The 932,089-nt window shown below is 41.3% G+C and overlaps 1 protein-coding gene, 1 long non-coding RNA gene, 1 other non-coding gene and 4 pseudogenes across 14 annotated transcripts; 3 read left to right on the top strand and 4 right to left on the bottom strand.

Annotated features, from left to right (window-relative positions):
* Positions 1-33,908: 33,908 nt before the first annotated feature.
* On the bottom strand, positions 33,909-34,027 carry LOC118606134. Its single transcript, XR_004952306.1, has one exon. It is a non-coding gene; the product is annotated as a 5S ribosomal RNA (ribosomal RNA).
* A 36,649-nt stretch (positions 34,028-70,676) lies between these two features.
* On the bottom strand, positions 70,677-70,795 carry LOC118606144 (annotated as a pseudogene).
* Positions 70,796-257,711: 186,916 nt separating this feature from the next.
* LOC118606332 lies at positions 257,712-257,830 on the top strand (annotated as a pseudogene).
* A 31,179-nt stretch (positions 257,831-289,009) lies between these two features.
* Positions 289,010-567,471, top strand: LOC107521894. 2 transcript variants are annotated; one of them, XR_001599670.2, is made up of 9 exons: positions 289,010-289,074; positions 310,904-311,010; positions 312,113-312,221; positions 383,756-383,841; positions 387,113-387,247; positions 496,148-496,256; positions 562,503-563,319; positions 564,429-564,617; positions 566,207-567,471. It is a non-coding gene; the product is annotated as an uncharacterized LOC107521894 (long non-coding RNA). The 2 variants fall into 2 exon arrangements; XR_004951909.1 differs by having other exon boundaries at positions 564,429-567,471.
* LOC118606039 lies at positions 526,085-526,203 on the bottom strand (annotated as a pseudogene).
* Positions 558,812-927,874, bottom strand: EBF1 (EBF transcription factor 1). 11 transcript variants are annotated; one of them, XM_016167041.2, is made up of 16 exons: positions 926,977-927,874; positions 924,741-924,897; positions 924,113-924,176; positions 923,431-923,486; positions 913,060-913,133; positions 903,283-903,351; positions 696,173-696,254; positions 680,233-680,374; positions 655,685-655,818; positions 636,958-637,084; positions 591,839-591,927; positions 576,060-576,125; positions 574,913-575,090; positions 574,083-574,262; positions 570,148-570,342; positions 558,812-562,039 (listed from the first exon to the last, which is right to left on the bottom strand). In XM_016167041.2, the coding sequence occupies exons 1-16, from the start codon at positions 927,108-927,110 to the stop codon at positions 562,008-562,010; spliced, it is 1,779 nt and encodes a 592-aa protein (XP_016022527.1). In that variant the 5' UTR covers positions 927,111-927,874; the 3' UTR covers positions 558,812-562,007. The 11 variants fall into 11 exon arrangements, with proteins under 11 accessions (XP_016022527.1, XP_016022528.1, XP_016022529.1 ...); XM_016167042.2 differs by having other exon boundaries at positions 655,685-655,815; XM_016167043.2 differs by having other exon boundaries at positions 680,257-680,374.
* Positions 623,429-623,547, top strand: LOC118605961 (annotated as a pseudogene).
* Positions 927,875-932,089: the final 4,215 nt, after the last annotated feature.

Here is a 932,089-nt window from a genome sequence, read left to right as displayed (position 1 = left end):
AGGTGAAATTTCACTTGAATAAATATATTATTGTAGATAAAAGGTATTTTGAAAGTTCTGAACTAAGTCAAAGGAATAAATGTCTAAGTGAGGAATTTTGGCATCAGAAGCATCATATTGGGTATTTGAGGCCTGAGAATGTTTTAGATCTTATTAGGGCTGAAAAAATATAAAATAAACCAGCTCCAGTGCTACCGACGGCCCCTAGTGATGTGTGCAATGTGCAACACACGTTTAGTGTGTTAGGCATTGTTAATATCGTATGATCTAACCATCTTGTTTTAAGTGTGGGAAACTGGGGCTCATTCATTTGTTTGTTCATTCATCAAATTTTTCCTGAGCCTTTATGCTCTGAGGAGGCACTATTTCACATGCTGGATAAACAGCAGAACAAAGTCCTTGAGTTTGCCGTGCTTTGTTGTGGGGTGCTGGAAAAGAAATCTTAATAAATTGACATAAGTTGAGAGCATGTTAAATGAAATGAAGGAGTTAAACAGGGTGATGTGTTAGTGCTGCTAGGTGGAGCACTACTTTAGATGGGGTGCTAACTTTTAATGTGAGGCCTCCTTCACAGGAGCCCGGTACGCAGAGATCTAGGACAAGGACTTGGCAAGCATAGGAACCCCCCAATGCAGAGGCTCTGAGATGGGAAGGAGCTTGGCATGATCGAGTTGAAGAAAGGCAGTCAGTGCGGCTGACCTTAGTGAGCAGGCAGAGGGCGGTGGAAGGTGTGTCTAGTGAGGCAGGAGGGAGCAGAGTCAAGAATCCAGGCTTTCTGGTTGATTCTGTACTGGGACATTCCATACCTCCCTTGGGGCTGTGTTCAGCTGAACAGGTGCGGCTGCACAGTACAGTGCTTTAAAAACCGCTTTCCTCACCCTGTCTGCTCCTGCTCTGAAGTCGAGCCTGTCCCTTAGGAAGCCACTGCTGAAGGCAACATGGTCCCTTGCCGCAGCCTGGGTTTTGTTTCTGACAGCTGCAGCCTCTGTGTTCTCAGGGACCAGTAGCCTACGTTGCTGGTTTGGGCCAGGGTTGAAGAGCCAGCTCCTAAACGCTGCCCGCTTTGCGCTCCGCCCTGACCTCTGGTGGACTTGTCTTGTTAAGACAAAGAAGACCACACTGGAATCTGGAAGCCTTTGCTTCCCATCCCCACCTGCCCATATTTGGTTTGGAGTGTGCACTGTAGTATGAAGGCTTCCAGGACCTACTGTAGATAGGCAAAATTTCAGACACTGCCATGGGCTGGCAGGATGGCTTTTGACCGTCTAACATATCTTACATGATACAAAGACTATTCTTTAGAGTTTGGATGGCATCAATTCTGCCCATCCTCCAGGTAAAACGGGTGGGCATAGGATCCAGCCTGACCAATGGAAGCACTCCATTTCTTTGGCTTCAGGGATTGGTTTGTTCAGAAAGAGCACATGACCCAAACTGGGCAACTCAGGTCGTCTCTAAGAGTTGGTGCAAAGACTTTGGGGGGAGAGGGCATCCCTCTTTTTCCTGGACCTGGAATTTTATATGTCCTTGTGTACTTGGATTGCTTGCTAGTAGCCATTTCTTTGGCCACATGGAGGGAGGCTGCCTGGGAATCACATCAACCCTGACGAGGGAGGTGAGGTCTAGGAATTCAGAAGGAGTTATCATTTAAGCTCTTGTTTCTGGGTGTTCCTAGAATGAGACAATAAATGCCTTTTTTTTCTCTTAACCTTGTTTCAGTCGGAGTTCTGTCACTTGCAGCTGGACATCTCTTAATTAATATGACAATCAATGCTAGCCATTGTTGTTAGTAGTAGGTAAAAGTGACTTTGAAGTAAATATGCTGTGGTATTTTCATTTATGACACCACATTTGTAATTATATATGGTGATCAGTGTACCTGCTTTAAAATGTTAGCCTCTCATTCCGTAAGCAGGGATTATATGTATTTTGCTCATCACTCTAGCTCACTGATTGGTTGAGAGTAAGTCCTCAATAAATATTTGTGAAATGAATAAGTAGTCTGCGGCAATGTTTACTGGCGTGGGGTTAAAATGTAATTGCCATTATCTAATACTATTGTAGTTCTCTAGGAGAATGCCCTTATTCTTAAGTGAGTCATGCTGAAGAAGTGTTTAGGGGCAAAGTGGGTCAATGCCTGCAACTTCATTAGCCCAGCAAAAAAAATAAATAAGTATATCTGTGTATGTTAGAGAAAGCAAACATGGCAAAATGGTCATCATTATTGAAATTAAATGGCAGCTACAGAGGTGTTCATACACTTTTTTTTTTTCAACTTTCGTATGTGGTCAAAATGATCAAAATTAAAGTAAGAAAAGAAAAATAAAATTGCCATAGCCTAGGGGGAAACTCATATTTCTTCTGCCTTTAAAAAACTTCCAATTCCCAAATTATAGGACAAATACACCAGAGACAGACTATTTGCATTACAAAAGAATTTTTTATTTTCTAGGAAAAAAATCCCCTCGGGTCTTTTTCAAATAATGGCAATTAAAATGATCCAATAAAGGCACAGAGTTCATCTGTAGGGGAACTGGAATTAGCCCTGGAAAGCAAAGTTTTCCCTCCCTTCCTCCCTTTCTTCCTTCTTCCTTCTCTCTTTTTAAAAAATTTTACTAGAATAAAAATGTTCTTTTTGTTTCTTCACATCATAAAGTCATTGTAAAAAAAAACTTGTAGACAATAAGGAAAGGTGTAAAGGAGGCAGTAAAAATTATCCATGTTTTACTAAAAATAATAGTAAAAATAGTGTAAGGCATCATTCTGAGCACTTTATATAAGTACCTTTAAGCTTCAGTAATAACCCTCGGAGGTGGTTCCTACTCTCATTCCTATTTTGTAGACGGAGAGGTTGAGTTGCAAAGGGGTTAAGTAAGTTTCCCCATGTCAAGTCCCAGGTCCACTTAAGAGGGGAGTTCAGATTTGAAACTGAGGTACCCCGACTCTAAATCATATGCTCTTCACCGCTGTCTGACGAGGCTCTGATGAGAAAGGCGCTCTGGACCCTTTCGTAATCACCTGTCACACGTTTGTTTGCACACTTGCTCACACACATGCATGCATATGTGTGCAGACACCATAGTCACATGCATGCTCAGAGATGTGCACATACATGCCACAATCACATGGACGAGCACAGACACATTTTAGAAAACTATCATTTTATTCTTGGTGCTCTACGACTTGCTTTTAACATATATATTTAAGAGTAGGCAGAAGAGTGTACTACTGAACCCCGTGTACTCATCACCCAGGTTCAACAGTGACCAACTCATGGCCAATCTTGTTTCATATCTACTTCAACTACTTTCCCCTCCTGATAGATTTAAAAAAAATTTTTTACTTTGAAAACATTTCAAACTTATAGGAGAATTGCTAGTATAGAGAATACCTAAATACCTTTTAACTAAATTCACTTATATTTAACATTTTGTTACATTTGCTTTATCATTCTCTCTCTTATTCTTTCTGTACATGTGTATATATGTACGTATATTTATAAAATTATTAATTTTTTGGATTATCTGATAGTAGACTGTATGGCTTAGGCCTTTTTACTTTTTCATAGTTAAATGCTTCATTTCCTAAGAACAAAGATATTCTCTTACAAAGTCACAGTACAGTTATTACATTCAGGAAAATTAATACATAAAATGCTTTTATCTATAATTTGTATTCTGTTTTGTCAGGTGCCCCAAGAATGTCTTTATTTTTATTTTTTTATTTATTTTTTTGCCTCTAGTCTAAGATCTAGTGCAGGATCACACATAGCATTTAGTTGTCATGGTGTCCTGTAATCTGGATTGTCCTTTAGCCTTCCTTTGCCTTTCATGACAGGAACATTTTGAAAGACTGAAGCCATTTATTTTATAGAATGTCCCTCAGTTTGGGTTTATCTGATGTTGCTGTGTCTGTCTCAGTGTTAGCACATCTGGGGCCACACGATCACCATTGGTCGTGCTAATTTTTATCACTCGGTTAAGGTGTTATCATTTTTTCATTTATGATCTACTTAAAAAATTTAGCCACATATATTACTTTTATATATAAAGCAAGAAAAGATAGACCTACAGCATTATTTTTCATGGTGGTGGCATCATCACCACCGTTACAATCATCATTGTCGTCGTCATCATCGTCGTCATCATTAGAGGCTTGTTATGTCAGATGCTGTGCTAAATGCTTTACCTGCTTAAATTTTCACAACTGCCCTGTGAATAAGAGGAAAGTGGGCTGAGAGAGATAACTTGCCAAAGGCTGAGTGGAGCATCAAACCTGGCTGGCTGACCCCTGTGCTCTTAATCATATACCATTGCTTTTTATCCAGTTCTCTAACTTTGTGTGTTTTATTTCTCATTCTTAACTTTTTATAAACGATACTGCCATGGATAGCTCAGAATAAACATTTTTATGAGTCCTCAAAATCTCAGCCCTTAGAACCCGGGACTCTATTTCTTCCTGAAATATTTACGAGGCAGATGTTCTTATTAAATAAACATTAGGAAAATATACTCGGCAACAAGTCTTCCTATAAAGTCATGCTGGCTGAGAGTTGGAGGGGAGTCTTCTGATTGACAAGAATCTTCTCTAACTGTGACCTCGTAGCAGATGTGGTTACAATAGTAGGAATACCTGAACACCTGGGCACTGGGCCATGCCTTTTTCCTTTGTGATTTCCTTAATCTTTACAATAACCCTGTGAGGTAGGTGCTAGCCCTCTGTGTTCAGATGAGAGCAGACATCCTGTGGTATCCCTGACAGGTGGACACAGCCTCTGCTTACATAGGCTCATGAGTGGGTAGCTCTTGTTTTGAGAAGCAGACCGGACTCTTGGATTGCCTTAATTGCTTAGTTACTTCTGTAAATAAGAATTCACTTAAAATCACGTAGAATTCACTACAGAATTCATTAGATCTCTTTTCACACAATAGAGCCAGTACTGTTTAAATAACAGTGAACATAATCTGCCATTGTTTTGAGCACTTACGAGGGGCCGGCCTTTGTTTTTAGTGCTGTTCTCATAGGTATTGCCTCATTTATGCACAGTAACCCTGTGAGAGGGGGTGCACTGTTTCCTCCATTTTGTTCGTGAGATGACTGAGGCTTGTAGCTATTAAGTAGTGAGGCCAAGACAATCCCATCTCATCTGCATGTACTTACTTGGTGGCTTTAGAACTTTACCTCTAGATAGATGCCTGAGGGCAGGAGAGTAAAGCTGGTCAGTGGGGTCATCATAGAAAATGTCAATTTAGAAAGAAAACGGCTGACCTAAACTCTTCTTGGTTTTCAGTTTCATTATAGTATATATGTGCATTTGAACAAGGAAAATTTAATTGGAAGTCTAGCAGACATTAATTATCATATCAACAAATATATCTATTAATATCCAAAGGCTTACTGTTAAAGTCTAATGGTGGACACTTTGTTATGTGCAAATTTACCTTCGAATCTGTTCTACATGCTCCTCTGTTATGAATTGAATTGTGTGCCCCAAAAAGATATGTCGAAGTCTGTGAATGTGACCTTACTTAGAAATAGGATCTCTGCAGATGTAATCCAGTTAAGATGAAGTTCTTAAGGAGGACCCTAATCCAAAGTGATTGGTGTCCTTATAAAAAAAAAAAAGGGTAGTGCCATATGAAGACAAAGACAAGAGGAAAATGCCATCCCACAACAGTGGCAAGTCCAGTGATGGCGCTGCGGGCCGAGGAACACCAAGGATTGACATTACTACTGGACACTAGAAGACGCAAGGAAGGATTCTGTCCGAAGCCTCAGAGAGAGCATGGTGCTGCTGACACCTTGGCTTCACACATCTGCCTCCAGAACTGTGGGGAAATGCATTTTTGTTGCTTTAAGCTCTCTATTTATGGTACTTAGTTATGGCAGCTGTAGGAAATGCATACACCCCCTGTTCACTTCTACCGGTTGATAAATTATCCTAAAGGTCGGAAGCCCATTTAGTTGCATAGACGCTTTCGTTCGCTCTGAGATTTTCACACTTCAGTATGTATAAACAAAAGTAAGTGTGTGTGTGTGTGTGTGTGAGTGTGTGTGTGTGTGTGTGTGTGTGTGTAGTCTATAGGTGGTTTAGAGGATTTTTGTGGATAATTTTAACTGTCTATAATTTTCTTCTTATTGTGTTTCTCTTTGCTTTCTCTCCCCTGGGCAAAATCCTTCCAGTTTTTCTTGGATTATTTTCTTAGACTCTTTGCCAACCAAATGTGTCTCTTTGAATATATTACAGTGGATCAGTGTCCCTGACCAGTGTCTCTCTTAAAATGTATTCAGTACAGTGATTATGGCGAGACTCTTACCTTTCTTTCCTTAGACAGTGATGCTGTAGATCAATGAAATCTGGTTTTTTGCTTTTTTCTTTTAAAAAGCACCCACACAGCAGTTATTTAGTTTAAACCCTACACAATTTTTTTAAAGCATGACTCCTAAATTATATTTACCTCATTCTATATCTTTTAAAAAACACCTAGATATAGAATGTCACATTGCTCATATTAAATTTTATTTTGTGCAACTAATAGATAAATAAGTCTTGGGGAACTCATACACAGTACAGTCATTATAGACCTCGAAACTCTATTGTATAATTAAACTTGCTAAGAAACTAGATCTTAATTCATCTCTAACACTAGAAGAAATGCTAAGTATGTGATACAATAGAGGTGTTAGCTAATGCTGTAATGTCAGTCACATTGCAATATAAATGTATCAGATCGATATGTTGTACCTCTTACACTTATAAAATGTTGTATGCCACATATATCTAAATATAAAAAAGTCTAAGAATTTTTATTTTTTCTCTCAATTCCTCTCCCCCCCCCCTCCCCACCCCCCCCACTTCCCTTCTCCAGCTTGTTGAAATAGTCTAGGTCCTGTGAGAACAATCTCTCCATTATGGCTATCCCCTCCAGATTCAATGAGTAAGGTCACCTTTAAGAAATAGTCACTAATCTTGACTTTCTTCCTTTAGGTTTGTGCCATGTTTTTGCATTTAGTTTCGGCTGTGTGCTCCCACTTTCATCTCTTTGTGTGGCTCTTGCAGGAGTTTTGAGAGTTGTTAAATACCTCGCTTTTTTTAGATGCTGCCTTCTCTTTCTTTCTCTGGAGGAGAGTCTATGAATTTTTAAAATTAGAATGTTAATAAGACAAACTTACTACCTTTGGATCGTAGCAATCATTTAAGAAAAACAATGTAATAATAATATATTTATGTGGAGGGAGCTGGTAATAAAATTTACTAATAATTATTGGCTTTCCTTCTGTGTGCTAGGCATTCTCATTTAAGAAAAATAATTTGAGGTGAAAGTCAAATACCATAAAACTAACCTTTTTAAAGCGAGCAACTCAGTGGCATTAAGTTCATTTATAATGTTGTTCAACTGCCACCTCTGTCCAGTTCCAAAACATTTTCGTCACTGCGAAGTAAAACCCCTTACCCATCAAGCATTTTCTCCCTCTCTCCTTTCTCCTCAGCCCCAGGCAACCAGCAGTCTGCATTCTGTCTCTATGGCTTTGTCTATTTTGGATATTTCATGTAAATCAAATCATACAATAAGTGACTTTTTCTATATACATCTGTGTGTTTGCACTGGGATGTGATGAAAATGTATTTCTTCTATTGTGGGTTGGGGTTAAAAAAGTTCGAGAAACACTTCTCTGAGCTACTCACAGGTTCATTTTTTATCCCTGTGTTTCAACTTTTATGCACCTAAGCAATTCTTGCTAGTTTCTGTGTTCTTAAATATGGAGAAATTTCTCTCATCCTCCAAATTCACAAATCACAAATTCCCTGAAGTTCGTTTTCGGCCCCCTCACAGCCATCACTGACTGAACCTACATGCTTTTTTTTTTTTTCCCTCCCCACAAAATTTGATTGGTGAGTGCCAGATTTGGTGCTTCACGCTTTCAAAGTTCTGTTCACAATCTGTAAATATGTAGTCTTTTTTGGTTATTAAATGACCAGAGAGAGAGAGAGAGAGAGAGAGAGAGAGAGAGATATCCCATTCAACACAAATGGATCATTTGTGCTCATCTGTTATTTACTGGCACCCACGTCAGAGGGGCTTCTGGAGGAGACATAGGAGAAGACACCTTCCTTGCTGGTGGGGTGCTGGTCCCCAGGCAACCTCCGGGAAGGGTCTCTGTGGATGTACAGAGGATAATTTCACATGGTAAATGTTGGGTTTTCTTCACGCCAGTAGTTATTCACAGCAGTTCCCTGGGGGCCCTTTCAAAAGGCAGTTTGAAAATTTGTTTCTTAAAAAACAGATTTTTATTAATAATGAGAACATATTAAAAATGCCAAATTGTTGGTGGGAACGCCCCAAAGCTGCCTTTTATAGTGAATCATAACTTAAATCTACAAAACGGGATTAGGATTTTAAATGTTTATGTATTTAAATGCAAGAATTCAGTCTTTTATTGAAACATGAAAAAAAGTCATGCTGAAATTTCAAGTAATCATTGAGTAAATGCTGTTGAAACACCCATCGTGTATGAAATACTGTACCAAATATTGAGGAGAAAAAGAAAAAATGTATGATAACGAGAAGCTCCTTCGAGAAGCTATTGAACAGAAAAATTGTGTTTGTAGGATACACTTGAAGTTCATCAAGATTTTATATGTACATAATGGTGGCAAATTAAAACCCTAATTTCTGTTAAAAAGGGAATAGTTTAATACTTTATGGGAGAATTATATAATGTGATAGTAGAAAGCCATCAAAAAGGAAGAGGTAGATCTTCAAGAAGACTATGAGAAACAGAAAAAACACTTTATTGTGAACAAAACATACTTGGGAAGAATCTATTTTATTTCCAGCTCCTAGAATAGTCCCTGGCACATAGTGAGTATTTGGTGTTTGGTATGAATGAATGAATGAATGTATGATAATATAATAGCACTTTAATAAAAATAAATATGGCGGTATCCACATACACACATACATACATACATACATATACATACATATACACACACACACATCAAACTGTGGAGAGCGTTTACCACTTCTGGGCACAAGGTAGGATTATACTTTTGTTCCCTTTGTGGTTGGGGTGGGTCATATGACTCTTTCTCTGGATGTGACATGTGTAACTTCCAGACTAAGCATTTAGTTACTGGTGTGACACCCTTGAGAACTCTCTCTCTCTCTGCATGACAAATGGCAGTATTCAAGATGGCTGCTACTCCGTCATCAGGGGTCCCTGAGGGACCACATTGAGCAGAGCTCTGCTGCCCTGTGATGTACATGTAACGAGCATGAAATACACCTTTGTTGTTTTCAGCCACTGAGATTTTGGGGTTATTCGTTATCGTGGCACAACTTAGCCTACCCCGACTGACACAATATTTATACCACATATCACTGTGATGTTCACTCTTTCCTCTTGCAAGAGCTCTCATATTTGCTGCCCCCTTTTATCTCTTTCCTAGTTTTTATGTTGTAGAAGGTATGAGAAAATTTATCTGTCTGCCCACACCACCACTGTAGCCATCTATAGTCTGCTGCTCTAATGCTATGGTGGTATGCAGAATATTACACAACTGTAGTCTTTCAGGATTCCAGGCTTAAGATGGAGTGTAGGTATTTTCTACTCCCAAATTCCTAGACTTATCAGGTATGTGTATGTGTGTGTGTGTGGGTGTGTGTATCATTCCCTCATTTTTGGACTATAATGCGAAGGGCCGGATGCAGGACTCTTTCCTAGAGATGAGAAACCGAGGCTTATAAAACCTAATGCCTCCCCCAAGTCATACACCAATAAGTGACAGAATTGGAAGTAAAACCTGTTCAGAAGTGTCTGCATCTCTGTATCCCTTCTAACTCTTCTCCCTGCCTATCCCTGCCTAGTGTTCAGAGAAGTTTCCACCTGCCCCCCCCCACCCTAATTGTGTCCATAAAAAGATAGCCAAGCAATTTTTTTCCTGCAAAATACTTGTTGAAGTTAGGACTCTTGCTTTTGGAAACTTAAAAGTGACCTTCCTCTCTCTTTGTGTTTCCTCTGTGTCTGCCTTTACTCTACAGAATGGAGGAAGGCCAAGGTCTTGTTTAAACAGAAGAAGGGTCATGAAAGGGAAACATTACCTTTTGACAAAGAGAAACAAAAGTAAAACAAAACAGTTCCCTAATTAAGTCTTCAACATTTTATCTCTCCATAGAAGAACAAATAGGAGGCGTTGTCCTGCTAGGTCAGGTCTTGGCTCTCCTCCTCCCTCCCTGGTTGCTCCTCAGTGTCTTGGTGGTTCTCCCCCTTCTCCTTACCTTCTCCTCACCTGGCTTGCTGCAGGCTCAGCTTTTGCCCTTCTTGTCAATCTCTCTTCCTCATTTAGGAGCGCTTGTCCCATCTCATGGCTTTAAACACCTCCAAATGCCATCGATGCTCAAATTTATATCTCTCGCTCAGTATCCCGTCTTTGAACTCCTGTATCTGGAATTCTCACTTCACTAATGGACATCTGAAACCCAACATGTTTGAAACGAACTCTTGATCTTCCTCCCACAGACCTGCTCCACTCACCCCTTCCTCAGACTTCCAGTTGTTCAGGCCACAAATCTTGGCATCATCCTTGATTTTTTCTTTATCTCATACTCCACATTCAAAGCATTGGCAAATTTTGTTATCTTCAAAACATATCCAAGCCCAGCTGATATTTTATGACTTGGATGAATGTTTTATTTATTATCCAAGTCAGAAAACTTTGGGAATTAAAAGGGATATTATTTATCTATTCACTCTGGACAACGTTTATGACCTAGAGCTGTCCTATGCAATTTTGATACATGATTATTGTACTTATAGGTAACTTAGATTTTTTTAAATATAGGAATAGGTTCAAATAGTTTCTTATCTTTATTTTCAATGTTCCATGAAAAGTAATATGATTTGTTTTTGTTTTTACAACCCCTCCCCCCCAAAAAAAAACATATCCAGAACCTGACAGCCTATCATTGCCTCTGCTGCTACCACCTTAGTCTAAACTTCTGTCATTTCTGATCTGCATTACTGCAGAAACCTACCACCTGGTCCCCGTGCTTCCATTGTTGCTTAGTCCAGTCCAGCAGTCTATTCTCAGAAAGCAGCCAGAGTCATCCTTTTAACACACATAAGTTATATCATGCCACTTCTCTGCTCAGAAACCGCCAGTGACTTTCCGTGTAACTCAGAGTAAAATCTTCAGTTTTCACAACAGTTTAGAAGGCCTTACTTAGTTCATGCCCCTATTTACCTTGTCGACTTTATTTTTCTCTACTCGTTTGCTTGATCATTCCGTTCCAGACATATGAACTTCCTCCCTTTTCCTTAACATGCCAGTCATGCTGGGATGCTCCCTTCTCAGAAATCTGCATGTCTCACTCCTCCCTTTCCTACAAGTCTTCGCCCAAATGACACCTACCTTGACTCTTCCGCGTAAATTTGCAAACCCTTCCCCCTAGCCCTCATTGTTCCTGTCTGTTCTTCCATTTTTCATAGCAATTTTTACCATCTAACCTATCATATGATGTATTATTATGTTTATTGTTTACTGTCTGTCTCCCCTGAGTAAAATATGAGCTCCTTTAAAGCAGGTGATTTTGTCTGTTTTGTTCAATGATATATCTATAACACTTAATTAGGACCCTGCTTAGCACATAGCAGATGGACAATAACTATTGTAGAATGAATAAATGAATCAAATTTATACTGACTTCTCATTCTTCTCTGATTATTATTATTTAAAATACTTTTGGTTGGCAGGGGGAGAGGTAGGTTCAAAATGGGGATTTTCCTGGGGATTCAAATAAAACAGTGGGCAAAGGAGATACATTTGAACTCTTCCAGGTGTCCTCAAATCAGACTGTGCTTACTCTCTGCATCCACAGGAAAGGAAGAGGGTTCTGCTTGTGCATGATGGAGAGAAAAGGAACTCTCTTACCTGTGCTTTGTTGCACTACTGTGGTTCTCTGCTCTTTGGACACTCATGGGTCTATGACACTAACTAGAATATAGGAAGGGGTGCTATTTAAAATATTTAACAGCTGGTGCCATAGGCATTGACCAATCAGGTCTGCTGCCAGCTGTTAATAACTGGTGTGGTTCTATTGGTACATATCACTGAGCCTCAGCCTTGAATTTAAGAGTAGAGAGTAACTACTCTGCTCACTGTCTTATTGATTTTTTTTTTTTTTTTTTGCAAGGCGCGGAGAGGGTTTGTTAACAAAGGCACCATCTCTGAGCACCACACATTGGTCCTTAAAGGAACAAGAAGATCCACTGACATTACATGAGCTTTTGAGGTACTTCCTCATCTTGAAAAAAAATCAATTTTAAGTTTCATTTTTAGTATCTATGGAAATTTTAAGAGATATGGATTCAATAGACCAGATTTAAAAGCAATAGAGCTTAAGACATTATGTAAAAGGACACAGTAGCCAATAAAACACAAATCTTTATGTCACATTGCAACTTGCAAGTATTTCCACTGTAAGACATAGTACAAGCAGAAAGGGATGTTAAAAATAACTTGTCAAAATCAACACACTCTCCAGTTGACTCTGTCTCAAAATCCATGGGCAAGAGATACTATATTAAAAAAAAAAAAAAAAGGAAAACTTTACTTCCTTTCTTAACCTTCTCTGCTAGGTTTATTCTAGCCAAACTGTAAGAACCGGCCCTCCATTCCTAGGAGGCTTCTGTTTTCTCATTCCCCAATGAGCTAGAGCAGGTGTCTCAGACTTCAGCGTGCATGCCTATCACCTGCATATTTGCTAAAATGCACCATCTGATTTAGTAGGTCTAGATAAAGCCTGAAATTCTGCATTCCTATCAAGCTCTCAGGCGATGCCTTGCTGCTTTCTGCTCTGCGGACCACACTTTGAGTAGCAAGGAGACGATTCTGGTTAAAATCTCTGTCTTGGGGCTTTCTCTTCTCATTTTTCTAGAAGCCAGGCTTGAATGGGGGCGGCTCTCACTGGGGGCAGTCACACCCACTGCATCAAACTTTGATATAATTCTTTATTGTCTTTTCTTTCTCATTTTATATGACTTATGCTTTTGGTTCTTCTCCTCAGTTGCTCTTCTGGCTGCCATAATCTGGGTCTGCGCCACTGAAAAAAGGTGCCACACGTACTGCATATTGATAATGGAATCTTCCATTGTAATGCAATTAGCAGTGGACATATCTGGTTTTACTTCGGGGCAGCAGCAGGGAAGGAGCTATTTAAATCCATGAAAAAGTATCAACAGTGGAAACTATAATTAATACAGAATTGTTTTGGTGAATAAAATTTCACTGTGTGTGGCACGTGTGTGTGTGTGTGTGTGTGTGTGTGTGTGTGTGTGTGTTAACCCAGACAATGACAACTATAACAATTGTTCCTAGTGTTGATTTCCTGGCTGTCGCCCAGGCTGATTTCTGTCTGCCAGTGAAGTGGATATGTTAGGAGGAGTAATGAGAATCATACTCCTTAAAGATCCATTTTTCTATAGTGTTGAGAAAGGCCTTAGAAGTCTAAGCAGGGGTAGTAGCTAAACACAGTAGCTAGGGAACTTGAGTTGATCGTCAAAATGCCCATTAGTGCAAGAGGTGGAACTTATCTTAATAGAAGTTACTGTAAATGGATATAGGAGTCGTGGGGGTAATTGACTAACCAAGGCTTAAGCGTGTTTGTGGAAAGGAGAAGCCACAAAACAGTATGCCTTCCCCCATTATCCCTAAACAGAAATGAGTGGCAATCTCTGACAATCCATCTTGGACCAAGAGTAGAGCTCATTAGGATGTCAAATTGCATGGAAACTGTAACAAGGATGCTAATGCTTGTTGAATCTGGCAGACCGTGTCTTTTATATGAGTGGGTTATTTTCCAAGAAATCATATTTTACTTATCTGGACCCTTCTGTAGTTGATCCGTCTTGGCAATGGGGAGAAGCTGTCTTCTAGAGCACCTTGGAGAACGCTCTGCTGTTCTTTCTACAGCCGAATTTGGAATGTGATTTGTCTTGGTGGCCTGGAATTTTAAAATGTAAGCAATAGTGCCACCCAATGGTGTCTCGGCAGCCTTCGGAGAGAGAAGGATTTGGAATTTACTTTTAGGAAATCAACTTCTTGAAACTCTATGCTCTGATGTGGCTCCCAGGCCTCACAGCTTGTGTCTGTCCCTCAGTGGAGAGACAGGTTCACTGATTCTTGTCATCATTAGGAAAAGTGACCTTGGTTGAGTTCTGTAGTTTTGCTGAGCCAGAGCAACATCTCTCCTGAAAATGGAGAAATTTTACCTACTACGTTTCCCCAGCTATGAGGATTAGGCATATTCATTTTTGGAAAGTAGGTATCTGATTTTGAATACGAAATGTTGATTTAATATTGCCTCATCAAAACACTGTATTTTGAAGACCCAGGCCTTTCCCCCCACCATTAAAAAAAATCCCATCTCCAAACCGATAACCCTGCTTTAAGCAGCAGGCTCCAGGCATTAGGCCCTGTACACCTTGAGTTCTTTAAATATTTATAGGGAGACCCAGCTGTGGCAGACCTCCTGTGGAAAGCTGGTGCTCATGCTGTCCCCTATGGTTTTTGGTGAATCTCCAGCTCCAGGACACATTAACCAGAATGGACCTTTGACTGAAAGTTTCATGGGGAAACAGAGAAGATGATTCGCATCACAGATCACACCGTAGAGAATTAAGTCTCGCATCCCTGTTCTGTCTTCTGCCGGCGACCTCATCGTCCCCCCTCCTACTCCAAACATCTTCCGAGGACTCCTTTATTATCCAGGCTATTTAGTTTGTGTCCCCAATTTAGAGACCCACCGTCAGCAAAATCAGCCCCTGAAACTCGCCCCAGAGTGGTCATCAAGCACCTCTTCTAATTTATTTATTTATCCAATAAAGTAATTTGGGGGCGGGTGAGTTCTCCTGCTGAGTAAAGAAGATTTTTCTCATGTTGTTACATAAGATGTACCCTGCCAAACTCCAGAAATGGCAGTGAACCATTAAGAGGTTCATATATGTGTGAAAATACACAAGTAGTTAATTTCGTAGTCCAATAGCAGATGTCATTCTGTTCGTTGCTGCTTATCCTGTTACCTTCCGGTCCTTCCTTCAGAAGAGCACTTCAGTGCTCCACGTGGAAGTTTTGTGTCCACTTTACCCTTCTTCATCCTCTTGGCAACCCCTTCCTGTGCCCCAGCCTTACTCTTCCTGGAAGCACTCTTTGAGATTCTTTCCTTGTTTAGGATTTCTTCACCCTCCCTGTTTGCTGTTGCACTTGAGAGGTGTTAATCAATGAGAGTGATGTCATGTGTGAGGGCTGCAGGGCTATTTGTGTTTAAATGGAGACTCTTGCATTTGCACAGTCTGAATCCAAAGAAATGACTATTTCTTGAGAAATATTTCAGTCTTGGGGGGCAAGTCGAAGAGGCCAGCATTTGGCTGTATATACACCATCACTGCACATGGATGCCCTCGCTCTTGGGTGATGGGCTAGATGCCCTTCTTGAGATGGGCAGGTGAGTGACAGTGCAGTGTGAACTGAAACAACACATTTGACATTACAAAATAATCCCGTATTTGATGTCTTGTACAACTGCTCCACAACACAGGTTACAGATGCCACATCTCTTGGACTGCCTTGTTCACTGTTTTATCCCTAGCGTTTTTTCAACCATTTTATTAAGGTATGATCAACATACAAAAAGCTGTGCATATGTAATGTATACAACGTGGTGAGTTTGGAAATAAACATATAGCTATGAAACCATCACCACAATCAGTGCCATAAAAATATCCAGATTTGTCACTGGTGAAGATGAGTTCTATACAATCCCAGGAGGCTGGTTCACCTGAACGGGCCACAGAGGGTCTCCAAGGAGGACATCCCACTTCTTCAGGGCCAGGGTGAGTGGGTGCACAGAGCTCTGGCTCCCAAAACTGCAGATCTGAGCCCCTGCCTGTGTTCGTGGGCAGAGCCATGTCCTAGGGCACAGCATCCCCTGGGGGCCTAGAGCAGACCCAGAATGCCTGACCCTTTCTGGAAATCACACTTCCAGGAAAGGCTGTCTTAGGGCCTCCAGGGATCACTGTCAACTCCTGCTAACATTGTGTGACATGGCTGGAAAATTCTCTTGCTAAATAGTGGTGGTGGGGTAGTGTCAATTATATCATATTAGGCACCATATGAATCCCTTCATATACATTTAAAAAATTCATCTTCACAATAATCTCATGACATAGCTATTCTCATTACCCCCATTAGAGAGATGAAGAAGTTTAAGCACAAAGAAGCTAAGTTACATGGTAGGGTGGTACACTTTCATCGGGTGACATAAGGCTGCATGCTTTAGTCAGGCTGCATGCTTTCACAGTGTGCCTGCTCAAACACTCCATAATTGTTGTCACAGCAACCTTACAAGGTAAGTGGGTAGTATTGGTTTCATTGAACAGGTCAGGACATGGAGGTTTAGACACCTTCAGATGATCTTGAATCACTCTGTACAACAGAGCTCTGCTTTTAGACAACACAGAAGAGTCCTGTGGTGGATTTACACTCTAATGGTGAGGAATCCAGAGGCTCTGGTCCCCAGGAGTCCTGGCCCTGAGGTGTGTCCCCCGTGTTTATTCCTTTTTCTTACAGTGAGGGAGTTGATGCAGACCTCCCATGTGAGACCCCATCTGTTCCTTGCCTCAGAAGTACCATCATGTGGAAATGATCTTGACATAAACTGCTACAAAAACAAAAACAAAACCAAAAGTCCACTCAACCCTCCTGGAGTTTGATATGACTATATCAGCATTTAAATCCCCCTTAGAGAAAAGGCTGTAAAAATATTCCAGGCCCTCCCATTCTGCAGTCAAAATCGAATTCTTTCTCCTATGTCTATAATTTGAGGTTGGTTTAAAACTGAGCCAAGTCTTTTAGGGCACCATGAGATGCTTGCTTTCTTCTAAAGGGAAGGGATGTTTAGAAGAAAAGTCTCGAAGCGCTTTGCTTTCTGAAGGACCAGGGAGATAGCCTTAAACAGCAAAAGTGTGCGGTGCTTTTCCGCCTGTAAAAATAATGTCCCTTTTTGGAAAGCATTAGAAATAAAATTCCACCACCAGTTCTGAGCCAGCAATGCTGATATGCGCCAAGGGAATCAGACCCCTTTTAGGAAGCTCTTGGTCTCTCCCATAAGTCTCCCCAAAAGGCTGTAAAGGATAATGTATAAAGAGTTGTGCTCAGTGCTTGGCACATAGTATGCATTCAATAAGTAGTAGCTAGTATTATTATTATTGCTGCTATAATAACTACTGTTATTATTAGTGGTGGTAGTCTCTGGCCTGGCACCCAGTCCTAGCTGCAGATCTTTACGATGGGGAAGAAATGGAATTTAGTGACTTATAATGCATATAACGTGTTTAGTATAGTCTCTGGCACAAAGTAAACATTTAATAAATTTAAGCAGATTAGAAAGTGTGAACATATTAGGGTAGATTAGGCTGCTGCAATAGAGACCAAAAAAATGGTGCAAAAGAAAAACTTATTTCTCATGCATGTTACAGCATCAGTTGAGTGTTCTAAGTGTTAAAGATGAAAACTTTGAGACAGTTTAGCTATAAACATGTATCAAAGTTTTATTATGATCATGCACGTAAGGGAAATGGACCGTAGAAGACCACTTCCTAAATTCACTTTTGGCAGGGACATTTGACAGGAAAAGAGTACAGTTCATCATCGTTAGACGAGACACAGAAAGAAAAGAAGGTCTGGTTAAAGGTCACTAGACCCTTGATTGACAGTTGGCAACTGAATGTGTGGGTAATTGGGCATGTGGGTAATTGGTTTCCTAGAGCAAACTTTAATCCCATTAAAGTTCACAGAAAATTGCTTAAGCATTTTATCAGGAATGCTGACTTCTCAGAAAGAGGTTGTGAAAGCAAAATCATTCTCCCCGACCAGATCTGGCATAGTCTCTCTTATGTGTGGGACTGTGGGCCACTCTGCCACCTCCAGTCATTCAGGCGCCCTGGTTGATGGCAGCTTTGCTATTTTCAGAACATGGCTGATCAGTGCCCTCAGCATTTTACTATATAATATCATTGTCTTCAGCCAGTGAGAAGGAGAAAAGGAACAAAGATTTATTTTTAAGAAATCTCGCTTAAGCAAATGAGCCAGAGGGTGGACACAGAACTACTGCTCACACATCGAGAGCTTACTTAGATGGCCACCATGCTGCAGAGAGGGCTGAAAAATACAGCCCCTGATTGGGCATTCAGGTCCCGGCTGCAGATCTTTTACTATGGGGAAGAAATGAGTTTGGGGACAGCACTGGTCTCTGCCACAGTGAGGGTGTGCCCGCTTTCCTGATATTACTACCCCCTGGAGCAGGATTTGGCAAATTATAGCCCACAGGCCAAGTTCCACCCATCGCTGTCTTTACAAAGAAAGTGTTATTGGAACACAGCCATACTTATTTATTTATTTGACATCTATGGCTAATTTCACACTACAGTGACAAGAGTTGAAGTAGTTGAGACAGAGACCACATGGCCCGGAACTACACTATTTACTGTTTGGACCTTTATAGAAAAAGTTTGCTAAACTTTGTTCTAGAGAGACGTCTGAACTGCCCACAGAGTGGAATTGCTGGGTCAAGGGTTATGTGCATTTAAAAATTTTAGTAGTTATTTCTGTTTATACTTGCACTAGCAATGTGTGAGATTGTCTTCTCCCCAGTATCCTCACCAACACAGGGTGACATCAAACTTTTCCATGTGGCTGGTTTGATAGGCGAAAATGGTATTTCACTATAGTTTTAATTGTACTTATCTTAGTAGTACTAAGATTTAGTATTAGGTATTAGGCCTAATCAAATATATATTTGTTTTTTTGTCCCTGATTCCTGGCACAAAGCTCCTAAAACCAGTGGAATTTCCTGAGTGATAGAAATGTCTTTTAATATTAATAACAAATCCTGTCAATCACACCTGAGTTTATGTTAATGAGCTGACTTTTGGAAAGCTCCTAAGGATGGGGCTGATTGCCAGGGGAATTAACTAAGATTTGAGTATTGGAACTTTCAGTCTCTCCACCTCCTTGGAGTGGAGAGGGCCTGGAATTTGAATCAGTTAATCATGCCTGCATAATAAAGCCTCAACAAAAACCCAGAATGGGGCTTGAGGAGCTTCTGGGTTGGCCAACACATGGAGGTGTGTGCTGGGAGAGATAGCATGGAAACTTGACACCCCTTTTCCTATGCCCTGCCCTATGCATCTCTTCTCTTTGGCTGATCTTGAGTTATATCCTTTTATAATAAAGTCGTAATCTAGTTAGTAAACTGTTTTCCTGAATTCTGTGAGCGGCTCTAGCAAATTAATTGAACCCAAGAAGAGGGTCATGGGAATTTATATATAGCTAGTAGGTCAGAAGGACAGGTGACAACCTGGTCTTGTGATTGGCATCCGAAGTGATGAAGCATCATGTGAAGTCTTGTAGAATTGAGTCCTTAACCTGTGGGATCTGATAACTATCTCCAGGGAGATCGAAATCTTTTATAGCAGAATGAGAATAAAGGGTAAAGGAGAGACTTACAGGTATGTTTTTCCTTTAGATTTATTGTGATTGAAACAAATTATATTTTAAGAGTATTTGTACTTCTTTCTCTATGGACTGTCTACTTGTATCCTTTACATATGTATTGAAAAATATTAGGCTGACAATTTTGCATAATTTTGCGGAACTTTTTATAGACTAGGGAACCGAGTCATTTATGGTATGAATTGCACAAACCTACCCTATTTTTAATGTATTTTTTGACTTTGCTTATGGAGGTTTTTGCTGTGCAAAATTTCTTTATTTTTGTTTAGTCATATTTAGCATTTTTTTTTTCTATGACTTCTGATTTATATATCATACTCAGAAGGCCTTCCCCTCTCTGAGACAAAAATTTATTCCTTTTTTTTCCTAATAATTTTGTGGTTTTCAGTTTTTATATTTAAGCGTTTGGTCCATCTGTAAATTCTTTTGTTTAAAGCTCAGAGGAATGGAGTCAGTTTTTTTTTCTAAATGGCTACTTAATGGGTGAACATCATTTCTTTAATAAAACATCTTTATCATATATTAATTTCCTGCATGTTTTTGGGTCTGTTACTGGAATATTCCATTCACATGTCTATTTATGGGCCAGTATTATGTTGCTTTAATTAATGTAGCTTTATATCATATTTTAATATCTGGCAGGGCTAATTTGCCCTCATCACTTTTTTTTTTTAAATAATATTTTTCTGGCTAGTTTTACTTGTTTGTTTTTCCATATGAAAATAGTTCAAAAATGCTGCTGATAATTTTTATTTGGATTGCATTAAATTTATATATTAACTTGACAGAATTGACGTCTTTATGATGTTGATGTTGAGTTCTTAAGCATGGGCATAGTATACCTTTCCATTTGAAGAACTTGTGTTGTTTTTAAATTATTATTTTTTTGGTTGTTGACTGTATTTTTCTGGCTGTGGAAGATTTCTGAGACTGGACCACTTGATTCATTTCTTAAGCAGTTTTAAAAGATTTTTTTTTTTTTTTTATTCTTGAGACAACCTGCTCCACAAGTTCAGAAGATCTAGGAGCTAACCACTTGGGTGATGATATCCGCAGAGCAAACACACCTTACTGAAGGGAATGATGTGTTTGTGGCTTTCGTCATTGCATCGCCGTCCCTCAGTGTTCTGTGGTGATGGCTTCATCAAATCGGAGCAAGGGAGGAGAACAAAATCTGGAGGAAGCGTTGATTCACGCTCTTTATTTGGAAAATTCTGTGCTACTGAACAGCTCCGTGGGCAGCTGTGGCTCGTCACAGTCTGGGCCTCTTGGAGAAAGTGCAGAACGTGCCTCAGCGCTGTCCCACCTAAGGGCCAGAGTGTCTCGGGTATGTACCAACTCCCATTTGTCATCCTTTGAATGCTGCTTCTGGCGCCATTGCCTCCAGGCACCTGTGGCTTGTCTTCACCATGCACCTACGAGCAGCGAAAGCCCCAGGCAGAGAGCCATCAACGCTTGTCCTTGGAAGTGGTCAGCCCGTGCAGGAGGAGGGGCTCTGATGTAGCTGTCTTAAAGACTTCCATTTCTGCCTCCAGCTGCCCGTTCCGTTAGGAGAGGAGCAGGGCAGTTAATACTTTGGGTTATTTGTACCATCTACCTCCTTTCTTAGGAAATTCTGCCTTCACCCTCACCTGAGTGTGCACATCTGTGTTCTATGCCTTGGAACTCTCTCCTTTCATTCTCATTCTCACCACACTGATTGGACCAGAGTCCAGACTTGTCTCAGCATGAGCATCGTCTGTAGACTTGTCAGTAACCTGTGGCTTGTTATTGGAGTCTGTCCCAATTCAAACAGCAGGGCAGGCCAGAGCCCTCTTTTGGGCATATGGAATTCAGAAATAAAGAACCTGTTACTAGTCAGTGGTAGGCGCTAGAATTAAAATGTTAATGTATGGAGAGAAGAACACGGGATAGCTATGTTCAAGCAAAAATCATGAACGAGCTGGTTGTTGGAGAGAGGAAATGGAGCGCGAAGGGGAGAGTAGATGAGGGGGGAGAGAGAGAATGTGTGTGTGTGTGTCTGTGTAAGAGGCCAAACCCCAAAGATCTCTTGTTTCCTATCTTTTCCGAGTCCTAGTTCAATGTTTCTAGCTTTCTCACGAGGCCTTTCTTTATCCTTATAATAGCCACCTCCATCCTTTACTTCTGTTAGTATGAGCGAGTTACTATTATTTGACCAAAACACATTGGTAGAAAATTGGAGGATGGCCCCCTCCGAGTGACTCATGCTCTTTTCCATTTCTGCTGTCCCTTCTCCTTCTACTGTGTGTGGGGGCAGCCAGTCTGGCGATCCCTTCCCCATGGCTGTTGCCTGCTGCTGTGAAGGCCTCCAAGAAAATAAAATCCAGAGAAAATGCTAGCCATTAAGTGGAATAGGCTTGTCCTTCTCAGAAAAGGCAACGATAACATCACACAGCTTCCTGTATAAGGGTGCTAAATTTTTATTCTGTTAAGAAAAGAGGAAACCTGATTAAATCTTTTATAGTTGTAACCCTGTGCTTTATAAGAGGGTCCTGACAGGAAGGGTAGAGGGAGGAAGTTTTGGTCAATTTCCTGTAATGAAATTGGATGAGATCTTCTCATCTGAGTTTTTACTGACTTAAGTTTCTTTGAGAAACAGCCTCACTTACCATCCACGGAAGCAGCTCAGTTGACCACGTATAAATAGGCAAAAATAAGCCGGGAGGCCTAATTCAATTCATTCATGCTAAACGAATATGACCCACAATTAAGCCACATCAAAAAGACAAGCGGCAGCATCACATATGACAGATATTCAGTACCTTCTATGTTCAGGCTTTGTGGTAGGTGCAGGCAGCACAGAGACACGTTCCTGCCCTTAGAACACAGAGTCCGTGGGAGAACATGGATCCTGAATACTCGTTCACAAGCGCGAGCGTTCCCAAAGGGAAGGGCATGAATGCAGGTCAGCGAAGGCCTCCAGCAAACATTATTATTATTATTTTTTAAAGCTGATACCTGAAGGATGAGCAGGGGCAAGAGCCTCCTAGGAATAAGGACACTGTTTGAGGACGAGGTCAGCCTCCCACCTACTGGGTTTCATTTGATTTCTTTGTGCTGCTGAAACTCCACCTTCAACCCTGCACAGGGATTTCTCAAGAGTAGGCCACTCTTTTTATGGAATAATGGTAGTTTTTGTCACTCGTTCATTCTCTGCAGCAGATGCTGTTGGTGCCTGCTGTGGGGGCCATGTGCAGACAGCTGCGGATGCAGGCCGAGGGTCGCTGCCCTATCTGCAGGGGCTCTCTGGCCACAGGGACTCTGGCGGCACATGGGGCAGGCGGGAGTGGGCAGAGTTAACATCTCTTGGCTGTTTTCTGTTGATGTGGGACAGCAAGTGGAGGATAAACACCCCAGCTTCCTCACCCTTCTGGGGATTCTGGGGGTAAAAAGGGAGGGGAGGGACATTCAGGACCGGAAGCTCCTGCTCCTTGCATTAGAAGGCGTGTGTGTGTGTGTGTGTGTGTGTGTGTGAGAGAGAGAGAGAGAGAGAGAGAGAGAGAGAGAGAGAGAGAGAATGAGAATGAGAGAGAGATTGAGAGAGAGAGAGAGAGAGAGAGATTGAAAGTAAATCTTCGTTAGGAAGCTGTTGAGGGCATCTCTCTAAAGTTGTTCTTCTCCAGAAGGCTTATGTTAAAAAGAAAGAAACAAGGCAGCAAACCATGGGAGACCCCCTGACGTGGATGTCACGGGACCTGGATCAGACCGTTACGGAGTCCCTCACTGTGCGCCTTGGGCAGGAAACTTCCTCTCCCTGGGCCTCAGTTTCCTTACGTATGAGGCAGTGAGGTGGGACTAAGTGGGCAGCATTCTGGGGCACCCTCTGAGTGTGTTTCATTAACTCCGAGGTACACGTCGTCTGATCCCAGGGCTCCCCTAGGGTCTGCCAGGGGCAAGGCGGCAGGGAGAAGGAAAAGCAGGACGAGCTGTCATGCATTCATGAAATAGTTCTCAAAGCCTGCTGGGTGCCACGTACTGTACCAGGCATTGAGGATAGAGGTGAAGAAGGGAGTGTCAGCTGCCCACTCTGATTCAGTCAAAAACTGCTTGAATAAAGAGAGGGCTTGGAGGTTAAAAAAAAAAGCAGAAAACAAGTCTCCACCTCACTTCATTCTCCAGCTGGCACCCGTTGACACATGAATGCAGGTATTTATTTAATTTTTAAAAATTAGATTACCCATTTTGCTCTCTAGCAGGAAACAGAGCATGATGGGAAAAAGACATTCTGAATAGGGATATTTTAATGGGAAACACTTGAGACTGTGGGTGCTGCCCTGCAGAGTGAGGTGGGCCGGGTAATTACAGCAAAGGACTTGGGGCAGCCCAAGGATGTGGGTCCCTGGCTGTGGGCCAGAAGAGGGGTCAGTTCAGAGGTGGAAGAGGGACCCCATCTTCGGCCTTCCTATCTTGGGCTTCCTATTCTTGCCAATGGCTAGTCCTAAAATGATTGGTCAGGTCACAATGCTGTTTTCTATAAACAGGGGACAGAGGTGAGGAGGAGGTGAAAATAAAAATGATTTATTGTCCTAAAGCAACAGATCTGAGCATGGGCCCAGTGCTACTGAAAGGGTCCTTTTCATGATGCGTGGGCAGCTCTCCCCTCTTCCTAAGTCATCAGAGAGGCGAGTGAAATGACTTTTAAACATGGCCCTTGTCAAGTGATGCAAAAGTCCCATGATTTACAACCCCTAAAAGTTTATCTTGCTCTGGGAAAAAAGAAGACCTTGGAACCAAAGCTTCACATTTGGATGCCAATAAAAACATCTTAAAATAACGCCCCCCTCCTCCCTCCTGCTCCATAAATGAGAAACGGAGGGTTTAGCAAGAGGTGGGGGGCTGTGGGTAGGACTATTGCAATCATCAGTGATTGAGCTTCAAGGTCCAAGGACTTTGTTGTGGGCACTGGAACCCTAATGATTTACAATTAACTCCAACAAGAAAAAACAAATGCCATGCACTTTCCTAACAGAGCTACAAAAATAACCACATTCACAGTGTTTGCGAAATTGGAAACAAATGTCCCGAGGAACATAAGAGCTCCATGCTGTCCTACCCTGACTTTGGAGGAAGAAAAATACTGGCCCTCAGTCATGACCACAAATGATGAGCCAATATCGTTTGTCATGGGAAATTCATCTAGGCAAAATCGGATTGCACCATTAGCCGTCGATGACTCTGAGAAATAACCATACTGAAATGCTTCAAATGAAAATCAGCCAAATGCTGGGTCTAACATCCTCTCCCCTCCAAGCCACTGAGTTTTGTTTTTTATAATTACCTCTATATAACATGGAAGAGCTAGAAGGAGGAAAATAAATTAATGCTTACTTGTATCCTTGTTCCTGAAATGACTCAGACCCATATGGTTCTTTTTAAAAAGTGGCTGTGGACAAGGGTAATGATCATGAAAAGTATCGGGGGCTTGGAGGTGGCAGAGAAGGGCATGGGGTCCTTAGTTCACCGTTGAAGGATGTTGGGGTGAGGGCTGGTGATTGGGCTACTGATTTAATACCCTATAATCTTAATTTACAAAAAAAAAAATTTTTTTTTTAAGGTCTATGAATTTTATTTCATGCATAGTCTTAGTTTTTGTGCTGATGAGGAGCATGAAAGGTTTGGGTATGGAAGTTTGCTCAGTTAGGAGAAATTCTCTCTCCGTAGGACCCTTTTGATGCTACTAAACGTCAAAGTCATACAGCAAAAGACTTAGCTCATTATGAGTTGATGATTCTAAAACAAGAATGCACTAAGTCTAGGCGTTATAATAAACACTTTACAGGCATTTTTTTTTTATTCATACCACCCTGTGAAACAGTCTTTCATAGAATCCCCGTTTTATAGATGAGAAAATAAAGCCTCTGAAAATTTCAGTAACTTGCCAAGAAACAGAGCTGGGACACTACTATTTGACTCCAAAGCCCATGTTCTGAACTCTTAGGTGGGGTTCTTTGCGTTTTATCTCTTTAGGTCAGTGTTTTCCAAACTGCAGTCCATCAGCTCTGAGGGGCTGTAGGATAATTTCAGATGACCTTGCTATTAGGTCCATAATGATGAGCCAATATTATTCATCATGGCCATTTCATATGTGAGAGAGATAGAGAACAAAACCCTATCAACTCTCACATCTCTTAATCCTACCTCTGATTCTATGAATTAAACAATGTGCCTCCCCTCAGGGGACCCAGGAGAGTAATATTAGCTGAGTGAGAATTGATGAGTGTACTTTCAAAATGACTAACTTAAAGGTAGCAGCAATAAAATGTGAACTTGAGAATCAACTGTATGGACCTTGTCAGTTTATGTAAACTTCGCACAATGAATATGTAAATTTCCTACATATTTCCATGCTTATATACTTCTAACAGACCTGTATATATGGCCTCCTGGGAAAATGCTGGTTTAAACTTTTCTGCAAAATCACCTACGAAACAGAATGTCCCTTTTCTCTGTCCAAAACATGGGATTAATTGAAAAGATTCTCACTCCTAGTTTTTTGCTTGAGAGAAATTAATTCTTCTTATGGGAAATTTTGTAATGTCCTAAAACTATCTAAACTTCAGGAATTGAACCTTGCATTATAGCCACCTTCTGCCCCTAAGGAATATAATCTGTCCAAGCCATTAATTGTTGTGGACAACCAATAAAAGGATGTTCTTATAGTGCTCAGGATATGAAGCTAAAGCATATTAGTGTATGTGCTCATTTGCTCACATTTAAAAACTAGTTAAACATTTCAAATCTCTTTAGATTTATGCAGGATTATTTATTACAAGGCTCCTGAGCTTTCTAGAGTCAGCAGCCTTCTGGTGATCTTTATCAAGCTATTTTCTTCTATCCTCCTACATGGCTGCTTCTTTGGTCCTCCCTCCCTCCCTCCCTCCCTCCCTCCCTCCTTTCTCTCTCTCTCTCTCTCTCTCTCTCTCTCTCTCTCTCTCCCCCTCCCTCCCTCCCTCCCTCCCTCCCTCCCCCCCCCTCCCCCCCCCCGCCCCCACCAACATTGAGCTTAGCCTTAACAGGGAAATAAAAAGTCAAATGCATCAGAAAAATATCCAGTGGTAAAATTTTCATATGGGAATACAATTTGAAGGCAAAGCTAAAGTTAAGCAGCCAGGTTTTATTTTTTATTTTCTCTGCTAATTAGACTGCATGTTTTAACTCTTAAACATACATAGAGTTGTGAGGGATCATGTGTGTGTGGAGAGAGGCTTAATTCCAGCAGCTCTTGATAGTTGAGTGTTCAGTTTTGCAATGCTTACAATAGATATCATCAACTCATTTTTTGAGTGCCTTCTGCAAAAATGGCAGTATGGGAAGAAGAACCAGAGAAAGTTAAGAGCTGGCCTTAACTTTGATGTTATCTACCCAGCGGTTTCCATATATGCATTTTTTTTTTTTTTTTTTAGGTCAAAAAACAAGTAAGATCTTACCCAGAAGCCTGAGATGTAAAGCAGATAGCCTCAACTTGTAGGTTTGGAGTTTGTGCACATATGGGTGCGTGTATGGAGCAGAGCGTGTGCATGTGGGAGCGCGTGTGCCTCACATCCCTCTGTCTGATGGGGGTAGGTACACAAAACTCTCGAGATTATAGTGTGAAAGTTCCAGATCGTAGACTCCCCTCTCATGTTTTTGAGGGAGAACCCAAGTTCTAGAAAGCTGAACTGAGTTGTTCAAGGTCACACTACTAGGAAGAGATAGAGCAGGCACTTGAACTAGATCTTATGTTTCTCAGCACTCTGCTCTTTTTGTTCACCTTCTAAATTTATTATACATTCTTTTACTTCACACTGTCATGTATATTTTAACAAATAAGTCCACACTTGCCTCCCTATTAATTTCTTAGGAAACTACACATATCCGTTTATTTTTATTTTCTTCCTATTCCAAGGGAGGACTGCAAAGGTATTGTTTGTATACTTAACTATTTCTTTGTCTATCTGTCTGTCTGTGTTTATTTTTTCTAGTTTTACTGAGATATAACTGACATATAACTGCCCTTTTTCTACCATGAAGTACTACTGTTTTATGGAACTCACAGAAATTATCTATATTTGCTAGTGAGAAATCCAAGGAGATATATGTATAAAAATAAAGTTAGTGTATAAATAAGGATAAGGTTGAGTACTTTGTAAAGGCTCATTAAGGCAATCATTAAAAATATGTTAATAGGTGCCGAATTAGGAATATGAGAAATAACTGTGAAAGATTTGTACACTAATGTTGTAAAAACTAAGAAGAAGCATATCTGCATCCACTCAGGTTTCTTCATAAGTGTCTTTAAGATCTCATCACTCTTTAAGGAAACCCAAACTGGAAGTTGTAGACATTGCATTATGAGCGTAGTTTATACAAAAAAAGAAAATGACCAATTTCAAACAACAGACCTATTCTCAATGAATGAGAATGGATGAATGGGTGAACATCCATTTGTCTAGAGTTAAAATAAAATTGTTAACTATGATTTTTTGTAATTATTTATTATTTATTAAAATAATAATTTGTAATTATTAAAAAAGCTGGTCAACTATCAGTCGCAGGCATATTAATATGAGGATTCTTCTTTACCATAACCCTGCTATGTACCCATATTCACTGATACCAATGTAAATTTTCTAGCCATTTGATTTATAATTTTTCTTAAAGTTAATAGCATGTTACCACAAATCCAGAATTTATACTTTTCTACCGAATGTCAGTATATAATATTCTGTATTTATAAAACAAAATAATATTATCCTCTGTAATTCCAATTTAGAGTTACTTTTAATTCATATGTGATAAAAAAGAGTTAATTTTTTTTCCCCTCAGAAAACCTCTATGCAAATGATCTCTGCAGCTTCTCTTCTAGCAAGTATGGTAGTTTTTGCCTTCATAGGACTCACTATTGGAAATCTCATCACCATTCGTTTGGAATTTTGCTTTTTTTTTTTTTTTGTCATGAGGAAACATTCACCATGTGGCTATATGGAGCTTTTTTGGAATTGTCCCGAGTTTCCCACCAAGTAGATACCTGAGGTTTGGGCAGGCTCAAATCTGGTATGATTTGATCAGCTGAGAGGGAGTGATGTAATCAGCGAGGATATATACTCTGGAATTCAAGAAATATGGTTGGCGGGAAGAGTAGCACTACAGAGGTTTATACTCTATCCTGTTTCATCCCTTTGCCTGAGGTGGTAGTAGGGGTCCCAGGTCTTATTCTTTAGGCAGAAGGGATTTACAAGGTGCTAGGCCGGGGAAATCCTTCCCATGATTAAGCTAGATGCAGAGGTGTGAGGATTTTCTTACTACCTCCAACCCAAATCATCCTTGCAGCAAACTAGCCAATACCACAGAGTCAAAGCATTCATCTATAGGCAGGATTTGGTTCCCTTTCTGTTCTCTGTTCTCATCTCTCTCTCTCTCTCCTCTCTCTCTCTCTCTCTCCTCTCTCTCTCTCTCTCCTCTCCTCTCTCTCTCCTCTCTCTCCTCTCTCTCTCTCTCCCTCTCTCTCCCTCTCTCTCCCTCTCTCTCCCTCTCCACCCCCCTCCCTCCGTCCCTCCCTCCCTCCCTCTCTCTCTCTCTCTGAACAATGAGAAGCTTAGCTTCACAGTTTTTCTGAGCTTGGGTGGTCCAATTACCAATCCTTCGCTGAAAGTCCTGCAGCATGCTGGCAACAGCCGAGGTTGAGGTTCCGGCAGTCATGCACATCTCCCAGGCCCTTGAGAACTCGTAGATTTCAGTGCTCACGTCTAAAGCCGCAACACACCCTTTCCCACTTCCTCTGTTGCCCTTGCAAAATGAGAGTGAAGATTCAGTCCAGCAAAATAAATGGATAGGACATGACCTCGGATATTTACTAGGTTCTGGGAAGCTGCCTCCTTCACCCTAACAAGCACCACTTTTTCTTCTGTAGTCTCAGGCCTATCTATTTCCATCATTAAAGATTCAGCACTTCTATGATTCTAAAAAAGCATTTTGTTTTTCTCCAAATATGGAGAGATTATACTTTAACTGGATTACCATCTTCACAGGAGCTACCTCATTTCTTTGATTCTGAGATGCATTTTCTCCCACATTTTAACACTTCCGAAATGTTCAATTAGTATGCTATCTATGTGCTTAATGTGATGTTTCATTTTTATTTCTTGGAAAGTTGTTATTAAATTGGTGATTCATTTTAAAGAGATGACATCATAGAATCAGGAGAATACCACAGCTTCTTTAGCTAATTTCTACTTTTGGCTCTGAATGAGATAGTGTAACCAGAAGATCATGGTGACGGAAGAGGAGGAAATACAAGGAGAGTTGGGGCAGGTTCTAGAAATAGAAGAGAGGGACTGTGCTGGGGAAAATTTTGCTGTCTTTATTTTTGTCTAAGATTATGCTTCTAACTTTTATTCATTTTCTTTTAACTGGGTATTTTCCCCAGCAACTGGAATGGGGAACTTTCGATCTGTTTCATCTTTACTATCAAGAGCCATTTATTAATTGTCTATGATATAAAATTACAGCAATGGAAAGCACAGCCTTTGAACCTCATGCTATGCAGATTATTGGATATTGAGAGGTTTTTGAGACTTCATTGATATGGCAGGGTGGGGGAAAGCCTTCCATCAAATATTATTTTTTTTGGTAATAGCTTTATTATAATTCACATACTATACAATCACCTATTTGAAGTATGTAATTCAATGGATTTTAGTATACTCACAGAGTTGGGCAAACACTGCTGCAATCAATTTTGGAACATTTCATCCTCCCCCAAAGAAATCCCATATTCTTTACCAGTTACCTCTTATCCCACGCATCTCTCCCAACTCTAGAGATGACTATTCCTCTTAAATTTAAAGACCAAAAATACAGGATGGTGCAGGGGCTACACTAGGGCAATGAACTAGGAGTTAGAAGTTTCCAGAAGATTCCAAGTTTTGGCATTGTTTCTTGGAGATGATTTGTTTATTTTTTCGAGCCACATTTTCTTCATCTGTAAAATTGATATGACACCCACATCACAGGTAATTATTTTTAAAGTGGTCATTGCGAGGATTAACTAATATAACATACATAAAAGCACCAGCATAGGGCATGTCACATAGTGGGTTCAGAATGTGATTTTCTTCATTCTTTGATCTATCTTCAGGATGGAGCCCTGAGTTGGATTGCTGAAGGGCAGCTGGTCTCCTTCTTCTCTACACATGAAGTCTGAGTCCTTTCTAGGTGCCAACTCAGTGTTCCCTCTCAGAAACCACCTTTGGGGAATGATTAAAGCCCAATACTGTTGCCGGTGACACCACAGCTCAGTCATTGAACCGATGATATGAAACAGACGGTCCTGTTTCCATTTTCTTGGAAAAGAATATAAAAACCACATCATCCACTTTGTTCAGATAATGGGAAGTCGGCCTAAACTCTCAAAATTTCTACCAGCTTAGTGGTTTCTAGAGGCACACAGAGTCCAAAGAACCGACGTGGTAGCAAGGGTGATGGATGTGGAACAAAAACCATGATCCTCTCCTTGCCCCCACATGAACTGCCGTGCAGTGTAAGGAAAAAGAGATGAGGGTAACTGGACTCCAAAATTCACTCCCATTGGCTTTTGGCTCTAGAAAATCCCTCTGAGCAGTGCCAGGACTCTTCTTTGAAAATCTCAGAGAGGTCTGGTTTGTCTTTGTGGCCCGTCCTTGAGGCGTATGGAGGTGAGGGGTATTTCTGTCCTAATGTGACAGGAATTGAAGTGGAGGGTGGTTTCTGAGGTCTTGGGCCCTGAAGTCTTCCGTGCGGAACATTCGCGATGATCTCTTAGGATTCTAAACCCTCTGCCCCTGCTTCCGCCAGAATCGGGATGCTCTTGAGAGTTTTTGCTCTCCCTGTGTCTCTATTGACTGCTGCTAATACCAACTCCAGGTTATTCAACTGAAAACGATTTAGTTAAAAATAAATTGGTCAACATAACTGTTAGTAAAAGGACAAACAAAAACAAAGTGGATGCTTTTCAGACACTAATTCCAGAGTCTTGATAATTTTGGTCCATAATTAGGACTGCTTTGTACCCTTTATTTATCCTTAAGAATTTTTTGCCATTCGAAGTTTACTTTCTTATTTTTTTCTCTCTATATTTACTATATTTCAACTTTACTTCCAGCCATTTATTCCTATTCTTTGGTGTTCATTGAAGTGGAAAGTGAGAACAATAGGATTTAGTTGAAACACCCCAAATACCCATCAATTCATGGCAAGATGAAATAAACAAACAGGTTTAAACAGTATGTATGGTGTAATCCTAAATTTATAGAGTAACAATAATGTATAGAAAAATATTTGGGCAAAGTATGAATAGTGTTTGCTTTGGTAGGTGGCCTTATTTTGCTTATTTGTGTTTTATCAATCTATTCACCAAAATTTTATTAAGTTAAATGTCAGTTCTCCATGTTGGGAATACAGCAATAAAGAAAGAAGACAAGAAAAATTTACTCTCGTGAAGGTACACACCAGTGGGGCGAGGCAGTAGAGAGAAGACTTATAGAAAATATAGGTTAGCGACAAGTACTACAGAGAAAAATAAAGCCAGGGAAGTGGGATAGAGTGTTGGGCAGGGGTTCCAATTTTAAATAAGATCATCAGGGAGGTCTCACTGTCAAGGTAACTTGAGTAAAGACCTAAAGGAAATGAAGGAGTGATCTAAGTGGATATCTGGGGAAAACGCATGCTAGCAGAAGGAATAGCAAATACAAAGGGCCTGCCAGGAGAGCGTGCGTGCATACGCGCGTGTGCATGTGTCGGGGATGGTTAGGCAAGAAGACCAGAGTGACTGGTGCAGAGTCAGCCCTGGGGCAGAGTAGGAGAGGGTGAGTCAAAGAGGCACTGGGAGAGTCAGCTCGTGTGGAGTGTTGCAAACCGTTGTGAAGACGTAGGCTCTTACTCTGAGTGAGATGAAAAGCCACTGCGGGGGTTCTGGGCAGAGCTGTGACCTAGTCTGACTTGTGTTTTAGACGCATCAATGTGATTGCCCTTTAGAGAATCATAGCAGGGACAATGGTGGAAGCAGGAAACCATCGCTGAGGGGCCATGGTGGCTTGGACCAAGGTGATTGAAGTGGAAGTGATGAAAAGTGGTTGAATTATTGACATATTTTGAAATTAGTCTATAGGATTTGCTCGTATGTACACAGGATATGAGGTAAAAGAGAGTAGTCAGGAATGAATCCAAATTTTGTGGTCTGGGGGAGTGGAAAGATGGAACTGCATTAGTTGAGAGGGGTGGTTTGCAGGAAGGTGGAGTTTGGGAGGCAACATCAGGAGCTCAGTTTTGGACGCCTTAAGTTTTATGTACTTATTAGTCATCCAAGATAGTTCTCTAATGAGAATGTGTTGTTTTTGAAATTTGGTAAAAACAGTTAATGACATTTTTAAAGACATTCTATTGTGAGACTAGGTTGTTCTAATGAATCCTTCATCATTGGCCTAAATCACTCAGTTAAGTTTCTGTGGCCAAACTGTTTTTAGTCAAAACATCTGGACCTGGTGTATGCAAGGGGGCAACTCTGAGTAACTACAAAGCACACTTGCTCCTAGGACCACTTTTGTGAGAAGAAACTTGGAAGGAGACTTAGCTTTGTTTTGCTGTCTTGGCTGTCACGGCAGCTGACTCACTTGACTTCCTAGATGCTGTTATAACCACCTAATCTCTTAATCCCATAAACCCTGCCTGAATTCTTGGACCTTTGACCCTCCCATCATCTTCTTTGATTTCGAATACTTACCTGAAGTTTCAAGGCTCCAGAGCCCCTGGACCCTTAGATCTTCCTGTCTCATGATGGTCCCTGCCTAATCACACCTGTTCTGTGACCACCATGCTCTCATAAATCAATTCACACTATTTTTCTTGAACACTTATTTTATGCAAAGCACTGCACTAAGCATTTGTGGGACAGTGAAGAAGTTGTGAGGTGGCACTGGCAATCTAGGAGCCTCCAATGTTGTCCACAATGTAATATATATATATATATATATATATATATATATACACGCATTACATATATGTAAGTGTGTGTAATGAGGTGGTGGTTTATTGATGTTGAAAGGAATGTAGAGCTCTGACTTTTGTAGCAATGACCTTGGTCCTACGAGCTACAGCATTTTACAGAGGCTTTTTTATACTTTTCAATATTTAGCCTTCGTTTTTTCCTGATTATGCAGTGACAGTTGTTGAAGAAAACATGGGAAAACCAGAAAAACATGAAAAAAAAAACCCACTCATTATCTTATCATCTAGAGATAGAATATTACTGTTAATATTTGAGTTTATTTCTTCTCATTCTTTAACAATTTTTTTTTTTAAATGTCTATAGCACCTGGTCTTCCTAGGTGGTCTCCCATCCAAGTACTAACCAGGCCCAACCCTGCTTAGCTTCTGAGATCAGACGAGATTGGGCACATTCAAGGTGGCATGGCCATAGACTAACAAATGTTTTGTTGTTGCTGTTTTCCCACATCATTAATATTTTTTGGAGTAATTTTTTTTTTTTTTAATGGCTGAATGGAACTGGTGTCTCACCATTTATTTCCTGGCCCCCTATTATTGAGTCTTTTCATCTTCCTCCTTGCTTGGGCTGCCTAGGCTTGGTATCGAGGCTGTCCTAGAGTATCTAGGGGAGAGTAGAGTCTCACAAAAATGGCAGTGTGCCCATTTGAAATGCACTTGGGTGAGAGGGTGCAGCCACTTGGGGCATGAATAGCAGCACTTAATTAACGCCCTTCCAAAGCTTGCACACTCGAGAGCATAGTGCACAGCACATCCGAAAAGTCAAAGGGGCCTTTGTTCTATATTTGAAAAGCTGCTTATCCATTTGGGAGACCAGGGAACTTTGAGATGATATGATTTTATACTACATATCTTCTTAACAATAAACATCAGGAATTATATTTGTCAGAGTAGCCATTAAAATAGAACTGACACAAGACCCTTCTTTTAAAAAGTAGAAAATGATCAAAGCAAGATGGAAGAAAGTGGCATAATGGCTCCTCTAATAATCTAGAGTGTTCCCTACTTCAGTGAGGTTCTTCTGGGAGAGTGGGTTTAGGAGCAGAGAAAAGAAATAGAAAAAAAAAAAGAGAAAGACAATATTATATTGTTTTTGAATACAAAAACCGATAATGCTTTCTGAGGCTGGTATGTGAAACTTACTCTTCTCTTTTGGCTCTTTCAGCCACAGATGAATATTTCCTTGCCAATTAAAACATTCTTGAGGTGTTTTCCTTTTGTTCACGTGATATTGGTTGTGATCTGTGCTTGCTATTATTTATAAATTACTTTCTGGCATTGTAGTACATTCTAGGAAAACCAATAAAACCGCAAGTGTGCAGTTAAATCTGTTTTTTTTTTTCTATTTATTTTTGGTTGTCTGGGTTTTAATTTTTTCCCCTGTGGGAAAGACAAGAAAGTAAAAAAGAAATGTTTTCAGGAGTGGATGGATGGTTTATAGAGTATGTTTCTCATCTCCGTTATTCCTTAGGCTTTCCACTGATGTGAATGTGGTCTCCCATTGGCTTAAGGCTGTTCGATCACCTTTCTTGATAGGAACAATGAAGAAATTAATCATGAAGATCTAGGTTAATAGAAAGTAATTGATGGAATGTCTTTTTCATTTGACAAAGAAATGCCAAAGCTGATAATCTTTAAATATACCACAACCCGGAAGCCTAGTAGAGAACTGGTGACACCATTCAAATGGACATATAGTAAAGGATATATTGGGATGACATGAAGTTGACAGTGTGGCTCAGCTCTTTTTAAAGTGTGCTTTCAGCTTTTCCTGAGAAAGACCGTGTCGGGAATTTTGGAGAAAGTGGTTGTGAATGCTATAAAACAGCATCTCCCCAAGTGAGCCCTGCAGAAGTTTTGAGAGCGGGGTGGACATTTGTTATTTTGTGTGTGCCTCGAATTGATTTCTTTCTGCTGGTAGCAACATCCTGATTGGCCATCCTTCTTCTCACTATTGGTCCATGTGGTTTGGTCGTGACCGAGTTTGAGGATGAGCACATAGCCCAAGACTGTCCGATTAGCACATTCCATCTTACCTGACTCAGGAATCAGTGCAGAAATGTGACTAAAGACAGTGCAGTGAGATTCATCCTGGGCCCTTTTCAGAACTGCTGGCAAAGAGAAACCCCTTTTTAATTGGGTTGCTGAAAAGAGGATACAAACTCAGTGCTGATGGTCATCTTTCTACCTTATGAAAAGAGCCTGCTCGATTGAAGCCAACACAAAGAAATGTAGAGCCCAGACGTGGAGGTAGAGCGAGTTACCATGACATTGGCCAAGACCCCGAGTCCTGCCAGGCCGAAAGCCAGCCTATTCCTGGACTTGTATAAATTAATTTTTCTGTTTTTGCCAGTTGGTGTTGGACTTCTCTCACTTGTCACCAGAAGAGTTCTGGCTAATTGAAAAAGTGTTATGTGAAGACTGACCTGTCATCACATATATGTGGGAAACCCTGGGCATGTTAGTTTGGGTTTCCCCAGAAGTAGACCCCACAAACAGGATTTGCGTGCAAGTAGTTTATTTGGAAAATGGGGAGTGAGGAAGTAAGACAGTGAAGGGAAGGCATCTAGTAAATGGTACCTTATCAAATGAGCAACCACTGTGGATGAGTAGAACTTAATCCTACAGGAGACAGTATAAAGCACATGCCTCATGTTTATCCCAACCAAGCAGCAAGGGAGCTGGGATAGTTACACCTCAGCTCCCCTCAGTTATTGGTTGAGGGCTGCTCTTGGGGTGTGTGTGGAATTTGAGGTCTGCTTTGTAAGTGGGCAGAATAGCCTTTTGGAGAGAGAGGGAGATGGAAAGGGAGAGAGGAGAGGGAAGAGGGGAGAGGGAGAGGTAATGACTATGAAGCAGACAAAGAAGTGCAGATACTGACATTTGAAAGTCTCGAAAGTCTGCAGGACTCAAGGGATATGGGCTAAACAAAGCACAGTTATTTTGTTTTTTGTTTTTTGTCTTTGTTTACTTCAGGACGTCTTGGAGTATTTCATATGCTAATATAGATACTAAATATACAAAAGTGAAGTTATGGGATGCCATGTTTCCAAAATTATTTCACCGTATAACCTTTTCTTTGTGGATTGTTTTTGAAACTTGCAGTCTGCAGCATGTGATTTGGGAAACGCTGTCTCAGAATAGCCAAGCTTTAAGGTGTAACCTAAGTATAAAAATTCACAGGACTCAAAAACATGCACCTCAAAAATTTGAAAGAATCAATGAGTAAAACTGTCAAACCTTTGGCCCTCGAACCTCTCAAAGTCATACATTGACATCCTAACCCCCAATGTGATCGTTTTAGGAGGTGGGGACTTTGAGAGGTGACTAGGTCATGGTAGTAGGGTCTTCATGAATGGAATTGGCATCCTTATGAGGAGAGACTTGAGAGGACTTGCCCCTTCCTTTCTCTGTTCTCTGCCATGTGAGGACACGGCCAAAACACAGCCAATCTGTAAGCCAGGAAGCTGGCTCTCACCAGACTTGGGATCTGCCGGCCCCTTAGCTTGGACTTCTCAGGGCTGTGAGAAATATATTTCTGTTGTTTATAAGCCACCAAACCTATGGTATTTTTATTATAGCAGCCCTAACTAAGACAACCAACAAGGGTAATCGTTATATTTTTTAAATTTAGTAGATGACTGCTGTAGATGATTCTGCAGTCTCATCATCATGTGATGATGAGGCAATAAGGCCTCAGGGAGTTTCATTCATATGCTTAAGGCTGTTAACTGGATTGTGCAGAGTCAGGACTAGAGTCTAAACTTGGGTTTTTCTTTTCTCTCTGTGGATCAAGAATTTTAAATTAAACTCAAGGCTATATTGGAACCACATTCTGTTTTATAATTGCCCAAATGTGCCAACAGTCTTCTCAATCCACTTTTCTTTTTATATGAATAATTTCTTTAACAGGTAGCAGAATCCGGGGTTGTTTTTAAGGTCAGTTTGCAAATAAAGGTCTTGGGCATTGGTACTGTTTCCTTGGGGCTGGCTGGCAGGCAGCCTTCATTGTCTCTAGACTGGAAATTTGTTCTGGTTTTAAGATGTCTGTTTCCTCCACTTGCATTTCTAGCTCATGGTCATAAATGCACCAAAGCTCATGGATAGTACTGAGTCCGAGAGACAAGTTAAGTCAAGAACTGTAGTCATGGACCAGTTTGCAGATGATGCCTTGTGCTAGTGAGCATGATTTGAAACAGTAGTTTTAATGTGTACCCATACCTATTATGCAGTTGTAGGCATTCCCTAAGTCTTGGCAAATGTGCATACGTAGTCATATACCTACAAAAAGGCTGAGCGTACTACCTTCTGATTGCTCAGGGTATTTTGCCCAAGTGGATTTTTGTGTCCACGGACATGGACTTGGTTCTCAGACTTTGAGAGGTAATGGGCAAGTATTTTTGCAGAAAATAAAGGACAAAGAGTTATTATTTTTTCTTATCCTTTGTTCCTAGGGTGATAAATGGCAGTAAACAGGATTTTCCTCTGGCACTTTGTGACTATCAGCCTTTTATGCTGTCAACTTCTTTATGTGTTCTCACATACTGATGCTCACTGGAGGTCCATATGGTAAAGGCAATAGTAAAATATCTTCCAATAATCAGTTATATCATTGTCAAGCATGGGCTCTCCTATTTATTTCCTCTCATCCTCCAAGACAAAGGGAAAGACGGGTACAGTTTATTAATTAATGGTGTGGCAAAAATAGTTCCATTTTTATTCAAACAATACTATAGATTCAGAGGCTTATTTTCATTAAATTTTTGGGTGGAAATGCCTGCAATATATTTTTATTGTGATTGATTTACATGCACCATGTGTAAATATCGAACATTTAACCAGCCATCTCTGTCGTTCATTTCTGGGATTTCAAAATTTAGTAGTAGGGTTTAAATCATATTACATACACATACGTAGAGAAACTGTCTTAAACATGTGTCTTTATTGTGTAACTCTGGCTACATATTTGACGTGTCAAATTAGGTACACTGAAATATAACTTCATAGAATAAAATCTCGACACAATGTGATAAGCTCAAAAATGGTTAGTTTTATGCTACTGTATCAGTATTCTAATGGAATGGCTATTACCATTAGAAATATCTTTCAAGTTTTAGTAATCATTCACTGGACCCAGAATTGTGCTCATTGTCCACTGAATACAAAAGTAAAAGGGAGACACGGTCTTTACTTTCTAGAAGTCAAATGGCTAGACATGTACTTGTGATATGTGGAAGATAGTACATACCAAATATTATCAGGTACTAGATTGTGCAATGTGGACTATTAGAGAAATACATATTCTCAAGAAGGAAGAACCATTGTGGGATGAGGAGTTTGGAAAGGACTTCCTGGAGGTGGAGAGGTTCACACCTCTGGGCCTTCAGATTTATTGCCGAGTTTGGTATTCGATTGATGCTTGGAGGTACTCCAGTCCAATTTAGTTCTTGTAGGTGGACGCAATGGAACTGACTCGTACAAATTTTCCTCTATCAAAGGAAGGACTTTAGTAATTTTCCACTGCCCCCCACCCTGCTTCTTCAACATGACTATGTAGACAGCATTTTGTATCATCCATCTTTTCTTTTCATGTTACTTTTGGGTTGACTCTACTAAAGAGTATGAAGACGTTTTAAATTTAATTTTTTGATTTAGTCCATTTCTTGAATTGAAAGTCATTCTACTCGTGTTTTTTGTTTTGTTTTGATTTTTGTTTGTTTGTTTTTAATAGAGTAGTGTGATGTACTAGAGCAATGAGATTGGAGTCAGGAGATCTAGATTTGAGGCCTGGCCCCAGTATTCCCTAGAGATGTTGATCAAGTAACCTAAGTTCTCTTAGCATCAGTTTTCTCATCTCTAAAATAGGAAAATTGGACATACTCTGTCTAACTCTGATGTTGTTTTAAGGATTAAATGAGATAATGCAAGTAAAAATATTTTTATATCCTGTAGTACTTGATACAATATGAGGTATTATTAATGCAGCTCGAAACAAACACACCATTGTCCTCGTCAATTAAATGGAGACAGGCATTGTATCTACTTCATTGGATTATGCTGAGGAGTAAATGGAATAAAACATGTAATGCCTTCTAGAATACTTTGTGGCAAATAGTAAGTACACAATAAATCTAGAGATTAAAGGTTAAATAACTTATAAGATTAAAAAACTCTTTAATCTTAAAGCCAAAAAACAGTATTTTCTTATAACATTTTTATACTCAACATTTGTTGACTAGTAAACACATTTATCACCATTTGTAACTGGTCATGTGGTTCAGCCTGAATGGGGCCAGTTGGGAGTGGGAATCAATTATATTAGAGATTCTCAAAGTGTGGTCCAGGGCCTGGTCTCCTCTATTATTTATGCTGTAATATGACAGCAGTCATACTTTAGTTTCTGGCATAAATTAATAATTTGATATTGAATTAATAATTATCCTTTTGAATATAAACCAGACATCACCTCATTGGTGTCTCACTGAAAGCAGGGAATTTTCCCCCAGGTCCTTTGAGAAGGTTTTCTGAGGATGAAGTGGATGGACTTGGATTGTCAGTGGTGAATGTTTTGATAAAGTGATCCCCAGATCAAAGAGTTTCTGCAATCCTTGGATTAGTCCTCCACTGACTGTGGTTTTCTGTGAAGTGGCCAACCAAAAAGAAATCCTGTGGGTTCACATGAGAGAAAGCTCGTCCTCATACTCATAGTGTAGAGTGGGGTTTCCAGAGGCCTGTGTGTCTTTTACTCATATGTTGTTCTCAGACCTCATGTATTCATGAATATATTTTTTGAGAGTGAAATAGAAATTCCTAAATGGAAAAAAATCAGTTTTTCTGGAAAGGTGAAAAATCCTGGAAGGTATATAATATTTTTCAAACTGAAGATAACTTTTTCATAAGAATCCATCATAACTGAGAGTATTCAACATTTTAGCCTTTATCTCCCCAAGGGTGATATGCTTTTAGTCTGCTAAAGAAAAAAAAAAATCAGTGACACTTATTAAAGATGGTAAGGCTGACTTTATTATACAAGGCAATCACGATAGGTATAGGGACCCCTGCAGTAGCATTTTGTACTGGGGGAGACAGATTGGGCTCCACTCTGAATCCAGCATGGGCAAGTGGGAATTTGTAGCTAAGGAGCAGGGTGGCGGGCAATGAATAGAAAATTACTAAGAGGAAACATTAGAGATAAAGGCGGGTTCTGGAGAAACAGATCTAGCAAGATCCTTGCTGCAGACAGGCCAGGGTGATCAGACATCACCTTGGGGACAGTGGAGAATGAGGAACCTGAACAGATGTCAAGGGTGACCGGATATCACAGGTGAGGTCTCTGGTTAACTGACTTAGCAAGGTTTTTCCTCAAACTAGCTTTTACAAGGAAGTGCCTAGACGGGCCTAAGTACACAGCTTGGTCAAAGTTGGGTCAAGCAAAGAATCTTTGTCAAGCCTAACAAACTAAAATCCACAGAGGAAGCTGTTAGAAAAGATTCCAGTCTGGTCAGATGCAGTCCACTGTAGCTGCGGCTCAGTAATGGGCCTGTGTGGAGTGAGTGCACAGTTATCAGCCCTCTGGGTGTCAAGGGTATAGCAGATACTGCTTACTATACTCTTACTTTGTCACCACACGCACAGCTAAACTACATTTCCCAGCCTCCTCTGCAGTTAGGTGCGCATGTGACTGAGTTCTGGCTATTAGCATGTGGGTTGAAGTATTGTTGCCACTTCCAGGCCTGGCTCCAAGACCTCCTTTTGACTTCATGTTCCTTCTTCTCTGTGCCCCTGGATCAGAGGTGAAGCCCAGGGAACTTGTTCAGCTATGGATTACAGATGGCAAAGCCTCAAATAGAAGGTAACTAGGTTTTTGAATCATTAGTTGGAGGAGAGCTGCTTGAATTACAATGTGAAACAAATCTTTACTGTTTCAAGGCTGAAATTTTGGTGGTGTTTGTTACTGTGGTTGGGCCACCCGTCGAACACCCAGGGGAAGGCAGCCATCGTTAAGCAGAGCATCCTCTTAATGAATGTCTAGACTCAACCGAACAATGCCTTCTAGAACTGACAACAGTCACTAGCTTGTAGAAAATGTCAGGTGAGCACTAGAATCTTCTGGAGCAAGATTGTTAATGTGTGAGTTGTTTTATAGGAGAAGCATTTCGTGTAAACCCACAGGACCTATTTGGATGAATTCAGAAAGTGACCAGCACACAAATAAGGGAGTTCCAATGGCTTGCCAGGTTTGCTTTCAGGAGTATTTCCCCAACTTCCTTCACAAGTTTCCCAGGGTACTTAAAAATCCTAATTATTAGAATCTCTAACCAGAAAGTTAGAATACTATCTCAGGAGGTTCCTGTAAAAATGCATCTAGGTTGCCTGGGAGTGGTGCCACTTTAACCAATTTGTACCCACTAAGAGCATCTAGCGTCTCAGATTCTGAGCAGAGCACCTGATATTAATGGGATGACACATTGGTCAGATGAACTTTTGATGGGGCACAGTGGGTGCAGAGAGATGGAAATGTTTAGAATGAGGGGTGGTTACCCTGAGCAAGAAAGAACCTGTTGGGAGATGACAATTCAGGGACACCTGAGAGCCTGGGAATGGTGCCAAAAGAGGAAGGAAGACTTGTAAAATAGGACGGTGTGGAGTGAGAACAGGTGAGCTTTGCCCCCATCATGAAGTTTGACTTAGTAAAAAAAAAAAAAAAAGTTCAAATACTTTTCATGAGTGATCTATCAGGCTTTATCTCCGAGTAGAGATGGAGATAACCTCTGTTGCTTTCTACTTATTTTGTTTCTCGCAAGAAAGAGTTCTGTTTTATTTGTTTGTTTATTTGTTTATAGATTGGATAAGTAAGGTATATCTTTCTCTTTTCTTGTTGGAGTTCAGAGATATTTAAAATTCTGTTTTGAGGAAGGCCTAGAACTAACTGGTAATATTGGTTGGCTAAGCTAAATCAAAAATGATAAATCAGAAAAAACAATCACATAAAAAGTTTTCCCAAAATAATATCTATGTCATAGCCAAGTATTTCTCCTCACCATTCTCCTCTGCACCTGACTCCTCCAACTCTGGCAGCTTTAGAAATTCAAATCAAGTTCTTCAACTGGGAAACCTCTGCCTCAGCTGAAGATAAAAGAAAGAAGGTGCAAAGAAAAAGTAACAGCTTATTCCCTTAACACAGAACTGCTGATTTCAGGCACTTATGTTGCTTGTGAACCAGTTAGTGATATGTTTTGCAGATTTGATTTTGGTGATAATGTGTGGGTATCTGTCTCCCTTACCTAATTATTGAAACTTTTATTTTTACATTAGCCTCTTCAAGAAACCCATAATCACCTTTTGTTAGATACCTACAGAGTATGAGCTACTTGAAGACAGGCATATTCAACTATTTCATTGTCCTGACACACAGTGCTTATACACGACAGGGTAAATGTTTGTTTACTGAACCAATCAGTTACAAGAGAAGCAAGCAACCGTGTTCACTAAATGCTATATCCCCACAAACAGATTTCTCTGAAAGACAAATCGAATGAAGCTGAGAGTTGAGATTGATTATAACACATTCCTCCCAACTTGATTTTCATTGGGTGTGCCAACTGATTTCCATTAGCTACTTTCTGATTTTTTTGAAGACTTTGGCATAGGTAAGTGTTTATTTTTCTGGCTGATGTATGTATTCCTTTTGTGTTTCTTTCCCCTGTGGAAAAGACCCTCCTAATATTTGGGGTACAAGGAATGACTCAGTTGTATGGAACTCACTTAAATGTTCTCTGCATTTTCAAATCCTGTATCCGCAGCTTCTGTCATGACTCTATCCTCACTTCTTTATCCATGTTTCTTGAGGCAGGCTAGAGGAGTGGATCTGGTCAGATGTTGCCAGCTGTAAGTAAAAAGAAATCCAGTGAAAAGTGGTGTAAACGATCTACATGTTTTTATTACATCAAACAAGTTTGAAGACAGGGCAGTTGCAGAGTTGGTTCATTTAGAGGCTCAATTAAGGGAAATCTCTAGGTAATTTCCATCTTGTTGCTCTCCCATCCTTGGCATATTGGCTCTTGTCCTCCGACTGACATCTTTTTCGTGATTGCAAGAAGGCTGTAGTAGTTCCAGGCATCACCTCCTCATCAGCCATCCTGAGAATGGAAAACTGGGCTTCTGTTGAGCTTCTGCTTTTTTGCACATTTAATTTTAGAAGCAAGAAAACTCTCTACAGATCTCTCCTTAATCTTGTTGGCTTCAACCGGGACACATGCCCACTCTTTTACCAATTACTGGAAGGGAATTGGAATTACCATGACTAGTTTAGATTAATTAAGATTTACCCTTGGGTATAGGGAGGGACCCTGTCTTCTCTGAAGCACAAAATCAGAGTTATGCTTTTAGAGAAGGGGGAAAAGAGCTGTCATAAGAAGTAAAGGAGATATGATTTCAGGCTTTTTAGGAAGGTTTGACTTCAAGAATGGAAGTGGTGATCATTCAGCCAGAGAGTCATCTGGGAAGCTCCCAGTGGGACACCCTCCACCTCACGCCTTATCTCATCATTGCAACTTCTCTCCCTTGGACCCAGTGACGTCGTGCAAACCTGTTGCTTGTGGGATGACTTGTCTCACCAGTGGACGTTAGCTCTCACCCTGAGCTTCAGGATTCCCCAGTGGGAAGTTCTGAGATATTTTTTGATCAGAACTTTACTAAATATTCAAAAAAGAAACAAATATTAAAGTAGCAAATGAAAGAGTCTTGCTATTTTTCTCTCCGCCAGTCCTACTCCTGAGAGGTGCACTGATAAAATCTTACTGTTTATCCTTTTGGATTTTATACCGGCAGGTTTTTAAAAAAATATACAACCAGGACATGTTTAAGGGAACAACTGACATCTTTGTTATTAAAGGTATAGCCTGGATCCTTCTGAGTAATATTTCTCTGTATTCTCTAATACCATACTGTCTATGCAAGCTACTTGGGCCAGGCCTAGACCTTGGCAATGCCCAGAACTGGACCAGAGGTGTCTCTCTTGGACATGGTGTAATGGTTGTTCAACTTCAAAGCACCAGACAATGATGAATTTTTCCAGGACATTGCACCCAGTTTTTTATAAAACATATTAGTGTTGTTATAAATCAATGAACATGGTTCATAATAGTAATAATGCCCTTGAAATCTCTTAATCTTGCCATCGGAGAACAGTATACCAGAGCGTTTGCTGCCCTTGGCTTCACCTTGGGCTATTAACTAACAAATCAGTTATTAGCTGGTGGTAATGACCAATTTCGAGAGATGATTACTTAAATATTGCCCACCTTGAAAAGAGAATTATTATTCAACCGAGAACTGAACCCTTATTTTCGACTCAGTAGAGCTAACGATCTTATCTCACTCCGCAGCCGCCCCCTCCTCCAGCACCCCCCGCTCCGCCCCTCACCCCGTCTGCTCTCCTCCTGGCTCTGAGGTGTGCCGAGATCATATGGTTACATAACTGCTTCCCTCTCGGCCTCAGTGACTTGAGTCCAGGAAAAGTTTCATATTTAATATTTATTCACCAAGCAGCAGTGGATGAAGACAGATGGTAATGAAATCAGTTTTGCTGAAAGTGACCACAATGATAATAGATTCTTTATGATGTCCAGGAATTCTGGACTCTTAGTCTGTGCTTAAATGCATGTTGGCGCCAACTCTGTCGTCTTAAGCTTTAGTATTCTTGTCATCCTCCTGACCTCTCCTTAGACCAGAGTAGGCAGCTGTGCTAAAGGCATCAATCTGTCTTTTTCCTCATATAAATGCTTTAAACACCTATAGCCACAAATGACTCACAAGCAGAGATTTTTTTTTTTTCTGAACAGGAAAAATGAGAAGATAAAATAAAGGAGGCCCTTTAGAGCTGATAGAGCAGCCGGCACTCATGCGCAGGCTGGTTTTGCTTGTGCTGCCCATTGCCTGTAACCCATTCTTCTGAACACCCAGCTGAGTTTGTTGGGGATTTCAGACTCATCCCGACTGGTAGAGAGGGTGGGCCAAGGGACGAGGAGGAAAAGGAGATATGTAAAACGAAGCCTAATTGGCAAAGAATTGGTGCTCCTGTCAAATGTGGAAACTTAGATTGCTGATGGCGCTGGAGACAGCAGTGTCCTGGGTCAGGCAGGGCTTCCTTAAGCCATCTGGCAGCCCTGTTTAGTAATGAGAGGTAAATCATTCTGATGTTCCTTGCTGTTCAACGCATTAATCATGTTGAATTCCTTTGTTATTCTGGGGTCTGGGTCAAGTGTAATTCTATAGGAATTCCATTGTAATCTAGTATTAATTAATCTCTGTTTTACGGTGCCAGAAACCTTTCTCTGGATTTGTTTTCTTGTACATCAGTTATTAGCTTTGTTAGTACCTAACTTTAGTGTGGAACTGTTACTCCCCTCCTTCCTGCTCCTTTTTTTTTTTTCATCTCAGTCTTGGAAATAGTCATTTTTCTTGGGTGGGAACTAGGGCAGCCCACATATTAAGGAGGACTTTGTTATGCTGAAGTGCTTTGAGAAGTGGGAGGGGAGAATGATGAGAGGGCTGGCTGCAGTCTTCTTGAGGAGCCAGTAAAAACCGGATTCATACTCAGCACTGCCACTGATTAGCTGTGTTACTTTTAGCAAGTTAAATAACCTCAGTTTTCTTTAATGTAAATGGCCATTAAAATGGCCCCTACTTTCCTAGAATTGTTGTGAAAATTAAACGGCAACCAGTACTCTCTCCAGTGATGACAAAAGTTGCCCAGGGAGGGGATAACTTTCCTGCCCCGTGGTGGGATTGTCCTCAGACAGTGACACTGCAGGAGTCTTTCTTCCAGGATGTTAGATGTCGGGGTACATCGTTGCGAGTGTCACTTCCAACGTAAAGATTTGGAGGGTTTGCACAGAAACCTCGTGTTACTGGCTCCAGGAAACACCTGCCTGCTTCTCAGCTCTTCCCAGAATATGCCTAAGCAACAACGGAGGGTCAGAGGCTGCGATTCTTGGCTTTTCAGTGGTAAATAATGAATGTTGCACCAGCTGCTGGCAGACTCTGAAACCTTCTGTTTTGAGATGCAGAAGGAGAGAAAAAAAAAATACCCACTATGCATTTATCTGGTCCATCATCTTTAAATAGCTCTCTTCAGATTTCAAAAAAGGTAACTCTATCCTTTTTCCTGGCTGGCTGTCTGCATAGTGCTGCAAAACAGGACAACTTTCCCTAGATTTTGACCTGGTATAAAAAGCAGTATATTTTTACGACCTAGTAACAGTCACATTTCTACACCATAAAATATTAAAGCAGGCATGACAGTGCCTTTAAGATCTTTGAGGCAGGTGCTATCAAAATGTGCCCCTTTATTATTTATTTATTTGGCTCTTTCTCTGTAGTAAAGCTTAAATGCTTTCCAGGCCAAATAATTAAATTTCATTATGGAAAGTGGGGATTGTTGGCAAAATGTGCTCACTCTGGCTATTAGACCCTTGAGTCCCTAGAGGAACTCCATGGAGGGGAATAAAAATCTGGCTTATGTTCACATGTAAGATATGCAATGTGACATATATTGGGCCCATAAGAGTGATGCTACCTAAGAAACTAAATAGGGAGTGGACTGTGGATCCTTCTCTTCTGGCCAGCATCCTCTTAGAGGAGGGGGCTGTACACTATGGCCCTTGGGCCAAACACTGCCTGTTTTTGTACCTCCTATGAGCTGAGAATGGTTTTTACATTTTTAAATAGTTGGGAAAAAACCAAAAGAAGAATGAAAATATTTTGTGGGAAAATTATATTAAATTAAAATCTGATTGTCCTTACAAATTTTTTTTTATTGGTACACAGCCACACCCATTTGTTTACGCATCATCTATGGCTGCTTCCTACAAACTCAGTGGTTGCGACAGAAACCATATGGCTACAAAGCTGAAAATACTATCTGGCCATTTATAGGAAAATTTTGCTGACTCCTGTCCTAGAGGAAGTTGAACTTGGGCTCTGTAAAGGATGGCATTGGGACTAGAGGAGTTCAGATTTCTTTACTGGCATTGGTACATTTGGATATTGACTTTTGATGTGTATGAACTTGATTATTTCCTGAAATGCATGGATAGGCAGGTTAAAGGAAGAGGACAGGGATATCCTAAGGTGGGTTTTGGATCCCATAATTCTCTCCCCAGATATACCTCCCAGGGTTACATGCTAGGTGACATCCTTTTCTCCTCTCACAATGCCTCCTTGTGTCTTCTGCTTCTCACCTTCTCCACTGCTTCCATCCAACTTTATGCCATGACCATCTTCATTGGTCTTTGAGAAAAGCCTTTTGGCTGCTCTGTTCACATATATGTCTAGTAACAGTTCATCCTCCACATAACAGCTATAGTGATCTTTTAAAACTGAAACCAGATCATATAACTTCCCTCAGGTTTTTCATGGTTATATTCTCTACATCATTCAAGCCTTGCTGCAGTGACACTTCCTGGCCCACTGTTTCTAGAGTCGCCTCTACCTCACCCCATCACTATTTGTTTATTACCTCTTTTTATTGCTGTCTTAGCATTTGTTACTGTTTTTTATTATCTGAGTTGGTTTGCTGGATTATGCTTGGTTTCTCCCATCAAAATGGAAGCTTCATGAGAGTAGGTACCTTGACTATCTTATTCATTAGAGTATTTCTAAACTTTCACATGAAAATTCAAGAAAAGTTTAAAAAAATTTTTTTATTTTTCTATTACAGTCGACATACAATATTATATTAGTTTCAATTGTACAATACAGTAGTTAGACATTTATATAATTGTTGAAGTGATCATCCCAGTAAATCCAGTACCTATCTGACACTATACGTAGTTATAACAGTACAATTGACCATGGTGTGCTCTATGTCCCTGTGACTGTTTTGTAACTATCAATTTGTACTTCTTAATCCCCTCTCTGCTTCACTCATTCTCCCAGACCCCTAAACAGCAACCATCAAAATGCTCTCTGTATCTATGAGCTTGTTTCTGTTTTGTTTGTTTGTTTATCCTGTTCTCTAGATTCTACATAAAAGTGAAACCATATGACATTTGTCTTTCTGTCTGACTTACACCACTCAGCACAATACCCTCTATGTCCATCCACGTTGTTGTAGATGGTAAGATTTCATTCTTTTTTATGGCTGTGTAATATTGCATTGTATGTATGTATGTATATATGTATGCATGTGTATATATATGTATGTGTATATATATCACATATATATATATCCATTCATTGTTGGACACCCAGGTTGCCTCCATATCTTGGCTATTGTAAATAATGCTGCAATGAACATATGGATGCACGTGTTTCTTCAAAGTGTTCTGGGTTCCTTTGGCTAAATATACAGAAGTGGGATTACTGAGTCTTTCTTTGTCTCTTGTTATAGCTTTGTTTTAAAGTCTTTTTTGTCTGGTGTAAGTATTCTCGCTCTAGCTTTTTAAATTTTCATTTTCATGAAAAATCTTTTTTATCACTTTACTTTCAATCCATGTGTGCTTTTTGATCTGAAGTCTTTTCTAGGCAGCATATGTAAGGGTTTCGGTTTCTTATCCATTCAGCCACCTTATGTCTTTTGATTGGAGCATTTGATTCATTTACATTTAAAGAAATTGTTGATGATATGTATTGTAGTAATTGCCATTTTGTTATTCATATTTTTATCACTTATTGAAATAGATTTTTCATTTCTTGCTCTCTCTCTTCTTATGGTATCCCTATATGTGAATGTTGATATGCTTGAGGCACCTTAAATTATTCTTTTTTTTTTTTTGGATTATTTTTTATTGTTGCCATAATGATTGGGTGTTTTTTGCTACCTTATCTTCCAAATTGCAGTCCTCTGCTTCATCTAATCTACTGTCGATTGCCTCTAACGTATTCTTCATTTCAGTTATTGTAGTCTTCATTTCTGACTGGTTCTTCTTTGTTTTCCATCTCCATTTTTATGTTTCCCATCTCTTTGCTGAAGTTCTCACTGAGATCATTGAACATCCTTATATCCAGTGTTTTAAACTCTGCATCTGGTAGATTGCTTGTCTCCATTTTGTTTAGATCTTGTTCTGAAGGTTTGTTCTGTTCTTTCATTAGGGACATGTTTCTTTGTCTCCCATTTTGGCTGCCTCCTTGTGTTTGTTTCTATGTATTAGGCAGAGCTACTGTGTTTCCTGTTCTTAGTACAGTGGCCTTATGTAGTAGGTGTCTTGTGGAACCCAGTGGCACACTGTCTTCCCGGTCACCTGAGCTAGGTGTTGAATTGTGTTCCTTGTGTGGGTTGTGTGTGCCCTCCTGTTGTAGGTGAGCCTTGGTTGCTGTTTGCATGTCAATGGGAGGGATTGAACCACAGGCTGATTGGTTGTGAGGACTAGCTATGACTATAGTAGAGGAGCTGTTGTGCATAGGCTAACCTGAGGGAGCAGGATTCGCTTTAGCAGGGCTCTGGTGCCTGCCTAATCTGCCTTTTGGGTGTGTCTTTTGTGTACATTGATGGGCAGTACTCTGGTGTTGTCTGAAACTGGCTGCCAGGTGTGTTGGTTCTGGGGTCTCTTGGGAGAGGTTCCATTGTGGGCCAAGTTTAGCTACTGCCTGTGCCTTTTGTGAGGTCACTTAGTATGAGCCAGAAAGAGATTTGCAGATGGTTGACACTTTTGCTAGGGGCTTGGAGGTGCTTGAGAAAGGCTAAGCTGTGAGCTGAGGCTACTGCTAGTGCTGGGCTTGGGGCTGCTTAGCATGAGGTACAGGAGATGCCAAGGCCAGATGTTGCTTGTTTGGGGTTTGTGAATCTTTGAGAGATTTTTATGGAAGTCTGCAGCATGAGCCAAGACTGGCCATTTGTATGGAAAAACCACTGGAAGCAGCTTTGGTGGGCCTAGAGTGGAGTGGGGCGGAGTCTTAGATAATTACCAGGGTGGGGCGGTAGAAATTCAGATATAGCCTACACCTGTGTCTACATGCTGAGTCGAAGGAGGGCTCAACAAAGGAACAACAGCTCCTGCCAGCAGTTCTGTCCAGGAGAAAGCTGCCCCTTCAGCCTTCACTCTGAAGTGAGACAATTCAGTTCCTCCCTGTATGTTCCTGGCAATTTTCATGCTGCTGTCCCAGTGCTAGAGCTCAGAGTGAGTGATTCCATTGGTGAGTAAGTCCATGCATGGGCCCTTTAACAGGAACACCTGGGACTCCAGCCCCCCTGCATATCATTCAGCCATAATCTCAGCTGGTTCTTGCAGAGGTCATGGGGACCTCTTTTCCTGGGATTGGAACCCTGAGCTTGCAAGACTATTGTGGGGCTGGGACTCCTTCCTCCTCGGTGAGGACCTCCACTGCCAAGATATCCCTCCCAATTTTAATTGCCACACGGGTGTTCATGTTTTTGCCTCTTCTACCAGTCGGGCTCTTTAACAGGAACACCTGGGACTCCAGCCACCCTGCATATCATTCAGCAATAATCTCAGCTGGTTCTTGCAGAGGTCATGGGGACCTCTTTTCCTGGCATTGGAACCCTGAGCTTGCAAGACTATTGTGGGGCCGAGACTCCTTCCTCCTCGGTGAGGACCTCCACTGCCAAGATATCCTTCCCAATTTTAACTGCCACATGGGTGTTCATGTTTTTGCCTCTCCTACCAGTCTCAAGGTGACTCTTTTTGTATATCCTTAGTTATAGGACACTGTTCAGCTTGACTTCAGGCGATTCTTAGTGATGGTTTCTAGTTTAGTCGTTATTTTGATGTGGTCATGAGAGCAGGCAAGCACAATATATACCTACTCCACCATCTTGACTGGAACTCTGAAAAGTTTGTTTCTTGAATAAACAAATAAATAGATCAGTTCTCCTGGCAGAAGCTCTGTGCAGCATTGGCCTCATAGTACATCTGTCTGCTTCCCCAAGGTCATGGTGATTTTCTTAATTTCCTTCATCGCCTCTTGCCCATCATTGTATCATAAAGCAGTTTATTGATCAGGTAACTGTGCTGAGGGTCAGTTTATCAGTTAGTCCTTATTTTGTGCATTAGATCACTTGAAAAATCTTAATTTCTTTCTGGATCTTTTTCATCCTCAGGGTTATTACAGAGGTGGTCAGAAAGTCCAAATATTGATACTAGCTTTATCAATAAGAGCTTGGGCTATAGACATAGGCTGACTTAGCTTAAAGCCTTGATTGCTCTGTGATCTTGAGCCCATAATTCAACCTATCTGTGTCTCAGTTTCCTCATCTCGTAATAACAACACCTACATCAGAGTTTGTTTTAAGGCTCGGATGAGACTGTAAATATAATACAAATGTCTAATATGGTACCTGCCATAAGGCATATACTCAATAAATATTGTCATTGTCACTGCTATTATTAGTTGAGCATCTCCTACTAAATTATTCTTTCATTTATCTAACAAAATTTTTTTTTTAAAGAATTCATTGTATGCTAGAGATCATGCTGGATTCTGAGGATGAACTGGGCAAAACAGACATATCCTTGGCTCTCAAAGAGATAAAAAACAAAAAAATTACTCAAATTTTGGTTGTATAGTGTCTTGCTATGGAATAGTGTCCAGAGCTGTGGGGGATGCAAGGCAGCTTATAATGCATTCTTCTTCCCTTTGTGGCACTGCTGTAGACTGATTACATGTGTCTCCCCACCACCTCCCAAATTTATATGTTGAATTCTAATCCCCAATATGATTATGTTTGGAGATGGGGCTTTGGGACATGATTAAGTCATGAGTGGGATTATTGCCCTTATAAAAAAGACCCCAGAGAGCTCTCTCACCTCTTCTGCCATGTGAGCACACAGAAGACATTGGTCTCTGAATCAGGAAGTGGCCTCGCACTAGACACCAAATCTGCTGGCACCTTAATCTTAGACTTCCAGGCCTCCAGAACTGTGAGAAAAATATTTGTTGTTTAAGCCACCAAATCTTAAAAAATTAAATAATTTTTAAATTTTTAATTGGTATTAAAAAATTTCTTTTAAAGTATAGTTGGCATACAATATTCTGTTAGTTTCAGGTGTATACCATAGCGATTTGACATTTATGTACCTTATGATATGATCACCATAAGTCTATTAACCAACCACCTATTATTGTGCAAAGTTATTATGAGGTTATTGACTATATTCCTTGTGCTGTACACTACATCGTCATAGCTTATTTATTTTATAACTGGAAGTTTGTATCTCTTATTTTATTGCAAATGCTACATCCAATAAAATGTTAATATCTAAAATATATAAGAAACTCCTATAACTCAATATCAAAAGCAAAGAATCAGATTAAAAAATGGGCAGAGGACTTGAATGCCCACTAATCATCAGGGAAATGCAAATCAAAACCACAGTGACATATTACTTCACACCTGTCAAAATGGCTATTATCTAAAATTCAACAAAACAAATGTTGGGAAGGATGTGGAGAAAAGGGAACCCTCATGGACTGTTCATAGGATTGTAAATTGGTGCAGCCACTGTGGAAAACAATAAAAATAGAACTACTATATGACCCAGCAATTCTACTTCTGGGTATTTATTCAAGGAAAACTAAAGTGCTAACTCAGAAAGATATGCTTCAATATGTTCATTGTAGCATTATTACTGTAGCTGAGATATCCATCCATTGATAGATGAATAGATAAAGAATATGTAGAATATATGCAATAGAATATTACTCAGAAAAAAAAAAAGAAAGAATGAAATCTTGCCATTTGTGACAACATGGAGGGACCTAGAGGGTATTATGCTAAGTGAAATAAGTCAGACAGAGAAAGACAAATGTGGCCTACGGTATTTTTGTCAGAGCAGCCTGAACAGTCCAACACAGGCACTTACAGTTGTTTGGGCAGGACGGGTTAACGCAGATGGGTGGCATCATTGAATAGTACTGACCATAATGTTACACAAGAGAGTGTGTGACCTGGAGTGTGAACATCATGGAGAGAAGTCAGGACCTTAATAGCGTCTTAAAGGCTTGGATAGGTGGAGGAATAGCAAAGGACATTTCCAGAAGCAATAATAATATGAATAGTGCAAGGAAGGTCTCTTAGATCTTGGTACAAGCTAATCTAGTAGAAAAGTGTGAGAAGCACAGTAGAATCTCAGTAAAATTAGCTCTGACTTCAACCCAAAACAACATCATTGCTTCCTCATCATGTTTCTCCCCTATAATGTTGACAGTTTCCCTCATTGATTCACTGAAGCAGTTTTTCTCATAAGTCATACTACTATGTATGGAATTTTATTTTTTGTCTTCAGCATCAGCTTCAAATCACTATCCTAGCAGGTAAAAACATTATTTTAGAGCACTTTTTATATGAAAAGCACTAAATTATTTTTGTGAGAGCTTCTAAATATATATGTTGACCAGTACTGCTATCTCCATTTTATGGATGATGTATCAAAGGTGAAGTGACAGAAAGACAAAGGATCTCACACAGGAAGAGTGTTGTGAGAAGGATGGGAAACAAAGACCACCACAAATCTGGGGTAATGATGAAGACCAGGGCATGGTATTGAGGATGCTAAGGCTTGGCTCATGGCTTTAAAACTTACTAGGAGACTAGGATAAGTTAATTAACCTATCTGAGACTCAGTTATATCATCTGGAAAATGGAGATAAAAATAGCTCATCAAGGTCTACATGGAATTCATATCAAACAGTATTTATAAAGTGCTAGCTGCAGTGCTTGGCACAGGTTAACTGCTCAGTACCTGGTAGCTGTAAACATCATCAGGTTTCTTGGCTGCCTTTTAATAGTCAAGAGTCTTCCTCACTGGTTGTATTTTTATTTTGTCTAATTTTTGAGTGCAAGACTTTTAAAGCTGTGAGATGGACTCAATATTACAGCAAGAAGAACCCTCAGTTTCCCAAACAATAGAGTGTCCTGAGAAAAGATTCTAGATATTTTGCCCTAAAGGAGTCCTGTGGTCAAGTAAACAAACAAGGTTCAACAGTTAAACCGATTTCTTCAAGATGAGACCTTTATTTTGCTAACATGGATTTTCAAGAGGGAACTTTGTATCTGCAGAACCCTTTTCCAGGATTGCCTGTTAATAACTCCTTGTAATAGGCATTGAGAAGTCCTAATCTGCTCAGTCCACCAATCTGTTGAGGTGAAGTGAGAGAAAGTGGCTTGTCCAAAGTCACAGTGAGTTCACAGGAAGCCAGGACTAGAACCCCATCGGATCTAGCGCCCTTCCCCCTACTCTTAGTTTTCTTTCCCTTGCTCTTGCTCAGTAGCAGTTTCTGTGGGGGGAGGGGGGTGTGTGTGTGCTATGTGTGGGGATTGCTCCACACCCGTCCACCTCCCTTTCCCACTGCATTCTCTCCTTAAGCTTTCAATGTTCTAGACAACATGTGCCTCATCACAGAGTACCACCTCTTCATTTGGGGCAACACCTCCTGACTTCTTGTCACTTAACTTTCCTGCCATCTACACCCTACCTCCTGGGTCTTGTTCTCTTCTATTGTCAATCTGCCTATTTTGCACTGAACTGAAGGCTGGGAAAGGCTTCAGGTGTGTAGCAGACACTACCACGCTCTACTCAGACCCCCTTGGATCTCTTTCACGTACTTCCTCAGGGTGCTTTTGCCTCTATGACCTGCACCTGTGACTCCCTTTCTTGGGCTAATGGAGTGGCTTTGCCCAAATTCTCAGGTAGAGACACCTGGCCTTTACTTGCACAGGGGCTGCTCTTAGCTATCAACTAACAGACAGGGTTCCATGTGAGATTGGAGTGAGCCTACTCTCCCTGAAAATTTACTAGAAATCAAGCCTTAGCATCTCCCTTTTCCAAGTCCTGTTTTTCTGTTACTGATTTATCTTGGGAGCATTTCTTTCACAAATCCTTTGCCTGTGAATCTTCTCAGGGTTCACTTCTGAGGAATCCCACCTAACATACCGTGTTTCCACATCTTAGAGAGATACATTCATGTTTAATATGAAGGGAGGATACAATGGGAATATTAGCCACTGTGGCAAAGCTAGAGTTTAGTACATTTTTTGAAGGATGGGTGGTGTTGGGGACAAGACAGGAGGATTTTAAAGGGCTTTCAAATTGAGCCAAATAGGTGACTTACATTTTAATGTCTCAAGCTTGTTCTTAGCAAAGGAATGAAAAGAGGAAGCCAGGAGTACCCTATTTGGGCAATGGATGTGAAAAAAATGTAAGCATGTATTTGGTTTTAGGGAGCAGAGCAGTGGTCATAGAGGGAAAAAGGATGATTTTCATTTAGGAAGTGCTCTGTCAAAGTCTGTTCTGGCAGATGTGTTAAGTTCCCCTGTAGCAATCACCAATATGCCACCAATCCTTTTTATCCTGTACATGTTGGCAGCTTATTTAAAATCATCATGACATAGTTTTTTTGTCCTTCACCAGATGGTTCAATTAGTCAAGATTCTAAAAAAGCCAACTGGAACATTCTTTTAGCCCCATTTATTTAAGTCAGGCAGCCCTTCAGAGCTGGGTGGGGATTCTGAGAGCAACAGATTTACTTAGCCCCAAGGTGTCAGGGTTATTACTTTTTGATGGGCTCCTGGAGGGATGGAGGAGGCTGCCAGTGTGGTTTTTGTATTGGACAATGCCAACACCAGAAGAAAATGGAGAGAAGAGCTTCTTTCTGTTGGACTGTTTAGAATGAGCCGCGTGCTAAGGAGCTATGATGGAAAAATCCATTTCCTATTCTCCTGCCATGGCACACTCGAAAGTCAATGCAATCATGCCGATTTTGATTATCTAGTATCTTGTGTTACCCGGATGCCCTTCCTTGAATGATACATGGAATTAGTTCCACATTTCTTCCCTTACAATTAGCATATTAACGTGGCAGATTGATAATGCTGGAAGGATGGTTGTTTGAACGAAACAGGCGGCCTTCTCCTGAGTGCACCAGCTAGCAGCTGCTTTTGTCAGAGTAAACCTCAGCTCATTGACACCAAGTCACAGGATTTAAAATGTGAAAGGTATCATCTAGTTCAACCTTCTCATTTTATCTGGAGGGAAACTAGGGCTTAAATAATTGACATGATCTAATTCAAGGGAAGCTTGTTGGGCCCATAAACCTGAGACTGATTGAATTATATAATTTGCTATTACAATTTCTTATTTTAAAGGAGGCGATTTGTTGTGGTGAGAAAAATGAGAAGAATTCATGCTTTCTAGTCAATAGACTTGGGTGCAAATCTCGATTTCACTACTAGGTATAATTTGGGTGAAATACTCAAACTCCCTGAGTTATAGTTTCTTTACTCTTACAACTGGGATAGAAATAGTTTTTTTGGCAGGGGAATTAAATTGAAAAAAAAAAAAAAAAACAACTCTGTAGGAAGTATTTAGCAGAGTTGGCCTCTAGCAAGGACTACACAAATGTTTTTGTTGCTTTTCTCTCCCCCGCCCCCAAAGATACATAGCTGATTAATGACAAATCTGGTCTCCGGTTCTTCTGACTTCTGTTTGGTATTCCTTCTATCCCACCTTCATTCGTTCTTTGACTCTTATTTAATTTGAACAATTTTCTTCTTATGACTGGGATGGTGAATAGCTTTGTCTGACTATAAACTTTGGAAAATTAGCAACTATAAAATGGAGATTAAAAATCACAGCAAAACAAGACTCATGGAATCATAGAATGGAATGGTTTATTCCAGATACAGAGTGGGAAGAATGGAGGTTAATGGGGAGATCGATATTGATTGGTAAATTAATTAATTCAATAATATTTATTGAGCACCTGCAATGATTGGGTCACCAGAGGTAATTCATAGGTGGATAAAGTAGATGTGGTTCCTGTGTTCATTGTCTCTTGGGATGGAGTCAAGGAGGATTTGGTCTTTAAGTGGTCCCTGACTGACCTTTACTCTCTTTGAACTTGTGAAAGGTACAGCTAAATAGAGGCTAAATAAGAAAACCCTAGTAGACATAGCTTTGGATCAGAATATGGGACTCGGAAGAGATAGTAGAAGCTGAAAATATAGCTTTTGCAAATATTTAAGAAGAAAACTTTGATGAGAGATGGAAAACTGGTTATGAAGGGAAAGAAGGCTATTTTAGGCATATTCTCGACCTTTGAGATTGATGCAAAGAAGACGCGACTGTTTCCAGACCTCATTCTTTTAGCAGCAGGATGGAGTCATGATAGCTTCCATCAGTGAGCCCTGATTTAGCACCAGACATTGAGCTGGGTGCTTTAAATGCATTATCTCACTTAATCTTCACAGAATGGGGTGGCAGGTTTTAATATTCCCATTGTTAAAGAAAAGGGAATTGGGATGCCAGGAGAGGTTGATAAAGTGACCTGAGGTCAGACTCAGAGTGCAGACTGGGGTAGTCCAACTCTTGGAGCTTTAAAGCACCTCCTGGCCCAGCTTTACAGTGGGCACATCTGGCAGGCTCAGCTCTGCAGTTCATGACCCTGCTCACGTTAGCAATTACTGAATATCTCTGTGATTTGCTTTCCTTGTCTGTGAAATGGGTTTGTCCCTGGGTTGTGTTGAGGATCAAATGAGATAATATTAGTGAAAGTGTATGGCTAATCTGCCAGATAGGTCGGGCAAAAAAAGTGTCCTGGGTTTCTTAGGATTTTTCTCATTTTTAGCATTGAAAGTCCTGCATCCTCAGAAATCTCAGTCCTAGGCAAACAGGGACAGTTGGTCACCTCTATGCAAGCCCACTTCAACCTGCAAAATATTTGGGCAAAGTGCCAATAGATTTTGGAGAACAGAAAGCAGCTCAAGGAGGCAAATGAATTTCAGTGACGTTCTAAGCCCTTGTGGTCTGAGAGACTGCAGGGGAAGTCTCCCTGATAAAGCCTGTGAGAAAAGTGGGGGAGTTAGAGCTGACTTTGGGAGGTAGAATGCTTGCCAAGCCACGGTGCTAAATGCTTTGAATATGCAAGCCTCCAGTGCAGAGCCTGTCAAGGGGTGTTCAGTGTCTGGAGCTAACTTACTGATTACAAGGACAGGGTGAGGGGGTCGAGGGGGAGGTTCGGGTGGCAAACTCAGGCATCTTTGACGTCTCCAGATATAACTTACCTCCTTTCCCCTTTTACAGACAAGGATCTTGGTGGTTTTAAATCTGATTTTGCCATTGACTAACTGTATGATATGGGCAAGCTATTTCACCTCTTTGGTCCTTAATTACTGCATCTACATCTGTAAAATGGGAAAGACTATAATCATTCTTAACCTTCTGTGATATGGTTAAGATCGAATTAGAAATTGTGTCTGATGAAGGAAGCACTCAATAATTGTTACTGCTATTGCTACCACTATTCTTATATTATTAATTATTACATTAGGGTAGTGTTATCAGATTTTGCAAATAAAAATATAGGATGTCTGGTTAAATTTGAATTTCAGATAAACAATAAATATTTCTCAGGACATACTTATACTAAAAGTTATACATTATTAATCTGAAATTCAAATTTAACGGGGCATTCTGCATTTTGTCTGGCAGTCTGATATTAGTATGACCATCCACCCTGGTTTTCCCTGGTCCGAGGGCTTTCCCAGACCCAGGAGCTTCAATCTAATATCGGGACAGTCACGTGGGCACAATTGGGCACTCCATTAAGGTAGCAGTCTGGCTGCTTTGTAGAAGTCATATTTGGAACTCAGATATGAGTTTCTTCCCCTAAAAACACACATCCACACGAATGCAATGTTTTGCATACATTTTCAGGAATTTCTTGGGCCCTTTGCAGCCTATCCATGAATTCCTGGTTAAGAATACAACCTCTGAAAAATCACAAGATTCCAAGGTACTTTCTTTGTTCTTCTTTTGTTAAAACTTGTGAACATCTTTTGAGGAGACACAGGAAATGGATGGTGAGGAAGACGTGGCCCTCTAATCACTCCCAAAATGAGTTTTTAGTAGAGAAGTACATTGATTAATAGAATGAAGATGAATGCATATGTCTATCTGGCATAATATGAGGTGGTTTATGTGCTGAAATTCATCTACTTAGCTAAATCAAGCCTTCTAAATCTACTTTGAGGTCACAGTGGTCTATTTGATGGTTCGCCTTGATTGACTAGCAAAAGTACTCTAATCTGATGGGGGGAGCAGGTACACAGTTAATGAAAAAAAAAAAGAGAGAAGGTTCAATCAGGATATCATTAAGAAACACATTGATATGTCTTATTTTAACTCAAGACACATAAAGTATGTGATGATTTACTCATCACATGATGTTTGACCAAGGTCTTTGTTTTCTGGCCAAGTGTCTGCTATTGGAGTTTCTTGCTTTTCTTGCACCAGGCACTCCAAGTGCATCATTTGTGAATTCTAGATTTTATTTCTTAAAATTGGATCATTAACTTAAAAGAAACTTGGGAAATAATTTCAGTACAGAGTCTTTTCAGAGGTTTACTATTATCTTCCATCTTTTATAGTGATCTTTTTTCTCAAAGTTCCAACCCGTAATTTGTAATGTACAGTAATGCACCTTTATCAAATCTATACAAAGCATTAAACCTAATTTTGATAGAAATAAGAGCTGTATTTTTTGTATTTATATTTTGTCTGTTTGCTTATGTTGAATTAAATTACATAAGTAAAATACAGCTGCCCCAAACAAGGTTGGGAATAGTAATGTTTGGGCATCAGTTATGAGTTGTGTGAAGGTCATGGGAAGCTTGGATCTAGTAGGCAGTGAAGTAGAGATCATTTATTGTGGCTTCTAACATAGCTTGCTGGAGGACATGTACTGTCTTTTCTTCAAAATCTTTAGAAAAGTCCTCATTGTTCACTCCTAGCTCTCTGAGAGTAGATTCTTTGGGGGCAACCTGAGGAGGGGTTGAACTTCACACCTGGGTTCCTTCTGGGAAAGTAGAGCTAGATCCCCTGGATGTGGGAATCAGGGAGGAAGGAACAATTGAATTTAAGGAAATTGCATGAAACTTGGGGAAATTTAGGGTTTCCTTAACGCTTTAGAATTGGAATTTTTTGAGGCAATTCTATTTAGATTTTAAGGGCCTGAGAAGTCCCAGATGATATGATAAAGAATAAATGCATTCAAGGAGCTTAGATGTTAATTCAAAAGGAAATTCTGTATCTTTTTATAAATGTTTGTATGTTATAAGAGCACCAGAGATTGGTGATTTTACAAGTGGCATTTTTTGAGGGCCATGAATTATCTCCATGGGCTGATCAACCTGTTAGGCCACATTTGCCTTCTTCTCAGTTTTTGTATTCCTGGAGCTCAGCTGGCTGAAGAGATTGGGGTGGGAGGAAGGAAGTAGAAGGCTTTGTCTACACAGATCAAAGGGATCTTTCCATCTTGGCTTGGTTTGTGAAATGATGCCTCTCAGTAAAGCCCAACTCTTATCATATTTATGGAGCAACTCACAGTTTATGACTGTAATGCTTGCTCTTGGGGTATTAAAATCCTGGTAAAAATGCAGATATGATAGAAGCAAAAATGGAGGAAACCTCTATGCACCCATAATACTTAAGAATAAATTAAAATTTCAGATTAATGAAAAGAGAGCAGAATCTCAAGGGGAGGAAACACTCAGCAGTTTTTGACTAGGGAGTATGTTATCTGAAGATTCGGCATATGTGAGGGTATTTAGAGAACTTTAGCTGACTTTGAGACCGTGGGCATCAAAAAGGCAACGTGATGCACTGAATGTTTAGTTGGGAGGATATATTCTGATAGCCAAAGAAAGAGCATAACAGAGCTGGAAAGAACCCGAGTCTTCTTCCCAGTTTTGTCTGATGGCCCTGGCCCTGACCATTTCATGCCACTGGCTGACCTTGACTCCTTCTTGTTCACTGAAACAGCTGACAACTGGTCTCATGAAATTCCTTTCTCATATGCCTTACATGTATTGGCTTCCATTTTCCTTCAGCCCAGGGAGTTCTGTTCTCCCCAGTTGCCAGTGAGTAATAAATAAGTATTTATATTGGATTTAGCAGAGGCCGAAATCATCATGGGTTGGTCCTCTGTCCTGTATTTTCTTTAATGTGTGTTCCATGGATAAAATCACTGGGCAGATGTTGCTTTAGCTGGTTTGATTATCCAGGTTCCGAATCCCCAGGAGGTCTGGGATGTTTTCCATTAATATCATTATTTTAATAGCTAACCCTTAAGCGAGTTCTTATTATGAATAGATATTGAACTAGACACTTCCTATGCATTTATCTCTTTGAATCTTCCCAGCAAAACTGTGAGATAGGTACTATTATTTTGAGGAAACTGAGGCTACCTAAGGTTAAAGAAAAAGCCGGTAGGTAGCAGAGCCTACCTGTCTGATTTTAAAGCTAGAGTTCTTAAGGACTGTGTGGAAATACTGCCTCCTGAGCAACCAGAGAGGCTGTACTTTCCTCTCAGTTCTCACGAGACCTCAGGACGTGTCTTGTCACCCCATTCTGCAGACTTGCCTGAGCTGAACTCTACTGTTAGCTAAGAAGCTATCCACTGGGCCTTTTCCAGTATGTGAGGAATGCGGTGATTGCTGCTCCATCTCAGGATCACAATGTCCAGGTCAGAGCAATAGAGAGAAACTTCCAAAATCCCAAGACTAATGACACTATAAAACCCAGGCCTCTTCAGGCCAAGGCCACAGCAGCCGCAGGAGCCGTGCAAACACCAAGGGTCATCTGAGAAAACCGACCTAGTTGTATGAAAAAATCCAGAGTGAAACCAAGGGACAAAGAATTTTTTTGGGGGGGCGAGGTGGAGTGGGGTCTGCTTGTGACTTCCTGGAGCACTTGAAAATTGTAGCAGCTCTCAATCTCATGTGCTCAAGAAATATTGTATTTCTAAGTCCTAGGGGCCATGTCTTTCTCGACCATGAGAAGTGCTGAGAGGGTCTATGGAAGAGTCAGGGGGTCAGGGTGGGTGCAGGTCATTGCCATCAGTGCCCCTTGTTTACTGAGATTCTTGTGAACTCAGTCCATGTGGTGCAATTGATTCCTGCCCTGAGGCTTTTGTGCCACAACTGGAACAAGAATCTCATTATCAAAGCAGAGAACTACATAGCCATACCTTGCTGAAGTTTTGCTATTTTTCCAGAATACTACCAGTCGGCTCCTTTCAGCCTCTGCTGCTCACTGGGAGACAGCAGCCCTCTCTCTTCTCCTTCAGCTTTTGGAAATCTCCTTAATCCTTAGAGAATTTATTTCTCTTTTTGCTTTTACCAGAGAGATTCCCTCTAATCTCCAACTCAATTTCCTGTCTTTTCAGGGCTCCTGGCATACACTCTCCTCAGTAGGTTTAGGCCAAGAATTGTAAACTCGAGTGCCTACAGAAGCCAAGTAGGACCTAAATGAGTAGCACAGCTTGGCAGGTGCCTGGCACGTGGTCTGTCTAAAGGCTACTGCTCTGTTCTGGTTTGGTGTCATTGTTCTAGTCCTGCGTTGTTAGCATTTATGACTTTTCAAGGAAAGCTAGAAATCCAGATTATGAGCAATGTCCTTCATGTTAAAGTTTGAAGTTACTCTGCATAGGTCCAAGGAGAATGTCCATTGGCCATCAGGTCACCATTGCCAGTGCAGGCTTCTGAGAACAAAAGCCAGGGAAGAAAGTGTTTTACAGTTAAAACCTTCCCCTGGGCAGGGAAGCACAGGGCTTGGTACCTGATTGGTCATAAGGAAAAGAAGAGATGAAAAGACAGGAAAGAAAAACACATGAATGAATGTCTTAAATAACTGTCCTACTACAAAACATACCCCTTTGACTTGCAATGTCTGCTTTCCTGAAAAGGAAGCTTCTTTAGGTTTTAGGGTTCGCTTTTCTTTAATCAGTTGCTTGGGGAGTAATAAGTTAACTTATTAATCAGTTAACTGCTCATACAAGTGGTCTTGAGCAATTATGAGCTGTGAACATAGGACGAGTTTATAACCATTGGATGCTAAAGTCAACCTTGTGTTTTGCATTGTTAGATTCGAGGTTTAGTGGCATTAATTTGGTTCATTCCTATCTTTTGATGAAAGTTGGCTAATTCTGTTTTTTTAGAAAGCCTTCGCAACTCTGGAGAGACATTTTATAGGGATGCGCCAATGATTTAAAGAATGAGAAGTATAGGAGAATGTATATATAGTCAATTCCTACTTTTCCTATCACTATTAATGTGTGAACTTATATTATGGAGCCCTCTTTCAGTCCAGACTAATTTGGCTGGAAGTGGCAAATACCCAGTTTAAACTGGCTTAAGCAGAGATGGACTCTCTATAGAAGAGTAAAAATATTGTCTCTCTTAAGTGGTGTGCTTTGGAAATACTGGTGATTATTATTTTTATGTATTTTTTTGATTAATACTTTTTATATTATCATATTTATTTTTCCAACAAATCTACAAGAAAGATACTATTTTTCTCTCCATCTACCCATGAAAAACAGGCTCAGAAAACTTAAGCTACTCAGTCAGGGTCATATGTAAGTAAGGGGTAGAGCTGGAATTTGAACCCAGTTTTGCCCTATTCTAAATTCTGTTCTATTCTGGTTTCCTGTCCTTTAATACACCAACTGAGAAGACATAAATTCACTCAGTCTCTGAATTCCTGTTTGTGTGTGGGAGGGTGAGGCAAACCACTGGTAATGTGGAAAAAAACTAAATAACCTCTTGTCTTATTTAATTATCCCCCCCACCCCACTGCCCCCCACAAAGAGCAGTTCTGCAGAGTGCCACCACCAAGGCTTCCCTAACAAATGCATTCTTCAGTGAGACCAGAGCCTTTAGTAAATGCTCTGGCATCCAGCATCTTGATGGCGCCTCACACGTGTTTCATCTCAAAGCCGATTCTTGATGCTGGGATGACATTGGCTGTCAAGCTTCCTTTCTCTCAGTCATGGGCAGACAGCAGGGGATTTCACTGAATAGTTGTGGAGGCCTTATTCGATTCTGGACACTGTTCTAAGTACTTTACAAATATTATCTCATTTAATTTCCTCAGGAACCCCTTGAGATGGATCATCACTTGTGCTCTCATTCTGAATCCAAAATACACAGGCACTTGCAGAGTGCTGTTCTGTGTGGACACTTTTCTAAGTGCCTTAGTTATACTGGGTTATTGTATTTCATCATCACAAACAACCCCATGACGTAGAGACTATTATTATCATCCTTATTTTATAGGTATCAGAAGACCTTCATTTTTTTTTTTTTTTGCTCAAGGTCACACAATTGGTAATTGATAGCTCCGAAATTTGAACCCAAGCAGACTGGCCTCAGAAAGCACACACACATTATCCTATTGCTTAAAAATAGTTAACTCTTTTCTGCCACTGAAACTTGAAGCAAGTACAGTAGCTTTGCCTAACCTGAATGTTGTTGATCCTCACGTTAAACTCATTGACTGAATTTGCTAGAGTACTTAGCTTAATTAGAAAAGTAGGAAGCAATGAAGGGTATTGACCTTGGATTTAGACAGAAATGAGCCATTTATTGAGTGAATGACCTACTTCACTCCTTTGAACCACAGCTTATTCTTAAAAAATTTTTTTTAAAAATTAAAATATTCTACAGCCTGCCTCATAGGCTGTAGTAAGATCCAATGAGAAAGCCATATAAAGACCTTGTATAGTGTCTGGAATGAGGAAAGACTCTAATAAGCGGTAGATGTTTCTATTATTATAGGCAAATATTTTGCTACCACAGGGATTGTCTTAGTGTAGGTACCCTACTAAACATGCCCTATGAACATGATTTTTAGAAAATCTCCTTCATTTTGTGACTAGTCACTTGATTGTGTTATCTGATAAATACATCTCTTTCATTGAACTATAAACTCTGCTAGACTGTAGTCTCCCATAGCCTGTGAACTTCAGGTGTGTGTTTCTGTTGTCCAGTCTTGACATGGCCTTTCTTGGGACCTGGATATGCAGAAGGAATATCTTGTGTCCATCGACTTGAACAAGGTTTGGACATTTTAGAATAGAAAGCATTTACAGGACAGCTCTAGATATAGAGACATTAATTTACAAAACCCAATTGAGGATTAATTCTGTGCCATTTGGGACCAATGTTATCTGATGGGCATTGTTCTATACCAAGTTTGGTTCAAGACTAACTTTATGCAGGTTTGGGTTTAGGTCAGTGTCCTCTGGAGCACATTCTATCTATTTGCACATGACCTTTCTCTTTGTCTGGGACCCTCCACTATAGCATCCTACTCAAAATATTCTCCCCAACAGTGGCTCATCCTCTGGTTTGCTAAAACATCTGTTTAGAAAAAAAGATATTTAAATGTTGACAGTGGTTCTCTGAGGGTGTAAAATGCTTAGCATAGAGCTCGGCAGTTTTTGTGAAAGAGAAAGAATAAAATAAGAGAGAAGAAACTTGAAGAAAGAACTAGACTTTTACATGAAACTGAAAAGAAATCCCCTCCCACTCTTGCCCTCATAAACATGAAACATTTGTTTTATGGCGACATTTTTAGCCCATTCTGAAATGTATTGATTTGTTTCCTATGAGTCATTGTCTGTTTCTTCTATGTTAAAAACACATTAAATATCAATGTGATTATATAAATATATACGTGTGGGTGGATAGGAGGATGAAGGGATTTTTTTTTTTTTAAATTCTAAGAAGGGAAATAGCTTTTTCATAGGTTCCCACCTCATCAATCAACTCATCACATCCTCAGTCAACTTCATTTTCTTCCTCGAAACAAAACTGAACAGTTACTTCTGGTTTTAAAGCTTGAGAAAAAAAGTTTCGGAAAGTTCTGGAGATGGCCAATTTGGGGGGGAAATGTAGACTTTGTAGCTCTAAATCCGGGTCGAAGAGAAGTCCAGCTGCTATTTTCATTTTAGGCAGAAGAGGGCAGACGTTGCCACTCCTGCCTACCCCACATTACCCAAGGAACATTATGTTTATGCAAACAGCCTTTGACATAATAGCTTTGAAACAGCTGAAAATTGAATTGTGCCTTGAGGCCAAACATCTAGACCACCACCTTTGTTATATTCATCTGCCACAGTAAATTGGGTTCACCATTGGCTCCGGGAGCTGCTTTTTCCCCAGATTCTGGCCCCACAGTAACTTTGCATAGGAGAAAGACAAATGCAACTTCCTCACACAAAACATTGGCAGGATTTCATTTCACAAACTCTTATCTGAGGGGCTGGAGATTGCAGTGTGGATTTCTCCAGCCATCTGAGGAAAAGAAAATAAAAGAAAAACTGGAAATCTCAACCAAACCCATCTAATTCTGGCATCACTCTCTGTGTGTTTCCATAGCTTTTTAGGTTCTCCACTTAATCTAATTAGGACTTCACCTCCTGAAATAAATACCTAATAAAGAATGAACCTATTAAAAGACTAAATTTACTACACACCCATTTGTGCAAACCCTCTGTATATTTCCTCGAAGCGCTAATGCCGATGAAATTGAACGTTGTTTGACTGGGTAATGGTCTCCTGCTGTAAGATGGATTATAAAAAATAAACATCAAGGAGGGGGGTGGGGGGGAGGAAGCTGGTTGCTTTATTGAATTCCATCGATGATAATGCCATCACCTGAAAAAGCTGCCTGAAAAGAGTGTAAATGGGAGAGAAGCAGCAGCATCCAGAGTCAATTTGCAACTGAGGAACAGTTCATTTTCTTGGAAGTAATTTGATTCTGTTTGGGGTTCATTGCCCTGGTTTGGGGGTTGACATAAACTAGATTTTTAAAAGAAATCTGTTCGCGGGCATCATGGGTGCCTTTCACAGGAAGGCATTTGGTCATCAATTATGATTCATTCAGTTATCAATAAATATTAACTGAGGGTGTACTGTGTGCTAGGCATTATTTAGAAGCTGAGGTTGTGATAATGAGCAAAAATAGGTGTGTCCTTACTCTCATGAAACTTATAGTCTAGTGGAGGAGGTAGAATTCATTCATTAGCAAATATTTATTAAATACCTGTTTTGGATCAGGACCATAATCATAAACTAACTAACTACAAAATTGTGACACAGATGAGTAATATGAAAGCAAGGTCGTGAGGTTACTGGACCAGGATATGTGCCATTCCTTTGAAGAACAATTATAAGACCGTTCATGTAATATCAAAAGGATTCCTGGGTCAGTATGGCAATTGACCTATTAGAGAGTTTATTAGCTTGTGGGTTCCCTTAATGGGTTCAAATCCAATTATCGAACTTTTCTAGGACTTGGTTTCCTTTTCTTGGTAGATGTCTATAATGTTTTCTGTCCAGTTTGCCTAATAGGGTGGATGTTTGAGTTAAATGAGAGAATATGCATAAAAGTGCTTCGTAGTTGATGACAATAATCAGGATTATTATTGTGGGCAGGTACTTTCCCAGGGCTTACTCACAAGGATCTCGGGTAGGTGAGAGAAAAATAGGTTCATCAACAGTGAACCATTTAAACAGCTTATAGTTAAGTGATAAAGCTCGTGGCACAGATGATATAATATGCTGGATGAGGTTGGGGAGAAGGCAGGTCTTGAAGAATGTCTGGTGGTTAGAAAGAGAAGAGCAGGAGTCCCAGGCTAGTCTATTATTGGGGCTTATGGGGCTGCTGGTGTACATGCTGGCATTTGGAACACATTGGGGGAGAAATGATTGACCTAGGGTATGCAGCTCAAGTTTAGGATGGTGCCACAGGGTTTTTTTTTTTTTTTTTTTTTTTTTTTAATGGACTTATCTGTTAGGAGGACTTCTGACATTTGCTGGATGGTACTTCAGTGGCCTTTTGCAAGCTCCTCCTCTGCGCTTTGGTGCCCACCCTTCTCGTGCTCTGTGCCCTCTTGCTCTCAGTCTCACCTGGCTACACCATACTCTCCACCACTCCAAGCCTTCCTTGCTCCTCTAGGATCCTGCTTTCCAAAGTCATGGCTGGTCGTTATGTCATCAGTGCTAAGACACTGAGGGGAGATCACAGGAACATTTACATTTTCTTCCACTCTCCTGAAAAGACAATGCTTAAAAAACAGGGCTTCTTTAACTGTTACCTGGATTGCCCCTTCTAAAGGAAAAATATTCTCTCAACTCAGGAGAAGACAATGCCCGTTTGGAGAACACTGACTTAAACTTTCAATTGCAAACTGCCACTGCTAAAGAGAAGTTTTGATGTTTTAGTTGCTAAAACTTTTTTTCCCTTTCAAATTGTCATTCAAATGAAAACACACAATTAAAAAATGTTTTTGAAACTCTTAGACCCTTAAAAAAATAGGGCTTTCATTGCCCATTAAATTAAGCACTTAGGGGACTCCTTACACCCCCAGGGTATTAGTTCCTCATTCACTCTCCTCATTTTTTCATTATGTTCAGGCAGCCAGGTGGCATTTCTTCGATGATTAATGATGCCGGGGTCTCTCACTCGTCCCCTTACTATCTCCTTGTGAGAATCCAGGAAGAGCCAGTTCCCTTGAACTCTTGTTCAAATTCTCTGTTGTCAGTTCTAGCCCTATCTCCAAGGCTCCGGTGAAGTCTCAGAGGGTCAGCTTCATCTTACGGTTCAGTGTCAGCGTCTTCAGCTTCATGGAGAAATCTGGCCAGAAGAGGCAGACATTTTGAGAAAACTGAGATTTCTTAGATTTGGGCCTGGATTCTGTAAGCTCAAGATACCATCGCCATCTCTGAGTGATTCTGATCATGCCAGATCATCCTTGCTCATGCCTTTGGTATGTCTACATCTTGGGCAGCAGAAAGGGATAACGAGGCAGAAAAAGGCAAGGGTAAAGTATAAGAAACAAAGGAAGATTTGAGAGATGAAACATGGTAGAAAAGAGAGAAAAGATAGATGTTTTTATTCGATGACATCAAAAAAGACATTGAGCAGTGAGACTAATATATTGAGTGTCTACTATGCCCCAGCTGATTTACAAGTACACCCTGCTGTAACCTAGGAAGGACTCTCCACCCACAAAATCAGCTACACGATAAATCGATTTAAGCCCTGCATCGTGATGGCTGGAGGGAAACCCAACTTCTATCACTATGGGAGTCCGTTTAAACCTTTCCTTCTGCTCCCCCACCCCCACTCAAGGATTTGTCAAGTCCCAGGCTTTTATTAATGCCAGATAGAGGCAGCCCCACTGGTCTACTCAGGTTAGCTCTCACTGCTCCCACAGGACCTTTAGTTGCTGGCTCTTGGAGTTTAGGGCTCTTTTATGAGCCCTGTGTCCTGGGTAGAGGCCCCTTAGAAGCAGTCCCTAACCTTTTTGGCATCAGGGACAGGTACTTCTATGAGAAATCAATGACTGATGATCTGCGGTGGAGCTGAGGTGGTGATGTTAGCACTGGGGAGTGGCTACAAATACAGATGATGCTTCTCTCACAATTCTGCCACTCACTTCCTGCTGTGTGGCCTGGTTCCTAACAGCCCATGTACTGATAACGCCCACTGCTCAGGGATTAGGGACCCCTGGTTTAGCCCACCACATAGCCATCCTCAGGAGCTTAACCTTTGATGCTGTCTTAATTTCACCTCTGTCCCAATTATAGAAAGTTTCTTCTTTCTTCTCCACTCCCTTGTTATCTTCTAAAGCATATGTCTTCCCTCCCCTTTGGGTCTACTGCTAGAATCTCTTCAAAGTGCTGGGTCTTTTACAAAAGATGGAAAGAATCATTGACCTAAGCAGCTTCTGCTTTCTACCCTGAAGAACTCCCTATGGCAGGAATTATTAGGGTCTGAATACCCTTGAGAAAAGAGGGGAGGGAGAAATAAAGCACAATACTAATTAGCATCATAAAATAATTTTCTGCCTGATAATAATACTAAAATTATGCAGATAAAAACCTGACTTTAGGACCTCTTTAGAATGTGATAAGAGGGTTTGAATATTTGTCTGATTTTCTTGTAGCACTTAAAAAATATCTTTTGAATAGGTAGTACTTGCCATGGTTTAGAGTTCAAAAATACAAAGAAGCTATAACTCTAGTGATGTCAGTCTTCCACCCTTATTCCACAACCAGCTAGTTCTCCCCAGAGGCAACTACTGTTACCTGTTTGTTGTACTTTTAGCTAGAAATATTCTGTGCATATATAATCATATATGAATACAGTATGTTATACATTTTTTTTTTTTTTAGGTGAGGCAACCCTTGGTTGACCTCACAGATTGCAGGGACCTTGTCATCTTACAATCCCTTATTATTATTTTTATTTTTTTATGCCTACAGCCCCTGGTCTTCCTTAGTGGTCTCCCATCCAAGTACTAACCAGGCCCAATCCTGCTTAGCTTCCAAGATCATATGTGATTAAGCTTGTTCAGGGTAGCATGGCCATAGACCAGTATGTTATTCTGCACCTTTTTTTGGCCTAATATATATTTTGATTTTATTTACATAATTATACAAAGCTACCTCCTTAATTTTAGTAACTTCATACTATATTCTATTTTATGTACTTACCATAATTTCTTTTACCACCCATCTGTTGATGGACATTCAAAATGTTTCAATCTTTTGCTAATATAAACATTGATACTATAACTATCCTGGTTATTGTACACAGATTTGGGTGAATTTCAGGATGAATATTAGAACTTTAAATATTCAGTTAAAAGATATGCACATTTTAAATTTTGATAAATATCGCCAAATTGACTTTCTCAGAGGTTAAATCCACTTACATTCCTTTCAATAAGGTATTAAAAGTGTGTTTTTCCACCTTCAATACAAGTTACTGTAAGTTTTTTATCTTTGTCAATCTGATAGGTGAAAAATGAAATTTCTTAATGTTCATTTCTCTTATTATGAGAAAATTGAATATATTTAATATGTTTACACATCATTTTAGTTAATTTTCTGTGAAGTTTCTATATTCTTGTCTATTCTTTCTTTAGTAGTTGGATTTTTCTTATTGATTTCTAAGGACTCTTTTCATATTAATGAAATATAGCCGTTGGTCCATGATATGCACTGCAACCTAGTTTTCCTCTTGTTTGTTATTTATCTTTGACTTTTCTAATATTTTCTTTCACGCAGAATTTTGTGGAGTGAAATTCATCTATACTTCATTTTGGCATTTGAATTTTATGTTACATACAGAAGCACTTTCTCCCTTGTAAGAATATAACAGTTCTCCCAGTGTTTTCTTCTAGAGTCTTTATGGTTGCATATTTTGTACTTTAATCTTTGGTTCTTCAAGAATGCCTTTTGGTGTAGGGAGTGATTTAGGAATCGCAAACATCATTTATTTTTCTAAACGATTATTCAGTTTTCCCAATACTATACTAATTTTGCAGTTCTTTAAAGAAAAAAAAATAACTAAGAATTCTTTGGAATGTATGCTGTTTCTGAAGTCGGCTTCCAGAATCTGAGTGGGAAAAGTTGGCGGGTAGCTTGAGTATCCTGGGCACACAAGTAATGAATGACTACCATTGAGAAGTCAGGAAATGAGTCCCAGAGGCAGCGGTGGGGTAGGAGCCTATCTTCATTTCTTAACCCCTTTCATGGACATTTGCAGACTTGAGAAGAAAGGGTTGATTTTAGACTTAACACTCTTGGGGCCCAACCTTGGCAGCAAATGAAAACCTAGTTAGAACTGATAGAAAATGAGACATAATGAGACCATGTTAAACATATACTTTGCTATTATGTATGAAAGCCATTTGGTAATGGCTTTTTTACCCCTCTACCATAAATTATTTTCAAATATTTCTAAGGAAATATTTTTTTTCATAAAAATATCTCAGAGAGGTGATTTTTATCTCTAGAGGCACTCATTCTAAACTGTTTCCTTTTTGTTTTTCCCCATAGAGTGATTTACTGTACTGGCTGCATTTTTTCCATAGTCAACTCTTGTTATACTGAAATTCTTTGTCCTACGTTACAGTCACAAATCATTTATCTTGGTTATTTTGGGGTAAAGATACTTTCCAATAAGATGTAGTAATTCCATCTCGTATTTCTCCCCTAACTGTCCTTGTCTTTCTCTCGGCCTCCGTATCCATGAGACTCTTGGATCATCAATCAGTTTTTGACTGGCCAGTTCATCGAAGCAAGGCTTCATCAAGTGTTTTTGGTTGGGTTGACCAGGCTGTTGGCATTGTGTGGACATAGTAAAAGTACCTCTCAACAGATAGTACTGAAATCTTTAGTGAGAATGCACTGATCATAAAATATTTACATGAAAGTATGTGTGACAAGGGAGCCATCTGAGATACGTAATTATTAGGAATTCTCACTGGGGAAAAGAGCATATTCTTTAGGTCAGGGGTTCTAAACATTAGTGGGTATGAAAAGCCCCCGGAGCAGATTCCTAGAGCCCACCCCTAGAGTTCTTGGCTTTTCTCAGGCAATTCTGATGTCAGGTGCCCACAGACAATCCTTTGAGGTTCTTCACTAAAATGCATTTATCAGGCAGTGTTGGTTTTCAGCAAAGTTGATAAGAGACCAGGCTTGACTTTGGACTTCCTTCCTCACGTTCTCTCTGTGCTCTTCTCTCCTTGGTCTGCGCTCTCCTATCCCACCCCCAACTCCAGTTTCACCCCCACCCCAAGTGCTCTAAGCCACTGCTTGGCAGTTTGTCTTTGGGTCTCAGCTGCTTGCCATGGCCCTTGTTCTTATAAGAGTAGATGATTATTTTCTATCACCCTAGAGCCCTGATAAGAAACAAAGGCTAATTCCAGTGAAGTCCTAATTTCAGGTCAGCTACATCCTTTTTAGAATCCCCAACATGTGTTATCAAATGCCTGCTCTTTGCAAGGTGCTGGGGATGTGAAGGTGAAGCACACAGCCTCTGCCTTCTAGGAGGTCATGGTCGATTTGGAGCTTCTATAAATGCCCAAATAGTAAATATTTTAGGTGTCATGTGCGATACAACTACTAAACTCTGCCATTGTAGTGCAAAAGCAGATATAGACCATACAAATAAGTGTGGTTGTGTTTCAGTATAATTTTATTTACAAAAATAGGTGGTGGATCCCTGGTTTAGAGGGCATGAGCAAGCAATCAATTACCTACATCGTGAAAATGTTGGACTAAAGACCAGGGCCAGGGATAGCAATTGTGCTTTATCTGAAGGGCCCACTCTGATCCGTTGAGAGTGAGTACCTAGAGCACTCGGTCATTCGTTCATTCATTCAGTCATTCACTCAACAAATATTTATTATTTAGTGCCTCTAGATACCAGGTGTAGTTGAGTAAACTACTATTAGTTAGCAGCTTTGTTTTCCATGGGTAGGGAGTTGCAGAATTAGGGCTGTATATGCCGTCAATGAGCTGTCTTAAGGATACACAAATGAATAAAGAATATTCCACATGTTAAGCCTATGTATTGAAGGAACTCACAGTTTTGCACTAATCAGGCAAAGTAGATACTATTATGCCCCTTTTACAGATATTGAAGGGAAATTAAGGAATATACTAAAAAGCGCTCAGCTAGTGAGCTAACAGCATTTTAGCCCATGTCTTCTGCTCATAAATCCAAGACCTTTCTACCGGACCCAAGCTGCTTTTAATAATAATGATTTGTAGTAAAGAGTTCATGGTTTGAACTGTAGTGTAAACCAGAGGTCAGTGACCTCTAAAAAGTGGCTTGCCAAAATTCCAGTTCCTTTCCTTTTGACATGCCTAGACAAGGTCTCAGAGCATTGGAGCAGATCGTGACGATCTTGTTCCCAAGGGGTTTGAGAAACGGGGTTATTGAACTTTTGCCATTTGTGAGTGTGTGTATGTGTGGGCGGGTGTGGGTGTGTGTTTGTGGGTATGTAACTCTATTGAAGCCAGGACCCATATAGTCCAGTCTCAGAGCTCTGTTGCAATTAAACAAACAAACAAAAAACTTAGTTAGAAAAACAAAAATGTCAACCCAAAACAACTTAGGCTTTTTATTTAAATTTCTCAAAGAAATTTAAAGAAAGGGATCCATATGTATGTCTCAAAAGCTTTTTAAAAAATATTCCTTATCTGATCATTTATTTCTCCCATACCTGTGGCTTCTCCTTTTCTACAATTTTATAACATTCCTAGGAAAGCTCCTCCCACATTTCTAGCTTTTGTGCCCTTTTACCATCTACCCTTTCCCACTTCTATCACAAAATCTAAAGAACTAGTCTAACATAACAACCTGCCTCAGAGAGCTCAGGAGTAGAATAAACCAAGTGCTATATACAAATACATACATATACACACAGTATATATATACATACACACAAATACTCACACACCATCATACCATCTATATCTTTAGTGATCTCTATCTCTGTCTCTGCTGAGGAGGACATAACTGAGATTAAAAAGAAAACAGCTAGAGCCCTGATGGTGTCATATTCAAATCATGCATTACTTCTGTATTTCTTCTACCTGTGTAAGCCAGTAAAATTCCTCATCGTTTAAGCTATTTTGAGTCAGATCTGTGTTACTTGCAGCAGAAAAAATTCTAACTATCCAAGGTTTAAGCAAACGTCAGTTTGACCTTTTACCTCTCTTCTCTCCCTATCTTTCTCAATCTCTCTCCCTATTTGTAACTCCCCTGTGATTGTCCCTTTCTTTCTCTCTCTGTAGTATCTTCCTTTCTGGACTTGTTTTCTTCCTATTTTTAGAAGCTGCCTTCATCTGGGAAACAATGTGATATGCAGATTCAATGAATATTTTCATGACCTGACATGAAATGTCTTTCCTCACATATTTCAGTACGGCTGGCTTATTTTTTATTTATTTATTTTTTACCAGGCGAGCCTACAGAGAGCCTTCTTGAGCACCCTATGTAAAGTCGTTCTCCCCCAGGCCATTCGATTCCTTTACTTTGTTTTCATCATACTCACCATTAACAAAATACAGTTCTAATTAATTTATACATCTCTTATCTGTCTCTCTGCCCATCTTCTCCTTTGCACTAGACTCTGAGTTAAGAGATAACTGTCTTGTCTACCCTATCACCTGGAATACAGTATGTGCTCAATAAATATTTGTTGGAAAAATTAATTATACAAACTTAATGTCTTACATTTCTTGGGGCAGTTTGTAGCTTTATGGGTACTAGTACCTTGATTCAAAGGAATTTCTAATAGTGAAATATTAGACACCAGCGTCAGGCCTATTGTGGGAAAGATACTTTTGGTCATGGGACCTTCTTGGTATTGAATCATATACTTTCTTCCTTTAATGAGACAGGTAGATGGGTGAAGGGTCTTGGTGGTGGTATACCATGGACATTACTGTCACATCTCGATAGGTCCTCGGAGGTTTGAGACCACCCACAACTGTATGCAGCTATTTCAGATGTGCACTATCCCTTGGAGGAAGGTCCCCAGCTTTCATCAGGTGCTTCGCGGGGTTCATAACCTTTCAGATTTTAAGAACTCCAGCTTTCCAGAGCTGTTGCGCATGCATCCATGACCTGTTATTAACATCCTGCAGGAGTCAGACCTCCCTAGGTTTTAGAGGGGTGGGGACAGTTCGAGTGGTAGGAGAATGAGTCTTTTTTCCCCCTGTCTTTTTCTGCTTTTGCAAGTCGTTTATCATGTTCTCCTGGTATTTGCATTTCAGTTTTTTCAAATGAGAATCTTTAAGAAATGTTATAATGATATATATTTGCTATTAAATAAAACCTCGTAGTGTTGCCAGTATAAAGTGAAATTCTCCTAATCCCACACTTCAGAAATTACTCCTAATACTTTGGCGTGCATACTTTACAATACTGACTACCAATATTAATAAACTTGTCTTACCATTTTAATAATGGGAAGTAATTAAACTTGGTAAGGGAGAAAATGCCTGTTGAACAACTGAATGAAAGGTTGCTTATTTTTGTGGTTTTTTCCAATTCCAAGTGCAGTCAGAGACGTGGCAACTCCAGCAACAGGTAACGTTAAATGACTACTGACCTTGTGCTAAGCGTTTTACAGACCTAATTTTAAGCTTCATGAGAATCTTGTGATTCTATTATATATTTTTTTTAACTGACCAGGAAATCATTGTACAGAGAAATGAATGAAGTTACTTGATAAGTGGCAGACCCAAGACTTGCTGACAGCAAAGCCCACTCTCAGTTTGTCACTCCAGCTCTGGCAGGGTACCAAATAATACGTGGAGAGTATTTCAGGAGACTACAATAGTGTTTGATCCTCCCTGGGCTCTTTCCTAGTTTAAGGCTATGGAGGGTAGTCCTCTCAACCTCTGTCTTGTCCCCATCCCTTGTCACTTGAACAAGGAATGGATTGGACTCCATGTAAATTATGTTAATCCAGCTTCCTCAAAAAAGCAGTCCAGAAAAACTCAGAAGGGGGTGCGAAATTGCACTGTGCATCACTGAAATTCTCATATCAAATTACTTTTACAATAACTATGTTAATACTTCCCATGGCACAGGAACTGTGTAAGCAGGAGTGGGACCCGCCACTAGTTCTGGGAGAAGGAAGTTAATGAGGTGATGTGGAGGCCAGTGGAAGCTGGGGCTTCTCCTGTGGTTATTAATGATAGTTATGATGAGAACAAATGAAGTATGTTTATTGGATTTTAGCAAAGTCTTAATTACAAATGAACACAATGGAAGACGTCCTCTTTTTAACAGTTATGGGTGTATGAATGGTGATCACTAGATACACTTCTGTTCTGAGTAAATGGAGGCAGCTTCTCCACTTCTGCTCCTGGAAGGCTGGTGAGCGGCCAGTTCCAGGTTATGAACCTTACAAATAAGGGATACTTTTTCAAAATGCCACTCTTATGCAGTTGAAGTCCTGGGGGATTAAGGAGCATGAATCCGAGAGTTTCATAATATGTAGGACCCTTGGAAAGTATCTTATCCAAGATTTTCATTTACAGATAAGTAATTTGAGGCCAGAAGGGAGAAATTATTTGCTTGGGCTCATACATTTGCAAGGTCTAAACGCCAAATTTCCATACCTCCACTGACTAAGTATTTTTCAACTACTCAATGTGACCTCCCAAGGATTTTGACTCTAAATTGCCTTGGGCTAGTGCTTCAGTGGAAAACTATTCCTTGCTTAGAGTGTTCCCTTTCAGATGTTTGGGTCTAGTCTGTCACTGCCTTTGAACTGTTTTATTACTCTGTAAATTACAGATAACAGATAGTAAAGCAAAATAATTCTTGTTTCTTGATATGCAGATGAATTCTGTCCAGTGGAGGGCTCCCCGCCCCCCATCTTTGCCAAAGTTAGTTTCGTGTCCATTTCCACATTCATTTTAACATTCTTTGAAGGAATATAAATTTGTGCTTCTTTTACTTCTTTAAACTGATTATATCATCTCCTTGGTTCCTTCATGTAAGTAATGAGTTAAATAATAAAATCTTTAACATACTGTTTTATACTTGTATGAGTCATGATTTTACTTTTTTTTTTTTTTTTTGGTGAAAGTTACCTGTTAACACTACCATCTTTATGGTTTTGGACGTATCAAAGAGCCATCTTATACTTAATATTTTTCTTGTAATTGATTCACTTTAAAGAAAAAATACTGTATTTTAGAAGGAATTTAGTATCCACGCTGTAAATGGAAATCACTTGCCATAAATAGAAGTATAAAAATAAGTATGAAAATAAAACAATATTACTGAGTTCTAATTAGAAACCGTGGTTTATGGAAGACTCTGAACCCAAGGCCTGCTTTATTTCTGTTATAAATGGATATTAGGGGGAATTAAGGACACACTAGCATCAAAATATGTCTTTGTTTTTGCCCTGGCCTAGTCAGAGGATTGAAAGAAAATGGAAAATGAAATAAACTTTCTTACAATGAGAGTCAGTGTTATTTAGTGCCATATTCACGTCCCATCTAAAATCTTCTCCCGTATCATCTAAAAGCATCTTCACTGCACAGGGAGAGGTATGTGTCTGTATTTTAGGAATCACTGCTTCAGATAATTTTTTTTTCTAATCTTATAGATGGAGACTAAAAATTCCTGAATCATCCACAGTAGCAGATGATAAAAAAGTTGTTTATAGTTAAGAACTAGAATGCAGGTTTTAGTAGCATCCTTTCATCTAAAACCTTAACTAGCAAGAATATATCCATAAAATTGAAAATGGAAAAGGTCTCTGAGTTGCTATGACAAAGTTCAGTTATTTTATTCTGCAGGACTGGTTACTTTTATGCCTTTAATAGATAACAGTAAATGTAAAATAAAGGCAGATTAAAAAGGGGTTCCATTGACATCAAGGGTGACAACTAAAGTCAAAGGGAAGAGTCCTGTAAAAGCAGAGTGGTCTGGACCACCGAGTGTAGAAGCAGACACCACTATACACATCAATTACTCCCTTAGACTCTGCCACTGTTACTACAGTAACTGTCTAGAATTTATACAGCCCTTTTCCCTCTAAGCATATCAAAGTATATACAGTCAGTTCTGGCTTATGTGTGTATGGTTAGCTGAGGCAGATTTTTAATGTCCTGCTGACTTTGTAATGCATGCCAATTTGGTTTTGGGCTATCCCTCTTTGTTCTCATGTTGCGGGTAGGGGTGAAGGCACAGTAAGGCGTTGTAGTAGCAGTTTAGAAATAACGAAGATAAAACAGCGTTTGAAAATGTATACTGAGTGTTCCACAGCAGAATGAAAATGAGTTTCATTTGTATTTTCTGTTCTTTTGCATTGTTTACATACCACGTCCCTTCTCACATTGTGAATAATTGTGAGGAACTGGGAAGAACATGGGATTTAGACTTAGACACATTCAGGTTTAAGCCTAAGTTCCTCTACTTTATAGCTCTGTGCCTTTAGGAAGTTCATTACCTTACCTGCATCTCAGTTTCCTTATCTTTAAGCATAGATGTTATGGACTGAAATTCATAGGTTGAAGCTCTAACCCTTAATATGACTATATTTCAAGATAAGGCCTTTAAGGAGCTAATGAAGATCAAATGAGGTTATAAGGGTGAGAACTTTGTCCTTATAAGAAGAGGAAGAGATATTGGGGTGTGCATGCACCAAGGAAATGCCATGTGAAGATTTTAACACATGTCTCGTAAAATTGCAGAAGGCAGCTATCAAGCAAGAGGAGAGACCTCACCAGAAACCAACCCTGATGGCACCTTGATCCTGAACTTCTGACCTCCAGAACTGTAAGAAAATAACTTCTGTCATTTAACCCACCAAATCTGTTTTATTCTGTCATGAAAGCCTGACTAAACTAATGTAGTAGGTCCTAATACTGCTGCCACAGAGCAGGATGTATACCTCATACATACAGGTATTTAAAAATTGCACTTGCATTACTTACTTTATAGAGTTTTTGTGAGGATGGACACGGGAAGGTGCTATGTACAATTAAGTGGTTTTATTGTTGTAATCAAGACATGACAATTTTGGACATATCGTAAGCATTATTCATTTAACATGTTTAACGTGTTTACATAATATGTAAACTTTCATTCATTAACTTTTATTCTGGGTCATTTATCTTTAACCTTCTCAGCTGAGTCCAAGTGCTTTTAAATGGTTAGGTGGCTGTGTTGCTGGTCAGAGCTACAGCAGTCCCAGAACCATATTCTTTGATTGCCTTCCAGCAGGCAAAAGTTAAAACTGCCTTCTATTGCTCTCCATGACCCAAGGCTGGAAATGACTGGTTGTTAATGAAGCAAACTCATTATTTCTAGGTAGAGAGTTCACCAAGAATAAAAATTAATTACAGAGGGAATTCAGATCCACAAGCCCTTTATAGGATCATGCATTTAAGCTTCAAATTGCTTGATGCTTTTTAATCATGCTTGGCTTTATTTAAAAGATTTCAAAAAATAGAGGTCTTGATCTTTTTTTTTTGTTAAGTTATTCTTAGAAATTTTACATTTTTTTCTATGTAAATAGGATCTTTCTTCAATGTGAAATTTTCCAGTAGATTTTAGCTAGAATATGAAAAAGCTATTAATTTTTGTTTAACTTATATTTTACCCTACACTGAACTTCCTTATTAGTTTCAATAGTTTTTAGTTGTTTTCTTGGATTTTCAAGAAGGTATTATGATTGCAAAAATCCTTTGCTCTTTTCCTTTTTAATATTTATTCAGATTTTTTTTTCTTGTTCTAGTGCATTGGCTAAGACCTCCAGAATAAATCTCAATGATAGCAGTGAGTGATCTCTAGGAACAAGCAAAGATAGTGGTACCTTTGCTTGTTCCTAATTTTAATTGAGGCAGCCTTAGCATTTCACCATCAGATATGTTTGCTGTTAGTGGCTGATACACACTTTAAATATTATATTAAGAAAATTGCCTTTGATTCCGAACTTAATAAGAGTTCATAGTTTGATGTGTTTGTTCCCTTTAGTAGAAGTCACTGTTCTCATTTGTTCAGACGAGGGCCATCTCTTCATTTGCTCACTGGGCTCGTAAATCCAGATCGTGGAGGGAGTAGTTGGGAAGTTTGGATGAATCCTTAGCAAGCACATGCCTCACTGTATAGATTCTTTTGGGTTTTGCCGGCAACAGGAACTTGAACTGAACTGATTAAATGAATCGTTGAAAAAACGAATGCTAATTTGTTTGAACACTCAAAACAAACCCAACTGTTATTTTTTAATTGAGTGACAAGTCAAAGAAAAGGCCCTTTTTCTCTTTTAAAAACTCCCTAGGAAATTAGTTCAAAACACCACCAAAGCTATATGTTTTGGAATGCTGTTGAAATGGAACAAAAAGAGAACTTCGAAATGTCTCTAAACTCAATCTGCTAGGAACAAATGCTTTGCCCATGCAAAGTCTCTTGTAACAGGAGGCATGATTCTTGGGGGTTGGGGTTGGGATGGCTCGATAAATATCGAATATGAATGGATGGACGGTTGGATGGACGGCCCGGAGGACCACAGTGGGAGAACTCTAATCTTGCCTTTGCTATAGCAATGGTTGCCAGCCTCTTTCTTTTTTAATATTCTTCAATTTATGATGTCTATAACTGTAATCATGCTATATGGCTATATGTACTTTTGGGTTACATACCCCTTGTATTTAATTCTGAATGCCAAATGTTGAAGTCAATTGGTCTAACAGATGAAGTGCAACCCTTTCTAAAAATTTCATTTCAAGCTCCACCCACATTCTGGTTTCATTCTCACATCTATTTCCTTGAGGTAAGAACACACTTTGTACTTCCTGCTCCTTGGCCTTTGCCCAAGTTGTTTTACTCTAAAAACCTTTGTGCTTCCTCAGCTATGTAATGCTAGCCATTATTCCAGACCCAGTTTAAGTTTCACCTTCTCCAGAAATTCTTCTTACCTCTGAATTCCCTTCTCTTTGCATTGAGTCTCCTCAGCATTTACCCTCCGATACCTTTGGTAGATAGTATGGGTGCTGTTGAATTTGGTTCTGTCACAGGTTGCTTTCCCTGAGAAGCACACTCTGAGATGGAGTTGTATGGGATAGGATGTTTCCTGGGCAGTGCTCTTTAGACCAACATGTGTGGAAGGTAGAAGAAGGAAGGAGTAGGCAAAGGGAGAAATTGACCTGGCACCTAGGGAAGCTGTGGCTGGTCAGAGTTGTCTGGCATTGACTGAAATGGCTAGGCTTTTACACCCAAACATCCCTCAGTCATTGGATGTGGCTGCCCAGGCAGGGAGTGGCCTTGGTCGAGGCAGCTCTCTGCATTGATGTAATCCCTGGGGCGGTGGATGGCTAAAGCCTCTGCAGAGGGCACTCCCAGCAAGTGGGATGGGTTCCTTCTTGAGAGGCAATCTGTGTCTACCACAAGCTTCTTGAGGCATAGACCACATCTTATGTATCTGTACAGGCCCCTGGAACCTGGCCCTGTGCCTGACACATGATCGGTGCTCAGCACATCAGTAGATGCTAAGTGAATTGCCAGTTGTTTCCAGTCTGGATGCTTACTTCTGACCATACAATGAGTTCTTTGAGGTCAAGAACATTTGCTCCTCCAGAACTTGTTACTAGGTTTTTCACATAATGGGGTGATTAATTTGGCTGCCTCTTAGAGCTAATGCACCTGGTGTGTTTCATAGTTATGCATGCGTCAATTTGGGGTTGGCTGTGCAGTCATGCACTGCTTAACAACTGGGATACAGGCTGAGAAATGCGTTATTAGGTGATTTTGTCATTGTGCAACCACTGTAGAGCGCACTTACACAAACCTAGATGGTTTAGCCTGCTACACACCTACGCCCTATGGTATACCAGTCATGTGTATGTGGTCCAGTCATTTTGTGGCATGTGACTATATATCAAGCACATAGGTCGTGGTGGGTATATGTGTGTTGTGGCTGGTGTGGTAGAGGGAATGGGGGTATGCATGTGAAACAGCTGAACGTTTATGTTGCTGTCGATGGCTGTGTATGCTGAGCTTTGTGAGGCATCTTAGTTGGTGCCTGTCTTGTCATGACTTGGCATATATATGTTGTGATTAGAACTGTACGTGGATCATAGATGCTATGGGTGTTTGTGGTGGTTGAACTTGGACGTGATGGCTGGGGGATGAGGTAGGTGAAGTTGTGTGTGCAGTGTGTGTGCGTGCGTGTGCACATGCTCATGCTTGGGTATGAGCACGTGGTGGCCAGTGCATCCACACTGGCCAGGGCGTGGTGCGTGGTGTTTGTGGTTGGCTGTGGTTGGGAACCCAGACTCAAGGCCGCAGGCCCCTGACCTCTAGCCTTGTGAAGGCCGAGCAGGTTCCATCCCCAGCCCTACCAGTGTGAAGTCCCTCCACTTTCACAGACAGCAGTATCAGCCATAATTAAAGCTAATTATTCCATGGTGCTCTGCATGTGTGTTGGCCTCCGAAGTACCCTGCAATGAGCAGGGAGGCAGCAGGGCTGTTTTTCTTCATAAAAACTTATGAGGAGCGCTGAGCAGATTAACAGCTTTAATGACAAAAATTACCGCTTACAACACTGACTTCAAATCAAAGAACAATATCCGCAGACAGATATTTTCATGGTTTTCATAACAATTCATTATAGGTGGCACCAAGGGATTACATTTTTATTTCCCCTGTGTCATCTTTCTCAGACTCAGGTTCATTTCTCTTAATGAGGCGGTGGAAGATAAAGGGCAGAGACAGAGCCTATATGGCGGCTGCCATGCGAGAGGCATTAGGGTCACAGAGCCATCAGAGCTTGGAGGGGAGGGGCTGAGGAGCGAGAGTGATGGGAGCAAGAGGCTTCCTGCCATAATGAACCAAAATTAAGACATAAATTCTCCTACGTTTGTTCCGACAGCTCCAACTTGGGGATTCAGCTTTTTAATGAGGAATGGATCAGAAGCTAAAATTATTAGCTAATTAATTGTACAGAGGACAAAAACAACAGAAAAAAAGCTCTCAGGAAGAATTGGAAATGGGGAGCTGTCCCGTCAGAAGCAGGGTGGAGGGGAAAGTCCGTGTCTGCACAGCAGCACTGGGGGCGTAAGGGTGGCAGTGCGGCGCTGGTTCCTGTCGCTGGGCCAGCTCGGTTGGGACGGACTGTGGCGGAGAGCCAAGCCAACAGCTTTGCCGGGGGAGCCCTCCCAGCCGCGGCTGCTCGCTGCCGTCCTTTAGGCTCTTCGCAAAGCGGCATTCTGATTACGCCAAGTAGAGCAGAACCAGCTGAAGAGTCCAGCACAGCGTTCCTCGCGGTGTGGCTGCTGAGCTCTGACCGTTGTTGACTCAGTGGCCCTCAGATATAGGTATTGGTAAGAATCACCGGAGAGCCAGGTAGAAAGCAGCTTCCTGAGTCTTACTCACTGGGTCTGGGCTGGGGCCTGGGAGTCTGCATTTAAAACAAGTGTGCCAGGTGGTCGTTCTGCCCACGAAAGGTGAAGAGCCAGCGCTTACGCTCAGAATCAGAAATTCTGTCGCATTTCCTATTCTCAGGTTCCGCATGTGACTTTGGACTGCTTACTTTTCTATTCTGTGTCTTGGTTTCCTTGTCAATGTTCCGAGAACGATAATAACAGTTGAGAAATTACTTTGAGATGAATGCCTCATTTGCTTTCACTGCTTGTAAAACCCAAATTAAATCTCGAAATCCTGGCATACTTTACAATCCATTCGGATCTCTAACAAGTTTTTAAATAAAATAATTAAAATAGAAAAATATATTGCCTGTCATCAGCTTTCCTTTTCAGTTTGTTTTTCACTTTCTTTGTTGCTATTTTTCTTGGTATTGGTAGGGTAAAAAAAAAATTTTTTTTTTTAAATTATTGTGGGACTTCAGAAATAGAGATAACCAAATGATTGAGGCAGGAATATGAGAAAAGGCAGATGGGTCTGTAGTGCATTTAGAGTGCAGCAGACAACATCTGAGTATCTTGATTAAAATTTGTCAGACTATACATCTCCTCCTATCAATTTCAACAGGTCAAGGAACATTAACACTGCAACTATCTGTGAGGGGCTAATGCAGCTGCACGTGATCATCTTTGTATGTTAGGCAATAAAGGAATCCTGCCTCATAGAATTCTGATTGCAGCTTGCGTGCTGGACACTATGCTAGGAATTGGTATTATGGAGATAAATAAAGCGGATTCCTTGAAAATAGGAAACTCGCCATTTAGCGGCAACTAGGTAGAGGAACAGATGATTATAACCTCATGCGGTCGTACATGCTGGGTACCACGGAGGTACCGAGGAAGGGACACGTCACTCTCGGTGGGCGGCAGAGAGGCAGTGCGGAGGGTTGGGAAGCGTCGGAAGGCACTGCAGGGAAATTCTTACCGGCAGGAGTGACACTTGGCACAGTGTCAAATGAGTAAAGACTGTCTATCTCTGAGACATCTGCCATCTCCAGTTTCAACAGTTTTCTCCACTGCAGGTGTCTCCTGACCCCAGGGAAGCCCAGTGACTTAGATACCCTGGGCTTCTTCGGCAGCTCAGCACCACCTAGTCGGGCCCTCCTCAGCACTCCCCTTTGCAGTGAACCACTGCGAAGTGGTTTCCTAGCCACCGGCACTTCACTGTGCCCTGCTCTCATCTCTTGTCTGTCCGACATGAGGCTTTCGAATGTTAACTTTTCTCTTTTTCTTTTGCCTATGACATTAAACGTCCACTAAGACCCATTGCTTCTATCTCCAAAATGTCTTGCAATGCTTTTCTTTCTTCCTTTTGAAAACTTCATCACCTTGCATTAGATCCTCCTCATCTTTCACCTAGATTCTTAATAACAACCTTAATGTAGCCCATATTTCCCCTCTAATTTTTCTGCCGTTTGGTACATTCTTCACGCGTGGTCACTAATAATATTAAGATAGAAATACGAGAAGTTACCCCTTCTCTTACATTTGTTGGATAAATGCAGTTACTTTGTGTGGCCTCAGAAGCCCCACATATTTTGACCAGATTCCACTTTTTCTTGGATCATCTTCTTCAAGGGTCTGGATTTAACCATGCAAAAGGCTTCATTGTTATCTCCATCCAGTCAGCCGTTTGTCATTTGTTGAGCACACGGTACGCTTCCGTGTTTTCCAGCTTGACTGGTATGATTCCCTCTGCCTGGAATGCCTCTCAGAGAAATTTATACGCTAACCCCTTCCTAGAAGACTTAGAAAGAAGATCGGGTAATGATTGGATGATTGAAATAATAAGTAGTATCTTCTCTATCGTGAGTCCGTGTGATAGATGAAGGGAAGTCCATATGGCCTGGCCTAGACCTTGGTCTTAACAACTCAACAATCAAGCAGTGTTTCACTACTTTATTCTTACCACATTCCCCTGTTCCCATGTTCAGATAATATGTTGAGGAATTTCGAATACTTACAGTTGATTTTGTAAAGTATTTGAATCCCTTTTGGGCCTCTTCTGTCGTGCTGTGGGACTTTAATGAATTTTTAAAAATGTAAGTGCTCAACTTCATTTTTCACCGGTTACAAATTACAATGATAAACAATTGAGTGTTTATAGTGTCCCAAGCATAGTTCTAAACTACTTACATGTAACTAACTCATGAAATTCTCACATTAGTTTTTTGAGATAGGATCTATTATTATCATTATTTTAAAGATGAGGATGTTGGAGATACAAAGAGGTGTAATAACTTGTCTAGAAATAGTGGCCGTCTGGCTCCAGAGCCTACACTTATATATAGAACCAGTGATTATGTATGAGTAGATAGAGAACTGTCTTATGAAGGTAAAAAATAGGCATCCAAATTCCATCTGGTTTCAGCCAGTCCTTCGTGATCTCAGTGAGATTCCCAAAAGATGTGTGCCCATAAGAAGGCCAGATAAAAAGATATTGTATAACTGGTTTGGGCTTAGCCTCCTACCTTGATGTAGAATGCTCTGGACCACATGAAAGATAGATATCTCTTTCCCAAAACAGAAGGCCACTGAGGCCTGGAATCCAAGCTGGTCAAGTGGCCTCTTTTGCCCCTTTTTCTGAGCCCTTGAATCTCTTTATATTATCACCCCGTTGGTGAGCAAAGGTCAGTTGTGGGAGGAATAAATCGGACAGCAAAAATAGCAAAAGCAAGCATTAGTCTTTCTGCCTAGATGAGAGCTAATTTAAGCCACCTAGAGATGAGATCATCTGGAGAGCATTTGTATATAGGACAGTGCTTATTCTTTGTATTCTTAAGAAAATTAATATGCACATCATACAAATTAGTAGTTCATAGTTGGGCACGGGGAGCATGGAAGAGGGAATGCATTTAGCATTAGTATGATGGCAAAAGGGAGGGCCAGGGAGGTAGGGAGCAATTGGGGGGATTGTTGTACGAACATTATAGATGTCTAACCCATGTACTGTATATTTGAAACTAATTTAAATAAATAAATTTATTTTAAAAAATATGTACATGGTATCAGTAGACTGTAGAGTAGAGCAATACTGGGTTCATAAGTGGTTTCAAGAAATTATTTTTAAAATTTTATTTATTTTTAAATTTATTGGGTAACATTGATTAATAACATTACACAGATTTCAGATGTACAACTCTGCAAGAAGACATCTACATAGCCTATCGCGTTCTCACTACCTGACGTCTAATCCCCTTTAGTCACTTTGTATTTGACCCCCTTTACCCTCTTCACTCTCCACTACCCGCTCTTCCTCCGATAACCGCCATTCTGTTGTCTGTATCTCTGAGTTTACTTTTTTGTTTGCTTGTATGTTCGTTTTGTTTGTTCATTTGTTGCTTTTTGTTTTCTATCCCACATGTAGATGAAATCACATGTTTTTTTCCTTTTCTGGCTGACTTCCAATAAATTCTTATTAAAATGAATTTAAGATTCTATAAGTAGAGGAACACAGCAAAGACTATATGCATAAAGCTCATGGAAGCCATTAAAATTTTTCTAAAATATTCCAAATATTCATAATTAGGTAGTATGTATATAAATTGTGATTTACTCATATATTGGAATATTTTGCAGTCATTGAAGTGTTTTTCTTTTAATATTTACAAAAAATGTAAAATAACTTTTAATGAGGTAATATTAAGTGAAAAAGCAGCATGCAAGATTATTATACAGTGTGGCCTCAGTTATGTAAAGATAGGCATTAATAGACATTCAGAATAAAGATTTTCTTTATACTTGCTTCTTCAGGATATATTGTTAAATGATAAAGTAAGGAGCAGAATAGAGTCTATAGAATGACTCTTTTACTTTATGTAAAAAAAATTATATATTTCTTGAAGTCCACAAAAGTCTTGTTACTCTAGGGAATAAAACTGGGGGCGGTAGTGGCTAGAGTGGGGAATAATAATTTTTATTATACCTTTTTTATGCTTTGGATTTTTTTTTTTTGCTATGTTCATACGTTTTCTTTGCAATAATAAAAGTTTCTTTTTCATAATGGTTTATACATATAAATGTACCAGTTAGCAATAGTGAGAGTATGAGTTTGGGCAATTAAATTTGTCTTCTTTTATCTTTCTTTTTTTTTTTTTTTTTTTTGAGTTTCTGAAATTCTACAATGACTACATCTTATTTTTATAATTAAAAAATATTAAGCATGATTTAGGAGAAGCTGAAAATCTGGAATGGAGACCAGGGACAGAATTATAAGTAAAGAGTCTGTGCTTTTCTAATGGAGAACTCAAGCAGCCCTTGGGGGTATGCTCAGAGTCAGCCTCCTCAGAGAGGCCTTGCCCTGAACACGGGATGCTAGCCTCTCCTCTCCTATTATTCTCTGCATAGTACCCTTTTTGGCTTCCTTCATCGCATTTTCACCGTTTTTTATTTGTTGTTGTGTTTGACAGCTTAATATTTACGTCTCCTGGGCTGTAGGCTCTGAGGTGGAACCAAGTCTGGTGATTCACTGTCCTCCTACAAACAGACCAGTGCCTGTTGCATAGTAGGTGCTCAACATATATATGTTGAGTTACTAAATGAATGAACGGGCATTCATCTTCTCCATGACCCTTATATCCCAAAACCCAGTGATGAAAGTCTTTGTAGAGAGGAGGAGAAACATCCACAATGGACTTGTGCTTTAGCGTGATGACTGAGCATGGTCCCAACAGGGTAGCAAGAGAGCAAGGATGGGCTGCAGGAGACAAATGGGAGGAAGAGAGGGGCGCCTTATACTTAGAACAGCTGCGTGATGCTGGCAAGTGGGCATTCTCACTGGCATGGTGACAGCTGTCAGCTAGTCAGATTTATGGTGAAAGCTCCCCTTTGGTCACATGGGCCCATACGGACATTGGGAACAAGGGTGGGAAGGTAGACTACTGACTGTTATCTGTAATCCTGGTGAAAGCCAATGTTTCATTTGCGAAGAAGATTATGACATTAGAGGTGATGAAGTGTGAAATGGTAGCAAGGAATTTGGAAAGCTAAATTCTTCTAAGACTTGACTAGGCTGGGAGCTGGCTGTGTGTCTCTGTTGTAGTCATTTCACCTCTCTGATTCTTCACGTCTCATTTATAAAGGAATGGCATTGCTTAATGATCTCTGAGGGTCCTTGGGGCTTACCATTGAATGACTGTGAATAGGGTATTTTTAGGGCTTGGATGGATAAACACTTCAGTATGATTTCCAGCCAGTATCTACAGGGTCCCGACTTAAGGCATGGCACAGATGTGGGATGTGAGTCTGGTCATGGAAAATGTGATGGTAAAAGGTCATTCTAATATATCTTCACAGAAAGAGATATTAGTGGCTTTAACCAATAAGGTAGGTACATGAAATGGATCATGTATGTGCATGGGTAAATTCTGGCCCTGCCATCTACTGTCCAAGTAACCTTGGGCAAGCTTCAAGGTCTCAGTTTTCTATAAAATGAGGATAATAATAATACTTATTACTATAAGGGTTTCTTTAAGGGTCAAATAAGAAGATGCATGAAAAACACCTAGAATGGTGCCTGGTCCATAGAACTGCTCAATAACCACTAGCCTTGATGATTTAACATAATACCAGCTGCAGTTACAGAGTGCAGTGTTGTATGGCTTCTCTATGGCCCTGTTTAAACCCTGTTTAAAGAAGACAGGGTTTTCTTTAAGAGATTACTATCCTGGTAAAGTGCTTCCGATTCTAGAGAAGGGTCCCTACCCAAGGACGTACATGTTATTAATAAAGCCCCCATGTTTACCTTCCCGGTGCTTGATCCTTATTGTCCCCTTTTGGCCCCACAGCAACACTCGTGAAGTCCGTCTTACTCTCCCCTGTGTGGCTGAGGTCCAGCGTGGTCACCTGCCTGAATGATGGGAAGCAAAGTTTCCTGACTGCAGAATTCATGCATTTCACCCCTGGGCTTAATAGCCTTGTGCAACTATTGTTTGTGCTTTCTCTGAGCTCTGTGTTCCTGCAGCCAAAGGCCACTCTTGTCCCTCCTCTTCTGTGGCAGGCTCATGGGTCACAGTGGTGAGAATGGGTATTTTGCATCCCCCGCAGGTTTCCTGGGCCCGTCATCCATTCATTCCAGCATTAGCTGCAAACCGTGTGCAGGGTCTTCAACCCCAAGTCCTTCCTGATGCTTCCAAATGAGAGAAAGTGACCCCGAGTTGAGGCCAGTGTGCATTGTCCACAGAGCATGGGAAAATTATCAGCAGGGACAAAAAAATTTTTTTTTCTTCCTTAAGAACTGTTTTCCTAGAGTTGCATTTTCCAACGCGAAGAGCACATTTTTTGTTAATCTCCTCTCAGTGGCAGAATAGAGGAGAGTGGGAACAGGGCTGTTTTATCTATCCAAAACAATTCATCAAACGAACTCAGGGGATCTGAGATAGTTTCCAACAAATAAAAGTCAACAGTGCTCCCCTTTGTCTTGCGCCACACATGCAAACCATTCCTTTTAAAGGTAACAGAGGTCATCTTGATGCTCAATGGATGTCATCAGGCACTGCATGCTTTCCTTTACCCCTTCCTGTCCCCCAGGGTGACTTGGAGATGTTAGAGACCGCTTGGGAGGGAGAGTGGTGAATAAATGAATGTCAAGGGAAGGCAGAACTTGGTCACCTAGAGAGTTTGGGCCTCTGTGGGGAAGAACAGGCTAGGCCTCTGGGAAAGCGCTGAAGGGCAGAGACACAGCTCCCCTGACAGAACACACCCCACCTTCCATCAAGAACGTGTTAGCTTTCCTTCTGCTTTGAGACAGGAAAGGTAATAATAATTATTTCAGCTAATGTTCTCTGAGCACCTGCAGAGTGCCAGGCATGAGGCAAGTGCCGACAGAGACTATCATATTATCTTCTCAGCTGTCCTGGGAGGCAGGGACCATTATTATTCCCAATTTCTGAATTGGCAACTAGGGCTCAGAGTGGTAAAGTTAGTGGTCTGAGGTCACACAGCTAGCAGGGAGAAGGGGCAGGATTTGGATGTGAGTGATCTGACTCTACTCCCATACTCTGAGGCCCAGGGAAGCTATAACTTGCTCGTAATCTCAAGCTAGTTAGGGGCCAGAACTAGGTTTAGAATCTAAGCCTCTGATTGCTAGTTTTTCTGACCACATCACACTGCCTTATGATTTAAAGTGTCACAGGAATGCAAGGAGCAAAGTCAACACAGCATTCAGTTCATTCAAATCACTGTCCCAAATGAGTGGACAAGCTCAGTGGTCTCTCTTAAACAGTGTCAAAGAACAACAGAGGTGATTTTTTTTTTTTGTTAAACTCTATTAAAATTATTTTTTTCTCAGTATAAAAGTAACATAGACCAGTTGAGGAAAGTTCAGAAAATATAATGAAGTAAAAAGAGAGCCATAATCTTACTACCCAGAGATAATCTAAGCATATTTTAAAAAGCCTAGTTATATCATGATATGTGTGTGTAAGTATATATATTCTTTTATATCCAACTTAAAATTTTAAGTTGACAACTGGTTGATTGCTATTTAGAAGGGCTCTGAGGACTCATACGGATTTTTTGTGTAGTGATGGACTACCAATAATTGCTGTTGGGTCATGGTCGAGGATTGCATCAGGACGAGCATTTATTTGGCTCACTTTTAAGGACTACATCATGGCTGCACTCTATTTTAAGATATTTCAATGACAATTTTATTTCCGGGAACAATCATGTTTGGACAAAGTGACAGCTTGCTCTCATATGTCGATGAGGTTTACCCGATGGCCCAGATTAGAGCCGGGACTTCCCTTATTGCCAACACTGCAAGGTATGAGTCATCTCTTTATAGGTCCGTGGAGGTCCCTATCCCTGGGGACAGAGGGACTGGCTACAGGAGTAGCTGCTGCTTTATAAACTCAGCCCAGGACCCTGCCATCCTGGGGACTGAAGAATGTGTCTTGCAGAATTTGTCAATGCCACCTTGCCCGATCCCTTGTTTTTCTGGATGCTTATTTGTCATCTCGCCTGTAGCCTTCTGCATAGCCATAAGTGGAAGTGAATTGCTGTCTGATATCAGAGCCCTCTGCTACTATTTATGAATCTTACTGAATCACTGAAACACTGATCACTGGAACCTTAGGGCTGGAAAGAATCTTTAGATACATTCTAAAGCCCTTTTCTTATAGAAGAGGCCACCAAGTGTCACAGAGAATGTGACATGGGCAAATTAACGAGCTAGTGAGAGAGCTAGACCTGGGGTCAAGTTCTTATTTGCGTTTAGTTCTTCTCTTTCTTTGTTGATTTGTTTTAAACTCTGTAGCATTGCATTTTTTTTTTTTAACAAGGAGAAAAAGACATTGGTGAATAGATCTAGATAGAGTCTTGCAGAATTGATTTACTTATAGAGAATAGTATTGTTAAGTGATTTGCATTTTACATCTTGATTCTTCTACTTATCTATGTCCACTGTGGCCAGTTTCCAAACTCAAAATTGCATCATGCATTTAGACTAAGATTTACTTCGTTTGTGAATTTACTTTTAATCTTGGTCTTATGAAAATTTAAAAATTAAATCATATTTAGTTATATAATGATAACTAACATTTTTGGGGGTAATTAAAAACATTTTTTATTAAGTATATTGGGGTAACATTGGTTAATACAATTATATAATTTTCAGGTGTACATTATAATTATAATTTGACATCTGTATATTCTTTTGTGTGCTTACCCAAAGTCCAGTTTTCTTCAGCTACCACATATCTGATCTCCTTTACCCAGTTCACCCTCCCCCTTCTCCCCTATATTTGACCCCCTTTTACTGTCTACCTACCCTCTCCTCCTCCACCCTCTACCCTCTGGTAACCACTAGTCCATTATCCATGTCCATGAGTCTCTGTTTGTTTGTCCTTTTCATTTGTTGCTTTTAGGTTTATATCCCACATATAAGTGATATCATTTGATTTTCCACTTTTTCTGTCTGGCTTATTTCACTTAGCATGATTATCTCGAGGTCCATCCATATTGTCGCAAATGATCTAATACTGTTTTTTAAGGTTCTTATATGACTTTTCTCCTTTAATTTTCCCACTATCTGTCAGGTAAGTATTAGGAATATGTTTATTCTACAGATGAGGAAACTAAGGCTTAGAGAAGTTAATAGACTTATCCAGGATCAAAACTTAAAAATGACACTTGTCTTTATGATGCACAAATCTGATCTTATTTACTGTACCATTCTGTTTCCCAGTTTGTGTTTGCCTATATATGAGATATAATTTGGGAATCAACTGATTTACTGAAAAAAAAAAAGAATTATATGAAGTCAGATAAATCTGGGCTGTGAAGTCTTCATCCCCATTTGTCCTGATTTGCTGGCACCTGGTGGCAGGTCCCCCAACGTCAGATTTAACTGTTGAGGAGTCTTGATGCCACTTGGGTCTATTGTAATGAACTGCCCCAGCTCAACGTTTGAGATTTCCGGTGTTCAGAGTCTCTGATCCAAAGCACAGTCAGTCTCCATTTGGTGGGTGATGGGCTTTGGAAGTGGTCGATTTCATGGAGGAAAAAAGGTGAAGGCCGCAGGGAATGGGGCTAATGTGTTTTGAAGTCCTGCTTGCAAGTTTGGACCATGCTCCCCTCGAGGTCCTGGCTCACTCTCATCAGAGGCTTCCTTGTTAACTTCATTATTAACATGCATTCACTTACCCTGAAAAGACAGCAGTTTTATCACATTACTTTTAGGCTGTCTCTGCTCAGGGACTAGATGTCTGGTTGTGTTATCATGAGGCCAGTTTAAAAGAAAAAAGTGCAAAAAGCCAAACACATTCCCTGCCCTCCAAGTCAGGTTCATAGCCCTCTTAGGATTTGTGGATCCTCTGCTCCTCTGGAGCTTGGAGCTGATTCCAGAGCCAGTGGTGCAGTTTTATGGACTGAGTTGACCTCATGATGTCACTCGGTTGTCAGAGAAGGTGGTATGGAGTTAAGAAAGACTATCTCCTAAGAAGCAGGCCCAAGGCACAAGGGGTCAAGGGGCATCCTAAAAGCAGCTGCAGGGGACAGGGGAAAGGAGCCAGGGAGGTGTCCTTAGACAGGATTTCCCTGGTTCTGACAATTGTGAGGAGTTTATTTGGCTTAGGGCTCTGTTCATTATTATCAAGGCAGCTTTTTTTTTTTTTTTTTTTTTTTAAAGGTTTCTTTAAAAACAATACTAAAAACTCCTTCAGACTGATTTCCCCAGGGAGTTTGGAATTCTAGAGAATTATGAAAGAGAAGTTAGTCTTAGCCAGGGGCATGATCAGAAAAGCAATTGCCTGTGGAAAGAGCCCTGGGCGGGGACTTTGAACACCTGAGTTCTCAACCTTGGCTCCCTCGTGTGTTTGGTGGCCATTGGGCAGATCCTTTATCTATTCCCCATGCTTCCAGTTTCCCCCTCTAAATATGGGGTTGGGGTTAGCTAATTCAAGTTCCATGTGGCTTGAAGATACCAAGCATTGATTTCTTTAGATTCTTTATATTGTAATTAAATAGCCCCTTCCAACTCTTGAGACTGCTGGTAAATGCTCCTAGAACATATATATTTATCCAGCCCCTAACTCACTTGGTCATTGTGAGCCGGACTGAAAAGACTGCGGGCGTCACCGGGAACCGCGTGTGTGGATTAGCATCCACACACAGATCCAGAGGCCGACAGGAAGCAGGGTGAGAGTAACACCAAATAACAAGGCAGGCTGGACGTAAATGCGACTCGAAACATTCGTTGGCAATAGGTGGACCTTTTCCAAACACCTTCATCGTCACTCTGCTTTCATCTGTGCATAGTTATTTGTTTATTTAATAAATGGAACCCGACCAAAGATTGTTAAAAACAAAGTTTTGTTTAAAGTATTTTGTAACCCTTGAGAATCATTCCCAAAACAACTAAAAAGCCACACGTGATACAGAGAGGGGAGTGCCTTAGGTGACCGCTGAGCTTAATTTGCAAATCTGTTTAAAGGTCTTCAAGCTGGAAAACCAAATCAAATAAAAGCAAGCCAAAACAAATTAAAACAACAACAACAACAAACAACAACACAACACAAAAGTACTTTCTCTCTGCTTCCCTCCTAAAGCCCTGCTCTGTTTCTCCCCTCTGCGTCCAGATGCTCTTTGAAAGAATAGATGTGAAATGTTGCCTTTCTTTCAGTCTTGCCTTAAGGCCAGGGATCCTTGAAGTCTGCTCCCTGGACTGAGAGGGGCGTCCCAGACACACAAGGCTTTATAGACAGTGCTAGGGATTTGGGACTTATATTCTGGGTGCAATGAGGAGACAAGGAGGGATGGAGTTGGGCCGAGAGCAGGTTGTGCATGTGTTTTAGGAAGATTACTGTGCCAGCAGTGTGGGGAGCAGACTGAGGGCAGGAGATCAGTTAGGCAGCCATGCAGGAGACGGCCGTGCTCCTTCTCAGTACCTTGCCTCACGTCATTCCCTTTCCTGGGATGTTCTCCTTTCTTCCTAGGTCTATCCAAACTCTACCCCTCCATCAAGCAGCTTGAAGTATCCAGCTGTTCAAACTCCTCTTGACTTCTCTCACCCCAGAGTTTTACTGTGTTCACGGGGCCACGTTTTGCCAGCCGTTCCATGGAGTGTAACCCATAGACGCACTGCGCCAGGGCAGCTGAGTGGACCTGAGCATAAAGCTTTTCACTCTGCTTCCTTGTCGTTGTCACTTGCATTGTCTCTTGAAGGACCCTATCAGACCTGATAGATTAATAGTAAAATGCCAATGAAACTGATTCTATTATTCCTCCCAGGGCAATAGCTTTTTAAAAACTTCAAACCTATACAAGGTGGAGAGAACAATGTATCGAGCTTCTGAATACCACCAGCCAACCTCCACAGCAATCAACTCGAGGCAGATCTTTTCTTCTTCTGCACTCCACCCACTTCGTCCTACCTCAGACATTTTACATGTGCATTGCATTACAATAGACAAAATAAATTAATCCAAAAGAATGCATTTTTAAGGGGAGCTGCTGACATTTTACCAGATAGCTAGGGAAAGAACAATTTCCATAGGTGCCCTTTTGAACAGCCGGTAGCATGTAAGGAAATTCAGGTCTTGCATCAAATGTCTGGGATATATAGATCAAGAAACATGAGACACGTAATACTTGTCTCATGTTTCTTGAGAGGGAAAATGTTGCCATAAAGTCTAGCACTGTTTTCTGGCAGGATCTGAAATAGCATGTTCAATAAAGGTCCTTTTTGAGGAGGGTGCCTGCCAGAGGAGAGTTTGCCGAACAGAATGACCTTCCACCCTCACAGATATTTGAGGTCAGGAAATGTGCTGGAGGAGTCAGCTTCCCAGAAAAGCCAGGCACCCCAAAAGCTTAGGGTGGCGCTGGAGCACACAGTGCTTGAAAAGGCAACTTTTTATTTGTTGTTGTTATTGTTGTTGTTGTTTTTTAATCTTTAGGCAACATAATTAAATGATAATAGTACCACGTAGCACAGTTTTATGAAGCAATAATCCAGTTCCCAAAAGGGTGAACTATAAACCCGATGGCCAAGTCATTTATCCCAATGAGGGAGCCTGATCATTGTAAGGGAAAGTAGAGGATTGCCCTGTTTTAATGATTTTGTTACATGAGCTTAAATAGGTTTAAGATACTTGATGTGGATTCTCACCCTGGATAGGTAAGCTGAAGCTTTGAGTGTAGGAGAAAGGTGAAGGTAAGTGGGGGTGGGCTGGGAACTAGGGAATATATTTGGAGAGAGCTCAAGGAGGGTGCGACTTTGCAAAAGAAGCTAGGTGGTAGGAGTCATTTGGCAGGATTGAGTGAATTCAGTAAAGTTATAATTTCAGAAAAATATCGGACCACAATTCCTTACACTTCCTTGCTCAGAAAGCAAGACACATTTGTAAGGAAAATGGAGAAGGGAAAGGAACTGTTCATTTAGGGGCTCCAACCATGTGCCAGCATTTTTATAAATCTTATCTCATTTAATCCTCATCACAACCCTCTATAAGTAAGGATTATCCTCAATATTCTCTAGTTGAGGAAAATGAGACCCAGAGAAGTTGTCCTTTTCTCAGAAACACAGAACTCATGTGTCGAAGCCCAGATTCAAACCCACTCCTTCGACCACAGTGGTTCGTCTCATCAGGAGAGTTACAGGGAAGAGCTTCCACTGAACTCGGACCTGGTACCGGATGGACGCTCTCCAGGGTCCATTTAGCGGTAGTAGTGGTGGTGTTGTTTTCACTTAATGCCTCTTGTTTATAAACTGTTCTTACACTCTGGGTAGTTAAGAAATAATGCTGAACACATTTTTTTTTTTTTTTTTTTTCCCGGTGGGATCTTCGGAGCCAGGAAGGCAGCCTCCTGTTCCTCACAGAGCCCTGAGCTGTCCTCTTCCCTGGTCACTTACTTTTCCTGTGCTAAGCAGTTATTTTAGTCTGCCAGGCATCCGGTAGATTTGCCAAACACATGATATGACGTCAGTAAATATTGTGCCGTATATATACAAATGAATGGAAGCATCATCCACATTTATCTCCACATACTGAGAGCGGTATTCTATTGTCTTGTTATCTCTTTTAGGGACAGGTTCAAATGTTCACACCTCTTTACTCCTCTATCTTACTAAAGTCCATAGTAATTTTCCATCTTCCTAGAACACTTGTTGTCCATACCCTCATGTTACTGAGGACTCATCTACTATAGCTTTTGTTCTTGGTTTGCTGTGGTAGAATCTTCTTTTAGATTAAAGCAACTTAAGGATATGGACTGTGTCATATTATTCTTGTGTCTCCCATAGCACCTACCACAACATTCCATTAGAAGGTGCCCGGCAACTCTTGGCTGAATTGCAGAGTCTAGTGAATATAGGAGGCAGAAAGGATAGTGATCACAAGCATGGGCTTCAGAGGGAAACAAAGCTGTACTAGAAACCTGGCTCTACTACTTGCTAGTCTTGAAAAAGTTATTCTCTCCCTCAGTGTCATCTTCCTCTTCTGTAAAATGTGGACAACATTGGCAGCTGCATATAGGTTGATGTAAAGGTTAAGTGAGGCAGAACACAGCACATTCTAAGCTCATTGCTGGGAAGATGCTTGATGCATCAATAAGTGGCAGAAAAAGAAAAAAAGGAATGTAGGCAGCAAGGGAGTTCACCTCAATTTTTGTATAACAGAAAGAGTGTGGCTAGGTAGGAGAGGGTACAGGGAGTCACTTAACTAGGTTTAGTAGTGATAGCCCCTGGAGGTGTGGATGACTTTCAAAATCCAACCCCTCTTGGAGGTTATGGCCATTGTTATTTACTCTCTTCCATGACTTGGAGACGCTATTAGTCACCTCTGTCTTCTGTCCCTCATTGGGGAGTAACAGGCGAGATCCATACCTGGTGTATTTCTGCTATGTTCAAGTCTCTTAGGAACTATAACTAATTCTTCCTTACAGTGGTTAGGGAATCTCATCTCAGAGCATCCCTCTTTAACCCAAAAACAAGCAAGAAGAGCACAGAGCAGCAGCAGGGGAAGGAAGGTAACCAAGGTTTTGGAGTGCCTCTTATACACCAAGCATTTACGGAGAATGTACTGTTCTGTATGTTGTGAACAAAAAATGGGACAAGCAGGCAATAAAGATATAAGTACTATATTTAATGTGAAGTAGATAAGTTCTACAAAGAGGAAAATAAAATATAGTAAGAGAATAGCAAGTGATAAAAGTACTTGAGGTCATTAAGTTAGGGGGGACCTCTTTGATAAGATGACGTTTGAGGGAGCAAGTTGTGCCAATATCTAGAGGAAAAACATTCCAGTTGGAGATAGCAAACCCATGGCTGTTGTGATCAAGTAACTGCAAGAAGCAAATCTCATTGAGGTGGCATGATTGAGGAAAAGAACGACCAGAGATGGGATGGAGAGAAGTACCCAAGAGCCAGACCATACAGGACCTTGTAGGCAGTGCCGTCCTTACGCCCAGGCCAGAGTATTAGAGGATCCTGCATATCACAGTCTGGGAAAACATAGTTTATTAACCAACACATCGGTCTCTATTTGCTGTGATTGAGCACTCAGTGTTAACACAGGGCAACCCAAACCTTCAACGTCCACTCTCATAACTCCCACTGTTCCGGCCCCTGGGGAGCTCTCCCCACATCTCTGGCCCTGTGTCTGCCAAATGGAAGGTCACTCCAACCCAGTACTGTCAGGGCTTGAGTGAAGCTTGTGCTGCTGCTGACTTTGGAAGCAGACACTGATTTGGGGTATGGGAAGAATTTGAGTAGATAAAGTATTTCGGTAAAAGAAAAGACAAGTGGACTTGATAAATTCTTCCTTTCAGATATCAAAAAATTTTTTGCAGGATGAAGCACTAAATTATTTCCCAGTAGTGTCAGGCATCCATTTTCTGACATCCATATTCCAAAATGTACTTCTGACAGGACTCATGAACACAGGTGCATATGATTGGTGGCTGAGGAATGTTTTGCAATAGTAAAAAATTATATTTCCCTTAAATTTGTCTATATGTTTATTACATATATTCAGTGGTAAACAGAGTGAAGTGTGATATGATACTGAGTCTTTATGTTGACAACTAGATGAAATGTCAAGTTGGGATTACAAATAGTTCCATTTTCATAAAAAATAATAAGATTTAATTGAATTTTTGAAAACTAAATGTATTTCAGCTTTATTTAAATAATTCGATTTAAAATATTGACATCAAATAACTAACCTTTTGCCTTTGAATTTTAGTAGGTAATTTTGAATATTTTAGAATAAAACTTGCATTTTTGCAAACTTGAAACATAATTTTAAGTATTTTGATTTTTATATTTATACTAACATTTTTGATGGAAATTTATTCAAATACTATATAGTTTGAATTAAATTACCTTTTAATACCTTAGACCATTACTTTCAATAGGCTATAAATTATATGAAATTCTTGATGATAATAATATTAATTTTGTTGAAATTAAGGCAAGAAAAATTATGGAATGAATGCATAATAATTTATATTTTATCTACATATTTATTTTATTATTCATCCAAACATTACTAATTCATCAACAAAACACTCAAATATGCATAACAATAATTATGCTGAATAGTCTTTGATATTTCGGCAGCTTTTGAGCATTTGCAAACCATAGATTTATAGTTTTAGTCATTTTAAAAGCCATAGATTTACACATATTTTTCAATTTTGCCATTTCATATATTATTCAAATTGAAAATAAAACATTTTTTTAAACAGTTTGTGATCTTGATTTGAAACTTAAAAAAAATTCAGAAGACGGTAGGTGGACCTTCACTCTAAGTCTTGCCCTGGACCCTGCCCGTGTTCGTAGATGCTAACCTGTAAACTGGGTTTTATTCTGTGCATGACAGACAGTTGTTGGAGAGTTTTGAGCAGGAAAGAGATACGACCTGACTTATGTTCTTAGAATGATTGCTCTGGCAGCCGGTGGAGAGCAGATGAGACTGGGGGCCAAGGGTGCTGGTTAGTAGGCTCTTGCAGTGATCAAGGCAGGTTGGGGGGATTAGAATGGTGAAGGTAGAAATGGTGAGAACTGGTTTGGATCTATTTTTTGAAGATAGAGCCAAGATAATTTGCCTATTAATTGATATAGAATGCAAGAGAGAGAAGACTCCAGATTGACTCCAAGATTTTGACCTGAGCACCTGGCAAGTGATGATGATATTTACTTCATGTCCTTTAGGATTGTTGTGAGAATTATTTAACTGAAATGATGTATGTAAAATACTAGTATAGTGCCTGGTACATAGTAGTTGCTCAATAAATTTTAGCTGTATTTTATTATTATCTTCTCATTTGCTCATCTCCGGAGCCATGTAAGATGCTGATGTTACGATATTTTTTCCAGAAAAGGAAATTGACTAGGAAATTGAGTGACTTGTTCAAGGTCATGCAGCTAACGAATAGGAAAAGCCAGCATAAAACTAGAGCTTGCCCTTCGAGGGGAGCATGCAGACAGCCTTTGAGGGCAGCTAGAGCAGGACAAAAGTTTGTGTTTGGCCAGTGTGGTCTGGGAAACTGGAACTTAAACTTCAGTATCTGCAGATGTGTTTCTGAAAGAGGAGTGGGCAAAAATGCCTCTTCTGGGAGGCAGGGATCAGGATATATGCATCCCTGGAGGAGTGAATTCATGATGAGGCTAGGGTATCAGGAGCCTTTCACCTAGATTCAGCTCGGGTAATTGCTTTGTCCTTGCTTAGCCTGCTAATTTCATGAGTTACAGTCGTTTAACAGCATTTAATAGCAGGAGCACCTAATGTCTATTCATTGTTTCATTCCAGGCACCGTTCTAGGCCCTTTGCCTATAATATTTTCCCTTTAATCCTCACCACAGCCCTGTGAGAGAATAGTATAGTTATCCCTCACTCACAAGTGGAGAACTGAGGCATTCTCTGGGTAAGTAAGTTGTCTAGGGTTACACAGCTGGTAAGTGGTGGAGTCAGCATTCAAAACCTAACACCAGAATTCACCCACTTTTTATAAAATTAAACCAATTCATTTTATAGATACTTCAAACTGAAGCTAAGCACCTTGCCTAAGATCACACAATTGGTTGATGGCAGAACCCAGGACCCTGACCTAGGCCAGCCTCCACCACCACTGTAGGCCAGAAGGAGCTTTTGCTTGCCTGTGGGAGGATTTGGTCCATCTGGGAGTGGACCCCAGACCCGGGTGTAGTGCCTGATGTTGGCTTGCTGGTTTTGAAATTACGGCTTATACCTTTTCAATATTGTTTTATGAACTCCATGAGGGGAACTCGTCACAGTTCTCTGCTTGGTTTCCCTATATAATCATCAGCGGGCTCCTGCAAACAAGTCAGTTCCAAAAGTTCTCCTTTAAACACTAGAATTGCAAGGAATTTTGGATGGAGTTAGGAGTTGCCTCCCCACTTCCTCCTTCTCACTGTAAAACTATAAGAGAATGGGAGTACCAGCATAAAAGAAAAGGAATAAGCCCATTTCGAATTTGCATCTCAAAATTAAGTCCAAAAATGAAAGCCTCACAAGTCCATCTTGACCCTAGGGGCTTAGGAATCCCATTTTGACCGCTTAAAGGACAGGCGAAAGGGCAGAAAGGTGCCTTAGGAAGAGTAGGACTAGACTGGGACAGATAGTGAGGACAAATCTCCAATGGATATGGACTCGAACCTGCATTTACAAACTTACAAATTGCCTGCCTTAGTTTCTTCACATACAGAGTTCTTGCTAGGGTTGATAAGCTCTTTTCTAAATGTAATTTCTAAATAACTGCTTAGTTGTTTAGAAGGAAAATAAACAACACTTGCTTCCCCCATCCCACTCCAGAATACTGTACAGGAGCCCCCCCCCTCCACCTTATCCATGGGGGATACATTCCAAGACCCCCCGTGGATGCCTGAAACTGCGGGTGGTACTGAAGCCTACACATACTATGTTTTCTCCTATACATACATACCCATGATACTGTTTAATTTTTAATTTAGGCACAGTAAGAGATTAACAATAATAATTGATAATAAAATAGAACAATTATAATAATATACTGCAATAAAAGTTATGTGATTATGGTTTCCTTCTCTTAAAATATCTGATAACTGATCTGATAACCAAGGCGGCTGCTAAGTGACTAAGGGGCAGGTCGTGTATACAGGGTGGTTATTCTGGAAAAAGGGATGAGTCACGGGAAGGGCAGGATGGAGCGAGATGGTGTGAAATTCATCACATTAATCAGAACTGGGTACAGTTTAAAACTTATGAAGTGTTTATTTCCAGAATTTTCCATTTAATATTTTTGAACCTCAATTGTTCTGTGGGTATAAAGCTGTGGAAGGTGAAGCCCTGGGTGAGGGCAATTCCTGTAGTTTCTTACTGAGTCCTCTTGCCATTCTTTGCTTTAACAGTGGTGAGGGTCAAGAAGCTAATGTAGGTATAGACGCTTCATCTGTATAAAATATTTTCCATTTGTTTTTGGAATCCAGAATGACAAGTGGGTTTACGAACAAAGGATCTGTGTGTCAGACAAGAGTAATTAGCCCTAAGCAGAGTTTCCAGCAAAATATTCACTCTTGGAGCCTTGCCCTCAATGAGCCAGGTCGAAATGGTGTCATGCTTTGTCTGGGTAAAGGGCAGGCCTTGTCCAATTAGAAATTTAATTTTAAATAAAAATTCTAGAGCTTCAGATTTGTTTTCTAAAGCCGCAGTGGGTGTGATTACATTCTGGGGACATAAGATGGGGCTAAAAACTCTCCAAAGCTGCTGTTCTAGGTGTCTAAATTCACTAGCTAAGATCACAGCGGGGACCACAGACGTCACACCTGGCATCCGGAATGAGCGTTATAAAATTGGCAAGCCTGAAAAGGCATTAGTAAACATTATTAAGAATTCCTTGCAGGCAATTAGACTCCACAATATCTTTGGAGAGGACGTTTTTTTCTTTCTCTTTCTTCCCTTTATTTATTTATTTGTTTTTTTTTTGTTTTTTGTTTTTTTTTTGCATCTTTATTTCTATCTTGCTAATGAGAGAGTAATGAGCCACATACTTGTTACCTAGAAGGAATATCTCTGCAAGGCTCTAGTGAACTTAAAAACAGTATTTACAAACTGATTATTGTTCGCATTCATTATAAATTTTAAATTAGAAGGAATTGTAATAAAGCGAGCCAGGAAACGAGTTGTTCCTCACTCAGGTTTCATGGGCCCTTAAACGGTGAAATGCTGAGATTTCTGCCACTGATGAACTGGCAATGGGAGATGTTCTTGGAGTTCGTAGAGAGTATGTTTCACGGCTGTGGATTTGTTTATTCCCCTTATTTGCTTTACACAGTGTGATTGTCCTTTCGAATTCAAGGTAATGATATCTGGTGTAGGGTCAAAAGGTTTGTTTTCTATTGAAAGCGCAATCGACAATTTGCTCCACTTGCCACTAACTCACGCCACTCCATCCGTTCCTCACCCTCGTTCACTTATTTCTTTCCTGAACCCCCTTTTCCAGAAGAGGGAGAAAATGGGGTTACTGAGACCAGGCTCCTGATCATGGCTGAGACACTTCCCTCCTTGTCTGAAGGGCTTATGCTTCTTACTGACCTGCGGGGACAGAGAGACAAACATGTCAACCCAGGGACTTGACCCTTCTCCGCCATCCATGATCACTTTCCCTGACACATTGGCCTGATTTATATATTTTTATTATGTTTGTTTTGTGGTGGTTTGGCATCGAGTGCTCTTCTTACCTATCTGTGGAAGCCAGACTGGGCTAAGTAATTACTTGCATTATTTCATTTGACACTTGTGACAACTAAGGTTAAAAAAATTGGCGAAACAGGAATTTTAACCTAGTAGGTCAATTTCAAAACACCTGCTCAAGTGTCTGTTGAATTGAAGGAAACACTCTTAAATGTGAATACTGTATGCCATTCCTCTAACATGAGTGGATGTATCAAAATACTTTCCACCACCGTAAGAGTGTACTGATGGGCAGAAGGAGTGCTGAAATGCTCATAGGGGTCAAGAATGGGGGGCATTGGCTTCTAAATGTTGGGTGCCTGTATCCAGAAAGAAGATGAGCCCTATTGACTGAAAACAAACAAAAAGCCCTGGCAATGTGGCTTCTCCTTTAAGTAGAAGATAACTTGCATTTAGTTCCCTTCTTTGAGTTGTACTAAGATATTCTCTTGTTTCATCATCTCTGACAATAGCTGTGTGTCAACTGTATGAATCGGTTATCAGGGAACAGTTATTTCACAGGACCTTGAACCAAGTCTCTAGTTGATGCAGAGTAGGTACAAGGTGTTCTGTGTGTAGTTCCCCACTGTCAATATGCTTGAACAGGGCATCAGGAAACTGTAGGAGGTTATAGGAAACCCCTGGTAAATCTGGAAGAGTTGGAAACCTTCATTCATTTCAGAGAATTAAAATAAATAAGCTCTCGTATTGTGGGGTAGAGCATACTAACTAAGAGCATAAGGCTCTGGAGACACTCATAAGATCTGATTTAAACCTTGACTTGGCCTCTTAGCATGTATGATCTTAGACACATCCTTATCTTCAGTTTGGCCATTTATTGAATGGAGATAATGATGTAATATATCTCACAGAGATGTTGGGAGGATTAAATGAGATAATGTATGTAAGGTGCTTAGCCCGGTGCTAGGAATATAGTAAGTGCTCAAATAGTATTTTTGCTATGATTATGTGGCTGTTTTCTTTGGACACAATAGAAATTTTTTGGTGGTGATGTAAGGATATGATTGAAAAGTTTAGTTCAAGCTTTAAAGGAGTACACATGGGACCAATCTGAAGGGCAATGGGTATCAATGGGAGGGAGGGACACAGGGACAAATGAGAGAGCCATAGGATGCTGGGGGAGAGGATACTTCATAAAGCATTTCTATCAGTAAGGGAACACCTCTCCCCTGGATCTAGCACAGAAATGACCTCGGGTCTCTTTTAAATTTGAGAGGAGATAGCACTGGGAGCACCTAGGCATAGGGTGGATGTATGGGATGAGGCTAGGAGGTGGGATTAGTCTCATTAGGGAGTCTGAATTTCAGCTGAACACATTCAGAAAACGGTAAAGTAATGAGTTAGAAACCAGCAGAAGCAGAAATGAGTGCAATACATACACACGTGCATGCAGTCTCACACTAAAATAAGACACTAATTTGTATGGTTCATGATGGTTTTTAAAATACTTTCATTTTCATTACCATTCTGTGGAGCATGACAAGCCATGAGTCATTAGCTGGGTGAATAGAAACCTGGCAGGCTGAAGAGAAAGCCATGGCTTTTAGGAACTAGGAGATCTGGAACAAAGGGCAAGTATGGATGGCAGAGGACCAGATGTGAAACATCAGCATCAACAGGGTTACCTTTAGTCAAATTATATAGTTTTGCTGAGCCTCAGTTTCCTTATTTGTTAAATGGGAATGATTATGCCGTCCGCCTTACCAGGCTGTCATTAGGATTAGATGAAACAATGGATGCCAAACGCTTAATGCTAAGTCAGTACTTGCGTAGTCGTGAGCTGGTGAGTGATAAGGAATGTCTGGGATGTTTCATGAGGGAAGGAGCCTGGAAACAGGTTCTGAGAACAAAGAAGAGAAAATGGAGAAGTAAGGGGAATAAAAAGAATTGTCCTGCTTGGTATTTGGGAACGAATTTGGGAATTAGTAAAGCCAGGACTTCCTGTCTAGTGTTCTTTCTCCTGTATCGATTGACCTACTGTCTAATTACTGGGCTTAGTAAGAGACCTCCATTCCCCTGTAGACTGTGCCTGGCACATCACACATCCATCTGGCCTTGCTTTGTCTCAGTGAATTCCTAATACAAGACACCATGTTCTTGGTGTGAGATCTCGGGACTCTGCAGAGGATTAAACTGAAACGTCCTGTCCCTCTGGTTCAGAGAGGAAGAGATCTTTCTGCATATTTCTGAAGGAGTTGGCTGTGTTTGTTGGAAATACTGCTGAGTGGCCAAAGCTTTGGCCAGGCCTAGGAATTCTTAGTCTTCTCATGTCTCATGCTTGTCTAGGCTCATAGTCTAATACTAGCACCTCTAATTTTCAGGGGTGAGCATTCTTGAAGCTTGACTGAAGTGTTGAATTTTGGAAATATCATTTTAAGTGAGGGAAACAAGCAGCTTAGTTGTCCAGTTTTGAAAATGAGGTCTGACAGTTGGGGCTTGGTTGGCCTGGTCTTTGCTATCAACTAGAAGATTAAAAAAATATGCAAAAAATGTCTTCCTAATTGTACATTTCTGGGCCCCATCCCATACTCACCAGACTATATCACTCTCTTCAAAAGGGACTAGTTTTCTTTGTGAGGAAAAAGTGAAGCGATCTATCAAGATGCTGAAAACACCAGTCATTCTAGTTAATCAGTTGTGTTTACTGTCTGTAGAGTAGGTGCTAGAGAATGTTATATCTGTGCTCCCAAGTCATCAGATCCTGGCTCAAGGGTCAGGGAAAACACTTGGATCTCTTGGCTTCAAACCACTTTTTTTTTTTTTTTTTTTGTAAAAGGTGAGAGCCAAACTTTATTTGTGTTCAGGAACTTGTGAATACATAGGTAGAAATAAGATTGTTAGCCATCGATTTTTACCTCATTTGCTACGGCCCTATCTTAAAAAATCTCTACTGCGTGGTCACCATTAGGAGGTGTCTGATTTGGGGAATCTCTTCGTTCTGACACACACCTTGCTTTACCACTGACTCTTGGCAACATTAGGCCTCTTGCAGAGAGTAAAGTCTCTTACAATATAAAGTCATCCAGTTCTAGTTTGGTCACCACTCTTGACAGCGCTTGGACCCAGACTCCAGTGTGGCCTTCCCACCTGTTCCTTGGTTTTCCTGCCCCATTTGTGGTTCTCATAAAGACGGCAAGCAATTAGGCTGTTCAGTTGTGGCACATGGTAGTGTAAAATTATGGAATTTAGGATTTTAATGAGTTCAGGTGCCATACAAAAGAACTCCCCCTCCTTCTCCTCCCACCCCTTGTCCATAAAATTATATGACTTTAGAATTGGGGCTTTATGCAGCCTGGGCTAAGCCATTTTATTTCAAGGAAAAAAAATTGACCAGGAAAAAAAAAGAATCAACACAATTATATGCAGATTTGTTCATAAATCAGGCCCTGCGGCAGCTGTGCGGCACATGTTGGCAATCCTGAGCTTGTTGCTGGAACTTGAAAGATAAACATGAACCTGTTTCCACAGAGGAAAATCTGTTCACAGCAAGGAGCTGACCCTGTTCTTTAAACAAGGATGATGGTGTGGCAGCCTGCTGTGCCCTGTTCTGTGTTGCTGCTCGGTGGTGAGGGTCACATAAAGAAGAGACCAAAGAAGAGAAACGATTTCCCCAGGGCAGAAGGAATCTGCAGCAGACCCAAACAGTAGGCAGAACTCGACTCTTCTACCCAGCATTCTAAGGCCCACTTAACTAGGTCACTGGAGCAGGCCAGATTTTTCATATGTGTTTTCAGAGGTAAAAGATCTTTTGACCTACTGCTGAATAATGTAGAAAAAAGTATGCAATTTATGATGAAAGAGTAGTTCTGAGACTTATGTCCTTCTAAATTTACGTGCATGTCCCCAGAGCTCCTGCTAAGCCCAGTGTGTGCCTTAGGTGTGCGGAGAGCGGAAGGACAAACAGAGAGGATCCATCTGTTTTAGGATTCACTGCAAGGCTGATTGCTTTTGCTCTGGTCTAGTGCCAACAGTAATTCATTGCAAGGCCCAGCTGTTTCCAGCCGTTTCCTTGGTTCAGGTATTCCTGGGGGGCGGGGGGTGAAGGTAGTACAGTATATTTCTTAGCTGGCTTTTTGTAGGAATGCGTATCCTACATCAACTTACCTCTGCTTCAAACTGAAGGAGAGGCTCCATAGGTAATGGTGAGGGTTGCTTTGGGACAATATGGCGGAGATTGACACTTAATCTATGGAGTCAGTTCATTAACTGGGACTGACTGCCGGAAGCAGACATGGCTAACCTCCTTTGTCCTGTTAAAAGGAGAGAGTTTCGAAGAGAGTTTTGTTGTCTTTTCTCCCTCCGTTTCCCCCCTAGAACTCTGTCTTGGTGCAGAGTCAATAATAAAGGGTCCTTTAGTGAATCTCAGGCTGAAGACATTGGGTAGCTGTGTGTCTTTCAAGAACATTCTCTCAGCACAGGCCTCTGCACCGGTTAAGTGAAAAGGTCTGTCAGCACCAGGTGATTTCCTTAACCTGGAAACATGCTAATGGTCCCAGAGGCATGACTTTTTGTCTTTTCTGATGACTGCTATTCAATTTGTCACCCCAAGAGTCTAAAAGAAAACTCACATGCTTGAGATACACACATGTGTGTGCATACACGCACACACATACACACTCATACATAAGCGATGCATCATTATTAATAAATGAGTGGAGCTATTTGTTATTTATTATTTAAACCTTCAATACTGGCTGGCCTGAGTGATACATGAAATATAGGCAAGTAATTTATTTATTAGGGAAAATAATGATTTTTTCCCCCACAGCATAACCCCCTCTGACCCAAACAGCAAGAGCTTTATCAAATACAAATACGATGGCTTGTAATTTTAGAGTCTTCCAGAGCATTGTAACTGACAACCTTTTTAACATAAGTACATTGAACGAATAATTTATAGACATATTCTGGGAATATTTTAGGGTATTTTATTACTACTTCTGAAAGCTATGGCATGTTATTGATTTTGGTATATTAATATAACCTAAAAGGGAGGGCACATGCTCAGCTCCTAATCCACATCAGCTTTGATGGCAAACAATATATTTTACTGAAGGGAGCCTTGAACCAAAGCAGCAGAGGTTAACAATTACACATCATAGCCAAAAGTTTAAGATAATGAATTTCACTCATTACAGAATTTTCACTTTGGGGACTGAAACAAATTTTCCCTACTTAGGGTTTTATCCAATTTCTTTACTGCTATTTGTCAGCATGAACTTCCCTTTCCATAAGCCCATTCCTCTCCTGACACTTCCTTGAGATTCACAAAGCCTGCCTTCTGCCACCATTATCCCTTTTCCAAAAACATTTTTAAAGTGGGTTTTGGAGGCTTGTTCAAAAGAGGTTATAATGGCCCTTCTCCTTGTGTTACTTGCTTTTTTCTTTTCTTTTCTTTTTCTTTTTTTTTTTTTAAGGTGGTTTCTGGGTGATTAATGCTTGTTCTTATTTGATATTTTAAAATCACTTGTTCTTATTTGATGTTTTAACATCACTCATCTCTTTGTTACGTGTAGACCCACAGCATGATTACATGGACATTAGTGTCCAAATTCCCGAGCCCAGGAGTTAGGCTTCTCCCTAAATTATCCTCACTATCTTTGGTCTTTGCTACGAACTCAGTGCTCAAGCCAAGCTGGCCTCTTATGGTCTCTGAAACTCACCTCATTCCTGCCTTTGTGCCTTTGATGCCACTGCGCTTCTTCGTGTTTTTTTTTTTTCTTTTTTTTGCTATTCCATCGTTTTGTGCATGAAGATTTTCTTGACCCCTCCAATACGTAATTATCTTCTCTGTCTCTGAACCTCTATGCAACCCAGCAACTGTCTTATGATTTAGCGCTCTGCTGTGAGTAGCCTTGAATGCAGTCCTAGTTTCTCTTTCCCAGAAATCACTTATCCTAGATTAACTAAGAGTAATTTGAGGAAAAGAATCATAGACGTTACGTTTTCATTGTAGCCCCACATCACTTAGGATGTAGCTGAACAGATATTGGCAGCTTAAATGATACTAAATTTAGTACACATCAAATTTAAATTATGTTAAAATCTAAGGAGAATCAAGAATAATTTTCAAAGTACAGCTTCACCCATCTCCCTGTGATGATTCAAAAATTGCAGTATGATCAGAAATTCTATGAAATTCTGTTGGACATAATTATCATTGACAAACCTCATTTACCTTTATTATTTTTAAACGGGGAAAATTCTTATAAATATAATAAATGCTTTTGTTAGAAAGATCTAAAAATTTGGAAAAGCAAAAAAGAAATAAAATAACCTCCCATAATTCCTTCACCCATAGCAAACACCATTAACACCTTGGTATATGCCCTTCCAGACTAATTTGTGTTTCTATGTGTAGGTTTATGTATGTACACACATACTTTTACATATGTTGCTATTACTGCTTTTATTAATTCTTTAAGATAAATTACCAGAAAGAATTTGCTGAGACTAAAGTCTATATATAATGTATAAAGACGTGTGTGTGTGTGTGTGTGTGTGTGTGTAAATACTTTAAAAAAGTATCACACACTATGCTTGCTTTCGTAACCTGTTTTTCCACACGTTAATAATGTGGCTTTAATGACTGCAGCGTAAGTCATCGTACCTTAATTTACTTAACCAGTTAATTATTATTGAACATTTAGGGTTTTCAACTTTTCACTCCTATAAACAGTGCCAAAAATGAGCTTTCTTGTAGGTAAATATTTATGCACATTTTTCATAATTTCCTCAGGATAGATTCCTAGAAGTGGAATTTCCAGGGCAAAAGGGCATGCATATTTTAAGGCACCTTAAAAAAAAAGGCACATTGCCAAATTGCCTTTTAGAAAGGTGGCATTCATTTATAGCACTATAGGTAGTAATTGAGGTGGCTGTTTCCCCATCCCCATCATTCCAAAATTATTCCACTTGAACGTAAAGCACCAAGGTTGGGAAAGTGTAATAGAATTTACAGCGAGGGCAGGGAGCAGCCACCACCAGCGTGCTGCCCTTGCGCTCTCCACCTGCCTGTGTAAAGCCCCCGTTCGCTTCTGATGCCTGAGGAATCCAGTTCCTATTCCTCAGCTGGGCCACTTGTAATCTTTCCTCAGCATGTGGCTTAGCCCCTCGGACCTTATTCCCCCACATCTGTGCACTTTAAGATCCTCCTGTGCCGAGAATCTCACTTGACTAGGCCAGGACACACCTCACACTCTGTAGCTTTGTGCTCATCTACAGAGAAGTATTTGTTATAGCTGTGGATTAGTCATAATTCAAATAACAGTAGCTAGTGCATTTGTCATGAAAGGAAAATAACTATGAATCGGTGAAAACTCTGCGTTATAAAATCTCATTTGCTTATTGTGACATAAATAACATAGTAGCAAATATTTCCCCAGTGCCAAGTAATGTGGCATGTGCTTTCCTTGGATTGTCATTTGTAGGTATGTTATTATTCCCATGTTATAGATGAGGAAGCTGGGATTCAGAAGTAACTTGTTTAAGGACATGACTAGGAAGTGGAAGACTTGGGATTTGAAACGAAGAAATGTAAATACTAATACTCTTAACCACATCATTCCCTGCCGTCTGCCAGAGATACCTCATTGGGTCTCTTGGCAGCATGCTGGGTCCGTGCCAGGAACTCTCCACAGAACGAAGGAGTGTCTGCTGGCTTTAAAAAAGGCAAGGGGTCTGATGTAATTTTGAACTCCAAGACTGAGATGTGTAGATCAGGCTTTAAAATAAAAAATTAAAATGTCTGGCTCTGATGTCAGGTTTGCCTTATTCACGTGGATCAGGGTTTCTCAATTGTAGCACTGTTGGCATTTTGGACCAGAGCATTCCTCGTTGTAGAGGGCTGTCCTGTGCTCCTCCCTGCCTACAGTCGCCACAGCCAGGAGTGTCTCCAGATGTTGTAAATGTTCCCCCCGTGGGGACAGGCCAAATCAGAGAACCACTCCTCTAACTGGAAAGGTAGAGTGAGTGGCCTTCTGTCATTGTTTCTGGCTGTTAGCAGCTGAACCCTTTTCCTATTATTTTGAAATCTACCATGTGAGACATTTCTGGGTGTTAGATGTGGGGTGGAGGGGGGGCAGGGTGCTACTGGCATCGGGTTGAAGCCAAGGATGCTGCTGCACATCCTATAGCGCATAGAAACACCTTTTACAACAAACAAGGCTCTGATTTAAAATGTCATTAGTTCCTTTAGCTTTGTGAGCTACTTTAGTGTCCTCGTGACATGGACATCTTCAGAGTCTGATAACATTCATAAGCCCTATAAGGATTGTCTTGCATCCGGCGATGTTTGTTTAGTCAGGCAATAAATAGTTACTAAGCATCCGTTGTGTTAGTGCCAGGCACTGTGTTAGTCAGGTGCTGGGAGTATAATAGCTTGACAAACTAGGTTCCCACTCTCCTGATGCTTCCAGTCAGGTGTGAGAGGGGGAGCACAGAGTGCAAGGGGCATAGTCTCAGGGCTACCTTACATACTTTGGGGGAGCGTTCAGGTCAGACTCCCCAGAGAAAAAGATGTTTAAACTGAGGTCCGAATGAGGAGTCGGACTAATCCAGGAAAAAGGATGAGGAAATGTCCTTGGCAGAGGGAAGAAATTGTGAGGAGAGGCAGGGAATGGGAAGGAAGGGGGTGTGGGTGGTGAGAGAGAGAAGGAGTGGGGACGCGGGCAGGAGGGAGGGAGAGGAAGTGGAACAGAGGGAGGGAGCAAGAGAGAGATGGCTAAGCAAAGAGCTGAAATCTGTGTGGAGTGGCTGGAGCTGGTTTCAGTACATTCTCTGTAGCTTCAGAACCGGGGAGGGGGTCTCTGAGTTATAATTCTCAAGGAGTACACTTAGGACCCTCAAGCAACTTTCCTTGGGCACCACCAGTCCCCTGCAGTGACAGTGCAACCTGTGAACAATGTCTGGTGCTCAGGGTTGAGAAGGAAGGGAGGAGATTAAAATAGACATTTATTTATTTTTCATTTTGCATCTAGCTTGGTGTGGGCTGACTGCTTTTCAGGATCTGATTATTCCCTCCCCAGGGTCCTGTGGTCAGACACCAGCTGTGAGGATCTGTTACCATGGGTGACATTTTCATCCAATGGGGGACCGTGCTGCTTGTTTGCAGAGTGGCAGATGGAGCAGCTAATCGATACAGTCTGGGAGGTGGGCGTCCCCTCCAGTGGCCCAGCCGCACAATGAGAACTGGGCCCCAGGGGCTTGTGGAACACACGCCAGTGACTGGGCCTTTGATTGGAAAAGACCTCAGCTCACTAGGGGTTCTGGCTGCAAACAATGCCCTGTTCTTTACTAAGGTGGCCTGGGCACTTCCAGGATTTTTACAGGCCCTGCCTCAGGCAAAACTCCTGGGAAAAGCTGCTGCCAAACCCTTCTCGGCTCTGTACGAATGATACCGAGTATTCTGTTCCAGTAAAACTCACAGGCATTTTTTAACATCATGTGTGCAGTCTAGTGAGTGGGGGAAAAGAACAGGGTAATGTCCTGCCCTCAAGGATCTTATGATGTAATTAGAGGCTTTCGGTCTGGCCGTGGAATAGCCAAAACCATCCAGTCATCCATCCAACCTGTTTATTAAAAGGCATGCATTGAGTTGGGTTGGGGCTACGATGTGGCTAAGATGTGGTTAATGATCTCCAGTACCACATTTAACTCTACATGACATTGAACAATGGGAATAATTAGGATTTACTGAGTTCTTTCTCTGCGTCATCTCATTTAACGTTTAAGAGATGGGTATCGGTACATCTCCATTTTGGATAAGGAAAGTGAGGTCTGGAGGAGACCCATGGCTTGTGTGAACCTACAAGTTCACTGCTGTCTCCACCAACGTCTCAAGTGTTTTAGCATTTGGAATTCATATACACAGGTGTATGTGTGTGTACGTATAGGTATATTGTCTTTCGGTAAGATATACCAAGTGCCTAATAACATGTTCATCTTGTTACAAAACAAAATTCAACTGAGTAAGTCATAAAAACCTTATTGCCTTCAGTCAAAGATTCATAAATCAGGTGGCATCCAATGTAGCAGATGCAAGGAGCCCTGAGGAGCTGTACAAGATGAAAAGACTTATAAGCAGAAGGAAGCAGGAACAAGGAAATTATACTAGACAAGAAAGTAGATTGATTACGGCAAGGTAATTTTCCTTTAGGGGATGGCAGGGGTCTGTCAGGCAGATAACCTACGTAGCCTGCTGACTAGGTGATTCCTGACCGACTGGTTTAAGATTTCATTGCTGGGAGAGCCAAAACTATAATTAAGTCAAGTCTTAGTTTAGCATAAGTGACTCTTTTTTTTGTTTCTTGTCTTGTTTTCAACAATAGTTTTGCATTACTTAAGATCAGATGGTGAGCAAAAATTTATTCCTAGATTCCTTAATTCCAAAGGAACAAGAGTCAGGAAAACCTGTGACCTCATACTTGCAAAAGATGTGGGACTAGCTTTCAATTTTCTTATCCTCAAGTAGGAATATTAAGGTCAGCTTTGTGCCTACCTACCTTATGGGGGTTTTACGATAACTAAATGGAGATCATAGAAAGATGTAATCCGTGAACTTAATTCGATCATTATCATCCGGGCTTTATGGAGCCGTGGTGTTTTTCCTAGGCTCTGCTGCTGCTGTCTCAGTCTAGGAGGCTTGCAGAAAAGAAGCTCCCAGACTTGGGAGGGTAGTTTACTAAGTCAACAGGGAGACTGATCTTCCCTCTCCTTGCTCTTGTGAGAAAAACATGAAATAAAACACTTCTTCACTTCGGGTTTCTCCAGTCTTATCTCATGCTCGCTCCCTTCCTCCTTTTCCAAATTGGTAATTTAGTTCTTTTACGCCACTACACATGTAAGCATCACTGTTTTAATTAGGGAGAAGCAAACAGAAGTAAGAAGCTTGGCAGCGCAGCGAGAGAGCCCACCGCTTGCATGCTTTAATTATTCATCGAGGTAAATAACATTAAATATTTCCCCAGCAATCCAGAGCAGGATCTGAAGTAATTACACTGTCAAATTTATCAAAAACTCTCTCATCAAAATAAAAACCTTGATGTCATTTAATAATTTATAATACAAATACACAGAAATTGTAAAATATTATAAATAGAAAACTGCAGGGTAAGTGAACATGAATTAGTTAGGGGTTATGTTCTAGAAAGAGGTTGTCATGAAGCTGTATAAATTTTTAATCAGAAATATTTTTGAGGCCTAATTTAGAGTGTGGAATATGCCAAGAACTTTAGAATACAAAGAACACAACAAAACAACAGCAAATTCTTGCTGCCCGTAGATGCGGAGATTCGTAAACACTGCTTTTAAGCAAAACAAGACTCAAGATGAATTCAGGCATAAGGAAGGAATGTCGTCTTTGAAGCTATGTATGTTCCAGATCACCTGTGATACCTTTCATGTTGTCTACACAGGTAACGAATGGATTAATTAGCCTCCATGTAATGACCCCCAAATAGCAAATGGTAAAAGTCTGGTTCATTTCCACTAAGAGAGAAAGGCTGTCTCAGCCACTGATCCTTGTAAAACAATGTGTGATTCTGGAAACCATATGGTTCCATCCCAGTTTGAAACGGTTTTTGATCTGCTGAGTTTCTGCATGGCAATAGCCTGAGGTGAATAGAAGAAACCAGATTTTTCTTTTCCTCACTTGCTGGGAAGTATTCTCATCATAAGTGTCCAGCCTTGCTTCAGGAAACGTCTCTGGGGACTTGCCCATCCCAGGACAGGTGAAGAGCGGGCAAGGCTTTGTCTCCTGAAAATGAAAGGAGGAGTAGTAGCTTCACCGACTGAGAAGGGAGTTCAGAAATGAAAGGTGGGCTTTCAAAATGGCTAACTAGAACAAAAATGGGGCCGTTTTTAAAAATTTTACTTTATTGTACCATTTCAAGGATCTAAGAGGTTAGCATAGATGGTGACATGGTAATTTTTTTACAAAAAAAAAGAGAGAGAGAGAGATCACTTTTATGCTTAAAGTCTTTCAAAAGCTTCCTCTTCTGCTTAGGTTGAGCGTTTAGACCCTTAGCAAGCGCTGGGGGTCCTGATTCCTGTCAGCCTTTCCCAGTTATTATCTCACCCTGTGCTCCTTGATCTCGTGCTGTGAGGAACAGTTGTTCCCAGCCCCTCCAGCCTCCTTGAACACACATTACTCCTTCTTCTTGGCACTTTCATCTCCCCTTTTCTCCTCTGGTCTTGCAGCTTAGTTGTCCCCTCTCCTAGGAAGCCTTCTGTGATCACCAGATGCTGTTAGGTTGTCCTGTTATAGCTCCCATGGCACCTTGTACCCCTGCTTTACAAACGTGCCATGTTTGTTACACTTAGTGTAAATCACTTGCAGTAATGTACTTACTATTTGTCTTCCATGATAAATAGAACTTCAGGAAAGGCAGAGACCATCTATGTGAGTTATCCTTTTTTTTACCCCCACTAAGAGACCTTTTATGATCTGTAACCCCACCCCACCCCAACATCTATCTCTTTCCTCCAGGGGTTTTGTCTGTGTTGTTCACTGCTATATTCTCAGTTTGTGGAACATGACCTGGCACATGGTATTTGTTGAAGTAATGAATGAAAGTAACTACCTCTAGGCAGGGTAAAAACAGATGAAGAGTTACTATCTTCATGGGAAACCCTTTTAAAAGAGTGTGTGGGGACCTGGGTGAGTGAATGCTGTGTGTGAAGGGGTCGTGAGTGGTGGGGAGCACTGGATGAAGCAGATTAGTCTTCCCCCATTTCCCAGTGTGGGCCATTCAGTCTCTATGAGGTCCCAGTGCCAGTGGCTTCTTCTGAGAAGGGCTTACAGTTGGCGAAGTAACAGTGGGGAGAGGAGGCCTACCGGGGAAATGACTACTCTGTTGCTCTAAATCAGGGATGACAAATGGGCTTCAACACCAATGCCAGTTCCATTTGATTGATAGCGGTTTCTTGGTAGACTGGATTGAAAAACATTCTTAGGCTGTTCCTAGGTCTCATGGAAAAGATTGTTGTGATCAGAGGTGTCTTGAGCTTGGAAGGGGGATGTAGCAGCATTCATATCATACATTTGCATCCTGACCACTAAGCTTGGAGTTAGTTCTGGTCTTTTCCATGGAAATCCAGGCTTATGGATGGACTGATAATACCCCCCATCAGACTATTTGTTTTAAGATTCTAGTGAAAGCTAAAGGTTAAGGTATCCAGGATAGACCTAAGAATCTAGACATTTTGAGGATTTGAATATATCCTTCGGGTTGATTGATTTATTGTTTTCTCCAGGGGATGAAATGGTTTAGCTGTATCGATGGTTTATAGCACAGAGACTCTAATAAAGATCTCTTTTAGTCTCATTTCTTTAGACTGGCCATTCAGACCAGCCCCCTGTTCCTAAGGCAGTCTGTAGAAAATGACCCAAGACAGACAGTTACGTAAAATCGTGGCCTGAAGAAGAGACTCTGACCCTAATGTGATTAGCTCAGCACATTAACCCTGTGAGCTCACTAGCCCATAAAAGCTATCCCTCCCCTTCCCAGCGCTGCCACCAACCCGGTCTGCAGCAGCAACGCTTCCAAGGGTCAGCTCCCATCTACCGATTCTGATTAATGACATTGCTTCTTTTTAGAAAGGGTGTCTTGTCCCCACACTGACATCCTTCACTTTACTGGCATTCCCTCAGCATATCTACTTCCTTACAGCTGCCTCAGCATGTGCCTGATCTAGTTTCTAACACTATTTATGTATTTTTAGTATATTCATTATGTCTCTCTTCTTCCCCTTACTAGATTTAAGCTTGTTGAGGAGAGGAGCCATTATAAATATGTCTAGTATCTTTTTAACTGACTACATGTAAGGATCTCAGCATATATATATATATATATGTATATATTTTTATATATGCTGAGATCCTCACATGTAGTCAGTTAAAAAGATACTAGACACACATAAATATATATATATGTGTGTGTATATATATATTTTTGTCTAAAAAGATCATTGTTTAATACACTGTTGGCTAGATTCAATGGGTCCACTAGTCCAAAAGTTTAATTGATATAATCTTTTTTGGAGGACCATTTGCCAATATCTATCAAATTTTTGAATGTGTATGCTTTTGCCCCCAGAAATTCTACTTCTTAGAATTTATCCTACAGAAATATTTGTGATGGTGAAAATGAGAATAACCTAATTGTCCATCTCAAGAGAAATTATGATATAAATTATGGAAGATAAATTATGTAATTACTAAAATGAAAAGTAATTTGTTATATATTGATATGCAGAAATGTTTACAATAGTATGTATAATTGTGTAAAATGGTTTTTTCTTGCAATAAGCCACAGACATGTATAAATGCATAGATGTATACAGACATGTGAACATACATAGAAAAGGACCAGATGTATACCAAATTATTTGTGATATAACTATGTTGGGTAAGATTAGGAAAGCAAGACATTTAATTTATTTTTTAACCTTTTACCGATGTGGAAATTTTAAAATTCATTCTTTTTTCCCCCCAGCTTTTGAGATATAATTTATATATAACATTGTATAAGTTTCAGAATATGACAATTTAGCACACTTACATATGGCGAAATGATCACCACCATGTAGCATTAGCTAACATCTCCATTCCATCACAAACTGCCATTTCATTTTTGTGATGAGAACATTTAAGATGTACATTCTTAGCAACATTCAACTATATGACATAGTATGCAAAAATATTTTAATAGACATGTAATCATCCTAGGATGAAAAGATATTTTAAGGAAGAATTTATTATAAAAATGTCATGGCAGTTGAGTTTTCTAAAATATCCTAAAGTTTACAGATGGTTCCAGAACAATTCCACAGCCTTTTTAGTTACCCCTAGAGTGCTTAGTTTAGCTATTTCTTAGAAGCATTAAATCCAGATTAAATGTGGTGTTTACTAAAGAAATTGTTCTTTTTCCCTTCCTCATTGAGATCAAGCTAGCTTATGTGACTTGCTCTGGTTAATGAAATGTGAGTGAAAGCGATATGTATAATTTCTGAACAGAAGTTTTAAGAGCAAATTAATGCTTTGCCATGTTCTCTTTTAATCTTTCTCACATAACTAGCAATATTTCTGAAAAAAGTTTCTCCATCAGTCTGGGTCCTTGGAGTAGAACTTCAGCCAACTCTGATGGACATGTTACACAATCAAGAAATAGAACCTTTTTATCATAAACCACTGAGATTTGGAGGTTGTTTCTTACTGCAGCATAACTTAGACTGATACAGCTGCTCACAGACTTCACCAGTCCCTTAAGTAGAGGCCCTCAGTGGCCTGGAAATCATGACATCTGGTTCTAATTCTAACTCTACCACCAACTTGCTGTGTGATTCCGTCAACTAGGATGTTTTAGATTGTAAGACATAGAAAGTACAGCAAAAAGCAGCTTTAACAACAAGGGTATTTACTATTGTGCGTAACGGGAAATCCAGAGTTGCAGCTTTATGACTCTGAGGACTAAGGGCCCGCCACCTTCTGCTTGGCCTTTGTCATGGTCATGCAGTGGCTGTAGCAATGTCAGGTGTCTTATGCACACTTTGTAGTATCCCATGAAGAAGAAGAGGAGTATTTCTTCTTGTGTGTGTGTGTTTTTTCCTTCTTTCTTGTTTTTATTCAAAGAAAGTATTTCTTGGAAATTCCTCAGCAGACTATGCCCAGATTGGTCACTTGTCTTTGCCTAACCAGTCACTGTGAAGGCCAAAGAGACAGTGACGACTGGCTTTGACCAGCCATGACTCTTTCCCTCTGGGGGTGGACCTTGTTTCTGAGCACACGGGTGAATGGCAAGTGATTACCTAAACTAATTGGGGCTTTGTCACCTAAGGTGGAGTTAGTGTTTACTTCAGTCACCTTAAGCAAGTATGTCCCTCCTTGGACTTTAGTTCCTTAGTCCCATCGATAAACTGTGGATTTGGACAAACGGGCTTCTAGTGCAGGGATTATTATCATAGAGTCCTGGACCTTGTCCCCGAAGTTAATGAAGCCTAAACATCCTTCCAGGGTCTTGAGTGGGGAAAAGCCCCAGGGTGCCACTGGCGTAGGTCATCAAAAGTCTTATTTCATCAGCTTTCTGACAGGCAGACACATTATGGGTTCCAGCTCCTATAAAACCTTGCATCTTAGATTTTACATGCCCAGTCTGAATGAGGTCTAGGTGAGGGATATATATGTGCAATTTCGTTAGCTTTTAGTTACATATCAGATTGACTTTAAAAGTGCTTTGAAGACTTATAAAGTGCTTTGTGCTAGGAGATTTTTTTTTTTTCCAATAGCTCCCTCTTCTCCCATGCTCCATGCTCCCAAATCTCTGCATCCCCTCACAATTTGCCTCGATTCAATGTGCTTTATTGGCCAATTTAATTTAAGCCAGTCTCAAAAGCTCTTGAGCCATGAACTTCAAAAATAATTTATCATCATCATCATTAAAAATAATAGAAATGATTTTGGGGAGGGAGCTACAAAGCCAAATGGGTAGACCTTGTGGGATTGAAGCTGAGGTCTTCGCTTTTCCTTTCAAGGTACCAATTCTCTTGTATCCAGGCATTGGCCGCAAACAGCCTGGAAATGAGATGGGCTCATCTGAGGAAAATGCCAGAGCTCTTATTTTATTGGACTAGCTAGACACATATGCAGCCAAGGCCTGCTCAGGCAGTGGAAGGGGGGCTGGGTAGGGACCTGTAAAAAATGGATACAGTTGAAGTCATCCTGTCTCCCTGTCCTTTGGGATACTTTTAGCAACAGCCTCCCCCACCCTACTACATGCCCTGGAAGGCTTTTATGAACTGTTTGTAGTTTTGCCACTTGGTTTTAACTGAGGGCAGGAGTTTTAAGTGGTGTGTATTTCTTGACTGGGTTTGATGAGATCATTTTTCATCTTGAAAATGTGCTGGGATGCTGAAGTCACCTTCCTTTTCCAAATAGACACGCTGCACCCACTCTAGTCCATGTGGAGGATGACTATTGAAGAGAATGACTTCACCACTTTCAAACTACCAGTCCTATTTGTCATTACTAGGGTATAAAACCTACCAGGGCTCCTGGGTTGGGTTTGTATTCCTGGACAGCCTCTTGGAAATGTTGCTTTGGGGCCAGAATAGCCCCAAGAGGTGTCAGTCAAGGACAAATCCAAATCACTTTAAAATGGACATAACCCATCATGTAGTCATTTCAAAATACCTTGACATTGGCAGTGATTGAATCTTGGCTGAGTATCTTTTGGAAGGTAAGACGTCTACCTTAGGCTGAGGTACCCATAACACAAAACCAGAGAGAAAGAGGAAGAGTACACTGTTCATTCTTCAAACCTACTATCGTTAATCAAGCGCATATACAAAGTCACACAAAATGGCTCTATAGTTTGAGTTAAAGGCAATAGCTTTCCAATTACCACTGAGGTCGAGAGATAAAACTTTGTTGGTTACCCCAGAAGGTTCTCTATGTTCCCCATTTAATCGCACCCCTCCCTGTCCCCCAAAGTAAACCACAATCCTGACTTTTACAGTAATCACTTCCTTGCATCCTTTACAATTTTTTCATCTAAGTGAGCATCCTTAGACACTCTAGTTTAGTCTTGCCCATTAAAAAAATTGGAATGTCTTTAATCTGCAAGTTCCTCATACATTCCTTTCTTTTCCTTGCAATTTACCTTATTGAGTTTTCCTGCAATATGGATGTTGCTGATTATATACTCACTGTACAGTTCAATGTGTTTCTTTGTCCTCTGTATTTTCTGCAAGTTGGGAACTGTTATTTAGAGACTCAGTTAGATTCAGGTTCAATCCATTTGGTAGGTAGCATTCTGTTCTTTCACCAAGAGGCACATCACATTTAATTTTTGTTCTTTTTTATTTATTTATTTTTGCTGTTAATATCAGCCAGTGCTCATTGTCTGGATCCATTATTTCACTGGGAATTGCTAAATGGTGATGTCTAATTCTAGCATTTCCTTTTCATGTATTAGCTAGAAAATATATACACAGATGCTTCCCTTCATCTACTCTTTGATGACCCAGTGGCACAGTTCACATAGGAGGTGCTTGAATCTTTCTCTTTATTTACCATAAAGATGATGAATTGGTTCCTGTCATCTGCTGATGGTAACCAGTTAGGTTTTTTTTTTTCTTCTTTGAGTATTATTATAAATTCAAGGACTTGCACATACATTGGGTGGGTTCCTAGACTGCACTTGTAATCTATATCTCTGGTGTTTTTAATGTCCTGAACACCTGGGTCAGAGCTCATGCTTGTGGACTTGGTTATCTTTCTGCCTCCAAATCACCTAGGAACAAAGCAGCCGGACTCCCCAGGCTCCAAGACCAGCCGGAGAAGCTTGATTTTAGTTTTATCTCTCTTTATTTTTGATTCTAGTGCTGGGTTAGGGCTAGAGTGGTGATGAATGTAAAAATTTCTAGCCGAAGGACTTTAAAAATTTATGGTTCAGTTGTTAAGATCTTTGTCATTTGCAGATGGATACCATTAAAGATCCCATTTATCCAGCCTTTTCCCTTCCAATTCCATCAGCCCCACATCCGATTTTGCTATGGCTTGACAGCAGGAAGGGAATGCCTCAGTTATACCAGCACAAATATTATCTTTTTGTGCAAAGGTTAGGTTTTTCACTGGAAATGGATAAATCAGCATTTTATTGTCAAAATTATATTTTATATTCTTTTCCAAGGAAATGTGAGCCCTGGAAGTGCATTCCTTATAACCTTGCTTTCAAATTGGCTCTATCCAGTTTTAGGGTAACCCTATACTAGAATGCTCTATTTTTTTTTTCTTTTGTTTCTTCCAAAGGAGAGACTTACAGTCATTCTAGGTAACTAAAGAGAAGCACAATCTTTTCAAGCTGGGTCCACTCACCCACATGGCCCTGAGAGAGGCCATTGATTCCTCTCATTCTCTCACTCCAACTGGCAATGAGGTACTGCTGTTAGAAACCAGGTACCTTTCCTCCGCAACAGCAGCTGCTAACTAACAAGTACGTCGTTAACTAAAGGTAATGATGGATATAACCAGATTGCTTTGCTGGCCTTTTAAAAAAATCACTCCTCACCCAACTTTTTTTTTTTTTTTTCAGAATGAAAGAGAATGTCGTTTCGATACTCACATGTGTAAATGAACATTTAGAATCTACAGGTGAACTAAAACATTCTCATACTATCTCTCCACAGGTGGAAAAAGCCAAAATTTGCATTTCACTTTCTTGCTCTTGGTTTGCTCTGGACATACTCAGGCCCAAGTTACAAAATCATTCACTTCTGACAATAAATCTAATGCTTTCTGTTATCTATGGGGAATCAGTTTGTAAAATTTCAAAGCCTTATTCTCCTTGACTGGCTTAGTCACTTGGAAAATAAAAATTAATGAAAAATTGCAACAAACTGATTTTCTATAGCCCACTAAGCAAAGTCTAAATTAAATGACTTCGGTTAAAGCTTTGGTGGCAGAGACCTAATTAATGAAAAACACCAGGCTTAAACAATTGGCTATCCATCTTTAAGCATAAGCGAAAGACAAAATCCATATAACATTCCACTGAGGATGAAAAATGAACAATAGCGATGGTCTTAGGTGAAGCTGATTTGACAGGGCACCTTTGAGACTTTTAAAATGTCCCGTTTTTCCTGAGACATAGGGACGCTACACCATTGTCATATATATTTAATCTAAGAAACTGGGCTCCCATGCAGTCTACTTGTTTGTTTCTTGCTTGAGTCCTGGGGCCAGGGCCTCGTGAGTTTGTAGCAATTGGAGTCAGCTTTTGTTCAGCCTTTAAGATAAAATGGGACAAAACCAAAACTATGTTTCAAAACACTAGAATATGTAAAGGAGATTATTGGTGCCATAATTAGAGAACTAGGAGGTCGTTATTCCCAGTCGTCCCTCCACCCTCCCAACCACATGCCTCGCTGCTAGTCCAGGACAAAAGAGATTTGAAAATCAGACAGCTCTGAGTTTATTTTAATGGGCATAGTTGGAGGGTGCTTAGTTGACAAATGAAGAATGTTTGTTCTATCTTGGAACCCCGGATATCAGATAAGCATCAAAAGAAATTAGCCTAGATAACCAAGGAATCTGAGCATCTTGTTATGCAAAGTTGCAGATTATATAAGAAAACACATCTACTTAAATGCATATCCTCCAGTTATTGGAATGTCCAGGTCTCCCTTCAACTCTCATTTCAGAGACTGACAACTAGAGGGAACCGTGTTCTCCAGAGAAAGTAAGTTGTCTATCCATGGAGGTGTTCAAACAGAGATCCAAGGGCCATCTGTCAGGGGTAGAGCAACTAGAATTCATTCACAGCACGTAGATGTTTGAACGAGATAACTAAAGACACTCTTCAGTTCTAAATTATGTGGTAGAATGCAAACATGCACATTTAAAAGGAAATGAACTTCTAAAAACCATAGCAAGCACCCTTCTAGGAAATATTTTCCTAAAAGATTGAGTAACAAAGAACTGCTTTTGGAGACTAACATCATAAGACCTGAAGCAAGTGTGGTCTCAGGAGTCTGCTGGTCATTAAATTAAACTTTAATATTTCTGCGTACCTCCTGTTCCTGCTAGTTTCTCCTATTGCACACTGTGGCCATTGGATAAATCGCCCTCATTTGACCTTCAATGAAAATGCAATAACTATACAAAAGAGATACATACGTGGAAATTTGTATTATTTCGTCCTGATTCCCAGGGAAAAGAGAGACAGGAAAAGCACATATGCATTACATAGCCAAATGTTGATTTTTCTACCTCTTTTAATCCCCTTTGCTTAATTATTCAGAAACATGTCTTTTTAAGACATCCAGTGATCTTTCAGGATGTTGCTCTAACTCATAAATTGCTTTACAGTGGTTCACTGGAACCTGGTTTAAAACTATCCACCTAGGGTATAGGATTTAATAAAACATGCTTTTCTACTTAAGAATATTTAGATGTTGGAAAACCAGAAATTTATTGAGAGTGTTAAGTTAACTGTTAATGAGTACCCCCCAAAAATGATGGCACAAAAAGATGCATAGAGAGTATTAAATGAACCACTATATTTGTGGAACAAGAATCATCTTATCTTATTGTATTACAATTTCTACATCCTGTACTCATGGCAGACATCACTAATTGAGCATAGCACTTTGAATTTGAGCTTAACTTCAGAGCCTTAGCAAAGAACTCTAGGCAGTCCTGTTATTTTACTAATTTCCTCCCATTCTTTTATGAAGTCTTCCTTGCAGGCTTTCATCATCACCACTGACAAAAACAACTCTTATCAAAGTTACCAGTGACTCAGTTTTATATCGCCAAGTCCAAACCTTCCGATTGGTCTTTCTACTTCCACTCTTGTTCCCTGCCCCAATCTGTTTTTCATATAACAGCCAGAATAATTATTTAAAAACATATAACTTATTCTTACCTTCTCTTACTCTGTCCAGCCATTTAGTCTTTCTCACTATCCTGCAAATATGCTAAACACTCCTCCTCAGGGCCTTTGCACTTGCTCTTCCCTTTGCCTGAAATTTTCTTCTCTCGGATATTGACATGCTTCTTTCACTTTATTCAGGTCTGTGCTCAAATGCCCCTCCTCATCAACGAGGCCTACCCTGAAACTATCGAAAACAGCACCTCCTTAATTTTCTAATCTCCTCATTGTGTTTCATTTGTTTTCATAGCTTTTTATCACTACCTGACGTATGATATTTCCTTTTGTTTCTGTTCCTCTCCCCACCACCCTTCTCACTCCTAGGATATGAATTCCATGAGAATTCTGTTTTGTTTACTGTTGTATCTCTGGCACCTAAAATGATTCTGTCTTTGGCCAGATTTCTTGGACTCGGACCCTGCACTAGTGTAGAGCAGACTTCCCAGGGCATGTTCTCCGGAGCGGCACCTGTCAGGGAGTGAGAAAGTGGGACTGGGCACATGTAGATGTCCAGCTCATTGGCCATGGCAGCAGAGTCTGAAGCCTCAGGACTGGGATAGTCCTTGGTTGCCCCGGATTGCGGCATGGGGGCTAGACCCTCGTACTGCAGCCATTAGCAGCCACTGGATGTGGGCTGCTACCAGAGAAGAAGCAAAATCTCAAGCAGGGTAGTTTCCTTTTGCTGAGAACAATTCTCAGAGAAGGGCCAAGCTTGAAGCCTTTGGTAGCCAATATTCCCAGTGACTATGGGAATGAATGTGTCAGCCTTGAAGATGGGGAGTGGGTGGTGTCCATGGCTTCCTCTACAAGTGCTTGACGTGGTTGATGTTCAGAATATTTGCTGAGTGCCTGGTTGTCGAAAGCCTCAATATCATGCTGGCTATGACACTGCTCCTTGGTCTGAGGTGTTCGTCTCTACTATCCATTGTTCTTGACTCTGAGAACTCAGTGCACCCTATGGTCCCTGCTCACTACCAACCACCCACTTGCAAGAGCTTCTCAAAGTCTGGAGATAGAGTGGGGTAATGCAGAAAGCATAGGCATGGTCAGCTGAGGTCTATCCCCAGATGTCAGAGATGGCTCTGCGGCTGATACCAGGCATGAAAGTGGGAGGCATCTCTGCTCTGTGTCCTTGTCAACAAGATCAAGAAGAGAATGTTTCCTAAGAAGGCGACACATTGCTTTTGCGCAAATCTTTTCTAGAGATTCTTAAAAATGGATAAGGAACCATTCAACTTGATACAAAGCAGCTGAAAAGTCTGTGATTTTAAAAATTATATCATACCACAAGTTAATTTTCAGTATCTAAAGTTTCTAAGATTTTTTGCCTCCTGGAATACTCAAAGCAACATAAGCAAAGTTGGTATTTATTTATTAATTCCCTCACTAATTCATTCATTTAGTCAGTCACTCGTTCATTCAATTTTTTATTAAATGTCAAGATGTACTCTAGGTAGGTGGTAATTATACAAAACTAATATTATTAGCTGCTTTTAAAAATACAGTGTTACAGGTACTATGCTAAGTGGTTTACTACATGGGTTATCTCAGTTCATCTTACAACTATTCTATAAAATAGGTATTATGGTACTATTTTTCTTACCTTTTTTTTTTTTTTTTTTTTTGAGTTAGAGTAGTCAGATCACTTGCTCAAGGTCACATAATTAGTAAATTGCAGAGCTTAGATTCCAATTAGGATCCTTGAGTTCGTTAAAGACTCTAGTACATTCTCTCTTCTGACAAAGATTAGTTAGACCTGCTCCCTAACTTCAAGAGGCCTGCGGTCCAGCAGGGAGACGGATAAATTAGTAAACGAGTTGAGCTACTGAGGGAGTCAAGATGTGCACCTAGGTCCAAGCGTCGAGTCCATGTTCCTTCTTTTTTACCTATTTGTATACCTTGAGGCTGGAAGATTGTAATATTTCTAGTGGTTTGTTCGGGCCGCGTAGAGCAGACCATCCAGCAGAAAGTGGCCGAAGCAGCGGCGTTAGTGCACGCAGGGAGGGTTCTGGAGGTGAGTGGTGCCGGTTTGGTCTGGTAGCTGAGTGAGGTCAGGGTTCTGAAGGATAGAGCTCCTCAGACCGTGGTGAATCCTAGAGGGGCAGGAAGAAGACCCCACAGCAGAGCCCCCTGTAGGGCTGGGGAAAGACATGCACAGGAACCGAGGTGGGAGCAGCGCCTGGGCCATCCCCGGAAGTGCTCCATTTAACCTACACAGGGCTTTTTATGGGGCCTCATTGGGCTGGCTCCCTTCAATGGCTGGGAAAAAGCTGAACTTACTCAGGCACAAATAAAAGAAAGAAAGAAATGTGGGAGAGGATAACAAGGATGCCTTCCATCGCCCCGTCTCCAGGTAGCTGTTGTCAGGGGCTGGGAGGGGTGATGCTGCCTGGGTTTGCTCTTTATAATGTTCAGAAAGGTAACACAGATTATCTACTGTTGAGGCACACTGCTTTTAACGGAAGAAGTATTTTTGGATAAAATCTAGGGGGATAAGTAGCACGAAAGCAGCTCCTCGTTTTGAGGGTCTTGATGCAGACGTGAAGCATTCTCCCATTGGTACTGTAATTGAACTGCACCCTGATTCTAGTACTTCCTGGAGGAAGTCGCCCTGTGTTTCTTTTTCCTGGAATAAAGTGCTGCTTACCACTGCGAACATCTTTCACTGGGTTCATGAACGATGTCACGGAACTGAGTAATAAACAGAATGCTGTCAAATATATATCTTCCCATAATAGATCCTATACCTTAAAACGCCTACAGGGAATCACTTTTTAAAGTCTATAACATGCAGTAGTTTTGATACGACTGGTTGAGCCATGCAGAAATGATTAAAAAAAGAGTAATAAATTCAGATTTTACACCAGGCACTGAGCATTAAACCAAAATGAAACTACCGTACTCAAATCTTCTACAGCTTAGAGCTAATTAGACCTACATTTCCGAATAGCACGAGCATCATGCAATGCGGCAATTGTTATAATAACTATATTCTCATTGAATGCCGGGTGGTGATTTACACCCGCGATGCCTGCCAGGGCTAATGGACGTTGCAGGAGGAAATCTCTGGGGCTCAGGAGCAAGACTGGGAGTTTTGCCCCAGGGCATCTCTCCCCGCTGGATTCTTGGTGATGGTGCTGGGTGTTTGCCAGGGCAGAGATGCAGCTCAGGGGATAGTAATGTCCCTGCATTTTAATTACCACTGAAACACAGTGTTACAGATAATGACTGGGTTTGATATAGATTTGAGGAGAAGCAATAGATTGTTGGGAGGATAAATAAAATATGACTGCATCTGGTAAGTTTGTAGTGTGGTGCCTAGCACATAGTAAGCTCTCAATAAGTGGTAGCTCTCTCGCTCGCTCTCTCTCTGTTTTTTTTTTTTTTTTTTTTTTAAATGTTTCATCTATGGGTTGGAATGTTTATCCTAGACTGACTTTTGGCTCTAAAAGGAGGCACTATTTCAACTGATGCCGGGTGGTTAGTGATTTTAATGCCCTGGATTTCCCTAGAAAATTACATAAGCAAGGGTAATCCAGGGTCTCTGTTGATCCTGGCTGAGGTTCCACACGTCTGAGTGTGCTGAGCTCCGACCTGAGAAATACAGGCTTGATTCAGTGGAAAGCGGGTCTGAACTCTCCAGCCTCCAGTCCTTTATAAAGAGAGCCTGTCATGCCAGTGGGAAGAGCTCCAAATTACCTGCAAAGGGGGAGGCCAGAGCACAGAACATACCCAGGTGGAGCCTGAGAGAGGTGAAGCGGGCAGAGAAGAGCAGATTCCTCACAAATGTCACCCAAAGGCATGGTCAGAAGAAGAGTTGGTGTGGCCTGTCTTCCTGGGAAGCCAGGTTGCCGTTTCATGATGACAGTGACAATGGTGATGTTATTAGTATGTTCTGAGTTTTTTTTTCCCCAGTCATAATTTATATATTAAAAGGAAACTCAGATATACTAAATGCTTTTTCTCTTCCTGGAACTGGGCCAAGCCTTCTTCTTGTGTGATCTTTTCTAATCCTCTCAGCGACCCTGCAGTGTGGATATTGTTAGCCCCATTCTTTTTGGACAGGGGAACGGATTTAGAGTGGTTACGTGACTGCCGTTAGGCCACCCAGTTAATAGGTGGACTCGGTTTTGTTTGACTCAAAAAACCATGATCCTACCACTGTCCCCATGTTCCCTGCTGTGAAAGTTGTGGGGTTGTGTTCGCTCATTGTCCCCAGATGCTCTGAGTTTGTAGTTTATGACCTCATGCTTTCTGGCTACCAGTCAGGAATGAATTAATCCTCCTCTCAGCCTTGATGGATCCCCTGCCTCGTGCTCAGCACCACTACTAGTTGTAGTGGGCATAAATGAAAAGTGTGAGACAGGGTCCCTGGATCTAGGCAAGGGCGCGTGTGCAGCAGTAGGCGCGCACTGCAACCCATTGTGCAATTAAAGGCTGATGCGCCTGGGAGCTCGCAGCACCTACTGCTGGCACCCACGCCAGGCACTCTGATTCTTTATGGCACTCTTCCTGCTAGTTCTGGACGTGGTCTCAGTCTCAGAATCCTTCTCAACATAGCACTCTCGGTGGCCACAACCTCTGGATGTAGTCACCCTCTCTCCTGTAAGGGTCGTCCTCACTCAGAGGAACGGAAGTTTGGGGAAATCTGGGTAGGTCAGTGAAGGCTTGACGGGAGGGGTGGGTTGAAGCTCAGCCTTAGAGGACAGGCAGGGGAGGTTTAGGAGTGGGATTGCAAGAAAGGAGGATATTGTGGGTGGAAAGAAGCACATGGCAAATCCCCCGATTTGAGGGCGGGAGAGAGTAGCCTCCTGGGGATGGGGACAAGAGTGATTTTCCCGATGTGGATGCTCTCGGGGCAGAAAGACCGAGATTGAATAGGACTTTTTTTTGGACTAGATTTTGACCTATTTATGAACATCATAGCCTTACTGAGAGATAATAAGATAGTAAGAATATTAACTCCTATTTATTGAGGTTATTGTGCCATTCTTACTACCACTGCATACATGTGGTGTCTTATTTTATTCTCAGAGCAACCTAGAAAGGTAAGTATTAGAATTCCCATTTTATAAAGGAGAGTAACTCAAGCTTAGAGATAATAGGTTATATAGCTAGTTGCATAGCTGGTAGGGAATATTACTGGAATTCAAAAACATCTTAGAGACATTACCAAAAAGTATCTGATACTATGGACTTTATCTTCCCTTGCACATATGCAGAGGCACATGTAGGTATAAACATACAATACACATACTCACATCTCATACATATAGATTCATGCACACATATACAGGTGTAGTTACACATACACACACATATATGCAGATGCCATACACACATATTCATGAACAGTTATACCACGCACATTCATATGTGCACACAAATATGCACCTTATACACGCCATTTGTCTGGGAAGAGTCACTGCTCTTTGATCCCAGGGGTACGTATATGACTGGGAACAGGCCAATCAGTTTTTTCTCCCAGCACTTGAATCTTGAGCAGAGGCACACAGAGACAGACGGAATCTGAGCTCTTGAGAAAACGTCATGAGCAAACGATATCCCAAAGCTGCCTGGTTCTTGTCCTTCTTGTGCTTGGTTAACCAGCTCTTCCTTTTACTCTGCACGCTGCACAGTAGACTTACAATAATCGCTTTTTTATCCCCTTAAGTTAATTTCTGTTGCTTACCACCAAAGAGTCCTAATTGATATAAATCATCTCTTTAGTTTAGCCAGTACTAGTGATGCGGGTCCATTCCAGTGAGAATTGTGGCCAGCGAAATGCTGAAGACAAGGAAGGAACATTTTGTTGCTTTGTTATAACACTGTCCATGGGGTAGGGTCATGATGTAAATAAATGAGACTGATATATGAGGAGCCTTCCACAATTTACAGTAATAAACCATTTACAGATGGGGCCGGACAGAGTGCCCTTATTTCGAATCCATGAATTACGAAGTCACGGTCTGATGTTAATTTTCTTGATTGTAGCTTGCCGTGTGTTTTTCCCCACCCCTTTCTTTCTGGCACTAATATGATGGCTAGGTAATATATTGCTTCTTAACCCTTCAGTCCTTCATCATATATATCCAAAACAGAGCACTCTACATAATGGTAGATACAGGAATACATACATAGTTAAAAACACAGAAATACATTTAGACCTAGAAGGTACATGTAAAATGGTGTAGTCCAAACCTTCATATTCTTATAGAAAAGAAAACAGTCTCAGAACAGTTCAGTGACTTAAGTAGGATCACAGAGCATGGTGGGAAGTCTGACTTTTGTGAATTGTGACCTAGATGTTGTCTCCTAGGTCAGTGATATTTATGGTTCCTGATAAGACTGTTGGAATCTGCTTGGGGAGATGGGGGCATGCAAAGAGGAAGCAATTATCAAACTCAGTCTTGTATCAAATAACCCTCCCCTTTTTCAACTGAGTAGTTTTGCAGGAACAAAATAACCTAAAATACAAAATTAACAATGGTCTCCAGCCTAAGCTGGAAATGTAGTTTGGAAGTCTTTCATACCATCACTAGTTACTTACCTCTTTCATTCCCAAATTGGGATCTTTGAAGGTGTTATTACCCAAGGTGAAGGTAGGATTCATTGTTCCATTTGGTATCCCAAAACTGTAGAGCCCTGCTTCTACTTGTAGGCACAAAGAATCCTAATAGTTGAGAAAAAGAGATAGATGCTGCGTGTTCAGTATCTTTTGGTACATTAATTCTGCCCAGTAGAGAAATGTGAACCAATGGATGTCAGAATCTTGCTATCTCATCAAATAAAGACCCTAGCTCTTACTTACTACCTTAGGCTACCTTGATCTCTGTCTGCAGCATACGATAGAATGGACCATTTCTTCTTCCTTGAAATTCAAATTTTCTTTGACTTCTGTGGCACCACACGTCTTAATTTTTTTTATTTCCAGTCGCTCCTTCTCAGTACATGCTCTGTGGGTTCATCTTCATCTACGTTTCCTTTAAGTGTTGGTGTCCTACAAGGTTTTATCTTTGATATGTCTCTCTTCTTGATTTACGAACTCGGCTTTGTAACAGAGGCCATGTGCCATTTGGCCCATTCCATATTCATTCTTTCCTTCCTTCAGTAAAAGCAAATTGATTTGTTTTGGTGGAACCAACAAAACCTCTGCTCTTCTCAGTGTATGTGATCCTAGTGTGCTGGTAAATGATTAACAATCAGCATTCAGGGGGGAAAAGCCGTGATTTTTAGCATTTCATTGGTGTAAATACTTCTACCATGGTCAGAGCCTATTAATACAACACATATTTATTGAGCACGTAGTATGTGCCAGGAGGTACTATTTTAGAAACTGGAGATCTAAAAGTGAATAGAACCAAACAGTCTCTGTGCTCATGGAATTTATATTCTTGTTGTGAAAATAGATAATAAAAAAACCAGTTAAATGTACATTAATCAACAAGATAATATTAGGTAATACAGTGTTATAAAATAAAGTGAAATCTAGGTGAAATGAGTGACTGAGATTGGAAACTATCTTGGACAGTATGGTCAGGGAGGTCTTCACTAAAAACTGACATTTGAGAAGACACCTGAATAAGGCTTGAGCAGAGACCTGAAACATGTAAGAACTGGGAGAACAGCCTAAACCTGCAGCTGTGGCACCTTTCCTGGATCTTTTTGGAAAGAGATGGTCTTTTTCCATGGAAGTTACTAAACCTGTAGGCTGTCGGCCTGGAGGTGCTGGTGTCCATGTTTCTGCATTTAGGAAGAGAAACAGTAAGGTAAGAGATGGAGACGGACTGATATCTGGTTGTGATGTTTGAACATTTGGAGATTTGAATATTTGGTATCCTTACCCAGCTATACCTAATGCCAGCATATTCTTGCAAATTTTAGACATATGAGCCATAAATACATCTCCATCTCTCTCTCTCTCTCTCTCTCTCTCTCTCCCCCCCCTCCCCCTCTCCCCTTCTCCCCCTCTCTCCCTCTCCCCCTCTCCTCCTCCCTCTCCCTCTCTTTCTCTCTCTCTCTCATTTTGAGTCCAGTTTCTTAATGAATGTCTTAACTGACATACATATCTACTCCCATACAGATACTACTATATGTGAATGACTCCAGTATCTCTTTCTCTAAATTGAGTATGATTCTAAACTCCAGCTACATACTAGGCATCTTCACCTTCAGGTTTTTGCAAACATCACAGATGTAATAGGTATAACTTTCAATTCATCATCTTTCCTCCCTAAACTATTTATGCTCTTTTCTGTTTCTATTCACTGAGCTGAGCCAAAACCCTAGGCGTTGTTCTGTACTACTTCTTCTCCTTCAACCCCCTTAACAAATTAACCATTAATTGCCAAGGAATATGGCTCATAAATGTCTCGGGAATGCACCCTCTTCTCTCCGTTCCCACTACCCAAGTTCAAGTGGTTGTTTCTCACTAGAGTACAAGTCTTTTCCTGTGTCTCTCTGAATCCACTCTTCCTCCTCTTTAGTTTTGTTTCTACTTTGTGTCCAGGGTAAACATTCTCCTTTTTATAGTAAGACATTTATTTATTAGTAGATGTGGCTTTAGACCTTGTATTAACTAGGGTTCTCCAGAGAAACAGAACCACTAGACAGAACCAACAGAAGTTTTATATATATGCACATCTTTGTATATATATATATGTGTGTGTGTGTGTGTGTGTGTGTGTGTGTGTGTGTGTGTGTGTATGTATACATATATATGTACCTATATAGTATATAGAAATAGATTTATTTTAAGGAATTGGCTTATGTGATTGTGAGGGCTGGTGAGTCTGTAATATGTAGGGCAGCCTGGCAGGTCGGCTGCCCAGGCAGCATTTGTGTTATAGTCTTAGAGCAGAACTTCTTATTCAAGAAACCTCCGTCTTTGCTCTTGATGCCTTCAGCTAATAGGATGAGGCCCCCACAAATTATGGAGTATAATCTGCTTTACTAAAAGCCAACTAATTATAAAAGTTAATCACATCCACAAAATGCCTTTATAGAAATGGCCGCCTCCAGACATCGAGATCCTGGATGATTTCAATAGTTCCTTGAGAAGGCAAGTTGAGGCAGCTGAGGCTCCAAGTCATGGTCTAGTGCGCAAGAGAATCATCAGGGTGCTTGCTGTAAAAAATTTTGGTTCCCCGACTTCAAAGGATTCTTATTCCCAAGGCCTAAGGTGGGTATGAAATTGATTTTGTGTATCTTCACCAAGATTAAAAAAAAAAAAATAGAATTGAAAGACTGTAGAAAGTATCAGAGGGCTTCCCCTGTGGTAAAGGTGAAATTTTTGTTTTACTTAAAAGTATGTGCATAGTAGAACTGCGATGTGTTGTAAAATGTATTTCTAACTGTGGGTCATAGTCAAAGTCAAAAAAGTTTGGAAGCCCCTGGTGAGGGATATGGCCAGTATTCACTCTTATGACATGATGTGGCAAGGGATTCTTTCTTCTCTTATTACGTGGACTTTTATGCCATTGACAGCTCCATCCATTTTTCCTTGGAAAATTTCGTCATCTTCTGATCTTGCTGAATCCAGCGGTTACAGAATAATGAAAGGTTAAGGCAGAGAGGGTACAAAACAGGGTACAAAATCCCCATTTTACCAAGCCCCTGTATCCCCCTCCTTCCCACCGGTTCCTTCTCACCCACCCCTGGGGTCCCTCTTTGCAGTTTGTATGCCTTTCGGTTGCCTGTGCTGCAGAGACAGGAGAAGCCTGAAGTCAGATGTAGGGTCAGGCACCCCACAGAGCACATAGCGGTAGCCGAATGTTCTTTAATAACTCTGTTTCCAAGCAGCTCTGGGAACCAAGCTTGAGATTTCCAGTTCTGTTGCTCCTCAGCTTCCTGGCCTGGGGGAAGACCTGACTGATGGCTTTGAATATCCATCAACAAATAATAAATAATAATAATAACCTGCCTGCCGCGGGCTGGTTGGAGCCAGGGAGACTGGGTTTGTCGATGCTTTCTTGCTTCTTAATGTAACCTCAAAGTCAGTTTTAAGCAGAAACCATAGCAACTTTGCGCTGCAGGAATTTCTTTTTGCTGCTGTCCTTAGGTCTGGTTCCCAGGGTCATGACCCATTTGGGTGAAATTGCGAAATGGGTGATGTGTCTGTGGTGACCTGTGTTCTCAGAAATGGCAATTTTTTCTCTCCTCAGATACTCCTTGTCTCACACACTGTGATGTTCTCAAATGTCCCCAAATGTCCCCATTTCCCTCTTTTTCTTCCAGGTTATGGGTTGGAAAAGACCCAGATTAAGTAAGTGAGTTTTGGGGTGTGAGGGACTATCCCCTTAGGCAGACTCTCCTTTCATAATGATTAACATCTTGGGCTTTGGGGTAGGAATTCCTGGGTCTGATTGTGAATTTCTGCTCTTCCTCCGTTGCGTGTGTGTGTGACCCTGAGCATATAACTCAACTCTTCTGAGCTTCAATTGCTCATCCATAAAGCAAGGATAATATTAATAGTAGTAATTATAATAGGTAACATTCATATAGTGTTTGTTATTTTCCAGGCAGTGTTCTAAGTGCTCTACTTGAATTATCTCCTTGGACCTCATGAAGGAGGTAATTTAATTGTCTGGCTTACAGATGGGGGCACTGAGGCAGAGAGCATTTACAGAACATGCCCTGGGCCACACAGCTGCTCAGGACGGGGCCAGGGTTGCTCAGGGGGCTAAGCCTCTACTCCGTGTCTCCCAGATGCTAAGAGCCAGGCTTACTCAAATCCAGGCTGTGGGACAGGGAGATTTCTCTTTAGAACTTTGATGAGCCCTAAGTAAACATTTTCAATTTCAGCTATTCAGGTCCAGGGAGGATGTTAGTGTAGATAATTATCCCTGGTACTTACTCACCTGACCAGCCCTGTACCTGAAAGTCAGGTGTGGACTTTGCCTCTCTCCCTGATGTGGCTGGAGCTTTGCCTCTTTGACAAGAGGGAGCTTGCATTTTAAGAGTCGTTATAGCACTTTGAAAAGCTTACCCTCAATGTCCACAGAGTTTTAAAGTCTGCTCAGCATGACGAATGGGCTCCCAAGCCTTTCTGTGATCTGGGTAATGTTTGGCCTACCCATGGCAATTGTCTTTTAAATTGCAGGTGCTCTTGGTTGGAGAAAACTTTGAGACATCATCTTCTAAGGGTGCCTTCATTTATCAGATGACTTTCATTGTGATTGTGGAGCCAGGCCCCCTGCACTCAGGTGGAGGGGAAGCTGGGATTAGGCACTAACCATCTGAGTTTGCTTTGGGCTGGCTATCGTGGGCTGGTCTAGGCCGTGGAAGACTGCTCTGGGCTCTGGTAGCAGATGATAGTTATTGTTTCTCATGGTTAAAGACTGAGGAGGCCTTGCTATATTTTCTACAAGCTGGGATTGGGCCCAGGGATCCTGCATTTGCTGTTTTCTGCTCTGTCTTCTACCCCATTGCTCACTGCTGAACCTCCCAGAGATGAATAATTTAGCTGGCGTTGGAATAAAAGTCCCAAAACTCTCATCTCACTTCATTTTGGATTTACATTTAGCAGCTAGAGGTAGAAGGGGTCAGGGAGAGTACCTGAGAGAGACTCTAAACCCATGCTTTATGGCCTTCCTTGTGAAGGAAGTCTGCCAGCCCCAGACATGAAATGGCTCGAACCCCAATCATGGGAAGCACATTGTACTTGGGCTCCTGGAAAAGGATTCAGCCACAGTCACTCCTAATCCAATTTAATGATCTCGTTTTGATAGCGTTACGTATTTATTTGCTGGTTGGGAGAAAAACCACCACCTCACAAGGTCTCCTTGCAGGTGCTCGAAAAACAGGGCTACTGGAGGAGCCGCTCCTCCCGGCTCCGGTCCAGGGGCGTAGGGCTTTAATGTGAGAAGGTGGCCCTCAGAGGGGCGGGGAGGTTTGAAGGGGCAGGGACCAGGGACCAGGGACGGGGGTGGCAGCGCTGAAAGCTCTGAACAAGCCAGCTGGGGTGGGAGCGTGGTCATGAGGCAACACTATCTGGTGTGATTGTTTTCATGGCATCACCTCCTATTCCTCAGACCAACAGAATCGCCAAGCTGTAAACGGCACACCTTACAAATCAGGGTTCCCTGACGTGGCTGGAGCGTTCATTACCAGCTGTAAAGGCACGCCAGCAAGAGAGGTTGCTGTTCTGTAGCCCAATTTTCCATCGCAATAACCCAATTAACTGGTGTGTGTGTTTGTTTTACAAAGCTCCAAGCTACAATAAACCATACAGATACGCGGGCTGCAGAAAGCTCTGTAATTAGGACAAGGTGTACAAATTAAACCACTCTTTTTAAACTTCAAACCAGCTAACTTCTGACATACTGTACTGCTGGGGCTTCTGGGACTGAACCCAATTAACATCTTAGTATTTTATAAGCATCGTTTTAATTGCATTTGTATGCAATCTTCTCTCCAAGTGCCTTTCAAGGTGCTAGTCCTTGTTCAGCTTTTATTACTTTGGTGATTTAAATCTTCTCTCTCAGAGGTTCCCGTTAGTAATGACTACTGCTACTTCAAATGTCGGTCCAGCATAAGCCTTGTCTCTCAAAAGAATTGTGCTCTAAAACCGTTACATTTAGCTTTATTATTACATTTTTAATTTTTTTCTCTGTTTGAATATTATGCCTTTAAACATTTTATCAACCTGTCAACTCTTGTAGCGGCTGGAAAAGGGATTCTTTTCGGGAGCTAGGATGATGGTTTCTCCTGCCCCTCCCGTTTTTGCTTACCTTTAGTCCGGAGTCAAGATGTTCTGTACCATTGGATGTCATGGTGATGAGGGGGCATTCGATTGAGTAAATTTGGGTTTTAAAGTGTCCTTGTGGATTTTGGAGCGTCTTTGTCTACATTTTGGTTCTGGGATAAAGTCAAGGCAAGTGAGGCACTTTTCTCCTGTGCAAAATGTAAAGGGGCATCATAAAACAAAACAAAACAAAAAAACCCAAACCTATGCAGGGATCAAGATAAATAATGCTTCAATGCAATATTAAAAAATAAAATCAGCAAAATGTGACTTGTATACTAGCTGCCTGTTTTTGAAAATAAATCTTTTTGGAGCCAAGGCCAGAGCTAGGGTGAGGTGAGTGAGGCAGGGTTGTAGAAGTGCAGACTTGGCTCCTGTTTTTATTTAAAATTAGGATATTTTCATACCATGGGTTATTTGGCATTCATGGCTATCTTTAAGAAATACTGCATTAAAATATTGTTTATTTTGATTCCTGAGTTTTGGGTGCCCCCTGAAATTTGTGCCTGGGTGAGTGTCTCATTTGTCTCCTTCTATCTAGATCCTACTCTAAATAAATCTAAATGCAAGGAAGGCTTTCAAAGGAATTTAAACCTATGAAGCAGTGAAATAGTTCCGAAGGAAAGTTTTCACCCAGTGAATTAAAAATTTAGGGAAAACTCAGCGCTATGTGTGTTTCTTTCTGAGTATGATGTGCAAAGAGTCCTTATTTCGGACTTAGAAGAACCCAAATAAGTGGCGATGTCTGAGTTTATAGGAACAACCAGATAGCAACCTCTTCTCCTTTATAACCCTAGCTCACAAAAGTAAAGTGTTTCCATAATTTTCACTTGGTGCTTCTTATTGCAAGAAGGAGTTAGGAAAAATGAGTACTAATGTTGTGCTCAATTAGGATTTCTGTTATCTGGATAAAAATATACAGTCTCGAGCAAGCAGTGAGCTCCTCCTGGAATATTTTAAACCTTTTTGCTTGATTGAGTGTCTTGTCAAACAAAACTGGCAGCTTCTCTCCCAGAGCTGCCTGAATCTATGCAGATATGATTTCTATCATGCCTTTATTATGTGTAGTCTGTAATAAGGATGAGCACATATAAATCATCTCTGGGTGGCAGTGAGGATGCAATACTCAAAGGAGAAAGACATTTCTGCTTTCAAATGTCTAGTGATTTCAGATATTATATAGCAAGTCTCCCCCGAACTGCACAGTCTTCAATTCTACTCAAGCCCTTCTATGGAAGACTATGACTTTCATATCTTTCTTTGCAAGAATCACTGGTGAAGTAAGAATTGTGTCACTAAAACCAGAGCATGGTACCTTTCGGGCTAGTCTGATATCAAAGTTGCATCTGAAAAGAGGCTCCTTCCTTAATTTGATTCAAGAGGCCGGTCTTGAGAGGTGGTGGGGAGACCTCACATTGTGGTTCTGCTTTGCTTTAAGAGGGCAGAGCCTTAGAGTGAGGAGGCAGCGAATCTCTTTTGATCTGAATCCAGGACAAAGTACACTTTTGATGACATATCAAAGGGTCATTTTTTCCCCCTAAATCAGGATCCGAGTCATAAATATTCCAACTTCCTTTCCATGACACAAAAGATCATTTGGTAGAGAAATAAGCAAAACAAAAGCAAGCAAACAAAAAACAACTGTACCATAAATCCAAAGACCTGGCTACTAATGTTAAAATTTACTGAACACTTATTACGTGCCATGTATTAAGCATCTCTTGTATCATTTTGTTCCATCTCCAGTGGACTGCAGGGATGCAGGTACCATTAGAATGCCCACTGTCCGCACAAACGAGGGGAGGCAGGTTATTTACTGAGTCTGGGGTCATAGGTGACGGGCCAGGACTCAAACCCAGGCATGCTAGTGCCTGGTCCAGCTTCTCTTCCACTCTGTTTTTCACGTGCTGCATGTCTTGGGCCACCTCACCTTGCAGGTCTCAGGAGGGTCAGGACAAGAGGGAAATAGTTGGCTCAGAAGTTGAAGCATGCGGAGGTCAGAGGGTCTCAGGGTCCCACCTCAGTTGCTGTTAAAAGGCAGTCCATCGGCGTTCCTTGGTTGGGTTGCGGGGGGTGGGGTGTGTGTGTGTGTGTGTGTGTGTGTGTGTGTGTGTGTGTGTCTGTCTGTCTGTCTGTCTGTCTGGATTGGGGGCGCAGTGGTGACGGGGAGCGGGGTATGTGCCAGACATTACGAGGTGACAGTTTCCTTTGGGACCTCCAATTCTCTGGTCTGGGGTTTCCTTTCCCTTTCAGTGCCTGCCTTCTTCTCTCCGGAAGCCTTGGATTGGACTGTTGTAGGTCTGCCAGACCAGTGCTCACCCTTTCCCATGGTGCGACACACATAGAAAATGACCAGTGAGAACTTCATATGGGGGCGGGGGGAGGGTCAAGCTGCCCTGTGTCTGCTGTCCAGCTGCCTGAAGGCTGAGGGGACTTGGCATCGTGCACTCCTACAACAGATTTTGGGCAAGTTCTGACCCAGGCCATGAGTGCTGTGAGGCTTGAGGCCATGCATTTCTATGCCCAGCGCAACTGTTGACTGGACACATCGTGAGATCCACTCTGGGGGGCACAGGAGACATGATACAATTCCCACCAAGTCACTAGAGATGTCACCAGTCCACACACACATGCAAGACTGCTTGCATTTTGGGAACATTAGCTCTTGAGAGTGGGAGATCTTTGGGGCAGGGGACTTTCCCCAGCACCTGTCATCCTGCCGAGTGGATTCTTTGCCCTGCGGTGAGATGTGAGAGGTAAGGAGTAGCATGCCGCAGGGAGAGGGAGCAGTGGGATAAGGAAGGAGGCTTGGGGTGAGAGCACAGAACAGAGAGAAGACAAAGGGACAGGAAGAGAGGAGTATTTCATGGCCGGAGTCTTTTTTAACGGGATTGAGGGGGAATGGCTGAACACAAACCCAGGAAGTCTCTGTGACGCGTATCATTTTCTACCTTATCTGCCGGCAGCTCCGGCCAGATAAGGGGTGTCACTGTGATTTCTCACTCTCGGCTGTTGTGGCTATGTAGCTGTCCAACCCCCAGCCTTGAGCATCTGCATATGGGTTTCCCTGGGCTTTCTCAGAAGTCCACATGGTTGGTGCAAGCGTTCAGACCATGAGAATTGAGCTGCTGAGAGCTGAGATTCCGGCTGCTAAGATGCGTAGTTCTCCACAGCTTGGTGGAAAAAGCATTGTCCTGTAAGGGCCCCAAGGTCTCCGTCTTCATCTATAAACTGGAGATGACAATTTCTTCCTAGACTGCCTTCCAGGATTGTCAAAGGTGATGCAGTCTCCATCAAAGTGCTTCGAACACTGTCAAGTCTATTTAGGCATAAGACATTACAATGATTTACAGTGTAACATTATTTCAAATTGGGAAGGGAGGGCTGTGTAGAGGTCAGCTAGTCTACCTCTTCACCTCCATACAAGGCGATTTCCCCTTAAGTGATTCGGTAGTAGAGGTTGTAAATTGTACTCTGAAGCTCTCCGGGGTGGGCACCCCACAGCCTCACTCACCCTTGTAGTTGGGATGTCCTTATTCACACTCAACCTAAAATTTGCCTGCTGCAAGAGGAGCACTTACATTTCTTTACTTCTGATATCTGATACAGATGGAAGAAAGTGAGTCTCAATCATCCGTAGTAGCATGTCCCTTCATGTCTTAAGGACCACTCAGAGTGCATCCCACCGATTTCTCTTCCTTTGAGCAGGAGCCCTGGTCTAAGAGGTCCATTTAACTTGTTTCCCAGTTTCATTTTCTTTTCTTCAATTATTCGCACTGTTCTTTGTAGAAGTTGGGGTTTCAAGCCCTCAACTGCTGTCATGCCTTGGGGCCCTTGAGTAGGGACACATCTAGCCTTCTCTCGGGAGAGAGGACAGGTGGTGGAGTAGTTCCCATGGCCCCACAGTTTGCGATGGGGGATGTGTGGGGCATTTTGGGTGATGTCGTTTCTGACCATTGACCTAAGGGGGTCCTAGTGGCAGTCTGTGGCCAGATGTAGCCTGGTCTTTGGCAGCTAGAAGTATGTGGCAGGTAATCCTTGCTGAGCGTCTTCACTTTTCCGGCTTGATGCAGATAGACTCTGAGGCATGACCCAGATAAGCTAAACTCAGAGTAAGCTGATATCTGTGGATGGAAGACACTTAATATGTGATTCAGTAATTGTTCAAATGACAGCCCAACATTAGCAAAATAATGCTAGGGAAACAGATGGAATTCTTGAGTGCTACTTGTAGCCTTTGACAATCAGTATGACTTGGGCAAGTTATTTGGCCTCAACTTTCTGATCTATTTCACTGGATGACATGCAAAGACTAGAAGAGCTCATACATATGAAAATGTGTACAGTTTAATTGGCAAATTATATGACAGATGATGATGATGATGATAATTTTATTAATGTTGTCATTCATCTCACTGAACAAACCTCTCTATCTCCTTGGACAGAAACAAAAGGAAACATAAAATCTCAGGATTCTAAGTGGCCAAAATAGTTCATGTCAGATTTCCCATTCAGTGCCTGGAACCCCCACCAAGCATGGGCATTGCCTTTCCATGGTGGAGATCTTGGAGCTTGGCAAAGTTTCCTTGTCTGGCTGAAAGTGCCCAGACCAAAGGCGAATGGAGCAATGATTTGCCAACTTGCATTTTGTGTATTATCCTAGGCCGTTCGAAAGTCCATTGTCTTGAAAACTTTCTGAGGCTCCAGAAATGGATCTGACACTGACCCTGCACTCAAGAGTCTTCAGGGTTTAAACATTTTTTTTTCATTCACACTGTGTGCTGCTGTGTGTCAGGCAGTGTGCTGCTTTTCATGATATCATGGTAAACAAGACGGATATTTTCTCTGCTCTTATGGAAGCGACATTCTTAGTGGCTATAGATGGACTTTAGGGCATCTGTGAATTTCCTGAAATTGGATTTGAAATTACATGTATTATGCAGTTTTTTTTTTTTTTCTTGGAGAATGTGTTTGTGTCTTTGATAGGATTTTTCAGAGGGGCTCAGGACTCCTCCAAAAAGGTTAAGAATGATAGTCTGGTGGGAAAGATAAACTACTCACATGAAACAGCAACCACAGGGCAGGAAGTGTCTTGTTGTTGAGAATACTGTGTGGGTATAACAAAAGAGGGAGTTATTCATGTCAGCTGGGCTGTTTGGGGAAGGCTGAGTGGAGAAGGGTGTATTTGACCTGATCCTTAAAAAATGGGAGAGTGCAGTTCAGTGCCTCTTTGTTGCATGACTCCTGGAGAAACCATTCACATCACAGTCCATGTGAATAGGGCCCCTTGGAATTGAGCAGTGCATAACCTGTGCAAACATCTGTGGCGACTCCGACTTGGTTGGGGGGGAGAAGCCATCCTCGCGTTGGTGAGTTATGGGTCTCTTGAGCGAGTTATCCCAACTGCTCCTTTGTCATATGATGCCAACAGAATAGAAAGACCAACGGGAGAAATGCCAAAGAAAAACTCAAAAGTATCAGTTCTTCTGGAGGAACCTCAGTGTGCAAATAGCATCAATTTTCTTATTTTTCCATTTAATTGCTTGAAATCCTCAGATGCCTTATTAAAAGAAGCTCAGATTCTCTCACCACCACTTGAATTATTCCACACTCCAGGGCTTGCTGACTTAGCCCAAAGGGTGGTCTGTCTTTATTGGAAACTGGCTGAGGAGGGAATTGGAGTATGGTTAATCTGCTAGTGATGTGGCTTCTCACTCGCCTGCGGTGTGTCTGGGAGAGCATAGTTCTGCACCGTTCTTGGGTGAGGCTTCAGTTAAAGTCCAGCCATTGTTACACCAGGATCTCAGGCTCTCTTGGCTCATCCTCACTTGCCCAACTGTTTTCCAGGGATGATGTTGTCAACAGCATCATCGATTAAGGGCTGGATTCAAAGTCCTTCCTTTTAGCAGCCTAGAACATTGCTCCTGGTTTCTCCTCTCTGATCCCCACCCCTGGAATGGGGCTTCTTCTTTCTCAAATCCTCAGAAGGCAGAAAGTTTTATTACATCTCTGAATGAAACAATCGAACGCCCTCACATCTTGCTTTTGAAGAAAGTTCCCTTCAGAGATTTATACTGTGACACAGCTGGTGACTTCTTTCACTGAAGAAAAAGAAAGTTAGCCCAAGTGCGGCATCTGGTTGGCGGTCTTCTGATGGCTTTCTGTCTGCAAACAGGCTTTAGAGTTGTGCAAGGTGGTGCAATGGGCAGAGGGTGAGCTTTAGCGTAAGAATTTGGATTTGGATGCTGCATCAGACCTGTGACCTTGGGCAGTTTATTTAACCCTTTCTGAACTTCAGTTTCGTCTTCTCTGAAATTTTTATACATTACCCACCTCAAAGGGTTGTTATGTAGATTAAGTAAGAGGATGCATTTAAAGTTCTTAGCACTGTGCCTGGCATAGAGGTAGTACTCAATAAATTCTATCTAGAAGTAGTAGTAAGAGAAGAGGGACAAAAGGAGGAGGAAAGGGTAAGAAAATCAAACAGGTGGCTAGAATGGAGGTAACTGTAGCAGACAGACTGCCAGCAATGAAGATTACCCTGCTGTATTCCTGTTTTATGCACCAAGAACCATCCCACCATTCTTTCTTTTCCTCAAAAGCAGACGAAATCATCACCAGGGATTTCCCTCAGCTCCAGAAAGTGTGGTGCCATCTTTTCATTGGGAGCTTTTACTTTCCAGGTTTCTCAGTGGATGGGATTTCTTTGACATCGTGAGCTAACCCTCTCTAGCTGCGAGGCCTCAGTTATCCCCGGCCTCCAGGCAGCCCGAATGCATCCCCACATTCTCCCTGCTATCCCTGCCCGGGGAGTCTTAGCCAGCTTCCCACTCAGCTCCTCCCAGCTGGTCCTTCCTGCCTGTGCCTTGGAAGAACTGGTGACTTTGGGCCTACTTTCCCTTAGCCTTGTTCTGCCAAGACTCATTGCAGGAGGCAAGGGATGACCCCAGGAACTTAGCAAAATCAGTCAGGCATGTGTTCCATGCTCTGGTTGCCCTTAATCCAGGCAGTTACCTGGGGCGTGCTCCAATGAAACTTGACATTCGCATATTGAATTCTTCTTGGCATCCACTGGGCAAAGACAGAGTGATGTTCTATGGCTATGATCTCCTCAGCCAGGACAAAGGGACCCAGAATACTCTGTGCCTCTCTAGGGGCTGGCAAGCTGGACTCAGGGAGGACAATGCCTCGCACCCTGAATCCAGTTCTGGGCGTGCCATTGCTTGGTGCATTCATTTCTCAGGCTGTCTAGCAAGACCTCACGATAATTAGAAAGTAGTTCAGCATGTCTAGGCGTGCCATGCCTTTCCCTTATGCATGACTCAACTACCACCTATGAGTTGTGTCACCTTGAACAAGTTACCTCTCTTCCAGTAGGTTTCCTCATCTGTGAAGTGGCAATAGTAATGATTGTTGTGATAAGACAGTGCTTTAAGCCCCTGGCATAGTATCTGGCAGGTAGTAAGTGCTCAGTAAACATTTGTTACGGTTATTATTATTTGCTTGGATTTTTCACAGCTTTCACACACCTCTTAAAATTTCAAGCTGTTGTGGAACCAATTTGTGGGAAAATCAATTCCATTGGACAGTTGAAGAAACCAAGGCACAGAGAAGTAGGGTGACTTGACTGAGGTGACACTGTCAGCCAGGGTGAGGTCGCACTTCCAGAGGCTCTCCCTCCTGGAACCAAGGGAATAAATCCAGGGCTTTTACCATCTCCAGGCACAGCTCATACTCAAGTTTCTGGTCGTAGGCTTTGCTTCTTCTGGCTTGTGTTGGTTCCTTGGTGAGGGCTGGGTGCAATCTTATTCCTTCCTCCAGGTCCTGCTCAGATGCTATCGACTATGTAAAGGAAATTCTCCAGCTCCCCAGGCTGAATTAATTCTTCTTGCCTTATATTTTGGACAAATATCTAATTTGGCACTTGATACTGTAACTGAGTTGTACTTGATTGGGAACTCTGTGAAGTGAAAAACACCGTCTTATGCATCTTTATGTCCCAAGTGGTTCAGAGTACATGATCCCTAAAGATGTTGAATTAATAATAGTAATAATAGCACAGGTAACTGAAACCCCATTTAATCCTTATAACAACCCTATGAGCCAGACACTATTATTCTCCCAATATTTTGGTTGGGAATACCGAGGTTTAGAGGAGCTAAATGCCTTGTCTGAAGTCACACAGCTAGAAAGTGGTAGGGCCGCAATTTGAAACTAGATCTTAGCATCTTCTCCAGACCTGAGCTCTTGACCAGTCTGGGTTCTCTCACACCCATTCACTGGAGCTTTTTCCTCCAGATGATAAATACCTATCCTGAAGGTTCCTGGAAGCTGGTCCAGACCCACCCAAGAGGGAGAAGAAGGAGAAAACTGGGGAGTTGTGAGCCGAGTTGGAAGAGAAGAACATGAACAAAGCTCATTGCTTCTGTATGAAGTTAAGAGGCAAATGCCTCCAGCTCCTCCCACGTGCCTCTTCCTGTGCAGCCCCATGGGTCGGCCATATACGAAGATGTGGCATGTCGGAGAGCCTTTGAGAAATGGACTGTGTTCTCCTGTAGTTGACCTTTCCCAGGACCCAGAAGTCATCCGACCTTTGCGTGCCCCCTTGCCTGCAGTAGCTAAGGGATGACTGCAGCAGATACTCCTTGTCTGTCACTTGCATTGTATAAATGGAAGTTACCAGTGTTCAGGCAGGACTCAGAGTTAGGTCTCACCAGCTGACTCCAAAGGGAAACTTCTACATGGAGAAACACCAGTGATCACTTTAGTCAGACTGGAACTATAGATGTGTATATGATGGATAGCTGGCGCTTCTGGGCGAGGAAGCTCGAAGAAAAGGCCTGCTCTGAAAGCGCTTACAGCAGGTCCCATAACCATGTAAGGGCATCAGGATCATCGTGGCATGTCTCTTAACCCCGCTTTCTAGTTGAGTTTAAGAAAGACACCTGCGCCTGTTGCCCAAGGCTCTCATTGCAAAGACTTAGGATGATGTTAATTTTTCCATTCACCAATCCTGTGCCCGTAGTGATGGCAGATATCACTCATGGATGGTAGTGGGCTCTCTGGAAAGGCCTGGATGCAGCCTCGGAATCCTTTAATGCCTAGCGATTCAAGTGATCATGGAGTTGGCCTTGGACTCCAAGCAGGACTTTTAACTTTTAGCTTAGTTTTCCTCATATGGCTCCTTCTTGTGTCTGTGGGGAGGGGGACTTAGGGAATTGCCTGGGAAATATGGGAGCCTCTGTCTTTATTTCGATGCGACCAGGGGCAACCTGGGGTCTTGGTAAGATCACACTAGATCAAAGATGTGTAGTCAGGGTCTCGTCTTGATCTTGCCTTAAAGGAGCTGAGCGGTCTTAGGCAAGGCACAGTCTCCCTGGATCTGTTTGACTCCTCGGTAAAATAAAGCGCTTGAGAGGACCACGTAGTTGCCACAGACCTTCTTTCAGAAGTGTGGTTTTGGGATGTTTTGGTGTGTTGAGATACACCATGGCGATATATGTTCCTTGCTCCTAGGAGGCAGTGTCTGTATATCCTATATCCCCGAGGGCAGACACGTGACAGTCACACTGTCATGCCCCACTCCCATGCCTGTGGCAGACACTGGCAATGTAGAAACCACATGAACTCTAACTTGGAATCCTTCTCACCATTTTCGGCAGGAGGTCTCTGCAGCCACTACCAATTAATCAAGGGAAATAAAAACTACTTGCCATCTGGTAGGGGCTGAGTTATGTCCCTCCCAAAAACTCTTGTTGAAGTCCCAACCCCCAGTACCTCAGAATGTGACTCCTTTTGGAGATAGGGTCTTTATAGAGATGTTAAGTTAAAATTAGGTCATCAGCGCGGGCCCTGATCCAGCCTGACTGATGTCCTCATAAGAAGAGGAAACCTGGACAGAAACACACTCACAGGGAAGATGACGTGAAGACACAGGGTAAAGACAGTCATCTACGAGCCAAGAAGAGAGGCCTGGGACTCATGGCCTTCAAAAGAAAGTGACCCTGCAGACACCTTAATCTTGGACTGTTAGCCTCCAGAACTAAGGAATTAAATCTATGTTGTTGAAGTTACCCACTCTGTGGTATTTGGTTATGGGGCCCCCAGCAGACTCATATGCCACCCCGTTCCTGCATGGAGTCTGGAGGGAGAGCAGCAAACAAAAATACGATGCAATCAGAAGAGTTAACTTTGCCCCCATTCCCAGTGTAGAAGCCTGGCCTTGAAGACCTGGTAAAGCTGGGTTTACTGTCAGGGAACGAAGAAAGTAGAACCCCGAGAGCTAGTCCCTTAATTCTATGGCCTTGGGTAAGTCCTTGAACTTCTCTAGATCCTGTGTCCTCCTCATCTGCAGAGTGAGACACTTTAGATTGGAGCAGATGTGTTCAAATGTCTAATGTTTCAAAAGCCTTTATTCAAACAAAATCGTAGGCAGAAATTTAATAAGTAAAACCAAGGTAGACACGAAGCTGTTCTGATAGAGGTAGAAGTGGGAGGTCTTGGGTCTGTCTTCTAACCTGCATTCTCTGGACCTTTAGCACAGTTAGAACTACAAGGACCCCATCCGAGGTCAGAGGTTCTGCAAGACTAAGCCCGTTGGACTGTGGACACTTGAGAGAAAGGATCTGTCTCTTAATTAACTTAGCATAGCACCGGGTACACAGGAGGCACTATGTGAATAACTGTGAAAGGAAGGAAGAAGGCAAAAATGATAGAAAAAGGAAAGCACAGCAAACATTGCTACAGACTTCCAGAGGGGGGCTGTGCCATTCAGATATCTTTCGGACGTCCTATTTTGTTTTGCTTTGGAAAAGTCACCTGGAGCTCGTTGGCATCAGAGCCTGTTGGCCTAGAACTTTCTTGCCTTTTCTAGAAACTAAGGCTACAAACTAAAACTAAATCAGGCCCTGGAGAAATAGAGGTGATTGGAAATAGGCTGAAATCTACCAGGAGGGCAAGGGGTTCAATCGCTGTTGCAGACCAGTCAGGGGCTGAATGGCCGGCAGTTATGAAAGGCAGTGGGAGCCCCTGGGCTGGGGCTGAGGCTTTCTTCAGGGCTCTTGGCTAAGGACTTGGCACTTCACCTGCTAGATGGCGCTGTCCTCCAAGGAAAGACGTCAGCTCTGCTCCAACGGGGCCTCCGTAAAGGGAACAGGAACAACTGAAGTTGAAAAGAATTGAGGGGCACGAGGTAGAGGGGTTGGCGGGAGACGGCCTTTTCCCCAGCAGCGACATCTCCTTTCGTGGCGGTTCTGGTTCCCTTTATAGTTCTTATTTTGCAGTGTGGGTGTTTTCATACCCTGCACCTGGAAAGTCACAGGGCCGTTTGTTCTGAATGGAAGTGAATAACAAGTTCAGAGTGTGTGTGTGTGTGTGTATGTGTGTGTGCGCGCGTGTGCGTGTGCGCACACACATGCATGTGTGTATTGGTGGGAGGAAGGAGGACAGGAATGGTCACTGAGGTTCTGCCCCAAGGCCGCAACTTACAGATGACACACCCCGGCCCTGGACTTTGGCCTTGACTTCCAAGAGAGAGGTGGGAAAAAGAGAGTGGCTCCTTTCCTCTTCCTGCGTGCTGAGCTGGACGCCTCAGGCTGCTGGCGGCTTTACTCCGAAGCCTTCCAGCTCAGCTCCAGGCCGCAGGGGCAAACTGCACGTGGGGACCGAGACTCTCCCTCCCTGGGCAATGTTCGTGTTAGACTGACATGCTGGCTCCAGGTCTGCATGTGAAATCGGGGATGCAGCCTGCAACTACTCCCCCTCTATCAGCAGCCAGAAGGAAGGAAAACAAAGATAAGGGGGGGATGGAAACCAGGAGGGGACCTGAGCGGAGGGAGGGGCGGGCTGAGGAAATACAGGAGACAAGGGAACAAAGAACAGAGGTGAAAGGTGAAAGGGGTGGGTGGGGGAAGGCAAGCGGGACACATGGGACCAGGTGTCCAGAAAGAAAGGGAAGGGCCACCGAGAGGAGCACGGTGGAGGAGAGAGGTGGACCAGCGGGGGAAACAGGAAGACAAGCTGGCGTGGAGCTTTCAAGTCTGTGCTAAAGCTGAGACACTTAAAAGGCAGGAGAAGGAGGCTCTGCCAGGCAAACAGGAAAACAGAGGGGGAGGAAGTCTAGTAATTAGGGAAAACCTGACCAAGGGCCCCAAAGGAGGGAAAAACCACTGCGATGGGGAAGTTGCAGAAAAGCCAGGCGAGAGATAGTGGCAAGGAAGCCTGGAAGCAGGGGAGTGGAAACTGGGGAGGCAGAGAGCAGAAGTGGGCTAAGGAAGGGGGGTGAGGGTGCGGGAAGCCAGGAGATGGAACAAGCAAAACACAACACAATGAGGGAAAGAACCATTAAAAGAATGCTTACCTTACAGTCGTAAAAACTGGAATGTGTGTGTTTTGGCCTGGGGCCATTGTCCAGGAAACACAGTGTGGCTTTTAAGCAAAACATGGAGTGGCTGGGTCCACATGTTAGTAGCTGGCCCTGGTCTGCTGCTTTGAAATGCAGCTGCTGTGAGCTGCCCACTTGTTGGCTGGCAGCCTGCTGCTGGGGACATCAGATGGAGCCTGGGGTCCCTACTGAGGGTCATCCCTGCTCAGTTTCTGGTGCTGTCAGTTGAGAAGCACTAGCTTCTCTTTCAGGGCAATCGCTTGCCTTCGTGGGTGACCTGTTCTCTGTCTCTCGAATCAGTGGCCCCTCTGAGGATGCTTCCCGGTGGGACTGGTGTAGAGGCTTTGGGGTTGAGGGGGTAGATAGGGAGAAACATTAAAGGCAATGTAGGATGGAAGTTCAGGGAAGAACCCTGGAGTGTGGTGCCACAATTCAGTTCCTGGTTTTACCATTTTACTGTGTAAACTAACTTATGTTACTTAGTCTCCCTGAACCCCAGCGGCTCATCTGTATGACCGGGCTCATAATCACACCTCTCTGATAGGGTTCCGATGAGGCTTAAATGAGACGATTCATGTGGCTCGCAGAGTGATTAGCTCATATTAATTCTCACTAAATATTAGCTGTTCTTTTTGTATTATTAAATACCAGGTGAGTGAGTGAGAGAGAGAGAGAGAGAGAGAGAGAGAGAGAGAGAGAGAGAGAGTGTGTGTGTGTGTGTGTGTGTGTGTGTGTGTGTGTGGTGTTGGGGGATCATTCTTTGAAAGTGGAGTTAAGTAGCTTAGGTTTGAAGGTATTTTACCAAGGAATGATCTGTGCAAGTCGTTGTTTGGGAAGGTAGACCCAGCAGTGATGAGTGTCCCGCGTTGGGCAGCAGAGGCAATGACCACAGCATACATGAAATAGTGGGTACCTGGACTAGGAGTGATGGTGGCCAAAAAAAAAAAAAAAAACAAACAAAAAAAAACCTTAAAAGATATTTTGAGAGGTACCCCAAACCCAAAGAACTTTATGATCAGATGGCTAGGTGGTGGGAGAGGGACATTTTAAGCATGAGTCCAATATTTGGGAGCATAGGACAGAGGTCAGAGGGAGCTTTCAAGCTAAGAATGATTTTTACATTTTTAAAGGATTGTGAAAAAACAAAAAGAACATGTGACAGGGATTGCATGTGGTCTGCAAAGCCTAAAATACTGTCTGCCTGGCCCTTTACCTCTGGCTTGGTCTAGGGTATCTGAAGATGGTACGCTAGAAATTGGGATGCCTGCAGGGGTTTTGGACGGAGTGCAGTGTCCCCCAGAAAATCAGAGCACTGGGACTAAAGCCGAAGCAAGGTTTGTGTGAGTTGTACTATACCAATGTAAGAGTCATATTCATTCCACACATAGTTTTTGAATGTGGGATCAGGAGGTAGACTGACCTGGTTGAATCCTGGCTCCAAGTTCCTACCTGTGACCTCACCAAATTAGCAACCTTTTTTGTGTCTCAGTTTCTCCACTTGTAAAATGGAGATGATAACTGTACTTAGGATTTTTTTTTTTTTTTTAGAGGATTAAATGCGATGTGACATGGGAAGCATTTAAACAGTGTCTGGTGCACAACACACAATAATATTAGTTTTTATTGTTATTGAGAACCTAGAATCCCAGAGATGGGAATGAATATGGCATGAACATGAAATAAACACCAATAAGAGGGTGAATTATTTTGATAAATAACAGTAAGCATATATCACTTGCTATTATTATCATCAATATTAGCATTGTGTTGCTGTTTTTAGAACTTGGGGTCTTATCTTGGGACCCCAGTGTTCTTATCTGTAAAGCGTGAGGTTTGCTAAGATCCCTTCCAATTCCTTCTTTTTAATTATTTTGTCAATTTCTTCCTTCCTTTTCATTTCTTTCCTCTCTTCCCTCTATACGGCTACAAACACGGTCAATTCCCTTTGACATTTCTGACAGCGGGCCGTCTCTTCCCCATCCTCTTTAAAAATCCTGATCATGTAAGAACAGATTCTCTTTTTCCCTTCATTATTCCCAGTGATCTCTCTCTCGTTTGCAGCCCCTCCCCCTCCAGGCGCTTCCGACAACAGAGTCAGGTCATTTTTCTTGCGGTATCAGCCTAGTGTCAGGCTCCGAAGCATTTGTCCTTGTTTCCCTGAGTGTCGGAAGTTCTCTGTCTTCCCACTAGGACTTTCTGAGAGCATGGAGTGGATCCCAGAATTTCTAATCCTCCCTGCTGCAACTGAGCCTCTTCCCACACTCTGAGAAAAACGATTGGGGAGAAAAAAAAAAAGGAAAGAAAAAAAAAAGGCGGGCGGAGGAGCAAGGCACACAGGCCAGGCCTGCTCTCGGCCGCTTGGGGTTTGTGCTGGCCGACAGGCTGCGCCCTGCTGGTTACTTACCGCTGCCTTGAGAGGCCGGTGGGGGAGAGAGATTAGGGTCATCAAGATAAGGCAGAGAATATTCAAACTAGAAGCAAAAAGGGGCTGTTTTTCCAATAGTAAGTAATCAGGGAACAGGAGGATGTAATTTGTAGATTAGGAAAGTGAACAAAGAACATAAAATTAACTTTATAGCAGAGAGGAGCACAGTCTGTTTGAAGAAATAAACCTCCATAAAGCATTATTGTTGATAAAATCAGACTGTTGATTTAAACTAAATAGGGAATATGACCAAATCAGGGAGAGGAGGGGAGCTCAGCGGAATTTGGGTTGAAACTTCAGCAGGGATAGAAGGCTGGGATGGGCCTGGGAGACCTGAATGGGGCCTCTGTGTGTGTGTGTGTGTGTGTGTGTGCGCGCGCGCGCGCGCGGTGGGGGAAGAGGGGACAGAGAGAGAAAGGGAATGAGAGAATGTGTGAGAAGGATGCCCAAACCACTACCTTCATTTAGGGATTGTGTTTATTTAAGCAATGGCCCTGACTTCCAAGAACTGGGAAACAGCAGACATGCTCTTGCACAGGCACTGCCCCCCACCCCCGCAACACACATATTTAATTCTCAGATACCAACAAACACTCGTCTGAAACACCAGCAGCTCTCCACTTGAACAGCAGCTGACCTGTGTGCCAACTCAAAACAGTCCCAAAGCAACGCCTGTGATGCTGAGGTGATTAGCACAGGGCTTCTGTCCTCTTTTGTCATGGACGTGTTGATCCGATTAGGATGACGCCCCTGTAGCAGCAGGCAGTGAGAAACCCAGGCAGTGCTGCGAGCTGCTTCTGTTTTCCCCACGCCAACCTTTCTTAGCCCCACATTGACTAAGATGGGAGACTTTTGTTGTTTTTGTTGTTTTCGACCTGCTGAGGCAGGACCGTGCCCAAGGACTGAGGTTCAGAGAAGCATCCCTGCTGCAGTGTGCTCAGAAGTCTGCATTTGCCACTCCAGCTCCACCCTCCTGCCTTTCTCATCCTGCTCTGATCCCTGGGAGCTGCATCCTGGGAATCCCTCACCTCCCAGCTTATGGGAGGCACCAGTAGGAGACTTTTTCTTTTTTCCTGGTTTCCTCGGATAGAAAATGCCTGAGCATAAGGGAAGAGAAATCTGTTGGTTCTGGAGGTTCCCATTCTTTTTCATCTCTAATTCTGTTTGTTTATATTAGCTGACATCTCAGCTCCTAGACTCCTATTCATTTATCCTTTCCAATCTGTCTGGTCCTTGAAGATTTCTCCCTGGAGACATTCCTTCAAAAGGAGGGTAGGCCCATGGTTAGCTGGAAGGAGGCAACCAGACAAGCAGACCCTGGACAGTGTGCCACTTGGGCTGGCCTGGCGTTCAGTCCAAGGCCGGGATTTCTTTCAGTTCAGAGCTCTCTGGGGACAGCTGACATTTTTCAGGGACCTTATGTTTTCTCCTTTATGTGGATGTTACCTTCATAACTGAAGGACTGGGCCTCTGATTTTTCATGGTAATTTCTCAAACCTAGATTTTAGGCCAAACAGATCTCTTACCCAACCCAACCCATAGTCCTGCCTACCCCCACACTTGCCATAAGTGATCTTGTACAGAGATTTTTTAAAAAAGTATATAGAGTAAGGACTCTTGAAAATTTAGAATTTAAGTGTGTGACCTACCATAGTTAGGTCCAGGTGTGGACAGAGTTGTGGGTGAAGGGAAGTTTATCAGTAGTTTTTTCCATTCACTCTCATTACCCTCTTTTTTCATTTTAGCATCTCAATTTTCAGATTCTTGACATCAGCAAATGTTCATAGTTTACCAGTGACTTTACCAGGGTCAAATAGACCTCCATGATTCTGACCCCACTGAATGTAAACTAATATATCTATGTGTGCCAGTACCCACTGAATGCTCTCAAACATATGATAATTTGATCTATTCTACTATCTATCCATCCATTCGTTCATCCACCCCCTTAACCAGTCTGTTGAAAATGTTGATTGGGAGCCTTTTATGCACAAAATGATAGGCTTTCTATGATAGATAATACACACACACACACACACACACACACACACACACACACAATGTCATAGTTCCAGACTTAAGAAATATAAGAATCTATTTTCAGACCAAAACAAATAAAGATAGAAAGTTCTCTCACAATACCGGTGCAAGCCAGGGCTTATGTGATAATAGGCATTGTTGAAGTTCAAAGGAAAGAGGAAGCACCATGGGTCAGAGTAATAAAGACTGACTTTAGAGAAGAGATGGGAATAGAGCCAGGCCTTAAAGGATGAGTAGAGTGTATGTGAGTAGAAAGGAAGGGGAAAGCTACCAGAGAAGGCATGGGGGCACAGGGCATGTGACAAGATAGAAGATGGAATTTTAGAAGTAGACCTGTTTGGCTGGAGTGGAGCCTTTGAGAAAATAGCCATGGTAAGACTAGAAAGGCTGGTGGGAATGGTTTCTGGAAAAGAGGCTGGAGTGTGAAGCTGAGGAGCATAAGCATTTCCTACGGATAATAGAGAGACCCTGATGATTTTTCTGGCCAGCGAGAGGCGTCTAGTAGAAGTATGCAGACTAACTTAGTGTAGGGAGTGTTTGCATTATTTATCTACTCACTGACTCATAGATTCATGCACAAGTTTAATGAACTCTACTATGCCCTTAATTCAATGATCATGGCTGGACACTAGTTATTACATCAAACTTCCTTCAGAAATTAAAGGAGTCTTTGCTTCGGGGAGAACTTCTTATTCATCAGGACCAAATAGTCAACCCAGAAATGAAAAATAAAAATAACCATTGCAGTTAACTGATCTTTAAAAAAAGTTTTTTATTGTGAAATTAAACATAGATACAGAAAACCAAACCAAATATGTAGCTAAGTGAATTATTGTACAGTGAATACCTTTATAACTATCACTGAAACCAAGAAATAGAATTGTCATTTATCCCTGTAACCTTCTGAGTGCTTCATCCCCATACAATCCCTCCCTATCTCCAAAAGTAACTACTATTCTGACTTTTATAGTAATCACTTTGCATTTATTTATGACTTTATCACTCAAGTGTGCATTCCTAAACCCTATAGTTTAATCTTGCCCATATATTTTTTAACTCAATATGTCTTTTAGGTCTCTTTTAATTTATGGTTTCCTCCTCCAACTCTTTCTTTTCCCTACAATTTATCTGTTGACATATCTGGGCCATTTAGTTGTCAAGTTTTCTACTGTTGGATTTGGTGACTGCTCACTCATAGTGTGGTTCTATGTGTTCCTCTGTTTTCTATTTCCTACAACTTGGGAACTGGATCAAGAGGCTTGATTTCTTTAGCAAAGTTATAGGTGGTGTTATGTCTCATGTCTGATTTATGCTGTATTTTGATATTAATCAAACCAGATGCTTAATGTCTGTATCTATTACTTCATTGGGACTTTAAAAACAGTAAAATTTTATTTCTATATTTTCTTTTTATTTATCAGCTGGGATACTTTTATAAATAGACACTTCACCTCATTTATTTTGTTATATCTAGTACAGTTCATATAGGATAGGTAGGATAAGGTTTGATTATTTCTATTTATCCAGTTTTCAAGATAACAGTTGGATCATTGTTTCCACAAAAGATGACCAATTGTTATTTTTAAAATATACATCATGAATTCTTGGATTTATATGTATCTGATGAGTTTCAATCTATTGCAAAGAGTAAATCTTTGGCCAGTGGCGAACTCTTCAAGGTGCTTCCTGAGTTCTTTGGAAATGACCCTCGTGATTTTGACAACTTCCTTCTAACTGCACGTCAAGATGTTCCAAACTCGTTATGGATATTTCTTGCCTCAGACTTGGAATTAGCCATTTCTTTAAGAAATCCTGTTTAGTTCAGTGGGATATGTCATTTGAAGATCAAATTCGAGCCCTAGAAATGGTCACTGTTATTGGGTCGACTTTAATTCCTAAGTCCTTTTAAAAAATGGAAATAGCTATAATAAACAAATACCTCATGAGTCCATGCTAATATTTCTAATTCAAGTTCATATTTGCAGGGTATTAACATCTTCTGTATTGCCTCAGTAGCTCTTTTCTTTCACCAGAAAATCCTTGAAGGCACGAGAGATGGTAGTATTAAGATGTCCCATAATTAGCATCGGCTTTTTTCTACTTTACATATATGACATTCACAGAATAATACTTGTATTATCACTGACATTATTGTTACTGAAGGATGATAAAACTTTTTTTTTTGCATATATTGATCACCTCTCCATTTTTTTGTAGTTGTAGTATACTTACATATAGCCATTATATACCGGAGTCTCTACCTTTTAACCCTCACTTGGTCTTTTATCTACAATATATCGAATATTCACTATCAATACCTGTCTGAAACTTGTTCTTTAGAAGACTCTGTAGAAAGGGCTCATGAGAATAATATTCTCTGAGTCTTTGCATGTTATTAGCAGTTTGTGATTTCCTGGATAAAAAATTCTTAGTTCACATTCTCTCTTCTTGAATATCTTAAATACATTACTCTGATTTCTTCTAGCAAAAAGCTTTGCTGTCAAAAGTATCTGAGGATAATTTAATTTGATTTCTCTTATAAGCTTATGCTCCTTTTGCCTAGCTATCCATTTTTTTTTCTTTTTCTTTCAAATGCAATACTTTTTGTAGAATATGTCTTGGTTTGGGGCATTCTGGGTCAATATTCTCAGGGTCATGGTATATTCTTCAAATACATAGTTCAAATTCACTTTTATATTAGGAAACTTTCTTAATTATAGTTTCAGTATTTTCTTTGTTCTCTTGAGGTTCTTCTGCTTTCTTGATCTTTCTTCTTCAGGTTCTCCTATTAGTCATGCATTGGATCCTCTTTGCCTACCTTCCAGTTAAATCTTTTTAATGTAAGTTCCAATTGTGTGGATTTCATGATAATTCATTAGAGTTTTGGGCGAATGCGTGCCTACATTAAAACTGATGTACGATTTGGGGTAATGACTGACAATGTTTTTTTTTGTTTGTTTGTTTTTTTAATATCATTTTCGTTTTATTAGAGGGCACTGAAGACACTAGACTAAAATCCCCAGGAAACAGTGTGCACTTATAGTAAAGTGGTAGGCTGGCAGAAAAGAGACTTTAGTGCCCTAAGACTTTTGCTACCATTCTGGTCATACAATCAGTCTGCAGCTGGTACTGAAGATAAGAATACCCTCCCTTTATGGGATCGGAAAGCCTTTCTTTGCCTTTTCCAAATATTAATGCCTCTTAGGATCAGAAAAACCTCACTTTCATGAAGCATACAGATTTAGGGAGATTTCATTTATTTATTTTACCATAGAACCTAAGGTAATAAGGCCGAGGATGGTGTTAGAGGCTGGAGGAATGATATGGGCAAATGTGTAGAAGCTGGTCTGAGAAAAACATATTTTGTAGCTTAATAGAATCATTTGTAATGGAGAAGGAATAAAATAGTTATCTCCCAACGTCCTATGTTCTGTGTGGTTCCAAGCAAAATCATTCATTATAATAGTGTGAAATTGCTGATACACATGACCTGGACTTTTATTTTTGAAATATTTTAGTTTCCTCTTGCTGCTGTAATGAATTGCCACAGATTTCTTAAAACAACACAAATTTGTTCTCCTGCAATTCTGGAGGTCAGAAGTCCAGTGTAGGTTAAAATTAAGGTGAATTAAAAATCAAGTGTTGGCAGGGTTCCTTCTGAGGCTCTGGGGGCAGAATTTGCTTCCTTACCCTTTTCAGCTTCTCATGATCATCTACATCTCTTTGCTTGTGGCCTTTTCTTTCATCTTCAAATCACATCACTCCAGTCTCTGCCTCCATCATCAATCACATCATGTTCTCTCTGTAGTCAAATCTCCTTCTGCATTTCTCTTATGGACACTTGTGGTTACATATAGGGCCCTTCTGGATAACCCAGGATATTCTCCCTATCCTCTCAAGATTATTCACTTAATCTCACTGCAAAATCCCTTCGGCCATGTAAGGTAAGATTCCCAGTTCCTGGTGCTAGGATGTAGGTATCTTGCAGGCCACTATTTAGCTTATCATATGCTAAGCTTTTTGCACCAAAGAATCCCTAATAACGAAGGGAAGTAAACGCATTTCCAGATTGATGGTAGGGCTGAAGCTCAAAACAGGCTCCTGGAAGCCTGCATTTTCTTTGAAGACTAACATTTTGCCTTAAAAATGTTTTGAATTTTTGGGTTGATTCTACATTTATGCTTGCTTTCTGATAAGAAGAATTATCTCACTACTCTACTCTCCTGCAATGAAGAAAAATTGGTCTGGGAAGATGTGCCATGATTCTGCTAAGACTGTTAGGACTGGAATATTCCCTGGGGGAGAGGTGTCCCAGCAGACTGTGATTATCTCTTGCTCAGAATCCCCATTCATGCCGGAGTCCCATGAGTGAAGCAAGAAGTCTCAGTGGGTCGCGAGGTAAAGACAGCCAGCAGGTCTAGCTCTCTTCAATTAGAAGATGAGTCTCTGGAAATCAAGGACACCATCTCCATCTGGGTGTTAAGTCAGGATGACCCTCGTGGATGCTCATCTGTGGAATGAGTCTCAGAATGGACCTTCCTTCCTCCCTTTCCTGACCCAGGGTTCACTGCTGTGCACAGAATCAGCACCCTGGGCTTGCTTTCTACTAAGGGAGGAATGGAGAGCTTTAGTTTTGGCCTGCAGCTCTTTGCTCTGCAGGCCGCAGGCCGTGCGTAGTTATTATGCATGCTTTCTGAGAATCTCTCCTCCCCCCTTCCTCCAGCCCCTTCTGCTCTGTAACTGCTCAGGGTCCCAGGACAGTTGAAATCTGACCAGCTGGGGTGCTATTTTTAACTTCTCCACGCATCACAGCTGAGGACTTGGCCTTCACACAGGTGCATCCCCAGCCACTTTTTCTTCCTCTCAGAGGATGCAGACAGAAAACCAATGCCTGTGCCTGGAGTGGAGGGGGCAGAGGAGGCGGGAGACCTAGTTGTTGTCTCTCAACCTCCTGGTCCACCCAGCTCTGCTCACTGCAGCCTGCAGCGCAGCAATACGACAGTTCATAAAATGTGACATTCATGTGTGCGGCACACCGCTGTGAGCCTGTTTTATTCTATGATAAAGAATACATCTGTCAGGCCCTATCTGCTTATGTTCAGGCCAGGGAGAGGATTATATTGCCTAGAACTGCTGTCCCCTTCCTTTTTACTTGAGGTGGACTTCTTGTCCCTTCTTCCAGAGCCACCTTAGGAATCTTCTCTCAGGAGAGGAAGGGGTAGGCAGGAATCCACGGCGTATCACCTGATATCAGGAAAAGGATAAATCAACTTCAGATCATTTCTGTCTTTAAGGGACTTGCCCTGAAATATCAGAGAATCTCTGTGACCTATTAAAAAACTAATTACACACACACACCACTATATGGTACAATATATATTACATATTACAATAATACATATATGTGTGTAATACCTGTATATATATTTAAAAAATTTTTTTAACTGACTTTAGTTTTGAAACTTTTCACCAGGCATTTTTGTTTCAGTTAATCACGTTTCTGTTGCAGCCTGGGGACTTTTTAAAACATTTCTAGAACCCCCTATCTAGCTCCCAGAGGCTTAAGCATTATTTGATAATTAGCCTTCACAATTATGTTATACGTTTTGGAGAGAAGAAGTGTGGGCTGAGGGAGGGTGGGAGGAAGAAAGTTGTGTGTGTTACTTAATGTGGGAGGAATGAGGGGTATTATCTGGGGATTGGAGGAATGCTTATGAGAGAGAGAAGTTCACGCCGTTGAAAGTACGCTGGTTGCTAGTAATCTGTGAAACCTTCGCTTAGACACAGGGAAGGGCGGTTGGTGGGGGAACACTGGGAACTTTCTCGCCTTTCCTAATTAAAACGATGCCAAAAAACAGGATCCACGTCGAGGCCAGCTACATGCCATTTAAAGAGAGATACGCTTCATTACATTTTCTCTCCATTTCCCGGAACTCACCATGGGAACAAGAGAGGAAGAATACTTGTTAAGATTTTAGACCGAGTATTTTGGTACCTACGTGACTGTAAGCTTGATAGCACAATGAAGTAACCCTTGCTGAAATGACAGTTTTTCTTTCTTTCTTTCTTTTTTTTTTTTCCTGCCATGTTCATATTCCTTCTGCCTCTCAATGTCTACAGTCTCGCAAAAGCAAAGCACAGTATCCCCGGTTCTTGGAGCCCATCCGTTTGGTTCATGTTCTCTCTGACTCTCTAGAGGAAACCATCACATTTTCATCTCCAAAGACATGCATTTGCTTTGTGTCTTCATTTTATGAACATTATTATTTTATTTCTTTTTTTAAGGGGGGAGTTTTGGTTCTGTTGATGGATTCTGATTTCAACAAAAATGGATATGTGGCTGATTTTTACGGTGAGAGGGAAAACACAAGAGAAGGGACCGCACGCTCTGCTGCGCATGGTGCACGTCTGTGTGCGTTCATTCGCACACGCATGCAGGGGGTCTGAGGGTTCTCACAGTATGTAAAAGTGTGTACCAGGGACCACTTCTTTCTTCATCTTGTTCTTCCAAATTCAAGATGTTATAGGACCATCATACCTAGCCCAAGCTACAGTGGGATTTCAGGCAGTACTAGACAATAGGGAAAGACTTTTTGTTTGCTCGTGATTTATTAATGTTATTATTAGTTTTTGGTAGAGGGTATTGGTGAAAGGAATTACTGAATTTCTCGGTCCTTCTAGCATCACATGGCATATAGAGCTAGTCATGTTAACTGCTTTTTCTCGGGCATGACAGGCAGCTTGTTGGAGAGCAGAGCTTACCAGTTTACCTGGCCTGTAGGGGCCAGGACCGTGATGGAGATGAGGGCAGGAGACAACTGGGAGTGAGGGGATTGTGCAGACAGGGACTAGCTCCCCAGCTCCAGCCACCGCCGCTGGTCAGGAACGTGAGCCCAGTGTTGTCAGACCATTGTTCTCTTCTGGATTATTATGTGAAGTTTCCTGATTTTAAAATATTGATCACTGATTCAAATGAAGGGGGGGGGGAGGCTACGGGCCAAATCAAACACATCAGAGATCTGGATTCCTCTGCCATCGAGGAAAGGGCAGTGAGTGCATCCTGGCCCGCTGACAGGCTGCACGACCTTGCAAAGGTCTGCTTACTCCTGTGCAGAGCCAAGGACGTGGGTAGAGGACCTTCAAAATCTCTTCTTGCTTGAACCCTTCAGGATTTTATGAATCGAGTCCTGTGTTCATACCTTCAAAATCCCTTCCTCTCCTGGTATTTCACGAAGAGCTGGGAAGATGCCCCAAACAAACAAACAAAAGATGAAGCCTTTGTAGATGAGGGTCAGAAGGGCTCAGCCAGGAGATGTTGTCTGCTCATGTGCCCCTACCTGCTTTTGCAGAAAAGACTTCCTGCTCTGGATTCTTCATGAGAACTTTACTCTTTCCCTCCCCGGACACCCATTGTCCTTTTCCAACCCTCTACTTCAAATGTGTTCATTCAGCATAGTTTTAAATGCCTGCCTGAGATCAGGCATATTCTATGCCTTTTGTCATTTTCTCCCTAATATAATTGTTTAAATAAAAGATTGGAGAAAACTTTACTTTCTGAATTGTCAGGATACTAGGGAAGGAAGACTGGTCTGCAGCCTGTGCTCACCTTCAGGGAACTGGGGGTGGGGGGGCTTACACTTCACAGAGGGGCAGACGCAGCGAGTGAATCACCTCATGGGGAGCCCAGGCTTTGGGAGCCACTGAGGGGAGCAGGGTCCACCTACTGGCAGAAGAACATGTGGCAAATGACGCCACCCTTCTTGTCTCAAACTCTTTCAAAAGTTGCCAAAGGCATGAGGCGCTGGTGCCCAGTTGTGGCAGCAGGCTCAGGCGTGCAGCCTGAAGGAAGGCCAGGAGTTTGCAGAAGCCATCGGGCACACCGTGGTTTCTAACAAGCCATTGCATTGGCCAGGCCAATTTCTGAGATGCAGTGAGGTTGCCAGGTAACATCTAGGTATACTCGGGTACATCTGGGCACATCATCTCTTCGAGTAGGCTATGAGTGGTTCGAGAGCAGGATCCTTGTCAAAGCTGTTCCTGTTCAGCTACATGCAGCCAACGCGGTGCCTTTGCACAGAGCAGATGCTCAGTAAATACTTGCAGAATGAGTGAATGAGAAAGCTGTTAATTGCCAGTCCGGGAACACAGAATGCAAGCATTGCATGGATAGACAGACTAGAAATAAACCAGTCTAGAAAACGTTAATTTTTGCCTTCAGCGTTCACTGGGAGGATAATGTATGCTAGGGAAGGAAAGCATTAGTCTCTCCCTTTTGAAAGCCCCGAAAAGATTTGTCTGCAGTGCGGATTTAAATGGGCAGCATACAGGTGTTTTCAGAGCTGCTCCAGCCCTAGAGAAGGCCCCAGGGCAAACCAGAGAAGCCGGTACTTAGAAATGAGAAACACTCCTCAGCTACTCTGCATGCTTCAGTGGGAAAATGCAAATCAACTCATTTCCCCTTTTGAGGACAACTTCAGATAAAGGGGTCCCCAGGCAAAGTAACCCCTTCAGTGTGCCTGGCTGTCTTTCCCCATCGCTGTCTTTTCCAGCGCTACCTGCAGAGCTAGCTGTGGGGATTGGGGAGGGGCTGTACATTGGCTGCACAGGAGATGAGAAAGGAGATGCATAGTAATGGGATCTGGGGGAGGACAGAGAACGGAGGGCCTTTTGTGTGTAGGTACGACTTTGTGGAAGAGGCCTTGAACTAGGACGTAGGATAACCTAGATCTAGTTCTGTCTCTGTGGCCACCAGCTGTGGGTGACCTTGGGCAGAGGTGGGATTCACAGACAGCCAAAGCTCAACTGAATATTGGAAATCATGCCAATTCCACTCTCTCGGTTTTTACTTTTTTTTTTTTTTTTTTTACGTTGGGAAAATGAGATCTGTACGAGGTGTCAATGCGGAATAAGGGGAAGGCGAGGACCAGACTCCAGGCCTCCTGGCTTCGGGAAGAGAGCCCCTTCCGCCATCCCAGGCGTTGTGCTAGGGGACACCTGTATCAGCAGGTGTAGGAGTCCATGTTTTATAATTCAGATGCAAAGGTTGCTTTTCTTTGGGGCTCAATTAAGAGTTTAAAGTCCTGAATATTTCAAAAATTATGTTGACCTCCCTGGACGTCTAACATAGGTAATGAAAAGTAAAAAGAATTCAAAAATGTAATGAAAGTGTAAGGAAGTAGAATAAAGAATTAATTTTTTCCATAATGACTAAATGATGATTTTCAAACAGCAGATTGTATTAAAGTTTTATATTGAGTGTTCCTTTTGTACCAGTATGTCTCAGGCACATGCTTTTCCGCTTATTGGGGAATTCAGTGTATGGTTTTGAGTGTCATCAGGTACTTATTTTTGAGTGAGTGCACACAAGGGTTGTGTGAACACACGTTTTGGCAGTTGTCGTTACTTTTATATTTATGTGGTATTAAGTGCATGTGGTTTTTTTGGGGGGGTGAGGATGTATGCATACAGATGCAGATTTCTCTCTACAGAATGAGGCAATCAAATGATTGCCAAAATTGGCAGTTTCTCATTTGCTAAATGAGATGACATGTAAAAAGAGCCTTTCACATGGCCTGTACTCAATTCACAAAGCTTACTTTTCTCACCGGGTAGAAGGTAAAGCTATTCCAAATTAATCTTGGTCTCAACTTGAAATCGTCTTGGACTTGAATTTTTAGACAAAGCCGTCTGCCATAGGAATCAAAGAATGGGCAGGTCAGTTTCAGTCTGCTACTTTTCAAAATTTGCTGTTTATGGGTAACAGATAAGTAACTTAATTTTCTCTCAATCAGCAAAGAGTTTACTGCAGGTTTTTTCATGCTTATATATTAGATACTTATGTATGTGACATATGTATAACTACATATATTGTATCTACACACACACCCACACGCACACATGCGGCTTCTGTTTTGGCTTGGCTTGGCTTGGCTTGCCAGGAGCTGGACTTAAGATGGTTCCCCCATATCCTGGTGTGAGATCCGTAACCCAGAGTCAGTTTAGTTCCAGGCAAATGCTCCCTGTCTGCCCAGAAGACTTTGGCCTTCATTGGAAAGAAGTTTCTGCATGTCAGTAGAAGACATTCTAGCTGAAGTCTGGAATTATTCCCAGTGATCATACTAAGAGTTGGAGGAATTCACTGTAGAACACCCTACATTTTTCTCCCTCAAGTGATTTTCTCATCTGTCCTTCTAGTCGATTCTCAGAAAAGATCACCATAACACTAAGCTAGTGTTTATTGAGTCTTCAGTGTAGGCCAGTGGTTCTCAGGGGTGACAATTTTGCCTATGGCGTGTACCCTCCCCTTCCTAAAAATATCTGGGAATATCTGGAGACAATTCTGTTTTGCCACACTGGGAAGGGAAGAGTGCTCTTGATACCAGGTGGCTAGAAGCAGAGATTCTGCTAAACAGAGTACAATGCAAACACATCTTCTACCCAACAGATTATCGCTCCAAAATGTCATTCGTGCTGAAGCTGAGCAGCCCTGGCAAATGCCAAGCTCTGTCTCTCTTCATGGTAGTCATGTCTCCATCAATCTTCTCATGGATTCAGTGGGGTAGTAGTATCATCCACCCCCCCACCCCTATCTTAGAGATGAAAGGTGGTAAAGTGGCACATTGAGAAGTGTGACGTGACCAAGGCCACCAAGAACTGCAAGTGAGCCAGACCCGTCTGCTTCCAGACACTCAGCTCGAAGCGTCGCTCTGTGCTGCGGACGTCCTTCCTTCTGTCCACCTAGCGCTCTGGAGAGTGAGCTGTTTCCACCCAGTGTGCTGGCACTCCCCACAGGTAGAGGCGGGCTGTTTCTGCACAGGGGAGACCCCTCTAGGTCTTGTTGTCTGCTCCCACCACCAGGGAGGACTTCCCATGCCTAAAGTAGCCTGTAGTGTAAAATTTGTCCTTGGTTAGCCCTTTCGTTTCCTTCCTTTTCTTCATTTCACCCTTTTGCTTTTTGTGCACCAGAGTAACGTAGTTCTCCTTCTAAATAAGAGTCCCTTTCTTACAGGGCCCTCCCATGGCCCTGTAAGATGCTTGACTGGATGCTTGTCCCGGGGGTGAGGGTGTTGCTTATTGCCGCTGGCAGGAGAAGAGGACATTTCCCTCTGAGACCGGACAGTCCCTGACATGCTCTTATAAATCCTTTTGATGAAATTCTCTGGCTGCTCAGAGGCTAGGAAAACGAACAAATAAATCTGAATTCAGGTTTCAGATTGGGCCAAGATGTCACAGAAAAGCTTTTTCTTCCACAAAAGCCTTCTGAGGAATTCCTTTATCGGGAGAGAAAAGCGTTCCTGGAGATCTCATTAGTTAAATTACTCTCAGATTAACATATTTTATTAATTACCTATTATGAGACTCAAAGCTAAACAGTCATAAAAACAACAAAAAGAAGTAAATATAGTTCCCAGTGACTAATAGATGCCATGAAAGACAACCAGTAAAATCAATTATATGCATTATTATAATGAAAGGTACAGTTAGTGCTTTAAAAAATAATTAGGTTATTGGCTAAGGGGAAACTAGGCCCCCTCCCTTACCCCTGCAGCAAGCCCCCAAGGCTTCACTCAAAGGCTTTTACCATAGAAATCATCGGTTTTATTGGCCAGGCAAATTAGTGACTCCATTAGCTTCGCCAGTGGGGGACCCTGGTTTTCCAAAGTCACCAGGTGCTTTTGATCTGGTTGTGCATTTTCTCGAGTGGAAAAATACACTGTTGGTACAATGCATTAAGATGCACACAAAATATCTGCCAGTCTAAATGTGTGGCGAGGGGAGGGACCGAGGTCAATGAAGTGGAAGCAGAGGTGATGGCTTAGCTGCACGTGTGGCGTGTGCAGTTTGTGTGGCGTGTGTGCTTCTGTGCTGCACGCGTGCGCCTGCCGGTGCACACATACGTGCCACTTAGCGCTGGCCGACACTATTTCCAAACCTCTGTCCTGAGCTCAGCTTGCCCATCTTGCTTTGCATGCACAAAGATCCCACTTAAACCTGTAGCAGAGCTACCTCCTAAGGGCCAGTAAATAATCTATGCAAAGTTTTTTTCTTTTTTTTCTTCTTCTTCTCAATATAAAGAAATGTGCAGTTGTGAGGCTGGTGAAAACTCGCATTAGACAATGTAATGAAGCAGGAATTAGAACAGCGTAGTTCCTCTGGCCATTATAAATGGGGACGGCAGCTACCTGGAGAATGGGAAAACTGATGAGTACAGTCTGTTGGGGAGAGCAGGAGGAAAATTTCCCTCAGGAACACGTTTCAAATTACTTATTTATGAACTGATGAACTGGGAGACCACCTATCGAGACATCGGAGTAAGCAGGCTGCTGCAGACAGCTACAGAGCGCCCGGCTAATTGTGCGGCTGTTTTCTGTTAGAACTCCTGCTCTCCAGCTGGGCTTCGGAGGCAGGAAATTTAGGCTCTGACTAGAAGTTACGCTTTTCCTCTTTCTTGTCCGCATAAATATATACATACATATTTTAATCCACTTGAATCGTTTGGCAAGAGCCTGGGAAAAAGCTGCTGCAGTTGGCCCACGAGGGGCTGGGGCAGAGAGGAGGTTTTGGTGTTGAAAGGTTTGTAAGTCATGCCCCACCGTGTGGGAGGGAGATTGAATTCTGAGCCCCTGTGTCAGCTCTCAATAGGCTATTGGATCAGGCCATGGAGAGCCATGTCTTTCTCCTTCTCTTCTTGGTCAGCATCCTGCTCCCCCTTCTCAACACCTTGATCGCCATGGCGACAGGGTATTGCGTGCTTCCTCAGTGCTGGGCTTTCTGGTTGTTTTACGTGAGCGATCTTCACTTCATCCTCACAAGGACCCAATGAAGGAGGCACCATTGTCATCCTCATTGCATAGGTGAACAAACTGATGGATGAGAGAAGTGGAGTGACATGGCCACAGCCAGGAGTCCAAGTCCATCTGACCTCAGGACTCAGACCCCGATTACCTCCTGGATGATGGGAAATGTTCACAGGAAGGAAATAGCATTTTACACTGGGAATGCTGTGGACTTATTCTCTGTGCCGCAGACAGTATGGTGAGGGGGAAGGAGTCTGACCGGCAACTGGGGTCCGATTAAGGACATAAGTTCCTTAGGGATTTTCATTATCATCTCCAGTTTAGAGATGAGGTAACAGAGACTCAGCAAAGTACAGCAAACTTGTCCTAAGTCATACATGTAAGTTGCAGAGCTAAGATCTAAACCAGATCTAGGCTGTGAGCTTCCCACTAGGTAGGCAGTGAGCTAACTTAGAATTATCCCTTGAAGGTAGGATATAAATCTTATTCATCTTTAAGTCACAATACCTAGGAAAATACCTGTGGTATTTTGGAAATGGACCCTCAATACATATTTGTTGAATTTAATTTTCAATTCCAAATCCAGAAAGCTTCTGGAACTCTTGCAAAGATTCCCATTCCTTGGCCAATATTACAATAATAATAACATATAATATATATTGGTCATCTAACTGTGTGCCCTTTGTCACACCAGTACATGGTCATCTCATTCAATCCTCAGGACCTGATGAAGCAGATATTTTTTATCATCACCATCTCTAGATTACAGTTGAAAGCATTGAAGCTCAGAGAGGGTTAGTCAGTGGTTCTCAAGTGGGAGTGAGTTTGCTCCCCCCAACCCAAGTTGATGATAGACAGTTTGGAGACATTTTTGGTTGTAGCAGCTGGAAGGCAGCTGTTCTACTGGCATCTAGTGGGTAGACGCTGGGGTTGCTGTAAACATCTTGCAGTGCATAGGACATCTTGCCACAACAAAGACTTACCTAGCCCAAAATGACGACAATGAGATAGGTTGTATTGAGTGCTTGCCTGAACTATTAAGTGGTAGAGCCGGGATTCAGATTCCCGTGTCCTACTTCAGGGCCCCTGTGCTCACCATTCAGTGAATGGCTCTTCCTGCCCTTCCCCGCTTGGGTAGCTCGTGTTTTGCTCAGAGGACTCGGTTACATTATGACGTGAGTCAGTGGGTGGTAAGCGACTCAAGGGAATGAACTGCGAGCCTCCAGTGTGAATCTTTATGCCAAGTCTTTATTCTTAGCCCAAGAGTTGAGCCCTGACTATACCTAATAACTAAAAGCTATCTGCACGGCAGTTCTGTCAGGGCCAGATGAAATGGGAGCCCAGGCGACTTGGTGGAAAGACGGCAGGGCTGGGGGATCCCGGATGCCAGACTGACTTCCACTGTTCTCTCTATGTCGCCTCTGGAAAGCCCTGGACACTCTCTGAGCTTCTGTTTCTTTAGCTGTGGGTCAGAGGTTCCATTCTGCCTCTTCCCAGAGCTGTGTACAGAAAACACTTGAGACAATGGCTGCCTAAGAGATTTGAAAAGGTTTAAGGGCTACAGATTGGCTGGAACTCCCCCGTTCGTTACTTCGGGAAACATGTAATAATAACAGGGACAGCTTATACCACTGCTATTGAATATTTATGCTTTGTCAGACATTGCTTTAAGGACTGAAAGAGCTGATCTTATTTTTTTTCTTCAAAACAATTACATGAAGAAGATACTAACTTACAAGGGCCCCATGCTTGATCCAATGCTCTGATGTTACTGTAACTCTGATGTAAGTTCTAAATAGTATTTGAACAAGGATTTCTGTGTTTTTATTTTGCACTGGGCCCTGTAGTTTATGTTGATGGCTACATACCACATTTTGGAACAGTGCCTGGCACATAGTTGGTATAGCAAGTGTCGGTTGCCATGATGCCATGTAGCAACCATTCATAAAACTTTATAACGGTGTAGAGTAATAAGCAATTAAATGTGACTTCCTTGCTGACATGTCAGGAGTCAGTTGGATGTTGGCTAGGTAGGTCATATCTGGCCTTGCTCAAAGGTCTGAGGCTCAGCTGATCATTGTCTAGTGTGCCGAGGGCAACTTGGTTCTGCTCCACATCTCTCTTTCCCAACAAAAGGCTAGCCCATGAATATTCTCATGGTCATAGCAGAGGTACTGGAATGCAAGTGGAAATGCACAAATGCTTTTTCAAGTCTCTGCTTGTTCACATCTGCTAACATCCCACTAATCAAAGCAAGTTGCCTGGCCGAGCCCAGAGTCAAGGAGTGGAACAAGTCATCTTGCCCAAGGTCGGAGGGGTGACGAATTTGGGCCCATTTTGCAATCAGTCTATCACAGTTGACTATCAATAAATATTGAAAAAAGAATTTCAAAGTGCTTAGCACGTGGTAAAGGATCAAAAAATGGTAGTCCACAACCGTATTAATAATTATCCGATAAACTATGGATTAAGTAAAAAGGTTATTACTCCAGGAGAGAGATTTGACTATCTCTGCCTTTTGAACAGTCATGCCTATTTATTGTTGTTATTTTTGTTTCCTTTAAGTTTCCAAAGTATTTTGGGGGAGTCAGCTGGATATACTTTCATTTTTTTTTTTTTTTAAATAGACTAGAATTTCACAGGTGACAAAAGTAACTGATGAAACAATTTCTCCAGAACCAGGGTAACCACAGGACTCTTTGAATTTGTCAAAATGAATCTCATTCTCAGTGAATTTCTCCTGACACCTTTTCATACCCTGGCTCCATTCCTTTATTTTAATCCAGTGGGGCATGGACCGGGGTTTTGAGTGTAATGATTATTTAAACATTCCCTTTGACGATTCCTGGCAGCCCCTAGGATGGAAGCAACTCACCTGAAGCCTGAGTGGGGCCCAGTGCCTCTTGGCAGCCCCATCTGTGTGCTCCCGAGTGCTGGTTCTGGAGCAACAGGCCCCCCAAATTCTGATTTCTTCTAAGGGGATGAAAAGTCTGCTTCTGAGTGAGTGTGTATGTCTCTCTTTGAGCTGCCACCGTTTGCAGCGACAATGATGACAGGTTGGTTTAATGCAGCTCTTGCCAAGATTAAGGGGTTGTCAGACAAGTATCATGGGAGGCTGAGGGATTGCTCTAAAAAGCCATTCTGAATTACTAACTAATAGAGAACTGGCACAGATAGAGGTGGGTTCCCTTGTATTTGAGGAGCTTCGGAAAGGCCCTTAGCTGAGCTGACCTCTCTCCTCACTCTGGGGGCAGATTAGGTGGGCCACTGAGATGCCTCCAACCTAGGGTTATGGGTCCCAGGAGGGCCCAGGATTGGACATCAGAGGCTTCAATCTTGTAAAACAGCATGAGAAAGTATCCCCTCACAAACATATGACTTTTTGTTTTCCCCCCTGAGGACAGAGGACCATTGCTTACATAAGAATCTCAAGGTTTCTAAGCTCTCCTGCTCAGCACACTATCCCCCAAATAGCGAGCCGTCCTGTTCAGCATTCCAAGTAGGGCTCTGTAGTTTATTTTAAGACGTTTTGTCTAGATACTAGAAGTAATAAGCGTTTATTAAAGTATTTTAAAAACTAAGACAATATGAGTCAGCCCGATTTTCAAAAAGCTTGCTCTATGTATAAAATCTAGCTATAGAATTGCTATAAAAGTTGCGATAGCTATTTTTCTCTCATTTATGTATTTCACTAATATATATGTTGAGTATCAACTCTGTGCCAGTGACTGGGCAGTAAGGATTCTGGCTCTTCGAGTGCCTACCTGCATGGAGATTAAAATCTAGGGAGAGAGCTGAATAATTCTGCTACTGCTGGGAATTCTAGCGCAGTATGAGAAGTGCTCTTTGACCATCCACTTATTTTAATTCCATAAATATTTATTGAGCCCCTACTTTGTGCCAGGCCCTGTGCCAGGTCTTGGGGACATCAATGTGTTTTAGACAACCATAGTCTCTTCCTTTATTGGATTCACAGTCAAACAGGGAATACAGACAGGTGACCGAGCCATTACAGCATGTGGTGTCAGATACTAAGGGGATGTACAGGGGCAGTGAGGACACGGGAGTGATACATCCTACTTGGCCCCAGGACTTGGGGACAGTGAGGGCTCACACAGCATTGCAAATGGAGACGGAGAGAACACAGTCACAGACTCTGAATGCAGTTCCTGCTTAGCAGGCACTCAAACATCTTGGATTAGTTGGCTTTTTTCTTGCTTTTCAACAGGCACATGGATTTGCTGAGGGCTGGGAGGTTCACTAGTCCAACTTCTTTACCATGAGTTGAATGTCAGAAGGCTCAGGGTCTAACTTATTTCTATTTTGTACTAGCTGTGTGACCTTGGGTAAGTCACCATACCTCTCTGAGCCTCACCTGTGAAACAGGGTTAATAATATATGCTTTGCCTATGACCAAAGGATAATATGTGTATTCCTGCTCCTCTGCCTATGTGGAGGCTGCTAGCATCTACAAGAAGAGTCTTTGGCTCTTTTCTTCAGGTTCTCTCTCTCTTGACCTCTACTTTATCTCTTCAAATCAGGAATTGCTTTTTCTAGATCCATCCTATAAACTTGCACATGATCTCTATCACCCTCTCTGACATATTTAGATTGGTAAGCTAGTTTTAGTTTCTTAGGATGTTGCCTCTTAGAACATTCACCGCAGATTCGCATTTTATAGTTGACTCCTGGGACTCAGCAGTGGAACTTGGGTCCAGACCTCTGGTCTCCTACCTGTCTGGTAGGGGGATTGGATAGAACAGATAAAAGGAGATGTGGCAAAGATAAATGTTGAACTCACTATGCTATTTCCTCTGTGAGCTGCAGGAGAATTACATTCGCCAGCCTCCCTTGCAGCTACACTGTGGCACGTGACCGAGTATGGCCAACGAAATGTGGACAGAAGAAAGGCCCACTGTTTCCCTGGCTGGGCCTTTACACCCTCATGTGATTCTTCAGCCTTCTCCTTCCCTGTCTTAGGGATCACATGTCCTAGAAAGTGTAGCAACAGTTTAGAGAAGGGCTACCTAAGTCTGGTGGACTATGATGTAAATGAGAAATAAACCTTCATTGTGCTAAGCTTTTAGGGTTTATCTGTTATAGCAGCTTGTATTAATAATTTAATATAGGTGGTAACATGTAAAAGTTCTTTGTAAACTTTGAAGCAACTGACATTTTTATGTTTTAATTATTATTTATATTCTCTCACAGCCAAAAGATGTCAGTAATTGTCCTATTCTCCTAATTGCTCTCATTTTTTACCTCTTTATGTTGCAAATGACAGGGTCTCACTCAAATAAGCTCTAGAGAAAAAGGAGAATTTTGGGGGAGAGGTACACGTAGGGTTTGAGTAGGGGATTCTTCAGGCTTAGTATTCTGAATATTATCATGAGGTCTTGTTGTCTCTCTCCATCTCTGAGCTCCTCCTTCCTTTCTGTTGGCTTCGTCTGCATCCACACTGTCTTAACAGGGCGCTGGCTGCTCTGCGTTTATGTTCTTCCACCTAGGAAGTGGAACAGAAATTTTCACCATTGGTTCTAGAAAATCTTTGGGGAGTACTTTTGCGGCCTGGTTTGTGTCACCCGGCCATCCCTGAAATGGTCAGGCATTACGGGGTTATTTGATCAGGCTTAGATCACGGGCTCAACTTTGGGCACTGGAGATGGTGACAGTTTTCTGCAGCCAACCACATGGTTGGGACAGGTGGAGAAATGCTCCTCAAAGGAAAACTGGTGCGTTAGTATCCAGAAGTGTAATAGATGTCCACCACAGCCGAATTATAATAATTACAGCTAATATTTCATAAGTGCTTGGTGGGTGTTAGAGACAGTGCGAAACACTGTTTATGTTAGTTTCTTTATATCTCTCAACAACCCTAGGAAATTCTGGTATCTATGGAGCAGTAGCAATGGAATTGTTGATCACTTTTCATATTATAAATTTGATGTGAATTAATACATTTTTTAGTGCAAACATGATTGCAGCAGTGACTGTACCCATTGATAATCTAATTTTTCTTGCAGTAAAAGAACAATGGAATTTCAAGGGAAAGAATTGTCTGGCATGGGAATGTTCTTGCTTTAGTGATTTAGGCCATTCGAAGGAACAAGAAATATGGGGCTTACGTTGTATTTATTCGTGGAAAGATATTCATATAACACTGTTCCCGTGTCATCAATACAGCCGTAATTCATGATCCTGACAACAGAGCAATGCATTTTGTGTGGTCTCACCAACGAGGAAACCTGAATTTGGAGCTGAAGCTGCCAAAACAAAAATAAAAACTGTAAATCACAGATATTCAAATTCTCCTTTCTGTTCTGACACACACAACTTTAGCATTTCGGGGCCAAGCAGGCGAAAGGAACCTCTTGTTTCGCACCTCCTAAGTTCCTCCCTCTAGCTGGACTGTCAAATGTTCGGGCGTGCTTTGAAGCTGACCGTGGAGGAGAGAAAGGCGATGGGGAAAGGGTTGCAGCTGGGCCGGTGAGCAAACGCTCTGAGAGACTGGGACAGTTGGAGGGCCATTCAATGCATGCGAGAGAAGAAACACTGTGAGCAGGGCAGCTCTCTCTTATCCACAGGCAAGGAGACATTCTCTCCTTGGTTATGAAGGGCATGTTATCCTTAGGTGTTTGCTATGAATTTACTCTCTGATCTTCTGTTTGGAGAATTGAGTTCAGGACACTTTGATTAATACTGTTCCTATTTTCACTGACAGAGCAGTAGCTTTTATTTGGGCCATGTATTAGGTGCTTTCCCCAGCTCAACTTCAGAATGGCAGCAGAGGGCTAATGCTGGTTGTGACAGAGATGGATAGCTGTCCGCCAGAAATTTGTTGTCCTCTTTCCATAGTGTGCAATTATTACTGGGAGGCAGTTGCTTAGCCAGAGACTACGTTCTCAGCATCCATTGCATGGAGGTGTAGCCACATGTCTAGTTTTCTAATGTGAAAGGGGCCCTTTCTTGGGTTTTCCAAGAAGTCAGGTGACACATCTGCTTTCTCTCTCCCTATTTACTACTTAAACACAGAGGTCTCTGAAGCTCTAGGGTATATCCCAGAGTTATAAGATGCAAGGTGGCTGGGTCCTGAATCAAGACAGGGAGAAAAAAATGCCCTCCAATTAGGAAAGTTCGAGCAAACTTTCAAGAGTATGGCAGCATTTTGGAGAGTCTGAAATCAGAACCCTAAACTCCATTAGACCCTGGATTCTAAGATCTCTTATTAAGCCTTGCCAAGCCTGGAAATATTGCTGATTCTAGACCTGTGCTGGCCAGTATGGTAGCCCCTAGCCATGTCTGTTTACTTAGACTTACATTTAAATTAAGTCAAATAAATAAAATACTAAATTCAGTTTCTTGATTGCACCAGCCACATACCAGCTCAACCTGCGGTGACATACGTGACGGCATACATATGGAATATGTACTTCCATCATTGTAGAAAGTTCTATTGGGCAGTGTTGCTCTAATCAAGTAGGTGAATTAATTTAGAGTGGATGGCAGAGAAGTCTGTGAGTAGTAATAAGACTTTAGCATCTGGACTACAGTTTACTATAGGTATATTTTTCACTTGTCTCTCTTCTTGCTAGAGGCTGTGAGGTCTTTTAAAGCTGAGATTCCCTCATGCATCTTTGTATCCCTAACATCAAATATACGTAGTTGGTATTCATAAATGTTTTTGGAACAAAAAAAGGAGGCTTAGTCATCAGGATAATTTGGGAGAGAATTGCAAAGAGTTGGGAACCAGCATCGCTTAGGTCCTGCCTGTCCATGCATGGTTAGGACTTGTCCTAGGGATGGAGTTAACCAAACAATCTCAGAGCCAGGGAAGGGAGACATAGAGAGATCAGAAACTATACAGGGCTTAATACTATCTGAAATCTTTTTGAGGTCATTAGGTGACTGGCTGGCTAATTTGACCAATTAAATTATTCTAAATAGCTTCCTGGGTAAACTCTCAGGACCTATTTAACTTTGCACATAATAGACACTTGAATGATATGTGTTGAATGACAGCATTTTAATAATAGTGTTTTTATTTGTTTATTTCCTGTCTCACAATACTGCAATTCATCTATGCTTCTGTTTCTTAATGGAATGCAAGCTCCGTGAGGGTAAGGTCTTTGTTTTGCTTATGGCTGCATTTTTAGTACCTAGAATAGTCATAATATGTCATAGCCTAATATGTCATAGCTCAAGAGGTATTTCTGCTTTCAGTGAAGGAAAAACCTTTAATAACTTAACCCAAAAGAACTGAACAAAAGGACATTAAAGATTGTGGTAGGACAGTGGGAGAAATTATTTTGGGGGACAGTAGTAACACTGTCGAGGGCTCTCACATAATCTTCTAAAAGGACCCACTGACTTTGTACAGGCCTAGCTAGGCAGGCCCTCATAAATGATGTGGCTCAATTTGAAATTTAAATCCCCACAGGACTCTAGGTGCATACAAGGCATAATGCTAAATGGTTGATAACTTATGACATTTATTTCCCCACATGAAGAACCACAGGGCAGCATCTCCTGTTAGGAAGGAAACAGATTTGTCAGAAAGGAAACCAGCCGTCATATGCTCTTTGTATTTTTATGATTTATGTATTTATTGGATGCACCCACCACTTAACAACCTCTGGGTGCTTTTATATGTTTCATAGACAAAAGGCAGACACTGCCATCGTGGATTATGAGGTGGAGAGGTACCAACAAAATAACATCCATAAATCCCAAAGCACATCATAAAATCATCAAATGCTGCAGAAGCCATACTTAGGCTCCTCCCCCAAGTAATCAGACCCCGAAATGGAAAATTCTGAAGACTCGAGCTTTGGTCCTGACCCTGGCACTTATTAGATTCCATGGCCTTGAGTAAGTTTCATAATCTCTCTCATCCTCATTTGTTTGTCTCTAAAATGGACATAGTAATAACAATACTTGCCTGGCTTATCTTACAAGGTTCGGGAATCGAATGCTCGTGGCTGTGCTTTATGAATCGCAGAAAATCTCCAGATGTAATAGATTAGGATTTAAAAAAAATTAAATTCCATATCTGTGTGAGTTTGAATTTCCATCGGCTCTCTGTGGTATGAGCCCCTGAATAGTGCTTTGTCATTCCTTTCTATTGGTTTCTTCTCCAGGTGTGACCTCTGATTCCTCCCTCCATGACTTGGGTTATGACCATTTCTCTACTTGGAACTTCTCTTCCAGGTCATTCTTAATTGTTAAGTTTCTTCAAAGGAATTCGAGTTTATCCTTTGACTAAATACTTGAACCATTAGAGATAAAAGACAAAGAATCATGTCGATATCTATAATTTATTAAGTCTTTACTGTAAGTCTGGGAGTATGATTTTATGTATATCAGCTCAGTTCATCCTCATAAAAACCCTACGAAGAAACAGAGGTTTAGAGAAGACAAGTAATTTTACCAAGGTGAAGTAGATAATAACTGGCCAGGTCAGAACTGTAGCATAAAACATAATTTTTTAACCTCTACTTTAAAATGCCTGACTCCATGAAACAAAAATTTCTCTCTCTTGACTCTGATTGAATGAGGTTTGATGTAGTATAGTTTCCCACATACGGGACATGTGTAGTATAAGGAGAAAGTATTAAATTGGGAATTCCAGTTTCTAATTTTGTTTCTACAGAGATAAGGTTATTGTCTTGGAACACATAATTTTATCTCTTTAGCTTTTTCCCAGACTTTCTACCTAGAAAATGCAGGTGAGTGGCAATTGAGGTTGATTAGATAATCTGAGGTTCTCTTTATGTCTAATACTCCTAATTCTCTTAAAAAAACAACAACCAAAAACAAAAAGCATGTACCAATTCCTCTATTATGCTAGAATATTGGCAACATAACTATTTTTTTTTAGGTTTTAGTGAAATTGGATAACGGTTTTAACATCTGAGAGGTCAACTTGTTCTATTACTTTAGACAATTTTAATAGCCTCCAACTGATCTTCTTGCTTCTGCTCTTGCCCTTCACAGTTAATTAACCACAAACATAGCTTCTCCCCTTTACACTAAACATCTCTGAAGAGTTTACTCTGTTGTGTCTACTATTTTCTCCTTTCTCTCTAATCATGTTTTAATCTTCACCACTCCACTGAAACCCTCTTGTCAATGGCACAGTGACCGCCCCCTTGTTAAATTCAAGGACTGGTAATCAGGCCTCATATTGCTCTTCCTGTCAGCAGCATTTGTCAAAGTTGACTCCTCCTCCTTCTCTTCCTTCTTGAAACACTTTCTTCATGCGACTTGCTCTGTGCCACAGTCTCTTGATGTTCCTTCCTTCTTTCTCACCGGCTACCCCTTCTCCTTCTGGTTAGCTGCCTCTGGGGCTTTTCTTCAGCCTTCTTGTCTTTTCTCTTCATCCTCACTCTCTAGGTCATCTGATCCAGTCCCCCGGCTGTAAGTGTCTCTATACAAATGACTCGCAAATGTATATTTCTAACTATAATATCTCTCCTGAGTGCCCAACTTATACAGTTATTCTCTTCATCGATCCATTTGGATGTCCGATAGTCACCTCTAATTTAGCTTTGTCGGAACTGTTGCCATCCCTTCACTCCCAAGAGAAATCCCACGTCTCCCGCAGAGTCTCCCATCTCAGGAACGAGCACACCATCCATTCAGTTGTTTAATCTCCAAACCTAGGAGCCACCCTTGGCTGCTTCTTTCTTCCATTCCCGCACTAATCCAGTTACCAGTCCTGCGGGCTGTACTTTCACTGTTTTTATCCTTCATCAGAGGTAAAAGAGAATATTCTTTTAAGATATCCTTCAATTTTATCATGTCTGCATCAGTAGTTATAGTGATTGGGAAGCAGGCATTAATCCTTAGTGTAAAGAATTTACTATAGGGAATTTTGAGGTGAAATGCCTCCAAACCTTTGGGCAATGCAACACATCCGTATCCTCTACAGATCTAGATGTGATGGTGATGACCAGAGGAGGGGCTGGACATTGTCTGGCCTCGTGGCCACACTCAGGTCGTTGGGCTCGTGTGCAACCACAGTACTTTCCCTGTAGTGGTCTGGGAAGCTGTGAATCATCCACCAGTTCACAGGTTGGATTACAGAAGAACGGGAGTTCATGCGATGCTTTGCCTAATTAGGGAAGGCTTTGTGGGGGAATCAGAATTGGAATTAAACCTTAATGGATGGATTAGAGTCAAATAAAGAGGAAAAAGAAGCGTATTCCAGTGAGAGAGAGGGGTTGTGGGGACAAAATGTGGGGATATTCAAGTTATATTTGGGTAGTCCATGGGTGAAACAGGAAAGCTAAAGTAAAAGGTTTAAACAGGTTATAGGTGGAAAGTTTCACATTATAGATTTCATTTTTAACCTAATATTTATGGACTATATGTTATATCTGCAAGCACTGCAGTACTTAAGTTATTGTAACAGCCCTGTGATATGTATACGAATCTCATTTTGCATAAGAAGTGTGGCTCAGGGAGGTAAAGAGACTTGCCTAAGGTCGTTTAGCAGGGACAGAATTCAGAGTCAAATCCAGCCATCTGGATTCTGGAGGCTCTGCTTGTCACCAACCTACTAAGCTTTTTCAGGATGCAATATTATCCCATTGTGGTGACAATGTAGAGAGAGAGAGAGAGAGAGTAAAGCTCTTTGAATAATGCAGAGGGCACATATTTTTGTCTTGAATATTTCTAAAAAAAGTTAGACTTAGACCATTTTGCAAAGTTTAGTGATCCTCAGTGGACAGGGGGCATTCTGGATTCTGGGATATAGGGCAGGACTCATGGAAAATTGACAGCTAGCTCAAGCTGCCTGACAAACGTGACATACTTGCCTTGAGAGAAGATTTAAATGAGCCAGTTTGTCACCACCTAGCATGAGGTGTCTGTCGGGTGGGGTTTCATATCAAGCCAATTGGAGACAGTACTGGCTTTGTTCATATTCAGTCCACAGCATAGACTTTTGGTTAGGACCAGGGGATGAGAATTGGTTTCTGTCTATACGGGCACCAGAGTAACTCCATGACAGCAGTTGCAGAGTCAGTGCCTGTAGATGCCAGCAGTTAACTGAAGTGTGCCAAGGAAGCCAGATGGAGACTGCTGGGACTGGTTTGAAGAGGTGACTGCTACTCAGCTTCAGCTGATTTTTTCCATGTAGAGAGGTTCAGATGATCTTCAAAAGATTTAAAATCCCAGTGAAATATACTGATTTTTGAATATTTACAATTAATTAAAATGAAAATAACAAAGCATATTTTTGTTGGAGCCAAGGAAAACAGGCCAGTTTGCTACTGCTGACTTTAATCTGCTTCTTCAGTATTGGGAGATATCTGGATTCTCAGAAATGGCTTTGGGATTAGTTTCTACAGGAGACTTTTTAATGGAACTTTGAAGAATGACTTAGAGATCAAGTAGGCTTGCCCTTGGCGACCAGACCTGCCGCATCCAGAGCCTTCTCATTTTTAAAGGCCATCAGTTCTCCTGTTTCCTTCACCCTAACTGAAGTCCTGAGTGTCCTTTCGTATCTGTGGAAGCCTGGGGACTCAGGAATTGATGACCCGCCAGTGTGTTTCAGGAGCACCACACCCGGAATGCATCACCCTTCACACCCTGGAACAGATCAGCCATCAGGGGAAGCTGATTGCTCCCCTAGCCATATCATACTTTGATTTATTTACATTTAAGTGATGAAAGTGTTTTTTTCCCCTTTCTCTCTTTAAATGCATAGCGGGAGGGGCTTGGGGAGTTGTAAAGGGGAGTGCGGACTCCTCAGACATGCTCCTGGTTGCATTCTCAAATGGGCCACTCAATTAAGGGTGATGTTTCATCGACCTGTGTATATGATGGCTCCCTAGCCAGCAGTACTTTCTAAATAGTCCTGAGGCAAGACTTTGGGCTTTGAAAACAGCCCTTCATCACCTTTATGTCTGAAGCTGCATTGGTACAGCCTGGATTGAAACAGTTACTTCCATTAGGGGAGCGGCCATAGTCTCTGGTTGGAATGTCTTGACTTGGCTGGCTTTACTTGCTGAAGGAATAGGTGTTCTGACATTATCTCAGGCTGAGTTAAGGCAGCTTCATTATCTACATGTTGCATCTGACCATTCAGGTACCTGTCTGGATTTCCTATAAGGGCAAAAAAATAAAAACAGGTTCTTGATATCCCTTTCTGGGTCTGCACAGATAGTGTAGATATGTTCAGATAATCAGCATTATTCCAACAGAAGACTATGTCAGTATGCTTCAAATTGGCCTAAGGTTCAAATGTGAAGTGTGCAGTTGCTTTGTTTGATATTTACATTAATAACACAGCTTTCCATAAAGAAATTTCACGCTCTGGGAAGGGGTGAGTATGTGTGTGTGCGCGCGCGCATGTGTGTGTGTGTGCATGCATGTGTGTGTGAGTTATGTTTGTGTTCTCTAGTCTCTAGGTGTAGAAGACGGTGGTGAAATTTTTCCTAGTGACTGGGAGAATGCTCGAGGTAGATATAGGTGACTTTCTACTCTCTCTATAAAACGGGCTTGATCCAAATCTATATGAAGTAATTGATTTGGCTTAGTGATAAAATGTTCTCAGTAGATAATACTCCAACATCCTTATTATGACCGTACCTTTGTTTCTGAATTAGTGGTTGGGTACAATTCATGGCAAATACAAAGTTTAGGAAGCAGCTGCCTATTTTAGGATGTAGAAGACTATTTGGTAGCCCTGTGAGGGCAAGAACTGCAGCAATAAAAGCTAAAGCAAATTGAGTGTGCTATGTACAGATAACTTTCTGACAGTCTTGATGTACTTTACATCTGTGGACTCATTTAACCCTTGCAGCAACCCTACAAGGTGGTTATTGTTAGTATCCCTATTTTGCAGATGAGAAAATTCAGGCCTGGAAAGATTAGTTACTTGCCCGAGGCCATAGATCTAGAAGTAGCAGAGCTTGGACTTGAAATGGGGCAACCTGATTCTAGAGTCTGCTTTTCTACCCTGCCATCATCCATTTCTGGTTCCGCAGTTGAGTCCCCAAGTCTTCCTCAGTGCTTGGCCCCTCGAGATAGGTTGGGTAAATGCTAATGGCTGGATAAAAGCCCTTTAAAAGATATGTTTCCATACAATTGTCAATTTGTATTGTTATTTTCGATGATACTATCACTGCTAGTAATGACAATGTATATAATAATATAATAGTAATATTTTGGGCTCTTTATATGTGCCAGGCACTAAGCTAGCACTTTGCATGCATTATTGAATTTTCTCCCATAACAATTTTATTTGCAAAAGGGAACACTGAGGCACTGACCACATAGAAGTTCTCCTGCTGGAAAACAGTGTCAGAACCCAGAGGTCTGCTCTTACTTACTCCAGAGCTCATTCCTGTGGGACCGTCCGTGGGAAGGCTGGGCAGTGTCAGGGAGGAAAGGTGTGGTGAGCCTGTCCACGCGCCCAGAGGAGCCCAGCCTCCTGCTTGCCGGTCCTTTAACTTCCAACTCACTTCTGAACACATCTCCATTATGTGTGCAGACCCAGAGTATGCAGCTTTGAGTCACAAATCGGATCTGAATTTAGGTCTGGAGGGCCAAAGGGGTCACATTTCAGATCATCTCACCTCCCTGTTACACTGAAACTGACCTTTTTCACTTTCTCTCTGTGTGTTTTTAAACATTTACAGCACATACCATCTGTTTTCAATTTTGTGAAGAGTAATGAAAAAAATCTAATCCAGTTTTTCAAAACACTTAATTTTTTTAAGAAAAAATAGTCTCTTTTCTCATTTTAATACTTCAGTGCTTAACAAATGGTATTTACTTACCAACACATACAATCTTTGCTATTTCCCACTGAGATCTGTTTTTCTCTAGTCCGTTCTAACACTTCCTGTCTTCTTGTGCTAGCTGTTAAAGATTGAGAGGAGTTAAAGATTTAAGCCAAAGCAGGTAATTCCTGAAGAGAAGAAATGTACCTTAAATAATTTCTCTTTGTTAGATCATTTTATTTTCCTTTCATTTGGCTCTTTGTGAAAAACAAAAAAGGGAAAAGTGTGTGACAAATGTCTTTTGGATCCAAAGAGATGACAGGAAACCTCTGAAAGCATAATTAAAAAAAAAATTAATTTCCTAGAACCAGAGCTGGAGCTGGCCTTTTAGCACTGTTGCCCATTAATGCTGCTTTCCCTCCCATTGGGATGCTGAGGCTCGAGTGGCAGTCATTACTGCCAATAGCACGGTTACCCAATGGATTCCTGGAAGGGCTCACTTAAAAGATTCAGCCAGATCCTCTCCAGGGGCTTCCAGTTCCCATCATCCCAGGAATGAAATATTCAGTATCATCTTTCTGCACCTGAGGCTGCCATGGATTAAATTCTTGCCGCCTCCATTACTAGGGCAGCCAAGAGCTCAGGCTGTAGGGGTTGGACGTGAAGTGCTTAATGGCTGCCCTTGGCTGAGAAAGGGAGGGGAAAAGAACAGGCCAGAACCACAGTCACTAGTGGCGAGCACAGGCTGGAGAACAGACCTTCCAGAGATGCTATGGCTCAAGAAGCATCTACTTGAATTCCTCCCCCCGCCCCTGCCACCAGACAGCATATTTTGAAATCACACTGCCTACTTATTATCACCTACAGTCACCCAAACAATACAAACAAACCTGAACAAATGGTGCTGCATAGTAGGTCTCAACCTGGACAAGTTCACACTGGTTCCCCCTTTCCTGTCTGTTCCAGAAATGTGTAGATTTCCCACAAATGTTGTCTTCAGTTTTTTGTTTCTCACTCTGTACATTCTCTTTACATAAATTCCCACCATCTATGAGTTATGGGGGTGAATTCTAAATCAGCTCTTTCGGTATGATTATCTTCTTGGCACATTTGAACTACCTAATAAATGATTATTGACTCGTCGAGTGGCTGAATGAATTTTGCCAAAGTTCTAGACTTCCCTTCAGACTGCACATAGAACATCTCTTTCTGCATGCCTGTGGTTGACTGAGAAATGGCTTCTCCAAATATATCCAAGTTCTAGTCCCTGGAATGTCACTTTAGATGGCAAGAAGTGCTTTGCAGATGTGATTAAGGTTAATGATCCTGAGATGGGGAAATTATCCAGGGTTATCTCGGTGGGACTGATGTAATTACAAGTGTAGTTAGAAGAGGGACACAGGAGGACAGAGGAGAACTACGTGACGACAGGAGCAGAGACTGGAGTGATGTGGCCAGGAGCCAAGAAATGCTAGCAGCTTCTGGAATCCATGAGAATCAAGGAGTGGAGTCTCCCCTGAAGCCTCGAGAGGGAACCAGCCCTGCGAACACCTTGATTTTTATTTCCCTAAGACTCGTTTTGGAGTCCTGATCTCCAGAACTGGAAGAAGTTAAATTTGTGTTATTTAATATCACAAAGTTTGTGGTAATTTGTGACAGCAGCAACAGGAAACTGATGCAGTGTCTTATGACAGCTCTTAACGTATCTGATAAACTCACTACTTCTTTTCCAGATCTTGCCCTTCGACCTCAGCTAATGGCTTGCTCATTCTCACAGTCTCTTGCACTAGGGAAATATGAGTCTCCTTTGCTTTCCATCTGTTCCTTATCCTTTCAGTTAGGACTGTCAGATTCTGTTCATTCTATACCTAAGATGTTTTCAAATGCATTGTTATTTTTATTTGTGGCTGTGGCAATATCCCCAATAAGTAGTACACTTGCCTAGTATATAACAGTTCTCACTAATAACGAATGAGAGTTGTGATTCCTCTTTCTTGATTCCTTTAAAATATTCTCTCCTCGTGTCTAATTGCCATTATGAAATCTCTGAGGGTAGGGGCAGTGTCTTTTCCCAGCTCTCCATATAGGTCTAGAACACACAGTCATGCAAACATGGTGATCAAATAAATGAACTTACTCCTTGTCACCGCTCAGTTATTGAAAAATGTCAGGCAGTGGTGAAGAGCATCAGTTTGGGAGTCAGATGGAATCTGGTTGATGTCCATGCTCCATAGGTATCCAGTTGTGTGATTCTCTCTGGCAAGATACCAACCTTTTCAAACTGCAGCTTTCTCAGCTATAAAATGGGGCTAAGGACAACACCCACCTTTTGAATTGTTCTAGGGAAAGTGCCGGGGTCTGACTCAGGTCCTAAATGGATGATAAGTATGAACTCCCATCATCATTTCTCTGTAGACAGGGGAAGACCCACCGTAAGCCTCTTTGTTAGCCTGTGGCTGGAGTGTAGGTTGTACACGCACGTGTAGGGGAGCAGGGACGTTGGCAGAAGAGGAGGGCAGAGTGGGGATGGGGAAGACAGGGAGGAAGGCATTTTGCATTTGATAATCTAGTACAATTTGGAAACGCTTGCCTCTTATAGTCCTCAGCTGCCTGTGAAATTCATCTGAATCTTGTTCCGTTGGCCTATGGGGTATTTTCAAATACAAATTAGGTTGGCCAGAATTCCTTTTCTGCACCAGCTCTCCTGGGTGCAACTTAGAGGTTATTAAGATGCCTCATAAAAGGAGAGAGTACATTTAATAACATTACCATCAGCTCGATGGAGCTGAGCTTTGTGGGCCCATGGTGCCCCAGAGCCCACAGCCCCCTGCCACTGGTACACTTGCTTAGAAGAGGCCCTATAATTATCCACATTTAAAAAGTGCCATTAAATCCATCGAGGCAGTCATGTCCCATTTGCAGGCCTTTCTGCCCATATTACTTGGGAGACCCAGGACCTGACTTTTTGGGGTAGAAAGAGAAAGGGAATAGATAGAAGTTCCTGGGCTAAATTGATGGCTGGTTAAATTCACAAGATGCCACATCTCCTACGTGCCATCGTCACCCCTGTAGGAGCTTTTCTTCCCTTTATTTTATGTATTTATTTAGCAGACGTTTATTGAATTCTTGCAAAGTTTTAGCGCTATTGCAGCACTTCTCATGCAGGATTTTATTTAATCCTCATGACTCATTAGTGGATTGGTGATTCTCAGTGGTTTTTCCCTTCAGGAGACGTTTGTCAATTTCTGGAGACATTTATTGTTGTCACAACTGGGGTAAGGGGTACTACTGTCGTCTAGTGGATAGAGACCAAGGATGTTGCTCAACACCCTGCAGTCTACAAAGCAGGCCCTCACGGCAGAGAATTATGTCTCGAGTGTCAATAATGCTGAGGTCAGGCAACTCCTTGGTCGGTGCTACTCCTCTAGAGATGCTACTCCCTTGTAGATGCTACTCCTTTCCTCATTTACAAACGAGGAGACTGCGACCCAGGGCAGTTACACGATTGGTGTCACCCAGCTGATAAGTGGTGAAGCCGTCGGAGGCTGTATTCCTAGTGCTCTGCTAGACCGCCTCTCAGTGTCTCCCGCGACGCCCGTCATTGGCCACTGAGCCCCCTCCCTGCCTCTGCACCAGGCCAGCTGCCTGTCCTCACTAAGCCAACTGCAGTTACACTTGTTGGGAGTTATATGACGTTTGCATTGGTGGGAGTTATTTCCTGTAATGAAGACTCTTTTGAGCTCATATAAAATTGTTGCACACTTTGAATGAATCAGTGACCTAAGCAAGAGCGGAGTCTACATTTAGCTTTACTGTGGGCGAAACGTCAATACAAGTCCTCCTTTCCAAGCACCTAATGTCTATGTGAACATTCAGAGATATTTCATTCCAAATAAAGGGGCTCTAGTGGTTCTAAAGGCAGCGATCTGTGGGAGGAGTATTTGGGGGCCTGTGGCAGGAAAGCTGTTGTGTACAGGAAATGATATTAATCTGAATCCAGGCACCCTCCTCCACTCAGCCACTGGGCCTTTGCACAAACCATTTCTTCTGTCAGGGATGCTCTTCCTCTCTTCTCGTGGCTCATCCCTTCTCTTTTTTTGAGGTATCCTTATAAAAATATCCCTCAGGAAGCTTTCCCCGGATCTTGGTTAGGCATTCCTGCTTTTTTAGCACTCCAAATCCTTTAGATCAGCTCTGTCTAAAAGGTATATAATGAATTCCGTATGTGATCTAAAATTTTCTGCTAGCCATGTTTGAAAAATTAAATAAGAGCAAGTGAAATTAATTCTAATAATCTCTTGGCTTAACCTGGTATATATACAATATTAACATTTCAATATATAATCAAAACAAAAATTATAAATGAGATATTTTGCATTATTTTGAAATAAGTCTTTGAAATTCGATGTGTATTTTACACTTATGGCTCAACTCAATTTAGAGGCTGAATTTTCAGTGGTTCAAGTGAAATATTGAAATATAGTCCCACCAAAACAACAAAGTTGCATTTAATAGAAAATTGCTTTACATTGCTTTTGTTTTTAAATTGAAATTAATTAAAATTAAATCTAAAAATTCGTTTCTTCAGTTTCAGAAGCCACATTTTAAATGTCCAATAGCCACATGTTCTAGATTATTACGTTATATTATGTTGAAATTGCCTGTTGATTCATCTTTTCCTCCCACTATTCCTCCCAAGGATTATGTCTTCTTTACTGCATTTGCTAGTGTCTGGCACAGGTTTTGGCACATGGCAGGCCCTCAATGATATCTGTTGAATGGCTTGAGATAATACTTCTAATCCAAGCTTGCCATTGATCTACTTTATAACTTTGATAATCCAGGTTCTTCTCTAAGAAAATGAGCATTCTAGACATTTCTGAAAGTCTCTTCCATGAGATGGTAACAAATGTCACGTGATCAGAGGGATTTGGGTCAGATGCAGGGATCAACGAAAGGAGCAGGCCTCTTTGCTGTGGGACCTCCCTGGGCCTTGAAGGTTTCAGTGCAGTATGACTTGCCAGGAGGATTAGCTTTTTAATTTAATTTCATTTTAATAAATTTCAAATTTTGAACTAAATTGGGTGTCCTATTATGCCAACATAGGCGACCATGGAACTTTTTCTTCTTGGAGCATTTGCAGGATGGGTGCACCCCGGAACACAATCCAAGAATGGTTGGGTTGCTGTCAGATATTTTAGCTGCGGATTCCTCCAGATTGAGCCGGTGTTTAGGGAGATGATCTCAAGGGCCCGTGACAGTGTACACCCATTTTTTGTTTGTTTGTTTTTTATTGAATCTATTCCTTAACAAAAAAGGAGTGGTTGAGGAACAACTCACTCTTTGCCATTAGGTGACTCAGAATCAGTGCTTTACCTTATTCAAGAAAAGATTGCTTCCCCATTGGAAAGCAGAGTTCTTCAAATAATTGGTCATTTTTAGAGGGGTAGTGAAAACAGTCTCCTTCTATTTCTTCCTCCCATCCTACCTAAAAAGGAACATGATGCAAATATGTGAATTGCTCTTTTTCTGAACGACCAATGCAGTGTTGGAAATGGAAAGGCAACACCTGGTCATGGTAGAGATAATTAACTAGCTTAAACTGTATTTTTATCAATATTCAATCACTTTTGAGCTATAAACATGACAATTTCACATAATTCAACCTGCTAGTTGTAATAAATATCTCTATTCTCATACCGGTTATTAGAAATCCAAGCCGGAAATACCTTTCTAGAGAAAAACAGTTTGGAAATATATAGCAAGTTTTTGTTGCTGTTTGTTTGTTGGTGTAAAACACTTTATTTAAATCCTCTCAAGGGTAAATGTTGAGAATTGTGTGAAAAGTAACATATCAAGCCATGTACACATCATGGATTCAAACTGCAGCCCCACAGAATAAATTTTTGTATATCCTGGAGCCAGTATTGAATTACTACCCAGCCCTGTTTTCTTCATGCTGAGAAAACCTAAGTTTTCTATTCCTTTTGTATAGGTCTGATACTCACTCTTAAAAGCGTTTTCAATTTCCCAGCCATGTCCGCCTGTCCAAACCTGAGCCTGACCTTCTTGGAGGATCTTGTTTGGTACATTTTGTCACCTGGCTCCATCCCTGCTAACAGCGTTGCTAGAATTGGGTCACATAATAAGCACTCAGAGTTTTTAACTTGTTTATACTGGCCACGGTCTCCTCATTGTGCAATTTTGTACTCAATGTGCCAAATGCCAGGCCCTGAATCTTGGACCAACAAGCCAGGAGGAGGCCCAGAAAGAGCAGAAAGGACACGTGCTTCGGTGTCCAACAGACCTGCTTTCCTTGCCAGCACTGCACTTGGCCAGTGGCAGATCTCATTGTTTAGTTTTCTTTGCCTTCCAATTACCAGCCTAACGTAAGGGATATTATAAAAGATACAGTGGAACAGCTGGATGAAGAAGTACATAGAGCAGATTCTGAAAGGGTCCCCAGAGCAGGAGCTTGTGACCCCACAGAACCAGACTACACTGCCCTCAAGGCATGTGGGGCATCCACCAACCTGGAGGCTCTTCGAGCAAAGTTTTACATATGGATGTATGTGTTTGACTCTACAATTCCATATTCAGAAATTTATTCTAAGACCATAAAGGCTAAGTACGCAAAGATGCTTGTATAGGGACATTTGTTGCAGGGCTGTTTATAAAAGCAAAAATTGGAAGCCATTTCAACTTCCAACTGGTTGTCATAGTATATCTATATAGTGGAGTATTATGAAGGCATTAAAATGATGATATGTATCTGCATTTATTGGCATAGAATGATGTCTATGGCATATTTTAAAGGAAAAATGGATTATGGATTTCAATTTTAGCATGATCTCATCAAAATAAATATTTATGTGTGAGTACATATGTGTATGTATAGAAATATATCTAAAAGGATTTGCATAAACACATTAATAGAAATTCTATCTGGATCATAAATATAAAAGAAATTAGTTTCCACATGGGAGAAGGCTTAAATTGTCCTTCAGTGTCCAACATGTAATAGAGGTTTCACACTGTAGGAATTTCAAGGCTTTTGACCCAGGTAAGATGGGTGGGTGGGAGATGAAGACAAGTTCGTTTTAACTCTGTGGACTGTTTTTCCCCAATTGACTTTTGACTCACACTCTCCATGAGTTCAATTTAGAGAAGAAAACTCTGAGTTGATTTTATGATCTTGGAAGAAATTTTTGGTTGTCCTACTATATAATAATACTTTATGTGAATAATAATGTCTTACTTTCAACTAGCTTTTTGGCCTCTGCCACACACATTACATCACTTCTGTTTACTGAGTACCAGACAGGTGGTCACGCATGTATCTTTATTTCGATCCTATATCTATGAGGTGGGAATAATTTCCCCCACTTTGCTAATGAGAAAACTGAGCCTCTAGGAGGGCAAGTGGCACCAGATCCAACAGCCAGTGAGGACAAACCTAGGTTTGTGCCCTTTCCATTGTACCGTTTTTATTTCACATTATTTTATCGTAAATCACCCTTCACATCTGATTCCCCAAACATACTGTAGGAGCCCTCCGCCTCTCACATCTCCAGACTTTCCATCCAGGTGTGGAGAGGCACTGTGGATATGAAACACTGCGGGGTCAGACTTCTTGAGACTGGAGCTTACTCCACCACTTAATGGCTATGTAACCTTGGGAAAGTTACATAACTTGTTCACACCTCCATTTTGCTTTCTGTAACATGTGGGTAAAATGATAACCATAGCTACCTACCTGAAAGGCTTTAAGAGGACTTACTGAGACAATGTAGGTAAAGTAGTATAGCCCAGTATGTCTGGTTCCTTATAAGTGGTGGGTAAACGTTAGCCACTGTTGTTAACCTTCTCTTCCTTATGTTATTCGTACGACCACCACATGGGCCAAGTAATGGAGACAGAAGTTATGTACCTTGTACAATGCCACACAGCTGAGAAAAGATGGAGTAGCTTTCTTTAAACCTTTCTGTTCAGCAGAAGGCACGTGTGTTCCAAGGAGCGAGCAGAAGATGCGAAGGGGGCTCAGGGCAGAATGGTGTTTCTCCTGGTGCTACATGCAGTAGGTAGATGGAATGAAACAGCAACTAATCCAGCCCAGCCCCAAACCACAAATGTCAACAGATATTTTATGGCAGGGAAGGTGCCAACGAACATGTCACATGTTCTTTTGAAAATAAATGAAGCCACATAGGGACTCTAAAGTAAAAAAATAAGAACCGGGCAGTTTATAGATCTCCTCTGGCTCCAGTTTATGGTGCTCCAAATGCCACGGCAGGAAGAGGCACCATAGGAGAAGCCCCGCGATGTGACTGAGGGGTCACCGGGCTCTGCTGTTATCTGATTGCATCACACCGGGCCAGTGACACACCGGGCAAGTGATTCAGGGCCTCGGCTGTTGCGTCGTTACTAGTGGGGGAGTAAACTCTGCTCGCGGGTTTGCTAGAAAGATGATTTGGGGGTTGAGGTCTTAGTTTTGTTTCTCTTTCTAAGCCGAAGTTCAAATAAAGTAAATGCAGTGGTTAGTTCCCCTCTAGAAGCCATGCAGGAGGCGCCTCATTGGATCAGAACAGGAAGGCTCCTTGCTGCTGGTTCTAGTTTCCTGATCTTTAATTTTTTTTTTTTCTTATGAGTAGATCCCTTTTTAAAGAGGAAATTTAATGTAGGGCCTTAATATTGAAAATCTAAAAGGAATGCTGCGTTAGTTGAAACAAGAGGGTCACCTTTGTCAACTTTTCCCTCACCCAGGGGCAATCCCCATATGTCTTCCCCAGAACTAAGGGCTCAGGAGAGCTTAATTTGAAAACGGACTCTTAAAGCTTGGTCGGCACAGAATCAGCACTGGTTACAAAGCAGATGCCTGGGCCCCACTCTAAAATGACAGAATCATAATCTAAATTTTGAACAAGATCCCTCAAATTTGAGAATTATTGACCCCTTACAGTGCTTTCATCTTACAGGTGAGGAAGCCGATGGACAGAGTAGGGGGGTTGCTTGTTGATGGTCACACAGCTAGTCAGCGATGGGTCCAGGCCGTCTGCAGGCCCCCGGCCCCAGGAGCTCAACTTACGCAAGCTCCGTAGTTGCAAGCAACCCGTTGGGAGGCTATTTCACGAAATGGAAGAGAAAACACAGTTCCCAGGAGCCAGGGCACTTTTATTAGAATAGGTGACAGGAACTCACAGTTTCTTCAGGCCACTCTGCCAGGACAAGTTGGCTTTCACCATTTTTAGCCCTTGTGTCTCTTTATCAATAGTTAAAATCTCAGGAGGGAAAGTCCGATTGACTCAGCTTGTACAGGGAGGCATGGCTGGGGACCGCAGGGAACCTTGACCAGTAGTTCTAGGAAGAGGTCACTCAGAGCTCATGAGGTGATGATACCAGTGAAAAGGGACCTTAGGAGGCAAAAACAACATCTGCCCAGGCACTCGGCCACCTGTCCGCCAGTGTGCTGTCCCCCTGTGAGGCTCAGTGCTTCACAGAAAAAAATACAATTGAAATGAAAGGGTTAAGGTAAATTCAGTGGCCTATCAGCCAAATGACATTTTAACAACCTTTTTAGCATATCCTGGCTGGGCTGCAGAGACCTTCCCTGCAAAATGCCTTAATCCTTGGCCTCTAAATAGAGAGTTATTTTCAATTTCTCTAGTTCCTAATGTTTTAAATGGAACTACTGTTCCCCTTAGAGCACCCAGTGGCTGGCTGGAGACCTTTATTGATATATATATATAAATTACCTCAATCCCCTCTGCTGCCTACAGATCCAATCATATTGAACTAATGCGCATATAAATAAAAACCTGGAAGTGTGGTTTATGGCAATAAGTAGTGCAACCGAAGTTTATACTGTTCTGCAAAGACACCTTGATACATTGCTGATAATCTTCATAATGTGTTTAAAGAGGCAGTGTGTCAGCTCAGGCCGCAGCACCTGAGGAACCAAATGGGAAATCTGATTCCCGAGCTTCTGATGGACCAAGAGAAGAATCTGTCCTGCCAGGAGGAGGCCCACCCCCAGGCTAGAAGGTGCCCAGTGGCTGGAAATCTTCCCCCCAAATCACCCCCTCTAACAAGATGGGCCGGTCCACAAAAGGTGCAGGGGTTGCATCAGGAGTTCTCCTGTCTTTTTGCAGCCTGTGCTCTGTGGTTCGTCCTGATGGGGGGCCGGCCCCAGAGTAGCTGAGGAATGGGCTTGGAGTGTTCTGTAATGCAGGGGGAAGAGCCTGGATGATGGACCCTCCCTTACCAGCCCTCCTTCAATCTGCTCGGTACACTGAAGTCGGTGTGGTCGTTCCTGAAGGTGAATCTGGTTACAGCTGCTTTACACACTTTTCCATCAACAATGTCCCTTGGCCTGTGAGCCTTCCGGGGAGTGAGCCATGCCCATTGCTCTCGCCTCATCAAGTCCTGTATTCCCTGGACTGCTGGCTCCAGCCACTCTGGCCTTTTTGTCTTTGCTTTGTTTTGAATGTTGTTGTCTCTGCTTGGACGGCACAGTCCTTATAATGTAGGCCCAACCCTCTGCCTGTTGGATTATTATCTTGTCCACATCCCCTATTCCACTCAGACAGAAAGTTCTCCCAGCTGTTCACCTTTCCTCCCCACTACCGCTGAGCCTGAAGTGCACTTCCTGCCACTTCCGAGTCCCACCCACACTCACGGTCTCCTCGTTCATGCACCTTCCCCTGGTCCTTCTCCCAGAAGCCATCTCTCCCGTGTTTCCCTTAGTGAACTTATCACTTTCACCTTACGTCCTATCAACTTATGGTGTGTGCTAATTCCCCTTCTGGTCTGGGGATGCCTGGACAGGTCTGTCTTTGGATTCTCCAAGTTCCTACAGTACCTACCTGCAATAGGGACTCAGTAAGTGTTTGCCGGTTGTAAAAATGAATCAAGTAGGAACATAGAACTGTTGGCCATAGCAGGAGATGTCAGCCCTGGACAAGAGCTCAGAGAAGGGACTTTGGGCAGTGGGAATGAAAAGCACAAAGATGCCCGTGTGCCTGGGGGCCTGGGAAAGAGGGGTGCGGAGTGTGCGGTAGAGGGGGCAGTGAGGAAAGGGTCCTGTTTTTGGACACTTTGCCCAGGGGAAGCCTTGGAGCTGAGTCCAGAGAGGAAATAGGCAAAAAAGGGAACACACATCATTCTTGCTCTGTGCTACAGAAAGCGGCTATGCTTATTCCATTGATTGAGTCCAACGATCCGTTTGGGCTTTGGGTAGACAATGTTAAAATTCGTGTCTATTCTGATTGCTCATCAAGTATTTAAAATTTTGGTATTTTTTAATATGTATCTAATATATTAGTGTTGTTATATGTGTCTGCAATTTGAAAATAGGTACATTTATACTTAGATATTTATATATTGGACTGGAGGACGATTTATTTTTTTTAGCTAATGGAGTGTGCAGTCAAAATAGTTTACCAATTGCTGCTTTAGAGGTTCGGGCCCTGCACTAAGGCAGAGCCAACCAATAATCTTACAGCCTTGAGCTGATGTTAATAATTTCATCTATTATTCAGGAAAAACGTAAGGAGGGTCCTTTGGTTAACCTGTCTGTATGCTGTCTTAGGCTCCCAGCCGAAGTTCAGTGTAATGTGGAAGTAAAGTGCATTAGCCTTGGGATCGCTCAGCCTTCGTTTCCAATTCTGGCCCTGCCACATTCTAGCTCTGCGATCCGGGCCACACGTCAGCCTCTGTGGGTCTCAGTTTCTTCATTTGTAAAGTGGGATTAATATTAGTACCTACTTCAAAAATGCTATAATTCTCATGACGTCATAAAACGCCAGGCACAGAGTTGAGGCTCATACACTATAGCTACCGAAGGACCTTGTCTAGGAACAGCTATCAGCTGGTGACCACTTCCTCATCCCGTGCCCATAGCAGACCTCACTAACTGATCACAGCTTTTTTTCTTCTGGGCTTAGACTAGACCTCAGATTAGGTAGGTCACATAATTTTTTTTTTTTTTTTTTTTCCTGGAGACAGTTGCAATCTCTGAAATGCATTGGCTGTGAGAAGCCGCTAATGTGCAGACACAACCTGTGGACTTCTCAGCAGCAGGAGAGATCCCAGCGAGACCTGAGGAAGAGCTTTTCCTGCTCCGGATCCCAGTGGGATGTTATCAAGCAGGCCTTTGAAAACTTTTCTCTAAGGATTTTTGGGGCTATGGCAACAACAAGGAGGATAATGCCTCACATTTTGAGCAGTGCTTTATAGTTTTCAAAGCACTTTCATGCACATTTTCTAACTTCGTCTTCACAGCAAACCTGCCTGGCAAAGCAGATCAGGCATTAGAATCAGAAAAATAGCAATTTTTTTGAAGGTGAAAAGAACCCTAGAGACTTTGTCCAACCTTATCATTTTGTAGACAAAAAAAATTGATGGCGGAGACAGTGGCTTGTTCCAGGTAACTTACTTGAAGCCCAGACTCTCGTGTTCTACTTCTTGGTATCACCCTCTGAACCTATTAAATGCTTAATGAATAAATAAATGAATAAATGAATGAATGACTCTATGAGTGAATATAGTCTCTTAGTGGCCAAATCAGGACCACAAGAACCTTCTATCTGTGAAGGAGTGGGGGGCATTTTCTTCAAAGCCCTCCTGTAACCAATTAATTGCTGTTGCCTGAATGGTCACCTAGGATTACCAGCAGCTTCCAGGTATGAGACATGTCCCAGCACAGGTTTTGGCTCTGACTAGAAGCTGCAAACTCTTGGGGAGTCCTAAAATGTGTTTGAGTCAGGTATGGAGAAGGAGCATTGTTGGTGATGATTTTGAAATACCAGGCTTCCGATAGCAGAACCTGGGCCCTCCTCTTTGAGGCTCACACCTGTCCTCCCCTATCTATCTCAAGGGGACCCACCCCACCCATCTGGGGTGTTTTCGTAAGTTCCGCTTAGTGAGGAAGGGGGCCCCATACATTGCTGATCTTGTGCGAAAGCCTAATTTGGGCTGGCTCTATGACATCAGAGGCTCACATGGAAGTAATGAGAGTGTGGTTTTCAGTGTTTGGGGAGACTAGAAAAGCAGCATGAATATTTCTTCTTGGGGCTAATGTGAATTCATTTCTCCCTTTCTTCCTTTTGAATGGGATACTTATTCTCCTTGGCACTCTAAGAAAGTACAGAATTTAAAGACCATCAGGAACCAACAAGTGGGTGATGAGGTCAGAAATCTATCTATAAGTGAGGAAATTAAATGATAATTTGTAGACCTGACCAGAGTTAGAATGGGTCACAATTACAGCATTAGGAGCTGTGCAAAGGGGTTCACTACAGGCTGTAGTATAGAACTTGCATCGGATGCAGAAGCACAATATCTGTATTATTTAACAAATCTTATAATAGCACTTATTATATGGCAACTATTCTTAGTTATTAAATATTGATTTATTTAATTCTCATAAGAAGCCCATAAAGTAGGTACTATTATCACCATTTTATATGTAAAGAAATCAAAATACACAGAGCTTAAATAACTAGCCAAAAGTTGAAGTGGGGTTTGAACCCAGGCAGCCCAGTGTCCAGAATCCTAGCCACTATGTTGTTCTGTTTCTCTGGATATAGGGTATTTGAAGGGAGATGATGGGGGCAAAGCGTGGACAACATATAAGGAAAGAGTTGGTGTTGACAGTGGGTACAGTGTGTTCAGAGGAACCAGCTGAGTTGGGGGATAGACATTAACACTAGGAATACTGGCATAGAGACGTGAAAATAGGTAGGTGGGGACAGGGCCTGATTATAGATGTAATGTAGTATAGCATAACATGGCATAATATAAATAACATAATATTATAATCCGATTCTAGATTTGTGGTGGTTTTAGGTTAAGTTCATGAATTCTCTGTATTCCTCTCTTTAAGATGTAGAGTTTGATTGCCCTCCTCTTAAGTATAAACTTGTGTAAAATTAGTGACTCACTCCTAGTTGAAGAAGTTGGCAGGAGTGATGGTGTGTGACTTCCAAGACTCGGTCATAAAGGTATTGTGGCTTCCTCCTCTTTCTCTCTCTTCGGTATCCCTCTGGGAGAAGTCAGCTGCTAGGCTGTGAAGACACTCAAGAAACCCTACGGAGAAACCCACATGGTGAGGAGCTGAGGCCTGCTAACAGCCATGTGAATGAAGCTTCTCAAAAGAGCATCCTCCAGGCTTGGTCAGACTTTCAAGTGACCGTGGCCCTACCTGACAACTTGACTGCAAGCTCGTTTTAACTGCTGAGCTTCTCCTGGCTTCCTGACCCATAGACACTGGAAGACAATACTCATTTACTGTTTTAAGCTGCCAAGTTTGGCAGTCACTTCCTGTATAGCAGTAAATAACCACTACAGCCCTCAGCACTATGTAGAGGAGTATAGATTTTACCTTATAATCCTAGCCGCATGCCTAATAAGAAGTACCTGGTTGACTGAATTCTAGATGATAGGGAGCCACTGGAGGTTTTTGGGCAGGTGAGAGAGAGCTGGGCCCTTGCTTGTCTATTTCCCATAAGAGCCTCAGAGCCTTGCACAGTGCCTGGCACATAGCAGGCACTCAGTGATATTTATTGAATAAATCATTGAATAAATGAGTAGGTGGGTGAGTGAATGAAAAAGTTACAAACGTGGTACCCCAGAACACTTTTTTCTACTTTTCTTTAGAAATAAAAGCTCCCCAGGGTTTCTACAGGTGACGTCCGGGATTAAGTCTCAGTGGTCGCAATCCGTTTTCTCTTTCTGTGACCCTGACTGGGGCCAGCCTGTTCTCGAAGCCCATTACTGTTCTGAAGCTGATTGTAAAACATTCCTTTTCTTCTCACATCACTCATGCCACAAACATTTATTGGGCATCTGTAATACGCTTGGCATCGTGATGGGCCCCAAGGGGAGACGATGAGTGAAGGAAGGTCCTGTGGCGCTTCAGTATTTCTTTCTTTGCTTTTATCTCTAGTCATCTCAGAAGTTTATTTTTGAAATAAAGATTCATTTTCTTAGTGGAATTCTTAAGTGGGGAGCGATGAGATGAATTCGGGCTTTTAGGAACTGCTTTTAGAACTTGTGGATGACTTCCACTGTTTGCTGTTCACCCTTGCTGATATGCCCTATTAATATTCAAAAGCTGTCACTTTATTTTATCTTTGTTCTTTAGTAGACTAGACTGCTGGCTGGGAGAACCTGGGTTGTCTGGTTTAGCCTTGTCACACTGCAGGGTAGGACAGAAAGAGACATGGCCCAAGGTTGTTAGTTTAAAAAATAAAAAATTAGTGGGGAGTTTCTGCATATTTTTTTTTTTTTTGGTATCACAATCTGTTTAATTGACTTCTGTCCCTTTTTCTTGTAAATAAAATTCAGCTTCATTAGGAACAATTCCAGGCAAGGCCAGCCGTCGAGTGGGCAGTGACTAGAGGGCACACGGTCTGGGTTTGAGGCCGCAGGAAAGCTCTAGGGATGATGCTTATGTATCAGGGGTGAGTCCTGATTAACAGCAAGGACTGAGGGGGACACCGTGCCAGAAGGGATTCTGACGTGTACTTGGGCACGGCGGTCAAGAACAGCGTGCTCAGCGAGACACGACTGTCCAATGGCATAGGGATGGGGACAGGCGGCGCATTTTTGGAGCATTTTGTTGAAAGGCTGGGTCTCAGTTCAGTGTTCAGGGTAGGGAACAGGTGAATAGAGAGTAGGAAAGTTTTCATTGCCCATAACTAACTTTTCACCACGTCTTGGTCATCTTCTTTTTCATCATTGCTTTCTTTCTTCCCTTCTCCTACGTCCCTGCTCTTCTCATAATCCACTGTTTCTCTTTTTCTTCTTCTGCCTCCACGTACCTCTCTTTCAGCTGATTTAAAAAGCGGCTTTCCACACCCGCCCTGGCTACATGCATTTGGCATCACCGTGGCTCTCCTCCTTTGATCTAGATGTAGTTCAGAACTCCCTGGTGGTTAGGGTGATGGAGGTCAGTGACTTACAGCCCCTCAGGCTCCATTTCGCCTCTGAATCCTCTGGCATTTGTCATATGCTGGCAGAGGCACTAAAGAGGCCACAGGATTTGCAAGGCCATAGCCCGGGATGTGGCCAAGAAGGATCTCTCTGCACGAGGACGGTGTACACACTGTGACCCTCCGCTTGCCTCTCCCCACTGTGCGCAGACAGGCAGTGCGTGTCCCCAGAGCACTCTCTCTGCTTCTTCCCGACAGAATTAACATTTTAAAAGAAAAAGTCTCTGAAAATATTCACACGGTTGACTCCAAGGGAAGAACTGTGTTTCATTCACATTTGCTTTCCATTTAAGTCAAGGCGGACACACTCAAAGCTGCTTCCTCTAGCAAAGGCAGACTCAACTATTATCATAATGCTTCCTTTTTTCCCCTTCTCCCCATTTAATAAACACATTTTACTCTTAAATATTTAGTTTTCTTTTATTCAATCTTTTCGGTTATTATATTGCTTCAGGAGGGAGGGAGGAGACCGTCTTTTTCTCATCCCAGTTGATACTCATCTGTCTGCCTAAAATTATTATTTTTTCTTTTTCTTTTTTTCTTTTTTTGTCATTTACCACCATTTTGGCTGGTGGGTACAGGGCTTTTATTTTAAACCTCGAAGCACATTGAATGTCTTTAGGCTTGCACGTTAGACAGGAGACTGATAAGATAATGATGATGGAATGTTAAATGCCATCTATGTAAATCAGCTCCATCAATGGGTACAAGATTTAGCTACTTTAGGCCTTTTTTTTTTTTTTTTGACATACATTTTCATTTTTTAAGGAGAATAATATTGGATTGTTATTAACCTACTTTAGAAGAATCTTTGCAATACCGACACATTACTATTTTGCATAAGGCCATATTAAATTTTGGTATGATGTACAACATCATTTTCTCCTTAAATGCTGCTTTTAACCTCCAAGTAGTTTCTTTTGTATTTTTGGTGGATGATTGGTTTCTAATAGCCAGATCCTGATTAGGAAGTAGGAAGGAAGAAATGAAGATCTTTGCATGCTTTCTGCAGTCAGGGGACAGGAACTTATATTTTCTCCACTTATTTAAAGTATGGGAATTGAATTGGTAGATTCTAAGAGTGATTATGTTCTGAGGTGATTAGTGAAACCTCTGGTTCATCTTAGGGTTCTAGGACAAAGCTGTCGAGAGCCAAATTTGCAGTAGGATTGGATTCGGTTAAGGGCATCAGAGCGGTTATGACTCTTGGCTCCAAGTGATAGGATCCAACTCAAACCGGGTTATAAACTAGAACACACAAGGATGCAAGTAGCCTCAAGGGTGGCCTGGGAGCCGGACCTCAAGATGCCATCAGGCTTCTGCCTTCTCTCCTTCATCCCATTCCTCCCTCATCCCTTTCCATCTCTTTCTTCACATCTCTCTCTCCCCAAATCCTTCTCTCTCTCCCCACATTTGCGCTTTCCTCTCTTCCTCATTTCTCTCTCCTCTCCACCTCTCTCTCTGTTTATCCCTCTTTCTCCATAGCTCCCTTTCTCCCCTCATGACTCTCTATCTCATCTTTCTCTCTCTTCCCCATTTTGCTCTGTGCCATCTCTCTCTCCTCAGCTGCATTCTCTCGTCTCTCTCCATCTTCCTGTCACCCCATTTCTACCCACTTCTCTATCTTTCCGTCTCTCAGGCTATGTCTTCCCTTCTCTTTCCTTCCCTCTCCCTCTCTATTATTCCATCTCTCTCCCCTTATTTTTCTGTCCAACCTCTTTCCCATCTTTCTTCCTCTCTTATCTTTCTTCCGACTCATGTTCCCTTTGCCTTATCTCTTTCTCCTTCAAACTTTCCCATCCCTGGACCTCTTTATACGGACTTCGTAGTGGCTTCCTCCACATAGCTGGGGACATGGCACAGGCAGCTCCAGTTTTACATATTTCCAGCGTGGTGACTCCAGAGGAGAAAGAATGGTTTCTCCCCTAGACTCCAATATTACATAAATCACAGAGACGTTTTCCATTAACCTGGTTTGGGTTATATGCCACTTCTTGGGATTAATTCACTTATGCCAGCAAAATAAGAAACTGTCTCACCTACTTGGGTCAAATGCCTATCCCCTGTGGCCAGTGGCGATAGGGGTGGGGACAAGGTCTTAGAACTGGCAGCCCCGTCGCAATCATTTAGATAAGTAGGAAAGAATCCTTCCATTAAAGAAATGGGAGTGTTATTAACAGAAGAAACAGGAAATGGACTCTGGGCAGACGGAAATAGCAGATGCCTCCCACAGCCACCAAGACAGGGGCATGGTAAGAAAGTCCTCCATACCACTGGCTTGTTCTGGGCAGATAGTATGTCCTGGTAAGGGGGTAGAAGGGTATATTTCTTGCTAGTAGATATAGCTGGTGTTTTCTTTTTTTGGTCTTAAGGACCCTTCTAATTGGTTGAAAAGACCCATTTTTTAATCCCTTTATGGCCTTTTCTCCCAGTTACTAATGTCTTTTACCTCCCAGCTTATTGTGAGGGGATGCCCCAGGGGAGCCAAAACAGCCACACATCTGCCACTGTTGGCCTAGGCTGCCTCTCATTCTAGTTCCTTGGGGTTTCTTAATTCCAATAGCAGGCATGGGCTAGGCCCTCTTCATCCATGATTCAACCTGCAATGGGTAGACATATTTCAAAGAAGGAAGGTAAAAAGAGCATAAAACATTCCCAAGAAGGAGGGAATAACATGATTATTTAGTATCGCAATGGGAAATTTGGGTGATCGGGGTGTGAAGGACCATATTCGGTCTCATGGTGCATCAGGAGTTTGCGTTGATTTACAGAGATGAAAATGGGGCCTACAATAAAAGAGGGGAGAGAAGACCAGAAAAGCAAGGCCAGGAGACTGCTGATGCTCCCTTTGCTCTGTTCACACAAGGATGGAAGTGACTGTCCTTCACTCTGTATAAACAAGCCAGGATTTGGGAGCTCGGGTGGGAAGAAATGACGGGCACACCTTTAATTGGGATGGAAAGCATTTGGTTGGATTCGCTTGCTTCCAAATGCCTTAGCTTAAGAGAGCCAATCCCAACGATGAGTCGAGGCCAATTCAGTTTCTCCCTGATAAATAGAGCCAGGCGTGTTGACAATGTGCGTCAACGGAGAAACCAACCTCATGGATCTTTCTCAAGATGTTTATGGAGGAGGTCGTGGGGCAAGAGGAGAAATCGGGCTCAGCGGGTGGTGCTGAGAGCTGTTTCCTCCACCAAGATGTTAATAGCAGGTCCTGGCCACGCCTGTGGCTTGAGCTGCCCATTTTGGATTTGGCTGGCGACTGCTCTGGGCAGGCTTTGTGCCTCTGTCTGTTTGTGTTAGAATGCGACACATGGACCCAGCAGTCAGCCAGGTGCCAACCATGTAATCTGACACCATATGTTCCCGAGTCAGGGGAGAATAGAGGAGTTTTTTTTTTTTTTCTTCAGTTTTGGAAGTAGGTTAATTACATTCGTATAGATTTTCAGCTCTAAGGGTCATAGATGTGAAATTACTCCTGACATATTTAGGTGGTCATCTAGGACCCGAATTATTAAGTGCAAACTTTACCTTACAAGGTGGTACAAAGAGCATATTCTCAGAGTAAGACCATAGATAGCTCAACCATATATTCCCTTAGGAAGACTGTTCCTCATTGGTACTGTTTTTAAAAATGGATTTAAAGAGTCCTTTGGAGGGGAATAGGTGTTTCTCATTTTACCGGCATCTTCCTCTGCCCAGATGTTGGTTTGTTTGTAATATTTAACCAGTTTTCCAGGGGCCAGGGAATATTGATGGATGAGGCCAGCTGTGCCATTTCTCCACGGCTCTTTGTTCTTAAAGTTTAAGTGTAAGAGCCAAACTTCTGACTAACAAATGAAGTCTATTTGATTCAGGGCATTTAACCAATGAAAGCCACTGACGGTCTTTCATGTGGCTGATGTTCGTTGGGAGTTTGACCAGTGCCAAGAAGGTGCTGAGGTGTTTACATGCAATATCTTCTTTAATTCTTGAACATGTTATGTGGCAGAAACTCCAGATGTGTGCCTTACACTCCTCCACCCTGTTGTGCACCTAGGAGGCTGACAGATATGGATATATCTACCACTTCCCTGCCCTCTGGCTTGCTTTTGCGTTTGGCCAGTGAAGATCCCTGAGAAGAAAATTAGAGGGATAGAGGAAGAGAGTGACCTTGAACTAAAACTAGAACTAATTCAGTTCTGAGCTGAACTAGACACTTTGGATATAAACTCAACCTCTTTACTCTGAGTAAGCTGCTAAGCATCTCTGCTCCTCAAATTTTTACCTATGAAATAGAGATGATTCCACCTATATCTTGGGTAGTGATGAGGAGGATTAAATTAGATGATGCATATAAAAATATCTAGCCACATTTCTCCATAATAAAGGTATATTTTTCCATTTCCTTTGCATTTTACAAGTAGTCCAAGGAGGTTATAACTTTGCTACCACAGTCTGTTCCCTAATGCAGCAACTGCCCTTATCCTGCCCGGATCCCCTAGGCCCACCTGAGAGGTCACCTGCACACAGTGCCTTCATTGCAATGCCTACCTTTATCTCTTTGCCTGAGAGAATGTGCTTTGCCCTCAAGAGGAGCCAGCCAGGAATGCCAATGTTTTCATCAATTCTTGTATTTTAAAGTCTTTTTCCTTAATATACAATCTTTCAAATTTCACAAAAATTTGAATTTCGTCAAATGCCTTCTCAGTGTACGAGATTCATGTGATTTTCCCCTTTGATTTATTAGCATGGCGAATTATAGTAATAAGTCTTTTCATGTTGAACTCCCCTTGCATGGTTGGAACATTATTTTAATCCATCATTTGGTTGTACTTGCTAATATTCTATTTATTTTTGTGTTCGTATTTACAAGTGGGATTGAGCTGTAGTTTTAGGGTACAGCCTTTATCAGATTCAGGTATCATTGTTATAGTTGCCGTATAAAAGGAACTAGGAAATTTTCCTTTGTGTTTTATTCTCTGGAACAGACATAATCATTGAGATTATGTCTTCTTCAAAGGTTTAGTTTTTGTGTGAAATCATTTAGGCCCACTGCTTTGTTTGTTTATTGTTTTGTTTTGTGGTAGGTATTTGATAGTATTCTTCTAGGAAATTGGTCAGTTTAAACATTGTCTACTGGAATCAGTTTGGTGAGTTCTATTTTCTTAAAATTATCCATTAATTTAGGTTTTCAAACTTTTGCACAGATTTATACAAAATATTTTCTAATGTTGTTTTCCGTTTGCCTTTTACTATTTCTAGCTCTGTTTGTGTTTTCTCATGTAGTTTTCTCGATTAAGTGAGCTAGTGGTTTGTCTATTTTGTTGATTTCTTAAAAGACAGCTTTTTATTTATCAGTTTTACTTTTTCTTTTTTTCTAAAGCATTAGATTTTGCCATTTATTTATTTCTTTCTGCTTTGTTTTGGTTTATTTTGTTCTTTTTTAAGTTTTGATTTAGTTTAATCTATTTTCTTTCATCTTTAGTACTAATCTCTGCTTTAGTCATGTCCTTTGGATTCTGGTATGTAGTTTCTAAAGGTGATCACTCCGATGTGTTTTCTTTATCACTTATTAAAATTTCAGGTATATTCGAGTCTATTTTTATTTTAGTCCATGTCATTTATATATCTATTTTTTAGGATTAAAAGTTTTAATTTATAGCTTTGTAACACATTTGACATATGATACATGTGATAAGATAAATTACTCCTCATCACATGTTTTTCTTCAGATTTTCCAGGCTGTTTTTACTTGTTTGTGAACAGTTTTTCCAAAAGTGAGTTTATAATCATTTATCAAATTTTAAAATTTAAAATTTTTAAAATTGTAAAAATCGAATTGATTTTTATACATATATTGGGAAGAATGGGTATTTTCATGCTACCAAATCTTCTTATCCAAGAACAAATTATATCTTTTCATTATTTGTTTGTACCTCTCAGTAATTTTATTTTTATATTTTTTATTTTGTCACACTGAATTTTTGTTATATTTATTCCATGTATTAGGCTTTTAATTTTTTTTGCTCATTCGAATGGGACATTTTACCTCTTTATTCTGTAAGTAGTTATTGTTTATAAGAACAGTATTGATTTTATGTATTTCTTTTGTAAGTGGCCACTTTATTATGGTTTTCTTGTTTCTATTTTTTTTCTTTTGTGTTTTCCAATTTTATAATCATATCACATGCAAATAATAATAACTGTGTATCCATTTTCCAGCAGTCGTATCTCTTATTTTGTTGATTTTACATGTACCAGCTAACACTTCAAGAATAATATTAAATAACAAATGTAAAAGAATGCCCCCATGTCATATTGCTGACTTTAATGGGGATGCTTTTAGTGTTTCATTAGTTACCATGATTCTTAATTTGGGGAAATATGTATGTCCTTTTGCAAAAAATGAGGGTTTTTTTTTTAAGTTAGAGATGGATTTGAATTTTTATCAAATGCTTTTGACAGTTTTCTTGGTAATCATATTTTTCTCCTTTGACCTATTTATGTGATGAATTTCATTAATGGGTTTTTAAGATTGAAATACTTTTCAATTCCTGGAATGAATCAATTTGCATATTATACCGTGGATTCTCATTGTTAACACTTTATTTAGGGTTTTTTACCTAATATGTTTAAAGTTAGGTTGGTTTGCATGTTTTTTATCTTTGTAATATTTTTGCATCAAAAATTTAATTCTTAATGGATTTCTAATAGTCTGCCATGTGGATGTGCCCCAAATAGTTTTTTTATATATAATAGTTTCTTGTTCAATAGGCACTCGTGTGCTTCTAATTTTTCAGCTTTGTGAATAAGTCAAACAGTGAATACTCTTGTTAATCCCTCCTCCTCCTTTCTCTCAGCTCTTTTACCACTGTCTAAAAGAACCCTTCCCGAGTCCCTGGTTACACCAGATCCTCCAGATGCATGGAGTCGAATTGTCTTTATTTCACAGCACTTGTTAGGCCTGTAATCTACATCAACTGTGTATTTAGTTGATTGCTGTCCATCTTCTCTAGTGGATGTTAAGTGCCATGAAGTTGGGGACAATGTCTGATATTACACATTTTTCAAGGAGCCAGGCCCATAGTATATGCTCAATAAATATTTTCTGGACACTGATTACCATCTCTCTACATGCATTTACATCTAAGGAGGGTAGGCCTGTTACATAAAAGAAAATTTTAAATTTACTTTTATTATCTGACTGTTGTGCGTTGAGATAACAAACTTGTAGGTTGGAGCTGGGGGTGAACTGGATTGTTTTCATAACAGAGGAGAGAGGAATTTGTCTGGAGCAGGGAGGGTGGAGAAAGGGCAGGTGACATCTGTGAGAGGGAAGCCCAGACTTAGGCCCTGGAGCGTGGTGGTGAGGGGAGTAAGGAGCTTCAAAGCAGAGATTTTTTCATAGGAAATGCTGTGCAATGGGATCCTGCTCCATAACTCCAAAGTCCTCAGCAAAATTATTTGACTTGTAAAGTGCTCAGTCCAAATAGAATTCTTATGAAAATCACTTTTGGAAGCTCTGACCATGTTAGTAATTCAACAGGTACAAGATACCGCTATCAGCTGAGTTTCACCAAGTTTAAATCAAACAGAGGCAAATGTAAAACCCTGCATGTAAATAAATAAATAAATAAATAAATAAATTAATTAGTTGCCCCAGTAGAGGTTTGGGAGAACTGACTTTGATAATTTTCTCTTTGAAAATGTGGACAAATATCTGAGTGCAACGTGAGCCAATTATGTGTGATCAGCATAAAAACTGAAACAGTGACTTTAGTGACTAAGAGGAGCATAGGATCACATTCAAGGTAGATCGCAGTTCTACTTCACCCTATTGGTCAGATTACGTTTAGAGTACCTTTCTAGTTTTTCACTTTAGTCACTGGCAAACTTGATAGCACCCAGCATGCTGTCTGTGAGTGGAGAATTTGGGACGCCATACCCTACAAGTAATATACGAAGGGAGTAGGAGAAATTTAGTATCAGAAAGAGAAGAGTGGAGCCACATGATAGCTGTCCTTAGTCTTGTTGAAGGACTGCTGTGTTGAGGAGGGATAGATCCTGTTCTGTGGGCTGCAGAAGACATATTTGGGACAATGGCAGATGTTACAGGGCAGACCATGTAGACTCAATATGTGGAAAAGCTTTATTATTAAACTGGAACGTGCTTCTGTTGGAAGAGGGAACTTTCTGGCTGTGAAGATTTCAGCAGAGGCTGCATGACCATCTTTAGAAGAGGTTGTAGAGGAGATTTCTGCACTGGGTGGGCTGGACAACATCATTTCTTCAATCTTTTCCAATAGAGTCTATTAAAAAGGTTGGCTGACTCACTGCTTTCACTCTCATTGTTACTGGCTTGGTACCTGCTTTAGCCTTCAGGCAGTAAGCTCTGTGAGGATGAGGACTGTGAACATCTTGTTCACACCGAATTACCAGGGCCTGGAATAGAGCTTTGTGCTCTGTAATTACTCAGTGAAATGAAATGAATGGTTGCCATCCCCCATAGCCAAGGCCAGTGGAGCAGTTTGGTAGCCAATGGAGCAGAATAAATTAATCAAGAGGACTGGGTCAGTTGATTTTGTCTCTCCCTGCATCCTATCCTTATTGAGCCAATAGCAGGCCTGGTCTTATTGCCAACTGTATCTTTTAGGTGTAGACTTTCATTTCTCCATTCATGAACTGGTAGACAAGAAATATTGCGGAGTGCTTAAGACCACAGTTCCTGGGCTCAGACTCCTTTGCATTACTTTCACAGGTTTACTGTGAGGATCGTGTGTGTGTGTGTGTGTGTGTGTGTGTGTGTGTGTGTGTGTGTGTGTAAGCTGTTATAAATTGGTGTAAATTTTTTTTTTTAATTTAAGCTATCGGAAAATGTAGTACACGTAGTAGAGCTTTGGTTTACATGTGTGATGGTGAATTCTCTCCCTATCTATAGGAGCTTATGAAGAACACTTGTAAAATTTTTGTGCATCACCATTTGTACACATACTAGAGAGGAAGAAGGCTGGATTCGAGTCCCAGCTTTGCTGCAAGCCACGATCTTAGGCCGGCCATTCTCCTCTCTGGAATCTCAGTAACACGGGGCTGAAAATATCAGTCTTGACCAGCTTGAGAGTGAAATGAGCTGAAATATGTGGCAGAGTCTTGATAACTGTAGAGAATAAAATGTGTACCTTCAGTTTTGTTATTGTTTATATTGTCGGATCCCCCTCCCTTCACACTTCACAATGGGGACCTGGCTCAGCTGCTAGCGTGCGGGGAGGGCATTTTCCTGTTCTCGCAGATTTAGCTCCTCTTTTTGTCATAACCCTTTGCTGGAGGAGGAGGGGAGAGAATGCCTCCTCTTTGTGTTAAAGCTGATCAGGGTGCTCAGGTGTAAGGTCCCAGGTCAGAAAGAAAAATTGCTATTTTGATTTCCACCCTGCTCTTCCATGCCATTTCTTTCTCAGTCCCTCTTGAAATTTCCCTAGTCCTCCTGTGGTATAAAGTGAGTCAGAATGGCAAATGAAACATGCAGAAGACATAAATTCCAGGCATAAAATATATATCAAATATACATCTATCAATTGGCTTTATGCTATCTGAGCTGCCCCCAGGGTGTCAGTGGATCAGGTGAATGGATTTCTGCCACTGTGGGTAATTCCATAAGGTAATAGGGCGGGCCCTAATGCAGTGGAGAGGCAATATTCTCCCAGTTATATATCATGGTTTAAAAGGGGAATTTGTATATTTTGATTTTGCGAGTCAATGAAGTTGAGTCCCCAGGGCACTCTCGGAGCTCAGGCTTTCTGAGACTGTGGACAGGAACTGGCTCAAAGCCAGGAACACAGCCCCAAGAAAATGAAGCCACCTCGAACCCAGAGGCCTGGTCCAGAAAGGTCAGTCCTATGACCTCTGAGAAAGCTCAGGATGGAGAGAATTACCATATAACTGTTACATGCATACATTTTCTATCTAATTGGCCAAATTAACTGTTATACCAAATGGTGAATTTGTCTAACCAAATGGGAAAAAAAATTCAGGCCATTTGATTGATTGACAGCATCCAACCAGAAAGGCCAATCAAAAGGTTAGCTCTGCTAATTGTAATGCAGTAAGAGAGAGAAGAAAGGTGGGGATGCCGAGAGAAGCACTAGGAATAGCTAATACTTACTGAGAGAACATTTTGTTTTCCAGGTACTGTGCTTAGTACTTTCCATGCACTGACTAATTTAATCCTTTTACAACCTTAGGAGGTAGGAGCTCTGATTATCATGCACACTGTATGGTTGAGGACATTAAGGCGTTGAGAGGTTAAGCACCTTGTCCAGAGACCACCAAGTTAGTGCTACAGCAGGGATTTGAACCCTGTCTTAATCACTGTACCAAAGCTCTTTCCAACTTAGGGAATGGTTTTCTAGGTTCCAGGAAATCTGATGACTTAGGTTCAGAAAAGTTTGATTGAAAACGAGAGTATTAGTAGTGTGCCTAGAAGCAAGTTAGTACTCCTCAATATACTACAGCTCTGCAGAATTAGTGGGAGGTATGAAGGAACCTACTTCGACCTTACTTTAGATAAGATCTGTTAGCGAAATCCATATTTGGACTGGAGCCCAAGCAAAGTTGTTAGAAATCTGATGACTTGGCTAAGATTTATGAGATTCCAAAAGTAGGGCCTGAAGAAGGATACAGGTTTTAATTATTGAAGTAGAACTGTTCTAAACATTTCCTATCACTGGGGAGTTCCAGGTCCATATCCTAATATGCAAGGTGCAGCAGATGAATATCTAATATTCAGCCACTCTCTCCTAATAGAACTCAGTTTTATTCAGGCAGTCACCCCTCCTCCATGCAGCCAATTACCCTCAGACACAGCTGATCTCAGTCCCGCATCCCAGGGGTGGGCCTAATTGGATTTAAGGTAATCCAATTCCTCCAGCCTGTGATTGGTTCAATAGTGGACATATGACCTGATACTGACCAATTGGGATTGAGAGGAAGTTGCAGGGGAAGGGAGAGAGGTTGAAGCATCTGGGTGAATTTTCTTCTATTTTAAGAGAAATCCTCAGAGAGAGAGCTTATCTTCCTTTTTTGTTCCCTCTGGGAGTAGCTGTGTTTGTATGGTGATAACTGTATATATCTAATACTGCATTATAGCTTTCTCAGAGACTCAGCTAAAATTAGCTTGAAGAATACAGGTTTATTTTATAATTGATCACATAATAGTAAGTTCAGAGGTAGGACAGTTCTAGTGTTGATTTATTCTAGTAGCAAGAGATACCTTCCAGCTTTCTGTATTGTGTGTTGGTAGCATTCTATGTAGTGAAAGAAAAGATGGCTATACTAGCTCTAGGAACATTCTCACACAGGAGAGATAAGAGTGTCCAGAAGTAGGAAAAAAGACAAATTCCTGCCTTGTCCCTATATATGAGTGTGAGAAACAATTGTAGAAGAGCCAGAGTTGACCTCTCCTAACATTGCCAAGGATTCGTACATGTGTATTCTTCAAACTATTGTAGGAAGACAAATGGAATGACCATAATTGGCTTAGCTAATTAATATTTACATACAAGAGGAGTTAACATACACTGGTATCTGATACCTGAACAAACCTGGGCTTTTATGAGAAAGGAAGAAGTGGGGGAGTATCGCTGTTAGATGAGTCAGCCACAGCCTGCAACAACTGCAGTCATCAGGCTACCAGTTTGAATGAAGCCAATACCAAAGATGATAGAGTGGACAAATGGAAAAGATCAGGATCCTTGATGACAAAGTGAGCTACTGAATCAAACCAAATAAGATGCCTGCACAACTTCCTGTGGACTTCTTGTCATGTGTCATTCTTTCTCCTATTACAAAATCTACTTGACCGAAGTTTCTGTTATTTACAACTGGGATCACTATCAGACACAAAGTGCTTGATACTTGAATGAATGAATGCATGAATGAATGAGTTAATTTGAGGTTTATGTCCTAAGGATAAAAGTCTTTTATTGAGTATGACTTGAAGATGGGCAATTTTTTAAAAAAGTAAGGATAAGTCAGATTTTGATATATTGAGTCATAGTTAATATGCACCAGAAGACACATAGTGAATCCTTTTGAAAAGATGTTATATTTTATTTGCCTTACAAATTTTTATTTTTAATTGAGGCGTATCTGTGGTCCTTATGGTTGGGAGAAAGTTTTTGTAAATAATCAGGCTTTTTCTGGATGGATACAAAGTAGGCAGATTAGGTAGGTATGCTGGGGAAGTGTTTAGTAAAACATTTATCAAGTATTTGTTGAGTGCTTCCTACATGCCAGGCATTGTGGTTAGCTTCAGGCAGACAACAGTGAACAAGACAGAGATGATCTTGGCTTTCAAGAAGTTTAGAGTCCGATATGACAATTATTTCCTTTGTGTTTTAAGGATGTAGACTGGAAGATCCCCAACAGATCTTAAACCAGTAGTGAATAATTAGCTACTATTTTGTTTTATTAAAAATTATACTAAGTGAATATGTAATACCTGCTGGTTCTATAGCACTTAGGAAGAGTAAGTGTCTAAATAAAATAATGTAAAAATAGTAATATTAATAAATATCATTGATTGAGGGCTTACTGTGTGTCATACACAGTTCTAAATGCGATATACATGTAGCCCTTACTCCTTATAATGACCCTGTGAGGTAGATACTGTTAGTAATTCCATGTTGCAGATGAGACATGAGGCAGAGAGAGGTTTTTTAAATATTTTTTTAAGTTTACACACCTAGTAAGTTGCTTAGCTGGGATTTGAACTCTGCTGGTCTTGTCTTGGAGCTTCTTCTCATGACCACTGCTGTACAGGCATGGTGTTTTATTCCCAATTGTGCAGACTTGGTTCTGAAGCTCAGACAGTGCACATGAGTCACGCTTCTTTATATTTGGAGGTATTTGTACCTGTCTCACAGGGTGTTCTAAGTATTACATGTAAAAATGCATCAACTCTGTACCTGGTATATACGAAGCCTTTAAAAAATAGAAGGCTTTGTTATTATAAATCTAGGTCTTGGTTTTCTGGCCTAATGCTAAGGATTATCACAAATGTGTGAGTTTTTTAAAACCCTAGCATTTCTTTTCCACACTCCTTTTTTTCTAAACCCTCTCAATTGATAGGCGGCCCCTATTTGCTTTGCAAGCGTCGCAGAGGGAAAATATGAAAGGCAATACAGGCTCTTGAGTGGAGGTCAGAAAGGTCATCTTCTCTAGTGGCCTCATTTCACTCTTCTGAGAATGGCCACGGTTAGCTCAAGCAGTCCAGAAGGACTGGACATTGAGTTCTCTATCACTTTTCAAAAGATGGCTTATCACAGAATTTTAAGAGTGGAGGGGACTCAGAGGACATGTAGTTTGATCTCCATTTGAAGCTGTGCCCCCTGATTTGGAATCCCCACCAAGAAACGCTTTCCGAAGTTTAGTTTTGGGCCTGGGGAATATGTAAAGATGTTTATCACTCTTGCAGCACCCAGAGAGGAACAAACCAGGTTGCTTTAAAAAATAATACGTTTTGGCTGAACTCTCACGTGTACACAGAAAAGAACACTAATCATTTAGGTCTGTTTATTATCACAAATGAAACGACAGAAAATAGCTAGATGAATTTTCACAAAGTGAACACACCTGGGTAGCCAGTACCCAGAGAAGAATTCAAACCTCATCAGCACCCCTGAAGCCTCCTTCATGTCTTCTCCCTGTTACTAACCTTTCAGAGGCAATCGTTATCTCAGCTTCTGATGCTATAGATCAGTTTTGCCCAATTTTGGATGTAATATAAGCAAAACCACGTAGTGTGTACTCCTTAGTGTCTGGTTTCATTCTGTCAGTGTAATGTTTGTGAGATTTATCCATGTTTTGTGAGGCTATAGTTTGTTCATACTCACTGCTGTGTAGTTTTTCATTCATGAGCATATCACAATGTATTTATCCATTCTTCTGTTGATGAACAATTGGATGGCTGCCAGTTTGGTCTATTAGCTACAGTGCTACTGTGAACATTCTTTGACATGTCTTTTGGTGAACGTTTGTTCACATTTCTGTTGGGTTTACACCCAGGATTAAAATTGCTAGGCCACATGCATGTTTTGGCTTCAGCTGATGCTGCCAAACAACTTTCCAGAGTGATTTTCTAGTTTAGAAAGATTCAGTTTAACTTTTTAAAAGACAAAACCCAGTGAGAAACATTGGCATCCCCATTGTAAGTGATGCGACATCTGGGCCTAAAGCATTAGCAGCATCCGGTTAATAAATTCATTGGCTCAGTGTGTGTTGATGAAGTACTTGCTATGTGCTCGGTACTGTGCTGGTGGCTCTGAGGCTTTGGGGACGATATAGACTAATGGACAGAGAATCTGAACATAAATTCCTATTGATAACTCTACATTTATAAACTGTGATAAATGCAATGAAGGAAAAGTCCAGGATGCCATAAGCCCAACAGACTAGTGCCTCTCTCACCCACCTTTTCTCCTTTCTAAAGGAAAAAACAAAACAAACAAACAAAAAAACCCAAACTACCTCTAACCGTAATAGACTTAATTGTGAACCAGCTTCTAAGCTGTCAGATTGAAACCTAATTAATCACTGAGGGTGGTATGGAATTGATGAATTGCTTCGGTGCTCTTTTACTAGTATAAATCTTCGATTTAATGATCGCTGCTCTCTGATTCATACCATACCACCCTAGCGATCCATATGTGTGATGAATGACTGATTTTCAGGAACCACCCACTTGGTAATGCTCCCTTACATGTACAGTGTACGTATGGATGGATTAACACACAAGATAGATTTCTGACAAAGAGGCAGAGGGTGAGGTAATATTATGAGTTAGGAGGAGGAGGAGGGCAGAGATGAACAGAATTTGCTAATAGAACTTGGGAGGCAATTTCCAGAAAGGAAAAAATAAAGCATTTAGTGGGAGGACTCTTCTTCTTCATTCACTTTTTACCTGTCTACCTCGGCTTAAGTACTTTGGTTCAGGGCTCTGCTGAAACTTTGACGGAGGCTTCCTACCCACAGCTCCTTCAGAATGAGAAATTCATTGTAGGATCGGAGCTATATATAATTTACTAGCTATGGATTCCCTTGTTTCATTTCAGAGTTCCCATTGCTGAGTGGGGATGAGGGTGAGGAGGAAGACCTCTTTTGCACTTTGTTCATTAAATCCAGAACTGTTGATTGAATACTTGTCATATTCCAAGTCACAAACTAGACATTGGTAAATAAGACAGGTGCAACCACAACCCTCAGGGAACTTTTTATTTAGAAAGATCTGTGGGGCTATTAGGGCCTTCTTTTGGTCCAGGGACACACACATGCTGTGCTTCACTCTGGTGTTGTTGGGTGCCTGGTTTCCAGTTTCAGAGAATTATCTTTAGGACTCTCTCTCTCTCTTTTGCGCACCCATATATTTCGTAATTTAGTTTCCTTGTCTGTGAAACCTTGCTGTCTCAAATTTATTAGAGAAATTGAGATTCATGTAGTGTTAACTGTAAAGCAGTTGAGACCAGTTCTTATGTGAGTTTCCCAGGATCCAGTCTCTTTAATGTCATGCTGTAAATATGAGGCCAACTTGAATAGTGAAGTATTGCATAAATGTAAGGTGCTTTGAGTTCCCAGTCACTGTCATTTGGAAGACACATTCAAAGAAATGTTAAAAGGCTTCATTGTTTTTAATAGCGAGAAGTTCAAAAAAACTTAAAGGTCCATTATTGGAATTATGGTCAAATGTAATGATGTGATTCAAAATGATCCTGTAGACTGCTACTGATATGGAAATAAGTTCATATCATATTAACAAATTTTAAAAAGGTTAAAGAATAACATGTGTAATTATGATCACAGTTATGTAGTAGGTATTCAGTAAATATTTGTTTAATAAACCAATAACTGGAGTTTTGTAGCTGTCCCTACCTCCTTATAAGCACAAAGACATATAGAATGATGCTTCCTAAAATGTTAACAATGGTTATCTTGGGCTAGTGGGATTTCAAGCTTTTTAAAAAAGCATTTTAAAAAAGATGTTCAAAATAGTTTGATTTTTAAAAAATGAGTGACTTTTTTTTATATACCCAGAAAAAAACTAGCTGTTTTCATTTTTTAAAGAACACTGTTCTGTATAAGAATATTTTCCACCTGTTCAAAGGGAGGCTGGAAACCTCTCTTCTCTGGGATTTTATCTGAGTATATGAGAGAATTAGGAAGAGCAACTCCTGGGCAAGCAGCAGAGTCTCTTTGTACCAGGCCTGGAGGGCTGTTTCCGTCAAGGCCCCTGGAGAAATCTTAGCGACTCTGCGCTCCCCTCCCAGGGGCTGGTTTGCTCTCCCACTCCTGAAACTGCGGGATTCTCACATTTATTACTATTGTGGCTTCTCCTTCCCTCTTCCTCATCTCACCCGGGCAGATTTTGTGTTTTATCCGGCACCCAGTAGAGCTCTGCCGAGTCGAGGGCCTGTCTTCTTCACTAATTCTCATCCAATTAATTGATAAAAAATTAATAATTTAATTTTAGTTATGGGAATTAATACACCATTCACTGAGCTCCCTCTTCACCAGCAGTCCCAGAGTCACTTCGTAAAGACAAGCACCTGAAGCAAGAGGAAGGAACATTTTCTATATTTTAAGTGGATTTGGCCACTTGAGCATCTTTGATTGGAGGGCATGCAAAAGAACAGGAGGCACAGAGCAAAAATGGTCCCTCTAGAAATCAGGAGGTTGAAAGGAAATTGGTAGGGAAAAAAATCACGTTTGTTCCCTCTGTGCTTGTGGATATTTTTGGGACTTTTGCCAACCTACTTACTTATTTTAACCCTGAACTCCATTGATTTTGATTCATTTAAAAGTAGGAGCTGTGAATTCAGACAGTCTTCACTAGCTATGGAACCTTTCTTTGGCTTCAATGTTTTCATCTGTAAAATAGATGAATAAGATGACCTACCCTATGGGGTTGTAACAATCTATGAGATAATGCACTTGCAGTACTTAGGCTGCTATCTGATATTTCACAAGGGCTCAAAAAGTTTTAGCTATCATAATGACTGTTATTTCTGCAATTCACTATTACTGATTATTCAAATAGAGGCTGGGCTAAAATGTATCATGCTGAAGGGGATTTTCCTTCATAAGTTAATGTTAGTCTAGGAAGGAAGAATTCTTTGAAAAAATTTGCTGTTTAAAAGGATATAACATGATGGCAATGGTTAAACAATTCAGAACATTTTCAAATCACCTCAGGTGTCTTACAAGCAACTGACGTGGAAATCACATATCATTTTTAGTTAGTCATGCAAGTTCACCCTCTTCTAAATATCCTGTCAACTGCAATTTGAGTTACTATACGTTTTAAAATACTACTTTATTAAATATGTTCTCTAAATCAGATGTTTACTTAAATCAAAGGGAGCTTTATATATTTTGAGCAAATTGGTGGGGTTTCAATGTATAATCATATAGGTAGTTTAGACTGTATTAAAATGATAGGAGGATTTGAATTAAACTGTTTTGAGTATTATTCAAGTAAATTTCATGGTAAGAGGAGCCGTGCAATTACTTGTCTCTTATGTCTCCTTCATTCTATAATAAATTCAAAGAGATTAATAACTGCTCTGCTCAATTATCTTTTTGTCTCTCTCTCACACACACACACCACAGTGATAGCCCGGTGTGTAGTGTAGAGTAGATGCTCAATAAGTGTTGAATGACTGATGCCAGGAGTTTCTGTAAACAGGTATTTTTAGGGCTGCTTAAGGGGAAGATGGCCTTAAAACATGAGCATTTCATGTCAGCCTATTTTTATCTTCCACAAAGATTATAAAATCTTTGGGGTCACTGAGTTTTCTGTGTCTCTTTTGTGTCTTTCCTAACAATGTCTAGAATGGTAGAGATTTGATAACTACTTATCGAATCGGATCAAAATAAGTAGAAGGAGGCAAAAGTAAAATAGGCTGCTATCGATCTTAAACTAGGAAAGCAGTTGCTCTGATTTCAGCCCCTCAGCAGAATTTTTGTGAGCTTTTCCAGCTTTCCAGTGCCTGGGAACAAAAATTGATTGTCCATGGAAAACTGGTCATATCAAGAAAAGAGTCTCATCTCACCAGCTTTTTGCACAAAGAATTATGGCTTATTTAACAGTTTGAATTCTCTAGCTAACTGCTGTATTTTCTCAGCCCCTGCTTTCAGCTGTGGAAGGGCTCTGGATTTTTTCCTGGGTAGTTGCAGGTACCAAGTTCCCCCTCAAATGCAGACAGAGGAGAGCTTTGGGGAAACGGTTTCTATTCTTCCAAATGGTGGTTCCTTTGTGTGTGAAGCATAATGAAGCTACAAGCTCAGCCTCCTTGACCAGGCTGACACTGACTCTGGCACTGGAGGGACACCTCACTTTCCCCCCACCTCGAGTACGTTAGCTTACCTAGGCATCTCAAAGCTTTGTAGCTGGGGAGACTGGATCCGAGGAACTTGTAGGAAAGGACTTGAAGAAGAATTGATGGGAGTGGGGTTGTTGTGCAGCTGATGAGAATGGCTCATCTTTACTGGTTGTAGGAGAGAGACTGCCCAAATCCCACAGTGAAAACCATATTATGTGTGAGAGGGAGAGCCATCTTGCTCATGAACAGTAGCTGTAGATAGACAGACGATGGGAGTGAAGAACCTCAGAAGTCAGACCTCCAGGATATTTTTATCTCTGCACTCCTAGAGAGGAGATAGAGTGGAATATTTAGATGAGAGTGAGGAGGCTACCAAACTGGATACCGCCAGCCGAGTGTATCCAGCCTGCGCAGGACAAAGCTCACCAGCCAGCGTAGCCTTCATGACAGCTGCAAAAGCAATGGCCACATAAACTTTCTCAAGGGGGGGAGAAGGTGGAATGTGAAAGACGCTCTTGCAGTAAGAAAAACATAATAAATCCAAGAGCTACACGTAGCCTGGGGGTTTTTATGACCGTAGCAAGGCATGAAGGAATGACTGAACTTAACTAAAGCTGTTAATTACCTGGGTGAGATCAAAAGCCTGAGTAAGGGAATATATTTATGATGCACCTTACAGGATATGCTTCAACTTCTTACATTTTTTTATTAATTGGTTTGATTAAATAGATTTAAAGAGCCTGGGCAGAGCCTTTTAAATCATATTCCATATTGATCTAATGATATAGTCAATAAATTTACTAACATAGCCCCTTTCCTTTGTACAGTCTGGAGGGAAATGCTTCATTGAATGGTTATAACTCAACTCCAAACCTCACTGCTATTCCCCACAGTGACTCATAGAGAGCAAGAGGATGCTGGGAAAATCTTTTAGGCCATTTGTGGGAGTGCTTGAATAAGTGGTTTAACACCTGTTTACAGACTGCTCGCCACCATCCATCCTACCCCCACCCCCACGCCCTTTGGTGCTTCATGACGGACCTTACTGGAGCTGGCCAGTGTTGGGTGCCTTGCAAATTCTGTGCATAATTTACCAAATTTACTAATGCATGCCACCATCTATTACAGCTCTGACTCAAGGGGCTTCAAGACCCTTGAGACCTTCAATTTTATTCATTTCATCCATTCGGATCTGTAAAAACTGACAAAATGAGGCTCCTAATACAATAAAATGTGTTCAGGTAATTAACAAATGTATAATGAAAATTCCTTAATCTCTCATTAAATCTGGACTGAATCATGGGAAGCTGAAGTGGCTTCTTCATGTCCCACCTCTTAGAGCAAAGGGAACCTAGATGGTGGAAAGCATTTGGGTAAGGGGTATTTTAAGGAATTTTTTTGACACTGACATTGCATGAATTTCTTTCACTGAGTGTGGAATGGAGCAAGATTTTGCCTTTGCCTTACAGTCACTAAAGGTAGTGAAAGGGAGGCCTACAAGCAATATTCTGGGGACATGGTTTCCTTGGGCTTAGGGTGTCAATTCAGCCCAGTGGTGACAAAATTAACTTTGAAAAATTCTTTAATGCATGCATACAGGACAGTGTTTTGTGCCTACAGCTCATTAAGTAATTTTTGTGTACCCTCAAGCATAAGAACCGCTGCTTAAAGGAACGGGAGCAGAGCAGGCATGCAGCTCTGAGGAATTCCAAACATCCTATCTTTAAAATCACTATCAAATTCTCAGTTCTGACTGAGGGATGGGTGGGAATACCCAAAGTGGTCCTGGCAGCCCACAGGCTTCAGTGGGCTCTGTTTTAATCGGAAGCCTCTGTAACCTTAACGCGGTATCATAGGGTTATTTGTGATTGCGAGGCTTAAACCAGGAAATGGAGTCTCCTCTTGGAGGACTGGGCTGGTGGAGTGTGGGTGGACCAAGCTCTGAAGCCTGCGAGCCTACGCGGTAAATTAGGCTTCGATGCAGCACTCCTGTACTTGAGAAAGCATTGGAATCTGAGTATCCAAACCAGAGCAGTTTGTGGATATAAAGTGACTTTAAAAATTAAACACCATAGTGAATTCAAATGTTGAACTCAGAATGAAGGAGAAATCTGTGTAATTGAGGCCTTTCTCCCTCCTTCCTCTCCTCCCACCCCGCCCCCTCACTGTATCTTCAATTATCTGGGTAATTTGGTCCTGAGGGCATAAATTCCTTTATAACTCAAATCCATTATGCAGAGAGGAGTCATCAGGAAATTACTCAGATTGCATCCCAGACGCAGTGCTGAAGGTTTTGGAGCAGATCCGGCCTTCCATTAGCACAGCACCGCTCTCGAGTTTTAGATGTGGGCCTGGAAGTTGGACCTTCACAGCTCTTCCCTTCGTCCCTCTTTGTTTCAGCAGAAGCCGCCTGTTGGGATGCCCCGTACTGGCGCTGGCTGGCAGAGGCTTTCCTCTACCCGATGCCACTGTGGCTGCCAGCTTCCCTTGGCCAGTGTAGACACACTCATTGTAGGTCAGGGAGAGCTACTGCCAGGCGGGGAGGCATATGCTTTCGTCTTGTCTCTCCATTTCCAGGAGCCAGGAACCCAGGCCTTTTAATATCTCTAAACCTCAGGCCTTCTGGTGGAGAGCTGGTTTTCATGTTTGTGCCCTGATGGGGCGGTCTTTGTGTCGTTGATGGCCTGTGAGCCGCCTGCCTTTGGGTTTACAGGCACTCAAACCAAATGCACACATTTGGAAGAGGACGTTTTAGTGTTCTGGCAACCCCTTTAATCTGGCTTTATTCTTTCTGGATTTCTGATTTACCGGGGATACTACATTTGGGTTTGTTGTTTATGTGTGTGCGCGCTTTCCCTCACCTTCTTTTTTTGTCCCCACAAAGTGATGACTTGGAGGAAGGCAGCATGTGGAAAGGTCTTGGATTTTGGCATCAGGCAGACTTGCATTTATTGCTTTTTATCTGTCTCTCCTGACAGCCGTGTACACACCAAGAGAACATGGATTTTGTCTGCCTTATTTTCTGTTATATCTCCAGGGCCTAGCATTGTTGCAGGCACATAGTAGGTGCTTAAAATAAATAATGTAAGTGAGTGAATGAACAGGTTCAAATTCTGATTTCTAGTTAGAAGCCTTGTGACTTCATGTGAGATTTTTAAAACATCTCATTTCTCAGTTTGCCCTCTGCAAAATGATCATAAAGTGTATGAGATCATATAGAGGGTATCTGGCATCATTATATATTTAACACATTCTAGAAGCTCTCTCTCCTTCTATTTGTCAACCACAGAGTGAACTCTTCAAGGACAAAGGCCAAGTCTTATTACTCTCCATATCCCAGGCCCTAGCACTGTCCCTACACACAGTAGGCATTCAATACTATCTGTTGAACAAACGAACGAATGGATGAATGGATGAATTTAATCCTCCACAGGGACGGGAGTGGTGCGAATCAATGAGATGCACTACTGGGGACAGGCCTAGAGAACATACCTTTCTGTCGTGCCTTCCTCTCGCATCTCAGTTTCTATGCGGGGGAAATAGACTGAGAATTCTCCACGGACCATCTGGATCTGTGGCTTGTGGAGACCATTTGAAGTGGAATTTAACATTGGAATTGCTTCTTTTCGGCCAAAAAAGACCATTCATAGGATACGGCCCCAGGTCTTGCGGTGATCCGCTGACCATAATTCTTCATATATTTATAAGATTTTACACTGTTATATAATTTTTTTGCAAATTTGGAATGTTAGGTTATTTGACCCACTCTGTGAGTTAAGTATACTTGTTCCTATTACACCCATTTGGCAGGTAAGAAAATTAAGGCAGAACCTGGGGATTCTTCAAAGACTGACAGTTATTTAGTGACATACAAGTTAGAAACTTCATTTCCTGGCTCCCAATTCTTTACTGGATCATGTAGCTTCTATGATTATTGAGCTGTTGGAGGATACAGGTGACTCCTGTTCACTTTGTCAATCGGCTTATTTGCAAAATCTCCTTGTCTCTTTTTTATTATATGACCTGAAGTCTGTATCTAGCACACCATTTACAAATCGCTCCAAACTTTATTTTTATTTCTGACCTACAGTTTCTTACCTTGTCGTTTAGTTAGTCATGCTTGAGTAGTTTTGAAGGCAACTTTTATATAGTTGAAATTTGGAAAGTGGTGAAGAGTCAGTCTTTCAGGTTTCAGTACTATTTCCCTCAGATGGAACCCAGCTGAGAAATTCCGTTTTACTTTCCACGCTCAGGGTGTGCCTGTTTCAGTCTTCGAAAGGGCCATCGTCATTAATTTTATCTCTCTTTTGCGAAAAAAGAATCTCTTTGCTCCTGTTTCACCATAAATTTTCCAAAAGAGGTTCTCATGCTGGCAATCGGAAGCTTTTTTTTTTTTTTTAACCTTTAACGAAATAACACGGAAACTGACACACAAATCAAATGTGACATATGATTTCTTTACTGTTGACAATTCTTCCTAGTTCTGTCCAAAGCTGTGAAGGATGATAAATTAAGTGCTTTTTCACTTAGTACTGATGATGTTCAATGCAAACCTTTTTAAAAATGAGTTGGAGCATTTTTACGAAGGGGAATTAATGAAATACAGTAACCTACTGAGGAGACAATTACTGGAATGGAGATAATATAGATACCTAAGTGATTCTTCTCTAAAGTTGCTATAGAAATGGGCATTCGGATGCGGGGTGAATTCTCAAACCATAGATTAGCTCAGTACTCCTTGGTTAATTGCCGAAGCATAGACAATTCTATAAACTGAGTTTATATGTTAATTTTTTACTCCTTTGGACTAACAGTTCCTAGATCAAGAATGTGTTTTCATGACTTGAGTGCAAACCCTACCATGGCCTGTGAGGCCCTTCCTGATTTGGTACCCTCTCAGCCTCGTCTGTCTTTTCTCTAAGCTTTGCTCACTATACTCCATCCACACTGGCCTTCTTTCTTCTTCCTCCATCGCATCAAGCTCGTTCCTGTGTAGGATTTGTCTATACTGTTTCTTCTCTCTGGAATGATTCTCCACAGCCCCCCTGCCACGTCCACCCCCAGATCTTCATATAACCCAGTGGTTCTTTAATAGGGGTAAATCTGTCCCCCAGGGGTACATGGCAGTGTCTGAAGACGATTTTGAGTGTTGGGACTTGGAGATGGGCATGCTACTGGCATCTAGTGAGCAGAGGCCAGGAATGCTCCTGAATGTCCTGCCAGCGTACAGGATAATCCCCCATAACAAGGAATTATCCAGCCCAAAATGTCAACAATGATGAGACTGAGAAACTGAGGAACCCAGAGTTACGGCTCTTCTTTTTGCACATTCCAGCATCAGCTCACATACTGCTTTTCCCTCCGACGGGGGCCTTCCCCACCGTCTTCTCTAAAGCAGCCTCACTCTCACCCATTATTTATCTCTCCTCCATAGCTCCAAGCACTGCCCGAAGTGTTCTTGTTTTTCACTTGTATTTACTTGTTTCTTGTTTGCCTTCCATCTCTAAGATGTGAACTACACTGGAGGAAGACCTTGGCCATCCCATGCCACCGCTGTCTTCCCAAAGCCCAGAGTGGTGCCTGGCATTCAGCAAATGCTCAGTGCACATTTCTTAGAAGGAATAAAGGAAGGAAGAAAGGAAAGACAAGAGGGAAGAAAGAAGCGAGGAGAGAGGGAGGGAGGGGAGGAGAGAAGGAGAAAGGACGGACGATGGATAATGAATTAAGACTGAAAAAAACTTATGACCATAAAAAAATACTTTGTTTTATAATGACAGGTGACAAAAATGTCTACTACATAAACCCTGGTTGACCATCACATGAAATTTTATGTTGTCATGAGAATACTACTGGTAATAGTTCCCAGTGAACCACGGGAGTACACGCAGCGAGTGGTTTTCAGTGTGATGCCCGTTCTCGGAAGAAGCTCACTGGGCCACACACACTGGCTTCCAGTCTGAAGGAGTCATGGGCTGCATTAGTTTGTTAATGGGGCAGCTGGAATCTCGGACACGGATTCTGGGATCTAGTCATTAATATGGATATTGATGTTTGCCACTGGGACAATCTGAGAAATTTTTATATAAGTTCTGAGGATCATGGGGCCTTTCTCCATTATTTTCTCAGTTAGGGCTGTTCTTCATTTTCACTGCTTTGTTTTCACTGCTGCTGGTCATTGCTTCCTGACCTCTTTTGCTGATTACATGTTGAGACTGTACTTTTGAGCCTGGCTGTATCATTTATGGGAACCTTTTGGTTCTTTGGCATAATTTGTGGACGGTTCGACCAATCAAATATTTTACTTAAGAGAGAATTATCATAAAAAGTCACCCAGATTTATCAAGTGTGACATAGTCAATGCATGGAAATGCATTTAGTGCAGATACTAAACTGAGCAATAACTGAATTGGTATGTGATGCTTGAGAAGTCGACTCGGGGTAACAAGGGGCTCACACTCAGCAGTGCATTAGAATTGTCCCTGCCGCACAGGTGGGTGAGAGTGCCAGCTGACAGAGAGGTTCCCTGGGTGTGAGGGCAAATACGTTTACCATGGAAAACACATGCTTCATAAAGACGTGACTTTATCGACTTTTCCTCTGGCTTCCTACTGAGCCTTTAAACTCTGGAGCTTTCATCACGCTTCCATCCCCCACTCCCAGTCTCCATCTTTATCCCCTAATTACATGAGCTTAACTTCTCCTGACCTACAGAGAGTCAGGAAAAATTGGCATATAAAGCCCTGTTGTGTTTTGGTCTGACCTATGGGTCCTTTAAACGAAGCCAGGATACAGTGTGGAGGCCTGAGCTGCTAACGTCTGGACCCCCTTAAGAAGTATAAATCTCTCCAAACCCAGGGGGGACTTGAATGTGTTGATTTTCAACCTTCTTGGATTTGTGACACCTTATGGTTTGATTTGCTAACACCTTTTTCCCCCTTTTAAAAGTAACAGGTGTGTCATATGTTTATTAAAAAAATTAAAGTAAATCATTATTTATACTTTTTTTTTTTTATCATTATTTAGCTTTATTTTTGAGGGTGAGGGAAGAGGGAAGTCCTTTGGAGAATTTTAATGGTCATAATAACTGGTTCCTTGGGGCCAGCTCAAGTTTAATCCTCTCTTTATCCGTGACCCCATTACCATGATTTTAGCTAGTTTAACCTCACCTTCTTTGAACTGCCATTTGTACTCTCTTGTATGATACTTGACCATATTACATTCTCTGTTGTTCCCTAATTGCTTCCTGTGTGCTATGTATCTCCAGTGATATCATTCTCTTCGGATCTGACCCAGTTCTAAGCATAGAGTACATGTACAGTAAAAAAAAAGAATCAGTTGAGTACTTGTAGACATTCTTCGTTGAGAGTGGGGTACACAGCTCATGTTTGAGCATAAACTCTCAGTGCTCATTGGGTAACTTCTCAGAACAGAGAGAGAAGCAAATCTTCTCTGTGATTCACTGAGGATGCATGCTGTACAAACCCCTTAGAAAGAGCAGTGATAGCCAAGTCACCAGACACTATAGGTGTCTGTTTTTTGTGTATCTGGTTGGAAGTCAGATCTTGTAAAATGGAATTCAGAGGGTATTGCAGGATGCCCCAGGAACTCTTGGCTAGTATTCCAGGTGCTTGCTTCTACTCTTTGACAATGTAGGAAAGACAACCATGGCCATCTTGGCTGTCTTGGTGTCTCAGCAGCCATCATACATGGCCATGACTTATTGTGCTGTTCCTCTCAGTGAGGTGGGAGGAGGACCCTCTCCCTCTAAGCATCTCATTCCTTGGATGAGGATTCCAAAAAGCATGGCTTTAGTTTTCATACTTCTCTCCCAATATCACAATTCTGTATTCCATTTATTTCTTTAGCTCTTATCTCCAGAGTCTTGAGACAAGTTCCTGTAAATGAGGTTGGATTGAGACATCTATGAGAGACATCCCTTTATGTCACATGCTAAAAGCTTCCTTTACATCTATAATAGGTCAGTGACCTGGGATTTAGTCACTGCCTCCCCAGTCCTCCTTCTTACAGGATGAAATTTCTGTCTGGGTGCTCTTCAAATAAAGGGTTGGTAGTCTACTTGCTCTTACTTGAATCTTGATCTCAATATTCTGGGAACCTACCTATATTAGAAAGCTCACCTTCCTAAGGGAAACTTCCTTACTCTTTATATCTCCCTGCACTGGGCCACAATTAGATTAAGGGTGGCCATCTGACTCAAGGATGAACAGTTGATAACTTTGCCAGTTATATAGCTTAGTGTGAGAAATGAGCTGGCTGGATCTGAATCTCACTTAGGACCTTGAACTCGGAAACTCGGAGAGACCAAGACAGCTAGAAGCAGGGGCTGAAAAATACCCTAGGTTAGAATCATGGCCAACTAGATTACATGCAAGCAGAATTTAGGATGGAGCAAAAACTATGAGTAAATAGTGGATAGATAGGGAGAATGGTACAGTACTACAGAGAGAAGTTAAAATAACATGAGAAAGAGACCATGAGATCTATGTGAAAGCTAGGGAAAGTATTTGGACCCTAGGTTTGATTCTATTTCTACTTGACATTTATGCTTATAATAAACTCCTCTTTTTATGAGCTTGTTTGAGTGAGTTTTGCCCTTGATACCAAAAAGCCTGACCCCAACACTCTCCCAACACTCACGTGGCATAGGATTATTTTCTCATGGGAAGCCCTTTTGCTTCTTAGAAGGGTGCGACTTCCAGTGGCTGACCTTGGTATGCTAGAGTCCTCCGAAGAAATGGGTTAATTGGGTCCCTGTCTCTAAGTATGGTTTAAAACACACAAAACAACATTTTTGTTTGAGTAAGCAATGCCACTTTTTAATTGAGGACAATACTAAGCCTGTTATGAAATTGCTCCAGCCACAATCACAATTCATATCCCTATTGACCACTTTTCCACCTATTGACCTGGGACTCAGCTTGGTGACTCACATTGGCCAATGGAATATGGGCAGAAATGGTAAAGCATCAGTCTGAGATTGGGACTTGAAAGGCATTATAAGTTTCTACATGTTCCCCTTGGGCTTCTGCCAAGAACATGCCCCAGGTAGCTTGCTGGTACCAAAAGAATTGAGAGGCACGTGGAGCAGAGCAGCCCCAGCCAACCCTTAGATCTGAGGCCTGAGCAGAGCTTTGCAGCTGAACTGTAGACCTGTAAGCAGGTTAATCAATGCTTATTGTGGTGTGCTAGTGAGATGTTGCGATTGTTATGTAATCATACCTGATTAACAACATCTGCCGTCTGGAAATTTCTCTTTCTTTTGTCTGTACTTCCTTTTGATTTTACACCTGCTCTTTGGCTGCTACTTCTCACTTTTTTCCCACAAGCCTCCCCTCTTTTACCTGCCCTTTAGCTGTTTGTTGGTATTGTTCAAGCTTCTGGCCAACCTCTCCCCTATTTTTTGACATACATTCTCTTTGCGTGATCTACAGTACTCTTTATAATCTGATGACTCAAATTTTGTCTTTGGTCTAGACTTTTCATCTTCACTTACAGACGCACACACACACACACACACACACACACACACACACACTTGCGCCTATGGGTCATCTTCTCTTAGATGTTTTGTGGGCTCCTTGAAATCAACATGTCTGTAATGGAATCGAACACCCCTTTCCCCCAGTTTCAACTTGCACTTTCTCTTCTATCTCTTCTCGAGTGACTAGCACCATCACTTGCTTAGCTGCCCAAGCCCTTCCGTTTCATACACAGTTAGTCCCAAATTATGTAGTGTTCTGTCCCCTAAATGCCTTTCTAAACTGATCGTTAATCTTGATTCACAGTGTTCGCAGCTGCACCTGTGTTGTCTGTCCTCTCTCACCGGGACCACGGCGACTGTTTCCTCAGCGATCTCGCTGGCTCTAGTGTGGACCCCTCACCATCCATACCCTTGGTCTCTGAAATCCATTCTCCGATTTTACTTTCAGAGTAATCTTTCCAAAAAGCATATATGAGCATGACTAGTGTCTCTAATGGCCTCTTTTCATACCCTTCAGGATGCAGTCTAAACTTTTTAGCAAGACATAGAAATCTCTTTATGAACTGGCTTTCTCTACTTTTTACTATTATCGACAAGACATAGTTCCTGTTCTCAACCTTCAAGAGACTAACAAATACACAGAAAACACTTGGATCATAATTTTTTTTTTTTTTAAAGTAAGCAAGCACAGGGTGCTATGCATGATGGATGGGGAGGCAGTGGAGGCTTCCAGATATCCCAGCCTAAGCCAAGGCCTTAGGGAAGAGGACATGTTAATCAAAAGAGATAAGGAGAGGGAAAGCATGGCCTAGGCAGTAGGAAGTGTTTGGGCCAAGGTTAAGGTCTAAAAGCAAAAAGCACTGAGAAAATCAGGCCAGTGAACCAAAAAAAAAATAGTGCTGCTGAGTACAACTGAGGCTACACTAGACCTTATGAGCTATATTAAAGAATTTGGGCTCTATTAAAGGAGCAACTGACAAGCAAGAATAAAATGTTGATCAAACAAAAAAGCTATGTAATTACTCAGAAGAATATTTGGAGGATTCTTGGAATAGACTTGATTACATCTCAGGTTTATCGTTTTTTTAAGAATTGCAGTAAGATTACTTTAAAATGAATTTTTATTGACTCTCAGAGCACAAAGGTGAAAGAAACCTCCAGAGGTCATTGAGATTTTAGCCATGCCTTTAGGCAGAACCATACATAAATCTTTCCAGACAGATGGGTGTTTTTTGGCAACGGTATTCAGCCACAAAGAAGTAATCGCTGCTTTTGTTGACAGATTTAGAGATGTTTTGCCAAACACTATCTTAAAATACTATGATTAGATGTAATTTTGCAAAAATGAGTCTATAATGGAGGTGATTCACTTACTGTATCAGCTAAGGAGTATCTTCTATTTACGGTTTATTTAATTTACATTTGAATTAATTTATGCAGAGTGCAAGCAGTTACACTGTAATTATCTCTTTGCAGGCATCGGGATACCTGCAACATTATGTTTGGAAAATTGTGAAGTCAGTAGATGTGAACATAGAAAACACCCATTAAGTAATCTCTTTCACCTATTTACCATCAAAGCAAACGTTTCATGACTTTAGATTCCTGAGATGTTTTTCAAATCTGTAGTTCCACATATCCTAACACAAAATATTATTTACCTTCCATTTTCACAATTTAATATCTAAGCTGTCAAAGACCACAATTTTTTGGGGAGGGGGAGGGGGAGGGGGAGGAGTTTGTTTGTTCTGCTAACTCTACTATCATTAGGCAAAGCAGTTATTTAAAAAATATCTTTCAGGAAATCATTGACATTTATCCTATGAACTTCTCAGGGGCAAGAACTGTGTTCTCTTTAATCACTTCTTTCTCTAATTTTTAAGATATTTATTGTGGACTTTAGAAACTGTGGTGGGTAAATTTGAATATTAGTTATGCACTTCAACACACATTTGACTCCACACACTGTAAGCTCCAGGGGTCAGCAAACTGTAGTCCTTAGGCCAGACCTAAGGACCGCCTGTTTTTGTATGGCTTTTAAGCTAAGAGTAGTTTCTACAGTTTCTAGGTGGTAGAAAAACATTTAAAGAGGAATATTGCATGGTGTGGATATTATATGGAGTGCAAATTTCAGTGTCCATCAGTAGTCTTGTTGGAACATAACCGTACTCATCCACTTACACATCGCCTGTGAGGGCTCATGTGCTCTAAGGACATAGTGAGGAGTTGCAAGGAAGACCGTATGGTTCACGGAGCCTAAAATGTTTACATTCTGGCTCTTACCAGAAGGAGTTTGCTGATCTCTGGCCTGTAGTGATTGTGGCAATCTCATTTCCCCAGGGAATGAATGGTTTGAGAATCATAAAACATAAAACCTCATCCTGGGTTTATCGGAAGTCTGCTGAGGGCTTTCTGGGAAAAGTTTCTAGCTCCTCTTAAGGAAACACAGGAAAAGATAATTTATTTCTTACTGTGTCATTGTTGCACCTGAAGGAAGGGCCTGGAGCAGTGGCAGCCCTCTTATGCCCGTGAAGACGCCTACCTAAAAGCAAGGTGCCTCACTGAGATGGCAAAAGGTAGATGGGAAGAGGGTGTTGAATCATTGAATGAGCCCTTGGTCCCATCCTGTCTTTGTACTTTGCGTTGTAGGAGATGACACACTTCTAATGCTACGCCTGTTTGGGTGCCGTTTTCTGTTCCTTGGTGCCAAAGCTTCCTACATAGGTCTCTATAGTATCTCAGCCACTGTGCCAAATGTTGGGAATATGATAACACCAAAAATAAAAACATAGTCCCCATTCTCTGCCAGCTCAGTGTAGAAACTAAGTCTAAGAAAAATGGGATGAGGAATGCTTTAGGCTTGTCTTGGGGAGTTGGGGTGAACTTCACAAAAATGCTAATATTTCTTTGGGATTTGGATGGTGACTTGGACTGCATCAGGCAATTCGTAGGGGGCCACCATTTCCAGGGAAAGAGAAGAATATCTAAACAGGCAGAGGAATGATGAACAGCATGAGGTTTGAGGGTTGCTGCGTGCAGTTTGGTCTGGCTGGAGAGAAAAGGAGAGGTCATTTTCCCCAGCACCGAACCTGGGGGTGCTGTTGCAACCACTGAACCACTACTCACTGCTTCTAGTTTAAACACAACTACTGCAAAAGACTCGGTGTTAACAACAACAGGCATTATTTATTGAGCTCATACTAGATTAGGCACTTTAAAGATACTCTCTCATTCGATTCTCATTGGAATTCTATGGGGAGGGCCCTGTAGCCAGTGGTTCATGTTTTGAAGATAATTTTCCAAGGTGCAGTGAAGCTACATGACTGGTCCAGGGACATTTAATGAATAAGTGTAGAGACGAGAATGAAAACTTGATTTTTCTGATGTAAAGCTGGTGTCCTGACCGTGTGCATAAAGCCTTTGAGGTCCCGTGGGTCAGGGTTCATTCAGGTGTCTTTGCACATTGTACATGCAGTGGATTCAGTGACTCTCATACGTCCTGCACAACCATTATTGTAACTTCAGGAGCTGCAATACAGTTGAATTTCAGAGGAATTTTCAGTCTTTTTAAAAGTACACATTTGGAAATTAACATGGAGATTTTAGATATGCCCTTAGACTTAAAGCTTCAAGTGCTGTTCACTTCTGTGCTAGTGGGCACTCTTGGCCAGTGGGCACTCTTGGCCATGCCGTTTGCACAGAGACTTTTAAATTTTCTAAATGCTGATGTCTATATATTTTAGTATCATGTTGCAATATAAATACACGTTACTCTGCCTAGTTACACTCTGTATGTACATGCCCTAAAGTGCAGATTTCCAATACCCTGCTTTATGAAGCAAAAATTTAAGGTGCAAGGAGAAAGGGGACAATTTCAGAATTCAGAGGCATTGGCAAATAGCTAGATCTAATGAAACGCAGAGCAAAAGCTGCGTTGTCAGGGCGTCAGAGGCAATTAAAAGAAGTGGTTTCAAATGAGTGGGGCGGATGGGAAAGTGAAAAGGAAACGTGAGAGGCTCTGGGGTCAGATGGGAGTAATGTGACAAGGCCAAGCACAGGAAAGGAGGTAGTAGGAAATGAAGGAGGGCGCTTGTGGTTGGAATCTGCAAAGAATGGGGTGAGTCTGCAGATGGAACAGGTTCCAAGTGGGAGTGAGGGCAGGATTCCGTGTCTGTGGAGCCATGAGGCACCTGGGCCAAGGGCTCAGATGGCCTGCATTCCGATCCCAGGTCTGCCACTGTACCACCCAGAGAGGGCACCTGCATCTTTTCAGCCTTTTTCACCTCATATGTAAAATGGGGATAATCATAGCACCTACCTTGTAGGGTTGTTAAGAGGATTAAATGAAATTATCTATGTGAAGTGCTTAGCACTGTGCCAGACACATAGTAAAATGTTCAAAAAAAGAAGTCCCCTGCATTGATATCGTCATATATGGCAGGATGGAGCTAATCAATCTTCCAAACTCCACGCAGAATCTTTCTCATGAGGCAGAAGGCCGATATCTGTCCAGGACATGCATTTAAAAGCCATCTGTTGAATGAACGAATGGCTCTTACCCTGTGAATTGTTATCATTATTATTTTTTTGTTGGACCACTTCTGCAGTTGATTTACCCGTCCTCACGCAAGGGTATACAGTGGTGAGAATTTTAATGCATGAGTGGTTTGGGCAACAGCCTCAAAATGTCTTATTTTTACTACATATTATTATAGCATTACATTCATAGTTAGGGGTCAGCTGCCATTTCCTGAGGTTTATAACATGCCTGTTTTAATTAACATCAAGCTAAATTTTGGCATACAGGTGGTCAGCCCAGATGTGAATGTTATTTTTAAAAGTGCCTTATGGCTGTTAAATCTCTTTCTTTAAAATAGCAAGACATATATGAGTGTGTGTGTGTGTGTGTGTGTGTGTGTGTGTGTAGTGGGGGAGGGAGGTGGAGAGCAGTAAAAATCTGAAATGCCGATGATTTTAGGCCTTCTTTAGACAAGCTTCAATGATGAAAAGATTCCTTCAAAGTTATTAAAATATGCTTACATAGGCCACAAACTAATAAGTTGAATAGGAGCCAGAATAACAATAAAAATTAGGTGGCCACACACTGGATAGATAAAAGAAAATAGATAGAGGGTTGCATGTGCATTCCACAGTTTAGAAAAATAAGCACAGAGCATGAGTAATGTGTCACAAGGATGCAGTTAATAGAGGCAGGAGACGGGCACAGGTTTCTAACTTTTATTTAGAGGTAAACAATGCTCAAATTTTTAGTTTATCTGAATAATATATCCTGGGTATGTGTGTATGAACACATAGCATACACACAAATAACTTCTCTCTCTTTCTCTCATGCATATATGTCACATGTATATACAGCCACATACACATAAACATAGGTTATATGTTATACACTTATGTCAATTTCGGAAAAAAAATTAGTTTACTCTCCTTGAGTCTTATTCTTTCATTTCTAAACAAGGATGCTGAACCCAATAACTCATGCAAGCCATCACTAGTACTCTCTTCTTCCTTATTCCCATATCTAACCTAGTGCCAAGCCCAGGGAATTTTACCTCCTATATATTTATCAAACCTTTCTACTTTTCTTTCTTTACCACCAGGTCATCTAAAGCTACTGCCGTCATGATCTCGGCCACTGACGCAGCTTCCAGCCTGGTCTGGCTGTCTCTACTCTTGCCTGCCTCCAAATCTGCTTTCCACACTACTTCCAGAGTCATCTCTTTGAAAGGGAACCTAAACATATTATGACCGTGGTTAGGGCACTTGGCCTTCCAGTCATTCCTCTTTGGATGAAGACACAACACTTTTCACCGTGACCTTCTGGATTTCTACTCTGTAAACATCCTGGCTTTCTTGTAGTTCCCACAGTCCATACCAACACAGAGCCTTTGCACAGGCTGTCTTTTTTTTTTTTTTTTTTTGCCTATATTGGTCTCCACCTTTCTTTCTATTATTACATAATCAGTTGGATCTAAAATTCCTTAACCTGGAAACAATGTCTCTCTCCACAGTGAAAAGGCATGTGCAAATGCAGATACCTTTGGAGCAGGGAGCACACTGATTGTGTGAAGGTGTGAATGACACATCTTGGTTTTCTTAGAGACAGTGTGTCTTGATGGAGGGGAATCCTAACCATTGTTAAAGATCATGGACTCCATTAAAATTCCAATTATATGTATCTCTCCCTTCTCAGAATCCCATCTGATCTGTGGTATGAGGCGAATGCTATCATTGTTTCTAGGGGTTAGGAAACTGAGGCTAGGTGAATTTAAATGACTGACCTAAAAGGACCTGGTTAGGAACTGGCTGGGCTGGAATTCAAACACGTGTTCTTTTTTAATCTAAAAATTATAGCTCATTTTTGTTATCACTCAGTTACCTACATGTGGAAGAATAAAAAGGCACAAGTATAGGGTTCTAGATGCCAATACTAACAGCTACCAAAGTTCAAGATAGCTTCTCGTGTCTAGCTTTGTAAGCCGATCTGGTATTAAAGAAAAGTAATCCAATAAAATTTGACCCAGTGGCGATGCATCTCCATGAGTCTCCAAAATTTTTTATGTAACTGGAAATTGCTTATTTTCAATGGAACTTCCCAATGGAAGTTCCCCAGTCCTTGGTTGATACCCTGGAAATAGCAGAGTGAGCAAATCCCGCCCACAAAGAGGGTACCCTGGCTCTCTTAACATGTTTATGGCAAACATTCACTGAGCCTGCAAGAATTAAGTGGCAAAATTCATCACAACTAATTTCTATTTGTCATCTATTAAGCTACATTGTTTTGTCCTCAACGTCAGGTTAAATAATGAACCTCTCGCAATGGAGTAAATTAACCTCCACTTTATGTTCCTGTCATTGTCAAATGGAAACATCATATGCACAAATGAAAAAGATTCATTAGTAACACAAATGCACAAGCTCCACTCTAGTAAAAGATAAGAGCGATTGAGACCTTGTCATAATGTGCCATCTCAGAGCCCCTTGTTATTTATGACGCCTGCTGTAATCTTCGGAGATTATTTTCAGCAATGGCAATTAGTCCGCAGTGCATCAGGGCAATTATGGGGCAGAGTCTGCCTCTGACAGGTATGCTGCCCCCGCTTCCAGGGGCCGCGATCCTTGAGAAATGTAATCCCATCAGCATGCTGCCAGGAGTTCATCCGTCATTGGCAGAGTCTGGGGAAGTAAGCTATGCATGGCCAGCTACCTCTCAGTGCTCAGCTGCTTGACGTGAGGAAACCTCCTCGCTCACACTGCTGCCTGATTCAGGAAGGTCACAGCCCGTGCTCATAGATAGGATCCAGCATAATCTGTCATTTCGCCTGATTTCATGCATACCTCATTAGTACAAACATTTCTCAATTGTTCAGATCCTGATTGTCTAAGTGGTGATTTATTTGGGTTTTTTCCTTCTTCTCTTTTCTGTTGCACCTGTTCCTATGGGCCTTTTATTGCATGTTCGCCCTTTCCTTAGGAAGCAGATAAAAAGAAGAATGATAATGTATTCACATACTGATGGGAATGTAAATTTGTATCCTCATTTTGAAAAGCAGGTCAGCAAAGAGGACCAAAGCCTTCAAAGAATGTGAGTACCACATTTTTACCACAAAAATAGGTGTGCCACTTCTGAGAAGTTACCCTAAGGTATCAGGTGTGTATGTGTACGGAGATGTAGCTGCGAGTCATCTTTATGTTAGAATACTTAAGACAGAGGATGAGATTTGTGTGTTTGGCTATTTCTTTTTGCTGAAGTAGAAGATTTCTTGAAGAAATACAATTCTCCTGCTGGTTATATCTTGGCTAACCTTCTCTTTTGGGGTAGTATTCTCTACTCTCTTTGGCCACGAGGGGTGACCCATGTGATCCAGGCCTGGCCAATCACCCTTTCCATGTCTATGACCCCAGCAATAGGTCCAGGTGTGGGGACACAAATTCAAATCACACAGTCAGAATTCTTTGGTGGTTTTGAGAAAAATGAAGGTTAGATAAATGTACTTTCTTTCCATTTCTGTTTGTAGAATTCTAAGGACGTGAGCTGTCAGCTGCCCGTGTGTTTCTGATCCTGTGGAGAAGGCATACTGGCCATTGAAACTGACACCTTGAATAGGGAATTCATAACTAAAATGTGCCCAACATGTCATCTCAGTCTGAGGTGTGTGTAAGGCCTGTGATCTGAATGAGCCACGCTTTCCCTTAATTCCTCTTGAAGTGCAGAATTGGAAGCAGTGACAGTCTCATCTTTCTTGAAAGGGCCTCGGTTTCTCCATATTGTAAAATGAACTCAACAATACCGACTTGTTCCCATTAAGGGGTGAAGCAAGGTTGTGTGAAATGAGAGTTCATCAAATGCTTTGAGATCCTGGACTGAAAAGCACCTGAGGCTCTAAAGTGCAATTAGCACTTTGCTCTTTCTTCTTTGTTTTTCTTTTTGGCATAAAGTTTGAAAAAGTTACTTTAAAATGTTCTATTAAATCGATTTTCAGGATCGTGAATGCCGGAAGATTGACAGCTCTGGGAAGAGCGCCATCTCTCAAGTGCGCATTTTAGGAGCAGCAGCGAGTTGAGATCGCTCCCCCTTCTCCCCCTCCCCGCCCTGCCCCACTGCCTTAGGAGGCCTGTGCTGACATGAGGTGCTGTGCCCAGCACTCAGCACCTGAGGGAGGTGTTTCCGGGGCTCTTTCGGCTCTCATCCCTTTTGCCATTTCCTCCAAGTCACTGTGACTTCATGGCGTGTCCTTGTGAGTGCTAATCGAAGCACCTCTAACTTGCGCCATCTGGCTCGCTGAGGTAACTAGGGAGAATTGGGAAGCAGGTACAGAGCATCCTCAGCTTCTGCTGTCTGACTTAGGGACAGATTGGCTGCACAAATCAGAAATGTAGCCCAGCTGGCAAAAGTAAAGGGGAAAGTGGAATTTTTATTGCAATTGGCCACCACGTGTTTATGCAGGGAGCAGAGTACAGCCGGGCCCCTCTGAAGGCCAGGAACTGAGGGGCCTTCCTGTTTCTCAGAGTCACAGACTCTCTCATTATTCTCCACCTTTCTCTGCTGCTGTACACAGCCTCCCTCAGCCTCTACTCAGCCTCCACCTTTCCCAACCTGTAACGAGGCCGCTCAGACATCTAACTCATTGAGTCTCTGTGTTTCTTGGTTCAGGAAGAGAGAGAGAGAGCGAGAGCGTACATGTAACCGATGGGTCAATGAGGCTGTGGATTGGTTTTCCTCAGGTCAGGTGTCATTCCTAGGCCCATTATCTGTATCCAGAGATGATCACACCTATGTAGAGGAGGGCAGAGGGTACGAGGGTGCTGGTGAGCAGGCAGGAACTGGCGTTACTCATCCATTCTTCAGCTGATGCATTGTTTTGTAATATAGAAACTTGGCTAGATTGACATTCGTATCTCAGGACTTCTTTCCGGTATGTCTCCAGTTAGACGGGGCCACAGAGAGATTCCTTGTGTGTGATTTTGGAGGTTGGAGAAGGAGCAGTAGCCATTCCGTGGCTGACGCTCCTATACCCTGTCTGAAGGCTTACCTCCTTGGTATGCAGCAGCGGCCAGGCAGGTCTGCAGCTGTTCCTGTTTCTTGAGGGCCCTCCTTCAACTTTTCCGACTTTCAGGTGATGCGTGTGTGTTTATCTTTATGATGAAAGGCCCTGGCTTCTGTAAGAAATCCACACCATCAAGGTCCGAAGCAATAAAAAGCGACGTCCTCATGGGCTGCCTCTCATGTGGTGGCTCCCAGCTTGTTCTTGCTCTCCCTCGCTTTACACCAATCTTCCCTTTCCCATCACCTGCCCGGCAGGCTCCAAGATCCAGCATGAGATGTGAAGGTTACAGCCTTATGGAGACTGCTTAACCAGCTGCCACAATTGTGTACAGTCAGATCTCTGTAACGAATCCTATAATATGCACATGCACATAAATATACACATACACATCCCTCCTAGGGTCCGGTTTCTCTGACTGAATCCTCACTAATAGAGTTGATTGTCAGTGCTCTGACCTGGTTGACAGTGAACCTTTCTTTCTGGTCACATGCCCAGTGCTTCTGCCTTTTTGATTTCCAGATCCTGTACTCCTTGGGGAAATTTTTTGTACTTTTAAAAAAATACATTTTTATTACAATATAACTAACATATAGTATTGTCTTAGTTTAGAGTGTGCATTGTAGTTATTCAGCATTTATGTACCTAAAGAAGTGATCACCATGATAAGTCCTTTTGTCTGCTTTATATTATCCTCATCTATCCATGCAATAAATTAATTCACAGTAAGGTGTTAGTTAGGAAGTCATGGAATGATTAAGACCATCTCCTAAATTCTTACCTAGCCCCCTTTCATCTCCTCCCTCATTGCAACCACAATTATCTTTTTCCAATTCCTTGAATATGTCAATATCATTTCATATCTGTCACTTTTTCATGTCCTGTTCCCCTACCTAGAATGCTCTTCCTCTGACTCTTCCCTTATCTGCTTTCATTTTATCTTTAAGTTTCATCCAAAATGGACCTTACTCAAAGAGGTCTTCCCAGATCACTACATATTATGTTGAACTTGTGGATGGGGGACAGTTGTTTGGACTGTGGTGTTAAGGATTCCGAGACTGAATCTAGGCTCGAAAGAAAGGAATGCTGTAATGGATTAGTGATGTCTGCCACTGATATGGGATAGAGCACTCTGGAATCTTCCCTGTGTATTTTCCTTTTTTGGCTTAAAGGATTTTGCATAAACTAAGAACCTAAATTCTGGTCGTGCTGCTGACTTGCTGTATGATTTTCATGCAGTTATGCGACCTCTCTACCTGAACTTCTTCCACAGGTCTCCACAATGATCTCATTGATCACCAACAACATGTGAGTGGTGACGGTGGGGGCAGAGGTGGGTGTCCAGTAGATAAATGTGACTATTCAATGACATTTGAAGTTCTTGAGGAAGCAAGAACGTTTTAATACATTATTTTTAGAAATAATGACCCTTACCTGTATTTCTAAGCAAATATTTATATAAAGAAACTATTAAACTTGGCTTTTAAAAAGCTAAAAGGAAAAAAAAAAAGAGTCCATGTGGAAATGCCTTCCGGCTGCCTCATTCTCTGAGGGCACTAGAAAAACTGCGTCTCTCTCGGATTGTGCAGTTACTAACCAGCCATGTGACCTTTGAGCAAGTTCATTAATCTCTCAGGGCATTGGCTTTCTAATTGGTAGCAGGCATATCACACTTCTATGATGCAGTGTCAGACTTCCTGCAATAAGAACGTTGGCAACACAGAAAGACTCTAGAAAGTGGTGAAATTAAAGGGTAGGAGAGGTTCTCTGGGGAAAACAATGGGTTTGCTGGTTGCCGAGGCGGGACTGCAGTGTAGCTTTAGGGAGAGTGGGAGATCTTCAGATCTCTTTTCCCTGGTGTCTCCATCCTGTTTTGATCTGTGACTTTAAATTAGTGTGTGAATGACAAGACACTACAAAGAAGCATTAGGTGCTTTCGTGGGCAGCCTTCATGTCTCCAGGGAGGGAGAGGGAATAGCCGGGGATCAGCCTTGGTCTGGAGAGACACCGCTACCTGCCAACTGCCCCTTGGGGAGCCCAGCAGCGGGCTGGGGAGTTACATGACTCCAGGCAAGTCTGATCAATAAAGGGCATCCTTACTATAGCAACACAGCAAGGCAGCAGGGCTGCCTGTGGATCACGTGCCCTCTCTCAGACACTGTGGGGTTTGGAGCAGGCAATTAGAAGTTGGGGGCAGCTTCTCTTGGAGGTTGAAGAGCTGACAGATGAGCAAAGAGCTTTCCTGCTCTTCCATCCAGTGTAGTCATGGAAGACTTTTAACCCACTCACCTTTGGTATCAGCCCTTCTTGGATTGTATCAGAAAAATCACAGAAAAGGCTTAGGAGTAGAAGCATGGGGAAGTCCACAAAAGGAAGACATCCTCTTAATAATGACAATAATTACAGCTGATTTTTATATTCTGCGTGCCTCTTTGATGTCCGTCTCCCTTTCTAGACTGTAGTTCCATGAGAACAGAAACAGTAAGTGTTTTCACACACCCCTGTGTCCACAGCATCTTGTGCTCAATATTTACTGAGTTAATGAGTCAACTGTTTATTGTAAGACAAGGCACCGTATGGGGGGTTTAATGTAGACCTTCTTGTTCAACCCTCATGACTATTCTGTACTGTAAGTACTCTTATTCTCCCATCTTACTGACATCGAAAAGAGGCCATCAGTGTTAAGGCAACTTGCCGAAGGTCAGCAGGAAGTGTCTGTGGTATTATAGGAGGCAGCTTGATTTTAGTTCTTCCTCAAGAACTAAAGCAGGGTTTCTTAACCACGACAAGACTGAGACTCGGGGTTGGGTAATTTTCTGTGGTGGGGATAGGAGGCTGCGCACTGTAGGGTGCCCAGCCTCTACCCACTAGAAGTCAATAGCAGACCTCTTCCTCCTCATTTGTGACAATTAAAAATGCTCTCAGGATTGCCAGATGTCCTGTTGAGGGGAGCCACCCATAGTTGAAAGCACTGTGCTTAAGGGAAGCCCCAGCCGAGAGGAGTTCTGAAAGGCAGTTTATCTCACCTGCCCTTCACAGTGTGTATGAACGATGGTGTATACGTCACACTTATTGAAGGTGTTGCAAATGTGAAACTTTAATGGGGTGTTTTGCAAAGTTGTTTCGGAGTATTTATGTGTGTGTGAGCGGGGGCGGGGGGCGCTCCGCCAGGAGTCATGTCATGTGTGGGCCGTGGGCTTGTGGCCCATTGGTTATAAACTGGGAAGTTCAGCCTGGAATCTGGGAAAAGGCAGAGGACCCCAAAGTGTCTGGGAGGTCCCTCCTGGGAATCACGTCGGCTCTGACAGTGAATTGCAATTGCCCTAGAATGATTGTTAAAGACAGCCTAATATATGGAAGGAGAAAAGTCTCTTAGGAGACCTTTAGACTCTAATATGAATGTTCATAGACAAGTCATTCCACTCCTCTGAGTTTGTTTCCTTTTCTGTAAAATCAGGGATTCTGGGAAGATAGGCTTGGATGATGGTCAGTTTTGAGGCACCCAGGCTGATAACTGTTCTCACTGGGAACTATGGGAGTGTGTGTGAAGACAAAATGGATGGGCCAACCCAAGTTTCCCAGGGATGACATCTTTATTTCCATTATTGTCCTTACAATTTGTAACCTTTATTGGGTACTTTCTATGGACCAGACACTGTTCTAAAAGTTTCATATGTATCAACTCAAACCTTATAATTTATCCTGATAACAAACACAGCCATGTAAAAATGAATGGCTAGCAGATCACAAAACTAAATTCCAATGTCTTTCCATTGTCAGCATTATTGGGCATACCTGGTCAAAGTTCTTTTTATCAATGAATTCCAAAAAAAATGTAATTTTTATTCCTATTGGTTGTATATGGAATTTTGGAACTCATGATATTTTTTTATTCCATGTAATATGTGTGGTAGGATAGTTTCCCAATTATTCTTAAAGCAAGTTGGAACCTTCATACTGATGAGAGAAGCAAAATAATTTCATGTGATTCTCCCACAATATGATACATATTGCATAATTTTCCTATTGAGAAGAATGATGTTTTCCAGATGCACTCATATATAAAGCTAATTATGAAATGTCCACCAGGGTGTAATTTAAATTAATCTATTCTGCTTTTTAAAAAATGCATTCATCCCACACCGAGATATTTTATTTATACTTCAGCAAACTCTATAATTTGAATTTTTAACTATCACTCCTAATTCCTCAAAGGAAGGCCATTAGTCTTTGGAACGTCTTTCATTTGCTATAGTAAATCTATTCATTTAAAAATTCTGCTCGGTTCTTGCTATTCTTTGGGTTTGGAGGCCCTATTGTCCCGGTAGGGGTAGTAATTTCCACAGACCTATATTCTAAACTATTCTCTTCTACTAGTTTTCTTAAAGTAAATTTTTACAAACTTTTTAATGTCACATCACTATCAAAACATTTTGACCATGCATCTCTAATGTATGCACAATTATTACATATTATACATGTTCCTCTCTTGCTATATATTAATATTAGTAAATATCCACTTGTTTCCTCTTTATAAAAACCAAAATAAAGATAAATACAAGTTGTAATGTTTCCACATCATTTGACTCATTTTCTACACATCCTATTTGAGGGTCCACTATGACAGAGAAGTTATATGCCCTATTTTTTTTAATTTAATAAATGGAAGATACCATCCATCCTGCTTATCTCTCACAGAGTTATGCATCAGATGAAATAATAGTGATTAGAATAACTGTATCAGTTAGCCACTGCTATGTAACAAACCACCCTAAAACTCAGTTGTTTAAAACATTAATTACTTCTTAGCTCATGATTTCGTAGTTCAGCCGTTTGGATTAGGTTCTTTTGCTGGTCTTAACTAGGATCATTCTTGTGGTGATACATCAGCTGGTAGTTCATGAAGGGCTAGATGATTCACAGTGGCCTCATTTACATATCCTGGGGTTGGTATTGGCTATTGAATGGGTTTCTATGTGGTCTCTCATCTCCAGTAAGGCTAGCTTAAGCTTTTTTGCATGACGGATTATTATCATTATCAGGATGAGAATAGAAGTGGCAAATCTTCTTAAGGCCTACACTTAGAATTGATACGTCACTTCTGCTACATTCTACTGCCGAATGCAAAGAACAAAACCAGTTCAGATTCAAGGAGTGGAGAGAAAGACTCCATCTCTTGATGGGACTTGAAGCGTGCTTGAATCTGGGTTATTTTAATAACTCATCCAAAATAAACTTAAGATACTGGTATCTTGAGATGCTTTAACAGTTTGATTTACTCTCTGGGTTGAAAGGCTTCATTTTTAGGGCTTCACATGAGTTTTCAACTGTGTTTTACTAGAAGTTTTAACTATTACAAATTTTAAGGATGCACAAATACTCATCTAGTGCAACCTTTTCTTTGACAGATGGTACAACTGAGGCTTAGGGACATTTGTCATTATGATTATTTATGCTTCACATATTCCCCAAGGATCTGAAAATACAGATGAAATAGAAGTGAATGCATGGATACAAGTTTAATTTAGTTTAGTTTAGTTTTTGTTTTTTTTTAGGGGAAGATAGAAAAGGAATGATTGAATAAAAAAAATCAATGAATCAGCCTTTTCCTAGGCTAAGGAAAGCTATTGCACTTGGACCTAAATATAGGCTCCAAGCTTTAAAGCAGTTAGGACAAAAGAAGAATGTGTCTGCATACCTTTTATAATGCTTTATTACAATGAAATAAAGCATTATAAGAGACCATTTCTTTTATTTCCTAAATTTGAACTCAGAGAAGACTTTGCCTTGCAGTTGTATATATCAAGAGCATCATGACATGATTGCTGATGTTTTTATGAGATGTTTTACATATAGCTGCTTTTTATGCCAATCTTGCATAGAGAGAATTATGCATAGAGAAAATAAATGAGAGGCTATAAAACTCTTGGGCAGATTTTAAAAATAAAAGAAAGTAAAAGGATTATTGGAATCAAAAGCTTAACAGATGAATCAAATTGCTGATTATATGTTCTTAAAGAGGAAAATTGTAGGTTGGAAAATAGACCTGAAGAAATTATACAAATGCAACACAGAAAAACAAAGAAATGGAAAATGTTAAGAGAAATGGACGACAAAGAGTCCAAACTGTGTCTAAACAGAGTTCCAGAAGAAGTGAATAAGAGAGGAGGTGGCATTTGAGGAGATAATGACTGATAGAGTTTTCTAAAGTTAATGAAAGACATGAATTCTCAGATTAAGAAAGCGTGAACAGGAGAAATAAAACTAAATCTGTAACCAAACACATAATAGCAAAACGTCATACTGTAAAAAAAAAAAAAATCTTAAACTTAAAAGCAAACAGAAGAAACGTTATGCATTTACTCAAAATTTCCACAAGTGAGAGATAATTAAATGACTGACTTTCAATAGCAATAATGGAGCCCAGAATGATATCTTCAAAGATTGAAAGGAAAAATCTATCAACATAGAATTATATATTTAATTAAACTATATTTCAAAAATGGTTGAAAAAAAAAAACTTGCAGACAAGCAAAAACTGAAAGCATTCAAGTTACCAACAATTCCTAACAGAAAAGATGTCCTTCAGAAGGAAGGAAAATAATCTGAGAAAAAAAAGTAGAATGAGATAATACAAGCAATTCTAAAGAAAGCAAGAAAGAAGAGAAAAGGAAACCCACACACATACAAATAAGACAAGTAAAAAGCACAAACTACAATGGTAGAGATAAATCCAAATATAATGTGATAGTTAGAATATAAAACAAGATAAATAGTCTAGTTAAAAGACAAATGTTTTAGGGCTTGATTAAAGAAAACTGCGCTAAAAACAAAGTAAAACCCAGCTATATGTTGTTTAAAAGCTATCTACTTAAAATTATGAGGACATAGAAATGTTTAAAATAAAAAGATAAAAAAAAAGATAAACCATGCAACCAAAAGATTGTACAGCTATGTTAATAAATGACAAAATAGAGTTTAAGGCAAAAACATTACTAAAGATAGAGTTGCCATTTAGATGAAAATGTTTCAACTCATCAAGAAAGATAATATTCTTAAATTTGTATATGACTAATAATATAGCTTCAAATTATATAAAGTAAAAATTGAAAGAATTGAAAGAGAAACTGACAAATATTATAAAGGGAACTTTGCCACAACTTCTCACAAAAACTGACAGATGAAGCTGATAAAATATTGGTAAGAATAGAGAATATTTGAATAACACAATTTAAAACATTGATATAAATATCACAAATGTGATACTATCACATAACAATGAGAAGTTATTCATTTTCAAGGATACATATAACATTTATGAAAATTGACTCTTATCTAGGTCACAAAACAAGTCCCAAAAAATTTAAAAGAAATTAGCATCATATGGATATTGCTTTACATAGACCCCAGTCTCTTACCATAGTAAGAGATAACAAAATGAATCCATTCCTCAAAATATCTTATATATAGAAAGTTAAAAGAGCATAATTGTAAATAACTCCTGTGTCAAAATGTATGTAATACTGGGAATTAGAAAATTCTTGGACATGAACAATAACAAAGACATTACATATTAAAATTTGTAGGAAATAAGAAATATGGTGTTAGAGGTCAATTCAAAGCTATATTTGCTTAAAATAGCAAAGAAGAAAGGCAAAAAATTAGTAAGCAAACATTATTTAAGTTAGAAAAACAGTAACAGAATAAGCATAAAGAAATAAAAGCAAGGAACTGGCAAAGATAATAAAGAAATGAATGTAGAAGGAAGCTTTAAATTTTTTAAAATGCTCGCTGTGATTGTCACTAGGACTGTTCACCAGATATTTCTGCTTATGGGCAAATGAGATAGCGTTTTCCCAGCCCTTGGACTATATGTGGCCATGTCGTTTGCTCTGTCTGATACAAGGTGAATGGAAGGAACACGCCTCATTTCTGGGTGGAAGTTTTGGTTACTACTGCATAATTTACAAAACTCTGACTTTCCCTCTTCTGTGCTAGACAGCAGTGCTCCAGATGGTGGCTTCTTCATTAGCCTGATACTGGGGCAGAGCCCCCAGCCTACCTAAAATGGACAGGTCGTATAAGCAAGCAATGAAGGTCGCTGGTTATGGTTTGGTGGCTGTTTATTATAACAGCATAATCTAGTGCAGTGTTTCTCAACCAGGGTGCGATTTTGCCCCTGAAGGAAACATTTGATAATGTCTCGAGACATTTTGGGTTTTCACAACTTAGTGGGGAGGGGCTACTGAGATGTAGTGTAGAGACCAGAGATGTTACTAAACATTCTACCATGGACAGGACCGTGCTACACAACCAGGAATTATCTAGCACAAAATATCAGTAGTGCCAACATTGGCCCGATCTAGTGTATGTGGTTGGATAGAATAGCATAGGGCATTCTAAAATCATCATTCTTCTCTGTAAGGGTGGCGGAAATGACCTTGACTTGAAGATATCGAGTTATACTAATAAGCAAATGATTATCAAAAGAAGTGAAAGCACACTGATTTTTTTTGGCTTCTACTCCAGTGGACTCTTCACTAAATCTTCCTGACTCTGTTGAATAGATTCAGGCCTATTGTTTTCCTCTTTTCTCCAGTGAGATTTGGTGAAAATCAAGCACAACGATTAGGCTAAGAGTGTTTATGTAGAGTGGAGTCACTACGTATATTGTGATATACATAGGTTACATGCCAGTGGAGGTTTCTCTCTCTCGCTTTCTGGGTAATTCTCTTCACCAGAGTCATAAGGCTACTCTCAGATGCTTAGGGTCTGGATCTGTTTCTCTGTCTCTTTGTCTCTCCTTCTTGCCTTTCTTCTTTTCTGATCCTTCCTCTTATTCAGCTTCAGGGACAAACTCAGGGATCTCTCTGCTCTTTCTTCTTTCATGTGGCAGTTAGGTTTGTAGGTACTGCACTGGCCTCAGCTCAGGCCAGCTTGATGCCAGGCGTTGCAAGCAAATGTGCTTTCTTTTGTAGTCTGTGGATGTCTGTGGGTATCGGTATCTGGGTTTATTCATTTTGGTGCAGGCAGGTGTGATAGATTGATTGTCTAACTAGGCAAAAGCAGTGTTCCATATGGTCCAGTCCAGCCCACTAGAGTTCCCTGCACTGAGGGTTGGAGCCAAAGTCTCTGCTAATAGTATTACTTTTATTTCCATCTGCCATTATTCCTTGAGCATATATGTCCCCCGAGCTCTCACTTGGTAGGATGCCTGTAGTTTGGGGTAGGATTTGGGTATTTTAAGACTCCTGGGCCATAATATTATATAATTGCAGGCCAAATAAACCTCATTTCTAACACTCTCCAACAATTTAATTCTCCAATTTACTAGACTGAGTCATGATTGATCTCAGTAGAGAATTTTTATCCTCTTGCCCAATGCAGTCAATGATGAATTAGTTATCAGCTAACATATTTTGAGTACTTAGTATTTACTAGGCGACAGTATATGCATTTTACGTGAATTATATCATTCAATTCTCAGGAACCCAATTCTGAACAGGTACTGTTATTATCCTTACTTAGCATATGAGAACAGCGGAAAGCAGAGAGTGTAAGAAACTTGCTATTAAGTAGAACAGCTGGCACCGCAACGTGCCACTTGTGGATTCCAGAGACTGAGCTGTGAGCCCCTCTGCCACATGGCTGGTGCAGTGTCTTAGACAGTAATCACCCCGTTTTTCTTTCAGGGTAGAGGGTAGTGGTCTTCCGATGTGTAGTGGGACACGTTGACACAGGAAACACCCACCCTAGGTAGAACGTGGTGCTGCCCCCTCACCTAAGCTTGTCCTGCCTAGGCCCTGGGAACAGCAATCTGAAACACTGGGTCTCAGTATATATCGTCTGCCCTCAGAAATCAAAATGGAAAACTGACCTGTGCAGCTGCAGACATGTCTCTCTTACACTGAACGCAAGGCCTCTGGTAGAACCTTAGGGGATAGCAGATGGAAAAGCAAGTCCGTCGGGTTGATTTGGGAAATCGGTGCAGTAGGCGCCTCAGAAACACAAGCCTAGCGTTTCCTTAATTAGAAAGGTAGTCCTCCAATCAATATTCTTGCTGTTCCTTGCTATGCCCTTCCCCTTGCTTTCCAGCCAGCCACGCTGGGGATTTGCAGCTGATGACAATGCAATCCTCCTGGGGCTGTGCATGGCACAGAAGGGGAGAAGGGAGCATAATTTGTTGGGCTGTTACACGGAGTTGCTAAAGCACAGGTATTGCATTCATCAAAGCCAGCATAGTTCCCCCCAGTTTTATATTCAGGATGCGTGTTCCATGGTTCACTGATGAGCGATGCAACAGATACACTGAGGCGTTGTCTGGAACTACTTAAACATTTTAATTTTTTTTTTCTTTTGCCGCAAGAAGAGAATACCCAAAACTGCAAATAAGGAACCACACTGTCCCCAAAACTGAACTCTGCCCAGGTGTCTGTCTTTTACCTGCTGCTTAGGAATGTGCAGGTATTTGAGAAAGAAGGATGGAACTTCCCTATTACTGTGGGGATCTGAAACTAGTTTGAACTTTGCATGTGTATCTTCCTACCCAGTGAAAGAAACAGGTGAGAAGAAAGTAAATAGCAACAACAACAATTTTTCCTACTATTTATTGAGTACCTATTATTTACTGAGTTAGGCACTAAATGATTAATGCAACCATCCTACAGGTAGGGCTCTAACGTCTGTATCCTATGTCTGAGGAACTGAGGATTAGAGTAGCAGGATGAATTGTCCACAGTCCCATAGGATTTGAATTCTGGTCTCATTCACTCTGGAACTTCTTCTGTGAACCATTGGTTTGAATTTGATTTACTTGTTCACATGAAATTAAGAATTCCCACTCCATATTTAATGAATAAAGACTCTCATAATCCCTGCTGCTGGTATGAAATAAAACTGATTAGTCTTAAGGCATGGGCGAAGCAGGTCTCCTAAGCTGTGTTTATAGGGATAATATAATTATAGCATTTTTCAGGAGTGTTCAAGCTTCCCCAAAATAAATATTGATGAGGAAAGATAAGTTAGGGGCCCCAATTATCCAATTGGATTGGTTTCACTGGCTGGATGCATAACTCTGCAGTTCACTTTTCTTATATAAACACAGCTGTGATGTACCAACACGGCCTTGGCATGCTGCATCCAGAAGTAAGATGGCCGTTCTCAAAGAGAATTCTGGAAACTGCGTTTCCTTGCTACCTTGCCTTAGGACAATGTATTTATTTGACCTAAAATTGAAAAGAAAAACAAAGCTCAGCCAAATAGCCCCTTTACAACCTGAGGAAAAGACCTTGAGTTGTGACCTTAAAAGAGTTATGTCAATAAATTAAAAAAGAGTCCCTTAAAACACTTACTCCTCTGTAAATTCAGCATTTTGCTGTTGTTATTGTTAAAGAACAAATTGGCATAGCATTCCACTTGCTCTCCATATTGGAACAATGAGTAGTCTAATAAAATCTCAGGTCACTTTCCAAAGGGGCATTGTCGAATGCCGAAGACATATACAATTCCTGAAACCTGGTCTTCTTTTGGGAAGTTAGCTAATATCCATCAAAGAGAATGTCTAGAAGCGCTCTGAGGAGAAAGGAAAACAAAGGGAATTAAGTTTGAACAGGGCTGAATTTATACCCCAGCGTCAGGGTTTGACACAGCATGAAACTCATCAGCGCTTCATTGAGGACCTCCTCCATGTAAGGGATGAAAGCATGAGTTCATCAGGTCTCAGGGACTTTATAACCTGAGGTGAATGGCGGCTTACAACTGAGTAGTTTAGTTTAATGCCTTCTTTTAAACATTTTTTACACAATTGTCTCTAAAGAATGTTCTTCCTTGGGCTACTATTAGCACAGGCAAGGGGCAGGAACCACCTACATATGGAATGAAAAATAGATTTCCTTTCTTGTAACAATACTGATCGGCAGAGTCAGTTTTGGGAAGATGATTGAGGCCAAATCTGGGTTTGATTAGGATGTCTGTCATAGGCATAAGAGGCAGGATATTTTATTTTCCTGATGTATGTTGTATGGTTTGAACTGTAGCAAAGGCTGTGTCTGCCCACCCTGCTACCCCAAGTAGCTTCTTCGCTGTTTTACTCCAATACCTGAAACAATCACTTTAAATTTGTACTTGGCCTGCATTATTATTACAAAATAAAATTAAATAGAAGCAGATGCGTGTCAGGTTCTTAGAATATGCCAGGCAGTACTGGCATTTTGCACATATCTTATTTAGTCCTATTTTACAGATGGGAGCAATGAGCCTTATCTCTAGAAATTGAACCAGGGTCTTTCGAGCTCCAAAGTTTGTGTTTCTATGACCCAGTCTTTTGGGGTTTCGAGTGAGGTTTTTCATGCCCTTCTTTGCACCTCTCGAGAAACCAGGGGAATATTGAACAAGAACATGGAGAATGGAAAATGCAAAACATAGTCCCTGACCAACTTTGCCTGTAATACGCTGCCAGCCACAATTCCCCAGGCCACGTAAGCTGGTGGTTCTTCAAAAGGCGTTGGCTCATGTAGTTAAGGGCCTTCTTAGGGGTCCAGTGTAGTTCCTAAGATGAGGAGGTTGTACATTTTGCTTTTATTAGGAAATAACTTGAAATTTCAGAGGACACAAAATGGGGATATATCAATGACAGGGGTGCTTAGATGGGTCCCGGGTACAGGATGCTGCAGTGAAGACAAGTCAATGTGGTCTTTGCAGAGGGGAGCCGCATTCCTTCAGGTCTTTATCAATTGCTTGTTTATCCAACAAAGACTTATTGCGTACTAGCTTTGCCGCAGGCATTGTGTCCGATGCTGGGGATACAGGTTCCCATTCACACGGAGGTTCCGGAAGGGAGAAGACTGAAAATAGATGATGTGCTCACAGAGCTTGCTTAGGATTGCACCGAATCCTGCCGTTTCCGCTTGGAGAGGCTGCTTTCTTCTGGTTTGATATTGCTAATATTACAGCACTCACGTCACCATTCTAATTCTAAACAACATAGATGAGACATGAAAATACGTATGCATCAAATTAAGTAAAGAAAGGTCACATACAGTGTTTTATCTACAGTACGATCATAGCCATGTAAAAATTATATGAGTGTAACAAGATGACCTAACCGAAAATATGTCTGATGATTTTGAAACATTTATGAGTAGAAGCTGAAAAAAAATATATACCATCGTTTAAGAGCTGCAAAGATTTTCTGTCTCGTAAGAAAGTCGGCTTTCTGAACCTTTCTGGGTCAGGCCACTTCTTTGTCTAGGAAAATCACTGAATCGTCTCTGTGTTACCCGAGTGCAAAGCACGTTGCCAGCGGTTATTTGGGAGGTTTGTGAAATCACAGACACACCACTGACTGAGAAGCCAGGTGCTCTGTGTTGTGGCCATGTACATTTCTCGCCTGGGGACAGTCAGGAATCTGACCCGGAATGAGGAGACACTTCTTTTCTCTTTGGGAGACTTGGCTGTAGGACCTGGACCCTAGGGAAGGGAGGCGGGCTTGGCCATGCTTTTGGTTGAGGCCAGGAGGGGATTTCTTCATGAGGGGCCCCCAGAGCAAGCACCTGGGCTTTGTTCTAGGTCTAGAAGCAAGTTTTTCTATGTCGCAGCTTCCTTCTGTTCTTCTCCACCTGTAAATCTACTCTTATTAGAAGTCGGAGTCTGGTCTCAATGCTGCTGTGCAGAATCAAGGGAAAGGCTTTTCCACTCGGGGGTTCGAGACTAAAGAGTGAGCTCGCATCTGCTCTCCCTCTGAAGCCAGTGTTCTGGAGCCCAGACGTGGGTCCCTCGAACTGCAGTAGAGAGGGGCAGGCTGCAGTGAAAGTCACCTCCCTGGCACTTCCCCTTCCCAAATCCCTGCCCACCCCCCTCATTCTTCTAGATGCAGAATGGGAAGGAACTTTGAAAGGGGAGCCCCTAAGATCTAACAGTCCAGCTGGTAAGGCTTGGAGACCTGAGCAGGCAAATCCATTTGTAAACAACAGAAAAGAAGGGGATGGCAAATGGAAAAAAAAAAAAAAGAAAAGAAAAAGGAAAAAAGGAGGAGGAATTCTAGAATTATTTTTATTATTAAATTGCTACAGTTGTAATGTTTTTGCAATAATCAAGAATGCGTAGTGGTACTATTGTGACTTTACAGTCTACAAATGCAGTCTCCGTACAACAAGGGGTTAACATCTGCCATTAATTCGGTCCGCTGATGTCCAGAGTCAAACTGGAGGGTGTCATCTGTAGTGATCTCTTCCACATAAACCTGCTAATTGAATTTTTTTCATGTCCCAGGTGGGAGTTTCTTGTCTTTTAATTTATACCGAGTCCCTCTGTGTAGTGTCTCAGGCCTCAGCAGGGGAGCACGGTAGTTGCTGAGTGCAGCCAGCCTTAAGAGCTAAGATTCTTAATTCTTACTGTGGCTTATAAAGTAATTTTAATCCTATTTATTAATTTATTTTTTTAGAATACTAAAATCATGTCTGTGGTCCTCAAAAGATACCAAAGGTAAACAGTGAAAACTCTTTTCCGTCTTTTCCCACTTTTCATTTCTCCTATTTTTTTTTTTTTTTTTATCCCAGAAGTAGCTGATGCATATATGAGCAAATCCCTGTATCTATGGTGTTCGGCACATTTAAATGCTCCTGTTGACCCTGGCACTCCGCTGAGCAATTGCCATGCTTTTGGTCATTCAGCTCTCACAACGTAGCTCTGGTTAGGGACTCAGGGACAGTCAACCTCCCTACTCTGTAGAGGCAGCACTAAGGCTCAGAGCAGTGCTGCTCTGGCCTGTCGCATGCCAGTTTGGGAGAGCCAGTGGTTACGTGGTTAGGAATTTCGTGATCTCTTGACCGCAGGTTGGTAGCTTTAAATAGGCCACAGTGGGAGCATTTGCACCTGTGGAAACTGGCAAAGGCTACAGATCACATCCATCTATCTACCCAGAGCTGGTTGTTAAATGTTTAGCAGCCCACCGTTTCTCAGAGAGGTTCAGTGACTTGTTCAAGATCACAAACTAAAGGTAGCTGAGTCAGACCTCTGTGATTCCAAGACCCCATGTTCTGAGCCAAAACCACACTGAAAAGTGGGAGAAAAATGAACTTGAACTTCCAGTGCCTATTCTGGTGATTTCCAAACTCTTATACTCTCCAGATCCAGGCTGTGTTATATTCTCTCTCTCTCTCTCTCTCTCTCTCTCTCTCTCTCTCTCTCTCTCTCTCTCTCTCTCTCTCTGTTTCTCTGTCTCTCTCTCTGTCTCTCTCTGTCTCTCTCTCTCTCTGTCTCTGTCTCTGTCTCTCTCTCTCTCTCTCTCTCTCTCTTCCCCCTTCCCCCTTCCCTCCCTCCCTCTCCCCTTCCCAATTCATTTTCATGGCTATTAATAGTTTGTTTTCTTCTCATCATAAACTAACCCATGGTTATTGCAGACAATAAAGAAGTTATTGAAGAAATAAAAAAGAAAATAGTCACTATTCTGAAATAACCGGGTCTTACATTTTGTCACCTTCTACTGACTTTCACCTTTGTGTTTCTGATTGTTTGAACTTGATTCCTATTTGGTGCCTCTGTTTTGCCTTTGGACTTTTTTTCTCTCTGATTTGTTACTTGTTGTTTCTTAGTTCCTTTCACTCTGCCTGTTCACATAAGATTCCCAGCTGTGACATGGGCTGCAATTAACCCCATTTTAAAGCACTCATGTGTAGCATCAGCATATATGGTGAAAAACGATGTAGTCAGCTTTATCCTTGAATCAGGCTCAGTGCAGCAAGAGGCTCACAGTGGGAGAGGCACGAGGGACCCCAAACCAGAGGTGGGGCACTGCCGGCTCGGGCCGTGCGAGTCGCACTCACTGTGACGTGTGTGTCTTTGGAGCGAGTGGAGGGCAAAACCACACACACCATTTACATTTCTATCCCCTTCGCGTTATTTTCTTCCTCCAAGCTCATATATAATAGTTGCATTTATGTAATTTGTATGTGCAAATGACACACTTTCTCAGTGAAACAGAGCAGCCAGCGGAGCTAAAACACGGAGTCTTTGGAAACGTTGAAAATCAGTTGCTCAACATTAGTGCATTGTTAACTTTAGCTGTCACAGCTAACAACATATTCTTAGAATATTAGAGTTTATCTCTAGAATGTGTCTGTAAGACAATATCTGGTTATGTGTGTATTTGTGTGTGTGTGTACACGTGCATGTGTGTCTCACTATACAAATAAAGCCAGAGTAACTAATTCTGCGTCAGGTAAGTAGATTGGGGGTGTTGAAGAGGAGCCATTTTCTTCACAACATTTCAATAACGAGTAAATGGCATAGAAAAATACAGGCTGTCCCGAGAGGCAGAGCCTGTCCTTGGCTCTGGGCTACAAAAGCCCTGTGGGTTCTGAGCACCAGTGATACAAATTGTGCCAATCTGTTAGAGCAGACTGGCTTCCCAGTGGTTTTGTGACTGTCGCCTGCCTCTGCATCTCTTATAATGAAATGGTTCTTGGACAGCTGGGTTATCAGCAAAGAACTATGTAGGAAGTGCCCTGCCCAATTAATCAGATGTCATTCTGACCAGATTTCTTTAGCACATTGCTTCATGGTAAACAGCAGAGTATTAATAAATGAAAATCAAAATGAGACAAAGGAGAAAGGCATCATTTTTATGTATACTTGTCTTTAGGCATATTTTTCTATTTCTGAAACTTGAAAAATAACCATCTGGAAAGAATCACATTATAGACAAGGCATGTCATGACATTTACAGCAAATATTTTTGCTGCGAGGATCAGTATTCTCTCATTGCCCCATCAACTGCCATATAATCAGATACCCATAAAAGTATTCAATAAATAGAGCATTCCTGCAATAAATCAATAGTGCATGAATAATGTTTTAAGTGTTCACATTTTCCTTTGTTTATCCTTTTTTTTTTTTTAACACGCATTTTTGCATCACGAACCTCCTTAAATGTTTGTCTTTGTTTCTTTGCCTCTCAGCCACACAGTCTCTGGCAAATGACATTAAACTGCGCCACTGCAGAGAGATCTCTGGCATAAATAAATGTATCAGGAGGTCAAGAGGTCAAGAGCATAAATGAGGCAAAGATTTCAAAGAAATCACCGACCAAATGATTTATAAATCATGGAAAATTCTGCTCTGGCCATAAAAGAGAAATTAAATTTATACATCATGAGCTTCAGGATGCTTTAGGTTCTGGTGGGTAACTGGGTTAGAAATGGAAGAGCTTATGTCATCCTGTTGTTGGCTTGGAGCCTTGTTATAGCGGCATTTACCCCAGGACTCTAAATCAGGAGGACTGAGATTAAACTCCCCTTCCCTTCTCTTGCATCTCTAGAAACATTTACTTTTACCTCTGACCTGGACTTCCCATCACACCAGGCTCGACTCTAGTGGAATAAGAATCAATTCACTGTTGGGCAGAAATGATAATACCCGTGAGTGAAGACAAGCCTCCCATGTGTTGGTGAAAGGCTGAGAGTCCTACTTTCGTGTATAGGAAAGCAACAAAGAGTTATAGCATCCGCCCTGGCTGGGCGAGGAAGCTGTGAAACTGGGGACTTTTGGAACATGAGAGTCCAACCATCTAGAAGAGAGAGTGAAATGAGCCAGTCTCTGTAAAAGAACAATAATACTTTATGCTGTAATGATCTGTAAAGGGAATCTGTCCAGAACTTTTACAGCTTAAAAATAATCCTTTCTACTTTTGGCCATATTTTCTTCAAAGATGATGTTCAATCATTTCTCTCTTCTGCACCCCACTCCCCCATCTTCTCATTTCTTTTTCTTCTATATTTGGAAAAATGTCAGATTGGAAACTGTGAAGCTTGAAAGTGTCTATTTATTTTAGCTCTATATGAATTCATGAAATGTACACAATGATCTATACATAAAACTCAAGTAATTTCATGGGGAACTTGCCGAAAACACACTCAATTGGGAATGTCACTTCCGAGTTAAACAGATGTGAAGCAGCAAATGACACCATGAACAGCCATCAAAGTTTGGAATTGATTGCTGCTCTTTATGACCTAACCGATGGAGACTTAAAACTTGGGGCTAGTTTTAAAGTTTTCCTGGAAACAAATTTTGCTAATCCTACTCAATGGAAACAATATGCTGGTTCCTAGCCTGAAATACAGATTTGTGGTGATGACAGAGAAAAACAATATACTGTGTCAAGATTCCTTTGCTCTCACAATCCAAGGTAGGTTTCCACAGATCTCTAAGTTAGTTCCTTTCTTCCTCCCTCCCTCTCTCCCTCCCTCTCCCCCTCCATCCCTCCCTCTCTTTCTCCCCCACCTCTCTCCCCACTTCCTTCCCTCTCTCCCCTGCATCCATCCATCCCTTCCCTCCCTCCCTCCCTCTTTTTCCTTTCCCATTTCCTCCTCAAGCTTCTCTGTTTAGCTCTCAGATATTTATAAAAACGAAATCTGTTGGTGGGGGGGGGGGTCAGTAAATTTTTGGTTGTGTGTTTCACTTTTTAAATTTCTTCAGACACTTTTTACTCGAGTATTGGAAAAAGGAAAGATGAAACATTTCTTTCTTTTTTAAAAAATTGAAGTATAACTGAAATACGTTATATTAGTTTTAGGTATATGACATAATGGTTCCATATTTGTATATACTGCAAATTGATCAACACAATAAGTCTAGTTAACATCATCATTATACATAGTTACAGGATTTATTTTTTCTTGTGATGAGAACTTTTAAGATTTATTCCCTCAGCAACTTTCAAATATGTAATACAGTATTATTAACTATGGTTGCCATGCTGTGTATTATATCCCCATGACTTATTTATTTTATGACTGGAAGTTTGTACCTTTTGACTCCCTTCACTTATTTTGCTCTCTCCTACCCCCTACCTCTGGCAACGACCAATCTGTTCTCTGTATCTGGGTACTTGGTTTATTTCTTTCTTCTTTGTCTTCTATTTCTGTTTTGTTTTGTTTTTTAGATTCCACAGACAAGTGAGATTATGTAATATTTGTCTTTCTCTGTCTGACTTATTTCACTTAGCATAATGCCCTCTAGGTCCATCCATGTTCTTGGAAATGGCAGGATTTCATTCTTCTTTATGGCTGCATAATATTCCATTGTATGTGTATGCACACATACATACATATATATATGTGTATATATATACATATATGTATATATACATATATGTATATACACAGACACACATATGTATATATAGTATTTTATCCATTTATCCGTTGATGAACATTTACGTTGTTTTCATATCTTGGCTATTGTAAATAATGCTGCCATGAATGTGGATGGGGGTGCATATATGTTTTTGAGTTAATATTTTTATTTTATTCAGATTAATATTCATAAATGGAATTGCTGCATCATATGGAGGTTCAATTTTTAATTTTTTGAGGAACCTTTGTATTGTTTTTCATAGTGGCTGCACCAATTTACATTCCTACCAACAGTGCACAAGGGTTCCCTTTTCTCTCCATCATTGCTAATACTTGTTATTTCTTGTCTTTTTGATGATAACCATTCTAATAGGTAGAAGGTGAAATCTCATTGTGGTTTTGATTTTTATTTCCCTGATGATTAGTGATGTTGAGGATCTTTTCATTTACCTGTTGGCCATCCGAACGTTTTCTTTGGACAAATGTCTAATCAGATTCTCTGCCTATTTTGTAATTGTATTATTTGTGTTTTATTTTGTCATTAAATTGCACAAATCCTTAAATATGATTTTTAACATTTCCTCCCATTCAGTAGGTTACATTTTCATTTTGTCGATGGTTTCTTTCGCTGTGCAGAGGCTTTTAGTTTGATGGAGTCCCATGCATTTATTTTTGATTCTGTTGCTTTGCTTTTGGTGTCAAGTCCAGAAAATTATTGCCAAAACTGCTGTTGGAGAATTTACTACTTATGTTTCATTCTAGGAATTTTATGGTTTCAGGTTTTACTTTCAAGTCTGCAATACATTTTGAGTTAATTTTTTCCTATGGTATAATAGAGTAGTTTGGTTTCATTTTTTTGCATGTTGCTGTCCAGTTTTCCCAACACCATTTGTTAAAGAGACTGTTCTTTCCCCTATTGTATAAGCTCAGCTCCTTTGTCTTAAATTAATTGATCATAATACATAATTTCATTCCTGAGCTCTCTATTCTTATCCATCGATCTATATGTCTGCTTTTATGTAAGTACCATACTGTTTTGATTACTATAGGTTTGTAATATAGATTTAAATCAGGGAACCCGATGCTTCTAGCTTTGTTCTTTTTCTCAAGATTACTTTAGCTATTCAGAATCTTTTGTGATTCCATATATATTCTAGAATTGTTTGTTCTAGTTCTGTGAAAAACGTCATCGGAACTTTGATAGGGATTGTATGAAATCTGTAGATTGCTTTGGGTAGCATGAACTTTGTAATAATATTAATTTTTCCAATCCATGACCATAAAATATCTTTTCATTTGTTTGTGTCTTCTTCAATTTTTTTTAAATCAATATTCTACAGTTTTCATTTTATACATCTTTTCCCTCCTTGGTTAAATTTAACCTCCTTGGTTAAATTTATTCCCAGGTATTTTTTCTTTTTGCTGTAATGGTAAATGGGATTGTTTTCTTTCTTTCTTTCTTTTTTTCTGATAACACATTTTCTCTTAATTTTATTTTTCTAGTTTTCCTAAACCTATATGTATGTTAAAGAAAATTTAATTCACAGTTTGCTGATGGATTTATACTTAAGTCATCAAAATTAAATTTTGAGTCATCTTGCTCAATAAGTCTCTCCATCCCCCCTTTTTTATAAATGGGAAGTTGGGCCTCTTCTTCCCATTTATTGTGAGTGAGGCCACAAATTCCTGTGTTCAGAATTCAGGCTCCTTAGAATTGTGTGGCATCATTTTCTGTATTCACTTTAGAAGGATACCTATATTCCCTGTTTTGGAACCACTCTAAAGACCCCAAATAGGCCATCTATCTTTAGAATTATTCCTTTCCCCAAAAAAGATTTAGTATAATCAGTTGAATAGTTTAAAAAAATAATCTCACAAAGGCTGTATTTGCTTTTCTCTGCCTTAATGTATTTCACCTTAAACAGAAACAAATCTGAAAATAAAATTGAGATTTTTGTAAAGATCTGGACATGGTAGTGCACTCTTTTTTTAGTGGTTTCCCCCAATGTTCTCATAGCAGTTGGCTTGAATTATGTCTTCATTACTCAATAAAGGACAAAAAAGGAAGCTATTAATGCCCATCTTGACAAAAATGTATAAAGTATATGTTTGGAGAGAACCAACTAAATTTAGTACTAGGCTAATGATTAGTTTATTTGCATTTTCAGGTGAATTAGTAGGAATTTGGAAGGTTCTCTGTTCAGCTGAAGTTGGTCGCCTTTTTAATCTCTTCCTTTTAATCTCTACTCTGGTCTATGACCATGCTACCCTGAACAAGCCTGATCCTGTCTGATCTCGAAAGCTAAGCAGGATCAGGTCGGGTTAGTACTTAGATGAGAGACCACCTAGGAAGACCAGGTGCTGTAGGCATAAAAAAAAATAAAATAAAATAAAAAAATAAGAGAGTGTAGGATGACAAGGTCCTTGCAATCTGTGAGGTCAACCAAGGGTTACATTGCCTAAAAAAAATAAAAAATAAAAAAAATAATCTCCACCATGGCTCCAGTGTTCTCACACACAGCTGATGTCTCAGAATGAGTTTCCATGTAGATAGGTCTGTTGTGCCAAGGAAGAAGGCAGATAATCTTTTCTTTGCTGCCACTAAAAGAGATAGTTGAATTTGTTATAGCTTAAAATTTTAGATGTTGTCGTGGAAGTGAGCAACTTGTATTGCCACATTAGCCTTTTCTGGCCCATTGGCCTTTGATTACATCTCTCGGCTTTTGTAGCACATGACGTTTTGTTTGCACTGCTAAAGTATAATCTCGAACATGCAAATAGAAAGGGGGTGTCTTGTAAACAAAACGTGATGGGTTTATCTATCACTATATGACTGTGAAAAGATATATAACACACACCGGATGATAGGATGACAGTGTGGGGGAGAGTCCAAGTAGAGAGTAACACAGTAATTCAGTAACACTAGTCTGATGGGGGGGAAAAAAAATCTAATCTCTTTTACTCATTTCTTTAATAATACTCTTATTTAAGAGATGTTACATGTTAATTGCTTAAGGTATGTTTTAAGGACTAGAGAAGAATCCTTTACATTTTAGTTCACCATGTACCAAGGGCTGTTAAGAGTTCTTGACGTTTCGCTTTCTCTTTTGTTGTTTAAATATCCATCCCCTCAGATTCTTTGTTCTATCGACAGTGATGTTTAATTTGTAGTGAAAGTGATTAGGAGCATGGTCGCTGCAGTTAGGAGTTCAGATTCTGCCTCAGTTACAAACCAACTGTGATCATATGCAAGCTACTTGACCTCTCTTTGCCTCAGTTCTCTTCTCTGTAAAATGGTAATGACACTATTACCCATCACGTATAGCCATGGTGAGATTTCAGTACATGGAAAGCAGAAGAGTTGTTGGCACAGAGATATCACTTATTAAATGTTAACTGCTGCTGCTATTATTACTGTTGTACCTTAGCAAGTTACTTAGCATACACCTTTTACATAGACAGTTTAAGGGAAACTGGGCTAGCCCATGCTCGCATGATTCCAACCTGGTTATGTGTGAATTATTAAAATTACTAAAATACTCCTGAATTAAGACTCTGATTCCACCCACCCAAAGGCAAACTGTAAGGTCGAACATTCGATTATATGTTGGGTAGTACCTATATAAGCACGATTGTTTTATGGTTAAAAAACATGGAGTGAAAATCTGATACCGAGGGAAGAACATGGATTATGAGTTGGAAGACATGCCACCAAAAACGAGTTTGACTTTGAGCAAATCACGTGTCCTCCTGGAATCTCATCTGCCAAATGGGAATGGGAGGGATGAGATCCACTCTAAATGTTTCCCAGCGTTATTATGGGACTTGATTAGAATGAGCGTGGACACAGGAAGGCACTCTGAAAGGATGAATGTGCCGTTCAGGCAGGAGGTGGTGCGAGTTGAATGACAGAGCAGATTCCTGCCCATCACTCCGGCACTTCCGCCTGTTACGCCTCCAGCTTGAGATGCTGCAGGGTGGCCTGATTGCAAATTCCAGGGCACACATGTGGCCTGTTGACTTCACTGGCACCTGCCGTGCAGAAGGAGCCAGGGTACGTTTTTTGTGTCAGTTCCAAACAGGCAGATAGTCTTGCTTTGGATATAAAGAGACTTTCCCGGGTGAAATAGGACAAACGGATGGACCCCAAACCCTCTAAAAGAGCCTCCAAATGTTCAAAGCATGGTGCTCTTTGATGTCTTAATGATACCTAGTAATTTTGTGACAGTCTCTTCCTTACTCAGAGTTGCAGAGTTCAGCAGCCACCCCCTAGAGCCCTGGCAGAGGCAGTTTCCGAAAATGCCAGAATAGAGAGGAGTTAACGTACAGTGTGGAAGAGCAACGGCCCCAGGAGCCCTCATTCCCAGCCAGGAGACTGTCTCCAACAACACGAGACAGAAAGAGCACAGCTCAGACAAACAAGGAGGACTAGATATCGCGCCTATGCCACCAATCCAGATGCAGAAATAAGAGGAGGGGGCCTGGTTGGGGCCCTAATCCATCACTTCCCTGGCGCAGGCAGGGAAGTCGCAAGCCTGGCACCAGCCGCTGCGCTCCGGGGCAGCCTCCCCGCCTTGGGCGACAGAAGGGCTGCAGGATGAACCGTGACGTCCTGGGCCTGTGCTCCTCAACAGATGGCACTGTAAATCTGAAATATTCCACAGGAGGAAGACAAATGGGAATCAGCCGAGAGGGCTCGGAGCCTGGCATACGGAGCGGAATAAATAGAAGCCCAGCATCCTTACGGAGCCATTTCTTCCCCCTGCTCTTAAATATCACACTTCCATAGTCATCTCCCACTGGAACTCCCAGCAGCTGAAGAGGTTCATAAACACAATTCTCTCTGGGCAGAGGGAAACCGAGAACCAAGGAGGTTACCCCTATGATTCCAGATGGCAGTTAGGTGTGGGGATGTTTCCTTTGAACTTCGAATGATTTCACCCCCCACCCCCCACCTGCCTCCTGCTGGCGATTCTGTGCCCTGACTCATCCCCCTCCCCCACCCCCCGCCGCCCCCATCATTCAGGTACAAATAAGCCCCTTCCCTAATCTTTCCTTCTAACTTCCTCAAACATTTATTAAACTGCGTACTATATACCAAGCTCTATCATCCATCATTCACCAGTCATTTATTCCTCTTTTATTGAGCACCTCCTTCATGCCATAAACTGTGTTAGGGACTGAGGCCACAAAGATGGATGTCATGGTGACAAACCCTCAAGAAGTTCAAGTTCGGTGTCATGGATAGATATTAAACAGGCTTACAAACCAAATATAACGGTTAAAGGGGTCGCTCTGCAGATTGAGAGAGAAGCTCTGTGTATAGTGATAAGATTTGGAGTCTGGTATTATCCTGTCAGCGATTTAATGAACCCATTTATGACAGCTTTCACCTGGGGTGTTTTAGAATCTCTGGTGTGGGACTGACATATAGTTTTAAAAAAAATTAAAATGTTTTTAAAGCCCAATGTAAAAAATAAAGTTCATCTCTTCCCAATTGTGCTGCAGCTTTGCCCGGCTTCTTGAATGCCAGTTGCTTTGTTGTCTCTAGTTCCGCATGCACGCCGATCCAATTCCACTGAACGCTCTGCCCCTTCTGCTTGTCTGGGAGCCTTATTGCAGGCTTTCAGGTGTCAGCATAAGTCACATTTCTCCAGGGAGTCAGGATAGTGTAGCGGTTGAGTGTAGACTCTGGAGCAGGCCTGCCAGGATCATAAATTGAATTTGCTCATTGCTAGCTGTGTGACCTTGGACAACTTCCTTAACTCTTCTGTTCATCAGTTTCCTCACTTAAAAAATGTGAGTTGTCATGATAGCTATTCTCTGGAGTTGTTAGGGGGTTTAAATAAGAAAATATATGTAACGTATTTAGAGCAGTGTTCAATAACTGTTATTTTTATTGTTCCTTGACCATCATATCTAAGTTGGTTTACTCCTGCCCTTCTGTTTTACTCTCTTTTGGTTGCCATTATAGCGTGTACCACACTTATGTAAGACAATTCTGTATTTATTTACTTGTTAATTTTCTATATGCTCCACTAGAGTGGAAGCTACATAAGGCTCTTTTCTTTACCATAGTATCCCCAGCAGCTAGTATAGTACTTGGATATAGTAGATGTTCAATAAATATTTATTGAACAAATGAGCAAGTGAATGAATAAACAGCTAAAAGCTAAACCAAAATATATTTGGATAGTGGGGAGATACAGAAGATACAAGGAGAAAACTTTGTGGTAGATATAAATTAAAAAAAAAGTTGGGGATTGATCTTTGAAGCATAAGCCTTGAAAATCATTCTGTCTTGGTTTACTAATGATGGAGGGTTCTGGGGTCCAGACAGAATTTCACAGATTTTCCCATGTCGTAATGGGCTTTGGAGATAATGTTTCAAAAGGGAAAAAGATAGCTGTATCTTTTTCAGATACAGGTGGGAAGGTTGCCTTGAATCTTCCTAATCAAAATCAAAAGACTTAAGAATTAAATCAAGTTGATAGAACTAACTATTCAATCCGACTTACTTATTAGCAAAAACACCCAACCTACCTCGGATCCCTGTTGCTAAGTTGCCTCAAGAAACAAATTGATTAATGGATTTTCTTTTTCCTAAAGCCCTCTATAGTTAGCAGGTCAAGTGGGTATGATTTCATTAGGGCCACTCTCCTCAGTGATAGCTGTGCGATTTGGTTCTAAACACCCAATTAATAGATTGGCCTAAGCCCCACAGCATTGATAATGTTGGGGGATTTGGGAAGCCTGTGCATTAAAGATAGTTTTTAACTATCTCTAAGGAATTTGGAGTTAGGAAGAGAAGCAGGAAGCTCTGCTGAGAAGCGAACACTTGCCTGTTTCATTTACTGCAGTGAGGCATGGGGGACCAACACACCCCCTTCCACACCATGCTCTCAAAACCCAAAATATATTAAAACCGTTTTGTGAACATCAATAATTTTTTATAAGAACTTCTTAAATGGGGAGTTGGGAACAGGAAAAATACAGTCAGTCATACACTGATGAAGAATTTGAAAATAAAGGAGAGACGGTGAAACCCAAAAGTTGAAATTTGATATGGAAAATTTTAATTTTGATAACTGAAACTTTAAAAAAAAAAAACTTGATCAGGTCTTCAACTGTCTGCCTCATTTTGGCAACAGCAGGACTTTAAGGGGTTATGATGTTAGGGCACTACAACTCAAGATATATATTCATTTCTATACATATATTTCCCTACATCCATGTATCTATCTCTTTACTTATATTTAAGTTTATATCTCTATATGTCTATATCACGTAAAATTGTGGTTCATATTGTGAACCAAATAGTAGGTGTACATAAAATGCACTTATTTTATATATAGCAGTGAAGGAATCGAACCTGGGAAGGCAGCTGGTGAAGGAATTCTAGGAAAGTAAGGGTGGCTGCAGAAACTCAAGGCTCCACAACAAAAGGTACCCAAAGTAGGTGATTCTTGGATGATCCCGGTGAATTTAATTTTATAAGATAAGTATCAGAAATAGTTTCAGAAATTACAGTTTTCCTTTGAGTTTCTAGGTATAGTTGAAAGTCAATAAATGGTAATTGCCAAGGTAACTTTCTTTAAAGGATAGAGTTGGGCACATTTTTTGAAAGCTGAAACAGACCTTAGAAATTCTATTTTTTTCCATTTTAATAAACTTTTAGAATATTTATTCATTTTAGGTATGTAGAGAAGTTGCAAGAGTTGCAGAGTTTCTGTTTAGTCTGCTCTAAGTTTCCCCTGTGTTAACATTATGATAGTGCATTTGTCACAACTAATCAACCAATGTTAATACAAAATCCCCTCATTTTGAAGGTGAGGAACCTGAGCTCCAGAGGGTTACATGGTTTTCCCCCAGCCACGGCAAGAGGAGAGCCAGGAACTGGGTCCAGGTTTCCCTGCCTGTCAGTCAAGGGCTCTTTCTAATAAACTGTACTTCTCCAGCTTGCGATTTCATATTTTTCTATGCTATTTCTGATGAATCAAATCTGTAGCGTAGCCCACTCTCTCACACCCATCCTATAGGGACACCTGAGGCATCTTTGCGTAACTCTTACAGCCCAGAGGAGGATAGTTTGGCAACAGCCCTGCACTTGGATGGCACCTTGTTGTAAATTAACCATCGGGCACCATGTGCCCTCGGAGGCTGAGGTGGGGGTGTAACTGACTGAATCAAGAGCCAGCATGACAAGGGAGGTGCCTCCCACATGCAGGGCGCAGGTGGGATGCACTATTTGATAAGAAACATCTTCTTGACCCTTTGAGATTAAACCGGTTAAAGAAAGGAAGTGTATTTGAGTTCATAGAAATCTGATTTTGTCTCTAGTATTGTGTGTTCTAGGAATAAGGGGGGACTTGGCTGAAAGAATACATTTGAGTCTTCTTTAATGTATCCACTTGCTCTGCTTTTCCCATTCCTAGAAAAAAATTTTCTTCTTTCTCTTCCTTAATTTTTCCTTTTACCAGTGTGGGTTAAGGGAAAAGGATGTGAATAAGAGACAACAACAACAACAAAATTTTAAAAAGATAGTGTGATAGAAGGGCCTATGTTGCGGCCTGGAATCAGAAAAGATTGAGGTTTAATGTTGCCATATACTAACTACGTGATCTTGCGGGAGTTTCTTTGTGATTCAGTTTCCTTATCTGCAAAACAGGAATGATAATCATGGCAGGTGCTCCAATATGTTGCTGTGGGAATTAAATGAGATAATGTGTTTAATAAATAGTATTGCCCCAGGCCTGGGACATTGTCAGGACTTGATAATCATTGGTCGTTATTATTTTCACTAGTACTATAACTGTCTGTATTGTTGTCAAGAGCAGAATAAACATATGAGATTGAATAAACAATTTTTCAATGGCAAACCTATCGATCTTTTGCTGTTAGTTGTCTTCTTTAGAATGCCTACCTTTTCCAAAGTACTTGCTTTTTTCTTTGACTTTTTTTGATGATTATTTGATCATCATCATCATCATATTACAGTTCTCAAACATATACCATGGTTAAGTTACCAGGGTTGAATTGACTAATTTTATTTTCTAGAGTTTTTCTCTTATTTATTCATTTACTTTTTCACAGTCTCTATCTCTACTAACTGAGCTATAGGGATATGGAGTTTTTTAAAAACAGAAATATTTGACTTTCAGGAATTTTTTTGAATCAGTTATTTATTCAACAAGTAATTATTGAGTGCCTACTATGTGCTAGCACTGTCCTAGGCATTTGGGACGTACAAAACAAAGATCCATGCCATGAGTCCTAGTTAAACCTAAGATAGCATAATGGCAACTTATATTGTATGTTAGAAGGTGATAAGGACTATAGAAAAAGAAAAAAAAAAGTAGGGCAGGGTAAGGAGAGTTGGGAACACGTAGGCCAAGTTTCGTTTTGTTTTTAATCACTGCATGCGACCCCCACCCCCCACCCCACCAGAATTCTTTATGCCATAGGCCAGGCCTTAGTATCTGCAGAAAGATAACTAGACACTGAAAAGGGCTGATATTTCGACCACCGTTTCCTGTTCTGTGTTCTCTTGCTTTCCAGTGGATCCTCGCAGCCCAGCTCACGTACATAGCTGAATTCCCAACTGCTACCCATCTCAGCAGACCCAATTTTTTTTTTTTTTTGACAGGTCAGAACCAGGCCCATCCAATTCCTCCCACCCATAACCCAGCCAGAGGCAGATGAAGAGTGACATTCCCAAGCATGAGCAGTTCCTCTCCTCCCCGTGGTTTTCTGGGGTTTTGGGCAAACGAGAGGGAACTCCGTCTGGATGTGAGGCGGAGGCCCCAGTTTTCTAGTCTCTCTTGTAGGAATTCCAGTTTTCATTCCCAGGTGAGCTGCCAGAACTCTCAGGCGCAAGGCAGCATTATCATTAATCTCCCAACCAGGGCTCCCATTAATGTGTCACTGCAACAACCTATTTTCTTATACCGCTGGTTCCCACCCCCCTGATAAACTGGACATGTGTCAAAAAAATCAGAAGCCATCCATATCTTACCTTACATTAGGAAGAGTCATGTAGAAATGTCCCTTCATTACCAGGACACTCATGTCAAAAAGAATCGACTTATTGTCAGCATTTCTAACCTAACAATGTTAATGGAGCCTTTAGACATCCTTTCTCCTCATTTGTTTCTTAGATGCCTATCAAGGAGACAGTTGCAGGAGAGTTTCCAAGCTCTGGGGAGCTCAGTGTATGTGTATTAAATGACAGCACTCTAGGCTGCTTATTATAAAGGGATCCAGGGGTAGGTGGGAGGATTGAGATGATGGGGAGAAGGCGTGCTTTTGGCAGGATGCCAGGGTGGTAAGAGACTCCAAGCAAGACTTCAGGCTCCAAAGCCAGCTATTGTTTGTCCCCTCTCCTAGTCTCCCTTCCAGAATTATCTAGCACCGCATAACAAATATATTTACTGAATGAAGGTAACCTTTAAAACCATTCTCAGCAGTGTTTAAGATATAACCTCTCTCCCTTAATTCATACATGTAGTTCTTTTTTTTTTTTTTTTTTTTCTTTCTTGAGACAGAAGAGGAAATAGAGGAAGAAAGCCTTGGCTGGAGAGTTTTCTGGGGCCTTCAGACAGGGCCTGATGCTGGGACGGAGGGTTTTCAGGCCAGGTCTGCTCTTGGAGGAACCAGCTCCCGGCCAATATGCTGCTGGCCATCCGGTGCTGATCACAGTAATGAGATGACAGGCTGATATTAGTGAATAAAGCAATGAGCCATTTCCCTTGTAGAAGTTATACAAATACTTCGTCCAAACAATATGAAACTATTGGAATTTTTCTAGGAAATACTCATGAGCTTTTATAGTAAATCTCTTTCACGAACGGATAATTCATCCCTCTTTCTTTTAAAATACAATGTTTGTGCTTCTTAGGTCTATAGTCCTAATCAACCCCACTCGTGGACAGTTGAACTCTGTCCACTCATCGTGATTCAGAAAGATATAACTGTCAACTGTGTGCAAAGTCCTTTCATAGCCTTTAGGATTCCCCTCTCACCAGCCCCTGGCAGGTAGAGAGTAGGCTGATGGTCTAGGCTTGGCCAACTAGATGCCCCATCCCGGGCCTTCAGTGGTGAACCGAAACAAAGATGTACGTTCGGAGGGAATTATCCATGCTGGTAGCACCTTGCGGCAGTGGCTGCAACTTTCTATGGCGATGGCACTGGTATCTAGCAGTGGTCGTGCTCTCCCCGGGGTGCTCCTTTTGCCATTGGATTCCTTAGATATGGCTTGTTTTCCAGGCTTTTGAACTTTGGGGCTAATACTTTGTCACCAGACAACCTTTTAAGAGCACCTGTCTGCTTAAGTTAACAAGAATTTGTTTCTGACCGTTAGAGACGCTTTATCTCCTTGAAGTCCATCTTCAGCACTGAGAGTGTGTGATGCCACATACCACTTTTTACATTTTATAAACTTAGGACAAAGTGGAGGCTCAGCAAGGACAATAAGTTGCCCACATTTTCACTAGTGAGTGGCAGAGCTGAGACTTGAAGCAAGCCCATGAGACCTGTGGAGGCTGGGTTCATGTCTTATTTAATGTAACAAATGTAATATGTCCAGGACTTGGCAAAGGACCAGACTCAAGAATATTCGGACTCCACATTCAGCCTATGGTATTATCTTTGTGTGGTGGGAGAGAGACCATGACCTGCTGTATATTCAGCGCTTCTAAGACAGAAACACTGGTTGTTTTTCAGAAGAATAGGCAGGAAAGCCAGAGCGCAGCAGCCACCACACCTACCTTTCTGTTCAAACCGATCCCATTATTCAGTGCTATTAAAGGAGGATGGAGGCAGGGAGAGGCATTCTGGGAAATAGAGACCATAAAGCCGGGAGGGTGGAATGTTATTAGCTTTATTATTTCGTTAGTTAGCTTTTAGCGAACATGCCTAAAATGGTTGCTGTGTACCAGTGCCTGACATACATCTATCTTATTTCATTCTAACAATGGTTGACAATATGACGCAGGTGCTTTTATTGCCCTTATTTTACAGATGAGGAATCTGAGACTGAGGGACAAAGTTCCTTGACCCAGGTTTACAGCTAGTGCATACAGCACCAAGTATGACTGATGTCATGGCCTAACTCTTGACCAATATATTATACCAATGGGGCTTGTTGACATTTGGATCTGGGGTTTGTTGATGATGGTTGACTGCTTTTGAGCACATTTCATTAAAAAGAAAAGTACAGAATTGCTTATGTAATTCCAAGATCCTGGTCTGGAAAGAGTTACCCCCTCCCCCGATATTTTTATTTTTTGTTAGAGAAAGCTGAAATTTGGAAGTCTTGGCAAAGAGAGTGTTAATGTGCTAACATCAAATGAATTCCATGGATTTTCTATTCATTAAGGCCCATTTCCCTGCACATAACTCACCTCAGCTTGGTTATACTACTCCAGGGTACGCTAGTAAAAGCGGGTAAAATGGGGAAGCCAGCCAGAAAGAGGTGTTTTTGGCTGCAAAAATCAACTTACACCTACCACCAAAGAAAAACAGAAAGGCTTTGCCAAACAGTAAATATCAAGTTCATTGCCTAAACCCCAGAAGAAAACGTATTAAGCAATTTATGATACCTTTTTGGGTCTATAGTCACCTGATACTACTTGGCTGTGAATTTTGGGAGTTGCAATTCGGCAATTGGGAGGTGAATCCAAGCAAAAATTCTGGTTATTTCACAGCTTGACTGAAGTAGGGGAGATAGCAAAATGGGAGTCCCTTTGCATTATATAATGAAGTGTATGTTTATCTATTTATTCACTTAATTTACTATGTACCTCCTACATGCTGGGCAGTCTTTTAACATGAGGGATAAAGCAGTCACCTCTCTTACAGAACTTATAGTATGGCTAGGGAAGATGGATAAAATTAAGAAATGAATAAATGAATAGTTTCAGAGAGTAATAAGTGACTCGGAGAAAATAAATCAAGTGCTGTGGTGGAAGGTGTCAGGTAGGGAGAGAGTAATTGAGATCGGATGGTCTGGAAGGTCTCCCTGTAGCCTTAATGTTAAGAAGAAGCCAGCCATTCAAAGGTCTAGAGCAAACGTTCTAGATAGAGGGTCAGCAAGTGCAAAGGGCTCCATGGAAACGGAACTTGGTGCATTGGAGAACCAGAAATAACTATGTGCTGGAGCCTAGTGGGAGAAGGAGGAGAGAGAAGGGTTGGAGTCAGAGGTCAACAGAGCAGATCATGCTCAAGAGTCTGTTTCTTCACTTATGAGCAGTGAGAGGCACTTGAGAGCATTCAGGCGAGAGGGTTGATATGTCTGGTTGACAGTGATTGAGGGCTCCTTGGGCAGTATCAGTAGCAGGTGGTTTGGAGAGGCCTGGAGATAAAAGCAGGGAGGCAGGGTAGAGCGTGGTAGCCAGAAGGTGGGAGTGGCAGTGTTGCTGGACAGGGCGTGTGTGTCCTGAAGTGGTTTTCAAGCCTGGCTGCACATGCAGCTCACGTTTGAAACTTCTTAGAAATATAGTTACCTGGGATCTCTCCTTGAACATTCTGACTCAGCAGGTCAGGGAAAGGCATCTGTTTTTTTGAGAAACAAGGAATGGGATTCTGAAACCTAGCCGGGGGTTAAGAACGACTGCTTCGAAAGTGTTTTCACATTGCCTATTTCTTTTGATTGTCCGGCGGTCTGTGACGTAGCTGTTGTTGCTGCCCTGTTTCATGGGAGAGGGCGGGGAGGCTCGCAGAGGGGACACGGCTGATTTAAGATCACGCAGTGAGCCGACCCCAGAATTCCGTTCTCTATGTGCAAACCCAGTGCGCTTCCTCTTATCTCACCACGTAGTCCTGAAAGTAACCAGCACGTTGGTTATTGTCTTTAAAAATCCAAGATAGGGAAGGGCGATTACCAACCAGTAAGCAACAAGCATAATGGAAATTTGGAGACAAAACGGGATCCCATGGCTGGAGGGTGGAGTGAGGAGGCATTTCTGCATGGTGTTGTTTAGGAAGACGGACCAGCCAGCATAGAATCTGAAGGGGTGATGAAAGTAGGTTTGAGGGGCTACATGCGGGAGAGTTTAGAGGGAGCGCGGTATAGAGATGGCTAGGTGTGGAGACATGAAGATGCGTCCATGAACCAATACTCTAGTGGGTGTCTGTTGTTTTTTGGCTGTTTAGCATCCATTTCAATTTCTTTTTGGAGAGTGAGAAGTGGACATTTCTTCTCTGTTGGTCCTCTACCAAGACGCTTTGAATTGCCTGGGCCCTGTTCATTTTAAGTTTGGATTTGCAACCTTCCTTTTGATCCCGAGATAATTTATGTCTTCTGACAAATCCTCTTTTTGCTGTACGTGTCCAGAATCAGTTTCTGTTGCTTTCAACAAATTACGCCTACTGCTGTTGATATGGTGACCATTTAGAGAAGGAGGACTGGGTGTGCAATTCTCTCTAAGTTGGCAAGCAGGCTAACTCTGCATTCTTCCACCCTGCTCCCCACATCCAACCTCTCTATCCCTCTCCCTGATTTCAGCTCTTGTGAAGATCACTGACTTCTTCTCTGGGATGCATGCCCTCCATTTATTTACAGTGAAATGAGGGTCAGTAAGGAGAGACAGTGTATATTCAACAAGGATCATTTATTTAAAACAGTCTTCATTTAGCAGCCAAAGTGATTTTTTTTTTCATAATGGAAATCTGATCATAGTAATTCAATGCTCAAAACTCTTCAGTGGCTTCCTGTTGGCAATTAGTGTAATGACGAACCCAATAAATGCCTACAAAATCCCAAAAGATATGACTCTTACTAGGATTCAGCCTCATCTTGCCATACCTTTGTTATCTGTACTTTAACCACACATATGTTTTTGTAGTTCCATGTAGATACTATGCTCTAGCTGCCACAGGGCCTTTGCACATTCTTTTTCCTCACTCAAAAGACTCGTTCCTTTCCATTTTGCCTTTTAACTTATTCTTTACACTTCAGAACTCCATCATTTCCCCAGATAAGCCTTGTCTGACCATTCTTACCAGGTTAAATTTCAGCTTTCTCCTCTTTCTCCACCTCTCCGCTCTCCCCCTCCCCACATATCCTCCCCTGCAAGGAATCACACGCACCTCATTTGAAGCACTAGTCACGATGACAATCTCACATTTGTTTTGGCCCCTACTTGTCAGTAAATTCTGTGAAAGCAGGCCCCTGACTGTTTTTCTCATCACTGTGTTACAAGTTCACAGTACAATGCTTAGTGCATAATGATAAAAATGATAATAATAATAACAATAGCAAGAATAGCTACCTTTTCATATTACGAACTATTTTAAACTCACATGTATTAAATCCTTTAGTCTTCTCAACAACCTTATGAAGGAGGTTCCACCATTATTCTCATTTAAATATGGGAAAACAGAGATATAGAGATGCTATAGGACTAGATAAAAGACATAGTTAAAAAGTATTGGAGCCAAGATGAAAGCCTACGCAGAGTTGGCACTGTTAACTACAATGCTGTCTTCCTTCTGTATATAATAGATGTTCAATAAGTGTTTGTTGAATGAAGAAATGAATGAAGCTATGAACAAATTAGCACACGACTCCAGAAATCTGGAATAGAACTCCAGAGGCCTGAGTTCGATTCCAGCTCTGCCTGACACCTCTGTATAATTTCCTCCTTAAAGACTTCCATTCCCTTTGTGTGAACAAGAGGACGTGAGGCAGACAAGAGTTAAGCACAATCTGTGACTTTAAGCTGGCCTGACTTAAAAGACCACATCTGGATTTAGCTCTTGAGCTTTGAAACCTTAAAACAAAAATGACCGAGGTAGAGAGCCTATTCCCTAGATCCTAAGGGAACTCAGGGCCTCTGGGAGATGGAACAATAAAAGGAAAGAACATCTGAATGGAGCCTTCATTGCACTTCCAGACCCAGCAAGGAAAGTCTGATAGCCCTTTCTCTGCCTGTCATTTTGGGTATCACACATGGTAGGATTTAGACAATTATCAACAATCACTTCCTTCTTGAGATATATTCATTATTAGCAGTTGCGAACGCGTGCTGGAGAAACCACAGAGTTAATTTTCCCCTTTCCTAATGTAGTTATACAAAAGTCTCATTGCATTAATACTTTTGCAATTGTGCTGTAACTGAAGCCGCAGAAAACTGCTCACTGGGGATCGTGAGCCTCGCAAACAAGTCTCTCTAAGTCTGCATGGAAAATGCATACGTACTCCTTTGTTGCTAGTTAAGCTTGCTGGGACATTAATGCATGCCTCCTACAGCATTTTGGACCCAGGCCCCAGACCCAGGCCCCTATCCCCACCCCCAAAGCTGCCACCAGGGTCCTGTGTGCCTCCTAAACACTTGGCTGCGGCACTTGGGACATTTTATTGAGGCAGCTTTACTGGAAGGATCCAATTACAGGGTATGGCAAGTTAGATTCAGTGCCCCGGTTAACAATCCTGTGAGAACACTGAGGCTCCTTTGGCCCTTCCTGTGCAAAAGAAATGAACAGACGTAATGGCAAACAGCCCCTGCCATGGCTGCCGCTTCTGGCCGTGGACACTCCAATGGGTTTTTAAAAAAAACCTTTTATATTTTTATTCATGTATAAAAAGCAGTACATCATAGTTGCAGGGGAAAAAAGTGAAACACTAGGAAGTAGAAAGAATGAAAGTAAATCACTCCCCTTCTCCCCTTAAAATCTGCTCGCTTCCCCCAAGGTAAGCACCGTTTTCAGTTTGCCGAATATCCCTCCGGATCTTTCTTTACTGCATTTACAAACAAAATCATATTATTCTTTAAAAATTTCTATCCACATTTTCTATGACTTCATTTTTTTCCTTAACAGTACATCATGAACATTTTCCACGTCAGTGCATACAAGTCTACTTTATTCTTTTTAACGGATGCATTGCAATTTGTGTGCCTCTATTTCAATGTCTCTATTTCAATTCTCTTAACCATTTCTCTTATTGATACATATTTAGATGTTCTTAAAATTAGCTATTACAAGTAATGCTGTAATGAATATCTTTGTAGTCTCTTCGAGTGCGCTGTGCACACATGCAAGCGTTTCTATAGGGTAAATTCCAGAGGGTTATTTAGAGTAGTAAATGAAAATAATTAGTTCTAGAACGTTTAAGTTCAGGTTTTCCCTAGAGTTCAAACAAATCTTCTGAGAGGTTTATTTTTTAAAAAATATAATTAAAAATATAAAATAATGCTACAATTGCATGACAGATCCACATATTTACTTTCATTACTATTCCTTATCCAGCCAATTCAACTGCCAACCCCACAGGTAACCTCTGCTGTTAGTTTCTTAGCTATTCCAAAGCTTTTTATGTACAAAAAAAGCAAATGTGAATGTACTTTCATATTTCTTCCCCCAGTTTTACATAAAAAGCAACGTATTTTATGCACTAATCTGATCTTGTCATTTTCTCTGACCCATACATCAGATAGGTCTTTCCATATAAATACATGAAGAGCTTTTTCATTACTTTAAACAATTTTAATTAATAGACATTTTTAGAACAGTTTTAGGTTTACAGAAAATTTGAGTAGAAACTACCAAGATACAGAGCACCGAGTTTCCATATTCCGCCTTTGTCCTCTCCTACCATTTTCCCTATTAGCATCTTACATTAGTGTAAGTGATACAACTGACGAACAATTATTATGAACAACAGTCCATAGTTCACACTAAGGTTCGCTCTCTGTGTTGTACACTTGTACGAGTTTTGAAAAATTACAGTAATGTCATGTATCCACCCTTATCGTATCGCACAGAATAGTTTAATTGGCCTGAAAATTCCCTCCCCAGCAACTACTCATCTGTCTTCTGTCTGTAGTTTTGTCTTCCCCATAATGTCTTATGGTTGGAATTAAATCACTGTAGATGTTCAGAATGGCCTTTTCAGAATGGCCTCTTTTCTTCACAACATGCATAGAAAATTCCTCCATGTTTTTTTATGGCTTTCGATAGTTTTTTTGTTTGTTTGGTTTGTATGGGTGAATGACTTGTATGGATGCACCACAGTGGGTCTATTCATGCCGTTTTTGAAGGACATCTTTGTTGCTTCCAAGTTTTGGCAACTCTGAATAAAACTATTATAAACACTCATGTGCAAGTTTTTGTGTGGACATAAGTTTCATACCAGGGATTGCAATTGCTGGATCATACGGTAAGATTTGTTTGGATTTGTAAGAAATTGCCAAACTGTCTTTTAAGGTGGCTGTGCTCTTTTGCGTTTCCATCAGCAACGGATGAGAGTTTCTGTTGTTCCATGCCCTTGCTAGCATTTGGTGGTGTCCAAGTTCTGGATTTTAGCCATTCTTACAGATGTGTAGTGGTATCTGGCTGTTGTTTTAATTTTGCAGTTACCAAGTGACATATGATGTGGAGCACCTTTTAATACACTTATTCGCCATCTGTATAACTTCTTCAATTAGGTGTCGCTTTTTATCTTTTGCTTATTTTTAAATTTGGTTGTTGTTTTATTGTTGAATTTTAAGAGTTCTTTGTATATTTTGGATACAACTCCTTTATCAGACGGGTTTTGCAAATATTTTCTCTCAGTCTATAATTGGCCTTTTCATTTTCATTAATGTCTTTTGAAGAAGTTTTTTTTACCTTAATAAAGTCCAACTTATTATTTTTTTCTTTCATGTGTTGTACTTTTGGTTTTATAACTAAAAACTCATCACCAAACCCAAGGTTACCTAAGTTTCTCCTGTGTTTTTACCTAGAAGTTTTATAATTTTGTGTTTTACATTTAGATCTATGATTCATTTTGAGTTAATTTTTGTAAAAAGTATAAGGTTTGTTTCTTTGTATGGGATATTCAGTTGTTTCAACATTATTTGGTGAAAAGAATATCCTTTAATTAGTGAACTGTCTTTGATCCTTTGTCAAAGATCAGTTGACTATACTTGTGTGAGTCCATTTCTAGGCTCTATGTTCTGTTCCATGATCTACTTATATATTCTTTTGCCAATACCACACTGTCTTATTTACTGCAGCTTTATAGTTAAGTCTTAAATTTGGGTAGTGTCATTCCTCTGACTTTGTTCTTCTTCAGTGTTGAGTTGGCTATTGTAGGTCTTGTTCATTTTTACATAAACTTTAGAATCACTTTGTCGCTATCTACAAAGTGACTTACTAGGATTTTATTAAGATTGCATTGCATCTCTAGATCAATTTGGGAAAAATTGACATCTTAATAATCTTGAGTTTTTCTATACATGAACATGGAATATTTCTCCATTTATTTAGATATTTGATTTCATTCATCACAGTTTGAGAATTTTTCTTATATAGATCTTGTACATATTTTGTTATACTTATGCCTAAGTGGTTCACTTTAATGGGATGCTTATGTACATGGTGCTGTATTTTAAATTTTAAATTCCCATTGCTCATTGCTGGTATATGGGGAAGTGATTGACTTCTGTATATTACCTTTATATTCTAAAACCTTGCTATAATCTCTTATTAATTCCAGGGGTTTTTCTGTTGATTTTTGACAACTTTATACATAAACAGTCATGTCATCTATGAACAAAGACAGTTTTATTCTTTCCCAATTTGTATACCTTATTTCTTTTTCTTGTCTTATTGCATTACCTAAGTTTTATTACATCATGATCAGAGATTTTTATCTCTATTTTTATTGAGAGTTTGTGGGGCTTAATAAATGGTTACTTTTTTATGAATATTTATAGGCACTTGAGAACAAAGTGGTTTGTCTAGGTTTAGAACAGTGTTTGATATATATGAATCATATCTGTCTTAATAGTTATGTTATTTAGATTTCTATCAGTATTAATTTTTCTCAGTATATTATTAACAGAACTCTCAAATATTGAATAAGCTAAAGGACTTTTACAATAGCTATTTATATTTTCACCATCTGGGTTTTATAATTACTATTTAATAGACTTGCTTTTTATCACATACCTATCCACCTATCCATCACTCTATCTATTCTTCAATCTCTTATTTTTGATACATTTAACAATAAGTAGTAAACATCAGTACGACCTCTGCTAAATACTTCGGCATGCATATTATTAATCATAGTTCAGTATTTGTTCACAGTTCTTTTTTCTTTTGAGGTAGATTGCATGGAGTGACATCTTACAGATATTGCTCAGTGCCTTTTGCCATTGAATATTGAAGTAGAAAAATCTGAGAGCATTTTTCTCCACCTTATTAGTGATTTAATCATTTTACTGACTCCAGAGGATTTCTTCTTTGTCATTAAAATTCAGGAATTTCCAGATATTATCATTGTTTATCTTCCCATATCAATCTTTCCTGGCACATGGTACCATCTTCTAATGGATAAATTCAAGTTATCTTTTTAAAACCGAAGTTTTCTCAAATCATATTTTCCATTACATGTTCTGGTCCACTGTTTTTGTTTTATTCAGCATGGACTTTAATTACGTCTTTGCTGTATCTTCTTATCCTTTCTTTGATATCTGTCTTTAGACATTAATTCTTTTAAACTCTTCATTCCATTTTATTTTTTGATGTTTCTTATTTGCTGTCTATTATTCTCTTACCGAACACTTTGCAGTGTTTATTCTCTCATTAGTTCATTCAATGTTGGATGGCTTTTTAAATTCAATATTTTGACTTTTTAAAATTTTCTTTGTATTTCTTACTGAGGACTGCCAGCTCACTTTTTATCTTCTCCTTTCTTACCATCCATTACCCAAGATTCTGCATTTCTGCTTTGTAGTATTCTTTTTTAGGAATGATTGCTTCACTGTTATTTTTAAATTCATGATATGATGTCTGATCACTTTTTAAAAAACTCTTTCATGGCAACATTTTTCTAGTGAATGTTCTTTCTTTATCTATTGGTGAATTTTACTGCTCTTCTCCACCTTTTTTCCCATAGTACTTTCACTGTGCTTATTTCATTATTATTATTATTGTTATTATTATCATTATATTTATTATTATTTATTATTATCAGCGCTGTGCTTACTCATTTTTTATTATTCATCATTAAATAATTTTGGATTTTCTGTGGCTAGACATTTGCATGAGGTTCAGTGTGGGAGTGCTGGACAGTCCTCCAAGTCTAGGACTATGTCGTATACATCTCTGGGTCCCTAAGGATCCACAAACAGGCGCAACCCCTGAAATAGCAGTATTAAAGAGGATTAGGCATGAAGCAAAAAAGGAAATGATGTTTCCTCTGAATATATTTATACATTGTAGACTTAATAACTTGTGCTTCTTTTGCTGTTGTTAATAAATGTCTTTAGTTAACATAAAGAATAAGGGGAAAGTTTTATTACTTTAGGTTGCCTGGATCTTTTTGGGTATGTCTAACACTGCTTCTGGTAGGTGTGCAATGATTGTTTGCATAATTGAATTCTTGGACAGAATGGATTGTAATAGAAGAAAGGAGAAAAAGTGTAACTAAAGCTCTTTTCATTTTACCATGCAAATCATCCTCATAATCATGTGAGAGAGGAGTTCTTCTATGCCAAGATCCCATGCCAGGCACTTGTATAAATAATTTAACGAAAAAGACAGAAGTCTGTCTTCCAGCTAAGGACAAAAGATGTGAAATAACACTCGATTGTTTCTGAGCTTCAGAGCTTAAGTTTTTTTTTTTTCTTTTTAAAAAATATTTTGGAATCCCCTTTTATGACCTAGAATCTATTAGAGTGGGCAAAAAGTTTACTCTCGATTTCATAAACTCAGTATTATTTATTGTATGTTTTATAATTAACTATGTATTTATGCTGAAGGACACATCTTGCAAACAAGTTTAGTTTTTGATCAAAAAAAAAATTCAATCAAGGTGAGTAAATTCATGGGATTCTCTTTGCTCTGCTGCTCACTTATTGCTGTTTAGCTCTCATCGTGGCCGTGTGTTTCAGTGCCTGATCTGGAATCTTACTATATGAACTTTTCAGTATAGGGTTAAACTCTATTTTTTTATTCTCTTCTTTAAAATAAAAGAGTCTTTTCTTTGCAGTATATTTTTATTTGCTTTATTCAACACAGCCAGACATCAGATGTGTTTAGCCTTCCCAAGGTTCAAAATCTTACCCAGGGTGCGAAGCAACAGGGTGGTCTCTTGCTCTGTGGATGAGATGATTACTGAAGCTCTCCCATGCTGGCGCCATGAACATCCCCAGTTAGAGCATTTATCGATGCAAAGAATGGGAAGCCATACAGGGAAGGCTACAGCAGTCAAGAATCTCTCTGGTTCAAGGAATCAGAGTGTCAGACATCTCTTTCTTAAGGGAACTGCTCTCTGTGGACCGAGGGAGTGTGCCTTTTTATTCATATGATGGATTTGGGGTTCTGAGATGTGTGCGTATATTTAATTTTATGATAAGACGTGGTCTGATGAGAAAAAAAAAAACCTCTTATTTTATTAAAAGCAACACTTGTTTTACTGGGGAAGGGCAGAAAGTACAGATGGACCATGTGGCTAATTCGGCTAAGTGGCCAAATCAATGCTCAATGGCATATTTGAAAGCAACCAGTTTGAAAGTAGAAACTGACTTGTCCATTTAAAAAAGGGGGTGGCGGCTAGAAAAGACATCTTTGGAAATTAAATCTGCTTAATATGGCTTAAAAGCATTAAAGATAATAAAATAACAATGCCGTTTCCACAGACTGACTCTCTTGCTAAAGCAACACCAAAGCATCATTCAATTTTCCAGATGCATGGGCTAGTTTTCGAAAGATGGATTCATGTTACCCTGTAAAGCTCCCAAACAAATAATGTCTCTTTATTGGAAACAAATGAAGAAAAAAGAGGATCTACAGGGGAGTGGGAGCTACATAATTGTATTAACGTGTAAATTCAGCAGCTCAGTTAGGGATCCGTGAGAGGGCTGGTCGCCCTGGCTTTGGGTGGAGAGAAGCTGCGATCAGAGCTACTGGACAGGGCGGCCTTATGAGTGAGTGAGAAGATGATGGGGAAAATCGCAGAGCCCCAACTCAAGAATTCATCCAGGATTGGGTTTAAATTAGTTTGGCTTCACTCTGGGGACCCAGAAGACCTTGGAGGTTGGAGGTCTGGCAGAGGAGATAGTAACGGGCCTCGGTGAGATAGGAGAATGTGTAGCTCCTAACAGTTCAGGCTCTGCTCTTTGATAGTTGTGTAAGTTTGCACAACCAACCCAATCACTCTGATTTTGTTTTCTTGTTTTTTATTTTATTTTTTGTCTGTAAATGGGGATACAACTAGCATTTATTTCATAAGATATTTGGAGAAATTTAAAAATGCTAACATGTACAAAGCATTTAGAAAATTAAAATAAAAATATGGCTTTGGAGGAGAGCTCTGTGGATACTCTGGACCACCAGAAAGACTAACGAGTGTGTCCTTGGGCAAATTAACCCTGAAACATTGCTAGAGGCAAATATGATAAAACTGAAGCTGTCCTCCTTCAGACCCATCACGAGAAGGCAAGGTTCTTTTGAAAAGACAATAATGCAGGGAAAATAGAAGGCGGTGGAGAAAGAGGAAGACGAAACATGAGATGGATCGACTCCGTAACAAAGCCACAGGCGTGAGTCTGCAGGAGTGAGCAGGGCCCTTGAGGACAGGACACTGTGGACATCGCTCGTTCACAGGGTCGCCAGGGCCGAGACCCCACTCAATGGTATGTAACACACACATTTAGAAAATTGCTGAGCACAGAGTTAGGATACATAAATGTAAGGTGCTATGATATTGCTAAAAAAGTCATCGTCATCATTACCGTCATCATCATCATCATCACCATCATCATCATCCCAAGATTTAAGTTCAATGCACAATTTTCTCATCTTCACTAATTGTTCCTTTAGTCTACTCTTTGGAATACTTCTTCCCACATTTCATTTTCCCTATGTCAAAGAACTTGTATGGAAAACATGCATTTATTCATCTGTCCGTTATTCATCCATCCATTTATCCATCCATCCATTCAACAAACATTTATTCAGAAGCTACTGTGTGCCAAGACTCTATTTGGAGCCAGAGATACACATAATGCTGAAAAAGGCAGATTCTTCCTTTCTAGGCATTTATGACCTGGTAGGAGACATACATGTTAAGCAGACTAATTGAACTAGGTTCTGAGTATTTGAGAGGAGAGTGGGGTTTGGGCAATGGCTTTCTGGAAGAAGTGTCTAAGTTGAGACCTGGGGGACAAGTGGGAATTACTTGGGTGAGGGAGAGTCAGGAATGGATGAGAGCAGGGACAAGTCTTCTTTCTAGGAAGGGAGAAGTGCATCTGCAAAGGCAGTCATGTGGGAAAGAGAGTAGGCGCTGCCTGTCCAGCGTGCTTGTGTGTGGGATGTGAAGAAAGGAATGTCCAAAGGTAGGAGACGGTTGTAGTTAGACATGAAGGGCTTTGTTAAACACTTTCAAGGAGTATTCATTTTACTCTGAGGGCAGCAAGAATAGAAAAAAAAGAAAATCCTAGCATTTCAGTGAAAACACAGGTCTCCAGTTTTTTTCATGCCATTTTCATTTTAGTTATTCCATTTCATCTTCACAATAAGTCTAAGACACAGAGGAGGGCAGGCATTGCTCCCCTCTATAGCTAAGGAAACAGTGTCAGAGTCGTGTCCTCCCAGGTCACTGCCACGTTCCGTTTTATAAGGCAGCCTGATGATAAAAAGCATCTCTTCCCTGACCTCCCAATACAACTCTTTCTTCACATTTAATCGATGGGATGTTGATGCCGAGATATTGTTCAAGGAGAACAATTTACAGAAAAAGACAAGCCCTTTCGAAAGGAAGGTGACCCACGATGGGCCCCTACAGCTCCAAAACGACTCGATTCCATGGAGCTCAACATGCTTTGGCCTGCCTTCTCCATCTGGGAGCTTAGGCTGGGGCTGTTTGTGAAACCCATTGAGGAAACCGTGTGAGGTTAGCTCCATTATTCTCTGAAATCTTCTTCCCTTGGCACAGGAAGCTGTTAAAAATGAGTGGGAATTTGAAAAAGGCCCAAGTGCAGCAGAGCATCGAACACAGATATCAGAGAGGGTCCAAAAGCACAGAGAGCAAGCAATTTTAATCAGAGCTTTGTGGGTCTCAACCGGCCCAGAGGACCATACAAATGTCTATGCATACACACACAATAAGTGAGCAAAACAAACAAACAAACAAACAGATATTTAAAACATGGCTATGCCCAGCTTGGAATTTTCCTAGCCAACAGAATACTCTTCATTTTCCTTCACCATCTTAATTATTTCTTTCTCTTTTGCTTTCTTACCTTTATGAAAAGCCAATGGATTAATGAACAAATCCTGACAACCAGGGAGAATAGGGAATAATTGTTATAGGAGGCAACTTTTTTTTCCCTTTAAATTACAAGATTTTGGTATGAAGGATGCTATACTAGTTACTTGGAAGCAGAGAACAAGGAATTTCCTTTCAGATATAACAGATAACTAGGGTAACCACATAAGCTATTGTTGAGTATTGAAAAAATATTTTTATTTTAAAATGATTTTAGACTTACATAAGAGCTACAAAAATAGTACCTGTAGGCTTTGTACAGTGTACATTTATTCTAACAGCTTATGTAACCAAGTAATTAATTTTGGTACAATACTATTAACCAAACTGTAGGACTTACTTGAATTTCACCAGTTTTTCCACTAATGTCTTTTTTTTTTCTGCCCCAGAATTCTACATTGCATTTAGTTTTATGTTTTCTTAGTCACTTCTAATCAATGACAGCTCCTTTGCCTTCCCTAGACTTTTTTGACCTTGGCACATTTGAAGAGTACTTGCCAATTTTTTTGTAGAATGTTTCACAATTCGAATCTGTCTGATGCTCTCTCTTGATTATATTGAGATTATATATTGAGAAGAATACAATAGAGCTGATGTGCCCTTCTCTGGGTACAGTTTAGGGAGTACATAGTGTCGATATACATTGCCGATGATGTTGACCTTGACACTTGGCTAACATCCATCACCTGGCTGACTGCCTGGACTTTCCACTATAAACTTTTGAAATTATCAAGTATTTTTGAGAAGATACTTTGGAATCATACAGATATTTTGTTTGTACCTAAACTTTTACTCATGAATTTAAACATCCTCCGGTGGACCTTGCCCGTGGCCATTACCGCTGTGAAGTTCTAACAGCGATTTTCTATTTCTCTCATTCCTTTTACATGCATTAGTTGGAATTCTTCTGTAAGGAATTGTTGTCACTTCTCCATTTACTTATTATTTATTCAGCATGGATTTGTGGGCTTTTGCTGTTCTTTGGATTATAATTCTGTGGTATAGCTATCTATTCTATTGCTCAATTGTTTGAATTTTAGGCATTGGCAATATCTCCAGACTGGCCCCTGTGTCATTCCATATGCTCTCACTTTTTTTTTTTTTTTTGGAACAATTCTTTCCTTTCTGGCACCACAAGATACTCCAGGCTCATGGTACATATTTCCCTGCCGAGTCCGAAAGTCACCCAGTTCTCCAAGAAGCCTGGTTCCTTTTAATGGAGAATATAACTAAGAAACCAGTGTCTGAGTGTTAGGTCTGCATTTTGCTACTGAAATTTCAGTGTTTCTAGGTCTTCTTAGTGGACAGAACTAGGAAATGCATGTATGTGTACTAACTCATGCGCACTTACACATTGATATTTATTTATCTACCTACCTACCTACCTACCTACCTACCTACCTACCTATTATGTTTTTGTTTCATCTTGATACCTCCAACTTCAATCAAATACCATAGGGTTCATTCCAGTCTCCCCTTTTCTCATTTTAAACTACTTTCTCTAATAGTAAGAAGCTTGACACCCATTATGTACACAATGTATATAGTTGTTTGTTCAAACTTACACACAAATATAGTAGTTTTAGAATTTCTAATCCACACTCTCATGCTAAAAACATTTACTAGCGAGAGTATAGTATTTGTGTATAGTTCTTTCTGTCTTAAGCCTAATAGTATACTCTCAAAACAGTGTTTTCCAAAGTTACTTAGGCCAGCTGTATTCTTCTCCAATCCCTTCAGTGTGGTTGTGTGATTCATTTGTAATTCAATTAAATTTATTTGCCACAAGCTGTGTTTCTTCTTCCCCACTACATACTGGTTTGTTTGTGTGTTTGTTTGTTTTTGCATTTACATAACATATGAAAGTTTTGAGTTTAAGTTTATAGGAAAACTCCAAACTGTTTCCAAAATGACCTCCTATTTTACATTTCTACCAACAATACATGTGAGGCCTGATCGCTTCACATCATTGTCTGAACTTGATATTGCATTTGTTGCTGCTGTTTTTTCGGTTATTTTAATATTTATGTAGCAATATCTTCCTTTGGTTTTAATTTGCACTTCCTTAATGATTAATGGTGTCGGACATCTTTTAATATGCTTATCTGCCATTTATATATCTCCTTTGTTAAAGTATATGTTTTTATCTATTGCCCACATTTTAAATTCGATTGTTTGTTTTTTATTATTGAGTTTTGAGAGTTCTTTACTGTGATGTATTCTGGGTACAGGTCCTTTTTCAGAAATGTGATTTGCAGACAGGCCTGTGGCTTCTTTTTATTCTCTTAACAGTTTCCTTTACAGAGCAAAAGTTTTTAATTTTAATAAAGCCTAAATTATTTTTCTTTTATGGATTATGCTTTTGTTACTGTATCTAAAGACTTTTGCCTAACCCAAGGTCACACATATATTCTTCTATGTTATTTATAAAAGTTTTATACTTTTACATTTTAGATTTAGGTGCATGATCCATTTTGAGATAATTTTTGTATAAGGTGTGATGTATAGGTTAAAGTTCACTTTTTTCATATGACTATCCAATTATTTAAGCATCATTTGTTGAAAAGACTCCATTTAATTGCCTCTGCATCTTTGTCAAGAATCACTTGACTACATGTGTGGGTGTATTTACAGGTTCTCTATTCTGTTCATTGATCTATATGTCTATTGTGTTACCAGTACTACATGGTCTTGATTTATGGTAGCTTTATGTCTCAAAATGGGTAACGTAAGTCCTTCAGCTTTATTCTTTTTCAAAAATATTTTGCCTGTTCTAGATCATTTGTTTCTTATGTACATTTAAAAACTTTATAATCAGCTAATTGTTTTTTGTTGTAGGTATTTTTTTTTTAAGTCTGCTTGTATTTTGATAGGGGCTGCAATGAATCTATATATCAAATTGGAGAGAATTGATATCAAAACAATATTCTCTTTTTCCAATCAGTTAGCATTTTATAATATTTCTTTTTTAAGTGTTTGGTAAAAATTGCCAGTGTGATAATCTAAGACAAGAATTTTCTTTTCTTCTCTCTTTGGAAGATTGTAAACCGTGCTTTCAATTTATTAAATAAAGAGAGGACTTACTGGTTATCTCTTTTTTCTTAAGTTTTGATTACTTATGTCTTTTAAGAAATTGAAACTTATAGATATGGAGTAGTTTGTGGTGTTCCTTTGTTTAATGTCTGTAGGTTATACTGTGATATATTTTTGTTGTTATTCCTGATATTAATAATTTGTGTTATCTTTTGGTTCATATGGCTAGAGATTTATGAATTTTTGACAATCTTTTTAAAGAACCAGCTTTTAGTTTCATTGACATTTCTTTATTGTTTTTTAATTTCTAATTTTATTTTCCATTTTAAGTTTAGTTTACTCTTCTCTTTTTGGTTTCTCAAGGTGGAGCCTTAGATGAATGATCTGAGTTCTTTTCTTATATAAGTGTTAAATGCTATTAATTGCTGTTAAGAACTGCTTTAGCTGCAGCTTGCAAATTTTGATATGTTTTTTTGTATTTTGACATAGTTCAAACTACTTTATTTATAAGTTTTTTTGAGACTTCCACTCTGTTCCGTAGGTTGTATAGAAGTGTATTGTTTAATTTCCAAAAATTTGGATATTTTTGAGACATCTTTTAATGATTTTTAGCTTAATTCTTTTGTAATGAGAACATATATTGTATGATTTGTGTTCTTTAATTTGCTGAGGTTTCCTTTATGGTTCTGAATATGGTCTATGTTATTGAATATTTCAGGTGCAACTGAAAAGAAAGTGTATTATTCTCCTTTTGGGTGGAGTATTCTATGTAAATGTCAATTAAGTCTAGCTGGTCAATAGTGTTTTTCAGGTCTTATATACCCATACTGATTTTTGTCTACTAGTTTTTCAATTACTGAGAGAGAAATGATGAAGTCTCTAACTGTAGTTTTGAATTTGTCTTTTTTTTTTTTCAGTTCTATCAGTTTTGGCCTCATATACTTTGAAACTCTTCAATTTGATTTGAAGTTAGTGTTATCATCAAGTCTTCTAAGAAAATTGACTTTTTTATCATTATATATGTTCTCATTTTTATTCTTGATAATCTTTCTCATTCTAAATTCTACTTCGTCTGGTATTACTATAGGTACACCACCTTCTTTTCCATAGTGTTTGTAAGGTATATCTTTCTCCACCCTTTACCTTTAACCCATCTATGCCATTATATTTAAAGAGGGTTTCTTGAAGAAAGAATGAGTTAGATGTTACTTTTTTATTTAATGTGGCAATCTATATCTTTTAATTATTGTGTTTAGACTATGTACATTTAATAATGTTATTTATATGACTGGTTTAAAATCTATTGTCTTGCCAGCTTTTCTGTCCTTTCCTTCCATTCTTTTTCCTCCCTACTCTTTTAATGCCTTTTCTGTTTAAGCATATTTTAATGATTTCATTTTATCTCCTCTATTAACTTACTTGTAAAACCTACCCTTAAAATAATGTTATTGAATGCCCTAGGGTTTAAAATATACATCTCTACTCAGAGTCTGGCTTCAAATAATACAGCACTTCCTGTGTAGTGTAAGGAACTTTTAACAATATATTCTCAATATTTTTTTCTCCCATCATTTGTGCTATTACTTTTACATTTGCTGTAAATGTACAATGTATTACTGCTATTTTTGCTTTGGTTAGTTGTCTCTTAGAGCAATTAAAAGTGAAAAAAAAAGTACCCATGAATTCAATTTTACCTTCATTTATTTCACTCCAGCATAATTTCCTTTCATCATTTCTTCCTGTAGGTTTGTTTCAAACTTCTATACTTTTTCTGCCTAAAGAATATATATTTTTTCCTCCAGCTTTATTGAGGTATAATTGACAGCTGAAACTTGTATATATTTATTTGAAATTTAAAAATGTGAGACATCAGCAAGATGGCGGAATAGGAGATTCAAACACTTGTCTCCCCCTTGAAAACAGCTGAAAAAACAGACAACTACAAACTGCCAAAAATATCTCTGGGAGAGTTCTAGATTGCAATGAAGAAGAAGGAAAAACTCCATGGAATGTGAGAACTGAGGATAATGGCATAGAGAAATATAGGAAGCATTTTATCTGCATCACCTGAACCCCCAGTCTTGAGTAGCTCGGTGCCAAGAGGGGTTCCCCCAAAGGGGTTTCATCCCATGCGACAAGGAGATCAGGAGGCCCCCAGAAATCCTCCCCATCTTTATGGACATCTACAATCTTGCTAATGAGGAGCCTTGCAATCTCACTGATGCCAAACTCAGCTGAGGAAGCTGCTCAGAGTTCCTGCCCCTGCACATCTGCCCTAGGACTGAAGTTGTCACTGTGCTGAAATCTGCCTCCAGGGGCCTGCGTTGCTGCTGTGCCCTGCTCTCTGTGATCAGGATATCACAGTGCCTTGCCATCCACTGGACTGGAACTATCACTGTGCTGTGCCCTGCTTCCTGGGTCTTAATTCATAGCTTTGACCCTCTATCATTGGGGCTATGCAGCTGATTGCTCTGTACCCTGTCCCATGGGTCCTGAGTTACAGATATGACCCACTGTCACCAAGACTGGGCTGCTGTTGCTCTGTCCCCCATTTCCATAAATAGCAGGGACTGGCCTCAGCAACATGACCAGTTAATTGTGCTCTCACACAACCCAATTTGGATCTGAGGCCAAAACAGTGCTGCTCTGTGCTGTTGTTCGCCTGTCCTTTAGAATCACAGTGTTTCCAGACTGGAGGAACTCTTAAACACCAAGCATACAATGATTCTCCATTTTCATTCTATCACAATGAAAGGAACAACGATATACACAAGGATATGAGTCTCTCATTGATGTAGGTCAGTCAGTCAGGTTTACTTACCACAAAGGTAATCTGGTTCGTGGGTATGTGTGATTCTTTTCTTTCAGTTCTCTTAACTTTTCCATATCTGTCCAATAGTTTCTATTGCTTAGAATCAAGAAACTGATCTAGAGTCATTTTACCTTATATTTAAAAAATTAACCACTTTTCTATTGTCTGTATCTATGAATTTATTTAGATTGTGTGCTTTATTTATTCATTTGTTTCTTTCTGTTTCATATCCTACACTTGAAATTTATATAATGTTATTAACCAATGTTATTATAGTATATTTAACAAAAATAGAAAAAATAAAAAAGTTAATCACAAATATTGTTCTATATTAGCAGTAACAAGTTACCTATGATGTACCACATAAGTGATTGTGGCCAAGACAATGTATCAAAAAGCAAAGTTGCAAACTTCTGAACTAGTCTAACTCCTCACCTGAGTTTTGAGACCCCTTTCCATTTCTGCCCAGTAGTTATTCATCCTCCGCTTGCATACTTCCAGTGACAGGGGTCTCACTTCTTCCTGAGGGAACCCCAATTACTAATAAGTTTGGTCCAGATAGGGATGAAATCTCTCTAAAGTTTTTCCCTATTGGTTTTATTATATGTTCTTAGCCATGTAGAAAGTAAGTGTGAAGAGGTCATGGCACATGGCAAACCTTTGGCTCTTTTCCTGTGGACTTAGCCAAACCTCCAGTGGTACCGTCGGCCTTGGTCTTGTCTTTCTCTCCTTTTTTTTTTTTTGCCCGATGATTGAGGCTGATTAGCATTTTAGAAGCAGGTAAAAGAGAGCATTTTGGAGCACATCCAACTAAGAGAAGCATTTGGAGCTTGCCCACTGGAGAAAGAACTAAGAGGTGAGGAAAGCACAGAGAAGATGCCCTTTGCCCTCTCTGAACATCAGTGAATACCAGTCTCACCCAAAGGAGCAGTCAAGTCTAAGAAAGGAACTCCATCTCTAAGGAAATGTATCCTGAGCCACAGCACAAGGGCAAACAAAATCATTTTCTGGACACAGCAAGAATTTATAGGTAGAATAATAGAGTGTTCAAGATTCCGGATTTCAGAAAGAGACTGTCTGGGATTGAATCAAAGCTCAAAGCTCTACTACATACTAGTCATTTGATTTGGAACAAATTCTTTAATCTCACTAAGCATTAGCTACTTCATCAATACATTGGAAATAATAATAGCAGTATGTCATAGGGTGATTATGAGAATTAAATGTGAAAAATCATGTGAAGGATCATCAAAGGGCATCATTACTTATATATTTAACACTTTACATTTAAATTTTATAAAAATTACATTGGTTAAATTTCATAGTTAACATAACCCATGTACTTTTCAAAATTAAAAATTAAAAATTTATCCAAAGTAGGAATTAAACTCATTTAAATGCCTTCCCCATTTTCTTTTTGTTCACCTGTTGACTGGTGTTTAGAAGCAAAAGATAGCTTTGCAAAAGACAGCTTCACGAAACTGCCAGTTGTGCCTTTCTCTACACAGAGATTCAGATACACAGGACTCTTCTCTGATGTTACATACACAATCGCCAAAATATTTTGCTTTAACTATTTGGATTAGAAATTCTGCACAGACATAGCCAACATTGTTGTCAGGGGGAAAATATGAAGAGGCCAAAGGGAGGGAAAAAAAATCACAGTCCAGGAGTAAAAGAAGAATAAATGGGAAGAACGATTATATTTTTTCATGAAGAGCATTGAGATCAAGATTTAAGCCAACAATGTTTATTATGATCTGGGCACCAACACAATAGATGTTCCATGACAGTGTCTTTCATATTTTACCTGATAGGCCGAAATGGTGTCTTACGGCTCGATTTAACTGAATTTGAGCATTTTGTCACATAGTAAAAGCCAAACTATTTCTTCTGTTGTGAATTTTTTGTTCATGTTTTCTGCCCATTTTCTATTAGTTGTGTTAGTTTTATTTATAGGTTTTTGTCTTTATTCTTGTTGTGTTGTTTATTAACCTTATTGTTATTGGTTTGTAAAAACTTTTTACATGTCAAGGAAGTGATCCCTTTTACATGAAGACATTTTTTTATTTTTTTATAGTGAAAATCATGACATGACAGTGTCTAAAACATAAATCAGGAGAGCATTAATATGTCTTTAAGTTCTGAAAAATGATTGTGTGTTTACATGTTTATTTTATATTCTCCGCTTTCACTATGGGCATAAAATATCACCAAATTAATACATATTCTGAGTTTAAAAAGCAAAAACAGAAGTTCAATTTTTACTGCTGCTTTTTTTTAAAAAAAAAACATTTCTCATGATGCTGTGTATGTGTGTATCCCTTTTATTCTGATGCTCTTTAAGAGTTTTATTCATATACTTTAGTCTTAAATGCATGTCAACATTGGGTAAGAATTTAGTTAAGAATCTCACCATTTTTTAATTTCTCTGTGTTTCCTTTTAGATATAGCATGGAGCGACAATCATATCTTGCTTAAGGAAGCTCATGGCATACAGTTGTTCCCAAGGTACTGTTTTATGCCTTTGTTTCTCTTATTTTTACAGTAATGTCTAACACTATTTTAAACTTTAAGTGTTCAATAATGCTTGCTATCTAGTTAAATTAACAAGTCAATTGGTACATTATTAATATTCATAATGGTGACAACAGTAGTAGAGTAGTAGTTAGAGTTATTTTTAGCATTTCTTTTTTGGGATATAAGAAAAGAGGAAGATATGATCAGTTTTCTGATCTGTAGAAAAGGAGCACAGATAGAATTTTTCCTGTGAGATTTTTTTTTTTTTTAGTTTCGAATGAATTAATATATCCAAAGCCCTTGGACTCATGCTAGTATATAACAACGTCTTGATAAAAATTAGTTTTTATTATTATCAACCAATATTAAACCCTGATTAAGAAACACCATTGGCATTTCGATTTCTTTCAGCCACTAAGTCATACGAGTGACTAAGTTTGCTCAAGTTCTAGCATCTACCTCTAGGAAATTGCCTTTTCCTAGAGGCAATTTCCTAGAGGTAGATGCTAGAACTTGAACAAAGCCCATGGAAGAAGTTGAGTGTTTGTTTTAGTGTCAAATTTGTCTGTAAAAGGGGTGTCCTTTCTCTATTCCCAATAAAACTCATAGTGCTCAGCAATGCTGAAATCGCCGCCCAAATTTGCTAAATTAAGTCCTTCTCTAGGAAAATTACATGAGCAGAGGGAGGAAAATAATTGCAAGCCATCCCGTATTGTACGCATAGTGAGGGCTTGAATTACAGAGTCTGATCTTGCGCTTGACCAAGAGAGAAGTGCGTTCGTTCTAATGACTCGAGCACATAGGAATTTGGAGACATTCATCGTCAGCAGTACTTCAGGAAGCGTTTCCCCTCCATTGTTGTGGTTCATTATTGGATTATACGATACTCATTTTTTCCATCCCCAGACTTAGCACTTAAAATGCTCCATCCTTTGCAATCAATTGTAATTCTTCAGCTTCATTTAGAAGCAACAATAGTGATGTTCTATGAAATGGAAAAAGAAAAGGTGGGAAAAAATAGAGAAGAGATCTAATTTACCAGAACACATCTTAAAAAGTAGGAAGAAGGTAAACCTGTCCCTGGGAGCTTACAGGCTCCCACACAGGGCCCACTGTGAGTCATAGGGGCTTTGGGTTTTTGGGACCAATTTCTGGAAAGAAAGGGTTTTTTTGTAGTGGGAGTCACAGAGCCTTGGGCATGTTGCAAAAATGGGGTGAGGGAGCTGTTTTCATAAAAGCCACTGAAATAGTACCAAGGGTAAGAAATACTACTACTACTACTTATAATAATGTAGACAAATATAACCCAACTCCCTGGGTTGGGAGCAAGCTTCGGAAGTGTGAAGGTGGTGTAGGACTAAGCACCCGGATTAAAAAAAAAAATCGCTTTTCTCTGTAAAGCCTGGTTTGCCGCACCCACCACTTGGTTCTTGTGTCTGGCCATGAATAGGGGAGAGCACCTGCTCGGGAGTCTGAAGAACCAGGAGCTCACAACCACAGGGCAGCCTCAGTCATCAGCTCTACGAAGGGCTGAGATCGAAGGGTTAAACGGAAGGAGGTCCCTTCTGAGCGAGTTAGGCTCTGGGTAAATGCGTTTTCGTTTTCGTGTGAAGCCCTGGACTTCACACCACAGGATCATTAGCATCATCACTCTCCCAGCTGCTTCCACCTCCCACCGCCCACCCGTTTCCCATGCACTTTTGGATTGTTTTAAAACTAGCCTGAGACACCGACAACGAATAGGATCGTTAGACTTCCTCTTGCATTTTAGGATTTTAGAGTTGGTCGGGCCCTCAGGGATTTTCTGATACGCTTTCCTTATTTTAGGAAAGAGCAGAAAAATCATTTGTACCAGAAAATCAGATGCTGCTGCTGCTACCCGGCCCCTAAACCCTAGGCCCTACCACTTTAGTGCGGTTGGTCTGGCCACCAGCCTGGCCTTGCACCCCAGGTGCCCGGGGACTTCCCCTGGCTCTGAAGCCCCCTCTGTTCACAGGTGTGGCAGGCCAGAAATGCCTGGGGAATTACTACCCTGTTCCCCAGCTACCTTTCGCCTGTGATAGACAGGAATTCATTCATATGTAAGTACCCCACTTTCCTCACCATCAGCCCTCACCTTTCCTGTTAAATAATTCTGAGGGTATGTGCTACGCTGGCTCCCAGAGATCCCAGCAAATTACATTCTACTTGCTCACAGTGGTAGCTTAGAGATATAACAACATAAGTGCAATGATATATTTATAATACTGTAGTCCCCCTGTGCTGACATCCTTCCCTTCCCTGACTCAGTTCCCCTCTCCTCTACCAGGGTTTCCTAGACGCCTTCCAGACATCCGTCATTCACACTCAATCCTAATCTTAGGTTTTGCTTCTGAGGGGAATTCAAAGATCTCTCTTCACCCTGCAAATACTTTTTACTGTGTTTTTCTCTTTTCTTCTTTCTCTCCCCCCCGCCCCCCCCCCCCCCCGCACAGGGTTTCCCAATGATTTGTTTTTTGTAGCCGTGGCCTCTGCCATTTGGTAGATGTGTTGATATTGTCAAGGGTTTTGCGACTTTACTTTCTCAGGCCTAAGCTTAGTCCTAGCGTAGTGAGATGCACTACATGTTTGTGGCAATGAATTGAACTGAATTTGCAAGACTTCTTTGCTGGTTGCTGCGGAGCTGGAAGAAAGTGCCCAGGGCTCCTGACTCCTGTGGTTTCCTCCATGCGGCAGCAGCATCCATCCCTTCTGCGGGGGACTTCTACTGCTTGTGCACCCCCCAGCCCACAGCGTGCACGCCGCCCTGGCCGGTCTCAGTGCCGCGGGCAGGACGAGTCCTCTGATCCACGCAGCCCGTACCGCTGACCGTGGTGATCTGTGCGGGGATCCACTTTGTTCCCTCTCCTTCCTTCCCTCTCCTTCCCTTCCCTCTCCTTCCCTCTCCTTCCCTTCCCTCTCCTCCCCTCCCCTCCCCTCCTTCCTGTCTTTTTTTGTTCTTTCCTTTCTTTCTTGTATTCTTTATTATTAGAGTTACCGTCCTTATAGGAAGGAATATAAGCCTAGAGTTTCCTGGTGAACAGTTGACTCCCAAAAGAAGAGAGCCCGCCCAAAGTGAAATCAGAAGAAGGACAAAGGAAAGCCAGAATTAGTGCTCAGGAGAGAGGAGAGGAGAGGGAGAGGGAGAGGGGCGGGGACAGACAGACAGAGACAGCGCGCCAGAGCCGGGGAGCCTCCTAAAGCCACTTTTATTTCAGTCCCAGAATACAGTTGTGCCTGCGGATCTTTAACTTTTCACTATTTTAATCAATATATTTCCATTTTTGCTTGTCAATTGAGTTAAGTTTCTTAGAGTTGGGTACAAACTTTGGTTAAATTACGCACTCCGACCCAGAGATGCACACACTGTCACCGTCCACGGAGCATCTGCATGCTGACGGGCGATTTGGGGAGTAATATCACAACACCGTGCTTTTAATCTTCTTGGCTTCCTTTTTCTGGAGCCACCATATTCTTTTCTTCGCTTTCAAAAGAGACAAAGAAGCTGGGTTATTTTCCTTTCAATTTCCCCAGTCACACAAAACTCCTTTCTAGTTCATTTTTTTTTTTTTTAAGAGGCCAGCATATCCTGGTTGTTTGTTCTGTATGACGAATGTCCCCATTGCTTATTAACCTCCCAAACACAGGCAGCCCCGCCATTAGAGCTTATGGTCTATATGAGACAACATAAAAACAAGATACATTCTCCACCACGCACATTTCAAATGAAATGTAACGGAAGAGAAATAAATAAAAATGGGAAAAAAATGCCTTAAATGGTTTATGTTGGAAAATGTTATATGGGCAATAATGGTACTTATATGGGCTTTGGGCAGAGACTTTGATAATGAAGGTTAAATGAGGGAATGTTACAAAAAAAAAATGTTCACTGTTCATAAAAATAAATCTCTGGTATGAACCAGAATGAAATAAACAGAGTCGCAGGCGCCGGGAGCATCTGGGGTGACCTCAGCCTCAGGTTGGTAATCGCCAGACTTGCTGGAACCACACACTCTCACCCCAGCAGGGTTCACTTAGCCTCCATCATGGGGCACCGAGCTCCGTGGGCCTCCGGGGTGGCTCCTTGGCTGTCTCAGCGGAAAACAACAAAGGACTTGTCGTTTCCTGAAGTTTTCCTCCTCGTGCCCTGGCAGGGTTTCCAGATACCCTGCCTTTCTGGGTTAAATATCAGTCTCGGGGTTTCAGACACACACGTGCATGGGAATAGCATGGCTGTGGGTAAGTGAAGTGGGTGCAGACGGGGTAGTGGCAAGTTGGAGAAAACACCCCCCGTCTAAAAGGGTCACCACTGTGCGGCTCTCGTTGACAGTGAGGACGCTAGCCTGGTGGAGTCCGATCTTTCCATTTTTCAAGGATGCGCCGGAAATCTGATTTTTTTTTTTTAATTTTAAATGTTGGCAACCAATTTCTGAGATAGATGATAGATAGACAGATAGATAGATATTATAGTGTGCGGAGCGCGGAGGGCAAAAGAATTCGTGTCTATGGTACAGAGTTGGCCTAGTGGCAACCAGTTTACAATTCCTGCTCCGTGAATGCTGAGACTGTAGTTATTGTTTGGTTTCACTGGTCTTTGCTGTGGTGCTGTCAGATTAAGGTCCTCCATAGCACCCAGTCCTGGAGCTAAGAGCTTGTATTAGAAACGGGTGTTCTTTAGCATATACGACGTGCTGGACGTTTTGCTGTGGGCTTTACATGGATTGTTTCATTACATGCTGCATAGATTCCTAAAAGGGAAGCACAAGTGTTAGCCCATTCCATAGAAGGGGAAACTGAGATTCCCAGAAATGAAGTCTTTGGCCCCATTATATAGGATGCCCTTTGTGCACTACCTCACATCTTCTTGGCCTTGCCAGCCAAGGCTACCGCTTCACCTCACATGCCTCTGTCTGGCTTCCTTTGGTAGCATAGGGATGTTGACACATAGTAGGGCACCCTCCACCAGTGGTGGCAGGAGCTCATGGGTAAAACCTTTTGTCCCTGACTGACAGTTCTGACACACGTTCCATAAGACTTCTCCGAAGGTCCTGCATGAAGTCACCAGTCGCCTGCAGCAGTTAACGCCCTTGTATTGGTTTTTCCTCTTCTCCTGTTCACTTTCCTGGCCATCATTTGGGAGATCTCATCCCCCAGTAAACTACCCTACACACGCATCTTCATCTCAGGCCCTGCCATTGGATAGCCCAAGCTGAAACAGTGAGTGGTAGAACTGGAATTCAAACCTGTGTCTGGCTGGTCCTCAAGCGAATGCTCTATCAAACTGGCCGCTAAAAGTCTCTGTGTGGTTTCCTTTACCAGGTTCTTTCCAGTTTGGTCCTGAAATAAAGCTCGAGAGGCAAAAAGTCTCTAAAAGGATTCTTAAACCAGCAAGAAGGGCGGATGGTGGTGTGGGGTAGTTGGTAATCAGATCAAATGGGGAAGGGAAAGAGGGCATGATGTAATTTTAGTTCATAATGCATTTCATTTTTCGGCACCTACTATATGTCTGGCACTGCGCCAGTACTAAGGAAGGCACCTAGAACTCTAGAAATGAAAACTGTAGGGGTAAAGACCAATTTCCAAAGTTTGTCAGTGATTTTAGTCAATCTTAAGTGCCCACAGGGGCCAGGGGAGAATCTTGAACCAGACTGGTTTTTGTTTGCATGTCAAGCACAAATGCATAGTCCTCACTCCTAAACACAATTTAGGTTTCGGTTTTCTTCTATTTTTCTTCCAATAATGACTGTCTAAGTCAGCCATTCTTTTTACCACTTTGGATAAAGATAGAGATATGAAAAATATTTCTTTCCTTTTTTAAAGTTATTTTTATTGGTGATATGATTTACATGTGACCTTGTGTAATAAGGTGTACAAAGTCCTGGTTTGATACATTTATATATTGCAATATGATTACACTAACATTATGGTTTCAGGTGTTACATTTAGTCTTTCAACACTTTTGAGTTAATTTTTGGGAGCAGTGTAAGATAGTGGTCTAGTTTTAGTCTTTTGCTTGTGTATATATTGAAGGGATTGTCCTTGTCCTGCTATATGTCCTCCTTCAATAATTAGTTGACCATTTATGTGTGGGTTTATGTCTGGCCTCTGTATTCCATTCCACTGGTCTATGTGCCTTTGCTATCCTTTCCGGTCTGAAGAAAGCAGCCACTCAAGGGTAATGGCTAATGGCAATTGATCCTGTCTTCCTGTCAGGGAAACGTGATGGAGGCTGGGAACTGGGGAGGCCGGCCCTTCTGTGAGATATGACTCAGCTCTAACTGACTGTCACTGGCCCCGTTGTGCCAGATCTCCTAACTGTTCAAGAGAAGTCAGAAGCGCAGAAATGTCTGTGGAATCTCCAGATTTTAAAATGTTACAATGAATTCAGATTTCTTAAAATCAGTCAGCAAGCCAACCCTGGCAGAGCAATCAGAACATGTCTGCAAGTTGCAATTGACACACAGGTTTGCTTTCTGTGCCATAAGCACAGCTCTCTCTTTTTTTTTTTTTGTCCCAAGTCCTTGAGCCACACCATGTTTTCCCAGGAGAGTTGCAGGACTCGGAGAAGTGGTGCAGTGCATGAGATGCCATTGAACTTTTCCCTTAGGTTTCTCTTCACTTTCTGTCTCTGAGGGAAGTAGGTTAAGACGTGTTTATGAATGTGTGCGTGTGTGTGCATGTTGGTTAAGGGTTCAGAAATAGATCTAATTTAAGAAAAACAAACAACTACGTATGTTGACTTTCTTCAGAAACTATAAAGAGGCCAAAGAAAACAAATTAATTATCCAAATCAGTGCCTTTAGCTGATAGATGGTAGTATTTGAACATGGTAGGAAGAGTTTCACAACAAAAGGATTCTTAAATCAGCGAGAAGGCAATATATGACTTTCATTTTTTTCCTCCGTGAAGAATTATCGTGCCCCTGACCAGATTTCTATTGGCCTTGATGATTCGTTGGCTATTTTAGTAGTTCATTGTCTCAGCCTTTAGTGAGAGCCCCTCCTAAATGGTACTCACTATGTCATAACTGTATAAAATATTCATTAAGATGGTGCTTTTAATGGATTTGTTTGGAATGAGCTCGAGCAGAGGGAGCCACCACTGATTTGTGGAGTGGCGGGGTCGTTTCGGGACTGTGTCTGCTCTAAGTCCTGCCTTATCCAACAAGGCCCTTCGCTTTGCAGGCTCCAGCCTGAGAGGGGGCCCTGAGACCACACCGATAGGGTTTTCTACGGTTAGCAATTCTACTCCATTTGCATGAGTGTGTTCCAGTTTGGTCTTTTCATACTCTCTTCAGTGGTGGTGTGTACAGCTCATCTGGATAACACTGGAATGCGTTTGCCATGTAGAATCAATTGCATAGTGTGTGGTACTCGAGTCCCAGAATTAGACGAATCTGGCTTGGAATTCTGGCTCTGCTCCTTACCAGTTGTGTGACCTTCAGTCAGGCCTGAATAGCTTTGAGCCTCAGATTCTTCATCTTTGAAATTAGAGCCATCCCCATGCAGCAACCTTTTTACTTCAACTTCATTTCTTTCCAATGTCAGTGAGACGCTGTGGGAACTTAACTCTCATTTATATCAGTTAGCCTACGGCAAAACTGGCTTTGTATAGGTCGTTTTGCTTTAAGTCGCAGAACCTATCCACGATGTTAAGTGGGGACTTACTGTATGTTTGAAGATGGAATGGTGATGGTTTGCAAAGTAGCCTTGTGCCAGATGCCATTTCGTTCTTGTCTTAGGCCAACCCTGACAATAGAGCAGACAGAACTGAGAACATTCTTAAACAAATGAATGAATTGTGGACCGGAGAGTATCAGTGAGAAAATCACGTTGCTCTGCAAGTAGTGATGGGACCTAGGAATAGAATTATTTAGATTTCTTTCTCAGTATTAATTCCAAGCCTTTATATATTAGATGAGGACCTTTTCTTCTATCTTTATTTTTAGTAACCAGAGTACATCTGAATCTGAAATCATGCCATCATGACCTCTGTTATTTAATTTCTATCTGTGCATCTCTGTCCAGTGCATTTTCAGTCATAAGCTGTCACCTTTTTATAGACTTCTTTTTTTGGGGGAGGGGGGCGCACGATTCCATTCCCTCCTGATTCTGTATACTGTATCTCTGTTAGGGACTGTAATCCACTTTGGGATGACCTTAGGGAAATTACTTCGCTTTTTGGTATGTCTATTTCTCTATCCTTAAAGTTCAAAAGATGATTAATTTATTAATAAGGGAATAAGACTTCCATATAAATGTATGAAAGACATTCAGTAACAATCAACTTTGCCTTTTGCCCTATGGGGCTGGGTGGGACTAGGGCCTTATTTTCATAATATTCAGACCGACATCACAAACAATTTTTATAAGATTGCTGGAAAGATGAAACAGCCGTTTCTCAAGGCAGGATCCCGTGAAGTGGCAGGTCGGAACAATTACGTGAGAATGGGCCAGAGGCTGCCTCGAATGGGCTCTTCCTTGGCTTCTCGGTCCTGGGACAGAAAAATGATCTCCTCAAGATCCTGGATGAGCAGGGGTTGCCAACAGCCCTACAAAACAAAAATCTATCAAGATTTAATCCCATTGCTTCATCTCCAGGACCCAGCCTCTGGGTGTTCATGAGAACATTTTGCTTTTGTCTCCAGGCCCTAAAGCATGTGCCTGGATGGGAGTCGTGGTCTCTTCAGGGTTTTTGCTTGAGTGGAAGATTGCTTTTTATTCTCCTTTTACTGTCTTTTGAATTAACAAGAAATCAAAGATGACTGTAGTTGGGGGCGGGGCGAATGAGGGCAAATAAGAGAGAGAGAGAGAGAGAGAGAGAGAGAGAGAGAGAGAGAGAGAGAGAGAGAGAGAGAGAGGGAGAGGAGGAGGAGGAGGAGGAGGAGGAGGAGGAGGAGGAGGAGGAGGAGGAGGAGAGGAGCAAGAGCAAGGGAAGAAGGCCGGGGAGCTGGGGAGCAGCGTGAAGACTGTCTTGGAGCCCAGGGAGGCTGTGTTCATCAGGCTGATACTCCCCTTCCAGGACATCGGCAAAATGAAAATGCCTCAACAACCACATTTCAGTCCTTTCATTTCGGTCTCTCAAACCCTTCTCCAGGGAGGGTGCTTTGGAGTGTGAATTCCTCCAAGCTGATTATCTCAGTGTTAGTGCACATGTCACCTCCTACCCACCTTTGGTCCTCTTTCCATTGTAATGACCCTTTTCTGGGCTTTGTGACCAAACTGATGCCAGTGCATGGGTGGCTGCATCTGAACATGTAATTAGAAACAACACAAACACTGCTCTCTCCGTATTAATTAATGGAATTTGATGTTTATTACAGTCTTGTCGAGCAATCACTTTTTTTCAGAAAATTAATTAAACTGTGGGTAGGGATTTAGAAGCTCCTACACGAGGCTGAGGGCTGGTTGGAAGCCTTTGGGACTGGGGAAGAGAACTGAATCTATATCTTAAGCTGTGCATGAGCTTTGTCTAAAACCACAGACCTGGATCCCGCAGACTCAGACTCTAGTGCGAAGAGAATAGAGAGGGAGGTGGGGGAGGAGTCTTGCTGTCTGTTATCCTTAATTGCTCCTCACTTTTGCTATTGGATTATCCCTTCTCACCTCCTCCCACTGTCCCTGCCCTGTGCAGGGAAAATCTACCTCTTTGCCTATGAGATGAAGTATGGAATAAACAGTGGCAGAAGAGCTCCATGAGAAACATCTTGGCGGGGTTTATTGGGATGTGTTTATTTTCTAGGCCAAATAAATTTTCATTCTGTGGATATACTACCTTTTGTTTATCCATTCATCATTTGGTGATTCTACTTTTCGGCTATTTGTATAATGCTGCTGTGAACATTCGTATACATGTTTTTGGTGGATAAGTGTTTTCAGCTTTGTTGGCTGTGTATCTAGGATTGGAATACTATCTCTGTATCTCTGTTTTTCAAAATAACATCCATCAATCAAGGCCAAAGCAGATATGCCCAAGCAGGTATCATCTCTCCCATCTTGGAATCTCTCTAACAATTTGTTTCTATATCTCATAAAGCACTTAACGAATTTCACCTTTTACTGTAGCTATTTGTGTGGTTATTCTGGCAAGACATCTTCTGTTTCTGAATCATAGTACACAGCAAGAGTTTTGCCTATAGCACAGGTTGAGTGGATATTTGTTATTCTGGAAAATAGCAAAAATATATAGTAGAGAAGGAGTAGAACTGGAATTAGATGAACTGTTTCAAGAAGGTAAGTTGTCTCTGACTGCTTTCTTATGAAAATGTGTAATTCCCTTGAAACCTTTATCAGTGTGTGCTAGGTAAGAATGACTAACTCCTCGAATAACTTCCTACCCCTCAAAATTTTTTCCGGAGGAGAAACAACATCAATGACAAAAATATAAAGAAAAAAATGTCTTGGAATCAGGAGAAACACTTTCTGGCAAGATTACTAATCTGTGAAAATCGGCTTGGACCTGCTGCTATGCTGCTGTGTGTCCGTTCTGTGGGGTCGACCTGTGTTTTTATTTGTTTGTTTGTTTTTTGTTGTGTTTTTTCTCCTGCTACACTTGAGCACTGCTGGAAAGAGAAGAGGGCGGTGAGGAGCGAGCTCTCCTCTCTGAGAGTGCCCAGCTGACTATGTTCAGAATTAACATGTAGGACCAAGGAAACCTCTGATTAGGGTGAGGCTAACTCTGAAGCATCTAGTGGATATTTTACCCACCGAATTTTCAAGTTTCAATACTGGGGGATAAAGAGAAACTACTCAATAGCACATGGATATAAAACTTGAGCCTCAGGAGAAACTTTTCTCCACCGCCTCTAGATGTCTTCAGCAGTTCCCCGCGCTCTACAATGGTGCTTCTCAAACGTGAGTGCGGCTCGAGAGCTTGTCAGTACACAGATTACTAGGTTCCTTGAAGACCTTCTGATTCAGTACGTTTCTAACAAATTTCTAGGTAATTCTAATGCTCCTGGTTCAGGGACTATACTGCAAGAGCCCCCGCTCTGAAACCACCATGCCCACCTAGTCCTATTTTATATAATTCCATTTTCCCTGAATGGTGATTTTGTTTAGCTGTAAGGAAGGATAACAATCTGATTAAATGAGTTTCTTTGAAAGCTGATCGTCTTTGCCGATTTTGTATTCACAGTCCCTAGAATAAAGAGCTGTGAATAGTAGGTGCCCATGTTTTTTGAGTGAATGAAGAAAGCTAATCTATATTGAGATATCAATGATCTATAGAAGCTTAATATGTTGCCTTTCTTGGGTATTTAAATTTCTAAAGGTGGATCAAATATGAATTAAGTTCTAAATTATAAGAATATCACCAAAACCACACAACCAAATTTTTTAAATGTCCCTAAGATTTGAGATACTTCACCAGGGAAGATATATGAATAGTAAATAAGCATATGAAAAGATACTCAACATTAGTCATTAGAGAAGTGCATTAAAATCATGATATTACTGCATATATAATAGAATAGCCAAAAAGAAAAAAAAAAAAGACAATATCAAGAGATGACAAAAAAATGTGGAGCAACTGGGACTCCCCTATGTTGCTGGCAGAAATGCAAAAAGCTTACAGGGCTCTGGAAAATAGTTTAGCAGTTTCTCATAAAGCTAAATGTAAACTTACTATATGACTCACCAAGTCTATCGCTAAGTATTTACATAGGTGAAATAAAAATCTGTGTTCACAAAACTCCTGTACACAAAGATTTACAGCAGCTTTATTCATAGTCATCAAAAACTGGAAACAATTCAAATGTCCCTCAACTGGTAAATAGATTAACAGTCCGTGGAACATTTATACAATGGAATATTACTTACCAGTAAAAAAAGAATGGACTACTGTAATTAGGTGTTAAGGGTGAGTGATAACAAAGGGGTAGCATGAAGGAATTTGGGAGGATGGAAGAGCTCTTATCTTGATTGTGGTGGTTGTTATACAACTATATACATTTGTTCACACAATTGTACACTACAAAGAGTGTATTTTTTTGTATGCACATTAAAAGTAATTATTTAAAAAATAATATCACTAAAGATTTTTTTGAAGAGAGATGGGCAACGAAGGCTGAAGTTCCATGTATTATAGCACAGGTGACCTGAATTAGGTGTGGCTCTCTGACCGAGGAATTACGGTAAATGGTATGGTGCCAGCAGTGAGAGCTAGCGGATAATGACTTAACTTTTTAGGACATCGAGGAGAGCTTAGGAGTACCAGGAAGAAAAGTGGACCATTAAAAGGAATATTTTTTTTTAGAATGGAAGTGAAGTCATGGGGAAGCTACTTCAATTATGAATCGTATGAAGAGAAAGGGGCCAACAATGACTTGCTTCTTGTGAAGAAGGTGTGGAAGCAAAAAACATATAATAAGTATGATGAAAAGGCTCCTCCCTGAATGATTATCAGCAGCAGCATTATAGATTCTAAAGAGAATATGCTCAGTGGTCCTCATTAAAAATCCAGCACCCACCTCCTTGTAGAATGCTTTTCCTGTGAAGGAAGCTTTCCAGGGGTTTAGCTAAGGGAACAAGGGAGTCAGAAAGACCTAGACGAAGATCAGCTCTTTTGTTTACAAGCCTAGAGCCCTTACAAAAACTGCTATGCTTTTCTAATCTTCAGATTCTCCATCTGTAAAACAGGGTTGGGAAAATTAAATTGAGATAATGCTTGTATAGCACTGAGCACAATACTTGGCAGATGGGAAGCACTCAATAATTTGTTGTGAGTATTACACTGTTGCCTGATTTCAGGAGCATGCATATGCTTGTTTTTTTTTTTTTCAAGTTTATACTTGTATCTATTATTATTATTATTTTGGTTAGCATCTCATCAGTAGGACATCATCAAGCCTAAGAAACATCATCTTGCTACCTAGAGTATAAAGAGAGAGGGAATTTGAAGAGAGACATCTTACTCCCAGAAATACAGAATCTTTTATACTCAATACAAAGAACCTTCAAAAGCAGGAGCTGTGACTTCCTCGCTCCAGAACTGGTTAACCTGTTGGGATATTTGGTAGATGAATTCTGCACCACGCTCTCTCCTTTACTATCCGCTAGACCAGGAGGCAGCAGCTGCTCTCTATGCTCTTCTTCCAACACAGAAAACCAATTTCCCAGCACCAGGGGAGACCATAAAAAAGGAGAAAAATGCAAATGTCCAACATTGATTAGTTTTGCCAGCTGCTCTTCTTCCTCCAGAATCAATGGATTGGTCACTTTAGCTGCAAAGTCCATTGGACGGAACAAGGGTGTGTGTGTGTGCGTGTGTGTGTGTGTTTGTTTATTAAGAAATGGAGTTAAAGAATAAATAATCCTTTCCAGGTCAAACCTGTCAAAAAAGTTAACAAATGCAAGGAGTATTTAAATAAAGAAAAGAGCGAGAGGTAATAAGCCTCTATTTGACTGTTTCTGAAAAGATGTTCCACTTTGGGAGGGTCTGGTTCTTTTAAACATGGTACTGCAAACTCAAATGCTTTCAGAAGCCAGGCTAGTTACACACGTGTGTGAGGAAGCACCTGGGTGTAAGGCAATAGGGAGTGGTGGTGAGTTTACGTCTTATTTTTTTTCTACTGTTCCGAGACATTTGAGTATAAAAATGTTTCACTTTTTCCTCAGCTCTGCTATAGAGGGGAAAATAGGGACTGTGTGATGGAAAATGACAGCTGACAGTGCCTCAGAGATGTGGAGCAACCTCGGTCATCATCTTGGTCAGGCGGTGGACCGAGGAAGCCTGGGCCACAAGTGAACTGAACAGTGCTCACTCAGCTTCAGTGGCTATTGGGCAAGGATGAGAGCCTGGCATGGCTAAGTGTTTAGTTGTTGAAGAGACAGCCCCACATCTTGATTTTAACGTGACTTCCCTAAATGGTATCAAAATTCTGATAATTTTAATGCCAATGGTTTATTCCATTTTGAAAAATAATGGTGTGGACCAAACACAGCAAGTCTATTTATAAGTTTTAGCCAGTGGCATCAGTTTGGACCTCTGCTTTGGACCTCAGTTTGATGGGTGTGTGGAGGATAGTTCTGCTTTTTGATAGATGATGATCTCTAATAGAAACAACTCGAACTATGTTAGAAATAATCTCTTGTTGATCTTTAAAAGGATTAGGAATTAAAATACTATGAAGTAGGAAGTCATTTATTAAAGCATTATTCTAAAATCAAAAGATGGGAAATAGACCGAATGTCAATTATAGAGGATGGTAACATAAATTATATTACATTCAAATAATACTATGTAGTTATTAAAACTGAGTCAGTACCATAGTACAAATATGGAACCCATGTTAGGATATATCATTATATGAACAAAAAATGCAGAAAATTGAGTATAGCATGCTACTTGTGTGTTTTTGAAAAGGTGATCTGTGTAAAACCTCTGGAAGCATTCGACAGGAGCGGATAGCGGCAGTGGCTCCCTCTGGGAAGGAGAGAGTAACTAGCGAAGAGTGAATGGGCGAGGTCCACGCGTCCTTTTATGCATATTTGATGATAACATTTGAATTTTTTACCACATGCATATATCCCCCCCCCATTCAAAATAAATGTGATAAAAATTAAACTTAAAAAAAAAAAGAATTCATAGGAAATAGTCTCTTCTGTAAAGGTGGTCACAGGGTAGGGCTGGGCTGTCATCACAGTAGAGGTGATGGGCATTTCTGTAAGAGATGTCGTGGCTGCTACGTGCTTCTTCATCTTTCCACCACCTGCTTCTGGGAGACTGTAATACTGGCTTCAATGGGTGGTCACAGATGCAAATGTGAAACACAATGTAGTCACAGAAATGATTAACTCTGCTTATCAAACTAAAGAGGAACTGTTCACAAAGGCCCCAGTGGAGACTGAGGCAGTTCAAGTGCATGGAACTTGCTAGCAGCTAGATTTTCCTGCCACTCACTCCAAGAGGAAGGGAAGGAGGAAGGGGGAAGGGAGGGAGGGGGAGGGAGGGAGCGGAGAGGGAGTGGGAGGAGGGAGGGTGAGCGGGGGGAGGGAGGGCAGGGAGGAGGGAGGGAAGGAAGGAATGAAGGAAGGAAGGAAGGACGGAAGGTGAATCCTTCTTATCCTCAGAAGTCTTCCTTCCTTCCTTCCTTCCTTCCTTCCTTCCTTCCTTCCTTCCATCCATCCATCCATCCATCCATCCATCCATCCATCCATCCATCTATCTATCTATCTATCTATCTATCTATCTATCTATCTATCTATCTAGATTGTCTTCTTTGGGATGTGCTCATATCTTCAGGTATGTTCTTGGTCTACCTGTTGGCTGCCCACTTTCTTGTCTTGGGCATGAGTTCGGCTCATTCGTAAGCATGGCTGGTGTCAGCTTTTGGCTTCCCTACTGATTTCATGTTGCCTGGCACAGACTTGGATTTGCCTGCGGTTGTCTAGGCTCTGTGGCGAACGTGCACCTCTTACGAGCAAAGGAGTGAGATAATGAATAGACGTTCTTTATCTTACTCCCCTCGAACTGCGTATATAGTTAGATACATGTGGATATGGATATCAATGGGTATAAATATGAATAAAGACCTGAATATACACATATATATGAAAGATGTAACAGAATCTGGCAACAGCGACCACCCCTGAGGAGGAAGTGTTAAGCGTTCTTTTTATACTCGATAAGCTGATTGTGGAATCGACAAACTGCATTTCCAATATCATAGGTGCTGTGCTTGCAATGAGGAAAGAAGGAGATATTTAAACTATATCTGTCTGAAGCAAACAGAAGAAAAGTGAAATTTTTAATCAGTTAGGGCGAAGTTAGATATTTTAATAAATGATATTGAGACCTTCGGCTAAACATCTAAAAAAAATTATATCCTTACCTCATCCCTTTCACCAAAATAAGTTTGTGGAGGACAGACTTTCGAGCGCTTCCCGGGTCCCTGCTCCCGGTGTTCGTGCCTCTCTGTAATCCCCTCGAGTGTGGGGAGGATCAGTGACATTCTTCTAACCTTTGGAATTTGACGAAGGTGTTGGGTTCTACGTGGCCGTGTGTGTGTGTGTGTGTGTGTGTGTGTGAGAGAGAGAGAGAGAGAGAGAGAGAGAGAGAGAGAGAGAGAGAGAGAGAGAGAGAGAGATTACATAATAGTGTAAGCCCATTTTGCGAGGATTTCTCACTTTCTCTGGCTTTGATGAAGCAGGATGCCATGAGTCCTATAGCATCAGGAAGTGAATTTGGACAACAATCTGAGGGAGCTTGGGAGTGGATCCTTCCATTTTTGAGCTTCTGATGAGAATACAGTCTGGCCCAGACCTTGATCACAGCCTCTGACACCCTGTACAAAGAACCCTGTTAAACAATGTTTGGCTCCTCATCCACAGAACCTGTGTAATAATAAATATGTGTTATTTTAAGCTGCTAAGTTTGTGGTAATTTATTAAGCAGCAATGGAAAACTAACACAATTCTATATGATCTAATGAATTAATTGTAAAATATATATATATATATATATATATATATATATAAATAAATCACTGAGAGAAAATGTAATGGGATGCTTTTGTAATCTTGAAGTACAAAGATATTTCTAAAGAAGAAATGAATTCCAGAAACCACACATAGACACACATACACACACGCACACAAAGATTAACAAATTTTACTACATAAAGTGTTTTAAATTCCACCTAAAAAAAATACTATACTATAACCAAATTTTCTTAATTGTTCAGTGTCTGCAAATAAACAAAAAGAAGAACCAAAAGAAAACCAAGCCCAGGATATTAACAATAGACACAAAAAAATAAACATAAACGTCTTTAGCATTCAACAAAAGGCCCAGCCATACAATTAAAGAAATACAAGTTATCAAAAATGAGATTTTATTTTTCACTTAGATTCACAAAGAGTAAAAGCTTGATAACGGTGCTATTGCTTGGAATGCAAATTGATGCTGTCTTTTTGGCAATGAAAATCAAATTTTGCAGCATACCTACACTTGCCAATCTTCTTGTATGATGTCTATTCAATAGTTATGTTCACACAAGAATGCAGTGACTTCTGAATGGCAAAAACTAGAAATAACCAAAATCTCATTAATGGAAGATCCGTTAAGTAACCTTAGGGATAGCTTTCTATGAAAAAGAATGTTTTGTCTCTATAAGTCATGATAAGAAATGATTTACCAGCCCTATTAAGGTGACAAAGTCAACATTCATATAATGAATACAGATAATTCGCTTCTGCTTTTTCAAAAAGATATAATAAGTCTGTGTGTGTGTGTGTGCGTGCGTGTGTGTGTGTGTGTGTGTGTGTGTGTGTGTGTACACCTTGGAAAAGAACAGTGTACCTGGATTTGACCGTAGCCTAGGACAGTGCCAACATGGGGATGGAGAGCTAGGCATGCATGCCCTAGTAATCGCATAGTCTAAGAAGCAGTAGCCAAGACAAAGGTTTCAGAAGTGTGCTGTGGTCATAAGAAGGGTGGTCTAGGAGCAGGGAGCCAGCAAGGTGCACAGGAGTAGTCAGATCCTGGAAGTCAGGTGGTCAGGAGTCGGTGTGTACTGTCACTTCATGGCTCTAGCAAGCAGAGACTTCCCCAAAGCGCCTAATTCTGGGGCAGAAGCTGTTGTCTGTGAATGCACACAGCAGATTCTGTTGTGCTAGGCACTGGAGGTGCGGGATTGGAAAGTACAAAAAAGAATAAAAATTGGTCTCTAAAATCTAGTAGAAACAAAGCATTTAAATCAATAAATATTAAATATTAGAATACCACATAATAATATTTTTGTCCCCATTGAATTCGAGCATCATTTAATAGTCTGTTCCCTGGAGTCTAAATTCACTCTCTAGGTCTAGATAGTAATTTTCACCTATGTTGTCTCATTTAATCCTCACAACCAACTTTTAAGGGAGCCTTGTGACTCGCGTTTCACAGGTGGGAGTCAGGGGGCCAGAGGTCTCCTCTTTAAGGCTTTAGAAAGTGGTGTCAGGATCTGAGAGGAAATTTGAGTGTTGGGGGAAACCAGACGCAGAAGATGAAAGGGAGGTTGGATCTAGTGATGGAGACTGATTTTTAAATACTTTGGTCCAAAAGAGAATTCCTCATATTGCCCCAAACATGCTCATTTCCTGTATCTTCCATCTCAACAACCATTTTTTTTTTTTTTTTTAGCATCTCCTATGTGCTCATACCGTGGCTCTAGGAAATGGGGTCAAGTAGGTGAACTAGGTAGACGTGTTTGTCTTCTATTATGGTGCTTTCTAAAAGGAAAATAGAGAATGAGAGAGTAACAAATAAGAGTAACATTCTAAAAAGGAGGAAGAGGTTAAAAGTCACATACACAAGCAATATAATTTTAGGTTTTGGCAAGTTACGAAGAAGAGTAAATAAGGTAAGAGGACAGATTCATGGCAGGAAGAGGGTAGGGAAAGGCTTCTTTCAGTGTGCTTAGATAAAAGCCTCTCTAAAGAGGAGTCGTTTGAGCATAGATTTGCATAAAATAGAATCATGAGAAGACCTGAGATAAAAGAGTACTAAGCAATGGAAAGGGCAAGGGCAAAGGTGGTCAGATGGCCATGAGCTTGCCTTGTTGAAGGAGCAACAGGAACTCCTGCATGGCTAGGGTGAAGTGAGCAGGGGGCAAAGTACAGAGAAATGACGTCCCAGGGGTGGGCAGAGGCCAGGTCACATAGGGCCGTATAGACTTGAAGAGGAGCTTGGCTTTTATCCATTAGGAAGCTATTGGAAAGTTTAAAGCAGAGAAGGGATGGGGTCTGGTGTTTGTTTAGAAAAGGTGGCCCTGCACTAGGAAGGACAGGTGGAAGCAGGGGACTGCTAAACCATTTCAGGTGATAGGTGCTGGGGCTGTGAAGAGGATGGAGGCGGGAGAGGTGAAGACAAGCGGCTAGGTGGAGACAGAATCTATAGAATTGTCAAATGGATTAGATATGCAGGGAAAGATAAGTGATGGGTAAGTGTAAGGTTGACTCAGATTTTTGCCCTGAGCACCTGAGTGGTGCCCGTCATGGAGGCAGAGAAGCACCAAACCATCTTACTCCTCTGCGCAGGCCCCTGCTGATTCCAGGTCACCCGCAGAGCAGTTAGCACGGCCTCTAAGCAACTTCCATAGTCTGGCCCGACCTACCTGTCAGACGCATCTTCAGCCCCTCCGTTCTCTTCCCCGTGTTCTCTAGCAACTCCCTTGCTCTCCTGTACACCATGCTTCTTCTTGACCCTGTGCCTTGCTTATGCTCACTTCTCACTATAGACTCCTCATCTCCTCATTTGTGCCTCACCTCTGATGCCACTTCCTCCAGGAAGCACTTTCTGATTTCCCAAGTTCAGATAAAGCCCTATTTTCTAAGTAAGCCTTTTTGATGCTCTGGGCTCCTCTTGAGGGCAGGAACCGTATGGCATTCATCTTGTGTCTTGTGGGCCTTGCACGGTGCCTGGCATGTAACAGAGAGGTGCAAATCGTGTTCAATGAATGGAGGAGTGAATGTGTGTGGTTCATGCATATGGCCGGGTACTGCCTGTGGTTAAAGGTTAACTGTGAGTACATTAAAAAATGTTTGGATGTGAAAAGATAAAAGCAGGAGTTCACTGGAGACTCTAAGGCATAATGCAATGCTTCTGGATCCTGATATTTTGCATGCTGAGACCATGCCTGGAACCACAAGGGAAGCTAAACGGTCTCTGTGAAGGCTTTGCTAGAGGGGGTTTAGAGACAACCAGGCAAAGGAATCTGCTTATAAAAATGACAGGAGTAAGTGCAGGTGAGGTGTAGCCTGACCCTCCTCTTTGTGCTTCCTTGATGATGCCCTGCCCCGAAAGTCATTCTCCAGCCACCTCCTCATCTCCCTGTCCCTTTACTTTTTGCTTGTAGTCCAGACTGTGTTCTGAGGTACATGATTTACGGCCCTAACACCACCCTCTCCCCTCCGCCTTAAATGCGGCCACACTACCGCTCGCCTAACTCTGACAGAAAAAAATACAGTCCTGTCGCAGTCTTGTGGCAAGCTAGATCTCCCAGCATTAAATCACCATTAAGGGCCTCTGTGAGTTTCATGGCAGCTTTAGGTTTTTTCTCTCTCTCTCTCTCTCCCTCATTTACAACTCAGCTAGAGCTTTCCTGCTATGGGGGTGGAGAGGCTATGCAGACAACCATCCGCTACGCTGTCCTCCATGGGGGCGCCCGCGCCGCCATCAGTCCGCGAATGGACTTGCCCTGTCTAGTGGCTGGCAGAGGTGGGGGATGTGATGTTGACATCCGCATATCCATGTGTGAGATGCTTTCGCATAGGCATCTCATTGGATCCTAACAGGAATCTTGTCAAAAGAATCACTTACTAAAGATAAGGAAACCATTTTGAAGATGAAGGTCACGGGCCTGGAGTAGTTAATGAGACCCTGGGAATGAATGAACACAGGACCTCTGACTTGGAGACTGGAGATCCTAAGAAACTTCAAATATTTGCCAAGTGATTTGTTCTTTCTCAAGTCTTCCCCATGCCTATCAGTCTCCAAAGGTTGATAGACTAGGTTTAAAGCTTGGCTCTGCCATCTACCAGCTTGGTAGCCTTGAAGATGCTGCATATCTACCCCTGTACCAGCTACCTAGTGCCACAAGAATGCTGCTTAACAAGCAACTACAGAACTTCGATGGCATACAAGAATAAATTTTGATTTTTGCTCAAGAGTCCAGAGATTAACTGCTGTGGTTCTGCTGATCAGGGCTGAGCTCACTTATGCATCAGCTGGTGGGGCAGCTGGGAGTTGGCTAGTCATCTACTATGAATCAGCTCTGGCCCACGCATCTCTTAAAATTCAGCAGGCTTGCTCTGGTTTTTCACATGAATAGCACGGTTTTCAGAGAGAGACAATAGAAGCATGCAAGCCCTCTTAAGGCATCGGCTCAGAACCAGCACATGGTCACTTCCATGAAATTATTTCGGCCAAAGCAAGTCACAGGCCATCCTAGATTTAAGGGATGGGAGTCGACTCCATCCTTTAATAAGAGGAGCCACCGAGTCACTTGACAGAGTGTTCATAGCCAGAGACCATTAAGTGGTGCCATTAGTGTAATCGATCTTCTGAAATCCTTGAGCTCTTTTGTTTTTATATTTTAGAAATTGGGGTTAAAATAATGCCCATTGCATGGGGGCACCGTGAGGATAAACTGAGGGAACACATGTAAACAGTTTATTATATGGTGCCTGGTAGCGCATACAACAAGTACTCAGAGTGTTCACTCCTACACTTGTTATTTTGAATTGCCATTTCAGAAAAGGGACCCTTTTCTCTGCTCCAATTAGGCAGGACTTTTTTCAGCCCCCTATTATTTCTCCTTTAAAATGTTTTCTTCCAGAGGATGATGTCAGCACATCAGCTTTCCCCCACAACACTCTTTGTTATGTATTAGAATTTTGTATGAACATTTAATTAGATGAAATTTCAGAGTGACCCAAGTATGAAATGACCAAGAGTCATGGGCAGTGTGGAGAGAAGCTCTGGTATACCCTAGAGGACAGTCAGATGCCAGCCTCCATGACATCCAGCCGCTAGTACAACCTGTCTATGTGCTTCCTAAGTTAGATCATACTGAAACACAACCAGTCCATACTGTTAAATCATTTCCTCTCTTGCATTTCTGTAGACCTTGCTTTCTGTCTAAGTTCTTCTCTTTGACAAGGACCTGAACTTGGTGTTTTGCACTTAGGTATTTCCAGTGTGCTTACTCTGGTGGATTAGCTTATTTCTGTTTCCATTCAGTATTTAAGAGACAATAAATAGTATTTAAGTAATAGCTTTCTTTCCTTCATTTTTTCTTCTTCTTCTTTTAATATAGAACACCTACCATACATGAAGTGTGTCTTAGAAGATGGAGGAGAAGAGCTGGACCCTGCCCTTAAGGAACTTATGATCAGGAAGGGGACCAGGCATGCATTTACACAGGTAACTATGGTACACGGGCAAATGTGCCTGGGGCAAACAAGATTTAGAGAGGACTCCTAGGAGGGAGACCGGGCTTCCATAGAGTTGATAAAGGGAGCACTCATGAAGTCAGTGGCCTTTCTACTTGTCCTAAAGTGTAAGAGATTGCCAATAATGTTTTTTTTTTTTTCCTTCTGTGAAACTACTACAGGTCTTATAGAAAAAAATTAGAAAAATATAAATGAAGGAAGAAAGTGAGAGTCATGTCTCGTGTCAGATTCTGTTTATTATTCAGGGCAGCAGTGTGTCCCCCTAAAAGACTACACTACCCAGCATCCTTTGCAGCAGTTATATTTGCCAGGAAACTAAAGACTTTCAATGAGGTATAAGTGAAAAAGTGGGATTTCTGAGATGGCTCATTAAGAGAGGTGACTTCACTAGGAGTTTGGCCCTTTTCCCCTTACTTACTGTTTTTGACACCTAGAACATGAAGATGATGGCTAAATCTCTGGCAGCAAAGGTAGACCAAAAGTGACTTTGAGCATGCTCATATGCATTAGTCAGAATAGTCTAAATTCTGCTATAATAACGACAATCCCCGAATCTCAGTGGCTTCATATTTCTTAATGTGTAATAGAGTTCAGCAAAGTACCTATGTCAACTAGAGTCATTGTGTCACCCACACCGACGGAGGCTTCCTCTAGACCTGTGCTCTCACAGTAGTAGGTGGAAAGACATACTCTTAAAGCTTCTGCTCGTCGGTGACACAGTCACTTCCCCTCACAGTTCATTTGTCAAAGCAAAACATGCCCTACCAAAATTCAAAAGAGGAGGAAATTGCAGTCTTATCATGTGCTTGAAATGAGAGAACAAAAGAGTATAAGTGAACAGAAATAATGATTTTGTACGACCAAGTGCTAGAATGAGAAGCAAGAGTTAAGAAGATTTCTGAATTCCGAATGATTGTGTGAGTTGCCATCCCAGCCCCAGACTTCCCACCTCCAGACTCTTCCACTTGACAGAATAAACCCTCGTGTTTTTAAGTATTATCATTTGTGGTTTTCTGTCATGTGGAGTCAAATCCAATCCTAACTGGTTTATTCTCCCCTCATTCCCCATTCAGGCATAACCACCAATGTTATTTGATGAATGTACTAGAGAGGAGACGTGAGTCTTTGATTGCAGCTTCTGAGAGGAGCAGCCATAGCGGTTCCTGACCTGTACATTTCCAGGTATGTGTCATTTGATCACACCACCTGCATGTGTGTAATTGGATCAAGGCCAGAGGCACCTGTCTTTGGGCTGAGCGGACTACCGGCCATGAAATACGCAGTGCAAAGGCTTCATATTCGGTGATGGCTAAATGATGGAGTCAGACTCTCTCATTCATGTTTGGAATTTGAGGCACACGGAGGGCAGTAGAAAGAAGCTGAGAGGGCAGCAGAGGCTGAGAGATGCTGCATCACGTGAATGCCTGTCTCTGGGGTATCTGACCGCCTCGCCTGGTGCAATATTGAATTTTTGAAAAGTGATTAGGTGGTTCAGTTTTCTATAACTTCTGGCTGTGTTGGTCCATCCTGAAGACTTTCCTGCTTTTTGTTTCCTCTTCGTGTGGCCTTACAAAAAAAGTCTCTATGATGTGAAAAAATACAGCCTAACCAACACACTATGTGTCCTTATCTTATCTGTCTTCCATATTGTGTCTATACATGATTTTTCAAATGGTACTTATTCTTTCACTTAACAGTATATTATGATCATATTTCTATGCCGTTAAATATTCTTTTAAAGCAACATATGAACTCGTATATAATATTCTATTGCATGACTATATTTAATCAGTCCTCTAATGTTGGAAACTTAGGACATGAACTTTGTTTTTTGTTTGTTTGCTTCTATATATAGCATCAAACTTAACATCTTTGAAATGAAATATTTGTACACATGCATGATATTTTTATAGGTAGGAGTCCGATAGGAGGATATTTGGTAAGAAGGGAGACATCTCACACCAAGGATACAGCATGATATAAGTGCAGAATTGTGAAGTAGAAAAACATAAGGCGTGTCATCAAATAGTCAAAGTGTCGGCTATTGACAGACTTGAATGCCAACCGAAGGCCGTTAATGGGGGCTTTTTTTTTTTTTCTATATGTGGACAGAAAACCTAGATTATTATAGGGTGAATCTCTTTGTCCTCTGCAAGGCTAGTGGGAGTGTTAAAGAGAGGGTCTGCAGAAATTAAATTGACCCATATCACAGAAGTGTGATCTATATATAGTAAAGAAACAAAAAATATCCTTTTGTACTTTGTATTGTGCTTCATTAAAAAATAAAATATTGTGCTTTTAAGGGGACATTATCAGTGTAGGTAGATAGTCTTATTACAGATAGTGACATATAAAAAGAGATAACTATTATGGATTAATACCACTTTATATTTGCGCCCACCTTTTGAAATAGTTTTTTCAAAGTATGTACGCATTGTTTCACTGGATCCCCAAAATAGCATGGCTCAAATGAAAGATAACCTGCTCATTTTACAGATGCAGGAACTGAGGCCAGGTGATTTTAAAAAATAAAATGTCAGAGCTAGCATGTCCGAGCTTGACTTTTCAAGGTTACCTGAGTCCACATGCGCATTTGCTGGTGGTGATGGTGCGGCTCCGCTGAGCTATTACCCACCGCCACACAGCTCTAACGTGGGGGAGGCAGCCCCATGCTCCCTTCTTGATTTCACATTCCGTTTTCTTTCCCTTCACCACGGGGCCATCCAGTCAGTCAGCAGTCTGGAAAAAGGGCTGGGTGGATGGCTGTCAAGGTCAGTAATTTTTCTGATAAAGGAATGGAAATACTCTTGCCTTCGCTTCCTTCCTAAAGGAATTCTTAAAACTTCAGCTTGCACAAGAATCACCCAGGGGCTTGTTAAATGTAGAGGTTGCCTAGGCCTGACCCTCATACTCTGCAGACCTGGAGTTAAAGCCAGATATGCATATTTTTAACAAACTTCTCATGTGATTATGATAAAGACAGTACTCAGAAAACTTTAAGAAACACTGTCTGTCTGATTTCGAGCTGGAAATCTGCTTTGTCTCCTCTTGCAGCATGCCCGCTCTTAGGGAAGTGACTCCAGCCCCGCCGTGTTGTAACTCTTATCAGTTCTATGTGTTTTGCAAATCGCATTTGCTCTTCATTTATGGACAAACCAGGTCAGCACTGCCAGGCCAATAAGAGCTGGATTTTCCCTGGCCTCATGCATCAGTGACATATTTGCCAACACCGGCCCAGTTCCGACATCCTTGCAATCGGCAGTAGTTGATGATGATGCAGGGTACTCGTGACTTGATTTGCAGAGCCGGCGAAGCTTTCAGAGAAGTCAATAAGAAAAATCTCATTTTGATCTGCAGATTGGGCTCATTTGATTTGGAAGTCACTGGTGGCAAAAGAAATATAGGGCCAGGGATGTCTCTTCAAGGCCCTCTCTGGCTATAATCACCCCTCGAAGCAGTTTTCTCCATCTGCCTCCTCCTCCCCACTCTCTCTATAGATTCGATGTTTCAACAATGGATAAAAAAAAAAAAAACAAAAAAACAAACAAACAAAAAAACAGCTATTCTCTGACTTTCTAGATGATTCTTCTATATTTCACTCTGTACAGAGGAGAAAGGGTCAAATCGGCACCACGGACCATTCTCTGCATGGCTCCTAGGAAACCCATGTGGCCCTGTGACTCCTCATACAGCTCTGTGACTGTCAGCTTGAAGCGGTCATAGAGTAAAAGAGAAATACACCATTATGTCTTGAGAGGAAGCTCGTGGTCATGGGTGCTTCACGGGCTCACGGGCATGTCAGAGTGGTTCCCTTTCCTTCTCAAATACCTCTTAACTCTATCGAGATCTATTTATTCTCTCATTATGGCCCTAATGTTTCCTGTAGATTATACAACATCCTTCTTTCTGATTTCCCCGCTTTGCTCCTTTTCCCATCAAATCCATTTTCCAAGCACAGCTTGAGCAATCATCATATCCCACCCCTTGTTACGGCCTTTTGGTGGCTTTGCATTGTCCGAAAGATAAAGTAAATCCGTGGTATCTAATGCAGTAGCCAACAGCCACGTGTGGCTGTTTAGCAGTTGAGAGGTGATGAGTCCAAATAGAGATAAGCTGTAAATGTAACCATCAGATGTCAAAGATTTAGTAGGGAAAAAAAAAAAGGATGTAAAATGCCTTATTAACAATTTTATATTTGTTATATGCTGAAATGATATTTAAACATATTGAGTTAACTAACATATGTTATTAAATTTAACTTCAGCAGTTTCTTTTACTTTTTAAGATGTGACTACTAGAAGAGCTAAAACTACACACGTGGCTCATATCATGTACCTTGGACGGTGCTGGTCTCAATTCTTCAGCGGGGCTTGTCCTCATCTTGCTCCATTCCCTTCTTGCAACCTTTAACTTGACCATTTGAATTTCCTTTAATCTCTCGAATTTATCACTTATCCTTCTGCTTCTGGGATTCTAGTAGGCTATTGCTTCCTTCCACCACTGTTTTTTCACTGATTCTTACTTCTAGTTCAGTACGTCTTCCGGATATCATTTCTTAGATGTCACTAGCTCTAAGACGTCATCCTTGAATCCCTGAGTCTAGCTTTCATGCCCCTCCTGTGGATCCAGTAGAATCTCTGTATTTCTCCTCTGTAATATTTTCCATACTCCTTTGAATTTGCTTAAATTTGTGTATGTATTTTTACCATTCCACTAAATCATAAGCTCTACTAAGACACAGGTTATGCCGTCTTACACAACTTTGACCCCAGAGTAGGGACGCAACAAAGGTTTGCTGAGTAAATCTGAGCATCTTATTTAATAGGCAAAGAAACTCAGGTCCAGAGCAGGGAGACTTGTTATCCAAGGTCAAACAGTGAGCTCATGTCAGAGCACCTCAGGCCAGCGCCATGCCTCAGGGACATGCATTTAAAGAATCTATGACAATGAGGAATTTTTTAAAAAGACAGTGTACAGAGATTGATATGTGTTGGTTGAATTCTGCCCAAAAAAGGTGAAGAAAGAGTTAACTACCTTCTTTGGAAGCAGATGTGGTGCCAGGCCTGGTCCTGGCTGGAACGCTCTGCACCAAAGGAGATTCCTTCCCCAGCAGCTCTGAGTCAGACACTTTACTTCCGGCACTGTCGGCTTGGGAAGAATAGGGGTGTGGGAGGTGACAAGGCCTTGGTGACTGGGGCTATGTAGAGATGGAACAGATATACAGGACAAGCTGAGTCAGGGCTTTGATGTGCTGCAGGGAGATTGTCCACCTGGATTACAAACCAGAGGTCATCTCTTGAGATGCTCGCACAAGCATTCCTCATGTTGACAGGTTTCTGAACAGAACAAAAGAAAAAGAGCGATTTCTAGTCCCGGAGCCTCCAGGGTTTCTCTGTCACCCTCTGCTATGCTTGCACCTGGGAGAAACGTCCTGGTCCTAGCCATACAGATCTTAGTGCATTTTTACAAAGTGTCCTGTTATTACATTTTTTAGGAAAAAGCGATCTGTAGAGAAGTCTATCTGTTCTCTGTAGGATTTTCTACTGTAATTGAGGCTAACTTTTTTTCTAATTATATAAGCTCAATGCAGGAAAGTTAGCAAATACTAACACAAAGAAGGAAAACTTCCCTCATCATTCCATCACCTAAAATAACCTTGCTGTTTATACTTCCTGAACGTCCTTTTAATATTCTTTATGTTTATTCATTTGTATAGTTTTAGGAAGATACTATGAATACCATTTAATAATGTTTTTCCTATTAGAAATGTATCATAAACAATTTCCTAGGTCAATAAGTACTCTATTGTAATATGATTTTTATTACCTACTTAATATTCCAATATATTTGACCTCTCTCAACATTCCTCCATTATTGAACATTTAAACTGTTTTCAATCTTTTGGTATTATAAATCACTCTACAGGAATTCTCTTGTGTACTACATGAATCTGATTTTTCCAAAGAATAAATTCATAAAAGTGGAATTATTTTCTAAAAGATAACACACATTTTAAAGAATTTTGGTATTTATTTTTAATCAGCCCCTAAAAGATTTAGCACAGACTATTTATAAAGTACCCAAGTATTCTCTGCACATAAATCCTTTCAGGTTTGGACGTATCATCTACTATCCCCAAACTTATTTCTCATATGTTGATGATACATCCGAAAGGCAAGGAATTCCAAATGATGTCAAAATGAAATAAATTCTAGACTCCCAATTATTTTGATGCCCATCTCATTATGTCCACTTTCTGCTAGATCTTTAAAAGTGCCATTTCCCAAAATGCTCCATGAGAAAGAGTTCTGTGGTCAGGTAGGTTTGAGCAAGTTGCATCCTCCAGCTCCATGCAGGTCTTGAAAAATCCTGTAGTAAATTTGAGCAGGTTCAAATCTGTTTAAATCAATTTTCTTTCCTAAGGTTATTTGGCAACCAAACTCTTAAAAGAAATCGAAGCCTACAAATGTCCCATGGTATGTGCTTAGAGAACCACCACACAGAGTAAGCTCAAGGCAGTAAATCACAGGGGCTGTGTATGGTTTTCTTTTAAGCCTGTGTTCTTGACCACAGGTGGTATGATCAGATCAGTTTGAGTTTCTGTGTCCATGGCCACATGACAAAGCTGAAGGACTCTCTGATATCAGGCCTTGAGAAGCTTTCCAGGCAGCCGAGACCATTTTCTGATGAGCAAAGATTAGAACACAGGCTTTATCCCCAAAGCTCTTTTCTGTCTCGCTCTGTACCGAAAACAGGTTTCTGTATGACTGCATGATTGCAACTGAAAGGTCCATGTGAGTCTGTCTCGTCTTCGCGTGTAGGAATGCAAAGTCATTATTGTTTATGTTTCATTTCTGCCCCAAACTATTTTAAGACTCAATTAGAGAATACGTTAAAAAGTATACTAGTTAAAATTCTCCCTTAGGCCAAGTTTTCTTAGAACCAAAGAGATAAAAATCAAACAAAACTTTTTGGTGCTCAGTGTGTCTGTGTTTCTCAGATATTACTGTTTTGTATACTACCATTGTATTTTCTTATTGTATTACTTATGTACTATTTTTTTCTTATATTGATCCAGAGTTTTTCTTAAATGTCTCCTTTACTTTGTCTTTATCAGCAACAAAAAGAATCTGCAAAAATACCTATTTGATAGTTTTGTCTTTTTCTAACAAATATTAAAATAAACACATAACCATTAAAATAAAACTGTTTGCCTGTGAAACACCTAAACTTATCTCAGGTCTTGCATTGGCAAACTTTTTCTGCAACATGCCAAATAGTGAGTATTTTAGGGTTTAAGGGCCGTGTGGTATACGTCACAATCGCTCAACTTCATTGTGCAAAAGGAGCCCAGACAACAAGTAAACAAATGGGCATGGCTCTGTACCAATAAAACTTTATTTATAAAGACAGGCAGAGGGCTGGATTTGGCTGATGGGCTGAAGTTAACCAACTTATGTCCTAGATGAAACAAAGAGCGTGTTGACCCTTTCACCTTCTTAAGTGACTACATTGGTTTATTTTAGGCACAATGTAAATGCACTAGCCTAGGCAATTAATTAAACAGCAAAACCTTTTATTTGCATTTTACCTTTTTTTCCTGAGATAGTCCCAATTTCAAGCCATGTCTTGGGATCAGATTCATTACTCTGAATCGCATAAGACTAGTATTAAAATAAAATCAGGAACCAGCCTTTGTAACAAAAGAACGGACATCCTGAGACAGTCTAACCTCAAACCACCTTCTAATGAACTTTACAGGAATGCCCTGCTCAGTGAGTTTAACCTTGAAAAATTGTTCTTCATAGGAGAAAAACCTGTGACCTAACTTACAGACACATTAAATTTTAAGACATTAATTAATAGAAACTCTTATTTGAGAGAAGCAAATTTGCCATTAGTTCTAAACTTCACCAAATCTAGGCTCCTATACATCTTTTGTTTGACTGACTTGGTCCAGGGTTTACCTCAGTAGCCTCAAAATTTACAAGAGGGTTACTTCCTAAACACGATAGAAAGCAAGACTCGCCTCTGCCATGCTTGTGCAGCAGGCCACAAGATCGACCTTTGTAGACAGGAAGAATATATGTAAAGACAATAAGCCCGTGTCCTCTTACAGCTCACCATTTCTTATCCTAGATGTTCACAAATAATAATACATCTGAATGACATTTTTCATATTTACAAAGCTTTCCCAAATACGTGGTTCCATGAAAGTTGCTCAGCCATGCAGGAGTTGAGAATTATTATCCTCACTTTACTGGTGAAGAATCTGAGGTTAATCCGGCAGCTGAACTGCCAGCCACACTGGAGCCATGCTGGCCTGTTCCCACCTGCTGGACTGGCGTCGCCAAGTCTCACAGTGACTTTTCTCCCACTGTGCTCTGCTGCTCTCTTCTCATCTCCATTGTCCTGGGCCATACGCCTAACCCAGCCCATCACCTGCCACGGTGGTGCTAATGGGGACCATTTAAGGGTGCCTGGGTGGGTCCAGGTATGCCCAGCTCCAACACAACGCCACTTAACAACTACCAGTGTCAGCTCCCATTCCTAACTTAACTCGCATCTACTGTGCTACGTCCGGTGTTTTCCTATACATTGTAGCTGTTCTGAGACACAGAGCAACTAACTAAACTAGTATTGGAAGAGTTGCTGATTCAGTTTTCAGTTATGAAGGGTAATGAGAGAATTAGAATGGGAAATTGTAAAGCAGCACACATAGATGAGATTTTTTTTTTTTTTTTTTTTTTTTTTTGCAAATCATCTGAATAGGTTCATCTGGAAGCCATACGTGAGTGTTATAACTGAAAGGCACCTTAAATACCACCCAGTTCAATTCCTATATTTCATGTTTAAGGAAACATGGGAGAAATTTGCCCAAGATAATGATTAATAATGATAAATAATAAGAATGGTTCTCCTTTCTTTAATACTTACCATGTGCTGGGCACTAGTTTAAATGCTATAAATGTTGAAGGCAGATGGATTGTTACCCCAGTTTAGAAACAAAACATCTGAGACGTGGAGAGCACAGTCCGCGTGCCTGAGATCACAGGTGTGTGGGTGGTGGGGCTGAGGCATGAGGTCGGGCTGTCTGACTCCGGAGTTCCCATCGCATCACAGCTCCTCCCAAAGCAAAGCCCAATGTTGTGCTGGGAATGGCTCCATCCTGTGATGAGAAGGGTGCTTCCCTCTGTGATCTTCCTCTTCAGACCCATAGTGCCAGTCCAGCCATGAGAAAAATGTTGTACAAGACCCCACTGCGGCACATTCTACGCGGTGTCTGAGCAGCAGGCAGGCTGCCTGAAAAATGCAGTGCCCAGGACCCACCTCCACAGACACTATCGTCACTGGTCCTGAGTGAGGCCAAGGGCCTGGCATTTTTTAAAGCTCCCACTGATTCATATGTGCAGCCAGGATTGAAATACCACCAGGCACATGTTTTTCCCAGAAATAGAGAGCTGCAGAATGCTCTAGAAGGAAGAAGATGGTAGAATTAGGGCTGGGTGAAGGGTTCTGTCTGGGAGAGGGGCTCTCGCTGCCCTGGGCTGGCAGAGTCTTTTCACTCCAGGAAAGGGACACAGAGGCTGGCATTGAGATTGGAGGCTGCCAATCTCACCTTTCCTAATCGAGAGGCTATTTCAGACTAGCATTTAGGGATCACTTTGGTTCTAATCATCACCACATCCTTTGCTCAGCAGATTGCCACCTTCCCCTGCCTTTTCTCCCTTGAATATTTCGGAAGATTAGTTTAGAGTCTGCCCCACACCTAAGTGGACACTTGTCAGTTATGCACCCAAAGGGTGTGTGAACAACCAGCCTTGTCAGCTAAAAAGGAGGCTGACTTCTTGCATTTAAAATGAACATTGACTGGAAAAGAAGGGAGCAGGGGAAGAAAAAAAATCCAAAGTGAGAAAAATGGCTGACTCAGGTCAACCTCAATGCATATGGTGTGAAATAACATCATTAAGAGAGTTTGGCCAGGGGTTGAAATTATGCAAGAGCCTCTTTCAGCAAAACCCAAGATGTTTGCGAAAGTTGCTCTGGAAAGTTCTGTGTTAAAAGGTTAGGAAGAACTGGGAGGCCACCCAGGAAGGTATATATAATACTTCAGAATTGTCAGAGACTCTCATTACTATGAATGAATGTTACTTTTTCTGAGACTTCAGTGAACTGATAATCCCCAAACTTTTGAGCTTGACAGATCTGAGTTCAAATCCCAGCTCCTCCATATTTACTTACTTTCTCTGAACTGCAGTTTACTGCATCTATGAAATGTGATTAACCATATTGTTTCATGGAGTGGTTAAGAGGATTAAATGAGTTAATTTGGCACACAGAAATCAGTGACTTGGCCCAAAGTGATGTAAATTGGAAGTAACAAATACAGGTTTTAACCCTGGCCTCTAGTTCTGTACATTTCTATTTTACCTGTATCCCCTCCTCCCGGCAAGGAGGCAGAAGGGATGGATAAGCCAGTCATCAAAATGTGTGCTTTGGTTGTTGCTAAGGAAAGGATGCCCAGAAAGGACACTGGGAAGCTTGCTCCTTTCCCCAGTTCTATAGGGAGTATCTCTGGAGGGATCTTGATGTTCTTTAGTGAGAGCAATGGTAGTAAACCTCACACTTATGCAGCTGGAGGAGACCACCAGTGAAAACCAAGATCTTATATGTTATTAGTACTTAATAATTATTCCCATGCTTTCCTCCATATTTTTTTCCTGGTGAAAATTTGGAAATTGTTTTCAGCTCCTGTCTCACCTGCATGTCCCTGAACCTAAGTCTTCTTCTGCCTTAGGGAAGTCCCTTTCCAAATTAGTCTTCCTCAAGTACACCTCTGCCAGCGTGACTTCCTCCGCTTACAGTTTTCCTAAAGGCCATTTCTCTCTACTGGGGACTTCAGTTGATATTCTCATCCTTTTCACCCTTATCTCCCACTCCTGCCATTCCCTCATTCGCTCCTGCAGCCAAACATAACTACTCAGTGTTCCCCGAACACAGTGGCAGTCCCCTCTTGTGTATGTGTATAGAACTCACTCTGCCAGTTGTGCTGTCACCCCCTTCCCGAGTACCTGAAAGCAGCATATCCATAGCAATTAGAAACATAAGTTCTGGATTCAAATCCTGACTCAACCTTTTAAGATATGTGTTCTTGGCAGAGTTATTTAACCTCTCTCAGTGTTCTGAATAAACGGGGGATGATAATGAAACCTAATTCATGGGATTGATGGAATGAGATGATGTAAGGTACCTGCTTTTCAGTGTCTGGCATATAGGGGGCACTCTACAGTGTTAGCTGATATTATTACTGCTGATTTCTTCTTCTTTTACTATTGCCTATTTGAATAGACCCATCATTAAATAACACCTTTCTCAAGAAGGCCTCTTAATAACACTCATGCCCCTGGAGAAGTAATCTTTCCTTTTTTATGTCCCATAATACTTCTTAGATACCTAATGAGCTCTCTGGTCAACCTGCCTTTTGTGTTTTTGTCTTAGCTTTTTCTTTAGATTATAAACTAAGTGATTGTGGGATGTTATGTTAGCAAACTTTGTAGTCACAAAAGCCCTTATCACAGAATAATGACCAAATATTTGTGGAATGTAAATAACTAGAACAAATAATAATAATATATGCCATTGAATCTGCTCATCTGAGACTATAAGCACAGGGCATGAGTTGTAGGAAATGCTCCTCAAATGTTAGCTGCCATTATCATTTATTGTTTAGTGTACTATCTCATGCATCATCTAATTTACTCCTCACAACAGCTCTGTCAGGCAAGCTCTGTTAAGACTCCCAGTTCCCAGTTGAAGGTTAAGGCACAGAGAAGGTGAAATCATTTCCCCAATATTTGTAGCTAGCGAAGGGCAAAGCCAGCATAAGGACCCCCTGGGTCTCACTCTATTCAAAGGCCTTGATCTTCAGCCATGAGTGGAGAGTCTCAGATTTTATGGCCAAGTAGCAGATGAAAAAACTGACACACTGAAAATCGATACTGGGTTGACTAGTCCCATGGGTTATGCATAGAAAAAAGAAGAAGCCCATAGGTGAAAGAAATGTTAAGCTCTTTATCTTATGTCAACCTCAAGTAAAAATCAGTTAGATTTCATCAAACCATTGATCAAAGTGCCAAAAAAAAAATGGTTTAATTTTTTAAAAACACATGTAACTTCTTTTTATCTGCTTGACTAGTCAAGCCAGTAAAAACAGTCCAAGCAGTTTATTTCATGAAAAACACCCACACCCTCACTGCGGTTGTTGGGCCAAGTTGGCCAGCCAAGCAGACAGTTAAAATGGTCAACCAGGTGTAGATAGGGTCTCAGAGGGAAATGCCGAAAGAAGCCATTAGCAACATGCTTTAATGTCTGTGGAGAGCATTTAGAGTGTGTGCTGAGGTATTTGGCCAATGAAGCTATGGCTAAGCAAGCACAAAGCAGGAGGAAGGAGCTTTGGAGCCCGGGCACCTTTTGAGAGAGTCGGGACTGAGCCCCTCCTTCTTTTATCTAAAATTTGAAGCTGTCTGAATCTGTTAGAGTAGCTAAGTGGCCTTGACTGACTCGCTCAGTGGAAGAGAGTCCTTGAGGAGTTTGAAATAAGTCACTCTAAGGGTTGAAATCCATGGATCCAGGACTTTAGCCCCTTGTTACAATGGTGAATGGGATGGCTCTGAGGCAAGGAGAGGGCCTGAGAACAAGACCCAGATTCGGATCTTCTGGGTGCATCCTTGAGCTTTGGGAAGCAGCTTTTTCAGTGAATTAAAACACACACATACAGGAACACAGACGCAGATACAAACTATAATGTGGGCATCCAGGGCAGTTCTGCTGGAACGAACCGGGTGTAGCACTGAAGACCTATTGGCTCTTTAGTAGGGATTCACACTGGCAATGATGGAGCACCTAGAGCCCTATGGTGCAGTTCTTTCTGGAACAATCAGCGACTTGCAGCAGTAAAGGAGTTTTCTAGGTTCAAGAGGGCACATTGGAGTTCTGGCTCCACTGGGCAAGAAAGACCAAACATGGCTTCATCTTAGCATAATTAGGAAATGGAGGGGCTGAGTTCCTGCTAACACAGGCAGGTCATCCCGTTCATGCTGTACCGGGGGAAGAGGGGAGTTGGGATGCTGCCGGGGGTAACGCTATTCACACCCAAGGTCATAAAGCTTGACATCCAGCTACCGGTGACTTTCCCAACTCCATTTGACATAGGTAAGTAGATAGGTAGACGATAGATAGATAGATAGATAGATAGATAGATAGATAGATACTGAAGGTAGAATAAAGGTTTATTTAGGAATGAAGGCAGGCCCGGAGGAAGAAAGCTATTAGAAAAGCTGCACAATTGAGGTTAATACTGAACCCATCTTTAATGAGAGAAATGAAGAAAATAAATTTGGTCAATTAGAAAGTAGTGAAGACCTTGCAAAAATAACTATTGACAAAAGGCCAGAGAGGAATTTCCTGAGTAATTTGAGCATAACACACAGTGTACGAATCAGCAGGTCAGGGAGTGTTGCCTCCTAGGAGATTATAAGAGTTGGGATCATGCCTACTCGATTTTTGGCAGTTATTTTTTTTTTTTTCATTTAGCAAGCAGAATCGTGATCTGAAATGAACCAGAATCCAGGCAAAGAGAGTTGCAAACTTCAAAACCAGGGAGAGGTCACATAATGGTGACTCTTCGGTTCAGCTGTGGCAGGTGCATATCAAGGGGACTGGGCCTAAAGGAAGGGTGTCCTGAAACAAAAACACAAAGAAATTCAAAAGTCAGACCATGGTCTATTAAGGTAAATTTATAATATATTAACCAGATTTATCATCAGATTATTGGAAAATAGCGTAGATCGTTCCAGACGGATAGTTATCAGAGGGGTAGGCTGTGTGCCGCACTCTTTTCAGAGCGAAGGACAAGGGCATCATTTCTTTTTTGTCGTGTATTAGGGAAAAAAGGTAAAGAGCCCAACTCCTATAGAACTGGATTCTGTAAGTTTCACTTCCAAAGCAAAATGTGTTTGGCTGTATGTGTGTGCATGCGCGTGTATGCATGTGTGCGTGTCCATGTGTATGCACTTTTGTAGGGGGATGGGACTTTGAAAGACCCTGGGTAGTCTCTTCCTGACAGATGCAGAATATGGGTAATGAATGCAGGGTGGGTGAGGAATTACAGGTGTGGGTCAAGGACTTAGTGTGATTATGAACCTATGGGAACTCAGGAAAACATTACCCAGATTGTTAAGAAGTAGTACTGTGGGACGTTGAGTTGAAGGAGTTTTAGGAATCCTCTAGTCCTGTGCATCTTCTTAGGCCAGAGATGTCAGCTCTTTTCCTAAAGCTACATGGCACATCCATGTCACAAACTGAACTGACACTGTGTCGGGGGAGAGCGGTCTTCACATGACATCATCCCCCTCCACACCGATGCCAGTTCGCAGCATCTGTTGCGAACTACCAGGCTGAATAACTAACTCTTGAGTTAGAAAGTAAGAGGAAATTCCATTGCAAAAGAAAGCAAACGATTAGTTCTCTGTGTAAAAATAATCCCAATGGCCATCTTTACTGGTGGGCAAATGCCCTACAAGTCAGCATGCTGGGTGAATCTAGAGGGTGATTTAGTTCTTTGTGGAATCATCTGGCCATGGGAAAGGCCTCACTTGGAACTATTTGTTAGGTGATATCACAACAAAGGAAGGACAGGTTTTTCTGACTATATTGGCACTCCCTACTTAAATTTCGGAACTACTTCTAGGTTAAAAAATAATCCTAAACATTGGAGGGATTCCAGACAAACAGCACATAATTAAGGGAATGGAATAGAGAAAATGATTTATAGAAGGCATTAAAGCAACACATTTTTATGGCTTTGTCACAAATAAGGGCACGTCTTTGACATATATCAGAGACTTTAATTGGAATAATGAGTTAATCCAGGGAGAGATGATTTAGGCATGATATCAGAGGACAGGATAACATGATGGGATTGGGAAATTACCTGTTGAAATGATGAAATTGTCATCTTTCAAATGAAAGCCAGTCAGAAATAGAACAATTAGGAAGATGGTGCTTAATAGTAATTTTACATAAAGGGATTTGATTTTTAGCTTTTGACAAACCTATGAGCCCGTAGATTCATGCTTTCCTTGATTCCTTAATTCTTAGAGAAACTTGAACTTATGATGTATCATCAATTTAATAGCAGCTATTATGTGGAGGAGAAGAAAACGACTGCATTAAATGCACAGGTTGATTGCAATCTACATCTCAATTTGAAAAATGCTAAAATGTGAAAAATGTATTTATTTTAGAATTGCAGAACTATAGCAGTTATTTAAGCAATATACATACACAGCTCTGTGGTAGAATATATATTTTCTATGGGTTCAATTTCTGACCATGCGGGGACTAATCATATAGTTTGTGATCGTGGATGTTCTAGTGCATTCGTTTGCTCTGTCTTTGTCGTCTTGTCAAAGAATCTGTTCCCATCTCAGTGATTGGGGAATTGACCAGTTATTCTGTACCAAGGATAAATCTATTTGGGTCAGGGGGAAAAAAGAGAAAGAGATGGTCAGTTACATGGGAGGTCATGTAAAGTTGAGGCCAGCACTGGGCCACAGCATCGGTGCTGTAAGCCTAAATGAGTAAGAGACAGCAAAGCCATCAATAAAATGGAAAGAGGGAGCATGGATTAAGAAAGACAGAGCAGATGTCTAGTGAACATCCGAGAAAATAGATGAGAAAGTAGTAATGTACTCTATTCACTTAGAGCTCCGTCTCCCAAAAGGCTCATGTGTGACTCTAGGAGAAGCGGAAGAAGGAGTTTCCATGCCTCACTTTCTAAGATAGGTTCCTCAGCGTTCACACTGAATTTGGTTTCTTGACTTTGGATGACCTCGAATTTCCCTTCAGTAAAGACACTTTTATCTAAGCGAGTTTGAATGGGGATCTGTTCCTGGCAACTTTGATCCCATTCTCTCTACCCCTGCCCGTTTCGTCAATGCCTCACCGTTATAGCACATGAAGAAGCTTTTCAAAGCAAGCTCGCCATGCTGACACAGGCTGGATTGTGACACGAGCTGTGGTAACCTCCAGAATGAACAGACTCACATGATTTCTGGTGCCTAAATAACTGGCTTCTAAACCATTGTCTCAGTTATCGGTGTGGGTGTGGTGCACACTGGGTTGTCCGTTGTCCAGAAGCCAGGTCCTAACTCGGCATGTGTCTTCTGGGTCTTCTTGCCTTTCGCAGATCCCAGGGAGGCCCATTCTCCTGAACCGCTCAACTGTGAGACTCTTTAGCCAGCCCCATCCCCTCCCCCACCTCCAAACACTCTTATCTGGGACACTGGGACCAACATTTACATTCTTAGAGTTTATAAGTTCTCTCTTCCCAGCAGCCCACTGGTAGTCATTTCGATAACAGGCCACTCTGATTTGAAGAAAACCTCATTTCCTGCTCTGAATTGCAGTGTCTTCTTCTGCAGTAGCTCCCTAAGCAAACGCATGAGCTGTTTGCTCTGCTTTCAACCCTCATGCATTTTTAATGATTTACAAGGAAAAGATTTTTTTCCCCTCCTCTTTTTTTTTTTTTTTTTTAATAATAAATTTAATGACTTAATACACATCGAGTGAAATTGCTGGTTTGTGGTGACGGTTTTATAATTCCAAGTTCAAGGTTTTGGGTTTTTTTTTTTCCTATTTAATTATGCACAATAACTCTCATGGAATATAATGCAATAACAAAAACATGCACCAGTGTTGGCATAAGAGCCTGTTGTTTATTAGTATTGGTTCTGTGCTTTATGTTTGAAATAAAATATTTGGAACTAATGTTGGCCATGTTTCCTCTAAACTAGATAAAGAAAAGAAAAAAAAAAAACTTTCTCCCTGAAAATACCATGCTCCAATCTTTGGCGATAAAAGCCAGCAGCTCTTGAGATAGCAAATTAAATTTTATTTGTAGAAAGCACTGTGCTGTGTTTTGTTGCTTGCTCAGAGTTATTTTTTAATACTAATAATTTAATAAAGAGAAAGACTGATACATTGACCTGTATTCTCCAAGGCATCAGAGTATTTCCCAGGGTTAAAAGGCAGAGCTTGCTGAAAGGTTGTTTGTTTTACATTCTAACCTATTACTTATTTCTCTTGCCTTCTTGCCAGATCTAGCCTTAGCTTTAAGGATCATTTTTGAATTTTGGAAAACAGAAAGTGGCTGAATTCTCAGAATCTGCAAGTCAGACTTTTAAAACTTTGGTGGATAAGGACCAATTTTCCTAAGATCCAATACATTTGAATTTTGTATTAATTAATAGTAAAATTGTTTTTATTCTACAGTTTGAAAACAGCGTAAGAGTTTCTTGGTAGAAAAAGAAGTAGACATCTAATTTTATCAAATGAATTCAGCAAGGAGACTTTTTCAGCATTCCCACATCGTACAAGAACAGCTTCAGTTTCAAAATGAGAGGAATAACCCATAGTCCCTTCTTGATAAACTGAGGCCCAGGGTTCTAGACCAAGGCAAGGGTTCTGAGAGCCTGGGTGTTTTGCAATGGTGGAGCAGGACTAACACGAGGGCTTCAGAGTGTTCAGCTAAGATGGAGCTAAAAACACTGTCTAAACATAAAACGGAAGACAAGCCAAGCAGATATGCTAAATGAAGCATCATTTTGAAGGAGCTGGGTAGGAGAGCCAGAACCCCAAGTATGAGGTGATAGGATAGAAACTGGAAGCCCCAGAAGAAAGCAAGGATGAAGGACAGGGACGTGCCTGGAGACATTGTCTGAGGCCTTGGAAAGACCTAAGGATTCCTTAAAGAGTGCCTGTGGCCTTGCTGTGGAGAGAAATATAACGCAGTAGTAAAAGGTGCAGATTCTGGAGTAATAAGGTCGCGGGTTCGAGTTTCAACTCTACTGCTCAACAGTGATATGTCCTTTGGCAAGTCAATGATACTCACTTTGCAAAAGGCTGTCCTAAAATTTCAACAAGATAATGCTACTGTTAGTTATTGTTAGGGATTAGTCAGACAGGAAAAGCTACTAAGTCATATTCTTTCAATCTTTTATTTTCAACATATAGGGTAGACTTCCCCCAAAGGATAATTTCTTAGGCACTACTTTCTGATTAATTGATTGATTATAGAAGAATAGAGGCAGGTATTTTTCCAACCTGTTTCTATGTTTGTGTTTGTATGTATGTACATATGTATGTAGGTATGTATGTATGTATGCATGCATGCATGTGTGCATTTAAACTCACAAATATCGCTTCCTCACATATAGGTTTTTGGAGGATAGCAATCTGACTTGAATATCTTTTATTTTCCACATACAGTGTAGACTTCCCCTAGACTGTTTTTGCATATGTGATTTTTTTTTAACATTACAGAAGACCCAGAGTCTAATTCTGAAAGGATTCACAGTCATGTGAATGACAGATTTGGGGTATGACTGGGGATTGGAACGGACACAGAGCTCTTTTAATTCTGTCTAACAAAGCCACAGACTAATGTTAAGGAATGTTTGTGTGATCTCTCCAGTGTGGAATCAGTTACCCAAACACAGGAGTCTTTACAGAGATCCAAAATAATCATAAAACCATTATAACCACAAGACCTCTTCGGAGTTATCCCCTCAATAGTGAATGCTGCCTTTTTAAGCCAACTCTTATATTCAGAGAAAGATTGTAATATCTCCAGCCTGGAAGAAATCCCTATTTCTGTGGCTCATTTACTTCGTCTCTGTGGTTCTTGGAAGGAAAGATGGAGTGAAAGCCACCCCAAGGCAGCTGACTGTGAATTCTAGTCTGAAGCAATGTATGGAGAGCTTCAGTAAACTGTGGCTATTTGGCCAGCCTTCATTCCATGGGAAATACTGTCCAGCCATCCTCAAGTCTCAGTAAATTGTTTGCCATGGAATGATGCTTTTTTTTATGGTGCTGGGCATTCTTAGGTCTCTTCAGAGTAGGAAACTGCGCGATCACCGTGCGTGTGCTGTGAAGAGAAATCCGCCTTCAGAGTGTCAGGTGCTTTGAGATGGGCATCAGCGGACATTGTTTTCATCTCCCTATGTATGTGTCTTGTTTACACTGACATTTTCAGCTCAAACACAGTTCTGGGGACATAGAGGGCACTTCATAAATAAATATTACATGGAAAGGAGAATGAACTAAGGTAGGAAAAAGAATGGCATGAAAGGAGGAAATGAAAAACAAGGTGCATCTTATTGGATGTTGGCTGTCTGATGGGGGCGGGGCAAGAATTCTGCTGGTTTGAGTTATAAAGAAGGTTAGAACTGTCACTTCACTGTAAATTCACACACTTGTAATTCTTTACTTAATATTTCTATTCCATACTCGACCGTAACTCCATAAAGCTAGAAACTGTATTTCTTATAAAAATATCAATACCATCACTTTGATCTACATAAAGAGCCTGGCATCTGAACCCATCCTGGGCAAGGCATTTAAGGGGAACCCTGCTCTAAGCCGATCCGAGAATATCTCATGTTTGTATTCCCCACAGGGTCTAGTTGGCACAACGTGGTTGTTTAGTAAATATTTCATGAATAAACAGCTGATTAAAATAATGTGAAAAAGCCTGATACCAACAGATCTTTGTCATGTTCTTAGAAGTCACTAAGAAAAAAACGACTTTGCTGAACACGAAATGGAAGCACCAAGCCTTTTCTCATGTTTAGTTCATTTCCTCCTGCCACCAAGAGTGACGCCAGCATAGAATCCCTAAGACGTGATCGTGAGATTTCAACCCATGTCGCGATAAGGAGAATTTTCCAGAATTCTCAGAACTCCTTTGTAAACATTTCTACACAGGTTACATCATGATCTATTTACTCTTCGTAAAGTAAAACACCATCATGAAAAAGAAAGCCCCACCTTTACCAGCTAATAAGTGTCAGATTTCATATCTCAGCTGCGTGAGTTAAAAAAAAAAAAAAGGAATCATAAAGATCATAGCCTCTTGTGATTTTTGAATCAAAATAGAAATTAAGAAATGAAGGTTTAAAAATCCTTAATGCTTGCTCTTTGGGAAGTCTACTGTTTGTTGAGAGACTGGCATACCTTAGGGGGTGGACAGTTGAGACCAGGCTGCTTTTCAGCGCCCTGCCCTTGTAGTGCTCATTTTTGCGAACTTTCTTGCTCCAGGATTGTGCACATATACTATCTCCCCATTGGCTTCACAGCATGAGACAAGGCAAGGCTGAGGAGATGCCAGGCCATGGTTCCGAGCCCTGTTTTCAGACGAGAACTGGAACACCAGAGATAACACAGTGCTCAGCATTGCCCATCTTCCTCTCGTTGCTTTGAATCCATGGCTTTTGATGGTTGTCTTTAAGCTGCCACAGATATATAGATAGAAATGCCTCTTCTTCAAATCTTCCAGAGAAAGAAAATTCAAAATTCCCCTTGTTACGTATGCCACAGTAGAGTGCTCAGCACTCACAGCCATTTTGAAAAGCATTTTGTTAGTATCTACAGGGTGGCTACCCTGCCTGAAGACATTTTGGTATATCTCATACATGTGATAATTTTGGACTTTTATTATGTGCATTAGTACATATCAAATGGTTTATTGATATGATGATATAGTTCATGATAAAATCATATTATTGTTTCCAGACTTGAAGCCACCATGTATTACAGTCTTAATGTACACACTCTTATAACCCACACTTCCACTTCTCATTTTCTGCTTAGACATGGGCTCAAAGAGGCATAAATAGGGATGTTCATTGCAGTGATGGGGACACTTGTGAAAAAGTTGTTAAAATTCTAAATGTTCAATATTGTAGTTCTGGTTAAGTAAATGCTCTGTATATGGGAATGAGGTAACAAGACTTATTTAATGAGATAATAATGAATAATATAAATGAGATATGAGAATGACTTCGCATATAACAATTATAAACTGTGGACAAAATACAAAAACACTTACCCTAGGGCTCTAGAGAGTGTACAACAGTTGACAGACTTTGGAAAGTAGTCAAAACTTAACGAAAGTTTCTGATTTGTATGTCTTTGCCCTATGTAGGCAGCAGGTTTGGCACAGAGCAGGGTAACTAAAGCTTTAAGGAAAAAAAAAAACCAGAAAAAAAACCGCAGTATCTTTTTGGTCTAAGAGACCAGAGACGCGGCAAATGCCAGTATTAATCTGGAGGGCCATTTTTTACAGTAGGCCACGGGTTTCTGCCTTGGTTTAATAATTTGTGCAAAGATGCAAATTATTTATTATTGATTTTAACCTTTGAAAATTTAATGACTGCATTGGGATCTTTTCCTTAAAAAAAAAAAATAAGCCAGAGCACACACAAATCTGCATGTAATTATGAAAGTGTTACAGATTCTTAAAAGCTGTTCATAATCCCAATTTAAAAAATTAGAAAAGCTCTGCTGTAGGATAGTCCCCTTCACAACTGAGACCAACAAAAAGTTGGTAGATCAAGAAGTAATATCATGGATTAAAATAATCATGTTAAAAAATGTATCGAAGGACAGGGATGTTCCAATAATTCAATTTGAAATAAATGTAAAATCTTGCATTTAAGTCTAATTAATTGCAAATGTACAGAATGACAAAGACATGACTCAGTGGCCTCATAAATAGAAGAAAAGAGTTACGGAATTTTGTTGATAATAAGCTCCATTATGTACTATAAATAATATTATTTGCCTGCCAAAAAAACAAATGTGATCTTCAATTGCTACAACGGAAATTTAAGTTTCTCAGACTGCACTGTGCAATATGGCAGCCTGTAACCACATGTAGCTATTTAAATGAAATTAAGTTTAATTTAAAAAATACCAGAAACCCAGTGCCTCAGTCACAGTAGCCACATTTCAGGTGTTGAGGTCACATGAGCTTAGGTGGCTGCTGTCTTAGTGTTGATAGAGAACGTTTCCATCATCGCATAAAGCTCTGGTGGATAGCACAGCACTAGAGCAAGGATGGCAAGAGTCACGCCACCCTCTGCATCGGTCAGAACACACCTGTAATAGCGGACGCTTGTCTGATGCTCAGAGTGGCTTCCTCCCTTTTCCTGGAAGCAGAGTGCTAAATGTCCGAAGGGAAAACACCCTTTGCCATTCTCAGCCACAGGAATTGGGTGGGATAGTCCCTCTTCTAGCTCCTGGGAGGGGCCCTTATTAGCCCTGCTGGAGCAAACGCTCACCTGGTATAAGAATGGGAGACAGAGAAATGCAGAGATGTTTTGGTAGCATAACTGGGGAGTCCAGGCCTGCTGGACAGTCACCTGAGGATCAGACTAACACTGGATGATAAGGCAGAGAGACAGAAGGGAGTTTAAAATGGTGACATTTTCTGAACTGGATCGAGCTTCATCCGAAGCCCACCCTATTTCTTTTGGATTACATGAACTCATAACCCTCAGTGTGTAAGCCACTTAAGTTGGGTTTCCTACCACTTGGAATACGAAGAGCCCTAAATGATTGCCCTGCTGTATTGAGTTCAGTTGTGAGTGTTCCATTTTGGACAATGATACAGTTTAATGGAATGTTTGCAGAGGAGAAAGACCAGGAGGGTGAAAGAACTTCAAGGAAATATTCTTCTTCTATTCCCATGACCAAATTAAGTCTTCATTCCCAGGCTAGTCCAAGTGGCTGATTTGACCATTTTGACATTTTATAATTTCCCCTGGGAAGAAGGATTTTAAGAGCTTCCAGTCTTCCTTTAAAGTAGTATGGTAGAAGAAACAAGATCATCTGATGAAGTCACTGAGTCCATGGATCTCCTTGTATCACCAGGACAAAAAAATAAGAGAGCAAATCATGTAAAATTACTTTTCTTTTAAATATAAGTGACACTTATACAAGCACGAGACTACATTTTAATAACAGCGCTACTCTAAAATGTGTCATTTTAGTTGTAAAAAGAAACCAGGGATATTATGTTTGTGTCATTTTCCAATCCAGTACATTTTTATAAAATTCTACAGGTTGAATTAATATTTTAAAGCTGTATGTATAATGAAATTTGAAATATTCTTTGAAGATAACTTTCCTGGAAAGCTGATAGAAATGTGTAATTAAGGGCTGCAAAGATTCGTTTTCAGAGGCTGGAGGGAGAAGGTAGAAAGACTTTCTCTTCACTCTCAAAACTGTTTTCAAGCTCCTGTTTTGTGGCTAAATTAACTAAGCTTCCCACTGGCTCCTTGCCACCACCCCTGGGACGAGAAGATACAGGTTCTTCAGAGGTTACAAGCTGTAACACAGAAGTTTACATCTCCTGGTGCGGGAGGGGGTGTACAAATATGGACACTATCAGACAAATAATTACGGTGTGATCCAGCAATTCCATTCTTAGTTATTTACCCAAAACAATTGAAAGCAGGGACTCGACAGGTACACGTACAGCAATATCTATAGCTACATTATTCACAATAGCCCAGATGTGAAAACAACCCAGGTATCCATCAGTGGATGAATGGATAAACACACTGTGTACAATAGAATACTACTCAGCCTTAAAAAGGAAGGAAATTCTGACACATGCTACACATGGTAAACCTTGAAGACATTATGCTCAGTGAAACAAGCTGGACACAAAAGGACATGTATTGGATGATTCTACTTTTATAAGGTACCTGGAATAGGCACATCTATACAGACAGAAAGGTCTTTGATCCATTTTGAGTTGATTTTAGTGTATAGTGACAACAGTCTAATTTCATTATTTTACATATGGCTTTCTAATTTTTCCAGCACTATTTAATGAAGAAACTTTCTTTTCTTCATTGTATGATTTTGGCTCACTTGTTGAAAATTATTCGCCCATATATATGTTGGTTTATTTCTGGGTTCTCAATTCTGTTCCATTGGTCTTTGTGTCTTTCTGCCAATACCATGCTGTTTTGATTATTGTCTCTTTGTAGTATAATTTGAACTCAAGGACTGTGATACCTCTGGCCTTATTCTTTTTTTCTCAAGGTTGCTTTTCCTATTCTGGGCCTTTTATGGTTCCATACAAATCTGGTGATTTTTTTGTTCTAGTTCTTTAAGAAATATGATTGGTATTTGGGGGGGGGGTGGGAATTGCATTAAATCTGTATATTGCTTTGAGTAACATGGCTATTTTAACTATGTTGATTCTTCCAATTTGTGAACACAGAATACCTTTCTTTGTGTTTTCTTCAATTTCTTTGACTAATGTCTTGTAATTTTCAGTGTATAGATCCTTCACATTCTTCGTTTCTTATTCTTTTTTGTTGTAAGTGATGTAGAGACAATAAGGAAAAACATGATGCCGGTTCTGAAGCGGTTCTTGGATGTTGCTTAAGATCTTTCATTGGTCAGGTTTCTATTAATCTCTGTGGCTCTGACCATCCCCCTCTCACCCCCCCCCCCCCCACACACACTAAGATCAATAGCTGTGCTTGGAGATCTTTTCTTTGCTGGGTGATAGATTTATTAACGTATGTGTCTGTCTTTAGGGTTATTTACAAATGTTGTGGTTCCTTGCTTTCTGGTCACATGACTTTCCTGGGCCTCCAGCTTACAGACTCATCCTACAGATCTTGGGGCTTGCCCTCCCCCATAATCATGTGAGTCAATTCTCTATATTAATATCTATCTATATATAATACATATAATTATACACATACATCCTATTGGTTTTCTTTCTCTGGAGAACCCTAATACAGCATGGCATGTAAAGGTGGGCAGTGTATATTTTCAAGCTGTTTCTTTTTAATATGTATTCAAGGCTCTTCCAAACCGGGCCTAGACCCCAGCTTCTCTTCCCAACACAACAATGATTCAGCTTCACTAGACTCCTCAGACATGGGGCTTCCACCCTTCCACCCCTTTGAACATTCTGCCCCCCATGTCTGGATTGCCTTTCTCTTCCTCTGGAATTATCTTTTGTTTTTTTTCTCTTTGTTTGTTTGTTTGTTTGTTTGTTTTTGTAGCCATCACTGATATTTCCAGAATTTTTTCATTATTCTGAATGTAAACTCTGTACCCATTGAACAATAACTTCAGTTTACCCTTCCCTCCAGTCCCTGGTAACTTCTATTATACTTTCTGTCCCTATTAATTTGCCTATTTTAAACACCTCATATAAGTGGGATCATATAACATTTGTCCTTTTGTGTCTGGCTTATGTTACTTATAACGTTTTCAAGGTTTCTCCACTTTGTAGCATGTGTCAGAATTTCATTCCTTTTAATGGTTAAATAATAGTCCATGTGTATATATGTATATATATACACATATATATTTCTTCTATATATACATTATATACATATATACGCCACCTTCTTTTGTCTGTTTTGAATTGAGTCGTTTATTTTGTTATTGTTCTTCAGTTGTAATTCTTTACATATTTTAAATATTAATCTATTATCAGGTATATGATTTGCAGATTTCTCCTATTCTATGGATTGTCTTTCACTGTCTTGATAGTGCCCTTTGATGCACAAACATTTTTAATTTTGGCGAAGCCCAATTTATCTATTTTTGTTTTGTTGTTTGTACTTTTGGTTTCATATCCAAAAAAGCCAAACCCAATGACATAAAGATTTTCCTCTATGCTTTCTTCTAAGAATTTTACAGTTTTAACTCTTTAGGTCTTTGATCTATTTCAAATTAATTTTTGTATATGTTATGAGGTAAGGGTCCAACTTCAGTCTTTTGCATGTGAATATCCAGTTTTCCCAGCACCACTTCATTTGCTGAAAAGACGATATCCTTTCCCCATTTAATGGTCTTAGCACACTCATTCAGAATCCATTGACCGTGTATGTAAGAGTCCATTATTAAAAGTTAAATAAAATTTTACTTTTTTCTGATATCTTAGAAACTATAACAGAGTATAAGGAGGCAAACAAACAAATATTACCGATAGTTTTTCATCCAGATTAACATTGTGGTATACCTCTTTTTTTTTTTCTCTAATTAACAAAATAAAGATAATTATACCTATTTCTCAGGTAGGTGTAAATGGAATACAAAATACAAAAGGTTAAACAGTGTCTGCCTTATATTTATATGTGTGTCTATGTTTTTGTGATCAAATTTAAATTATATATGTTATATATATTTTTTCACTCAGTATCACACTTGGACATTTTTCACATATTTACCTATTCTTGGAAACATGTCATTTTTTAAGATATACCTGAAATATCACCATTTCTGAGAACCTTTCCCAGCTCTTCCCACCCTGCTTCAGTCCAGGTAGAATCTGGGTACACCTCACAATCTTGGTACCCTTGGGCACTTGCACATAGTAGGTGCTTTTAAATGTTTGTTGAACTAAAGAGCTTGTGTTCAGTAAATGGTCGACTTGAACCTATGACATCCCTTCATCCCTTCTTTTGATCCTTTTATATCGCATCATTTCCTCAGGATAGGTCTGGTACCCAGGTGCTGGCTAACCGGCAAGTATTATGGAGACCAGTGTGGCGCACGGGGCCCAGGCTCGATTCCCAAGCCCTCAGTGACTCCAGAACCTGCAAGAGACTCTGCATCAGGATGCTCATTCAGTTCTCTTCTGCTCTGCTGCTCAAAAGATCGAGCACACAGTTCATAGGAAGGAGGAAATGAAATGATAGTCTTTAGACAGATGTTACGTCACTGCTTTCTTGCTTCAGAGAGACTTGTGGTCCGAAGAATAATGCTTTACCTATGGATTAGGTAGCCTGACACCCTCATGGCTTTCCGCAGCAACTCAGGGAGAAGGTGTAGCTAATGTACCCCAGCTCATTCTGATCATGTCAGCTCCCCTTCCCTCTCTCTCCATACCTTACACTAAACTCAGGAGCTGAAAGTGTACTCAGAATACCTAGGCTCTGGCTGCGCCTCTTACTTGCAAAGATTCTGAAAGTCATAAATTTCAGTTCTGTAAACTATGCACGCAGAATGCTCTCTACAAACTCCCCATCTTTTCAGCTTGAGCGAGAAGCCTTCAGCTTTATGCTTAAATGACAAATGGAATGGCACCCACTCCTCTGACAGGCGGTCTGTGGAGGTTTCTCCAGCCTCCTCACCAGAAACAGGTTTCAGGCGGTGGGTAAAGAACACTCTGGCGCTGCCATCTTACCCTTACCCCTTGGCATGGACAGGGCCCTTTGAGGAAAAGCTATTTGGTCAAATTCATAAATACCAGTTAAAGAATGATTTAAGGCTTAGAAAACATATGATTTCATTGTATTTATATAAGGAATTAATGCTAAAATAAAATAAAGGAAGCTAAAACAAATGAAGCTTTAACTCTATGCCAGGAACTAAGCTGAATGTTCTATACACTTTTTGAAAATTGAATCCTCATGACATCATGGTCATTTTACAGTTGAGGAAATGGAGGTTCAGTAGCTCATTGGAGGTTGCACAGATAGTAAATAATTATTTAAAAACTGGTGGTCCAGAATTACCAGAGCCCATGCCCTTCCCTCTTTAATTAAAAAGAAAAGGAAATATATATATTAGAGATGTGTGCTACTTAAATAGTTAGAACTAGTATCTATGTGTGGCCATTGCTGGAAGAATTTTTGTTACAATCTTAGAAAGAAATTTAAATAGTATTGACTGCCCCATGAGGAGTAAACTCTCCATCGTTGGATGGGGGGTGGGGGGCGGGGGGTGCTATTCAAGTAGGGCGGAAGGGTCATTGTTACTCACCTGTGTAGCAGGACCGAGTCCTGCCATGGGTGAGTACTTGGGATAAATGACCTTAACACCCTCTCTCGTTTATAGGATCATAGGTGAAAAGATTCCAGTGAATCCCTTCTACATTTCCCGCCCAGTTTGCTTTCTCTGGACTGTTCCTCCCCACATCCAGAAGGGCACAGGGATGACGTCCTTGAATTCACATTGGTTCAGCTTGACTCTGTCCCTTGCCATACATAGATACTGGGACCGGAGACATTACCAGATCCAAGAGGAGCCAATAAGCTTTCCTTCCTCAGAAATTGGAAATGGGATTAAAAAAAAAAAGAAAAAAGGCAAGTCTGGGCGGGTCTCTTAAACAGAGGCAATTTAAACCGAAGAGCCCTGAGATCGAGGGAGCTGGTGCGCAGAGCGGGAGGAGCCAAGATGGCAGTTGGCAGGGAAATGGTGCTGCGCTCCCGATGGCCTCAGGTACTTGCAATGAAGCCGAAGAGGCTCAGCGAAGAAAGGGACAACCTGGGATCGCCTTCTCAGTGAACACTGGTGAGAGGACAGGTGTCCCCTGCTTTGCTAGGCAGCAGCAGCCTGCGGCTCACAGGCCGGGTGGTCTTCACACTGCGATTCCCCACCTCCGTGTCCTCGCCTTTGCTGCCTGCAAGTCCACAGACACTCAGGAGTGGCCATGTCCGTGTTGGGGAGTTGTATGAGTACAAGGGAGATTTGTAGGACTTTATTTGCTTTAGCTGTGGCTTAGATGGTTTAGTAAAAAGAAGGTACAAGGGAAGGGAAGATTACAACAAAGGAGGAAGCTCAGGAGCCTGTGTTTCAGACCAAACTCAACAATTACATCTTAGAGTTTGGTCCAAGCCTTGCTCTCTTTAGGTGCGGGAGACGTTGTTGTCACTTCTGCAGTTCATAGAGATCCTTGGTTCGAACATGATAATGGCTTTGAGAATGGCTTCAGGGCGAAACTGGTGAAGCCTGTCTTCTGCTTTCCAGTCCAAACCTTGGGGCTCTTAAGCAAACTCTCGCAATGGCCATAGTTAAGCAGGAGAAACGTTACCCCAGAGAGACAAATAATCTTCCCATTCTTAAGGAAGTCTGGACTGTTTTTCTAGCACACATGGACAACTCATAATTATTCTTAAGTAACCCTGAGAATTTTAACATGAATTGAGTTATGTGTTTCTTGTTAAATGGATCAGATTTCAACAAAGCCCGGGAAACATCTTGAAAAATCACATGAATGCAATTTCCAAAGAAAACAATCCAAGAATTACTGCCAAAGAGTTTTATTTCCACTAGGAAGGAAGAGAAGAGTTTCATTTTGCCCCCCACACAGACTGTATGTTCAATTTGCGGTCTGCAATGGAAAATTCTGCTGATTTGGCAGAATTCAGGGGAGGAGAGAAATGAAGGAGACTATTGTTGTTTGAGTGATAAAACCGTCCTTCTTTCTCTAGTATTAATATATTATTAACATTTTCAATTCAATTCCACAAATACTGAGGTTTAATGGTGTATGGGGTACCATGGGAGAGAAGACAATTTCTTGTCCGATGGGCTTTATAAGTTAGACCTACGTTAGGACACTGTCAGCCCACACAGAGTCCTTGTATAAATGAGAAAAGATGCCCTTTTCTAGAAGATATGTTCCGGTGGGACACTAGCGAGCACCAGGGACATTTGTGCAAATTAGGAAAAAGCCACCTCTTCCTCTGGTGGGCACAGTCTTGAGCCAGGGTGCACATCTTGCTTTCATTCTCCTTCCCGTTGACCCAATGCTCTTGTGCTGGACACTACTTGCCTGTCCGACTGCAACATTGCCGCCGACAGGCATGTAAAGGGCTAACCTGAGGATCACCCGTTGTCTAAACCGATGCAGTACAATCATCATTCTTCATCTTTAGTGAGAAGACTCACTTGGGAGCTTGTCAGAAGCACCTAAGACTCATCAAGTGAGTCTTCTCACTAAAGATGAAGAATGATTCAGGATGATCACATTCACGACACACTCCCTGGGAGTTTCTGAAGCCAAGGATCCAAGAACAATAGTTTGAGAAGTGACGATGTAAGGAGTAGATGGTCTGGGTCATCTGGAAAGAGAAGAGATCAAGGCTGGCTCAGGTTATTGGAGAAGACCTACAGAAGATGGAGTATTTTAGTTATGGGATAAACTGTACTTTCTGGAACTTTTGCTTTAGTAGAAAAATGTTTCCATTTCCCAAAATGGATGAGAAAAGCTCAGCTATGCTTATTTGAAATTGTCCAGAAGAGAACAATGACAGCTGAAGAAAATCGTTTCTAAGATAAATCCTTAAAATAAGCTTTGTTTGGGGACTGAAAACTTTGCAGCCTCTAGTGCTAACTTCTGCCTTTGGACAAGAAAAGAAAAAAAAAAATGATAGTCACCTTCCTAGCTGGGACCAGGCAGAGAGCGACAGTGACACCGAGACACCCAGCAGCAGGACATCTCTGCAGCCACCTTTCCCATTGGCTCCCCAGGACACCCCTGCAGGGGCGCCCCTCACTCTGCAAGCACCTCTGAGACTAGCACTGTGTGCCGAGTAATAGGAACCAGCTCCGGCTTCTGGCACTGCTGGGCTTCCTTCGGGGCTGTGGTGTGTATGAGATCGCGGTCTCCATTAGAAAACTTCATGAGAGGTTTGAAGGCCTTCAGCCCAGAGCTTCGTGCTTTCGTAAAGAGCAGTACTCTGTACTAAGAAGCAAAAGGTGATCCAAAGTATTTTCTGGTGCAGGAAGCTTCTCTTGTTTCATTTCCCCCATAGTAACCATTACTGTTTCGTTGGCGTTCTGTTTTGGGAAGAGGAGTCATCTCTCGTTGCTGGGTCAACCAGCTATCTTTATGTTTCGTCTGTGGTGGAGGCAGTAGTTTTCTATGTGGGGACCACACCCGAGAGAGCCCAGAACAAGAAAAGTGGGAAGAGAGAGGTGCAATAGCAACCCCACAGCATAGCCGTATGCTGGGGAATAGCACGTGACAAGCACTGCAGCTATTAATTAGACGATAGAAACATAGCGGGATCGTCACCTCCACCTCCAGAAGCATTAGCTCCTCGGTCATCTGTCCTCTCATGTGCCCTTGCGTCTTCCCTTCTTCCTGGCCAACATCCCTCTTCTCTCTGCTTTCTCGGCCCTTCCCGCCGTGCCCTATGAGACCTCTATTTACGAAAAACAGGCCACCCCGTCTCTTCAACTGGTCACATACACGACCTCAGCCTCCTCTCGTGTCCTCTAACATTCTTGAACTGAAACCTAGATCCCCCAAATCCTAGGTTTGCATATCCATGTCCAAATATCTGTTCCAACTTTCCACTCGCATATCCTAGAGATGTCTAAAACCCAGCATGTCACAAACGGAAATCAACACCTTCCCCACATCTGCTCCTCTACCTATGTTGGCTTCAGTCTAAGCTCTCTCAGTAGATAGTTAGATGGAGCAATACGTATGTAGGTAGGTAGGTAGATAGATCAATAGATTGCTTGATTGATAGATGGATACATGGATGTGTGTATGTATATCATAGTTATATTTTGGATATGGATCGTTTGAATTGAATTGAACTCTTAAGAAAAAGACAAGCTGGCAGTAGGATTTTAAAGCTGTGATATTCTTAGTGTCCCCATCCCTGGTATTAATTTAAGAATATTAAATTCTTATGCCATTAGTCAAGAGAAGGTAGTATCAGTGTATCTCAAAATGTGACCACATGATTTTAACAGAAATGCTCAGAAGTGCCTCAGTCTGAAAAGAGACTGGGAACGCTGGGTCAAACACTGCATTGCTCGACTGTAAGATTTCTCAGGGTCCTTAATATGCTGATTTACACTGTGACTCTGCCAGACAGGGAGTGTGTAACATTTGCAGACTGTTTTTTAAAACTATGGAATCTTCTTTCTACTTCCACCTTTTCTACACACACACACACACACACACACACACACACACGCACACACACGCACATACACGCACTTTTCATAATGACTGTTCTATGGAGTATCCTTTAAGAAACATTTACACTGGCTTATCTGGTTCTCCTAAACAAATAATATCCATCTTCTCCAAAACCCAGTCTTTCATCCCAGTGACTAACGACTTACTTCACGGTCTAAGATGAGCTTTACTGTCTTAGAAACCCACAATCCCCATAGCTTATCAAGAGAATTAAATGAGGAAATTACCTTTCTATGAAGCACATGGAGATGAGAAAGAGCAGCGATGGGCAGGATGGGTTGGAACCACCGTAGCAGGCCAGAGAAGGCTGCCGCGGGCCTGTCACTGCTCGCCCAGCATCCACTTCTCACTTCTCCTTCCTCGAGGAATCTTGACTTCGTTCAGGTGTCACCCTCTCCCCATGAAGCCTAGCACCTCGAAAAAGGTGACCCCCACCTTCAGCTCTGGGTTTGGGCCTAGTCCTACCCTCCTTGTCTGTGAATAGTTCCAGAAAGGGCACACGGTCCAGTCTTGACAATGAGACACGAATGAACGACTGCAAGAGGACTCGTGGTGAATGTTTCTTCTCTCGTAAAAAAGGAAGGTAAGAGGAAATGGCCTCTCGCCTTTCTCTGAGTATCGTGTCTTGGGTAAGGCCTGGAAATGCCAGCTTGACCCTTGGCTGAAGATTAAATTAACACCACGGTGGCAAATCAGACGGGAAGAGCTCGAATCCTTGATGACAACACTGAATTCTGTCTCCCCGAAACTTGCCTTTTCTCTCAACTTCCGAATATTTTTTAAGTTCACCTAAGTTGACGTTTCCATTGCTTAAAATCAGAAGCATTCTGGTTGTGACTAAGGATGAGTTAAGTGTGTGATGCAGTCTCTGATGCAGTTGCCGGTGACTTCTAAAGTCATCTTCTCTCTGTGGCAAGTCAAGACATGCTCTCCTCACAAATCCTGAGCTGAAGCTACGTGGAAATAATATACGGCAATCTGAAAGACGCTGTCTGGGGAAGCCTATCTCCATTAACCATCTGGATGTGGCGAAGACCAGGAGAGAGAAATGGTTTTGGTGAAGATCAAACACTGGGAGCAGGACTGGAGTTGCTCCCTAATTCTGCATCCTATGGGCCGTGTGACCTTAGGCAAAGCACTTAACCTCTCAGAGCTTCAGTTGCAACTGTGAAAAGGGGAGACGAGTTGTATGAATATCATGAAATTTGTTTTAGTGAGGATTACACGATGTAACCCACCACATAGTAACTGTCAGCTTTCAAAGGACTGGTTCTCAGCTGTTTAGGCAGAAGAAAGGTGGTCACTGATCACAGATGTCAGAGGTTATTAAAATAATTTTTAGTTACTTTCCTATTATTAAACTCTAATTTTCATGAAGGTAGGACATAGAACATGTCTTATCCATTTTATATCTTCCACTACATTTAGCACAAAAAAGTTATTCAGCAACCTTTTAAGAAGCAAAATTAAATCCTGGGGCTTCTTCTAAAAAAACCTGTCCATCCTTCATTCTGTGTTGTGGAGATTTCAAACATGGCTGTGAATTCTTTGGCATGTCTCCCATCAAGAGGTGGATTTGTGTTAACTCTTGAATGTGGGTGGGCTTATGACTTGATCATCAGAGTACAGCAGAAACAGTACAATGTGATTTTTGAGACTGAGTCATAAAAAGTCATGTGGCCTCCACTGTGTTCACAGGAACACTCTTAGAACTCTGATCTTCCATGTAAGAAGTCTGGCTACTACCTTGAAGCTGCCATGCTATGAGGAAGCCCAAGGCACATGCTGAGGCCACATGTAGATTCCCTGGACAACATCCTGGCTAAGATAAGCCTTCAAGTCATATCAGCCTAGGCCCCAACATATTAGTGAGGGAGCTTCTGGATAATTCCAGCCCACAGCTATTCTAGTCCCCCTATCTCCCAGCTATTTGAATGATCTCAGCTTGAGGCCCCAGACATTAGGAGGTAGAGATAAGATATCCCCATCATGCCTCATCTGAATTCTTGGCGCACAATATTTGTGAGCATAATCAGATGGTGATTGCTTTATGCCACTCAGTGTTGAGGGAGTTTGTTATGCACCAACAAACAACTGGAACACCCATCATTTTTAGTTTGATTTCATAGCTTAGTAGCTCATGGCCCAGGCTTCTTTTTAAAAATAACAGCAGATATTAATAATTTTGAGAAGAGTTCAGATACTTTTTGACTCCTCCTTTAAAACTTTGATGTAATTGGAGACACCCTGGTTAGAGATGATATTTGATATTTGATTGCATTCAGCTTCCTCCTTCTAGATTCTGAGGAATAAGATTTAGCTCTTAATATACCTGAAAACTTAAAATAAAAAAGATGAATTAACCATTTCGTTGTCTGATTTATCCACTTATCTTATTGGTGTTGAAGGCTGAATTTTATTTACTTTAGCAAAATGAGAATGTTACTTATATAACCAAGCCCAGTATCAGGACAGTGTATAACACATAATAGATGCTCAATAAATAGTTGTTGATGCTTCATATACTTTCATGCATGTTATATAAACACTGTTCTTTAGTTGTATTCATGATGAACATAGATCAAATGAATTTAAATTATTTACTTTAATATAAAATAAATTCTATAATATATCTAAAATTTCATATTCTATGGTTTATTTGAACTGGGTCCTTTGTGACTAATGCTACTAAGTTTTTGAATGTTTTCTTTTCATGTGTAAGTAGAGAGAGGTTGTTGAAATATGCAAATAATTTAATTTGGCACATTATAGTTTTTTACATCTTCCACATAAATGTAATATATATCTTTTGTTCCTCCAACCAATACTATAAGGTAGAAACAGTAGGGTTTTTATTATTGTTGTTATTATTATTAATTATCTCCAAGTTACAAAGAGAAAGGCAAATTTCAGAAAATTCAAGTGATTTTTCTTAATTTTTTTTTGCCAAATAGGTATTGGGCAAAAGATTGGAACACATATTTTTTCTACTTCAATACTCTGAATTTTTGCACTACATGCCATTATTTCATTTTAACTTACAGTAGACAAAGTTAAAATCTGTTAACTTGAAGTGGTTAGTAGTTAAATTTAAAACTTAGGTGTTTTTTTTTCTGGTTTATTCTATAACCAAAGAACCATACTTGGAAGCTGAGGGGTATGTATAAAAGTACCTGGATTTGAAGTCAGAGTTTGAATCTCAGCTGTGTCACATGGATGTGACTTTAATTACAAGTCTCTGTAGAATTTTTTAGGAAAATACAAATAAACAAAATAAATAAGAAAGAACAAATAAGACACTAGAAAAATCTGTATGAATTTGAGACATTACTTACCCATTACTTACCCTTTAGGTAACATAGTTTTCTCATCTGTCAAATGAAGCTGATTATACTTATGACACAGGGTTGGATAAAAATAAATGAATGAATGAATGAATAGATATTTTAAAAATTCTCTCAGTTCAGTTCTATGTTTCCATATATCTAGCTTGGGAGATTTTGATTGTTGAACAAATTTTAAACCAATTCCTTATATAATGAATAGCTAATTAAAGTCACAGTAGTTTTGCTTTTCATTATCCTTGCCCTCCTACATCGTAAGAAATGTTAACAGTGCCAGACTTTTTAGCATCTGGAAATTGTATAAAACTCAATTTCTGAATAAAAATATTCTACCATTTTCTGGTGAATTCATTTCGTTAAATTCCAAAATTCGACTCATCCCTTTGTAAATGATGAAAAAGGGCAAAAATTAATGCAAGGTTCAAAAAATTTGTTTTCTTTTAAAAGTGACCATCCTGTTCCGTAAAATAAGTCCACAAATTAAGTAATGTAGAAATGCTATTTATGACTAACATCCAGTTCTAAGAATGCAACCACTTACGGATTTCTTCATATAAATATCCATCAATAAATATGTATTGAGTACCCATTATGTATTAACCATTATGTTGAGCGATGAGAATTCTCTTTGCAGGATTCCAAAAAAAACACAGAGAAGGTTTTCCTGGGGATTACGTTCCTTGGGCTTTCAGTCCCACTCCTGCAACAGCTGCAGAAGGTTCTCAGAAGCACATTAGCAGTATCTCCAACTACTTTGTCACTGTTGGCAGTAGGCAGACGCTTAGGTGGAGCTGTTCTTTTAGTATATTAAACAATGATCAAAACTTTGCTCATTTTTTCCACCACTGTACGTCATCTAATTTTCCGTAACCATTAGGATACTCTGTGTGTGACAAGTGTGTACAGGATCATATGTAGAACAAAAAGAACATGCACCACACAGAGGAAAACAAATAAAATATACTGGGTTGGGGGCATCATTTATCATACAGCTTTAAAAAATGTATATTCAACCATAAAAGATATTCGCTAATTTAAGATTTTGCAAGGGACATTTTGCCTAAACAAAATATGTTCCTTTTTCTGGTAGCGTCACCCTAATTTTGTTTGGGGAGACCAATGCTTTTCTATCCTCAGTCTATGTGTTTTGAGTTTGCTCCCAAGATCTAGTTGTGAGCATGTGACATAAGCTGCAAATCAGCATATGCCAATCCTCATGCCACGGTTAATGGCTCTGGGGCAGTCATGTGACTCAAGCTAGTCCAATGAGAGCTTCACCCAAGTTGCTGAAAGAGCCTGGAGAGGCACATGGTCTTCTCTTTCGGATTACTAACAAATTATGATGTATCCGTGGGACTTTAGGCTGCCGTCATACTAACAAATGGGAAGATTCATCCAGAGAGTTGAGCCAACACCGAAGGCAGAGCTGAGATGAGGGGAGAAAAATCACACCCCGTGATATCTTAGCCTTTTTCTTGAGACTAAAAATTCCTTAAAATTTGTATTAGCAAACCTGTCACTTTTAGTAACTCCTTCTACCTCTGTAGCTATTTGTAAACTATCCAGTATGTATGTAGTGAACATTTACTTAGCTTTAATAAGCTGCCTTTCAAGCCATTAGAGAAAGATTTAGAGGTTAAAGAATGATGTGGTAGGTAATTTATGTTTGAATCAACCTCCTATTTTATAGACAATGTTAAAAAGTACCTATAAATATTTCTTCTTGGCATCGTCAGTAATCTTTATAGGTTAAGTGCCCAGCTCGTTCTGCATGTTGTTCACTTCGCAATCATCCACCTGAGCAGGCATGGGCTTCCCTCCCATCTACCCCTTTTCTTCTCCTGTTTTCATTATTACTTCTCAGTCTTTCTTCTATAGTACAGAGTAGTGGATCTCTGAGAAGGTCGCTGATATTGATGTATTCCTTACCTTAACTTCCTGCCTTTGCCCCCAGGATCCTGACTCCCACAATAAAACCAGGTGGAAATCCAGGAATATACATTTTTTAGTATAAACCCAGTAATTTTAACCCATCATGAGCTGCTTTTTGTGAAGTACTGGCTTAAGAGACAGAATCCGAGAGGATTATAGCCGGAGGGAGCTTTGCATGTGATGTAGTCTAGTCTTGGTCCCCAACACCTGTTTTGTACTTTTGACAACTGGAATCCAGATCAGGAGGTGAATGCAAATGGTGCCAGCACCAGACCCAAGTCCCTTGACTCTCTCCAAAACCTTTTCTACTGTACTTGTGTGGTCTTCACACTGAAACCTGAAACAGAATGCAGCTATGCTTTCCTCTACAGCCTGAGCTCAAAATTGTTTTTAGAAAAAGGATAAAGGAATAATGTGAAACCTCTTAGCCGGTGTCATGCTATCCTGCTGTGGTCTCTGGCTGGTTATTTTGCATATGGGACAGAGAACATCTGTAATAATATATGCCTACAGTTTTCTGAGGATATACTATGTGCCAAGCCCTTTGTTCATACACGTATTCTCTCTTTTAATAGTCACATCATCCTTAGGAAAGAGGCACCAGCCCTGCCTCTGGGTGTGAAAAGCGAGGTTCAGTAATTTGTCCAAACCACTCAGTCAGGACTCGACTATGATTTTAGTCCTAGAGGGAATGGCAGCCTGCCCTACTTTTCTTTCTTCTTCTCTTTCTTTTTCTTTACCTCTCTCTCTCTCCCTCCCTTTCTCCCTCCCTTTCTCCACCCGTCCTCCATTCCTCTTCCTCCTTCTTATTTCTCTTCTTCCAAGAAAAGACCCTTGACATGAGCCAGTAAACCTGCAGATGTAGGTCATTTGTTATTATATATGAGTGCCTGGCAGTGTGCACTATCCCCACATAGCACTTTCAAATGAGGTCAAAAACTTTGTCTTTGCCAACGTAGAACAACATGTTCTAAAATGTTCAGAAAGTTCCACGGCCTAGGAATTGATGGAGATCATTGAACTTGAATCTCCTGTGGTAAAGGGAAAGTCTGGGATATTCCTGATGAAGAAGAGGAAAAAGAAGATGAAGAAGAAGAAGATGATGATGATAATGATGATGATAGTGATGATTATGATGGTAAACATTAACATTCACTGAGAGCCAGTGATGTCTCAGACATTGTTCTCAGGGTTCTGTATACATTATTCCTTTTACTCCTTACAACAGTCCTAAGATGTAGGAATCATTATTACTTTCATTGCTTTTATAAACCGAGTTAGAAATAGGGTAAGTAAATTGCCACAGTTCTAAGCAGGTAGCAGAGTTGGCAATCAAAATCAAGCAGTCTAGTTCCTGAGCTTGTGCAACATAAAATAACAGCTAAATAATAGAATTGAATGGCTTACCCAAATCAGAATGGGCAAATCCCCAGTTCAGAGTCTTTAGGAATGGCCAGGAAGACCATATTTCATGCTTCTGTTTTATCTCTCCAAGTCCCTAGGACAACATTAGTATGTAGAATAATGACAGTATAGGTTATTAACACATTATAAGAATGTACTCTATATGTTCGACATGTTAAGTCCTTTGAAAACATTGTGTCATGTAGCCCTGTGGTCATCCCACGAATTGGGTACTATTATTAAATTCCACTTACAGATAAGAAATTACATAACATGCCCACTGTCATTGCCCACATGGATAGCCTAGCCCTTGATCAACATACTTCCTGAATTACTCAAGAGAAGTACTTGATCCCTACCTATTCCAGGTCTAAAAGTGTTAGAATACTCCATGAACTTGTGAGACATTACAAGAGCTTGGTTATCCCTTACAGAAATAATTCCAATCTCAGTGTGGCTCTTGGTGGCTGAGAACCTTTCTTGGATGCTGTGCCTAGAGTTTCATCAAGTATTTTTCTATGATAGCAGAGTGGACTGACACAAACTCTAGTGTAACCAACCCATAGTGGAAGCCAGATGGGGTCAGGCCAGGGCTCAATCTCTGAACAGAAGTGATCTTTATATGTCATTGTTCCTGATCATTCCTGATATAACATCCATGGGAAATAACCAGAAGGCTCCCTTTCAGAGAGACTGCATTATAATTTCTCATCAACGAATTACCAAAACATGAATTTTCTAAAATCACTTAGTTTTATATATCTTCCAGGTATAATTTTAATAGCTTTCTTTCCATTAAAGCTTTGTTCTTTTTCCCCACTTAAAGCTTTGTTCTTGTTCCCCACTCTTACTAACAAAGCAGCTCTCTAGCTGATTTCCTGTCTGTGGTTTTGAGTGGAGTTAGAGTATGTGGGTTGGGCCTACAGCCCACAGCGAGCTCTCTCCAGTGCCATCTGCACACCTCATTTGACACTGAATCATGCATTCTTCCGTCTCAATGTGTCTCTCAGATTGCAGATTGTATTGTTATTTAAATTTTTGTGTGTTTAAGTCTTGTCTCCTCAGCTAGCTTGTAAGTTCCCTGAGGTCGGGACTACGGTTTTTTTAATCTTCTTTGCAGCCCCCATAATGCCGTTTGGTCCATTGCCAGTGAAACATGTTGAAGCAACTGGCTCATGTGCTGTCCGAGTTCTCTGTGCCTTGCACATTGTGGCAACTTCATAATCTTCATATATGTGAAGTGCTATCTTTGCTCCAGGGCTGGTGACAGGTCTCCAGGAGTGCTCAGAAATGGCGGATAAGGGTCAGACTGCTTTGGCTTGTACACCAGTTCCACCACTCATTGGCTGTCTGACATCAGCAATTTTTAACATCTCTGTAATTCAGGGTTTTTTTTTTCAATAATATGATACAAATCATCATGCCTACATTCTAAACTTGCCTCAAGGATTAAGTTTATATATATATATATATATATATATATATATATATATATATAATAAACTGCTTGGAAGAGGGCTGTATTTTTGGCAAATAATCAATAGATAGTGGCTATTATGATTATTGTTACTATTATCAATGACCTTTAACCAAAGACCACCAGAAACACACCTATAGTTGAGCAAGTCAGATTTTGTACTCATTGAATGAGAACATGCACCAAGGGGAGCCATGGGGCATCTCCGTAAGGGAGTATTAAGACCTTTAGTAGGGTTTGAGCTTGTGTTAGGTGCTGTCAGAAAGTAGGGATAATCCTATGATTGGGTATCTAAAGAAATCGTATTTAGAAGGAGAGTCTAGATGGAGGTTGAGTATCTAAATAAATCTTATGTAGAATTAAGGAATACCAGAAAATGCTAAGGCTGTAATTGCTTAAGAACCAACAGATAAAAAAAGCCATTGTAAAAAATAAAGTCAAATAGAAGTAAAAACAAACAAACAAACAAAAATCAACAGAAAGACACAAGCTTGGTTATTTTTGTGGTTTGGACAATGTTCATGTTTTTCTGTGTGCAGACATGATTATGGGGTGGTCTTATTTTTGTCTTGACCCAGCGAGGTCACAGAGTGGTCTTCTCTGATGCTGATGCTCTGTGAAATTGTGTGTGTTCAGTGGAAGAACAAGCATCATGGCCCAGCTGACAGCACTAGGCCAGCTCCTGGCTGTCTGCAGTGGTTTGTCTCATTCTCACTATAAATAAAGTAGCAATAAGGGCCTCCACTTACTGAACATTTTACTTACCAGACATTGTGCTTATCAGTTCACCTGTGTTAGCAGGTATGCGTCTTATAGCCATCCTGTAAAGTGACTGTTGTTATTAACAACTTACACATGAGAGGACTGAGGCCCCAAGAGGCTGAGTAAACAGCTAAGGTTACAGAGCTGGGAAGCGATGGAGTTTTATGACCCACAACAACCAACTCTGAAGTCTGTGATAGTCAACCCTATGAGAGCAACAGCTGATTGAGGACTTACATTTGGCCCGACACTTTGCAATTACTCCTTTCTTCATGATCCATCTCTCAAAACCTTGTAACTTAGGAAGAGAGGCAAGGCTAATATATACATCTGTCATATAAGGCAGATTACGATCCAACTCCATTATACATATAGACAAGAGGGAGTGATACATTTATTCGTTCAATATAGATTTATTGAATATCTCTTCCAGTGCGGAGGCACCATGCTAAATGTCAGGTCCAGAGTCTTATGAGTGAAATAAATTAAGTCTCTGGCATGTCACCAATTACCTTTTGTGGGAAAGAGAAACATTAAACAGTGAAGCAAATAAATAGGTAATTATATAATCAAAAAAGGCCTCCGAAGCTAGGGAGCGCAGAGACAGGGACAACACAAGGGTGGGGCAGCCCTACAGCCCTAAGCGGGCACAGAGGGACCTCTGAAGAAGTGACATTTGAGCTGTGACCTAACAGCTGAGAAGGAGACAGCTTTGAGAAGAACCTGGGGAAGAGCATTCCAAGCAGAAGGAATAGAATGTGCAAAGACTCCGTGACTGGAGAAAGTGAGGGAAATCCTAGAAAGGGAAGAGGACCTGGGGTGGCCAGAGCATACAGCGTGAGATGAGATGGGAAGGTAGCCTGGCAGATTATTTAAGGCTTTATAGGTTTAATCAAAGAGTCCAAAATTCTTTCCTCGATGCTGTGGGAAGCCATTGAAGCCTTTTAAGTAGAGGAATGAGTTAATTCCAAGCTAGATCCTAACAAGGACTTGAAGGCACAGCGGTTAGGGGGTGAGGGTTGGGTTGGGTCATGGAGGAAGGGTATTATTAACAAAGGTGGAGAATGATATACCAAAAAAAGCAGATTATATGGGAAAAGACACAGTGGGGGATCCACAGAGGAGGTGTCAAGATAGGTGAGCAATTTCATGCTGCTGGAGAGGAGACTCCATGCTGAGGGTGCGGTAGGAAGGCAATTCTGGAAATTGTTCTTGGAGTCAGACTAGGAGGCTTGAAGTCCAAATTTCTATAGCGAATGGAGTCATAATATTGAGGGACAGAAGATTGACAGATGGAACAGAAGGCTTCTTATTTCTATGGATTGGATTATGAGTATTCATTGGTTCTTGTCAGGTAAAACCCAGTGGTAACAGAGCCAGAAAGGGATTTGCTTTGCTCATAAATGCAAACAAAACAAACACAGCCTTAAAAGTTTACAATATTGAAGAGATTCATTTTTCCATGTTGCTCATGCTTTATATTGCAATTATTGTTTTTAATGAATGGGCTCTCCAAAAGCCTCAGACTTCTAGATTTTGGCTGGCATTAGAAAAGACTGATCAATATTCTGGACAATCATGTGACTTTTCTATTTATACAACAACTTTTGGGGAAAAAAAATGTCTTTGCATAGTCATTTTTGCCATAGTTAGAAGTTCAAATGAACACTGAGACTTCTTGCGCTTTAGTGAGGCTTTGTCCTCTGTTTGGACAAAACACTAGTATGGCTGTGGGCCCAATGTCTGCCCTCGTAATTGGACCATGTGAAACTGTAGGGAGGGAGGAGGTTGCTGGAATGTCATGCTGTAGCTGTGGGCTGTGTTATTGAAATTGGTAGGATTCCTTATAGTTATAACTAACTCACATCGTCTAGCTTAGGAGAAAAAATGGGGGGTATTTCAATAAGAGTAGGCGATATCGCATATAACTTGTGATCTCTACTCTCTACCTTTCATATGGTACCTATATATCAATGCCTTCTAGGAAATCAGCTCTTCCCCATTTCCATCCATGGGCTTCAGTAGATCTGGCTTTCCCTCTGGAGCAGGCTGGCCATGTGACTCAGGTCTGTCAGCTAGAGCGTCACATTCTCCCAGGCCCTGGGTATTGGCTCAGAATATCCAGTTTAAGCCACTGAGAAGTAATATGACTTTTACTGGGAATTCTGCAAAAAGTCTCACTTTTGCCACCGAGAATAAACCTATCAGAATATAGTGCTGGAAGATTCTGGGAGCCATCATAGGAGTGTGAGGGATGAGCCTGCCAGAGAGCTAAAAGGAAGCTCATAAGGAACCGTAGCTGAGCAATGGAAGCAGAAAGCAGTTGCGTTGCCTGAGGCCTGGATCAAGCAATGCCTGAAGCTGGGCTCCCAAATTGTTCACTGATATGAAACAGCAAACTCTCTTGCTTAAGTCAGTTTGAGTCAAATTTTTCAAACCTTACATCTGAGAAATACAAGGAGGTGAAGAGAATCTTAGGAAACCAAAGAACAGGAGTCCCGATGGGGATCAGGAAAAGACTAGCAGCAGAAAGCAGAGACTCCTGCAGATCCCCGAGCAACTTTCTTTTCCTTTCTTTCCTCTCTGCTTCTGCCTGGGTGCCTCGTTATCCTTTTCTCACTGTAGACTGACTTCTTCCCTTCAGCAGTTGCCTTTGCAAGACTTGGTGGCCAGCAGCTCCCAAGCGCACATGTTACACCCTAGTCACTGGAAGAGACCAACAAGAGTCTCGCTCGGTCCCAATTCTAAATCACCTGGAGAGAAGCCCCAGATGACTTGAGTTCGGCTGGGTGGTTTTAGAAGTAAATTCTATTATCCAAGCTTTGTGAGGGGCTTTGGATAGAAAAGGTTCAGCTTCAAAGCAGGTTTATTACCTCCATTCTAATGCCACCCCTCATTTGTAAGAGGTTAGGAACAGGGGGCATGAGAGGCGTGCTCAGCATTGAAAATGATGGTCATGTCCGTTGGTGAAATGTTTTCACCTGGGTAAGGGCCATCTGCTGTCAGTCCTTAGCAACCCTGTTCAAAAGAGATAGGACCAGCTGTCTCAGTTTTCTTGGGACTGAGGGATTTCTTGGAACAAGGGACTCCAGTGCTAAAAGCAGGACAGTCTTGGGCATACCTGGGTAATGACTGATCACCATAGGTTTGCTGGTGGCAGGCTGACCAAAATTGTGGTTTTAGGAGTCCTGCAGACCTCTCCTTGTTCAGACCTCTGACAGTGCCATCCTTTGTTCTGTGTCATAAAATAGCAATTGCTCATTAGCATTTCCTCTAAGTAATGAATACAATGTTGGTAGCTTCATGGACTGGTGGAAAGAAGTCACATTTTTTTTTTTTTTTGGCCAGGGATATGGAACCTAATGGAGAGGTGGTGGCTGCACAGAGTCAGGGCAGAGACAGCATATCATGGTGTGACTTTTGCCTGGCCTCTTTGGTCCCCTACAGGGCACACAGCAGTCGCCGACATCCTGTGGAGGGAGAACTGCTAGAGCAGAGAAGGGCGCTCGGTTCTGGTCCCACTTCTGCCCTTTGGCATTCAGACTTGTATCATCACCACAGAGAATTTCAGGCTCACAGCCTGGTGCTTGGGGTTAGAGTCGGTACCCCTTGTCTGGCTATCAGCATTGCTTGCAGAGCTTTCAAAACCTTTTCAATGCCTCTTCCTTCTCCCCAGATGGATAGGATTTGAGTCTCTGGAGCAGGTATTCAGCCTTTGGCAGTTTTGAAATGTTCCCTAGATGATTCTCAGGGGCAGCCAGGTTACGAGCCTGGTGGAGGGACTGTTTACAAAGGATGGAGTCTCCTGGTTGGCAAACCAAAGTCATCAGCGAGGCTGTGTCCTCTCTTGGAGCTGGGTGGAGGAAGCAAAGCCAGTGTTCAGGTGTCAGACAGCTGTCTCTGAAAGTGTCGCACACTGCACGTCCTAACCCTCTGCCCACCACACAGCGCTTAGGCTCCGTGTTGACCTCTCTTCTTCTTGTCCACAGAGGCTACGTAGGCAGAAAAGTTAGGGCTGTGGTTCACTGACAGCGTTGCATTGCAGCCTCATGACAATGAAGATTTTTCAGCATCCTGGGGTGGCTCAGGTGTCACTGTGTTGTGGTCAGCTGGGCAGAGATCTATGCTTCATCTGGCATGGACTTGGCTGCTGGAGTCCCAGCCTTACCCTGTGGATCGTGGGTCAGTGCCTAGTAAAGGGAACCGTTGTAAACTTGATAAGTACTCCAAAAGTTGTCAAATATAGTCATGTCTTTTTCCAAAAAGAAGCGCTATAGGTGGAGACGAAAGGGACATTAGTGGGGTTACATCCCCCGTGTTTCTCATCAGTCAGACCTCACACCCCCTCCAAACCCTCCACCCACAACCCCATGTCCCGTGCAAAGAGGGACGTGCGCTTGGGAAGCAAAAGGAAGGCACGAAAGAGAAATGTGGCAAAAGCAGTGTGGGGCAAGTGCTGCGGACGCCTGGGGCAGGAGTTGGAACCTGCTTAGAAACAGAGTGTTTGGAGTCCAGTTGCCAAGAGAACAGAGGGTGGGGAAACCTATCCCCTTATCCGGACCAGAACCACGCACTCCACTCCAGCGGGGGGAAAACCCTGACCTTGTTTGAACAGCTGGAGCGAGGAGTTAGCATAGTGCACTTGATCTGTGTGGGTGCAATTAAAGCCCCAGCCTCAGAGAAAGGCCTGCAAAGGGCCTTAGTGCCTGTTGACTCTAATCACTCACTCACCTTACCAAGGAGGAGAGGAGGCCCTGGGAGGGGCAGGGCTGGAGTGTCTCCATGAGTTAGGGGCGGGGCGAGGACTGGCTGCCTGGCCTCTTGACTCTGGCAACGGCGAATGTTCCACTTAGAAACAGCACTTACCAGAAGGAGGAGCCCCGGTGAATTTCCACATCCTCATCCCCTGCCAAGTGGACCCTGCGTCCCCTCTTTTAAGACAGAACATTTTCTTCCCAACTGCCACCTCCCACTCCCAACAGGGTCAACCCTGAGAATGGTTGTGAGATAGTCACTGGACCTCCGGACAGATTTCGTTGTTGAAGAAAACATCACACTCACAGTGAGATTACACCAGGGCTTTCTCCGGTTCCGCCATCCTGCAGTGTGGCTATTTATTATGTCATCATATGGCATTTGGGCTTTTTTTTTTTCTTTCATTCTTTTCTTCCCCCTTTTCTGAAGCAATAAATCACATTATTTCAGACTAGCGAGACATGTCCACATGGATTAGTGACTGTGATAAATTTGACTATGTTTTCAAAGAAAAATGTTTTCATTATTTGGAAATGTACTCCATAAACCCAGTGAGGAGACTCAATTTCTTATGAAAAGTCCTTAAGGTATCTGCTTAAAAGTAACATACATTCAATAAATATTTTTTAGTGCCTGATGTATGTTGCTATGACTGCTGTTAGAATTACAACAATGAAAAAAAGTCCATCTCTGCGCTTGAGAATTTTGCAGTAGAGTGGGGGTAGAATAATTAATTAATTAAGATGATAGTCATCTGTAGGATACCAGTCTCTAAAATGGTTGATAAAATGGATCTTTTTCAACCAGCTTAAACATCTTCCAATCATCTACCTGAGAATTTTTTTAATGCTCTTGATGTCCCCAGCAAACCTTTTCATTATGGAAAGTATGAAGAGCAAGATCAGCTGAACTCCAGTTCAAGGGATTGTAAATTCTGACTCAGTGGAGCAATATTGGATGAGGTTTTCCTTGCACAGAGCAACCCCCTGTGGAGCACATAACCTTTCTTGCACCAAAATAACAAATCCAATGCGTGTGTTTGCTGGTTTGATAAAGGCAGCGTGTCTCGCTGTCCTAACCTCTGCAAAAGACATGAGGGTGGGTCTCCCTTTGGCCCCGTCTCTTGGTCACCTCTAGCCCTGAATTCTCAGCCTCTTCCCAGGCAGTGGGGAGAAGGGGCTCCTGTTATCTCACTTTGCTGATATGCCACGCTAATGGCATGAAGCTCCCTTGGCTGTCCAGAATGGAAGAAACAGAACACCAATTTAAATCATGAAAAAAAAAAAAGTCAGCGAATCTATCATCATTAATCTTGCTGTCAGTTCTAATTTTGGGGACATTACCTCACTCAACACCAGTTGAAAAGAGCTGCCAAAACCGATGATGTCATCATCACTAGCCACGTCTGACCCTGCCTGCTGATTCTCAGAGCTCAGAGCAAGTTAATAAATCCCCTGGCACTTGGACACACAGTAGAGTTTTATTACAATGAAGGTATAACCCGTGATGTTGTTTCAATTAAATGGCCTGAGAAAATACTTTCTTGTGTTTAGCAAAACTGTAAAACATAATTATCCTCATGCAGTTGGACCTGTTTATTGTGCTGACGTGATGATTATATATTCTTTTCTACATTCTTCTCTCTCTCTCTCTCTTTCTCCCCCCCCCCCCGCCCCCGTCTCTCATTCTCTCTCTCATGCACACACAAATAATTTCAGAGAGGAGTAGAAATAAGTCCAAACATAACTCTATTCCACACAAATATCTTTTCTAGGTCACCACCTAGAGACCTGGCTGGTGACTGCACAACTGTATAACTACAGTGAGGCATCCAGGAACCTTTGGTGTGAAAAGCAGTTGAGGAAAGTCTAGGGCTCGGCATTTGAAATCTCAGTCAGAGCAGAACATTGACTCTCTTAAAAAGGGGGTGCACTGGGGAAAACCTGGAGAATGACTGCTGCTTGCTCAAAACCCAGACCTTGTTGTTCTTCAGATATTTATAAATAATTTCCTTTGACACGTTTGCAACTGTTAAAAATATTAGTTTTTGTTGGTTCCTCCCCGTGGCCCATCTGAAGTCCCCTGACCTGACCCTCCTGTGAAGTCACCCTGCTGAACGGGCGCCATCGTGTCAGGGACATTGCCACGGCGTCGGCACACGGGGCCAGAAAGACAGGCGTGGGCGGATCCTAGGCTTTTCAGCTGGAGGAGAGCTGTGGGGCACGCTGAGATGCCTCCTGCCTTCCAACCCAGTTTCCTGTTAGGTGGCATGACAGGTTTAGACGACATCACACTAAGTGCATGACGTCAATGAGCAATGTTTTCAAAAACTCCTTGTGGTGATTAAGCACTGTCTGTATGATAGGATACTAGCTGTGTGTGACTGCATGAATGTACACATGGGCGCACACACCCCCACATGTTGACATTTTTAAGCATAGTGAGAATTGATAAGCATCGGAAACCTGACTCAAGTCCCCCTAAGTCCTTTCTCTCTGAGTTATTCCACACGACCCCTCCTAAACTCTTATTGGCCCCTCCAGCAAGCTCCCCTAAATGGCCCGCATCAATCATGCCCCGTAGCTCAATTGGCGTTGCACAGAGCGCAGATGAAGATGAAGGGAAGACCCCCAATCTCATTTTTCTTGCCCATCTCAAACAAGAACTGATCCTAGGTCTCCAGGGGTGAGCGAACAGTACACAAATTCACTGTCCCTTTTGCTCTCCCAGATGGAGGCCCTTGGAGATTTTTTATTATTATTTTTAATGGTCTAATATAAAGTATATCCATTCACAAGATACATTGCCTGATGTAAGAATACATAACTGCATCCTGTTAACAATTCCTGCTGTTTATGGAATATTGTCTCGACATACTTGTTAAACCTCAATAAATATGTTTTTAATAACCATATGGTATTTAACATGTAATAACTGTCTTATTAGGTCTAAATTAAATTCTTGCTCATGACACTTAATTTAAAGTGTGACCAGTCTTTTCCTGGCTAAGGAGGAATTTGAAATAACTATGTTACGGATACTTCTTTTGAAGAGGAGAGACTGTTTAAAAATCCTGTGTTTTAATGATATGATTAAAACAAAATTGCACTTTAAAAAATTCATACATGGGGGATTCAAGAGAATACAACCTACAGTGGAGTTGTACCAGTACAGGAAATTGGCGAGTTAAAGGGCCACATTCGGAACGCAATTATTTCATGTGTGGTGCACCGAAGTCTCTAAGGCATGTGTGCCAGGAGAACAACTGGGCTTCTCGCTCTCTCTCTCTTTGTTCTTCATGTTCTTTCTCACTGCCCAGCATGAAGGTGGTAGACAAAGCCGATTCTGGACACAATAGTGAAGAACAGAAATTAGGTCGCAATGCACTCACTTCCTTTACAGGTGATTGCTCTACCCTTTTTTATTGTTGTTTTCGTCACTTCACTCATTTTTGTCCCCTGTCTACCCCATTTCCTACCTAGGCGCCTGAAAAAGGCTAATATAGCCTTTCATGCTTCAGTACTTCCCTTGGCACTTTGATAATCCCCCATTGGAGGGAGAGCAGACAGAAAGAGGCTTGCAGAGAGCTGGCTGGGGAGATGCGTGCCTCGGTAGCGTTTTGCATGTTGGAATTTATTCAGGCAGGGAGATAGCCCGATGTGCTTTGGAGAAGTAAGAGGCGGAAGGTGAGTGTAAGTCAGCCTGAGAAGCACCTGCTCTGTGGGGTTAGGTGAAGCATATAGAAGAGAAAGCTCAAGTGAGAGCAGAACAAGAATGAAAGATAGAGACAGAGAGACTGAGCTCAACCAACAGAGGACCCAAAGAAGAGGAAGCTATATCGGGACTGACTCCGCAAAGGCGGTGGCACTTGATGTCGGCCTTTAAAGCCTCGGGATGGGTAGCAGTAAGCCCTGGTGAAAGGGGAGGTCGTTTTAGTCTAGACAGTGGTCCTGCGGTCCCCGACCAGCAGCTTCAGCATCATTTAGGAACTTGTTAGAAATGCACATTCTTGCACATGTGCCCCGTACCTGCGCCCCTGGCCCCAGCCTCACACTGATCTATAGAACCAGAAACTCTGGGAGTGTGACCCAGCATTCTGTGCTCTATAGCTCCTCTAAGTGACTTAGATACAAGCCAAAATGTGGGATCCTCTCTCCAGAACACACTTTCCCAAACTCAGCACTACCAACATTTGGGACTGGATAATTCTTTGTCGTGGGACACTCTTCTGTCTGTTGTAGGATATTTAGCAGCATCCCTGGCCTCTACCCACTAGATGCCAATAGCCCCTCTGCCCCTCCCCAGTTGTGAAAACCAAAAATATCTTTAAACATTGCCAAAATATCCCCAGGGAGCAAAATCTCTCTCCCCTACTGAGAATCACCACTCTAGAAGAAAGACAAGTATATATGAAAAATTATGGTGGTGGGAATCTCAGGGTATATTTCAGAAATAATAAGTACTCCAGCATGAAGAGCATGCTAGGTGTGAGTATAGGAGTGTCAGAAAATAAGCTACAAAGGAAAACTAGAGCCTGAGTTGGGACGCCATTCACTAATGGGTAAATTTGTTTAGACTTATTCACAGAGTACTATGGAGTCACTGAAGGTTAAGATGGAGTGTAATATAACTAAGTCTCTGCTTTGAAATACATTAGGTTAGAGCAATGAGAAATATATTTACATAATGGCTCAGAGCATACACGTATACCTTTATTGAATGTTTAAAAATTTTTATGATACTTATAATAGTCTGATTTTTTTCTATTTTATTCTATTCTGTTCTATTTTGTTTTGTTCTGTTCCTTTTTATTTTTAAAATTCTAGTTTTGACACTAACTGATTTCATAACCCACTATTGGGCATGGCCCACTGCTTGAAAAACACTGAATTAGAAATGAAAGATGTTGGTAATGAGGGAGCATAGAGATCGTGAGAGGGATAGTTCAACTGCCCAGGCTAAGGACACTGGAAACCTAATACTAGGGTGAGAATGGGGCAGAGAGACGAGCTGGCTGGGACCTTTGAGATCCAGAGACTATAAGGAAGAAGTAGAAGTCAGAAAAAAAATGTGGCTTTTATTATTTTTTGTAATTCTTCTTATTTATTTTTTTTCAGTGCTACTAACATAAATAGATGCCGAAATAGTAGAGTTAGGGAGGCTTGTTTTTGTTTCTATTTCTTTACTGATTTTTGGCTGGGGAGGAGGAGATGCTGTTTTGGCTCTGGGCCTGCAGAGCCTGAACTGCTTAGCATGGTGCAGAAAACCACAGGAAAGGTCGGCCATGGCATGGAGGGGGTCAGGGGTGGTGCCGTGGATTTATGAGTCATGCCCATGCGAGGCCTGGTGGGTGAGGTCACTGGAGAAGGGAAAATGCGGTTCCTGAGGCTAATAGCCTCTCCCTGTATATTGATATCTGAGTAATAATATTCATTTCTAGTGTAATAAAGACCCACTCAGCAGATGGTATCACGTCATAAATAAGTCAAAGTAAGCCCAAGATGTGATCCTTGCCCTTTGAGAGGCTATAATTCATTTAGGCCCCCCTGGCTTGAGCTGAACGGCATTTTCGTATTTATTGAGCACCAGCTATCAGCCACATACTATTCTAAGTGCGAAGAGTAAAGCAGTGAACGAAATCAATACCCCTGCCAGCAGGAAGCTTATTCTCTAACAGGGGGATATGGACCATAAAAGGGACCAAATAAAATAAGCAGAGACACACAAATAAATGAAACATATTATGTCAGATGATGGTAAAAATAAAGCAGGGAAGAGAAGGGGGTGCCAGATGGAGGAATTGCAACCTTAAATCAGAGGGGTCCTCTTGAAAAACTGGTGATTGAGTCCCCTGGGAGTCCTTGGTTTCTTAGCATGACTGACATGTCCAGGGATAAAAGCATGATGAGTCTAGTCCTGGTGGTCTCGAGGCAGAGTGTGACGGAAGGCTGTGAGAGGGGAGGGAGCGGGCAGGGGCTGGGGGTCTTACCGGGAGGCTGGCTTCTGGGCTCTCATCTTACTCCTGTTTCGGTGGCAGGGAGGCGGGGGGAGGGCTGTACGTCCTCGCCACCTTGACTCCTGCCTACTTCATCTTCCTGCACTCCCATTTACTAACTCTTCCTGTCCAAAGCGCTTTCCCGTCTTATTTTTTATTTAGAAGTCACACAACTCTCTGAACGTGGGGATCTCAGAACTTGTTCTCATGACGGGAGAGGCGCTGGCCTCGTGTTGTAGGTATGTCTCTGTGTAGCTGACTATGGGTCACTGTTTCTATGGGCTGTTAAGACTTATTACATAAAAATAGGTTTTTATGGTCAACTATATTTGGGAAGTGCTGGACTAAACAAGTTTAACAGGATTTTTGACTGTAGGAGTATACAAAATCTGTAGTGTACTATTGGGCATTGCGAATCTTTGAGAAGGAAATAGAATGTGCATGGATTTTAACCTTATTTGGCCGTGGAAGCCCTCTATTGTGAAAAATCTCACAAGGGACTGTTGTCCCAAGGCACACACTTTGGGAAATAGTCAACTGCTGTGTTGTATGATGATGGGCAAATCACTTAGCCCTTCTGAATCTTACTCTCCTCATCCATAACATGAGAATGTTGGCCTACTGCCCAAAGAATGTCAGCAGTACCACGGAGCTCTGTCCTTGGTCTTGGACTTGTTCATGATTTTATCAGTGACCTTGGTAAAGAGAAGAGAGATTATTATCACATCTGTAGAAGGCACAGTGTTGGAAGGGCGACTAATCGGTCAGATGACAGAATCAAGACTTAAACTTCTCTCAGCATGTTAGAATGATAGACCAACCTGATCTGTGGAAAACTTAATAAGGATGAATATAGTGTCTTGCTCTTAGTTTCAGAAAATTGATTTTTCAAGTGTAAGGTGTGGGAGAGCAGGTTTGACAGCAGTTTATATGGAAAAAAAGACCTGAGCATTTTGATTGACCACAAGCCCGAGATGAGTCATCAGGGTATGTGGCTGCTCTAAAACTGAACACAGCCAGGCCTTATGAACAGAAATTATTCTATTCTGTGGGAACTGCGGGCTCGCTTTGCTGATCGGTTGCCACCTGGAGTACTAACGTCTAATGTTTTCGAGTGTATATCAAAAGCTGGTCATTGTACCATTCATGATGTAGTCCCCACAGTGGACATGCGAGGTGCTATTATAATCATTTCCGCTCTATGGATCAGGACACTGAGGCTCAGAGATCACACCAAAAGTGAGCTGGAGAGCCCGGCTTTGAAAGCAGGTGGACTTGGCTATTTTGGCTTCTTCCAGGATGGCCGGATGGGATTCATAAGATTTGAAGATTTGAGGGAACAACTGATGCTGTTTGAAAGGATAAAGGGGGTGAGGTGAGCAAACCTCCTAACCCACAGCGGTGCTTCTGTTGCAGAGACATCGGTTCTCGCTTTGCTACTTTGTTGGGTGGAACTAGGAATGGCTAGTGGAAGTCCCAGGGAGAAAGATTTCAATTTAATATAAGAAAAGAAATAAAAGACTTTCCAAGGGTTAGATTAATCCAAAATGTTAGGATACTTCATTAAATAGCATATTCTCTCCTCTCCTCCCTCTCTCTCTCTCTCTCTCTCTCTCTCTCTCTCTCTCTCTCTCTCTCTCTCTCTCTCTCTCTCTCTCTCTCTCTCTCTCTCTCTCTCTCCTTCTCAGAGTGTTCAGGTAGAGGCTAAATGATCATGAGTTTCAGTTCTTGGCCAAAGTGCTAAAACACATTAATTGAGCTGGTAACTAATTAATTTAATAACTCAGTCAATCTGCTTGAAAAACTTTGGGATACACAAAGTAGTAGGACATGGTCCCTGCTTTCAAAGAACTTCTTGTCGAGTCGGGGAGGCATGTAAGCAAATTACAGGGGATCCTGAGCTTATGGTGGTTCGACTTGTGAGTTCTGCTTTTGAGACCCTTTTTAGCCTAAATATTGCTCCCTCAGAAAAGAGCCAAAACTTGTATTTTGGGTTTCCCAGTGGCTGCCAAAGACATAGTCTTTTGACAGTTAATGGTAGTTGGGGTCTAAGACAATTCAGGGCACTCTGGTTGAAATGGGAGAGCAAGAGATCATTGAGGAGGAGGAGGAGGAGGAGAGAGCTGAAGAAGACTAGGCATAGGGAGGGCTGCGCCACCAAGAAGCCGTTTGTCCCTGACACGTTCAAGTGCTTTCAGAGGCATCAGCATCTATTGCAATACAGGGCTTTTGACACCAATGACCGTACTCACGAATGCCATGCAGATCATGGTCACCAAGAAGAGCATCTGTGCCTACTCCAAGTTGCATAACCAGAAAAAGGACTATGTTCCATCCAAGCTCATAGGATTCTAGTTTTAAGAAGCCTCATCCAGTCTATCCCATGATGAAACATTCCTCAGAAGAACTTTTAGAATATAGCATTTGTGTTCCGTGTTTTATTTTTACGTGATAGATGCTTTGCAAACACGTTTTTCCAACTCACTCATGTTCTGTGAGGTTTCGGAATTTTTATAGATGCATAGACTTAGAACAAGCTCTACTCTCTGTGGCAGTGAACCAGTCGAGTCCAAAGGTAGAGGTCACCAAGTATAAGGCCACCCTCCTAACTGAAATGTGTATAGGATACAATGATGGCCAAGGAGGGGGTGGTGGAGTGCTTCCAGGGGGCTTGGGAGGCGGTCAGGGAGGTTCGCGATGAGGCGCTGCTTGAATTCCAGTAGGAATTATTCAGGCAGACAAGAGAAAAGAGGAAGAGGAAGTAATGGGATCAGCTCCACAAAGGCCCATAGTAGTGTGGCTGTGAGAAAACCTTCCACTTCTCAAGTCGTTCTGACTAGATTATTCTCCACCAGAACTATTGGACATCTGTTACTTGAGGCATACAGGGTGATTTTAGGTGGATGGCACAAACTCATAGCATCAAATAAGACTGAATCTCATAATAAAAATGTTTCTTTTTTAAAATTCTCTTTTAATCCCCTGATTACATCAAGGAGAAAAAAATCTTAGATCCGTTTTGACAGGCAGACTAACAGCCCTTAAACACAGAGAGAGGAGGTCTCAAATTTTCCTCTGTCTCTGTAGTCTTATCTGCAAAACGAGGGGTGACATGGTGACAATAGGTACTAATTCAGGGAGTTGTGACAATTAACTGAAATATGTAAAGCATTCAGAATCAGGCCTGGTACATAGTAAGATCTCAATAAATATTGCATATTATTATTTTAATTTTTGTTGCTATTGTCAACATTTTTATTGTTCGACAGGAAACATTTACCTGGCTAAAATATAATGCTATGGCTTTGTTTTTATTAAATCCATCTTTACCGTTAACAGTTACCGTCTGTATATTGTAATTGATACTGGTTTCTTTAAAAAAAAAAGATTTATGAAAGTAAAGAATAATAAATAAAAGTGGTACATGGAAAAAGCACAAGTCATGCAGGCAGAATGTGAATGAACACAGTTTGGGAACTATAGACCCAGGTGATCTTAAGGGTCTCTGCAGTTCTAAAAGTCAAAGATTGTGCTGTTGAAGGAGGGAGGCCCAGAGAGGATAGAAATTTTACCCAAGGTCACTGGGCTCATTAGTGGCAGAGCTAGGAGCACATCCAAGACTTCCAGATGCTCAGCCTCACGTTCTTCCCTCTGGGTCTTGCTCGTGGTCCAAAGCCCTGAGCCTTCTCAGCTGAGAGAGCCCTGTCTTGGCTTTGCTCTGGCAGAAGGGGCACCGAGAGGGGTGAAGCCCCACAGAAACCTCTCCCCCACCTCCTTCTGACTGCGGCAGACCCTGACCTATACCCTAAAACCAACAATGGCCTGTCTTCCTCTTCCTGCGTTCCCACTGAGGCCCGACACCATGTCCAACACTGGGAATTTGGGTGGGCCTAGAGTGAGTGCCTTTAGTATTACTGCTATAATTCAAAACATCCAAATTATTATTTTCTCCACAAAATTCAGCCAGGAGAGTGCTGTTAAGTGGAGGGAAAAGTGTTTGTTACGCTAGGCGTTCCAACAAAACGTCCTCCTTTGCCATTAAATCATAGCATTTCTAAATGAAATGATATGTTGCAAACTTTGGCAGTGCCTGAAATTTGGACATTGTGCAGATTTTTTTTTCTCTTTCCCATTTTGTGCTTTTTTTTCTCCATGTGATCCAGATAACTACTATTTTCTGGCTTTACTTCTCTTATTTATCTTTCCTTATGACCCAAGTTGTCCACTTTCCCTAAGGAGCTCAGATAACTTGATTTTCAGCCCATAACTTATCATTTCAATAAATAGTGAGGATGATAAATACAAGCCATGACCCAAATGGGTTGTTTCTTAGTATCCCCCTTTCTCTGGGATTAATCCTGAGGGCTGCATGGAAAGAGATCTGCTCGTTGCCATGACATCCTCAAACAGAAAATTAATGAGGGCATATAGATACGGCAGTTAAATCCACAAAGACCGAAGTCTGTCAATAAAATCGACGAAAAATGGCTTCAACCACCGTGCCCCCTCCACTGTGGGGGGCAGTCTCGTGTTCTCCGCGTGAGCACTCCTACCATCTACCCACTCTAATCACTGCCACGTCCACGAAGCAGCTCTGGGTGGAGCCGGCTGGCTCAGGCGCCAGCTTTTCTCCTATTTCTCCGTTTTCCCTGACGAGGCCGAAACAGCCCAGCAGGGTGGGTCCTGCATCCACTGCGCCACTTTTGGTGCTCAAAGACTGGGATCAGCAGCTGACGAAATCCATGGACAGGCCGGGGTGTGTCTGAGCCCATAGCTGGGCTGCTCTTCTTCTCCAGGACCCCGGGGACATGGACTAGGACTGAGGCCGTAAGTCAGAAAACTCGCCCTGCACTCTGGCTTACGTTCAGGAAAAGCCCCCTGGTGAACTGGGAGGCCGCTTTTGGCTGCTGCTCTGTTCTCTGGCCCCCGAGTCCATCACCTCTCCCCTCCCAAGCTTCTGCGGGCAGTGTCTCGCAGTAGGCTAGGCTGTTTCTCTCTTTGGGCCCCCTCCACTCCCTTTCTTGCTAGCTCTCCTTTCTGAAACAATTATTGAGGCCTGTAACCTAACTTCGGGATGCCCGGACTCAACACTCAGGGCACAGAAATGATAAATAAGAGCAACGCTGTTCTCTGGCTTAGCCTGGAAATGAGAGATTCTCATTAATTGAATGTCTTGGTATTCATTCACCCACTTATTCATTTATTTAACAAACATTTATTAAAAATAGTGTCAAGCACCATTCTAGACATTATCTACAAACAAAACAGACAGGAATCTCCGCTTGCATTAGACCTGACATTCTTAGGATCAGGGCCAGCTTCATAGTTTGCAGGGCCTAGTGCAAAGCCCTTTGTTCGGAAATTGTTAAGGATTCCAAGATGGCAACAATGGAGTATTAAAACATGAGGCCTTCTAAGCATGGGGCCCAGTGCGACTAGCATGGGTTGTACACCCATGAAGCCAGCCTTGGTAGGGATAAGTGGAAAGTTAACGTGTGCACCACAGATGGATGGATAATGCAAAGGATTGAACATGATAAATCTGCTTTCTGCAAAAGGGATATTAGTTGGATTCCTCGGTGACTCGGGGATCACGACAGAATTTTGGGGGGTCTCAGGTTATTATTACATTATCATTTATCATTGTACAATTAAAGTATTGGCTCTGTGAGCTCTGCATAGTAGGATGGTGGCTTACGGAGAGTCAGTTTGCTTGGGGATTCTAAAAGGGATCATAAACCCACAGAAATTAGACTTTTTTAAGATTAAACTGAACAGAGTTACTTCTCATGATTGCTTCCTGCAACCTCCTCAAAGTCCTCTCAATATCCAAACGAAAGTAAGCGTGTGATGTGAATACTGAAATTGTTGCAGCTACAGTTATTCTGGAGAGTCCGGTTTAAAGGGACCCCAGTGGCATGCCAGCACAGCGAATGGGTTCAGGGGTTAATTTCTCAGATGCCCCTCAATGTGGTTTTGAATGCATTGACTTCGGATACTCGCGAAGGGTGACTCCATCATTTCCTGAATTTCAGCCCTCACGCTTGTGCCAGCCGCTTCCTTTACCCCTGTTCAAATGTTTCTCTTCCATCCAAAAGTAATGAAAAGAGAGCCAAGGCTCTGACAGTTAACTTCACTTCTGGAAAAAAAATACCAAGAACATGACTCCCACTTCCAAGCCCAACTAATGAGGAGAGAAACGCCGGTGACTGAGCTGGCGTGCGCGTCGCGGAGTTTTATGAAAATAAAGAAATCGTGTCGTCTTTGGAAATGAAAACCAACTGAGTAATAGCACCGTGTAGGGAAGGTTCTGTTCTCAAGGTGACTGTTTCACAACTTGGACCATTTGGGGACTAAAATGTTTGACAGGCGATGTGGCTCGTCACTGTCAACTAGTCCAGCATTAGAACGATCACTGCATGAGGAGCCAGAATAACTGGTTTTGAGCCTTATCTCTGCCACTATGCCAACTTTCTAGCTCTCTGAGCCTGGGTTTCCTATCTGTAAAATGGGGGTGGCAATAATCCATTACTGAGTGAGGTTCAAATGAGCAATATACGTATGCGAAAGTACTTATAACCTGAAGAGTGCTTTACAGAAGTGTGGATTATTGTTATTATCGTCACCACTGTTGTTATTAGTTTCTCTATTCCAAGGCGAGCTCTTTAGAGGGCAAATACAAGGATGGCGTGAAAGAGACGTTGAGGTGAAGCCCTCTGATCACTCACTTTTGGGGGAAGGAGGTAAAGTACAAGGTTTTGCCTGGCAGTGATGGCCGAGGGCAGCTGAATCCTGTCACAGAGAATTTAAAGGCCCTCCCCTTTTTCATTTCCCTCCATGAACTTCTGCCTGTAGTAATAAAAACCCCTTGTTCGTGCCTGTGTCGTTTCATTGTAGGAGCTTGACTTTTATATGAATCTTTGTTCCTGTGTGGGGCTGCTGACTGTTATTTCTGCCTCATCTTACCAATGAAGAAAAGGAAATGTGTGACATTAAATGATTTGCCCAGGTCACCCAGAAAGTCGGTGATGGAGTCCGTGAAAGAAAGAGTCAGTTCTTACTCTCCTTGCTCCGTGCCAGTCACCAGCGGAAGCCCTGTAGTGTTCAGAATATTCTGATTCAGCCATGGCCGTCCCTCTATGGACATGTGCTTGACCTCCTCCCAGCTCCAATTGACTGCTAGAGCTCCACTTCCTGTACGAACAGCTATGTTATCAGAACATAGGGATTATAAGCGATATTTACTGGCTAGGTCCTGGCAGATGCTGTGAGGGGGTCTGACACATTGGTGGCGCAGGCACAAGCCTGTGGAACAGAAATGGAGAAACCTAGAAAGACCCATTAACACCTGGCTTTGAATCCCAGGGTAGCCACTTACCAGCTGTATGGCTTCGAACAAGTTACGCAGCCTGTCTGAGCCTCCATTCCTTCCCTTTAAAAATGGAGCTTTGAGCATCTACCTCAGGAGGATCATTGTGAGCGTTCGTTGGGGCTGTTTCTGGATGCATAAATGTGGGCATACGTGGAGAATGAGATGGAGAGAAAGAAGGGGCGGGAGAAGGGGACACTGGCACGTGCTTAGCACATGTTAGGAGTGCCAGAAACATCATTTCCATTTTTCTTTCTTCAAATTGGCCTGCAACCAATCCTGACATTCTGGACTATAGGACACTTCTCGAGAGCTGTCAAAGAGCATTATGCTCTTATTCGAGTTAAAACCTACATTGTATTCACAGAGAGTTGTTGGATTGTTTCTTAGTCCCTAGAGGGGATAGTTATTTTATGACTTCTTAGAAAAGATTAGGCCCCACAGCGGGGTAGGCCTCAGGCACTGTGTCCCCAGGCCTCCCTCTGCCGCCCCAACATCACCCTCAGAAGGGCTTCTTGCTATTGCTTGTTTCAGTTTCTGTCTTCCCTGCCAGGCTGTCAGCCTCCTGAGGGCAGGGACGGTGTCTGTCCTGTTCAGCCATCTCACTCACACTGAGCCCACGGCCCACACATTCCAGTGAACCAATAAATGTTGCTAATGACGACCGTATGGAAAGGTGACGGCAGTAAAGTTCATGCGTGCTAGGTTTGGAGTGGGTATTTAAGAAGATAAGTGCATTCCAGGCCCATTTCCATCTTTTTGGTATCGGTGCACACAGGACAACTGGGCTGTCAACACAAGTTCCTCTAAAAAGAAGAACCTTGGTCTGGCAGGACCATGTGTTCACTCATTAATTCAGCAAGGTACATTTGGCATCAGCTGCATGCCAAGGACGGTTCTAGGTGCAGGGGTACATGTAGATGCGAGCTGAAGAAACCTCAGCTCCTTCGTGCTAGGAGATCGCATGCTCGGAGGAGAAATAGACAACAGACAGATAACTGTCCAAGGTGGCAGGTGGTGCTAAGTGCTAGCGGGAAATTGAGCTGGATGAGAGAGCTGGAAAGTGAGAGGGGAGCCGTTGCAGATGGTGGGGGAGAGGGGTATATGCTAAAGGGAAAGCCGAGCAGAGGCCTGAAGCCTCTGGGTACCGCAGGCAGCAGTTTAAGGTAGGAGATCAGCCAGAGTCACTCTGCTGGAGGCTGGAAGGCAGAGGGTCAAGGGGAAGCTGTCAGAGCCAGTATGGTGATTGTAAAGAAAACATGCCTGTCACGACGGCTCAGGGCAGTCCCGGCTCCTCTATCAGGCAAACGCAGGTGGCCATTTCCATCTTCGGGCTAGAGACACAGCCGTGGCTGTGTTTTGTATTTTGGCCATCTTCTCATGAAGTGTTTAACAATGGAAAATGCAAAGCTGCAGCAGTGACTCCCACACTACCTGAAGGCCAGACCCCCATTCGCTGCCCAGGTGGCCGCAGGGTCTGGCCGAGACCCCTTGGCTCTGGGAGAGTCCTGGCCAGCAAAACAGCTCTTGGGAACCAGAGGAGGCAGGTGCCAGCCCCTCGCACCCCTAAATCCCTTACTGATGAATAACAGGAGGGCGAGGGCAGGGAAGAGGAGCGGGCGATGAGAATGCTCACTGCAGCAGCGAGACAGTTAATCTTCCATCTAAAGACATTTCAGGCAGCTTAGAGAGAGGACATATTTCCAATTTCTCCCGAGAGGAGAAAGTGATGGGAAAGTCGCACCTCCCAGTCGGTCCCCAGTTCACAGCAAAGAGCCTGAAAAATCACACACGAGAAGATGCGAAACAGATAAACAGAGCCGAGAGCTCCTCTGAGGAGCTCCGAAGCACAGTGGCAGCTGGAAGACCTTGTTTTCCTCAGGTTTCCAAACTTCCCTCTACGAACTTCACTGTTGGTTTCCGTCTGGTGTGAAGTGATTAATTCTTATAAATGATGCCGGGAGTCAGAGATCCGGGGCTGCTGTTTTCTGTTCTGAAACTAGCAAGAAACAGGTTTTGTCTCTACCTGCTAGTTTTTTTTGAATTTTGTTTTTTGTTTTTTAATCTGATCCTCTCCCCCATAAATATTTATGCTGGCAATTTAAAGTGGCCAAATGATGCTGTTATTTACCTGGGGAGAGTTTACCTTCATTCATTGTTTGTTTTGTTTTGTTTGTTTTATACACTGTGTGCTTTAGCCACAGGACACATTCGTCAGCTGATCTTAAGTGCTGATATTTGCTTACTCCCACTCCCAGAGGTGAGCTGTGCTTGGTAAAAGTTGGGGGAGGGGTTGACCTGGACTAGGGGGTCCACAAGAAGGTCAAGTAGGTTGAATGGCTGCCCAGTTTTGAAATTATCTCACAGTGTCTGGTGAAATATTTATTGATCCAAAATTATTTTTATTTAGTGCCGACATGTGCTGAGTGTCAGGATTACAGAAATGAATAAAAAGTGACCCTCAGTCTTAGGGAGGTCATGGGTCGGAAGAACAGTATGAAAAAAGAAGACCCATAGTAGTGGTGGAAGTGGTAGTTTACCCAGAAGTTTGTCCCTTCCCTCCTCCCTCCCCACCTCCCTCTCCTCCCTCCTCCCTCCTCACCTCCCTCCCTTCCCTCCTTCCTTCCTTCCTTCCTTCCTTCCTTCCTTCCTTCCTTCCTTCCTTCTCTCTCTCTTTCCTTCCTTCCTTCCTTCCTTCCTTCCTTCCTTCCTTCCTTCCTTCCTTCCTTCCTTCTCTCTCTCTCTCTCTCTCTCCTTCCTTCCTTCCTTCCTTCCTTCCTTCCTCCCTCCCTCCCTCCCTCCCTCCCTCCCTTTCCTCCTCGCTCCCTTTCTTCCTCTCCATCTCTCTCTAGTACACATTATTGAGTACTTGACCCCTTAGCAATCGCCAGTTAATAGTCCATAAGACCAAGTTGTCACTCTCATGACACTGACTCTTTAGTATCTATTATCTAGTGTTTTAGTGAGAAATGGTCTTCGTTAGAGGACCAGTGGCTCCCAAAAAGCTGGTCCTTCATTTTTCACAGCTTTAGCCACAATTTCTCTAAGATTCCTAGCAGCTGCTGAGGGCAGGAAACTCAATTCTTCCAATTCTCTTCTACTCCTTGTTTACCCGACACAGAGTAACAGCTCAATAAGTATTGAATGAGTGAGTGAATGAATGAATAAAATATTCAAATTACCACAAAGTGGCTGGGAGACTTGACAATCCACCAGAAAATTGGATCGTCATAGGTGGCCAAACCAGATAACTGAGGCCACAGTTGGAAAATTTACTTTGGGGTTTCAGCTGTTTGCCATAGACATAACTCACTAGAAACGTGTGGCTTTCCTGCCCAGGAAACTTCTAGACCTATCTAGGAATGGCATTAGCTTGAAGTGTTCTGGCAGCTTCCTTCACTGCTCGAAAGCTGGGTGTTAGTAGCAAGAACATTTTACCAGCTCTTACCTGGAATGTCCTGGTTACACCCAGATAGAGCCCACAGATGGCCAACGGGGAGGCCACTGTGCCTCCTGCCCAGGCTGCGCCCCTTCACCACCACTGCCCTGTGGCCACAGCTTTAGGCCTGTGGATTCTGGCTTGTTCTGTGTAGTGCGGCTGGTGTGGCAGAAAATCTGGGAAGAAGATAGAAGTTAAGGGATCAAAGGGCAAATCATGATACCAGTTGTGTGATCTTAAGCCCTATATTAGTTTCCCATTCCTGTTGTGATAAATTACCACACATTTAGTGGCTTACAACATCACGAATGTATCCTCTTACAATTCTGAAGGAAATAAGTACAAAATGGGGGCTCCCGAGGGCCAAAGCAGGGCGTCCAGGGTCGTTTCTTTTCAGAGGCTCCAGGGCAAGTCCGTCTGAGCCTCTCTAAGTGCTGGAGGAGCAGGCCTTTCTTGGCTCCTGGCTCCGTCAATCTCAGTCTTTGTTTCTGTGGTCACACTGCTGTCTCCTCTGCCCAGGTCAAATCTCCCGCTGCCTCCCTCTCAAAAAGATGCTTGTGATTGCATTGGGCCCACCCAAATAATCCAGGATAATTTCTTTATCTAAAAATCCTTAATTTAATCACATCTGGACTGTCATTTTGCTATATAAAGTAACATTCTGAAGTTCCAGGGATTAGAACGTGGCTGTCTTTGCAGGGTCATTCAGCCTACCACGAGCCCTTCGGTCTCAACGAAGCCATATATATGGTATATATAAATATTTACATGACATTCTATATCGCTCTTGTACTATAAAGAGTATTAAAACACAAGTTGCCTGTTGTCATTACTAAGACTCTCCTGAAGGTAGTTGGACTCTACATTTGTCATTTAAAGCAAGTTTATGGTCCTCAAATAGGACTGTTTATTTTAGTGAATTCACTCATCCCCCACCCAGGCCCCAGTAAACTATGAAACAGCAAAACTTGTTTGATTATGACATTTCTTAAGGTACAACTTACATTCAATAAAGTGCACGAATCTTAGCTACTTTTATATATGTTTACCCTTAAGTGATCAGATGCAGATCTAAAAAATTCCCAGCACCTTTATAAAGTTTCCTCATGAGTCCTCCTAGTCGGTCCCCCTGCAAAATCACTCTCCTGTCTGGATGCTTTCATTCAGCATTATGTCCTTGAGATTCCTGGAGACTCCTCTACGTTTTTGCAAGAACCAGACATTCATTATTTTTTCATTGCTGTGTAGTATTTTGTCTGTGAATATGTCACAATTTATTTATCCACTCAGTTATTGGTAGATGTTTGTGTTTAGTTTGGGGCTATCACAAACGGAGCTGTCATGAATATTGTTGTGCATGCCTTTTGGGGGGACATAAGCGATCATTTCCAACAATCAAGGAAGCTCATCATAAAGGAAAAAGATATGGAACTATAAAACTAATTTTGCCATTAAATACAATGTATAAAAAAAAAATAAAAATTCCATCCAGATCCAGACATGGAGTTGTATAAATACAAAACATGAGGACATGTTCTTCTTATTGGAATTCGGGAGGTCAGCTCCAATTCAAAAGAAGGATGCCCGAGACCTTTACAATCAACTTCATGGCCATGGCTTTCTGTCTGGGGAAAGAACCTTGGTTGTGGGTAGGAGCTGCAAGCACGGATCAGGGGCCCGACTCAGACTCTGACATGTCTCCCTCGGAAAGGTGTGTTGGTAGGTGGTAGAAGGCACCTTTCAAACGCGACCGGGTAGGACCATGGCTGAAGCGAAAGGAGGAGGAGTCATTGGCGGCTTAAGGCTATGGAAACGTTGAAACAATCCCTGTCGGTTTATTTTATGGCCATTCCTCAGAGTTTCCATCTCACATTGGATTTTTCTGGGGCAGATTAGGAAGGGGAATCAATTAATGTGAATCTCATGTTACTGCAAACAGTTGGAGGTCTTAATTGGGCCAGAGCGAGCAGGTGGTCTTTCCCCAGCCAGCTATCCTTTCACCTGTCAGTCAAGTGAGGAGAGGGCCTCCACCGCTCATTAGCAACCATTTGTCACCTCGAACAGAGCTTTGAAAGGATTTCTTTGAACTTTGTTTGGGATTGATTTTCTGCATATGCTGAGCCGTTACTGACAAACTGGGCAACTGCTCCTCTGTAACAAATGCATTAAAAGACAGGGCAAGAGGATTTTAATAGCCTCCAAATTATATGGCCTAGAAGAGTGGGATCACCTCACACACCCTTCACTTTCTGGCATTGCATTATAATGAATAACAAGAACGTCATCCTCTGTAAGAGGATGGTCTTGCAACTTTTTAAAAATAACTGTCATGGCTCCAGACTGAAATTGATTCATAACAATGCTTAACTAAGAATGGACTTTGTACTTTCGCTTTGTTTCTTACTTTTCAAGGAACATTCAGGGGATGGACAGTCCTTTGCATTCTTAAAGGCTGCTGTGGTACTGTCCAGATGACCTGAGAGATGCTCTTTTAGCCTCTTGCATTCTGATCCCTCTTAAGGTCAGGAGCTATGGCTGGTTTGCTCAATATGATATCTCAAGTATGCTTCAATGTGCCTGGCACAGAGGAGAGGCTCCATAAATATTGAATTAATCAATTCAACAAGTAACGAATGATCCCTCTTGCCTTGTGGTTTAAAGGTGAAGACACATTGTAACTCGCCACAGCCAAGGAGAGTAGCCAGAGTTCATTAGTCAAATAAATGGTTGGGAGGAACTAGTTTTTATTGATTGATTTGTTTGTTTTATTGAATATAAGAGTAAAGCTTATGTGTTGTGGAAATTTTGGAAAACATTCTTATGAAAGTGTGACACCCCCTCCCACAGAGCAGGGTGGTCTGGCCAGGAGTAACCATCTTCACCGCATTTTGGTCAGATATAGAAAGACACTGAAGAATTCACAGTGCGTGAACTCTTATTTAAATCTTTTGTTCTCATTTTTCCCCTAGAACCAGAAAACATTCAGGCACTATCTCTCTCCCTCTCTTTCTCCCTTGCTCCTTTCCCTTTCTTTTCTCCCTTATTCCCTCTCTCCCCTTCCCTCCTTTCTCCCCTCCCTTCCTCTCTTTCTCTCTTTGTTCTCACTCTTTTCTTTTCTCTCTCTCTCTTCCTCTCTCTCTCTCCCCTTCACTCCCCCTCCTCACCCCCACATCTCCCACTATGGGAGGGTAGCTCCCCTGTGGCTCTGGCTATATTTTATAGATAGACTCTGTCTAAGAAGCTTCAATTTTTTCTCAGAGAGCCAGGGAGGATGAAGGAATGGAGTTCCCCTGCCACACACACATAAATAATTATCATCCCATCTCAAAAAAATTATAAAATTAATTTAAAAATAAACCTCACCATACACACATAACTATTTTACACTTTTTTTTTGCAACTGTACTATAAATTACAGTATTGCATCTCACTCTTTAGCTTAGCCTTTTGAGCATTTCCCCATGTAATTAAATAATATCCCAAAACATGCTTTAGGGGGGCTGCCAATATTTACTCTTATGGAAGCCACATTGTTTTAGACAATTCTCCTATTGTTTGGGCCTTGGGGTTGATGTGTATTTCTCTTCCATTTCATACCACAGGGAAGGCACTGACGCTACAAAGTGGACTTTGTCAGAAGACAGGACGTGCATAATGAGAGGGGTCACTTTCGTTATGGACCCAGGTCTCCACATTGACTATACGCATCCTCCTCTAGCTGGTCTGGCCTCGGGCGGCGGGGGGGGGGGGGTGCGGTCAGAAACTGAGGCTGTAATCAGTGGGAGCCAAGTGTGCGTGCTGCCAACTTGACTCACATTAGGAAGTTCCCAAATCTCCTGGGCTGTATCTTTCTTCAGAACCTGACAGATCCAGGCATAGTGCAAATTAAATAGGATGAGCCAAGCCAAATCTCCCCATCTTTCAAATTTCTGAGCATAGATCTGGAGCAGTAAGGGGACTTTTAACACTGACCTCTGGTAAAAAATGATAACATGCTTGTGTTAATGGACCTGGAAAACCCCCAATTGCTAGAATCAGTGTGTATATGTGTGTGTGGGGTGGGGGGGGCGGCGGGGAGGGTAGTATTTTGCATTCTCATTTTATTAGTTTGGTTCACTCTACCAGATTTTTATACTCTGTTCTTTGGGAATATGGAATGCCTATAAACTCTGAAAATTACACTGAACTTTGGGAATTGATCCAGGCTCTGGTTGCTAAAGAGATTTAAAAAAAAAAGAAGAAGGAAAAAGAAAAATAGGCACTTGTCGTAAGTCAAGCTTCATTTTCATGCTTGACGTGCTTCATATGCACGGCCCCCGAGACCATTTCTGCCTTAGCTTATTCGTGGGGGAGAAAAACCAACGGTCGTCGTGGGGGGCATCCGCCAGGCGCCATGCGTATCCCATTGCCGAGTGATCGCTCGCTGGCCAACTCTGGCTTTCAGTGGGCAGAGCCCTTGGAGAGGCAACCCAGATGCGCGGGGAAAAGCAGACTCATCCACGAGGAGCCTTCGGCGCTGGCTCTCGGCCAGGATCATGTTTCCAGATCACCGGAGAACACAGCACCCTTTGGTGTATTTTCTTCCACTCTGGCTTGCATTATGCCACTCGGTCGGGGAAGGGAGGTACTGAGTCATCTCCCTGGTTTGCTTACAAAGGTGGCCATTCTTGCACTGCATAAAAATAGGAAATAAATGTGAAAAATATGACCCGAACTGGGTCCGTGACATTAATAAGTGACCCGGGTGGGTTGCATGCAGGACAGGTGTGAATGGGACATAGGTGTCTAATCGCTGTCTCTTTGCAGCTGTATCACAATCTCTTGACATAAACATGGGCTAAGCAGAGGTTGAGTTAATTGGAAATGATGACCTGTGTCCGGCCTATGTGCATATTTTGTTGAGGTGCTAAACGTTGGCTAAGCCAGGTACCCTGTGCTGGGGATTCAGCGTTGTTTTTGACACTGACCTATCCTTTTCTACTAATATTAGCTTTTTAATGAGGTCATTCTGGTGTCAATTTTTTATACATAGAAAATTTGTAAATATTTGTTCTTCATCATCTGTACAGATTTCTTTTTGTATATTTTCCTCATATCTTCTTCAATCTCGTGCTTTTTTCTTTTACTTTTTAATTGTTTTTTGAATCAAAAATACCAGAATCAATTTTCATATTGGAATTACACAGCATTCCTTTGTTTTAAGAGCCACGCTATTGGTCAGCTACCTCGAGGGGTGGGACTTACTCGCTTCCCTTCTCTGTGTTAATGTACTTACACTGTTCTCTCGTTCGTGCCAAGTCACCTTTGGAGTCCTGTAGAAACCACAGGATAGTCTCACAATGCAGCCTTTGCAGGTCTCTCACCCAATGAAGACAGCACAAGAAACTCTCTTCTAAAGATTTAGTCTACCACAGTGCAGATCTTCGACTTTGTGCATTGAAGCCAATGTTAAAAGCAACCATTTGAATGACCGTTTATTAGATAGAAAGTACCTATATCAGGCATGCTGGTTATGATTCTAGCCCATCTGTGGTATTAGAGAAACGAGTAGCTCTGTTCCAAACTCCTTGGTGCTCTGGAAATTCCTTCATTCACCTCTTTGTATTCCTCTCCAGTTTCACAATGTGATATCCATTGAAATTAAACTTTAAAAGTCCTGATTCAGTTAGAGATCATGAAAATGTTAAGGAATGGAATTCATAGCTTAGATTTCCCCATCTGTACTTTGTGGATAATATTTAAACACACAACAACAGGCACTGGCAAAACTACAAGTTGAAAATAACTAGGCAAATAAAGTATCAGGGGTTCTGATGAGAGCAAGAATTGAGGAAGTGGGGTGGGCAGCTTCACAAGGCAATTTGGAATGAGAGAGCACAAACTGAGGCAAAATTAATAATGGCTTAAAGTGTTGACTCTTCTAAGACTATTTCTATTTAACACACTGGAAAACCTTCAAGAACCAAAGGATTGACTCTATAACAACAGAATATCAGACCAAACGATGGAAGTGAGGATAATTTTGGGATGGGGTCTCAACACAAAGCTTTTAAGTCACCAAATAAACTGTCCCTGTTAAGAAGCCTCTTTAAACTGCGTTTGGATAGCCAATGCCCCTGGGCTCTACATCTTTGAAAGAAGGCAATTTCTCAGAAAGAGTAATTAGTGCCTTGCTGTAGCACTGCCCCTGGGGCCTATGCTTCGGGACCCCATTATAGCTGAGGCCGCTTTGTCACAAAGTGCTTCAGGTAATTGTCAGAAGTAAATCCTCTTTAGGCATCCCTTTGCCTTCCAGCTGATGATTTTAACCTGGTAAAGTCTGGAAATTTGACAAGAATAAGGTGCAAGGGTCGCTTTGAGCAATGGAAGCTGCACCAGATTTACCTGGAGGCAGGTTAGACCAGAGCTCGCTAGGTGCAGACGCCAGACCAGACTCACAAGGAGGCGGAGGGAGAGACTGAGAGGTCTCATTTTGCGCTGTTGTCCCTGGACGTGTGTGATACCAGTGCCATTGATTAGATATGTCGGAGATGGCTGATGGTAGTGCCAGAAAGCCTGCCAATAGGAAATGAGCAAAAATTCCAGCTAGGCAAACACAGTCTGACCACAGGCTACAAACTTCCCTGACCTGGCTCTTGCCTGCTTTTCCTCCCATATCTCACTACCCTTCCCTCACTCATTAGGCTTCAGCCGTCATGATTTTGAAACAGGCCAAGTTGGGTTCTGTCACAGGACACTTGGACTTAGTATACCAGGTGTCCTATTTTCCATCCATCGTCTTCCATATCACCACCCAGGATGTTGTGCCCCTAATCAGCATACCTAGGTTACCCTATTATTACCCCACTCACATAAATCATCCGGAACCATCTTAGAAATTTCTCTCTTTTTTTCTATCTTGCTTCTAGAATAGAAGTTTCTTTTCAATCAGGGGGGATATTTCTTCTTCTTAGCACTGCCTTCTGAGTGCCTAGAATAGTAGCTGGCATAAAGTAACTTCCGAGTAAACATTTCTTGCATAGATGAATCAACAAGTGGATAAACAGGAGAACCAAGATGGGAACTAAAAGGTAGGTGAAAGATAGAAAGCCTTGGGATATAAGACCGTGATCTAATTACAAAGAATTAAGCAAGAAAACGGCTACAGGGACCAAGGAGAGTGTCATCCTGAGCTTAGCAGTGAATACCGATGGGAAGAAAAGCCACCAACGTAGATGTCCTTAAGTTTCCTCTAACTAGCGATCACTCTTAGATGTACAGCCTAAAGTCTGCCTGAGCCTGTAGCGGGGAGTAAGTCATTTTTAGAGACAGTTGGCTTGAGCTAGGAAGCTAAGTGGACTTTATAAACAAAATCTACAACCAGAATGGCAAATCCTGGGCTGGCGTTGGTTCTGCCACATCCCTCTCTGCACCCACAGCAGACATCATAAACAGGTCACAGACTTTTTACTACTGATCCAGCAGCCATCGGCTACTCCGATGTAAACTCCATGAGGGCAGGACTTCTGTCTGTTTGGGCCACTGTTTTGTTCCCAGCATCTAGAACTGTGCCTTTTACTTGTTAGTTTGTGATGAGTATTTGTTAAGTTAAATATTTGATGAGCGACTCAATAACGTTTTGCACATGAGATATATTTTATTCGCCATCGCTGCGCTAAAGCAAATGATAAAGAATTAAAACTGGATTCAGGGACTTGTTCTCACAAAGGAGCAACAACGAACCTGATAGTCCTGCAAAGTATTTCCATGCTGGGAGCAGGCCCCTGCCTCGGCACCATGTGCAAGTCCAAAGTCTGGTGCTATGTGTAGAGCACTCAGCTAAGGTTCGAGACATGTTCCCTATGCACCAAATCATGCTACTCAGTAAAAAATGCTGTACAGCAGCTTTTTGGATATTTGTCACATGCTGCGAGGACACCAATTCAGCATTTATTTACTGCCTGCTGCATACCTGTGCTATCCTCCTATCAAAGGGCTATAGCTGGGATTGCACATGAGTTTTATATAAAAGACCATGATTTCTTTTTACTTGTTTATTTATGCAACAAGTATTATTTGAAAACCTGCGTGTCAGCCCTTTGCTGGGGATACGCAAATGAACGATAATGTTCAGTTCTCATCCAATCCTAAGACCTTTTCATGGAGATCGCATTTGAATAAGAAAGATGGAAAATTAAATCAAAACATGAATATATAATATAATCTCTGACAATGACAAATTATTTGTTTCAGTAGAGTAGTGGAGACCGGAACTTGATTAGAATGGGTTTAAGAAAGAATGAAAAATATTAGGAAATAAAATAGCAATATGGGACAATTTTTTAAAAAAGGGTTTGTTTTACAGGGAAGCCAAGAAAATTTATTGTAGTTGTTAAAGTATTGGGGTCAAGGATTTTATTAAGGTGAGAGACAGTTTCAGAGCTGATGGCAATGATCCTTTGGATGGTGAAACTTTTCAAAAGAGTGGATAATCAGAGGAACAACACCTTAGAGGAGGCAAGAACGGGTGACCCCACACACCTCTGCCAGCTGACAGCTTTTCTTCTGAGGATGGTGAAGGGCATTCGAGGAATGATACCGCCCTGTCCCGGCAGTGGTAGGATACGCTTCATCTTGTTCCCATCTTTGCTTCTTTGTGTCAGCCTGTTGAGGAAACTGAGGTAGTTCAGTAGCTGGCTTACAACTGAATCTTGGGATGTGAAGAAAGATGAGGAACTATCATCTTCAGGGACATCTCGGTCCAGTAGACTCCTGGAAAAATGCATCCTTGTCCTCATATTAATGAGAGGTTTCTCTTAGAGAGTGACTCATTCATTCAGTGGATTGGTCGAATCATTTTAAATCCAGGTTTTTATTAAACTTACTTTCTTTTACACCCATTCTTGAGTATGATACCTTGAATTCACAAACTCCAATTAAGCATGCTTGGCTAATAACTTCACCACAAAAATATCTCAACCTATTAAAGTTTGAATAAAGCATTCTGCTTTTGACACTCTCTTAAACCTCATAGGATTTGAAAAACTTGAAGTATGCAGAGGGAAATCGGACTAAATGCTCACATATATTTTATTAGAAACATTTCTTTAAAAACATGAAGACAAGGGGAAAAAAGACCAAATTCAATTTTTTAGCTGGCACTTCAACTTCTCTGCACATAGCTCTATTCTAAACAGGAAAAATAACACCAGCTTTGTTCCTGAGCATATGCTTTTGACATTTTTTTTTCCCTTGAAGTCTGTGAATTATTAATAAACTAATTTCTCTTTATAGTTCAATCTTTGGAGATTTAAAGTGTTCACTCAAACGTACAGGGAAGAGATAGAGCTTCAGTTCCAATCAGCTCCAGTCCTCTCTGGAGATGCTGGCCTTGAGGGATCTCTGTGTCTTTGATATCCAGCTTTGATTCGACTGGGAATTTCTGATCATCTCTGGAACTGGTCTGTTAATACCACTTAATGCCCTGTTTAAGTTGGACCATTTCTGCCAGCTGATTTTATGCTTTCACTTGGCTCCTGAGATAGTTTATGTGTATGTTTATCGCACATATCAGTACATATATCTCTCTGTATAGTTATACTTGATGGATTATTTCTTGGCGAGTGATATTAGAAGACAAAGCTTTTGATGACAGAGGATATCTAGCGGATTGGCCGCTCTTGTAATAAACCCTGTTGGATCTAAGTACTACCAAGGGTGCTTCCTCCCTCCTCAGCGGAGCTTAGAGGTGAGAGATTCTGGCTCTTTAGAGTAAATAAGTGCGTGTAACCCAGAGCTGTATAGCAGTAGAATGGACGAGCTCTGGGGTAAGTTGCTCCCCTTACCCTGCCCCAATGAGCCTGTTAGAAGGAGCGTCCAGGTGACCAGTGGTCAGAGGAGAGGGGGAGGGGATTCCTCCATCAGCTCAGAGCCCACATAATTGAGCTGAAGTCACTTACAGCATTATAATTCTGTTGCTTCTTGTGGTCTCAATGTGTGAAAATTATCATTCCTTTTTTTTTCTTTGCCTTCCTTTTTCTTTTTTTGCAGTGGGAGAAACTGAGACACTGAATTTAATTGACTTGCCTGATATCCTGCATACTGTATTAAGGGACTGAGCATGCTTTCCCATCTATATGATAGACCTTAGGGGGATTCGGATTCTGGATGAGGTCTTCTGTCTCTCTGATCTCTGGTCTATTTATTGATCCAAAAAAGGGGGGCTAAAAAATCTAGCAAACACATGCCAAGCCCCATGCGTCAGTTAACTGCTCCTCTCTCCCTTGACCCTCTCTGTTTCCCCCCTGCCCACCGCCACCCCCAGTGACCTGGTGGATTACCAGGATACAATGTTCAAGCAAGACAGTTACCGGGCACCATGTCAAAGGGATGCTTAGCGGACATGCTGAGGAATTGAGATTCTGCAGCACTAACACAACCGTTCCCGACACTATGGGCTCATGCAGACAGCAAACTTGCCTCTCTCCTGAGCAGGCCTAGATCAGAGCCTGAGCCACAGAAGGGAAGGCAGAAGGAAAAAAGAAAGCTTTTCCCTTTTTTTTTTGGTTATTTATTTATTTATTTATTTTACTTTTTAAAGCCAGTTCTATTTGGAGAATTTATTTACTTTTCTGTTTGGCTCTAGGGGTTAAAGGGCTCACAGCCGTGGAAGCCGGGGATCGCCGATTGATTGCACTTCCTCTGGACTCTCTGGGCCGATTTTGCCCGGTGGTGAGTGTCAGCCTCCTCAGCCTTCTTCACCCAGGACCCAAGACCTCCGTCTCTCTACGACCTGGGAAAGCTCAGTTCAGCTATGGCCAGGGCCATGTTCTGCCAATTAGAGACCCAAGTGATTGTCCATATGAAACATCATCTCTTTTTACCAACGTCGGCTTTTTTCTTTAAGGACCCAGGAAGCTTTGGAATGAAAAGACCTATTTGTCCAAGAAAAACTTTTTTCATAGTTTGTAAGATTTTCAGCCATTCCTCATTTCTTCTTAAAGGGTTTTGTTTTCCCTTTGTTCTCAATCAAACTCCTGGGTTTCCTCTAAAGAAATATTTCCTTGTTCCACTTTTATTCATGTTGCAGAAATATGCGTGCATGAGGACATCACATTTCTTTGCAGAGGTGGATTTGAAGTAGTTTGCATCTTATCTTTTCTTCTGGAAGGAACAAGAATGTCTCAGGAATGGGGTGGAGAGTCTTGAATAGGCCTCGTATCGGGGTTCTCCAGAAAAGTAGAGCAAGGAACTGGCTCATGTGATTGTGGGGCTGGCACGTCTGAACTCTGCAGGGAGGGCCAGCAGACAGTATCATCTTAAGGCAGAATTTTTTTCTATTCTGGAAAATCTCAGTTTTTTCTCTTAAGGCATCTAACTGATTGGATAAGGCCCACCCACATTATTGAGGGTAATCTCCTTTACTTGAAGTCAACTGATTGCAGATGTAAAGCACATCCACATAGCAACACCTAGATTAGTGATTGGTTATGTCACTGGGTCCTATAGCCCAGCAAAGCCGACTCAGATTAACCGGCATCACATGCACCACCACTAAGTCCTGTCATTTATATTAACTAACCCTCTCTCAGATTCATTCACTTTTCTCTGTAACTCCACTCACTACCTTCGTCTAAGCGGTCATCGTCAATTCTGGTCCAGTGCAATGGCTTCCTAATTTTAATCCCTGCCTATGTTTTTCCCAAACTGTTCTTCACCCTGCAGCCAGAATGACCTTTTCAAAATGTGTACCTGATCCTATACGCCTCTGCCTAAAATCACCCAATTGCCATTGCCTGGATGTTGGATCAGTCACAACTTCTTAACACCACCTGGAAGGCTCTGCTGGGTCTGGCCCCTGCCCACTTCTGCAGCCGCCTCGGTGATCTCTGCATTCCAGCCACGCTAGCCTTTAGTATCTTGTGTTCATCCTGTGTCCATCTGCCACAGGTCTTTGCAAGTGCTATTCCTTCTACTTGACAGCTGATGCCCACCCCCTGGGCCTGGGTAACTCCTGTATATACAACTAGCAAAGTCACCCTATTCCCTTCCTGCAGCACCCTGACCAGATCAAATTCTCTAATTATATATTTTCATAGCCCACACTCTCCTTTGGAAGATGTATTGAACTGGACAGTTTACTTTAATTTGCGTGATTATTTCAATAACGCATGTCCCCCACAGACATCGCTCTGTGAAGAGAGCGGTGATGACTAACTCGTTCACCACCACATGGCTGGTGTCCTGTGTGGTACCAATATGTGCAGGGTGCTCAGTAAATAGATTCAGCTGAATTCACGAATGAATTGTCCATGTTAGGATGGAGGTCGTGAAAGAATGCTGGTCGCATCCTGTCCTTTCCTCCTGCCCACTTCCCGTTCTTCCCCCCGTCTCGACCCCAACAATTTCCTCTGACTTATGACCTTCTATCACAGTTGGACACTGAGACTACAAGTTTTAAAAATGGCCAGGCAATCAACACTGTCGACTGCATTTCCACGCTTTTGGCTGAGCTTGTTTGGTCCCTGGAAGAGATAAGTTCTGCCATATACCTGCTGTCTTTAGTCTACCATACAATTTTATAGTTTTGAAGACAGCCCCACTCTTTTAAAATCAGGAGATTTCATTTCAAATATAAATCTATGACTTCTCATTAAAAAAAGAAAGAAAAAAGCTCCGTCTACCCTGGGTCTGTCATCCCATATGGCAAAAATCAAGTTGAGTTGAGCAGCAGCTATCCATATAAGAAGGGACAGGTGGAGACCTCCAGTTCAGCACATGCCTGTGAGGCCCCCTCACTCACTCAGGTTACCCATCTGGCCCCTGTGTACAGCAGAGTTTCAGGCCCCCACTATAACTGACAGAAAGTTACCAATGAGCTGACACTTTCCCCTCCTTTTTTCCTTCTCTGCAATAAACTCCAAGGAACAAGTTGTAGGGGGAATAAATGCAATATTTAAAAATTATTAAAGAGCAATCCGATATTGGGTTTATCAGAAGTCTCTCTCATGGGCTGTGGCTGACCACGGCAAGGCCAGCAGTCTCTACCATTCACCCAATGCCTTTGATAGGGGTGGGCCAAGGATAAAACGAAACTGTGATTTTACAGGCAGATTCTCAACAAAAACCGAAACAGCTACTGTATCCGTTCGTGCATCAGTTGCTTCTGTCTGTAGAATGGGAGTGAAAATACGTAGCAGAACTGACAGCCAAAGCGGCACAGTTCGAAGGCCACGTACTCGCCCTTTTACAGCCTGAGGTCTCCCGGGAACTTAAGTAAATTCCCTGAGCTTATGACCTTCCATTGGAAACAATACAAAGGGTCGTTATTTGCTTGATTCTCATGCTTAAAGGGTGGGGGTAGGGTTGAGGGGGGAGGAAGTCCAGATGAAAGTTAAAAATAGGGCATGTGAATTTAATGCAACTTTCTCTGGGATCATAAGTCTGGTGAAGGGAAATAAAGAAGGAAGAAAAAATAGACACCGTATTAAATGAGCTTCCTGGAAGAATGTTATTTGCTCACAAATATTTATCCAGAGAACTCTTCCGACTAATTCCCCATTAACGAAAGTGTCCTGGAATGTCGGTGGAACCCATTGAACACCCTTGAAGGAAACTCGAGAGCTAACTCAGAAAAATCTCAGGCTTATGATATTTTCCCTGCTCTGTACGTCTTGCCCAATTACTCTCCTCCCTTGTTATGAAGTTTTTTTTTCCTTTTTTTTTTTTTCATAATAACAGGAATGCCTACATATAATACTCCCACCTTTCTGGAAGGCATAATTTTATTTTGGGTCATATGGCTAAGTGAGAAAAGAATACCCACACCATTCCCAGTTTGCAGGATCTATAGCAAAAGGGGCCCCTTCTACTTTGCAAATGTGGTTCACTTAAAAATAAACAAAGATTGTTTTCTGCAGTTTAGTCTGGGGTGGGGAGGGCTGAATCTAAACTTCCTACTCTGCCTCTCAAGCATTATTTTAATCAGGGAATTATGTCACAGGTGGAGACATGTCCTTGGGAAAGAAAGCATCTGCTTCCATACAAATGTCATCAGTAATAAAGAAAGATGGGGAAGCCATGTGATCCGGGCGTTGGATTGTGTCCATATCAGATCTGCTTTTCAGTTGTAAAAACAGTAAGTTACTCTCGATTATTCTTATGCACTCTGTGAAAACCTTTTCTTAGCTTTACCAGGGTCCACAAAGAGACGTGAGAAACTGGTGAAGGCTTTAGAAAATGATCGGTTCTGAATTCTGCCTCCAACTCCAAATGCCACTTCCTGGTTCAGAAGCAAGAGGCTTGGGGGAAAATAAGTTTAAGCTCATAAAAACACTCAAAGGGCATACTGGTCATCAAACAGCTCTGAGCAAACTGCATTGCAAATGAATCTGAAAACATGTGGATTCAATTTTCCTTGAAATGCCCAGAGGTTAAAAAATTAAGGGGGGAATGTTTGGCAGAAAGAGCCTGGGGTTTGGCTATGCGCACAAGTTTCTGAAAAATAAATTGATTGTTTTGCCAGAGAGAAAATATTACCTGGTCCCCCTTCTCAATCACATCTCTAACTTAATTACCAACGGCCCGTTTCTCATTGTGCCTGCGAAGTGGGCATGAGAGTTGAACTCATTTGAAAGAAAGCAAGTTTTATTCATACCCAGGGTGGCCTCGTGCGTGGCCGGCCCAGAGTCTCAGTACTGTCGTGGGTTTCGATTCAGTGACATGGTAGCAAGAAGACCATCTGCTAGCAAAGTTGTTTCTCCTTTGCCTGGTGCCTCCCATCTGCCTCCACTCATCAAATTTTACCCCTCTTTCGCCTTCCGCCAACCCCCCAAATAATACCTTTTTTATGACCAAATAAACACAGGCAAATGTGGAACTGCTTTAGAGCAAATCCAAACTGTTTTAAAAGATCATGAAAATAGAGTGCGGGGGTAGGGGGGGACTACATCTGTGAAAAGGCAGTGATTAGCCTTAAAACAATGTGAGGCCAACGGCACAGGGTCCCATTACGAGATGATGTTCAGTGCCTGTAAGTGGCTGTTCCTGGTCTCTGAGGTAGCAAAACTGTCACATGGTTCTGTTGTTGCCATGGCAATAATCTGTAATTGTGCAGAAAATCCACAGAACTCATGAGCAACTCCTTAGTGGATGGGGCTGAAAGAAGATCAAACCCCCGAGTTGAGGTGGTTATGAAAGTGTGTGGGCCAAGCCGGCCCAGGTGAAGCGACCCGATTGCGCGCATTTCCTTCCCTGGCCCCGAGCTAACTATGGCAACCTCTCTCTTTGTGTATAATTTTCACACCTTTATATTCAAAACTGGTAAGAGGTAATAACCCTAGTTGGCCAGGGAAATGCTTCAGCTCGCTCCTTAGAATTCTGAGCGCACAGTCTGGAATCTACAGGATGAGAATGGCGGCGTTTTCAGCTGTCGGGACTTCTAAACCCTTGTCGGACACTGAGGACCAAGCCTGTTTGTACATGTAGGTTTAAAAAAAAAAAACAGCAGAGTGTTCACAAGGCCAGGTAGATAGTTCTTCCCCAACAAAGGCACCAGGGACACACTGGGCAGGAGACTCGAGAGGCAAGGGTCTGTTGTTCCTGGGTCGCCTGGCAACAGAACACACACATGCGCAGCACGTCCCCCTGAAAGCGCGCCAAGACTCGCCTTCTTTAAGGCTAGCTAATGCAAACCATGCCCCAAACACGGCCGGGAAATAGAGGGTAGGTAGCATTTCTCCCTCGTGCACTAGATGCTGTATGACATTTATGCATGTATCAGCCGTCAACCCCAAGTGGTGGAGGGCATGAGTGAGAGGGGGAGCCCCTGACAGAAAAACGAGCCGGAAGAGGAGCCAGACAAACCTCTCTCATGTTCCAAGCTTCAGTGAGAATCCCATGGGAAGACAGCTTCCGAGTAGATCCCATGAGAACATCTGGGATGAAGACGCTCACGCCAGGCCCTAAACCCAGACTCATTAGTAGCAATGCTTCATTTTTTTCTCATTTATTTATTTATCCTCTCATGTACCACAAGTATGAGTTGCTTTCCGAAACTCTGCAACTTTTTCTACTGGGAGCAGGCCAAGGAAGGTGGAGAATAACATCAAGCTATACATTAGAGTGCTTTCCCTTGGATACCCTCTCATTTGGGGTTATGCAATTGCAGGCAACAGAAACTCACTTTGCTTAATTTCAGCAGAAACTCGCTTTGCTTAATTTAAACATAGGAGAGCAGAGGGCTCACGGATTTGGGGAAAGGCTTGAGAATCAGGATAGGGATCTGACGACTTAAGGATCTGGGTAGCAAGAAAAAAAAAAAAAAAAAGAACAGTCTGACCATAGTTTGCCACTAGAATATTTAGCTTCAACTGTTTTTCTTTTCTGTCATTTTTCTCAAGAATCGGCCTTGGGAAAACGAGTCCCAATGGCCTAATTAGGATCATGAACCCAGTTCTCTCGGGCCGTGTGTGTTGGGGGGCGGGGGTGACAGGCATGACAGGGAGAGAAGGGAGAGCATAGTCCTTAACTTAGAGTCTCATCAAGATCCCACAGAGTGGGAGAGAGAGAATTTCTCAAGACAAAAGTTAACGTGCACTTGCGGAAGGAAGGAGGTTGGATATCGCGCTGGTTGTGGCCTTGGCTTGGTGAAGAGAGACCCCGACACCACACGGAGGGCAAGTGGAACAGTGGCAGGCAGCCGACTTGCGTTGGCGTTGCCTGTGCGGGGACTTGCTAAGGAAAATTGGAGCAAAAGGGTAGCGGATGGAGAGCGAGTGAGAGTCCAGAAAACATTGCGTTTGGTGCCCTCTTCCAGAAAGCATATAGAGGAAAGACAGCAACCTGATCTGCCACCAGCCGCGCTGATGGGGCAGACTTCCCGCGAGCCAGAGCGCCCGGTCAATGTCCAGTCCTCAGCACGTCTGCTTAGGCGCTGACATTGAGCGATCAGCAAACTCCTCAATTATAAGTCTGTCTTCTCCTCGAGGTGCCACTAACGAAAACAAGAACCATGTTGGTGCTCACACACTCCATGGAGTTCTACCTTCCAGAAGCCAAATTAGTCACAACAGTTAGCTCTTGTCGGTGGAATTCAGCCTCCTTTTGCCTTTTCCCAGCCCCATTCCTGTTAGGTGTGAATTCATCTCTGCACAACTTTTCCTCGGGATTATCGATTTCCTGCCCCACATACTCTTAGCTGTGAGGGAGGAGCACACGTGGCGGGAGCTTTGAAATGCAACCTCACGGTGCTGTTATGTGGAAATCTCAGTGTTCTGGAATGCTCTGGCCTTTTGTCCTGCCAAGCACCACTTTTTTTTTTTTTTCCTAAAATCACAGCACAAAGGGTATGCCTACATGCCTATGTGCACTTTATTTTTAAGCGGAGAGGGAAAAAAAGACATGGCTCGGTACCACTCCATTTGCAGGAGAGATGCTCTTTAGACAACTGGGACAAACTGCAGCCTTTCTTTTTTTTTTCTTTCTGTCTTGATAAACATAATGGGCCACTTTGGTAGTTTCAGCTGTAAATGCACTTCTCTCTACCAGGATGATGCTTTCGTGGGCGAGAGTGGAAAGAGAAAAGATTGAGGCGCACCACGGTGACAGGCTAGCAGAACGGAAGGGAGCTTGTTACCCAAGCACAGAGCGTGTCCCACACTCTCCTGAGTGCCAAGTCCACGGCTTCCCGAACCAGAGAGGGGGACGTTTGTAAACCACTCAAGGTCCAGTTCAGATCTCTATTAGTATTAGAATCGATACTCCGGGCTGGAGATGAGAAGACACTACTGGCATCCTTCCGGAGAGGCTGCCAATTAGCCTCCGGCGGAAAACTCCCTGCCCGTACTCCTCCCAATGTCCCTTCTCCCTCGAAAAGAGGCAACTCTGGCTGCCCTTGACTTTAACACAAACTTTTCCATTTAACATTTGATGATTCCATTACTTTTTCCCCAAAAGAAACTCCCAAGTTGCTCTATCAAAATACTTTTTTCTCAAATCAACTGCGCAGATTTAAAAGTTTCTAAGAAAGTCACTTTGCACCCAGTTGTAGGCAGGCACCCAACCTCAGAGTCACTGCACAAATTCACTATCACAAATGAGACTAGAATGTAACGAAATGTTCTGTATAAAATAGTGGTTGGATGCCTTGACTATGGAGTCAAAAAGATTTTGGTTTCAGTTCTAAGATTGCTAGTTAATTTATCCTTTTGGATCTAAAATAAAAAAAAGTAATAATGATGTCTACCACTTAGCATTATTGGGAGGATTCAATGAAATAATGCACACAAAGCACTGAGCCTATTACTTCTCCTATAGAAAGTATTCAATAAATGGCGAGCCTTATTATTAATAATTTACATCTTGAGAGTAGAACTCCCAAACATGTGACCATCAAAATGGGTGAAGGGGAAGGAGCATCTGGAGCTCTGGACCCGTATGACATGCCTACAGTGCGCCAGCACTGGATTCCTGATCACCTATGTGTCCCCAACTCACCCAGGTCTCTTTGCCACTTTGTTCCCACCACTTATGCCTTTAATATGGCCATGTCTTCAGTCCTACATCTCCTAGCTTGGGCAGGCTGTCTACAATGGGATATGGAAGCTGCAGATGACTCATAAAAGTCTCACTTGTTTATCACATTTATCTCACATGGCTTCAAGGTACCAGTTGGATAACAGAAATGAAGCAGGAAACACACGCACACACAACATACACACACATGCTAAACCAGAGTCATCCTATTACACATCCACACGCAGACATATGCTCCTAAAGCTAACACTCCATGACCGTCCATTTATCCTGGAAACAGAGATCATTTTGCACATCCACATGTTATGGATTGATTTAAGTTGGGATAACAAATTGATATCAGCCAAAGCTCAGGTCAGCTCACAGATGGAAGGATGATGACCACCAGTGGGCCATTTCTTTGGACCCTAGAGCCTTTCTGTCAGTCCACGCTCTCAGCAGGGAACGGGCCAGGTTACCGAGGATGTGGAAAGGCAGGACAGAGCGGTGTTAGGGATGTGGCGTGTGGGGAGCAGGAAATAGCATGGCTAGCTCTCACACAGGCTCAGGTTGCTCACTGTCACATACAATAAATCTGCTGAAAATGTCGAGGCGATTAAATACAGTAAAGAGAATACAAATGTGGGAAAAAAGCTATCGTAATTGGATATTCTAGAACTCAAGACTCAGGCATAATATTTTTATAACAGTGTATATAAGAGAGTGTTCTATTCAATAGCAAACATAACGAGGATTAAGTAATCGAACAACATTATTTCAAAATATTTTCTGGGTTGGATCTTATGTCCCAGCGTCTCAAATACACACAGTTCTAGTTATGGGAATATGCAGTTAGGACAATGAGCTCCAGCCCACAGAACATCTGGCTTCAACCAATGTTCCCAATCTCTTGTTTTTATAAGTAGTACATTTGGAGGGCCAGGTTCGCGTGCTTGGGTCATTTGATTTACTTGATGCACAGATAATTTTGACCACTTGTTATGGCTGGTAGTCAGGGGCACCTGACTTCAATCCCTAGCAGTGGAAATGGCTCTGTTCTTTTAATTTAGTCACCTAGGAATTATTTTTAGGTCTCTGCAGCCTACATAATTCTCTGTGACGGGTCATGACGCAGTCATTTACATATATCAAAAAGCAATCGTAAGTCAAGTTCCCCACTCTCACAAATTTATAGTCCAGCAGGGGAGACAGACATTGGACAAAATCCACACCGAAATGGTTATTTGGGTACAGTTGTGAAGAGCGGCGCAGGGGAGAAGAATGATATGTCATAGCGAGGATGCTCACCTGGTCTGGAGGTCAGGCAAGGCTCCTCTAAGAAGGGCGATATTTAAGACGTTAAAACCAACGACCGACTTGGTGAAGAGAAAAGGGAAGTGGCGGGAGGGGAGACGGGCATTCCAGAGGGAGAGAGACCAGTGCATGCAAAGGCCCAGAGCCGGAAGGGATGAGAGGGATGAAGGAACTCAAGGAAGGCCAATGCGGTGGGGGTGCGAGCAGCTACGGGGATGAGAGTGAGGAGGTAGGTACACTGGGCCTTGGGGAGAACGAGGGTAGCCGGGACCTAGATCTTGTTCTCAAAAGCACCATCTAATGTAGAAGCAACTGCTTCTCAAAGGCGAATTGTGTTGACTAGGCTCTCGAAAAATATTTATCCACTGTATAATCACTCCTTGCAATTTGTCCCAACTGGCAAAAGAAAAAGAGATGCACAATTCAAGGTCGACCCTACTCACGGTGGCTGGCACAAAGCACAGTGCATTTCTGCTAGAGATATGTCCCCAGCTTGAGTCAGTTTGTATGGGAAATGGGGTCGAGGCAGATTAAAGTGGAAGCAGGGACCAGTTCAGATGCAATGAATGTCTTGGTAAAAGATAATGGTGGCATGGAATTGGTGGATTCATGTCAAATTTCCCCAAAGAAAGAGAGTGTCTTTCCTTCCCTCCTTCCTTCCTTCCTTCCTTCCTTCCTTCCTTCCTTCCTTCCTTCCTTTCCTTTCCTTTCCTTTCCTTTCCTTTCCTTTCCTTTCCTTTCCTTTCCTTCCTTCCTTCCTTCCTTCCTTCCTTCCTTCCTTCCTTCCTTCCTTCCTTCCTTCCTTCCTTCCTTCCTTCCTTCCCATCTATCTAATCTATATCTTATTATGAGGAATTGGTTCACGTGAATATGGGGACTGAGTTCTGAGATCTGCAATTGGTAAGCTTGAGACCCAGGAGAGCCAATAGTGTAAGTTTTAGTGTGAAAGTGGGCAGGCTCAAAACCCAGGAAGAATCAGTGTTGCAGTCTGAGTCTAAGGCTGGAAAAGATCAATGTCCCAGCTCAATCAGGGAGGAGGAATTCCTTCTCATTTAGCCTTTTTGTTTTATTCGCATCTTCAACTGATTAGATGAGGCCCACCCACATTAAAGAAGGCAATCCACTTTACTAAATCCATGAATTCAAACATTCATCTCATCCAGAAACACCCTCATACACACACTAGAGTAATGTTTGACCAACTGTCTAGGCACCAGTCATGTTGACTCCTAAAATTCACTATTAAACAACCCTAATAATTTTTGCTACACTCATGTAACACCATTATATAAACACTAGTTTATATTATGTTCTTTTTTAAGCAAAATATTTTTTTCTTATTTATTTCTTTTTTTTAGGCAAGGCAACCCTTGATTGACCTCACAGATTGCAAGGACCTTGTCAGTTTATAATCCTTTAGTTTTTATTTTTTACACCTACAGCACCAGGTCTTTCTAGGTAGTCTCCCATCCAAGTACTAATCAGGCCCAACCCTGCTTAGCTTCCAAGATCAGATGGGATCAGGCAAAATACTTTTTTTCTTAAGAAAAGTTATTTATAAATGGGACATTAAATCACCAATTTAAATGGAATGTGAATATTCCCTGCCATAAATTGAAGGTATACATAAAACAAATAGAATGATAACAAAAGTTGATAATTACTGTAGTCTAGCCTGTGGACTTCTCTCCATTACATAAAATGAGAGATTAGCAAGGGTTAGAATAAAAAGACATGCTAACACCAAACTGAGACTTTTCCTTGACTCTGTTGATTGGTACAAGGTAACGTCATGTCAGCGTGTCACATAAAAACATTCACAAACCACTGGTGGCACTTGGCCCACTACAAAGTTGTTTTCTAGATAAATGTGAGCCAATAGTGTGCAATCTTAATCCGTTGAGGGAAGGCAGACCAATCCTCACTATGGCCTTTAATATGTACCTCACTTTTTGGAAACATACTAGGCACTTTGATAAGTTAGGCAATTTTTATTAAAGACAAACGTAGGCAAATCTCCCAGAGAGCCTTTATCTGGACCAGGACTTGGCTCAGGTGGACCTTGAGACTAAGTTGGCCAGCCAGAGAGAATGACCACAGGGAAGACCTTGCCATAGGGCCAGGGAGACAGGGTCGATGTCTTGGAGTCTGGGGGACATGGGGTTGTGGGTGACCACTCATACAGGTTAAGAATAGCCCAACAGCAGCCACAGGAGACTGCACAGTAACCAGTATTCAAGATGCAGAAGCTCTCGCAATTGTTGATGCTGATGTTAGAATTTTAAATATAGGTGTCAGCCTGCCATTGGCAGTAGCAGAGTCAAGCTGTTGGCAACAGGGACTGGGGATCAAAGACACCATCTCTGACCTGGGGAGGACTTGTGAGAGCAAGGAAGAGCCAGGTCCCAGAGGAATTGGCCTATTGATCTGTTATTCATTCAGAGCCTAAGGCACTAAGGGAATGAGGAGAAAGTTTCAGTCATAGAATCTCGGGGCATTTGGCCACCAGAAACCAGCTGGGAGCTCTACAACCCTGGAAGCAAATCAGTGGCACAGAAGAGAGACTGGTCAGGTACTAGTTCCTATAAACACGCACAGCTAGGCCAGGCGAGGGTTCTCAAAGTGTGGCCCCCAGACGAGCAGCGGCTGAATCGTCAGGGGGCTTGTTAGGGAAGCTAACTCTCTGGCCCCACCCCTTACCAGAAACTTAGGTTTTAAAATGCCTTCCAGATGATTCTGGTGCTGCTAACATTTGAGAACCACTGGTCCAGGGGAAGGGGTGTGTCTAAGTGCACAGCTAGGGGGACAACAGGGCTGCTCCCCTGGCAGAGACGCGCAGGTGTCAGGACACCAGTCAGCACATTGTCCAGCATCTGTTCTGATTTCTTTTCGTTTGGTAGCGGCTTCTTGCACTTCAGCTGTCACTTTCTCTGCCCTGCTATTCTCTTTGTGCACACAAATGAATACCACAGTCCCGACAGGTAATGAGAGCACTCTCTCAATAATCGTCGTTAGTTTTTAATCCCATTTTTTTTTCTTTTTAAAGTAGAGACTTCCAAGGGAATTCAAATACATCTCCTAATTTATCTGATGGGGTGGATAATTGTATGAACATCTTCTAAGATGTTCTGCTTTGTCTTAATCCGAGGGCCCCTCTGTATGACCCCACAGTCATCAGTGCTCACCTGGTTTTGGAAAGGACAGCCTGCTGCTTCTCCCTCCCCACCCACCATGCAGATTTATGGTGGATCAGGTGAAGAGGAGTGTTTTGCAGCAAAGATCCCGACAGAGGGAGACAGCATAGGAGATAGGAGGCAAGGTGCTGTGGCATAAACTTCAGATCTGGACAGACCTGGGTTCGAATCCTGGCTCTGATGCATGTCTGCTGTTAAATCTAGGAGAGATCACCTAATCTCTTTGTGCCTCTGTTTACTAATAGTGTAACAGTTTCCTAAAGTTATTGGTAGAATTTAAAAGAGATACCAAATGCATGTAAAATGCCTAGCATAAATTAGCTGCTCAACAAACAAATGTGATAAACTTGTATTGTTCCTTAATCTCTTTCTCATGTTTCTTGAGATCCCAAGCAGGGTAGTTTACTGGGTACAGTCTGAGAGGTAATAACCAATGTTAATGAGTGACTATCAGTTAGATGATAGCAATCAAAACCTGACTCAAATCAGTGTAAATGATAACAAGTGCTATTATATAAGGAAATCCAAAGAAAGGAGGGGTCCCAGGAGTGGTGCAATCAGGAATCCAGCTCTATTTCTCTGTTATTTTCTCGATATCTCAGCTTTCTCCTAAAACTGACTTCCCTCATGATCACAAGATGACTGCCAGCAATAGCTGGAGTTACATGCTCCCTTGTTCATATCCAGCCAGGAAAAAAATGTCTCTTCCCACTAGTCTTATTGAACTGACATGAGTCATGTGCTTTCCCAAGAATCATAACATGCACCGATTGGCCATTTTTCAGGAGCCCGAGGTTTCGAGCCAATCACTGGCATGCAGTTACAGTGATGAGTTCGTCAAAGCAGAACCATCTCTGAACTTGGGGGACAGAACCAGCTCCCCCTGAGTTTCCTGGGCTGAGTTTTGATGGAAGGATGAATAGCTAGCAGTAAAAGAGAGGGGCCAGAAATGTTCACTACAGCTTTCTATATCCCAGAGACTGTGCTGAGCATTTTAAATTTATTTTCCTATTCGACCTTCACGGTCACCCTGAGAGACTACTTTTTCTTTTCTTTTCTTTCTTTTTTTTTTTTTTTTTTGTAGATAAGGAAGAAGAAATTAAGAGAGGTTAAATCACTGACTTGCTCTGTATCACTCGCAAGGTTGACAGAATGGGAATTCAGACTCAAGCCCAAGAGACCCCAGAGTCTCGATCCTCACCTCTGTGTCGCCTGCTTGGCTGGCCTGTTTGGGGTGGGGGCTCACGCTTTGGCTTCACGGCACAGGGCGTCCAGGATCCTGGCTCTAGCCCAGCGAGGTGGACTCATTTTTACCCCATGCTGAGGAATAATGGGAACATTCTGGAAAGAACTCGAGCTCAGCTCTCAGGTTTCCACAGTTATTTGTCTGTTGTTACCAAACACTAAAGACTAAAAATTCACTGTGGACGTATAGGCAGGAAAAATGACCTCATGCTTGCAACCACAAATCCAAAATGCTCTGGAATCTGTAAGAGGAACTGCATTTTAATTAGAAGAGAGAAAGAGCAATGAAGACGTTTCTTGGATATTTTTTCAAACCCTCCCTTGGCTTGCTTTCAGGCCAAAATGTGACAAGTGCCCTAAATCTGATAACAAACACACACTTCTGAAATCATTGTTAGCTTTCTTGAAAAGAAAAAAAAAATCACATTAGTTTCCTGTTACCAGTAAGAGTTCAAGAATGTGTAGCCTTGAAATATAGCACTTGAGAACACAGGGAATCATCCTCCATTAAATATTAAAATGTAAAAATGGAGCCCTCAACCCATTTTCCTTTCTGCTTAGAAGCTGTTTAACTATGTCAGGTCCTCAAAAATTTGAACCAAGCAGTATTAAAAAAGGCTCGTGGGTTATTCCTGAAATGTAGTCAGTCATTGGTTATTGTTCATGTGTTATTCTCAACTACTGGGTCAAATCTCCTAGCCGATGATATTTTCCCAACTGACCATGGACAGCAATAATGCAGTATCAGTGGACTACCACCCCCCATGGTTTATAAATAGCAACCCTTGGCTTTTGGCACAGTAGCTACTTAATCAAAGGGTGGAGTCAGGGAAATGAGAGCACTTTCACATATTATATGTTTATTATGAGGCATGCTTTCCTGAGAACTTATTATGCATTATCATCTCCTTTAGTACTCTCAACAAGCCAGTGTGGTATTTATCCCATTTTATAGATGAGCACAGTGAGACATAAGGATGTTAATTAACTGTACATAAGTTAGAATGACATCAGCTGCAACAGGGAGAATATGCAATGGAGGATCATTAAAGCAAGGATCTGCAAACTCTTTCTGTAAAAAGTCATCTAGTAAATACTTTAAACCTCTTAAGCCATAAGGTCTCTGTCAGGATCACTTAACCTTTGTAGAATGAACACATCCAAAGATAATACACAAACAAAAGGTATGGCCGTGTTCCAATAAAACTTTATTCATAAAAACAAACATTGGGCTAGATTTGGCCATTGGTTCATAGTTTGTTGAAACCTGGCTTTAAGCAGTGCTTCTCAAACTGTCTGCTACAGCTAACCAGCTGACTTTTTCTCTAATTTTCAGTGTATCGGGGATTGATACTTGCATAAAATGCAATAAAATTAAAAACAAATTTGAACATATGTTTAAATTATTATTATTATTGGATTCAATAGATATAAAATGACTCCCTCAAACTACTGTAAAAGTTTATAAACACTCTCAATTTCCGTACTTGACATAGATCAGTGGCAGTCCATGGAATGACACCATTCTGTGACTGACACTTTGAGTAACTATGCTTTAAGGATTAAGATATTTATTATCCCACCTAGCAATAAATCCAGAGGTGAGCAGGCCCAACTACTTAACCATGTATGCAAGGACCCAGATTTTCCCTGCCTATCAATTTTTTATTCTCAGTTTTTGTCTGTCTTCCTGGTTCAAGATGGTGGCCGCAGTCATTATTGCATCCTCACATAACAGTGTCTAAGGCAAGAAGGGAGGGCAAGAGGCAAAGGCTTTCTACTTGGGCTACTGTTTTTTTTTGTACTAGGCTGGATCAACTTGCCTGGAGCAGCTGTCTGCTCCTGTGGTTCATTGGCTAAGGATCACATGACTCATACTAATCTCCAGGAAAAGGTAATAGGGAGCTCATGGTTGGCTTTGCCCAATGGTGAGTTATCTCTCAGACTGGACCCAAAGCCACCTGATCAAAATTAGGATTTTGTAAACTACAGGGAATACCAGCTTCAGGAACGTGCTTAAAGAAACCTAGCTATTTGTTTAAGAGCTGAGCTTGCAGTCCTGACCTGTTTAGCTCACAAACTATACTTCTTTCATTCTAATAGTGTGTTCCAAGTGGAAGAACTCTACTATGGTTCCAACTTTAGTATTTGTATACACGTAATCATTTGTGTGGAACTTTGACAATGATAGCATGCTTCTATGCATATTATAAATTTGAATGTCTATGCTTACACATTTGTACAAATATTATGTCAGAGGATGGAATGTAAGCCTACGGATGATGCTTGAGATTATGCAGCAAAAAGAGGCAACATCGGAACTCTGGCCTAGGGTTTTTGACACTCTTCAGTGTGTTCTTCCCAAGGTATTTGACTTTTTTTTTTTTTTGTACCGATCCTTTAGCAGTACCAAAACAATAGCCAGCCCACCTAGAGAAAAGGTCAACATAGATAATTGATGTGAATTGAGTGGTCGTGTCAACAGAAATGACCCATTTTTTCTCATCTTGTTGATGTGGATGGTCTCATGTATGATGACCAACTGTCCTAAATTACCTGGGGCGAAGGGACTTCCTGGGATGCAGGACTTCCCGTTTTAAAACCAGAACAGTCCCAGTTTTCAATTTTAAAACAAGTCATCCCAGGAAAACTGGGACAAGTTGGCCAGCCTAGTTTCTGGCCTCTCTCGACTGTCAAAATAGGGTTTTGTGTATTTTTTGGCATATTAAGTTCACAGGCCCCTAATTTTCCTAAAAAAATCAATTAACAATATGACTAGTTTTGTCTTGCGAATGACATTATTTTTCAGAGAAACATGGACACATATTAGATATTCTTTGCTTCTTCACAGCTGAGGATTTCCATAGGAAATTCTTAGAAACAGTTTTTCTTGATTGTGAAGAGAGGTGTGCAGGAAGGCCTTGTAAACATATTTCTACTTCTTTTCTAACTGCTACCGAGCCTAGGCAGTCACTTGCCAGAAGAGCTCAGAACCTACCGTCGAACTGAATGTACTTAAAGATGCTTCAGCCTCTCCACTGGTTATCCGCTGTTGGTCTTGGACTGTCTATTAGAAATCACCTAGGACCCTTTTTAAAATATAAAAATAAATTAAAAATTCCTGGGCCCTCACTATGTCTGTATTGGAGGTTGGGCCAGGGAAAGGATTTGGGGGCTCAGGGGGACCTTTTACTTTCCTCAAAGTTCCTCAGGTCTTTCTAACATGCCGCCAACCTCAGAAGGAACTGGCTAGAATACGTCAGTCAACCTGTCTGAATGACAACTCAAACTGTAATTATTTGTACAATTGCTCATCCTTGCCTTTCTTCCTTTCTCTCTCCTTTTCTGCCTTTCTTCCTTCTTTTCTTCCTCTTCTCCAATTTTAGCAGTTCATGTGAACATTGGAGTTGGTTTTAGGAAATGGCCATGGGATGAGACTTGAAGCGAATGTAAATACGCCTTCTAAAAATTCCGAAGGCTGTTTGGCACTTAATGTCTATAGGGGCACATGGCCTGAACAAAAGCTTGGAAGAAAGAGATCACTGGGTTTATCCTTAGCGAGGGACATTCCGAGCTGCTTTATTCTTCCACTGTCATCACTCCGGTCTCTTTTTTATGCCTCTGTGGTCCGTACCCACCTGAGAATCAGTGGACAGAAGGAAATTTGATTTGCATTGCTCATTAGGCCACCAGTCTCTTGGCTGAGCCTGGCAACAGATATAAAAATTAGTGACAATTCACAGCCTTGCTTCCTATAATATAACAAAAGCAAGCCTCATGGCAGTAAAGGTTCTCATTAAGGCCTCTTTAACTGCTCAGACTGATTCTATTTTTTAAGCCACCAGAATAGTTAATACAATGTGTGGGACAACACGATTTCCATTGGGGCACAATCAAAAAGGAAGCTTCTTTCCGCACTTTCTTTAATCTCTCTGCTTACATCAACCTGAAGTAGAGCGGAGGTCCCCCTGGGACTCCTGCTCATCAGCCCTGCCTCCTACAAAAGGGAGATTTTGCCTAGACAGCTCCAAAGAGTCCCGATTCAAAGGTGAAACAATTAGTACACATTAATCATCCAAGAATGGTACTAAAAGCAGAATCCTCTTAGAACTGGAACAAATTAAACTGAAATAGCAAGACAAAATCAAGCCAGAAAAGACCACACAGGCAGGGAAGATGAGAGGACACGGCTCTGGAGCCCCAGATCGCGCTGACAGAGAGGGCTTCTGAGTCCCCCGTCTTCGGTCTTGATGCAGACGTGGCCCTGGCCTCTTTGGTTGCCTGTAAAATCCATGCTGGCCCCATGCAGCCATCTCCTGACAAGTCTAGGTGGTTTGGAAACACCTGAGAGCTGCGGTTATACGGTCAGTTGTCTGATGGATTTTCAAAGGGTGGAAAGTTGCCCAAAAAGCCTGGAATCGCCCACCAAGGACTTCTTCAGGAGGAGAGAAAAACTCTCCTTTTCTATAAAAGGAAGATCTTTGTTCAAATTTCCAAATGAGGCTGGCCCTAGGCCAAAGTTTTGTTTAGAGAACAAATGTCTACTTCCTTCACACCCTGCCTTATGGCCTCGTCTTCCTCCTTTTCTCTTTTCTGAGCTTTAGCTTGTGAGGCTAGAACATCCTGAAAAGAACAACCACCTAATGTAGTAAGTAATGCTGCTGAGACACCCCCCTAAAGCTAGAAGGGTTGGAGGCTGGGTCCATCAACAGGAAAGGTACAACATTCCTTGCAGCCTGTCGGAGATAGCTTAGAATCCAAAGGAGGCTGCAAAGGTGTCTTTCCTACTTTCTCAAGGGGTCCTTCATGGCCCTTTGGTGTTTTCTTTTGATCTCCCTCACTCCGTCCATCCTTTTTATACTCTTTCAGGTTCCTGACCATCTCCCAGCCTCCCTTGTCATAGAGACAGTCCCGTTTCAGACCAGTATCTTTCTTCTTTGAGCCAACAAGGCTCTTTTGCTCTGGATGCTCAAAGCATCAGGGTAATAACCAGACACCAGTAAACACATGAGCTTCTCTCCTGTTCCCTCATAGCACAAAAGTAGGATAAAGAAGGATAAAGGAATGATGAGGACAGAGAACCCATCCTGCCAGGAAAGGTGTGTGGAACTATTATTTGTCACTAAAAGAGAATTATAAAAGAGATGGCAGTGCTTCAAATGAGGAATTACTGGTGGGCTTTCATACCAGTGTGGGAACTACTAGAGGTAGATATATCTTCTTAGAGCTCATATATCCCTGCTTGTCAAATTAGAACCTCTTCCAGATATGCCGAGACTTCTTACTAGAGAGAACCCCGATTTACAAGTTCAGTTCCTTCCATTTATTTTGAAGCTCATATGACTAGATAAATGCCCAAGATTTTAAATTATCCATTTTGTTTTTACCTTTTCCCACATTCTTCTTCTCAGTATATCACCACTGGAAACAGATAACATGAAGCTAGGAAGAAGGCCAAGGACTCACTGGCCTGAGTCGAGACTCATGTTTGCAAGCTCCCCAGAGTCCTAGCTCAGTGCTGTGAATCTCAGGATGTATTAGGGAGGTGTTTGGTTCACCCGCCCATGGCAGAGTTCGGGTCATGTGATTATGAACTTTGTGCCATTTCCAAAATGGAAAATAGTCAGCTTTTGATGAGATTATTAGCTCTCCTCCTGTCCGGGGCCAACAAATGAAAACCAGATTTGCATGTATAAATAACAATCGAGTGCTGAAATGATTTATTTAGTAAAGTTACTGTTTTGGAAACTAAATCGATGTGTCACGTCAAGATACAATCTGCCCTTCACTCACATGGCAAAGGAGACTTCTCCGGGGTCTACAAGAAAAAAAAAAAAAACATGTTGGAATCCTATTAATAGTTTATTTCTGCCACGTGAGAATTACAGTGGAATCCAGCTAGGAGAATAAAAGCTTGAAATAACGTTTCCGAGAACATCCTGATAGTAGCGTGTGCTATTTCTTATTGTATTCAAGACACACATGAATAACTCTCCCCCAGAATGAAAGGAAACAAAGCAAAGGGCAACATATTTTCCCACTGTGTAAATTTCCTTCCTCGACTAGAAATAGTTAGAATGGGAAGGCAAATCTTATGGTCAGTACATGTCAGAATGCTGACGTGATGACAGCTTCTAAGGTGCGTCAGGCTGCACTTGTGTGTGCTCTTTTATAGAAAGACAATAGGCATTGAAAATTAAGCACTGCATCAAAGCCTTCCAACTCTATTGAGACAAGTCTATGGAAAACTGAAACCAAATGCAGGGCCATTTCTGTGTAAATTACGTGGAGGTTTCGGGGCATGGAAATTGCATTGTCTAGGATGCTCCAAAGACAGCTATGCAAGTCTGATCTAAGTGGCATGTTAGAGCTGATGACTACAGCTAGTATAGAACCATCTGCAGCTAATTCTAGTCATCCTCCTGGCATTAAACCAAAGCTTGTCATTTAAATCAACTCTGTAAATGATCAGGGACCTCACTGTGATGACACTCAGTATAAAGTGGCTTGGACGATCGATAGTGCCAACTTGGAGCCCATTATGAGGTCTAAAGACCAGGGAGCAGAGTGGACTAGAGAGAAGAAAGATGCATTAGACCAAATTCCACTCAGTTATTTACCAGATGCATGGCTTTAAGATAAAATGTTTAATTTCTTTGAGCCTTAATTTCTTCATTTGCAAAATGGGAACAGAATATCTAACTTGCAAGGGTATTGAGAAAATCAGAGACATGGCATGTGAGGTTCTAGGCACATGGTAGGGACTCAATAAATAGTACCGTTTATGTATGTATGTAGGCATGTACATATGTATGAATGTTTAGCTATTTACTTACTTGCTACAGCATCCAATTTATCCCTTTATAACAGAGACTATTAGCGTGGGGGTTAAAGACATATGGGACCTACACTGAAATTATACAGTGTCATGCATATGTCACGCATTTTCCTGAAGATGAGGGTTCATAACTTTCATAAAATTCTTAAAGGGGTCTGCAATCAAAAGAAATGTTAGAGTCACTACTTTCTGATTTTGCCTCACCTACGTGTTGATTCTTCAGCGTGAAATGATTCTTGTTCTATGTTTGCTGTACCTACTGTCCTCTCATGTAAAGTTCTGTGTGCGTATGGATACGTGGGCGTTCATAGCGCTGTGCATGCTTGTGGGCTTACAGAATGCTAATATTATAATGAGCCACAAGCTTACTGAGAAAAGACAGAGCAATCATGAGATCAAAGAGGCTGATGACAGGTGCACACATGGGACAGAGCCTGAGATGCTGTGGGAAGAACACCAAGGGAGGAAGCAGAGGAGACGTGGAGGAGAACAGAGATGGGGCAAAGCCGAGAGCCCGTTGGGGTCCATTTTGTTGGGAACTCAGCAGATACAGAACCCCACTGTGGAGGGATGCTGCTAGAAGTGAGTGATTGAGTGCCAGGAATGGAGACATTTGCGGGGAATCAACAGAGTGTGTGCTATCAGTAGGGGAGGCACCCCAACATGTTCTGGAAGAGAGAAATAAATGCCCAAGATAGAGGAAAATTATATAAATTAGATACAACAAGTGATAATCTAGCAGGCAAAAGACTCGCGGAGATTTAGAAGTAGCAGAGAAATTCACAGACTTGCTGCTTCCCACTTCAGCGGGCTTCCCTTGTCTCAGATACCGGTGGTTTAACTCACTGGAGGTGCTTGGCACGCAATGGTGAGGAAAGATCATGCACATCACAGGGGAGGCATGTCTTGTTATGCCAAGTGGAGGATGAAGACAAGAACTTGAGCTTAAAAATAAGTGTATGTAGGTATTCCTACACACGTGTACACACAAACATGCATACCTACATATTACTCAAGTTCTTGATCAAACTTCTTGAGCTTCTCCCCTGCAGGATATAGCTGTGTGTGTGCATGTGTACATATATAGATATAACAGCAAACATGCCTAATGTTTACCATTTGCTAAGCACTGCGATAAGAGTTTAAAACTCATTCTATTTAATTTTTAAGGCAACCCTACGAGATAGATATTATTACTAATTTTCACTTTGCAGATGAAGACACTGAGGCTTACTAAGGTGAAGTAATTTCACCAAGATCACACACCTAGTGAATTGTTAAGCTGGGATTTCAAGTAAAACAGTTTGATTCTGAAGACTACAGTATCAACAGCCATGCTATTTATATTCCTAGGGAAGATGGAGTTAGTTTACAAAATGTTAGGACAATAATTTCTGCAGAAGGAAAAGAGCAGGGGTCTCAGGTTTGAGGTTTGAGGTTGATTTTGAGTCTCATGGAACCATTTTGTAATATATCCCAATGCAGGTATATGACACCTTAACCTTGTACTGTGCTCTGCTGTGTTTTATTACTTCTCTGTACACCAGGCAATAGAACTTTAAACAGAGAGGAGAGGTCAGCGTAAGAAAGGAGAACAAAACTATTGAGAGCCTTTTTATTTTTCTACAGCAGTCCCACAAGTCTGAGAAAGTCAAAGACTTGATATTTACCATTCATTGGCTCTACACAAATAAAGGTCTACATTCGGTAACCACAAACAACAGGAGAAAATGAAGTTTACCACCTTCGAGCATGTAGAAGGACTTGGTGATGTAGAAGGACTTGGTGATGTGGAAGGACATGTTGGAGCTGATTTTTGATGGCTGCTGATTAGTTCCTCATGGGCAACGTCAGACTAGAAACCAGCAGGGAGGGGGGGTGCCTTCTGTTATGAGCTTGGAAAGTGTCTTGACCTTCATAGATGTCTTGCAAAAGGAAGTCAGTATATTGCACATTTCTGAAGATGAGAATTTTGGTGAAGTTTCTCGAAAGTCAGAGGCTTCTGAATGTTCATCAAGTTCTGCACGCTCTTCAGCCTCAACTGCTCGCATCCCCTTTCTTCTCTCCAACCCCTGCAGCTTCTCTCGTCCTCCATATTGGTTCTCTCTCCCCCCCCCCTTTTTGACTCACTAATGCAAACTACATTAGAACCATGTTAATATAGAGCCTGGATGGCACCCACCTGGGAATACGCCATCAGAGTTCCACTGCGTGAACACAGCTGCTGAGCTATTTGGTGCTGACTCGGAGAAATAGGAACATTATAACACATTGAATTGGATGGATGCTAGTAGCCATAGGCACGAAGTACTGTCCACTTCTCTGCTGAGGTATTAGATATGCTCTGAGGACATCATAAAATTCAGAGAAAATTGGTAACATTGAATACATAGTAGATGTGTGTATTTTGTTTATTTGTTTGCTTATGTGTCATTTTTTTCTGGCCAATTATTCTCCATCATTCCTAGGTATAGAAGCTTCTGAAAATTACTGTTACTAAAAAATACCAGTCGTTTTTATCACTGTCTTCCCAGCTCCCAAAACAATGACTATTATGTGGTTGGTACTCCACAAATATTTGTTGAAGAAATGAATGATGGCTGAGTGTGAATTTGCATCTCTAACTAGATGGCCTTATCCATCTTTGAGCTCCTAGTTCCTAACACAGAGCACAAATTTTGGTTAATCTAAACAGCCAATGCGAGCTACTCCTGTAATTCCTGAGTAGATGGGTTGTGGCACACCGTAAGTCATAAAGAGGAACAGCCCAAAGCTGTTTTCCTTTGGGGATCACACTAGGGCAATAGATGCTGGGAAGGGACGGGAAGAATTAATCATGCCTGCTCTTTAAGGTCCCAGCATTTCCTTGGCCGACAGCACTGTCCCTTGGTTTATCAACAACCCCTCACAGGGACCCCAACTTTATTTCTGCTGTGAAATCCTATCGACGTACCTACGTCCACCTTCCATCCCAGAAAATATTTTCATGTTAACAGAAACTTTACCAACATGGGCTTTTCTCCAAAGGAGAAGCCCTAATAGTGGGAAGTTCAGAAAATGGAACAAGACAACAGGGAGACATTTGGAGGCAGGTGGTTATTTTCTGCCTCCAAATCCCATCGGTTTGCATTGTCTTGTTCTACATCCACACAAAGGGAGTCACTTCCTCAGTCACTGTGGTGATATTTCCTTTATTGGAGGGAGAACAGGCTCTCAGGGAAGGAAACAGACTAGCTTAGTTAAAAGAAATAAGTTCTTAAATAACAACTTAAGATCCTCCCCACTTCCCCTCCACCATTGCAAATCAGTATTCTTCATGGCTTTGCTTTAGAAGAGTTCCACCTCTCTCATGATTTTTTATGAGGCAAAGCAATCCCACTTGGAAAAGGAAAAGGCATTGCAACTAGCATATTTGAAGACTATATTTTATTTATTGATTTTTGAGAACATACACTTTTAAAAGAATTTTTGTTGAAGTTATATTTATGTGGTATCAGCCCTTGCATAAAATGTGACAGTGTGCACAGTATAAATGAGTGAAGCCCTTTACATATAGGATAACAATCAATGACGAATGAAACTCATTGCATGTCTTTTTCCTTTGTATAATGCTTTTTATCTATAGTATTGACAGTTTTCTATGTATATATGATCTGTATGTCCTCTTATAAGACTCTGAAAGCAGCTCTGGACCTAAGGTCAGGATCTCTGAGGTTTTATCCTGGCTTTGTCTCAAACTTCCTAGGGGCCTTGGGCAAATCAATTGATTTTCCTAAACTTCAGTTCTCTAGGTTTAAAAAAAGATATTGTTATAGTTTATAGAATAAAAGCTCTGGAGCTTGACAGTGTTAGATTCTAGGTGGATTCTGCCAAACTACATGATCATGTGAAGCTCATTTAACCTCCCTGATCCCTTTATAAAATGGAGATAATGACAGCAGCTGTCTCACAAGCTTACATATTAAAAGCCATAATCTTTGGGCTCCTGCTTCAAGGTTGGCTGTAATAGGGTATGTACTAGCCAGGAAAAAAAAAAAAGATAGATCCAAAAAAACCAACTTTTGAAAACAAAAGGGAGCTGTAGAAGTAACTCAAACTAGGTAAACTAAATTTCCAAGGAAGGAAGATCCTTTTATAGGAAATCTAATGGTCATTAGTAGTTTTCTTAACTGGAGCCATTTGTAAATTCTGAGATTACCATAAGGATTGGACATAAACCAAATTGAAGGATTTTATGGAGGACTCATAAATCAGCAGAGTTTTTGACAGTCAAGAGCTAGCATGATAAACTGGAAAATAGGGGATCCCTAACCACAGGGGATTTCCAGAATGTGAACATTCAAAATTCAAAACCAGGACAGTTTCAGGCAAACCAAATGAATTGGTCACCCTAGGTGTTTAGGAGAGTAAGTCCCACTAGAGGGAGGGAGCCTACAATAATATAACCAATTTCCTACTCAAGACTTTTGCTAAATATTTAACTTGTATAAAGTGTGGAGCCAAGGAACTAGATTCAAAATATACAGAGGTTACATTTTCAGAGTTCAGGAAATTGAGGCATCAAGGTTCCCAGTCAAGAGTCCAGGAGGGCCATGCCTGACAAACCAAAGATGGAATAAGCCTTACGAAAACAGCAACCCCATCACAACTCGAATAATCCCTGATAGCATTACGGTGATCAGCTCCTTACTTTCTCTAACAGAGGACAGGGGAACTCCTGTGGATAGAAAATATCATGTAGGGACTCTATGGTTCTTTTATCTCAATGTTCAGCATTAAATAAAGATTATAGACAGAAAAGGCAAGCAATACGAGCAATAGTCAAGAAAAAAACAGCCAATAGAAACAGACCTGTAGATAATCTAGGTATTGTAGTTTGCAGATAAGTTTAAAATAATTATGGGTAATATGCTTAAAAAATACAAGAGAAAATGGACAAAATAGATGAAAATATGGAAAATATTAGAAATTCATAAGAATTATAGTATATAAAAATAACCAAGTGACATCCTAGAACTCTGAAACACAGTCTTCAGTCTTCAAACAAGAGCTGGCATAGCAGAAGACATAAATAATAAATTCAAAGACTGGTTAGTTGACAATATCCAAATTGAGGCATAAAAGGGAAAAAAGCATGAAAAGAGCAAGAGCCATATGGAAACAATCAAAAAGTATAATATATGTAGTTAGAGCTCCAAAAGGAGAGAAGACAGTGAGGTAGAAACAAGTATTTGAATAGACAATGGCCACTAATTTCCAAATTTAATGAAAACTATTAACCCATGGATATCAGAAGCTTAATGAACTGTAAGATAAAAGCAAAGCAAACTACTAGGTGAATCTTATTTAAGCTTTTTTTTTTTAAAAAAAAAAAAAAAGTGTTAAAAACAGCCAGAAGAAAAGATACATTACCTTCAAAGAAGAAACAATAACTGATCTTCTTTTAGAGATTACTGGCACCAGAAGCCAATGGAATTACATCATTTAAGTGATGAGAGGGGGAAAAAATTGCCAGTTACTAGTACTATACCCAGAAAAAATATTCTTTAATAATGAATGAGAAAGACCTTTTTAGACAAACTAAATATAAGAGGATTTTTTACAAGCAAATAGACATTCCAAGAACTTCTTTAAGAAATTCTTCAGGCTGAAGGACAGTGATTCCTAATAAAAGCAGGAAAAAAATAAAGAAGGTTAGAAAAGGCACACAGATGGATAAATATAAACAAATGTTAACTGTTCAAAGCAACAATGATAAAACTATCTTGTGAAGCCTATGACATCATAGAGGTAAAAAATATGTCAGCAATAGCACAAAGGATAGAAGAATAAAGTAGTGAAACTAATGTTTCTTTTGTTTTTCAAGAAGTGGTAAAAGACCTAACTTAACATAGACTATTAAACTCAGGGTTGCATATTGAAATCTTGAAAATGCATGCATAACTAAAAAACTAATAGAGGAGAAAATATTGAATAAAAAAATATTTCCAGAATCCAAAGGAAGGCAGGAAAGCAGGAGTACAGAAAAAAGAATGATGGGAAAAATAGAAACTGAAAGCCAGTAAGCGTCATAATTACAACCAAGGTCATGGATAAAATACTCTTTTAAAGAAATGAATTTGTTATAAAAGAACCAACTATAGACCATTTATAAAAGATACAAGTTAAATTTCAAATCACAGCTAGGTTGAAAGGAAAGGATAAAAAGAAGAAACATCATTAAAATAGTAACAAAGAAAAGTTAGTATGGCTATATTTATTTTGAACAGAATATTTTTCTAAACTATAACAGTTGCTCAATAAATTGTTACCTTAAATTATTGAGAAGAATGTTATAAAAATCTGAAAGCTAATGATTTGGACTTCTATAATCCTAATTTAGGGATGATTTTTAAAATTTTATACTATTTCATTCAAGCTACTTTCGTAATCTACCATAAAAATTTGATTTTAATTACCCAGGTAAAATTTTCAACTGATTTAATATATATAATATATATTATACATATTTAATATATATTACATAATATATATTATACATATTTAATATATATTACATAATATATATTATACATATTTAATATATATTACATAATATATATTATACATATTTAGAACATATTTATAATGATAATATATATTAAACATGTGTGTCTGTGTATGTTATCATGTCACATATCACAATTAAAGCAAGACTGTATTTGTGCATTAAATATTTTTCAATTTGGATTCTTAAAAATGTACCACGGAGGGCTGTGAAGCACCAGCATGCTTAAAATTCAGGCAGCTGTGGAGAATTAGAATTTGGAGGGTTGATCCTCTGCATTATTAAATCCTCTATGTCCATAGTCATTGAAACTTAAAACCCTAATGGAGTTCAGATGTCTGTGGTCATCCGCTTATATTACAGGTGAAGAAGATGTAACCCACAAAGAGTAAGAAGGATAAACAGTAGACCCCTGGCCGCCTGAATCATTGTTCAAAATTCTTATAACTTTAATATCACAAAAACCTTCATGAAACCTATTCAACAATTATTTTGGAACATTTAGTATGTGAAAGGCACAGATCTAATAATTGGATATAAAATAAAGAGCAAGGTGCTCCCGCCAATAGGCTTGCAATCTAACAAAGAACATAGACCTTAAATTTAAAAAAAAAAGAGAGAGAGAGAGAGAGATTATTATTTTCTGAAACTTCTAATGAGTGCAACAGCATGTATTGAGCTCTTAAAAGCGTGGGATTCAGCCCACGCTTCCATGTAGTTTTCATGGAAGACTTTCCCGAGGACGGGAAAGAAGAGAGGGAATAATGTTCCCATTGGAGAGGCGGAAGTGTGGTGATAAGGAGTTTGGAACCAAAGGACCTGATGGAAAGCTGGAGTAGCTCGAGTCCAGAGAATGCATGCAGGTGGGAGGGAGGTTCAGGAAGGGAAGTGTTACAAGACTTGAGGTTGGAGCGGTAGAAATCGTGGGCCCGATCATGGACAACCTTACAGGGCTTGCTAAGGAACTTGGAACAATTATTTCAAATGTAATTAGGTACCACTAAAGAAAAGGAGTGAAATGTCCAGATTTATGGTGGTTTCTTTAAAAAACAAACAAACAACAACAACAACAACAACAACAAAACCTCTGATTTTCAAAACTGTATGTTAGATTCATGAGGACAGAGACAATATTTTTCTGGTACAGCATTGACTCCTCAAACTCTAGCCAGTGCCTAGCACACAATAAATATTTTGTAGAACTAAGGAGGATGGGGGCGTGGAGGGTGGATGGAAGGAAGGAATTGTATGGGAAATGGGTTGAGGCAGAGTAAAGAGGAAGCAAAGCAGGGACGGGTTCAGATGCCAAGAATGTCCAGGTGAAAGATAATGGTGGCACGGAATTGGTGGAGTAGGTGGCGGCAGCAGAGAAAAAGTGTTTGAGGAATCTGAAGGAGACAAGCTCGACATATCTTGCTAATGAATTGAATATTGTGGCTTAGAAACCGGTATCAGTGGTGATTTTTAGTTTCTGTTATGAGCACTGGGGTGGATGCAGGTGCCACTTATTAAACTATCCAGGAATAGGTTTGAAGAAAGATCTTAAGTCTCTAATGGACTTTCTTGCCTCTCTGCCGAGAGTGAAATGAACATAATCCAATCTCTCCTTGAAGGCTGAGCAACTTACAGGAGCAAAGCTAGTCATTGAGCTCAGCAGGGAACATTGCCCAGGGCCATAGCTAGAGATGCAAAGCAGGAGGCACTGAGGCAGAGCCTTTTACAAAGAAAATTGCTTTATTAATTAATTTATTTTCCAGCGAGGTGCTTGTCCTCAATATCATGTTGTTTACTTAACAAATTTGGTTTTTCTTCTCATAAATTACCATATTTTATGATTCTAAGATGCAAATGTTTTCACAATTTAACATCTCAGAAACCGAGATGTGTCTTACTATTCATAGTGCCTGCCTAAGACTCACTATTGGTTGCAGCTGCATGTAGGTAATTTATTTGAGAAAGGATTTCGAGAACCAGGCGTGTGTGAGTAAACAGGGAAGGAGAGAATGTCAGTACAGGGTCGTGGTATTGACTGGCCAGGACTGTAGGTGACTAGTGGTTCATTCAGACCTTCTGTGGAGAACTTTATAAAATGTGGCTGAGAATCATCTTTTGAGGACACTGTCTACAGTTGGTTGGGACACGGGACATGGGACATGACCTCCCCACATCTTTTGTTGCCAAGGGTGCTAGTACCAAAATTGCAGGCATCTCACGTTGCAGTGTCTGAGAAAGTCTGGGGTGTAAAGTAAGATAGAAGTTGGCCAAAGACTGCACATGTCAAGCGGTGCACAACAGGCGTCTGTAGTTTGTGATTTAATTGCAGCTTTTCCTCCCTCCCTCTCTTTCTATCTTAGTGCTACATAGAATTATGGTGCATCTTACAACTGGTGACATCTTAGATTTAATGGAACATGGTAGACTATTAACCTTGCTAAGATGAATTTCGTTGAGGTGAAATATGAAGAAGCAACATTTGTAAAAACTAAATTAAGATAGAGGTGTCTACAGGGCAATATTGTCATCCTTATATCTCTTGCCCTTGTTGGAACTGTACAGGTCAGTTTCCATATCCAAGGATATATCTACTATGCAAAATATTTTATCTGAGAAGAACAAATAAACTGGTAGAATGATATTCTGTCTTATAAATTCATATGGAGGAGCAGTTTTCATTTTTGTTTTTAAAGAATCAAATCCTTTATTTTTTTTCAAATGAAATATTTTTCAGAACCCTATTTATCTGCTTCAAATAGATAAAAATAGAGATGTACTGACTGAAGCAGGATTTGAGGGTCCCAGGACCCCACAACTAATATGACTCTGTATCCCCTCTGGGGGGTTTCCGAGGTTTTTTATGGAACCTTAGAGTTCCAAGAACAGGATCAGGAACTTGTGATTCACAGGAGACTTGCCCCCCCAACCCTCGAGTCATTTATGTAGTATCCATTTACTCTTATTTTAGACACAGTTATAACAGGTTTGATTATTTGGTTTCTTAGCTTATAACAGATTTATAAGCAATAAATGATAAGGAAGGGCTCATTCTTCAAGTCTGGCATAAGAACCTTCACAAAGAAGCTAGGGTTTTAACTATAAAACTACAGAACGCCGCTCTTAAGAAAAGGACAATATTCAGAAATATTTAGCATGTGGGTAACAATCCAACCCATGTCAATAGTTTGTGAAGGTGTCAGAGTATGATGGAAATATGAAAGAGGTATTTAGGATTATAAGAGCATTGTCACATTGTTTATTTGATATAATTCTTAAGGTGCCAGAGTACATGATATAATTTATAATAATTCTCATCAAAAACAGCCTAAATCAAATAGATTTGACATATAACATGTCAAGTTTTAGTTAGGTCAAACCTTTGTGTATTGGTATTCTTTCATCTCTAAATGATAGAAAGCTCAACTAAAACTGGTGTATAGATAAAGGGAGTAGTCAAAAGTCTAGAAGCTTCAGGTGGAGTTTGATCCAGTAGCTTACTAATGTTAGTGAGGACCTGATTTCTTTCTATTCTTTGTTTTGCTTTTCATGTTCTCTGTAGGGCTGGCTCATTTCATGGCCACTGAATGGCTGATTGCTTCCTCATTCATGTCCAACAGTGGTGAAGAGGTGGGCAGCAAATAGAGAGAGAAAGAAAGAGACAGAGAGAGGAATTAGTCTTTCTTCCTTAATCATTAAGAAAGAGTCCTCAGTCAGACTGGAGCAACACAGTTTATGTGCCCATCTCTGATACAATAACTGTGGCAATAAGAATGAAATTATATTAATTAATTTAGGCCAATCATGGCCTACCTCTTGAGCTAAAAAAGTGTTAATTCTCATGGGCCCCATGGTGACACACACATGGAGAAATAAACACCTGGGATGGTAACAGACCATAGCCACACCATGGTTTCTCAATTGGACTCTAAGCTCAGTGGGGTCAGGAGTCATCTCTCTCTTACCTGTTGCCATAGCTCCAGCATGAGTGACAAGGCCTACCATCAGAGAAGCTTAATAAATACTTATTTATGAAAGAACAAGTGAATTTTTATCTGTTTGAAGAAATGCACAAGATTCTAATTTTATTTTTCTGTTCATGACGCTTCATGGGTGCATTGTTGAGGAGGTACTCCTGGCTTACGAAGCAGGAAGTATCGGGATCAGCAGTCACACAAGACGCATCTTTTCCTAAAATGTTCAGCACTGTTTCCAAAGCAAGAGAGGATGAAATCATTTGGAATAAGGCAAGATTAAGTCAGTCATTTATTTCCTTGATCATGAGGAAGAGAGAGAAGAGAAGGGAATGGGAGGGGAGTAGGAGAAGAAGAAAAGAATAAGAAAAGGAAGATGTAAAGAAGAAGCAGGGAACGAAGGAAAAGGGAAGGGAGGGAGGGAGAGAAGGAGAAAGCGAGAAGCCGTAATTGAAATCTGGTTCCAGGGCAGAGGCATTTTGAGATGGTGGTTAGACTATGACATGAATTTGTTGAATGCACGTGTGTGTGTGTGTGTGTGTGTGTGTGTGTGTGTGTGTGTGTGTGTGTGTATTTTTCTTTTCCTGATAGAGTAAATGTCAAGCCTAGTTTGAGGCTTTAAAATTGAACAAACAGCTATGAGAATGTGGATAGCAAGTTATAAATCACCCAGTCACTTGGGTGTGGATAAAAATCTTGGGCCAAATACCTGAGTGTCCACTTCATAACGAGAATAATAAAGCTATTTGAAACCATGACCCAGACCCCAAACTATAGTTGTTGTTGTTTTTTTCCTAGAGGACTGCCTGACGTGTTTATATGCACGTATTGGAATTGTATCCAAGGGGAAAGAAAAACAATTGACTTTCTGACTTTATAGTCTGTCGTTGACTTTTAAAGGTATTTCATGAAATGAAGTAATAACTTTAAGATCAAGGGCATTTTCCTTTGGGTCTTCATCAATTATTTCACTTTCTCTTGGCAATGGCCTCCACCCACTTCTTCCGAAATATCAACCACTGGGCTGACATTACGCTGGAAAAATTTACTCTCTCTCTCTCTGCCTTCCTGAATGCATGTTTCATGCATTAAATTGTTTTAATCATTTCAACTTTTACTAGAGTTTGGCAATTTGTACATTGCTGAATTGTGTGTTCTCAATTTAATGCTTTTAGAACGTATTTAAGTTAGTTCCAATACACTTAGTCATTGCTATTCAAATGAGAGAACCATATTTCAAGGAACAGAGCTCAGGGAGAGAGATGAGGTGAGTAATGGGTAATAAGCAAAAACCATCTATCAAGACACGTTGGAGACTGAAACAGATGGTGAAGAAAAGCCCTGAGCCCATATCCCCTGGCCTCAAAGGGTCTACCAGTTTTATTTCCAGCAAACATACACCTTGGCTGGCTTCCTCTCATAGCTTCTGGCTGATCTTTTCTATTTTAAGATCTTGGAGAAATAGGAAACTAACTTGTTTCTCAGACCTAAACTCATGAAAAAGTCAGCCTCATGGAAAGGATAAAGGATAAAGGCCAACCTTAGGAGCCCCAGACAGGTGCTAACATTTATGGAGGGAGCATTAGCACAGCACCCATCCTTGGCTCTGGTTTCTTATAGGTGTTAGGAATAGGACAAAGGAATAGCTGAGAGCAGACATTCGAAGCAGATAAAGCTTGTCTTCACCCCACTTTTATTACTCATCCTCCAGGTACCCAGAGCATTCTGTGAGCCCATGAATGCTCAAGTTTCAATGTTGAACCTCTCTCTTTCTTTGAGAAATCTACCCACATTTGAGTTGCCAAGTCTTCTTATATAAAGTAGATGGGGTGATAGCAACTTCTCAGAGTGGTGTGTGGCTTACACCAGATAATGTACATAAATCACCTCACAGAGAGAGGCACATGTGAGATGTATTTCCTGCCCCCACATTCTCTCTACCCTGGTCTTTCTTACAAAATCTGGGGAGTAACAGTGAGCTCGAAAGCAGGAGGAGACACCCATAACTGGATACCTAGGACCTAAAATTTGAGAAGTTTGATACTAACTCAGCAAGTGGTATCAAATCAACGGTGTGGGTCCTCCAGAGCAATTCCATTTTTAGGAATTTATGCTTGAGAGATACCTTAGTGTGCAAGATGCATCATAAAGACCCACATCATATCATTGTTTTAAATTGTTTTAATCTAAATGACCATCAAAAGGGCACTTGGTTAAATATAATGAAATAGTTAGTATTCGACTTCTAAAAATGATGCCGTGATCCTTTTTGTATTGATACTAACACTTGTTCATGTCACAGCATAAAATAAAAAGCGAGTTTACAAGTGAGCATGGAGAGCGCGGTTGCCTCTATACGTATATGTACGTTTAGCCATAACCACACTTACAGCTGTGCAGAATCAGATGCTACAGAGAGAGATCTGGAAAGATGTTCAACAGGGTTTTTACATTGGTTTATCTCTGAGGAGTGGCATCTCGGGGTAAATTCTACTTTCGTCTTTATACTCTTCTACCTTGTGTGAATTTTTTAAAACATAATGAGCCTATGCCATATTTATCTAAGACACTAAAACTATGTGTCTCCTGGAAATTTCTGTGCCAGCTTGAAACCCAGACCAGAAACCTTTCTACCTCCGTCTGCAGTGAACTGTACCTCATCTGTTCTCTACTGCTATCATTACTCAAGTCGCTGATTATTTCCCCCCTAGAAGGAAATCTCCTCAAACATCAGGGTTTTACCTTGACCCTAGTCCCCAATGCCACAATTCATCGCAATAAGTGATACTCAGTGAATGTTTAAATCTAGAAGTCTGGTGATCAGGAAGCTGTTGCAAATTCTCACATTGCCTGACAGGGAGGTCACAATCATCACCTTATCCAGAGATGGCTCATCTTAAAGCAAAACTAGAATGATCTCGTAGATTCTTTTTATTTCTAATTGTCATTCTAAATCTGAACTGGTCCAATCCTCCCAAATCTAATGAAATCAAAGATGACAATATACATAGATCAGCTTTATAGACTCCAAAATGCTATAAAAATGTAATGTGAGATTCAAACTTAAAAAAAAAAATCTCAGTACCAACAACAATAATAGTGACCCATTGTGTTTGATGCCAGCACACAGAAAGCAAATCCTAGTAGGATCTAAATAATTTCAAATTGCCCTTCATCTGCCCCTGCCCTCACCTCTGGACCTCAATTCCCTGCAGAGAGTCACCACCGATGCTCAGTTTGGGGATTAAAGCAGGCTCTGACCTGGGTTTGCCCCACATTGCCCATGCCCTAGATTGAAATGGTAAAGGGCTTAGAATAAAAAAAAAAAAAAAAAAAAAGTTGCATTTTCAGTAACAGCTTCACGGCAACTAGGGAATTAATGTCAGCCAGGCAGTGATTTCCCAGTGGCTGGGTTTGTAGCAAAAGTCTTCAACTTTTATGTGTGGCCTGTTTGAAGTTGGAAATTGTTGTTAGACTCCCCAACGTTGTTTGAGGTGTCACTCATCCTTCCCTTTTGTGTTGGGGCGAGGATGTGAAGCGCAGCGGCTGGGAATAGTTCTGTGACTACCACCCCCAAGGCAGGTCTCTGCCAGGGCCCAATCGAGCCCATCTCCCAGGGAATTCAAAGCTTTCAGCGCAATATGTCTCTGCACCCAGCTGCAGCCTCATCGCCCACTACTTCCTTGCAGGAACTCTTCACTCCGGGAAGAGGGAAGATCCCATGGCCCCAGGAGCGTGCTACACAAATGCACATCTCTAACATTTTTATGCAACATACAGTTTGCCCTCCTAGGAGGTTTTTCAGAGAGGAAGCAGCGTGGGGTAATAATGATGATGATGATGATGATGATGATGACGACGGCGACGACGATGATAACATAGCAACAATAATAACGCCAGCAGCTAATATCTTACTTGGCACTGATTACAGGCCATACCCTTCAGACAAAATTACCTCATTCGATTGTCTCAATAATTCCATCAGAAAGATAGAGTTCCTCCATTTTACGGATGAAGCGATTGAGGCCCAGCAAATTTAAATGAATGAACAAGGGCCACGTGGCTGATACGCTGGGATTTGAATCCCGGAGTCTGACTCAGGGATCTGTGCTCCTTGTCATTATCAGCACCTAGGAAAGCACGGTCTTGGGAGCAGAGAGACCTGCCTTCCAGTCCTGTCTCTACCACTTCCTGACTCTATGACCTTAATCGGATGTGTTTACCTTAAAGCCAACACACTCATATCTTAAAATGGGGTTAATAGTGTTTCTCTTTCAGAACTGCTGAGAGAATTGGGGTTAATATGTATCAGATGCCTAACCAATGAATGGTAGCCACTAACATGACCGTTATTCATTTTTATTCTAACCATTTTTCTAGATCATGCGCTACAGCCTCCTCAAAGTCATTTCTGGCTCCCTTTTCTTGTATTATTTAAGAGAGATTTTTTTATTCATCCTCAGGACAGATAAAAGAGGGTTATGAGGAGCCCAAAGATCTAAAGCTTAGGTGTTCCTCTTCTAAAAAATATCTGGAAGAACCACATATCCCAGGAATTGTGGGCCCGGGGAGCCTGGGAAATGCTGGGTCCCACACAGATGTCTACCTGCATGAGGCAGGGCGGCAATTCAGTTCCTAGACTTTGAAGTCTGGGTTTGCATTCTGGCTCTTCCATGTTCTGAGCGGAGCAAACCTCTGTTACTGTAAGACAGTACCTCAGTGCCAATTCAGTGCCCCACTAGCTCGATGTTCCTATTACAGAGCCTGGGAAGCTAGCAGTGGCATTGCCCAGACTCCCTTACAGTTAGGGCATCCGCAGGAGGCTTGAAGGTAGCCCTGGCCAATGGGAGAGGGTAGCTATGGCAGGGGTGCAGATCTTCATAGCAAGAAAGACTGTCCTCTTCAGACAGCTGTGGCCCCCGGTGTCAGACAAGCTGATGGACGGGCGCTGGAGGCAGTGGTGTAAGTGGGCCCTTCTCTGAATCTGTCTGTACCTGACTAGGAGGACCCAGATTCAGTTCTCGGTCTTCTGGGAGCTTCTGCATAATATCTTTTAATAAACCATTCCTTCTTAAAACACCTGGAATGGCTTCTGTTTTTTGCAACCAAGAATCCTGACTGATATCGTAGAAGAGAAGCAATAGACTAGTTATTTATTTAACTTCTTTGAGATCCAGTTTCCTCTTCCGCAAAACAATCATGGTAACAGGACTGCCTCTGATGAAACATTGCATGTGAGATGTTTATCCCAGTATATGGTCCGAATGAGATCTCACAGAACTTACAGGGTACTAATGAGGACAGGCAAGTAAACAGGAAATGCCAATTAGCTGTGCAACATAGCCAGGGATAGTAGAACTCACACAGAACCCTGAAGTTCCTACACCAAACACAAACTGGCTGGTTGGGAAAGGCTTTTTAGAAGAAAGAAAACAACAAAACGGTGTTTAGGTTGAGATCTAAAGTTTGACTCCAAGATAGCCATGCGCAGGGGTGAGAGGGGGGAGGAGTGGTATGTGGCTGTTCCAGGAAGAAGGAACAGAGTGTGCGAAGGCCCATGGACAGAGACACGCCCTGCTTGAAGAATGGAGAAGAGTTTCTTGTGACTGTCGTGGAGAGTGTGAGGAAGAGCCGAGGCCAGGATGTAGGTCCGACAGACAGCAAACACCCTGAAAAACAGCCTCAAGGGGTTTGGAATTCATTGGACTTCCCTCGTCATATCACTAGCCTTGTGGTATGCCTAATTTTGTTCCCTCAAGCCACCTGTTTGCAAGTATACATAAATTCAATCCAACCAGACTATAAGCTCCTGGAGGGTGGACAAATGTATTTTATACCTCTCCAGGGAAGCGTCTCGCCTGTATGAATACTTGGCAATTGTACTTGGTGTTTAGCAAAGTTTAATGCAGCATGTACTTTTCCTTCAGTATTTTGCGGAATAGCAAGTAGCTTTCTCTTTGGTTAAGGGCCTCTGGGTCGCACCCAACATGCATTTGGGAAATTCTTTCCCTTGGACTAGCATGTGTTTGGTGCGGTGAGAGCTGTTTACAGAGCGAAGGACTTATGGACACAGTCCCTCGCTCTTGGACCTTATTTGTTTTTCTCTTTCCAACTATGACATTAATTATTTCCTAACCACTTGAGTTTCGTTATTTTTTTTTTAACCTAGAAATCATGCCTTGAGTTTGAAAGAATCATGTGCAGATTTTTTGTTTGTTTTGTATTTGAGTCCTAAGACCTTTGTTTCGTAAGATGGTATTTCAGCATTCCAGAGCTCTTTGGCTGAGTTGGGCGTTTACAAGCTCAGGGTGAGGGGCCAGTCTGGAATCACCCTGGCTATTGCTCTGTGGACTTTTGGGGACACCCTGGCCTGGAAAGATTTTGTAGATTCCCGGGGAAGAATTTAGACTGGAATTAAGAGGCATTTGGTGAATACTCATTAGGAATCTAACAAATGTTCACATTTTTTAGGCTAAAAGGAAACAAAAACACTTTGGTCTCCAATAGTGTGTTAGAGCTGGCTCATAACAGCTATGAAAACCAGTGATTAAATAGTCAGGAATTTTTTGAGCCTGTTGTCAAACCATTGGTCATTGGTAGCTTGAAATCATCTACAGTGGGAGTATTTACACCATTGATATTGGCAAGTGTTATGAATGAGGGCTTGTTCCTTCTCTTCTCTTTCTACCCCCTTGGAGCTGGTTTATCTGCACACCTTTTGGTCTAGACCGTCTAGAGGAGCATTTTGTATATCCGGACCAAAAAAGCCTATGCTTGGAAGCACTGAGGGCAAATATTGGATGGTTTAAATGCCATGTGAGCAAGAACCATGCATGTTTTCTTGGAGACTATGTCCCATGACAGTGCATAGCACAGGGTCTGTCACATAGTAAGCACTCAGTAAATATGTGTGGAATGGCTGTGGGCTGATAAGCATCTCTGCAGCAGCGTCAGGTCAGCCCAAACCAATCTCCCAATCTCCTACAGGCATCCTTCCTGAGCCACACATTCTCCAGAGTTGTCCAGGAAGCTGGACCGTCACTCTCTTATAATACTGTGTCATTTACTTTTTAAAGACAATTGAAAATCTATCAGTATATTCAGCAACCTCAGTAGACTTTAAGCTCTCAGAAGCAGATTTATTCTGCCTTTTTTTTTTTTTTTTGCTTTTAACATAGCAGATGCTTAGTAAATTTAAACAAGCAAAAAAAAAAAATAAAGGGGAATAATAATCTTGTGTCAGGGCACATTTCATGGTTTCCAACATATATGATGGATGATTCTTTATGTATGCCATGGGATCTCTCTGAGTGGACAGGAGAGAACAAGTGTCCTTCCCAGCAGCCAGAGCAGTGCCTGGCATATTGGGGCACCAAATAGTTGTTGATTTAATTATCAATTAATCACCCTATTGCACAGATAAAGAAATGGCTTATGGAAGTTACCTAACATAGTTCATTTTTAGATAGTATTGTTTCTATTTATATTATGCTGCCTCTATTAATGGTTCCTTAACTTTTAAAAATACCTTATTGTATATCCTCACATTTATTCCCATAACAGTTCTGTTATGTGGGCAGGTATTTTTATTCATATTTTAAGGGATGATAATATGTTTTAGAAACATGCTTGAGGACACACAGGGACTTGAGGATAAAGCCAGTATTAAAATCTGCATTGTCTACAGATTCCTCAGTTTTTATATTATATAAGATTGTATTGTATTTTACTTTTTCATTCCTTCGGAAGGAGAGAGATCTATCAAAAGAGGCCAAGAAAAAATTCAGAAATTCCTCCTCAGTATTGTCATGAGGCCCTCAAGCTCGAAACGCCTTAAAACATACTAATTTGATTAGAATTAGAATTCGTGCTTTGCCACTTAAATCTACTAAATATTCAAGTTGAAGTTTCAAATATAAAATTCCAGGAAGTTACCTATCTTCTCTTTTGTGAATGGAATTTTGATTTTTTTTTTTTAATCATCTGAGAAGGTGCTGATTTTTCATGAATATGGAAATTCCATGATTTGTCTTTCCCTTGGACACTAACATTTCAAAATGGCCACAAGACTCTTGTATGAATTATGAAAAGGACACAGGATTAAGCATGATGACTTTTAAATTTATGTTGTAAAATCCAATGTTATTCCCAGCGCAGTGCCTCATTTCCGATGAAAAGCATGCTGCCAGCTCCCCGCTTTTTCTGTGGACCATATCTCCACTCATTTTATTAAACCCACCAGACACCCATGGAAGCATGCATGATGTCGTTACTTAATGTGGGGAGAAACAATTTTGGAAGTAGGAGCTAGTTAACATTTCTGAAACATGTTTTTTTTATTCTTGCCTTTCCCTTTTGACCTTCCTGAGGATGCATGTGGGCGTTAAATAGTTACCAAAGGGAAGGGCCGTTGTAACTCCAGCGGGATCCACACACACAAAGACACACTTTCCCACACACAGGACTTGGCTCTGTTACACGTTAATGGAATGCTGAATGGAAAAGATGCAGGGTGTTTTTGATCTGCAGAGAAATTCAGCCAGTATAGCGTCCATAGTTTTTTTTTTAAACAGCCAGATGAACATTTGAGTTGGAAAGCAGTGTGTGTGAGGTGAGTGGGTGTCACTGGCAAATACTTCTCTCTTTTAAAAAGTATAAATATAATATAGTCTGTTTATAGACATTTAAATAATAAAGGGGAATATAAAGTGAAAAGTAGAAGTAGCCCCTTTCCTCATCTCATCCCACTCCTTAAAGAATAACCATTAAATGGTTCGAAATCTATTTGTATAGGATTTTTTTTCTATTAGTTTAAGAACCACTTATTGAGACTCCACAATATGTGTCAGTCATCTAATTTGAGGGTGAGAGTTTGGTCCAAAAGTGTATTACATTTTATTCTACACCTTGCCATTTTTTTAATTTAAAAATGTATTCTGGGTGTTTTTCCTGTTGAGGTAGGATTCCAGATTTTGGCCATTCTTTTTAAGGGCTGTATAATGTTTCATTGAATTGGCTGTGCCTTATTTTAAAAAAAAAAATTGATCCTCTATTGATCAGCAGTTGGATTGCTTCCAATAGTTCACTATTACTCACAACGTCACTGTGAGTCTCTGTCTAACCAGGGTAGGGTTGTATTTCTCTAAGACTATTCCTTGGGAGCGAAATTTTCAGAGGGAGCAGATTATCAATACCTGTAATTCCAGGGGAGAATATTCATGCTAAAAAAAAGGAAGAATTTTCATTAAGCGACACATGGCGATACTCAATTAGTTGCATGTGAGACAAGACTAGTTCTAAGATCTGCTCCTAATAGTCTTCTTAAGATTGGCTTCTCATTAGATCAACTTGGTGGAGAAGAGCTCCCTGAAACAAACCAGTGTCTAGACGGTACCCTGATGAATTACACCGGAATCTCTGGTGTTAGGGTTCAAGTACCTGTATGCATTTTTTAGATTTCCTTACGCCAGATCGGAGGCCACTGCTCTAGTAAAAGTGCCCCCAGCATAGCAGCGAGTGTACCATTTTTATTGTTTGATGCCTACGTATATGTATATTTCATGCTCAAACACATGCGAGCATGTATGCTTTACGTAATTAGGTAATACGATTTTTCTGCATTCTGCTTGGCTGTTTGGTACGTTTGGCCTCAACTGCTCTCAGCTAACCCAGAGGCATAGTGTGTGTCATGTACAGCTCTGCATATAAATAAGGATCAGGAGGATAATCAAAGAGACAAATGGGAACTTTAATGGAGGAATGGTGAGAAGTCCTAGATGTGATTAAAGAGAAGATGAAAGGGCCATTAAACAACTGTGCAGAGTAATTTTTAGGCTGAAAAATTGTAGCTAGTCCTATACAAACAGAATCCATATAGGGCATTAACTACCAAGGTAAATGACCCTTTGTCTTCTCCTGTATTTCTTCAACTTACAAAGTTTTGTTGGCAGATGGTGTTAGGATGCAGGGTATCTGAATGAGTATGTCTAGAGGGTCAGATGTCTTCTATTGGATAGAAGCTGTTACTTGAAAATACTATATGCATCTATAGTATACTTTACAACAGATGAATCGCATTCATGTACATTATTTCCAGTGACCCTCACATCGATCTTAGAGAGAATATGATAGTACTTCCATTGTTCAGGAGACAAAACTAAGGCTTAGAGAGAAGAGATGAGACCAAGACCATGCTGGTACATGGAAGAGCAGGAGCAACATTTTACTTTTCTCTCTTAGTGGAACTAGCACATAGAGTTTCTGATTTCTAGTCCGTGCTTTTTATGCTAATATACAAATGTCAGCCAGAGTGAGCACCAGACAGTGGTGTGGACTGTGACAATCAGGAAAGAACGTACCCTGTCTAAAGGCATTCAAATGTGAAATTTTTAAAATATTGTGTAGAAAAACAAAATAAAACCTTGGGGCAGATTCAACAGAAAGGCTTTCAATTTATGACCATAATTTTAGAAAATCTAGATTTTGCATAACAGAAAACTAAAGATCTACCTTAGAAACTGACAGTGGCATGTCCTAAACACTTAGCAAGAAGGTACTGGAAGTAGATTTTAAACATAGGTGAATGTGATCTAGAAGTAAAAACCTTTTAGAATCTTTTTCTTTGTGTATTTCAAAAGTATGTATTAAAACATTTATTTATAATGCCATTTCCCTCCAATCTCTTCTTGAGCATGGTCTCGTCAACCCTGGTATTTTCAGGAACATAACTTCCATGGTGGTCCAGGCACTGGTGTTTGTTGCCTGGAGAGGGAGCACATTATGACCCATTTCATCACAAGCTTGGGTTGTTAATCTCAATTAGTCAGTCATCTCTCTGAGAAAGCACGGGGCAGTGCATCGGGATGAGAGACCAGTAATTGGGGAAGTTCTGGGGACACAGAGGTTGGGAGCAAACTGAGGCCGTAGACATCTGGAAGAGCCAAAGGAACACAGCAACACCAAATCAAAGGGGAGAATGGGGAAGGGCAGTCAGTGGGCACAGCCCTAGCCCAAGGCCTGACCTCTAAGGCTGGATCATTTTAACCTTATATATCAAGGAAGCACTTCATATTTTTTTCCTTTGTATTCTCTGTTGCTTTCCTCAACCATCCTGTGATTTCAGTGGAGAAGTTAGTATTGGCTCTAATTTTTAGATTAATAGCAGCAGGAAATGGTTTCATAAGGTGTCCTAGGGTGAGAGAATAATATTAATAACACGGCTGAGACCAGAACTCACGACTCAGTACAGAAATCCTGTCTCTGCATCTCATACTTCCTGTTACAAAACTGGACAAGGGCTGACCCTGTAGAGGAGCCTATCTGTTAGCAGGAGCTTCAGCAAACGGGAAGACCTGTCTTCAGGCTCACATCTGGGGCCTTGAGGAGGAAGAGGAAGGGAACCGCTTCAAGTCAGCAGGTGAAAAAGAAAAATGACAGATGAGCTGAGGTTTTCTGAGTGAGAAGAGAAAATTATTTCTCCCCAGACTGCTAGGGAGGGAAGAAGGGGGAGGATAACGACATGGGTGTGGGTGTGGACGTGGATTCCGTATTATGTTGTTAAGCAGAGCTGTTTGTAATCTTTGAGACTGTTTCAGGAACGAGATCCATGCCAGAATGCTACAGGCAAATAAACGTTTTAATGATTTTTTTTTTTTTTAAATAGCCGATTCTGGGAACTATAGACAGGAACTTAATTTTAACTACACTTGACCAAAATTCTAAGGCAAGCCGTTGCCTAGAGAAGCTTTGGAGCCTGAGCAAAGAATGTGGCAAATTATAAGAGCAAATGTTTCACTAAAATGAAGCGGACGAGGCTGATTTCCTTTAAAAAAAAAAATTGTTACCACATTGAGAGATTGTGAGACATAAATCAGCTCAAACTGAATTTTAGTAAAGCTTTTGTCAGAATTAGTTTTTGGAAAATTTGGTGGACCGCACACCAGATATTCATTCTGATACATTTTAAACTTGTTGAGTAACTAGTGGTCTTAAGTGAATCAATGGCCATGAAATTGAATTCTGTTGGGGCTGGACTTTGGACAAGTCACTACGTTTATACCAATTGTAAAGTTCAATGCATGCCGTCACTTAGTCCACGCCAATACCAGTCCTAAGTGAAAATGGTCAATCCAGAGGAGAATCTGCACTGTTACACTTGATCCTATTATCAACTCAATTCCACCGAAAGTTTTAGCAAGTATTTACATAAATATGTGCTTATGAAATTATCAGAAATTACTCGCAAGATTTTAAATAAGAAAATAAATGGAAAAAAAATAAAAAGAAATATATGTCTGGGGAAGGTGGAGGAGACGGGGCTTCCCACACTTTCCTCTGTGTGGAGTAAGGCAAGAGATCTGTGTTGCGGAGTGTCATGCCGTCCAGACATCCTTGTGTAGCCCAGGGTGGTTGAAATAGAAATCTCAGCAGGTGCTTTAAGCTGAAGAGCAGTGGCGTGACTTTGGAATAGGAAGAAGGATATTTGGGGAGAAAGCATCATAGTGGTGAAGAATTGTAGAGAGGGAAAGTGTGTAAGAAGTCAGAAAGACAGATTTGAGCAACTGTCATGAGTCAAACATTTCGAAAAGGAAAAAAATTAACTGCTTAGAGCTTAGGTGAGCATTTTGTATACTGCTGCCTAAAGAAATTTGCAGTGAGAATTTTACTTTATTTCTTAAGAATTTTGGAGTTGAACAGTTATATCTGAATGCCACACAGAACCAGCTGGGCCATGCGGGGTCTCGGTTATATCTGGTTTACATTATTATTGCAGGCAACGAATCTAGCTTTCATGATGATATATAAATGAAAGCACCTCGGGATTTCATCCTGCCCTCTTGCTCTGCCATCTCATCTCTTCTTAGTTATTCTTCATTCCACAAGTTGGCTACCGAGACACATACCAATGACCGTGGGTTCTAGTGCTCTGTCCCAAACCTCTCTCCTGAGTTCCAGCTCGGAATTCTGTCCACCGGACACTTGCAATTCCCAGGCACCTGAAGCTCAATGCACACTGTGAGGAAAACCGTAACTTCACATACTTGGGAGGGAAAGTTGTAGAAAAATAAGCTCTCAGTTTTCTTAACTACAAAATGAGCAACCTCAGGAACGAGATCTTTTCAACTCTAACGCTGTATGAGAAAATGAGATAGTCTTATTCGTCATTGCCCTGAAAAGGCCAGAGTAAAAGTTACAAGGAGGTAGGTTTAGGTGTCAAATTGAAGCGTAGAACTTTTCCAATAGAACTACCTCTAAACATGGCGAGTGTCCTGTCATGTGAAGTAATTAATTCAGACCAAGTGTGGAACCATGGGATGCATTTCTCCCTGCAAAGAAGATTATACTAATGAATTCTGATGTCCTTTTTGACTCTTAAAGCTTTATATATTTTTTAAACATTTTTTTCCCACAGTTACAATTTTGCAAATTTCTCATATGACCCCATCCTCCTTGTTTGGTAATTTTTAATAAATTCATATTTATCTTGATAATTTTTCTCCACTTTCTGCAATTAAAAATTATATGTACTGTATATTCCATCACATTAAACCTTTAGGCTACTTCATATCTAAATCTTTTTACAGTTTTGCACTACAAAGTAGTTCCTTTTACGACATCCCGTCCAAAAGTTACTAACGTGGTTGATAATGCAGTCCCTGCTGTAGCCAGCTTCGGCACTGTGAAAAGCAAGGACATTATGCTAACCAGTGCAAGCCTGTCCCAAGTAACCTTGGTCACAGGGTCTCATTAATCACAATATATTTTCCATAGCAATGAGATCGTACATTCAATAAAAAGCAATTGCTCTTAGCAAGAGTGAAACCCCAGGAGATGGAGCAGGAGAGCATTATTTTTTATAATCACTAGAAGGCCTAAGTTCTATTAGAAGAAAATACAGTAGGAAAGTATAGTGTGGAAATGATGGCTTCCTGAGAGCAGGCTCCTCAGGGTTAGCAGCATGTCGTCTGTGTCTTTCCCGGTAAGAGAAGTAGCTCTAGTGATTGGTCCAGTATGTCACATGGCAGCATCTTACCTTAATAGTGCAGTGGAAAGTAATAATTATAATAGTAGCAATTGGTTGCCTCTGCTGACTACTCTATGCCACATTGTATTAATCACTCGTGCTTTATCTCATTTAATCCTCATGATAATTCTCTCACATAAACCTTATTGTTATCGCCGTTTGTGAAGTGAGTGGACCAAGGCTTCCTGGGCTGTCCACTATCACAGCTAGTGGATCTCTGACTCCAGAGCCCACATTTTCAGCCAGTCGGTTAAGTTGCCTTCCAAATCGCGTGCTCCAGTTTATCTCCAGCGATGGAGTCACTGGTCCTTGTGGGGAAATCATTATTAAAGGTCGTTATCTCTCTTTGAAATTGGCCCAGAGGTTTTAAGGCTTCAACTCAAAACTCAAAAATTCATGAAAGGGATTGAAGAATGCCAGCAGAAATAGGCCAGAAACAATAGTTGTAAAATACAGCCTCTGGTCTAAAAAGCTTAGAGTCTTATTAAAGCTTATGCAGCTTGATTGGAAATCAGATTTTGTGGTCCAAATCTGAAGAATTCAGAAATAGTGGAGTTCGAATTGAGCTTGATCAGGGAAATTGTTCCAGAATATCCCACACAGGCCTAGATTGAAATACGTCCTTCATATATGTTGGATGGATAGACACTGGCTAGATGCATCGATGGATGTATCTTAGATAGTGGAGGAAAGATGGTACTTGAAGTTGGCATCAAAGCCCAGGTAGGATTCTGACAGGTGCGGAAACAGGAGTGAGGCGCGGAATCGATTGGTCAGCATCTGACTTGCCACAGGGGTGTGAATCTCAGTTTGGCTACTTACTAGCTGTGTCATTTGGGGCAAGTCATTAATTTCTCTATGCATCAGTTTCCTTAATTTAAATTCATGATAATAATTTCCATTCCGCTGAAAGAATAAAATGAGGCGATGTCCCCCTCTCGATCTTCACATGGCTTACTCCTCGTCGTTCAGGTCATAGGTCAGCTCCTCAGGAAGAACTTCCTGACCCCCGTTCCCCCCTCCCTCCAGTTTAAGCTCTTCACTCTGGTCCCACCACTGTCTGCCCTATTGCCCTGTTTTATGTTATTCAGGTATTTGCTACTCTCTGTACATATTTATATATCTGTTTTTATGTTTGTTGGCCTGTCTCTCTGAATAGAATGCAAGCAGTTTGAGGCTGGAGAGTTTGTCTTTGTTTTAATATCTATGTCCCCAGTGCTTAGGACAGTGACTGCCATAGGGTAGGTGTCCAATAAAGGGTGGTCCATGCATGCTTAAATGAATGAAAACATGGTAACCACCAGGATGTTTGCTAAAAACACAAATGCCCTAGAGACTCTGATTCAGAGGATCATTTTGGGGATTCCAGGAAATGAGAATGTTACAAAGTTTTTTTATGTGATTCTGATACACAAACTAGGTCTCAGAAAGATTAACTTATAAAAATTGCCTTTGCCCTCAAGCAACTTTCAGTCTTCAAGGACGGACAATATCACTGCTTAGGGAAGGAAAGTAAAAACATCTCCACCAATTTGAACACCACAGCCCAAAACTTGGATTCTTTCGGCCTTGCCGAATTACAAAGAAAAGGAAAGAAAGAAATGCTTTAAAGAAATGAAGGAGATAGAGGAAATGGGAGGGGAAAAAGTGAAGGCAGGGTAGGATGAATAAGTACACAGTAAAACACTCCTTTGCAGTGGTCTGTTAAAACAATGATAAAGAAATAAGAAGGAAAATGCAGAAGAAACAGATGTAGCTGCCAGAAGTTAAATACACATCTGTTAAGAATGCTCTTCTCACACACAGGGTCAGAAAAATATGTACAAATGTAGCACCTTCCTGATTGACAGAGAAACCTCAGTTCTGGCACTGGGAATCTTGTTTTCTTGACAGCACTTTGTTTTAAAGCTGGAGGCAGAGAAATGTCTTATGCATGTCCTTAAACTGGAAGGCCTTTTGTTCAGGATACTTATACCATTTGCAGATAATGATGTGCATAGCAGTTTCAGCTGTCTGCATATGCATTTTTATGTTTTTTTATGACAGCTCTGCGTACTGAACTAAAAGGCCATTTAGAACTGTCAGGCACTGACAAGCATTACCCTTTACATTTACAATTCTGTTAGCGTGCATTGTCAGGTGGGCTCACCAGCCTGCAGAAATGTGATTTCCTTTGAAACCTATGTATGACTTTAATTTAATACAGCAGCCTCAAAAAAAAAAAAAAAAAAAAAGACAGTGAGCCCAAGAGAGCTTTATTAAGTATTCTTTTCCATTAATCTTCTACTTTTTTTGTTGTTTTTATAAGACCCTTTCTTTCTTCCTCAACTTCTTTCCTCCTTTTTCTCATCCTTCTTCTTCCTCTCCATTATTTCCTCTTTTCTTTCCGTGCCCTGTGGAATCCCCCATGTCAGGCAGGAAGGAAGGAGGACACCTAGGGAAATGACTTTACCTGGCTGAGCCAGGCCAGACAGTCTCTTACTTTTCAGATGGCCTGAGGTTAATTTTCAGTCAAGCCAATTTTTGAAAGATGTTTGACTCAATGTGGGGCTGGGCAGATATTCAGGACCTGGATAGTGGGGCCATGGAAAGGGATCTACTTAACCCAACTAATGACTTATCATTCCCCATTATCACCACCACCCATCTTTGGGAGTCCCTTTCCCTCCCCCAAAACACTTCAGTAGTATCGAGAGCCTGTCCTGTAAAAGATACTGACATATACACTCTGAGTGGCATGAAAACAATAGGAAATAGTGGTTTCGTACTGCAGGGTTTTATAGTCATCTGGGGTGGCCAGCTATGTGTGAATGAAACAGAAGTTTCAGCTCAAACTAGACTGAAATGAAATGCACACATTCATGTGCTGACCTGAAACAGATTTACAAAAAGCGACAAATCTTGAGCTTCTGCGAGCTCCTCTTGCTTGCCTGACCTGTATGCATCCAGGGGCTGGTCAGGAGCCGATGAGAGTCCCAGGTGCAGAGGAGCGGCTGAGTTGCAAACAGGTAGCAGTTTCATAAACTGCTTAAAGAGATCACAAGATTAAAAGGGCTTGAATTCTCCAGCCCTCTTTTTGTAACCCAAATTTGTATTCATGATTTTGTATTCTTCATCTTATAAAGGATTCCCCATGTTGTATAAGGCTCAAGTCCCATAATCCTAGACCTGTCTCTGAGGGTTCACAAAGCATTGATGGGTGTGGTTTTGGGTCATCAAGGTAAATCTTCTTGAGAAGCTTATCTTAACCTAGTCCTTGATAAGGCACAGGATTTGGCTAGGTGGAGAGAGGAGGTGGGCCATCAGTCCCCGAATAGAAAGCTTCAGAAAAAATATTGATCTACAGACAAAATTTTGAAGATCAATGTTTTTGACAACAGACATGTTTCTAATTTCTAAACTGAGATATACGTGAAGTACAACATGCACCCGTCTTGAATGTATGGCTTGATAAATTTTACTTTGTTGAAAACCTTGGAACCACATGCAGATAGAGATATAGAACATTCCCAGCTCCCTAGAAGTTTCCTGATCTCTGAGTATACAATTCATAATCCCCTTAGCCAGGTTTTTTAGACACTCGGGATAGTGCATGCTGAGATTGCTGAATTTGGTATCAGGAGATCATATTTTGTGTTGACCTACTAATGGTGTGGCTATTCAGAGGAAGAATTTATCCCAGAGGGGTGGGGAGTTATCTCCCTTTCTTTTTTCATTCTAAGAAGTGGGAACACCCCGCCTCCCGGGGTGTGAGTGGCCAAAAGTGTTATCTGGTATCTAGACAGGGACTCACAATTTCACTAATGCCTTTAGGTTCCCCACTGGGGTCATGACTTTGGGCTAAACATTGCCCTTTGTGTTAGGTTCTTCAAAAAAATCATATTTGCTACATTCAGTCTGCGAAGGGTGTCCCATCAAGTTTCAATACCTTTCTTTAAATTTGCTCATCAGTAGCTTTCTTCTCTTGCAAAGGAGGCGGAATAAGGCTCGTAGGCTCCTCCTGATGAAGGGTGAGGAGAGAGAGCTCTAACAGCAAAGCAGAGCAGGGTGCGGGATGGGGAGCTCGGCCGTGGGCCATGCACCGGTGCGAGCGTCCCCAGCCCCATCGCGAGCCAGGCTGGTCAAAGCCCCTCCTGGAGGAGGAAAGTCGAAAAAGAAAACAGAATCCGTGTAGTGTACTCCCCCTCCGCCCCTCCTCTTCTGTCTCCTCTATGTCACTAACCTCGAATGCCCTGCGGGAACCAATTACAGTATTCTAATGAGCGTGGTTTCCAATAACTGCATTTGGCGGGCATGTTACCCCCTCATCCACATGCTGACCGCCACCACCTCATCTCAGATCACCTTTCTTAGCGATGAAGATGCCTGCCTGGTGCTTGCTAGCTGGCCGGGCATCTCTCCACAGAGTCACCAGGGACAGGAGGCCGTGGGATGGCGGTAGGAATGCTCCTGTTTGCAGAATGCAAAGGACTGTGGGCCAAGCTGGCAGGGACATAAACCAGTCAGGCTGGGGGCTTCCATCACATACGGTTCACCTGCTTAAAATCGTCTTTGGGGACTGAAATGAAAAGCCACTTTTAAGGAAAGCCCCCTGTGCCCTAGATGTGATTATACAGCAAGCGTGAGGTATAGTGGTCAGAGCATGAGCTGGGAGCTGGGAAGACTTGCCTGAGATTAACATCTTCCAGCTGTGTGACGTCTGGCAATTTTTTGATTCCTGAAATGAGCCTCAACTTCACTGTCTATAAAATGGGAATAATAGTAGGTGGTTGTAAATATTTAAAGAATAGTATACGGAAATCTCTTTGCTTTTTTTTTTTTTTTTTTGGCTCACTGACTAAAATCAAGCTATCATTATCCTAATACAGCTTGGTCTAGTGAGGATGGAAGTAAATATGAAGGACAGAGACTCTCGTCACTCCCTGGCAAAGCTCTGCTCCCTGCCCCTGGCGCCACTCTCAACCCTGCCCAGGTGTGGTCCCTAGACTACTCAGCCCTCTGGTGTGCTCCTCTAGTCTATGCAGCCATTACAAAGCATGTGACAAATCTCCACGCACTTGGAAGTGAGCTCCCCCAGACATGTTAATTGAGGAAGATACCTTTTTATTCATGACCTACACGTACCTGCACATACATAGGTATGAACGTGCATAAAAAGTCATTGACCACGGTCTTCCCCAGGTGAGGCGTGGGAACGATGTCAATGGAGCAGGGAGGGAGATAATGCCACATTTTATTCTGACTACTCCTGGATTCTCCATATCTTCTAAAACAAGAATGTATTCAGGCATTTACACAATAAAAGAAAAATAAAGATGGGTTCATGTGGCCCAAAGTTCAAGGTTGTGGAATGTTGCTGGTTGGGGTCCTAGAGGTTCCCTGTACCCTGTAGCACACCCCACTCAACGAGCCACTCCACACCCGCCTCTTACAGAGCAAAAGGACCATGCATTGTCACTCTGCCACTTGTTACAACTCCTTTCTTGGGGGTTCACAGGAGACTGTGTCATTTGAGCCCCTGGCCCTCTCTCCTCAGTGATTGTAAGGATTTTGGAGTTTTATCATCTTTTAAAGAGTTTTCAGATTGCTTGTAAAGAAAATTCAGATTTACAAATAGAGAACTTAGAAAGTGACTATTGCCCTTGTACGGACGATTGAGAATGTACGGAAGCATTTCTTTAACTGTTTGGCTCTTTCTCTATGGACACATCTGCTTCCTGCTCATCAGTTCCAGGAAGGAAACCAGGAGGCAGTATCGGCCAGTGCTGGCAATTGAAAATCAATGCCAAGTGCAGATAAACATTCTCTAGTGCCAAGCCAAGTCAGTGAGAACTAGGAGTGGGTCTGCAGAAATCTGATGGCAACTCCCCCTGCAGCATGTTTTTTTTTTCTTTTTTTTCACTTTGCAGTTATATAATTCAAAGTCAGTAGTAGAGAAATCAGCATCTGTCTTAGGGGGTTTGTGTTCTGTCTGGCCCTCTATGTGAAAGCCCTAAGTGTGTTAAGGTGCTTGTTGTCTGGATGGGAGAGAAGACCCAATCCACAGAGCCTTGGTGTGGGACTCAGGGCGGTGCTTGGGTTGAGAAGCCAGATTGTGTCGTGTGTTTGCTACATGGGTGAGGAACACGCCAAGCCTCGATGGCTTGCCTGCCTCTCCCTTCCGCATCCTCCAGCGGCCACGCCTTCCTGACCGAGTGACTTCGCACAGGCTGTTCCCCAAGCCTCCAACACTCTTCCCCCAGTTTGTTGCTTCACTGACTCCTGCTCCCTTTGGGGTTCAGCCCCTAAGGCCCCTGCTCTAGCATGGCACCTTGGACTTACCCAAATGCCTGCCTACTATAAATCCTTCCCTTCTTACTTTTTCTCATAAACCCAAGTTGTTCTCCTTCATAGCATTTGCTAGTCATAATTTATAACCACATTTTAGTTCATCAGATGAATTTATTTAATGTCTATCTTCCCAAGATTATGAAACTGTTTCACTGTAGGATTCTTAATTGTTTTATCTTACCGTTCAGTGCTTAGCACAGTGTCTGGAATATAGTAGATGCTCAACAAATATCCGTTGGATGAAAGGATAAATTAGCCAAATAATTGAATAAATCAGTTAGTGTAGGGATCCTGTAACACATGCTTGTAAGTCTTTACTTCCTCTGCTTAGTCTCACTGAAGCTCTTTTTTTTTCAATTTTGATTGAATTCTCCTCAGCCTCGGAACCCAGTAACAGTGACGGCAGTAATGTCGACGGCATTAAAGTCCTCTGGACCTAGCAGTGAGAATTGTGTTACATGTAATCTTATTCGGTCTTTGTAATGGTATTGTTATTATCAAATATCAAAGCGCAGATACTCAGCGATCTCCCAGGAATGCAGCCTACACCTCAGAACCCCCGGTTTGCTGGGACATTGAAACAGCAAGGAGAGTGGCTTGGCTCTTTGTGACTTGCACATGGTGTCTCCCCAGAGTGTCTGCATTTTAAGCTGAAGGGCAGTGGATGTGGCTTCCTGGCTTTTATAATTCTCTCCAGCGCACTGGGACTGCTGGACTCCGCTGAGGAGGGAAGAGCAGAGACAGATCGGTTATTGCTTTTCTGATGCTTTTGGTTACTTGGTCCTGGTGGGCGCTGGTTATAGGTAGGGAAGAAACTGGAGATAGGAGTAGCTCTCGCTTTAAAGGTATAAGATGGGTGATGGGGAGAGCAGCTTGATGTGCGAGGCAGTAAAAGTTATCATCCCATTCGTGCACTCTACCTCTCTTCACCCCAAGTCCCCAGAGCACAGGGAAACTGTGTCCTTAGAGGCCAGTGTGCCATGCGCCAGCAGCCCTGACCGTGGGGCTCGACATTATAGCGAGAGCCTTCATTTCTTCATGTCTAAAGTGGATGCCAGAATGGTTCGTAAATTTTCACGAGGAATCGATGAAGAAGTTTGTGTGAAACCTCGCACAGTGGCTGGTACGGCAGCACGTCTTCAACGGGCGTTAGTTAGTGTTTGTGTTGTGTGTTCACTACATGCCGAAGTCAGGCATCAGTCTAAATTCAAACTCAGACTTTTTTGATTCCTGTGTTTGTTTCGAATCGCCCCTGATCAATTACAGAACAGTTTTTTACACTGTGAACAGAAGTGGGGGGTGGGGGGGGCGGTTAAAGAAGATTAATTTAGAGTCATAAAAAAATTCACTCAATATCGAATGAGTATAATATTAACATATGTAATTGCTTCTCAATTTCGGAAGCTTTATCAAAGATACAAATCAACTTCAGTCTTTTTCTCATTGTAGATTCAGACCATTATATTCATGACTAACTTTCTGAGCTGTATAATTTTCTCTTGGAAAGATACCTTTTTTTTTTTTTTTTTGGCGCTGAGTGCAGAAGCCAGTTCCCAGGCACACCCTGGACTTGGGGGAGGAAGGGGAACCTCCCTGTGGAGCCCCCCTCCTCCTAGGGCTGTCAGTGGTCCACTCCCTTTGTGAGGAAACAAAGGCGATTAATCCCCCAGCCAGGCAAGTCTTGCTTTTGGCTGGGCTGCAGAATTGGCTCCCCCGATTTTACTGGAAGCTGGGAGCCCCCAGTGACTCCATGAGTGTCCATAGTTCAAACTCCTCCAGTGATCTCCAGCCTCTGGGCTTTGGTTCAGCCCAGGAGAAGAGGTCCCCGAGTATATTGTCATTAGGATTTTGTTTGTTTTAAACAAAGGCCCACCCTCCCACCTCACCCTCCTTGGCCCTCCAGGCTGAACCTGTCATCTGAGTGACAGAGAACAGATCCGTGGGAACCACAGAGTGGAACCCCCTCCCCGGAACCAAGTCAGTGCCTCACCATGAGAGGAAAGAAATGAGAACGTCCTAGGGATTTTCACCATGTGGGACACAAGCATGGCCTCCTTCTAGGCTACTCTCCCTTTGTCAGGACCTCAGGAGAGAACCGGGGTAGCGGAGCACCCCATTTCGCAGATGCGATGTCACAGCCCTCTGAAACAGTGAGCCGAGTGAAAGAAAAAATAGTTTGGCAATTTTTATTTTTATTTTTTTCTTTTTTTTCATTTTTCTTTTCTTTCGGTGCCCACCCCTCTTTCCAGGCCTTCCCCTGCCCCCCACCCCTCTGACTCTCCCGCTTTGTTAAATATCTAGTTCTGTGACACCGGCTGCTCCGAGGACCCCTACCCAGGGCTGCAGCTTTTCTCTGGACACCTCTCCTCGCCCTAGTCCTGTGTCAGGTGCTAACTTTTCACCTGCCCTCTGGCTCTGCTGTTATCTCTGACTCAGCCAAGTGATCGTGGAGACCTCCTTTTCTATTGGAACATCTCTTGCCCCATCGCACACACACAAAAAAATGCTGATAGGTTTAAGACAGACTGACTTATCATTGAGGCCACATAAAATAAAGTCCACAGAAGACTGCCAATACTTTGGAGAGTAGCTGAAACTGAGGTTTCTGGAGCAGTCTGTGTGATTGTGCATGGGAGAGGTGTGCCCTGAATCCCAAGGCATTCTGCACAGAGAAAATAAATAGTACCTTTTGGTCCCTCAAATCAAGTTCATCCTTGACTTGGGGCAAGAGTTAAAACTGTAGTCCCATGTACCATCTGTTCAAATACTACTTTTATAACTCCAGTTATTTATTAAAATATTTTCTTCTTCTAATTTGACAAATATATCTTCATAACATCCTATAAAGTGCATTCTAACTTAGAATTCTTGGACTCCTTGAAATTAGCATCAGAACATGGACAAACCCAGGAGAGTCTGCTGGTGGTGCCCGGTTCCCAGGCCCTCTGCCTTGTCCTACACCCATTTTTGTCCTATGCTGTGAGAGGCCTCACGCCCACTGGAGATACCTTTGTCTTAGTCCATTATGCCAACAGCTGCCCCTGCTCAGGCCTCGTGATGCATACGTCTGTGCATGTGTTCCCACAGGAGAACAGACTAGAACAAGTCTTTTTAGGCTCTAAAAGTGGGCTCAGAGTCATTTGGGTAGAAAATTCCAAGGTCTTTGCACTACAGTGTGGTCTGGGAGGCCTGGCACAGACCCTGCATGGGTACTTTCCCATGGCCCCATGGGCAAGGTTTAGGGAGGCATCTTCTAAACTTCAGAGACTAGGGCGGGATTCTTCTTTCCCAAGACTAACAGCACTACCAACCTAAAGGGCAGGTAATCCCTGTTTCATGCACGTCTTTGTACTCAAGCTGCTGTTCATATGTGCAACTCCACGTGGGATGATGGAAGTTGTTTAACTTCAGAGACTGTTAATTTAGAAATGGTTTATGAGTCTTCTGGGCAAAAGGACAAGGGAGGCGAATGAGTTCGGAATGAAATACACAACCCCCTCCTGTTTGGCGCTGACTAACACATTGTAGGTACTTAATAAATGCCTGATGTGTGAGTAAATGGTTTATAAAGAACTTCATACCTGAAAGGAGGGACCACTGGTGGAAATTTCAGACACTAAAGCCAATGAGAGAAATTTTGATTGATTTGTAAACTTTAAGAGGAAACTGCTTATTAGATGGAGGTGACCCCTCTATATCAGTTGAAAATAGAACCTATCTCTACACCTAACTGCACCCAGAGCTGAGAGAATATATGCATGATGGTACTGAATCAGATATTTTTTTAAGGCAGATGTCACTATTGACATGCGGAGCAGGGTCATTCTTCGCTGTGGAGGACAGTGCTGTGCATTGTAGGGTACTTAACAGCATTCCTGACTTCTAGTCACTGGATGCCAGTAGCATTACCCTCGAGGCGTGACAACTAAAAGTGTCCTCAGAAGTTGCCAAGCATTCCTGGATTAAGCACCACTGTTCTTAAGAGAACTGCGTCTCAATAGCTTGGCGTCACCTGTGCCCAGCCGGAGTTAGCACCCAGCGAAATTCACAGCAGGCTTCGGTTGCGCCCAGATTTATTCGTAAAGGAAAATGAGAGTCAGGGGAAGCCAAGCTAATTTTGTGGCGTGCTTTGTTTCATCAGTCTCTAAAGTCGTATAGCAAATGGCGATTTTAAGATAAAAAAAAAAAAATAGGAGGAGCAGTGATGTTTAAATCTCTTATCGCAATAGCTCTGCTAATTTCTGTTCTTTGTATTTTTAGTGCTAGGGAATGAGCCAGAGTGAATGCGCCGGAAGTTCGAATGCAGAGTGAGATAAACAGAATGAGAGTGCATATGCCCAAAGCATCTCTGCTCCAGCCCCACGTGAGCTCTTGCAGAGAAGCAGGCAAGGGGTACGTGGCACAGAGGTAGCCCCCCATTTCCATGGCTGTTCTCTAGGCCTTCTTCCTGCTGGTCCTCTCATCTCTGCTACTTCCTGTATCAAAACAGGAAGTCGTAACTCAATGGTATGCACACGTGTGCCTGTCATGGCTCGCTGAAACTCATACTTCGTGAAGGTTCAGCCTGCGTGGCCATGGATGTTATTTTGGGTACAAGAAACCCCCAGGATGCAATTAGGCATATTTGCTTGTGTTACAAGTGCAAAAATTATTTATGCCTGAGAACACACAATTTTGCCGCTTCCCCACTTTTTCTGAGCAGGAAAGGATTGTTTCTTGCTAAGTGAGCTTCAAGAATCTTTTGTCGTTGAGAATCTAGTTAGTAAAGTTAAAGTAGCTATTTTAAACTATACAATAAAGAGCAAGAGTGGGGAGGGAATAGCAGAGCAACAATGACTTTGTATCCATGAAAATGGTTGGAAGGAAAAAAGGTGGAAGAGAGAAGTTGGGGGAGAATAGCTGCCCTATACATGGAGTCAGCTGTTGGTGGTCAAAATATTCTTAACTAAAAATTTTTTAATTTAATTTTTTTCATTTAAAGAGTATTTTAAGATGTCTCATCATATATTAAGACTACTTGAAGTAAAACATAGAAATTTTTAAAACACGTTTAGCTACAGAGGTGTGTGTTGTTGTTTTCTTTAATTTATTTAAATAATACAATATCAGGACTGAGCCATGTGGACTCAGGATTAATTCGTGGGCTAAACTTGGGAGCGTCTGTAGTAGCTTCCTGGTCAGACTAATTGTCACACCTACTCTGAAGCCATTATTTCATATCTAGTTCCTCTCTGAATTTGGTTCTTTGACAAGAAGGCCAAGGAAGGATTTATCGGTCAGTACACAATACACCATGTCATTCATTAAATACAGATTCATTAAATGGCTATGATGTGATGGTACCTTGTACGATTCTCGTGACACAGACAAGAGGGAGACAGAGCCCTGCTCTCAAGGAGCTTAGAGTCTTGTCTGTAAATGATGTAATGAATGCATATGGCTACCCGCCTACGAGCTGAATGTTGCATAGTCAGGTGAAACCAGTATTTTAATAACAATAGAACTTATTCCAAAATTGTACACAGCTTTCTGTAGAATCATTAAGATTTGTAGAATTTTAGAATTAGATTGGTGTATATGATGTGAATAACTTTGTCAGAACTACCCCAGTCTTCACAGTTTTGGGACCTCTCTAAAATAACAGGATTTGGAGAGATGTTTATTACATTTTGTACTTTCCCTGCTAAATCTGATATGGCTCCAGCAACGAACAGCACATCTTTCTAACATAATGACTCAGACTCAGAATCAACACAGTTTCAGGAGCAGGACCGGCAGCTGAGAAAATGCCCCCGTCTGATGCATGCCCTCCACTGTGCTTCCCCTGATGCCACTTCAGACTCAGAGTCTTTAACTGGTCCTTAAACTAGCCGTGGGAAGGAGCTTTGCGTCTGTTTCCCCCTCTGGGTCTGGGGACATGTTCTATTCCATTAGCAGCCTCTCCGGTTTTTCATCTGAAGCCCTTCCCTTGCCTTGGATATTGGCTAACATTTTCCACTGGTCAGAAACTTTGTTTGTACAGCTGATCAAGTTAATGGTTCATCTCCTCTGCTCTGTAGGCACTCCAATTCTACTGTCATCATAACTAGGGTTGGTTATTTTACTTGGCAGAATTATTTCAGTAATATAAGATAACCAGATTGGATTGGTGATCAATCAGTTTGTTCAGTACTCATTCTAGTAAATAAAATAAAACCAACCTGGCTCTGGAATAGTTGAAATGTTACTGCAGTAGAGGCACATGTGAATCAAAGCTTAGAGACCTCAGGGAATTTCACAAAATCTTACTTTGCAACCAGATGATTATCCTGTAATATATAGTGCGTTCTCTTACCCATACATTTCAGCCTTTCTCAGTGCCTATAGCTAGTTTTCTGTCATACATAGTTGAGAAATACCACCATTTGTAAAAGTTGCCCTTCAAAGCCCCTGGACTCAGGGAAGAGTCCAAAGGCCTGAATACTACTGTTGCTCTAAATTGGTTAATAGTTTCTTATTTTTCTATTTTCATTTCTGTGTAAAATGCTGATATGAAAAGAATTTGGAGGATCATCACAATCTTTGCATTGATAGACTCAGAAAATTGAGTATTGAATCATAAATAAGTAAACTTAGTGTTTAAATATCTTTTGTTCAAAAAGAAAAGGATTTTTTTAAAAACTCAGTAAGAGCTTTGAAGTTTATTAGATATAATGGAGAATTTATCAGTAAAGTTCAAAATGTATTTTTTTTTTTTTCGAAAAGAAAAACAGAATCCCAAGTTTTAGAACGAGCTTTGCAGGTGATTTGTTATGTGAACTTAAAACATTTTATTTGCATATTCATTTCCAGCAGAATAAACAATAATAATAATTATGGTCCTAGTTACATCACCAGTCTTATCATGAAAACCAAATTTAACATTATATGTAGAAGCACTTTCTAAAGTCTTAAAAGGTATTAAAAAGCACAGAGTGCAAACAGAGCTCCTCAAATTGTGAGATGAGCTGCTAGCAAACGAGAGACATGATTCAGGAGTGTTCATGAGTTCACTTTAGAAACTGGACAAAAACGTGTTGTATGGCATAGAGAGAAAGTCAATCCTCCTTTTCAATTCTCAGTTGCCCTTTCTGATTCCTACAAGAAGCAAGTCTCCATTACCTCTTTAACACCTGCCAACCTCCCTTTCCTAAAAGAGAGGACAGACCCCAGGCATGGAGCCTCAAATGGGCAGATGTATTTAGCTAGATTTTAATAGCATGATTTTCTTGCTTGTGTATTTTTGTGGTAAACTGCTTAATGGCGAGTGGTGATATTTTTCCATTAGTAGCAATAATATAAAGTTTTATTCTGTGCAACTCTGTCTTAGTGGGGAAAAGGGCCATTTTAAAGAAAAATATTAAGTAATAGTCAAGTGATGTGCGAATTCAACAACAATTGTGAAAGTGAGATGGACATGTTTGAAGTTTGGGAATGTGTGCACTCGTGAGTGTCACGTGGGGCTGAGACCTAATGTGTTTGTCTGCCAGGTAGTTAACTCTATTTATGTTGCCGTGGGTCGTTCCTTACCCTCCCTGAACAAACCTCACAAAGAAACACTGGGAGAAAAAGGAAGGCAATTGGAACTTGCAGCTGCCATTTTTAACTTCCACTGATAAACCCATCCACGGAGAGAATCTAAGCACTGGAATCCCCCCTTACATTTTCTAAACATTTCAACATTAAAACTTGACAGTGTTGACGGTGCTAAAGAGACGGCCCCCTTCCCTCAAGTCTAGTTTGTCTCGACACTGGAGAGGGAGCCAGGGACACAGTGATTGGCCTGGCACATTCGGACACACATATGTAGTATATCAACCTCATTCAGAATGGGCTTCAACACTTTGATGAAATACATCTTGCCCTATCCTCTAGAGACCACATGAATCCACAAACAATTACCATTTTGAAGAACTGTGGGCAAGCTAATCCCGTGTGATCAGCGTGTTTTCTTACCATTTTTCTATTCATTCTCTCTCTCTCTCTCTCTCTCTCTCTCTTCCTCCCTCCCTCCCTCCCTCCCCCCCCCACCCCTTCCCTCCCTCTCTCTGCCCCCTCTCCCCTCCTCCTTTCTCCCTTTCTCTCTCCATTGGGAAGGGAGTAGAAAAATCTTTAAAAAGTTGTGTCGGGACAAGAAGGGAATTCTCTGGCCTGGAAAATTTGTTGGTGGGTTTTAAAATACTATTTTTGAAAATTTATGGATGAGCTCAATTTAGAAAAAGTAAGGAAAGCACATGATGCCATTCAGTCATCTTGGGAGTCAGTTTTTTTCCATATAACGTTGTGCTGAATAAAATCCCAAAGTAATGATTTCCACTTGTTTATAAATAATTCTTGCTTGAAGTGAGCAAGTCCTGAAGAAGAAATAATAAAAACACCACTAGGATCATCTTTATTTCTTTTAAATATGTTCAACTCCAACCCAGGAAAAAAAACTGAACCCCTTATCCCAATGCTTAACGCTGCCTTTCCTGTGGACTGGTTTTTTTTTTTCTTCTTCTTCTTCTTCTTTTAATTGGTGTACCTTTTTTTCCCTATAGCCCTTTAGCCCATGGTTATATAATTCTTGTTACAAATGTAGGTCTTTGACACTTTAATAACTTCTTACTGCACTTTTAGGAAAACACACCCTTCTAGTACATTCTTCTTGCCTGGGTGTAGAGCGCCTCTCTGGAGCAGATGTTCGTTGCCGTTACGAAAGGGCTTTAGAATGCTGGATGTAGATGAAGCTGGGAGGCGAGTGCCAATTATGTCATATGGTGTCAGTGCCCAGTTATAACCCTAACAGGACCAGCTTTTTTATTATTTTTAATTTTCGTGGCTTTAATTATTCCCATGTATACTTCAGGGTTCTCATTATGGAAAAACCAGAATTACAATCGCCTATTATTATTATTATTATTATTATTATTATTATTATTATTTGTCTAAAGAAGACAAGGAATTTTTTTTATAGTTCGATTTTAGGAGTATCAAGAATATCTTAAAATAAACAAACAAAACAAAAAAAAAAACACCTCTTTTATAGCCTAGTCACCGATGACTAAACGTATCTTTGTGATGTCTGGTGTACCATAGGTTTCCAGTAAATTCGTGTGGAATGAATTAATTGAATAAGAACACTAACAGCACTTTTCTATTTTTTAATTTAGTTCAATTATATGCCTTCCCTATTTCTTAGGGTCTAGAACCATTCATATTTATGATACCTGAAAAAAAAAAAAAAAGAAAAGAAATAGTGGCTCATTCACAGAAAAGCTATTCCATTTTTTAACATCAGGGTTTCCTCCACATTATTATTATATTAGAGATAATGGAAGCGAATTTGTTGAGAATTTTGTGGAGATTTTATTTTTCGGGTTATCTGTTTGTTTCACTAGGACAGAGTCAGCCAACCATGGCCCCACATGCCAAATTCAGCCTGCCCCCTGTTTTTGTAAATAAAACTTCATTGGCATGCAGCCATACCTATTAGTATACGTAGAATTTAGGATAGCTTTGGCTATCCTAAGCCGACAAAGTCGAACAGCCACTTTGGAAACCAGATAGACTGCACAGCCTAAAATAATTATTATCTGATTTTTTATAGAAAAAAATTTGCTGACCCTTGGACTAGAAAAGAGACTGTTAGAGAGAGAGGAGTTAGAATAGTATTGCATGCCTCAAATTCTATTTAAAGTGTTTGTTAATTCAAAGTTTGGCTTTCTATTGACTCAAAGATATACTGCCTTTATAAAATCTTAATATAGCATGGAAGATAATATATCAGTTCATTAATACTAATTAATTTTTACTCCCATTTTTAATAGCATTGAAAGTAATAATAATTGTGACAATATACAACCTTTTTTGACAGAGTAAGAGGATATTCATTTCCAGGGTTGGCGAGGTAAAATTTGCATTTGTACAAATCAGCCACAGTCCTTTGCATCAAGATCAGACCAAATTTATGAATGTCACAAAATGTCAGTTTGTACTTATTTTCCCCAAATGGCCCAGTTTCAAAGACCAATATCAAGAGGTCTCAGAAAGGTTTGGATTGTCTTGTTTCCTGCAGATCAGTTTGCATGCTGCTTGAGTGCTACAGTATTTCCTGATAGGACAAGCAAAGTCTGGTACCTCAAATTGTGAATGCTACTTTCAGAGTCCTGCTGGCTAATTTGGGGGGCTCAACTATTGGGAGAATAAGTCGCGTGTCAAGGAGGATGCATTTGATTTTCTTCACCACTTCCCTGCCAACACCCTCAGCTTGTATGCCTCTACTCACCCTGTGTGATGACTCTGGGCCAGTGAGTTTGTATTTCCATGGCAGCATCTTGAAGCTTGCTGTGCAAGAGGGAGCCCTCACCATAGCACTGGAAAGAAAGGAAAGGACTTCGGTTGAAGTAGCCCCCTCACTCAAGAAAAGAAAGTAATAATTACCATTTTACTGGTGTCTATTATATTCCAAGCTTTTTTGGTCTAACTAAATCTGCCCCATAACTAATGGCAGCTAATTGAGTCCTACCCACAATCTAGAGTACATGGTTATGCACATTTAAAGATAAGGAAACCAGGCTCAGAGAGGTTAAGTAATTAGCCCAAGGTTACACAGCTGGTAGCTGGCAGAACAAGAATTAGGCTCCAAAGACTTTGTTCCTTAAAATGCTAAGTGAGGGACTTTTTGCAGAGGATTGGGTTTCATGAGTGGATGATGTCATTTGACCCCTGACCTGGAGTTGTTCAATATAAAAACCACCTCTTTAAGGAAGTTATACTAGATGACCTCAAGCAGAAAGAATTTTTGCTGCATTAAGTCCAGGAGCATTCTCCCCATCCACCTGATTTAGCTTCCCCGCAAACCTTGGCTGCTCTTTGGTAGATGATAATCTTTCACCACTAAGAGTGAGTCCGATTTCCTGACATGAGAAACACAAGCTCGATTGCCCTGCTTTTTGTCTATACAGGAGACCAGGTCAGAGGATGATGTTCAGCCATTCCCAGCTTTTCGGGCAGTGGTACGGCAGCCCCAGCTCTCCCACTCAAATGCAGGACGTCCCCAAGCCCCTCGAAACCTCTGCCTGAAAACCCGCGGGTCCACACCTCCTGCCAAGCTCTAGGGAATGCTGGCCGGGCGTCTAAATGGGGAAACAGAATTAGAATTAGAAATGGTGCAGCATCCAGGGGAAACACACGCATACACACACACGCGCGCTCCGCGTTAGGTGGAGAAAGGGGGCTCCTCTAGAGAGCTGGCCGAGGGGCGCATGTTTGGAAAGAGTGGGTGTCGCTCAGTCTCGCCGTGTCCCAGAGGGCCGCGGGCCGTGGCTTATTCCCTCAGCTCCCTGTTTGATTGCCAAGCCTCGTACCTGTGTCCTGGGTCTTGAAAAGCTGTGATTTCAGAAGAGCACCAGAACCTTTTTGGGCCTTCTGGGAAAGATTGTGAAGGAAGCTGGGAGGAGGGTGTATCCTGTGAGAAGCCTCTAATTGCCAGGATTGAGATTTTTTTTTTTCCAGAAGGAAGAGACAGAGCTGTCCCCCAAATAATCATTACCATTATGAATTACAGTGTGCACAGTGATCCTTATTAGCAATGATTAGCCAACGTTTAAAGATCACTTTGTGCCAGGCGGTGCCCTCAATGCCTTCCATGCATCATATCATTAAATCATCCCAATGACCCGAAAAGTTAAGTACTATTGTTATGCTCATTTTATAAAGAATTATTGAGGTCCAGGGCTGCCCTGGCCAGCACAGTAGCCACTAGCCACATGTGACTTTTGAATATTTGAGATATGCCGTGAGTGTAAAATATACACAGTATTTCAAAGACTTAGTACAAAAACTAAAAAGAAAAAAGAATGCATATCTCATTAATAAATTTTTAATATTACTTATTGAAATGGCAATATATCGAATATATCAGATTAAACAAAATACATTATTAAAATTAACTTTTTTTTTACTTTTTCTCAAGTGGCCACTATAAAATTATAAATTACATATGGGCCTCACATACATGGCTTGTGCTGTGTTTCTATTGAATAGCTCTGGTCTAGGGCAGAAGTCAACAAACTATAGCCAAGTGCACCCCATAGCCTGGTTTTATACAGCTTACAAGAATTACAGAATGATTTTTACATTTTAAGAGTTATAAAGTTAAAACTGAAAACAATATGTGACAGAGAGTATATGTAGCCTGCAAAGCCTAAAATATTTGCTATCAGCCCTTTATAGTAAAGGTTTGCTGACCCCTGGTCTAGATGACAAAGTGACACAATGGGCCTCAAACTCAGGACCACCGACTCCAAAATCTGCTTCATCCACTCTGAAGACCAGCTGTATTCTGGATGCCAGACATTGTATTGAATCTTTAGACACAATGCCTCATTTAATTCTGAGACTAAGTGATATTAATTATGTTTACTAATAACGTTATTGTAATACTTCACAAGATTAATAATGTTATTATATCCGTTATATAGATGAGCAAGTCTAGGCTTACAGAGATTCAATAATTCGTCTTAAGTCGCACAGCGAATAAGTGAGGAGACTGGGATTTGAGTTCACTCTTCCTTAAAGGTACAACTGTAGGCCCTTTGATATCCTGTCACTGAATTTCTGTGAGGTCAGGGCCACTCCTTCGTGGATTAGCACTGAGTTACCTCCTCCTTGAGTGTTCACCTGTGGTGGTTTGGTCTTCCCTGGTAGAGTCTAATCCAGGGAAGGTCAGCAAACGATGGTCCACAGGTCAAATTGGGCCCCGCTGTCTTTTTTGTCTTTGATAAATAAAATTTTACTAGAACACGACCCTGCCTTTTCGTATATGCTGTCTAGGCGTAGTTCATGCTAGAATAGAAGTCGACTAATTACGGCAGAGACCACGCATCCCACAAAGCCAAACACACTATTTGAGCCTTTACAAAGAAGGCTTGCTGACCTGTGATCTAACTCGTTTAGGACAGAGACCACATTTGATCCACAGTGCCTAGTACGGTGTGGAGTTCGCAAGGGCCCAGTAAACGTGGGGCGGGAGAGTGAGTGAGTGCGTGACGGGTGGGGAGGAGAGTCGGGACAGCACTGTCCTCTCCTCCTCTTGGTCCAGAGCGCACTCTGTTAGTGCGCACACGTAGTCACCACCCTGAGCTGCTGCCATCTCTCTAATTGCTGGTGTTGGGATTCTCCCATGTTCTTTCCCCACTTCCTTCCGTAATAGTTGCTCGACCAGGAACATGTGGATTACATTTCCCTTAAAAATACACAGGGAATTTAAAATTAGAGGAAAACATGTTTGGCGAAAACTAAAATACTTTGCAAACCATCTGGGATGTTCCCTTGTTTGTTCTGGAGCTGAGCGCCACTGCCCTCCATGGAGCAGTGATTTCCTCAAATTCCTCGTTCGTATCAGGACAATGGGACTCTTCACACTTAAGGAAAACCAACAGGAGTGTGCGCCGTTGGCCTTGCTATGGCTTGGGAGAGGGATTGGCAACCAACTGGATGTGAAACAAAGGTGGTGATTCAAGTACATTTCGGGGACAGCCATGGCAAGAATTATTGCGAGAGGCTGCCATGTGCCATTTCCAAACTATGTAATAATAGCTACCATTACTGAGTGTTTTCCTGTGTTCCGGGCTTTTCTAAGCACCTTCTAGCTTTTCCCTCAATGAAACCTTCCAACAACTATATGAGATGGGTCCTATTACTGTCCACATTTCAATCTGTGGAAACAGAATTGGGCATCTTAAATAATTCTCCCCAAGGCCACACGACTAGTGAGTGGCAGGGTTGGGACTTAAACCCCAAACCAGGACTAACTCACTCCGAGGCCTGTGCCCTTATTACCCTTATTCTGCACCGCGCTGCCTGTGAACTCCACTGGGTCTGTTTCACAGGCCTTGTGACCTACAGCAGTGCCAGGCATATGGTAATCACTCAGCACTCCTTTCCTCATGAATATTCTCAAAAATATGAATTTAAACATACTTTATACCAGGCACCATGATAGTTGATAGGTATTCAATGATGATCTAAGACAGATGGCTTTAAATAAAATTGATTAAAAAAATAAAAGAAGAAGAGGAAGAAGAAGAAGATATACCAGCTACCTCTGTTTCTAGAGGAGTCCAAACTTATGGAATTCTTATCCACTTTATGCCCTTTGCTTATCCATTCCTTTTATTTTTCTGTCTCATTTCTCTACCCCTCTTGCCCTGCCCCTCCCCCCACCTCCAAAATTCCCAGCCCCAAAAACAGTCTGCATATTGTGAAAAAGATTTCTGAAACCACAGGAGTGATGTAACTCTAGGCCTGTTTTTTCTCTCTCTCACACACATAATATTGGATATGAGTGAGATTTTTAAAAATTGGTTTTCAAATGTGATGAAAAGAGTGTCCTTTTCACCAGAACAAAACAACCCCTAATGCTGAAGCCTCCTTCCTGATATGGTTGATTTCCAAAGATGAGGAAATCTGTGCATTGGGCCACAGCCTCTAACCAAGTGCAAGGGACAAAGGAAGCTATGGATAGGAAAGACCTTTGATGTTTAGAATGAAGCTGCAGGGTCCCTTTGCGCTCCGGAGGCTGCAGTTAAAGACATGGCTTGTATTTAGATGGGCAGCAGCCCAGAAGGCTCACTTGCAATCCAGCTGATATGACAGGGTTTTTGCCATGGAAAGTGTTCGCATTGGAGCGTTTCTCAGCTAGTCACTGGCCATCAATTACTTAAGAGTCAGATCTTGGCCAGAGGCCCCCGTTCCACAAAGTATGTCATTCTGTGTTCACAGAAATGGAGTTTACAGTTCTGCCGCTAAATTAAAACTGGTGCTTCCAAATTAAAAGCAGACAGGACAGATGTGCAGGGAAGAAATGGAGACTCACATCTTTTGTGAATCAGCTAATCATGGTGCCAGAACTTGAAATCAGCTTTTCCTATAGAGGCCTCAACTGCACCACACCTATGTAAACTGTATTAAATGAGGTGGAATTAACATTTTACCAGATATTTCTTTCACTCAGCCATCTGGAGAAGGATAAAGAGTTCAGTGACGCCCCAAATCCCAAGGACTCTGCAATATGGGAACATGGGGTCAGCACCTGAGGACGGCCACATCTAGCTTGTCCCCTCGTTGAGCAATATGAAGCCATTCAGGACATGAGAGAGTGGGTAAAAAGGACATGAAAACATGACAGGGGCTCAAGCACGACCCCAAAGCATTGGAGCCTATGCTCCTCAGGAGAAAATGATGAAAAATAAGGCTTTCAATACTCTGCCTGAACTATTAATCTATTCATTATAGAAATATTAGGCTTTATTGAGCATTTAGTATATAAAATTTGAAAACCTTCAATATGATCATGTGACTCCTTGCTTACAAGACTTTAGTGACTTCCCATTGCCCTAATGGTAAAGATCAGCATCTTTTTTTGGGGTCGCTAAGGCCTATAGGGTCTGATCCCCGCATCATCTGATACCTCTTCTCCCCCCATCGCATGCTCCAGACACAATGAGTTTCTCTCACGTGCCGCATTTTCCTCCATTTCTAGTTATTCCCTCTGCTGCAGTGTTTTCCAACCATCTTCTTTTTTTTAAACATCTTTATTGAGACATGTTAACACGCCACTGGTTTGCCCATTTAAAATGCATAATTTAATGGTTTCTAATACATTCACAAAGTTGTATGAGCATCATCATATATTTTAAAACATTTTATCACTGCTGAAAGAATCCCTCTGCCCATTAACGGCCATTCCCCATTTTCTCCCAACCTCTCTCCACCTCTGGCTTTTGGTAATCACTATCTGCTTTATGGCTCCATTCTCTCTCCTATTGTGGACATTTTATACCAATGGAATTATACAAGATGTGGTCTTTTGCATCTGGCTTCTTTTACTCATCATAATATTTTCAAGGTCCATCCACGTTGTACCCTGTATCAGTATTTTGTTTTTATTTATTGTCATATAATATTCCATCACATGGCTCTACCACATTTTGTTCTCCCATTAATCAGTTGGTTGGTATTTGACTTGTTTCCATTTTTTGGCTCTTAAAAGTCATGCTACTATAAACCTTCACATAGAAGGATTTATGTGGATATATGTTTTCATCTTAGGAGCAGAATTTCTGGGTCATCATGTAACTCTATGTTTAACATTTTGAGCCCATCATCATCTTTTTGACCTAACATCAACTACTACTCATTCTTTAGGCCTCAGAAGTGTAATTTCCTCACAAGTGAATCCCTGTTCCTTCATTCCCTCCTGAGTTGAGTGTTTCAGTTACATGTTTCTCATAACTTACTGCATCTTTTCATTTATTGTCTTATCCTGGTTATTATTTTTATGTGCATAATAATTTTGTATATGTCCATCTCTCCTACCAGATGATATATAAGATGGCTCTTTAGTTCATCATTGCATCCTCAGAGCTCATGCAAAGGCACTGTGGTAGCCTTCGAGATGGGCCCCAATGATTCTACCTCCTGATGTTCATGCTCTTACGTAATGCCTTTCCCTTGAGTGTGGGTTTGACTTGGTGACTTGTTCCTAACAAATAGAATAAGATAGAACTGAAAATATTTTGAGAGAATAGTCTATCACTGATCACTTGCTCTGAAGGAAGCTAGTGGTTGCCTTATGAGGGCACTATATAGAGATCTACTTAGCAAGGAATGAAGGCCTCTTGCCAAGAGTCATGTGAGTGAATTATCTTAGAAACAGCTTTACCGGCCCCAGTCAAGCCTTCAGATGATTATAACCCCAGTCCATGTCTTAACAGCAACTTCCTTAGGGATCCTGAGCTAAAACCACCTAGGTAATTCCTTGAATTTCTGACCTAAAGGAATTGTGAGATGGTATTTGGCTGTTTTAAGCTACTAAGTTTAGAGGGTACATGGCAATAGAAAATGAGTATAGTTATACTGCCTGGAACATACAAAGAGCTCGAGAATGAATGAATGAATGAATGAATGCCATAAGTTTCTCAAAAATAAAGAAAGACCTTTGAGATGTAATATTCTGACTCTGAACTCATCATCTTCCCCCACAAGCCCGTTCTTCCTCCTGTGTTCCCATCTCAGTGATGGACATAACCATCTCGCCGGGACTCCAAGGCAGAAATCAGGGCCGCATTCTCATCTCTTACCCACTCTTCACCCCCTACATCATCCATGTTCATCCTCTCTCACCTCTGTCATGAATTATACCTTTCTCACTGACTTTCCTCCCTCTGCTTCCATACTAATCTTGCAGTGAGTGACTCTTTCAAAATAAGCCAACTTGCTCATGACCCTGATTAATAGCCAAACGAATAAACCCTACTTATCAGGTCCTTCACAGTCCAGTTCATGCTTTTCTCTGGAGCTTCTATATTTTATCACCCTCCACTCAATCCTTAGCCAAATAAGCTTCTCTTTCTGGAAGTCACTGTGACTTTCCATATGCTGTTCTCTTACTTGAACAGTCTTTTCTACATTATCTCTTAAAATGGCTAACTCCTACACTCCCAATTCTGCAAAAGAAAGAACGGAGGACGTTAAAAGCTATATTTATTGAACCCTTCCTAGGTTTAAGTGTTTATATCACTGAATGACCATGTCAACCTTAAATGGTACAGTGCTGACATGCATTTCACTGGTGAGGAAACTGGGGACCAAAGAAGCAAGGAATAATGACAGATCTATATGACACCAAATCTGGAAAGTAAAAAGTCACACCAAACTGCCACTTGGCACAGCAAATTGTTTCCTCATCCATCCAAGGGACATCTTCAGCATTTCCAGGGTCTGAAGCAGGATGAAGGATCAACTACATAGCACCATATCATTTCGTTTTCAAGTTTTTTTGTTGTTTCCGTTAATTATTAATTTATTTTAAAATTTTTTTATTGAGGTGAAATTTATGTAACATAAAATTAACCATTTTAAAGAGTACAATTCAGTGATATTTAATACATTCACAATGTTCTACAACCATCAATTCTGTCAAGTTGTAAAATACATTCATTTATTTTAGACCTTGAGGGCAGAGAGTCTACTTAGTCATACTTCTCAGTACATGGCATGTTAATATCATCATCAGGGCAGGGTTCTTTCTTTAAATCACTTATTTATGATTTCTTTTTATTCCTCATCCTGGATGATCTGCCCCCAATTACACTCGCATGTCTAATGCCTAGCTTATTATTTACCCATGCTTTGTATTTTTTAAAAAAAAACCTCATGTATTTTATAACATTCATCTTTCATTTTCCTTCAATATTAAATAATAATAATAATAATAATAATAATAATAATAATGGGGATATACCATTCATTTGCCCTTAAGGAGGAAGCTTTGCTTCTGTAGAATAAGTGCTAAGTAGTCAAGAATCCTTTGTTCTAAACCAGAGATCCACAGACTATGGCCCAAGAGCCAAACCCAGCCCTCAGCCTGTTCTGTAAATACAGATTATAGAAATGCAGCCATGTTCGCTTGTTTATGTATTACCCGTGGCTGTTTTCTCATGACTGGAAGAATTGAGTGGTTGTGACAGATACCGCACGGCCCACAAAGCCTACCATCTTGCCCTTGACAGAAGAGGGTGGCTGAGCCCTACTCTAAACCACAGGCTGTCCCCTAACTCTTTGTCTGATCATTATCCCAGTCTTTTCACCTCCTGGGCCTTAATGTCTAGTTCTTAAAATTGAGGCCGTGGTACCAAAACTATAGTTTTTAGTTCTCTTTTAAATTTTCTTTCTGCCCTATGCAGCAGAATATATTTTTCCCAACAAAATATGTATGAAAATGCCCAATGTGGAAGGTACAAAAGTGAAATATCTCTGGTAGAAGCAGAAGTCTGCATGGCTGGCTTCCCCCTCATCTGTCTCTCCATTAGCCTCCAAGATATCATACTGATATGCCAGGGCCCTGGAGACCTTTGTGAGAAAAGCAACCCACCTCTTAGGTATTTTCACGGCCGTTCCCCTCTGTGGCATCCTGCTGTTGTATGGTCATATGGAAAGCAATAGATTTAGGGGTTAGTTTAAATTCCAACTCCAACATCTGCCATGTGGCTTGGGCCAGTCACTTTAAACTCTCTGAGCCTCGGTGTCCTCATCTGCATGGGGACATGGGGCTAACTAATCTTGACATCACATGCTGGTTTTGAGGATTTAAGATACTATTTCTGAAATACCTGGCACAGGAATCTTCACTCAGCAAATGGGAGCTTCAAAGCATAAAAAAGTAGTATTCATGCGGGGGAATCCATGCGATGCCTTCTTTGTGTGCGTTGGTCCTGGATCCTCATTTAGAGTGTAAGTTCCTTGAGTTCAGTGGTCATTCTAGTCTTTGCTTTTGGAATGTTGCACTGAGGTTGGAAAGATCAGCCTTCTCGTTTGGATGGAAATCTGTTACTTATGTGCTGTGACTCAGGGACGCTCCTCAGTATCTGTCTCTGCTTCACGCTGCCTCCACAGTGGTCGGACGAGTGCTTGACGTCCACCATTTGTTAGCTACGGGTCAACAGGGCAGCACCAGAAGAGAGAAAGATCCCAGATTTCTAAGTATCCTGATACAGAAGAAATCCCTCCATCTGCCTGAGTGAAAAATGGATTTTTATTGTGCTAACCCACTGAGGTCTCAAGGTTTATTTCTCCCTGGAGCAGAGCCGGATCCATTCTGACAAGTACAACAGCCAACATTTACTTAGTGCTTGCTCTTACCTTAAGAACTTTATGCATATTTTTAGTATCATTTCATCCTCAGAGCAGACCTCTCATTCTCTTTACAGATAATGAAATCGGTAAATCATCTTAGAATGCACACACAGTTAGGATGTATCAGACCCTGAATTTGACTCCAGGGCCGCCTTCTGAACCATGACACATAGCCGCTTCTTATAGAAGGTGCAGATAGTTGAGAAGTTAAGAAACTTACCCAAGATCACAACACTCAGAAACAGCAGAACCATGATCGAGAAACCCAGATCTGCATGGTTTCACATTCCATGAAAGTTGCCATTATCCTTTCACTCTGCTTTGCAGCTTTGGGCCAGGCCGATGCGGAGTGACCACTGTGTGTCTTTCCCTGGGTTTTGCACGCACTGTCCAGCATGTGGACCGTGAACACTCTTCGGAAGGTGCGAAGGCCGTGCACGCCCAGCCACTGCAGGTGTGGGAGCAGACAGGGCCCGTGGGACTTCCCTGTAGTAGACCCCTGTGCACGAGGGAGGCTGCAGATGCTCTGGCCTGACGATGACGCAGCCCTGCCTCCGGCCGGCACTTCCCACACCACGAAACTCTGTGCCGGGCTTGCAGAGCTCAGCGACATTGCCGTGGGTGGTCCCTGGAGAAACCCTGAGTCCTGCCATCCACAGGCGACAGGCGTATTGACTTTCAAACCCACAGTGTTGGAGCCTCAGGGCACTCTTTGACTCACATTTCCTTTTTCAGTCTATAATGCCACAGGTTCAGAGAGGTAGCCGCCAGTCAGGCACAGCCCTGTCTGACTAGGTAATGAGGAGTGGACTGCGGCATGAAGGGAAAGCAATGAAAGTGATGGTAACGGTGGCTAACATTCAGGGGCGCACGTGCCAGGCCGTGTTTAAGCTGCTCAGTGGGCATAATATGAGAGATGATGTTCTCAGCAAGCCTGAACGATGGGTATTATCTGATTATACAGGGCAGAAAATTGAGATTCACAGAGCTCTGGTGAACTACTCGAAGCAATGCATCTAGGATTTAGAAATTGTATGGGATTCCTCTAGAACCAGGAATCTTGATTTGCTTGGCCCTTTCAATGTTGATGTGCTTTATAAATGGGTTCCTTTGACAGTTTTGCTATACTGTATAGTCCATTGGGGTTCTCACCTTGCAAAGAGTCTATGTAAATGTTAATTTATTTGATCCTCACAGAAGCTTTGTGAAGCAGGAAGGATGTCTCTAATTCTCTATTCAATTACACAGAGAGGTAAACATCTCAACCAAGGTCACACAGTGAGCAGCAGAGGCAGGCCCTAAAACCCCAGTGTCCTGGAACTTTGTTGACTGTCTTTTGGTGATCCCTCTCCCCCCCAGGCTCTCTTCCTGGAAGCTTAAGATTGTTCGGTGGCTAAGAGCATAGGCTTAGGCCTGGGGCCATCTTGCTTTGAGTCCTCACTCACAGCTCAAGAGCTGTGTGGACCTGTACTATACGAAGTCCTTCTGAGTCCAGGTTTTCTTAGCCATAAAGTAAGAAGAATCCTAGTAATACTCACCTCATGGTTATTATGAGGATTCAGTGTAAGTTCAAGTAAAGTCAGTGTTCGATGGATAGAAGCTATTAGTTTTCTGATACTATAAAATCTCTTCATCTGACTGTTGCTGCCTAAGAAAGATCACATTAAAAAAAAAAAAAAAAACCATCATCATGACTGTGATAGGGCCCGAGACTCCTACCAGCTCATGTGTGTTTCGTCCTCTGAGATCTCCAGGGAAACTCACTGTGCTCAGTGCCAGTTTTGTGGATTCTGTGAGAAGTAATGTCATTTGGCTTCTGGTCCTTGAAGGAGAGGTTGGATATAGGCTGCAGGAAGAACCCTACCTAGCCAGGGATGGCTCCACGGTCCACACAGCCTGTGAGCTGCTGCCCCTCACAGCCACTTCAGCTGCCTTCCTGAGAACAGTGTTATTCTCTTCGGTCTTCTGGGACTCTCACCAGCATCATTAATCAAAGCACCGCCTTGCTTACTCGTACTGAAGTATTCTCACCGCCTCATCAATCATAAAAGCAGCAAAGGGTGCGCTTTGGATTTCTAAAGAAAGCTCCAGACAGCACCAGAAGGGGGAAAAACCCGTGTGGGGGGTGGGGGTAGCTTAATTATCAGCTGGTCCTTGGCCCATCACTCACGCTGGAAATGTCTTTACAGCTTTATTTGGGTTGTGTCTCTTTTTAAATCCTAGTAAACAGCCGTTAAGCTAAAAACCCTCATTGCTCGGCACAGGGAGCCCCACTGGTTTTCGAGCTATTATTTTAATAAGGCCTATTTTACAATTAAGGCACCATGGGCTTTAAATTACATATAAAATAAAATGTGGAAATTGAAGCATTAAGTGTGTGATTGCCGTTAGAGAAACAGCAGCCTCTCTTTGTGGTAAAATGCTGTCTGGTATAAAACAAATAGAACAGAAGGCTGGGGTTACGCACCACCACGACACACACACGCACACACACGCACGCACACACACACGCACCATGAGAAAGGCCTGTTCACTCTTCTCCAGTTGAGATTTGAGGTCATGCTTAAATGGAGCTAAATAACAACAACACTATAAATAGTATTAATAATAATAGCATTTGACTTTCTACACAATATATGCCAGGCACCACTGAGAACTTTCTCATGCACTGTTATCCTCCTAACGAGGGTTAGGGGAAGGTACCATCCTTAGCCCCATGGCAAAGAAGGGAATGAGGCTTGGAGTGGAGGTCACCCACCTGAGGCTTCAGTACCCGCAAGGGACAGAGCTTGGAGCTAAACCCGGGTCTGCCTCACTGCAGGCCCCGTGGTTGCAGTCACTCTGCTTCAAGCCCAAACCCTTGATTTTATTAACAAATATTTTTGAGCGCTTGTGCTGGATGCTGAGCAGTCCCACTGGTGAATGAACGGCCATGGTCCTTGTTCTCGGGGTATTTGTAACCGAGCAGGAGGTGCAGGGATAAAAAGGACACAGTTGTCAGATTTGTGACTATGCGCGCGGTAAGTGTTCGGAAGGGAACAGCAGATGATGGAGAGTAAGGTGGGAAGTGGCTTCTACGTAAAGAAAGTGAGGGGAGACCTCTCTGGAGAGGCGATGTCAAAGCTAAAGGAAAGGAGTGAGGAGGAAAGAGGAGAAGAAGCAGAGCCTGTGCCACAGCCCGGCAGAGGGAAAGCACTTGGCGACTTCCAGTGACTGAGGGAGGTGGCGAGGTCGGAGTGCAGATGAGGATAAGGAGGCGAGCGTGGGTCGGTGCAGGCCCAACCGCACTCAGGAGACGGCTTTACTCTAAGTCTGGGGAGAAGCTTAGGCAAGAGAGACTCGTGCTCCAGTTTTAAACGGATTAGTCGGGCCGCCAGTGAGGATGGAGCGGGATTGGGAAGAGTGAAAGTAAGGGGACGGCAAAGCAGGAGGTTGCTGCGGTAGCCAGGAGAGCCGAAAAAGCCGGCATTGGAGATGCAGACTGGAAGTAGTCTAGCTACATTTTGGAGGTGGAAATGGCAGGGCATTGTCGACCACCCGCCCACCTCCCACAGTTCCCGTCAGCCTCTGTGTTGTACTGTCATCTGGTCCTTGTCCTCCCAGAGGAGGCTCTGTTCACCCCCTCAATCAAAGCTTCATGTACCAAACTGTTCTGCCCCTCCCTTCCTGGACCGTCCATGGGTTTATGTAGCTGGTCTCGCCAGCTAACAACTCCTCCCTCCTATAAAACAAAAATATGTTTTTAAGCTACCACCCACGCCCGCCATGCTCCCTGGGGTTGGCATTTAAGTCCAGAGGGTTTGAAAAGGTTTGGAAGACTCTTCTACATGTAAATGAGCCACATGCAAATCAGACCTGTCTGCCTCTTAGACAGCTGTTGGCAGCGGGCGATGCCACAAATGTTCATTTGTCTTTACAAAGCACCGCGACCCCGCGGGCCCGAGGCTTTTACAAAATAGCACCGAGGGGTTGGACGGGGGCCGCATCTTCCCCAGTGGCCAGAGATGCTCCGGCGGCAAGCCTTCATCTTCCCTCAGAAGACGAGCCTCCTCTCTGAGGAACAGAGGGTGTGACCAGCTGTGTCATGGACTTGGAAGCTTGTCACTTTTTGCCCACAAAATCCAGCTCCTGGGTGGTATGAAGTCAAATTCATTAACATCTGACAGCTGTTCAGTGGCTTATGGAAAATGACTTGCAGCTTCATGGTTTCATTTGCAGTTTGGCCTTTCACAGCTGGAAGCTTCCTTGGCAACCACGCCAGAGACCCTGGGATGGGGTGAAAGATCTTCAGAAAAGAGCGGTCCTTTTGAACTCTTCCTACATCTCAGTGCTAATGGGAAACCTTCAGAGGCTAAAGTTGGCAGAGCGGAGCTTAGAACCTTCCAAAGATACTCAGTGTGGGTCTCTCTCTCCTCATGCCCCCGGAGGCACATTGGGAAGAGTCTCGGCAGAGATATCTGTTGAGACATTCCTCAGGTTCACCTTATGTAGAAGCTATCTTCCATTTTCTAAGAACTGATTCTCTTACCCCATCAATCCACATGCTTCCTATGGGAGAAACTATATTTCTGCAATGGGCTCTCTGCCTTGGCTTCAGCTAATGGAAGACCAATCAGACTTTCTCGTCTAAGAAAGTAGAATTGAGATTAAGGTCTCAGTGGGGCTGGTCTCCTGAATGGAGGAAATAGAATCCTACTAACTGGGGAAAATCAGGTTTTGCCTCAGGTAGTGTTGGAGAAATTAGTGCTATCTGCCACAATAGACAAACCCCAAATCTCAGTGGTTTAACACTGTAAGAGAGTATGTCTCATTCATGCATCTAGGAGTGCCACATGCACGTGTGGCCTTCAGGTGGCCACAGCAGGAGAAAGGAGAGCTGGAGGGTCACTAGGGATATTTTAAAGGGTCAGGCCTCACATCATTTTCATTTGCATTCTACTGGTCAAGATTAAATGAGGTGGTTCAAACACAACGTGGGGCAGGGGAATGAAGAAAATGCAGTGTCTTCACATGCTAAGGAAGAAGAAATGTATTGAGCATGTAGCATTGTTTCAACACACATGAACCTGCAAGCAAAGAAAGGCAGTCCCCAAAGAGAGGAGGATATGAGGCAGGCACGTGCTACAACAGCATCCCTATAATGAGCTCCAGTTGTAAGCTGAGGTGGTTCAAGGGGTCGCTGTACTCACAGACAATGAGCAGCATACCAATACAGCCTTTAGCATCCACTGCACAATAACTCATAACTTGACCTTGACCACCATTCAAGGTAAAGTCCAACTTCTCACAATGATAAAAAGGTGAAGTTCTACGTGCTTACAACTCTGGGCTTCTAACCAGAAATGACTTGAGGACGCAGGTATTGTTGTTGACTCAGGTTTAAAAAGATGAAACTTTTCATACCGCCAACTGAGAGAGTACCCTTCAATGAAGTCATGATTTTTTGTTTGAAAGAGTGTATTGCCTTTTTGCAGAGGTAATATTCTTACATTTTAGACAAAGCTAGAGAGCAGGGAGGAAGCCCGAACCCAAGAACAGCAAAGGAGACAGTTGCACCATCAGCAGCTGGGGCAGTCCCATATGCAGATGGAGTGGGTGGCATCCTGGACAGTGACTTTGGTTGTGTCAGGAGAACCTCACAGGTCCTTACTGCTCATCCCTGAAACCCCGTCCTAAGAACTTCATTCATTCTCATGGCTTAAGTCTTTAGGAATTTTCCCAACCTCATCTTCTTACACTCAACATTCCAAAGCTGGTGATTCCTGTCAGATTCTCTAGGCTTCATCTCATCCATCATTTTCTGTCCTTCTGTTCCTTTCTCTGTCCCCAAAATGTCCTCCTCTTCTTCATGGAAAATTCCACTAGCCTTTCTCCAGCCCTCCTCAAAGCCTTCCTGGTACGGCTGACGATGATTACTCCTATGGTACTGGTCACTTCCATTATTGCTGTCTTGTCATTCTTCTCAGTCAGTCTCCCTGGTGCTTGCCCAGCTCCCCAAAGCCCCGCCTGGGCCGTCCTTGAAGGCAGGATTTTCATCTTACTTGTATTTAAACTTCTATAGAATTATCTGTTATCTGACACATAGTAAATGCTCAATAAATAATTGACTAAATATATGAATGGGCAAATGAATGAATGAATGAATGAATCTGTAAAAATAGTTACATCTAGGAAGGATTATCAACCATGTCTTAGCAAATATATATAAGTAAGTGTTAATTGATTTGAGCTTTAGGATAAATGGGGATAGTTTTCATTACTGCTACTAGAGGCATTTATTTTTTCTCTCTGACTTTACTCCATGGGTTACGCAGGCATTCGGCTTCTCCTCTGGCCTTTCAGAATCCATTTACCCCAACTTCAAATTCTGCTCTACCTCGCACTACTGTTTGCTCCTGCCTCTTGCTCCTAAACTTGCACACGCAAACATAGTGACATATTTAACAGTGTTGGAGCATTAGTTCCACGGGAAGACCATGCCTATCGTGGCCATCGGCATCCTCAGTGCCTAGAACAGTACCAGCCATATAGTAGTTTCTCAATAAATACTTGCTGAATAAATGAAATAATCAGTAAATCAATAAATATGTAAAGGATTGAAGTCCTTCCCATTAATATGTGATTGATTTCTTAGAAAGTCATCTGGGTTTTAGGTAAAGTTTTTTTCCTCCTGTTATAAGAGGGTGATAAATTGGTTTTATCTCATTTAAAACTCCGACCAGTTAGTATATTTTATTGAGGAGGATTCAAATTGAATTCAGTGGAAAAAGAGGATCTTGATTGATTAGTGGTGTCTGTCTCGGGAAAAGGAGGAGAAAATGGGGATGCGGCTTTATCCCTGAACTAGAGAGGATTCCAGGATAATGCATAAGTAATGCTTGATCACGTGGTTTAGGCTGTAGATGTCTGTGTAAAGTGGTGAGAAAAAAGGAGGGGTGAGTTGATGAGGATGTCTGCAGTTCCCAGGTAATGTGCATTTGAAAAAAAAAATCGGTAAGAAGTTTTTAAAACAAATTGGTTTAAAATTTTCTATTCATATACATAAATAAATCTATCAATTTAGATTGCCAAAGCAGTAAACTGTTTAACTGCTAAATAAATGAATGAAAGAATGAATGAATGAATGAATGAATGAATAATGCTTAGCCAACCATATTACACATAGACTGAAGCAAGTGTTTGGGTGTCTTGGAACAAGTCACCTTGAAATTCTCTGTGGTATTCATTAGAGCCAATCATCAAATATTCCCAGTATTGCTTCTGCTAAGTACATGGCAGAATTGCCTCTTACCTGGCTCCCTGAAGTTGGGTATGATCATAGGCTCTCATTGGGCAATGAAATGTGAACGGAGGCAACATGGGCCCCCTTTGGACAAAAGCCTTTAAGGGCCAGTGTGTGGTTTACTCTTCTTGGCCCCTCACACACCAACCAGCAAAGCTCCAGATGGCAGGGCCTTCAGCCTGAATCTCAGACCTAAGATGACACGGAGCAGAGCAGAGTCTCCAGCTGATCTGTTGCAGGCATAGAGCATGAACAAGACATTAACTTTGGTTAACATTTTAAGCTACTGAAACTTGAGGTTTGTTTATTGCTACAGTATGACTGAGTCTGTCCTGATATATTCTCCAAATTGGGAATTTATAATATATCACCATGTAGGATAGAGATAAGACAAGTCGATAAGGACCAGTAACTCGACTAAGCATCCCCTTTTCTAAACTAGCTTCTGTTCATCTGAAATATTTAGGAAAAAAGTCAATAGAGGGAGAAATGAAAGCTCTACCTCCCACTGCTCCTCGTCATGAACCTTGTGCTCCAGCTGAACGAAGCAATGCGCCGTTCTCTGTAATCACCCTCAGGCTTTCTCATTTCATGCTTTTGTTCCCACTGTCCTCTCTCCTTAGAAAACATTTCTATCACCATGTATCCAAGTCATTTCCATCTCCCAAGGGCTGGCCACCATGCCGACTCCTCCAAATATATCTTCCCACCAGCTAGGCGTGAACCTTTACCAAACTCTCAGAGCTCTTCATTATTATCTCTCCTGTTATACTGTTCATTGACTACCATGCAGGTTTATTGAACAATTGTATGACAGAATGGAGGGAAGGAGGAAAGGAGAGAAGGAGAAAGAGAAGGAAGCAAATTCAGGGAATTATGGTTGGCAATGTGGAAATAATATTTGCAAATTGGGGAAATTGGTCTTTGCCGCTCTATTTTATATTTTGGGCTTCCCTCTAAAAACTCCTTATTCTAGATACCGTCTGTGATACTCCAGTTTTTCTGTGCCCCAGAGTTGCCTTCTTTTAACTGTGTCTTCTGATTAGTTGTTCAGGTAAGATGCATCCTGTCTAACAAGTGAGGGAATCTATGATCCTTCCTGATGAGCTCATGCATACTTCCATCGGCCTTCCCTTCATCCCGTGGTGGTGGCTCATGACACACACTGGTGGCAATTCTAGGTCTCCAGGCTACACTCTGAAAAATTATAACCTTAACTTCTTCAATGGCCCTTTTGAAAGACACAAACCAATTTTCAGTGCCCAGCGTACAGTGAAAATTCCGAGTCTCTTGTTCGAAAGTTCTTGAGAATTTCAAAATGACGACAGTTGAGCATTAAACCAAAGGCAAGGCCCTTCCAAGTATGAGACTCCATGTAACTGCACGGGTGCACGCCCATGAAGTCAGCCCATGCGTGTGACACAGGAGTTCTCAGTGCTTTCCAAGCCCACAGCATTGGGGACAGTCCATTCCAGTTATATAGAGACCCTCCCCAAACTGGCGACACCTTTATCTCCTCCTCCTATCTACTAGGCATGTTCTAACCACCATAAAGACACTGACTTCCAGCAATTAGTTGTCTAAGGAGTTTGACAACCTTCAGGAATGTTGCCTACTCATCTTCGTTCCCTGTAGAGAAAGTGGGATGTGTTCCAGCATCAGAGCAGCAGCTTCACTCAGCTTCTTCCAACCGCCCTTGGAGATGCTGCCATAGACTGAGTGTTTGTGTCCAGAGTGCTCATGTTAAAACCTAATCCTCAATGTGATGGTATTGAGAGGCGAGGCCTTTGGGAGGTGATTAGGTCGTGAGGATGGAGACTTCATGAACAAGATCAGTGTTCCTATAAAAAAGACCCCAGAGAGCCTCCTCACCCCCTTTCTCTTAGGAAGACTCAGAGAGGAAACAGCCGTCTTTGAATTGGGAATGAGGCCCTCACCAGACGGCAAATCTGCCAGTGCCTAGATCTTGAACTTCCTAGCCTCCGGAACTGTAAAAAATAAATTTCTGTAGTTGAGCCACTCAATCTATGGTATCTGTTATGGAAGCCCAAATGGACTAAGGCAGATGCCAAGGAAGGGTTTTGATTTGTCCTCATTTTATTTTAACAGTTTGTCTGGGTTCACCTACTAGAGCACTTATCTATTTCTTCACAGAGTTGAAAGTTTGCCCAAGTCTTCTAAGATCTGTGGTCTTGATGGTATGGGAGTGTATTTTATTTTATCTTAAAAAAAATTTTTTTTCCCCTACCTAAATCAAAAGGAGGTTAAGAATACTTTTAGCTTATGTTGTCTAACTCCTCTACAGTTCAATTCCACATCAAGGTAACAGAGAAACTGTGGCGTGTTCTCCAGTAGGGCAGGCCAGCAGGAGTTCCCAGCATGGATCTGTGATGCTCTGTGATCCACTCACAGCTTTGGAGAGTATACCACACAGGGGAGGACTAGTCTGCTCCTGTTCGAAATTCTAGGAAACACCAAAAGATTGCTACAAGACCTGGAAGTTATGTTTCTATTGTCCTTGCCCTTCCTTTGACGAACTAAGTCAGTAAGTTTGTTAAGTGAGTGCACAGGGCAGATGAGGTCAAAGTGCTGTCTTCCGTCCCCACAGGGCCAAGGCCAAGATGTTCTATTTCCCTCTACTACCATTTACAGTCCTTGTCTGCAGTGGTTAGGCCAGCATCCATTCTGATAGGCTGAAGCTATGTTATATCAATTTTTAAATTTTGTTTATTATCGTTCACATGACCATTTGCAATTTGGTGTCACACAAATGTGCAACTGAGGGTGCCTGGAATGACGACATGGTGCCTCCAGCTTATACCAGCTCACAAACTCTTCCTACCCTGCGTTCAGTGATGTAACATCGACAGCTTAGAGTCAGCCATGGTGGGAGTATTTACACCACAGAAATCAGCAAATGCTGCAAATTGGGGCTTTTTTGTTTTCTTTTGAAAACCAGCTTATCGACTCATCACACATTTTAGATGAGAGATATGTGACTCATTCGTTTAGTTATCCATTCTTTATTTCATTCACGGTGCAGTCAAAACATTTATTGCTGGATATTTTATCTCCCACACTAGGACATCTTCTAGGGATGCTCTTATGAATTATATCGGCACAACCCAAGGTAAACAGAGACTGTCTTGGGCAAATGAGAATGTGTTGGCACCATCTTCTACTGCCTGCAGGCACTGTGCTGATTGTTGGGAATATAGCAGTCAGCTGAGGGATGTGATCTCTGTCCTTCTGACATTACAGCCTAGTGGGCGAAAGGAATATATTAAGTAGCATTGCTTACTGCTTTATCTCCCAGGAATATTATCAAGGGGTTTAAATCAAATACTATAAAAAACAGCAATGTAAAATTCGACGTTATCTTTATCATCTAACTTTACGAAATTTTGAGTCATGATGATATAATTTGTTTTACAAAACAAAACACATAACCACTACTGTGTTCAAAGTGTCACCCTAAGAGGCTGTATATTTATCCCAGAGAGGCTGTTATTACAGAATGCTTGAGTCCTGAGGATATTTTGAATGGCTTTGATGATAGTCAGTGTGCATCCTTGCAGTACAGATTCACCTTTTGAAATGGACCAGAAGTTATTTGGCATTACATGTGATGGAGAAAGAAAGTGCCCAGGCTGAGGAGAACACTTCATTTTAAAATAGGGTGGAATCATAGGTCACGTGATGAAGTTTCCTATGTGGTTAGCTAAAGCGGCTTTGTCAATAGATACCCAAGAAACTTTGCGAAGTGTAGTTTCACTCAGTTCTTTTGAATACGCAATCTTAATTGCTTAAATCGCCCCCAAGAGCTTTTGATCACATCTTATACAGTTTGGGTATATAGTAGCCTGGTTTTTATGTTGCAGCTTCATGAAAAGCTTACTGATAATTTTTTTTTTTTCCGTCTGGTACAGCATTGAAGAGGTTAGTCAAAAGTCCAAATGCCCTAAATACGGTTAATCTTAAAATGTTGCTATGCAGAGAGAGAGCAGTTGCTGCCACCAGTGTTTGGAAGGAGCTACTCTGCACACGAATTCCCATTACTGGAAACTGAGCTCGAGCCCAGCTCCTGTCCCACAGCCATCCCATCAGCACAGAGTCACAGAGCATCTACCTCGTAGCAGGGCTCAGCTTTGGGCACAGCAGCGAGGGAAAGTCACAGGCCTCCTATGTCCTTAGAAGTTACAGCCTAGCGGGGAGAGATGGGCTTTGCTCAAACCATACACATCAGTGAAAGGAAGGTTTCAAACCGCTGTACTAAATGCCATAAAAAGAAAGTCCAAGGCCTTATGAGAGAACAGAACCTTCCTGAAGAAGAAAGATTCAAGCCAGCATGTGAAGGATGAGTAAGAATTAACTGATCAAAGGGAGGGAACAAACAACAAACAAACAAATTGAGGGAAGAGAAGAGTATGTGCAGAAACCCAGAGGCTAAAGTTAGGATCCGGGAAACCGTCTAATTTGGGGATCACATGGCCAAAGTCTTCTATTGATAAGTGAGGAAAGTTGAAAGGTCAAGTGAAGAGACCAGATGTCCTGACTCGTACGTTCCTCGTTCAGGATGTTTGCCAGCACCATCCCATCACTGCTTGAATTCTAGATGTGCCTGGGGCACGCAGAGAACCTAAGAGCTGAGGGGATCAACAGGTGTTGCTCTTGAGGTTAGCATCTGGGGCTCGTACACACACAAACACACACATACACACACACACACACACCCACAAGTACATGTAGATGCGCATACATACAAACACATGAATGTGCACACAAACACACAGCTATTTTTACATGTGTATACACATACATACACCTATATGTTTTTTGCCGGGTTTTTTTTTTTTTTTTGGTTTAGAAGGGTGGCTCTTTATCTACATTATATTAAGCAGCAGGGTAGCATTGCAGGAAAAAAACACTGAATTCAAATTTCGTCTATATCAGTACAAATCACTATGTCATTTCATGCCCGTTTTCTTATCTGTAAAATAGGGACGAATAACAAATCCTATGGTCTAAGTAATGCACTGGTTTTAAAGCGGTGCTTATGAGATGGTTAACATAAAATCATTATGTATACATAATACATTATTATATTATCATTAAACAGCCAGAAAGTTAAATGATGATTCAGAGAGGTCTCTTGTGCAGCGACACCACTACTTTGCTTCCTTCTTTACCTGTCAGTCTGGAAATCGTTTACCTCCACCATGGCCACGTAATACAGGCTTCGGTGCCCTAGCACCGTGAGAACTGCTCCCCTCCAACCCCACGTCAGGCTCAACGCCCTTCCCTGCAGGGTTCAGGGTCATGCCCTGTGGAATCAGACAAATCCAGATCACTATTCCAACTCCATTACTTTCCAGCTCAGTTGCCCTTAGAAAAGCTGCTCGATCTTTTTTGAGTCCCAGTTTCCTAATTTATAGAGTTTGGATATTAATATTTCCCTCATTGACTCATGAGGAGTGGAGGCCATTGTCTGGAATCCCCGGGGCTCCTGTCTGATACACAGGACGCCTCAGGAGGCTGCACCATCTGACAGCGAAGCGCTGTGCTTCCAGCTTCAGCTCCAAACATCGCCAAACACCCAGAAGCTTTGTGCATCTGTTGCACCATTATGAACCTGTCATTCTGCGAACTTTAAAAATCTTTTGGGGATACTATTTATATTTTCAGTCTGTTCCATGTCTTGAGATGGATTCAGTTGTTCGTTCATTCAACAAACATCGATTGAGCACCTCCGATGTGTCAGCCACCATCCTGGGCACTCGGTGTATATCATGAGCAAGATAAACAAAAAGTGCCACCCTAGCGGGGGATGATGGGCAATAAACGATACACACAACATATTCATAAATTCTGTAGTAAACTTGCAAATGATGAGTGCGGTGGGGAATGAAAGAGCCGTGTAGTTGTTTAATGGGCTTAAGGTTTCAGTTATGAAAGATGAATAAGTCCTAAATGTCTACTGTGCAGCATGATGTCCGTGGCAGACCATACAGGATCATGCGCTCAGAATTGTCGAGAGGGTAGATCTCATGCCAGGTGTTCTTACCACCAAAAAACAAAACCAAACAGACAAAAGCAAAGGGACAAAAAGTGATAATGGTGTCATCTGTATTTGCACAAGCCGAAACTCGTCTAATTGTATACATTGAATATGAGCAGTTCTTTATATCTCAATTATATGTGTAAATTATTTCTTACATATTAAACTTATAGATGATAAATGTATATGGGTTAAATAGAAAACTTTTTTTATATATAAAAGTAGTGTAAATTTATCAAGAACGCCAAGATGAGCAGTGGGCGCGCGTGTGTGCAGAGTGGTCCCGGCGTGCATGATCAGAAAGAGGCCGCCTCAGCAGAGACTCGCGGGAGAGAAGAGAGTGAGCCATGTGGCGCCCTGGAAAGTGGGGGAGACAGAGAACGCTCCATGCAAAGGGAACAGGAGCATGGCTGACGTGTAGGAAGAGTAACAAGGAAGCCGGTGTGGTGGGAGCAGAGCGAGCAAGAGGGAACGCATTAGGAGAGGAGGCTGAAGAGTTAACAGAAGGCTGAAGGGCCTTGTTGGCATCGTTTAGACTCTGGATTTCACCCTGAATTTATTCGTTGACAAATAGGTTATTGTTTGAGGTTTCTGTTTCACGGACAGCCATGTGCTAGAAGTCTCGGTAACCAGGAAAAAGAAACAAACAGGAATAATCTTCTGGTCTCTTCGCAATTAAAACTAGCGGACAATCAAGGACATCCGTTAATGCACCCTTTCTTTTGTTTACCTTCTCAATGCATATGGCCCTTCCTCTGGTGACTGTGAGGATACAGCAGTGAGAAAAACCAGGGGAGGTCCCTACACACGTGGAGCCTTCGGTCTGACACAGGGTCTCTCTCTCTCTCAGGACCATTAACATTTTGTGCCATGTAATCCTTTGTCATGGGTGCTGTCCTGTGCCTTGTAGGGTGTTAGCAGTATCCCTGTCCTCTCCCCACTACATGATAGTAACACCTCCCCTAGTTGTGACAACAAAAATATGTCTGTAGACACTGACATTGTAGTTGTCCTCAAGTGAGGACAGGCAAAATCATTCCCAGAGGATCACATATCTAACTGGAAATAATGGACTTTTGACACTCTGTTTGGTTGGTGCAGCTAAACCTTTGTCCGATTATCTGGAATCCCTCACCTTATGAGATTCGGAAGGAGGCAGAGTCTGTCTCCTTGTACAGAGTCTGAAAATGCCAGAAACTGGCCTTCCCGAGTCCCCTGACATTGAGGGTACACACTTAGGCTTGGCTGATCATAATGTCAACCACCTACTCCTGGTTTCATACCTGAAGACAGAGTTGCAAAGAAGCAGGGCCTCTGGAAGCCTCTTGGGCATTGATAGTGGGTACAGCAAGATAGAGTTTCCAGGAGAGTAGAGGAAGGCTGGTCCTCAAGACAGCCTGATTCAGAGATGATTCAGAGCCGATCCATCCAGCAGTTCTCAGTTCTGGAGGAAGTACTATCTTTCTCATGCCTTTTTGTGACAGGTTGGGGTCATCTTCCAGGCCAGTAGTTTCTGAGTTTGGTTCCCACTGGCATTTTTACCCTATATCCTTTTGATAAATTCTCTTCCTGCATCAGCCAGCCCAGTTCAGTTCTGTTGCTTGCCACCGAGAACTTTGCCCGAGACAGAAGGTAAGATGTTGAATAAACAGTAGCTGTCTCTAAAGAGAGACTGAAGGGGTTGGTGCTCAAACCTTGGACAGAATGAACCCTTTACCAAGTGTTGCCATTTGAGTGTGCTTACCTATTTTTGACTTTTTAGCATCCTACCCTCATGGCCTTAAGGTTTTTTGAGAAGAGGAAGCAATCAAAATCTTAAGTGGTCAGAGGCACTATCTCAAGCCTTTCCTGAAGGGAGAATAATAACTAGGTGCGGGTGACATTGTGCTACATGTGGGGACTTGGGCTGCGGATGGAAGCCTCAGAGGGCTCTCCACCGAATGCCACCCATCACAACCTCTGAACTTTCTTTGAGCTACCGAATGGTGGCAACAGTTTTTAATAGACTCTTCCGGTGGTGTGGCTCAGACCAGAAGGTGACCTTCACAACTTAAGACCTTTTTGGTATCTCTGCCGGTTGATAACTAGGTTTGAATCTGGCCCTTCTTCCACCAGGTTCTGTGAGAGAATTAAATCCCGATGCCTAATGCATCTTTCGTATGCAATTAGAGGGAAGATATTTATCACATAATGATGGAAATCAGAACAGATATTAAGAGCTCAGTCCGAGCACATTTCCTATGTCAGGGGCTGTTCCAAGAGCTGCATATGCCTGTTTTCATTGGTCTTCACCTTGGTGGTATGAAGCAGACATGATTACTATCCACATTTTATAGATGGGAAAACTGAGCCGGCGAGTGGTTAACTTGTCCCATGTCACACAGTCAATGAAGGGCAGAGCTGGGAGATTAATGATGGATTGAATGATCAATTGATTGATTGATTGATTGATTTAGGAATACCCACCCCTTTCCACATAATGATTAAATCTCATGGTCTTGAAGCCATGCTAGCTACGAAACTTACTTTTAATTTTAGTTTCTCATTGTTAAAGTAAAAATAAGTAGCGGTATCTAAACTTACAGGGATATGAGAAGATTAAGTGAATTAACACACGTAAAAACAGAATGGTGCCTGGCACCAAGTAAACATTCAATAAATGTCAGCCAATATTATTGATGTTATTGTTATTTCTTTGTGCATAACTCAGGCAGACCGACCCCAGAGCTTATGTTCTAACTACTGCCCTGTATTGTTCTTCATACTAGATTCCATGTCCTCAGTTCCTGAGCTGAATGGTTGATTATATATTGAGCATTCGATAAATACTTCGTGAATAAATGAATGAACAAATACATGAATAACTCATTCAATTAGCGAAAGACACAGAGGAGAACTGGGTCTAGTCCTACTGCATGGAGTTAGGAGGGAGAAACACAAACTCACATTTTTTAGGATAAAGAAAAATAATCACCTGTATTTGCTATCATGAACGGATCAAGAGATGTGCCTTCTTTCAAAGAAAAGTGACCAGCTTGTCTACACCAAAGCAAGCCACAGGCCTTTGGCGCTGGACCTCCCAAGTATTCTGAAGCACTGGTCTCTCTCACTTTCTCTTTGCGTCTTCATTTGTGCCTAAGCCTCCCCCCAACCCCAGCCTGTGCTGTGAATTCCATGGCCGTAGCTTATGCCAGTAAAAAGCCTTTCATGCTCTGCTAATGTGGCATTTGTTTGGTAATATGCGGGAGAGAGCATTAAAAATAAATCCAGAAATGGCATCTTATAAATTTGGATTTTCTGTTCTCATAATTTATAGGAGTTCATGTTAGAGAGCACTGTCTTATGCATAAATACAATTTCTTTGTGAGCTGATGATGGAATTTATATCAAAGGAGGTTGAACATATACTTCATGAACTCAGCATCCACTATTATAAGCTATTTCATGTATAACTGGAGACAAATGATCTCTCCTCCTGTTTGTCTTAACTTAAAATTCAGTTGGTTTGCTTGAATTCATTTCCAAGACACAGGAGTGGGGGCAGGGAACCCAAGATTTATACATCTTTAATATAATCAATTCTGAACATATCTTTAGACAAATAATTTAAAAATCTATGCATCATGAAACACCTCTATTAATTTCAGGATACACAGTTTGGTGAATTTTTATGTGATTGTGGGTTTGTGTATTTAAGGAGATTAAAAAAAAAAAATCCTTCTTCTTTTTCCTTCCTCCTCAGAAAGAAATTTTAACAGGAACGTTTTGAAATAAAATCCCACGAGGAAACAATCCCCTTAGACAATTAGACTGGGAGAAGCTCCCCTGAGGGCAGACAAAAAAAAATCTGTAAAAATAATTGCTGTGCTGGGTTTCTGCTGTCTCTTGGCTGAGTGTAAGAAAAGGCAGTTCTGCCTGTTCTCACACTCATCGAAGGCACACACGCACATGCACACACACAGAGAGCAAGTGCGTCTGTCTCTCTATGGCGTGGGCTTGTGACACTGCTATGTGTAACTACCTGACCGCACTTGGGGCCTTCCTGGCAAGCATCAGTGATTCAGAGACTGTAGGCAATATAAAATAACAATCAGGTCATTTACAGGGTTCTGCCAAATATTAACCTTATATTCAATTCTCCTCCAACCTTTCAGAGCCCCTAATGTGAACCAGGCCAGCTCCCACATCACTTCCCGATATTCTGGAATGGGGGTGGCAGCAATGGGCGAGTGCGGGAACTGGTACACACTTGTTAGAAATCTTTTAAGGGAGCATGTTTATAACAAGATAATGATGCGGTTTGTTGCTGTTGTTGTTGTTTTAAGCACCAGAAAGATTGTTTAATTGCCCTCCTCTTCCTTAGGGGAAACACAAAGGTTAATTCGTCCAAGAAAGTAGGGTTTGCATTTGCCCTGAAGATAACAGAATTACTTGAGCTGTGGTCCAGGGTGTAGGAAACTGTGGTTTAAGGCCAGGTGGCCGAGAGGGTTTTGGCAGGGAAGACTAAAGTTATGGTTTTATGTGAGGGAATTGCTTTGGACGAGAGTCATGCCGTAGTGCGTTTAATGCCACACTTAGAAGTGCATCCAGACAGTTAATATTGTATTAATGTTTATTTTTAACATAGTACCGTAATTAGTTTTAGCACTTTAAAAGACATCATAGATTGGACCGTGACCTCTACTTCTTCACTTCTCCTTTTTGTAGCAACCACTTTTGGGCCCTTACCATGTGCCAGACACCAAGGTTGACGAGCATTCTCATTCTCTTTAATCCTTACAGCAACCCCTCAGGGTGAGTGCTGTTAACATCTATCTCCATTTCAGAGATAAGGAAATACTTTTCCCAGGTCAAGTCTCCCTGAATATGGTCCTGGGTGCCCAGGCACACGAGCCTTCTGTTTTAAGTTGACATTAGCCATCCAAGCCTGCATCTTTTCTCCAGGCATTTCCGGTCTTCACTTTCAAATGCCAAGGAGGCAAAGGCAACTGAACCTATCTGAGCCATGTCACAGAGAACTATGCTTCTCAAATCATTCCTGATAATCGCGACCCAGTAGGGAAATAGCTCCTCAGAAAGCCCCTCTGTTTGAAGACTGGTATTTATGCATCCTCTCTCCCTGCTGTATAAATCCTCGCCAAGTTCTCTTTCCCTGTCTAAAGACCGATCCTACCTTCCTACGGAAGGAAGGCCTGGGAGAGCATCAGTGCAATTTCCAGCTTGAAATGAAGCCAGGTGACGGCTTCAGCAACAACGGCAACAACAATGCTATTCTCTCTGGTTTTCTCTGTGAATTGTTGTTATCACTTCTTCATTGGAAGCAGCGGACACATTTCTTGTCAGCCAAGACACTACATCTTACAGTTAGTGAGTCTTCTTTGAATGCATTTCTTTCTTTGTGGAGTGGAAGTGATGTGTGGGGGGGGGGGGATGAGGGGGAGGGAGTCAAATTCTTAAGCGAACAGAGTGTTAGAATAAACAGTTCTGCTTGGATGTTGGGAAGGTGTTTTAAGGCGAGGACCGGGCTATGCAGTCAGGAGACCCAGTTATAACAGCAGGGCTGTTATTTTAACAATAGGTTACCAGATCCATTGGGCAATCTGACTAAAAGCCCATATTTATTTCCCTAATTTTATAAACATTTAATAGGTCCTTATTAAACACATCAGCCAGCATGATTTAATAACACAATCAGTCTAGAAGTTTAAGAAAATTGAAAACAGGATTTGAATGTAATGCAGCCACAATTACTGGAGATTATAGGGAATCATTCCCATATGTCTCCAGTGGAGAGCTGCTAATCTCTGTTTGCGTGGAGGTGATTTCCTTTGGAACCCTGCCCAGCCTTCAACAGCACAAGCACTGAACAAATTAGATTTGAAAGTCCCCAATTTTATGACTAAGGTAATATACTCTGTGAATTTAGAGAAACACCGAGTTCCTATTTTCACTGGCTCTCAAATGCTGGACAGAGACCTTGATTTCATTTAGTTTGGCTCCACTTAGAATATGGTCATAGGTTTGAAGGGGTCAGCATATGTTTCTGTGTGTCTTTCATAGATACTCTAACAACTCCTCTCCACCCATATTGCTGAGGCATTTGCATCATGGCTCGATGAATGACGACAGGTCTCAGAAATGTACTGCAATTAAACCTGAAGACAGCCTGCTGCTCGGGGCCTGGGGACCCGCTCTCCCTCCTCTGCACGTCAAGCCCCCACCCCATTCTCCGTCCTCTGCGCGGAGGCCCTCCAGGTGGCTTTCCTTATACTCAGAGAGTCGCGACCTGGTAAACGAGGCTTTGCTCTGTCTTTCTGAGGCAGCTTCTAGGAAAGGGGTGCAATCTTTGCAGGGAGGTGGGATTTCTTGACGCTGGGTAAAACAGCAAGGACCATTAGGCTAAAGACTGAAGTTTTAAGGGAAACAGTTTTAGGGGCCAAGCTGAGAATAGGTTTCCCATCAGACTGACAGTCCCTACCTTGAGATTCTCTTCCCATCCTGCCTCCTGCTTTTTCACAACTGGAAAGGCATGATAACAATGACTCCCTGTTCCTGGGCACTCACTATAGGCCAGCACATTATACTATTAGATACTTTAAACCTCATCACAACCTAATAAGGTCAGCATCACGAATTACGTTTGACGGGAAAGGAAACTGAGATTCTGCCACCTTTTGTACCTTTCCATGGTCTCAGCAACAGAAGGACTCAAACCCCAAGATGTTTCATTCCAGAGCTCCTATTTCTTAATCGCTGTTTGGAGCTTGCTTCCAGCAACAGTGAAGATAATGAGATGATAGCAGTGCTTTATGTGTACATGGAGAGGAAACGTAGGTTTTTCCTAAACATCTTCCCACTCAATCCCAGAGTTCCGGTTTTATTCACTGAGTTTCTTCCTGGCTGTTTCTGTTTATGATGGTCCTTGTAGCTTTTGAAGATACAGAAGTAGCCAAAGGGAGAAGAGCCAAAGGACTTGAGGAAGAATTTTGGCTAAGGTTTAGAAAATGTGCTGGGCAGCTTACAGAGAGCAAGAGAAAATGAGATTTTAAAGTTCTTAAATTAAGATTTATCAAACAATTACATGTGCTAGGCACTATTCTAAGCCCCTTTCTTATATTTCTCTTTATTTTAATCCTCCCAATTCTGTGAGGTAGTTCTCTCCTAAATAATCCATAGTTTACCTGTGTTAGATAATTCGTTCAAAGTTACGCAGCTAGTAGGTGGCATTTACACCCAGGCTCTTTGGGTCCAGCGCCTATTCTTAGCTCTACACTGAGGCAATTGTATATCAAATAGTCTTTTCAAGCCGAGAAATACAAATGAGGAATTCAGGTTACTTTCAGGTTCATTTTCGTTTGCTAAATTGTATGTATTTGGCATTCAGTGGACCCCTTGTCTGAAAACTTTAGTAGAGTTATCTAAGCATTGTGGGATAAAGACACGTTACTTAGGAGCTTGCATTCTGAGCCCACACTCTCCTCCACACCACACCCACACCCACACACATGCACACACACACACACACACGCACACACACACTCGCACATATACACTATACACATTTATGTGATACAACTCATGAGCACAAACGAAGTCATTACTATATACACTAAGGTTATATGTACTGAACATTGAAACAGAGTAGAACAAAACTAAACCTTTCAGACAATCACGAAGACCAAAATTCCCTATCCGTCCACCAATCTAGCCAGGGATCGGGTTGCCTAAAGGTGGAAAGTTTGAACACCCAGACACTTGCATATAGACTTCTCTTTCCTTCTCTACTTTAATCTAGAGCAATTGGTCCTCAACTTGAGCATGCATTAGAATACTGTAGAGAATCAAATGCACCAAGACAAACGGTCCCCCCTAAGTCTATGGGCACTGAGGGCTCTGCTTGCCCTGTCAACATGAGACCCCCTCCGAGGAAAGCTGACTCAGTGACACAACACATGGAGGCTTTTGAAGTACCCCGACCACCTTCTTTGTCTGAGGTCCCTTTCACCAACTCTGAGAGGTAGCCAGTCCAGGGCCTGGCCCAGTGCGATGTCATATTTACGCCAATATTTTGATGGTGACTCCAGCACATGGAAAAACCTCATCTTAAATTAGAATATGCCAGACTCTAAAGAGAACCTCAAAACTGCCCTGAAATACAGTTTCTGGGCCACATAGAGTAGCATCTTTTTTACAATGGTTTACTTTTACTATGAATGACTCAAATGGTTCCTAGAGCCATTACACACAGCAGCCTGAGTATTTGACAACTTTTCAAAAGAAATACGGATAAATTCAGTTGACCTCTCTGAGAACAAATCCAACTAAATAAACAGCAAATAGGCTTTTCCGTTTCCAAAAGACAATGCCTTCTTGAGTATCATCCCATTCCGTCACTAAGTATTTTATTTAATCTTTTCGGCGCAGATTTCCACCAACCCCCCCCCCCCCCAGTGTTCATTCTAGTTGCATAATGAGGCTGAGTGTTTGAGAGCGCCACCTCCCTGGAGCCCACCTGCCTTGTGCTGACTCCTCGCCGCTGGCTTCGTGTCCTTAGGCAAGTTCACTCCATCTGTCTGTGCATCAGTTTCCCCAGCTAAAATGGGGACGATAATGGAATCTACCTCTCGAGGTGGTCGTGACGATTCTATTAGTTAATCCACACGAAGTACTTAGAACAAGGGCTGGCACCTATTAAGAGTTTGACTGATGTTATCTCCTTTGCCCTCAAATGGGAAAATGCCTCAATCAAGACGCAGTCATCGGGCGAGGTAGAGATTTGGTTTCAAAATAATAAAACCAGTGGAGGGTTACGTCACAGCCAAAGAATGGGATTTTAGAATCAATCGAACCTGAGTTTGTATCCTGACTCTGCCTCTTTCTAGAGCTGTCATCCATGTAACTTCTCTAAGCCTCAGTTTCTTCATTCGAGGATGACGATAATGCCTATTTTAGGAGCTTAATGCGTGGAACCTACACGGGGCAGTGTGTGATCAGATACAAACACGAATGGATAACTTTCGTCCCCCATTTTTTTAATCTCCATTGAGGATGAGAGCGTGGGGCTGAGGCCCATCAAATGTCTGGCAAAAACCTATAGAAATAACATTCCTGTGGTAATTCCTCCTAATATGCAGTGACCTAAGAACATTTCGAGCATTTTATTTTCATGTCTGCTCCAATAACTGAAAACAATTTAAAGAAGCAAAATATCAGGGCCAAAATTTTTCAAAGAGATTTTTTTTTTCCACCTCTAGCTTGAAAGCAAATTGTAACTTTCTAAGCAAGCAAACAAAAAGGGCCTTTATGCATATCTGATTAGCTCATTTCCTTTGATTTTGGTGAATGATGTCATTTGGGCCCAGCTGTTGGTATGCTGCAAATGATTTCCCTTCCTCGTGTTTCAGCAAGCCATTTCTGCCCCTAATGGAATTACTTTGACTGGAACCCAGCATTTTTCATGGTTCACCTCTCCTATCAGCTGATACCCAGGACTCCTCTGGAAAGAATGAGGAAAGGCTGCAAAGGCATTTAAATGCCTGCAGAACAATAACTTCATATAGACTCTTATCACGCAGTTGTCCTTTTTGAGGTCTCTTTGTTGCCAGTGCCTTAGCTTCTTCTCGATTCATCCTATAAAATAATAGCGAGAGCCTGAGGTGGATGAGGGGCTCTGAATTAAAGGGTCCCAGGTCCTCAAAAGCAGACTTGGCCTGCCTCTTTTCACCTCATGTGCTTACAACCGAGCTGACACGTTGACGGGGAAGGCAGCGGGGCTGTGGAGAGAACGAGGTAATGCACGAGAGCCTTGGCTTTCCAGTTCTGCTGACCCCGGTCCAAGCCACAGTGCTGTGCCTTGCTAGCACAGTACTGGAGGCTCTGTCAGCCTCTGTTTCTTACAGGTAAAAGGCAGCGACTAAAAGTGAGCACAGATGATGGTGGAGGCTATGCACAGAGAGGGGCAAAGAGTATGTTGGGAAAACTGTACTTGATGCTCAGTGTTTCTATGAACCTAAAACTACTCTAAAAAATAAAGTTAATATTTTTTTAATAGTAAGCACAGAGGATTGCCGTGAGAACAGGCCCACAAAGTATCGGCTGCTTCTAGTTATCTAATAAACTGGTTACTGATATCGGGCTAGGGCTCCTCTGCTCTGTGAGGGATTTTCAACCTAGCCACTAGTGACATTTGGGGCCATTTTTTACTTGCGGGGTGGGGATGTCCTGTGAATTGTAGGATGTTTAGCAGCATTCCAGAATTCCTGGTCTCTCCCCACTACATGCCAGCAGCAACCCCCCCCCCCAACACACACACACACACACACACACACACACACACACACATACACACTCAGTTGTAACAACCAGAAACATCTCCAGACACCTGCCAAATGTCTCTTGAGGAACAAAACTGCCACTGTTTGAGAATCACCATGCTAAGTTAAAGGGGAAACACTGATCGGTGCATTCCATGGCTCTGCCTCACGGTCAAGGTGAAAACTCTTTGAGAGTTTTGCTCGCTTGTCTCTATAGTACTCACACCCATCTGCTCCGATTGGTCTCACAAGCATACCTGGCCCACTCACCGCTGGCCCTGATCTCCAGCTCCCACATCTGGAATGCACTGTTTCTCCCCACCCTGCCATCTCACTCTCTTGTCTGAACCCTTCCTAGCTTCATTCAGCCCCCAACTCCTTCAATAATAAAACGTCCTGAATCCTTTACGCCTTCTGCGTCATCTTCTCTTCCTAGCTTCTTAGTGTGCTGCTCAATATAGCGCCTAATTCTGCCCTAGTCCTACAGAGATTGCCTTAGAGACAGGGGCTTTTAGAGCTTTTAGTGCAAATCGTGTAATCTAGTGTCCTCTGGATCAGACAAGGAAAGCAGGGCCCAGAGAAATACAAGGACTTGTCCAAGGTCGTAGTGCTGATTGATAGCAGAGTTGTGCCCGTAACCCCTGCTTGGCAGCTGTTACCCTGGAGCGCATCACCACAGGATGTCCAGTGTCCCTGTGTCCGACCTGTTCCTTCATCCACACACAGCAGCTCCATCTGCAAACTAGTCGGCAGGTCCAGACGCATCAGCTATTCAGAGATATTCAAAAGCTTCTGCTCTTTGCACAGATGCTTAGTTTAAGACTTCCCCTCCTTGTTCTCCTTGCTTACACTACACCCTATTTAATCTCAACAGTCAGGGAAATGGTATAAGCAGTCCTTCTCCAACTTGAACCTGTACCAGAATCCCTGGAAAACTTTTTAAAACACAGATTGCTGGACCCCTCGCCACCCCCCAGAGCTTCTGATTCTATAAGTTTGGGGTAGACCTAGGACTTTGCCTTTATGGGTAACACTGGCATTGCTGGTACCAACCTCACTTGGAGAGCCTGATAGAAGTTCAGACAGTGATTGAGACCTGGACCTTAGAACCAGATAACCCCTTTGACAGATGACTTAATTTCGTTGAGCCTCAGTTTTCTCACTTGTAAAATCAAATAATACTAATTAGAAATGCTTATTAAAATGTGTTGTTTTTCATTAAACTTAATATCTTCTGTTTCCAGCCTTTACTAGAACTGAGCATATATTCTGCCCAGAGGAGTAAAAAGAAGCCAATTTCCTTCTATTTGTTTAAAGTGGTGGCTTGAGAGGAAACCGCAGGGCTGTCGAGCTCAGGGAATGTGTTTCGTTTGTCTGACACCCTGCAAAAATCACCTGATTTCACAGCCATTTCTGTAAAGTGGGCACCGTAGCCTTTCTCTGAGTGTCCCCAGCCCCCAGGACCTATTGGACAGGTTTTAAAACATATTACTTGATAAACATGACACTGTTTGTTCAAGTTTATTGTTACCCAGAAGCCTCATTGGTGATCATCCTTTGTTTCTGTCAAAACCCTACGTATTTTTCTTCCAATGGGCACTTCCTTCCTCCTCTAGACCACCTGGCAAGCTCTCTTTTGCTTGTCTCTGTCACCTAAGCGCTACTTTGCTATAAGCAGCTTGCTTTGAAACTCACCTGCCTAATGAGTCCTGTCTTTGGCTTTCCATCTAGAGTAAATGTTCTTTAAGGACATGAGCTATGCCTTCCATTTCTTTTGAATCCCTCCAAGTACCTGGCATCATTCTATCAACAGTCCATAGTTGAATGTTGGTTGAAGGTATATTATATATAATTTACATAGAATTAATGTCAAAATTTTAACCAGGACATGGGAAAATAATTTCCTACATCTTTTTATTTAAGATGTAGGTCTCTTCACCTCCCAGATTGTTGGTTTTGGTGTGCTAGGAATGGTCGCTGTCAGAATCCTGACCACTCGAGTTGACTGCCCACAGGAGGAGAACTCCTAGGGTCAATCTATATGCAACATGGTCCTCTGGTATTTCATTAACAAAATTATTTGAGGGGAATCAAAATATCAGGAAGCCGAAGCATGTCTGGCTTTCAATTGTCATATCACTTTGTGACTAAAATTACAAAAGCCTTACACTGAGTGATTTACCCAGCCTTTCCAATTTGAGTAGACGAATGTTAAACTCTTAAAATAATAAAACCCAGAGAGTAACAAGAAGTGGAGCAGAAAGGAGGGAACTGAGAAATGAGATGAGGGCTTCTAGTCCTGGATCGCTCATTTGTGTCCCACTAAAGTATAGCCATTAACTAAGTAATGGGCTGGATAGAGTACATGTGGTTCAGCTTGTATTCTCTGTCCCTTCCTAAATGTGCCTTATTCTAATAGATTCGTGATTCTCCATGGATAGGTTTCTCTGGGGAGAAGAGAGCCAGATCACGAGGGTCCATGGAGAATCCACTACATCTAGAATCTTCCAATATTCTGGATGGGATTCTGTGTTTCTTTTCTCTTGCTAGCATGTGTCACTTCGGGAACACTACTGCACCTCTTTTAGTTGCATCTCCTACTCATTCATTATTACCACATCCTATTCCACCACTTGTTATGAAGACCGACTCTACTCGGCAAGGGGAGTGGCCTCTAAAGGAGGCAGCTGGGTGGGGGTGACAGGAGAGTGGATTTGTAAGAAGCAGCTTGACTCTCCTGTGATGCCCTTCGGTCTTCACTTTGGCCCAGGGGCTGTCAACCATGGTCATGACACACATGTGCATATGGTGCTTCAAGTCATGTTTGCTAAGCACAAAGAATGGCACTGGTGAGTGATTTTTTCCTTTATAATCTTGACTAGAATCAAAGGCCTCCTGGGACAAAAGTCACTCTCATATGTATTCTAATGTGCTTTGTAGGGTGGGATTCAACCATTGTGCCTACATATGCCTGTGGGAGTGAAAGTTGAATGCATCATGTTGAAAGTGATTTTAAGAGACTGAGAAACATTATATTAGATATTTGTATCCCATCTCTGTGGCCCCAGTGAGCAATTCTGCTATTCTTTTGGTGGATGCAAATAAGGGCCATAAAAATCATTTCCAAGTTCCTAGATCATAGAACATTATCTGTTCCCAAACCCCTCAAGTGGAGAGAAAGAAAATTTGGAGTTGTCTTTCCTCTTGATGCCTCAAACATCATTTCCAAGGTAGCGGCTGATTAACTCTCAAATCATACCATGTGTCCAGTGTCCAGTAATAGGCAGTCTCTGATGTGTGAACGATTTTAATTGTGGGCCCAGATGTTACTTTCAGGAGTAATTTGTCTATGATTTGAGGAGGTGGTCCCACACAGATCAATTGAGAAGGAGAAAATTATAATGACAGGTTGAAAGTAATCACTGCCAGGGAAAAGGGTGACTGAACTGTTTCTGCCAGGTAGGCAGGCTGTTTTACGGGATTTAAAAGAAAAGCATACTGTGTGCACTTTTTTTTTTTTTTTTTTGTAAACATCTCTGTTAGCCAGATCTCCGCCTCCCAGGGCATCAGGAAAAAAACCAATATGAGCCACTCAAGAAGGAGGTGGCTGTGTTTTGTCTGAAATTAAAAAAGAAAGAAAGGAAAACAACTCGAAGCTAAGTTTTCCTTCAAATTTTGCCCAAGCAAAACTGAAAACATTAAGTTGTTGAGCTGAAGATCTTTGTTTCTAGTTTGTTATTTTATTTATGATGATGATGATAACGTTGCTGTATTGATATTCTTTTTAGTGCACTGATCTAACTGCAGTCATGGTCAGCAGTGAAACAAACAAGAAGCTTGCAATATAGTTGACATAATAAAATAGACCAGGGCAGATGTGGCTTTACCTATTGCTCGATGAAGGGTTCAAATGACGTCACCAGGACCCTGTTTCTCTCTCTCTATTGCCCTGTCCCTTGGTGCTGGCTCCTTTGTCAGGATCCACGTACTCACAGAGTGGCTGCAGCAGTCTCAGATCCTGTGTTCTCTCTGATCCACTTCCAAGAAGGAGAAACTGATGGGCTCTTAACAAGACTCCTAGCCAAAGTCTCGCTGCTCTGATTGGGTCATTGGCCCATCTCCAAGGCAGTCACTACGGGTAGGGGTGGGGATGTAACACAGTAATGACATGTCTGGCATACATACATGCTTTGCCCCAGAGCCATGGGTTAGGAGTTACCAAAACAGATATCCATGATAAATATTAACACCCACTACTATTGCCATGTATTGAAAGCTATATGTCAGGCATTATATAATATTATCCTCACAACCTCTTATTCATTCATTCATTCATTCATTCATCCAGAAAGCATTTGTTGAGGTCCCACCATGATGACCAAAACACGTCTCTACTCAGTTTAGAAGGGAAAGTATCATGAAGTAGGTATGACTATCTACATTTTACAGATGGAACTACTATGGCTTCATAGAGTTATGTCTATTTCCTACAGCATTAGAATTACTAAGTGAGAAACAAAGATCGAAACCCAAATCTCAGTTTCTACAGCCCATGTCCTTAACTACTGTGCTAGTCTAAGTTGTCCTGCCTTGGGGTATATTCTGCCCCAGGTTGATGTATGTTTATCTGTGACCATGTTCCCCATCATGAGGATTAAATATGATGAAGGCAGGGAGAGAATATAAAAGATCCAAGAAATCTGTTTCCTTCCACTCCACCCCATGCTGATGAGTCAATATTAAATTCTTCTGGCTCCTTAATGATACGTGACAACAAACTGACCAACTACTTTTTGTGACTGTGCTTTCACTTAACATTCTGCCTCCTCAGTGCTTTATTAGTAACTACCAGTTGGGATACTTGGTCCTAGGAGAGCATCTTTGCAGCTCCTTCGGCAAGATTAGAATTTTCATTCCCCTCCAGCTTCCAAGAGTTCAACAGGCTACCTTATCCTACACTTGAGGAAGCTGAAGCTCGGAGAGGCTAAGTGACTTGTCCAAAGTCACTCGGCTAGTAAGAGGTGAAGCTGGAGCTTAAAGCACCTATTCTTTTAACTCCTACAGTAGTGCTTCCCAAACTGCTGTCAAATTTATGAGGTTTTGGTCGTATGCTTAAGTATTTAAGTATTTACGCTATTGTCATTCTAAGCAATGATACAATGATATTTTTTAGTTGGTGTTACTGAGTTAATAGTTTTCTAAAGCGTACTTCAATGAACATAAAGCTTCAAAATTTAAAAATCCTACACGTCTCACGCACCATCAGCAGTAGTGCCCGACACGGAGAGACATGGTCTGCGCTTTGCGGATGCCTCACCAGTTAGTCGGCCGTAGTTTCAGGACCAGGGCTCAGGTTTACAGGAAAGCAACAGGCAATTACCATGGAAAGTTTTTTTTTTTTTTTTTTTTTATTTCCAGGAAGAGACATACATGTATCAGCCGAATGGAGATGCGGTCGTTTTCTGTTCCTTCCTGTCCAGCGTTGACCTTCCCAGTCTCAGCCCTGTCCCCACGCTCTGCTCGCTTCTTGTCTTTGCTTGTGGGTGAGACGTGCCTTCTATTTAAAGGCTAACCCAACTTTTCAAGCCCCACTAATATTTGGAGCCTTTTATTGTCTTGCAACTTCTTTGAGATTTTATGGTATATTGCTTTTATGGCTACCTAACTGCATTATTGTTCAAACTCAAAATATCTATTTCGGAGAGAGACTTCAACCATGTAGCTATTGCCGCCTTCACTTCATTCCATTTTAATTATGTTTGGCTCCTCATAAATTTTCCTACTGATTTCCAAAGTTCTGTTAAACTCATAAGCCACTTAAGGATGAAATTCAGATCCCAAAGTGCATTTTTATTTCTAGTAACTTGGAAGGAAGAATCAGGTAAACTACCTAATACCTCTCTGTTTGAACACAGAGAATAGGTGGAATAGAAAAGACCCATTGCATTTGAGCACATTTCTTCACAAAAATTCAAGCTCTTAGAGGCGGCTCATTTGTTTTACCATTTAACAATGAAATTGAGGAAGTCTGTGTTTGTCCTCATAGTTATTCTTGGCTACCATGATGCTCAGATTATTAGGGGTATTGAATGCTAGTAGTAGTTCTTGAGGGAAAGACTTTGCATGTTTATGTTTTTGTTTTTTCTCATGAGAGAATCAATCCACTTGCAAAAAAGCACTTCCACATTTCCCCAACTCTGCATTAAGGCATTAACCAGCCTACCGATTGTCATTGTTAACTCCAGACAGTTTAGATTGTCTCTGCTACTCCACGAAACTCTAAATCTGTTGCTCATAGAATCACTTGAGATGTGTTTAATGAATACTGATGCTCAGGCTCCAGGCTGACCAAATCAAATCAGCACCTCTGGGGCTGGAACTCGTGCACCCTTTTGAAAGTTCACCAACTGACTCTCGTGTGCACACAAGAACCTCTTTTTCACAGCTTCTGGCTTCCAGAGTTTCTGTGGTGTTAGGATCAGATGAAGTCAGGCAGGTCTGGGGTTGAATCCCTGCCCTACTTACTAGCTGTGACACGGGGCTATTCATTTAGCAATTCTAAGCCTTAGGTCTTCATCTATAAAATAGAGACGATAATGGCTCCTACCTTATGGGATGATTTCGAGGTTCAAAGAGATGATGCATGTACAGCACAGCCCACTTATACTGCAATGACTAGCTAACTAGTTTTTCGGCCTATGAGTGTTAACTCTGCTTAGTTCATCTTATACATCAATGAATCTTCCCAAATCCCTGCACCGTTGCCCACTAAGAAAGAGAAGAGCAGCCTTGGATATCTAGAAACTGGCTTGGTACACATACCAAGGACCCAGGTTGTTAGGAGCTGGTCTAGAACTCTAAGTTAGGCCATGATGTCCTCCTGTTAGATATAAACAATCTCACCAAACATAACATCAGACAGGGCTACTCCGGGACCATGAGGAAGTGAGACAAAAAATAAGACCACTTCATAATTTTGTCTAAGCACAAAAACAGATCAATGCAAAACTGTAAAAATACTAAACACCCTCAGCTAATATGAGTGACAGCTGCTCTTTACCTATTACAGCTTTAGCTTCACCCTAGTCTTTCTTCCTCCCTCCCTCCCTTGCTTCCTTCCATTCTTCCTTCCTTCATCGAAATTATAGTAGTCTCAAAGATATCCATAAATCGATTCCTTAAGTCTGGACAACAGCCTTTGAAATAGGTGCTATTATGATGTCCACTTTACAGATGAGGAAACATAGGCACAACAAAGTTAAATAATATGCTTTCATTTACACAGTTAGTGGCAGAATCAGGATTGAGAAATATACCGATTTATCTTTCTAATATGGTGGTTATGAGGAATAACGAGCTATGGCAGGGAAAAAGTATAATGTGGTTGGCTTCCCTAAGGAGTTTCTGGTGTTTTCCCTGGTTTTGAATCCCTGTTTTGTTGCTGAAAACCTTTCTTTTGTACTCTCCCTACAGCATGAGGCCCTGAGTAAATATTGTTGAATATACTCAAGTATATCTTGCCTTAACTTGTTCATTCATAGATTTCTGTTTGCCCCCAAATTCAAGCAGCCATTTGGAGCTTGGCTAGGTCATCTTTGCTTTCCTATTAAGAAAAGTCACATGACATATTTGCATATTGATCAAAAACGATCAGAGGAGTTACTCCAGTCCAGAATGCTAACACTCGACTATCTAAAATTGAATTAAAGACACCTCACACATAAAGGATGTTTAGGAAGTCCAAGGCTTTATAAAATACTGCAAACATCCATTCTGAGAAGCCCTCTGGAGTTTTCAGGTTATAACCCTTTGCTAGATTAATTGATCACCTAGTTAAAAATAAATGATACACAGATCCCTCAAGTAGACTCAGAATTTGTGTAAGACAGTAGGTCACCTTCTTTTCTCTTTATTGCAGAAAAAAAATTAAATGTTTCTGTATTGCATAGTTTCTGGGGACTCATTTAGATTTCTCTTAATACACATTCAGGGGGTTCTTTTTGATATTTGCCTTGGAGACACCCAACTCTATCATTAGGAGCTTCCACCACTAGGAATTGGCCTTGTATCCCAAAGGAAAAGAGTTTTCAAATGAGGTTGAAATGGAACTGTCTCAGGTGGGCATGAAACAATTTTAATGAGAGTAAGGAGTCTGGAAAGAGAAAAATCCTTAGATCGGTGGAGGCACAGAATACTAGGTTTAATCTGAAGACTTCTGGGATTTAGTAGATTCTGAAAAGATAGACATGTTCTGGTGTATTTGAACTTATATTGGATGACTTCCCACATTCGTGTGACAGGAATAAAACAGTATTTGATTATAGTCTTCCTCTTTCCTCACTCATTCATTCCGTCTCTGCACCCTTGGTGTCTCTATCACCTGGTTCTCTAAGGAGAACTCCATTAGTGGAGGCTTTTGTGATGTTTAAGCATGGCAGAGGAGAGAGAGAAGGAAAATGAGAAAGCTAGGAATGGAAGTCTGGTTTGGAAAGGGACAAGATTTCATCAAAGTGGAACAGAAAAACCGAAAGGAAGGATGGCGTGGGGAAAATGTTCCCCCCCCCCAAAGCTGGGTATCCAAAAAGAATTTGGTTGATTGGGAGTTGAAAGTGGAAGAGAAATTGGGGGAGGTTAGAGGTCATCGGTGTGCAGGACATAGATGAGGAGAGAACATTTTCAATATGTTTTGCAGACAAATATACTTATCTTCCTGTCCTTTCAGAGTGATTAAAGATTTGAATTGTTTTAATGGAATTTGTTATTGACCTGTGTTGCTTAACATGTGATGTTGAACATGGACTTGATCAGTTATAAGCCCCTTATTTGGAGGTCACCTCTACCAGGTTATATTCAGCCTATAAGTGAGCCTGGGTCATATTCAGAATATTGTGATTAATTCATGGTGCTGCGTTTCAAGGGACCTATAGCTCAACTTGAATGCAACCAGGAAGATGAAAGAGCTCAAAGCCATCTCATCTTAGAACCATTCAAAAGAATCAGCAATGTTTTAGCTTGGAGAAGAGATGTCTCAGGAACATCCTCAGAGCTATCTTAAAAGATTTGATTAAAGATGAAGTATAATATGTGTGTGGTTCCACAAAAGAAACCAGGACTGGCAGGAAAAAGATCTATTTTTTAACCTCTTCTTGGCCTTTTCCCTAAGATCAAATGTAAAGAGATCTTTTTTCTTCTAAGGAAAAAATACTTTAGCCCTAAGCTAAGGGGGAACTTTCTAACCATCCTGGCCACAGACGGGTGAGTCGACAACCAGCAATAGGTACTTTAGGGTGGGTACTCAAACAAAATATTTGGGGGCAATGCAAAAATGCAGCAAGCAGATGAATATGAATTCAGTATTTCTGAAATTTGAATGATCATCATTATACCTGTGTCCCACGCCAAAGATTCTAACAAAGTAGGTCTAAGGAATATGTGTCGTCAAAATGTAATGCAGGATAAATAAATCCATATAATGGAATATTAGTCAGAAGAAATAATGAAGTACATGCTACAAAATTGATGAACCCTAGAAACATGATGCTAAGTGAAATAGTCACAAAGCCTACGCATCGTATGATTCCATTTATATGAAATGCCCAAAACAGGCAAATCTATTGGGGGAGAATGTAGATTAGTGGTTGCCTAGGACTGAGAGGTATTGGGGGGAAATGGAAAATTGCTAATGGATATGGGATTTCTTTGGGGGTTATGAAAATATTCTAAATTGATTGTGGTACTGGTTGTACAACTCTGTGAATATGCTAGAAACCATCAAATGGAATCCTTTAAATGGATGAACTGAATGATATTTGAATTACATCTCAATAAGTCTATTATATTAAAAATAAAAGCAATCCAGATGACATGGTCTTTGGTGAAATTTGGAAACCAAATCTCAAACCTTAGCTTCAATTACGATCATCTAAGAATCTTTCGTAAGATGTTTCACCTCCTGAGGTTCTGATTCAATTGAGACTAGAGCACCAGTTTTTAAAGCCTCCCACATGAGTTTACTATGCCACTTAGGTTAAGAATCTTAGGAACAGATGAACTTTAAGTTCCCCTCTTCCTTTGAGATGCTGTGATTTCTCAAACCTCTTATTTCATCTTAGTGTTTAATAAGAGCGTGAGCTCTGGATCAGATACCTGTGTTGGCATTTAGCTCTGCTGTTTGCAAGCTGTGTGTCATTGAGCAAGCTGTTGAACCTCTCTGTGCCTGGATTTCCTCATCTGTAAAATGGGAGAAATGTTAACACCTACCTCACAGAGCTTTTGTGAGGATTAAATGATATGTGTAAATTATTTAATCTAGTGCCGGCATGTAGGAAAAACTCATTGTTAAAGATGATGATGATAATGACAGTCACAGTGGATAACAACAATGATGATGATTCTTCTGCAAGGAGAAGAAATAGAAATTTGGATGTTGGGGGAGGGGCTGACTATTTCTTATGATGAAATATGGCCAAAACAGATCAATTTCATCTATAGTGGGCTTTGTGGACAAAGATTTTGGAGTAAGAGGGTCAGTGGCAGCAAGAAATATTCTTATCTGAATACTATAGGATTAAAAACTAAAGAGCTACAGTTTCTCATTTTAATGATTCTCTTGCGTGATGACATTTAGATGAGTCTAAGCATAAACACTGTTGTCTTCCCACTGGCTGTGTTAACCCAAAAAGACAGTTTCTGCTCTTAATATCTGGGAAAGATGGGGGATGTGTCTGAGAAAGTTCTCCATTAGATACAGACTGACAGTGTTTTAAAAATATGTATAATCAATAAACCAACACAGACAGCCACGAAGCATGAGAAAGCAAGACCACAATTTGAGCCTTCTTGGAGTTCCGACCTCTATCACACATGTGGAAAAAATAATATGACACAAACTTTCTAAGACTTTGTTTTCTAATTTAGGAAAACGAGAAAGATTAATGATGCTTAATCTGCCAGAGGATCAGTTCTCTGCTGTTGCTTTTCTTTTTTAATCCTTTTCCCCCTCCTCCCATACTAATTTAAAAACTAAATCAGAACCCAATATCCTATTGGTGTACTTTTGGCAGATCTTGGCTTTGGCATTGTTCTTCTGACCAGTTTACTGCTTAGTGTTTATTACTAATCATCTGTGCCTGGAAACATGACCCAGAGAGGAGAAGGACCAAGGCAACAGCATGCAATGACATTGTTAGAATTATTCACAGTGTTTTCATCAGGCATCACTCAGCCCAAATCCACAACCACAACAGATGCCTTCGCACGCCAAATCCCAGGCATGGGCAGCCAGGCAAAGCTGGCTTCCCTTAGCACTTGGCAAGAGTCCTCATCCCTTTGCCCGGTATCTGGAGCCCAGTGCTTGGCCAGGACTAAAGGTGAGACAGGCTGAGGGAATAAGAGTTTGCTGCATCTGAAAGCAATGCTCTGATGTCATCTTTCTCTCCAATACTGCAAAAAATAGAGTTGCAGTGGGCAAGAACATGGGCACACTGGAGCACAAAGGCAAGGGTCTGGGGGGGCGGATATCTACCAGTGTGATTTACGTTATGATGCCTCTTCGAGTAATTTAACCTCTCGGAACTCAGTTTTCCTGATGAAGAAATTCATTTACTTGTAGTAATTAGGTAACTATTTATTGAGTGCCTACTATGTGCCAGATGCTTTGTGTTAAAAGGGGAGAAGTAGATGAACAGAATATTAAAATTTACTATTCAAACTGACAATAAAAATTTATCTACATCTAAATCAGTGACTTTGGAACTGCCACTTTGGAGAAACTCAGCCTGACATTTACCTTTCTGATAGATATGATTACATCATTTCTTATCAAGTCCAGAGCCTAAATATTGCTGACTTTGCTAATATTATAGTTCCTTTGTCTGGAAATATATGTTTTAATAGTTAATTTTTCCTCTCTCCTTCCAAAAGTAAGAAATTCCTATTCTTAAATTCATTTAGAAAATATGAGAACATTCTTAAAATATCATCTATCATCTTACCACCCCAAAACAATTATTCTTAGCCTTTGGGGATAGAATGGAGGATTTTAGACCATGGGGAAGAATACATATACATATACATATACATATACATATACATATACATATACATATACATATACATATACATATACATATACATATACATATACATTACATATACATTACATATATATACACACACACACACACACACGTGTGTGTGTGTGTGTGTATTTTTTTAATTTCGACCTAGTAGATCTGCTCAGTACATTGCAAATTCAGCTGCCTGAAGCAAAGTCAGAGGCACAGTATTGTAGGGTTCTTTAGGAAATGGTGGCTTCTTCTCTAGGTGAAATCTTCTGTTAGTTTAGTATATTTTGCCAAACCAGTAGGGTATGAGATTAGAAAATGATAACAGATGAGGTGACGGTATTTTCCTTGATATTTTACAAGCATCTTTGTTTAAAGTTTAACGAATGTTCTTTCACCTGTGAAGAGAATTCTGGGGTCCCAGAGAGTCGTAGCTGATTGGTGAGAATAGTTTTTACTTGTTTAGTCAGGATTTTTAGCTAGTGTCTTTTATATGCCAGTAATTAGGCAAGGAGACTAGGAAGCAGAGGTATAGAGGTGTTTAATATGGGGAGCAAATGACCTTAAGCTGTTAATAATACTCAATTAAGTATTGTGGATTCATGCTATGAAGGGAACGGCAGATGAGATCACATAGGAAGGGCCCTAACCGATTCTAGATAACAAAAGAAGTTTCCCATAATCAAGTACCCTGTAAACTCATGCAACCTGAAGGCAAAGGCTCCAGTCGGATCCACGGTGGAGATCATTGCAGCAAACAAGTTAGGTTAGGACTTGTATTCCAGCTGTTCAAAATACCTACCTGCCCCGGGGCAATTTTGTACCTTGCTGAGATTTTGCGCTATGAGTACGATTACATAGTGAATCTGGAAAATTGCATACTTATGTGATCAATCAGCTTTCTAACTGACCTTCCTCAGAAGAGGATGGCCCTTCCTAGAGACCATTTGCTGGAGCTCCACCTTTCAGCATTTGATGTATGGTATTACTTTGGACCTAGTTAAGGGAATACCAGGAATTCCAGGCTGTACACATAAATGGATACAAAAAGCATCAGATAGTTTCTTTGAGTGGTTGTGGCAAAAAGATTCCTCATGATTTATGTACTGTACATTGCGAGATGTCTGATATGAAGTCAACAACTGAAATCGAATGAATAATTCAGCATATGGATCAATCGCATCATCTACTTGCCATGTTATTGCTATTTTGACGTAACTGCAAAGTGAAAAATAAACTGATGTCATAAATAAACAACTGTCATTTGATATGAATTAGACCCTATCAGGTACCACTTTGAAGCTTTCTGTATAATTAAAAATTTGCCCTTAATAAAATATGGGGAGAAAGATCTGCACATGTTATTTCGATGCCAACATTGGAAGAAAAATAATGTAGAAAGATGAAGCAGCAGATCTTGTCTTCAAAGGCCAGATCTTTGTTGGTCTTGTTCTGGAAAACATTGCTCAAGAGAAGGATCTGACTGCCCATTACATGGTGTAATAGTACCATTGGCTCTGTAACCAAAACAAATACTAAGATTAATTCCTTTCATGTTAGTTTTAAAAGTAGGTAGATATGAATGGACACAATCTAAAAGCCTTCTTTCCTTCTCCACGTATCTTTCTTTGATTGAGTGACTAGTAATTCATAATAACTCCTTGTCATATTCATTTTATGCCTCTTTGGGGAAAAGCACAAAATGTGATCTAGATAATCTCATATCTTGGGCAGTAGCTGTCATATCATTGTCCTAGTTAATGCAACTATTAGCATTTGTTTATAATGGCACAAAAAGGATAATCAATTTAATTGTGCAATTATTCATCTTTTTATTTTTTAAGGGTTTTTATCAAAGTCTTGCCTTCCTTAATCAGAAAAATTCCTTCTTAGAAATGTTAACAGAACTTGTTCTCTGGGTGGGAAATATAAAATCTCTGAAGTTTAATCCTACTATAAAAACTAGAAACATTTTTATTTACTAGCCTTTGATCAAAGGACAAGCTCTAACTTTGTTTCTTTTTGAAAATATGTGTTATCAATAAAATTTGTGACTTTTCTAGCATATTGCACCCTTAACAGGTAGTTTTATATCTTTAAACATGTTATCTGTGAAACTCTTTAAACTTCATTTGAACATCTATTAGATCCACATCAATATTTGCTATTTTGGAATAGAAATTCCCTCGGGGTCAAGTAGGCTATCTGGAAAATATATCTTGTCTAACAGCATACTAGGTAGTATTAGAAGTAATAATAACAAAACGAATACAAATTATAGCATGGTTTGGAGAGCACAGCCTTTTCTCTGTCTTTTCAGATAACTATACTTCTGTTTTGTTCATTCTTAGAATTGAAAACACAGTGGTTTTTAAAAGCCAAATATAATTTAAAATAAACTCTTGCATCCTCCTTTCCCAGCTAAGATCTGGGAATGGACAAGACCTAAGTGGGAAAGAATTAGACCTCTTGAACTCTTTGGAGGAAAAGTGTAGAGAGTTTGCAGACTTCTGATGTTTCTCATCCGGGCTGAATTTGTATCGCTGAGATGCTGGTGTTCTCGACTCTGTCCTTAAGTACAGCTGAGCGTATTCATGTACCAAATGTCATTTCATAGGAAAAATCAAATTCGATTTGGTGAGAGTTCCAGAGAAGAATGAATCCAATCTGGGTTGGAATTGACAAAGCACACCAATTAAAACAAATGCAACGCAGTGCTCTGTGCATACCATTGTAATGTCAAAAAGATGATGACTCTTAGAGAAATACAATGGTTTCAGCTCAGAGGTGACAGGACATATACTCTTTTCCTTTTCTCTTGGTAGAGCTTCCATTCAGAAAGGAAACGAATCTCTGTTGTGTCCCAGTGATCAGGGAGGAAAGACAGACAACCTGCTGCCAGAACCGAACGGCAGAGGATGTTTGTAATACTGACCCAGCAAATTGGATTCGTGGAACTGATAGATTCAACGCCGCACGATCAAAGGAATACCATGACTTTGTAAAGTGCATGTTCATCTGATCCTGTCTTGTAGAAGCTTGGTATTGGTTTCCTCAGGATCAACCGAAATGATTTTTGCACCTTGGAATTAGATGGGCTGATAGAGGGACCACTTTCTCTCCAGTAATTCTCTATGTCAGGTCACATGTACTCAGCCCAGCCCACATGTTGTTGGGTTCTTTTATCTCTTAAACACAAAATTAGTGGCCCACTTAGAATCCTCTTCTTCACTAGTCAAGGAGTAAACACTTATTTAGCACCAACTATGGCGTTTGCCCTTGAGGGACATCATCCAAGGAGGCTATGTAGGCAAACCACTATGTCACATTCCAGTGACACTGGAAGCTGGGGACATGCAAACTCCCCAGGCCCGCACTGTACTTTCAGAATGAAAATGCAAGACACGCACTTTGACATAGAATTTTTTTGGTTGACATTTCAATTTATGTAAAATATTATGAATGTATGCAAATAAAGTGATAAGTAGGTAAAAGTTTAATGAATCATCCTCTTGGAAAGAGTAAATTACACGAAATTAGAAAATGCTTAGGAAAACTGGAATGTATGACATCTGCCCGAAGAAGAAGTGATTAATTTTTCTGAAGACAGGCAGATAACCTGATTCAGACTGAGGCCATGATAACTGATAAGAGGCGAAAGTGATGTCCCCAGTACCATTTACCTTTTAATGTGGGGCTGTAATGTGCTAAGCGAAAGCATGAGTAATATGGGAATGATGCTTGCAGGAATCAAACCTGCACATTTCCTGTGAGCAAACTGGAAGCCATTGAGGGGACAGACAAGGCTGGGAATGTTCCCTTTAATAAACAAAAACAAAGAAAAACACACGTTAAAAACAAACAAAAAAAGAGTTCCCGATCCCTGGTGACCTTGGGGATTTTTGCCATGACCAGCAGTGGAGCAGAAGGATCTTGGCTAGAGCCAAATAAGATTTGGAGGGAGATCCCTAAGACTGATGGTGGTGACAGGAAATGTATGAGTTAATGATAGATGGAAAAAATCTTGGCAGTATTCCTCCTAATTTTTATTAAAATATAAATCAAAGAAACGTGACTTTGGCAAAACTTTCTTCCCTGCACTTTCCTCTTTGTGTTCCTGGCTACTCACCCTCATATAAATGGAACCACCCTTTAAATGTACCATCATTTAAGGGTGTACTGAAACATTCTCAAATTCTGTGTTTTTACCAAGTTTAGTGCTAATCACTAAAAGCGTTTAGTTGTAGAAGTCTCTTGACTACTACTGTGGTTTGTAAAAGTCCCATTTCCGGATGCAATTATCTCCAAGTACAGCATGTATTAGTGTGGACTTGTCATTTCTTTCCTTTCGTATGTGAGATTTTGGTGGGTTTGAAGATGGCCAGAAAATGAGAGAGGAGATGAACAGCTTTTTGAGAACGGGCTGGCGCTGATGTTTTTACATCAAGTGATGCCACCGAAGTTACAAAATACCCGCCCTACCTGCATACACATCTATTTGCCTTCCAGCCTAAAGAGCCATATAATCCAATACAGGAACTAGGTGAGAAGGCACTAATACAAACCAGAAATTCATTCTTGTGTTTTCTGAAGCTCAACTTTGTACGAAAAGCACAAAGATACTTCCCTAGTATGCTTAATAGGGTCATTTTAAGGACACATTTGTCGAACTTCACTCTCTTGGCATCTGTTCAGGACAGCTAACAAAAGTCATTTGTCTCTTACCTTCTGATCACCCCTACAGCTCCCCACCCCAACAAATCCCTAGCAAATTCCACTTGCTGAGTGTCCTCCTATTAGCATAGTGGTGTGTTTTAATTTGGAGAAGAAGCATGTGTTTCCTATAAGAAAGTTGTTTTAGGTCTTTAAATGTCTCTGTCAAACACTTTCTTTTTGTTTGGAGAAGTAATTACAGATCAGTACTGTTGAAACCAAAACATCAGAGAAATTGCCTGTCCCAGTGTTTCTAATTTGGTGGATGTCTGCTCAGTGAATGACAAAAGTTTAGCTTGGTCATGCCAAGAAAAACACATCCAGTTTGACCATTGCAAATGCTGACTTGGTTATAAGGGATGACAGTCACTGCACGTTGATTATTTTCCTCACATCCCGGTGAAAAAATTCTTTATACGAGGGAAAATTTGTTCCCGTGACTCCAATAATGGCAGACGTCAGATGAAACCATGATGTCGACCATGGTTGTCTTTGGATGCTGTTTTTAGGAGGGATCTCGTATTGGCCCAAGGATACTCACTCAGGACCACCACGCTCACATCTCAGCTGATGCATTCTCTCTGTAAACATTTCACCCTAGACTTTTTCCAGCCCCAGGTCTGGATGTGTTTTTGTCATAAACATTACGGCTTGACTGGCTAAAGTGAGAAATACATAATTTTGGAAGACTTGCATATAGTAGCATTTAAATGGATGGCATATTCATGGGGTAAAGTCGATATGGATATACACATGCACACACATATGTATGTATATAAAACTTTAGAACATAGAGAAATGTACAAAGTAGAAATACGATCAGTCGTAATCAGGGCACTGAGCGCGTATTAGAGAGAGTAGGGAGTGGGCTAGTGGGAGGGAATAGATGGAGATCTAGGCTTTTCACGCTCACTTCTACCAAAACTATTTTTCTCCTAGCTGGTGTTTCGATTGATGGAATCCCACATGAGGCTTCGTGTCACGGAAAGTTTCTATTGCCGAAAAGCACTGAAGTTGAAAAACTACTTTCAAGTCACACAGCGAAACAGTAAGTTGACTGCGAGAACGAACAATTCAGAACTATACAAAATAACACAGATGAATCTTTGTTCGATTCTACTTATAGGAAGTACAAAATGAGGCAAATAAGTCTCTGTTGTTAGATGTTAAGATAGTGGTTTAGAGCAATGATCAGAAGGGAGCAATAAGGGCCGTGGTGCTTCTGGGGTTCTGGAAGTGTTCTCTTTCTTGACTTGAGTGCTGGTTATATGGATGTGTTCAGTTTATGAAAATTGATAGACCTACACTTAACATGTGCACTTTCCATAGGTATATTTTACTTCAATAAAAAGGTAAACAGCCAAAGATTGGCTACTAAGGTAAGATGGTCACGTATTTTGGAAGTCTGTGGAGACAGAGAAGGTTTAAAGATCTACTGGGAGGAAGAAGGTAGAATGAGAAATGTAGAGACTTTGTGGTCTTTTAAACAGATGCAGGACTCTCTGGTATATATATGAATGGGGCTGCCATGTCTGTCCTCTGAATTGAGCATCTGATATACCCCAATCTCTGAAGTCCGTACTTTGAATTCCAAACACACATCCTTAAAATCCACAGAAAATGTTCAACAAACATGTGTTGGTCCATGCTTATATGCTAGACAAATAGGTCATCCAAGTAGATAAATGACATAATCCTTCTCTTAAAAATCCCGTATTAAAAATTTTGATTTATTGAAGCAACAACATGAAAACATCCTAAATGTCTAATATGGAATTTTTAATTATATTACCTTAGATCCATGCAAGATATACTAGCAATCATTAGAAACAATGTTTCATAAGAATATTTTAATAACATGTGAAATGTTCCCAATATGAGTGGAGAGAAAGCAGGCAAGAAGACATATTTTATAGAACAATAGCCAAATTATATATAGCTGACCCTTGAACAACCCAGTTTTTTCTGCATGGGTCCACTTATACCCAGATTTTTTTCGATAAATACCTGTACTGTTTTGATCCATCCCTTTATAAGGGACTTCAGCAGCCATGGATTTTGGTCTTGAAACCAATCCCTCACGATACCAAGGGACAAGTCAAGTTTTGGGGGACTCAAAAGTTATATAACTACACAGGGGTTCAGTGTCCCTAACCCCCAAATTGTTCAAGAGTTAACTGTATAGCAAAAACAACAACAACAACAACAAAAACCAGAATAATGTGCGCCGAAATGTTATTATCTAGGCATAAGCTGATGGGTATTTTGTATTTACTTTTCTTACCAAATTTACTCAATTTTTAATTTGGAACATGTATCGTATTTGTAGTTAAAAAAATACATTTAAAAAAAATAAGCGTTCTTCAGTCTAGGAAATGGAAACAAAATATAAATATAAATTAATTCAAATTTCAGGGAATATGTTAAGTGCTGAGCACAGGTATTGACTTTAAATCTAATGGGCACAAAGAAGGAGCAAATACTAAGAAGCCATGAGGGGCGGTGGGACTTCAGCTGAGTATGAATTCTAATATCAGTGGTGACAGAGAGCATCAGGCATTGCTTGTCCTGTGCTGAGTACTTCATCTGAGTTTTCTATGCATTACTCCCCAGTAACCTCTCGTGGTCTGCTGGGAACTGCTTCATTTGCATTTTCTATGGAGGTGATGATATTTCTCCTTGTTTTTTTTTTTTTTCTTTTAGATGAGAACTTTTTAGTACAGAGAAAATAACTTGTTCTAGGTCCCATGGCTAGTAAGTTTCAAGCCAGTATAAGTAGAACCCATGTTTGTCTGATCCTAAAGACCAAGCTTTCTTCATCTTGCCTTCTTCTTTAGAAGTAGAAGTGAAATCCAGTGAGGTTACTTTTCTTTGTTCTCAGTCAGTGTGTATGTTTGGGGGTCGGGGAAGGTGGTGGTGACAAAAACGGAACCACTCAAGCAAATAGCATTTCCTGCACCTAATGGCCTTTTTGCCTGATATTAAGTTACGGGTCAGGAAAAATAGAAAAATTCTTTCTCCGTCTAATTCAGCATAGGAAATCATTATGCAGAGGCTCTGTTGCCTCTTTCAGAATAAAGCGTAATGTGACACTTTGGGTTTAGCTTTTAGAAGTGTACAGCCAAATTTTCTGGGTTAGTCGATGTATATTGTCTCCCAAATCGTCTGCACTCGCTGACCTGATTGGAGATGCTCTCTTTCCAAACGGCATGGAGCTCATCCTCCAAGTTTCCGTAAGAGCATTCTGACCAGCCTGTCAGACATCTTGTCAGTGCTACAAAATGCAAGGACCTTTACAGGCGCGGTAAGTTTATGCAGGTGGTAAATCCAAATCCATCAAAAATAAGTCTTGCCACTCTGAGAAAGTGGAAATAGAGAGTGTGAGAGGTATTTAAAATTTATTCTTTCTAATGCATCACCCAGCTGTAGGAAAGAATTAAAATTCTGAGTATTCCTCTAAACTATATGAGAATATTATTTGGCATATATTAGACCAGTTCAGATATCAGATCTTAATTTGTGTTTAAGAACAAGCTTTCAGCTTTATTACATTTTTAAGGAACCTTTCATATATGTTGTCTATTATAAAGGTAGGCCAGAATGACATTTTTTGTGTGTCTTTTGTTTACTAAATTGCAATGTCAGGATAATAAATGCTGTGGTTGGAGTATGTGTGTGTGTTTCAGTTCTCTTAGGGAATTCTGCACTTCAAGGGCTTTCCTCTTCAACATTGCAGATAAAACACTCCATCACAGTCTTTAGTAAAAGAGACACTTTCTCCTTCAAGATGCCTGTTCAGCTGTTCCACAGCTGAAGAGCTGGGAAGACTTAAATTACATTCTTTTTCCTGCTATTAAAAGGGAATGGGGGGGAGGCAGAGATTGAGGGGACAAGAAACTTGCATCTGGTTCAATTTCTTTGCCAAATTCTTCATTTAATTGTTTTGTAATTTGAAGAAAACCACAAATGACAAGATGAAATTGCTAGGAATATAAATACAGAATTGAATTGTTCATGTCAGGATTTCAATTCCCAAACCATGGTAATCTGAGTCACAGTTTTTGGACCAACAAACAGGAAAAGCATCGGAGGCTGCTGCTGAGTTCGCTGAGCCTCCATGGTCCCAACTCCCTCACCCTACCCTACCCCCACCCCTCACCAAGTTCACATGACATCCTGCAATCAGAAAGAGAGAAAGAAGTGGGGAAGTTGACTCCTCTTATTTCTGTGGATTTGATCCCAACAGCTGGGATCCAAGATAAGATTCCTCAAGAAAAATCATTCCATGAAGCCCATGAGCCAAAATAAACAAGCACCTCAGTGCTAACCACTTCACTGATGGGCTTCTCCAAGTTCAGAGCATCCTTGAGAGCAATGAACTTTCTCCTAGAAAGGTGCCATTGCTTTGATTTATGGCATAATCTTTCCTGAACCAAGAGGCAACTTAGACTAGTTGAGGCTATTCTGGATTTCAGATTGGGGAATGAGTAATACTCCCAGCCACCAAGCTGAGTTTGTCTTGTTCCATTGCCTAGTTGCATCTACAATGCATGCTTAATTAATGCTTGGTGAATAAGTTTGTTTGATGAGCAAACACACAATAGAATGAATCCTGCCTAGGTTTTATAAAGTAGTTGAGTGGACAAGCTCCTCAATTCTCTATTCTGTGTTCTCTTCAAGTCTTACGTATTCTCCAGATTCTAGCTTACCAGATCTGTATCTCATTTTCCTAAAGCTCTGGTTTTGGCTACTTTAAAATCTAACAAAGAACTTGAAACCAAAATGCTTTTGACTTGGAGTGGTGTATGTTGCTATCCAATGCAGATATTTTCTTTTTGCCAGCCTTATTTGTGGTCAGAAATCTCCAGGCCTATTGTAGAGTTGAAGGGGGACTGCATTGGGGGGCAGAAGTTCCTCTATGTGTTTACTACAGGCCACCCGTTTGCTTTCTTTGAACCTGAAACTTAAGAGTTGGATTTGATTCTAATCTTATTTCAAGGTACTATTTTATAGGAGAGCTTGTAAGAGTGATTCTTTATGCTATACAGTGAAGCAATTTTAATCTCTCTTATATAGACATATTCATAAAGTTATAGAACAAAAAACTAAATGAATCACAAGAGAAAAATATAAAATTGCTCAAGTCATGTGCATGATTAGAAAAGTATATCATGAAAGGTATTTATCTAGATTTTTGTGAGATTTTAAAGGAAAGTGAGTTCTACATACATACTTTAAACTACTTTTTTCAATAATAGATAATAGACTTGATACATTAATTAAAGAGATATGGAAGGCCTTAAAATTTATATAAATACTTTTTTTTGCCTTGAGAAAACTACATTGACAATTTCTCCTCTTTACAATAATAGTGTAAAAGGCTAGGTAAATTTTAGTTATCCATCCAATGTAGTTCACATTAGTGGTTTTCGATTGTATTTAAAGGAATCCCACCAATGTGTCAAAAAATCTTAATTTCATTATGATAAGAGAGAAAAAGATTTTTTCCCCTCAATAAAAATTCTCTATTTTGATAGCTGCCCATTATGTTTTTCATGAACTAACTTTTAAGGATATCAAATATTATAGTAAAAAATACTGTTAAGAATGAATTGTTCTGGCTTTAATGTGCAAATAAATGAAAATAATGGTGCCGTATATTCTTGAGTTGCACCATAATATTTTCCCAAGATTTTCTATAAAATTTCATCACATAACCACTTATTGGCTTCTAAATTCATCCTAATATACAATTATATTGAGAACCATTGCTATAAGAGGTATCACAAGGACTTCCTCCATGCAGCCTTTCCAGATCAGACCCATTAACCTCCATTCCCTGAAAGATCTAGAAAGAATTGATGGGTTAATCTCTGGCGATACACTTCTCTGGTGAGCAGTCATCATCTTGAGATGTCTTTATAACTACAGGGCCATCTGCTCCTGTGTTATTTTGGAAACTACTCCCTGCCCTCTCTATAGGCATGGACCCCAGTAGCCATTTGGGCTAAAGCCGGACATGACACAAACATGGTGAAGCAATTCTCTTTTCTAGAAATCTATAACTAGCACCAAGGGAAAATAGAGTTGTCTGTCTAATGAGAGGTCAACGTGTAGACTCAAACTGGGAGAGGCCACACTCAGCTATGTGTACCAGAGATGCAGAGAAAGTAAAGAATGAAGTGCACTCAGCAAGAGTTGAGAAAAAGGAAGACATGGAGGGAATTCCTTTCACTCTCCTAGTTCTAAGTGCATCCCGAGGTCTGATTAATTCCTCTCCCTGATTTCTATGAGACACCCCTATATCTCATAATTCTTTTTCTGGCTTTAAACGGGCCAGGAGTTAGACTTTGTTACATGCCACCTTAGCGTCCCAGTGATGTGCTCTTGAGAGGTTTAGAAAACGTTGGCCTGGACTCCCCCATTTGTCTACGTGTTCTTCTTGGACCAGGAGCTAAGCCTCCTGCCTCTTTTGGTTGTTCCCATAGCCTGGTTCAGGGATCTGTCTTCAGCCTGCACTGCAGACTGTCAAGTGGGGAGGGATCCAGTGGGGGTTCAGACTGAGGTTTCTCCCTACATCCTCATCTCTCTGGGAACCATCGCAGTTCTTCCTAGCTTCCCAGCTTTCCTGGGGGGAGGATTCAAAAACTGTGCTCTGCTTGATGTTCTCACGCTTCTCAATAACAAGTTTATACATGAACATATTATATATAATTTTTAACTAGGATGCTGGTGGGAGTCATCCACCAGATATCTTCTGATGACTCTAGTGCCAGCTGCCAATTATCAAAGCTTTGTTTTGAATATATTTAGTTACACTATGTGTAGAAGCCAATTTTCCTTTATTGTAGTTCGTATTTTATACTTTGACTTTTTATTTCCTTCAGTCTCGGTATTTGCGGAAATTGCACCCTTGGCTTTAATAAAAAGTCTTGCAACCCACTTATCCCTGTTGCCACCCGCCGACTTTGACTGCTGTTTCACTGTGATGGCTACATTTTCTTCAGTGTCATGCTGGGGTGGGACTCACGGAGTCAATATTGTTTTGTTTTGCTTTGTTTTTTAATTTTATTGGGGCAACATTGGTTAATGCAATTATATAATTTTCAGGTGTACATTATAGTTTGACATCTATATATTCTATTGTGTCATTATCATCCAAAGTCCCATTTCCTTCAGCTACCATATATTTGATCTCCTCTACCCACTTCGCCCTCCCCCTTTTCATCCCCTTCACTCCATCTGTCTCTCCCCTCCTCCCCCACCCCCTACCCTCTGGTAACCACTAGTCCATTGTCCATGTCTCTAAGTCTCTGTTTTTCCTGTTCATTTGTTGCTTTTAGGTTTTTATCCTACATATAAGTGATATCATGTGATTTTCCCCTAAATATCAAAGCCATCATCCTGAGAAAAAAGAATAGGGCTGTAGGTATCACTCTGCTCAACTCTAAATTATACTACAAAGCAACAGGATTCAACATTTTTTTCATTTTTTTTTTATAACTTGAGCTCATGTTTTAAAGCTGTTCATTCTCTCCTTAATAAACCATGTTTAATCATCTAAATTAACGGTTCTAAAACTGTAGAGTGCATCAAAATTATCTGAAGACCTTGTTAAAACACAAATTTCTGGATCCTTCCCCAGAGTTTCTGATACAGTTTATCGGGGTGCAAACTAAAAACTTGCATTTTAAATATGTTCCAAAGTGATGGTATTGCTACCAATGGAGACACAATTTGAAATGACCATTTAGAGTATAAAAGGAAGAGCTGCTCTTGGCTTTCTTCATGGGTTACTCAAATCACCAACTTTGATCTTCTTCAACCAATAAACTACTAGTATTGTTATGCAAAATCTGCCAGGCTAAAATCCTCGAAATTATCATGCTGTAATTCAGAGGTTAGTGAGGGTTTTCCAGAGAAACAGAACCAATAGGAGATAAATGATAGATACATAGATAGATAGATAGATAGATAGATAGATAGATAGATAGATAGATGGATGATAGATAGAAGATAGATAGATAGATAGATAGATAGATAGATAGATAGATAGATAGAAAGAAAGAAAGAAAGAAAGAAAGAAAGAAAGAAAGAAAGAAAGAAAGAAAAAGATAAAGATAGAGGTAGAGGTAGAGGTAGAGATAAAATAAAGAATTGGCTCCTGTGATTATGGAGGCTGAGGCATCCCTAGATCAGTAGTTGGCAAGCTGGAGACCCGGGATAGCTGACAGTATAGTTCCAATCTGAATCTGAAGGCCTGAGAACCAGAAGAACCGATAGTGTGAGTTTCAGTACAAGTGTGTGAGGAGGCCAGTGTCCCAGCTCAAGCAGTCAGGCAGAAGAAGTTCTCTCTTACTTAGCATTTTTGCTCTATTCGAGTCTTCGATTGGTTGAAAGGCCACCCACATTAGAGGGGTAATCCACTTATTCAGTCTATCAATTCAAATATTAATCTCTTTTAAAACACTCTCACAGACACACCCAGAATGATGTTGGACCAAACATCTAGGCACTCCATGACCTAGTCAAGGTGGCACATGAAATTCGCCATCACGGGAGCCATCGTTTTCATGTATTTGGGTATTCAAGCCAGAATTACATGATTCATTTTCAACAGTACTTCCTACTTGTAGCATTTGATAATGTTCAAAATTAAAGTTAATGAAAAACATAAGATAGTTATCAAAATAGGAATCTTCATATTGAGCAAAAATAAAGATCTGTAGTTTTCTATCATGATGAAACGAAGCTTTTGCGTTTATTACAGACATTTTTATGTTCCATATAACCAATTCAAGGCTATCGTAAGAATTATATCACTGTCTGTCATGTGCAACACTGCGTTTTCTTAAATAGGAGAGAAGAGTGTGGAGTTGCTTCTAGTTTGCCAGGAATTTCAACCTCCACCTACTGTATTTACAACCTTTACTGATCCACTTCTGAATCATGTATATTTAAATGCTTATATTTCTTCATAAGCTTTATCGTATGGGGTGGAGAAGGCTTTTGGTTTGCTTTCGGGAATACGTTATGAATGTGAACATCATGGATGCGACGGAAGAGGAAGGCTGAGGTCACTGCCTCATGAGACCGATTGCCACTTCTCCTCCCGTAGGTTTCACCAGCTGTCAACAGGAATCATAGCTTATTCTGAGTGATCAGTGTGTCCCCACATTAGAGGGGTGCTGGCACCATGAAAATACAAGTGATGCAGCTTAATATTATCACAGATAACAAAAGATGTAGTAGATGGAGTCCCAAGTACTGCAATCTGGAGCCATCACCTTGCAAAAGAGATAATAGACCTGGGAGTGGGAGGTTAAGAGTGAGGCCAGGGACGTGAAGAGTTGGGACTGTGAGCTGGAAGTTGCCAATATCCACATCAGTCTAACTGATGCTGGAGAGCGCGTGAGGCAATATCCTAGGTGCAGCAATCAATCCAGTCTAAAGGGAGCAAGAAAGGTTTCAATACAATCTAATCATCATTCATTCACTCATTCAGCAAAGAGGTGTTGAGAGTCTTCTGTGTGTTAGACATCATGTCGGACACTGGAGATCATGAGACAAACAAGCCAGACGTGGCCTTGCCTACCCAGAACTTACACAGTAGCAGGGGAGAAAGGTCAGGAAGGATTAATTATCCAGGAATGATATGATTCTATTCCTGCTGTTATTAATGAGAAATACAGAGGTTTCGACAGTCAGGATAGGCTTCAGGAGGAAGCAAAGCTGTTTAAGCTGAGGCTTAAAGGAATGAGAAGAAACTAATTATGTTTAGAGCAGAGGGCTGGAGGGAGGAGGACTATTATGGGAGAGTGTTCCAGGTAGAGAAGGCAGCATGTATGAAGTGGCCGAGGGAAGAAGGACCAGCAGAGTGTTGGAGAATGGATGCAGGGGCTGGATTTCAGCCTCTATACTCAGCCCCACTGCCACAGATCCTTGTGCAACATACAATCTATATACGTGGGTGCTTTATGTAATGGTAAATTCTTCTTTTCTCATTTTATGTGACCTCTGTTTTATTTCATACCAGTTAACCACTGCCTTCCTCTCGAAATACTTTCTGCCCCTAGTTTCCAGGACCCCACACTCCACTCACCTTCCTTTCACTTAGCCAGCCCTTCCTCATCAGCCAGCCTCCCTGTGATGGCATGTCCCAGGGTTTAGTCTTCAGTCCTCCTCTCCTTTTTATTCACACTCTCCCTTGGTGATCATTTCTGGGCCTAAGGTTTTCTTTGAATCACAGTGTGGCAATGATGTCTTCACTATCATCTCCAGCCCTGACTTCCTATTTGAGCCCCACATTCCTGAGTTCTACTGCTATGTGACATCTCTACTTACATATCTAATACATATCACCTCATTCATAGCATACGTTAAACATAGCTCTTCATTCCTCCCACCTCCAAACCCAACCTATGTCTTTCCTAGCTTCCCAATCCCTGGAAATGACACTTTCATGCACTTACTTGGGTCAAAAACCTAGTAGTTATACTTGAGTCCTATCTTTTTTTTTTTTTTTTTGGCCCCAAAGTCACTCCATCAGCAAGTATCATCAACTCTACATCTAAAAATATATTCCAGATTTTTCCACTTCTTACTATCTCTGCTTCTCCCATCTTACTCCCTGCCACCATCACCTTATATCTGGGCAGAGGCAAAGCCCATCAGAGGTCCCCCTGCTTCTACCTTGCCCTCCAAAATCTGCACTTCACGAAGAGCTTAGAAGATTCTCTTCCTTGCATCCGACTCTCTAATGAATTCCTATTTCGACCTAAATAAAATCCCTACCATGTTCTATAAGTTCATATTTGGTTTTTCCCCTGACCTCCTGCCTACAGCTCTCAATTCCTCCCACCCTCTCACCCCCCAGGATCAGGTCACACTGATGTCCTTCTGTTCATTAAACTCATTTTGCTCGTTCCCATCTCAGGGCCTTTTGTACCTGTTCTCCTCTAAAAGAACACAGCTCCCCCAGATATGCTCACCCCTGCCTCATCTCACCAATCGGGCCACTTCCCAGGGAAGTGGTCTTACCTTTAGTTGTCCCTCCCTCCCCATGGTCAAATACCATCCCAGGACTTGCTCTCATTCTCTTAGTTAGACTTCTCATACTTAGGAATTGTTTTGTTTTGTTTGTCTCTCTACCCATCCCCCTCTAGAATTAAAGATTCCTGAATACCCAGACTTGGTCTAACTAGTAATTCAAACACGTAGAAAACTACCTGGCACATAACAGATGGTCAATGAATAATAAGGAGTGCATGAAGGATTTGAATTTTTGCTCCTTGAAATGTTACAATAAAGGCCCATTACATTAAATTCCCAAATGGACTGATGAATGTCTACATCATATTAGATAGTATGAAAGAATAGGTAGTTTCTAGGCCTAGAACCATACATATATTATAAACCCTGAAAGGGGTTTAGTGTACAGCATGTGACTGATACGGTTAGTCGTTCATTGGAAGGGAGAGTATTGAAAGGAGTGGACTCTTTAGGTCAAGGGACCTGAATTTTAATCCTGTCTCCAATTTTTGCTACGCCACTCTACAAATCTCTCTTAAGCTATATCATCAACTATACAATAGAAATCATACCATCTGACCTGCAGGTCTGTCATATGGATTAGCCAGATGTACAAAAAGGCATAATGCAAAATCTAGCACATAGTAGGTGTTCAGTAAACTTCACTGGGTGTGGCTTTATACTGATATTATTTATGGCTGTTGTTGACTGAAGCTATGAGAGTACTATGCCTAACCTAGTCATTTTCTTCCTTCCCCCTGTGTTTCCTTTTCTTGATTTAGTTGCCATCTTATCACCTTCCAGGCTACCTCTTCCATGTCCTTCACCCTATACTCCACTCAGTCTCTGCATTCTCATCACCTATTCATGGAGGTATACCTCATTTACTGGTACATTCAATAAGCTCATCAAATATTTATTGAGTACTTACTTTATGCCAGATTTTAGGCTTCTACAACAAACAGTACCACTCGAAGTTATCATATTGGGTCAGTCATTTAAGCTCTTATGTAAATAAAGGTCAAGATTAGTACATTTAAGGGGTAGGAGCCAAGTCTTATGGCTTAGAACCTGCATTTAACAAATGCTCAATAAATATTTAATGACTTGGAAGACTGCCTAGTGTAGTAAAAGCATAGGGGATTTGGAGCTAGATAGACCTGGGTGCAAATTCTAGAATTACCACTGGTTACCTGTGCGACCTGAAATACATCTCCTCCATGTTATATCTTTCCTGCCAACACCATTGACACCTTTCTTATGCTCTAAGCTTCAGCTCTGGCTCACCGACTCTGACCCAACTCACTTCACGTTAGTCCGTCTCTGCGCCTCTAGAACCCGGGATGACCTCGGTTTTAGTACTTACCACGTCTGGGGTTACATGTCCGTCTTCACGCCCCCCAAGTTTTAAGCTCCTTGAGGAATAAAAAGAATCATATTTGTGTTTCTGTGTCCGGTCTCTAACAGAGCACACGCAGTGGCCAGTGACTGTCTAAACTGGTTCCAATGAAATGTGCTCACTGTCCTTTCGACATTGCCGCATTTGGTTTGCACACTCTTCATTTGCCGTGGTGCATGAGTTGTTTTGGAAGCATCGCTAAGACGTTATCTGAGTGTTTAATCTTCCTAACTAAAGTCTCAGCTCTCCAAGGACAGCCCGCCCCCCTCCCCCCCCCCCACCACCATCTTCTCCTCCTTGTTTATCACTCCTGCTGACCTGTGCTCCGCTCTGGTCTGTGTAAATGTCCCCTGTCCATATTGTTGACTAAGTGTTGAGCAAGTAACTCTCCAAATGTTAAACCCCTTCGGCAGGGGGGCGGTTCAGCAAAATTCCTATTTTTGCCGTTTTCCTTGTTCTTTGAGGACAAAAGAATCCCCCTAGACTTTCTTCTATGCTGTTCTCTTGCCATCAGCCCCAGATGACCTCCTTGAAGGCACAGCCTCTGTGCGTTAGAGGCATTTGTTCATCTTTATGAATGTCAGTCTCTTGACATTCATGGTAAATAGACAAGTTCTCAGTCTCTTGACATTCATAGCAAATAGACAAATCCTTCAGTAAATGACAGTGGTCCCCAGCATCACATTAAAAACTCTTGGGGATAAACACTCAAGGGTAGTTGTGGTTCAGGCTCAACTTTCAAAAGCTTTTTAATGTGCTTACCTATAAAAAAAAAAAAAATGTCTACTGTCACCTGTTCCAGCCTCAACAATGGCATTTTTAGAGCCCTCATCTATATTTAAACTTGCTCTTGCTTAGTCAGGAGTGAAGATGTTGCCTGCCAGCATTTCCGAACAGCAAGAGAGACACGGCAGCTTCCAGTGTAACAAGCACAGTGCATGAGGATGCTTCTTTGTTATTCACTGCTGCGTTGGTTTGCTAGATGATGCTGACCTTATGTACCATTGAAGTCATCATCTGATAACTTTTTCCCCGATCCTCAACAAACTCAAAGGCCTTGGGCCTCCCAGTGGGTCTTTTAGGCAACAACCCAGTCATTATGAATTATTGGATTAACACATATTTATTGGGCACTTACTATGATTTGAGTACCTGCTGCTACTTTAGAAGTAGATTAATGGTTAAGAGCACAAACTCTGAAACCAAATTACCTGGGTTCAAAACCCAGATGTCTCATATATTAGCTGTGGAACTTTGGCGGAGCTCTCTGTACCTCAGTTTCTCCATTAGTCAAAGGAAGATAATAATATCTTCTTTACAAATTGTTGCAAAAATTGAATTAACATCTAAAGAGCTTGGAACTGGTTAATAATGGCTGTCGTTAGTATTACTACTATGATTCTAGCCTTGAACAATGCAATGAAGAACGAACTTGTTAAAGTTCTCGCTTAGAGTGTAATGGGAGAATTGAACAAAATAATTATGCTTTTACTTGTATACAGTATTTACAAGTTAAGATAAGCATATGTAGAAAAGGGATGTGAGAGCAAAACCACAAAAGAAGCTGTCTCGAAACTCAGCATTAGGTCTGTGTTGTACGTAATCTGGAAGCACATGCCGAGGCTGCAGGAGCGTGGGTAGGCAGCGGCAGGCCAGGACAGCATGGGGCAGACAAGCCGTAAATGGCTTTTCAAACAATGCTAAAGATTTTAGTCTTTATCCATTTGGGAATAGGAATTCATCGAGGGATTTTAAACAGGTGAGGACCCGGTGCTGGATTTGTGTTTGAAATGAGTATGCTGGCTGCACCTTAGAAAACATATTAGAGAGGTGCCTGAAATAGAGATATATCGAGACTGCTTACTCAAGTGGCCATTTTAATGATCAAGGCAAAAGATGAAAGTAGCTTGAATTACAATGGTGTAGGCAGAGGTGGAGATTCTTCCAGCTGGTATCCGTTACCTGGTATCTCTCACCCTTGGAATACTTAGTGCTGCCTTTGCCCAAGGTGGTGGAGTGGTTTACTTTCGTGAACCTTCTGCCAGACTCTAAATATTACCAGGTCTTCTAGTGGGAGGCAGAGGCCACTAACTGATGTTAAAATGTCCAGACATTATTTGCTAGATGCATGGGAACTTCTGGTGATGCCAAGAAACCAAAAAGTAGAAACATGGTAAGGGAAAAGAGAAGGAAGGGAACGTTGGAAGATATTGTCAATTCTGTTGTCATGAAATAAAAATAAAAGTTTTCCAACGAAGTTGGCTAGCCATGACTTTTCCAAGGTTGGATGAGTTTTATGGGAGGTGAACAGCTCTCTGGCACTCCGGTAGAAAAGCTCATCTTCCTGGATAGGCTGAGACTTCGCTCTTGCACGAAAGCAGAAATTGGCTAATGTTTCACGGGCCTGTGTTGACAGTTTTCAGATAGGAAACTTTCAAAGACAAGGCTTTAGAATATGGGTCTTAACCAGAGTGCCTGGCGCAGGAAGAAAATATGCGGCGTTAGATTAGAATCTTCGCTCTTACGACCAGAAAATAGAGAAAGGAGGACGGCTCCTTTGGGACAGGACACTGAGACGACAAGAGAGAGAAAGGATGAATAGCTTAAATCTTGTCGAGCACTGTTATATACGAGGTTCTGTCCTTGGTGTTTATTTAATATTCATAGCAGCATTGAGGTATTTGGGGCTGTCTTTATTTTTTAAATGAAGAAACTTAAGCTCAGAAAAGCTAGGTAACTGGTTTGAAGTAAGTGTAGAAATGCAGATAAGGTTTAAACCTGCTGCCATCTGGTCCTCAAACTTATTCCCTTTTTACTATACGAGACCTCTATGTTTATGGTATTGTTTATCCAGTCTTAATGGCTTAACCGGGCTTCTCTATGAGGACTTTTCCTCTCATCCCTCTCCTGAAAGTGTAAATAGCTCCCTTTGGGAGTAATGAGGAAGCAAGTCAAGCAGAGGGAGAGATCAACAACCCTATGATTTTTTTGTTTCTCTAGCACGAGTTTAAGGTTGCATGTCAAATTCTTGGAAGAAGGACCCGAAAGATATTTTATAAGAAAGCAACGGTAAAATGGGTTGGAAACATCATCTCTGGATAACATTTTATAATATTGAAATTGGTACCAGGTACTACTTTATGGGGGCCTTATAATTAACTAAGGAGAATATCGTGCTTAAAATGGGGTGTCCCGTTCCTTTCCTTCCCTGATGGTCTCTACCATGTGTGTCCCCTCTACCCTCCTGGACTAGTCTCCCTTTGATAACTTTCTTCTCATCAGAATCATTAGCAGTGGCTCCCTTACCGGTGTGTTAGCTGGGCTGTGTGGAGTGCCAACATTCTCTGGAAGGAACTAACTGCTTGAGTCACAGGCAATGGCGTCCTCAGATCTCTAACCGTCATAGCAAGGATGTGTCAGCAAGTTGTATTGAAATTGTAGGATGAATTTTAAAAATATATGTTTTAGCCTTGGGTCTGAATTTCAATCCTGTACCCTTTTCTTTTTATCTTTTTCCTGTTTTACATTGACGAGGGGATATTTCTCTCTTCCTCTGCTTCTATAAATCACATTTGTAAGTTTAGCCACTTTCACTCTGTCATCTGCATTTTTTAATGATTTAGTATTATTTTTCAGTTGACTTAATTTTTTCATGTGCGGTTTCATCCCAAACATATGAGACAGGAAATTGGTAGGCTTTTTACATACGTTAATATAAATGCATAACTATTCTTCTCGTTTACTACCCAAATTAACCTTCCATTAGATCAGTGATATCTGTATTACATCACGGACTTTTTTTATTTGGTGAAAAGAGGCCACTGATAGGCCTCGCGGCTGCAGCCATGTTCTTCCCCCTCCTCACATCAGTCTCCCCGTCTGCAAAACGGTGAGACTGCTACCCGCCACCGAGGGCTGCCATGCGGATTCAGTGAGAGAATCACTTGTAGCTCGGATTTATTCGGTTGCTACTGTGTACCTGAGACCACACCATGTCCTCGATGCACATGTTCTCCTGTTGAATCCTGACAGTGACCCTGTGGGGAACGTACTACAGTCATGTCCACTTCATAAATGAGGACTCCTAAGGCTTTGGGCTGTTCCGCAACATGCCTGAGGTTCCTTTTTCATCAGGTGGTAAAGTGAGAATTTGAGCCGTCTTCCGCCTGACGACCGGGCCTGCACTCCTGCCCTCTTACTCTGCAGGTGGGTGTGCCTGGCACAGGTAAGGACTCAGTCGCCATGCACTCCTCTCCCTCCGTCTGCAGATACCACCCTGGGCGCTAGACGGCCAGATCCTTGATGGCCAGACACCAGTACCATGTTCCACAGAGCCAATGCCAAGAGCTGTTTGTCGATGATTTAACTGAAAGCTCCAGGGCCCCAATGGAGTCACCTCTCACGGTTTTCTTGAGGAAGGCGGTTTTCACATCTCCCTCGTGACTCTAGGACAGGCCTGTTTAAGCAGAAACTACACAAGCCTGAAGTACTCACCGGCTGACAGGGTTCGAAAGTCTAGTTTCCTAGTGTTACCCATTAGCTGGAGACTCCGGTCTCCAAGGAGAAGCCTTTTAATGACGTTTTTGTTATGCACATTTTCAGAGTGAATTAGGAACTGAGTTTGCATAGGGAAGTGGGGAAAGATTGCATTTGGGTACTTGGTGTCTTGAGGAGGATAAAGGCCAGAGGAGAGGGACCTTACTTCCTTCCTACTTCTACATAGATCTCTCCTTACTCTATCTTCACTCCCTTGATATAACTATTGTTAACCTATCTTATGTTTCATGATCTGATCTGATGGACGCTATCGGCCCTCTTCCTAGGAAAACACATGCCCACACATACACGTGAATTTGCACACAGTCTCAGGGACTAAATGTACCCTCCTAAAAATCTATGGATCTTTGCCTATGCAGGTTACTAACTCTGTGAGTTCTGGAATCTTGATGAAGTAATCCCCCCAGGAAAAGATGACAGTCTTTTTTGGGTTGACTTATAGGATATGGAAAACTTGGTGTTTGTTTCTTAGGAACTAGAGTTTTAAGAAGCATGCCAAATCAACAGTCTTTCAATGAAAGAGAGTTATAGTAACACTAGAATTACTCGCTTTGGACAATATACTAATATTCTATTATAGCAAATGAGAAGAAAAGATAACAAAAATGAGAGAGATGGCTTATTAATTATTATAATTAAAAAAAATCTGACCGTTTAAAAATAACTTTCCTCTGTATACATTCGTGCGCAACATAGTAATAACAGTGATACAAGGAAAAACTTAAGTCGCTCTTACAAAGTGCTAGGAATTAGTCCACATGCTTTAACTGATATGTGTGATCTCGTTACCCTTTCTTCTATGAAAACTCCAAGAAAAGGGAAATATTTTCTTATTCTTAGATGAAGGGAATCTGGGGACAGGAGAGGGGAGATTCGAAACACTCCATTAAAATGACTGAAAAGTTTGCATCCCTTCGTCATTACGATGCTTAATTGAGTAAGTTCTCATATCACTGGGGACTTAAAGGGACCCACTTAACTGGCCACTCACCAAAGGCAGCCAAGGTTTTCCAACGCTTTAAAGTTCATCTCGGTGGCAGCCAGTGGGTTAACTTTCCAAGGCTTCGCCTTTTCAGAGGAATCTTGTGAAGCCAAATGCCTTGCTTACCCACATTGTTCTCTAGGAAAACTCTTGTTTTCCACCTCAATTGGTATGTTGCAAACATTCTATCCCAGAGACACTGGGGGGCCTTGGGGACTGGAATGTTGCCCACCAGCCAGATGTTTGTAAACCTTAGCTCTGAAATGTGGCACAATACCACAAACTGTCAAGTTGTGTAAAAACTGAAGTAAAGACAAAAACAGAATGTAATATTTACCAGATGAGATTTTTGGTGCATATGTGTAATCTTGCTGGAATTTTGGGAGTATCCAACTCTTATACACTTCAAAACGGGCCTCGTGTCCCACCCCATCCCACCCTCGCCCATCACCCTAGTTTTTCTTCCTCGTGCACAGGAGAAGGAGAAAGTTATTGGCATGAAAGCTTTTGTCCAGGTAAACAATGAGTTCAATACAGCCTTAGGCCGTCGGCTATGCATTGAAAGAAGTACAAGACGTTTTTGGCCCCATCTCAGAGGGAGAGTCCTGAAAATATTATTTTTGGAACAATTTTCAGAATTAATACTAAACAATGGGATATTGTGCATATTGGCAATTTTTACTCAGCATGAGTGATTCAACAGTTATATAAGCTGTATGTTCACTGGCTTGTCCAAAATGTTAGCCTGTATAAAATAAAACTGGATTCAAATGAAAATTTTCAGTCATGTGCAAGAAAATGTTTTTCTCTGTATGACTGTTGATGTAGTTTTACTGTGTGTATAGTCTGACACAAATAAGTAGTCTGAAGAAATCAATATAAGATGTCTGGTTAAAGGAATATAATTTGGAAAAAATCAGAATGGGAAGAGATAGGAGAATTTAAAATGCATTTGGAACACATACCTTCTGAAGAAGCGTCAGGTTATTTTGCTTTTAATTTTGAAAAGTAGTTTGAAGAGTTATGTCACGAGTGCCCACCACCAATGCGTATTCCTCCCGTCGAGAGAGGAAGTGAGAAATTTGATCCTGTGGCTTCATTGTGACATACATGTGAGTGCTGAGCCTAGGCCACATGGCTTGTGCCATGTTACCTCTCACCCAGCACAGCTGTTTGGATCAGAGTAGACTCACGATCCAGGTGAGCCAGGGCATGGATTAGGTGATGACTAAATCAGTTCCCAGTTCCCTCTTTCTCTTGAAAATCTGAACTCAGAGGCACAGGGCCAGAAATCAGACAATGGCAGGTTCCGAAACTGAAAGGTCACATTCAGATGGGAATAGGGTGGCCTTTTTTAGCCAGTTGCAAACTGAAGGATTAGCAGAGAAAGCCAGTCTGCCCAAAGAAGTGGGAAGTTTGATCCATTTTGCACAGAGAAAAGGATATGAACTGACGTGTCCCCGAAAAGAGAAACATGGTAACTGTGGCTGCTTGACAAATAGGTGGTTTTCCATTTCAAGGCCAGGCGAGGCCCAGGAATAGGTCAGTCTCTCTCATTCAAGCCAGCTTAAGTAGGTGCCTTTCTGCAATTAGAACTCATACTGGTTTTTCTTAAATAGACGCCAGGCTCCAAAAACACTTCATAATAGAAGATTCCAGCACAATAAAACCCAATACTAGAAAAAAAAAAAAAAAAGCCAATTATTTCATTTATTCAGGTTAAGAAAACTTAAAGTTTAAATATTTACTTATAGAGATGAGGATTTTTTTTTCCCATTGTTTCTTCCTTGGCTTATTCTTGCAAAACTCTGTTAGACACCCCTGTGTGATGCTGGGATGCAGCAAAGCTGGTGTAAGAACTGGATTTTCTGGACAAAGCATAGTGACCGTGCTTGGCATAAATCTGTGTTTAATAATTGTGTATTGAATGGGATTTGTGTTGTGATCCACGATAGATGAGAATAAGGCAGGTTTGCAAATAAAACTGCTAATAGCTACCTTCCAATTCTACTATAGATGGTTGATTTCAATTCTTTTTATCCAGCTGTGTTGAAGTAAGTGAAACTATAAGTGTTAATAGCAAATTAAATGAAATAGATACTGTACATGTGCATTATGGGAACCATAAGCTCTGTAACTTTAACAGAAGATTCTAGAGGAGGAAAAAAAGATCCCCATGGCATGCTAGCGGATAATTTGAAAGAAACTACCTTACTTTCAAGTTCCACTCTTGACTGATGGAGGCTCTGATGACAAAAGATCATGCTGCCACTTTGTGAGGTCAAGATTCTAGTTTCAAATTGCAATTAAAATGGATTTCTGCCTTACCAACCCCTCCTACCCCTTATCCAGCCCTTTCCTTCTCAAGCTTGGCCCCTGAATTTCTTATTTATGATGTGGCTTTCCCAAACACTGAGAAGTAAGTTTTTTCTGCAATTTAGCACACACATTAACAGTGAATACTGTTAGTTGACACTTAGGTACAGTGAACCTTACTAAAAACTTTATATTTTATCTCTTTAAGAGTCACAGCAGCCCTGGAGATGGACATTTTCCTGATCTCTCTTTTACAGCTGAGGAAAGTGATGCTCCCGGAGTTCAGGTTACACGCCCACAGTCACACAGCTGTAAGTGGCAGAGCTAGGAATGACCGCCCCCCCCCCGACTGTCCTCCTGCCCCCAACCCCCTACCCCACTGCTCCTGCTGGATCTGACCCGACAGCCTGTTGTAAACAACTAAGCTCTTCAAATTACTAAATTGTATGTTTGAATTTTGAAGAATTCAATCTCGGGGTCACCTCTGATATTAGTTATTTTCCCACAAATTCCATTCAATACACAATTATTAAGGAATCTGGATCAGAAGGCTATAGAGTCTCTAATTGAGGAAACACTGGTTCTCAGTTTAGGCAGTGGGGTTTTTCACGTGCCCACGTGTGAAACGATCTCGAGAGTTTTTTTCTATATAAAAACAAAATCACTCCTTATAGTATTATCTGTGGCATCACATTGAGTTAACATGCAATACATGTTTCATAAGTTTTAACTAAAAAGGTTATTCAATTTTATATAAATTAATATGCATACCTTTAGATTTCATGCTTTGAGACAGACTTGTTGTCAACTCTCATTTCAAGGGACTTAGGACCAACCTGCCTCCTGCACGGGTCTGTGTGGGAACAAGATTCAAACAATAACATAAAAAGAATTCCTCTAAACAAACACAGAGTTCTTTGGATTTGCTGGCTTTTCTTTCAGGAATTATTAAGAGAAAGATTTATTTAGAATAAATTGAGGCTGTTTTTTTGGAGACCCATTTTCCAGAAAAAAAAAAAAAAGTTCTCACATTCTGGTTTCCAGTTTGTTTTTAACATTTTACCATTTTTTTTTTCTTAAATGTAATATCAGGATAAAATTTAGTCTCTAAGACATGTTAACATTTTTTTCTGAAGGAATAAGGTGGTGAGGTGGTAACATACTAGGGAAAATTCCTCACTGGCCATCGGTCATTGGTCTTGGAAGTGGGGAGGCTGGTCACTGTTCACCCCCTGGACGGCCCCCAGTAAGACAGAAGGTCTCGCATACCATGTTCTTCCAAGTTGAATGCTCTTGCATTTGCTGCTGCGCTAATATAGAAATGGGAGTCACAATTATGCAAATAAATATTTGTTTAATATAACAAATTGTTCTATTCTGGCTTCTTCACCTCTGTTGTATGATTTATTTTTCCTCTGAAAATAAGCTGACATTAGAAATAAAGAGAATCTAATAATTACTATAGGAAATATAGTTTGAAGATGGCAAAGGAGCCAAAATAGCAGTTGTGGAAAAGAGAATCAAATCATTTGATATTACCAACAGCACTATAAATAGGGCTCCAAGGAGAGGGAGGAGTGAGCGAGTTCCCAGAGCTATTAAGATTCCATCGGCCGTTCTCTTGCTTTCAGCAGTCCTGTTGTGTACCTTTGATGGTTGGCATGGATTCAAAGCATAGAAGGGTATTTCACTTGGAAATTCTGTCTCATATGCAAAGAAGGATAGGGATAAATGAATATTTGGCCTAGAAATGGAAGCCGCAACACACCACTAAGCAGGTATCCAAGGCTAATTTACCTACGACATTGCCCATACACACTTAACCCCATTGATCTCTTCTCTCCTCCCCACTTTTTTTTTTTTTCCTATTACTTACTTTCTTCTTTTTTCCTTCTTTAAAGAGAAAACTTCATCTGATCTGGCAGAGAATGACCAACCTCAAAGTAGGCATTTTGTATTCTAATGACAAATGTTATCTTGGGACAACAAGCCGGGCCTAGATGTGCAGAGAGAGAGCGATCTGGTTATAGCTGCGACAATGCCCGGTAAGGGGAGAGCTTGGGAAAGGTCTTCCATCAATGGCTGGGTGCATTTTCTCTTCTAGGGAGGGTCCATGTCAGCAGGTGGGATTCCCTCCTTGCCCACTACAAAGGCTTGGGGACATTAGTTAAGATCGCAGACCTCACCCTTATCAGAGTGGTCAGAATACAGTAATGCTAGCCCTCTTTTTTTTTTTTTTTTGTCTCACCAAACACGAAACCCTGTCCCAAAGAAAGCGATAGGAAGCCCTTTGTGATTCCCGGGCTTGGATTGAGTTTAAGACGCTTCTCTGAATTCATAGTACATTCCAGCTTGGAGCTGCCCTACATGCTGGCTGTTGGGTTTGAGTAGGATTCAGGGCGAGGGGAGAGGAAGAGTCAAGGTTCCTGCTAAGACTGTTGGAAAGGAAAAGTTTTGCTTTTTGTTTTTATTTTATTTGGCCCATCACTTCCTGAATGATTTTGGAGAGAGCACAAAGTGGAAGAATAGGACCCACTTGGGTACTTTGTGGCATTGGAATGGTGAGAGAGAACGGGCCATGGAGTTATGTATATACAGCATCATCAATGATAATATGGAAACACATACATAAAAAAAACAGGCCACAAACTGATGTGTATACCTCTTTTGTAAAAGAAAAATAATAATAATATGTGCGTATGTATGTATGTGCTTAGAGAAAAAATGTATGGAAAGAAATAGACCAAAATATTAACCATCTTGTTTTGGAATGGGCAGTTTTACATTTTTTTTTTCTCTCTGCTTATATATAGTTTGTCTCTTTTATTTTTTTCTAGCATGTTCAAGTTTTTATTTATGTATATTTCTACTTTAGATTAAAAGCTAAAAAAAAGTAATATATCAAAGGGAAAATGAGTCAACAAAAGCTCCAGAGCCCAGGTCCCGCCCTGACCCCATTCTGGCTGAGAACTACTGGCAGGTTCCCACTTACAAAACAGTAGTGATAACTGTACCCTCCTCACAGGGCGGTTGTAAGAATTTACTGATTTAATAGCCATGACAATGCTTTGTAAAGTATATACTTCCTGTGATTATAGTGTTGTGCTTACTAATATTTGGCCGCCTTCTCTTCCGGGAAAGCCGAGTCCTTCCTTAGGAGTTTTCCGTGAGCTCTTGTATGTAGCTTAAGGGTTTTGCCCTCTCCCATGGGAAGAGCCCCATCAGAGTCCCCTCGCTTCGATCTGTCACTTCTTTCGTCATAGTGACAGTGGTATGTGTGTGGAGCTGGAGTGACGCCTGGATATCTAGTCAGAGAAAGATGAAGCCATGTAAAACAGCTCTGAGATGACCTGTGGCTACAAAGGAGATCAGACAGCCCAGACTTTAACCGCCTGTGAGACAAGGCACGTAATTAGCCTGAATCTCAGCGTTCTCATCTGAGAAAGGGAAATAGCATAGTCGCTCACTCACGAGGCTAGCACAAACCAGAATGAGAGAATGACTAGCAGCACTTAGCAGAGATCCTGGCACAGAGCGAGCGCTCAATAAACATCAGCTGCCGCCGCTGCTGCTAATCCACTGAACGGTCCCTGCTGATGACGTTTGGTGCCGGTTGAAGGTGACAGGTATTTTTACAAACTATTCAGTAGGAGTAAGAGTAGTGGATCGTAATGTGGATCCATTAATGCCTGGATGGCAAGAGAAGGTAAACGCCCAATGGGCTGGAGTCTTTATGCTAACTTTCTCATCGTTTTGCTTTAAAACACATCAGGCTCGGTCCTCTGAATGGTCTCAGAGCTTTAACGCATTCTTTCTCAAGAGTGTTTTGTCTGCCCAACCCGAGAGACTGGGGAGAAAGATCAGAGAGAAGATGGCTACTGCAGCAGGGAGTAAATAGGGCCGTAACCCGAACGCTCTTCCCACCCGGAGCTCCAGCGCTTGCACCTCCCGGTATAGCTTTGCCTGATGGCCGAAGTCAGGGGTCCTGCCACTCCTGCGGCAGCACAGTGAGGCAGCACGGCGGCTGCTGAGAGGTCTGGCTCCAAAGCCCAAGGCTCTGTTTGGGTCCTTGCTCCTCCGTCCCTTAGTGACATGCCCCTGTGCAACCTCTCGGTTGTCATAAGAACGAGAAATGATGTATTTAAAGAGTGTAGCATAGCATCTACATGTAATAGACGATGTATTTTTTGTTATTACTAACACGACTCCTCTCACAAAGCCGAGTTAAGCACAGTGGGGATGGATGATAGTCCTTCTTCGTCCTGTGCTGGACATACAGACCCTTAGTTTGGGCTCTGCTCTGATCGCCAGAGTAAGAGGGACCTACCGCGCTGGATCTAGCACACTTGGTTCTGGAAAAGACCAAGAAAATGAGAGCAGCCAATGCTGAGTCATATCATGGTTATCTGGGATGAGGATACTTAGTCTAAAATTGAGAAGACAAGAGACTTCTTTACAGAGAACAATAAGAGTAACAGTAACAATTAATATTATTCCTCATTAATTATATTCTAAATTCATTGCAGGTGGTAAATTTTTTACCCTGCAAAGCAATTATTTGGGCTATAACATTGTCCCTATTTTACAGATAAGGAAATTGGGCCACGGGGAGGTTAAAGGCCTTGCCCAAAGTCCCACGGCTGGTCAGTTTGGACACTAAGATTCAAAGCTGAGCCATCTAGCTTCTGTGTCCATGTTTTGCCCCACTGTGCCTTATCCGTTTCTATTACCTAATGGGGTTGCCAGGGGGAAGAGAAATTAAACATCCTCTGTTACTACAGGAGGTCAAAATAGGACCGGCAGTAGAAACTTCATGGAGAGGAATTTCATATCAACATATAAGAAAGGTTAACATCAGCAGTAATTCAGCAATTCGCTGCCACGTGAGGTAGTGAGTCTTCTGTTACTAGAAGTATTCAAGTAGTTGTTGGACAGCAATTCAGGATAGTCAAGTTTTGAAGGGATTCTATCTGGAAAAGGGTTTCACTAAGTAAATCCCACTTATTTAGGAATCCTTTTATAATATTGAGATTTTCCCATGCCTAACCTAACACATTGTAGTTGTTTAATAACAATTTCAGTAAATAAATCACTGAGTGAGTCGAGTCCACTTACCTTATGAACATACATCAAAGACTTATTTAATACGTGCAAAGCAAAAATGAACTTTTCTTTCAGGTGCTTAAAGTGTTCAGTGACTTTAGATATGTTAGTTAGCAATATAGGTTATCCTTATATTGTAATTTTATATTTGATTGTTTTCTTTGCTATAATTAAATTTTAAAATCCTTGCCCATGGGAATAATACTTTCCCGAGCATAAATGAAACCAGTAGAAATACGATTCAGTCCCACGTAAATATTCTAGATGCTGCCAACCTGTCTTGGGTCAAAGATCTATCCTGAACCACTCATTCATTCATTTACCAAAAGTCGATGATTTTGCTTAAAATTAACCTTTACTATGTGCCAAGTGCTACACAGAGAATGAGAATGACCCTGCATTCTTGTACAAAGCAATAGACAGACCCATCGTGCAGAAAGCATGGGTGATGCCCCAGGGGCCCAGTCATACTCGGCCACTCAAACTCCAGAAGAGCCCCAAGACAAAGAAAATGTACATCCCAGGACCTGGAGGTAGTTATGGTGCCAGGCAACAGGAGGCATTGATGACTAGTGTGCTCGCTGAATATGGCTGATGCACAGGGCTACATTGAGTAGTTCTCAGAGTGTGGTCCCCAGTCCGGCAGCTTCAGCATCATCTGGGAACTTGTTAGAAAAGCAAATTCCAAGGCCCCGCCCCAGGCCCGATTCAGAAACTCTGGGGTGGGCCCTAGCACCCTGTGTTTTAACAAGTCCTCCAAGTGATTCTAATCCACTCAGGTTTTGTGTCTTCTCTAGAAACCAGGCACCCAAACAGGATTAAGCCTGGTAAATATTCCCCAAACACACACACACACACACACACACACACACACACACACACACACCCCTTGCATAAGATTGTAGGTGAACACTGGCATGCTACCATTTCTCAGAAATGGCAAAGCTTTTCTGTCCACAGATACTTCACAGAGTTCTCCCAGTGCAGGAAGGGCAGAGGGTCCGAGAGGTCAGCATCTGGAACAGTAACACACACTAAGAGGTACCTGCTGGCCCTGGCAGGCAGCCCCAAAGCCCTCTCTGATGGCGCATGGCAATCTGTGGCTGATTTCCATGGGATACTCAAACGTGGGGATCCAGGTCTGCTCCCGAGTCTCCAAGGATAGCTCTAGAGTTAGGCCAAGTCTCTGGACAACCAAAGAAATGGAAAGTGAAAACAAATATGGGCGTTTGTTTTCCTAACTTGCCAATTGCAAACAGAATTTTGTTCAGCATACCATGAAACGATTCGCAGAGGTCTCTGTGCTGTTCTCATATACCATTCCCAAGCATGCCAGTTTGTATGTATTTATTGGGGAGGCCTGCATGCGCTTCGTGAGTCAGAGCGTTGGCAATCAGGCTGTCCAGTGGGCATGTAAATGAGCCTGCAGGGGTTATGAGCTGCTATTCACTCAGACACTCCTCCTCATCTCCATAGTCCCCGCCTCAGCCCGGGTCATCATCTGAACCAGGAAATTACTGCAAATCTCCAAAACAGTCCTCATGGATAGCATCATTAGCTCTCTTCAGTCTGACCTCTATATCCAGCAGAAGTAAATTTTTTAAAAAATGCATATCTGATTATACTCACCATGGGCTTACAAGAATATCTTCACTGTATCTTCATTTATATTCTCCCAAGAATGTCTTTCCACTATACTTGGAATAAAACACATGCTCCTCAATATGGCCACCAGCCTTGTATGCAGCCTTCCTACGCTGTGGATCTCTCCACAACACCCACAATGCCCTCTCTTTTTGTTTTTAATTCATCCTTTTTGTTTTTAATTCATGGCAATTGCTTTGTTCTTTGCTGCCACAGGGCCTTTGTACTGTCTGCTTTAACCGCTCTCACTTCTGGTCTTCACCCAGCTACATTCAGTTCATTCTCAAGGTCTTATCTGAGCTGTACATCCTCAGGGAACCCTTCCCTCAACCCCTCCGGGCCTCACAGACTAGGTTATACATTCAAAACATTCCCTGGGAGTCTTTGACATATTCACTATCAAATCGCAAGAAAGCGATTGTGTACTTGATTACATAATATCCCCTTTTCTTGTGGGACACAGCTTCATAAGAGCAGTGACACCAGCCGCTCTGTTCACTACTGCATTCCCAGTGCCTGGCCCAGCACGCAACATGGAGTAGGTTGTCAGTTGTTGTCATTCACTATCCACTGAATGGTCCAATGAATGAACTAAGTCTTTACGAAGAGTTGGGATGTCTAGAGCAATTTAAATGAAGGGAGAGAGATGTGTTAGACCTAGGGCGAAGACCATTCTAGCACAGGAAAAAGTTAAAATCCGACAAGTTTTTAGGCAGAAGGTTTGTAAGTCACAGGCCATGAGATGAAAGGTCATCATTTGCAAGTATTCACACAGACTCCACTGGCATTACGGTCCACGAGCTCACTGTCCAGATGTGGGGAATAAGTCCTGGGGCACCCGAGGACTGTAATACAAGACATGTCTTTTTACTTAAAGTTGTGTGCATTACTGAAAACTCTTTGTGGCATATGAAGCCAACCCCCGTTTTCAGAGTTCAGAAGCAAGAATTAGCATTTAAGGCCTTGATTCCCACCAGACTGTGCTTTCTAGAAACTTCTCCCCATAGACAATCCTAAGTGATGGGGCTCTGAGGAGCTGGACAGCTCTGGATTTAGGATGACGAGGTAGAGCAATGGATGCAGCCTGTGACATGGCTTTTCTTGTGTTCTTAGTCATATCTATTATTATAGACTTGTGCCACCCAGGAGAAGACATGTGTAAAGAAAGCCATCTACTTTTGAAGAAATTAATGTTTTGAGCTAAAGAAAATGCCAAAACCACATCTTTATTCAACTCGCATACACACACATGCATGTGCACCCATACACACACACAGACACACACACGCGCACGCGCGCGCGCACACACACACACACACAGTGGACAGAACTCTGCTTCAAGACAGCTCACCGCCCAGACCCATGCTGCACCGTGTGATCCAGGTTTAACACGTAGTCGTGTCTGAGTCACCTAAGGGATGCTAGGGAAGCCCCCTTTGTTTTCTCTCCTCCCAGATATTTTCTGCTTAATGCCTCGGTGTCTGAAATTCCACCGTCAGGTGGTCTTTCTTTAGAATAAAGTACCGCCTTTTCTATATAGTCTCTTTAAATAACAAATGTTTAAGATTACATCCAATTAAGTATAAAATAACCTGCCTAATATTCTGTATCTTGATAGCAGTCTGAGTTACACAGATATATTTATTTGTCCAAACTCAGTGAAGATATACTTAAAATTTTTTCACTTTGTTTTTTGGAAAGTTTACGTCAGGAGAAAAAGTAAACAAATCCTGTATTCTACTTAACGATATGCCTTTCGAAGTATTTAAGGAAAATTGTACCGATGCCCGTAATTTACTTTACAAAAAAAAGTAGACAAATTGATGGATAGATAGAGGATTAGCTATATGATAAAACCAGAAATAGTAAAACATTAATGGTGTGATCTAAGTAGTCTGTAAGGAGAGTTCACTGTAAAATTATTTTGACTTTGCTATATGAAAAATTTCCCAGTAAATGTTGGAGAAAAGAAAAAAATTAACCTACCCAAGTTCCTACTAGAGAGCTTTACTGACCGAGTCGCTCGGTAGATGGCAGCTGTTCTTTGGCTGATGAGACGGCCGGCAGAGTGGGCTCCATCCTTGGCCGCTCTTTAAAAACAATGGGAGAAGCTTTTCTACAGTACAGGTGTCTGGGCTCCCTCCCCGCATTCTGACTTAATTGGCCTGGAACAGAGCCCAGGTATCAGCATTTTTAGTGTTCCCTCAGTTCCCTCTTCTAGTTAGAGCATTAGGAACCCTGTGACTCCAGCATGGAGTGGCCGGCCACCTCGCCTTTCTCCTGCAGCTGACTTAAGAGCCCACCCTGCCCAGGGTCGGTCCGGCCCCATAGGGAAAGGCATGGGAGCGGGTTTTCCTAACGACTAGAGCCTGAGCTTAGACCAGGGCCCACACACTGGTGTGATTCCTGGGTGTGGCCTTTTCCTCTCCCCATGCTGTGGCTTCCTTGTGTACAACGCGAGGAGAACAGAGAAGGAAAAAATCACATCAACGATAAGGTAAAAATCACATCAACTTTTATCGAGATAGATGGCTAAAATAATCTTCATTACTTTTAACTTTGAAAAACAGATATAATAGCATCCATGAAGGGGAAAATCTTCTTTTCTGTTAACTTTTATTCACCTTCATTTAATTTTTAAATATGTAGTAAACATGATTGTAGGGCTTCTCATTAACTGGGGTATCTTATAGTCATAATTTTTGATACACAACATTACTTACCAATTAGCCTGTCTTGTTCGTTTAAATTTCTTTGCTCATATTTTAATGGGAGCTAATGATGCCTTTGTTGACTTATTTAATGTTATGTAAATGTGGCTATAAACTGTGAAGGGTTTAAGCAGAAGCACTATTTTTGCTTACTCTTCAGATTTTGGAGTGTGTAGAATCCCCAAGAAACACACATATCAACACAATGAATGCAAGCTACTGAGGAGACCAAATAATAATAATTTTTAAAACAAGCAATGAAGGATGTTTAGAGTATGAGATTTTTATTTTCCTCTCGGTTAATTGTTTGTTTGGGTCTCAAAGGAGTTTCAAAGTTAACTTCTATAATTTTTTTTTTCCATTTTTTGCTCCCGTAATCTCAACATATGTCCATCTAAGACCACTGTCTAAGCTCAGGCAGGGACTGCTGTGCTTAGAGGTGGCTTTCAACAGAGCTCCTTTCTCCCTCGCGGCGAGCACATAGATATTTGAATGTAGGAATGAACGAAGGAATGAAAACTTTATCATTTCAACATACACATAGATGACCTTTTCAAGACAATGGCTTCTCAGTACTCTGGCCTTCGCTTCTCCAACGATCTGGGCCAGTCCCCCACTTCAGCCGCTCATCCCTCGTCAGAGCTTAGGCTTTGTAATTAGCAATAACCAAACACCATCTTCTCTCGACGTCATGAACCTTACTCTCTTCTCGCCACTTTGCAATCTTCTAGCCTACTTTCTCAAGTGCCCCAACCTCGACCCTCTTTTTACCCCAGCAGGAGCCCTGATGCATTGACCCTAACACTTTTTCTCTGTCCCTTACCACATTTAAGTCCTCTCGTCCTTCCCTCCCCCCTCCTTCCCAGCTTCAATTCCGTATTAAATCGTAACAGTCACCATCTGGCATACATCTTTGTGTTCCTTGCTGAACTTATCAGGTAAATCCGCAACCGTGGTGAAATCCAGTTCTCTTTCTACTCTGTGCTTGCCCCCTGCAGCTGCCTCTCGGTTGAGGAAATGGCGTCCCCACGCTGAATGGACTCACTTTGGAGTCGTGACCACAAACGTTATGTGACTCCTTTTGCTGCCAGGCAAGCCCACTATACGTCTATTCTTTTTTTTCTTTTTTTTTACATCTACAGCACGTGGTCTTCTTAGGCGGTCTCCCATCCAAGTACTAACCAGGCCCGACCCTGGTTAGCTTCCAAGATCAGACAGGATCAGGCTTGTTCAGGGTGGCATGGCCGTAGACCTTCTAGCCTATTTTGCTGCCAATCTCCCAGTACTCGTTATGGGTTGTATTGTGTCTCTCTCCCTGCAAAAGTGTATGTGTCGGTGTCCTGACCTCCGGGACCTCAGAATGGAAAAGGTTGTTACAGATGTAATCAGTTGAGCTATGATCAGGTCATGAGGGTGGGCCCTAATCCGATATGACTGGTGTCCTTATAGAAAGGGAAACTTTAGACACCGATACTTTTACACAGGGAGAATTCCACAGGAAGATGAAGCTTAGAGATCAGGGTGATACTTCTGTAAGCCGTGGAACACCAAAGATTGCCCTCAGAGCACCCGAAACGAGGGGAGAAGTAGGGACCAGGTTCTCCCTCACAGTCCTTAGAAGGGACAACGCTGATGATGCCAGATCGCAGGCTTCCAGCCTCGGGAAGTGTCGGACAATACATTTGATTGCCCGCACCACCTTGCCATGAAAGTCAGCCTGGTGCACTAGATGCCATCCCACTCATCTCCTCCTTTTTATCAGTTTTCCTCCTCGCTACTAGAACAGTCTTATAGGAACACAAACCTTCTGTTAAGGAATAGAAACTCTTCTCAGTGTACAGGCCTCGCCTGCCCCGTCCTCCTCGTGGCCCGTCTGACCCCCACCTCTGCTCCCTCTTGCTCATTCCTCGCGAGTCGCACTCTTCTCAACAGTTGCTTTTTAACGTACTTGGCACATTCCCACTCTTGGGCCTTTGTACCAACTGTCCCCACCACCTGGAAAACCCTTCTCCCAAATATCTCCCTTACCGATTCCCATAATTACATTGATTAAGTCTTTGCTCAAATCTTCTCTTCCCAGTGAGACCCTATTGAATATTGCAATGAGTTCCTGACCAGAATTTCTGATCACCTTTAGCATTCTCTTCTTTGACTTTTTTTTTCCCCCCGCAGTACTTATCAATTTCTTTTATTAGGTTTCCTAGAGACATCATTAAAAAATACCAGTGACTGTACACATATACAATGGAATATTACTTGGCCATAAAAAATGAAATTTATCATTTGTGATAATATGGATGGGCATAGAACATTATGCTAAGTGAAATAAGTCAGACAGAGAAAACAAACACTGTATGATCCCACTTACACGTGAAATCTAAAGAACAAGATAAATAAACAAAACAGAAACAGACTCGTAGATACAGAGAACAAACTGATGATTGCCAGATGAGAGGGGGGCTTCGGGGACTGAGTGAAAAAGGTTTAGGGATTAAAAGTACAAATTGGTGGTTACAAAATTGTCATGGGGATGTAAAGCACAGCATAGGGAATATAGTCAATCATATTGTAATAACTATGCGTAGTGCCAGATGGGCACTAGACTAATTGGGGAATCACTTTGTAAATTATATCACTGTCCAACCACTATGCTGCACACCTGAAACTAATATAAAGTAATATTGAATGTCAACTCTAATTGAAAAAAAATTTTTTTCGGGGTAGTCTTTAATTTTTTAAAACTTGTTTGACAGTCAAGCCCAGCAGGGAAAAACAATTTTTTTTTTTTTTAAGTGAAAACGAAAAATACCAGAGACCAAGTAGTTTAAACAACAGAACTTTATTTTCTCACAGTTCTGAATGCTAGAGGTTCAAGACCAAGGTGTTGGCCTCCTGGGGCTCTTCGAGGTCTCTCTCCTGAGCTTCCAGGTGGCTGCTTTTGGGCTGTGTTCTCACATGGTCTTTTCCCTGTCCTCACACCCCTGGTGCCTCTCCTTCTGTCTAAATCTCCTCCCCTTGCAAGGACACCAGACAGCCTCATTTAACTTAATCACCTCTTTATTTGTTTGTTTGTTTGTTTGTTTTTGTGTGTGGAATAGCATTTTATATTTTAATGCACCAGGAGTCCAAGCGAGCATCATACCAGACATTTAATTTTGAAACCAACTCTTGTGAAGCTTGCTGTTCAAAATTCAATTGCTCTCCTTTCGAAAGTGCCTTCTCTAACTAATGTTTGTTCCCCACTTATTAGGTGGGGACTTGTTTAGTGGAGGACGTGCATTGTGACCTGAGACAAATGTCTCTCCAGGCTGTTGAGGAGTTGATTCTATCCAAGAGCCTCACTTTTATAGGATTTTCTTTTCCTTTCTTTTCTTTTCTTTTTCTTTTTTTTTTTTTGTTGTTGCTGCTGCTGCTTTCTTTAAATTTTATTTTATTATTAGTTTCAAGTATATAGTACATTGGTTAGACATTTATATAGTTTATAAGATGATCCCCCTAATTGCTCCTTCTCTCCTCTGGCTCTCTACTGCGCCATTCATTACACTAATGCTGACCCCATTCCCTCTTTAAAGGCTCCATCTCCAAGAGCAGTCATTTTCCTCAGCATCTACTGGGCGTTAGGGCTTCAATATATGAATTTGGGGGTGGGAGGCACGATTCAGCCCATAGCACTCCATCACTTACTTATTATGTTAATTAATTATTCTTTGTCTCAACTCCTTGAACCCAACCTCAGGAAAGTAGGCCCGTGACCACAAGCAGCTTGTAGCCTTGTTCTCTGCAGTGGCCTCTGCTGCTGGGAACGTTATCTGATACAAAGTGAGCTCTCGATAAATATTTGTTGAATGGATGGATGTAAATTCAGGGTAGAAAGAGTCAAGAGCAGCAAAGAGAGGCTCTGTGGGTCGCTAGGATTTAGGAAATGTATGTCGTATTTTCAGTTATGTGATCAGTTACTCTTCCCAAGATTCATCTTCCTCATCTGCAGGAATGAAGTTATTGTCTGCCTGTCTCACTAGATGGTTCTGAGGGTCAAACATAATGATGCATATAAAAGTGCTTTGGGATCTGAGGTTCTTATTCAAATGAGAGTCACTTTATTTACCTTGTGGGTAACAGCAATGTTGTGGTAATAAGGACAGCCACCTTCTATGGTGTCCTTATGGTGTGCCAGACCCTGTGTTAAGAACTTTACATCCACTACCATGTTTAATCCTTATAGAAAACTTCGAGGTGGCTACTACCCTCTCCATTTTTCTAAGAGAAAACTGGGTCTGGTCACTGAGTATTAAAAAGATGTATTTGCTCTATAGTTTCTGGCAGAAACTAACCTGATCCTTAGAACTTCAGAGAAGCATCTGCCTATAGGTGTGTGTGTGGGTGTGTGTTTGGGTTAGTATCAGAAGTCTAGCCTTCAGGTGATTAATAGTGAAAGTCAAAGATCCATGGGTGGGTGCCGCATTTCCAGACACTGTACTCTGTTCAGCCTATTCCAGAAATGGCAAAATCTCTGGTCTGTTTGGTTTTTGTTTTGTTTTGTTTTTAACTCTTGGAACTTAGAAGCATTCTTCCCTCCTAAGCAAGTCGAATCTAATGGCTATCCTTGACTATATATTTTTTGTTTCTAAATGCCTCATTCCTTTTTTTCCCTGACATTGTAGCAATTGCTAAAGGACTGCCAAGAGGAATTACAGCTAAACCTTGTCAGAAGAAGAACCAGAGTAGCTTGTATACAGTACAGTTAAAATTACACCATCACACTTGAAGCTAATATTATCCTAATGAGTTGAAAGGGGGGGGGGGAGAAGTTTGCTTAGAAAAGACTATAAGTGACTTAATACTGGTTTCTCACTTCCAATGATAATATTCTTCAGAACTGTGTTTTGAACACATTGTTATAGATTTAAATATTTTAATATTCATTTATTCTAATTTTCCATTTGATAGGTATCATCTCTGCGCCTGCATTTCATCAACTCTGACGAGTGACACCACTCTATTTAATATCTTCCTTGGCCAAATTTCTTGTGAATTGGGAACTAGATTTTAGCCGCTTAAGGAGGCTTCAGCAACTGCTTTGTGGTTCAACATTTAAATCTCAGATACTGATCAAAAATCCTTTTATAAGGAATTCCTCAATCTAGAGCTTATTTAAATGTACCAGGATACAATCTCTTGGAGATATTGTCAATATTTGCCCCAAATCACAACCGAGCTCCATTTTCAGTTGTGTTTGGAATTGAAATAGAAATCTTTATTCTTAAGTGTCAGTTTGGAGTGTATGCCAGACAGTCAGTAATTTCTGCACACAGGAAAAGCCAGCCCACAAAGGGAACATGTAAGTCCTGTGCTGGGTACTGTGGGTTTCATAGGAACCACCTGCTTTAAAACTGACCCCTCAGTGGCCCCATGATGCCTGGATTCCCTCGTCTCTGCCGCTTGTCTGGAATCAAGTCCCCTTTAGTAGGTCCCTGTGAGATACAGATGTCTTCTAGGAGGAGTAACTTATGTCCCTCAGGTGTGTTAACAGAGATGAGTTACTGAGGAAATGGACACGGAAAAGGCAAGTTTTGATGAAGAAGGAAAATGACAGGCCCAGAAGGCTTTCTTAGAGGTGTGGGACCATGAAAATGATTCCTTAGGAACTGAGGGAACCAGTTAAGGGCACTGAGCTCTTGGGCGTGAGGCATTACTGGCAGACTCTGGTGGGAGGGGAGTGGAGGAGAGGGAAGTCGATGTCTAAGTAAGTTTGTCTGTGTCGTAATTGTACAGTCTTCCTTACCTACCCTTCTTACTCAAACACCTACTCTTTTTCCCCAGATCTTCACTTGACTACCTTCTTGTCAACATTCAAGCCTTACCTCAAATGTCAGCTTTTTAGAGGTACCTTCTCAGACTACCCAGTCTAAAATGGCAGTCCCAAATCACATCTTATCTTGGGCAGTTATAACAAAATACCATAAACTAAGTGGCTTAAACAATGGAAATTTATTTTCTCATAGATCTGGAGGCCGGAAGTCAAAATCAGAGTGTCAGCATGGTGGGGTTCTGGCGAGAAATCTCTTTCTTCCAAATGACTTCCTTCTTGCTATGTCCTCACATGTTGGGGCAAGGAGGCGGGGGCAGAGTCTGAGGGGGGAGGCCGTCCAGAGGAGATGATGCTTGCTTGGTACATGACCCAAACATCTGAATCCAATGCTCCTTACCTCCCACCATAGGATGTTCCTCTCATTCTTCATAGATTCGAACTTGAGCTCTATGACTGTTTGAAGTTATAAGTAAAATCATGTGTGTGCCTGTGTGTGCTCATGGGCACTTACATGGTGAGCAAGTCTATCTATGTCTTTAGGTCCTTCTGGGAGTCTGTGACTCCAAAATATTTGACTGTAATTTTCTACCTATTTTCACTAGGTGATCTCTCACTCACAGGGTTTTAACCACCATCCTTAGCTTCATTTTCAGATACTTAGAAGGTGTCTTCATCTGTGCCACAAACTAAATATAACATCTTCTTACTAAACCAAATGTTCCTTATCCCATAAAACCTCTCATAGTTCATGGTACTACATTTATCCATCCTTTCTCCACCATCTCCCTCACTCCATCTGATCAATTACTAACCCCTAGCAATTCTTTTTCTGAAGTTTTCCTTGAGCTAGTCCCTTTCTCCCTGCCCTAAATGCCATTTTTCCCAGGGCAGGCCTTTACCACCAATCACCCTGACAAGTGCAATAGCCTCCCTGTTAGTCTTTCTACTTCTGCCCTAAATCTGTCTTCCCTGCTGAAGCCATCCAAAACGTGAACTGCCTGCCCTGTTCACAAAACTTCCCGTAGCTTCTTAAACAGAGGCCTATTTCTTTTAAAGGCAAACAAGGCTCTCCATGAGCCAGGCGTCCTACCTACCTCTTCAGTTTCATTCTTCCCATGTCCCCTATTCCATGTCACATCTTGGTCAAACTGGACAACTCACAGTGACCCCTGCGCACCTGTTGCTTCATGCCTTTCAGTACCCCATCCTTTTTCCTTAGAATGGCTTACTTCCTTCAAGAGTCTGTTCTTTCATCCTCTCCCAGAAGCTTCCCTTGACTCCTCATCTGCCACTTTCCTCACTCTCCACCAGATGAACCGTGTATCTTTGCGCTGCCAGAATCCTTTTGTGCACCATTGTTACCTGGACTAACTCTAGTACATGAAGCTGACTATTGCATGTTCGTGCTCCCCATGAGACTGTAAGCTCCTCAAGAACCTCATCTACCTCATAACCCAGTGCCCATCACGTGGCCCGCCCTCAGCAGTGGTACTCAATAGTGTCTACTGAATTGAAGGTAGTTAAATAACAAAGAAGGTAGTTATGCTTATAAGTAATCATATTTCCATGTTCTGCAGTGCAGAAACGTGGAAACTAAAACAGTGGCCTAGTTATAATTTTATTTTATGTACCGATACTTAAAATGTTACTTATTTTTTGTTTTTCTATTTCTTAATCCCTGCATTAACATCTTCTATACATGCTAATATGAAATGAAATGTATCTATTAAAAAAATTCTTTGAGAAATAACAATCACACACATATCTAAGTCATTAATGCTATTCCATGACATTGCTGGTGCCACATTTGTTTCTATGACACTTTATACTCTCTGTAAGAATCTGCTCACGTAATTTAATTGATAGCAGTCTTCCAGAAATGATGGTCCAGGTTCACCTGTACCCTCCAAATTCAAAAGTCAAAGACAATTCTAAATTGGTAGGTGGAGGATTCAGAGGTGTTCTGTGAAATGCTCTCTGAAACCTGTATGACCAAGGCATTAGTGGCACTAGACAAAGATCCATGGTAGGAAAAAGATTTTCAATGAGTGATGAGCTTCCAGAGAGCCTATGAGCTCCAAGGTGAACATGCAATTTTTTCAGTAGAGGCATTTCACATGAGAAGATGTCCACAGCCCTTAGCATGTGCTCGAAGGGGTCTCTGATACCCAAAGCTCATGAAACACTGAAGAAAGCTCTAGATGCCTTTTCACATGGTATCTTGTTCCGTTTATGAGCATTAACCCTGCGTGGTGGTGGTGGTGGTGGTGTTGGCGGTGGTGATAGTGGTGGAGGACGGATGAGGGGACGCTCAGTTGAAGCAATCTGTTCTTCATTGACCAACTTGTGGCTCGTAAGTGAGTAATCAACATAATCTAAATACTCTAAAATGAAATATTCTCTTGGACTCAACAACATGCTTGTTAGGTTGAAACCAATCAGTAGGAAATGACTGGTGTTTGTTAGTGTTTGAGAGGAGAGACCAGATTCTTTGCACATTAGCATTCCGATTGGTGCCAACATAAACCTCCAGACCTCCGAGTCACAAAACGTGTTATTGTTTTCATATGCGTGAATCTGGGACTGCTCGTTAGTCCCATTTCCATCTCTCGTTTGAAAAATGGAGCTCCATGTTTCCACAGACTCTGGTGACAGAAGTAACAAAACAATCCCTCTGAGGGCGGAACGCTCAGAGAAGGACATTATCCCTCCGGTTGGGATGGTCCTGGCTATTGTTTTCACTTAATCATGGAGTTGAGGGGGCCAAATGGGCACAGACACCAGTTTGACAAGTCATGTAAGCCGAAAAGCTTTCCTCATGGAACTCAGCCCACACAGTGAGGGACCCTCCTTGCTTACGATGGAAGCTCCCCCAAGGAGATATGATAGTTTGGGCCTGTTTGGCATTTCTCTGAGAATGCCATAAAATATTATTTTCTCGTATACTGCCTCTTTTATAACACCAATTTTCCAGGACCTCTGAGTATGTTATTCTATATGCAGAATCTTTGGATTCCTAGGCTTTAGGAAGAAAAGTGGTACTGTAATCTCTTTTTCATGTGTAAGGGAAATAATGCCAGCGACTCTCCAATTTCCACTGCACTTATTGAAATGGTGTCTCCAAGAGGAAGAGGCCAAGGCCTGAGGCACTTGTCTGCAGCCATTTTCCTTTTGCTAGTGAATGTAGTGTTGAGTGCAACTGGGAAGTTCAATAAACCAGAGTCGGAACCCCAGTATTTCCACTTACTAACTGTACCCCTGACCATGTTACCTAATCTCCTTAAGTCTTAGTTTCATTATCTGCAATATGGTCTAATCATTATATCTGTCTGTGGTGAGGATTACATTTTAAAAAGGCATTTTGAGTGATGTCAGTGAAAATGGCGTAAGCAAATAAGTTTTTAGACTTCCAAAAATTATCTCCTCCACAAAAGCAATGAGAATACTGGCAAAAATTATCAATTTTTTTTTTTTAACTCTGGAAATTAACCCAAGGCTTACAGTAATCCAGGGAACATTTATTAAAGAAAAATGACAGCATCTAGGTAAGAACAGAGGCTTTGTGACATTTTAGGTTTCCCTATTCCTACCCATCCAGTTCTTCAGTGGACTTGAAAACCTGCGGCCCACAATAACAGTGAAAACCTATAGCTGGGCAGTGACTGAAAAGGCCACTATAGCATCAGAGTGTCTTCAGAGCTCATTGCCATTAGTCCACCTGTTGGTGGCTCCCTGGAAGACCTCCTTTGAGAGGCTGACTTTTTAAAATCTGATTGAGTGCTTGCCTTGTGAAAAGCATTTTCCAGAGGACATACGTCAGAAACAAATGGGGGTAATTGATGATGATCATGACTGCCTGAAGAATTAGGTAACAGTTACACAATAGGGCCTGCCTCTTCTACACTGCTTTATCACACAATTCCATCCCTAGGTATATATCCAATAAATATGTGTACATATTTTCCCAAAAAGACATGTTCGAGAATATTCTCAGCAGCACTATTTATAGTAACCTCAGACTGAGAACTACACAAATCCCCATCAAGAGTAGATACATAAATAAATTGAGGTGTGTTCACACAATAGAATATTATCTAACAATAATATTATGAACAAACTATAGCTAGATAAAATAAATTTGGATGTATTTTATAATGTAATACTGCATAGAAAAGCTACACACAAGACTATATACTATATGATTTTATTTAAATAGCAAAACAAGCAAAACCATTCTGTGAGTTTAGAAATCATAATTGTGCAATTGGAAGAATTATCAATTCTGGATATGACTTTTCCCCCTTTTGATGACTGGAAGGTGGAAAAGAGGAATTCTGGAGACACAGAAATACTGTTTCTTGACCTGAGTGCTGATTAGATAGGTTTGTTTAATTTCTGAAAATGCATCATACTATACAGATATGATGTGTGTGCTTTCTGTATATGTGTTATGCATACATACTCCATTCAAAAATCTTTGAATACAAAGAAAAAGGCAAAGAAAAGAATACCTATAGTTTCACTAACTCATTAACCCCCATTAATTATGGTTAATATTTTAGATTATGCTAAATACATGTATTCTTTTTCTTACTAAAATTGTACTATATTCTCTGTTTTATAACCTGCTTTTTTCATAGCAATATGCTAATAATTGTTTTTATGATGTCAATATATAATATTATTGTAGGAACATATTCTATTTTGTGAATACAATTTACTTAACCAGTCCCCTGTTGTTGAGCATGATGGTTGTTTCTAGCTTGACCTTTTATATAAATTGTTAAAATATAAATCATCATACTCATCTCTCTCTATTTTTTTTAATCTAAGAGTAGAATTGCCAGTGAAGAAGAATAAAATTGTGAAGTTATTTTTTTAAAGCCATTAGTGCATGATTTAAAATCATCCTCCAAAAAAAAGTTGTACTGAAACTGTACTCCAATCAAATTTTATGGAGGGGCCCATTTCCCCTGCCAAGATTAGGGATTATGATTGTTGTTCATATTTTCCACTTGACTGGGCCAAATAAATTATATCTTGATTTATTTTTGTAATTTTTATTACTGCAAGAGTTGAACATTGTTTGCATATGTGCAACAGCCGTTTATATTTCTTATTTTGTGAATTACATGTTCATGTACTTTGTACAAGTTTAGATTATTTGTCCACTTTTTAATTCAAGTATTGTTTTCCACTTTGCTGTTTGTTTGCTGATTTCTTTGTGTAAGCTAAATCTCTCATGATTTTTCTATACAAAACTTATTTAACTTTACTTTTTAATTATTGCTTTATTTTTTACATTTAAATTCCTCATCCGTCTAGAGAGTTTATCTTGGTATATGGGATAAGATATGAATATAACTTTTTGTTTTTCAATGAATAACCATTTCTCTTCATTTACTGAATAATCCTTCCTAAGGCTGACATATTGTAGGAAGCATTTCCTTTTTAAAGGTTTAAGATAAGCTCTTAGCAAACTCTAAAATCAAAAGAGTAGGTCTCTGTCAGATTTAATATTAAATTTAACATACTTAAAACATAATTTTGCTTATCGGCATTCCAAGTTGATTACAAACTTTTAGTCCCTCTAGCCTTTATCTGTTTAGAATATTAACTCTTTGTCTTCCAATGTATACATCAAACTATTTTTCAACTGATTTCTGTCTTCTAGCCTGAGGAATAATAAACTATTGGTAACATTCCTTGCATCTGAGTGTAGATTATTTTGAGCATGCCAAAGCAAATACAGGAAGTCTTATTGTTTATCTCCTTCACAATGGAATGCCAGTCATGTGTCAGGTCTGTGCACGATGCTGGAGATACAGTAGGAAAGAGAGCATATTTCATCCTGCCCTCTAGATGGGCATACTAATATATTGATTCTGTCTTTAGCCATTATTATATTAAATCGGGTATATGAAGTGTGCATATGTACATATATACATATGTATACATATATGATATATATGAACTATGTACCATGAAATATGCAAACTACTTAGAATTCATGTATACATATATGATATATATGAACTATGTACCATGAAATATGCAAACTACTTAGAATTAATTACCATGTAGCATATGAATATGTCGACCAGCAAGCATTCCTCAAACTTAAGAGTATGTTTTTTTGAGCACAGCCCTAAAAATAATTATCACATGCAAATCTTTCTTGTTTGTTGTTTGTGAATCATGGTCACCAGTTCTTTGTCTAAAATCAGTCAATATAACCACTGGTCTAGGCTCAGTTTCTTCATTGTTAGCTAGTGGAAAAGAAAGAAAGGAAGAAAGAGAGGAGTGGGGGGAGTCGGTGGAAGAGGACAGGAAGGGACAGGGCTGGGGGGAGGAGAAGGAGAAGGAGAATGAAAGGGAAGAGAAGAGAAAAAAGAAAACCTCAAGCTGGATAAGCATTAAAGGAAATTTATTAACTCGCATAGAGTTAATAAGAGTGCATCATGTTCAGACCTATGTATTCAACTAATACCGGGAATCTATCTCTTTGTAGTTTTAGCCCTGTTTTTCTCACCCTGGGCTTTTCTTTCAGACAAGACCTCTCCAAATGGTAGCAAAGATGCCTGTCGGCTGCTTCAGATTTTAGCCTTCTCATTTAGCTATGTCCCTGGGAAATAAGAGCACCTCTGCCCTGCTTGCTCCGGCAAAAGCCCAGTGTATGATGCTCATTGGCCCAGCCGAGGCACCATGCACATCCCTGAACCAATCCCGATGGCTAGAGAAGAAAGGAATGCTCCCAGCGGCCAGACCTGTGTCGTGTGCCCACGGCACAGCCAGAGAGTGGACTGGATGTTAGTTCTGTTGACAGTTCTGTTACCAGGAGGAGGATGTTTGAGGGCAAAGCACATACCCTAGAAAATTCTGAATAGTTCGCTTGGGCAGTCTTGTTTCCTTGCCCTCAGACTGCAGAGTGTGGCCTATAGTGAAACAAGAAGAGCTCTCCCTTAAAGGGGTTTTCAAAAGTAGCTTCTTGTTAGCACTTTCTCACAAAGAAGAGGGACCTGCCTTTCCATGTCCTCCTTAGCTACTAACATTGGAAAACCTGTGACATTGTTTCCTTGCATTTTGTTTTGCTATATGCCATTGACTGTCACATTTCACAAGTTAAGAAACATGTTATTTCTTTGTTTATTTTGTCAGTCTGTGGTATTCTCTGGAGAGAAATTATATATCTTAGTTTCAGTAGAATAGATTTAATCTGTTTGTCTTGTCTCTAGACTCACCCACCTCCTTGTTTTTCCATCAGAGGTTTTCCTTTTTCCTCACTTGATGAATAGGTAACTTATCCCAGATTCTAGAAAATACAGAATTCATGTTAAAGACTTTCCAGTGTAGAATGAGGTTGCCCTAGAAATTTTATCTCTTGCTCCATTCTTATTTGCAAGTTGCTCTGTCAATACAATTATTCAATAACTCTGAAGGAGTCAGTGGCCACCTTGTGCTGTGAACCTTTCCATAATTCCAGTCATCCTTTGTCTTCAGATCTCTTGTTATCTTCCATATATCAAATGTCCATCTTCTTATAACACAAGTTACATTGTAAATGTATATATTGTGTACCTGAGATTGAGATTTGAGGCAAATCTTTCGAATGTGTGTCTACCCAAGTAATTTTTTTGATTTTACGGGTTGCCTTCTGGTCGACGCTGGGGACCAATCAGGGCTTCCTGGTTATGTTAGAGAGAAAAGCAGTGGACTAGCTGAATGCTTTACTGATGAGTCACTGATGTGCTTTTATGAAGACATTTGCTTCCTATCATTTAAAGTGTAAGGAAGTATAGGTGCTGTGCTTTAAGCTTATTTAGTCTTATCTTCAGGCTGTCTTACTGTTTATTTGTGAGTTATACCCTATATATTGGAAATTCTTCTCAGCTAACTATATATAAACATCCTATATAGATTTGTATTGTTTAGCATATAAATTTCTCACCACTAATAATTAAATACATTAAAGTCTTCGCTGGCTGTCTTCTAACTCTCTGGCGCCATCCCCCCCACCCCCGCCCCTTTTCTCAATGCCCAGTGCACATTCCATGGAGTGGTAGTTCTGAAGGATGCTAACAAGTGTTACCAAGAAGGGGTGGGGCTCCTTGTTCAAATATATTTGGAAAAGGCTAGGCGAAACCAAGTTAAGTATTTATTATGTAAAATATACTGTCCTTTTCCAGATGACTCCATATGTTTCCCACACATATGAAAAAGTGAGGCAGGTCTGACCACCTCCTGAGACTGGTGACCCTTGGAATACAACTTGCGAGGTGCCTTTTTGGAACTACATACCCAGTGTCAACATTCCTCTGATTTTGTCCTTACATTCTGATCTGTCTTCCTTTGGGAATGGCTATGAGCTGCCTCTCCAAGGTTTCTCAAAAGGCATCACACAGGACATCAGTAGAGCAAAACTAGAGTCTCCTGATTTGTAACCTCATAACTGCTCAACAGTAACTTGCCTCTCTTTGGATCCCACCAAATTCTCAAGGTCTTTTTCTAAAAGTGTAAAATGATGGGAGCATAATCTGGTGGAAGAATTTATGGAAACTTTAGCCCTCACTGTCTATATTATTAGGTCTAAATTAGTATACTGAAGCATTTTGACAAAACCCAATTCTTTGTCTCACCTGTAAGATATGGCCAACTGGAGGAACAAAATCAGTTACGAGGTCTACCACAAATATTTTGGTATTACACTCCCTCATATTGTGGTAAAGGGTACTCAGAATATTGTCATAGAATAAATTCTTAACTAGGTAAGTTCTCACCGAGAAAAATTTCTTATGTGCTCTGAATTGAGATAGGAATTGAGACAAAGACAAAAATTTATAAAACATGATTTCTGCCCCCAAAGGAAAGGTAAGACTAACCCAGAAGAATGCTTGGCGTTCAACATAAGATACTTGTTAAAACCAAGTTAATTGTACAGTAGACTCTTGACATTCAAAGGGGATTAGTCTAGAGATGTATTCAACCCCCTCCCCCCCCAATATGTACAATTTTGTCATAAAATACATGAATGAGAACAAAAATTCTGAGCGGATACTGACTAAAAAGTTTGGTTCACTCACCAGGTAACACAAAGTTTCCTTCACAGGAACCCTGCAGAGCTCCAGCTCAAAATCTCTGCCTTGGCCAAATGACCAGTAAGTCTGAATTGGACGTTTTGGATAACTAACAAATGGTCAAACCACAATGTTAACTGTGTGAATGCCAGCAGTCTACTGCAATCATGCTAATGTATATCTTATGCATAATAAATAAATACTAAGAATAGCCTAGAAGAGGAGATGGTCATTCTGAGATGGAAGTGTCTGGCTTAAACCATAAAAAATAGAAGTCAAAACAGACTCTGAAATATTAGTAGAAGTAGAAAAGAATATTCCAGGAGAGGACTAGAAAGAAAGGCAATAGATCTGAACTCTGTCATAGGTTAGCAGTGGTCATCAGGAAATATGGCATCACAGGTAATCTGTATCCTCTCAACCTGGAGCCCCTCCTCTGACCTCAGGCCAATTATATATAGTCCTTTCTTCCATTACAGCTCCTCTCCCAATGTCTACATCCCATCTTGTAATCTGAATTCTGCCTCTAGGTCCAGTGCCCATTACAGTTGTTCAGACTGAGCACTGCACAAACATGTCATATCTAAAGGAACATAATTCACACAGTTGACACCAAGAATTGGTAAAATTATTATGACAACTTTTCTGCATATGGCAATAATATCCACTTGTAAGAAAAATCAGTGTTATTATAGTCATTTTCTGACCCACGGAAGTAAGGTATCTTGAAGAAAGTGGTGTCATTTTTTTAATGTTCACAAAGGTACTCCATGGGCAACTGGCAGTCTTTATCCTGTTGAGTGGTCAGAACCATTGACACATTCAGGAGGCAACAGTAGCCTAGACTCTCCAGGTTTGTCCAAGAACATGAGACAAAGGGAGAGCAGCCTTTTGCCTTTATTCACAAGTCAAGAATATTCTCCAACTTTTTTGTTGTTCTTAAGAGAGCTTGGAAGATTAAGCATCCTGTGTAATCATCTGCACCTAAATCATCTCTATCGTAGATAAATAAGTATTCTGTATTATCTCATTCACTACTACTTTCATACTTTATAAGTTGTATCTAAGTGTGAATTTCTTCTTTAAAATTTAGTATAACTTTGGAATTCCTTATTCTTTGCTTAGATAATATGAAACCTCATAGTAAGAGTAGCTTCTTAAACTCAACAATATTTCATTGTTCATACATTTTATTTCTTTTTTAAATAATAATTTAAATTTTTTTCAATTACAGTTGACAACAATATTATATTACATGTCTTATAATACGGGTTTGGTGTTGATGAACTCTTTTGGCTTTTTATTGACTAGGAAACTCTTTATCTGTCCTTCGATTCTAAATGATGGCTTTGCTGAGTAGAGCAATTTGGTTGTACATCCTTGCTTTTTATCACTTTGAATATTTCCTGCCAATCCCTTCTGAACTGCAAAGTTTCTGTTGAGAAATCAGCTGACAGTCTTATGGGAGTTCCCGTGTAAGTGACTAATTGCTTTTCTCTAGCTGCTTCTAAGATTCTCTCTTTGTCTTTAACTTTTGGCATTTTAATTATGATGTCTTGATGTGGGCTCTTTCGGTTCATCTTGTTTGGGACTCTGTGCTTCTTGGGCTTGTATGTCTATTTCCTTTGCCAGATTAGGGGAGTTTTTCATTAGTATTTCTTCAAATAGATTTTCAATTCCTTGCTCTCTATCTCCTCCTTATAGTACTCTTATGATGTAAATGTTGATATACTCGATGTCATCCCAAAGGCCACTTAAACTACCCTCATTTGCGGGGGAGGGTGGGGTGGGATTTGTTTTTATTGTTGCTGTTTTGATTGAGTATTTTCTGCTACCTTATCTTCTAAATTGCTGATTTGATCCTCTGCTTTATCTAATCCACTGTTGGTTCCCTCTAATGTATTATTCATTTCAGTCATTATATTCTTTATTTTTTAATGGTTCTTTTTATGTTTTCTATCTCCATTTTTATGTGTTTTATCTCTTTGTTGAAGTTCTCACTGAGTTCATCTACTCTTCTCCTAAGTTCATTGAGCATCCTTATCACCATGTTTTGAACTCTGAATCTGGCAGATTGCTTGTCTCCACTTTGTTTACATTTTTCTGAAGCTTCATTCTGTTCTTTCATTTGGGACATGTCTCTTTACCTCCCAATTTTGGCTGCCTCCCTGTGTTTGTTTCTATGTATTAGGTAGGGCTGCTATGTCTTCCTACCTTAATAGAGTGACCTTATGTAGTAAGTGTCCTGTGGGACCTAGTGGTGCAGTTTACCTGGTCACCTGAGCCAGGTGCTTCAGGTGTGTCCCTTGCACAGGCTGTGTGTGCCCTTCTGTTGCAGTTGAGCCTTGGTCGCTTTTGCACATCAATGGGAGGAATTGACCAATGGCCTGATTGGTTGTGAGGATGGACCAGTGACTCCAGTGGAGGAGCTGCTGCGCAGGGGCAGACCCTATGGAGCAGAATTTTCTAGAGCAGGCAGGGCTCTGGTACCTGTGCAGTCTGCCCTTTGGGAATGTCGTTTTCACATGCAGCCCAACTGGTATTCCAGCTAAGTCTGAAGCCAGCCACCAGGTGTTCTGGCCTCGGGGCCTTCTCGGTGGGGCCCCACCACAGGCCAAATTCAGCAGCAGCATGTGCCTTGCCTGGTGCCACCTAGTATGAGCCACCAAGCAATTCACTGATGCCACCACCCACACCGGGCTTGGATCTGCCTCAAAAGGCCAAGCCATGAACCAAGGACAACTGCTGCTAGTGCTGAGCGAGAGGCTGCTCAGCAATAGATACAAGGCTCACTGAGGCCAGATGCTACTTGTTTGGGTTTTGTGAAACTTTGAGAGGTTTGAGGAAAGTCCACACCATGAGCCGAGACAGGCCGTATGTACGGAAAAACCACTGGAATTGACTTGATTGGGCCCACAATTGGGCAGGGCGTGGTCTCAGCTAATTATCGGGGCAGAGCAATCAGTGTTAGCCAGGCTGACGGAGACTCAGATATGGTGGCTGCCTGCGTCCGCATGCCAGGAGAGTAGAGGGCTCAACAGAGGAGTAATGGATTCTACCGCCATTTCTGTCTGGGAGAAAGATGCCCTTCCAGCCCTTACCCAGAAGCAAGACTTTTCAGTTCCTCCCTGTGTGTCTCGGGCACCTTTCAAGCTGCTATGTCAGCGCTGGAGCTCAGAGTAAATGAGTCCATCGGCAAGTAAGTCTATGCGCGGGCCCTTTAAGAGAAACACCTGGTACTCCAGCTACCCTGTGTTTCATTCAACTTCATCTTCGCTGGTTTTCCTGGCCAGCATTTGTGGAGACTTTTCTTTCTGGCACTGGAACCCTAGACTGGAGAGCCTAATGTGGGGCTGGGACCCCTCATTTTTCCAGAGGGACCTTTGCAGCCAAGATAGTTCTCTCGATTTTTAACCTCCAAACACAGATATGGGACCAGCCCATTTTGCACCTCCAGCCTCCTATCAGTCTCAAGTTGGCTTCTTTCTGTCCTTAGTTGTAGGACTTTTGTTCAGCTAGATATCAGACAATTCTCGATGATAGTTGTTATTTAGTTGTAATTTTGTCATGGTTTTGAGTGGAGGCCACCACAGCATTTACTCATTCTACCATCTTGATTGGAAATCTCTCTATACCTTTAAATGGGCTATTACTGGTCACCCCCTACTCCAGTTAGCTATGCTCACCATGGCACGCCTGTGCATTTGAGGACTACTAAGCGGGCTCCGTTTTCTAACAGCAGATTCACTAAACGACCAATCTGACAATTGTCAAGTTACCGATAACTCTGACATTTACCTTAAATCAGGTCTAGAAGCATCAGCTAGGTCATTTTGCCACAGACATTTGGGAGACACCAGCCAAAGTTCAGTCTAGCTTATGCTGTTCTGTTCTTTGGGGACTCTGAATTTTCAGAGTGAAAGCTCCTTTTATATTCTAAATGAAGGTCAGTGTGCCTGTTCTGAGTCCCGGTTTAAATAAATGGTAGGGTAAGATTCTCTTCTAAGGCCTTTTGTGAATCTGGTCTACTGCATTTTCATCTCCTAATTCAATGATTTGTTAAAATAGCTTGACTAAATGTGTATTTTGTGTGTCATTCAAATTTTCAGAAGTCTCAACCATTCAGACACAAAGGATATCTATGCCTTTTAAGTGCAGTGCTATGCTAATTTGCATTCTTTTTTTATTCTTGTGCTCTTGACTTGTTTTCCAAATGGTGGCTGTATATGCATGTTAATTTTCACCAATCTATGACAACTTTCCTAATTGCAGCAACTAAAACTTTGAAAAAAATGAATCCTCAAAAGCTGTCGAAATCGTCTCATGCGATATGAATTCTGCAAACTTTGTAATTTGACAAACTGGTTATTCAGAATTGCTCATTTAGTACATTGGTCTATTTACCACGAACCATTCGTCCAGAGAACTTTCTGGTGCCTCGATCCCAATACACACACATCCGAGTGCCCTCATATGAAAATGAGGCCCTTGCTGGGAAGGGCTCTGCTCTGTGCTGTCACTGCAGCCCCCCACTAATGTCCCCAACATCCCTGACATAGGCCCACTTCCTTTGCTCTGCTTTTCTGTGTCACTTCTAGCACCGGCTACTTACTGAGGTGCTTCTCAGTTCTCGAAGTCTGAATGACCTCTGCAGCGAGTCGGAGCTCCTTAATTTCACATGGACAACTGATTTTTAATGTTGCTTTGAGGGGGGATTCCTGTGTGTCCATTAAAATTCTTTTTTATTGCTGGGTGTCCAAGGGCTGAGCTTTCTTTTGACATTTATTTGTTTCTCGTCTCCTTTAGAGTTTGCAGCTGTAGCAAAGTAGTAAAGGAGTCCTAGTAAGGCTGTCTCTATGCCAGCACAAGAGTGGATTTGCAATAAAGCTTCTGATTTCTGATGGGGTCGGAGTCACGCTCGCGAATCTAGACTTCTGGCCATTATATAGTCACCGTAACCAATGTTTACGGATTATCATTTTTCCAAGGCATAAAGAGACAACATGTAACTTCCTGTAAAATTAGCTTAAATAATTGCAGCTTTAATAGTCCAGGACATACTTTAAGAATTTGAGACACCACAGTCATTTTTTTACCTCTCTCATTTTTTAGTTTACCATGAAAGCCTTGGAATCGCTATGAGAGAGTTTTAACTAATAGGATATTGAAGGATAGAGAATTGTAATATGCTAATTTTCCTAAAGGTATCAGATTCTTTAAGACCTCTGGTCTGTTTTGCTTGGGGGGAAGGGTGGTTAGTAGGGTAGAACTGGGGTAGAAAGGAAGAAATTCTGATTTCTCACCAGAGCATAAACACAGGTACAGTTTCAGGGCCTTCACTTTGCCTATCTGGGTCACATTCATAAGGGCAGTTACTGTACCCAACAAACATGGAGCTACTCCTGTCTTCTGAAGTGAGAAAATGCAGCCACCGTTCTGGAGGAAAAACCTCAGCTGAAAGGCATCCCCACGTCCCTCTAGAAGGAGCCCACACTGGGCAGCTCTCGACAAGTATTCTTGGTTTATCTGACCACGATTCAATTTCCCTTTCCAGAAACTGAAATTGTCCTACCATTGACAGAATCCTCAAGACCCTCTCCCCAGCCTTTTGGTGTGTTTCCAGCAAAGCTCAGGGCGCCTGTGCCTTCCTAATGGCAAGCTAGGCTGTTGCTGTCAGAAATGGCTTGGAGGAAGATGGGGGTATGATTAGCTCTAAATGAAGTTCTAAACCACTGGTACATGAAATGAAACTCTTTTTTTTTTTCCCCCCTCCCTCTCTCTCTCTCTTTCTTCTTCCCCTTTCTTTAACCTGAGCTGCTGATGTAAGTGGCTCTAATTTACTTTCCTTGAGAAAACAAAGCCAAATAAAAGGAGGAATGGCATAAAGACTCCCTTGCAAAGCATGCGCTTCTGCTCCTGATGAAAGGGAGTCATTTGCGGCTCTCATGGTGTCAGTATTAATTTCCAAGCAGTCAGAGCCACCACTTATTTATTTACAGAACAATCTCCTTGCCCAGCAGCCGGGCTGGTGAGGCGGTGGTTTGTAGCCTCCAGCTTTGTTTGTTGACAGGCTGATTTCCCACAAGGCCATTTCCACCTGTGTTTCTGTTGTTTCTAGTGCGTGTCTCCCTTTCTTCTCCCCCTCGCCATCGCCTCCCCGATGGCTGCCGAAGGCCTTTCTCATCTCCATCTCTCTCATCCACTTTCTCCCTCCAGCCCCAAGGCCTCCTGGCAGGGCTTTGCATTCACTCTGCACTTACCCAGAGTCTCTGCTGGCAAAGTCCCAGGGGGCACTGCATTTCTTTCTTTCTTTTTTCCCTTTTTTTTTTTTTTTTTGTTTCAAGGACAAGATTCAAAAGAGCCTGCTACAAGCAGGTTGTAGAGTGCACCTTCAGATGCGCCTTCAAATAGGGGCTGAGTGATTTGAATATTTGTGTTCCTGGAAATCAGCTGGTAAAATTGTCCCCCAAAGCCCATTAAATTCTGCAAAACCTCTCAGCTTTGAGGGCTTCATTATGGAGTCCAGTTTGGGGCGCTCGCACCTCTCTGCCAAAGCACTGGTCTCCAAAGACGCCTGCAATTGAAATTACAGAGAGGCTGGTTCGGCCCCAGCTTGTTGCATATCAAAGGGTGGGAGGGCAGGAGGGCGGCTTCCGCGGAGCAGGGGAGACGCCTGCCGCGTGCCACAGCCGGGCGGGTAATAAATTGAGATGTTTAAAGCACATTTCTCGGGAATGCACATGCGCCCGCTTCTCTGCCATTTTATAGCTCTTCTGCAAGACAGCATGAGAAAGGGTAAGGCACGCTTTTTTAAAGCGAGTGACATGCCGCATGGGCGTAGCACGGGAAATAGGTATCAGATAGCCCATTTTCCAGATACCGCATTTGTTAAATCAATAAGGAGTATTGAGACAGAGTAGACATCACCGCAGCTGCATGACCGGCACCAAATATTGCCAGCTTGGACCTATGAGGCACTTACTGATTAAGAAAAATCAAGGATAGAGTTTTGCCTAGAAAATGCGCCTTGCCCTAATTTCTCAGCCTCGGCCTAGTAGGCACAAACACGTTGTGCATCTTCGTTTGCAATTGCCATTTTTTTTCTGGATTCAGAGACTTTGATTCGCTTGTTTTGTATTTAAAGGTGCTGCGTTTCAAACATCCATTCATTTGCAAAAGGAAGGAGGCTGGATGGAAAAGCACAAAGCTTTGTGCATTTGGAACCACACAATTATGTCACGGGGTAATCTGGAAAATTATGAGGCCTAGCACGGGGAATTGTGTTCTCTTCAGCGGTTGAGCAGAGAGTGTAAGGATAAGAAGAGCATAAGAAATGGCCTGTGTTTTCCAGAGCCTGGTAATCATGCTCGCTAAACGAAGAAAGTTCCTCTTTGCTGGCAGAGTCTGTGTTCCCTCCCTTGCGCCTTCAAACTCCTGCTGCATCTTCTTTATTCAGACTATTTTCTTCTACGTCTCTGAGATCTGTGTGTTTACCGGGGATGTGGGACTCCCAGAGTTCGAAGGCTCAGCCGTCCCTAGTTCTCGTTCCTGAGCTCTCCGAGACCAAAAACTCTTCTCTTTATTTTGAAAGCGGAAACAATGTCATTTCATTGCCCGCACGCATAACTCCGAGATGCCTGAAACGATTTCGCTCACACTACCTACCAACTCGCCTTTGGGCTGAGACGAAACTGGGAAAGTTTGGGCCCCAAAGGACCATTTTTCGGAGAAGTCGGGAGCAGGTAGAGGCACAGCAGAGTGATGAAGCTCCTCTGACAATTGTCATCCGCCCTCTTTGCATCTCCGTTCTCGTCCCTCTCTGTCCCCCCGGGGACGCCTCGCTTTTCTGTCGTCTCAGTAATGTCAGCAGTTCCTCATTCCCGTCCCCTTGCCCGCCTGTCCTCTGGGATGAGGGAAAGGCTTTAAACCTGTAAGCTGTATAAATTTCCTCCAAAATCAACTTGAAACTCAGTTTAAATTGGATGGAGAGCCCCCCACCCCCGGATGCAAGCGGCAGCTGCGCACCCCCGCGCTCCTGCCGGAGCATTCGTGCTGTGGGGGCTGCAGTCCGATTATGTGGGCCAGCGGGTTCTGATGTCTGCAGGCTGGCGTTTCTTGTGTGTATTTTTGCATGGATGCTGTGCCCCTGCAAACTACGAGAACGTGGGCAGAGCGAGGTTTTACCCTCCCCACGCAGCAGATAATGCGGCTCAGGGCCCGTGTTCGGAAGCTGAGTCTCACGGAGCAGACAACCAGAGGCCCTTAGGAAAAGGGCGCAGCAGGCGCAGCCGTAAGCCCAGACTCTCAGATGCGCAAGAACTGGAACTTTCTTTTTATCTAAATGCCGCTTTTTAGTTTCTCATCCTATTCCAAGGATGAGGCAGAAACCTAGTCTCTGTCACGGTAGGGTTTCCTCGATGCCCTTTCTCCAAGGTGGGTGTTGGTGCGGTTCCCAGACCTTTGGGGCCTCAGCTCCCTGAGCCTCCTTCTCAGCATCTTTTCTGAACCGCCGTGGCCTGTGTGGTCCTCAGTCGCCGTCCGGGCTGCTTGCCGCCGAGGTGTTCCTCGTTTCGGTCTCACCCCTCCGCCCTGGCAACTCACTTGTCTGCTCCATGTCACCAGCCATAGGGAATGTCTGGGTTGGAAAGGATCGGGATTGGGGAGATTTAGGGATAGCCCATTTGAGAAAGTGAGATTTGAGTCAAAACCTAAAGGATGAGAAGTTACCAGACATACAAAGAGAAAGAAAAAATCATCCCTCTAGACAGAGAAAGGAGCAAATGCAGAAGTTCTGTCATGTGGCAGAGCATGGCAGACGCCTGGAGCACGGAGCGCAGGGGACAGGGGTAGGAGATGCGCGTGGACGGAGAGGCAAGGCTCTCGTCGTGGAGGGCTCTGTGGCCATGAGAAAGAAGCAGGTGTTTCATTGCGCACGTGATGGGAAGCTGTCAAAGGGCTTCAGGGTGGAGAATTATGGAGTCTGATTTGTGACTGAAGAAGCCGCACACGTGCTGCTGATAATGGCGAGCAGAACAAGAGAAGATGCACGGGGCTGTCGGAAGGGCCATCATCTCTTGCTCAGAGAGCTGCAGGCACTTCCCACTAAGGACAGCCCGTCCCATCCGGCCGGCCGAGCTCCGAGAGGAGCCTCGACTTGCCTGCTTGCTAATTAATTTCCCCTGAGCCCCAGGGAATTCTGTCCCCGTACTAATGGGCAGATCATTAAATTGACTTTAAAAATGAGGAATTCCATGGGCCTTCTGAAAAATGACATATTTTAATATTTCTTGGATATTATTGTATGAGAACTTCTCAGAAAGAAGAGGACAATTGCCTTTTTACCAGAGACTGGGGAACCACAGACAGGGAGTGAGAACGACTGGGGGTGTGGACGGGAGCAGGCGACCAGTGCCAGCTTTGCCCTTGCTGTGCGCCGTTGAGGAGGACACTGCCTCTCCTTGAGCCGCTTCGTCTTTAAGTGAGGGCATTCGAGAAATAATCTCTAAGGTTATCGGCTCACAAGGGGCTGGGAGCCTAAAGTCTTGGCTCAAAGCGAAGATCAAGAGGTTGATCACCGGCCACTGGCTACTGATTCTGCAGAGTGTGAGCCCGTTGGGGAATGAATAGCTTAGTGGTTCTTTCACTGGGTTTTTTGGTCTCTTTTCCCGAAAGCCTGTTTGGAGTTTCACATGTTAAGAGCCTCCCTTAGAAGCAGGTCATTTTCAGTCTTTTCGTCCCCACTCTCTAATTCACCAGAGGTGTCGGAGGGCAGTTCTGGTGGCCATGGCCGTTGCTTCTGCTGAGGCGTGAGCGGGGCTTCTGAAGGCCGGTGCCCCCGGCACCTCCAGCCTGTCCTGGGGCCACACTAGCTGGCTTCCTCTTTCCGCTGCACCCCCTGGATGATGTGATCAATGGCATGAGTTCTCTTGCTGTTCCCATGACCCACAAATCAAGCTCTTAATAGCCCAATAAAATCATGAGATTCAGGGCAAAAAAAAGCGATTGCATTGCTCAGATGCTAATGAGACACATATATCTGAAATGACTGATTAAAAACCGTGTTTAGAAGTTCTTGGCACAACGTGTGAGGTGGCTAATTTGCAAAAGTAGGGAGCATTTCAGATCACCGAGCATCAGGCCCCTCTGCTTCAGAGATAGCCCGGTTTTCCTTATTTTCACTATGAAATATTGGGACACCGGTAGAGTGAGGAGAAGCAAGACAGCGGAGCGATTCTCCCCTCGGAGTCCTTCCGTCTGCCAGGTGAGAGCCACAAACATACCAGGTTGGCAGGCCAAGTGTCTCCAGTATGTTTCTAGAATGCGTTGCGCAGTTGAAAATAAATAACTCCTAAGTTGCGTGATTACATAATGATAGCCGCATTCATTCACCTGTCTATCAAAGGAGCCCTATTTGAGCTTGAGCTCCTTTCCCCTGGGCCCATGAAGCGTTAGCTTGGAGTCTTTAAAATTCCTAGCAACCCTGGGCTAAGTGCACCGGGGTGGAATAGAGTCCCTTTTGCTTAGTAATGCATTAGCTAATGGGTGTGAGCCCCCGTCAGTTTTCTATTTATTCCTTAAGCTATTAAGGTTCACCTGCTGTGTGTGAGACTGCACTTGACAAAAAAGAGTGATCGTTGAAATAAAATAAATATCAAGCCTCGCAAGATCTGATGGGCATAGCTTAAAACACAACGGGCTTCGTGGAAAGGTAAAGGTGAACCAGCTATTGCAAGTTGACACGTGGCATCCTGGGTGTGAGGCAAACAGAGCTGTCCGTTACGCCCCAGCCCAGAGGCGCCCACTGGCGGAAGGAGAGTCGTTGGAGAACTACCTTCCAGGTGCCCCCCAATATTTGTCAGCAATGTCTGCCTGAGTCTCTTGGAAGATGGTCGATAAAACTCTTAGCCTTTTAATGGCTCTTTTTCACTCTTTAGATAAAAATCAAGCTCCTCACGCAAGAGCAGACCTCCACAAGTCTTGCCCTGTATCTGGCCTCGTCTCTCGCCTCTCTTCCCCTTGCCCCAACCACACAGATCTTTTTCAGGTCCTTCGCACATGATATTCACTCTCTATTGCCCTTTCTCACCTTAATCATCCTTCAGATCTCAGCGTGAACACCGTCTTCTCTGGGGAACCCCTGCTCGGTGGCCCAGACACAGCCAGTTCTCTCACTCCTGCTTTCTGGGTTTCCTGTTCTCCTGCAGAGCCCTCAGAACCACTTGCCATACTGTATCGGTCAAAGAAATATCTGATGAAGGTCTGCAGCTCCCACTAGATGGAAGACCACTTCTTTGCTCACCTTGGTTTTTCAGCACCCAGCATAGTGCCTGTTGGATGAGTAAAGGAATCGATTCAATCTTGAGAAATCTCTATGGACAGAGAGAGAAGAGGCGCACTGAGGGCTTTCTCTCTAAAGTTAACTGTAATTCTTAATTCGGACACCTCAGACTGCTGTGCAAACCAGTCTTTCTAGAAGAGCCTTCCTCCAGCTGAAGGAATCCGCTTCAACTTTTCAGAGCTCTTAACAAAGGCTGTGATGGCCACACCCTTGATTTAGACTGTGCCCCTGGGCCGTATTTTAATGGCCATGTTCCTGTTTTGGTCTTTGCCCTCAGGCTCTGTTTTACTTTGAGGATGGGGAGTCTAGAAATGAGAAACTATCATTTTCCAATCCAGCACGCCCCAGATTTTCTGAGCCCTCTGTGTTCTCCCTCAATTTTGTTTCTAAAACAAAATCGAGCTCATCTCTTTCAGGTAGCATCTTATTTAATGTGGCTACTTGTGTGTAGCCAGTTCGTCTTCGAACCCCCTCACCCCCCTCCCTGAGTTCAACAGGTACACGTCTGCCCTTCCAGACCGTCAGAGGCACTACTGTTACCAAGTGTTCTACCATTGCGTAACACAGCTCGCCATTCTCCTAACCTCCTACTGTTTGTTTCCTCAGCACCCACTACTGAGCGTCAAATAATTTTTTCAGGTTTCTCTTACAACTGCACCCACTTCAAAGTTTCTATTTCAGTGTCAGTCAGCTATGGCCACAGTAATGTCGCATAACAAACCGCTGGAGAGCTCAGTGGCTGACAGCCACAGCAAGTGGTAATCTTCACGGTCGTAGCTTTACAGCTGATCTTGGCTGGGTGACTCTGCATCAGGCTGAAGGTCAGTGCAGTTCAGATCTGGGGTGATGGGCTCTCGTCCACTCTATGTGTGGACACTTCAGGACCTAGGTTGACGTTTCAACAGTGTCCAGAGGGGACTCTTTTCCCGTGGTGAATCTCAGCAGTGTAAGAACCAAGCCAAATGTCAAGAGTCACATCGAAGGCCTCTGTATGTAGTATGTCGGCTAATGCTTTGTGGGCCACAGCAAGTTGCATGGCCACACCCGATATCCGTAAGATGAGGAGGTAGACAGCATCCTGCCCGTTCCCCTTACGGGGCTCTTCTCCACATGGAATTACACATTTACTTATTAATTTGCTTTTGTTTTCGTACCAGATTACTGCCTGTGTTAAGGGCCTCTTATACCCAGCTCCTAGGACAAAGACTGGCCCATACTAGCCACTTAAATATTTGAGTGAGTGAGTAAAAGAGGGAGAAGCTATTTCAAGAGATCTCTCATTCTGAATGCAAATATGCTCTTAACAGTGCATGCCATAACTTTGTTTATTATATCTAAATTTCACCTAATCTCATTTCACCTAGACTTTTTACTTTTGTGTGTGTGTGTGTGTGTGTGTGTGTGTGTGTGTGTTTTAACTATGAAGGGGCTTAGCAGGATCACATGTCGAGAAATAATTTATGGACGCCAACATAAAGAAATATTTCTTTACTCTTCTTCCTTGTGTCCCCAAGTTACCCACCTCCCACTTTCACCATCTTTGTATCCTCAGCATCGGTGCTAAACCTTTGTCCTGCAAATTTATTACCCAGAGTTCACTTCCTTTGGCATCTGACAGTATTCAGAATGATTCTTCTTCTTCTCTGTCTGGAGCTCGCTGGTACCTTCTCTGGTTCTAAAGTATAAAGAGAGAAAAAATGATTTAAGGGAGATGTCTGCTTGTGCTTATGATAAGCATCGGCCACAAATTGAATTTTGGTTCAATTTGGAAGTTGTTGGGGAAGTTTTCTTTTGTTAAATGAGGATCCCTTTTTGGGGGTGGCCCTTTGGATGTCAAGGATACTGTATAGTTAGCTTATAAGAAGTAGGAAGGACTTGAAAGAATTTTATTTTTTGAAATTGAGAATGCCCATTAAAATGTTACATATAATATCAAGAAATATGGAACAACCTAATATCTATTATTTTAGATCATTTAAACATATTACGATCTATCACCTATCTATCCATCTGCACACACATACACACACAATAGTATCACAACTTCTAATATTGACAGAGTAGATAATATGTGCTAGGCATTGAATGATAACTCATTATGAGGCTTACCATTATCTTCTTAGATCACTTTCAAGTTAAATACTCATTCATTTCTTTATAATAGATGAGGAACTGAGATTTAGAAAATATGAGTGATTTCTTTTTTTTAAGTCATTTTCATTATATACTGATTATTGGGTTAATACATTCCATAGATATACTAACTACTGCGTCGGTATGTCTTAAATAAATGGTCCTCAAGGTCCAACAGGAACCCTCTGTCTTCACACAAGGCTGACGGTTGTGGAGGAATTCATTTTCAGCTGGGGATAATTACACCCATATCACATGACCATTATGAGAATTTAACACATTTCTATAAAGTTAATAGAATATCACCTCGCACGAATGAAGGTACCAACAGGGAATGCCAGTTGCCATTAATACCATCTCCTTGTTTATTTTTACCATCTTCTTCTAGATTCACCTTCAAGTTCAATAAAGCAAATTGGCATTTTCCTGGACCTGAGGGCGTACCTTAATATTCTGTGCTTGTGGAGAAAAAAATTGGGGGCTCAATGTTGGCCTTTTCAGTTGAGCACTTTGGGCTGTGGTAGTTTCTAAAGCATGGAGTGTGGAACAGGAATGTTTACCTTTGGATTGTAAAGAGCAATATTGGGGATCCCTAACCTTTGCAACTGGTTTTTAAGGATTAAAGAGAAGCTGACCAAGGCCCAGAGGGGTGTTGGAATAACCAAGTAATGGCTCTGCCTGAGAGCTACCAGCCAGTCTAACACCGGTCAGCACTGTTGCATAGATAGAGATGAAGGAAACGATGACAGAAAGCAGAAAAAAAGGAAATGTCAGACCGAAGAGATGGACCGAGAAGGAGGAGCATTCTGTGGGGGGAAACCAAGTAGCACCCGTCGTCCACTCTGTGGTGACCTGTTGCCTCCATCTGGAAGCCCCCTCTCTGCTCCACGCCAGGTCTGCCTTGCTAAGTTCTGTTCCTTCCTATCTTCTCTCAAACACAAGTGGATTGCTGCATCTCGTGCTCATGGGTTCCTATTCTTGTCCCTCAAAATATAATAGGTCAAGTGTTGTTACCAAGGAAGTATTTATGGACTTTCCTCTCCCACAACCTGCCAAAGGGAATCACATTTGGCCAGCCCCAATATCTCCTTGTTCCCCAACTCTGCAGAAGAGGAAGGGCTTTCTTGCTGGGAAAATGACTTGGTTAAAAATAATGCAGTCAGGGGGATGGAAAAAGGGAGAAGGTAAAAAGAAAACTTATGCAGCCTCAGAATAGACTTGTTCTCAGATAGACTGATGAATCTAGGGTCTGAATATGGTGAGGACTGAAAAAGGAGGAAAGATTTGTAACAGATATTGCTGTAGACTTTAGATTCTTTTTAATGGCCTTTAAGAGATTTGAATAAAGAATCCAATTTAGGTGTTGAAGTAAGCTTGAATTTGTACAGAGATATGTTCTCTCAGGTCTGTTAGGGTTATAGCAGCATTGATCTCGGTGTGGAATTATATGTTCGTGTTGACTGATGGATTCATATCTGTGTCCTTCTTAGGCAGTAGTGAGGAAAGAAAATGGGACTATTTAAGACACAATCAAACCCCAGCCCTCAGCATACTGCCTGACACAAGGGAGTCCTCGGTAAGAGCACTCCAAATAAGCAAACACGTTAGAGAAGGCCATGGCAATTACCTGGCTCTAATTCACCTCTCCTTGCTGCCCTCATTATATGGCCACTACTAACTAACCTGGCAGAACCGCACCCGAATCTACGTTACTCAATGAACCGACATCAATGGGACATCAGCGGGATGCTCCCTTTTGTGTTGACATTTTGTTAACTCCTTTGTGGAACACTAGTGTCTGCAAAGCATAGCTCCCGGTGCAAGATATTTCCTGCAGGCAGCCAGCTTTCGGGCCTGCAGTTCATGCCAGGGCTCAGAACTCTCGTTCTTAATATAGAATGTGGAAATTCTACAATCGGTGGGGGGAAAAGAGTATGCTAAGTAGATAAAAATCAGTCCCACTGTAGCAGAACTCTCCAGAGAGAAGAAATAAAACTGCTTGATGCTTAAGTAAAAAATAAAAATAAAAAATAACTAAATATTTCCAGTTCCGGGAACTGAATTTCATTCCCTATGTAAATATAGAAGCCTGTGGAGGAGAGGATCGGACTCGGGAGAGGAAAGAGAGGCAAAGGGAACAGTGGGAAGGGTTTTCACCATCAAGCTCCGCAGCTTAATAGCAGCCCAAACAGAGAAATCAACCATTTCTGAAATAACAGTTTCCACAGTCAGAAAATTAAGTTTTATCTTGTATTTTTTTTCTCTCTCTCAATCCCCGCATTGCATAAATCACCATTTCCTGGTGGTTCTGTTCCCTAAATCTCTCTCTCTCTCTCTTTTTTTTAAATTGAGATAAAATTGACATATAAAAGTGTGTAAGCTTAAGGTGTACTGCATGTTAATTTGATATATTTACACATTGCAATATGATTACCACCATAGTGTTAGCTAACACCTCCATCACATAATCAGCATTTCATTTTGTGGTGAGAACATTTAACATCTAGTCTTTCAGCAACCTTGAAGTATATAAGACAGTATTGTTGATTATAATCACAATGTTAAGTATTTCTAATCTTATTTATTTTCGTCCTTTTCATTCTTCAAGTCCAAGCTGTTCATTTCTTGCCTGGACCATTGCAGTGGCCTGCTAAGTGTTCTCCATTTTCCTCTGCCTCTCTCCAATTCATCCTCTATGTAGCTACCAGGACGATACTTCTAAAATGTACCTTTGATCCCGTGTTTACAGTGTTTAAGACTCCCTGCTCTTCATCATTACAGTTAACATCTATTATAATACGGATGAAAAGAGACTAGAACTGAAAGGAAGACAGACACATAACTGTCTAGAGGGGACTTGCTATAATAGAGCGGGGAGACGGTGGGCAGATGGAAGACAAAATGACGTCAAAATCGTTATTCTGTTTTGCTTTAAGATGAGGTCATATTTGTAGGCCGATCAGAAAATAATATTGAGGTAAGAGAAATTGACGAGTTTGGAGAGAAAGGACAATAATTCCAGGAGCGACATTCTTGAGGATGTGAGGGATTTGGTGCGTTCTAAGGCAGGCATGGCCCCGAGCGTGGCGTGTTGGAAAGCGTTTACTTCTCTGGCAATCTACTTAAAAATGAACTCGTTCATGAAGGTCTTTCCACGCGGCAAAAGGAGATTAAAATAAACAAAACTGATCTATACATTTGCATAGAGCGCGGCTACTGCAGAGTATAGGGAAATTTTCCCAATTGTGTATTCCATTTTCTCATATTCCTTTCCCTTCCCACTGATTTTACTATTTTCTCTCTCACATAGCCAGCTCCAAAAGCACAGGCTATGGCTTTCCATGCCCTTCTTTCCCTTATCTCCTTCAAGAGCCCCAGTTGACACCAGTTAGGCATGGCCTTCTTTACCAGATTCCTTGAGCTCCATGCATAGAACATATCACCATGACCTTTGAATCATACTGTGTAAACACCTCGTTCAATAACGTGTGTTTTGGCCAGAGGTCCCAAACTGACATTCTAGAGCTCATGGACTTTGCTTGCTCAATGCAGTGTTTCGAAAGCACTATTTTTGGGTTAGATGACAACATTTAAAAAATGAAAATTTCACACCAAACATAACAAAACCCAACAATATATCTGGCATTCTTGAAAACTAAAAGATGGGCATCACCGAGCCCACATTTCCACATGGGAGCAACTGCCTGGAACAAGTGAGGTTCTGCATGTCCGGGTTTACCCCAGCTCACCCCTGCTTAACCAGCAAAGCCCCTGTGGACAAGTACAGGGCTGTGAGTTTATAAACAGTACCTTGGGCTTTATGGGTAGGAATTATGACTGGTTTGCTGAGCGCATCCTAGCATCTAGTACAATGCCAGGCATATGGTGGGTGCTCAGTATCTGTCCTGAACTGAACTTCCCAAGCTCCACAGTGCTGCCCCATACGTCTGTGTGTTCCACACACACAGCTTTCTGTTCTCGAATGCACCGCATCTGCCCCCAAAGCGCGGCTCCTTATACTTGCCTCAGATGCCTACCACACTCGGTTACCGCCATCCGTCACTTCTCAGCTCAAATGTCACTTTCTCTGGAAACCTTTCCCAGCCCCTCAGGTTAAATCAGATCCCACTGTCATGTGCTTCAGAGCATTCTAGACTTTTTTTTTTTCATTGTCATTATTGCCATTGTGTGCTTTCTTAGTATCTGCTCGTCCCACTCAACTGTAAACTCCACGAGGGCATGGCCAGTGTGTCTGCTCACTATTGAGTCCACCATGCCTGGCCAGTGCCAGATGCATAGTAAACCTTCAAGGTGGATGAATGAATAAATGAATATTCCTTCTAAGAAACAGGCCTTAAGGAAGTAGAAGCCAGTCTGTAGAGGAGCGGATGTCTCTCTTATTCTGTGGAGCATAGAAGCATGCCTGTCTCGCTCTGACCTTTCTCAACTGCTTGATTTGAGTATAGATTTGTCTTGAGAATATGAGTGTCCTGAGGGCAGACTCCTCTTCATTTTTTTTTTTAATCTCCTGCATTTAAAACAGGGATCTGCATGTAATATAGAATTCCAAAAATGAATATTGAGTGACCAAACTAATCAACGTAGATTCCCCTTTTTAAGAAAAGGATGGTAGCTTTTCTACCTATTATTCATTACACTCTTTCATTACCTCACATTGGGCTCTATTTTGGAGCAGAAGTATATCAACATTGCCCACCACAAATGATTGTGATGGCGATTGTGTGACACCCTATTAACTCTGACCATCAAGTTTCTGTTGGTCTATGGCCTATTTGCTGAGTTCTCGAGACATTTTATAAGCATCATTAACCTTATCATGTCTAACATTTGCAAAGTAGGAAAAGCATTGAATGTGCAATTTAGAAGACTTATAATCAGGATGAAATTTAAAGTGAAACAGTTACAGGATTGTGTACGTATTGGGTGTTTGTGGAATGTTTGACTCTAGATAAATTTGGTTTTCTCCAACAGAGAAAGTGTCTTATCCACCTGGCATTTAAAACTGTAGATCACAGAAGGTTTTGAGCTCACACGTGTCTCCTCATCAAAGGGTCAGGGTACATATTTAATTGATCAGGCGCCTCACCGGGATTAACTCCCAGCCATATGTGAAAAGCTCAGTTTAGACTTGTAGCATAGAGGATAGTGTTCTGGAATGGTTAGATCCTGGAATCACAGTTCACTCCTGCAGGGGGATCTCATTGCTTGGCTGGTGAAATTGTTGGGGCTCTTGGCTCCTCTGTGGGCCAGAGTGGGCACGTGTGCATCCAGCTGCTGCCGGCAGAGGGCAGCAGTACGCTGTGCGTGTTCAATTTGCATCGCAGATTAACAAATCCCCAGAGATTTACAAAGAAGGAAAGTGGGTGTCCCAGGACTTTTCTCTGGGTGTCAACACTGATCTGAGTGATTGCAAACGCAGACCTTTTACATTATGCTGGACCTTGGCTCATCCGAACTATTGAAATGAATACACAACTAGGAGCTGCCATCACAGACAGGAAGTAACTTTAATTAAATATTGTGAAAGTTGAAAAGTTTTTACAGCTTGAATTTTTGCAAAAAAAAAAAATTAATTATAACAATCTCTACAGTAGTTAGGTTCTCTAACAATTGAACTGTACAGTGTGTGTCTATTCAAAAAGTTTGATAAGAAGGTGAAAGGTTAGTAGATTTAGAGATGACTTTCGTTAAGCTGCATTCTAGTACAATGTGAGGCCAGGGCATATTATGCGGTCCAGTCATCCAGAAGCTGTATTTTTCCCCCAAAACTGAAATCTTAATCTAAATCTCCATTTCATTTGCTTCTTAAAGCCATATTCTGTGTTTAGGGGAACATCATTTACTTGTTAAGTTTTATGTAGAAGAAAGAGGGTCAGAGAGGCCAGAACGTCTTTTCATCTAATCAATATAAATAGAGGCAACGAAACACAAATTATACATATTGTAAAGGCTCTTTGGAATTTCAAGAAAAGTTCTAACCACTACACATGGCTGACAGATGGGTGGCATTTGTAGTCAGGGTCTGAGCCGGACACCTCACCGGCTGACCAACCGGTCCTTCACAAACAGTTAAGGGACTCACCAGACAAAATATGGCTTTAAATTGTACACATCTTCGGGCCAGCGCTTACCACACGAATTCAGACAACCTTTCTGAGTACCGAGAAGCAATGCGTCCACCTTGCTTACATTTTCCAGTTTTTTTTTATTATTATTATTATTAATCATCATTATTTCTCACCATGAAAAATCAGCTTTCCTCCCCTCCCTTCCCTCCCGAAACTCCCCTCCCCCACCCACCCTAACCCATAAAAATCGCAACTCTTGACAGTCTAGTGAAAACCATTGCAAAATCCATATGGGGCATGCACAGTTGCAGCATTGTTGTAAATTTCTTGCTCTACTAGAAAAAGTTACATTGTCTTAAGGTAACAAAACAGTTCTTTTGTGCTTTTCGATTTCTTTGTTTTTTTTTTTTTCTTTTTTCTTCTTTTTTCTTAGAATGTTAGTGATGACTGACAGTTCTGGTGCACAGTTACAACGTACAAGTGAAATGAATATGATTTGCATTGTTAAGGCATCCAATCTGCTGGTTTATATTTACGTGAAAGACAGGAAATATACAAGCAGACTTAAGAAAGAAAGTATGTTCATTGATTTCTATGAAGTTTCTCCCCCGAATTTAATGCACAAAATGCGTCACTCCAGAGGGAGAGATTCCATGCATATTAATAGAGTAAAACAGCATTAAGGTTTTTTTTTTAAGCTTCCAAAGCAAAGGATACATTTTTTTTTTAATCTACAGAACTAAATGCTACAAGAATAATATGCTACTATTTTTTTTTTTGCCATATATTGGAAAAAACTTCTTAACTTACAAATAATACAAAAATAGACAATGGCTTTTGGGTGGAAATAAAAAAATTGAAGCATGGTTTAAAACAATACTAAAAATAACTATAAATGAAAGTTTAAAAATCACATTGAAACAGCTAATACAACTGTAGGTGACGAAACAAATACGCACTTTTCACATAGCAACCATACACAATAAAATAAATTGGGGGAGGGAGGAAAAGGAAGAAGGGGAAAGCAATGTACAAATCCCAAAGATAAATACATTATTTATATGGATATTTTACAAAATCCCCTTTAAAACAAAAAGCCTTTTAATTAACTTTGCAAGTATGTGCAAGCTAAAGGTACTGAGCTTTTTTTTTTTCCTTTGCAAAATATGCAGTAAAATCTTTGTGTGTGTGTGATATTGAAAAACTGTCTTAAGACATTAAAATGTATAAATAGAATGACAACTTTGGCAAAAAAAAAATCACGAAAAAATCTACAGTATTTATAACTACATACAAAAACACAACAGCAAAGAAAAAATATCAGGCAAATGCATCCTCATAGCTTTGCTGCATCTTTGCTATTAATTCTTATTTTTAAGAACACTTCCCAGATAATGAGAGCAAAAATTCCCATAGAACAGAAAACTATGTTTTGGAAGTCTCAACCTTCTCCTCCTTTCTCCCAGTTTCTTTTTATTCTTAATTCCAAAGCACTTAACCTACCCTTTTAATCTATTATTATGTTACAATGTAAGGGTCGACTGACGGGGCACTGTCTTGAATGGGGAATCGGAAATACCTGCCATCTTGCTTCTGTCAGCTTTTGGAGGATTGGTATTAAGTCAGCATTTAAGATGAGTAAACTTTAAACTTGTACATGGCGGAGTGTAGGTCGGGTTTTGGCTTGATAACTGGAGGGCATAATGCGGAACTCTGTGCCTGGACCCTGTTCCATGAAGTCTCGAAGGAGACTCTGGCACACTGTGTGTGCCACCACGCTCTCAAGAGGCCATCGGCTTCAGAAGACGTTGACATAATTAAAAGTGAAAATGACATCAGGTTTAAATATGCGGTTTTAACAATGTCTAGAGGCACTGGATTTTTGAGTAGAAGGGAAAAATGTGATCACTTAACATCACTTTTTAACTTCGCAGGCTGCATTTATTTACACAGTTACTTAAGACAACAATACGAAAGAGATAAATAAGCTTGCACTGCTAAGGGATGGCATGTTAAGTTAGATACTGAAAATGCACTGTCTGAGCTAACTACCATTTGATATGCTTTAAGGCGCAAAAGCCGACCCTTAGTTTCCTAAAAAATCTAACTGGCATTCCTATTCTGTCCCATACAAGCTTTTTTCTTTTTTTCTTTTTCTTTTTTTTTTTTTTTAACTTTTTTTTGTAAATATCACCACTTCATTCTCCTTTTACACAGCTTTAAAAACATCATAAATTAAAACATGGAGTCTTATTTATAGTGTCCCTTGTATACAGCTTCATGGTTTATAAAAGACAAATGATTGCAGAGTTAAGCTCAAAAAAAAAAAAAAAAGAAAAGAAAAGAGAAAGTGGATTTGCTTTTATCAACACAGAATAAATATGTCCCCCAAACATTTGGGAGGTACAGCTTTAACCAACACCCTGCACTTGCAGATTCTTTCCAATTTCAGTATTTGCAAGGTCGGTGATATTGTTTGTTTAAAAATCTGCAGTTATTGTGATTCCTCTTAAAAAGGCCTGAGTTAAAAGTTCCACTCTGGGACTTGTATCAGATTACTCGCTGTAGCAGAATCCAACCTCTTCATTAATAAAATTCTTCAAGGCAATTCTTTCACATGGGAGGAACAATCATGCCAGATATCGCTGTGGAAGAAGAAGACAAAAGTCAATGGTTTTTCATCCAAACTTCTCACTGAGAAAAAAGAGAGAGAGAGAGAGAGAGAGAGAGAGGGAAAAAAACATCCACACACCACTATGTTCGTTGACTATTAGCCACAACTGCTCTCATCTTCCCTGAAATGAGTTTTTGTATAAAAAATACATGTACTTCATTAAGATGTTAATATATCAGCCTGTGTGTGTATCTTTAACAGAACAGAAGATCCTAAACATCCCCCCAAATCTGATTTTAATTTTAAAACATAACCGGGAAGTTGCATAGTTTGAATACCACGGGGTAAGTTGCAGTCCCAAACTTGCAAAACAGTGAGAGTTTTCAGTGTCTCCCCCCCGCCACCCTTCACTTTCAACATATAAAATGAAAACCTGGTCCATCCCTGCTGCCAGCACTTCCTACATAACACCATGGCTCTTTTTGTGCTTTTAGCTCCAAGACTGATCCCCAGAGCAGCCATCGGAGCGGCGCCTTCGTTTCGGGGCTCACACGTGGGAAAAGCAACTGCCAGCTACCGCGGGCGTCATCCAAGGGGCCCGTGAAGTTGGGAGAAGGAGTGGAGGAGGAGGAGAAGGCAGGTTTGCATGAGGCTCCGGGATGTCTCCTATACCACGGTTATGCCTGGGTTTCTGGAATGGTCTGAACCTGGCCCTAGAAAATTGTAGCTTAGGAAAGCTGGGGTTTGATCCTGGGAAAGGGGAAAGTTGTTTGGGTTATTAGAAATCTTTCAAAGTCTACAGAGTCAGAAGGCAACACAGACTGGTCTTCAGAAGAACGTGGGCTCCGACAGGCTGGCACCCCACCTCTGGCTTTGCCCGCCATGTCTCCTGAACCTCTGCCTCCTCAGATAGAAAACGCAGTTCATCGGTATTTGCCAGTGCCGTAATATTACTAGGGTTGGTGAAGATTTAAGTAAAATGACATATGTGAAGTGCTTGGCCCAGGTTCAGCTCCTAGGAAAGGCCTAACAGATTAGCTGCTATTATTTCTAACCCATCCCTTCTGTGGCTAAACTAGCTGTGTGACCATGTGTTAACTGATTAACTTCTCTGAGCTGTTTCCTCATATCCAATAGGAACCATCCCTTGCAGCACACTTCACATGATGGGCGTGAGGATTAAGGGGTGTTCAGAAGACGAGTGAAAAACAGTGTGGCGACTTAGAAACATGTCGAGAGGAGAGAGATGCTTACATTAGAAGCAAGAGGCAGCCATCTTTGGCTTCCAATGATGGCTTAGCGTCCTGTCAGGTAAAGAGAGAAAGTCGTTGCTTTCTTTTTACTGGTAATTCTAAACCTAAATTAATGTTCTTGTCAGTGATGACTGCACCTAGGTAGTGTCCCTCTTCATTTCCCAAATCTCATGTCTGAAAGAATGTGCCATTTAAAAAAAAAATCAAACCCAGCTAACACAAATCCTGCAGCAGACATGGGAGGCTAGGGGAGGCCCTGAGCCAGGTGACCCTTATTCCCCTCCTGCTTTGTCTCTCCCCACCCCTGACATTTTAGATTCAATTAAAAAAAAGTATTTTGCCAAACACTTTTTCCGTTAATTTTTAAACCCATCTGTATTCACAAGGAAATTTAATCCACATGTTTCTGATTCATTTACACGTAAATCATCCAAATGTTGTTTTGCAAGAGCCCTTTTGCAGTCCAAAAGCTCCTGGAGCCTTTTTCTTAAGCCCTCAAAAGCCATTTTTCTTAGAAACAGGAAGTGTCTCTTGCCAAGTGCAGACCAACTTAAACCCCCAAAGATCTGGGATCAGCTGGAAATGCAGTCCCCCTAAGATTCGAGTGAGCCCTGGGTTTAACTGAATCAGGGAGCTCAGTATTTCAACCAAGCCTTAACCTGAAAACTCAAGATGCTGTAGCTCCAAAGGCCAGGAGGAGGGGTCTTCACATCATGACAGCTCAGCAGACTCCACCTCCCTAAGGGTCTTGACATCCAAGCTGCAGGGGGGTCCAGGCACCCTTCTTAAAGGCAGGGCTGTTGGTGGGAGTCCTAAGCCTGTGTGCCTGACATTACAGGGTGGTCACCTGCAGCACACCCACCCGGTTAAATCAGGCGGTGATGCAAAGCCAAGCAGAAAACTGACAAACTTCCTGCTGATTTGGTCAGTGGGCTGAGTCAGCACGTATCAGTTGGGGCCTGAAAGCATCCCATTTGGATGTCCAGAATTTAAAAAAAGCAAAAGAAAAATAAATGACCTAAGCAGTGTTTTGATACCTGGCATAATGTGCTAGATTAATTAAATTAAACCTCTACTAGGGCCACATTAAGAGTTGCAAAGCAAAGCTAACTGATGTGCTAGTCCGTAGCTAACAGCATTTTTTTTTTTTTTTAATCTGGAATACAGGGGTGGCAAACTCCACTGCGCCGAGAGCCCAGCTGGGAGCAAAGTGCCCTCCCTGAGAAGGGCCCGAGGTGACGCTGCCAAGGGCATGCCTTCTCGAGGGCGGGCAGCGACTCAGCGACGACCGAATGCTGCCCTGTGCAGGAATGCCTGCCCGCAGACACCGGGTCTTCTGACTTATTTCAAGAGAAGGTAAAAATAAGGATTAAAAAGGGAAAGAAAGAAATAGCCCAGTTCGTGCAAGTTAGCAAATAATTAAAATTAAAAAACAAGCAAGCATATCCGAAGGTGTCTAGGGGGTGGCTGTGGTGCGCCTGCTTCCCTTCCTTCCCCTTTGCTGGCTCTCACATTTCTTTGAGAATAACAGACGCCATGGAACCTCTTTCCAGAAGGTACCTACACCTGGAATTTTGCATATTACATCAGGGGGTTATAGCTTCCTAAATCTCACCAGTGACTTCCAAAATTCCAGATGCAGAACCCATACTGAGGAGTAAATTTCAGGAGGGGAAAAAATCACCATTTGTGGCCTCTGAGCTTAGGCACCTCCACAGAGGTTTCTTCGTAAACAAACTGTACTGCAGGACTACGGGGATGCTCCCAGGGTTGCTGGGAGCTGTTTTTCTTGTCTCAGGGCTGCAACCCTCACGATTACTTATGTGGGTGAGAGAGATGAGTGTTTGAAGCCCGGAATGTTCCAGAAATGCCGCTGGCATATTGACTTGCCCAAGTGCGGCCCATGAAGATTTCCATGAGGACAAAATACTCTCAGGAAGCAACATTCGCCAAGACCAAGGTGGCTTTGCCATCTTCCCCGGCAGCCGGGTGACCACGTCCTGTGACAGAAGCTCGGAAAACTGTTGGTTTGAAAGGCAGTGCCTTTTTCAATATGGTTTCCACATTTTGGCAAGAATAAGACAAAATGGAAAGTTTTGCAGAGCTGGGAGACTTTGGAGTGACAGGATGGAATGTGGCCTTCCTCGAACCACCACATGAGTTAGAACTATGAGCTAACCAGAAACAAAATGGGAAGATCTTGCAAAAATTGAACACGTGCATTGAGAAAAATACAAGTCCACAAGATTCACTCTACCAGACTGCATGACATCCAGAGCTACGTGGGGCTGTCCAGCCTGAGCTTGAACAAAGTGGGGAGATGGACAGACCAGTATGTGGGTACGGTCTCTGTGAAATTACTCTGGCCTTTTTTTTAATTTTATTTTTCACTGCAGAGACTGTCTAGGACATGATTAGGGTTTAAAATCGCTGCATTGGGGGAAGGTCCAATGGCCTGGTGACATTGCGGTTCTCTCTCGTTTAATGAAGTCCTCTGAGGCCTGAAATTGCACAGAATCCATGCTCTAGGGGGCGTCGGCTTTGGGAGAAGGGAGAGGATGTCCCCACACCAATGAGCATGCTAAGTGACTCAAGTCTTTGCCCTGTGCGAACAGACACACCTGGGGAGTCTAGGCTCAGGCTTTATCAATGACCACCTAGTGAAAGATGGGAGAAGTTTTCTCTGCATTTTTCTCTTTAAATCTGAAATACAGCTTCATTTTTCAGAGTTCTTCTTGGGATGGTCATTGGTCTTAACATTTGGGAAAGCATTCTGTGGGTAAAGAAGTTTAGAAAACTAAGTGGAGTAGCCCTTTCTCTATTGAACTGCGGGGTGTCTCAGAGTCTTTAATAAACTTAGGTGCATCACAGATCTTTATGACGGTGATTCATTCAGCACCATATTCTAGATTTGTTTGACCACAACATTTTAATTTTTTTAACAGAACATCTTTGGAGACCCCAGAAGTACTGAGATGAGAGTTGCTTTGTCCTAAAAAACTTCCACCCGGGCTCCAGGATGCCAAGCGCTTACTGGATACTGCACATGGCCCTTCCACTCAGGTTATCCCTAATCCTTCTGCTTAAAACGCCCTTCCCCCCATCTCCCTTTACCCAAGGCCTACTTCTAAGGCCATGTTCAAAGTCAACTTTCTCCACAAGACTATTCTGAATTCTCCCTAATTCTTTCCTTCCTCCGAACTTCCACGGCTGGGCGCCCAGCCTCTCCCAGACAGATCTGCCTTCTTTACTGTAGCGTTGTGATTCTTCTAATACAGAGAAAGTTTTTCAGGTCAGGATTTTGCAGTCCACATGGACCTAGCCCCGTGACTTCAATATAGTATGGCAATATAGTATGGCCATATGGCACAAGGGGCTTCCATGACGTCAGTCTCCCTGGGTTTTGACCCCAGGCTCCTCCTACTTGCTGGCTGTGCAAGTCTGGATGAGCCATCTTGGCTCTAAGTCTCAGTCTCTTTATATGTAAAATGGGGACAATAAACAGCCTGCATCCAAGGCTGGCTGGAAAGCTGAGGTAATGCAGAAGCCAGGCTGGGAACAAGGCCCCTCGTATTAGCAGCTGTGACTATCAGCAGCGGCAGCATGTGAGACTGCAGTGCTTCTTCCTTGGGGAACAACCAGAAAGGGATGCCAGAGATAAAAGGTCTTTAAGGAGTTGGCTTTCAAAAAAATAAAAATAAATAAATAAAATAACAGAATGAGGTACAATTAGTGGAGTGGTAGCTGGAGGTAATAGGCCTTTAAAACACTTAAACCGCCTAAATGTGTCACCTCTAATCTTGTTTACATGGCCAATTTGCTTAACCAACTCTTCCTTTGTCACTTGTCCTGTCTTAATGATCACAGTCCTGAACGAGGTGGGCCCGGATGACGCGGGTGTCCCTGTAATGACAAGGAGGAGGATCGGACAGAGCACTGCAGGGAGTCCTACCCCCAATTCTGTACCCGCCTGTGCCCTTTTTCACAGAAGAGGTGGAGTTTAGGAAGCTGAAGTAACTCTTCAGTTATAGGTCTAGGAGCCCACTGTCACACTGTCACTGTTCTCAGGGGATACCCAAAGCCCCAAGCGGGCGCGCCTTGGAAATAATGGCGTAGCGCACAGGCTGCTGGGATTGCGCGCGAGGTGAAGGCACACTCGTGCGCCTTGCCTGGTGAGTGTCGAGGCCGGGTGTGCAGCGGGCCGGGGCAGGCAGGAGGACGGCTTAAAAAATATGTCAGTTAACTTGACTAATTTCTCTACCCCACTGCCATCCCCCAAAGCAGGGACAATTGGTATGTGACAGCACTGGAAAAAGAAAAACTACCAGAAAGAACCTCCTGGACATAGGCTCAGTCAGAAGGAAAGGGCAATGCCGTCTGCAGTAGCAAATCCGGAGAAAGTGTGTTTCTGAGTTGGTCCCCACACCCTCCATGCTGTGCAGTTGTGTCTTAGGAGTGTGACGGACGAGTGGAGCCCTGGCTGGTAACCAGAAGCGGAGGACAGTCTCGGTGCTTTTAGAGTGCACACTTGGGTTAGAAACGCCCTGGGGATGACAAGCGCCCAAACTTGGTAAGCATCCCTGTCTCGAAGCCATGTCGCGATTACTAAAACACACACAAGCGCGCACACACCCTACACCACGAGATGCTCCCTAAATCCAAGAGATTCTAAAATCTCGGCCTCGCCCCTGTTTTCAGTCCCTTCCGGCTCCCTCCTTGGTCCGCATGGCATGGAAAGACAGCCTCACAGAAAGGCTGCCCACTTAGGTCACTGTCGGCTTGTGCTATGGCGGCTGACCTTCCAAGAGCCACAGACCTTCTTTCCATCTCAAGTACCACCCGTCGACTGCTGTTCACAAACCCTATTGGTCACAAACTCCTGATGTCAACTCCGTGTTCAGCAAAGGTTGTGACTGGCCACTCAGATATAGTGGACTTCCGCTTTCCCTATGTTTTATCCTTATTTAAACCCATTATACGTTCGTTATGTTCACTTAAGCATCGTCTCCCTAGTTTGCCAGCTGAGGTGTAGTGAGGGTGGCGAAGCATGATTTTTAGCTGAAAAAGTCGGATTGCATGAGTAGGGGGCTGCCCTCTGTGGATATAGGCATTTCCTATCGTGAACCATGCTGCCCAAACTGGACCTCCACAGCCAGGCTACCTTCCTCCCCCCTCTGAGGAGATGGCTTTGCCAACGTACGTTCACGGGAGGGGCACGGGCGCGCCATGCCGGGTCCTGGCTTTGGCTGTGCTGGGCAGACCCACCGGCGGGTTTCTGAGCAACGCTTCGTGGAGCTCGGGTTCCGGCGTCCCACAGCGTCAATCCAGTTTGGGCTCCATCATTCCTACCTCTGCGACCGTAAGCAGGTCGGGCCTTAATTTCCTCATCTATATAATGGGAATAGTACTGACCTCATAGGATTTTCAGGAATATCGACGTAAGTTTACATTAATGTAAGCATCCAACATGCAGAGTATGAGTATATATAGACATAAATAAACATACATATGAAGAACTCGAGCTGAGAAGTCCCAGACGGCTATGCTGCCCTCCTGACCCTTCCAACCTCCCTGGCTGAACTCCAACAGTGATGACAGACGTGCTGGCCACTGAAGGAAGCCACCATGGGAAGCTGGGGAGGACAGGGCCTAGGGGCACAGCCCCTGCCAGGTTTGCCTTCCTCTCCACTGCTTACTGGCTAGGCCTGTGGGCAGGTATTTACTCTCCATATGCTTCCGTTTTACCACCTGTACAATGGAGATCATAACAGTTCTCACATGTAGTCAGGTAGATGTGGGGATTAAATAAAATAAAGGACTCTCACCGCGTAGCATAGCGCCTGGTCAGTGCTCAGAAAAGGGTAGCAGTCACTTCGCCAATGTTATTTCCCCGCCAGCTGCCTTAGAAATCCTGGACATGCCCTTTTTACCTCCTCTGAGTAATAAAGTGCTTGGGAGTTAGAAAGAGGAGATGAATTTTTGAGCCTGAGTTTGAAACCAGCTTCTGCCACATACCAGCTGTTGGAAGCCAAGCAATTTCATCACCTCCCTAACCTTTAGTTTTCTCATCTACAAAGTAGGACCTGTGAGTACCTATCGCACAGCCTTGCTGTGGGAGAGCGAACGAGGTCATGCAGGTCAACACCACAACGAAATGCCAGCACACAGGATAAACATCAGAAATGCGGGACCCATTTTAAAAGGGCGGGGCTTTTTCTCAATGAACTGAAAGGTCACCTCAATTCTTGTCGGCACTATTATTTTCTATAGTCCATGGTGGGGGAAAGACCGAACACTTTCACTATGAACCAGAATACACTTGTGGTGGTGTGAGGTTTCTGATTCCCAGTAGTAAGTCTTGGGCCTTTGGTCTATGAAGCTATAATCTCGGGGCTCCGCTCAGGCCGTGGCTCACCCCCCCCCCCATCAGCACCCCCACACACGTTCAATCTGACACAGGCAACAGAAAGGGAAGGCTGAGTGACCTACTTCAGGAGAAGGCCAGTCCCGGGAGAGACCCTGCAGTGGAGAACTTGCTAGAGTCCACAAAAGACTGGTCTGAGTATGGCGACCACAGGGAATGAGAGAGGAGAAAAGAGAAACGATGGCATTAGTGAGCGGAAACAGTACTCTCAAGCAAACCCCGGGCCGGAGCGGAATTGCTGGAGCTGGAAAGAGGACTGCTTGGGAACTCCAGCAGCGGAGGGATGTGTAGGGCCAGGAGCCAGGGCCGAGGAGAGTGAGCACAAAAGAACAGAAGAGATGAGGGCAGAGAGAGGCAGGCAGGCCTAAGGCTGATCCCCTCGGCAGCAGTGACGCACCCGCTTCGGGCCCTAACAGCGTGAAGTCAGGGCATCGGGTTGGCCTGGTGGGGTCTGGGACTTACCTTGCAGGCTGTTCCCATTGGTGCTGGTGCAGGTGGGAGGCGGGGAGGCCTGGGGTCTGACGACTGGTGCAAAAGCACTCTTCTGTTTCACGGCTGAGACCATGTTGGCTGGTGAGAAGGAGAAGATGCCCGAGGAGCTGCTGCAGTTGGAGGGGAGGCTTGTGGAGGAGGCCATGGTGGGGCTGGACGGCACGACTGGGAGGGGCAATGGGAAAGCAGAAATCAGCTTCTCTCCTGGCATCCTGAGGCAAGGTGGCTCAGGCCCGGCCCTCGCCCTGGCCTCCCCGCTCAGGCTGCTCTTCTGGCATGAGCCCTCCCTGAACTCTCAGGATCTTGGCCACTTTCATCATTGGATACTTGGCACGTGCTGCCTTTCGTTGGTAGTGATCTTGTTTGCTGTGGGCCTACTATGTGCCAAGAGCATGTTAGACACCGGGGTGTCCCAGGCCAGGAAGCAAAGTGCCTGGATTTTAATAAGGGGTAAAACAGCACAAAATACCAACAAAGGTGAGCATAGCTGACTCTGGAGGCAGAAAAGGGAAACCAGAGAAGGCTTCACAGAGGAGGTGTCAGTGGAAGCATCCCAGGTGGAGCCTGACCTAACATTAGGGGCTGAAGATACAATAGTTAGGAGGAGGGCGGCCTGCGAGGCCACGGTCCCTGATGGTACGAGAGGTGTGAGGAAGAAGGGAGATTAAAGGTAAGGCCAGGATTCCAGCCGAAGCCCCTGGCAGATGGTGGTGTGTGAGTGTGCCCTCCTCCCTACGAGGCTGTGAGTTCCTTAAGGATATGATTGTGCCTTAATGCCCCACAACACAGATTCTTGTAGGTAGGAGGCAGGGTGGCTAAACAGAACGCCGCATGCAACACTTGTGACTGATGCAGAGCCACAAGTCAAAGTCCCAGATATCCTCCATGGTGCAGTACATACATGTTCGTGAATTAACAAGCAATAGGATAGGAGCCTTAGATAAATACTCATGGTCTGGTAGTAGCGGGGATGCGGATTATCAGTGGTGGAAGAACTAACTTCGGCAACTCAGAGGAAGCGCCTGGCTGCCCGGGGATAGGAAAGAGTAAGCAGATGCACCTTCCCTACCAAGCGTGGCCTTTCGTCTGTGGCTAATAATCTCTCGGTTACTTTAGGAGACAGACTTTGCACACATTAAATCCTCTACACTGAAGACTAGTATTTTCATCCACTCACCTTATCTCCGCCGTCTCCTGGGGGAAAAGTATGAATGCTGTCCAATGATTCGCAGGCACTTAATTCAAATTCTAGGCACTTCCTTCTACTATATTATTGTCCACATTATATTACAAACAACACACATTACTTTATCATTCACAAGACTCTTCACATCTTTTTCATCTTACGTCACTGGCCGAACAAGCTTAAGTTGGGGTTTATTACCTCCTTTATGTACCTGAGCAAACCGAGCAAGCGGAAACTCAGAAAATAGTCGAGTGACTTGCCCAAGGGCCATAGGTAGAATATGGTGAAGCCATGAACCAAACCCAAATGCAGTGCTCTACCCTGCAGAGGAAACAGCTGGGGAAAAGGCTGCCTTCCCATGAGCCTACCGGGGTCCTAACTGCTGTTCAGGTGGCCTTACCCTTGGCCTACTGACTTTAGAGAGTTAGGGCAGTGGGAATCAGTCACAGGGAGCAACCACCATCAGGGGAAGTGACCCCTTGCAATCAGTTCTCAGCACTGTACAATCCAAACGCACCGAATGCTTTCTAAAGGAGAACGCGGAGCCGCCATCCTCAGAGTTTCCACAAACATTTTCTAAACTGTACTTTTTCTTTTAATGAGGCCAGCATTTTTATACATCTCTTAGGATTTGTAAATGTGAGAATACGCTCAATAATAACACCCATTTAAATTGCAAAACTCCCGCACTGGAGGTTTGATTTTTAAATATTCGTAGACTTGAAATCCTGCTGGTTCACTGAGGAAGGCAATTAATCTCGTTGGCAAATGCGATCATTATGTGTATTTAGAGGTGGGGAGTTTGGAGGGGGTGGTTAACAGAGGAAGGGGTGAAATATAGTCGAGCAATTCCATTTGTTATAACGTTATTAGTTATCAGCCTCCATACCAGAAAGCGTGTTCACCAGTGGAATGTCTTATTTTATTTTTCATTCTGTGTGGGATTTTTCAACCTGAGTGGTTTATGAATAATTAAATATTATGGAGGCAAAAATTCAAATCAGCTGGGCTTTGTGTTTATTGTTTTATTTGCATTTATGCAGATAAAACCGTCCCATCTGAGAAGCTATTTGAGAATTTAATACTATATTTGTGAGCGCTGAGGAAATCAATTAATGGAAATTAAATGTTCAAAGTTTTGCAGTCTGACAGATACAATCTCAGGCTGAAGTAGCTTGGTGTCTGCACAGGCTTGAGAAGACAGAGCAATCCAAGCCCTGAAATTGAACTGCTACAATATAGCAATTAGTTTATTGATTTAATTAACAATGCCACCTTTTAATTTTCAGGTCATGATTGAAACATTTTCTGATCGAGTAGATGGGAGAACATTGAAATAATAGATCTATGAGAAACAATCTTCCCATGAATCAAAATCTAATGTGAAGCTGCCCTCAAACATTGACTCTCGAGCAGACAGACATAATGTAAACAGATTATTGGAGGGAATTTTAAATGTTCAATAAAGCTGCTGATTCTAAACAAAGTAGAAATAAAAAAAAAATTGAGCATGGACTGAGTATAAAAACACAGGAAGCAAACGGCCCTAACTATTACTTGTAGAAAAGAACATCTTCCAAAGGCTAAGCATGATCTGTCAGACTCTTGCAAAGGATTAGCGCACTCCACATTTTCACTGCTAAAGACAGCATAATTTTTAGTATATTTGGCCATGACCCTTTTAATACAAAATCGTGAATATTCTTTCATTTATAACACAACCTCTGTCCTTCTGCAGATGTCTAAGAGTTTGGCCACATTTCACACAACAGAAGAGTCACCCACACTGTACAAGGTGGACTTGGTTATCCATTAAAAATCCTCTGAGGAAGATCAATACATCGTAGAGACACATTTCATGGCATCTTACACATAAAGATGTGTAAGTTCAGTGAGGTCCTTCAGATGTTATCTAGACATTATAACAACAACAACAACAAAAATCCTCTAAGCTAAACAACTTTAAGACAGGCACCGGCACCAACGAGTATTTCATGCGTGTGCGCCTGCATGTATCCAGATTTTTGGAAAAAAATAAAGTGTATTTTTTTCATTTGTTGGGGTTTTTTTAAAAAGTGCATATCAAACAGACACAAAGGGGGAAATTCCAAGCATTAAAAATAATCGAAGGAGCCGTATTCCTTAAGAGAGTTTAAGCTCTAGATGGTGGTTACCGTGCGATTCCACCAGCGCCACTCAGCATTATCATTCCATAGTTATGACTATTACTTAGATTGGCTGCGATGCCTCTCAAGGGCCAGGCACAGGAATAGGCTCATTACATGCATTGTTTTACCAGAGTTTCACAACTATATGGGGTTGGTACTAGCTGCTTCCCCATTTTACAGATGAGAAAACCGAGGCTTGGAGAGGACTTACCCAGGGCCACCAGTTAGTAACTGGTAGAAGCTGGAGTCAAACCCATTCCCATCTGACTCCAAGCTTGGGCTCCTGCGATGAAGTCATACTGCTGCTCTGGGCTGCAGCATCATTCTGACAGTTAAAGAGGCTTTGAGGGGAAGGGGATGAGCGAGGAAGGCAGAGGTTTCTGCTGGAGACAATGCTGCCTCCATCAGCATCCCCTGGGTCAGTGCCTCAGTGCCTGGCAGAGGGAGGCCCCAGCCGTCAGGGACCTGCATGGGGGTGGGGGCCGCACAGCAGGGTGCCAAGTCCTTTGAGGGGAAACGTGCAGCAATGCAGGACACACGTCTCTACTTACTGGCGTAGGGTGAATTGGCAGCCGAGCCGTTGAGGAAGGTCGGGGAGCCGCCCAGGTTGGACATGGCGGCGGTGCCGTACCCATTCATGCTCGTGGTGACGGAGTTATAGTTGGTCTGCTGGGGGGTGGTGCTCGGCACATACCCGTGTGGTGACACGCTGCTCGAGTTGCGGGTGAAACCTAAGGGGTGGGGGGGACCAGGGTTGAGGGTGGGGTCTGGATGGGTGGCAGTCCCAGGGGATTCGGGGAGGGGAAGGGGCCTGTTTCCTGCCCCCTCGCCGCATTCCAGAGGGCAGGGCTCGGTGATTCACGTGCGTGGGTTGGTGGCGCTGGCTCTGTGATTAAAATGGGAAGCGCGCGCAAGGCACATGTCTTAGGAGATCATAAATACTTAGCAGGGCCACGAGGAGTGGCAATGCAGGGCCTATAAATGATCATTTTGGAGCAGAAATAAACCCCAATCTAAGAGACGTACCCTGAAGTTAACAGGCTCCTGTTCCCTGGGCGAGGGCGATGTGCTTTGGCCCCTCGGAACTTTTTAATTCCAACCCTCTTTGCGATCTGTCATTCACGGTTTACGGTGAAAAGCCGAATGGAGAGATGGCTCAGTGTGTGCGTCCTCTCTAGCCCCCTCCACCAGATTACCAGACATAACAGCTAGCATCAAAATTCTACAGTCGTATTTGATGCACACAAACTAGGAATCTCCCCTTTCGGGGGAAAAATAAAATAAAATAAAAATTGTTTTGTGTCAAATAAATGGGAGTTGGGGGTAAGCTGAGTCTGGGAAAAGACAGGGAAATAAGGAAGGAGAAAGGCAGGCTCCTGACCCTGATTGGTGGCCTGCGACGCCTCAGAGACATTGACGGCCAGCTGTCCACTGAAGGAATTCACGCCCATCATCCCTGCGTGGACCGAAGTGTTGGTGAGGGCCGGGAGCTGGCTGTGGTTGCGGGGGACACTGTACAGGGCCTCTGCGATGTCAGCCGCTCTCTTCAGAATGATCTCCTGAAAAGTAAGGGGGATATCCCCTTTAGCGCCCCCATTCACACTCCCAGGGACACCATTTTTCAGTCGCTCACCATCAGCCATGTGCAGGGCCTTCCGTGGTTAACCTCATTAACTCCTGCATCCCTCGACAAACCTGTGAGTTTATTCGCATCATCACCACGCCCATATCACAAATGGGGGATCTGAGGCTCAGAGCAGCGACGACCTCGCTTAAGGAGACACCCGTATAGGACAGAGGTGGGCCGCAGAACCTGCCTGTCTGACTTGGAAAGCTCGTTATCGTTGCCTTTTCTCCACAGCACCTCACAGCATATGAGAGTGCCATGGGGTTTTCTTCCTCACCAGTAACACACGGGAGGTCTGGGGCCACACACAAACACACAGCCACTGCCATTCACCTCCACAGCTGACGCTAAGGGCAGGCTGTCGACAACACTGTGTCCCTGAGTACTGGAGGGACTGTATCCCATGGACACTGACTCAAGTTATACAACAAAGGAATGAATAATTTGTCAGATTCATAGCTTCCTGAGTCATCTGAATCATATACAAGGAGGTGCTCTCTGAATTAAAAGCAGACAATTACATTCTGATTTTTGTTATACTTTTTAGGAGAAGAAATTAAGGCCTCCTTTTTCTCCTCAATTTGCTTGAAAACCTGAAAGGAATAAAATAAATCACCAGTAACTCTCTTCCTCCGTTACGATGTACATTCCTGCTGAAGATTCGTTTTAAACAGAGTACCTTTCCTCACAGGGAAAATGGTTCCGTAGAAAAGGCAATAAAAAATTTACAAAAGAAGAGAGAAGAACTGAATAGCTTTGCAGTGTTATGTCTTAATGACTTACACTCTGAACTCAAGCAAGAGGGCTTTTCTATTTTTTATACTTTTTCATGACAATAAGGAATCTGAGGTCTTCCGTCAAATGCGGAAGCCCACGCAGGTCCGAGGCTGCGTCGGCTCACCTGGTTGTTGTGTGGCATCCCATACAGTGCTTCCACCAGGTCCGCGGCCCTTTTGAGTATTACTTCCTGTCAAGAGAAAAACAGATACAAGACTACGTGAAGGCAGGCTGTCATTATGTTTTCACATGGTCACATTCTACTTCCCTTTGGCCACACCTTGCCAGGGCACTGTTTTATAGAGGCAGTAGTTTGGGGGATCCCAGAATGGAGTTAAATCGCCAATTTATTCCTGTTCACATACACACTTAATCGAGTCAAAAGGTGAGCATCATCGGCACTGTAGATAAAACACATCACTCAGTCGTCCACCACAAGCACGATAAAGCACTCGCGTGTTTATTGCTGAATACGATTGTGAGGTCATTTACCAGATTACTACAATCGATGCCACTCGGTGCATGTTATGAATCCCTAAGATGTGTTTATTTTGCACCTAATTGCTTATTCCAGGAACCATGACCTTATCAGACAGGTCATTTTTGAGGGATTTCCAATCAATCTGCCACTACTAGAAGCATGTAGCATTAAACGTTTGTTTATCTCCCTGATGTGGCCGAACCATGATATAAAGGGGTGATGTAGTAAACCCACACACTGAGGCAACACATTGGTTGTCAAAAGCTCTTACAGAAGGATTCTCCCACCCCCAGAAGTTCTCTCTGTTCCAATTTTCATGACTGGCAGTGGCAGAGTCCATTTCTTTTATAGTAATCCTTTGCTATTTTAGTATTGTTTGCCATTTTCCATATTTGTGCATTCATTCTCATCCTAGATATATGCTCTGCTCTGCTCTGAAGTTCATTCCAGTTGAAGAAAAAATACCTCCCTCTTTTCATTGAGGTGGGCTTCCTTATTTAGCTTGCATGCTTGTTTCTAATAATATAGGGCACTGTACAGATATGTGTGTGGTGGTAATTTTTTTCATTCTAACCAAAAGAAATCACTTCCTCTTCATTCTGCTCTAATTTTCTGCAGATTCATTTATCCTAGAATGTGGAAAAGGAAAGTTAAGCTTGATACCTGTAAAACGGGGGCTCATCAGAGAACCAAACATGAAGGCATGTATGACTATCAGAGGTGACTAGCAAAAAGATACATTTACTTTTTTTTTTGCTATGGATAAAGTTTCAAAAAGAAGTTTCGCTTTAAATATTTAACACAATAGATTTCTGCATGGAGAAGCAGTGCTGTTCAATTTTCATATAGTGTAGATGCTGATCAGAAAATAGGAATATAATTACATTCATTTTGCTGTCACCATAGCTTCTTCAAAAATTCTTGAACAACTCTTGAAATGACAAGCTTTTAGATACATATTAGCATTTTTCAATTTTAAATTCTCTATAATATAAGATAAAATAGTTGTCATACTGCAGTAACTACTTATGACATATATAATGTCCCAAATTCAAAAATGAGATGGAGGGATTTTCAGTTCTCAATAAACATTTATGCGTACCTTAAACTGCTAGACCCCATTTATAAAACAGTTATTTCTCATATAAGGAGTGAAAAGCATTGTATAATCAATGGGGCTTGAATCAATACATCTGAAATAATTTCTTTATTTTTCTAACGTAAGCTACCACATAATTTACCACTTTTTGTTTGCAATATTGTCTGACCACAGCCGTTAATAATTTACGACAGTCTGGGCACACTAAACCCTAACCTCAGATCAAATTCAGCTTGTGCTGCTTTCACTAAAACCTCATGGCTTTATCTGCCTCTTAGAAAAGATTAAAACAATATAGGATTGAGTTGGTTTACTTACTAAGAGTTTACTTCTCTGGGTCTCTGCTCATTTATTTCTTCAAATAAATATTTATGCCAGTGTTTGGGCTTGGCAGAGAAGGTATTTTTCTTTTTTTTTATTTTAAGAGGAAAAAAAATGCAAGCCTCCTCTTTGTCAAAAGCAAGATGAGGTGCAGTTTCTGCACTTGTGAACTTTGATATGGGACATTATCAGGGAGAATTGAGAGCCGTGCTTATTTTAATTAATTTCACAGATCCAGGGAGGAGGGAAGTTCGAGGCAAACTCCAAGATCTTCGAAGTTTTTGTAAACCTAAAAAAATGTCAGCTGTCCATGTATGCTATATATTTAATCTCCTATATTTTTGGTGATAAATTTTTTCAACGATATGATCCAATTGTTTCTTTTTCTCTTTATTTCAATACCCAGAGCTGTCATCACTATTAATCCTTTGAAAAAGAAACACTTGAATCTTGTTTCTTAAAGTTGAATCCTTCTTTGGTCTAGGAAGCGGGAGTGTGCTTTTCCACTAGGCACGCTGCTGTAGGTGGGTCATCAGCCCAGCATTGCTCCAGACCAGCAGTCATGAGGAGACCGAACCTGGATTTCTTGTCCTGGAAGTGATGCCCTTAAATGACGCCTTGCCCATTTCAAAATGTCCTTCACTACAGTATCGACTTTGGAGTTTAAGGAAGAGACCACATTTGGTTCAGATTCACCAGTGTGATTCAGATTATATTAGTTATTTCTGCAAATGGGAAGGAGAGAGGAAATATCTGGGTCCTCTATGAGTTAGTGCGACAGACCTGCAAGGTGCTTGGATTTCGGTGACCAGAAAATTGCTCTCACCTCCATGTCATTACGCTCCCAGTGAACTAGCCCCCAAGCGTGTTTGTGTTGGGGATCTAATATATTGCCTTTCAATCAGAGCTGAGAGCCACTGAACACACAGACAGAACATGACGAGCAGGTCAGGAAAGCAATAAAGATTTTACAGAGCTGTCCAAGGTGCTAAATTTACTCAATAATGGGTTTGGCACCATAGTGTTAACCTCTCATTTACTACCAGTTTGAGGGACTAAATTGAAGTAGCTGACTTCATTTACCTTGAAATGTATATTTTATGACATTATGTAAGTAGATTGAAAGGGCACTGCAGTTTTAACAATTTAAAGGGTAAAGCATGTTTAAGATGAAACTTGAATATTTATTGTATATTGCACTTAAAGTATATAGAATGTTAAAATGTATTGATTAAATTTGTAAAAGGCATTATAAAAATGACAGGTAGTATAAAAGATGTATGCCTTTTAAAATCAAATTGATAGTGTGTGCTATCTCTTCTGTGGTCACAAGTGTAATTTTTTGCAGTTTTATATGGTAATTTGAAAAATCTGTAATTTCACATTAGGAAATGATTGAGCCTGAGATGTTAAAAAAAAAAAAGAAAAAAATTTCCCATAAGGGGAAGAGCTGGATGTTTCATATAATCTTTTGTCTCTGAAATTGTTCCTAAAGTCTTATGTTTTGTGGCATTAGGAGGGAGCATAGTAAGGATCCTTCCATTCTAATATGCAATTTTAATATTTTTGAAAAGAAAGAGCGCTTGACTAGTACTAATATCTAATTTTTTCAAGGCATTTATTTGTCAGGAGAGACTTTCTCTTCTTTTCATAATGTTTAAAACATCTCCCTGCTTGCAGTTTAAAACATGAGGGTAGAGATTAGATTCTTCCAAGATAATTAATCCTATGCTTGGATTTTAAAAAAATATATCCCATTGGGGAATTAAGAAGACAAATACTAGTATCCTAAATATTGAAAAGCCCCAGAGTCTCCATATAGAGCTAATGCTTGTTCTCAGTCTACATCCTGAGTCAGACTTTTTTTCTTTTCATGGTCTTAGATTTCTTCTCTATTAAAGAAACAGAAAATATACACTCCTTAAAAACAACTTTTCACTTATGTAGTTCCTCTCACAATTAAAACCTGGTTTTGCCGGTCTTCCCATAGCCATCAGTGGATAATTATAAAAGGGGGAGGGGGAGATCTCAAGAGGAAAAGAAAATGGATAAACCATACTAGATCTATTTAGAGTTTATAGAAACACCAGAAGACTGAAAAGCAAATGGAGTTCTGAGAAACAGTTCAAATATAATTGTTATAGGTTTTAATTATGTTTTGGAGCCTTCCTAATAAAAATGCTGAATGGGGTACAAATAAGAGGGAAAATTCAGCCCTACTTCCTGTATTAAACTAAATCAATTAGAAAATAATTTCTGAGCTTCCTGTTGCCTCAGTGGTCACACACTGATATTACTCTCCAACACCTCTGAAGGCACACCACCTTCCCAGAATCAAGGTACAGGGTTCTACAGGGATTACAAAAGATTTCCCCCACCGTCTAGTCCTACCTTTTTTATCCAAGCTTCTCTCCCTAGACATATGAAGAACTACTCTTTATTCTGGTCTAGTTAGTCTTCCCTAGCCTAGAAGTAAAATGTCGGGCTCCTTATCTTCGCTCGATTTGCCTTTCCTTTGTTTGGAATGCTAGTTTCAATCTGTGCCCATTTACAATGCCTTCCCATCCTCTAAAACCTGGTAATGATGGGGGTAATGAAAAATATAACTATCACTTATTGAAAGTGGACCGTTAGCCCACTCAGTCCTCATGGTGAGCCTCGCAAGGCACTGTCCATATCACCATTTGGTAGATGAGGAAACCAAGACTTAGAAAGCTCAGGCGACTTTCCCCGAGTTCACACAACTGAGGGATGGCCGAGCAGGGATGCAGCCTCAGGCCTGCTGGGCATCAGTGCCTGAGCTCTTAAGAAATGCGCTATTCTCTCAGAAAGCATTCCGCCTTCACTGATACTCCAGCTCCTAATCTCGCTCATCCTCTGAAAAAGAGTGCTGACCGTACCGCACGGCACAGAGGTAAGTGCTGTGGGGTCATTTTCTTCCGATCTAAAGTGTGTTAGTGTTCACTCCCCACATCTAAACTGGAGGTTCTTGAAGGCCATGGATATACGTCTCAGTCTCCTTCTCTAAGCCCCAAGCACAACGGTTATCAAACCAAACGCCTTGAGACATTCTTGTTGAGGAGTTTATTTTAATATAGTTATTGACTGTAAAAAGTGCATGCTTAATTTATATGATGAAATGACAAAGTCATATATTTGACATGGTTTATAAGAGCAGGAGACTTAAATTTGGTACTCCATTTGGCTCCAGACTTTAAAATCCGATATATAAATTCCCAAAGGTTAAGTCTTGATCACTGTAGGGAGTTTTCTTGCCACTTTTTTTTTTTTTAATGCATTCACTCATTCACTCCTGCTGGCTTGTGCTTACATCTTAATTTCACGATGACTGTAATGAATCATACTGGGTACAGACATTATCTCAAGTTATAGGCTCCCAGCAACATGAGGTCGGTCTCAATGAACATCAGCCTTTTATTACCAGGCCTCTGAGGCCCTTAGAAATACTTAGGTATCTGCATACTCTTGGGAACCAGGCATCTCCTGTCTGATACACAGCCATGGTTAATTCATCTGTCCTTCTGTTTCGTGACAGTAAAATCTCTGAAGATTATTCCCCTTCGGTGGGCGCCTTCTCTTCAGTGTCTGACCTCAGATGTATAGCTAATAAGGTCTTATTCACTGTCCACATCTAGCTTTCTAGGGGGAAGGGGAAGATTGTGTAACTGTCCAATACTGAGCCCATCTGCAGACCCAGTTCACTGTTTCAAGTAATTCAAACTGGGTGAGCTGGGGAGATGGTCCAAACTTTCATTCATAGCACATATAGGCCAACTCATAAAGCCAGACAGATACCCGCTTACCAACACAACATCAATTGCAAGTTTCAGAATCAGGTTTTGAGACTCTGGGAACTCCCTCATAAAATTAAGGCCCAGAGGTGCTTCGGCAATTTGGGAAGACGGTCTGTGCTCGGCGCTCTGCCCCCTCAAGTGGAAAATAATGTTTTGTGGGATATAGAAGAAAACAGAAACTAAACCGCATCAATCATCAAAGGCACATTGACTTGGGTGATCCCTAAGACAGAAGGACAGTCCTTTCCTGTTACTGCACATTCTCCCGACACCCATTTATCACCAATCTGCTTTGCTTATCAGGGGGTTCACGATGCAATGGGCCCAAATATCGGCAACATAAAATGAAGCAAAATGGCAAAATCGTTCCTGACTTAGAAGTGATAAGCACCTATCAGCGAAATCAGCATTGACTTCATTCACCTCCTCACTCGAGAGTAGTTTATTCTAGGGTCCAAATTTTGAACTATGTACTCAGCTCACTGACCTTTAAGCTCTACCTCTTCTCCTACTCGCTTCTGAAAGCCTGGGTGACACTACTAATTGGAAAGCTGAAAAGCCAAAAAATTGATTGGGAGTTTCTTGCAGCCCATTTTCCACAGAGCTGGATGCACAGAGCAATAACTACTAGTTGTGCTGAGAGGTATTTCTGTGGAGGGTAGTTTTATGTCCCAACTTCCTTTGTGTTTATTCAGCCAAATGGAAAATTCCACAATGGTAGACTCTGCATTCTAAAAAATCATATAATGAGGGCAGTGAGGGAAGGAGTAAAACAAACCAAAATAATACTTGAGCACTGTTTAGTTTCCAATCCTCTGAGACATTCCTCGAATTTTTCATTTTTCTGGCAATATGAACTCGAATTAGAGCTCACCGCAGAGATCATTAGAAACCCTGAGTGTCACACTTTAAACACTCTTTACTCAGAAGCCCTATGACTGAGGAGAGTCAGTTACATTTAGCACGGATATAATTAAACATGTTTCTGTTGAAAGGGGCATTCTCATTATGGCTGAGGGCCACTTTAGAGTAAATTGAAATGGAAAGGAGGAGCATAGATGAGGTGTAGGTAGCAAGTGGTTATTTCTAGGGAGGCATAAAACGCCAAATGTGTAACAATTATATTTTACAACCCTGCATTCTAAAGACTTCATAGTATTTTATTATATAGGAAGCTTCAGCTGAAGCTTGCTGAACGTTTAAGCACACACTCGTTGCCTATAGTCTTTAAAGAAAAATAAAATTCAAACCACAATCAGAATCTGCAGAAATGTCCAGAACAAAGGAATGAAGTGTTTTGAAGGGGTCTACTGTTATTAATAGGCTAGGATGCGAGCCTAGTCTAACGTTGACGCAGGTAGAACTTCTAAACCTCCCCTAATTTTAAAGTTGATTTTACGTTCAGGTCAGATGAGAACCCTTTTACTTCTCAAATATATTATTATGTATCAGCAGGCTGGAGGCACACCAGCAGGCTCTGCCCTTTCTCACAAACATAGTATAGAAGACTTCTGAATCACATGGAATTAAAGTAGGTTGTAAGCTAACACAGCTATATCAACGTAAGACATGCTAACTTACATGATTGACTTTTACAGTGGAAAGAAAGAGGTTGTTTTCAAGCAGCTGTTATTGCCTCAATGGAAAAAAAAAATCAATGAAAGTGAAATGAACAAGAGATTTTGTCTGAGTTGCAGTTAATACCACTGAAGAGCTATGGATATTCAAAGGTCAACAAATAAATTAGCCAGAGTGTTATGAAATGAATGATTTGGCTTATAATTTTATTGAGTGAAAATTGTTCGCTGCCTATTAGACCAGGTAATTTTTATCTGGTGCCTCAATTACTGTTCCGTAAGCAATAATATAGTTGTAAGAGCTGTTGGTTCGATCGCGTGACCTCTGAGAAGCTGGCTAGGACAGCTGACTTTACTGTGATGGATAACTAAGCTCACTCTCCACGAGGTGCCAAACCCCCCCTTTCCTGCAAGGGGATCTCATAAAAGAAACATTACAGCTTGATTCATTTTACCAAAATGTTCGACTTTTCAAGTGTCAGCAGTTAAGTATAAATTGGGAAACCAGGTATTCCTGAGAAGACTTATGACAATGGCTTTTCCCTCTCTTCCTGGTCTCCTGGCATTCTCTTCGAAATGGTGTCATGGTAATTGGTGAATGGGAGCCTGGGGTGCTTCCCGCCACAAATGCAGTGGAAAATGGTGTCTGCACCCTTGTGAACATGACCTGCTCGGAGGTACAGAGCTGAACTTGGTAACCTCCGGCTGGCTCTTCAGATTCCGATTCATTGTACCGGTTTAAGACCAACGCGCTGGGTTAGGTCCTGCTGAGTGGCCTTGGAAATCGGCTTTCTGATCAGGATAAAAGTCTCTGCTTAAAGAGGACGCTATGGGCAGAGGTGCCTTTTTCAGGGATAGGTTGTAAAGTCAGCACATGAAACAAAAACTGCCTAGAGTCAAAATTACCCTTGAAAATCTTTTAAGTCGCCAAGGCCTGGGCTCTTAGAAACACACAAGCCAAATATTAACTACTTCTGTTTCTCTTTGTCTTTTTAGCTGCGGCCCCCTTCTCCTTAGGGCGAAGGAGAAAAATACCAGGTTTGAAAGTAAAAGGACCACGGGGTAAACAAAAAGATGTGTGTTTGCATGTGTCTACGTACATATGTTTGGTGTATGTGTATACAAAGGTGTGTGTTTATGGTTTGGGACAAGTACGTAGAGTTAAACTTGAGCATGTGATCTGTGCATGCTGGGACTGTGCTATATAGTTCAAGGATATCTAAGGGAAGCAAAAACATAGTTAGCTTTTGCTTCTTAAATTGTTGAACATCATCAGTTATCATACGGACCTCCAGACAGACGATATCTGTAAACGATGACTCTGCGGCTTTACAGATGGTCCTTACTAGAACTGCAATTAAACTCCACCGCCTCAAGACTCCTGGGGCTCACTCTCATTACTCCAATGCTTAATCGAAGTGTTGCTCAAGACTGAAGACAGTGAGCAAGGCTGAAGACCTCTCGGCATTTGTGTTCCTAAGGGCTTTGGTCCTTAAGAAGAGGGTGTTGGACATTTGGGAGGTAGAAATGAGTTAGCCCCTTGTTCCTCCTGTGACTTCTTGAACTAATGAGTAACGCTATCCAATGCTCTTGACCGTGGGGTGTAATATGAAGTAGGTTAAACTGAATCCCACCCCCTCTCTTCCCCCCGCCCCCCATCAAGATCTCAGTGCTAAAAAAGAACTTGAAAGAGGTCCAGAGTTCAGCTACTGGAATGACTGTTATTACAAGTTCTACCAAAATGACTCTGAAGCTAAACAGAAAGAGAATTATCTCCAAGGTTTGTGTGCGTGTGTTTTTGACACTTGCTTCCACTTTTGTCTGGACCAGCCATTTGTAAGGCCACCTTGTCTACGCTGCCACTTCCCTGTTCCACCGGCCAAGCTTGAGGGATTTTTAAGATTGGCTTGCAAAATTGCCTGTTTCCTTAAAACTCCCTTTCCTTAATTCTAGGACACAGTGCTTGGGGATACTGACTCTGGAGTCCAATAGAGTTGGCTCCAATCAATGCTCAGCCACTTATTAGCATTGTAAATGCAGGTCTCTATTTCCTGTCTCTAAAGCAGGGTTAATACCGGCACCTGGCTCAGCAGACGCATAGTGTGAGTGCTTATGGAGCAGTAATCAGCGATAATATTGATAGCTCTCGCTTAATTTCCAGAGAACTTGAGCAAATTCCATGAGTTCTTAGAGTCAATGTGTCTTATGTGCCTTGAGTACTGTTTGAGATGCGACCTTATTTGCAAAACACGGCGGAAGGTTCTGAAGGGACTACTGGGGAGGACATCGGGTGAGGCAGAAACCTCCATTCACCAGCTGTGTGAGCCTGAGCAGGTTCCCTGTCCTCGCTGAGCCTCCGTTTCCTCACCTCTAAAACAGGCTTGGTACAGTAATGACAAGTAGAAAACCTTACGGCCACCTAGGTCAGTTAAAGACAAATAATTGAAAGAAGTGAGATATTTAATTCCTATGGGGGTCCTGGGCCTTTTTAATGAAGCTACAGAAAAATAATAGGTAAATACGTGTGTGTGCGCATACTCATAACACACCCCCACACACCCATACACACGAGAGTCTATATATAATTTCAGGGGTGCACAGATCTAGGCTAAACTCCCTTGATAAAAGCAGCATGAACTGTAAGGGACACCACGCCCCTAAAATCTATAAAAATGGGGAAGTGGAATTTGCCTGTAAGTTTTCTGGCAGATAGAGAGGAGAGATGGGGTAAATGTACTGCATTCCACAGTTTGCGTTTTTGACCAGAGGATAGACAAAAAATGTTTTCGGGAATCAAACTCGAGTGTGCTTTGTCTAAGAGTCAAATACACTGTATAATTTGGTTTCATTTCTGTATTTTTTTGTTTGAGCCACTTTGTTTCCTAATATAATGACAATAAAGTTTCTTCAGATTAAAAAGAAATAAATCAGTGAATAAGATGAGAGAGGGTGGCCAGTGTCAAAGTGTGGAAGGTGGCGAGGTAGGGTTTTTCTTTATTCTTTTCTGAATCCCTTACTCATCCCCTTTTCTGCTCACAGGCAATACGGTTATGCAGAGATTTCTTATTTGTATTTTCACTGATGCAATTGCAGGTTTTGAATTACCGATAGTCTTTGCATAAAGACTAAAACAATAAAAACATAATTAGAATACATTGTATACAGCCAACTCCGGTTTTATTTTGCCCCAGCTCTGTATTCATGATAAATCGCTATATGCAAACGCTCTTTAGGGAGGGTGATTTGGGGTCTAGTCTCTCCATTGAGCAAAAACAGGGCCTGTGACGAGAGTCTGAATTTCAATTCTGCTAGTGTACAGTTGAACTGAATAATATTTGGCACAATGCAGTACACAACCGAGCCACTAAATGGCTGATTTACTAAATTATTATTAGATGAGCCCTTGCTGTTCCAAATGAAAGTGCAGTCACTGTCTTCCTTCATGGTGTGTTCAAATTGTTCTGTGTTTAAATATTCAGCATGAGGCTAATGTGAACTGATGAACTGAGACCATAAACACTCACTTTCAATACAGATAGAGCGACAGAGATGCAACATATCATGTGGCCCACGGAGGTGAAAATGATTTATATTTAAGGATGTTGCTGCCTACTTCCATTACTTTAAGGTACTCTTAATTAGCATGGTGTTGGGAATGACTAATTCCCATGTACAGGAAGAGCAGGCTCAGGGAGGCTGCGATTTCTTCGTGTGCCAGTGACGGAGAAGCTGCCTGTGGCCTCAGAACCCTGAGTTTTATTCGGGGCAGGCTGCACTACACCGGCCGAGTAACGTGTCTGCCGGAAGAACTGTGGTTTTTGACGTTGAATGCTTTTCTAGACCTACCCAGAGGGTCGACAGTCCATCCTCGCCTCCATCCACCTCTCTGCAAACCCACATCTACTCCATGGCCGCTCTGGGACCTCACCGTCCGCCTCACCAGCTTCTTTACTGACACCTGCCGGAATGAAGATCACCCTCTGCTCCTTGGACAAAGATAACGCCTCCTCTCTCCTCCCCTCGGAGGGCAGTTATAGGCAAGCACTTAAAATACTGTGATCACTTACAGTAGATTAGAATTTTTTATTGGTGCCATGTTGCCATAACAACACGAAGACAGCAGATGACTTAAGCTAAGCTTGCAAAGCAAAAGGCTGCTCATCTGGCAGTTAAAATGAATACAGTTCATTTCACAAGTTCCCCATATGGACTCTTAGTGTATGGTAATGAGGAGACCATATGGTGAGAGAAAATGCACTGAGAACAATTGGGTTCCACTGGCTGAGTGGGAAGTTGGGAGAGAAAACCCTGGTGAGAGATTCTAGCGTGTGTGCTCTCCAGGTTCAAGGTTCGGTTGAGGTTTGCTTTGGGTTTTGCTTGGGATGGGTGTTTTCCATAGGGGTTTTGCATTTCTTAATCTGTTCTTAATACTTCGGCTGTGCGAAATGACAAACATCTTGCAAATTTTGCAATATCATTCATCACAAACTGTCAGCAGTGTTTGCAAATCTGACTTGCAAGATCTTTTAAATGTGTTGTTCTTAAAAGGCAACAGTACTAAGTTTTTAGACAAAGTGCAGGAAAATTTAAGCACTCCTGACAAGCAGAAACATTAACAGTAATCATTCTAAAAACACTCACATCTTTTGCCTGCATGTTTAGCTGTAAATAATGCTAGAATGTATAAAAGCTTTAAAGTAAAAATGTAATAAATACTTTTTATTATGTTTCATAAAAGAAAAAAGAATGCCAGTGAGACACGTATAGGTGTTATCTATACACGCAAATGTATAGAGATGGATAGTTCCCACTCTCCTCGCTACTAACCAGATTGGAGACTAGGGAGGACGGCTTGAAAAAGGCTCTAAAGTCACTTCTGTACTATACATGCTTCATAAAAGATGAGTATAAATGCATTAGTTAGACACGGTGAGCTAAATTAGAAGGTCAGGCAGGGCTGGGAGGGCTGAAAAATCACACAACCAATGAGTGTAATTACTCTTTTTTAAGTCTATTAAGTGGTGTTGTTCTATCAAGGCTCAGGGGTATAGGACATGAAGAACAAGATAAAGTAATGTGTATTTATTACTCCCACTGGATCAATTTACCAGATATTTTCAGCTCCATAAAGCAAAATACACAAATGCCGCCTTTGTTACTTTTCTCAAACTGCTTTATTTTCTCCAAAAGAGGGACTGGCTCTTGGAGAAAAAAAAAAGGAAAAAAAAGAAACGTTTGCCCTGTGGAGCTCTCCACACCAAGCCGTCGGCGGGGAAATGAGAGAAAGCCGGTGAGGGTCTGAGGAGGAGGAGGGTTGGGGTGAAGATCAGGGACAGGGGAGAGACGCTCGTCTCAGGGCAGAATGATGTGGGTTCCCCGATCCGAGGGGAGAGTGGGAACGGGGTGCAGTGGTGACAATGAGGCTTTTGAGCCCCGGGACCTGGGTTCGAACCTGTTTCCCACTCGCTAGTCGTGAAGTTGTAGGAAGTCACCAGCCCTCTGGGGACTCTGGCTCCTGTGAAATGGGGAGCATCCGCCTTGCAGGCATTTGTCAACCCCGCTTACTGATATGTGCCAGAGAGACTTCTTTGCATAAATTATCTCATTAATGCCCAATGGCGACAACGTGGGACAGCTGCTTTATGAAGGAGAAAGCCTCGTTTGGGAGGGCTGAGTCGCACGCACGGAGCAGGGGTCTGACCCGAGAGCCCTCTGATTTGATCTCTGTGCTCTTCAAAAACCACAGCTGGCATCAAGTAGATGCTCCCTGCTTCCCGGGATGCGCTGCTAACGCGGGGAATGCCGCTAGGCTCAGGGTCTGCTCTCGCTGCCTGTGGCCTCACGCTCGCTCACCACCAGGAAGACACCCAACAAGCTGAAGGGAGAGGGAGACCCCGCTGGCCTTCCGAACGGAGGGCGCGTCTTGCCCAGCGTTTCCAGATTGCATTATGCACTTCAGCACCTCGGAGTTTGGGGTGGGCCACAGTCCCCGTCCCCTTCGCCTCTACCTTGTTATAAGAAAAGTCAACCTTCCCTGTGTGCATATGCAAAAGGAAACCAAAACAACACCCGGGGTTAGCATAATTATAGTATTTTAAATCTGTGTGTACGGCAGCTATCACCGATGGTGACTTTCAGGGACGAAATAATTTACAGAGGAGGATTCGACTCGCTCCCGTTCTCCCATTTGGTAAATGGGAATGATGTCTGCTCCTCTGACTTCTCCCACAAGAGGGGCTCCAATAAAACAAAGCATGTATAAGCTCTTTGAAAAAGCACAAGCCAGTATACAAAGGCATATTATTATGGAAAGCTGTCTGCCTGGTCTTTGGAGCAGTTTCATTTGACAGAATATGTGGGTGGTTGTATGAATCTAGCTTTGTCTATTCACAAACACATGGGTTTAATAAAGTGCAGTTTGTTTTTTAAGGTGTGTGGTCCACAGCTCACTGAAACACTCCTGTTTGACAAACACTGACCATGATTCTAAGAAAGGCGGAGCCCATTTTCATCCCCCCAACAATGGACAGCAGGGGCATAAATCTCCCGAGTCCACAGGAGTACCTCGTGCGGGCTCCATCCGCCACTTCCTGGCCCTGCTCTTGAACTCTCGCTCCACCTCAACGTTCCGAGCCAAGAGGACAGCCACTCTGATCTGAGTCACACAGAGAGCTTCCTGGGGTGGGCTCCAGCCAAAGTCCTTGCACGATTAAGTGGTAGACGCAAGCTGCGGAGTGTTTCCTTAACACACAAACCCATTGTGTCCTTGATTACTCTTCCCAAACCCAGGAAAAGGGGGCTGGGAACCTCACCACCGGGCCACCGGGGACCAAGTGACACGTGCCTGTGCTATTTGTTCAATGTTTCTAAACGTGACATGCTACCGTAAAATATTTTTCAAAGTTAGCACACAAAACTCAACCTCATATTTCTATTTTCCTTCTTTCTTTGTGAATAAGAAAAGGACTGCTCGGCTTCTTTAGGCCTCGACCTTAAACCAGATTTATTTTCTATTTTTCAATAAATATTTACGGAGTGGCCAGTGTGGGCCAGACGCCGTGCTGAGCACGCCTACGGGATGACATGGAGTCGGCATGATTCCGTCCCCATTTTGTAGATGAAGAAGCTGAGGCACAGAAGACGCATCTTTCACCCGACTACTCCCCGGGGTTAGATTTCCTGCTCTGCTGCGATTGGATGGAACAGATCTCAGAAGCAAGGGTCCCCCCTGCTCTAACTCGCTGCCAAATCATCAGAACTACCTTTCGAAGAGGACTAAGTGGCAGGCGTGGCAACTCCACGGCAGGCTGTGTGGTCCTCCCCGAGGTCTAGGTAGAGGAGGGGCGCCTCTGCTCGCCACATCACTTCCTGTCTTTGGGCAGCAGCGTCCCCTCCCGCAGCCCATGGGCCCCCTGCCTCTGCACACCCGGTGCGGGCGGCTTTCTCCTGGACAAGGCTGTCCTGACAGGTGGCTCTGCCTCCCGGGGCAGTAGGCACGCAGGTGGAATTTGATGATGACCTGATCCCCCGAAGAGGTTTGCTGAGCTAGGAAGGATGCCAACTTCATTTTTATAAGGACTTTATGAGGAGAAATAGACCTGGAAGTGACATATCCCTGGACTTACTGTGGCAAGGAAAGGACCTCTCACCTACTCATTGAATTTATAATAGTTTTCAGGGCGCAGTGAACGAAATTTTGTTTTGCTGTCAGGAACCAGTGCGTGGTACCTCAACGAGGTCTGCACTTTGAACTTCTTTGGCATTTAGCTGCCTCACAGAACTTCGGTTGCACTTTTGTTAAATGTACCTGTTCTATTGTGTGTAGTGTGTGTAGTGTTGTCTGTAATGTGTGCAATGTTGTGTGTAGTGTTGTGTACAGCAACCTCCCACACACAAAGTGCAGAGGTTGGAATTTCCCTAATACGGACAAATACAAGTCAATACATGTGGATTTCCTTCTTCTCGCATTGACAATTAATAACATACTGCTGTAAGACATACGAATTTTTGTTTAATTTCTCACCTTTGTGCCTTACGTCCCTATTAGGTGGGATGCCTCTGGGAGGAAAAGGCTGGAAGGAAAAGCCTTTTGCAAGACAGAAATGTCTACCAACATGTTTTCTTTTGAGTTCTAGCTATTCTCCCCTCGCCAGGGCTAAGCATGGATTTTCACGAAGACAGAAAAGCAGTGTTCTTCTGCATCCTGCGATTGAGATGACGTAGTATTTAATAACCTGGACTTTGGAGCCCGGCTGTATAGGTTTGAATCTCATTTTAGTAATTTACATTCTGCATGACCTTGGGCAAATGATTTAACCTCTCTTTACTTGATTATTTTCTTCTCTAAAATAGAGGTGGTAATAGTACCAACTGCACAGGATTTTTGAGAGGAACAAATGACATAATATATATAAAAACAAGTACAATATGACCTGGCGTATGAGTGCTTGCTACTTTTATTACTGCTTACCTTATAGTACCAAACACACGAAGTGTAAAAAATACTGAGTTGCTTCTCTATGAACTAATTTTTATCAATGGCAAAGTTTTCTACCAATCACTCAAGCCCAAATTTCCAGAGACCATAACCCAAAGAGAAGGTGTCCTGACCTTTGGCAAACGCTCAGGGTCGCCAGGGTGCCGGGGAATGACCTTCTGTAACCTCTGGAAACCATAGTCGATGGTGGGTTCATTGAGAGCTGCAATGAAGAAGTCACACAATTAGAACAATTTCAGGAAATAAACCGGAACGTGATTTGAAACACTGATGATGTGGAAACAACTGAGAAGTCCAAAGATTAATTGATACCTGTGAATTACATTATGAAACAATCCGACAGGGTGTTCCCTTTCCTGAACATTTCCACTGTCTATTTCTCCTATTTACCATCATGGGGAGTGACTCCCTCAAAAGAACAAGTAGCAGCAGGTCTTGAACTCTGCCCTTTTGGCCAAATTCTATATTCCTAACATTATTGAAAATAGAAAGTAAAATGGTATTTGATGTGAGGTTTTAGGATTCACTTTGGTCAGAAGCTGAGGTCAAAATGTTCACGGGCTTGTCCGAGGGTATCTACAGAAAGTTAAAAGTATTTGCTTACTTGCAGAATCTCTAGTGTTAGCTGATACACTACCCCAGGGCCTTCTGGGGCATTTAAGCCTGCAGGTGTGGCAAGGGGCCAAGGAGATGGGTCTTCTCAGCATAGAGAGCCTATTCTACACTTAGTAGAGTCTGCGAAGAGACAGGCATTGATAATTCCCCTAGATACAACACATCTAAAACGACAGACTGATTCACCAACATCCGTATTATTTCAGGAAAAAAAAAAAAAGAAAAAAAAAACAGCCTCTATGGAGCACTAGGTTAGAGCAGCCGGATCTCCCACAATTCTTAAAAAGACTAAGAACAAACCTGTAATAATATTTGCAGACAATGGGCCTCGTTGTGCCCATATTGACTACACCCTCTTCAAAACATTCTTAAATTAAACACGAGACAAAGTGGACTCTGGTCTATCGTTCTCAAAATTCCTCCCTAGGGTATGAAATGTCTCTAGCCGTCCTCACCTGGCAAAGAACAGAAAGAACGGATCCTCTACGAGTATCCCCCATATCCTCCAAGTCATGGGTAGGAAGGTTCTTTTCTTCTTCTTTTTTTTTTTTTTAGTGTAACCAAGGTATTCGACTACATATTTTCTCCCATACTGAACAAAAAGACAGTCTTTGTAGTTCTGACATTTAGCTATACATTAGAAAACAAGTTGCCACATGCTTTACTTAAAATGCATTTCCATTAACCTAAATTTTAAAAGTAAGATTTGTGCTACTACTAACTTTAAAAAACTGTATTAAATTCAAATAGGTCCCAAGGCTAATGGAAGCAATTTGTATACCAACCCAAACTGACTGGCCTACTTTTCAAAATACAGGTATGATAATCTCGTGGTTTTAAAAGGACATTTAAATTGAAAGACTGTGAATTTAGTACATAATTATACCAATAGAACCCTTTAACTTGTCAACTTGTAAATCTAAAAGGCTATCAATCATTGCTAAAGAGGAAATAAACCTTAAAATTCCTTGATTGACAGTGCTTACTTTTTATGTAAGAAAAAAAGAAGAAGAAAAAAAAGGCTGCATAAAGTGGCCAGAAATCCATTTACAAAAGTACATTGTTTTACATAGGTGAGTAAAAAGCCAATAATTACACCTCCAAAAGACACATAAATCAGAGTAAGTACTTTTTCCTCACTTGTATATTTGAAGTTAGAGTGAACTTCAGGTAACTTTTTATTTAAAAGATTTTCCCCCCAAATGCAATGCTTATTGAAGTTGTTAATAGAGTAGCGTTTTCATTTCATATAACATAATCATTTTTGAAAATATAAGATTTAGCCATGTTTCCGCCTCCCTCCCAGCCCTGCCGCCCCCAACCCCTCCCCCCCCCCCCACTTCTAAACAGTAAGCTTTCAACCTGTCTCTTGTGGAAATCAACTAAAATTACACCCAGGTGTACCAAATCTCTCTATCTGTACTAGTATATGAGTTAAGGCACAATATTTATCATTCCTCCCATTTTATGATTACTTTCTAAACCCTTGAGAAGAATTCTTTTTTCAAATTAGACTTGTAGAGAAGAAGCTCTACTCTTTGTGCAGGGAACCTGTTACTTGTAAAATTCATGGTATTTAACCAAGAAATGCATGAGGGCAACAGAAATGAGCACCTATGTTTAATTACTATTTGGTACCCATAACAGTAATTATCAACAAAGAAGTAAAATAGCTCTAGACAATTAAATGCATCATTTCAATATCGAAGACATCATTCAGCATCCTGAAAATTCTAATTCTTGGTTTTAAACTTCAGTCTAAGCCACCAATAAAATTTGAATTGCTGACTCGCCCCTTCATGTGTCTGCATAATGAATTAATTCCTACTGTGTCACAACCATGGTTGTGAGTTGAATGACTATCTGATGTATCTGGGAGGCTGTATTTCTTGGGCCATACGGCCAAGGAACAGCAGAATGACTGACACTTAATATCTGCAATTAAAAGAACCAATTCAAATATCATATGGAACGAATAGCTAAAGAACTGAGAAGTCATTCTGCTGCCACAAAGAGTAATTGAATTAGAGACTCATTATTGAATTATACTCATTATTCAAAGAAAAATAAGCATTTACTCTATGGAAGTACATTATGTGAGAAGAAATATCTCAGGTAGCAAGACAAAGGCTTTTAATTTATTTCCCACACCTTTATGATTTGCTCTATGCTCATATCTTGAAATATGTTAACCTGCCCTCAATTCAGGTATTGACTATTACAATGCAATTATCCAGTGCTGTACACAGAGATAACACTAAAGATGTGCAAGACAAAGCTCAATGTCTTAAATTCAAAGGTGCCTGATGATTTCTCTGATTCCATTAACTAGAGGAAAAAAACGAAACCAATTACTGAGGGAAAAGAAGCATCTGATAAAGAGTCTATTTTAAAAAAAAACCCTGAAAATATTAAATATCTAAAGAGAAGGGCAGTTAAATTATGGCGTACCCATGGAATGGAATATGACGCAGTCATCAAAAGCAATGCCAAAGGGGGGAAAAGGTATATACTGACATAATATATTACAAGGTTAAAAAGCAGATTACAGGAGCACATGTACGGTATGGTTTCTTTTTAAAAAATGAACATACAGAGAATAAGGAAAACGTGTCTGCGTATAAACTGCCCAACAGTAATTATTTCTAAGATATGAGTCTTAAAGTACTTTTCTTTCTTCTCTTTGTGCTGTGCATTCTCTAAATTTTCCACAATGAACATATATTACTTTTATAATCAGAGAAAAAGGTTAAGAGCAAGAGATTATTGCCAACATGGAATGTGACCTGCTTGTATAAAGTAATGACATAAGAAACTATGCCTTAAAAGGGGTCTGTATACCCTTTAATAACCTTGCATAGGTTATTACAGACCATAAGAAAAATAAGTAGTATACTTTTAGCCAGTTGTATAAATATGTGACTATTCATAAACTCTCTGAAAATCAACAGAGAAGGTAACGGGGAGGAATCATAAAGAATGGTATATTTATTTCATCAGTGAGGGTAGTTGTACCTTAGGGACATACATCTACCCTGCAAGAATGTAATATAAAGTTAATCCTTCAACAAAGTGACCTCATTGTATTCAGGCACAGGGCTCAGGGGACACCAGTAGAAATGGGACTAATCAATTTTTTTCCCCTAAAACTTGGGACAATTCCGAGAATCTAGTAGAGAAAGAGGGGGAAAAAATCCTTAATTGGGCATAATTAACCACAAATAAAGAAGTATGAGCATTTTAGGTAGAAAAAAGAAAAAACAGATGAAGCTGTAAATTGCAAAAGGAGTGAAGTGATGAGAACAGCCTATGCAGCCCACTCCCGAACGCCTGACCCACACTCCTTAAATAGGGTCTGAGAGGGTATCAACTTAAACCAGTTAGGGCTGGTAATAGAACAAGGGAGACTCACGGGCTTAGAAAAATCCATAATCCCAAATAAGAAAAGCCTCAATTTTTAAGTGATCAGAATGAAATGGGACCGATGTGGGCATTTAAAAAATTCTACAAGATAATAAATTTTCCATTGCTTCAATAATCATTTTTGGTACCTACCATGTGTCCAGACAGCATTTGCAGAAATTGACTGTTTTGCATTACAACACCATGAGCCCTTAAAAATGAACTTTCTGAAAGGCATCAGTAATCCAACCCAAAAAGACAGGTGAACTACTTTGATCGTAGAGTTGGAACACGGCTCCACCTCTCACAACCAGGCTTCCCTCTTGCTCAAGAATCCACTCTCTTGCCTCCCTGATGGTCAGATGATGGGTCACCACCTCTGCTACTGTTTCTGACATGGCCCTGACTAGAGTCACACTACACTTAAAAAGGACACATGGATTTATAGAGTGATCAGGTCATTGGGGAGCCACAAATGTTTGAATTCATGATGTCTTCCACTGTTCTGTTCAAACTTAGAGGTAGATACATACTAGCTGAATAAGCCTAGCAGGTCTTTATTGAGCTGTGTGCATACAGTATGGCAAGTCAGAAACTCTCCTATAAATGCGGACAAAGCAAGATCAAATGTTTCTACACAGGAGAGCAAGCTCGCAGGGCAGGCACAGCTGAGATTTCAGAAAGGTCTTCTCGCTCATGGCTATGGTATGAGACTGGGGACTGGATATTTGTAGTAAGCACGGAATATATGCGTGAGGCTGGCATTTCGGCTTCCTCGGAGTCATTTGTTTTCAAAAAGTAAAAGTTAATGAAATGGTTATTTTAAAAAAAATCAAGCTACTTCATCTGGCCGTGTGTTAGGACTGCTTATAAATGGCTTTGGGTCCCTTTTCAATGTCCCAATCTCAGACACGCCCTAAAGGAAACCAGGTACTTTCTATGCAGAGCCCTTGTCCCATGGGCTTCAACCGAGGACCTGGTCGAGGCAGACAGCTCTGTTACACAGAACTACTGTTTACAGTGTCCAAATTTCTATGCGGCAAGACATGCTATATGCAAATACAATTGAGAAAAATACAACTAGATTTTCTGCACTAATACTAATGACAAGATTACCAATGCCATGCGAAACAGCTGATGAGTAAACCCTAACTAAATATATATGCAGACTGTGGCCTTTTCATACCTTTAGTTTTTTTTTGTTTGTTTGTTTGTTTTTTAATCCACTTCACAAACACATCAAATAAAGAAAAGTCTTTTTACGGGGATTTATTTGCAAATTAAAATCATGTAGTCAAGTCTGATACATTCTCAGTTATGAAAACTGATTTTTCTCTTTTCAGAGTTTATTTCTAGAGAAATCGTGCTCCGTCCTCCTTAACTTCTTGACTACTTATTCCCGGAAACAGTGGAAATGGGAGGCTGGAGGGCCGTGTTCCCAGAGCCGGGGGAAGCGCTCCGGGTGCCATTTCAACATTAGCGCACAGAGTTCCCCTGCTTTTATAGCTCCGCGACTCACTGCAGTGTTTTAACATATTTCTGGGGTTTTAATTTCCTTTTTTTAATGGTTGTGTGACATGATGTCATTTTGACTGGAAATAAAAAGAAATGCAGATATTAGGAAGGTCATATTTATATTCTGTTGCCATTTAATGTCCAAACAAATAGCTAGACTCTATGCCAAGTAATAAATAAAACCTCCTAGCAGAGGCAATGATAAAACCAGCACCTGGGTCTCCAGCCTTCCCTGGTGACTACTCTGTGTTTGAACTAAGGGAGCATTTCCCTTCAAGGCAGAGCCATTCTGGGCATGAGAGTTATTACATATGTGTTAGGCAGAGCCTTTTTGCTCCATAATGGCCCCACTTTTTCCCCAGTCACTAAATTAACAACCAGAGGTAGACAATAAAACAGCAAGTTATCTTCATGAGCCTATCTTTAAGACTGACTTTAAAATATATAAACCAAAAAATCAACCAGCAACTTAAACAAGAGCCAGAAATATGGTTAATAAAGAAATCTGTTGCTTTCTCAGCCATTCTGGATATTTCATTGCTTGCTTAGATGTCTAGTGCACGAATGGCATTCGGGGTCATCTCTTCGGTGGAAGGGATCCACTCCCTAAGAAACCTAAACCCAACTCCCTGCAAGTGAAGGCCCTGCTTTCAGTGTGAAGCGCATTTCCAGCCTGGCCCTGCCTCAGGAGCCGGTGAGATCCAAGGGAGCTTTGGGAAGAGGTTTGCTGAACTGCAGAAAGCTGTCACTGAACCAAAAGGACGAAGCCAACATGGGCAGAATCTAGCTATATAGGAGCAAAAGGAAATTTTCCAAACTGGCTCTGAACATGCTCTGACTTCTTATTTGGAGTCTTCAACCCTCATGATGTGTGGCAACAGCTATGAGACTCAAAAAGCAAGCGAAGGAAGTAAAACCTTTCTCTACTGAAGGTACAGTCCATTTGGCTGGTGTGGCTAAGTCCTCTTCACAAAGCGTGGACGGTAAAGACTGAAGAGAGAGAGGGAGCTGGGAAGTGGATGAGAGCCCAGGAGGACGAAAGGCAGGGGCACTTGGAGAAAAAGATGCTAGACCCTGAGGATCATCACTTAGAATGCAAAGAAATGCGTATGTTTGGAAATTAATAACTCTTCCAGAAGCAAAAGCAATCAAGAGCAGGAAGGAAGAATTAAGAGGGACTTTCTTTTGTTTTTCAAAATGGAAATAGCTTTACTGTTTTTCTAAGTTTAAAGAAATACATTCTTATTATATAAAAATTACAAAAGAAACACAAAAAGGGGGGGAACCCCGTAATAGCTCCACTTGTACATAATCTTTACTTATGTTGGTATGCATGCTTTCACGCATCTTCACAATACTGTTTTATATAAATATAGATTATCTACCTATTTATATCCACTTCGCTCTTTTTAATGGTTTTATTATTATGGTGTTATTATATGGATGACCGTAATTTACGTAACAAATTCTCTGTAAAAAGGGATGTATGTTTTTTCCCAAAATTTTCAGATTTAAGAGTGCTATCATCAACAACACTCAGGAGAAATTCTTGAATATAAGAGGAGACACATTTCAAATCTTCTGATACATATATTTCCTAACTATCTTTCATAAAATTTATACCAATTTATACTTCGACAGATTATTATAAAGACATCTGCAAAAGAAAACTAATTTTTTTAAGGTTTTTACATCCTGAACTCAATTATTCTCTAATCTATAAGGACCTCTGAAGGTTTTATAGACATGAAGGGTCACAGTAACTGCTTGCTGAGGTGCAATCTTAAACATACCCTGAGATCACATCAGGCCCTTCTGCCAGTAATCAAAGTGCTGTATGGGTACGAGCTCACTGTTCCTTCACTATGCTCTTGACATAGTCAAAGATCATTACTCCCAATTGGAAGGTGAGAAACTGAGGCACAGAAAGAGCCGCCTGCATAAATCAGACGTGTTTTCTGTAGTATTTCAAAATGACTACTTTATTTTTATATTAATGAATCTCTATTTGCGGCATATTGACAAGACCTGCTACCAAATCAATTAAACTGCTGCTTTAATTCACTGAACATCTATGAGACAGAAATCCAACACTAAGAGGAATCCTTGTCCCCAGACTCCTGACTTCGTGCAAGTGAACAAGTCATTGGCCTGACTTCTTACTCGGAGCTCACCATGTCATCCAACAGAACCCTGTTGGGGAGGCCATCCTGGTATCTGAAACTTGCCTCACAAATAAATGACCATGAGGTTTTCTACCTCGTCAAGTTCTCCTTCTAGGTCTGACTTGGGCTCTCGAAAGTTGATTTGTCTTTTAGGAGAACTAGACACAGAACACCCAGTTGGTACTTTCTAGCTGACCCTTGGTGAACAGTCACTGGCAGAAGTGGGGCATCTCTGCATAAACAGACCCTTTTCTTGCCCTGCAGGGTTACAGTCTATATCTAAAGCAGGAAGTAGGTGAATGCACAATAGTTAATGAAGAGTGTACAGTTCTCTGATTGTAATAAAGTGGATGAGAAAGGTGCCCCTGTTGCCGGTATGATGTGTTTTGAACAGCTTGGCCTTCCAGGAGCCTTAATTTAGGTTTTAAATTTGATGCGAGTTTGAAACCAAGATTAAATCCCTCAAGCAAACAGAAGCTTGAAGATCTTCATGAGTGTTTTTTGTTTGTTTGTTTGTTTTGCTTTCAATCTTTTTCATTCCAGATTTTTTTTTTTTAAATTGGGATCATTTATGATTAGGTTTCAAAGCCACATATGCTCATTTGAACAAGAGGAGGATGTTTTTCACTGTGTAATGGATGATGGTGCTTAAGTACTGAAGACCAACACACTCTGTCTCTCTTTCTTAACGTTTAAGGATAAATCCATAATTTTCTCCCCTGCTGGCATATCTTCTGATATAACAAGAGTAATATTCCTTCTATAATTGTTCTTCAGATCGCTTCCCAAAGAGTTTTGACAATAACTGTTCACAAGGGGGTAAAATCACTCAGCCTGCCTGATAAACATGTTTTCTTGCGTTCCCACCCCAGCGAGCGCTTGACACCATACTTTTATCATCCAGTGTTTGTTCAGAATGAGCTTAGAACAGCAATTGCCGGGAATAGGCAGGCGATAAACCGCATTGATTTAACACATCTTGTTTTCAATCATGCTTGGATTTTCTGAGCACGCATTTTTCCTGTACTCTGGCTTGTAGCTTTTATCTGACGAGCTGATCCCTTTTCACTGGAAAATGAAAAGGTCGCACAATAAGACACGGTTTACTGGAACTTGAACACGCACCAGGGAAAGTATTTTAGATAAATACTGTCAGACATAGTGGAGCTGAATTTCAACAACACAATTGCTAAACAACAATACTTATTACTCTCCTACAACAAGCTACCAGCAACTTATGGCTCTCAGCGGGGAACAGCACCGAGTCAGGCTCCAAAGCTACGAAACCCTCCTCTGAGCCTCATGCTAACCAAGCACAGAGTTCCGGGCTGAGGTCCTACTTGGGATTGTTAATATCTCAGTTTTATGAGACAACCAGAACACCACTCCCACTGCTCACAGACTTGTTTCGTCTAAACCAGTGGACAGGTTTCGGAAGAGTTGGATAATGAGGTTACAGCAGAGCTCTGCAGACCGTCAGGTTGAGACAGGGAAAAATCCCAAGAAAAGTGAAATAAAAATGACTCCAACTCATCCATTAATTCTACTAATAAAACAGGAAAGTACTTGTAACTTGCAGATATTAGACGATTAAGCAATTATTTGGTAATATTTTAATGGAGTCAAAGAAAACTTACAAGTAGGCTATGTAGATAGAGAGCTACAATGGCCTAGCCAATAAGCCTAGACATTTTTATCAGTCTAAATTCCAACCCTAAATAGCATCTTGATGTAAAATAAATGAAGTCAGGTTTCTTCAGTATTGACCCAGCCTAAGTGATTATTATTGCTATGTATCATTAGCACTAGGCTCAGCCAGAAAGTCTCCGCTACCTGAATATCAGAGTCTGGAATATCCTTTCTTTTTAGCTTTAACACACATTCTGGGTGTAACTTCATTCATTGTCTACTGTAACTTCATTCATTGTCTATATGTAGTCAGAGTTTATTAACTACTTATGTCCAAACAGTTTAATATTTATATTCTAACAACTTATTAACCATTTGAAAAAATACAAAGAAATTGGAAGAAAAAATATGTAATATTTTTATTTCACACTAAAGTAAAAACAGCAATTTACTAACAGTGTATGTGCTCCCATTGGGCACTGCCCGACTTCTGAAATTTTAGAATAAGATCAGATATCACCACTCTCTCTTTTATTATTCTATATTGATTTTCAGAAAACACTTCTTTTTGACTGTAAGAACTGCTAAAAATTCAGCTTTGCAAAGCTATGACACCATCGGAGGGAATGGTGAGCTATGAACCAGCTAGAACTAGTAGCTTGTGTGGCATCTGACTGACTTAAAATATCACCTGTTTCCCTCACATTTAAATACCCCATGGCACACCGGTAAGTCATCAGGGACACGTTGGCGCATAAGTTTAGGAAACATGGATCCGCTCAGAAATATAGAATTTATTAAATGCTAAGATGCTGCAAGGATCCATGGTATTCATTCATTGTGTTTTTTTTTTCTTTTAATAATAATTATAACAGCAGCAGCAGCCAACACTTTCTAAGGACTTACTATGTACCAAGAACTTTACATGGATTAACCTATCTAATCTTTATCATAGCCCTAAAAGGGAGTATGATTATTATTCCCATTATTCAGAGAAGGAAACTGAGACTTGGAGGAGTTAGTTAGATATCTTGCCTAAATCCATGGAGCTGATGAGGGAAAGGTCAGAGATTCAAACCTACGCAGTCTGCCTCCTGCTCTTAACTTTTTTGCTAGAACAGCCAGGTTAGGACAAACGAGAGGCCTGCAGAATAGGTCTCTAATAATTTGGGTTTACAGGATTTTTCTAATGCTTTTCGTGCCCCTCATATACCATTCCGTCTGTGATCTAGTCTAGTCCTCTTTGTCTTATGTCCCATGGAAACCTTTGTCTCCTACCCCAGACCTCATTTGACTCCCATTTCTCTGAGTACACTCTTCTTTTGGAATAAGACACAGCTAGATTTGTGCTCAGACTACATCACTGACCAGCTATGTGCCTTTTGGAAAGTTCACATTCTTTAAGTCTTCCTTATCTGTAAAGTGAAGATGTGACATGGTGTGATGTGTACAGTGCTTAGCACATAATAAATACTCAACGGGCAATTGTTATTACTAATAATAGAATACCCGCTATTGCTAGAAATAGGGGCAGATGTAGGGAAAACAGGATTAATTAGATGTATTTACATATTTCCCACTCTCAAGGAACTCCACAATCTAGAGGAACAGAAAGACATACACAGAACTGTAAAACACTGATAATACAATATGAGCGTGTAGGATTCTAGGAGAACGTCAGCTTTGTTTCACTTGTCCTTGGGGGTTCGGCCTTTCCTCCCCTACTTACGCTAATTTGAAATTACAGTTCAAAAAAATTCCACCGCTTTTGATTCTCAAATATTACCCTGAAATCGAGCTCTGCCTGTAGTAGGACAGAATTGTTTTAAAACAATATAAATTTCGTGACCACACACGAAGAAAAATACATAGAAGACAACTAATCAAGATGAGATTCTTTCCCAGACTTAGTATGTTTTACATAGTTTAATTATTTTAATAAAATTGGATGCTTGTTGTATACATGGCCATGTGCTTAAGAAGATGAAAAGAAAAAGAAGTACAATGCAGTCCAGTTTTCTGTGCATCCCAGCTGGAGAAAATTCAGTTTGAAAAGTCCTTCTAGGCACTGTGATGTACCCGTGAGAAGTGTATAATCTAGTGAGGAGACAAGCCTATAATCAGCTACTCAAAAATTACAAAACATTGCTAACGCCCTAATAATATACTATGCAGAAGAAAGAAAGGATAATTTTTTTTATAGTGGAGTCAGAGAAATGTTTACCAAAGAGGCCATATGTGAGCTGGATGTGTAAGGAGAAATAGGATTGTTCTATTGGAAAGGGTGGGAAAAGCATTTCAGGCCAAAGGAACAACATGAGCAAAGGCACGGAAATATAAAAGGACGTGAGGTGTTCAGATAAGATTGGAATTTCCAGTTTGGGGAGAGCATAGTTCATATTGGGTGTAGGATGTTGAAAAGTAACCATGAGTACCAGTATTGGCCTTCCGTGCCTTGCTAAGAGCCCTGTCTGGTAGATGACAAGGAGCTACTTAAGGCTTTCCGTACCACAGGAGTTGACACAATCAGATCTATATTTCAAAGATATAACCATAAGAGTCCAATAAAAGATGGATTTTAAAGTCACTACTATTGCAGTAATTCAATGGAAAATGAAAGGCAACTAATGAAGAGGTGCTCGTGGAGGAAAAGGGAGATTTCAGAAATATTTTAGAATAGAATTGACATAACTTCGGTAACAGGCATGAGAGGTTAGAAAGAGTGGAGGATGACTTTGACACTTCTAGTTCACCTAATAGAACGACAGCGTCTCCATTTAGGAGCATAAAGAATGCAAAGAGAAAACTATATATGGAAGGAAAAAGCCATGAGTTCAGTTTCAGAAGTGCTGCGTTTTAGATGCCAATAGGACATCCACATAAAAATGTTGACTCCATGGTTGGAAATAAAGGCCTGAAACTAAGGGAAAAGACCAAGGATGGAGTTAGTGTTATGGGTGATGCCGAGACACAGGTAAAAGCTGAAACCATTGGTGTGAGGAGAGAACTGGGGACAGACAGTGTGCTACAGGAACACTAACAGTTAAGGTTAGTCAGAGAAAGATTCAGGGACGAAAAGGACAACGGCGGGTCAAAAAAACAGAAAGAATACCAGGAGAGGATAAAGTCAATGAAATTGAATGGAGAGTTTAACCAGGAGCGGCCTGAGGAGAAGTTTTTGAAGCAAGGCATTCCAAGACTATGCGTGTAGGTGTGAGCACAGTTTTAGGAGATTTGTGAATGCTTTAGCCCAGAGGCTCTGGTTTTCTTTTATCTCATGCAGGAACACCCATACAAAGATACGAACACACCAAGTGAGTAAGGGTAGTGGGCCAATCTACTTGCCCAACAGAAGCTTAGCTAATGACAAGAAGTGTATGAGAAAGTAGAGGACACTCAGTCCCAGATCAGAGTCATCTCAGTCCCCAAGAAAAGTGTAGAATTCTACATGCCTGCAGAAAAAAGCTATGGGCCAACTTCACCTGTAGAATTGGTCAGTTCCTGTCAGTAGAGTAGGAAGGGTGAGGATGAGGAGATTATCCATGGCTCTTGGTTTGTTTTTTTTTTTTTTACTCCCAATCTTGACTCTTCTCTTTGAAGAAGTGGCTGGAACCAAGTGGATGACTTTGAGGCACCCCGATCAGGTTCTACTGCTTCTAACCCGCTCTAGCTTGGGAACTCATGAACCACTGAGGACTGGGTTTGTTCGCCACAAAATAACTGACAAAATACATTTGTATATGTGACCAGAATTTAATCTTCTCCTTTGGATGTTGGTGGTCTTAATATTGGTCCCTGTTGACTTACAATCAATAGCTGTTTAGTTAAGCAATTTACTCATTCTGGAGTAACAGTTATTGTGTGGGCAATGGATATGTGGCCACTTCCGCAATAACCCCACGCCTCCCGACGGAGTGAACATTATAATCACGTATTTGTTGCTATTAGCTCATGAGATGCTGGAAACCAATTTTGAAAAGCAAGTAATAAAGCACCACATAAAAAATAATGGTGTAATTACTTCTTGGTCAGGTTAAACCTACTGTGAAGATAAAAACCAAAGGGAGCACCAAGCATCATAAGTGGGTTTGCTGTAAATTGGACACTGGTTCTGACCTTCGGTGAGGGAAAGGCTTGAACCTCACCTCCTATGCCAGGTGCACAGAAGGTTATTTGTGTTGCATATCTTTACCAAGTCTCCATTGTCAAGCACCTTAATGAATTTATCCCAGTAAGGCCAACGTCAGCTCTCAAGAGCGAAAGAGAATGGACCACTCACTAAATTATTGACCCAAAGTCTTTCACATTCCCATTTGAATTTAGTCCCCCCTCCAAAAATGAGGAGGAGGGATTTAGAAACTGTATTGGAGAACAATCCCCGAGCTGATATAATACGTTCTCTAAATGCAGAGGAAAAAGACGAAAGGGAAGGGGTCTATTCGGCACGTGAACCACGCTCTCCAGCCAGTGAAGGAAATGCTGGCTGTCACCCTCGATCTGTGAGCACACTCTGGTGATCCACTAACGTAGCCAGAAGAAACACGGGCTTTCACTGTCAGGCTGCAATCTTTCACTTCTGATCCCGAGCACCCGGGAGGCTTCCTGGTCTATGTGAAAAACCATGGGCAGGTGCGAGTAGGTGGGCGGGGGAGGCCTAGCCCAAGTGAGGCCAAGGACTTTTAAGGATGGCATGGCACATTCCCTATTGAAGGATATCATGACTAACTTTTCGTTAGCGCTTCTTTGGGTTATTTTCAGCTCTTCGGAAGACATTTAGTTAATATCTCTGGTTAGTCCTCCTAAGATTTGCAAATGGTTCTCCTAAGGTACGTGCATCATGAACAGATTTTACGACAGGATGCCGTTGGAGAATAGCACTAGTCTCCTGACAGAGCAACCGCAGACTAATTTTTACTAATAAAAGTGAAGATATAAGTACTCTGGCACACTGGTGGTTAGTTAGAAATGGGTACAGCATTATAGAAGGCAAACTGGCTATCTCTGACTAAGTTCAGAGACTAAATCATCGAGTTCAGAGGCATCCGCAAAAGTAGGTCCTGTGGCCACACAAACCACTCCTAACAACAATATTTTTCCGACTGGGCACAGGCCCACACCAGCCACACCAGCCTTGTGAAACTTCAGAAATGCCGTCTTATATTTCAAGAAGGCTTCATTCCTGCTCTGACACCCCGGGCTCTCTTCTTCCTTTAGACTGGAACTGGAGGCTAAAATTCTCCAGCTGGAATCTTCCGATTCCCCCTAAATTAATAGGTGTGATGGAGCAGCTTAAAATGAATCCAAAATGGGAACAAGGAAAAAGAATGGACCTTCCTTCCATATTCTCTCTCTACAATCTGCTGGCCCCTGTTGGAGGCTGGTGAATTTAGAGGAAATGAAAATCCGTATTTAACTCCATCTGTGGAATTCACTTTGCCTGAGGCCACTGCGTCAGATACTGTTGCCGAGTTTTTCAGAGAGCTGAGAGTATCTGCAGGGGGCAGAGACCAGGCTTGATAAACTGCTGACCTAGTCCCAGATGGAAAAATTTTATGATTATATTGGGACAATAGGTACTGTGACCCTTTAAGAACAAAATCAAATATACTGGATTGCATTTTTCGAAAGCTACCAAAACAACTTTTAGATAAGAATGCTTTCTTGTAAGTCTCTATTTTAACTCTGGAATTAACAAGTTGATCTTGATGCGGCCAGATAGGGGGACAACAGCACATCCATTCAATCAACTTCAGAACTTTATTGCTGCAAAGATCCTTCCTTGTACCAAAACAAAACAAAACAAAACAAAACAAAACAAAACACCACACGGCCATGCTTTGGAGACCCTACGTGATCAGCGCAAGATCAAGTAGCTAGTTAAAAGCTGAATCAGAATGAAAACTCAAATGCTGGACCCAATCTACCCCAGGTCTCCGCATCTGTCCTCCACATAAGCCTGATTTAAAATAAAAAGGGTCATTTATTGAGAATGGGTACTCAGTATATTACTTTTGTTAAATTATTTTTTTTCAATACCCCCAAGAGGTAAGTATTCCTATTTCACAGGTAAGAAAACTGAGGATGTTAGCAGATGGCAGGGGGTGGAGAGGTGAGGGATTGGTGGGCAGTGAAAAGAAGCATGAGGAAATTTCACCTGTAGAAAAGGACATCAAACCTACCCTTCAGATGACAACATCTTCGCCACAAGATCCACCTCGTGTAGCTGCTGGCCATTTCAAGGCCAAAGGCCCTGCTATTTTCTGAGACAAAAACTAACTGCAGGGAACACCAGCGAAGGCCCCTAAGCTTCTGGAAGTATCTTGGAGCGTGTCTATGACGTGTCCACATTTTTCTTTCTTTTCTTGTCAATCTCTCTTAAAGTCTATTTTGTAAAAAGCCCCGGGACGAAAACAATGCGCTCTGATTTTACCTTCGTTCGCGTAATGGAAATGTGGTAAGGACTGTAGCTCGTAGTAACTGATGCAGCTAGAATGTGCCTGAGACAGTGCTCGGCACTGTTATCTACCATTAACATCCCCAGGAAATCTGTACTGTTATCATCCCCATATTGACAGATAAGGGAGGACCCTGAGGACGGCAGAGAAGTGATGCATCTCGCCCAGATTTCACAGTGGGAAGAGAAGAACCAGGATTCACACTCAGGCAGTGAGTCTCCAGCGCCCACCCACCTATTCGCCCCTTACACTGGACGGGCCCCATGGAAGCATTTAGCTAATACATTGGAAGAAAGACGTTATCTTTCCCTTCAGGGCAACGCAGAAGGAAACAAACAATAAAAGATGCCTCAAGCAAAAACGATCCGGCTTCAACTTAAAAAGACAAATGTATATTCATATATGCTATGTAAAGACTTGACTCCAGTAAGACATAAGTTTAAAAAGGGAAATTTTCTAAAAAAAAGATCACACTTAAGCCCCAAACCATTTTCTGTGAAGTGCGTGGTGGCGATGTCACCCATAAAAAAAGATAAAAAATGACACGCATTTCTCCATTATCAACTTCTAGCTTGTTTAATCTCACCTGGCAAGTTTTCCTTAATCGAGTAACTTGAAAATTGTATGGAATCGTGAGGCAGCTCGGGGTAACATGGTGGAATTCTGATATGCTTTCTTCATTAACTGCTCATACCCCAGAAATGAGAATCAAGCCTCGCCTCCTAGGGAGCCTTTTAACTGAAAAACTCATCTTAATTGAATGCACATATCAGTTAACTATCTTCGGATTCACAAACCATTAATGCCCCATTTTCACAGAGTGTCTTCTCTTCCTTCTGGCTTGTCAAAAGGCTGGCACTCTCGGGGCTGTGCTCAGAGGAATGTGAGATTCAGCAGGAACGTGGAGGGGACAGGAGAGGGAAGGCGTGCATTCAGCACTCGTCTTCACAAGCAAACGAGCGTTCTGGGGCCGAGCGGCGCGAACAGCAGATAATGCTGCCCTTGCAAAATTGACATCCCCCCTTCTCTGCTCCGAGTCAGTTGCAAGGGATTCACAAATAATGCCATTCTGCCCTCTGACTACTAGTTAAGCGGACTTCAAATGTGCCTACCGAGGGAAGACAAGGCTTGCAAATAGAGTCTCGTGGACATAAAAGGATGGTATAATGATAAAAGGAGGCAGGGGGAAGAAAAACTAATTGCACATTTCTCTCCTGCGATATTTGGCCTGTTTGAAAGTTCCACTTTTCTTTCTCTCTTCAGAGCAGAAAGATCTTAGCAGGGATTTGAGGTGTGACCCCAAACGAGTCTTGTCAGGTTGCTTCCCATAGCACAGTAAGTCTCCATGGAAAAGACCTTAGATTGACTGCCTTTCTATGCCGAGGGCAGCAAGCCTCTTGAGGGAGAATTATGCCAGCTGTACCTCTCACTGAGTGAGCAGCCTCTTGAAATCAGGAGGGGGTGAGATTATGTCTCTGATGAGGAAGACATTTATAATTAGACTTTGTAAAAGACAGAAGCATATTTAAGTCCTTACTGCATGGGGAACTATTTGGGCTCTATTGAAATTCTTTTTAATTGCCATGAAAATATTAGAAATCATCAGGAAGATCCATTTCCCAAAATAGGCAATGCCATCTTTTTAAATAGCCCAATTTTGCTTTTGAAATAAACTCAGAATCTGACCATGTTCCCCTTGGCCCAGATTCTAAAACCAACTGTGACTATAATTCCGTAAACACAGAAAAGAGATTCCTGACTCAGTACGGCCCTGGGCTTTGGTACGGAAGGTACCAAATCAGGCCATTTGAATCCCAGACCAAGCACTCTACAGCGCTGGTAGTAAACGGTGTGAAAGTGGGGTTCCAGTCCACCTGCCATAATGCCATTAGTTGTGACATGAGCCAATGCACTCCCATAGAGTTCAGGATTTGGAGGAAACAAAATGACAGTGTTACTTGAGGGAGATAAACACACAGTGAATAACGGCAGTTATGATTTCCTGTACGTGGCAGGAGTATTTTCTTGGCTATGGGATCTAGAATGTCCACAAGGGAGGCTGGGCATGCCAATTTTCTGAGTTTCATTAGGCTATTCAGAGGTCTGAAAGAGGTAAACTAACTCTCCCACGTTTGTGCTGAAGGAGAGGTGTCATTGGCTTGCCCTAATCTGAGTATTGAATTATCTTTCCTCCTGATGGCACCACCATCGAAACTTTATAGAGAGCTTCTTTTATAGTCAGCAATATGGGGCACTGGATTTTATTTCCCTTTGGACTAAGAGACTGTGGTTAGTAAAACACCAGTGAATCCAGCATCAATCCTCTATCAAAAAATAGTTTCATGAAGGCCAGAGAGGGGTTGAGCCTAAAGGAGACACACCCACTTGTAGATACGTAAACATCGAAAAAAGAAACTAAAATCAATTCTGTAAACAGCATAAGTCAAATCTTTCCAGGGGTATTAAAGACCTACATTTTAATATTCAAACAATAGGATTTACTTAAATAGAGCATTTCTTAAAGGAAAGCTGGTCCCAATAGAGTTTATTTGTGGTCCTCTGTCCAACATCCATTAGATGGGGTTTCTGCCGTCACTAGAATGGATTCAAATAAATTCTAAGAGAGGAAATAGATTCCATTCTCTCTGTTTACTTTATTACTATTGATTTCTGAATTCCCTCCAATCTCTTTCCTAACTGGGAGGATAATATACAATTGATACCAAAGGGAATTATCCACAATGAAACCAGTTTGCAGCTGGATAATAAAAAAGAAAAAGGACACTGATAGATTAAACACTGATACATTAAAAAGTATGGCTGATTGGATTACTATATAGTAGAGCTCTGATATGCTCACTGTATGCTGAGATCTGATTTCCTAGGCTAATCGTGAGTTCATTTGTACACTTGGACATATTTTATTGCCACTATTTTATATTTTATAGCATTATTTTATTGTGCAAAAACTAAAATAATAAAAACAAAATCACTTCAAAAAATGCTTTTTAGAAAGCATATCTTCTACAAGAAGGAATTACTAAGAACAATTTTTAAAAATATTCGAGAAGGGTTAGAACATTTAGCTGCCAGAAATGATGATGGGTTTTAAAGCAACAAAGTTAGAAAAGAGAACAAGTCACGTATCATTTTAAAAGTATATAAAACAACTTAAATGTCCAGCCTTGGCGGGATAGATAAATAATTTTAGGAAATCCACACTGTGGGAAATTATGCAGCCTTTTAACATTATGTTTATGAAGAAGGTTTAATACACGAGAAAATGCTTAGCAGATTATGTGAAAAAAGCATCATGTAAAACTGCATGTGTATGTACATACACAGTATAACCACAAATATGAAAAAATATATTTGTTATGCATAGAAAAAATATGAAAATATTAGCAGCAGTTACTCCTGGATGGTGAGTACTGGACATTCTCTTATTCTATCTTGTTTTTCTCCAGATTTTCTATAATTAGAATACATTATTTTTATACATATTATATAAATTATATATACTATCACGTAATCACCGTAATTATATAAACTGTAATATAATTGCTAAACAAATAATAGAGATGGATGGATGGACAACTTGGATTGGATGGGAGGTCTGGCATGTGTTTGGTTTGCTCCTGGCTCGAAGTGACCTGAGAGCATTTACATGGCCGGGGCTTCTGCGCTGGCTCCTCTTTGAAAACCTGCCTATTTGCAAGCAGAGTCCGTTTTCTGCAGTCCTACCAGATGTGTCCCAGTGTCAGACACCCAGGAATTGTCACACTTTTAAGGAAGGTATATGGTTATCTAGATATCGAAGCGCTGCTTAAAGAGAGCACGGTGGAATAGTACAGAGGAGCCACTGGGCTGCCTGGGTCTGACTGTGGCTTCTCCACTTACTTCTCTATGACTTCTCTACTTCAGTGGCTCTGGCACGTGACTTTGTAGCTCCATGCCTCAGTTCCTTTATCTATAATGTCAGGGCAATAAAGTACCTACCTTGCAGATGCGTTAGGAGTTTAAATGAATCAACGTTTGTAAAACACTTAGAACAGTGTGACTCATAATAAGTACTTAAAATACATGTTTAACGAGATTAACTTCTGACTTGTACTAATTAGAATAAAGTCACAAATGAAGAAATGGACATTGTCAAAATACTTACAAAACATCTTAGCATGTATAATTTTGGAATAAACTCATCTGGGGCAGGAGTATAATTTTCTGTTGAATTTAAGTCAGTGCTTGGAACTGTAAAAGTTTTAAATGGTTTTTCCGTGCTTGTCAAACATCTGTCCATCCATATGTTTCTAGACCACTGATGATGATGCTAAGGGTTCACTGAAATACTCATGATGCGCCAGTACTGTTGGCAATGTTTTGTTTTCTACCCAATGTAAGACTTGGAACTAAATAGGCGTTCAATAAATGCTTACTGGATGAAAAATAAAAATAAAAACCCATGAATGAAGCCTTTACCATGGCTGCATCAAGCTGGCCCAATATAGGCATATTTCCACAAAGGGAAATATTAAGAACTAGAGTCGAAGTGTTAAATTTCTTAGGATCTGAAATGTTTTACCTTGTAATATGGAAACAATGAGATGGAAATATCAGAACAGCGGGAGAATGAGAAAACTAGTTAACCTGAGAAAAATGCCACTCAGACTTCAAGGATCCTTTTCCTAGGGAATCTGTTATGATGACGGGAACACTGGAAGTTGAAATAGTAAGCCAGCCACGGTAGCACCAGTAAATAGAAATTCGTGCCTCACTGGTTCTCTGTGTTTTTTTTCCCTACCAGGTATAGCATGACAAGAACTGAAATCAAAAACAATACTTGAAACAGCAGAATATAAGAATAAGTTTTACTGTAATAAGTTTCATTATTGTGCGAGAGAGAAAAACAACTAATATTAGATATTGTCCATTTCATATTTCAAAGTTACTCTTCACGCATCTAATTTCTAAATTTATAGTGTAACTTAGCATATCGAGGAGGTCTTGGCTCCAAAGCAACAAAAGAGAAGTGAAATGCCCCATGGTTGTAAAATCTTGATAAGTTCTCAGTGTCACTTTTTTCAAATGTGGAACTGCTCAAACCACACAGATAATTATAGATGACCAGATTGTAACTGTTTTATTGCTTCTTTTTCCCCATAAATTTTAATTTTGGAAAGTTAAGTGAAAAATGTGGTTTCAATTTCCTACAAATTGCACACAATTTGGTTTTAACAAGAAAATAGAAAGAAAGGGTATGTTCTTTAAAGTGAATTATGAACTAGAGTTTGTTTTCGCTCGCTCAACACCGCAAGAATAATAAAGCACAAAATGTAGAAAAGATGCCTTACGAAATGGAAATCATGAACTGTAGTAAGAAAAGCATAAAGTAATTTTTTATCTAAACACGGCTTAAGCAATCTAGCAGGATAATACAATTGAGTTAGTCTTTCTGCCTCTGGTGAAGCAAGCTAAAGCTAAAAAGGAAAGAGAGAAAGAATGAAGGGAAGCAGGAGTGGAAGTCGGCCACCTTAATGCATTGTATAACAGGAAATCTCTTAATAAGAAAAGGCTGTGCACATCCCCATCTTACTCTCTCCAAAAGTGCCACCGAACTACAAAAGAACTAGTAAAAACAATATTAAAATCATTGACACGCACACCTAGAAACAGAAAAGACAAGAAAGAGGTTTTTAATGGAAAGAAATTACAGCCATCTGCTGAGTTCTGGCTATAATCTTAGAGTCAGACCAACGTGCTTCCTTTATGCGAGGTGCTGGTCAACAAGCAGCACGGTAAAGACAGAAAAGCCATGCTGTGCGCCCACCACACCCCAAGGACCAGCTGGAATGCAAACAATGAAGTCCATCGACCGGCAGCTGCTTTTTCTTTTTTGTGCCAAACTTTGGGTTGAATGTACTCTTTTATTCCTTAATTAACCATTTTCACCTTATTAGCAATATAGACTTTATCTACGTGTTGAGCAAAATAAATTGTTCAGAAAATAAGCTATTTCGTTAAAACTGTCACTCTCTTTTGATCAAATTCTTTAGGGCCCGTGTTACTTCATATAACTACCATAGCTTCCTCAAATTTCTACTCTCAAAAATGTTTACTTTTTAGACATAACTGTGGCAACCACAAAGATCACCTGTACTTCATAAGACCAAACGGTAACATGAGTACCTGACATAATGTCATACGCCGAGATTTTCTTTTTTTGGCCAAAATGTAGTATTTGTTAATATTTTTCTATCTGGATTTAAAGTTGCAAGTAAAGAGTGCCTCCGGCTGTTAGAACACGAAGTTCTGACTTATGAAGGTCCTGCTATAAACTGGGACTTGGCAAACTTGAAGTATTACTCACTGACTAATAATCCCATTAGTCAAAACTGCAAACTTCTGGTCAACTGCATTTTTCACATATTACTGCATGAAGCTCTAGCTGAGGTTCACCATCCAAAATGCCTTTTGGAGGCATCACAATTAACAAGAGGTGATTTATTCCCTTGAAATATAAAAGCTGACTTTTCCTGTCCAAAAGTCAATAAATCTTTGATAATTGGTGCAAGGCCATTCTCTACCTATAGCACTTAAAGTCCACGACCTTCAGGCAATGACTTTTCATTGAGTACAGACCTGGCTGACCAGTTTTCACATGTATCTCAGTCCCAAGTGTCCAACCGATGATAAAGGATGACCAAAAAGGTGGTAAAATGGGAGGATTTCATAGCAAAATGCTCACAAACGGCATTAATCTAACTAAAGGCGAAGCCATAGAAAGGCATCTTGAGAGAGAAGTGAGAAGACTTACTCATAAATTAAGGCTGGAGGATGAGACTTCCTTAAGGCGAGGGAAGGAAGGAAGGAAGGCAGGAAGGAAGGAGGAAGGAAGGACGGAAGGACAGGAAGGAAGGGGAGGAGGGAGGGGAGGGAGGGAGGCGGGAGGGCGGGCGGGAGGGAGGCGAGGGAGGTGGGCGAGGGCGGGAGGGGGAGGGAGGGAGGGCGGAGGAGGGCAGGAAGGCAAGGAAGAATCCTTCCTTCCTTCCTTCCTTCCTTCCTTCCTTCCTTTCTTTCTCTCTCTCTCTCTCTTTCTTTCTTTCTTTCTTTCTCTTTCTTTCTTTTTTCTCTTTCTCTTTCTCTCTCTCTCTCTTTCTTTTTAAAACTTGTCCACAAAAGCCCGCTCACCTATGCCTTAAACTCTCAGCCTTGTTTTTCTATATCTATGATATCAGATCAAAAACACCATTCTTACCTGACAAGTACACACAAATACCTGGCTCATTCTCATAAGCACCTATTGCTAAAAAAAAGGATCTGGATGACGACACTGGACAAACAGATGAAAATCTGCTCATGTCAATGCAAGGAATTTTTCTTACTCAAAATTGAATTCAAGTGAATGTTTGTTAGGATTTTTCACAGCAAGATGAATAAAATAAAAATATCCTAAATACCCTCAAATGTCTCATAGAAGGAGTGGGGAGAGATAAGAGGCCAGGGAGGAACAACAAAAGCAATGAGCTTGGGAAATCACTTGTATATGGATTCTGGAAAACTATAGAATATATTCTAACCGAGAGACAAAAATAAAGGGAGATAGGCGGGTGGGGAAGAGTTTTTCTTATAGTTTCTTATGTAATTTTCACAGATGAAGACTGCCCATTTTTAAGATGATGGAGCTCAGTCACAAGAGGAGAAAACAGGAGACTGGCATTCAAAGGGCTCTTACACCCTCGGTCCCCTAGGCAAAACCCTCCCACAGTCCCCAGTTCCCCAGACTCCCAGGCCCGCTGCCTGCCACAGCCATTTACCCAGATTTCTACCAGAACGTCTTATCATTTTGATGAGCACCACCTGCCAACACAGCCTGCCCTCTCCTCAGGGTCGCTCTGAACCCCATTCGCGTTTGTGTCCCGAGTGCTTTGCACATAGTTGGCATTTAATAAAAGGCAGGGACTAAAACTCAAGAGAACAACAGACTTTCTTCTGCGTTAGAGAGTTCATTTCATTTTTAAGATCCTCAAACCCTTTCTGGGATTAGTTAGCAGAAAGCCTAAAAATAAGAGAAAGGACAGGGATTATGAGGGCGTTTTGAGATATCTGGTAGACCTGAAATTCTCAGAGAAATAAAAAAAAGGAGGGAGGGGTGAGAATTGTAAAGGACCTAATACCATGCCTGGCACAAAGCAAGTGTGCATTTATCAGCTGAGCATCACACAGCCTTCAGGGAGGTGGGTGGGTGGTGGGGACAGAGCGGGGTTGGCGGAGCTGGGAGAAGGAATTTATGCAAAATGGTTTCCACTGGGGCGGTGGGGGGAGCAGGCAGCATCAGGGACCCTCTGTGAAGACTGATGAGGGGCTTTGAGACAGGGTCTCCCAGTGGAAGTGAATACTGGTACCCAAATATTCAAGCCATACTTTGATGAAATACCTAAGATTCTAAATGAAAGATAACTGGTAGCTTTCCTGTTGAAAAAAGCAAAGTGTGAAATCAATGTTTTTGTGTTCGGGTTTGTTTGTTTTACCTAAGGTCCTCTTCCTGAAATTTCTAACCTGGTCAAACTGTCTGTGGTACTTTAACAACTTAAAAAGCTGAGTAGCGAAACTTAGTAAGTTTTAGAGTTGACCTAGAGTCCCAACTTACTGAGCGTGCTGTGCCCTCAAGGTGGGGTCACACAGTCCGGTCAGGGTTGAGCCTCTGAGGCCCCAGCTCTCACTAGGGCAGGCTCTGCCCTTTGGCCAAATCTCAATCACAGCTAAACTTTCCCAGCTTCTGTCCAGGCTGCCTTCTGACCAAGTATGAGAGTTTCTTTCTGCTGATGAGATAGGCTCTAGAGCCCTTCCTAGGACAATTAGTCGTCTTGACTGGTGACCTCAGGCAGAGGCAGACAGAATGGGAGATTCCAGATCAATGGATTTGCTTTACAAAAGTCACTGAATCCTATTGGGACAAATTCGATTTGGTTTTACTTTTGCCTTTTTTTATTGAATGACTTGCTCATTCTGAGTTACTTTGAATATTTTGCTTGAACTCTCTCCTATTTAAAAATGATCCCCTGAAGTATAAACATAATAGTTTTCTAATTCTCTTTTGATTCACCCATCCGTCAATCTTATCATTCAACAACTATTATTGGACTTTTTACTCTCTGCCCGGCACTGTGCTGAAGATGATCAAAACGTAAACCCTATCCTTCATCTGCCTATTTTTTCATTCCTCAATAAATACAATGGAAGAAAATAAGGAGTGAATGAACTGAGAGGGCAAGTCCCAACAGGAGACACGAGCAGAGGAGAGTGAAATTTACGCAAGTGACACAGCGCGAATGCTCATACCAATTCTTAGGAAATTCTGTCACGTATCTAAAATGCGGCACTTCTTGGCCACTAATTCCTGTGGCCTTGAGGTTGAGGTACTGGACATAAAAGAAACAGTTGGTGGGGCTTTTCTGTAATAAAAACATGACTTCCGACCCAGACGTTCAGAAAAGAAGATAAAGTCCCCGGCTGAGCCAGAGGCTTGTCTCCTTGTAGCTAGACTGGTGCAATGCTCTGCTCAGTCCCCACCCAGGGGTTGGCATGGGACAGATGGCAAGGCCACAAACCTGCTCACAGAATTTGACATCAGGAAGGGGTCTCAGTGGCTTCTAGGCCCTTTAGAAAGCATGCATCCTATATGCTCTAAGGAGAAGGTGGGATGTATGCTGGGCAGCCCATAATAATCATTACGATGCTCCCTTAACTGTCTTCCCTCTTGGGCTTACCCTGGTACTCTCATTTCTGAACATGTGTATAGCCTTTCTCCTACTGCAGCAAATAAAATCTCTAAGCATCTCTCATTCTAATAGTCGCTGAGGAAAGTGTGGGAGGAAATCAAACCTATCAGACCATAATCTCCCTGAGGGCAGGCACCGTGCCCGTCCTGTACTTGGTGTCTCCCATAACTAACATGAGGACAATGATGAATAAATATCTGCTGCATGAATAAATGGCTGGGGCACAGTGCAGCATCGCACACTACTTCTGTGCCTGAATACTAAAGCCAACGCTACACGCTCGAGCGCCTGGGGTCTGAGCCAGTCTGCCTTCGCTCACACCCTGGTTCTGCCACCTTCTAGCCGCACGACTTAAAGCAAATTTTTAACTCCTTGTTAACTCAGTCTGTTCATGTGTAAAGTGGGAGTAGTCATCCTGCTTGCTTCATAGGTTTCTGTTTAAGACTGGAGGTCTGAAACTATGGCGTATACTTAAAACAGAATGTGGCACATACTAAGTGTCCTTTAATCATTAGCGGCAATAGCCATTGTTATTTTGTAATGAGAATCAGGGTATTCATTCAGCCAACAACTTCTTCTGAGCGTGTACCCTGGGCTAAGCGTAGTACTAGGCACTAGACATACACTGGTGGACCAATTAGAAATAGACTGTCAGATAATCAATTCACAGATTGAGGGCTACTTAAGGTCAATAATAAGAACCACCATTTCTTTGAGTCCTTAATATGCACCCTTTATAATGCACTAAGTGCTTTACTCGTATAATCTAGTTTAACCATCACGACAAACGAGGGAAGAAAATATGTTTATTTCCCCCATTATTCAGATAAGAACAGTGAGGCTGAAGTGGTGAAGTCACCTGCCACAGCCCCGAGAGCAGGACTCTCGGTCACTCGTTCTCGCTCCGTATTTGCCCACTCATTCGATATCTGCTGGCTGCTGCTGCATCCGAGGCCTTGTGCCGACCAGCATACATGTGAAAACCACAGTGAGAGCCACAAGTTCGTCTTTCAATGATCGGCCTGTCTCAAATAAAAAGGAGCGCGCGACAGGGAAGGACTATAATGGAGGAGCTATGATATGACATTCATCTTCGCGAATTTGGGACAACACCACAAAACAGCCAACAGTTCATTTTGACAATCTTTTCACCAACAAGGGGGAAAAAAATGGGGTTTTAAAACAATTCAAATGCACTTGGCATTTAAAAGCATCAGTGATTAAAAAAAAAAATATGAGCTACTAGAAAAGTAATCTTAATGCTTTTTTTTTTTAATTCAGGCACTACAGAAGCTAAGTAATCTTCATTGCAATTAATTGCTTTCTTGTTTCTAGCCATTTTCCTTTCATTACAAGAAATTAAAGGGAAGAAGTAAATTATGCAATATATATTTGTTCAAGCGGAGATGACTTGACATCATTTATTGTATTTGCACTTCCCAAACATTGCCTGCTTATTCTTTTTAAAACTAAAATTCTTTTAGCTTCAAACTGACTTAGCATACTCTCTGAAGTGATGCACTTGATAATCATGACTCAAAAATGTGGAGCTAGAAGGGGCTGAGATAATATGTTGTCACTCCCATATTTATCACCACATTTCCCGAATCATCCAGCTTCGTAATGATGATTTCTTTCCATTCTTTGCACTGTTTGGCAAATACATGTTTTGTGAATACCAAAGAACGCTTATAAATATTCTCTTTTCTTTCAGCCGATAAATCTTTAAAATTAAAAGACAAAGTTAAAATGACTCCTGCACTTCACCAACGTCTCCGCTAAATGTACTATACATCTTGCGATTCCAACATACGCAGTTTAAGACGCAGTGATGACTTTCAATCTTACTTTGGGGATAAAGAAGGAGGGCTGTGCTTTGCAGTTTATTGGAAGCTATTTTGGGAGTTAGTCTTGGTGTTTAGATGTTTTATTCTTTCTGCTTCTCCATCCTTCCCTCTCCATCCACCTTTATTGACACCAGGCATCACCCTCTTATTCCATGAAACTTATCTTATTTTTTTGTTTCTTTCTTTCAGAGTCAGAAATGGAGAGACAAATATTATAGAAACAACAATTTCAAGGATCTGGAGCAATGACATGGATCAATGCTTATTGAAATTTCAGGAAGCTTGATCCGCTGAGAACATAGTCAGCCGGTATGGCTCATATTTCTAGATAATGATCACAGAGCGGCTGGGGGGTAGGGTGGGCGAAGCGAAGCTTCTGGGCAAATGGCAGCATGGCTCTAGCACTGGGAAAAATCCACAGATGCTCAGAAGCAAAAACATGTTTGCTCGGGTGATGCCGTGCAGGCTCAAAGTGCTACTCATTTATATACTGCCCCCGTCCACTTAAATCCTGTCCCAATTCCACTGTACTAACTGCTTTGTAAAGAAGCCCACCTCCCTACCGGATAACTCCTCTTATTTCTTTCGTAGCACTCTTGCCAATCTGATAATTCTGCTCTTCACTTCCTAACTTCTGCATTGCTTTCCTTCCCTTACTCGAATATAAGCATCTTGAGGACAAGAACCTCGCCTTTCCGGGTCATAGACTCTCTAGAAGATGCCTGGAATAGTACAGGCATAAAAACTTTTTTATTAAATTGAAATTTTAATATTAATTCACCCTCTCCTCCAAAAATATAATGCAACAGCAACATATTCATGAATATTTGAAAATATTTAAAATATACATTACTTGTAGGACAATCTCAAAGTCTAGAAGGAACCTAGAATCTCTCAGCAATGAAATAGAGTCTGCCATTTTAAGGAGTTACTGTGATGACGGCACACTGCTGAGTTAATTTGTTATTGAGTGTCTTAGAAATTACAGATCAATTATAAATTCATGATCTGTGACCGTGAGTATCAATGATTCAGGCCACATTAAAGATTTTGCTTAGGAACAATAATACTGCTGCCTAGTTGAAAATGATCTAAGAATATAAAAACAATACTACGTAGAAGCAAAAGCCAACATATTTCATAGTCCAAAGTGGCATAAATGTATTGTTTTCAATTTAGTGACTTAAGAAGAAATCTAACAGATGCCAGCTTCTTCAGCCAAGACAAGAATTCTTTCCAAACAGAGAACTCATTCTATAAGATGAAGACCTGTTTGGTCCCTAAATGAACCACACAGCACTGAGATTGTCATTAGCTGCGATAAGGCAATGGAGAACTTATAAAATCTGAGCCAGTGTGTTATTAAGACCAGGCATAGTGGCTTTCAGGCAATATGGATTTCTGAGCTATTTATTTATTTATTATCATTATTGCGCACCCTCCCCCCCCCACCAGCTGCAACAATCCCAACTCTGCAGGGCCCGTGTAACAAGGCGATCGTATCTGAGAAATAATGAGCGAGGGGACGCTGTTCTTTCTTTCAGAGCAATCCCAGGTGCGATCTTACACCGTAAAGGACTGGATCGATACTCCCAGCAGCAAGCCGCTCGATACCCCCTGAATTATTGCTTCATTTTTCTTCTTATTATAGATGAGTTGTGTTATTATTTTCCCCAAATCGATATTTTACAACCTTTTTTATCCGTTTCTCCATAAATTTTGTGATTACTTTAAACTGGGAATTCCGGTACACTAAATAAGATGCAGTATCTGAAAGGGATGGAATGTACTGACATGTTTTGTTTTTGTTTTTGTTTTTGTTTTACTCTTTAGACACAATGCCTTGTTTAGCGGCACATCCTAATCAATAGCCAAAGGAACATTTCGTGGAGAAAAGTTTAACAGAACCCTGCGCTTGCAAAACAAAAGTGCAAATCCTTTCGAATATCAGCAGCCCAAACAACACCGAGCTGAAACACACAAAAGGAGGCACGATTGATCAGCACTTCACATCTGAAATTTCATCCCTAATGCTTCTTCTCCCCTCCAGTTAAAGGGCCGATGCAATTCCCTTAAATTGTTTCTCACAAAGGAGATAACTCTATGCACCTTGGAGAGCTTTAATTGGCTTCTATAGCTGTCTCCTGCTAAGTGTTTAAAACATCAGCAAATCAAATCATGTAAACTCATGCCCTATTCTGCTGTCGGTTTGCTCTGAGCTTGATTATTTAGATGTTAACGTTAACAGCACCTGCATTTACGGAAAGAGATGGGGAATATGCTCCCTCCGTGAGTTCCGGGATGACTTGAGTTAATTCTAAGCTTCCTATGAAATAATGTGTGTTATTTGGCAGGGAATGCTCAGTGGTAACTAAATAATCATTATAGTGCAGCCAGTGGTAATTACATGGTAATTCACATTAACTTCATAATAAGCACTGTATTTTTCACTATATCCATCTGAGAATGAGGCAGAATCATAGTCTTTCATTTCTTTTTAATGCCACCCAAAATAAAAATAAAGTAAAATCATTTTTAAGGGCAGGAGGACAAGGAATATAACCCTGGTGAGTTAAGCTACAGATTTCATTAAAGAAATATTTAAATCCATTAAGTCTAATTAGACATGACATCTGAGAATTCACAAACAGTAGTTCTAATAAACTCATTAAAAATTTTTGGTGGCTTCTTTAGAAAATGGGAGAATATTATATTATAGGCTGTTATATTACATTAAGGTTTTATAATTTTATATGGGGCTCTTCTCTTTTTATGTAAAAGCCTACGAAACTTTATAAGAATAGTTCTGCTTAAATCAATGAGTCTTAAACAACAATGTGCTTCTTGTAACATGTACTTAATATTGCAATAAACCACGCTAAATGGTATAGAAGAAAATGAGAAGCGCTTCATTCTGATTGGCTGAAAGGTATCAGGATGTGGGACTCAATTCCTTGAAGCACTGCAATGCACAATGTACACTCGAATCTCCATTTACATACATAGTATTTAATTTGGGCAGTTATAAAGTCCTGAAGCCACTTTTCCGTTACAACCTGGACCTTTAGAAGTATCCACGTCAGGAATGCATCATATATAAGTATATGGAAGAGTATTCTGAGAAGAAAAAGAGTAGGAACAACTTTAATTGAATATTTATTCTTAGCAGATTAAACTAGGTCTGTTTTTAAATGAGCCGCCCTTAATTAGCTGCAGTTAAGGAAGTGAAATTAATATATTTTACTTTTTACTCTACTCATGACATTCAGCATCAGTGGACAATTGGCCTTTTTAAATTTTATTTATTTATTTTTAATTTTTTTAGCTTTTCACTAACAATTAAGTGCCCTTTTAGGAAAGTCTGGAAAAAAAAAAAAAAACTCTTTTATTTGAATTCTAACACAAGCCCCAAATAAGGTTTAAAACAGAACCCTCCTATGAGATCTAGGTTTTCTTTTCTTTAATGGATTGACATATGCCAGTGATAGAGTGCTACCCTCCACCCCGGTCACTGTCGGGCAGGCCCGACGACAGTGCACGCATCACTCACTGTCAGCCAGGCAGGCAGCGAACACCTCACTGCGCCATGCGCACGGCAGGGATCTCTGCCCAGGCACGCTATGATCTGTCCTCCATTACCACCGTCTTGCAACTATTTCTCTCTCATTGACCCTGATGACGACTTTGCTTCCAAATCCACTAGGAGGAAGGCCACTAAAGGCAGCAAAGCCTATCACATCTTTATCTCCTCAAGGACCTCTAGGGAGCTGAGATTTAAAGGCGGAATGGAGGGTCCACAGGTGTCCTGTGACTGAGGGAGAGCGTCGCCATAAGTCCCCAAAGGGGCTAGACATGGAAGTGTGGCAGGGGACAGTATATTAAGGGAGATCTCACCAAGTCCCTCTCCGACCGGGACCTTGGGGAAATGACACTCCCACCCAGGGGAGGTCTCCCGGCAGTTTGCTGGTATCTGACAGCCCTCCTGCTCTTAGGCCGGGCTTTGACGAAAAGACAGGGTGAAGGAAATGCCCTTAGCTTGCATGACTCCACTTCGCCAACTGTGAAAATGGCATCTGACTTTTCTGTTGGACTTTGATTTACTCAGAAGCAAAGAAAAGCTCCTTCTCTTGTTGATAAAAAGACAAGTATATAAACGAGTCAGAACACTAACATCTGTGACACTTTTTTTATTTTTTAACAGGTCACATACTGGATGCCCAAGGAATTAAACCATCTCTATCTCCCTTTTTCCTTGAGAGTCTACTCAAAGATTGATGACCTTAAAGAATTCCAGAAGTCTATGGCCATGCCACCCTGAACAAGCCCGATCCTGTTGGATCTCAGAAGCTAAGCAGGGTTGGGCCTGGTTAGTACTTGGATGGGAGACCACTAAGGAAGACCAGGTGCTGAAGGCATAAAAAAAAAATAATAAAAATGAATAAATAAATAAATATAAGGGATTGTAAGCTGACAAGGTCTTTGCAATCTGTGAGGTCAACGAAGGGTTGCCTCACCTAAAAAAAGAAAAAGAGAGAAGAAGAATTCAAAGAGGGCCTGCCAAATGGCCATGGTGATTTTGGTTGAATGATTTTTATATACATGCAAAAAATGTGATGTCATTATATAGTTGTGTATCTGGGGGTCCACTGACACATAATTAATAAATCTTTTTATATATGATTTGTTCTGGTTCTATAGGCAAATTTGTGCTGGTTTGAGAAAGACTCTTCCTTATCTGAGCCTCAACTGCCTCCTCTACAAAACGGGAAGATTAATCCAGGCTGTCTTTGAGGGCCCTGTCATCTCTAAAATTCAGACTTTTTCAGGAGTCTGTTCTCTTGAATCTATTTTAAATAAGACCTACCAATAATTGAGCACTTACTATATGCCAGGCACTGAGCTAAGCTTTTCACATGCATTATCTAATGGAATCCTCACCGCAATCCTACGAGATATTATCATCCCTATCATAAAGATGAAGAAACAAAGCCTCAGATTGGTTAAGAAACTTACTAGAAATTGATTCTGCTAGGATTCAAATTGGAGTCTGTCTTGACTCCAAAGACTTATAGTCATACAGTTTCTTTATAACTAAATGAGTCTACAAGGAATATACATAGTGTAGACATAAGTCTTTGGCTGACAGGCCATAGAAAAAGACTCAGGTACAGAGATCTGCCACTGGCTGAGTGACTTTAGCCAAGATGTTAAACTCTGCAAGTCTAGTTTTCATCATCTGTAAAGACGTCAACAACTTGGGCACCCAGGTTACCTTTAAGGCTCACAATCCAAAAACGTATGGCCACATTTTTCAGTCATTCCTTCATAACTGATTTGATTAATATTGATTGTGTTCCCACTCTGTGGTATGCACTGTAGTGGGTGCTGAGAATACAGCGGCAAAATATGAGATATGGTAAAGTATAATCAAGTATTTGGAGTAATATAGATCTGATATCAGATCATTACTAAGTGACCCAGGTGACTTCAAACGAATCACTTCACTTCTCTCTAAACCTCATTTTCCACACTTGAAAATGAGGCCAAAAATACTCATCCTTCCTATCTCACATATTAACAACAACAACAACAACCACAAAAAACATTGACTAGAAAGACTTAGTCAACTGTAAAGACTACATTTAAGTAAATTTACGTAATTGCAGAGACATAAAGCAAAGGCAAGACACACAATGGCTCAATAGCCAGGCCTGTACTGGGGCCCCTGACACATAACATTCTGATGAGTCACAATAATTTTTAGCTTTCATGCTAATAATTATTTTATTAAGTGAAATTTCCAAGCTTTTAAATGATCCTCCTACACCTTCTGAGCTAACCAGCGCAAATGTTTCATTATTCTAGACTTGAGGAAAGTGGAGAAGTACAAGGCCTACAAGTTTGCTCGCAACGAATTCTCCAGAGACACTTTCCTCCACTCGAACCTCCCAATAACCTCAAATAGTCAGCCTGGTCTCACTGAATATTTTAAAAATCAGTTAATACTAAAAGAAAATGGTACACATGTGTAGAATGACTAGGAAGGCTTCGTTCTGTGAAGATTTTAAATGTGAATACATTTTCGGCATTAAACAAAGACTTAAATTAACTCCACATTAACTGGGAGGTCGGGCCTTCTGCCCATGATATAAAGATGTGAATCACAGTTGATGCCAACAGGAAAAAGATGAGCTGTCACATCTCAGGCTGAAGAGCAGTGGGCATAGGGAAAGTCTGCTCTTCTGTTGTTTCTGCCCACGAAGAGGGAATCCCAGCTTCTTTCTACCCCCTCCCCACTGAAAGAGAGGTTTGGCAGAAATTCTCCAATCTGACACTAATGAGATGGTTTCCACCTGCACTTTCAGTGCCCTGAATAATATAAAGCCCGCTTAAGAAGACACGTGTACTTTCATTCAAGCCAAAAATACTATGTGATACAGTATTCGGTTCGTACCAAGCATCAACATATGGCATAAGACCCACCAACAGGAAAGAACTATCAAGGTGCTGAAATGTATGAAAAGAACATCTCTCTCCAAAAGAAAGTTCCCTTGTTGTACATTTGAATCATTTTAAAGTCTCTCTTACAACGATCTGCTTTCCCAGTTACCTTATTTTAAACTAAGTACTGTTGGGAGCATAAAACCACCATGATTGATGGTGGTTTGAGGATGCTTACAGAGGTCAACTGAAAACGCTAATCAAAACAAAAAGAGAAAGAACAGAAAATTAACATAAATGTAATTTTTCCTGGGAGATTGGCTTCTCACTATTACAAACATTCCTCAAAATAAGCCATTTAAAGATCAGTTTTTAAAACATTGCTGAAAGTGGTTATGTTTGGAGATTTAAATATAGCAAATGGCTACTTATGGTTTAGGATAAAGTTTCCAGCGAAAACATTGTACATAGATTCAAAAAGAGCTGTATCTCAAACAACTTAGAAGAGAATACGATGGGATTAAAAGTGCTGGTAGTAAAGATGGTTGTAAAAAGTTTGAATAAAAGTGTGAACCCTAAAAGTGGAAGAAGTTACTCGGCTGACCCTTGAATGATGTGGGAGATAGGGTTTCCAATCCCCGCTACAGTCTAAAATCTGAGTATAACTTAAGTGGACTCTAACATATGTGGATTCTCAGGCATGGGTTGAAAATGCAGCGAACACCACAGATTTGAAACTGCATGAGTCCACGTATAGTTGGGAGCCGTGTATAAGTGGACCTTCAAAGTTCAAACCTGTGTTGGTTAAGGGTCCACTGTATTTGTAAATCTTGTAAATTGTGTGTGATTTTAAATATGTGTAACTAAATATGGGAAATATTGTAATTAGATATTTGATAATTCATTAGTATCTATAAATACATATACAGTTAACTTGGCCCTAAAACATAAAAACTTTTCATTAGGAAAATAGGGAACACCTTAGAGTTAAGATCATGATCTGTTCTGGCCTATATGATGTTAAAAGTTCTATGAAGGAAAAGATGTGGCTATTCAACGATGGGGGAATGATTAGGTAAATTATGATGCAGCTATAAAATGGCCTGTTATATACCCACAAATATGCATTTAAAGAGAATCTGAACTATCAGATGAAATATTTATTTTACAATTTAAATTACAAAGCAGGATGCAAAATTATATAAACATATTGTGATTCACTCTGATTAAAAGACAGGAGTACACAAAAAATATTAAAAGGAGTACTAAAAATATTAACAGTGATTGTCTTAAAGAATGTGATAATGGAGCCGTTCAGACTTTCCTGTGTTTTTTAAATTTTCTATATGAATATGCACTATGTTCATAAGGATATGATTTGGTTAAAATATGTAAGTGTCCAGGTGCAGTCAGACCTGGAATGTCCTAGAAATACCCACACTCTCCCGCCCAATTCCAAAAGCGAATAAGCTGAAGTAATATAGCTCACTGCAGTGCTGGCCCTGGTAACCCTCAACCGGTGTCCGAGCCCGGCCCCTCCACTTACTAACTCCATAAGCAGGAGGAGTCATTTCGCCTTCCCAAATGTTCTTATCCTTAAAATGGGCTAATAAAGAAGTGGAGTGCCCAGGGGAAACATGTTTTCCACCTCCATAATGCAAAAAGGAAGACGACAGAGAGAAGAGAGTGCGAAAACAAGGCATGGAACCGGAGGGAATGGCAGGGGAGGGGGCGTCAAGACGGGCTCCTGAAAGCCAGGAATGGAGAATCAGAGAGAAGGCCTTGCCCTGCAGAGGGAGGTGCTGGGGGAGGGCGGAGCTGACCCCTCTGTCCTTATGACAGTGGGCTTGATTAAGTCCCAGTCATGTCAAACATTTTACAAGAGTTCCTTTTTTTGTTACAGAAAGTACGGCACCTTTACACACAGCGGGGTGGTGGGGGGGGATGTAAGAAACTTATTGACCCCCACAAGTGCTTCAAGGTGAAAGCAAACATCTCTGAGGCTGGAGCTCAATGTATGCTGGGGGCTGGTCCCCCATTTCTGAGACATCAGGCCCTCTGAGCCACATACGCTTGCTTGCTCACCGGCTTGGGGACAGCCGATGAACCCCAACCAATGTGGCCACCAAAGAATGTGATATAGAACTGATGACTGACCCTGTGCTGTGGATTTTTCAGGAATAAAAAGAGAACGTGAATTCAAAGTATCTATGTTTTAATAAGAAAATAAGGATATATCTCATTATAAGAGCCTGCTGAGGTATAAAATGATTATCAAAGGTTAAAATTGTTTTAAATTCCTAACGCCCTGATGTTTATGATATATTGTTAGGTGGAAAAAATTAGAATTATGTAAAGCGACCCCCTATTTTGGTAATGAGGCAGATATGTGCAGAGGAAAAAGACAAAGATGTGCACCATTAAAAATGACATTGAAAATCATGTTTGATGAGTATTTTCATTTAAGGAACTGGTAGAAATATGGTCAGCTTTACTATTACTTTAGTTTTATGGATGTCTTCTAACTTATCTGAAATCAGTATGTACTACTTTGCAATAAAGAAAGAAAAACACGTTTTAATGCTCTAGTGGGCGCCATATCACTTAGTTAACGATGAACAGAAAGACTAGCATGCATACTACCGCGAACACACACAAATAAAACAGAAAACAATCCTCCATCGAACATTTGGAATAAATCTTAGGAAAGAAGAAAAAAATAAATAAATTTAGTTCAGGCTCCCTCCCACCCCACCCCCACCATTGCTAGGACATTAGAGGAAGTTTCGACATATACAGTTTAAAAACTGAAGGGTTAATTTATCATGATGCTGGGTAGGAAACAAAAACAACAGCCTTGAAAACCTCCAAATAGTTTATTGGCTTAGAAAACCAAATCATGTTATATCATACTAAACAGATTAGAGGTTCAAGACTTTATAGTATTGCATTACGTTGGCAAGAATACATATAAAGCTCAGTTTCTACCTTTATTGTTAATAGCTTTCTAATCCCTGACCAGAAATTTATAGTTTAGAAATGGCAACACATCTTAAAGATTAAAGCCATGTGACAAATAGTTCATGTCCCTTAATAACCAAATCACATGCCTTAGACTGGAGAAGCTTATCTGCCTTTCCTTCTATACGGTTTCATTGGTAGGAAATACTTTATATCCCTATTACATGAATGATGAATGGGACCGTTGGTTATGGTCTGTTATTTGCTGGCTGTAGTCAATATGTTTTCTTTGGACAGGGATTTCTGTGATTTATCTCTCTCCCGGCCTTATCACTTATTAACTCTGGGTAGACAGGAAAAAGCCAAGGTTGTATATAAGGCCTAGTGGCCATTTAGACCTCTAATGTCAGTGAAAATATCCCTTTTAATGATCCTGTTACACTAGCTACTCAAGTTCTGATTACGCTCCACTCCAAATAGGAAATAAAGGTCATATTTCTTGGAAAGTATGTACGTAAAATATGCAAAATAATATGCTTCCTTCAGACCAGCTTTATTCTCTGCAGAAACGGCTTTCGTTCCACGGATGTCACAGCAGTACCATGGGCACTCTTAGGGATTCTTGCTGCTGTTGTACCTGTTACGGCGCCAACGGCGTTTAACTTTACAAATGCCAGTGGGCTCAGCATTACTGATCACATCAGCATACATCGGATCATGAGCAATCATATTTTGTGAAAAAATTCCCTTCAGTGGAGAAGAGGCCTGGGACCTACCCTTTGGATCACAAAAGCAAAAAGAGCAAACATTCCCTCTGCCTTGAATTCTTTTCTTTGTGTGTAAATGGCTCATTTGGAGTAATGCTCAAGACATGTGGACAGGAGCAGCCTGTTAATTTTTCTTTCTTCTTGGGTCTTTTCCAATTAGGACAGCGCTAAGGCCGAATTGCTAGTCAAGTGCTCATTACACAGCCCTCTTTCAACTGAATCCTAAGTGAAAACAATCTGATATAAAAGAAATGCATTCTTGCCTCTTCCTTAGTTCTGCCAGAGTTTGCTTAGGGCCATCTTTACAATTAACATATGTGTAGAATATTAACCTTTGCAAAACATTTTCAGGCCCTTTCTTGCATTGACACAAGAGCCTTGGGATGCCCAGAGGTAGAAAGGCCCTACCAACCATTGAGCTGAGGAAGCCAAAAACCTGGTAGCCTAAGCTGCTGCCTCCCTAACTCCCACATTCAACCCATGTCCAGGTCCCGCCCATTTTTCCTCTTACACACCTCTCGAACCTTCTCACACCATCCTATTGCCACCATTACCACTCCATGTCAAAGTCCCTGACTCCCCTTCCCACACGACTACAGTGGTGTTCTAACAGGGCAGCCAACATCCATTCTGGTTTCCTATGCTCCTTCCAGACAGTTTTTTCTTTTTTTCTTTTTTTTTTACTTCCAAAATGAAAATCTGGTCATGTTCGTCTGTAATTTCTGACACTTCAGGGGTTTTTCACTTGCGCTTAAGATGACAACTTAACCCTTCCCTATGGCTTACAAGGCTTTGCAGAGGCTTGTCCCCACCCGCTTCTGCAGGCTTCGCTCTCACCGTTCTACTGCTGTCTCTTGATTTGTCAGCTGTCCTGGAATTTTTATAGCCTTCCAGGATGCCACATTTCCTCCCATTCAATGCCTTCTTACACACTTCTCTCTGCTGAAACGCTTGTTCTCGTTCTCCAAACCCACCCTACCCACACCCTTCCCCAAATGCCAGGTTAACTTTTAATCATCCTTCAAATCTCAGATCACGTGATTTTTACCTGAGAGAAAATATCTCTAACCGATGCATTGGGGTTCTTTCATTATAAGCTTATCTGCAACTCTGTTCCTATTTTTTCTGGGCACTTACTAGGTTTGAAATAGGAAACTCATGAACATCTATGCTTCTTCTTAGCTTATATGCTCAATAGAACAAGGACTTTGTCTAGTTTTGCTCTATACTGTATTAGAACATTGCCTAGAACTGGTTTATAACATCGCTTACAATAGAACAGGCAATCCAGAAATATTTGTGAGGTGAGTGAATGAAATAACTAAAGAAAGTAGTAAAACAGAATTAGAACCCCAGGTTTTTGATCTCTACTATAAGGTCGAGACAGAAACAATTTCTTTAATCAGTTAAAAGCTGGGTACATACATAAGACCAATAAAAATGTGCTCTGATGACCAATTCTTTGGATTTTCAGGAGAAACATTCCCATTGGCTGCTTCTCTCCTTTGGAGTTTGCTTTCAGAGAACGCTCATACTGTGCCAGACACTGTCAGGAGCACATTATATACATTGATCTATTACTCCTTAGATACAGATACTGGTAAAATATCTTCATTTTACTGATAAAAAAATTATAGAGCCAATCCCATTCTTTAACTGCAATCCCAACTACTGTGTTCTCTACACGTAAAACTTCAAGTGAAAGGGGATAGATTCTTAATTAACAGCTCTTATTTACATTCCATGTCATCCAGAGCACAAAAATCAATGAGGACCATTGATCCTGGGCAATATGTCAATCAATTATTAGAGAACTCTACTGCTAGTAAGATGCTGAGTCAAGGTGCTTCGACACAGTGTACGAAGTACAAGATCCGGGAAGGGTCGCTCTCTCTTTATGGAGCTTGTGGACTTTTTGTGATGTGTCTCTCTAGGAATAGAACAAGAGGGCCAAGGGCCTAAGGAAGTGAATGAAGAATGAGCATGCGTGAGAAAAGAGATCCAATGACAGAGAGACCCTTCTCATCGATGGAGATGAGCCATAGCGAACGTCAAGTCACCTCATCCAATTGGTTGAAACTGGGAGTCCAGAGCATGTAAGCAACTTGTCCTCTGTCTCATAGCCAGTTAGCAGCAGAGCTGGGGCTGGCACACAAACCTCCTTGTCCTCAGCCCAGTGCTCTGTCTATTACACTACAGTGGCCAGAGAACCTTCAGAAGGGAAATAGAATTTGAACTGAATCTCATAGGGGGAATTAACATGTCTGAAGTCATTACATATAAAGCGTGCTTGAGGCACAGTGAAGTAACTTGTTTGAGTGGAGCTGAGAAAGCACTGATCCCAGAGCACAGCGAGCTGTGGACGGCGAGCCTAGGGGTTTGGGCTCCATCTTACCTGCAGTGAGCAATTAGGAAGGTTTCTCAGCAGGGTAATGTTAGGAGAGTGGCTTTTCAGAAGCTTAATCTGGCAACGAATTGACGTAAGAAGAGGCTAACGAACACGAGACTCATTAGATGCAAATTTTCTACTTCCTTCCTAGAACTGATGACCATTTATCCCCAGTGGTGGCAGCCTTCACTTGTGAAGGAGGTTTTCAAGAACCCAAAACAGAACTTTCTAGCCTGAAACCTCTGTAACCTGGAGTTGAAGCTGATTCTAACCTCACACCTTTGGAGAGGGCTGAGGACAGAGTGACCCACGTTACCATGGCCTCCAGAGGAGGAGCTAGAATCTGGGATGGAAACAAGAGAACAGTAGTGTGTTGTTTCTGAAAAATCAACCCCAGAAAACTTTATAAATCAGGGCTGCCTTATTATAACATTATCCGAAGCCATTCCTGAGAAAATATTTGTTATGTCAAAATTCTTATGTTCGCATTTATAGATCCTTTCCTTGCTACCTTATTTCTACTTTGTTCTTTTTATGTCTGGTTGATTGGTGTTACTTGTTTCTATAATTTACTGATGATTCCTAAAGTTTTGTTACTAAGATTCCTAAGGGGCATTTCTTAGACCTCCACGGAAATGCTGGAGAAGATAAACAATATGGTGTTTATCTTTTTAAATATTTACACCAGGGTGGAGACTCAGCGACATATGAATGAATGGATAATAATAATAACGGCCATCAGTTATCAATGCAAACTACTAATATCTGGCTAGGAGTTCAGGCTAGCTCATCCTAGGTGCTTTACATACATTTCTCTGGTACTAAAAACAATGCCAGCCAGGTATTGTTTCCTTGTAAAGATGAGGAAACTGTGGTTCGGGGCCACTGCACGACATCCCCCAAAAAACCTCTCCAGTAAGTGGCAGGGCTGAGAGTTCCATGTACAACCATCGATTATCTCTTGAACCCGAGGACTCAATCACTATGCTACACTGTCCCTTGTGAAGTGAGGAAAGGAGGGAGGAAGACGGGAGGGAGGGGAAGAACACAAGAAGAATGGGGAGAACAAGGGAGGCTTGAAAGCTGCCGGTGCCATCAGGTTTCACAGTATATTCAGCCAAAATGGCCCCTTCTACGTGCAAAGCCACTTTGAGCCTGAAGTACGAACAAAAGCATTTCCTGGAAGAATTGTTTTCAAAGTTAATTCTGAGACTAATACATAGAGATTTGGTTTAGTCCTTCCATAGGGACAGGAAGTTTGGAGAATAATATTTAGAATGGGAGAGCCTGGAAGTGGAAATGATCTGAGAAGTGACCTAACCCAACACCTGAGCAACCAGCTGGATGGTCACCCACAAAGGATTCCTCCAGCTTTGCGGGGGGCAGGCAGTGGCCGGCTTTCCACGCCCACTTAAACTGGTCAAACATCGTCCTGGTGGTCCCTGTGTCCAGTCATATTTTCTCTAACGGTAACGGCTTCTCCAATGGAAAAATAACTGGAATGAAGTAAAAACTGCATTTGGATTTGGCCACTGCTTATCAGGAAAACCAATTCTAAGAACTTTGAAGAAGCAGCTAAAGGCTCCTAAGAGTCTTTCATCAGCTTCTAAGATTGCTTAAAGCTTAGCAGGAGAGATTACAATTCTAAAAGAACCAAGTCACTTAAAAATGTAACAACTGCGGGAGAGCAAGCCACAAGAATAACAAAGGTGCTAGGAAGACCCCCTCCCACGGCACTGGGCGTTTATGGTGGGCTTACTTCCTACTGGACCTACCGACCGGACTCACAGTTAGAGGGTTCGAAATCAGTCCTATCATTAGAAAGGGCTTTCGTGTCCTTCTGTTGGAAAACATTACTTAAAATTTAGATTCAGCCTTACCCAGCATTTACAGGAGAGTAACTGGCCACAACAAACAAGATCTGGAAAGTGCTATTGAGCTGTTTTTGTTCTGATCGAGTTGGGATTCACTCTGCTCGCTCCCTCTGATTGGGCCAACACAAGAGACTCAGACTCACACATCTGGCCGCTCAGAATTCCTCGGTGTCCCTGCTCTGAAGAACTGAGGACCGAGAATCCTTGCAAGTGGAGCCAGCTCGTAGGCAATCTGGGTTTAGTCAAATTCCTTCCTCCCTCCCCCAAAAAGTGCGCCTTTATTTGCATAGCTTAGGCCATACTGTTCTGTCTCCATTGCTGTTGTTTTTTTTTTTTTAACCGATTATGGATTTTCAGGGACGACTACATATATACACCCCAAACTCACACACTCTCAGAAAACAGCAGCAGTGCTTTAGTTTGGGTCGTTATTTTTCAGTCTTGGGGTATTTCTTTTTTTAAAAAGGAAAAAATGCCAAGCGACATTCCATTAGAAAACAAGAAGCCTGGCTCCCCATCCAGAAAACCAACCCTCACATCTTGAAACACTGTGGACGTTAAAGAAAATGAAGTGTAAGCTTCTGTGGCTGGATCGAACGGGAGGGCTGCACATTTGCAGTGACCTGAGCGGCTGTTCGCATATAAAGAACAGAGGAGTTTTACGACCCACCTCGATGCCGTCACTAGTGAGTGGTGACAGCAGAGAGGTAAACTGAGTCACAGGAGCCAGCAGCCCCAGCCATGGACAAATGACCCTTGGCAGGGGCATGTAATGCTAATGACCAAGAGGCCCACGTGCAGTTTGCCAATTAACAGCGATTCCCCTTTGTTAGAAATGATGTAACATCGCAGGGACTGCTAACTACATCAGTGGGGAAATTGGGGTGCCAATTTCTTCAAAATTTTCTTTCTCAACACGGGGAAAGGTTAGACTCTCTCCTAGAATGCTTAAAACACTAAATCTTCTTGTCCATTGCCCGCAGTCTGTGGCAAGGTCAGCAGAAGCTTTTTTCCCCATGCTTTAAACTTCACGCACTTACACGTGCATGCATGCCGAGCATCTCGCTCTCTTACCCTTAACTACACTTTGCCGGACCTGCCGATCTGCCACTTCTACCTTTGATCTTAATTCTCCTATGATACAGGTAACTCCAAGATGTGATTTCTTAAATCGATGGCAATTTTTTTAATGGTTAAAAACAAACAAAAAAAATCCAAATAATCATGTGTCCCTAGCTATTTTCTTTTGAGAAGTTAAGTAATTTAATGGGGACGCCTTTTTTTTTTTTCTTTTTCTTTTTTTTACTTTTACAGCCAGGTGGCTCAAGGGGATATTTTGTTGAACACTGATTAAAAATAATTTCTTCTAAATGAGACCTGACCACAAAATGGAACTCTTAATGGGCAGAGACGTTGTCGCCAAAGCGGAATCATGCCTGATTACCTCTCGCACCTCCCACCACACATCATTTTCTTCTTCTTTTTCTTCTCCTTTTCTTGTTCTTAATAGCAGAGTAAATAAGCAGCCAGCGAGGCCTAAATGTTTTCGGCCAAAAACAGAGTCCAAACTCCTCAGAGAAAACATTTGGCCTCTGTGGTTTTGTAATATGTTCCAGAACACCGAGTTCAATGAGGAACATTGTGAAAAACTCCCATCCATCGGAATGATGGTGGGGAATGTTACAGTATCAGAAGTTTCAATTGGTCCTTTTCCTGCAGGCCCATAATGAGGCTTGTAAAAAAAAAAAAAAAATAGTGCTATGTGGAAGTTCTCATGGGAAAAATGAATGGCAAGAAATCCTAGCTTTAAAAGAAACAGCTAATCTGCTAGTTTGATTGTTCTTCAAAACTTACGCTGAACCAATGAGCCTAATTAAAAACACTTGGCCTACTTCTATAAAGCATCATAGCTTTTTCTATGCTTCGTTTGTATACACCACAAAACTCCAGATAGACTATTATTTTTTCAAGTGCTCAGTAACAAAGTGCTGACTTTGTTGGGATGGCTGAGCTAATTTCTTGAACTCAGTGTGAAACCTTAGCTAAACAAAATTGTGGTAATTTTCCTTAATTTGTAAAAGTGATTGGAGTGCAAACAAAATTTTCCTCTTGGGTCAATCCTATAATTTTCAATTAACTAAAACTAATCGTCAGGCAGGCACCGAACCTGCATTTTGTTTAAAGGGCTGGGAGGCATTTCCAAGGGTCAGGATGCATTAATTGCTTTTATAATTTTTTTTGTATGTGTGTGTGTATATATGTGCGTGAGTGTGTGTGTGTGTGTGTGTGTGAGAGAGAGAGAGAGAGAGAGAGAGAGAGAGAGAGAGAGAGAGAGAGAGAGAGAGAGAGAGAGAGAGAGAGAGAGAGAGAAAGATTAAGAAGCATGGTTGGTTTTGTTCCTAGTATTAAAATACAAAAGGAAAGATGTTTTGAGGCAAAATGTCACTGCGAAATAAAATCTGTCCATTTAATTGTATGGTTATAATTAGGACATGTTAACAGAGTTATCTCTTCAGTGCACTGGTCCTTTATTGAATGAAGACAGAAACAGGAGACCATTTCCTGGAGACAGCTTCATAGAGATTACTGGTACTAAGCAGAAGCCCTTAGAAAGCCTCTAGTCCCAGTGAGGTCCTTGGACCAGCAGCATCAGCCTCACCTAGAAGCATGTCAGACATGCATAGCTTCATGTACCACCCAGAGCTACTGGATTAGAATTTGAATTGTAGACAGGCCCCTGGATCTGTGATTTGCACATTATGACCTGGGGATCACCTGAAGCACACACTGGGTGCTCAGACTATGCACTCGGTGTACATCTACAGAGAACCTGCCTGGTTCTCTCCATCGATGGCAGGGAATTCTGTAACCCTAGCTTCTTACCACGCAGCAGGTCCAGGTTCCAATTTCAGCTTATAGGGGAAGAAAGCACCAACCCAGAATTAAATATGAAAACTGCCAACTGTCTCTAATCCAAACACTATGACCAGGCTGGAAGAAAATTGAACTGTCCATTAAAAGACATCCCAGATTCATAAAGCAACACAGATGGCTTAACATCCAGAGACTCACGATTCGTCTAGCACTTCTGTCCCTTTCCCTTATTTCTCAGGCTGCTTCTTCAGGCATCCAAATAATTATGTCAACTAATTCTGTCATTCAACATGGATACCCATATGAATTCTTGAATGATGATGATGATGATGATAGTAATAATAATAAAATAGTAACAATAACTCCTTGGTCATACACATGGCAAAATAGAGAAAGCAAGCAAGCAGGTGTTAACAGAAACTAGATTTAAGAATGAAATACACATTTATACATACAAGATCAAGCGAAAGACCCACGAGGCCAAGGCGGCTCTCTGTCACCATCTGCAGTGGTTCTTACCTGTGTAAATGAACCTTCCCGGAGTCCCTTTGCAGAACTGTTTGGATTTGTAGGACAATGTGACTTCTACCACACCGGGGATGTGCCGAGGAGGCGTCTGCACACGGATGGCATGAGGAGTAATCAACTAGGAGAGACATTTGGGGGGGGGGGAATTGTCATTGCGATACATAAAGGACTCACTTTGCAGCTCTCCTATCAGCTCTCAATAAACAAAGCTTTAAAACACATAATTAACCTGTCAATGTTTAAATACAATCTTGGTGGGACCTGTATAAAAGACACTGACAACAATATTTACAAGTGCTCTGTAACAACTTTATCAGCATTTTCCTACACGGCAGGCACTCTGCTTCCTGGTTTGAAGAGTGAACGTGGCCTAATGAAATGATTTATCTACTACAGGATATCCTTTGGAAAATCTCTGTTTGAAGCAGATGCCCCACTCCGACCTAAGCTCTGCCATGCCTCTCCAGAAGCTGGTGAGCCTGGTGTTTGAACTGAGCCCTTAAACATGTGGAAAACACAGAGGCAGGAGATCACTGGGCCAGGGCACTCTGATTAGCTGCAGAGCACACATATGAAATGGCCCTGCCGACCATTTGGCGCATTAACTACCAGAGGCACAATCAAAAGGCTTTAAAGGGGAAACCAAAGAACCTGGCTCCCTGGAATAGCTTATGGATCTGGCAGAACTAAGCGCTGTCCATAAAAGGGAAATGGAAGGTCGGGGAGGGGGCTGCAGAGCAGTCACTGGTCCGTTACACGATGCCACGTGCTCAGTGAGAAAGTTCATTTCTGAGCCCTGCTGGCAATCAGATTACCCTGCAAAGCAGAATTTATTTTTTATTACTCTTATCTTTGTTTATATAACTAAAATGTTATTAGTGGCCATAAAACTGGCATTATCTGGTTCTTTGAAAAATCCAGCCCTGGTATTTGACTGGTTGACCTCAGATGGTGCTGGATTCTATATGTCCTCTATGTTGTCTGCAATTGCCCACTACTTGATTCCTTTCAGATACATTTAGCTCACTATTTGTGGTACTGAGCCAGCATATCCTGGGTTGGCACTTGAGTTTGCACTAACTTATGTTTGTGCTGTTCTTATGGGTATAATTTAGAAAGGGCTTTTGTTTTCGTGTACAAGCCAGGCTCGATTCATATGTTTTGCTCAGAGACTCACATGTGACCCAATGAGAGCACCACAGATGACATCATGAGAATCAAGGTAACGCCCATGAATGCCAGCCCCTGGGTCCTGCCTGCGTAAACTGTCAAAACAGAGTCCCGAAGAATGTAAGAAAGTTGGTATAGCTCAAGTGCACATGTAATTTCTGTCAAATGCTCTTTCTTGAAACATGAAGAAAAGGTCATTGGCCTAAAAATTATTTTACTTAATAATTAGAAACACCTAACTTCTTCTACAGAATTGCTGGAGACACACAAAAGATACATCTGGAACCCCTGGAGACTGAGATCATCTCCAGGGCTGAGTGTTTTGGATAACTAAGGGTTTACCCATAAAAGCACACAAAAAATATTTACTTAAAATTTTGTTCTTTTCATATTGAAATTCTTCCCAAATGCATTTTATGTTTTCTAAAATAAGCAAAGTATATGTAATTTAATTTAGCCTTGATAAATCAAGATCATTATTCGGAATACCCTTTATTATATCGTGCACTAATATAGAAAAGCCCTAAGTGACTACGGAGGTATCAGGGATTGTTTTACCCTGTACCGAATGGCCCCAGATAGCTATCGTTTGTAAATTATCTCATTTAGTTTCTTTGTCTTTTTCTGCCTGGTGTCTTTTGCACCTCCTAATTTGCTCTTCTAATCTGTAAGCACCGAAACCTCGAAATCAAGTTTACTATTGTGTAGAGAATAGGAAATAGGCTCTGAAGGGCAGTAAAAGATGATCTTCCAAGATCAAGTGCATATTTAGTCTCAACTGTTCAGATAATGCTTTTGCAATGCCAGAAATTAACACTTGTTGAGGTCCTAGGAGGTATCTACTACATTCCTGAGATTTTTACATATAAACACTAATTTGGAAGAACAACAGCTCGTGTTATTATTCCTTTTTTCCCCCGAGATGTGAAAACAACATCTTAAAATGGGTAAATTGCTTGTACAAGATCGTCCTCTTGTTAGAGCAAAGAGTGACATTGATGTAGTTCAAAAAATAAGAGAGACAAATACTTCCTATCTAATCATAGAGAAGAAATTGTTCACATGGAAACTTTTTAAAGGTAGTAACAAACACATTTTTCAGATCCAAAGACTACATGTATGTGTGTTTTCCATCCCCATGCTATATCCATTTTTCATTACTGCCTAGTCTCTGGCTGTTTTTGATAGTGGAAGTCGCCATATTGCTATATATCAAATAGGTGGTAAGCTTGTATTTAATAATTACTTGGGATGTAGGGTAACAATAATTCACAATAATACTTAGGAGAACTTTCAGCCAGTTAGAAAATATTTCACCTGCCTTTCCTTTCCTCAGGGGAAATAAATTTTAAAAGATGGAAAGATACTAGCAAATAAATAAGTGAAGATGTCTTTTTAAGTATAAGGACTTATTACCCATGAGTTGCTACCCTGAGGAACATAACTCATGGCCTTGATGAATTGATTAGATATGACTGCAATGAAACTACTGATTTGAGAGTGAGGTGTTGGCATAAAGCACTAGGCTCGGAAAATTGAAACAAATTTTCATTTATAATTTCATTTTCAATTCTAGTCAATCGCTCTAACTAAAGCAGAGATTTCTTCTTGAAATAACTATTCTTCACGAATGAGGTAGAAAATGAATCATCATTAGAGAATGAATTCATTGATGTTTTTTCTAGCTGTGGATGTTAGTCTGAGAATGGTCTGGCATGACACGTGATACCGATGGCTGACAGAGGAAAAACTTTTTATCTAATGTCTATCAATTGGAAAGCACAGGCTTATTTACTAATCATTCAGAATAATAGAAGGTATTGCTCAAAGGAATGCTAGTCATCATTTAAAACTAATACTCTCATTTCAATGCCTCGGGACACAAAAGTCAAGAAAAGTCTAGTGACTTCAAAAATTGATTCAACATCTTAGGAGAAAAACAGGATCTGAATTTGGAAGTCTAGAACCTAAGGTTTCCCCCCTCTGCCATCTCAGGATAAAATTCTCACATTGTTCCAACCTGTAGAACTAAGTGACTCTAAGCAACAGAGGGAGGAAGTACTCTGAAATGGAAAGATATTAGCAAATAAATAAGTAAAGATGTCTTTTTAAGTCTAAATTTTCTAAATTTCCATCATCGGAATACCACTTTCTCAGTTTTGCCATATCTAAATACCACCTAAACAGTTACGTATTTAATATATTTTTTAAAAAAGTGATTACCTTTTTGTTTAAAATAATGTTTTAAAAGTAAACTTTCTATCACTACCATAACTAGAAAGCTGGTATCCCCTCTCAAAACAAGAAGGCATTACAGATGGTATCCTTAAAGTTAACATGATGTTGTTCAAGTCTAGCTAGATGATGCCGACAACCCAAAGTTCATTGAAAATAGAGATGAGTTAGTGCTAGGTGTTACCGAATTATTTGCTTCGACTGAGGCTTTCTCTCTTAACATAAATCATAAGAATTACAGGAGAAACAAAAGGAGAATGACTTTCTCCCTGTGTGATGCAGTTCTACTTACTGTCTGTGTCAAATCCCAAACTGTCTCCTGTACTACCAGAGACGCGTGCCCCATACTTTAGGAAATACTAAGTACTAAGTGATTAAAGAACAAATTCCCTCTGTCGATTTAGATTCCTTAAGTTACAAACCGAATGAGCTGAGCCAAAACTAACTCCTCTGCTTTCTCTCATCTTGGAAGTCTCTACTTTCTTCACTTCTGTGACACTAATTAGAAGACCTGCAACTTGCACTTGTCTAATGGTTTACCGAAGCACTTTCACATTCACTATCTTTTAAACTCACCCTGTGGAATATGCACTCCCCACGAGAAAAGCTGACAGTCAGACAAGTTAACCAAAATTATTTGAAACACTAGGAAGGAAACAAGTCTCTTAGGCCTGTAAATAAGCATTGTCCAGACCTCTTGTCTTTTTCATTGGTTCTTGTTTTCTTCATTTGCTAACTTTTCCTTTCTGCCAAATTATTAATTGTACAAATTTCACAAGTTTTGTTCTATACTTCTGTTTTTTTAGCAGAAATGTCTAACATTTCTTGAGTTCACTCATTGGCTCAACCACCTCAGCTAAATTCACTTCCAAATATGTACCTGTAGCTTTGATCTCTTTGGCCAAGCACAACATTTTTATCAGCAACAGAGAAATAGAATCTCCCAAACATGTCTAATTGCTACCTCAATCTCAACAAGTTCCAAGCTAAATTTATCTTTACGTATTAATATATTTCTTGCTCTTGTGTTCCCTCTCTCAGTTAAGGCAATGCTAGCCTTTGAAGCACCCAAAATAGAAAACTTGGGATCTTCTTTATTTCTTCAATTTTTCTTTTAGCCATGTTGACTTTTCCCCCACTGAACTCCACTGGCTTTTTGCTTCTCTACTTTCTCCCATTCAGGTTGTCACCATTTCTTACTCAGACTATTACGATATTGTAATTGCCTGCTGAATTTTCTCTCTCTACTTCTGCTTTCTCCACCAGGATTGTCTTCTTCAAATACAAGCTCATCGTGTCATTCTCTGACTCAAACTCACAACTGTCTCAACTGTCCTCTTTGCATGCAGTAAAGTATATTTCAAACTCCTTGGCACAATATTCAAGGTACTTCTAGATCTGACAGCTAATCTCCCTTTCTGGTCAAACTTCCCACTTTGCCTTTCTGCGTTCATGGGGAGTCAGGTACGTGGATACGTAAAAGCACCACATCCCTACTGGACATCTTTGCTCTGCTCACGCCATTCCCTGCCTAAACTTTCCCCTGCTCACATTCGACGTGTTCTTTCAGACCCTGACCATATGATCTCTCTTCCAAAAGTTTTATCTGATCCTAAGAGTCAGAGTCGTCTACACTTTTGTGAGAATCTATATAATTATGACATTTATACTGTAACACTTAGCATCCTACTTTCTTTGTGCTATAAAGATTTTCCTACAATCTTTCTCCCATTAGACAGTCCCTTAGATCAGCAATAGGGTCTAATTCATATTTTTATATCCTCTGAAGTTTTTTAAATTCGTGCCTTACATAATGGGATATTTCCAAAATATTTCTGGAATAAATACTTATGTAAATTAAGTCAGAATTCTACTAGATGTTTGATTCTATTAGACACAGTATTTCTATTCACAAGAGTTCACTGCGCTTAACCTGATAATGTTTAACTCTCATTCCCTAACAAAGTTGATCTTAAAATTAATTATGCACCAGAACAGCACTAAGGTCCCTGCATGAGACCACTGCTCAGATTTCATCTACGTGGTAAAAAAGAGGATGTCCAAAGGTCCGTGACTCCAGTGAGAATGGATAAGATGAAATAAAGAAAAAAAAAGTTAAGAAAATAATACTAAAATTGTGGCCTACAAAAATTCAACACTAAATGTTAACAGTGTTTATTTCTGGCTTGATGTGATTCGTCTTCTCGCTCACTATCTTCCTCGTCATATGTACGTGTATTTGTATGTGTGTGTGTATGTGTCGGGGGTGCATGAGCGTGTGCACAGGAAATAAGAATCATATAAATAATTCTGGAATAAATAAATTCATACATTTGCAGTAATGCTTTTATTATGAAGAAAATATTACTGAAGATCAAAATAGAATAACACTAGCTTTGTGCAATTGCCTGTGATTGTATAAGAATTAGACACATATTTGCATGAAGGAAGGACTCAAAGGAAAATCGCCAAAGTGTACAGAGAAGTTACCACTAGACGGTAAAGTTACAGGTAACTTTGGTTTCCCTGCATCCCTCTCTGAGTTCTCTCACTTCCCAATAGTAAGAATGCACTAATCAGAAGAAATAGTTTTTAAGTGTGGCATTACCAAGAAAGAAGCACACATGGTCTCTGCAAGGCCCCGGGGAGGGTTCCAGCACGCCAAGGGCACACTGGCTGCAGTAATTATGCTCCATCTGAGCTGCTCATATGAGCATTTCCTCCAGACCCAGAGCACAAGAGCAGAAGAGGCCTGTGCTGGTCGGCCATGAGGCACGCTCCTCGCGGCTTCTGGGTGCAAAGTGAAGCTGCTATGACTGAGAGAGGTGGAGCGCAGATGGGGGGCGGGGGGGAGCGGAGCAGTGGATGGGGCCTGTCCTGGACAGAAGAGCAAGAAACAGGAGAGAGGGACTCCTCCATGGATGCATAGTGGTTGTGGGCTTGTGTGGAGGTGGATGCAAAACTCCTAAATGGCTGTCTGCAGAGTCGGGGAGCGGCAAGGGAGAGGATGAGTCTGCAAATGGTTGTTATGAAAGTCCCTTGCAGTATCGAAAGTATGACCTGCAGGGTAGGCAAATGAGAGTTACCTAGTGTTTTAAAATACATGTTAATTGAAACATGTAGAATTCTGGGGAAAAAAAGCAAGTCTTGGGAACTACTTTCTTCTGTAAGAGCCACTATCTGAATCACTCTTACTCACACTAAGTAGACAGTGGTGATGACCTCGGTGGTGACTTCTGCAGCAATGACCTTTCATTGTCTTCTAACAATGTGCCAAGTACTGTATGAAGCCCCTTCAGTGACTTCTGTCTTGTAGTCTTAGGGACAGGTAGGGGCATTAGCTGGCTCACAGATGAGAAAAATGAGTTTCAGGCAAGTCAAGAAATACAATCGAAAAACCAATCAGAAGCAGCAAGCCTGTCAGCCTGATGATTGCCATTATCCAACTAAGGTTGCTCCTCCCGACAACCCTTTATTGTTTTCCCATAATTGTTGGTACCCATACTTTTTACCCTACTTCTACCCTTGGGAAGAGGATTGGGTCCTCCACGTCTCCAATATCCTCAAAGGTTCTGGGAACATGGTAGGTACTTGAAATAATCTTTCTCATTGGTGAGAAGCTAACTGAGGATTATTTCTCAGCAAAATGGTAAATCCATTCCAAGATAAGACTTTATGCATGTTTTCCAATAGGTCCATATGAAATAAATGCAAAATGAAGTTCCAAGCCACCAAGCCAAAAAAATACCTGGGGTTACTAGAAAGCACACTAATGATTTTTCAGTACTAGCCTTAGGATTTAATATTTTAGCCTTAATCACTTTCACCATTAAAAAGCTGTTTTTTTGTTTTGTTTTAAGTCCAAAACAAGCAAAGATTTAAAGAGAAGGGGTAAAAGGAAGGAAAGGTTTCTTTTCTGGAAAAATAATAAACACTTATGATTACAAAAGGCCTAAAGAGGACATTGGTACAGTACTTTTAAGGTGTTACCCCTCCGAGTGTCAGGGTTCTGAGGTACGCTGGCCCATTCACCCACTGTCACCCCCTGTGCCTCAGTTTACTCATTTCATAACGTACCAAACTATCCGCTCTGTGGGAGTGCTTGTGATAATGTTAAACATGCTTTGTGTTTAGGCAGAGCTTCTCTAGGGATCCTAAAGCACTTTCCAGATTAATTTTTTAATTTATGTATTAATAAGTCTCACAGCATTCTCCCTTCTCCTCAATTAGAATAATAATATCCATCTCTTTTGAGATAGGCAGCAGGTGATGAGTGATGGACATGAAGAAGACACTTAAATAAGGAAAGTGTAACATAAAAGCATAATTAAAGCTTCAAAACCCAATCAGCTAAGAATTTTTAAAGAGACACCGCAGTGGTAGTGACCAAACAAGCAAACATATTTTCCCTCTACTCTGGAACATTCGTCTTTCTGTAGTTAAAGATGGCATTTAAAAATATTATTTTCAGGAGTTCCTAAAGGAAGTTGAAATATAAAATGTGTATAATCGTGGTGCTGCACTGGCTGAACCTCCATATAATATGTCTACTAAGTGGATACGATATAAATCAGGGAATGCCAGCTGCTCTCCTGAGGTCCTCAGCATTTTCTGGTTTGTCCCTTAATCAGAGTTCTCTGGGTTCCCTAACACAGATTTTTTTCGTTCCCAAGAATTGCCAGTCTCAAAGGCAGTATATGATTTCTCAGGGAACGTGAGAGAAAGCCAGTGGAGGCATTTACTGTTTCACAAACATTCTGGTTTCCTTTTGTCCTTTCAACAAAATAACTCTAAACCGATGTTTAGCAAAATATGTTGGGTCACATGAATTCCCAAAGATAAACTTTATGTATAAATGTCAGAGGAGACTTTTGAAACCGAAGTCTCAGAAATTGAGTTAAATGGGGGATTTGAAACCTAGCTTTTGAATAGTCAACAGTATTTCTTAACGCTGTCTGAAATTCCTCTCATGTGGACGTAGACACAGATACATAATGGAGAGATGTAGATATATTTTCCTATCTGTTGTCTGGGTCTCACAACTAGAATATAAGCTCCACAAGGAAATAAATGTTGTCCTACTTGACTTCACTACTATTTCCCCAGTTTTAACAGTGCCTGGGAATTAGCAGGCACTCAATAAATACTTGCTGGACACTGAATGAATAAATGTCATGATGCCATTAACTACCGATAATAATTAGAATAAAGATTCAATACAGTTCCTTATTAATCTATTAAAAAAAACATAAACAACCTATATCACCCCATTTAAAAATTTTGTTACTAAAGAAAGAAAATCTTTTTATTTTGTCCCCACAAACTTCCTGGTATCCTCAGTAAGTCTTCACAAAAGTATACTGCCCAGTTCTTCTGATCAAGACACTAGCCAGGTCCCTAAATCAATGCAGTTAATTGTGTAAAACAGAACAGCAACAAGATCATCTTTCAAAATAACAAGTTTGTGAGGAAAAAAAAAAAAGCTAAAATAAATATATTATACTTCAACTACCTTTGGTTTTGTGGCTCGATTTATTTATTTATTTTTCGGTAATTTATTTTTTAAATAAACTTGCTCCAGCTCGCTTCCCAGGATGTAAGTCTTGAGCCAATTGGGCCCCATTAAAGACTGGACCCCATCCTGACCATCTGGGAACTGGAAAAGCACTGGTGAGTTCCTGAGGTCCAGAGTATTCCAGAAGGACAGGACTGGACACCAGCAATGCCAGCCCCTGTGGTTTGAGACTGCACAATGAGCTCTTTCTCAAGGCTTGTTTTTCTAAATCCAATCACGAAGGATCATCATTCCCTACCGGGGCCTGCCTCAGGGTCCTGGGCTCCTGCTTCTTCTTTGCTTGTTTGTTTTGTTTTGTTGAAAATTACAATATAAAAGAAAAAGCAAAGCCAAATACATGTATAGAAGTAGCTGAATGTTTGTTATCAAAGTCGGCCCTTTGCAGGGCAGAATCTTTGCCTATGGAATTAGGAAAGAAAAATATAAGATCCAAAAGACTGATAGATGGGATAGCAAGGGATGAATTCACCTTTAATTAAAGGACAGTCAGGGTCTTTAGAAGCTCTAAGAAAAGGATGTCGAGGCTATAAGATATTGCACAGAGACTCATTCTAACATTTGCTTGTGGTTTAGTTCATATTTGCATGCTGTATACATTGACACTGGCACAAATATTCAGTAATTCCTCATTTAACATGTCCCTTCAAGAGGCAAGCTCTTCAGGAAACCGAAGCCTAACCCTTTTTAACACTAGGCCACACAACTGTGTTCACTGGAAGTCTAGTGGATGCATTACACACACCCCACTGTTTTAGAAAGAATGTATTGAATATAATTGCTATTTCTTTCTTGATGACTCAGGACCACTGTCATTATGAATAGTCATTAATGTGCTGCACAGTGATATGCTTCTGCATCTGCTTTTCAGGTTTTCCATCTCGGCCCCTGACATTAAGCTGTCACGTCTGCTGTCATTGGGCCTACTTCTAACAACCTACCTCCAGTTTGCTCCATCTAATTTGCTATGACTTGGAAAAATAGAGAACATAGTTTGTTTAAAATTACTGTTCTGGTTACCCCAAAGTCTGTTATATTTTTTATTTATTTACTTTTTTTTTTTATTTTACTTACTTCTGGTTTCATGCTCAATTTTGGAGAGTTGAAATTATTATATATAATGCTTTTCTCTGGATAAATAAGGGTTTTGCTATATTCTTATTAGATAATTAAGAGATAGATCTAGAGTCAGATGGATTTTGGTTCAAGTCCAAACTTTGCAAATTACCAGCTATGGACCTTCAGAAAGTCACTCAACCTCTATGACTTTCAGTTTCATTACCCAGGAAGACAGGTGGGATAGGGAGAGGGGCTAGCTATCTAATTAGTATTATTATAAGAATTAATTGATCTAATGCATATAATGAGTTTAGGAGAAGGCCTCACTGGTATTGACCACTTAAATGTATTAGTTTTCTTACTACTTAATCCTCACCATAACCAACAGATTTACACAAAGGTCTTTATGTGCATCCTTATTGCACAATAAATTTATCGACATATAAACTACCCAACCATACATGCACTGACAAGAACTAAACTGCAATCTATCTATCTGGTACTGACACTTTGGAGCATCATTGAATATAACAGTTGCATTTGAATGAACAAATGAATGAATGAGCACGTGAAATAGTGCACGTATTTTATACTAACTAATGCTTCTCATGCGCAAGGCTCTGCTAGATCCTGGAGGACACTAAGCTGAATTTAGCATGGATCCTGCCACCGAGGGAGAGAGCATCTCCTTAAATAACAATAATTAATGAGAGAAAGTTAAAGGAACCTAATATGGTAGAGATAAAGCCATGCAGAAATTTAAAAAAAGAGAGAGAGAAAACATTCAAAACCTGGAGCTGTGAGGGGAAATGTCTGGATCTGAAGGGACAGAAGGATTGGGCACAGAAAGAAGGAAAAAGCGTTGTGGAAGGAGGAATGGCATACTCAAGACAAGAGTGCAGGGGCAAACATCACGGTGGCTATACAGAGCAGCTAACAGCCCAAGTGAAACTGAACCATAAGTTAAGATGGGTAGTGGGGAAGGACGTTGAGAGAAAAGGCAGAGCTTCAAGGGGCTGTGCTTGAATCCCAAAGTAAGGTCTTGCGGCTTTAAGAAGGAGGAAGCCAGTAAGGTTGTAGGAGGAGGAAAAGTTTAGTACAGAACACCAGGGAGCCATTCTAGCAATTAGCACTGAATACACATATGAAATTAACAGAACACTATACACACACACACACACACACACACACACGTGTGTGTGTGTGTATGTATATATATGTATATCTCCATTTTCTTCATAAAAGTCACATGACTGTAGCCAGGTGTGAATTCTGTCTTTGATTCATGTTAAAATTAGAAATGCATCACACTTCTGTGGTTTCCATTTTGAAGTTACAGGCATATGTAACTTCAAACAACTAGCTGAAAAGGTCATTTTAAAATCCTTTTTAACTATCTCATAATTATTGACATAGAGGATAAATTACAAATGCCTTAGTCATTAAAAATAAAAATATAGACTAAAGCATTTTTAGAAATAAGGTGAGCATAGTTGTATCTATGTAACTATATTAAAAAGGTCATTAGACTAACTATTTTTAATCTTTTTTAAATATGCTGGCTCATTTAGAAATGATTCCCCATAAAAATGATTTGGGCTTGAAAGTGTTCTTCAAAGTATATTCAAAGTGTAATGCAACTGATTCGGGCTGCTCTTTTTATTCTTTACAAATGAAGTTTATAATTTTTCATTAAGTGTCTTCCACTTAATACGTGATCATTAAGTACAGGCTCAATATAGACCTGGCAATTTATATATTTAGGAACAAGTAGGCAACAATGAGTTATTTTAAACACCTTCATTCATTTAATCAACTTTTCATTAAACTTATATGTGCACGCCTCAATATAGGTAAAACACGTGACCAGCTATTTACATTATGCTAAATTTATACTATAAAATTTTGAGAGATGATATTAGAGATACTGTCTTTCTACATCTTTCTTAATTTTCTTTTTGATTTAAGTCTAATTGATTCCCATATAAATGTGGTGTAGATGGCAGTTGTTAAAATGCCAAAGCCAGCATGTATAAAATTTGGGAAGGTTTGGTAAAAATAAAGAAGTATGTTAAAAGACTATAGAAATATCATGAGAAAGCCTGGTGCAAGAGAAACCTGGCTAAGGTCACTGTTCGAAGAACTGGGCCGTCATCCCGGCACTAAAGAGCTAACGCGCTCCCAGGCCAAGTCACTGTGTGGCTCTGAAACCCCTTTTTCCTCACTTCCAAAATAAAATAGCTGCACTCGATGACTGAAGAGGTTCCTCAAAGTCCCCAGAATCTTTTGACTCTATATGCGGTTCAAGAAAAATCAAGGCTGGACAAAGAGACCTGGGAAACTTCCAGCAGGAACCTATAGGAGCTGCAGCCATTCATTCATTCATTCATTCATTCATTTATGTCACAGAGGAGCAAACACTATTTTTTATTTATGATCCTTTCTTTGAGCTATGTGCACAAATAAGAATGAAAAGTAGAGATAGATAGCAAGAAAAGACCAAAAAAAAAAAAAAAATCAAGAATTGTGTTTAAAACCTATTTTCAACTTTTGGACCCAAGCAGCAAAATTGCTTCTCAGACCCAAATTGACCAACTAAATTCACCCATGGGTCTCCCTCCACAGAGGCTTCTTTTGACTTCTTTTCTCTGGGAACGCAGGTGAAAAAAAAAAAATTCAAAAGGATGAAAAGACAACATGTATCTCTATGTAAGGCTAATTGGTTCAGACAGTGATGAAACTCTAGCTTCTCCCATTTGAGCTAAGTGACCTGGCAATCTTTAAATCTAGCTGTCCTATAAATTCACGTGACATCTAATGTCAAGGGTGTACTAACCAAAACTAGGTGTAAAATATGACAGAAATTCTGTTCAGAGCCTTGCAGCATAAAAGGATAATAGCTCTAAACTTTCCTGTCTAAACTGAATAATACTCTGCAAATATCTCAGGCAATTCTCTCACATCTATCCCAGCCCAATCATGTCATGATTGAATTTCATGACCTTACTTCATTAATATGAAGTCCAAATGCACTTCAGCCATCATCAACATATTTTCCTATAATGTGATTCTTTAAAAAAGGTCATGTGGTCACTAAGTTTGGGACACGCTGTGTACTACATTTTAGGTATTCACAGTGCATGTCAATGCCTCCAAAGCTTTGCAAAGCCTTAGACCAAAAACCAGTTGAATTTATTTGACTCGACATTTCCCAAACTTACCAAAAAAAAAAAAAAAAAACGCTTCCCTCCTTAATCTCCCATGGCGTACCTACTGATATCCCAAAGAACTAGTATACAGTATCCCATAAAATTAACTGGAAGATGAATTAGAGCAATGTTGTGGTACAAGTCTCAGGTTTATATCAGATACCAGAATCTGAAGTGTGAAAGATAAAAATATTGACTGAAGACATATCAATAGCAAGATCCAATTCTGTGACTAATTAAAGGGTTTTTGATAAAGTTCAAATAATCCTTTTGCAAATAAATAACCATGATATTTATAGATTTCAAGTGTGTTCTAAAAAAAAGTAAAGAACAATAGTGCAAGAAAAGAAGCTACTTCCTACCCATCATCATTGCCTCCTCCTTACTTTAGAGGAATCCTCAAGGGAGTCAATGTTAGATAAAGGAATCATTAGAATTGTAACTGATTTCCAAGAGGATTTAGTTCAAGCTTCTCATTTTCAGATGGGGAAACTGAGGCTCAGTGACCAACACCGACCAAAATCTAGATCCTCTGATTGGGCAATGGAGGGACTGCAATTAATATCCTGGTCCCATGACTGGCTCTTTGCCCACTGCTACCTCACGCAATCTAAATCTTTGCTTGGATGACTGTCTGCCTTCATTTCCCTCCACCCTTTGCTCCTGGCCAATCCCACCACTGTACTTTTTTGACAGGGAGCTTAAATACCTTAAGCTATATAAATTCTCTCAAGAGGTTTCAGTGGTTAAATAAAAGGATCATGAGAGCCTAAAATGCATAGCACAGAGACCGTTCGTACATAAAAGGAGCTTGTTGACTGTTTGTGCAAACGGTCTACTTCTGACTATACCATTCTCTCTGCCTTCTTGAAACTTGTCTCACATTTTCAACTGCGAATTTAAGATTATATAAATATGTTATGTAACTCTCTAATTTGCTTCATGGGAGCAAGTTGTTTTTCCAAATAAAACATTAGACTCCATAAAGCCTAGCTTTAATCATTCTAGTACCTATCCCAGTGCTAGACACCTAGCAAGCAAGCCAACCAGTACTCAGTTTTAGAAATTAGAGGAATTCAGAAGGAAATAGTAAAACGACAATTAGCTCCACAAACCAGTAGCCCTTTCCTCCTCTAAATCACATGTTAATGGAAAAGCAAAAACAACCCAGTACATCTCTGGTCAAGAAAAAACTCGGATCTCATTAAAAATTAGTCCACATCAACCCTGTTGGTTTTCTTGGGTTTATATGTAAAACTCTACAGATTTCTTAAAAAGCTTTTTGGGATAAGGCAGGATAAGCACAAGAGTATCAATAAAATAAGTTGCTTTTCAAAAAAGAAGGAAACAAGAAAAGAAGAGTAACAAAGATGGTGAAGCAAATTCATAAGAAGACCACACGATTTCCCCTAAACTTGAGAGCTTGCAGCCCCAGAGTTGAGGGCAACGGAGCCTGACCTTTTTTTTCCCAATCCCTCAGGGGACCATCAGTGAGATGTGCTAAACTACTCATTTGCAAAAGATTAGGTTGAAAGGGAAAGAGTACAGATGAGGGTAAATTAAACCAGCCCTATTTTCTCTGACTCTTTTTTAATTCTTTAGTTAAAAAAAAAAAAAAAGGTTTCAAATAATAGCATCAGCAGCTAATCTAAAATGTTGTCTGCCTGTCCCACAAGTCTGCTTCTCGAGTGTTCTGGGCTAAAGAGTGAGAAAATGGAGAAGAGATCAAAGTTCATTTAAAATTAGGAGTACTAGATTTTGGAGATGGCATAACTTCCAGAGACCATGCGGTCAGGGAACAAGGACTCCAGATAGATAGGGATTTTACTCTAGTGATGAGGTCGGAAAAGGTTAACTGTCTTGTCTAAAGTGACTTATAGATGAAGGAAGAGGTTGTCCTCTCCCTCAACATAAGGCATGTATCGTGCACATGGATAAAATTTTCCTACAAGCTGGTGGTTCTAACCCAAAACACGGACACCTAGAAAATGGAGGGGCCACACTGAGCTCCAATTCTCTATATGCCAAGCCACCACAGCTTAAAAGGTGACACTGTCAAGCTATCCCCAGCAAAAGGTATTAATGGCAGTGGTGGGCATTACACCATGGGCCAATGCGGCAAAACGCTTGGTGTAAAATTTAGGCATAGGCTAACTCATGTATGCTGGACTCTCTGGGTTCAAACCCCACCTCCGCCACTTGATAACTAACAGCTTATTTAACTTTCCCAAGCCTCAATTTCATCATCACTAAAATGAGGACAACATGGTATACAGATGTTATAAGACTTGCACGGGAGCCATACCAAATGCTTAGCATAGTGCCTTGCAGGAACTAAATGCTCAGTGAATGTTAAGTCCTACTCCACATTTTTCCATAGCTTTTTCATAGATATCTTCTCTTAAACTGTCACTGTATTAAGTTCTCATTCTAACCAATGGAAGTCTAGAGAAATGGTCCCAAAATTGATTGGTATTTTCTGCCCTACCAAAATAAAAGGCATTTATGTAATTTTATTTGATTTAAAAAAACCACCACAGTAATTACTACAACTTCTACTGCACCTTGATTACACTGCATGTTTTTTTTTTCTCCTCTTTCTGTTCTTCTTCCCTCCCTCAGAATTCCATCTGTTCTCTCATTTGTCTGGGCTTTTATTTCCTTTGTAAAATTTGTACCTGTAGTTCGAATCCCATCTCTAGCACTATCGAGCTGTGTGATGTTGGGCAGGTTTCTTAACCTCTCTGACACCCAGTTTACTAATGAAAAATGAGAATAATGAAAATATCTAACACAGGGCTATCATTAGGATTTAATAAAGTAATATCCATAAAGTGTCTATATATAACAAATCCTTAGTAACTTTGAGCTATTTTTCAATTTCTTACCATTATACAATAGATTTTTCTCTTTATTTGGAGCAATACCAAATTCTCTTCCTGCAGTAAAAAGGAGGGGGGGAAATCATATCTGTATGAAAATCTAAATATATAAATAGTATAGAATATTAACAAAAATATTCACCTTTGCGGTTTTTTTTTTTCTTTCTGAATATCAGGGCTATCATGATAACAGACCGAATTAAACTCCTCCATTCAGACACCCACCTGCTCATACTGGAGGGGATTTACATCTGCTCGATCATTTTGGGAATCTATGCTTTAGGTTTCCACCAGGAAAGGGTCATAGTTGATTTATGACATAGCTACAAATGAGAGCAGTTGGGAGGAGCAGATGGGCGAAGAAGGAGCACGCATCCCTCACTCCCACCTTCTGGCTGGATCCACCCAGACCCATTAAGAGGGGCTTCTGGTACGGTTAAGGCAGTTACAGTGGAGGGACGGAGGAGGAGGACAAAGGTATTGCCTTAATACATTTTCTTTTTTATGACTTCCACCTATTTTGTTTATGAAAACAGTTCTCTAAAGTAATTTGAATAAATCTAAGTTAGAATTTAACCTTCTTTACCTGTTCCCAAAAGAGAGCAAGAAAGTGGGGGAACTGAAAAAAAAACAGGGGGACCTTGACTCAAAACAAGGTGGATATAAATGATTTCCTGGTGGGTCCAAGTCCTTTTTCAACATCTGGTGTACTGCCCTCGGGCTAAGACAGGCATGAGGTTCTAAAGGAAGCTTCGGACTAACCCTCCTTAGTCACAAAAAGTGATAAGACTTACTGCCAATTCTAAGTCCCACTTCTCAGACCTTACGTTGACTGCAGTGGCATGGAGCAAGAAGTCTATTTTCTGTTGATTCTTCCTCCCTCCAATTTCCACAATAAGTAACAGAAATGATGGATAGAAAGGGATGTAGAGACAGCCCACGAGACATGGGAGAGGCCGTGCTTGTGAAGACAGCTGTCTTCAGCAGGGATGAAGACACCAGGTTGGCAGCAAAATATGTCATATATGTGATGCTTCTAATTTTACAACCCAATAATTCCAACAAAGAATGGGGTGCAGTCAGCAGGGGGAGTTCAGTTCACCTTTCATGCCTGGGATGTTCCAACTTGGACAACAATTATTCTGGTGGACTGAGAAGCCCATCCTTGATTCAGCTTTATTAAAGCTTTGATTCTCTGGCCAAGTGCATACCGCTTGTTGGCTGCATGAGAAATACAAAGGCAGCGACCGCGTGGGCTGGCAAGGGGCTTGCCTGAGTGGTTACTGGCAGGGAAAAGTGCACAGAGAATGCTTAAAAAGGACAGGCTCTGCTTTGGAAAGATAAATATACTCAATGATCACAGTCTTAACTGCTTATCTCTATGGCCCCCTCTAAAGAGAAAACACAAATAAAATATCTAGAATGACTAACAGTGGTGTCATGGGAAGACAACTAGAAATGGAAATTCAAAATCTGGGTTCTGGCTCCAGCTCTGCTACTGACTTCTCTGTGTGGCCACATACATATCACTTTCACTCCTTGGATGGCTGCTTTCATGTTATGTAACTATAGATCTCTAAGCCTCAGTATCTTTACCAAGAACAAATACATGCTAAGAGTCTTTACCTCGTGGTATAGAGAGAAGATTGAGATGATTTATGTCAAGAGCTCAGCGCAGTTCCTATCTATAAGTCTCAATAAAGTTTAGCAATTCATATGACTACTTGCAAAGCACGTTAGATGCATGGGCTCTATGATATCTTGTAGCCCTTAACATTGTTTTTATTGTAAACTTTGGGGAAGTGGAAAAGAAGGGGTCCCGAGCACACTGGCTAAGAATTCTAGGCTCAGAATCTAGAAAGCAAAGGCAAGGTTGCCATGACAACTATATAATGGTGATGTCTACATTTAGTAACCTTGAGCTCATTTGATTATTGCCAGGCAAGTCAACTGGTGGGTTAAAATAACGATCACAGTGCTTGGAAAGCACTACACAAACAAAATGCAGTCATCTCATATGGCCGCAGTCACACGCTGAGGTGCCCGAGACCTGTAAACTCCCAGGGCTGGAAAGGACCTTGGCTTCTTCTAGGTTTCTCAGACGAATCACTCAATTTCTCATGAAGAGTCATTGAATAAGTGAAGAACCATCTCCACCTAAGTTATTGCTGTCATTCGAATGGTGTTCCTTGAAGATGGGTCTACAATAGACTCTACCTACAAATATTCACAGACTACTACCTAGCTAGAGTTTAAACCAGGCTCTTCCTATAGGTTTTGTGACTTTGTGTATCGCTTCCATTCCCAATACACAGTTGGACCTCCACACCACAGTAAGCCCAACAGGACAAATGACCGAACGAAAACTCTCCCAGTGCTTATGGTCCAGGGGATGGAAGTCATTCCAGCAGAAAGTGTTGCCTCCTTGTAAACCCAACCCATCTTACCTAGTTCCCCAGAGTTCTGTAGACTAGTGCTGGCCCACCCAGAGTGGCACCACTAAATTCTACACACTCTATTAGAAATTCAAGTGTAGACAGTATCCTCAACTAGACCAAGCTATTAGATATTAATGTTCAGACAACACCTACCTCACTCCAGACCAGCATGGTACCGAATATGACCTGTAACCCATCAAAGAAATTGTCCCCTATGATGATCACAGTCGCGCCTCCCGTTGTCCATCCTTCACTCGGGCTGATGGCTTTGATACAGGGAGTAGCTGCTTTTCAACACACATGAAAAAGAGAAGGAGTCTGCTGTTAGAACCAAACTTTAATGATGGAAGAGTTGAGAAAAAAAAAATCTTTTATCTTTTCACTAACAGAAAGTCCCTCAAGATCGCAGCATTTCCTAGCCTCATTAGGACCTGAAACCTAAGGGCGAAATTTCAGTTTTTAAAAAGCATTCTTTTCATTCTTTCTATCGAGATACATATTTTTTTTTTACCCAAATCATTTTCAAACTAGAAATCTTACAACTTCAAACACAGACGCAAATTTAATTTATGAAATGCTAAAGATTATAAAAAGTGAAAAATGGGTGACTCTTCGGAACACACTGGAAACCTTATAGGGTTGCTTCATAATTAAATATATCTCCCGAAAAGAAAGCCCCTAAGTTTTTAGATTAACATTTCTGTCCAGTGGGCAGTGAAAGAGGAGGCATGAGCAAGAAATAATTCTTGTTCCATGCGTTCTGTCTGTAACACTAACATAGTTAAAAATCGTTAAGATTTTTTCATTAAATGTCATGGATCCCATTTTATAGATGCAGAGTATGCAGGTCACTCGGGGTGAATTATGTAACCAAACAGCTGAGTCAGGGCTGGACCACAGAGAACCATGACCTTTGCTTTGTTGTCATTCCCAGGCATAAAACTCTATAACAGATTTTTTTTTCAAAATTTCATATCTCTCCTATTTCCATTATAAATGGCCCTTGGAGAAGGGAAATAATTTGCAAATACTGTAATTCCAAACAGACTGGAGGTGGTTTGCTTGGTGAGCATGGTGTACTTTCAACAGAATTGCTGGGCATAAATGTAATTGTAGGATTATGTTTTTGAAATCTCTCAGAGGGCACCTTCTTTCCACTGAGAATTTTTAACTCCACTAAGCACGCTGCCTGTCTCATGATTACTTTCATGAATGGGAACAAAGCAAAATTCTAAAGCAAGGAATATATTGTACAAGGAGAGAGGACGAGACCCTCCTCTCAAACAAAAAGTTTATAAGTATCCAAGACTGACTTTCCAAGTACTGAAGCCAGTGAGAGTACCAGTTAATTTTAACAGAAGAAAAAAAAAAAACTGGCAAAGAAAAATTATTGGACTTTGACAAATTTGGCAAAATGTCATGCTTTAACTTTTGCAAGAAGAAAAGAAAATATAAAGTCCAGCCCAGTGGGACCATTGCTCACGTGCCACCACACAAACAAGTAGAATGGGTTTGATTTTGATTCAAATTCATCTTATAAAATTGCACAGAGAAATTAGGAAATATCCAAACTAAACATTTCATGTTGGCTGAACTTATTGTAATGCATTTACAACTAAAACTGGGTAGTTCAGATGTCTTTTCTCTCCTCCACTTTCTCCCAAAAACAAAATAATTAATCAAGAAACCATAAATGATTCACGATTTAAAAATTCTTGTCACATTTTTAACACATATAAAGGTTGTGATCAGAGTTCCACAGGCATAGGACTTTTTCTTAAACAAAATTTTTCTTTAAAAGTAAAAAAAAAAAAAGAAAAAAAAGCTTAAATGCATGATCCAGTACTCCTAAACCAATGATAGAATATAATGTATGATTTCAAGCAATTTATAAGAGAAATAAACTACATTGAACACATATGTACAATTCTTAAAAGCAGATTAGAAACATTCTAGTTTATGTCTTAAAATCTTAATTTTTAATTTTTAACTCAGTGTATTAGTTGCTAGGGTGGAGTAGCAAAGGTGTACCCGTGTCCCTGGATACTTCTGAGAATAATCGGGTATAGGATTCACTGAACGGGTCTTTCAGGAATCCTGCCTGAAGGCAAAGTGGGGAATCCAACGGCATCACTAAACGGGGCCCCTGTGATTTCCCTCGAAAGCCACAAAAGAGTCTTGGTGTTCAGATCTGTATTAGCCTGCGGATTTCTTTCACCTTTTTAAATTTTATTTTTTGAACCATGTAAATATATTTCTTTAGATGAGTGTGGTCTCTTCCTGGCTTTCTCATCGCTGCAGGGGAGGAGGCAGAAGAGCATGCTGGTACGTCTGAGAGACCCTGCTACAGTGAAGATGTTACGACAGCGGAGCCAAGACCTGGCATTGTAGACTTGAGCCTCCCCCTTCTTTCCATTTGTTATTAGTAAAATACAAAAGGCGTGTGTGTGTGTGTGTGTGTGTGTGTGTGTGTGTGTGTGTGAGTGTGCATGTGCTATAAAACATTTACTCAGGAAAATGATAATGTTTTCAAATTTTGTGAGCAACTGTCCAGAAACTCAGCTACATGGCAACTAGTCAGAAGAAAGGAAGAACATCAAGGTTCCAGAGATAACGTGGTAAGGAGACAATATATGACACTACCTTCTTAGGGTTTTTTTTTTTTTTTGGAGGAAAAAAAGCCTTGAAGGAAGTATTGCAGGAAAAAAGGACATAACTCTCCATCCATGCTGCCTCTGTACTCAACATCATCCCCTACCCCTGCTGAGAGATGAGATGCCATTCGTAGAAAAGGTAAGTTAGGTAGCCCTTTCTGAATTTAAGACTCAGGGGGTTCTAAAAGTGTCTCTACATCCATGTATGTCATAGCAGTCACGAGAGGGAGCCCTGTTGTACTTCCCCACAGGGAAGTTTGGAAGATATGTAAAGGAATCATGGGCTGTCCCACCGAGAAAGAGGGGTGGGGAAGGGATGTTACTGGCATTTAGTACCTGGAGGTCAAGGATGCTGAGTGCCACAAGGTAGAAAACACTGTGCCTAGCTAAAGGGATCTGGCCAAAATGCAGTTGTTAAACTCACAGATCCATACAGACAAGGTCAAGAAGCACAAATGAATAAAGTAGCTCAGGGTCTCAGAACAAGCATGAGATGGATGGCCACGGACACTCGGAACTGGGGAAGCAATGGGAAATGACAAGATGCTGGTGAAATGCAAACTATGTGCCCATGTAAAGATGACAGCTGCTACTCAGCTCCAGCTTCTGGTAACTCCACACGAAAGCAGGCCCAGTGTGGTCTGGTCTTCCGACCTTTCAGAAGACTGGAACCCAGATCTTCCCCACTCCTCAAATATTGGCAACTAATTCAATCTACATTTTAAATGTGTTGGCCAAACAAAATGTTTATGGGTAAATGTAACTTGCCAGACTAACAGCAGACCAGGAAATACTTGCATATACACCCCCAAATACAGGTACCCAAATGTTCACAGCAGTATTAACAGTAAAATATCCAAGAGCCTAGGTACCCCCAAAAGAGAGTGGTTAAATAAATTATGTTATATCTACTCTATAGACTATTAAGAGTGTCATGAGAATGGATGAAACAAATTCTATAAAATGACATGGAAAAATGTCAAAATACATTAGGAAGTAAAAAAATAAAATAATTTGTAGAGAATGATGTGACTCTGTTTATTTAAAAATGATACATATGAGCCTGTGTGTGCATAAGTGAGTGCATGTATGTGTGTGCATGTGCGTGTGTACAGTTATGTGGGAACAAGTAGGACAGAGAAAGGTCTGGAAGGATGGATAGAGACCAACTGTTCTCAGAGGGTCTGTATCAGAAAGGAATGTGTCTAGAGGGAGGTTTCGACAGAGAAAGGAGACTACTTTAACTGTTACTCTGTAGGTATTTGTAGGGTTGAATTTTTTCCATGAGCACATATTAAGGTAATATGTTACAATAATAAAAGGTTAAGTACCAACCGAGCACTTAATTCTGTGAGAGATAAGGGTTGTACTTTTTAAAGCAAATGGACATTAAAAAGCCTGGCTGTGCTGAGTAACGTGCCCTGAGCCTCTCTTGCCCATTTCCTTTCGGGTAAGTTTTCTCTGAAAAAGCTCAGACAACATCAGAAATAGCCAGACTTGTTTTTCTTTCATTCAAGATAGCCAGAGACACGCAGAGGGAGGACAAGGAGAGATAGTTTTTAATATAGTCACAGTGGACATATTCAGTGGAATTTGAAAGTGAAGAGATTTATAAAAGAATTCAATCTAGCCCAGGAGTGTAATAATCAATACAATTCTATCTCCAGAAAAATATTATGAAATGGGGGAGGGGTGAGGTTTGAATACAAAACCACTTCCACCAGCCAAATCTTGATTTAATTAATAAATGATTCTTTCTTCCTCCCCAATGAGTTTTCACACTCTGGATATCCACAAGGACAGCAAGCCAGTTCCTGGCTGTAAACCTCATATAAAAAACAAACAAACAAACAAAAAAAAAACTTTGGGGTATTTTCATTTTTGCCTCTTTTCTCCTTCACCCCCCACCCCCAACAGCCACCAAAGTGGAGGAGATTTTCCTTCCTTCAAACTACGACAATAACATGATTACCCCACCACGGTTTAGCATAATGGCTCTGAAACGCTCATGGCACGTTGCAGAGTTAAAGTGGAAATTATTAGGTAGCTCTTCTTTGTTATAATAATGATCACTCCACAAATAAAAGCTCTTCTCCCAAAGGTACTGCAAGGCACAAAATGCTAATTCCGAAGATTATGTGTGTGCTTTTATTAAATATTACTATGCCCTGTCTGTTTGAGGGCTTCTCTGCTCTGATTGTTTTATGAGTGCCATGTTAATGTCATTCCCATCTTGCTAGCAGCAGGCACACATTTTAGCGTTTGTATGAGAGTTGATCAAAGGCCACGTGCTGGGGGAATTGCTGAGAAAACACGGACAAGCGATAAAAATCTAACAGATTAATTGGTTTAAATTTCATTTCAGGGTGTTGAACTTTGGCTCGGGACTCTAATACTACACTGTGAGTCAGGGCCTAATTACCAGATTTCCAATTTGCTTCTGAACAATGGCTGTGGTGAGGAAAAGAGAAGGAAGAATTGGCGGGGGCGGGGGGGGGGCAGTGTATAAAAAGAAAGAAATCGTGCAGCCTCTAGTACATATTTAACAACTAACGTTGTGTGTGCAGACAATTGCACCAGGCGACACTGATGTCACCTGCTCTACCTCCAGAGTGCTTATATTTCCTCCCAGCAGTCACGGAAGGCAGAAGAAATCTCAGATGCCCTAGTGGTTTAAAATTTTTTTGTGATTTACAGAATCAATGTTACAAGATTCGAGGGCCGGCTCACTCACGTTGGAAGCATCAGGCTCTTTATTGGCAAGGTGAATTTATAAGCTGGAATCGCCCCTCAGCCTCCAATAGAAATGATCTATTTCACTGATAGAAAGCGAGGGCCAGGAGAGCCATGTTTACCTCGGGGTTTATGGGTGGCCTTGGGAATAAGGGTTAATTGAGCTCAGAGGTGCCTGCCCATTGAGGTGAATTAGTGGTGTGTGCAGCTATCAGCAGGGCCTGAGGCTGCTCTTACTTTTGCCTCTGAAATCTCTTTGTGCTGTGATCAATACCTCACTTGTTTGGGGTAACTGTATAGATGATCCGGGTTCAGCATTTATCATCTTTTATCTCCAAAATGAGGCTTTTGCGACAGTTGACGTCCTGTTATGGAAGTCTCATTAGAGATACATGGTTTGGCTTTTTTCTCCATTCCTGTATTTTAAATTCACTGGGGAAAACAACACTCAATCAGTTGATAAAATGTATCAATTTAGAAATGTTCTAATCTTATTCTAAATCTCTAGATGAAATTCCACTAAAGTGGCTATAAGGGTAATCTCCATTTCCATTGTGTATGGTGTATGAAAAAAGATCTAAACTCTTCATTTCCAGCATTCTATTAATCAGAACTCTATTAATGAGCACTTTCACAGAGCAGATACTGGTGCTTACAGTGGAGATGGAGATGTGGGCACTGGTCCTTACTGGCTTCTGAGCAAAGACAGAAAGATGCAATTCTGTTATGTTGATTTTAGCATTCAGAATGTTATAGTATTTGAATATAAACTCCAGTTGTTTAAATTCCACATCTACCACTCAGTGTGACCTTGAAGCAGTCATTTACCTTCTCTAAGGCGTTTCTCCTCTGTAAGCAGTAGTTTCCACCTGAGTACCCATCTCACAGACTTTTGGTAAAATGCAGGAAGGGCCTACTTGTGTTTCGTTATTTTACTATGTTCCAGGCATATAGTACACTAGCTACTCGTAAATAATAACAGTTATCATTATTATCAGTTCCCCATTAACCAGAGCTTGTTAATTTACTAGAACACCCTACAGTCTCATCATTCTGGAGTATGTAGTGTATCATAAAACTTTCCTAGAAATTTTCAATCCAGCGACTTGCTAACATAGCCAGCTAAATTTACTGGGGAGGTGGATTTGGCCTCAGTCCTTCCAAAGTAGAATGGTTTTTTTTGTTTGTTTTTTAAGGCTCTCATTTGCCTGGAATGAATATAAATGGCAATCTTTTCAGAAATGAGGAACTGACTTTCATGTTATTATCCCAAATTTTTGAGACTTGACAGAAAATGTTGCGAAACTCATGAGCTCAGCTCATTTCTATGGGACACTTGTGACCCCATAAAATCTCAGGCCTTTCTCCCTTGTATCTTCTTGATTTTGGTGAAGTTGTACTTGGGAGCAAGCCTGTTCCAGAGACAGATGGGGACATAAAGTGCCCCACTTGGACTCAGCACACAGGTATCTCCTCTTCCTGTTAAATGGGAACAACTGTTTTTGCTGGGTTTTTTGAAATGACTTTCCTGACTGCACACAGCTCAGTAACACCAACACCTGTGTTCTTTGATCCTGAGAGCTGGCAGCAACTGGCCAGGAAGGACAAACAGCGCCCTCTGCCCTGGTGGGAAGACTGGCCCTCTGCATTTCACCATGTACAGCAGGCAGATCTATTCTGGGTTCACCCACCCTCCAACTGGATGCCTGAGAAACCAGTAGCAGTGACAATGCCTGACAGGAACCCCAGCACCGGCACACGAAAACTTCACCTCAAACTCCTGGTCCACTATTAGATAAACAAATGGGACAGTTTCCTTGCTCAGCGGGTAGCAGTCTTTGTAACACGTATGCTCTTGCTCTAATTTGAGTTGCCAGACTTGTTTCTGCCTTCCTCTATTTTTTTTTCAGTAATTGCTTTATGTAGTTAATCATTTTATTAGGGTTTCTGTTTCCTTTTGTTATTGGTCTGCATTATTGCCCCATCCACTAGCATATCTAGCTATTACTTGGCAAAGAATCATATATTATATATGCAAAAGAGCACCCCCCCACCCCGTGTGTGGGTGATCACGATGATGTGTTTGTCATTTTGAAGAGAAACGTAACCCATGATATAGAGATTTCTCAACACCAGATGCAATTAAATCTATTAAATATTAAATGAGGAGATCAAGAATTTCAAGTGTTTTTCATCCTTTATTCCAAAGTGACTTCATTTGGCTAGAAAGCCCTTGGCTTTGACAGCATTAATGTCCCTCACAGACAAAGAGAAAAGGAAAAACTCCTGGTCACTCGATGGACAGGCAGACCCAACACCCACCTGCATTAAGGCAGAGTTAACCTGGTGGGGGCAGTGAGGTGTAGCTAAACTCCAAACTATGCCATTTGCTAAATATAGTCCAAGCTCAAGTTGTATCTACTTCCTGTTGATTTTGTAGCTTTCTTATTCTGTTCTGAATTAGCAAAATTCCTCAACAATCAGTGAACATAGCATTTGAGCAAGGGAAAAACAGAAATCCTGGTGCAACAACTATAATCCAATGGTTCCAGGGCAAGTACTTTTGGATTTCTGAATTTGTCTAACTGTGATCCAGAATTCAGTACAGGTTCGCTACACAGGATTATTTAACAATTTAGCAGTGAAAAATCTTGACATTTTGATGTACCTGTAACTTCTAAATTGCGCTTGAAAGACTTGTTGAAGGCTTTTTGATTTGATGACATGCAATACAGCATTGTTTCATAATATGCAAAAATTGTTTGTTAAAAACACTTTAGAAGCTCACAATTTTATAACTCAAGGAAGTGAGAATGTACTGTTCTCTACCTCATGCTCGATCTGCCAAATTCAAAATTAAAACATACAAATATTAATCCTAGGGCAGCTAACTGCAAATATTGCCATCGGCTTTCTTTCTTTTTTTTTTTTTTCTTGGTTGTATGGTTGTCAGCCACACCATTGCAAAGCAATGGGGAAAAATTATTATGGAGGGTGGGAGAATACTTGAAATGAATTATTCATGGATCCAATTGTGATATTTGTTGCAACAATAGTAAATTCACTTGCCTCTGATTATACAATAAATAAACAACTCTTTTTCTTCCTGACAAGGAGAACTTTCATGCACAATCCTTATTATCCTGTTATAAGAAAAGTTCTAGATATGAAAGGCAAGGAAGAAAGGGAAATGAAAATAACTTTCCAAAAATGGATACCCAATATTGTACAAAGAGAAAACAATTTTTAGGCTAAAAAACAACAACAACAACAACATGTCACCACTTTTTCAAGGAATACTCAAGTCTTTATTTTCAAGCAATCTTCCTGGGCCTGGAAAATCAGAAAGGCAAATATGAGCAAGTCTAGTGGAAAATCTGTGACGTTGATCTTGGCTGGAGCCGTATTTTTAACAGGCCTTGAATGTGTGTGTCGGATCACCCAGATGGTCATACAGGAATCGGCCTGATAGGATTAAACCTTTATGCTGGACTCTGCTCCATCTGTTCGCCAAGGTTTGTCTTTCCTTATCTGAATATAAATTTTTAGCCTCTTGTGTCTGGGAGCTGGACTAAATTCAGCATTAAAAACACAGACGCAAGCAGATAATTTAACATTTCATTAGTTACTCTCTCCGTTGATATCAGCTTGGTCTTTTTTCTAGAAAACATTTTTGTGAAAAATTTTCCTAAGAAGGAATTTTAAAGTATGTAGAATCTACTTTTTTGTGTTGTTAGAGGGCTTTGTCTCTCTCCTCCTATTGAATTATAGGATTCATTCGATTCACTGTGATAATAGGAGTTTCCATTTGATGTTTGCCCACAAGATAGAAAAAAAGGAAGACCTGGCATCTTTTCTGTAGAATCTGACTATAAGAATAGATGATACATAACTCTGATTGGATGAATAACCCAAGCAGAATAGGTTTGTGTGTGTTTTGTTCTCTTTTTTCCCATTACAATAAGATTGGTATTAGTCATCATTTGATAAAATTAGCTGCAATAGCAGTTTTCTATCATTTTCATTAGGTTTTCTATGTTTTTTAAGGTCTCTTTGGGGGAGGGAAACTGTAATCCAGAGCTTCATCTTCAACAAACAGGCTGACCTCTGTTTTGCCCCCTCCCTCCCCATGCATATATCCCTAGAAGCAGAGAAGGTATTTATTAGCTGAAAAGTTGGCTTGGGGCGGGTTTCAAGACAGAGGCTCATAAGTTACCAATAGGCCAGAGCCTGGTAGATGGTTCTGGAGTTTCCAACCCTATAACAAAGGAAGGAAGGGAGGGAGGCTCTGACTACTGGGCTCAGTAAAGCAAGTCAGTGTCAAAACTTTCAGGCAAACGTCATGCAAATGAATGAATAATTTGCGTGAAAGAGAGATCTTTCAGGACCCTGTTTTGTGGCTGGTTTACTGCAATGTGATTATTAGATGTGACTGATGTGTGATTGTGATGGAAACCACAAAGATGGCAGCCCACGGAGCCTCAGCTCCAAGAACATAGGATCCCTCGATAGGCTAGCAGGGCCCCACCGGCTTTCCACAGTCCCCTTGGTAACACTGGCTCTTGGCTCTGTACTCTCATGAATGGCAGGCTCAAGCAGCTCATCAAAAAATTTAGGCCTTCTCACACACAAGGCTAGTTGTCATATTCATGCAGTACCCTTAACTGGACAGTCAGGGACCAGGGAGCAGTGAAACATCCAGTTCGAACTTCCGACGATTTATTCTTATTGGTGGGAATGTACACATAACATCTTGGAAACGTATGGCTTTGTCTCCCTAAATTGCCAAGAATTCTAGCTTTGTGATAAGGGGTGGTTGCCCTTCTGGAAGGAGGTGATCCTGTGTGATCCACTCTAAGTAACCTCCCGTAAAAGGAACGTGCGCACGCACACAGCCCCAGTGTCTGTTCCCTGCATTTTATTCTAAACAAGGACACCCGACTGGATGTTCGGTCCTATCACTTAAATCAGCTTTGCCCAATACAGTAGCTGCTAGTCACATGCAACTACTGAAATTTAACTTTTAATTAATTTGAAACAAATTTTTTAAAGAAGTTATTTTCTCAGTCATGCTAACCGCAGTTCAACTGGCAAATAGCTACATGTAACGAGTGACTGTCATATTGGACAGCACAGAAATAGAATGTTTCCGTCATTACTGGAAGTTCTACTGAGGGGTAATTTTAAATACCTGTGCCTGCAAATTGATAAAGAATAATCACAGCTACCACTTATGGGATGCCCTCCATATGCCAGGAATTTTACTATGAATAATTACTCTCTAATACCTCTAATAATGACCACAAAATGAAATGCTCACAGGGCCAGCCAGGAAGGTAAGCTACTAAAAGGGGCCAGGGGAAACAGTGTGAGAGGTGGGGACTGTGGATGACTATAGAGTGTACGCTCTGCCCACAAGGGACACAATGCCTCAGTTTGACCTAATTGTGGTCATTTGAGAAGGTGGGTCCAGCACTACCAGCTCTTCTGAATATAAAGAGAATTTCTAAGATTTTCATATAAAAGCTCTTTATTTTTCATTGTAAAGCAATAAATATGTAATTTACTTAAGCGCCATGAAAACCAAACCTAAATATACCTGAGCTCCTGATGCAGTCACGACCTGATCCACCAGTGTGCAACTTCCATCAATCCCTGGAGGACCCAAGATCGTCTTTCAGTCATTAATTCCTGCCATTCCATAACTAATACTGCCACTGACTCATCAAACAATAAACACAAACCATAACCACTGACAATTCTACTTGATTGTTCAAAGCCTCTTCCAGAACGTTACAGAAGTTCCGAGCCAGCCTTCCTCTGCTATGCAGAAGATTTTCAATAAGCAATTTGGGAGACGAGCTCCCTGCTCCTGAAGGATTTCTGTTGTCATCATGCGAGACAGCACAGATAGTGACTTTTTAAGGAACCTGTGTTTTGAATGCGAGCAGCATCTCAAAATCAACCTTGCCCAACCTCTAGCAATGCACAGACCCTGCTTTGTGCTTTTCAAAATAGCAACGTGTATATTTCTCTCCACGACCCAGGCTGCTACTGCTAATGTATTTGAGTGAACTTTTATTATTGAGAGCCTTATCATGGCGAGCCAGTTTCCTCTCCTCCCTGACACATTCAGTGACGCCGCACTCCAGTGTTTGTGATAGCACAGATGTTTCCGTGGTGATGATCAGTGACGTCACGAACACCGGGATGTGTATCATCAAATTTATGCAGACACAGGAGCAAAGGAGAGTGGGAACTCTGCTTCCATTTGAACTCCATTAGGACTGACTCAGCTTCCTCAACAACGACTCTTTGAGGTCTGGGCTGTCCAATCTGGCCTGCAAAGAGCGAACACTCACACTTGCCTGTTGATGATTCATTTTACTATTGGACTTAATTATGTGTAAAGTCCCCTCCCTCTTCACATCAAAACCCAGGTTAACCTTCCTCAGGCGCCAGCCTTCAAATTGTTATTGCCCTGCTCAAAACCTTTCTGCTGTTGCCCCTTAGCCTACAGCATCAAGTCCACTCTCACGAGTCTGACCAGTCCTCCCTTCCAGCCTCATTTCGCACACACCTCTCCCCAACTGGAGGCCGGACTCAGCAGCAGTCAAGGGCTCTGGCTTCAGGAGGCCTCAGTTCACATTTCACCTTCACCACTCACGAGCCTGGGCACACTACTTTCCTTAAGTCTCCATTTCTACCACTTTAATTGAGAATACTAATTATAGAGAACTCGCCTCATGAGGTTGCTGTGAGGTTTACCTGAGTTAACCTATGTGTACAGAGCTCAGTCCCGAGTATGCTATGAGTAAATGTGACAGGGAACGAAGAGCATGAAGAGCTGCAGGAGGAGGAGGAAGATGCGGAAGAGGAAAATGAAGGTGATGATGATGGGCCCTCCAAACCTACTGTCTCCTACCTACTCTGCACAGCCCTACCATTTCTTTTTCAGGAAGGTTATATCTCTCACTTCCACCCGAACAGTACTTTGCCAAAAAGATTGACCTTCTGTGCGAAGCTGTTTCTTTCCATCCCAGTCTACAAAGCACTAACCCTTCAGTGAATTTCATGTCTTTCCCTTGAACTTTTATCTTGATCTCTGTATGCATTTATGTATATAGCTGGGCATATATATATATATATATATATATATATATATATATATGCAAAGCAACCCACTGTCAATGCATACCTTGCAGGCAGGGACTTCATTCATTGACAAACTGGATAGACAGTACTCTGCACTTAATCGATACCTGACAATTAACTAGCATTGTTAAGTTTTCAAAGGGCTTGCCCATATTATCTCAATTATTCTTAATATCAACCCAGAGTAGTAGGTAAGCAGATGTTATTCTGAATTCCACTATACAAATGAGGTAACTGAATCTCAGAGACTCACTTGAATTTGAGACTTTGAGAGTCCACATTGGTTGATAAAGTCAAATATTTAAAACACCCAAACTACCCTTCAATTTTGGTATTTACTTAAAATTTCTGCTAAGCTTGGCTAAAATATTCACTTTAATCATATAAATACAGCCAACATCCCATAAAATCTTAGTTGTGCAATTCCTTATTCCCAAGATAGAGGGTGGATATTTATTAACTTCACAGAATATTACTACTTTATTTCCAAGTAAAGTTATTTTCCCCCTAAGACTCAGCCCCACGTATGAGTTATAGTAAAATCTCTCTCTACCTTCTTCTATTTCCAAGTTCAGAAAATGGCATCCTAATGTAATACTGCAGGTGCCAAATTAAACACAAGAACATCGAAAACCCTGCCAGACTTCCAGGCTGAGAAGCTTTTCTATTGTTACAAGCTGGGCTGCTAAACACAGAGTTCGAACATCAATGCAAGTGATAGCAGCACTACGAGAACTTGTAATTTTCAAGTGTAGTGTAGTTCCCCTCCGCTGTCATTTGCAATCTGGACATTGTCCACCTCGATGCTGTTCAATAGAACTTTGCACGTGTAAAGAAAATAATAAAAGTTTACCGACTAAATAGGTTATCATAAAACAGTACCTTAATAACATTCTTCTCAACCTTTTTGTTTTTTCCTTCTGAACGACAAGAGTTGGATTCCACAAGCTTTAGCTAACCAAATCAAGAAGGGTTTCTAGGGTCCTGCCAAAGTTGAAAGGTAGAGGAATCTGAGGTCTGGCTTTATAGATTTCTTACACAGAACAGTTACTGGAAGAGCACAGCTGGTTTGATGATTCGGCCAGAAGATTTTAGCAAAGAATGACCAAAACTGTATTTCCCTCCTCGACTTAAGAAATGATACAATACATTGGAACTGCTGCAACATGTCCCCCTCACCCATCATCCCACACATAACACACCTAAAAGCATCTGCCTCAGGCCCAGCACATAGTAGGTGCTCATTATCGCTGGCCCCCCAACTGTGCTCAAAAAAGGAAGTAGACAAAGAATAATAGAGAATTAAAGAAAGTTCTTGATTTATACCAACCACGTTAATTTTAACCAGTCTTCTAAGTAACAGCCAATGTCTACTTTTATTTTTGTGTACTTTACGTATGGTCCTCTGTTGAAATGTCTATTATTTTGCCCCAAGGTCGATGGAAGAAACCGATGCGTTGAGAAGAGGCCCCAAACCTGACAATACCTTTGCCTTTATTCCCCCATGTTCTCCCCCAGAACTGTGGGTGAAGAATGTGGGTTTGAACAACTGGTGTCCTGCTGATTGCAACTGTCAATTAAACAAGCCGGCAACACAAAAGCATATGTTCACGTATAAAATATTGATTAATTTTACAGACTGGGATAAAAATATATTAGTAGTTGGGTTCTGCTTTCATGCTTAGTAGTCAGATAAGTATTTGGCCAATTCAGATCTATTTCTGTGCCCCATGGGTTCGAGAGTGTTACTTTTGTGTTTCACTTTTCTTTTCCTTCTCTGGTTACTGTCTGGTTTCCCATGTCTTTCGGAGCCTCTGTTACGACTTACCAGCGGCATATGTTTAAGTGGGATTTTAATTACTAGGTCATCTCCCAGCCGAGCTGCCCAAGGCAGGCTGGCATAAAAGTTCTACAATCCAAGCCTCAGACTTTCTCTTGTCTCTAAGTAAATCTTTTTTTTTTTTTTTTGAGGATGCTAAAATCATGCTGATGGCATCATATTCATCTGATAAGGATGATGATCACCTAATTTCTATAAAGTTTCATTTCTGTCCACCGAGCATTTCAAGTTGCAGGGCTGGCACAGGGAGATGAGATGGGGTGCCCGATAGCGTAACGTGACACCAGGATTTTTTATCTTAACCCAGAAAAGCACCTTCCCGTGTATCAGTGCACGTGCCAGCTAGCGTTCCCTGGGGATTTAGCAGAGCTCTGGCTTTTCGATTTGCCTTTGAGTAACGCCGTCAGTTTGCTTCAATTGAAGCAGGAATTATATTACATGATCGAATAGCAGGAGAATGTCTCTCCACCTCTGAAGTCCAAGGTGAGGGGCCTGGCATTGACTAAACAGTGGAGAAGAACAGTGGTAATGACCGCCCTGCCTCGACTACTTGGAGGTTCAAACACGCTGCAGTAACGCTCTCTCTCTTTGGCCACAACCGATTCTTTGAAGGATGGCCTCAGTTTCCCCCATTTGCTGGACGGAGAGAATAACAGCACTGCCCTCCCATGGTGGTTAAGAGCATTAGAAGAGAAGAGACAAAGTACTTAGCACTGAATCTGATGCTAGTAAATGTTCAAAGGCTGCTATCCTAACAGAAAAATCACCACTCAAAATGCTGGCTTGAGCTGGCATTTTTGCTGGGCAAAGAATTCTGTTAGCCAAAGAAAATACACTGAATCCATACCTCCAAGGAAAAGAGAAACCAACTGATGAGAAATTTCCAAACTTCTTTTCTCAAAAATGGATCTCAGACCTAACCCGCCTTTCCTAGTAGTCCTCCCCAAAGCTAATATTTTGCCCCCACATGTAGTTCTGGAAATGCTTTCCCCTATGCCTGACATGCTCTCTCTTATTCGTTTGATGAAACATTACTCATTCTTGTTTTAAAATTTTGAAAGTGTCCCTGATTCTCCTAATTTGGCCGGGTCCCCTCATTTAAAGCTCTCTCAGCAGTCTGCATTGCTCCTTTACAGTGCATGCCGTCATTATACTTTAAATAATTCTATGTGCAATTATTTGCTTAATATCAACACATAAATATGCACACACTTCATAATATCAATAGTTGTCCTTGCCTTGTTCACCTCTGCATCCCTATTTTCTAATACTGTAGGCGGTCAATAAATATACGTTAAATACATGACTGATGGAATGAATGAATTAGCAAATGAACTAAAGAAGAATGTTCAGAGTTGTGAAGATATTAAGGAATTAAATCAATTAGCTTGAAAGTTGAGAACTCTTCCAGTGGTTATTAACAATTGCCACTACACCCACACTGGGCTTCCTCAGTGGATAAGCGGTGGCTCTGTGGAATCTGGCTTCCGAGGCTGATCTGGCCCCCAATCCAGCTGCAGACACTCCATTCTCTTGGGGGTTAAAATTAGCACCCGTAAGCTCCCCCCTGCAATGGGGTCTAATCATGCAAGGACCCAGGTGGGTCTTGCTGACAGATGTTAAGGTTAGAAGGAAGGGTAGCAGCCAGATGAGAAAACAGAGCCACCCCTTTCCGGAGGTACCAGTACTTCCTGTCTTTAGGCCTGGCTGGTTCCTGCCTGCCCCACCCCTCCCCCATGCATCAGTTTCAACACAGTTGCTGCTCTTTCTGTCATTTGAACTCAAATCCTATCTCGGAAATTGATGGGCGATTCTGCCCCTGACAACACAATGTCAGCTTTGCTCAGTGTCCAGCTGGTTCCGTATATATTATCATAATGTGCTGCCTAGGTGGACCCTGGCTGATTCTCCCTTGACTCAAATCCTCCTTTCCAGATTAATTTCTCCTCTGTAACATGCAGACACTACTTGTTTAAATATAAAAACAGAGTTAATAGCTTGCGAGACGTTTTGATTTTTAAAATCTTATGAGGACATATAGTCTATTCTAAAGGTAAACTGAGCTAAAAGATTTTCCTTTAAAAAACAATATTTGGCTAAAAATTAAAAAAAAAAAAAAAAAAAAAACTGTTTCCCAGGCTCCTACTGTTTCCTGGTGACTTGAAAGAATTATTACTTCCCCCAATCCTTAACAACTCTCAAACAGTGTTTCCCAAACTTCGGTCCTGGTTTTGCTCCCAGTACCACTAAAGTTATGACTTAGTTATTATTTAGTTGCTATTCTGTTTAGATTAACTTATTTTCTCTTTAAAAGCAGTCTTTCCCTAAGCAGTAATAGCTGTGAGATCATGACTTCGGAGTGTCATGTGATTTTTTTTCTTTTGCATTAAGATAGATATACAACTATTTAAAAAAAAAATTTCATGCTTTCCAACTATCACCTAGAATCATCCCATATACTACAAGGGAAACCCTGTCTAAAAGTTCACTGCTGACCATTGAGTGGGTTCAACACAACACTATCTCAGCTGAAGGAATTCAGAGAGAACGTTGGATGAGAGCTACCTAAGGCACAAGTGGCCATGCATGCCACACTTTGTGGCTTTCCAGGCCTCCTGGAAACCACTGTTAACCTCCTGCAGAAACACCCAAGATGAAGGGAAGCAGGCTTCGGATCTGTCCTATGGAAGGACCATCACCATGACATTGTAGGGGCCACTCACCAAAGCAGTGTGCGTGTGTGCAGCACCTCACAGAATTGGCAGGGCTCGAACAACAAATCATCATGGCTGAAAGGGCTAAACCAAGCCTCTCCCCGCCTCCTTAACAGATGAGGAAACTGAGGCCTGAAGAGAGCAAAGTACCTACCGGAGGTCATGCAGCAAGACAGTGGCAGTGCTCTGTTCTTATTTATTTCTGCATGCATAACTGAAAACGTCCACGCAAAAATGTTTCAAACCCACTCCTGGCCACACTGCCCCTAAATACCTTATCTTAAGATTTATGAACAATATAGAGAAACTTTCATTTGCATATTTGCCTCATCTGAATCTTCCGAAATTCTCATGAGCAAAAGTCCTGTGGCAATGAAGTAGAAAGAGGCCCTGGGTCTGGAACAATTATGTAAATAAATACAACTGGAATTACCACGCTTTTGTAATGAAATAGAAGATAAAAATTTATGCTTTAAAAGAGTCAGTCATTTCTGTCCAAAACTAAGCGGAAAACATCATTCTCCTTCCCCACCTTCCCCTACACACTTTGTGCTTATTAAAATAAGTTAGGTGTGGCTCACTCATTTATTAGGTCACACAAAGTACCAAATACTAGGAGTTTCCCAGAGCTGACGAGTCTGTCAAGAAATTGATATAAGAAAACAGCCTCCCCAAAACCATGTCAGTTTCCCATGTTATTTGCAACGTGGGATTTAGTAACCCTTCAGTACCTTAACAAGGATACTGCTGATATCGTAATAGTCACTTAACTCACAATCTCACGGTTTTCTCATGGTCTCCTTTTTCTCTATTTTGCATACACGCCAGGGAGCCCATATGGTCAACATATGATTTCTACAGAGATGAGTTAGAACATCCTTGCGAATAAATAAAATATTACCAGCCTCCTTCTTATCTTGCCAGCCCTGTAGACAACATGCCGGTCATCAAATAAAATCAGCATTTTCTTTATTGGACTAGCAGAATGTGGTATTGCCATGGGAAAAATAGGCCATTGAAGGAGAATGAACTATAAGGTAAATATACTCAGTATGCCCATATAAAAAAAAAAAAAAAAAAAAGATATGCTCTGGGCTAACTTTTGAAAGTTCTATTTATGATACCAGCATAATTGCCTTCTTTGTACTGAGAAAAAAAACTAAGAATAGTGGGATAGAAGATGTAAGAATTTAAGCACAGTGGATAGAGCAAACAGCAGAGGGTACAGACTCTGAAGTAGTGTTCTCTGGGCTTGAACCCTAAATCTGCTACTTATTTGCTGTGCATCTCTGGGTAAGTTACTTAACCTCTCTTTAACCTCTGTTTCCTCATCTTGCAATGGGGGGTGTACAGTGCTGTGTGCCCAGCGTAATAAGGGCCCAATGAGTGTTTATTGTCATTATGCTCAGTACTACTATTACACAGAGCTACACGGTTAGGTAAACCTAGAATCCAATCCCAGACCTAATTCTGATTAGTTTTCTGGCTTTGGGGAAGTTACTGACCCTCTCTAAAGCCCAATTTTCTCATCTATAAAATGGGGATAATAATTGTTATAGCTCATTAGATTTATTGAAAGATTTGGTGAGATAATATAGGCAAAATGACTACCATAATGCTGGTACATAATAAATGCTACAAACAATGTTAGTTGATATTAGTCCAAAAACAACAGCAATGATGATGATGATGATGATGATACATATTACTACCTGGCCTGGTCATCAATAAGCAGAACAGCAATGTTGGAGCACTCTCCTTTGTCAGCAGTGCTGTTGGTGGTATCATATGCAAATAAGGATAACAGAGATCACCTGCTTTGCAGTGACCTATGGCTCATGAACTCTTTAATCTGCCTGATGCTGAGAGCTTGCTGGCTACCAAGGCGCCAGTGTTAGGATTTCCGGCGTTACCTGCTTTATGGATTACTCAGGGGATACACGGGAAATCACTCTTGACTTACATCCTTGTTCATTATCTTGACTTCTTGCCGTGTCCTTTCTATCGCAAGGGCAGACAAAAGACACCTTCCCCACTGCTCAAAGAAAAAAAGCCCGATTCGATGCTTGAAAATCTGGGGCCTTCGTGCTCTATTTTATGACACATCTGGATATTCTTAACCTTAATGTTCTGTTCTTGCATCTGTCTTGCTTTCTCAAGTAGGAAAATCAATTGATAAGATGTAATGTGCCACCCTCAGTAACAAAAGATGCTGCTATTTTTCTACTTAACCTTGACCCTTCTTCACCTAAACGCTTTTGCTTAAGCGGGTCTGGCTGGAATTCTGCACCAAAACCAGGCACGTAAGGACTGTTGGTTGTCTCAGGGTCACCCTCCCGGTGGCCGGGAACAACAGGAGCCACTCCGGTGTCTTTCAGTACTTTGAACTCATGTAAGCAACAGCCTTTGTATATGCTGTTCCCTCTGCCCAGGAATTCGTGTCTGTCCTCTTTGCCTGGCGAAAACTTATTTATCTCTCGGGTTTTAACATAAATGTGATTTTTCTCAAAGAAGGCTTCCCTGAAACCTCACTTCTCCTCACTCCTTTCATGGTCCCTCTTACCCAAAACTCTAATGAGTTAGTTAGTTGTAAGTTCTATTTACCATCTTTTGCCTCCATTTATATCACGAAGTCTATGAGGACAGGGAATGGATCTGCCTTGTGCTACTGCACTTAGCTTAGTGCCTGGCATACAGTAGATGTTTAGTATCAATGAATGGAGGGAGGAATGATTTGAAATCCACCTTGCTGACAATGTATTCCTTGGCTGGAGAGCCAAAGAAAGGGCCCTACTAGAAATAACCAGTGGACTTCTCTGTTCTCCTGAAGCCCTGTCCCTCCAAACGTGCCTCCTAAAGAAAGTGCAAGACCAGGGAAGGCATGTGTCGGCGGCTTCAGTTCAGAGGACCAAAAAATAGTGCATGCAAAGAGGAGTTCTAGGGATGGCCCGACTCAGCTGTCATTGATCACATACAAAACTACAACCACAAAAGCAAAGTAAACTTCCTAGAGTCACACAGCTAGTTAAAGGCAGAGTTGGGACTAAAATCTAGCAGTCCAGTCAGACAGCCTGATCCTCCTTCCATTAGATTCAGCTGATACTAACCAGCCACTTCTTAGGCTCTCGTACACAGAAGGGAGTCGAGCAGGCCTCTCCTTCCACTGGAAGCTCCACACTGTCTCTCGAGGAGTAATCTCCCTATCTTTCTCCACACGTCCGTAAAACAACAAATTTACGTGCAGCTGGGCACAGGGAGTCAATGAGGCTGGATACCCAGGGGTAACCAACGGAAGCAAAAACTGCTTCTGTCTGGAGCGAAAGGATTAAAGGAGGTCAAATGCTAAAGAGCAAGGATAACACCATATTGTCAGGGACAGCTGGAAGGGGGCACTACAATGGAAAGGTCAGAGCTCACTGGCGGTGGGGAAAATCTGGTTCTGTTTCCCTAACACCGTAATTGGAGCAAGGAGAAGGGCCCAGGGAGTCTATCACCGCTCTTTCTTCTACAAAGTATTTTTAGTTTAACCAAAGCCCACTTTTGTTTTGATTTGATTTATTTTGGGAACCTGGCACATTTACACTTCACATCTCAATCTTTGTAATTGCTTCGAAGGGAAACTCAATTCATTCGTCTCTGATGCCCACGAAAGCTAAATTTCCATTGTTTTCCATTTTTAAAAAGCGGGGATGTTTAAAATCTACATTTGAGCCAAGAAACCAAGTAGGACCTCAGGTCAGAACTCACGAATATAAAAATGTTGGTCTTCTAAAAGCTCTTTGATTAATAGATCTACTGATTTTCCAAATAAACATGAAGACCGTACAAATTCACAATAATAAAAAATATCTCCAAAGCTGAAGAACACCAGTTGGGGCCTTAAGCCCACTCCTGGACAGGGCACCTCCTGATGGCCCCCTGAGCTCCCTGACCCGCTCACTTCCCCAGGGACCAGCGAGGAGGCAAGTCCTCCAGGGCGCTAGAATGGAGAGAGGGAGAGTGAAGAGAAGAAGGGAGGAAGGGAGAAAAATCCCATGCGCGCCAAAATAAAAGTCCCCTAAAAAATGAGCATTTAAACGGCTTGTCAGATGGCTTCCTGACAGAGCCACTAGAGTGTACGCACAGGCATTTGCATAAATGCTGCCGGTGAGTTCACCATAGCTGCGAGCGCTAATGGTACATAAAGTAATTTAGTCACTTCTCCCGGCATTCTATGTCAGAATGATGAGCACCGGCACTTTGCCTTGTTGCATATTAGATCATTAGATAATAAAGTGTTAGCGCATGCAAGCTGACAGGGTCCCTGCTCTGTAGCTTTGTGAGGGCACCACATTTTGCCAAGGGGGAAAAAATAGAGAAACTGATGCCACAACTGGCCTTAAATTCAAGTCAACACAACCTGAAACTCAGAAGAACAATAAAAACATCAACACTCCCCAGGCCCTTTGAAGATCCCCAGCACATGGTCCCCAGAACTGGCCCAAGTGATGGGAGACAGGGTGGGCACTCCAGCCAGAGTTGTATGTACATTACCACTAGGGGTGACAATTCAGCGTCTTTGGCCCCAAGCCTACGCTTTTTCAAAAATTGGAACCCTGAGAGCAGTGACGTGATGTTCTAAGGCTGCCTCTCTCCCCAGCTGTACGTCTTCCATAAAGTTACTGAAAGAGGAAACCTTGCTAGCTTGCAGTCTCCCATAAATATCCAGCCAAAGAAAATCTCACTATTTTGAATGAAGAGAGAGAGAGAGAGAGAGAGAGAGAGAGAGAGAGAGAGAGAGAGAGAGAGAGAGAGAGAGAGAGAGAAGAGCACGCGCGCGCGCACGAGAGAGCGTGCGCGAGCAATTACCACAAGCTACAGCATGCAGGGATTCACCCTCTTTGGACCAGGCGAGATTCTATAGAATAAATTCGCCTTTGTGAGTTCTCTTATCTGAAATACAGGACAGCTATTTGAGCACAAACGTTTGCGAGTCCGTGGGTCACACAGGGAAGCCTGCATGGATGTAAAGCATGGTCTCTGTCTCTCTTAAATGCAGGAGGATTGAGCCACATAAGAGAACTTTCCTCCAACTGTCTGACAAGCGGGATATAAATGGAGATGCGCAGAGTAACTCAAAATAATTCAGGCTACCTGTAAACGAGATGGTGAAAAGCCCAGAATGAGGGGAAACGAAGGCTCCTACAGGCCACCTAAAAGGCGAAAATACTTGGCATGTCTCACTGTATGGCAGCTATTGGAGGTGGAGGTGCAGGGGTGGTGGGGCCGAGGGGTGAGGCGTGGTTCTGTAAGTCTTAAACAGGGCCATCTCAAATAAGATTTTTCAATAGCAAGATAAAGTATTGTCATACCCCCCAAATCAACATGAATTAGCATCTAGGTCCACTCCCACACATCACCAATGAAAGAGTCCGCAGTCACCCTTTGCTGAGTGGATATTTATGTAGCTATCATCTTGAGGTGTCTACATGAGTGGGTGGTTATGTGTGGTTGGTCGATTCATTCTACAGAGAAGCAGATTTCCATGTTACTATCATTACTAAGAACCTTAAGGAGGCGTCTACCATTTTATTCTTCTGCAGACAAGTGAAGTAAGGCGTTGGAGAGAGGGAGGCCCCCTTGCTGAAGGAGGTAGGACATACCCGCCCCTCCAATGATGATTAATCATTAATAAATAGTGAAATGCCAACATTTTCTTAAATAATGTGCTAATAGTAACATGGCCATTTATAGACTGGTAAACTGGAACAGAGGAATAAAGTGTTGTCTTTAAAAATTTAGAATAATATGATATTGCAACTTAAATATTTATACGTACACCTAGAGGTGAGAATATCTAAACTGGGAGGAAATGTAGAGATATTTTAATCCAGAGACCACAAACTGTTGGCCTGTGGCTATATTCCTCCTAATGACATTTTTTCCCTCTCTCCTCTCTTCAGGGTTTAAAAGTTACCAACGATGAAAACCAAAGAGATTTTAATTCTTGGTCAAAAGGGAACATCTGGCTCCACTGGGCTCCTGTGCCCCTTGGCGTGGGGCTGGGAGCGGCAGAGCATGAACTCGCCCTTCTTCCGCAGTCCCCACCCAGCCCACTTCCCCTGTGTGACCTGCCCCCACCCAAGGCACACATTTTCACCCTGCCCCCCACACCCCTCCACAGATCATCACCTTCATTTTGCCAAGAAGGAACCTAAGGATCTCCAAAAGTAAGTTGACTTGTCCAAGGTCACACAACGGCCAAACGTGAAACTGAGAAACTGAATTTAGGTTTCCTGACTCTTATTTCAAGACTCTTTCCTCCACATCATGACACCCAGTAATGCTCCTGACCTTCATGCACGAGAGTATCCTTTCTAGCAGGTGGTTTTTGTTAGTTTGCGTTGGGTTCTTTGGTTGAGGGATGACTTGGATGGTGTCACGGGCTCTCTCGCTGGCCTCCCAAAAGCAGGAATGTGAGCCGAGAGTGGTTTTCGCTTGGAGCACATTTTGAAACTGTGAAACCATGACTGGCACATTTCAAAGTGACAGTCAAGTCTGTCCCCGGACAGGGCAATAACTAACCAGTCACAGTCAAAAACAAGACTTTAGCTTTTAGGCCAGTGCTCTCCGAATTGCGCCTACTGAGTATGTACCTATATTTCCTTCTTCCTTTCATCTAAACATCTCTAGTCACACAATGCCTTAACTGACACCAAAGGTATTAAAAAGATAATATTTCTATAAAGTGAGGATCAGAATAATTTTAAGAACAGAAATGGAACTAGGAACGTAATCATGAGCAGGTATTTTGGATGGCCTCCTGCAAAAAGTAATATCCACCCATCTCTGCACTAATGAAACCGCAAAAAAAGCACCTTTTGAAAGATGATGGTTTACCTTAAAATCATTGTAGAGCTAGATGTTGTGAAGAATCACTTCTAAGAATGTTACATCTGGCTAACTAATAAAAGTACAGTTTGTGTATTCCTTAAGCAGAAAAAAAAAATCAGGCAAAAATGAGGACAGTGGTGTGTTTATTAAAGTGGGATACTGGCAGGGAAGGGAGTTTTTTCTACCTTATGAACTACATCATGCACTGCTCAAGGCCCATGGTAATCTGTATGGTAGTGTTTAGAAAAGAATCCTGCTGACCTAGCAAACTGGAAAGTGAAGTGGGGAAATGAATTAAGAGTTTAATTTGAAGAGATTGAAGAAAATCTAGCATACTATTGGTACTCAGTAGTCTCAGTCACTGTTTCTTGGATGGATTCATGGATAGATGAACAGATGAATGATGGATGGATAGATGCATGAAAAATGGATGGATGGATGAATGGACGTACAGATGGACACATTGCATATACATGTAGTGCAGAAACATTCAGACATACACTCAATTCAGCCCTTTTTCTTTTGAGTGGCATTTCTAGGGTACAGAATGTGCAACAAGAAAGTCTGGGACACAAAGACATCTTCTCGTCTTTAAATATGCAGCATCGATATTGTTCAACAAGACTCTTAAAATTTGAAAGGGGGCAGAAAATGTGGTGGAGCCGGAAGAAAGAAACCAAATAAATTCACAGTTAAAGTAGCAATGCCAACCAATGAAAATGATTCGCCTACCATGTTCCAGATAAGAGGGCGTACCTTCCGAGGGGTCAAGCCTCCGAGCCCTCCGCCCGTGCTTGGAGTTATTATGGACAAACATGTTATCAGAGACTGCCAGGACATGGCCATCCACATTGACTGTCGTAGACACCACGACCTGGAGACAGAAGAGAGAAATGAATGAACATTTTAATATAAAAGCACGGAGGGTAATAAACTCAAGTTAAATAAATAACAGCTGGGAGCTGAAGAAAATTGCATAGCTATTTCACATAATAACTGGTGCTTATGCTGTACAAGTCTAACAAGAGGAGCTATTGATGAGGGGGTCTTTGGCATGGAACGCTTTTGATGCAGTTTTAAGTAAAATTGCACAGTTTATAGTTATACAGCAGAAGGTACACTGTTAACCATAATTTTAACAAGAGGATCTTTATTAGCATATTTTTTTTACACAAGGGTGGTTGTGTTTCACCTAAATTACCCTTCAGTTTAGACACTGAAGCAGATATCACAGTTGATCATGCAAATAAAAATCTTTTGAATCTTTAAAATATTCCCTCCCCCCCACCCCCGCCCCACTGTGTCAGGGTTAAGAGGATAGAGTAATGAAAAAGAGAGGGTTCAGTGAGAGCTGGGATGTAGCTTTCTCTCCTGGGTATCTTTTGGGGGTTTCTTGTACTTTTGTCTTCTCACATTGGTTTAGCTAATCAGACCAAAGCCCCTTGAACCACCCCCTCCCAAAAAAAAATCCCTGCTCATTAACAGTCTTCGATCTGTATTTTAAAGCAAAAAAAAAAAAAAAAGAAAAAAAGAAAAAAACATAGTGGCACTGGTCCAAGGTTCAATTCAGATACCCTGGCCACCTCATAAACTGACTCTGAACCTGGTTTGCCAGAAAGGACATGAGCAAAGGTGTTTTCTCAGAGAATTTCGACTAAAACAATGAGAAGAAATGACCTACACTTCTCCTTATATTAAACAGGGAAGAGGATTAAAACTGAAACCCACAGAGATATGTTTATTCATGCGACCTCTTACAACCAAATATAATAATTGTCTGTAATTGCAGCTTCGGCTCCCACCTCATGCTTTGACATGGGAAACAGCAATCAGCCAGCTCCCGTTTAATCCACCTATTATGTTGACTAATTAACTTTGCTCGACAGTTTATTTCTTCCTCCATTATCAGCCCCTGTCAGCCGCAAGCACCCTGCAGCATAGGGGGGACCTCGGGCTCTTTGATTGATCACCGATAGATTGACATGCAGATTAATTTAATTAGAATCACCTCACTTGAGAAATGAAAGACAATGGCAAGAGGGCTAATAGATCTGCTCTCATAATGAGGCGAACCTCCAGAGCCAAGGCTGAGGATTTCTGATTTATTTTGCTCAATTCCCCAGTTGCTTGGGAAGACTCTCGCTTTAATTGTTCTTGGTTTTGAGAGGCATTAGCCTCTGAAGAGGTGAAATGGTTTACAAGGATTGGCACATACTCAGGCCCCCTGTTTCTGAGGAAGCCTTTTCTCCAAGTTGGCGAAAGGAGGCACTGACTTCGCGTCTTGGGCAACGTGGCAGTTTCGCCACCTGAGTTGGGCAGAGGGGAAAATGGGCTGGGCCTCGGCTGACGCCTGCAAATTGTCGGCCCTGCCTGACAAAGTGGCCCCCTTTGTGGGCCCCAACTGCCGCCAACACCTGCCATACTTAAAAGTCCCACTGTCTCCAGCTTTGACCTAAAAGCATCCTGGGAAATATGGCAGATTTCCTCTCCCGCTGCCTCAAAGATGGCAACAAACTGCAGGCACCGAGCACACTGCTCTCGATAGAATCATGGGGTTGGGCTGATTTGATTGACTGATATTTTGATCTAGGCCCGCCCCTCTGCCCACCTGAGGTCCTGCCCCTGGCATTAAGCCCCTAGAATCTCTCAGACCTGGATATAGAAGTCAGGACACAGTCCCTGTAGTCATCCCACTGTGGGGCCTCCCAGGGATGACAGCAGGGGAGGGCTTCCATGTCGTCCCCTTAAGTCCTTTCTTAGTGCCCTTACCCTGACTTCGGGCAGGACCTGGGTCCTCCCGATTTTATTTTTTAACTCTGTTTTATTTAAATGCAAAGTAAACAATTGACAGCATTCTCCTTAGTCATTGTGAAACCCAAAATTCCGGTTTGGGCAAGTCATTCAAGGGAAGAACCTATAAGTTCGAAGGAGCAGTTTGCAGAGTAGTTTTGTTCTTTCTTCGTGATTAACCAGATCTGACACAGCCTGAAGCTTATGTGTATGTCTCATCAACTGTAGGTTAATTTAAGAGAAAAAGGAGATGGAGGAGGAAGAGGAGAAAAAAGAAGGATCTACTGTTTTATTTTCAGAGTATTATGTGTGGTGACAGAGTCCATATTATTTAAGGCAATGGAAACTCACTTTTCTTTTTAGTTAGGGAGATGACTTCGTGGGACATTATATAACAGAGCTGGGTCTTTCAAAGAAATTTTGATTTACTGCGAGACCACAATTGAGTGGTCACTGGAGTCGTTAGCTGAAGAAGCTATAAAAGGAATCCCAAACGGTCTCTGTTTTCAGTGTCAGGAAATACAGAAAGTGGTTATTCTAGATGTCTGTCTTAAGAGGAAAAAAAAAAAAAAAAAAGCCATGACAATTCACCATGCACCTGTAAGACAAAGCACCACAGGCTTAAGGCTTAAAATATTCAGTACCGTTTAAAGACATGTCCATCTAATTCTTACATTGAACAAAAATGATAAAAACTGTTAAAAAAAAAAAAAAGCTACACCCCATGTGTCTTCTTCTTGGCAAAAGAAAAATCAGCAAGACCACATGTGTGATAGAATCATCTCATTGAAAGACCAATTAAAACTGGAGAAAGATAACGCAGAGGCTCCTCATGCCTTTAATTTCTAGAAAACAACCTAATATGTTCCTCAAAGACTCATGACATAATACATTTTAACTTCCCTATCCCCCAAATAATTTCTCTCATTCTGATTTGGAAGTGATAGGACATATTTAAATAAAATATATGCTTCAATTAATCCACAGAGCAACTTGTAAATTTTTAAAAATCTGTGAAATGCAAAGTGGGCACCGAAGTGTCCTTTAAAAAAATAGGCCCATAGTAGGAGGGAAAAGGGCCTTTACAGTCTAACACGAGATTAATGAGGTGCTGACATATTCACGCAGGCAAGGGGACAGACAGGCCTGCCAAATCGTCAACCTTCCCAAATTTTGTCAACAAGCTCGGCTTGAATTCGGGACAGATAAACATGGAAAATGATTTTACACTGGGCCCCACCGCCCCTTCCCTCTCTGCCCGCTTCTTCCTTCCCTTGCCTGGGGAAAGAGAGGAAGGGACTTGGAAGACCAGGAATATTTAGAATTTTATGATATCTGTTCTAATGAAACCTTTACTCTTTAAAATTAAACTGTCCAATACAGTAACCGCACACTATTTAAACGAATCTAGTCAAATTTAAAATTCCATTGTTCCTGAGTCTGCATAGCCACATTTCAAGTGGTCAGGAGCCACATGTGGCTAGGGGTTACTATACTGGACAGAGCAGATACCGAATATGTCCATCACTGAGAATGTTCGATGGGACAGTGCTGCTATAGAATGGTTTCGAAATAAATTGTTCCAATTTATTCATGAGGATGTCTAAATTACATCTCCCGAAATAAATATTAGTCTAGGTAGGCATGTTTAGGGCTGTGTACATGTGTATTTTTAAGAATCAAATTTCTATTTGGGGGAGGGGCATGGCTTTTTAATCTGGAGATGTGATGATGGACTCCCAGTGTGTTCCACGGTACCTTCTATCTGGGTTCAACCCTCCAGGTGAGGGATTCAGTGTGATGGGGATAAAAAGGGCAGACGAAAAGTCTGCAGCTACCCATGGACTTCAGAGGTTCAACACTGACACTTTCCATTTCTTGGCTCATCTCAGTGGTTCAGAATCTTCTCTGTTATATCCTGGATCTAGATAGCCCTAAAGATTATTATTTTTACTATTTCCCCTCCTCTATTTAGAATTGGGAAAAATTCAACAGCAAATTTATGAATCTTGACTCCCAAGCTTTACTGGTTGATGTGACTTTGGCCAGGTTAACTTAACCTTTCTAAGCCCCAGTGTCCCTGACTCTCAAATGGAAATACTAATAGTACCTAACTCATAAGGTCACTGCAAGGCTGACATTATTTAAAGTGCCTGTGTGGTTCCTGGTTCACACTGAGCACTCAACAAATGTTAGTAACAGTACTTATGCAGTCGTAGCTTTGTTGGTGATTCTCAGCAACAGATTCTACAGAATGTGTGTCCAGCTGATAATCTGAAGCCTCTTGATTGCCATGAAGAGAACCCAGAACAAACTGTTATTTTAAATACAAAAATACAGAAATTACTTATTCTATATTCACTGTTCTATCAGTCTAACGATGAAACAATTTTAAGGACTTTTGTCCTCATGACATATAATTATATAATTTAAGCCTCGTGTGAATTACAGATTTCACCAATTTATGTAATTTTGCTTTCTAGAATCCATCTGCATCTTAGCCTGTCACATTCTAGGCTTGAAACTAAATGAAATCTTACTGCTTTGAAAATAGTCTATAAATTAGACATTTTATCAATTCAGTCTCGTTTTCCCAATATTTTATATAAATGAAGGCTGCTCTGGAAGTTTCGTTGTTGACTGGTATTTCCTTGCTATCATGCCTCAGGCTGTCCCTCTTCCCTTCGTATCAGGTAGGAGACCTTGTATGTCCCAACTATATTATCTAAGATTCATGAAGCATAATCTCTGTCTCATGAGCAGATTTGCAAAGACATAAGTAGCTAAATTCATTCATGGTAGAAGATCACATTTTAAAAAGTAGCAGCTCAAACGGGAGACGGGATTATGACAAAAGCCACCAAAAGAGTTGAAATCTGTACCCTTAAATAATTCTACAACAAATACGCAATCAGGGAAAATACTCTAACATAAAAAATATTTCCAATATTTAAATTTAGATTCTTTTAGTAGTAAGTACCTCCCTCCAAAAAAATAACCACTTTAGCAAGTTAATTTTAAATGATTATTATTTTTTTTAATTACAAATTTTAGTATTCAATGCTGATATATGGGAACTCAGTGTAAGGGAATTGATGCTAAAGTTGGTCTTTACATGGCTTCTTTATCTCTGGGTTTAGCTTATTCTATGTTTGCATTAATTTAGAGCCCTAGTATATGGCATTATGCATTGGCTTGCAGTACATGAAATAAAAGGCATTAAGCAACATTCCACGGAATAATACTCAGCAATAAAAAGAAACAAACTGTTGACACACCTGGATGAATTTATAAAGAATAATGCCAAGTGAAAAAAGTCAATCTCAAAGGTTTCATACTATGTATTATGGGCTGAATTATGTTCTCCCCTGCTTTCCCCAGCCCACCCCCGACCCCCCCACTCCCCACCAAACAAAATTCTTGTATTGAAGTCCTAACTCCTAGTACCTCAGAATGTAAATATATTTGGAATCAAGGCCTTTAAAGAAATGACTCAGTTAAAATGAGGCCTTTGGAGTGGGTCATAATCCAATCTAACTGGTACCCTTCTACAAAGAGGAAATTTGGACAGAGAGCCACCAGGGTGCGTGTATATGCCATGTGATGATGCAGCAAGAAAGTGGCCATCTGCAAGCCAAGGAGAGAGGTCGACGAGAAAATCAACCCTCCCGATGCCTTAATCTTGGCCTTCCAGCCTCCAAAACTGTGAGAAAATATATTTCCATTTTTAAGCTACCCCATCTGTGGTATTTTGTTATGGCAGCTGTAGCAAACTAATACACTGCACGATTCTATTCACTTAACATTCTTGAAATAAAATTTTAGAAATAGGGAACATATTAGTGGTTGCCAAGGGTTAGGGACACAGGGAAGGTAGATGTGGCTACTGTAAAAGAAGGGATGCTCACAATAGAAATGCCCAATATCTTGTCTATGGTGACGGGAATAATAGACCATATGACAAAATTTTGCAGAACTAAAAACACATACACACACAGATGACTACAAGTAAAACCAGAGAAATTTGCATAAGATGGGTGGATTTATCAATGCGTATATCCTGTATGAATACTGCATAGAGCAATGTAATATTACTATAGTTTTGCAAAATGTTACTATTGGAAACTAGGTGAAGGGTACACAGGATCACTCTATATTATTTCACACAACTGCTAAAGTTATAGCAATAAAAAGTTTGATTAAATAAAAGGTATCAGCAATCAGGATATCCTTCCATGGGTGAACGATATACAAACTTGCAATCAACAGAATGGAATATTATATAGCAATAAAGGGAAATGATTTATCAAGCTACGAAAAGCCACAGAGGAATCTTAAATGCATATTACTAAATGAATGAAGCCAATCTGGACAGACTATATAGTGTACGATTCCAACTATGTGACATCGTGGAAAAGACAGAAGTATGGAGAGAGTAGAAAGATCAGTGGTTGTCAGGAGTTTGGGAGGTGGGCAGCATCCTTCTAAGAAGAGGAAATTTGGACACAGAGAGATGAATAGGTGGAGCAAAGGGGGTTTTAGGGCAGCGGAACTATTCTATATGATTCTTTAATGGTGAATGTATAACATCGTGCAGTTGCCCAAGTCCATAGAACATATACCATAAAGCGAGAACCCTGTATAAACTATGGACTTTAGTTGACAATAATGTATCGATATTAGTACATCAAGTATAACAAATGTGTCACACTAATCAAGATGCTAATAATAGGGGGTACAGAGGAGGGATTAAGGGAGTCTGTGGGAGCTCTCTGTACATTCTCCTATTTTTCATTTTTCTGTAAACCTAAAACTACTCTACAAAATAGTCCCTCCCATCAAACTTCTACAGGGCCTCACACAGCCCACACTCTCCACCCTACTGTCCTCTGAACCACACTTTACAGACTCTTCCATTGTTAGCATGACAGGAGACCCAAGAGATCAGCCAACATAGTGGGTTCCAACGAACAGTTTTCAAATGTAGTGATGAAGATAAAACTGCAGAGGGGGAATCCTAAATTCATCCATAGCGATGCTGCATACTAAAATCCTATTCAGTATATTTCTGTCGTTGAAATGGGATCAGATCATCTCCATATGGAAACATGAGTTATCTCGTGCACACAAGAAGCTATGAATTGGTAGTTTCACATGGCTTTGAACAATTTTAAAATAGAGAGGGTGAATCTTATTCGACAGTGCCATGAAGTTGAACAATGTGTCATCACATGAAGTTCATAAGAGAAAACATCAAAAGGAATCCCCAGCAGTCATGACACTGTAATTCGTCCAATACCTCCTTTTACAGCTTGGAAAACTGAGGCCCAAAAGTATTAAAAACATCCTCAAGGCCATAGGACAAATTAAGAGCTGCAGCAAGCCTGAAGGGAAACTCGCAGACTCCAGGTCTGGTCCTTCCTTACCCACAACAGCCTCTGGCCTCTCAATCCACTCGACCTGGCTTAAATCCCCTCTCCCGAGACTCTCCTGGTATTTTCCAGTACACATCTCCAGCATCTATGTGGCTGACTACACTTTAAGTATTATTTACATTAAAATGGTCTGCAGCAGTGAGGTCTTCATTAACTTTGTCCTTTCAAATATCCTTGACTGATAGGGAATGAGATATTCTCTAAAACCTGCCTGATTGCTAGTTTCTCTCTGGTTGAAAGATCCCAAATAAGTCATTAAAAATTATGAAGGACGCATGAACCTACAGGATGTAACAGAGTGGAACTGCTGGAATAAGGGCACGAGCAACTGAATTACATTCACACTTTAAGGCTCCGGGCAAAGATAGCTCTTCTTTTAACAGTTAGATGAGAACAGACACCCCTAACACTTATGCTAAACTAATTTGGTCTTTGGGAAACTAAACTCACCTTCTATATCCTGAACTGTGACACATGCTAGACATAAAAGGCTCCTCAGTGCTCTGAGTCTGGTCCCCTCCGCCCCCCCACTCCCCGCCCTCTGGATCAGGATACTTTTGATGACTCTTGACGGTGTCATTGGCATTTAAATGGTTCTCTCAGTTATCTCACAAGCCATTTTAAGCAGCAGTGAGCCAAAACACACAAAATTGCCACGGATGCTCTCCGCCAAGGGAACTATGGCACACGGATGTTGAAATCAGGAGTAAGAAAATAGCATATTGGTCAACGACTCAGATTCCAGGGTCAGACGGTTCTGAGTCTGAATCCCAACTTCATCACTTACTAGGCTATTACCTTAGATAAGTCACTTAATCATAGGAATAAGTTGTAGACCTACTATGTACCAGCCACTACTCTACGTATTGGAGAAGCTGCAATGAAAAAAGGCAGATAAAGTATGCACCCACCAAGGCCTTCATTCTTAGCAGGAGAAGAAGGGGGTTGTCAGACAATAAGTAAGGGAGCAATGAAAGCAAATTTCAGAATGAGAAAAGGTTTAAGAAGAAAATAAAATGGGGAGGGGGCGATGCCTACGGGGGAGCGCTTTTTGATTGGGGAAGTGACATTTCGCTGGAATCTGAGTAAGAAGAAGTATCAGCCATTCAATGAAGTGACCGAGAAATTTCCCAGGGAGATGGAAAGTGCAAAGATCCTGAGGCAGGAATGAGTTCAGCGTATTGGGGAAAGAGAAACGAAGGGAGAGAAGGAAGGCTAACGTGCCTGTTTGGTGCAAAAGTAAACAAGGGAAGGAGCCATAGAAAAATAAATAAGGGGATACATGTGGAACGTTTAGTGTCTCACACGTAATAAAACTCTACAAGTTACAACTTAAAAAGTGGAAGAATATAATAATATTTTTTGTTGGTAAGTCTCAATAAGTATTGGCATCCTCAGAACCAATATCCAATGGCAACACGGATCAAACCGAACACTTTTCTATCTATCCTTTAATGTATTTTACATTTTTTCAATAACGACTGTACTTAATGTAGAAATTTATTTCCTCTAAGTGCAGAGCTACCACTCAACAAATCCAGTTCATAAGGATTCCTTCTCAGTGATGCACAGTTTCTGCCAAGGCCCAGCATAAGGCTCATGCCAAGATACATATTTGCCCAATAAGCCGTAATGGTTTAATATGTCAGGTTGAAAATCCACCATTTGTATTTACCATGTTATGTGAATTAATCCTGTATTCTGAAACTATCATTAGAGCTGCTTTCAGTATAATTAATCAGTGTGGTGCATCTTGAAATTATTCTGTATGAAGAGAGTGATTGCAGCTCGGGCCCCTAGCATTCTGTTGGTAAAGAATTTAATTGCAAGATGTGCTGTTTGTCAAAACAATATAAGACGAGAGTGGGGGAAAGTGGCAGAGAAAGAAACGGGATGAAAACATTTCCGTCCTTATTTAAGTGCTTTTCCATGCAGACTGAAAATGCAGAGGTTGGGTATGTATTTTAAGAATCCTCTAATGATACTCTATAACATATTGATTCAGAGCCTCTTTGCGTTTTTGAATAAATAACAAGCATCCTCCAAAATTTATAGAATTCACCAAAATAAAGGAGGAGGCAGAGAGCTGCCCTCTGAAGTCACTTCCCATGTCACTTTCAAAAGAACATACATTTTGGGGAGGAATTTGGGATGAATAGTTTGGTGGTTTCACCCCATATTTTCTATTCCTGACTCGAAATGACTCAGAAGGGAAGGGAGATACTTCATCTCTTCAGATAAACATGGATTCTGGGCTTGCTGATCTCTCTGCTCAGGAAATGCTTTGGGCTTGTCTCAAGACGATTTATTCTTATCCTTTCGCTTTGAACTTAAATCTTATCTCCCCGGAAGCTTTTCCTGGTCACCCACTCTAAAGACGGTTCCCATCGCCCACTGCACAGTTATTCTCTCTCATAATATCCTGTTTAATTTTCTTTAGCGCAATATTTATGATTTTTAAAGATCTGCAATTATTAATTTGTATACATTTGGAAGCTGATGGTAATTGTTCTGTACACATTCGTTTTCTCTTCTTCCCGGGCTGCACAACTAGACGTGAGTAGGCCTCCCTTGGTTACATATACAGCCACGTGAAAGACATCTAGCCAGTGGGATATGAGCAGACTTGACAAGGATCATTTCTAAGCCCAAGGTTTTAAGAAGTCCTTGTGCCCCCTCCATACGCTCTTCACCCTTCAGCTTGTTGAATGGGGCCAACCAGGTTCTAAAGGACAGTGGACACACAAAACAAAGAGAGTCCAGGTCCCCATATCACTTCCTGGACAAGATTCACTCACCAATAGTAACAGCTGTCTGGTACCATTATGTGAGCAAGAAATAACTTCTGTTGTATGTGAGCCATTATATATTCTTTGGTCTATTTGTTACAGCAGCTAGTATTATCCTAACTAATAGACCCCAACTCGAATACAAGTTTCATTAGGACAAACTCCCTGTCTTTCTTGTTCATCACAATATACTCGCCACCTACTACATCAATAAATACTACTGAGTGCATGCATGCATGAATGAATCACTATATCTTACATTTATATTCATATGTAGTCATAGATCTAACATTTATACATAGATATAGATTTATAGCCTACGGGAAAACTTTGTTGAAGACATAAGATGAATTTGGAAGTGCCTACTTCACAGCCTCCAGGTTTTATAGTATCTGCTGTGATGATAGCTTGTACCCAATCTTGCTCCTCCTCTCACCATCCTCATTCCGCCAGCCCCAACAAGGAAAGCTATTGATAAGGATTTAAATCTTAAGCTTGACAACCTAGCTCTTGTCAGTTAAAAACCAGACCCGTGACATGGTTTTAACACAGTCCTCTGACATTAGCATCTTTTTAGTGTCAAGATGAAGAAACTGGCTCATTTAGTCACAGTGAATTTCCCCCTGTCATGAGCTGTTTCCATACCTAGCTTACCCCGCCTTCTCCCTTCCTCCCTACCTCCCCACACCCACTAGACCTGAATGAAGCCTGTATCCACTGTTGTATTTAAGCAAGTTTGTTACCCTAACCACAGCCTGGGGATTTCAAAAGAAAACATCCATTGTAAATTTAAGAGGAAAAAAAAAAAAAAGATTGTACCAGATTTTCTGCAAGGTTTATTCCATACTGCCTTCAAGTATGAACACAGCCAAGGTCTGCGGAAAGTGATTAATTTCTTGCAAACGCTAAGGTCACACTAATTGACATGACCTGTGTAATTAAGCAGTCTCTGTTTACACACCAGAAGCTCAGCCGCTGTGAGGCTGAGTTTGCTTGACAGAATGTCTTTACATGTCAAGAGATCAACAACCTTTCTTATGTCCTCCTCAGTCACCTACACAGGCCCCTGATTGCTGTTCAGAGGAGACATGCTCTGGCATGGCTGTATGAAGATCAGGCTGGCCTGGTAAGCATACAAAATGGGATGAGATAAAAAGAGCATCCGTGATGATTGGAAGAGCTCACTTAATAGGCAGGAGAGCACATTTTCAATCAGATGTCTCCAGGTCTCAGGTTTTCCAAATAACTGAGAAAAATCATGTTGAGATGTAAAGAGTAAATCACAGTTTTCTCATGCCAAAAGGACACTCTCTTACTCCTCAGAGGCAACAGCAGCACAAAACTATTTGAAACTGGCTTCCCAATTAGTGTGCTATGAAGGAAAATGGTAGAAATTTTAAGTCTTGTTCACAGGAAAGCTTCCCCACAGTCACCATGACACATCTCTGTCAGCCAGGACAGCTTCAGGGAAGACCGACAACCTTCCCCTCCTCAGTTCAGTCCTGGGAGTGGGAACTCTGCAGGCTTCCTTAACAGCGCTCTCTGAGATTGCTGGGGCCACTTTTCTCACGCTCCACCTAGATCAGGGGTCTTTCTTGCCCTTGAGAACTGGCCCAGTCCTCCACAGGTTAAGTGGAGCTTGGGCAGTCTTCATAGCAATCGCTTCTTTTTCTGAAGTTCACATAAGTAAAAACCGACCAACGCTGTAACCGTGTTCGGAAACAAGGTACACACACCTCTTCCCTTCCACACAGCTCTTCCCTCTGCTTCACAGACTTTGGGGGCGTTCCAACGCCCTCCATGCAGATGGCATCTTTAGGCTCTGTGAGGGTGAACATCTCTTTTGCAATGACTTTCCCGAGATTCCAGCACATACTCATGGGCAGCCACAGTGGCTCTCAGAGGTTGAGGGACCCCCTATTGCCTCATCAAGTATCTGCCTACAGTCTCTGGACAAGCTCTCTACCGTGAGATAGCATTAGATAACATCTTGGTCAGACTGGTTGGGGTGAATCACTGCCTCGCTACTTAATTAAGCAAATTGCTTAATTTCTCTAAGCTTCAGTGTCCTCATTTGAAAAATGGGACTAATCCATATTTGCACATTCCTAATAAGAATACTGTAAAGATAAATATATGATAACTCATGTAAATACTTAACATAATATCTAAGTTAGCTTTATCATCATCATCATTACAGCCAATGTCCATAGATGTACATCGAGGTACAAGTATGGACACATGTATTTATACACAGGTATATGGAACACACCGAATGCAGTGACACAGTATAAAACAATCATCTCCCCGGCCCTTAATACAGTTAGGAATAAACCAAGACAGGAAACACAGGAAGAGAAGCCAGCTTGGGATAGAGGCACAAGAAAAAATAAAAAGAAGGATTATGATAGAGTGTAGGACTCACTGAGTTGAAGTTACTGGAAATACCCAGCAGGTAGCTGTTTGGCTAGGTCAGAGTCTGGATGTCAGGTCTCAGGGAACCTGACTCAGGAGTCCTCAATACCCAAAATGTGACTAAGATGCTAGAGGTAGAGAAGATGCAGAAGAGAGCCTACAGAGTAAAAATGATCTGGATCTCATGAGGAAGCTTAGGGAACACCAGCCCTTACAGGAGAGCAGACAAAGAGCATCCCTTGGAGGAGGCTGAGAGTGAACGAATGTTGCTATGATCCAAGGAAAAGATGAATCTGAGAAGCAGGGAGTGGCTACCAGCATGAAAGGATGCAGAGAAACATAGGAGAAAACAGTCATAAAAGAGTTAAGGCTGGAGGAAAAAAACAAAAGGTTGAATAAGGGATACTTGAAATTTTACTTTAACTCTATTGAGGCAATTCATCCCTTCTCTGATGCATAAATATCCTTGTGCCTACATGCATAAGACCATGTGCTAATCATGTAAAATGATAATTAATAAAAAGTGTAAATGTACACAGACACAAGACAAAATGAGTCAGTATTCGTTCTGTTACAGGCTCCCTCCATCCTCTCTCAGGAAGCAAAAAAGTGCGTGATAGGAACAAAGCAAGTTAAATCTGAGATGCAGTAAGGAATTTGTTGTTACTGACGGAAAGAGATACAGCTCTTTAATTCAAACGTGGACTCTGTGGTGGCCAAGGAAGCTGCTCCTTTTGAGAGAGGTCCACCTACTTTAGGGCCAGTTGGAGAATCATAGGAAAGATCATTGTCAGGGTTGAGATATATTGTTTGCATTTGAAGGACAGTATGGATGTTGTTGTCAGGTAGCTCTTGCGCCTAATCAAAAAGTACACTCTCTTGGACAGTAGCACTGTCACCAAGAAGAGTCTGTCAGAGGTTACCAGGTATACGATTGAACCAATGATTCTCGATCGGGGGCAATTTTGTATCCCCACCTCAACTAGGGGACATTTGACAGTGTCTTGGTGATATCTTGGTCTGTCATGACGGGGAGAGGGTGGGGGGAGGTAGGAGTGGGGGGCGGGGTTCTCTACTGTCATCTAGTGGTAGAGACCAGTTACAACAGTTAAACATCCTACAAAAGCACAGGACAAATCCCTCCTTTCCCCTCCTCCAGCAAAGGATCAATCCATCTAAAATGTCAATTGCACCCAGATTGGAGAAACCCTGTACTGAAATACTGACCCAGCTTTAATTTATTACATGTGTTTTCCCCAAAGGGTTACATTTCTATTTTATCATTTGCAAATTATTTACGCATTCAAAATGTCTTTCTTTCATATGTTGTAAAATAAGCAGAATCATCATTTTTACTCCATTTTACAGTTGAAGAAACTGAGGCTCTCCATAAATCTAATGCGTGCCTCCTCATTTCAGTAACCCTCCAACTACATAAAGAGTAACTACTTTGTCTGCAAAAAGAAAACTCTAGACACTCTCAAAAATAACAGACTGAGTTAGGTTCCATCTCATATAAGAGCTACATTCCTGTAATTTAAGGCTTTCGGACATTTTATTAGCAGATCCTGTGAGGGGAAACAAGGCCCCAGAAATCTCACACAAATGTTCTCTTAGGTTCTCAATGTCACCAGAGTCCATCTCTAACTCTGCTGTCCTGAGAAGCGCAGCAGAGTTGACCCCGGTATTCAGAAGGCATTACACGTGCCTACTAGACATGTTTATCAGCCATGGATTGATTCGTGCCTAGATGTGCCTAACCCAAGCTTGGCTATATGGCTCCTAGACAGCAGAGATGTATGGCTCATCTCAAGGCCTAAGCAAGCTGCAAACCAGTTTATACCGAATCCCGGCCTCATGTTGCAAGACACTCAGCGACACACACCAAGTGGCATTGCTCACACATGCTGTTTCCTGAGCAAACCTGGCTCCAACTCAACTCACAAAGTCTTATGTGGAAACAAAGGGGTCCAATCTACCGGCCTGGGATCAGAAGCTAGCCAGGAGGAGCATTCTCCAAGAATCTGAGAGTTCCTCCCATTCACCTCTGTCAGGGCAAAAGGTGGCAAGGCCACCACAATGCTAGGGAAACACTTCCGAGTATCAGAGGAGAATGTCTTCTTTCCACTGAATTTGTTAATGAGGCTAATACATCTCACTCATCTTGGAGACTGAGACATCTGGATATGTGAAAATCAACGCTTAGAATTATCCTTTTTCTTTGTCCCATCAGAGATTGTGCAGCTAAAGATTTTAAAGATCCTCTCAGAGATCATACACTTCAATCTATACTTAAAGCATATTCAGAGCATACTCTAAGCTCCACGCAGACTGTGAGGGCATGCATACCCAGCCATCGCACCACCGAAGAGGAAGCTAATACTGACCATGCAAATGAGTTAGCTATGAAATTCGATGGAGAGCAATACTAGGACCTAGAACCTTGCTATTCAAAGTGTGGTCCATGGCATTGGCCTTGCTCAGGAGAGAGTTAGAAATGCAGAATTTCGGGGTCACTCCAGACTTTCATCAGCATTTTAACAAGAATCTCAGGGGATTCTTGACACTTTCAAGTTTGAGAAGCACCTGATTGGACTGAACAACCTTTACTAAAACCCAACTACCATTCTGTGTCTTTGAAGTTAACACATTTGTTTTCTCATCTTTTCCTTTCAGTAAATGTATGATTAGATGAGGTTAGCATGTCACTCATGCTTTAAATGGTGGCAGATCTGATGGATGCTTGAGGACATGTCCATGTTCTATACAAGGACACTTCTGAAACAGAACTAAGTGTCACTCATATCAGTCTAGACATGCTCTGCTTCTTAAGGGGTTCATTTTTAATGATAATTACTGCTAACAATCTCCAAGACTGGAAGGCGAGAACAGGAAGAAAGGAAGGAACAAAGCTCCTGTTTACCAGTTTCCTAGGTGTAAAATTTTAGGCAAAGAATTCATACTTTCTATGTATTTCATTTAACTTGCAGAAGTTTAAGTCTGTGAGTCCATTCTGGGAGCCAAACTAGGCTAAACCAGTGAACGCAGGTGGTGTGAGCCCAATTCTTCTCTAATAAAAACAACTCCTAGATGGCAGAGACCTGAGGGACCAAGAACCTCACCTGCTCTTCATCTCTGGGGAACCAACTAGACTCTCTGTCTTCTTCTGCCTAAGACTTTTTTTTTATCCCCTTTTAATATTCATGTCATTACTGAGATTTAAAAAAGACAAGACGGACTCACCTGGAATCTCCGCATGTCACGTGGGTTTCCTGCATTCTTTAGGCAATTTTGGTTACATTTGAGGAAAAATTTCAAGAAGAACCTATGAAGAAAGAAATTATCACAGTTAGCATTTTAGTCCTCACACAGAAAGGAAAAAGTAGTAAGTCGCTTCTGGGTTATACATTCTATGCACATGTTCTGAAACATTCAGAATGGTGTTAGAACCAATATTTTAAATTTTTAGCCTTTGTTTTACATCCAAACTGGAATGAAACACTCCCAGTACCACCAGCAGATCTCACAAAAGAATTAAGCCCCCAAGGAAGTATTTTCACTCAGACAGAGTCTTTACCATAATTTAAGGTAGGTTCCAATTGGGTATAATTGCTTGAGAATTACTCATGGTCTCTAACAACATGTAATTTAAGCCCCGTAAATTTACAGATGACGACCTGGCAAAATCCACGCTGGATGAATGGAAAGAGATGGTAAACACTTATCTTAGCATCTCCAAATAAAACATCCTGATTAATGGTACCCATGGGCTGTAGGTAAAACTCACATGCTGACTGAAGTCATTCGACTTCTCAAATATACCCTGTATGTTTTCCTTACACTACGTACAAAACTTACTTGTGATTAAATAAGAAATGCACCACCTCATTGCCATCTTGGTCCCTAAATTGGTTTTAGCGTAAGATCCATGGGTTTTACTTGCTAAAGTGACCAAAGGTCCCAATTTGCCAGGAACGATCCCAGTTTATACCAGCTGTCTTATTGTAACTATTAATAGTACCCACTTTAAGTTGTAAAAGTGCCCTGTTATGAATGATAAATTAGATAGTCGCCCTATAATTTGTGAGATTTCTTATGTCACAGTTGTGCAAGTCCATGAGGTAAAGGCAGAAGACATCGAAGGCACCCTGCTAGGGCATGCACGTTAGGTGCCTGCATATTGTCGACCTGCCCAGGTTTGGGAAAAGAAGCATTTTAAAAGCCACTTTAAGTTTTTGCATTCCTTTATACATTCAGGCCTACAGATTTCAGGCCCAAATATTTTCCAAAACTATCAGAATGCATTAAAGTGCCAGTCAGTTAAATTCTTGTAGGAATTTTCGTTTCTCCTACATCATGTCTACATTGGAGTAAACTTCTCACCTTGATACACATAATTCGTGAAGAACTCTCACACCATGATGGCTCAGTCTGAATTTAGTTCTGAGCACAAAGTCTATCAACCAAGTAACACCAGGGTCCTCCGTAATGAGAGCATAGAACAAAGATGCACCAAGTTTAACTAATTTCTGAATATAAACTAAGAGAAATCCCAGAAGACTCTCTCTCCTCCCTGGTCTCTCGGCGTCTGCCGAGAGGGGAGCATGATGTGGGAATAACTCTTTGAAGAGAGACAATAACTTTGTCAACCTAAAGAGTAACATTTTAAAATGTAAACATCTTCCTGAAATGGCTCTTTCAGCATCAAGTAACATTCAGCTGCCCATCAATAAAATCTGGCTTCTGAATAATGTCACCTGTACTTTTAAGTTCTCTCTGCAGAGGCCAAGGTTTATCAGCCTTTCATACAAGACAAATGATTCATGGAGCACGGCTGAAGCCCGACTGTGTGAAACGAAATCTGGCTCTGGTACCCCTTCCCCACCATGCAGAGCAACACTGTCACTCCCTGGGAGACCAGCTGGTCCTAACTCGTGTCCTCTTTCCGTTGGGTAGACTTGGGAAAGGATGGAGGTTGAGGGACTGGTCACAGTCCTAAGTGCCTTTGTATCGTCCCTTTCGTCTGAGCTCTCAGAAGTGCTGGGTGGCCCTAGTGATCACGCAAGGCTTTCAGAAACTATTGAAAGAAAGGTGGCGTTCAGGACAGTAAGTCTGCTGTCCTGCTGGGGTTTAAGCCTACACCCAAAGACACCTGAAACGCGAAGACTGGGTATTCCCTTCAAGCACAGCTAGTTGGAAGGGCATATTTAAAAGCCATGTCAAGCCCCAAGAGAAGGCTGATGACCACTAGGTGGACATGGTAGAAAAGCCACAGCTTTTAGAAATACCCGGAATGGAGCTCATGTTCCAACCATGACAGGTACTGCTGTGTTGACTTTGCATAAGCAGCTGACTTTCACTGCATCACACCTTTTCAATCTATATATTTGATATAATAACAGTCAGTACCTCATAAAGCCATTGTGAGAATTAATCGTGATTACATATAGTGCCTGGCACACAGTAAGCATGGTGATGGTGGCAGTGACAATAACAACGGCGTCATGGATTAGGTGCTTATCTCACGGCCAGCGCGGCGCAAAGAACTTCAAATACATTTTCCCATTGAATCCTCCCAAACAACCTCTGCTATTTATCCCATTTTATAGATGAGGAAACTGAGGTTCAGAGGAGTTAAATAACTTGCCCAAAGCTCAGGAAGTGTGAATCTAGAACTCAAATGTAGACAGAGACCGTGCTCCCAACCATTACACTACAGTAGTTTTAGTAATAATAGAAATAGTACAGTATTGATATCAATACTAATTGTACTACGATAACAAGTATACTAATAACAATAAATAAGAGCAATTGTACACGTAGTCATTGGTATTATTATTTCCACGCCAGCAACGGGAACATTGCGGAGGGAGACGTCACTGCCGTTCTCTCTCCCTCCCTGGTTGCCCACAGTTGATAATATTTGCCACCTGTGTATGTTTAAGCCATTTGAGCCCAGACCCGACAGCCAGATTAAGGTTGTGTTAGAAGGAGCTGTCAGCACACCCCCTGGCATCTTCGAGTCAGACAACTGCGAGCCGCCGTGAGGGGGTCCATCTGGTGCCAACATGGATTCTGAAAGACAGGCAAACAGGATGCCGGCTCTGCCAGACAAAAACAGAATCGAGGGAGCGGGGATCTTCTGCTCCATGATGGGCAGGGCTGAGGTGCCTGTCAGCAGCCCGTCGTTAGCACAAAAGCTATGCCGGGCACACACCGGATCCCCGTGACCCGAAGCTGCCCTGTCGCTTGGCATGCTGGCAGAAGCTCCTGCCCGCCCTCTCGACAGTGGATCGTTTGCTGAAACTGAAGGCTCGACCATCTGTCGTGGGGAAGAGATGGCGTCAACTGGTGCCCAGGGCCTTTCACAAGCCCTTATGTGGCAAAGACGCTCTGAAGGGCCACTTCTTGTGGGGAAAGCCAGCCCTACCCCAGGGGGAGCCTCAGGGATTCTTTCAAAGTTTTCCCCTTAGTAGATGCCAAATGTCTGACCCTTTCGGATCACACTTCCTTAAAGAAACTGAGAGGAGTTAGAAGCAGGAGTTAAAAATATCCGCACTGAGAGATAGAACTAGACGTGGCCCACAAATTTGGGGGATGGTTTTATCAAGCTGTTTTTAAGGCATTTGTAATCCCGGGGTCACATACACATCTGCTAGCCTGTTGAGAAGACCTCAGATTTTGAGGGGGCTTTTAACAAAGCGAAGGTTATTGTAACTCAAAACCTCACTTTTGTCTAATGAATTGCCACAGTTTGTGCGGCAGGTGTGTTTGATAAAGTGTCGTCAGGAGAAAGAGTATAGTGGCCTTACTCCAACCATGGGAAACTGACCTGCAGCAGGACAAAGCCCCTATTGACCCTGCAGAGTTCCAAAGAGTTCCATAAACTCCAGGAAATAGCTCAACCAGGATGAAACTCTCGTCTTTCCATATGAATAATATCATCTTGTATAAAGTGTTTGTATCCCCAGTAATTCACCGAATCGCACAGAAATTCTATAAATTAGGCACACCAGGAATTATCAACCCATTTAAAAGGCAAGAAAACTAAGCCTCAACAAAATTAAGGTATTTATCTACAATCAAAACTCAATGAATACCCTACATTGCTTTAACCATCACTTAATCTAACTTCCTTAATGTGCATATGAGAAAATAGATATCAGGAAACACAATAGTCACACAGTTTTATTAGTTACAAGAGCTAGAACTATCATCCATGTATCCTGACTTCTAGTTGTATGATTTTTCCAACATAAAGTTAGATTTTCAAAAGCCAACCAATAAGAGCTCAGTACTCAAGCTATTGCGCTTTTTGGTCTACTTCCTTAATTAGGAAAGGGTTGGTCGTAAAACCAAAAGTGATATCCTATTAAAAAGTTGCATTTTGGTTCATCGGTAGGGCTGATATAAGACATTAGCCCATCACCGAACATTAACTGAACAGCACACATACGTTGGTAGAACCAAATTGTTTATTCAATGATTTACTCGTATCACATTTTACCAGTCAATCGATATTGATTGATTATACTGAGTAGCTTCCATGTAACTAGCAAGGTGCTGGATGCTAGAGGCCCCTGCAGGCTCTTCCAAAAGGTAAATTCATAGAATTAGCCAACAGGATCTGACCCATCCACATGAGGATGTAAAATCACAGAAAGTCAACTGTGTGCACCCAGCACATGGCACAGGACTCAGAACCCAGTGGGTGTCCAGTAAATATTTTCTCAACTAAACAAAACCCAGGACTTCTACAATAAAGACAGCAGTAGAGTATACAGGACAAGGGTTCAGGTTGGCGATAAGACAAGACCAGGCAAATCTTAGCAATACCCTTGAACCTCAGTGGCTTTATTAAAACGAGAGAATAGCGGTATCTTTCTCCCAGGATCCCTGTGTGGTTTTCATCATAAATTTATTTTCACTGTTTAATTAATTGTATGACTTTAGACAAATTATTTTGCCTCTCTGTGCCTCAATTTTCTCATTTGTAAAATTTTCTCATTTGTAAAATGGGGGAGGGGGATAATAGAATCTACTTCAGAAAGTTATTGAGAATTAAATGAATATCATATGTGGAGTGTTTAAGTAGTAAATGGCATAGAAAAAGAAATAACTATTTTCATCATCATTTATCTCTGGCAACTACTTACTGCCTAGCACTCAGACATGTTGAGATTTTCAGATACCAAAAAAAAAAATACTCTTTTTGAATGTTAAGTTTAAGAAAATAAATGAAGATCTACATAACTAATGCAAACTAAGCTCCATTGAGTGACCTACAAAAAAGAAAGAGAAAAGCAGAAACCAAGGAGAGAGAATAATGACTACAGCAGCTTTATCCAATGGGCAAGACACATAAAGGAGAGAGGTGGCAGCTTAAATCATGGAGGACTCCAGCTAGTCACAACTGAAGGGCACACACAGTAAAACTGTCCATTAAGCAACAGCTTGTACATCATTAATTATTATGTAAAGCATTGCAACAGCACTGGGCTGAGCAGGTTGAGTTTTCACCTCCCCCTACCAAATTCTGAAAAATCACGTTTAGATGTTTTCAGCTGCTCTCATAATGCCCAGACTGGAAAGGAAAAGCATCAAGGCACACCTAAACCAAGACATAAAACCCCCATTTGCAGTCTTAAGGCTCCCTGAAAGTTCTTCTGACTTATGCCCACAGATGGTTATGTGGCAGATAATCTCTCCCAGAGATATGCAGGACACGGAGACTCAGTCCAGCCCGGGGCAGGAAACAGCTGTGTGGAGACAACTGTGGGGTCCCTTCTGTGTGAAGTTCAAGCTGCTCCCACACACACACTCACTGGAGAGTACAGGGGGAAATGCCTCAGGATTCAAAAGGCCTCTCTCCATGGACTGCACCATCATCTCTGCTTTGACAATGAAGCCCAGAATCGCCAGCCTTCGAGACTAAATCTACTGCCCAGATGGAACCGATGAAGACTTTCCGGGAGTACAAGGATTCTCGCAAATTGAAAATATTTAACCAGAAAGCAGCTATGCCTACTCAGACTGTCTGAGCCACCAGGGGCTACAGAATTCCCTCAGTACCGCGTGGCAGCCCTCTGTGGAGAGGTAAACAAGAGGCCCATGGCCACTGCCATAAAAAACAGGTCTCCCTTGAAAACAAGGGAGCTAAAATAGCTAGAAAGAAAAAAACCCTATTTTCAATGTCAACACTTTTGGGTTCCTGGTACACAGAAGAAGTTGTAGAGTACAGTTCATCCATGTGAAAATGTGACACCCATAAGTCTGCCAAAATCCCATGATGTCATAAGGGAGGGCTGAGTGAGGGCGAAGGTTCCTCATCACCAGGCTAACCTTCCCTCCTTTTCTAATGCTAAAATGCACTGATGGGAGAGCACCTGCCTTGACTCAAATCCCTGCAGGTCTGTTTGAGAGGTGACTGAAGAAGAAAGGGGAGAAATACGATCACGGAGGGGATTCTACATGGCTGAAGCAAATTTTCCTCGCTCCCCGCAGTGGAAGGGGGAATGACGCCAAGTTGTGGCACTATCTTGGGGATCCCAGGGGGTGAGCATGTGGCTGCCCCTATTATTGGACACTGACTTCAAGGAGTTTACCTTTTCCCCTGGCCAACGTCCCTCAGATCTTGGGCATTTCTGGAAAGTGTTCTCAGTCTGAAGGGATGAATATGATCATCTTGAAAAGCACTCATTACCTCAGAGCTGAGAGTTTGGCCTTGATAAAAGAACATAATTAGTGGCAAGGATTTACGGGGAGGAAAAAAGGTGCTGGGATATCATAGCAACAGACTAAAGAATTTAAAAATAGTTTTAAGAAAAAGGACCCACTGCACGTAGTCCTCATGCCAGAAGTCAAGGTGGGAAAAGACATCAGGACAGCGAAATGAGAGAGGAGAGAACGAATGACTGGTGACCAATGGGGAAAAATAAATTGCTATTCCTTAGAAATGACACAGAGAAGGGAAGTCAGAGCAAGAGTGCTGTGGCTTAACACAGACCACTGCAAGGTTTGACTGGAAATGAAATGAGAATGTCTGACACCTCCAAAGCACTGTTAGCTTGTGTGTAGCTGGGAAGGCATTCGTCTTTAGAGATGCTCTTTTACAAAGACTACTCAAATGCCAAGCGTTTCTTGCCACAATGTTTAAGGCACACACATTGGCCCTGGGCGGACATTGGTATCATCCTAATAGTTTGATATGTAGTAGGAACAAGGCAGAGAACAAACCCAAGTCTTGGTCTGTCCTTCTCAAGGCTGGGGACAGACTGAGGACAGACTGTCTTAAACTGTTTCCATTCTAAGGAACATGATATGCAAGGAATCACATGACACAGAGCTCCTGCAGACCTGGGGATAGGATCTGAGAGAGGCATCAGGTCTCGGGCCTCTGGGTCACTGGTGCGAATCGGTGCCCAGGCTGGAAAAGACACGAGTGCAGTGGTCACTTTGCTTCAGTAGCAACATCCCACCCCACAGAGCCACGCATACAACGTGAGGTAGGAGGAGCCTCAGTCCCTCAGCTTAGTAGTAATTAGAGCAAGCACATGAGTACACCATCTGCAAGGCCCTGTTGTAAGCTCTTGATATGTAGTAATTCATTTACTCTTCACGACAACCTATAGAGTACTATTTTCACTATCATTGTATAAATGATGATATTGAGAAGTTATATCATATGCCCAAGTTCTCCTATCTAGTAAGTGGCAGAGCTGGGATTTGGCAGTTTGGCTCCAAAGCTCACATCCACTAGGCTGCATTCCTTTGTGTGTTATGTATATTATATTATGAGAGCATGGGACATTGGGCATATATTATCATCTCCAGATTCATTCAAAATTCCAGCTGAAGTCAGCATAAAATGTTCAGGTATTGTCACTAGAATATTCCCAATTACAAATTCCAAATTTGCTCATGACTCTTGCCTATTTCAAAGGGATTTTAACCATAATAAAAGTCTAGAGGGTGGATCTGGTCATAGAGTCAAACAAAATTTGGAGAATGATGAATGGCCAAAGAAAAATCAATGTGATCTGGGTCTCTTGGGAGGATTCAATGGACATCAGCTTAAAGACTTAGTCATACTATATGAATTTACCAGTTATACAAATATCTATCTTTGAATGTCTTTCCTTTAGTCAGAAAGCCACAGGTTGAAAATGAAAGGCTTTTAATACCTCTCTGTTTAATACCCATGTGTTTCAAATTTTAAAGCAGATTCATTTAGAATCTGATATTAGAATTTTACTTTTCCTCCTAAGTACTCAAAAGGTTTCAATATTAATTTCCCCTGTGCAGGTGACAGATGGCAGAGAGCGATCTAGAAGTTCAAATCCAAAGTAACTGAAGCATTTGGATTTTCTTGGATACTCAACTCACTACTTTTTAAAGTCTTTATGAAGTATAAACATACATTATCATTCACTTGCTCAACCAACAAATAACCCCAGGGAACCTAACATGTACCAATTCTCTCTCGATACCAGTGGTACTACAGGCATGATGACATTGTTTTAAGTTTTCTTCACAAGAAAAATAAAATAAAAGGAAAGAACAAACTTACAGGATTTTTTTTTTACTCTGAGGATGACAGGGTATTTGAATAATTGTCAAGTAAGGTTGAATACTCATGAAGTATTAATCTGTCGTGGGCGTTCTGGCGGGAGTTGGATCAGGGACTTTTTCAAAGTCCTTAATAATGTCAAGATCGTACCTTTCCTAGCACATTGGTCCCCTACTCTTCACCTACCAGTATTTTTTGCTTCAGTCACATCACGTTACATTCTGTGCCCTGAACGTGAAGCTTCCTTCCTGCCTGCACTGTAGGCTGTGTCCCTGGGTCCCACACCATCTCAGCTTCCCAAAACCCTACTTAGCCTTCCAGGTGCAGATTAAATGCACTGTGCCCAGGAAACTTTCCCAAATACCCCGGCTAGAATTAATCTCCTCCTCCACTCTGTTACAGCTCTTGTCACATCTTGCACTCCAGTTACTTGAGTAATCGTCGCCTCCTTCATGACACTACAGATGCCTTTAGAGTGCCTTTCTATTCACCATAGCATCTAGTATGGCTGTATGTGGAAAACGGTAAATAGATACCCGATTTAAACTGACTGTAAATATTAATGGCAGTTAACTTTGAATTATAGCACAAGGATTCTTTCTTTCTTTCCTTCCATTTTTCTATATTTTCTATAAACAGCATCATTTTAAGAAAAAATAAACATCTTTATTGTTGTAAAAATTGAACTGAGTATCACTCAGCATGGAACCTCGGGAATGTGACCCCATATTGTGATGAATAAATTAAGAACTAAAAATATGAGTGTCTTTGACAGTCTTTGTGCTCTAAGACTTGCCAGCTAATTCAAACTAGAACAGTTAGGAGCCATCTATCACACACCCTGTAAAACGTAGATCATTTATTAGTTTCACATATGCATCATTCATAAAAGATCATCAACTGGACAGATTCCACACCATTGGTGCCCTCAATTTCCTACTTAAAAATTCCTCAATGACAAAATTTTAAATTTTATCTCTAAGTTTAACTTGCCATTGTTCTTAAAACATATAAGCACAACCCAAAGGGACAAAAGTCTATGTGACAAAAAGTATGACATGAATCTCCTCACTACAAATTCTATGGGCCCTTCTGATGACTTTGTTGAAACCAGTGCTGAAAGCTCTTGATGGTTTGCTATTTCTTGGTTCAGCCTATTGCCTTAAGTCATCCATTTCATCATTCAGCCCACCCCTCATTCGGTAAGTATTTATAAAGCATCAATTATGTGCCAAGCACAAGCACAGAGACAACTTCCTCCCTGCCCTTGTGGAAGCTCACCAAAGTGTAAATCTCAGGCCACCTGTGGCCACCAGAATCACCAGGACACGTGTCCTGGTGGGAGTAGGTTAGGGGGTAAGGGACTTAAAAACTTTTGATGTACACTGAATCTTGAGAATGAGTATCTAATTTATTTTTTTTGTTATATCAATAGTAATGTCAATACCATGTGAGCAACGCAATGACATCTGTACTAGAAACAGTAAACTTCTGAGAAGGGATGGACATCTAATTGTGTATCATTGAGACTTGGTGCAAAAGCTTCTGTCAAATCACCTCTGAGTAAAAAGAAAAATTAAGTTCCCTCGTCAGTCCCACCTTGTCCCCAGCACAAGCCACAGAGAAAGAGAAGAGTTCCTAGTTACCAGAGAAAGCTTATATTTGACAATTTTTTTCTTCGAGGAGAAGAAACAAGCTCCTTTTTCTATCAAAAAGAAAAAGGAAAGAAAAAGGCATCAGATGAAGAAGCTCTTCCTCCAAAAGAAAAGCAAGGTGTCTAATGATGAAAATTATTTAGAAACCTGTTTAAATCACCATCACCTTTTTCTAAAACTCACTCCATTTGTCTCCCAATTTTTCTGGACACACTCTTCCTGGTCCCCATCTCAGTATCACCATTTGTTGCCTCCCATCCTCCGAGCTCACAAACCATTGGGGATAACAAATTTAATTTAAGCAATGGCTTTCATTGAAAATAACCCCTGCATTCCAATACCACACAAGCCAAGTTCAGACAAAAACAAGTGACTCCTTAATTTGGATTTAGAGCTCAGGATCCGTCTCCAAATAAATATGACCAGTGAGCATCATGCCCACAGAGCACTGACAATAATCTCATGAGCTCCAAATTATTCCAGTTTATATTATGAGTGATCCAATAAGTCTGTGTGTTCTAGTCCATAAAAATATAAGAAGAAATTTATCATTTTAAAATCATAATGCAAAATAGAGTCTGACACTTTATTAAGCACTATTTCTCATGATATCATAAGGCTGCTGATGGAAAATGAAGCTAAAGCAATATTATAAACGAACAATGACATAATTTAGACTTTCTAAGGGTACTTTGTAGCTCCCAGGTCATACCCTGCCCTCCCCTGCTCCCCACCCCACATGTCACTTTCAAACTGCTTCAGTTTGAAAGCATAAACATGGGAAACAAAATTCCAAAGAAGCTTTTATTTTATCATGAAAATTGGTTGATCATTTAAGAAAACAAAGGATGCTAGAATGTGATGAGAATTTAGAATATATCTAGTCCAAATATTCTTACTCTAGAGTCCGCGGATAGTCTGCATGGGGTTCTTCAATACCTCAACAGTGTATTCAAATTTTTGTACACACTTTTTTTGACACAGTAGTACAGAGTTTTCACAAGATTGTGGAAGGAGCCTATGAGTTGACTATCCAAAATCCACCTTCCCTGTTTTGGTAACAGTTCTCCATTCTCCTTTTGGAGAACTTTCTTGATCTCACCAGAGTCCTTGTAGATCAGCAGCATAAACTCATTCTACACTTGGGCTAGATGGTGCCTGTGGCCCAGGCCTGGCCAGTCACAGCATCATATCCCCCAACTATGTGATTGCTTTGGAGATGGGCATATGACCCAAGTCAAGCCAACCAGGCCCAAGCCAAGCTAGTTGCAAGAATTTGGTTTGAGTGGCTAAAAACAGAGATAAGTTTTGTTCTACCAGACTTAAATCTGGAAAAATCTGATGTTGAGTTTGCTGGAAAATTCTATTCTTAGGGATGAATCCATAATAGAATAAAATACGCTAGTATCCCACCTAATAGAGATCACAGAACAAGGAAACTCTGATAGGTGGAGAGGAAAGAGGGTAGGAAAGGGCACATCATACAATGCCTTACACAAAAGGTGAAGCCAAGTGGAGATAGAGATGTCCATAGAATGATGAAGCTGAGAAGGCAGCAGAAGGAAGGGTCCTAAAACAGATGTGTGTGAGAGAATATTCTATGCTACTAAGATGTGGTAACTTTCAGGCTGTAAAACTTCATCATCCTATGACCTCCTTTCAAGTCACCGTCATTAATGGATAGATAGATGAGAGAGAGAGAGGGAGAGAGAGAGACAGAGACAGACAGACTCACACACACACACACACACACACACAGATGAGTGGGTGGGCGGGTGGACAGACGGACTGATGGATGGACAGATGGACATCTCTAGGCAGGTAACACCAATGAGTGAACTAGGCTGCATGTAAAACCACAGACACTACTAGGAACTGAAGAATGACTGTCTTGTCTACGAGGGGCTCTTCAGCTGACTGTCCTGGGAAACATAGGGACAGCGTCACCAGAGCTTCCCATTTCAGGAGAAGCTGAAAATTCACAGTACTGAGAGTGCAATTTGCCAACCTTCCAGACAATACAAAGACCAGAAAAAACAAATTTAGGAGAGGGCTCCCAGTCTGCACCTCTCACTCTAAACCATAATAACCAAAGCAGCAGCAACTCACTTGTCTGTGATGTCAGAGTAGGTCTTCATTGTGTCCATTTTTAAATTTAAAATAATAATAATAATAATAATAATAAAGGGCACCTATGGCTCCATTAAATGGGACTCCTTTCATTAAAATAACACAAGTTGTTCTTGTGTTGAGAGTAATGGCATGTTTTCTTTCATTATTTTTGAGAATCCAGATGTAGTCAAGCTTGATTTTTTTCCCCCCAGATCTTTGGTAGCTGATATGTTGGGTAAAAGGAGAAGTTAGGAAAACCATCTGTACCCAGTAGCAAGAGAAGGCAGTGCATATTTACCAGCATGAGGCTGCCCATAGACAGTGAATACAGATACAGTTAAACCTCCCATGCCCACCTGGATTTCCTAGGACACTTAATTCAATAAGAAGCAGTAAGTTTTAGTAACATCTTACAAGCAATTAACCAGGAAGGAAACAAAACACCTGACTTGGTGCCTTCCTCCCAGCTTCTGAAGAGTCTGTGTTCTCAGAAGTCAGCAATTTGGAACTTTCTCTACAGGCTACATGGTCAACCTAGTCCAAGCAAGTTTTACATCTTCCTACATTTGATGGGAGGACAGATGAATCTGGCCTGGCCTTACCAGCATTGGGATCGCACTACATTTTCACATGGAAAGGCCCCCATTTTACTCAGTGTTGTGCCAAGCACTGAGCAGTTACAGGAATATTCCAATGAATCCTTACATTCCCCATTAGTCGAGTCCTATTAACGTCCCCACCTCACCGATGAATGTAGCAAATAATCACGTTTTATTTCTCTGCTGCCCTAACACAGGTTCCCACTCATTCACAATGATATAAATTTTTATAAGATTAAAGTCTTGAAGACCGAAATTTCACCAGCATTCCAAGTATGATGTTTTTGGTGTTGTTAATCGTTGTACTAGCATCCTGCACTGGGCTATTTACACTCTTCGAATCTCTCACATTTCTTCCCTTAGGAACTAAACATAAAAGCAAGCAAAAGTGCTTTCGTGCCTAAAGTAAGACCATCCATTCACTAACAGTCTCTTGATGGTGTTGGGTGGCGGTTTTCTACACTAACCACATAAAGTGAGAAAAAAAAAATCCACTTAACTCTGATTTCTTGCTTTTTGCTAGAAAGCATTGTAAGTTGCTTCTTGGTCTCACCTAGTAGAAGGGTCAATGCTTTAGCTGGGATTGTGACAAGCTTCTCCAGAATTAGAGTACTTTATTATCACATTAGTACTGGGAAAAGTCACATAATTAACAGAATTTATCCTCATTTACTCTGTAAAAGCACTAATATTCAATCTCTCTGCTTCTGTTTAATTACTTTCTTTAACACAACTTTTTTTTTTTCCAAGTTGACCCTTCCTAAGCTTAGCTACAGAAATGTGTTAAAACTTCTGCTCTCTCCACTCCATTTAAGTTGGTAGACTTTATTCGTTTAAATACCATAAAAGGGAAACCCAGCCTGCCATGGTTCATGCGGTGCCTTTGAATTAGCAGGCATAACGGTGTCATCCTTTGGTGGAGATCATCTGTTCAGAGTAAGTGATGACAGGCATCGGAATCACTGTTAATTGTAATCTGACACTGGCATTACACTGGGTGCTAGTTGGTGTTAAACTAGTATTAGTTCGGGCGTCTAAGAAATTCAGAAGCTGAGATATGGCAATTCTTTAAAGAGAACAGCAGACCTGCCTGACACGTGCTGCCTTCTCAGGTGATGCTTCTTCAAACCTGTTTGCTCGAGAGGAGGGGAGGAGCATGTGCATGCATGTGCATGTGCATGCATTCACGCACGTACGTCACAATAAAGTCACCATTAGATAACAAAGTCATCAACAAATAACAAACCTGGAAGGCACTCGGCTTGCTCTTTCTCTTGATTTTTTTTTTTTTCTTTTAGTCAGCAAAATAAGAAAGGCTTAAATGACAAACATTTAGTCGAGGCTGAATTTCTGCTCCCTTTTTTCTGAAACATGGATAAAAACTCATGCCTCAGTATATCATATTGAGGTGGTCCACAGCCTGGTCAGGAAAGTGGAGGCTGAGAGGTTAGGAGCAGAACTTTGGCTTAAAGGAATCTGCTGGTGTTGAACTTGTTGGTTCACTTTGAGTGGAAGGTAAGTCCTTCCTGATGAGGTCAGGGGTGGGGCCAGGTGATGATGAGACAATGGATCAAATGGGCAGTTGTCTTGGTTCCTTAGAGGGCAAGCTCCAGGCACAGCCGATACATGCAGCCTTCTGCTGTCTGGGACCCACTGGTGGCCTAAAGACATCCACCACAATCATCTTTCCCCTCGTCTGTCTATCAAGGGAAGAATCAGCTCCACCCCATTTTCCCTACAAGAGACACATCTCATGTAGAATGAGAAGAAATAGCAAATGAGAAGTCTTTTTCATCTGTCCTCCATCTTATGCAAGTGACAGGCAAAGAATTCCATTGGTTTGTAACTCAAAACAGAATAACCTTGTGAGCCCACAAGTGTAATATGGCCCATGTTCACTGGGAAATAAAAGAATCCTCTCCAATCTCCAAGCTTCAGCGCAATCATTCCGTTGGCCTATAATGCCTTTCTTTCCCTCTGCAAGTCCTTCCATCCTTTCAGGTCTGGTTAAGATTCTTCCCCTACCAATAAGAATGCTCAAATTCTCCCATTCAGGGTTAATGTCTTACTCCTTCAAATATCTAAAGCATTCAAGGTCTGTGAGTGTTTTTCTTATGGTACTTACCAACATCCCTTTATACTTGCGTTATCTATGCATAAATCTGACTGGTTCATTTAACTATGAACACCTGGAAGGCTGATTAGTATTGAGGCTTTGCCTAATCTCAGTGATCACACTTGGGGCCATTCTTGGCTGAAACTCACTAATTCATTTTTCCCTCCAAAGATGCCCTTCACATAACCTTTAGTCAAATGCCTCATCATTCCCTGAAAGTTTACTATTTCCCACTACCAAGCTCTGCCATACTGTTCCCATTACCTGGAATTCTATCTGTTTACTGAAAGGAAATCAAATCCATTCTTTAAGGCCAATGCCAAAGCCCCCTCAATCACATTGGCCAAAATAGCACTATCTAAATTCTCACAGCCTTTGTTTATACCACACTGGTCCCTTAGCACCTTTTAATTGGTTATCTGGATTTGCATTTCTTATCTGTCTAACCAGATATAAGCATCTCAGTGGAGAGATCATATTTCGCACAATCTTCTTTTCATCCATAGTCCTCAGTACAATAATCTTGTTTGTGCATCACACGCATCCATTGAATGGTGAGTGAGTGGGTCTGGATCAAATATTTTACTTTAGGATCTCCAGAGAAGCGAGACGGTTACTGATGGACAAACTCCTGTAGTATTGGCAATAACACTTCCACTTCTGCTATTACCATGATAATATTATCAGAATTACTATCATTTTTGTTCTTACTATAATTACTATTATTAGAGTGCTTACTATGTGCAAGGTAATTTGCTGAGCACTTTATTAATGTTATTTCATTTAATCCTCACAAGAACCCTCATGACCAACCTCACAGCGAGTATTAAGGTGGACAGTATAAGTTCATTTGTCTGAGGTCACGAATCTACTAAGTGGGGGAGGCTGCATTCAAATCCACATCCGACTAGTCTGAAATTCAATTCATGCTCTTGTTACCTACACAATTTGTATACAGCTTATCAGAAGGTATAGTCAGGAGGCTTGTGAAAAGTACTTTTTCCCTGCCTGCCTACCCGCCCTGGCTTTCAAGGGCAGGAAGGAGGAGCTAGAGACTAGAAGTAGTCCCTTTGGGCGTTTGGAGAGAAGCCGCCTTCTGTGGAAAGGGACCACCTCTGTGGTTGCCACTAGCGCCATCTCGGTGTGGTTCTCTTTGGCGCAATGGAGCGCGTCTCACTTTTAGAACAAGAAGACCTCAGCATCGTGCCTGCCTCCCTGCCGCGCCCTTCTCAGTCCACGCGGTCAGTCTGAACTTTAAGACATTTAAAATGTTGCTCCGGGCTCTGCAATATATTCCAGCGACATCTCTAATCGCTCGGAGGTGCCTATTTCTGCTCCCCTTCGGTCCTAGCCCATGGGGCACCCTCTGCCTCTGCTGCATGTGTGGCTCGGGGCAAACACACCTTCGCCTCAGAGCCCCAGCGCTGCCATCATGACGTCCGGGGCCCTCACCGAGGCGAGCCGGAGGCCTCTCACCCTCAGCTGTTCCCCCACGTCAGTATCACAGGCAACAAGACACCAGGCCCAGAGCCGGATGGATTAACCTCCACAGTGACACCCAGTTTTAGTGTCAGTCTCCCTAAAACCTCAACAAAAACTTAAAAAGCCACCTCTGGTTTAAGACCTTAACTGTGAATCTCCTCGCTTCTCATGCACTCACTAAAGGGCTGATTAGAATCAATTTGGACCTTTCTAGTCACTTGTCCTTTAAGTTTTCTGGAAGAGTCAAGGTAATGAGTAAGAGAACTTCCTTCATCATGAGCCACACTTGCAGGCAAGCTAAAAAAGAAAAAAAAAAGAAACGAGGGGGTGGAGAAATGTTATTAATGCCTTCTTTTACGTGGTAAGCACAGAATACAAAACACAGGTGGGAATTTCTAAAACTATTGGAAGCGACATCGTTCATTTACAGAAATAAAGCCAACCTGCTGAAATATTAAAAACAGCAGTCACCAAATTTATACTCAATTCTCAGAGCCTTGCCGATCAACCACTGAGCTGCCATGAGAACAGATCTCCTTTTCACTCAAGTGAGGATCTGCAGAGGTATTTTCAAAAGTAAATAAATGGCCACAAAGAACAAAAAAGATCAGTAAAGAACTGAATGTCTCAAGAACATCCCTGACAAAATAAACCCCGTGTTTATGTATGCTCCCTCAATTGGCTTGAGCCAGAAATCTTTCCTGCAACTTAAAACCAACTGCACAGGAGTTGAGAGAAATGTCCGGAATTAGCTTAGTCAAATGCTGCCTTAAATAAATGCTCGTCTGCTGCTTAACGAGATGTTAGGGCCAAGGCAGTTTAGTCTGACCTTTGCAATTCCCACTCTTTTGCCTTCACACATCCCACTATCTTTTTTTGTTTTTGTTTTGCTTTAAGGCATTTGAAATGTAGACACCTCAAACATTTTAGTTGGCATATTTTACAATAGTGTCTATCTTTTTTCTGACTATAAATGTTGAGTTGCTTTCAAAATGTTTCAATACTCAAAAGTAATAAATAAATAAAAAGCACCTATCTCTCCTCCCAATCTCTTCATGCATATACAAATTTTATAACGATATACAGATCTTATGTTTTTTGTGTAAAGCAATCTTTAAAATGTGATATTTTTTACTCTATAACATTTTATCACATATATAGTAGAGAGTCAACAAATCTCCTATTATTTGATTACTTTCAAGTTTTTGCTATTATAAATAAAGCTTTAGTGAATACCTTTGTACATAAAAATTTATCCCCATATCTGAGTATTTCCTTAAAATAGTTACCTATGACCAGAATTGCCAAGTCAAAGTGGCATATTCTGCGAGTGAGTTTAACACAGTTTCATTTGAAAACGTTGACGTGAGTCACGGGAACTTGAGATTCAGCCAAACTAGGTTGGGAAAACGCCGATAAGTGGCCTTTGCCGTGCCCAATTTCACAGCAGTTTTGATGACTTAGGTCCCGGAGCAACCATGTTTATTAAAAACTAACTAAACACAGTGACCATGTTGCATAGCCACAGGTCCAGCCTGTTTTCACCTGTGGCCACAGAATGTGTTGCTACCTAGGACAACACAGTCATCATCCTGAGTTACAGTTAATCACAAATGGAGGGACCCTGAAAGAAGCCCTTTATGTGTCCCCAGTGCTGCTCTCACTGCCTGCCACAGGGATGAGAAAAGGACCCGAAGACAGCAAAGCAAGTGACAGACTGGCACCGTCAGGGTTTCTCTTGCCTCGTGCTGCACCAAGAAGTCAAGTGCAAAAGTAAGGTAAGAGAAAGCCCAATTTAAGAGATCTCTGCTTAGAGGCTGAATGGAGTCACATCATCCCTGAGAAACTACATCCTTAGCAAAGTAGGCGTAATATTGTTAGCTGACATTTTAGGGATAATTCAAAGCAAGTAACCTACAACAGGGTTATCATTTTCTTAAAATCATACCTGGAAACTGCCCTACAGGACCGTCCTATCAGGAGTGCGGTCCTTTGTTAGACTGACATTCTCCAGCAAGTGAGTTCCACAGACCCTTCCGGTAACCCCTGAAGACATTTTGTTTACAACTGATACGGCCTCGAATTTGTACATGATCTCTTTGCACTGTCTCATGGAACAAAGGCCACCATTTACGATCTGGCCCCCAACAACCCATTCAGCTACATCTCATCCCACTCATCCCATGTCCTTTATGTTCCACTATGCTAAAGAACTTGACCTTTCCTAAACCCTCTGAGCTCTCGTAGGCAGCCCTAATACCTGTCCTGGAAGCAGGAGGTGGAGTGCAGAAGCTAGAAAAGCTCCCTCCCTCATGCACCTGACATTCTAGTGGGGAAGGGAGGCAAAAAGCAAGTAAAGAAATTCACTTGTAAATAAAGTAAATGAGACAATGTCAGTTACTGATTAGAACTATTGGAAGAGAAAAGATGGCAGGTGGGAAGCAATTGCTGGTAGAAAGGCGGGACTGACTTTGAGAAGGGTGGTCAGAGACGTTCTTGGAAACGATGTTCCAGCCGAGACCTGAAGGACGAGAAGGAGGCAGCCATGCCAAAATCTGGGGACAGGGCACTTGTGCTAGTGCAAAGGTCAGTGTGACTGGAGAGTAGTAAGCGAAAAGGAAAGTGATATGAAAGGTCCCCGAGGGAGGCAGCCTCATTCAAGCCGTAACAGAAGGTGTCGCCTCGCGGGGAGGCAGGCCTTCCCACCCGAACGGGACGGCCCTCAGAGGAAGCTCCCTCTTCCTGAGAACCGAATTCTGCCCCCTTGTCATTTCGCTTCAGAAATTTCAGTTTTAGCTCGAGTCCAGACTGCAACACTCCTTCCCCGAGATAACCCTTAAATAATGTTAAGTGGCCACTTTATCTTTCTAGGCCTCTTTTCCAGGGTAAACAAATCTTATTCTTCTACCACTTTAGTTCAGGATTTCCAGATGCCTCACCATCCTGATTAGACTTTTCCAAATACTCTCTAATCAGATAATAGCCCCTCTGCATCATGCCCTCAGAGCTGAGCAGGCTCCCACGATGTGAGAGGCAGTACAGCAGGTTGGTTAAGACAGAAAGTGAGACAAAACTAGGTTCCGATCTGGGCTCTATCACTTATCAGCTGTGTGATCTTAAGCAAATCCCTTAACCCGTTTAAGCTTCTGTCTTCTCATATGCGCAATGGGAATTATAAACCTACCTGGCAGGAATACTGTGAGGATTGTATAAGAGAATATATGTAAAGTCCAAAGGGCTATTGAGTTAATGCTCAATAAAGTTTGGCTATTATTATTACTAGTTATCATCATTATCGTCATCGTCATCATTATCCTATGACCTCAGGCATTCTCCATCTTGGTCTAAACTCTGTATTTGCTGAACTGCAAGGTAAACATACATTTGTTTTTGTTTGTTTTGTTTTGTTGTGTTTGCAGTAGCGGAGTCCCAGCAAAAGGTTGGGGATTAGGAGCCACGTAAACGTATATTGAAACCCCTTCCCCCCAGGTTTTTTGTATGTAATACAATAGCACTAATCTGATCACAGTAACAGAGAATGATTGATAAAGAGTTAAACCATGAACTAAGCATGCCCATATGACTTAGATAATTCTGTATATACTGTACGACATTTGATGATCACCTTCCTGGGAGCTAGAGAACGGTCTCATCCATCTTCTCAGTCCTCATCAGAGCCTGCACATCGGTCCTCAACAAATATGAGTAAGAGTAACGGAAGGGGAAGAAAACAGGTAGAGGTCTACCTTGACCTCTAGGATCACATTTGTTGATCAAACTCACACAGCGTTAGCTCTCAAAGGGACCCGAATGCAACACATTATAGACAGAAGGACAGAGGCTCAGAATAGACTATCCATGGCCACACAGCTAACTTGGATCAACACCAGGACTTTTAATCTCTTCCCAGGAAACCAAACTGAGTAAACCGGTCACAGACCTGAGTCTCAGGCAGGTTCCCCGTCCTCCTTCAAAGCCTTCTTACAGAAATGTCCTATGAGTCAGAGGAGAGTCAGGTTTCCCATTTCAAGAGTTTGCATACCTAACTCATCCAAACTCAATTTCCTTAGGGAGTAGAAAGTCAAGGCTGGCATTCCCAAAGCTGCATAAATCTCTCACCTAAAGAACATCATCATTTTTCTCTTGTCACAACCCTTCCAGTCTAAAATTTGACAGCTCCGATTGGGTACTGTCCAAACATTTATTAAAACATTTTAAATGATGAATATATCCAATTATTACTATTAATGCAGCTAATACTGACTAATGAGGGGGAAACGCAGGAGTTGGTGTCCCACAATTCATTACCCCTGCCTTGTCAACAATTCAAAGCCCGAAACCTAATCATCCATACCGGGCCCTGTTATATTTCACACGTCACTTTTAATAAGTCACTCAGTGCCTATAAATTAATGTAACATGTCGGCGTTTATGAGTGCGGCTTTGTCGCTGTTAACAAATGATGTTCTGGCCCAGTCTACAACAGCTAGGCAGTGACGAATGATGGAAGATGATTTCTTTCCAAACTATAAACTATACACTGGAGACTCCGGTAATACATACATACATACATACATACACACACACACACACACACAGCCACATATCACATACATCTAAGCACAGACATACCCACATGACCTAACAAAGCATGCCAATACACACACAGGCTTAAATATGGAATAAATATGGTGCATAATTTGTGGTGAAGAGCTATGTAAATACCCCTGTACTTTCCTCTCTAAAAGATTAAACATGCAGCACTGGAGACTATGACAGTCCCATTAATGGGGTCGATGTCAATTTCGGATCTGTTTTAAGTTCTAGTCTTTCGCTCCTGGCCAGATTTCAGGACAAGCTGACATCCCAGCTAATAACGAAGGCCCAGTGGTGGTGATGAAAAGGGGAGGGTTGACGTGATGCCAAAAATACCAGCAATTAGAGAAAGGATCTACATTTTTATGGCAAAACTGATGGTTGCTGGGTGTTGGGGTGAAAGACGGTACTATGTGCTTCTAAACTGGCTCGTATAACATATCTCCCTTTGAGTCATGACATCACATTTCACAAATCATTAGTACATAATTTGGGTATAACTCGACCTCCATAATTTCATCTAATTCAAGATTTAAGAAGAGAAATGATGCTTCTTTGACTGATGTCCCTTCTTTGTTACTTTGCCCATGTCAGAGGCAGCTCAGGCACTCGTGGGAGTATCTGGATCTTCACAGACATAGGTTGAGCGCCTTACACAATGAAAAAACTCTAGGCACAACGAAAATCAAAAGTTTTCTTGAAAGCCAGTCTACATTCAAGGCCTTTGTGTGCTGATTCTAGATGTAGACACCAACTCTCTCCACCTTCCTTGATTTGGGAAAAACATAACTCTTTTTTTTGGAGTATACCAAACTTCCATATGGTTAGATTTATTATTATTATTATTAATCTTCTCTCTTCCTGCTAGCCCATCGCAATTCCAGAAACTAACTGTTATAATAGACATTAAAATTAACAAAATTTGGAAAACTATGTACTTAAAAGTTCGGAATGGATCCTACAGGTTTCTTACGATGCTTCTATTTTGATAGGCTTTCAAACCATTAGCTCTCAGAGACCATTTCAATTATTTTTTCTACTTGCCCTCAAAATTCAGAAGATACATCATCACTTGACTATCCAAAACCTACAAAAACTGTTTTTTTAATTTCTCCCTGAAGATTGTACATCTATATCTGGGGATTCCCTAAGTAGTTTTGTCACAAGAACTTAGCTCAAATACAGTGGCCAAGATTAAAATTACAGTTACTCAAGAAACAAACAACAAAAAATTGGCTCCTATAAACCTTTTGCCACACTCCTCATGCTACCACTAAATTAACATTAATAGATAAGAGCTACAATTTAAGTGTTTAAACGAAGATTCATGTTTTATAAATCCAGAGTTTATAAAGACTTTAATTTTGTGTGTGGCTGAGAGTTCTTCCGATCTATATCTAAGAAACATTAAGGTGCGAAACACGTTGCTTTTTTTCTTAAAATCATCACTCAGAAATTTAGAGAAAACTATAATAAGCACTGCAAACATGTTTCTGTTATGTGCTTATTAGAAAAGTGTTTGAGTTGCACTGGTCTGGTGGGGACCACATTGCCCAATTTGTTTTCCTGGGATCTGTGAATGTCCAGTTCAAGTACTAACACCCTTCGCACACCCTCAAAGAGCGGAGAGAAACCGACAAGTGATGCAAGGGCATTGCGCTTCTTATTATTTGAAAATTAGGCAATGTCTGGTGCTCAAGAAAATGATTTCGAAGTACAGTCTGGGGTCACATACCACACAGCCAGCTGGCTGGAAAGGGCGGTGGACCAACAGGCTGAATGATGACTTGGTACCTCAGCCTCCCGATGTTTGCACAATTTGAGGCAATAAAGATGCTGAAAATGCAGCACAGCGGGCAAGAGCCATGGCAATACCCTTGTTGGGGTTGCAAGGGTAGTATAAACAAATTTGAACCGATTTCAACATGTGTGATGTTGAAAGCATTCACTTGTAACCTACTCTTGAAAAGATTCAAAATGATTTGATAAAACCAACCCACGGGAACCGAAGGAGGCTTGATGTTCTCTTGACAAAGAGGGACGGGGGTTGGGGGGGGGGGTATGACGTGTACATTTCCTTTGGAAGCCTGAAGTGAGCTAGTGAGCTTTCATCTTTCTCTCCTTCCAGGGAGCTGGTGTCTTCTGGAGTGTGTCAGAAGGAAAAGGCACTTTGGTGAGTGAGTGTGTGAGTGTGTGTGTGTGAGACAGAGAGACAGAGAGAGAGAAAGAGAGAAAGAAGAAGAAATAGAAGCACTAGAACTTTGGGCACTGTGGGGAACAAAAAGCAGACCACTGTCTGCTCTAGCTGCTCTATAAAGATATCAAGCCAGGGAGAGACAGCTGAAAAGTGCTTTTCCCAGCAGAGGCCTTCAGGAGGCGAAGCAAAATCCCGCTGGGAACAGGACAATTTGCATAACAATGTGCTGTTGCTTATCTGGAACCCAATGGTTGGGATACCTGTAGAAAAAACACCACACTTTTTAGTCTTGCCCATCAGAGAGGGGGCACTGCCATTCCGTTTGTGGGAGCAAAGAATGGGGAAATCCCTTTTTAACATTACTTTACCATGTGAAATCAATGAGACCCTCATGTTTGCCATACTGGTGGCAGGTCTTTTGTTTTTTCAACTTTGACACAGATCCTCACACTCACCCCCATAAGTCCTCCCCTTGAATTTTTGCTGTTTGTTTCACTTTTATCTTTGGGGAGCCACCCAACTCCAAGTTTCCCCATTCTCCATTCACTTGACTATCCTGCCTTTTCATGGAGTCATGCCTGACACGTTTGGTTTTCCATCTCGTGAACCCTGGAAGGATGGTCTTTATTCTTTCATGAAGATGAGTAGCGAGTCTGTCTATTCTCTATTTTACTAGGAGGAACTATTTTGCCTGTCTTTCTTTTGATTTGAAATAGGCATATCTGAGGATGATATTTATTCCTGCTGTTTTGTTTTGGGGACCAAGTAGGGAGGCTGTAGAAGAACGCCAAGAAAACCTAGAGAAGGCAAAATTCTAATTCTGCAAAATGCCAAATACTCATAAAAAGCAAGATTTTGTGCTCCAAAGCTGCTCCTGTTTATCAACGAGCAGTCCGTCTCATGCCAAAACAAAGCTTTTTGGCCAAAGCGCGTTGGCAAGGGCTAGAAATAGAGGACCTGAAACAGAAATGTGCATGCCCTCCACTCCAAACAAAGGCGAAGAAACGTTTGCCCACGTTACTAGAAACAGAGGTTCTGCTCCACTCGCCAATGCACTCAGCGCTCCTGGAGTCCCGCTTCATTTCTGTTTGTCATAATTTAAGACAGCAAGGGGAAAAAGTTATGCGAAGCAATAACATTTCATTTAGCACCTGCTACAGACCCTGGATGAAGTTAGATGTTTTCAAATATCATCACATTTTTAAGGGTGAGAAATCTGAGGCTTAACCACATAACCCATGGCCACATAGCGAGGTAAGTACCATAAACGGAATCTAACTGACATCTGATTGACCCAATGCCCTTGCTCTTTGCACCTGTGTATATTTAGCATTCGGTGGTCAAGGTGTGAAAAGACTCAATACAATGTCGTAGGGAGAATATCTGAAGGAGCATTTAGCCTGAAGGAGAGAAGCCTCCATGAGACAAGGTAGCCGTTTACAAATATTTGAACTATTCGCTCTGTGGATGAAGCAGATGTAGCCTTTAAAAGTCCACTAGACAGAACTAGCACCAACGAGTGAACATTTCATCAAGCGGATTTCTGCTCAATAGAAGGGAAGAACACTCTGACAGTGAGAGATGGGCTGCCTTATGAGACGTGGGTTCCTCGTGACTGCACACACTCAAGAAAAGACCAGCCACCACTTGGCAGAAATACCAGAGAAATGAGGTGTTGATCCAGCGACTCATTAACTTCCCTTCAAGTCATGAGTCCAGCAGAAGCTTAGAGAGATTCAACTTCTGACATGCAGATTGCCTGCCGCAGAAACAGATTCAAATATCAAAATCAAGTATCAGGTACTTAGAAAAAACAAAGGTCTATGATTCCTCAGTACCCCCTCCCATTTTTATTAAATAATGTTCTAGACGCATTTCGACTACCTTAAAAAATGACATAAAACTGCATTCATACCACTATTACTTTTAGGAAAATGACATAATACCAGAAATATACAGAACAATCAGGATAGGGAAGAAATAGCCAGTGAGTTGTTCTTACATATGGCCAAATGACTGTGGAGGCAGAAATAAAATGTGTTCAATAAGTAGTCTTGTTCGAATTATGATAAACGATGTTCTGGTTTTATAAGGGAGCCGGAGATCTGAAGCCTGTCACCACAGGTGTGAACAGGGAATAAAGGAACCATAAACTCTTAGAATGGAGTACCTCAAATTCAATCACATCTTCCTACAGATGGGGGGACAGAAGCTCAGGTAGCCTGGTGGACTTGCTCAATGACACACAGTTTATTAGCAGCAGAGTCAGGGCCACAACCTTCCTCAGAATTGTCCTTATGGTCCAGGATCTCTTTCCACAAGGATGCGACAAATTCACCCTTTTATTAACTGAACTTCAAGAAAGCACAAGGCACTGGCTTGGAACAGTCAGAACCAATGGGATGAAAGCCTAAAAGAAGATAGTTATCAGAGCAGGTGCAGAGGTACTTGGTAGAACTGCAGCTGTGGCTTTCCAAAATACAGAATGTTGGCTGAGAAACTTCTTTAAATGCTCCACAACTCAATTCTGTTGCCAAAACAGATACTAACAAGTAGCCAGGAGGTACACAGCCATCTCAGCCCCAAGAGGGCCTTAATCTTCCTTCAATCTTCAAACAGGACTCCCTTACCTACCTGAATGGAAAGGTTTTCATCTCTTCTGATTTGCAGAATAGGATGGAGGGAAATAAGAATGCAAGACATTCACATCTGAATTTTAATTTTAAAAACCTACTTAGCACACAATTCACTCTTGTCAAGTGAATTGTCCCAAGCGTCTAAGAACTATAGAATTTATTCCTGGGCTACCCCACCACAGGGTACAGACACAGGCATTAGTCCACAGGACACATTGAGCAAATGAAACAGTGATCTAATTTCATCTTCGATCATACTTCGCTTTTCTGTGTGTATATTTTTAAGGAAATATTCATCAGAGTCCTGCTAACTAGCGTTAATTCAAATACAATGGATTACGTGCAAACCTATTACGACATGCCAGGCACTGTCCCTGGGCACAGGCCAAAGTCTCCCAGAGAACATCCTCTTTAGATAACAAAACAAGCTAATATTCTGCTTTTATTGAGAAATGTATCTTGTCCAAGTGCTCTTCTGTACAGAATGACAGTAATTTCCCACACTCCTACCAACGTTAATCTATATAATCCACTGCCATTGACAATAACCTGAGCCCTAAAAGCCCTCATTTATTAATGATAGTCAATTTCACCCCCCCACCACCACCATTGTCTTACTATGGATGAAAGGAGACTCTGTGCCTTTAGAAAAATTTTTCATCAATATAGGTGGATGTCCGGTTTGTAAGTAAAGAAAATTGAATACAACCACATTTAGTTAGTGGAACTTTTACTGTCTACAGATAAAGATAGCTCAGTCGCATACAAATGCATGCCTTCGCTCCCTCTGTCACCCTAGTCTCCACACCCTCTTCCTGGTAGGGCCCGTCACTCAGCCCTATCATTCTCTTTGGCTCTACTGAGTCCCTGGCTCGAGAATGATTCACCACTGCTGCGGCATTATCATAGTGTTATCTGAACTTTCAGCCATTCATAAAAACACTTTCATAATGTTGCTACTTGTGCATAATACCTATATTATGCATTTAACATTTTCTGAACATTGACTCACTTCTTTTTACTCCTGATATATTTATTTTTAAATGACTCCTTTTCACTCCTAATATATTTATTTTTCCATTCCTATTACAAATGAAAACCAGTGCCACTTGCCTTAGATAGAGGGAACCAATACCAATAAAAGTCTGTGAAAACAAAACAAAAAAATTTAATAAATTTCGGCTAACTTCTGTTTCCTGCCGAAGCATGTTTATTGAAAAGGGAGATGAAGCAAGTGTGAGAGAGATGTTCAGGACTGATGAGAACCAAACTGAGGCCTTGGCCTAAAAAGTACTACGAGAAATTTTACATAGAATTATTTCCTCGTTACCTGATTTGATGTTATTTAAAAGCACATACGGGTACCACTTAAAAATCATCTGCCTGCCAACTTAAAATCGCCCCACGCACCAGCAGCAGTGTGCAGGCGCACTCTGAGAAACAGCGCGTTGGCTGATACAGGGGTAGGAGAGCGCTCATCACACACGGAAGGGAGGGCAGCCTGTGCGATGGAAAGAAGGCTAGAAGGAAGGATTGATCGGTCTTGGGAGAGGAGATGCAGCAAGGTTTGTTAAATGATTTGTATAGAGCTGGAAGTTCCTAAACCAGCAGAAAATTCATGAGCTTCCACTGGTGTAGGAGAGAACTAAAATATATCAGCAGACTCTTTTAAAAAAAAAATTATACACACACACACACACAATTATGCAGCACATTGTGAGCTGCCATGAATTTCTCTGTTTTTTTCCTCCTTAAATGTGGAAAATGATAGTGAAATTCCATAAAAGTACACTCCATGGTGATTCTGGCTTCTGATATTGATTAACATTAGCATGTACTTTTGAAACTAAATATAAAAAGAAAAAAAAAGAAAGAAGAAAGAGAGACAACTACAGTATATTCCTACCCTAGAACGAATTTTAAAACAGTATGATGTATGTGGAATAGAGATCAAGTTGGCAGAAAAGGGAAAAGAGCATTAGGAAGGCAAAATAAATAGGTGCAGAGAAACTGTCACACACTGAATTGAGACTCAGTATTTAATTAGGGACAGCAAGCTTGAAAGCCTCCTTGGTAAATGTCTATCCAAACCAACCACGTGTTGGTTAACACTGAGACATACAAACTGATCAATAGTACAAAACAAAAGGGCTCAGGTATGCATGTAGAGTCATACATCATTTCAATAAATTATGCTGTGTGTAAAGACAGGGTTTTTTTTAGAACAATCATTCTGGGATCAAGAGCTAAATCATTTCAGCCACATCTTGATTTCTGCAAAACTCGGCAGGAATTATGAGGCTTAACAGCGTCCTGACAATTAGCATATTATAAATACAAAAATGATATATTAAAGGGAGAGGAGGAAAAAAAGGCCAGCGCTTTACACCTACAGTAATATAATTCCACTACTTAATGCAAAGTAACAGGCCTCAGAGTGTTTGGGATCCTCTCGTATGGTGTTATCTTCTCTATCAGTAAATGAGACTATGTGAACAGTACAACCTATAAATAATTCAAGGCCTGAGATGGCAATTATAGAACCATGCACAACTAGCATGAATATTTTATGAAGGCTAAAACAGCCCTCAGAATGAATCATGGAGAGATGAACACACACACACACACACACACACACACACACACACACACACCAGGCAGGGGCCAAATTGTATTCCAAGACAAGGCTTCTTCTCTTTGATCCCTGGCACACCTTTATTTTACAGAAACAGTGCCCACAGTTATATATTTTTCGTTTCTTGAATTTATTTGTTAAAATCCAAACAGAGAAGTGAAGGAGTGGATTGGCTAATAGGGTACAAAGCTTGAAATAGAGGAAGGACAAGCCATTTTTAACCTGAACTTGTGCAGAGAATTCTCAGTGATTTTTTTTTAACCACTCCAAGTGGACCTTACAAAAAGTATAGAGTTCCAGTGCATCAAAATTGAAACTGAAACCAGTAACACTTCTTTATGACTCAAGTAGGAACACATCCTACTTGAAAACTTCTCTCGTATAAATAAGCTTTTATTTCTAATTATTCCTTAAGGAATACCTGTAACCCCTGCTTTCACTACATCTATAAGACAAAACAAATATTACTGAGCCAGAAGCCTGAGCAAACAAGGTACTATATTTAAAGGAGCAGCCCAGATGTCATACTTTACTAGAAAATGGTGATAGCATAAGTCCTGAGCTGCTTCTGCATCCAAAGGATGTACACAGCTAAAAAATAGAATAAAATTATATAAATTCAAGTCTTGATTTCCCTGTGCAATGGATTTGTACTATTTGAATAAGAGTTAGCATTCATTTGAATCTTGCAGAGATTAGCATTCCTCTTTTTCACCCGTCTCTTATTTACACATACTCAGATAATATCCATGTGGTTAGAGAAAACACTTCTACCTTCCTAGAGTCAGTGGGACCATGATCTACTTTCTTAATTACAACCTAAAACTTTTCAGACTTTCCCAGTTCCTTAACACAAGAGCCCTGGCTCTATGATGCTTTTGGCATGAATATGTGCATTTTTCAGCTGGTTATAACAAAGAGAGCCTTTAGAACTCTGGGATCTTAATACAGGGGAAAAAGAAAAAAAAAAAAAAAAAACCTTAGATATCTGGTCCAACTCCTTCATTTTACAGATGAGAAAAGTTTACATCTAAATAATGTTCCATGGCATACACAGTATTATATGACTAGCTGGAATAATAGGACCAATAATAACATAAGACATAGCAATTTCAGCAACGATAAAAATCAGTAACAACTGTAAATATTTATGAAGAGTTTGCAAAAAGGCAGGCACCATGCTTTGCAGGCTTTGTCTCCTTTAGTCCCCCAATACATCTGTGTCAGGTGCTACTACTGTCTCTACTCAGAGATGAGGGAATGGACCCTTAGAGAGGTTGTGATCTTTCTCTACCCTCAATCCCATGACCCTTCCCGTCTGCTGTACTCTTCAGGAAGCTACGGCAGTTTGCTCTCCCTAAGCTTCAGCTCTCAGACACTTTTATGAACCATTGATTTTTACTGGAGACTTCCTAAAGGGGGGAGACACTGCGCCTTCCATTTCACTGTGCCTGCTGCTTTGTCGGACCTCCGAGGGCAGAGAAGATAGTGCGAGCTCCTACCACCTACACCACAAGAACTGCAAGAAAAACAAGACCTTTCCATAAAATGTTTGGCATTCTTCCATTTTCCAGTTTCTAAAGTTCTGAGCCACTTCTCCACTGGGTGCACTTCTTAGGTTGGATTTGAGGCACGAGGATCTATAAAGCCCAAGGCAACAAATCAGGACTGGATGAGGAGGCTAGTATTGTGTTTTGATAGCCCTCTTTTGGTTTTGTTAATACAAAGGAAACAAAAAAATAGTATGAATGTCCCTCTCTCTCTGCTCTTGCCCAGCCCTGGATTTTAATATCAGGAGGATAACACACACAGGTCTTCTTTTTTTTTTTTTTTTTACCAGTACACTAATCTGGTATAAATAGAATGATCCTGTTTGCTATTTTCTTTTAGGTGTTCCCTCCAAAATACGCACAGCTTTGGACTACAAGGTCAGAGAAATACCCTGTTGCATTGTAAGTGTGCAAGGAACTAAGTAAACGAATTGGCTTCTGGCATGCGTTTCCTTTAAGCCTCTCCCTCTGCCACCTCCCTTTCCCACTGCACCCAGACTTCCCTCCATCTCACAGTTCCAAGCCCCAGCTTGAGAAGAGGTGTTCAGAAAAGAAAACTTGAGTAACTGAATAAAAACCGCTCTGGACCCTTACCTCTTTTTCTTCCTGTAGACTCTAGGGACCTGGAGTGTCATTTATTATTTATGTGCACGTGAATGGGTTAATCTTTTCTTTTCCTTATTTTGACAACCATGTTTATCTTTTGAAAAGGCTAGCAGAGGTGCACTGTGGCATTAGAGTGCTAACTGCTAACACATGGACTGTGCTACATCTCGGCAAAAATTTCTTTCATACTTGTACTGGCACCCTGGCCAAGATCAACACCATGAGTTTGATTTTCTTCATCATGAATTGACAGCTTATTTATCTCCATGGAAGAACTTTTTAAGCCCTTTAGTCACTTAGGCAACTTAGGAGGCATTCAGCTGACTGTTCAAAAATATTATTATAGCTCCATGAGAAATAGAGACTAAATTATTTTATTACTGTTAGGCCATTCTCTCTTTCAAGAGACATTTTGGTGACCCTGAGTTATGACAATAACCAAATACTACCAACACGAGTGCACATGCCCCCGATTTAATTGGTATTCTATTTTAAAGATCTTTTTAGACCTAATAATATGCTGAGGGTACAAAGTTTCATGATGATGCACACTTTTCATGGATTCCTTTCCCAATAATGCTCAGGAAGCCTCATTAGAATAATTAAGGAAGAAGTCATTTCCATTTGCTATATCTTGCTATGGAAATAATAGTTTTTGATGCCTGTGAAACCAGCAAGCAATAGAACCCCAATGCCAACTCCTGAGTCACGATGGAAAAGAACATAATCCCGCGCGGCTGCTGCGTGGAGCTTAAACCAAGTGCAACTGTGTCGGGCCCTCCCTTCCAGGGGGAGCGGGCCACTGCTCCTGCAAGAAGTTTGAGCAAATCCGCAAGCAGAACACGACCCAGAAAACGCTGACGAATTGGGTAAGCAAATGCAGAATCCAAAAAGTATGTTCACTAGTAATAAATCGCCTGCAATTCTGCAACTAACAGCAGTGAGGATATTGACCTGCTATGGCGTGGGGACAGATCAATATTCATGACTATCAGCAAAAAAAAAAAAAAAAAAAAAAAAGTGTAAATGAGCATGAGAAATTGACGTGGGGAGAAGAGGAGGAGAAAGAGCGAGGTTTATTGGATAGATTGGAGTGATTTCTGATTTACAGAGCCTCCCAAGTCAAAACTGGTGCCCCACTTCTCTGAGAGAATATCTCCAATTAAGACACTAGTTTCTGGTGTTTTGACTTCCACATGTTAGCAACAAAGAAAATATTTACTAAATATTTACTAAATCCTGTTGTCCTGCCAACTGCTTTATCTCATTTTATCTTATTATCTCATAGCATCCCCATCAATCCTATGATGTAGGTATATATCATTACCGCCTTCCTTTTTCAATGAGGAAACTAAAGCTCGAACAAGTTAAGTAATTTGCCCAAGATCACACATTTTTATTAGCCAGCCTAAATTTCTTCACATATTCCTAAAGTCTAATTAATGGAAAAAGAAAACAGATTTCCATCATTTCAAATTTGAAGTTGAAACTCCCAATTTTTTCTGTCCAATCTATAGCCTGTTAGTCACTCTTTCCTGATTCCTCCTCTCACTCTGCCTTATCATTATCAGATGTAGCGCTTCTGTTGCCCAAATGTTTTGCACATAAGTGTCTGGAGCAAAATGGTTGGTCTGGATGGTAGGAACCTGGGCACTTAAATTCTATCAATGATCACAATGGTGAACATCCGAACTGGAGGCACCTTGTGTATCGTCCATGTGGCAAAACATGATTCAGTCCTACATAGTGTTGTAAGCGTGTCTGCTCAAGGGAGAGAGTGCGGACCAAGGTGAGTGTGGCAAAGAGGCTGTCCCCAAGGAGAAGAAAGTTCAAGTGGAGACACTCTTGTGCGTTTCTACTTGAATGTTAATGAACGTGAGAAATGAAAAGCAGGGAGCAAATATTACAGAGATACGTTGGAAGAAACTATGTAGAAAAGAACCACGTGGAAGGCGAGACTGAGAAAAATAAATCATTTTCAAAAGTTGTGGGAAGTTTATTAGTGAGAAGAGAGAAAACAGAGAGGAGGACGATCTAGCATTTGATTAGCGCCTGCTCTACGATGTGCTGTGAACGCGAATCATTTCTGTGGTCTCAATAAGACTGAGAGCAGAGACTGAGCCACGTGCCTTTTTTTCCCTCCCTCTTTCTCTCTCGCTCCTGAAACAGGCTTTCTGGAACATTAGTGCAGGAAGGGCAGTGAGAGACTCTCCAGTACAATCACCTCATTTTACACAAGAGGAGATGAAGGTGAAAATGGGTTAAATGACTAGCCCACAATCACACGACTAATTAGTGGCAGGAAGCGGAGCCATCACAAGAAATCAGGCCCGCTGACTCCTTGCCCTGCACACTTTTCAAACCACCCGCTGCCTCTCTTAGGAGGCTCTCAGTAAATACTCACAAAGCTCTATCAAACTCTGGGTGATCTGAGAAAGAAATAGAAGAGAGGGTCTGCGTTGTCTACCTTCGGACCTCAGACATATACAGGTACTCTACGACACCATCCAAGCCTTGCTCCAAGGGTGATAAATAAGAGAAAATTCAGCTTTAGAAGAATAGGTAAGGATACCACGAAAGCTCAAAGTTAATGATTTTTAAATGAGGAGGGTTAGTTGGAATTGTGGCGGAAAGAAAAGTTTGAAGGATTTATTAACAATCTGGCCATAAAGATTATTAGGTAAGAAGCACTGTGTATATACACACTTGAATATTCCCACAGTTGTATGCCTAGCGCTGTACTAACATATGTACATATTTGTTCAACAGAATCCTTCAAAGTTCTCTCCCTTAGAATAATTTTCAGACATTTCTCAAACATGATGCAGATCAAAATGCAATATACAAAGTCAGGTAATGTCCCCGGCATCAAATTAAAATAGCTAACTGGCCAACAGATGGCAGCTAAAGCAAATCGCTTGCCGATTTAAATAAGAACGGCATTCAGTTCACTTAGGCACATTTTTTTTTTTCGAGACAGAAGTTGACTGCTAAATGAAATCAACTTCAGAGCCCAGTTGTTTGTAGTTCGAAGGGGAAATTACGAAAAACAAAAATGCCTCCTTTGTTCCTGGAACCTGGGGTGACTCACAAGCGTGGACATCCCCAGGTCTTCTAACTTTAAATCACTAAGATGGAAATGCCATTCACCCGGGAGGTTATTGATTAAAATAAGGAACAGAAATGTTTTCTGCATGGCACATCAGCCTCACTTCGGCCGGCGATGTCACATCATTTAGATACTGAAAGGAATGAAGAAGAAAAGAAAGGGGAAGCAAAACGGCAGAGAGAGGATGGATGGTCCGGAACAGCCACGGACTGGGAATAAATAACACAAAGAAGCTTTCTGGCCTGAGGATAGAGGCAGAGGTTGGCATTATTTTACATTAGAAACACTTCGTATTCAAAACGGTAATTGATAGCAGTGAAGTGTTGGGGGAAAGAGCCACTTGCGTTCAGGCAGGCTGCCCTGCCAATCAAACTCAACCTTTCTTTGAATGAATAAAAGCTTCGTTGCCCTATTATGCTGATACAGTCAGACAGGACTAAAGTAGCCTGTTTGTCAAGTTTATGTGCACTGCCCCAAGCGACTGAGATTCTGATGCTAAAATAATTCCTTCAAAATCAACCGTGATTTTTGGATTCAGTTCTCTTTTTCGCCCACGTAGTGCCAATTTTACCCTGGAGTTGCCCACCACTGGCCATAGATGGGGGAGGAGACTTATTTCCCCCTCGTTTTAGTGCAAGGAGGGCTGTCTTTTGTTTGGAGTCAGGCGCTGAAGAGTTCTGCACACAGTCTGAGTGAGCTGCGGGCTGTCTGAAGCCTGCAGACATTTGCCAGGCTCTGTGTTCCCAGCTCTCCAGGAAGTCAGTGTAGAAAAGTCTCCCCATTGCCTCTCTTGTCATCAGAGATTTGGGGTAAATAGCACCAAGCCTTGCCTTCTACTAAGAAATCAATGACAACTGAAGGGCCTGGGGGAATTTTGCTTCCTAGGTCCCAATCCTTTCCTGCCTCCAACAGCGTGTGGTGCTTTGGGCGCAGGAAGGACTGGGAGCTTTCACAGCGCCCCCATACCAGCCATGCAGGGGCCTACAGAGGGTCTTTAGACATCGAAGGCAGCAGGGGCTCAGGAAAGCTGAAAATAAATCTGTCCCCCTCTCACCGTTGGCCTATGTGCCTTTGGCTTTCCCCTTGCTTCTGCTTAAAAATGCATGTGACAAAGCTGCTTAGTATTTGCAAAGAAGGAGTCGTAGGTAACAATGAACATGCAATTGGGCTGGAAATAGATTTATCAGGCTTCAAGGATTATTGTTTGCTGGGAGATGGTACACACATTACTATTTCACAGTTCAGCTATGACATTATTAACCTACTGTGCAAGGATTTTATTGCCAGATTGGTCCATTTATCAAAAATAAGAGAAACTCAAAACCCCATAAGGAAGTTAACATTTCAGGCAGGCTTGGCTTTCACTTAACACCATTAATCTATCTATTTACACAAGAGCAAGAAATGTTCATTTAGTAACGTCTTCGTTTGGTCTAAAAGCTGTGAGAGGTACTGGATGCAAGCATATGAATGTCATGCTCATTTTCACAGGAAAAATGAGTGTTTTCTCCTTAAAATGAATTTGAGTCCCCAGAGCCTGCCACATATTCTGGGTTGCCATGTGCTAGAAGCTCAGTGCTCAACCAGCAAAGGGCAAAATCTAGGTATCGGAACACTTAAATGCCCAAGCTGGAAGAAGTATGGAAGAAGGTGGACACTTCTAATTACTTTGTGACAACACACAAGATAAAAACACACAGACTTTCTCAAAGGGGGAAAAAAATTCTCTTCCAACTGTATCACAACAATGAGCCCTTATAATAAAAAAGGACAGGAAAGTGATGGCAAACAGCTCAATAATTCATAGAGATGCAATTGATTTTAGACTACAGAGATAGTGGTCTTCTGACATATCTTCTCCATCAGGAGGTTTCAATAACACAGGGATATTCATGGGGCAATACACACAACCATGTTACACATCATCGAGCACCCAGGACTACATGTGTACCCCGAGATCTCACACAGCCCGGCTGTTCATGCATGAATCTGCATGGCAGGGTTAGAAATTTACTTTTCTGTGGGTAAAGACACAGGCCTTTAAAAAAAGGAGGGGGAACATGACTCTATGGCCATTCTCCAATCTTTCTTTTGTTTCTTCCTTCATTCTTCTTGTTTCATTATTTCTTTATAGAAAAGACAATCTCCAAGCCCCATAAAATGTCTGCAACTAGTAATGCTGATCCTATCAATCTTCTTTCTTAAAAAAAAAATACATATAACGTTGGAAAAAGTAAAGAAGGGCCATAACCAGAGAGGGACACATTTTTGATATGTGTGCATGTATGTGTGTACATATACATGTATATACGTACAAGTACGTATGCTTGCTCACATACATATAAGTGTATATACATACACACATACATAATACATTTCAAAAATGAATGTCTTTTTCTTTTGTGACAGCCTCCCTTCACTTTAATGTATATGTTACATGCTACATATTTAATATATATATGTATATATACACACACATGCATCAGTATAAATAAACACATACCAAGGCTACATGGATAGTTAATAAAATCTTCAGCAAGCCCTACTGAACCCTTCCTGTAGAAAAGCCACTGTGCTTGGTGGAGTGATCAGCATTCCATAAATGGCAGCCTTGAATAAGGGTCAGGAACTGTACTGAGTGTCTGACAGAATTACTGTATCCAATCCTCATAACAATCCCATCAGGGTAATTGGCCCCATTTTACACATAGTGAGGCTGAGGCTTGGGCGTGTTACACAGCTTGCTCAAGTCACATGACTGATGAGCCTCAGAGCCTGGGTTCTGCCTGTGCCCCTTCCCTGCTGCCGGTAACCACCTCACTCTGGCCCTGTCCAAGGAACCAGGGAAGACACAATAAAGAAGTGGCCTGTGCCCTGGAAGCGCTCACAGTCTGGTAGAAAGGCCACATGTCCAATTAACTAACAAGCCAGAAACCAACACGTATCATCTCAGCAGGATGGAGAGTTAGGGGGCACATGGTGAGCTCAGCACTCACATAGGGGCTGAGCAGTCTTCCTGGGGGCTGTGCTCCAATGCTCACACATATGCCACATTTCCCCTAGGACAGACCTGCAGCAATAGGTACATGAATGTCCAGTGTCTTTAAAAGTTTCTGGCATAGCACTGTCATTTGTCAACTTTTTCTCCCCAAACTGCTTAAGTCACTGCCCGAGTATTTTTAGAGGCTTCTTTGGATTCAAAGAACAGAATAGCTACAATGATACTAAATCGAGTCTCATTCATTTCAATTATTATCTTAGCAAAATTCAGTAACTGAGGTAATTACATATTTTGGGTTGATCAAGCTGGCTGGGTGGTAGTTCTGTTGGTTCTGGAATATGGAGAAGATCAGCTAATAATACACACTCGAGGGGTGTTGTGAGAAGCAGAAATGGCACACACAATAATTACCATCACCATCCTACCTGAGGTTTATTGAGCACCTGCTATGGGCCAGGCACTCGGTTAGCACTTTGCCCACATCTGTTCATCAAACCCTCGTAACTACTCTGTGGGGGAAGATACTGGCTCCTTTACAGACCAGGAAACAAGGTCCACAAAGTCTGGGTAAGTCACTTACATGCCACACGAAAGAGAGGCAGAACTGGGACTCAAATCCAGGTCTGCCAAGCTCCAAAGTCTATATTCTTAACCATTTTTCTCTGCCATGGTTCTCTATATCTTCTTTTTTTCTCTCTTCCCAACAGAGTAAAATGGCAGAAACTGTGTGATGGAATCTAGTGGGTCTGCTATGCAAAGTACCTACTGAAGTACTTCTCAACCTGTGCCCTCCCCATGACTCCCCCAATCCCCACTCCAAGCACAGTTTGAAAGAGGTTGTTAGAAAGCAAGAGGAAGAAAGGAAACGGGCCTAGGAACCTGGCCTTGCTGGCGACACTCAGTGTGAGTGGGAAGGCATGCTGCTGCCTGTGCCCAACTCTCCAGTCCCAGTCCTTAAAAGGGACCCATCGATGCCTGCCTTCCAGATTATCTGCAAGGATATAGCTGTTATCTGTGCAGGCTGTTAGGAGAAAAGTCATCATTTGAGGTATCTCTGTCATCAGCATGTTGTGCTGGAAAAGCAGTATGGACTAGCGGCTCAACCACAAATTTTAGAAACCCAACAGACGTGCATTGCATTGGCAAATCAAGTGCTGGTCTGAAGCCAGACGCTCTGTGTCTTCTAGCAATACTCATCAATAACTGACAAATTCCATGCTATTTCTGAAGTATAACATTCCAAGTTAGACGGATGGGCATTTGCTTTGCATTGGTGCATTCGAGTCCAAAGGATTCACAAACACGTTCTTTAGATTAAAGCATTTCTGTACAGTATTGGGCATAAAGGAGGGTGTTCGCCATGGGGAAATCCAATTCCGGAGCCTATGTCTATCGTAAACTAATTTAAAACAAATGCTATTTCTGTTTCTCTTTCAAAATGAAAAAGATGTAATCCTGACCCAATATCTACATAAGGTAGTGTTGCTTAACTACTAGGAGATTAAGACGTAAGCACAAGCATAGCCACTCTGGGAAAGTGAGTATCTGTTTTAATTACAAAACATCTATACAATGGAATATTTTCTTTACAAAAGACTTTATATTTCAGAAAGGAATACCACAGATGTAGAAACCCAGACCTTTTCAGAGATCCCAATTTCAAATATTCAGCCTCTTTCCGGCATACTGGTTGGCAAAGACAAGTTGGTACTTAATAAACATTTTTTTCAATGACTGAGCAAATGAATAGCTTCTGTTCTTTTCTCCTTATAAGATTTTTTAGACTTATAAGACCACAAGTCCCCATTTCAATTTGAAAAATATAATCGCCGAAACTAAGAGGTACATAAGATGTCTGCTGGGTGATAGCAGTCAAGCCGAAGAACGTATAAAATCTTTGATTCTAAAAACAAGCCATAAAATTTACCATAGTTTAATTTCCCTAGATTTTAAAAATAGACTTCGATTCCTACAGAGATCCTTCAGGGGGAAAAAAAAAAAACAAAAAACAAAAAGCCATATTACCTATCAAAGTATACCTGTGGGGCCACCGTGGAGTTCCTGGGCCTAGAATTAGTGAGCTTTCTTCTGGGCTCATCTCTGGAATGTCCTGTTTATCAGAAGTGGTTTTAACCTAATTTTCCCATTTAATGCCTGAGATCGCTGTCCTTATAAATTTTTCCAGACAACTCTGAAGAAAAACTTAGGGGAAGGTACCATTCAGAATGACGACCCACATGAGCAGATTCCACCTTCATCCCCGGCCAACTCCGCTGTGGTCGGAAGCTTCTTTATACTCCTCTATTTATTTTCGCTCTAACCCGGCATTCTAGAAGTGATTTCCACTCCATTTTACATTGCCTAGTAGGATCACTTCAGTGGGAGATCAGGTTATGAAACAATATATTTAAAGCGTTTCATATTTATGATTCAAAGGGGAAGAAAAGTCTAACCTTGAGCTCTAAAAAGTTTGCCAACAAATTTCCGGGGTCCAAGGTGAAGAATTATTTCTGTTCGGCCTCAACATGAATTGCAAAATTCAAATGATTAACCTCACGGCTGGGCTCTCTGTTTCCAGGGGAAACGGGAGAAAGGACGATTTCTCTGCTTAAATCTCTAAATCAGACTGCATGGAGTAGTGCTGGCGGGCGAGGGCTCTACAGAAATCACATCCTTTTGTCATCAAAACCCCACAAATTATTTATTTGATCAGGAAGGAGAGCCGCAAAAGGCAAAATATATTGACAGTTACTACTTCTGAGTTTTTTTTTTTCCATTTTCCTCCTTTTGAAGAAAGAGGCTCTTAAAATTCACTCCTCATTTTTTTTTCTCCCGTGTACGTGGATGCATGTTGTATACGCAGTATGTGGAATCAATGCTTGAGTTAAAAGCAAAATATCAGAGTATTGGCTCTGACTCCCATGTATTATGGCTAATAAAATGTAAGTGGGCCAAATTGTTCTCAGAGAAAGTTGTATACACTCCTAAGAGTCAAAAATGTGAACCAAGTCTATAGTCTTTAAACTAATAAATCTACATAGCTACAGAAATCTTTCACACCCAATGTGCTAAATTTGTTCAGTGAGTTGGCAGATAAGATTTTCTATGACTATGTGTTTTCAATTTAAAACTTACACCTCTACCAGATCCCAATAAAAATTGACGAATTGTATTAAAAACATAGAACTGGTACTGACATATTTTTGAAGAGAAAAGTCTACCCTTGGGAAAAAAGATAACCAAAAGGGTTTGATTTCTGTCTCTACGTGAACTTGCTCCTGTGAATTTTGCTAGTCCCTCTTCATCTCTCCCATGATAAAATTCTCCTCGGATTCCTACCATCCCAGGAACAATCACCACCACCTCCATCTATGAACCTAAGATTTTCTTCCTCCTTCTTCCTCTCTCTCCTCCTGCCAGGTTTTCTTCCCCTACGTAGATATGTCCTTCTCCTAATCAACAGAAGTAGAATTTCTCCCCTATATTTCTTCCATCAATAAGTTGAATCATTCTCTTCCTTTCCTGTCTCATCTTACCAAAGTCCTTAGTCATCAAATTCCCACTGACTATGTTAGAGTTTTTTCCAAGTGCGTATGAACCATACTGAGGAAGTGCTGCTCACAGCACTACACAAACTATTCTGATTTCTCATAACCTCAAACCCTCACCTGTTAGAAAGTGACCAGCATTCCGTAATGTTAATTCAAACCCTTAATACAATATGACCGGCCCACTAATACGATATGAATGAACCACTAATAACTGAATCAATAGACTGAGAGGGAAAAAAGTATTTGCAAGCAGAATATGGCTAAAAAAGGACTCCAAACTTCTGCTAAAGGCAATAAATCGAGCTTTTCAGTTGGAACAGCTAAAGGGGATCCACATTGTCATTTTACTTTGATTCCTTAAGATTAAAAAATTAAAAGTGACTTTGTCAAAATCTAGAAATTTCTCTATTGCCTGATGTTGTATTATGGGGAAGAGTGGGGAACCCTCAGAGATGTTAGCGAAGATGAGCAGGACTTGAGAAGGTGTGTCTGTGGCCATTATGATGTCGAGCCAAGAGAACAGAATTTTAACCTCTGCTATCCCAAATTCATTAGCGAAACTGGCAGCCAAAGGTTCCTAGAAATCAGAGCTGGAAGGTTTCCTCAATTACTTGCACAAATGCTCCCATTTTGCAGATTCAAGACCCACGGGGATTGTAGGGATCTGTGAAAAGACAGAATAAGCTGCAGCCGAGCGAAAGCCAAAAGCTAAGTCTTCCCTACACACTTTTCCTACTCTTCTTCGCCTGTGAATTGGATGTAAAAATATTTTATCCCTCAGGTTGTTGTGAGAACGAATAGAATGAAAATGTATGGGCTACATGCGAAAGAACTTTGCAAAGCAAAAATCGTCACACAAGGGAGATTATAAGAGATCAAACAATATTGGGGTTTTTTTCCTAAATGTTATACTTCTTTAATTTTTAAACTGTTTAATCCCTGGTGTTCTGCCCACACAAAGCCTTTATTCAGTGTAGTAATTACGCTTTTCTACAAGGAAAGTCAAAGATCATCACCATCTGCTCATTCATTCACAAGCCCTATCCCCATATCTGACACCAACACAGGCAGCCATCAGCCGCTCCTGCATGCCTCGCAGAACCATGCAAACTTCTCAACAGGCCCCTAATACTTTTTTATTTTTCTTTTCTAAAGACACAGACCTTTTTCCTGTCTAAACCATGGGACTCCTACAGCATTATCTTGCATACCTCAGACATCTCTTTCTCATTGTTACAAATGGAGACAAGAACTGAAAGCAGCATTACAGTAATTTCCTCCAGGTTACTGTATATTCAATACATCTATTTATACTTTTCATTTTGTCTGCTGCCTTTGTTTTTGGTCCCTCCTCCCACCTCCACCCCCCTGCTGCTAAGCCTGGTATCAAATAGACAAGAGTTTTATATTCTGCAGCTGAGATTACGCCATTTTCTCTTAACTTGAGGATGGATCACTCTTGAAGGTGTAGGTTTTCTGTTTAACATTTAGAAATAAAACTTAATAAGCTTTAATGGCATCATTTCAGGCCTCCTTTTAGCCAAGTCTTCATGACATGATTTACTGCCGCTCAGTATCTATGTTTTTTCTCTGCATCCTGGGCTAGCGTCCATCTTATTATGGCATTCAAAGGGCCACTGTTAGTTTTCTCCTCCTTGCCTGAAATGTTAAAGACAAATAGACACCTTGAATCTTGAGCATAAGACAGACTTTCTGTCTATTCAAAAAGCTAACCCACAAAACAAGGTAATACACTAGTCTCCTTCCTATGAAAGAATCGCAAACTACTCAAGTCAGAAGGCATTAAAGCTTGTGATTTTCCACTGCACAAACAGCGTTGGGTTCCTGTTTGCTTTTGTTTGAGCACAACGATGGTTTCTGACTGGGAGAAAGGGGGTGGCGTTTGTAAGCCCCATGTCTCCCTCTTGCCACTGCTTTCTTTTGGCTTTACGACACCACTCCTGTATGTTGCCAACTTCTGAATTTAGGAAACTCGGTGCAATGAAAATTGATTTCAGTAGGAATCACATCCCTGTAAGTGTGGGAAGGAGCTCATTCTTCTCTTGTGCTAGCAAAATCCTCTTCCCTTCTTATTGATGTATATGTGTGTGTTTCCCCTAGCGTTCACTTCTCTGGAAGCAAAATATAAATCTCCCAAGAAGCCCTCCCCTGTTATTTCCTTTAGAATCCAAGTGGCCCCAGTGTGGGGGCCCTGACACTTCCTGGGTCCCAGCTTTGGGCTGATCTTTATTTCCCTAATTTTATTCCTGCATAGAGCCAGCTAGACAGTGTGTGTGGGCCCATGCACATGGTGTTTGTAGATATATATATGTGTTTATATATGTGTATACATGTGTGAATATACGTGTATGCATGTGTGTGCATTATATATGTGTTTACATGTATGTTTACGTGTATAGATGTGCGCACTGTACACACACACAGTAATTAGCTACTCTTGGCTCAAGAAATTCTCCTTGGCAATGTCTGGACTGTTCAACTCTCTCCTACTCTACAGCTTTCCAATTTCTAGGGACTAGGAATCTTTTGGGGGATTTCATTTTCCGTTTTTCTCCTCTCATTGAAAAACAAATGAAGCAAAGGTCAATACTGGCTTGGATTTCATTTGATTCTTAAATATTTATTTTTACCCATTGGTTACTATTCAGTCAAAAGTTCCTTTTGTTTTGTATCGACACTCAATATCGCCTTTATCGATTTCATCCACAATTACTGTGATTGTGCAATATACCAGGGATATTGTCTCCCAAAGGTCTTTCCCAGCATTTTATTCCTATACACACACACACACACAAACATACAATACATGTTTATGGTTCTTCCTGATAACTTTAGTATTCTATACAACAATATTTCCTCCTCCATCTAATTCAGCATGAGTAATAAAAATTACTTTTTATAATATTCATTTATACCCATTTCACAGGTAGGAAGGAAAAAAGTTGTGGTGAAGGGATCAACAGATCTCTCGGAACTTGACCAGGATTAGAATATGTGCAGAAACGAGCTCTCAAAATTCCTCATTCTGATCAGACCTTATGATATGACTTTTCCTGATAAGATGCACTTAAAAAGAAAGAAAAAGAAGAAAAATAATGCACTCCATTTCTACTCTTTATTATCCTTGAGTTCAAGCTATAATGATTTTGCTCCCTCAGCATTTACTGCAAGGTCCCCTTTTCCCTCAGTTTTTTCTAACCCTTACTTTATACATAAGGCTATGCCTTTTGGTTTGATTTCCACCTGCCTGACACTTCCTCTCGGCTGATCTTTTTTAAACAGTTAATGTCCCACAATATTTATTCTTCTCCCCCACATACCATTCATTTTCATTCCTCTTCCATGATTTGGCTATACCCATCATTTCTGAAATAGAGAATGCCTGAATTTCTTTGAAAACCCACACGTCAAAACATAATAAAAATGTTTTCATTGCTACATTGTTTTAAGAGAAATGAATGGCCTGCTCAACCGCCAATTCCAAATTTATATTCAATTTTGGGACTATATATTATTAAGCCCTTTTTCTTTCCCTGGTTATAAAAGACTCAACTCGGGTCTTACATGGCTGGGATTAGGAGTTAAGGCATTCCTTATAAATCAGTGTAATCTTTACAACAGGACATGGCTGTATTGAGAATTCCTCTCTGTATTGCGCATTTTCAATTATGTTACATGTTTCTGCTTAGTAAGCCAGCTTAATTCTACGCTGTGTCACAATATTAGAACATGTCCAGGTTGGAAAGGGAGCAATCTTACTTCTCTTGTAAGTTGTTTAGCCTTTGGCACTTATAAATCCCCCCAAAACACTGGGGAAATCCTTTTTCCTTGCTTTTAATATGTCTTTAGATTTATTACTTGAAGAATCTGCTCACTTAATCCTTTGCCGAGGCCAAGGTTTGTCAGTATTCTAATAAAGGTTCTGCAAAAGGGAAAGAAGAAAACAAAATCACCAAATCAGGTGTTCGAAGAATGCTTCAGACTCAAAACAAATTTTCGAGTATTTTCTCTACAAGAAAGACAAGAATAGGCAGGAGGCTTTAAATTACTCTGCATAAATCCAGCCCCATTTATCTTGGGCTTTATTCCTAGACAGTTCAGCCAGGGCCGGCAGCAGGACAGAGCCCGAAGGGCCCTTCAGGGACCAAATTACCGTTGCAAAATGGGGCTTGTGCTCCAGGTGTAGGGACAATGTGATCTGAGAAATGTTGCAGAGATGGGGTGGTGTTCAAATAGCTCCGCTAAAACATTTTAAATGATCGAAGCTCATGCCACTTAAAAAGGGAGGGGTTGGGGCGGGATTGAAACACTTCATTTAAAATGTATTTTAAGCAGTTCTGGCCAAAATACTGAAGTCCTGCAAGTGAACAATGGAAAAAAGTTACTAATAAAAAATCAGCGTGCTATCTAAAATGCCACTTCCAAGTTCCCGGCAAAAGTGGCATGGTCAGCAGAGTATGATTTACTGCATGATGAAACCATCTTAAAATTTCCCCCATACAATTCTGACGCAAAAATGTAATGCTGGGAGCATATGTATTATTTGAATCAAATCTGATTTCTGTTCTTTTTTTCCATGCTTGAGTTAGGGAAAATGGTATTTAATTTTTTAATTTCATCCTTGAATATCATCTATATTCATACACATGAGAAAATATAGGGTAGAGAGAAGAAAAATTAAAAGTAAAATTCTCCTAGCACCTAAATATATCTTTATTCCTTTCAGGTTTATTTTTCTCCCTCTTTTTGCTCATAACTCTCAAAACTATCCTGGGTTAACTCAAGAGGCAGATTATTCTCCATGACACTAAGAAGGTCCTAAGGCAAGAAGTATTGGCCCCTCCCTTTCTAAAGTTATTTGTGGCATCTGAACAGTGACCCATCCTTTAAAGCCCAAACCCGATACCACCTCCTCCATGGTCTTATTGGCAGGATTAGTCGTTCTTTCAACATCACAGAGGAGAACAGAGAGCATGGTGGAAAGGACATGGGACCGTGGCCATTCACTGTGTCATAAGGGCAGATCATCCACTTGCCTGAATTTTCATTCTCTCGTATGTAAAACAGAGCTCACAACTGCCCGACCAATTTCAATGAGCTTTTGCCACAATCGGGTGAGCCGATGTATATGAAAACATTACAAACTACAAATTCCTCTACATCTCTAAACTCACAATCCCCTTAAAGAAACCAGATATGTGTCACAGTTTAGGGTTCTCTAGATTTTAGAAAAGTAATATGGCACATATGCTACACATAGTGTATATCATATAACACCTCATCACTGAAATGTATAAATATAAACATCACGTGGAATTTAGAAAGATTACAAGGAATACCAAAATCTATTTCAGACTGTAAGAATCTTTTCAAAATTCCTTTACTTGCCAATTGAAGAAACTGGGTTGTTATTTTCCTTTATAGGACTCTAAATATCAATAATAAGCCTATAGGAAATGTTGGTCATCAATATTTTTCATTGAGCATTTGCAAAATACTCCACATATGAGCAAAATACTCCATATAGCATTTTGAAAGTATAAAACAGCAGTAAAAAATAATGTTTGAGGGATGTCATATAATTATAGTGATGATAAAATTAATAATAAACTCAATTAACATTTACCAAATGCTTACTATATACTTTAAGCATTTTACATGTGTTATCTCATTTAGTGCTCACACTAATCCCAAACATTATGCCAATCTTCAGATAGGGAAACTGAGGCTTAAAGAAGGAAGCCACCTGCCCAGGTCAGAGACTGAAGACAATGCTATTATTCTTCTGGGGGATCATCAATAAATAAGATACTTTCTGAGATGAGTAAGAATACGGAGGCATGATCTCTCTAAGGGAGATTCCGCAGCTGGCTTGCGTAGATGACCCAACCTCTAACCTGGATCCCTTGAGACAGACAGAGGTAGAAACCTCTCCCAATCTGCAAACATATCTGATGTTCAAGTTCCCCAACCAGCTGTTGACATGAAGCTTCCAAGTTCCAAAAATAAAATTCCCGAGATCAGCCACATTATACTTTTGGAACTGTTAACACATACAAGCATTTCTTCTCTTGAAATGCTTTCTTGATGCAGCAAAAAAGAAAGAGGCAAAGGAAAGGAAAAGGTTCAAAGAAGATGGAAAAGAAGAAAGAAATTCCAAATTATTTTGCACAACGGAAAATAAGTGAAAGAAAAAATAAGGGCAAAGGCAAATTGAACAAGGAAAGACATAAAGACAAAAGAAGAAAATGGGAATTGTTTACGCTGCATGCAAGACAAGGCAAGTTTCAAATTAACTGTAATCACAATAAAATATTCCTTAATCACTTGAGGATATAGACCTTTCAAGGATCACGGTGCAATCCTATGTGGAAACCGGATCACAGAATATTCATTTATCTACTGTTCAATACTATTCTGATAGTGAGTAGGTATGTTTTTTTTTCTTCATCTATTACAAATTAGATAGTAAGTAACCAGAGGGCAGGAGCTCTGCTCCCTACTCTATCATATCTCCTTAGTCTTTATACACATTTCTGAAAGATGGATTACTCAACAAAGATTTTGTTTAATAATAGTGGTCGTAGCTACCATTTTTGATGACTCATAATGTCCCAAGTGCTGATTGTTTTCATCATGCTCTCATTTAATCTCACGTAAGAGAATGTTATTACCCATGATTTCCTGACGAAGAAACCAAAGCTTAAGAAGCTGGAGTAATTTGCTCAAGAACACGCAGCCAGGGAGCAGAAGTTGGGACCTAAACTGTATGGTCTCAAAGTTATCATTCCTCTGATGCGGTGCAAATGCGTGGTACATTATCTACACATGTAAGGCATACTGGTCACAACGTGGACGGTTGCTTTGTTTCCTATTATCTCATCACCTCCTTTCATTACTTCATCAAAATTCTCTGTAGCCAAAACGTCTCTAATAAGCTTTTTAAAACTTTTTGTAGAAAAAAAACCAAAGCCTTTCCACATTTGATATTTCATTTCTTTCATCAGGAGAGCAGGAGGAAACCTGGGTGTCTCCCTTTCTACCCAACATGTCCAGGTGGCTCCACTAGAGTTTCAGAGATGTGCCCAAGGTCACACAGCCAGGCAGTCATGGAGGTAGAGCTGGAATTTGGGTCTCTTGACTTCAGCCCAAGGCACATTTAACTCCAGAAACAAGTTGAGCAGTTTGTATTTATTAAGGATCTATTAGCCACTCAGTACTAGCTGGGACGACTAAAATCATTCCTGTTCTCACCTAATTCAAGGGAAGAGTTAATATACACATGGAATTAATAAATTAACTGCTCACGTTAATCACATGCAACAAAACTTTAGAGGAGCCACCATCCAATGGTGGACAGAGCATTGGCCTCCAGCCACAAAACAGCTTCGAGTTCAAGTTCTGCCACAGTCGCAGTGGCTGCTTCGGCTGTTTTTCACCTTCTTCTCACAGGATGATTAGCTTGGGAAAGGAGAATAATGTCTTGTCTCAACCAGTGAAGAGTTGTGTTAGCTCTGGCAGTACAAAATGGGGATAATAATAGCACCTTCGCTGGGCAGCACCGAGGAGGAAATGATACGCTGCACAAAAGATGACAGACAACGTGTCTAGAGTGATTGACAAACACTACCTATGACTATCTGCCATTGTGAGGTCATTGCTAATTCTGAAACTGCGTAAATTGGAGTATTTTTGCTAGACTCCAGGTCCTCAGAAGACTCTAATCTCTTGCTATTTAAAGACCATGACTTTTAAGATTATGTTTGGTCTTGGAAACATTAAAAAATATCAAAAATGGTAGTAGTATTAGTCAACTACTGAATACCAGAGTCATCCATCTTGGGTCTTACTAGCCTATAATCTTTTTTGATAATTATAGGTGGTCTCCTTTTAACAATATTTGCATTAGCAACTGTTCCACATGATAACTAAATATTCGACATCAGACATAAGAATTTATGAAGCTGACAGAAAAGTTCCTGCCTCTCTACTACACTTTCTCAGAAATTACTCATTGAGTCAAATGCGCCCAAGTTCTTGAAGCGTGTGAGATGAATCACCAACCAGAATCAGAAGTTCTTTCCACCACTGAGCCTTGAGGCATTTGCCCCAATCCTGGAATAGGATATTTCTTTTGATTTTTCACAAGGTACCATTTTTTTTTTCAAAGTATCCATTAACAGACGTTTTTCTAATTGGGATATATGTCAGCCTTAAAAGTACAGAAGAAGACAATTTTGAATATAAATTGATGTACATTTTTGTTTTCCCCACTTCTGCTATTTTCAAAACCTCAGATTTTCCACTGCCAATATTGCATTCAGTATGACTGTCACCCCACTTTAAATAGATTATCTCTTTTGTCCCTAGCTCTTTGTTTCGGAAGGAATTCTACTCAATGGAAAGTGCTATCCAATAAAACAGTGAAGTTTTAGGAAGGACCCATGTTGCAGGAAAGTGACTGAGGTGGCGGTCCTACATTTGAATGTCTTTCATCTCATGACATTCTTGAGATGAAGCTTAAAACAGCCCCTCTCCATAGTGACACCCTAACCTGCTTACAACAAACAGTGACAATAAGATTTCAGCACAAGATGGCCCAGTCATTCCCCTACTGAATGCAGAACTACCAGCAGCCCAGGACTTTAGACGTATACGACATAATTCTCCCGGTATTGTTGAATACAGATAACCTTTTTTCAATTCTTGAGTTACACAATCTTGTACCTGAATAATTATGAGATTAAAAATTACATGTTAAACTATTCCAATAGGCACCTCTTTGAAATTAAAACAATTTATGCCTTGCGTGCAGCCAGAAAACACTGCAATTATTTATAAGTTGAAGCACATACACCAATATAAAAATATAATACACAACCATTTCCTGGCACTGAAAACATGCCATAGCTAAAACTGTCCTAGATGCCTATAGATTTAGCATAAAACATATATGACAGCGTAAGAGATAATGCTACTGTGTTTATCATGTTGCTTGTGTAAGTCTATCTGTCAGTGAGCAATTACGAGGCAGAAAGACATTCCTGAATGGTAGGAATCACATGAAGCAGTAATCTCATCCGGAATTTAATAGTCCTTTTTGTGTGTGTGATTTTGATCATTTTCCTTTTATGGGGGCCGTATGCACAGACTCTTGATTGCTCCTGCAACGGGAAAAAGAAGAGGGCGTCCTTCTGAATCCCAATGATCTGCTTTGGCCAAAATCAGACACCAAAGCTGTTAATAAGGAAGAACATTTGCAATACGGGAAGTCCTATAATGTAACGACCGGCTCAGTTGGTCGGAAACTCTCAATACACTCCCAAGTCAACAGAAGATGGCAGTTCTCACTGACAACTACACAGCTAAACCTCTTTGTCCATCTTATTTAGACTAAAGGATAAGAAAAGGATATTTAATAGAATAATTTTCTATACATTGTGGGTGGTCCAAGCCATGTTAATTTAGAATGGCCTTCTCTATGAGGAAGGCATAGTTTTGTGGGCAAACGACTAATCCCCACCCCCATGCCACCCGTGCATGTCACACAATTAAAAACTGTGGGTGAGAGAAGATGGATTGCTCATTGCCCTCCCACTCTGTGGTCCTTCTTTTGGATGGCATCATCGGACCCAGATGACAAGCCGGGAGGCAAGAGGTTTCCAGCAGCAGCATCTGGCCCTCTGGCAGATGGTCAGGGCCTCGGGTTCCCAGCTTGGGTTCCCTCCAGATGTGTCTTGTGCTTCTTCTGTTTATGAGCTGCCTCCTTCCTCTGCAGGGCATTTTCGCACAAAGTCATTTTGGACCAGAAGGATTGGCAGGTTCCTATCTAAGAAGAGGATCTCATGTTTTACCCTCTGGGGTTATATTTTACTCGAAGATGTGTGGCTCCAAAGGCATATATAAATAGAGCATCATGGTCACCTGTCTGGAGACCTGGGGTCCTGGACTGTAGGATACAGAGTACAGACACAAATCATACTGTGCTCTTAGTCCTCCATCACTTTCTACTCAAACTGTTTCCTATTGAAATCAAATTTTAATTAACACTAAGGGCAGAAAGAGAAAAAATGAGAAAAGAACGTCTGCCACCTGAATGAGAGAGCTCTCTCTGGATAGTACTAATTGGGGGATGACCTGAGCATTGGGCCTGGGGATTGAAGCATGTATACGATCATTTATTTCTTAACAAGATAGCTTCTACCTGTTCCCTATCTACCCCTAACTACTGCCTTGAGTTATTCCCCAGTCACTGCCTCGCAAGAAGGATCTCCTGAAGCAGGGTACTAAGGTGACTGTTCCCAAGTTTTGATGATAATAACAGTAACCACAGAAATATCGATTGCAACAGTACCTACCATTTACTGGACACCAGGTACTATGCCGGGTACTCTAGGTGCCTTGCTTACTTGAACCCTCCTTACTTGAATGAATCTACCCATTCTTCAGAGAGGGGAGTAAAGTTGAGAGACATTAAGGAAAGTCCCACAAACAGTAAGTAACAGGTCTGGGATTTGGAGCATCTGACCCCAAAGCCTGTGTCCTTTCCATTACACCACAACCCCTCCCCAGATGCCACTTATAGTACATCAAAAAAAAGTTGAGAGCCATCCTCATCTGTCAACTGGATCATGGTGAATCCTAGAAACTTTGTACTAGAAAGAACCTTAGAGATTCTCCACAGCAACTTGACTAATGGGGCTGGAATGTGCCTAAGATCCTGCTTGTATACCTCTTCTAAGGACAGACTCCTTGCCCTCAAAGAGGAGTCTGTGCTTCTTGTAGCCGACTGAACTGAAAGTGTCTCAATTAATCAAGGTCAAATCCAATTTCTTTGTTATCTTCTACCATGTGGATCTGGTTCTTGCTCTTGGGAGTAGCACAGAACACAACTTTCTCTCTTATACATCTCATTGGACATTTGAACTCACGCTCTTGTTTCCACTAGGTTGACTATAAGATCTAGTTCTCTCTACTATTCCTCATATTCCCCTAGCACGACTAAAACTTACCATCTGAAAAATTAACTTGATTATTTATTTAACTCATCCGTCTGTCTCCACTAGGATTTAAGCCCATGAGAGCAAAAATAGTTTTTGTTCACGGCTATACTCCCAGCTGCCACTCGGTAGGTAGTCGACAATAAATGAGTGAATATATCTGTGTCTTCTGGCTCAAGTGAACTCACATATTCATTCAATCATTTGTTCATGTATTCATTCATTTGGCATCCAACACTTACTGAGCACATTCACTAATTATGTGCCAAAAAAAGTGTTAAGTGATAAATTGGTCAGTCAACAAATATTTACCATTATAATAATAATCATAGCTAGCATTTATTAAGAGTTTACTGAGACATGTTAGATATTTTACTTAGGTATATGTTAGGTACATGATGTAAGTGTTCTCTTTTTTGTTTTATTTGTGTATCATATATTTGTAAAGGACTTGTACATAGAGTATACAAAAAATATTTTTAACTCAATCGTAAAAGACAAATAACCCCATTTAAAATATGCGAAAGATCTAAAGAGATATTATGTTCAAAGCGATTATAAGCATACATGCAAAAATAATCAAAATAACAACCCATTATGGAAAATCAAATTAAAACCACAGTGTAGGACAACTGCACACCTACTGGTATGGCCATAAGAAAAAAGACAGACGGTAACAAGAGTTGGGACAGCGTCATACTGAGAACAGGCGGAAATAGACTTTCATTAATTGATTTCTATTTCTAATTTCTTATAAATTCTGCATTGTTGAGTATCTAAACTGTTCACTGGATGCAAGTGTCCTTTTAACCACCTTTTTAGATATGTGAGAACCAAGGTTTAGAGATGCGGTACTTCCCCCAGTGCGCAGTAACATTTAGTAGTGAAAAGGAGACCCAAAACCGAATTTTCCGATTCTAAAACTCGTGCTCTTATCCCGAAGGTATGCTGCCCTCCATTTACTAAGAGTAAGGAGTATTCCTGTATGTATTTTTTTATGGCTGTGGAAAAGGAAAGGAAATTCTTAAGAAGCTAACAAGAAGGCCTCTCACCAATTAGGAAATGACCACACAGTACAATCAAAATTCCACCTCTAAAATAATTACAGATCAATTACAGAACAAAGGTATTGATGTGATTCTCTGCTGAAATCCTACACCAACTTGAGTAATGGAGTGATCCAAATAAGGTGAGGCCAAAAAAAGGCTTCTTGTTGGAGCAGACCTGCTGTTAGCATGGTCCCCAAAGACACACAATTGTTCTCAGAGAGAAGCCAGCAAGGGTTCCACGTGGGAAGTGATCTGACCGAAGCCCGGAGACGGGAAAGTTTCCGGGGGAGGGGTGGTCACTGGCTTTGCCAGCCTGGAGTGAGAAGGGAAAGCGAAGAAGGAAAAGCAAAGACATCTAGAGTACACAGAAGGAATTTCCCAGAAGCTAAGTAGACCTTATAAGTTAAAAGAGCCAGGATCTTCAGTTAACAAACGTTCAGAGGACAAATTTGCGCCACAAATTAGGTGGAGACCCAGGTACGAAGAAGAAAACCCGTGCAAGGCCCTGGCCGTCAGTGGGGAAACCGCCCCTTGGGCAAGGCGGCCTGTCACGTGCGATGGTGATTGCAGTCCACAGAGCTCCTCTTCCCAGGTTGCCTCGTTCATTTATAAATAAGAAGATTACTCACTGGCTACAAGCATAAACAGCTTTCTGCATCATCCTTGGGGTATTTACCCTCCACCTGTCCTGCGCGTCTCTCTCTTCTTTTCCCCTTCGAATGCTCACTTCATCTGGGTCATGATGAGACCCCCCTACCAGCCGGCATCAATTAAGAGTCCCACATCAAGCCAGCAACGGCCACCCTCTCAGGCTTCCCCGAAGGGCAGGCCCTTGATGAGGGGGTATGGAAGTTCCTAGAAGTGGGGGGGGGGGGGGCTTCCTGCTTTGTCCTCCCTGTCACAAGCCTGGCAGACAACAGGCAGGGTTTGAGTTGTTAACTCCTGTTCAGTGGGTCTCTTTCCCTTTTGCTCTTTTTCACTTAAAAATACATGTAGTCTGTTAACTTTCCAGCCATTAGCGGTGGCTGATTAATTTTCAAAGTGAGTTCAGTTTTAAGCCACTTCTACAAATAGACACTTTCCGGAGTTGAAGAGTCCAGAAAGGATTGTTTTTTAATTGTGTTCGATCCCAAGACAATCAGCAACTTCATGGTCTCACCTCTGTGTATCTCCTGATTAATTATGAGCACTATCCCTCGCCTCTGTTCATGTTGACAGAGCACTTCATAATTTTCCACGCTCTTCTGCCCCTAGTCCTGCTGTAATCCTTCCCCACACTCTGTGAGGTAAATGGAGCAGGTGGTATTATCTCCACTTGATAAGGTGAGATATGGAGGCTCAAAATGTCCTCAGATAAAGGGCCCAGTCTCACAGGAAGGGGGGCCGCTGTAAAATCAAGACCCAAGTCCCTGACTCTTATTCCATTTTACTTCCTGTTGGGCCACACCAGCAAATCAAGGTAAGGAAACTGAAGCTTGGTCTGTAAGAGCTCAAAGAGATGATCTGAGTTCAAATCCCACCTCAGCCTTTTGGGGGCCTGTCTCTACATCTGTAAAACAGGAAGCGTAGTTGTACCTTCTCCCAGTACCTACTTGAGAGGAACAGGAGAATCCAGGGAGGTAAACCACACAGCGCAGGACAGGACCTGCCACACAGCGAGGCCCCACCTGTTGAGCCACCATCTTCATCTCTGCCACAGGACTGAAAGCTGCCCACCATGGCACATTCATTCTGTTCTGCTTTCAGACCCTAAACTGCAAAGCAGAAGTCACAAGCTCTGAGCCCACGGCTTTTGTTTTATTTGGGATACAGAACATTTTTGTTTTTGCTTTTTTAGTGACCAGCATTTAAAATTTGGGATATTTCACAGAAAAATCAGGATTTCCCAAATTAAAAATAATAATAATAATTATTAATAATAATAATAAAGCATTCTGGCAACATACCAGTTCCACATTCCTGTGTGGCAATAATTAGCTAAAGCTCAGCAGAGACTGCATCTTTTAGACATGATCGCCAGTTCACCCCAGTCCCCACCACTCCCTAATGCCTTTCTCAAACCTCACTACTCAGCTGATTTATATTACTGCCTGGCTTGGGCAGCACTTAAACTTGCCTGTTCTCCAACACTGAGACAATAGCGTCTCTGCTCCAGGAACCATTATAACCATTGGAGCCAGATGACTTGCATTGGCCGGCACTGTGAACCCTCATATTAATTAACCAGAGTATTTCAATGGATTCTCTTCATCATCTTAGCTTCTCACAAGACAATCTTCATGGAGGAAAGAAAAAACATTCAGCTTATTTTGCGAGCAGAAAACCTTAACTGATGTCAAATGGGAACAAGCTGAAACTCATCAAGGGTTACAGAGTTAGGCCCAGAGTGATAGCTTCTACTTTCTGTAAAAGTCTCCCAATTTGCACCTATTCACATAAACATTTCTGCCACATGACTCCAAACTGCCCTCAAAATATATTTTGCTACTTGGTAATCAAATCTGCTTATGCCATAAAATGCCCTGGCTCCTATGTGAATATTACTTTTAAGGCAGAATTGAGGAATATTGACTATTATTGGAAAATTGAAAGGCCTTGCACTCTCTTAATCATGGGATGAGTTGATTAAACGGGCAGTTTGTTTGAGAGTTCGGAGCCGCATCTTGGCACCACGGTATAACTGGATGAGGGTGAAGGCATTCATTCCTCAGCTTTCCTTGGCAGAGTTTTTTATTATTTACAGTATTTACTTCGGGGAAATCTTAGCGTGTGCCATATTTATCTTGCTGAAAAATGGGCCCATAAATGTGCATCACCTTTCAAACAAAGCCAAATGTTGTGGTACTAATTTGGTTCATGAAGTGTGTCATTCGGGTCCTTCACACAGAAGCAACATTTGTCTTCTGCTTTTATTAAACTACCATAAAACAATGTTTCTTGCTCATTATTAAAAAATGCAACGCCAGGGCTGGGGCAAAGGGAATTTAATGACTAAAGTTCTAAAGGCAGTTTAGTGACACTTCCTCTCTGTTCTACCACTGGCTGCCGGAAAAATTAAGAACGCAAGGAACCTGTAAGGAAACCTTTGCCCTTTTCCCATTTAGTGGGCAGCAGGAAGGATATGGGGACATGGAGGAGGGGGGCAAAATAAAGCAATCATTTCTGTGAGATTATTTCCACGAACTACCTTCATTAAAAGGAGCTATTTATAAATTGTTCCTGATGTATTTTTCATCTCACCCAAGTGTACTTGTAGTCTCTTTGAAGTCAGCGGTATAGAAACTTCACCAATGACCTATGCAGGTCCCAGCTTTGCCCCCAGGGGGAGGGTAATACGGTGAGGGGAGAGAGGTAGAAGCAGAATCAATATAGGATATGCCCCCACCCAAAGCCTCCCTCTTTGCCAGGCTGGGTGTTGTTTCGCATGCTCATCCTGTCCCAGAATCTGTAAGCGGCAGTTTTACTGTCCCACCTGTAACAGATTGCTCGTTTGGCTGCCTGTCTTTCCGACCTCAGCAATGCGGAAAGAAGTCAAGTAGACTCTGGATAAAACAGATGCGGCATTTCAGAAACCAACTGCACACAGAAAAGTTTTCTTTTTCCAGGCAAACTATTCTACACAAAAACAACTCCGAATTCAGTTTAACGTGACATGTCACCAAAAGGACTCCGTCACCTGACTGAACATGCTCGGTATTTGTCATGTGTGGGAGAAGGGGGAGAGGGGTACAGCGGAAGAGGAAACATGGCTGGCACACACCACATACCTGCTGGAGAGCACACACCGCGCACTGCCCTCTGCCTCAGTGAATCCCGGGACCAGCCCAGGAGGAAAGGACTGTCATCATCCCCAGATTATAAAGGAGGAGAATAAGGATAGGGAGAGCAAACAGCTAGGCCCAGCCTTAGAGAGCCAAGAAGGAGCAGAGTCTGAGTTTATACTGCAGAACAATTTGCTATTTGATCATGTCTTGTGTAGCATTTGACTGAGTTCTATCTTGAAAGGGTTTCTAGGGCACCGTGGGAAACACAGTCCCAGCTCTCCCATCCCTTACCATCAGCAGGGGAGCTGATGTATAGACACATGACCCTGGCTCATTTTATCCAGGAGCTGAGGGCACTTTTTCCTCACGTAACTCTGTAACCACTGTAGGATGAGGGAATCACTTATTCAGATAACATTAACGAAAACCCAAAATGTATCTTTTGAGCAATTATTATATTACAGTAACAACGTCAACAATATTAAAAAAAAAAAAAATGCTCAGAGATGTAACCAGCCAAAACCAGCATAATCATCCCCAGTGTTAATGAACACTCCTGTTCACAGTGTGTTTATCAAGGATGTAGTTGATTCTAGAAATCACATTAATGGAAAACCCTCCCCACACCATTATGATGAGTTAAGTCATCAAGAAATTAGAAGCCACACTGACTTTTTATCAAAAGTATGACTAAATAGTTGCAGAAAAAAAGAAGTCCAAGAAAACATTAACAAAATGAGATATTAAACTTCACCCCAATGCCCATTGGCAGACAAAAATTACTGAGCTGGAATTTGGCAATTGATGAGCAATTAACGAATCTTGAAAAATTGTGTCAGTGGAACCTTTGCGGACCCTGTCGCTGGCCCCCTCTTTCCTTACATCGCGCATTACCGTGTATGCTTGCACGAGATGTACGCCCTGTATATATCTTTATGCACAAACTAATTATCCTTGTACATTTGGTCCGCATCCTCTTTCTGTGTATCTATACGGACGTGCACGTGTCGCATCTTTGCTCACAAAAAGCGCAGTCCCACCTACATTATCCTAACATGACGCCTTGGCCCACGAGTGTCAATGTGATCGTAATTTTTGACTACAAAAAAAAAAATCCCTGAGTGAACTCGCATCTCCTTCTCTCCCTGTCGTACGGAGCTTCTCTGCAAGTTGAGGCTCCCACTAACTCAACCCTAGCTACGAGGTTCGAGTTTCATCCAGCCATCTCCAGTCCCCTTATATCATTAACCACGCCGGGTTCTGGAATAAGGAAACGGCTTCACCACAAAGCACATCTCATATTCTGATCTTCCACTCTGGCAGTTCCCCACTTCGTTTTAAATATGGCTAAGAGGCCTCAAGAAATGCAGGTTTACACCCGTAGAGATGTGTTTGCACCTCCAGACGCAAGCTACATTAATCAGGGGTTCCAGCCTGAGCATGGGAGAGAGAGGTGGTGTGATGATTCTCAGGAAGCCTCAGTGATTGGCTGCCAGCGCCCACTGAGAACCAGACCTGGTTGGTTCTTCGGAGCCATGCAGAGCGCATCCTTCCCTTCTTTTAACTAAAGGCTGCTCCACGCTCTACCTGGCCAGCGGGTCCCTGGTCAAGCTGTTCCGCTTGCCATGCATCAGTGCCACTTGTTCAGACCGACCGGCTCTCTCCACAGTGACCCTCCTGCCGTCTGTATTATTTAAAGGAGATTTATGGTTGGGTGTCTCGTGCTGTGAAACACGAGCTGTGACCCCTGGGCTGGGGAGCCAGCAGGGAAAAACATTAATATTGCGGCACATGGGAAAATGAAACTCATAGGCAGTTGCAAAAAAAAAAAAAAAGAAGAAGAACAGAATTGTATGGACGTGTCACAAACTGCATCGAATGTTTGAATTTCCTCTCTGATGAAACCTTAGGTTACGGTGGTAGTGCTGTTGCACTTTTTAAAAAAAATCTGTCTGTTTTCTTATGTTTTGTTTTAGAAGACATAGAAACAAATGCCAAACACGGGCTTACATGAAAAAAAAAAAGAGAAACTACCCCAGTTTATAGAGCGCCAAGAACTCCGGTTGCGTTTTAAAGAAAATCAGATAATTTTATGACCATTAGGATCCTTTGGAGTTATGCATACTAAATTAAAGGTAATCAAAACTCATGCTTCGGGCACGCTCTGATTATTGGTAGGATCAGTGAGAACTCATCCTCTTCTGACACCTTGCCCCTCAGGACAAGTGACACTGGTCATGATGAAGGTATTTGCAGTTACAGATAAGGTAAGAAGCAAGAGAAAGACGAGAGGTAGAACTAGAAGAGCAAATTTTAGGGATTCTAATATAATCAGATGCATATTTCCTGATTTCCCAATTGCGAGCGTTTAAAATGAGGTGGCATTACCATCCTAATTGAGCTGTGAAATAAGTCTGATATTCCATTTCCGTCACTAACACTAGCTAGAAAAAAAATTTATTTAGCCCTCTCTGGTCACAGTGTCCTAATCTGTGAAATGGAAATAAATATTCACCACTCCAAGTGGGAGCAGGCCACCCACCAAGCTGTGGCCCTTCCAAAGGTGAAAAGAACTATTTCATCATCTGCTATAAGGACAGTTTTTAAAAAACGCCTTTGACGTATTGAGCTAATTCTCACGAAAGCATAACCTTCTGTCACTATTTCTCATAGAAAAAGACACATTTAATTTCCATTAACAACAGTGTTTCAAAATTCGTGAAACGAAACAAGCGTTTGTTGAGGAGGTGGGACATCACAAAACCGCAACACCCTTCTTGCTCAGAAAATGTCGTGAGCGTCAATTACTTCGGTGAGATCCATTCCCACCCTGAAGACACAGGATGTTTAATCTCTGCGGCAAAGGTGACCTTTTTAAACCATATATTTTATCTAGATGTGATTTCCTTTGCTCAATGAAAAATTAATTGATGCATGCCCTCAGACTACTCTCAGAAATACCTGGTAATTTTTTTTTTCTAATCTTTAACTGTTTCTCAAAATAAATGGCCTGTGTGGTTTATGGAAAGATCTAGAGACTCTGAGCTCCCTCCCCACTAGGGGTACATCTCAGTGATTCGTGCAGGATCTTGAAAAGTACCAGAATACCCCCAAAGGCTGGCTGAAATGTGTTGCAGCTCAATGGGAAACTGTAAAGTACAATTTGAGGCACTAAATGGAAGCACTGAGGTTCTCGAGTAATGTACAAAATTCTATTTCCGGTTAGCCCCTGTCGATCCAGAGTTTTCCATGCAAAAGGAAATATTAATCCCCAATATTTTATAGTGCGTGTATGCCCGGGGGGGGGGGAAGGGGGGGCTGGAGGAAGCTCTTTCAAGCCCAGCAAGAGAGAAGGTTCCCTCGTATCTTCAGTCATCAAAAGCATATCCTGAAATGGCAGCAATTCCCAGAACACTTTCCTCGATGAGTCACCCATCTGAGCAGAGAACCTCGACAAATCTCTCCCCTTTCATTAAATCATTGAATGCTAAAACTAAGCGTAACACCCATTTCATGCAAAAAAATGTTTGGACCTTCTTGAATTTGCTCTTTTATTGCTCAATTTTGCTCATTTATCTTTGTGAGTTTCATGCCTAACCCAGTACGACGAACTAAAGCTGTCAGTTCCCAGAGGTCAGAGACACAACCATTTAATTTTAGCAGTCCACTAGTTAGAACGAGATGAACAAAGTGACAAAGATAGGGATTTTATTAAATTCTGTATAATCCTCAGGGCAGAGAAGAAGAAAAGAAAACCCATCATTTTTTTCCATCTTTCCTAAAACCCACCTACAATCCCATAACTACTTCGATTTGAAGAAGCAATGCATTTTCAGCCACGATAGCATAGAATATGAGCAGATCATCTCATCTACCCCTTTTCACCTTGCCCAGATCTGGGGGTGCCTCAGGTAGGACACGATACCCACTATTCCTGCTTTAATCCTTAGCGAGAACCACTGGGAGCTGAGAATCTCACACCCACACCACGTGCCCAACTTGGCGGCGAAAATGTAACTATTAAGCAACACCGATATTAGATTAGACGATGCTGTCATCCCATTGTTATTCAATTTATTCTACCCTGACATAGTATGAAGTGGTTCTGCATCGATAATGGTTAATAAATATAGCCATACCTGAACTCTATTGCCATTTCCATATGCTTTCACAGACAGGAAACGGCTCTCTCTTCCATTTCTCCAAGTTCATTTCTTGAGTGGCTAAGTAATGACAGTGGCACCTCCAGAGTCTATTTAACTATAAAGAACCCATTCACGGAATGACCTAGATAGTTGGTTGAAAGGCACCTGCTGTTGGCTTGGGGCTTGTCTAACGAGCCTGGGCTGCGTGTGTTGGGGTGGGAATGACGGGTCAGTGCTCTTCCCCACGGACCCTTCTACGTAGACACAGAGAGATCCTGTTTCTGCACAACAGTGAAAATTTCATCAGCCATTGTTTTTCATCGACAGGTCGCAGTGACTTACCTGGCCAGAGTTCAAATTCCAGAGTGTCGTTAATGCTTGGAATTCCTATCGCCTAGAGCTTTTCCCATTAAAAATTGATGCTAGGTAAAGGTACAGTCTTGAACTATTTTTTAATTATTTTGCAAGTTTTGATATACCTTCCAAATTGACTGGAGCATAAAAATCAACTGAGAATATTTAAGTATATAGATTCTCAAGTCCCATCCGAGACCTATTGAATTAGACTCTTTTGGTCAAAGGGCTTGTAATTTTGACTACTCTCAGGTGATTCTGGTGAACAGGAGAGTTTAAGAAACAGGTGGGTCTCAGGGGATTTTCGCAACAGCCCCATGAAGAACGCAGGGCAAGTGTTAGCTCCATTTTACAGAGATGAAAAATGGCTCTTAGAGAGGCCAGTTCCCTCTACTGTACCTAAGCCTTCGTTAGTTCTCACATCTCATATATCACTTATATTACTATCCTCCTCTCTCTCCATCGGACAACATCGAATAATACATAGTAACTCTGAAGATGACCTAGAAATTATTCTTGCAGATAGGATGCATGCTGATGCCAAAAGAAATTCCTGAGACATCTTCCCCGGTATTTCCAGAGGATGCCTGGCACACTCATGTCCACACTTTATCCTTGGCATCGCTTTTGGTCCACATTCTGGTATAATCAAGATCCATTCAAGGGAGCCTCCCTGTGCTGAGGAATTAATCACCAGAAATACTGCACATGAGGATATAATATACAAAATATCTGTATAATTCAGCTTCTTAAGCAATTATCCTATACCACTGGGTCACATTATGCAACTTAATATTTCCCATAACAAAAGAAGAGTTATGGGATTTTTTTTTTTAATGCAAACGTTGTTAAGTTTTGCTTTAATCATTTGTGGCATTCTTTTATACTATTTTACTATTGCGTGTCAGTAATCAGTGACAATTAAACTTTTTAAAACTTGCATTAGAAATTAACTCTCATCAGAAATAGGATTAAGACCGGGGCTTTCATGGTTCTAAAGCTGAACAAAGTAGAGGAAAAGACGTTACACACGGGTGAAATTTCCCTTGACTCAACACACACCAGTGGGCTTGAATGACTTCTGAGAATTTTCCATCAATGTTTTCTAAAATAGCCTTTGGTGGTCTGTTCTTTCAGTGTCGTTCCTAGTAATTCCAGCAGGAATGGCTACATCCCAACAAGGAGAAACAGGGCACTACGTGCTCCCACTGAGATTTGGGGAGAGGTTGTGTCAACAACCAAAGCACTGATCAGACGTGTATGTATTGCATGGGAGGAGAGGGAGCAGTGGAAAGGGACCTCAGTATGGGTTTGGCACGGCAGCGAGCCGGCCCTCAGTCTCTGCCTCTCGGACACCTCCCAAGGACACAGCGCCTATTCAGAATTCGAGGCTGTGGAGGCTTTTCAATCAATAACATATGGCCACGAAAGCACTAGTGCTATACAAACAGACTGAAATAAATATGCTCAGCAAATAAAATATCTGTATGTGAAACAACAAAGCTTTTAGTTTAACTGCAGAAAATGAAAAACAAGTCTACTTGAAACCGGACTAAATGAGCAACCAGTTATTCTATGTGAGTTTTTGGACATGAATGAGCTGGCAGATGCTTTATTCAAATCATTAAGACTAGATATCAACAATTCCTAAAGATGGGAGGCAAAACTCACCAGAAACAACTTGCTGTGGCCGGGGGCCCACACCCTATCTTTTTCCCCACCAGGCCTGATGTAGGGAACGCTGGGACATATCAGCTGTTCGAAAAGCCAAGTGACTCCTACCACACCAGCTTGTTAGCCTTTATCTTCCATGCAGTTTTTTCCCTCCCAGATTCATGATCTCAGATTAGGTAGGTGGCGAGGGCGGCTCTAAATATACCTTCCTGTTACCCGAGACCTGGATCGGGGAAGGTGCTTATTAATATCATGGAGATATGATTTTTAATGATCTCTGAAAACAGCCTATATGGTGTGAATAATGGCACTGTCTCATTGCATGCGTGGTTTGTGCTTTTGTCTCAGACAGGTTCATTTTTCACTGGAGGGGAAAGGTTCATGCCGCACGAGGGGGGTAACCAGTTGATGTTACAAGGCTGACTATTAGGCCCCTTGCTGTTCCACATGTCACAGGGAAGGACTCCAGCCGGCAACCTTAATGCCTACTTCAGCATCTTGAAGAAATTAATGAACACAGCTTCTATGGCAAAACATTTCAATCAACCCTTACCAGCTGTGCCTACATTTAAGAAAAAGGGAAGGGGGCGGGGGGAAATGCCCAGGTTTATCAAAAAAGTTTCTCCGAAGATCAACCGTGGCTCAGGCTGTGTTCTGGGCCGTGAGAGGTGGGGAAAGGAAGAGCAGAAGGAAGCCAGGTAGAAGGGTGCCAGTACCCAGTGCCAAAAGATGTGCTCTGGCCCCTGTGTTTGTTGAACAAATTAAGCACGTTCTGGTTTTTCACCTGCCGAAGTAGCAGCAGTGCATATGGCCTAGAAGTTAAAAATAAGGAAATATGCATACATTACCATACTTAATGGACGACCCTCTCCATTTAATATGCAAATTTCCTGAAATATTACTGAATGCCGTCTGTTCTAAATGAATAAATTTGAATTGCAATTAGAATAATCCTTTATAATTAATGAAAACTGTCAATTTTAGTTCATAAGTAATTTGATTAACAGGATGATGGGACACTTATCAAGTTCACTGGACTGCTAGGGTATGAGAAAGCTGACAGTGAAAACAGGGCGGGCCAGGCACTCAGGCTCCGCCGGAGTGTTATCCTAAATTATTGATAACACAAGCTAATGAACTTCAGAAAGTGAACTCTGGGGGCCTCATTTAAAGGGACAGCATCGGAGGGCGGTGGGCAGCGTGAGATGAAGATCTTTCGGAAAGCGTCTTTTGCTGGTATTTTTGGCTCATAGGAAAATAAATGTTTAGAAATGCCAGGGCAAAGAAAAACATTGGCTCAAAACACAAATTTACCATTTCCAGCTGTTGCTGGAACAAAAGGAAACAATAGTCAAAGCGTAAATGTAAGAAGAGACAATGCAAAAACATGTGGAATGAAGTTTATGCTAATGCATCACAGACGCGGGATATAGCCATAGCGGTGGGGCCGGCTCCGTTTCCCTTCATTGTTTCTTCCTTCAGATAGACCGGGAACAAGAACTTTTTAACTGGTATTAATTGGACATTTATATAAAGCAACAGGGGGAGGGGAGACTCCTTGGAGACACACATGCAACTCTTAGTTATGGCACAAAGCGTAAGGGTATATAGTCTGGTCCTTAAAGAAATACGTTGCTCAAGGCATGCTCACTGTGGCGGACAAAGAGGTAGGAAAGAGGATTAACGTCACAGAGAATGCTGACATCCTTTTTTTAGTTGTTGTTTATTAACGTGAGGACAGAGTAAGTAAAAACAAGAAGCCATAAAATATAATTCCTTTATCTTTTCCAGCAATTGATTCCAAAACTCGTGCAAAAGGGCCAGCTGCATAAGGTTTGGGTCCGCATTTGGGGGCTTTCACACTCACTGGCAGGTGAGAAAGTTTATTAAGAACTGTCACATGGGAGTTTCTGATGAGCAAGAGTCTGGCTTTTCAGATTCACAATAATACCCTGTCAGACCTCGCTCTTTCATGCCTTCCATGCCTGTAGCCCCTGAAAAGTGTGGGTGACTTCCTGATGACAAAGAGGGCTCCAAATTTGCTTGATGTTGGCAAAATAGAATCGAGTCATACTTCTTTACTTCTAGCCAGTTCTCCTACACCCACTGAAAAGTGCCTTAATTCTCAGGATGGGAATTATGCAAAATACCCCTTAACCCTGAAGCCTTAGTCAGAATCATGCAGTGCTAACCCAGTCATAGTTATCTCAAGATCAAGAAATAATTTTTCAAAAATAATCCTAGTCAGAAGAGTATGTCATCACAGGGCGCACAATGAGCACTTCTGGGAAAATACCAGAGACATAGCGATCTTAATACCATCCCTATGCCCCACCTATATCATTTACCTCATTGGATTTGATAGAAAAACTAAATAAAATAAACATCACATAAAGATGATAATGATGGTGATTAAAAACAAAAAAATAGCACCTACAATTTACTAGAAAAGTTTTCTAAGTGGCAGACTGTGCAAAGTTCTTTAAGGTATTAAATACTTAAGATGACCCTGGAAGCATATCTTATACCCACCTGACAGGTGAATACACAAGGCTGAGAAAGACTAGGTACCGTGCCCAAGGAAGGAAGCACAACCAGGAAGTAGCAGAGTCAGGATTTGAACCCCAGGTCTGTAGGTCTCTGGAGCCTAAATTATGAACCTGATATGTATTCCAAGCTGATTTCAATTTCATAACAGTGTGCTTAGGTGCTGGACATATTGAATTATGCTATAGTTTCCCTCACTTTTCAAATGCATTTACATCTCCTTGCTCAAGGCCACCACGACTGCTAAGCTAGCTGTTCACGCCACTTCCCAGCCAGCTCAGCGGGTATACGTTTGGAGCCACTGTCTCCCCCTTGCAAGGAACAAACAGGCCATAAACATCGCCCTTCGTTCTGCAATATGTGCCGCAAGCAACCCTTCAGCACCCTCTGCCTCCCACAAAGTGTCTCCTGCAGTCTATATATTTAGAGCTCAGTTTTCAAACCATGACAGGCACTAGGGAAGGCTCTTGCCTTGGACTCTGCCCTAAGCTCCTATTGCCACTGTCCTAACTGGCCAACTTCGGCCCTGGGAGATCTGTAATAAAAGCTGTTAGTTCTTCGACACTCAATAAAAGAAACAAACAAGAAACCAATGATGTTCTTGGTTATTAAGTTCCCTATTAGACCCAAATAAAATTAAGCAGCTGGTGGTCCTATGTTGCCACAAAATTAATATTAAAAACTCTCTTTGAGGCATTTAGATCCTTTGTACATATACTTAAGGCCTCAAGCACCCTCATTCTTCTCAACAGTACAAGCAAGTTCTCCCCTCCTCACTCCCATTAGTCGTTCACATGCTTCCAGCCCCCAGAGGATTTCTTTGTTGTTCCCTTTAACCTACCCCATCTGCAAATCACCAAGGTAATCAAGAGAGACCTCCCTAGGTGCTAACCCCACTGAAAGTCGGGCCAGAGGGGTATTTTAGGGATCTTCCAGCTCAATATTTCTCAAGGGTTGCATGCACACCACTGGGTTTAATGATATACTTTCATATTTTAGTGGGTATATATGTATTTTCATGAATATTAGCAAGGAAAAATCATAAGTAGCACATCAAACTTTGGTTTCACAGATGGCACTACTCAGCTCAAAACCTACGTGAATATTTAGGTTAGAAAAAGTGAACAGATTTCTTTTATGATAAAGACACATATAGAGTCAGTAATACTCCGGGTGGTCCTCATCTACAGCAGAAGTCACGTGAATGACGGAACTTGCAGGAAAACTCATCTAAAACAAATCGCTCTTCTTACGCAAGGGATAAAATGGAGCTCAGAGAGGTATGGACCATGCAGCAAGGCAGGGAGGCAAGGCTGGCACTGGAACTCAGGTGTCCTAGTGAGGTGCTCTTTCCTTGACCCAGGGGCCCAGGCTTTCCCTGCAGTTTGCTTTGGAAACAAACAGGAAAGTAAATTCCAAGGACACTGCAGGGCTGCCCCCCCCCAACCCCCCAGGGCTGCTGAAGATAAAGGAGAGAGAGAGCAAAGAACGGCACTCCATCCCTCTTCTTCTTCCAAAGAAGCTCCTCTTGGGTTAGGCTTAGTTTGGGGCACTGGTGTCTGGTTTTATTTGAAGAAAGAGTTTGACATAAGATTTTTAAAAGAATTTCAGCAATGCAGTGGTACGAAGTTTTCAAACCACTGAAAGTTCCTAAATTCAGTCTTCTCTGCCATTCAACCTTGCTCATGAGGAAGCAAATTGGCCTCTATCAGCATGGTCCAGCTGCTCCCAAAATATGGTCCAAGGACCACTTAAACTAGAATCTCCTGGGGTGGGTGGGGTGGGGTGGGGTGGGGTAATCTCTTAAATTGTGTATTCTTGAGCCTCTCCCAGGACTCTACAAAAAACAGACTCTCTGGGACTGAAGTCTGATTAATTTGCATTTTTAACTAGCTTCCTAAGTGAATGTACTATGAGCTAAGATTTAAGAAATAAAATCCTGGAATGATGGATGACCAGCAGGGCTAAGAGAGAGAGGGATTACAAGAAAGAGCATAAGTAAGAGATAAAGAGATTTTCGACTAAGGGAGAAAGACTGAGAAACTGAGATTTAATAATTTCCTGATCCCTCAGTGGAATACCGCCTGTATGGTTAAGCCACCTTACGATAAAGTTATCTCAGTATTTGTATAACTAGCTCCATCTCTCAGGCATGCCTCCCCACCCCCACAATTAACCCTTTCTTTACACTGAGTTCCTTTCTCAAGAGACTGGTGTCACCACGAGGTTACTACATTTACCAAACACCCAGAGGAGCGCCCTGTGTGCTGGGCAAGGCATTATACTAAAACAAAGACCAGTCGCTGCTTCATGGAAAGTTCCTCTCTGGTACAAAGTGAGCACATTCATTTAAAAGTGCATGCTCTCTCCAAATCTAAGTTGAGGATGGGCTTGTATATAAAAATTAGGGCCTGATAGCATTCGTGTGGCCTTTCTGCTCATGTATTCATTATCAATGAGCTAACTCTCCCAATACACCAGGGCCTAGAGTTCTTTGCAAATGGATGTTAAAAATCTCATTTGGTGAAAGAATTTTTTTCCTTGGTAATGCATCTCTGGATTTGTACTCCATCTGTTCACCACTTGTTGGGCCTGCAAGGATGTGCAGACACCCTCTAGTGCTGACATGGGTGGCCACCTCCCAAAGAGTGAGAAATAAACCTACTTTTATTAACTGCTGGCATTTATGAGGATCTTATAATAAAATTAGAAAATTTTTTAAGTGGCAGTTCAGAATAATAGCAACCTTGTAGGGAAAAATGGCAGTCATGTTCCTTGGGTAATTTTTGGTTTAAGTAGCCAGAGGGCAGAACCCCTGAGAGTGTTCTTATCTCAGAGATAAGATCGACCACATCTGAGGAGCCGCCCGAGGATGCTCTGTATCTGCCATATTTGATCTGCAAGAGGGGACACCCCCAAATAATGTGCTGGCAAATAATGGAGGAACAAAGATACCAAGTGGGGAAGCAGATCTGCCTTCAGCCCTGAGAAGGGGACGTGGCAAACTGTCGATGTTTAGAAAAGACGGATTCCAACAGCGGTGCTCATCTCTCAGGACAGAACCCCATGAACTGGCCTGCGAAGAAGAGCAGAAGCAGAACTGCATCTTCTCTCGACCAAAGGCTCACCAGCAGCAGATGTGGGGATGTTCTGGAAACAAGGACAGTGGGCTCCATTCATTTACCGAATCCCTACCAAATGCTAAGCACCATAGGCACCCATTATCTCATTTATTCCACCCAAAAAGCCATGATCGTAGGTATTAAATACTTTTACAGACAGAAATGTGAAGTTTATCAGGATTAAGCCACTTCTCCACTGAAGAGGTATTTGACTCTGATTTCTAAGCCAAGTTTTCTGCCATATATATTGCAAGTAACTTCACAAAAAGTACAGAAAGAAAAATCTAGAAGAAAAGAATGGCATCTCTGAAATGTTCCCTTCATTTCCCATAATGAAGATAATGATGATAGCCACAATTTCCTAGCTATATATCTTTCCTAGTTATATATATACATATAACTATATATATATATATATATATATATATATATACACACACATGACTTAATTTTATCTTCTTAACCATCCTGTCAGGTGTTATTCTGATTCTTAAGTCACAGATGAGGGCATTGACGCCGAGAGTTGTTCAGTCACATGCTCAAGTTTACACAATGACTAACCAACTGAAATCTAAACCCGGATCTGCCTGATTCCTCCTCCCCTGGGCTTTTCCACCACACTGTTCTGTCTTTCCCTAGGAGTGAAATCTTCCTTTCCCATTCTTCTAGACTGGAGATAAGGGTAAACCAGAATCTTAACCTTTAACTATAAAGATACTAAAAAGAACATGTTACTCCCTGCTTTCAAGCATTCCCATTTTGTAACCCCTGGACACACAGTGGGCCTTGAAAGACAATGTCCACTGTGAAGGCTGGTGACGTGAAAGCCACGAGCGGCCGGTCAATCCTTTCCCAAATTCTATCAAATGGACTTACGCATCCCCGTTCTTTCTAATGAAGGGTATTCTGTGGATATGACTCACTAACATCTACCCGGAGAAAGAAATGACAGAACTGGAGAGATTGCCATGAATACTGAGGTCCTTGTGTTTAATTTGCCTAAAAATCTGTGTGTTGCTAAAACAAATGTAGAAATTAGCCATATGGGAACCTTGCTTGGGTACATAACTTCATCTGTCACCACATTTGAGAAGAAAACACTACAGAATCATTGTAGTGTTTAGGCTTATAGAGAGGGAGAATAGTCTGCTTGGAAGCAAACCAGTACCAAACACATGTTTATGCTTTTGACCTCACAATACAGTAACTAATGATGGTTCTGCAAATAGATTTTGGAAAATAAATGGACGATAGCAGAAGGGAGAACCCCAGCAAGGGTGATGGGCTTCATTTCACCTATGTGAGCCCTTAATTCTTAATAGGACAGCGGCACAAATTCTATATGGCTTGCCTAAATAGATGAAATCTATGCCTTATTCTGAATTCAAATCTTAGACCCAGTGCATGTAATACAGTGCCTTAATAGCTTTCCAAACTCTCATTTGGCCTCAGTTATACAACCAGCTGACACTGAAAATAATTAATGCCCTTTAGGACTCGCATCTGCTCCTATGGTTCCAAGTCAAGGTTTTTAATTGGGCTATTTTGGCATTTGGAGACAATGGCAAGGTGAAATAACCTTTCTTTAATATTTTTGAGGTCAGCAGATAGTCCTGCCAAAGGTCATCCTTCAGGTTCACAAATGAGTCATTTGTATCACCTAATGCAATCTGTGACTTGCAAATTGCACTGGGATGTGTTAGCGTGCATTAATTAGTCCATGTGATGAATACTGAATTCATCATTACTAGCCAGAGCTTGTAGAGATGTGCCAATACTTGTTTTGGTGGTTTGTGGTTGCTTATTTTTACTTTACACTCCACTTCCAACCCTACTCTGAGATCTTCAACGCCCCAAGCTCCGTAATTGGCACACCAGAGTTAAGGTTCTCTCTGTGACATGTCTGAGACCTAGGGGATGACGCCTTGGCATAAAAATATTGCAAAGCAGGAAGTAACCACAGTCTCTCTGTCTTTGGTTTGTTTAGTCTGTACAATTCGGCATCAAAAGTTGATTCCTTGTCTTCCTTATCATTCATAACATTCCTAACCTCGAGAGAGGAGAGACAGAGAGACGGAGAGATGGAGAGAGAGAGAGACGGGGTTGCGGAGGAGAGAGGCAGGGAGAGAGGGAGAGAGGGAGAGAGGGAGAGAGGGAGAGAGGGAGAGAGAGACCCACATTTCAAACACCTTGCTCAGAGCAGCGCCCTGAGTTGCACTGCGTTGTCTCAGCTGCTTGGCAGCTAGTGCCTATAATGAAGGCATTATTAATTTCAGTTTCAGGGGCTAGAAAATCAGGATGTGGACACTGTATGGCTATACCATCTGTGCAGTTGACATATATTGATTCATACCTTCTTCCCATCTGTCCTTGACACAGTGCAGTAACAGAGGTCACAATCTTCTCTTTCCTGGAATTCCCTCCAAAAGCAACTTTCTACCCTGTATCCTCACAGTGATTTTCTTTGGTTGCTATTGTGCATTTCCAAGGAAAACTGGTGGCAGAGTGTGTGCATCTGTTACATCTCAGGTAGGTCCCTTTGACCCAACATAACAATAACTGACCACATCAAAAGAGTGTATGAAAACAATAGCTCTTCCATTGTGCTTTGGGATAGAGTTGCTGAGGGTCAGACATTTTAAATAGATCCTCCAGTTCCCCAGAATTTTGTAAATAACAAGGAAAATTAACGCGCCACTCTAGAAATTTGCAGATTTGTTTTACACAGCAAGGTATGGCAGCCAGTTAAATTACAAACAGCAAATCTAGGGGTTTGGAAAAGTGGATTTATGGGAAGTTATGAAGCTGAAAAGCAGAGGATGGGTACATCTTGCTCTACATGAAGGAGAGTAGGAGAAAATCTAAGTCTCTAGCTAGTGGGATATTTGAATGTGTTTTGTTTAATATACTTTTTAAAAAAAAAAAAAGAAGAGGAGGGGAGGAGAGAGAAAGAACTAACTGTTCCTGCTACTGTCACTTCAGGAGGGAGAAGCCTGAGCCAGATTCCGGAGAGATTTTATTTCAAGGAATATCATTTATTTTAGTTTTTTTTTTCTAACTACTCTCTGCCCAGGTGAAATTGGACACAGAAATAACTGAATTCACAGTGGACCTTTTGAGGATTCAAGTAGCCACTTCTATGGGCAAAGTAAGTAGTAAGTGGCTAATTGCAGCCTGAGTGATTGGCCGAACCTACAATTAGCCATTTAGTTTGTCTGTTAGGGAAAGGACAGTGTGACTGTAGAAAGCCTCTCCGTGGAGCCCCAAGGCCTTTCCAGAAAACTCCAGAGACCCCAGGAAGAGTGTTAGGGGACTCTCCATTGAATCAGAGCTAGGCTGCTCAGAATCTGAGTTCTTTTTTTTTTTTTTTAGATCAGTTTTTCCTACAGCTCTAAAATTCTCCAGGTCCAGGTAATAAGTATTGCACAACCCTCCCAGGGATGAAGAGTTTTGTTTTGTTTTGTTTTGTTTTGAATACTTTAACAGGTGCCTGTAAACCTTTACACTCTAAGCAAAGTACATTTCCAACTTTGCCTTATGGGTAAAAGTCTCCTCTCTCTCCTCTTTGTAAAATTATAAATTAAAATTTCTCTGGTATCTTTAGCCCATATTTAGTGTTGAAAATGAATCCACCTTTCAGTTGTTCCTGACAAAATATTGCAGCTTTCATAATATTTTAAGGAAATTTCCCTTGCTTTTGAGGGTGGATCTCAAATCACTGAGCCAATTTGATTTCAAAACAGGAAATTTCATTTTGATTAAACTGTGTCGCTCTGCTGAACTTCTGCAATACTGGACAAGAAATAATAGTGTTTGGTTGGGTCAGGGGCAGGGTTTGAAAATAGCCACATTATACCAAAGGGATATACTATTAGCTCCTTTAAGTTGGCTCTAGAGGAAATAGCAGTAAATCAAGAAATAGTAAACAAGTTGCACCTTTTCTGAGCCTCAGATGTTCCCTATGTATAAAACCAGGGACCGGTCTCAGTCATTTTAATGTCCCTTTCAAATCCAAATCACCACAATTCTGATATAAAACATATAGTTCATTTCATGAACTACCAATAGACCAATCTAGCTCTTGCCTCTGGCAAGTTAGGGAAGATTCAAAGTAATGGCCGCAGAGCTCAAAGCCCAACTGGGCAGGGTTTGTCAACCCCACCTCTTTCTTTTAGCTTTTTTTTTTTTTGCTTCAGCATCATTTTAATGATCGCACTTGAAACTAAGTTCACACAGCACTGTGCTGTTTTAATTGCTTGTTGTTTTAAGCACTTGAGAGACTTTCCCCATAGCCCAGATGTGTCATTCACAAAACACCGTCCCTTGTGAGAATTACAAGATAAAATCATATGTTCTTAGTTATCTAACTTTTTATCCCCCAACTTTCCCCTCCTGGGGTCACCCTGGGGCCCTGGGAGTCCATTAACATCTGCTCTGCCCCATGTTGAGTGAATAAACAATTGGTGGAGATGACAGATTATTTGGGGAACCGGAGCTTCATTTTATTGGGAGTTTTCCTGCCTTTTCACAGTGAATTCTCACTACCTTCCTCCTTCCTCGTGCAGAGGCACGACAGAGAGAGGGGAGGTTTTAAATGTGGTTTACCTTCTGTCTCTCTAAACATGCAAGACTTTTGCTGTGTTGCCAAAGCTACATCCTAAGGTCCTGGCAGAATACAAATCTCCTTCACTTGTTCAACACAAACATGGGAACCAGAAGGTAACTCCTTCTCTCCTTACACAAGCTACAGCAGAACAGTTCCAGGGTCACCGCTCTGTTTCGTTTGCCATTCTCCTCGTAGCATCCAGAATGATCTCTCAAAAACGAACAACCAGATCATGTGCCCTTCCCCACCTCCCCTCCAAATGCTTTCCATTGGTCTTGCAGTGAAACCCAAGTCCTTTGCCAGACCTAACTCGTGCCTACGTCTCTCAGCTCATCCCATGCCGCTCTTGCCCAGATTACTTTCTGTTCCTGACATATACTAAACTCATTCCCATCTCGGGGCCTTTGCACATGCTGTTACCACCACCTAAACGTTCTTCCCCACTCCCGAGTTCACTGCCAGTTCTATCCCACCAGTCATCTTTTAGCTCGAAGGTCATCTTTCCAGAAAGGGCACTTTTGACTGCTCGGTCCAAAGTAACTACCACACTTGGCCATCATTCAGCTCTCTATTATTTCAATCTGCTTTGTTTTCCTCAAAGCATATTTCACTCTTGTCTCCTTCACTGTCTAGCTCCCTTCTGGAAAGCATCGGCTATCAGAACAGGGATTTTACCTGTCTTGTTCACCTCTTTATTGCCAGGAATAAGGCAAACATATAGTAAGTACACAACAAAGGTTTGTCAAATGAATAGATGAATGATGCATAATTAGATAAATGAACAAAGAAATATTTTTTAAAACGAGGGGTTCTTAATTGGGGTTCATGGTCACCTGGGGCTTTAAGAAGTCCCTGAATTCTCTCGAATTACTTACAAAATCCACCTATGGGTATTTTTCAGGTGAGAGATTCCACAGGTTTCATCGGATTCTCAAAGGGTCTACGATTCTTAAAAGACAAGACAGACAGACTGTGGCAGAGCCTATTAGGAGTAGGACCGCTGATTCCTAGTTGGTCACATGGCCTTCCTGTGCGGCCATATGATGAATTCTGACTAAAGAGATGTGCAGGGCAGTTGTAAGTGTAACTTTCTCAGGTCTCTCAAAAGGGAAGGAGTTGCCCTTCTCCCCTTCCTCCTTGCACTGGCTGCGATGTGGAGGCAAAGGCTGGCACTCTGGCAGCCACCTTTAACCCTGAAGCGAGCCTGAAAACTGAAGCCACACGCAGCAGAGCCAGAGACTCAACACCATGGAGCACCACCTAGCTGGAAAGGAAGAAAGATTTACAGATCTATAACCTGAACTATCTAAACAGGAGACTTCCTAAACAAGAGAAAAAGAAAATAAACTTCTGACTCTTATTTGATGGGGGTATAGTAGGTAGAGATGAGAGATTATTACTGGCAACCTAATTAATCCTAAATAATTATCCCACTGTTTGCGAAGTAGAAGATAATGCTCTTTGAAGGAAATCGATGTGTTAATACATGTGAACAGACTCGGTCCAAGATACTACTCCGAGTAGTCACCTGTCCAGGAACAAAATCTGGCAGGATACGGAAATAAGAAAATGAATCCAAATGCTACAAGAGAAATTTCTTTCAATAAGCCTCAGACTTGGAGGCTTACTAGAAAGCAAAACCATGAACATAAATAGCACCTGTTTGGTACATATGCAACAATTAAATGTGCCACTAATATATAAGTTGCATTTCTAACAACAATGATAAAGCCTTTCCATAACTATTTTTCCTACAAAAGTAACAAAGCCTACCTGTGCCTATGTGTTTGTACTTCGATAACGCTACCAAGCACTCTGGCTCATTTTTATTCAGCTCCACCTATAAGCAAATGACGGTGCTTTTTGTTCCATAAATGCATCCATATGGCGTTGAATTTAATATTAATTTTTATATATTGACTCTGAAGGAAGTAATGACATCACCATACAAATTAGGATTATTATAATATATTAAAGTATACCAATCCCATGTATTATTAGAAATAACTATCATAGTTAAATTAAATTATTGACCCACAGCAATGAAAATGCTCAGGATTTATTATACATTATTGGTGTATAATAGATTGTTTAATAAATTTGTCCATAGAGACTTTAGTAATTTATTAATTGCAACTCAATCAATATAACCACAAACAGAAGATGTTATTATTTGCCATACTATGAGTCAGTGGAAAAGCAAGCCTTCCTTGTCGATGCAAGGAAGAATGAATAGTAACAGTCATGCAGGTCTCTTGACTGCCTCCCTCCACCCACACCTTGGGTTAATTTCAGGAGGCTGCACTGCGTCTCTGTAGTATCATCAGTGGCAGAGGCGAGAGGATGGAAAGACGGATGTACAGCTCTATTACCTTGGGCAAGTAACTTAAATTCTTTGATCTTTCAGCTGTAAACACGGATAATAGTAGTCCTTACCTATAGAGATATGTGAGTCCTGGAAGAGATAACTTTGCAGCGTCCGGCAAATAGTAAGCACTCGTTAAACGTCAGTTACCACTGTCACTGTCATCATCGTCATTTTTCTCTGTTCTCTTTTCCTGCCTGAGTTGCCTACAGTGAACTCGGGAGATTTCCTGAACTTTGGTGTGGTTCGTAAACGCATGAGGGCAGTGCCGCCACTTTGTTCTTCTGCCTCCTGGAGCCCCGGATGGTACCTTGAATGCAGTGCTTTTCTCGGGCGGGCAGAAGAGCGGGTCTAACACACTGACTGGCACACGGTTTACCGTTTTCTGGGAGCGTCACTGTCCATTCTGATAATACAGGAACTACAATGGCTTTGAAACAAAAGAAATGCCTTCGTGCCTCAATACCAGTAGGCACGGCCCATATTACACTAAATGCCACTCTGGGTCCTTCCCAGAAGACAGTGGCAGCCAAGTTCCCAGAGGCAGCCAGCACCCACTAGATAAGATGAGGCAAAGAAAATTGCACTGGACAAGACGAATGACCCTGTTGGCTTGCGTTTCGCTAACAGTAAGCACGACTATCACTTACTGATCACTTACTATGTTCCAGGCACTGTTCTAAGCACTTTGTACGGATTCTCTCATTTAATTCTTGTAACAAATTATATGAGAGTGTCACCATTATGATTCTCTCTTGACAGTTGTGGGAACTCATGCTCACAGGATTTAAATAGCTTGCCTAAAGTCAAATACAACTAGAAAATTACAGATCTTGGCTTCAGATCCAGGCAACCTGACCAAAATCTATTTTTCAAAATGCCATACTGTGATGTCCTAGGAAGTTGTTTTAAGTGTTTAAACATCCATGGATCATACCACCTTTTGCCAGAGGCCTCTGATGGCAATTTACAGAGGCAACCCATGCGATCGTTAATTAAAATGTCAGGACATCTGATACACAGGGCTTCCTACCCCAGGTCTGCCCCCTAAGACCTTGATCTCTCTTTGACTCATTTTTCTCACCTGTAAAATGGGGATGACAAACAGGACCTGCTTCATAGGCTTGTGAAGATTGAGTGATGGGTTTGAGTGAAGTGCTCAGCACACTGTAAGGCACATACTAAGTGCTCAATAAATAACCATGTCGGTTCATTATTCTCTCTCTCTCTTTTAGAAACATATTATTTTAAAATAAAACACAGAGGCCCTGTTACTTATCACATTCAGCCTTAAAACCCTCCTTCTCACATCTGGATGATAAAATGTGATTCTTATGAAAAAAGATAATTTTTCGACACGATGTTCCCTATCTGCAATTACATCAAAATCACATTAATTGAGCTATAACACTGTCAGGCTCAGCAGCTGGAAAGCGCATCCATACATTCCAAGGAGAAGGCCATTAATTCAGCTCGCTACAGCGCGGCAATGAAATTGGGATGTCCGTTCTTCAGCGTGATTTACTGTCTTTCAAGCTGCTTAAGTGGGAACCTCTACAAAAAGATTTAAGTTAAGTGACTCTTGTGCTGCTCTGAAGCTCATTTATTATTGAATTAAGTTTTCATTCCGTTTAAAGAGAATAAAGAAATATAGTTTTATTCGAAACAAGGTAAAACATTTAAAAGAAATCGGCTATTATGATCCTGGAAGCCAGTTTATATATCTGCAAATGATCTCATTCTGCTTATGCTCTGCTGAAAAGCCAAATTTAAGCTCATAAATATTACTAATATGCACATAATTTGAGACTTTTGCATGAGAGCTCATCCTTACTTTTCATACTTTATCATTCCTCTCTTTAAAAAAAAAAAATCTTTTTTTAATTCAAGGCAGTTAGGGAATGGGCTGGGGAAAAACCAGGCAAAAATAAACATACATTTTTTGAAAAGTCTAGATTTTCTTGATGACATGGAGGGAAAGACAGGAGAGAGAGGAGGTCGACAGGCAGAGAGATCCAAGTTATAGGTTATCAACGTGTTGCAGAAAAATCAAAGTATAGCAGGTACACAGTGCTAAAAGATTTACAGCATCTTGGTTCACAGGTGAATTGCATGCGGCAAATAGAGAATAATTCTCTACCGGAGGAGGAAGCACAACTTCAGGGCCTAAATTATCAGCCTTTGCATTAGGCACTGGACAACAAAGCCCCTTTACAATTAATAATCCTGTCTGTCCACTCTCTAGATCAAAGAGATGGTATATTTCCATATAATGCTTCCTTTTCTAAATCTCATGCAGACCAGCCAAAAGTAATATTCCCTATATCAAGAAGTCCCTGAAGAACTAAGCACTTCTGAACAAACTATATTTTTAAAAAATCCACCAGGACCCCTATAATGGTGTCATTTACACTCCAGTCACATGTGTCTACAGCACAAGACTCTTCATAATTAGGTATATACACTATACCAGCTCACTGCCTAATTAGCAAATTATGTTGAAAATAGCATCCTGCTAATTAACGGTTATTATGGCATTTCTGAAGCTGAGGCTTTAATTATCACCAACCTAATGCTTGTGTACAGAGAAAAAAAAGACCCCCTCTTTTTTTTAAATGATCAATAAGTGCAAGAGATTATTATAAGGCAAATCTGCTGACAGCTGATTAATTTGTTTGATGCAAAGTTGCTGCGTGTTTCATATTATTTTATCGGAGTTGCAGGAAAAAGGTACATAATTTGGTTTCATTAGCAACCTCTGTGATTTATCACTAGAAAATGCACCCCCCTTTTTTTGTTGTTGTTTGTTCAATTCCCTCTGTGTTTTTGCCTGTACCAGCATCAAAGTCAAGAGCAGGAAGTTTTAATTAAGTGACACTAATGAGGTCGTTGAAAATGATACTTCAGCAATTCAGCATGCTGTTAAATGTGTTTATTCTATAATGTCATCAAAGGTGATTGTTTTCCCTCGTAATAGATAAAATTCATTACCATAAGCATTGTACTTTTGAGTGTTAGAAACACGAAATGCAAGTTAGTCAGGTGTATCTGTTGCATTTTTTTTTTCCCCTGCTGCTGCCAGTTCAAATTACTGGACCTAAAAGAAAACTTTAGCAAACAAGGCTCACTGTTTTGTTTTGTTTTGTTTTGTTTTTTAAGTCTCCCCTGGTTAGTAATTAACAGACCCTGCCAGTGAGAAGCGGAACAAAAGTGAGCATTACAAATAACTAATCAAGGAAAGCTGCAATCGAAGAGAGTGATGAGGGGCGAAGAGATGTCCCTCGAAGCCTGGCCACTGTGCCCCTGGCTTCTGTTGCTCTGCCAACACGGAGCTGCCCACTGCATGGCCGCACGCTTAGGCAGCCCCACTGCCAGCAGCAAAGGCTGCACTGCTCTCTGATTCAGCATTTGATTTGAATTAGAATGAGGACATTTTGGATACTTTTTCATTTAAATAGTTCTAGCCTCCCAAATACAATTATGGTTGTATGACCCACTTTAGGAAATTAATTATCGCATTGTGAATTTCCATGCTTCCTAAGAAATAAAAATGATTTTTCACATTGCTGAGAGGTCTAAAGGGGGAAGCAATAAAATGATTCCGTTTTACAGATCGGGAAAACTGAGCAGAGTAATTTATCCCAGGTCAGGGCAGAGCAGGCAGAGATAACCCCTGTTCCTCTTCTTAAGTCAAACCGCCTCTGCAATTCAAAATATTCGCTCTTGTTTTTTTTTTCTCAGTTAATAACACATTTTCATAACTTATATAAATTTAAAAAGCCCTACAATGTTTCTGTTTCTTTCAGAATGCAACCACTGTGAATGGCAAGCCCTTCATCAAAGTGGCAGGTCTCATAATCTTACCTGGATGTAGACCATGATTATTTCTCACGCAAAGTTTCCCATTTCTCGAGTTCGTTTCTAATGTCAAAGGAAACCACTTCTGACCCATCATGTTTCATAACTTACAGTAACTATTCTTCCGATGGTGCTGCTAGTTCATAGCAAACTAAACAGACTTGCATAGACACAAATCAGGACAAATAGGTATTTGAGGGACTTCTGCAAGATACTTGCCTTAACTACTGTGCTCAAGAAATAAAAATTGCTTCTTCTCTCACTACATCCCTGGTTTGGGCTGGCTTGATTCTGGGGCAGAGGGCTGGGTTAGATGATCTCATGGAATTTTTCAGGGCACTCTCAAAGACTGTCTCCGCCGAAATTATCAGCGGATTCCCTAAAACATCTCGAGAAAATTAAATACTCAGTACTGTGGAGCAAATCAAACTTTGACTTAACTTGTCATTTTTCAACCAGTTAGCTGCAGGGGAAACTCAAAAATGCTCTGGTATAATATGAAAGCACAAGAGGTCACCAGCTTTTTATTGGAGGGTTAAGCACAGGGAAAACATTAGAATGGCTCAGAAGTATTAACAAGGTGGTAAAAGCTCTAAATCCCTATCTAATGTGCATTAATGAAACACGAGAACGGACACTGAGTGGCTCAGGGGCTGCTAAACACGCCATGAGGCTGTGAAACGTCCAGGCAGCTTCGTAGCAGTAGGAGAGCCTCTTCTGTGAACTAGGGAAAGAATGTTTCTGGAAGAACCAAGATGCTTTTGCCAATTTGGGGTACTGTCTGGAACTTGGACTTCGGCTCTCTCTGTGGTTCTTCCACCCTAACTTCAGCAATCACCCAGATTCTCCTTAATAAAATGGCAAAGACGCCAGTAACCGATAGCATCGGTGCTGCTGAGGGCAGGTGAGGTGAGTGCTCTCGCCCATGGGGACGGGCAGGGGGTGGCAGCATAAGCTGGCACGGTTGCTCTGGAAAGCACTTTGGAACTGCATCAAGAGTTTAAAAACCTTCATATCCGTTCATCCCATAATTGCACTTCCAGGAATCTACCATAAGAAAAATCAGATGCTCATCAAAGCATTATTTATAATAATGAAAAATTAAAAACTTAAATGTCTAACATTGGCAGATTGGTTAAATAAATGATGATCTGTCCACATGATGCAACATTGCACAGTCATTAAAAACTTGTTCGAAAAATACATATGAGTAAATGTAACAACTACAAAGAAGAGGGCTAACAATGTAATATCTGGTATGTCCCCACATCTATAGATTTCAACATATCTATTTATGCAAGCATTAAAAGCAAGTAGAAAACAGATACTAAAATGCAAACAGCAGCTATCTCTGGAACGTGGAATGAAAGGTAATTTGAATGTTTGTGTTGATACTTGGCAAAAATTATTCATTTAATGATAAAATTATAAAATAATTCAATAGTATTAGAGTATCTTTTTCAGAATGTACCCAGATAGTATTAGGGGTTTTATATAATGGTATAATTTATAATTAAATATGCTATTATAGAATTTATAATGTAATCGGTTCAAACATCTTTTTTCTCCATGACCCTCATATCTACTCAGCCCCTTGAAGCTCAAAGAATACTGAAATGCTGGGCACTATTCTCAGGAGGTGCTTAGTACAGCATGCCCAGAACGTGCCTCTGAAAGGTGCCTTCACATTTCATAACCATAGTAGTAATCTCAGCTCCATGGTTTCTTGCAGATCTGTATCAGGCAAGAGTACAACATCTGAAGTTCCAAATCGCTTCATAGCACTAACTGGGTCCTCATGGGTGGACAGTTTCCTTAAAAATTTCATTTGCCTGCTCTACAGAGTGATGGATACTTTTCTCTTTAAGTCCTTGGAACCTCTGAAGCCACTTTCCAGGTAGGTTAATTGAGTTTGCACGGGGCTCAAGGCATATATATAGCTAAGGCTTAGGCTTTTGGGAGATTTATTGTTGTTATTGTTGTTTTTCTTAATCAGTGAGAAACTGTCAATATATACATACTGGGTACTATTTAGATTTTGAAAAATAAAAATTCAAGGCACAGACAGGAAAATGTTTTGACATTTAAGTAAACTTTTTCACCAAGACTGTTTTCTAAGAAAACGTTTCAAATGTTGTCCACTGAAGGAAAGAGGGTGAGTTCAGCTCCAGATAGCGAACTCACCACAGCCGGCAACCACCATCCTTCAGAAGGATAACGTGATTGCAGCCAAAACGAAGACGTGGACAGAAGGGCACCACCAGCTACTTTGTCAGCTGGAGGTGAGGGGATCAATAAATTGCCTAATATTTCCCAGTCGCATCTGTAATACAACTGGATTTACATGGGCTTTGGGAATCTCAGAAAAAAAATAACATAGATTTCTCCATACTGGGAGTAAATCAAAATAAATTTAAACTATTCATCAAAGGGTTCAGAGATTGTTTGATTATTTGTCTTAATATTTTTTCAAAGCCATGAGGAAGAGGATAGAGAGCTAAAAACAAAGAAACGGAGGCCTGTATCTTTGTCCTGTTGTATACCTATCACTTTAGGCAAGTGACTTAACCTCTCTGAGCCAATAGTTTCTAACCTGTGCATGGCTCTTCTTAAAGCGTGTTGAAAAGCTAAGTACCCTATCGCGGAGCTGCAGAAATAACAGGTGCTTGATTTGGGTATTATTTTCACTCTCAAGTAAACACACAAAAACAAGTATATTGAATTTGCTCATATCCCCAAAGGACAGGGCCGAAATGAATGAATACGGTTGAAGCATAAACCTCTTAAGAAACACAGCACCTCCTTTCCTTTCCACTCACATGGAAGGACAGTCTGTCGTATGTACCAAAAAGTTCTAGCCTTTTAGTGTTTTGCTCTTTTAATGAACCTCTCGCACACACACAACCTCGCCCTTGTTCAATGTCGACCGTACTGATGAAAACGGACTATGGAACCACAGAAAGTTTTCACCATGTCCAATGCACATGGGCAAATGAGAATGTATGTGTGCTGGGTGGAAGACTCTGTGTGTCATATGATTACCAAGTAATGAGGATGACACAGATTTTTACGAATGGCTTTTGGGAGATGACTCGCACTTTAGAGACATGTTTCATTTATGTGCGGATTAGCTCCCTCCTTCATTCATTCATTCATTCAACTTCTGCAATGCCAGTACAGAACAGAGCACTACACACACGCACACAGACACACACACAAGCAGGCCTACCATTGCCAGACTGAATTGGCTCCTCTGTGTTACCTAGATTACGTGACACGCTACTCTGTAGAGATATGAGGAGAGGTAATATGGAAGACAGAGGGAAGTAGAAACCTCCATGGTGAGAGATTATGGGACTTTTTTTTTCCTTCCTCTTTCCCCAATTATCAACTTAAAAAGTCTTCCATAGTTCAAGTAAGTCATTCAAATTTCAACTCTCAAGCAGGCCTTGCAATGAGCAGTGTCAAATATTTGGAAAGACACTGAACTTGAATTTGAAGCCTTACAGATTATTCAATCTCCCAAAGCCCCAGGGTCCGTAGTAGGTTGTTGTGAAGATCGAATGAGATAAAGCATGTAGAGTGTTTCGCACAGTGCCTGGCACACCATGTCTACTAAATGCCATTGTTAGAGGAAGCAGAAGTAACAATTATAGCCTGGCTCTGACCTAACACTTTGTGTATATGACTGTACTTATAACGAGTCTACAAGCAGATACTATTATTATCTCCATCTGACAGAAGCAGGGGTTTGCCAGAGGGAACTTGGAGGCTACAGCTGGCCAGAGGGTGCGTTCCGAGGGCACACTTGAGGTAAATGCAGAGAGCACAGCCCATGGGCACCAAGAAGCTGAGGACACATTCCAGAGGCATGACATAAATGTGCAGCACAGCTACCCCGCTTGTCTACTGAGCCTCCCGGGAGTCAGGGGCACAGGTGCTGCTGTCCCACTCCTGGATTAGTATAAGCAAACCCAGGGCAGGCCACGGGTAGAACATGCAACATCCACTGCTGCAGGCTCTCACTGCACCCAGACCTCCCCACTCCCTGCCCCACACACATAAGCTCATGCAGCTACACATGAAAAAGAATAAGCAGGAGAAAAACAGATCTATCCCCTTAAAAGAATTTAATAAAATGGACAGTGTATACAAAAAACCAAACTAACACCAGTATTGTCTTCTCATTAGAGACTCTGTTAAAAATGATCACACATCTCATCACTATAATTAGCCATTTCTTAGTTGGAGTACATTTATACAACAGATTAACTCTCACCCCAAAAAGTATAAAAGGTACCAAAGATGGTCTCCATGTATTCATTCAAATGAACACATGATACCAAAAATCTGCCAGATCACCAGAGGTTTTCCAAATATGCAGCTGATTCATGTTTCATCTTTATTCAGCTACCTTTGCGCTGGATGGCCATTTTCCCCTGGCCCCCATTCCCAGTACGATTTGGTCAAGTAGATGGACTGATTGAATGTACATGATGCTACTGGATTCTTTAAATGAGAGAGAGGGAGGGAGGGAAGGAGAGAGAGAGGGAGGGAGGGAGAGAGAGGGAGGGAGGGAGGGAGGGAGGGAGGCGGAGAGAGAGAGAGAGAGAGAGAGAGAGAGAGAGAGAGAGAGAGAGAGAGAGAAGCCTGGTTTTCCATCCTCTGCTCAACACCACCAATGAAAGATAAATATCCGTGTGGGCTCCCAGGGCATCTAATAGCACAACATGCCTTGCAGGTCCCATCCTCTGCTCAACACCAGCACAGGGAAGGTGACATGGGGCATAATATAAAAATGGTCATTGATTCACCGTCTTGTCAAACATCTTTCCTGCCTCAGTTTCCCATCTCAGTTGATCATGAATGGATGATTGACCTATATAGCACAGCTGATAGGAAAATGAACACTGGAGGAAGAGCGTCTCAGCTCAATCAGCTGCGTGGCTTCAAGTTAGATGCTTTAGATCCTTGAGACTTGCTTTTCTCCTTGGAAAACAGAGATAAAGCATCGATGATATACATATATAAAGTGCTCAGCACATTTGCCTGGCACACTGAAGTGCTCCACACGGATATTACCGGAGCCTACTACACCGAAGGCACATGCCACATGTCGTGGGGGATACTAGGTAAATGAGACAGTGATCCTTTCCACGCGCACGAGCCCACGATCCCCACCAAGCACAGTCGTCTGCTCCAAGCCACTCCTGCTCCGTCATCCTCTGAGCACGTTTCCACTCCTACATCTGTCCATGACGAGGCACTGGCTTCCTCCTCTGACCTGGAAACTCCTTGAGGGCAAGTTTTGTCTTGGGGCTTTAATTTTGTTGCTCTTCCATTTACCCCGATGTGCGCCACGATATTATGAACAGAGTAGGCACTAAATAAATAAATGTTTGCTGAATGGGTGAAGGAATAACATAGAGGACGGCACAGACCACAACAACAGATACTCCAGAAGTGTTTTGGAAATTCATAGGAAAGAGTAATGACTTTTATCTGGTTTTATCAAAGCGGGTGTGGGGGTGATCAAAGACGGTGTCGGTGAGGGGCGAACACAAAAGCTTGGGCTTGGGGAACAGGCTGGACCTAGTGAGGCTGACCCGGGAGGGTCACTCTGATCCCTCCATCACCTAAACTCACGCCTCCTCTGCCATCAATAGCACAATGAAGTGCAGGTGCATGAGTATCACAGGGCTGGGGCTGGGGGGCTGGGTTAGTCTTTGCAGTCAAACTGTCTGTTCTCTGAAGTGTCTGGAGTCCTATCACAGGGGGTTCGTATCAGCTCCGTCTTTCTAAAAGATTTTATTTTCCACCCAGCCTGGGGTAGCATCATTGAGGAAGTCTTCCATATAAAAGATTAATCAAGAATATAGTTAGGAAGCCTAGGATTCATTCTGGGCCCTTCAGTGCCTCTGAAAGAAATAGGCAAATTGGACAGGAATCAAAGAGGGGAGATCACGAGGATTAAAGGGAGCAGCTGCGGGAGCTGCTTATAAGGGTTCCCGCAGCACCAGCCGGGAATAAGCAAGGCTCGGGGATGACAAAACGGACCGAGGATCAAACACTCTCCTGGAGCAAGGGTGTAGGCACGCCGATGAAGGGAAAGAATTGCTCAGGGTCACGCAAAGGGACAGAGCAGAGAGGAGCGAGCAGGATGTAATTACAGGAAGGAAAACTTGGGCTGAATATCAGGGCAACCTTCTTAAGGGAAGGCTCAGTTCAAGGGCGGAACGGCTTCCCCAGGCTGGCGGTGGAAGCCCCATCGCTTGAGATGCATAAAGCCACTGGACAAAGCGTCGAGAAAGAGGGTGTGAGGAACAATCCCTCCACACAGGGGGTGGGACAGGTGACCTCACGGGGCCGCACGGCTCCACACTTCAATGACACGTCAAGATGTGTTTCATCAGGCACCCACTGGCGAAAGCCTAAAGCATGGCCCCTCCACGCACACACTCTCTAGGCCATTGTGCTCTCTCAAGAAACGCTGCCATTCACTTCGAGAGCCCCTCCACGGCTCCTTGCTGCCAGCGAGAGCTCTGAGCATAACGTCTCGCCCTGGATCCGGCGTGTTCACACTTTAAGGCAAAACATAGCTTTGAAGAAGGAATTTTAACTCTGGCTCCAGTTTCCTTCGTCTTGGCTCCTGGAAGTGGGATATTTTCGTTTTGCTCTGTTTCGTGTGAGACCCTTTCCAATCCAAAAGAAAGCCATTCCCCCGACTGCAGAATCCTGAATGGCCAAGGTGAAAACGGTGATATTTTCATGTGTCCTCTAAATGGATCGCGTGGCTCTCTTTCGCTTCCTGAGGCGAGTCCAGTATTTCTAGCACGGACCACAGCACCCACAGTGACCTCCGCGGCCTCAGCTTGCCCTGCCCCTGCCCTCTCCTCCTCTGCCCTCACTCCAGCATTACATGCCCTTTAGGGTCCCCCACAACCTGCTGTGCCTCCTCCTCCAGAACTTGTCCCAGCTCTTCCCGCTGTCCTAAACACCACTTTGATCTCCCCCATCTTCCCTGCCGTATTCGTCTGCATGGGCTGCCATAAACAAATACCATAGTTAAAGGTGGATTCAATAAAAGAAACTTATTTCTCACAGTTCTGGAAGCTGGAAAGTTCAAGGGCAAGGTGCCAGCATGGTCGGGTCCTGCAAAGAGCCCTTTTTGGCCTCATCTAAACCTAATTACCTACCAAAGACCCCAGCTCCAAGAGCATTACATTGGGGTTAGGGCTTCATATGAATCTGGAGGGGATACAAACATTCAGACCATAACATCCCACCACTCCTCCTCCTTCAGGACCCAGCCTTAAATGGAAGCTTCAGGAAGTCTTGCCTGATCTGCCAAAGACTGAGTTAGGGACCCCAGGTTGGCATCTAAGGCACCCCACCCAGTTTTAGCTCTGTGGGATAACTTAATACGGCATACCTGAGTATTTAATATATATTCGGCAAGGGCTGGGTCTTTTGGAAAACTCAAAGATAAACTGGAAGTTAATCTGTAAGCACTTATGGACCAGGTAGGGAGAGAAGATACACATATAAGTAACCTGTATCCCAACGTACAAAGCTAACAGCGCAGTGAGACACAGTGCTATAGAAATTCAAAGGCAAGACACACATTGCCAGCTCGGTTGGAAAAGGGGAGTTGGGAAGACTTCCTAGAAAAGGCTGGCAGAACATTAGATGCAGAGTGACACCCGGAAAGTGGGTCTACCAAACAGAGAGGCCAGAAGAAGCAAGGGCCCGGAAGCTGAAAATCTCCCATACCTTTGGCTCAATGATAGAATTTGGTTAAATTCAACTGTAGGGAAGCTATCGTGATCACAAAGTATCTTGAGTATGAAGCTGAGACTTCACATACAAAGGAGTGACACAATCAGACGTTGCTCTGTGGTATGAGTTGGTAGGAAGTAGACACTTGCATGATAATGTGTAAGAAAACCTATAGTCTTCCACTTTTCAACCAACCAACCAGAGAGTAGTCGGTATTCTGGAAAGACTTGCCATGTCTTCTCTCTGGGGGCAGGGAAGGCTATACAGCGGCCCCTTGCCTCAGAAGTCATCTAACAAACTGCTGTCATGGAAATCTGTCCTTCTTAGACCTGTGGAGCCCAGGATATACCACAACCAACCTACAAAAAGCCCTGGATTATGGAGTCTGAATATTTTAATCTACAATTCTGAAAGGTGTCAGGGAATATCCTAGCATGCCCTCTTGTCACTCTCACTTTGCCCAGGGGCTTCCTTAGTCCCCTTCCAACTTCCAGCCCTCACGCTTCATCTTCCTGGTGGGCAGCTGCAGTGCCTGACCTTGCTCTGGTGCTTTCTGGGAGAATTCCCCTTGCCCCCACCTCTATTTAGCAGAATTGTCAGCTGCGGCCTTTGCTGGTTAGAGACCCACAAAGCAGATGGCCACATGGTGGTGTAGCAATGGCATCTGCAAATTGCTTCACCTGGGAGAAGGGGGACTACTTGGCAACTGTACCCAAGATGTTCATTCAACCCACACACCTGCTGAAACCAAAAGGGAGGATTTGCCAAAGGATGGGAGGTCCCAAATCAGCTGGGCATGAGCCGAGGGAGGTGTAATAACCGCGGGGCATCTCCTGCTCTTGCAGAACTACAGGATTCTAGGCCATTTAAGTACATTTCCCCTTTAATCTTCTGAAGCTCAAGTGTTATTAGCCAATGTGAAAGACCAGCAAACAAAAACTTAGAGAGATAAAATGACTTCCCCAAGGCCAAACAGCTGACAAGTGGTGGATTTGGGATCTGAATTTAGGGTTGTCTGACTCCAGAGCCCAGGATCGCAACCATTGCTGTGCTATTTGGTTACAGTGTTTCTTGAAACATTCTTGAGGACAAAGAGGATAGGTTGTTTATTAACAGGGCAACCTTCCTTCAGCCTGTTACAAGATGAGGAGATGAAATGGGTTCTTCTCACATAGCTAGTCTTCTGCCTCTCTCCCTGGTCAGATGGAGGCTGGACTCTATAAGGAAGTGAATCCCCAACCTAGGGGGCTTCCTTGTGGACTAAGCCTGGTATAAAACCACTCCAGATGAAAGGACAGCCTATGGATGAGTTGAACCAACTATTATAATCATTATTTGTGTAACATTTGGGCAGGAGACAGCTCCTGACAGTTTCTTGTGAGAAGTTATGCCTATCTGGCTGAGCAGAGTTTAATTGAAAATGTCAACCACCTTGAAAGTCATTAGGGTGAAGCTCTCTGTCTCGGGAAAAGACAAAACTGAAAACGATCATCTGTTGCTGCTTACAACCAGCTGTATTGGGGTGGACAGGAAACAGAAAGGATGACCATGTGGCACCTGGGCTTTTTGTAAGCCATTCAAGCATCAAATCCCCAGGTCTGCTGCGAGAGGAAGAGAGGCTCATTCCAAACACACACATTTTGGGAACAATGATAATGTGAGGGGTTGGATCTATGCAATCAGGACTGGACAGGTCCCACGAGGAACAGAGACAAATGCCGTGAACCTCCCCTGGAGAATGGCTTCTCGAGGCGTTCTTCTCGGCTTTTCTGAGGCAAAGGAATCAATGAAACAGAACCACCTGCAGTCCAACCAAAGACTATTGTGAGTGTCTAAGGAAGACATTCATTCACTTTGTCCCTCTGTGCTCGCTCTTCCTACAGACACATACACTATATGCACACAAACAACACACTGTGCTCACATGCACGCATAAATCATCAGGGATTTCCACTGAATTATCCAAACTCAGCCGCTCCTCCCAAGGATCCAAAGATATGTTAAGAGTCTGGGAGCCTTGGTATATTCGCAAATAGTTTCCAGCTGATATTTCTTTAGTACTTGTTAAGTTAATAAAAAGCATATGACTATTAGAGAAAAGATGCATTTTATAAACATGGAAGATTCTTTTTACTATCAATACTGAAAACAGGAAAGGAAGAGTGGGTAAAAATTCAGATATTAACACATAGATCATTTAGGAGAACGTGATCTCTATAAAATAAAATACATAGGGTGCTATGTAAAATGCTTTCTTCCCATTGTAAAACACTGTCCTTGGATATCACCAAATGTAAGTGTCACTGCATTTATGAAACTCCTATATGATAATGTATAAGGCAGAGCAAACATAAAATCATGAACTAGTCATCGAAGGCTCTGCTCTGGATCAGACCACCCGCATTCAAATCCTGGTGGTACCACCAAAGACTCATGCAACCTTGGGCACGTTACTTTACCCTTTAAGCCTCATAACTTCGTTTAAAAATTAGAGATAACAGAGGGAACCCTAGAACCCCAGAGGGAAAAAGCATGTAGTGCAGTACACATGGTTAAGTCCTCAATATATGAGAGTTTGCATTAAGCTTCAGTGGACTAGGACTGGGGAAGTGAGGCTAGATTGCCAGTTACAGTGAATTTCAAACAGGGGTCTTAATTTCATATACAAGGAAACAGGGAACAAGTGAGCTTCTAGGGAAGCTCAGTCCAGTGGGGCTTAATATCCTATCAGGGAGAAATATTGGGTGTGGTGGCCGTCTAAAAAGTTCGCAGCAGTCCAAGACTAACGCCATACATCTCTGAATAAGAATAGTAGAAGTGGCAAAGGCAGCGAAAGGCATTTACGAGAATATTTTTAAAGGAAGAGGAGGAGAAAGAAGAAGGGAGGAGAGAAGAAAAGAGGTGAAAAGAGAAGAAGAGGAAGAAAGAAAGAAAGGGAGGAAAGAAGGAAAAGAAAAGAGAGGGGAAGGGAGGGGAGGGGAGGGGAGGGGAAGGGGGGGAAGGAAAGGGAAGGGAAGGGAAGGGAAGGAAGAAGGGAAAAGACTGTTCTGGGTGAGGGACTAGAATGACTCATCATGAGTCAAACATGAATCCAGGGCAGTCATCTGAATAAACCGAGTCTCCAGTCTTATCACATTAATTCAAAGAGTGCCAAAATGACACACGGACCAGTCATCATCCTAACTAGACAGTCTTTGAGGATCTTTCAAGGCTAACCCCCAGAGTCCAAAATTTTCTTGATATCCATCCATCCAATTCATTTAGCAAGTCTCTACCAGGTACCCAATACGTACAAGGCACCGTGCTAGGCTCTGAGAACACAGAAATGGAGAGAGATAACAAAACTTCTCTTTTGGAGCCTACAATCTAGCTGCATAGATAGATATAAAACAATTAATACAGAAATAAGTCATTAATTTCAGTTGTGCTATGTGGTATAAGTGGCATCCCTGATCGGATCCAAATCCATACGGAAAAGCTTCTGAACAGGACAGGTCTCGTACAGAACCTGAATACAAGACCTCCTGCCTAACTTCCAGAACCAGCCGAGCTTCTGAAATCCCGGAGGCAAGCTGAGCGAATTTTACACAGGAGCATGCTCATACCAGTCCTAGGTATGCCTGGAACACTTTGAACTATCCTAAAGTCTCAGGTAAAATGGGAAACACAAAGCGAGGGCAGAAGAGAGCCTGGAATGGGTTTGAGGAGGGGAGGGGGCAAGGAACGCACTAGAATATTCTACGCAGGGAAACTGCTGTAAGTCACGGTGGGTCATGTCACTTAGAATCGCTTCTCCCGCGAGCCATATAAAAAGTAAGAAGATTTGGCAAAATCTGCAATAGAAAATATCTGACGGCCACCTCCCTCCCCACCCCTTGCACGGGGACAGGCGTCACTGCTTGGTCACAGCACGCTTTTCTCCCGATACACCTCAACAAAGCACTCCAGGCAGCCACTGGCCATGGATTCGGGGAAGCAGGACAGAGGAAGTGTAATTTAAATTCATCAGTTGTTAAGGCCTTTTCTCATCTAGGCCACGGCGGCCTCCGAGTCCAGAGTTTGAGAGGTAAGCAGAAGGACTGCAGCCAGCAGCCAACGGTGAGTAACCACGTCAGAGCCAAGCTCAATGTGAAAGTGGCGCTGAGATGAGAACCACTTCCCTCCCACGTAGACACGCGGGGCGAGCAGCAGAGAAGTGAAGCAGTTTGTTTCAAAAGTCCCTCTCCCAACAGCTAACGCATCCTGACGCCACTGACACCTAACCTTTGCCTACAAGGCACTAGGTCTCTCCATATTTTTCTCTAAAACTGCAACATGAAAAATATTGGCAAATCCGGAAGAATCTGTAATGATCCTGAAAAGAAAGAAATCCTTCGTTCCTGGAGGGTGGGTTTGCTTCCCAAGAGCTGTTTGGAAGTCAAAAGTGACAGACGACCATGGGAAACAGAGCTTCCCGTGTTTCCTGTGATGGGGGTGGGGTGGGGTGGGGGGCTGCAGGGAACTGTCAGGTGTCACCAGCATTCTCCCTGGGTGGAGCCCTGATTTTCTTCTTTGCTCAGGGTGATCTGGGTTCTTCTCACACATCTGCTTGTCGCTGTGATGCCAGGGGAGGCCTGAAGGCAGACCAATGACAGCTTCTGCTCGGCCAAAGAATATGAAGGTAGTTTACTACACCATGTAAATAGAGCAACGAAGCCCCCACGGAGGAATGTAGAGTATAATGCTTAAAAAAAAAAAAAAAAGGGTACGCCATTGGAGCAGGGTCACTACACGAGTATACTGAATACGGGCCCAAACTGCTTAAGATGGCTCTCAAAAATATAAGTCTTTCTGCGATTGCTTGTTGGGTGTGTTATTTTTATCTATGCCGCTGGGATTAAGCATGGCCCAGAATCCCGGCTTGAAAGGGAAGAACAAATTTTGCACTACCTGCTCTCTCTCCACATTCATGAGCACTTACCAGAAATCTGGACGGGGACACCCTTGACACCAAGAAAGGACAATTAAAGCCTGAGAGGAGTCCAGTCTGGGCTCCGCCAGAGCCAAACAGCCCCTACGTGGCTCCCTTCAGCCTCCACCCCTGCCTGCCCGGCAGCCCTGCCTTTGACTGACATGTGACATTCTCGTCTTCACGGACAGAGAAGCTGAGCTCTTGATGGTTATCGACATCAGAAAATGTCATGTCTGAATATGCCAGCCAGACCTTCCTCCCCCACTTCGTTTCCTGCCTCCTGGCCCTCAGTTTATTTTGATTCTACAATGAAAACTCTCAAGTATGGAATGGCTGCCTGCTGTATCACACAAGCCCTTAATTGTGCTCTGGGCTTGGATCGTGGCATTTTATCACCCTGCAATGGTAAAAGGCACATTTGTAACAGGAGTAGGTCATGGAATATTTTCTTGAAATGCCAATGGATTTCAAGACCCCTTCTTTTTTTATGCTAGACATTTGTGATTTCATCTGTGTGTACAGATCTCCTCTCTCATACCTTTTCTTACTCTCCTTATAATCCTATTAAATTCCCCTACTTATTCTTTATATTGCTGAATATTAATATCCTAATCCATAATCACTCATCCCTTATTTATTCACCAAAGCATTTGAGCAGATTTAATTTTTATATGACCACAGTTCCTATACCATGATGGTGTGCCCATTTATCATTCTTCTTGCTCTTTTTAAAACATTTTTATCAGTAAAAGGACAGCTCACAACCAAGAAATTATATTCAGCCTCTTCCCAAAAGAGGCCACCTCAACAAATAAGATAATTTTGTAGAAGACAAAGAAGTGATCCATGCGCAATCTAGACATGGCTGGCCAATCTGGGACCTTGGCTCAAGCAAGTGTCTATATATGCCCTCTCTCAACAAATTTAAGCATTTCCCATTGTATAGGTCCAAAACGTTCACTGAACGAGTCTTCCCAGACATCACCATGTTCTAACTCAAATGTATCCTGCTTGTTTTTAACCAAGAATCTCCACCTTCTAGCTGTCACATGTTGAATTCTCATCCGCTAGGTCATACCAAGAACAAATTCTCTTCTGATAACCATCATTCCTTAGCTCAACCCAAACCTCCAAGAAGAAGAATTCATGCATTCACAGGGTTTAAAAGTCATGTTCCCTACAGCAGTCTTTTTCACTTGACAAATTTGTGTTGCATCACTTTTAAGCAATTCCCACTGGTGTACGCCGGTGGCTGTTCCCAGATGTTTCCCTAATATTGCTAAGTAAAATGAAAGGTTTCAGGCTGGCTTCCAGGGAGGCAGTGGGCTACGGAGAAATGGGTTACTGATGCTTTTCTATCCCCGCCCAAAGGTCTCTAATTAACACTTATGGAACTGGCTTTTGGCACACCCTTGGAGGTTACTCACTTCAGAACTGGGGAAGAAGCGAGGCTTGATGCAACAACCTCATTCATTAATCCTTAGTGAACACACTCAAGAACAAGTACTCAGGGCAGGTACAAGCCCAGGGTCAGCGGCCAGTGAGGAACAGCAACCTGTTCTTCATACTGACATTTCCTAACAAAACTTCAGCCTAGGCAAACGTTTTGCTATATTTTCCAATCACGCCTGCCAGAATCTGGTCTTTATGGAACCAAAAGAAGGCCAAATCGAGTGAAAAGTGCCCCAGCCCAGTGCCTTTCCGAGAGGCTTAAATAAAAGTTATTTTGAGGTCTGAGAAGACATACAAGATGTTCTCAGAAATTCAGATGCTGATGAAATTGGCATTGACTTGAGGACCATCCAGACAGCAACCGAGTTCATTCCCCAGCGGCCTGGGGAAAGACCTTCGAGTGTGAAGTCTGAATCCAAGAAAGGAAAAGCCTACAAATGAGTGATGTGAACTACCTGGAATCTCACTATGGCTAAATTCCACGGGGGTGTACAGAGTTAATGTGGTCAAGTTTATCCAAAAGTCAGCCATCCCTGACCACTCTAACGCACGCTCACCCCCACCTCAAGTGTCCTGTCCCAAGGGAGAGACCAGGCAGGCTCAGTGTCCAGTGAAGAAGAATAACAGCAGGGTTCTTAGCTCCGGCCACTTGTCACCATGTGGGAATGGCGGCTCTGTGTTGCTAGACCTTCCGACTTTTTCAGAGAAGATGGAAATGTGGAATTGTATTATAAATCTCCCAATTTTAAGTAATAGTTCGAATTAAAAAACTAAAAGTGTAAGCCAAACGAAACACAGCCGACGGCGGGCCAGACCCAACGCATGGGCTGCCAGTTTGCCATCCCTGAACACTCGGGCACATGCGACACAAATCGTATACTGCTTTTGCATTATTTCACTTTACATTTAGCAGGATGTGACGAAGCTGACTATGGACACTTTTGCCCCGACACACTTTTAGCTAGGTGGGCATCCAGTGCCAAGCGTTTACTAAGCAGGGACTTGATTTGTACTGTCACGTTGAACAAAGGCTACGAGCGGATATAACGTTTCCCAAAAGAGAGGACGTAGAGGCAAAAGGGAGAACTTGGCATCAACCTCGGCGAACGCCCCTCCTTCTCTCCTCCATTCTTTTTTTCTTCCTGGCAGGTGCATGTTCAAAATGGTGATTTCTCATTTAATCGTTAAGTATTTCCACGGCACAGTAAAATCCATCACAGACCAGACACGGGAGTATGCTAATTCCCCATCTCTCTGATAATGCACAGATTCGATGGAGTCTTCTTCCCGCCAATGTGCGTTCATAAATGCCATTAATAGTAATGGGAGTCAAATGCAAAATATGACTGAGTAGGCCCCAGTGCATGAAAATATTCTCGACCACAAGGACAAGCTGCCGCACAGCTCACTGCCTTGCACTAAATTAGGGGCTGGGGATTCTCTGATTGCGACCGAGATGGTGATAATGACAAATAAAGAGAAAAGCCAGTTCTTGTTCCCTGCTTATCCACCACCAGGACTATGCCTGACTTACAGGTCGGAGACAATGAGGAGCTTTGAAGCTCGGAAACAGACAGGGTGTAGAGAGATGCAAACCCGCAGCCTTGCAGAGGAATTAATGAAACACAACTAAGCCGGTTCAACACCACTGCCCTTTAGTCATCCCACCCACTAAAAGACACTGTTAAAAACCCGCCAGCTTTTATTAGGAGAAACAAATGAAGTCGACTACCGAGCACTCAGGAGTTTTTCATCCTGAAAGTCCAGGATGGCTCTGGCACAATAAAGGTCATATCTCCTGACCACCAGTAATGTTCACAGAGCAACCTGAGCTCCAGGCAAGGGCAATGGCCGCTTCTCAGTGTTCCCCAGTAGAAGGTGTTGCCGATTAAACTATCACATTTCAAAGGGCTCCTTACAGTAAATAGGAAAGAAAGGAAAAAAGAGATCCAGGGCCTTTTGTTAGTCAAAAAGCTAGGGAAAGGCGATAATTAACCCATTTTTGTAGAGAAATCATTTGGACAAAAGTCAGGGGATTTACCACCCTGTCAATTGTTGAGTCTAGATAAGGACATTATATTCCGCTGCACAAAGGGTGCCTGGGATGGTGAATGGAAAGTAGGCCACTACTACTACTTTACCTCACATCTGAACAAGGACTTCTTTTTTGTCCTCCCGACGCGGCGATGGACTGAAAGATTTTTTTCCACCCTTGCACTAAAAACATAACTTCAGAGACTGGCTTCTGCATTTTGTTAAATATTCAAAGGTATTGTGCAATTAGCATGTCATTAATGAATAATTAATTACAGCTAAAGCAGCCTTCAGATTTTTGTAGCTAAATTATTTAAACAGCAAGTATAACAATACAATGCAATGCTCTCATTCGGTGTTTTGTTATTGCATTATTCGAAGGGAACAGCAATATTACTTTTCATTAGTTGCGAGAATTATGGGCAATGAAAGCTGTTTTCATTTTTTTCTTACCTAAAAGTTGCTTCATGTGCCCTAAAAGGGAAAATTAATTCAATTCAGATTAGATTTCCTAAGAATTAATTAGCTGCAAATATCTGAAAAGTGTGGCTAGGGATATCTGAACTTAAAAGAAAAAAGTCAACCTATTTAAACCTGTCCTTTATAAGGACTGCACACACAAAAAAGTGCTCTCTTCTAGATATTTGGTTACCGTTTCTGAAAGAGGAAATCCTTTAAAACCCCTTTTGTTTTATTTTTTTAAGCAAGCGAGAATTACAAAGTTACCCCCAGCAAACAGTCAAGAGTTAAGGAGAAAGTAATATGTTGCTACTTGCAGACATACATCTCTAGTAAGACGTGAGTCTATATTTATAAGCTGCACATCTGGGATCAGTTGACTTATCCATCTGCTAACTACACCAGTAAACAATATGTCTAGGACCGTCAAATCCTTACATCCATCACAAATTCCTGCTTTAATTGTGTGTTTACGTGGCAAACCTCTGCTTAAGTATATTTTAAGACTGTTTTAAGCATTTGTAATTGTTCCTTTCTTCTTCATATTAACTCCAACACGTTTTATTTACCATTATGACAGACCATGATTTTGCAAGCCTCATAGATAAATAAATGCCAGAAATCATCCCTCTCAGGAAGAGGCAGCAGAAACACAGAGGCTGAGGGCTTTAACCTGGCTGGTCTGAAGACCTTGGCCTCCTTCACAAAAGTTAGTGCACTGAGTCACAAGTTCAAATCTCAGTAGGACCAGTTAACCACTCTATTCTCGAACTCAGAAAATTGGCAATTATACATGTCCTTTTCGAGGTTTTCTTCTTTTCCCTTAATTAGTCTGCTACCAGACTGCATTCTAGATCCACCATAGCTTGAGAGATAAAAGGAGTGGGGATTTCCAAGACTGTAGGGGAGTGGATGAGCCAGTAGTAGATGGAGGGTTAGAAGCGTTGAGACACCCAGAAGTCAAAGGAGAACATAACCTGTGGCCATGATAGATTTTTAATCCATGGTTGCATAAGCATGCTGAAAGCACAGGACTTAAAAATAGATGATAGATGACAGATAGATAGATAGATAGATAGATAGATAGATAGATAGATAGATAGACAGACAGACAGACAAAAAAAGAGAAAGGAAAATTTTAAAAGACGCCTTCCATAATTAGGGAAAAAATATGCACAGTATTCTCTCTGCACTAAAGGAGCAGGGGGGTTACTGTATTTTTCCCAAGCTGGCTTTTACATTTTTATGTATAGCAGGATGTCAAACTTCACACGACCTTCTTAAACCACTTTTTGGGGAACTGAAAGTCTTCTGTGCCTATGTATTATTGTGCTGATGCAAATAGTTAAACTTTTCTATGCAATTAACCATCATTTTCTCAGGGTTCAAGATATTCTTGCAGGGTTTCTCAGTAATGTGTTTAGGTCGAGGCATGGCTAGTACAGGTGGGGATGCCAGCTGAAGGCCCGCCCCAAAGCTAAAAGGTCACCCTGGCTGGCACAATGTAGCTAAATGATAGTACGGCAGTAGGCAGTAGGCACGTCACAGGCTTTTTCATGTCAAAGGCATTAAAATCCAAATGGGCCAGCAACAGTGCCAAATGTACTCACAGCCCTTGCAAACACATACCCCAGACAAACTGAATTAAATTGCAACTTGTGTATAATTAATTTGCTTTTGAAAGCTGTGCCATGAGAACAAATGCACCATCCGTTTGCAAGGAATTGTTCTTAGGGGTGCCCCTACTTAATAATGCCTCTGCGAGCAACTGAAGTACCCACTGGTACTGGCTACTAGGCTAAGGACAGGGTGGGAAGTGGGAGACAGATTCTGGGAAGCTTGACCTTTCCCTCAACTTACTGGGATCTGGTAGCAGTGTGGTAAGTGGTGTGGCCTCCCTGACCTCAAATACCAGCCTCATTGTGCCTGAGGTGCTAAAATTAGAGACATACTCCTCTCCACGAGGCACTATCCCTTCTGGACACCAACTTTTAAGTACAAATACTCACAGGAAGGGTAAATACAGTAAGAGACCAAGGTAATAATGTTGCCTGTGAATTTATATCTCTGATCATTTTTTTCCTAGGACTCCAGGAGCCAAGCAATGTTAGAGTAGACGTGAAAAGGAAACTAAAATAATCAAAAAAGAGGAAATAATTCTGAAACTTAACATGGAATATTATATACCACGCACATTTTTTCCTTGCGATCCTCAGGGAGAAATAAAAAATTTACAAAAGTAAATGCAGAGTAAAAGATTTAAGTAAAAAGCCTTATATCTTATAGCTACTAAGTGGCAGAGCCAGGATTCAAACCCAGGACTAACTCGACAGCTTGAGATCTTAGCACCCTGCTATTTTCCTATCACCAAGAGCCAGATATCACTCCCTCTATTTCCGGGACACAGAGGCCAGAATGAGCCTTGAAGTTGAACTGCTTTTTAAGCAAACTCGATGGATGCCCATCAAGGTGGAGCCCACCGCATCCCAGGCGGTGGCTCTTCCACTGGATCCAGGCAGTCTTCTGAGTTCACCTCAGTACAGTTCCCTCACAGGCACACATCACTTCTGATCCAAAATCGTCTTAATACACCGATGTTTTAGACCAGACGTGGCACCAAATTACTGCTGTTTCCAAAACTCAGATCAACCCTCCAAAAGTTGAAGTGTGCTGACAGTGAGTGATAAGAAGGCGCTGCCGTTCAGCGAGAACTCAGAGGAAGGGGAGCTCCCAAAACATGCTCAGCAGTGGCGTCCATGAAGGAGGAATGACAGTAGCCACAGCGGCCATTCATTCATTCGTGCAACAGAGGTTGATTTGTTACAAGTTCCTGCTGGCCTGTGCCAGATCCTGCATTAAGTTAATACATAAATATGAGAGAGAGAGAGAGAGAGAGAGAGAGAGAGAGTGTGTGTGTGTGTGTGTGTGTGTGTGTGTGTGTAAGGTGTAGAAGCATGCCAAGGTCACAAAAATAATAAACGACTCAGCCAAGATTTGAACCCAGGTCGCACTCTGGCATACACGCTCCGTTCCATGACACTATTCCGCCAGCAGAGCTGCTACTTTGGAGGGCCGTGGCTGTGGCATGCCACAGGCTTTTTCATGTCAAATCCTCTGCTGCCGTTTCTTTCACAGCATCTCTGCACGCTTTCACCAGCAGAGGAATGAGAGTATCTACCTCTGAAAGCGCATCTGTGCCTTTAAAAGGAGAGAAATGAAAAATGAAATTCAAGAGGCTTTGGCTACTGGAGTCCAAAACTGGAATGTTAACTGGAAGCTTAACTGCAGGAGCTACCTTAAAATTCTCTCTCACACACACACACACACACACACACACACACACACACACAGATATCCCACCTATGAATATTCGACCATTGAGAACTTGCTTCAAATTGTGACCTTAAGTCTTCCAAGTTATTTCCAAGCATCCAAATAATGACTGATTCTTAGAAACAGACAATGCTTACTGAAAGAAAAAAAAAAAGTGCAGTCCTGTAGAAAGATTCCGACGGAATTCATGAGAGGGTCTAGGTGATAAGCATGCACTACCAATGCCATTCCCTCCGACACCTCCGCCGCTCCTGCTAACGAAAAATATCAGCCGTTCCCAAATACTGTGGGAGCACCCAGTGCCACTCTCTGCCGAGTGCTCTGTGTGCATTACGTCACTTACTCTTCACGAGCACCCTGTGGGAGAGGTGCTATCTCTGTTTTACAGTTGAGAAAACAAGAGGCTTCGAAAGTTTAAACATTACACAAACGGCCAATCAAACGAGAGGAAATGCAGTGTTTGCAATGCTAAGCACAGTGGTGGATGCGAGAAAGTATGAGCTATTGATCCTTTCCATCAAGATCCAGGAATTCAAATTGCAAAGATCAAGACAAATAAGAAAAGCAAACTGATGAGGCAGATCTAAACAGAAGGTCCCAAGAGGGTGAGCATCGAGTCTGTCTTGTTATAAGTTGGGTCCCCAAGGTCTGCACAGTATCTGGCCAAGAGGACATGCTGAATAAACAGTTGTTGATAAATGTAGAAAACAGTAAGTGTCAAGTGAGTATTTTAGAATTCCTGGAACCTATCTCCCAAGCATCTGGTTAAGAAAAAATGGCCCTGACTCTGTGACTACTGCTTTGCAGCCCCTGACCGAAGGTGCTTCGGTGCAGGTCGAACCCCTCATTGATGGCAGGTGCCTTCAATTTTGATTGGATTTGGGCACCAGGGGCCTAGAAAGCTTCATCGGAAAGGCTCCATTTCTCTTTGTCCATGTTCTGCCACAAACGGTCCCTCTGCCAAACATTTCATAGTCACCTTAAAGCCAAACAATATTTTTCAAGAGAAGTGACTGGCAAACAGCCATCACCTCTGATGCAGAAAAATACCAACATTATTCCCAGGCTTAACTGCCTTCAAGGAGACCCTCAAATGAAGGAGTCTTCACAATCGATCTGAGTTTTTTCACTCCCCTTTTGTGGTAATATCTTTTACATGGGCTCAACGGGGGAAAAAAAAAAAAGGAAAAAAAGAAGAAGAAGAAGAAAAAGCAAAGAAAAATAAAACCTGCTTTAAATGAAAAATTCCAGTCTCGCCTTTGTCAGAATCCTCCAAGCTCCAACCAGCTGCCCCTCCCCCTTGATCCAGGCCTCTGTGTTTCCTTGCAAAGGGGTGAGAAAGCTGTTGAAAAACATTCTCCTGCTGTATGGAGACTGACATCTGACAGAGCTCCGTGGTGTCCTAACTTGGGTGAATTTAAATGACAAGCTTCGCTTTATAAGTAAGGGATCCTCTTTTACAATAGAACAGCGTGATCCGCTTCACGGTAGAGGGGGAAAAGAGGAAGAATCAAAGTTTTCTTCAAATCCCCAGCGGTGCCATTGACCTGTCAGAAGGCTGTGACCCACTCCTGTTAATCCATGCAAATCAGATGCCTCCAATTTGTGCCGCTGATTGGACTACCACACCTTTAAATTCAGGAAGCAGCTTTAGAGTGAGGTTCCTATCACAGAGTTCAGTTCACCTCTCATTTTTTTCTTCTTCAGAAACATGGTGACAGCTGACTTCCTTCCCGCCCTGCCCTTGCTCAGTGAGGGAAGACTGTCTGATGGTTTCCTGATTAGCATCAAGGCAAAAGCAGCGTGTTTTTCATAGACTAACGCTATTATCTAAATTATAGGCCTGTTGCTCTCGGCATTTTCCCCTCACAGACAGGTTAATATACACATCCCACTGGTATTATTGCTCTGCTAACAGTCACCCAATCATTTTTATAACACGCGGGGGTAAAGGCCTGGTATTCTCTAGAACAAGCTTCGGATCCAGATGAGAGAATCTTATAAAAGCAGAAAGGCTGTTTTCAAACCATCCCATTCAAAACTTAACAACACCCCCTAGGTTCAATGCCAAGCGCCATTTACATTTTAAATCACTGGGTAATTTCAAGCAGAAACAGGCAAGTTAAAGGCTAAAGGCTGGTGTCCTGGATATCAACAACAAAATGGCCCAGGTGATTCCCACATCATTCGAGTTGTCCTGAAATCATTTTGAACTGGTTATACGATGGAAGTGACCGGAATTTTTGTGCACTTTATCAAAAACCTAGGGGTGTAGGTGTTATTTATAGGACTTTGGTAAATTGTCATTTTCTGAAACTTGGAATATCACTATTATAAAGAAACCCTAAATAATTACCATATATGAATGATAAATAATTAATAACCATTTTGCCTATATTTTAGAAAATGTTATTCCCAAAAGCAAGAAAAATAATAAAATAAACAGGAACAAATTCAACAAATATTATAAAGAAAACTCTACTTAAGGATATTAAAAACATGAATAAATGGACCTACATAGTCACGAAGAGAGACTCAACATAGTATAGATGATAACTTCCCCAGACTTTAATATAATTTTATTTGATATCTTAAAGAAATTATTGTAACCTAAAGAATAAGTCTATCATTAATATATAAGAAAAAATAAGTAGTAATAGTTGTGAAAATGGAAGGGGTTATAATATTAAATATATATAATATAGCTAGAGAGTTAAAATTGCACAGCAAGGAAATCAGACTAGGCAGATCGATCAATAGAACAGAATAAAAAGCCATGTGCCTGTACCTCCTTAGTTAGGGCTGACATTTAAAATAGCAGAACTGACATCTGCTTTGACATCAGAGCTCCAGCCTGGGGTAGGGGCACCATACTTCTTCTTTGGTGTGCCAAGGGAAGACCCTTTTAATTGATAAAGGAGGATCTGAACAGAGGAAAAAGGAAAGGGTGTGGACACTCAAGACAGCAGCTATTAACCAACTGGCATGGAAACATTTTAAGATTAATAAGAAAATAATTAAGAGACTTAAGTATATCACAATTTTAAATCTCTAAATGTGAAAAAAAATAAAATTGAGGGACTAACAAAAAAAAATAGGAAAACATTTGAAAGATACATAAAAGAAAAGAAAGACAGATAGCCTCTGTGGTGATTTTAAAATATGCCCACAAATTCTTTAAGAGGAGTTGCTTCAAAGGACGGTACTTCATTCTCCTCTCCTGAATGTGGGCTGGACTCGGTCCCCTGTTTCTAACAAATCTAATGTGGCAGAACTGTGCTGGTAATTTCCAAGACTGGATCATAAAAGACATTACAGTTTTTTGTTTGCTTTCTCTCAGATCACTCAAGCTGGGAAGCTAGCCAGCAAGGCACAAGAACACTCAAGCAGCCCTGGAAAGGCTCACGTAGCAAGAAACTGAGGCCTCCCACCAACAGCCCTGTGAGTGCGCCATCTTGGAAGCAGAGTCCCCTAGCCCCAGTCAAGCCTTCAGATGACTATGGTTGTTCCTGAATTCCTGTGAGTAATAAATGTTTATTGTTTTAAATCCAAGTAAAGATCCATGAGAAAAAAAAAATAAGGAAAAAAACAATAAATAAGCAATTTACAAATATATTTACATAAAAATGACTCCCTCAAAAAAACACACACACACATAAAATATTCAGCCTCAGCAGTAAGTATAAAATACAAATTAAAATAGGATGTAAATAGCATATTTCAGCTTACTAAATTGACAGAGGTTTTTTAAGTGAGGAAGGTCTGTTGAAGACACTTGAAGTCTAAAAATGGTGGTGAGAATGTGAATAGATATAAACTTTCTGGAGGGTAATTTAGTAACTTGTACCATAAGGTTTAAAAATATTTATATCTTTTAATTCTTTGAAGAATTTAACCTAAATAAAAAAATCAAAATGTAATCCAAAGATTTATATGCAAGGTGGCTCATTGCTCTATTTTAATAAGCACAAAAAACTGAAAACAGTCTAATTATTCTACAACAAGGGGATAGTTAAATAAGTTATATCTATAAATGTAATGCTGTGCAATAATTTTTTAAATTATGAGATACATTAAAATATTGACAATATATTAAGTAAAAAAGCAAGATACAAAATAGTATGTAGCCCGATTTTATAAATATATGGTTTTAATATATACATTAAAAATATTCTGAAACAAACTACAGAAAATATTAAGAAAATTTTTTTCAAGACTTTGAATAAAAGATAATTTTTGTTTTCTTGTCTGTATTCTCTCAAATATTCTACAAAGAATATGTTGCTCCTTTAATTAAAAAAAATTATTTAAATTTTAAAATCATTTTAGGAGCAAGAGATAAATAACATGCTTACCACCCACTGCCCAGTAACATTCCCATCTGTAAAGGGCATTTCTACTTTTTAAATAATTTTTTTGTCTAAGTTCCTGAGAGGGAGAAGGAGGGAGAAAGGGAGAAAGAGACAGACAGACAGACAGACAGAGAAACTTTTTTTTAAGAAGAGAGAAAACAGAATCCCTAAATCCTAGAGAGTCTTTTTACAGATGACACAGGAACACCTTGATATCTTTTGTATAAACCTGAGCAGTTAACGGCACAAACACACTAATTTTATTTGCTTATGCCTTGCATCTGTGCCGATGCACAGACTTTTTAACCATCTTTTCATACAAATACTGAAGGTTGCCAGTTGCGACAGATTTGAACTAATGTTGATGGTAGCACAGGCTTGTTTTAAGTGATTTGATAAAGCCAGTGGCAGCTTGAGGGGCGGTATCCATCCAAGTATGTAAACGACATTGTCAGCAACCAGCCCATCCCGTAGATGGAGCCCCCTTCTCAGAGGTGTTGAAAATAAAGTGGGCATCTCAGGCGTACCTTCCTCTAAGCCCCAAACAAAACAAAACGTCCCACTAAATTCAGAGCTCCTAATTCAAAAGCCTCTGAGACCAGGCCAAGTGAAGCTGCTGGGAGCGGCAGGGACTGGGACAACCCGCAGACCATACACCCCATCTAAGAGGCAACAGGCCAGACAAAACGCTTCCCCAAGCCAAATGCGATTGCAGCTGCCAGTCTGCAACATTGAGTCTGCACACTCCCCAGGAAAATGTTTTGCTGTAGAACCGTAAAGACCGGAGTGTTGCTATAGTATTGTTTTATCAGGCCATGACTTGACACATCCTATTTTCTCTCTTCAGCTCACTAGCATTGCTTCCCACACGGAGCTTACAATAGGATAAAAAGACAGCACTTTTTAAAGTCCATGTAGGGACTTACAGACTAGGGTAAGAAAAATAATGAATTAAAAGTCCAAGGACTAGGTATAAATCCCATCTGTGGGACTACCTAGACCTGGGACTTTGTAATTTGGGTCATCTCTGTGACCTATGCTTCCACTTCTTTAAGGATGAAGTTTTATCAAATTGTGAATTAGTTCCCTTCTGACTAAAAAGGCTCACAATCCCTGTAATTTAGGGAAGTAAATCAGGGATATCCAAGAGTTAGTTCACATCGAGCCCAACTTCCTTATGCCTCCTACCTCACATCTCCTTCACCAGCCTATTATTTACCAAGAAAGACAAAGAAATACTTTTCTACCAACAAGGCTGGAAAAAATTCACGAACCATGCTATTTCCGTGGCATTTCGGCCAAACCAGATTTAACTACAATAATGTATGTGTCTCTTTAACTTCTTGGTGGCCTGTAGCATGTATTTTCATTTGCAGACTGTGGAAGTCCAAAAATGAATGATATACACTGAAGAATACTCTGCTCAACTATCTGTCCCACCACTGGACAATTATGGTATTCCACTAGATTTGAACTTGTAAAGAAAGGTTCTCTGCACACCACTTTTGAGTCTTAAAAATGTTCAGAGGTTTACCGCAAAAAAACAAACATTGCCAGCAGATTTGCAATGATACTTTGCTGTTAACTTTCACAGAATGATAATATAGGTTTTCTTTGAAAGTTTCATCTCTTACATCAGATTACAGCAAGAATATCTTTAGAACTGACCTCTAAGACATGCGGCAACTCCAGCTTAAAGAACACTCCAAAATCCATGACAAAAGCTTTTTTCTCCAACTGACAAATAATTTTTCAGCCTCTTCTTTTGATTACAGGTCTCTGCTGACATGCAAAACGTATTACAAAGCAAAAGAAGTGAAATCACCATGGAACAAGACCAGGGAACCAGTGTTTTTAAGGGTGCTGCTAGAGGAGGTGGTGGTCAACCGATTTCTATTGCACTCGGGTAGAAAAAAATGCAAAGATATAGAACCAAGACATTAAAGCTTGATATAAAATGGCATCTACCCAGCTATTAATGAAAGGCAATATATGACAGAGTAGCTAACCAAAGAACACTAGAACATTTTCTTCTGTACAACTTACAAGAAAATTCTTGCCGGAGTTTCTCTCTTTCCTTCCTTCAACATTTATTGATTTCCTCCCTTGAACCAGACACAGCACTTAGAAATAAGAATATGATAAACAATAACAACAGTTCCCCGCCTTCAAGGAGCTCACTGGTGGGAGAGGGGGTTGTATGGTAAAGGCTTCACCACACAATGTGAAAAGTGCTATGTGACAGAGATTCGGGTACACACTATATTCTAAATTGGTGGCATCGAAAAGGCCTCTTTGAAAAGCTAATGCTGGATTTAATCCTGAGGATGAGTTAGAAATAGCCTGATGAAAGCTGAGGCAAGGAGAAAGCTCACAAGGACATACCAGCTATCGAGAAAATCAGGTGCAAAGACAAAAGCCACTTCAGAGGGCAAGCAGGTTGGTGTCAGCGCAAGGTGGCCCAGTGTACGGAGGAGTGTCGGGAGCAATGAGGCCAGGAAAGCGAGTGCATGTAATGTTAAAAGGCTTGGACTTTTATCTCTGGGACAATGAGGAGCCAGGCTATCTAAGTGATGGCCAGTTTTAAGCAAGAGAATGATGTCAGAAAGATTTGGAAAGATCATTCTAGCTGCTGTGTAGACAACAGACTGAATAGGGTAGAGACTGGAGACCCAGAGATAACTAAGAAGTTACTGCAGTAATCTGCATGGGAGGCGATGTTGAACTCTATTCAGTCAGACAAGTACAATAGCAGGGAGAGGGGAGGAAGAACGTGAAAGATGACTAAGAAGGTCCAGAGGCGTGAAAGTGCTTGAATTGATAACCTGTTCAGGTACCTTTAAAGTCAGCATCCTCAGCCTCAGGAAGGCTTCCCCAATCTCAGAAACATCACATGGTTGCCAAAGCCTAAGGAAATTCTCTAAGCCTAACAGCACCCTAAAAACTGATACAAAATCCTTTCAGTTCCTCAAACAGGTGGGGAACTGTTTGATAACCAAGTGCCCTGATTTTCATTTCTTTTTTAGCTAGAGCAGCCAGCATAGTAGAATGTTCACTCTGAAGTAACAACTTTCCATTTTTTTCTTACACACATGACATGACATCTATCTACAGGTTAAAAAAAAAAGAATACGCATTTTTAAGTAGTAGAAATGCAACAAATCCTCAAGATGTATAAGGATATATTTTCCATCTGTCAAACAGATCTGACTTTAGTAAACAGATATCTTAAGATATGATGCTTCAAACACATTATCCAACGTGTCAAGATATTTGGTAACCAGACTAGAGATGCCGTGTTATTCACAAAAACGGCACTGGATTATGAGTCAGAAATGTGAGGGTTAAGCTCCAGCTTGTCCCTAACTAGTTATATAAGCTTTGTGTCCCTTGCCTTAACATGAGGGAGAGAGGATAAATAATCTTCAAGATTCTTTTCAACCGAAGACTCTAGGACCCATCTCCATGTTATAAGGCATCTTTTTTTTTGTTTCTTAACTGCAGCCACAAGGTCCCTGCGGCAGAGAAAATCGGAAGCGGAGCTTGGAACATCCCATCATCCCCTTTCATGGCTGCGACAATCGCCTCACATCTTTCATACATATTATTTGTTTAAAGAAAGTTTATTAAAGGAAAATAAAAGCTTGTAAACTTATGCTCAGTGGCTTTGTACATATTCTTAAAGATCCCAGTTGTACTCTCGTTTCTCCTCTAGGAAGATTAATATCATCCAGAAGTTCAGGGTTTAACGTAGAGTAAAGATTGCTCTGCAGCTTTGGATCTTTGCGATTGTTTTTAAAAATCCATCCAGTAAAATCGCAGTGATTCACTGATGCACAAGCTGTGTTTATCCCAACCTCCTAAGCCTTCTGTGGCATTTGAGTTTATAACAGCTTTTGTAAATGTTGATTTAAGATTTGGGATTAAAGTAGGAACACACCACCTGTCTTAAAGTTGACATAAATGTTATGAAACGGGACGTTACACTTTCTCTAATCCTTGTCTCTAACCAGACCCATATGTAAATTTCACACAGTAGTATTTAGTAGCATAATTAATCCCTACTTTATGTTATGAGTAATATTTCCTATTCCCGACCCTGTAACGTCCTTTAAGAAGATCCATGTTCCAATTAGACTAGCCCATCGGCACTCTTTTAATGAGCAGATTAATCATTCAGATGGGTACAACGGTGTCATCACAGGTTTTAAATATGATAATCTACATCCTAATGGTGCTGCAAAGTCTTGGCTTAGAGGGAAAAAGGTAGGCAGAATTGGTGAGAGTTTCATTTTGTTCTCTCTCTGGGATAAAGCAGGACACAGGAAACCTTGAGTAACGCAGAGGGCAGATTTGGGAAAGTAATCATAATTCAGCTGCAACAATTAGTTCAAGGGAAGTCACATTTGTTGGGTCCCTAAATCACTTGCTGGCATGTTCAACTCTGATGTAAAGAAATTTTTTCAGATTTTCTTGGCCAAACTGCGTATGATTTAGAATTCTACTCCCAACCTTCCCTTGTAAGAAAGGGCATAAGAAGGGAATTTTCGAATGAGAGCAGTCTTGAAATAAAGTTAACTTTGGTCAAGCCTGACCCATATTGATCAAAAGGTTCCCTCAAAGAAGTAAGAGAGAGAAGAAAGTCTTTCCAATTTGACGACTACCTTTTCACATAGGCTTATAGAAAACTACTTGTTTTCCTCTGCCTTCATTTCTCCTCTCTACAAAAGCAGCATTATAGCCAAATCTCAGAGAGCATTAGTGTTCTGAGCAATGCAGGGCATAACCACTGAAAAAATAGGCTTTACAGAGAAAAATATCAATAAACTGGAATTCACTGTAAATGATTCACTTTGACAAAGAGTATACCCTTAGAAGGCAATTAATAGACCCAAGAAACTCACACCAAACACATACTCTTTTCTGTACCTCTTAGGGTTTTGTCATTGTTACCCTGAAACCAAGTTCTCCTTTGAATTGTTATATTGATATTGATTTCAGTTAAACTTGTCCCCCTAAAGACACCCTGCACCTGACTTGGTCTTGAAAGTATGGTCCAAATCATCTTCTGGGACAAGCAAGCCCTGGCTACATTTTTAAATACAAATAGCTCAAGGCTAATTCACTTGAATCTATAGCAAGGGTTTTAGCTGCCAAGAAATCTCCGAAGAGAACACAGGCCGACTTGAGCGGAGAGTGAAGGATAGTAACTTAGGGCAGATGTCAAGTAAATGATAGAGGAACATAAGGAGATGGTGCTGTTAATACGCTCAGGGTAACCCCAGGTTCATCAGCGGCATCTGTAATAACAGCCCAAGTTTCTGGATCTACACAGATAAAAAGCCCTTTCAGGAAATAAGACGTTTAGAGGGAAGCGCTTGAGTGGGGGTTGGGGAGCTCCACCACCCAGTTCAGGTCCCAAACGCATGTCACGTCCCTAGAAGAGTGGTTACTGTCCACGCGGTGGTGCAGGAAATGTACAGACCCCCTCCCAGAATCGTCCATGATTAGAAGTACGAGAATGAAAAATATTCTTGTTTCAGAAAGGCAGAACTAAATATAACTTTCTTTCTTGAGTTGTGGACCAGGATCAATATGTATCTTTACTGTAAAATGGAGCCCTTTTCTGCGGAACAGAAATTAAGTGTTCATGGCCACCAGAGTCCTTGCTCTAGGATGAATGTCCCCTTCGGTCCACGCCCATAACTACTTCCTAGCTTTGCAATACTTTCCCTATCAAAACCTGCTCTTAAGAGCATCTTACACTGACGTGTGAGTACCAGGTATGTGTGTAGAAGGGGAAAGAGAGTTATGAATTTGATCAGAAGCCAAAGAATCAATATGCTAGGATTTCAGACAGCAGTAAACTTTGGAAGAAAAATTTAGATAGGGAGAGGATGGTGTAAGGTTGTCTGGAGAACGAGAAAGTGGGGAGGGGCTCCCTCTCCCCATACCCCAGATTTACCACTTGGGAAGCTTTCTCAAGACTCATGTTAACCCTGCCTCTTCCACATGAACTCACCACCATGAGTAAACAATTCAATGAGTTCCTTCCTAGGGCAAGGATTCTGAGAAAACTACAAAAGGGACAATTTTCAAAACAGAAATTTTAAAAGCTTTGTGACCGAATCGTACATTGATGCTATTAATAATGATGGCTTAGCACCTGTCCATGGGGAGAGGAGGCGGGGAACATTTAAAAATCTAGAGGGCCTTCCTTTGAACGTGGATTACAAGGGCAACTCAAATGTGCTTGTCTTTTCTCCAGTATGTTTAACTCATCCCCATTAAGTACCACATCGTGGAAAAACACATGTCGACAACAACAAATAATTGCAAAAAAATAATTATAAATTAGTTCTAGATGTCTAAGGCAGTGCGATTCATTTAATGCTTCCGCTGAGATCCTAGTCCAAGAAGAGTTAATCAAGCATAGCAACTTCCTAATCAGAACAGTGAACTAATGATCCTATTTCTGAGTAATACCAGTCAGATAAAGCTCTCAAAAGGTAGTTAACATCACTTTGGTGGAAAGGAATGACAAGTGCAAGTCCTAGTAGGGGTAATGCATCATTCATGCCCCCTCTCATTCTGACATTTTAACGTTATCTTGTTTTACTGTGTCGGCCTAACACTGCCACCGCTGGCAAATTAAACTGTGAACTTACAAAGTGGGTGGCAATAAATACAAATTATGAGAGTTCAAAAGATGTCCCTGGAGGTGCACTGCTAGACACAGAACGTCTCTGGCTTTTCTGTCACAGAGCAATAGACAAGAGACAAAGTAGAACAGGCGTTTTTTGGAGGCAGAAAAAAAATAAAGAGGGGAAGAATTAACTAGCTGATGATAAAAATGAGATGAAGATGAAGAGAAAACATGGTTTTAAAAAACTGATTTGGAGAAGAACTCACCAATAAAAAATGGAAGAGGTCCAGAAACTATGTAAACATCAAAGGTCTTATTGTATACTGGTCTTTTATGTAAATGATTTCAAAAATCTACTTTGAAATTGGGCAAGATACTTTAAATCATTGAAAATAACAGTTGGATAGTCTCAGTAAAATTTACAATAAGAACATATGCATTCACACCATGTTTTGGTCATCTTATAAAGCTGTTGTTAAATGAAATCAAACCACAGCCTCCACCTCCCCTCCCAGTCCAACAGAGAATGAAAAAAAGAGAGAGAAAATTAGCTTCCTAGAAACAATTCTGGGTGGACCAGGCTAGTATGGAGGTCACTGAAAATACAGATATCAAGAGTTCCTTAGGAAAATACAGATATCAAGAAAGAAGGCTCTCAGGAGTCAATTTCTGCTGGAACTCCATGTGCTTTTCCGGTCAATGCATCTTCAAGGGTTAATGGACAAAACTGAAGGCGGGGGGTTGGGGGGAAGAAGAATGAACATTGAAATGTCTCTACAGAGTCTGCTGGGGGCCACGCCAGCAATGAAAGTCAGAAACCCACCTGGAACAAAAGAAATCTGCCTCTTTTAGGCACATGAAAGAAGAAGACAGGCCTAGCAAGTACAACCAGAGATCGGATTTTTTAATATCGCCTAACACTGAGACTTTTGCTCTCAATTTGGTCTAGTTCCACTAATGAATCTTATAAAATATTTTATCTGCCTATTCCATGCCCACAAACCACTCACAGGAGACCAGGAAATCATCATTTCTTCCAGAGTGCAAATATCAGTTGGGCCATATGCAACGGCGGTCTGTTTATTTTTCCCATAAACCACTAGTTTCATAGAAACTCATTAGCATCACCTGTGTTAATTACACTAGCAAACCAATCAACAGCTCCTTCTTAATTAGGTTTTCTTTATTAAAGCCGGAAATTGCCAAGGAGACAAAAGTCACCTGGGGAAATTATGTGAAAAGGAGTGTTTATGCCAAATTACACACTAAAATAATAATAAAATAGCCCAGTTTGTTTACAGGAAAAGGAAACAATATTAATATTCAAGGTCACTGGCACACTTCTTATTAATTATTCTCGTTATATTAAATTGTGATCATTTCTGCTTCAAGAGGGTTGGCTTATAGAAAGTCTTTGTACTCAAAGTTGACTCACATCAGATTTTAATGGCTGTGGTCAGCGATTATGACTTGCTTATTCCATAAACACAAGCACCCACGGGTTAAAGCAGTTAATACTAATTTCATGAGCTCATGTCCCAACTGTAACTCAAAATCCCATATGTCTGTTAGTAAACCTAGAAAGGCATATAAAAATCTACTAAGAAAGGAAAAGATATACATGTGACTCTTGGAATTTGCAATTCTCCTAAATGAGAAAGGAAAAAAGACTTCCAACCATACCCCTCTCACTTCCAAGAGCCTTTCAGCAGAGGGGGGTGGTCAAGTACCGAGAATACAAAAGCAGCTTTTAGAAGGAGATCCTTTCTCCAAAGTTAGACTTATAGGGAGGTTCCCCTGGGACGTTTAAATGAAGCCTGGCTGAAGAACTAGAAAGTAGATTGCAGGGAGCTTCCTGTTCTGGCTTGTGTGGAGGTGGAGAGGGAGGGGAGATGCTGGGTGATCTAATAGGTCTTTTCATCTCCAATGCAATATAATGCTAAGTACATTTATCGTGGACTCAAAATCTATCTTCGAAATAATGAAATCTGGGTACGCCCATCTATAAAGTAGGGACGACAATGCTTAACCTGATTCTTGCAAGAAGAATTAGTTCATATTTAGAAAGTACTTTGATGATGAAAATCACTTACTGAGTGATATTTGTTCTTACTCCCATCGGTCCTGGGAAAAGCCTGCCCAAGGAGGCTTGTGAATTCTGGCTCTCTGTGGCCAGTCAAATGAGTGGTTGTAAAAAGTCAGCTAGAATTGGGAGCAGGACCTCTAAGAAAAGCAAGCAACTGTCAGTGAAATAACTTGTCAGCATCAAGCCCCAGGACCCAACAGTGCAGCGGTTCTCCTCTCAGGGTCTTCTTTGCTTCTGCTTCAGTTACCTCTCACTTTAACTCAAGGCCTAAAGAGGCTCACTGTGCTCGAGGAATATTCACTGGAAATAAAGGAGTGTTTCCCCCAAGCCTCACAGGACCTCCTAGTTTTCTAGAACGAATGCCATGGAAGGGGATTGTCAAGGAGAAGATGAGCAAAAGATCACAAGCAAAGACACTGCAAATGGTCTCAAAGCCTGAAGAGGTATGAAACAGCAGATTCTTCTTGCACCCTCTAAAAAGTCCAGCAAACCAACACTCATTGGGTGCTGCCCTGAAGCGCTAAGACTTGGGAGGGGCTCTCTCGTCTCCATCTTGTGAAAGTGCAGAGAACCTGGAGTCCTTACTTTGGAATTGCTCCCTAGCGTTGAGAGAACAATGTCAAAGATTAATATCAAAGGACTATATAGCTCTGATGCCAGAAAGGAAAATAGCATAAGGACTCTTACATGTGGCTAACAAAGTATTTGGAAATGAATAGCAAGGAATTTCTCCTTCCCGGTCATCTTGCTAATTGCCACAGTGATTTCTAGCCATCCTTTCAGAGATCCCACTGGCTTCTTCACAGAATGATACTTCAGCTTACACAAAAGCCAAGGTGTCTGAGCTGAGTCTCCATGACTGACTGATGACCTTTGTGAAAAGGTGCTTATCACGACAGGCCATTGTCTTGCCTGCCCACCTCGATCTGCATTTCCAGCTGCTCCTTCTCTCTCCCCTCCCTTTCACTCTTCCAGCTGGATACCTTGTCACTCCAGCCTCAGCTGAGTTTATTTCATTCACCCATATAGCACAGGCACTGCATATTTGGGTAAGCAAGCATCAAGTAACTAGACAGCCAGTTCAGACAGAATTTTTACCAATGTGGTTATCAAAGCAGCTCTTTGATAAGGTGAAAAGGATATCTTCCAAAATGTATCTTTATGAATCGAGGTCAGCTTAAAAATCCTGTCGTTTGACCTGACACAGAAGCCATTATAAAAAAAAAAAAAAAAAAAAAAAATTGAATCTTAAGTTACAGTGGTTTTAGGGTTTCACTCAGGAAACCCCAGAAGACCTGAAATATTCAAAGCCCATTGCTGAAAATGCTCCCCTTTAGTTTAGGATTTACCTGCCCACTGTTATGACTGGGTGTTCGCCTGCATTGCCTAAAAACCCTGTCTATTTGTCCTTTTCTTCCAATGGCTTCCCAGCTCACGTACAGTAAAGGCCTAAAACCTTGATATGGCCCACAGGACTCCCAAATGGCCCCATTGTGCCTCTGACGGCATCACCTACAGCTCTTCCCCTTCCTTGCTCTGTTCCAGGCACCCTATCGTCCTCGCTCTGCCTCAAGCCTGTGAAGCATCCTCTTCTCCCATGGCCTCGCCGCACACCGCTTGGTCTGCCCTGACTGTTCCTCCCTGAGATCATCTGCTCACTCCCTCTGCTTCTTCAGGTCTTTGCTCAATTACCAGCCTAACGGTGGGGCTTTTTCTGGCTACTGGATTTCAAATAACAACCGCTACCCCATCCCAAACACCCTTTCCTCATTTTCTGATTTTCTGCAGTAGAATCATCACTGCCTGGCATCCTATATGTTTTATGTGTTTACCCTCTGCCCCCCCCCCCCACATCCCTAGACCTACTAAAATGCAGGCTCCATGAGGGCAGGGATTTTTCTTCCTGTTTCATTCATTCAGAATCCCCAATGCCTACCCCAGTGCCTGGATCCTAGGAGGTACTCAATAAATATTTGTTGAAAGAACAAAAGAATGAGGGAAGAAAGAGAAGGGAAGGGAGAGGAAGGAAAGAAGATATTATTCCTACTCTCTTGCTGCATCCTGCCTTTCATTCCTCCTCCTTCCATTCTTTGCTTTCCCTCTCCCTTCTCACTATCCCTCTCTAAAATATTCTTCTGCTCCACTCAGTCCTATCCCCTTCACCTACTTAACCCTTATTCTTCCCTCACCACTTTCTGAGGCATTTCCCTGGCCTCTTAAACCAGGTTGAACCACCAGACACACTCCTACTTAATCAGGCAGTCCCAGCAAATCAACAAAATATTTGGTGTCCTGTCTTTCTCAAATGTATCACATTACAGATTCCACATTTATGTATATGAATATTTTAATGAATGTCTGAGCCCCAGGCCCCCCATCCCACGAACTACATAAGTTTCATGAGAACAGTACCCTATTATCATTAGACCCCAAGTTACTAGCATGCAGAAGGCATGCAATAAGTATCTGTTGGTTGAATGAGGTAAACATTTATGCTCTGAGGCTAACACTCATTCATTTACTTTTCTTGGCTAAGTGTCCCATAAAAGCCTGATAACTCCTAATAATAGCAGTGGTAGTAGTAGCCATGGTCACTGTCACTGTTATACACATCATTTTTGATTTTCATCTCTCCCCTCCTGTCCCAGCACCCTTAATTATTTGCTACCACCCTGCACCCCAAGGAAACCTGCAAACACCTGGATCTTATAAACTGAAACCCCATTCTCATTCCTCGCGCCCTTAGCTGGTGCTTCCGTTCACTTGTGCCTCCACAGGAGGATTTGCCACTCCGAGCGTGTTTACAGGTCTACATGTTCCCCAAAGGCCATGCGTGCAGCTTATTCTCTTCCTATCTCTAATTTCTAGCACAGTGACATATTCAGAAAAATGACTCAATAATCCATCAAGCGGTTACCCTGTTCTGACCAATTTCAAGCCCTCCATGATTACATGGCAGCCTGTGGCTCAGAGAACTCAACAAAATCAAAGTCTCGTCTCTTAACTTTCAAAAACATGCAGGCTTGAAGAAGGCCTGGCAGGTCACCCAACCCTTGGTAACCTGTGTTCACGTCTCCAGTAAGGGTGGCCAGCAGTTCTAACCCTTTACATCCTAGAGTTTCTCATCGCCATTCGAAAGGCATTTCAAAAATCCTCAACTAAAAAAAAAAAATCCCCAATTCAGAACTATCTGACGTTGATGATCTATCTAAATTTCAATTGTTTCACATAAATTTTTCAAGTGTATTGGTAAGAAACAAAATGTTCATTGGAAATATACACAGCTTTGAGATGGTTTTTTTGTAGAAAATTTCTTGAACACACGCGCGCATTATCTCCCTGATAGGCAATAACGGCTCTTTAAGGAGCTGTCATGATCAATCGTAAAAATACATATTTAGAACACTTTTTAAAATGTGTGTATTATAAAAGTGTTTTAAAATGAAAACTATTTACCCAAAAGACTATAATGGTTCTGAAGAGTATTTTATAAATCCATATTTGAGACTTTAAGGAAAAAAGAAAAGATTTCTGACCTGGGAGTTCATAAAGACTTCACTGAAGCCATTAACATTTATTGTCTCTCAAAAAAAAAAAAAAAATGTTGCTGGGAACATGTTTCCAGGTTGGAGGAAAAAAACACAGTCCATTCTTCTAACAAAGGCTCTTGGATGCTTCTCTCCATCCTGCCCCAAAGGCTGACAGACACCAGTCCATTATACTAACTAATGGCACACTTAGAAGAAAATGCCATCCAGAAGATGTTAGCCCAGGGACCTTGACTAATGGGTACTGTCTAATGTTCAAAGACCCCATCAGCTCTGGTCACTGATGAGACATTCTAAGAGTAGTACATTAAGACCTTGGTGGAGAAAGTCACTGTGGGAAATCTGATAGGCTGAATTGGATAGTTGAGGAGAAAATCCTCTGCCCCTTTTGTCTCAAATCTGATTCAGGAGAAAAGAGATGACTAATATCCTAGTCTCCTACACCTTCTGTATCTCCTTCCACAATCCGGACCAAAGAAAACACATGTTGGAATAACAGCCCTGAGCTTTTGTACTTAGTATCCACTGTGTGCTGTGTTTACTAGGGCAGGAAAATGGGATGTTTTCTGGTTAATAGGAAAAAATTCCATTCACTCACTCAAACGTTATACTGGAAGTTTTCAGAATCTGGTGAATAGCAGAAAACATATTGGATCGATCCCAAACTTGTGAAGGCTATATAGTGCCTTCTTAATTTTTCAAATCCTTTTAACAAAAGACTTTTAGTTTTTTAAAGAAAAAAAAAAGAAGTGAGTGATGAAATAAAAGAGAGAGAAGAGAGGGAGAAAGAAAAGGGAAAAAAGGAAGACTGAAAGGCATCAGTAATAGTCACGCTAAGTGCCAGCCTAAAGCAAAATGTCAACAGTCAACCTACAAGAGGCTGAGAGACCTAATCCCAGCCATGTGAGAAACACCACTGTGAGGGAGGCTGAACAGGGGCTCAGACTGACACACTGTTCCCTTTTGTACACTGCCCAATTCACATTTCTCTGCTAGGCTTCCTCGAAAACTTTACCTGGACGGTCTGAACGACCAGCGGGATTTGATTAGGCCAGCCATGCACCCCGGTAGAGGTAAAAGGAGGTCAGGGGTGACTGGACTTGGTTTTACACCAAGGGAAGCTAATAAGTCCCAAATAGCTAATGAAACTGGAATATTTCTCTTCTTGCACCTGAAATACCCTGTCCAATATGCTGTCTCCAAAAGCACACAGACCCAGCAAAGAGCACATTCAAAGCCACGCTTTCATTTATTGTCAAGACAGAATGAAATTGTTCTTTTTTATGTAACACATGAGTTAGGCTGACCTCGCCATTCATACACAGCAAAGTACTGGTTCATTGTGTTGGCTTTATTCCCTTTCCTGTAATGTAACAAAAAGAATCTAAATACTGAAGGGTTCCTAAGCCCCTTGATGAGAGTACTTAGCTCACATCAATGGTAATGGGACTTAAACCTAGGCATTTTAGGCAGAATGAATGTCTATATTGTGTACTTTTCCTCTTTTCCCCTCTCTCTACCCCCCAGCTTGATTTCACACCAGCCATGTTTGCAAACCCATAATAAATCAGTTGGAATGTAAAATACACTGCACTCCCCCTCCCCATGTTGGCCTGGGTCATTTATCATTCCATGGATTTCAAAAAGATGGTAGTGTGTTTTTATTGCAAAGGCCTTGTCATTACAGAAACTAGAAAAGAAAGTATTGATCACAATTAGATCGTATATTAGCAGGCTCTGGTGCCGGGGCTGCTGAGGATTTCAACCTAGATTATTCTCCTCTCTGTTAAAATTCTGAACAGCAATTTCATGTTAGAATAACTAGTATAAACCCATAAAATGTAACCTAAAAATGTAATTATAATTGCCATGCCAAAAGCAAGCCAGTCAATACCTTCAAGATTTTAATAGTTTCAAGCACTATTACCTTAACGGTCTCACATCACAGTACTGATTAAAGAAACATTTTGTCTCTTTATCTGTATGGAATGGCCAGCATAATCCTTGAAGCATAGAGGGCTAAAATATTTATTAGTGAGTATACATCTTGGTGAATATCAATTTAGGTGTGGAAAGTTACAAACCATTTTCAGGTTCTTCTAATGCTCCTGGGTGGCCTCCCCAAGCACAGGAGAACTTAGAATCTGTCCCTCCGCCCAAACTAACTCTTCCTGCGGATTTTCTAGAGAGAAGCTCTTCTTGGGTGCTTTCGAACTGGCCTTAAATGGACAGCGACTGTCCTGGAATCAGTGTTGACCAACCGAGACAAGCGTGAAAGAGGCACTGAGTGAGCGGGAAGCACAGACGGCGGCCAGGTCTCCAGTCCACTCTTCCCGTCCAGCAACGCGGACACGCAAACAAAGCGAGCGATTTACTTTAACGTTATTGATTTAAATAAATTCAATCGAAAATATGTGACTCGAAACCTATCATTTTCCCACTGACGACATCATCTATAAGGTCCCTATGATGACATTTTAGCCAATTACCACATGCCGAATTAGAAGGTACGTGTGAAAGGGTTTCTCCAAGCTGCACACCGAAGAGTGTTTCTTTTGCCAAACAACATGATTGCATTATAGAGACGTGGGATTTAAGAAGTACTAGAAGAGATTTTTAAATGAATGGCGTATGATCATTTCCCTGAAAAGTGAAAATATATTTTCTCCCATTTTTGCTGAACGAGAAGAAAATTTAGCGTCCAATCAGTTCAGAAACGTCACAGTCGTCAAATAAAAATGTTCTACCATGTGATATGCACAACTAAACTTATCGGTGCAATATGCATTTCCAAAGCTAGATACAAAACAGGAAGGGGGTGGGGGGAATCCGCTCCGTTTAGAGACATAAACTCGACAGTGCTGCCTTCCCAGTGGTCCGCCTAGAGAAAGCATCCATTCTGACTCTTCCGTTCTTAAGTAAACAGGGTGCCAGGCCCCAGCCCATCCTGCCTTGGGAAAGAGAGGAGAGAGAGATGCACCGAGGCGAAAGAAATGGAAAACAGGTGATGCCAGCTCCAGACTTAAGTGAGAATGCCAACCTTGTCATCCCAGGATGGCCAGACAAAGGGAAGAGAACACATCACACCTGCAGTCTACCCAGGGGTTAACTGGCGTTTCTAATACTTTTCACCAGGTCTGACTTGACAGCCGCCTAACCTTAGCTACTGAGTGGAGACAGGCTGATGGGTCTTGGCCATACGGGGGGAAATTTTTTGATGCTTCTCACTTATGACATGATTGATTTTCTTTCAGCGGCCCTTCACTTTGGGAAGTGGCGAGGGCTGGCTCACTGCGCCCCGGTGCGCCCTGACCCCCGACACGCGGCCGCTGTGAGGCTGGAAACCGATGACGGCAGAAACCTAAAAAATCAATAGGCCCTGTCAGTCAGGGGCGAGGCGGACGTCTTTTAAAAACCCAATCACGACATGTATTTGCTGCATGGTGCAGATCGACTGCACACTTGAGAACACACTGAATTTCCCCCTTCCTCTTATTTATTTATTTATTTATTTATTTAGCTAGCTAGCTATTCGGCTCTGCTTTGCGCTTCCTATTTTACCTCCTTTTGGGGGGGACGAGGGGGAGGCAGAGCGGGGAAGACCTTAATCTTTCAGGCAGCAGGGAAAGAGAGCGGCAGGCCATGTGGTAAGGTTGGTTCTTCATGATATTAACAGGAAAAATTCCCTGGAAACTATTTGAATAGTATGAAATAAATAGAGCACCTTGTGGCTGCCAACATAAACACTGACATCATTTTTTATTTTATTTTTTTACATTATCTGGAAAGAATTTAGATATAAGATGTATAAGTCTAAAAACACATGGGGGCAAAGCTGCTTAATAGACTGGGTTAAGGGAAGAGTATTGCTTAATTTTCCTTTTGGGGTTTCTTTAAGGTGAAAGAATTGAGGGGACGGACACACGCACACACACACACACACACACACACACACACACACGCACACACTCTAGTTCTCTGCTGGTGAAAAGCAGCACCAGGAGGATCACTCAGTTTACAGTCAGGGTCAGTGTAATACTCTCCCCATTCAGTGTGGAAGAAATATCAAATATGCATCCTCTCTTTGGGAGACAGACAAATGCAAAAGATGGCATTTAGCTTCTTTGTGATCTGGGGGTGGGGATAAATATCAACTATGACGAGCCAAAAAGATAAGAGAAATACCATCAGCTGGAATGCTGCCACACAGAGAAAGAGATCCCACACTTGCGCAAAAAGAAAAAGAAAGGCAGTAAAAAGGGTTTGAATCCTATAGGAAAAGAGGGCACAATACTATAAGGTACAATTAAAATGTATGTGATGAGAGCAACGTGCAAGTGTATTTCCGAGTTTCTGTGACACACTTTTCTTCTTTCTTTTCAGAGAAATAGATAGGTATGTTATGTATCATCCTAAAATTTACCCAGGTAAATATCATATATTAAAAAGAAAACAAATAAAGCGTGTGCCTGCATTCCCAAACTAAGCCCAATTAAAGGTTTCTTTATGGCTGTAAACCTGACAAGCTACAATTTCCCCCTGTTGCAGTGGGTGTGTGTGTTTTAATGTAATATTAATGAGCCAGGATGGAGGGTCATAAAAAGTGATAGGTTTTTGCGATGGTAAATTATAAATCGGTATTGATTTTTCCCGGCACTAATGCAGCCAGCTTATTGTAAGACACCACAGGCAAAGTGCACTTTATCAGATTAGACTGGGGCCGGTATCAAATATACATGAGAATAAGGATGCATTTGTGAGTTAGACTAGACTTTTCTTCCCTAACAATGCATGAAATTTTTAAGGGAAAAAAAAAAAAAAAAACACGGCAAGGATACTGGGAAATTCAACATTTTTTTCCCAAAGCACGAATTTTCAGAATTGTTGCTCTTGGGACAATTTGTTTCAAAATGAATAGAAGACAGCAACGATACAAATGAAATTATAAATAGTTTTCGTCAAAGGCCGTTCTAAGTTTCTCTTGTTAAATTTGTAGTTTAGGACTATGCCAACAACAAAAGGGCGTGCTCCCAGCCTCCCCACACGTCCACCCTCCCGAAGCAGCGACGTTCTTTTCTCTCTGCCCTCACGTCACTGGGGCGGACCCCGGTGGAAATGAAAGTGCTATATTTTCAAATGGCTGAGGTTCCTCTTTGTTGGTATCTTATAGTCATAAGGACTTCATTAGACACTTCAGTGGAGATTTCAGCGATCAAGAGAAAAGAGGAGCCAAAGAGAGAACAAGATCAGGAGAAAGAAAAGAAATTGATTGGACCCCATTTCCCTTGACAAAGATGTTATTATCTGTCCTCTCTCCATACATGGTCAGTTTCTGACTCACTCTTATGTCAACAGAGAAGAAAAGTCCTCACCCCGAGTATGTGTTTGCCTTTTGTTCTTTGGAGAGACCTGTCCTCCAGCTTTGTTGAGAATGCTAGAAGCCCTGTTTCCAAACACTTCCCGACTTGTTCCTAATAACTGCTTGCACACTGCACTCTCTATCAAAATCTGCTGCTTTCCTCCAGGCACAAAGGCTGGCCTTCCACCACGTGACTGCAAGCCATGCCCCGCTCTGAGGCCGCTCTGAGGCCGGGTCCTCAGCCAAGACTCCTCTGTCTGTCTCCACTGCGTGAACAGGAATTGGAAACCAGCAGGCTCACCCCCAAAACAGTCTTTTTTAAGAAGTCGGGGAGAACATGTGTTTATTGACAGTTCATTAACAAACATCAACCCCCCAGCAAGCTGTTTACTAAAGAATGTAGTGAAGTGAAGAAGTGTGAATATAAATAACTAACAAAGGAAGAATGGAGAGAAAATATCTCAGGGCTATCCTCTCTTAATGCATTTTCAATTTGTTTTCTTTTCTGCTGGAAACATGATGCTACTGAAGGTATATCCATGGCACCCAGGCCAGTAAATACAATAGGTGTTTGTGTACTGTTTCTAAACCATTTAAATAAAACTCTGAAAAACCGGAGTATGGCATTTCTTCTCATTTTTTTCCTCCTTGTCTATATCAAGAGATTGAAACAATTTTTTATTTCAAAAAAGGAAAAATAAGCTAATGAGTTCCACAATAATTAGGTTAAGGCTATATAATATTATTGCTTATTTCTAAAATATGAAGGATGTCAAAACCGCAGCAAAAGTTCACAAAAACCAGGGCCCAATCTCGAGGAGTGTAAAATCTAAGGGGTAATAAGCAAAATCGGCAAAGAATATATACTGTTCAATAAGGTGTTTCTCATTTGTTACATCAATACTCTAAGTGGACCATATTGAGTAAGGGTAGCTAACTATTTCCAAATGTTAAGAAAAAAGTCTTATTATAATATCCTTGCATCAAAATGACTTCCACAATTACAGAAACAAGGGAAAATGTTTTGAGACAAGAACAAATCAGGTAAAACCTAATAAACCCAAAAGGAAATGAGAAAAATAGAAGGTTATTTTCTTGGGAGTTTAATCTTTTCACTGAAAAATGATCTTTATTATATGTCAAATCAACATCTTAAATTTTTTTTTTATGAAGTTATGAAAGTGAAAGCATACGTTTTTACCTATGGTAATTTAATATTATTAGTGATGCCAAAACCCTCATTTACATTTTTCATAAAATCATGCAGAAGTTCTCACTGCTTAAGGGATAAAGCTAATAAACAAATACATAAATTAGTGTATTTTAATTAAACGTTATCCTGTGAAGTAATATTGTATGCCACTGTCTAATACAAGAACAACTTTCTTACTTAGAATCAGTACAATATTGAAATATTAAAACTCATTAAAAATTAATTTTAAAATACTTTAAAAACATTCAAGTACCCTAAGTTCTGGATTTTTTAAAGGTTTTATGTTGTCATATGTATGATATAACCCCTAAGTCCCTAAAAAAAAAATAGTGTAAATAAGCTAAGGTTATTTTTAGAATTGCACTGACAGATAGAAAAATTGCTACTGTCTTGTTTTAAATATTTCATCAAAACAGTATTGCTAGAATCTTACCAAAACAAACAAATAAACAAGGGTTAAAGAGACATGTACAGCAAAACAAGATTGAATAATGACTTCACGTCATTATTGTAAAGATCTGGGATACTTGATTCAAGGTTTAGCTAAGTAAGGCTCCCGATTACATCATTTATAAACTGCATCCATATCATTTAACCAGAATCTACTTGAGTGCCTACCATGCACCTAACATGTTCTAGGCATGTAGGACTTAACTGTCAAATTATGGCTTGCAGAAAAGGATTCAAAATAATTTACTAGCAGCCTAGACCAAACCACAAACGAATTGAAACTCTAATAAAAGTGAATAGGTTTTGAAACACGCCTAAAAATGTCTTTAGAAATCCTAAGTCAAATAGATAAGTGCCTTGAGACAATGAATTAGTGCATCCAAATCAACTGACATTTATTACAATATTAGCTGTTACTATCAGTATTATTTGCACAGAAAGGCTCAATCACAGATGTAGATTGATCAAAGCTTAAAAACACTGATGGAGAGGATGCACTTGGGCATACATACATACATTTTTTTTCACATTAACAATTATTTATTAAGGAACTATTTATTATATGTCAGACACTGTATTAGGCAGTGAGAATGTAAAGATTAACACGATTAAACTATACCTGAAAGCAATAATTCTATCTGCCTTACTGCTATATCTCCAGATTCTAGCATAGTGCCTGACTCATTGCAGATACTTGATAAATATTTGTTGAATAAATGAATTAATAACTAAACAAAATTGACCATTGACGAGGCAGTCCCAGTCTATTACCATACTTGGGTTTTTCCATCACAAATCCAGTTTGTTCTCTTTGAAAACCCCTTCCTGACTAGAAGTAATTTAATAAAATAGCCATGATCCCTTGATTCAGAGAATATTATCCAGTTGGTATTTAAGAGAAAAGATAGATTTTTGTGATCTGAATATCACCAAACTTCTAGAATCCTACGTATGAAGCTCTTGATTTAACCAGAATGAACATGGAGGAAAATTCAACACAACAAACATTGTGTGATGTGGGCTGAGTCTTCACAAGACCCGTCTTCCCTGGCGCCTGAGCCATGGGCCACATTTCCTCTAGGAGGTCCTGGACACACCTCATGAAGGCTGCTGACTCCCTCAGTCCATACACTCTCAGGCCGGCGAAAGAGCTCTTGTCAGGAAAAGATCAGCTTCTCATTTCTAGCAAATTACTGTGACAGCCCAGAAGGTTAGTAAAATAGCACAAGGGTTCCCTTTGGCAGCAAGCCTTGGGGAGAAAAAAAAAAAAAAAAGCCCTATCTTTTATTTGGTTGAAATTCTTAGTAACCTGAAGGCATGGAAGAAGAAAGGAAAAATAGGACCCAAGGAAGCATGAAGAGGTTGTTTCTGTATATGTAAGTGTGTTCCGAAGAGGCACATTTGCTTATCGAGCTCTCTCAAAGTATGACTGACTCGTTCTTTCCAACACGACTCATTTACAACACAATCCGAACTCTGCTGCATCCGCTCATGGACACAGGAGGCATTTTTTTTCCCATAGTGGTGGAATGTTCTCTGGAGTACTATTGATTGCACAGTGATGGGAAACTATAGGACAAACCTGAACTAATTAAGCAATAAGCTCGAAGACTACCTACCTTCAATACTGTTCGAAGGGACATTTAATTATTGCGTGGATACAACGACATGAAGGAGAACATGCCATTTAGGTAAATGTATCAAAGAGTATTGACCCAATGACTGAGACTCCCTGTCGGCTCTAATGTCTCTGGAAAATCAAAGGGAATAAGAAGCAGATATTCCCATTTGGAAAGTGAAAGCTACCAAATGGGTGGGGATGGGGGTGTGGAGGGAGGAGGTGATGACCAAACCAGAGATAATGTGCTCAACCGAAAACCTAGAATAAATAGATTCCAGGGCTAGGGTAGGCCATGTTTATACGTACTCAAGTGTATTTTAGTCTTTTATCTGGGCAATCTCATCCTGCAACTGCGTGCGTGCGTGCGTGCGTGCGTGTGTGTGTCTCTCCAAATAAAGAAAATAGAACGGAGTCTTCAAATGGAAATTCAGTAACAAAAAATTGAATTAAGCTGCTGGTTACTGTTACAATAATATTCGAGTCCTTTAGTTAGCAGCCAATTTCCCATGAATCTCATAACTGTCCAGGTCATACCTGGACTCCCAAAAAGAGTAAAATATCTAACGTAAACCCTGTAGAGCCGTGAGCTCCTCTAAATTCAGCTGACGGCTTTCGTCGGGCCCGCTGCCTGCAGAGAGCGCTGACAATAAGGTACCAATGGAAGCCCAAGTCAGAAACATTCACATCCTCCCCTGGTTTGAAAAGTGATTTCTATGATTCTGTTCATGATTACTTCGGCTTTCTAATTTCTATTCTCTGGGTTTCTCAAGTCTCTTGTCTGCTGACCTGAGGTGAAACTTCAGTTTTCTATTTTGTTAAGACTTGACCATTTTTTTAGGGCATTTTTGTTTTAAGTCTCACTTTTTTTTAAGGCAAAGAAAGCAGTACCAATGATGTATTCAGGATGATTTTAGTGTCGTAAGTACATGAGCTTTCATAACATTGAACCACGCAGTGAGGTCTGTCCCTTTTCGAGTTTCTCTTCATTGTTCTGATGAAGTCAGTGAGAGAGTCTCAGTTTGGTGGCAGCATTTCTTGAACAACAGACGCCAACCAACGCCCGTGTCTAAGTCACCGGCAGGCACCAGCGTCTAGCTACAGTATTGCAACGCTGCTTTCTTCTCATTGCATGTATTCTGTGGTTCCCTACCATTTACGACAGGTGAGGCTGAATGCTACTTACTACAGCACCATAAAGTCTCCTTTTCAAATAAATTCAAGTTTAAAGAGTAAGTTGATGTAAACAAATTCGTTTTAATAAACAGTACAGATGGCACAAGGATATGGCAAAGATCATGGAAGAATTATGAGAATGATGTCTGCGAAGAAACCCTGGCATGAAAGAGAGCGCCCTGAGCTTTGTTTTAAAGATTCTCAGGAAATCCTAATATCAGGCCAGGATGAAGAACCACTAGGAGAAACAATCTTTAAAATCTTGTGAATCCTAATAGTCTGTTAAAAAGGGTATATATAAGACATGAGAAATTCTGTTTTCTCCCTGCTTCTCCTTTTTCTTTTCAAACCTTCCCCCTCTCTTTCTCTCAAAGTTCTAGAACCAAATACGCCTTCCATTATCTACAAAAACCATGTGCTGTTTTCCTATTTCTCTGACCAGTAATAAAGCCATTAAAACGGAGGCACCAGAGTGAAAGTCAGGAATCTCGGAGAGACATCCCCGGTTTCTAACTCCTAGTCTTGGGTCTGGGAGAAGGAGATGAGGAAGATGGTCCGATTCCTTGAGTCAGATACCAGCGAAGCCACGAAGCTCAACTCCCAGCAGGTAGGACAGTGGCGCCAAGCTCCCAGCGGGTGTGTACCCCGCAGGACCCGGAGTATTAGCCCCAGGGCTGGTGTTCTCCACACGCCACTTAAGTAAGCCCCGTCATCAACAACCACTTACCCCAGGAACAGCACATCAGCAGAGCCATTCCGAGCAGCCTGGCTCTTCCGACCAGCGCGGCCCCTGGGTCAGGGGGCAATGGCGTGATAAATGCCGAGCCTCGAGCCGCACTGTCTCTCCCTGCCCCTGTCTCCTTTCCCAGCTTAATTAACAAACGACACGTTTCCCGTCTCTCTCTTCCCCCCCTCTGGTTTTCCCTTTCATCTCCCCCTCCTTGGTCTGCAGCAGGCGGACCGGCCTTCGACTTCATGGCATGGCAGGTGCGAGTGGATACTAATGACAAGTCCAGGGTAAAATTAGGAACAGGTACAGTTTCAGGACTAAAATTTTGTTTTATAAAAGCATCACTTCTATCTCGGCCCCCAGCTTTCCTGGGGGTGGGTCTTGGACAAGGGGCTCAAACTCAAATGCCACCGGAAGCAATGGGGAGCGTTGCGCCTCCACATTGAGAGAGCAGCTATCCTCAGCAAAGCTGGGGATTGCCAGGCGGGCGGGTGAGCCTGTGGTTATACATTCTCCCAGCTTTTGTTTTGTCTTGTTTTGTTTTATTTTGCTTTAAGAAAAGACAGATACACAGATTTGAATGTAAAATCTGATTTTATAATTTTTGGCATCTAATTTGAATTAAAATATATATATATATATTCTTCAGACCAAACCAAATGCATCTGAGGGCTGAGTTAAGTCAGAGAGCCACAGATATGGAGACTTCTGTAAGCTGGGGGTGGAGGGTAAGAGGGGTTGGGGGAGGGGAGAGCAAATTCCTAAGAATTTAATCTCTCTCATGTCATTGGATTTGCCAGACTTATATGGCCCTTGTCTGGATCCCAGCTTAGCAATTCAATCATTCACCATCCAATTAATAACGATTATTATTACTATTTTTATAGCTCTTCATGTGTACTTCTGTTAAACACCCCTATGAATAAGGTGCTGTTAACACCACCATGTCACCGAAAAGAATCTGAGACCCAGAGACTAAATAACTCACTTAGATCACACAGCTGCAGAGTGTTAGACACACTTAAAGCTGAGGCTGTCTGATCCCTTCACCCACATTTCTAGCTCTGTATTAACAATCGGCTTCCTATCTTACAATTAAGAAATTTAGAGAAATATCAGGGGGCAGGCAGCATTTATTGGTCTACTTGAGCTAAAAGGGACAGATTTTCAGTAAAATCCAGGTTTCTCATATACCAACTATGTGCCTTTGAGTAAACGACTTCACTTTTCTGAGCCTCAATTTCTTCTGCAAAAAGGAAGTAGTGTTAGCATTTCCCATATCGGTGAGTGGGCGGGCACTGCATGAGATATCCGGTAGGAGGCTTAGCGCAGTGCCTGGAGGATAATAAACACTGGATAGAGCTGGGCTACTACCGTTATTATTCTTATTTTCTTTGCTATGAGTTGTCGCTGCTCACACTCAGCCCCCACCATATAAAGCCGCAGAACCCAACACTCCCTCGGATTTTAAGAACACTTTTAACTTTCCAAAGCCTTTTCACATCCATTATTTCATGCGATCCTCCCACGAACCTGATGAGGTAGGTGGGGCAGGGATAACCTCATATAACAGATGAGAGAATGAAGAAGGCACAGAGAGATACCGAAGACTTCCCCAAGTCACACAGCTAGGCTGAAGCTCCGTAACCCTGAGCTTTCTCCTATGATCAGACATTCACGGAAGCAGGTAGGGAAGACCAGGAAAGGTAGGAACGTTATATGTGTCCTTCAGTATGTAGAAAATTAATGGGAGCTGTGACACGACTGCCCAGAAGAGAAAAAGATATACGAACACTTTCGAAGAAATAAAAATGAGCCAGAATTAACATACTGCAAATTATAAATACTATACAACTTGGACAACTGAACTATTAAGTACTGTATTGTTAGCATCTAGCACATTATCTAGCTCATAGCAGGTGCTCATAGTAGGTGGAATGGATGGACAGATGGGTGGGTGGATGAATACCTCTGCTCAGAAAGATGGAAGAAGCTGTGAGCCCACCTGCAGTGGACCTGGCCCATTCTGGGGATGTCTGTTATTTTTCCTGCCCAATCCGTCTCTTTGTAATCGTACTTTTCCTTCAGTGAACAGTCCCTGGCCCATTGTTCGTGAACTGATCTTCGGGGAAGTGATAGCCAAGTCATGCCAATCCAATGCTCGCTCCCAAGATATTGACTCTCGAGAAGAGTAGGACACAGGAGGAAATGATAAGACTCAGGCCCTCGGCTGGCAGCATCCTGAGAGACCATTACTTCCTATGGCCCAGATCCCCAGGGCTACTTTACATCCTCACCTTCCCAGCACCTAATTATTCCACTCTTCTTCTGTTAAACTTACCATTTATCTCTCCAACAAATCCCTTCCTTTTGGCGTAAGTTGTCAAGAATCAATTTCTATAGCTTGTAACCAAAGGACCCCCCGCCATAGAAGTGAGCAATGGAGTGGATAGGGTTGCTGTTATATCAGCTGATACAACTCCAGGAGGCGTTAAATAGGCCCCGCTGTTCTTCTGAGGCTGCCTCCCAGCGCGTATCAATAATAACACAAATATGGAGAAGAAGTGCATAGCCTGTCAGGGTTACCCCTACTGATGCAGCGGAGGGAGTCCTACTTTTAATATTTTGTTTGCTCCATTTCTCTCCTTCTGGTTTAGAGTTGGACAAAATAGAGCCAATGGAGTGACACAGAGAGAAAGAGAAAATAATTCCTCAAAGAGATTTTCCGCCTTTGCCTGATTCTTCAGCTGGCATCTCCAGTTGAACCAGCTTCCACACAATTCCAACAGAAACCCCTCCGGAAATGACTGGCCCTGCCCACCAAGGGCCGAGGCCCTCTTCTCTACCCCAGAGAAACGTTGTTGAAACATCCTGCAGTGCGATGCACGCTGCTGAGGCACGCCAGATGACATGATGGCTTCCTGGCTTCCCGACACCCCGTAACTCCCTCACCCACCCAACACCTAACTGAGCCACAAGCCTCCACTACAGCACAGTAGCTGGACAGCTACAGTCTGCATCTCCCATTCCAGTAAGAAACAGAAAAGAACAGATTGGGAAATGAGGGCTCACTGCAAAGCCTCCTCTTCAATCCCCAGGGCAGAGAGCTGAGCTTCTTCATTGTTAATAAAATGCACAATTGGGCCTGAATGCAGACTGCTGTTCCCATGCCAAATGATGGGCAATTTCTTGTCAGACTGAAGAGCAGACACAAACTTCTTCATGTCAAATGATGGATACAAATGGCCATGAGGCTCTTGGAAACCCTCAGACTAAGTGCTTAGTCACGGTGATCCCTGTAATCCACCACCAATTAAAACCAAATGCAGGCATCCCTGGATCGAGGCTGACAGAAACCTGGAGCCAGGGTGCAGTCCTTCTCACTAAGTCCTCTCCCTTCGTATAGCTCCGAATCGAGCGCACAGCCATGACAGCAGAGTGGCCGTGAGCACCAAGAACAGAGGACAGCAGTAATTACTTCAAAACTTCTACACAAGACGCTGAAAGGGTCTGTGAGAGGTCAAGTGCCTATCACGGCCATTCATTCATGTGTTCATTCACTCAAGACATATTAATGTATTATAACAGCATCCAAGACATGCTATAACTCATTCCTTCCCTCATCCGAGACAACACCTGTTGCCTACCTGGGTTGCCATGCTAAGTGCTATGGGCACATTATTTCTATGCAAGGCTCTAGATGGCAGAGGCTTTAAGGAGCTTACAGTCTTAGCAGGGGGATTAAAACATGGAAAAAGCAACTAGAAAGCAATGTGGAAAGTGATGAGTGACAGAAGAAATCCCCACAAAAACAACAAGACCACAGAGGAACTATTGGAAGGGACGATTCACAGATGGATGCAGAGGCTTCGAGGAGGAAGCAGAACAGGAACCTCCTGGCACAGGATGGGAATGATTCTAAATACAGGGGCGGGGGTCTGCGGGGTGCAGTCAAAGTGCAGGCTGAACAGTGTAAAGTACATAATCAGGAAAACATTAGATGCCACAAGAATGTCCTTTTGCTGGTGAGCAGTGTATTGTGGGGACACCCCAGGTAAACCAGGCTCGGGAGGCCTGGAGACAGCACGCAGCTGTCTTGGCTCTGTGACCACGAGCTGAAGTCTCTTCGTTGGAGAGAGGGATCAGCAGAAGGGCAGTGTAAAGAAGGCTTCCCCGGCTGCAGTTGGAGGAACAGATCAGAAGAGGAAATTCTTTAAACTGGGAGGCAAGTTAGAAGGCTACTGGGGTAAAGCGGGCCTGCACTACGGTGGTGAAACCAAAGAACAGTCATCTGAAGACTGGCTCTCGCTGAAATGTCACCCGTTCAATCCCGGAAAATAAACCCCGAGCTTGGCTTTGAGAGGCAATGTGATTCCATACAGAACTGGGCTCCAAGCCCAAACGTGCAGTTTCTGTCCTAAATTAAGTAAAATATAGTTGAGTGACTTAACTCAACGTACCCTCCCTGCGCCTTGGTCTCTTTGCCTGTCACTACCCACGGGAATGTGGAATTAAAAACCTAATAGGAATTACTGTTAGGATGGGCAGACGCGAATGTATTTTCACTTTTTTTTTGTAAAGAGTATAAAAACACAAGCTAAAAAGAGAATTACTCTGTTTCTATAGCGTGGTCCTTCAAGGCTCTGTATTTCCCTGGCTGCTATGTCAGGGATAATCTCACTCTAGATACGGGGTAATCTCAAGGAAACCCATCACTTTCCGTGTTCCTTAAGCACTGATGAGCCAAGTGATAACGAGCGCCAATGAAATGTACAAGAACTCCATAAACGGATGCCGAAGTGGAGCCTCAGGCATAGGACCCAGCGAATGCCTCACTGTCCAGTCTCTAGAGAAAGAGCAGCAGAATAGCAATGTTGGGGGCTGAGCAGGGCAGAGAGGGGACTGATAAGTCTCAGTTCTGCTATTTAACATCTGTTGTAGTTTGAGCAATTTACTGCTGAGCCTTAGTTTCTCCATCTGTAAAATAGGGTTAATAATCTCCTAGAACTGATGATGGCATTAAATAAATATTTACCACAGAGCACAGTGCCTGGCACATAGTAAGTACTCGATATGTAGTGGCTATTATTCATTGTTATTTTTATTATTGCTGACATCATAGGCATTGTTTCATTAATTTCAAACTATAATATTTTGCATATCCACTCTAGCATACCAGATGGCTGCTTAAAAATATTTGAATTGCTACTTATAAAAACAGTTTGAGACATTCCATTGAATAAGTCACTCATTTACTTTTTAAGTTGAAAAATCTCATATTTTATGTAAGAGATGCCTTTTCAGAGACAGTCTTTTCAAAAACACTACCACATGTTTTACCACTACTTCTTGACAAAATGTTTTTCAAGAAAAAGAAAAAGTACACACACACAATTGTTCTGTTGTCAAAAAAAATATATTAAGACTGAGAAGTTAACATTGCCAAATTATGACAGTATTTGGCAGGCCTGAAAATGTTTGTCATCTTAAAAGTATTTATGCAAAAGCAGAAAATAAACTACTCAATATTTTAGTCACTTTGGGTGATTAAGGCAAGTCATTAGGTTTTGGTTTAAAATGTCCTTGGAGGAAATTCACCCTTTTCCAACCTAGCTAGTTTTATCCTTCTGCATATAAAATTTAAACTGTTTAAGTTTTATCTGTGTTACCTGTGGAGTTTTTGGCATTTGTACAATGCAAGGGCTTAACTGCCCCTCTCCACCTACCCAGTCCACCCCCTCCAATGTTTTTGCAACACTTTTTAAATTAAAAGCATTTACTAGCTCTGAGACCTTGGGCAACTTACTAACTTCCTAAATCTCAGTTTCCTCTTTTAAAAAGTTGGGGTGGGGGTAGAGTTGCGGGAGAGCGTCAACCCTGCCTGGCTCACCATGCGGGGCTAAGAGAGAATGGATCTCAAAAATCTTTGTTATTGATAAAGCCATTTCTAAACATTTTCCTTACAGAACCCTTAAATAAATCTTTGTAAGGGCAAAAGGCATCTCTTTTGCCTAAATGCAAGTAACTCTGTTGAGTTCATATAGAAGCAGAGGCCAAAGTGCTCCCTCCCGAATGGCTTTCCTTAATGATTTTTTTTCCCATCAGAATTAAAGAAATGTATGCCCTTTCAAAACTGTTTGTGAATGTGTACCTTGTGAAGTTATAAATACATTTAGATCTATTTCTCTTCCCTTCTTATAAAGACATTGGTGTGTTTTTTCTGACATGCCTCGTGAACTCAGTCAATCACAGTCTTTCTTAATGGAAACCACATGTCTGCCCAGAACTGTGTAATTATAATGCTAGGATTCTTGGCACTGCCAGGAAAAGGGGCATTGTCAAACCAATTAAAGTTTATTTACTTACATACCATTTCTGGATCAGAATGTTCTTTCTTTTATGCTGATGCTGAGAAAATATATATCTCATCAAGTTGTTGTAATTGTTTTTTGGGTTTTTTTTTTTTGGACAGATTTACATTTCTTACCAATTATATTCCTGGTTTTCAGTTCCTTTGCATGTAACTAAAAATTTCTTTAAAAAGACATCTGGGAACAGCATCATGAGATGTTCCGTAAATAAGACTTTGCACATTTTACACCAAAATTACTGTGCTTGTCTATTTTGCTGCTGAAATGTAATTTTATAGGATTTATCTTCACTAAGGGGTATATTAAAAGCCCTGCTGTTTCCTTCAGACTTGTTAGGGATTGAGCATGCCCTACAAAGAGGTTTGGGCTTCGTATCTAGCTCAGCTACTAAATCAATGGATTGTCAAAAGGAAAAAAAGTTTCTTAAAGTCTCAGTATTTTTCAACTGAGAAATAAAGGAGTAAAAATTCTATTCACAGAAATAACACTGATAATAGGAAGGACGATGGTTAGTGGGGAAAGCAGTGGGTTTAATACCTGGAAGTAGATACGAACTAGCTGAATGACCTTGGATAAGTCCTTTACCCATTCTGAGCCTTCTCTTCTCTATGAAATGGGACTGATAACGCTTAGCTTGTGAGCCTCAAAGAATGGCTTTGAATTTAAAATGAAATAATGAGAAAGTACCTTGCGATGTGCAAAGCAATTACCACTGCCACTCTCTCTCTCTCTCTGACTCTATCCAGTCTTTCAACCCTAAGTTGAGAACAACAATCACAAACCAGCAAAAGTAAAACTAAGGAATAAATTCAGATTGTGGCCAGAACCAACAGATTAAGGACTTAAACAAATCAGACTGAAACTCCCAAATTCCAGTCCAACTGGGGAGAAAAGGGCCAGTTAAGGAAAGTAGTTCATCCCAGGAAAATGGGGAGGCACATGAAAGACCTGATTATGAACATCTCCCTTTACTTTTAGCACTGGAGAGAAATGACCCTAGTTTGTTATCATAGCATGTGGGAAGACAGGGTGAGTTATTTGGGTTCTCTTCTCATTCTTGGGTTCTCTTCTTACACTTCCCAGGAAGAAGGGACAGAGAGCAGGCATCAGGAAAGCCACTCAAACCTTTCGTGGAATGAGTTTATCAATCCTGCAGGTGGCTGTCTTCCAGAGGGAGGACAACATAAGCTACGTCTCTCAACTCTTAGGGCCACCAAATTAAATGGCTGTTTGATTCCTCTTTAATTTCCACCAAGGAGAGATAAATGGGAAACTCCAGCAATGTGAGTAGACTAAAGCTCAACCCAATGTTCTATAGGCGCAATGAGCGATCAGACTCCAAATAGCATTTGATTATTGCTGTAGTGTATTCTTCACCCAAATCCAACAGCTAAGCCAGTGTTATTAACCACTTTAAACTCTTGCCCTTAGAGTCAAAGGAGCTTTCATCTTACAAAGTCCACCATGAAAAATCTGAACGTACCTTGCAACAGAGGGCTATGCTAACGGAACCGCAGGCTCTATAAAGAGTAACACAACCTGTGGGCAGCAATCCCTGACATCAGAGTCTACTCTGCTAATGACATCTCTGGAAAAATCTCTTGTACTTCTTTCGAGAGAAGTGTCATATTTCTTAAAACTCTGTGTCTAAAGTTTTGTCTGACTTTAACATTTACATCCTATTAGCCTAATGCCTCATAACGAGAATGACTGATCTTGCATTACTGTTTTACATTTCATCATTTGAATGGTTATTTCATCAGAAATTCATTGCTAGCTCAAGATCCCAAATATACCATTATATTAAGAGACTCAGTAGGTAAAAAAAAAAAAAAACCACACCATTTTGCTCAAACTATTAAAGCAGAAAATTCATGAATGACTTTTTTCATTAGGTAAGAATTCGTTACTCTTGACAGTGCTAAATGGTAAGTTCCTAACTCATTTTGATTTTTGAACATTCAAACTAACAGTATAGAAATTTTTGAGTTGACTGTTCTCTTCATGTAAAAACCCATAACAAGAAAACAAGTTCTTATTTATTTTGATTTTTGAAAATTAATTCTAGACTTAACATTTCAGAAATGTGACAGTTTCATAACAAGCACACTTCTTGCATCCAGCAACAAGCTCAGAGCAGAGAGAGTCCTCTGGTAAATGAATAGCCACTGATTAATAGAAGCGAGGGCCTTCTGGTTGGTTATCCTTCAGCATTGTCCAAGCCATCCCCTTGTATCCTGGCCAAGCTTTGAAGAAAAATCAGCTTCTGTCTTAGAGATCCACTTTTCCTTGATGAGGAAACTTGGGACATGGAACCAAGGGGTATGAAATTGGAGAAAGGGTAAGCCAGGGCCTTCCCTGGAGACCAGATTTCCCCAACATCCTATTGTCCTTGGATTTGTACATACAGACATAAAATAATATGAACCCAGGTATTAATGGCATCTTCCTTTCTTTAGCAAAAGACTGAGACTCACTGTGGAATAGTCACTGAAGGGAAACATGTTAGGCAGAGGAGCAGGGCAACAATGGGGAAGACTCCAGATGTATTTGGTTTAGCTCTCCTGAGAATGTGGCAATGGACATGCAAGCAAGAGAAGACTTTTGTGAGTGTAGACTCGCCAAGTCCCTCTGAGCCCTGTGAATCTAGGAGGCTAAATGATCTCCCAGGGCAAACAAAGCGTTCATCTCCCCTCAGCATGATGCCAAGGAAAGAGCCTATAACAGGCATCATATGGACAGAAGTATGGCTCCGGGATCTGCCGTTGGCAAAGTTTTGTGAGCTCGGATATATTTTTCAACCTCTCCAATCTTCTTGCAGGGCTATTGTGAGGGTTAATTGGACACTTAAAGAAAGAACCCCATACCCGGCCTGGTACAGGGTAGCTGAATGATAAAATCTCAGTTCTCTCCCGCTTCGGATCCCTGTGCACATACATTCTGTATTACTCCACCTATGGGTAGGGTGGTCTGAGCCTGAAACCATGAGCTAAGAAAAATGATCTCATCTTTAGTCAGAGACACGCAATGCAATTTTGTTGCATGATGCACAGAGGCTCCCAAAATGTATTAGCTCAAACCTACGGGATTCCTGGGATGCAATGACGGGTCAAGTGTTGCCACAAAGAGGGTTCAGCCTCCCGAGGGTCCGAGCCCGCTCTGGCGGCCTGGCCTCCCTCATTCAGCTCAAACAGATTTTAAGCCCCAAATCCAACTCTAATTTACTGGTGACCTCATGGCTTTCAGGAGTATGACACAGGACTTATCTGGAACATACTCTTTCCTACGCCCTTTCTTTTATTGAATAAATCTGGTGATCATGCTGATTTCTTGGATCTTTTTATCAGGAAAGGAATTTTTCTGGAAGCACTTAGTATTTGTTAATCAAATCGAGAAAGATACTCGGGACTTCTTAACTTGTAAGAGTATCATTTCTTGATATACTTTCTTGATAAATTAATGATGATTTTATATAATTTTTCATAATTTCATGAAATATGTTAATTAACTTTTACTTTATAGGTTAATCCCAAGGATCATTATTTAGATTTTGGATTTGGAATATTATGATTTCTGTCTTTTACCCAAAAAGTGGGGTTTTCTTTGATCCAAATTTGCTTTCTAAAAGCAATTTCAAAATATAAGCTTATTCTTAACTAATTAATTCAATTCTGGGTGTGAATTTATGAGGTAATGAGGAGGCCAAAGACATGGGGAAATAATGGGAATTGAGGCAATTTTTCATTTAATTTTTCAAAAAACCCCTGCAAATTTAATAAAAGTCTGCTTAAGTAACCCCATAGAAATCATTTCTAGTTTGAAAACAACAAATATAAACTATCCTGATACTCAGGCCCATCCCTAACATAAGGAGACTCACATACCACATGTCTACATATGTCAAAGGTATGAGACAAACTTTAAGTGAACTATGTTATATCGCTTCTCATACCTCTTCTCCTGATGAATAATATTCCTTCATAACAACCTGGAAGGCCAGGTTTGATTTCGGAATTCTTGGACTTGTCGAAATTCCACTCAAGAGCTTAGTGGTGCAGGGGGGTCGGCCCCATCACATGTCACATTGAATAAGTAAATAAATGTGCTAAACACATCTGAACTATTTCAGTTTCCTCAGACTTCAATCCATTGTATATCACTTTGCCAATCTACCTCTCTCCCTTATCATTTACTTAATTTCACATTAAACTGATCCACTATTTTATTGAAGTGAAATTATTTTCAAAAGAAGTTATATACAGAAAACCAGCAAATGAAGACAACCATAAAAGTAGGTATGTAATGATTAAATGGAAAATGCTGGTGTGTCTCCTAAGTGACCTTACAGGCCAATGCTGGTACATCCTCTGGTAGCTCACCATGTTCGAGGAAACATTGCTGACTTGATCAGACAGGCTTTCGATTCCCAAATCATGCCAGAGAGCAAAGTATATTATGCATGCTTTTCACCTACTCCTGAAAAATATCCACAAGCTGAAAAATTTAGTGCCTACATCCTAACCATTTCTCTGTCATGGAAGCTTCAAAGGCTCAGCCCAAATACCACGCTTCTCAGATTGCAGGGAATGAACCTCAAGCACACACAAGAGTTGTTCTGTTTCATTTTCTCTTTGAAAGAAAAAAAAAAATCTCACAGAAAAAGAAACAGAATGAAAGACCCATATTGACAGCTCCTACCCAGAGACTCAACTCTGAGATTTATCTATGTTCCAGCCTGAGACATCAACAATTTCTGAGTCTGTATAACTCTTCAGAATAGAAAATAAGGCCAATAGTTATTTCAAAAAGAAGAAAGAAAGGAAGAAAGGAAGAAAGGAAGAAAGGAAGGAAGGAAGGAAGGAAGGAAGGAAGGAAGGAAGGAAGGAAGGAAGGAAGGAAGGAAGGAAAAGAAAAGAAATAAAAGAAAGAAGAAACAAAGAAACAAAGAAAAAAAGAAATTCCAAAAATATTAGTATTATCAATTTCCATAAAAATTCAAAATTTTCTTCACTTTAACAAAGTCAGGCCTCTTCTTTAAGAGTCTTTCAAAATCAGATGTTAAGTTTAAATTTTGGAAAATTCTTACTCTAGTCAAAGGATTGGTCTTTAAACCTTCTGTCTTTTGGCTAAGAGGGAACGTAAGATGTTTTCAGTTACAGAAAAAAAATTTTTCCAAGAATTCATGAGAAATTGGTGGTTTTTTGCCTCTTAAAATGCTGTAACTATACACAAATATTTTAAATCAATTCCAAGTAGCTAGTCTTCAGGATTGTAAACAGAGAATCAGTATGTTTCAACGTTGACATGGTAAAAGTGAAAACTAAGGTCAGCTGTCATTGATGGCTTCAAAAGTATGATATCCTCTGATCTACAGGAGACTTTTTTCTTCTTTATATGAAATGAAGCAGAAGGATTGAATAAGAAAGTTTTAAAAACCTAACAACATTTCATTTGCTATTACAGACATATGTGTATGAAAAATTTCATTATAAGAATAATAACATCTAACTCTTTTCCAACTGCTTTGCTGTCCTACTGTTTGCTTTTCCTGCTGTTTGGTATAGGAAGTTGTTCGTACATGAGTAGCATTTTTGACAGGTAGGATCGGGTAGAGCAGCAGTCTTCAAATATTATCCCACAGAACACTGAAGTTCTCTGAGTATCCTTTAGGAGATGTATGAGGTCAGAACTATTTTCCTAATGAAGCTACTATGCTGACATTTGTATGAAAGGTAGAAAAGCAGTGATGAACAAAGCAATGATGATGCCTTATCCAGAATAAGGCAATGGCATCAAACCACACTTATGAGTGGTATTCTTCACCAACATGAATTCACAGTAAGCACAACCCAACACACATGGGCACACACGCATGCAAGATAAAAACCATTTCACTTACGAAAGCTCTTGATGAAATAGTAAAAATTATTTTATTAAATTTTATAAATTTTCATTTTATTAAATCTTGACCCTTCATATGACTTCTTAATATTCTGTGAGATGAAATGAGATATGCAAATGAAACTTTCTGCTGCATGCAGAAGCATAACCGTTATGTCCAGGTAAGGTACTTGTGCAATTGTTGGAATTATGGACTAAACTAGTTCCTTTTTTGCAGAACACTATTTTAACTTGCAAGTACACTGACAAATAATGATTACTCAAACTTGGATACTTGGCAAACATCCTCTCGAAAATGAGCAAAGTGAGACTGTCACTTCAAGGAAAACAATTGATAGTCATGTAGTGCCAATGATAAAATTCAAGCTTTCAAGTGAAATTGGAATTTTTGGAAACTTGTATCTATCGCTATGAGCTTGGCAGCTTACCTTCTTCTAATGAGGTTGATTGCGATATCAGTAAATAAGAATTTTCAATGTTGTAGAATAAAAATGTTATATGGCTCAGCAAATATAACTTGGTGAACTGATGTTTTCCAAATAATCAATGCATGATATTGCAAAATTAAGGCAGATTAACACTCATTCAAAGAGAAAGATATACCAATAAATTTTAAAAGCAAAGAGTACCAAAAGTTCATTAATTTGGTTTCAGATTCAACACTACAACTAACTTTTTAAAAAGTACCACTTTGACTTTTGCTGTGCTATCAAAGAATAATCACAATAATTTTTAAAAACTATTAAAATGCTCCTTTTTTCAACTGCATATACTTATGAAGCTAAATTTTATTCATTTAGTTTAGCCAAAATGACATATAACAACCTAACACTGAAGCAAACATAAGAATCTTGCATTCTACTAAATCAGACATTAAAGAGATTTATAAAAATGTGAAACAATACCACTTTTCTCACTAAACATTTTCGTTTCAGAAAATAAAGTTATTTCTCATTTTATGATGTGTTGTCAACATGTAATGGGTTTGCTATCATCATTTTTAAATAAGAAACACTTTGTAAGTATTTTATTTCCATTTATAATAGAGTGTATAAGGATAGATCTAAGCCACGTAAACAACAGTTCTATGGATCTTCAATTATTTTTAAGAGCATAAAGGGGTCTCAAGGCCAAAAGATTTGAAGCCAAAAGCACTGGTGTAGCATTGAAGAGATTGGAATCTGCAGCTAAGAGAGACCCACAAATTTTAGCTCGGCATTCACTGACTGTATGATCCCTTGCACATGCCGTTCCGTCTCTCTGAACCTCAGTTTCCTTATCTGTAAAAGTGACAACATTCCCCCCACCTCACAGGGTTATTATGAGAATTACATGAAGCAATGGCTGTTCTTAACACATAAGAAATTCCTTATAATTACTAGCTCCTGATGTCACCATCTTGTCCTGGATGGCCAACTTATTAAGTTGACACAACTGAGAGCTGTTCAGATTTTGAAAAAAAAGGAGAAACTGTCCCCAAAAGAGCGATGACAGTGGCCTCCACTCATGAGTGATATGGACACATGGCTATTTGGTCTAAGTCACAATTCATAAAAACATTGCCTGGCACAGTGATTCCACCAGGGCTTAGCTTTCTTCTTACCAACTGGTACCAGAGGAGAATAGAAAGAGGTAGAAAATTCTATCACTTCCTGGGGCCACTGAAGTCATTTGCATCATCAATCATCAGCTCAAACCTGTGTGTGTGCGTGTGTGTGTGTGTGTGTGTGTTTAACTCGAGGTGGATGCTGAGAGTAGAGTAAACCAATTACTATCAATTCACTTGTGTTAGTCTCGGGGTTCAGATGAAGATATATATAACCGTCGAAACTTTTTACTATGATCTTAGGGAAAGACAAAGCCCTGTACAATGAGGAGAGAGATAAAAAGAAACCCCCTTTTTTCCCCTCATTTTCCTTTTACTCTCTAAGTTCTATGAGATAGGTACACAACCTACCAAAATAATCTTTTCTCAATTTCTCCCTGTTATTTTTTTCCATAATTTGAAAACATAAAGCTCTTTCCACTGGCTGCCTTTCTAATTCTTCTTTCTATTTCTGTTCCAGTGCAAAAAGAATTTTGCCAACGAAAGTGCTATAAACAGCCATGCCCTCGCTCAAAAAGGCAATATGCCGTCAGCCTGACATATACCTCTCTTTTCCGCTCATTGTCAACACTGTGATTGATGGTGTAGTTCATTAATGTGAGACGATTGTCAGCTTTTCCTGAATAAATATAAAAAGAAACAAAGAAATCCCCACCCTTTTCAAGCCAAAGTGAATTATTTCCTATTTTCCAAGCTTAGGTTTAAAGATCCATAGGGCATTCATTTCAAAGTAAATAATGCACATACCCTTTAATGGAAGAAATTTTAGTTTGTGCTCAGGCCTGAAATATCTTACATATATTTTATGTAATATATATGTATAATATATTATATTATATTATTATATATATATATGAAAGGAGGAAAGAATGCTATTCAAAAGGATGAAGCAATTTGGGCACTTAAAACTGTAGCTACTTTGAAACAATAGTTCATCTGCAGTATACATAGTCATGGAAAATGCAAGAAATTATCACCTTTGGAAACCTGTGAAGTAAAAATGATCTGTCATGTGCTAAACTGCACGTAACAAGAATCACAAAGAAAGAACGTGATGGAGAGGATGGACAGTTAGAGGACCGCAGCTGGGTAGGAAAGCTGATTAATCTTAGTCCACATCAAAAGGAAGTTTTATGGAAATAACCAAAATAGATTTTCCTTTCGATTCCTTTACTCATAATGCAAGTTAGAAATGTTTTCATCGCCAGACACCTTTACATATGTAACCTGAAGAAAGGTTAGATGGTTACATCTTGGTCACACTTGTCCTTTGATCAGGAGACACTGCCTCTGCCCCTGCGGCTTTTCTCTGTGCTGGTATCCTTATCTTACCGCCTGTTTGAACTGTCCTAACTGGATCTTTGCTAACTTCGTTAGTCACAAGATAAACAAACACCATCGGGTGTGTCCTGCTTTGCTGTACAAAAAGCAACAATTGGAACAAAAACATTCTCACACTCGTGGTGCTCACAAGCGATGAGCACAGAGCGTTTCACTCTGGGCGTCCTGCTCCTATATAGACTTTCCTGGGTGGTAACGTGCTAATGACAAGAATAATTTATTCTGAAGATGTGCTAAATTTCTTGAGTCAAATTGTGAAGTATTTTGAATACCACTGGAAGGCATGGAAAACTGAGAACTGTAAGAAAAGCTGGCATTCTGCCACCACTTGAAGATCTAACCTGACTGTAATAGAAGGTGATTATTGAGGACTCACCAGCAGACCCCAGATGATTGTGTTTTAAAATGACAGCCTGCCTGTGGATCGTGGTTAGAGCACATATGCAGCTCTCTGTTTTCAGGATGTTCTAATTCTTAACAATGTAGGTAAAGCGACTCGAACCCTAACAATAGCTCACAGTAACTGAGCACTGACCAATTGCCAGTTATCTCATTCAATCCACGTTCCAAATCTGTTAGGTCTGAACTATCAATACTCCCGTTTTGAAGATGAGGGAGATGGGGGCTCAGATTACACAAGTGGCTTATTCAAGATCACCTATGAGTAAGTGGCAGGGCCAGGACACTCACCCAGCCCTGTCTGACTCCAGAGCCAGAACTGTGAACCACTAAAGTACGTGGCTTCTAATCAAGTCCAAAACAGTGGGAGAGTTTCTATCAAGGAAAAAGAGCAATCTCCATTTGGCTTTAAAACGCTTCTTAAAGTGATATCCGTTTGATTTCTCATTTCCTCCACACCCGACCACGTTAAGTCAGCAGAGCACGTAATATTATGCTCATTTTACAGGTGAGGAAAAGAAAGTCCAGAATGGCTAAAGCACTGCCTCAAGGCTCAGAAACCATGACGAAAAGAGCTGGGACTGAAATCCGGGTCTTTCCAGTACACCATTATTTTGCTAAAAAGTGGCAAACCAAAAAAAAAGCAAATAAATAAATCATCGGAGCCTATCAAAGTCACTTAGTGCAAAGGTAATTGTTGTTGCCACATTTCATTTTACAGCGCTTAGCTTGTCATACAGCAAATGCCATGTTTCCCTACCAGATACTAAGTGTTTTGGAATTCTCCAGACCCCACCGTATGTCATGGTATCTCACTGGCTTCAGCTGAGGGGACCCCAGAATTTCCAGGATGTGGTAAGGCCAACAGTCCTGAGAAGTTTGAGGTGGAAGTGGCAAAGCTGCTTAAAATCAACAACATGTGAAACTCTTGCAATAAGTAGCCAGTCGGCAATATATCTGTCCTTCTTAAATCGTCATAGCAACACTTTCAGCATGTCACAGGATCATAAAAATCGGTTGTGGGAAATGGAGAATTTTAAAGAAGGAAAAGTGCCCTCCAACAAACTCCAGGCTTTCCATGTCTTGTGGACCCAGATGCTACAATATGACGGTCCCCACAGCTCCCCAGAAAATTAAGATGATCATATTCTCTGGAACCTATCAGGGCCAGGCCTTGACATTCATTCAGAATACCTGCAAAGGAGGAAATAATCTGCAAGAGGAGTAAATTTCTCAATCAAATCCATAAGCATCCCTAACTGCTAACACCGCTTGCCTTTAGAATTTTATGACACTGAAAAATAAAACTTCACATACCATCTCTGACTTCAAGAACTCAACCCACAGTAATTCGAGTGTGCCCCTCCCCTCAATATCATCAGCTGGGACTGTGTGTGTACTTTCTGCTTCTTAAAGATGTGATGAGTTGTGGGCCAGCGAGGAATATAATGAACCAACGCCGATAATGTACATACAATGAATTTATTCTGTATTCCGAAGGACTCTTTCTTCCTATTTTCTCCCCAGCAAATTGAAAATTATATTTGTAACTTGATTTTAAAGCACTCTGAATGTGCATTTCTCGGAGCTATTAACTGACTTTGGATAGCGTTTTATATTTCTTTCCTGCACATTTATTATGGGACATACAAGAGAGAAGAAATTAGAGATCAAGGAATATCAGCGTTGTGCGTGCTTTTTTCTCTACTGCATAAAAGGAAACAGAACATCAACTTTTGAAATAAAACATTAAAAAATTATGAAGCTAGAATGCAGTGGTTTCTTAACCTTTTGTGGGCTGTGGACCTTTATGAGAATTTGATAAAAGCCTCTCACTAGGAAAATGTCTATCACTTAATAAAAAATGTTCCATCTATTTTAAAAGTTTCACTGCCTCACCCCCCCGCCGAAACCCAGTCTTTTTTTTTTTTTTTTTTTTTTGCCTATAGGCTAAGAATCCCTGAATTGATCCCTAACACTATGAAAAATCCCTTTATCTAAATGACTTGTCCCCCATGCTCACAGTTAGGGATGGCGTTCACAAGTTTAACACTGCGAGTGCAGTGGCTTTTACAATTTTCCTGGTACCCACACCTTCTCACTCCTCTCTTCCTCTCTTCTTCACTGGATGCACTACTTGGTTTATGCATGATTATATAAAGGAGAGATGAATTAGAAACACTCTCGAGAGACATGCTTTTGCATCTCTGCCACTTCAGATGAATACCTGCACGGAGCTGGCTTCACCAACGAGAGAAAACAGTGTGCGTTCTCAGGGCGATCACACTGGGAGGGTCACACTTCTGAGAGATGACCGGGACTGAAAAGGAGGCCAAGCTCCTTGAGGAGTGGGATGACACCACAAACGAATTGCGTCATGATTTCCAATGGGGAGTTTAGGGGGCCCGACGCGGTGAGTCCTTCACCACTGTCCCAGGGTGGTGGCAACTGTGTCCATTTTTACAATCTAATTTTACAAACGATTAACTTGGAAAAGGCTGAATGGCACAGAGGCATATGAGTGGAACCAACCAATTTGGTCATTAGTAAAATGCAGTACTTTAATTCTGCTCTCACAGGAATCCATCAGGAGCCATAATGGCTAGACTCCATTCCAGGTAGCACCACTTTTAATGTGGCCCAGAAGTTAGGTCTGCAATTTCACAAACTCATACAATCACAGTCATGCGAAAGGCGGCCCGTCTTGGGTTCTCACGGGCGATAAAATTCAAACACAGAATTGATGTGTCTGACTTCTACCCAAGTACACCCAGCTATGTCCAACACATAAGAAAGTTTGGCTCCTAATGGAAGCAGGAAAACAACCCTAATTTCTATTCTCTGCTAGCAGAAGGTTTCTGTCTAACTTGTTCTCTGCCTTCTAAAGCCATAGAAATGAGTTCGACTTGCAGAATTCTATTTTTAAAAACTCTTCCTATTTACATATGCTTTACTTCTCAAAAGAATGTCACCTTCCTATTAATGCATCGCTTAACAAAGGCAGTGTCAGAAACATGCCATGGGTGGGGGCTTTGTTTCCTACTTGCCGTGTTTCAGTTGGTATCTGTGTTAATTCATGTGCCCTCACTATGAGACAACTGAAAATTATCATTGTCAGTACAGTTTCCTAACAATCCCAGGATCCAGGCAATTAGGTATAAATAAGTCATTGTCGGCAAAAAATAAAGAACGTCGTCTAATGTCTCAGACAAATAAAAGAAACAGCTGGAAAAGGAAGGGAGGGAGCCCAGAGAAGAGGAAGCAGACCCAGAACTTCTTTACAGGGTCCAAGGAAAAGGAAAAACTTTATATGCTTAAATAAAGACACCGAAAAATAAATAAATGAATAAACATGCTTGGAAAATCATTATCCGATATACTTTTAAGTCAATTCCTAAAAACAGCTTTTCCAAAATACTTTTGGATGACTGTTTATATGTTAAAATCAACATTTAAATTGTGCTACAAAACTTATTGTGTGCTACATAAGCAGTTCTAAGACCTCTAGAACAACATAGCTTTGGGTCTAATCCACTGAAAACACACCCTCTCTGCAGATGAAAATTTTGTTCGCTTTGGTTGGGAAAAAGTGAGGAATGTGCTTGTCTCCAAGTTAGAAGAAGGTCAAGAAAGCATTTTAAAAATATGTCCAGCCACGAATGACCAAGTAGCCAGGGCCCCTTCGTGCACCTGAGAGGTTCGCCAGCCAGGATACAGATCATTCCTGAAAGAAGCATTCATACCTTAAATATGCATTTATGCTCCCCTAAAAATGTACAGTTCCAATTTTTTTTTTTTTTTCAAAAATAGGAGTTCAGAAATGAGGAGAGTTGGAAACACATACGTTATGCTTGGTTAAACCAATGGTTAAGTAATATAAGTTGTTAAGGGTAGAAAAACCTGAGCTATCAGATATATTACAAGTGTTTGCATTGATTCTACAGGTCACTGTCTCTGAACTAGAATGCAACTTTTCGCCATGACATTCAATGAGGACGATCCATTTAATATTGGCACAGGAGATTCATTTTATTCTGTAATCTATAATAACTGCTTCATGTTCACTACTTTTCAGAGTATTATTTCTCCTAACAGTCTAACAACTCATCAGATTTCCATATGTAATGGATTATTTCTACTAAAAGAGTAATACCAACCAAAAAAAAAAAAAATAGATAAAATGAGATCACTAGAAGTATAAGAAGGCAAACTTTCGACCCAGGAATTCTACATCTAGGAATCTACCCTAAGTCTGTAATCAGAGCAGTAGTCAAAAGATGTTCATCCTGCTGATGTTTATGGCTATGAGAAACGAAATAACCTAAATACCCAATAAAAAGGAACTGGTTAATGAGATATTAGATTGTCATTAAAATATTTTCCAAAAATGCCTAGATGTAGGAAAATTTTTATGACATCCTATTAATTAGAAGTTATACGATTCAAAGCAGTATACACAAAAAATTAGGTTTTATTTGTTTATATTTAACCATACGTCTCAGTTTACAATACATGATAATCACTGCAATCATTTATATATGTATATATACATATATATTATGTAAACATATATATACACACACATATACACATTTTATTCTAAGAAAATTTTTTAAAAAGGAAAATATAAAAGAAAGAAAGTATATTCCAAATGCGTATCTCTGGGTAATGGCACTAATGAATTACTTTGGTTTCCTTTTTTAAACTTTTCCATATATTCCAAGTTTTTTGGAATATCAGCGAAAAGACACTTGAAGGAAGTCAAAATTGTCATTTTAAATTCCAGTTAACAGCTCTCTCTTAGACTGAAGGAATGTCAAATGCTAGCAGTTGAAGGTGATTTGCGCACTGGGTTGCAGGTTGTACCGGGTTCTCAGCGCCACTTCATGGCTGAGGGCAGGGACGCCTCGCCAGTGAACGCCTACCCCAGGCTCATGGTCTCCTCAGTGACAGCAGCTTTGCCTTTACTTATTCTCTACGTATTTTTTTTATTTGCTGTCAAGTCAAACCCTTTTAATTATAGATGAGGAAACCACCACCCAGAAGAGTTACAGGTCTCACCTTGGGTCACGGAGCCTGTTAGTAGAAGATCTCGGATTAGAACTCAAATATCCTAATTCAGATTATCCTATGTCCATGATATGGCTCTGTCTGCCCAAGGAAGAGCACATGTTTGTCGCTAATTGCTTCAGAGTGGTGAGAGAATCACACAGAATCACCCACATTTTCTTGCACAGTGCCCCCACCCTCACCCGTTGACTACGGAACTTGAGAAAGAAGCTCTGTTTAAGAAATGGCACTGGAAGCCAGTTGAAAATAAAATAGCAGACTTCCTTCACTATGTCGATCTTGGTCTTGAAGCATCTTCTTTGAAAACGATTACTTGCTTTGTTAATCTGTAGACTAGCAATTAATGGCACAAATATGAAAAAGATGGCTGATGTATTGAGGACAGCTTCCTGTCATCCATGAAATAACCATTTTATACGTCAAATAGAAAACTAGCAAATAAGGATTAAATAACATGTGATAGTACAGCCAACACTTGCTTTTCCATGCAAAAGAAACAAATGGGAAACCTCAAAATCATTTCATTTTCTCTTTGAATAATTTGTGGTTGAGTTTTAAAATACATCAGAACTTACTCCCATTCCAATTATGTTTTACTTCATCAAAATCTAAAATGCATGCAATCTTCAAAATATTAACAATTTTTCTAAAATACCAAATACAGATACATTCGGATACTCAGTTAATACTGGAATCATATTTAAATGATGATGCCTGGTGAGCAGGCAAGTATATAATCCAAAAGAGTAAAGCCTAATTATTAAAACAAAAGATTGAAGACATGGCGGAGAATAGCAGGGACAAATTTTCAATAAAGCATCTGACCAAAAAAAAGTCATGATAATCTTGCAGAGATAAGATGCATGTGGGTGGGTGGGTAGGTAGGTGGATAGACCAAGAGAGGAAATGCAGTTTTTAGGATTCAAATCTGCATAAATAATTTACCAAGAAAAGCTACCAAAATTGCCATTTGCAAATGCAAAACCAACTTTTGATCCAACAATACCTTTAATGTGCTACCTGCCTATTACTTGCATATTTTTCTTCATATCTTCTATTGTTCCAACAATTACTTATCTTCTTGCAAACAAAGAGGAAATGGTCTATGTTAGGTTTAAAACCCCGGAAAATACTCCCCTGAGAAGCATGACTAGTTTGCATCTTTTGGACAGCCAAGATCAAAGAGATTTAAAATGTTTATTTTAAAAGTAAACCATTTACACACTGATCTTTGAAAAACTCCTTTCACCCTTTAAGAACTGTATTTGTCTCCACAACTTGATAAGGGACATGCCAGACTCACACTCTATATTCAAGATGGTACTAGCAGGACTCTGGCACCTGATTCATCTAACACAGTCTCAATGCCAGCTCCAAGGAGACCAGACCTAAAGAAGGGCAGGAAAATGCATAAGGCTGGATCACAAACGCAAGGGCCACCATGAGCCCAGTAATGGACGATGTGTACCACACAGTCCTCTAATTGAAAAAAGCTGCAAAGAAACAATAGTGAGGGGGAAAATCATAAACACTGTTTCTTGGGATCACTTAAGAAGGTAACCTTCATGAGCTCCAACTTCTGTTTACAGAGAAGGAAGTTACAACTTCAAGTTCAGTTCTTTCCAAATTATAGACACACGCCATAAAACAGTTGATACCAAGTGCCACACGGACTCCGGGGGAGGGCAAGCCTTTTCCTTTTCAAATCTGGAGGATGATTTGAATTGCACCAGGGTCATTGTATCTGGGGGAGTTTTCCCAGCTCCTGACTTTACTTTATATCTCAAACACAACCCTTCTTTTATGAAAACCCGGCTTAAATATTAATGTGTGTTTTCTTAAGGAAGTGGAAGGCAAATCAACTTCCTGGTACCCAGGGTATCTGATTTCTAAAATGGTCTAACGCTGATCGTCACAGTTCCACCAGATGTGAGGGGTGAAGCTCTATAAAAACGGAAAGGCCGGCTTTCAGGCTCACTGCTGTGCTGGTCCCACGCCTCCCTGAGCTGCATCCTCTCAGAGTATATTTTTGTTAGCTGGCTGCCGGAAGCCCTCAACTGCCTGGTTGTTTTGTGATCCTATAAGGACCTTCCCAGCCCTGCTGTCAGCCCAGACACTAGGGGTGTGTTTGCATTGGTAAGTTTGGGGAGCTGGTTAAAATAACAAGTATTCTCATCGGCACCCCCACTTCAGCAGAATGGAAGGGGGTAAGGTTCAAGAGCCAGGCTCCAAAGTTTGCTGAAAAGCCTATTTTGAGAAAACCTTTGTTCTATACTCTCTTGTGTACCTCCTGCACCAAGAAACAATGTCTTTTGTTACTAACCACCCCCACTTCTTTGACTGCTGAGTTTGTTTACTGACATTTTTCAATACCAGGCAATACAAAGAGTATTTCCTTATATTAATTCCAAATGTCACAACGAACAAAATTTGGTTTCAAAGAAGCCTGTCTAACTAGATAAGATGCCCTCAGTTTAGAAAAAAATATAAGTAAAATAAATCATACTCCTTAATGTGGACCACACAACCTTAGGGATCTCATTCTTTGCCTTTCTTGCTATGTCATTCAGAAGATGCCTGGCCTTGGCATCACTCTGACGAGGCCAGCCTGGGCCACAGCGACTCTGGTCTCTGCTGAGAGAATGCTGATGTGTGATTTGAAGAACATTAAACTTCCATGTTAGCTAGAGGCCATGATGCCCACTAAGCAACTGGTGAGCTTTTTTGAAAAAGAAAAAAAAAAAAAAGCTGTTTATAAGTCAGTCCTATAAGTTACCAAAGGATGATCCATAGATAATATAGAGATTTTCAAATTCATTCCTTCCGCAAAGATTTGTTGAGTACCGCGCCAAGCACAAGGGACATGTGGTGGGCCAAAGCAGACATCGTCATCCCAACATCATCTCCCCAGCCTTCGCTGAGTTTACAGACTAAAAGAGGAGGTAGATGCAACTCAAACTGTCACCTAAGAAGCATATCATTAAAACTCAAGATGGTCACTCCGAGGAAAAGCACCCATTGTTATGAGAATAAAAACCAAGAAGCCTGACCAATCCTGGGGCTCAGAGAAGCTTTCCTGGAAGTAGCGTTGGAGGAGAAGGAGCAGGTAAGTAGGCAGAGTGGCCAGGAAGGCACTCCAGGCAGAGCGATCAAACTGCAGAGGAGAGGGCCCCAAGGTCATAGGGAGAATGAGCGTGGTCGGAGAGCGGAGAATGCTGGCCCAATGAGGCAGGCAGGGGTCAGGCCTCCAGGCCCTTGCCGTGCAGTGCGGACTGAATCCAGATTGGACGTCGCTGAAAGATTTTAGCTTAGCATCCAGTGCTTCCGCGCCACCTGCATACCTTTTCAAGATCCTGTCCAAACCAGAGGCATCACACGCTCTGTTCCACACACCTCTCTAGCTTACACACCTTCCAAAGATGTTGAGTTTTAATGAAAGTTTTCAGTGTTCTAAAAAAGAGTAGAAGCCTCTGGTTGAAAAAGTATGCCTCTCTTTTAAGCCAATCTAATACAGTGATACCGTAGATAGATATAGATACAGATACAGATGTAAAATTTCAGAATCAATCCCTTCTTTTAAAAAATAAGTTCCAATATTATTTTAAATTATGATTATATTGGTGCCCAGCTTTTCAAGCAAACAATGTAAAATTAAACTCTACAAGAAAAAGAGACCATCGGTGACAGTATCAATCAAAAGATAACTTAATATTATCTTTTATGATTTCTTCTCCAAATCTTTCGGCATTCAGATCAGTAAATCTTACCACCTCCACCTGACAAAAAAATAAATATTGAGCTAAGGTTACATGGTAGCCAAGAAATTCAAAAGTATTGTTTAATAGTGAAAATAGAACACAAAGGAGAAAATGGAAAAAAACAAGCATCTTTCTCTAGTGATTATGTTACTATATACACAAAATTAGCAGAAATATGAAAAGATTAGTCATGTTATAATTAAAAATAGCTATGATGTTTTGAATGATGCCAGCTATGAGACACTACGCTAAATGCTTTCCAAATAGCCTCATTTATTCCTCAGAACATCCTTGCAGTGTGGACCTACTATCATCATCATTTCATTTTACAGATAAATCAAGAGGAGCCTAAGTGATTTGTCCAAGGTCACTCTGGTGACCAAAGTCTATCGCTGACCCAAATGTCTGCTTTCTCCTTCATCTTCGGTAATAACATCTTCATTGTTTATCTAAGCACATGAGTGCCCAGAATAAAAGCTGTATTCCCCCAGACTCCTTATAGTTTGATGACCATTTGACCAAATTCTGACCAATGACATACAAGCAGAATGCTGCATACAACATCCAGTGTCATTAAGAAAAGGGGTCTGCCCTGCCCCCTCCTTCCTCCATTCCGCTACCAGGGATGCTGCGGGGACAGCCACAGCTCCATATTGAACAGCAGGGATGAGGCCACCCTCCGGATGGTGAAAAAATATGGTAGAAGGATGTTGGCTAAAGGGCTTTGTATGGCAGGGCCTTCCTCAAAGCCCTGGGCTGCTTACCTCCAGGCTTCATTTATGTGGAAGTAATAAACTTCTGTCTTATTTAGGCCACTGTTTTGGTTTGGTTTAGGGGGAGATCGGGCACAGGTTCTGTCATTTATAGCTAAATCTAACCATGGCTGAGGCAGTCACATAGAAAAAAGTGTGATATTGTGAGTAAATTATTTAACCTGTCAGTTTGCTAACCTCTACAATAGGATGAGTGTGGATTACATGAGATATGATGTCATTATTATATGTAGCATAGCCTCAGGCATATAATAAGCCTTCACCAGGAGCTTATCTTAGAGTTGACCTTGAAGATCCTTCTAGAGATTACATGAATGCGTCTTAAATGCAGCCAAAGCCCCTGGAGCGAGCAGTGATGGCTGCAGGTCCCTGACCCCAGGCAACTGAGGGACCCATTATTTTCCTTTTCTGACTACCTTCTGCTGCCATCTCCACTTCCAAAGAATGTCTCCCCTAGACTGGCCAGCCCTCTGTTCCCTAACTTCAGGAACACTGAGCCTGTCTCAGCTTCAGCGAGTTTCCTTTCCACCCCACTAACCCGTACGTTACAAACACACATTATTCTGTAAGCAATGGGAACAGCGGCTGTGTAGGGCACACCCCTGTGCCCAACCACCTGGAATCATGCACTAAGAAACTCCTGTACATATCAGAGGAGTGACATCATAGCCAGGAAGTCGAGTCCTAAAGTTAGCATGGAAGGCAACAATCGCACATAGTCAAAATTATCCTTGTAGAGATCACGTGCATCATCCATAAAGCACCACACATGCATATTTATATATACAACCCACTTAAAAATTGAGAACCACTGAGCTGGACTGAAGTCTATATGCTCATATCTGGGCATTCAAACTCTCCTGCTTTTAAGAAAATGCCTCACATGTCTGGGGATGGGTAGAGGCTCCGATGCATTCCTCCTTTCTTCTTTTTGATATTAAGCACATACACCCTCAGTAGAGGTTACTAGATGTGTTTTGTAAGGTGAGAATTAAATCGGATCATGTGTGTGAAGACATTTCGTATGGAACCTAGCGCCTAGCAGCGGGATAAATATTTCCTGGATTTGAATCTAGTGTTTGCTCAATTAGATCCGAGAGCAAACTGCTGTCTGAAAAGCTGGAGCGAGGAACTGACCAGGGACTCTGCCCGCTTCCAGGCTGCAGCACCGCTGACCAGCCGCCACCCCCAGTTAGTTACTAAACTGTTCCGATCAGCTAAAATGTGAGCATGGCATGACTGCCATGATACTTGGTGACAGCTTATCCTCACCTTGGGCCAGTTTAAAGTATTTGCTCTTGTTTTCCAATTTAAACAAGCTTTTAAGCAATACTAAGGCAAACAAAAGGAAAATAATTCCCAGGAGATCACCATTTCTTCTGAAGAATCCAGGTACCCAGGGCTTAGTGCTCCTGTCTGGGATGCCAGATAGAAATGCCACCACTCCGGAGGCTCGGGCGTGGACAGCTGGGTACATATCTGCCGACCAGCCAGAACCTGAGCTCAAAGCATGAGATCCGTTTTTAGCTCTATCCTTGGCTCAAAACTGACCTGCCGGAGGACTCACCAAAAAGGCAGACCTTTCCTGACAAGAGGATAAGTTTATGGACCTGCACCCACACACACAAACACACACATACACACACACACACACACACACACACACACACACACACACACAACGACACCTAGGGACACTGCCTTAGAGGGAAAACTCTGCGGAGCAGCGTGCCCACTAGCAATGTAATACTAATCATATATGTCATATTAAATTTTCTGGTAGGCACATTTTAAGAAGTAAAACTAATCAGGTAAACTAATTGTAACAAATACGTTTTATTGAATCCAACATAGCCACAATATTTTGTTGCAACGTGTAATCAGTATTTTTAAAATATTGATCTATTTTACAACCTTCATAATCCGGTGTGTTTTTTACACTTGCCGGCTGCCACACTGGCCAGGATAGCTCTAAAAGAAAGGTGACGAAGCGGCAACGCGCGGACTAATTTTGTTTTGGCTTTTGTGGCGATTTTTTTAAATTAGTTTCCATCACTGAAAATCAGATTTCGCATTAAGATACCAATTTCTGGCTCCTGTTGAAAGGTCATATCTGGGAGTCCCAGGTTCCTCTGCTCCAGCAGCGACAAGCAGACAGAGGTGAGAAGTGGCCGCAGCACCCCCCTTGAAAGGGCGCATTCGCTTTCCAGTTGCCATAGTCCCTATGAGTCCCCAGTGCTTCGAATCCTTAGATTTCCTGCCTGGCCATACCCCAGCTGGCATAATAAACAGCAGGGCTACAACCTATGGAGATAACATCAAAACTATTGGCTTGTTTAATGTGGTGAATTTTGAAAAAGAAATGTGTTTATGTATTTGTACTTTATTTGTTTTCCTCCCACTTATCATTTATGTTACCATGAACTCTGAATTTAAATAGGGTCATATACACGAAGAAGAAACAAATCCTTGCTTATTGATTCAGAAAAGGACGGAAATCAGCCTAGGGATAGGAAGTGATCTTGTTTACTCTGTTTTTCAAATAACTGAGGACCAGAAGACTGAAAAGGCTAAACAGCATTAGAATACCTTGTTATTCGAACACATCACTAAAAGGACCTCGGTCTCTAAAAATATTAGCATATAAAAACATTTTTCTCCCCCTGTTGCTTATTTCCCACATGTGGCCAATCACCCAATGGGTCTCCTCTCTGCAGCTCCTGTTTCTCTGAGGCTGGCTTTCTCTCTCCACCACCCCTGGCAAGACTTCCTGGCACTGGGCCACGCCCTTCCTGGTGCCTCTCACCTGTGGCCCTGCCCCCTTTTTTCCCTCTCCCTCACACCGGACACTTAAGGGCCTTCACGTGACTCCTTCCTGCTACCTGTTTGATCTCTATATTGAAATCATCCAGAGACATCTAGATCTAGTCCAAAATCTCAGATAAAGGTTCAAGTCATTTCATCGGCTACCCTATGCATTAGGCCAATAATAACACGAACGGCACAACAACGACAATAACACAGTGGCTTCAACTATGAGGTGGGAGTTAGTGTATAAGATAAAAATTACATAAAGTCAAAATAATCCTTGAAAATCCCTTAAACTACACAGAGAGTGTGGTACACATGTGTCTGCGACCTTACAGATTACTACCTATACTGTACACAAAGTTCTGATTACCGGCAGCTTCCCTCAGAGACATGTGCACAGTGAGGGAAACGGAGAACATTATTTAAACTGTTCTTTCCCTCTTTGCATTCTTTTCTCTTTTTTATTTTCTGTTCAACTACACATAGCCGAAATTAAAAAGATCAATGCATGCACAATGAAAATCGACTGTGATAATTTTGTAACAGACACCACCGGCTGAGCACTTCTAATGTACTGGGCCCCAAGCAAACATTTTATTCCATTATAATTTTCACAAAAACTCTATAATGTAGGAATCACTTTTGTCATCCTCATTTTATAGGAACTGGCTTGGAGTGGTCTAGTAACTTGTCCCAAGTCTTGCAGCCGGTAAGTAGTGGGGTCGGCGGTTAAACCCCGGTGTATCAGAGAATCCCCTTTTTCAATAATAAAGATTCACTCTTCCTGTCTCTGACTATAGACTGAAAATACATCTATAGTGCCCATCGATTGAATCTGAGCATTCATTCACTCACCTCCTCTCCACAAGACTATAAGCCACTCCAGATCTTGGACCTGTCCTATAGTCCCATTTCTCCAAACATTTGTCTTCTCCAATCAGTGAGAGTCCAGTAAGTGTTTACAGATGGTGAGTGTTTAGTACCCAAAGTTCAGAAGACACCCAAACCAACCACAATTCCCACGACTGGAGAAAAATTTTTAAATGTTTATTATTTAGAGTCCACTGGGAGGAGATGGATCTCCTCCCTTCTCTCTCAAGACTCCATGAGAAAACACTTTAGTAAGCCACCACATAATTTACATTTTCTCATTTTCTTCTGTAAAAATTATAAATCTCTGTATAATTTCCCACAACATTTAACAGGAGAATATTTAAACTAAGAAATGTCTTGTGGATATAAATGTCATACTCATATAATAACTAAGTATGTCACATTATATGACTAAATAATATCCTAGACTTTCTGTGTGGATCTGCATAACAGTACTGTAAATATAACTGAAAAAACATAAGTAATAATTTATGAAAACTGATTTGCATTTCCAAATATAAAATGTGTAAAATCCAACTAATTAGCAAGAGTGAGGGCTGAGGTGTTTCTATAGCAACTATAAAAATGCTAAATTATTTTTTCTCCAAAGTGTTTTATATCTGCCTCATTAATGTTTGTTTTTCCCATTTGTTTTGTGGATATTTCCAAAGTGGAAGGTTTCAAAGATTGCAAAGATTCTCTGCTTTGTCAAAAAGTTCAAGAAGAGGTTTCTCACTGAAAACGTCTCATGTGCCGACAGCGATGTGCGTCAAAACTATATTTGGTAGAGCTTCTTTCATACCAGTGGCTCCATCCTCTTTGTTCTTAGCTTCCTCCTAAATTCTCCTTTTCTCTTATTGCCCTGGGCTTTCCTTAGGGCATCTCCGTTAAGAAGACGCTCACCTAAGGTCAGTGTTGCATCTTGCACCCTTCGCTGCCACCCTGACAATTCCCAAGAGCACCTGACCCAGGCGGGCAGTGCCCATTCGGCTGACGAGGATAAAGGGCCACTAGGAACATTGAGGGGCGCTCAGGCAGTGACCTTCACCCCTGGCTCTAAGTTTCTCCACCTGGAAACAAGGTGGATGAACAGCAGCCTATCTCTAACATTCTTTTAGGTCTTTTTAGAGGCTCCCCGTTGCTTTCCACATCAAACTCCTTTGTCAGTTTTATATTCCCTCTGCTGCCCCCTCCCCTCCCCCCCCAAAAAAAGAACAGCCCCACTTTAAACTTATGGCCTTCGATTCCCATGAGGCAGCCATTCTTAACCTTGGATCAAAGAATCAATTGATGGGCTTCAAAGGGACCATGAGTTCCTCAAATTCCTTGCAAATCAATTTTTATTTCAGTGGAAAGGTGCATAGGTTGAATTGCTGTGCTAGGCTCCCCAAGGGTAGGGCAATGTCTTGGCCGTTTGTGTCCCCAACACAGATAGCACTTGGCAGGACAAGGCTCCACACTAACCCAGTGGTGCTTCCTGGTACCCCCCAAATCCACCCCGCAGCCCTTCACATTCGGTTCTTACCACCGCCTCCCCGCAGTTCTGCGCTGCTGTGAATTTATCTCATACACTTCACCCCTTCATTAAACTCCTGTCATACTCAGCCATCACTATATAGTACTCACACTGAACGAGTTTATCTTTTCTGTTCTTTTATCCTTTACAACTTGATTACAAACTCCCTGAGGCAAGAGGCACGTCTGATAGGATGTTCCTCTCCCTCCTAAGAGCCTAGTACAGTAGAACTCACAAAATAGATGCTCGATAAATCTGACCAAGGCGCACTATGGCCATAATTAACAAAAATCATTTAATTATCTTATTACGTAATTAATGTATACAATAGGAAGAAGATACGCATGTACAGCACATGTATAAATATATTTGAATATACTCAATATGGTGACCACCTTGATCTTATTTTAAACGACCTTTGACCCCTGCCTGAGAAGACAGGCCACTCTGTGTTTTTCAGTTTTCTTTCTCATGCCTCTGGTGTTATTAATTCATTCCATGCTCATTACTCAAACTCGGTAGTAAACTTGGCATTTATTCCTAAATTTCTCTTCGTAACCTCCTTGCTTTAGTAATAGAAACTGAAGACTCTATGCTCAATTATTCTGTAAAATAATGACTGGCTGTTAGTGGAGCTAAAATATCTTAAAAGTTAACAGCGCTACCAACCTTGAAGGAGATTCACATAATCTTTCACCCAAATAAAGGGCAATCATACCCACAGGGAAAAAAAAAAGAGAGAGGGAGAGATTAATGTGTGCTGAAGATTATAAATTGCTCTTATTGCTTAAACACTTGGATTCCAAACAGAATTCTCTTCTGACACTCTAATTCCCTACATTCTGCTGAGTTCCACGCAGAACAGTGACATAGAACAATGCAAGTAACTCTAACTGACTCACGGGTCTACCTGGCCATGTGGAGCCAGGCTAAAGAATGCTGTTGCACACAGTTCATGAGCACAGATGATTCCGTGTGTGAGCCCACAAGCGTGTGTGTGCGTGTGTGAAGACAAGTGGGTTTTGCCCAAGAACTACCCAGCTCCACTTAACTCTAAGCCCAGTTTAATCAAACACTAATTCCCAGTCTTTTTGTCAGGTGTTATTTATACCTTCAGTAAAGCACACGGCATCACGTCGAATTGATCACAAACAATAAGGATATCCTTAAAGCACTGTACTGTTGACAAAGAGCATATACAACCAACCCAGCTGGAAGGGATTCACTGAGAATGCCCCTTTAGCAAGAGCTGTAATAATTTAATACCATTAGTCTCCGTCTCAACTGTAAATGGCCTTAATGGACCCTGCAGTGTTCCTTCAGATTATATACCGACATTGGGGCTCAGCTTTTATGCTCGCATTACCGCCGCTAATTGTAAAGCCCTTGTGTTGAATACACTCGAGTGTTGCAATAAGTGTCTTCAGTTAACTTCTTAAGGGCACAGCTTTAAAAGGAGCATTTGTCAGCACGATAAAAAGGCAAGAAAACGTTTCATCTGGTTTCAACGTCGAGGGGGATCCTGAAATATCTGATTGCCTCGCTCCTTACTTCTTTGCAACAAGCACTGTTGCTTCAAAACTGGTTAGCAGCCATCTCCTCAAAGGATTTATTTTGATAGTTCATGAATGTGTTGTCACACAGCATAATTAAAGCTTACAGAACTATTATCAAAACACAGAGGAAATGTGCTCAGGGAGGCTGATGGCTACCCGGCCGCCTGTGTCTGCCGCTTCCCACAGGATGTGCGCTGACTGACCAGCTGCCTTCCAAGTTCTGACACTAGGCATATGGAGGAAAGCGAGGCCTCGGGGTAAAGTGCGCGGGTAGGCTTCAGTGAGCAATCAATTACAAGTAACAGCCAACCCCTCTTGGTGACTGTATATATTCCCACCATCACACACTGCCAGCTTGCCTCTATTTTGAATGCAATAAAACTTGTAGGGAGCCGACGCATGTGAAACTCTTAAAGATATATGGTGGGGATTAACCATAAAAACACTAATTAAGGATGGGCTGAGGAATTAGGGGACAGGCAAAAAGGCTTTCTGCCTTGTAGTTTGTATATAATGAAGAAGGAAAGGGAGTAAAAACAGTTTTTTTCTGTTTTCTGAAGCCTGGCCATTGGTGTAAAGGTACAGGCCGCTGGGCTATCCAACATCACGTGTTTCTCAACGTGACTCCTCAGCTTAACGGTATTAAAAGAGAGACAGATGGACAGATGGACAGAGAGCAAGAGAAGACATGCAAGCACTTTTGTATTCAAAGTGTCTCTTTTTCAGCATTTGACTTTTAAAAATATTTTGTATTTCACTGAATAAAATATGAAAACGAATTGTGAAATTAAATGCCTATATTTCCAAACAGCCCTGAATTTGGACCTTGCCTGTCCAGCTCTTCCTTCAATATAGCAAAATTCCTGGACTTACTTATCTGCTTTGGGAATTGTGAAAGCTTGGGGCCATTTACAGTAATAAAAATCTATGCTTCACTTGTAGAAAAGGGAACTCTTAAGCAAATGTTAATTTATTTACTATATCAGTGCCAGAATTTTCTCACAAAATAAAAATATATTCAGTTCGTGCAATTCATTTTATGCAAATAACTTTAGACAAAAGAGGAGACTAAGAGATCACTAGATGCTCACTTTATCATGTGATATGATAGTTACATTATAGAAACAGTACTAAAAACTGTATGAAACAAGAATTATGCTTATTGTATAGAAAAAGAAGTTAAGGCTGAACCAGGTAAAGCCTTCCAACTGGTAAAGAAAATGCTGAAATCCAAACCCAGTTCAGTCTGATGCTCAAGTTGTGCTTTTCTCGTAAGTCTTCCCATTGCCCTTCTACCTCAAAGTGATATTCATGAAGCTCGCTATGCTGTGGGTCCTGAAAACATATTCTCAAGGAGTTAAACCTTTGGAGCAGAGGAGCCCGGTCTCTACCATATTATATTTATAAAGTTACAATTTGCATGGTTTGGGAAATGCAGATAGTGGTAGGTAAGGATTGTTTATGTGATTTTTACATTAACTTGCCTTTTACTCACAAAAACAAAATTCCAGCAGCTAGTTTCCACATCTCCCACTCTGTTCAAATTTATAGGGAAAGCCAGAAGCATCTTAAAAGAACAGTTACAAACGTATTGCTTACCATGAACTAGCAAGAAGTGTGACAGAGAGAGCCCACTGATAGGAAATCAATCCATGTAAAAATAATCAGGCCTTGCTGTCTAAATAAAACCATCCTAGGTTAAATGTGGGATTGGGAAAAAGAGTGGGAAATGGGGAAGGGGAGAGACAGGCATGTTAGAAACATGCATGTTTTCTTGACAATTCACAGCTTTATGAGTTTGTTTTCTTGGAATCAAAATTTTTTCTTTAGATTGCTACTAAGATTACTCAAACAAGAAAAGACTCAATATTGGTGGAAATAGTGGTCAAAGGTAAGAATTTCATTTCCTAGAATGAGAAAGCTGACCATATTCGGACACAACCTCTGAGACCTGGGCCAGCCCCAGGGCTGATCTTAAAACTCTACACACGCCACGATTTCTAGACATCCAAAGGCTCGACAGATCCAAGCAGAGAAGTCACCAAGGTCACTTTTCATAGACTTCTAATTGCCCGCTGGAAGATGCTTCCTGAGAACAGAAATCCCACCTTCAAGAACTTTACTGGCTCTACAGCTGACATGGCCCATGACTATAAAATGGTAACTTATAGCTTAACTAACACGTCTACCAGAACTTAAACCTTGGAGTAACTATGCAATTTTTCCCAAGTTTATGGTCTTTGCTTGATATATTTTTGAATTTTTCTTTTGGAAATTCTTCTACAGTCCTACCACAAACAAAACAAAACCAAAAAAAAATCAGTTTTTGTAATTTATAATCTAATGCAACAAAGAAAAATCATGCAAGTTGACCACGTGCTTGACTCCTAATAGTTGGCTCTTTCCAAAAACAGCCCCAAAGATGAAGACCGGTTGCCATAAAAGATATTCAAGGTAATATGCTGCAAGCTGAGAAGCAAACAAGGTTTAAAGAAATAAAATAAGCCAATGGCTCACCCAAAGGGCAATTATTCACTTGGATATGTTAGCAGGGGTGTGCTTCCTTAAAAAATCAAGACAGCATATGACTCTTTCTACTCATGCTTAAGAGAATCACCTTGAAGTGAGACTGACTGCTAAGCAGAAGTATTCTCCATAGCCCCTGGGTCTGGAAGCATCCGTGAAACAATTAAAGTGAGGCTCATGGGTCAGCTGGAATGGGCAGTAACCAACCACTTAAAACTGAGCCAGAACCTGTGCTCACACGCCAACACAAGTAAAAAAGAGCCACTTTGCCTGAGAAATTTCTGTTTTCGAGGCCTGGCTGTGGCCAGTGGCAAGTGTCTGAGGTTGCGAAGGAATTTAGCTGCGTTATCCTCAAGTCATTGCACTACTTATAGGAATGTACGGAAGAATCTGCAAAATCCTTTGGCCACCATAGCCCTGAATTTCCCCAGTCAGCTGGGCAAACTCAGCCCACACAGAAGGCATCTAGCTGACCTCTCTTTCCAGGGTAGAGGTCAAAGGGCCTGAAAGTGAATCACCGCCTCGGTGTGGTGGTTTATAATGGCCTTCCCTTGACATCAGGTGCTAAGCTACACTGACTCTGCTCTTCTTATATTGTACACTCTGATTGATGTTAGAGAACTCTCCCATAAGGAAAGCAATTAAGTGATTTCCAGAGAGGAAAAGGGGCTGCTAAGGTCTCCAAGTGAGCATGCCAAATGATCAGGGAAATAATCTAAGATATCCCAGCACAGAATTCCACAACCATTGCCTAAGAATGTAAGTTATGATTTTTGTTTTTCCTGCACAGTGTATACATGATGTGACATGCTTTATTTATTGGGTCTGATTTATCCACACTGCTTTATTGTTGACCAGCTTTTATTTCTTCTTTAACCTTATTAACCCTTGCTAGTATTTGACAGCTTAACACCCTCCATCACTCTGCAACATTCACTCTGAGAACCGATGTGGAACTAATAGCAGCCTTTTTATTTCCAATCTTTGAGGTCACAAGCAGCTGCCCTAGCCTGAACTCTGAAAGATTTTTCCATAGGTAGTTCTCTTTCAATGGGTCATCTCCTTAACGTGTATCTACAAGTCCATCTGGATGTTTGAAATGCAATGGGATTCCTACTAACTTCAGTCGCCACCAACATACACCTTGGAAGATGAAGAGTAAGCTTCACCTTTCGAAAGATGGCCAGAGCAATTCAAGTGAAACTACTTGGTAATTTTCTTTTGGGGCCTTTTATCACCTTTAAAGTTACATCCAAGTAGTGTCCATTCGGCGACACCTTTGATCGTCTTGACAAAATCCACAGTGAAACAAACTCACAAACTCCTATTACCTGGTGTAAGTGTGAATGAAACAGAGCATGATGGGTGAGATTTCCTAGCTCCGTTTTTCAGCCTGGATTGATTAACTCTAATAAATTCAGGGAGGTGATTGCAGATGATGTCCGTCAAGCTGGATCCTACAGCCCAGTTGTTTATTATTTCACACTGCCCAGGGCTCAATCTTTGACATTCACCACCCTAAAAGGTCAGGAAGTCAAATTCTATAGCCAGGTTTAGTAAGTATTTTGGTGAGCCGGCTCCTGTGTTAATGAAGACTAGTTTTCTTATAAATGAGACTTAAGGGAAGAAAAAATCCAGATTGAATACAAATATCTTCAAATCAGGAAATTTACACTTTTAAATAGCCACGTCAGTATAAGAATATTTGAGATCGCAGTGAAGACGAAATAGAAGGAAGCCAGTCAGGGCTAACAAACCAAGCAAACATAAAAATTAACAACTGTGGGGGCAAAAATAACATTTCCCACCAGCGAAGATGGGAAATCTTGAGCCCACAGCCAATAGAGTCCATTAGTGCTCCATTAACGTGAACGTATAGGCTGTTGGCCATTGCTATTAACATCCCAAAGACGCTCCAGGCCTTTGTTCCCTGGCACCAAAAAAAAAAAAAAAAAAAAAAAAAAAAAAAAAAAAAAGACCTGGAAGCTGGACTCAGTTCTCTCTGCTCTGTACAAATCAGAACTAGAAGGCTTAGAAGCCATCCATGTTAGCCATCTTAAGCTTAATACAACCCCAGATATTGAATCCATGATATCAGACCAGAAAATACTTTTCTTAAAACTTCTACCTGGGAAACTTATAGCATGATAGACAAGCATAGGGTCAGTGCCACTTTATTCTTTAATCATCGAACCTTCCTTTTTCTGCCCCTCATTCTCCCTGTCTCTGAGCTAAGAGGGAAATTTTGGCATCTGTCTACAGCACGTACAAATTCCTGTGTAGAGGGAAATCCTACAAAACAAAAAGTAAAGGAAAAAAAGAGATAAGGTCTATTTCATTTAGTTTGGGCCCTGCCTAATTACCATTAACCCCATCCAGCTGGCTTTTCTGGCCTCAGGCATCTATCTGGACCATTAGTGCATAGTCTCATGACAGTGATGTCCTGGATCCATTTGTCCCTCCATTAGAAAATAAGAAGACGGTACCTACCAGGGGTGGTATCGCTGTCTGTGCAGCCTGACTTTTACACAAGAAATCCCCACTGTACAATTCTCCCCATTTCTTATTATTGGAGAACGTGTGAACATTATGCTCATTTACTCTGATGACCTGAATTGTTCTCAGAGAGGTTCTAAATTCCTGCTCCCATTAACCTACAGTTTATTCTAGAGCAGGTCTAGGCCCCACCCCCTCCCAATTAACTCTACTCCTCCAAATCACCACTGAAATCACTGAAATAGTGCTCCTTCAGGAAGCCTTCCCAGACCACTGCTCATCCCAGATCAGGTTAAGCTGCCCTGACATACCCTCTCCTTGTTTAACACTCAACACTCAATTATTTACTGTCATTCTTCCCTGCACCACCAGATCTGTGTTTTTCAGGCCTTAGAATGCAAAAGAATCTAAGGGGAAATGCAAATTCTCAGTACTCTGTTTCCGAAAGAAAGAAAGGCAGGGGCTTAGTAGGAATCTTCATCTGATCAGAGTGATTCACACACAGGAACGCTGTATGCAAATGCGAGCCCTATGAGGGTACAGTCCTCATCTTAATCACACACATTTCCCACTACTCACCACAGGGTCTAGCATGTAGCTGGCACTTGATAAACACTGAATTGAAACAAGCATGCTCTGATTCTGGTTCCTGCCCCTCTAGTCCTCATTTTCCAGCCCCCACATGACAGTTGCTCAGCAAGACAGACCATCGCTGAATCTTACACAGATCTTTGCAGCTCCTGAGTTGTACAAAATACTTTCAAGGTTATCATGCCCAGGGTTCCCCCACCTCATATGGATCTTTCATTTACTCTCTTTTGGAAGAATGAACTTCAGCCCATTTTTTTTTTTTTCCAAACAAAGCTTACAAGGGAAAAACTGACAGGGACTTGGCAAATAAGGGTTTCTATTATTAAAAGCAGGTTGAAGTTGGGGCTTTGTGCAACTGCTTCCTACTTTCTGAAGTGCCTCTATTTTAAGTGTGTACATGGTGCTTGAAAAATCCCAACAGGCTCTAGATGAGAGAGCATCATCCTCATTAACGCTAATGGGAGCTGGGCTCCTGCACTAAAGAAAAAACACATCCTTTGGGCCAAACCTAGTGAGTGGCAGGATGGGAACAGGAAGACTTGGGGTGGGAGTGGGGGAGAGAGAACAACCCTTAATTTTGTTCTATCCAGGGATTTGGTGACAAGGTAGAAAGAGAGAAACCAATTAAGATGGCCAGTTACAAAAACAGCCATGGGATGTAAAGTACAACATAGAGAACACAGACAGTAATATTGTAATAACTATGTACGGTGTCAGATAGGTACTAGACTTAGCAGGGTGATCACCTCGTAAGGTATACAGATGTGTACCTATGTTGTACAACTGAAACTAATATAATATTGTATGTCAACTGTAACTGAAAATAAATTTAAAAAAAGAAACCGGAAAAAAATGCAAAAAAAAAAAAAAAAAAGATGGACTCCTAGGCTAAGAAAGTCTCAGCTTCTGAAAAGATGCTATCGACTTTCCAAGCAATTGAAATAATACATATTGGAGGTGGGGGTGAAACATTTATTCACTCATCAACCATTTATTTAGGGTCTGTAGGGATGTGATAATGAAGAAGCATTTGTTCACATGGAATTATCATTGTGTGGGCAAAAGTAAGAGAATTATACAACTAATGAAGAAACACAAAAGATATTCCAATGAGAGCAGGGGCCTCCCCTGTTTTTTCACCACTGTATCCCCTGCACCAAACGCAGTGGTATGGACTCAGTATACATTTGTTAAAGGATTAATGGAGGGAGAAAGGGATGGATAGATGGACGGACAGATGGATAAAAGGGAAGGTGGGAGAAAAAGCGAACAAGAAAGGCTTCTCTGAGATGATATTTGAGCAAGAAAGAGGTAGTCATGAATGTTCTGCTACAAGTATTCCAGAAAGACAGAACGCAAGTTCTGGAGACATGAACAGATTTAGCATTTCAGAAGAAGGCCAGTGAGGCTGGAGCATGGTAGAAGCAGCCCTAGGCGACGGGGATCGTGGCAGAGCTGGAAACTGGCACATGTGATGAGGACTAAGGAGAGAAAATAGTAAGAAGCTGTAACAGTAACTTTGTCCAACCAACTGGCATTTTCAGAACCTCTGATATATAAAAGACTCAATGCCAGTTGCTAATGGAGAACACAAAGGCTCCTTTACCCCAAGGGTTTTAGCCAGAGTTTTATAAGAATAATATCTTAGGTATTCACTTCGCAAACAAAATGGAAGAATCAATCAATCACAGGTGTTCCGCAACCCTAAAATATGTACAAGATATTATTTTTGATAGTTATTATCTTTATTACATAAAGATTTAAACAAACAGATAATAAAAATACTAAGATTCCAAATGAGAAGGAAATAGAGAAGTTATAAAAAAAAAAGGACATGTAAATAATAAATGCACATATGGAAAAGTGCCCAACCACACTGGTAATGAGAGAAGTGTATACTTACAGCCAATTTTTCATCTATTAAATTAGGAAAAAGTAAATTTAATGATAATATGAAATGTGGGCAAAGGTCTAGAGAAACTGGTGCTCTCACAAATAACAGAATTGAGCACTGGGAACTCAAGTTGCTGGAAACCATTTGACATTATGCATTGAGAGCCCCGAAAATGTTTATAATGACTGAAGAAGTAACTCTGAGATTTACCACAAGTCTTTGTATTGTCTACCAAGCCCTCAGGTCGTGCAGTGGTGCCTCAAGGCCTCTGGGGATTACGAATAGGAAAGAAAGGGTTTAGGTACCTTACCTCACGAAACCGGCACAGCTCTGTTTTATATTATTCAGGTTCTTGAATATTTCACAGAGTTTACTTAAAAAGGGAGTTCTGGCTCTTAATTTAAAAAAAAAAAAAAAACTCTCAAAGAAATAATCCAAATTATAAAAATAACTATGAATCATGATTATAATAGTAAAATATGAAAAAAAACCTCAATTTTAAATAGTAGAAAAATAATTTATTATCCATCAAATATGGGCTATATTCAGACATGGAAAATTATATATATAAATATCTATATAATATCAGAATCATTTTATATATAATTACATAATTATATAAAATTGGAATTTAAAATAAAAAATCATAAAATTATAGTTATACCATCATAACTGTAAAAATAAAAATGCACATGAATTAAAAATGCGATATGATGAGTATGGTTGGATTGTGGAGTTTTTCTTTCCTTTTTTATTTCTCTCTCAACTTTTCTATAATCTACTTAAATTACCTTTATAACTTATTAAAGAAAAAAATGTTTTAAAATAACCTGGATGGCCAAGGGACTATGTATTATTATTCACCTCTGTGTCCCGGCATTAAGAAAAGGAGAAGGCAGAGAAGAGAAACTCCACAAATACTGGTCAAATAAATAGACACATTTTAAATTAAAATCTTATCATGAATAAAGCAGTAGAGAGAGACAGTAGAGACTCCTCCTAGAGGGGCCAGAGGAAGGCCTTGTCCAGGAGGTCCTGGTGGGAAGGATACCAGGCAGGAGGAACAAAGGAAGTCAGAACCTGGACCCGAACAAGCGCTGAAAGTGTCTGGGGAAAGGAAGAAGCCTGGGCTGCAGAAGCCTGAGGCACCGGAGGACATTTGAGGAATATAGGCCTGAAAGGAGGTTTGAGCCCACAGGCCAAGTAGTTTAGGCTTTACTGGGGAGGCAGAGGGCTCCAGTGAATATGTCTGAGCCGAAGTGACATGATCAGAGCTGGACTTGATGGAGACTAACGGGGCTGGACTGTGCACTGAGGAGTGGGCATGGTGCTGTGGGGTATAAAGAGAGTAGGGCCTGGGGGACCAGCTGGAAGCCCCTCAGAGCTGTGGGAATGGATAGAGGAAGACCATCAATTGGAAAGGGACTTTATGCAGAACTCTCCAAAAGACATATATCCTGTCCTAAGGCAATCTGTAAATTTGAGAGAATCAAAAACTCCCTCCTCGCCTCCCCATCTCAACCAGGCTTTCTTCAGTGCCCGAGCATACGTGCGCACGTCCAACGATTAAAACCTCATCGTCTGTTTCCTGTGCTATGTAAAGGTTACCTTCGAGCACAACTGGGGAAGTGAAGGGTGGAGCAGGGAGAAGGGGAGGAGAACTCCGTGGCCAACTTACTAGCACACCATCTCCAGGTTCAAAATAATGCATTAACTCTGAAACCCGAATCAGAAGGTTGCAAACTCACATAAAGCCCCGGTGATTTAGGGCTCCCTTCTATACACAGTTCAGCAATTCATGGAATGTAAAAATACATGGAAACCACAACACAGCAGGAATCTTGCTGTGCCGCTGGCAGAGATCGCCGTTTCCCACACAGGCCCTAAATCTGACCCGGCGATGAAACTTTTAAAATTTGTAAAAATAGAACTGTTGGGAAATCTTGGCCACTTTTAGTTAAAATAAAAAAACAAAACGTCCATATTTGTGGGTGCAGTTGAAAATCTGCCATACCCCTCCCCTCGCTGAAGGAATTTTAATGGTTAAAAAAACTTTTTTTCCCCCCAAATGTCACACTGTGACATTTAGGTTACCCGATAAATACATTCTGGGATGCTCTAGAATGTGGAGATTGTTTTCAGTTTACAATCTCCAACCAGATCAGTCCCAAAATGTCCAGTCAACATCAGTAGGTTGTGACAATATCCCCACTTAATTTTATGAAGAATAATAATAGCACAGCTACTAGTCACTTTTATACATTATGTGCCAGAATCATCTCCTATAATCTTCAATCCATCACCCTGTAAAAGTAAGTGCTATTACCCTTACTGTACAAATTAAAAAAATAAAATAAGTTTAATTGACTTTTCCCAGGTATCCTGTAGTAGCTAGGATTCAAACCCAGGACCATCTCATTCCAAAATCCAGCCTCTTTCTATTATATTCATTTCATAGGAATATGTTCCCCTCATCTGCCCAAAATAGCTATATTTAAAAATCAAGATGTACTACTGGTTCCTCAATCAGCTCTTAATTAGTTTCCTTGGACTGTTACATAAAGTTGGTATAAAACAGAGTGATATATTTTTAGCCTCTTGAACAGATCTCTTATCTATTTATTATTATTCTTAAACATATGCAACTCCTGTGCCTTATGGCAGAGCCTATGTTGAATTCTAAAAGAATTCCATGGGAAAAAATAAATAAATAACTGTCTATCTCTCTTACACCACCCTGTCCTTTTAAAGCATTTCACTAATATTTATTTTGGAATTGCCATGAACAGTATTATGACACTGGCTTCCTTAAAAATTTAGTATGTATGATTAGCACTTGAAATGAGTATAACCAGAGAACGCATTTTATTCAGTGCTTACAACCAAATTATCTCAAGAGGCTATCAAGAGCTCTCAAGTCGTTTCATTAACCATGTTCTTCATTTAACCAAGCCCCACACAGACAAAAGGAGAGGAACAAAAAAATTGAAATTTCGCTTAAAAAATTTTTTTAATATTCTCTTCCCTCTCTCTTTCCCTCCCCTACATTCTCCAACCTCCCACATCCGCCCTACCCCCAAACTAAATATAGAGACCAAACACCAAACCTCGAACTCGAAAATACCCAAAGTGGCAATCAGAAAATCATTTTAACACAGAACACAAAAATTAAATGCAATGCCCAGATTCACATGAGCAGCCACACGGAAGACAGGAAGTGGGGCACACCTGAACTTGCTTTAGGAAGTTCTGGGCACATTTAACCTGCTTTGCAGCCATCACTCCCTTCCACTTCACAGCACAGGAAAGGCTGATTCTGAGTATAACACCAGAGCCCTGGCTTTTCCTACCATTAATCGTAAGGTTAGATCCTGGATACAGAAATGTTAAAGGATCAACAAACATAAAGTTAGCGCTGAACTCAAACGATTTTTTTTTTCCCTTTCCCTTTCACTGAGGGGAGAGAGCAAAAAAAAAAAAAAAAAAAAAAGCTTCCTTTTCTTGACCTACAACAAATTCCATTAAACTTCAAAAACAATGCTTTGAGATGCTAGAGGATACAGACAGGAAACTGAAGAAAGACTTTACACAAAAGTTAAAAATGTCCTTTTTTGGTGGGAGGGCTGCAGCAAGGAAAGGTTGCATCTTGACAGCGAGAGCTCATGGTGACTGAGAACACAATTAGATCTGGACATCATGTAGTTGTGACTGAGACATACGGCACATCGAAACAGATCTACTGTTTAGTCAGAATAAAAGAAATACGCAAAATACCTGTACATGAGTAATGATTACCCCCAAAGTTTACAAATTCATGAAATGCCCTACAGATTAAATCTTATCATATTTTCAAGTTACTTAAAATCATCTTTTTTGGGAATGAATATCAGTCATCTGTCCATGGTTGACTCGTTTTTAAGACTGAAAGAATCTTCTTTGTATCCTTCCCTTTGTTTCCTGGTACACTTAATTTATGAGTGTTTAGTATAACTGGATGAGCTTCCAAAAAATGGTGTAATAAAAGTAGGCTTAGATGTTGCTGTTAATAGGTCAGTTATAAAATGTAGTGTTTGCAATGAAAACCAGGTTTATGTCTATATTTCATCATTATTCATAAAGTTTGGGGCCATTTTGAAACTTGACGCAAATGACTCACATTCAAGATCAAAAAAACTGCTTCAAAATGATATTCAGCAGTAATTTTATGAAGCTTGCTTTGGAGAGCATTCAAACAATGCTTTTTTTATTTCGACTTGTTGGTCCCAAAATGCGACAAGGGTTAACCTTGATTGCAAAATCAAGAAACAAAGATACAGGCCTATTGTGCAATAATCAGCCCACATTTCAATGAATAAGTAATATTTCTCACAAACCCAAGTTAGATAGTGGATTTATTTAACCTCTTGGGGTCAGGTAATAAATACTAAGTGAATTATTCAGCCCAATGGCTAATCAATACAATTCCATGATATATTTTTTGTGTTTCATAAAAGGTTGTACACTAAAGGCAGTGAGCAATTATGGAAATTGGGCCAGAGCGCCTCTCAATTCCTCTCCGGCTTGAAACCCCAGCAGGCCACCTTGACAGCAAATCGATTAGTGCTCCAGTGAAGCGGCTCAGTGACCTCTGACCCGCTTCCAGCGTGGCCTGACAGAGGAGAGAGTATTTTATATTTATTTTATTGAATTAACTCCATCTTGCCTGTACCATTGCTTTACACATATTAGGCAGCAAGCTACAAGCTACTTCATTGTCGTTGTTTTCCATTGCTCTTGCAGGCCCCGCCCCTTGTCCTGCAGATTCCTTTGTCCTGGTTTTCCTTTCACTTTTGGCCTCATTATAGGATTTCAATCCACCCCGAGACTCATAGCGGCGTTCCAGGTAATAAAAACCAAGAGTGAAGCACATAACTCGCCTGCCCTGTGGTTCCTACCTACCTGGTCCACTCAGAATGATGCCCTATCCCCATTTGTTCCCCCACAAAAACAAAGGCCACTCAGTAAGACCCAGCTCAACACAGAGCTCTTTGGAAAACATCAAGGATTGAGGCTATTTCGTACTAGAAAATCGAAAACCAGAAGTCTTAGGTATTTCTCTATTTTTGTTACTTAGGTATTTCACTATTTCTCTATTATTGGCTCATTGAAGCCATCAGAGAGAGAGAGACAGGAACCAAGCCAGCTGAGTTTAGGGCCGTTTCATCAAGGGAGCAATAAGTACAAAGGCTCATCAACCATCGACAACTGAACGCTTACGAGAAAGGCAAAATACCCAAATCACCAAAAATTTCTCAGCTGTACTTGTGCTATAAGGAGCATCAGGAAAAACCACCAAAATTAACAAAAAGTAAATGCCAGGAAGAAACAGAGTTCCAAGTCAGAAAATCCAGTTGGCAGCTCTGAGTATTAAACAATACCAAAGGTTAAATTATCAGCAGAAAGTTGATGCTATAAATCATAGGAGTGAAGGATCTTAGCCCATATTTGAAGGAAACTGTATAGATCAGTGGTTTAGTAAGTAGACTCTTAAGTCAAACTACCAGGATTCAAATCCCAGTTTTTCTACTAACTAGTTGCAGACTTGGGACAAGTCCTTTAGCTTCTCTAAGCTTCAATTGTCCTCATCCATCCATAAGGATGACCACATAGTCTTGCATGCAATAAGTAATGTTGTCTACTATTATTATTTAACAAGATCTCAAAATATTTTATATGGGTAGGAAAGAAGTAATTTTTCAGTCTCATCCTATAAGGTGGGGAACTGAAGGGTGCGGGAGATCAGAATTTACTTTCCAAGTTATTGCCCTTCCCAGTTTCTTGTTTGCATGAAAGTATCATGACAACTATCTCCTCCTCAAAATATCTCTCTCTCTCTCTCTCTCTCTCTCTCTCTCTCTCTCTCTCTCTCTCTCTCTCTCTCTCTCTTTCTCTCTCTCTCTCTCTCTCTCAGGGTCAGAGGACCTTGGATTTAAAGAGTCAGTCCTTGGATTGATCTCCCCAAAGATTTAAAATGTAACTTCTCCTCCACCCAGTTCCCCACTCGGTGGTGGACACCATGAAGCTCTTTCATTCTATTCATATCACCTTGCCCTGGTCAGCAGAGCCTTGGGCACTGGGGAGCACTGGCTTCATGTGTGCAGAATGAGGGATGAGACTGAAGGAGAAAAGACTTGAAGAAAGCGGGTAAGACACCAGCACAGGATTCTAGAGTTGTGCTTCAACTGTTCCCTCATCACGTCAGCAAAGGGCCAGCACTTCTGGATACCTTGCTTTTGATAGGAAGAAAGATACGCTCATCTCTTGAATCTCCCAGCTTCTGTAGCAATGAAGATCGCTGTCACCCACCTGTCACCACAGACACCCTTAGAGCATCTGGCAAAAGAGAACTGGGGTCCAAGTCCATTTGCAAGAAGAGTTTCTGCACAAACGCCCTCATGGTCAGTGCCAGAGGGACAGGGAATACCGGCTGCCCAAAGCTATTTTTGACGGACTTATCATAGTTCTCAGGAAAACTGGGAAGAAAGAGTATCTTAATTTTGCCCCTCATCTTTCATCATTCTTTGCTATCTAGGTATTCCTGATCTTTTATCTCAGTAGTTCTTTCGCTCTTGGCCTATGCTCTACCACTACCATCCCTGTTGGTAGAAAGAAAGGTAGACTCACCTTCCTCTTCCTCCAACCTACAAATCTCATAACGAAAAGTTAAAGAGCCATGGGAAGCAGTGGAGGAAAATGCACTGGCTCCCACCTTCTCTATTTAGAACATATGTAACAGCCTAGATATTTCACACATTTAGAGCCGTATGTATTCTCCAATCAAGATGGACCTAACTAATCATATCAAAGAGAGATATCAGGACTCGGGGTCAAAACAACTTAAAATTTAATGCAGTAGTGGCTCTAGGATATCAATACGAGTTTAAAGTATGATTATGTTGGAGAGTGAGGGGTTAAGAAAGTTCGCAAACTTGTCTCGAAGCTAAGCTCCATAGCAAGCAAAGACAGTTTTTAATTAGAATGTATGTTTATTAGAGAGAGTCTGGGACGAGGTGATAGAGACTAAGTGAAGGAAACTAAGATCCTGTTTCTAAGCCATACCTTGGTAGTGCCAGTGACCTAGTGATGATATTTGGTTTGTTTAGGGTTGGCTGACCCATCACGTTAGCAAAACTATCAGCAAAACTTTCAGTGTTCCCCTTGATTTAGTGCCTGTGTACCTAACTGCCTGTGAAAGTCTGGCACTAAAGCAGTGACTCTTACCAGGAGAGATAATGGGATTGGATAGAAAGAGATCTTCAGATGCTGACTAGCTGTATGACCGTGGGCAAGTTGCCTCTTCTTTGGACACTATCTATAAAATGGAGAGTCTATTTCCTTTCCATAAACAGTATGTGATTCAAAGTGGTTTGTTGATCTTGAATGTGTAAGAAGCCTGAGATGGAATGTTTACTTCCTTTGGAAAATTGGAATTTAACAGCCAAAAGAGTCTTTTTTCCTATGAAGAAATAAAAAGAAATCCATTTACTTAATCCGCTAACCCCAAAACCAAAACAAAGTGAGTCCGTGGTATAAATGAATTGGCCGAGACTTCTGCAAGTGCTCGCTTACAAGTCAGCCATCTCGCTTAAGTCTTTTTGCAAAATGGCAAAGCATATTCTTCCTCATCCCGCTAAAAAGGAAAATCTTTCACACCTTTGTAAAACTCCATGCATTAAATCATAAATTATTCTTCCCCCCTCTTCCCCTTTCAGAATCTATGCAAAAGTGATTACCTCAGTCGTTTTTCAATATTACTTTCATACTTGGAAAATGCATTTTCAAAAAGTTATTTATTTTTCACAGCATGTCAGGTTGTTATATTGTACTAGTTAAAATAAAACTACTATATAAACTACTGTGTACTTTTGCATGCATTACATTTTCCTACAAATACTTCGAAGTAGGATTTTCACAGGTTCTAGGTGTATTTATTTTAAATATTACATTATACTTCATTTTAGCATTATTCCAGATCTTAAGAAATAAATATGAAAGCTAGTTGCTAATGTAACTTAGCTATTAAATAACTTTCTTATTAAAGTTCCTTGTTTCAAAAGAAAAATTATTTAAATATTAAAAGTGGTTTTACCATGAAATTTAAAACCAACTCATACTATTATTCCTTCTCAAGAGCTCTTGGAAGAACTAAATATGTCCCTTTGGATTTGATTCCTGCTCACCTAAAAGCAAGGACTGGGAAGGGAGTAAAACATGTAAAGCATGAAATATCAGATGAGTGCAACCCAGCATTTCTAATAATGAGGTGCATGGGTTCTTGATGTATATGGTTAGGTTTCAAATATTTCCTGGAGTAGCTCTAAAAGATGACAAAACAAAAGCGTTGCTTGAGGCAATCTTAAGCTTAATGCCCAAAATTGTTTTCTGCTCAAACATAATATTAACCATTCTCTAAAGAGCCCGTAATTTCTTTAAAAGGCTGCCTCATGGACATGGATCTAGATGCTTTCCTTAGCATTTGTAGTGTTGACCATGGGAGTCCTCAGCGATGTGTGAGGGGTGCTTGCTGCAGGATAATCCTCCAAAACAAAGCTGACCCTTGACTGAAACCAAGGAACTATGGTCGCACACTGGTACTTCACTGGGCTTAGAAAATGCTGCTCTCTGTGGCTGAGTGAGAAGCAGAGAAAGGAAATGCTTAAATATTTAATAAACGATTCTGCAAAGGCTTTTGAGCCCTCGCATGAAGAGTTTGAAAGCCCTAGCTACTTTACATCCATTGAGGACGCCACCGAAATGGCTATCTATGATCCAGATTACAGGCGACTCAAGAAACTAGTTTCTTTTCCTCTTTCTTCTTCTGAAGCTGAGTTGGCAGCAGCCTATCTTGAAATCTTTCAGAATTGCTTTAATCTTTCATTTTAGTTTCATCTCAAGCCACACGTAACGTCTCCCCTCGGTGCCCTAGAGGTCACAGGCAGCAAGTCCCTGTACAGGGAAAGATGCTCATAGAGATGCAGAGAGTAAGAGTGAGCAAAGAAAGCAAGGATACACCACATGTATTTTTAATACTGCCAAATTTAGCTAAAATGTGCTCCCTGGTAGTGCTTTTAACTAACAAGCAGGCAATATATTGCACTGTAAAATGTTTTATTTTAACACCTTACAGTTTTTAGCTCTGTGACTGTTGCAGGTATATCCATTAAAAGCAACACAGACCATAAATCAGAATTCCATACCTTTTCACAGCATATGAATCTATTCTCCTGCTGGTAAGCACACAGCTTTCATTGATGCCAGTGGGGGTGACATACACTTATGCAGGAGAGAATAGACCGTTCTATACATGGGAATTTATGCTTTTAGACAGGTGGCTGTATGTAGACAAGAAACACCAATAAACAGATTTTATCGGAGCTGTTTAGAAACAGATTCTGTGCTTCATATCTACAGGGGAGCAGTCATCAAAGGAAAATACAGAGGCGAACCTTTGCCAGAGTTATGATCTAAAAGTTCACTACACCACACAAAACCATGGACATTTGAACTGAACTTGACCAATCCTCGATGCTTTAAGTAAGTTAATAGCACTTCCAAAATTACACTTAGGCAGAATCTAACTCCAATATCCCTTATCACTATCATGAAAACATAACAAAGGCTGCATGGCGGAAGGCAAATATTGCTCTATGCAATATAGGTACAGACCAACATAAACAGAGGGTACGGATTCTCAGAGAAATAGGTTTTTCATGAAGCATAAATCTTTTAGATCACCGCCAAAGGGAAGAACACACTGGCTTTAAGGCAATATACTTCTCATGTTTAAAAAACAAATAAATACTAAAATAGCCTGTGTCATATATGGATTCTGTGTGGTTATCTTTTTACATTTTTCTGTTTTTCAAATAATATTTACTGTGATTTTCTTTCTTCAGTTTAGTCACTGTCAATACAAGTTGCAAAGAGTAATACAAGTTCCAAAGACAGATGCAGAAAGTATTTTTTTTAACTATGCAGCCTAAATTTCCATAATTTACAACAGATATTCACACCTGCACAAAGAGGCTGAATTCAGCATATGTATCTAGCTGTGTGTGATGAGCAGAGGGCTTATACTGAGATGAAACATCTATTTCCAGAGAAATCCATAAACTAGAAACAAACCAGCTCCCATCTTCGGCTCCTTCCTGTACTTCCTTTTAAAGACAGCTTCCTAGAAGGGTCAGTTCACTTCTATTTACTGCACCAGATATTGTTTATGATGGACACTGTCATGTCCATCTGTGGCAGGGACTTAAAGTCCATGGCAATATTTACTCACATTTGCTTGCATGGCTGTGGTAGAGGGAACCACAAAATACTGATCTATCCAAAAGAGAAAAAAATTAGAGAGTGGCACAGTGGAATTTATGAATGAGAGTGCTTTGGCTGCAAACCATTCCCATTATAGCCCTCAGCCACCACAAAACTGCTGTGTAATTGGAAGGGAACTTTTTCCCATGCAAAGAAGCTAGCTGTCGACGCCAGCCCATCAGAAATGGCGTGCTGGCAGTAAGGGACTCACACCTGCACACGGCCTCTCTCCCTCACTGTGGCCTGGACCTTGCCTGCACCTTCTGCTCACCAAGGGACCTGGATCTGAGAAGAACATAGGTCACAGAGACACAGACTGAGGGACTGCTAAACTTTGGAGGTCATTTCATCCACTTGATTTAGAGGTGAGGAAACTAAAGCCTAGAAAAGCAAACTAACAAGTCTCGGGTGCACAGCCAAAGTCAAAGGCAAAGCTGGCACCAGAACTCGGCCTTCCTCCTGCACCCTTGCCCAGAGTCTCTTTCCCCTCTATACATCTTAAAGCCGACCCTATTTCAGAGTTTATTTACCTAAAACCATGATCCACCAATTCAAATGTTATCCCAAATGTCATTCTGGGTGGGAAACAATCAACTTCCTCCAAACTAGCTTAGACGTGTTACTGTTTTCCCAAAGGAAAAAAAAATTTTCCTTTGTGTGTATGTATGTCCGCATGTTTGTTTTTTGGTCCCCCGGCAACAAAAACTGTATTGAAGCTTAAAATAATTACAATCTTTTTGGCTTTTCTAAAAAAGAAAAAAAAATCCATCTTTTAAACAGAAGTGTACCATAGACCTCATATTTGTTAATATCTTAAATGTCAAAAAGGCTAAGTGCTTAGCTTCAGTTAGAGGTTCTCAGTTTTTATTTCTGATTGTGCTTCATAGCATAAATGTTATTTATTTATCAAATATTAACAGTAGGAAAGTAAAAAGTTAAACGGGATGTCATGATAGGCAGCTGCTTTAGGTTATGTGGTCAGGAAAAGCCTTTAAAAAGATCTCTCTGGAAAGAATGAGGCCTGATTTACAAAACTCACGTCTCGTCATAGATGAAAAAAGAATAGTAAGCATTTACTATCTAACTGAATCAGGCATTTAAAAAAGAATACATTTACAACACAAAACAATACAGCAGGATGGATGTTGCTTTCCCTATTTTGAAGATAAGAAAATGTAAGTTTTAAAGAGACGAGGTTACTCGTCCAAAGTCGCACAGCTAGTTAACAGACAGGAAGTTTGGGGCCCTGGTTTATCTGATTCGAGTCCAGGCTATTTCTACTCTACCACTCTGACTAAAAGAGCATGCAGACACAGAGGTTTGCTCTTGGTTTGATCACCACTTCCATGGGTTCACATTCTCAGTAAATCAGTGATTCTTCCCCCTGAATCATGCACTGAAATCATCCTCCTGTACTTGCCTTCATAGCACCTAACATAACTGTGATTTCACTTTTATTTATGTGATTCTTCGAATGACTCTTGTTCCCATTACACTGTAAAGTCTATGCAAGTATGTAACGGTCTCTGCTGGCGTATAGTAGGTGCTCACTGAATGAAAGAATGGATGAACGAATGAATGAATGAATGAGCCATTGCTTCAAACTTACCTTCACTGTAATTCAGCACAAAACACAAAGCCAGGAGTACCCAAATCGCTATCACTGTCTTATTATTCATCTAGGCAGAACTGATAACGACCACAATTTAGATTCAAATTGTCTTTCATTTAAACATTGCAAAGCAAGATAAAAATAAACAGCTAGAAATAGCTAACAAAAAAAAAAAAAAGGAGAGGGGAGAGAGACCAAAATAAGTTTAGAACTCTGCCAAAGGTCTTGATGGTAGCAGCAAAACCATAAAATGTCTCACGCACTTCATACGTCACCAGGGCTTGCAGATGGAAATATTAGTTCCATTCTCCGCTTCTGTTTCGGCTCACCAAGATGCAGCTCCAGGGAAAGGTGATGTGATTTATCCTGCATTCTATCATCCTGAATCCCCTATTAACTAGCACTTGTGCAGTCACAGTACAATGATAAATGATGGCCATAATTATGACCCTAATTCACAACAAGTCACCAAGGTATCCTCTGGATCACAGAAAAAATGACATTAGGTAAGAAGTTCTTTGAAAGTAGACACCGCATTATACAATTCTCCCAGGGGCTTTATACAATACATAACTGTTGAATTAAAAAAAAAAACTATATTGATCATAACTATGTTATTGTATCTGAAAATGATGTCCTATGTAAATCATATGAGGAAATTAGCTATCAACCAGAATGTTTAACTGCATAGAATATCCATAAGTGTTAGTTAAAATAAAATTAAGTCATAATAAGTAGAAAGTGATGATGGTCTTAGCAGAGGCTATTTGGTCTCATCTCCTTATTTACTAACCCACTAACAAATTACAATATTGGAACTTTCAAAGAGCTGTAAGTTAATCAAGGTATTATGGTTGGTGCTGTTATTGTTTTAATTCATCAGAAACTACTGTCTGGGTATTTAAATTCTGATATAATGAAGCAAACTAAGACTCTAAAGTTCAGTATGTTTTTACAAGAGAATACTAGTTGGGATGTAGGAGAGAAAGGATGTTAACAGAACTAGCCCAGGCTCATTGCATTTTAACATAAAAGTTAATAATTCCCCCTTCTTTTCCAACTTAGGTCATATGGGAGAAAATACATGTGAATGTGTACATTGCCACAGGGAATATCCTTGTAATATAAAAATTTAAAGCAAAATTATATTATTCTAGATTATGGGTCCCTGTGATTTTTATCTATGAGTCAAATAAGTAGGCAATTACTCATTTTTTTCATTTTGTTATTTATTCAATAACACTAAGTGTTTAAGCGGTGTATAAAGACCATAGTAATTGTTAAAATAGTTCTTTATCTCATCTGTATTATATTTCTTTTCTCTCATTAATTTGTATTTGTATATCTCTAAAGTAATTTCTGCCAGGATCATAAGGGAATTAGTTAATTTTCTATAAACAAAACCACAGGAAAAAAATATCCTCAGTGTACCAGAGCTAAAAACAATAATTCAAAAGAAGGACAAAATATTAAATAACCCTAGACCTTACCAAATACGCTTAATCCTTTGAATAACTGTATAAATATTTGAGTGTCTTTTATTTATGTTTTCTTTCTTTTTATTATATAGACTTTAGAAAGTAGTCCTCTTAAAAAATGGGGAAAAAAAGAAACTGTAGTTTATTATTTAACTTCCGAAAAGCCAACATCAAAGGTTAGACGTCTGGCCTTCAAGGCCAGATCACTTGTAATTTCTTTTTTATTATTATCTTTTTAATTTTTATGTGGAGAAGAGTCCGAGATCTCAAGAATTCTTATCTGGAGGCTTCTCTTAGCCAACCCGAGTTGATGGGAATTACTCTTTTTTGCCAAAACTCAAAAGAGAAGTTGTATACATTCCCTCCCTCCCTCCCTCCCTCTTCCTCTCTCTTCCTCAACATGCCCCCCACTTCTGACTCAAAATTAAAAATTTTTTTTTTTCTCTTTGTATTTAAAGGGATGAAAAGAGAGAGAGAGAGGGGCCTAGCTGTTTTGGAAGTGTGAGGCTACAATTTCACTACATAAAAGAAATGATCTGAAACTCCCAAATTTATTCAAAAAACCCACAGTGTTTATTTAGAACTGGGGTGAGGGGTGCTTCTTATTTGCATATGTTATCCTGTGAATTTACTACACGCATAATTTTAAGGTGCTTAATGAGTGGTTCAAATAGAAATGGAATTAAGTTGCAGACAATGACAGTAATGAAACTCAGGAATAATGAAATAGGATGCAAGTCCAAAGCTGTTTGGCTAAATCGAATTGTGCATCCTACAATTCAATTTCTATCGAAACAGCAGCAGCTCAAGATAAAGTTGTCATAAAGTCTTATCAAGATTAGTCAAGATAGCATGAACATTAAGAAACCCATATTAAGATCATTTCAATTCTCTCATCTTCCCACCCAAAAAAAAGGAGGTGGAAGAGAAAATTATCCAGGCAGTTTGCCTTGGTTCTCTTCTTCCTCACCTCCCCACAGCTAATCTGACCCTTTGTTCACTGCCCACTGCCCTCCATTCCTGCCACCAGTACTGGCCAAAACGTAATCATCTCTGGGCCTTCCCATCCCAGTAACTTCCTAGCTTTGTCTTCTTGCCTCTGGACAATATCCTCTACAGCTCTGTTCATCTCTCGGATCCAACTCAAATATCCCTTCTTCCTAGCTCTCCCTGACCCCATACAGAATTAATCAGTCCTTGATATGGGTACTCCCTGTCACTGTATCACACTGTCTAACACATCTTATTGGTTGGCTCTCTGTTTGCTATGCCTATACCTCTCAATAGTACAGATACTTGAGGGCAGGAAAAGCCTCTGAGCATATGAGCTACAGGGTCTCCCACACACAAAAAAAAGACCCTCAATAGTCTCATTGGAGTGAACCCATTAGCTTTATTGTGAAAGTTAGCTATTCAATTCATTGCACTGAGTCATCCAATAATGACATGAATCCTGCTTACTAAAGTATGCTTCTATAACATAAGGAGAATGTGTAAGAGCCACTGGCCTACGTTGAGTGGTAGAAGGAAAGAGATTCAAAGTGGGCCAAAGTGTCATCTCAAAATCCCTTTCTCAAGTAGCATGTTATGTAGGACTGACAGTACTACATGACCTGAGATTCGAGCTACGGCTACGTCACCTCTTTCTTTTTTAAACACATGCTTATTGAATTGTATGCTTTGCTACATGTTAGTAACTCAAAGTTTAAGACGTGGTCTCTGCCCTCCAGGAAACTGATGGCAAGGACTCCATAGGGAAGGAAAGTTTGAAAAACAAAAGATTTTACGGGAATCATAACTGACAGGATCAGCGATGTACTGGTAAAGCGGAAGGAGGGAACCCTACTTTATAGTATTTGTCAGTTTCCATAGTGTAAATACTCCCACCATGAATGATTTTGAGCTACCCATGTAAGATCACTGGACAAAGTGGGGAGGAGATTCATTCAGTTAGTTCACATGAGCCTCTAAAAGCAGCTCTAGCACACAACTACACAGGATCTGTCTCCTCACAGCCACAAGCTAAATTCCCCCATCACCCAATAATTCATCCAATAAATATTTATTGAGCACCTGTTGAGAGTCAGGGACTGTGCTGGGTAGGAATAAAATAGTGAACAAACAGCCACAGCCTCTGGCCGCATGGAGGTTACAGCATACATACTACGCTGGGAACTGGCCCAACCATGGAGGTTGGCAAAGGTGCCTCTGAGAATTAGAGAAAAGGCAGCTAGAATCCGATTGATGAACTGAACTGAAGCTAACAAAGAAGGGATGGCATGTCTCTGACAGAAGCAACAGGAATAGCATGTGAGTAAGGAATTTGGACTTTATCCTATGAGCAATAAGTCACTGATGGGTTTAACACTATGAAAGGGAACTATGAAGTTTAAATTCTGAAAAGCTTACTGAGGCTCCTGTGTAGAAAGGATGGATTCTAGAGAGGCTGAATGGATGTTATGGCGAGTCGGGCTGAGCGAGGATGGTGTTGGGAGTGTGGAGGCTGTGAAGAGGACAGAGCTAAGAGATTCCTAGTGTGACTGTAAGGAATGAGGGAGGAAGCAACAACAAAGATAATTCCCAAGTTTGTACGACTGACATCTGTCGGTTATATGAGGACGATGACCTGGTTCGGGAACCAGAATTAAGAGGTCATGTTTGGACACTGAGTTTCTCAACGTGGATTTTATGTCCACCCTCCCCTCCCCTCGCCCATCCGTTATGTAAAAATGGCTCCCTACAAAAGGAAACCCTTATCTCTCATCGTGGCCTTCGGGCCTTCACGCACTGGCCGACTTTCCTCCCAGCCTCCTTTCCACCAGGTACCACGTACCCCAGGTACTGCTATTTCCCTCGGTCGGCTCTATGCCCTTCCCAAACCTGCTTTCTCATCCTTGCTTCTTGGTGAGAGGCAAACACTGAACATCTAACAGCCACTCACCCCAGATCTGTCTGTGTTTAAGCGGAAGACATGGAGCTCAGATCATGTCTCATTCATCTTTGTATCATCTAGACCTGTCAACAGATAGGTACCATATTTTCCATATTTTGGTACCAAATTTTCCAAAGCGAAATTCTAACAGCTCATCTGACAACGTGAAGACAGAAGGAGAAGACAGACAGATCTCCAGACACACCATAAGCTCAAACCAAAAATGTATTGTATATGAATTTGTACACTCGATTGATTGAGCAAGGAGTCACTGAATACCTACTATGCCCATGCACACAGCAGGTACTCAATAAAGAACAAAGAATAACCTCTCAGGCACCAGAAGCTTCCCTCCTCATAGGGGCTTCATACTCAGCTTCTGCAGCAGACACCTCTAGTACCTGCCTCCCACCTCTGGTCCACTCGGATTTTCGCCATCTACCCTGACCGCATGCCACCACAAGAAGGCTTCCTTCCATGGCATGCCGACACCGTAGTTGCTGCCCAGCCTGCCCACAAGCGCGACCTAGGAGTGTCGAGGTGTCAATGCATCTAAGGACCAACATCCACCAACGAGGGAGATGAGCCGGGAAATAAATACTCCAGCCTCTTGTCCTTCAGGAGAATGATTCCAGGAGGCACATTTCACTCTGCCTCTTAGGAGATCCCAACAGGATCAAGCACCTATCACGCAAGCAGTGACTTTGCTAAGGCACCATTAACTTAGTTTTTCTTCCGTACCTGTACTCATTGTCCTCAGTTCCTGCTGCCTAGGATCGTGCCCACACAAACCTCCTGCACCCCAGTTCCTGTGGAAGGTCTGCTCTCAGGAGAATTTCAAACTTAGATCGCCTCCAATCGGAAGCAGCCATTTCAGTATCCACAGGATACTCAAACTTTCACTCTGGCTAACGAATTCCATGCTGAAATCAGAGTGAGGACTATTCAGAAACTCTTCCAGTTCTGTTGCTGTTCTATGATGACATTTGTGGAACGTTACAGTGGAAAGCCTCACGTAAGAAGCGCTAAATAAATATCATGTGAACTAAATCCTGGTAAAAATCCAGCTTCATCTCTATAAAAAGGAGGTAACGCCTGTGGCTTCCCAAATTATTGGTTTTGTCACACCTTTCCCTCACATTCTTCTGGTGTTTGATTTGGTGTTAGAACATATTTATCAATATGTTAAATGCTACTTAAAGTCCCTTAAATGATCCCAGAACAGTAAAGAAAGAAAAAAAGAAAAAATGCTTCTGATTTAAACACACTCAGCGATTCATTAGCATAACAAAGTCTGCATTTTATTTAGACGTTGCCATTAATAATGAAATGATGTATGATTTCCACGCCTGCCGCTCTTCCTTCCTTGCACAATCAATTATACATTTAAGAAAATACTTCGTGGATAGAAGGCTTCTCTAATTAAGCATCACTTGAGGGAGCCTGTGAGATTCTTAAAAGTAGAAAAGATCTCTCAGATATATAAGAGGGTAAAGAAAAAAAAATCCAGTCAAAATATTGGAGCCTCAATTAGAAAAACATAAACTTTTATGCTTTCTGAACTGCTACAGAGGGAAGAAATGACATTCACTCACATACATTTTTTTTTAACCCAATAAAGTCTTTGAGGTGAACTATATATTCTGTAAAGCACAAAATTCTTTCTCTGCTCCAGCTAAGATGCTAGAACTAACTTGAAATTAGATCTTCTGGGTGAGATTGAGCCTGAGAATTGCTGTCCCTTAGACAAAACAGTCTTCTATGTCAAAATCATTGACGATTTAAGATAGTTGGTTCTTGAGAATTTTGGAAATTTTCCAATGTGAGAATCTAATAAAAACAGCTAGCATAAGATTTCCCAGAAGACAAAACAAGGATGGTTTTTTTTTTCTTTCACTAAAATCATTACATATCACATCCTGTTGTCAGGATGGGTGCTTATCTTGGGATAATCTCCAGTATGAATTTGCATCCTGGTTGTCCTAGAAAACTCTCCCAACACACCACAGCAGATTCACTCAATTTAGCAAGTCCTAACGCTTTCTCTTTCTCTCCCTCTAGAGGCAGAAAATGAAGCACTAAATAAGGCTTGATTTCAAGGCATTAGAAATAAAACTTGGGATAAGCTACCCCAACAGGAACAAAAGCAGGCCTTGGAAGAAGGCAAGGAATGTGTCAAGAAAGTTGCACAGAGGAGAAGCAGGGGACAATGGCAGAGAGGGCTGGGGAGACAAAAGAGGAGGTGCAGAGCACTGGCTCTCTTCCTCACGCCCTCCTGTCCCTCTCTGCTTCCCCGCGGTCTAACCTCCACAGCCCCCACTCTCTTCCGTGTGCTTATTTACCCGCTCCCTCCCTTCTCTCTCCCCATACCCCATTGCCGCCTCTGTGTTTCTGAGTCTCTCTCTTTCTTGCTCTTGTTCTCTCTCCCGCCTTCTACCCTCCGTGTCCCCCCAAGACCATGTCCCCCCAAGACCATCCTCCTCCTGCCCCTGGAACTGGTCCTTGTCCTGACCAGGCGACTCCTCTTACAACAGGAGAAATCGATGAGCTTCCAGAATGAGCTCTGCGTGTGGTGCCATGTCCCCAGAGACAGCAGATAGCCCAGGGCATGTGCGGCCTGGCCTTCAGCACGCCCTCCTTTACCCAGCACCCCTCTCCCAGGTCCCCTCGGCCCCACAAGCCTCAGTCACAGCTCTCAAACCTCACTCCGGCCAGCTACCCGCGCCTCCCCCTCCCCTTTTCATAAGCAGATTTTTAAAATACTTGTGCATGAACTCATTTCTACTGATTGCCTCCTTTCTTCCGGCTACCTCTCCTCCAACCTGGCTGTCCTACCCTCAGCCGGGATCGCTCTCCTTCCCCACCAGGGCCCAGAAGCCTCCGAAGGAAACTGAAACTCAGGGCAAGAAAGAAGTCTCCCCGGGGAGGGGAGAGAGGGGACAAGGCTGGGCCCCTGTGCCCTTTTTAATTCTACATTCTGGCAAAAAGAAAACCTCAGGTCTGACTTTAGAGCCTTTGACACATAATTGGTAGCCAATTTTCCTAAGTGGTGAGTCAATTTTCTGCTTGTGAAATGTAACTTTACTCTGGTGTACACCAGGCCCCAGGGTTTTCGATGTGGCTTAACAGCAATTATATGAATGTTAGGAAGGGGAAAAGTGTTAAAGTCCCTACATTTACATTTTTTCAGGTTTTTACCTCTTAAAGGGATAGAAGACGTCTCCTATACGACTAACCCAGGAAAAATCCACCCAAAGACAGACACAGGATTTCCTGAGAAAGAAAACCATATTAAAGCCACACCACAGAGGGTATATATATATTTTTAATTCTCTCAAAGTATTCGGACAAGAAGTGAGATGTAATGCGGAGGCGCTTAACAGTTAGGGGTCAAGGCATCCTCTACATAGTTCCTCCGGAGCTATTTTCTTTGCTCCCACCCTCCTCCACCCCCCTCCCGCCCTTCCCCCACCCCAAACAAATGCGCGGGCCGCGGGGAGCGCTGCGCCCCTCCGCGCAGCAACCCCTGCACCCCAGGCAGCCGTCGGCTCCCGTCCACATGTGCGACTCATGTTTCGGCTTTCACTGGCGACAAACTGGAGCCGGGGCCTTTCCGTTTCGGAGGAACTCGCTACGTGTCGCTAACAACAACACAAACACCGGCGGCCCCTGTTCTGTGCTCCGCTGCCCACCGCATGCTCGGCACCAGGCTGGATTTATAGCAGGGAGCCCCGACTGTAAGAGGTAATTCATGAGTCCCCACAATGCCACTACTGAGAGGCACTGAGAGGGGGACGACACATCCGTGCTCCCCTCCCGTGGGCCGACCCCGAGCCCATCGGGGTTTGCATCTGAGCGCAGTCACCGCCGGCCCAGCACGTGCAGTCTGTCATTCATTTCATAGCAATTCTTTACTCTATAAGGGAAATAGAAGGTAATTTCCACCAGCTCTTTTTGATCACAATTTGTGAAAAACTCCACAGACTGAAAATATGGTTTTTGGTCATTAATAACTGCAATAGAAAAGTCATACTATATTCATATGTGTACACAAACCTACATGATACACACACACACACACACACACACACACACACACACACACACTTGGCCTCACAATACACTCAAATGCAAAAAAGAAAAAAAAATTATATCACTGCTACAAACTTTCCTGGAAGATTTAGTGTGTGTGTTTCAGAAATACATAATAATTTTAATAAAACCAAATCTGATCTGGGAAGCATCTATAGTGAATGAAGTTTTGGAAAGATGGGGGGGCAGGGGCGGGGGAGCAACTGACGTTAAAAATCATTTAACAGGAAAAAATATGCAATGTAGAAGTTTCGCCAAAAAAGAAATGTGGCATGCAGACATAGGTTTATTGCTTCACAGCCCCAGAAAAAGTCCTAATTATCTCAAATCAGAGGGAAATATTGCACGTGAAAGCTACCCTTTTGGCTTATTAGACTCAATTCCAAAAGATACAGGAAAAAAATCCACAGCAACAATCCACACCTGAAACTTTGTACCAGATTCTGTATTAGAAATAGGCTTGTCAAGTCTCACGAATGCTTCTCTGGTCTGTGGTTCTGAGTTCAGCCTACAGCAAATCAGTTTGGAGTTTCTCTAAATCTGAGCACAGCCTGTCAAGATGATCCTTTGCAACACCAGCCTTTTAAACTCACATCTTTGCTTTTCTCCCTAACCCTCAGACAAATTGTCTTCAAGATCCTGCCTAGGTCAGCCATTCCAAGCTGGAATGAAGAGCAGACAGATCCTTTACCCTGAGAATTTGGAGCTGCAACCCTTCAGAAGAGGCCGGGGGAAGGATAATTGCTTTAGTGCAGCTCACTGCCCCTCAGTGGTCCTCGAGACCCTGCTGAGTATGGCCGCTTACCCTTGGCAGTAACCCAGGGCAGGTCCAGGAAACTATTCCGTGTTCCTGCCCTTAGCCTTGTGTCAACGAAGCCTGGCACATCCTTTTTGTGGTTGTAATTTAAATGAGACAACCAACTGCACAGCTGTCTCAGTCAAATTATGCAAGGCCATGTGGCCTTTCTTCCATCTTTAAGAAGTCCAGGGCACCTCTCACCATGTTCGAGGGAAGCCCAGGGGAGCAATGGCCAACAAAAGGAATAGCGATTATGCCAGCAAAGGATGGAAATTTGCCTAAATGAATATGTTAAAGGCTGTGCTCAGAAAATGGAAATGTTAGTTTTTATGGAGAGGCAGAATGGTGTCATGATTAAAACCCTGATCTTTGGGAGCCAACACAGCAGGGCTGGCGTCCCAGCTCCACCATTTAGTAGTCGTGATGATCCTGGGCAAGTGATTTAACCTCTCTGAGCCCCAGTTTCCTCATCTATAAAATGGGAGGAAATAAGAATACTCCCCACATAGAGTTACTATAAGTATTAAATGAGAGCATACTTAGCAAATATGTAGAATAAATGTTAGCTATCATCATCATCTACAGTAGTTACAACAATCACACAGAGAACATGTAAAAGCCAATGCCCATCACCATGACGCCAGTTCTCTCTACCCCAGGAAAAGGCAATTTTACTCTGCCTCTAGCCTCTTATTCTGCATGTTATAGAACTGCATCTTTGCCAAACTGCAAGTAACACTGATGTGACTGAAGTTTGTATAATCCCAATTTTATTTTATTCTGTTTATACTGTATGCAGTATTTTAACATACCTCTCTGTCTCTGTCTCTGTCTGTCTCCGTCTCTCCATCTCTGTCTCCCCATCTGCCCCCCCCACACACACACACACCAGACACAGGAATATGAGTATTAAGTGTATACATGGATGCATACCACACCAATACAAGCCAGCAGGTATGCAGAAAGAAAATGACTGCACACATCTTGGAATGAAAGGAACATAATTATCAACCATATTTTCACAACTCTATTTGGTGATACTCAATTCTGAATTGCATGGCAAAAATAAACTGTTCAAATTACCAAGAAGGCATGACCTATTGTATCTTTGTTCCTAAGAGCCCTTAAAAAGCCGAGGTTAAATTATAATCAGATGGCAAAAGGATAAGGACCTCACCTCAGGGCACTTCCTTGGGATAAATGACCCGCTCTTGTCCATCTTGGAAGGAATTGTTGGCCCAAAGCACCATGGGCCAGTGACCCCTTGCTGGTCATTAATCGTTACCGAATTCCCTGGAACCAAGGTCATTATCGCTAATATAAACTTAAATAAAAATTCCAGAGACATATGGATTTCTTTTAATAGTTGGTCTTATTTCTTTTGGTTTTTATAGGGCATTGCTATAGAATTAATGTTCTATGCATTAGCTCTGTAGTTGGTGTGTCTTAACACTTGATCCTGCTTAACGTAAAGGTTTATTAGACATAAAATAAGAAACGAAAGAACACGAAAAAACAGGAAATCCTGAGAGGGCCTATTCTGTACCTGGAATTCTCACAAAGTCATTATCCATAGGACTCACGAGTTTGTTCCCCTGGGGATCTCTCAAAATATAATGTTTCTATGTGATGATTCAATAACTTCAAATTTTTAGAAAATATATAGATCATCTTATTCCTATCCTGGACAAAGTTTTGTTTTTACATTTCTCATCTTTGCATAAAACAGAAGGAAAAAAATGTTTCTGAGATTTTGTGAGATTCTCATTTATTCAAGCCTAAGGGGTGTGCACTGTATTCTCACACACAGGCACAGGGCACTAGCAGAGTATGTTATTTCATAGCTTCATTCAAAGACCCCCCACAGAGGGCTATTTATTGTTTAATTTATTTGCCGAGGTCCTTCCTGGCAGCCCTGCTCCTCTATGCCCCCGGGTGTGGGGAATAGGGTGCTGTGTGAGGACCCCGGTCCTGCCCCGTCTGTGTCTGTGGAAGATGGACTTGTACAGGGGCTAACTTAAGGGAAGTGGGTGACGGCCACTTTGGGGCTCTGCCCCCCTGGGGGCTGGGGCGTTAAAGGGAATTATCTACCCCAAAACTTCCCCTACGAAGTAGATGTGCTGACACTGATTTAATGAGCATGTGCTATGTGTGGCTCAGTGTATATCTTCATGTATCAACATTTAGGCTGCTTCATCTGGAAGACAAGCACAAACCGGAGGGACCCGGCGGGACTGCTCCGGAATGTGACGTAGGCAGCCTCCGCTGACAGCCTTTTGAGGCTACTTTCTCATGTAGAATGTGGTGTGTCCGTGCCCCTCACATGTTATAAGCCTACAATTTTCTTTTTACTAGATCCCTTCCCCATCTTGCCCAAGTTATGCTACCAATAAATTTAAATATACCAATTCAAGTAGTCTTGTAAGGTGCATCATCTAATGACCTCACCCAACAGCCTCCACCTTAAGCTTATCTAAGCAATAGGTGAGGGCTGTACTTACTGCCTTACCATCTTATTACCAGGCTGATACCCAGGTCAAGGTAATAAAAGGGGAGTGAAAGTTGGTTGAAGTATTTGCCTGAGGAAATGTTTTAATAATGGTTTTAATAATAGGCTATTGTCCAATGTTAGATATAAGAGATGATCAGATTTATAGGAGTACAGAGGATTAAAACCATTGAGAGACAGGGAACCTTAAAGATCCTAAGTGTCCAATTCTTTCATTTTATAGATGGGGAAACTGAAACCAAGGAAAGTTGAGACTTGCCAAGGCTCACATATCTAAATAACGGCAGAGAGGGCATGAAAAACCAGGTCTCCTGTGTCCTCATCCAGCATTCTGCACCATGCTGCTTCTCATTTTCATTATAAACAAAAAAAATCTAACTTCAGCATGAGTGGTTTAACTTATCGGGCCTGTAAGCAGTACCAAAGCACACTCTCTGCAGAAGGAGAGCCTCGAATTTGAGTTCGTTGTGGAGATAATAGTAACTGGAACACTGAAAATTAGCATAGTAGGGCATTCACCTACACCGAATCCAATGTATAATGAATGACTTCAGATCTTATGCTGGGAGTGGGGCCGGGGGCCAGGTGGTGGTAGGAGAAAGAGGAATGACTCAATAGAATCCGTGGTGATTTGGAAAAAAGAAAGAGATTCTAACCAAATACAATTTCCTTGATAAGCGAGTGCCCTGGAAGTGACACATTGTACCTCCAGGGCAGTCCCCACACAGGGACGGGAGCAACTGTTTACTTCATACAGGAGATGCTTCATGAACGTTTAGTAAATAAAGGAACATGCTAGTTCCTTAGTTTCTCCTATTTGAAGTCAATGAAATCAATGGGTTCTTGTCCTCATTGCCTCCAATAAGGAAAACAACGGTTCCCAAACAAGATCATACCTTATCATGAAACAATTTTTTATAGGTTTAGCAAAATTATTCTTTCTGGGTTCTGACATCAAAATATTTTGTAGCACAAGGGGATTGATTCAGCGTGTTGAATGGCCGATGATCATTTGGGAAAAGAAAAAGCGAAGAGATGATTCATAAATTTAAATTTTCATCTTTTTTAAAGTAGGGCATTACCTCTAAATGACCAGAAAAGGGATGCAAGAAAGACTTAGTTAGCTCTTGGCTACATTCAGTCACATATTTGAACCAAAAGGGAAAATCTAAAATTTTTCCAAATCGGCCCAATCATTTTAGGCAGACCAAATAGGCATGAAATTCAGAAACTGAGTTATCTGTTGCTTTCTCTTTTCCCCTAGATCCTGAAAAAGTACAAAAGATGCTGATTACCCTCCCTCCGTCCCTCCAGCTTACTGGTGAATGCCCCTTTGCCTTTTGGAATCACTCTCCTACAGTTCAGCTTGAGACTATGCCAGAGGCTACTAACTTCTCTCAGCACCAGGCCCATGACTTCTGCCCCTCCTTGGCAGTTCAAAAGGTGTGACAAACCTGTTCAGACAACACTGCACACAAAAGAGGTTTTGAGTAGAGGGAAGTTCAATGTACTTTTTCCTCTCTTTCACTATGATTTCTTCAGAATTATAGTCTACCACAACGTCTCATCTCCTTTATTATTAGTTCTGGAAAGGACAGTTTGTTAAATTTGTTTAGGCTTAAATATTTTTTAAATTAGGAGTTAGTTCAAAATTTGCCAAGTTCAATATTTGTGTATGTTAGTGCCTTCCAGAAAAATATAATAGTCAAAGACAACTGCTCATGACGAGACGTCTAGAATAGAAAGAACTTTCATAAAATTCGTACTGGAAGATGACTATTGATGCAATAGCTCCACCCAAAATAAAATTTTTTAAAAATTGCTATTTTTTGCACAGTGTTATGATACAGCAAGAACTAGCACGGTTGCAAATGACTGAAATATGTGTGCTTTTAAAAATAAATTAATACTTTATGATGTGGTATCCTGTACCTTCCTTCTCCCCTTGACTATTATAATTTCTTAGAAACAATTTAATACATATGTGTAGTGCATCGTTCTGGGCCTTGTTGGAGATATGGGGCTCGCGGGTTTCCTTGAAACACAAAATCCAAAAAATACAAGTCATACCTTTCCCTGAGGCTGATCTTGCACAAGGTGAAATGGAGAACAGAGGGGGACCCAGATGGCCCAGAGCAGTAGCAGAAAAGCCACTGGAATCAGAGCCAGAGGCTTGGCTTAAGGTCCTGGCTCTGAGGCTAATTAGATTTTGGGGCAACATGGCCAAGCTTCCCTTGGCCTCAGCTTTCTCATTTGAAAAATGAAGGGACTGGAGTATAATCTCAAGAGTCCATTCAGCTCAAATGTAAACCTCCTCTCCTCCTACGAGAACCTAGATTCCTCGGAAAACCTGCCCTAGAGACCTGGCTAGGTTGTTTATTAGCTTTCTGGAGCTAATATCCGTGAAATGGGTATAAAACCCCCTGCCTATGTTGTCATGGCAACTAAAACAATGTAGGTCACAGAGCTCTGTAAACTGAACAGGGCTGAACCCATGTGAAATCTTATTTTTATTCCCTCAAAGAGGTAGATGAGTGAGAGAATTAAAATGCTAGCCTTCCCAAAGTTATGAATGTCTTAGTAAAGATCAAAGGCCCCTAGCTAAAGAGATGAGACTCTCTAACAGAAGAATTCTAAGCATCGGCTAGAGTAGGGTGGGAAAGCCCTTCCTGCATTTTGAAGAGGTCCCCAAATATTCCTTATTGTTTTTAAACCTGGCTGTTCAATCAAACCATCAAACCTCAGGAAGACTTTCCTGGTGGAGCTCACAGACTTGCCCAAATTCCAAAGAAGAGCTAAATGGAGGGAAGAGAGAGTCAGAAGTAAATGTTTTGTTAATGAATAAAATTCCACATTTCACTCCTGAAAACTCTCCTATTGTTTTGGTCCATCAGCAGAAGCACAGAGCTGGTTTAATAGGTCACAAGGATGTGGAAAATTCACCATGACAGGGCCTCACCTGAGAAATCCCCAGCTGAAGGGGGCCTTTGGGGGCATGCAGTCCACCCAAGGCCCTGTCTTGTAACCAGACAGATAAAGCCGTGGGCTAGAAAATCAAGATTCCTTTTCACTTTTCCACAATTACAAAGTCGTTTGTGGAAGGCCCTGGGAATCATTTATAACTGAAAGAACAAGAGATGCCGCTTTCAAACTCTAGTTTCAATAGGCCTGAGAGCCTTCTGGAAACCCAAAGCCACGGCACCATTTGCTGCCCCCAGAGAATATGAACAACAGATAAAACGAACCCAGCCCGGTGGAAAGAAGGGTCACAGTGGAGCTTGGGCCAGATTCTTAGTAACATTCAGCCACGGCCGCAACTTTCCCTTCTCTGTAATTTCTGAGTGCCTGAGAACTTGAATTCATTAATTCATACCCCTGTTTTAAATTCCCACCCCTCAGGGAGCCTGTGAGAATACTGACACATCTGTGTCAAACACCTTCCAAGCAGTCACAGGGTAAGGACTGAGGTAGGGTCTGTTCTTCAACAATCAGGGGACTGCAGACCCAGCTTGTATGAGCTGCTAGTCCTCATGGCTTCCACATCCCCAGTGGACGCTCCAGGGACCTGGCTACTGCCACCAAGGGAGCCACCATTTCAATCAGACCTCCTCAAACAGCCTTACTACTAATTTCTCCAATATCTAGGTGGCAACTGAAGCCCAAGGGTGCTGGAAGGCACAAACGAAAGCTTGCTAAACCCACCATGTCTGGAAAATGGAAAAAATTCCAGGCAATCCCCTCTGAGCAAGAGAAATAAAAAGACTTGGCGAGAAGAGAAACAGTCATATAATGTAACGCAGTTTCCTGAAATTCATTATACCAAACTTCCGTGACATATCAAAGAATGGGATGTAATTCTGCCCTGATTATTTGGGGTTTGTCATTATTAATGTTGCAGAAACACTTTTAAGCCACTATCAGTAATTTGATGAAAGGAAAAACTAACAATTCAAAAATAATCTTGAGAGCCCCGTGATTTAAAAGAAACTGCTATTAGTAAACTAAACAGCACTCTAAATAAAGAATATTACTGCTGTTAAGATATATCTGGAATTCTGAGAATTATCAGGGAAGAGTACTGAAACATTAACATCGCCATCCATATATAAGAAATTATTCAAGTATGCATTTGAGTAATTCTGCATTTTAATTTAACCCTTTGAAACATTAATCAAACCGTGGCTAATTATAGGAATTAAGGAATTAAACGATGGAATCTTCTAAAAGATATTATTTAAAAGGCAGTTTATACAATTACTTGTATAGATGTTTGCTTTAAAGAGGAAAACAGTTCTACTGTAATGAAAAGGGTCTTAGAAAATTAAATTAACAAGGGGGGACCAGGCTGATATGAAACTAAATTAGCATCAAATGCAAATTACAGGGTACTTAATGGTAGAAACAGGTGCAGAGAAGAACCCTAAATGAGATAAATGAATAAAACATCCCTCTCCACAAATGTGGAAGCTGACACAAAGTCAATGATATGAATAATTCAGCAGCCTCCACACTGCTGTTGAGGTCAGTCTGCCTTGACCTTTGAAACAGGAAGTAAAATTCAGTTCAAATTTGAGTGACTGGAAATATAGCAGTTATTTGTTTTTTGTATTAAAAAACCCACAGAATTTTTTTAAAATACAAAAACAGGAAATATGCAATAAAATTACAGTATGAACTAAAGAAACATTACATAATGAAAATAGTTAGTAAACAAAAAAATCATTAGATAAAGTTTTAGCCAAACTATATTTCAAGATAAAAATCGTAAAATTAAAAATAAGTAAAAGCATATATACCAGTGGGTAGCTTATTGATCGAACTCCCTGTGAGAATAAATTTCTAAAATTTCACCCTTACTTCAAATGATTTTATTGTGTTGATGTCAATGTAAAAAAAAAAATGTTATAATAAAAATCAACCATATATTTTTATTAGAAGTTCGAAGTAAGCTCTCACATTTATAAGATGAAATTTGGTTAAATTCAATTTTTAAAAGATCTTTAGGAAGCTACTCTTTTTTTTAATTCTTCAAACCCTGATTTAATTAATTTTGCAGCCCTTAAATTGGTTTATCTTATAAAAATGCAACCCAGGTTCTAAAAACAAATCATTTCCATAACTAAATATCTGCCATGGTTTCACATGTCTTTCATGCCTTTTTTCCTTCTTTCCATGCTTCAGAAGTATTTTGTACAGTCAACTGGTGAAAGTACTTTCTTCATTTCAAATTGAATTTGGTGCTGCTAGATATTAACATGGTGTGACAACAAACCAATTTCTACAAGCTACAAAGACAGCAAAATATATAGGGTGTATCATCCTCATCCTTATTTCACAGGATGGCATAAAAGATGTCTGATAATAGCAGTTATCTCTGCCCTCCAATTGGTTCTATTAATGGGACCCACAACGTGGCTATCTACCTTTCATCTATCTACTGAGCTTGTCAGATAAAAGATTATGTTGAAAGATGAGCTTAATTTTATTTTCTAGATTTGGAGAGGGGTAAAGCCAGACACACACACACACACACACACACACACACACACACACACACACACCATCTATGAGAGAACAGTGGTAAACTAGGTCTATGATATAATTACCATAGGAGCAAGTTGAAGAAATGCTCCTTATAAACCCAAATGTTTGGCAGAGGCAAAATTAAAGATGCAGGGTGTGTGTTTTTTTAATTATTATTATTATCATCATATCAGCTAAATCACTCCTTGCTCGACATTTAATAAAGGGCGATAGACCAAACACTGCTGATTTGAGCCTTGGCTAATGACTGACCTGAGTGAAGGTTTGTGTACAAAGTGGCTCCCCATTAAATAGGGCTCTGTGGAACCAGCTGGTTCTCATTTTGAAACAACCGGTTTCTCTATCCCCAAGTGCTAAAGAAAATAATCCCTGCGATCTATGACTACACACTTTCACAGAGGCAGCAATGAGAATTTGATTGTGGAGATAATTAAAGTCATTCTTGGAACTTCCAAGAAAAAAAAAGGGGGGAGGGGGGTCGGAAGACAGAATAGTTGATGATAGCGTTTAAAATTAAACTATGACAAATCATCCGGAGTGCAGAAGAGAGAGGAGGAACCCAAACCCTTCATGAAATTCAGTTGAACCAGCTCTGTTTTCTTCTCCACTGGGAGGGACCCTGGAGGGAGCCCTGAGATGCCATTAGTCAGGGCCACAGCACCCCCGTGTCCAGCCTGGATGCCAAGGAATGGAAGCACAGCCCGAGAAATTCCTTGTTCCTGATGACACATCACAGTGAGATTTTTTAAATTTCAAAAATAAAATAACCAGGGAGAAATTTATCTGGATTCTTCTACAGTCATTCTGGGCTGATCTGAAACACTGAGATTATTTTAATACTAAAAAAAAAAAAAGGCAAAGAAGATACAGACATTTGAAGGCATTGTTTTTTGTTTTTGTTTTAACGCTACGCTGTGCTCAAATAGCCTGAATGACATTCAGTTGAACCTACGTGCCCTGCACGCCTGCAGATTTCATGGGCTTTGGGGGGAAAAAACTAAAATATGTGTAATCTGTCTGTCTGCACTATCTGCCTTCAACAGGAAGAAGAGATGGGCTCAATGAGGATGGTTGGGGGCCTCTCCATTAACCTGATTAGTTCAGCACACTGACCTCATGAATGACACCTTAGCTGAAAAATAAGGAAGAACTTCCTCCTGGAGTAGACCGAGGAGCCCCCTTAAGCAACAAAGATGCAGCCTATCAAACGTGAGCTGCCTCTGCCTCTCCTCCCTCTTCCCGGCTTGCAGGTCAGAGGGACCAGCAGACTCCGAGCCTGATTGGATTTTGTGTCCTAAGGACAGGAGGCAAGCTCCCATCTGCCCAGGTGGCCTAGGAGAAGGCTGGGAAAAGGGATGCCCTGTGGGCAACTTCAAGCTCCTTTTTTCAAAGTCAACCAGGCACATGATGGGATTGGGGTGGGGGGACCAGGGAGGGGGTTTAGGGGAGGGAGGAGCAGAAAGAGAAAAGAGAGGAAAAAAAAAAAGAGAGGGAGAGAGAGAGAGAGAAAGAGATTATTCATTAACCCTTCAATCACACGAATAGTATGTCAGTATTATACCTACCTAAAGGAAAAAAATGGTGAATTCTTATCTTCTAACATTACATAAAACAAAGACACTGCTGAAACATATGTTACCCTCACGCCGATTTCATGTTTGATGTAATAATGTGAGATCACCAAGTTGCCATACAAAAATAAACCTTTCCCCCAAACTCTGTGAAATCTGCTCACTTGCAAAGGAAGCTCTGCGTGTATGTGTGTGTGCGCATGCGTGTGCGCACGTGTTTGTGTGTGTGTGTAATTCATGGTATGTGTAATAGACATACTAGTTAGCAGAATATATTCTTGAAAATGTGCTTTGTGAGAATGTCAACAGCAGGCTTTTTCACTTGCTTGTCTGCTCTGTGATTTACTTGATCAATTAAACAGTTAGGCAGTGAAGGGATTTGCATGGTAATCGTGTGAAGATTAACATTTTTAAGTGTAACGAATTTAATATTTTATCTTACATTTTCTGTTTCTCATCATTCTTTAATGACAGTACCTTCTCACTTTATTGTATAGTTATAACAAGGCTGTCTTTAGGTAGAGAGATGAGACCGCCAGATTCAACAATTGCATTTCTAGCTCCTCTCGATCTTTCTTTGATTTCACAAAAACGTACTCTAAGCACCTACTACACAGGAACAAGGCGATGTGCTGAGTGCTGCAGATACAGCAGTGACTAACACACACATATCACTGCCCTCTGGGACTTCCAGTCTACTTCCTGAAGACTGTGTCTGTCTCAGTAATACCAGAGAGAACGAAAATTAGACTGAAAAGGGGTCTTAGAGATCTCTTCAGTCCAGCCCTTATTTTAAAAATAACAGTCGCCTTCTATTGGATATGACTTCTGTGCCAGGCACTGTGCTAAGTGCCCTCCATGCATTATCTACCTATTCCTCACCACAACCTTATACAGTAGGAACTCAACTCTCAGCCCGCTCGTAAAGAGGAAGAACCTGGGGCTTAGAGGAGTTCAATGATCTGCCCAGAGCCCCACATTAACACTAGCAGAGCTAGGATTTGATCCTAGGTGGTCTGACTCCACAGCCTGGGGCCTTAACCCACGTGTAGACTGCCTTGGAGGAGGGCAATAAAGCCATGAGTTTGTCCAAGTTCAATACTACTGAGTCAAAGCTAACAGGCAACTTCAAACCAGGGACATATTTCTTCTGCATCATGATCCCTACTTAAAATTGCATTCTTCCATTTTTTTAACCAATATATTTTATGCTTATACTTACTATTCCAATTTATTCTTTTTTTTTTCAACTCTGAGGCACTGAAAGCTCCATGAGGACAGAAACCAGATGTGTCTTATTCACTGTTAAATCTCCAACCTTGAAAACAGTACATGGCACATACAAGAGGATCAACGAATATGTGGAAAGAAAAAAAATGAGTGACTCCTCATCGAAAGGGATGTAACTACCATGATAAACTTTGGTGCGTGGAAGGAAGTCCCAGGGCAACCATCACATTAAGAACAATAACCCACATGAAACATGTTATGTTCAAATTGCAAAAGCTGCTTGATTTCGAGCACCTGATATAGGAAAAGCCCAGGTACTTTAATCCTCACAACTCTTCAAAATCGGCATGACTTTTCCCATTTGAAAGATGGGAAAACTGAGCCCCGTGAGGCTCAGGTACTGGTAAGCAGCAGTAGAGGGATTTGATTCCTCAGCCAATAGACTCCAAAGTCTATGCCTTTTCCATCCTACTCTGCCTTCTCCCTGATTTCTCTTTGGAAAAAGCAGAGAGTGCTTGCTTTCTCTACCTGAAACGCACAAAGGTTCACTCATCAAATTAAATGAGGCCACAACAACCCAAACACTGCTCCAGCAATGGGTATAGCAATTGATGTCACGGTATTGTTTTTTAATCTCAATAGTTAAATGAGAAATCTACTAAGAAAACTGTTTAGGTAGATAAGTTTAGAGTAATATGTGAATAGGATGAATTGTGAATACCAAAAAAAAAGAAATGAGACTATATGAAATGCTGAAAACAGTAATTTTTTTTTTTACTGGGCAGCCGAGGAAGGAAAAAATCAGATGAGCACTAGAATGTGGAGTTTCTAATCACTTGCTTTGTCACTTCACATGAGTACCATTCAGATGTAAGTTACGATTAAATTTACAGTCATTAGGGATTTTGCTTTTGTTTTAAGGTACTCTCAAGAGGCCAGGATTCTGATGCTGGTCAACTAGAACTGGTGCATAGCCAGGAGAAGACACTCCCACTCCTGTAGGCAGAGAAAGAAGCACTTAATTTTTAAAAAGATATTCTGAGATGTACACCATACGTGTGAGATTGGAATCTGGCTTTAAGAAAACACCAAGTTCATGCAGAAACATGAGTTTTCTACACTGTTTGTAATAGCTTCAAAGATAACCAGGTTAACTCTTAACCAACTTTCTTTTCTAAAGAACTTTCTAATAAATAAAAAAGAGACCTATTTTTCATCTTTGTTTTTGTCTTTGTAGTGTGTGTGTGTGTGTGTGTATTTTTACATGTGAGAGTAACCAAAGCTGATATAAGTCCAGGATTCTTCAAACTAACTTTCCATTTTCTGAGGGACTTCAACCAACAGTGCATTAAAGATGGTATTTTCAGATATTAGTAACAGGTCATAATACTAATAAATGGAAAACATATTAAAAATGGAGGCAACCCCAATAGTTTATTGAGCAATTATAAATCGTAAGTAACATGACTATCTGACTTCACATAGAGTTTAAAAAAAAAAAAAAAAGCTTTAGTCAAATCATGGTTGCTTTGGAAAGGTGGAGAAGGAACAAACTCCAACAGTGAGAAAAGCTATCCAGCTGCACCCGTACCTCCTCCATGCATACCATCATCCTGATTACCCGGCAGCCTGCACTGCCCAGCACAGGGGAACGTAGCCGGGGCCCCAGCAGGGAGCCAGGCCACACGAAAATGCAGCAGCTGACATCATGCAACAAAATATCCTAACGCTTCATTTCAATAATTTCTAATTCATTGATTGAAAAAGAAAAGAATTATTTCAGTCTTGAAATACCATGTCACAAGCCCCCCCCCATATTCACACCCTACCGAGGGCTTCTTCAGACCCACTCACCACACACAGGATCAATATTTGGCCGATCGAGCAGCAAATGAGCAAAAAAAGTAGTTGCAGCTTTCCTGATATTGATTAATTATCAATTTTTTAAAGTCGACACAACCTTTACATGGACCAAAATTTGAGAATCTTACCAAAACACTATACAATGTGTATAGTAACCATGTCTAGCTTAAAAATGCACAGGTGCAATGTGATTGTCATTTGCTCTTTTTTTCCCTGGCCTGGCACCGAAAGTGTTAAAGAAAACAATAAAAGAACAAGTAAGTGTACAGGGCCGGATTTACTGGCATTTACTTTTAATCTATGGCCCTTCACTCTGTAGCTTATCGGGCCTCTGTCAGTCCTTTTTCCTCCTTTATATTTCATGAGGAGCCCCCCATGCTGCTACTGAGAGACAGAGCCCAAGTGTCTATAAGCTTTTTGTCAGGTAAAAAGAGAAGAAAAAGGAAAGGAACAAGAGGAAAAGCAAAGCTAAGAGGCATCTATTAGATGTCACTAGGCTTTTGTATTCATGTCAATGATTCAGGATTAGAGTATTTGAAATAATCTTATTGAGAGGAATCAAAAGGCCCACCGAGTGAGAGGCTGCTCTGTAGCATATGGCAAAGGCACGAACAATATCTTATTAAAGATGTGTTGGCTAACACTATTACTTTATATTATATTACAAAACTATTGTGCCTCAAACAGTTAGCGGGGTGGTATAGTTACCAAGGGCCATTTTGGAGGTTATTGTGTGGGATAGAGCTAGCTATATAATTTGCCAGCTTGTCTAGTTAAGTCATTATAAGTAGGGTTTGGAAGCAAGTTTAGAACTAGAACCAAGCACTTCGCCTTCAAAAATAAAAATCCCCAAGCACACTGAAGACCACTCTGTTCCCACAGAAAGTGGAGCCTACATTACATGGATGAAACGCCAATGGCATTCCTGCCTCAGAATCAATTTCGTTACGTTTGTATCATTTACCATATATGACACCCACCTCCTGTGGAAATATGCAGGGATTTTTTGTTTGGCTTAACTCTCTGCTCCATGAAACACACACACACACACACACACACACACACACACACACACACACACAGCTTCACACTTTAGCAGGATTAAGGCAATTAAAATTCTATTACAATAAGTACTGTAACATTAAAACCTTCATTTGCTTCTGGACAAAGGCTTGTAACTGGAGAAAGTTTGGGAGGGAGAGTTATCTTCATCTACCCACACCTTTAAAGGCAGCAAGCAACCAAAGACAAACCTGTACTGTTCACCATATTTCATTGATTGCAATTGGAGTATTTAGGTCACTTTTATATTGTCCCGGACAGTATACAGTTACAGTTTGTAAAGGGAAGGGTGGGCTGGGAGAATGGGAGAGGAGGAAGAATTGGTAGTCTATTTCAGATAGTACCTCACACAACTTAAAATGACCAAAAACAGGAACCTCAAAACAGAGTTTTTTAAATCTGATCAGTTTTTATTACAGAGCTTGCTCAGGTGCTGGCAGTAGGGAAACATGAAGGGAACTTATCAGTGGAGAGTTATACTTAGGAGGGTTTGAGGTTTTTTTTTTATTCTAAGCAACTTCTTTTAGAAAAGTAAAAGCATGTTTAATACAGTGATATATTCTCATCACAAACTGATGGTGCGAAGTTGCTAGATGACACACAGGGGACTTTGTGCTGCTTTCCTGTATTTTTCTAGAACCATTACAAAAGCAAAGTTATGACAACATGGGATAAAGAGCCCACACCGTGAGCTAACACCCTGGCCAGTCACACATATACACTGCTGATTCTCTGAATCTCTGTTAAATACATTTCTTGGAAGTTGCTGCCATTATTTCTTTTACAGGAAAACCACTGTTATTCATTATACAGCGTCTGCAGCAGTATTACACCATGTAAAAGTGCTCTGCATTATGATATATTGTCAGCGTATTTGAAATGTATTTTAATGTATCCTGGTTGTGTATTTGGGAATAGCTGATAGCAAATGGAATATAGACTGCTATTAGCTTATTGTGTTCGTTATTTTCTTATCAAGGCAGAAAACTGCAGAGAAACGTGCAGGGCTCATCTCTTATTCAGAATGGTATTATCCGATATGTGATAAAATTTAGAATGATGCTCTCTCACATAAGTCTCATACCTAATAATCACATATGAATTCCCACTGAGAAAACAAATGTTTAAGTACACTAGGATTAATAAACGACCATAAATTCACACTCGGTGTCGACACCAGCTTGTCACTTTTGGAAAAAGGAAACCTCTTAAACCAACCAAGAGGATAGCAATGATCTTGCCTGGGGCAATTTTAAAAGGCAAATTCTTCCTCCTTTCATTTTAACTGAAAATTCAGGGTTAGGAAATCAGGTGGTATAAAGGCTTATCAGAACTCCAAGAAATGCATTTACACCTTGGTTTTTCATACCCCAGACCACCATTTGTGGATCTCACAGAGGGATTATATTTAGTGCTCAGTCCTTCTAAAAACTGGGTAAGACCAAAATATTAAGAGTTGAAAGGTCAATGAAATGACGCCAAGAAACTGACCAAAAGCCTCATTTGCAACTTTAATAAAAGTATATGTTTATGTTCATGTTGGTTAAGGGCTTTATTTTTATAGAAGATAAAAGAGAAAAAATTGTTAATGAATTTTGAGACATATCTAATGAGAAAAAACAAAAAGAAGTCGTTTATTATTAAGGGGTCCAGATGCCTTCGCAAGCTTATGATTATGAATATAGGAATTAGGATGTACCCCACCCACCCTACTCAATGGCAAAAGTAAGCAAACAAACAAAACACCCACATAACTATATCCTAATTCTAAAGTTTTACTATTATTCTCCTATTAAACAAATGAACATATATGTTATATAAATACGTCAGGATCAATTTAATCGAGAAATCGGCTTGGTGATAAGACAGCATTGTACTTTTCTGAAAAGTCTTATCACAGCATTTGTATCTCTTAGATGAAGAACAGATCTGAAATGAAATTGTTTCTTTGAACAACCCTGACATGGTTAAACTTTTCTACTCATATGATGTGCATCCTGCAAAATCAACAGGTAAAATAAGCATTCTAATACTGTCACTAGTGAACATTCTATTTCAGGCAATAATCATAAACAAATCAATTAGTATTACCTACGTATAAGTGATATTGATGTGGAAGAGCTTTAGAAAATACTGGAAAAGATAAATACAGGCTTTTTTCTTCTTCTTCTTCTTTTCAGGAGACCTTTGAGTAAGTGGCCTTGGAGAACAGCAATTCCAAACAGACTAGGTTTCTCATGCTACAAAATTTGTATCTTTTTTTTTTTTTTATGTTGGATCCCAAACATAGATACAGGGATTCATATAAATGGAAAAGAAAGACAAATCTGTTAAGGTTCAAGTAAGCAAATCCAAAATTTGTAGAGGTATCTTAATTGGTAGGCTTTAAAAATCCGTGCTTTTAATATTGGCTGTGAGGAACTCAAAACTTACAGATTATTTGAGCCACGTATTCCAAAAGGACTACATCTAAATTTGCACAAGACAGGAGAACATAATTTGAGGAGCAACCTCATTCTTTATTATTTCTATTTATTAAAAAAAAAAAAAATGATCCACTCGTTAACTGCTCAGGATCCACACTACAAGGAAATGAAGAATTAGGCTCTTATTTTTTCCCTTCATTTAGCGGCCTAACTAGTCTCTCACACTGATCCTAAATTGAAAAACCAACGAAACAAACAAACAAACATTGAGCCTTCCCCTACGCTGCCCTACTGGAAATAAGCGATACAAATCTGGCAAGAAACTTTAGGGCTCTACGTGAAAGAAATCCTAGAGTATAATTTGGAGACAAAAAAAAAAATGTTTTTGTAAGACCATCTGTATTCATCCATGTCATTGCTCAAAGATAGTTTCGTGAGTCAAGGGTAGGAAAATAAAGAGTTTTGCGAAGCAAATCAAGAATGGATGGTAATCCTAACTAACTAGATACGGAATAACAGTCTGCACACTTAATATCTTCGGTTCAAGCATTAATAAAGAAGTTTCCACATAGAAAATGGAATCTTTTTATAGATTCAGAAAAACTGGGTTCCCAATTCAGACTACCCTATGTGACTTTTGTCATTATCATCTTTTCTGATTCTTACAAAGTAAACCTAATTAAGAACCTCCCTCATTAGTCTTCCAGAAAAATTAGCACAGCTTATGCTAATTACTCTTGCAAAATTTAATAAACTCGTTGAAATGGGAATAGTCTAATGAGGTTTTATTTATTGAACTAAGATAACTCCAAGGAAAAAGGTTAGGACACAAGGATATCCGATGTGGTAATAAAACTACAATTTATTCAATTTCTAAACACGAATTTTATTGCAAAGCTTTTAAATTCAAATATGAGTTACTGTGTGAATATGTTAAATCAATCTCCACCTTAATTCAATAACTAAAAGTCATTTTTTGCTTTTTACTTTAACAATAATTACTACACACAGCCCTTTACCTCGACAATAATGAAATTTGCTGTTATTAGTTCCTGGTCATCAGCTATTAAACGTAATACATTTGACTTTTCCCATGTCTACACAACCCAAATATCTCGATCACTGAACACAGCCTGGGTTTTATAATGCTTACAAGCCATTTGACATCAGGCTGAAATATAACCTGGCAGTCAACTCCAGATGCACAATTCCTACATTTACAAGAATTTTCCAACAAACTTTTTGTAAGTGACTTGATAAATTCTCACAACTGTAGAAAGTCTGGATCACATTTTTCATTGTTGCATGTTATTATAAAAGAATAAAGCAGAAACCCATTTTCTAAATCTCAGTATGCAACTCCTGATTTTATTAATTCCACTTTTTGGATAGAATATGCCAAGCTGATGTCCCCAAATCACTAACAGCAAATAATACAGCCAAAATTCAACGCAGAAATAGCTTACCCTGCACCATTGCCATATGACCAGAAAGCCTCTTCTATCTACCCTATAAATAGTTTTCCTGAATAACCACTGCTAAAAGTCTTTTGACTGATAAAAATAGCAGTGTTCTTCCAAAATCTGAAGGACAAGCAAAGGGAGCTAAAAATTATTGGGCCCAGAGGTAAAGGCGTGTTAAAACGATGTGAAATCCTAACACAATGATTGCCTGTACCCTCAGCTCTGTAATTGCATATTGTATGCATCTTGTAAAAACAGTTACTATTGCTACTGAATGTAGGCCCCATAACCTATTTTTACAAAATATGCAGGGATTCACATCCATAATTCTGGAAACAAATCTAACACTTAAGCACGTAAACAGGCATTATCAAACCAGTAATATAGAATCAAATTGGAAACTATGAAACTCAAACACGGTTGCCATTGCTTTTTTTCCCTTTGCAGCAAGTTTATGGATTTAAAAATCCTTCCTATTTTGCCCCTCCTTGAGTAAGTTCTTTTCCTGTTGTTATTCTCTCCTGTCGTTAAAAAATGGAAGTTTCACATATCGGCATAGACAAGACCGGAGCTTTTAAAACCTTTGGCAGACTGAAGGACAAATAAATTCTGAAAAACTCAGATGCAAATAAGAATAGCTAAATGGGGTTTTGCATATCGGCTGGCATCACTGCTTGAAAAGACAGTACACGGCAGACAGTGGCAACAGCCAGTACATAAACATATGTTGGGACTTGTGCAGAGGCACCCGGTTTTTTCAGCTGTTTTTAAAACTCTCTCCTCTTAAGAGACCAATATTGGCTACACACTGTTTTCTACTTTGTCAAACCAAAAAGGGAAAAAATGGAAAGGATAAATGTCATGAGCAATATCGCTAAAGCCACCAACAGTATAAAGTACGTACTTATTTTGCCTAAATTGTTTGAATTACCCCAGCCAAGAAAAGGTTTTAAGTACCCTACTGGGACAGATGCAAGGCGGCAACAATAGAAGCCACACTAATGCAATCCAGGTAACACAATCCTGTTTCAAAAACACGGGCCCGGCTAATTACAGCGCTGCTGAGTCAAGTTTCTTATGCCATCGCAACCCACAGGAACAGGTCAAAATCAAGTGTTATTCAAACCACAGTCATATCAACCTTCTATATCAGAGTCACGGCTTAAAACCAAACGAAGAACTTAAAAGCTTAACCCATTCACAAGCAAAAAAAAAAAGTGTTTTCATGGCGGGTGGCAAGGTAAGTTTCTTATCATCTAAACCAAAAGGAACTGTGGGGCAGAACAAAATGCTTATAGTTTAAAAGTTTTGGTGAATATTCGGGCTGGTCCTTTGATCACAACACTTTCTCGGTAAAGGACGAGTAAGAAAAACTTGCTTAAAATAGCAAGTGGTATTTTGAAGAGGTGTCTTTAAATGAAGCAAACAGCATAAAGGTTATACTTATTTTTTATCTTATTCATTTGAAGACTTATCTACCATTGCAGAAAAAGAAATTACATGAATGGCATGCTTGCTTTCACAGATAAGCATGCTATTCTAATTCTACAGGCAGCATACAACCTCACTACACATTAAACATTCACAAGTATGGAATTTGAATCAAGTATATTAATACTTATTTATCAAGCGAAAGTGTATGTTGTTAGTGAATATTAGTGAGAGATATCTAATTAAAATATCTGATTGAAATGTAGGCTTTATAAAGCTACCTAGCAATCAAAATCCTGTTTAAGCATGAAGAATCACCTAAATCAAAATCAACAATCAATGCTGTGACAAATTATGATGACGCACTTTTCATTTAACTGAAAAATAGTAAAGCAGCCCCCAAAAGGTAAAGAATTAGAAAGACAAAATAAGTGGGGTTTTTTAGGTCCAAATTCAATATTACCAAACCCAAAAAAGGGACTTTTGTTCAGCTGTAGATTTCTTCAGTGAAGGATTAGTCAGTCTTATTTGCAAGACTCTTTTCCAGCTAGCGGAGGGTACTAGCTTTTTTCCTAGCTGACAACTGACAGTAACCATAAACCTTCTAGGCCATTTACCTCTCAATGAATAATGCTATATAACAAATGGTTTATCATACATGTTTCCTTACAATGAATTTCAATAATTAAAATGTAAAATGAATATTTGGAAGGCAACTTTGCATAATATGTGCACACACTGACTTGAAATTGCACCCAACAACTAAAATAGATTTATTGTTCTACAGTGATTTACTTGGTCATGTCAGATTAGTAATATGGATCTGTTTAAAAACACGATAATTAAGACAAGCAAGATAAATTAATCAACTTACAATACAGTACGAGCTACGATCAAACCCAGGAAATAACAGTAGAAAATCCTGGTTCACGGATCTCTTTAAAACTGCTTTTATGCATAAATAAAACCTTAAAATGTAGATGGATTATGTCCAACAGAACTACTGTAGCTAAAAGTGATAATGATTCAAACATTTTTCAAATAAAAGTTAAATATTTATAAGCACCCAACCACATTTCATAAATCACAAACTATTATTATTTTATTTCTGAAGCTTCCTGGCACAGCACAGGGGTTGAGCCACAGAAAGTCAGAAAAGAAGAAAATATTCCTTTAGGAACATGAATCAGACACAAAACCGGAGCAATACAAGTAAACAGGCCTCCGAAGAACATTCCATATGGCTTTCCCAGGAATCGCAATAGCTCGGCGCAGCTTAAGTCATAACCGACAGGCGAATTTCGGCCACATGCATTCCTAACCCTCTCCCATGAGCGACACAAGGCAGGTGTTTCATTATAATGAGGAATAAGAATCCAGTGAAAGTAGAGTGGTCCCTACCTGTCAATTATCACTGGATCTGAGGGAGTCTCATTTCGGTTGCCACAGCTTTTCTTGTCACAACAGCGGCTATGGAGCAAAAGCAGAAGGATTTAGTACAACCATTACAATGTAAAACCATCATTTAGGCAGACAGAAGGTTCGAATTGCTGGGTTGCAAATGCTAGAATTACCACAAAGCCATACCTGGCAATCAACAGATCCCTGGGACAGAAAATTCTATTTGGGTCACCTATGGGTTAATGGCCAGGCTTAACCTCTCCCTGCACAAAGGAGGGAGGGAGAAGGACTCTCCCAGAGGCGACTGACAGCTCTACGATGGGGTCTCCCCATCACTGCCCATGGTATTGGAAGAGTTCACTGTGAAATGCACTATTATTACATCTACCCAATGAGAATATTCAGGGTTGTGGGTGGCTCAAACGTTCTTCCCTCAAGATCACACTAATTGTGTGGAACGCGTCAATAATGAGGTATGAGTGATTTCTCCCCCTCCAGTCATTTTGTATTAAATGGATTCCTTTCTCTTCTCCTTTCCTTTTTATGGGAGACGTTTCCTTCAACCACAGCCTTTTCAAAATCCTAAAGCTATAATTGTTTGCTTTTGAACCATCTTCATGAGAATAATAGAACAACACAATGAGACAAACAAGAGGCAAGATCGAAAAAAAAAGTGGAGATCAACGTGTCCTCCGATTAAGTTTTCTGGAAGTATTACGGACAGCTGATGGAAAGGCTAGCAAAGCCCTGACAGTGGACGCTCTTCATTAGGTCAGAGAAAAAGCAGCCATGGGCAAGAAGCCACCCGCTATCAAAGTCCCACCCCAGTCATGATCTTAAGGTTTTTTTTTTTTAACTGAGATGCTGCTAAAGGGTGAAAAATTAGAGTTTTTGAAAATTTCCCATGGTCGATGGATAGTTTTCATCCATCTGAGACTTGTTTCCAAATAAAATATGTGTCCACTGGCCAGTCTACACCCAGGGGCACGCTATAAAAGCATGTATTTGATCACTCAAGTTGGTGAGGAAGTTATCCAAGGGTTATACATTACCACACACCAGAAATAAAACAGGCACTTTTTTCCCTGTTTCTTACACAGGCAGGCGTGCATGAACACACACACACACACACACACACACGGCTTAGTGAATCATAGAGCCTAAATTTAAAGAGCTACCGGAGAGAACCAAACATTGACTTAATTTTTCAGGGCCCAGAAATACATTCCTGCACAGGGAGTCTTTCACCAAAGTGGGGAAGTCTCTTTCCTGGATGTAACTCTGCCACTGAGAAGAGAATCAGCTTCCAAATTTGGTGCTAACCCCGTTTGTCTCTAGAACCTTTGGAGAGCAGTAGTGAAAACTGTATCGTCTTTGTCAAGGCCCCAGCTAAAAACCACGCCACCACCTGATAGCCTTTGCCTTTCTGACTCAGAGGAAACGATTTCCCAGGCCTGAGTTCTGCTGCACCAGCACTCCGGGGATGGAAAGCCCACAGCATCCCAATAGGTAAGCAACAGGTGATAGAACAAGGGAATGAGACATACCATGGTTGGAATGCATGCAAAAAAAAATAATTTAAAAACCCAGCTCCATTGTCCCTGAACTCTAACCCTCTCTGCCTACATTTCAAGGGTGGAAAAGCATAGCGCTCAAGAACTTTGGCTCTGAAATCAGAAAGAGCTGCCTGCGCCAACCTAAGCAGGGCACTACCCTGCAGAGTCTCAGTTTCCTCGTTTGCAATATGGAGCAGTTGTAGTAGCCACCTCTAAGGGAGGGGGTGCAGATTCAATGCATTAAAGGCATGAAGCTGGCTCCTTGACGGGCCTGCTAAGGGCTCAATGACGGGCCGCGCCTTTATCACTCCCTGCTCTTTCCTCCCGCTCCAAGTCTCAGCAAGGCTGCCCTGTGCTCTGCAGAGGCAGCTTGTCACCAAAAGCAGCCCACCCACAGAGCCCAGGCCCCCTTTACCCAGGGAGAAAACCCATCAATGGGACTGCCTGTTTCTCCTTTCTGTTTTCCATTATTTTTTTTCTTTTCTTTTTCAAAACAGCAAGTAGGAACTGCAAGTCCCTGGAGCCACACCCTCGCCGAGGTCCTGCCAGGACTAAACGCCCTCCAGGGACTCTTCCAACTTGCAGGATGATAATTGTGGACTAGAATGTACATCTTCTAGCTTATCTGAGTCTCTCCTTCCTTGTCGGATCCTTTCCTTCACCACTGCCCGCAAGGGGTCCAAGTTACTTCCATTCTTCCTCAGACTCCTGCAGTAGCCTCCCGCCTGGTCTCACTGCCTCTACTCCTCATGCTCTATAAGGGCCAGAGCGATCCTTCCAAAAGGTCAATAGGGCTGTGTCACTTCACTGCCCAAGACCCTTTAATGCCTTCGCACAGCACTTGGAACAAACCTATGGCATGACGTGATGCCAGACCACCCCCCAATCTCCTGTCGCTCTCCTCCAACTTGCCAAGCTCCAGTCTCCCTGGTCAACTCCGCTCCCTCTGATGTGACATGCTCAGTCCGACCTCAGGCCCGGGCCCAGGCAGGCCTCCCGCCTGCTCTGCTCCTCCTGGGACCCCTCCCTAGTTTGCCAGCCTCTGCTTCCCCTGAAGACCTCAGCCTCTAGGTTCTTTCCACAGAGAGGTTGGCCCTGATTCCTGCCCTTACTCAAAGTTAGGTTTCTCCTGGTGTTTCCTTTCAGGGTGCTTAACACAATGCAAATTATGTTCTTACATATGCATGTGCGTGTATTTTTTGCTGCTGTCTTTATTCTTACACAGCCCTCCCTCATTAACCCATATGCTTCATAAAGGAAGAAACTGCCCATTTTATATACCTAAGGAGCAGCACAAGGCCTGGAATAAAATAGAGAAGCTCAACTATTCACTGATTGATTGACTGATTGATTAATTGACTTCATGGATGAATGTAATGTGTGGGAGTGTGGAGGAGAATACAAGCTAAGAAAATAGAAAGATGACAGATAAAGCCCAGCTGACCCTCTGGGCAGGCATCGCTGTTGGAAGGAAGGTTCACTCCCATCCCACGCCATACACCAAACTACCTCCCCCAAGCAAGTGCTGCACTAGGCCAGAGGTTTGTCCTTTGACTTACGCACTGTCCTTATCGCCTGAAAATATGTCTTTGAGAAAAGCCAGATAATGAAGAACAGCATCAGTGAGGAAGAGCTGCCCCTCTGTGTTGTGCCCCAAGAGACCCAAGGGAACAGCCAGATGCAAAGAATGTGTAGCAGAAAGGCTAGAACAGGAATAAAATGAGGGAATGAGGAAAGAGAAAACAGAATCCTGGGGCTGGAGGTCACTTAACACTTACACAAAAACTTTAGGCAAAGTAAGAAGAACGGCCCACAGGTCCCTGTCTCCCAGGTCATGTCACTGCATGAGAGAGTCCTCATCCCCAAAATGAGATTCTTGGGCTCTACTCTGCACCTGCGGTCGTAATAAAACAGTGTCTGCAGCATGGCCCACTTCAGTGTGTGTGTGTGTGTATGCGTGCATGTGTATGTGTGTACACATATACAGTATGCACACATGTGTATATATGGAATTCTGTGTAGCATTAAAAAGAATGAAGGTTGGGTTCTTACGTACTACCACAAAAGAAGTCTACATTATACTGTGAATTGAGAAAACCAAGTTTCAGTATAGTAGGGATGATATGGTCCTATATCAGGGAGAAAAATGTGAGAGAGAGAGGGAGGGAGGGAAAGAGAATTTGTCACAAGCATGACACCTTGTGTCACACCTTCACTTTGCTCAAAACTCTGCACAAGGTCACTGCCGTGGAAAGGCCTTCCCTGACCACTCCAGCACTCTCAAACCCTCATCCTGCTTCAGTTTTCTTCCTAATACTTGTCACATGATATTTTATAGGATTTGTCGTCTTCTTTATTATCTATCTCACACTAGAACATAAACCTCATGAGGAGAGGATGTTAGACTTTTTTATTCACCCTGGCATCCCCAGCAACTAGAACAGAGCCTGGCATACACTAGGCCCTCAGAAACTATTTTTGAATAAATGAATAGAAACTTCAAAGCCATAACCTATAGGGAGTAGAATAAAAAGTGGGGAAGATTGGAGAATATGTATCTTATTCACATATATCTGCAGTCTTCCATTTTGAGCTGCATTATTACTTTTCTATTAAAATATTAAAAATCAACAGTTTTCCCTTAGACTGAGCTGATAGCTATCCCCTTGTAGCTTCCCAGTTCTAACCCTAGTGCCATGCAGAGCAAAAACCTGTCCTTCATCCTATGACAGTCTTTCCTGCCCACGAGAGTCCTCTCTGCTCCAAGCCAAACTGCCCCTAGCTCCTTCCACCAAACTCAGAAGGACCAAAACAGGTGGGCGCCAACCTCCACCATACAGAAGACAGGCACTAACCAAGAAGGACAGGATAAAAAGAGAACAGATTCACTTACTTTTAAAGCAGAAGAGGGCTCAGAATGAAACGATCCAGTACATGGGACAGCAGATGCAAAAGCATTGCAAAGGAGAAGTCGCCATGGCAATGAAAGAACTCACCGTGAATCACATCCTCACCACTGCGTGACTGATGGATCTGCATCCACGCAGAATGGTGTTACTTAGGCACCTAATGTGTATCAGGCACTGTACCAGGCACAGACCTGGTCTTATTCGCTCCCTAAAGCAGGCATCTCTAGGGGCTTGGAGTTCCCTAATTTGCTTTGTCACAGAGCAGGACTCCCACTATTTTACATCCCTTCTCAACCTGCAACCCAAATGGCAGGAGAGCAATGCGGCCCGTCACAGGAGTGGGGAGCCAGCACCTGGTGTTGTACGTACACTGTGGACGCTTTCCCCAGCAGGCTCGTGCATCTCCTGGACAATTCGTCACACCCAGGGAAAAGCCAACGTACGAGTCTCGTCCTTAGCAGCCTAACACAGGAGGCATATCACCAGTGAGCTGACATGCAGCTCTATAAATCAGGGCAAGAAACAGCTAAATGTTTCCTAGTTGTGCAGGTCCTCATTTTAGGGACATAGGGCTTCTTCCTACAAGTAGAGGCTCTCTCAACTGGAGAAAAACATTCTATATATCTCAAAGCTTAAAAAAAAAAATTTAATAAAATAATGTTTTAAATAAAACACCTCAAAGCTTTACAATAAATATATATATATGTATATGTATATCTTACCTATTTAGCCAAATGGGGCTACAGGATGCGCTGTGGGAATTATCTGAATAAGTCTGAGTAATAGTTGTAAGAATAAGTTTATTCTTTCCCTCAGTTTACACACATTGTCAAGTTTTCCTATTCTCTAAAAAAACGACGACGACAACAACAACAAAAGGCTTGCTCCTTCTTTGTTCTTCAGTTAGTTTCTTCACTGCACAACTTTCCCCTTGCCAAGTCTCCATCACTTCTTGCCACTTCAACCCCATAAAAAGTAGCTTTGTTCACCAGTGACCTGCTGGTGATTTTCTCCCCAGCATCTCCCCAGCACTTATTATACAGATGGCTCCCCATCTCTGAAACACCCTCCTTTTACTTCTGTGCCCTATGTGCACAAGGCTCTTTTCCCTAATTCTCAAACATACCCACTTCCCTTCTTGCAAATTTGATTATTCCCCAAGAATGTATCCAAGGACCTTTCTCCTTCTGGACCCTTACCAATCCCGTGCGAGACCACAGCTTCAACTCTCACCTTTGGAAAGAAACCTCTGAAGCTGGTTATTTGTCACCCTGACTCTCTTCCCAGTTGCAAGCCATAGATCGCCCGCCTGTAGACCTCTACAGAGAAATCCTGCCTGGACCACCAACAAATGGGCCACTTCTTCGTGCACCCTCTAAAATCCCTGTCCTATCTCACCCTCTTCCCCATTCCTGCAGCTACTATCACCCTACAGGTACGTCCCCCTTTTCTGAAGAGCCACACAATCCTCTGCCTCGCCTCTCATCACATCGCGGTCAACCCTTTCTACAGTGCAGTCTAGCTATCTGCCTACAGGTTTCATCTCCCAAGCTGCTCTGTAAACTCTCCTGCTGCAGAACCCAGTCTTTTTTTTTTTTTTTGGCTCTGCATTTAGTGCTTCCCACACAGCAGGTGCTAAAAGAATGAATGAAAACATCCTTACCATGACACCTAGAATGAACAAAGTACATTGATGTTTTAGTAGACACTTTGTTTCCTTTCAATGTTCTCTTATTGACGGCTTACTCTGAGCAACTCTGTGCCAGGTCCCTAGGTAGACACTGTGGATAATGTCGCCACTGCTACTATTAATAATAACAGACACTCAGTACTTACTATGTGTCAGGCACCATGATAAGCATTTATGGGGAATTAGGGCACATAATCATAACAACCACCTATGAGATAAGTAATATTTTCCCTCCATTTCACACATGGGACAACTGAGGCACAGCGGAAAACTGAGTAACTTCTCTGCCTTCGAAGAGCTCTTAGTCCAGCAAGGACGACAGGCTGGGGACACGCAGTTCTGACATGCTGAGTGCTATGGAGAAAAGCACGGGACATAACCAGAATGCCTAGAAGACATGACTCAGGACAAGGGCCAGGGATGCTCTCTGAAGAAGCCATGCTGACGTGACCATCTGAAGGGCAAAATCAGAATAAGCCAGCAAAAGAGAAAGGAAGAAGAGACCAAATCAAGGGAGACGCTAACTTTGAGAACTAACTCATAACCCCACAAATAGCCAGGCACTGATAATGGGGGGGAAGTGTTCTCCTAAACAGAGTTCCCAATCCCCGAAACTGTCCTGTGCACTGGAAAGAGAAAAAAATCTGCTTCAGCCAGCCTCAGAGGTTGGGAAACGGGTGTGCCTACGAACCATAGTTCCTATTTTTCATTCACATCTAAACACATTATAAGGATGTTGAGACTCACTTATAATCAAATCCCTTATGGACTCCAGCTTTAAAAAAAAAAAAATCCTTCACAGGGCCATATTATTTTAAGAACATAACCACCAGGTATCAGCAAAATGTAATAACAGATTCTGATTTATGGAAAAAAGCAGAAATTCTCTCAGAATTCCACAGAAAGAGCTCTATGCCATCAAGTCAAAGAGGTTTTGTCTCAAATAGTGGCAATAATTATAATGCAATGGCGGCAAGTCCTTTAGCCAGCTCATGACATGGGGTTAGCCTTATAAAAAAACAAAATGGATTTCTTAAATTTGCAACCACCTGAGACACAGCTTCCTGGTGTTTTTCTTTCTCTCTCTCTTTTTTTTCCTGTTTCTTTTTCCTTCCCCTGCAACAAAACAGAATCATCTCAAGCCCTTTCCTGTTGATGTAAATTCTCTGTCTTTTTTACCATTGCTCCAACGTACTATAAATATACAGCTTTTGTGACATAAACGCAAAGTTTTATTGTGCCGTTAGCCTTGATAGAAAGCACTGCAGAAAGTTGTTTAGAAATTAAATATCTAAAACATGCTATTTTAAAATCCAGGGTCCTCACTATTTCATGTCTGCAATGAAGAAATTTCATCTTGGGGAGAGCAAGCTGTCTTTCACACCATATGGCTAATGGTGGTGCATAGCAATTAGCCAGGCTGATTAATGGTGAACAGACTCTAATTTTATGCTTATAATTGAGCCTGCATTTGCACCCCTGGTGCAAATTCAGCACATCCCAACTTCCACTTACAACAGGCAAGAAATCAAGAGAAATAGGATGGTGTGGAAAGTGAGATTTTTTTTCCTAAAGCCCCCTAAAGAGCATCAGATTTGCAATTTAAAAGACTGTTAGCCACACAATAGATGACAGGTTTGTGTAATAGGGTCATGGCAGCCTGGTAAACAAACAGTACCCCTTACACATCTACAGGCAGCCAGGAAAACCCGTAATCTGTAACATTAACAGGGTGACATTTTGAATATGGCTTTTCCCTCTCAGCCATGCAGTACAAACATCATCATTTGCCTTCCGTGGCTTGAAAATTTTATTTTTGCTATTTTTATGTTTCTGAAAAATAGAAAGAACATCAGCAGTAAAGCACACCAACCAGCATAATAAAGTACTTTGGACCAATGAATTTTAAGAACAAGAAAAATATAAACTGCATTAATAGAGGGTAGGCTTGCGTGTGAAAGGCCTAATATATCTTTAAGTATTTCAAGAATAGAATTATTTCTAGCATAGTCCAAAAATGTACAAATATGAGATGCAAATCTATGATATATAGTTATTAGCTGGCCTATTGGTTGAGATCCATCTTCCTGTCTGTCTCCTATTTTGCCAGAATTGCATGTAACAGAACATTGAAAATTCATTCTAATGACATGCTAATTGTGGGGAGCTAACATAGAGATATGGTCTGGAAAAGAGTAATACAAAGGAGGTCATTTTTTAATGCTTTTCAAAATGATTTTACTAATTTAATTCTGAAAAGTGCAACTCAGCTTTAATCGTACAATTGCTGTATACAGTATAGTACTAATTTTTGCCTAATAATACCTTCTAAGAAATTCATGACTATATTTTTGGGTTCCGCTACTACTTTAAAGTCAGAGAAAAGCAACCTGTTTCTTGGAATAATTGACAAGTTTTACAAATCACTGAGGCAGAAATTTGTGAAATGCCTATATATTTTAGGATAATACATTAGAAGTACTTTTTTATAAAAAAGAAAAATTTTAGATAAATAATTATAGATAAAAAAGAAGTTAATACTTGGGATTTTGCTATGGAGACACATTAAGCCCTTTCTATTTTATTTCCACCTGTAGGGTTTTAAGACTGATTTCCCCACAAGTCCTTGAGCAGCAGATAGAGCCCACCCATGCTGAAGTGGCAGCTGAAGCCCTAACCGGATTGGTCTGTAACAGTCAGGAGCCAAGCATGCTCTGAGCCAGGGAGAGCCTGCATGGCTAACAAAGCAATTAGTAGCCTTTCTCTGATGCATAGTGGCATCTTCATGCTTTATCCAATTACTCAGAATATATCAAGAGCAAAATGCCAGTGTTATTTTATGAAGAATAAGAATCCTAAACTACAAGTTAAAAGGTTGTTCTCTGGCCTGCTCCCTCACATGGGGAGAACCAGCTGAAGCTGTAGAAGTGAATTTGGTCTACCTGACTATTTTCAAATGTAGCTTCAGCTTGACATCAGGCAAAAATAAAGACACTCATTTGCAGATGTCATGAATTCTTCAACCTTTCAGAGATTCATCTTTGCTGTCATTCCAAAAGCTCACTACCCCTGAGAAATATTAGCTACATTGTCATAGTTATATACAGGGGTAACTAAGATTAAGAGATCAGAGTCAAGAAGGAAAGAAAACCCACACTCAGTTTAAGGAGGAATGATGCTTCTGTATGGATAATCATATTTTTAAGTGGGAGAATTAAAAAGGGGAACTATAACTTTCAAGTTTTATCCGAACAGAGGCTTCTGCTGACATCAATAGAACTCTTCCTCATTTTACTAGCAATGCAGTTGAGCGCATATATTAACACTAAAAGGGTTATATTGTATTTTATTCGATTGAAAGGAAGAAGGGGAAGGCACTGCTTTGTGCCCATTAACAGTGTGATATCAAAATGGAAATATATGTCTTACAGGATGAAATCTAATAAATAATTGAGAACCACTCTGCTGCCTGACAATTTAGTACCGAACACTCATGTCTAACAGCTCTTTTTAGATTGCGAGATAAATGTGTACCCCAAAATAGACCTGAGTTCACCTAGATTTGAGATACAAATTCATCTTCTCTTTGCTAATTAAAGGGAGAGTACAAGGTAGTTCTTACCTGCACATGATCTCGTGTGTGAGCAAGACTCGGCACATTTCTGGGTTCTTGTCTTGGCCTTCATACACTATGGCCTGTAAACAAAGGCACGGTTTGAGCTAAGAATGGAACCAAGTAGCAGAGAACAATCACAACTGAGTTCTTGACCACTTCGTAACTGCCACAGGCCAATTAGCCTTCAGGAGCCAAAGGCCTCATTGGTCTAGTTGTTTAAGATACGTTGTTAAGGATCAGCCCAGATGGAGCGGAAGGGGATATGCTCCTTTCTGGCCTGTCAACTGCCTTATTATGACACATCTTCACATCGGTGTGTGAGATGGGCGTCTGTTGTCAAGACAACCACAATTCTCCTCTCAATTCAGAATAAAAATAAATCTAATCAAAGAGAAAGGGAAAACCCAGCAGGTTTTGCAGACTGGGATCCTATTGATTTAAAATATAGAAAAGTACATGCATCTGTATGTACCTGCCACCTCGTTTTACTACTTACAGCCCCAACCTGTTGTGTTCTACAGGTGAGTAGCAGAGAACAGGTGCAGGTATGGTTAATGAGTCCATTCACTAACTGTCTTCTTTACAATGACTCATAAATCGGGGAAACACCTTCTTCCCCTCAACAGGCTGAAAATGAGCTTTCCTGGGTGTATACCCACCCAAATAGTAATGCTTACCGGCAGATGTGTGGGCTTGAGCCATAGTTACCACCCTAAACTAAAAATTACATCTGACTCTCAAAATCTTAAGTCCCAAACCACCTCACCAGCCAAGATGTTTTTGTCTGCTTTTAGTAATATGTGTACAAACATTTTGCTCATGATCACTGGGAAGTTTCCTTGAGACCTCAGCTTTCTGGGATATCTAAATATTAATACCTGGCTGAAGAAAAACCCACAGCCATTGGTAAAGAAATCCTCTGCACTGGGATACGTTTTAACGAGCTTAACACTGTATTGCTGTGTAGTACTAATATAACACAGCTACAAATTGTTAATAAAATTACTTTCACACATTCACATAACCCCCAAATGCTTAGTGATAAAACTACCTAAATTAACCAGAGTACATACAGATGCTACAGTAACTAACTTGTAGTTGGCTCTAATGTGCTTTGTTTATGAATCTAGGACTTTTAGAGCCTTTAAAATGATGGGTAAAGCTCAAGATGCGGTGTGTATAGACCTTCCAAACAGGTTCTGGTTAAGATATCTAACTCCATTACACAACAAAAATTGCAACAAATTTTAAAATGACAAAAAGTACCTGCATGAAAAGGAAACATTTCCCTACCATTGGCCCACCTAAACCATTTTTTATGCTTAGCCTATCACAACACTGTAATTTTTTAAGGTTTTCCTTTGACATAATTTTAGACTTACAGAAAAGTTGCAAGAATAGATAAAAATTCTGCAAGATACTCTTTACTCAGACTCCCAAAATGTTTGTATTTTATTAAACTTAATTTATTCTTTTCTATTTTTTCCTGAACCATTTATTAATAAATTGCAGACATACCTTAAATAGCTCAGCATGTATTTCCTTAAAACAAGGAATATTCTTACATAAGCACAGTACAACTATCTGAATAAAAAAAAAATTAACATTGATATAATACAATAATCTAACCTACAGACCTGATTGAGATTCACCAATTACCCCAATGAAGTCCAAAATAAAAGAACCAAAAAACCAATGACAATCATTGCAGTCAGCTGTCATGTCTTCTTTGACACGGAACATTCCTGGGTCTTTGCATCTCATGGCATTGACATTGTTGAAAAATACAGGCCAGTTCTTTTGCAGAACATCCTCAGTTTGCGTTTGTCTGATGTCTCCTCACACGTAAAGTTATATAATTCAGGGCCAGAGTACCACAGATGGGGCCCTGAGTTCTCAGTGCATCGAACACACTGTCAACTAGTGTCACCACTGGCAATAAGCTCTGGCCATTTGGTTAAGGTGGTGCCTGCCATCCGTCGGAGATCATCGGCCAGATTTCTGCACTGTCAAGTTACTATTTCGCCTTATGTAATTCATAACTATCTTCGAGGGAGGTCATCTAGACTATGTTAATATTACATTATCCCTCAAATTTTCATCCTCTCATTATGGCATGCCTTGATGATTCTTTCCTGTATTCTTATAAGACCCTTTCGAACACCCCAGAAGTTGTTTTACTTAAGAAAAGGCATTAAGTAAATCAAAAACAGTTGAAAACCAAAAATCATATCTTCCTGCTTTATTTACTGCTATCACTGCTGAGAAATCAAAGAAACACTTTAAATAACTGATTAGATCTCACACATGCTGCTAAAAAAAATTCTAATCGCTCATTTCTGTAAAATCCTATTATTACCACAATTTTATATGCTCTCTTAATACCCCTGATAACCTCTGTTTCAACTTTAGTTTTTTGTCATGCTAAACTAATACAAGTAACTTGATAAATAAATTCACAGGTATTGGTGGGGTTTTCCCTCGTGAGAAAAAAAGTTTGGTTCTTTTTGGGAAGAGGGAGTATGAGTTACATCAGACTTTCTCATTTTGATTATTTCTAGACGATATATATTATTTTTACTGAGGCTCTGGTTCCATTGAACTCTGTGGGCCTGCGATGATATTTAATTAGGTATGATGCAATGCAAAAGTGCACATGACTGCCCCAAATCGTGGAAGGCCCATGGACTCCCAGGAACCCCATGTTTTTATCTCTGGTGACTGAACATCATTCACTGAAGACCCAGGGCCTCTGTAATACATCTCCCTACCAAATGCCAAACTACCCCTTTGCTTCTGGCAACAGAGGCAAAATGGAGAATCTTTCTCTACATGAACATAGGAAAATGAAAGCATGAGTTTGGATTTGCTCAAAATTAGTTGAGAACTCGAGAGAGGAATGAAAGCACAAAGTTTGTGCTGTCGCTTTTCATTGGGGCCTAAAGAGAACAATATTTTTCAACACCTCAACGCAGAGAAAGAAACGCTTGCTATTTTTGTGACTTCTGAAATAAAAGCAAGTGAAACTGGGGGTCTTCTCACTGTCCTATGGAGCAGAACTAAATTCCTGTGAATACGGTAATCTGGAACCTCGGTATGACAGGGCTGTCTATGAACTGGAACTTTATCACGGGCAGGTTCACCTCCAACCTCGCCCAAAGCAGCTTTTGTTACCAAAAAGGCTTGTTCAAACACACACACACACGATATCACATAAAAGATACGGGCCAAGAAATCAACGGTCTGATGAGATCCAGTACAGGGAACTATGATAAATTCATTCTGATGAACATCTAATGCAGAATGTCGACGATAAAACCGACTTTTTAAAAACGCCCCCAAGTTCTCCTTCCAGCTTACACACACACAAGTGACAGCCACACATAGACTCTGCACCATCCACGTTTAGGGCTCGTATCAGGAACGGTTCACAACTCAGCCAACCCGGACTTTAAGCCTAAAAAGAAAAGGATCCTCTAACACCAACTTAGGGAGAAGTTTCTGCCTTTTTTTTTTTTTTTTTTCCTAATTTAAATATGTGCCCCTGTGGCGTGTGAGTAATGCTCATTGAGGCTGGATCAGCTGGGAAATCACAGAAGCATATAAACAGCATGGACTATTTTAAGTGAAACCATTTTAATAGACAGCTGGTTTAGGGCCCAAACAATGGAACACCAAGAAGAAGGCTTATTTTCATCCTCCATAGTAAATCATGTGCCTGCTCCCCGTGAGGAAGGTGGTCTGCTGTGAGAGCGACAAAGACAACAGTGGTTTAAATAAATCAATGTGTTTATCAGGAGTGAGGATGAGAGGCCTGTTACAGAGATGGGCAGGATGGGGAGAGAATGCATAGGAAATATATTATTTAAATGAGTGAACCGATGGCAAAGCAAGTTGACATTTTAACCTAAGAAACAAAAAGCACAATATCAAGTAGAAAACAATTTTTACAGTAATCCTGCCAGTGGTAAATAAATGCTTTAAGGTGGCAGGAATGCTTTAAGCATTCAGGAAGAAAAGTAAAAAAATAAACACTAACTTCATCTCAACTTTAAAAACCTGGTGAAATTAGTAAGTTGTCAAAACTTAACATATTTGGAGCAGATTTATTTTTCTGATATACTAAATTTCCTTTCCTTAATATCCTCCTCTGTTAAGTGGAAATAAAACATGAAATGATTTTTAATACTCTATTTTCCTTCAGATGGGGGGAGGCGGTTTCCAGAATAATGTTTTATAATTAACACAAAAGAAGGAAAAAATAAGAATTGTTAAACTTTCATATCCTTACCCAACAGTACCAGAAGGATTATTGTGATAGAATAAAATGTCATCGATTTTAAATGTCCTTTTATAAATTAACCTATTTCTTTTTTGAAAAGAAATAAATCAATCAATAAGGGAAATCCGCTCCGATTGCCACTGTTTGTGAAATGTGATTCGTCCTTGCTTTTCTAAAATATCACTAGGTTTTAAAAGTTAGTTGAAACTTACTGTGGATAAAGACCACAGAGTAAAATGAAAAATACATGGTGAAAGTACACTAGGATCACACTTCAATAGGATGCCAAAGGAAACACAGAGAATTAAGCATGGCTTTCTCTGTTTACTTTTCTAATAGTTTTAACTCTTTATGTTCCATGCCAAAATAAAGAAGGTGAGGAGAATATTTAGACTTCAGTTCCTTAAAATCTATAAGGAATTTAGAAATGAAATGTTTTCATTATTTTATGTTTGTTTGCAACCAAACAATAGGAGACTTGTCATCATTACTTTAGAAAGACAAAAAAAGAAGAGAGAAAGAAAGAACTAATAAAAATTCCTAATTTACCATTTAAACCAAAACAGTAACCTTGGAAATATGTTACTCTTTTATCTATGTACTAAATAAAAGGCCAAATCTAATCTGTCACCTTAAAGAAAAAGCTCATGAATGTACAAAGCACCTCCTTCAACCAGAAGCGAAGTGTCCTCTAAGTACCCTGTCAGCGAGCCTTTGGTAGCAAATTACCAAGAACTGAAACTAATCAAAAAATAATATGAACACCTACAATATCAACACACTGTGATATTAATCTTTACAACCAACCAATAAGTTCCACTGCTCATCATAAAAAATAAAAATAAAATAAAAATAAAAAATGTGCTAGCTAATGTGGTCCTAGAAATTTTTAGGTGAAGGAGCTCTCGTTAAAAATTAACTTGTGCCAAAGAAAACACTACAAATCTGACATTTCATAAACAATTGTGTCAAATAGCAATCCAACAGTGATAGTGGGATAAAATAAAAAATTATTTCACTTCAATTAGCAGCTTGGCTAATGGTGAACAAATTACAAAGATGTAATTTCAGCTCAGCAGCTAAGCAGGCCGTTTTCAGAACTGAGTTAGGAAAGTTGCAAAGAAATGATATCATATTCAGTATACCGTTCAGTTACATCACAGCCCTGAATAAAAAGAGAATGTGTACCAAAAGCAGTCAGCTTTAGAATGCACCTCTTATGTCTCAAAGAAATAAAATCCCTTATATTATTCAAATGCCAAGATAAAACTGAATCATTCTAACAACCCCATATCATATTTCTTCTCTAGCGGTAATAAAAGATATTTCACTCATATGGTAACTATATTTGCACATATATTAGTAGATACAACTGGCTTTGTCAACCCAATGGGATGATAATAATAATAATAATAATATAATAAAAGCAGCTAATTTATTAAGCACTTAATGTATGCCTGTCAGTATTCTAAGTACTTTACATGTATGAGTTCATATAATTTTCACAATAGACTTTCCAAGTAGGTTCTACCATTATTTCCATTAGTTGGATTCCAAATGCTTATATATTCTAATTACTAAGACCAAATCACTCTTGCTCGACAACTACATAAACAATTCACCAACATCCAAACGCTCCTTCATGCCTCTCAGCAATATAAGTGAAGACACAGAACAGTCTATCGGTGTAATCACACAATTTCAATAAATGCATCACTACTAATATGTTCGTTTTTAATGCTGTTCAAACATTCACATGGAAACAGCTCTAGCGTAAATATCCCCGAACAAATGGCTGTATATTATCCAGGAGGGAGCAGTTGGACCGCCAGACTGGGGAAGTACTAGGCCATCTGGCTCCGGCAATCTCTCCAAAACCATCAGCTTTGTTTTCACCCCCAGACTCCAAACAACACATTTTCCACTGTGATGAGTTTACATTTTCCCAAACACAGGTCCTGATCATGCATAAAAATTCCAAACTTCTTCATTCTGCTATGTGCAAGGAAATTTAAATCACCTGCATTTTTGACATGTTACCAAAGGAGAGAGAAAGCTGCTGAAATATGGCTCTTGACTATAATCTTGCCTTGTCCTTTTCTGTTTGTTTGTTTCCCCAAATATATGAAAGAACCTCTCTGCTAACCCAGTGAATTCCTTTGGAACTTATTGATACACTAAAAATGTGTTTATCTACCAATGAAGAACCATGAACTGAAAGGGTCGTTAATCAAATCTACATAGCTGTGGCAGGATATAATGAAACAATCAATAGGAAAAAATGCACTTGCATCAATAACTTAAAGTACCAGGAACATCACAACAAATATACAAAGATTAGCTGGGAAGAGAAATATGACAATGCTGATGATCAGTGCCTTGGACCACCCCGTGCTGGGATTTATCCACGCCCCTCCCGCCCCCGCCCCCGCCCCACACCACCTACCTCAAATTCATACATGCAAGGATTATGCGGATAGGATTTTCCCTTTCCAAAAAAATTTTTTTTAAAAAAGCCTTTGTTTGGGGGCGGGGAATGTTTTGTTTTTGATAACTTTATGGAATTTGGTACTCTTTTTTTTTTTTTTAATTACAAAAATGTCACTTTTTTTAAAGCAAGATGTTAGGAGGGAAGATAAGTTAAAGGCTTTTTTTAATGTAACTATTTAAAGATAAATAACTCAGTGAAGCAATCACAGAACAAAACCATATTTCAGATACTACATGAAAATCTGAAATGAGGCACATTAAACCTCAGACCTCCCCCACAGGGTTCATTTGAGCTTCTGCAGTAGATACAGTTTCCTGGATGCAACAGCCATAAACTTCTGGATCCTACAGGCCTTTTTGCATGTTCACTAATGGAATACCAAAAACAGCAATGACACAAAAACAACCTATTTTTAGTCCAGCTAAACTTGGTTTTGAACAACCCTTCCCAAAAGCAAGCCTCTTATTTTCTAGTTGGTGGATGAATTTTTTAAATATTATTTCTTTTGCATTTCATAAGAAAGGCATAGGGTTAAGGGGGCTCAGATTCTTATACATTCATTATTCATAAACAGTTACTTTTCCTGGTAGAGTCCAAAATTAAGAGTCATTACTCAAAATAGTATAATGAGACACTTTGAAAAGGTGTGAAATACTGTGTCATACCAATACATCTTGGTTGATTGAGTACATTTCTGTTTGATCTCAATGCTTCTAATTCCACACATCAGGAAAATTCTATGAAAATATAGAGTGTACAGCTAGTTTGGGATTGCATGCCAAAGATTCCCCTTGAGTTTTAAACCCCAACTTGAGGGTCAAAGATATGATATCATGTACACAAAGCTGCACCTCTGATCTGAAAAGTGTTACCATAAACAAGCAGCTAAGAGAAGACACTTGAACTATGGCTAGGTATTCCCTTCGAAATTTATGATGTTATTAGAACTTGTCACATCACTGAAATTATGCAGTTTGCATTCTCAATATCAAAATCCTGAGTCTATCTAGAAGAATTTCACAAGGGGGGGAATGTAACCAATTAATCAGTCAGTTTGTATCAAGCCTTACTTCTGATTGAAGAGGTCACTGCATATTCAACTAAAATCAAAAATTTAAGAAAATTTTAATCAGACTTGGTAGTTAATTATCAGAGAATAATTTCCAAGCTAAATGAGAATCCACTGTTTTACTCATCAAGGCTAAACCATTACAATTATGTTCCAGTTTCAAACTGATCTGCTTTTTGAAGACTATTGTATTAACAGTGTACACAAGAAGTTAACCTACTTCCCAGACTCTTACAGCACATAATCAACGAACAAGCAACCGGATAATAGGCAGGGATTGCCTTTCAAAGTGAAAGCTCCACAGAAGGCACTAGACAATTATTATGAAAGCAAACAGGTATGCCTCAAAATAAATCACTTTTTCTTGATATTTTTAGACTAATTTCAGACAATTATTTAAGTTTTTCAGGTCACTCTCCACCAAAATATATAATTGCATACATATATAATTTTAACTTCCAGTAAGATGTCATATTATGGCAAATGACTTTCTCGCACCTATTATTAAAAATAAGCTACATCTTGCTCTAGTCTCTTCCATACAACTGTAAAATTTATGACACCAAGTGGTCAAAGAATATCTTAAACTGTAGTTTTTCTTAAGCCCTACGACCTTGTTAGTAAAATGATATTAGATGTATTGCTTTACAAAAAGCCAGATTATTCTCCCACCACATGAGAGTATGTAAAGTAAGTTCATGGCTCGTTTTGTTTTAGAGGTCTAAAATAAAGTTCTGAGAGAAAGTAGTCACTTCAAACTCGTCCTAATTTTGTGCTTCTTACAACTGTTCCTTTCATAATGCTGCTTATAACATAATATTTAAGTGGCCAATGTTGTACAAGCAGATAGGCCTTATAAACCGGTTTGTGGGGGATTTTTTTATCTTTTAAGAAGTAAATTCTAATAAATACATATGGAATATGTATTAGAGTTCATACTTCCCCCTCCCCCTCCCATCTTTGCTTTCCTCTGATGAGAATGGCAGGAAGGGATATCCAGAGTATCAAAGACAACTTTTTTAAAACAAAACTTTACTTAAGACATTTTTGTTTTGATAGCATTAAAAAAAAATGTTACTGAAATCAGGCTTTTGTGTTTATGTGTGGCAGAAAAAAAAATTAACAAAACACAATGTGTCCAAATGAAAGGGAATTATCCTATGTAATAATTAAAACCAGTACAAAAAAAAAAGTAAGACCAAGACCAAAAGTATAAACGTGGATTTACTCTGAACAGTCAACTAAGAAATAAATGGATCTTCAAGAAAGTCAAATATTTTAGGCAAATACTTGAAAAAGGTTTCAGTATATATTTATTATTTTAAAAAATACATTTCATACCCTCATGTTTTCTACTTCATTCTCAATGAAATATGAGAGTAATAATCAAAATTCACTGTTATTAAATTCATTCTTGCTGACAGATTTAAAACTCCCAACAGCTTATTGATGTGCATTTTCTACAACATATTTAAGCCATGGCTTATCCAAAAACGAATTTTAAATATGCATGTATACCCTAATTTGAAATATTCCAATCCAGTATCTATGAAAGATCACCTCCCTTATTTTAAAGGAAATATGTTTAAATCACAATCAAGTAAATAAGCTTTAACCCTCTTACTAAACTGGTGGTTGGTATACAATGGGAAACTTTTTTCTTTGTTCTGACTCCTTTCCCCCACCCAATAAAGCTGTCTTCTTTTTTCTGTGACTAAGTCCCCCAACTACCTAAACCGGCTCCTTAATTCTGAAACTAAACTTTTCTTAAAATTTAAAAGGAAAAAAAAAAAAAAAAAAAAAGCTTCTGTGCCTCATTAAAATGTCAGGCCTCTTTTCTGACTGTGCTCATAACTGTATCTTTTAAACCAGAATTCAACCTGCATGTACACTGCCTGACTCCTGCTCGTTGAGGAGCTTAAGAAAATGCCGTCTGTGTACCTTTAAGACCACAAGCTCACTCATGCTGCCTGGCTTCTTGCCAAACTTGGAGGCAAAAGCAGGAGGATTTTTGCAAAATATCCTCTAACAATTGTCGCGCCTTCTTCCAACACTACCACCACCACCTCCTCCTTTTCAAAAATCTGCGAAGTGGGTCGTCTGCCCTCTCGGGCCCATCTCACCGTTCCTGGGGAAGCTGCCTTTGACCCCACCTACTCCCTCTACCCTCCACCTCCCCCAGGTGGTTTGAGTTTCACAAATTCGGCCCACTCTGCACCAAGGTCCCCTGGCACCTTTGGCGCCCTCTCAGTCTCACTGGCCTGATCAAAGGAAGTTCAGCCTATACTCTCCCCACTTTGCGCCCCGCAGTCTTAATTCACAAGGTCTGAGTTTCCCTTATTACGAAGGAGCCGTCGAGCCATCTTCCCCACGCGGCGGGCGCCCGGAAGGCCGCACGGAGAACGCGGTCCGCTGCGGGCCCTGGTGTTCAGAGTTCGAGCTCTAGCCCTCTCGCTATGGAGTAGCCAGCTTCTAGAAACCCCCAAATTTCACGGCCCTTGAGTCACCCCTGCGGCGCGAAATTAAGAAACTTACTTGTTTTGTCATGGAGTCAATGAGGCGCACGTAGAAATCCTGCTCCGTCCTTATCCCTGGGGGATCGGGGGAGGGAACAGGGGAACGAAGGAGAATTAAGTGAGATATCTGCGCGAAAAAACAAAGAATGGGCTCCAAAGCTGATGGAACTCCAAGTGTCCCGGAGAAGCATAGCCACGAGGCCCCCTCGCCCAGCGTTCAGAGAAGGGGCTCTGGCCTAGTCCCAGCGCACTCGCGGGGCGGCCGCCAAGCACCGCACAGGGGAATGGGGCGGGCCCCCCACCCGGCTACTCTCCCCTTCCCGCGGCGGGAGCCCCTCTGCGCGCTTTCTCGGAGCCCTCAAGGCCAGGATTACTGTGGCCCCCTAAGCCCAAGGGACTTTGGGCTTGGAGTCGAAGCCGAGGGAACCGGACTTAGGAAGAGGAAGAAAAACAGCGGCCTAACGAGGGCGGAGGAGCCACACCTGGCTTCAGGTACGCGCAGGCCCAACGCCGCCGTCCACGGGCCACTCAAGGCCTCCTGGGGGAAACCGCCTCAGGCGAAACTCACGTGAGGCAGGTTTCCCCCTAAGATGGTGGACAATTGAGTTCTGCTGAGGTTCTCCTCCACCTGGCGCTCCCCCGCTCCCCCTGCCCTCACGCGCGGCCCCGGCTTGCCGGCGCGGACCCGACGGGAGCCTCACCATTGCTGTAGAGGAGCTGGAGCCGGTAGTGAATCCCGTTATTGGTCTTTTCGCTGTTGGCTTCCTGGGTTGCATCAGGACGCAAAGACACAAGAGACGCAGGAGAGAGGTCGGCGTGAGCGAGTGGCCGCACTTCGAGGCCACTTTCCCCATCCTGGCCTCCGGCGCGGGAGCCGGACAGGCCCGCGAGCAGCAGAAATTGCGGCCGACTGTGATCCCTCTGCCGCCCCCCGCCCCCAACCCGACCCTTACTGCTCCCTCTCCCCTTCCAGAAAATTCCATGAGGCGCTCACAGGAGCTCCCCTTCCCTGGGCGCTCGGGCCTGGGCCAGCAGAGGCAGGAGCCGCGCGCGGTCGCGCGGACGAGGGCGGGTTCCTCCCGGGTGCCCTGGCTCCGGAGTGCGAAGCCGGGCTCGCCTCTCTCCAATTCTGGGGGCTCCGCGCGAACTTTTTTGGAGCAGAACCTCACGGACCAGGAGCCCGGGTTCGCCCAGGGCGGAAAGCAGTTTGGGGGACCCGCGCAGGACTGTGTTGCGGATGCTTCGCACTGGCGGAGGAGCGCGCCTCCCGAAGCGCCTGGGCCTGCTCCGCGGCCCGGAGCGACAGGCAGCGGCGCTGCGCCCACTTACTTTTTCCTTCTCCACGAACCCCACAAAGGCTGTCCTCTCGATCTCCACCGGCTGGCCCTGTCTGTCGTAGAGGGCCAGGACGAAGTGGAAGAAGTTGGATTTCCGCAGATTGGAAGGCGGCTGCTTCTCAAAGTGAGCCCGGGCCAGACCCACCCCGCTGTGGCCAAAGACGCAGAGTTAGACGGCTAAGCGGAACCCCGACCCGCGACCCCTGTCACCCCTCACACACGCGCCTCTCTGCTCCCCAAACGCCCAGTGGACGCCCTACACGCCTGCTCAGGCGCCCTGGGCCCACCTGACCACGGGACTTGCGTGTTCTCGCGGGTCCTGTCCTCCCTCCGGAGCACAGGGTGCGCCCCCCGAACTCTCAGAAGCGCTGTGAAAGTTTTGTTTGCGTTTTGCGCAGGAGCTAAAATGCTGGAAGCATTTACTCCAACCTGACGCGCGCTGCGTGGGGAGGAAGAAAAGTGGCGGTGGAGGTGAACCCGCATTCGCGGAATAGAGCGGGTCGTTGACAACTTGAGGGAGGGGACCATGGGAATTGGTGCCAGCCATCCCTTCGAATCTCCCTGGGCAGGTGAGAAGGGACGGGAAACATGGTCATCTTCTCTCTGCAGCAATCATCCTCCAGGAAACCTCATGCGCCCTGGCCAGCCGCGGGTGCCCAGCCTCGGGAAGCCACATGTCCCTCCCTTCCAAAAAAATAATAAAGCATGTGGAGAAAAGGAATCTAAGGGTGAAACTCAGAGCTGTCGGGTGGTCGCTGTGGGAAAGGCAACTGGGGGTGGTTTTTAAAGACTGGTCCTGACAAAGTTTTGCTGAGTGTGAAATCTTCACACTCATTCCAGGGTTGTAGGCTGAGCGCGCCCGCCGGGGGTCTGGAGGTTGGGGCGCCAGGGGCGCAGGGTGGCCACTGACAGCCCAACCTACCCAACATAAGAGCTCGCGCTCTCTGTCTCTCTCTCTCCCTCTCTCCACACACACACATACACACACACACACACACACACTTTCACTTCCAGCCTAGTTACCCAAGTCACTCTCACTACCTGCCACCGCCATCCTTACACTCAATGGGGATGGAAACAGTGTTAGGGACACTTGTCCGCAGCCTGGAGAAAATGAGGATGATGTAATTAGTCATCTTCCTTCTTCCCTTTCCGCCCTCTCTGAGTCCGATAGAGCCTGGGGCCACCAGGTCTCCCATTCCCCCAAGCCTACCTAGTGGCCTGGAAAAAAAAAAAAAAAAAAGGCCATTTCTCACTTGGGACCAGGAGTGCCCCTAAAGAGTGCTGGAGGTGCCCAGGAAAGGTGCCCCGGGCCAATCTCCAAGGGCAGCGCCTTCAGGCCTCACAGTCTATCATCCCAGGAGCTGAGAGTGGGAGAGGAGCTAGAAGGGACCATGGTGACAGAGGGTGGAGAAGACTTTCAGGAGATGTCAGAATTCAAGTTGGGAGTTGCTGTTCTCAGGGGTCTATCTAGAAAAACTGAAATCTGGAGAAGAAGGGAGAGAGAATCAGACAGGAGAAATAAGAGAAGATTCTGGGGTGAAATGGAGAAAGAAAAGAGAGAAAGGTGGTAAGGGAAGGAGGGACAGGAAGGAGCGAAGAAAGAGGGGACGGAAAGAATGAAGAGTGAGAAAGAGGGAACGGGAAAGGAAAGGAATTAAAGAAAGAAGGAGGAAGAGAGGAAAGAAGGAAGAAAAGGAAGGAAAAAAAGAACGGGAGGGAGGGAGAAAAGGAAGGAGAGAAAGTTTAAAAAGGAGGGAAGAAAAGAAAAAAGGAAGGAGGAAGGAAAGGAAGAACGAAAGAAAGGAGAAAGGAAAGAAGAAAAGAAAGAAAATAAAGAGAAAGAAACAAAAAGGAAAAGAGAAAGAAAGAAAAAGACAGCCGGCCAGAAAAGAAAGAGCAGTCCAAAAAAAAAAAAAAACAGATATCCAACATCATGCTGGTGAGGCGCCTCTCGCCTCTTCTGGCTTAAAACAAAATGAAAACAGCCACAGGCGAGGCAGAGGAAAGTGCCGGCAAAGCGTGGACTCCTCGCAGGGAACTCCTGGCTCTCCGGCCGCAGGCGCCTAAGGCTGCGCGGCCGGGAAGCGCCGAGCCCCGGAGTCGAACAGAGCCGAGCAGCAGACGCAAGAGCGCGGCCAGGCCCCGCGGCAGGGGCCGTAGCCACCGCCTCCCGGTCCTCTGCTCGCGGCTCTCCTCCCCGGCCGCGGTCCCCGAGCGGTACCCACCTCTGCGCCGCCGTGTTGGCGTCCAGCACCCCGGCGCCCTGCATCCACGTCCGCACCGCGTTCATGCCGCTGCCCAGCGGCTCTTCCTTCATGCTGCTTCCACTCCGTTGGATGCTTTCCTGAATCCCAAACATGAAAACAACCTTTTCTTGTGGAAAATCTCCTCCCCCTTGAAAATATTTTTTTTTTTAAAAAAAAAAAAAAAAAAAAAAAAGGAAGAAAAAAGCCAGCCAGAGATTTTTTTTTTTTTTTTTTCTGAGACGATGAACTCGCGCTAGAAGATCAAGGCGGGCTGGAAAGCAAATTTTTAAAAAATGTAAACCGTCGCTCAAAACTAAGCGATAACCTGAAAAAAAAAAGGAGAGAAAAAAAGAAGGGAAAATCCAACGAAAAGACCAAAATAAAAAAAATGAGATGTATGCTTGGCTGTTGGGGGTTGTTTGGTTGGTTAATTTTTGGTTTGGGTGCTTTTTTTTTTTTTTGCTTTGCTTTTTTTTTTTTTTTTTTTTTTTTTTTTTTTTTTTTGTAATGATCACAGGCCGGTGGAGGGCAGGAGGGGCTGGAGTTTCCTTTTGCAGAGGTACCCTTCACTTGAAGAAGCAGGAAGAAAAAAAAAAGCTCTGATGGCAATTTAAGAAACAATAGACTCAACTCGCGCTGCCGGCTTTGCTACTTCAAGTGTCATTTTCCACAACCAGGCAAGTTTTTTCCTCTCTCTCTTTTTTTTTCCTCCTTCTCTCCCAACCAAAGATGTTTCTTTCCTTCTGTGCGTATAGATGAGGACGCTGGTTGCCGTAGACAGATACACCAGAGAGGGAGACTGGGGTGGGGGGAAGGGGAGAGAGAAAGGGAGGGGGGGAGAGAGATAGAGAGAGAAGGAGAGGAGAGGGAGAAAGAGAGAGGGGGTGGACCCTGCTGGATGGAGATTCTGTTTTCTCCTTGCTAAAATAGAAGTGATTTGCAGGCTTTCCCTATGGAATCCAGTTTGACTCTCCCCAGAGCTAAACACAGGCACACTAACCCCAAAGGGAGGAGGCGGGACCCGCGCCTCATAGACCCGCCCCTTCATTTGCATAACGTCATTCTTCCGCCTCGCTGCAGCCAATCGTGGCTCAGGAGCCGGCTGGCTCGCAGTGCCCGGCCACGCTCCCTCATTAACATCCCTCTCCCGGCAGCGCAGGGGAGCCGGACAAAGTTCCTCGCAAAGTGGCAAGCAAAGGATCGCGGAGCTCCGGGGTCTGAGCTTGGGAGGAGCGGGGCTGAACAGGGCAAAGCCGGGCAGGAGAAGGGGGACCGAAGGAAGGAGAGGGGGGTATTTTTCTCAGGGATTTGAGCCGTTGCGGTCCGTTTAGCATCCGCACCGCGCTCTGAGCGCGCTCGAGGCGCACAGGCTGCATCCTCCCAGGGCCGATGCTGCGTCCTGCTCCGCTGTTCTGGGACGTCGGGGGCAAAAGTGGAGGAGACGGGAGAGCCCGGGCAGAAAAAGCAGGACTCGCGTCCCAGGTGCCCACCTCTTCGCTTTGAGGAGGGGGTGGTGGGGTGGGCAATGGGTGCTCGAGATCGGGGCAAGGAGCTCGCGGAGGGCACTGCCTTCACGCCGGGTAGGCGGGTGGGCTCTGGGCCCCGCAAGCGAGGCGCTGTGGGTCCCTAGGGTGTGGGAGACCTGGGCTCTGCCCTAGTCTGTCCTCTGAAGCGCTTTTTGTTTGGCCGCTAGCCTCGAGTCCACGGGCGTTAGCGGCACTGACCTCATATGCTCACTTCTCTCGAGTAATCCGCAGGATATGTTGACAGTGGAATGAATGCGCTCCCTGGAGCTGTGTCAGGTTGTTTTAAAATTGCCTCAGTCAGGTTCTATCCCCAACCCCTCACCCCAGCCGCTAAAGTAGTATTTCTTTACAGTAACTACCAAAGCAACAACGACATCTCTGATTAGTTGTTTGTTTGATGTAAGGTTTCCCTCTTCCTCATTCTTTTTGTTAAAATGGTGAGCTTGAACAAACTCTCCTCAACTCCTGCTCCTGCCATATGTCAAAAGAAAGATTGAGGAAATAGGAAGGAAGAAAGGAAAGAAAGGAAAAAGGAAGGAAGGAAGGGGGAAGGGAGGAAGGAAGGAGAGAAGGGAGAAATGATCTCCTACCTCCGACCTTTGGCATATATGCTTGCAGCTGGCAAAAGAAATGGCTAGATGTTTCTGGGTAATGTGCTCCGTCATTTTTTAGCAGGTTGGAGCCTCTAATAAGCACATGGTGAACTTCTGTTTCATTACCCTCAGAGGAACTCCCTGACTGCAGCCAAATCGGCTAAGGACTCCTTCGGGGAAATTCTCTGCCAAAAATCCAGGTCCCCTTTCTGTCGGCCTTGCTTGGCCCTTTGATTTAGGAAGCTCATGGGGTCAGTGATGGAAAAGTACACATGCCCATGTTGAATGGAACGGAGACAGGCAAAAGTTATGCTTTGTACTTTTGGCAGAGCAGGAAAGTGGGTGCCACTTCCTGATTCCTAAACTAGATGAAAAACTGTGTTCCAGGCCTGCCAGTACATGGCCACTGTCCCCAAACACTCCTTTATCTCTTATGCACAAAGCCTCTCAGCTCTCATGCCATTTACTCTGGACCACTAACATGCTGATCACTTTCTCTCTGGTACCATAATTAATGTCATCTCTTCCAAGTCACTCCTGAAGACATTTGTCTGATCCATCAGGATCCCCATAGCATCTACCAGAGTTCCGGGTACACAGTAGGTGCTCAGGCGGAGTATGTTGGTGCACAAACCTGAAGGATTATAGTTTTGTAGGGAGGAGAAAGGGGGAGCTGGACCTTCTCCATCTCTATAGAATTTAAGTGCATATTTGAAATTGGGCCTGCTGAAAATTTCCCCAAGCTCCAGGATTAACCACCAAAGCCCAAAGAGGCCCCAAGAGACAATCCCTCCCCCTGCCTGATCTGAGAAGATCTTTCAAGGAAGGGGGACCAGGAAGCAGGAGCCACCATCTTTTCAATGAGTACGAGATAGCCCTGGCGTAAGGCCCAGGCCTTCCCTTCCTTGATTGCCTGAGCCTCCATTTCACTCTACGATGAACACTGTTTAAGTCTCCAAGTTGAACCTGGTGAGGTTCACACGTCAGTGATGGGGCACACACAATGGGAGACCACATCATTGCCAAAGGGAAGCAGCACAGGTGCCAAAGAAATGAGAGATGCCAGAAGTGCCAGAGAAAGCTGCCACCCAGAAGACCAGGACCAGTGAGAGCCACCATAGATAGATTGGGGTGAGGGGCTGTCAAACAGAAGATAGAAGCACACTGCAAATGATGTATTTGTTGAGGGGTCTGATTCTAAAGAGAAAATGGCCCAGAGAAAGAAGCTTTCAGCAGCCCAGTTCCTGCCCCAGAGCCAGGAATCTCCAGGAACTAAATGAGAGGCAGCAGGATCTCCATGTCCTCCAGGCCTGAGAAGGAATAAAAATAAAAAAGGACAGGAATTTTTTGATAAGATAAGGCTAATTTCCTTTGGCTGTGTGAAGGCAGCAGATACCTCACCTGGGAGGGTGAAAGTAGTTTATTTTAATGAAGTAAAGTGTATTCACAGCTTTTCTTCTGGTGTCTTTGTGCTTGAAAACCTGGGTTTCTTGCCCAGTAATAAATGTTTAAGAAAGAAGCTAAAGAAAAGGTGGAAAAGAGACAGAAAGGTCGATAGAAAACTGGGGATGACACCCAGGCCGACGGAGCTGTAGCTTTTTGTGGATTTCCTCTAGTGAATACTGAATATACAACTGCCATTTTAAACTTTGAAAAATCCCTTCAGTCTTCCCTTATGTAAGGTTAGCACCACCTCCAGAAGGCAAAGCATGTGTGTGAAGGGGCAACTACAAAGTACGTACTTCATCCTCTTTATATTATAGTCACACTCTTGCGAAGCGAGATACTTGTATGTATAGCATTGCCCAGGCTTCATAACATATCTGTGATACGTGACTTTAGGGGAGCTTGTAACACTAATCCCCAACCCCTTCTTAATCATATGGGGTGGGAGTTAGGCATGCAGATATAAAGGCCTGGTCCAGATTTACAGAATTAGGGAGGCAGAAGGTGAAGAGAAATGAACCTGTACGTGAGGAAAATATACAGCAAAATGGGTTTATATGTGGGAAAAGCAATTGGAAAAGTTTGCTATTTCCCCGTGGACTTAAGTCTCCCGCTGAGCTTCTCAGAGTCCCTCCCCCACGGAGGTGAGCGTCCCCTTTCCCGCTCCCTCTCAATTGCTCCAAATAGTAGACAAAGCTGCCCAGCCTTCGCGGCTCCCCGACTGGAGGGAGCTCAGACCGGTGAGCAGGTCTCCCTACCCTACCTCGAACTTTTTTGAAACCTTCTCACTCTTGGCTGTCCCAACCCTCTTAAGGCTCAGGGAAATCAATTCCCTTTCCCGATGGGCATCATTATATGGGAGACGGTGGGTGCCAATGGAAACACTCCCCCTCCCCCAAAAAATAATAAAAGCAGAGAAAAGAAAAATACAGTCGAATTAGGACTAGCAGGGACGTCCCGAAGACAGCCGGATCGTCTCTGCTCTTCTGCCCCCAGGAGGCCAGACTTGGGACCTCTCACTTAGAAAATTCCCTCCATCCGTTCTCCTTAGAAGACGCGTCCCCAGAAGGGCCAGCTATCCGGGGGAACGATTTGCTGCTAGCCGGAGGCCACCGAAGATGACTGGAGGACGGACTCTTTCCTCAGTGCTAGGAAGAAGACTAAAGGAAAGACGGGGCGAAGAAGGCCAAAGGCGTGAAGTCTCTGCGCCCCACCCCCCATCCCCCTGCTCGCTCAAAAGGCGTTGACTGGCAGCCTGTAGAGGGTAGTGGGCAGAGGCCAAGGTGCTGCTCGCAGGGGGAGAGGGATAGGAGTGGGTGGTGGCCCGGGGCCCTGGAAAAATGCAGATCTGAGCGGGACGCAGCTCCGCAGGAGCCCCCTGAGCTGCACTCAGACGCCAGCGGGGTGGCGGAGCGACGCGGCTGCTGTCCCTCGCGTGAAACGCTGCCCCTGCCCCTGCAAGACTTTTACCCGCTGCTCTCGAGAACGCGCAGGACAGCAGGCCACCGATGACCGCAAATCCGACTG

The sequence above is a fragment of the Rousettus aegyptiacus genome, unplaced genomic scaffold (genome assembly GCF_014176215.1).
Source record: "Rousettus aegyptiacus isolate mRouAeg1 unplaced genomic scaffold, mRouAeg1.p scaffold_m13_p_7, whole genome shotgun sequence".
NCBI classification, from domain to species: domain Eukaryota; kingdom Metazoa; phylum Chordata; class Mammalia; order Chiroptera; family Pteropodidae; genus Rousettus; species Rousettus aegyptiacus.
Note: the sequence above shows the minus strand (reverse complement) of the source record. Positions and strands in the feature narration are given on the sequence as shown.

Excerpts from the sequence above, each read along its gene's own strand:
- EBF1 (XM_016167037.2), bottom strand. The coding sequence starts at position 925,295 with ATGGCTGGCACCAATTCCCATGGTCCCCTCCCTCAAGTTGTCAACGAC. Across the intron at positions 655,819-680,232 it reads GCCCTCTTATCTGGAACATG|CAGCTACTCCCTGTATCAAA; the intron begins GTAGGCGAATCA and ends TGTGTTGAAAAG. Across the intron at positions 591,928-636,957 it reads GGGAAGGTTCATTTACACAG|CTCTCAATGAACCCACCATC; the intron begins GTAAGAACCACT and ends TCTTCATTGCAG.